The 998,306-nt window shown below is 39.7% G+C and overlaps 3 protein-coding genes and 1 pseudogene across 5 annotated transcripts; 3 read left to right on the plus strand and 1 right to left on the minus strand.

The window, feature by feature from the left end:
* Positions 1–222: 222 nt before the first annotated feature.
* LOC124556354 (ATP synthase membrane subunit K, mitochondrial-like) lies at positions 223–8,380 on the plus strand. Its single transcript, XM_047130322.1, has 2 exons — positions 223–443; positions 7,862–8,380. The coding sequence occupies exons 1-2, from the start codon at positions 357–359 to the stop codon at positions 7,931–7,933; spliced, it is 159 nt and encodes a 52-aa protein (XP_046986278.1). The 5' UTR covers positions 223–356; the 3' UTR covers positions 7,934–8,380.
* On the minus strand, positions 8,059–39,257 carry LOC124554733 (plancitoxin-1). Of its 3 annotated transcripts, none has more exons than XM_047128382.1 (7): positions 39,155–39,257; positions 31,759–31,945; positions 10,225–10,471; positions 8,908–9,105; positions 8,717–8,822; positions 8,502–8,643; positions 8,059–8,321 (listed from the first exon to the last, which is right to left on the minus strand). In XM_047128382.1, exons 2-7 carry the CDS (start codon positions 31,867–31,869, stop codon positions 8,127–8,129), a joined length of 999 nt encoding a protein of 332 aa, XP_046984338.1. In that variant the 5' UTR covers positions 31,870–31,945; positions 39,155–39,257; the 3' UTR covers positions 8,059–8,126. The 3 variants fall into 3 exon arrangements, with proteins under 3 accessions (XP_046984338.1, XP_046984336.1, XP_046984337.1); XM_047128380.1 differs by lacking the exon at positions 39,155–39,257 and adding an exon at positions 38,844–38,997; XM_047128381.1 differs by lacking the exon at positions 39,155–39,257 and adding an exon at positions 38,706–38,799.
* Positions 39,258–110,227: 70,970 nt separating this feature from the next.
* LOC124556600 (E3 ubiquitin-protein ligase HERC2) lies at positions 110,228–943,134 on the plus strand. Its single transcript, XM_047130567.1, has 84 exons — positions 110,228–110,363; positions 124,618–124,739; positions 134,791–135,008; positions 139,775–139,975; positions 152,130–152,343; positions 154,316–154,416; positions 184,426–184,582; positions 185,620–185,790; positions 209,996–210,110; positions 210,269–210,418; positions 222,451–222,648; positions 234,703–234,932; positions 238,576–238,691; positions 251,672–251,779; positions 251,892–252,101; positions 255,932–256,125; positions 283,125–283,325; positions 305,473–305,701; positions 334,163–334,273; positions 353,163–353,319; positions 364,199–364,383; positions 370,106–370,261; positions 372,324–372,509; positions 372,592–372,730; positions 378,602–378,758; positions 378,842–379,180; positions 391,425–391,602; positions 393,111–393,264; positions 408,769–408,949; positions 422,619–422,760; positions 432,734–432,855; positions 447,876–448,012; positions 448,111–448,329; positions 456,457–456,569; positions 475,642–475,820; positions 486,720–486,918; positions 494,573–494,733; positions 500,381–500,587; positions 505,456–505,603; positions 505,694–505,896; positions 515,428–515,560; positions 522,546–522,758; positions 524,010–524,278; positions 531,601–531,817; positions 565,722–565,894; positions 566,273–566,464; positions 598,455–598,644; positions 603,390–603,635; positions 604,804–604,991; positions 617,893–618,090; positions 618,266–618,427; positions 618,552–618,779; positions 618,997–619,158; positions 629,113–629,343; positions 639,064–639,306; positions 647,891–648,046; positions 648,159–648,384; positions 649,692–649,922; positions 655,474–655,619; positions 666,785–666,931; positions 679,592–679,757; positions 698,834–699,010; positions 708,344–708,493; positions 720,553–720,801; positions 720,891–721,120; positions 732,417–732,572; positions 745,686–745,801; positions 746,258–746,469; positions 755,494–755,588; positions 765,282–765,388; positions 806,436–806,613; positions 818,916–819,065; positions 825,347–825,450; positions 830,792–830,898; positions 832,287–832,414; positions 861,975–862,256; positions 867,456–867,663; positions 880,751–880,945; positions 881,195–881,329; positions 897,270–897,438; positions 910,348–910,511; positions 921,169–921,323; positions 921,412–921,501; positions 942,380–943,134. Exons 3-84 carry the CDS (start codon positions 134,825–134,827, stop codon positions 942,539–942,541), a joined length of 14,388 nt encoding a protein of 4,795 aa, XP_046986523.1. The 5' UTR covers positions 110,228–110,363; positions 124,618–124,739; positions 134,791–134,824; the 3' UTR covers positions 942,542–943,134.
* LOC124557000 lies at positions 761,576–761,692 on the plus strand (annotated as a pseudogene).
* Positions 943,135–998,306: the final 55,172 nt, after the last annotated feature.

Here is a 998,306-nt window from a genome sequence, read left to right on the forward strand (position 1 = left end):
AGTATTCTCAGTGTTATTCATACGACCCAATGACTGGACGAAGATGGCGAACCGGATGTATGTTGAAACTGGGTTGGGTGAACACGTCAGGTATGCCGCGAATTAATGCATGTAAACGTTTTACCGCAGGCAAATCCTAACGCGTGGACGGGCTTTCGTTATTGAACGCCTCCAGAGCTCATATGTAGCACATCTGTCGCTACATAGAGAGTTGTGTGTTTCTGTGCATGAAGTGCTTTGGAATTGGTTCCATTTTCCCGTGCCCGTGCTTGCGATACCGGCAAGTAAAGCACAGAGAGGAAAGGGCGCAGGTTTTGTTCGATTAGGGTAATACCCATTATAATATTTCGCAAGCTATGGCAGGAGACGCCAAAGTAGAAGAAGGCCAGTTAAAAGGTCTGTCGAAGTATTTCAATTCAACTACGAATACCGGGAGGGCAAATGTGAGTAACATTTGTTTTGAAGGTTATTTCTAATTCTCAGTAATATTATCTGGGTAGGTGCGCTCCATCACGATATTTGTGATTCTCTGTAACGATGTTAATTTATTGCCCATTTGAAAAGCTAAAAAGAGTTTGTAGATAATAGCACACATTAAAACGTTAAAAACATTGCGCAGTAGTTCATAGCAGTTAATGGTATACGTACTTCTAGTAAGATTTGCTAGCAGTTTCAGGAGGACATTTTTAAGAATTTAAATTTTTTTGCCAAGTCGAATTTGTTCAGTTATATTTCGCCGTAGCTGCCTATGTAGGTTTGGTATGTTAATTCATGGGTAGAACATAAGCAAGTGATAAGTATGCTGTAGCATGAGTGATGTATTGTGATAAACAGTTAAAGTTTTTGGTTGAAAATTAGTTCAGAGACTCAAGTATAGAATTTGCAGTAGCTGTATATTAGAAGTTAAGAGACACTCATGTCCTATACCAGATCACTGCCTTTTCCCATGCACTACAAATTTCGTCACCCAAGTGTGCCTCAAGGACAAAATCAGAACTTCAGTAGGGGAGAGTGGTGAGACTTGATCCCTTTTTTACATTTTATTTTTTAAAGCGGTAGGTATAAACATCAGAAAAGAACTAAAATGTGTAATAAGTAGTCAGTTTTTTAACTCTTTCTGTCCCTATTTTTATTTCAATCCTTCGCCATTTACTATCATCATCAAAAATTAAAAACTAAAGCCATGCAGAATGGATAAAGTCTCACCATATGTGGGGACACTTGATCCCTTTTACGGGGAGACTTGATCCACCACTTTGTGGTAAATAAAACAATTTATTCATTATTCAAACCAAATTTTATTTTGTCTATAAGATTTATAAGAGGAATTGAGGTTTACTAACAAAAGAAATTCACATAACTTTAGAAAACAAATTCATTCATGATCTCTAGAGGCATTGCTTGAAGTGCAATCTGTAGCCTACAAAACATGAGATCATAAAAGTCACTAAGTTATCAAACATATATTTTAAATAGTTGAAATTACTGTCAAAAAGTAGAATTAGCATGTTTAGTGTATCCAAGATCATATGAGATAAAGCAGTCATACAAAGATAAAACAAGTATACCTATTGAGAAAGTCAATAACGGTTGCCTCTGTTTGAAGTATTTAACATGATGAAATTATAGACAAACATACAAATTATTGAATATTAAAGCCCTCAAATTTGACACTGTTAAAAATGAAACTGCTAACTCTGTCATTCTTTGAAGAAAATGCTGGAGATGGAATGATTCGTACAATTTGGTTCCTTTTAATGTCACATATGTCTTAAGTTCCTGGCCACTTGAACCGTTGGCCCTCTATCTTTCTCGCACATTTCAGAGTGAAATTCTCTTCGTCAGGAACATTGACAATCTCTCCCACATAATGTTTTTCAGATTTCTTTGTTTGGAAGGTAGCAATTATCCATTTTCCAGTGCCTGGTTCGTCATTCAAAATTTCATCAGAATCACTGTTACTCAAACTCTCCCAAGTCATTATCAAACTCACATGGAGACAGTTCTTCACTTTCAGAAGTTTCTACTTTTGTCTTATTCGTTTGTTTCTTGTTTTCAAAGTTCAGCCTCTTAGGTCTTCCCACAGGTTTCAATCTTCGTGCATTTCTTGCTCTGAGTTCTTCCTCAAGTTTATCTTTTACCGGAGTGTGTGTTAGGATTGTGGTACATGCTCGTTTCCTTCCTCGTCAAGTTGTAGTGTGAGCTGCTGCCTTAGGTTGTGGTCTGATATCTTCAAAGGATCTGTATCCAATAGGGCTAGGTCTAATTCCGGAAGATGGTGTCGATACTGAAACACTTTTGGCGAATCAGACTTCCACTGATTGTAAGTGGTCTGTTGTATATGCAGACAAAAATTCATCATCTGTAAATATATCAGAGTTAAATGGCCATATGCCTGAAACCCGAAAACCACTAATCACATTGCTGGGTGTAAAAGCTTTAGGGAAAGCTCTACCAAAAATCTCGGAGATATCATAGATAGTTTTCCCTGGATGTGTTGCCAGCCGGAGTGGCCGTGCGGTTCTAGGCGCTACAGTCTGGAACCACGTGACTGCTACGGTCGCAGGTTCGAATCCTGCCTCGGGCATAGATGTGTGTGATGTCTGTAGGTTAGTTAGGTTTAAGTAGTTCTAAGTTCTAGGGGACTGATGACCACAGCAGTTAAGTCCCATAGTGCTCAGAGCCATTTGAACCTGGAAGTGCTGTCATCCAGTCTCCTGCAGCAGAACTGTAATATGCCTTCAGTGGACCATACACTGACCTATCAAGGGGCTACATTTTATGGGATGTATGGGGAGGAATTGTCAAAAGAGTAAATCCATTTTCTTTTGCAAAATGTAAGGATTCCAAACTAATATGACTATCATGATTGCCCATGATAAGTGTTTTGTGTAGAGCACTGCATTTTACATATTTATGAAAATGTTTTAAAAACAAAAAATTATCAGCTGTCATCCAACCGCTGGAATGAGTGGAACCACTGGTTCCAGGAGGAGCTCCATGCAGCATCGTATCCTGTCAGTTTCACATGTGGAAAGATCATGAAAGGCCTCTTACAGCATTTATTTCACAACATGCTGTCACAAGTTCACCTCTCTCGGCAGAAGTCACTTTTCCTACCTGTTTCTCTCCTCTTACAGCCACTATTTTTCCTGGTTTGTGGACTGTATGTAGTAAGACCCATTTCGTCTATGTTACAAATAGATTCTGGTCCAAGAACTTCCCTAGTGATAATCTGGAAAAGATTATCAAAAAATTGTCTAACATTGTGTTTATTAAAGCTGCTTCCTCTGCTTATACTGGTTTCTTCTGGTGTACGAAGAGAGAGTTCAGGATGCCTTCTCATGAAACCTCTGAACCAGTCATTTCCAGCTTTGCCCTCTTTCTTCCAATTTTCAGGAATTTTCTTTTTATTTTCAGAAGAAAATTGATATCCAAATGCGCACACACACTTTTTGCACTCAGGCCATGGTGTAATTTGCTTGCTGTTTTAAAGTATTCACATAAAGAATTTTCCTCCTCAGTTGAAAACACCTTAGACTTGTTGTATGTAGAAGAATAAGAAATGTCAGTATCTTGACTTAACTGCTACCTAACAATGTTTTAAGGTCATTAGTGGGACTTGAAATTCCACTGATGCTCCTCGTAAACTTTTTCCCCCAAGGCATGCCATTACTGCAAGTTCCATACTTCTGGAGACAATTTTTTTCCTAGCTTTGACTCCCTCTTTCCTTTTATATGTAAGACCCATAGTTATGCAATATAAAACAAAATTATGATACTTTTTGTTTTAATTTATTAGACCTAAGTTTCATTTTCACCCATATTGTATAATTCAATGCATTATATTACAATAAAATGTCTATATATCATATCATTTTATCATTTGTTGGGTGTTGTATGTTTTACAATAATGTGATACCAGGAAAACACTCAAATCTTTGGGAAACATTTGAACAAGGACACTTGATCCCTGGATCAAGTCTCATCAAGTTATTGAGGATCAAGTCTCCCCATAAGACACAAGTAAACAAAATTGCTTCTGAATGCTCCCTAACTTACAATTAGCATTTATTTTCAGTTATACTTTATGCCTTAAAGTATGAACTTTTATAGGAAACAGTTACCAGCATTATTTCTTACAAAATTAATATGTCAAAATAATTGGATACACTTACCAAAATAAAAGTTAATTCGGTGAAAAATCTTTCTTTCCCTCTTACTGGACAGCAACAACAGTTACTCACAGATGCAAATTGCAATGGAAAGTGAATGGCAAGAAACACTGATGCCAACAAAAAAATTTAATTCCCCAAAATGGCCAAAGTACTGGGAGGAACAGGGCTCCCCACTGATGGTCTCACCAGCCTCATGGTCTCCTCCACTTCCCTTCCATATTTTTAGTTGATGCCCGCTTAACTCGTAACTTATTTCCACTCATTCTTTCTTCATAATTTTCCATAATTTACTGAGGAATGAAAAGCTAGAAATTTTTCGTGTTCACTGCCAGTAAATCATGCCTTGCACACAGATTTTTGGAGCAACGGGATTTTCACTTTTGAATGAATCTTCAGGTGTTTCACCATATTAAATTTTACATACCATTATTGTCTTAAGGAGTGGTGGTCAATTTTGGGTTGGATGACCTTTGCAAATTGTTACCTAATGTCTACTGCTGCTATATGAAACATGTGATGGAGGGTGTGTGTCTTGATAACATTTGCACCATAGCTCTTGCATGGCTAACTGCCGTAGTTTTACTTAAACTAGATAGTGTTCAGATAATTTTTGTTCAGAATTTTAATGCAGTTGGACAAACTTTAAGCTGGAAAATACAGCCAATTTCCAGCTCTTTCATGGGAGAATATCTTGTCTGCATTGTTTCTTCTGTGTGCAGCCTTAAGCACAATATAGGAAGCTTACGGTGGATTTGTCTTCAGCTTAGGTTCAATTCTAAAAATTTCTTAAATTTACATACCATGTACCCAATTGTAATTGTAACATTTATTTTCTTAACGGATACAAAGTAATGTTCATTTGAAAGATTTGTACAGTATCATTTAAGATGTATAATAGGGAAAGGTAAGTTTTTACACAGAGAAATTTGTGGAGACACATTTAGTTTACTTTATAAGATTAAATTGTTAAATTTAAATTAGTCTTAGTGTTGCACATGGTAGAAGGAATAAAGTTACTGTGTGTGACTGTTAAACAGCAAGTCATAGAAATGTAGACTTCATTCAGATCCTTCACAACATAAATTCATTCCCTTCACGGGTAAGTTAAACTATTGTGATGAGAAGATGTGTACTCAAAAGAGTGAGCTAAGATTATCCTCGGAATACTTGGCTTTGTATTTTCTTCTCTGTATAGAGTTAAAGATTAAACTGCACTTACAGTGTGTGTGGCTTTTCTATTGCATGCTGCTGTTAGTCCATTGTGTTGATCATAGCCATTTGGTGATAGTATATGATGCCCAGTGAGAATCATTCAGTTCAACCATATTTATTTCCTGAATGTGTTTAGATTTCTGGGGGAATTAAATTTTACCTGGAAAAATTGAGGAAATGCTAGGAATTCTGTGTTTTTTAAGTCAGCATTGGAATCTAATTTTATTGCGTTTCATAAATAACAAGTCTTAAAATACTTAATAGTTCAGTGTGTTAATTACATAAATATTATTGTATATAAATTATTGCTGCTTAAAAGCTGCAGCCAAGGGGAAACAAAAGTTATTATTTATTGAGGATTCCCCCCACCCCAATAGATTTTTTTGTGGAATGTATGAATCAGATAATTTTAGTGCAACACATGTCCATAGTGAAGTCTTCAGATTTCCTAATTTAAACTGCACAATTAATAGGGTAACCATTAGTGGAAATGGACAAATACCAAACCTTGCAACCTTACAGGTTTCAAAGGCATGTTTGTTCCATGCTTCATCTCTTTAAAAGAGGTGTCAGTTTATGGAGCTTATGAACTAAATACATTTCCAGTAGCATCCACTTCAAGAACAGGTTCTAAACTGCAGCAAACCATTGCCATAAGTTTCTGTATAAACCAACTCAGAAGTAACAGCAAAATAAGCATCTGCTGGATTGCTTCAGTTGAGAGTAGGGGGGGGGGGGGGGGAGATCATTCCTACAGAGCTCTGCAATGTTTTCAAGAATGAGATTGGAGCTTTTCATTGCCCATGAAAGGGTTAAAAGGCTTTCCATCCTGTGCCATTTTTTATTATTTTAAAATGTTATCCATTGGACAGGACTTGCAGCTACTGCAGTACTTAACACATTTTTTAGATAGAATTGATGCAGATATTTCCGGTGATTGTTCCATTGACAGGTTATTCATTTTCATCCTTGGCCTGCAAAAATTTTATTATTTTTGTGCTCTGTGAACACTATTGATGAAATTTTGTATTGAAATATGAGGATTGTACGAGAAAAGATTGCCCAAATTTATTTTACAGTTAATATATTTTACGTACTTCAAATTCAAGTTTTTCATTCACATGTGTGAGGTTTCAAAAAAATTCATACAGATGGCAAAGCAGTAGTGATCCATTAAAATGTTGATGCAAGAAACTTGGTACAAGCAACATGATGTAATTGAATTCTTGGTTGCAGAAAAGCACAGCCTGGTGAACATCCAGAATTGTTTCTGTTCAGTGTGTGGTAGGTGATAGGGGTGCTATTGTGCAGTGGGTAAAGAGGTTTACAGTATCAGGAAGCACGTAAACTAAGCTCCACAATCGGCCAAGTTTGTGATATTGTCTCACAGCCGCTGCTCGAAGCTATGGTGAATTGCGTGAATGCCATTATTTGTGCAGACTGTTGCATTACTCAGCAGTCAGTGAGCATTTGAAGTCCATGTGCAATGATTGAAACTCTTGGGTATTCAAAGATGTGCCCCAGATGTGGTCTGTTCTGTGAATTGGTGGAACTTGATTCAGAGAAAAGCCTTACATCGGAACCTTGAGACCAGTGGAGAGGCCTTTACAGGTGAAAAAACCTGTATGCATCACCTTTAGCAAGCAACAAAAAGGCAGTCATTAGAGTGGCACCATCCACAATAACCAAAAACAAAGAAATACAAGGCAGCTCCCTCTGATGAGTCATGACAGCTGTCTTTTGGGATATTGACATTCTCATTAAAGTGCTGCCCAAAGGGTCAGCCAAGAAGTCAGTGGCATATGTAAAGATTCTAAACAAACTCAAGAACTGTTTACAGATCGAAAAGAATATTTGAAATGTTTATGGTTGCTGCGATATTACCTTTCAGTGCATATCTTCAGTTTTGTTAATGTGGAAGAAAAAAAAATCATGGTTGTGGTGACAGCCTGGTCTGAAGCTTAGACCATTCAAAAATCTGCCACTAGTATTGCATTATAGTTGCCATGTTTATGGCGTTTGTCGCATGTTGTCTATGTCACTGGTCAAAGCCGATGACTCTTGTTAAATATTCATCTTTATCCCTATTAACAGTTTTTGTGTGACAAGGGTCCAAATTAAATCTTGTTCCCACACACATCTCGGAACCTGAGACCACATCACAAAATTGCCTCATCGACCCTATAGGTCAAACCTGGCACTCTACTTGATCCATTTATGGATTCTCTAAAGTGTGATTGATTGAGCACAGGGTAAGAGCTTTTTACTAATGGAATAATACATGCTCATCTAAGGTCATAGGAGTTGGAGACTAATTAGAAAAATAGTACACGTAAATTAAATGTCGATTGATTTTTTTTTTTTTTTTTTCTTCAAATTTTAACTCTTGTTCTGAGAAGAAATTGTTGGATGTTATTGGAATGACTCATGTGAGGCATTCTAAACTGATAACTTTTCCTTTTTGTTTTCAGGTAGCAAAGGCTACATATGCTGGTGTTGGTCTTGTTATATTATATTTCATGTTGAAACCAAAGAAGAAGTGATCCAAAGTTTGTGAGGATTAGTACCAAATCTGTAAATAAACTGCAACTTGTGATTTAAGTATTATAAATTCTGAACACAGTACATTGTATAAATGAATACAACATTAAATTTTGTAAGAAATTAATTTTTATTAATCAATGAGATCTGTGGCCAAATCTCATGATATTAATACTGTCAGTAATTTCATTGCATTTATATCATGATGTTATAAATGAATATAAATAACAATAAATACACAGTTGCTTGTTTCTCCATGTAAGAGGCTTTGTTGTTAAAATCTTGCGCCACTGGGCAGGAATCAACAGATTGTACAGTACTTTTGTAAGCAATCCATAAATCTTTGTTGGAAGTGCACACAGTGCCACCCCCTCTCTTCTTTTGAGATTCCTGTAACATTTGACTAAATGTAGTAATCAGGTGTAATAATTATCACAAGAGTGACTGAACTGTGTGTATGAAAATTACCTAAAAAATACCAAAACCAATACTCTATTTAAATGAAGATAATGCACATAAATAAGCTAATGAGATATTCTCTTTAAAACAAAAATGCATCATTGTACTTGCCATTCTATTTATATCACCAATGCAGACCCATGGATTGCTGCTGTTACTTGTAACTGTCCACTTTGAATGATCCTTACTTGAATGGAATTCAACCACTTGTGATTTTCCAGTGTTGCATGTTACAGCTGCAATGTTCTCAACACTGTTGAAGAAAGGATTATTTTAATGGCACAGTAAAATTCTCGTTATAAGTGTAAACTTTCATTTCAACTTACATGAAGTCTGACTGGCACTCCGATGGAAGTTTTCCTTCACCATTTTGCCACGATTCAACAAAGAGGTCAGATTTCAGATTAGGAGCCACCAGGTCTGCATACAAATCTGTAAAGTACGCCCATAGCTCATGGCACAATATGTTGGAGAAATATGTAAAAGAACCACTGCTATTACTCTTCCTTATATTTACCTTCCCCAAAGTGGCGTGATTTTGCAAAAGACCAAAAGGAATCTCCTTTCATGGATGTAAGTGTAGCTATGTGGAACCAAGGTGCAGCTTCTATCCATTTTTTCTGGGATGCAAGTGATAAATTTGGATATACGTCCTTTAAATTAAAAGGTATCTGTGAACTGTAGAGTTCTGGTTCATTGTACAATAGCTGTTCTCCTGCAAGAAATAGAATCAGATAAGGTAATGATAAGGATTTAACATTTGTACAAATTTCAGTACTGCAGTCTGACAAGATTTGGACAATTTAGATTACAAGAAATACTAGGGGTAACGAGGTTCTACAGATTTATATGGGAACTCTCAAGTTTCCCCGTTCAGTGACAAACTGATAAATACTGCAGCAATAATATAGGTCAAGTCGTATGTTACACTGCATGGATAAACTCCCATATATTTTTTGAATGCTCTTTGTTTGTAATTATTGGCAACATCGTGGGGTCATGTTAGAGTCGTAAGATGAAACTTAAGTCAGTAAATACTAATGTACATAGTTTGAAGAACAAAACTTCAGCGTGTAACGAATGTGTTCTTTGGTTAGTTAACTTATCACCTAATTTCTCTATTCAAAAGGCACTATTTCTATCATGTTTTTGAGCAAATTATTATTGTATGAGTTGTGTTAGTATTGCTGTTTATGAATTTCAGAAGACATGCAAATGACTTGTCCATTTGATAGACGATATGTCCTAAACATTTTCGGTGATGGCTGTGGTGCACTCTGTACCGGATGCTTAAAGTAAACATTTGTATTATTAGAGAAACAAAACAAAAAATGAACATCTGGTAACAAACAATATGAAATTTTCTTAAATGGTCCTGGAACTAGATAGAAAATATTTATAACATTGCTTTATTCTGTAAAATGAAACAGGGTTTCACTAAGTTTTGCTTGACAAACATAACATTCTCTCAGAAGAGGGAGAAGTATCATTTTATTGCTAATAGGTGGAATTGGCTTAATCTTTTGAAGTAAAATTCCTTGGGGAGAATTAAGGCTAAATGCAGACAACTTTTTATAGCGAGTAATGAAAGCTCTTCCAAAAAAGTTTCCGGTAATCTTTCATATAGATTTAAGCCATGATTGGAAGTAAGACTGGCACTGCTGAATTGTAGAAATCCAATGACATTCTGTTCACTGCCTAGATCACAATGCTTTAAACTGTGTAACAGAAATAGCAGTCTTGCACGATGCTGCATGTGCAAGTACGCAGGGTTTAAATAATGAAGAATCCTAAGCTCCTCAAAAGATGGAAAAAATTGTACTGACTTTCATACCCACAATATCCAGGGATTTGGCAGCCATACTAATGCAGAAGAAACTCTGCCCATAGTGAAGTCCTGTTGCAGGGTACCCATACATCTGTGATGTGCAAGGAACAGGAGGGAACTTAGGAACACTGTGAACCAGCCAAAATCCACCATCCATATTTGCCACAACAACTCCTTTTGTGTGTCCTAGATCTAAAGATGAAGTACCATTAACTGGCTCATCATTGTATATTAACCACAGAAGACTGCTATTCTGAAAAAGAACAGATTTACAATGTAATATAGTTTAAATTGTTTTGAAGCAGAATGTTGCACAAGGCCCATATTGCACACTTATGGTGATACATGAGCAGCAGAATATAAATAAGTGAAATCATTGAATTGCTATTAAGTGCAAAACATCAGATTGGAGGGGGGGGGGGGGGGGCGGAGCTGGCAGGCACTTGGCATAACACTTTACTTGTTATGAGGATCTAATTTGGGCACAAAGAGTGAAAAATGTTAATACTAGGAAGAGCACAAGAATGTAATTGAATTAGTGTTATATTAAAAGCTGTATATATTAAAGGGAAGCTGTTTAAATTATACCGGAGAATAAACCATAGCTTGATATAAATTCATGCTTTCACTTTTAATAGCTCAGTTATTTTACCCAAAAAAAGTAATATTTAGCATGTTAGTATTTCAATCGAAACACGATTAACAAAATGCTGAATGAAAAGTTCCGAACTGCTGAAATCAGAACAGAAGAAAAATTTATGTGCTAAAATCATAAATGACTGTAATTTAGCTTAATGATCAAACATATTTGAGGGGGAGAGGGGAGGCAGTTGGTCACTTCCTTTTTATGGAAAGCACATGTGTTTTGAATAGAAACCTCTGTATACTTTACTACAACAATTACATCATTTGTGTGCTTTATAGAACAGGTTGGTAAATAACATTGGAAAATAAACATACATTTTTCACACATTACTTCTGTCAGGTGGGTTACAAAGCTTTACATAGATTAAAAAGGCTGACACTTCAGTCACTAGGTATTTTTTTGGTTATAAATGCAAACACCTCTCTAAACTATTTAAGCATAAGTCAAATTTTTCACAATGTACTTTACTGGAAGAGAAAGCATGAACCATTCATTGAAGGGTCTTTCTACTTCCAGATATCTTTACTGACTAGACCACCGATCCATTAGCACCCTGTTCTCATCTGTCACAGAATGCACACAGTGGAAGATCAAAGTACTCTATACATGGTGATTACTGATCTTTCTCAGTCAAAGAGCACCACTCACCATTTAGCAGTGCAACATGTATTATTAAGAAGTATAATGAAGCAGTTTAGTGGGTCACCCCCCCCCCCCCCCCCCCCATTAGGGGATTGTTATAATTAGTCATGGGCATTGTTTGACAATGCTCTGGTTTCTTTCAGTAATATAAATAAAATGCCTCAAGTTTTCTTCTTGATATTCTATATGCAACAATCCCAAATTAGATTTTCGTTTCATAGAGAGGAGTGTGGCCAATGAGGTGCAAGATCACATTACATCACAAGCAGGCCTTGGGAGACAATCATTTTCAGTTGAAGCCCATATTTGGTGGGTTTTATATCATAACACACATCCTATGAATACTGTATATGCTGTTTCAAAGCACCAACACATTAAGGAACTTTTGGAAACACATTATTGATATAATTTGCAGAAATAAAGTTATGGGAAATGTCATTGGTTCGAGAATTTTTGTTTGGTTTTTGTTCAGGTAACTTGCGTGTTCTGAATGTACGCTGTTTCAGGTCGACAGTGAATTGAAGATTTCTCAATCTTTCTTAGTACAATTTGTTACAGTTAAATGTCAGTTAATGATATATCGGCAATTAGTCTCCATATCATAACGTAAGACAATGGTTGTAAGATTCACAAGTTTCCAGTAGTTAGTGGATAGCGGTGGGGAGGTACAAGGCCAAATTTAGTTGATTCACGTCTTGCTAAATCCAAAAACTTGTATTCCCCTTTGCATTTTCAAAATGATTCTGGGACTTTATTTATTTAACAGATGTGTCCTTTAATATTTTTTTATGTACGTATGAGTGCTCTTCTCAGGAGTGAGTTTGCTTGTTTTTGTGAACATTTCAATGAATATGGACCAACAAATTGCAAGAATGCTTTCTATGTCACTGCCCAATTCAGTGTTCATTTATTCATACAAAAAACATTCCAAATAGTGGGGTATCTAACTCTTTTATAAATATTATACATGATTGTGTGCTAAAAATTCTGCTACTGCATTGGAGTGATTTGATAAGAATGACCATAGGGTTTTCACTAAGAAATGGAAAAGGTGAAACAACTTACTTTGAAGACTATCTGCAATAGATGTTTTAATACATGTCCTTACTGACTGAACTTCACTTCTTGTTTTATCATTTAATGGACACTGTAGTTTTTATACGTGTATGCTACAGATAGAACACCACCACAAAAGATGGACAAGAGATGAAGTGTGTTTTTTAATAAAGCTAACACAGCAGTTTTTCATGTGTTCATTTTTTTTAACTATGAAATATGGGAGGTATATACAGCTAACTGATGCTAGTGTGCCGCAGTTGCAAATCGCAATGTAAAGCATGTTCCATGTGACGCATCTGCTCATTTCTAAACATGCACCAACTACAATGGGAACCACACATGGCATGCTTAATGATGGGAAAAGCCCATGTGAGGACAGCATAAAAGAAAATATGAAACTACCATAAAATGGTGGCTATTTGGATGTGATGACATTTGACTGTGTCAGATAATATAAGGGTAAGCTAAATTTCTACATCAGATTTTAAGCAGCAAGCTATTTCCAGAGGTAGATGTAGACGCAGATCAAAACTATATAAATTGTGGAAAGGGATGAAATTAACAACATGGGACCTGGAAAAGTTCAATAAACTGCAGCTCTTTCAGTGTTTCCAACTGAGCAGTAGGCAACAATTAACTGTAACACAGGAAAAGTTCAACCTAGTAGAAATCCTTGGATAAATATATTGACTGACAAAACAAAATATAAAAATGGCACAAGTGATGTAGGCAAAAGGAAATACAGGCATCCAACACAAGGTATAAAACATATGCATGAGAACTATACAAAAGGAAATTTGATGACACTTATTGAAAAGGAAGTAGATGCAAATGAAGTAGGAGGGGTGATACTGCAAGAAGGGTGTCGAAATGAGGTAGCTGGAGTAGATGGCATTCCCTCATAATTGTTGAGACCTTTGCGAGATCATACCATGACAAAACTATTCCAGCTGGTGCAATATGATAAAAGTGAAATACCCTCCAACTTCACGAATAATGTAATAATTCCAGTTCCAAAGAAGGCAGGTGCAAATTTTAACCACCATCAGGGGAAACTAAGTTGTCCCATAACTTGACTTGTGGGGGGGGGGGGGGGGTGTTGGTTTGATAGGACACATCCTAACACCTCAGGGAATTGTCCATTTGGTAATGGAAGTGTGGGAGTAAAAATTGTAAATGGAGACAGACTTCACAACAGTAAGCAGGTTCTAAGGGGTGTAGGTTGTAGTACTTATGCAGAGATGAAGAGGCGTGCACAGAATAGACTAGCATGCAGAGCTGCATCAAGAAAGTCCTCAGACTGAATACCACAAGTCAGTCACTGCTGTATGATGAGATTCTTTGGAAGGGCTTGTCGCTTAAGTGTGTGGATTTCTCTTTCCATATGCAAATAAAGTCTTTAGCATAAAAGTTCGTCCAAGCATACCATCCCCTGCCTCAAAATCCTACTTACAGTACATATTCCAAACAGTAGCAAAATGTTCAGTTTAACAGTGCTAATCTACAAAAGATAGCAATCAAAAAATATGAAAGAAAACACATCCAGTGACCACGATCAGCAAAAAGACAGGGGTGTGATAAAGAAGTGCTTGCACTTCAGAGGGGTCCCAAACAATATTCCACAAGGCATTATCCCAGTGCAAGTTGTATGCTTTAACATATCTTAGGCTTCTGAACAGATTTGTCCACAAAGTTTAACACAAACTTTTAAAGTAATGTTAAGTGCCCAAAATATCCCAGGGTGTGAAGGTATGTGTCTACGCAACTATAGTTCACTAAACTGTAAATAATGCAAAAGTTCAAATTCCACCTTTCCTTAAAAAAACTAAAAAGCAGGAGTAACAAATGTTGCAGAACTCCAAAACTTAGCTTATCATTAAGGTATATTAATTAAAATTAAAAATGGAGTTATTCTTGAAGTATACAAACAAGGTGGTATTGAAACAACTGTGTGTACCCAGAAGTTTACAGCACAACTAAAGGGAGTTTTTTTTAACAGTGAATCAACAGGTAGGAGCCAACTGCAAATTTTATCTGTTACAGAATCCTTGGAAACACTTCAGGTTCAAATGGCTCTGAGCACTATGGGACTTAACTTCTGTGGTCTTCAGTGCCCTAGAACTTAGAACTACTTAAACCTAACCAACCTAAGGACATCACACACATCCATGCCCGAGGCAGGATTCGAACCTGCGACCGTAGCAGTCGCGCGGTTCCGGACTGAGCGCCTTAACCGCGAGACCACCGCGGCCGGCAAAACAATTCAGGAAAGAAGTGGATTAATGTTTTGCTTTAAACTGAGAAGTTGGTCAGTATGGAAGTTTAACGGGACAGAACAACATAAATGAGCTATTACACACATTCAGTTACTAAACAGGAGAGACATTCAAAGGGCAAGGAGTATCTTCCCCATCATTTTATAAGGTCTTTTTGCATTTTGATCAGGTAATTGACCTTGGGAAGAATATTTAAGTAATTGTATCTAAATAAAGTTACTAATCACTGTATTTAAATGCAAGATAGTGATGCCTCAGGTTACTATTATTGATAACACTGAACAGACAAATATAGTTCGAAAGTATGAGAGAATATATGTAGCAAGCTTATGAATAATAAACAATCTTGAGTCAAAATTAATAGTTGGTAACAATTTTGTATGAAATTGTTTAAACGAGTGATTTGCTATGTGCCTATAAATATTTTGTATGAAGTTGCTGAATAAATAGCATTCGTGCAGAAATAGTGTGATGTAGAGTATCTGCGGAGTCTGATGAAGATTATACCAAAGGAATTCTAGTCAAAATAAAATGACTGAGACATTTTAAAATCCCATTAAGGGAAAGGCACATACCTACACTAGATGAGAATGAACAAGACCTGAGTATAAAATAGTTTGCCTTAAACCCACTTTCCTTCCTTTTGTTCTACCACCATCCATAACATAAATACAAGAGTACTCATGAAACATATTCATACTATACATTCATTATCCATAAATATGAGGAAGCTAATCGCATATCATCTTTTGTCAGATATGGCCACTTTTCTAATAAACATCAACAGGCAATCCATGACAAAATAGACGTTGTCTTCATCATTTACACATTCCAAGATGCCACAGAGCAATTCCTTGCACACTAACAGTACAAAAATGTCTGTTACAAAGTATCATCCCATGAATATTTTCAGTAAAAGACAGATGTCAAAGGTTATGTGTCGCCAAGTTATCATGTTTATGACAAAAACCTTCATTCGGTACTGTGTTACCCAGTTGGTAGTTTTCCATTAGAATACTCAAATTTGATTCCAGGTCTAGTTCTGATTACCTGGCTTCTTAATCATTGTACAGCAGGCCTTATTCACACCACCTGCAGTTATTTAATACTAAAACATGAGTAAAATCTTACCCCCTTCCCTAAACAAAAAGGACATCACCCCTCTCATCCTACTACTGAGACGTTTTTACTTCTGTTATATACACTTTTCCTGTGTCAGGCTTTGCTACTAATTGTGATGACCCTGTATACAAAATCTGCTCAAGGGTGCCAGAGGCCACGTTCTCAGGTGGTCAGTCTCTCTCTCAAAACATGCTCTGCCTGGGTCTAATATAAATTGCACTGTAGGTTGGGAAAAATGGAGAAATCGGCCATGGCAGAGCATGCATTGTGAGAGGCCGACAACATGATAAAAAGTCACTGACACAGATATTCTTGCAGTGGAGAGGAGCCTACCTACCATGCCAACTTTTAGAGAGATGGCACAGAAATTCAAAAACACTGTTTCCACAAGAAAGAAGAAAGCCTCGCAGTAAACAAATCCTGGATTTCCTTGGTGCAGTGGAACACTCATTGCAGGTAGCAATGGTAGAATCACAGTGGTCATTATGACTGTGCTTCTACCCTTGCTACCTGCAATGAGTGTTCATTGCACCAAGGGAATCCAGAGAAAAGCCCCCAGACATTGGTGCAATAGGTACATACACTCTCCGACTGCTGGCCAGATTCCAATCCACCACCAGCAATGGAGGGTGTAACCTTGACAATGCCAGCCACTTGTGCTGGCAAAATGCCAAGAAAATCTTTACACAAGTGTTGGCCACAGATCCTGACATGGAAGCCAACAGGCAGTATGTCGAAATAACACAGAAACAAAAATACAGGCTGCCTGCCTGACAAAACTGAACATAGCACTGTATGTGGTCACAAGAATGGTGTGAATTTTATTTGTTGCAAATGGTACTGTCACAACCACAATTGAAGAAAGTATTGTGGAAGCTACAAGAGAATCCAGGTGATGTTATCAATGACGGCTCTACTTGGATTCCACCACAACAATGAGCCTACTCACAGGATATTGCATACATAAGCATTTCTTGAGTACCAAATCACACCTGTGGTTAAACATTGAAGATCAGATGTGGCCCAATGAAATTTCATTTTCTTCCTAAAAGTGGGAAAAAAATAAAAAAATCCATGGGTATAATTGTGTATATCAAAAGCAGCTACAGTTATCTTGAAGTATTTCTAAACAACCTTCTTGTTCTCCAGTTCCTTGACAAGGTTCTGTAAGACCAAATGAATTGGCGCATTATATATGGGGGTGATAAAGTTTCCATTTGAATGCAGTAGTCCCGAATCAGTATGCCAATTAGGCAAAATCACTGTGAACATTGTGGCAATCATACCACCGATCCAACAGGTTGAAAATATTCGTTTGCTAAGACACTGTCCTATTGCATGAGGAAGTCTGCAATTGCGTGCTGCACATCCTCATCTGATTGGACTTACCGACCATTGAAGACCTTTTTAAGGGACCAAAGGTGTTATAATCACATGGGGGGAGAGAGAGATCAGGACTATAGAATGGATGTTCAAGTGTTTCTCCATTCGTTCATAATGGATGAGATTGACCGGTGTGTTGCATCACAACACGACCAGCTTGGAACTTGGCACATCATTCCACAACTGATATTTGACAGACGTGCTGTCCCGCACACATTCTTCATTGTCCGATGGATGTTTACCAGTGTTTGAAGAAAAGAATAACTGCACTTTGGTCTTGTTTGAACACATTTTGTAATAGTTCGTTTCCACATTTACTGCACGCATAGTGGAAAGACAAAAACGTCACAGTAATCCCTTGCATACACGTCGGTGATTATACAGGGCGTTAATTTTAACTGAAGACATTGAAACATCTCAAAATACACATCAAATAAAAAAAAAGTTATAATTCCAACTTGTTTGTCTCAGATGGTGGCATCCAATGATACAACACTCCACCCACTATCCCACTCCCTGTGTGGGTGGAAGGGACAACCTTGAAATCTTCAATGGGACCCCCATTTTTTATTGCAGATTACGGTTCCACAGCAAAATCTACACGTGTTTCATCTGAAGCATTTTCTTTGTTTCGCCACAGGTGGTGCTGTAATTGGAGAAATAGAAATCGGTCCAGAATTGTAATTTGCGAGCAACTTGCTCCTCAATGGACCTTCAATATCCAGTGACACGTGGGACCTCACCTCCATGCTGCAAGGGGAGGACAGGTCAGTACTTCATAACTTCGAATTGGAAAGCCCATTAGCAATGTTGTATTCATATGACATAATGAACAGCGGATTACTCGATGCGCTACTGTGGACATGGCGTGAAGCAAACACTACTCTATTTTTCCAATTAGAGTAAATGTTCAAATGTAGTACCGCCAACTTCAATACACACAGTGATCCGCTTTTCAAATGACTGAGTACAGGACAGAAGCATATCTTCGGGAATTTCAGCAGAAGTGTTTCTGAGTTGGTTGACTGTGTCTTCACAGCCTGTTGGCACTTGCTGGCACATCTTATCAAACATCCTCACAGAAAGAAATCCAGTAACGTCAAGTGCTTCAACCAAGGGGGTCAATTAATAGGACCACCTCTGCTGATCCACCTTTCAGTGTAAAATATGGTCTAAAATCTCCTGTGCTACAGTTACATAATGCACTGGGCAACCGTCAAGCTGAAACAACATACGTTGTCAAACATTCAGGACAACATCCTGCAGTAATATCAGTGGTTCCTGTTCCAAAAACGTTTGCTATTTGCATCCATAAATTGTGCCATCAGTAAAATATGGACCAATGAGTTTGTTCCCCATGATGCCACACCATACATTAACTGTCTAAGGATGTTGGTCAACTTGCTGTAACCAGTGGCGATTGTCTACACTCCAGTAATGCATGTTATGCCAATTAACAATACCACAGTTTGTGAATGTAGGCTCATGGGGTTCATTTGCACTTGTTGATGTGCCCATTCATTAAACACTACATGTTTATGGAAATTGGCACCATGAAATTCTTGATGCCGTGACACCTGATATGGATGATACGATGATGCAGTGTTGTGACAATACTACCTACAAACATACTGGAATCATGGTGTAATTGCTGGTTGCTTATCCGTAGGTTGTTGTGCACAGCTGCTAGTACAGCTGTTTCATTAGCTTCTCCTGTAAAACGTCTGGTTTGTTTCCTTTCGCCAGTCTGTAGGCTGCCATCAAAAATATGGGCATTCACAACCTTGTGAAACAAGGGATGAGAGCAAGCTTTCTCCAGAAAACGCACCGCGTACAAGGCAACAGCAGCCTCAAAATTTCTCCTAAATTCTACTTAAATCATCATCATCATCATCATTTCAATTTTTGCTTCTGTGCTTGCAACAGTCACTGTCCACTTTCATGTCTGTTCTCCTAATGACAGGTAGGTATGCAGGCAATAACACTGCACTAGTACTATAATGTTTAGAGCCACTGTCTGTTTCTATGTTTGCACTATATGTTAGCTCTGGTCGCAGTGTACTGCCTGATATTATACGTCAAAGTTTGGTGCATGGCCACAGTGCCACATTGAGTAGTCACATGTACGATATGTTGGAGAAGTACAACATTGCAAATGGGGTTTCCAATTAGAAGTTATGAAATCCTGGCCTGTCCTACCCTCCAGCGTGAAAGAGCGGTCCCACGTGCTACTGAATATTCAAGGGCCACTCAGTGGCAGGTCGTAAATTACAACAGTGTACCCATTTCTATTCCTCTCGTTACAGCACCATCTGCGGCAAAACAAAGAAAATGCTTTAAACAAAATGTATGTAGATTTTGCTGTAGAATCATAATCTGCAATAAAAAATGGGCATTCCCACTGAAGATTTCAACACACACACACACACGCGCGCGAGACAGAGAGGATTGGGTGGGGGGGGGGGGGGGGTGTTGTTGGATGTCTACCCTCGAGACAAACAACTTTGAATTTAAACTTTTTTTGGTACGACGTGTAGCTTCAGAGATATTTCAATGCCTTCAGTTAAAATTAACAACCTCTATACCTGCAGTGTAGTTGTACTACATTGCATGTATACGGCAGCAACATCCTCCAACGGAAACTTATTGATTACCCCTCATATATGGTAAAGAGAGCTCTGAGGAAATTTGAAGGTAAGTAGTTAGTAATACAGGAATTTTCTTTACTTCCTCAAGAATCTCTCGATAACACTCACAATAACTGCAACACTACAGTCTATTTCGTTCAGTACTTTTCAGTATCATACTCATAGTCTGTACTGAGCACCATACAGTGACTTTTCAGTTTTTGAATTTCTTGATCAGTACAGAAGCAACAAGATGGTCTTCTGATTTCCCATTGCTTTAATTTATACAACAAAATGGTGTATTCCAGTCATTGAGCATCTTCACGTAATAAAAGGCAGTAATCAGTAAAGACATTGGATGGAGATAAGTGAGTGATGCCTCCAGAAAACACTAAACTGCTTTAATTCCATGTTCTGTTCCTGAAAATGCCACCTTGACTCACTAAACAAATTACACTTTTTGACAAAAATCAGTTTAGCACAGTATTACATCTATGTACTTCCACCCTTCTTAGAGTACATTTTATAATATGTTATTCCCCACAAGCGAGTATCAAAACTTCACAACCGAACCCATGCAATTTAAAAACTAATATAGCAGCAGCATAATAATTAGCATTATTATAAGCATTATTCTCGATATGTAGCTAAGAATCCAGACTATTCATAAAAATGTTATGATGCTAGCTGGGCACCATACCTTGCATGCCACATTCGAAAGATTAACACAGGATGTTCCAAAAAAGGACTTTACAACTTTGAAAATTCATATGAATTAATTCATACTACCTACAGAGGTGATTGTAGTGTCAATATGTAGGTAAATACGTAAAGTTTTGTCTCATTTAGTTCGGTAGTGCCGAATCACACCATAAGGAGTATTAGCGGGAGCTGCGTTAAAGATGGCTGCCTTCACTGGACGCTAACTGTGTGTTTTGGCTTGAAGAATCGAAGTTGGCGACAACAGTTCAGTGTAATTTCTATATCAAGTACACCAAAGATCCTCCTAAACTGAACTTTTTTTGTGCACTGAGCAAGAACAAAGTGTACGGCTCCTTTTTTATGTGAGAAAACTGTCAGCAGGGTAGTGTACCTGGATATGTTACAACAATTTTTGATACCACAGATCAACGAGGATGACCAAGAATGAAATGTTTACTTCGTGCAAAATGGTGCATCACCCCACCACCTGGCTGATGTCCAGTATTTTCTCTGTGACCGCTTTCCAGGTCAATGGTTTGGTCGTGATGTGCCAGTTACATGGTCCACATGTTCCCCAGACCCGACACCACCCAATTTTTTTTTTAAATGGGGATTCATCAAGGATATCATGTTTGTGCCTCCTGTGCCAGCTTCTCTACCTGAACTTAGAGCAAGAATTTACACAACTACTGAGCAAGTTACACCTGCAATGCTACAGTGAGTTTGGGAAGAAATTGACTTCCGATGGGATGTGTGCAAGATAACCAACAGAAGCCACATACAACATCTTTAGTTTAAGGTACAAAAAACTTGATGTGTTTCCCTACAAAATAACACTAAACCCAGCTCTATATCTTCTTTCAATAAATTTATATGAATTTTTAAAGTTGTGAAGTCCTTTTTGAAACCCCTTGTATTAATGTTTGTATGAGTATTGAGCACCGCTCAGTAAACACTGGAGTTACTCAGTAGTTTAAGATACTTAGGAGCAAAGTTCAAGTAGCTTACAATGTTCTTGTGCTTCTATTTTGTATTCGCAATTTGTAATAACTATGGTTCTTAGTGTATGTAATTTATAATTAATGCCACTTACAAACTTTGCTCAGCTACTGATCTTTTCATCATGATGGATTATCACAATAAAAGGGTGATTCCAATACAGCATTTTGTCTATGATGGCATTCAATAATGCTCCATAACATTGCTAAATACTGATAAATTGATTGAAAATTAAATTTATGAATACTGAAGACTGTCAAATAATATTTAAGAATGATGACATGATTTAACTGAGACTGTATAAGTAATTTTACCGTTTTTTTTTAATAACTTTCATTTAACATTTATTATGAAATTTATTCACAACTGCAGAATCTTTCTGACGTTAGCTGCATTAGGTATGTAGATCTTACTTATCGGGGTAATGAAAATGTGTGCCGGACTGAGACCCAAACTTTCATCTCCCACTTGTCGCAAAGGGTTGCCATAACTGCTTCAGCTATCCAAGCATGCTTCTAGAACTGACCCAAACTTTCATACGTCATATTGTCTTTGACCCCATCACTAACAACTTTACTTGGATTCCCACCACAAGTTTTCAAGGGAACAAACATATTCAACACTAGTGTTATGCTCTTCATTTTGTCTGTCGAGGCTTGTAATACTTATTTTTAACAATGCTTCAAGAGTGTTGAATATGTTTGTCTTCTTGGAACCCCGTGATGGAAATCCAAGTAAAGTTGGGGTCGATGGGTTCGTAGACAGTTTTGGCTGGTCCTCGAAGTGTGCTTGGATAGCCAAAGAGGTTAAGGAGACTGCTCACGAAACATGCGGTTTCAGTCCCAGTCCAGCACAAGTTTTCATGTGTCATCAATAGGTAACATCTTCGTAGCTAATGCAGCTTTTTTTAATATCAGAAAGATTTTGCAACTGCAAATAAATTTCATAAATTTAGTACAAATGGTAGATTGTCACCAATGTCTGTTTCTTCAGACATTGTTAAAAATGAGTAGCATTTAGTACTATTTTTATAAATGATTAAAAAATACATATTACTTAAAAAAACATTATTATGCACAGAATAAATTTTGCCAATAACGTAGCAACATTACAATCTATCAGCAGCTGAAAGGTTGCAACAACTATTTGCAACCTCAGTAAATAATACATGGCAGACCTCAGTAAATAATACATGGCAGACAATATAAACAGCAAGCCCAATGCTGAAATAGGGTCCTTAGGTTCAGGTACAGGGACAAAGAATGAAATCCCAGCAATATTCTTACAGCCACATCCACTCCATTTGTATTTACTCATGTTTTGCCCTGTGATTCGTCAGAGTGTTTTGCTGTCAAATGGCTCTGAGCACTATGGGACTTAACATCTGTGGTCATCAGTCCCCTAGAACTTAGAACTACTTAAACCTAACTAACCTAAGGACATCACACACATCCATGCCTGAGGCAGGATTCGAACCTGTGACCGTAGCAGTTTTGCTGTCAGATTACTTTCTGCTTCAGGGAAGACAGCATATGTGTATATGATGTACACGGTTGCAATAAGAATTATAAGGGGCATTCAAAAAGAAACAAGCCAGAGGCATATTACAGAAACTAGTACCTGTATGTTTGAAGTAATGACCCTGGCTGTTGAGACACTTGTCCCACTGTGACACAAGGCAGTGAATGGCTGTCTCAAAAAATGCCTGGGCCTGTGATGTTAACCAGTTCCACATGTACAACTGGACATCGTCCGAGGTGAATCATTTGCCCCCTCAGAGCCTTTGTAAGGGGACCACTAATTGCCCCCTTCTGATTCACTTCGTGCAGCACGGGACAACAGTAAATTCCCAGTGTTACTCACAAACCTCGACCACCCTTTGCCAAGTGATCAAATCAAAATGACCAGGCAATCTCACCCATGAGGTCATACTGCTCCACGACAATGCAAAGCCTCACATTTGCAAAGCCTCATATGGCCAACACAGTCGCAGCACTCCTGCAGAAATTCAAATGGGAGGTTCTCCATACAGTCCAGACCTCTCTCCTTGTAATTATGCCATTCTTTTGTCCCCTTAAAAAGGCCCTGAGGGGCAAATGATTCACCTTGGACGATGATGTCCAGCTGTACGTGCGGAACCGGTTACCATCACAGCCCTGGGAATTTTATGAGACAGCCATTCACTGCCTTGTGTCACAGTGGGACAAGTGTCTCAACAGCCAGGATCAATACTTCTAACATACAGGTACTGGTTGGTTGGTTGGATTAAAAGAGGTGGAAAGGGACCAAACTATGAGGTCATTAGTCCCTTGTTCCGAATAAAACAAACGAGACTGACAAATCAAAATGGAATGAAAGGAAAATTCACAAGAACAATGAAGGGCAACAAACATGTAAATGGACAAAAGGGGAAAAGAAAACCATAGAAATGCAAGAAATGGGATGAAGAGATTAAAACAACAAAGCAGATTACCATGGCTGGCTGACCATGAGAATAAAAAAGGAGAAGCCAGCCACTCTGCAACACATTAAAACCTCCACTCTACAAGAACTAGGGTGGAGGACACAGAGGGACAAAGGACATGCCCTAAAACTTAGATCAAATGATAAAACCCACCCTCACGAATAAAACGTAAAACTAAATCAGCCAATGAGACGTTGTCAGATAAAATTAGCGGCAATGAGTCCGGTAACAGAAGATTTTGTCACTGGGCACCAGAATATGGGCCACTGTCAACTGGGCACCGCACCAACGTTCAGGCGGGTCTTCACAGCGCAGGAGGTAACCGTGGGTCGCCCAAGTGTGGCCAATGCGGAGCCAGCAGAGGACAACTGATTCCCTGCGAGAGGCCTGCATGGAAGACTTCCACATATTCGTAGTCTCCTTAATGACACACAGTTTGTTGTGTGTACTGTTAAGCCATTCTGTCTCCCAAAGCCCAAAAACCCTACAGCATAAGTCAGAGCGCAGGTCAGATTCAGAGATGCAGATCAGAAGCGGTTTCTGCATAGCCTGTTTGGCCAGCCTGTTGGCAAGTTCATTGCCTGGGATGCTGACGTGTCCTGGGGTCCACAAAAACACCACTGAATGACGGGACCGGTCCAGGGCATACATGGACTCCTGGATGGACACCACCAAAGGCTGGCGAGGGTAGCACTGGTGGATAGCTTGTAGGCTGCTCAAGGAGTCAGTACACAAAAGAAACGATTCCCTGGGTAACGAATGGATATACTGAAGTGCAAGAGAGATGGCCACCAGCTCTGCAGTGTATACACTGCAGTCATCCGGCAAGTAATGTTGTTCAAAATGGCCTCTGTGGATGCAGGCGACGCCAACATGACCATCAGCCATTGAGCCATTGGTTAAACCACTTCATAACTCCCGTAACACGTCAAAAAATGAGAGGAAGTGACAGCGGAGAGCAGCAGGAGTAACAGTCCTTAGGGTCATGTGAAAGCTCCAGACGAATCTGTGGCCTAGGTGTACACCATGGAGGTGTATGCGGATGGACCTGGATGGGAGGTGGTAAATGGAAGGACTCCAGTTCAGACAGAAGGGATCGCATGTGCATCACAATTGACAGTGCTGACCTGGGCCACCGATGTGGGAGATGAACTGCCGTGTATGGAAAAAGGAGACGATAATTCGGATGCTCAGAAGAACTACAAATGTGTGCAACATAACTGGTGAGCAGTTGTGCATGTTGGTTCTACAATGGAGGGACTCCGGCCTCCATAAGGACGCTGGCCACCGGACTTGTCCCAAAAGCTCCTGTCGCTAGGCAAATGCCACGGTGGTGCACTGGGTCACGTACACACAACACTAAGGGCACTGCTGAACCATAAATCAGACTCCCATAGTCAAGGCAGGATTGAACAAGGGCTTTGTAGAGCTGCAGCAGAGTAGAGCGATCTGCACCCCAGTTGGTGTTGCTCAGGCAGCGGAGGGCATTGAGGTTCTGTCAGCACTTCCACGTAAGCTGATGAAGGTGAGGTAGCCAAGTCAATCGGGCATCGGAAACCAGTCCTAAGACTCGATATGTCTCCACTACAGTGCGTGGATCATCACAAAGGTAAAGTTCTGGTTCCGGATGAATGGTATGGTGCCGACAGAAGTGCATGACACATGACTTAGCAGCTGAAAACTGGAAGCCGTGGGCAAGAGCCCATTACTGCACCTTGTGGATGGCTCCCTGTAGGTGCCGCTCAGCAACACTAGTGCTGGTGGAGCAGTAAGAAATGCAGAAGTCATCTGCAAACAGAGAGGGTGAGATGGACGGCCCTACAGCTGCTGCTAGACTGTTAATGGCCAGTAAAAATAGTGACACACTCAATACAGAGCCCTGTGGGACCCCATTCTCCTAGATATGGGAGGCACCAACTCGGACACGGAAAGTACGGAGTGACAGGAAATTCTGGATAAAAATCGGGAGTGGGCCTCGGAGACCCCACCCATATAATGTGGCAAGGATATGATGTTGCAAAGTGGTGTCATATGCTTTATTTAGATCAAGCAACAATGTGTTGGTGAATGGAAAAGGCTGTTCGGATGGCAGACTTGAGGGACACAAGATTATCAGTGGTAGAGCACCCCTGGCAGAAACTGCTCTGATATGGAGCCAGTAGGCCACGTGACTCCAGGACCCAACCCAACCGCCAACACACCATACGTTCCAGCAGCTTACAAACAACATTGATGAGGATGATAGCTATCCACATCAAGCGGGTTTATGCCGGGATTGAGCACTGGAATGATGGTGCTCTCCCGTCATTGCGATGGAAAGATGTCATCGCACTAGATCCGGTTGAAGATGGCCAGGAGATGTCGCTTGTAGTCAGATGAGAGATGTTTAATTATATGGCTGTGGATCCAATCAGGCACAGGAGCTGTGTTGGGGCAATGTGCAAGGGCACTGAGGAGCTCCCACTCTGTAAATGGGGCCTCATAGGATTCACTGTGGTGTGTAGTGAACGAGAGGACTTTCCATTCCATCTACCGTTTATGGGTGCAAAAGGCTGAGGGGGGGGGGGGGGGGGTAGTTGTCTAATGCAGAGGCTTGAGCTTTGTGCTCGGCAATCTCATTTGCGTCAGTAGATAACACGCCATTTGTGGTAACACCAGGAACACCTGTTGGGGTCTGGTAAAAAAAAAAAAAAGCCTGATCTTTTGCTGGTGGCACCCTAAAGAGTGAAGGATAGCATTTTCTTCCACAGAAACGATTTTGGTAGTCACCTGCTCAACCATCACAACGTTAGTACCATGTGGGGCAGTCACCGGTGACAGCAGACGTGAAAGTTTCCCAGTCGACTTTATTTAAAGCCCATCTGGGCAGGTGTCCGTGGGCTTGATGCCGGGGCAGTGACAGGAAGATGGGGAAGAGGTCACCACCACACAGGTCATCATGTGCTCTCCAGTAAATAGATGGCAGAAGTCATGGGCTGCAAATTGATAAATCAATGGCCGAGTAACTACCTCAAGCCACAATGAATTTAAGAGGCAGAGGTCGAACTGAGGCAGAAAATTTCGACATGTTTGCCTTGGCTAGTAAGCACGGTGTCACCCCACAAGGGGTTATGGACGTTAAAATCTCCCAAAAGTAGGAAAGGTGTATGGAGTTGATCAATCAGTGCAACTAATACATTCAGGGGTACTGCACCATCCGGAGGGAGATATACATTGCAGACAGTTATTTCCTGCGTCATCCATATTCTGATAGCCACAGCTTCAAGAGGGGCTTGAAGGTGCACAGGTTCACTACAGATTGAGTTTAGGACATAAATGCCAACTCAACCTGGCACTCGATTATAGTCGCTACAGTTCCTGTAATATCCCTTATAGCCAAGGAGGGCATGGGTCCCCATTGCCGGGAACCAGGTTTCCTGGCGGCCAATGCATACAGCAGATGTAAAGCTTAACAGTTGCTGTAGCTCAGACAGGCGGTGGAAAAAACCGCCGCAATTCCACTGGCGGATGACATCATCGTGAGACTGGGAAGGCATGGAACATTCAATGAGGCAGTTTACGATTCAGGGTCACCTGCTGCCACCGACTTTCTGCCTGAGCAGTCTATATCCATTGTGTCTGAGGGGTCCGGCGAGATCTAGGTCCGCAGCAGACTCAGAATCTCCACCCCATCCTCAGACGCAGAACTTGCAGTTAGCGGTGGTGTGGGTGCCACCACAAGTTCCTTGTTCTTAGGGGTCTTCTTTTTCGATTTCTTGTGCTGTTCCTTGGGCTTCCCTGGCTGGTAGGACTTCACTGAATCAGTCTCCGGAACTGAGGATGAGCGTGAAGCCCTACGACCAGCTGCTTTTGGGCTCTTCAGCCACTGGTGGATGTCATCTTTCCCACTAGCAGAAACCTAAGAAGGGAGTGACCCAAGGGACCCTTCCTACCAAGAGGAGCCGAAGAAGCCTTATGCTTCTCTGGCTCAGAAGTGGGGACTGAAATCCCCATTGGCTAGGGGGCATTGCTCCCAAAGTAGGTGGTGCGGGAGCAATAGGGAGGAAGTGTCCCCCACCATAAAGGGGGCAGTGTAGTCTCCCTGTTCTGAGAGGTGACAGGAATTCGAGGAACTGATGGGGCGAGACCCATTCTCGTAGCAGCAGCATATGAGGAGGTCATTGCCACAGGATGTAGACGCTCAAATTTCCTCTTAGCCTCAGTGTAGATCAGTCAGTCTAGGGTCTTATATCCCATGATTTTACTCTCTTTATGTAAAACCCTGCAGTCTGGCAAGCAAGGTGAATGATGCTCTCCACAGTTGACACAGATGGGAGTATTGGGATGCGATGGACGTCCACAATCTCGACAGGTGGGGCTGGAAGTGCAGCGGGAAGACATATGGCCGAACTTCCAGCACTTAAAGCACCGCATCGGGGGAGGGATATATGGCTTGACATCACTGGGGTAGACCATCACCTTGACCTTCTCGGGGCAATGTGTCACCCTCGAAGGCCAAGATGAAGGCACCGGTGGCAACCTGGTTATCCCTCGGACCCCAATGGACGCGCCGGACGAAATGAGCACCTTGCCACTCTAAATTGGTGCGCAGCTCGTCGTTAGACTGCAAAAGAAGGTCCTCGTGGAATATAATACCCTGGACCATATTTAAGCTCTTATGACACGCGATGGTAACAGAAACATACCCCAACTTGCCACAAGTGAATAATGCCCATGACTGGGCAGAGGATCCCGTTTTTATCAAAACTGACCCAGAGCGCATTTTGGATAAGCCCTCCACCTCCCCAAACGTGTCCTCCAAATGCTCCACAAGAAACTAAGGCTTCACGGACATTAAAGATTCCCTATCAACTCTCGTACATATGAGGTACCAAGGTGGAGCTTCACTGCCATCCTTAGGCTAGCGTTCCTCTCGTGGTGTGTGGCCAGGGAGGGGAATGACTTAGGGTCATATTTCTTAGCATTTAAGTTAGACTTTGCCCACTTAGAGCCTGCTGGCGGCAGACCACCAGCAAGAGATGATGTACTACACTTCATGGCGTGTCATCCGCCCTGATGCCACCCTCTCCGACCCTCCGACCAGGGGCCCTCCCCATGGGCACCACCCAGCCACACTAAAGGTCACCTGGCAGGATGGCCATTGCCGGGAGTCCTGATGCCCCAGGGTGACAGGCATCTACTCCTTGGCATACATGGGGAGTTAGCGGCGCAGGCATCAGCAGAGTGATCCCTGTGTTGTCAGGGGGCTACAACCAACAGGATACATGGCAGGCCCACCACAACAGACTGGCTACTGTGCTGGGTATGAGGTACAAAGAAGTCCAGGGTCATCGTCGGCACAGAAAGTGACACTGCACAGTACATGGTGGGAAGTGCACCCAGAAAGGTGTCCTTGCCCAAGAGATGGAAAATTGCAGGACTGCAATGTGATGGCGAGAAAATGGGCTAAAGATCTCAATGCACGATGGACACAATGCACCATGACAGGCGCTTTTCCCCAATTGGCTTGCTCTTCGGGAAAATATTGAAAAATGGAGGTCAAACCCTACAGGGGACCATCACATAAAGGAGTGTGAGACTCCTTTTAGTCGCCTCTTACGACAGGCAGGAATACCTCGGGCCTATTATTACCCCCGGACCCGTACTGGTTTCTGTAATTATGCCTCAGGCTTGTTTCTTTTTGAACGTCCGTTATATATACACTGAGTGCGAGTTACATATTAATGAATAATCCTTGTGAATTCCACATAAACTTTTCCTACAAAAAATGTAACCATCACATGACTTCAGAATTTTCAAAATACAAATATCATGAGTTTCAACTTTGGAGGTACTTTTTTGCACTGTTGATTAATATATTACTAACTTTGACAGAACTATTAGGGAGCTCCAGTCTTCCAGTTTTGCGAATTCACTAGCTATTTTTGTTCCTAATGTAATTTCCTTGACATAATTTGTGCATAAATTTTGAACAATGCTCTATTGTAAACCTCTGTCCAAAAGTAACATTTAATACTATATTGCTTTAATTTGGGAAAGATCGAGTATGCTCTCATGTAAGAAATGTCACATTTCATCACTTTTATATTTCTAGTCCCACATATTCATGGCATTCGTATTCAGCATATTTATCTGTTTGGAATACTTTTAGATATATTTCACAATCCTGTTACTTATTTTTTGCAAGGCTTAAAAGTGAAATAGCATAAGTGACAGTGCAGTATTTTATTGCAAAAATATACTGATATGAACTTTAGCATGCTAATCATTATCTATTGCACCTAATTTTCATTGTTTCACTACTAATTTTGTATTTAATCTAATATAGCCTTTTGATACCTCTCTGTGTCAGATGTGACATCATTTTGATACTATGTGACATTGCCATTGTGGAGGATTAAAGTGATCAAAGAATTGTTGAAAAGGTTCTTTATCCGCAAATGGATCACAGAACACAATAAATGATGACCGATGACAGTATAAATGTATGTTTACGAGTACACTTGTACCTTCTCTTCAAGACAGGTCAATACGATTTTATAGCACTGAATCATTGTCAGTACAGTATTGAACCAACTGTTAATGTTATTTCAGCATCATTTTTTTAACATACATTTACAGTAGCTTGTATGAGCACAGAGATCTGAAAATGGTCATAATTTATTTTATTCTATGACACAAGACCAAAAAAAGAATCATTCCAGCAATTCCCGGATTTTTGCCACCCTACACAGTGACTATGTTTGTTTTTCAATGTTTCTTAGCAAACAGAAAATCACTTTCATGCAAGCCAGAAACTCTTCAACAGGTAAGGTCCAGTTTCGAAACTGCTGTCAAAACAGAAGCTATTTTCCACTGGTGGACTTTAATTTGCAAGTGTATGGTGGCATTATGTTCACTGAGTATATATGTGGTGAACAATGAATCACATTGATAACAAGCTATTCTAATGCAGTGTATCTATAGCATTTGAAAATTTTTGACAAGTCACTTTTCTCTTTAATATTAATGATGCACATGGTATACTCTCAACAGTTCTATCTGTTCAGATGTGATACACTGACACCACATTTATATATGTGCAGTTCACAAACCCTGCAGTTCCATAAACACAGCTATATTTCATTCAAAGCTGGTGAAAAGTTTAAACAACAACCATGATATTAAACCTTTTTCTCCATGAAAGCATCAACTGAAGTGTGTATAGGTAGCCACTAACATGGACAATGTTACCGCACCATGATTCTGTTTTAAGATTTATTTATTTTATATAATAATTAAATTCTGTCAGATTAACCTACAATTTAAAGTTAGTCTGGAAAACAAAAATATGTTCATAAACAAAAGAAAATTATTTTTGCTGTAACCTTCAGAAATTATACAGACTATTGTCCATTATGTCAGTTCACAACATGAGACATATGACACAGACTTAATGACTGTCAACATTGAACACAGAAAACTGTCATGACAACATGATTGGATTCTGTAAAAATGAGTGGCATTCCATAAGGTAGCCTTTCAAATATTATTATTTTTGTACTGCAATGAATTGAAGTTCTGATATTTTGTCTGTATGAAATTAACTTATAGAGAAAATGCTATAGTAACAGGTCTTACTTGATTTGAACATGACTCATACAGCTGACTCATTGTCCTGCCAGGCAGTGAATCAGTGCTGTTTACTGATTTTGAGGATAAAACCCATCCTTTGCTTGCATTGGATGTCATGTATAGATATGCAAGGCCATTTCTAATTAACACATTGTCTGAAGCTTTTATCTTTGGCAGCTTATAAATGACGTACCTGTTGGCAAAAGCACATAATCACAATACAGAAAATATTTTATATGGAAAAAGCATTTCTCCCTGTGTATACTGCCTTTAAAAACTCTCACACTACTTAGAAAAGACAGTTTATGTCACATGATTAAACAAAGGACACAGATAAGAATCTAATACACGCATTTCAATCACCAGGTAATTTTTCCAGCGTATTGCACAATGTACGCCGGATGTCAGCTTCATCCTGTGATTTAACGATGTTGTGGCATATGACACTGTATGTGTGCAAACAGGAAGATAACAGAACACCAGTAATATATTTTGTGTATATATTATTTCGTGGAATATAGATTTGGTGACAGACTGACCTGCATCATAGCCTGAGGCATATGTCAGTTTGTAAGATGAGAGTTCATTTGCAGTTTAGTGAAACTGTACTGGGGGATTCAATTACTCCAAAGACAGTATCTGGATGTCAAACAAATGAACTAAAAGAGGACCACCATATTACACAACTAAATGAAGGCGATATGGAATATAGCAAAGGACGGGTCAGGTAGAGCCAAATATGGAGGAGGAGAAAACAGTTTTAAGAGTAAGCGATATGCTGATAATGTGTGTGTAGTGCACTAAAGTTTTGAAACTTTCCTGACGGATTACAAGACTTTAACCTGAAACCCTGCATTTCTTACTGACGGAGCTGCGCACACATGACTCACAACCCAATCTCACAGACTAACCAATGCCAATACTCTGCAAACCCATGTGACATGCACAGTGGAGTATATTTCCCACTGAGCCACTTACTACGTTTTTTTCCCATTCCATTAGCCTATGGAGTGCAGGAAGAATGACTGCTCAAATGTTTCTGTGCACGTGGTTGTTAATCTAACCTCATCTTAGCGGTCCCTACAAAAGGAATATGTAGGAATCTGTAGTACATTCCTCACCAAATATCATTTCTCCAAACTGTAAATAATGTTTCATGAGACAGTCGGCAACCACCTTTGAGCGTCTGCCAGTTCAGGTTTTCCAGAATTCCCATGCACTCTCACAAGGGTCAAACAAACTTGTCACTATTTGTGCTGCCCTCCTTTGTGTTTGTCCAGTATCCCTCATTATATCTATTTGGTACAGGTCCACACACTTTAGCAATATTTTAGGTGGGGGAGGGGGTTACATAAGTGTTTTGTTGACAGAAACTGCTATTTTTGATTTTGTAAATGGAGCCTTGACCGCAACAGACCAGAAAGGACATGTATCAGTAATATTTATGGACCTCACAAGAGTTTTAATGTGATAGACAACTTATTGCTTCAAAAATTAGAATATGTACGAATCAGGTTCTTGGCACATGACTGGGTAACATCATACCTGAAAAGCAGAGAGCAGATAGTGGAAATCATGCATTAGAAAGAAAACTTCTGACACTCTACAGGAAAAGAAATTAAGTATGGTGTGCTCCAAGGTTCTATCTTGGGCCAAGTGCTGTCCTTGACATTTATCAATGACCTAGACATATCCAGAAACACCCAAACATATATAAAATTTGTGGATGATACACATGTTTTGATAATAGGCGAAACTACTGCAGAACTACGTAATGAAGTACAAAACTGCACTGCACACATTGCAAAATGGTTCACCAATAACAATATTTTTGTTAACACAGAAAAAACTGTTGCAATGCACCTTCATACCACACAAAACGAACATCATTAACCCCCACCATAAATCTATTTAATAAACAATTAAAAACTGTAAACTCGACAAAATTTCTAGGAATATGGATTCAGGGTAACATAAAGTGGAACACACACATTTATTACACAGGCACAGAAAGGGGTGAATTATACTACCACTAAAGTCTTTGGTCACTTACCAAATAGTATCAAAAGTCTGACAGATAACCAACAAGTATTTAAGAACAAATTAAAAGAATTTCTGAATGACAACTCCTTCTACTCCATAGAGGAATTTTTAGATATAAATTAAGAAAAAAAAAATTATAAAAAAATGAAAAAACACAAAAAATAAAAAAGTTGTTTTATTAACTTAAGTATGTTGTTAAATTAACTTAATTATGTCATCTATTGGAAAATTTGACTCATTCCACATCATTACGAAATATCGTATTCATGATCCATGGAACTAGTATTAATCTAACCTAATCTAATCTAAACATCAGCAACAAGCTAGCGCAATATGTTATGACATAAAAATACACACTTGCTAGGTGTACAACAAAAGAAAGATAAAAAAATGTGTGTTATGGCCAAGCGGACTCACAGCTGTTTTATAACACGGAAGAGAACCATTAGAGCAATTGAAAATACCACGCACAGAAACTCTTGCAAACCCCTTTTCAAAGCACTCCCAATACTACCACTGCCATGCCTGTACATTCTTGAGATAATTACTTACATCAAGAAAATTTCAGAAGTTAAACACAACTTAGTATGTACAAATCAAGCAATCCACACATATGACATCAGGCAAAAATCAGACCTGCACAGTGAGTATGCAACCAGAATTCAGACAAAATGGACCACTGAAAACTAGCAAAAGCTTTACAATAAATTTCCCCATCACATTAAGAAAATAAAAGAAAAACAAAAATTCAAAGTGGCTTTAAAAACACATTTGCAAGGCAGGTGCTATTAGACTGTAAATGAATATCTGTTGACATAAATTTGAATTATTTCAGTTTTTGTATTATGTATCCAAAATTGCTTTTGTGTCTATTGTACTCTATGTTAGATTGTACTATTACTTTAATGTATTACTTTTCAATTATTTGCTGTCGTGTATCGTGTGCTTCAAATTATTTATTTTATGTAACATCCATTAAAAACTGTGTTCTTATGCACAAAGTAAGCTATATCATATATCAAAGATTTGAGGAATGGATGCTTAATTAAAAAAATGAAAATAAGTAAATAAAGCAGTCTCCTTTGAAGACTGAGTGTCTTTTCCCATTTTGCTACCAATGAATCAAAGTCTCCGCCTGCTTTACCTACAACAGAACCTATGAGATCATTACATTTCATATCCCTACAAATTGTTAATCTCAGGTATTTGTACTAGCTGACAGATTCCAATGGTGACCTACTGATATAGCAGTCACAGCATATTATGTTTTCACATTTTTTGAAGAGTACAACTTTACATTTCTGAATAGTTAAATCAAGTACAACTATGAAACTGACCAAATATTTGTGCAGTTTTTTCCGACAGCATTTCATTATAATTAACTGCTTCATCTGTAAAAAGTCTGAGGCCACTAGTAATATTCATTAAAGTACAACCCAAACACTAAGGGTCCCAACACACTTCCCTGAGGCACAACTGCTGTTAATACTACACCTGTCATCGATTTGCTGACCAAAATAAATTCCACGCCCTCCCTACCAAGATATCTTCAATCTCATCACAAATTCTGTTCAACAGACCCTACTTTATACTGTCATAGTTTTGTTACTAATCATCAGTTTGGTATCAAGTCACATGCTTTTCGGCAGCAACCTGACCACATTGATCCCTGGCTTTCAGGATGTCACGTGAGAAAAGTGCAAGTTGGGTTTCACGTGAGCAATGTTCTCAGAATCCGTACAGGTTAGTGCAGAGGTGGTCACTGTGTTTGAGATATCTCAGTAAGTTTGAGCTCAGAATATGTTATAGGATTCTGCAGTAGATAGATAACAATGATATCAGACAATTTTTTTTTAGATCACTACTACTACCTATCTTGTAGATGAGTGTGGCCTGCGATTTATTCCAACTGCAGGGTACTTCCCCCCTCCCCCGAGATCTACAGAATGTAATGGTTAAAATTCTTCTACTTGTTACTACTTCCCAAACTTTACAGTAATTCTCCTGCATACCTTGCTGAACTAGTGCTCCTGGAGGAAAGATATTTTAAAGAAAGAGCTTAACCTCTGACTTGGGGTTGTTTTCAGAATGAATATTTCTCTGCAATATACTTTCTCCCAAACGTGTGGGTCCACCAAGGTATTCTGGAGAGATTTTGTGAAGTTTGGAAAGTAAGAGAGATGAACTAGCAGAATTGAAGTTGTGAAAGTGAACTGCATAGCTCAGTCAGTGCGAACATAGCATAATGAGATCCACCTAGCAGTGCATTTAATCTCTTGTTAAGTTTGTGTTACAAACTGCCCCTAATTTTAAAATAATATTAGCACTCATAACCTTACTCTCACATAAAATTGAGATAAGTAGGGAGTCATAAGAATATTTTTTTGATGTCTGCTGTAAGTTAAGGATATACAATGAGAATAATATCAAAAAACGGAAATCATCAATACTTGACAACTTCTAGCCAATATGGGGGTTTCTGAAGTTATTCACTCTCATGTTCCATGGATCATTTGTACAATTAATCATAATGATGTGGAAATAGTCACTTTATTTCCACATTACGCATTCATGTGTAAAAATAGCTATAAGTTGATCATCTACGAAATAGAAGGTGTTGTCAAGGAGAAATTTTCTCAGTTTGTTTTCAAATCTAACTTTGCTGTCTGTTGGACATTTTGTATCACTGGGTAAGTGATTAAAATTTTTAGTAGCAGCATTGTGCCCATCTTTTTGGGTTAAAGAGTGGTACTGCACTGCCCCCCCCCCCCCCCCGCCCCCCTTCCATGAAATCGTGGTTGTGGCGACAGACTGGGCTGTAGCACAGCCCAAGGTGTACGTTATGTTGGAAGGTGACAACCTGCTTGTGAGTTGGTAAAGCCAACAGATGTGAAAGTAGAATATCTGGTTGTGCTAACAAATTGGCTGATAGTTAAGCCTTATGTTTAAATCTGTACCAAACTGAAAGCTGGAACGGCAGTGGGGGAGGGGGGGGAGGGTAGCAATACATAATTTTGTGCTAAAGAATACCTTAATGTGGAGTAATGAATATCATTTTCCCTTCTGGTATTGTAATTATGCACATCATTGTTCCTTTTGAACTACAGTGGATCATTTACAACAAACTTCATGTGGGAATAAATATGCTGCGAAGCAGTAGTCTAGATGTCAACAAGATGATTGTGGATGAGCATGGAATATTATTCTTACAGCACATTTTTGAGCAACGAAAACTTTCCTTCTTAAAGTCGAATTACCCCAAAACATTATTCCATACGACATTACTGAATGAAAAGTACACAAAATACGCCAACTTAACAATTTGTCTCCCCAAAATTTGCAATGATTAAGAGTTCAAGAATGTGTGTTTTTCCAGTTTAAGTTCTCATCAATATAGGCACATAAAAATTTGGATGTTTCTATCCAAGTTATTATTTTCTCACCAAATTACACTTATCACTGGTGTAGTACACCTACATGTGCAGCACAAAATATTTGTGTCTTTTTGAAATTGAGAGTGACACCAATCACAGAAAACCACTTGATAATAGTTTTAAGAGCATTATTAACAATTTTTTCTACTGCTGTATGTACACGTTTGGATTGATTACAGTACTAATGTCATCCGCAAAAAGAACTAATTCTACTGTATGTACAATAGACAAAAGGTTGTTTACATTTATGAGAAACTGTAGTGGACCTAATAGACTCAGATGCTAAATTTAAATATACATCAAGATTTACGTAAAAAGCTAACACATAAACAGCCAACATGTAACCATATTTTCAATGCAAAAAACATTATCTTATAAATAAAATGAAACATGATATAATCACAGCAAATTACTGGAAATAAGATTCACTACACATGGATATAACTAAATTAAATAGTAAACTCCGTAAACGTGTGACAGACTGCACATACGATCTACAGTTTTAATGATTGTAACAATAATTCCTATGCCACCTGAAACTGAGGCTGTTCTCTAGTAAGAAAGTAGATGATCCACAGTAAAGAGTACTGTGCAAAAACGAGTAGATATTAAACACAGCATACTGGTTAATTCTATTATTGGGACATGATAGTATACTCTAAAGGTCTTTGGATAACACCGGCAGATGGAAAAAGGCAGGCAGGAAGATAACGTGGATTAACCGAAGCATTCAACACTCCTTTGCCAACTCAGCACCAAACTGTCGACCTCTGACCTAGCCTATACTTAAGGCTATAGTACAGATCAGACTGTCATCACAATTTATGTTCCAAGAACTAACCGAGACACAAACGAAATATTGTCAGTGTTCTGTTCTCATGTTGCCTGTGCATGTATGAAACACACCATCCATATATTTCAGGATGAAGCAGACATTCAGTATCAGTAGGTTCAGTTGACCCGGGAAATGGAGCAAAACTTCAGCTTGATTGTGAAGGAAATGTACTGTGTTTTTACAAAGAAGCCATTCTAGCATTAACCTTAAATCTTTAGGCAAACCATAGAGAATCTACATGTGGACGTCTGGATGTTTTTTTTTTTTTTTTTTTATTTTGTCGCACTCCATCTGTTGGATAGTCTAGTGTGAAACACTGTGTTGCCTCATTCAGCAATTACCAATCCCTGATGATGTTTGTGAATCCAAAGCCATCAGTGTCGTATGGCACTTTTACGGTAGTCTCCGAGCTAAGCCATCCGGCAATGTCTCCACAAAAGAACATAATGATCGCGCCACCGTTAGCCTGGTCGTTAAACTCAGTTTCTTTTACGTTCTTACACAAAACATTAGTGAAATAGACACTGCATATCGTTCTGTCTACAGTTTTTTCAAATAAAATTATTTGGTGCGGACAATTTGAATGAACTTCCATTCAGAATTTAGTGTGCCAATTAATTTAACTTTCAGCTCGTACATACTCTGTTTCAAAACTTTCAAATCATAATAAATTCAAAACTTAATTATGTAATGTGAGTTTCGCCGAGCCTGTGACTCAGACACCACTGGCGAAAGGGTGACTTTTCTAGTGTTCCGTTACATTTTCCCACAAATCTCACCAGTCAACTGCATTATTTTCTTCATCAACACACCGCACTGATTCTTGGTAACAATCTGACATCACCACACTCAATGCCAAAATAAAAATAAACAAGTCAACCACAAACATTGTTTTTTAAAAATTTGACAGTTCGTTCCAATATTCGTATTTAATCGACATTAGTACGACTTTCAATCGATACTATTCACAGCCATCGACTTTTTATTTATTTACTCATCCTTCGAACTTTATTTAGAGCGGTATTTGATACGTCAACGTATATTTTAAGGTACAGGGTAAATTAGAGTTTGAAAATTCATAATACTGTACAATTCTGCGAAATTAACTCCTGTGTTTGCACCCTGACGTGCATTTACAGCTCGGGGTTATGGAGCGAGGCAAGCACAGGCAGGAAATCCGAATCTCAGTGATTTTTGCGTGGCGCGGAACACAAAATCAGCTTGTCGATAACCAACAACTTTCGTTGAAAAGATATAAAAACACATCGAAGTTAAACTCATTTTCAAAAGAAAGGTCTTCTATTATGTATATTATATGACATGGTTGTTCTCTGCTGGTGACCTGATTCCAACTTAATATCATTTTGTACTGTTATAATTCTAAGTCCTTTAATAGAAAGAACTTATCGCTTTTGCGTCAGATTTCCCATTATATTATACACTTCAGCCTTTTTTTCAACTTTATTTTCGTGCATTCATCTTTTCTCCATACCTTGTCACTATGCGATGAGCAACAAATTTCTCATCGACTCTTCTATCTGTGGAAGCCAAGCGTTGGAAAATGGTTCAGCAACATCTGACATACATAGCTGAGGCCGTATTTTGCATACTTCAGCTCTCATCCCACCAAAAAATAATGATGGCCCATCTTGATCTGAACTGTTTGAAATAAGGATGCAAAACACAAGGATCATAGTAGGGTATTTGACTCTTCTGGAAATTGTCTTAAATGACTAATCATGTCTTTTTATCCTCCTAACATCCGTTTTTTCAGTTGAATTTCAGTATTCTTTTATAAAAACGGAAATGAAATTAATATAATTTGAAGGTCCGCTAAAACGCTCCATTTGAGTCGTGAGATGCCAATGGCATCACTGGCTAGCTCGCTGCTCCTACTGTCATAATGCTAATTCACAGTGATGCCTTGTTTTGGAATGTACGTTCCGGAAAATGGGATAGAAAAGGCGTGTAGTACCACACTGTACAAATACATCTATAAAAACTCCTGACAAGTTGTCCTTGTGTGTCCTAGGGAATGAGAAGATGGATAAAATGTGGTTGCACTGTACTGGTAAACTGCCATCATGTCGACTCACACGTTCACTAAAAAATTAAAAATGTATTGCACTGTGAAATTAACATCAACTTACCTCCCAGGTATGCTCTCCCACTGTTACAATGAAGTATGACGTGATTCAACGAAATTAAACTAATAGTGAAAATTGTCGTTTTCCCAACTACGTCTCACTTATTCGGTAGCTCAGTTGTTATAGTGGTAGATGGTCGAGTTTTATAAGATGACGTCCCCCTGGTCCGATCCATTGAACAGGAAGACGTGATTGAGATGCGTACGGACATTAATGGCGAAATGGGCTGGAAGTCACGACCGAACGTTTATGGTATGTCCTTCATGATTTCCTGTTTGCTGAAACGCCCTGTCTCAGACAAACGGCAAAACACTGTCGCAAACATTGAATACTGTGGTTGTTGTCAGTGGGGATAGGTCTCCTGATACTATCTTGCTGCCTGCCATCTGTTACCATTTCGCTTTCCGTAAATAAACACCATGTCGGCAAGCTCTCAATTCGAATATGGAACCACTGTGTGCAATGCTTTATAACATCAACTACAAGGTGAGTCAGGAATAGAAGTGCATCGGACATAACACAACAAGTACTGTGGTAGGAGAGGGCGCTAGGGCGTGACATAGAAGGAACAGTACCGCCCTCTAGGAGGAAACCATGCATACTGTAACTGTGGCTGCGTGGTACAGTGCATATTGTACCGCAGTCCCTGTAACAAAGTATGATAGAATAAATGGTCTCTAGCATGGAAACCATGCATTTCCGGACATACGTTTATTAGAATTTTTTGTTCTGTATCCTCTCATCGATCAGTCCCTAAAGTTTGTACACAGTGGTAAGAATCACCCTGTCTATAATACCTCCACAATCGAAACAAGCTACAATCAGTTCTTGCTTACCCTATTTTCGTCTTTCGTGTAAAACTTTTAAAAATGTATTACCCTTACAGGATTCCAAGACATGACCTACTTATCTTTAGGGACATACACTATCCATTGCGCTACTGAACGCCTGCTACGAACAGTTCCTCTGCTGAGTGTTTTCTACAGAGGAAATCAGCACTAAGTTTTGGTAAGAATAATTTTATTGTGCTTTGGGTCGTAGCTCGTGACTGGTAGTCGACACTCCAGTTACAATCTACGGACTCATTTGAAAAATTTCTACAGCTCCTTACTTTTGAGCGAGTTTAATTATGTTGCAAAGAGCAGAGACCATTGTTGCTCATACCGCCACTCGAAATGGGTGGGGCATGAGCGCATCAACCGAGGCTTCCACAATCAGCGTTCGTAAAATTCCGTTCTATTGTTATTTCAAAATTGTAATTGCGTTTTCCATCACTAAGTGGATGAATTGTTTGCAAGGAAAGGTGCGTAAAAACATCGTTACTTCGGCTATCGCTCCTACAACACATGGATAGCTTCGTCGTATTCCTAGCCTGTGGCGTCACTGGAACGTCAGCCAATAGCAGAGCATTTTCGATCACATGACCAAATCTCGATATTTAATGATTTTTAAGCTTTTATTACACAAAAATAAGAGATATTTTGTGAGAACATTGATCGTAAATGCTATTTAAATGTTATAATCAGTCAGAATAACGGGAAACCGAATCATATCTTTAACACAGGAAAATGCCTATTAATTCGAAGCCCTAACCACTGGTTCCATCGGTGTGTTAGATGTCCCTTCGCATTGTCACCCATGGAGAGTGCTATAAGGCCTTACGACGGCAGTAGAAATGTTTAATTACTTGGCCGTAATACACCAGGAACGGCTTGATGGAGGCTCCAGTTCTCTCTCGTGCGAAACAATAGATATTTGTCATTGCTGACCGCGCAAAGAGGGGGGCCGAGTGTAGCGTCACTCGAATGCTACTATCAGCGACGTCCCCAGCTGGAACAGCGTGTGGCAGACGATGGCTGTAACCTCCCTCCAGGAGGTGGGCAATTCCCTGCTCCAGCAACGGCTCTCTCGTGACTCAGGCCAGGCTGCCCCGTCCCATGGTCGAAGAGCAGATTCTGTACCGCATTCCGGGATGTCGCTCCAGTTGTCACATGCTCGTGGTGTAGGCAGTGATACCGAGACGACAATATTTTAGTACATCAATGGCTGAGTGCTTGTACCATCCAGACTATGTTTAGAGTGTAAGGCACATACTCTGGACACTTCCATTGTGGCAAGCGAGGAAAGGCTTCTGTATTTCCTCTAGCACATTGTAGCATCAGTTATTGCTGTACCACACCCAGCTGCCTCTGCTTCACAATGTCTGCCAGCTGTGTTTTGCTTCGCAACGCATAACATTCTTCCTTGTCTGCAGCTGACTCCGTTCCAACTCACTTTCACTCTGGCGTATTTTTTCATCTACATCTACATCGATACTCTGCAATTCACACTTAAGTGCCTGGGATAGGGTTCATCGAACCACCTTTACAATTATTTTCTATTATTCCAATCCGAAAACAAAGGAAGTAGGTTACAGTACGCTTGTTCGCCCACTGCTTGAATACTGCTCATCAGTGTAGGATCCGTACCAGATAGGGTTGATAGAAGAGATACAGAAGATCCAACGGAGAGCAGCGCGCTTCGTTACAGGATCATTTAGTAATCGCGAAAGCGTTACGTAGATGATAGATAAACTCCAGTGGAAGACTCTGCAGGAGAGACGCTCAGTAGCTCGGTACAGGTTTTTGTTGAAGTTTCGAGAACACACGTTCACCGAGGAGTTAAGCAGTATATTGCTCCCTCCTACATATATCTCGCGAAGAGACCATGAGGATAAAATCAGAGAGATTAGAGCCCACACAGAGGCATACCGACAATCCTTCTTTTCACGAACAATACGAGACTGGAATAGAAGGGAGAACCTAGAGGTACTCAAGGTATCCTCCGCCACACACCGTCAGGTGGCTTGCGGAGTATGGATGTAGATGAAGATGTAGAACAGTGCACATTAAAAACGAGCACCTACATTTTTCTGTGAGAGCTCTGATTCCTCTTATTTTATTACGATAGTCGTTTCTCCCTATCTAGGTCGGTCTCAACAAAATATTTTCACATTCAGAGGAGAAAGTTGCCGATTGAAATTTTGTGAGAAGGAACTGCTTTATTTTAATGATGTTCACCCAAAATCCCATACCATGTCATCGACACTCTCTCCCCCTACTTCACGATAATACAAAACATACTGCTCTTTTTTGAACTTTCTCTATGTACTCCATTAATCCTATCTTGTAAGGATCTCACACCACGCAACAGTACTCCGAAAGAGGACGGACAAGCATGGTGTAGGCAGTGTCTCTAGGTCTAGTAGATCTGTTATAATCTCTGAATGTTATGCCAATAAAACACAGTCTTTCGTTTGTCTTCCCCACAGCATTTTCTATGTGTTCTTTCCAATTTAAATTGTTTGTAATTGCAATTCCAAGATATTTAGTTGAAATATGGCCTTTATATTCGATTTATTTATAACGCAACTGAAGTTTAACGACTTCCTTTTAGCACTCATGTGGATGACCTCACACTTTTCATTATTTAGGGTCAATTACCAATTTGCAATTTGTTTTGATCTTCTGATGACTTCACTAGACGATAAACGACAGCATCATCTGCAAACAATCGAAGATGGCTGCTCCCATTGTCTCCTAAATCATTTTTATAGATAAGCAAAAGAAGAGGACCCATAACACTACTTTGGGGAACACCTGAAATCACTTCTGTTTTAATCAATGACTTTCCATCAATTAATATGAACTGTGACCTCTCACAGTAAATCATGAATCCAGTCGCATAACTGAGATGATATCCTTAAGCTCGCTATCTGACTACAGGCCGACCAATTTTGACCGAATCTTGTCGATACGCTACGTTGCCCTGCTTTTTAGCAAGACCCGGTCCCTCAGGTCGTCAAAACTAGATTATTATTTACACTAAAGTTCCTGGTGACTGGGCCTTCTAGCCCTGTTTCGCCTTTTAAGAATTATTCTAGCAATTGGTTATCTTAACCCTATCACTTAATCCACCACATTTCTACAGGATCCCTTGCACTGCTTCTTAACTCAGACCCCACAGAACTTATTTCATTGCTAGGCGTCTTGCACAATAACTTCTACTCGCTATTCCCAACTTAGAAGCTGAAATGAATAAATTATTCTTAATACTATCCCCTTGTGCATTCATATTCCTTTTGCTGGTTTTATGCCTGAGGTATCCAATCCAACAGAATCTGAATGAGAGCTGGCTCCAAATTCAGATTTGTGCCACATCTTCTACATACAAAAACAAGGACTACACTCAGCAGACCAATGTCATTACCATAGTTGGTATGACAATAATCAATGTTGTATCATTCCAGCACTGATTTTCCTGATATAAATTTACATGCTGCAACAAGGTTTCCAGGGAGACTCATCCCTCCTGCTGGTTCAGAAGCGTGTTTATTACTTCCTGCCCTAGAGTTTGATTTAAGCTGGTTAGATCTGTGGCAGGTAGCACTTCCATGAGCCCCCCTGGCAAATACAAACGAGGCTGCGAAATATTCAGGTGAGTTATCCCTGCAACCGCGGAAGACAGATCGAAAGTAGGTCCCATTGGCTCGCAGTTATTAGTTCTCTTGATGCATAAGATACTGGATGTTCTACCCCTTCTATCTCTTGTGACAACACACAGCCAAGTGAACGGATTGATGCATGACATCATAAAACGAATTCTCTATTAAAATCGGGAAATACCAATATCAGACTCGACGTTAAAGCTCCTTTTACCTCCTCAAAAGCATGCTGGCATTCTTCTGACTACAAAAATTTTGTACCCTTTTCTAACAACTGTGTCAACTGTCTGGCAGTATCCACAAATCCTTTTATGAAGCGGCAGTAGTAGTTCGCGAGTCCTGAGTATGAGTGCAACTCCTTTATAGATTCTGGCACAGGACATTCACATCCAGCTCTAATTAATTTTGAGTCTGTCTTAACCTCATGTTTACTTAGTATATGACCAAGGTATGCTACCTCTTCCATCACAGAATTACACTTTCCTGCACTCAGTGTCAACTTTGCTGCTTGTAACCTTGGGAATACTTCCCTTAATTGATGCATATGCTGTTCCATATCACTCCCATAGACGATTATGTCACTGAGATAACTTAGTACTGACATGGTTGTAAACCTCCATCCAACAACCTCTGAAACGTTGCAGGTGCATTTTAATCTGAATGGCAGTCTTCTGAATTGGTAGTGTCCTCTGGGTGCCAGAAACCTATATCTGGTGCCGGCCGAAGTGGCTGTGCTGTTAAAGGCGCAGCAGTCTGGAACCGCAAGACCGCTACAGTCGCAGGTTCGAATCCTGCCTCGGGCATGGATGTTTGTGATGTCCTTAGGTTAGTTAGGTTTAACTAGTTCTAAGTTCTAGGGGACTAATGACCTCAGCAGTTGAGTCCCATAGTGCTCAGAGCCATTTGAACCATTTGAACCTATATCTGGTGATAACCACTCGTCAAATCCATTGTTGGAAAATATTATCATTGCCGTAAATGATCCAAGATTTGTGTAATATTTAGGAAAGAGTAGTCGTCAAATTTGCATTTAGGTGTCTGTAACCTATATTTTCGTGTTCCATCCGTTATTGTTTTTGGCACAGTGACTATTCCTGCCGCCCATGGACTATTACTTTCTTCAATTAGTCCATTTTTCCGCTTTTAATCGACAAATTCCTCCAAAATTGGCTGTAAGTACCTAGGTATTCTGTATGGTTTGCAGTAGAGTGGTGATTCATTTCCCATTGATATCCAGTGCTGTGTAATATACATAGCTGATAATGGTCCTTTTGAAAAAAATAAATCCTTAAATTCCACAAGTAATCTTTCCATCTGTTCCCTATTGCATCCTCTAGGTGCATAACTTTCCCTCATAACGCAGTTTCAATGGCGTCTGGAGACTGTCCATGGCTGAAACCTCTCATGTTCCACTCTTCTTCCTCCAGGATATCCACATTAGGTATTAACATCCCAGGGTCGGATCTAGGGGGGGGGGGGGCAGCTGCACCCGGAGGCAGAATTTGGGGCAGATAATTTTGGGAGGTTTTTTTTCTTAGGAAGCTCCTTAATGTTGCATTCATACTATTGTGGCTATCTATCAGTTCTTTGGAATAAAATGTACAGATTAAAATGCAATACATACATTACTAAATATTTAAAAATGGTCAAGCAATCCTCACTGGACCACTTCATATGGATTGGCTCAGGGATCAATCCCTTACAGTTACTGTAACACAACCACAACAGAGAAGGACGTAAACAAATTACTCAGAGACAGTAAAAGTTCAGCATGGATTATATATTTTTTGGTTTCAGGTGAAACCGAAAATTGCCCGAGTACAAAGGTAATAGACGACACTATGAAGGGATGTGAAACACTACTTCCTGGAACATCAGCTAGTGTTCAGCAAAAGGATGAAACTTCTGAGTTTCAGATTGATCGTTAGGATCCTGGTACATGGCCGAAGAGGTTTTCTGACTTTGAAAGATGTAACATTATGAAAATGACAGCAGAAAACGAACGTGATCCTGACAACAGTAAGAGCTATAGAGAAGGTCACAATTTAAGTAAAGGTTGGTGTCTAAATCAGCTGAAAAATGGAACAAAAGTTAAAAAGACCATGACTAGATCATAGTGAGAGCGAAAACGCTTTATACTGTATTCCCTGCAGATTATCTTGTCACTTAGTCTCAGAATCGGAGTCAAAATCATTCTTAGCTAAAGAGGAAGGGATTGTTAATTTGAAAAAAGCTTAGTGAAAATGAAAATTCACCAAACCATAAATTTTGTTTTTGCTCTTGGAAGGCTCTAGTCTCTTCTTGTGGAAGGAGAGGCATTGATAAAGAGCTGCAAGACCAGATAAAAAAAGGGGAATCTCACTGGAGAGCAGTGTTGTACTGTAATATTGATGCTGTCGTTTTTGTAGCAAAGCAAGGAAGTCCGGTTAGAGAAACAAAAGAAGTTGGTGATCCACAGAGTGAGAAATTTCTAAACACCATTGATCTTATATCACACTATAGTGTCCCCCTTCGTCTGCATTTTCAGCGTCACAAGAAAGAGCAGATTAGCTATTTTTCCAAACATATACAAATGAGTTCCTTGACTTGATTGCCGACAAAATAAGACAAGACAAAATTAAAGATATTTTAGATGCTACATACTTTTCATTGATGTTTGACTGCACTCCAGATATCAGCCACAATGAGCAGATGACTCAAGTAGTTCGCTATGTCATGGCAAATGACTCAGACGTTGTGGAAAGTTTTGTTGACATTTTTATAGTTGCAGACAAAACAGGAGAAGGTATTAGTCAAGAAATACTGAAAAAATGGAACAATATGGGTTTAACGTTAAATACTGCAGAGGTCAGTCTTATAACAATTGGGCAAACATGGTTGGAAAGTACAAAGGGGTCCAGGCAAGAATACTTAAGAAGACTAACCTGGCCTATTTCGTACAATGTGCTGCTCACTCTTTAAATTTAATTGGAGCACACGCAGCTGACACATCTTCTGGAGCCAAAACGTTTTTTGGAACTGTCCACCGTTTGTATTTATTCTTTGTGGGTTCCACATCAAGATGAGAAATCTTACAAAAACATGTACCCACAACATTAAAACCCCAGAGCAAGACTAGGTGGTCTGCAAGAGTAGAGGCAGTTGAAGCAGTTTATAAGCATTTTCATACTGTTGTAAAGGCTCTGGAAGAAATTGAAACTTATAAATACTCAACACCAGAAACAAAAACAGAGGCAAGGTCTATTTAAAAAAAAAGAGAAAATTCAAATTTATCACCTTAACTTGTTTCTGGTATGCAATATTGAAAAAAGTAGATCATGTTAATCAGTTTCTGCAAAGAGAAGACCTTACAATTGATAAAACTGTTCCAAACATTCAAGGCCTTTTGAACTTTCTGAAAACTTCCAGAGGCTCTTGTACCTCTGAAGCTATTTCTGAGGCCAAAGTGATAGCAGAAGATAATGAGGTATCAATGGAATTCTCAGAAAAAAGAACCAGAAGAAAGAAAAAACTGATCGATGAGCTTTGTGAGGATGAAGTATCCAAACATTCATAGGAAGATTTGTTCAGGACGTCCCTGTTAGGAATAATTGACAGAGTGATAATGGAGCTGATTACCCGGTTTACTGCACTGGAGAACATTAGTGCAAAATTTACTTTTCTGTGTGGTGTCCCAATTCAAGATATGGAAGTGGAGGACTTAAAGGTCAAAGCAGTAGAACTGTCTGATACCTACAAAGAAGATCTAAACAAGGAAGAATTTATTTTTGAAATTGAAAGTTTCAAACACCATGCCCAGGCAATAGAGAGAGACTAGCAAAATGCCACTGCTTCATCCACATTAAATTTAATTTATAAAAATAAATTGGTAGAGGGGTATCCCAAAATTACTATAGCCTTAAGAATATTCCTTGCCATACCAGTTTCTGTTTCCTCCTGAGAAAGAAGTTTCAACAAGCTGAAACTAATTAAAACTCATTTGAGGAGCGTGACTGCTCAAAAAAGATTAAAAAATCTCATTATAATCTCCACAGAGCACAAACGAGCTGCTTCCATAAACTATGATGATATCATGAACGTTTTTGCAGCCAAAAAAGCTCGGAAATCGAAATTTTAAATTGATTATTGTATGAGATTTATGGTATATTCTTGTATATTTTAAAATTGTTTATGTTTGTTTTCTTTGACCTTAATTCATTGAATAAAAAAGTTAATGTTGTCAGATACCGACATTTATGTCGAAATATATTTACCCAAATTACTCTAAAATTTTTTTGATCTTTATGAGTGGGAGTGAGGAAAGGGGCAGCAAATTTAAGCTTGCCCCCCTTCGTAAAATTCCTAGATCCAGCCCTGTAACAACCCCTTCGTTAAATCAATGTCGTCTGCACTAAAATTATCTATAGAAACAGGTACCTACTTTTGCACCCTTTATTTCTTGTACAAGTAAAATACCTCTTTTAATTAAGCAGCCCATCTAATCTAATACTTCATTCTCTTCTAACGATTCTACCACACATAAAATCCCTACCGGCAAGCTATAATCAACAGTGACCCAAAGTGATTTCCCAGCAGCCTTAGATACACAATAGTGCAAATCAAGCCTCAGTGTAGTCGTTCACGGTTTAATTAGTTCATCTTTAGCAACATCGCTACACTGGCAATGGCTCCACCTAAGTGAAACATTTTTCTGTCTAGTTCCACCCTTTGTTGTCAAAGACCGATTGCACAATGCTGGTATGAGAAATATAATCCTAGAATCATGTTGTAGCCCTCACTCATGTGTGGCACAATCCTTACACATTGTTTAAATTGAACCATATCCAGGCAAAAGTTTATGTCCATCTTTCTTGATTATGTGACATCTTTATCCCTCACTCCACTCAATCTGTACTGTGGTGGGTACCATTGCTCAAGTTTCACCAGATCACTACTGGTGACCGACACATCTGCCCCTGTGTCCAACAGTATCCTGCAACGCTTTTTTCTTGCTATTCCTCTAATCGCACAATCCACCTCTGCATACGATTTCATAGTATCCAATTTTACTGGGAATGACCGTAGGTGGACCTGGGGTTCCCATTCCATTGGCGTTTCACATCTTATTTTTCCCTGTTCCTCTACTTCTAAAACCATTACTTCCTCTTACTTTATTCACATCACCCTGGGGCTAGCGACACTGCCTCCTTACAAGCCCCATTTGTCCACACCAGAAACGATTTATATGAGCTGCAATCACTGTCCAATCTCCTCACACTCTATAGCTAACTGCACTGCTGAACACAGATCTCTTGGACCCCTGTCTGTATACATTATATCATTTCCTCACGGAACTCTCTTATAAAGCATCGAGCACCCTTGCCTTCTTGCAAAATAATTTCGTTAACTACAGCATCCTGTCCTAATTCATAGGTACATAGATTAATATTCCTTATCCCATCTACAAATTGTTCCACAGTTTCCGTATTGCTCTTAGTTATTACCCCTTAATTGTTCCCTGTAGTGTCTGGAACTATTTTGTTTTGTATGTCCTTGAATTGCCCCTTCTTTAAATACTTCGAATGTTGTGGCTTTCCTTAGCATTTCTGTATACCCTACAGAAGTTAGGTAAGTAAATACAGTGTTCAACAGCTTCTAATATTGTACCTCATTGCCGAGAGGGATGCCGTCGACCAACTAACTGCACAATGCTTGCTTCCTGGCCATGTGCTACTTAGCCATACTAAATCTACTGATTTGGTGTAATCGGATTCGATTCAGAAAATTTACACTGACTTCTTTAGAAATCAGCTGGTTCCCTGGCCTGTGAATAACTTTTAGAGCAGAACAACAACAAGGCAACAGAAGATCACACTTAACCTGATGCCTGTGCAATCAAGGGATTATACCCTCATACTGACTGCATGGAGTGACTGACTCGTGTGGGTGAATCCACACAGAATTTCATGGTCGTTATTCGACAACACACGAACAAGAAAATGAAAACTTTTCTTGATCTACCTTACATACAACCCATCTCATAACAATGGATAAAGTTTCCTTACTTTTCTTTACCTTACCCACACTCATACTTACCATCTCGTTTCTGCATTTCTCCTTACGAGTCCTCACACTGACATCTCCTCGTTCACCATCAAAGAAAGTAGTCAGACAATAGATTTCTCAGTTCCACAGTTTCTCTTCTCCCTCCATAATCCTCACCTTCTACTGGAAGGTTAAATATCGAGAATCTTTCATATCACTTACACACATCTTTCTGTACATTTAGGTGGAAATTGTTTAATTCTGTTGATATAAACGCACAATATTAATCCATAGCATCTAATCTGAATTGCTCAAACGTGTCCTTACTTCATGAGCCTTTTAGGTCTGTACACTTCACTTTATTCTCTCTTATTAGTACACAAGTGGACAAATAATAAATCGTCGTTTATATTCCCTCTCGTTCAGTTGTTTGAGCAGCACGTTTCTCCCATCATCATCTTGTTAGTCAGGTGTCCCACATTCCATTCCACTCTATCTATTAACAACATGTCTCAACAGTGGCAGCAATACACTCCGCTTCTCTGATGTAGAGAATCCCAAAGCTCCTCTTCTTTCAGGATCTCTTTACTCAATTTGCACAAGTTATCTTAGTAGAAGACGTCCTCTGCACTCTAAAATTCTCAAGCGCTCTCCAGTGCTCTCTCAGCATGAGCAAGCCTCCTTAGGCCACAAAGAAAAAACTGGTGCTTCCAGCTGTTGTCAATTCCAGTACTCTGATGGTGCAAATCCACATAAAGTACAACTCAACGTGCATTCTGCGGAACTCCACACCAAATATATGCTTACGAATCCTGATTCCTTTCAAAAGAATTCACTCCAAACTGCCTCCCAAATATTCCTGAGTATACCACTTCAGGATATTAATATATCTCCAAATAAACATACCACGAATTGTTCATTAACACTGACATTTGTATCTTACCACCCCGCATATGAGAAAGAGGGAAGTGCACCACATCAAACATCATGTTGACACACAAACACATTACTTCAGACAGAAATGCTTTTTATATGTTTACACGAACACTTACTTCATTAATATTTTAATATTTATTACATGTTGCAACATCCCTGTTCTCATTGTCTCAAAATTAAGAGTGTTTTCACGGATTACTCTTCGTATGTGGAAATGACCGACGTACATGTTGGAAAACTAATTGAACAGAAGTGGTGTTTTGTCAGTAGACTGTAAGATCTGATTAATACTTTGTCTCCTGCTCTTAGATTACATTAATATACCTGTATCTTCTGTCCACATGTCCTGTTCAGTGCCTCCTTCCGGGCATGTTCACTAATGATACAAACGATTTTTGCATGTCGCTCTCTTTTTGCGTGTGGGGAAGTAACTCTCTCTCTTATCCATCAGGTAGTGTCTGGTTCTTCAGTACTGCTATAGGAAACGTACCGGTAGACCCAAGTGGGATGCCATTCACAACACCTTGAAACTCGATCAGGATTAAACCCCTCCTACACTGCTACTTGTGGCAGTTTATGAGGAATAATTTACATAATTCCTTCTTAATACAGTTGGCTGGGTGGATGAATACCGGTTTTACTCGTCTTATTTCCAAGGTGCTTCGCCAGTACTTTGATCAAAATTTGGTTCATTGCCCAACATAACCTTCTGGATATGGCAGACTTCTTTGAGGAAGTGCCTGGTGAATATAATTATCACGGATTTCGCTGTTGTGTTCTGCGATGAGGTGAATGTAACATACTTTGAACTGCCACAAATAAATAATGGAATTTATGTATTGGCCTCATAAGGGGACCAGACAATTCTGTTGCTGCGAGTTCTCTTTAACGAACCAGAATAATAGGGTATAGAGGAGCCCTATGCTAAAAAGTGGGAGTCTTCGCCTTTTGACACACTTCAAGTGCTGGGTACATGCCTAGTTCATGTCTCCATATTGTTGAAGTGCTCTGATTCACGCAGTTTCTTGAAACGCTTTTGTTCCTCTTAGTGGCCATAGCTCAAATCCTCATAGCAAATCAATTTGTTAATTATTTCATCTGGGGTGCACACTACCCAACTGTTCTCCTTCAAAGTCCTTCCATGAAATAGAACATTATTTTTTACCAAAAAAAAAAAATATCTGTGAAGTGGTTTCTTCCACAATCCTAATTCTGGTTTCTAGCCATCTCAGGTTAGTGTCTTTGTCCTACTCCCTCCCGAGGCTCAAAAAGCTGCCCCTATACAATTTTCAAAACCTACTTGTTGGACGCTCATCAGGTTCTGTCAGTTCTCACTTAACTCCTCATTGCTCAATTAGGTGAATCCAACTAAACCACAGGTTAGCATATCGGTTCTCCAAACCCAGGACATATATGTTTTAAATTTAAACTCTGGAATGTAAAGAGACCAACGTGCTAATCATACATGTCTCAGTCTTGCTGGCATTAAGAACTGCAATACTTTATGGTCTGAATAAACCTTGGTTATGCATCCTAAAAGATAATATCTAAACTTGGTGAAGCCCCACACTGTGATCAACGCTTCAAACACAGCAACCATGTAAGTCTCCTCTGCTTTATTCAGAATACAACCTGCAAACGCAACTTTCCAGGGTACAACTACACCATCTTGTTTAAAGTGTCGGAAAAGCATCACACCTAACAAGGGAATGGTCCAAACCGACATGTCGAAATATACTCTAACGTTTTACACACAGGTACTATGCATCTAAAGAAATGCACTGTCACCATTTTAGCTGCTAAGGAGCATTGCAAGTATTTTTTGAAAAAATGTCAATGTTAGTCACTTTTGCCACAGGAAGAATCACTTATATCAGCGGTTTGTACAGCCTTTCCTGCCCAACGCGTAAATAAGCGAATAATCAGACACAACCATGACAAGAGGACGTAGCTCCCCTTAGCACGAAATCCAAAGTATATATATGTGAATTGTAAGCAAGTAAATAGTTACAAAAATATCTTTTTCTGATACCTTGCAGCTCATATCGACAACTAAGATGTTGCAGATGCAGTTGTCACACAAGTGACTAGGAGATAAAAAATAACCAAGGCATTGTATGATGTTACACTACAGATGACTTCCATCAGTGGCGACAGTTCCATGTTTCTTCCCTGTAATCGTCACAAAAATGCGAAGTGTCTTTTTTATCATGAAAAGAAACATTTTCCATTCGATGGGAACACCTGACAAAAGAATAAAATAATGGATCCAGGCACTTCACAGTAATTGCTAGTTTTATTTAGACAGAACTGGAATGGAATAAGAAATGGTCGAGGCCATTGTTCTGCATATTGTGCTGTGTACCAGACATACTTGATCAAATTCGTAAAATGTGGTGATGAAAAATGGAAATGAAGAAATAACTGAAAGTCGAACAATGCTGTTCCACTGATAAATCTGAAATGAGAAAGAGTTATCGAAAATTATATTGCCTGACAGTTTTCTGGAAGATGCTTTACACTGCTGAAATTTTTTTTATCGGGTAGCTGAATCACACTATTAGCATTCTGACTTTGGGTGGAATCCTAATGATATTAACAATCTTTTCGTCATTGTCCAAAAGACGAGAGTCTCATTATTTTCAGGCCAAGAATCCAACAAAAGAACCGAATTATTTCCTACAAATGACAAGCAGATGTTTCAAATGTAACACTGAAAATCATTCTCTCCCATTTTTTCGGATTTTACTATACCAACTGCAAGATTTTTACAAGTAAAGAGCTCTTTTATGTCATTTTTGCTCCTAATTTGACTTGAGGTCCCTGAAGACAGATAAGAGCTGCGGAAGCAGTAATTCTGCGATACTTATTATTCATGAACTGCACAAGCTTCAGTCTTTTTTTCACTCGAAATGATGAAGTGCAGCTGTTGCATTTAACCTGTCTAATTAGCTTCATACACAGCGTTTTAGAGATTTACAAGAAGCTTCGTCTTCACATCAGCAATGAATTGCTCCACAGCACTGCCTGCTAATGACAGCTCCTCTACACATTTACTGCAGTTAAACGTCGTAATTTTGCGTCTTCCTTTTCTGTTCTCAATTCTGTTTGACGAGGTGTAAGAAACCTTGACATCAATAACATTCAGCTCACTTGCAATTCAGAGCGCCCAGTCTCGTAGATCTCCTTCAGTAATGATGCTTTGAGTCTCACGAGCAGTTAAAAATCTTTCGAATAGTTTTCCTTTTCCAGTCTCTTCAAATTCCTTCAGTGCCTCTTCATTTCAGTTCCACATGCCTTCTTCCCCTTCAGACTACATAATCGGATAGTCATCACACTCCCCTTTTAATGAAATGTTTGTAAAAATTTACATGGCCTAAACACATTACATTTGTCACTTAGTTTTAGGTATCGGAAAATCTCGAAGTAGCTTCAGTTTGTCTGGGCCTAGTAGAACAGCTGTAGATGACAATATGTCCCAACAAATTTAGTACCTTTCTCCCAAATTACGACTTCTTCAAGTTTACAGTAATGCCATGTACGTTAAATTTCTGCAGCATGGTATTTAGTTCCTCATTGTGCACCTCCAATGACCTTTGAGCTATAAGCACCTTCCATACATTAAGCATAGCTCTCTACATATTGCCACTGATATCGCAGTGTTTAGACTCTGAATGAATTCTGACGATGGCACATTCACGCCAAGCAGTAATATCTTGAATTGTAAACATCTTATAAAGCACAAAAATCCACTGTACTTCCGACAGGAGGGCTCTGATCACACTTTACTAGTTACTTTCTTTTATGGACAGAGGATAGCACACTGATTCCTTAGAATCTCTGAAACAACTTGTGTAATGTTTCCAGTCCTTCCGCTTCAGATTCAGTAATGGTACTGACCTGTACCGAGTCAAGGACTGATCTAATGGACCCATCTTTCTTCATTACGCACTGTAGTGGGCTGTTGTACAAACCTACCGCTGGTTCTACGACACACTGTTCCAACATTGACTTGATCTCAGCCTCTTCGCTCTCTCCACACACGAGTGGAATGGGGTAGGGCCACACAAGGAACGGAAGATGAAACAGAAAGTTTACTTTGAACTGGTACGCAAAATTACAGTTGGTCCCAGGCAAATTAGAAAATGCACTTTTGTTCATGAGCAGAATCTCACCCAGCTCTTTTCATTCAATGTGACTTTCCAGGTTCGTAATTTTTCGTCAGTTATTGCATCCAAGCTTCTCTTTACTCTGTGGTTCTCCTGCTACAACCTTGAAGTGACTCCCAACCTTACTTCCATGTACGCGTTTGAATCGACTATCATGGCCAAATATTCACACACCTAATCATCTTTGATCACATACTCGTCAAAATTTAATATAATTATGTGACCATCTACTGTCAACATTTCAGAACTTTCCTTCAAGTTCAGTACTGCCTGGTAGCGATTTAAAAAATTCACCAAGAATCATTTCAAAGACCAATCCCACAACTATGAAAACGATTTCCTCAAACGTATGTGACTGTCATTTGAAGTTCAATTGAGCCTGTTATTTCACATCCATGCTCTTTCCACAAATCACCTCTGACATTCGTTTCTTGTACTGGCAGTACCATACAATGTTCTCGTACAGTTTTAAAAATAAGAACTGTCAAATATTTGAGTAATAGTGGTGTTTGGTTGAAATAAAAATCTACCTTATCAAACTCATGGCGTGGCGTGGCTGGGCTTTTGAGTATTGCCATCTAATACCTACAATTACTGAGGCCACACAACTCTATCCCCCCCCATGAACCATGGACCTTGCCGTTGGTGAGGAGGCTTGCATGCCTCAGCGATACAAATAGCCGTACCGTAGGTGCAACCACAACGGAGGGGTATCTGTTGAGAGGCCAGACAAACGTGTGGTTCCTGAAGAGGGGCAGCAGCCTTTTCAGTAGTTGCAAGGGCAACAGTCTGGATGATTGACTGATCTGGCCTTGTAACAATAACCAAAACGGCCTTGCTGTGATGGTACTGCGAACAGCTGAAAGCAAGGGGAAACTACAGCCGTAATTTTTCCCGAGGACATGCAGCATTACTGTATGATTACATGATGATGGCGTCCTCTTGGGTAAAATATTACGGAGGTAAAATAGTCCCCCATTCGGATCTCCGGGCGGGGGCTACTCAAGAGGATGTCGTTATCAGGAGAAAGAAAACTGGCGTTCTACGGATCGGAGCGTGGAATGTCAGATCCCTTAATCGGGCAGGTAGGTTAGAAAATTTAAAAAGGGAAATGGATAGGTTGAAGTTAGATATAGTGGGAATTAGTGAAGTTCGGTGGCAGGAGGAACAAGACTTCTGGTCAGGTGACTACAGGGTTATAAACACAAAATCAAATAGGGGTAATGCAGGAGTAGGTTTAATAATGAATAGGAAAATAGGAATGCGGGTAAGCTACTACAAACAGCATAGTGAACGCATTATTGTGGCCAAGATAGATACGAAGCCCACACCTACTACAGTAGTACAAGTTTATATGCCAACTAGCTCTGCAGATGACGAAGAAATTGAAGAAATGTATGATGAAATAAAAGAAATTATTCAGATTGTGAAGGGAGACGAAAATTTAAGTCATGGGTGACTGGAATTCGAGTGTAGGAAAAGGGAGAGAAGGAAACATAGTAGGTGAATATGGATTGGGGGACAGAAATGAAAGAGGAAGCCGCCTGGTAGAATTTTGCACAGAGCACAACATAATCGTAACTAACACTTGGTTTAAGAATCATGAAAGAAGGTTGTATACATGGAAGAAAACTGGAGATACTAAAAGGTATCAGATAGATTATATAATGGTAAGATAGAGATTTAGGAACCAGGTTTTAAATTGTAAGACATTTCCAGGGGCAGATGTGGACTCTGACCACAATCTATTGGTTATGACCTGTAGATTAAAACTGAAGAAACTGCAAAAAGGTGGGAATTTAAGGAGATGGGACCTGGATAAACTAAAAGAACCAGAAGTTGTACAGAGATTCAGGGAGAGCATAAGGGAGCAATTGACAGGAATGGGGGAAATAAATACAGTAGAAGAAGAATGGGTAGCTTTGAGGGATGAAGTAGTGAAGGCAGCAGAGGATCAAGTAGGTAAAAAGACGAGGGCTAGTAGAAATCCTTGGGTAACAGAAGAAATATTGAATTTAATTGATGAAAGGAGAAAATATAAAAATGCAGTAAGTGAAACAGGCAAAAAGGAATACAAACGTCTCAAAAATGAGATCGACAGGAAGTGCAAAATGGCTAAGCAGGGATGGCTAGAGGACAAATGTAAGGATGTAGAGGTCTATCTCACTAGGGGTAAGATAGATACCGCCTACAGGAAAATTAAAGAGACCTTTGGAGATAAGAGAACGACTTGTATGAATATCAAGAGCTCAGATGGCAACCCAGTTCTAAGCAAAGAAGGGAAAGCAGAAAGGTGGAAGTAGTATATAGAGGGTCTATACAAGGGCGATGTACTTGAGGACAATATTATGGAAATGGAAGAGGATGTAGATGAAGATGAAATGGGAGATATGATACTGTGTGAAGAGTTTGACAGAGCACTGAAAGACCTGAGTCGAAACAAGGCCCCCGGAGTAGACAATATTCCATTGGAACTACTGACGGCCGTGGGAGAGCCAGTCCTGACAAAACTCTACCATCTGGTGAGCAAGATGTATGAAACAGGCGAAATACCCTCAGACTTCAAGAAGAATATAATAATTCCAATCCCAAAGAAAGCAGGTGTTGACAGATGTGAAAATTACCGAACTATCAGCTTAATAAGTCACAGCTGCAAAATACCAACACGAATTCTTTACAGACGAATGGAAAAACTAGTAGAAGCCAACCTCGGGGAAGATCAGTTTGGATTCCGTAGAAACACTGGAACACGTGAGGCAATACTGACCTTACGACTTATCTTAGAAGAAAGATTAAGGAAAGGCAAACCTACGTTTCTAGCATTTGTAGACTTAGAGAAAGCTTTTGACAATGTTGACTGGAATACTCTCTTTCAAATTCTAAAGGTGGCAGGGGTAAAATACAGGGAGCGAAAGGCTATTTACAATTTGTACAGAAACCAGATGGCAGTTATAAGAGTCGAGGGACATGAAAGGGAAGCGGTGGTTGGGAAGGGAGTAAGACAGGGTTGTAGCCTCTCCCCGATGTTGTTCAATCTGTATATTGAGTAAGCAGTAAAGGAAACAAAAGAAAAATTCGGAGTAGGTATTAAAATTCATGGAGAAGAAATAAAAACTTTGAGGTTCGCCGATGACATTGTAATTCTGTCAGAGACAGCAAAGGACTTGGAAGAGCAGTTGAATGGAATGGACAGTGTCTTGAAAGGAGGATATAAGATGAACATCAACAAAAGCAAAACAAGGATAATGGAATGTAGTCTAATTAAGTCGGGTGATGCTGAGGGAATTAGATTAGGAAATGAGGTACTTAAAGTAGTAAAGGAGTTTTGCTATTTGGGGAGCGAAATAACTGATGATGGTCGAAGTAGAGATTATATAAAATGTAGGCTGGCAATGGCAAGGAAAGCGTTTCTGAAGAAGAGAAATTTGTTAACATCCAGTATTGATTTAAGTGTCAGGAAGTCATTTCTGAAAGTATTCGTATGGAGTGTAGCCATGTATGGAAGTGAAAAATGGACGATAAATAGTTTGGACAAGAAGAGAATAGAGGCTTTCGAAATGTGGTGCTACAGAAGAATGCTGAAGATTAGATGGGTAGATCACATAACTAATGAGGAAGTATTGAATAGGATTGGGGAGGATAGAAGTTTGTGGCACAACTTTACCAGAAGAAGGGATCGGTTGGTAGGACATGTTCCGAGGCATCAAGGGATCACCAATTTAGTATTGGAGGGCAGCGTGGAGGGTAAAAATCGTAGAGGGAGACCAAGAGATGAATACACTAAGCAGATTCAGAAGGATGTAGGTTGCAGTAGGTACTGGGAGATGAAAAAGCTTGCACAGGATAGAGTAGCATGGAGAGCTGCATCAAACCAGTCTCAGGACTGAAGACCACAACAACAACAACAACACAACTCTATTAATGAAATAAAGTCCTGTAGGAAAACTGACAGTAAAAAATATATCGAGCAGTAAGAAAATGGGTTGGCTTCTGGAAAATAATGTCAGAAATTCCACACAGAAAGGTTTATTTCGTCCATCTAGCCAAAGAAACGGTACTATTCAATCCACATTTAACCTACTGACTTTTTCTTCACATTCACAATTCGTACAATAATTTCACACGCACAGCAGCGAGAAATCTGTCCAAATCCGACACGAGTTAAACAACGTTTCCACAGTCATTAATTCCACCACTAACATGAGTTATTACATACGGCCTTCTCGTAGATTTCAAAAAAGAAATTGCTCGCCAAAAATGCTCAGTGGTTGATTACTGCAACATTGCCACGCGGATACTGTGAAGGTCAAATTTCACAAGCAAATATCTGTCCAACTAAACAGTTCTACAACTTCCAAACTTCACAAAACTGTCCGTAACTACATTAGCCTTAGTCACGCCATGTATCAAACACAAGGAACTCAATATTCCTTCATTTTACTCATTATGAAAGACGGGCACTGTTAAGATGACCGTCCGCGTTCAAAGCTAGCAAGCGACTCCCTTCTTGTGGCCTCACTCCCAGTATAACCGTCTCAATTCTGATCGGCTAACCATACTCGCTGCCAATCAGAATGCTCACTCATGATCAAGCTCGCGCCAAAACTGGCCTGCACCAATCCTTACATACAGGCGCATCTACGTCGATCTGACATGCAAATATTAAAGTAATGTTTAATAAACGAAAACGCAAAGGCAATAAATCTGAAAATATACTTTAGATTGCCGGCTGGAGTGGCCGAGCGGTTCTAGGCGCTACAGTTTGGAACCGCGCGACCTCTACGGTCGCAGGTTCGAATCCTGCCTCTGGCATGGATGTGTGTGATGTCCTTAGGTTAGTTAGGTTTAAGTAATTCTAAGTTCTAGGGGACTGATGACCTCAGAAGTTAAGTCCCATAGTGCTCAGAGCCATTTTATACTTTAGACACAGATTCTACTCCAGCTGACTTTCTGGCTGCTCTGTTACAATAGCAATCAAACCTAGACATAGATCATCGGCAAAGTGGGTGATTCCCTATGAACATTTTCCCACGACAGGCCTGCTTAACTCTTGCAGGTTACTTAAATGGTATTTAATGTAACATTAAAATTTGACGAATGTCCCATGTACACACTTTCATTCACTCACGTATACTCCCACAACAATCTTAGACACCAATAATAATTTTGTCTGATTTTTATATTACAAAAACGAAAATAATTAAAGTTTTAATATGACAATCTCAATTAATTAAGTCTGCACACTGAGAGTTCTGTTTATGTTTTTAGATAATACCAAAGGATAAACTATTATATTTCCAAACTGAATTTAGTTCCCTAAGTGTCGGTTTTTGACTTTTTTAGCTATTTTTTTCCATCCCTCAAACTATTATAGTTATAAAGCTGAAATTAGGATACAATCCTCTCCTGAATGTCAAAAGATAGTGTACCGACTTTGAAAATGATTGAATAATATTTAATATCATTTATTTTGGTTCTTATAGGTGGTGAATGAACGACGGCAGATGTCAGCCCCTGAAGTTACATGCAGCTAGCTATCCTAAAACAAACATTCACTTGGAACAACTTGCGATGCTATAATGGGCTATGATCGAATAGAGAAGATGTTGCCCTCAAGGCTAACCAAACACGGAGTCGCCACTCCTTCTTCTCAGAGCCCTTTCTTGTACCCCTTGCCTGACATCACATCCGTCAGTTTACTAGAGGCATGCACCCCTTGCCTGAAGTCACATCTGTCAGGCACCAGAGGGTGCATTCACTACATCTCATACAATGTAAATATATCTCTGACCATATATTGAACAACATCAGTATATTCTAGTGGCTGCTGTGACTTGCACTGTCACAATATCCACCCAAAATTTGATGTGAGTAAAATGAATAGCAAAATGTTTAAACAGATGACTTCTGTTCATAATATCATTAATGTTGAACAACACAAAAACGAAATGATCAGTAGTGTCCAAAGAAAACCTAACACTTATAATAGTAGCATAATAATAATGACAAAAATCTTCAACAAATTTTAGCTAAAAACTATTGAAGTAAGAATAATTGTAAAATTTCATATTATAAGTGTAGCATTAGGTTCATATTACATTTAATCTCAATAAAAAGTAAACAAGATTTATATAGAAAACGAAATCATTTATTTCCTGTATATTTGCGTTTATGTTTCTATAACAAAAACAGAGATTCCGTCTGCAGAAAAGTTCTGGTTAAAGCATTCACAGCCAAAGGGTCTTCTGTGGAGCACATATTCCAGTCATAACAAAAGTTCACAACTGACTTCCAGTTTTCATGGATTCACTTTCACCACACTCATTTCACATGTTCTTGAATTCTTGGCTGTACTGTCACAACATACTGTAGTCTGTTTCCTTGCTGCACAGCACTAGGACCAGACCCCCTCTAATACCTCCAGTGCTCTGGTACAAGACATCTTCAGTTTTCTACTTCTCCCTCAGTCATCACATTCATCCATCTCATTCACTGTAACATAGCATTAAAAACAAGCTGTCAAGTTCAACTGAACTACTGTAACACAAAAATTAGAAAAATATACAAATGTTATGACAAAAATTAAGCCCATAAAAGTGAGTTATCAGTTGAATGCCGTAGTTCAGAATTTTCTCTCCAGAATGATGCAAGTGGTGATAAACATAATATATTGGGTTTATATCCTGACCAATATAAAGAATGCTATTGTGGTTGAGTATGCACACTGTAGTAGTATATACAGAATTATTCAGGTCATAAAATAATACCCCTGATATATATGTTAACATTGCTTGTTCTACATGGCAGCAAACGAATTTTATATCTATATGACTCACAGAGATCATCTCATTAGCTATCACACAAGACACTTTTTTATTATCACTTCCCAAGAATCAGCAAATTTTAGAGAACTACAGAACGAACAAATAACAATCACCTTTGAAATTATTAAAACAATAAACACTATCTCCAAAATTCTTCAGTAAAAGTTTGCAAATGCTGCAAAACCATATCAATTAATAAAACTTACATAAGGCAAACACATACACATAAGAATAAAACACTGACAATAATAATTTACACACACTCCATCCACACCCAGATGCTTCATCACACACAAAGCTCTTCACAATTTAGGACCTTTCCTGGAGCTTCAGAGAACACATCGCTATAATTTTCTAATAATTCAGAGAGCTTCTCCTTCTGTGCTTTGTTTATTCACTGAGTCCCTATAAACCTCTCATTAACTGCACATACTGTCTTTTCCTTACATAACTCAGATTCATCCCACTGCCCATAGTTGGCAGGAGGCAGATGGCACATTTGAACTGAAGCTACTACTTCTTTGCCTGCTGAAATCTTGTTAAATAGAATAGTACAACTGTTATCTCCTGCTGTAAATTCAAACAATAGCCTATTGCAGTTAATCATGGTACATACTTTTATCAACCATTTCATATCCAGTATAAAATTCAGACTCAGATCTGGGATCGCTAGAGAAGGCTGATTAAATTCATCCTCATCTCTTCTGAAAGTTAGGAAAATCTGCTTGCTTATGGGCTTCTTTTAGCTTATTTTTTGCCTCGTATCTTCATCCCAGTGACTAACGTCTCAACCAAGTGTGTGCACTTGCACAATCTAAAAATATTTCTGACACTCCGCTGACCTGACTCTGTGTGTCCAGTAAAACCTCTCCTTCAGAATCTCCTATTTTTACATTCACCACAGGCTGCATTCTAGTAGTAATTCTCTACTGAAGCTTTTCTTCCTATAACAAAACCGTCTTAACTTCTTCAGAATTATCTTTATAAGCTACTGACTGTATGACAGATACATTACTTTCCTCCCCAAATGGCTCTATTTTGAAATTGCCGTAAAAATTTTTTCTAAGTAATTTTCCAAGAAATATCCTGTCTTACACTGCATAACAACTACCTTCTCTTGGCGCATTGAGTTTATTGGCTTTGCAATAATTTACACATGTCTGCCTGCACAGATAAACAAACTCTCCCCAGTCCCTCTGACTGTAGATATTTCTATGTTTATAAAACCAGCTATTCTCCTTTATAGTATCCTGCAGTAAAACTTCATCTACGTGTCCATATCTTTAATTTTCTCTGTATCATCGGTCTTATGTGTTATATATTCATTACCATTTTCTATTAATACAGTCATGTTTGATCTAATTCCCTTGGTTTTGCAGTATCATCTTCATTTTTCCCAACTGTTGCAGATTGTTTCACTAGTGGAAAGATGTGTGCACCATGAAAATTTTTTACATAATAAAAAAAAAAATCGGCTACATCTCTACTGAATCGCTGCCAGCTTCACCATTACTAACTTCCTTACCATCCACTCCATCGTCAACCCAAATAATATTGTCAGCAACAGCAACACATAATTCAACATCACACTTAAAAGGAATAATTTTCATCGTGAAATCACAGAATTTTGACCTACATCAACATGCACATTAATCCCTGCTGCTTTCACCATTTCACCTGTATTCAAATTATTTCGCTGCTACAAATATTTACCTTTAACCCACTCTAAGATTGGACATTCAGCTACTGACTTGCTATCTATCCTGTTGATCTGCCCCTTATATTATCATTCAGTCTTATGCATTCGCTTGATTTACTTTCTAACTCTGACTTCAGCTCGTTTTCACCTTCATTTTCTCCTGTACACAAAGTAATTCCCATTGACTGAATGCTTTTCTTAACTTCATTTCCTTGAAATTTTATATTTTGTTTAATTTCTTCCAAATGGTCATTCATTTTCACCAGAGCTTGCAATATTAAATTTAGAGGATCCACTTTCGTTTCAGAACTATTCAGTGTACCTACACCTATTTCTTTCTTTGAACATTTACAGTCACTGGTAACTTTGTTAACACAATTTCTGTCTGATTTATTCATTTTCAGATTCTCACTAAACACAACACAAGTTGCAGCAACACATCTCTACTCAAGACAGTTTCCTTTGTGTTGTTTATACTTATCTGCTGGGTCCTTGCTGCTTCCGAAAAGACATATGGAACCGGTGCACTGCTCTGCCACTACATGGTCGATGCTGTTCTTGCTGAGGTTCCTGTTGCCTGTCGCGGACTGCTACTGCTGCTCACTGGCACCATGTGGTTCTGCTGGCAGCTTACTCCCTCCAAACCTGCCGTTGCTTCTGATATCTGTTCCAAAGTCGTTCATACTTCAAATTAACCATCCTGAATTTCTCATCCTCTGTATACTCTTTTGATTTTCATCTTTAAACAATCATGGCTTTGGGTTTGTCTAAGATTTTGTCGGACACATCCTGGAGGAGCCCCTATATTATGTTCTGACACAATTTTAAAACTGAAAACTGTTAAATACTTGAGTAATAGTTATGACTGGTTGAGATAAAAGTTTCGATTTGACTGAACACACCTACTGAACTCATAGGTTATGATCATACACAAAAGATATTTCCCTAATGGCTACCAAACACAGAGCAATCGCTTCTTCCTCTTGGAGCCTCTTCCTGCAACCACTACCTAGTGTCACGTCTGCCAGCTCCCAGAAAGTGCGTTCACTGCACTGTAAACAATGTAAAACTTATCTCTGACCATATATTGAAGTACATTATTATATGTTAACAGAGACTGAAACTTTTACTGTCACAACTGGCCATGTTGTATTTATACTATGTTATGGCATAAAGTCAAACTCTGGCACGCCAGTCGGGAATGAAATAGGAGAGAAGGCTGCGAGAAGATGTTAGCCAATTGCATGTGGACCGACCCCTCTCCAGGACGACAACGCGACAGCAGAGGCCCATATTTGAAGAGGACACAAGCTCTGCCACCGACTGGCGACCCCCCAGTTGAATGGTGGCTTCAAGACTAGAGACTTTGATAGAAGCGTCAACACTCGTTAGTTCGCTTGTACACACTATATAGCACAGGTTTGGAAATTGTTATACTGAAGAAGATTGCTAATTTTTTATGTCACCCTTTGCTTGCAACACATCCGTGTAGTTGCGAAATTAAGTATTTTACCTCTTCATTTTGTAATACAATTTGCTTGAATTGTTTGTCCAGCAAACCGAGTACATGTGATTCCTAGACTCCACGGCAAGCATAGAGACACAATATTTGACGACAAGGGTGCACGTAATATACTGCAGCAATGGAAAATGTCTTCTTGAATAATGGACAGCCAACTGCCCAAATTGAGTGTATGTGATACAACAATATTATTAATATTCACGCTTATTACAGGATACTTAAAAGATAATACCTCTTCATTGTCCACAAGCAAACTCTCCCTCACATCATCATTTCCTACATACAGTGCTTCTGTCTCTCGTTCTCTTCTCTCCATTTTATGCCAGTGATTCACTACCCTGTCTTCTAGTCAATGTCAGGCATCGTCGACCTTGCCTCCTTGATTCTTAGCTGACCATAACTAAACTACTTGTGGAGGAGGTTCATTGTTCATATACGATCCGTTTTTCTGGAAATTCTGTTTGTTATTATCATAGGGATGCTGTCCTCATGATCTACGACCATGATTTCTACTCCACCTGTCATAATTTTTATTTTACGAAAAACCCGGCTGCAAATTTCTTCGCTCACAGTTTTCGTTTTTCGAAGGAGTCCCCTCAAACCTCCTCACAAGATCATATATATTCGACTTCCAATCGCAACCAAGCAACTGTGATGGATTTTGGGAACAGTTCACAAGTCATGTACCCTCCCTGCGATTATTATCTTCCATCACAATCTGTGGAGCAGTTTCGTCAAACAAATACGAATCACTTTACAAGAAGCATTCAGATACTATGTTTTACTCTTACATTGAAAAACGCGATGGGGCTACTATGGTGGGTATCATTGTAACTCTCCTTTATGAGACTGAACAATTTTACCCTGTCTCTATGCCCTTCAATGAATACTCTTTAAGGAAAGTCACATGAAAATTATTGTATGTAATGCATTCGCACTAACTTCCTGTCGCATCGCATTCACTACCAGCTGAATCAGTTCAGTGGTCGCCAGATTTTTGGCAAGTACTGCATCTATTTTGGCCCCCAGCTCATCAAATCTTTTATTCTCATCATCTAATTTGTTACTCAGTTTGTCAAATCATTTATTCATATCATCCTTTAGCCTTTGCAAAAATAGCCCTAAGTGTGCCAACTTGTTTATGTATCGATGCACACACTGTCCCTTTTCGTGAATTTTGAGTTTAATAGTATTTCGTAAAAATTATATTTCATTTTTAACTTTATGTTCTCCATGTTTCATAATTGACAACAAAAATCCTTTAGTAACATAGCTTTAAAGTTGTTTAGCTTCTGATTTCTAAGAAAATAAAATAAGCAAATATAAAACTCTTTCATTCATAAATATTGTGTGTGGTTGATGTTTGGAAAAGTCTAGAATAGGGCCAGTATCGTATTTATATCTTTTCGTGAAGGAATGTAGCCAGCACTTGCCATGATGGGAACTAAAGAGGGTGTGCTATCTGTTTATATTACGCAGCCAATGAGAAAACAGCAGGTAGACAACATGTAAGGAAGTGATACCTTAGGAATAAAGGGTGAAATATTGGTGTAAATGAGAATTATAAATTTAATTGCTCCTTGTTTGAGTTGCAGCTATTTAAACTGTGCTAGTATCTGCAAACCAAGGACAGATTCGCAACTTGTAATATATTTGAAAAGGCAGTGAAATATTTCTCTGCTCTGTGTTGATACACAACCGATCTGCATGAGTACACTGACTAAGAGAGCAATGTTTTTCAATTAAATCATGGAAGAAGGTAGGAGAGTCAACGATTATTAATATATCGAACGTGTGCCTCTTTTATGAATAAACAGTGGTCCACCTATCTTCTCTCATTGATGTAATTAAAAAGACATTGATCCACTCAATGAGCTCAAGCAGATCGATTACATCGTCATTTCACCACCACATTTGATACATTTCGCACCTCTGCAATTAATCCATGAGACATGCACCAACAGACAAGATCGCCATGCGTAACTACACACATCAAAAAAAGTTTTGCATCACCTCGGTTCGGAGAGTTCCAGAACCTGTACAGAAAATTAGAATAGAGATCAACATAAACATCATTTCCGCTCTTTTTATTGCTCATGAAAACGCATTGCATGCTGTACCACCATACAGTGAGACCTCTAGAGGTGGTGGGCCAGATTTTTGTACACACTGGGGCCTTTAATACCGAGTAGCACGTCCTCTTGCATTGATGCATGTCTGTATTCGTCGTGGCATACTATCCACAAGTTCATCAAGGCACTACTGTTGGTCCAGATTGTCCCATTCCTCAACGGCGATTTGGCGTAGATCCCTCAGAGTGGTTGGTGGGTCACGTTGTCCATGAACAGCCTTTTTCAATCTATCCCAGGCATGTTCAATAGGATTCATGTCTGGAGAACATGCTGGCCACTCTAGTCGAGTGATGTCGTAATCCTGAAGGAAGTCATTCACAAGATGTGCACGATGGGGATGCGAATTGTCGTCCATGAAGACGAATGGGTCGCCAATATGCTGCCGACATTGTTGCACTATCGGTTGGAGGATGACATTCACGTACCATACAGGCGTTACGGCGCCTTCCATGACCACCAGCGGCGTACGTCGACCCCACATAATGCCACCCCAAAACAGCAGGGGACCTCAACCTTGCTGCACTCGCTGGACAAGGTGTCTAAGGCGTTCAGCCTGACTGGGTTGCCTCCAAACACGTCTGCGGCGATTGTCGGGGTTCCTCTGAGACCTAATCTCTGTAGATAGCGGTCATCTACTGCGATAGTAGCCCCTGCGAGGCCTGAGCGAGGCATGTCATCGACTGTTCCTGTCTCTCTGTATCTCCTCCATGTCCGAACAACATCGCTTTGGTTCACTTCTACACATCCCTTGTTGAGAGCCCTTCCTGGCACAAAATAACGATGTGGACGCAATCGAACCGTGGTATTGACCGTCTAGGCATGGTTGAACTACAGACAAGATGAGCCGTGTGCCTCCTTCCTTATGGAATGACTGGAACTGATCAGCTATCGGACCCCCTCCATCTAATAGTTGCTGCTGATGCATGGTTGTTTACGTCTTTGGGCAGGTTTAATGACATCTCTGAACGGTCATTGTCTCCATTGTATTAATGAGGAGTCTCGCGGCGATAACATTGAATAAAATGTTCTCAGGTTTTCAACCGCGTCTTTTGGTTAAAACTACACGAGCTTTCGGCCAAGCACTCCTTGGTCATTGTCAAGTGTTATGGCTGCCAATGGGCTGTTGGTGCGCCCTTATATACGCTAGCTTCCGGCTGTGACGTCACTGGTGCCCGTGTCATTGCCATATATGGGCATGTTTTGAGTCGGCGTTCGATGTGCCCTCTTCAACCGCGCGATCGCTGGATCCCACGCAGCGCTGAGCTGTAAGCCACCGTCTCTATTCAGGGTGTTTGTGGTAATTTTTATTTTAATAGCTTCCTGTATTAAACTGTCCCAGAAGCCGTTAGTGCGAGCCACGACAGAGGTATCGTCAAATTTTATGTGGTGACCGTTTTCTAACGCATGCTCAGCTAACGCAGATTTCTCTGGATAGCGTAGGCGATAATACCTCTCATGTTCTTTTCTGCGTTGTTCCACAGTGCGCACTGTTTGTCCGATGTACTTCTGCCCACACTCACAAGGTATTTCGTAAACTCCAGGTGTTCTGAGACCTACAGCGTCTTTAACTGGTCTCAATAATTGACGGATTTTCGTTGGAGGCCTGAAGATCGATTTGATCTTGTGTCTTTTCAACAGGCAGCTTATCTTGCCCGACACAGAGCCACAGAATGGCAGCAAAGCAAGTTTCTTTTCCTGCTCTCCGTGATCTACAGATACTCCAGAAGAGAATATAAACTTTCAGATCATGTAATTATTTACACATTAGAAATTGCAGATCCAGATTTTAATACTTCAGTTATGTATACACTTAACTATAGTTTGAAAGGGTGGCATAGAAAATATTATTTGTACTGTTTATTATTGAATAGCTCATACAGAACTTAAAGAAAAGTTCCTGAGCATGAATTCTAAATAAGGAGTCTCAACAGCTATTTTAAATGCTGGTGGAAAGCTTCTGAACATCTAATAGTCGCTGACTAAGAGGCTTGTCTCGATATATGATTAATCTGACCCAGTAACTGAATTACACCAGCTCTTAACACAATGGCTAATGCATTTGACACAAGCAGTTCAGCAAGACAACATCTCATTAGCTGCTCTGGGTCTTATCATATACCCACTTTCTATTCATTCCTCCATTCTTATCAGACTGAGCATTGCAGACATACTGATCTCTTAGGCTAAAAGAATCTGGGTATAACAGACAGGGCTTGAATAATGGAAAATCATTTACATAACTAAAAGAGTTCCTTTGTCATTAATGGCAAATACTTGTTTTTCTAAAAGTCAAGGAGTTAGGGAACGTATTTATACATTTATCACACAAACAGATGTGTTAAATCATACTAGAATAGATAGCCCCTTAATATCTGACTGGAATAGAATTATCTAGGCACACAAGGTATGATGGAGGGTGAAGATTACTAACCACTATTTGACCATATTAATGTCTAAATCACACAAACACTCATGCAGGTAATAAATAGTGGGCATCTACATCAACTACTGGCTACTAAGAGCAAGTTGAGCAAAGGGAGAATGCGCTAGTGATCGAAGAAGCTCATACCAAATGAAAATACATATCGATAAAGTCTTAAATAATCCAAAAAATTGTAACTATGTAATAATTTGGTCGACATTTTGGTAATCGTCTGACACAGATGTTAAAGTTCTGCCCAATGCAGGGTATTATATCTCATTAGCTATAGGACTATGAAGACATAGTGGTGGTGGCAAACAGACTGGCACAATAACCACTTAGGAATAATCATTTAAAGAGGTAAATATTCTTTAACGAGCTTCTTCTTTTTCTTTACTAGTGAATTAAACCAAAAAGTAAACATGTTGTGTTGTGGATGAACCTGATACTAGAGACACACTAGTGTCAATGAAAATCTCGAATAATCAGAATAATAATCACAAATGATAATTTTTATGGGATGCAGGTAGTCGTTCTATATGGTTTTAACATACTACACAATGCAGCTTACCATGGTTAACTAACTGTGAAATCATGAACACATGGGGGTGGTGATAAACAAAGGTCTTCATACTGGTCACAAGGAAACAAGAACTAATTTGGGATAAACTCCACCCAGACGTCTACACAAGCTATCTATGAATCAAATAATAAAGAGCTATGGACCCATAACACTTAACGTATGAAGTAGTTCGGCACGTATCAATTTAATAAAAGGGCCAAAATCAAGAGCCCTAGACTCACTTCTGTGACATAAATGATGCTAAAGAAAAGAACGAAGTGAATCTAGAACTACATAAAGCATTCTGATACCTGTATCCATAATTTAGATGAGACAGCCCTACAGAGAGTGTCTGTCGACTTTCAGTTCTGGAGCCAGTGTGCCTATCATGGGGGAGGGCGGAGGGGGCAATGGCAAGCAGCCCCACTTTAGAAGGAATGATGGGAGCAAAGGTCCTGTTGCCCCTTGGCAGCTATCACATGACAAAGTTCTAACCTGATAAATATCTTTGAATTGTCTCCTTGTTCTTTGCTAATGTGCTTCTGAAATTAGGGTGGCATTGGATCTAATCTACTTATGACTCTATCACATGAAGTAGAGATATATCAACTCTATGCTCTACAGTTGCCCGTGTGACCGCTCAAACTTATGATACAATGAATTTCATTCACTCATGGCCACAGAAACGGAACACCAGCACCGGAAAGAATGTGTAGCAATAAATAAATAAACAGGTCAGATTCTCCAGAGGCTACTGGTCTGCAGAACAGTTAAATACACCACAAGGAAGCAGTGTGGTAAGTAGGCAACATGCATCAAGCAATGTAATCATAATGAAATGGTGCGTAAGGACCTGTTTCAACTTTAAATATGGTATTGAATAAAGATGATATGCTTGCAATGCAAAGTTTACATAGAAAAACCCTTGCACCAGATGATGATGTTAGTAGAACATAAAACTGACGATAAAAACATATTAAATCTTTGAGAATTATTCAGAGTGTATAATGCTATCAAACACTATTTTTTTTGACGAAGAGTTTGTTTGGATATTGAATTTGGAAAATTGAAATGTGAATGCTAAACCACAACTCATAAGCAATTGATTAACATTTCATTTAAATCGTACAGGCTTTTGTTTGATTGGTTAGAACAGTTCAGTGTCAGTTAGACCATCAGCGACAGCGCACTGGTAGTTCCTGCTACTAATGAGGCCAGTACACCTTGCGCTTGTTACATATTTTTACGAGCTTCAAACAGGAGCGACTTATTTTCAGTTACCTGCGTAGTTACTTGTTTACTTTTGTAATTTCTTCCGTGTTAGAGTGCTTACTAAGCACAACATTTTATTTCAATAACATTGTAGTGTACAATACCGCCATTGCTGTCAACCATTGTATCGACCCTCTTATCATACAGGTTTTGTTTGTTTGGTTAGAACAGATCAGTGTCACTTAGACTGTCAGTGAGAGAGCACTTCGATTTCCCGCTGCTAGTAAGAAGAGTACACCATTCCTTTGTTGCATATTTTTACGAGCTTAAAACAGGAGCGACTGCAGTAATGGATAGGAACTGTGATTGTTGTGTACAGAGACAAGCTGAGCTGGCGACCCTTCGCTCACAGCTCCAGGCTGTGTTGGCTTCTGTCACATAGCTTGAGGTTGCTGCCAAGGGGCGTCACTGTGGGGGATGGGACACGGGGATTCGAGGGATCTCGAGCACATCCCACGTTTCCTCTGATCGGTCCACTGCTGTTACCGCCCCGGGTACTGCCTGTATTGAGGTTGGCCCCTCACCCATTGTCGAATGGGAGATCATTCCAAAGTCTGGCAGTCAGCGAAAAAATTTCCGAGGAGCCGACAGTAGGGCCTCCCCAGTTTATTTGACGAACAGGTTATCTGTGGCTGCTGATGTCTCTGAGCCGGATGCAATTGTCCACCCTGTTCCAGAGGAAGAATCTCGGTCCACAAGGTCTGGCCATTCACAGAGGGTGGGTTTGCTCGTAGTTGGGAGCTCCAACGTTGGGCGTGTAATGGGGCCCCTTAGGAACATGTCTTCCAAAGAGGGGAGGGAAGCCAGTGTGCACTCAGTGTGCATTCCTGGGGGAGTCATTCCAGATGTGGAAAGGGTGCTTCTGGATCTCATGAAGAATACAAGATGCAGCCAACTGCAGGTGGTGGCTCATGTCGGTATCAATGACGTGTGTCGCTTTGGATCGGAGCAGATTCTGTCTGGTTTTGGGCGGTTAGTGGAAATGGTAAAAACTGCCAGTGTTGCTTCTGAGATTAAGGCGGAGCTCACCATCTGCAGCATCGTCGGTAGAACTGACTGTGGTCCTTTGGTGCAGAGCCGAGTGGAGTGTCTGAATCAGAGGCACAGGCGGTTCTGTGACCGTGTAGGCTGCAGATTCCTTGACTTGTGCCATTGGGTGATGGGATTCCGGGTTCTGCTTAATGGTTCAGGAGTCCACTATACACAGGAGGCGACTACATGCGTAGTGGGGGCTGTGTGGAAGGGACTGGGCGGTTTTTTAGGTTAGAGGATCTCAGGGAATCACAGAAGGGGCGTCCTCTAAAAGTGGGCAGGTAAAACACAGTAAGATAGTTGTAGAATCGATTGGTATTGTAGCTGTAAATTGTTGTAGCTGTGCTGGGAAAGAACCAGAGATCCAAGCCCTAATAGAAAGCACTGAAGCGCAAATAGTTGTAGTTACAGAGAGCTGCCTAAAGCTGGAAACAAGTTCAGCTGAAATGTTTTCAAACAATGTAACAGTGTTCAGAAAGGATATATTAAATACAATTGGTGGTGGAGTACTTATTGCTGTCAGAGGTAGTTTGTCTTGTAGCGAAATTGAAGTAGATAGTTCGTGTGAAATAGTATGGGTAGAGGTTACACCTGATAATCGGACTAAACTATTAATTGGATCGTTTTACCGACCCCCTGACTCAGAAGATATAGTTACTTAACAGTTCAAAGAAAACTTCAGTCTTATTTCAAATGAGTACCCGCTCATACAATTATAGTCAGTGGTGACTTTAATCTACCATCGATATGCAGAAAAAATTGTAGGTTTAAAGCCGGCGGCAGGCATAAAACGTCGTCCGAAATTGTACTGAATGCGTTCTCAGAAAATTATTTTGAACAATCAGTTCATGAGCCCACTCGAAGTGTAAATGGTTGGGAAAGCTTACTTGACCTTTCAGGAACAAATAATCCTGGACAAATAGTGAGTATTGTGACGATACATAGCATCGACAGCAATTGAGAGATTTATACCACATAAATTAATAAGTGATGGTACTGATCCTTCATGGTACACAAAACGGGTCAGATCGTTGTTGCAGATGAGATATGGAGAGATATGTACCAAATAAATTAATAAGAGATGGTACTGAGCCCCCATTGTACACGTAACGGGTCGATGCACAGTTGCAGAAGCAACGACAAAAGCATGCCAAACATAAAAGAACGCAAAATCCCCAAGACTGCCAAAGTTTTACAGAAGTTCAAAATATAGCGCGTAGTTCAATGCGAGATGGTTTTAATCATTTTCCACAACGAAATTCTGTCTCGAAATCTGGCAGAAAACCCAAAGAGATTTTGGTCATACATAATGCACACCAGTGTCAAGACGCCATCAATACCTTCACTGCGCGATAACAACGATGAAGTCACTGATGCTACAGTGCCACTAAAGCAGAGTTATTAAACACGGTTTTCCGAAACCCCTTCACCAAAGAAGACGAAGTAAATATTCCTGAATTCCGATCAAGAACAACTGCCAAGATGAGAAACATAGAAGTAAATATCCTCGGTGTAACAAAGCAGTTTAAGTCACTTAATAAAAGCAAGGCCTTCAGTCCAGATTGTATACCAGTCAGATTCCTCTCAAAGTACGCTGATAAAATAGCCCCATATTTAGCAATTTTATCCAACCACTCGCTCACAGAAAGATCCGTACCTAAAGTGTGGAAAATTGCCCAAGTCACACAAATACCCAAAAAGGTAAGTAGGAGTAATCCGCTGAATTACAGCCCTATATCACTAACGTCGATTTCCAGTACGGTTTTGGAACATATACTGTATTCGAACATTACGAAGTACCTCGAAGAAACAGATTTATTGACACATAGTCAGCACGGCTTCATAAAATATCGTTCTTGTGAAACGCAACTAGCTCTTTATACTCATGAAGTAATGAGTGCTATCGACAGGGGATGTCAAATTGATTCCATATTTTTAGATATCCAGAAGGCTTTCGACACAGTTCCTCACAAGCGTCTTCTAACCAAACTGTGTGCCTACAGAGTATCGCATCAGTTGCGCGACTGGATTCGTGATTTCCTGTCAGAAAGGTCACACTTCGTAGTAATAGACTGAAAGTCATCGAGCAAAACAGAAGTAATATCTGGCATTCCCCAAGGAAGGCCCTCTCTTGGTCCTGATCTATATTAACGACATTGGTGACAATCTGAGTAGCTGTCTTAGATTCTTTGCAGATGATACTGTCATTTACTGTCTTGTAAAGTCATCATATGACCAAAACGAATTGCAAAATGACTTAGATAAGATATTTGTATGGTGCGAAAAGTGGCAGTTGACCCTGAATAAAGAAAAGTGTGAAGTTATTCACATGAGTACTAAAAGTAATCAGCTAAATTTCGGTTATGCAATAAGTCATACAAATCTGAAGGCTTTAAATTCAGCTAAATACATAGGGATTACAATGACAAATAACCTAAATTGGAACGATCACATAGATAATATTGTGGGTAGAGCAAACCAAAGACTGCGATACATTGGCAGAACACTTAGAAGGTGCAACAGGCCTACTACACCACGCTTGCCCTCCTATTCTGGAGTATTGCTGTGTGGTGTGGTATCTGCATCAGGTGGGACTGACTAATGACTTCGAAAAAGTACAAAGAAGGGCAGCTCGTTTTGTATTATCGCGAAATAAGGGAGATAGTGTCACAGACATGATACGTGAATTGGAGTGGCAATCATTAAAACAAAGGCGTTTTTCGTTGCAACGGGATCTTCCCATGAAATTTCAATCACCAGTTTTCTCCTCTGATTGCGAAAACATTCTGTTGCCACCCACCTACAAAGGGAGAAATGATCATCACGATCAAATAAGAGAAATCAGGGCTCACACAGGAAAATGTAAGTGCTCGTTTTTCCCGCGTGCCGTTCTAGAGTGAAATGGTAGAGAGACAGCTTGAAGGTGGTTCATTGTACCCTCTGCCAGGCACTTTATTGTGAATAGCAGAGTAATCATGTAGCTGTAGATGTAGAAATAGATTTAAGTAAATATAGCTGAAGCACATCAAAGACCAACAGGAGATGTAGTTTTATTTATTGATAATAGATTTATACAATGGAACTATTAAAATTTGGTTATGCAAAGTTTTTGTCATACCTTACATTAAGAAAAAATATAGTTTTTCATTCAGTAGTAAAGCATATTCTGGTAAATGTTTGATCTTTTTTGATGAAGTTTCTTATATAGAAGTTGATGAATGTAAGAAAAGAAACAAAAAATATGGGATAATAGTCTCATCTTCTATGTATAGAAATGAGTTATAATGGTTCTTCAAAGGTAATATGCTCCATGAATGTAGTAAATCTACAAATTCCACTGCTAAAGGAGCGAAATTTTATCTTTCATTATTTGAAATAGATTGATGGAAATCTACTTCATTGTTTTCACATATTATAAATAATCTAAAAGGAATTGTTAATATACTGGAAAACTTGAATACAACATACATTTTATTTTACATAAATAAGGCTAATAAATATCATTATCAAACTTGAAGAATTAAATGTAAATTTTTATTTACAAATAATGTAAGTATTGGTTATATGAAAAATGAAAAAAATGTTACATGGAACTTAAATCAGATTCACACTAGACATCAGTGGAACAGAAAAGATTGGCAAGTACTGTTGCCATCAAATTGGAGAGTCCACACTAGACAGAATGTCAATACAGTTTCAGTGTGCGTAGCCTAGTAATGAATGGTGAAAGTTACATCATGAGGTACCCCTTGCTATAAAAAAAGTCTGAATATCGTAGAGGATTAAGAAACTAACAATGATAAAGTTTGTAATGGCCAAAGCAAATTTCAAAGCAGATGTTCTTGATAATACTTGTACCTAAGCTGCTGAGAAGTGGATCAACAGGAAAAATGTCGTTCAAATATTTCAAAACATCTACTTTCTTGCTAGTGGAAATACGCACATGAAACTCATCAAATAATATTTATAAGGCAATGCATAGAGAGTATTCAGTCTTATTGTAGTGGGAAGAGGTAGAAGGCACCGTATTAAGACTTGTCTGAGCTTTCCAAGTGATTTATTGTTTCCAACTACAGTGCCATGTTCCCCTCGGTCTGCGTCACTGGGTTCCGCAATGCTGAGGACACCACTTCGCTGTCTGCAAAACGTCTTGGCGCGGAATGGCTGCCTCAGCGACCTGTGCACGCACTGCGTCATAGCCTTGTATGTCAGCAGGGTTGCGTCGTCGTTAGGATGTTGGCAGTCGACTCAGCATTCTGCATCCCTGGCGTTTCAGCGCCGCTCAGTGTCAGCCCCAGGTGGCCAGGTGCGTGCTTTTCGCTGGCGTGGTTGAGATCGCGGCGACGACAAGCACCCACGATCCGGCGTCTGAATCTGTGACCCTCACCTCGGGATGCCTCCAGCATGTGTTGGAAGCCAGGTAGACTGCCCACGGTATTTAGGCGTGGAGTGGCCCGCTGCTGGCTGGCTACAGACCCTGCGTCGGCCTCAGAGGGCCAAACCAGCGACCCACCGTGTACTGGAACGCTGGCGTCACATCTGCTACTACGTGTAGCTGGTGGTGTGAAACGCCCCACCGTCCAGGAGAGCTGCCACACTTGAATGAATCTCGTTAGAATCTCACACCTATTTATACGTGGCTGTGTGCCTCTGTTTTGCCATACGTGTCACTTCATGTCATGTACTCATAACATGCAAGGTTGGCCAGCGGGCCCCTTCTGATTGTCATTTGCGACATGCAAAACCGTTACATATACTCTTTCAGTAATTTGACGGCCCTGTGGCCTCTATTCTACTTCGCAACCGTTGGTATGTGTAACTCACTGGAATCCGGCCTGCACCTGGCTGTAAATTGTGCTCAGAATATTGCACAAAACTAACTTTCCCTATCCTAAATGGTGGTGCCGCTACGTCGTTCCCCTCTTCAGATAGATCCTGTCCCCGGTTCGACCCCTAACTAGCTCTTAACTTGTTAGAAAACTTAAATGTGGTCTAGTGCCCCTTAAACCCATAACATGAAACAAAACGTAAAAATTCCTTGCTGGATGGCCACTGCTCGATCAATCCCTTACCTACTCGTCTCATGCCCTCGGTATCCAATCCACTGCGACTTGAATTACCCTTGGTTCACTCTAGGAGTTAGCTCTCTGCCTGATCAGAAAGTAAACAACACATAATAAAGTTAAAGCTGTGATGACACTTGGCACTGAGGTGTTCAAAATGATCGTTATTTGCCGTTGAATCTCCCTATACTGAGCGACATGTTACACAAGCTGTTCGGCTGATATGCGCCCCTCTTGCTCTAAAATGAACTGGTTTACGGATCTCAACAGACCTGGCTCCAGAGTTCGATTTAACAAGGTCAGATTCTGCCTTGGCAAAAGCTCTAAAGTGGCTTCTGGCCAGTACAGCTGTGGCTGCGCAACATTCAATTTCGTAACTCCCGAAATTGATGCTGTCAGGTGGAAGGTTGGTCCTATTATGTTACACTTAGTTTCATTGATTAAAATTCCGCTCCCCTCGAGCTCTATACGTTTCGCTTCTGAAAATACTCCCCGCTCAAAACAACTTGTTGCTATTACCAAATTCTCGTAGGTGGAGAAGATCCAATGCATCCCGACTAGTTGCAAGCTCAATTTTGGCTCCACGATGTCCCTTGGACAGTCTATTCCTTCCCCCCCCCCCCCCCCCCGGCTAAAAATAACTGCACCGTGTATGTGTCCGAGTTGGTACTTACCACCGTGGCTGAACATACCGTACCTTCCCTCCATGGCAGCTTCGTAATTCCTCCCTTGCCATCTCGGCGTACTGGTTTCTAGCTGCTGAGATCAGCAATACCTCTTTAGTTTTCACTTCCACAAACTTACTCAACGCTCCCCACTTCACTGACCTGAGGGCAGGGATCATCATCGCCCTTCCTACCTCTTCAAAAGGACTGCTGTCCACAGCAGGCTATATTCGAAAATACATACAACATACGAAAATACAATGCCTAATTACTCTACACAAACGCAATGATACATGACATGAATACAAAAAAAGCTACAAATACTCTACTAGTTTCTGGATCGCAAAGCATGCGGTAGTTCATGCTGTACTATATCTTCCTTGTTTTCTCTGTGCTTAGCACCTCTCTTCACCCTCTCTTTCTTCCTCTTTCCTTCCTGTGACACGCCTGGAATCACATCCGGACAACCCTTAAATGGCCGTAACTGCCCAATGTGTATTATCGTTGTTCTAGTTGGAAGCTGAAGCTTAACATTAATGGGGGATGTGGTTTTAATAACTTGGTATGGCTTTTGATACCTCATGAGGAACTTCTTCATTTTCCCTTTTTGCGTATAGGGGCTGGACATCACCCATTGCCCCACCCCATACCGCAGTAAACTTCCTTTCCGCTTTACTGCGTCTTCCTGCCTTTCCAAAGCCTTTGTATTCGCCTTTTGTACCCGTTTCCAAACATCCCAAATTGTCCTTGCGAACTAAAGTGCAGAATCACCAGTCCTTCCTTTCTGTAGCCTCACCAAATCAAACGGTGACGGCATTTTTCGCCCATACACTACCTCATATGGAGACAAACTGGTACTTGTATGGACCTTTGCATTGTATGCGCATACAACATGCTTCAAATACTCGTCCCACTGATGGTGATGAGAATCCGCATAAAAACTCAGCATCTTCCCAATTGTTCTGTGTACCCGTTCTGTCCTTATGTTGCCCTGTGGATGCAACGCGCTCGTCCTCAACTTCTTTATGTACAACAATTTACACAGTTCCTTCATTAAATCCGACATGAAGTTGGTCCCTTGGTCAGTAATTATTGTCTCCAGTACATCAGACTTCAAAATCCAGTTGTTTACTAACGCTTGCGCGATCATTGCTGCCTGTAGATTTGGCATAGCCACCATCTCCACATACCTCGAAAACTGGTATATTATTGTCAGAACGAATCTGTTCCCCGATGGTGTTCGCCTGAAAGGTCCTAACACATCGATCCCCCAGCATATAGGATGGACTGTCACTTCCGGCAATCGTTGTAGCTGTATCTGTTTCTGGCTCAAATCTGTTCTCTGCGCACATGGTATACAATTCTTAACATACTGATCCACATCTACTTTCCTACCTCTCCACCAATATCTCTCCGCCACTCTCCTATTCGTCGCTCTACACCCGCCATGACCAGATAACACGTGATCATGTGCTTCCTTTAAAACCTCATCCCTCAACTTCGCTGGCACTACTACCCTTGGCCCTAACTTCGTTTCCCCGTACAGAAGACCGTCGTACATATTAAATTGTGGCTGTGTCTGATACAATTTACAATCGTTGTCTGCATCCTGTAATTCTTGCCATTCTGCTAAGTCATAACCTATGACTTCTATTTTTGCCACCTTCCTACTTAGTGCATCCGCATTACCGTGCTTCTTTCCAGGCCTGTGTACCAGCTAGTAATCAAATTCACTAAGCCTCACAGCCCATCTAGGGAGACTAGTAGACGGATCCTTCAACTCCAACAATCACTTCAATGCAGCATGATCTGTCACTACCCGAAATCTTCTCTCAAATAACGTTTAAAATATGTGTTTCCATAGATTACGCTAAGCATCTCCCATTTCCTGAATAAGAACACACCCTAATGCTTGACTCGATGCATCGCATGCTAGTATAAACTCCTTTTCAAAATCTGGAAACACAAGAACCGGACCTGATGTTAACACTTCTTTCAGTTTGTTAAACGCTTTCTGACACTCTTCTGTCCACTCAAATTTCACACACTTCTGAACACTCGCGTCAATGGCTGTGCTAAATCTGCAAAACTCTTCACGAACCTTCGATAGAAATTGCGAATTCCGATGAATGACTGCACTTCCTTAACTGACTTCCGTTCCCGAAAATCCCTTACAGCCTGTACCAACCTCGGATCTGTTCGCACTCCGTCGTTACTGATAATATGACCCAAATATTTTACTTCTTCTAATGCAAAATGACACTTCTCCAGGCTCAACGTCAAACGAGCTGCTCTTAACCTCAAAAAGACTTCCCTTAACCACTGCCTATGTTGCTCCATACTACTTGAAAAGACTACAATGTCGTCCAAATAGACCAGACATTGCCGTGGTTTCAAACCCCTCACACACTGTCTGGAAACCTCTGAAAAGTTGCCGGAGCGTTTTTCAAACCGAATGGCATTCTGATATACTGGTCATGGCCTCCAGGAGTAGAGAAAGCAGTTTTTGGACGATCGTCTGGAGCCACCTCTAACAGATGATAACCACTTGTCAAATCCATCGTAGAAAAATACTGCCATTGCCCTAAGTGATCCAAAGTCTCTGGTATGTTTGGAACGGGGTATGCGTCCGTTACTGTCTTATTATTGTCTGTCACAACAGAACCTTCTTAGTTCCATCCATAGATTTTTTAGGCACAACAACAATGCCTGCTCCCCAGCAACTATTACTATGCTCTATAATACCGTCCGCAAGCTGCTGATCAATGAAATCCTCAACAATCGGCTGCAAATACCTCGGTATTCTGTATGGTTTATGGTAAACAGGTGCTTCATTCCCTGTTGGTATCCTATGTTGAACTAATGGAGTTGCTGTTAACGCCCCTTGTGGAAAAAATAACTCCTTAAATTCCCACAATAATTCTTCCACATGCTCTCTTTCTCCTCCTTTCAAATGCTTAATTTTGTCACGCAATGCAGTTCTATCGGCAGTTAGTGGCTGAACACTTCTCCTACCTCTCGAACACCAGTCTTCGTCATCTGGCACATCCAAATTAGGTACTGAAACTGCTTTTCTCAAATTCGCATCTACAGCGCTAAAAACAAAGGAAGTAGGTTACAGTACACTTGTTCGCCCACTGCTTGAATACTGCTCAGCAGTATGGGATCTGTACCAGATAGGGTTGATAGAAGAGATAGAGAAGATCCAACGGAGAGCAGCGCGCTTCGTTACAGGATCATTTAGTAATCGCGAAAGCGTTACGGAGATGATAGATAAACTCCAGTGGAAGACTCTGCAGGAGAGACGCTCAGTAGCTCGGTAAGGGCTTTTGTTAAAGTTTCGAGAACATACCTTCACCGAAGAGTCAAGCAGTATATTGCTCCCTCCTACGTATATCTCGCGAAGAGACCATGAGGATAAAATCAGAGAGATTAGAGCCCACACAGAAGCATACCGACAATCCTTCTTTCCACGAACAATACGAGACTGGAATAGAAGGGAGAACCGATAGAGGTACTCAGGGTACCCTCCGCCACACACCGTCAGGTGGCTTGCGGAGTATGGATGTAGATGTAGAACTACGCACCCGTCGTTCCCCTCCTGTACACTACGTTTCACAAAACAACCCAGTGGACCCAAAACTTCATTATCCTCCAATGGTTCAATAACACATACTGTACCCACAGATAGATTTTGACTCCACACTTACCCAAAGCGACTTCTGGTGCCACTAGACACACACTCATGCGAATTGATCCTTAATGCTAATGTACGTGGTTCAGTTGGTTTGTTCATTACGTTGAACGCCCCTCGCGACAGCTCTGCATTGACAACAGTTTCCCCTACTGAAATAACATTCCACCAAGTTCTACAGTTCGTTGTCCAAGGTGAATTTTGGCGTGATGTTGATGCAAGAAATCTACACCTAGGATCATGTCGTAGCCCTCGCTTACCCATGGTACTACCTCCATGCATGCATCAAATCGGACTTTCTCTATTCGAAAGTCAATTGTCACCGGCCCCAAAGGCATGACTTCCTTGTCCCCAACCCCACGCAACCTATAACGTGGTGGGTCTAGCTTCCTTCGTCCCATTATACTCCTAGTAGCCACTGACTGTTGCACCCCTGTGTCCAACAAAATCTTAAACTCTATAGTTCCTATGAATCCTACCACTGAACATTCCACCTCTGCATACGTATTCGTAGCATTGAAATTAAACGGGAGCTCCCTTAGTTGGGTCTTGGGGCCCCCTCTGCCGTTTAACGCTTGTCCACCTCTCCTATCTCCACTTCTCCATCCTCCCCGCTGCCGATTTCCACTCCTTCCTTTATTCCTCGGTGACTGGGTACATTGCCTCTGCACATGTCCCGTACGATCACACTTAAAACATTTCACACCCGCTGTAAACACTGTTTGCATCTCGCGTACCCCTGTTGCACGTCTATTCCCCACATTGAATTGCCACCTGCATGGCCGAATACAAATCTTTCGGAGTCCCTTCACGCACTTTCTGTGACATATGCCCCGGTGACCCTATCAAAAATACATGAAGTGCCCTTTGCTCAGCTTCCTGAAACAGAACACCATTCGCCTTATCGCTCTGACCCAACTCGTAAGTATACTCGTTAATTCCTCTTATCCTGTCCACAAATTTCTCTACCGTCTCCCCCTGCCTCTTCATCACTGTACTCAACCTCTCCCTGGAGTACCGAGCGCTATTCTGTTTCTTGTATCTCTGTAAAATCCCCTCCATCAACTACTTAAACTGTCCCACCTTCCCTAAGGCCTCAGAACACTTTACATGTGTCTTCGCTTCACCCGTTAATCTAATCTTGGCTATATATAACAACTGCTCATCAGACCAACCATTCATCACCGCTGAAGTCTCCAAGTCCTCCAAAAACGAACGCACGTCCTCAGATGCCTTGCCAGAAAACAGAATTATCAAACTCGCGGCAGCTGGATCAATCTCCTGCACCCTAGGCAACAACGACTGATCAGATGCGGTTTCCCGTTCACTTTCTAGATGTTAATTCATTTCTCAACTGCGTATTGTCTGCTGTCAATTTTGCTACTTTTTCCAACGAAATCCATACCGCTTCTGGTTCCGACACACCTCGCGACGGTGACTGCCATTATGTTGCTTTCGTTCCCAGTTAGTCCTGAAACAAAACATATAAGTACAAGAATAACCCGACTCTCTACACCTCAGTATCATCATACTTGGTAACATCATTCTCAAACCAATACAAAAGTCCGCCAGCAGCGATAAGCAACTACTTGGCTACCTTAAGAACCTCATAGTAACTCCTGTCAGTTGCTCCTCGAGTTTGCTGATGTGTTTCGCCTGGTGACGAGGCATTGCTACCTTAAGAGAGTCATAGTTACCACTGCCAGTTGCCCACCCTTTTTGGCCACCTACACGTTTTCATGCTTACTGTGGCCAGTCCGCCAGAAACGATACACAACTATTTGGATATCTTAAGACTCTCGTGGATTCTCCTCCCAGTTGCTCCTCCAGTTTGCTGATGTGTTTCGCCTTGTGATGAGGCATTTGCTACCTTAAGAGAGCCATAGTTACTCCTGCCAGTTGCTCCTCGAGTTTGCTGGTGTGTTTCTCCTGGTGACGAGGCATTTGCTACAAAAGCCGTCTTTATTCACAATTTAGTACATGTGAATAACACAAGGTAAATCTTAAATAAAGTGCGCCAGTACCCCCCAAGGGGCGCTTACAAGGGGCGACAGTTACCGCTGTTGGTGTAACCCCAAATTCCTTATAGCTATACACAATGCGGATGCCAAAAGTTCAACAATAATGAAGGACGGTATTGCTCCTGAACTCTTGAAGCCCCAGTTGTCAGGGCAAACTAACCTAAAACAAACTGGCTCTCTAGCCCACGACCTCCCTGAACATCGGCCTCAGGGCTGTCACCTTTTCAAATAGGCTCAAGATCCATGCGGTTCCCCCGAGCACCCGTGTGATTATAACGCTAAGCTCCCGCCTGCAGAAGCCAAGCTAGAGGATCTGGTGGGCAGATGTTGATGCCCATGCCCTCTCCAGTTCAGCGTCACTGTAGCGAACTCCATGCTGCTGGCTGTCGGCCACAGAGCGTGATAGCGCGCCATACCGACGGGACATAATATTTCGCCGCCTTCTGCCGGTGACACCAGTGAGTGTCGAGGTGGTCGCCGACGGTCTGCGCGTCTATGACGTGCGCCACGCCGTCCTTTGCCGCTACGATGTCGGGCTTACGGACTCCCTCTGGTGTTCGGAGGTGTGCTCTACGGAGACGTCGAACCCGCGCTGAGCCACCCCGCGCGCGACGTACTTCACCACTGCCTCGTGACGCCGCACGCGGGCTCTGCTGGTGAGTCCACAGCCCTGGACGACTTGATTTGCGGTCTCCACCGCGTTGCACCTCGCTCGGCACTTCTTCTCCCTGTCACGGCTGCGACTTCTGCGTGCTTTGGTCGGCAGTGCGTTAATCCACATAGTCACGACCCGACAGGAAGCGACTGGTCTTCTAACCAGCTATGCTGGCCTGGTGTTCTGGCAGAAGACGAAAGGTGACGTGCAGGAGCACTGCCCAAATCTCTCCGACTTCTGCAGCCAACTGCAGCAGGTGACCCTGCCCCAGGTCTGCGCCAGTGGTGGAGGGCTCGAGCTGCAACAAGGCAAGCAGTCTGCCCTGCCTCAGGTTCGGCCCCATCCAGCGGGCAGATGGAATCCCGAGGCCCCCCTGGGCTGTTGGTTCGTGGATGTAGCCCAGGGGAGTGTCTGCTAGGAGCCAGAACGATCTCCTTACCGCAGCCCAAAAGCAGTTGTCCATGGCCTTGAGCGCACCGATGCGGGTGCGGCAAAGGGCTAGCCCATGGTACGGGCCTGGGAGAAGGACTTCACGGAGCGCATACAGCTGCTGCTGTGGCTTCAGCGGCTCCTGCTTGATGACGGACAGCTGCTCTTCCATGTGGCGCTTAGGGTTGAAGAGGCACTGGCCAGAGGAGGAGAACTGCAGTCCAAGGCAGGGGAAGATCTCACCCATGCTCAGTGCTGGCATGGTGGTGTCGCCAGCAGTAAAGGTGACGCCTGCATCAATCTTCACTTTTTTGTCGTGGCCGGACGCCACGAGTGCGAGGGTGACACACTTCCACAGGTTCACTCGCAGCCCCAGCTGGCCGAGGGCTGGAACAGCTACTTTGGTGAGGGACTGCAGGGCCCCCCTCATAGAGGCGAAGAGCAGAATGTCGTCTACGAAGGCCGCCGGGTGAACGGCGGCCCAGCACTTTGACACCTACGTGCAAGGGCAACTGATCTAGAACAAAATCAACGGCTTGGTTAAAGAGGAGAGGGGACAAAGGATCTCCTTGCCGAAAACTTCTTGCTGGCCGCACTGCCGGGGACTAACCCCTGCTACCCGCAATTACCGTCGTGCTGTCCCCATAGCAACCCCAAATATAGTCGGCGAATTCATCTGGAAGACCATGGGCTTTAAGCACAGGGTGGAGGGCTGCGTGGTCCTTAGACACATCAAGGGAGGCCATTAACACAGAGCGACAGTGGCGGATAGCGCCGACAAGCACCTGGTCGAGATTGAAAGTGTTCTCCAGCATCCCATCCCATGGGATGAAAGCCCACTGACGTTCGTCAACAGCACACATCCACATGAGATGAGTCGCCAGCACCTTATGGAGGGTTCTAGCGAACACCAAGCAGATGGTAGTGGGCTGAAAGTCATCGGGGCTTGTTGGTGACTCCAGTGGGAAGGCAGCGCAGCTGCACCAGTGAGAGGCCGTCTGGGCCAGTAGCGGAGCCTCTGGGTGGCAAGGTGTCCACGACTTCTTCGGCAGTGATAGGTCCCCAAATGCGCTCAAAGTCTACTGGTTCCGAGCTAGGGAGGAGCCGGTCAGGGATGGAGCCTGCGGTGGAGGGTGGCCCCTATGTGATGAGGTTGCGCCAGAAGTCCACCAGCCCAGGAATGTTTGCAGCGGCTGGAGCAGGGTGCCATCTAGGAGGCCTCGCACACAATGTGCGCGGTTCCTCCTAAAGCCGTCCTGGCATTTCGCACATTCCCACCGGCAGCGCTTCCGCTTGGAGGGCAGAGGGCCACCACCAGGCAGCCTCTCAGATGGTGAGCGCAGCGCCTTCGCCTTCTTTCTTCCCATCTTTTCAGAGCCAATGGCGAGGAGGGCCTCCGGCATCCTGCCGGCGACCACCGATGACAGCGTCCCCAGCCCTAAACTCACGATGTCGTCCACGGCTGAGAAGCGCGTGGCGGATCACGGCAGTCCGCTGAGTGCTTCCATATTGCCTCGTCAACCGCAGATGTTGTCGGAGACGATGGCTCCTCCGACAGTGACTCTATGGTGGGTGGGTGGCGCTGCTCGTGCTGCACCTGTTACTCCCACGCCAGAGCCTCGGCATACTCCTGCACCATGGCCCTGTGCGCCGCCATCCTCCTCTTACACTTCATGGCGTCCAGGGTCCGATGTGGGAACAAGGGCATCAGTTCCTGCTTGGCGAAGAGGAATTTTGACTCGCTGGCACAGAGAAGCCTGGCCTCCACTAGAGTGAGCTCCCACGACTCCTCCTCCGTCCACCGAGGTTGTTTCCTCTTGGCGGCTGTGTCCACGTTTGCCACCTCCGGATGGGAGTGGCGGCGGTGCTGTATGAGTCCGATCTTGGTTCAGGACGCGTGGCTGCAGATGCCACAGTGGAACCATGGCTATCCGACTTCTTCTACTGCAGGGAGGATTGATAGGCTAGGAGTCAGGACAGTTGGGTCGGGACTTTCAGTGGAAGTCCCGGTACCTGTATTCTCATTTTTAGTGGTCCCAACTATAAAGGGTTGTGCGATGGAGGGCTGGTGACGCCCCAAAGCCTCTAGTGCGGACTTCCACTCTGCTTACCAGCCCTAAGAAGGACTGGTGTACCGGTGGGCCCAAGAGAAGGGGGAAGCAGCAGGCAAGGAGAGACTAAGAGGGCTAGGCCCTTGTATTGCACATCACTTGCCCAGTAGCTATAACCCAAGGAAGGAACCTCACAGCTTCGGCCCGGTCACAGCAGAACCACTCTTCGAGAAGCTAAGTCCGGCTGCAAGCGATACGCTGCTATTTGGCTAGGTAAATGAACAGCCTCTCGGCTATTTTGACCATGTTATGATGCCACCGGTGGGGCTTAAAGCAGCTCAACGCTGATACATGTTATAACATAGCACATCCAAGGAGTGGCTGGCAGTTCTTGGCGGACCAGATGGCTTGATCCGTATCTGTGGGTGAATTTAGTCTTCCCTCAAATGATTCTCGTAAATTAGCGGTGAATCCTTATGCCTGCTATGATGGTGTTGCAGATTATTTCCCACTAAAGAAATTCTCGGAGATGAAATTTCCCCCATATTCTCTGATTGTCCCTACTCCAAGTTCCATGTGCACCTACCACAAGAGGAAGAATCTCTGGTGAATTATTAAGCTGGAATTTCCTCCTGACAGCAAGCAACAGATCCTCTCTCTTGTATTTGGCCATTTTCAGCTCATGGGCTCTAGGAAAGTTACCCTGGAATTGGTAGGTGACTGTGGTTTCTATCAGGGAGCAGCTGCTGACTCCTGGTGCCCCATCAGCATCGTAAATGACGAGAATGTCCAGGACATATCTCTCTGAATTGGCCAGGGGCAAGGTAGGCCCATCCACAACCCTATAACCCTTATCAACCAGCGCCTTTTTAATGGACTTATTGTCGCCGTCTTGCCGCTCCAGATGCGAAAAATGCGTCAGTGGGCACTTCTGGAGGACATGCTGCAACATCGCACGACAATTTCTACAGGGGCCCCCAGCCCTACAGTTGGCATTCAGGCCAGTGACATAAGGAGCACCCCTTGTAGGCAGCAGTCCAATGCGCAGGTGGATTGCGCTAATATAATCCCTTCCGCTCCGAAAAGGAGGAGGGTCATTTATACAGCTGGTGGCATGCCTTGAATTCCGGCAGTACTCCAGTCCCCTCCCTAAAGCTGTTCACTGAAGTTTCCTTCGCCAGAAGTTGAAAATCGTTTCCTTGGTGGGCACTACTTCCTTTCTGCCCATGCATAAAATCTTATTGAGATTGGCAACAAGTCTGTTGACCAGCTCAGTTCCAAGAACCGCGCCCAGCTGATTGTCATGCATGGCACTCATATTTTGGAGTCGTCGGAGAAAGATAGAACTTACCAGCAACCTTAGGGCAGGAATTCCAAGTCTACCATCACGCTGCTTTGCATGGGTGACAGGGGTGGGGTCGCCTTAGGCAGATGTAATATAGCCTTGAGGAATTTCCTGATACGCAGGTGCACATAATTCAGTCTCTTCGCTGAAATCTTCATTAACTGTAGACTGTGTATCAACCTAGGTATTAAATATGTGTGTAATACAAATAGCTTCTGGCTGGGCTTAAGAGCTGCTTTCTGAAGCCTTTCCAACATCAGCTGCAGTCTGGCAGGAGAAGGTGTTTGGATCCCTTGTGCATCGAAAGAATGCCCAAGATAGTTCAGTTGATCCACCACATTTAACGATGGGATGGACTTTCCTTCGATTTGGAACAGGCCTTTGGTCTCAACAATGCAACGCTTGGTCCTGGCCACTCTGACAAATTGAAGGGCTCTACATTTGTCAGTATTGATTTTCATCATGGTCGCCAGCAGGAATATTGACACACAATCCAGATGGTTTCTCATACCTTCCATGGTGTCAGAGAGGAGGACAATATCGTCTGTGAAGCCCATGGCAGCAATCTTCACGCCACCCAGGGTTGCTCCATAGTTCTCCTTGATGTTACACATAAGGTTGTCCATTACAATGTTAAAGACAACGGGGCTTAAGGGGTTACCCTGTTTAACGCCCCTGAAGAACTCCACTGTCCCAAATGAACAAGACATAGCTTGCAGACATGTTCTCTGGCCCGTGTAGGAGTTTAAAATGTAGCTCAAGGTGCCCTCGGCTACACCATGTTTTCACAACGCCTGATGGATCACCTTCTACGAAATGCAATCAAAGGCTTTCGTGAGGTCTAAGGCTACCACATGCAAGGGTTTGCCCGGCCTTCTATGTTCTCTTACGATGGTATCCAGGCAGAGAGCATTCACCATGATGCTGTCAACAGCACGGAAACCTCTTTGAGCCTGGTGGATGACTACGGAATTCGAAATTCTGAACGCCAAAATTTTATTCAATAACAGCACCCTCCAGTTGGAGGGAGACTTAGGTCGCCCTTTTTAGGTAATAAACACGTGCGGCTTTCTTGCAAGGCTGTGGGCGTTTTAATCAGGTCAAACACCATGTTCAACAGGGCATTCAAGTCGGCATCTGGCATATTACGCAGATTTTGAAGCGTAACCCCATCTGGGCCCACTCCAGTGTCTCTCATCCTCTTCACCCAGCGTTTGGATTCCAACAAGGAGATGGGATGCGACACAGAGATAATGGAATCCTCACCTCTTGGCTTTAATTCCACTGGTACATCCATAGCCTCTTTGGCATAATAGCCTTCATAATATTTCCACAGCTGGTTTGCTTGTCACCATTTAATATCTCCTTGACCAAGCTGGTCCTCTCGTTTAACCACCATAATTGTGTGGAACGGGAGCACTCAGGTCTCTCTACTCTGCATGCTCCGCGATTTGAGTTTATACCAGAACCTTTTCTGGATGCCTTCTTTCTTCTTTGCCGAGACGTTTGTGGAGTTGTTAAAGTACATGTGAAGTTCTGGAAGGCGTCATTAATCCCGTCCCAGACAACATTCCCATCCAAAATCATATTAACCAAATGATATAGATTATCCGAGCACTTAGGTAAAATCAGCTGCAGATGTTGTGCTACAGCTCGGTTTGAGATCCATCCCACCGTGTTATTGTTGCCAAGTGGAGAAGGCTCTGACTCAGATGGTTGAGTCAGTAGCGAGCTACTAACACACGGATGACATTGCTCTGCTTGTAGTAGTGTCTCTTCCTTTACTGCCGCTAATGCATGTTTATATTCTGGCGTTGCACAACGTTTCTTGATGGCTTCTGGTGATCTGCCAAGTCTATTTTCCCACTCCGTGTTTAGCTGAGCTTGTGTACCAAATCTGCCACTCCACTCCAGTTCCCACTTAGCCATTTCATCAACTTCGGCATCAGCCCATAGTCCCTTCCGATTTTCCGGATTGGGTGTTATATTCAGCAGGATGTCCCTTTCTTTCATGTAGCCGCTGCCCATTAATGATTGTAAACCTGCGAGGACAGTGAGGACATTTGAATCCACCTTGATCATCAGGGGCTCGAGGGAGCTGGGTGCATCTCCGGACATGTTGCTGCTGTTGACGCACTGCTCTACTTGAGAGATCAATCCCGCATTTTGAGCATGAGAATCTGCTGTTATTACCTGGCGAATTTAGATTTCTGCCAGGGGTCAGGTCACCGCTTGTATCGGTACTGTCCATTCGGGACCTCCATCCGAGGCAAATTTGTTTGTTCCATTGTTTCCTAACCTCTCCTCACGGAGACAGGGAGTTTGGGCTGCAAACCCTAGTCCCCACAGCCTCACGGCCTAATGTGTGGTTCTCACAGCACACCTCTTGATGAGACACCACTGGCCCCCCAAGCGAAAGCACTGCCACTACGAGTCCAACACCACTCAGGAAGGTTACTGACAGAATGCCAGCATGGCTCCCCCCCCCCCCCCCCCATAGTCCTTGTGTTAGTGAAATTCCTCTCACAACGTTTGACAAGTCCCCGTCGAGGTCACTTGAGCGTAAACCTCTACCGCACATCTTATGCTGCCATGGTCCGCCCATTACCCATGTGACATGAGATAAGGTAGGCCTATGACAGCTTTAGGGGCAACTGCCGTGCGGTCTACCAGGGGCTCCATCACTCCCCTGAAAAGGACAATGTCCTCAGAAGATTACACAGTGGTCCTGAAAAGGACACTGTCCCAAAAAGGGCACTTGGATACTAGTGAATCCCACAGTACAACTGTGGCCCGACACCTCAGACGACTACCTGAGCAGTCGCCCGATGTTAGCCGAAGACTCGTCTCAGGTACTAAGGTAGTAAACAGCCTCGACACCTCAAATGACTGCTTGGTGCGAGGTCTCGTCTCAGATACTAGTACAGACTAGGCCTGTCCCGACACCTCATGTGACGGCCCCGTGGCCCTGCCCTATTAGCTGCAAAGCCAGTCACCACTTGGCTTGCCACAGCTAACCCTGTGGCGGCTGACTCAGCACACGACTCTCGCCTCGGGGAGGCTAGGGACTCAGACTTCACCACAGAGAGGCTGGAGGCATCACTCAGCGATCCCAGATAAAAGCATGGGGCACATTGTGTCTTATATTGCACATCATGCAGGCTTAAGAGTGTGATAGTTACTCCCGCCAGTTGCTCCCCCTTTTTGGCCATATTCACAGTGTCACGTTTACTGTGGCCAGTCTGCAAGCAGCGATACACAACTGTTTGGCTACCTTAAGACTCTCATAGTTACTCCTGACAGTTGCTCCTCCAGTTTGCTGATATGTTTTGCCTGGTGACGAGGCATTTGCTATGAAGCCGTCTTTATTCACAAATGATACAAGTGAATAACACAAGGTACACTCTTATAGACTAGTGCGCCAATACCCCCTGAGAGGAGCTTACAGGGGCGCCGGTTACCGCTGTTGGTGTAACCACAGATACCTTAAATTACACACAATGCAAATAACTAAAATTAACAAAAAAAAAGCACAGTATTGCTCCTGAAATATTGAAGCCCCAGTTGTCAGGGCAAACTAACCCAAAATATCCGGCTCACTAACCCACGCCCTCCCTGTACTTTGGCCTCAGAGCTGTCATATTTTCAAATAGACCAAAGATGCAAGCAGCTCCCCCGAGCACCCGCGTGCTTATAATGCTAAGCTCCCACCTGCAGAAGCCGAGTTGGAGGATCTGGTGGGCAGATGTTGGTGCCCACGTCCCCCTCCAGTTCAGTGTCACCGTGTTGAACTGCATGTTGCTGGGCGCCGGTCGGAGAGCGCTGATAGCACGCTGCACCGACGGGACATCGTACTTCGCCGCCTTCTGCCGGTGACACGTCGGTGTCGAGATGGTCGCCGACGATTTGCGCGTCGATTACATGCGCCACGCCGTCCTTCGACGCTATGATGTCTGGCTTGCGGACTCACTCAGGCGTTCGTAGGTATGGCTCAACACAGACGGCAAACCCGCGCTGAGTCAGCCCGCGCGCGACGTATTTCACCACCGCGTCGTGACGCCGCACACTGGCTCGACTGGTGAGTCCGCAGCCCTGGACGACGTGATTCGCGGTCTCTACGGCGTTACACATCGCTCGATACTTCTTTTCCGTGTCTCGGCCGCAACTCCTGCGCGCTTTGGATGCTAGCGCGTTAATCCGCGTGCTGATGCACGCCACATAGTCGCAGCCTGACAGGATGCGACTGGTGTCTTCTACCCAGCTATGTCGGCCTGATGTTCTGGCAGACGACAAAAGGGCTGCCTCGTCGAAGGTAACATGCAGGCGCCCCGCCCACATCTCTTTGACCTTCACAGCCGACTGCAGCAGATGACCCTCCCATGAGACGTGCTGTTCCAGCGCTGCCACTTCGGGACATGGCTCCTCCAGGTCTGCGTCGGTGGCGGAGGGCTCGAGCTGCAACAGGGTAAGGACCCTGCCCAGCCTCAGGGTTGGCCCCATCGAGTGGGCAGATGGAATCCCGAGGCCCCCATGGGCTATTGGAGCGAGGAAGTAGCCCAGAGGAGTGTCTGCTGGGAGGCGGAACCATCTCCTTACCACAGCCCAAACGCAGTTGTCCATGGGCTTGAGCACACCGATACGCGTGCGACTCAGGGCTAGGCCATGGTATAGGCCTGGGAGAAGGACTTCACGGAGTGCATACAGCTGCTGCTGTGGCTTCAGTGGCGCCCGCGTGATGACAGGCAGCTGCTCTTCTATGTGGCGCCTAGGGTGGAACAGGCATCGCCCAGAGGAGGAGAACTGCAGTCCGAGGTAGCGGAAGGTCTCACCCACACTCAGCGCCGGCATGTTGGTGTCGCCGGCCGGACGCCACGAGCGCGAGGGTGAGGCACTTCCGCAGGTTCACCCGCTGCCCCAGCTGGCTGAAGGCTGCTACTGCTGCATTGGTGAGGGACTGAAGGCCCCCCCTTCGTAAACGCGAAGAGCAGAATGTCGTCCGTGAAGGCCGCCGCATTGACCTGGCAGCGCAACACCTTGACACCCACGTGAGACGGCAGCTGGCCAAAGAACAAAATCTACGGTAAAGTTGAAAAGGAGAGGGGACAGAGGATCTCCTTGCCGAACACCTCTTGCTGGGCACATGGCCAGGGACTTGTCCCCACCTCGCACAATTACTGTCATGCTGTCCGCATAGCAGCCCCCGATGTAGTCGGCAAATTCATCCGGAAGACCATGGGCTTTAAGCACAGGGTGGAGGGCCGCATAGTCCAATGAATCAAACGCCTTAGACACATAGAGGGAGGCCACGAACACAGAACGACAGCGGCAGACGGCACTGATGAGCACCCGGTGAGAAGGAAAGTATTATCCAGTATCCAATCCCATGGGATGAAAGTTCGCTGACGTTCGTCCACAGCACACATCTGCATGAGGCGAGTCGCCAGAATCTTATGGAAGGTTCTGCCTAGCACTGAGCAGACGGTGATGGGCCAAAAGTCAGCGGGGCGGCTGTCTTAGGCAGCAAGGAGGTTCTGGCTCAGAGGAGGGAAGAGGGAAGCTTGCAGGCAAGAGGAAGAGGTTGAGGAGCTTGTTGGTGAATTCAGTGGGAAGGCGACGCAGCTGCACCGGTGAGAGGCCATCTGGGCCAGCAACAGAGCCTGTGGGTGGCAAGGCAGCTGCAGCCTCTTCTGCAGTGGTCGGCCCCCACAGGTGCTCAAAGTCAACTGACTCAATGTGCAGGAGAAGCCGGTCCAGGATGGAGCCTGCGGTGGAGGGTGGCTGCTATGTGAAGAGGTCGTGCCAGAAGTCCACCAGCCCAGGGATGTTCGGCGGCGGCTGGTGCAGGATGCCATCCAGAAGGCCTTGCACGCAACACGCATGGTTCCTCCTAAAGGCATCCTGGCATCTCGCATACTCCCACCGGCGGCGCTTCCGCTTGGAGAGCGGAGGGCCACCACCAGGCACCCGCTCAGATGGCGGGCACAGCGCCTTCGTCTTCTTTCTTCCTACCCCCTCGGTGCCGACAGTGAGGAGGGCCTCTGGCACTCTGTCCGCGACCACCGTTGACGGCGATCCCGGCCCCAAACTCACGAGGTGGTCTGAGGCCGAGAAGGGCGAGGCAGATCGCGGCAGTCCACCGAGGTAAGTTATAGTTACTCCAACCAGTTGCTCCCCCTTTAAGGCCACATTCACAATGTCATGCTTACAGTGGCCAGTCCGCCAGCAGTGATACACAGCTGTTTGGCTACCTTAAGAATCTCGTAGTTCCTCCTGTCAGTTGCTCCTCCAGTTTGCTGATGTGTTTTTCGCCTGGCGACGAGGCATTTGCTACATTAAGAGAGTCATATTTACTCCTGCCAGTTGCTCCCCGTTTTTGGCCACCTTCACGTTTTCATGCTTACTGTTTCCAGTCCGCCAGCAGCGATACACAAGTACTTGGCTACCTTAAGAATTTCATAGTTACTCCTGCCAGTTGCTCCTCGAGTTTGCCGATGTGTTCCGCCTAGTGACGAGGCATTTGCTACCTTAAGAGAGTCATAGCTACTACTGCCATTGCCTCCCTCTTTTTGACCACAGTCACATTTTCATGCTTACTGTGGCCAGTCCGCCAGAAACCAGACACAACTATTTGGCTATCTTAAGACTCTGATACTTTCTCATGCCTCAAATACACTAACACATTTCTGAAAAAAAAGACAATAATATGCCTACGCAAAACACCTAAAATGGCCTGCCATGAGCCATACTCAAAAACACAAAAGGGCAAGAAAACGTCCAATATTCAAAAGAAAACTGGCGAAAATTCACCACATCTTGTGAATGTAATGCAGGCAGTGGGCTCGAAAGTCGTACTGGAGCGACGACGTCCGCTATTCTGACACCAAATGTAGTGGCAACTTCTGCCACCGAATGTAACAGCAACACCAAATGTAGCGGGAAGAGGTAGAAGGCACCGTATTAAGACTCGTCCGAGCTTTCCAAGTGATTTTTTGTTTCCATCTACAGTGCCATGTTCCCCTCGGTCTGCGTCACCAGGTCCTGCAGTGCTGAGGGCACCACTTTGCTGTCTGCAAAACGGCTTGGCATGGAATAGCCGTCCACAGCTCGTGGTCGTGCAGTAGCGTTCTCGCTTCCCACACACAGGTTCCCGGGTTCGATTCCCGGCGGGGTCAGGGATTTTCTCTGCCTCGTGATGACTGGGTGTTGTGTGATGTCCTTAGGTTAGTTAGGTTTAAGTAGTTCTAAGTTCTAGGGGACTGATGACCATAGATGTTAAGTCCCATAGTGCTCAGAGCCATGGAATAGCTGCCTCAGCAACCCGTGCACACACTGCGTGTCGGACTTGTATGCCAGCGGAGTTGTGGCGTCGTCAGGATGCTGGCAGTTGACTCAGTGGTCTGTGTCCCTGCCGACTCAGCGCCGCTCGGTGTCAGCCTCAGGTTACCAGCTGTGTGGTTTTCGCTGGCATGGTTGAGATCACGGCGACAACAAGCACCCGTGACCCGGAGTCGAAATCTGCGGCCCTAACCTCGCGATGCCTCTGGCATGTGTTGGAAGTCAGGACGACTGCCCATGGTAGCAAGCCATGGAGTGGCCCACCGCTGGCTGGCTACGGACCCTGCGTCGGCCTCAGAGGGTCGAACCAGCGACTCGCCGTTGACTGGAACGCTGGCGCCCCATCTGCTGCTGCGTGTAGCTGGTGGTGTGACATGCCCCGCCATCCAGGAGAGCTGCCACACTTGAATGAATCTCGTTATAAATCTGCAACTATTTATACGTGGCTGTGTGCCTCTGTTTTGCCATATGCGCTGCTTTGCGTCACATACTCATAACACGCTAGGTTAGCCAGTGGGCCCCTTCAGCCTGTGATTTGCGACATGTAAAACCACTACGTCTATTCTTTGAGCAATTTGACGCCCCTGTGGCCTCTATTCTACTTCACAACTGTTGGTATGCATAACTCACTGCAATCTTCCCTGCACCTGGCTGTAACTTGCGCTCAGAATATTGCACAAAACTTACTTTCCCTATCCTAAATGGTGGTGCCGCTACATTATTTATTCAGTTTTTTATTTCTAAGAAGTACTAATTAATGTCAAAAACTACTGTAGCTTTCTCCTGTTTCACTGTTGAAAAAAGCTTATTTACTGAAAACTGCATAATGAACTGATGTTCATATTCATACACTGTGGTGGCTCATAATCATACATTCGCACTTGTCTCACAAATGGCTCACTTGCGAACCCAGATTTTCCGGTACATTTTTGTTTCTATTACTGTATATTCTCTCCCATCAGTTCTTTCATGATACATCCTGTATAAACCCCCATCCTGACAAACAGAGTGAAGTACGAAATTGAGGATCATGATAGGAGTTTATGCTAGACATGCTTGCATCTCCAGTGTTTTATTTTTTTTTAATGTAGTGAGATAACTGCATGTAGAATCAGTTGAAATGTGGGAGTTCTCTTTTCTTTAACCATAGTGGTGTGAGCAGCCATTCTGATATCTTTTATAATTAAATGTTTCTATTCATGAAAATAATTTTAAGCTTCTTAAAATTCCAAATGAAAACGAATTGACCTTGACAGAAAAAACAGCAAGCTATTGTAGTACGTAGATTTCTGAAAGCAGTGAAAAAATATCTTGTATTGTATTACTTATTAGTCCTTCTGATCATTCATAGTACAGAAAGCGCACTATGATACTGCAGAAATCAGAGTTTGTGATGTAGTGGTAAAAGATGGAGGGTGCTGTTATTGTTACATTTAATAGTACTGAAAATTGCTTCACATAATGGGAATTAACCTCACAAAAAATCTACACTAAACAGTTCAAAAATTGCCCAACTAACAGACATTTTTAAGAAATTACGTTTAAAATTACTTTGCTTCACGAAATGGGTATTAATCTGAGAGGAGATACATACTAAAGATTTCAGAAAATAACTAATATATATTTTAAAAAAGAACATACATACACAAATAACTAAGGAATATTTGAACTCTACGTGCAGTATCATTATCACATTATTCATGTCGGTTACAGACTCTAAGATTTACAACCATAAAATTTTTACTCAATCCATTTAGATACACTCACATACATATCATAACTGGGTAAAGGGACTTTGACATGCTATACTTATTGTGCCAACTAAGATTCTAAGAATTATTATATGCTGTAAAAGCAATTCCTTATGAAGAGTGATCTTAGATTTATTCCAAAACTCTTTAGCTCCATGACATTGTTTATTAGTGTTGATAGATGATTATACAGTTTTATTCTCATATATTTAACGCCTTTGTTGTTTAGTTTTGTTGAGTGGGGATGATCTTGTGTCACAGTAGTACCAGTATGGGTTCCTGTCGAGTTTATTGTTATTTTCCTTCGTCCTTATGGGACACCTTATTTTATGGTTTGTATAGATGAATGTGCAGCACAGGTAGTTCCTGGAGGATCTCATTTACATGTTCTCCATCTTTGACATAACTTTTAAACCAGTTGTGGTCAGTTCTTCTTAGCCTTTAGGAATAAATCTTATGCAGCATGATGGTGTGATTAAGTATGTCAAAGTCTTTCGTGAGACAAAAAAAATGTGGCTGGTAGCTTCTTGCACATGAGACTTGGAATAAAATCTAGGAATTACTATATGGCATCAGCTTTGTTTCCCTGCAAGCCAAATTGCGGAGGGGACAAATTTTTCCTCTTCCTCAGAACCATATCTAGTCTAATGGCCATGGTGTATTCAGATATTTGGCCTTAGTTGCTAGTGCCTTCTTACTTCCTTTTTGGGTGCTGATACGACTTTTGGAAATGTGCTGTACGGGAATGTAGGATTTGTGGTATGTGACAGTGGTTTACTACTACGCTTGTTGCACTTATAGAGGAAGAAACATGGAAGATATAAAAGTACGTTTAAAGTGCGAAGTAACCTGTGTTAGGCAACATAAAGTCTGAGCTAGAAGCAGATATAAACTTTTCTAAATAAGCCTAAAAACAATTACGTTATTATTCAGTACCAGTTATATTTATGTAAATCGAAATTATGTATTTAAATTTAATATAACATGTCACTCTTTATACATAAATATTATGTATGCAAAAGTCATCTTTAGCTCTTAACTGACACATAGTGGTCTCGTGGACTGGTCCCATTTTCTTAATGCTTCCCTTTGTTGAACTAGTCAAGCTGCAACCTCTACCTACCTTTAAGTTTGAGTGTGAAAGTCATACAGTAAAGAGCTTGTGTTTATATCATTGTTAGTTTCCTCATTGTCCTGTGGAACGGTCTGTGAGACTACAGCATAGATATTACTTAACTTTTCTATATATTTAAAACTATTTTTATTTCTTAAGGTTCAAATATGGTGCAATAAAGAAACTTAGCTCCTGGTTTACTCATTACTGAAATGGCTGCAGTAAGACCTTCAAAATCGAGTATTTTAAGGGGAAATTATCATAATTTTGAGGTCCATCTTCAGGCTTGGCTTGCTGAGTGTCTAGACAAGAATGGTGATGCAGGAGCACCTTACGAAATTGAAAGCAGTCATAGCTCGGATTCTGAGCAAGATTTAGATAGTACCGGCAGCAATGATGAAAGTATTGTAAGTATTAGTAGGACTGATGACTCATACACAGATTTTTACAGAAAAATCAGTGTTCTAAGTGGAGGAACGAAGAACCTCCATTGAATGCAAGGAAAAGGGGCCATAACATAATTGTTCAAGCCACTGGACTTCAGCCACTGACTAGACGTTTGGGAGAAAATCCAGAAATAGAACCCATGTAGGAACTCCTGTTGTGTGAAAATATTCTCTCAGAAAGAACCACATAAACAAATAATGCAAAAATGTAAAAAATGAGAACAAGTTATGAGAACCATGCGAGATTAACTTATCGTCATGACATTTGAAGAAGAAAATTGTTGCGAGATTAACTTATCGTCATGACCCAGAAATGACTGAACTAAAAGCGTTCGTCAGTCTTCTTGTGTATACAGCGATTTTCAAATCAGGAAGTAAGTCCCTAGACTGCGTCTCTTCAAATGACGGCACAGGACGTGATGTTTTCCGATGTTAATGACAAAAAAGCACGATGTTGTTCCTTTAGACTGCTCTTAGCTTTGATAACCCAGAAGATAGGGGCGAAAGAAAGAGAGAAGATCCTGCTGCAACAATTTCAAAGATTTTTAGCCTGTTAATTGAAAACAGTCAACAATATATTACCTTGGAGCCAACAGTTAGTGTGGATGGGGTGCTGGTATTGTTCGGAGGGCGTTGCAGCTTTGTTGTGTGCAAGTCAAAGAAACTGCGTATCAGTAATGTATCTGACTGATGCACGGACTCATTATCTTTATAATGCATACATCTACTGTGGAAGAGGGAGCGACAGTTTAAATTTATCAAATGAAGATAAAAAGCTGAAGATATCAACTAAAGTTGATGACTGATGAAACCAATAGAAGGAACTCATAGAAATGTGACATCAGATAACTGGTATGGATCAATAGAACTGGTTCAACAACTTCTTAAGAAGGGGCTGACATTTGTGGGCACTCTAAAGAAGAATAAACCAGATAGCCCAATAATTTTCTTCTTCAAATAAAACACTGAAGCAGGCTGCTGTTTACCGCTTCAGAGAAGAGATGCCGGTGCTCCTTATGTTCTGAAGAAGGGGGAACTGTAATCCTGGTCTATAGTACACATCATTCTGAGAGCCTCGATTCAGAGAGTGGTAAACCAGAGATTATCTCTTTCTATAACGTAACAGAAGGCGGTGTGTATTCCCTGGATAAAAAATGTGGAACTTATACTGCAAGATGAAGGACAGGAAAATACTCTGTAGCGATTTTTTTCGCACTAGTAGATATTGTCTGCAGAGTAAATGCTTATCGCTTATACCAATCTGCCAAGAAGACTCCAGAGGTAACATCTTGATTTCATGAAATCGTTAGCAAAGGCACTAATATATCCTCATATGACACACCGACTACAGATAAAAAGACTCTTGATGCGACTTTTGAAAAAAGAAAGAACCTCTAACTGTTGCCATCCGAAATTGAAGAGGAACACTAAATATTCAACTCAACCATGTGGAGTCCAACATGTCTTGAATGTGCACAAAAAATGAGTAAAATGTGCTTTGAAACGAGAAACGAAGAGTTTTCTTAAGACAGTCACAGCCTTCAATCTTAAGATTAAAGTGTCTGTTTTTCTCAATATGTATTATTTTTTATCTTCATAATGACTACATTTGGCACTGCAATAGTTTTAAATGAAGACAGCTGATATTTATTTAAAATAATAGTATGTTGGTTACATGAGAAATATTAGACATTTTAGTTAAGGGTTAAATACTGGATACAAAAAGAATCGTAAATACAGATAAAAAGGTTTTTTGAGTTCTCAGAAGAGTGTGACGAAAAAACCAAAGTTTTTTTATTAAATCAGTGAATTTGGACTTGTCATTGCTTTCGACTGTGATATTAATATTGAAGTCAGCAGGTATTACTATCTTTTTCCTTTTTTCTCCACTAAGTTTTTCAAGCAGCCAATAAGATTTCACCAGAAATGCTTCAATTGTAGCTTTCTTTGGTACACTATAAATAGAAACTACTACGAGATTTAGGTCCCTCAATTCGATATAACAGCTTTTCTCTCGTCTACAAATGCATCTAATTCAAAATTTTCAATTTTATTAAGAAATTTAATGTTGTCAGATATAACCCAATGTTCATTGGGGCAAATAACTTTGATATTTCTACATTCAGACAGAATAATTTGTAATTCTCTCACTTTATGAGTTTTGCTTGAAAAGTCAGCGCTTAGACCAATATATTTAAGGGCGTTATGGAGGGACATTGTTTTCTATTTATGGTCTCAAGCATACTCTTTCTTGGGTATCATTTCCGCCTTGCTGTTTTCGTTACCAGACACTGTTTCTCATTCCTATCACTTCTTACAAGTTTCTCCTTTTTGCAGAATTTTAAATGTATCAGCGAATATTTAACTAAAAATTTTGGATCCTAACCAATTTAAACGCAGACCATCTTTACCCAAACATATATTGCTTAAGAATTTATTCGCATTTATGCACACAGTTCCTAGATCTTTACAGTTTTCGTTTAAATCACGGTTTATTCTCTCAATATATTTATCACTGACTGATCTTCTGTAGATAATACCAATCACCACTATTCTGGATGTTTTGTAGAGGTTACTGGCAGATTGAATTAAATTTCTTGTTTCACTTACAATTTCCTCTCCAGTGCTGCTTCTAAGAGAATTTGTACCTACTTTTATGAAGATTCCTTCGTAATCCTTCCGAGATGCCTCTACTGAACTATCCTGCGAGTTATATATGTTGTTAAAGTGTTTTTTCTACTGGTGGATCTTGATTCCTGGACGAACATCTATTGTGGAATTCGGCACTACCACATTTTTCGGCAGAGAATCGCCTATAACAAGATATGCGCATATAGGAGTTAAGGCAGTCACATTTTTCCACTTCCCGCAGTCCATAGGTGAATAAGTCGTATTGTGTGCTATTATACTTTGTGCTATTATCTCAACATTGGTGTTTATGGTACGGATATAGAACAGAACTATCATTGTCGCTCGATAGTATTTCAAGCGGGGTATAAAAACACTTGTATTTATATGCTCGGTTCTTGTAAACTACCTCTTAAACCAGTTTCAGTACTGTGGTCCTACTGTTTCAAATTGTGATTCAATAAAGTTTCATTATGCCTTTGGATTATTTTAGAAGCCTGAACTGATCCAGTAACATATAAGCATGTATTGCAGTTGGTTGTGCGTGTACTATTAGTGCCTTTGTATAGTCCATTTCAGTCACTTTAAGCTCATGTAAGATGCACTTTTCACACTTTATGAGCAACAAACTTTTTTTTGTAACAGTGTAAAAACTAATTGATCTGGCATATATTTTATGTACGAGAGTGCTATACCCTTTGGTTCAGTTATCGACAGGCGTCTAAAGCTAGCGAAATGAGGGATGCTCAACTACCGGGCTTACCGATAGATGGCTCTAGCGCGGACCGGTCAAGAGATCATATCATTGAGTGTCCGCCATATCTGAATTTGACAAAAAGCGAAGTGTCAAAACACGGATGAAAATGTTTTTCGTTCTGCGCCCTCATAAGTATTTTAAATTGGATGTCCTAGATATCTACACATCAACATAATGAAGTGTTTCTAATCTAGGGAGAAAAAACAGTGACAGTTCTGCTATGAAATTCCTAAATTCGAGTGTGTTTTTAAAGTTTGACAAGCTGACCTATAAATTGTTTACTATTAATTTTACGAGTGCTTTACTTATTTGCCCGTTTTAAAACACTATTTAAGATTCAATGGAGGTCAACAAATTACCTTACTTGCCAAAGCTGTTAACTACAGGTATAATTCGGAAAGTCAAGTGTGGAAAACAGTGAAGACGTCTCTTGAAAAAAAGTTGACATCGTTTGCTTAGGGGTATCTTTACTGATAACAGAAATCACAACTGAACTATTAAAGTATTACTTCGTATAAACGGAAAAAAAATCTTAATTTTTTCCTTTATCTGAAGTGATGCATTACCGATCTGCATATATGCTGACACTGTAATTGCAACATGCACTTACGAATTTGGCTCTCTCTTTGGTCAGAAATTTAAATGCCATGATTTTATTAACGCCTGTACATGACACGTTGTATTTTAACTGAGTGATAAGGTAGAAGCACCAGTTTTTAACAGTGCTTCAGTCTTTGATACGAGACAAGAAATACATTTAAATGAGACAAACACAAAGGCCAACGTTAAGGCTCCTCTTAAATGCATGACTTGTATCATTTTGAAGTTAAGTCTAGTAATAATATTATATTGGACTGATCCATGATGATGTAGGAAGTGAAGGAACTTGTTGAAAATAACCTCGATCACAGCTGTTAATTTTAAGGCTGGGGTGTCTTAAAACTGTAATTTTCCAGTCTGACACCCAAACAATGACTGGTACCATGGTTTTATTTTAAAATTGAATTTAAAACATGTCAGTGAGCAAAATTAATTACACTTTGAATTACAACCATGGAATTTTAGTGAAAGCTGCAGAAGCTGCCCAGACAGACATCCCAATGGCTGCTACAATCTATGTGAGACATGGGTGACATTATATTGCAAATTTAGTGTAAAAAGTTCCATATTGTCTGAATTTGTCCTATACTGGCAGGACATTCTAGTCCAGTCGATTTTCTTATCTGCAAAAGTACACTAGCCAATGCCAGTGGCACAAAGGTAGTGCCACATTACAAACTATCCGGTAACAACAGAATTATTGGTGAACAATGTACAGTAAATATTATGTAATAACCTGAGAAATTCAAAAAGAAATAGAACAGTATTTGGAAAGAGAGTAACATTTTGAAAATAACAAATGACGCAAGTAGAGTTTTCAGTTTTTATGAAAGCTCACTTAATTTCCCCCCCCCCCCCCTCTCTTCTCCATTATCAAGGGAAAAATGTGATAACAAAAGTGCAAGAAAGTTGTTTACAATGTTGGAAATGATGAAAAAGAAAATTTCACTGTGCTTCCTCCTCCATGTGAAGAGTATTCCTGTAATAATAGCTAATAGCATACCAAGAACGTGAGGGTGTCACAGTGGAGATTTGTTTTCTGGTACAGACATCTGATACAACTATTCCACAGCAAGACTTACTTTCAGTAGGTGTGGTAGCAGTGCATTCCCATAGGATAACAGAATATTATGTCCTCCAGGAATCACATTGGGTACACCACATACAGCATAAACTGTACAGCAACTACAATGCTTTGTGAGCAAGTAATAACAGTCAGTATCTTTAGTTTTAACATAACTCTTAACTCCCATAATTACCTGCTTAAAGGTGTGCTTGTACTACAGGTTATTGGTAAAGCAAATACTAATTGAATAGGTCTTCACACTTTTAATACTTAGCAGAAATTCTGAAAAAAGTAAATTGTTTTATTACTTTATCACCTCTATGGCGAATGAAGAGGTACTGACTGGTTTCTTTGAACATTTAATAGAAGCCTTCTTTTTACCTGCAATTGATAAAGAGCCATTCCAAGTTCTGTACAGAACAATCTCTCACATTTTTCATGAGGTTTGTTATTCTGTACACTAATATTTCTTCTTCTAAATGGTAAATAATGCATTCAGACAGTGTTGGTATTAAAGGTAATTCATGAAATAAATTATATTTAAACCAGAAAATTAAAGGTTCCACATGGCACATGAAAAATACCATTCTACACACATGTATGTACAGATTCCAAAATGTCTGTGAATTTGAGTTACAAACTTTTTTAAATAGAAATATCAAGATCACAATACTTTGGGTCTGCAATAACACAAACGTAAAATACTTTAGTTCCATATGGGAAGCTTTGTTCTTTACGTGACTCGTGCAACTGCTTTCACTCTTAATGGAAAACTAAATGGTTTATGTTAAAGTTAACTAGCAAAGAGTGTAACCATTTTTGCACAATTTCTGTGAAGTAAGATTCCTTAATGTAATTTCCTTCCTTTGTCATCATAACTTGATAATTTCAGTTCCGTATGGGACATATGAACTAACAAAATAAAATGCTTTTATTATTATGACCAGACAAAATCTTTTTAACATGTAGTACACAGTTCAAATCAGCAAAAAGTGTAACTGTATAATTAAGGTAAATGTTGATGAAAATTAGGCATGTAACATGAATACTGAAATTTCCTAGATTTCCAAGTGTACCTGTAATCACTATATTCTGTACTTTGTAGTGCTAGAAAGATATTTGCATTCTCCCCCCCCCCCCCCCCCCCCCCCCGCCCCTTCCTCAACACAGCAAAATATAATAGAAAGACATCCTAGCAGAATAAAGCCAAAATTCAGAAAATTAGGTTCTAAAGTAATAAGAATGCTTACGATCAATTGGCACATTGTGTTCGTTCTAGGAAGTATTAAAACAAGAATTAACAGACTAACAATTTTATTGCTCTTATGTTGCAGAGTATCCACAAACATTACTGTTTGAAACATAGGGCCACTGCATACTCCATTAGATCACACCCATCCTGTGATTAAACTGTTTTCTTAAAGTGAAAAATTCAAGTTGACATAGCTATTGAGGGAAACATTTTGTCACACTAAAAGCCATCTGTCAAATAAGTATCAGAACATTTTTTTTTTCATTAATTTCACACAAATCACCTGTTTTTAATGCAAGTGCATATTTTGTAACACCAAACATCTTAATATAAGCTTGTATAATAAACAATTATAATTTTGTTACAATATCTACACAGGACGTAAAGAGTTAATTTTACCTCAATGTGATTCATCTTTTGAAGTTCATCATTACACAACAACAAATCTATGGACAAAATAGTTCTAAAAAATCTGTCAAAATGTCACACCCATCAGCATGGAATGTCCCATTACATAATATTTTCCAATTTTAGCACTATACATGATTAAACAATATGAGTTTATTTAAATTCTGCCTTATACTTGATTTGCTGTTTAAAATTTTCTCAGCTGCTTTTTTTCCATATGTTTTTAAGCGTATGCGGGAGTATAGGGATGCAATCTTACAAACAAGTTGAGCCTCATGTAAGTTCCTCAATCCTAATTTCACAATGGTAATCATGACCAAGAGCAGGAAATGGGTAATCTACAAATTTATTTTTAACACAATGCAAAATCTTGGCCTGTACATATTTCTGTCGCATATCCCGAGCAATCAGAAACATCTGAAACAGTTTCTGAGTATTCTACAACAGAGTACACACAGTCACTTGTTTTAACCTGTTTTCCCCGGTTAACAAAATTTACAAATGCATTTTTATTGGCCATATTGGGAAAAGCATAGAGAGAATCACATTCTAATGCAGATTTAACTACTGGTGGCTTCAGTATGTGAAGACAGTCTTTGCATGTGATCTGCCTTGAAAGGCGCAATGACACATACCCTGCAATATAATACAGTATGTTTTGCTTGTAAAATGGGAGCTTAATCATCAACTTATCATCAAGAAGTGCACACCACTTCTGTACTTCATTTTCTGCAGCACTTTCTACTACATGCTTTCTTGCATGAAAATCATAAACAGGTGGCAAACAACACACATTAAAATTTGAGCAATTCCCATTCATTGCAGTGACACTGTTACCCAAGAGCAACTTTCTCATGGCACATTTGAACTGGTATGCATTTGTATTGTTCCAAACACCTCTGGACCGAATGCAGGAAAAAAAAGCTCTATGTGGTCTTGTGATAGTTTATATGTTAGAAAATACTTCAGAGGAGATTCAACATTGTGCCGTTGGCCCGCATCTCATGGTCGTGCGGTAGCGTTCTCGCTTCCCATGCCCGGGTTCGATTCCCGACAGGGTCAGGGATTTTCTCTGCCTCGTGATGGCTGGGTGTTGTGTGCTGCTTAGGTTTAAGTAGTTCTAAGTTCTAGGGGACTTATGACCACAGCAGTTGAGTCCCATAGTGCTCAGAGCCATTTGGACCATTTTTGAGATTCAACACAAAGCATACTTGCCAGAGCTATGTGCCTGACTGATTGCATATTGAAAATTATCCCAAAAGCAAAAGTATTTCTTGCATGGAGCAGCGACGGAACACCAATGATTTTTAAGCTTTTGATATAATTTTCAGTGTGTGTGAAAATAGCAAGCCAATAAGATTTGTTGTCTTCCCTCAGGGAGCTCTTATACCCTTTACCTAATGGATTTCTGGAGTTCAGAATATCAAAAATCCTATCAATATTATACAAGAATTCTACTGTTGCTTCACTTCCTTTAAAATTTGGATCACCAACCCTCCTCAAAAACTTTATACTATCTGCCACGCTAGAACTCAAAAGTCCGTGGAGCTAATGAAACAGTCATTTTTCTATTTACATAACTTATATGTTGTCCTGATAGTTTGTTGGCAAATGTCATACCTTCTTCTTGTTGTACCTTGTTCAATTGCTGAATGAAATGCCATCTAATAATGCCAGTTGGAGAGTCAATAGCAGATACTTCTGCTAGAGCATTTCTGGCAAACTTAATCATATGACACATGTCCAAGATACAATAAACATTGTATTTTTCCACAGGATGAGGAAAGTAGCTTTTAAAATCACCCTTGGAAAAATTTAAAGTACGGCCAAGTGAACGTAAAGTGCTTATATATACCTTGCAGCCATCACATGTAACACACCAAACCCTAGTGCCAGAACTATGCAGCCTCTCTAAAGCAGATTTTATCAATGTGCCCTGATTATTTGCCTGTACACCGTTGACAAAGAAATATGCAATCGGGCATTTAAATTTGCCTTTAATAGAGACAAGCATGAAAACCAGAGCCTAAGATGCCTCTATTACTTCTTTTGACTGAGGCACTTCCCTACCAAAGTCTAAAAAACCTGTGTATTGCTTAGTTCCTTGGTCCCAGAGTACTTGCTTCCCAATTGCCATACTGTCTACAATTAGACATGAATCGCGGAACTGCTCCCTTACAATTGGGTTCAAATCAATGTACTTAAAAACATCTTTTAAGAAGCCAGGTTCACAGTCTACACTTGCCACCCATTTGGAAATTAATGATTTATGGGGCAGAGGCATTCATTTTTGCAGGTATTCATATGCTTCTGGTGAAGCAAAGTTCACAGTCATCGCAAACATTTTCACATTTGTTGTGTATCTATTACCCTTTGATGAGAGAACTGTTCACTAAATTGCACACTAATTCCACTTGTGTTACTTTCTGATGGTTAAGGAAGTTATGTAACTTCTCAGGAAGATGCCCCTTCTCCTTCAATGAACTTATGATGTCATCCTTGGAAAACACTTTCATCTCTATTATTCGAAGTTTTTCACGGGCGCACTTCAGTTTACGTTTTAATTCGTGCACACTGTCTGAGAAAAAATTGCAAGTTTCGGTCGCCTTGTCTTCCATTTCTACTTTCGACTGTATACCACAATCAATTACTTAAGAACCAACTGCACTCTGAAATAAACAAATAATTTCGTTATATATGATTGAAATAACTCAAGGCTTGATGAAAAAATATAAGAAAACGTTGGGGATGTGAAAACATCCTTACACTAACGTTTTCGACACAATTCGCAGCTTCTGCATTGGATAAATGGGACATGCTTTCCACAGAAGAATTCTCATTGACAACATTCTCCACGCGATCAGTAGCTTCTGCAGTGGGCAAATCGAGCACGGATTCCAGGACAGAACGCTAAAAACAAAAATATGGACCTGTATTACAACACTGCTTAGACCTATGTAGCCCATTTGTGTCCGTAAGAAATAAATTCACAAAAGTCAAAAAGCATACACATAGCAAGGAAATTCATTAGCTACCTCAAATGGAGAAGCATCGTTGTCACTCAAAATCCTAACAACATGTCGTCGTGGCTGTTTATTTGGTGGCATCAAATGTGCCGGAAAGTCAAAAACTGATGGCACTGCTTCGGGTCTGAAACGTTTCTTCCATGTTCCAAGGCTCACTACGTAATCATCTTGCGGAAAAGGTTTCCGCAAAGAAAACTGCAAGACGTAGGATTAAAATCTTTCCACTTCATGGAAGTAATCCACTTCTTTAGCGGCTCTGCGTGCTTCTGAGGAAACCTGTTCAAAAACATCGAATTAGCAAACGCACTAAGTCTGTATTGTTATCGTATTGTATCGGTAGTCCTATTACCTGTGAAATGGTAAGTCACTTTCCTTACTCCATCGTTTCGTACAATTGAAAGCGGAACAAGAAATCACCATTTCGATAATCCTTAATTCCTTATACACCGTACAGACCGAGAGAAACTTCTTGGCAAATTCGAATATGGCGGGCAATACAGACGACAGTAATCAGCTGGTAGAGCCATCTATCGGTAGGTCCGGTAGTTGAGCATCCCTCATTTCGCTAGCTTTAGACGCCTGTCAGTTATCGTGTTACTGGTAGAAATAATCTTTGGTTAGCATAAACATGTTAGTTTGACAGTGGTGCGTAGAGTTGTGGATAATGTAGTTGTTCATATGTTTTAGTTGTCCCACGCAAATATTAGAAATGTGTTGTTCCGATCAGATGATCTGTCATTGTACCAATGATAGAGTTCATTAATAATAGGTAAACATAAGCTGATTCGGAATTTTAAATAGTTCCTCGCGTTGTTTGTTTTGGTACGCTAGCTAAATTTTGCGCATTTTTTTTGTTTTTTGTTTTTTTCTTAAAGAGGAAGTCAACATTGTTAAATAGTGTGTTATTTCATTCACTTTATTGTATCTGTTAATAGCTTCTCGAGCTTAATTTCTCGATCGTTATTGTGCTCCTCCAGCATCAGTAACACTACGTTTCCACATTATTTTATGCTTAGGTTTTAGTTCTTTGTGTTACTAGTGTGCGTCACTGAAGCTTCTGTGATTTGCTTATATATATTTATTTTTTTGTGACCGTGTACTCTTTTGATTTTAATGTACTTAATTTTCCGTGCAGTTTTGGACAGATGCAGTTGACATTGTTTTATGGCCCGTTGTAGTTGCGATCTGTGCAATATTTCTTGTACATTATCGAACTGAATGCATGTATATTTCAAGTTGTTAGATTTTTAGGCATAGAGCACTTGTTCATTTGCAGCTTCATATTTACTAGGCGCAGTATTACTTGGTTTTCATTGCTGTTTTAATATTACTTCAGAGGGTCTGGAAAATTTGTGTTTTGTATATATTACTAATTTTACAAGTTTGTTCATTGTTAAATGTACTGTATAATGAAGGCATTTGTTGTTACTACCCCCACATTTCCGAGTTATGTAGTTTTTATTGCCACTTGTATTTCACTGAGAAATAAAGTGATGGAGCCAATCAATATTTGTTCATGTCATTATGATAATGAGACTGACTCTTTGGTGGTGTTATGATTGCATTTACATGGGATGTAGCTCTTTCTGCAGTTGTTTACACTCCAGTGATCACATTGTGACGTTGTGTTCTGACTCTAACATTAAGCATTAAAGTTTGGAATGGACTCGACAATATTTTTTTTTTATAATTATGTATGTTCAGAGTTCTTATCTTGAGAAGTAGAGGAAAACTTGTAACAGAGTATTTGCTCTGTTTATTGAACAGTTTGAAGTGCTCCTTGGGATGAGTTGAGCAATAAAGGACTTATACAATTGTTTTGTGATTCTACATGTTTCCTGTTATCTGCCTTACATGTTGTAGGCTGCATTGTGGGGAACTAATTATTTAATGGACATCTATGGCAGTGATCTTTTTTTTATGTTACTGAGAAGACTGCGATGTAGAGTTAGTCTTGTAATGGCTACCTACAGAATATATTAAGTAACTTGAAACATAGATGTTGCAAGTATTTTACTAGTGTGTAGATAAATTGTATTAGGATGTACATGTACTAAGTTTCTGCAAAATTCTTTTACAAGAAAACACTGAGTGCTTTTCCCATCTCATTATTCATTGTGCAATTTGTCAATGCTAGTGCTACCATTGCTGGAGAAAGGAAACTGTTGGACAGCTCATTTTATCAGATTAATTTTTTATTGTATCCTTATAATAAATGGGTTACCAACATTCCCCTGCACAATGTGGAAATGTTCTCAGCTTGTCTTCACCTCATGTAGGTTTTTCTGGTGAAATCTTTCATGGACTTGTTGTTTTCAAGTTTATGTATTACTGTAAAATTGTGTCCTTTGCCCTTACGTTCTCATTTTTGAGACTGTCAGACATAACACAGAAGTACTTTGTTTATTTGGATATGGCACGAATAGCAAATTTGCATGTGCATGACATGAACTTTGATTCTAGTGTTTTTCTTTGTGCACAGTCCACATTTATTGTGTTTAAACATGTATTCTGTGAAGGGTGTAAGTTTTTAAGTTCTGTTTAAACACGGACCTCTCTCTGTGTTTGAATACATCAGTGCGTCTTGGTAAAATCTCAGTTTAATTTTTTTTTTAAACATTCCCATTGACAGTGTTATCTTTGTTTTCTATATTGTAGCAGCTTAGTTGGTACCAGAGTGGGAAGAAACCTGGACAATAAGGTGCATTCCTAATACACTACAAGCATATGTGGAAGGTTCAGATTTTTGTCCAGATAGTTAGGTTTTTGTAGTTTTTGTTTATATGCGTTAGTGTTTTCACCCCTTGTTGAAATCGAGGATCTATGCTGCCTTAATGACCTACATCACAAGGCCGTGAACCCTAATGGAGCTTATAACACTGAAATATTATTACCTTCAAGAGTTGCTAATAGTGTTTTGGGAGCTTAGTTCCTTAGAGTATAAGGCATATTAAGTGTAATTTCCAAGATGAGTATGTAGATTCAGTGTCAACCTTGTCCTGAATTTTGAAAATAAAGACAGTTTTTAATGGGGAGAATGACAGTAATATGCAAATATAATATGATCAGTCAAGCGAAAGGAGACATGATATGAGGCTTTTATATGAAAAAAAGTACCAGGGCATCATCAGGAGAGCCCCCGCGGAAGAGTTACAGAGCTGTTCTTGTACTCCATATAATAAACAATGTGACAAATAGGGTGAGCAATAAACTGTGACTGTGGATGACATTGTGCTGTAGCGTATGGGAAAGTGTTATTGTGTGGCTGTAGGGCAATACATGGCAACTTAGAATTTCTGTTTGTTGTAATGAATGGCAGCTTGCTCTAAATGTAGAAAAGTATAAGTTAATGGAGACGAGTAGGGAAACAGCCTGTAATGTTTGGATAGAGTATTAATGGTATTCTTGACGCATGTATAGGCGTGACAGTGCAAAGCGATGTGAAATGGAACAAGCACATGAGGTCAGTGGTAGGGAAGACAAATGGTCAACTATGGTTTATTGGGAAAATTACAGGTTGTGTGTAGGTTATCCATAAAGAAGACTATGTATAGATGTTCTTTACCAAAAGTGCTGTTGAGAAAGTTTATAGAGAACAGTTATTTGCAACACTAGAACAATTCTTCTGCCACCAATGTGCATCTTACATAAGGACTGTGAAGACAAGATGAGAGAAATTAGGGCTTTTACAGAGGCATATAGGCAGTCATTTGCTTCGTTAGTGAGTGGAACAGGAAAGGGAATTACTATTGGTACAAGGTACCCTCCACCATGCCCAGTATGGTAGCTTGTGGAGTATGTAATTTTACCATTTGTGAAAATTTCCACTTACATCTCTTCTCTTGACTGGTTGAGTACTGACAACATTAACTCTTTATACCATAACTATTTGAATGGCAGTCTGGGATGAGCAAAAGCATATTAATGTGTGAGCTACTCTTGCTACTGAACCACTTGACTTTAAACATTTGTTGATGGAAGAGAGAATGCAGACCTTACACTGAAAATTAATACTGGAAGAGTGTAGGCTGAGGGAAGTAATTAGAGTTGTACATCAAGATACACATTATTTATGAGGGTGTCATTATAAAACCGATATTGTTTTATATACGGTTAACTCTTACTTCAATACATCAGTATTTTACTTTCCACAATATTATTGTATCACTTTTTGTACAGCTGAGTGTGCTATAGATAGTATGTCATGTGAAGGAAAGGATATGAAAATGACTTAAATTATTATTTGAAGATGACTCCAGACATGACTTCAAGAAACCACACAATCGAAGAAAGCATTATTAACTAAGATGTGTACCCCAGTAAAAAGAGGTAATTTCAAGTTCATCAGCCTCTTGAAGGAATGTCTTACTGTTTAATAACAGTCTTTACTTTGGCTTAAATTAATGACCACATCAACATAAGTACATTCTGGTGGATACGGCTTGTTTGTCAGTATAATGACCTAATGCATAAAGGAATTACTGTCATTGAATAAGTGTAGGATAAAAATAAAATTGTTTGGTTGCCAAATTATGTTTTAACCTAGTGAATGCTTACTCATTAAGTGTGCACACAGGCTAAAAAAATAAATAGTTAGTATACTACAGACCTAAATTTTTACTTAATGTCTCTTATTGTCTGTGTTTTCCTTGTGTATTTATTTAAAATACATTCCCAACTTGTAATAACCTAATATTTTGTGTTTATTACATTCTTTATGCCAGTCATACATGAAGTGCTTGTGGTCCCACTATTTGTGGTGTTTTAGATTCACTGCAACCAGGTTAGACATAGCTGCTATCACTTGTTTAATTACAAGAACATGTAAATATGGTATGAAGAAATATCTTTGCAACAGTGCAAATACACTGTTAATAGAATAATAAGATAAAAAGGAAGAAGAAACTCATTCATTACCACATTGGGACTGCATACAGAAAGGCGTTTTTTATTTTTATTTAGTTATTTTTTTTAAAAAAATCACTGAATATAATACATTATTTTTGAATCAACAGAAGTGTCCAATTCCACCCGTCTGCTTTGACCCGTGACATAATGATGTTGTGATGTGTGACGCCACTGCAGCGCAGAGTTTTTGAGTTCATTATGTTTGTAGGTGGTGTGTTGTTGCACTTGATCATGCCCTCTGGTGGTGGATGTAGACATGCTGAGTTTAACGTGTAGTATTGGGTTCATTTGAGTTTTAGTTGTCATCGTGCTAATGTGGTTTTGAGTTTAGGTAGTTGGTGTGGTAATGTGGGTTGTGGAAGTGTTTTCAGTGAGGTATTAAGGTTTTTCTTATGTGCCTGGCGTTTTTGTTAGGTCTGATTAGTTTGAAGCGTGTTGTGCGGAAAGAAGTCTAATTTTTTGGTTGCTTTTTTGTTAGCTGTGAATATGACAGTGATTTCACAAGTGTATCATTACATTCTGAAGTGGGTGATGATATGATGTCTGACACACAGTTTCTGCAGATGTTCGGTATTATTGCTGAATATGTTGCGTATGACACCTAAAATATTGTTTGTGAAACGACATGAAACTGGTGAGACTTCTGGCGGCTCGGCCCAGTGAGGTAGCATTGTCGGCGTGCACCTTTTTGTGTGTGTGTGTGTGTGTGTGTGTGTGTGTGTGTGTGTGTGATGTTTTGTGTATAATATATTTATGGTACGTCGGTTGCGTTTTAATTGATGTAGTGAACATGGGATATTTGGGTTTTTGAATTGTTGGGGTTTGGTTCCACTCTTCAGAGTTGTAGGTGCTGGTTTTTTGGTATCAATAGCTGTAGTTGAGCTATGTAGCTCAAGGGAAATGTCTGATACCTGTGGTTTAATGGTGTGGTGAAATGTTGTAATTTAATTTTTTTACGTTATTTGTTTTTAGATGTTGCGATGTTTTTGTTGTAGCTTGCCCCCATCCTAAACTCCAATTCTTTGCCACACGGGGTAGATGCGTGGTCTGAAATGTGTTTGTCACAGCCCGCACGGCTCCCCCTGTCGGGTGTTCGAGTCCTCCGTTGGGCATGGGTGTGTGTGTTGTCCTTAGCGTAAGTTAGATTAAGTAGCGTGTAAGGTTAGGGACTGATGACTCCGCAGTTTGGTTCCATAAGATCTTACCACAAATTTACAAATTTTTCCCAATTTTCTGCGAATGTCCTGTTAGTTCCATTTTGTTTTGGAGTGAGATGTTATTGTATCATTTTTATTTTTGTCCATGTTTGTTACCATGTGTATGTAGTGACGTCATTGTTGTCATTTTGTATATGCTGGAAGTAGCCATTTACGCCATATCGACGATGTCATGGGTCAAAGTAGACGGTTGGAATCGGATACTTTTGTAATGCTTTATTCTTATATTATTGCTCGAAGAGAATGTGGTTCTGTGTATTTTATTTTGAGTTCAGAAGCAAAGGGCAGTTTTACAGAATAGTGTGTATACTGTGCGTTCCTCTAAAGTAAAATCTAAAAATGAGCTGAAATGATTAAGTTGGCAATTGTGCATGTATGTTGTTTTTGTGTACAAATGGAGTTGATCCTAAATGGCATTAGGGCGTTATAGTAGAAGCTGACAATAACCTTGCTGTGTTGTCAGTAATTTGTCAGCTGTTGCAGATTTTCATAAAAATATGTATTGAAATGGTGGTTGTATGTTATACAATTGTTATTGAAGTATGCTGTGTGACAAGGCACTGTTAATAGGTTTTGAGAGATAAAAAGACATACTGTGAGATAAGATTGATAGCTAACTGAAGAATGACTACCAGATTATCAGACAGAAGCCAGAAAAATCAATTGGACTGGAGGGAAGTAGAGGAGGATAGCTGTGGGCCAAGAACATCATACATCTCATGAATTTCTTTTGAACCATATTTTGGTCACTCTGTCTCCACTCCTTTTCCCCCGCCCTTGAAAGTTCAATAATTGCTGTAAATAGGATTGCGCATAAGTGAGTTACTGCTGTTCTATTGAACGATAGCAGTTTGTAATAGTGCCTGTATAGTCAGCATAAATTAATAAACAAAGTCATAGTCAGTGCCATAGTCAGGCAATGAGCATTGGTGGCAGGTGCACGAACCCCTAATTACTATCCTTGGCATGCTCCTAGTGGTGGTGGTTGTCATTGTCTTCTTCTGGTCTGAACTGTCAATTGTGTTTCTTGCCATATGGATGACTGATGAATGCTTCTACAGCGTCTGGATGAAGGACAGGAAGAGGGTGAAATCCTGTGCCTGAACCGTGCCACGGGGAGTATCGATCTTAATGTCCCCATCTGATGGATGGATGGATCATCACCAACATGCACTTACTCCATGAGCTACTGTGGAGGGGTTTGTGGATTAACACAGAGCATTGGTGCAAAATCTGGTGATCAATAACCTCTCCTTCCCTTTTCTGCTAAATATTAGCAATGAACATTTCTTCCACCGCCAGAATTAAAATCGGCAGCCTTCAAGTTGAGTGCTGCTACATAGCTGTGAATTATCAATCTCGGGTACAAAGGTGGTTAATGAACAAAGTAATTTCCAGAAATGTCAGTATAATTGAAGCAGTTAAGTTTTGAAGCAGTACATGCTTTCACAATTGGTTGAATATGTAATACTCTTTATTGCTTGTGTTTGTAGAGTTTTAGCTATGGAAAAAATTTCAACCAACCTAAATAGATATAAGAAAAGTGAATGATAGTTTTCGCAATTAACAATTCAACCATATGTGGATAAGCAATTGGTTTCATGATCAGGCTCATAAGACCCTCCATAAATACTGTAATGAAAAACACACTATATTCTAGGCAAGAGACTAAAAACAGCAGTTCGCACAATTACATACACAGGTTGATTCACAAAGATATGCAGATATTTAATATGTTATTCTACGAGTAAAACTAAAGAAAAAAGTTAATATAAACATAGGTCCGCAAATGTTTAGTTACAGAGTTATGGTTGATAAAAGATTTCTGTCGAAATTTTGCAACTTCGCAAATATGAAGGTTAAAGTAAAGCACTATTTCCATTTATTTTGTTGTTACTGGTCTGGTGAATGTAGTAAAATATGTCCCAGACGTATACCTGCAATAGTTTTCCAGAACATTGAGAGAAGCAAAGATTATTATACAAGTAAATTCGTTTACTTTCCATTAAGAATGTAGAAATGCTTGTCATTGTTGGCAACCATTAGTGAGTTGTTTCAGTCATTTCATAACATTGAAACAAGTTAGTTTTCTGTATTGTTCAGTGAAAGAACATAACAACAACAGTGTATTTAAGTGAAACCACATAGTAACTGTTGTAATTTGTAGATTATTTATGAAATAGGGATGCTTTTCAAATTTACGACAGAGGAATACGCTGATATGGTGTTTATTTATGGCTAATGTGATGGTGATGCTACGGCTGCAGTTAATGAATATCATTTACATTATCCAACTCAGAGTATTCCGAATGCACGAACCATTAGCAGAGTATTTCGAATGTTATGAGAGACAGGTTCTCTACCTAGCATTCATAATTAGTACAAGCACCCAATACTTTAAGCGAGCCCGCTTACCAGTACATGATATATCTCTCAACGAATAGGCATTTCACAATGTAAGGAAGTACAAAATAATGTGTATCCTTACCATAAACAAAAAGTGCATTATTTACATCTGGGAGATCTTGCCCTTCACTTGGAGTTGTGCAACTGGTTAAACACTAATCAGTGGTTACATAAATACATTTTATTTACTGATATGGCACAGTTTACTCAAGATGGTATAAACAATTTACATAACGAGCACGTATGGTCTGAAGCAAACCCACATGCAACAGTGCAACGCAATTTCCAACAGCGATTTAGCATAAATGTTTGGTATTGTTTAATCAACACACACTTTATTGGACATCCATCTGGCGAGATGTACTTACAATTACTTCAAGAAGAAATGCCCCGCTTTCTCCAAGATGTTCTGCTTGCTACGTGATTGCAAATGTATTTTCAACCTGATGGTGCACCTCCAAATTTCACCAACACTGTTACTACACATTTAAAGGAACATTTTCCCCAGAAATGGATTGGTCATGGTGCTGCTCTTCTGTGGCCACCCAGATTGCCCGATTTTACACAAATGGATTTTTGTGTATGGGGCTGGGTGAAAGACATATTTTATGAGGACAAAGTCAGTACATGTGAGGCATTACTTCTTGGCATTATGAATGCAATAGACAAAATTTAGAACAATCCTGTGGAACTGAAACGAGCAACAAAATCTGTTCATACATGTGTAGCTAAATGCATTGAACTCAGTGGAGACATTTGTGAACATTTATTGTGAATGTATTGTGAAATTGTATGTACACTGTACAATTTCCTTAATTCTGAGCTTTGTTTAATACAAATCCATTTGTGCTATGGTATTAATAAAAGCAGATTATCTGACACATTCATACGGTTTCACAAGTCAGTCTTGATCGAACAAATTTCTTACACTTTATTACCGGTTTTGGCATACTGCCATCCTCAGATGATTAAAATATTCTGATGTAAATCATCGTCAAGTTAAACATGTGAGTACATGATATATACATACCAGAATATTTTAATCATCTGAGGATAGCAGTGTGCCGAAACCGGTAATAAATTATAAGAAATCTGTGTGATCAAGACAGACTTGTGAAAATAGATTGCCGACTCATTTACAGACTTTATGTCTTCAATTAATACATACAGTTTTTGTTAACATTATTACCGTCATTTTTCCAAAATTAAATTCCCTAAAACTTCTGTTGAAAATTTTGTGCAATTGTCTGGAATTTAAAAAAACAAATTGGGCCAAACAGTTAATGAATTAAAAATTTTATGAAATTATGTCTTTGCTTCTCTGGATTTTCTGGAAAACTACTACAGATACACATCTGGGACATGTTTTATTAGATTCACAAGATCAATAACAACAAAATAAATGGAAGTCGTGCTTTGCTTTAACCTCGTACAGTTTTACGATGGCTTCATACTAGGCAAGTTGCTAAATTTCAGGCAAAATCTTTTGTTAGCTGTAATTTCATAACTAAACATTTGCGGACCTATGTGTATGTGAACTTTTTCCTTTAGTTTTACTTTGAGAATAACATACTAAAATATTTGCATATCTTCGTGAATCACCCTGTATCTCCAGAAAGAATAAAAGGAAGTTAGGTGTGGATGGTAGTTATAAAGTTTTAATTAAAACAGTGAGAAAGTTGGTGTGATGAATGGTAGCTGGCTCTTATGATACAGCATCAGTAGTGTCCTGCTAGACAGTGTCACGTCATTTAAATATCTGGGCGTAATGTTGCGAAGCGATATGAAATGGAACAAGCATGTGAAGATTGTGATAGGGAAGGCAGGTGATTAACTTTGGTTTATTGGGAGAATTTTAGGAAAGTATAGTTCATCTATAAAGTAGACCACATGTAGGGTGCTAATGCTACTATTCTGGAGTACTATATGAGCATTTGGGATCCGCACCAGGTCAGATTAAAAGAAGACATTGAAGCAGTGCAGAGGTGAGCTAGTGGATTTGTTACTGGTAGGTTCGATTAGTGTGCAAGTGCTACAGGTAAGCTTCGGGAGCTGAAGTGGGAATCCATGGAGGGAGGAAAACACTCATTTCGAAGAACACTGCTGAGAAAGTTAAGAGAACTGGCATTTGAAGCTGACGGCAGAACAATTGTACATACATTCTGCATGAGGACCACGAAGATAATATATGAGAAATTAGGGCTCATATGGAGGCATATAGGCAGTCATTTTTCCCTTGCTTTGTCTGTGAGTGGAACAGGAAAGGAAATGAGTAGTAGTTGTGCAGGGTACCCTCTGCAATGCACCATACGGTATCTAGATGCAGATGTAGAAAAATAGACTTACACAATGAATTTTGTTTGGTGGTTTGCACTTATGTCTTCAGTGCTGGTACACATTGAAATCCCCATGCCTCAGTACTGAAGCGAGCTGCTAGAGAAGCTGAAACTAAATATCACAGCCCATACCCATTTTATCACAGTAACGAAAAGTTAATTACATGACTTTATTTTTTATGTAATTAATTAATTCATTTTTGAAGTGATGATTAAAACTGTATGACCTCCTCATCTTGTTTAGCTAATTGTGAAACAAAATTGTCCTTAAGAAGTTTGGATAGGGTGACCACTGTAATTTTTAAAGTGTTACCTGACTGAGAGTTTATAATGTGCTTGCTTACCGTGTTATGTAACTAGTTAGATCTTAGTATTATGAAGTAGAGTTCCAAAAAAATCTCTAGCGATGCACTGTTGTACAACTGTAAATGTGCTGCTGATGTGTGAAATCTGTAGCCTTCCGCTCTCTCTTCACTAGGCATGATAGAGCATTCGACTGCACTTTATATCCCAGGGGCCCCAGTCAGACAAATTGCATTGCAATAAGTCTTTCATAGCGGCAGTTAGGTCTATTAATATTCACTCATGACCAATATAACTAGTGAGAACTCTGTTCCAGAGAGAACACTTCCGTTGCTGTGGCAAACTGAGCTCTCTAAAGTGTTATATGCATATTGTGTTGATGTGACATTCGAGTGCGTGATTGACATTGAGGTCAGACCATGAGTGTTGGAAGAATGAGACACTTTATCTCCAAGGTTGTGTAGGCCATGGCTGTTTCACACTCATCAGATCAAGTGTGTACTGTGAGTATCTTGCTTTGGGGAACATTGATGACACCAATCATTTGGTCATCAATGTATTCATGACAATCGTCACTGTCACTTATCATGAATTTTAACAACAGACAGATGAACCATAGTGCAATAATTCACTCATGAATGTGATGGCAGACAACATGTTAACCACTATAGCAGCCAGAACTAACAATTTGCTGTGGGGTACAGAAACTGCCGCTTCACATGTGGCCGGCCGCTGTGGCTGAGCGGTTCTAGGTCCTTCAGTCTGGAACCGCACTGCTGCTACGGTCGCAGGTTGAAATCCTGCCTGGAGCATTGATGTGTGTGATGTCCTTAGGTTAGTTAGGTTTAAGTAGTTCTAAGTCTAGGGGACTGATGGATGACCTCAGATGTTAAGTTTGAGCTTCACATGTGGACATTTGTTTACCACATTGCACAGGGCATAAAAATTACCATTAGCATAGGAACATTACCACTGGATGCTCACAGCATGGCAAAACACCACCTGGACTCTTGAGAATTGTGATACACATTAGTACGTCCTGGGGATGGGGTACGAGTACATTGAGAACACTGTGAGGCGATGCATCCCACTTGTGAAGAGGGCAACGTTCAGGTGGGTGGTCGGGTTATTCTCATGTGGATGTTTCGTGTGGGATGGAAAGAGGCCTCTGATATGATTGTCATTGTCTCTCACCAGCGAATTACCTGGGAACCTACTCTCCCAATGTGTGTGTGTGTGTGTGTGTGTGTGTGTGTGTGTGTAGATCAACCTGTAGGTCAGTGCCCATTGCCCTTGAATTGTGTGTGAATAGTTTGAGGCACACTAGCCCTGAAGGTGCTTGTGTGTCATGACACGCTGCTGCTGTCATCAGGGCAGAAGGATTGCTATATACTAGTAGGTAGGTGAATCTAATTTAGTTGGTAATAACTGTTGTTTTAAACTTTAAACTACATTAGTAAAACTCAGCAACTGTAGTTTTGATTAATTCTTTCATGGTTAGTGTGGATGAAGTTTAAATAGCTCACCCAGTGCTACTATTAAGCCACACCATACTGAATTTGGGTTGGAAAGAAACATTTTCTGTAAAGGGTAATAGTAATGACTACAACTAGGTTTTAAATTCAGTACAGTGCATCACTAATGAGAATAATGGCGAAACATATTTGGTAGACACAAATAAAGAATTCAGTTGCAAAAGATGGATTTTTTTGAATCATATGATATAGCATTATTCAAGTAGCAACAGAGAACAAATGGCTGCAAAATTGACAGTATTAATGAGATTAACTGCTGGAAGACTTTGGTTGTAGAATAATTTGTTTCTTATATCATTGAGACTACATAACTGCACATTTGTTGGATCAGTTGTAACTATAAATCCAAGTGACAAAACTCTTTCCATAGTAAATTATGCACGCGCGCGCGCGCGCGCACACACACACACACACACACACACACACACACACACACACACACACACACACACACACGCGCATGCAAAGAGCATGACTACCAAAACTGATATTTTGGTTGCCTTTAGTTTTGTTCCTTAATTTCTGGTGTACGTTGTAATTTTTATCACCAACAGTTTATTGTAATAATCATGGATAACAGTTGTTATTTTCCTGTTGTAACTTACCTGCTAGCTGATTCTTTCCTTTGTGTTTACATATTAAATTTAATGGCATCCATATGTAAGATATTTAACCATGAAGAGTTCATCATTTTGTTATCTTGGTTTCTTACGAGTTATTACACAGAGTATTTCAGTTTGTAATATTGTGCGAGTTTTGTCCAGATGATGTATACACACTGGTATCCAAAATTAAAGCAACAAACTGCTACTTCCGTGTCCCGTGTCTAATTCACGATACAGTCATACAAACAGTCAACTGATGTCGTTAAGATCATGTTCTGCACAGAAGATGGCATTCTGATCAAAGAGCAACCACACCAGCAATAACTTCAGGGCACCTATCAAGTGTGGCAGTGTGTGAAGGATAGTCCCACATCCACAATCACTGTGTGCACAGTCGCAGACAGTGCAGTATGGCACAAAGAAGACACCTACAGACTTTCTGCTGTGGAGGGCCATAGAAATAATGAAAGATGGAGAGTAGCAAACTGATATGGCCTGAAGGCTTAATGTGAATCATTCTGTTGTTTCTCAGATGAGGTGACAGTTTACAGAGACTGAAACTGTATCCCAGAGACCAGGACAAAGCCGACCATGTGTGACATCAGAAAGAGTGGACCATTATTTGGCTCTAAGGGCACAATGGTAACCTTAGTACTGCACTGCAACTGGCATCTGACCGTGCAACATCCACTGCATGTGTTGTATCGAGGCAATCGGTGTACAGAAGGCTTCAACAGAGTGGCCTTTATTGTCAAAGACCTGCTGCCTGTTTACCTCTGGTGTGTCTTCACACAAGGGAATGTCTATAGAATGGAGCTGTTGATGTGCCACCTTGCTGGTCGAATGGTGGGCCAATGTTCTTTTCACAGATGAGTCCCGATGTGGTCTGGAGAGTGATTCTAGACAAGTTCGCATTTGGAGGGCACGTGGAACACTTGACCACTCAAACACTTCTTTATGAAATTGTACGGGTGAATCAGCAAGATTTAACAGATGTCAGACACCATGAGGAGATCTTGGGATCCATTGTGCAGTTGTTGCAAGGTACTGTGGGCCCAGACTTTGTATTGATGGACGATAACGCTTGACCTCATAGAGCATGGGTGGTTGATGTTTTCTTGGAAACGGGAGATATTGCACGCATGGCATGGCCTGCTTGCTTTCCCAGTTTGAATCCCATAGAGCATGTGTGGGATGCACTAGGGAGACAGGTTGCATCACGTCAGTATCCACCAACCACTCTACAATACTTGTGAGCAACTCTGCAGGAAGAATGGGCATTACTGCCTCAACATGAGATTGATGACATCATTCACAGCATATCTCTTCGTCGTCAGGGCTGTATTGGTGCCAGAGGTGGTCATAACCCATACTGAGCACATTATTCGGTTGTCAGAATATGTGTGCAAATCCATTAAGTTGGAAAACAGTGAATAACATTTTTGTCCACCATTATATATGTTGCAGTTGATTACATTCTGTATTCTTTGCATTGTTTCTACTTTACTATCACCTGTTGTACTATTTTGTGGCAAAATAAATGCAACCCTGCAAAGTTTCTGTTTGTTGCTTTAATTTTGGACACCAGTGTAGATTGCACTGTGGAATAATTAAATTTTTTTCACTGCTCTATACTTTCTATCTGTTCAAATGAAGTGGTGGTGTCATATTTGCGATATCTTATTTTTTCCTCCAACTGTTTGTATGTCACAGGTTCGCACCACATCCAGAAATGAACGAAAAATTAGAAGAATTATGGTCATTTAATTGGTCTCCTACCCTGTGCACCATTTGCACATTTTTGAACTTCTGTTAATAATTACTGACTTTAACAGGTAAATCATCTTTGGAGTAAATTTTTACTAATTTTGTAATAATGTTCTTTGGCTCTGTCTTTGAATGACCAAAAAATGTATTGATTAACATTTTAAACTGTATGACTGATGCATCAGTTACAAGCATTCACATGTATAATTACATGGCACTTGCAAGATATAAATTTATGCTATCTAGACACTAGTAATACTCAAATTTTTATCTGATGAAGATGCCATTAAAAAGATAGGTCACCTGACGAGGACTATTTTATATCATGATTTACCAACTGACCTGCCTACTCTGTGATGCATTCTATGTGGGAATGACCAGCAACAAACTGTCCATTCCCATGAATGGACACAGGCAGACAGTTTTTGTTGGTAATGAGGATCACCCTGTGGCTAAACATGCCTTGGTGCACGCCCAGCACATCTTGGCACAGTGTTACACCATCCGGGTTATCTGGATACTTCCCACCAACACCAACCTATCCGAACTCCGGATATGGGAACTTGCTCTTCAATATATCCTCTCTTCCCGTTACCCACCAGGCCTCAATCTCCGCTAATTTCAAGTTGGCGCCACTCATACCTCACCTGTCATTCAACAACATCTTTGCCTCTGCACTTCCGCCTCGACTGACATCTCTGCCCAAACTCTTTATCTTTAAATATGTCTGCTTGTGTCTGTATATGTGTGGATGGATATGTGTGTGTGCGCGAGTGTATACCCGTCCTTTTTTCCCCCTAAGGTAAGTCTTTCCGCTCCCGGGATTGGAATGACTCCTTACCCTCTCCCTTAAAACCCACATCCTATCGTCTTTCCCTCTCCTTCCCTCTTTCCTGATGAGGCAACAGTTTGTTGCGAAAGCTTGAATTTTGTGTGTATGTTTGTGTTTCCTGATGAGGCAACAGTTTGTTGCGAAAGCTTGAATTTTGTGTGTATGTTTGTGTTTGTTTGTATATATATATATATATATATATATATATATATATATATATATATATATATATATATATATATATATATATATATATATATATACACACAAAATTCAAGCTTTCGCAACAAACTGTTGCCTCATCAGGAAAGAGGGAAGGAGAGGGAAAGACGATAGGATGTGGGTTTTAAGGGAGAGGGTATGTATATATATATATATATGTCTGCTTGTGTCTGTATGTGTGGATGGATATGTGCGTGTGTGCGAGTGTATACCTGTCCTTTTTTCCCCCTAAGGTAAGTCTTTCCGCTCCCGGGATTGGAATGACTCCTTACCCTCTCCCTTAAAACCCACTTCCTTTCGTCTTCCCCTCTCCTTCCCTCTTTCCTGATGAGGCAACAGTTTGTTGCGAAAGCTTGAATTTTGTGTGTATGTTTGTGTTTGTTTGTGTGTCTGTCGACCTGCCAGCACTTTCATTTGGTAAGTCACATCATCTTTGTTTTTAGATATATATATATACACACACACACACACACAAACATACACACAAAATATATATATATATATATATATATATATATATATATATACAAACAAACACAAACATACACACAAAATTCAAGCTTTCGCAACAAACTGTTGCCTCATCAGGAAAGAGGGAAGGAGAGGGAAAGACGATAGGATGTGGGTTTTAAGGGAGAGGGTAAGGAGTCATTCCAATCCCGGGAGCGGAAAGACTTACCTTAGGGGGAAAAAAGGACGGGTATACACTCGCACACACACACACATATCCATCCACACATATACAGACACAAGCAGACATATTTAAAGATAAAGAGTTTGGGCAGAGATGTCAGTCGAGGCGGAAGTGCAGAGGCAAAGATGTTGTTGAATGACAGGTGAGGTATGAGTGGCGCCAACTTGAAATTAGCGGAGATTGAGGCCTGGTGGGTAACGGGAAGAGAGGATATATTGAAGAGCAAGTTCCCATATCCGGAGTTCGGATAGGTTGGTGTTGGTATATATATCTCTTGTTTGTGTTCTATCATCTGTGTAATTTCTCAGTTAGACAGCAAGTTGTAATCGTTACTCCTTCCAGTATTTTTATTCTACCCAAGACTTTGCATTATCATTTGTAAAAATGGGAAAGATCAACTGTTTATTGTAATGATCATGGATGACAGCTGTTATTTTCAGTTGATTGTTTTGTTATTTTCTCAATATACTGTTGTTAGATAGTACTTGCAAAATATTCTTAGCTGCCCTTAATACACCAGTGACTCTAAATAGTCTGCTAAGTGCTGATTATCTGCAACTTTTCTTGAAGTTAAAAAAGTTGTTTCACAAGCTGTGACACTGTCACGAATAAAACAATGACCCGTATATACAATAAGTTTCCTTTAATTTACGTCTATGGTCACAAACTTTTTGTTAACAGATTACCTGTTTTGGTCTATAATGACCATCATCAGATCTGTTTTATAAAAACAAAGTCCTAATGTACTGCGGCCATAGTGGCATCATCAAATGTTAAATGCAGAATCAGCACCAGCATCCTCAAGTATATGTAAATAACATCATATGCCCGAGCCATGTTGTCAGTAGCACTGACTTTGTTTGTATAAAACAGATCTGATGATGGTCATTATAGACTGAAACCGATAATCTGTTAACAAAAAGTTTGTGACCATAGACATAAATTAAAGGAAACTTAAAAGTTGTTTCCTTAGCAGTAGTTGGATTAAATAGGATCCATGAGTGTAAACTGTCTTGATGGATGTAGAAGCACCTCAGATGGCAGTATGTGTGTGCTACCTTGAAAAATGTACATTAAGGTTTTTGTTGGGTAGATTCCTCACTTGAAAATAAAGGTGTCTGAGCTTAGATTCAGGGGGAGCAGAGAATGAAAGAATAACGCTTGTGAAAAGAAAAATGTAACTTTGTTGTCACACAAAATAACTAAAATAAATGTGGACTGTGTGAGGGTGCATGTTTGCAAAATCAAAATCTGCTGGATTACATTCAGTTCAGTGTTGTTCCACCATGTGCATTATAATCTGCTTAGATCCTGCTTGGAATGCTGTCGACTAGGTGGCTGAGATATTTCTGCTCAAACCTGTCCCAATGTTCAGTGAGGGCCTTCCTGAGATGTCACACAGTATGTGTAAGAGGAGGTGCAGGAAGAGGGGGTGTGCTGCAGTGACACACTGTAAATTTCAGCTGGTCCCATGTGTCGTGTTGGGTTCATGTCATCAGATACTGCAGGCCATTCCAATCTACATCTACACTTCACAAGCCACTTTGTGGTGTGTGATGAGAGTACTTTGCGTACCACAGTCAGTTCTTCCCTTTCCTGCTCCAATCGCAAATAGTTCGTGGGAAAAACAATTTGCTGGTAAGCCTCCGTGTGGGCTCGAATCTATCTAATTTTATCTTCATGGGCTTTTCATGAGATGTACATAGGAGGAAGCAATATATTTGTTCCTCTTCTAGGAATGTACAGTCTTGCAATTTTACCAGTAAACCGTAGACTGCCTCCCTTGCAGTGTTTGCCACTAGCATTGGAATTGGTTGATCATCTCCATGATGCATTCATGCATACTAAATGAACATGTAACAGACCATGCACCATGCTGCTCTTCTTTGGATTGTACCTATTTCCTCTATCAATCCTGTGTGGAATGGATCCCAAACTGATCAGCAGTATTTGAGTACTGGTTGGATATGGGTTTTGTAAGCTACCTGCTTTGTTGCTGGACTATATTTCCTAAGGATTCTTCCAATGAATCTCAGTCCGGCATCTGCATTTTTGTGATTAGTTTCATGTGGTTGTTACACTTTAAATAGCTCTGTACGCGTACTCCTAGATATTTTATGGAAGTAAATGCTTCCGGTGATGGTACTGCAATTGTGTAATCATCCAGTAATGGGTCTTTGTGTCTACTTATACTCAGTACACTACATTTATGTTAAGGGTCAGTTGCCACCCCTGCACCAAGTATTGATCCTCTGCAGCTGTTCCTGAATTTTGCTACCATTGTCAAGCATTGCAACTTCTCTGTATACAACAGCATCCTCTGTGAAAAGCCTCAGAGATCTTCCAGTGTTGTCTATAATGTCATTCATATGTATTATGCAAAGTAACAGACCTAGAACATACCCATGGGGTACATCTGAAGTAACTTTTACATCCGAAGACTTCTTTCCATTCAGAATAACATGCTGTCTTCTGTTTGGTAGAAGCTCTTCTGTGCAGTCACACAGTTGGTCAGATATTCCATATTTTGTTCATTAGGCAGCAATGTGGGGCTGTATTGAATGCCTTCTGGAAGTTGAGGCACACGGTATCTATCTGTGCTCATGTATCTATTGCTTGCTGGGTCTCATGGACGAACAGGGCAAGTTAGGTCCCACACGATCATTGTTGTTGGAGCCCATGTTGATTTCTACAGTGGAGGTTTCGGTCTCCAGAAATGTCATAATATGCAAGCATAAAACATGTTCTAAAATTCTACCACTGACGGATGTCAGAGATATAGGCCTATAGTTTTTTGTGTTTGTTCAACAACCCTTCTTGAAAAGAGAAAAGATCTGTGCTTTTTTCCCATCATCAGGAACCCTTTGTTCCACAAGAGACCTGTGGCCCACTGCTGCTAGAAGAGGGGAAGTTCTTTCGCATACTCTATGTAGAACTGTATTGGTATCCTGTCAGATCCAGTGGCCATCCCTCTGTTGAGTGATTTCAGATGCTCTTTTGTTATTCATGCAATGATTTAAATGAGGTACTACTATGCAGACTTCCTTTGTGAAACAGTTTTGGAAAAACACAATTAGTATTTCAGCTTGTTCTGTGTTGTCCTCTGTTTCAATGCCATTATGGTCAGAGTGTATCTGGACAGATGGCTGTGGTCTGCTTACTGATCTAACATGAGACTGAAACGTTTTAGGATTTTCTGTCCAACAGTCAACAGAATTTTACTTTGGAATTTGTTGAACACTTCACGCATGTGTCTCTTTATGCTAATTTTGCCTTGATTTAATTTTTGTTTGTATGTGAGGCTTTGGCTTTGCCTAAATTTGTGTGAAGCTCTCTCTGCTTTCATAGCAGTTACCTGACATGGCTGTCAGACTGTGGTGGGTATTTTCTATCCCCACAACTTTACTTGGCATGTAAGTGTTTAAAGTGTATTGTACAATGCCCTTGACCTTTGTTCTTTGATACTCAACATTGTTTGGGGGGCATGAAATTTTCATGTTAACTGCTCAGGTAATCTGAAATACGCGTCTTATCACTCATGTTAAGCAGAAGGTGCTTCCTACCTTTCTTTGTATTCCTATTTACAGCTGTATTCAGTGATGCTGTAACAGCCTAATGATCACTGATTCCCTGTTCTGCGCTAACTGAGTTGAAAGGTTTGGGTCTGTTTACCACCAACAGATCTCTATGTTATTACCGTCACGAGTGAGTTCTGTGACTAACTGCTCCAGGTAATTTTCAGATAAGGCATTGAAAACAGTTTCACACGATTCCCTGTCCCTTCTAACTGCCCTACTGACTTGAGTCCCACAGTCTATAGCTGGCAAGTTAAAATATCCGTCTAAAACTGTAACACAACCAGTAAATTTACTCAAAATATGCTCCAAGTTCCCCGCAAATGTTCCACCATATCTACTGCTGAGGTAGGGAGTCTATAAAAGCATCTGAAGACTATGTTTGACCCACATTTAATGCTTGTTTTCACCGAAATTATTTCACGCTCCGAATCTCTGCTAATCTCACTAGACACTATTGTACTTTTTATGCCCATAAACACACCTCTACCTCCAGCATTCAATTTATCTTTGCAAGGTACATTCCGATCAGAATTTAGTATTTCATTGCTGTTGACATCTGGTTTCAGCTAGCTTTCTGTGCCAAGTACTATTAGGGCATTGTGATCATTTATAAGTGAGGCTAGTTCCAGGACCTTTCTATAGATGCTCCTGCAGTTAAATAATAATATATTAACAAACTGCTACAAAGAATGCTACCCTTTCCTGAGTTGGACACACCTTGTCTGGCATGTGGAGAGATTTCTCTATTTTTAAAAAACCAGCATGTGCATGCCATGTTTACTCTGCTACCCTAGTTGCCACTTCTTGTGCATAGTGCATGCCTGACCTAACAAGGGGGAGGGAGGGTCCTACAATTCTCCACCCAATAGCAAAGGTAAAGAAATTGACGTGCAAGATTGTTACAGAATCGTCTGAGCCTCTGGTTTAAACCTTCCACTTGACTTTGAACTAGAGGACCATGATCAGTTCTGAGAACAGTGCTTCAAAATGATAGCTTTCCTTCCACACCCCAGTCGAGGCTAACTGTCTTCACCAAATCTGCCAGCTGCCTGTAAGAACCAAGGATGGGCTTTGAACTCAGGAGGCAGGTACCATTTGTGCCTACATGAGACATGAGTGGCAGCTGGGTGCATCCATAATACTCATTTTCTGCTGGCAGAACCTCTTCCACATCTTGTATGGGATTTGCAGCAAGCATACAGAGTGGATACAGGCCACTATATCCCTGAGAGGCAGGCACACAGAGTGGATACTGGTCAATATATCCCTGAGAGGCAAGCACACAGAGTGGATACTGGTCGATATATCCCTGAGAGGCTCCATCATCTGCCTAACATTGGAGCTCCCAGTAACAAGCAATCCCACCCTCTGTGCATATCCGAACCTCTCAGAAAGATTGGCCACAGACCCAACAGGCGAGGTTGTGTCATGCTGGTTCAGATGTACTTTCAGCAGTAGGCAGTACCTCAAACCTGTTTTTAAGGTTTGTGACTGGTAATCAATCTTGCCTTCCACCTAGAGATTCATGACCCCCACCACTGTTCACCAATCACTGTCAGGTAAGTGTCGACCAATCAAGAGGTGGGAATTGAAATGAGCAGCAGCATCAGAGATCTCAGATGATGCTGTAGACTCCAGAGGTGCCAAAGCAGTTGTAGTAGGTGCCCTGACACCAGTGCACCTCAGGACAGAAGCATGAGGCCTTTCGACCATGACCACCAAAGCTTACAGCTGTTTAAGGACAGTGCCCAATTTCTGCTACATCTGTACACAATGGGCACAGTCCCTATCCATCTTTAATCAATTTCTGTGTCTACCACAGGTACTGTAACATTAACCCAAGAAGTTAATCTCATTCAACACAGAGATTGAAAAATACACAAACTCTTACAACAAAATAAGTAGCACTACTAGAACAGCTAAATAAACAGTCACTGTTCAGTTTTACACAGAAGCACGTAAGATTGGCACTAAACTAAACACTGTATACAATCTGTACAAACAAGAAGCTGCTGCTGCTGCTGCTGCTGAACTCTGCTCTGACCTGAGACTGAAGGTCTACTTTCATTTGATTCCTGTATCCAAAAGGAAGGTGTTTGAGATGGATGTGGTGTGTTTGTGTGTTCCTCTGTTGCACACTGGGCTTTCATAATCCTAAGTCGATCCATTCACTGGAAGCCTTGCAGTGTGTTGGCTCATGTAGTGATACAGAGTTGCTCTAGTATCCTAATTCTTCCCTTATAACCATAATTAAACGTTATCACAGTGTCACAAACACCCAGGCATAGAGTTTTCATTCCTAGAAAAACATTTTTTGGTATGCAGGTCCAAATGACATTATTGAAAGACTCATTTGGGTTTTGTGTTCAACCATGGAGAAATTTGGAAAGGAGGTCAGGATGAGCTAACTCTCGGATTTAATAGCTTCCATCACTGCAAATGGTATGCTATTTTTATGCCTAAATTATTACTCTGTACCCACCACCTGAGCTTTGCGGTATTTCCACCATGAATCAACACCAGGTAGGCAAAGACCAGGTATACGTGTATCACCAGTGGATAATTTGTAGAAAAATGTGGCCTAAACTGCTCTTTTCATCCCTTGTAGGTCATGTGTACTGTTTCTTATTGCCATTCCATTATATTGCTGGAGTTCATCAATGTTTTTGTCTGTAGATCTTCCTTTACCTCTTAACACGAACATTAACATGAATTCAAGGAATAAATAGGTGAAAACCACAGCCTTCTAGTTTGAATAGTTCCATAGATAGAGATACTTCAGGAAGTCAGTGCAGAATGACTGGATTTTCTTACCATTGCACTATTAACTTTGAAATAGTAAAAACTACACTTCCAAGTGGAATTAATCAACAAATGATGCATCAAATTATTCAGGAGAGATCAAATATTATTAAGAGATAAGATCGGAAAATGTCACTTTTTGACCAATTTCACAACATTGCCACTTTTTGACCACTTTCACAACATTGACACTTTTTGACCAATTTAACAACATTTACTCCCCTTAAGTATTATGCGTTTCAAAATTTCATCATCAGGGTGAGGATTAAAATCAAACTTTAGTACAGAGCTCATGAAAGTGAGCACGTAGACTGAATACAATACAAATCTTATCTTATGTAGGCATATTGACAGTGTCATTGTCTATTTGAATAGAACCGGTGCCAAACTATTCAAATAGACAACGGCACTGTCAAACATGCCTACATGAGATGAGATTTATATTGCATTCAGTTTATGTGCTCACTTTTGTGAGCTTTGTATTAAATTTTGATTTCAGTCTGATAATGAAATTTTGAAACACTTAATAAAAAATTGTGCGATCAAGACCATTCTATATTTCAAAGTTGTTCCAAATCTGAATTGTTGCCTGCCTCTACCATAGTTTATCTATCAGGTAATGGGAATTACCAAAATAGATGCTATACAGTGCTAGTGTGTGTCAGTCAGAGTTTACGGTCTCAGTCAGTGCGTACTGTTAGTAGGTATTCATGTCTCATGAACTTCTGCACCTTAGCTGATATGTTACTTGAAGTGGGGTATGTTTTCAGATTGATTAAAGAGCTGAGTCTCAGCTGCTCAAAAAATCTTAACCATAATACATTTACAAGTGTGGATGAGCAGTCCATCTTGCTGAAACTGGATTACATCTTATGGAGATCTTTCAGCAATATGGAGATACTGATTAGTACTGACAGTACTCTCAATATGATGTAGCACAAAACAGAAACCTTACTACTTCACACTGATGTTGGCACTGCATGGTTCAAACTGGGCTTTGTGATGTGTGTACACATGTAGTGCCCCAGTTCTTGTCACATAAAAATTGACTTTTCATAGAACCTCTCTCCAGTCTTTCCATAAAATACAGAAAAAGCACGGCATACTTATTGGGCTGTAACCCACGGACTCGAGTTAAAGTTTGGAGGATCACTGCTGTTATATACAGGTCCTTCTATGTGCGATTGTTGTCAGTTAAGTATTTTCCTCCCCTTTTGAAACATGCTGCAAACTATTGCATGCAGTCTGCTCAAGTCATCCAATTTTCATTACCTTGTGAACCAGACATATATTGTTCCAGGTGTGATGTTCTGTCCTACAACAGCTTGCTGCACTGAATGGCCACCCCGTAAAAATCCTGCAGTCCTGTCCTTGATTCAATGTGCTGTGTGCTGTGCTGCATTTCTGTGGCTTTGGTTAGTTCACAAATGTGTCTGCAGTGTGTCATCTTTCATGAAGTCTGTGTGAGGGCCCATCGATGCTACAACCCACATAACTCACTGTTTCTGTCTATCAGGCTACATTGTTGTATGAGCTTTTTAAACAAGAAATGTGATACTTTGGGTAAGGCTTATAGGAGTCAAAATGATCTCTAAAGTTGTGACGTACTTGATAAGCCTTTAATTATGAAAGCCACAGGCAACAGACAAAAGGTGACAAATATATCTGCATGCTAAAACTGTAATATGTTTTAAGATTTACATTTGGCTTTAAGTGTAGTTTCTCTAAATATTTACGTTAATTGAGGTAATGCATGTTGTAATGTCAGTAACATGAAGAGCATTTAAATGGGTTATATGAATTTTGATATTCTTGGTCAGTGCTATAGGCCCCATACAAATGAGGCTATGAAGAATGGCGGTTTCAGAGTTCTGTTCTCCAATGTTTCATTTGAAATTAAATACTGAATTCAGATTGTGTTATACTGTGTAACTTCATATTCTGTTAAAATTTAATGTGTGGTATGATTTATAATTAACTACATTTTACAGATATTGCCTTCTGATTTGGTTCCAAGCAAGTGAGATGATGGATGTTATATTTCGAACACAAGGCCGCTTGGATAACAAGTGGCTTAAAACTGACCTACAACAAGCATTTACTCCCGAAGGTCTCTCCCAGCTGTGGAATGAGCTCATTAAGGATGGTGAGGTGGCTGGCTCTTTCAGTGATGGACTGCTCAACTCTGTTGGTGTCATGGCTAGAAAAGGCAAGTTTTTTTTTTATAAATAAAGTATCTACAACATTTGACTTTTATGTGTAATTAATTTCCTAATACTCAGACTATATAGTCATGCAACAAAAAATGGAAAAATTAATGTGTGAGGGCATTATGTGAATTTCAGCAAAGCAATTTATATTGGAAAAATCCAGATTTGTTTGTGTAGCAACATTTATCAACCTTGCAGTGTTGAAATATTACTGTAATGCCAATACAACATATGCACACTGCAGATTGTTGTTATTGGTAATGACAGTGCACAGAACTTCAAAGTGTTTACTGCATTTTCCAGTAATTCGGCCACATGTGTTAATGCAATTGGAGTCTTAGTGAAGTGTTCCCATGTGTGACTACCATACCACTCGATCCCAGCTAGGACATGTTTTCAACATCTTGGGAATCCATTTGGTGGAAGCCAGAATCACAGTATGTGAATGTTCCTGCAGAACGCAGGGCTTTCAAGTATTCAAACTAGGAAATGTTATTCTGGCAATCTACTCTCCATAAGATAAGGAGCTCACAATGTGCAAACCAAGCTGTTATTTGAGTTTGTGGCAATAAACAGTGAGTGAATTAATTTCAGATTCCGTCACCAGCAGGCCTTAACACACTTAAAAAAAGTAATCAGTGCTATTGTCACATTGAACTCTAAAATATCTGTTTTGCTAACACTATTTCCACTTTTAACCTCAAGTGAAATGAAGTAGTCTCAATATTTATGGAGATAAACTTACTGGACAAAATATTAGTCCCCCCCCCCCTTCCCCCCCCCCCCTCCCACCCCCCTCCTTTTAAAAAAGACCACACTGGTTGCTTTGGAGTGCTGTAGATGGTATGGAACTGGTACTGGTCATCATATGACCCTCCACCACTGACATAAGTGGCACGTATGTGCCAGTCCGTTCTGTGGAATCAGAGCACTAAGATGGATTGACATGGAGGCATAACAGAATGACACAAATAAGCTGTAGTGTTTGGAAATTCCCATGACAACACTGTGAATGAAATCAATAGATTTGTTGGTGTTTCTTAACCAATAGGGACTGAAGTCGCATTTCACATCTTGTTGATGAGAATCAGTTTTAAACCTGATAAGAATGGCTGCTGTTGGTGAATGCAGGTCCACCTCGACCGAATTCCACATGAACACTTTGGAGGGAACTGCACATATGGACATTTGGAGTCAGGTATCGTGTGAATGGCCATTGCTCACAGAAGAACGTATTCTTGCACATCTTAAATGGCCAAACAACACAGAAATCGCACCGTAACTGATTGTAGGTGTGTTGTGTGGTCTAGCAAGTTGCAGTTTTGCCTCTTTACAAATGTTACGAGGCATAAAGTGCACTGATCACCCCATGAGATGTTTAACCCCAATGTGTGGAGAGTGTAATTCAGCCTGCTGATGTTTCTGTAATGTTTTGAGGGTGTTATTTGGACTATTACATGGACCCGCTCATTCGGGTTACCACAAATATGAACCAGAATGTTTATTTCAACATGATGTGCGTCCAGGTGTTACCCTTTCTTCTGTAGTTTCATGGTGAGTTTGCTCAGGACACTCATCTCTTCCAAGATGACAGTAGTTGTGTTCAAAGGGCTGAATGCATACATTCCTGATTTAATGAACTCTGAGCCACTGCATCTCAAATAACTCATTAAATCCTCAATCTCAATAATAATTTTTTGTCCAGTGTGCTGATGAGGAGGGTGTAGTTTAAAACATGTGACATTTGAAAATGTGGGATTTTAGAAGAGACAAGGAAGGTAATTTGTAAATCCAAGGTAAGGGAAGCTCAGACTGCTAACAGATCTGGTACTATTGTACAATTGTTTTTGTTTCTGGTCGGCGATCACAGTAGTATTCTTTTAATTGTGATTAGTTTTGACTTACAGTTTCTGAAGATGGCCAGTGTATGTACGAAACTGGTCATGATTATAATTGTATTTCTGTGTTTGTATCTAGCACAAATAAAAAGAACTGTACAGTTTGTCTATCACTTTTCTCCATGAACATTTGTTCCCTGAATAGCTGCAACTAAGATTAATTAGGTAGTAAGAGATCCAAATAGTGATGAAACACACATTTTGGGGAAAAGGACCACATAAATAATTCCAAACTATAAAAACATGAATGATTTAGGAGTGAAGGAGACCACTTACTGAATGGTAGAGTCATTGAGTCATCAACAGACACACAGAAATGAATGAAAACTTGCCAGCTCTCGGATGAGTGTGTGCAGCTACACTGTGCAAGTAAACAATACTGGGATTGCAGTTTGGTAGTGAGCAGTAGTGAAGTCTTGTCGTGTGCAATGGGTAGAGGGAGAAAGAGGCGAAGATTGGGAGGAGGGGTTGGGAAGGGGCAAATGGCAGCTTGGAGCGAGGTGGCAAGTGTGGGGGATAGGAATGTGGGAGGGAGAAGAAGCAGTTGCACAGAATAGGAATGCAGCTCACGGACACGGGCCAGCAAGTTGTTGCAGCGCACTGTTATGACATGGAGGAATTATTGTGAGGGAGTGACAGGACAGAGAAAGGGGAGAGTTTTGGGTAGGGGGCATGGGTACATTGGTTTAACACAGATTGAACCCAGGAGGATTCCAGGAGTGAAGGATGTGTTAGAAGGATGACTCTTATCTGCATAATTTAGGAAACATGGCACTGGAGGGAAGAATCTAGATGGCACGGGTTGTGAAGCAGCCATTGGACTGGACCATATTATGCTGAGCAGCATGTTCCACTATTTGGTAGTCAACTCTGTTCACCACAGTTTGGTGGTGGCCATTCATTTCTATGGACAGCTGGTTGGACTATACCCACATAAATGTTGTGCAGGAATTGCAGCAGAGCTGATATGTGACATGGCTGCTTTCACAGGTGGCCTTGCCTCTGATGGGATAGGATAGCCTGTGACACAACTAGACTTGGATGTCCTGGGTGGTATAGGGGCAGAACAAGATGTTGTTTGCATTGGGTGCACGACAGAATACCACTTTGGAAGGGTGAGAAGGATCGTGAGTAGGCTGTGTCTCCTTCCTGGGCATCGTGATAGTTAATTGAAGCCCTGGTGAACCACGTGGTTCCAGGGTGGTATTGGGTGATGCCTGTCTGGATAGCGATGCATGTTAAAGTGCCTGCTGCTTCTGGGACAGAGAGGTGCACTGGGCCCGGTTCGAATCTGCCCAGCGGATTGATGACGAGGGCCAGGGTGCAGCTGGCTCTTGGGGATGTGGGAGGGGGGGGGGGGGGTGTTGTATGTGGCAAGGAAATTCTCGTCACTGCAAATACTCCTTCTACAGATGCCCAGGCTAAATGGGAGCAATATTTTGATATAGAAAGTGTGACAGTTGTCAAAAGGGAGGTACTGTTGCTTGTTAGTAATCTTAATATGGACAGAGGTATGGATGAGGCTGTCAGAAGGGTGGAGGTCAATGTCCAGGAAGGTGGCATGTCGTGCTGAGGAACACCAGGTGAAGTGGATGGGAGAGAAGGTGTTGCGATTGTGGAGGAATGAGGACAGGGTGTCTTGGCCCTGGATCCACATCCAAGAAGATATCATCAATGAACCTGAACCAAACAAGGGATTTGAGTTTTGGGAGGCTATAAAGATTTCTCTCTAGATGGCCGTAAAAAGGTTGGCGTAGGAGGGTGCCATGCAGGTGCCCATGGTTGTGTCACAGATTTGTTTATATGGTATATCTTCCCCTCAAAGGAGAAGTAGTTGTGTGTGAGAATATAACTGGTAATGAGTATAAAGAATGAGGGTGTGTATTTGGAGTAATAAGGATGTGGGAAGGCATAATGTTCGTTAGCAGTCAGGCCTTGAGTATGTCAGATGTTGGTGTATAGGGAGGACGCATCGTGAGTAAGGATCCACGTGGTAATGGGGTTGGTACGTTCAAGAGTGTATCTATGATGTGATAGGCTAGACTACGGGCAATTGGTTGGAGATGTTGGCCAACAAGAGCAAAGATTCTTTCAGTGTGAGCATAGTAGCCAGCTACAATGGAGTTTCCAGAACTTGGGTTTATAGATTTTGGGAAGCATGTAGAAGATGGGTGTGGAGTGGGGGCATTGCAGTGTTGAGGGAGGAGCCAGGGGAGAGATTGTGGGATGGGTCCAAGAATTTGAATAGAAATAGGAGATTATGTGGGACTTCTGAAATGGGATGATTATGGCAGAGCTTTAAGGTGAAGGACTCCGACAGTTGAAACATTGTGTGAGATAGTTACTGCAGTTCATCACAATAGTGGTGGAGCTTTTGTTTGCACTGAGGATGATTAAATCACAGTCTGTCTTGAGGTTTCAAATGAAGTGTAAAAGAGAGAGATAGAAATGAAATACCTAAATCTGCCATTGTTTTCATGTAACTGATTGTGGGAGGGTGGAAGGAGTAAAGGTAAGCTAAACAACAAAAGTAGTTAGTTGAAGCCAAGTGGCTGTCAGAAACCAAGCTTCCACTATAGAGCAGAGTTGTGAGGTACCAGTGCTGGAATGAAGAAACATGTAGTGAGATAGGCAAGTAGTCTGCAGCTGTTATGTTGTAGTGTAGTTGTGCAACATGATCTTTTGTGCTATTGGTATAGATTATTTGTGTACATTCTTTATGATGGAAAGATTTGTGCTTATCTAGCTGACGTAGAAAACTGCACAGTTCCATGGCATATGACACCTAGATCTGAGAAAAAAACTAAGAAGAAAAATTTATTTTTGAATCTGAATACTTTTTAAACATTTTTTGTTTAATATTCCAGGTGACAGTGGTCATTATTATTGTGGTTTGCGAGTGCTTACTTGTGCTTGCTGTGATGGTGTTTGTGGACCTCAAAGTGGATGTAACTGTGGAGCTTGCCAACAACTTGATCAAGAAATGGCATCTCTTGAAGAAAACAAGCTCTCAGAACCACCTCCATCCCAGCCACAGCTTGACAGATGGGTGTGGGGTCCTCAGCCAAGTAAGATATTTGACAAATTTTACTCCTGCCATCCATTTCAGTTGAATAGTTGTGTATCTATTGGGGGGACAAAAATATGGAAACACCACAGAAATGCATACTTGAAAATAAATGTAGATGCTAGCCAAACCCGCAGATTGCACTGTTGTATGTGACCACAAGTGTTACCTGTGCAATGCCCTCGATACATTGCAAGTGTCAGTTGTGCTCAGAACAGTGTTCTTTGTAGTTGTGAGCTTTATGTCAGAGCTCAGTGCATTCAGATGTGGACAAATTGTTGGTAACCTAGGTAGCCGAAGTGTTTGGTGTTGCAGGAGGCACCATATCAAAACTTTATACCACATACAGGGAAAGTATCCACAAAGCCACAACGCCAATGAAAGTGTGTGTTTAGTGATTATCACAACCAGTCATTGAAGACTGTGATGAAAAATAAGAGAACAACGGCTGCAAAAGTTGCTGCACAACCAAATGTCACACTTGCCAATCCCGTTGGCAACATACAATGTGAAGGGAGCCCCATAAGCAGGATGAACTGGAATTCCATAATCACTCATCAGTAATGCAAATGCCCATAAGAGGAAAATGTGGTACCAAAGCCCTAAAACCTGGACTGTGGAGCAATGGTAGAAAGTCATTTGGTTGGATGAGTCTTGTGTTTGTCGCTGTTTGCAATTTCTGGCTGAGTTTACATCCCAAGAGTGAATCATGGTGGGGGTCAGTGATGAGTTGGGCAGCTGTATTTTGGTATTCCATGGGCCCCATGGTTACTCTGCAAGGTCACGTCAACTGCCAAGGCTTATGTGAGCGTTTCAGATGATCAGGTTCATCCCATGGCACTGTTTTTGTTCCCCTATGGTGATGCTGTGTTCCAAGACAACAGGTCCCTTGTTCACACAGATTGTATAATCTAGGACTGGTTTTGTGAGCACAAGGATGAATTGTTGCATCTTCTCTGGCCACCACACTCACCAGACCTCAACATTATTATATTATTGAGCGTTTGTGGTCTACTTTAGAGAGAAGTGTTTGTGATTGGTATCCAGCTCCGTCATTGTTTCGTGAACTTGCCACTATTGTACAGGAAGAGTGGCATAAGATTCCCTTGAAAACCATACAGGACGTGTATTTATCCATTCCAAGACAATGGGAAGCTGTTTTGAATGACAACTGTTTTTCTACACCGAATTAGGCATGGTAATGTGTTTTTGGTGTTTCTGAATTTTTATTTACCCCCTATACATAAATATGTCATTCGATACTAATATTATAGACATAGTGTGTGGCACTTACTGTTCCACTGTAGTGTGGTTTTGAAAATGTAGTATTCCTTTGTCATGCTTTGATTGTGATTGCAGGGTGGAAGTACGTATAAGATTACTAAAGTAAACTACTGCACAAAGCCATCACTTATAAGCGTCATCTCACATGATTTTTCCCCTACTTCTTGTTGATGTCTGGCATATTTTAGCTAATGTTTCTGGGAATCGCAAACATGAAGGAGAATACACAACACTGAAATTAATTTCATACCATAAATTACACACATGACAATACACGTATGATGAGGCATGTATAACTAACTGTTCATGATCTCTGACTTTGAGTAGTCATTGTGGTGTGAAGCCCCCAGATACTGCAAACATTGTGGTGTGGTATCAGAGAGCATAGATATTTTCCTGGGCAGTCTCTCACCACTTGATTTGTAGGCAAGACTGCAAATTACAAACAGCAGTAGGTGGAGAGCCATGATAAATTACTAACCAACCACATCCCAAACATGTTCTGTAGTGGTATGTCAGGTGAATATGGCAGATGCGGAATCTGTAGTCATTATTTGAAGAAGACTTGCACTTTTCTTGCCACATGTGGATGGACATTATCATACTGAAGTTGCGTGAAGGAGAAGCCCTAAAATCTCTGGTGTAGTGGCTGCAGTTAAGGCTATCCCAATACATAGGAGTGAATATTACATGTTATATGCAATGCCAACCCAAACCATCAAATTAGTACTTTTTTCACTATGCCACACAGCAATACAGGCTACTGAATTGTGATCACCAGTACTGTGTCTGACGTGTGTTGCCATAACTGTTGGACACGTTGAAACAGAAATCTTCTAAAAATTCTATGTATTGTCACTCAGCATGGCAGTGACGCTATTTATGTCTATGTAATAGGATTTGTCCAATATTGATCATTTATTTCTGGTACCCCATTCTATAAATCCTATGTTTAAGTATTTCAGTCTGGGTGTTTTGTATATTTGCTTTCCACTTGTGGGAACTAAATTATCTATAACTCTAAACAAAGTAAAATCTAATTTGAATTCTTGTGCTTTGAAGAATACATAGTCCTGTACACACAGTTAATTTGTATACAGTGGTCAGCCTTCCCCTTATACATACCTCAATGTGAACATTCAGATCATCACTTTGATTTGATTTTTTTATTTGGTCCTGTTGATTACACATTGTACAAAATGTGTACTAGTAATATAGGGCGTGTCAAGTGAAATAATGAAAAATTATGTGGGCATTATACTTATTTTCTATGAATGATTGATTGCGAACAATATTACAATCTGCATATTAATGGTATAAGTTCAAGTGAATGCTTAAAATAGTAGAATAAATGGAAGCACACGTTTTTATCCCAATACCAGAAATAAATAATGAAATTTACATTTTGTCATTATGAGTTAGATGAAAATACAAAATTTTTATTTTCATCACATAAAATTTCAAGTGAATAATTGCTAGTGTAGAATAAATGGTAGTACACATTTTCACACATGATATAAATAAATTTACATTTTATTGCTATAATTTATGTTAGGAGAACACAATTTTGTCTTCATGAAATAAGTAAAGATTTTCTTTCCTCTATTTTTACTCAGAAGGATACCTTATTACTCCAGGAATTCATTCAGTATATAATAAGTCTGTTCTCTGAGGAATGTTTTTAGTTTCATTTCGGATATCTGCATGTAATTAATTTCCTTTTTTCATACTGATGGAAAGCTTGTTGTATACTTTTATTCCTGACTCAGTTACTCCCCTATGGACTTTTGTGATGGTTGCAGAGCCTTAGTGAAGATTTTTCATCTGTCTTGTGTTAGGCTTGTGAATGTCACAGATTTTCTGGAATAATTCCTTGTTGCTGGCTGAAACATCACCAGTGAGTGTATATATTCATTTGTAACAGTAAATATCCTGAGAGTCCTAAAGAGACCTCTGCAGGATGTTCTGTTATAGACCCAACATATTAACCTCACTGCTCATTTTTGTAGTTTGAAGACACTTTCAACTCGTGTAGAATTTCCCCAGAAGATAATACCACAGGGGAGTACAGAATGAAAATATGCAAAATATGACAAAAGCAATATTTCTCTGTTTACAAGCTGAGAAATAGCTCTCAGAACAAAACATACTGTGCTGTTTTTTGACCATCTGATCAATTTGCTCTGTCCATCTTAGCTGGCTGTCTACTTGGATGCCTAAGAATTTTGTATGTGTCGTTTCATAAATTTTTTGGTTTTTGATCTCCGTTTCGGGAACTTGAGTTTTTAATTTACTGACTGAAACTGTGTAGTGTTTGTTTTTGAAAAATTTAGGGTTAGGCTATTTGCTGTGAACCATTCGTGTACTTGGTTAGTGACTGTCAGGGCTGTATCCTGCATTACGGTGTTGGGACCATTGATTAGAATACTCATATCATCCAAAAACATGACTACTTTTGCTCTGTCATTAATTATAATGAGTAGACCATTAATGTTACTCAGGAAAATCAATGGCCCATGTATCAAGCCCTGGGGGGACTCTGTATTTTACATTTCTCCAGTCTGAGTTTACTGTTGCACCTGCCTACAATAAGATAACTCTTTGCTTCCTGTTGTGTAGATAAGATTCTAGCCATTTTTTCTTTGATGCCATAGTGTGGAAGCTTTTTTAGCTATGTGTTATGATCTACACAGTTGAAAGCTTTAGCAAGGTCACAAAAGAGCCCCATGGGATACCTTCTGAGATTTAATTCACCCAGAGTTTCGTCTGTTGGGCTAAACATAGCTCTGTCTGTGGACAATTCCCCAATGAAAGCCAAACCATAGATTTCAGTAAGCCATTTTGTGTCATATGGCAGTAAACCCTATCATAAACTATGGGAATCACTGTTGCATGTTTCAGTCTGTCTGGAAATGTCCCAGTTTTCATTGACTGGTTACATAAATAGCATGACATGTGACTGATTATGTCTGTGCACAATTTCAGAATCCAATTTGATATTCCATCATATCCAGAGCTTTTAAATAATTTTATGATTTTTTTCAATTTCTTTAGGGGTTCTGTTCTTGAAATGAAGTGCTGTATTTGGTGTGATTTGCATGTTTTTTAGTAGCTCTATGGCTTATGTGGAGACTGTTTATTACCATTCTCTGTTCTTTCAGCTACAGTGAGGGAAAAGTTATTAAAATGAGAGGTGACAACTTTTTGATTATTGTTGTCTGAAGCACTACCAGAGGACTGTGGAGTCCCTACTTGTTCAGACTTTATATTTGTCCCACTTTTTATGATGTTCCATATGGTTTTAACTTTATTGTCTGACTTGCTGATTTTTTTCTACATAATGCATTAATTTGGCATTCCTTATTACACACATTAAAATTTCACAGTATATTTTGTAATGTTGTTTCACTGCTAGGATTGTACAAGCCCTGTATGCTTTTTACAGGTACATCTTTTCAGCACATGATATTTTGATGCCAGATATTATCCACTCTTTCCTTCCACGAAAGACTGATTTCATTTTAATATATCTTTTGGGGGAAGCAGGCTTGAAAATGTTTGTGAAATAAGTCCAGGAATGAATTTAATTTCTTAGTCATTGTAACTGCCCAGTACACTTTTTCCCATTGTTCATGGTGTAAACTGGTTCTAAACAAGCTAGTAGATTCCCTGTTTATTATTCTAACATGTTTAACCTGGGTTTGATCATTTACTGTTTTTCTGCTGACGAGTTTTAAAGTTGTCACTTGACCATTGTAATCAGACAGACCATTTATTATGGCTTATGTTTTTACATCATTATAATATGTGGAGTCCAGGAGCAGATTATCAACCAAGGTCTTGCTGTGCCCAAATACTCTTGGGAATGAAACCATTGGGAGTAGGTTGAAAGTTGAGAACAATGATTCTAGTAGTTTATGACAGTTACTATTTGAAAGAAAATTAATGTTAAGATCGCCACATACTATAATCTGACTGTTGTTCCTATAAAGGTTTGTAAGAACTGATTCCAGCTGCAAGAGGAACTATTTAATGTTTCCCACAGGTTTCCTGTAAACTGCAGTTATTATGAGGAAATGATTTTCCTGTTGTAATTTGACAGCAGAGCATTCTAAATGTTGTTCAATACAGTACTTACTCACAAACCATAGATGTAGCTAAGAGTATTGTACATATAGATTGCCACCACACCTTGTCTTAAGTTGGTCCTGCAGTAGTAAGAAACAATTCAGCCAAGAAAAAAGGTAAGGCTCTGTTTGTTCTCGGGAGATTTAGCTTACCTTTGAGAGAAGTAGCCTGTAAAAGACTGGATTGGCCATGTACTAGTATAGGTTTCATTTCTAAAGTTGACAGGGCAGGAAAAATACATTAAGGAAGAGAAACACATTTGTCATGCTCTTTGAGAGTTGCTTTCCATTAGAACGTTCTAAATGGGGTACTAACAGTAATAGGCAGCCCGGGTGGCTGACTTGTGGGATAAGGATATCATGTAGAACAAAGTGGGAATTATATCAAAGTGTTAGAAGCAGTCACAATCAAGCTACAGTAGCCCATTACAAACAGTATTGTAAGGACTTAAAATGTTATTAGCAAGGCAAAGAGTGTGTGATATGCAAATAGAAAAGCTAATTCACAGGATAAAATTAAAACCATATGGTCAGTTGTGAAGGAAATGTCTGGTCAGTAACACAAGGTCAACAATATAAAGTCAGTTTGCAGTAAAAATATTTCTGTTACTGATAAATCAGATATATGCACAGTATTTAACAATCATTTTCTGAGCATTGCTGGTGAATTAAATAACAATTTAGTTTCCACAGGGAATCATATAACTTTCCTGGCAAATGCCTTTCTGAGATTGATGTCTGAAATACTCCTCTGTGATACAGACAAGAGGGAGATCGAGTCAATAATTAAATCACTGAAGACTAAGGACTCTCATTCATATGATGGTGTGCCTAGCAGAATATTAAAGTACTGTGCTGCACATGTTAGCCCTGTATTTAGCCATATTTGTAGTTTTTCCTTTAGGAATGGTCAGTTTCCTGAACGATTAACATACTCAGTAGTAAAGCCGCTTTATAAAAAGGGAGAGAGAGATAATGTAGATAATTTTAGATCTATTTCTATGCTATCAGTGATTGCTAAAGTTATGGAGAAGGCTGTGTAATGTAAGGGTAATTGATCCATTTATATCACACGATCTGCTATCAAATGTGCAGTTCAGCTTTAGAAGCCGAAAATGCTATATTCTCTGTGAGGTACTGGATGGGTTAAATGAAAGGTTTCGAACACTAGGCATATTTTTTGATTTAACTAAGGCATTTGATTGTGTTGATCACAAAATATTGCTCCAGAAGTTGGACCATTACAGAATACGAGGGATAGCTCACAATTGGCTCATCTCTTACGTTAGCAACAGACAGCAAAAGGTCATTATTCGCAATGTGGAGAATGGCTGTGATATGGGGTCTGAGTGGGGTACGGTCAAATGGGGGGTTCCCCAGGTATCAGTGTTGGGGCCACTCCTGTTCCTTATTTATGTAAATGATGTGCCCTCTAGTATTACGGGTAACTCTAAAATATTTCTGTTTGCTGATGACACTAGCTTGGTAGTAAAGGATGTTGTGTGCAACATTGCCTCGGTTTCAAATAGTGCAGTTCATGACCTAAGTTCATGGCTCGTAGAAAATAACTAACGCTAAATTACAGCAAGACTCAGTTTTAATTTCACAGACTGGGCATATGATTAGTGAAATTGAACAGTTCAAATTTCTAGGTGTTCAGATAGATAGTAGGCTGTCACGTAAAGCCCATGTTCAGGATCTTGTTCAAAGACTTAATGCTGCCATTTTTACTATTCGAACAGTACCGGAAATAAGTGATCGTTCAACACAAAAATTAGTCTACATTGCTTATTTTCATTCGCTTATGTTGTATGGAATTATATTTTGGGGTAAGTCTTCCTATTCTAAACAGATATTTTTGGCTCAGAAATGGGCAGTTCAGGCAATAAGTGGTGTAAGTTGTGTGCAGTCTCCTGCTGCATCCATTTTCAATAAGCTACCACTCGAATTCAAAAATCTTGCAGTAATCACCACATTTTCAAATCGAAACTGAAGAGTTTCCTCATGGGTCACTCCTTGTATTCTGTCAAGGAGTTCCTTGAAAAATTAAGCTGGTTGTTGTTGTATTGTTGAGAGAGTTTACTTAAACTTATGGACTGACTTTTTTTGGGTTCATAAACATTTATTTTTGTCTGTTATTACTTTTATGTTGTAATTTCATGTACTGATATGTTCCATGACCTTGGCGATTTGCTCCTCAATTTGGTCCTATGGAACTTTATGTGTAAATAAAATATAAAAAATAAATAAATCACCACCACCACCACATCAGTTCATACAATGTGTGGTTTTTCCACCTTCTGCAGCTACACTCATCTTGCAGTGGGCCAAAGACACTCCTGAAGCTTTTTCATTCAGATACCAATAGTTTCTCATCGTCCATCTTTATAGTAGCATCACCATGTCCCAAATCTGTGTGTTTCAATCTCCTTGTGAATGTCTTTCTGTGGTGCGTTTTCTCTTGTCTCTGTCATGCATAATATTACCATGCAAACTAACTTTCTAGACACATCCCATAGGATGTTTACAGACTTAGCCTGTGGAGACTATTTCATCCGGTTCTGACTGCCAAGACCCCTGTCCAGTATGTGTCAGGTGTCATGAGAGAAAACAAAATTTGCATGCTGTCTTTCTAATTGCTCGTTTTCTCTGTTTTTCTGTGGTCTTTCCAACACAGATTTCCTCTTCTCGGCATATAAAATCCAAGCCCTCAGCTGCTTTTGATTCTTGAATGCTTCCCTTTTACTTAAACACTGATTGTCTTGCATCTGTAGTTCAGTTGCTTTCCATCTAGCTTTTGCAGCCTTCTCTCATGCCTAATTCAACTCTTTCTGCTTTGGCCTTTACTTTTCCCCTAATATTTCTGCCACTACCTCTATTACAGCTGCCTCTACTACCATTCGTTATTGCCCCCCCCCCCCCCTTCCTCTGTCTTGTTAAAGTAGTTCAAACCATCACCGACACTGAATTATGGTTTCACTTCTGGAACTTTTGGCTTTTCTGTATTAGATTGTTACACTGATTATACAGCTGTGATGGTTTTCATTCATCAGTAGTGTATATCCAACTGCAACTGGGCAATATTTATGAAATGATCTGTGGCACCATCTGTTTTTCCAAACAATCTTACATTGGTAATGTTTTTGTTTGTTGAGCCTCTCATCTATCAGTGTAATAATATAGTTTAACCTTTATGGTTAGTTGGGAAGCCTTTGATTTTCCAGTTATCTTTATGGATGTCTTTGTGCAGGAAAGTCATTGATCTGACTTCTGACTTACTGTGAAACTAATAACTGAAATTCATTGTTATTTGTCTCTGTATATAGACTTTCCTTCTTGATTTTAGGTCTATAGATTTATACATGCCCCCAGCTTGTCAAAGTCTGCCAACACAATTTTCACATGCTTGATACTGATATTTTCCATAGTTTTCTAAATGTACGAGTCATCTATTCATCACTGATTTTGATCAGTGCGAGTGCATAGTGTCATGTCTCTGCATGTATGTTTTATGGCAGGGGCAGGCAGGAATCCTGCATGTGTGCGGTGCACTTGCACGTGTGCAGTTAACAGGTGTTCTGCGTGCACACAGGGGCAAGCTGGCCACCTGCTTACCTCCCCTCCAAACCATACCTTCTGTCCACTTCTTCCTCTGTAATGCATTTTGTTTTTCTAGCTTGCGTTATTGAATGATGGAATAAGGTTAGCAGGAGTGCTTGAAATAAATCATGGTTTGAAAGAGTACCTAGTAACTACGATATGTTTTATTTAATTATCACAGGTGGAGTTTACAATACGTTTAATATCTGGAACAAAATTTCTACATGCAGACAAACGCAAACAGTTATGTAAATTTTCATCACTTATGTTTGCTCTTAACCGAGGCTTATTAATTCAGCAAATGGTTTTCCAGCTCTCACTATATTAAGCGCAGTTTTATAGCTTGCACGTACCGCTGGGCTATTATTGTTGTTGTCCTGAAAAATTGAAAACAGTGCTCCATAAAATGTTAAATCAGTTAGATGAGAGACATGACGAAAGAAAGTCGCAGATCTCTTGTGACAACGGCAACTAGGACAGATGCATCTAATATCGTCAGGTCGCTCTTCTTAAGCTTAGTCAATTTCCCCATCCGCCCAGAATCCGACAATAAATTGTACTCGTCCTTGTGAAATTTATTATAATGGCCTTCAATGCTAAACTTCCGCTGACCAGCGAGAATACTGCCACATATTAAACATTTCGAATTTTCACGTTTTTGCACAAAGAAAAAATGAATCTCTCATTACTTTTTAAAAGATAGCAAATCTCCACATCTCCGTTTCCTTGATTCACTCTGCATTTTCCGGTTCTTGAAATACAACGTTCACTATGTAGTGGCCGCTTCGCATCAACGTCCGCGGCTTAGCCTTGTACTACACTGCTGCAACCTGCCAGCTGTCGCCACTGCCCCATTCGATGATTGCATGCGAGCAGCACACGTGCAGCGCTGTACGCTCACGAGCCGCGTGCAACGTTTGCCCGCCCCTGTTTTATGGTAAGATATGAAGTCCTTAACCTGTGTCAGAATCTGGTCATTGACCACGTAGCCCTTTCCAAATTTGTGTTTTCCAAGAACTCATTGGTGTTGGTACCCGTGTGTCATATTTCTACTCCAAGCACTTCCTGAATTCCTATCTCGTACACCTGCTGCCTTCCGCTGAGCCATCAGCAACTCTTCTCCAACCCTTCCTGCCACTCCCCATTTCCTTTCTCCTCTTGCCCGTCCCACCCAACATACGCCCTCTCCCCAGTCAGCCTGTAGAATGGCAGTCTCAGCGTTGTGCTTTCAGCAGGTGTGTGTGTGTGTGTGTGTGTGTGTGTGTGTGTGTGTGTGTGTCATTCTACATACATCTTCCATAGATTGAAAAGTCCTCTGGGTGCCTTACCGGCCCTGCCTAGAGCAAGCCCAGTAGTCATAGTGTTGCTTTAGTTTCTCCAGGCCACCAGAATTTTTTTTGCTCACTTGTGGAAGTTGGGGGATAATAAATGTGCTACTTCTTGTGTAAAAAAATATAATGATCAATTTTGCATCTGGGTATCTTCTGCTCTATGCAGTCTTTAACAAGCAACTTTAAAGATACTGTTCAATTAGCAAATACATAAATTTGATTCTTTCACATCTTTTTGCACATTACTACATGATGATGAAAAGGCTATACTTATGTTATTTATCATGTTTACTGTGTAATCCATTACATGTAATTTGAAATGTTTGCAGTGTAAAATGTGGTTGTTTGGTGTTTCACATTGGTGCACTTTAACACATACATTGTTACTTGTAAAATGTAACAAATGTATCAAAATTATTTCTTAAGTTGGGAGGGGACCCTTCTCTCTCTCTCTCCAGTCTACAGTAATTAGATTCTGTAAAGCAGATGTTTGTCTGCCAGTCAGTGTTTACATGATATTAATAGTTCTCATTTTGTTTAGGAGTTAATTAGAAATAGGCTACTGTGGACCCATCATCTTTTTTTATTTACTGTCATTCTGTTTTGTAGTTTGCTATATGAAAGTGTTATACAGAAAGCAATCCTCAGTAACTCTTAATGTGTTGACATAATCGGTGTGCTGTAACTGGCTGACTAGGCAATGCAACGTCTGTTTGCATTTTATAAAATTTTACCATGTGAATTTGATAAAATTAATTTCGTTGATTCATGACATTTATTACTTCTGGCTTAACATGTGATCTCTGTTTGTTGTTAAGTTTGAAAAATATAATCCTAATATTGAGGTATGCATCACAATCATTATTACTGTCACCATCTGTGAAGCTGAAATTATCATTTTTAACAAACTGTTTTGTTTTGGTTTGTGGTTAGTAGTCTACTTCTGAATACAGTAGTGTGTGACATGCTGTGTGTCACAAGACACTCCCCTTTTACTGCCAGTTGCAAATCACAGAGTTGTTTTAAACAATCTGTAGCTAAATCACCCAATGTATCTAATATTGGAAGCTTTTTGCTGTTATCAGTGTGTGTCTGTGGTGTTGTGGATACAGAGCTTAATTTTGAAAGCTAGAGAAACTTTAATGCTTCTCTGTAATAAACAGATGGTAACTGAATCAAGAAGGCCTGCATTTTATTTTCCATTCTTCTTATTGCGAATTGAGGTATCATTTAAAGACTTCTTTGTTGCTGAGTTGTCATGTGTTTTCAGGAGCTAATGTATTTTGACTTCTGAAATATAGGGATTGCTGTACTATAATTCATGGAAGTTTATATATTACTTCCTAATAAAAATGAAATAAATAGTTCTGTCTCCTTAGTTAATAGAAGATACTGCATTAAATAGAGATGTCATTACAGAGTTATTGAATTACCCACCTTCCCAATCTTTTTATATCCATAATCTACACAAGGCAAAATTTTTCTCCATAATTTACTTTGAAATTGATGTGCTCTCAGTGCGCAAATTATTAATCAGCATTTGTTTACTGTTGACTTTCTCAAGTAATAAATCTGCAATTGAGTTATACATTATCTAGTAATGATGACAAAAAGCCAGTGAATGGTTTTGTATATTAAGCTATATTTGTTAAGTAAGCCATTGGTAGTTGTAATTGCATCAGTCATCAATCCACTAATATATTGGCTTTGATTTTTTTTTTTTTTAATAGAGGGCATACTTGCCCTTGTTACTTACTTCATATTAATATCATAAGTAAATTTTAATTGTCTTTCTTGTATCATTTTTATTTAGAAACAGAACAGCTCTACAGCTGCTTAGAATCCTTAATATTTGAGCAGAAAAGGCTTTGTCATGAGGCTGCCAGCAGTACCCTTTCCGCTGTCAGATTAAGACAAAGGCTAATGGTGGCTAAGAGGTACTTTGTAGCTCTCACAAGACATAGTCCATCAGAAAACATGAGACCTGTACACAAAGGAGTGTCACATGGACTGAAAAAGGATGTACGGTAATGAGAACACATAATGAATTTGTTTTTTAATACTCAATATATTTGAAATAAATGGTTAGTTATAAAATTTAGTTTCTAGAAAATGTGTTACTTTGGTTGTAAACATTGGTAGTTGCTCAGTATGAAAATTCTTTTGTAAATTTTTTGTGCAGTTATCTTCAGGCTGACATGTGTATTTTTTATTAGACAAATGATGGAAAACCCAGGTTGGGAAATCAGCAGTGTAAGGAAAAGATAGATTGCTAGTCACTGTGAAGGTGAAATGTTGAATTGCAAACAGGCACAACAAAAAGACACTTACACATTAGCTTTTTGCCTAAGCCTTCATCAGAAAAGGAAACATACAAACATTCAGTCACACAAGCAAGTACACCTCATACATACATGGCCACCAACTCCAACAGCTCAGACAAGCTGTCAGAGAAGGTGATCATGTGTGTATAAGTTGTGGCTGCTTGTGTGAATGATTGTGTGTATGCTTCCTTTTCTGACAAAAGCTTAGGCTGAGAGCTAACGTGTAAGTGTCTTCTCGTTGTGGCTATCTGCAACTCAGCATTTCATCTTTGTGGTGTGTAGCAGTCTATCTTTTCCTTATACTGTATTAGTAGTTTGTGACAGCAGACCATGAGAATGTAAAGACATAAAGTTAACAGACATGCTAAGAAATCAAATTTCTCTTGATTGGCAGCATTATTGTTTGTATCTAATGAGACAGGCATGATGTGGCAGGGTTCTTAGACCACAGTTATCCTACCACTACAGATGTAAAATGATCATTCATTTCCTAATAGTTGTAAATTGTACACATTACACTAAAAAGCCAGTGATCAGTAGCACAGAAATGACCCTCAACTTGCTGAGTATTGGCTGGGAGAATTTGCTGGTGGCACTAAACACAAATTGTTGTGTGAAATAGTGCTGGGCACTTTCTAATGAAAATACAAGAGACATTCAGTTATTAAAGAGACAAACTGATGTAGAATAAAAAATTACGAAATGAGACTTTTACTGCTTCTGTAAATAATCTCCACCAATATTACTATATGAACCAGATTTTTTGTACATGATACAAAGAAGTCTAGTTGTTTCTTAACTTTTTTCCACCTAGTGTCTCCTTGAATGTACCAAACAAATTAAAATCTTGTTTAGAAAAGGGTCACCTTCCCTTCCATAGTGTTATTCCAAGTCTGTACACACTTTGAGTATTGTTTCCTCTTGGGGACCTACCTTGTTCTTGTTTTATAATCGTGAGCTTGTTACTGATAATGTTATGAACTGTGTCCTCACTTACTGTAATTTTTTTTGTTATATGGTCAACTGTAATACATCGGTCTTCATTAATAATGTCTTCAGTGTGGGTTTCAAGTGAAGGAGTTGACACCAACTAGCTGACCAAGATGTTGCTTGTCAGTTACTGAGGTTCGACCATTTTTGAACTGTTCTGTCCACTTATAAAAGTTTTCACGGTTCATACAACTTTCACCATACTGTAAAATCTTCCGAGAAAAGATTTTAGTCAACTTTTCACCTACAGAAAGCAAAAATTGGATCACTGTGCGTTGTTCAACTAATGTGGAAACTTCATGTGGAGATGCTATCATTACATGCAATACTGAGTTTGTAAATGAAACAGTTTTTATTTGTCATCCATTCTCAACTCATCCCAATGACTCCAACCTAAAGTTGTGAAAGTACAAAACTCTTTGTACAAACTATTTCATTTTTACATTAGTTTGTCTCCATATGTATCAGCAGAGACAGAATTAGAGACTGTGATGCTGTCACAGAGAGAATGATTAAAAAAGAAATGTGATGGCAGAGGTTTGGTCACTGGGTAAGGTAGTCAAGTGCAATGCCTGTTGATTCAGTTTTGATTATTTTGTTAATGATCCGTGGTTAGTGATATGTTTAAGACAGTAGTGTACAGTAGTCTTCAACATTCTAACATTTTTCCCCCCACTATATTCAGTTCCAGGACTGGAGAAAAGGCAACTATAAGCTTGGCAAGGGTTGGTTCCAGAGCTGCACTTAACTTTTCTTTTGCATTTCTAAGAAGAGCATGGAGATCAGGTATGAAAAGAAAATGTCTAGGTATTGATGCCAATAGTTATTGGGTCTAGTGTGGTAACTATTTTATTACTTCAAAATGGTCAAGTGTGGAAAATATAAATACTTCCTTTTAAAGTATTCAAAATAATGTCATACATTTATTTATTTATTTATTTATTTTTATTTCTTTTTATATGTAGCTATCAAATGATGGCTTTTGCAAACATTATATTGTTAGAAAGGTATAGTACATATCATGCTTGTGTACAAAGATTCAGTACATAACATAATTAACTACAAAGTTTAATACATAATATATACAGCTTAGATTGCTTTTAGTGAAAACACGCATTTATTTACAAGAAAAGTTTTTAATTTTATTTTAAATGGATCCCCAGTATATGCTCATATTGAGTCACTGATCTAAAAAACATCAACAAATTGTATGTACAGGTTCCTTATACCTTATACTTTTCTACTGAATAAGTGCTCATAGCTCTTAAGGTATGCATTTTAGAGCCAGTTTTTACTAGAATTTTTTCTTGTTTCGCACCATGCTACCACTTCCCAAAATGTGAAAAGTGAAGAGCTTGCAGTAGAAGAGATCAGTTTTGTAGTTTCAAAGATGAATAAGTGCTCATATTTCTTAAGGTATGGACTTCAGAGCCCTTGTTTACTAGGCATTGTTCTGGTGTAAAGAACCTTTCCCCAAGGTGTTTTTTAATTAATTAATTAATTTTCTTTTTTGTGGGGGGGGGGGGGGGGGGGGAGGGGTGATGACACACCCTGGTCATGCACCCAAATGCTACGATATACAGGATGAATCACCCAAAACTTGCACTGCAAATATTGTGGAAATAGGAAATGGAAAGTGCAGTTGGTGTCTGGTTTTCACAGAGTGCATTGGTAATCAGGGGCCCATATTGTTAGATTAGTGTAATAATACTTAGAAAGAGTATTTTTGTTCAGATGTACACTTTTTTTTTAAATGGAACAATGCCTGTTAACATTAACAAAGTAAAAGTAGGGTAAATTAGAATGTCATTGGTGTTTGTTGCAGGATTCTTGTGCAAGCCATTTAAGAGATATCTTACTTTGAAAAGTTTCCACACCGACACATGTCTGTGCCATTCAACCTGTGTATGCTTGTGTGATCCTTGAGTGCACTGTGACTTGCTAGTCAGTTAGTGTGTGACAGTCCAATCATTAGGTAATGAGTGGTCAATGGGATTTGCCAGTGCAGAAAAAGCTGACATGCTCATGGTGTATGGAGAATGTAGGAAGAACACAGTTCATTCTTGTACGGTGTATGTGTCAAGATATCTCAATAGACATCAACCATCTTAGCAATTATTTATCAACCACTGCAACCATTTACTTGAAAGTGGTAGTGTAATGCTTAGGCAATGTAACAGAAGTAAATGAGTGACAACAGAAGAGGGGAAAATTAATGTTCTTGCTGCTGTTGCACATGACCCACACATTAGTTCCCACACAATCACACAAGGAGGTGGCATGCATCAGGAAGGTGCCCTACGCATCCTCCGTCGACATAGGTTCCACCCCTATCATATCTATCTCCATCAAGAGCTGTGTGGAAACTATTGTGACAATTGTGTTAACTTCTGTGCATGGGCTCAAGACAGGATTTATTGTATTGTATTGAACTGGGGACCTAGAAACGATGGAGATGCTTCGTCCCTGCCGCAGCCTTCAGTGGTTCACAACCCCACAACAGGCTACAGCAGTCCACTCACCCCACTGCCACCTCACACCAAACCCAGGGTTATTGTGCGGTTCAGCCCCCAGTGGACACCCTCCACCCCCCACCCCCACCCCCCTCCCTGGGAACATCTCACACTAGACAAGTGTAACCCCAAATGTTTGCGTGGTAGAGTAATTATGGTATATGCGTACGTGAAGACAGTGTTTGTGCAGCAATCGCCAACATAGTGTAACTGAGGCGGAATAAGGGGAACCGGCCCGCATTCGCCAAGGCAGATGGAAAACCGCCTTAAAAACCATCCACAGACTGGCCGGCACACCAGACCTCAACACTGATCTAGCAGGCGGATTCGTGCCAGTGTCCAGCACGCCTTCCCACCCGGAAAGCAGTGCGTTGGGCCTCACGGCTAACTGGGTGGGCTAAGACAGGATACACCAGACGTGTCATTTATCTTGCTTAGTGATGAAGCCACATTTGCCTGTCATGGCCAGGTAAACTGCCAACATATGCACTATTGGTATGTTGACAATCCCCATTGGCTTCGTCAGGTGGAACGTCAGCATCTGTGGAGTGTAAACGTGTGGTGTGGAGTAGTGAAGCATCAGCTTGTAGGCTCATTTTTCATAGATGGAACACAGAATGCACACAAGTATCACAGTCTTCTAACAGACCATCTTCCATGGGTGCTAGAAACAATGACATGGCGAGTGTACAGTGAGAGATTTATTTTTGATTAGGGCATCACAACAGATTTTCGTGTACCCCAGACCATGCAGCAGCTTTAACAGCTCGTCTTTTGTAGCAGCAGTATTCTGTGCAAATGCACATCAGTGGCACACCTCTATTCCATAACTTGTAAATGGAAAAATTATTATCCCCTACTACACTGTTTTTATTGTTTTATTACATACAATTTTGGATAGCTGGATAAACAAGTATAATGTACTGCTTGTTTTCATGCATACATAATTAATGTGATTTTCCCACTGAAGATTGCCATCCAAGTACGGATCAAGGGATTTACAGCCTTTATTGTCTGTATAGGAAATTCCACTAGTAGACATCAATAGTGTGAGTTGCTTGCTTTTCAACTCCAATAACTGTGATTTTGTGGTATTTACTTTTAGGCCTTGGTTACAAAAATATTTAGTTACCTTAGGTATCCTAAATGTTGAAAAATATGTTAGCTCCTCATTCTCATCATGAAACATCAGAGTGGTGTCATCAGCATAAGTAATTACATGAGAGTTTGGAGGATGCGTACTATCATGTACATACAGAAGAAAATGAATTGTTTCTGATATTGACCATTGCAACACACCCTGCATAACTGTTTGTCATAAACTGAGTGTTGATTTTCCTGACCTGATTTTGACAATTTGTATTTGTGCATTGTTTACAGGTAATTTGTAAGTAGACAGGAGTTCAAGAGATGTGTATGTGATATTGCCTGCTCTCAGTTTCTGCAAGATAAATGCATGGTTAACCAGGTCAGAGGCCTTTGTGAGACCTAAAAATATGCCTACAGTACACTTTCCTTCATCTAGTCACCTATGGACTCTGTGCAGAAATTCTGTTACAGCTGTTGTGATGCTGCAGTCTTTTTGAATTCCATGTTGGGTTTCTGCAAGGACCATTGCTTTTAGTGAAAAGGGCGCTAGGCTGTGCCAGCATCAGATTCAAAAAGTTACTAAATGTGGGAATCAGAGATACTCATCTGTAATTCAATGCTTCCTTCTTTGATACTTTTTTATGTACTGGTCTGGCAGAGTTTCTTCTTGATGCTGTAGGAAACATGCCTTTTTTGAAGCTACAATTGATGAAATATGTAATTAGTTCAACTGCAACAGTTGTGCATTTCTTTAATTACTGTAGTGGAAAGACCATCCCAACCAATTGAGGGTTTGATTTTTAGCTGCAGAACTATTTAGTTTATCTCTTGTTCATTTACTTACTCAAATTCTAAATCCTATTAGTCATGTAGCAGTGTATTGGGATGTTGAGTGGATCTGTGTGTGGAGTTATGGTGCCAGTTGGGGAGAGACAATATTTGTTAAGAATGTTGCAAACAGTTTTTTGGTCTTGTATCAGTTGATCTTCATGACTGATTTTTATTGCTTCCCCTTCTGTATTCATACATGTTTTACAGTATTTGTGAATGAGGTTCCAGGAGGCATGGCATGTGTTTGCTGACTGTGCTATTGCCTCACTTGTTTCCCAAGATTTATGAGTTCTAATTTGAAACTTTGCTTGGCACTGATATATTTTCCTTCAAAAATGTACAGCCTAGATGATTTGTACTTCACTGTTTGTTCCCCACCTTCCCCCCCTCTCTTCCCCACTGACTGTGACCTTTTTTTAATTTTAACTTTTTTTTAAATTGGACAACAAGAGTTAAAATTCCTCAACAGAACTGAATAGAATTCATTACATTTATTATTTGATCCTTCTAACAGGTAGACACTGTCCCAGTCCTCTCTAGCTAGTGTATTTTTGAACCTGGTTATGTTTGTAGTAGTTAGGCCTCCTTTCTGCTGAATTATTTTTGCAGTTTCTGGAGGATCCACTTTTAGGTAATCAATTTGCTGGCAATAATGATCAGGGAAGTGAAATTCTATGTTACTGAACTTACTATCTTCAGCATATTTGCTAATAATTGCGTAGTCTATTCTACTGGAGGTTAAATCTGTTATTCTGATGTCTGAAGTTACCACATTTACAGAAATATATGAATTCAATAAACCTGATAATTTTAAATTACTAATATTACAAGAACTTGCTTCAATATTTCAATCACCCAGTATTGACCAATTATGTTATTGAGGCTGTTGAAGAAATGATCTAATTCTCTGTGTGATAGGCAGTAGACACCCACAATTTTGTGTGTCATTGTGCTGTTTATGAAGTGTTTGTAATGTATCACAGTGTCAATTAATTCAAGTGACTTTACTCTGCAGTACTGTTCAGAAATAAGGTTTTTTTATACATGTAAAAATATGTTGATTAACATAAAGGGCTACCCTGCCCACTTTCTGATGCTGTCTACAGTAACTACTTGCTAGGGAATAGCCATCTAATTTAAATTATCTTATTTTTTCCTTGCTTTGGGCTATGTTCTGTTATTTTTAGAACATTTGGATTATGTTCATTCATGAAAGTCTGCAACAAGTGCAATTTATTTCTTATGTTTTGTATGTTTAAATGCATCAAAAGGAATGGCCTTTTCTGTTCATTTTTTGTACAGCAATATGAACACTTTCCTTAAAATTTGTTTGCTGATGCATGTTTATTTGCACATAAATTGTTATTTTTAGTGCTCTTTCAGCTAAGTACCAATGCAGTTCTTTTCTATCACTGTTACAAACTGTGACAATTGTGAATATCCGACATGCTCAGACACAGGTTCTCCATATTTCATGTTAAAGTCTGTCTTACCAAAGTTGAATGATGAAGTAAAATCTGACTAAAAATTAACTTTTATGGTGATAGAATGAAGCAAATAATGATCAAATTCCATGTGTGTCATTTAATGTGTGGACAGACAAAATAAATATAACCAAATTAACTAAAATTGCTTATAATGATGGGGAAAGAAATTACTTCCAAAGTCACAAATATATTGTACACTATTTAACCAACAGGTGTAGGTTTCAGATGTAGTGCATGAAAAGTGGCGGAAGCATTCATTATAAAAAAATATTTCAGTAAAATTCCAAAACACTTGATCACATAAAAAACTGACAACTGTCATTTGTGGTTTCCTTTTGTACTGAAACAGTGAGCATTAGAGTTAAATTACATATTTATAACACTGCTTCAGGATATTTTTAAAAATCATTCTTTGATAGGCCTCATTATGAAGAGTTAGTTAATGGTGAACTTGAGACTACAGCTGCATTTCTGCTGACGTTTAGTTTATTATTATTATTATTGTTATTATTATTCAAATGTATAACAGCCTTAAGCTGAGGATGTGCATCCTCAAACCAATCCACTGTGTCAAGTGTCAGTGGATGGATACACCACTGTGTTCTGCGAAGGATGTATGATTTGTAGAAAATATGTGTAATCAGTGCATGAAGGTGTTGTGTGGCCCAAGTAAAACTTGGCCGAATAATATTTTTGGCATTTTGTGACCACATAATCTGAACAGGAAAGCTACAATTGAAAAAGCTAACTGAAATGGGTTTGAACATCAGGAAGATTTCATTTTATAAAACATTGTAAATTGACAGCAATCTGATAGATAATTAAAATAGTAACAGCCTTGATCACAAGGATTTATTCAAAACTAAAAGTCACATGTAAGATGGTAATCATTTTTGATTTTATCAAAAATCGTCTTCATACCATGTCTCTGAAACAGTAAACATTAACATTCTTTAGAGGGAAACAAGCGTCAAAATTACACACTTCATTTGCATAATGAACATGGATAGGTAGACTTAATAGAATAAAAAGTTTGTAAAGCATCAGATAGCAGAGATGACGGTGGAGCATTGGTAAGTGTCGGAGGACACGACTGGTAACTGCTAAATAGAGTCAAAACACTACACATTATAAAGAGCAAGCTCCACCCCTGCCTGCTGCACGACATCATTGAGAGCTGGTAGAGCTTAACATACGATGGTAACATGTGTAAACTATGAAACTTCAATCTATGAAAGATATATGAAGTAAGCAGGTCACGGTAGTAATTATTTTACATTGGCAAAAATAATTATGAACTTATGTAAACAACCTGCAGAAATGGAAATAAGAATGCTAAACCCCCATCTATCGGCATTGTGTGGAAGTTCAAAGTTAAATATTGAAGTGAAGATAAGTGTAGCGACTCCAGCTGTTGCTGTGGAGATGGTAGCTTGGAACCTCTCAATGCATAGTGCCTACAGGAATATGGCGTGCCAGAGGTGTAATGGCAGAACACTGTTGTCAGTCACCATGGAAACAAGGATTGATGAATGATGATCAGAAACAAAGTTCAACAGGTATAAAACCTAAAACTCGGTAGTAGAACAGTATGAGTGACAAAATAATGTCTGCACACATGCCAGAATGGTTAAACTTTTAGTTAGTTGAAAAACACCATATGTACACTGATGGGCATATGACCTAATTTCATGATAGAAACAGTATCATAATTACCATCTTAATTAGTCATGTAAAAATGGGAACAGAAAATAAGGGGAGGATATAGATTACAGATAATTTGAAACAGCAAATGGGCAGACGTGCATTGCAGCAGATCATCAAAAAGATCAAAGAAAAGTGACCCTATAAAGTCCAATTTATCATTCAGTAGGGTAGATGGCTGTCTTTTATAAAGGGTATAGATTTTGATCTCTTCGATGGCATTTAATAATAGCCCATTTTGGGCATTATGTAGGATTTTTAGATTCCCCTTGATAAGCCATCTGGAATGTTTATTGTGCACTGAGGTGACAAAAGTCATGAGATGCCTCCTAGTATTATGTCATATTTCCTTTTGTCTGATGTAGTGCAGCAACTCAATGTGGCATGGACCAACAGTTTGTTGGTACACCCCTGCAGAAGTATTGAGCCACGATGCCTCTGTAGTTGCCCGTAATTGCGAAAGTGTTGGCAGTGCAGGATTTTGTGCACAAGCTGACCTCTTGATTATGTCCCATAAAGCTTTGATGGGATTCATGTCAGATGATCTGGGTGGCCAAATCATTTGCTTGAATTGTCCAGAATGTTTTTCAAATCACTCATTAACAGTTGTGGCCTGGTGACATGGCACATTATCATCAATAAAAATTCCGTCTTTGAATGGCTATGAATGGTTTCCAAGAAGCCAAGCAAAACCATTATCAATCAAAGATAAGTTCACTTGGACCAGTCTATCCAGTCCATTCCATGTAAACATGGCTCACTCCATTTATGGAGCGACCAACAGGTTGCACAGTGCCTTGTTGACAGCCTTTGTCCATGGCTTTGTGGGGTCTCTGCCACACTAGAAACCCCCCCCCCCCCCCCCCCCATCAGCTCTTACCAACTGAAATCGGGACTCGTCTGACTGGGCTACAGTTTACCAGTCATCTTGGATAAAACCAATATGACCATGAGCCCAGGAGAGGCAGTGAAGGTGATGTCACACTAGCAAAGTCACTCACATTGGTCATCTGATGTCAAAGCCCATTAATGCCAAATTTCACCCCACTGTCATAAAGGATACATTTTTTGTACGTCCCACATTGATTTCTGGAATTATTTCATGCAGTGCTACTTGTCTGTTAACACTGATGACAGCTCTATGCAAACATCACTGCTTTCTGTCGTTAAGTGAAGGCTGTTGTCCACTGTGTTGTCTGTGGTGAAAGGTAACGCCTAAAATTTGGTAGTCTTGGTACACTCTTGACCCTGTGAATCTCAGAATATTGAATTCCCTAATGATTTCCGAAATGAAATGTCCCATACATGTAGCTCCAAGTACTGTTCCACATTAAAAGTCTGTTAATTCTCATCATGTAGCCAAAATCGTGTCAGAAACCTTTTGAGATGAATCACCTGGGTACTAATGACAGCTCCGCGAATGCACTGCCCTTTTATTTTGTACCTTCTGTACACAATACTACCACCATCCGTATATGTGCATATCTCCTATCCCATGACTTGTCTCCTCAGTGTATATGAGATGCTGCTGGAACACAGGTTTAGTACAGGCTATGCCAGTTGTGTGCTCTTTGAAATGGGTAAGAAAATTACAACCTGTTTGTCCTATGTTATATCTATTGCAATCATTAAAACAAAATCTTCTAAACACCTGAGTTAAAAAATTTATGATCTCAACTTCTAACATGATGCAGCAGCAGCTTATTTTGGAGTATGTTGTTGGTAATAAAAGACAGGGTTATAACTGCAAAAAGCTACAGCTTGTGATTTCAATGCAGATGAGGTTGACATTATACACTATGTGATCAAAAGATCTGGACACCTGGCCGAAAATCACTTACAGGTATGTGGCACCCTCCATCGGTAATGCTGGAATTCAGAGTGGTGTTGGCCCACCCTTAGCCTTGATGACAGTTTCCTCTCTCACAGGCATATGTTCAGTAAGGCGCTGGAAGATTTCTTGGTGAAATGGCAGCCCATTCTTCATGGATTGCTGCACTGAGGAGAGGTATCGCTGTCAGTCGGTGAGACCTGGCATACATTCGGTGTTCCAAAATATCCCAAAGGTGTTCTATAGGATTCAGGTCAGGACTTTGTGCAGGCCAGTCCATTACAGGGATGTTATTATCATGTAACCACTCTGCCACAGGCCGTGGATTATGAACATGTGCTCGATCATGTTGAAAGATGTAATCACCATCCCCAAATTGCTCTTCAACAGTGGAATGCAAGAAGGTGCTTAAAACGTCAATGTAGGCCTGTGCTGTGATAGTGCCATGAAAAAGAAGGGATGCAAGCCCCCTCCATGAAAAACACGACCACACCAGAACACCATCGCCTCCGAATATTACTGTTGGCACTACACATGCTGTCAGATGCCGTTCACCGGGCGTTCGCCATACTCACACCCTGCCATCAGATCGCCACATTGTGTACCATGATTTGTCACTCCACACAATGTTTTTCCACTGTTCAATCATCCAATGTTCACCCTCCTTACACCAAACGAGTCATTTTTTGACATTTACCAGCATGATGTGTGGCTTATGAGCAGCTGCTCGACATGAAATTCAAGTTTTCTCACCTCCTACCTAACTGTCATAGTACTTGCAGTGGATCCTGATGCAGTTTGGAATTCCTGTGTGATGGTCTGGATAGATGTCTGCCTATTACACATTACGACCCCCTTCAACTGTCGGTGGTCTCTATCAGTCAACAGACGAGGTCGGCCTCTATGCTTTGGTGCTGTACGTGTCCCTTCATGTTTCCACATCACTATCACATCAGAAATAGTGGACCTAGGGATGTTTAGGAGTGTGGAAATCTCACGTACAGACGTGTGACACAAGTGACACCGAATCACCTGACCACGTAAGCAGCATACTTCTGCAAGAGCCACTGACCGAACTGCAGCTCGCTGTGGTGGTCTTCTGGCCTAAGTGCCTGGACATGCTGAAGATGGTATGGATACAGCAACTGCTCATGTAATACTGCCCAGACAAGAGGATGACTCACATCTTCTGTTGCTGCCAGTTGCCCCATTCTGGTTCCAGATCCTTCATCCAGTAAATTTAGCACATGCTCCTCCATCTGAGGCATGCACACTATTCGAGGCCCTACACTGTTCATCTTGTGGGGTTCTAGAGAACCCATGTTGTTAAGACACTGAAAAAGTTGGCTGAATAGTTTATCAGACAGTAGTCTGCAATGTGGCTATTTTTCCACGTAAATGGCACAGGCTCGGTGGCTACTTCCATTTGTTAACCCATAGCAGAAAATCATATCCACCATATTACTTTTGGAGTACTATCTTTTTCATTGGTAACATGTGGCAGAGAAAGGAAAATGTACTGAACCGTTTGTATACATGACATTACAAACATCACTGTAACAGCAAACATAACAATTAAGATATTTTCGCAAGTAGATATGACCCTATGACACATACCCAGCATTACGAGTAATTTGCTGCACAATAACACACACTAATAAGACCAAAACTACAACTGCCTGTAACTACCCATGTCCAGAGTGATGTTTACACTAGAGTATGTCGATACAGAGAGACAAGTGCAATAGTGAGCCCTGCTGATGGATCACTGAGGCAACAACTGTGCCCATGCAGAATTAATTTCCACAATGTTAACCTTTTCTGTCACAGAGGTGGACATATTCACATCCAGATGTTTTCACCCATGATGGACAAGTAATTTTTTTTTCTTTCCAGAAATTTTTGTGTGGAGTAGGAGGAGTTGTCAAGCATATATGATTTCAGTTTGTTTGAAGCTAAGTTTTTCACCTCTAAATTCTTTGTATCACTCAAATCTCAATAGGACTGTACATGACTAATTATTTATGATCATATCACCCCCACTGACTGCATGGGAAAGACCTTGGAAGAGACGGTCAATTGCTACTGCATCGGGACTTATGAATTGAGCCAGCTTTGCTGTCTGTTTGTTTGGGATCAGGAGATACTGTTCTGTAATTAAGAACATGACTTTGCTGGAGGAAGTTTTGTTTTCTTTGACCTTGACATGATCTCAAATACTACTTGGAAGTATATTATCAGACAGTTCCATGAATGAGTATCTGGAGATGTCTACCTGCCTCTACATATTCCTCCCTCTCCCAACATTTCTTTAGGTATCAAACTGGCATCTTTTTCTTCTTTATCTCTTTTGAGTCATCAGTCTTCTGACTGGTTTGATGCAGCCTGTCGTGAATTCCTCTTCTGTGCCAACCTTTATATCTCAAAGTAGCACTTGCAACCTATGTTCTCAATTATTTTCTGGATTTATTTCAGTCTGTCTTCTTCTGCAGTTCTGCAGCTCACTCTGGTACCATGAAAGTTATTCACTGATGTCTTAACAGATGTCCTATCATTCTATCCCATCTTCTTGTCAGTGTTTTCTAATATTCCTTTCCTCACTGACTCTGAGGAGAACCTCCTCGCTCCTTATTTTATCAGTCTGCGCAATATCAGTCTACTTAATTTGCAACATGCATCTATAGCGCCACATATCAAATGCTTAAATTCTCTTCTTTTCCAGTTTTTCTACAGTCCCTGATTCGCTTTGATGCAGTACTGTGCTCCAAACGCACATTCTCAGAACGTGTTTGATACTAATCGATTTCGTTTTGCAACAAACATTCTCTTTGTGTGTGATAGTTTGCTTCTTATATTCTCCTTGCATAAGTTTTATCTTCCCAGGTTACAGAATTCCTTCACTGATGTTAAGTTTATTGCAAATCTCATTTCTACTACTCCTCATTACTTTATTCTTTTTTCGGTTTGCTGTTATTCATAGTCTGTGCTCCGTAGATTGTGCATTCCATTCAACAGTACATTGTGAGTTTCCTCTTATTTTGGACAGCACTTTATTTTCTAAATTTTACATTTCATTGGGATGCTGCAGCTAGTAGGAGTAGTTTCCTCCCCTAAGCGGCTCTGCAGAATACATCAGTATTGGTTTGCAAGCTGTTTCTCACATAGCCATTGACAAAGGAGGGACCATATGATGCAGAAGTGAGCCATCAATGTGAGGAGAGGTACACAAGCCATGAGAAAGGAACTTCTTTGGCAGTCTATGCGCAGGGAAATCACATACATTTGGCTGCAAAACTCAGAATTTTCTTTATAAAATATTTGTTACCGAAGTCCACTTTTGGCACAGCAAACACTAGATGGAGCCGTCCTGTTATCAGAACTGTAATACGGCAATACGGCTATGCAGTAAACCAGTGGAAATAGTAAACAAATGAATATTGTTTAGTTAATGACCATTTACAAATGGATATAAACCTTCACAAAGTATATATGAGATTTTGGCTGCATGCCAATTTCGTCAGTCAGCGATCGGAAGTACTGAGAGCATGTTCTCTGATATGTGGCAATTAGATTTAATGAGTCTGCTCTCTGTACTGGTCGTCTTAATCGTGCTCTCAATTTTTAGTAAATTTTCATGATAAATTGTTTCAGTTACTTCAGTGGAATCTTATTTACAGCTTTTGCTAATAAATGCACCATAATGGCATGCTGGGACATATTTCAAGTAAATTGGCTACCCCCAGTTCTATATACAATGACAGGTTGCCTGCTTGCAATTTCTAAAGAAATCAGTGTGTTACAGGAGCTGCTTTGAGGGACAATGTCAGCAAGTGATCTATGGAGAACAGGTTGGAGGAAAACCTAAGTGATGATTCGCTAAGGTCATCCAAGGAAGGATTAACTTAACTTATGCAAGCCTGAGCGGGAAGGTACCATGTGTGTCATGAGATCTTGCTTATGGCATCGCCTTACGGGGAAACATTTTAAGAACCTTTGTTGAGGATACAGGATGCATATGGCAGACCTTGCACATGGAATCCCTTTTGTCAGCAAGAACTATTTTGCTGAAAAATCTGTGTTGAGAGTAGGAGTTGCAATTAGACATCAAGTGTGTTGGAAAGAGAAATGAAGGGACCTGGGTATTAAAAGTGACTGAAATCTGTGGCTTGTGGGTAGTAACATTGAGTTAAAACTGTGCACATCGTGTAGTTAAAAAAGTTTGTTCCAAAGTTTAAATCATGTCCAATGAATACAAATATTTCACAAGCAAAACATAATGAACAACTGTCAGGAAGACATTACAAGGAAGAAGAAAGAAGACAGTGACAACAGACATGGCAAGGACAGTCACATATCCAGTGGATGCCCCACTGCATGCAGGTAGTGCATGGAATGCAGTTGACTGTGGCAGTAGCTTATGGGGTGTGTTGGGGGTGCATACACCGAGTCCAGAGTTCAGTGCACAGACATGGCATCAGCTCATAGCTTCAACCAGCTATGTCATCTGGAGAGCACAAAAACTTACATATAGTAAGTTGAGGATCATGTGAGCTGTAATACTTCGTATCAGTATTCATAATTAGATATTGTAGTGTATTTTAGTCTTGAGAAAGGTTAGAATAAACAATGACAGACAAGATGAGTAATTTAGGGAAAATGGAAGAGCAGGGTGTGCAACTAGAACAGTGGAAAATGTGCCCAGTGTTGAATGCCTTTGATGAAGCAAAGAGAGAATTAGTGGGGTTTATGATACAGGGTATTAGTAATAAAACTGACGAGTTAGAAGAATATGTATGGGATACTAACAGTAGCATGTATCAGTGTATCAAGGAGGCTAATTCTGAAGCATTATGCAAAGTCGATAGGAATCTTACAGAAATGTGGGACCTTATCAGTGTGCTCCCTGCCGCCGTTGGATAAGCAGCTGCCAGCAGCAAGTCGTATACTCTTAGCTCACTTATTTGTTATATAGTTTAATTCTTAATTTCTTTGCGTGTTTTTGGTACTTGCATTGTTTAATTCATAAATTTTGGGCGTATCATAGTATTTGAGAGTTGTAGCATCGTGTTTTAGTACCTGAATAGTGTAAAATCACGTAGTCTCCTTCCGCCGCTGAGCAGTGTGTCAGCAGTGCGCAAGTAGCAGCATTACTGCATTTACTAGGCAATCTTGTATTTTAATAACCATTTAAATTTCGTGTCGAATTGTTTGTGCTCTCTGTAGATTAGTTCAGACGTTCCTTGCATAACAGTTTTTAGCATGGATAGGGACGGCAACTGCTGTGTTCGGATGCAGGCTGAGTTGGCATCCCTTCGCTCCCAGCTTCAGGCAGTGTTGGCTTCGGTCACACAGCTTGAGGCTGTTGCCAATGGGCATCACTGTGGGGGTCCGGATGGGGCTTTGTCGGGTACAGCCAGCTCGTCCCACGCATCCTCCAATCGGACTATGACTGTGGCTGCCCAGGATACTGCCCACATTGAGGCTGATCCCTCACCTGTGGTAGAGTGGGAGGTCGTCTCGAGGTGTGGCAGGGGGCGAAAGACATTCTGGAGGGCTGAATGGAAGGCCTCTCTAGTTTGTCTGACGAACCGGTTTCAGGCTCTGTCTCAGGCTGATACTGATTATCGGCCGGACATGGCTGCTTGTCCTGTTCCAGATGTTGCCCCTCAGTCTGCAAGATCCGGGCGGTCGCAGAGGGTGGACTTACTGGTAGTTGGGAGCTCCAACGTCAGGCGCGTAATGGGGCCCCTAAGGGATATGGCAGCAAGAGAGGGGAAGAAAACCAATGTGCACTCCGTGTGCATACTGGAGGGAGTCATTCTAGATGTGGAAAGGGTCCTTCCGGATGCCATGAAGGGTACTGGGTGCACCCATCTGCAGGTGGTCGCTCATTTCGGCACCAATGATGTGTGTCGCTATGGATTGGAGGAAATCCTCTCTGGCTTCCGGCGGCTATCTGATTTGGTGAAGACTGCCAGTCTCACTAGCGGGATGAAAGCAGAGCTCACCATCTGCAGCATCGTCGACAGGACTGACTGCGGATCTTTGGTACAGAGCCGAGTGGAGGGTCTGAATCAGAGGCTGAGACGGTTCTGTGACCGTGTGGGCTGCAGATTCCTCGACTTGCGCCATAGGGTGGTGGGGTTTCGGGTTCCGCTGGATAGGTCAGGAGTCCACTACACACAGCAAGCGGCTACACGGGTAGCAGGGGTTGTGTGGTGTGGACTGGGTGGTTTTTTAGGTTAGATGGCCTCGGGCAAGTACAGAAAGCGCAACAGCCTCAAAGGGTGTGGGCCAAAGTCAGGACATGCGGGGACCAAGCAGCAATCGGTATTGAAATTGTAAACTGTCGAAGCTGCGTTGGTAAAGTACTGGAACTTCAAGCGCTGATAGAACGCACCGAAGCTGAAATCGTCATAGGTACAGAAAGCTGGCTGAAGCCAGAGATAAATTCTGCCGAAATTTTTACAAAGGCACAGACGGTGTTTAGAAAGGATAGATTGCATGCAACCAGTGGTGGCGTGTTTGTCGCTGTTAGTAGTAGTTTATCCTGTAGTGAAGTAGAAGTGGATAGTTCCTGTGAATTATTATGGGTGGAGGTTACACTCAACAACTGAGCTAGGTTAATAATTGGCTCCTTTTACCGACCTCCCGACTCAGAAGCGTTAGTGGCAGAACAACTGAGAGAAAATTTGGAATACATTTCACATAAATTTTCTCAGCATGTTATAGTCTTAGGTGGAGATCTCAATTTACCAGACGTAGTCTGGGACACTCAGATGTTTAGGACGGGTGGTAGGGACAGAGCATCGAGTGACATTATGCTGAGTGCACTATCCCAAAATTACCTCGAGCAATTAAACAGAGAACCGACTCGTGGAGATAACATCTTGGACCTACTGATAACAGACAGACCCGAACTTTTCGACTCTGTAAGTACAGAACATGGAATCAGTGATCAGAAGACCGTTGCAGCACCCCTGAATATGGAAGTTAATAGGAATATAAAAAAAGGGAGGAAGGTTTATCTGTTTAGCAAGAGTAATAGAAGGCAGATTTCAGACTACCTAACAGATCAAAACGAAAATTTATGTTCCGACACTGACAATGTTGAGTGTTTATGGAAAAAGTTCAAGGCAATTGTAAAATGCGTTTTAGACAGATATGTGCCGAGTAAAACTGTGAGGGATGGGAAAAACTCACCGTGGTTCATCAACAAAGTTAGGAAACTACTGTGAAAGCAGAGAGAGCTTCACTCACTCCAAGTTTACACGCAGCCAAAACCTCTCAGACAAACAGAAGCTAAACGATGTCAAAGTTAGCGTAAGGGGGGCTATGCGTGAAGCGTTAAGTGAATTCGAAAGTAAAATTCTATGTACCGACTTGTCAGAAAATCCTAGGAAGTTCTGGTCTTACGTTAAATCAGTAAGTGGCTCGAAACAGCATATCCAGACACTCTGGGATGATGATGGCATTGAAACAGAGGATGACACGCGTAAAGCTGAAATACTAAACACCTTTTTCCAAAGCTGTTTCACAGAGGAAGACCGCACTGCAGTTCCTTCTCTAAATCCTTGCACAAACGAAAAAATTGCTGACATCGAAATAAGTGTCCAAGGAATAGAGAAGCAACTGGAATCACTCAACAGAGGAAAGTCCACTGGACCTGACGGGATACCAATTCGATTCTACACAGAGTATGCGAAAGAACTTGCCCCCCTTCTAACAGCCGTGTACCGCAAGTCTCTAGAGGAACGGAAGGTTCCAAATGATTGGAAAAGAGCACAGGTAATCCCAGTCTTCAAGAAGGGTCATCGAGCAGATGCGCAAAACTATAGACCTATATCTCTGACGTCGATCTGTTGTAGAATTTTAGAACATGTTTTTTGCTCGCGTATCGTGTCGTTTTTGGAAACCCAGAATCTACTCTGTAGGAATCAACAAGGATTCCGGAAACAGCGATCGTGTGAGACCCAACTCGCTTTATTTGTTCATGAGACCCAGAAAATATTAGATGCAAGCTCCCAGGTAGATGCTATTTTCCTTGACTTCCGGAAGGCATTCGATACAGTTCCGCAGTGTCGCTTGATAAACAAAGTAAGAGCCTACGGAATATCAGACCAGCTGTGTAGCTGGATTGAAGAGTTTTTAGCAAACAGAACACAGCGTGTTGTTATCAATGGAGAGACGTCTACAGACGTTAAAGTAACCTCTGGCGTGCCACAGGGGAGTGTTATGGGACCATTGCTTTTCACAATATATATAAATGACCTAGTAGATAGTGTCGGAAGTTCCATGCGGATGATGCTGTAGTATACAGAGAAGTTGCAGCATTAGAAAATTGTAGCGAAATGCAGGAAGATCTGCAGTGGATAGGCACTTGGTGCAGGGAGTGGCAACTGACACTTAACATAGACAAATGTAATGTATTGCGAATACATAGAAAGAAGGATCCTTTATTGTATGATTATATGATAGCGGAACAAACACTGGTAGCAGTTACTTCTGTAAAATATCTGGGAGTATGCGTGTGGAACGATTTGATGTGGAATGATCATATAAAATTAATTGTTGGTAAGGCGGGTTCCATGTTGAGATTCGTTGGGAGAGTCCTTAGAAAATGTAGTCCATCAACAAAGGAGGTGGCTTACAAAACACTCATTCGACCTATACATGAGTATTGCTCATCAGTGTGTGATACATACAAGATCGGGTTGATGGAGGAGATAGAGAAGATCCAAAGAAGAGTGCCGCGTTTCGTCACAGGGTTATTTGGTAAGCGTGATAGCGTTATGGAGATGTTTAGCAAACTCAAATGGCAGACTCTGCAAGAGAGGCGCTCTGCATAGCGGTGTAGCGTGCTCGCCAGGTTTCGAGAGGAGGTATCGAATATATTTCTTCCCCCTACTTATACCTCCCGAGGAGATCACGAATGTAAAATTAGAGAGATTCGAGTGTGCACGGAGGCTTTCCGACAGTCATTCTTCCCGCGAACCATACGGGACTGGAACAGAAAAGGGAGGTAATGACAGTGGCACGTAAAGTGCCCTCTGCCACACACTGTTGGGTGGCTTGCAGAGTATAAATGTAGATGTAGATGTAGATGTATCTATAAAGGTCAAGAAGAGCTCGATGAATGGGTAAAATCCTGTATGAAATTTGCTGTACCGTGGGAAGATATTGATGAACATTAAAGTGCGCTCATGGGAAAGGTAGGAGAATCTGTTAAGAGTACTAACAAGTTCGTAAAGCATATGACTGGAAAAATAGAAGCATGTAATAGAGATACTGACAGTAAAATAGAATTTACTGGTGAGGAGTTTGTTGAAATTATGTTGATAAGTATCTTTGGAAAGACATCCGTATCTTATAGGAATTTTGAAGAAAGCAGTACGAAAGACCAATAAGTCAGAATAAGTGACTTAGTGGAAAGTGAGGAGGGGGAAACAACACAAGAAACTGTGGGCTTAACAGATAATACTGAAGAAGCAAATACTCGGGTTGTGAGTGATTGCGGTGGAACTAAAGGGGATGAAGGTGTAAACATTACTCATGATAACATATTTCAAGCTGTGGAGAAACTAGGGGAGACTATTGAGGAAAATGAGTATAAAATGCAGTGAGCTTCCAGTGAAAAATTAGAGGTATATGCTGGTGTACCACCTATTAAGGGAAATAAAATTGGCAAAGATTTTGAGATGTAAATGGAAGCGTAGAGGAATCTGTTATGAATACTAACAATAAAAATAATGACATAGTAACAGAGATCACTGACGCTAACAAAGAAACTAAAGACATACGGAACAGTTGGTCAATTTTAAAGAATAACCTTAATTTATAATAGATGATTTAACCAATAGAGTGAATACAAATGAGACCATTCGGGTCGAACAGAGTAAAAATATCACAGATACTAACTGTAAAATGAGCTAGTCAGATAGAAAATGATACCAAGAATGCAGGTAATTCTCAAATACCAAGAAATAGTAAGAAATTGGATAAGGGATATGATACCAACTATTAGATAGAGGTACTCAAAGTACCCTCCTCCACACACCGTTAGGTGGTTTGCGGAGTATGAATGTAGATGTAGATGTAGATTAGTGGTAAAATTGATGAATTAGATGTCAAGAATGATAACAGAAATATAGAATACTGTATCCAAAAGACTAATATGGAAAAATTATGCAAAGATAATTAAGAAAAAAATAATTGCACTCAGTGAGAGAATGGAAGAATTCATTAAGAATACTATCAAATTGTTGGCGCACATAGAGGAAAGTATACAAGCGTGTGCTAAGAATACCTAGCGTAAAATGGGCAATACTAACAAAGAGTGGATATAAACAATAAATTAGTCCTATATGAACAGATTCAGGTAACAATAAATGTTAAAATAGATTCTGGAGTAAAATTGGATGTAAATTATAACTTAGTCACAGATGAACTGATACAAACCACAATATCTGTTAAAGAAGATCCTGTTCAGAAATTTATTGCGAGTAAATTAAAGGAGTTATTTGCGAAGGTAAATGGCATTCAGCATGAGATCAGTGATTATAATAGCTTAGACAGTGACGTTTGTGCTGAAAATGTAAATAAAGCATTAAATTTGAAATTAAAAAAGTAAAAAAAGTAGTAGAAAGTAAAAAATAGTAGTGGAAATGTTGACAAAGAAGACCACTATGTGAAAATAGATACTTTCCACAAAATTTTTGCTAATAGAAAAATGTACCATATCGAGAACCATATAAAGAGAAAAAAAAGAATGTTCTGAAGCCACAGTGTCAAGTTTTGGCTTTGTCTGGAAGAGCAATGAAGGGTAACAGTTGGAAGGGTGTAAGATCGAAGTCAAAGGATAACTGGAACAAAAGCAGTAACAAAGTAAACAATGTTCCCACAAATGAGAGTGGAAGATATGGCAATGGTTTTCCCAGAAAATAAATAGGTGGGAACATAATGTTCGTGACAAAGAAAACTCTGATGAGAATTTACATTTACATGATAAGAGACAATATAACAATTTTGACCAAGAGAACCTTGATGGGAGTTCAAAATTTCACTATTAGTAGACAGTATAATGATAATGTCAGAGAAAATGTGAATAGGAGGAAAGAGATAAGAAAAGCAAGTAAAAACAATTATCAGATAATTGTGAGTGTCAAAGTTGCAGGTATTGAAACCATAGCGATCACTCGAATCGGTAGCAGATTAGGAACCATTGTAATGGGGGGACCTCATGATCAAGTAATAAGCATAGAGAGGGTACCAGTTGTACCATTGCAGAGATTTGAGGTCTTAGAAGCCTTGAGAAGTAATATGAAAATAATAAAGAATCAAGTAGTAGTAAAAATGAGGAATAAAGAAAAATACTGAGAATTATCAACATGGTGGTATCAGACTGATGTATCAGTTTTATTGTAGGAAATGATCTGATGGTACATCATGCTGACATAAGTTTTGAGGAGGACAGTATGACCATGAAGGTAAATGTTATGAAGAATTAGGTGAAGTATGCAAATATTACTAGTCCTTGAAAACAAGTGCAAAATCGATGTTACATGAAGATAAGTACTGAATGTTTGTAACAGGAATCCAATACAGATGAAATTACCTCACAGAAAGGAACAAAAATAAGAGCTAAAGTAACAGACATTATAATGAGCAACAAAGTTGTAAAAGGTGGGTGGGGGGGGGGGGGGGGTGAAGAATTTGATTTTGGAGTACCTGGAAGTGTTTTCAAATAGCATGAAGGTAGCAAAGAGTGATAAGAAGGCAAACAATATTATTGACATATCAAAGCTATAAAAGGAGGGTGAAAGTGTTTGTTTTTGAAGTACCAGAAAGTGTTTTTGGACAATATATGCTTAGTGAAAAATGATAAGAAATCATTTAGTATTAATCACAAGATAAAGATGTTGTATTATGAAAATTTTGAAAATCAATGTGTAATGAATAGTGTATGCCACCATAATACAGTAGAACTGGAAATTTCTGTGTACCAGTTGTTAAAAGATGAATATAACATGGTCAATATTAAAAAGTGTTGCTGTAGTAAAGGAGAAACTATTTAGCTATGTCAAGAATGAAACCAAATGCCAGAAGCAGCACCTCTTTTGTAAACAAATAGAGAGTGGTTAAAGGACCAAATATCAAGTAAAAGTTACTGTATGTACTAGAGTAAGGAGATGTGATTAGTGGGAAACAGCTAATCTTAAAAATTTATGAAAAACATTTATTTTATCAATATTTGTATGCACAAAACAGCCTGAATTGAATGCACTCTGTGTGGACGGTGAGTTCAAAGAGCCATGGTCAGGTGGTAGCTCAGTGTTAATGGCATGTCAGGAGGCGCTGCCCAGCTGATATCATGGTGACATAAGCAGGGGCATGGCACAGTACAAGATGTTTGTAAACAGAAATGGTAAACATTGCTGTTGTCATGAAATGTTATATAAACATAATTTATCAGTATTATTGTTATCATGGGATGGATTTGTTGTTATTATGAAATGGTTTGGCTAATAAATACTGTTTTGCATTTAAAGAGAGGAGATTCATTAACTAATTATTTGGAAATTTTAAAAATATTTGTGTCCCTCTTGGGCAGAGAAAGAAAATAATTGATAGTATTTGAATAGTGTAGAAATTCTAAAATATAATTTGTAAGTTGTGTCTAAAATATATTTCTTTTGTCACATATACCTACAATAAAATTGATGACACACAGAATCATAGGAAGTTTGAAGCCATGATAACCAGATAACTGGTACTAAAAGTCAGAACCACTGTCCCTCTCAATAAAGAAAAAGTCATGGTTGGATACTGCGTAATGATGAAGAAAAACCGTGAGGCATAGTAGATCCACTACACCCAGGATCACTAGATTTGATGATGAACAAGTGAAAAGTGGTGTAAATAAAGATAAAGTGTCAGTGGCATGTGCTATAAAAATGACCATGTAGTCATAAAGGCTTGTTAAAAGAGTTGTGGTGGAAGGATGTTCTGTAATGGGGTAAATGGAAAAATAAATATCCTGTGTCTAATGTATTTGTGTACCTTGAGTGACATTAGTCACTGATAAAGGCATCTTTCTTCATACTTTGTGTTGTGTGCAGTATTAAAATGCTTTTATGAGAACTAATCAGCTGAAAAAATTTAAGTGCTGGTGTATTTTGTGTATTTAGAGTGGTGTAAAAATGTTGTCTGAAAGCTGATTGATATCAAAACTTTATTTAGCAAGAAAATTTTAACATTGATTTAATATGAGAAAAACTTTATTACAGATAATTACATGGTTTCATACTGCATGAGAGAAGCAGTTCATTTGATAACAGTATTTATTGTCTTACAGATTGTTTATGAAATATGGCATATTCTTTGTCAAATTTAAGGTGTTGGTTGTTTGGTAAAATACAGAATTGAAATGAATATTAATACTAAGAGAGCATGGCAGATAACATTTGAATGTTACAATGATATGAAAGAACAGGAAATCAATATGCATTTGATATAGTTCTGTAAATTTCTAAGATTTGTTTATTTGTGGTAAATCTGAAACAAAACCAGTTAGTGGAAAATTTGTGTTTTTGAGCAGTTAATAATGAAATTCTGTAACTGTTTCTGATTCCTAGGAAAGACATATGTTTCCTCCATAGAAATAAAGTAATGCCAAAATGTACAGGTTACTCCTATGAATAATAATAGTGTAACCATGTTATTTTCAGAATTGGAATTTTGTTAAAACTTCTTTGAAGAGAACTCACCAAGGTGAGTATGTGAGGTTCCTCTTATTTTGGACAACATTTTATTTTCTAAATTTTGTATTTTATTGGGACACCACATCTAGAAGAAGTAATTTGCTCCCTTAAACAGCACTGCAAGAAACATCACTATCGATTCAAAAGCTGTTTCCCACGTAGGCATGGACAAAGGAGGAGTCATATGATGCTGTAGTGAGTTGCTGGAGCAAGGAGAGGTATGCGAGCCATAAGAAAGGATCTTGCTTGGCAACTTATACATAGGGGACTCACATACATTTTGGTGCAAAACTCAGAATTTTCTTTATTAAACAGTAGTTATCAAAGTCCACTAGTGGAACAGCAAACACTAGACAGAGCCTTCCTATCATCAGAGTTTTAATACAACAATACCACTACACAGTAAACCTGTTAAAATAGTAAACAAATTAATATCATCAAGGTATCGACCATGAATGAATAGCTACGAAGCCTTAAGAAGTATGCTAGAGATTTCGGCTGGGCACCAATCTCTCTGTCAGTGATAGGGTAGTTGGTGATTGGATGTAATCGGAGTATGTTCTCTGTACTTGTCGACTTAATTGTGCTCTCGGGTTTTAGTAACTTCTTGCAATAACTTTCTTCACCTACTGTTGTGACTCGCCGATCATTCAAAGCGCCGCCGCGCAATTACGCACGTCCTCTAGGTGCGGCGCTGTCTGCCAGCCATGCAGCAGCTGCACCACCTAAGCGGCCAGCCGCTCTCGTCGTTGGCTATACCTGCTTTTCCTCCTTGCGACGAGACGGCGGAAGACTGGTCTGATTATGAAAAACGTCTTCGACAGCACTTCTTGGCATTTCATGTCACGGACGAACAACCATGTAAGTCTTTGTTCCTTTCCTGGATTTCGCCTCAAATGTATCGGTTGTTGTTGCATTTGGCTCCTTTGAAGGATCCTGTGTCTTTGTCCTTTGCTGAAATGTGCTCACTTCTGTCTGTCTATTTTCAAAAGCAAACGCATGTGGTAGCCTCTCGTGTTACCTTTTATCGTTGTCAAAAACAGCCACATCAATCCTATCGCGCTTGGGCTGCTGACCTTCACGGCTTCAGTCGAAAGTGTCAGTTTGTTACTAACATTCACAAAGAATCCTATGCCGATTCCATGGTACGGGATGCTATTATCCGGTCTGCGCCTGACAAAGAAGTTCGGCAACGTGCCCTTCAGTTGGCGAATCCAACTCTAGATGAAGTTCTCTCCATTTCTCAGTCTTTTGAAATTTCTCGTGCCGCTGGGGCGCAAATAGAGGCGTGGGGTGATGTCGGGGAAATACAAACTCTGTGCGCTGTTGACGACGCGTGCGGCACGTCCCCGCCGGCCGACGTGGCCGCAGTGCGCTCCCACGTGCAACCTCGGCCTAGCCGTAAGCAACCCGCTAAGAAACTGCAGCAAAACTCCCGGCAACTTCCTTCATGTCTGCGGTGTTTTACGAAACATTAACGCGAGGATTGTCCCCAACGTTGGGCTGTGTGTCACAATTGCAAAAAGAAAGGTCATGTGTCTTCCGTTTGCAAATCCGACCGCATACATGATGTTCATGAACATGACGCTGATTCTGATTCTGTGTTGTCTGTCAATTGCACTTCTTCCCTTTCAGGGAAGTTATTCCTCACTGCCCAAATCCTTGGTCGAGATGTTCGCATGCAAGTGGATACCGATTCTGCTGCCACCATAATTAATTCTCAGACGTATCTTCAGTTGGGTTCTCCACTCCTGTCACCTGTCACTCGGCAATTACGGACGTACAGTAAACAGAAGATTTCTCTCTTGGAACAGTTTAATGCTGAGGTATCTTACAAATCCGTCGTTCGGTCTGTTCCCATATTTGTGGTCAACCAGAGCAACGTAGAAAATCTTTTTGGTTTCGATGCCTTTCACGTTTTTGTGTTCTCCATAGATGACTCTGTCAATATTGTCTCTGATGCTATTCCTTATGCTCAACTGGATTCCTTGTCGACAACATTTTTGTCCCTTTTTTTTCCTGGGTTAGGCCGTGCAAACGACTTTGAAGCTCATATCATACTCAAACCCACTGCTCGGCCTAAGTTTTTTCGGGCTCGGCCCATTCCTGTGGCCCTTCGTGATCAGGTAAAACGGGAGATGGATCGTCTCACTACTTCAGGGGTCTTGCTTCCTGTCACTTCCAGTGAGTGGTCCTCTCCTGTCGTCGTTGCTAAGCCAAATGGTGATATTCGTCTCTGTGGCAATTTGAAAGCCACTGTAAATGCTCAATGCCTCATCGACACTTACCCTATGCCCCGACCTGAAGAACTGTTCACTAAACTTGCTGGAGGCCAGTATTTTTCTAAAATTGACCTATCAGAAGCTTATCATCAACTTCCTCTCGACGCTGCTTCCCGGCAGTTTCTGGTCCTTAACACGCCTTTCGGCCTCTATCAATACCAACACTTGCCATTCGGGGTTGCTAGCACCCCTGCTCTCTGTCAGTGATTCTTGGAACAATAATTGCTCCCTGTCTCTGGGTGTATCAATTACATGGAACATTGTTGTCACTGGCTCCACTACTGAAGAACATCTTCAAAATCTCCGCACACTTTTTCATGTCTTACAGACTGCCGGTCTTAAGTGTAATCTTCAGAAATCACAATTTTTTCAGGCATCTATCACGTAGTTGGGGTTTCAACTCTCTCGGGATGGTATTCGTCCGCTTCAGCAAACTGTCGTTGCGATCGATGCCCTTCCTCACCCTACATCTGTTAAGGAACTGCAGGCCTTCTTGGGGAAAATAGCATACTATCACTAGTTTTTAGCATCTGCGGCTTTGGTGGCTCAGCCGTTGCATCGCCTGTTGCATAAAAACGTGCCTTTTCACTGGTCCACGCCATGCGAAGCGGCTTTCCAGAAATTGAAGACTATGCTGAAACAGGCCCTGTGCCTGGCTACTTATCGACCTGGCCAACATCTTGTTTTTGCCACAGACGCCTCTCAATACGGGGTCGGTGCAGTCCTTGCGCACCGTTTTTCTGACGGTTCGGAACGACCCATTGCTTATGCCTCCAAAACGCTCACGGATGCCCAACAAAAGTATTCTCAAATTGAGAAAGAAGCTTTGGCCATTATTTATGCTCTTCATAAGTTCGGTATTTTTCTCTATGGCCCAAAATTTCATCTTGTTATGGATCACAAACCACTTGTTTCCTTGTTTCATCCATCAACGTCACTTCCCGACAAGGCTGCACACCGCCTCCAGCGTTGGGCTCTTTACTTGTCTCGTTTCAATTATGAGATTCATTTCTGGCCAATGGCTCAACATGCGAATGCTGATGCTCTGTCTCGCCTTCCCATGGGTCCTGATCAGGCATTCGATAGGGACGAACTTTTGTGTTTCCACCTGGATGTTGCCGAGCAGCGGATTGTGGACGGGTTCCCCATCACTGGGGACAGGCTGGCGGCTGCTACGGGTTCTGACCGTAGTTTCTCCCGGGTTTTACGCTGTATTCAGAAGGGTTGGCCAGATCGCCTGTCCACTAAGACTTCTGATCCATTGCGGAACTACTACGCTTTGCGCTACCACCTCACGGCTAGGGATGGTGTTATCCTCCTCTCCACTGACAATGCTTTGCCGCGTGTTGTGGTACCTGCGTCTTTGCGTGCTTCGGTCTTGCGCCTCCTTCACCAAGGGCACTGGGGTGTGTCTCGCACAAAATCTCTGGCGCGCCGTCATGTGTACTGGCCTGGCATCGACTCTGAAATAGCACACATGGTCGCTGCCTGCGGCCATTGTGCGTCACAGGCCGCTGCCCTGAAGTCATCTTTGTCACCGTGGCCTTCGCCTGAAAAGCCCTGGGACAGCATTCATGCTGACTTTGCGGGACCCTTTTTAGGTACTTATTGGCTCCTCGTAATTGACGCCTACTCTAACTTTCCTTTCATTGTCCATTGCACGTCGCCTACCACCACGGCAACCACCAGTGCTCTCGCCCGCATGTTTTCTTTGGAAGGCCTCCCGTCTACTCTTGTTACTGATAATGGTCCACAATTTGCCTCTTCCGAATTTGCAGATTTTTGTGCTCGTCAAGGCATTATGCATGTCACGGCCCCGCCGTTCCATCCACAATCCAACGGTGAGGCTGAATGACTGGTCTACACATTTAAGGCTCAGATGCGGTAACTTCTGACTTCTTCTGCTGCTGATGATGCGCTTCTCCAGTTTCTGGCATCTTACCGTTTCACCCCCATGGGCGACCACAGCCCGGCTGAGCTCTTACATGGCCGACAGCCCCGCATGCTACTTCATCTTCTGCGGCCTTCCACCTCACGACCGCGGGTGCCTTCACTTGGCCGGTTCACCGCTGACGACCTCGTCTGGGTACGGGGATATGGCAGGCGGCCATAATGGAGTCCGGGTCGCATCTTAAGACACCGTGGCAGACGCCTGTATGAAATCCAGATGGACACGGGTGTTGCAGTGCGTCATTCGGACCAGCTTCGGCCTCGTGTGCCAGCAATGCCTGTTCCGAATGCCGCTACACCACCTTTGGCTCTACCTGACGCTCGGGATCTTGGCATTTCTCAATACTCACAACGCAGCCCTCTCACCGTCATCGCGATGCCAGCACAAGAACGGATGCCACCAGGAGACGTGCCCATGCAGGAACCGGATGACCATCCTCTGTCAGAGCAAATCTACTCGCCTCCTCCTCCAACGGACGCTGACACATCGCCCATGTCTCCTGTCATATCAACTGGACTTGCCACAACGGGCAGATTGGTGCATGGGGCCCCAGCAGATTCGACCCCTACGTCTCCTGTCATCTCGACCCGTTATCATCGGGGACACTTCCGGCCGTACGGGAAGCCGCCTCCTCGAGACTTTACGGCGAGTCAAACAACGCCTATGGACGTTAGCCATCTCCAGGACACCTCCATCAAGACCAGTGCAACAATTTCAAAGGGGGGAGAAGTGTTGTGACTCACCGATCATTCAAAGCGCCGCTGCGCAATTACGTGCGGCGCTGTCTGCCAGCCATGCAGCAGCTGCGCCACCTAAGCGGCCAGCCGAGCAGCGGCCGCTAGACTGGGACTCAGTGCTCATTCAAATGCTAACGTGTACACATGTCTTGCTTGTCAACTTACTCTGTGACATATGTGTTGTGTCATTCTGAAATATATGTGTTAAACTTGACGTTATAACACCTACTTCATTGTGAATTGTTTTATGGTGTTTGCTAAAAATGCACTGTGGACTCACGGTTAAAGTTAGAAACTTTTATGGAAGTTTGGTACCCCAAGGGGATCTTGCATCCTGTAATTCTTCCTCGCCTTCAAAGAGGATAGCAATATCTTCAGCGAATCTTATTACTGATATCCTTTTACCCTTAATTTGAAACCTACTCTTGAACTTTTCTGTTATTTTCATTGTTGGTTCTTCAGTGCATAGATTGAACACTGAGGGTGAAAGGTTGCATCCCTGTGCCACATGCATATTAAGCTGAACACATCCTTCTTGGTTTCCCATTCTTATTTTTTTCCTCTCTGTTCTTGTACATGTTGTATATTACACTTCTCTCCCCATAGCTTACACTTATTTTTCTGAGAATTGCAAACATCTTGCACTGTTTTACCATGTGGAATGATTTTTCAATGTCAACAAATCCTATGAATGTGTCTTGATTTTTCTTAAGTCTTTGTTCCATTATCAAGCCCAATGTGAGAATAGCAAGGTTTGATCAAAAATTTGTATGCAATTCAGAAAATACTAGATTAGATGAGGAATAACAGGGGAGGAAGTTTCTCATTTGCTCTGGTTTTGCTCAGGACCCTCCAAGTTATTTAGCAGATGTGTCTAATAGAGAAAACTATACAAAAAAATTATATCAGGACACACTGAAATCCAGGAAAATGAACAAGATGACATAGTGGTTAAGAGAGCTTGTCTGGGATACACCGCAGAAAAATATTCTGTCTTTATATGTGCTGCTGCCTTGCTGTAGAATTATAACATCATTTTATGTTTGGTGGAAAAGTGGTGGAAAGTGCTGTCCAATATCCCATTGTTGGTAAATACTGGTACATCTAGGTGTGGTGTTCCTTGCTCAGGTCACAGACATAGGATGAACTGGCACTGGCCAGTTTCCATGCAGGCTGCTTACTTAGGATGTGAGGTGCACATATTAAATTTAATGTATAGGATAGATCCATGTTTAGTGGTCCACCAGCAACCTACATCTGCTGTAACATTGTAGTCTCTTTGGTATCAGCCTTTCTTCTTATTTTGCTCTAATTCACAGAAGTAAATTTTAAAGGAAAATGGTAAGTAGTTGATGATGCCTTTCATGTAGAAGGTGGGATGATATCCTGGATGAAATGCTAAAGGGGAAAAATATATTGCTTGAACTGTGCTCTGTGCCATGTGGAGTAGTGATTAGTGTCGCTGGCTGGCATGCTGCAGGTCGCCAGTTCAAATTTGAGCACTCGCAAACATTTGTTGTTTAGTATTTATCAATTCAAGAAGGTTCTTGAAATTTCATATGTTTGTTATGTTTGCATATTCTGGAATATTCAGTGTTTGTAAAAATAGCAGCAGTATTCGTCCAGGAGGCAGTTCTGTTCTAACTGTACATTAGTGTCTGTAATAAGTATCCCTTCAGTGCTTTGTGTTGTACTTCATTTATGACCGTGCTTCCTGATTTGGGCTTGACTGTGGTTACTACATGATAATATGAGAAATAACTTTTGTTGAATCAGGGACAATTTGACTTGTATGATAATGGAAAGTGGATGCTTGGAGCTGAAAATCTATGTATGTGTTTTTTGTGATTGTTTAGTCACTTTGTTTCTCACGTGAGTTTAAGTCACCCAGTTACATTTGCAGAGTGTTATATTATAGATTCAAAGGAAATGATTGAGTGAAGGACAATGAAAAAACCAATAATATCCACAGATATGATTTATTATGATGACTGCATCAGCGCCCTATGACTGAGTTCTCGAGGATACACATTACAACAAGTGTTCCATATGACAACCATTCATGTGAAGGCATGCTTCAGTACATATCCTCATAAATGCCTGTACACCTTCAGAAATCGCAAACATGTTACAAATGCATTGAGAACCATCCAGAATGAATTCCTCTAGTTCTTCAAAACTATCAACAGGGCTGGAACAAATCCATATATCCAACCTGAGAAACCATTTACTTACAGAGCTCTGTTTATTAAGATTATTTGGTTCTTTCATTGATTTCTACTTGCACCTTTTGTTTGTACCTTTAAGTCAGACACCCTGTATAGAGAATTTAATCTGATTTTATCTTATTGGTATTTTTACGTTTTTAGAACTCCACAGATTAAAAATGTGCGGTGTGGTAGTTGTCCTGTTGGTCTTAATACTGAGGTAGTTGATGTTAGTGTTAGTTCTTACTAAACTTGACTTGTTACATACATTAACCTTTATTGAGTAGAGCAGTTCCATTACCTCAGAAAATTTGGAAATCCTCAACATGTGATAGCATAACATTACATTGTAGTTCATTTTTGAGTCACACAATGTGAGCTGTCATACTTTCATTTTTAATAGGTGAAGAAGCTGATGTCTGCAGCGAGTTATTGAGTGAATCTCTTGAGGCTCTTCAGTCCTTATCTGAAGCTACCCTGTTTGATGAAAGTTCAGTTTCACCAGTATGGTTAGAAGTTCTGGAGTTGTCAGCAAAGTTTTTGCGTCAAGTTGTTCTTGGGTATGTAGCTTTGAAGTTATATATATGCTTGGAAATTATATAAGCTTCATTCACTTGATAAAATATTTTGAATGGTTTAATATTCATGGCAGTCATTAATATGTTGCATTCATCTTTTTTCCTCGTGTATGAAAATACGAATCACCTGTACGTATGCATATTAGTTTAGCCATTATTCAAATGAGTATCAACTGATATGCGCTGTAGTTGTGTGCACGTAAGAAGTTGGTGTTGGGGGTATGCACAATGGCAAGGAGCAGTGTACCACATGATGATCCAGCCAATAGCATCATTCTGCTACAATTGACTGTATTATGCACTTTGGGATGCACATAGAATATGTAGTGTTGATTTTTGTGTTCATTTAGGTATAATGAGGTTACTTAGCCACTATAGTGTTCATTATGGATGGCAAGCAAATGCAATAATATTACTTTAAGAAGCAACACAGATAGTTTTCCGAGCATATGAATTATACTAGGGAGAGTCAGAAGTAGTGTAGCGCTCTCTCCAGCATTGCCAGTTACCAGGGTAGGCAACACTTGTAGTGCGAGGTGTGGGACAGAGGTAGAAAGCACACTGGTGAGGCTGAAAAGCATTTTGCATATTTCTCTCTCTCTCTCTCTCTCTCTCTCTCTCTCTCTCTCTCTCTCTCCTTCTCTGCACAGAATGCATCATGCAGCTGCCTTCTAATGTACACACCACTACAGCACATGGTATAAAACAAAGCTAAATTGAAGCAGTTGCTATCTCAATTTTTTGTATTGTAAGATAATTATTAAATGGAATTCTGATTCCTGTTATGTTCTTTGACATTCATGAGTGATAAGACTGCTTGTAATACAGTACGTATTGCCTATTATTCTAAGTATGTATCCAGTATTCCTCCCCTTCCTGTCCCAAAACCTTATGGTGGTAACAGAATGTCTGAGGGGAAAACCAATACTCTTCTACATTCCTTTCTATGTATCACCCTGTCATTTTATTGTCTGAATTAAAACTTGCTTCAAACTGAAATTGTGCTATTTTTGTTTCAGAGATATGAACAGAGGCCGTGGTTGGGATGTAGTTCCCCTTGCAGACCGTCACACAGCTCTTGGTTTACTTTTGGAATTAGCTATTCAGAGAGGAACATTAAGTTATATGTTAGATGCTATATTGTTATTGCTGCATCTGTGGGAAAAGGGAAAATATCAGGATGATAATAGGTAATTTACTAAGGTTTAATATAGTGATCATTTTACAGACACCAAATTTTATTAATTTAAACATTGTTTAACTAATGTGGCAGTATTGAAGGCAGAGTGCAGGATTTTATCACTATCTTTCTTTTCTATAATTCAGTTTCAGCCTTAGGCCATTTTCAACTACCTAAACATGTTTGGTGACAATATATAATTTAAGGAATCGTACCAAATAGTGGAGGCATTGAATCATCAACTGAAAACTTTGCTAGCTTTGGGTGGGATGAATCCTTTTTCAAGCCAGAGTGTACACACACACACACACACACACACACACACACACACACACACACACACACACACACACACACACCCACACCTGTGTGGCTACATTGTGCTGGCTGATTGTATGGCATAGGTCCTATTCTATAAGAGGTAGGACCATCTGTAAAAGCAGCTGTGTCATATGCCAGCTCTGCTATAATTTTTGCACAGAATTTCGTAGGGGTATGACCCCCAACCAACTGTTCACTCATATGAATGACCACTGCCAAACTGTGGCCAAGAGCAGCATTGACAACCCAATGGGGGACACATTACTGAGCACAATATGCTTGATTTCATGCCTGCATCACAGCCCTTGCCATCTGGATCCATCCCTCCAACAACAGCTTTTCTGAATTATGTAGATGGGAGTAACACATCTTTTGATCCCTAATCCTCCTGGTGGGATTTCCACCAGCCCTCTGCCCTGCACCAACTTTTCCTTCCCTGCACCAGGACTCTTTAATTTCACTCATGCTGCATCCACATGCTCTTGCCTGAAGTCTCCCATTTCTCTAGCTTCTGTTTTCCATTCACAATTCACTACTCCTCTCCATCTTCATAGTGCACTACGTGAGCACATTGGTGCCAGTACCTGTGCCACAATGCTACCTAATGCATCTACAACCTCTCCATCCCACATTTCTTTGCAGTGTACCTGCTACCTCTCACTTCCAGCCACCCACCACCTACCGCCCACCACCTGCCAACCACCACCTGCCACTCTTTCAATATTCCCTTCCACTATCCCCCTCGTTTCTCCCATCTCCCACTCCCACTTCACCAGAGACAAGCAGAATGGAACCTTAAAAATTCTTAGCAGCTGTGGATCCAGGTTCAAAGAAAATCATTGAGAGTCAGGTCTATGGAGAATTTTAAATAACTGTCCTGTGAAACCTTAAAGGAAGTTAATGCCTGAACATTCTGATTGTTATATATATATATATATATATATATATATTCAATCGTGTGCTGTGAATCATTTTTAAGTGTGCCTTTTAGTACTCAGAATGCCCCAATGGGCAGGAGGATCCTCGAATAATGTGCCTAAATAGTTTGATAGTCATGTGCAGTACAACGCATGGTGGTGGAACGCCTCATGAGTCGTTATCAGTTGGACCCACTAGTCCAGAGTGTTTTCGGGAGCGGCTTGCAAAATGTAATACAGAACCATGCCCTTCAGCCAGTTGACGGTGTTCGTTCTTATAGTGGGAAAGTAAGTGGTATTTGGGTGTAGGAGTTCGTCTGGTGTTACAGACTCTGGCTGTCATCACAACAGGAGCACCAACATACATTGCCCAAGATCCCAGTATCTGCCTGTCACAGCACATGTCAGGCGGTGTGCTTCCGAATCGACGACGGCACAGTGTGGACACAAAGGGTTGTCGGTGAGATGGATGGAATGGAGGTGCTGGCGTGTGGCTAATTTGCCGTTCACCACTTTATACCTCAGGGAATGAGCGTACGTGGGCAGGTATGGGGTGTGGACGGCTCACCACACCCTGGTCCAGCGGATGGTTGGATGTTGTTGTTCGACGTTGTCGTGCCTGATAGATGCGGTAGTAATCTCTCGTGCTCGGCGTCCTTGTCGCTGGCAGATCCTCAGTCATGTAACTCAGTTCGACCAAAAAATCGCTGATGTGGGCCTGAGACAGCTATGTGGCCCACGGCGGCCGGTGGATGCAGATCTTGTGGCACGACGATCTGCAGCAGCTTCCCCATCAAACTGTTGTTGGTCGTGGTCCATGCGAGCCGCATCATCCATAGGTACAGTGCCCGTGCGCGGTTGTGGGTGTGAGTCAACCCCAGGCCCCCTGCCAGTGGAGGCCTCGTCAAATTAGTGTAGCGAACCTTGAATATATAACCTGCACTCACAAATTGTCTGTACGCCGCCTGGAAAGTGCGGGCCATGGTGGCTGTTAGCAGTAAAGTGTATGCAAAATAATTAAGTTTGGACGCTAGATAAGTGTTGACGTAATGTGTTTGGGGAATTATATCCATATTGCGGTATCTGCTATCACAGAGCAGCATCTGTGTCCTTTGTAGTAGCCGGCGATATGTGGCTGTCGCAGTTTGGTGAACTATACTGGAGAACTGCACCCCTAGTGCTTTCAGTGAGGGAACCTTTTGGAAGGGGACGGCTGTTGGGTATAGAAGGCCTCTCCCAACATCCATGTATGTCATCTTGCACATGTTGACGACGCTGCCCAATACCGCGCCGTAGCGGCACAACCACTGACATGTCGCTTGGATTTCGTTGCTCGACTGCACCAAGAGCACCACATCGCCTGCGAAGGTGGCACATCGGAAAGTCACGTCTCAAATGCTGATGCCTTCCAGTCATTGGTGAAGGCTGTACAGTGCAGGTTCGTGGGCCGCCGCGAATAAGACTCCTGATAAAGGACATCCCTGTCACACCGACCATCCAAGACTGATGTGTTCAATCTGGTGTCCTTTGATCATAATCCGGGAGCGCGCCCCGTGAATTAAGCATAAGATCACCCTTGCTGACATCTGCGAGAGTCCCATGCATTGGAGCACAGCGCGAAGGAAACTGTGGTCGATAAGATCAAAAGCATGATCAAAATTGACGGTGACAAGAGCGCCTCCGAGGCGGCAGGCCACTGCCAGCGCCGTGAAGTATTGGTAGGCACCAAGTGCCCTGTGGATGTTACTGTCTCCGCCTAAACGTGTCTGGTCAGGATGGATCATGTGTCCAATGGTGGTCTGAAGATGAGTGCAGAGGATATGGGTGGAAAGTTTATAATCCGTGTTCAGTAGCGTGAGACGATGATAGTCATGACATTGGTGAGAACCGCTTGGTTTGGGAACTGGTATCATGATGCCTTCAAGGAAATCTGTGGGGACAGTAAAATCGTCGTGGAAGAGGTCTTGAAACATCTGAATCCACTGAGCGCTCATCAGGGGATAGAAGGTGCGGTAGAATTCTTTCGGTAAGACATCTGGGCTCGGTGACTTGTTGGGGGTGCCACATACCAAGGCCGCTGTTAAATCTTCAGTAGTTATAGGAGCCTGCAGGGCGTCATCCTGGGCCACTACTCTTGGGTCAGGCAGACTGCACAGGATGTCTTCGTACTCACGAACAGTTTTAGTGTCCCAGGCTTAAACAACCTGTAATGCTACAGCGATGGCATGCTGCGAGTTGATGCGCCCACCCTCTACTGTCTCTACTGACATTATAAGGTGGTGCTTGCGGTGGCGTCTCTCTCTGATAACGTGATATATGGATGCCATTTAGTGGGGATGGTACCCTGCACCCTTGCCTGGAGTCGGGCTCCATCAAGCTGTTCTGCGGTGAGACGGAGTAGGCGAGCTTTGAGACGATTAACCTCTGTCTGCCGTTCACGTGATGGCGGCTGGGTCATGAGTTCTCTCTGCGCAGCGTAATAAAATTCCGACGTCGCCCGATGCCAGCACGCTGTGTCACGGCCATATCCCATGAGTGTCTGTCAGGGGGCCGGCTTGGCACGGTCGAGCCACCAGGATGTGCATACAAACTCTGGAGGCAGTGGTCCCACGTAGCAGCCATCTCCCGCCGACATGCGTCCTTGTACAAATAGGAAATGTTCAGTGTCCATGGACCACGGCTGTGGTATGTGAGCTGTTGGGGGAGTGTGACCAAGCAGATGTATGCCAAATGGTCGGTGAAAGCTGTTGGACACAGTTCTGCATCCCTTGTCGTGGCATGGCGTCCTTGTGAGACTTATATCCGTTGGAGGTGGCTGGCAGACTGATTGGCGAAATACATATAGCCACAGCGATCCCTGTGAAGGAGACGCCATGTGTCATGTAGCATCAGGTCTCGCACGAGAGCCTGTAATGCTGGGCATGTAGAGTAGTGCAGTGTTTGGTCTGCTGGATCTAAGATGCTATTAAAATCACCGCCTATGATGTAGTGTTCCATATTCCCATTTAGCAGTGGAGCAATTTTGTCGGAATAAAAGATGACCCTTTCTCTGTGTCGAGATGACCCAGAGGGCGCGTAAACATTGATCAGGTGGACTGTTCCCACCGTGACGGCTACACCTTGTGCAGATGGCAGGTACGTAACTTTTGATACCTTGATGCTGTCGTGTAATAGGATGGTGGTTTCACCGGCAGCATCGCTTGATGGGATGCTGTAGGCTATGTATCCATAAATATTAAGTTGCAGCTCTGGATGGACTTCTTGAAGGAGGATGATATCCAGGTCCACCGCTTGGAGCATATCGTGGAACATGCACATATTGATGACAGAGCATATGCCATTAACATTGACTGTGCACACATGGTAGGAATGGGACATCTAAATTCGGAGTGAGTAGATGCAAATGGTAGCCTCCGTCATGGAAACGTCTGAGCTGGGTGAGGCCACCGTCCTGTCCGCGGTGTCAGATGTCTGCCTTAGGCAGTTCTGGTAGATTCTGCTGACAATGGCATGTCAGAGACGGTGTCGGCAGCGTGCTCCCTGTCTCCACCCTGTTGGTCATCTGCCGTCGAGAGGCGACGTTTCTTATAACGCTTTGGTGACCGTTGTTTCCTCGTCCGTGTGTCCGCGTCCGTTGAAGGGCTGGGATCAGTACCTTCGGCCATGCAGCCGGCGTCCAGAAATGGTGGCCAGCGTCCAGAAATGATGCCTCTGGTACGACGACGGTGATAGTGGTGGTGCTGGTGGTAGTTATGGGCATTTTGTCTTGCAAGGGTGTCTCGTTGGGCGACTCCGCAGTCACGGCGGCTTCGGCGGCTGAGCTCATGGGTGCATTTGACTGCAGCAAGGGCATGACATCTGTGCACACCGGCCGCACTGCTTCCACATAGTTAGTGGTAACGCGGTTGGCACGGCTGTCTGTACTGGTTCCGCATGTGGCACCTGGATGAGGCGGTGTTGGAGGCAATTGGATCACACATGGCCCTCCTATTCACAGCCGGCACACATCCGTGTTTGTCTGTCATAAATAATAATGGCTCGGCAACCTCCAATGAACACGTACGATGGCACGTGTTTGCGGAGTTCGATGCGTACCTGTCTGATGCCATTGAGCACGCAATAGGTTTCAAAGGTGTTCCACTTCTCTTCCTTGTAGCTTAGGACCATTCCGTATGGCCGCAACGCGTCAGTAATGAGCACTGCCGGGACCTCGAATGGCAGTTTGAATATGCGCACCGTGCGCACACCCATACCCGCATTGTCCACAGTAACCGTGCTTACATTGGCGTCAGAGTGGCAAAAGCAGTAGCCATTGGTGGAACGTCGGACTAGTTTGCCACATACCTCTTCATTTTTCATCTTGAGATAGGCAATACTGGCAGTGATACACAGATGTATGCCTATCAGCTCGTGGGGATCGACATGCATGTCGTCTCTCAGAAACCGTTCAATTTCATAAGCCTTTGGATGCGCGTAGGAATTGTCGAACATGAGTTTCACCATTGCCTGGTGGTAAGAGACAGCTCTAAATCACAACAGCGAACGCAGTACCTCGTGCGACAAGTAAACAAACACGTCTGGAGTGCTGCTCAGCGCGCTATGCGTCCGAGCCGCGACGCGACGCAACTAAATGCCGACTGGACTGTTATTTATTGTAGTACATTTTGGCACCTCAAAAGTAGTGTATGTATTAGAAATTAGAAACGATAAGCAGAAGGAACTGGTGGCAGTCACTAGTGGTTTCTACACTATGTACTCATGTATTTATAGAAAGGAAAATCACACAATACCTGTAAAATAATAGACATATCACAGTGGGTAATAACTGACAATAACAAACATAGTAGAACCAACATTTTATTGCCGGTTACCTATAGTGTTGGTTTACACAATTCTTACCCACGTGTATCTTCTTTCAATAGGCCTACATTTTTCTGGGGTTATTTCTGAAATCAGTGAAGGTATTTTAAACCTGTCTTGTGACTCCAAGGAAATGTGTATTTTTGTCACCAAATGTGTTTTGTTTTATTGAAATAAAATAACAACAGTGATCTTATTGTAGCACATATACCATCTGGCTTGCTTTCTCCATCTAAAAACACTTCATTACAAAAGATGTTGATGCAAGTACTTAAGATTTTTGCTCACACAGGGGAGAAATACAGAAGTCCTTACATTTTTTTGTCAACTTATGTCTTTACTTACCCATGAGATCTCAAAACTTGTCAGGGAAAAATGCTAAAACTTGTCTGGAAATCAGGGAAATATCAGGGAATTTCACTTGGGGAACCTTGTGGCAACCCTGTTCATGCAGGAGAATCCTACAAACATACCATTGTTTGACCATCTCACAGACTCCCGTATTGACAACATAGTAATAAGCATCCCGGGCATAGAGAAACAACTGAAAGAGTTGAAAACAAGTAAGTCACCAGGTGCGGATGGAATCCCAGTTTGGTTTTGCAAAGAGTACTCTGTGGCATTGTCCCCTTACTTAGCTTGCATTTGTCATGAATCTGTCGCCAAACAGAAAGTCCCAAGTCACTAGAAAAAAGTGCATGTGTCTGCTGTACTCATGTACAAGAAGGGTAAAGGAGCGGACCCACTGCAGAATCCTTGAATGTATTGAATATAATAAATTTTCTTGAGACCGAGAAGCTTCTGTCCATGAATCAGCACGGTTTCATTAAGTATTGCTTCTGCAAAACTCAACTTGTCCTTTTCTCACATGATATATTGTGAACTATGCATGAAAGACAACAGCCAAATTCCATATTTCTGGAAAGCATTTGACACAGAGCCCCACTGGAGACTGTTAATGAAGGAACAGACATGTGGAATAGGTTCCCAGACATGTGAGTGGCTCAACAACTTAGTAAAATTTTATTTTTGTGGGGGTCCACAGTGGGCCTTCAACATGTTTTGAGAATGAGAACATGGTCCAAGTAGGCTGTATTATTTTTATTATCTATGTGATCGGCCAGTTTTCAGCCTTGGGTCATTTTCATTGTAATACGTCATTAGTATGTGTGGACAGGAATACGTTTTATTTCTGTGTGTATGTGGCACAAAAATGATACAGTATTGTACATGGTTACATCTGTTAGCAGGCACAATCAGAAAGATGTCATCTCATCATATAGTCACAGTTGTTAGGATGATCATAACAGCTGTGACTATACTGTGTGATGACATATTTCTGTTTGTGGTGGCTAATAGATGTAATCATGTACAATATTGTACTGTTTTTGTGCCACATACACACAGAAGTAAGACATATTCCTGTCCACATGTACCAGTAATGTATTTTAATGTAAAATACACATTTGTAAATAACCCAAGATTTAAATTGGTCAATAGCACATATAATAAAAAGAATACAGACTACTTGGGCCATGTTTTCATTCTCAAAGACTTAGAACCCAGTATGTTGTTCTTGATGGTGAGTGTTCATCAGAGACAAGGCTATTGTCAGGAGTGCCCCAGGGAACTGTGATAGGACTGCTGTTATGTTCTGTATACATAAATGATCTGGCAGACAGGGTGAGCAGCAGTCTGCTGCTGTTTACCGATAATGCTATGTTGTACCGGAAGGTATCGTCGTTGAATGACTGCAGGAGGGTACAAGATGACTTGGACACAATTTCTAGTTAGTGTGATGGATGAATAGCAGCTAGCTCTAATTGTATAAAAATGTAAGCTACTGTGTATGAGTAGGAAAAGCAAACCCATAATGTTCAGATGCAGCATTAGTAGCGTCCTGCTTGACGCAGTCACGCTGTTTAACTATCTGAGCATAACAATGCAAAGCAATATGAAATGGAATGAGTATGTGAGGATTGTGGTAAGGAAGATGAATGGTCACCTTGGTTTTAGGAGAATTTCGGGAAAGTGTGGTTCATCTGTAAAGGAGACAACACATAGGATGCTAGTGTGACCTGTTTTTGAGTACTGGTCAAGTTTTTGGGATTTGTACCGGGTCAGAATAAAGGAAGACATTGAAGCAATTGAGAACTGGTGGGTTCGAGCAAGATGCAAGTCTTATGGAGGTGCTTTGGGAACTCAAATGGAAATCTCTGGAGGGAAGATGACATTCTTTTTGAGGAACATTATCGAGAAAATTTAGAGAACCGATATTTGAAGCTGACTGCAGTACAATTCTACTGCTGCCAACATACATTTCATATAATAACTATGAAGGTAAGATACGAGGGATTAAGGCTCATAAGGAGGCATATAGACAGTTGTTTTTCCCTCACTCTATTTGCAAATGGAACAGCAAAGGAAATGACTAGTAGTGATACTGAGTAGCCTCTGCCACACACTGTATGGTGGCTTGCAGAGTAGATATGGAACCTCCAATTAAAGAGGCAGGATGCACAGCATTAGAGACAGATACTATAATGTCTGTCTATTGCAGTATCCTAAAGCATATTTTAAACTTGTGCATTATGACAGTCGTAGTAGGAAAATAACCTTCTCTCAAAGAACAGTTGTAGCCTAAGGGAAATAAAAATTTACATGAAACACATTTTGTTCTTAGTGCAAATAGAAGATACATATAAAACACTTAGATTCCATGTTCCTAAGAAAACAAATTATCTGAAACCAATTATCTGATTGCAAGATTAGTGCTAAATTTTTCTAATGTGTCCACATTGTTTAAATATCTTGGGGCAGTATTGTGAAGTTATATGAAATGGCACAAATAGATGAATTTAGTTGTGGCAAAGATGAATTGAAGACATAATTCAGTGGGAGGATTTTGGAAAGTGCATTGTAGCTGTAAAGAAAAAGCATAGATGATACTATTGTGACATATTTTTGAGCACTGCTTCATCGTTTGGAATCCTTATCACAATGTACTGACAGCATCTTTTTGGGCATCCAGCTGTGCCAAGTGGTTATACACCTGGGATGTTTTGGCTGAGTGCACTTGTGGTAACTGGCTGCTATTTGGTTGTAGGTCTCATTCTTGTGTAGCCGTGTTACCAACTCTGACACTACTAGTGCTCAGTTCATAGTCATATAAGGCCATGTTTTCCTCAGACTCTGCCATTTCCAGTTTTACAATGGAATGGCCAGGTTTCATGCTCTACTGAACTTCAAGCCACCTTTATTGAGGGTCTTAGTAGACATTTTAAACAGTGTAGAATTTTTTTTAAATTTGTGTACCCCTGAAACCATTACCCTTCATAGTGGTAAAGATGTCCATTTTTCCAAAGTATTTTTGCTGTCACTGATTTCTCTGGGTAGGATAGTTGCGGATAGCTCTCATGTTCAGTAAGTTATTGTTGTCTTATGCGTACAGTATCCCCAGTATAAGACTGTCTGCACTCACACAGTATTTTGTAAAGGCCTGCATTATGTTTTACAGCCAATCCTGGTGTATTTTAGTTACGAGGCCTGATGCTGATGGCTTGGAACATAAGTCAATTATCCTAAGGATGCTGTTGCAGCAAGGAGAACCTGCCCCTCATGCCAAAAGCTTGCAATAATAACTGTACCACCTACGAAAGGTCTTCTGTGAGAATGGTTACAACAATCAACAGATACTGTAAGCAATTTCAAAAGGTATCCTGAACCAGAAAATCACCAAGGAGGGCAGTAAAAATCTTGCATTTTGGCTGTGGTTTAGTTATAGTAGAGATTAGCTGGCTCCTGAAGAGACATTACCTCAAATCAGTTTTCAGATCTTCAACTAAAACACACCACCAGGAAAACTTGAAAGAATTATAACCTAGGGTTTCTTGAAGAGCGCCACCAATCACTCTAGAAACATTTTAAGAACTACTGCTGCATGTGATGATGGAATGTTGTGTGAGAGTGAGGATCTCAGTTTAACCCCTTGGATTCTGAGTAAGGTGCAAGCCACTATCTTAAATAAAAATAAATCAGGTGTAGTTAGAGTTTCATGCCAATAAAGTGACAGTCTTTTGAAGTAACAGAGTCAGCTGTGAAGCAGCTGCCACATCGTATTGTGGCTCTGTCTCAGTAGACATTTAGTCCCATATCTTTTCATGGATCCTCAAAGGAAACTCCAAATAAAAAGTGAACAGTTTGGATTGGCTGCCAAGGATCTCTGCTGTCTTGCCTTTTAAACTGAAGCAGTAAGTTTTGTCCACTTGATGAATTAATTAAAAAGAGTAGTCACTTGGGTGATAACAGAATATAAACATGTCAAAATACACTGCCTGGCAAAGAAAGTGAGGCACCGAAAAGACATGGTCAGATGTCATTGTAATTTTGTAGCCATACGCACTATCAGTGGGTATGTAAATGATTGTAGTTGCAATTTTCTGTGACAGGTATAACTGCCACAAGAATGTGAATGTGAGGGCAGGCATATTCATCGTTAAGACTCTAGCCAACCAGTCTGAACACCACAAGAGAGGATTGCCGTATAATGCACCAAGTACATTGTAATCCCTTCATGTCTCTGCCTGCTATCCAAGAACAAGCTAGGGTCTCACTGCGAAGTTCAGTGTTATCACACAACATTGGTCAGAAACTAACAGCGGCTGGACTAGGGAATTACTGTCCCATGCGTAGGCTGTTGTTTAACACAGAAGGCTGCATTTGTTATGATGCTGTCACCAGGAAGCATGGACTGCTGATAAATGGCACCATATTGTGTTCAGCAATGAATCATGGTTCTGCACCACCCCAGATGATCATTGTCAGTGAATAAGGTGGCTACCTGGGGAGAGATCCTATTCATCCAATGTTTTGGAGAGGTACATTGGTGTTACTCCTAACATCATGGTGTGGGGTGCCATTGAGTATGACTTCAAGACATGGCTGGTTGTGATTGAGGGAACTCTTGACAGCAAAACAGATCTCCAGATCTGCCCCCAGTAAAACGTATGTGACACCATCTCAGATGTCAGCTTCACCCAGTGCCACTGTCCAGGATATCAAGGACCAGTTACAGCAGTTGTGGGCCAGCTTGTCTCAGGAAAGGATGCAATGACTTTATAAAACCCTTTCCAACCAAGTAATGCATGCATCCAGGCCAGAGAGGGTGCAACACCATACTGATAAATGGGCCCATACTGCCAAGTTCTTTGTAAATTTGACTTGATTTTGTAATCACTGAAATAACATTTTGTGCCCTCTCAAACCATGAAGTTTCGTTTCCTCTTCCTCTCCATAGTGCTTCCCTTTTTTGTCAGATAGTGTATATTCAAATTAATGATGAGGAATGTAAGGTTCAGAACAGCAGTATGTTAGGACGGTCCCCATCTATAGTTGACTGACAAAGTTTCTAAAAGTTATGACAATGTATCATGTAGAGAACTCGTGGACTGGGTATTACTCAGCATGTTGGAGGAAAAAAGGTGTGATTAATGTAAAGAAAACACACAAAACATCTGGTGTGTGCTTGAAAGACATTAGTTTTTATTTTAATATTTTTTTCAACAATATTCCTAGTGTTTTATTGAGGTTATACAGAATGCCCCATGCTTACAATTTTAAATTGAGCCAAAAGTTAGGAACATTTTCTCATGAGTTATTGAGACTGTACTCTTTCCACAGATTGTGGATAATGTTCTACTTTTCTACTGAAGTAATCATTTGGAAAAAGAAAGTTTAATTTACGAGATATTTTATTGTTTCTAAATGTTAAAAATTTTTACATTTTAACAAGGATTTTAAAATAGAAATCCATTAATACAAAATCATTTCACAAATCTTTTAATTTGGATATATTAGAAGACCTTAAGGAAGAAGTCCTGAAAATTTCATCTTTCTAGTATAAATAGACGGAGAAAATTTACCTTGCATACAAAAAAAAATTAAACTTGACGGGCAATGAGTTTCAAAGTTTTTACTTCAGTACATGCCTGCTCCATAGCTAGTTTCATTAAAATTATCCAACAGCTTTCTCTTGATGGCTCTCCTTTGCTGTCTAGCCATCTTTGAATAGATTTTTACTGTATTATCTGAAAACCTGAGACATTTCTTGTCTAAACACAGCATTGCTGCTGAAGTTTGTAATCCTACATGGAGCCCCATCTTCTGCAAAACTTTGCACTTTGTTGTATTGCCCTGATTGAATGATGAAACAGCATCATAAATGCCAAAGTGAAGACTATATTTGTCCACAAACACAATTTTAGGTAGCCTTTTCCATATCACATTGGTCACACACTCTTTGGATTTTGGGTCTGGCCATGAAGACGTTTCTTTACTAGATTAATATCTACGAGGTCCCAGAATATTGGTTTTATTTTGCCCATTATTTTCTTCTTAGTTCCTGTCGTTCCCTCTGGAATATAGGGCCATGATGAAATTCCTTCACCTGGCACGATTTCTAGCAAGTCTCTTCACTTCACTCCAGGGTTTCCCATCCCCTGCAGCATCTCTCTTGATCATCCTTTTCCATGTCTGTTTGGGACGACCATGTTTTCTAACTCCTTGAGGGTTCCAGTCCAACGCCACCCTTTCAACAGTTCCATCTGGTTTCCTCAATGTATGCCCAATCCAGTTTTATTTCCTTTCCTTGATTTGTATATTGACTGCTTGCTGATTTGTCCCCCTCCAAAGATCTTCATTTGTCGTTGTATTTGGTCATCTCACATTTAAAATACGCCAGAGACAGCGGCTGATAAAAACTTGGAGCTGGTTTTTGATGTGATCAGTCACCTTCCAAGTTTCACAACCATATGACAGAACAGCCTTCACATTGCTAGAAAAGCCGGAGTTTGGTCTTCTTTGAGATGTTCCTATTTCATCAAACAGGGTACAGTTGTACCAACGCACCATTTGCTTTGCGGATGCGACTATGGACGTCCTCCTCGGCGCCTCCTGTAGTCGTGACCATACTTCCGAGATAGGGGAGAGATTGGACCTGTTCTACGTCCTCTCCATTAATGGCCAGCCTATTCATGATGGTTGGTCTCCATTAATGGCCAGCCTATTCATGATGGTTGAATTTATCTGCATTTCTTAGGCTTTGTGAACATTTATCTTGAAGTCTGCAACTTCTGCCACTCTCTGTAACCTGGCCAGTTCTCTTTGATGTCTCGATATCGTTGTGCCATTAAGCAGATGTCAACTGCGAAATCTAGATCTTCGAGCCTACCCCAATCCCCCATTGCACACCTCTCTACTGTCCCCCCATCACTCTCTTCATCACATGGTCCATCATCAAAACCGAGCGAGGTGGCGCAGTGGATAAACACTGGACTCGCATTCGGGAGGACGATGGTTCAATCCCGCATCCGGCCATCCTGATTTAGGTTTTCCGTGATTTCCCTAAATCGCTCCAGGCAAATGCCGGGATGGTTCCTATCAAAGGGCACGGCCGACTTCCTTCCCCGTCCTTCCCTAATCTGATGAGACCTATGACCTCACTGTCTGGTCTCCATCCCCAAAAACAACCCAACCATCATCAAAATAAATAGTGTTGTCTATAAAGAATACACCCTTGTCCTGAATTAACTTGGAAAGGCTCTGTTACTTCTCCATTGTGTAGTACTTGACATTCATAGTCTTCATACATTTCCTTGATGATGATGATAATCTTCATTGGAATGCCATATTTTGCAAGTGTATCCCATATGACTCTTCGATTGACAGAGTCGAAAGCCCTTTCAAAGTCAATGAAGGTAAGATAGAGGGTGTGTTGTCACTCTGTACTTTGTTCCAGAATAGTTATGAGAGTATTGATAAGGTCCACACAGCTTCTATGTTTTCTAAAACCCGCCTGCTCTCTCCTCAGTTGTGCTTCTACAGAATCCTTAATGTGGTTTAAAATTATCCTCGAAAGTACCTTACTCGGCACTGACAATAGGGCAATGCCCCGCCAGTTGCTGCAGTTAGTAACATCTCCTTTTTTGGGTATTTTCACGATAATACCTCATTTCCAATCTGTTGGCGGTTTCTCCTTTGTCCATATCTTCTCTAAGAGGATGTACAATAACTCGACAGTGCCGTCGAAGCTGTTTTCAGCATCTCAGATGTTAAATTATCTGGTCCTGTTACCTTCACATTCTTGATGAGAGGAGAAGTTCTATTACCTGCTACTAAGGAAACTGAGCAAGAAAGATATCTTCATTGTTATGGGAGACACAAATGCCAAGGTGGAAGATAACAATAATGAGTTGGAACAGATAATGAGGATACATGGCTTGGGTGAAATGAATGATAATGGGGAAAGATTTAGTGATTTCTGTGCAAGCCATGACCTCATTGTAGATGTCATAAAAGATAACATGGGTATCCCCAGATCATATTACAGAAAATCAAATTGACCACATCGCAGTATTCAGGAAGTTCAGGGGCAACCTGGAAGGTGTACGGAATAGAAGAGAAGCAGATGCAAGTAGCGACCACAATCTTGTTAATGCCAATTTCCGAATGAAGATTGTGGCTTCCAGAAAGAAATTCGAGCCAAAGAATAGAAGATTTGATGTAGGTAAACTGAAAGATCCACAGATAGCTGAGGGGTTCCAGCTGGAACTCCGAAATAGATTCCAGGTGCTGGAACTGGAGATGACTGATGATAAGGACATGGAGGAAATGTGAACAGAACTTAAGAATACTTTTGTGCAAGTGAGTGAGAGATAACTTGGTTTTAAAAATTGCCTGCGGAGAGATTGGATGTCCAAACATATCTGGAGGAAGATCACCCATAGAAAGGAGACCAAGGGAAGAGTGAACCAGAGCAGGACCAGGCAACAAAAAGTACAGGCACAAGCTGATTATAGAGCAGCAGATAAGGAAGTGAAATGGAGTGTGAGAAGAGACCACAGAAGATAGATAGGTAGATAGATAGATAAACAGGCTGATAGAGCAGAACAGGCAGCACAGAGGGAGCATGTGGAAGAACTATATGATATCACTAAGATGCTCTCAAAGAAAAGCTTCCAGAGGATCCGATCAGTAAAGAATAAGAAAGGAGAGATACTAACTACACATGAAGAACAATCACGTAGGTGGAAGGAACACTTTAACAAAGTTCTAAATAGAGACTATGACAGTGAAATAAAAGAACAAGAACAAATGGAATACAATGATCCTAGTCCCAGCATTTGGGTAAATGCACCCCCAAAAGCAGAAATTTTGTCTATTATGGCAGATGGCAAATTGTGAGGTTGATTGTATTGTTTAGTTACCTTGCGTGTATGTACTTGTGCCAACTACCTTCTTCTTTCGGACATAGTCTATGTTGGGCATTCGCATTGCATAAAGCTGTGTGAAAAAACATAGCCCAGACAGCTCTTCACTGTAACTCTGTGTCTGCTGTATTCTGTCTAATTGCTAGACTGTAGCACTTCAGAATATGGTTTATAGCAGCATCTCTCAGTCTGTTTTTCCACCTAAAGTTTTTCAATTCCTCAATTTCTTCCCTTTAATGCTAGCCTTTAGCTGTTGAAGTCTTGATTCCGTACATTTTTGAACGTGGCCAACACACCCTAGTTTGCAAATGTTCAACTGATCTTATAGAGTCTCAGTTCCTCATTTTCTTTGAATGCCTTTGAGTCACCATCTCCAAGATTATTTATGTATCTAACGTACCATTTTACTGAGTGTTGATGAATACTTTGTGCTCAAGCAACTTCCATACCACCACTTGAACCATAATTATTTTCTATGCACTCTTCTTCATGTTTATTTTTCATTTTATCATTACACCTGCAAGGCTTGGAAAGTATTGCCATGTCAACTACCTTGCCAGTGGCCACAGTTGTAACTTTTAAAACACTATTCAGAGATGTGTGGCCTCTCTCCTGCCAGCTCCCATCAAAAACTATGTACAAGCCCTTGTTATTATTTTCAATAACAGCTTCTTCAACATCATCTTTCAAATTTTCCTGTGCTATGTCTTCAACAAAAGAGTCTATTGCAATGATGTGCTTGTCAAATATTGAGGGTTGAGCAGGGAGAGGTTCATCACTCCACATACTTGCTACTTGCAGCTCTGCCCTTACCTATTGACTGTAATCCATAAACCAGTCTAATATTTACATCATACGATTTACCTGTATCTGCAGTAACATGTGAGGATTTAAAAAAGCACTGTGTTTGCAATCATTGCACATGGAACTCTATTTCACAAGCAAGTCTTACATGTAGCTCAATATTTTATACTCAGTTTTAAATGGAAGACTCTAATATTTCAAAAATACATTTTCCCAAAAATCAATTTTCTCATCAAAACTCTCATTTCGCGTACTTTTAAGGCAGAACTTTTAGCCTGTTGATGTGACCTTGTATAAGCTGCTGAATTGATCACAGATCAAAATTGAGTGGTAAGTTGTGAACCACACACTTTTTTGATCCCTAGTAGAATGTTAAACTATAATGTACAGATGTGTATGATCATTACACATTAAGATGAATTATTTCCAGTTGTGTAAGAAAGCATACTAGTTCTTCATGAATAGTTAAAAAAAAATTTTGAAACTCTTCTGTTAGGTGCTTTTAAATAATCAAACTGTAAATTGATATCATAAACACAAGAATAGAGTGGAACTCTTTCTGTGGTTGGGGAGGTATTGCATGTCGTGCAGTGTATGATACTTTGTGTAATAATGGCCAACAATATGTGTATTGTATTTTCTTTTAAAAAACGTGGAAATATTCACAATGAATTACAACAGCTGCAGGCTCTATTTGCAAGGCCATGAATGCGCAGACAATTGCATCCATAGAACTCTCATAAAAAATAGGACCATGGAAGTAATTTGCTTAATATGAAAATTGATAAGTGTTGTAAGTCTCACCAGACTCATATTTTATTTCTGTCTTCTTCACACACATACAAGATTAGCACATCTTGTGTGCACATGAAAACTCTGTAAAGATGACTAAATCTAATAGCAATCTTATGCGATATAGTCATAAACTCACCATAACTTTTCATGAATGTTTCTGATTTCTCAGTGTCACCAACAGAAAAAAAAACTGTGTGGTAGCAATGTCACAGGTGCAATACACAACCTTTGCACACTTTGCTAAATCAACACATAAATATCTACTCTGATCACTGCCAAATTGGTTATTAATATCAAGAGACATTATAATGTGCATGCACATCAAAAAAACTTTTGCATCACCCCAATTCCCAGAACTCCTGATGACAGACGTTGACTGTGGACATTGTATCACAGAAACAGTCCCTTTGACTTCAGAGATGTCACTAAACATGCCCAAAGGTGTAAACAACAATGCATGAGCAGCTTCTATTAGACGGAAGGTGTCCGATATCTGATCAGTTCCAGTCATTTCACCAGGAAGGAGGTACACGGCTCTTGTTGTCTATAGTTCAACCATGCCTAGACGGTCAATACCGCAGTTCGATCACGCCCGCATTGTTACTTTGTGCCAGGAAGGGCTCTCAATAAGGGGAGGGTCCAGGTGTCTTGGAGTGAAGCAAAGCGATGTTGTTCGGACATGGAGGAGATACAGAGAGACAGGAACTGTTGATGACATGCCTTACTCAGGCCACCCAAGGGCTACTACTACTACAGTGGATGACCACTACCTACAGATTATGGCTCGCAGGAACCCTGACAGCAGCGCCACCATATTGAATAATGTTTTTCATGCAGCCACAGGACATCACGTTATGACTCAAACTGTGCGCATTAGGCTGCATGATGAGCAGCTTCACTCTCGATGTCCATGGCGAGGTCGGTCTTTGCGACCATGACACCATGCAGCGTGGTACAGATGGGCCCAAAAACATGCCGAATAGACCACTCAGGACTGGCATCACGTTCTCTTCACCGATGAGTGTCGCATATGCCTTCAACCAAACAATCGTCGGAGACGTCTTTGGAGGCAACCTGATCAGGCTGACTGCCTTAGACACACTGTTCAGTGAGTGCAGCAAGGTGGAGGTTCCCTCCTGTTTTGGGGTGGCATTATGTGGGGCCGACATACACCACTGGTGGTCATGGAAGGCGCCATAACAGCTGTACGATACGTGAATGCCATCCTCCTACCGATAGTGCAACCATGTCGGCAGCATATTGGTGAGGCATTCGTCCTCATGGATGACAGTTTGCACCCCCACCATGCACATCTTGTGAATGACTTCCTTCAGGAGAATGACATCGCTTGACTAGAGTGGCCAGCATGTTCTCCAGACATGAACCCTATCGAACATGCCTGGGATCTATGCTGAATCACCATTTAGGAGTGTGACAATCTGGACCAACAGTGCCTTGATGAACTTGTGGATAGTATACCACGATGAATACAGGCATGCATCAGTGCAAGAGGACATACTACTGAGTATTAGAGGTACAGCAGTCTGGACCACCACCACTGAAGGTCTTGATGTATGGTGGTACAACATGCAACGTGTGGTTTTCATAAGCAGTAAAAAGTGCGGAAATGATGTTTATGTTGACCTCTATTCCAATTTTCTGTACAGATTGTGGAACTCTCGGAACCGAGGTGATGCAAAACTTTTTTTGATGCGTGTATATCTGCCAGTACTAATCACATCACATTGCTGCTGAATGATATCGCAGAGACATTCATAGGTCCAGGACAGATTGTTCATCTCATCATCCCATATTAGGGTAGCAGGACAAATGCTACAGTGGAAGCAGAGAAAACATATAACCATCATTGTTCAGGGTTTGGAAACTCCTTTTGACTTTTTTGTCCCTGTTTGCCAGTTAAATTCGGATTTTTAAACTCTCCTTGACCAAAAAACAATGTATTTCTTTTTCCTATGTACCCATTTACTTGTGGGTCAGCAAAGAAAAGAAATATATTCTGTTTTGTAGAAGGCTGGGCTTAAAATTACAACCTTATATTTCCAGACTCTCAATTGCTTCTACTGTGAAAACAGATACTGTTTAGGTCAGTGTTCCACTATAAACACAACTTAAAGTAGCTGGCAGTAGCACCTATTTGTTAATTTATTCATTCATTCATTTTCTTTTCTTTTGAACCTGTCAGGTGGGCGCAGACAATGTGTTTATATATATAAACTGCAAACTAAGCTTTTATACATCTCGCTGCTGCCTCTGGATCACGGGGTCCCGGGTTCGATTCCCAGCCGGGTTGGGGATTTTCTCTGCTCAGGGACTGGGTGTTTGTGTTGTCTTCACCATTTCATCATCATCATTCATGACAGTGACAAGATTGGAAGCGTAAAAATTGGGACTTTCTATGCGCGCTGATGACCGCGCAGTTGAGCGCCCCACAAACCAATCAAAGCAACAACACCACCACCACCACCACTTTTATGCAACTTTACACAGACTAGTATTAGCTGTCTATATGTCGGCAAAATCAAGGTCATGTTTAATACAAACATTGGAGCTATGCAGAATTATATTCATGAGTCCAGATATTCTGCTAAATTGTAGATGTTCAATCATTGTGTTTTTGAATGTTTTGCCTAATGTCTGCCAGCAGCCTGTTGTAGAATTTTGCACCAGAAATAAATCTCCATTCTAAACTCTAGATAGGAATGCATAGTCTACATGGCAATTATTTTTACTTATAGAATTGTAGTTGTGAACTGCACAGTTTATCCTGAATTCACTCTTGTTATCAACTATAAATACCTCTATGGAGTATATAAATTGGCAGATAAGTGTGAGAATTCATAGGATCCTGAAGAGGCTTTTTTCTGGTACTCCACACTTCTACAGAATAAATACTTTTTGATCTATTTCATTGCCCCAGAATATTATGCCATGGGACAGTATTGAATGAATGTATGGAAAGTATGTCAACGATCTCATTTTCGGGTCAACAGAGTGAGTGTGTACTGTAGATGTAACTGAGCTTTTTGATTAACTTATTTATGTGCCCGTGCCACTTCAGTTTGTTATCCATCTAGATGCCTAGGAACTTCATACATTGGATCTCCTCTTAGTATGTGCCCATTGATATCCAATTTTTGTACTTACAAGTGATTTTAATTTGTTTGGAATTGCATTATATGACTCTTTATCAGAGTAATGGCTAAACTGTTTGCTGTGAACCAGTTCTAAGCATATGTAATTATTCATCTGACTGTGTCTGGTAAGGATGTGTTTGGACCCTTCATCAGTACACTTGTGTCATCAGCTAACATAATAGTTTTTTTTGTACTCCTATGTCTTGGGTGTGTTACCTACAGAGGTTAACACTAGGAGTGGCCCAAGCATCAGACCTTGCAGAATTCCCACTCAAAACTTAGTCTTATTCCTGTTGTATAGTTTGTTAGTATGACCATCTAGTTTTTATTGCATGCTTGTGAGGAAAATATCTTAAAAGTCACACAATTTTAGTTTCTCTAATATAATTTTATGATCTACAGTATTGGAGGGCCTCCACAAGAGCACAGAAAATGCCAACAGGATATTTTTTCTTTTTTGGTTCTGTTAGAACTGAGTTTGTGATCATATAGTGCTTTCTTGGGAGAGAAACTTTTATGGAAGCTGAACTGAGCTCTTGTTTAAAAGTTGTTTGTAGAAATGTGGTTCAATATTTTGCTGTCAGTAAGCTTCTCAAACAATTTTGAGAACATGGGGAGTTACCACCTCCTACTTCAGTGTCTCAGGAAATATGTCTTGACTGATTGACTAATTACAATGGTAGCTCGAGAGAGGTGCCACCAGTCAACACAAGATTTTAGTACTTTGCTTGAAATTCCATCATAAGCAGAAGAGTTAATGTTGTTTAGTTAATTATTTTTGTGATTTGATGAGGTATGGTGGAGTGTTCAGTGTTTGTCTAAGTTAGTCTAATAGACCAGCTTTTGATGGACCATTTGTTGTCTTTTAAATGCAGCTTCCTTACTGTACCTTCAGGAAAATCTAATACATCTCCCGAAGAAGTGGCAGTAGTTACAAGTGCAATAGTCACTTAGATCACAGTAGTTTCACAGCAGGCAGGACAGTAATTTTGTTTTCAGAATTGACATGTTGTTCTTTGAGAAAGGGGTAAGTAGCAGATAAAATTACAAGAAAATCAGAAGAGGATGAGGAGGAGGGGGGGGGGGGGAGGGAAGGGGGGGGGGGTTACAAGGCTTCAGATTTACTGCTTCTAAGAAGGGAAAATTCCCAAGTGTACGCAATGTGCCGTCAGAGTATTTTCAACATACCTACTTAAAATATGTAAACTTTCAGTACTATTATAATTATTTATTTTACTTATATTTGTTTTATGTTTTAAATTGTTATTTTACCTTCATGGCATTTTTTAGTTTACCATTTCACACACGCATGTTTTGTTAATTGAAAATAATAAGTAACTCATTATTATAGTAGAAAATAATAACAGTAATGATAATCAGGAAGAAAATGCTTAGAACGTAATGTTTTTTTGCACCATGCACATAAAATGAACAAAATTTCTTCACATAACACGTATGGCAGAGAACACAATATAAAACAAAATTTAGCAGGATTTAAAATTGTCTTGGCTGATAATCCAAATATTCTGATTTGTCTCAGGAATATTTAAGTACATTGGTTAAGTGTTAGCAAAGAGAATTGATTATATAATAGCGAGTGCAGCTTAAGTGTATTGTTTCTCAAACATGGATTGACATTGTAGGGTCCTGCCCACTCATCTCTTACAGGGTGCCTAAAGGATGCTGCCTTCTCAGATAGCTATACAAAAATTCAAGCTAATCACATTAATAGTTTTTATTACAATAAAGAAGACTGACAACACTTAACTTTGTATTTACAACGAGTTGTCGCAAGCGATGGACGACATGCAAATAAGTCAGTGCCCTTCACTATATACAATGTCCATGTAAGCAATGGGTATGGAGCACTAATAACTGCTCTGCTGGTGCCAGTCTACTATTGTCCATGGTCTGTTAGTGCCGGTGTAGTACTTTGCAGCTGAGGCTAGCAGAAGTGGTGCTTCTATTCTCTTTATACAGAGGCTGCTCCTGTCGTGGTGCGGTCCTTGTCAGCAGGCTATTGGCTGACGTCGTCTCACAGCCTTCTCTGCTCTCACGTTTTTCATCTTCATGCCAGCACTTGTGCTTATGCCAGAACAGACATCATAATCATTCAAATGGACAAAATCTGAAACTCTTCTCACAAAATTCTTCCAACATCGAAAGCTGTATATGTTCCACAGCTGTACCTGCACCATGGAGCCATTTCTGATCACCAGATGTTTCTCGTCTTTGGGTATGATGCTCAAAACTTCTTTTTCTCACACTGACTACCCACTTTCCCACTTTTTCATAGTTTTAAAAGAAGCTAGTGGCGAATTTGGACCAAGAATTCGAGAATCTGTTTGAAGCCCCAAATGTCCTTGTGACAGCATCAAATTCTGGTAAACGTAAGTGTGACCATGTCAAAAGATATTTGAAAGATGTTTTCTTTCCCAGTGAGGGAGAAAAATCTGTATTCTTGTTAGATTCTTGCAGTGGTCAGTGTGAAAGAACCAGTTAGAGCATCTTGCATCTCACCTAAGGACAAGGAACTTGTTCATCTGGTGATCCCAAAGGGCTCAATGGCACAGGTACAGCCATGGGACGGGACATAGACAGGTTTCAAAGTTGGAAGAATTTTGTGAGAAGACTTTCATATCTAGTATTGTTGAATGATTATGATGTCAATCTCCACTTGAGAAATGGTGTAATCAAGCTGCAGTCTCTAGTACATAATCAGTTATTTTTCCCAAGGGTTATTGATGTACTGAAATATGCCTGATACAAATCAGGATACTTAGTGTATGACCCATGACAGTTTGAAATCCTGCTGAATTCTGTTTTATATTGTCTTTGTGATGTATATTATGTGAAGAAATTTTGTTCATTTTATGTGCATGGTGTAAAAAACATTATGTTTTAAGCATTTACTTACAAATTATCATTATTGTAATTATTTTCTATTGTAATAATGAGTTACTTATTATTTTCAATTAACAAAATACAACTAAAAACAAAAAAAATCCATGAATGTAAAATGAAAAATAACAATTTAAAACATAAAACAAGTACAAGTAAAATAAATAATTAGAATAGTAATGAATGTTTCAATATTTTAATTAGGTACGTTGAAAAATATCTGATAGCACACTGTGTACAGCTTATTTTACAAAAATGGTATTTCAGAAACTATCTTTATTACACAGGGGTATATATGGCTTGAAAGTTTCGTTAATTTGTAACAAATGTTTGCATTTTTCAAAACTAATTGATGGTGGTATGGTAGTTTGCAAAATTTCAAATTATTACAAAAGTTGTTTATACGGTTTTCAAGAACATTAATTATGTATCAGCTTTTATATGAAAAACATTGTTTCAAAGCTATTTCCTCTAAACCTAAAGTAACAAGTGCCTTTTGGGGTGTTTTACCCCTTAAAAGTAAAACTGGGAACAAACATAAAAATATGTATTTACGATGCCCCCCCCCCCCCCCCCCCCACACACACACACACCAAATTTCATCAAGGCAGTTTATTGACACTTGGGAATCTTCCATTGTGAGATGTGCAACTATAAACTATCAGCTCCGTACTTTGAAATTTGTCTTAAAGGGCCAAACAATCCAACATTCCCTATGCTAATTGTTATGGGGTGATTCATCGGTGGAAATAAAGAGTGAGATCGAAGTAAAAGATGGATCATTAACATGCTTCCCACATTACTATGGGACATAAATAGCGTATCAGTCCAAAAAGTTTCAAGCCAGAATTAATAAAAATGAGAGAACAGTGAAGGTAGTGGTTTTAATGCTTTCAGTGTTCTACATAGTCTCCTCTCCCCCACTTGAGTACAATTTACAGAATTTTTTGAGTCCATACACATTTGCTGTTTATAAAGCTGCCTGTAGGTTGAAAGCCTGGACTTTCCAAATTTAGAAACATTTCTCCAATTAGTCTTTCTAGCAAGAAAATGTACATTATTTGTATATTTTAGCTAATCTCTGTGCTGTAGTCTCATATTTTGTGACAGAATAAGATGTTGAATTGACTTGAACAATTCTACTACAGTTGTAGTAAGGTATAATGAAACATGTTTTACTTCCAAAATGTTTGCAGGGCAGTATCTTCAGGGACAAGTGCACCCTTAGTTCCTCTACTTCGAAGATTTGAATCCATACCTTCTAAACCTACTTCAAAAGCAGTCTCCTGGGACGAAAATTTACAGGCAGGAGTGAGTCAGACCTTTTCTCTGTATACGTATTAGTTAAGTACTTACTCTGAATGCATGACTCTGTTTTTGTATTATCATATTAGTTTAGTGAGGATAGCCACACCGTTGCTATCCTTTTTAGTCGTAATGGATATTGTTATTCACATAATTGTTTTCAGGTGAGTCCAACTGAATGTTTCTTACGGTACTTGGACATACCAGATGACGATGATTGCGCATTAGTCGATTTGAAATTAATTGCTGTTGCTCTAGTGGCTCATTTGGACCGTCTTGCATCTCCGTATATTCCACCAGCAAGCTTTACAAAGGTAACAGTGAATAAAATAAAAAATTAAAAAAAAACCTTTTTTGTTCTTCTCCTAATCCTCCCCCATCCCACCTTGACTTCTTCTTCTTCTTCTTCTTCTTCTTCTTCTTCTTCTTCACAGTTACAATAGTGATAGGCTGTAACTACAAGTATGGTCTGCATAACTGACACAAGTTTCTGGTTGATGTATTCTGTGTAATGACTTTTTCTCAAATGCACTGCAGCGATGACTATGAAGCATCTGAATCAGCAAGTTGTAATGTGTTGCATCTTTGAGAGTGATGTGCAGTAGATTCATGACATTCCATTCAGATGTCTCTTCCTCTTTGAACTGTGCTCTGTAGCTCTGGTGTCACATTGATTTTCTGTGGTTCTACTTGATTTGTGATCTTTTCTGTTCATATGGTCTTTGGAATTATCATATAGCAATCCTTGAATGCTCAAATTTGTTTTTGTCCAGTCTCTCCCAGAGTTCATACTTTACTCTCAAACTGAAGTTATTCTCTATGTAAAAGTTGTCATGTGTATTGTGTTATTAGAAATGAGGGTAACCTTCTGTATATAAAATGCTGGGTTCATAATATTTATCAGGTTAATAATTTCCCGTCTACTGCAGTCATAAGAGATGTCAATTCAGTGAGATGTTAGCTTTGATAGTGTGTTTCTGCTCTTCACATCATAAGGAGCTGGGTCTTTGTGTTTAATTTTATTTTGCATTGGGCATCAAAAGCAGTAGCCATGACTTGTTTTTAGCTTTTCTTCACTTTCAGATATGAACACTGCGTCATATGCAGACAGTGGGATAGCAGCCTTTTCCCATCATAATTTAATGCCACCATTGTTCACTAGTTTTCTGTTACTTTCCGACCTCCTGGAAATGAATATAGATCAGAACTTATAATTACCAAAGTAACACTCTGCCACACACCGTCAGTTGGCTTGCGGAGTATGGATGTAGATGTAGATGTAGATGTAGAAGTAGAAGTGGCTACTTCAGTGAAGACTTGTGACGTAGTTTTAATGTTCCTGAGTTCATTTATTGCTGTTTGTTTGGTGCAGTTTATCTAGTGGCAATTTATGTTAATTTTTGATGCAAGAAGTAATGATATTTTAACCTTTGATTAATAAAATGCTGTAATTTTATATTTGACAGTTAAAACTCAGAAGTAACACAATAATTCGTATCCATATGATTTTGAATTTTGTGTTGTGAGTATTTGTCACTTTATATAGAACATGATTATTATGATTTCTGGTTCATTGTATTAAAAAAGAAACTTTTCATAGTGCAATGGAACTGATATTTTCTACTTTATGTGACAAGGAGGGAAGAGAGAACTGAAATTTGTGAAAGAGCAAAATTGATATTGATCTGCATCTTGTGTTCCTCCTCCTCCTCCTCCTCCTCCTCCTCCACCACCACCACCACCACCACCACCACCACCACCACCACATCTTGATTTCCCTCCACCTCTCAAAAAACAATCTCCCCTCCTGTTTCACTCCTACAGTTTTCCTTGTACCTCCTCCTGTTTCATCACTATAGTTTTTCTTGTATAATAATCAGAATTTTATTGTACCATCAGTTACAGATGAAATCGTTTGGTTTATAATACAGAAGAATAGCCAGAATCGATAAATATCTGATTTAACTTCTACAACCATTGGATCATTTGTTACACATTGGCATGAGATGTTGCAGAGTATAATTTAAGTTTTATTGCATGCTGTATATAATATTCTATTATCAGGTAGAACTCCTACATTGAATATTAGCATTTTTGTATTAATAAACTGCATAGTGCCACTGTCCTGAATCATATACAGCAGGTATTTCTTTCATTTAATAATTTGTAAATTTGTATTGATACTTATTATGGAGGAAATGTGGCACTTTTATTAATCTTGATTTCATGTGTGTGATGGAACGTTTTTCTTCAAATAAAATGGGGTTTGGGCGCTTGGAGCAAAAATGAACAGGGAAGAAATATTTACTGTGTTCTGATATCTTGAATTGCATATATTTCTAATTATTTTTTGTATATAATGGAAGGAAACATTCCACGTGGGAAAAATTATATATAAAAACAAAGATGAGGTGACTTACCGAACAAAAGCGCTGGCAGGTCGATAGACACACAAACAAACACAAACACAAACATACACACAAAATTCAAGCTTTCGCAACAAACTGTTGCCTCATCAGGAAAGAGGGAAGGAGAGGGGAAGACGAAAGGAAGTGGGTTTTAAGGGAGAGGGTAAGGAGTCATTCCAATCCCGGGAGCGGAAAGACTTACCTTAGGGGGAAAAAAGGGACAGGTATACACACGCACACATGCACATATCCATCCACACATACAGACACAAGCAGACATATTTAAATATGTGTATACCTGTCCCTTTTTTCCCCCTAAGGTAAGTCTTTCCGCTCCCGGGATTGGAATGACTCCTTACCCTCTCCCTTAAAACCCACTTCCTTTCGTCTTCCCCTCTCCTTCCCTCTTTCCTGATGAGGCAACAGTTTGTTGCGAAAGCTTGAATTTTGTGTGTATGTTTGTGTTTGTTTGTGTGTCTATCGACCTGCCAGCGCTTTTGTTCGGTAAGTCACCTCATCTTTGTTTTTAATTATTTTTTCTGCAACATAGAGAGTTTTGACATGTAATTGCATTTCCATAACAAACAAAAAATGTTGTTATACACCCAGCTCAAAGTATGAATGATATACAACCTTCCTTGTGTTCATGATTGTTGTGTCGGATAGAACAGAAATTTAGTTTATTTTTGAAATGATTTCTGTATGTTGTCTAGAATGTGTGTGTGTCCAAGTATATCCATAGGAATTTATTTTCCACTTTGTGGTTTTTGTGGTATACTCATTTTTCCTTGTGAAATATCTGAAGTTAAGCTTGAAGACATTTTTAATAAAATTTATATATTTTGCTGAATCATGGGATTATTTTCTCTTTTTAATGCCACACAGCACCTTTCAGATACAAATTCTTGTGTAGAAAATTAAGATCTTTTTAACTTCATAATTCAGTGATTTTTTTTTTTTTTTTTATGAGAATGCTAGAACCACCATGGATTCTGTTGCTCCTGCAAAAGCTGCTGGCAACATTGAAATTTTGCAATTGATTTAAGACTTATATTCTGTATGGCAGTGTTCATGGATGCAGTGTATTTTGAAGCTGATTTTTTTTTTAATTGTGTTAATTTTACTTTCTGTGTCATTTTTAATTGTAGTTAACCCATGAATTAGGATTGAGCACTTTTCTCCACATAGTTTCTTATTTGAAGCACATTAACATTTTCCTCATCAGGTAACATGTAATTTTCTACATTTTTACATCTGCTTTCGTTCTTAGTTGTGGCTTTCAGCACCCTATATGTTACATAGCATTTTGGTCTTAGCCTCTTCTTTTGGCACTTTCTTTGTCATCCCCATTAATACCATTATTTATAATTTAGTATATCAGCTAACATTCTGATAGTTTAGGTACTGGTGTGTTTTAAGTTTAATCCGTCTTCTTAGGGACTATGAACACTACTCCTAGCCTGTTAGAATGCTGCCCTTTATTGTAAATGGTCACTGGTCACAGTGCTGCTAACTGTAATCCTGAATGTTATGTAGAGGCTTCTGGCAGTGTGTATTTATGAGTTGCTGTTCAGTGCTGCTGTGGAGAGAGTTTCACACAACCGTTCTGTCACTACACTGTTCTACAGGTGTCATAATACCTCGTGTTACAAGTTTGCTTCAGTGGAGATGTGATAATAGAATATTTGTGATGTAGTAATTCATCCGAATCAGTTCTAAATTTGAGTTTCATTTTATTCTTGAGATGATGAATGTAGTTAAAGTAAAAGTCATACTCCATTTTAAATAATCTATGCTGTTTCTCAGCAAAAGGATCATTTAATCCAATTGTGATGGTGGTGATTATGATAAACTTGACAGAATTCTGGTATTTGTGTAAAGAACAAAATATCCTTAAATAATGTGCTTACCAATTATGAATAACAATGTAACATGTGTGCACATATATGCAGCACACCATTCATATTACAAAGGCGTAGAGTTACTCTTTCACATACAAAAAGTACTTAACAGATGTGAATGATATGTGAAGTATCATGGAGCTACTTAAACCCAGTAGGAGACTGCACTCTGAAAGTTTTAATTTCTCCTATGACTCCTAATTCCAGACACACAAAGCAAAATGAAATGAAACAGATATGTTAAGTTTGTTATAGAGGATGAAAGGAAGACCTCATTTTGTTGGGGGATGTTTTGAAAAAATATATTGAATCAAACTGCATACAGCACTCTTGTGTAAGCTGTTCTGAGTAATGATAGTACGTTTAGGTCCTCAGTGAGTTAGTCCAGATGGCAGAGATATGAGGAATTGAGACAAATACATGGAGTATTGTAATAGCCAGTTTACTTAATACAAAAATGTTGCAGACATATACAAGGATTATAAATGGCAATCACTGGAAGGGATAACATGTGTATGGTTGTGTACAGTCATTTTTGCCTTCTCTCCACACTCTGTAAAGTGACTTCTAGAGTAGATGTTCATATAATAATTACATTCTTCAAATTGTTTTATATGAGGATGCTGTTTTGTTAGTGTACTCTTATTACTTTTACTGTCTGTTTGACTGTGTTTTAGCATTGGCATTGGTTTATCAAGGATTTGGGATTTATTTCTGTTGGCAGGTGACTTTCATGTTTCCTTAATGTTACCTTAATTTGAGAGGCAGGAAAACTTGCATGCCATCTGTGAGTTGAGTAGTATTCTTCTGTGTTTTCTTCTTTTGAATGTTTATGAATATGAGGTGTGGGTGACAATTAGTTACACATTTTCCTAAACTGAAATAGGAAACTGTTTGTAAAGCAGACACAGACTAATCAGTGCTTCACACTAACAGTCATTAATCTGGCAAATGAATTTCATCCGGTTTTGGTTTATCACCAAAGACAAAAAGGTTTTCAAGATAGCGAGGAAGGTATTTGTGTTTGGTCAAACTGATAGAGAGGCATTATCAAACTATTTAAAATACAAACTGAGAATGATGGTGATTGAGGAAGCAGAGACTATTGTGCTCTAAAAAGATCGACACGAGAAGCATAAAATAACTTTCACCATTGTACTGCAGCAAAAGGTATTGTTGAGAACTCGAGAATAATTTGGTCCTACGTAAAATCCCTAAGTGAGTCAGATGTTTCTGCCTAGTCACTGGTTAACCAGTCAGGTGTGGAAATAGAAGAACCATAATTTGATTGTCACACAAACTCCCATAGGCATCCCTGGCATAGAGGAGCAACTGAAAATGTTGAAAACGAACAAATCGCCAGGTTCTGACAGAATCTCAGTTCACTTTTACAGAGACTACTCTGTGGCATTGACCACTTACTTAGCTTGCATTTATTGTGGATCTCTTGCCCAGTGGAAATCCCCAAGTGGCTGGAAAAAAGTACGGATGACTCCTGTATGTAAGAAGAGTAAAAGAAAGGATCCACAAAATTACAGACAACGAACCCACAAAATTACATACCAATATCCTTAATGTTGGTTTGCTGCAGAATTCTTGAACATATTCTCAGTTTGAATACAGAATATTTTCCTGTGATGGAGAAGCTTCTGTTAACAACCAAACAGTCACTCATTTGAAACTCAGCCTGCCTTTTCTCACATTTACTCAGTGGACCATGGATGAAGGACAACCAAGCAGATTCCATATTCCTAGATTTCCAGAAAATGTTTGACATGGTGTCTCACTGCAGACTTTTAACACATATGGAATAGACTCCCAGACATGTGAATGGCTTGAAGACTTCTTTAAGTAATAGAACACAGTATGTTGTCCTCGACAGTGAGTCTTCATCAGAGATAAGGATGTTGTCAGGAGTTCCCCAGGGAAGTATGATACGGCTGCTATTATGTTCTATATACATAAATGATCTGATGGACAAGGTGAGCAGCAATCTATGGCTGTTTGTTGTTGATGCTTTGTCGTATGAAAAGTTGTCATCGTTGAGTGACTATGAGGATAAAAGATGATTTAGACAAAATTTCTAGGAGTAGGAAAAACAGTCCCAGAATATTCAAATACAGCATTAATAATGTGGTGCTTGACACAGTCATGTCAGTAAAATATCTTGGCGTGGTGTTGTGAAGTGCTATGAAATGGAATTAGCACATAAGGATGGCATTAGGGAAAGTAAGTGGTCAACTTTGGCTTATTGGGAGAATTTTAGGAAACTGTAACTCATATATAAAGGAGACTGCATGTGGAAAGCTAGTGTGACCCATTGTTGAGTACTGTTCAAAATGTTTGGGACCCCCCATCAGGTTTGATAAAATTGATAAGACAAAGACATTGGAGCAATTTAGCAGCAGGCTGCTAGTTCTGTTACCAGCAGTTTTTATCAGTGCTCAGATATTATTGAGGTGCTTTATTAACTCAAATGGGAATCCCTAGAGGGCAGATGATATTCTTTTCATGAAATATATTGAGAAAATTTAGAGAACCAACGTTTGAAGCTGACTGCAGAAAGATTCTCTTGGTGCCAACATACATTTTGTGTAAGGACCACAAAGATAAGAGACATTAGGGCTCGTATGGAGGCATGTAGACAACTGTTTTTCCTCACTCTGTTTGCAGGTATAACAAGACAAGAAATGATTATTAGTGGTACAAGGTACCCTCTGGCATGGACCACACAGTGGCTTGTGAAGTATGTATGTAGATGTAAGTGTAGTTCAGCTCTCTCAAACTCACGGCAGTTTTGCTTAAAGTTGGAAGAGGTTACAAACTGCAACTTGGATAAGTACATTTGAAGGAAGATAATAAAAGACTGGAAAGAGCCACCCTGGTTTAATGATACTGTACGCAGAATGTTGTGAAAACAGAGATCATTACACTCTGGCTACAAGAAAGATAACAGGGATACTGATAGAGAAAAGTTAATGACAACTTGTGTTTCTGTAAGGAGGATAATATATGAGTCTACATTGATATTCACATCAGATCCTGGTGAAAGATTTATTAGAATATGTAAAGAATTTCTAGTCATACATATAGACAATAAATGGATTTAAACTTTCCATTCAAAGTCTCAGAGATCTGTCTAATGTCTAAACTGAAGACACCAGACAGAAAACAGAAATTTTAAATTTTGTGTTTAAAAATGTACTCACACAACAGGATACTACCGTACTGATGTTTGACTGCTGCACATACTCACAATTGAGTGATGATGTTATTAGCAGCCAGTGTAATGAAAAACAATAGAGACCACTTAAAGCAAATAACGGACCAGGTCCTGAATGAATTCTAGGTAGATTTTATATTGAATACACTACAGAATTAACTTCTCTTGTAGCTCACTTTTATCAAGAATAGCTCATGTGGTGAACAGTCCTGTGTGACTGGAAAAGAGACAAGTCACTCCTGTTTACAAAAAAGGGATTAGATCAGATTTGTAGACCAAAATCACTTATGTCCATCTGTTACAGGATCCTAGAGCATATTCTACACTCACAAATTTTGATGTTCCTGTTGGAAAATGAACTTCTCTAAAAAAAAAAATCATCAGACATTCAGGAAAGGCATTCATGTGAAAAACAGATTGCTGTGTTCATACACATCATCTTGGAAACAATAGATGCTGGTAAACAGAGAGACTCCAGTGTTCTAGATTACCATAAGGTGTCTGGCACCACATCATCAATTTCTAATCAAGATACAATCATATACAGTATCTTCGCAAATATGTGATTGTGTACTATTTGACTAATAGAACGTAGTACATTACCTGTATACTGGACAGTGAATATTTCATAGAAATGAAAGTAACATCAAATATGTCCTAAGGAAGCATAAATTCAGGGTCTCCTGGCATAATTTATGATGAAATAGTTCACGGATGAATGGTCGGATTTCAGTGTCGAATGGGGACAATATTTTGTTGAGGACAGGCAAAGTGACAGCGGACACACCAGCAGCATGCGTTCTTGTGCGTAAGCCTCAGATGGAGTAGTGAGTTGGCAGGAGGAGGTGGAGGACATGCTCAATGTGGACCGTATATGGATCAGTGCGTCAGAGGGAGAGGGTGCGGGGGGGGGGGGGGGGGGGGGGGGGTGCATAAAAGCATAAAAATACCACACTAGCTTCTAGGCCTCAATTCGTCAGTGCACCTGTTGATGGCAGTGTGGTTGTTTACCAAAATATTGTGCCCATTGGACTCTGATAATTGGCCATTCACCTATGAACAATTTCATAGGGACCTCTAATATTTCCAACACACACAAGCGATATATCAGGTAGGATCAGTGGTACTGTGAGATTGTTCACTGACAGTACATTTGTGTACAGGAAAGTATTTTCATTGAAAGATCATAAGGAAATTCAGAAAGACTTGGACAAAATTTTGACTTGGTGTTATGAATAGCAGCTCTTTAAATGTGAGCTGTGTAAAGTCTTGAACACTGCCTGTGGCAAGCTAATGCTATAAGTTGCTATGATTATCCCGATAACAAAGATAAAGAACCACATAGAATCTGATTACAAGACTAGTGCTTAACTTCTTGAGCTCATAACACTATATAAGTGTCTAGGGGTAATATTAAGAAGCTATGTGCAATGGGACGATCACATAAAATCAGTATTAGAGAAGGTGACTAGAAGACTTAGATTTGTTGAAAGGGTTCTTGGAAAACTTCATGCATCTCTAAATGAAATCACATACTTTATGGTAGTGTGACCAATTCTAGAATGTTGTTCCAGAGGTCAGAATCTGTATCAAGTTGGCATGAAAACAGGGTCAAACTAATTCAGAGATGCGCAGCTAGGATCGTAACTGGTCAGTGTAGCCCATAAGAGATTTTTAACAGAAATACTCAGGTAACTTAAATGGGAATCTTTGGAAGGACAACATTGTAGTTCTCATTTAGAGAACTTGTATTCAAAGATGATTGTGCAACCGTTATGTTGCCACCATTGTACATCTCGCATAGGGATCATGAGGAAAAAATGAGAGAGATTAGGGCATTTACAGAGAGACATATAGACTCATTTCTTCCTTGCCTAATATGCAAATGGAATAGGAAAGAAAATTAATAATATTGGTGTAATTTAAGCCATATAGAGTCGATGGGGAAAGTGCTGCGGTCACCGAGTGGCTCAGCAGTGTCATGCAGGCAAGGAAGTGGTGACGTCACCAGTGAGGTAAGGCCATTCACATCAGCAAGTCAGTATCCCATTGTGGCAGCCACACTACCTAAAGGTAGATGAGTAGCTCTGGATGAGGAATGTGAGATCCAGTGGACCCAGTGTAGAAGGGACATATCACCACAGCAATGTCTGCCCACATGAGCAGAGGCTGGCAGCCAGGAGTTTCCCTGCCCAAGTGATGGCGGATGAGTGGCTGCACAGCCCTGGATGAGAACCAGAGACACTCAGGGTTGAAGGCTAGCAGCAGCTGAATTAGGCCCCCTAAGTGACCTGCCAGTTAGAAAATGCTACGTCCACAGCATAGGACTTGGGATCAGCTGCAGGGCTGCAGCCAGCATCTCCAGACTGGCAAGGGAGATTGGTTGAGCCATTTACATTCATGGACCCATGAACCAATGTAGATCCCTCCTTGGGACTGGTGGCTGGCAGACTATGATATCTTTGACTACAATTGCGAGTATTTATACGGTCTTTACCCATCCTTAATTTACTGCAGCATTGTTTTCTTTCCTTTTTCCTTTTTTTCCCTTTCTTTCACATAAACCACAAGAAGTCCATGGTTAAGATGTGAGGTAACTGGACCACCAATGCTGCAATGGCTTTGCCTTCTTTTTGTATCAGCAGCAGTCCCCGATGCAATAACATTCAGTCAGCTCTGGTCTGATACACTTATGTGGCCACTTGCACTAGCTATGGCAGGTGTCTTACATGGTCCAGCACATTCATGTGAACACCACCTGTGGTAGATGTCAACATGTATTAACCACTCACAGATAGATTGTGGCAGCAGTGAGAGGTTTACAAAAAGTGTCAAGGGGGGGGGGGGGGAACAAAGAAAACAGTGTTGTTGTAGTTTGTTGTTGTAATGCAGAAACGGAGAAATTTGACATCCAAAAGGGCATCATCACTGGCATTTGGGCCATGGGTGGAAGCATTTCCTAAATGGCTAAGTTTGTAATCGGTTTACATATTGCCGTGATAAAAATACACTGTATGTGACAAAATTGTACTATCCAAAGCCGGTACTTAGGCAACTGGTGCATCATGGGCCATAGATGATATGGGTGAACGACAGCTGCAGAGATGCAAATAGACATGCAGCCGTTGACCAACTGACTGGCCTGATGAGCCAAGAGGCTACTGACAGTGTCTTTTTTGTGACTGGCCAGTGGATATTGCTGTGTATGGGCCTCTTCAGCAGGCACCTTGTTCATGCATCCATGCTGACTGCTGTTCATCAGTGATGAAGGCTGGAATTTGCATGCCAATACCACAACTGGATTTCCACTGAGTGGTTGCAGGTGGGCTTTTCTGATGAATCACCTATTAGGTTCCATTGGAGCATTATCATCTGGGGGATGTTTTTGTGGCATTCCCTGGATGCTGTCATCATTATGGAGGGCACAATTAATCACCACAAGTATGTGCCTATCCTTGGGGACCATGTCCAACCCTGTGTGCAGTTTGTATTTTGTTGGCACGATGGCATTTACCTGTAGGACAGTGTAATGTGTCGCATAGCTCGCAGTGTACGTGCATGGTTCGGAAAGTACCAGGATGAATTTGCTGTACACCCCTGCCCAACTAACTCCCCGGATTTAAACCCACTTGAGAATTGGTACATGCCATGGATCCTCAACCAAATAAACCTAGTGCAGCTCACCATGGCACTGGTGTTGGCATGGCTCCACATCCCTGGTGGTACCTTCCAGAACCTCAATGACACTCTTCCCGCATGCCTTGCAGCAGTCTGCGCTGCAAAAAGTGATTATTTAGGATTTGACAAGTGGTCACTTTAATGTGATTGGACAGTAATTTTTACTCTACTGTGCCCAATTATCTGCAGTACAACAGTACCAATACCTGCCATTTGCAAGCAGTGCACTACACTATGGGATTCAGGTCCACCTATTATGCAAACAACTGTTGCTCATAAGTATACAAACATGTTTCAGCACCTTTGTGCCTTCATTAATGAGTATTTTTAGAGAACTGAATTTCCATAATTTTTTCTGCAAACATGGCTACTGCTAGAGCTTCAAAAACCAAATTATGAGTGCACTACAACTGCAGTATCTGAGCTCACCATACGAACTGACTGAAAGTTTCAACTTACCACAAGCTTTTTTCCTTACTTTTCACTTTCCACTTTCACTTTCCACAGAGATTCTCCCACAATACTGCAAGTATATCACCACTGGGTGAACAGATATAGTGAGAAGTTTGGCTTTCCCACAGCATTAAGGCTGTTACTGAAATGGAATTCAATTACTCCTACTGGAGTGGACACGGTGTTAATTGTATGTGGTAAGTTAAAACTGTGAGCTGGATCAAGTATTGAACATGGCCTGTGGAAAGTTGAACCCATGAGTTGGTACATGCGATGGGATTGGATTCTGCAGTTGATAGCATACTACTAGTCAACTTAAAAGGCAGTAGTTGATCTTAAAGTAAATAAACTGGCTATGACATCTTATTCACACATGAGTAGCTTGTTGAGTAGTCTTAGGAGAGATCTACGTGTTTTTAAATTTAAAAAGAAGAAGAAGAAGAAGAAGAAGACCATGTCAAACTGATCATAAGCACAGTACTTCTGTTTGATGAAGATATTTATAGGTTGATGTGGCTTTACATTGATGTATTGAAGACAGATTGATATCTGCTGTTTATCTGTATTCTTATTTGTCAACAGCTTTGGTTTCAGTTTTGAAACAATCCTCTGTATTGATTATTTATTGTGCTTCTTTTAATGTTAATCATAATCTACATGCATCTGTGTGTTCTGTTTTGCAGAATATGGGACAGTATCAAGAAGTTCTAGCCTGGGGTTGGCTTGCATGGGGCAGCGGTAGTGGCACAGCTATGTCTCCCCATTGCTGCCAGTGTATTGGAGAACTAGGAGTGGTTCAGATTTCATGTGCTGAACGTTGCATGCATATCCTTGCTAATACAGGCAAGGTTTATGTCCTGCATTACAGTTCTGAAACTCAGGTTGGTTATAGCTATTTTTTACGTATTACTTTTGACCCAAAATGAAAGTCTGCAAATGTTTCAAATTGTTTATGCACTAGAGGAAATAAAAATGTGGTAGTTGGGGGTGTGACTGAGTGAAGCATTAAATGTGAAGAGCTGTTTGAGAAGTACACAAAAATTGCCATGTACCTTGTCCTGTACCATTTTACAGGGCGTTACAGTAATTGGTATGTATATGTATAATGTTTGACACTACAGTGAAGTTTTATTTATTAATCAATGTTGTAAATTTCAATCAGTTATTTTTGTATTCAGGCTTGTTCTGCTTTTTTTAATTGCAAAGAAAAAAAACTACCCTGAAACTTCTACTTTATTCTAGACACAATTACAGCTTTATACATTTCTTTTACATCTTCTTATGCCACCTGTGCCATCTAAAGCTGTTTATTGCATTACATCAAAAACCACTGGGTTCTATTTAAATTATCAAGAGGTATATATTTACGGTAATAGAGGGAGGAACTGGTATTGTACAGATATGGTAGTTCACCAAATGTTGTGCTTTATCTTCAGGGCTTTTTATATGCTTGTAAATATTACATTTAAATATTTTGTCCTGGTCCATTTACACTGGACTCGGATTTGGAAGGACGCCGGTTCAATCTCGCATCCGGCCATCCTGATTTAGGTTTTCCGTGATTTCCCTAAATCAGTCCAGGCAAATGCCGGGATGGTTCCTCTGAAAGGGCACGGCTGACTTCCTTCCCCATCCTTCCCTAATCCGATGAGACCGATGACCACGCTGTCTGGTCTCCTTCCCCAAACCAACCAACCAACCTGGTCCATTTGAAAATTTGCAAATTTGCAAATAAACATTATATATTTTAAAAATTTGCATTACAGTTCTTGAATTGTCCAATTTTATTACTTCTTAGCCCCGTAGTTAATTGTGTGTAATTCAAACCAGGTATTATGTTATCTTTGTATTAACTGATTTTAGAGAATGTATTTTATCTCTTCAGTTCATCCTACCTGGAGCTATGTGATATGAACCTCATGGTTTCGAGACCAAAGTTGTTCTTTTTCATGTTATATAGATTAAGTTACTGTTTGTCCATCACATGGGCAATATTTGTTGTGTCACAAGTGTTGTGACTGTGCCCTCTTGTAATGTTTTGTGGTTCCTGGCAGGATGAGGAGAGGATGGTTTGGTAGGTGGCTGGCTTGTTTCCTCTCACTGCAACACGAAATGCACACTTGGTTAAAATATGCTTTATTACTGGAACCAATTGAGTACTTAACTTCAATGATGTCCAGTCTGAAGTTCTGTGGTTAACAGCAATCAAATAAAATGTTCTGATTCTTGAATATTGTCTGTGTCTGTATCACGACTACATACGGTGACTAACGTTCCCTCATAGCTAGATAAGGTGCGAGGCGACGACTATCACTGTGGAAGACTAGAGCACAGTGCTACATATTGAGATGCAATGCGAACTGAGGTACTGATATTGAGACAGCTTGGTCAACGACGGCGGCCTATATGCCTGCTGTCCAGGGACGTTATCGGTGTGCAGTCTGGGGGCATGCCATGGTCTTCTCTTGTCATAGGCACCCTTAGTTCAGCACCTGCTATACAATGTTTCCAAGTGCTGACTGGTGTGCTGGCGAAGGCATCACCAGCAAAAGTAGTATTTATAACCTTATTGATGCTAAATGATAATTACTTGAGGGTGCTCTGCTAGCATTGTGTGGGTTCTGATTTATCAACTTAGGGTTTCTGGAAAGTGGGCTAATCAATTTCGCCAGCTGTTCATTATCAGAATCTCTCCTGTGCTCCAACCACCAGTATTTGGTGTTATGGTGAAACACTGTATGTTTTTGAGATCGATCAACTTCACTTACTGACATGGACTGTGTGAGGCTATCACAACCCCAACATCAAAACGATGTTTACCTTGTTAATTACTGCAAGCAAGCAATGGTTGATCTGATGCTCATCCAGTTTTGAGAAAGGTGCTTATCACTACTGAAAGAAAGAAAGAAAGACACAAGAAACAAAAATTTTGACAATGTAACCAAAAATTCATACAGTTCCCTCCAGCTTCCAGTGTTTGAAGCAAAATGTTAATTGGGGGCAGCTTGTCAGGCATATGATGCTTGACTTAGGCTTACCCATACATATGGGGATCATAGTCAATTTCTTTTGGAAATGGAAAATAGAGCCTTCAAATTATATTTATAAAACTCATTACTGAGTGGGTGGTACTGCTGGTGGATATCAACACTCATCCAAATGACCAAGAACATTGGCCTGTCCTTCAGATACTACATCATAAAATATGTCTTATACTTCAGAATTTGCTTCTTGTAGTCAAGAAACAATGGCAATTTTCTTGAAATCAAGCATAGTCTACATGCGTAAGTGAGTAGAGATAAACTCTGTGATTAACCAGTTATTGTAGAAGTACATAGCTGTTTCAAGTAAAGCAAAAGCATTACATAGTGAGACTTTTTCATGTATGCAGGAATGTTGCCTGCAGAGAATTTGCAGATAAAAATTCCTCTTCCACTTTTTGGTTTGGCCAGTGGCTTAGTCAGTTATTAATATCAAAGTTTTTTTTGTTTATAGGAGTGACTTTTGAAAACACACATTGGAAGAGGCATGCGTGAAGCTCACATACAAAGAAAAGTATGCTCAGATTCATTTTCCAAGTAGAGCTGTAGCATAGTTTTCATTTCTGCTGAGCAGCTAGATTCACAGCTCATAAGGCAGCAGCCTCCATTGGTGACATGTCTGGAGCTTAGCAAGTTGCATACCTAAGTTTATGTCTGTGCTTTTATAGTCAATTCTTGAATTAGTAATACTGGGATGGGGAGGATGTGAGTATGCCGCGTGCAGACGGAGGAGGAGTTGGCCACAATTTGCGAACAGTTGAATGTGCTTTTGGCTACGGTCAGTTGTCTTCAGGCTGCTGCCTTGGGGTGTAATAGTGGTGGAGAATCTGGTGCATTGCCTGAAACACTTCAGGTGTCACTTGTTTTGTCCATAGGCTCTGCTGCTGAGGGACCTCCCACTGTACCTGATGAAGTGGATTTGCCCTCACAGGAGAATGAGTGGTATGTGGTAACAAATTTGCATCACTTGAGACAGAGGACCAATGTGGAGGCTGGCCACCTGGCCTTGCATGTTCCCACTGTGGATGGACAGATGGCTGCTCCTTCAGCAAGGTTCAAGCAGGCACATGGAGGGATTTACTTGTGATTGCGAGCTCCAACTTTACAAACGTTATGCACCCTCTTAGGCAGATAGCATTCAGAGCCTGAAAGAAAGCCACTGTGCACTTAGTATGTCTGCCGAGATGCCTCATCTGAGATGTGGAGGAGGTCTTGCTAGGGGCCGAGTGGACAGGGTGCAGTCGTCTGCAAGTTGTGGCTCACATCGGCACTGACGATGCCTGTCACTTGGGTTCTGAGGCCATCCTCAGTTCATACAGGCGACTGGCGGAGGTGGCGAAGGCTGCTGATGGAGCTTGCAATTTTCAACATTGTTCTCTGAATTGATTTGGGTCCTTTGGTTTGGAGCCATGTAAAGGGTCTCAACCAGAGACTTCGTTGACTCTGTGACAATCTTGACTGCAGATTTCTGGACTTGCATTATCAATTGGGGAATTGTAGGACTCCCCTTGATAGATCAGGGGTGTACTACACAAAGGAAACAGCTACTCACATAGCAGAGTACTTCTGGAGTGCACGTAATGAGACTTTTAGGATCGGTGATGGGTTGAGGTTCTCTGATGAACATTCAGATGGCACTTAGATAGCGAAATCAGACCACATTCACAGTAAAGACATTTTGATTGTCAAAATTTTATCAATAAATTGTTGAAGTATTCCTAACAAAGTTCCTCAATTTAGTGCCCTCCTGGAAACTTCTTGCACTGAAATTATTCTCAGGACTGAGAGCTGTTTGAACGCCAAAGTAGACAACTCTGAGATATTTAGCAGTTCATGGAACTTATAATAAAAAGACTGATTAGATGCCAAAGAAGTTTTTGTGTGTGTGTGTGTGTGTGTGTGTGTGTGTGTGTGTGTGTGGAGGGAGGGAGGGAGGGAGGGGGGGGGGGGCACTTGGCAAAAATATTGTCTCTGCTGAGGTCAAATTTCAGTGTGACAGTGAAGTTACCCGGTTGTGTATGAGATGGTCACCCAATTCTGCCGTGACGGTTTTGGTCCAATAAGACATATGAAACCTACCCTGAATTATTTTTACACAGTAATAAGACAACAAAAGAAATGCAGTGCCAACATTTTAGCTGCTAAGAGGCACCACAAGTATTTTGTAAAAAATGTTGAAGTTACACATTTTTTCCATGGGAGGAACAGCTTATAACAATGATTTGTACAGCCTGCCTGCCTAGAGCATGACTCTTCAAATCACTCACGCAGTGCTGCGTAGCAGAGCTATCCAGAGTTCACAGACTCCAATTTTGAGCACCTAAAGCCTAGTTTACAATGGAGCAAATGGAAGCAAACACGTGTGAATGAGCATTTGCAGAAAATTCACTACCATTCACTTGTATATGGGTACAATCGTTTATACTAGAGGGAACGGAAGAGAACATGAGGTAGCGAACATTACCTGTGAATGCTGCGTTATTAATTTTTAGTTTCTGGAGCTAATATTTGGTGTACAGGATACGACTGTATCTTGTTAGAGCCACAATGTGAAACTTTGGTATTCAGTGAGGATTATTTTGTATGGTGAGTGCACTGTGCTTGATGGAGTAGGCAGAATGCTGCAGGAAAGGAAGAGTTTAAGTGTCTCAATTTGTATGGAAGCGTGACATATGTGGCACTTGTGCACTTTACATGGAGTTGCATCTCCATCTCTCCTTAGCACTGGTCGAAAATCTTCTTCTTCTTCTTCTTCTTCTTCTTCTCTCTCTCTCTCTCTCTCTCTCTCTCTCTCTCTCTCTCCCCCCCCCCCCCCCTCTCTCCTTCTTCGTCTTCTTCTTCTTCTTCTTCTAAAACAAAAATGGTCTAGTGGCAAAGCGCACACTTCATGATCCAGAGAGTGCAGGATCAAATCCCATTCAGACCACAACTTTTTCACTATGATTTTTAACCGAGCATTCACTTCTGACATATGTTGGAATATCCATGAAAGACATGTGGTTAGGATTTCACATAAACTGCAGATCTCCATTTTCTGACTAGGTAACTGGGGAAGGTTAGGGACGTGTAAGTAGCTGCAGTGGTGTCCAGTTGAAAGACCTGGAAGAGACCTACCGGGTACGCCAGACAGGATTCTCTTTTGTTCGTGCTTGTTATCTTGTTTGCTCCGGTGAAAACCTGGCAAAAACTCTCCAAACCTTTTTTTTTTAGTAGCTTCATATCGACAGTTCAATTCTTGCACATGTAATTCTGATAGAAATGGCTAGCAGAGAAAAGAAAATCATGGCAGTGTTTGATGTCACAGGCAACTTCCATCAATGAGGACTTGAAATTTGTTGAAATGAAATCTGTCGTACAGTACTACATTTTATAACAATTCCTGTAGCCCATTCCTTATAATAATGTTTGAATGTTGTACATATGAGTATCAGTGAAACAGTTCTTTGTTTATTCTCTGTAGTCATCGCTGAAATGTGAAGTGTCATTCAATAGACAAAAACACAAATTTTTTCTCGCACCAGGCACACCAGACAAAGGAAAAATTAATGCAGTCAGGCAGCCAGCCACTGTGGCCGAGCGATTCTAGGCACTTCAGTGCAGAACCGTGTGACTGCTACGGTCGCAGGTTCGAATCCTGCTTGGGCATGGATGTGTGTGATATCCTTAGGTTAGTTGGGTTTAAGTAGTTTTAAGTTCTAGGGGACTGATGACCTCAGATGTTAAGTCCCAAAGTGCTCAGAGCCATTTGAACCATTTTGCAGTCAGGCACTTTGCAGTAACCACTAGTATTATTAAGACAGAACTGGGATGGGATCATAAATGGTCCCAGCCATTGTTCTGCATATTACGCTGCATACCAGGCATACTTAATCAAATTCGTAAAGCATGATGAAGAAAACTGCTAATGCACAAATGACTGGAGCTTAGTAATAGTGTTCTGCTGATAAACCTGAAATGAGAGAGAGGTATTGGAAATTATGTTGTCTGATAATTTCCTGAAAAGTACTTTCTGTTGTTGAAAAAATTCTTTATCGAGAGGTTGAATCGCACTAGTAGTTTCAGGTGGAATCCACATTGCATCTACAAATTTTTCATCATCCTCCACAAAAACGGAGGTGTCATTATGTCCAGACCATGAATCCAACAAAAGCAGCTGGTAGAAATATGTTTCGAATGAAATGTTGAAAATTAATCTTTCCAATTGTTCCAGATTTTGATATGTCAATTACAAGATTTTTGCAACTAAACAGTCAATTTTTTATATTTTTATACCTAATTTGCCTTGAGGTTCTTGAAGACATATATACAGCTGGGGAAACGGTAATGCACTCATGCTTATCACTGGCATTATCGTATATGAATGTGTCATTGTATTCAGACTGGGCAACCGACTGTGTCTTTTTTTCACCCTGAAATGTTAAAGTGAGGTGTGCATGCAGTTCTTTCACGAAACCTGACTAATCAGCATTATAAACAGCAGTTGTGGGGATAACAGCAAGTTTCGTCTTTACGTCAGCTATGAATTTCTCTATAGCATTGTCTATCACTGGCAGCTGCTCTACACATTTACACGACATAAACTTGGTAATTTTGTGACTTCTTATTTTGTATGATTTCTTGAACCTATGTAGCCAGGTCGACGAAGCCTGGAAATTAGCAATGTTCATGTCAGATATAATTTGGAGGGCCCAGTCTCGTAGGTCACCATTGGTAACGTGCATAGCCTCTCATGAGCAGTTCAAAATATTTCGAACAGTTTTTCATTCAGATGATTACGAGTTTCCATTTGGCGCATATTTCTTAATTCATGTGATTCAGTCTTCCATTTGTACAGTTCACGCTCTGATTTTACAAAACAAAAACACCTTTGTACACTGCGTAGCTTCAAGCCTTTTTTCCCTCCTTTATTTAACCAATATTTCACTGTCTTTTCTTTGTCGCTGAAAACTGTTGCAGTAGATGTTTTTTTGAGGCTTGGAAGGTATACTTCTTCAGAACTGCTTCTAGCGCAACTGATGTCATCCAAACGACAATTCATGGAATCGTCACAGTTATTTCCTATTTCTTCTAATGTATCCACAATTTCAAATGAAACGTCGATATCTTTCGAATGAATATCGAGGAAATCAACTAACAAATGATACATATGTACGTCCTCAGGAGAAGTAGGTGATTTCGGTTGGAAATGACGTTCTTCATATTTCATCATTGCTAAATAGAGAATGTTAACTGGATTCCACATTACTGCGAAACAGGAAGAAAAAAAGAAGGTACTATTAGCAGGCATGCATTATGGAAGCACAATAAATATTAATTCAGATTTATCTGTATTGTCAATACTTACCAATACTGCAAAAAGCAACTGATAATTGGTTATAGATGTTACTTGAGTGGCTAATTTGAGAGAATAGCAAGTGTCAGAGAAACTATCAACAAATTGAAACCTGAAATGTCCTTTACAAATTACAATCAGGTTGTGTCATGTTTCCTGTTTATAAATGTACCGCCGACCTCAGGTGTGTGTGTGTGTGTGTGTGTGTGTGTGTGAGAGAGAGAGAGAGAGAGAGAGAGAGAGAGAGAGAGAGAGAGAGACCGCCGACCTCAGGGGGCGTGGTGGTGTGTGTGTGTGTGTGTGTGTGTGTATTTGACAGTTTTCAGCTATTTTTTTTTACTACATGCAGTGCCTCTTAGTAGCTAAAATTCTGACAGTGCATTTTTTCATTGTCTTCTTCCTGTGTAAAAAATTTCAGGGTAGGTTTCGACATGTCTTATTGGACACATTCCCTTGTGAATATAGACTGGGATATTTGTGGATTCATTGCGGGGGGTACAGACAGTTTTGTGAAGTTCTTTTGAACATGTTTTCCAGAAACTGTCTTGAGCAGCTCCTTCGACAGTCTACATGATATGGAAATATTTTAGACCACCTAGCTACAAACAGGCTCGACCTAATTGACAGCGCTGGTAAAGAAACAGGGAATAGTGACCATGATATCATCATATTACTGAAGTTAATAAATCAGTCAAGAAGGCTAGAAGAGTATGTTTGCTAGAAAGAGCAGGTAGACAGTTGTTAGCTTTCCACTTAGACAGTAAATTGACATCATTTAGCCCGCATCTCGTGGTCGTGCGGTAGCGTTCTCGCTTCCCACGCCCGGGTTCCCGGGTTCGATTCCCGGCGGGGTCAGGGATTTTCTCTGCCTCGTGATGGCTGGGTGTTGTGTGCTGTCCTTAGGTTAGTTAGGTTTAAGTAGTTCTAAGTTCTAGGGGACTTATGACCACAGCAGTTGAGTCCCATAGTGCTCAGAGCCATTTGAACCATTTGACATCATTTAGTTCCAGTAAGATAGATGTATAGGAATGATGGGCAGAGTTTAAACGGATGGTAAATCATACTCTGGAGAAGTTTTTGCTGTGTAAATGGATTAAGGACAGAAAAAAACCGACCATGGTTTAAGAATAAAATTCAAAGAATGCTGAGGAAGCAAAGGCTGCACGGTTCAAAAGAGAATGCGCAAATGGCAACAGGCGAACATTAATAGAAATTCATGCAGCTATAAAAAGATTAATTTTTTTTTTGTAAAATAAGTGCCATCATCGTCCTTAGCAAAAGATCTTCTTGAGAACCCAAGAAAGTTCTGGTACTACGTAAAATCAGTAAGTGGCTCTAAGGCTTCTATCCAGTCACTCGTTGACAAGTTTGGTGTGGCAGTAGAAGATAGCAAAAGTAAAACCGAGGTTTTCAATTTTGCATTTAAGGAATTGTTCACGAAGGAGAATCATACAAACATACTGTCGTTTTACCATGACATTGACTCCTGTATGGACAACATAGTCATAAGCATCACTGATGTAGAGAAAGAACTGAAAGAGTTGACAGCAAATAAGTCACCAGGTCCTAATGGAATTTCAATTCAGTTTTACATAGAGTACTCTACAGCGTTGACCCCTTACTTAACTTGCATATGTCACAAATTTCTCAACCAGCGCAAAGTCCCAAGCAACTGGAAAAAAGTGCATATGGCATATGGCTCCTATATACAGGAAGGGTCAAAGAACAGACTCACAAAATTACAGACCAGTATCTTTAACATTGGTTTGCTTCAGAATCCTTGAAAATATTGTCAGTTCAAATATAATATATTTCTTTGAGATTGAAAAGTTTCTGTCCATAAATCAGCACGGTTTTAGAAAGCATTGTTTGTGTGAAACTCGGCTTGCCCTTTTCTCACACGTGAGGAAATGACTAATAGCGGTAGAGGGTACCACCCACCACGCACCGTACAATGGCTTGCGAGCTATGTATGTGGATGCAGATGTAGTGCTACTCAGTCAAGCCTGGAAAATTTACAGTCTTTGGAAAATTTACAGTGTTTCCAAAATTATTATCGTATTTCACTTGGTTCATCACTGAAACATTTTGTACATTTTGTAACCACTGTGCTTCCTAGATGAAACAGATCCATGACATCTTTATAGTATGATCATTTTACATATAAATTAGTTTTGTTTCTTCCAACTTTTCATTTGTGAGCTACAGAAAAGTGTCAGTAGCTCCTTAAGTGGTGGGTTGCTAAGGGCTAAAGATGAAGGTGCTCTGTTGGAAATAACACCACTCTTTACCAATATTATTGATCATTTTTCTATTTACCTATGTTTATCTTCTCCAAACTGAGAATAAATGCAATCTTGTGTACATACACATTTTTATGTAAAAATACATTAGTGTGATCAACTTATGAAATTGGTTTTAATTACAGTTACTAAACCAAGGAAGTTGGAAAATACAGTTGCACATGCAGGAGATAGATATTTCATCATCAGAATAGATGGAACTCAGAATATCATTCAATCCACATTTGCTAAATAAAAACAAACTTGGAAATATTATAAAATGCCTGACATTTTCAACATTTACAAAAATACTTGACATAAATAAGATTTCATACAAAGTAATATAGAGAAAATTTAGTATAATTTGACAAATAATACAAAAAAAAAATTTTATATGAGAGCGATAAATTTAAGAAATCATTATCTGCTGTGCCTTTGTTCCTCTTGTACTGGAAAACTTGAAGAGATTTTCATAAAATTCTGCAACTCTTTTTTTCCTTTTATTCACTGAAACCTGAGTGTGAGTGATACTAAAGGACTTCTCCTGTAATTGTCTTTCTACCTACTAACAAATTTCAAAATACATGGGGATTAGAATTTTGTTATTTGAAACTAAGCACATGATCATTTGATTATGGCTTCATACTACGTGGAACATGTAAGTGGTCATATTTCTTGAGATTTTTCTTTGTTGTACCAAAACTTTATTTCCACTGGAACTCGTTACAAAATCATCTGCACACACAGTGGATTCTTAACTGAATGACATAGCCTTTGAAAGTTGCTGGGAGTGTAAACACATTGATACAAACACATCCTTTGTTAGAACCCAGCATGCAAGGATAATATCATGCCACAGCATTGTGATGCCATCTATCAATCATAGTAGACACCATGCAAGTTGCTGACTTATGTTGTTTCTGCAGTCATTGCAGTTTTCTACGTGCTTATATCTTCGAGACAAGGCACTAGACTCTCATAATTTTGTACATACTGTATGTCAACCCCAGACAAGTCCATCCATGCCATAAATGCCTTTACAAAAAATTTCAGTCTTGCATAGTTTGTGATATTACTGATTCAATTCAAAACAATAAAATGTACAAAAGAAAGAAAAGAGTACTGTACATTGGGTAGACATCTCATTTTGTTACTTAAGATAGGAGACAGCATATTAACTAACAATTGAAGGAAAATTGTTCAAGCATTCAAATACTTCTTTAAATACAGAGTGTCTCAAGAGGAATGGTCAGTATTCAGGGACATGACAGGAATGAAGCTAAAAAGTCTAGTAAACCTGGTCTCTAAAAGGTATACCTTAAGAGCTATGAGATTTTTTCAACTTTGACACTGTGAAACAAATCTCTTCTACTGCAAGCTCTTTCCCTTCCACATTTTGAGAGGTGGTAGTATATACTAAAGAAAAGAAAAAAAAGTTAAGTAAACATGGCCTCTAAGGTGCATACCTTAAGAGCTATGAGCACTTGTTCATCTTTGCTTCTGTAAAACTCATCTCATCTTCTGAACAAACGCTCATGGCTCATTAGGTATGCATTTTAGAGCCCACGTTTACGAGAGTTTCTTACTTTGAATGATCATTCCTGTCATATCCCTGAATATTGACCATTCGTCCTGGGACACCCTGTATTTGCATCATCCAGGATATGAAACAGAAACACAGTCAGTCAATAATGAAAATAATTATATTGATTAAGTACTGCCAGATTGGGTGTCAAAGGTTATTTGAGGTATAAAGATATGAGAGGTATCCAAAAGCGAAAATTATTCCACTTCATAATAGGCTAATTGGCACAGCAACCATTTTTCATGACTGTATAAAGAAACAGTGTCAATTGCAAAGCTGTTTCCGTTACAAATAACACATTTCCCCTGGTTTAAGACTTCATCAGATTTTATGACAAGGTATCAAGAGCATTTCATATTACTGGCTAGGAAGGCGGTTGATCAAAACTGATGGTGAATAAACCATCTAAAAGACCTTTCTGTCAGAGACTCATGCAACCACCTTTCTTGCTGCTGATATGTAATACTCTTGATATCTTGTCATAAAATCTGATGATACCTTAACTAGGTGAAACACACTATTTGTAATAGAAATAACTTTACAACTGAGATTTTCTCTATATAAAGCAATACAAAAGAAACTCATATTTACAGAATATTTACTGTGGAAGCATAGCACCAAAACTGTAAAAATGTGTTTTACTTCATGATTTTGTCATAATGAAAAGTGCAGTATTTTGTTAATAACTTTTGCAGTGCCCCCAGTTGGTTGATGGATTTGGAGAAAAGGACGTAATGAAATTGGCTGCTCATCCAGATGGGAAACATTTTTTATCTTTGACAAGTGACGGGAATGTCTATGCATGGGGTTGTGGTGATGATGGACGCCTAGGTCTTGGTGATACTAATTCGAGAGATGACCCAACATTGATCCAGGCACTTGTTGGCAAAACTGTTATACATATTGCTTGTGGCAGCACATACAGGTAATTTTCTGTTACACACTGAAATTATTTTTGTCCCATTAATAAAAGTGATTAAACTGAAGGAGGTGGTATTGTTGTCTGAAGAATGAGAACTTAAAATAACATACTGTTTTAAATTATTTGAAACAAATGAAGAATTGCTGTTTACTTTAAAAATGAACTGATGTGTTGCTGCTGTACACACAGTAAGCAGGAGAGAAGGTTCAATGTAGTGGGCATCAGTATTTTGCACACTCTTTGAGGTAGATGATGATGATGATGATTACCCAGTATCCACGTGATCACCTCATATCATTGAGACACATGATGATAGTATACTGTAACACCGAAATCAGTTGTAAATAAAATAAAACATATAAATACAGCTGAAGGTGTCATCCCTACTAGGTAAGGACAGAGTAACAACTATAGTAACAACTATCTTACCACTATCTGTCAACTTCTACTTGTCTCAGCTCTCACTCTTCATGTCTGACTTACAAACTGTGTAAGGTCTACTACAACCCTTTGCCTTGATTGCAAATGATCCTGTGTTTGCATGTCACTTGAACAACCTACTGAACATTTTTTCTAATGGAATGTGGTGTTGACAGTGTCAATTGACATACTTGACACTTGGCTGACAATGAACACCATTGGCTAAACCATAGCAGAATACCGCAGAGGAGGCTCGTTCACACTTCTTAGCCATGTATCGCTTCACACTGGTAAATGAGCATAGTCCAGCAGAGCTCCTGCATGGCTGTTGGCCATGTACATTGTTGGATCTTCTGTGCCCTATCCCCTGCCCACAGTAGACCAGTTCGTGCCCCAGTTCCAGAAGGGTATGTTGGTTTGGGTCCACATTCCTGGGCGTTGACTGGGCGGAGAGAAGAGGTGATGGTCCAGCTCAGGAGTCAGCAACTGATTGAGGTTGCGGTTGTAGGTGATAGGTGCGTGACAGGACAGAAATCAATTGCGGCTGTGACAGGAGCATAGCGGGTTGCCGTATCAGGAGCCACCTCTAGGGTCATTACCCTGCACAGATGCTGTCCATTTTTCCCTCAGCATATGAGGCAATGGGGCTTGCCACCCCCACATACTGATTATGACTTAAGATCATTTTGGAATTTCTCTTCCAAACTGTGGAGGGAGCAACCAATGGAGGTTGAGTCACTCCCTTTCATGCCACCTCTGCAACCAGTTGAACATGGTGAAGAGCAGTTGTATTTTGAACCCCTGACTGGGTGTCCAGTTTCTCCCTCTACAATCTCCAGACGTTTAAGGCATGGACCTGGGCACTTTCACCCTTACGTGCCGATTAAAAGGGGGAGAAATTTGGTAACCACACTTGTCAATAATGTCATGGCAACAGAGGACGCGGAACCAATGATGTTGACAGCCAGCAAACTGTGTATAATGGCTGGTCAATAGGGAGTACCAGCACTGTGCGTACTGAAGATAGCCTCTAGTTTCCAAGGTGCCAAATTAAGATGACCGCTGACTCAAGTCAGTTGTGTGTTTACTAGCTTAGCAATTGACGTGCAGATATGTAGCCAGATGCTTGTGTGTTCAGTGGAATCTCTTCTTGTCTGATCTCTTAATTATCTCTGCAGCTGACATTCTAGCTTGTGTTCCAGTCTAAATTTGTTTTTGCTCTTTGGACATTATAATTCCCACTGTTGACAACGTGACAGGCTAGGATATAGTACTCTGTTGTTTATATTTTTTCACTTATATTTTATTCTGAATATTGATTTTAATCACATTCAGACCATCTTCAAGTATAAAAGATACATTCAGCTGTGCACTCCACAGTTGTGCTAACATAATAATTTTTGAAATTTTCTATTTAAGTCCAACATTTTATAACAAACATGTACTCCGTTTTGCTATGTAATTTGTTTACGTTTCAAGAGAGAATACATGTTTGTTATAACAGATTTTGTGTCTAAACAGTACATTTAAAGAATTATTATTTATTGCTGTTTGGAATGCAGAGTTGAATACATCTTTCATGACCCGAAGATGGAGTGGATTCGACTGAAATCAGTAATTAAAAAAAAATTAATTACAACTGCATGTTAAATGATGCATTTCCTAAAATTAATAAAAAAATAGATGGATCACAAACAGGCTTGAGTGGAAGAAATAATTACAACTATAATAAAAATGAAATGGAGCTGGGTGTGATTTGTGTGATGATGAATGTTTGGTAGATGGGCAGAAGAAATTCTTTCTGGGATCCAAGAGATAAAAAAGTACAGAAACATTGACGCGATGGAATAACAGTAGATGATTTTAGGAAACACGTAGAAGCAAAATTTGCTGTTTGTACCTGAAGATTGTGATGTGTGGAGTGACATAAATACATAGCAGTCTACACAGTTAATGAGTCTCAATCCAAGTCAGTCATACAAAATGGAAACCAGGAACAACAGGATGTGGGAATATAATTCCTAGCATCAGTTGTAAGGGAGGCTTGTGACAGGATCAAAATTATTCTAGTGATATGTGAGAAACTTTAAACTGATTGAGATGTTACCTATAAAATGTTTAGTTGATGTATCCTGAAACAGGGCTGAAGCATATGTTAGTGAAGAAGGTCAATTCAAATGGGTATAAGCTTATTTGGCTTATAAGAATGTGTGTTAGATGATGAAAAGTGAAAAATGGCATATCTTACAAGCTCAATACCAATTATCTTTCAAAAATTACTTTAATTTCAAGAACTAGTTTTTAGGCTGGAATAAACTAGTTTCTGAAATGATCTAAAATAAACATTTTGTATCCTCAGACATATAAGGTATGTTAATGGAAGAGTGATTATTTTAAAGTGATATGCAAATATTTGAAACATAGCAGTCTAGCTTCAATGTTGTATAAAGAGTGTATACAGAATTTGTCTGAACAACACATTGACGTTACAATTAATTTTATAAAAGGATTTCTTTGAACATAATGAAGAGTGTAGTTGCAAGGTTCACTAGTTAGTTTTAACTGTAACAGGTGAAATTAATTCAGTCACCAAAACTACTGACGGATTGGTCGTAACATAAAATTTGTACTTTAGTTGTCAGATTAAATGCCATTTAGTTTTAATATTTGATTTGAATTACTATTAGAAAGTCATGTGTGCAACAGACACTCACTTTTTTCCTCAACAGAGTCTTTTTAGAGTTTAAGCCTAGGTTACATGGCGTTTCCCACCCACTATATATTCCAGATTTTAAAACAAGCAAAAACAAGAGGCTGGTCTCTGCCACTAGGAAAGTACTTGTTGTACGCTGTGACAAATGCTTAAATAACTTATGGGTGTATGTTGAAAAATAAGACATCCTGAATTATGAATACACATCATATTTCTTGTTTAGTTGATGTAACATCAAGGTAAAGTGGCTGGCAGATTGTAACTTTTTGTAGAACTGCTGGAACTTGTACCCCTGATATTGAATGGTTGCTTCGCTCATTTTCAGGCATCAAAAAACTTACAGGACCTAAAAATTGAGTGATAACAGGGAAAGTGTTTCAATTCATATGTCAACAACCTTTAAGCTGTTATTTATTATACTACTTTAAGAATATAAAAATATTAATTGTCATTAATCATTGTGATATTCAGTTTTGTTAATTGCTTTATTAATGAAACTTTGTGTTATTTCAGTGCTGCCATTACTGTTGCTGGTGAACTGTACACATGGGGAAGGGGAAATTATGGTCGACTTGGCCACGGTAGCTGTGAAGACCAGAATGTACCAACATTAGTAGCTGGCCTTAAAGGTAGAATGCTATTGGTCAATGCTGTCAATGTTGTCAAAGATTATCTAGAGGACTTTTGCAATAATACACTGCTGGAAAAAATTAGTACACCCTGATAGAGGTTTACAATTCATTCAAGATTTATTGTTCCATCAGTGCATATGAAGTACATGAAATGATTACATTTACAGATCAACAGCACAAGTGTTTCTAAGGTACCAGATGTCGACCATATTAGTACATTATGCAGCCTTACCTGACAGCAGTGCAGGTGCTGACTCTGGCATCCAGTCAACTGCAAAGATGCATTATACCATGCCTGCTCAACCCTGTTCACATAGTTCTGTAATAGTTGTTGGTTGATGAGTTGTGCAAGTCTCTTCTTATCCCATCATATCCCACATGTGGTCGAATAGAGACAAGTACAGAGATCATGCTGGGCAGGGAAGTTCCAGCACACCTTGAAGAGCTCATTGAGTTTCACGGGCAGTGTTTGACTGAGCGTTATCCTATTGAAAGTACTGTGTACCTTCCCGTTGCAAGAATGGCAAAACAATGTCAAACATCATTCTGCATGTACCGATTGTTGGTTGACATCCCCTCCAGAAACACCAAAGGTGAGAATTGTAGCTTATTGCACCCCAGACCATAAGGCCTGGGAGTGCCAGTGTGTCTTGGAAAAATACACTCTACAAGACAGTACTCACCATGTCTGCATTGCACGTGCAAATGACTATCACTTGCATGGAAGCAGAATCTGCTTTCATTGCTGAAGACAATGGCATGCCATTCCATCTTCCAAGTGATCCTCTGATGCCACCAGTTTGGTGTGGAGCAGTATGATCTGTCACTGCTAGCATTACAGTACAATGATTGTGGCAGACATCTGTGCTATGTGGACATCCGGAACCTCATCTATGGAAGTGATAATGTTCACATGACCACTCATACGAGCATTGGTGCACAGCTGATGCAATGTGTCCAACTTGTCCAGTGATTCTCTGAAAGAAGCATCCCACCATTTGGAAGGCCACTCTTGGACCTCTATCAAACTCACTCAGTTGGTTGTAGGAAGCATGAGTGCATCTCTGTGGCATTGTTGCCTGGTTGCTTCACACATTTGCACCACACTGAGCCTTTTGGCTGTGAGAATTTCCTGTTAAAGGTTAGACACAGATGGCACTCTGGTAATTATGCCGCTGCACTATCTGTTGGCAGACAACGTTGAAACCATTATTAGTACAACTACTAAACTCATGGTGGCATATGCCACCATCAGATCAAAATTGATGTCATCTTTCCGGGTGTACTAATTTTGTTTTTTTTTCCCAGCAGTGTATTTATGATATATCAAGTTGTGTGTTCACCTCTTTTTGAACATACACTGGAATTTGAAATGGTTGATAGTAATAACATATTAGGTTAATACTGGAATCAAAAAGTATCATTGTTTTTCCATAATTAGCTTAAAATAAAATTATATTGAGTACATCAAATGGGAAGTTGTTCAGCACATACAAAAATATTGAAGTCTCAGAATATCATCTGATATCTATTATATTCAGTTGAACCTAAAGGGAAGGAGTAAAGGGGGGAGAGGATGGTGGGCGAAGGAAACATCACACAATCATGCATTCAGATAATTTGATACAAGTGGAAGCTGAATGACTTTAAGCTGTTTACAGGGCAGTGAAAATAGTAAGGCAAGAAAAGACCTTAAAACTGGACCCAGTCAGGTTGCAGCAGCAGGAGGCAAGTTATGAAAGTGACTGTTACAATCTCTCTTCTAATTTTCAAAAGCCATGGGAAGATGGCATGTCCCAACTTGTAAACAGTTTACAGCCTATATAACATGTGAAGAAGTCTCTACAGTAAACAGTTAGTGGCCATTAAGTCTGGAAATGTTATTCAGAAAACTAATCAGTCACTCCTTGCTGGCTCATGGGATATGGTAACCATTACCTTCTGCACATCACTGTAAAATGGGTGTAATTACACAAGCAACGTCTTTGGATTTTCATTAGTATTGAAAGATGTAAGACTGATTAAAAATACAACAGTTGTTGCCAGTATGACTGGAGACTGCTAAATTGTCTCTCCATTTTACTGCCAACTGTGGTTTGCTGTATCATACATAATTGTGTGACAGGATATCCTCTTTAAGGAACAGTTAGTTTATTCACTGTCATTGTTAACTTTGCATTTTGTACTGTAAGAAGGCTAGCTGAAAGAAGCATTTGTGGAAAATTTCTGTTCTATTTTTGTCTTCCTTTCTTACTGCGTATTGACAACTGCTGTTGTTACTGTGTAGTTGGAAGAATCAACAGGAAAACTGAATATCAAACAATGGAAAATCCATGATGGAATATGAGAGTATTATGAAAAAGGTTAAATTACTACACACTATCTAGTGGAGATTTTGAGTCGCAGACAGGCACAGCAAAAAGACCTCTAAACAAGTAAGCTTTTGGGCAAAAGGCCTTCTGAGTTGTGTGTCACACACACACACACACACACACACACACACACACACACACAAAACACAACTCACACAATGACCACTGTCTCTGGCTGTGGAGGCCAGACTGTGAGCAACAGCACATGATGGAGGAAGCAATCTGGGTGGTGGGGGTACAGAGGAGGCTGGGATGGGCAGGGGGAGGGATAGCAGGATGGGGGTGGGGGATGGTAAAGTGCTGCTTGTGGAAGCATTTGGGGATGAGGTGGGGAGAGAGTAGGGCTAGCTGGGTGCAGTCGGGAAGTTAGACAGAGGGTGGATGGTGGCGGGTGAGCGGAGGGGGGGTAGGGGGGGGCAAAAGGAGAGAAGTAAAAAGACTCTGGATGTGTAGGTGGAAGGGAGAGGCTGTGAAGTGCTACAATGGGAACAGGGAAACGGATAGGTGGGTGAAGTACAGTGACTAAAAAAAGGTGAGGCCAAGAGGGCTGTCAGATTTGTGCACCAACAAACCCTACCACAGTGAACCCATTCCAGAAATCCAGCAGGATCTCCAGTCTCTCCTCAAATCCTTAGGTGCATCCCAAACCTCTCTTTCTCTCTCTCTCTCTCTCTCTCTCTCTCTCTCTCTGTTCATCCATACCACTCCCTGCACCCCTACCTTCTACAATGCTTCGTAAAGTCCATAAACCTAACCACCCACAATGCCCTATGGTGGCGAGTTACTATGTCCTGTTCTCATAGACCAACACCTTCAGCCTATTACCCACAACCTACCCTGCTATACAAAAGATACCAACCATTTCCTCCACAGACTCTCCACAGTTCCTGTTCCTTTACTACACAGTGCCTTGCCCATTGCTTCTGATGCCACCTCCCTTTACACTAACATCCGTAATGCCCATGGCCTTGCCGGTATTGAAAACTACCTTTCCCAAGGACTGACGAATTCCAAACCTACAACCTCAGTCCTGGTCCCCATGACCAACTACATCCTCACCCACAATTACTTCTCCTTTGATGGCATCGCCTACAACCAAATGTGGGTTGCCCCCTGCGGGTCCAGGGGTTATAATAGACCCGAGGTATCCCTGCCTGTTGTAAGAGGCGACTAAATGGAGTCTCAAATCTTTCGGCCTTTATGTGATGGTTCCCTGTCAGGTTTGACATCCATTCTTCAAAATTTTCCTGAAGAGTGAGCCAATTGGGGAAGGGCTCCTTATGTGGTGCATTGCGTGCATCGTGCATTGAGATCTTTAGTCCACTTTCTTGTCATCACATTTCAGTCCCACTCATTCTCCATTTCTTGGGTGAGGACACCTTTTTGGGAGCATTTCCCACCATGCACTATCACTTTCTGCGTCAACGATGACCATGGACTTCTTTGCACCTGACATCCAGCACGGTAGCCAGTCCGTTGTGGTGGGGACGCCGTGTACCCTGTTACTTGTACCCCCCTGACCACACAGGGATTGCTCTGCTGATGCCTGCGCCGTTAACCTCCCATGTATGCCAAGGGGTAGATGCCCATCCACCTCTGGCATCGGGACTACCGGCAAGGGCCATCCTGCCAGGTGACCTTTGCTGTGGCTGGGTGGCGCCCATGGGGAGGGTCCCTGGTTGGAGTGTGTGGCATCAGGACGGATAACACGTCATGAAGTGTAGTCCATCATCTCTTGCTGGTGGTGAAACACCAGCAGTCTCTAAGCGTTCACGAGCTCAATTCAATGCACAGAAGTATGACCCAAAATCGGTCCCCTCCCTGGCCATGCCATGGGAGGAACGCACCACCTACTTCGGGAGCAACACCTTACCCCCGTTACCCCCCCCCCCCCCCCCCCCTCTCCCAACCATCGGGGACATCCGTCCCCACTTCTAAGCTGGAGAAGCACAAGTCTTCTTCAGCTTCTCTCGCTAGGAAGGGGTCCCTTGTGTCACTCCCTTCCCAGGTTTCTGTTAGTGGGAAAGATGACACCTACCAGTGGCTGAAGAGCACAAAAGCAGCTGATTGGAGGACCTAGATCTCGCCAGACCCTCAGACACAATGGATATAGACTGCTCAGGCAGTAAGTTGGTGGCAGCAGGTGACCCTAAGGTGTAAACTGCCTCATTGAATGTTCCATGGCTTCCCAGCCTCATGATGTCATCCTCCAGTGGAATTGCGGATGTTTTTTCCACCGCCTGGCTGAGCTATGGCAACTGTTAAGCTTCACACCTGCTGTCTGCATTGCCCTCCAGGAAACCTGGTTCCCAGCAATGCGGATCCCTGCCCTCTGTAGCTATAAGGGATAATACAGGAACCATAGCGACTATAATTGAGTGTCAGGTGGAGTTTGCGTTTATGTCCTAAACTCAGTCTAGTGAACCTGTGCCCCTTCAAACCCCTCTTGATGCTGTGGCTGTCAGAATAAAGATGATGCAGGAAATAACTGTCTGCAATGTATATCTTCCTCCAGATGGTACAGTACCCCTGATGGTATTTACTGCACTGATTGATCAACTCCCTAAACCTTTCCTACTTTTGGGAGATTTAACATCCGTAACCCCTTGTGGGGTGGCACTGTGCTTACTCGCTGAGGCAGAGATGTCGAAACTTTACTGTCTTAGTTTGACCTCTGCCTTTTAAATACTGGAGCAGCCACACATTTCAGTGTGGCTCGAGGTAGTCACTCGGCCACTGATTTATCAATTTGCAGCCCAGGACTTCTCCCATCTATCCACTGGAGAGCACATGACGACCTGTGTGGTAGTGACCACTTCCCCATCTTCCTGTCACTGCCCCAATGTCAGACTCATGGATGCCTACCCAGATGGGCTTTAAACAAGGTGGACTGGGAAACTTTCACCTCTGCTGTCACCACTGAATCTCCCCCACACAGTAACATCGATATCATGGTTGAGCAGGTGACTACAACGATTCTTTCTGCGGCAGAAAACATTATCCCTCACTCTTTAGGGGGCCTGAGGTGTCAGGCAGACCCTTGGTGGTCGCCGGAAGTCGCTGAAGCAGTTAAGGAATATTGGATCAAACATGTTTTCGGGTACCAGACCCCAACAGGTGTTTCCGGTGTTACCATAAATGGCATGTTATCTACCAATGCAAATGTGATTGCTGATCACTTTGCTGAACACTTTGCTCAAACCTCTGCATTGGAGAATTACCCCCAGCATATCGCACTCTCAAATGGCAGCTGGAAGGGAAAGCCCTCTCGTTCACTACATGCCACAGTGAATCCTATGACGCCCCATTTACAGAATGGGAACTCCTCAGTTCCCTTGCACATTGCCCCAACACAGCTCCTGGTCCTGATTGGACCCACAGCCAGATAATTAAACATCTCTCATCTGACTACAAGTGACATCTAGTCATCTTCAACCGGATCTGGTGCGATGGCATCTTTCCATTGCAATGGTGGGAGAGCTCCATCATTCTCGTGCTCAAACCTGGTAAAAACCCGCTTGATGTAGATAACTATCAGCCCATCAGCCTCACCAACGTTCTTTGTAAGCTGCTGGAATGTATGGTATGTCAGTGGTTGCGTTGAGTCCTGGAGTCACGTGGCCTACTGGCTCCATGTCAGGGTGGCTTCCGCCAGGGTCGCTCTACCACTGATAATCTTGTGTCCCTCAAGTCTGCCATCTGAACAGCCTTTTCCAGACGGCAACATCTGGTTCCCGTCTTTTTTGACTGATGTAAAGCATACAACGTGACCTGGTGACATCATATCCTTGCCACATTGTATGAGTGGGGCCTCCGGGACTTGCTCCCGATTTTTATCCAAAACTTACTGTCACTTCGTACTTTCCATGTCCAAGTTGGTGCCTCCCATACTTCCATCCATATCCAGCAGAATGTAGTCTCGCAGGGCTCTGTATTGAGTGTCTCTCTATTTTTAGTGGCCATTAATGGTCTAGTAGCAGCTGTCGGGCCCTCCATCTCACCTTCTCAGTATGCAGACGACTTCTGCATTTCGTACTGCTGCTCCAGTACTGGTGTTGCTGAGCATTGCCTACAGGGAGCCATCCACAACGCGCTGTCATGGGCCCTAGCCCATGGCTTCCAGTTTTCAGCCGCAACATCATGTGTCATGTACTTCTGTTGGCATCGTACCATTCATCCGGACTCAGAACTTTACCTTCATGATGATCCACTCACTGTAGTGAAGACATATCAACTCTTAGGATTGGTTTTCAACTCTTGATTGACTTGGCTTCCTCATCTTTCTCAGCTTGAGCAGAAGTGCTAGCAGCACTTCAATGCCCTCCACTGCTAGAGCAACACCCATTGGGGAGCAGATCACTCTACGCTGCTGCGGCTCTACAGAGCCCTTGTCCAATCCCGAATTGATTATGGGAGTGTGGTTTGTGGTTCGGCAGAGCCCTCAGTATTGCATTTACTCGATCCTGTGCACCACTGCGTGGTTCGACTAGCGACAGGAGCTTTCAGGACGAGTCCAGTGACCAGCATACTGGTGGAGGCTGGTGTCCCTCCATTGCAGTCAGACGTGCACAATTGCTTGCCAGTTATGTTGCACACATTTGTATCTCTCCTGAGCATCCAAATTACTGTCTACCTTTTCCAGTTGTGCGCCCTCAAACACTAATAATAATCATCATCATCTACCTTTTCCACTCGCGACCGTCCATCTCCCGCATCGGCGTCCCAGGTTGGGGCTAACGATTACGGTGTGCGTGCGGTCCCTTCTCTCTGAGCTGGAGTCCTTTCCTTTACCATCTCTACTTGAGGTCCGTTCACGTACGCCTCCATGGTTTACACCTCTGCTGCATCTTCGTCTGGACCTTTCACGTGGCCCTAAGGCCTCCGTTAACCCTGCGGCTCTCCGCTGTCACTTCCTCTCGATTCTTGACATGTTCCGGGGCTCTGAAGTGGTTTACACTGACTGTTTGATGGCTGGTGGTCACATTGGCTTTGCCTATGTTCATGGCAGCCATATTGAACAGCATTCCTTACCCGATGGCTGCAGTGTATTCACTGCAGAACTGGTGGCCATTTCTCGTGCACTACAGTATCTCTGTTAATGCCCGGGGAAGTCTTTTCTTTTATGTGCTGACTCCTTCAGCAGTTTGAAAACTATTGACGAATGCTACCCTCCTCATCCTTTGGTAACGTCCATACAAGAGTCCGTCTATGCCCTGGAATTGGCCAGTAGTTCAGTGGTGTTCGTCTGGACCCCTGGTCATGTCGGAATGTCAGGAAATGAACTTTCTGACAGGCTGGCCAAACAGGTTACCCGGAAACCACTTCTGGAGATGGGCATCCCCGCAACTGACCTGCGTTCATTATTACTCCACAAGGTTTTTCAGCTTTGGGAGACGGAATGGCAAAATCTCAGTACACACAACAAACTGCGAGCCATTAAGGGGACCACGAATGTGTGGAAGTCCTCAATGAGGGCCTCTCGCAGGGACTCCGTGGTTCTCTGCCGGCTCCGCATTGGCAATGCCTGGGCGATCCATGGCTACCTCCTGCACCATGAAGACTCACCTCAGTGTCAGTGGGCGCGTGGTTGATAGTGGCCCATATTATTCTGTTCTTTCCTTCTTTGGCTGCCCTGTGACTTCATCTCTGGTTGCCAGACTCGTTATCATTGATTTTAGCAGACAATTCCTCATTAGCTGATTTGGTTTTACGTTTCATCCGTGAGGGTGGGTTTTATCATTCAATCTGAGTTTTAGCACATGTCCTTTGTCCCTCTGCGTCCTCCACCCTAGTATTTTTAGGGTGGAGGTTTTAATGTGTTGCAGGGTGGCTGGCTTTTCTTTTTACTTTCGTGGTTGGCCAGCCACTGTAATCTGCTTCTTTGTTTTACTCTCTTCTAACTGTTTCTTGCATCTCTCTGTTGTTTTCTTGTCTTCTTTTGTTGCTTTTAGTGTTTGTTGCCTTCCCTTCATTCTTGTGGTCTTTCCTTTCTTTCCGTTTTGTGTTATATTGTCTCGTCTGTTTTATTCTCACAATTGTGGCATTGTTTTATTAGGAACAAGGGACCAATTACCTCGTAGTTTGGTCCCTTCCCCCTCTTTTAAACCAACAACCGAATGTGGGTTACGACAATGGGGACCGTCATGGTACCATCCAATGCCAACCAATTCATGGGCCATATAGAGGAATCCTTCATAACTACCCAGAATCCCAAACCTGTCACCTGGTTCAGATTTGTTGATGAAATCTTCATAACGTGGATTGAGAGTGCAGACAGCCTATCTGCTTTCCTCCAGAACCTCAACACCTTCTCCCCTATTTACTTCGCCTTGTCCCCAATCCAACAAGCCACTTTCCTCAATGATGACCTTCACCTCAAAAATGGCTACATCAGTACCTCCATCCATATCAAACTTACCAACCACCAACAATATCTGCACTTCAACAGCTGCCACCCATTCTATACCAAGAAGACCTTTCCACACAGCCTAGCCACCCGTGACCATCACATCTGTAGTGATGAGCTATCCTTGTCAAAATTTACCAGGGGTCTCTCTCACTGAGGTTCTGACAGACTGCAATTACCCTCCTAACCATGTACAGATTCAGTCTCCCGTGCCTTACCTATCCAGTCACACACTATCTTTGAAAGTTCCACTGTCTGGCCACAGAGGAGAATTCCCACTGTGACTCAGGACAACCCATGACTGGAGCAACTGAATCACATTCTCCACCACAGTTCTGACTACCTCTCATTGTGCCCTGGATTGAGGGATGTTCTACCCACTACGTTTTCCACCCCTGCCACTCTCCCAACTTACACAATATCTTCATCCATCCCTACTCAGCCACTGTTCCCAATCCCTTGTCTGATGGCTTTCATTCCTATAATAGACCTAGATGCAAGACCGTCCCATATGTGCCACCTGAATCCTTCATACCAACACCAGGTTTTCGAAATTGTGCAGGTGGGAATTCTCCCTGCAATATATACTATGTTCCTGTAACTAACCTGGTCCCATCCTTCATTAGTACTGTCCCTCATCCACCTATCCTTTTCTCTATTCCCACTTCGGTACTACACAAGTTTTATAGATGTGTTTCACAAACCATTCTTGAAGGTTACACTTTTGCAGGACAAAGGTGATGTAAAAAGTAATCAGCACTCCGAATTTAAGTTACACTTCCTTTTTATTGCTTTTGTTGCAATATCACGTAACACACTAAACATCACTTCACAATACAAAACATACTTGAAAACATCTTCCTCACATTGTATAAGCATAACTACAATATGCGTCTTTCCAACACGACATCCAAGACTTGGCTTTCTCAAGGTCCGACTCTCTAACAAACTGCTTGCGCGCCCAAAAATCAAGAGTTACAAGTACGTCAAAGATCATAGTGACAAAAGAAAGAATACACATAAGAATAATATCATTGCAATATAAACATATCGATGTATCAAAGTACCTCTACATTAATGAAATCAAATCTGAATGTTGTCTCAGAAACATGTTAACTACTTTACAGAAACACAGTAGAATATTGGTGGTATCAAGAGGTTCAGGTGAGCTGCCGTAATGGTTACATAATTCAAGTGCTATTACAACACTCACACTCTTTTTACGTCTCACCTTTCTGCCCCCCCCCCCCCCCCCCCCACCTCCGCCCCCCCACATCCCCCCCCCTAATTCTAACCTCCTGACTGCACCCAGCTGCCCTTCCCTCTCACCACCTCATCCCTCTATGCTCCCATAAGTAGTACTTTACCATCCCCTGCTCCTACCCTGCGATCCATCCATCCCCCCTCCAACCCCCTTGCCCCGCCCCAGCCCCCTCCTTTCCTACACCACCCAGTCTGCTTCTCCCATCATGAGCTGTTGCTTGCAGTCTGGGCTTGGCAGCCAGAGACAGTGGTCATTGTGTGTGTGTGTGTGTGTGTGTGTGTGTGTGTGTGTGTGTTTTGTCTAATTCAGATGAAGGCCTTTTGGCTGAAAGCAGCAGCCTATCCTTTTTTTTTAATATTGTCAAAACTGAGTATCAGATTTTCACAAAGAAAGAAAACCAAGCCAGTGTCTTTTTTTAATAATTCACAAAACCTTTTTAAATTTACCATAACTACATTGAACTAGAACTTAAAACGTACGAAGAGAAACTCACATGACTGTTACAGTTGAAAACCCTCAAAGCAGTGTAGTTGAAGGCCTGGGGTAGCGATGTCTGCCTTCAGGGAAAGTCTAGGTTCCAGGCAGTCCTATCTACTATAGTTTTGTCATGAGGGGGCAGCACCATTACTAAGATGTAGTTCTGCAAATGATGGAGGCATCCTTATACCCAATTAATATTCTTCTAATAGACCAGTGTATTTCCTGTCCTAAGTATGATTTTTCACTTTCATCTAACCATGCACAGATCTCTTCTTATAGGTTGGCAATACTGACTCCATTTCCATTACCGCATGCAATAATTACCAAGTGAGGTGGCAGAGTGACTGAGACATTAAACTCACATTCACAAGGGCTGTGGTTAAAATTACCGTGCTACCATCCAGAATTTCATTTTAATGGTTTCCCTGAATCATTTAACACTTTATTCAGCTTAACATTAAAAAATACGTAGTTATAGGTATTGAATGTTTCACTTTTCCTCTACATTTGTTGAAATTATATTGTCCCTGTGTCGGAGCTGTGCCATCAGACTCAGAATCACTGTTTGACTTAGTATAAAAACTATACAAAGAATCTGCAGGCACATTATCAACTGCAGTCACTTCATGTTTATCAGCAGGATAATCATTGGAGTGTAATTCTACTGTTGAATTTGTACACTTTATAAATTTAATCAGAAATGCACTACCAGGTCTGAAGACCAGGATGAATCAATATATCTTTGACATGTGCATCACCACCATCATCAGAAACACGCAAATCAAAATTTCAACACTGTTTTTTCAGAATTTGTAGGCTTTCTACCTAGTTACTGTTCAGCCATTTCACTACGACAGAAATTATGCTGATTTAACTCATTATCAAAAAAGATACCATAAAAAGAAGGAATGTTTGTTTAATTAATGCAGCTATGCCAGATGCTCCATAATTAAACACAACTTAAAAGCAAGTTGTTCAAACCATGACATCAAGTGGAAGAATGTGAAGCAGTATGTATGACTGTGTGATGCAGCACAGACAATGCACATATTACTTCATATAACATCTCGGCACAAAAGTTACTGGCTACATGTTGTGTACTGTGATATTATTTGAACATTTCACTTACCAGAATGCATGTACATAAATGGCAACACCTTACAGCATCATAGACCACTAACAACAACAGGCCTGTATTTTGGCAGAATGGCAGTAATGTGACTGAAGTGTGTTTATTTCATGCCCATCAACTTCATATTTCAGAAAACTGCTTTCACATTCTTGATGAGAAAGCTTCACAGAATGAGAGCAGTGGGCAACAGTATGCTTGCCCACCAACTGGGAAAGTGACTAAATGCACCAGACAAAATTGGGAATATTTTGTGGTCGTTTTTTGTAAGCACATTAATATTATGCCCCTGCCAGTCGCTGGCAAGTGGGAGAACTGCACTGTAGCTAGTGTTTCAACCACAAAATGTTCCCCCTGAGTTGTTGCAGCCATAAGTACTAAATCTGAACATAAATCAATGAGATAATGCACCTCATATTATGTGGTTGAAAAATAGACCCCAAATCTACAAGAGATTAAGGCAGGTGGTGGTAGCTTGTTCCCCCAGGAATGGAAATTAAACACCAACCTTCCATCTTGCCTTTCATACACTAATTCTCTCTCTCTCTCTTTCTAACTGAAATATGTAATACCTAAAGTTGTGATGTAGGATAGAAGTTGGAGGACCACTACAGAGATTATAGGAGAGGAGATGGTAATAAGTATGACTGTATGATCTCAAGGAGGGTTTGTTGAGAGAGCAGGCATAAATAGACATTCGGACAGGAGACAGCAGTGCTATTAGGTCTTTTATCCCTCCATTTTTTTTCTTCTATCTTTCTCCTCCTCATCCTCCTCTTACTCGTACTCCTACCACCATCACCTCTACTCATCTCCCCCCCCCCCCCCCCCCCCCCTTACCTCACACCTGACTACTCATTGGGACTTTGTACAGGTGCTGATGACTGCACAGATGAGGACCCCACAAACCAATCATCATCATCTCCTTGATTGTCTTGTCCTTTTCACTGCATCTGATTTTTGAGTGTCCTCTGTAAGCTTTCATACAGGCCATCTTCTTACTCCAGCATTTGCAGTTTCCCAGTTCTAAACCGTTTACGTTTTACTAAAGTTAGTTCTGTTGTAGCATCAGAAATATTGAGTATGGTACTGTGTTTCTTGAAGACCAACATATCTTTGAATATTAAAGACATCTACTTTTTGTGTAGGTGTTCATCACCCAGCACTTAATTTGTATGGTGGGTTTATTCTCATAATAATTGTGTATAGCGTGAATGAAGTTTTTTCGCATTATTTGATGCCTGCATGTGTAACCACTTTAGATTCTGTTTTTGAAATGAAACCTAAATAAACTGCTGGCTGTTATAAATACGTCCATTATTTCAGGTCATTATGTTGTTGATGTTGCGTGTGGCAGTGGAGATGCACAAACACTTGCTGTTACGGACAATGGCCTGGTGTTTTCCTGGGGTGATGGTGATTATGGAAAATTGGGTCTGTACATACTAGATAAGACTGAATCAAATTGTAATTACAGGAGAATAATTTAAAAAGTGCTGTATAAGTAGAAAACATCATTTTTACATTTTATATTATATTCATTTAGGGCGTGGTGGGAGTGATGGCTCAAAGCTTCCAAAGCTTGTTGACAAGCTTCAAGATGTTGATGTTGTTAAAGTTTGTTGTGGTGCACAGTGTAGTCTTGCACTTACCAGAAGTGGAGCAGTTTACTCTTGGGGAAAAGGTGACACTTATCGTCTGGGACATGCCTCAGAAGAACATATTCGCTTTCCAAAAATTGTGGAGGCACTGAAAGGTATGTTCAGCCAAGTGATCATGTACCTGTGACAGTTACATTTTGTTTGTTGCTCTTTGTACATTGTATCAATGATTTCCTAATTGTGTTGTGTTGTTCAGTTATTTATGTGATTCTAAATTTTAAATACTTCTTGAAATTTCAGCCAGATGATATATTATTAGTTCACATATTCTTAAATTCCTGACTTTATCATTTACTTTCTTTCTGCTAAAAGAATTGAAATGCAGCTAAATTAAAAAAAATTGCATTTGAAGGAAAATATCTTACCTGGGATCAAATAAAACTGTGTTAGACCAGATGGGTGGGAAGGTTGCAGGCGATACTAACATTTCATTTGTGGATTTTGTTACATAAAGGTTGCTGCTTATGGTCTATTGTTTGCTTCTGTCTTGTGTATAAATGAAAAGTGTTGATAATAGTATTGAGGCTCTCTATAGAACTTTTGATTATGTATTTGTAGGCCTTTGCCTGTTATCTACCACTCTGCTGTCAGATCATGAAGATGCATGGCTACTTAGGATAAATAGCCCATTGTTATACAATATTGGGACAGTCTTTTGGTAGTAAGATAGCAAAAAATTAATGATTTTGGGCAGAAAAGTTCAAAATAACTTGCAAAAAGTTACTATGATTAAATTCATTGTTTCAGATTTAAAATATTCTGTGGTAATTTTGTGGCAATATTTGAAAATAGCTTTTCCAGTTTGTTTACAAAGCGAGTAATTAAAAATTAAAAAAACAGTGAATTGCTAGTGAGATACATACTTGTATCTTGCTAAAGGAAAAAGGAAATTTATAAGTTAGACTGTAAAAGTGAAGCTGCTACTGGAGTTTTGAAAGGACCTCTAAAACCAATTAGGAAAAAATATTAAAAAATCTATAAGTGTGCACATTATCTCTTGACATAATAATGCAAATGATAATGTTAATTCTGTATTGACAATAGTGAAATGAGAGAGGACAACAGACTGACGAACAAAATAACATCTCTATTGATCTGAATTGAAAGGGTACAGATGGTAATTCATATGTATAATGTATTTATAATAGTCCTTTTTTAAATAAAGACAAGACAGTACAAGAAAGAAATTCAGCACACAAATCGAGAAAGCAACATCCATAAAATTTAATAATCTGTTACTCTCATCCACTTCCCAATTGAAATTAATTAAATAATAAGCAACCTAAAAAAATAAAAGCTCATTCAAATTTGACAGCATTTCCAATAAAATACTGAAGAGTTGATGTCATGTAACAGTTATCATCTTCAAGATACAAAGGACTTGTAAAGGCATTAGCTGCCAGTGGGCATTAATTTATTTCAATGTGGCAAGTTGAAAATTTGTGCTGGACTGGGTGTCCTGCTTACTAGGCAGATGCGCTGACCACTACACCATCCCAACACAGTGGTCACCACGACCACACGGACTATCCTAGCATGCCTCCTGTCAGACCCAAATGCTCATTTTATACGACACACTACTGATGTAGTGCCCCTGCTCATTAGCCTCATTACTCGCAGCAGCTCGCTGATTCTTGTGAGAGTTCGAGCTTGGTGTGCATCTGCATTGAAGAAATCATTGGCTATCATCACCTTAATTATATTTGTGGCATTTGTCCTTTTGGACATGTCCCAAAGAACAGATACCATTTTGATGCTGTAGCCTCTATGAATCAAGACACAAAGGACTTAAAGACATTAGCTGCCATTGGGCATTGATATATATCAATGAGGTAAGTTGAAAACCTGGGTTCGAATCCCAGTCCAGCACAAATTTTCTATGTGCTCCGTTGACATAAATCAATGCCCACTGGCAGCTAATGTCTTTATTTCCTTGGTATGTTGATTCATAGTGGCTGCAGGATCATACTGTTGTCTGCTCTTTCGGACATGCGTGAAAGAGCAGACATCACGTATGTAAGTATTATCTTTTCTGAAATGCATAATACATTACTAAGTCAGTGCAATTTTTTTCAGAGATTAAACTCCAGTGAACAGTGTTGTTGTATGGAATTGATTGTGTAACTAACAAATTGCACATGTCATACATAACAGGGAGAGTGCAAAATGTTGTCATATAAGCCAGCAGCTGCCTTCAGAGGCTGTTTCTCTTTTTGGGAGAAATCATTAATGGTGTTCCACAATGTTTGACGTTAGTTCAAATGTTGTACACATGCAGACTGAAACAACAAATGCAAATTTGTACCGAAGCCGGGATTCGAACCCGGGTCTCCTTTTTCATTTGTCACTTCTGTCTGCATATATACATCATAGATGTTGAGACTTGAAAGGTCTCTGGGACCGTGTCATTTCATTTGAGTTCAGATGTTGTTTTTGATACATGCAAACAACTTTTCATTTAATACACATCAGATAGAATTATGTTAGTTCTCTCTGCAGATTACACAATTATTATAATCAATCACAGTTGATATATAACAACAGTGAGTTTAAAGGAATGATTTACTGGTTTCCTGCAAATGCTTTTCTCTCAGAGAGAGAGAGAGAGAGAGAGAGAGAGAGAGAGAGAGAGAGAGAGAGAATCAAAAGGCTGTAGTGCCAGTGATAAATTTGAAACATGAGCAAGAGTTTGGAAGTTAGACAAAACTTTCAAATATGTTGTTTGTATATATTAATGAGGATTTAAGTTAAGAAAAAATTACAACTTTTCGAACCAATTACTTCAGCAATGTTTGTACTACATGTCATCAGAAGTCTTAGAGAGAAGCAAGAAAGTTAACATACTCTGCTTATTTTCATTCAGTAATGTTGTGTGGGGCTATAAATAATGTTTAAGAAAGAACATTTTTATTACTCTAAACTGTGCTGTAAAAATAATATATGGTGGTTATCCACAATTGTCTTGTGCAAAACTCAAGAAGGAGCTGGATATTTCAGTGAGGAATCACTGTATATATTTTATCTCATAAAATTTGTTGTAAATAATCCATTAGAGAGCAGAAGGAATAATGATGTCCATAATTAAAGTACTAGCAGAAAATGTGACCTTTAAAAACTAACTTTAGCTCAGAAAGTGCAAATAAAGTTGCCATCAAAAGCATGTTTCTTACCCAATAATATGAAATACATACCATACAGCAAAGTTAAATTTGAAATAAAACTAAAAAAGTTCCTTTTGGGCATCATCTTCTATTATATGAAAGAATTTTTATTGAGAAACTTATCGGTACAAAAAGTACGCAGAAGAGTTACTGTGAATCTTGGAAAGTAGGCAAGAGGTATTGTTGGAATTGAGTTGTGAAGGCAGGTTGTGTATTCTCTGTGGATAGCTCAGTTGGTAAGAACATTGGCCATGAAAGGTAGCATTTTACGAGTGAGTCAGATCTCAAACTGACATAGCTTTTTATCCTGTCAGAATGTTTCACAGTAATGTGCACACTGCTGCAGACCAAAAAATTCATTCTGGTGGTTTGTTTGTGTGGCCAATTTGTTGTGATTTGTATGGTCCTGTCTGCTGCTCACCTATTTGATAAGTAGTGATGTACCTGCATATAATTACAATATTGAGAAGTAAGTGTTATTGGTTGGAGTGTGGATATAAATTGTTGAGTAGGCCTTTTCATGAAACTTCCATGTGATACCACCAAAATCACTAAACTGGGTTGTAGATAAGTTTATTTCATCCAGTCTGAATGCACTTGTCACAAGAAATTACCTGTGATTCTTATTTGTAGAAGTTAGATTTGTTTTCTGTGTGTCAATCACTGTTTTTGTTATTTATAACTAAGTTTATTCTCTTGGTATTATTGCATTTTGAAATGATGTCTAGAGACTATGTTAAAAGCCCTTGCATTCCATTTTTTAGGGAAACGTGTGATGTCACTGGCTGTTGGTGCAGGTCATGTATTAGCATTGACAGATGAGGGAGAAGTATATGGTTGGGGAAGAAATGATTATGGTCAAGTTGAGGAGACGAATGGAACAAGTATTCTTGAACCAATGCTTGTGACATCCCTTCAAGGAAGATCAATTGTTGGCATTGCTTGTGGCCCAATACAGGTAACTTGCTCCTTATAAAATACAAGAAATAATTTACTTATTTATTCTCCATAGATAAATAAACTATGTGATCAAAAGTATCTGGACACCCCCAAAAACAAATGTTTTTCATATTAGGTGCATTTTGCTGTCACCTACTGTCAGGTACTCGATATCTGCAACATCATTAGTCATTAGACATCGTGAGGGAGCAGAATGTGGTGCTCCGCGGAACTTACGGACTTCGAACGTGGTCAGATGATTGGGTGTCACTTGTGTCATATGTCTGTATGCAAGATTTCCACACTCCTAAACATCTCTAGCTCCACTGTTTCCGATGTGATAGCGAAGTGGAAATGTGAAGGGACATGTACTGCACAAAAGAATACAGGCTGACCTCGTCTGTTGACTGACAGAGACCGCTGACAGTTGAAGAGGAATTCCAGACTGCATCAGAATCCACTGCAAGTACTATGACAGTTAGGTGGGAGGTGAGAAAACTTGGAATTCTTGGTCGAGTGGCAGCTCATAAGCCACGCATCACGCCAGTAAATGCCAGACGACGCCTCGCTTGGTGTAAGTAGCGTAAACATTGGACGATTGAACAATGGAAAAAATGTTGTGTGGAGTGAGGAATCATGGTATGCAATGTGGTGTTCTGATGGCAGGATGTGGGTATGACGAATGCCCAGTGAACGTCATCTGCCAGCGTGTATAGTGCCAACAGTAAAATCCGGAGGCTGTGGTGTTACGGTGTCGTCATGTTTTTCATGGAGGGGGCTTGCGCACCTTGTTGATTTGCATGGCACTATCACGGCACAGGGCTGCATTGATGTTTTAAGCACCTTCTTGCTTCCCTCTGTTGAAGAGCAATTCGGGGATGGTCATTGCATCTTTCAACACGATCGCGTACCTGTTCATAATGCATGGTCTGTGGCAGAGAGGTTATATGACAATAACATCCCTGTTATGGACTGGCCTTCACAGAGTCCTGGCCTGAATCCTATAGAACACCTTTGGGATGTTTTGGAACGCTGAATTCATGCCAGGCCTTACTGACTGACATCAGTGCAGCACTGGGTGAAGAATGGGCTGCCATTTCCCAAGAAATCTTCCAGCACCTGATTGAACGTATGCCTGCGAGAGTGGAAGCTGTCATCAAGGCTAAGGGTGAGGCAACACGATACTGAATTCCAGCATTACCGACGCAGCATGCCACAAACTTGTAAGTTATTTTCAGCCAGGTGTCTGGATACTTCTGATCACATAGTGTGCAACATTTGTTATGGATTGTGGGCATTACTACAATTCATCTCATAACTGTACGGGATCAATTACAAAAACACAGTATGTGTCAATTACTTATAAATAATATTGTGCAAGTGAAGATAATCTATTTCACTAAGAGAAGTTCTGAAATGTTATAAAAGCACTAACTAGTAAAATACTACTTCAAGGTTCTTAAGAGCAGCTTCCCTTTGAACTTTTTATATACTTTGGAAGTTTGTTAAACAGTGTGAACCCCTTGTGATAGGGAATGTTGTTAGCATCTTGTGCATTTGCCCTGCTAGGTGATAATCACAGTTTCTTATAGTATTATAAATACTTACAATCAACAAAACAAAAGTGTTTGCCTGTCTTGATAGGCTCGGGTACCTTATGCACCAGTAATAATGCAGTTGTTTGGCAGAGGTGGCAGCACAACATTTAACACCGTTTTAGCAGTGGATGTGTTCCCTTCTTATTGTAAAAATTTTACTTATAGAACTTTTTTATTTTCTCTGATTGTGTATGATTACCACATATTGTTTTATATATAAATTATAACACTTACGTTTATCTGTTTAACACTGCACCACAGACAGGTATATGACAGTCATTCTCAGCATATGCAGGCCATGAAAGACAGTGTCTCATCACCCATCCAGTATGATGGTTTCTGTGCACTTGAAGCGGCAGCCAGGTGTGGTATTCAACCATGCAGTGTCCAGAAATGGATAAATCGGTGATGCGAAATGGGTGCAATGGTCGGCTTTGAGAGTCGGGCTTAGGAGAGGTGTCAACACCTAAGACAAAGTTTTAGTGAACACCTGTACGGAATGATTATTTTTAAACTTCTTGCAACTCAAGAATGAGGTCAATTTCTGTGGATGCTTGCGAACCATTTACAACCAGTTAAGGATGCTGACCTCGAAGTCCATAGGGCCATTAATAAATAGACCTTCTCTGATGATCACAAACTTTATAGGCTTCTCTTTGTTGAATTGAATGTAGAGTGTTACTGGCACCACATCATCTTTTCAGTTAAGTTAATATTTAACTCAGTGATTGAGTGCCTGGCGATGGTCTACAGGCCATAGGGAGCATGTTACAGCCCACAATGCATGGTGCAACATTCATATGTTGGTCACATCATAGTCTCGTGCTGGTGATGGATGTCGTCAGATGGGGGAGGGATACTTCATCAAATGTATGGTAATTTCAACACAGATCAGTATGTGCATATCATGAAACGTACTATGATGTGAAGGGTGAGGATGTGCTATCCCAGTGAAGTAATCCAGTTCCAGTAGAACCACTCACCAGTTCACAAGAGTCGAATCATTCAGCTGTGGTGTTCACAATAGGCTGACATCTGCCTGATTGAGTGGACTGTTTGGACAATGTGCGTGGATCTCATTGAAAATCTGTGAACAAAATGGTCTCATGAACATACACTGGCCCCACACACTCCTTACCAACTGTGGGACGTAGTGCTAGATACTCGAGAGAGTCTTGTGGACAGTGAGACATATTGTCAGAGGCTGACCACCTCCCTGCCTCATAGGATGAGGCAGGTAATTGATTTTAATGGTGGGTAGACATACTAACCGCATCCCTGACATGAAACTTTCCTCTTCTCACATTACTCCACTTTATGTTAAAATATTTGATATGATTGGATGTTTGTCAGTTGGAAATGTACATGTAGTTATTGTATTTTAAATTTTGCTTATTAAATGTGTGCAACTTAATACATGTAAGTATGAAAAAAGCACAAACAATTCCATTTGAATCAAAATAGAAACGTTTTAATATGACACAGTCATAGAAAATGCTTAACATTGACCATTATATGAACAGGCAAATCATAGAATGATAATATTCTCTTCCTTACTATCTCTCCAAAATTCTCCACATTTATTGTGCAAAAGAAATGCAATCAGGATGTGCAAAATCTCTTTTTTTCAGTAAATGTTCTTTAGGAGCCCATGGATAGCATTCAATGCACTGTGCCCATTTCTCTATATTAGTCTTCAAAGAAATGACCACTGCAGAGTATGCATTCAGCGTCTTCTTCTTCAGCTGCACGTGCACATCTAAAGCATCATCCTCAATTAAATTTGGACAGACTTTGAATGACGGGAAGATTATGTTTCCTGTGTTTTTCCTTTATTCTTATTCAAGAGCAAAGCTTTCACTTCTGTCTCCTTTGATTCAGCTACAGATATCTTTTCTTTGAATTGTTTCACGTGTTCTCTGTGCGGAAACAATGTTAGCTACTTAGCAGATTCAAAGCATGCTGATTTTACTAGAACTGGTAGTTACTGATGTGGCTTGTTGATTTTGGGAGCTGGCCGGATAGCATTGGGACTCACATTTACTCCATTGCTTTCATCATGTAGGTCAAACTCCTGTTGTACTGCAAAGTTATTGCTTACAAGTATATGCCTGTTACACGGTAAGAGTCTTGTTTTCCAGAGGCTGTTTAAGGCATTTTCAATTATTACTCCTCTCAAGTAGGTTGCTTTGTAATTGGAGATGTTACTACTTGATCTGGGTTATTTGCCCACCAGAATTTTATTTTTTGGGGGTAATTTGTTTTAAGCAATCCCTTGAATTTCACACAAGAGGCTCAATTTTATGAGAGGAATGCCGTGATAAACACATAATGTGGACACAGTTTTCTGTTGCTTTGTCTATTGCACAAATGTGATTGGATACCCATCAAGTATTCACACAGCAGGATTACCACCAGATGGCTTCACAAATTTCACAAAATTGTCAAACTACTTAGTAAAAATATGGGTCTGAATCCAACTCCAAGTGTGGCAAGCTGAAGTTATCTTGATATGAGATAGTGAGACCTAATACGCAATACTGTCATGTTACTCTGCTCACTTTTAAGGGTAGTGCACTGTATCAAATGGAAGAGAGTACTTTGTGAAGAATATAATAATCATGTGAATATTGTTGTAACAGCTACTCAGCTTCAGATATTGGAGCCCTACAAACATGCACACTCGAAAAACATGGAATTCAACACCTTTAAAATCAAGGATTCTCAACAATGTCCAGCTCCCTAATTGTCTTAGTGTCACTGCCCCCGCCCCCCCCCCCCCCCCTGCCCTGGTCACCTCAGGCACTGTCAGAACCAAGTTCTGATACTTTCCAATGGAGCTGAGCACTTAGCTGTAGTCAGAATCTAGCTGTTTCACATTAGCAAACTCTCCCATGATAGATGCCTTTTCCCCTATATTTAAAATCATTTTCAGTACTGCTGGTATGATTTGGGTAAATTAAAAACAGTGTCAAATCAGAACATAAATAGTCATTTTCTCAAATTAAATTATTGCAGTAAGACAAAGCACAGTTAATTCCATCATCTGATGTCTGTAGCTTCATACCCACAGACCACCAAAATTGTAGATTTCTACTTTCCTTGAAAATTAGGAAGAAACATATCACAATTTCTATCAGAAAACTGTACTCTACACTTGTCCTGTCAGTTGGAAGGACATTCAGTTTTGTCCTCGCTTATCTTTTTTGGATCATTAGACACGTCCAACTGGATTTTAATAAGTAATATCTGAACAATTTAAATATCTTACTCAGACCCATTACGCTGAACATTTGAACTAGCAGTCTATTATAGTCACTGAATGGTGATGCTGCTGCGTGCCGCTGTCAGTGTGTGGCAGGTGGAGCCCTTGGCAGCCTGACTGCTTCGTGGTTTCATTGTATCACTGTATCACACAAGGAAGGACAATATTTATCAGTATGGCTGAAATTGAAGGTGTATGCGTGCAGTGATCTGCAACAGTGTGGTCTCATAGGAATCGGTGGAGAGCAACAGTGAGGCTGGGCAGCCAAGCCTCCAACACGTGACCCACCAGGTAGGTGGTCACCAGCAGAAGGTGGCCACCCAGCAGCTGACCGTACAGTGCAAAGGCACCAACTTGTCTTTATACAGCCTCTAGCTCAGGCAGGTGCCTGCAGCTACTGTGGGCAAAATCCTTACAAAGTAACTGAATGTTTCATTTGGCACTGCGGTGGTCTTTACCTTGAAGTTAACAGCTGATGAATATGATACTGTTCTGCATCACATACACACCCTGGTACAGTTTTGCACAATGAACATTGTCGAGCATCTGAGAATATCTAATACTTAGCATAAACCATGTGGTTCATTGGCTATTAGTTAAACTAAACATTAATTTCTGTGGTTAGTCCAGTCCGTTGGTAACTGGTGCACTGGAAGCTCGATAGCTCGGGTGGTTTTCCACTTGAAGTAGATGTAACTTACACAAAGGGCCGGAACCATAATGGTATCAGAAACATCCCTGATCATAAACTTGTTGTGTTGCTCATCATGGTGCAGGAACATTTGCTCAGTGTTAATGTCATGTTTTTGTGCATATATCAGTGGATCCAGTGAGTGGAGGTGGTTTGTTTTTAGGTTGTTATTTAAATGGGTTGGGTTCTGAGTAGGCAACACATCCAATGTTTTTTCTGGCCAATACAATGAGGGCTATGTCATATTCATTATAGTTGTCACAATAATAATGCTGTATGGGGAAAGACATCTGTTCCACACTACCACCCCCCTTTCTCAAGGCTGGATGTGTATGGTCCATCATTACACAGTTCACCCTGTTACCATAGCATGCCCCTATTATAATTACTCACCATATCATCTACCAATCCCATTGCAAGAAGTGTTAGCAACAAATGAAAGATAAATTACCCAGCACTAACAAGTTAAAGTATCTTCTTTAAACTAGGATGCTCTTATAGTCTTAACGTGTTTTATTACAGAGCTGTTCTATATACCTCATAAAACTCAGTTCTCTTTAGCACAACCTGAGTGCATACAGCACCTTGTATATATCCTGCACACTAGCTTCTGTCTCCTTCCTTCTCTTTTTATCTTTTGTTTTCTTTGCAGGTAATGATAGTATGTTTCCCCAGCTTTTCCTACCTCTTTAGGACTTCATTAATTTGCCTTCTTCATCCACTTCCAATTCCCCATTTTTTCATGTTTTAGTTTTAATAACTTTGGAAGGTGATGACATCTTCCTGCTGTATGCCACTTCATATGGCAATAGCCCAACACAGTCATGCATTTTAGAGTTTGTTGTGGCTACATCATAGGATAGATAAATCTCTGTCATTGTGGTAGCTATTCAAATAACAACTTAATATTTTACTGGTGGTACAGTGAACACACTCAGTCCTCACATTCAGCTGAGGGTGGAAGGGACAAGTCATTAGCTTGCAGATTCAAAGTAGATGGCATAGTTGTTTAAATAGTTCGGATGTGAAGTTGGCTTACTCCTTTAGGCAATTTGACTTCACTACATCTCTAGATCCCTCCCTGCCTTATGTTGTTGGACACACTTTATCTGGCTCCTCCATCAAGACCATTACAGCTTGGGTGACCCTGCCAGAATCTACACTACCGCCAGCACAGCTCTTGACTTCGACAGAGCATGCAAGCGCTTCCGGCCAGCACAGCTCTTGACTTCGACAGAGCATGCAAGTGCTCCCGCACAGCACTGAAGGTGCCTCCAAGAAGGCAGTGTCCCCTGGGAGTAAACCTGATACAAATCCTGGTCCTCCAAGTTGGGAGTTGGGCAAGCAGCTGACAACCCCTTCCTATAAGAACCAAAGCCCTGTTCAGAAACTTCAAAGTAAAGAAGCTGGACTGATACATGGACAGTGACGTAGTACCACTAAAGGGAAAGGCAAAGACATTACAAAAAAGGAAAAATGATGTGTTTATTAGAATCTGGAATGTAAGATCATTGTACAGGGCAGAAACCATGAGGTCACTGCGAGAAAAGCTCAATAAAACACAGACAGGCATAGTTGCTCCACAGAAAATGCAATGGAATAGACATGGAGTGCTTGAAATGGGAAGCTGGATAATTTTCTTCCATAATCCAAAGAGCAACCGTGAATTTCATACTGGGTTTGCAGTAAGACAGAAATTTAAATGTAGAGTGGGTGAATTTACTGGAATAGCATCTAGAATCTTACAAATGAGATTGAAGGCCCAATTCACAAATGATTTATTGATCAGTGTACATGCACCTAAAGAAGTAGGAGATGACCAGGATAAATTTGACTTCACTACATCTCTAGATCCCTCCCTGCCTTATGTTGTTGGACACACTTTATCTGGCTCCTCCATCAAGACCATTATAACGGATGCCCTGAGCATAATACAAAAGTAATTATTGGAGACCTCTATGCACAGATTGGAGAAGAAGATCATTATTGTCCAGCAATAGGAAAGCATAGCCTCCACTAATACACAAATGATAATCAACAGAGTTGTTCAGTTTGCCCTAGCATATAATATGGCTGCAGGTAGCACTATGTTCCCCCAAAAGGATACATAAAGCAACATGGTATAGCCCTGATCAGCCTTCAATCAAAATGATCTTGTAATTATTGACAGATGGCATATCTCCAACTTACTCAATGTACATACCTACAGAGGAGTTAATGTGGATTCAGACCACCATCTTGTAATGCAAAACTAAGAGATTGATATCTAACACAAGAAAGGTAAAAGGAACATCTCGAAGAAAGTATATGATATTAAAGCTAAAAAATGAAGAATTGCTAAAACATACTCTGAGAAGATTACTGAGAATCTTGCACTATACACTCCTAGTGTAAGTGATACTCTGGATCAGAAATGGTGTGCTTTCAGGGACACAATCATTGAGGCAGTAGAAATAGTGCTAGGGAAAGAAGGAAAACAACCAAGGAGTTCCTGGTTTGATGAAGATTGTAAGAGATTAAGTTACGACAAAAACCTGACTTATAGGGAAATGCTTGAGAAATGGTATACACATTTAGCAGTAAGAAATTATCGAGATAAAAGGAAAGGAGAAGAGAAACTGCATCAGAAGAAGGAAAGAGAATGGGAAAGAAAGCAGATCGAAGAATTGGAGATAATTGGAAAAACAAATTAAGTCAGAAAATTCTATCAGAAAATAACTAGTGAAAAAAGAATATTTAAGCCGCATATTAATATATGCGAAAGTAAAAATGGGGAATTATTAACTTATGACCGAGAGATATTGGAACATTGGGTAGAGTATTGTAGTGAACTTTTGGATGCTCCAAGGCCCTCTGTTGAAGAGATCCTAATCCACCCAGAAAAAGATTATTATGAGGCCCATAGTCCCTCTCCTCCCTCAAGGAAAAGTAGACAAAACAGTTTCCTGACTGAAGAACATTAAAGCACCAAGGACTGGTAATATAACAGTAGAACTATTGAAAGCCAAAGGAGTTAAATCACTGGGAAAAGGAAGAGTTGCCAGAAGAATGGAATGTAGGCATAGTGTGTTTGATACACAAGAAAGGAGATATAGTTAAATGTGGTGACTACAGAAGTAATACACACCAAATTGTTACATGTAAAGTATTGTCAAATATCTTGTTTAGTAGACTCTCACCCATAGCAGAAAACATTATTGGAAGTTATCATTGTGTATTCAGACCAGGAAAGTCAACTGTGAACCAGATATTTACTCTCTGGCAAATAGTAGAGAAAATCAATGAATTTGATGTTGGTGTGCACCATCTTTTCATTGATTTCCAATCTGCATATGAAACAATAAATTGATCTAAATTGTATGAGACAGTGGGGGAATTTAGGATACCTGGGAAGTTGGTACTCTTGATAGAGGTCACCCTAATGCGCTCTAAGAGTACTGTGTAAGTGCAGCCTGGGCTGTCACCCCACATGAACTGGGCTAAGACAAGGGCAAAGATTTTCCTGCCTACTCTTCAATTCAGCACTCGAAAAAGCAGTATGTGAATTGGGTATCCAGCCAAGAGGTACTATCTACCATAAGTCTGTACAACTGTTGGGATATGCAGATGATGTGGATCTAATGAGTGCAACATTTAGAGATCTACAAAGTGCATTCTTAGCTTGAAAACTGTGTGCAGAGAAGATGGGCTTGAAAATTAATGAAGGAAATACCAAGTATATGTATAGTGGTACAAATCAACCCTTACAGCCTACAGTACTTGTGAGGGAATGACTTTTGAGCGAGTGGAATGTTTCACTTGTCAGGTAGAAGCAAATGGTAGCAATTCGATTGAAATTATGGCCTACATAAGTGCTTCTAATCAATGCAGTTTTAGGATGCTGTGAGATTTTAATTTTAAGCTTCTATCAAAGAGACCAAGTGCTGATTCTATAAAACACTGATATGCCCAGTACTTACATATGGCTGAGAAACATGGATGATTACAAAGCAGTGTGAAAGCAGACTGAGGTCATGTGAAAGAAGTATATTGAGGAGAATCTTTGGATCTCTGTATGGAAACAGGAGTTGGAGATGGCAAAGGAATGACGAGTCTTACAATTGCTATAAGTTGGATGATGTGGTCAAGCTCATAAAGTTGTGTAGATTGAGATGAGCTGGACATGTAATATGACTCGATGAGACAGATCCTGCAGGGAAAGCCTGCTGCAGTGAACCTGGAGAAAGAACAGCAAGATGACTGAGATGGAGTGACAAGATTGGAGAAGATGCTGCCTTAGTTGGTTGCCGTAACTCAAGGTCTACAGCAAAGTCGAGAGAGGACTGGCGGAAAATTATTGAGCAGGCCAAGTGCCATCCTGGGATGTAATGCCAATGGAAGAAGAAGGAGACAAAGTTGGTGCCCTGATTTGAAATTATTGGGTCAGATATGCTACACTTCAGTAACCAGTTGTTCACCATTGCTTGTGCTATTGTACTCGCTTGTTGTTGTGGGATGGCAGTTATCGCATTGTAACATGAAAACTGGTCTGTGATGGTTAACGCATAGCAGTTACCCACCAGTGCCTAGTTAAATGGACCCATAATGTCCATCCGCACCATTTCAAATGCCTGAGATGCCTCTGGTAATGTTCGAAACAGTATTTATTGATGGCTCAAATCAGCATGTTGTGCACATGTCACGCAATTATTCACACACTGGTCAACACCCTGTCTTCATGTTCTTCATCAAAACCATTCAGCTATTTATGATCCATTGGTCTTCTCCCTTCATCGCCTGCTAACATGTGATTATGTTCTTTTAACACTTCTTTCAGTGCTGCAGGTACCATGATGTGTGACCTGAACTTTGTCGTTCGCAGTAGCCCATTGTGAAGCCAACCAGAAGACAGCAAAATATTATGGAGAGTCTCTGAAAAATTGAATTAAAATGTGTGAAGATAATTTTTACAAAAACATATTTGCTGTTTGCACTGATAATGAAAATAAAATTATAAAAATGTGATAGCTTTTAAAACAAGACATGCCTGACTTATTAACATATGGATGTTCATCTCATTATATTAATCTACTCAAAGAAGAAGTAACACCTAGTAAAGCATGTTGGTGAAGTTCACAAGTACTTTCAAAACCACCATGAACCGCATGGTTGGTTAAAAGAAAAGAATGGTCTTATGCGCAGCTCCCAAATTCTACTAGATGGAATTCCCAGTGTGACTGCCTACTCACCTTTATTGATAATTATTCTGAATATGTAGAAACTGTAACAGATCACTCTGAAGAAGTCCCTGCTAACATTAACAAAATCTTGGATAATGTTATAATTTGTAACTGCCACTCATCTTCTCCAACAACTCACTATACTCTCATTCGGAAGGACAACAGTTCAAAGCTGTGTCTGGCCATCCTGATTTAGGTTTTCTGTGATTATGCTAAATCGCTTCGTGTAAATGCCAGGATGGTTCCTTTGAAAGGGCATGGGTGATTTCCTTAGTTATCCTTTCCTAATCCGAGCTTGTGCTCCATCTCTGATGTCCTCATTGTCAACAAGACATTAAATACTTAATCTCCTCCTCCTCCTCTTCCTCCTCCAAAAACTGTCATAGTTTGTAGTATCATGGACTTTCTTCAAGCAGACAACACAAATATTGCTGAAGCTGTTGGTTGATCTTTTATGCAAATTCTGATGTGGAACCCTTTGAGAACATAATAAAAAAATGAAAGGAACTAGCACTAGAACCCTTTCACTGACTTTTTAATACAGTATACCAAGACTCAGAGGGAGAAGGTTCACTGCTGACCAAGAAGAAAGTGCAGAAAACTGCCTCATAGAGATGCAGCCGTTCGGATTGGAAGAGTTACGTCTGTTTGAATTGCTGATTCTGATTATTTTCCTGCCACAATGTTTTCCGATGCAATTGTAACACAGTTCCGCCTTGTCAAATGGTATAAGATAATGGAGCTGAAACAGCACAAAAGGAAACTTACCAGCAGGTCTTATTACTTTTGTAAAAAGTCTCACTTCTTGCCCTGCCAGCATTATATCCATTGGAAGAATCGTCTCCTCCTACTGGTGTTTTTGGTCAAAATTAAGAAATATTTTAGGAGAGAAAAAGCCAAGAAATTAGTGAAAATGTACAAATTTCTGTATGCTTTCAGAGAGGACTAACGTGTGTTTTAAATTCATTAAGATAATACATCAAATTAAAGTTTATTTTTAGAAGTGTAAATTTTTAAAACTGTGTTTCTTATATTACAAGCAAGGTTAAAACACACTATTAATAAAATAAATTCTTAAGCAAATATAATTAAATTTTCATAATTGAATATAGTTAGTTTTTACTGTTTTTGTGATTTTTTTAAAAAGAACTCGCACTTTTTTGTGTTGGGTTAGATTACAACCACACTGTTTATGACACAAATGAGATATTACTCGGTATATCAGTACCTGCGCCTACCTCGAGTAGTTTTCCTATGCCTTTCAGCACTTTATCATGCAAAGTGAGCCTTAGTGATTGTATATGCATTTTAGTTGATTCCACCTTCATGATAGGAGAACCTAGTGATGGTGTAACATTTGCAGCACGCTCTGCCAATCAGAACAGTATTCTGCTGAGTTCAACAGTGTGTCATAAAAGATCAGTTTTTGTATGATGCTTATTCACGAAATCTAACTAATGGGATTTGCAGTACCCTTACCTACACGTGATGGTACCTCCGTATATTGTCAAAAATTCCTTGCTCCAGTACAGAACTTGAGCAACATTGACCCTAGCAATGCCACTTTATTGTACCCTACTACACATAATCTGTAAAAAGGGGAAATCGCTCTCTTCCTACCCTAGAAGTCCAGACTTGCTAGTGGATTATGAACCTTCAGTGTTCACTAAAAACTTTTGTTGTGTACCGTTATATGCCAACTAAGCAACATTTACCTCATCATGTGACTTTGTAGCATTGAATTTCACTGAGAAAATTGTTAAATGGTTTTGGAACACCCATGGGTGTTTTAACAACAGTTTGCTAATGCTACAAAGCTGTGCTTGGTGTCCAACCACTATACACTTTATAGCACGGTGGCTGCCAGAATTGCATCTGAATGTAGCCCACAAGTCCACACCTATAACATTTTACCTCAGAGGAAGAAACAGTTTGCTTGTTCTGCAATTGCTTTGCCATGTCCACCACCTCTAGCTGAATAGTGACCTTAAAGCCAGCAGCTAAATCCGTGCATTGTTTTCCTCCGCACTCTTCTCGACTTACTGGGTGCAAACTCTCTCAAAAAAATTCTGGCATTCTGTGTTCTGCCTCCTGGAGGATAATTTTATCGGCCATCATGTTCTACATCAACTTTTAAGTTTGCAGATTTATTTTCCTAATTCTATCTGAGAATGTTTCCACTGAATTATTCATTGTGATTTTGGGGTACTTCGTACCTAAGGGATGTGGCACTGTTTATTTTTTAGTTGCTCAAATGTTTTTGTCGTATTCAGCTCCTCATGGTACATTACGTACATCTTTGCCCTACCCGTTAACTGTAATTTGGCCATGTGCACCACACTTCATCTGACTAACAACCCAGACTCGCAGAAACTTCAAAATTCTCAATAAATGCCTACACATCTTCTGCTTTTTACCTGAACAAAGGGTCAGTAGACTACCTGGTCCTATAAAGGAATACTGAATGAAGCTTTTGTACTGCCATCCGCAGCTTGTGGTTTAGTGGCCAGTGTTGTTGCTTCTGGATCACAGGGTCATGGATTCGATTCATGGCCGGGTTGAGGATTTTCTCTGCCTGGAGACTAGTGATTGTGTTGTCCTCATCATTTCATTCTCAGCATCATTATTTGTGGCAGTGGCTTGATTGGTCTGTGTAAAAAATTGGACTGTGAAAAAATTGGGACTTTGTACAGGAGCTGATGACTGTTGTACAGGAGCTGATGACTGTGAAGTTGAGTGCCCCACAAACCAAACATCATCATCATCATCATCATCATCATTTTGTATTGCTCCAGTATACACACATTGTCTGTCATCAAAGTATCCACTTGCCTTTGCAAAGCAGCATTACTCTCCTTTACCTCAATTACCTGTTTCACTAAAGAGTCAATCACTCCATTAGTCATCTTTGCTCGTGTTTGTAACCCTGGCATTGTTCGTGTTTGTAACCCTGGCATTTTTCCAAACTCTATCTACCAAAAATGAAATACATGTAAAGTACACAAAAAATTCCAGGATAACCAATACAAGCTCCATGACGTAACAACAATAAGACATGATTTCAGTCTTTAAGGTGAAAACCTAACCAGCATATTTTTGTACACTGACATGCCTCATGTCCGTAATATCGGCAAGTATTTCATATTGCTGGCACTGACTGAGTATGAGACAACTCATGGCCCACCCTCCCATTGCTGTGCTCAGGAATTCTAGAGGCCACAAAAATAGAAACTTCACTCACCACATTCATACCATCAAAACTCCAACTCAGAGTTCTTGATGATGTGACAGTTGAATCATTCCATCAATGGGGCTGAGAGCTGACCCCAACAGTAGTGGAGGAATCAGCCATTCCTAAGCCAGGAAAAGGTGCTGCTATCTCATCTGTACATGGATTGTAGAGGTGGTGGTGACTGGAATCACACGGTGAACTGTCACTGAAACATCTCTGTTGTCAATACTCCCATATTCATTTTGATGCAGAGACTGGATTGAAGCAAACAGGATGCTATTGCCCCTCAGTGATGTAGTAGGCAGCTGATGCATCACGTGTAGATGTCAGCAACCACCAGCATGGGAGACAGCACTCACTGATAGCAACGGGCGCTGGCATTGGAATTGCCACCGAATGCTGACGCTGCCATGTGCTGCTGTCAGTGTGTGACAGGCGCAGCTTCTGGCAGCCTCACTGCCTCGTGGTTGCAGCATTACATACTGGGAAGTATGGAATTTAAACTGTAGTAACCAGCACGGCCGAAGTAGGAGATGTATGTCTGCAGTGGCCAGTGATCAGCAACGATGAGATCCCACTGGAACCGGTGAACAGAAATGGAGAGGCTGGGCAGCCCAAGCTCAAACATGCGACCCATCATGGAGATGGTCACCAGCAGAAGATAGTCACCCAACAGGTGACCCGATGGTGTGAAGGCACCAGGTTGTCTGCATAATGTCCCCAGCTCAGTTGGATGCTTAAAGCTACTAGAGACAAAGTTCTTGTAAATGACTGGATGCTCCATTTGGCATACAGTGGCCTTTGCCCCAAAGTTAACAGCTCGTGAATATGGTGGCATTTCTGCATCACGTAAAAAACCCGATACGGTCATGTACACAGAATGTTGGCAACCGTCTGAACATCTGAGAGTGAGGGATGTGATTTTTTGGGGTGGGTGAGGGGTGGGTGGGTTGGGGATTATTTCTGAGAGCCTGCTGGCTAGTACTTCACTAACATTTGCACCCCAACCCCTGGAGGTACAAAAGGCTGTAGCTGCCAGGTGTCGCCATTGGTTGGTGATGACTTCATTTGTTCTGATTGCCTTGTTTAGCTATCTTCTGCAGAAGCCTAGTCAGAGTTGTAATATTACCCAACTTCATCTTTCAGAGGCACTGGCTACCTACTTTTGCTTCTGCAGCATTTTGAATAAGTGCTCTTTCACTCTAAATGCATTGTCTTGTGAAACAGTGTCTCAACTTCAGCCTGACACTTGCTTCCCTTTGTACAATGTTGTTTTGCTGAGTGTCACAGGAACAGTTCATCACACCTGACAGAGTCATGATGCAACATTTGTGTATCATCATCATCATACACAACATTCCAGTGCATTTCATCATGTTGCTGATTTAGTTGAAAGTACATTAGACTTGTTTCACCGAGGTTTGTACCTTTGAAATAATTCCTCAAGTCATTTAAGGCACTAGACAGTTCAGTGTGAGGTTTTTTCGTCCTGAGGTTCTGCTGCTATGGGAGAGGAACCTTCAGGCAGATAGCACACCAATTATGGGAACACATACATATCTTTATTAAAGAAGTATACCTAACTCAGTGACAGAACAGCAACAAAATGCATGAATACACTAGCCCTTGTGATACGGCATGCACCACACTCAAGTCCAATCTGTAAACCTCAGGAGCAGCCCAAGTCGATAAAATTTTCATACACTAGGAACACAGTAGTTTAAGTAACTCTAGAAAACTGACTCATTTGCTAGTGCAAGACTGAGTCCGTACCAATGCACATGTTTCTTGGAGGCATTTGCCCTCTCCTTAACCTCCCACTGGAAGCTCGTGTACACTATTTAGCTGCCTTCTGGTGATCGGTATAACACTTACTAATGCCAACTGTTGAACCTCAGTGTGGCTTGCCTTCTTTGGTGCGTGTAACGGTGAACACCACCACATTCCTCCCCCCCCCCCCCCCCCCCAAACCTCTACACCATTGTTGTGTAATGTGACAGCAAGTACAATGGCAGGGAGAAGGTTTGGATGCAGATACAGCTAAAGAGACAGGGCCCATGGTGATGGCGGATGGCAGATCCCCATCCGCACCCCACCCTGCACCTTGCGGATGACAAGGACATGGGCTGAAAAACTGGACACAGCTTGCACTGTAAAGCTGCTGCTGAAGAATCAGCAACCGGTGATGAACCCTCTGGGCATCTAGGAAGGCAGTTAGACACATTGTTGCACACCACTGTGGCAGAGGCTGCAGGACCAGCGGCAGTGTCAGGGGCTCCGTGTCAATCTGCACGAGTGCTGCATCCCGAGGAGCAGACTCTGCTGAGCCTGGGGAAGGCGAGGACTGCTGATGCTGCAGAATCCTGTGAGGTTCAATACCTGTGAACAAAAAATCTGTGGTAGGTTCATGTAGCCCAGAGAAATGCAACCGATTGTGATGCAGTCTGTGCAGCACAGATGATCCTGAAACAGCATAGAATGACCTGCCCAAAGCATTTGTGATGGAGCCCTGTTCACAGTGATGACCCTTATTAAATACCTGAATGAACACACTATACTGAGGCTTGAACTTGGTTTGCCATGGCAGAATGTAGGACCTTGTGGTGGGTGCACAAGATGCAATAGTGTGCAGTGCTGATGTCTGTGAAGGAGTTATGCCGGTGACCTGTTGCCACATTGCAGGGAACAGTATGATGACAGATATGTAATGTATGTTTGTTTCTGGGAATGGGAGGAACATAGTTTGCCCATCTGACTCTTAAAGGTTTTTACAAAATGTTGAGCCTCCCCATTGGACTGCAGTAGTAACATGCTGAGTACCATTAACTGGAGTGGGGGGGGGGGGGGGGGGGGGATGGTGAAAGTCTGCTGAAGTAAACTGAGGACCCTTGTCTGATTCTATGTCCTTTGGTGGTCCTTCGATGCAAAACACTGAGGTGAGAGCCATCACTGTCCCTGGCAGTCATGGTGGACTACATGGGATCCATAGAACGAAATTTGCTGAATGCATCAATAATGTGTAACCAATGACAGTACCAGTAAGGTCCAGAATAGTCAACATGTAGTCATTGCCATGGGCTGGTTGTTCATGGCTGTTCAAAGAATTGCTGTGGAGGAGCGGATTGACGAGCTACACATGCAGTGGGGGGCCAACTGTTTGATCTGCGTATTCATGCTCAGCCGTGTACAGTGGCACCTAGCTGTTTGATGTGTACGATACCCCATTGATCTTGCTGTAGCAACTGTAGCAATGGAGGGACTGAGGGATAAAAACCCAAGATTGGTTGTTATTTGTATGGATCATAACAACATCATGCTAAACAGAAAGTGTGTGCTGTAGTGCAAAATAACAGTGAACCACAGGATTGTGAACACCATTTGTAGTGTGACACCAACTGTTGTGAATGTACTGTAACACTTGGAGATCAGAATCCACAGTAGTTACCTGAGCTGTTCACCTATAGTCAGTACGTAATCCCTGAATTCTCTCATAATCCTGAACATCCGTCTGACAACATGAGTCCTCCAATGAGTGAAAAGCTGAATCCTGACTTGCTGGCAACAGTGACAACATGTCAGCATTAGAATGCTGCACTGTGGACCTGTGAAGGATGTCATTTTGATAATTGGACAATACTAGCACCCATTGTTGTAATTTTTCCACTGTGTGTGGTGAAATAGGTATTGATGGATTGAATAATGCCACCAGCAGCTTGTGGTCTGTAACAAGGAAGAACATCCACCCGTATAAATAGTGCTGAAACTTTCTCATGCCATAGATAATGGTGAGGGCCTCCTTTTCCAGTTGACTATAATTGAGGACCATTTTAGCAAAACTCAGCAAATGCCATTTACAAAATATTACAGGAGAGGCATTTTTTAGTAGCACTCAAAAAATTTTCAAAAAATGTAATACATATCACGCATGTAGCTAGGGACTCATGAAGGAATAATTGAAGTTCATGACTAACAGCCTTTGTTGAGAAAAAAGTCGCAAATTACAAATTTGTACAAAACTCAACATATCCACTTTTTCATGCATGTTTCTTCTTTATTTTATTAAGCTAGGTGTCATAATAAACATTCTAAGCACTTAAATTCAATGGCCTCTTAAGTATATTAAATTTTGGAGACGGTATCAGTGTAAGAAGTTAACAATGTATTGGTAAATTTATATTATTCTTCTAAGTTAACACAAAAAAAAGTTTGCACAGTAACAAAATATGTTTCTCACACCATAAACCTATTGTGAAACTTATAGTGATACATTAAAATGATGATTAAAGCAATAGTATGTATTTTAATATGAGGTTAATATGGAAAGTAAGGTTACAAGAGTTTTTTGAAGCACAAAAAATGAATTTATTTTAATAAAATTTACAGGAAATGTAGTAGAGATCTTGCATTATTTTTACACATAATTGCCATTTATCTCGATATAATTTATCATCTGTGGGACGAGTTTTTTTATTCCTGTGTCATAGACGTCTCCTGCCACCTTTTTCAGCCATTTCTTCACTTTGATTTTCACCTCTTCGTTGTTGGAAAAGTGTTTTCTACTAAGGTGTTCCTTAAATTTAGTGAATAGATGATAGTCACTAGGTGCGAGATCTGGGCTGAGAGAGAGAGAGAGATGGCTTAAAACATACCAACCAAATGAAGTCAACAACTGTTGTGTCATATGAGTGGTGTGTGGACATGCACTGTCATGAAGGAGACAGACTCCTGTTGTCAGCATGCTGCGATGTTTGTTTTGTATGGCTCTGCGAAATTTATTCATGGTCTCACAATATCTTGCAGCATTTATGGTTTCACCTCTTTCCAAAAAATCAATGAACAGAACCCCTTTTCTATACCAAAACACTGACATCATGATTTTCCTCACTGTTTTTCGAGTTGTGAATTTTGTGGCTGAAGGACAATGAGTATGGCGTCAGTGCATTGATTGTCATTTGCTCTCTGGAGGAAGGTGATAAGCCCAAGTTTCATCTCCTGTCACTATAGAGTTGAGAAAAGCATCACCTTCAGTCTCAAAAGTGTCAAGAAATTGACCAGTGGCACTGACACTTTTCATTTTGTGTGCTTCAGTAAGTAAGTTGGGCACCCATCACGCACACAACTTGTGATAATTTGGTCAGTCAGTTACGATTTCATGAACAACAGTTCGTGAAATGTTTGGACAAACTGCATGCAGGTCACCAATTGTTGAACGGCAATTAGAAAGAAGATATTCTTCAATTTTCTGAACCACATCATCAGTCACAACAGGCAGCCTTCCACTTCTGTCTTCATTGTGAATTTCCGTCCTTTGAAAATTGAAATTCCGTACCCATTTCATCACATGCTGCCTTGATATTACATTCTCTTCATAAACTGAAACAATTTCATGATGAATCACAGTGGCATTCATACCCTTAGCATTTAGGTAGCGAATTACAGTGCTCACTTTGCACTTGGTGGGCCAGAATGAGAACCCTCATTTCTAACAGTCGCCACAACACTAATCAACGAGCTACTGATTTTTGGGAATACTCGTTCCTTCTGCTGGCTTCCCGCTACATGTCAGTGTACCAGCCTCCCCCACCGACATTTTGTGCTAAAGCTGCATGCCTTGTAACGTTAGTTTCTGGATAAACCTCATACAGCGTTTAGATTAAATGCTGTGTGAAATCCAAAACAGTACTGAAACACAGTTCTCTTTAATTTAAAGGTTCTCTATAATACAGAATTTTGTCTTCCGTATCATTAACATTCCCTTGTACTGTTTTCAAATATAACTCCTTACTTTCCTCTGAATCACTTTCAAAATAAGACATCAACTTCTCCACATCATTGCCTTTATTCTTGTGTATGCGATTCACAGTGGAAGTTGAAGAGCCTAAAACATTATTAAAGCACTTTTCAGGTTTCAGCACCTTATCACCTGTTGATGAAGCAAAGTAAGTATCTAGAAAAAGGTGTTGTGACCTGTCTTAGGTCTTCTTCCATAATGCCTCTTGCCTCAGATATCAGGCAACTGGCTCGCTTTACCTGTCTGGAGATTTATTTCATATTGTAACTATACCAGTCTTTTCCACAAACTTTAACCTCCTCAAACTTTCCCCAACAGTGATAATACTCTGAGGTCAGAGTTACTGTTTCGTGTTTTCTTAGTTCTTATTCAGCCAGCCCAAAAACCTTGTATGCAGGCAAATAGCTATGCTCACGTATTGTGAAATGATGCTGCATTCCTGTAAATACCCCTGAGCTTTCAATGCAATCATAAGCATTGCCATCATTTGGAGTTTTTGTTTTGGGAGCCACAAAAATCGGAAAATAATGTGAGACTACGATTTTCTGGATCTTCTTTCATTAGATCTTGCTCTAAAGAATTTAAGTACTCTTTCACAGCAGATGAAATTTTGTTTGACCCCCTTCGTGAGTCAGTCTCAAGCCATGTGGAGCTAACTATTTTGTGTGCATTCTCTTGTGAATATTTGAGGATTTTACAGCTATACAGCTAGACCAGTTGGGATAAAAATACTTATCCGATAGACAGTTTGGGTAGGGATTGATTCTGCTTGCAGTCAAAACAGTTACAGTATTGTTTTTATTTTCATTTGAAATGTTGAAAAATCTTTTCACACTTAATTTGCACAACCTATATTCTGTTCTTCTATTATTTTTTAATTCCAAATCTTGAGTTGACTACATGCCCAGTATCCTCATAAAAATAATCCATGGATGAAAGAAACTACATCTACCACCACCACCACCACCACCACCACCATTGAACACAGGGACTGCCCTCAATTCTGTAACTGACAAAAGGGACAAAACCTTCACTGGATAATCTTTCTTAAAACTGACCATAAACGTTCAACATTGTTTGTGCCAGGTGATTGCGATAAGGCAAGGGAGGCATTGAAGTACATCTGCATGTTTGTCAAGCTATATTTGATCAGAATTTACAGCAGTAATCGAAGTATTGTCATCTAGAAAAACAAATCGTTAAGTATCATCATTTGTAACATAGAACACCATAGGTTATTTCAAATGTCTGTGCAATCCTTCGCTGTGATTTATCTTAAGAGAACAATCATAGAACCGACTAGATATCATGAAATTGCAGCTCACATCATAACATAGCAAAGTCCTTGTTTAAGGGCAAGAAATAAGTATTCCAAATTGTAAGCTGCTTCTGACAATTTATGATATTACTTCTTTCCAATCACATGTTATGTAGTCTTGACACTATTTGATTCATGTTAATGCATTCTCAGCAATGCCCAGAGGTTTGAAGATTGCTGCCAAGCTGTGAATTATCAGTTTTTTCCGTAACTGGATATCACCTGTGTTTTTACAGATACATTAAACAAAATACTTATTGAGTTCTGACATCAGTTATATTGCATCCCATCTAGAGACCTCCAAAATTGTTGAATGTTGTGTATTGTCTCAGCTGGAAAGTACTGGTTCTTGTTTGCAGCTATTCTTCATTTATAATGTCTTAAGACATGAACGTCAAGAATTCTGCATGTGTGCAGTGCTCCCACACATGTGTGGAGCTCTCTGACATGGCTGCACACTTCCCCCACTACCGTGTCATGTTGTCTTAGCAAGAGGAGGGGGAAGAGAGGGGAAACAGTGAACACATTGCATTTAGATGGCATTGCAGTTGCACAAGGAACATTAAACAGTGTGCATGCAGCTTGGTTTCCTATTTCTCAACATAGATCACAAACAAAACAAATTTGCACGATTACTTAGTTATTTTTGCTGTGGTGAAGCAATTGTAAAATTTTAATCTGGTACAAAATCTTGGCATATGGACAGTTGCAGACAATTTCACAACTTTTTATCACAGGCTGCCATGTAATCATGACATCCTAAAAACCTTTTCACGCTCCTATCTTGCTCAAAATGTTGTATCATGTTTGCAACCTCATTATGGAGACATGTAAACTCTTCCCAAGGAAACCAACATTGAACTGCTGGACAGTTTTAACATAAAAGAATCTGTCTGATCATTTCTATCTGCACATGTACCTTCAACTGAAATGGCAAATGGTCTCAAAAATCCCTGAAAAACAGACGTGAGATTGGCAGTGTCCATAAAATGCGTAGATAGCTATTCTTGTAATTTTTTCAAGAAGATTGGCAGTGTCCTTAAAATGTTTAGAGAGCTATTCTTGTAATTCTTTCAAGAAGGATTTCTTAAAAATTCGTGTTCTCCTCAATGCCAGTGTAATAAGTAAAATGGTGTGTGTGTGTGTGTGTGTGTGTGTGTGTGTGTGTGTGGGTGGGTTTTTCCCCACTCCAGAATTTGTCTGTTCTGCAATGAAATTTTATTTTTAAATTTTGACCCATTGTGCAATCATATCATGCATGCAGTTTTGCGTGCCGTGGTTGACCCCATTTTAAGATAAATCATATATGAAGTTGTCATGATGGTGATTCTGTTACTCTTGGTACTTATAAGAAACTCAAAGTGTTTAATACGCTTACTCCAAATAATTGCTCCGTAATAATTTGCCTCCCTATATTGGTTCTTGTTTGCTGTTATTCTTCATTTATAATGTCTTAAGACATGGATGCCATGTATAGTGAATTCATTGGATGAACATCTAGTATTACATGTAGCATCTAGTAGATTAACCCACTTCATAGTAATAATGAATGGCAGATGTAGTGCAGAAATAATCACTGTTGTTACTTCACAAAGGAAGTGTGTTCAAGACCGTGAATGTTCATATGGCTGTACAATCATGTGTGTAACACAATGTAATCCAAGTGTCAAAGATAGCAAAGCAGCTGTTGAAGTCCAACCATATTATGTAACACAGATTCCACATGGTTATGACCTTGAACAAACTATCTATCTGGAATTTTCGCCACCAGCAAACTGTAGGCAATGACTGACTAAGGCCATCTAGGAGAAGAACCTCAGTGCTAAATAATACAGTATCATTGATTTCAACAGTTGCTTTTCAACCCTTGCTATTTGCATTCTCTTCACCAATACCAGCTGTTGTGAACTCCACTAAAGAGAACCCTCCCTGTTACCTATCCTGCATTCCCAATAACCACTGTGGTCCCACTTTTCCACTAAGGTATGCCCCTTGATTGTGTGCTCTATGGCCCCCCCATCCCGCCTCCCCTGTGAAATTAATTTGATAAGTCTGCTAAATTTCCATGAAAGAGTGGAATATTTTTGTTATGCCTTCATGGTTAGCAAGTTTGATTATTCCAAATAGTGTATAAAGAATTTCAACAATGTGCAGCATACAGTTAATTGTTGACAGCCGCCTGAATTGGTCAGTGTGTCAGCTATGATTGAAAATGGAGAAAACAGTACGATTGAAAATAGAGAAAACAGTGTTTTGTCCTGTTATTAAACATTTTCATTTGAAGATTTTGACAGCCACACAAATCGAAACAGAACTGGATGAAGTTCGTACGGTCTCTGCAGGATCATTGAAGACCATTTACATTTGGATTAATGAATTTAAATGTGGCCGGACAAATACCAAAGACGAATTGCACTCCACCCATCTAATTGAGATTAGCACAAAGGAAACCATTGACAGAACCCATGATATGGTAATGCAAGACCACTAAATAAAAATTCGTGAGATTTCTGAGTCAAAACAGCAGTCAAAACAGTGGACAAAGGCTTTTGAAAGTGCACCAAAGAAGGGAAAGACCATTTTGCCAGCTGGTAAGTTGATGGTCACTGTTCCTAGGATTCCCAAGGAGTAATCCTCATCGGTTACTTGTAAAAAGGCAGAATCGTAACTGGACCCTATTAGCTTCATTGTTGGATCATCTGAAACTTGCACTGGCTGAGAAAAGACCAAGGTTGGCATGCCAAAAAGTGCTCTTTCACCAGGATAATGCACCATCCTACACGTCTGCAACAACGATGGTGAAAGTGCATATATTGGGCTTTGAATTGGTTTCTCATCCACCCCATTCACCAGACTTAGTCCCAAGTGACTTCTTCTTGTTTCCCAGGGTGAAACTTTGGCTTGCCCGGAAGAAATATTCATAAAATGAGAAAGTGATAGTTGCAGTCAACGAGTATTTTGCAGAGCTTGACTGAACCTATTTTTCTGATGGTATGAGACAGCTTGAGGCTCGCTGGACCAAGTGTATACACCTTAAAGTAGACTGTGTTGGGAAGTAAAGTGAGTTGTTTATGAAAGAAACATTTCTTCTTGCTTTTTACCAGACTTATCAAACTACCCTCGTAATATTACTTGAAAGGTTCTTGGGCATTGTGCCAGGTTATACCATGGAACTTGCACAATGTTTCAGTGAGGCAGCTGCTCATCATCATCAGATGGGACTGTGGGGATCTTAGTGGCTTGCAAATTTGTAAGTAGGTTTGCTGGAAAAGCTCATGTACCATGGGATGGGGCTACCATGTCAGTGCAGAAGATGCCGACACCCAGAGCTGTCTGCTGGGGCGTCGAGCTGTGGACCCCGAATGTATGGCTAGAGCTGCAGACCCTGTATCAGGAACAGCAGAATTCTGTGGCTGATCTAGTCTAGTGTGACATCTCTGTTCAGCACATTTATCTTCAACACAACAACACATCTGGCCAATATACGAGGGTTAGAACTTTAATAGTGGCAACTATTTATTTACAGCTTGTACAAAATAGATACGTGTTTCAAAGTTTTACTGACCTTCAGAGTAGTCACCAGCATTGTGTATAACCTGTTGCCAGCAATGTGGAAGTCGTAGGAGACTCTTAGCAGTGCCAGTCGTGTTGACAGTTCGAGCAGTGCGTCCTATTGCCCTACGAATTTGTATTAGTTCTGAAGCGAATGCCATTAAGTGTTTCCCTCAGTTTAGAAATCGAGTTGAACTCGTGAGGGCTTAAATTAGAGGAGTGCAGTAGGTGGTATAGCACTTAGCAGCCCCATCAGTCAAATAAATCAGTAACAGCTTGCACTGTACGTGCTTGAGCATTGTCCCGCAAAATGATCATCAGGTCCTGCAGAAAGTTTCATCACTTCTGTCTCTAGGCTGGTCATAGGCTGTGTTCCAAGAATGAACAGCAGAGAGACAGAAGAGATGACACTTTCTGCAGGACCTGACCATCATTTTGCAGGAAAATGCTCAAGCATGTGTAGTGCAAGCTGTTACTGATTTGTTTGACTGATGGGGCTGCCAAGTGCTGTACCACCTACTGCACTCCTCTGACTTAAGCCCTCATAAGTTCAACTCCATTTCTAAACTGAAGGAAACACTTCACTGCATTTGCTTCAGAACTGCTACAAATTCACCTGGCAATAGACCACGCCGCTTGAACTGACAACACAACTGGCACTGCTAAGAGTATCCTACATCTACATCTACATGATTACTCTGCAATTCACATTTAAGTGCTTGACAGAGGGTTCATCGAACCACAATCATACTATCTCTCTACCATTCCACTCCCGAACAGCGCGCGGGAAAAACGAACACCTAAACCTTTCTGTTCAAGCTCTGATTTCTCTTATTTTATTTTGATGATCATTCCTACCTATGTAGGTTGGGCTCAACAAAATATTTTTGCATTCGGAAGAGAAAGTTGGTGACTGAAATTTCGTAAATAGATCTCGCCGTGTCGAAAAACGTCTTTGCTTTAATGACTTCCATCCCAACTCGTGTATCATATCTGCCACACTCTCTCCCCTTTTACGTGATAATACAAAACGAGCTGCCCATTTTTTGCAGCCTGTCGATGTCCTCCGTCAATCTCACCTGGTAAGGATCCCACACCGCGCAGCAATATTCTAACAGAGGACGAACGAGTGTAGTGTAAGCTGTCTCTCTAGTGGACTTGTTGCATCTTCTAAGTGTCCTGCTAATGAAACAGAACCTTTGGCTAGCCTTCCCCACAATATTATCTATGTGGTCTTTCCAACTGAAGTTGTTCGTAATTTTAACACCCAGGCAGTTAGTTGAATTGACAGCCTTGAGAATTGTACTATTTATCGAGTAATCGAATTCCAGTGTATTTCTTTTGGAACAACTTCCACATCGCTGGCAACGGGTTACACACGATGCTGGTAACTTCTTTGAAACACGTATCTGTTTTGTACGAGCTGTAAATAAATAGTTGCCACTTTTAAAACTCCAACCCTCATACAATTTCCCACACTGACGGAAGGCTTTGTGTATTCGTGGTCTCCTGCTACAGTGACAGTCTTCCGTCTTGCGATGTGAATGAAAACAGTGCTGGGTTCTCTAAAAGATTATCACAGTCTTAGCAGACTAGGAATATACAAGGTCCCATGTCAGAAAGCAGAATCATAGATTGGCCAGATGTGCTGCACTGTCCGAGCAGATACCTCCTGCGATGACATTATAGCCCTGCGTGCTGCCACTTGTGCTCTTTGAGTGAATCAGTGTGTAAATTGGCTAGCCACTAGAGATCATCACTGTTGTACCAGGGGATGGAAGGGAGCTGTCCCATTGAAATGTTGTGCATTTTACATGAGTCCATCCAATGCTATTACCGAGAACCGTTCAGACAGCTATTATATTGCGAAAGCCTCAAACAGCACAATGTTGTTGACTTCACACTCTGTGTCACTTCAGTTCTTGCACCAACATTGTCTGTCCACAAATGAGCATAGGGGAACTCTTATTGCAGATATCCTTTGTTCCCTTAACCTTCCTGCTCTAAATCTTTGAAAGGCCCAGTCTGCCATTTGTCTTCCCCTTCCCCTAGCAGTTTCCAAACATCCTAGCCTCCATTTCTCCAACCACACTCTCACGACAAGTGTCTCTTTTCTTCTCAATCACAGCTCTGTCTTTGGAGCCATTACCTATTTCCTATCTCTTTCTTCTACTTTGGATCCTCCCCCCCCCCCCCCCCCCCCCTTCCCAGATCCTTCACTCTCTTTTTCTTTGTTCTTCACAACACTGTTATCCACACGTTTTACGTATAGAATAGTATAGAATATACATCACAAGTATAACTAGTTTTGACTGTCTGTGTTATGTCACAAAAGTATTGTGTGCTTTCTAGAGTTTTGCCTGGAGCAGTAGCAGTAACTGGACTGTTGGTGTAAGAGTTGAATTTGTTGTGGACATTTGTGAGGACACATTCAAAATGCTAGACCAACTTCTTGGTCTTGTTTGTGATGGTATGGCTGGAAATATTGATTGGCCACCATCACATGATAAAGAGTGCATGGCTGTAGCCTGCTTAAATCTCCTACGATTACAGGTTAGTTATTTACTTTATTTAATGAGTGTTGTTACTTAAGCATCATTTTTGTATTCCAAGTGAGATATCTGTAATATTATCATACCTTGTTCTTTTTTCTCTGTTTTTATTTTATGCGTACTGTGGCTTTGAGTGTGCTCCAGTGCAGTTTTTTGTGGCATTTTGCAACTCTGTTACTTTTTCATTCCAGTAATTAAGGATTTTAAGTGGCTAACAAAATGATACAGAATAACATTCTCAATAAATTTTAGATTTGTTTGACACTGTGCAAACAGACCTTTTGGTCAGTTCATTAGAAGACTGTATTTAGTAGCACTAGTTTCAGCAACAAATAGTCTTAAAGATCTCTCTTAAATATTGTCATGTAGAAGGTGTAATTAGATGAATGATGAACACTAACTTCATTTAACGAAGGTTTTTTCAGCACTTGCACATACAAGAGCGTGGAGCAAACTGCCTCTGGGCAGAACACATATGGTACACATACAGGTACAGAACATTCCAGTACAATGATTCTTGACATTTTTGGATACTTCTAGAATGTACTCGAACCGAATATAGAAAATAAAATTTTGCAGTTCAGGTGAGTTTTGAACTTACGACCCTCCATGCAACAGTCTAGTATCATAACCACTTCACCACAGTTTCTGTGACATTGCTCCCTCCTTAAGAGAACAGCGTCTCGGTGTTACGCCCTCCTAGTCCAGGAATGAGTCAGCGGTCCTGCATTCTCCGACTCCCGATGACTGACGTTCGCCCTCGCGGTGATCTTCTTAGAACTTCCTTTGCCACTGTGTTCTTCATCACCTTTATGCTTGTTGCCTGTTGCTGGAGCTTTGAATTTACCCTGGGTTACAGGATCCTTATAGGGCTTGATTTGAAGGAAGTGGACCGTATCTCTGATCGTTTGTCGTCTTGTGTCGGGGTTGAAATCTTCAACTTCATAAGTAACATCAGACAACTGTCTTACAACCTTATAAGGTCCAAAGTAGCGCCTGATGAGCTTCTCAAAGAGACCAACCTTCCGAACAGGAATGAAGATCTAGATGAGGTCACCAGGCTGGTAGACAACAGTGCGGTGGCTCATGTCATACCTTCGTTTTCTCCTGCAGCGTGTGGAGCCGAGATAATTTCCGAGCTTTCGCAGCCCTGGTTAACACCTGGCCGATGTCATCGTCGTCCACATCATTAGGATGTAACGGAAACACAGTGTCCATCGTCATAGCCTCATGCCCATGCACCAGGAAAAATGGCGTAAATCCTGTGGTGTCTTGTTTGGCGGTGTTGTAGGCAAACATCAAGAAAGGTAGCACCTCATCCCAGTTGCTCTGCTCAGAATTGACTAACATTGATAGCATGTCTGCCAAGGTCTTATTAAGGCGTTCAGTAAGTCCATTAGTTTGTGGGTGGTAGAAAGTTGTCATGTGATGAGTAATGCTGCACCGACTGTTTATTTCTGTCACAAGATTTGATTGGAAAACTTTCCCTCAATCCGTAATTAACGACCTTGGGGCAAAGTGTTTTAATACAATGTCTTCAATGATGAATTTGGCTACCTCAAATGCTTCAGTTGTTCTCACGGCTTTTGTAATGGCATAGCATGTCAGATAATCTGTGCAAACAATAATCTATCTATTGCCACTAGAAGACTTTGGAAATCACCCAAGGAGGTCAATCCCAACACGTAGGAAAGGTGTTTCGGCTGGTGGAATTGGTATGAGTCGGCCAGGCGGTTTATGAGGCACTGCCTATCTCCTTTGGCACTCTTGATAGTGCGTCACATAGTGCCGGACACTCCTAAATAAACCTGGTCAGAAAAATCTCTTGTAGATCCTATCGTACGTTTTAATAAATCCTAAATGTCCGGCCTCAGGTGTGTCATGGAATTTCTGTAGAACATCTAAGTGCATGTGTTTAGGAATCGCTGGTAGCCACCTCTTTCCAAATGGATCAAAGTTTTTCTTGCAAAGTAATCCATTAACTAACTTAAATTCTCCTTTCACATCCTCTGACAGATTTAAGACACATCGTCATCTTCAGGTACCTTAGAAGATTATCCATCATCCGTTCAAAAGTTGCTGGTGCATCACACAAACCAAACGGCATTACCTTAAACTCATACAGGCCCTCAGGGGTGATGAATGCAGTTTTCTGATGCTCAGCCTCATCTACTTCGATTTGCCAGTATCCTGAGTATATGTCCATGGTTGAAAAATACTTTGCCACCTTCAGACAATCTAGTGTATCGTCAATTCGTGGAAGAGGGTAAATGTCTATTTTAGTTATCTTATTAAGCTCCCTGTAATCAACACAAAAGCGCCAACTGCCATCCTTCCTGACGAGGACCACTGGTGATGACCATGTGCTCTGTGAAGGCTGAATGATGTCATTCTTCATCATTTTCTCTACATCATCACGAATTATTCAACTTTCCGTTGCTGACACATGGTATGCTCTCTGGCTCATTGGTTGATGGTCTCCAGTGCCAATCCGGTGCTAGACCATTGATTTGTCTAATTTGCTCTTCACCTGTGGATTGGAGCATTCAGAGAACTCTTGAAGAATGGCAAGTAGCTTCTTCTGTTGTTCCTTAGTGACATCTGGTGATAGTCGAGCTAGATTTTGTCTCATAGTGGTAGCGCTAATTTCGCCCACAGACTCGGCATGGGAGGTTTCTATGATGCTCAGCTGTTCTGCAATTAACGGCTCAGCATTTGCTATGCACATGCGTCTTGGAAGGATCTGCAGATCTCGGCAACAGTTAACTATCCACAATTCACCGAATTTGTTTTTAAATGTGACGACAGAGGCTGGGATGACCAAATTATTCTTCAGTGGTATGCTTTTCTTACATTCCACTACAAGAGCCATGGGTTGATGCATGGCATGACACATGACAGTTACCTTTCTAGCGCTGACTGCAAGAATGATTTCATCCAGCACACACAGCGTCCACACACTTGGATGTGCATTTTCTTGTCCACAGTATCTCATCTCGTCTAGCATAATCATCGAGCGATCACAGTCTGTAATTGCCTGAGAAGCTTTCAAAAAGTCTCATCCGAGAATGACGTCATGACTACACTCTTGTAAGATGATGAATTCTAAGGGCTGTGTATGGCCACTTACACCCACACGAATGACACTCCTTCCTGTAGGTTTTACTTATTTCCCATTAGCTACCTTCAGCAGAGATTTTTTGTTGTCGACGAATACGGTTTTCGGCAACTGGTGATGGTACTTTTCCGAAAAGACTGAATATGATGGTCCTGAGTGCACAAGAGCTTGGCCTGGTTGACCATCCATGAGGATATCGACGTAGTTACCTATCATTTTTGTAGCGATCGACGGCGGAGTAATTTTCTCTTCGGTGGGCTCACCTCCAAGGAAGGTTGCACCCTTTAGTTTTCCAGGTTGCGGCGGCTTGGTGATCGGCTGGAGCTTCTAAACGGCGATGGAGACCTTGATCGGCATGTTGGGGATTGTCCTCTCCAGTGGCTAGCTTGTGACGATGGTGACCTACGTCGTCCTGCATCCACATCTACTTGTTCATCTTCGTTGTCCCGGAGTTGGTGTCAGCTGAACCAGTCTGCTGTCTTCTGGTGCAGTCATCAAATATCCGCCACCTGTCTCGACAATAGCACACCACATGTCACAATCGTCCACAGTGGAAACATACTGGTTGGTTATCCTGGGCCCTTTCTTCTTGCCCAAACAGGTTCCTCTTGCGGCATTGTAGGAATGTAACTTTGCCTGGGTTTTGACTTTTTCACCATTTTCAAGGGAAATGAAGGATGAGATATTGGGTTCAATGTCTGTTCCACTTCCTCACTTACGACCTCTTGAAGTGTCTCAGTTTTTTGCTCGCCATGCAATCCAAGTGCCTTCTGAACTTCCTCTCTCACTATCTGATGAAGAACACGTGTGAAATCAGTTTCTTTCTCCATCACAGACATCAATATGACATTTTGCATGTAATTCTTTTTTGATGCATTGTCTCGATGTACTCTGTCACCATTTTATGAAGTCGTCTGCTGTCGAAATCTCCTTCAGGAGTAGGGCTTGATACATGTCCTCAGCAACACCCTTCATGAGATGTGCAACCTTATCTTCCTCCTTCATTTTAGGATCCACTATTTTACACAGCTCCAAGATGTATTGAATGTAGGATGCTGTAGTTTCTCCTGGACGCTGTGCCCTGAACTGTGATTTATCTTCAGCCTTGCACTTCTGCCATCATGTGTTGCCGAAATACTTGTGCAGTTCCACCTGGAATACTTCCCAGCTTGTGAACTTCTCCTTGTTATTCTCATACCATTGCTTGGCAGTGCCCTCCAAGTAGAAAAATACATTAGCCAAACACACAGTGTCATCCCGTTTGTTAAATTTGGCTATACGCTCATATACCTTCAGCCACTTGTTTGGGTCTTTGCTAACGTCACTGGAGAACCTGGAAGGATGTCTCATGTGGTGGCACACAGTTACTGTCATCGTAATGCCCTGTTCTTGTGTCTCCAATAGATTGCGATCTGTTGAATATGGCTCATACTCAGGTTTCTCGCCACGTAAATGGCGGCTCTGTTGTGGCCTGATGGGAGCCACTGTGTCGTCGATAATGTGCGCTATCACAAGTTCCAATACCCAGCGTCTCCACCAGAATAATGTTGCATAGAAGAAGATGTAATTAGATGAATGGTGAACACTAACTTCACTTAACGATGGTTTATTCAGCACTTGCATGTAAAAGACTGCGGAGCGAACTGCTTCTATCCAGAACACATACGGTATATGTACAGGTACAGAACATTCCAGTACAATGATTCTTGACATTTTTGGATACTTCTAGAATGTACTCGAATCGAAGATAGAAATTAAAATTTTACAGTTCAGATGAGTTTTGAACTCGCGACCCTCCATGCGAGAGTCCAGTATCATAACCTCTACACCACAGTTTCTGCGAAAATATGTGGCTGGTTAATTTCAAAGATTTTTCACTCGTAATTCTATTTTTGCTGATAATAATTGACTCAAACATGTTGTACATGTGGGAATAATGGGTATCCTTAGTCATAATAACAGTAGTTCTTTACTGTGATATTTTTGGAAGTGCAGTACAAGTTGATCAAAGCAGAACTTTGTATAATTCAGAAATCTGGCCAGACTGTACAGGTATTTCAGTCCCAATGCATTCAATACACTTGTATGTGCTAATTTTTCATTTAAAGTGGAACGTACCTAACACAGAAATTGAATGCAAATTTTAAGACTTGATTGATAATTCGTTGTAAAATGCGGAAAAGTCCTTATACGGTACTACTGTATTACAGTATGCATGTTATTCCTGACTCTACAAGGACCCTGCTTTTAGCACAAAGACTTTACAGCCTTGTCGATGTGTTAAGTTGTGCAAGATCAAGAAAAGAGGTCTGGTGCAGTGCAGCACAGCACTGCAGGTGTAGACATCAAGTCACGCCACTCTGTGCAGTGCGCAGTTTCGGTACATCAAAGGAAATGGTTCATTTGTGAGCAGTCAGTTTGTCAGCCTTTCTCATTTTCCATTATTATTGACACACACGGGTGCACAGTGGAACATTCTTGTACATTTATAAACAGTCTGCTGTAATGTAATCTATGCAATGAAAGAGGTGAATGTTGTTCCATTAAACAATAGTTTTGTCTGGCAAGGTTAAACATTGGAAAGAGATGCACTACTTGCATTCTTTTCTGGCTGTTTCAGTTGACTAATAACACTTTATGTGATAAATGATATTGGGCAAAAAGTATTTGTCACTTAAACTTAACGGAAAGGTTGTGGTAAATGAGTCGAATGAGAATGACAAACACACTATATGCGAAATAATGTTGCGTTTCAAATGCAGTAAAACATAAATTTATGATACTTTAAGAAAGAAGGATAGGATACAGGATGAGTGGGTGAAACGGAATGGGCAAATGAAAAGAAAGGTGAGGAAGACTGAAAATGAAGGAATTAATGAGAGAGTGTGGGAATGTTTTGTAAGTGCACAAGCAAAAAACTTACCTTTGTTTGGCCCAACATTGCAGAGTGAGGCACTGCAAGTCACCAAGGAGCTTGGAAATACAGAATTTAAGGGACCCAAAGGATGGTCTGACAGTTTCAAAGCTAAGCACAACATGGTGTGGAATGCTGTGTGTGAGGTAGCTGAGGATGTGCAGGATGGTGTAGCAACAGAATTCAAAGACAGTACTGTACAACCTAATTGCAAATTATGATTCAAAAGAATTGTGCAGTGTCAATGAAACAGGACAGTTTTGTTGTGCACTATCATCCAAATCTCTAGCAATTCAACGTGAAAAGTGTATTAGTGGAAAAATGTTCAAGGAAAGGCTCACTGTACTGCTGTGTGGAAACGTGTTAGGTAAAATGAAGAAGCCACTGATAATTGGAAAGGAAGCAAAACCACATTGTTTCAGAAACATAGACATCAGTAAGCTTCCAGTTTCATGGTGAAACAATAAAAAGGCACTGATGGTGGATGGATTTATGGAAGAATGGCTTGGCTCTTTCAGTGCCAAAATGTAAAAAGGAAATCACCAAGTTCTCATTTTCGTAGGTGACTCAGCCTGCCACCCGAAAGTCAAGTTATCAAATCTGAAATTGGCTTGGTTCCCACAAGGTTCAACCAGCTTCACAAAACCCATGGATCCAGAGGTTATTTTCACTTTCAAGTACCATTGTAGGTGATTGTTAAATGTCTCTTAACGTTGAAGAAGCTGAAAGTGTCGCAGTAAATTGGATTGGCTTGGCAGTAAGGGAAGTAAAGCCTGAAACTGTTACCAAGTGCTTAAAGTGGGGTTTGGAGGTCCAGAACCAGTTGCTTCAGTGGCTATCAAAGCTCAAGAAAATGCAGCAGCAGTTGTTGAATGCAGTGTAGATGACTACATTTACTGTGATGGCTTTCTGTCAAATCACTCCACTTTTACATCAGCAACAAATTTAATAGAAATCTGCAATGCGGAAGGTGGTCAGGGAGAAACAAAGGAAGAAGAAGAGGAGCAAAATGACGTCTGTAGAAAAATTAATTCGCCTGAAGAAGCTATTGCGTGCGTAAAAGATGTTTTGCGATTTTCAGCACATACAAATTCTCCCAAGATGTTAGGACTGTTGTATAGTGCAAAATATTGTGCAGAAGAAACAATTTTGAACAGGAAATTCAAACACCCTCCTTGATATGTGGTGAAAAAAGTGAAATGTAAAGCAAATAAACATGGGAATAGTATGTATGTACATACAACAATAAACACACTTAAAGTTAGAGTGAAAATAAAGAAATGCCATATTATCTATCAGTTAGTGTAATATTGTAGAGTGCCGTTGTTCAGTATACAGTAAATGAACATCTACTGTGCAGGAGTGAAGGTATGCATAATTACAGATTTATACTTGTGTACATGATACCAGACAAATTTTATGTAGCATAGTGAATGAGTTTTTTGTAATCTGAGAACTTGTCCAATTTGGAAAGTTAGTTTAGTCCCATACAATTCCATTTTAAGCAAGTTCCTCTATATATTTTGACAACACTAGAGTGACACTTGTGTTGTGATACGGTTTCAAATATTTACTTCAAAATGTTTTGAGTAACTGATATTACTACATTGTGGTTTATACTACTTGTATTACATTACAAAGGAGGAGGAGAGGAATCACTATTACCCTTGTTGAAGTAATCCCCTTACCATTTATGTGAAATGATAAAAAGAAACAATGCAAAACTTATGTTAATGTAAGACATAAAGGAATTATGACATTAGTTGCCAATGGGCACTAATTTAAATCAGTGGGGAAAGTTGGAATTTTGAGCAAGGACAGACAGTGAGACAGTGTGGATGCACACCATGCTCGAACTCATACGAGAATTGGCAAAACACTGCAAGTAATGGGGATAATGGGCAAGGAACACTACATCAGTAGTGTTGGATAAGTTGAGAATTTGGAACTGATGGGAGGTGTGCTAGGGTAGTTCGTGTCTGGATGGTGCAGTATTCAGTGCATCTGCCTGGTAAGCAGAAGTCCTGGGTCTGAATCCCGGTCCAGCACAAACTTTCAATGTTCCCCATTGATTTTAATCAATGCCCATTGACAGCTAATGTCATTAATCCCTTTGTGTCGTGATTCATAGTGGCTGCAGGATCAAAATGATGTCTGTTCTTTTGGACATGTCCGAAAAAACAGACCCCAAATATACACTGGTGGAAGAAGAAAATCACAACACCAAAAAATAATTAATTTAGAGTAATGAAATTTCATGAACATATTTGTGTGGTAACACATGTAAGTGATTAACATTGCAAGATCACAAGTTAATGTAAGTGTGAGACAAGCCATTGCAAATGTGAAATGTTAGTGCATTAATAACCACTTTAATCACCAAAATGTTGAATGCAGGCACGCAAATGTGCATGAATTGTGTTGTACAGGTGCCAGATGTCAGTTTGTGAGTTGGAGTTCCATGCCTGTTCCACTTGGTCGCTCACTGCAGGGACAGTTAATGCTGTTCATGGATGATGCTGGAGTTGTCATCCAATTATGTCCCATATGTGTGCAGTTGAAGACAGATCTGCTGATCAAGCAGCCATGCAACTTGTCACACTTTGTAGAGTATGTTGGGTTACAACAGCAGCATGTGGATAAGCATTATCTTGTTGGAGAACGCCCTGTGGAATGCTGTTCATGAATGTCAGCACAACAGATCAAATCACCAGATTGATGTACAGTTTTGCAGTCAAGACGCATGGGATAACCACAAGAGTGCTGCTGCTGTCATATGAAATCACACGCCAGACCTTGACTCCAGGTGTAGGTCCAGTGTACCTAGCATACAGAAAGATTGGTTCCAGGCCCTCAGCTTGCCTCCTCATAAGCAACACATGGCCATAACTGTCACCAAATAGAACCAGCTGTCATCAGTAAACACAACAGACCTCCACCCTCCCATTCAGTGAGCTCCCACTTGATACCACTGAATCGTGAATGGCAATGGTTTCAGGTCAGTGGAATGCAAGCTACAGGGCGCCTGGCTCACAGCTGTCAGTCAAGTAACGGATTTGTAACAGTTTGTTGTGTCACTGGTGGCAACTGCTGCTCAAATTGCTGCTGTACATGCAGTACGACATGAAACAGCAATACACCAAACATGATAGGCTTCCCTCTCTGTAGTTCTATATGACTGTCTGGAACCCAGTCTGCGACCATATATTCTTGTGACCACCACTGCCAGCAGTCATGTACAGTGGCTACAATCCTTCCAATCTTTCTGCAATATTGCAGGAGGAGCATCCAGATTCTCATTGTCTTATTACAAGGTCTCATTCAAACTCATTAAGGCGTTGATAATGGTTTCTTTGTCACCTTAAAGGCATTCTTGACTAACATCAACTCACAACATCCAGTCTTAAAGGTGACTGATGCTCATGACAGTTACAGTGAGTATTTAAAGCAAACCTGATTTGCCTCCTCTTAGTGGCACTATGCGACTGTCATGAAATTTGAATAGGTGTCATGTTTCAGATGTAGAAACATGCCTACCGACTTTTGGTTATGTCACATAACTCCTCCTTGGTGTTGTGATTTTTTTCCTTCAGTGTATTATTTTGATGTATAGCAGAATTAAACATACCTTGCTAGTGTTGCAATATGTAATGTTTCTTGCTGTGTAATGCTGTAGTCTAAATACTTCCCCATCCCACCCTCTCCTTTGTGCCAGGGGCTGTGCTGAGTGGAGCAACTCAATTGTTTTCTTCCAGTCTGGGGATACTGGATGAACCAAGAGTTCCTTAGCTGGAATTGTATCATGACTGAAGATCAAGATTTATCCATCCACATAGCAAGGCTCTACAAAAATACTCTTCATTCTAATGTTTAACCATGAACTAAGTAAGTGAATGGATGGTGAAAAGTATGTTACATGGCAGTTGTGTTTGGTTTACATAGGAATGTGGGGCTCTCTGTGGACAGAATGTTTTGTCCCAACTATATGTCAAAACTATGTAAAACCCAGTAATCAATATTTAGTTATTTCCAGTGGCTTGGAAGAGGTTGTTCAGTGGTAATAACTTCCAGTCCAATAAAAGAGCACAAGACTTTAGTGCTCTGAAATAAATACACTAAAGAAATTCATTGTGACACAATGACTTTGTTACAGTAAGGTACAGTAGAATACATTTGAGAAAATGTTACTGATGTACTAGAAAAATGGGCATAAACTCTAAAATTGGCAGAAAAGTTTTATAGTGAAACATGTCGTAATGTAATCTTGCTTGCAACTAGTGCCTTTCAAGAGTGTGAGAACTGATCAGTGTAATAAACATGCTACCTCAGACCAAGCTGTGTCTTGCTCAAAATCTGAAATAAGTGTGAAGCAATATTACAGAAAGAAATTCCAAGGAACAGAGTGCCAATATATGCACCTGTGCCAGTTGCTCCTATGAAGAAGGAATCTTCAGGGAAGAAAAAGATATTGATATCAGCATTATGAAGGCAGCAGTTCCTTTAACACATCAATCTTGTGCCACAAACTCCCCAGGTGGTTCGACGTGAGGGAGAGGAGGGGGAGGGGGAGGGGGGGATTGAGAGAGAGAGAGAGAGAGAGAGAGAGAGAGAGAGAGAGAGAGAGAGAGAGAGAGAGAGAGGGGGGGGGGGGGGGGGGAGGGGGGGAGAAGACAAAAATCTGTCTGGTAGAATGAAGTCCATAATACAGAGGAACATAAACCATAAACTGGTTCAGCACATACATGGAGAAACAAACTTTAGCATGCAGAAGATCCTTACGCTCGTGTTTTCAACAGACACCTCTGAGCGTACTGATGCCCTTGTAGTAACAGAATATGCAATTACTGAAATGATGATGACATGAGGACTAATGTTGGAAAGATTATTGATGTGAATGACATACCATTCCACACGTCTCTTATTTTCTCTGTTAGACTTACGCTAATATAATTTTACTAGCTCCTTCCTCATCCCTCCACTTTACGTGGTAATCAAGAGAGCAGAGGGAACCTTTGAGAAGGTCTCCCCTTTCTATATTCACAAGGCATTGGAGGGTATTGCTGGGTCCTTAAAAAGCATTAAACGACTTCATAATGAAACACTTCTAGATGAAACCGTCATGTCACACCAAGTATCTAAGATTCTGGGATGCAAGGCCCTAGGTGACTACCCTGTTGTGATTAAGCCGCATAGCACATTTAACATCTGTAAGGGCCTGGTTACCTACTCTGATATAGTAGAGATGGACTCTGAGAAGTTAAGTGAAGAGTGGAAAAACGTTGGAATTGTGAAAGTGCAGAACTATGTCAGGAGAGTCAATGGCATCTTGGAAAAAACTGCAATGTTTATTTTAAAATTCAACACTCCATAATTACCTAAACATATTCTTGCAGCCTATATCCAACTTAAATGTTCAGCCGTTTGTTCCAAACCCAATGTGGCACTTCAAATATCAAAGATTTGGTCATATCACAATGGCATGTAGCGGGAGGTCTACTTGTGGAGATCGTGGAGCCTCAGATCACGAATCGGGCAACTCTTTTACACTTCCTCTGAAATGTGTGAACTGCTCTACAGATCACTCAGTTTGAAGCAGGGAGTGAGGAGTTCATAATGAGAAAAGATAATTCAGGAGTTGAATGTTATGAGACGCATACCCTGTGGCGAAGCTATATAAGCTTTCAGTGCTGTATATCATCTAACGTTTGCATCAGCCCTTAAGAAGCGAATCAGCAAGTGTGATGCCTTCAAACAAACCCAGACCACAAATTCAAATATGAGTATGTGCACTTGTCAGTGTACCTGAGGAGAAAAGCTACACTTGACTAGAAACCATTTGGAAGCCATCAATGACTGACTTGGAACCTCAGCCACATGCTACTGCACACCATCACAGGCTCACTATGACATCCTCTCTATCCATACAATGAACTCTTCCCACAAGTAAAGACAATGCCACACAAAAAGTCATTCAAAATTGAATGAAGTGGCAGCAAAATCATTGGATCACCAAGCACTCTCCCTTTCTGATGATGATTGTGTGATCGAGGATACTTATATCTACATGGAGGAACTGGAGACCTGGGCACCATTTAACATTCCCCTGATCTCTCAGGTAAACCATCACTGCTGAGGGAGAGGGACAAGGACAACACTCGCTAATCGATGGCTCTGACATGTTCTTCTATATTACAATGGAACTTAAATGGATACCAATTGCATTTGAAAAAAATATAGCTACTGGCCCAGGAGAGACCGATCTCCATCTGCTTGCAAGAAACTCATTTTAAAGTCACTGACACATCTGAGTTAAGGGGCTAACACCTACAGTAAAGATGATCTTACTGGAGACAGGGCTAAGGCTGTGGTAGTTCTTTTCATTGATGACAGATGCTGCTCCTCTCCTGTCCCTCTTACCATGACCATACAGGCAGTTGCAGTGAAATGTGTCATACCAGTTGAGATCACAGTGTGTTCTTTATAGCTTCCATCTCATGAACCATTGGCTACCACTTGCTCCAGGGGTCAAATTATTCAGCACCTTACCCATTCATAGTGTGTCTGCCTTTTAAACTAAAGCTAGGTGACACAGTTTTTTTTTACAGCTGTAGGGTCATCTTCAGCCATTGAGCTTTGTTTTTGCTCCCCAGCTATTGCAGACTCAGTTTAGTGGGAAGTGGCCATAAATCTGCACTCCATTGCTCACTTTCTGGTGTGGGCCACCTACTGACTTGGAGAGTGCCAACAGGAGATTACAAAATTGATGTTTCAGAGGGCAAACTGGTTGTGACACAGTCTGCAGGCCATCTTCAAACAATAGGATTGTGCCCAGGAGATCATGGGGCTGTATCATCTGTTTGATCCAATGAGCTGCTGTCGATTCCATTTCCAACTCTAGCAACCACCTCTGATGACAGCCTGTCCCTTTCAGCAATTCAGACACCATCCAATTACAGAAAATCTCCGTGCCTTCAAGTTTGCGAGATCACAAGCAAGGCAGGAGATAAAAGAAATGAAAGAGGAACTCCTGGTAGAAATTTGTGACTTCCATTAATCGGCCCACTTTCACTACATGAATTTGGGACTCAATAAGGCAGATTTCAGGCAAAGTCAGTAAACCTCACGTTATTGCCTAGTTGAGAAATGGAGTCCTGGTGGGCATGCCTAAAGAAAACGCTCAGGTTTTAGCTGAACACTTTTTTACCATCTCTGTGTCATCCAAACTCCTTCCTCAAGGACTGGTGCTTTCAATATTTTGTTGGTGATTTCCTGTCTGATTGCTTTGTTCAGGAGTATGTAGTTTCCCAAGGCAGTGCACTCCCAAGGGCAGGCCTCAGGCACGGCCAACCAGTTGGCAGATTGCTTGTGTAAAATCTAAATGTAAGACTGTAATATATTTTGGTTCAAGACTCCTCTGTTTTTGAGAAAACCACCCCTAAAGTTAATGGTGCGTAATTGTCGGGATCTTTTATTGTCATGTGTGGTGTGATAATGGGAGAGTCAATAAGATAATCAATAAGGAATAATAGCAAGGTAGACAAATAAATATCTCAAATGACTCGAATTAGTAAAGAATTAAACTTTTAATCATGGTTACCTTACTGTGCCCTTTTATTTACCCTGTTACATGTCCTTACTTTACTTTGTACAACTAAATGGCTGCTACATGTAATACAAACATTCAAAGCAAATATACTCATGGCACCAAGGATATCTAATAATACAATTTAAGTGCAACTACATCATTCCTTCTGAACATTTGGTAGAAAACAGGCTTGTTTTACATTTATCAATATTTCCTTTTCACTAATTAATTTTAGTGCGTACGACACCTGAATGTTGATTGTAACTTATGCTATGAATTGTTGTCACAACTGGGGGGTTGTGGAATGCTCATTGGGTTTCCAGAAGTACATTGCAATTCTGGAACATCCAGATAAAATTCTGTACCATCCTTCACTGTAAATAAACACTGCACAGTCGACTGTCTGTTGTCAATCATGATGAATTCACAGTGGTATTACTCGGCATTACTTTCACACAGTGAGGCTTAAAATCTTAAGTATTTACTGTTCCAAGTCATTTGAAAAATTTATTTACTGACCATTCTGTTATTCCTTATTGATCACTTTAGTAACCCTGTTATTCCTACCAGTGTCAATGCAGAAAAAAAAGAAAATAAACTGCAGAATGCATTTGAGAATCAATCACTGGTTCTCTGCTCCCCTGCCAGATGGCTCAGTCGCTATGCCAGTGGCACTTTGGTTGAAAAGCTTTTACTTTATGGGTACACAGGCAGAAATCATAACAATTTATTTCTTGATTTCTAGGAAAATATGTGTTTGCAGGCCCTATAAGTGTTGATGAAAAATACTCAGTTTTTAATTATCTACCAGTCCTGTCAATTTTTAGTTGATTGTGTGTCATGAATGGAACAAGTGATTTTCTCAAAACTAGATGGATGTTGAGCCAAATTATCTTAAAGTCTTTCGGTTTATGTTATACACAAGCAACATGAGTGGAATCGGTTGGCCATGTCAGAGGCTGTGGGGCAGCGGGTGGAAAATTTCTATTGTTACCTTTCTCAACACAGCCTCTCTAACTACAATGTTGGCAACCAGAAAGTGATTAGCAAAAACGTGATGCCTGTAATTAAAATAATCTGTGTAATGAAAGATCTCTGATGGAGAAATAATGTTATTGATCATTGAAGTTCCTTATGCTGAGGATTTAGGATGCCATCTGGGATTCATAGAAAATGCAATTTACTATAACAATTTTCACTATATTCTGAAAGCGATAAAGCGTAAAGTTCCAGACAAAAGTTTACCCAAGAAATGCTACTATCAGCTCTTGTACTATCAGAGCTGTTCAGAGTCTATTTCACGGATCCTATTATCCCTAGATAACAAACCTTTTTAATAATCGTTATCGATGTAAATGTCCAAAGTGAATGCTCACCAAAATTTAATGTTAATAGTCATCAAACACCATGCTAGTAATGGTTACGTGCATACCGAGTTACGTAATACGGCATCCAAGGCTGTTCCTTGCAACTGCACAGATGCGATGCAGCTTCCGACATGGACTGCATGCTGCTACGAATCTAGAAGAGAACTGGGGCCCACCTCTAGCTCGCAGCGCTCTTATTTATATAGCCGCGGTGTGGACCGCCGAAAGTGCAGCCGACAAAATTTGCCTTCCTGTCTAGCAGCTGGGGCTAGTAGAGCACCACTTCAAGTTACTAAGTAATTAATTGCTTCATTCACTGATGGCTGATGAAGCTCTCAATTTAATTGTGCAATCAGCACACAGGTAAGTATCTAATATAAAATTCTGATGTGGCTAGATTAAATACTTTTGGTGAGAGTTTCACTGCACGCGATAGGTGAGCTCTGAACTTGCCCTTTGGAGAGACGCTACAGCTATAGTTTTATAGCTACCTTTTGGAAACTTCTCACATCTTTGTTATTATAGTGTATCTCCATTTTACCTAAATCTAAACATCCTAGCTTTATCTAATCACTTACTCAATCTATCTTGCCTTCTGAACTTTTAGGACATAACAACAGAAATCATGAATTTCAACCAAAATATTACTTTGTGAGACCCAGCATGCTGTTCCATTAAATTACAATGAAAAAGGAATCTGAATATAAATTTTGAAGTTTCTAACTCCTTCCTGTTGCACCGATTATTTTTACATAAAATGTTCAAATTTCGGAAAACTGTTAAAGTTATTAAACTGAAACTTAACACATTATCATTTTAGCATCACTCCTGACATGCTATTAACTTTTCAGATTATTTACTTTACTTTTAAGGTATCGCGCAACATTCGTGACGTCATAGCTAGTTACAGCGGACTAGGCTGGCACACAATGGAAAGCATATGAATTCTATATGGTGTGAGTAGGGTGCTTCCCCACAAGGCCTTTTCCTTGTGAGTGTCACACTGTTTGCATCACTATCACTCCTCTGCAGTCAGAAGCCCATTTAAAAGTTCTTTATTTGTGGATGACTTCGCCATCTTCTGCTCTCCCTCTGATCTTATGATGACTATAAGGCAACTTTAGCTGACCATAAGGAGGCTGGGAGCAGACCAATAAAAGGTTCTCACTTGAGAAGACTACTTTTTTCAACTTAAACTCTGCTCATTTCAGTTTTCACCCACCAGAGTACATAATGGGGGACATTCTTTTAAAGTTTAAGGACAATGTGCCATTTTTGCTCCTACTATTTGACTTAACCTGGTTCCTGCACCTAAAAGACTTGCAAACGAGGGCTTCAAATCATTGAATATTGTGAAGTGCCTCAGTGGAGAGGTGTAGGGAACTGATATATTCCACCCCCTGCAGTTTTGCGGCTCATTTGTCAGATCACAGATTACGGCAGTGTGATTTAGGGATCAGCCCATATTTCTTGCCTCAAAATATAGACACTGTCCGCCATGAAAGCATTCAGATATCAACTGGAGCATTTTAGACCAGCCCACTTAAGAGTCTGTGTGCAGAGGCTAATGAAACACCACTAAAGATTCAGTGGCACCTCCTCCTGGCTTGACAGGCACTGAACACCTCATTGTTGCCTCCATCATTAGCATTTAGTGTGGTGGTCCATCCCAACTTTGGGTGACAGTTTAGGAATTGGCCCCATGTGGCTAATATTTGGAATACAGTGCTACTGACTGTCTCACAGATATGGGTTTATTAGTCTCCCAAATACACAGCCAGGAAAGGAGCAAAGTGCCATCTTTTGTTGTTTAGGGGCCCAAAGAAAGCTTGTAATCCACATAATATTTTAATATCTCTGTTTTCTTTAGTACCACTGTTTTATCATTGTTTATACGAATGGATCCCAGTATGAGTATGCCCTTGATTTTGCCCTGTTTTCGCAAATAGGGTTTTCCAGGTATGCGTACTGGAACAATTTACAAATTATGATGCAGTGTTATGTGGCATTATGATGGGCCTGGATTGGATTCAAAAGCATCACAGTAAAAGTTTTCTCATCTGTTCCAACTCACTCAGTGCAGTACATGTGATTCACCAAATGTACCAAGTACACTTGTTGATTCAGCTCATCCATGACACCTGAGGCAAAGAGGTCTTTTACTTTGCATTTGCACACATTGTGACTCTGGACTCACATTCAGAAGGATGACAGTTCAAACCCACATCCAGCCATCCTGATTTAGGTGTTCCGTGATTTCCCTAAATTGCGTAAGGCAAATGCCAAGATGGTTCCTTCGCAATGACACAGCTGCTTCCCTTCTCCACCTTCCCTAATCCGGGATTGTGTTCTTCTCTAATGGCCTCGTTGTCAACGAGAAGTTGAACACTAACCTCCTCCTTCCTGCTGGACACATTGGGATATGGGGAAACATTATAACTGACAAGGCAGCCAAAGAAACGTGTTTGTATGATGTGGTATGTCAATGTGCCTTTCCGTTGCATGCTGTCATCTCATTATCTGACAGAAGAATCATGTGTCTGTGAGAAACTGAATGGTTGGGAGTGGCAGACAAGAAGCTGCAGCCACTCAAATCGACCACATGGGCTAGATGGACTTCATCCCAGCCACACTTATAGAAGGAGGTGCCGTTCATCAGACAGCACATAGGATGTACCTCTTTAACACACAGTTTCCTCCTCCAACAGGAGGATCCAGCACTGTTTGTAGTGAGCCATTTTCAGTTTAACATATCTTGGCAATGTGTGTTTCATATACTGAGATCAGGGCAGTCTTTGATTTGACTTGAGATTTGTCCACAATCCTTGCTGATACTGACACATGCCTCACATGGGTTTTGAAATTTTGTGAACTGTTGGGCCCCGTCCATAAAGTGCTAGAGAAGGGAGGTGGACATTAATGCATTATAAACAACTCCGCTCATGAGGCAGCTGTAAACCCCCACCCCCACCCCCCACCCCCCACCCCACCCCCCACCCCCCTCCCGCCCACCCACCTCCCTCAAGATTGGCATACTGACTCGCCATAAGGGTGCTGATTACCATGCTGTTGAGTGCTGCACATACATAATTATCACCATTGTCATAACTGTGTTGGAGAATGATCTTGAACTTGGGAGTTGAAAGTGTCATAAATCACATTAGTTTATTAATTAATGTTAACAAGTTACAGCAACTATGAACAATCTGATTTTACAGTCAGTTGGAGATCTCACAAAAACTTAACATGAGTTGACAGAATCGCTTTCATTGTGCTGTTTTGTGGCATTATACTTTGCCTTCGACTTCATTCATGTAGGAATTGTAAGAGGTGATTAGAACAGTATCAGGATGAAAATAGGAAGCAAACCTTCATACTTACTAACAGATGTAAGGCAAAATGTGGGAACTTCTTATTGCTTTCTAGATTTTAATAATTTGGGAGTGAAGGAAACCACTCACCAGTTAGAGGAAGTGTTTGTCATCAACAGGCACACACAAGCGTACATGCGGATGACCCACGAGCAGCTGCTCGTGTTCTTCGTTTTATCAATTTGACAAACCTCGCTAAGGACATTTGATGATGCTGTTTTTTAATCCTATGCCTGTCAGTCTGTCTTTTATCGTGTTTTCCCTTTTAGTTGTTGTGGTCAACTTGTGCCTCGCGGTGCATTCTTAGAGTAGTCAGGGCGCTAATGACCATTGAAGTTGTGCGCCCTAAAACCACAAAAAAAAAAAAAAAAAAAAAAAAAAAACAAGCCTACATTATTTACATTCTACTAGAACTTTTCTGCACATTTAGTTAGAGCTTAGTTAAAGTAGTTTATCATAACTATTGTACTGACTTTAGATATCTGTGATGAGAGATTTTGTAATGTAATTTTTTAAATTGTTATTTTAGTTCTGTGTGAAATGACATGAGCAAGTGAATGCTGTTTCAGCACATAGATTAATCCTCCCGCTAAGCATCTGGACTAGATTAGAGTAGATATACCTTTTATTCCATAGATCCTTTGTGAGCAGGTTTTCAAGGATGTAGACAAGTTAAAAGGAATCCATATTAAAATGTGTATACACACATTAATGTCTCTTCCGCAGATTCCAAGTTAAATGGCTCTAATGGATGTGAAATACGTGATAAAAATATTAAACACATTTCCATTTAAGAAATAATAACAAACTTGTCACAAAATATGTGAAGGTCACAGGGGTCTGCCAAGTTAGACTTTCACATCTGACAGCTGGGTTATCATACACAGTATATTTTGTTTCACTACGTAAGTTGATGCAGGGATTTGGAATTTTAATCATTGACATTTGCGTGTACTATGACCAGGTGATATACTTGCAAGCCACAGGTCCTCATTCCTTAATTGACAAAATTCCGCCAATGAAAATGTCTTTGAATAGCTGGATTTAATGGCACTAAAGGCAACATGAAACTTAGTGATACTAGAATGGTAAAAATTACTGTTAAACACTTTACAGTGATTTACATTATGTGAACCTGTGTCCACAAGGAAGTGCAGTCCTAACATGCCAGTACGATCACAAGGACACCATTTTGTCACATTTTCATTACTTGCCCTAGTAACTGCATTTGGTAGTCCCTGATCCAGTGCCAAAGTCTGTTGATTCACTTATAAGTATATGATGTAAGCCATCCCTCTCTGTCATGCCACTGCTGCTGAAAAACTATAACATGTACAAAAATGTTTTATTTATAGTCTGCTCAAAATTGCTTTAGGATTGGTGGTTCTGCAGGAACATGAAGAAGCATGGAGCAGAGTTGTCACATTCTGAATGGCACGTGCACGTAGTCTTACGCTTCGTGCAGCTCACTCAAACAGGCAAATTATTCAGTGTACAGATATGGAACTATTATCAATTTGTAGCGGAAAAGTTGCACTATGTTTTGATTTTAGTTTTATCTGCAGCAACGAATTACTAAGACGGTATTGTAGCAATTATACTGTACACAGTAATATTTATTTTATTTGATACAGACTGAATTCCTAAAACGAACTACATATGGTAATAGTTGCTGAAAAGGCTTTCTTTTTAAAGTTTCAAAACTTATGACAATATAATTTTTATGTAGCTAGTTACCATTGTAAATTGTGTGCTCCAAACATGCAACTGAATCCAGGTAATAATGGAATAATGGAAAAACTCCACTGATGTCACTTTCGTACCTGTGACAGATGCTTGACATGTTAGTGTCACTGTCGCTATTCAATGAAATAATCACTTCCTTCTCTGAATTTTCCAAAACAGCTTCAGTCTGTCATGCTCCTTCAATGCTGCTCTGTGCACGTTTGATGGCTTTCCTACCGTCTTCAGTGGTGATGTTCCTAACAGCTTCTTGTGTGATGATGTTCCTGACAGCTTCTTGTGCGAGTGCTTTGACTGCAGAGATAGTAAATTTATTATTATTCCAGGAAATGTAAATTTAATTTGGGCCCATAGTAAGTCTATCGGGTTGAAATGGCAATGGTAGGGTGGTAGTCTAATGATTGTTTGCGGTATGGTTTTGTGAGATTCTGGATTTTGTATATGGGGAGCTGTGGTTTATGGATTTTTTCCCATAAGTTCCCTCTTTGTAAGGTTATCACACACATTGAAGTTTGGTGCTGGACCCAATCAATCATTTATTCCTTCCCCATCGGCATGGTAGGTGCCTTGTCAACCACAACTGAAGTGTAGGGACCATTACATAGAACAATTGTTGATAGTTTTCCCAGGTTTGGTATTAGTGACTGTATGAACCAATTTGTAAATGTATTGTGGTTCTTTTCTTCATTGTAGTCTTCTGTGTTTTTTAATTTAAAAACCAGGAAACTGTTTGAGACAGAAATTTGCACAGTGGCTGCATGAAGAAGAATTAAGTGTGCCCCACTTGCCAGGAGGTATTACTATTGTTGTTTAGATGCGTTCTCTGTCCTGCTTGATAAAAATGACCAGAATTGACCATGTTTCATCAAGCCACACCACTTCATCCATTTACATACTATGGATCTGCATTAAAAAAATGGCATCACCATGCAGCTATAGCCTCCTCTGTCAACAGCCTATGACCACAGACATGTCCATAGTGAGTGCCTAGATTGTGTGAAACTGTGAATAATGATGTGCAACTGCATTAAAAAAGTTCCAATTCCTTAAGTATGATCAATAACTTGCAGAGTATCATATATTTCTTTCTGCGATAATAATCATAAACATGACAAAAAATTGTATCTTGCGCAAACGAATCTATATTGGTAATCCACTTATCCATACAACTTTTTTTCTCCAAGGGTTTTCATTTTTGATGTTTCTCCAGTTTCTTTTTCTTTCTTAAACATTTCCTTTCCAATCTTCACAACAGTCTTTTTGTTTACTGTTCAGGGCCACCACAGTTCTGTTGATTACCTTGTTAACAGAGAGCAGTGAGCAACTGTTACGTTTTCCAGTCTCAAAGTAGGCATGTAATGTACAAACCATTTCTCTCCACTGCCCTTGTACAGCAATATCCTGTCCAAAAGAACTTCCTACTGACATTTTTCAGTGCTGCACAACAAATAATAGTAAAAATAAATAAAGTAATAACTCCTGCAACTGCAAACACAAACATAATCACTGGGTCCAATGCTTGCATAGGAGGGCAAAATTGCTGAAACTGAAGGCCATTGCAGGTGGGAAGCGTTGAGGTAATGGGGTGAAGGTATGGCAACTTTGGGTGTTTGCTGCAGCTACGGGTCTCGAGATTGGCGGAATACGGTCTGAGATTCCCACATGTGCTTTCCTCCTATTACTTCCCTTGTAGCTGTCAGCCATAAAATAATTTTGAACAGACTATAGTTATCATATCAGTTATGTGTGTGAACTGTCTGCTGTTGAAGACATGAGTGGGTGATTTCATTGTCTGCCATTTATTACTGTTTAATTTTTCAGAATAAAGATTATTTTCATCTATATTTGAGCTTACATCATTTCTTGATCGTAGGTATAATGGTTCTATAGTTATGAGATTCACTCTAGTGAAAAGCTCCACAGAAGGAAACACAGATTACATTTACTAGGCTACATAATTGCATTTGTATGGCTGAACTGACTACATTTGTAATGCTCATTTGGTAAGATACCGTAAACTGGGTTTAATTTGTTTCTTTGTAATTTACAGTTACATGTGCTAATTGGGCACAATATGGATGTGGCAAGTGTTGGTCTTACATCAGGAAGCAGTCTCTTAATAAACTTGAAAGAGAAAGTGGTTCAGTTGGCTAGTAATCGTGGAGTGCTGGGTTCTGTTCAGGCTGCAGCCCAGGCTGCATTGCAAGTTGGCTGGAGTGCACTCCTTCCAACGGCTGATGAAAGGGCCCGCACCCTTTCATCACTACTGCCTAATTCAGGTATTCTGAGCATTATTTTTTGTGTTTTAGTATGTGAATTTCATATATCTCTCTAAATCAATGGTAACCTTGATGTATTTTCTGCACACAAAAAAAAATTGAATGTCAATGGTTTATATAATTTAGTCTGTTTGGTTAAATTTAATGTGGGTTATTATAGTGACAGTCAAATATATAAATGATTACACAATAGTACAAAATCCATAAGGTAAATCAAATGCTCAGACCTCTGTGATGTTATGATTACCTCTATGATATCAGTGCTCAAAGTTGCATTCCATGTTGTTGAATTCTGTACAAAACTGCCTTGAGCATTTAATCTTCATGCCCTTTCAAAGAATGTGGCAGCAAGATATGAATCTCAAACAGAGAGAGAGAGAGAGAGAGAGAGAGAGACTGAGTGGGGTATACTAGACTCGCATTCGGGAGGACTGCAGTTACAACCGGTGTCTGACCTTCCTGATCTAGGTTTTCTATGATTTCCCTAAATCACTTAAGGCAATTGTTGGGATGGTTCCTTCAAAAAGGCATGACTGCTTTCCTTCTCCATCCTTCCCTAATTCGAGCTTGTGCTCCATCTTTAATGACCTCGTTGCTGATGGGATGTTTCAACACTAATCTCCTGCTCCTCCTCCAACTGAGAAATAACTTTGAATTAATTTACAGCATTCTTTAAACTGCTGCTCTAAATATTTGACTGATTTGATCACTACAGAATACAATGGGAATGAATAAACCCTAATGCTGTGCACTTCAGGTGCATAATATTAAGCTCACTGAACAATAAAAATTTAGTCATCAGTATTTCAATAGCCTTCACAAGTGGTGATATTTTTTTAACTTCATGAAACAAAAAGTACCATTTTTGAATACCTGAAAATGTTTCATTAGGTTTACAAACTTTCTGACTTCATATCATTGTGTAAAAGTACAGATAGAATAAAACAGCAAGTAAAAGAAGCATTCAATAAAAGAATGTTTCTTTGGCATGGAACAAGGTAAGCCATAAATACAATGGAAACAATTGGGATAATCATGGGAAAATGATTTTAGCTGAAGAAGGGGGGTTGGGGTTATTTGGGGATTTGGGGTTGGCGTAGGGAACTGAAGTGGAATGGTAGTGGTGAATGTAGAGATGGCATACTATGTGCTAGTGTGAATGCAAACTAGTTGCATGACATGCCTGATAATCATTGCCTTTTGTCTGTCCGTATACTTGTTGATTCAAAAATACTGCTAGAATATGTGTGGCCAGTGTATGGCTTATTGTGCAGCTATACTATGTGTATAAAAAGATGACTCTAGTTGCATGGAGAGTGTGTAAAGAGCTATCAATAAATCAATCCCTGCAGCTTTCCATAGAGGCTGCAGTTGCTAGAGACATTAACTGTGGTTCTCTATAGCACTGTGTGTACGTAGGAAATATTGGTGCTCAGCCACTTCAGCCATGACAGTTAATGCAAATTGGTCATATTACGTGAAGACTGTGTCTGGCTTGTGCTGTGCTGTACTGTGAGTTTTCAATGTGAGGACTTGGTGAGCCAGTGTAAATGAATGGTTGCTTCTGGATGTTGTTCTTGCGTTATAGTAACAGCTATAACATAATAGTATATGAGAACTGTTTAAAGCCAGTCACATAATGTTATAGTACTTGTTGAGCTGAATGGTAAGTAGGGAAATGTGAGTCTACAACAGCTCAATGTTGCTGTTTTGACTGATCAACAAGAGAGTCTATTTCTGTGTGATCAAAACATGTTCAGAACACCACAGAGCCTGTTCCATGTTTCACCACTTCTTCCATACAGTCATCCTGCTAGACTTTTTGATATCTACAATTAACATGTCACATAACATTTCATCAACTGGCAGAAATGTGTTTCATCATATCAGGTACTGTGTTTTCACTGTTGCACAATTCTCTACTGGCATACATTTGCCCACTGTAATTGGACAACTATGTGGGCAGTATTAATTAAGGCTCCCTTTCCTCCGTCTCTGCTCTAGATGTGAATGCAATGCCCCCCCTTTTTTTGCATTTGGCAATAGGTTTGTAAGTATCGGTGTTAACTTCATATAAAAATTCCTGCCTCATAATAGCAAGGTGCCTTATAGCCATGAGCCGGAACGCATACTAGTGATCCACGTTCATGAAGATATTTTTTTAAATGGAAATTCTGAAATGAATAAGCTGTTTACCACTGCCAGTAAACCAGTATGGTTGTATGCACCAGTAAACCTGCAAAAGGTGCCACTTTCTGTACAGGATGAACTTTGGTGCATTTAAAGACAGTCATCCACAATTTTCAGCTTCATCACATTGACCATGCACCTTATTGACAGAGGTAGGCAACAAACAACATTGCTTGGATGCTAACCTATACCCTCAAGCAGGTGATACCACCCACCACCCCCTTTCATTTTACTCTGCTCCACCTTTCTGTGTGCAAGCAGTCAGCTGAATTTCTTGTTAGCTTTGACAGAGCATGTGACAAATTTATGAGAGCTTGAAAGTGACATCAAGAAATTTGGTTTGGGATGCATCATTCCACTAATCTGAGACCCAAGTCTGGCCACCCATATTGCAAGAGTTCTGCTGGTACAAGTGTTATGTCTAATGTGTGTGTGTCTCTTAGTGGCTGTAGATCCTGAATTTTGACTATCGTTTATGTGCGTCCAGTACACTCATGCCCTGCTTTGTCCTGCTTCGTATCCCATTCAGTTCTTGGGAAAAATAAAAACAAACAAACAAAAAAATGCTAGCAAGGAGTTATCAGGAATCATGATGTATATACCATAAGAGACTAATGTTGATACAAGTAAACAACTAAAATACAGTATTAGACTGATATAGCTACTCTACAGCTAAAAATTGATGTTTTGCAGATCCACTCCAGTTTAGAATGAGACGTTTTACATTGAAACATAAAACCAGAAAGATATTTAATATAATTACAAGATGCTATTTCTGAGTCCATTTTGTACAAAGTCCACAAGACACTGTCCTGAAGGATACAATTATAGTCTTTTCTGAATGACCCCATTCTGTGTTTCTATTCAGTTTCATGTCAAGCCATAAAATAAGACAGGATAGAAGTGTTGGTTAAAGAAAGCTTCCACATTCAAGGTGACATGTTTGGGGATTGCCATGTTGTAATCAAAGTCCAGGAACAAGCTGAAGAAATATTACGAATTTGCCCGTTGTGACTTCCCAAGCATAGCTATAGCTGTTGAGTCTATTAACGTTTTTTTAATAGTGTTTATTGTGAATGATACCTGTGCATAGCCACACTGTTGTGCCTACCTTTTGTTAAGTATGATGCTCCAAATTATGCAGAACAGCTGCAGTCAGCTACTTAATATGCATGTCAGTTACTTAGGATAAGTGAGATTTTATTTCATTTTGTAACTTGTTGCCAGCCAACATGTCATTGTTTATGTTGATGCATCCATTGTATCCTGAGTTGTTGAAAGTTAAAGGTCATTGAACAGTGGGAAATTTGAGAATTATACAAAATGTATCTCAGGACTGGTATGGTATTGCAGTCAACTGAGGATTGTGATTTATGTTTTTGACTGCTACAGATTGCGTGTAGTCATAGAAGCAATCATTGCATCAGGGTAGTTATTGACATTAAAGTCATTTCTTTCCTTCATAACACTACTCTCACTGAGTTCCAACTAGAGTGTACTGTCTATTTATGAATCATTTTGCTAATTGGATGTGCAGGAGTTTTAGTGACAACTGGCCGATGAGTGCCCTGAAGCAGTACATACCAATGAAATCTGAATATATATCAAAGAAGACTAACCAGGAATTCTTCAGAAAATCATGAAACCACTTTGAGTAACTTTTAGGACCTGTAGACATGCATATTTGAGCTCTCTATAACTTCACAAAGTATTGATTTTGTGACAGTGATTTGTATGTTAATCTTCTAGGTCACCATTAATCTTATACAGAATGAAAATTAATCTTTCACTGTGAAGGAGAATGTGCAGTTCTTTGAAACATTTCAACAAACTAAAACTGAGTGTTGGATTGGACTTTGAACTGAGAACCTTGCTTTTCATGTACTGTATTTGTTTCAGTTCTGCCAGTTTCTCTTTTCAGTGTCACCAAAGGTGTCTTGCATCTTCTGCTAGACTACCTTTCCTGAAAGAAAGGATATTGTTGAGGCCCATTTCCAGAATGAATTTTTCACTTTGCATTAAAATCTCTGCTGTTCTGAAACTTTTGACCAATAAAAAAATGTATACTGGAATGGAACTCTTAACTGGAACTTTCCCACTGCGTGCAGTGCTGTAAAGTTGGGTCATGAATGATGCTTGTATAGGTCGGTTTGTAAGAGCCTGCAAAAGGCAAAGGTCCAGTTTCAAACCCCAGACTGGTACACAGTTTTAATTTATCAGGAAATAACATAGGTGGAATTAGTTTCATGCTCTCCCAGGGGTTCTGCGTTGATCTCTCTGTGTCAAACTGTAATGCATGCTGACTCCAGTGGAGGTCTGAAGCACCACGTGCTAGCTGGTTGGTATCAAATGGTGAGCACTTGAGGGAGCTTAACTACCATTGAGTGACTTGAGGTTTGCTTAATGTAGCTTTTGTTGGGCAGAGGGAGTGGAGGGAAAAAGGGGGGGGGGGATTAAGCCAGCTGTCTGTTATATATTCTCTTTTTAAAAATTAAAATAGTGGTTTCTCTGTATTTTAATTCCGTTATGCTTACTGGCAACTAGTTTCGAACTATTGAGTTCATTTTCAGGCTAGGCCTATTAAAGCTGCACTAATAGTGCTGCGGCAGGTGACAATCAATTTACACATGGGTAATACACACGATACATAGTCACACAGAATATCAGATCAGTTTCACAATATAGGTGTATTCACAAAGTGCAGCTGAACTACGCTGTGGACCCTAGTGTGATTATGTATCAGGTGTGTGTTACCTACGTGTGAACTGAGTGTCACATAACGAATCACCATTAGAGCAGCTTTCATCTACATATACATCTACATCTTCATCTTCATCTATATCTAAATATCTATGTAGATACTCCGCAAGCCACCGTATGGTACACAGCGGAGGGTACCCTCTACCACTACTTGTCATTTCCTTTCCTGTTCCACTCACAAATATAGCCAGGGAAAAGCAACTGTCTCTATGCCTCTGTGAGCCATAATTTTTCATATCATATCGTCGCAGTCCTTATGCACACAGTATGTTGGAGGGAGTAGAATTGTTTGGCAGTCGGCTTCAAAAACTGGTTCTCTAAATATTCTCAATATTGTTTCTCAAAAATAATGTCACCTTCCCTCCAGGGATTCACATTTGAGTTCCTGAAACATGTCCATAACACGTGTTGTTCAAACCTACCGGTAACAAATGTAGCAGCCCACCTCTGAGTTGCTTTGAGGTCTTCCTTTAATGCGATCAGATATTGATTCCAAACACTCGAGTAGTACCCAAGAATAGGTCGTACAGGCATCCTATATGCAGTCTCCTTTACAGGTGAACCACTCTTTCCTAAAATTCTCCCAGTAAACCAGTGTCGACCCTTCACCTTCCCTACCACAATTCTTTAATAGGCCTGGCTGGAAAATGAACTTGCTAGTTCGAAACTAGTCACCAGCTTAATAAAATGCATCTGTGACTGAATTACTATAAGGAATTTGTTATCTGAGTGCTAAGTGTTGTAGTTTCTTTACAACACTGTGTTTCGATTTGTACTTAATTGTGGTTATGATGTGACATTGTTTGGTGGAGACACTGGGTGCTTTGAAACATCTACATCACTGTAGCTCCAATTAGGCAACATAAAAGCTGTTGCATTGCAAAGACAGGAACTGAATGCAAGAAGTCCATCTTTCCCAAGGTCTGTATTGTCAGAGAATTTCAAAACAGCTGCATGTCAGGCATCCACCAGTGTTTTCTGGAGACACTGGTCAGGACATGACAAAGGAGTTGCCAGATGCAACAGGTATGTGTTTGGCAAATGTGTACTTTTACTTGGACGGCTCAGCCTAGTAGGGGTTCAAGAACAATGAAGAGAATCTCTTTAACTGGAACAAATTCCAGCCCAAAACAGGGGTGAGGAAAGTGTATGTATGGTGACGATCTGCAGTAAGTCAATTTAGAATGGAAGAACTGTTGAAGAACAGGGTCCAATTTCATGTGTAAATGACACAGTCTTACATTCAGAAATTTTTGGTCCCGTGCCACATTGTGTATCTGAATATGACAGAAGCTAACAAAATCTTTCTCTTAATGAAATGAGTATGGGACATGTACCAAACTATTCTGATAAAGATGTCACAACCACCAAGAAATACATCAGATGGAGCCAGCCATTGACGAAATGGAACATAAAAAGAGCTGAACGAAACAAATATGACTGACACCCGAATGTGGTCCCCTGTGGCAGTTGTGGAAGATGACCATAACCTCACTCTTTCATATGCTAGGTAATAAGAAAAGAAATCCAGCAGTTTATGGCAGTCAGAACTGTTGGGCCAAGTAAACAAGAGATAGCAGTCATTAATGTTGACCCCATACTGCAGGAGCTAATAGAGAATGTTGAAGAAGAGGTGTATTGTTCTTAAGCACCAATATCTGTCATCAGTCTAATATCCAGGAAGAATAGTCTGAGTCAAATTGGACTTATAACACAGCCTTCAAAGAACCACCCAGTATCCAATCAATGTAGGTACAACCAGCTTCTCCACCAAGTGTAAAGCCCTGCAGAAGAATAGACATTTGGAGAACAGAGGACAACATGCTAGTGTATATCCATGTTGGACACCCAGGACTCATACGTTGCTGTGGGGAAAGATAACACGTGTTCAATGACTACTACACCACCAGACATCAACTATCTCAACAGTTCTATTCTTGGGAGTCAACTGCAAACAATTATTGTCAACCTCTAGGATGGAGCCCATTGCTGTTCCATAGACAAGGTCACTCCCCAACAGACTGTATCAGCTTCTCATCCCTGTCACTCACCTAGCTGCTAAACTCAGGAAAACTAAGTGAGGTGACCACCTATGGAGGTGGCACTGCCACAGATGAAAATCCTTCAAGGACAGATAGTTACCAACATGTAAGGAAATCTCACTGGTGTCGTCATCAATGGCCAACCAGTCTGGGTGCTAGTGGGTGCAGGGGCTACGTTTTCTGTAATGCTGAAATGGTGGTTGTCACCAGCTAAAGAATATATCCGTAATATGAATGCAGTTGTGCTGAAGGTTGCAAATGGGAAATACACTGTGTGATCAAAAGTATCCGAACACCTGGCTGAAAATGACTTACAAGTTCGTGGCGCCCTCCATCAGTAATGCTGGAATTCAATATAGTGTTGGCCCACCCTTAGCCTTGCTAACAGCTTCCACTCTTGCAGGCATACGTTCAATCAGGTGCTGGAAGGTTTCTTGGGGAATGGCAGCCCATTCTTCACAGAGTGCTGAACTGAGGAGAGGTGTCGATGTCAGTTGGTGAGGCCTGGCAAGAAGTCGGCGTTCCAAAACATCCCAAAGGTGTTCTGTAGGATTCAGGTCAGGACTCTCTGCAGGCCAGTCCATTACAGGGATGTTATTGTCACATGTACATCTACATCCATACTCTGCAAGCCACCTGACGGTGTGTGGCGGAGGGTACCTTGAGTACCTCTATCGGTTCTCCCTTCTATTCCAGTCTCGTATTGTTCGTGGAAAGAAAGATTGTCGGCATGCCTCTGTGTGGGCTCTAATCTCTCTGATTTTATCCTCATGGTCTCTTCACGAGATATACGTAGGAGGGAGCAATATACTGCTTGACTCCTCTGTGCAGGTGTTTCCTCGAAACTTCAACAAAAGCCCGTACCGAGCTACTGAGCGTCTCTCTTGCAGAGTCTTCCACTGGAGTTTATCTATCATCTCCATAACGCTTTCACAATTACTAAATGATCCTGTAACGAAGTGTGCTGCTCTCAGTTGGATCTTCTCTCTCTCTTCTATCAACCCTATCTGGTACGGATCTCACACCGGTGAGCAGTATTCAAGCAGTGGGTGAACAAGTGTACTGTAACATACTTCCTTTGTTTTCAGACTGCATTTCCTTAGGATTATCTCAATGAATCTCAGTCTGGCAGCTTCTTTACTGACGATTAATTTTATATGCTCATTCCATTTAAAATCACTCCTAATGCCTACTCCCACATAATTTATGGAATTAACTGCTTCCAGTTGCTGACCTGCTATATTGTAGCTAAATGATAAAGGATCTTTCTTTCTATGTATTCGCAGCACATCACACATGTCTACATTGAGATTCAATTGCTATTCCCTGCACCATGCGTCAATTCGTTGCAGATCCTCCTGCATTTCAGTACAATTTTCCATTGTTACAACCTCTCGATATACTACAGCATCATCTGCAAAAAGCCTCAGTGAACTTTTTATATATATTGTGAATAACAACGGTCCTACGACACTCCCCTATGGCACACAAGAAATCACTCTTACTTCAGAAGACTTCTCTCCATTGAGAATGACATGCTGCGATCTGTTATCTAGGAACTTTTCAATCCAATCACACAATTGGTCTGATAGTCCGTATGCTCTTACTTTGTTCATTAAACGACTGTGGGGAACTGCATCAAACGTGTTGCAGAAGTCAAGAAACACCGCATCTACATACCTGGGAATCTGTGTCTATGGCCCTCTGAGTCTCGTGGACGAATAGTGCGAGCTGGGTTTCACACGATCGTCTTTTTCGGAACCCATTCTGATTCCTACAGAGTAGATTTCTAGTCTCCAGAAAAGTTATTATACTCGAACATAATACGTGTTCTAAAATCCTACAACTGATCGACGTTAGAGAAATAGGTCTATAGTTCTGCACATCTGTTCGACCTCCCTTCTTGAAAATGGGGAGGACCTGTGCCGTTTTCCTATTTTTCAGAACAATACGCTCTTCTAGAGGTGCTCGATCGTATTGATAGATGCAATCACCATCCCTGAATTTCTCTTCAACAGTGGGAAGCAAGAAGGTACTCAAAACATCAATGTAGGCCTGTGCTGTTATAGTGCCACACAAAACAACAAGGGATGCAAGCCAAAAACACGACCACACCATAACACCACCGCTCCGAATTTTACCTGTTGGCACTACACACGCTGGCAGATGACATTCACCGGGCATTCGCCGTATCCACACCCTGCCGTCTGATTGCCACATTGTTTACCATGATTCATCACTCCATACAACGTTTTTGCACTGTTCAATCATCCAATGTTTATGCTCCTTACACCAAGTGAGGTGTTGTTTGGCATTTACCAGCATGATGTGTGGCCTATGAGCAGCTGCTCAACCATGAATTCCAAGTTTTCTCACCTCCCGCCAAACTGTCATAGTACTTGCAGTGGATCCTGATGCAGTTTGGAATTCCTGTGTGATGGCCTGGATAGGTGTCTGCTTATTACACATTATGACCCTCTTCAACTGTCGGCAGTCTCTGTAAGTCAGTAGACAAGGTTGGCCTGTACGCTTTTGTGCTGGTGGACCTAGGGATGTTTAGGAGTGTGGAAATCTTGCGTACAGACGTATGACACAAGTGACACCCAATCACCTGACCACGTTCGAAGTCCGTGAGTTCCGCAGAACGCACCATTCAGCTCTTTCGTGGTGTCTAATGACTAATGGGGTTGCTGGTATTGAGTACCTGACAGTAGGTAACAGCACAATGCACCTAATATGAAAAACATATGTTTTTGGTGGTGCTCGGATACTTTTGATCACGTAGTGTATATGTAGCCAACAGGAGCACATATTGCTATAATAACTATGATGTGACAGAGTGCAGCCCTTCAGATTTGTAATTTTTGCAAAATGTAGTCATAATGTTGTTTTCAGATGAGACTTCTTGCAGACATCACAAGCAGTCGTAGACTGTGGAAGAACAGAGCTCCAGGTTGATGAAGCTGTTCCAACAAGCACACATAACAGAAACTGATCTGGGCAGTTGTTTGCATTTGAATACATTGTTATCCCACCATCATCAATGAGGCAACTTCCAGTCATCAGTCTAGATGCTCAGTTAAATTATGAAGCTTTTGTCAGTTGCTAACAGCTTCTGTGACTTAAAAATAAATAAATAAATAAATAAATAAATAAAGCTAACTCTACATACCAGTAGTGATCATAAGCATCACAGATGGTCAAGGAGAACTTTAGATCACTAATTGTCGCAAGCAACCACAACTCATACCTAAAGGTGTATGTGTGGGACAGCAGAACCACTCCAGGAAGGGGAGCTTAGTGCCATCAATGAAGAATCTTGCTTCGCTACCATTACAAATAAGTCAATGGAGAAAGCATCTGTTGAACTTCCAATATGATCTGGCCAGACCCAGGAACAATGTTTGCTATGTTAGCCATTCTGCAATAGTTTTTGGATGCTTTATTTCTCAGGTATGTACATGCAGACAGGCTGATGGAAAATGAAGGTGTGATGACTCTGACCAAGAAAAAGACTTCCTTTGTAATTCCTGACAGCCTCTGTGAGTTCAGAGTCATACTATTTGTGTTGTGTAATCCTCCAACCACCTTCAGATCTATGATGGACAGCCTGCTTCAACTTCTTAGGTCTTTGTTATCTCGATGACCTTGTTGTTTTTCCATAACATTTGAAGAACATCTGAGCTGCCTGATAACTGTGGAAAAGTGTGTCCAGACCTCATGCTTCTGCCTGAATCTGAAAAGGTGTTTAGGGCACCTAGTTAATCTACATCTACATAGAGGGTGACAGTTATTGAACTATATGAAATAAAATCGTCGTAACTTCTGAATGGTTTGTGTTAGGATGTCCAAACTGCACAGTTGGCTGCAAGGCATGATGGGAATTAGTATGCTCATATGGTTTGGTTTAGTGTCGAAGCCCACTTTCATTTGGATGGATCTGTCAATAAGCAAAATTTGTGCATTTGTGGGACTGTAAATCTGCATTTTTCAAACGAGAAGTGTCTTCACCCACAATGTGTGACTGTGTGGATGCAATGTCCAGTCACAGAAATATCACTGCGATATTCCTCGATGGCACGGTGACTACCGAATGGTACATGAAGGCTTTGGAAGGTGATTTCATCCCCATTATCCAAAGTGACTCTGATTTAGACAAGATGTGGTTCATGCAAGACGGAGCCTGACCCCATTGAAGCAGTAGAGAGTTTGATGTCCTGGAGGAACACTTTGGGGACCACATTCTGGCTCTTGGGTACCCAGAGGCCACTGGCATGGACCTTGATTGGCCGCCATATTCTCCGGATCTGAACACATGAGACTCTTTTTTGTGGGGCTGTATTAAAGACAAGGTGTACAGTGATAACCCCAAAAACATTACTGAGCTGGAAACAGCCATTCAGGAGGACACTGACAGCATCGATGTTTTGACACTTCAGTGGGTCATACAGAATGATGGGAGGCATGTCGAACTAAGAGTGTACGCTTATGTAGTTAGTGATGACATTTAACAGTTCTGCTGAAGAGCTCAAGTGCCCATTTTGTATATCACAGCAGTTATAAACATAATTTTTCACATGTGATACATTATCAGCATCTGTAGTGAATAATCATACCCACGTTTTTCTGCGGGTAAATTTCCATTTTTTCATACCAAGTGAGCTGGTGCAATGTTCAAAACACTGAAATTGTATTAGGTTGGAAGTTTGCTCAAATCCATGTATGGCTATCCAGATTTAGGTTTTCTATACATTCCCTAAATTGCTGAAGACTGACTGGCTGGTTCCTTTACAAAAGACTTGGGCAATTCTCTTCCCCAATCTATGCTTGTGCTGTGTTCCTAATGACATCATCATCAACAGGGCATTAAATTGCAGTCTTTTGTGTTTCTCCTATCTTTTTCCAATCCCAACTGATGTTAAGATAGTAAAAGAATAGTGAGATCCTACATATTTCACCTCCTTTACAAACAAATTAGTTTGTGTACATTTTAATCGTTTTTATATGCCTGAATTTTAACCAAAAAGCATCATTTTAATGGTTAAAAAGAGCACTGATGCGCTTGGGTCTCAGATTTGACAGAAGATTGACTAGGCCACACAAAAGGGCTCCAAACCAAGATCCTTGAAAGCAATTGGTCTCCTGGAATGTATTATTCGCTAGAATTATGATGTAAAATAATTTTATCTCTTGTATTTTTACACTTATCAGTCAGAACAATTTTTCCATCCTTATACTGTGGCAATGCACGTGCACATTTTGCATGTAGTGCTTGTGATTGTGTACGCAACAAGTGCTGGCGATTCACAGAAATAATTTGACCAACTCTATGTGCATAGAATTTGGAAAGCTACTGATTTGAGCAACTTTTAAAAAAGGTAGATTTTGATAACTCGTGTATTAAGGGCCTGCTGACATTTGTGTCTATTTGTGTGGATAAGGAACAGTTATATTGTCGTAGATGACAAATCAGATGGTGTCCATGCCTGAGCTCATATAATGCAAGGCAGAAACTTGTTACCTGTAAATAAGAAAATTTGTTTACCTGTGGTACACCTACAGTAGGTACAGTACCAAGGAAGGAACATGTGGTTTGCAAGTAATTATTTCTTGCACATGATTGTTAACAGGGCTAAGCTGCAACAACCTGTATATGGGCTACTATTAACCTAATATTATCAACAGTTAAGATAGTAATAGGCACAGCCCACCATGATCTAACAATGTAAATAAGTTCTCTAGTAAGATGTATCATGCTTCTTCTTTTGTCATATGAGGGGTTGGGTCAGGATATTGTGTTTTACAGAATATTACCTTCTTATCATGTGCCATAAGGGCATACACATCCCTGTGTTATTTTGTGTGGGGATACTTATTTGGGTGCCTCTAGAACCTTTAATGGTTACATAAGATGCCATGAAATTTGTGCTTTATGTCAATATTTGTGTCGACCCCACACATCACTTCATTTTCTGATGATTTTCTGCTGGACAGGATATTTCTGTGCAAGATAGTTGTTCTTTCCACAATTTCAGAAACTTGCTGTACTAGTTTGAGACATGTGATACTGAATTTCACAGGTTTTTTGATGGAGCACATATTGGAAGTTATTTAATATCAACCAGAGCTCATGAATCAATTCCACAAAATATATAAGAATTGTATGAAATGTAAGAATCTGGTGCTATCTTTTAGAATTCATGCCTTTCTCAATACCAGTAGTTTAAAATCTTTTTACAGTGTCTCTAGTACTCAGTGAGAAGAATAGATGCCATTTTTTTAAAAAGTTAATTTAAAGTTATTCGTCCATCATGCCCCATGCTGCCCCCTTTCAGTCCACTGCTATGTCTGGTTCAGTTATACCTGCATTGAGGTTCACCCGCTCACCTGTGATTGAGTGGAAGGTTGTTGAAAGGTATAACAGGCAGTAAAAGACTATCCAGTAGACTGACTGAAAGACCTTCCTGTTTTTTTTTGTGACAAACAGCTTTCAGGTGTTGTCTGTGAGTGTAAAGATCCTGAGTCATGTGCAACCACCTACCCTGCCTCTGAGAATGCCTCTCAGCAAGTTGAGGGTCTGCACCAGTGGCTCAGATAGCTCTGTGTGTGTGTAGGCTACAGATTCCTTGACTTGTGTTTAAGGGTCGAGAGGTGTCGTGATCCGCTTAATAGATCAGGGGTCCACTACACACAGGAGGTGGCTACAAGGGTAACATTGTTGGTGTGGAGTGGGCTGGGCTGATTTTAGGTTAAAGAGTTGTGGAAGTATAAAAACAGAGATTCACTTTCAAACGATGCAGGTGGTTCAAACACTGTACGAGGATAGACCTAGAAAATATTGATACCAGGTGGTTTTAATGAAAGTGCAGCTACTCACAGAGGTCCAGTGTGGGCCATAATTATCATATGGCAGCAAAACTTGGTAGATGTGATAGTGTGTTCATGCAGAACCAATTTACTCTGGAAAACAAATTAGTTCCATTTGTGGATACCAGGCGCAAATCTGGCACAGTGCACCGTTTGTATGACAGTATGATATCCAAGCTGTCATTTGATAAGCTGTAACCTGAGTGAACGCTATGGCTAGTGAGAAGAGAGATCGTGCGCTGTTAGTGAAGCTGTTTGATGTGAGTGGCAGTAGTTAAAGTGCTACACTGAGAGATTACAGCCGACTGAAAGGTCTGAGGAAGGGCCCGATGTCATTATATGGTCTAAAGAAGAAGGATGAAATTTGAAAACATGAGTAAGATTGGTGTGGGACCTGGAAGAAGAAGGCATCCTGTCATGGTGGAATTTATTGATGAGGTTGCTTTAGCTGTAACTGACTTTGCGGTGTGTGCCCTGGGTAGTGCTTTTGTTTGGGCAGTGTCACGAGAATGTTCCATCGTCGTCAACAGTATGGAAAGTCGTTGGGTTATTTTACAGTGCTACCTGTACAATATCCAAATGGTGCAGCAACTGAAACCTCCTGATCTGCAGCAATGTTCTGAATTTGCTCTTCAATTTCTGGCACAGACTGAAGTTGATGAGATGTGGCCAGGCAATATTCTGTGGAGTTACAAGGCACATTTTACACTACAGGGTGCACTGAAGACACAGAACCACATGTTGTACACAAAGAGCCATTGCACTCACCATTTGTGACTGTGTCATGTGAATTCACAAGCACCTTTCTTCTCAGCCCATTCTTCTTTGAGAAGATTACACCCAGAGGGCCTGTTAGGTGTACCGTTGACATCTGCAAGTTTTGAGACCTCCTTGTACATCAAGTGATTTCTGCATTGGAAGAGTACAACTTATAATACCTATACGTACATTGTGTCAAATATGACTTTAACATACAATAAGTGTTACCCTCTGGGAGGAATTTTGAGGATTGACCATGTGTTTACCTAATGGACAGAGGGTGTCGAACATGAATTTCGTATAAATGGCAATTAGTAGAAAGACTTTAATTTTGGAAATAATGGAAGTAGTGAAAGTTTTTATGAATGAAATAATAAATGGTCGCCAGTTTAATTAGGCGTAATAGTTTTGAAACATTAAATTCAAAGAATTTAAATATCATGGTGCAAAAGGGATTTTCATTCTTTTTCTCTTTGTAAAGTGCAATAAACAAACACAACTACCAGACGAACTGAACAGTGTATACCAGTATCATTTGCATAAATTGGCAATCACAGAAAGATAAATGGCATTTTACTTCTATTTATAATAATTACCATCTCAGCCATTAATTAATTCAGCACCAAAATGTTATCAAAGACATCACGAGACTAAGTGAAGCATGACAAGAGTCCTTGTTTAACTAATCCATAAACTTCACAAATGCAATAAAATAAGACTGTACAAACACTTTTTCATGCTCTCTCTTTTATGGAAATACTTCAGATTCCTTTAGCAAAAGCAATATTTAGTTTAACTTTCTCATTATAGAGAAGAATATAGTGGGGCCCATAAACTGTCATTTACTCTACAGGAAAATTCTGTAACTATGTCAGAGACAAATTGCATTACACTAATGTGGATTTCTAACCCCACTTGAATTTGTTTATATTTCAACACTATATAGCAATTTGCTCAAATGTTATTCTCAATTAAAACTTCAGAAATTACATTATGGTAATAGTCAAGGCAAAAATCAAATTTCCTGTTAGTCAAATTATGTGCCTATTTCATTACCTGTGAAGCAGGTGGTTTGACTAGCAACATTTATACACTTTAACACTGAAAAATTGGCACATTCAAATTAGAAACAGTTCTATGGTTATTCTTATTCAGAAACAGGATACTCAGTATTTTCACATTTAGGATAGGACCCTAAAACAGTTTTATGATCAGGACAATTTTAGAGTTCACACACATGTTTTTATCACTTGAATTATTATTGAAAAATCACACACAAACATACTGGTCCGTACTGAAATACATTTCTGGTTTCCTGAAGTTGGCGGAGCAGTAGCACAATAGTGGTGGCAAGCGTGTGGCGGCTATCTGGTCTCACCTCTTGCAGTTTAAGGCTCTTTTCAAATTTCTTCTTGGCGACATATTTATCATTTCAGAGCCATTCCATAATACAAGAGCACCATATTAGAGCCGAAACCACATCTGAGGCAATTTCAACATAAATCGGCTTCCGAATGCCTCACTTGGCACCTACGGTGTTGACTGCACAGCTGCTGGCCACTGACTGCGTTACATGCTCTCTCTCTTGCTGCCAAGATTGACTGCCAAATCCACCTTTTCCCGTGTACCAAGCCCCTCCCGCAGCGGAGGAGGTTCCCTACACCCTTTCCTTTATATAATACAACTTCCCCTAAGTATGAACCAGTATTCAAAGTCCAATTTCTATTTTACGAGCATACATATTTTATAAAGTTTCATTATTTTTTAAACATTATTAAATCTTTACAATATATACATCATAAACTTCCACTTTCCCTCTCACAATTCAAAGATCTTAACTAGTACAGAGCAATCGCTCCATAGTTACATATACATAATAACACTGTATAAATGACTTACAATCGATAATGGTGTTACAAACTGTGTGGAAACCACTGTTTTTGTGCAAGATGAAGCAACTCGCCATGTCGCTCACCCAGTAAAAGCTTTGATTAATGCAACCTTCCATGAATATTTTATCTCCAGAGATTTTCCAGAGGCATGATGTGCAAGAACACCTGATCAGGATCTGTGTGATTCTCACTCTGAGGGTGTCTAAAAGAACACCTTTACCACAAACATGTTGCTCAAATTCCATCACAACTGCTCCGAGCAACTGTTGAACACATTGTTTTATGGATGCAGCATTTAATCATCTCCAGTGCTTATTATTGAACAAACCATCTAAGCGGCGGTTAATAATGAAATCAATATTATATGTTTCTCTGCCCATGTCCCGTTTGTAAGCCATTACATATAGAAACATTTCTATAGTCTTTCTCGCATCCACAACACCAAATTTGTGCCTGGAACTGGAACTAAATTTTTTCCTGCGTAAACTTGTTCCACATTAATGCATTAGAACATCTACCAAGTTTTGCTGCCATACGGTAATTAGAACCCAGAGTGGACACCTGTGAGTAACTGCACTTTATAACCACCCAGTATTATAGTTGTAAATGTTTTAGCTGTGTTTGGAAAGAACCAGAGCTCCAAGTGGTTGGAGAGGCACTGAAGCAGAAATCATCGTAGGTACTGAAAGCGGGCTAAAGCCAGAGATATGTTGAACAAAAGTTTGTACCAAAGATCTAACAGTGCATGGAAGGAACAGACTAAATTAAGATGGTAATAGTGTGTTTGTTGCTATATATAGTAATGAAATTGAAACAGTTAGTTGCTGGGAGTTAGTATGGGTAGAAGTTACGCTTTACAACAAAAATAAACTAATAAGTGGTTCCTTTTATCATCTCCCCGACTCAGATGATGTAATTGCTCAAAGATTCAAGGAAAATTTGAGTCTCATTTCAAATAAGTGCTGGACTCACACAGTTATTGTTGATGGTGACTTCAATCAATCCTCAATTTGTTGGCAAAAATACATATTTAAAGTCAGTGGTAGGCATAAAACCTCACCCAAAATTCTACCAAATTTCTTTCACCAAAAACTACTTTGAGCAGTTAGTTCTGGAGCCCACTCAAAATGTGAATGATTGCAGTAATAACATACTAAACCTCTTGGTGATGAATAAGCCAATGCAAACATAGTATGTCATGATAGATACACAAATTAGTGACTGAGAGGTCATTGTAGTGAGACTGAATACTGTAACATCCAAATCCACCAAAAATAAATGCAAAATTAGTGTTTCCACAGAAACACTGTAAGTGTAGGCCAAATGTGGCTCAAATTCAAAGAAATGGTGTTGATGGCAATTGAGGGTTTTACACAAGTAAATTAATAAGAGGCAGAACTGATTTGTCACAGTACACAAAACAGGCCAGGACACTGTTGCAGAAGTAACTAAGATAGCATGCCAGAGTTAAAACAACAAAAGATATCCTAGATTGGGATGGTTACGGCAGAGCTGTCCAACTTACGTGCTTGAGCACATTTAACTCATGCCTATAGTGCTACCGGCACTGCTGCCATCACAATCAGTATTTCAGTACTACTACTACTAACTTGTAATGCAGTAAAAGTATTTCAAAGAATAATAATTAATAGTGCTTGGATTTGCAATTTACATAATTAATGTGAAGTTTGGCACTGCACATTCCCTGTAACTTAAGAAAGAATCTGGAGTGTAGCTGGAACCAGCTGTTCTTAATGTGTCATCTAGATATGAATCTGTCAGACTGGGTTGGTATTTATTCTAGATGATGCTTATGGACTGGAAATATTTGCATTTTGCAATAAATGCAAAGTAGGTGTGAATTCTGCCTCAAAATGTGAAAACACGAAATTATTTAATAGGCACTACTATTTCATAGTGAATTGTATCCAGATGAACTATTTTATCAGAGATGGTTCAAAATAGCTATATTTTTAGCATGTAAATCTCAAAAATGTAACCAATTTTCAGTTACTAGTATTGTACAACATCTGGCAAAGCTCAATTTGGAAAGATAAAATGGGTAAGAACCCGTTTTCAAAATAAAAAGTGTACAAACTCAATAACATATCAGTACACTCAACGATCTGATGCCATGCCAATTGTGGGCAGTTGAATGGTCTATCTAAATTAAATGTTGCATAATGTAACATAGTACTCAGCCGTGGGACCTAGAATTTTATAACAAAGAAATGCCTAGTTTGTTTGTTGGCTAAAACTCAAGAGGTGGTATAATGCAGACACTTTTTGATGTGTAAAATTGGGTGGCGGGTGTTTTGAACTGTGACTGCATCGAATACCACTGGAGGTCGGGCCTGAACTACGTTGTCAACAATACTCTGCTAATCTCAGCGAGCAATTGCATGATAGCCCCCAAATGGTTTTTGTTGTGCGTTGCTTGTTGTTTTATTTTCTTATTTTGAAGATAAGTGAAGTAAGTAACACTGGACTGTTCCAGGTTTCGATAACGACCCTTACAACACCAAATCAGATCGGCGATCCCTGTGACAATGTGTCAGTTCTGTTGTAGGCTGCTACCCTGCGAAAGAGAGGTGGAGCTTGTTTTCCTGCACCACTCGTCTCCCCAGTGGCGGTCAAAATTCTAGTTTTTTTACACTTGCGGCCATCTGCTACTATAGCCTAAAGTGCTCGCACTATGCACTGTAGCGATTGGAAAACAAAATCTGTAATGTTTTTTGACTGCACCAAAATTCTTCCACTAACATTAAAATAGAATTACCATATGTTCTATTGTACTTCTATGCTTTAAGTGCTTTGTCATTTGTATCTGTAGTGTTATCAAGCATGGGTCACAAGACTATGAATTCCCATGAACGGTAGAAATTAATTGTCTGCAGATTTTGTAATCACTGAATTGGGTGGGCGAAAATCAAATAATGTCTAGAAACCCCTTAAATCGGTGACACATTCAGTTCACAGGCAGAAAAATGCTGCTGCTGTTCAAGAGAACAGTCATTTTTGAAAGCTTAAATACAGCCAAAGAAAGGCCATTTCTACGAACTTGCAGCGTGCTGCAGGTGAAAAATAGGTCTGCAACTTATCTTATAATTGAAATAAATGGTTGTAACTCCATCATAAGTTGCATTGAGAGGTATCGATTTTTTATTTCTGGATGGTGACTTAGTTTTGGACACCTGTGTCCATTTTCAAACAATCCTTGTTGTAAGTGTGACAAATAGAGGTGGTAGCCCATGTACAGAAACTGCCACTGCAGTAATCAAAGCGGTATATTGCTGACTTAACAACAGCAAAATACCCTCAAATGTCCATCCTGTGTAGTGTACTCTCTAATGTCTGTCCTATGTGTTGTATTTTGCTGTTGCTAAGTCAGCCATATACCACTTTTATCACTACAGGGGAAGTTCCTGTGCAAGGGCTATCGCCTGTATGTGTCACACTTACAGCACAGATGATTTGAAAATGGACACAGATGTTGAAAACTATTCACCATCAAGAAATAAAAAATTGATACTTCTCTATGCAACTTATGAAGGAACTACAACCATTTATTTCAAAGGCCAATTCGGAAGAAAATAGTGTCGAAGTTTATGCAAAAGCATAGATCTAACACTTTGTTTGTCTTCTCTCATGTAGTGTGACAACCTTTTAAATCTGTTAATCTAATCATTTACGAACAAAATAATAGATGCAGATTTTGGACAAAAGCCAACGTGAATTTTGCAAAAAATAGATGCTACATTTTAAGGTCCCAGATGATACTCATAGATGAAAATATGAGCTCACAGAGGTGTCTTTAGCAAAAACAACAATAGGTTTCCAAAGCACCACTAATGATCATGGGATATGTGTTCCTTTCCAACAGAGTCCAGAAGACTGCAGAACTCTTTCAGAGTTTTCCCCCTACTAAGCATCCTTATATCTGTCTGAAGAATTATATCACCATACATAGAATGTGTGATAATCAGAAGATTTCTGAACAGTCAGTGATATGTGGAAGATGGTCAAATGTAATTTACTATATGAGTTACATTCAAGCTTCATGACATAGTCAAACTTCAAAATCTTAGCACCTAAAGCTTCCTGGTAGATAATACAGTGACAAGGAAGAAATTCTGGAAGTGAATTATACAAAGACCAAGAAATCCAATATTCTTTCCAGTCAATGAAAGGTGTTGATTGTTGTTATAGCAACAAGTTTAGAGAGTAGAAAGTTGATATCTTTTGCAAATTTCATGAATGTATTAAATATGTGTTCTCCCCTGCTATGTTGTTGTTGTGGCAGCACTTCTGGAAATGCCTCCTTAACTGTAAGACCATTCTAATAAATAAATAAAACTCTCCAAAATTGGAAACATCAGTGTTTTCATCAAGCTGAAGCAGAAAATATTCACACGTTTGCAGGCTTGATATAATTGAGTTTCTAAATTTTTAGAAATCTGTTCAACATGTCTGGCGACAGTTTGGTGAAACAGCTGAAGTCCTTTTATAGAAGATGTAAGTGCAGATTTATCTTTGTGACCATTGAACAGAGATTCCAGGGCACTAATCATTGCTTTTTAAATACTTGTGTGTGTCTGAAAGATTTTTTTCCTTTTCATCAAAACATAACAGACTTTCTAAGAGACCATTTTCATGATACTATTTTGCCGAGTTGCCTTTGTAAATGCACTTTGCTTTAATATTAATGTAGATTTTAAGTCTCCACCTATCTGTTCTTGTAATTCAGAATTAACAGGGAAGTCAGTAGTTGAGTTTGTATGATTTGTCGAAAAATGACTTTCAGTATTACTTTTCTTCTATATCTACATCTACATCTACATTTACATCTGTACTCTGCAGTCCACCATGAGGTTTGTGATAGAGGGTATGTGCCATTGTACCGGCTATTAAGGTTTCTTCCTGTTCCATTCACGTATCCCTATGTGAGTGATACGCAGGGGACTGTAGTATCTTGGGAACAGACACACTACTGTTACGCAATAAGCGCACAGGTTTTCCTCTGAATTTGACAAGACACTACTTCTCTTTCCAATCACTGTTAAAGCTGTAAGTCCTCTGTCTTTTAGCCATATTGTATTAAGAATAATTGATCACACATAAAATGCGTAACTGAACTTACACTCACAGACACTCAAGTTATACTGGGTAGTGCCAAAAACATTGCACAGGAAGAAGCTGTTGGTAGAAACAACAGTGTTTAAAAAGAGCAGACTTATTGTTTGTGGCAAAGCTTTTTTGGGATTAAAGTGACTCTGTTTTCAATTCCCAACACTTGAGGTCTAACATTTGTGTAGGGAAATAATGATACAGCTTTGAGTGTTCAAAAAACAGTTTTGCTCTGAAATTTGATGTAATATTAGAAATTGTCAGAACAGAAATTCAGTTATGAAGGATGGCAGGAGAACATATCACAGGCACCATGGCAGCAGGGGGTGCCTCATTGGGCAGCTATAGAGTGCAGATTCTCGAAACGTAGTGTGATCTTCAGTCCGAGATACCTTTAACAGCTTCCACAATGAAGCTCTGCCTCAAAACCTGGCAGAAAATCCATAGAGTTTCAGATCATATATAAAATATATCAGAGTCAAGACACAGTCAATACCTTCACTGCACGATGGCAGTGGTAGTTTTACTGACCGTAATGCCGTTTTGTCTTATCACATAATAGTGTATGGGAACCTTACCAGGTAGGACTGATGGAGGACATAAAAAAAGTGCAAATAAGGACAGCTCGTTTCGTGTTATCACACAGTAGGGGTGAGAGTGTTACTGATATGATACACGAGGTGGGGTGGCTGTCACTGAAACAAAGGCGGTTTTCTTTGCGGTGAGATCTATTTACAAAAATTCAATCACCAACTTTCTCATCTGAATGCGTAAATATTTTGTTAACACCCACCTATGTGGGGAGAAATGATCATCATCATAAAATAAGAGAAATCAGAGCTCAAACGGAAAGATTTAGGCGTTACTTTTTCCCACGCGTCATTCGAGAATGGAATGTTAGAGAAGCAGTATGAAAATGGTTCGATGAACCCTCTGCCAGGCACTTAAGTGTGAATTTCAGAGTAACCATGTAGATGTAGAAGTATATGTACTGGGAAGAGTATCACCAAGTATGATAAGTGAGTTGGGGTGGAAATTTAAAATGAAGGCATTTTTCATTGCAGTAATATCTTTTCACAAAATTTCAATCACCAGCTTTCTGTTCCGAATGCAAAAATATTTTTTCGGCTTCCACCTACATTGGCGAGAAATGATGATTGTAATAAAATGAGAGAAATCAGGGCTCACATAGAAAGATTTAGGTTTTTGTTTCTCCCACATGCTATTCGAGAGTAGAGAAATAGTTTGAAAGTGGTTCTGTGTACCATCTGCCAAACACTTAACTGTGAACTATGAAGTAGTCGTGTAGATATAGATTTAGCTGGAGAAAATATCCTGACATTTATCAAGTGACAGAAAGCTGCTGTGAATGGATGTGTTGGGTGAACTACTGAGAATCACATAGTAGTGATACCAAAAGTACTTCAATTACTATCCTCCCCCATGGATTGTCTCTCCAGGAAATACAGGACTTAATAGTACTCATTTATTTGACTGTGAGGAGCAAGAATGTTGTTGCTCTAGGCACCTGTATAGGGGAAACATGAACCAGGGAGAACTCAGGGTACAAGCTTGTTCCTTCCTGAGAAATATATCAAGGCATGTGGCATCAGTGTTCTCAAATTTGAGTGTACAACTGTTTTGGGGTTCACGCAAGTGAATTACCTGAAAACAAAGTGTGGTGTTACAGTTTTAGGAGTGGCTCATACACTCAATGCATATGCCCTAACAAAAGAAAAATGTTTGTAAAACAGCTTATTAATTTCAGTCAATAATGAGCTAAAATCATTTTAAGAAAAATTTGAACATTCCCACACCCAATTAGATACCATTGATCATATCACATAATTCTACATATAATTACAGTAATCAACTGCAGAGAACTGGCAGAACCTATCTCGTTGGATATCTGTAGCGAATGATAAGGCAGTTCGTATAGCAGAATTCTGGGCACCACGTGGAATATCATCATGTGTATATGATTTGTAATCCTTGTAATATATTCAACAATATATGTATTGTATGCTATGTTCTGGACACATATAAATAAATAAGTGGTACAGTCACAATCACTAGCGAAACAAGCTTCATCACAAAGTTGTAAAATCTGAGTACCATCAGCGTCACATATGTGCTGACAGTTTTCATAAACAGTTTAGACTGCCGTGGTGTGATGACTGGCATGACTGCATTCTGCTACAGTAAATATTGCTGCTGCAGTAAAGTTCTCTTTAATTAATCTACTCTTTTTGTCATTTAAAAAGAAGGTACCTAAACTTTTGTACCTGGAGCTAAGACAAATAAAAATAGGTGTGCAGTCCATTGTGCTTACATCGTGTATGATAAAATATTAGGCGAAGGTCAGCTTTATTAAAAACACTATTTGTATTACAAATATAACGAAATAACAAACAACTACTAGCATAAAAGAAATTTAATTTCTTTACCAGTTTCAGACACTTAGTGCCCTTCTTCAGAAGGTTCTATCTATCACATTATTTGCGAGTGTCAACAGTAAGATGTGTACAGAAAAATGCCATGGTCATGGTGTTCTTAGTGTCTGTACAAAAATAGTTTAACCTTCTGGAGGAGGGCACTAAGAGTCGTAAACCAGTAAATAAATTAAATTTATTTTATGCAACTTATTGCTTATTAGGTCGTTATATACAACTACAGTTGTTGAGGGTGGATAAAATACTATATTACAGATGTTCATAGAATAACAATGTACAGTGAAATTACTAATTGAACCAAGAAGTCTGCTGCCTGCCATCAAAGTAGAACAAAATACCACACAAGTGTGAGCGCACATGCCGCATCCACACAATCCACTAGACAACAGATAACAGACATGTAGTTTACAGTTATACGAATTGTGGTCATATGTAAAGACTGCCATTGGCACCCTAGTTAGTATCTAGAGTCTGAGGGAAGACACAAGTACTGAAACCAAGTGTAACAAAGTAAAAGCAGAAATGTTGTACTCGTTTTAAAATGTTCCTGTACAAAGAAATTCCAAGGTTACTGTTCCTTTTTAATTATAGCACCACTGCAAAGATGAGTGATGTAGGTACTTTATTAATGCCAGTGACATTGAGAAACAGATGAAATTGCTGAAGTTGAACAAGGTCCCAGGGTCTGATGGACTCCCTGTCAGATTGTATACACAGATTCCAGTTTAGTTAGACGTCTGTCTTAATGAAAATATATCATATATCCATCAGACAAAAAATTCTGCTCAGTGGTTGGAAGAAAGTACAGTTCACATCAGTCTAGGAACAGTGATCCACAAAACTACCATCCAGCCTCTTTGACATCCATTTGTCATAGAAACTTAGAACATATTCTGAGCTCAAGTGTAATGAGGTATCTCCAACAGAATCTCCTCGGTCCCAATAAACATGGATTCCAAAAACACTAAACAATGCAAAACTCATTGTGCACTTTTCTCACATGACATCCTGAAAGCTGTGGATCAAGAAAATTGTGTAAAAGCAGTATTTCTAATACTTCCTAGAAGCATTTTACTCAGTAGCACACTAGTGATTATTAATTAAATATTACGGGGTATCAAACAAAATTTGGGTCTGAATTAAGGAATTCTTGGTAGGGAGGACACAACGTGTCATCTTGTATGAAGAGTCATTGACAGATATGGAAGTAACTTCAGTTGTGTCCCAAGGAAGAGAGTTGGGGGAACCTTTGCAGTTAATTATATATTGCCACAAGCTGTGCTGCATGTATTGTGGTATGGCAGTTAGTGTTACTGGCTAGTGTGCTGCAGGTTGCCAGTTGAAACCCAGTTATTTTTCATTTACCATTTACCAGTTCTTGAAGGTTCTCAAAATTTCTTATGTTTGTAATGTCTGGGATATTCAATGCTTGTATAAATAGCTGCACTCTCCTCCAGGAGTTCAGTCATATGTAGGCCGTACGTTGGTGTCCATAATAAATGTACTTTCAGTGCTTAGTTTTGTACTTAACTGATAACCCTGTTTTCAGATTTGGAATTGATTCTGGTGATGACCTGACAATGTTAATGACTAGCAAGGTGATATTAATATTAAACTTAGATTTTTTGTGGGTGATGTAATTATCTACAATGAAGTACTGTCTGAATAAAGTTGCACAAATAATCAGTCACTCCTTAATAAGATTTCAAAATCTTGTAAACATGCACCTGATTAGCATGTTCAGAAATGTAAAAATTGTGCACTTCACAAAATGGAGAGTAGTAGTACCACATAACTTAAGTATCAATGAGTTATGACTGGAATCTACCAACTCATACAAATATCTGAGTTAAACAATATACTGGAGTATGAAATGCAATGATTAGATAGGCTCAATTGTAGGTAAAGCAGGTGGCAGACTTCATTTTATTGTTCATTGGCAGTATACTAGGAAAATGCTGTTGGTCTCCATTTGCGAATGGAATGGGTTGAAATCCTAATGATTAGTACAATAGGAAGTACCCTCTGTCATGCACTTTACTGTGGTTTGCAGAGTGAGGCTGTAGACCTAAACGTACCTATAGAATGACTTGATTTCATCAGTAGCACATATCATGATGGTTGTTTTGTTTGTACACAATAAAAGATTAATTATTACAGATTCATATCAGAACTGTACAAAGCATTGAATTGTATTTTGTACAGTAACAGTTCTTGGTTGGATACGGTGTATACAGACTTAAGGACCATGGTTGTCCTCAAGAGGTTATCTCATAACATTATCACTGATCTTCCCATGGTCAGTCATTCAGTTTATTTGTCCGAATGACACAGTTTTGACTCTGTCAGACTAGGAAGTACACATTACACATTAAATGTAAACACCTGCTGAAAATCTTACTGCACTGCTCACTGTACTGCCAGACTCCAACCTAAATGTTGCAAATCCACCCAGGCTCAAATACAGATCAGCAGCAATGATATCTGCTATACTGCAAACAATAAGTCGCATCTCGCAAGCACACATGCATGCGTCGGTGTGTGCGCATGAGTACAGAAGGTTCAGCTGTCCCTACCAGTGTTGTTTTATGCACCTTGCAACATTACATCAGGCCTTCAACAATCACTTGCAAGATTTTCATATTCTCTCACTATACACAAACCTTTAGGTCTACAGAAAAAAATTAACAGGACCTTTTTGTAGGAAACTTGGTTCAGCTAAATTTTATACTGGAGTATGTTTCTGCTAGAGGCCATTGTTTTTTAGTTATTCAAGAAACACATACTAAAGTAACTTTCAAACGATCCCACACTCAGGCCCCACTGGTCAGGATTTCTGATATATTGTTCACGGCAATCCTTTGTACTACTATACAAAAATTAGCGACTGTGTGAATTATTTCCCACATTTGACCTTTTTTTGGTCTTCATTGACTGGCCTTATTATGTCACCAGCTCAATCGAGCCCCTACAAGTTGTAAAATTGACATTTGTGTAAATTTTACCTAACAGTTATGTTAATTTTAACAGATGTTGTTGTATTTGCCAGGCCTTCGGACTATGAAGTTACTGTGCTTGTAAGGGTTAAGTTTGGATTGAATTGTCAGTGTAATTAGTTGTAGTGTAATGGTTACAATAGTCATTTTTCTTTTGCTACCTCCACGGGTGTGTTTAAATTGGTAATGTTAACAACATAGCTGACTCTGCTGATGGCGTAATAGCCCAGTCGATAGATATAAAAAAAAGTTATTGGTAGTAGTTCATGTAGCCTAAAATTTTTGTACAGAGGTAGGAGGGAGTGCCGCAAATAACATACCAGAAATCCTGACTGGTGACGGATGAGTGTGGAAGGGGGAGGTACATTTTAAGGTCACTTCTGTATGTTTTTCTTTAATAATTCAAAATTCTGACATTGCCCTCACAGTATATATTTTCTTTAATGTCGTTTGTTGTTAGCGATATTAGCCTATTCCCAAGAGTTAGCAGCTTTCACTCAGTTAATAATATTAGGCAGAAATCAAATTTGCATGTAGAATGCACTTCCTTGACTCTTGTGCAGAAAGGAGTGCAGTATTCTGCTGCATCCATTTTCAATAAGTTACCACAAGAACTCAAAAATCTTAGCAGTAGCCCAAACTCTTTTAAGTCCAAACTGAAGAGTTTCCTCATGGCTCACTCCTTCTATTCTGTTGAGGAGCTCCTGGAAGAGCTAAAAAATTAAGCAAATTCCAGTGTTACATTGTTGATTTTCTTCATTTAAACTTACGACTTGTCACCTGAATATGTTTTTTTATATTTCATTTTATCTGTTTCTAATATCGTGTTATAATTTCATGTATTGACTCGTTCCATGACCATGGAGACTTCTCCTTAATTTGGTCCCACGGAACAATAAATAAATAAATAAAAACCATAGCTTCCAGTGAAAACATAGCCCAGTACAAAATTGTACTACATTAAATTTCCTACAAGGTGGTCCTGTTCATTTTTTCTGTAGCACTAACAATTTGTGCATAGAAAGTGAGAGGACATGAAAATCTCTCATGTGGTTTTCGAAGACCAGATAAGACATTACAGGTTGCATAAAACATCATTGTTAGGGGTACCTGAAGGACCCTGTGTGTACTGCTGTCAACCATTTAACAGTAGGACAACCCATTCCTAGCCTCTTATAACATGCTGTATCCCAAAAGATCTGGAGCTTTTTGATATTTTTAAAAGGAATATTGTAGATTACTTTCTATATAATCTCTGTAACCTTGATTGTTTCAACCAGTTGTTTCTTTGTGTCATTTCTTCATAAAATAATAAGTTATTTTTAGCTTTGTGGTGTAAGTGTTTATTTATTTATGTATTTATTTATTTTTCTAGTAACTGATCCTTCTGATACAAGCCCAGGTCATCGCTTCATGACAGATCTTCTAGTATCAAGCCTGATGGCAGATGGAGGACTTGAAACAGCTCTGAAAGCAGCATTCAAAGGTTGGGATATATTTTTGTGCAAGTATATTGTAAATATTGCAACAGTTGTAGTGTTCAGCTTACAGTATACTAAATAAAAAATATGATTATCAGGCTGGCTCAGGCTTTTTGTCAGCACTGCAAATTTTCTTAAAACTTTTGTTCATGTTCTAATTTGATTAAAGCATATTTGAAGGTCAGTTACCTAACTTATTGAAATTATCAGAGTATTTTTAAGTATCTAGTTAAAATGTTTGTGCTTGTTTCCAAATGTATTAATGTATTTCAACCAAAGCTTATATTGGCAAGTTAATTTGATGCTTGTTTCTTGATAATTATATTGATTAAAGTTGCTGAGTGCTACTGAATAGCAAATCCATCACAGGTGTGTGCTTCATGTTTAGAAATAATCTGCACAAATTATTTAAAAGAATAGTGTGACGTGCCACATAATGTAAGCAGTATTGTGGCAATAATCATAAACTTTGTTTCAAATTGCTTGTTAAATATTTTTTTATCACATTCATAACTTCATACTTTATTCTTAGATTCTGACCTTTCATTTGTTAGAATCAACTGACTGACTGTGAACCCAACTAAACGAAACTTGCCGAATGTGTGTGCTTTGTTTACAGTCACTTCATGTATTGAAAAAAGGTAGGGTGCCTGAGTCTTAAGAATGAAGCCATTGGCTTGTCACAATTAATATGTAGTAATAGAACAATTCAACGTTATTTAATAAAGTGCTTATGTGAGCTATTGAAAAAGTCTGTGTTATTTGTTGAAAATTATATGGTAAAATGAAAATTTTATTAGTAGAGGGCCTTACTTTTTTTATTGAATTTAAATGAAGAAGTGTGCAAAATGTAGACTGCTCTGCTGTAGTATGCTTATTATGAAAAGATGTCCATTTGGTTAATGAAAATGGACCATATCTTCTTGTCCTTTCATCTAAATCTTTGTGGTGAGTATGCTATGTACATTCCTGTCTGCAATAATGATGACAGCTGTGTTTACACTGCTGCAACGCACATTTCTGGTTTGACAAATACTCATAAAACCTATTGCACTTCAGGTGCCCTAATAGATCATCCTCTCACCATCCTGTAGAAAATGTCTGGGACTATTTTGCATAGCAAGTGAAATGTAGCAATTAACATCTCTGCAATTTGGTGGATCTATGGAATGTAATCATCAATAAGTTGCTTGAATTGGATATAGCATTCATGGAGAGAAATGTCATCACATCCTTGCTGCATTGAGACCATTATCAAGTTACAGGTGGTGATACATGGTTTTAACATGATGCCTCTAATTTTTTTCTGCTGTGCATTTTTTCACTCAACTAATCAGCTTTTTGTTCATTAAGAATCACTCCAATTGCTCAGAGGTGGAAGTTATGAATTAAATAGTATACCATAATAAAATTATGCTATATCACTTGACTCACTCTGTTCATGTAATGTGCACATTTTCAAGTGTCCTACCTTGTGCAAGTGTGGACATTGTAGCATCAACCAAAGGAACAATTAAGTTTGCTGATTATTATAGGACGAAGGCTAAAGATTTACTCTACTGGTTTTATTTTATAACTTGACACATCAGCATAAAAAAATCCCTTTAAATATGTTCTTCACACATCACCGTCGATGTGCAACCTGTGCTGTCATTTTGACAGATGCGATGAGCATAAATGTCTCACAGTATGCATATCAGCTTTGTTAAAAGCTCTTATGTTTAAATAAAAAAGGCAGTGGAATGCGATCAGGTAAGAATTTTACTGCAATCTGTAAGGTTTTGCAATAGCTTAATTGAGAAAGGCATTGAAATACTCATTGTGTACTCTATCATTAGTAAGAATTTAGGCTTTATAGTTAGAAAGATAATGGACATTGCTTTACCAACTTTAAGGCAGCTGTTAGCCTCAGAAATGACATGACAGCTTTAATTAAGCTCAAAAGTCATCTTGATGTTTTGAAGAAAAGACATTTTTAATTATTTATGCCAAAGCCACTGTTTAGTTTTGATTTCATATTTGTGTTGCTGGGAAGGTATTTGGTGATTCGATTTACCCCTGATGTAAAGTGTGCCTCTTTATGGCTCCATAGGTGACAGAGGTATTATGAATGGTGATGTCTGTAGTTGGAGGTTTGCGGAAGATATTGAAGGTATTGAATGTTTATGACAGTTAAATCGAGGAAGTTAATGCAATTACTCAGCTCATTTTTTTTATTTTTGATGTGATTTTTTTGTGCATATTGTTAAACTGTGAATGGAGATCACTAAATTCCTTTGCTGATCCATTAAATAGAATAATGGTGTCATCTACATGTCTTAGATAGTATATTACTTTTCTTTACCAGTGATCTTGTTCTTCAAAGAATTTATCTTTAGGTGGTCTAGAAACATGTTTGCTAGTGTTCCAGACATGTGACTATCTACTGCAAGGCCATCTTTTTATGAGAATATTTGATCATTGAAGCTAAAATATTTGGGATAATATTATGGTTTGTAGTCCTACAAATTTATAAACTTCTGCTTGAGATATGTTTCTGTATTTTAAGAGATTTTCTTTTTGTATGTCAATGGTTTCATTGTTGGTACATAGGTGTATTTAATTAGCTACGTCTTAGGAAAGAGACGTGTATTAAGCTATCAGGCATCATCCAACTGAGAACTAATTACATGTGGCATTCCACAAGGTTCCATCTTAGGGTCCTTACCTTTTCTTGTGTATATAAATGACCTTTCATCAGTAACATTACCAGATGCCAAGTTTGTTTTGTTTGCCAATGATGCAAACATTGCAATAAATAGCAAATCAAGTCTAGTCTTAGAAAGATCGGCTAATAAAATATTTGTGGACATTAATCACTGGTTCCTAGCCAATTCTTTGTCAATAAACTTTGAGAAAACCCACTACATGCAGTTCAGAACTTGTAAGGGGTGTCCCAAGAGTGTATGCCTAACATAAGATGACAAGCAGATAGAAGAAGTGGACAGTGTTAAATTCTTGGGATTAAAGCTTGATAATAAATTCAACTGGGAGCAGCACACCACATGACTACTGAAGCGTCTTAACAAATCTCTATTTGCAATGCGAATTGTGTCAGGCATAGGGGATATAAAAATGAATAAGCTGGCATACTATGCTTATTTTCATTCCATAATGTCATATGGGATTATTTTTTAGGGCAATTCATCAAGCCAAGCTAAAGTTCTCCAGGCACAAAAATGTGCATTATGAGTTATATGTGGTGTAAACCCAAGAACATACTGCAGAAGCCTATTTAGGGGACTAGGGATACTAACTACGGCTTCCCAATATATTAATTCCTTAATGAAATTTGTCATTAAAATTTTATCACATTTTCAAACCAATAGCTCAATTCATGTAATCAGTACTAGAAATACACTCCTGGAAATGGAAAAAAGAACACATTGACACCGGTGTGTCAGACCCACCATACTTGCTCCAGACACTGCGAGAGGGCTGTACAAGCAATGATCACACGCACGGCACAGCGGACACACCAGGAACCGCGATGTTGGCCGTCGAATGGCGCTAGCTGTGCAGCATTTGTGCACCGCCGCCGTCAGTGTCAGCCAGTTTGCCGTGGCATACGGAGCTCCATCGCAGTCTTTAACACTGGTAGCATGCCGCGACAGCGTGGACGTGAACCGTATGTGCAGTTGACGGACTTTGAGCGAGGGCGTATAGTGGGCATGCGGGAGGCCGGGTGGACGTACCGCCGAATTGCTCAACACGTGGGGCGTGAGGTCTCCACAGTACATCGATGTTGTCGCCAGTGGTCGGCGGAAGGTGCACGTGCCCGTCGACCTGGGACCGGACCGCAGCGACGCACGGATGCACGCCAAGACCGTAGGATCCTACGCAGTGCCGTAGGGGACCGCACCGCCACTTCCCAGCAAATTAGGGACACTGTTGCTCCTGGGGTATTGGCGAGGACCATTCCCAACCGTCTCCATGAAGCTGGGCTACGGTCCCGCACACCGTTAGGCCGTCTTCCGCTCACGCCCCAACATCGTGCAGCCCGCCTCCAGTGGTGTCGCGACAGGCGTGAATGGAGGGACGAATGGAGACGTGTCGTCTTCAGCGATGAGAGTCGCTTCTACCTTGGTGCCAATGATGGTCGTATGCGTGATTGGCACCGTGCAGGTGAGCGCCACAATCAGGACTGCATACGACCGAGGCACATAGGGCCAACACCCGGCATCATGGTGTGGGGAGCGATCTCCTACACTGGCCGTACACCACTGGTGATCGTCGAGGGGACACTGAATAGTGCACGGTACATCCAAACCGTCATCGAACCCATCGTTCTACCATTCCTAGACCGGCAAGGGAACTTGCTGTTCCAACAGGACAATGCACGTCCGCATGTATCCCGTGCCACCCAACGTGCTCTAGAAGGTGTAAGTCAACTACCCTGGCCAGCAAGATCTCCGGATCTGTCCCCCATTGAGCATGTTTGGGGAATGGATGAAGCGTCGTCTCACGCGGTCTGCACGTCCAGCACGAACGCTGGTCCAACTGAGGCGCCAGGTGGAAATGGCATGGCAAGCCGTTCCACAGGACTACATCCAGCATCTCTACGATCGTCTCCATGGGAGAATAGCAGCCTGCATTGCTGCGAAAGGTGGATATACACTGTACTAGTGCCGACATTGTGCATGCTCTGTTGCCTGTGTCTATGTGCCTGTGGGTCTGTCAGTGTGATCATGTGATGTATCTGACCCCATGAATGTGTCAATAAAGTTTCCCCTTCCTGGGACAATGAATTCACGGTGTTCTTATTTCAATTTCCAGGAGTGTAAGAATAATCTTCACAAGGATTCAAAGTCACTTACTATTGTACAAAAATGTGTGCATTATTCAGGGACACACATTTTCAATAACTTGCTAGCAGTAATAAAAAGCTTAATAACCAATGAAATTCAGTTTAAGAGAAGCCTAAAGGATTTATTGGTGGCCAACTCCTCCTACTCCGTTGATGAATTTCTCAGTAGAACCAACAGTTTTTTTTTTTTTTTTTTGTACTTAAGTATTGTAGTACTTCTATTATATGTTTATCACCTTATAAATTAAAAAAAAAAAAACATTTTTTAGTTTTAAATTCAGTGCATTAATGCGGTCATAGTAAATGTGTGTTTGTAAAATTATTCTTTCATGTAGCTTTCATTAAAAAAAAAAAGTGCCTATCATTCCACTTGGGACCTGTGGAAGGTACAGTAGCTTATTTGTGTCAGTTGTAAATATTTGTCATGTATTATTGTTTTTCTGACATGGTCTACATCCTGGAGGACCTCCTCAGTATGGATCAATTGGAATGAAAGTAAATCTAATCTAATCTAAAAGAACCTACTGTTGTCCAGGATTTTTATGTCTTTTATTTTTTACAATCAAGTTTTTGACAGTATATTGTCAGTTGTATGTGTAATTGTCGCATACTGTTTGTTTAGCTTTTTCTCGATGAAGTATGTGATACTGTTACATAATTTGTTGTGGGTTTAATTGGGACATTCGATCTATGTACTTTTGGTTGGGCTCTTAGCTTGGGGCATTGTAGGTTCATGGCTATATAGTATAGATCCTTTCCTTAACTGTAAAAATCTATACATCAATGTACCCACCCACTGATGAGACCATCAACATCACTTATAGAAATACAGAAAAATATCTCAACCAGAAGTTTGCAGATTATTGTGTTTACTAACCACAATGTTACCCCACAGTTGTTTAAGCTTCCGAGACCAAATGTTCCCACAGAAAGAAGGTCTTGTGATGGCACATTAGGCCATCTAAAAAATAAATTCTTTGAAGAACAGGTCACTGGAAAAGAAAAGTAATATACTATCTAAGGTACATAGATGACACCATTGTTCTATTTATTGGATCAGCAAAGGAAATTGCAGCCGCCATCCACAATTTAACATTATGCACAAAAAGATCGTCTTGAAAATAAAAAAAAATGAACTGAATAATGGCTTTAACTTCCTTGATTAAACTGTCAGGAACACTCAATGCTTTCAATATCTTCTGCATACCCCCAACTACAGACATCATCATTCGTAATACTGCTTGTCACCCATGAAGCCATAAAGAGACATACTTTAGATCAGGAGCAGATAGAATCACCAAACACCCTCTCAGCAATGTAAATATTAAATAGCAGCTTTGGTGTAAATAATTAAGAATGTTTCATGGAGGTGGTGGTGTACATCTTTAATAAAGGTTAAAAATTGGATAATGAGATATACAGCTGTAATTTTTTTATTGCACAAATGTAGCAGTATTTTTTATTACGGCTGTTCGATTTTGGTCGAGGATCAGACCATCGTTGGGCCCATTGCACCAAAGAAGAAAATACGCACATATGAAGTGTGTTCCATTTTAGTACATAATTATTACATGAGCAGACACTACGTGTGTCATATCAAATATTAATATAAGAAAGTACTTCCAAAACATTTAAGCTGTGTATGTACACTATTGGAAAATAGAAGTTGCAACAGACTGTTCCACTACAAAAATTAGCTGTATTTGCATCACATAATTTTATTTTGTCAAACTCAGAGACATTGTTGTGTGGTTGTTATAATGTACAGAACTCAGTAGGTCTATGATATTCAATGGAGACATTAAGGAACTGGGAAAAAAAAACTTCCAAATTATATTCAGCCTGTAGCCATATTTACAAATGAATTTCCAATGTGAATGTAAAATGACTCAATCCACATCATTGCAGTTTATTGTACAAAATGACCCAGGGTGCATGAAACTAATGACTGCTGATTGAAACAAGTGCCAGCATATCGCAGATACCAACACTGCACCTAATTTAACTACTGAATGCCTACACTAGTCTTTACAACATTATTATTACAATAATAGACTGATTCTACTCAGTGGTCACTGTATAATATTGATAAAACATTGTGGGATATACACTGTTAAGCCACAACATTATGACCACTGCCCACTGTGACATTTGATGCCATCTGGTTGCACTGCAGGCACATGATGTGGTAGCAAAAGTATGTAAGCAGAGCAGACATGGATGGGGGATCACTTTGGCCAAGATGTGGGCTGTAACTGGGGAAATCCATTGAGATAAACAATTTTGACAAAGGCAAATAATTATTATGCAGAGCCTGTGAACAAGTATGCATGCACAAGTGCTTTGGTGCATACTGTTCATTGTACATTGTTGAACGTGGAGCTCTGCAGCAGACCACCCCTACGTGTTCACATGTTGAACCAACGACATCATCCGTTATGATTGTAGTGGGCACGGGACCATCGGGATTTGATCGTTGATCAATGGAAATGTGTCAGCTCTTTGGGTGCATAACATGCTTGCTATTGTAGGTCGATGGTCGTCTCCACAAATGCCATCTTCAAGGTAAATGGTGCCTCAAAATGTGCAGCATGCCACAGACTCAGATTTGGTGGTAGCAGTATTATGCTATTGGAGACATTGTCCTGCACTTGCATGGGGCTTGTGGTCTTAATCGACAGCTGCAGACTGCCTCCATCCCTTCATGCTTGTTGCCTTCCCTGACTGCGATGACATCTTTTAGCAGTATAATTGTCCATGTCTCAGAGCCAGAACCATAAGGAGCATTATAGTGAACTCACGTTGGTGTCTCGATAACTAAATCCTATTTTATTTTACTTATTTACGCGTCAAGTTCTGTAGGACCAAACTGAGGAGCAAATCTCCAAGGTCATGGAATATGCCAGTACATGAAATTACAACGTAAAAGTAATAACAGATAAAAATAAAATGTTTATGAACCCAAAAAAGTGAATCGTAAGTTTAAGTAAACGCAATCAACAAAACAACAAGAATCGACTTAATGTTTCAAGGAACTCCTCTACAGAATAGGAGGAGTGACCCATGAGGAAACTCTTTAGTTTTGATTTGAAAGTGTGTGGATTACTGCTAAGATTTTTGAATTAGAGCAGTAGCTTATTGAAAATGAATGCAGCAGTGTACTGCACATCTTTCTCCACAAGAGTTAAGGAAGTCTGATCCAAATGCAGGTTAGATTTCTGCTGAGTATTAACTGAGTGAAAACTGCTTATTCTTGGGAATAAGCTAATATTGTTAACAACAAATGACAGTAAGGAATATATATATTGAGAGGCCATTGTCAAAATATCCAGAGTCATGAACTGGGGTCAGCTGGACGTTCGTGAACTTAGACCACTTATTGTCTGAACCACCCGTTTCTGAGTCAAAATTATCCTTTTAGAATGGGAAGAGTTACCGCAGACTATAATACCGTACGACATAAGCGAGTGAAAATAAGCAAAGTAGACTAATTTTCGTGTTGAAAGATCACTCACTTCAGATACTGTTCGAATAGCAAAAATGGCAGCATTAAGTCTTTGAACAAGATCCTGAATGTGGGCTTTCCATGACAGTTTGCTATCTATCTGAACACCTAGAATTTTGAACTGCTCAGTTTCACTAATCATATTTCCATTCTGTGAAATTAAAACGACGGGTTTTGTTGAATTGCGTGTTAGGAACTGTAAAAACTGAGTCTTACTGTGATTTAGCGTTAGTTTATTTTCTACAAGCCATGAACTTGTGTCATGAACTGCACTATTTGAAACTGGGCCAATGTTGCACACAACATCCTTTACTAACAAGCAAATAGAAATATTTTAGAGTTACCTGTAATACTAGAGGGCACATTATTTATATAAATAAGGAACAGGAGTGACCCCAACACTAATCCCTGGGGCACCCCCCACTTGACCATACCCTACTCAGAACCCATATCACAGCCATTCTCAACATTGTGAATAATGACCTTTTGCTGTCTGTTGCTAAAGTAAGAGGTGAAATAATTGTGAGCTGCTCCCCATATTCCATAACAGTCCAACTTCTGGAGCAATATTTTGTGATTAACACAATCAAACGCTTTAGTTATATCAAAAAGTATGCCTGGCATTCAAAACCTTTTGTTTAACCTGTCCAGTACGTCACAGAGAAAAGAGAATATAGCATTTTCAGTTGTTAAACAACTTCTAAAGCTGAATTGTACATTTGATAGCAAATCATGTGATATAATAGGGGCATTTGAAAAGTCCGTGCAAAAATAAAAACTACTTACGTGTTTGGGGTAAACCTTTTTTATTTTTCAACGTAGTCTCCTTTTAGGCTTACACACGTCATCTAATGCTGTTCTAATTTGTTGCTCCCTTTCAAATAATAGGAATTGTCCAAGTCTGCAAAATAGTTATTAGTTGCTGCAATCACCTCCTCGTTTGAATAAAGTCTTTGTCCCGCCAGCCATTTCTTCAAATTGGGGAACAAATAGTAGTACGAGGAAGCCAAGTCTGGAGAATAGGGGGGATGTGAAACGAGTTAGAATCCTATTTCCATTAATTTTGTGACCACAGCTGCTGAGGTGCGTGCTGTTGCATTGTCATGATGGAAAAGGACTTTTTTGCAGTCCAATCGCTGGTGTTTCTGTTGCAGCTTGGTTTTCAAATGGTCCAATAATGATGAATAATATGCACCTGTAATATTAGCTTTACCCTTTTCCAGATAGTCGATGGGGATTATTCCTTGCAAAATCCAAAAGACAGTAGCCACAACCTTTCCGGCTGATGGAACGGTCTTTGCCTTCTTTGATGTAGATTCTCTCTTGGTAACCCATTGTTTAGATTGTTGTTTGGTCTCAGGAGTATAGTAATGTATCCGTGTTTCATACACAGTGATGAAACAATGCTTAAAGTCGTGGGGATTCTTCCTGAACAGCTGCAAACAATCCTTGCAACACTTCACACGATTCTGTTTTTGGTCAAGCGTGAGCAATTGTGGAACCCATCTTGCGGATAGCTTTCTTATGTCCAAACGTTTATGCAGAATGTTATGTACTCGTTCATTTGAGATGCCCACAGCACTAGCAATTTCACTCACCTTAACTCTTCTGTCATGCATCACCATATCATGGATTTTATCAATGATTTCTGGAGTCGTAACTCCACAGGGCATCCAGAATGTTCAGCATCACTTGTACCCATATGGCCACACAGAAAATTTTGAAACCACATATAAACTGTTCTAATTGAAGATGCAGAGTCACCATAATGTTTATCAAATTTCTCTTTAGTCTCCTGAGGCATTTTGCCTTTCATAAAGTAATGTTTAATCACCACAAGAAATTCTTTTTCGTCCATTGTTTGACAATCACTCAACTTCCTTGATTCACATGAATGCCAAACACAAAGAAATAGACCATTATGGCTGAAACTTGGTGTCCATTCTTTCCAAAGATGCTACTAACCAAACGTGACCTCGATACGCACCGTTGGTGCCACCTCTTGGACTTTGCACGGACTTTTCAAACGCCCCTCATAAAATGATCAATTAGCCTTACATACACAGCCTTTTCAATAACTCTAGCAAACACTGATGGCATAGAAATAGGTCTAAAATTGTCTACATTATCCTTCTCTCCCTTTTTATCCTTTAATCATTCAGAAAACTGACCATTCCTAAAGGAAAAATTACAAATATGGCTAAATACAGGGCTAACATGTGCAGCACAGTACTTTAATATTCTGCTAGGAACTCCATCACATCCATGAGAGTCCTTAGTCTTCAGTGATTTAATTATGAGTCAATCTTCCCCTCCTCTGTATCACAGAGGAGTATTTCAGACATCAATCTCGGAAAGGCATTTGCTAAGAAAGTCATATGATTCCCTGTAGAAACTAAATTTTTATTTAATTCACCAGCAATGCTCAGAAAATGATTGTTAAATACTGTATATATATCTGATTTATTAGTAACAGAAATATTTTTACTGCGAACTGACTTTATATTGTCAACTTTGTGCTGTTGACCAGACACTTACTTCACAACTGACCATATAGTTTTAATTTTATTCTGTGAATTAGCTATTCTATTTGCATACCACATACTTTTCGCCATCCTAATAACTTTTTTAAGCGCCTTACAATAATGTTTGTAATTGGCTACTGTAGCTTGATTGTGACTACTTCTAACATTTTGATATGATTCTCGCTTTGTTCTATGTGATATCCTTATCCCATTAGCCAGCTGCCTGGGCTGCCTATTGCTGCTAGTACCCCGTTTCGAATGTTCTAATGGAAAGCAACTCTCAAAGAGCATGACAAATATGTTAAGGAAAACATTATATTTATCATCTATGTTATCGGCACTATAAACATTCTGCCACTCTTGTTCCTTGACAAGATTTAAAAACCTCTCTACTGCTGTTGGATTAACTTTCCTACATAGTTTGTAATTATATGTGACATTTGTTTGAGTACTTTAGCCTTTTTGTGTTAAAATTTGTGCATCATGGTCTGAAAGGCCATTCACCCTTTTACTAACTGAATGTCCATCTAGTAATGAAGAATGAAAAAAATATTCTCTATGGCTGTGCCACTGTTCCCCTGCATTCTAGTTGGGAAAAAAAAAAAAAAAAAAAAAAAAAAAGAAAAAAAAAAAAAAACAGTCTGCATCAGATCATATGAATTTAGGAGATCTACCAACATCCTTTTTCTTGCACCATCATATACAAAATTTATATTGAAGTCACCACATATAATTAAGTTCTGGTACTTCCTATATAGTGAATCAAGAACCCTCTCTAGTTTGAGCAGAAATGCTCTGAAGTCAGAGGTAGGGGACCTATAAACAACAACAATTAGATGTTTAGTTTCACTAAATTCAACTGCCCCTGCACAACATTAAAATATCTATTCAGTACAGTGTCATGATGCGTCTATGGACTCAAATGGAATACTGTTTTTTACATACATAGCCACTCCCCCACCCCGCAAGGAACTCCTTGAAAAACAGCCAGCTAATCCATGTCCTGGAAAAGAAACCCCCTGGATTATCAAATTATTTAAGTGGTGCTCCAACATACCACTAATTTCAGAGTTAATATCTGTAAGCAGTTCACTAACTTTAATACCTCTTATATTTTGATGAAATATGCTAATTCCTTCTCTTCTTGGAAACATGGCATCTTTTGAAGGTGAGCCCTTAGTTAAAGGGACTTCCTTTAAGCAGGAATACCTGTCATATGACTTCAATCTAAAAAAGGTGCAGCTCTAACACCAATGACTCATGTAGGTTCTTATATGGTGTCATCACTGCATATGTAAATCACTGGCACATTATTTAAATCAGAGGCCCATTATTTACGCGAATTACTTGACTCGTGTGTAGACATATAATATTTCATACCTCCACAAATCTACCAACAAACTATCGGATCCCTGATACCAAGAATCAGTGATGTAATTAATTCCAAAGATGGACAAACAAGCTATTAAGTAGGTAGCCATAATGTTTTGGCTCATCAAAGTAAGTTATAAGAGCCATGAAAAAATAAAGGTACAAGTCATACTGTCTAATATCATCATATTATACAATAACGTCTATTACTTATATATATATATATATATATATATATATACTATATATATATCTCTGTGTGTGTGTGTGTGTGTGTGTGTGTGTGTGTGTGTGTGTGTGTGTGTGTGTGTGTTTACGCCTTGTTATACTGTTTAACACAATAGGAATGTCTATGAATGCTCATAGCATCTGACATTGTTTTGTGGCCATATGCATGCTTATTGTAACAGAAATGTAGTCTACAGGTAGACTATGTGCAGTGGCACAAAAAGAAAGACATTGTTATGGAACATACAAAGGCATGTGTCATTGAGTTTTCACAGTTGTGGTAATGAATTACTATTGGTTACCTCTATCAAGTCCATAATTCAGCAGCTTTGACTGTCTAATTTAATAATAATCCATAATCACGTAGCATATCAATATACTGTCCATGTATTAATGTATAGTAACAAATTTATTTTTTGGGTGTTTTTGTTACTCTTCCTAGTGGCAAAATAACAAAAGTACCATTACATTTTGTAGCTTATGCCACAAATGAATACTCAGTTTCTTAACAAATAGACCTAAAATAATTAATTATGGGTCTCCCCATCATTACCAGATAGCATCTTCTGAAGGTGGTAGTGTGCATTATATAACTCTGTGCATAAAAAGTTAAAATAGAATAAGGCATGCACCAAGTAATGAGACCTATTGTCATAATATATGGAGAGACAAACTTCTGAAAGAGCCATATCACCTGACATATTGAAATGTGCTCACTGAAATTATACAGATGTATTATCATGTCCATTCCCAGACTGCTTCTTTTCTTACAAGCATCCCATTTTTACATCATTGTGTAACCAATAGAAGTTCTAACACTATGCCCTCTTTAATCAGTTTACTTTTACATTATAACATTTACATGAAAATACCTGTTCAAAAACATGCAGCCGTAGTTATATACATTTATCAAATATAAAAGTATATTATATTCGGTTAGCATCTCTAACAAAGCACTTTAACTCGGCACTTTTTGGTCTGGTGTCATTGTACTGAACAATCACAGAAAAGAACACACCCTATGTATTTAGTCACAAACCTACAATGTCTCTGTGGAAACAGTATTACTTCATTAAAGTAGTTAATTTGATAAATAAAATGTGCAAAGGTATCACATAAGTTGACAACAGTACCTTAATGGAATAACACCTAACATCTATCCAAGTCCGATCATAACTACCCAAATAGGCATGTTAATTGGACAACTGACCCATCTTTCTATAAGTATATATATAAGCAACTTGAAGCAAAAATTTTTCTTGCCCCACTTTGTTACCTCATGGGAATTCTAATGTGGGCACCAACAGATTAATTTAGATGATGTATGTCATAGTCTGGGCATAAAATGTAGTCAAGAATTATTAGTGATTAGGTATGAAGATGTATATATCATTGGGTATAATTAATCCCCCATTGTTGCAGAAGATTAAAACAAATTATAAAAATATTTGATATTTTTTTAATGTCTTTTTGCTCATTAAGTATTTTATCAGGGTGAACTTTCAGATCAGTATGTTCTCCACTTCTTAAAGAAGATTCATATGAATACCTTTTTCTGCTATATGTAGTACTTGCATGTGTTCTTCATTGTCCCCTATTGTACGTGCTTGTGTTTTATGATAGTTGCTCAAAACAGCTTAGTGTTCTCTGAATCTCCTTGTAAATTTCTTTCTTGTTTGTGCTATGTATATATGGTCACACTGGCCACAAGTGACATTGTATACCCCCGAATGATCAGCTATAGATTCTTTCTCCTCATCATTTTCCTAACTTCATTTTTTGTTTGAAAAGTAACTTTCACAGACTAGTTTCTGAAAATCTGCTCTGTTTTATCAGAGATTTTTCCTCAAATGCCAAGATTATAAACTTTGGGTTTTCCTTATTTGTAATTTGCTGTAATGCGATTTCACGTTGCCTCATCCTTTCTTTTAGTCTAACCTTTTTCTTTTTAAATTATCTACTAACATAAAGTCATATCCATTGTTAACAGCTAGATGCTGTAAGCTGTAGAGTTCTCTATGTCATCCGTAGACAAGGGTAACCTAATCAGTCTGTCAAGCGTGCCATGGAAGAATGCATGTTTATTTCTTATAGGTTGACAAGATGATTGATGTATAACCATATCTGTGATAGTGGTTTTCCATGCTTCCTGTTAAGTTTGGATATCCTCAAATCAAGACTATCAATAGAACTGTTTTCTTCTACTTCAGTTGTGAAATTGATATTTGAGTGTAGTTCATTAAATTTGTTATGCAAACTTTGACTTCTGCTGTGCTTCCTTTGAACACTATAAGCATGTCATAGACACACCTTTCATATAATTTAATGACTCATCACCTGTGTTTAGTGAAAAATTTGTTCTCAAAATCATACATAAAAATGTTTGCTAGCATCCCTGCTAGGCTATTATCCATTACTAAGCCATGGTGCTGTTTATGTAAGTCAATGCAGTTAGAACATACAGCCACTTATGTCACATATTTTTATGATTGCAAACTCACTCATCAAAACCTGTAGGGTTCTTCTCATCAATCTAGAATCATGAAATATGGCTAGAAGTGAGGTTTCATATTACAAATGAAGAAAAATTTTATAATTTGTAATTGTATCACACAAAAAATATTTTTTTCACTTGTTACCCAGCTGTCTGTCTGTGTCTGTCTGTCTTTCCGTATGTTAAGACCCCTTTTTCTGAGAGGCAGGTAGATATATCAAGCTGAAATTTATGTCACGTAGTCAGGTCTACAGTTCCTTTGCCAGAGATACTCACAGACCCTATCATTCTTTCTTCCTATGTTGCACTGTTTCTTGAAACCTGGGTATGCCACAGTGCCAATTTTAAACTTACGGTTTTATGAGGTGTGCAGAGTAGATGGACCAGTGGTAGTTATATAGGTTGATGATCTATTGTGCATGAACTTCAAATCCAAAGAGGTGCTGTGACAGATGGATCATGTAACAGCTGTTTCTTAAATAAACTTAAAATTAAAACTTTCTTGAAAATCTTCAAATTCCCAATACTGATATCATGCCAGTATTGACATCAATAACAAGACAAGAATTGTAGAGATTCTCGAGTCCCAAGATGGGTGAACATTCTGTATACATAATTAAGTTTCTACAGAACCCTCAAAATGTGAGTCCTACTCGCATTTGCTTTTTGAAACAATTTCTTATCAATTGATCCCTTCTATTAGTCAAGTTGTGCTACAGATTTCTTTTCTCCTCATTAGTTATGTGATCTACCCATCTAATCATCAGTATTTATTTATAGCACCACATTTCAAAAGCCTTTATTCTCTTTTTGTCTAAACTGTTTATTGTCGATGTTTAACTTGCATACATGGCTACACTTCACAGACAAATACCTTCAGAAAAGGCTTCCTAACACTTAAATCTGAATTATATGTCAACAAAGTTCTCTTCCAGTCTACATTTTATATCCTCTCTACTTAGGCCATCACCAGTTACTTTACTACCCAAATAGCGAAACTCATGCACTACTTTTAGTGCCTAATTTCCTAATCTAATTCCCTCATCATCACCTGATTGAATTTGACTGCATTCCATTGCCCTTGTTTTGCTTTTGTTGATGTTCAGATGAGAATTACTGTTCACATACCTCATGGAATTCAAGTTTTGCTGAAATATTTTTATGCACTGAGGGTTCAGTACAAATATAATTACTGTAAAATCCCCTTTTTACGTTTTTCAGTGGACTTAATGCAGGGAGGCGTACACTACGGGAAAGCATAGGAAACTCAACAAGCAATAATGAATAAGTTACTCTTACTGTCATTATGCAAGGAAAGCATTTCTGAAGAAGAGAAATGTGTTAACATTGAGTATTGGTTTAAGTGTCAGGAAGTCGTTTCTGAAAGTATTTGTATGGAGTGTAGCCATGAATGGAAGTGAAACATGGACGATAAATAATTTAGACAAGAAGAGAATAGAAGCTTTTGAAATGTGGTGCTACAGAAGAATGCTGAAGATTAGATGGGTGGATCACGTAACTAACGAGGAGGTATTGAACAGAATTGGGGAGAAGAGGAGTTTGTGGCACAACTTGACTAGAAGAAGGGATCGGTTGGTAGGACATGTTCTGAGACATCAAGGGATCACCAATTTAGTACTGGAGGGCAGTGTGGAGGGTAAAAATCATAGAGGGAGACCAAGAGATGAATACACTAAGCAGATTCAGAAAAGGATGTAGGCTGCAGTAGGTACTGGAAGATGAAGAGTCTTGCACAGGATAGAGTAGCATGGAGAGCTGCATCAAACCAGTCTCAGGATTGAAGACCACAACAACAACAACAATTGTCATTATCTTTATAGTGCTCAAAATATGAAATAAAAACCATTTAAATTTTGCCTGTATAAAGAGATCTGAAATAATTTATTGTTTTTATGTCTTTCTAACAGCAATTGGCTTTACTATTTCATGAAACCATGTTAAAACAGTATACATGTTCTAATATGAGACATATTATTGATAATTATTATAAAATCATGGTAAATAAAACTTGCAATGCAAAATTGATTTAAACACTAAAGTTGGCAGTCTTCGTTAGCAGAGAACAGTAGGCATGAAATTTACAGGTGAGGAGGAATGTTCATCTCTGACATCAGATTTTACCAACCTACGACTGCACACCTGGTATGGAGTAGCAAATTTCACACAGAATTAACAATGATTCATGAAAGCCCATTATAGAGATGGCCGTCTTGAAAAAGTGGTGTTTATTTCTATAAATGACTTTTAAATTAAATTCAAGCTGTTGTAATACAACACACTGAGCAGTAGGAAGGTTGCTACTGGAGTCACTATCGTCAGATCATGATTATTATTACAGCAGTGACCCGGAAACTTCGCCACCCTTACAAACACTGTGAACCTGTAATATAAGTGGCCGTGACCCAACACTCTGACAATGAAACTCTTGCTTACCATGCTAAAGCTATATTACATGATCAATAACTCTGCATATAGTCCATGTTTTCTGCTTTGTTCCAAGGCTGACTTTGAGCAGGAATATGATGCACTTGTTGCAGGAATCCATATGAAAATATTTGTTGAAAGTTGTGATAACATCAAAGAAAACTTAAAATACAGGAAATGTTGTAACGTGGAACTGTTACTGACAGGAAAGCATTGTCTTGAGAGAATAGGACTTCTGTTGGCTCTGAGAAAAATGAATGTAAAAAGTGGGAAAACAGAAAATGCGGGAATGCAAATACGGAGTTTTACGTTATGTGTATAGACACTTCGTATGAGCACTCCGTCTTCAGGCCACGAGTGGCCTACTGGGACCATCCGACCGCCGTGTCATCCTCAGAGGAGGATGCCGATAGGAGGGGCATGGGGTCAGCACACCGCTCTCCTGGTCATTATGATGGTATTCTTGACCGAAGCCGCTACTATTCGGTCGAGTAGCTCCTCAATTGGCATCATGAGGCTGACTGCACCCCGAAAAATGGCAACAGCACACGGCAGCTGGATGGTCATCCACCCAAGTGCCGGCCACGCCCAACAGTGCTTAACTTCGGTGAACACACGGGAACCAGTGTATAGACACTTCATATACTCCAGGAATCAAGATTCTTGATGATTTTTTGCCTGTTATTGACACTGATACTGGTAAGGAATTGGTCCCAGAGATTCTCAGACTTTTGAGAATGTTAAGTATGTGACATAAATTTCAGCTTAATACAGCAACCCGCTCCTGATCTTAACAGACATTGGGACAGACAGGCAGTCTGATAAATGACCAAAAACAAATTTTTGTGTGATACAGTTACAGATTAATAAATGCAGGTTTTTTTCCCTTTACTCATACTTTGAAACCTTTCTCCTTGCCAAGTTCCATGATTCTAGACCAAAGGGAAGTACCCTATAGGTTTTGATGAGTGAGTTTGTATCAAAATATGTGACATAAGTGGTCATATATTTTAACTACATTGACTTAGAAGCTAACGTTTATTATACTGCCAAGGGGCCATAGATCTTAATATGCAATGTAAATTTCAACTTGATACATCTATCCATTCCTGGGAAAATTGGTCTTGATGGAGGGACAGGCAGGCAGGTAGGCAAGGAGACAGACAGACAGACAAATTGATAACAAATGACAAATTTTTTTGCATTATATGATTACAGATTCACAGTTTTCAGATTTTTCCTTTGTTTTTATTGTGAAACCTTGATTCTTGCCACATTTCATGATTTCATACCACATCATGCCTTACTGATGTGAAAGTGTTGTCCATAATAAGCTCAGTTGAGCTAGGAGCAGTTTGCTTTTTTTGTCAGACATTTAGGTACTTTATATGTTCAGTTATCTTCCTTATGTAATGTATCAATAAATTGTTATTTAGTGCATTTTAATCATATATTAATGTAATTCAAACTTCTTTTGCAGCTGAATTAAGTGAAGAACCAGATGTAGATAAACAAAAGTCACTTATGTCAGAACAAGCTCTTGTTGAGGCTAGATGCAAACAAGCAAAAGATGCAGCACTGCATGAGAAACATAGTTCTGCTGTTCCCTTGCTGCATCTCATCAAATTGCTGTTAAGGTAAATTGTAGTATCTTGTGTGCGGACTAGGAAAGTTATGTGGACCACCAGGCTCCATGTACCTCTGCTTGTGATATTGTGTAGTGATTATTATGTTGTGATTATTATGTTGATATGTAGAAGTATGTTACTGTGCGTACACAGTATTTTATTCTGGGTTATTTTTTTGTAGCTAATGGAATTGATGATAATTCTGAGATGATACAAATACTTGAATTAAAAAAAGGTACTGGTTTTTATTCTCTTACTGAAAAGGCAATCATTGAAATATTTGCAAGTATCAACAAACAGTTCAGTACAAATGGAGTGTTTTTAAATCCATCCATTAATCACATTATTTAGAATTTTTGACAGAGAGCCAGAATGTGGAACTATTATCAGTTCAAGCAATGAAATGCAGCAAGCAGATAGCTTGGTGACTATAAATAGAGCACAACCTGTGTTGAGAAACCTACATGTTAGACTTATAAACCACTGAGTTTAGGAAAATTAACAGTATGTGTGACTGCAGTTATAGGCAATTTAAAATAAGTTGAACATTAGTATGGAGAGGAGTCGGATATTTGGGTAGTTGTATATATTAAAAATCATGTCAGAGAAACTTACGTATCCTGAAAGTGGTATCTGTAAGCTGTGAAGTTACGTTTTCCCAAAAGATGATTATGTAACTCATTAGAAATGGAGCTCTACAGAATAAACTAATTCATTCATTTCAAATGATTTCACCTCTTTATAAAGCTGCTTTTTCCCATGTCATGGCCAGACAAACACAAAAGATTAGGGAGTCCATTAATCATTGGCAGTTTAAACATGCAGTGGATAATAGTACTCCTTAAAGAAATGGCTGCAAAGGATGGGAGAGAACAACTTTGCAATGTGTGTATACCTGGAGGCCTCATCCATTATATTGAAGAGGCTGTTCCCACAGCCATTGAGGGAATAGGGTCCAGTCAACTGCAAATGCAGAGTTGATGTTTTTGTTTGGCCACTTGTTGACATACCAGCTGTTGGCTTTTGTGTCAGGATCTTTAACCAGTGTTTGTTTGACAATTATTTACAAACCATGCAAGAAGATCAAAGAGAGGCTAAGATCAGAAAAGAAACAAAGGGATCCACCCGCAGCGTCGGGAGCATGCCACATACCGTTGCAGTGTCGTCAAGATTGCTGGTGTAATTACGTAGCCTGCTGTAGGTCATGGTGATAATGAAAGTTGATTAACCTGGTGGTAGACTCATGGAGGCAGGTGGATGTCTGCTGATAAATCATAGAAGTGAAACAGGCATTAGTTTATTTTTTCCATCAAATACAGTGGTTGTGTAGTAAGCAGTTGGCTGCCAGGGTCAGACATCAGCCCTGGAGTGTGGAGTGGGTGCTGAACTCTGGACTCTGCATGCACCCTTTGATGACACAGGTACCTCATAGCACTAAGCAGGTTGCAGTGGTTCAGAGTCACACTGTCAGCACACTGATGGGAGAAGATGGGCAGCTTCAGAGCCCAGACTGGGGTGGCAGGTGGCTATGTCGACCTCTGCAGAAGTTGGCCAGGTTGGCTGGCACAGATGCACAGCTCAATGCTGGAAACACTTGAGGATTAGGCAAGTGGCAGCTCAACAGCTTGTTAGGCCCAGGTACAAATGATGGACCGCAAGTGAGCATCCTGCAGGTGACAGAAGTCTATCAGCAGGTGGCTCACCAGCTAGAAGGCACAAGTTCAGGTCCCAGAGATATCTGGGCTAAGGCACAGCTCATAGCTTCGCAACTCACAGAAGCGGCGACAAGTAGAGCAGAGTGGATGAACCACTTCAGGTTGATGGCTTTTTGGAGGTGGCTGCAGATTAGACAGACACTGAATACCTAAAATGGGCAGTATGTATAATTGCTCATCTCGCCCTTGTTTTGACAGAATGTCATAATTGAGCCGCAGTGTGAAGCTTGGTCATGTGGTAATTGGTTCTTCACTGCTGCAGCCTGGCCTCCATATTTTTGCTGTGTCACTGGCAACACAGACATGGCTGTGGCATCAAAACTTCATTGTGTAGTATCTTACTCTAATTGACGGCCTGGCAGTGATTCTTGCTGCACCAGCATGGTCTGCATGCAGTTTCTTGCTAGGAAAACAACTTGTTGGCTCCTGTCTGTTCACTTCTCTAATAATTCTTGCATCAGTGTGCAGTGATGTTTGGTGTTAACTCAATTGTGGGTTTCAGTCACCTAGAAAATAGACTCAGTGGCGCAACACCATGTGCATATGGAAAAGTCTATGTTGGAATTACTGTACAATTCATCAATATAAGCATCATCAGTTCTTGCTTTGGAAAAGAGCTACTACACCAGTTTGTTTAGACAAGCCATAGAAATTCATTAACTTGGCAGTAGTTTGAACAACAATGAAGAAAGCCACAAGGTAAATGGGTCCTGAGTTCATGTGTGACAGTGAATGACTGTTGCAAATAATAAGGGAAGAACCACAGTGCTAGTGACCAAGCAAAAATCATCAGATATTGACAAAACAGGCACGTATAACCTCGGGCTGCAAGTTTATCCACCTCTGAGATCAGCAGTGGAGAGTGAACGTTTGACAGTGTCAGTCACTCACACTTGCGAAAGTTAGCAGGCAATATGTCATCTACAAATAGTAATGCATGTTGGAACAAATGATGCCGCGTGTCTGGCCTCTGAGGTCATACTTATAATTCCAGTAACTGACAGAGAACTGCAACCTTGCTCGTGAAATTTTAATGAAACTTACTGTCTGTAGTATTGGCTCCAGAAATGATCTGATCATTCTCTCTCTCTCTCTCTCTCTCTCTCTCTCTCTCTCTCTCTCTCTCTCTCTCTCTCTCTCTCTCTCTCCCCCCCTCCCTCCCTCTCCCTCTCCCCCCCTTCCCCCCCCCCCCTCTCTCTCTCTCTCTCTCTCTCTCTCTCTCTCTCTCTCTCTCTGTGTGTGTGTGTGTGTGTGTGTGTGTGTGTGTGTGTGTGTGTGTGTGTTTGATGTAGCTCTGCACTGTTGCCAATGAACAAAATGTATGAGCATATGGAATATCAAATTAGCTTTGTAACTAAATTCAAGAGCTCTTTGCAATAGAATACAGATGTTAATCTTAACAGAGAGAAATCTTCAGATATAATAAGAGCTTCAAGTGTACCCACCAAGTGTCATAGGACCTTTACTGTTCAAAATATATGAAGGAAGGAAGATTAGGGTTTCATTACCCACCAGTGATGAGGTCATTAGTTATGGAGCTCAAGCTTGGATTAGAAGAAGAATGGGGAAGAAAATTGGCTGTGTCTTTTTCAATGAAACCACCATAGCATTTGCTTCAAGTCATTTGAGGGACACCACGGAATATCTAAATCTGTATTCCAAGACATGCATTTGAATAAATGTCCTCCAGAATGAAAGTTCAGAGTCTTACCATAAGGTTTGTCCACAGTACATATAAATAAAGTAGTGGGTAATATCATAAACTCCATGAGGCAGTTTCTGAATGTTTCTGTTTATATAGAGAAGTTGCAATTCTAGAAAATTTTAGTGAAATGCATGAAAACCTGCAGAGATCCTATGCTTCATTCAGGGATTGGCAGTTGACCATCAGCATAAGCAAAAATAACTTATTATGTGTATACAGGGTGTCTCTACTAAGAGTCGTCACGCACATTTGCTCTGGTGTTTAGGCAGATATTTGCAACTTGGTTTCTGCAATAAGTGACTGGAGTCAGTATGAACAAATACTGCATGTCATGTCCTTAATGCAATGCCCAGTGTTGATGGAAAATGCTTTTTTGCTTTCTATTACAAAAAAAATTGTTTTTAAAATGGAATTTTACATGCCCACATGATAGAGTGATCCCAAATTAGCCTAGTACGATACTCGTTTCATTCATATGTATTAACAGGGACAGTGAAACACAAACTATAGCCTGCACTCCAGCAGGAACTAAGCAGCAATGCTGCTGTGTGGTCGGAGCAGTCAGTGAGGGCTAGGGAGGTGTATTCACTGCTGAAGTACAGAATACTGCCTCCTACATATATCTGTCGAAAAAAGCACAGTGGTGTAAACAGAGATAGTCAAGATCATTTAGGATCTTACCAAGAGTTGATGTGCAGATGTAAATGTTTATCTGACGTCTTTTCACAACCCAAATACTTCTCTCCATGTGATCCATGGAATATGCGACATGTAATATGAAACTTATTTTTAGCAGATTATTGAAGGGTTGGTATATGTGCGTAAGCAGTTTCTTTTATTTATTTTTTGTGTTTAAAATGCGGAATGTTCTTATTGAGCTGAATGTATTGTTTAGAGCTGAGCTCATTATGGATTGAATTGCATCATAATATAATAGAAATAAAAAATGTGGCAATATGCCATTAGCATCAGATCCTCATAGATTGTCTTATTTATATGTAAGGAATGCACCTGTGAAGTGGCAAGTGCTGTGATCAGTTTGTGCTGCAAGGGTATGATGCATGTTTAGTGCAGCATTGATTTAATATTATCATTTGTATTAGGAATAACCATTACAGGATGATGAAGGCATTTCAGTGTCAAAGTACAGTTTGTGTGACTCCTCATTCTTCTGGTGAAAGACAGATGCTGTACAAAGCTTTTAAATATAGCACATCCTCTTCATATTTTAAAATAATGTGTCATTTCTGACTCAAAAAACAATTTAGTTGTAAAGATTCTTATTCTGAAAATATTTTCAAGGGATGGAGGAGGGGAATTTGAGCCACGTTAGTTGCATCCATTCATTTATGTTCATCTAGCAAACCTTACTAACTACAGATTTATAGTATTTGGAGATGCAGGTGACATTATTTACAGGAGTGGTCATGGAGACATAACAGTGCATTTTTGTCATACTGATCCTTACAACATTGAGCTCTGGGTGTCCAGTTTGTGTAACATAAGTGTTTAACTAAGCAATTGAATTTATGAAGGACATTAAACAAAGGATTTGTAATGTGTTCCTGGCCCATATGATCGGCACATCTGATATGGGAGTTGGGGATGGGGGGAGGGTAAATCTCGTTATGTCTGTACCATTCTGTAAGGGACGAGTGTACTTCAAATGAGTAAACAGCCAAATGAACAAAAGGGATTGAGTAACTTGTCATCATGATCAAGCTTCTCTTGGTGTCTGCATTCTACATAAGCAAGGGTTTAAAAGTTTATGGCTTGTACATTGAAATCTGTTAAGTGACTATGAAAAGATATTCTTCTTGCTCAGATTTCGAAAGCTCATCACATAATTAATGTAATGAAGAGTAAGAAGTTTGGAGAGTATCCAGTCCAATATGAGATACGCACAACTCATAATTTCAGTAAAGGCGTTATTTATGATATATTGAGATGTCAATATTATGAAAAGGATAGTTGCTACTCACCATGTAGTGGAGCTGCTGAGTTGCAGATACGCCTGTCAGTCTATCTGCGACTCGGCATCTTTGCTATATGGTGAGTGGCAACTATTCTTTTCATAATATTGTCATTATTCCAGTGTAGATTTTCCATTGTTTGGTATATTGAGCTGTAATGAACGTAGATGCAGCAGAACTGTAGAAATATGCTTGATGGCATACTTGATGGAACTGCTGTCTTGTAACTTTTTTGATGTGTCAGTGTTACTTGAGCACCATAAGACAAGCTTCATTTCATGTAATGTAATACCTTTTATCCCAAATCTCATACAGTGTTTCAAATGCCAGAGATGTACCCATATTATAAGAGGCGATCAAAAAGTTTTCCTTTGAAGGCTGTACAGTTCAGAATCAGTATGCTAGTCAGGCAATATCACTGTGAACATTGAGGCAGTGATCCCACTGACATGCCAGGTTGAAGATACCTGTTTGGTAAAACACCGTGTCCAGTTACGTGAAGAAATCTGTGACGGTATACTGCATGTCCTTGCCTGACAGGAATTGTTGACCCTTCAAGGCCTTTTTTAAGCGACCAAAGGTGTTATAATCATTTCGGAAGAGATCAGGAGTATAGGGTGGGGGCTCAGGTGTCTCCCACTTGAGTCGGCATAACTTCTGTGGTACGACATTTGTGATATGGGTATCTGCATTACTATGAAGCAGCAGAACTCCATTCCACATTCAAGGTTTTTGCCAGACATGCTGCCCCTTACAAATTCTTCATTATCCAATGGATGTCTGCTGGTGTTTATACTTCACCAGGTGAGAAAAGAATAACAGCATGTTGGCCTCTTACACGGATATGTCCATCGTGATGCTTTACAAAGAACCATCTGAAAAGATGATGTACTGCCATTCCTATGTCCAGTGTTGTCTTTGGCTGCACCACTGTCTATAAACATCTCTCTACTGCCCCATGAAAAAGAGCCACATTAATTATCACCATGCTGACAGTCTGTGCTGCTTCAGACATTGTTCCTCTGTCCATGTGTAGAATTGTCTTACTGCAAACGAGCTCATTTTCTGACGGAAGGTATATGATGTGGCTGTACCTTCTTGTACAGCTGAGTAAGTAATATGTCTGTCCTCTCAGGTGCTAGTTGTGCTTGGCTGCTGACATTCTGCATGGTGTTCAGTGTGGACTTTCTGAACCCATCAATGTGATGATCACATGACAGTTGTGGGATACTGACCAAGCAGCAATATCATGGAACGATACACCACAGTCTCAACTGATCTTCTCACATACAACAAACATTCAGTTGTGAATATTAACCACATCCAGAGGTATAAGGCAATGGCGACAATGAAAATTTGTCCTGGTCCAGGACTCCAACTCGTATTTCCTGCGTTATGCTAGCGGTCTCCTTAATTGCTTTGGCTTTCTGAGCACGAATCATGGCCATACCCAAATTACCATATGTTGCCGTCCGTGTGTCATACCTGTACTCATACATTCCATTAATGTTGTTCTTGTACTACAGGGGAGACATTTTATTTGTAAGTCATAGGCCTGATATCAACTGGTGAATTTGCATGTATACATATCTGGAGGAACAGACACTGCATCAACTACAGCTGCTGTGAGTGATATGAAATTTATTCGCAGTTGCAAATATGAACCACCTCAAGCTATATAATGGAATGATCACAGTAAATGTTTTCATTGTTGTCAGTCCATTATGCAGCTGGAGGTTGTTCATATTGACAACTGTGAATACATTTTGTATCTTTCTTTCACTTGCATCATTCCATTATACAGGTGAAGGTCGTTTATAGTTGCAAATGTGAATACATTTCATGTCTTTCATAGCAACTGTAATCACTGCACTGCCTATTCCTTCTGGCATGCTTGCATGTCCAGAGGAACAATGCATCATACTTCTTCACAACACAGGCACTGCAATTTCATATTTATCAGCCAATACTGGGCCTCTGACTTACAAATAAAATGTCTCCCTTGTACAGGAATGACATTAATGGGATGCACAAGTACAGGCATGACACATGAACAATGACATATGGAATTTTGGGTCTGACCATAAATCTTTCTGAGATAGCTGAAGCGATTAAGGGAGCCGCTCATGTAAAGCAAGAAATTCAGATTTGAGGCCTGGTCCGGCACAAATTTTCATTCTCTCATACAGCAGGAGATGGTTCATATTCGCAACTGTGAATACATTTAATATCATTCATAGCAGCTGTAGTCACCATAGTGCCTGTTCCTTTGGGCATACGTGCATGTCCAAAGGAACATTGCATTGTACTTCTTCACAACACAGATACTGCAATTTTGTCATAATGTTCAAATGTGATTTCTGAATCAGAAACCCACTGTGCAATCTTTCCTCATCAGAAGGTAGGTGGTGTTCCTCCTCCATACTTTGTGTGGTCGCACTGAAATGCTGATCATTTGCACATCGAGCATAATGGTGAGCAGTGTAGCTGCAGAATTTCATGAATGACAATCTGTCAGACTGTCACAACCTCTTTTAGCTGTGTTATACCTGAGATGTATATCAGGTTCACTTGAAGATGGCTACACAGCCCAGACAGCACACCAACAGTGATGGCAAAATAAAGAGGTATTTTAATCTAACTTACAACAGTTAGTGTGACATATTGTTATCATTCTTCAAAGAATTTTGTTTGGCTGTGGACCCCATTGTAATTAAATGAAAAAGAAGATCTTTGGTCAGTTGATTTAATGGAGCTAAAACAAGACTCCCTATAAATTACACAGTGTGTTTTTGTCGGGATTGGGAAATGGACAAATGAGGTGTCAAATTGACAAGCCTGAGGTATAGTTTTGCTAAAAAGGGTTCATTTGTTTGAAAGCAATCAGAATAATTAAGAAAAATTTAATTAATAATTTAAGGAGAAATTGAAGTATTTTGCGAGCATGTGCTGCTAGCTACCTAAATGATGTGTCAAAAAGTTAATTTTTCAAGGCCTAGAAATTTTGATCTTAAAAAGTTACGTTGGTGTGATATTTAACAGTCAAAATGTTTGCATTTGAATCAGGTACAGAATTACAGACATTTTGAGAACAGAAGACACAAGGAAAGCAAATGAGGCCTCAATAAGAGTCAAAATGTAGCCTCACAAAATATATATAAATCTAACTTTGCCTCAGAAGGGGGTAAATTATGCTGCCACAAAAGTCTTTGGTCACCTATGTAATAGCATCAAAAGTCTGACAGATAGCCATATAGCATTTAAAAGGAAATTAAAAGAATTTCTTAATGGCAACTCCTTCTGCTCATTAGAAGAATTTTTGGATATAGTAAATGGGTAATTTCCCCAACCCCCCCCCCCCCCCTCAAAAAAAAAAAAAAAAAAAAAAAAAAAAAAAAAAAAAAAAAAAAAAAAAAAAAAAAAAAAAATTAAGTGTCATGTAATATTTTGTGTAATGTAATATCTTGTATAGACACCTTTTGTTAACCTGACACGTTCCGTACCATTACAAAGTGTCGTATTCATGATCTATGGAACAAGTACTAATCCAATCTAATCTTTGAATCAGGTACTAAATTATGAACGTTTTGAGAACAGAAGACACTAGGAAAGCAAGTGAGGCCTCTGTAAGCTTGTGCTTTCTGGGAAAAACTTGAAAAAAAAATAAAAATAAAAAATAAAAAATAAAAAAAATTTAAAAATGAAAAAAATAGATGTTTTGTGAAATGATTTCTCTTAAAGTAATAAAGAAAATAGATCAGAGAAACATTTGAAATGCCTTTGAATGATGCCCAAAATCATGTAGAGCAAATGAAGTGCATCAAATGTTTCTCTAATCCATTTAATTCTTATTTCTAGAAAAGTCATTGCACAAAATGTTCGACCAGTTTTTTGCACCTGTCCCACAGCACATCTAAAACACTGATAAACCATTGATTCTAGCCTTTCTAATACTGCAAATATCAGTTTGTTTTATATGAATTACTTTGATAACATTGTGTACCAATGCGTGAAAAAAATAAAGTTATTTATGAAATTAATTTTTATGTTACAATAGACTAGTTAGTGTGGAGAGCTACGTCAAATCAGTCTTTAGAATGAAGACAGACCACAACAACATATTGTACTATCTCTGCACACATATTGGCTGCACAGCATATGAAGAATCCCACATTTATCCTATATGAAGCTGTCATCTTATTTGTGTCAAAAGGTCCCACCCCTTCTGCGTAGGCATCCATAAATACTTTATCTGCTGTGGAAAGCAGGAGAGAGAAAAATACTGATAACCTTTCCAGGGTCTTTAGAGACAGACAAGTTAGTCCATTATCAGATCTCTCTCAGCATTTCTTACCATAGGCCAATCTAAACTGACATTTATCAGTCACAGGCTGTAACTCCTTTTATTACCCATTACTATCTAGATCTTTAAAAACCTCAATCATATCTGTCACCAGGACTTCGACTACTCTCTTTCTGCAATTTGACATGAAGGATATCCCGCAAAAAATTATTTCTGTACCCCAAGAAGGGGTACTGTCACCATACCAACTTATGCAATATTCTATTACACTCTTATGCCACTTATAGCTACTGCACAAGTTATTCCCTTGTGGATGACCAATGCGTAATACCTCTGCTGTGCTCCCCTTTTATCACCTCTTACTGTAATCCTGTCACAAGCATTTCCTGTCCTATGTATGAAAGCAGCTTCATTATCTGCCAGCTGAAGTAACTACTCTGTAGCAATCTATGCAACTATGACAACTATCCATCTGCCAAGTACCAAACTGTGGCTAACTGGAAGCTTGGCAACACTGTTGCTGAACATAGTATACCACAACACTGATAGCATCAACAGCTGTTTCAGTGCCTACAACATTTACATCTCCTCCAGCAATGTATCTGGACAGCTGAGAGATTCCCCTTTAGCCTATCCCATGTTCCTTCAATTTTTAAGAGAGAAACCTCAAGTAGTACCAATCTCTGGACAATACATACCAGTCTGACCTCATCCTCTGTAATGTCACGTGCTCACCATACTCCCTCATCCTGACATTTCACACCCTTTTCTTTGTCTCACAATTTGCCTGCTTCATTTCATACTTCCCTACTCCCTTCTGTACTGACACTCTCATATCCCTCATCACTCGATGTCTGTTTGCTATAAAGCCATGAAGACCGTGTATGAATGGTTAGAATAGCGTGTCACTGTGGAAATTGTCACATATTCTCTCTCTCTCTCTCTCTCTCTCTCTCTCTCTCTCTCTGTGTGTGTGTGTGTGTGTGTGTGTGTGTGTGTGTGTGTGTGTGTGTGTTTGTTTTTTGGAAGGTAAAAACCTGATGTTACCTGATCTTTGTATACATTTTCCTATATATTTCTTCCTCTTTTCATTTGTGCATGAGTAGTTGCTTGTCTGTTTTTAATTTATTTTTTTGTATAAAGATTTTCCTTTTTTTCTCCACATCTTTTATTTCGATGATCTTGATTTCAGAAATGGATCCTCAGCTACACAACTAAAACTCAATTCACTGAACACATTCACATCTTCGTCCAGGAGTGAGTCAAGAGAGAAACATGAGAGATCACCTAGCCTGAATTTGCTCTTGCGTTTTCAGAGGCTGCTGATATCTCATATTTATTGCAGTAGTCAAGGAAAATCTTTGAATGATGACCCAGGTATTTATTTAGTGATCTTCTGTATTTTATATTGAATATTGTATTTATAACCTTCTACTTTGTTGTATTTCATATGCTGCACCATTTCTAGTACGAGGGCCAATCAAATGAAAACTGAATGTCCGCCACAATGGGACAATGGAATGGTTCCATTCAAAAGTAATCACTACACGCATTAAGACTTTCATCCGACTGGGAGACAAGACTATTAATTCCTGTTTCATAGAATGCCATCTGCCACTGACAGCTCCACACCTGCACCCACTCTTGCACTTCCTCATATGACTGACACTGACTTCCACAACTGTATTTCTGTGATGTTGCAGTGTTTTTCAACCAAACGCAGAAGCATAGCCTGTGTCCAATTGTTAGTTTGGGTGTGGGTGTTATTACCCAACAGGATGAGTCCATCCAACAGCATTCTGACAATCCAAGTACAAAACACCAAAGTCAGCAGTGGAAACATCCCACTTCCTCACCGCCAAAGAAATCCAAAGCTGTTCACACAAGTTCCAGGAAGGTCACGATGACCTCCTCCTACAACTGTAGGGGCCGTTCGCTCATAGAGTCCCTCAAGCATGGAACCACGATCAATGCGCAGCGCTATGCAGGCACTTTGCAGAAACTGCGATGTGCCGCTAACGGCCAGGAATACTATTGGATGAAATCATCCTGATGCACAATAACACCTGTCCCCACACTGCCAATCAGACAAAGGCTACGCTTCAGCGATTTGATTGGGAAACACTCCAATGTCCTCTGTACAGCTTTGATCTCTCACCATGTAATTTTCATATCCTTGGTGACCTGAGGGAAGAGGTGCATGGACATCTGCTTCAGTCAGACAAGGAAGTGCAAGAGTGGATGGAGTTGTGGAGCCATCAGCAGCCGAGCATGTTCTATGAAACAGGAACTGATCAATGCATCTCCCAGTGGGGTAAATGTCTTATTTTGTGCAGTGATTACTTTTGAATGGAGTCACTCCAGAGTCTCATTGTTCACTGTCCCTTATAGATGATAGCTACTTATGGTCTCTCTCTCTCTCTCTCTCTCTCTCTCTCTCTATCTCTCTATCTATCTCTATCTCCCCCCCCCCCCTCCCTCATCCCTTCCCTCTCTCACTCCCCCCTTCCCTCTCTCCCTCCCCTTCCCCCTCCTTCTCCTTTTCTGTTTCCATCTGTGATCATAATGGTTTAAAACAACAATAGTATGCCAGAAATTTCTAAAGAAGATTCTTATTTTTCATGTAGGCCTCCATCCATGTTCTAGGTTTTAAAGATTGTTATTTGATACTAAACAATGCTTAAGTGCTTTTTCTAAAATGAATGCTAATCCTTAATTCTAACAAGGCATCGATTATTCATGGAGGTATGTTCAGTCTTTGCATCTCAATGAAAGGCAGTTTGTTTTTTTGTGTACACATTCCACTTCTTTTATTTATGAAGCGCCTTCAGTGGCAATTTCCAATGTTGTTAGTCCATGTGTGTGGTCCTGGAGATATATTCATGGTCCCTATACTCCAGCTGGCCAGTTTACGGTGTTTTTTCACCCACATTTATTACAACACTTCCTTGCACTTCTCATTGTGTGATCAACATGTGTGTATTTCCTGTGTTTACTGTTGCCAACTGTACAGTTGGAAACAATATTTTAATGTGCCACCTCCCACACTAATGACAATGGAAGCAATTTTACAGTATACAATAGAAAACAAACAAAAACTTCCAATTATTCATCAAACTAAACAGCTTTATGTTCACCTGGTCATAATGCAGATAAAATGGAATAAACAAATTTATTGGTGACCTACATTATTAGTAAAATAAAGTCAAAACGATCATGGCCTCTTACACAGATTTTATGTCTTCTTTTGATCTGCATTTATGTAATATAAAAATGCACATTATTTGGAGCTTATTACAGGTGAAAGTTGGTGGTTCAATGACTTTCTATTAACCACCTATGCCATATCACACATAAACAAATTTTTTTGTCATCCTTTTTATTTTTAATTTTTGTGGGAGGATGGCCATCAGGGCATTCAGATTTATGTATTCTATGCTTTGCTTAAATCATATAATGTGATTAAGGAATTATCATCATCATCATCATTATCATCATCATTGTAGCAAAAGACATGACTCATTACCTGTCACATTCATGTCCAATTGAAGCTCATGCTCCCATTATCTTCATTAAACCATAATCTTCCATCTTTCCCTCTTTCCTCTTCCATAACAATTTTAGTTGATTTTTAACAAAGAGAAAACCCTTGGTTATCCAGTAGTAAATAAAAGCTTCCTTCAGTGGAAAAGTATATTTATATTACTGCACAATCCTTTTCATATGACTTGGGTGTATCTTTGCGTACTTCTTACAGTAACAACATATTGCTCATTATGGCTACCCAGTTTAAGGAATTTAGTGAAAAAAATATAAAGGTATATACAATATTTTTCAGATGTTCTCCCAGTAGAATTTTACCAGTGCCTGCGTGCCTGCCATCCTGCCCTTTCCGACCAGAGGTGGCTCATTTCAGTAAAAGTTGCTGAATACAACATCACGCCACTTTTCCTGGTCCTTGCCCAGGACCCTCCAGTCGTGAGACGTGTGATACAGGAGGTGCATTACATGGATGGCCACTGGAGGGTCCTGGGGCACAGAGAGCAGTTGTTATGCTCTCTTCAGTTCCAGCTGTTGAATGGGGCATACTTTCTTTGGTTTTCAGACTCCAGTCAGAGCAGAAGGCCTGTTGCCACCAGTCTCATTGAGTCTGAACCACCACCTCCTCTGTTCCCTATTTCTCATTGTTTAGGCTCCAACTCCTAGACTGGTAGCCATCATGTGACGTCACCCCCCCCCCCCCCCTCCCGCACCCCCCTCTCCAGGGTGAGTGTCTGAGTGTCTTTCTGTATACTGTCAGTGAGAATACTTCAATTCTCTCTTTTCATTTCAAACTGACCTCACTTCTGACACTTGCAACCCATCCCACTCTTGCATCATTTACAAATTATCATCAGAAGTTGGAGGCAATACATTCTTGATCCTGCATGGTACTTTAAATTTCTGTATTCTGACATTAAGGAGCATCAGAGGATGAAACTACACAGTTGAAGATGGATTATGCATCAGTACAAAAAGTTTTATGATTGAAATTGGCCATTATCCATCTTGTGTATTTTTTATCTTCATATTGACCAACTGGTATCACGTAACTCCTTCAGCCCCTCTTCTTTCTTTGTTGTTTCCTGTTTTTTCAGTACGCCTTAATCTTCTACCCAGATTGTCTGTCTCTTTCTTCTATCCACTTTATTCATGATTTTTAAAATTTTTTATGTATAAATTTTTATTTTATGCTTTTAATAGCTTCTTTTTGTTATTTCTGATTCCTTTTTGTTATTTCTGATTCCTTTTTGTTATTTCTGATTCCTTTTTGTTATTTCTGATTCCTTTTAGTTCCTTTCTTATTTCTGTAATCATTGCTATGCCATTGCTGATTTCATTTTTCCAGAACTACAAAATGATTTATTGTCTTGGCTTGTTCTCATTCATATGGTAGAGGTGCCTATAGAAGATTAACCTATGCTTTGCCATTACTTCTGGTGTATAATCTGGCAGAGCTGTGTATTACTTCTCATTTTTCAATCCTCTTTTGTTTTTATTACACCCACTATATTTCTAGTAATCTGCCTTCCAAGTCTCTGTATTTAGTCCCACTTAACCCTGACATGAATTCTATTGGCTATTTTTTCCAGAATATTTATTTGAGTAACTGCTTCTGTCAGATTTTCTGAAAGTATTGCAAAATTGTCATCAGAAGCTAGGCAGTTTACCTTAATTCCGTTTGACTTCTTTCCTAGAATTATTGGTTCAGTCTTGTGATATTTTTAGTTCCAAATATCAGATGCTTACAGTTTTTTCTAAAACTCAACCAACACTTTGAGTCCTGAGCCTTTTGTGGCATGCATGTTGCAGGATCCCAGATTTTTTTGTATCTCTCTAAGTACCTGCCATTTCATTGTCATAACTTTATTTACAAAGATAAAAAACACATGATTAAAGTAGAAAGTTTCTCCTGTGTCATTTTTTATTGTCATATTTAACAATAATACAGAAGGACTGCTGCTGTCACCCACTTCTGCCCGTTAACTGTCTTTTTCTTTGAATTTAGGTACTGATGGTTGTTTGTCTCATGTCATCCATTCTAGCTCAGCATATGAAAATTTTGCAAGAGTATAATGGTTTCTCTCTAACTAGGTTGTTAGGACCTATATTATCCACTTGAAGGTGCAATTTTGTCTGAAAACATAATTGAAATGTAACACGTGCAGCTTCTTTCTCAAGTGAAATAATGTAAAGCTGTGGAATGACAATATCTAAATAATATTGTTTGTGTACATGAATCTGATTCAGCCAGCTGGTGTGGCCGAGCAGTTCTGGGTGCTTCAGTCTGGAACCGCGCGACTGCTACGGTCGCAGTTCGAATCCTGCTTCGGACATGGATGTGTGTGATGTCCTTAGATTATTTAGGTTTAAGTAGTTCTAAGTTCTAGGGGACTGATGACCTCAGATGTTAAGTCCCATAGTGCTGAGAGCCATTTGATCAATTTTTTTGAATCTGATTCAAAACCAAAATATGCATAAACAGATGCCCATTTCAGAACCAGAATATTCAAATGGTTCATCCAAGAGCTTCACAGTCTCAGTGTTGGTCAAAAATATCAACAAGTTTTTATTGGAAAACACATTGTAAGCACAACGAGAAACCTGCTGAAACTACAGCATCATGTGTCAGTGCAATGTTTTCAAACAAGTGTGTATGGTCTTTTGAGAATGCTGAGATATTTTCAGAAACATCCACGTAATGGCAACAATATATAGAAATAAGTTCAGAGCATGTCCAATGCAAGTAGAAGCAGTGAGTGCAGTGGAAATACTGTGAATGAATGGAAGTGAGCTGATCTTGGTCTTGGGGTCTCAAAATGCTAAACAGGAAGGATGATAAGTCATTCCCTCATTTTAAACCAGTTTTTATTTCAAATGGCTAAGAAATTTCTCTGATGAATTTTGAATTGACTGTCATTATGCCTTATGCATCCTTTGTCTCCTGTGCTTATGATTTAAATGTTCTGAAGCAGCAATATACCCATGGAAATGAAATATCAAATTTAAATGATGTTTATGTCAAGTTCCATGAAAAAAGGAGAGGAAATTGAATGTTTTATTTAAAGAAAGGTACAATATTTTTCATTTAACATACTCTGATGATTCAGATAACATTGTATATAGAATACTATGTGAAGGTTATCAGACCCACCCACAACCAAATTATCATTATGGTGATAGAATGGCAAAGTTCTGTGTTCAGAGTTAAACAAAAAAAGTAAATGAGGAAATTGTCTTTTTTTCTATAACTTGCTGTCATTCAATTTGTTAGCTCCTTTCAATGCCAGATTCTGGCTAATCTGTTCTTGTCTTTACACATTTGTGCATGTTACCTCAAATTTCTTAATGTTTCTGACTCTGGAGAAGATACTTTTTTGTTTTGAACAATCCTTTGTTTATTTTCCAGATGTTTTTTTATCCATTTAATTATCCTTACTGTGCCATGTTAGTTGGACTGCCTTTAAGACTGTTGTTATTTATATTTAAACTGTAATATCCAGTCAGCTTTGGGTGCTTTAAAGACTATGTAGTTTTTTGATTGTGACTTACTTTTCAGATACAGATGTTTTGGGTGCTGAGTCTTTACTTTCAAAATATCTATCTATCTTGTGCAACCATGTGAATGACATTCTTCCTTTGGCATCAAGTTTGACATCAAACAATAATAAACATTTTCCACACATAGCATCTATTCTAAAGGGTGACTTTGTTGGTAAGTAGCTTCTATTCATATATTTAGCTACTAATGGATTAGTGAGTAGTATTATGAAATGTAAAAATTTAGAGCAATGTTTGAGATTATTACTGGAACATAGTAGACAGTATACAAGGCCTGACAAAAAGTACAAGAGTTTTTGAATTACTAAAGAAACTTGAACTGTGGACTTCCTTTGTGATAAGTTTCATCAAAATCAGTCAATGCATTGTCAGTAGACTACAGATGTAGTCTTCTACTTGACTGAAAGGTGAAAACAGTGTAGCTTCCACACAGCTTAATGCAAAATGTTGTGCATAAATGCTTTGAGCTGTGAAAGCAACAGTTTGTGAGTTGACTCAAATGGCTTGTATTCTGAAAACAGTCACTGCTAACTGAACAGATAAGATAACTACACAATTTTGCACTATCATTCTCATTTCTTTTACATTACACCCTTTGAACTGTTTAATTTTAACTAAACGTGGGTCATTGTAGGGACAAAAATTGAGGTCAAAAAACAATAAGGTAGTGATACACACGACATATAATTCCTTAGTAATGCAAGCAATTTCATATATTTTTGTGTGAACTTCATAAATAAATGAAGGCTTCAGATACACATTACTTAGGTTTGATTGTCACATGTACTCTTCAAGTAAAATCTAGAAAAACCAACATTTCCTATAGTGTGTACAACATGTAGCTGGTATTTTCCTGTAACTCAATGTCATGAAGTAAGAGTGGTGTACTAGGAAATAGGGTTGGTTATCTTCAGTAGTAATATGCTATAGTGCACTATATGATAGCTTCTAATGACCTTTAACTTCAGTCTTCGTGGTTTAAATCTTTTTGGGTTATTTAACTTACTATATATGAATGGTAGGCTGTGTTTATAGTAATTAATGTGCTGACTGGTATGACTGGCCTCTTTAAATCCAATGCAAAATGTATTTCTTTAGTTGAGTTTAAAATATCTTCAACTTCAGTGTGCTGAACCGAGTTTCAGGCACTTACTTGGACTTAACTCTGGATGTATGGAGCTTTGTTGAAGCTCAAACACCAGTAAAAATATGTTTGTCAGTATGTACTTACTGAGCAGTAAAAAATGAAGATTTCAGTATAAAAATTTAGTTACTGCTTGGTTGAGAGAGTTAATGCTGAAATTTGTCAAAAGTTACTGGAACATGACATTAATGGATAATTTTCTGTATGTCAATATGCCAAATGATTGCCCATAATTTGCAGTTGTCGCGGGTCACCAATGTAGATCTGTACGGTTTAGGTTCAGTATAAATGACAATATACGGTATGAGAATACACTTTATTTACATCAACTGATACCTGATAAAACATGCATATCTGCTCTACATGAAAGGATAAAATGCAGTAAAACTTCACCGTCAACACCAGAGATGCTCCATTTTCCCTCTGGATCGAAAGCAAGGTTACACAACACAGTGTCCCCAACCATAAAAGAATGTGGATGGCGTAAACTTGGAACTAGAATGAGGGTTATTGATTCTGAGCAAATAATGCACAAAAATGTTCCTGAAATCAATTTTGACATCCATTTTATTGATTTGTTTACTCCTTTTGGGCAGCTATGTGACTGTGAGATATGCCCAGAAATTTTAATGTAACGTGTCAGTTATTCGTACTGCAGTAATTGGTGTCCGGATAACATACACCTTGAATGACATCCTGTGGGTGCATGACAGTTAGTGTGCTGTATAACCTACAAGTTGTCTACTACAAGTGTTGTGCTAAAGTAATGGAGCTCAAAAGTCAGTTTAACTGATCTTCATCTCCCATGTTACATCCTTATCATAACATTAGAGGTTGCCAACACATTGAATGTTCTTCATAAAATTAGAAACTGTCATATTGTGACATAATATTGGGGCTCACACTAGCTGCAAGATAATATATAAATTTATTCTGGTGGATCTGGTTCTTGGACATCACGGGACTACAGTTGTAGTAACACTACAATATTTCTTTATTTTCTTTTGAAACTCGTTGTATAATTAAGAAGTTTTTGGATTGTGTACTGCAATAGCTGTGTGCTGTTCAACAGACGTTCTTCTTCCGGAGCTTCTGGTGTGCCTTATCCTCCTCGAACTGGAAATGCCATTGCTTCTTCTGCATGTAAACTGGACACAGACATTAATACCATTACTAGATACACTTGATAAATTTAATCGGTTTACACCTGGGTTTGATAAAGAAGATGGAGAAGATCTGTCCTGGCCAGGAATAATTGGTATGCACTGTTACTTACTTTATAATGCAGGTGTTTAAGATAAATTTTTTATGACTAATATATAATTCATTTTTATTTACAGTTCCAGAAAATTCTCTTACTGCACAGAGATGTCATGAGGATCTAGCTCTTATCAGAAAAGCTGACTTGGAAAACCATAATCGTGATGGTGGCTTATGGATTGTCATTGACAAAAAAGTGTATGATATTCAGGATTTTGGGTGAGTATGGAAAAAGTTCCTAGTAAACACATTTGTCTTCAATATCTGAAGAAGCTGTGAGAGTAGAGGAAAAAATGATGAAAACTAAAATAAATGGTCCTATGTGCTTTTAGTATCCACCATACTGTAGCATAACAACCTTGCAAAACAGAATAAGTTCAGTGAATAGTTTTCTTTATAGTACCTGATTTTCAATTAAGCTGTTACTTCATAACAGTATAAGAGAGATGTTTAGTTTTGAAATGTTAACATCGCCTATTTCAGTGTTACTGCCCAGAAGAGAGATTGATCTGCAATCTGTTCCAACTTTTTAGAATTACTTTCTATAGACGGCCATAAAGTGTGATGTATTATATAAGAAAGTACAATGTATTTACATAATACAGAAGTGCTTCTATGTAAACACTCAGAAACAATTGACTTGAGACACCTAACAGCATTCATGAAGCCTGGTGTGGCATTTTCAGAGATTAATAAACTTGCAAAACCATCAGAAATAGATATGCTGTCTCCCAATGGTTTCATTACGCCATTCAGAGACTCGAATGATGTTTATAATAATGAAACATCCGTAGCCACTCAGGAAATGAAGAAATGTTTGGGTCTGCTGACACATACCAGTGTCGTAGTTTTCAACATTCCACACCGTTATGATCTGCCACTGTGGTCACCAAGAAATAAGTGCAGTAAACCAACAGTTCGAAAATATATGTGAACACTTCAGAAATGGTAGTATGATAAATGTAAATGGTATAGCATGCAGATTTTATACTGAGCATGGTTTACATTTAAATGGACTGGGTAAACATATAGTAATCAAGAAAGGGGTTTGTATAATAGTAAACAAGCCTACATACTAAATACACAGAAAATAATGTTAGGATGCGATCAACAATCTCGCCACAAAACTTATTTGGGAAGGGTGGAGACTGTGTTGGCAAAGTACAGTACAAAGTGAATTGCATTCAAACAGCACAGACCTCTCACTATCTTGTAATAACTCCATGATATTTTTGCATGACAGCATCAGATCTGTAAAAAATAAGGTAGATGATCTTAGTATTCTACTGAAAGAAAGAAAGACCTCAATTCTACATATTAATGAACATTGGCAAAATGAGAATCAATTATATTTGTACAAGCTATCAAGCTATTTTTGCGTATAACTAGTCTGAACAACTATGGTGGTACGTCGATATATGTTAGCAATGATCTTTCAGCAAAATACACTAATCTTGACATCAATAATTTCTGCATTGAGAGTCTATTTGAGGCAGTTGCTGTATTATTGTCAGGCTCCAAACTTATTGTAGTGTGTGAATACCGTATTCCTTGATGTCTTTACAGAGGTACAAGATGGAACACTCTCCCATTTGCAAAAATACAATTAACATAAAATTTTCAAGGTTGGGGATATTAATATTGACGCTAAGGTTACAGTAACTAAACCCTTGCACTTGCTTAATGTCCTCCAGTTACACAATTTGTTTTGTGCAAGTAACAAGCCAACAAGATAATTTATCATCTCTTCACAATGTTGTAACAAATGCAGAAAGATATATGGATAAAAGAAGGCTCTTTAATTATGTGTGTCCTCCAGATCATGAAGTACTATGATTAAAATTGCTGGAAAAAATCACACAGACCAATGTGAACAACCCAAATACATTAGAATTGTTAATGATACTCATATCAGTGTTTCCAGATGACAGGTGTGCGATAGAATGGTTCAACTTCATGTCTCAATTTACAAATGTTGATGAAGCCTTTAGCAGCTTTGTCATTCTTGTTTCCAATATAGGTAATAAGTGCTATCCTAAAGTATTTAAAAGACATAAGGGGAAACCAAGAAAAAGTTATCATAGAAGTTTACAGTGATGGTTGACACTTGACCTCAAAAAATTAAGAACACAAGTCATCAGTCTCTACAACAGATCAAAGAACAGTGAAGAAGACAGGCTTCAGTACTTTCAACTGAAGAAGAGATACAGATTAGAAATTATATAACAGAAATAAATGGTAAATGATAACTATATCCAGCAAGTGCAAAACAAAGGCTGCTTGTAGATTTATCAAATCAGAACTGTGTAACACTAGTAGAGCCACTTGTGATACTACCAGTATCGCACTTGACGAAATGAATAAGTTCTTTATTAATTCAGATAACAAAGAACACCCAGCTCAATGAAATGAGAACCATAAGTCAGGCATTAATAAATAGGCATAAAAAATAAAGTTACTCATATCACACAACAAGCCTGAAACCTGTACATTCACTGATGTTGCAGTAGCTACAGCAAAATTCAGCAACTCGAAATCGCTAAACTTGTATAGCCTGTCAAATTTTGTTATTAAAAGGACAGTGGGCATTATATTGCAACTGCTTTGTGTACTAACAAATTGGATTTTGTATAAGTAGTTTTTTCTGACCCAGTTAAAGATAACATTAGTTGTCCCTCTACGTAAACAAGAAGTCATGTGTTGATAACTACTATCCCATTTCTCTTGTACCAATACCTTTGAAAATAGAATGTTACATATATCAACTAATTTATAAACATTTCACCTTCTTTGGAACTCTGACACTCAGTATGGCATCAGGGAAAACTCATCAACAATGAAGGCTGTTGAAAATGTCGTTTAGGCAATAGTCATTTGTTGATGCCTTGCTAATTGACCTGAGCAAGGCAAGGCATTTGACTGTGTGAGCCATCTGATTCTAATTGATAAACTGAGGTGCTATGGCATTCGAGATACAGAGCTCACTCTTATAGCATCGTGTCTCGACAATAAGAAGCAGAAGGTCCACTTTAACGATATGAGCTCTGGATTCCTATACGCTACAAGAGGCTTGCCCCAAGGATCTGTCCTGGGATCCCTATTGTTAATAATTCTCCACACAAGAACACCAGCACCACCTGCTTTAAAAGTGGCCATTTGGCAGTTGAAATACATCACCTCATGTAGTTTTCAATATACTCACACCCTATCATCAGTGATTGCCAACTTTCACTACAAATCATCAGTCCAGGTGACCTCCTTCTATGCTCTAAGGTTGCATGGCTGTGTTCCTGCAGCCACATTTATCTTTGACCCCTGCAGCATCCAGGGAGCAGAGTACACTTATGGGGAGGTGGTGTTGCCTAGAAATGAATTGCTGGGTTTTATGCTGCAGTGTGGGTTGTCTGCCTACTGTTACAATCTGTGATAATTGGCAACAACCCCTGTAATCAAACTGAGGAAGGTTGAACAGTCCTAAAACAATAAGTTCACATTTAGGAGGACAGAGGTGCAAATTTCTCTTTGACCTCCCAGATTTGATTTTTCTATGGTTTCCCCAAACCCTTAAAGCAAAAGCTGAGATGGTTCCATTGGACTATGCATGGTTTATTTCCTTCCCCAGTCTTCTCCAATCTGAGGTTATCCTCCTATAATGACCTCATCATTAACAGGACATCAAATCTTAATCTCCCTTACTTCCCTGTGATCAACACATTATTTCTGATGGCAGCTGGCTCTGGCAGCAGCATTTTTCCACAAATTGAGGCACTCATTTTATACCCTTGGCATAGTTCCATTTGAATAGCAGAGTGCCTGTGTGACCTTGAAGATGGATTTTCCCATATGGTGGACACTTGTTATCAGATGCACTGATGTTGTGTGTCTTACTCATTCTGTACTCCACTGTTTCATTAATAACTAGCACAAGTAGTGCTACGCCCAGTCATATGACATGCAAAACTCTTCCATTCACTATCGCAGTAGTAGTGCTCACTGTTTGACGTAGCAACAGTTTCTAATTAAGTTGTTTGTGAGTGTGTTTATTCAAACAAGGTGTGTGGCTATATAAGCTACATAAGAGTGGAGCTTTGTAGCTTGCAAATGACGTAATTCGTGGAATTTAAACCATATTTTAAGTATTCATATTTCTTTCTTTATCTATAAAGATGTATTTGAAAGGGAGAAACTTCTTTGATCTGTTAAAAGTATAATATGCACCTGCTAAAAAAATTGCCCCGTAGAAGCTTTCTTTAAATTTGAGAAAAAGTCACAGTAAAAATATTAAAACAAATAAATTAAAATGTGAAGTACATCAAATTTAATGATTCCCACCCCCCACTCTTCATAATCCAATGCACTCACTTCATCATCAACCAAAAATGACATAATTACTGAAAAAAATACTGCAATCTACCAAATGCTGCAGGGAATGTGAAAACTATTCCATAAGGTGTTGATGTGATCCTATAAAACATGCTATTCATTTATACCTGTAAATTCTAAGACCGTGTGTGTGTGCTCTGAAACTGGGTAGACACTTGAAGCCCATCAAGGCAGCCTGAACAGTGTAGCATTAGCAGAACCTGGGCATGAATTACTTACAAAATTCCCACTTCAGGCTCAAAATGTGAAGGGAAGCAATTTCTCAAGTATTATTTATTGAGGAAAAAGGGGGTTATAGGGAGTTCACAAGGGTGGGGTTATGTGAGATGGAAAGTCAATAATAATGTTATTCGTGTACAATATGCAGATGTGATGGAATTGCTAGTTACAGATGCAGAGGATTTGCTAGACATACTTTGCCACTGATTGAATGAATGGAACATTTTCTTAGCTCTCAAACTTCCATTTTTTAATTTTAATTTCGTTTTTATTTATTTACATGCTAGTTACATAAGTTAAACTAGCTAAGTAAGTAATGTAAACAGATCTTTTGATTTGTTACGTATGGAACTGCAAAGAGAAATAAAATCAAATGTTTCCGAAATAACGCAAACTTCAATTATATTTAGTGTCTACCAAACTGATGTTTTGAGAATAGGTTGAGAAATGTCCAGGCATGTAAAAATGCATAGATTTTGGACAGAAAATCTGATTCAGAGCTCACATACACATGAACAGTTTGTTTGTTTGTTTGTTTGTTTGTGTGTGTGTGTGTGTGTGTGTGTGTGTGTGTGTGTGTGTGAAGGGGTGTCTTCTAAGCAGTTGTCCATCTTTCTACATGTCTGTGTTTTGCTCAGCCCCTTCTAACTGTTGAGTAGACATCTGGCTTTATACACATGTACATCTATACGGTGCGAGCCACGTTACAGGGTATGGCAGAGGATGATTCTGGTACCACTATAGGCTATTTCTTCCCTTCCCTGTTCCCTATGCAAATGGTAGATGGGAACAAAGACTATCAGTAAGCTTCTACATGTGTTCTGATTTTTCTGATTTTCTTGTTACGGTCAGTTGCGAGACATGTAGGAGGAAGTAGTATGTTGCTCTACTGTTACTATAACATACACTTTCAGAATTTTAACAGTCAGCTGCTCTGGAATACACGACGCCTTTCATTTAGAATCTGGGTCATTGCATTTATTGAGCTCTCTTCCTTACTAAATGAACTTGCTACAGAATGCACTTATATTTTATCTTGGATTTTACATCCATTCATATTAATTTTATAATTGATTTCAAGTGAATTAAGAACATTTGTGATAAAATAAAATTGTGTGCTACGATGCGTCTTATACATGGATCCCTGCCAATTCTTTGGTCATGAATTATCAGTGATGCAGACCCGTCGCTCTCAATGGATAAACTCAAAATTTCAACTTGTCGCTTGTTTCCCTTCATAACTCCGAAGCTCTATAGAAGCTCTTGTGCTATGCTGCTTGAATACCAGCTCTGGAGAAAGGGTAAAGAGAAGAGGTTGATGTAACCACAGCCCCATGTCAATCAGAAATTTGTAGGTTTTCAGAAATATAATTACAATATGTGGATAATATAACTCATTGCTGCTTATTTCTTTGAAGTATTTTAGATGAATTGTTTTTCATTTTTGGTCTGTTTGTTGAATATATCAATTAATTTTAAATTTTATAGGTCTCTCTCTCAGTGTGGAAGCAACTTATTTACAAAATATTCTGGCCGTGATATTACTCAAGCAATTGATTCAGTGTGTCATTCGCAGTCAGCTAAGGAAGCCATTTCATCCTTCCTAATTGGTTATTACATGGAACCTGACCAGGAGTTACTGCAGGTTTTATAAGCATTTGATAAGCCTCATAATTTGACAATGCGTATTATTTTGCATCATCATCTTTATACAATCTATATTTTCAGGTTTCTGACATAAATAATGTTGTTTTACCATTGATGGATGTAGAAAGAAGCGTCGGGTATATCCTCGGTCTTCATGCCCACAGACTTTTCTTAAGCACACCACTGCAACCTGCAGAAGATGATGCTCAACGATGGCTTAATGCACCCTTTTTGAGAGCAGGACCGCAGGATTTGCGTCCTTCTAATCCATATGAGGAAGAAAAAGGAGAAGCGAGAAGCACTAGTTCTACAACTGTGACAACTCCCACAGAGTCTCATAATGTTTATTGTGGGCTGCCACATCACAATAAAGATCGAGCTTCTCACTTCCTACAAGCTCTTACAGAGAACAAACTCACGGTTTGTACTAATATTATTTACATTTTTTCCCTGTAAGTCTGACTTTGATATTTAAGTTTTGATGAAAATAAGTATATTATCATTTAGTCCATAACATAGGGACCAATCTTCATTACCTAGCTGAAAAAAATATATTTTATGGATGAGAAACACTTTGTGGTATTTCTTTGAGGTACTGTTCACTATGTCGATTAATATTATCACTTTTAGGCTTTCTTTATTGTGTTGTGTACGTTATTTTGGTCAGAGCTTTCTATGTGCTAGTGATATAAATGATATGGTATTGTGTATGTTGAATTGGTTGTATTGCCATATGCTCTCTGAACTGTAGTTATAACATTGTCAGTCACTCAGAACTTGATTTGAAACTATACTTTGTAGGCTAAGTCTGCTATGACTGTTGAACACAGTAGCTTAAGAACACACCGTATTCTGGAAACTGGTATGCTGTATTGTGTTAGTTTCATGAGGTACATATGAGAGATACTTATGTGGTAGGTACATATGAGAGATACGTATGTGGTGATGAGACTAATCTCTGAAATGTGTCATGCAAAATAGGTTCACCAGCATTTTACTCATTGCAGTATGTGATCTTATTTTCCCTATTAAATGGAAGTTAAGTCTGCTCATAGTGATACCAGGAGTTGATCTGCGATTATTTAAACTTAAGTCTTACTTTTGTACAAAGTAATAACAAAAGCATGTAGTACGGTGTCTCTTATGAATAATGATTGTAAACTCTCACTTAGTTGTAAAATTATGTTAATTATAAATCATATTTTGCTCATAGAAACCCAGACAAAAAAGTGGAAGAAGTAATTGTCAGTTAAAGACATAATATCTGTAAATGAATCCATGATCATGTTATGGCAGTTTATTAGTGAAGGTCTAGCTTGATCACGTAAAATGTACAGTTCACAATTACCAGTTTTGACCATTACCATCTGCAGGTCTGTTAAAAATAGAATTAAACTGTGGAGTAACAACCTAAGTTCAGTTAGCTGAAGCAATTCCTACAACAATAAAATATATACTAATGAGATTAACATACAAGTATACCATAAAAATATTTTGATGTGTCAACATCATATGACACATCTAGGTACATAATAAGTGCTGGTAATGGCCCGAGTGCATTCTGTATGTATACAAATAACTTGAAGCCAGACGAGGACACTAATGCTACACGAGTAACCAGTATTATGAATTGAGTAATTAAAGTACAATATACAATTCATAATTAAAAGTATTACATATGGCAAAACGAGTGTGTGACAATAAAACATGAACTGACATTCAATATGTGGAAGTAAAATCCATACTTAAATTCCACATGAAATGTGTAAAAAGTAATAATAGGAAGCTCCTAGTCCAGCATATTAAATAACACAAAACAGTGTAAGATTCAGAATAAAAAGGTTAGAAGTACACTATGTGATCAAAAGTATCCGGACACAACCAAAAACACACGTTTTTCATATTTCGTGCATTGTGCTGCCACCTACTGCCAGGTAATTCATATCAGTGGCCTCAGTAGTCATTAGACATCGTGAGAGAGCAGAATGGGGTGCTCCGCAGAATTCACGGACTTCAAACACGGTCAGGTGATTGGGTGTCACTTGTGTCATACATCCATACCTGAGGTTTCCACACTCCAAAACATCCCCAGGTCCACTGTTTTTGATGTGATAGTGAAGTGGAAATGTGAATAGACATATACAGCACAAAAGCATACAGGCTGATCTCATCTGTTGACTGACAAAGACAGCCGACAGTTGAAGAGGGTCGTAATGTGTAATAGGCAGATATCTATCCAGACCGTCTTGTAGGAATTCCAAAGTGCATCAGGAGCCACTGCAAGTACTATGACAGTTAGGTGGGGAGTGAGAAAATTTGGAATTCATGGTCGAGCAGCTGCTCATAAGCCACACATCACGCCAGTAAATGCTAAACGACGCCTCGCTTATGTAAGGAGAGTAAGCGTTGGTTAACTGAACAGTGGAAAGACACTGTGTGAAGTGATGAATCACGGTACACAATGTGGCGATCCGATGGCAAGGTGTGGGTATGGCGAATGCCCAGTGAACGTCATCTGCCAGCGTGTGTAGTGCCAACACTAAAATTCGGAGGCACTTGTATTATGCTGTGGTCATGTTTTTCATGGAGGGGGCTTGCACCCCTTGTTGTTTTGCATGGCACTATCACAGTACAGGACTAGACTGATGTTTTAAGCACCTTCTTGCTTCCCCCTGTTGAGGAGCAATTTGGGGACGATGATTACATCTTTCAACACAATCAAGCACCTGTTCATAATGCATGGCCTGTGGCAGAGTGGTTACATGACAATAGTATCCCAGTAATAGACTGGCCTGCACAGAGTTGTGTTCTGAATCCTATAGAACACTTTTGGGATGTTTTGGAACGCCGACTTCGTGCCAGGCCTCACCGACTGACATTGTTACCTCTCCTTAATGCAGCACTGTGTGAAGAATGGGCTGCCATTCTCCAAGAAACCTTCAAGCACCTAGTTGAACGTATGCCTGCAAGAGTGGAAGCTGTTGAAAAAGCTAATGTTGGGCCAACACCATATTGAAGGGAGGCCGCCATGAACTTGTAAGTAATTTTCAGCCAAGTGTCCAGTACTTTTGATCACATGTACAAGGTGCGTTCCGTAAGTAATGTGACCAAATTCATAAAAAATCATTTATTGAATATATTCCTACAAGTAATCAAAAATTTTCAAAATAGCACCCTCTTGCATCGATAGACTTCTGAAGGCAGTGTTTCCATGCTTGGAAGGCATCCTGGAATGCCTTTTCCGGAATGTCCTTTAGAGCTGATGTAACATGTGCCTGGATGCTTTCAATCGTGTCCCAATGTTTTCCTTTCATGACTCCTTTTAACCAAGGAAAGAAAAAAAAGTTAGCAAGAGCCAGGTCAGGACTGTAGGGAGGCTGGGGAACCAATGGGGTCTTGGTCCTGGCCAGAAAGTCGAAGACAATGAAGGCCCTGTGACTCGGCGCGCTGTTGTGGTGAACTTTCCACATGTCCTTGATGTCGCTTCGGCAGTGCGAGACACTCCTTTTTCAGTCTTTTGAGCACTTCCAAGCTGAAAACTGAGTTCACTGTAGTACTGGTAGGAACGAATTTGTGGTGGGCAATGCCTTTGATCTCAAAGAAGACAATGAGCATGGTTTTGATCCTGGACTTGCTCATGCGTGCCTTCTTGGGATGGGGCGACGATGGGGTTTGCCACTCTGTATTCTGCCTTTTTGTCTCACGGTCATACTAAAAAATCCATGACTCATCACCAGTGATAACTGAGTTTAAAAAATGAGGACCATTTTCACACATTTCCAATATTTCTCGGCACTGAAGCACTCGCATGTGCTTGTTTCGCCGGTCAACACTTTTGGGATGAGTTTTGCACACACCTTTCTCATGTTCAAATCTTGGGTTACAAGGCAGATCACGGTTGTTTTTGACATGTTTAGAGTTTGAGCTATCAATTGAAGGATCAGCCGTCTGTCAGAGTTCAATCAATCGTGCACATGCGTCACATTATCGTCGACTCGTGCGGTTGATGGCTGTCCACTGCGAGGTTCATCAGTGATCTCCTCTCGGCCCTCCATGAATGACTTGTGCCATTGGAAATCATGTGATTTGGACAAGCAATCAGTCCCAAAGGCATGGTGAAGTAATGGAAACGTTTCGGTGGCGGACTTCCCAAGTTAAACAAAAAATTTGATAGCGTACCGTTGCTTTACAGAATGATCCATTGTGCCGTGTTACGTAAACTCAAAACGGGGTGGAGGGAAATGCATGTCTTGACCCTCTGGCAGCTCGAAGCCGAATGAGACAAATAGCGTTTTGAAGCTAACACCCCCCCTCCACTTAGCCCAGCTGGTTAAAACACGCTGTGGTGTACCATTGGTGCAGAAAAAAATTGGTCGCATTAATTATGGAACGCACTCTGTACAAGTTGAAAATTTCCAGTGAAACAATTAAACATAAATGAAAATTATAAGATAATTAACAAGGCGAAGACTATTAATTAAAATCTCACTAGTTGACGACACATTCAGAGTGGAATCTCAGTAGCAATGCCTTGTGGTTTCTCTCTAAGAAGTTTTTGTTTTCCTGTCACAGAACTTGCAGAAGAAGGTCTAGTCTCTTTGCTGCTGGTCAGTGCACACAACCCCATGCTGAGCTGCTGTGGCATGCAAAACTGCCCAAACTAGCAGGTTTCTGAATATATCAAAATAAGCTTTCAACTTAAACTTATTCTGTTCATTCAGAAGTAATCCCAAATGACATTTTCTGTGTTTGTAAATTTCCATTTCCTCCAGTAGGGTCAATAATTGTCCTAAAATGAGTCTTGAAACTTCTTCCTGTCCAACCAATCTAAAGCTTTTCAGTCTTGGCAGTTGATGCTGTAGACACCAGATTCTAAATATCTGGAGACAAATAGTAGACAGAAAATAGGAAGTGAGACACCAATTTTTGGGCAGGATAGTCACACTCATGAACATAAAAATACAGATAATGAAATGAATCTTCTGAATAAGTGTCTATATTTTAGTAATACTCCGAAATTGATCCCAGGCATTTAAAAAAATCTAGAAGTAAAAGTTGCACGTTACGTAGCCAAAATCAATAAATTTAAACAAAAGGACATGGCAGCAAAAGCTAACAAACATATGCCCAAAGCAATCTGTTATAAACATAATAATGCAAAACATATAAAAGCACTTAAAAGTCTGAATCACAAATTAAAAATGGAAAGGACTGTAGTTACGAGAACTGACAAAGGGAATGCTGCTGTCATATTTTGCAATTATGACTAGATAAAAAAAAATAAAAAAATAAAAAAAAAGAAACTGAAAAATTCCTTGCAAATAATAACATAGATGAGAACAAGAGAAATCCTGTGATAAATTGCAGTCAGAAATAAGGAAAAAATTGAAAACAGTAGCTTTTTGTTTACAAATGAGGAAGAGAATTGTAGATTAAAAATGATGAATCTGTATATTTCAGTGCCTTGGTTACAAATTAAATTGCAAAAGGGTGAGTGGGTGGGGAACCAGTCATGCCAATTATTAACAGTATTTCGTATCCCAATTATATAGTTAACCAAGAATGCAACCTAAGACTGAAGGCAATATATACTTAGAAAAACAGTTTGCATAGAAAAACAGTACTATCAGCAAACCTCAAGTATATATTGCTGACATATGAAGTTCACATTTTATTATTTTGTTTGCTAATAGCTGCTCACAAGGTTGCAGATGACATGATGCTCACTGAGTAAAAAGACGGCAACAGAAAAAAAAGCACACAGAAAATATGTCGCAAACAGTGACAATAATTTCTTAAAACATGCTGTAACATACAATAAATGAGGTAGTATGAAAGTATCCATAGAAAACTATATATTCAAAAAACCAATAGTAAAAATGTAATAATGTGCTACTGTGTTTGTATAACCATGCTATTTTCTGCATGTTTTAGATTAAAAACCCCACTGATGATGGTCATATTTATCACCAAAACTAGTTTGGGAGAATAAAGAAATAAACGAATAACAAGGTGTGTTGCATCAAGGCGGACTCAATTTGCTGAAAGATGGAAGACATAAGATTAGTGTGTTTAGGAAGCAATGGCTACTGAGATGATTATAACTGCGAAATGCTGTCACTCTAAAAAGCATAAATGGGCATCCTTTAGAGCCTTGATCAACAGGATGCTAAAACTACCACCCACTCATAACAATGAAGTGGAAGAATTGAATTTAGCTGGGACAGATGGATATAAGGAATGTGATGTAATGAACCCTCATAACAAACTCAAGTCAAAAATACATGACAAGAGGGAGAAATAGATCCAGAGGGCAAGAGGTTTGTTGCTATGTCATACAATGGTGCATTTTCGGACAGTATTGCACATGCCTTCAGTAAAATGAAAGCAAAAATTTCATTTGAAATTAAAGGTATAGTTGGTTCTAGGCAACACCACAAAGTTAATAACAATAACAACAACAACGACAACAACAACAAATAATATTTAGAATCTGGTAACTGCAGGACCAGCTATCAAGACTGTGAAAAGTTTTATTCAGATATGAAGGAATTTCAAGATTTGTGTTAGAGAACACATGTGTAGCCAAAATAAGAGCATTTTTGGTATACATTTGGATAAAGAAAATTATAAGGCAGGAAATATAGAGGATAATATGGAAGTCTTGCATAAGGCGCCAAAAGGACAATTATTGAACCCATTGGAAAGAATGGAACTTTACCTACATAGAAAACAGTGACTGGGATTACTGCTAAATTAACACAATGAGTTTTAACTTGAATGCATATTTTGATGTATTGAGAAACCTGCTAGTTTGAGCAGTGTCATGTACCACAGCCGCTTGGCATGGGGTTGTGTGTATCTTGCGCTAGCTTTGAGGAGACAGCTTTTTTCTACAAGCTCCACCTCAGGAAAACAAAAACTTCTTAGACAAAAACCACGAGGCAGCGTCACTGAAATTTCACCTCGATTGTGTAATTGATTTTTGAGATTATGAATAAAATCTTTGTCTTGTTACTTATCCTACACTTAATGATTATATTTAACAGTTTTGTTGTGATGAAAGGTTTCAATTTATAGATGTTACTTTTAAACTTATTATTCTGAATTTTATACTATTTTGTGTTATTTACTTTGCCAGCTAGGAGCTCCATATTATTACTCTTTACACATTTTACGTGGATTTTAAATATGAGTTTTATTTCCACATATTGTAAATTAGTTCATGTTTTATTGTCACACACTCATTTTGCAATGTTAAGTAATTTTAATTAATGACCATGCATATTATAAATTAACAACTGAATTTATGATACTGGTTACTCACGTACCCTAGTATTAGTGTCCTCTACTGACCACAGTTACTGATATAAATACAGGATGCAACCGGGCCATTACTGGCACTAATTATGTACCCAGATATTGCTTCAGGTTGTTATACCACAGTTTTTCTATTTGTAACAGATCTGAAGATGGCAATGGCCAAAACTGGTGATGGTGCATTCTAAAATTCATGTGATCAAAACAAACCTTTATAAATAAAGTAATTATCACTTTATCAGGTTCTTGAATTCCTGTGCACATCATGCAGAGACTCTGGTGTTGATATGGTAGTGGCGTAACTTCAGTTTAGAACTTATACAATGATGAAATAAATTATTCAAGAACTGGTAATGAAATAAATAAATACAAGTATTAAAATGTAGATAACATTATGATATTTATATCATTTAAAATCAAAAATCATCTTGGGAAAAAATGGGATGTTCTAATTAATTCTTTCTTCATTTCCTTAAAGACTCTACCAATAAGAACTTATTTGAGTTAGTAACACTATCATTCAACTTAATTCCCACTGTAAAGTTCCCCACTAGGGTAGCTAATTGCTCACAAACAGCCATTGATAATATCTTTATATAAAAGTCCTAACAAAATTATATTACAAAACCAATAGTCAATGGCCTCTCAGATCATGACATGCAGATCCTTCTGTTACATGTTAACACTGGACAGGATATAAAATCTGTTAAATCTGAGCTCAAGAGGGTAATCAATAAGCCAAAGATTGATTATTTTAGGACACTCCTCAGAGACATTCACTGGACTGATGTTTACAGTGCTCAGGGCATGAATGAAAAATATAGAACTTTCGCTAATAAAGTGCTTACCTTATTCGAACACTGTTTTCCCCAAAAACTTACCAAGGTTGGAGCTAAGTCTACAAAGAAGCTGCGGATTACTCAAGGAATAGGGGCATCTTGTAAAACAAAAAGAAAACTGTATCTGTCAATCCGAAACAGTTCCAATGTTGTGCTATAGCACATTGCAAGAAATACTGCAAAATATTAAAGACTGTAATATGGACATCAAAGCAAATATATTACAAGGAAAAGATAGTCATATCAGATAACAAAATAAAGACAATATGGGCTATAGTGAAGGAGGAGACTGGTAGAACCAGACATGAGAAGGGACAAATAGCATTAAGAGTAAATGATACATTGGTGACAGATGTGTATAGTGTTGCAGAACTTTTTAACAAACATTTCATAACTGTTACTGAAATGATGGAGTTGTCAGGTTCTGTAGATGCTGCTATGGAATACCTCAGACCAGACATTTCAAGTAACTTCCATAGTATGAATTTGACGCTCACTACCCCAGCAGTAATAATATCCACCATAAAATCTTTAAAATCAAAAACATCTAGTGGGTATGATGAAATATCAACAAAGCTAATTAAAGAATGTGATTCTGAGTTAAGTAACATATTAAGCTATCTGTGTAACCAGTCATTTATCAGTGAAATATTTCCTGAATGGTTAAAATATGCTGAAGTTAAGCCACTGTTTAAGAAGGAAGATAAAGAAATAGCATCAAATTTCCGTCCAATTTCATTTTTACCTGCATTCTCAAGAATTTTAGAAAAAGTAATGTACAATTGGCTTTATAACCATCTTATCTCAAATAACATACTGTCAAAGTCACAGTTCAGATTTCTAAAGGGTTCTGATATCTAGAAGGCTATCTACACTTACAGTGAAAATGTGCTTAATTCCTTAGATAAAAAATTGCAGGCAACTGGTATATTTTGTGATGTGTCAAAGGCATTTGACTGTGTAAATCACAATATCCTTTTAAGTAAATTAGAATATTATAGTATAACAGGAAATGCTGCAAAATGGTTCAAATCTTATATCTCTGGCAGGAAACAAAGAGTGTTATTAGGAAAGAGACATGTATCAAGCTATCAGGCATCATCCAACTGGGAACTAATTACACGTGCGGTCCCACAGGGTTCCATATTAGGGCCCGTACTATTTCTTGTGTATATCAATGACCTTTCATCAGTAACATTACCAGATGCCAAGTTCGTTTTGTTTGCCGATGATACGAACATTGCAATAAATAGCAAATCAAGTGTAATCTTAGAAAGATCAGCTAATAAAATATTTGTGGACATTAATCACTGGTTCCTAGCCAGTTCTTTGTCACAAAACTTTGAAAAAACACACTACATGCAGTTCAGAACTTGTAAGGGGTGTCCCACGAGTATATGCCTAACATATGATGACAAGCAGATAGAAGAAGTGGACAGTATTAAATTCTTGTGATTACAGCTTGATAATAAATTCAACTGGGAAAAGCACACCACAGAACTGCTGAAGCGTCTTAACAAATCTCTATTTGCAATGCGAATTGTGTCAGACATGGGGGATATAAAAATGAAGAAGCTGGCATACTATGCTTACTTTCATTCCATAATGTCATATGGGATTATTTTTTGGGGTAATTCATCAAGCCAAGCTAAAGTTTTCCAGGCACAAAAACGTGCAGTAAGAGTTGTATGTGGTGTGAATTCAAGAACATCCTGCAGAAGCCTGTTTAGGGAACTAGGGATACTAACTACTGCTTCCCAATATATTTATTCTTTAATGAAGTTTGTCATTAAAATATATCACTTTTTCAAACCAACAGTTCAATTCATGGAATCAATACTAGAAATAAGAATAATCTTCACAAGGATTTAAAGTCACTTAGCCTTGTACAGAAAGGTGTGCATTATTCAGGACCACACATTTTCAATAACTTGCCAGCAGCCATAAAGAGCTTAACAACCAATGAAATTCAGTTTAAGAGAAGCCTAAAGGATTTATTGGTGGCCAACTCCTTCTACTCCATTGATGAATTTCTCAGTAGAACCAAGTGATTTGTGTGTGTATATATACAAGTAAAATATAACTTCTGCACAATTTCAGTGCAGGAATGAGTTCATTGTAAATAAGTGTGCATATCTGTGTGTGTGTGTGTGTGTGTGTGTGTGTGTGTGTGTGTGTGTGTGTGTGTGTGTAAGTACAATCTAACTTCTGCACCATTTCAGTGCAGTAATGTGTTCATTGTAAATATTTTAGTAGTTGTATTACACGTTTATTACCTTATAAATAAATTTTTAAAAAAAATTATTTTAAATTCAGTGCATTAGTATTTGTAAAATGATTCTTTCATATAGTGATCATTAAAAAATGATGATCATTCCACTTGGGACCTGTGGAATGATACATTAGCTTATTTGTTTGAGTTGTAAATATTTGTCATGTGTTGTTGTTTTTCTGACATGTTCTACATCCTGGAGTACCTCCTCACTACGGATCAATTGGGATGAAAGTAAATCTAATCTAATCTAATCCTTTACACAGATGTGCTATTTTCTCTTTTCTGTATCTGTCTTACAGATTTCTCTTTCTGGCCTTTGCTGGTTATTTTTTTCTGTTCTTAACAGTGATTAGTCATGATGTCCTAGTATGTGAAACTGCTCCTACATTTGAAAGGCTCAAATCCTCATCTTGCCATCCTGATATAGGTTTCCTACAGTTTATTTAAGTCACCTCATACAAAAGCAGGGATGGGACCCTTGTTAATCACTAGGCCACAGAGAAGCAATGTGATGAGCATTGGGCGGAGGATTAGTCATCGTTGCTGGATACTGGACCTTAAATCATGCGGAGGTCAATATAAGGAAACGAGATATGATGAACTTTTATTCATTGTGATATTTTTCAAGAACAAGCTTGCTTCTCTGGAGGTAGTGTTGGGAACAAGCATAATGTCATTGTCTGCATTTTGTAGATAGATGCCTGATAATTATCATTAAGATTCATTAAAAGTGGCAGTGTGGCTAACTTTTTAACAGAGCTGTACTATTTACAAACTTTCTGAGCACTAGACATGTAAGCTAGGCTTCTAAATGTAAGATGTCATACTTAGCTTATGCATTGAACTGACACTGAAATTGCCAACTTTAGGAGACGTGCGACTGATCCCAAATATTCTCTCATTCTAAGAGCTCCTCTACTTGGGGTATTCCACGCGGTAATGTGTTGTCACCCATGAAAATTAAGTCAGCGCCAAACTTATTCCTGAAAAGACATACATGGGAAATGAGTACTGTGTCACAATAATGCTGACTGGTGAGAGTATAGTGTTCGAAGATTTGGTGGTCAGTACGCCCACGCAACATTGTGCCTGCCCCCACCATAACACCTGGACCACCACAGTGATCATATTTGATAATGTTGCTGTGAGCATTACGTACCTTCATATGGCGAGAGATGGGAACAAGTCATGCACCCAGGAACATTGTCGAACATGATCGTTTTGCTGGTCCAGGTAGTTATGGTGTGGGGAGGTATAATGTTGGATGGGCATTCTGACCTCAAAGTCTTTGAACATGGTATGGTCACTGGTCAACATAACTGTGACTCTATATGTGCATCCTTTGGGGTGCGTTGAGCCCTGACTTTATTTTTATGGATGACATTACGTGACCGCATCGAACTGCGCAGGTGGACGAACTCTTGGCACGAGGGGATATTCATGAATAGACTGGCCCGTCTGTGCCCCCAACTTAAATTCCTATGAGCATGTGTGGGATGCAGTGTCATGTTTGTCATCTCATTTTGTACTTATTTAGCATCTGTACTATTCTGTAGCAGGTCTTTCTATGTATAGTCCAAGTTCCAATGAGCTGTGTTACCTGGCAGTGACACATCATGTGAAACTTACTTTCTTATTTAATATTGAAGAGAGGTGCTGACAGTACCAAGTGCATCAGATAATGGAATGTGCTGAAAATACATGGTACTCTATAGCACTTACTGCTAATACAATAAAAGAACTTTGCACCATTGTGCCACACAAGCGTGGATGTCACCTTTAATACAGCAGTTCCTATGGAATACAGATTACAATCGCTATCAACCATACTGTCTCAATCTGCCAGGAAGATTCGTCCAAGTTCAAATTCTGCTGCAGATCCAAAAAAAAATAAAAAATAAAAAAAAATAAAAAAACAATCCTTGAGCCAATACTTACTTCTGGTTGTTTCATTTTCTATCAAATTGGCTCTCTTAAGGATAACATCTCTGCTTTATTATAGGAGAATCAATGTGTAGTTTGGAAAGTCAGAGATAGGTAAAAATGTCTTGTCTATTTGTATAGCTCAGTTGATGGAGTTATGCCAGCAAGAGGGAGAGGTTTAGAATCAGGTTGTAGTCAGACATGTACCTTTGTTCTATGCGCAAGGTCCTTGACAATTAGTAGCAACAATAGTGTAAAATATAGTCTATTCCACAGAAAATCTGTATGTTTGTTAACTTATTTTCAGGATCCTTATGTGCAGACATTTTTGGCCATTGTGGAATGTCATTGTAAAATTCATCACCTCATGAGTCATGGTGAATTTTCTCCAGAGCATCCAGTGGAAGAAGTTGGAAGACTGCTGATGGCAGTTCTAATCAAGCATCTGGGCATCGAATGTCAAGTTATTGATCTTATAGAACAAGGTTGGAACTTGCTTTTCTTTCATCTTATTTGTAGCATGTCTGATGCATCTGATAACTGAAAATGTTAAGAAAGTAAAGAAAGTGTAAAATAAGGAGGAGAAAAAGGGCTGTGAGGGGATCAGGAGAGAAGGAAGATAAGCTGAACAAGTTATCTCAGATACCATGGCAGAGAGGGCTGCTAAGATAAGAAACTAGTGGGACACAGTATACTGCTGTGATTTGTCCCTGTGGTAGAGTGGGGAGTAAGGATGGTATAAAAAAGTTTATTCAGAATTTAAAGTCAGACACTATCTTCATTTACTGTGCATATTTGCCTAATTCATTCATTGTTCTTTCATCCCTTTTGTAAATCTCATCAAGACTGAGAAACTTCAGAGAAGTGGAACAAGTCAAGATATAAATTAATAAAAGGTTCTCAACTCATTGATACATAATCTGTATATTGTACTAACAAATCTGTCACCATATTGTTTAATACTATTTGTGTATGTACCACTTAAAAGTAACCTAGTAAATTTAGTAAATTAGCAGGAGAGTTGCTCTTACTTCATAAAACCAAAAATGAAATGCCCAGCTACTAAAACAATTTGGTTGTTGATATAAGAGCAAAATGGCAGAACTAAAAGATGGAAACTGATTTCCACCTGTTTGTCCACAAAAAACTGGCTTAGTCCCAAACATTTTGATTTTGAGGAAATACAAGAGGATGCTGTCTTGTTCTGGTTCCAACATCAGTTTGCAGAATTCTGTGAAGAGGGTGTTTGTCCTATGGTCAAGAGCTGTGAAATATTCTTAACTATGAATGATAGAATGTATAAAGAGCTGTAGAGTTAAGATTCTTCTACAAATTTTTTAAAATAATTATTCAAGTATTTTATTTATAGCATGATGGAGGTTATTTTGTGGCTGACCCTTATACATTTACTGTGCATGTGATCATTTTATTTGCTTCTGACAGTCCATTTTATTCATTCTCCATCCATTTATTTGATCAAAGTTTAGCAAGTTTTTGTATTCTGAATTGTTCCATTCCTGTATTTCTTTGCGGATAAAAGAATATTGGAAATCTGTTATACCTTTGTAAAACACAAATACTGTTGGTTGACAGTATGCAGGTCATTTGTGAAGAACAGTTAAAGGACTCCATTTTTTTTACATAGCTGCTGGTAATTCAGTCCCTGGTTCCAAATAAAAGCTTTTGTTGCTTTGCATGCATTTCCCTTGAGTGTTATTGAAAAGATAGAGCTCTTACTACACATACAATCTTTGTATATGTAAACATATGATGCTTATAATGTCAGAGTTTTTCAATAATGAGACAATGAATTTTGACAAAACATGTTAATGGCTCTTGTGACATTATAATTTTTTCTGCAGCTGTATTGTCTATGAAGTGTATGACAGCAGTATTGTAATGTTTAAACTCCCCTAGAAAATTAATTTGTCATGTTATACACACTTTTACTCCTTGTTGGGATTCATATATATCTTTCGTTTGTATCTGTTAGATATTGTGGGTGGCAGTGTACCTGTTCGGATACCAAAGCAAATTACAGAAATGATACGAACTGTTCACCAGACGAAATGGAGTCTCATCAAGAGGAGGCAAGAACTGAATCGTTCCTACAAAGAAGTTTGCATTCCTGTCCTGGATAAATGCAGGTAAGAAAACAGTTTGCACTTTGTGTCTTCTTTCATTTCAGTGTTCTAAATAAGTCACCAGGAGACTTAAATAAATCCAGCAAGTTCAAATGGATGTAGGTTGCAGTAGTTATGCTGAAATGATAAGTGTTGTACAGGATTTGCTAATGTGGAGAACTACATCATACCAGTCTTCGGACTGAAGACCATAACAAGAACAAGCAAAAGGTGTGCACTACTGTCAAGGATATTCTACGAGATGAAAAGTGGGAAATAAATTACTGAATTTTGTTTGGCATAATGGATACAATGTAAAAATTTCTAATATGGAATCTGTTACAAATACAAGATGGAGGAGGAGGGGCCACTTGATATTAATGTGAGAGCAGAATAGAAGATATCTGCTCAAGAAAAATTTTACCTTTAACCATAGGTCATTGATGCTCCATTGTGATGATTACCGGGCAACTCTTGCCTACTGAATAAGCTGGACTAGAAGTATCATAAGCTCATTTGTTCATTAAAGTAATAAGCTTCAGTACATAAACAGTAAGTGCTGAAGTGCAGGTTTGTTAGTAATGAAACCTTAAGGCCATTTGTTCATGTATGCTCAACAAATTGTTCTAAGAAACATGTAAATAAATGAAAATAAGATAAGAAAATAAAAAAAATATTCTCCCCCCCCCCCCCCCCCTCTCTCTCTCTCTCTCTCTCTCTCTCTCTCTCTCTCTCTCTCTCTCTCTCTCTCTCTCTCACGCTCTCAAAAATAATGTTTTACATAGAACTACAAGAAGATCAACATCCACTATTACTATCAAATTGGCACTGTTGAAGAATTTATTGCCATAACCTCCTGATAATCAAATGTTATTTGCCTGTCAGAATGCAGTGCAATGCACCACAGTCCTGTAGGCTCAACATTCTTTGGGATATGTGAAATGTGTTTTATTCATCTCAAAGGTACAGAATTTCAGAGCATATGCCTGATTTACAGGAGACATATCAAGGTTACTCGCTCATTTGAAATTTTGTGACACTTACATTATTACTTTGTGAGGAATTTATTTATTTAAAATTTGTCAAACTTACAATAATGACATTGACTATAAATCTCATAAATTTTTATTCCATTTTAGAGATCCAGCTCAAAGTATCACTTCATCCTTCATGAAATCTTCCGCAGAGTAGTAGCATATTTCAGTTAGAAAATCACGTAACTTGATTTTTAAAATATTTATTTTCATATTCATTATGTCACACCCTTTTATTGTGTTGTAAGTTTTCATGGCTATAGAGTCTGAGCACACAATTTTAAGTGATGTGAGGTGAGCATGAAGTTTCCTTTATGTCTTGTGTTGTATGAGTGTTCAATTTTTTAAAATTTTTTATTGTCTTATTTTTTAATAATCAGCTCTGCTTTGTAGGAAAAGAATCACCTCAAAGATGTATAAAGAGGGGACAGTTAATATCTTTAGGTCTTTAAATAATGCTTGACATGATGCCCTCAGCTGTGCAGTGTGTATGTTGTGAATGATTCTTTTTTGCAGTTTTAAAATTTGTGTAACATTTCCTGAGTTTCCCCAAAAATTTATGCCATATCTAATAACATGTTCAAAGTAGCTATAGTATGCTATTTTTCTGGTGTCCATGTGAGTGACGCTAAAATTTCCATAGCAAATGCAAGGCTGTTAATGCTAGGTATTCTATATCTGTATTCGAACTCAGATTTCTGTCTAAGTTTATTCCTAGGACTCTGACTGAGTCAAGTTCTTCCATTTTTTGATTATTGTGAGTGATACAGATTTCTTCAGTTTTTGATTATTTGGTTTTAAAACTCATCATGTGGGATTTTGAGATGTTTAGCCTTAAACCATTTAGACTGAAATATATTTCCAAGTTACTTAATGTATTCACGACACTCTGTAGTATATTGTCAGAATTTTCATTTTCAATTAGGGCAGAAGTGTCATCTGCAAACAAGATTAAATGAGTATTTATATTGAGAGGCAAGTCATTTACATAGAACAGGAATAAAATTGATCCTGGGACTGAGCCTTGAGGAACACCTTTTGACACAGTTTTCCACTCTGAGAAGTAATCTGCTCCATTTAATGTGATTATTACCCTTTGTTTCCTCTCCATGAGATATGACTCAAACCATTTCAAAGCAATATTCCTTATTCTATAGCTGTTGAGTTTGAAAAGCAGCATGGCATGGTTTACAGATTCAGTAATATTTTCTGTGTGTCTTTGCTGATTTTGATGGCCAAAATATCAGAATTTTAACTTCCTGTGTGTAGTTCCATTCATTAATATCATATGGAGATATATTCTGGGACAATTGTACACATAGAAAGTTTTCATTGTACAGAAATATGCTACTGGGTGTACACCTGCAAACACACTGTAGGCAATTGTTTTTAATTTTTATTTGTTTTTGTCTAGGCATAACAACAGGAGCATTGCAATACATTTATTTGTTTTGAAATTTGTTGTTAATTAATAATCATAATTTAAAAGTAATAATAGAATTCATAACAGTTGAGAAAAAAATGGTCTCCACTGTTTACCACTTAACCTTACCCTTGAAAATAGGCATCAAAGTATGCAGATATGGAAATATTTGATCTCTTCTTGATATTCAGTGAAAATAATTGTAAAAGCAAATTCAAATAATTTTTTTGAAAAAATTATTCTGGTATTAGGCCACGTCGTTATGAAACATTAAAACAACAAAATGCCAATGTTTTGACAGAAACTGCAACTATCCTTGTCAGGGTGGCTAACTGCTGGATTCTGTGAAGGTCTTCCCCTATATACTGCCTGTTTTGGTTGTCAGTTGGCTACTGGCATTACATTCTGAGATGCCATTGGATAACTTGAAATAAAGATTGCTGTAAAGGGGTGGCTGTATGGTAAGTTATGACCTGTGCTACTCTGGTAGGTTATTGGCAGGCAAAAGTGAAGCAGCAGCTTGTACCCGGGGTATTTTTTTCCTGCAGCAAGACATTAATGTCACATGGTAGTTCTCTTGTGGATGCTTGTTTATACTGTTGAGGTCAGGTCATGTGGAACTGCTGGGTGGTGCATGAACATGGCCTGAAGCACTGGGATAGCTGGCAGCCAGGCTGAAAGTAACTTACAGCCTCCCTGTTCTTGTTGTTAGGACATTTAATTACTTTAATAGCCCCTCTTAAATTCTGCTGCTGCATCCATGGCTGCTGTGAAAGCACATCAGGTTCTTGAAAATTAATAGAATGGCTGCAGGCCTGATGATGTTCAACTATACCTGATTTGCTGTGCTGCCCCAGATGTACTTAGCGTTCATGGCGCAACACACAAGTGTTAAATCTCTCTCCTGGTGGTTTCACCAATGTAGACTTCACCACATTCACATCACAGTTTGTTACTACCTGCAGTGTGGAGAGCATCCTCAGAATATTTCATGAGTCTCAACAGATCTCAGGTCTTGTGACTGCTCTGGAATGTTGGTTGAACTCCTCCACAGTCCAGCTCCTTGCCAACATTGTTGCTGGCACCTCTCATATAAGGTAGCGAGCAACAGCAAGAGGTTCTTCTGTTCCTTTGCATCTTTTATCTTCACTGTAGCTCATTGTATGTTCTTGGTGCTGTATCCATTTGCATAAAATGTTGTCCGGAGTTCATTCAGTTTGTGTTGGAAGTTGTCAGCGTCACAAGTCCTGTCTGCTTGGGCTGTTAGCATATGTAGTACAGCGTTCTTTTTTGCTGCATGACGGTGTAGCTCTGAATGTAGATATCTGTGTGCATTGGTTTCTGGTAGACTTTTTGTCCTGTTTTACCACTAAATGTTCTGGAGACGTCTACACCCAGAAATGGAATTGCTCTATTATTTTCTATTTCTTCAATGAACTATATGTTTTTGTGTAAGCTTTTGAGGAAGTTATGGAAACTGCTTCCCAGTTTGGTCGTATGATGAATGTGTTGTCTACATACATTAGCCAATAATGTGGGTGCAGTGGCATGGATCTCAGTGCTGTCTGTTCGAACGGTTCCATGAATACCTTAGCTGCTGCAGGTTCACTGAAGATACAACAGACGAAGGAACAGAAGAACATCTTCCTGTTGCTCACATAATGTATGTAAGAGGTATCAGGAACTGTGTAGGCAATGCTGTGGAGCATTTAAACAAGTATTCCAAATCAGTTGCAACTTCCAAGATGTGCTCCTCCACACTGCAGGCATCTACAAGCTTTGATATAAATGCCTTGAAGTCTACATTGGTGAAACCAGGTGACTGATTAGCTCTCCTGTGTCGGAGCCTGAATGCTACGTATATCTGGGGCAGCACAGCGAAAGTACTTGCCCCCCTTCTAACAGCCATGTACCGCAAGTCTCTAGAGGAATGGAAGGTTCCAAATGATTGGAAAAGAGCACAGGTAGTCCCAGTCTTCAAGAAGGGTCGTCGAGTAGCTGCGCAAAACTATAGACCTATATCTCTGATGTCGATCTGTTGTAGAATTTTAGAACATGTTTTTTGCTCGCGTATCATGTCATTTTTGGAAACCCAGAATCTACTCTATAGGAACCAACATGGATTCCAGAAAAAGCGATCCTGTGAGGCCCGACTCGCTTTATTTGTTCATGAGACCCAGAAAATATTAGATACAGGCTCTCAGGTAGATGCTATTTTCCTTGACTTACGGAAGGCGTTCGATACAGTTCCGCACTGTCGCCTGATAAACAAAGTAAGAGCCTATGGAATATCAGACCAGCTGTGTGGCTGGATTGAAGAGTTTTTAGCAAACAGAACATAGCATGTTGTTCTCAATGGAGAGACGTCTACAGACGTTAAAGTAACCTCTGGCGTGCCACAGGGGAGTGTTATGGGACCATTGCTTTTCACAATATATATAAATGACCTAGTAGATAGTGTCGGAAGTTCCATGCGGCTTTTCGCTGATGGTGCTGTAGTATACAGGGAAGTTGCAGCATTAGAAAATTGTAGCGAAATGCAGGAAGATCTGCAGCGGATAGGCACTTGGTGCAGGGAGTGGCAACTGACCCTTAACATAGACAAATGTAATGTATTGCGAATACGTAGAAAGAAGGACCCTTTATTGTATGATTATATGATAGCGGAACAAACACCGGTAGCAGTTACTTCTGTAAAATATCTGGGAGTATGCGTATGGAATGATTTGAAGTGGAATGATCATATAAAATTAATTGTTGGTAAGGCGGGTACCAGGTTGAGATTCATTGGGAGAGTCCTTAGAAAATGTAGTCCATCAACAAAGGAGGTGGCTTACAAAACACTCGTTCGACCTATACTTGAGTATTGCTCATCAGTGTGGGATCTGTACCAGGTTGGGTTGACGGAGGAGATAGAGAAGATCCAAAGAAGAGCGGGGCGTTTCATCACAGGGTTATTTGGTAATCGTGATAGCGTTACGGAGATGTTTAGCAAACTCAAGTGGCAGACTCTGCAAGAGAGGCGCTCTGCATCACGGTGTAGCTTGCTCGCCAGGTTTTGAGAGGGTGCGTTTCTGGATAAGGTATCGAATATATTGCTTCCCCCTACTTGCACCTCCCGAGGAGATCACGAATGTAAAATTAGAGAGATTCGAGCGTGGACGGAGGCTTTCCGACAGTCGTTCTTCCCGCGAACCATACGCGACTGGAACAGAAAAGGGAGGTAATGACAGTGGCACATAAAGTGCCCTCTGCCACACACCGTTTGGTGGCTTGCGGAATATGAATGTAGATGTAGATCAGCTATAGTTAAAAACCACCAGCATTGTGGCCATTCTATTGATTTTCAAAAATGTCACGTGTTTGCATAACAGTCATGAATGCAGTAGCAGAAATTAATTCGTTTCAACAGTATAAAGAAGCAACCACAAGCAAACTACTATGCAGGATTGACGTCTTGCTGCAGGAAAACCCACCCCTGGGTACAAGCTGTTGCTTCTCTGTTGTCTACAAAAAACCTGCCAGAGTAGCACTGGCAATTGCCTACCATACAATTTAACTAGTTTCTCGGTAACAAATAAGTAAACTACCGTAAATAGCGTATAACTTCATTGTTTTAATACAGATTTCAGGAAAACAGCGTAACTTATATCAGAAACTTGCCTATATACATTTGTTTATAGGCCTAATTCTCGTAACTTTTTTGGAGAATCAAAGTTAAAGTATCTCGTTTAATTGTCCTTTTTTCATTCCATCGAGTGAAATATATAATAAATAGCGTATACCTTCATTGTTTTAATACAGATCTCAGAAAAACAGCGGAATTTTAAATCAGAAACTTACTTATATACATTTGTGAATAGGCTTAATTCTTGTAACGTCTTTTTTGTTTTTGGTAATTTAATTGATTTATTCTAGCTAAAGTATTATTTTTGCCATGAGTGAGAAGTGCCTGACTTGCCGTAGAATTGTTAGTTCCGGGGTTTGGTGTGATGGATGCAGTAGTTTTTTTCACTGGGGGGACTGCAGTGGCGTGGGTGTTGGGAAAGTGGATCAGGCTCATAAGTGGTTATGTAGGATTTGCAGCAGAGATAGGAAGATAGTGGAACAGGAGGGGAAAATTGCTGCCCTTCAGGCTGAGCTAGATCAGGCTAGGGAAGATCTGGACAGGTTAAGGAGGGAGAAGGGCAAAGAGAGGTGGGAAGTGGCAACAGGTAGCAGAAGGAACAGGCCTAGAACTAAGTCTGACAGTTTTGTGGTGAATGTCAAAAATAAGTTTGACCTGTTGCTTCAGTTAGAAACTGATGAGCCTCAAGCAGAGGTAGGTGTAGACAGGACACAACAAACTTTCAATAGGAAATTGAAAAAGAATGTAGGAAAGTCATCGAAAAGGAAGAAAGTTTTGTTGTTAGGCAGTTCTCATGCCAGAGGTGTAGGCCAACTTCTGCAGGAGGAATTAGGACCAGAATACCAGGTCACAAATTTTTTCAAACCAAGTGCTAGTCTGGATCAGGTGACAGAGGATTTAGGTTCACTCTGTAAAGGATTTACCAGGGAAGACACCGTGGTTATTGTGGGAGGGCCAGGGAACAGCATCGACAGAGATCCTGGGTACAGTATAGAGTGTGACCTGGTAAAGATTGCGTCAGCATCGAGACACACCAATGTTGAATTTGTATCTGTCCTGAGACGCCATGACCGGCCTCATTTAAACTCTTCTGTTGGGAGAGTTAATTTGGAGTTGGAACGGCTGCTTGGGTCGGGTGCGGGGGGTCATATTGGTGTGGTTCCTGTTGATTATCTCAGTAGGTGGGACTATACCAGGCACGGCCTACATCTCAACAGGAAAGGGAAGGGGAAACTGGCTGGGGTAATAGCAGGAAATTTAAGGGGGGGAGGCACTGCCATGAATGGTAAAATACCAGTGGTTACAGGTGTTGGAGCAGCACCTTTTTTAGGATAGGTAAGACAGAAAGATGTCAAGTTCTACGAGAGGTCAGGATTGAAACAAATCTTCAGTTTAGGAAAGAAATTAAACAGCACAATTCTAGCACATTGGATCACCAATCACAGCTATCAATTATAGATTTTCACCAATCACCAGAAATTTTATCTCCACCAAGTTGTATCTCAGTCCTAGGTAATTGCATTGATGAATTAAAGTCACCCAACCCAATTGACATAATCTGCCTCTCTGAACACCATGTGACCACTGGTATAGGAACTAGGCCTAAGCACAATGAGAAACTCAGACAGGAGAGTACTGCAAATGTTAGAATAAGGAAAGGTTCTCATAAAAGTATAATTAAAAATAATGTAAGCATATTTCATCAAAATATTGGGAGTTTAAAGAATAAAGTAGATGAGCTTCTGGTTTGTTTAGAAGATTTAGAAGCTGAGAATGAAATAGATATACTATGCCTGTCTGAGCATCACATTGTTACTGATATGGATAAGGTAAATGTAAGTGGTTATAAGCTCTCTGCACATGTAATGAGAGAAAATATGGAGAAAGGAGGAGTTGCCATATATGTCAAAAGTTATCATTGTGCAAAAAGTATAGAAACAAAAAAGTTTTGTGTAGAGAAACATATAGAAGCATGTGCCTGTGAGCTTAAATTAAATAAAGGCACATTTATAATTGTAACTGTATATAGGTCCCCATCAGGAAATTTTCATCTATTTCTGAAAAATTTGGACTCCTTGTTGTGCTATCTGTCAGACAGGGGGAAGCAAATTATTATTTGTAGGGACTTCAATGTAGATTCTCTGAAAGAGGGTAATAGGAAAAATGACCTTGAAGTATTACTCGGTTCTTTCAATTTGACACCCGTTATTGATTTTCCTACTCGGGTGGTAAAGGATAGCAGCTCACTGATAGATAACTTCTTTATAGACCAAGATAAGTTTAACCAGATAAATGCTCAGCCTGTTGAGAATGGTCTTTCTGATCATGGTGCACAGCTAGTTACAATATATGACATAGCTCCATTCAGCAATACTAAACAGTCCTGCAAAGTAGTACGTTCAGTCAACGATTTAACAATTGCAAATTTCAGGGAAAGCCTACAGCAGTTAGACTGGGATGAGGTGTACCGTGAACCTGATGCCAATTTAAAATATAATTTATTTCATGACATTTTTGTAAATGCATTTGAAAACTGCTTCCCCAAGAAAATAGTTAAATATACTCGTAAGAAACCTTGTAACAAACCATGGCTTACTAAGGGTATAAAAATATCTTGTAACCGGAAAAGGGAAATGTATCTGACAGCAAGAAAGAGTAGTGACCCAGAAAGTATCAAAAATTATAAAAACTACTGTGTTATATTAAGAAAAGTTATCAAAAAATCCAGGAGTATGTGTATCATGTCTGAAATCAGCAACTCTGATAATAAAATTAAAACAATTTGGAATATTATTAAAAGAGAAACAGGTCAACCAAGAGCAGAGGAAGACAGTATTACCATCAAATTGAATGAAAACTTTACGAACAAAAAGTCAGAAGTTGAAAATATTTTTAATAATCATTTTCTGAATGTTGTGGATATAGTAGGATCCAGGTGTTCATTAGAAGATGCTAGGCTGTTAATGGAAGAGGCCATACCTATGCAATTTGATACAATTGAAATCTCACCCACTTCTCCCTCTGAAATTAGGAAAATAATAAACTTGCTTAAAAGCAAAAACTCACATGGAATTGATGGCATTTCCAGCAAAATACTAAAAGCTTGTTCTCAACAGATAAGTAAGATTCTCAGCCACCTGTGTAATAGCTCTCTGGAACAGGGCATTTTCCCTGATAGACTGAAATATGCTATTGTTATACCTTTGCATAAAAAGGGGGATAGATCTGATGTCAACAATTACCGTCCAATCTCCCTTCTAACAGCTCTATCCAAAATTTTTGAGAAAGTAATGTATTCAAGAGTAGCTTCACATATCTGTAAAAATGAAGTACTAACAAAATGTCAGTTTGGTTTCCAGAAAGGTTTTTCAACAGAAAATGCCATATATGCTTTCACCAGTCAAATTTTGAATGATCTGAATAACCGCACACCACCCATTGGGATTTTTTGTGATCTCTCAAAGGCTTTTGATTGTGTAAATCATGAAATTCTGCTAGACAAGCTCAAGTATTGTGGCATGAGTGGGACAGTGCACAAATGGTTTAATTCGTACCTAACTGGAAGAGTGCAGAAAGTTGAAATAAGTAGTTCTCGTAACATGCAAAGATCAGCACATTCCTCAAACTGGGGAACTATCAAGAATGGGGTTCCACAAGGGTCAGTCTTGGGTCCTTTGTTGTTCTTATTATATATTAATGACTTGCCATTCTATATTCACGAAGAGGCAAAGTTAGTTCTCTTTGCTGATGATACAAGTATAGTAATCACACCTGAGAAACAAGAATTAACTGATGAAATTGTCAATACTGTCTTTCAGAAAATTACTAAGTGGTTCCTTGTAAACGGACTCTCACTGAATTTTGATAAGACACAGTACATACAGTTCCGTACAGTGAATGGTATGACGCCATTAATAAATATAGACCTTAATCAGAAGCATATAGCTAAGGTAGAATATTCCAAATTTTTAGGTATGTCCATTGATGAGAGATTAAATTGGAAGAAACACATTGATGATCTGCTGAAACGTTTGAGTTCAGCTACTTATGCAATAAGGGTAATTGCAAATTTTGGTGATAAACATCTTAGTAAATTAGCTTACTACGCCTATTTTCACTCATTGCTTTCATATGGCATCATATTTTGGGGTAATTCATCACTGAGGAATAAAGTATTTATTGCACAAAAGCGTGTAATCAGAATAATAGCTGGAGTCCACCCAAGATCATCCTGCAGACATTTATTTAAGGATCTAGGGATATTCACAGTAGCTTCTCAGTATATATACTCTCTTATGAAATTTGTTATTAACAACCAAACCCAATTCAAAAGTAATAGCAGTGTGCATAACTACAATACTAGGAGAAAGGACGATCTTCACTATTCAAGATTAAATCTAACTTTGGCACAGAAAGGGGTGAATTATACTGGCACTAAAGTCTTTGGTCACTTACCAAATAGTATCAAAAGTCTGACAGATAACCAACAAGTATTTAAGAAGAAATTAAAAGAATTTCTGAATGACAACTCCTTCTACTCCATAGAGGAATTTTTAGATATAAACTAAGAAAAAAAAATAAAAATAAATAAATTAAAAAAAAATAAAGAAAAAAACACAAAAAAATAAAGTTGTTATATTAACTTAAGTATGTTGTTAAATTAACCTAATTATGTCATGTATTGGAAAATTCGACTCGTTCCACATCATTACGAAGTATCGTATTCATGATCCATGGAACTAGTATTAATCTAATCTAATCTAATCTAATCTAATCTAATCAACCACCACTTGATAGCAGTCTTTATTTCAAATTGTCCAATGGCATCCCAAAATGTGATTTTAGTAGCCACCTGACAACCAAAACAGTCAGTATATAGGGGACCTTCACCAGAATCTAGCAGTTAGCCACCTTCAAGGTGACCACTGCAAACTCACTCAAAATGTTGGCATTTTAGTTGTTTTAAAGTTTCATAATGGTGCAGCCTAATACCCAAAATGATTTCACCCAAATTGGCACTGGCTGCAGAAGCCTGTAACCTGAAATCGTTTTTGCTTGACAACTTCTCATACACCACAGATGAGTTTGTAAATAGATAGAGTTACCTCATTTAAAAATTGACGAATGTTAAAGTGAAAGGTAGTTAATAGATGGACAGCATGTTGCCAAGACTGTACCTGATGCCTGCCACTGAGTGTTGCCAGAGACTGCCACCATTTCAATATTCTGTCAGTATAAAGTCACAATACCTTCACCACTGTAGCTAGTATTTAATAACCAAAAATGCCATTCAGCTCAGAAAAAATGTACGAATCGTTTTTAACAGTGTCACCTTCCACTGGATCATAAATGAACGAATCACCACTAAGGTAGAGAGTGTATTTTAACGTTTACTTTGAAGATTAATAACTGTCACAGGAAAAAATATCACATCTTTAATCAAGGTGCCTTTTAATGACATGCTTTGCATGGCAGTGAGTTATACATGAAAAATCTGATTAATATTCAAAACTCAACCACATATTTGATATAATTGTAATTAGAGATAAGTAATTGATTTTAGAGTAAACTGACAGAAAGACACAATAGGAAACTGTAGAGTGCCTGAGTGATTAGTAATCTTAAACATTGCCTGTCAGTCAAGAAACTGAATGATGCACATTTCCTAGAATTAGTGAGATTTTAAACCATAGTAAGAACTAGTTAAGTTAAGGACATGTGGTCTTCACCAGTGGAAAGATCAGAAAAAGTACTTTTGAAATGAATAGGCTAATGCTTGGTTTTAATGATTTCTTTTACATTAATTGAAGTATAGTAACTTATAATAAGAGAAATTTAATAAAAGATTGCTAAAGCAAACAAGAAATGCAAACCATACCATGTTTTCTGTCGGTGGATGTGGCTTTGAAAGCAGTACATTGTGGTACCAGTAATTTCAGTATAGTTTATAGGATGTTTTATCATCATTTTTTGTGTATTTGGGCAGTAAAACTCTGAGTGGGGGTGGGGGTATATAGGGAGTGGGGAAGCTGAATGATAGACAGTGTCTGATCCAGGTATTATCTGAGAGGGATTCACGTGCTGTATGAGTCAGAAAGTTAGAGAGAGATTCTGAGTGATTAGTATATCACAATGTTGAACATTATACTACTGTGTGTGGAAGTGCAAGTTTCAGACTGAGTAAAAATAAGTGTGTAGCTGCATGAGACCGTGAATTATTCGTGTGGCATATCGAGATTGACTTAGTAGAATTTTCATGCAGTGGTACCAACCTTAAGCACTTTAGAATGAACAGTAAGGACTCTGAAGTTTACTTGTTAGTTGGTATAGTCTTAGCTTAGTTTACAGTGCTAATATCTACAAAATTATTTGGAAAATAATCTGAAAGGCAGCCTCACTTTTGTGCTATCTTATATTGCACTAGATACTTGTGTGTCTGATCTGTGCAGCAGACTACCAATATTTATTGTCGAATTCTGTTGATTAAATGGAACATAAAAAAATTATTGTGTGTCATCTGGCATTATTAATTACCCACTTCCTATTTTTTAGTAATAACAGTTGTTAGAAGCACAGCCTTTGAACATGATTGGAACAGAGTGTGACTGTTTGTTGTTGCTTCAGATTAGATTAGATTAATTATTCATTCCATAGACCCACAAAAGAGGGGATCCTCCTGAGTGTGGAACATGTCAGATAAACACATTACAAAAATCTAATTCGAAAAACTTGAGTTTCATTAATTTTAATGATCCTCAGTCAATAAACAGTAAAATTATGCAGATTAATTAAAATTAAACTTCTAATATTTACAGGTTTAATACTTACATCTGCTTTCATTAAATCCATCATTCACACAGTAGCTAGTGACGTGGATATTACAACTCAGTGTTGTCAAAAATTAAAGTAAATTATTCATTTCAACGATCCTCAGTTAAGAACAGTTGCCGGCCGAAGTGGCCATGCGGTTCTAGGTGCTGCAGTCTGGAACCGCGAGATCGCTGCGCTCACAGGTTTGAATCCTGCCTCGGGCATGGATGTGTGTGATGTCCTTAGGTTAGTTAGGTTTAAGTAGTTCTAAGTTCTAGGGGACTAATGACCTCAGAAGTTAAGTCTCATAGTGCTCAGAGCCATTTGAACCAAAGAACAGTCAAATTATGTACAAGATTTAAAATTAAACTTCCACTATTTACAGACTTAAGACATATATGTGCTTTCCATACGTCCATCATTCACACAGTAGGTAGTTATTTCAATAGACAGCAAAGAGCCAAACAATTTAGCAGCCACACACCATTTCTGTTCCAGCAGCCTTGGCACTGAAAAAAACCTTATGGACAATAGGTTGCAGCACGCTGGGTTCTGAGAGCCTGTGCTCCATCTCTAATGACATCATTGTCAGAAGGACGTTAAACACTGATGTCCTCCTCCTCCTCTTCCGCCGGGTTCTGCAACTGCTCACATCTATTCAAAAAACATGCCAAAACGAGGCGGCAGCAGCAGAAATGTTACAGCTGCATCAGCCTGTGCCTATGACCTCTTTGGCTGTGTAATTACCATGGTTAAGTTCTGGGTGTTTCACTATGACCTGAAAAAAGTAACAGCGCAGGCAGTGGTAACATTCAGTTACCCACTGCTGATCCAATTTTGGATGACAGTACCTCTGGGTCTGGTTGATATTGCTGAACTCATTTAAAATTCAGTGCAGTATGTTGCAACATCTAGGGAATTGATCATCCTCCCACCTGTTAATAAAATATATCAGATGGATCTACTTCATCTCATGTGAAGGGAACCAATTCTGTAGCTCCTCCTAAAATCACAAAAAGCCCAAAAACTCATCTTACTCACTAAAACATCATGTTTACTAACTGTGTATTAAAGAAAGTAGAGCAAGTGGGGTAATCAGCTTCTCTCGTTAGAGTCATAGGAAAAAAAACCAACCTCTTTAGCACTTTTTAGTGTAGCCTCATTAAGTATGGTCCATTCGCAACAAACTGAATATGCTGGGAGCAGCTGTACAAAAGACATTTCATAGATGTATTTTATTTTGCATTAAAGCCATACCCTGGAGACAAGATATTCTCAGACAGCTCCATTAGCGCAGTTTTTGTTGCTGCTCTTTATATTTGTGTGGTCCTTTCTAGCCCAGCATTTTTTAAGTATAGGCTTAGTGAAGTTCTTTCTGGCTGATTTAATCAGATTAGTGTCTCTTCAGAAAAGAGTTTTTAAATGTAATCTACTTTGTCAATAGCTCCAGTAGTATAGTATCCACTTGAACCTAGGCCTTGTTTCTTTGAATGCCACTTACTGTCTCAGACATTAAATAAATACTTTCTTACCCAATTATCTAGACAGAAAATTTTTCAGGACATTTCAGCAGTTGTTTGTACACCTGTGACCACAATTGTTAGTGTGATATCATAATTACTGATCCACAGTCACATCATGAAGGTCCTGAGAAGTGTCATATATGATTATTGCTAACATGTCTAACATATTTCCATCATAACTGTGATTTTGATACACCTACTCCTAAATACCATTTGGAGAACTATTTTAGAACATTGTAAATAAATGTTGTTGTCACCATAAAGTCTGAAACTTTGTTCCAAGTATGCAACTTGTATTGTAACAATTGTGTTTGAAGTTTGTGTTAATGTATCATAATATTTTACAGTTGCATTTATTGGGAATGGATGGATAGTCACATGGATTGAAAAGCCTTCATGCGCACCGTAGAACCAGCCAATGATATGGCTTGTGACTTATGATTCCATTGCTTCCCTGAGTCATAGTGAAATGATTATCTCTTTTGAAGTTCTCATTTACTTCTATGGATATAGCGATAGAAGATGCTATTAGTTGTACCTTGCTCTTGGTAGTCAGTCTTGCACTGGTAATTTCACACACAAACTCAGTTTGCTCTACAACAGAGCTCAAATCCTTGTTATCACACTGGATAAACTACCTCCGTTTCTGATCAACCTGTCATTTCAGTCCCTACAATTGGTTCCAGTTAATATATGGTTGTAGCCTAAACCGATTATTGAGTATTATGTGATCCAGAAATTCAACTATTTCAGATTGTTGTGCTTTGCTGTGTATAACTTGATACTTCATACTGTTACTGCAGATTTCTGTTTGCCAGGAGCATTTGTATTTGAAGTTTGTGTGAATGTGTTTGAATCCTGTATAGCTGTCTTTGTTTGAAATGGATTGACAGTCATGTAAATTATAAAGGCTTCATGCACTTTCTAGAGCCAGCCAATAATGCAGCTTTCGAGATATGGTGTCCAATGCTGCTCTGAACATTCAGTTCAGTGCCACAGATGTTGGAACTCCCATCATAGGTTTTTGAAGTCTCTTATTCCACAATCTGTCTGTCAGTATTTCCCTTTTTAAGCATTTTCTTTAGTAGCATTCTTTTTCATTTATTTCAGATTTTTGCTGCACGAAGTACGGGCTGCCAACAGTTATGAAGTAACTAGTCTGTATAATCTTCAGCATTTATACACTGTACCAAGATGGAAGAAAATGGTAAAAAGAATTATTTCTGACCTTAGGAGAAATAAACACATGCCAAGTGCAAAACCGGAAGATATCTTGAATGCAAGTATACAGGTAGGTAATGGCATTTTTAGTGTTTTCTTTCTGGATCATAAAATGGATTTTAGATTTTTGTCCACTTTTAATTTTGTGTTACATTGTGTTACATGAAAATTTAATATAATGTTTATTAATGGTGTACTTGTATAAGAAAACTGAGAATGTTTAGGTGTAATTAATTAACTTTATAATGGCACATTAGTGGAACATGTAAATTAAATTGATTTGAAAATAAGTAATTTTTGTTTTACTGATCAGTTTTGTTTTTGAATAAATTAAACAGTTTAATTTAAGTAAAAATTGGTTCCCATAATTTGAATTAGTTATATATTGATGATGTTAGTCGGAAGTGCAAAGTGAAACTCGAGCATGCTAGTAGTTAAAGTAAGTAGTGACACGGAGAAGGTAGCAAATTATTTACAAATTATGTAGTCATTTAATTTGAAATTAAACTCCTCTACGGTCATTTAATTTGAATGAAACTTCTCTGAAAATGATGACTATAAAAACAGCACAATGCCAGGAATGACAATGCCTTTAAGTTTGCTTGTCCAACACTGTATGTTAGGTAGTGTCCAACATATGTAGCTTTACTGGCCTGAAATTACTCCTTTGAAGTCTCCGAGAATTTTCCTCTTTGATCATCCTCCTGCTATTAAAGAAATATATAAAAAATTGTTAAATAAAGTACACAAAATGGCAGCATTTGATTTTCAATCTCTTCATGTTTATTGACACAGTGGGTAAGTGATCAGAAATTTTTGTTGCAGCATTGTGCACCCCTTTTTGTGCTAAAGACAAGCTTGATATGGAGTAATGAATCATATTTTTCCTTCTGTTATTGTAATTATGTGCCTCATTGTTCCTTTTGAACTGTAGTGGATTATTTACAACAAACTTCATGAGGCAATAAATATTCTGTGAAGCATTAGTCAGAATGCCCAACTCCTTAAGCAAATGTCTACAAAATGACTGTGAGTGAGCTGCCCATATCATTCTTACAGCGTATTTTTGCTCAGTGAAGACGTTCTTTCTTAAATTTATGTTACCCCAGAACATTATTCCATATGACATGACTGAATAAATATGAAAAATATATCAACTTACTGATTTGTCTTAGTCCAAGATTGGCAGTGATTCTAAGCACAAGTGTGACTGAAAGTTGTTTTAGGAGCTCCAAAATGTGTTGTTATCAATTTAAATTCTCATCAATATGGACCCCTAAGAATTTTGAACTTTCCACCCTATTTATTATTTCCTCACCATGGGTTATAATTAACATTAGTGTGGTACCTCTAGATGTGCAGAACTAAATAAGTTGTGTCTTTTTTAAAATTGAGCGTGAAACCATTCGCAGAAAACCTTTCAGTTATACTTTTAAATGCTTAGACTGAGTACAATACTAGTGTCATCTGCAAAGAGACCTAATTCAGCTTATTGTGTACTAGACGGAAGATCATTCATGTAAATGAGGAACTGTAGTGGACCTGAGATTGAACATTAGGGAACTGCATACATGATTTCTCACCAGTGAGAATTATGTCCCTATACTATATTGCTTGAATTACGAAGCAAAACTTTCTGCATTCTTTTAGATAGGTATGACATTATCCATTGATTGGGTATGCTATGAATCCCATAAAATGGCAATTTATCTAGGAGAATATGTGATCCACACACTCGAATGCCTTAGAGACATCACAGAATATACCAGTCAGCACTATTTTATTATTTAATGCTCATGAGTGGACATGTAAATGGGCATTCTCAGTAGAGCAACCCATCTGAAACCCAAACTATGATTTATTATAAGGATACTATTATTACTAAGGTGAGATACTCTTCTAGAATACATCATCTTCACACAAATTTTGGAGAATGATGTCAGCAGTGAAACAGGTTGGAAGGTATTGACATCTCTCTTACTGCCTTTCTTAAAGAGAGGTTTAACAATGGCATATTTCAGTCTAAGTCTGCAGGCTTTTGTGGCCATTGCCATTAAAGTTAAAATCTTCTGCGTTATGTTTCTTCAAAATTGTTCGACGTTTCGACTCCTCTGCTGGTATCTTCCTCAGGATCTTTCGGTGTCCACTACTGCTAGAACACTGTCAGAGATGAGTGTCGCGTCCACTTATAAAGGGGGAGTTTTCTGGCGTTCATGCTGGAGAAGTGATAGTATTGGTTAAAATTCATATGGCTACCATTGGTAGGCCATAGTCATTGGCTAATATTCCTGCTCTGATGCAGAAGGAGGGGCGTTTGTAGCTCATTTCCTGTGGATACCATTGGTGGTCCATCGTCATTGGATAGAAAGGCACTATTCCACACTTATGCTGGAGAAGGGTTATTGGTTGAAATGCTTGCTACCGCTATTGGTTGGTCGTCATCAGTGGCTGGATTCGAAATGGACAGAGCAAGAGAGGGGGAATGTTTGCCAAAAATATTAATGTCCGCCGAGGTGACTTGCTGCACGTTGTTTATGCCGCTCACACACCGCGGTTGCATATTTACTTCCTTGATAGCGGGAAATCATGATGCCAGAAGCCTATAGCCATCCTCTCTATTGAAATTAGATGCATTCTTAGAAATTTCAACTGCTTCTCGGACCATTCTTCTATAAATGTTTGTTTCTTTAGCCAGTACACGTATGTTATTAAAATCGATGTCAGAGCCACAGTTCTCGTGATGTTCCGCTACTGCCGATTTTGCACTTTGTTTTAGCCACGTGTGCTGTTCGTGTTCCTTAATGCGTTTTTTAACAGTTGTTCCCGTTTCGCCTATATACACTTTGCCGCAGCCTCATGACACTTGATAGATGCCTGCATTGTGGAGGTAATCAGGTGCATCCGTTTTCCATCAGAAAAAGTCTTTTATTTTGTTTTGACTAAAGAAAGATGTCTGAATACCATTTTTCTTTAAAATTCTGCTTAAGCGGTCAGTGACCCCAGAAACGATGGTAACCTGACGGGGTGAGAGGGCGGTTCCTCATCATTCTTATTAGCGGTATAAATATTCCACCTAAAAGCCCTGCCGATTGAATAAGTATCATACCCATTTGCCTTCAATGTCCTCTTTAAAAAATTCAACTCCGATTCCAAGTTGTCGTCATCGCTGATACGGAAGGCACGTGAAGACAGTGTGTCGAGTACTGCGTGCTTCTGGGCTGGGTGGTGGTGCGAAGTGGTATCTAAATGCGAAGTGGTATCTAAATACCTGTTTGTGTTAGTCGGCTTTCTGTACACTCTGTGACCTAGAGTGTTATCAGATCTTCTGTATACCAACACATCTAGGAACGGGGACCAACCTCACTCTCAACGTCCAAGGTGAATTTGATTTTGGGGTGAATTCCATTTAAGAAATTGTGGAACGCAGGAAGTTGTTCTTCGCCGTGTGGTCATATAACAAATGTATCGTCCACATAGCGGGGCCAGCAAGAAGACTTCAAAGGAGCACTACTTAACGCTTGGTGCTCAAAATGTTCCATAAAAATGTCAGCTGCAACTGGCAAAATGGGTGAGCCCATAGCAAGGCTGTAAGCCTGTTCATAGAATTCACCATTGTATTTAACATAGGTCGAACGAAGACACAATTCAATTAAGTCACAAACATCTGGAGCAACATTCTCTCTTATGATCTCCATTGTATCTGATGCTGGGACGTTAGTAAATATGATGTCATATCGAAGATAACAAGAATGTCACCTGCAGATATCCTCAGTGTGTGTATAATTTCTAAAAAATGTTTCGAATCTTTTATAAAAGTATTTGTTTTACCAACTAGATGTCTCAGTTTGACAGATAAATGACATGCTAAAAAATAAGTCTGTGAGTTAATCCCACTGACTATAAGCCTCAAAGGAACCGATTCTTTATGTAATTTCAGTAGTCCGTCCATTCTGGGTGAGACAGGCATTCGAGGTGTTAGATTCTTTGTAATAGAGCTGTCCAGTCTGGAGTCTGCTATCAGGTTTTTCACTTTCCAAACAACTCTGTTCGTCGGATCGCTTTTTAACTTGTGATACACAGGATCATCTAGTAGTTGTTCCATCTTCCTGTGATAATCCACAGCGTCCAAAACAACAGTAGCATACCCCTTATCTGATTTTGTTACAACGATGCTTTCGTTTCTCATGAGTTTAATATGAGATTTCATTTCCTGAGCCGATATGTTGCTTTTGAGAGGTTTCGATTTCCGTAGAACTCTCGACACATCTTGTCTAACTTCTTCAGCCTACACCTTCAGAAGACGAAACAAGGATGCTTCGACGGCACTTACAATTTCTTCAACAGATATTCTCTTCGGTGTGGTTGCGAAATTCAAACCTTTGCCCAGAACTGAAACAGCTGCTTCATCGAGTACTTCTGATGAGAGATTCACCACTACTCGCTTTGGATCCACGCGTAATTCTGTCTGCATTATCCCAGTCCTGTGGTGAGAGAGTTGCCGCCAGTGAAAACTGCAGATCAATTAAAACGGAGCTAACATAATTCAAGTCTCTGCATATTTGCTAGATTCTTTCATGGAAAAGTGCTTCGCTGGCCCTTTGGTAGATTCTCCTGGCTTTCACTGTCTGCACATGGTGGCTAATTCTGGAGAATGTGGGAATAACATCCTTATCACAGCACCGGGATCGAAAGGCCAAATTGCATAGTAATTTACCTCTTCCTCTGCGAAGGTTCTCCAGTCTTCTGAAGGTGGTATAAACCTCTTGCCCATACAAGCGTTTTATGTAAGTCTGCAGGCTTTTGTGGCCATTGTCATTGAAGTTAAAATCTTCTGGGTTATGTTTCTTCAAAAATGTTCGACGTTTTGACCCCTCTGCTGGGATCTTCCTCAGGATCTTTTGGTGTCCACTACTGCTAGAACACTGTCAGAGACGAGTGTCGCGTCCACTTATAAAGGGGGAGTTTTCTGGCGTTCGTGCTGGAGAAGTGATAGTATTGGTTAAAACTCATATGGCTACCATTGGTAGGCCATAGTCATTGGCTAATATTCCTGCTCTGATGCAGAAGGAGGGGCGTTGGTAGCTCATTTCCTGTGGAGACCATTGGTGGTCCATCGCCATTGGATAGAAAGGCACTATTCCAAACATATGTTGGAGAAGGGTTATTGGTTGAAATGCCTGCTACTGCTATTGGTTGGTCGTCATCAGTGGCTAGATTTGAAACGGACACAGCAAGAGAGGGGGAATGTTTACCCGAAATATTATTATCCGCCATGGTGACTTGCAGCACGTTGTTTATGCCGCTCACACACCGCGGCCGCGTATTTACTTCCTTGATGGCGAGAAGCCACGATGCCGGAAGCCTATAGCCATCCTCTCTATTGAAATTAGATGCATTCTTAGAAATTTCAACCGCTTCTCGGACCTTTCTTCTATAAATGTTTCTAAAATTCTCGGATATTTTGGTAGCAGCTCATAGGTTTTGTACATACCTCTTAAAGGAATTGTATGGTTGGTCTGTCACTATCAGGGTTAGTTTATTATACAGCTTTCTGCCAGTGTGTCTGAAACTATTTTGGGATCTACTTAATGTAGTATATTCTAAGCCTGTGTTATTTCTATTGCTTGTTCCATATTTGTGGATAGCACAAGTCTCTTTCTGTTCTTTTATTTTAAGGAGACGGACTTTAATATAAAGCGAAGCCACAGCTAATATTTCTAATTCTTTGGTATGTGAAAGGAATGACAATCTGCTTTGAATGGCTATAGTTGTTCTCATTGCCTCTTTATGCCACATAAACACTTTTCCTGCAACAGAATAGTTGCCCCCATACGATATTTCTGTAAGTTTACACTTAATTTGTGGAGATATAAGTATGTTGCTTCAGTTTTATTTTTATTTAGTATTAGTCCATTTTTTGTAGCCACTGTGTACACACACCACCTATACTCTGTGTTTTCCCATATCACTACGTCTACATCTACATGTACATGCCCATTAAGTCACCGTATGGTGTGTGGCAGAGGGTTCCCTATACCATTATTGGTCATTTCCTATCCCCACTCTCAAATGGAGTGAGTGAAAAATGACTGACTGTATAGCTCCGTACAAGCCCTAGTTTCTCTTATCTTTGTGATCCTTACATGAAATGTGTAATGGTGGCAGTAGAATCATTCTTCAGTCAGCTCCAGATACTGGTTCTGTAAATTTTCTCAATAGTGTTTCTCAAAAAGAGCATCGCCTTGCTTCCAGGGTTTTGCATTTGAGTTCCTGAAGCATCTCCATAATACTTAAGTGTTGTTCAAACCTACTGGTAACAAACTGAACTCTGAGTTTTTTCAGTGTCTTCCTTCAAACCAATCTGTTGTGTCTCTCAAACACTCAAGCAGTACTACCCACTAGTGTCCTATATGTTGTGTCTTTTACAGATGAACTACACTTCCCTAAAATTCTCCCAGTGAACCAAAATTGACCATTTGCCTTCCTTACTACAATTCTTACATACTCGTTTCATTTCATACTGCTTTGCAACATCATGCCTAGCTATTTAATTGATGTAACTGTGTCAAGCAGCATACTGCTGTTGCTGGTTCACAGAAGACGTGTTTGTTTTTCCTACTCATCCCCATTAACTTAGATTTAGAGCTAGCTGCCATTCATCACACTAACTATAAATTTTGTCTAAGTCTAAGTCTAATCAATGATGACAGTTTCATGTACACCACAGCATCATCACCAAACAGCTGCAGTTTTCTGTACACCCTGTCTGCCAGATCATCTGTGTATATAGAAAATAATAGTGGCCCTATCACACTACACTGGGGCACTCCTGACAATACCATTGGCTCTGATGAACACCTGCTGTTGAGGCCAAGATGTTGGGTTCTGTTACTTAAGAAGTCTTTGAGCCATTCACATTTCTGAGAACCTATTCCTTACACTCGTATCTTTTTTAACAGTCTGCATTGGAGCACCAAGTCAAATGCTTTCCGGAAATCTAGGAATACAGAATCTGCCTGTTGCTCTTCATCCATAGTTTGCAGGATACTGTGTGAGAAAAAGGGCAAGCTGAGTTTCGCATGAGCAGTGCCTTCTAAAATCATACTGATTCACAGACAGAAGCTTTTAAGTCTGTGTACAATGATCAAATGGTAGTATGTTTATATGCTTCTCATGCATGAACGTTTTCTTAAATGTGAAATTTAAAACTTTGGCATTCTTTTTGCTATCTTCTTCTGCCAGACCATCTGGATAAAAGCCTTTGATCTGCGTAGTGATTTTACATAGGACGAGAAATTTTTCAGGTTCTTAGCAAGATCCTTTGCTAAGGTATGACTGTGGAGTTGTTTTATGCATTATACTTTGATCTTTCTACAGCTGCACATATTTCTACTAACTTATGCCTATCATCATTTGTGTGTTCCCTTTTGAACTGAGACTACAATAGCCGTTGCTTCCTCATCATTTTCCGAATTTTGTTTTTAAACCACTTACTTAGCGCATACTTCTCCAGAGCATGATTTACATTCCATTTAAACTGTGCCATAATTCTTCTGTGTCTGTAATACTGGGACTAAATGATTTCAATCCATTGTCTAAGTGGGATGCTAACAACTGCTTACCTGTTATTTCTAGTAGAGATATTAAAATATTTAATTATGAGGGTTATGTCATCAGCATATATTACTGTCTTGTGGGGTGAAGAACTAGACAGATCATTCATGTTTATAAGAAAAAGAAAACGGTCCAGGACAGAACCTTGTGACACTTCTGTAGTAATTATTTGCAGTGACAACTTGTTTCCTGTCTAAGAGATACAGTGTGATTCATTATCCTTGAGTCCATATTTTTCAGATTTAGATATCAGGATATGCTATAAATGTTAAATGCCTTGCTTAGATCAAGGAGCATAGCACAGGCAAAAGAATGAATTTCAAAACATTCCAGAATGTCTGTAACTACTTGGTTGAGAAGTAGCGCTTCCGGTCTCTTAAACTGACATATGGCTGAGAGAGCGGTCTGCTGACCACTTCTCCTCCCTATCCACATCCCGTGATGCCTGTGGGCTGACGATGACATGGAAGCTGATTGGTACTGTTGATCTTCATGGCCTATTCAGGCAGAGTTTAGTTTTATAAGTGTCTTCAGTATGTGAGCCACCTGATTCAGTGTACAATGTGGCCTTTGGCCTGAGTCAGAGTTCACTATTAATTATGATACTTTCTGTATAATGGCAGCACATTAGTCTACATGAGAGCTGGTGACGTAATGGAGGGTGTCTGATGTATAAAATGTTTGGTATTATTTAGTGTCATGGATATGGATGTGGAAGAGAGGAGTGTGTCAAGATTATGTAAAATTTGATGGTGGATACCAAGTAATTTTCTCAGGTATGCTAACAATATGTCCAGAATACTAATGCTTTTACTCCTGTTGTTAAGATTTGCATATGTGAATGAAAATTTCTCAGTTATTTGAAAAAGAAAGCCTGAATGTATATTACAGAAATGACAGAGACTTGACAAATTTTGTGCTCAAATGTCACAATAGGTCTGTATTGGAATGAAAGCTGCTAACATATTGAAAGTTGGAAAAATGTGCAAATGAATTCTTGGTTGAGAAAAGAAACTCTTACATTAAATTCTGATATAACATAATTGTTCATTGGATGAATTTGTGCATTAGGATACAATTAAAATTGACAAACTCAAGTGGCATACAGGGTGGCACACGAAATGTGCTACCATTTTGTTTTTGAATATAAACTTTATTGTCAATACAATCTGAAAGGAACATATACTACAATGAAGAGCCGTCCATGGAGATTTGTTCAAACTCAGCATATGCTCAATATGTCCACCATTTCGTTTCCTAACTTCCTTCAAACGAACACTGACGTTAGAGATTACCCTACGGCACATGTCTTCCGTAATTTCAGTGCAAGCTTGAAGAATGAGTCTTCTGAGCTCCATTAAATCACGTGGACGTTTCGGGAAAATTTTTTCTTTTAGGTACCCTCAAAGAGAAAAGTCACATGGATTGAGGCCTGGACTATTGGGGGGCCAATTTTGTCCGTCATTGAAGTGACCTGGAAACCTGAGTGAAATGATCTGCATCTCGAAATGCTCGTGTAAAAACTCCAACACAGTGTTTGCAGTATGTGGCCTTGCTCCATCTTGCATGAACCACTGCATGTTGAAGGGCAAGGCCCTAGCAAGAAGCTGTGGAATGAAGCTATTGTGACGCATGCTCAAATAACGCACACTGTTCACAGTTTCTTCAAAGAAAAAGGGTCCGATAAGTCCGTGACTGAAAATTGCTGCCCACGCTGTAATCCTCGGAGTATAATGTTGTCGTTCATGAAGCACTTGTGGGTTTTCAGTGGCCCAAAAGCGTACATTTTGTTTGTTAACCACACCGTGTAAATGAAAATGCGCCTCGTCTGAAAACCAAACGTCGTTGAGAGTTTTTTTCCCTATCCTCAGCCCACTGAGCAAACAGTAGTCTCTGCTGCTTGTGTTCTTCAGTGAGCTTCTGTGCACAGGTCATCTTGTATGGTTACATATGGAGGTCACTTTTAAGAATGCGTTGAACAGAGCATCTGGATATTCCCAGTTGCACTGCTGCCTTTCTACATGATTTCCTGGGACTTCTCTGTACAGCAACTCATACCGCTTCAATATTCTCCAGCAAAGAAACAGGCTTAGGCCGAGGTCGCTTCGCTTCCAGTACTGTTCCTTCCTGTACAAATTTATCATACAACCTGTGGATGGTCTTCTTGCAAGGGACCCATCATGTGTTAAACTGTTGTCGAAAGTGCCTCTAAGTCACAACAAGGCTTTTTGTTTCGTGAAAAAGCAACACAATTGCCGATTGTTGCTGTGTCGTCAGTCTTCCATTGTCAGCCATTGCTGCTTACTACTCTCCTAGCGGCAGTATCGTGAATTACACATCATTTCGTAACTCATTTGTTTTTCCAAGCTCTGCTGGTACTGCTGTAGAGATCCCAGCGGGATATCTAATGTGCATCATAAATTGTGAAAGAAACAATTGGTAACACATTTCGTGCGCCACCCTGTACATTACTGGCTGCATTTGCTAAACTACGATGATGTGTTGTTGCATGGGTATTAACATTCTTGTGGACATAAGAATTTTGCTTGTAAGTATTTTCCAGTGGAGTAGATGGGTCAAATATATATATATATGTTCCCTACTCATCAGTTTGAACAAAACACCCTACGATAATTTAAAACCTCATTTCACCATTGATGATTCCATAATACCCAGGATGAGATGTTTTTCTGGATTCTGCAAAACATGAGCCACAACATTAATTAAGAGCTCAAAGGTAAATGCAGCCCATAACTGCAAATGGGTTTCTTCCTATGCAAGTAGCAACAGAGAGTATGTCAGATACTACTACCAAACAACTACTCCACCCACCCTATTGTAATACAGTGCTCTAATTATCAGAAACAACGTAGAAAGAATGTGATTGTAAATTTCATAAAACTAGGGCTTCATCAGTGGTGTTTAGCTCTTTGTTGTTCAGTGTGGGAAATCATTTAACCTCTGCACAATGAAACGATCTTTCTTTACATACGCTGCAATTGTAAACTTCCATTTTTAGCATATTATGAACTACACAGTGGTTTGCTTGATCAACATGTAATGGTGTCCCATATTGCTGTAGAAAGGCAGTATCTTACAATCACATTTGTTCGGTTCTATATATGGAACAGTGAAAGTGCAACCCATGTGCAGGTTTAGTTACCATATCAGCACACACTATACATTCAAACAGGACTGCATATGCCTTGAAATAAAACAAACAAGATGTAGTCAAACATTTTTGTGTGATATTACTTTATAATGATGCCAGCTATGAAATTAGCTAGGTGCCATGAAATAAAAGCATTTTTTAACACGAAGAAAAAGCAAAATGAATTTTTTCAAGAAACTGTTGGTGCCTCTTATTATGACTAAGTGCAGTTATGAGATTTGCAGCCAATAATATAAGCTGTTTTTAATGAGCTATTTGCTTATGATATTTTTAGATGAGAATAGAACATTTTTAGTACAGCAAATGTGTAAGGTGCTTCAATAGATTATAAACTGTTAAAGCATGTACTGTGAAAATTATTAGCTACAAACAATTTTTTCGTTGTCATTGTATTTCACTGTGCTGTAGTTATCATAGCCCTCCCCCTTTTAAGTGTGTTATTATTATACAGGGTGGGTCAGTAACTATTGCCACCTAGAATAACTCCAAAAGTATGATAGTAGCTGAAAAGTTTGTGGGACAAATGTTAAGTGGGACAATGGGGGCCATAATATGATGTTGGTTTTTTGTTGCTAGGTGGGGTCACGTCAGATATGAAGGTTAACTTTGTTTTTTTTAAATGGGATGCTATAGTTTGGTACTTATTTTCTGACAGTGGCTATTGAGACAAATCCAATGATGTGTAACAGCAAGGTCTTTGAAGGTCAACAAAGGTCAAAAAGATGGCATGAACGTCCATTTACAGAAGGTGTTCGAAGTGATGACACTGGTATCAATGCATTGCTGCAGTCTTCTTATCATGGATTGAGCGGCATTCCTTATCACTTCGGCATTTATCAAAGCACATGCTTTGACAATTCTCTCTCATATATCGTGCAAATAGTAAATATTTGCAAATACGGCATATCCATCTAACGTGCCATTGACATGTAAACACCATTTGACTGTTTCGCTAGACAACACTAATAAGAATGGTAAGACTAGTATCATTGAATCAAGTGAATTTGAATGATGTATTCCTCCGAAGAACAAGTTGATATGCTTCTCATTTACGGAGAATTCCAACGAAATTCAGTGAGAGCTAGAGACTTATTCGCTGAAAGATATCCTCAATGTACTCAACCTACACATCATACATTTAAATATGTGTATGATAAACTGAGAACAACTTGATCTTTAATGCATTGGAAACATATCTGGCAGAGGAGAGTTACTTCCCAGTAAATGGAAATTAGTACTGTTGCCACTGTGGTTTGAGATCCTTGTGTTTGTTCACTTCAAATCGCAAGGGAATCTGGCATTAGCCAGAATAGTGTTGTTCATGTTCTGCAGCACCATAAATATCTTCCTTGCCATATCAGTCTCCACCAAGAATTAACTGGTACAGATCGTATGTGTTGCATTGAATTCTACTGATGGGTTCAACTTCAGATTCAGAGGGATGACACATTTATTAATTTTATTTTATTTTCTAACGGGGCCACATTCACAAACCATAGAAGTGATAATTTGCACAACATGCATTATTGGGCAACTGAAAATCCATGTTGGCTGTGGCAAGTTGCACGCCAGAAACTGTGGTCGGTGAGTGTATGGTGTGGGATTCTGGAGGACAGAATTATAGGCCCCTATTCCATCGAAGGAAATCTTAATGGTAGGAAGTACACCACATTCCTGCAAGAAACATTAGGTCTGTTGTTGGAAGAAATACCTTTAGGAACAAGGAATAGAAGCACATTTTTCGCTGAGGGCTAGAAATGAGTTGCAGAGACAGTTCCCAAATTGCTGGATTGGATGCAGAGGATAAAGACATTCCAACTACACTTGAGGATATGCGAGAGAGAATTGTCAGAGCATGTGCTTCGATAACTGCCGATGTGATAAGGAATATCACTCAATCCATGATAAGAAGATTGCAGCACTGCGTTGATACCAATGGTCAACACTTAAAACACCTTGTGTAAATGTACGTTCATCCACCTTTTTGACCTTCGTTGACCTTACTGTTACACATCATTCGATTTGTCTCAGTAGCCGCTATCACAAAATAAGTACCAAAATATAGCATCCCATTTAAAAAAACAAAGTTGACCTTCATATCTTTGAAACGACCCCACCTAGCAACAAAAAACCAACATCATATTATGGCCCCCATTGTCCCAGGCAACATATGTCCCACAACCTTTTTAGCTACTATCATACTTTTGGAGCTATTCTTGGCGGCAGTAGTTACTGACTCACACTGTATAGTAACCAGTACTGAATTGCAAGTCATACATTTCCTTGTTAACATGTATTTGCATTGTTTGCCCATAACAGTGCTACCTAATATGAGTAAGTTGTTTGTTGTGGAAAAGTTCTTCAACCATATTTTTATTTGATCCAGAACAGTATTTCATGAAATGGTATACTGGAAATATCTTACATTGCCTGCTTGGGCACACCATGTCTAAAGCACTCTTGGGCAAATCCAAGCAGTCTAAGTGTAGATCCTCTATTAGCAATAATTATGCACTCTTCCCAGTTAAAATTTTAGTTAATGTGCATCTCAGTTAAATTTGTAATTTCAGCCATTCTTGTAAGCACCATTTTTAGATTTACATTTTGAAATTTTTGCTGTCTCTTGCATGGTATTATGTGTTGTTAGTTAATGTGCATAAACATGTGTGAACAGAAGACTCATTCAATATTAATAAAAACAATAGTATCACAACATTTTCTTACACTACAATTCTCAAATAGCACAAGTCTCATTCCATTGTACAATTCTTGATGCAATTTATTAGGAATTATGAGTTGTAGTATTTTCTGTGGAAGAGAATGCTGTGCAATACAAGATGACAAAAAGCAGTTTATTTTTGTTTGCATTTGCAAGCCCAGTATGCATCCTTTATTTGCTTAACTCAGCTTCCCTTTGTATACTGTGGAATATAGTGGAATTATTTTCTTTCAGAGCCAAGGCATGGAAGCGAAATACAAAAGCATTGACAACAGTGCAGATACAAATTTTAGTGCAGGAGATGAAAAGAAAGACGAAGATGTTGACATTATTGACTTGTGGGAGAATTGTAAAAATGCCTCTGCAAAGAAAACAGGTGAACATCTACATGTTTTATGTTATATGAATGATAGTCTGTAACTAATGAAGCAAAGTTAAGTGCATGTGAAACTTTGTTATTTCTATTACTGAAATTTAGTCTTGTATGCAATACTGATATTTCATCATCACGTCATGTAGTAATTGCTCTAAGTTACTGACAAGTGTTGACATTTCCATGTTAAAGCTTGAAAAATAGTAGCTCATTATTTGCATGTCCAATTGTGTTTTATTGACAACACATTGTGGTATTTAAATTAAGGCACCATTTGATTTCAGATCACTACTGATTTCATAGAAGAGGCATTGAACAACCGATAAGCATGAAGAAATGAACTATAATTAGTTGAACTTCCAGACAAAACAAAATTTTTCTTCAGGGAAATGATGACATGTGTGCATGTCCCCCCCCCCTCCCCCAACCACACACACACACACACACACACACACACACACACTCACACACACACAGCCTCCACTGTTCTATCAAGGCACTATGGCTTATGTTGGTGTTGAGGTTTTGGAGGAGGGAGAGGGAGAGGGAGAATGAGGGGGAGGGAGGGAGAGAGAGAGAGAGAGAGAGAGAGAGAGTTTTTTTCACATTTCTATCTGCTGCTGCTTTGTGCCTCTTCTAGTCAGTATGTAAATGTCTACTGCATATCATCCTCTATTAGCAATAATTATGCACTCTTCCCAGTTAAAATTTTAGTTAATGTGGATCTCAATTAAATTTATAATTTCAGCAATTCTTGTAAGCACCATTTTTAGATTTATATTTTGAAATGTAACTAATGAAAACTACCTTGAGCAGTTAAACTGAGAACCGACTCGTGGCAATAACATATTTGACCTTCTGGTGACAAACAGACCCGAACTATTTAAAACAGTTAACGCAGAACAGGGAATCAGCGATCATAAAGCGGTTACTGCATCGATGATTTCAGCCGTAAATAGAAATATTAAAAAAGGTATGAAGATTTTTCTCTTTAGCAAAAGTGACAAAAAGCAGATTACAGTACCTGACGGCTCAACACAAAAGTTTTGTCTCAAGTACAGATAGTGTTGAGGGTCAGTGGACAAAGTTCAAAACCATCGTACAATATGTGTTAGATGAGTATGTGCCAAGCAAGATCGTAAGAGATGGAAAAGAGCTACCGTGGTTCAACGACCAAGTCAGAAAACTGCTGCGGAAGCAAAGGGAACTTCACAGCAAACGTAAACATAGCCAAAGCCTCGCAGACAAACAAAAATTACGCGAAGCAAAATGTAGTGTGATGAAGGCTATGCGAGAGGCGTTCAATGAATTCGAAAGTAAAGTTCTATATACTGACTTGGCAGAAAATCCTAAGAAATTTTGGTCTTATGTCAAAGCGGTAGGTGGATCAAAACAAAATGACCAGACACTCTGTGACCAAAATGGTACTGAAACAGAGGATGACAGACTAAAGGCCGAAATACTAAATGTCTTTTTCCAAAACTGTTTCACAGAGGAAGACTGCACTGTAGTTCCTTCTCTAGATTGTCATACAGATGACAAAATCGTAGATATCGAAATAGACGACAGAGGGGTAGAGAAACAATTAAAATCGTTCAAAAGAGGAAAGGCCGCTGGACCTGATGGGATACCAGTTTGATTTTACACAGAGTACGCGAAGGAACTTGCCCCCCCTTCTTGCAGCGGTGTACCGTAGGTCTCTAGAAGAGCGTAGCGTTCCAAAGGATTGGAAAAGGGCACAGGTCATCCCCGTTTTCAAGAAGTGACGTCGAACAGATGTGCAAAACTATAGACCTATATCTCTAACGTCGATCAGTTGTAGAATTTTGGAACACGTATTATGTTCGAGTATAATGAATTTTCTGGAGACTAGAAATCTACTCTGTAGGAATCAGCATGGGTTTCGAAAAAGACGGTCGTGTGAAACCCAGCTCGCGCTATTCGTCCACGAGACTCAGAGGGCCATAGACACGGGTTCACAGGTAGATGCCATGTTTCTTGACTTCCGCAAGGCATTCGATACAGTTCCCCACAGTCGTTTAATGAACAAAGTAAGAGCATATGGACTATCAGACCAATTGTGTGATTGGATTGAAGAGTTCCTAGATAACAGAATGCAGCATGTCATTCTCAATGGAGAGAAGTCTTCCGAAGTAAGAGTGATTTCAGGTGTGCCGCAGGGGAGTGTCATAGGACCGTTGCTATTAACAATATACATAAATGACCTTGTGGATGACAACAGAAGTTCACTGAGGCGTTTTGCAGATGATGCTGTGGTGTATCGAGAGGTTGTAACAACGGAAAATTGTACTGAAATGCAGGAGGATCTGCAGCAAATTGACACATGGTGCAGGGAATGGCAATTGAATCTCAATGTAGACAAGTGTAATGTGCTGCGAATACATAGAAAGATAGATCCCTTGTCATTTAGTTAAAAAATAGCAGGTCAGCAACTGGAAGCAGTTAATTCCATAAATTATCTGGGAGTACGCATTAGGAGTGATTTAAAATGGAATGATCATATAAAGTTGATCGTTGGTAAAGCAGATGCCAGACTGAGATTCGTTGGAAGAATCCTAAGGAAATGCAATCCGAAAACAAAGGAAGTAGGTTACAGTATGCTTGTTCACCCACTGCTTGAATACTGCTCAGCAGTGTGGGATCCGTACCAGATAGGGTTGATAGAAGAGATAGAGAAGATCCAACGGAGAGCAGCGCGCTTCGTTACAGGATCATTTAGTAATCGCAAAAGCGTTACGGAGATGATAGATAAACTACAGTGGAAGACTCTGCAGGAGAGATGCTCAGTAGCTCGGTACGGGCTTTTGTTAAAGTTTCGAGAACATACCTTCACCGAAGAGTCAAGCAGTATATTGCTCCCTCCTACGTATATCTTGCGAAGAGACCATGATGATAAAATCAGAGAGATTAGAGCCCACACACAAGCGTACCGACAATCCTTCTTTCCACGAACAATACGAGACTGGAATAGAAGGGAGAACCGATAGAGGTACTCAAGGTACCCTCCGCCACACACCGTCAGGTTGCTTGCGGAGTATGGATGTAGATGTAGATCCTGGAATTTCTCTTGATGTTGTTTTTGTTATATTCTAGATAAGACATTCATTTAATTACTTTTCATTTTGAGTTGTGAGCTCATTTTTTGATATAACAACAATATCTTGAACATTGTTGCTACAACTGTGTAATAAGTATGAATGTGCTTCATGTAAGGTTGTTAAAGCAAATACTTAATTTTATCACAGCAATCTGATATTATAAGAAACTTGCTGAATATAGAATTTTAGTTAAGGTGGACTTATGATACATCAGTTAGTGACATGATTGTAAGATGGACAGTAGTTTTGGATTTGTTATTCCATGTTATCTGTGTTTACAAATGAGGAACCTCTAAACTGGTTCTGACATTTTCTGTTTTTAGCAACAAAATTTTTGTCATTTATGTCATATGTGGCTTCTATAGTTATTTATCAATGAAAGTACTCAATTTTTAGAAATACAGTGTAATCAAATGGATAAAAAAATCTACTCGCCAAGTGGCAGCAGGAGAGCATACATAACAGTTTGCAAGTTTTTGAAGCCAGTGGCTCCTTCTTCTGAAACCATAAAGGCTGAAACCATAATGTAATGAATATTTTGTGACGAGTGAAAATCTGTGCCAGGCCATTGAATATCAATCTCGTGCCTATCGCAGGCTGCCACTGTATCTATTTAGGTCATCTGACAGCACTCACAGGAGCTACTCAAATTTTCATTGTCACTGATGTATCCCTCCTGTTGCTTATGGATGCTACAACCATAGGTCCTCCAATTGGATATGTAGGAACAGGACTACTAGAGGAACATATTTGGTTGAGATGTGTGTCTTACTCTTTCATAGAGATGTAGCAATGCTACCTCCATGATCTCATCATATGTAGCTGATCCCTGATGTCCTGAATGCAGGAAGCTCTGGGTAAATTCTGAAACATAAAATTACACTCACTACATTGTAAGTGGCAGATTTCTGTAACTGATTTTTTAAGGCAAAAACCTTTTATTCTGTGAATACATTTTATGAAAATAGTTAAGGAAGCATGGGCTACTGATGAGAAATTGAAAGGAAAGTTTAGTTTTTATTTCAGCTGAGAGTACTGAACTGTAGTAACTAGGAACACAAGGAAACAAACAGTCTTAAGTAACTAAAATTTTATTGGCTCATGGAGTGGCGACGACACAGTGAGTACACAGAGAATAATAAGATGACTGGAATACTTTCGACAACTGACAGCTTGGAGGTTCAAGTATACCCTTATAAAGATACAATTCCAGGCAGGCATTGCTGGTCTCTTGCTGGGCATGCACATCAGACCAGATGACTGCTGATGGCAATTGGGCCATCTGAGGCGGCAGCCTCAGTTGTTGTGCAGTGAGTCGCTCAATGTTGACGTGCACTATGCTTGCCATAGTGGCCCAACTTACAGCTGTGGTAGATGTAGTAATCAGTGGGTTACTGCATTCTTCCTTCCTTACCAGGGGGAAGGGCCAGGCATCACCATCTGTGATACTGCAATTGCTGAGGCGTCTATAGTGTGTCTGGTGGCTTCCGTAGTGGCAGCCAAAGATGAGTGTAGTTCTCAATCTGCTGGAACCAGTGCATACAAACAAAAGTGATTGTGATGAGGACACCTCTGCTGACATGGGTGCTTGTTAGACAGGACCAGCAACAAAAGGGATGCCATCTTGATGTCACGGTCCAGGCCAATGGGCATCAACTGTGGGAGTAGTGATGGTGAACTGGTAAGGAGAAGCACCAGAAGTCTGATTGCAATCCCTGCTTTCAGCATTGTGGACTTCACGCAGGGGGAGGGGCTGGCAATGGCCACAAGAAGCAGCAGTAGAGCGTAGAATGGGAAACCGGCAGCAGGAGTGAATGGGCATTGAGGAGTGAATGGGCAGCAGAGAATGAATGGGCAGCGTGGGATGAATGGGCAGTGCGAGATGAACGGACTGTGCTGGATGAACAGGTGGCATCAGTCCCCCATCCCAAAGAGGAGGCCTCACGCCCCTCCTTGCAGGGAACTGGTTCTGGTTCCATGACAAAAGTTGATCTTTGTTGTGATCCATGAAGACTCAATGCCCACAGCTCCTGTGAACCATGGTTTGAATCCAGTGAGGGCACTGTGCAAAACCTCTGGCCCAGATGGGTGTTCCAGGTGTGAACTTTGATGAAACTAGTACTGCTGGGGGATGATAGTGTGGGAGCAAGAGGTTGGGCAGTGTCCGTGATTGATGGCTGTGCACGAGCTCGGCAGGACTCTAGGCCCCAGTTGGCACCTTTCTGTATGAGCTTAAGTAAAATGTATGAGCCTCTTAAGTGGGGAAATCTGCCACGTACTTGCAGATCTGTATCTTAAATGCCCAGACAATGCAGTCCACCTCTACATTCAACTACAGATGGAAAGGAGCTGCCATGATGTAGCAAATACCATTGTGGGAACAGAAGTCCTTGAAAGACTGATCTACGAACTGAGGACCATTGTCTGAAACCAAACAGCAAGGCAAACCTTTGATGGATAATATCTTTGACAGGACCTTGACAGTTGCACATGCTGTCAGAGACGGACAACAAATGACACAATGTAAATGAGGAAAAAGCGTCAATTGCCAACAACCAGAGCACGTCTAAGAAGGGACCAGCAAAATCAATGTGGACTCTCTCCCAGTGCTATGTAGGAGCCAGCCATTGTGGAAAAACAATGTGCAGCCCCACCTGCTGGAACAAACACATGCAACAGGCCATGACAAAGTGATCCACCTCACGATTGATGCCTGGCCAAACACTTCGTCATGCGCCAACAGTTTCGTGTGAGATATTCCCCAGTGACCATGATGTAGGAAACAGAATATGTCCCACCCCAGAGCCACTGGAATCATGATGCAGGGAGTAATCACGTCTGTCAACAAAAGAAGAACGCCATCCAAGAGGGAGAGACGATGGCACAATATCTAATAATTGTGAAGCAGTTGTGACATCCAGCCCGTCGGAAGGTCGGCCACCTCAGTCGTACTGTGCACACCACCTGCTGGAGCATAAGATCTGCTGCCACAGAAGAGGTAATAAAGAAATTGATGAGACGTAATACAGGAACTGATGATGGGAAAACCATCCACTGTTTTCCTTGCCTCCATATTCAGTTGAAAATAGAGCAGCTGCTGTTGCTTGAATGAAGGGTCAGGGTCCATAAGGAGCTGGGATAGAGCATCCGTGTTCGCATGTTGCAGTGTGGGATGCAAATGGATCTCATAATTGTACCAGGACAAGAACAGAGCCTAGTGCTGAAGATGATGGGTGGCTTTGTCCAGTAAGGACACTGATGGGCTAAACAGGGCTATCAAGGGCTTATGGTTGGTAATTCAATGAAATTTTGCTCAATACAAGAACATATGAAACTATTTTATGGCATAGATTATAGCAAGGACTTCCTTATCCACTTGAGAATAATGTTGAGAGCTTTCAATGTGAAGGCAATAGGTTGTTCTAAGCCATCTGAATGGCAATGGGCCAGGACCACCCCCACCTCATACTCAGATGTGTCCATGATTAGGATCAGATACTTGCCAGGTTGAAACATTGCAAGACAAGGTGCAGAGTGAAGACTATCTTCGAGCTGCACTATTGCATGCTCACAGGCAATAAGTATTTTTCCAAAGTAACAGATGCAAGTGGTGGGCAATAGTAACTGCTCTGGGAATGAAATAGTGATAGTACGTCACTTTGCCAAGAAATGCCTGAAGTTCCCTTATATTAGACAGATGAGGCAAAGCTGTAGTGGTTGCAGTGTGCTGTTCCAGTGGATGTGTGCAGTGCTGGGAGATTCCATATCCCAAATGAACAGTGGGCTGAAAGGTTGAGGGTGATGTGTGCAATGAAATTGTTTGTACAACGCAACACTTGGGCAAACAGATCGTAAACCCTAGAACACAAGAAATCCAGTTTGTGATAATGTACTTGATCTGACTCCGGATGCACCGCATCCATGATCTAAAAACCAGAAGTAGTAAAGACATTCAACCCAAATAAATTTTATGCTGTCTCATCATTGACCTACAAGTACAGAAGAGAACATGCAACTAACTTGTGAACTGTGTCGATCATGAACTGGCCAAGAATAGGAATTAGCAGTTTGTTTTAGCTTACCAGCTGATACTCAATGTGTGCCAATGTTGGGGAACCAAGCCTGACATATGACTGAATGCTAAGTAGGGACACAGTGGCTCCCAGGTCAACCTGTAGGCACAATGGTAGGTTCATCATCTGCACTTCAGTGAAATGTTTGCTCTGGTCTTCAGACAGTAGCAAACACAGTGACGAAACAGTATGAATATCCACATCCTTGGAGGCCTGCAAGGACTCCTGAGGGGCTAGAGATTGACATAACGCTGCTGTATGACCTTTCTTCTTACATTTATGGCACGTGGCCCACTGACTGGGGCAATTTGCCTGCTTGAGCTGTACAAAGTGAGAGGGCCACGAAGGAAGAAGAGTTCACTGTTCCTGCTGCCGTATTGTGTTTGTCCACGGCAGTTCAGTGAGCGTGTTTATATTGCAACCACCCCCTCATCCTCTAGCGCACTAGGTTCCATGCACTGGGATTGTATGCTGTCAACAATGACTACATCACTCCAAACCTCTAACTGGCAGCCTGTGACACAGGAAACCTCAAACAACTGTGCAGTATTCAAAACTTCTTTCAGCATAGGAACCTTAAATTGAAGGATGTGTTGATGCACTTCCTTATCAAGAGCTGAACAAATGATTGCATCTCGGACCATGGTGTTTGCGTATGACTCCTGATACATATCCGTAACAAAGCAACATTTATGACTGAGACTGTGAAGCTCAGCTGTCCAAGCTCGATACCTCATGTACTCTTGTAGTGATAGGAGACAGCAAATGAAACATATTGTCTAATGAAAGTGACACTGGTTCCTGCAGAAGAACAGACTGCCACAGTAGTGAAAAATATGAGGGGGTATCCAGTGAAGAGAGAAGCCTTACAGAAATCCTTGTCAACCATGCGGAATGCCATGAAATGTTGGCAGATCTTTTTTGTAAGCATTCTAGTCTTGTGTGGATTCATCAAAGGGGGAATGGTGGCGGGTGAGCAATCGGCTGAGCAGCTGGTGGTGGAACCGGGTTTGACATAGCCAACAACCGTTGCAACATGACCACAGTATGCAGCTGTTGTTGGATGAGTGACTAGAAAAGATCTTCCATTGTAGAGCTGAATATCAGTAAATCCTCAGGATTTTGAACACACAAAAATCCTATCTTCACCTGTTGCCACCTGTAGGAACACAAGGAAACACACTGTCTTAAATAACTAAGTTTTATTGGGTCATGGAGAATATAGGTACACAGAGAATAATCACATGACTGGAATAACTTTGACAACCGAGAGTTTGGAGGCGTGAATATGCTTGTATAAAAATTCAATTCCCAGCAGTCATCAATGGTGTTGTGCAGCATGTGCACATCAGCCTAAGTGACTACTGTTGGCTATCGGGCCACCTCTGGCAGCCTTCTCGGTCATTGTGCAGCACTGTAGTTGCTTAATCTGTGATGACTCATATGTAAGTCATTTGGCATGCACTGTAGGGTCTGCTGTAGCAAAATGATTCTCTGATTACTTTATTGCAGAAATAATTTTTTATTTTCAACAAGTATATTCTTTGCACAACGTAAGTGTAAGCCATGAAACTAAAAATTTCAAGTGGTAGATAAAAATAACCAAACTCTGCCAGTTGCAAATGTAAGACTTTTTATGTCATCTGTCAAATTAGTTTCTTTAATTAAGAAAACATTGTGGTACTCACATTTAGTCTTATTAATATGAGTGTATGTAAAGAGATAACTAATATAATGAAGCAGAGGCCACATGTGGTCACCCACAATCTCAGTGTCATCATTATCCACTTCTGCATCTAAACCTTGTGGATAGTGAACAATGTGTTCATTCACTGAAGTTTATTTCGCCCAAGAAACTGCCGTCTTCAGCTATTTACCTTACTTGAAAACCATCAAAATGTACAGTAGTCAAGACTCATACTTTCCGTTTCAAACCCAGCGTATATGAACATGATTGTTGCCACCACACATGTGGTGTTATTTTCAGAACCTCTCTCTAAATTATCAATTTGTACGTAACCAAATGGAAAATAGTCCTTCCCCTTATTATGAAGTCAATAGTAAGTCAAATTAATTACAACAGTTGTGTTCTTAAGGGCACAGTTTGTCTTTTTGCACAATCCGAATAAAGGCATTTCCTGAGATCTCTTGCATAGCCACTGTGAAAAATTTTGCAAAAATCTGAAATTACGCAAACAATTAGGAACAATTTGCTCCTTACCTGTTCTTCAATTTTTGTCCTTCCAGTGAAGTTTTTACAGTGACAACATAGTTCAAGAAGTTCAATAAATGAGTCTGTACGTTTCCAATACTCAGTAGTTTTTTTTTTTTTTTTTTTTTTTTTTTTTTTTTTTTTTTTTTTTTTTTTTTTTTTTTTTGCGTGTATGGGGGGTAAGTATAATACGAGTAGTGGATGTAGATGAATTAAAAATGAGGAGAGGGAGATAACACTCTGCCTTTGTACTGTGGTTACCTATTTCTTAGCAAATTGTTCTAAATGATGGATGGTACAAACAAGCCATTTGTCACCAGAGTATGTGATTAACTTTTAATTTCCAAGATGTACTATTCATTCAGATTTAGTGAAGAGGGAGGGAGAGAGAAAGAGGGTGGGGGGAGGAGATCTAGCAAATTAGGACTTCATCCCCAGTATGTCTTGTACCACAGCACAGTGTTTCATGGAATGTGTTTGCTCTTTTGCAAATCATCAGCGCAGATGTTTCCTGCATTTTCCTCGCAGTTAACTGCATTCAAAAGTTATTGTTTTGAACTTTTGTGTTACAGACAAACAACACACACTGCCCCATTCTTCCAAAGCCACAAAACTTTCAAAAGCCATAACAGAATTCATGTTGCAAGAGGAAGGCACAGATGTGGAAACTCTGCGGAAAGCTCTGTTTTGCCAGGTAAGTTGTTTTCTTTTGTGAGTGTCGAAGCCGCATGGGGTAGCCGTGCGGTCTGAGGCACCTTGTCACGGCCCATGTGGCTGTCCCTGTCGGAGGTTCGAGTTCTCCCTCGGTCATGGGTGTGTGTTGTCCTTAGCTTAAGTTAGGTTAAATAGTGCATAAGCTTAGGGACCAATGACCTCAGCAGTTTGGTCCCATAAGACCTTACTGCAAATTTCAAATTTCAAGTGCCAAATTAAAATCACTAACATTATGTGTCGTAACACTTTTAACAATAATCATTGTGCAGCTGTTAATTACACACATTTTGAAAATGACATGAATTTTCTTTTTATGGAGCAAACTGAGAAACTGTGGTTTGTGTGAACTGTAAACAAAATTGCCGTGAACTCAGTGGTTATTTTGAACATCACAATGGTTTTCTAGAGATTAAAGGTGGTACACATTCATCTCTTTTTGACCAGTGAGCTGATTTACCCGTCCCATTACTTGTTAACCAACAGTTTAAGATAGTGCAATTTGTGTTTTTCATATTTTCCAGAGATGTTATCGAGCACAATACCATCACCTGCTTGCCATGGTTGAAATACCAGAGGGTGTAACTGCATGAGATTTTCTCAGTGAAATTATTTTCTTATGAAGTATGTGAAGCACTCATACAGTTTTAGTTATTATCTGTTTATTTGAATTTACATCTTATTTAGAAAATGCTTTAAGCAGCAACACCTCCCAGGGGAAGTTGGACAGTTGAAAATAACACAGATTTAAATTACAGTTTTGTTTTCCTTTCATTTTAGTTTTTAAGGGCCTACCAGTTAATACATCCAGAACTTGACAGTCAAGTATTCATTTTAACACCGATTGTCCCACTGACAGCAATGGTGAATGGTTTCCTATTAAAAATTGTGGCAAAATCAATTTCCGTTCCTCCTGATTCAGAATATGATTCATCCATCTAAATCATTTCATGTACACCACATCCTCAGTATCTGATTTGATATGTGTGTCATAGGAATAGGAAGGATTTACTTTCAAAATCCCGTTCTATGAGACCAAGGAGAAAATTTCTCAACCTTACAGAGATGGCATTGATGTCAATGAAATTTATTCCTTATTACATTGGTGCATGTTGTCATGAACACAAATCATCGACATTATATGTGGACTAGTTTTGGGTATAGGTCTTTTCAAAGTAGTCATATACAAGAGAGAAGAGTGTGGGTGTAGATTGGTGTAGTGAGCTGGGAGAAATGGGGGGTTTGTTTGGAGGGGAGTATGGGATGGAAGTTAGCAGAGATAGAGTTCATGAGGATTGTGGGATCCAAATGATGTATTTTAAGAACAGTTATAATCTAATTAGAAGAACTTGGTATTGGTAGATGGAGGATCGAGATGGCAAATGTTGTGGAACAGCCATTGAAACTGAGCATGTTTTGTTCCTAATGCTCTGCCACCAGGTGGTCAAATTTGCCCTTTGCCACAGTTTTGTGGATAATTTTTTGGAAACAAGAGTTGTTCAATGTTGGTGAAGCTTTAAAAAGCAGTTTACTCCTTCATTTTCAATCATTAAAATAAATGGGCCACAGAACTCAAATGTGACTGTTGTTTCCCTTTAAGATTATCTGTGCAAAGTGCCAATAAAAGTCACAAAACAAACAAGAAAACATTCCAAAGTGCTCAGTATGGTTTCCAGTGATTTTTGGTTAATGCGTATAAAATAGATGTCAGTCATATCAGAAAAAAAGGTACCTGCAGAATTAATTAAGATCATACTTTGTGCAGTATAGAGCCACATTTGTCAAACGCTCATCAGATGCAAATTAAAAAAAATTAATATTTTTGGCATGTTACTGCAATCACTGAAACTGGTTGCAGAGTAAAAGATTATTGTTACCAGTAAAACATTATTATTCCCACATCTATTGTGCATGTAGTGTTGCATAGTGTTTATCATCTCTGGCTGGTGTGCTGTGGTTCACAAGTTCAAACATGATCACCAGCAATTATCTAACATTTTTTGGAGATTCTTGAAATATCTTACATTTCTAATGTTTGTATAGTCTGGAATATTTAGCATTTGTATAAATAGCTGCACACTCTACCTGGAAGGTCAATACTGCACTGGCTGTGTGTTGGTTAAACTTGCTTCAAGTGATAAGTCTTGTACTTCGGTGATGACTCTACTTTCAGATTTTGACTTGAGTGGTGCTACAATGTGACATTGGTGGAGACGAAAGGTACTTCAGAACATCTACATCACTTTGGATCCACTTAGTCAATGTAAAAGCTGTCACCTTCACAGACAGGAACCAGAATACAAGCAGTAGATTGTTCACATGGTCTGTATCTTCAGGAAATCAATGGATTCCAAGCCGGCAGCTGCACATCATGTGTCAATCAGTGTTCTCCAGAGATATTAATCAGGATCCAACAGATGGCTAAAAGGTATTGGATCGAGTTGCCAGGTGGGATGACATGATGTGTTTGGCAGATGTGTACTTTTACTAGGACAGTGCAGCCCAGCAAGGGTTGTAGAACAACAAAGAGGAGCTGATTAACTGTTACAAATTTCAAGCTGATCTGAAGAAAACATTTGATCACAACCAACAGCAAGTCCACTTAGTTCACGAAAAATTGAAGAACAGAGCCCAACATTGTGGGAAAATGGCACAGTCCCACATACATAATGTTTTGGTTCTATGCCACATTTTAAATCCAAATATGACAGAAGCTGATGAAACCTCATAAATGATGGAAAGGGATTGCAAAAGACATGTACTAAGCTCTTCTGGTAAAGAACGTCACAACAACAGAGGAATTCATAAAGTGATGTCAATGCATCAAGGGAAGGCAACAGAAAAGAGTCAAATGAAAGAGATATGACCGACTTTCCAATGTGGTTCCTATGGCAATTGCAGAAGACCACCACAACCTTGCTGCGCTCGTATGACTTAGTGATAGAAGAGATACTGCATTTTATGACAATCAGAACTGTTGGACTGAATAAGCAAGAGATAGCAGCCATGAATGTTGGCCCCATACATCAGAAGGTAACAAGGAATGTTGAAGAAGAGGTGTGTCGATCTTTAGCACCAGTCTCACCACCAATTGAGTGTGCCAGGAAGTATGGACTCAGCCAACCAGGACTTATGCCACAGTCGTCAAACAACAGCCCGGCACCTGACCAACACAGTTACATAAACTCCTCCACCATGTATAATGGCCCACAGAAGAACAGGCATATGGAGGGAAGAAGAGAACATGCCAGTGGGTCTCCATTTTGTAGGACCTGGATGCACTGTATGCTCCTGCACAGAAAAAAGACAAGTTTTTTATGTATCTATTAGGCTGCTGGATCTCACCCATCCAACAGTTCTGTTAATGTCACTCAACTGCTGACAATTATAGACAACCAGTTGTATGAAGCCCATCACTGGTTCTCCAACACACCACAGACATTCTCCATCACCGTACAGAAGTACCAGCTGCTTGCCTAGTCACCACCTTCAGAAAAACTCATCATGGAGAGGAGAGACTGCCACAGATGCATATCTTTCGTCTATAGCAGCCACAAAGACTTATGAAACCTCATTAACACCATCATTGACAGCCATCCTGTCCAGGCACTAGGCAACTCACGGAATTCCTTTGCTCTAGTGTCAGATAATCATTATTTTCAGCTGAAGAAGACTATATTCTGTGGAAATGGTTGTGCTGAAAGTCATAGATGGGAAGTACCTGAAGCTGATGGGAACTATGTATTGCAACAATAATTATCTATGACACAGCATGGCCCTCCAAATTTAATGTTGTAACAGAATGTAGTCATAATGTTATTCCCAGATGGGATTTCTTGCAGGCATCACAAGCAGTCATAGACTGTGAAAGATCAGAGCTCCAGATTGATAAAGCTATTCCAACAAGCACACATTACAAATATTGTTCTGGGCAGTTGATTGGTATTGAAGACATTATTTTCCTCCCATCATCAACAGGACAAGTTCCAGACATCAGTTGAGGTGCTCAGTTAAACTGTGAAGCTTTTGGCAGTTGCAAAAAGCTTCTCAGGGCCACAAAAGACATCTACATGCCAGTGAAAGTCATAAACATTATAGGTGGTCAAAGTGAACTTTGGATCAGTAATTGCCATGTGGAGGCACAGTTCAGTTCATTGCTAATGGTATGTGTGTAGGGATTGCTAAACCAGTCCAAAATGGCAGCTTTGTGGCATCAACAAAGAATCATGCTCCACATAGAAACAGCGTAGAGTAGGAAAATACTATCAAACTGCAAATAGTATCTGCAGTTGCTTTCATATCAAGAGTGGGGAAAAGGTAGGCCAAACGGCCATGGTAAAACATTGTTATCATCCACCAATTAGCCACCACTAATGTAGGGTGTCTCTGGCTAAGTGATAGTGAATGCAGGAGGAAGTGGAGAAGCTGCTGCAAGATAACATCATTGGACCTTCAGAGTAACCTGTGGTTCTTTACAAGAAGGAGGGTGGCACATGTCATTTCTGCAAAATCACGAGGTACGACATGTATCCATTGCCACACATTGATGACACCTTAGAATGCTTGACAGGAGCAAAGTATTTCTCAACTATGGACATGAAGACAGGGTGCTGACAAATCAAGGTTGACAAGACTGACCGGGGAAGAACTGCCTTCATAATTCCTGATGTCATCTATGAATTTAAAATTATTCAGATTGGACTGTGTAATGCTCCATCCATGCCTTGACACATTAAATGGCTGATGTGTCTTTGCTATCTGGAAGACATTATCATTTTTAAAGACATTTTAAGCCATCTGACAACTATTTTGAATTGTGTTCAAACCACAGGCCTCGCCTGAATATGAAAAAGTGCCTCTTTGCCTCTCTAGAAATTATAGTCTAATGAATGGTGAGAAAGTCTGTCCTGATACAAAGAAAGTAAAAGCAGTCACAGATTTTTCCAACTCCTCTGCACATTCATGATGTGAGAAGTTTGTACTATGTGCAATTCATAAAGGACTTCTGTAACAAGGCACATTCCTTGCATTAACATTCACAGGGAGATGCCAGATTTTCCTGGATTGAGGTGCAAGAAAGAACTCTCTTTGTCCTTAAGGAGGCACTAACATCTTCTCCAATCCTAGCACTGTATCACAAGAATGCTGAGATAGAACTTCACACCAGCTCTGGTGATTATGGGACAAGTTTAGGAAGGTACTGGAAAGGGGATAGCTTGTGCTTCCTGAGTACTCACCCAGTCCAAGATGAACTGTTCTACAACATAGAAATAGTGCCTTGCAGTTGTTTGGTTCATCAACAAGTTCTGGCTGTATTTATTTGGCAAATCATTCACCACTGTGGTGGACTATAATACTCTGCACTGGCTAACTTCCCTTCAGGATCTGTCAGGTTGACTGGTGAGTAGAGCACTGAGGCTACAGGAGCATGATGTTGCAGTCAAACACAAGGATGCTGACTGCCTTTCAAGGAATCCTTTGGCAGAACACAGCAGCATTGGTGAAATCTCTTCATTGCTGCATTAAATGACATTACTGCTGAACAAATGGAAAATCCAGCACTGCTGAAAACCATAGAAGCTTTGAAGAAGGAGTAACTGACCAAAGGAAAATTCCCATTAATAAAAGGAGCATTATATCAGAGAAACTATGATCCATTATGACAGTAATGGTTGCTCATCATCTCAGCTCATCTTCAGCTAGCTATCCTGAAGTGTTTCCATGACCCTCCAAAATCTGATTACGTACAACTCATTAGGACTTCAGACAGAATTTGATGCAGGTATCTCCGGGCAGATCTCTACCAATCCATTAGACCTTAAGTTAGCCTCTGTAAAAAATGCCAATGACAGAAGCACGTGCTGCAGTTACATCTGGGGCATCTGGTACCAATCCCGTCTGCAGCTGTACGATTCCACAGAATTGGAATCTACCTCTTGGGAAGGTTCCCAGAAATGACTAATGGGAATTGAAGGGTAATAGTCTGAACTAACTACCTCACTTACCAGTGACGTAGCGTGGTTGTAAAGGTTGCGGAGACTACAGTTATAGGGAGACAAAATAGTACAATAAACAATAATTTAAACAAATGAAACAAAAGTATCAAATAAAACTACTACTACTACTACCACCACCACTACCTCCACCACTAATAATAATAATAATAATAATAATAATAATAATAATAATTGACATTATACCAATTATACTATCAACTACAGGAATCATACCACACAATATCCACCAGTACATCAACGCAATACAGCTACATCCAAACACACACACACACACACACACACACACACACACACACGTATATATATATATATATATATATATATATATATATATATATATATATATATATATCCTTTTAACTGTACGGTATATGTTACATTGCATTTAGGAACTTTCGGGTAATTGAACATGTGTATATGTATATACAACTACAGAAATCTGTAATTATTGATACATGTTCAATTACCCGAAAGTTCCTAAATGCAATGTAACATATACTTATTCGTGGAAAGAAAAGACAGGCCCATTGCACTTGTGTACAAGAAAATGTAAGTGCTTCTTCTCTTACTGTATATATATATATATAATGGAAGGAAACATTCCACGTGGGAAAAATTATATATAAAAACAAAGATGAGGTGACTTACCGAACAAAAGCGCTGGCAGGTCTATATATACACAACTACAGAAATCTGTAATTATTGATACATGTTCAATTACCCGAAAGTTCCTAAATGCAATGTAACATATACCGTACAATTAAAAGGAAATCACGCTTGATCAAGGTCTGCGTCACTTTCCATTTTTAACCAGACATAACGTCTGAGAAAGGAAAGACATAATAATAATAATAATAATAATAATAATAATAACTTACTTGTTCAAGAAACAATGACAAATTTGTAGAACTCCAGCAGCAAGAGAAGAAGCACTTACATTTTCTTGTACACAAGTGCAATGGGCCTGTCTCTTCTTTCCACAAATAAGTCTATAACTCAGTCTACAAAGATCTGATCACTGGATAGCTCTCCAAGTAGTATCTTTTCTATTGCTAAGGTGCTCAAACATGACAGCCGGGTGTTGGACATTGAATTCTTTAAATAATTCTTCACTTGTTTAAGAGCACTCATGCTTCGTTCACTGCTTGCTGTCGTTGCGGGTAGGGTCAAAACCAAACGTAGGAACTTTGTTGTTTCTTCATAAACAGAGTCTAAATCATTGTTGACAATGTATTTTAAGAGGATTATTGGAGATAAGTGTTTTTTCTCGTCAGCATATGTGTAACACAGTTCATTTTGAAGTTGTTCTTGTTTGAAGAAAGGGTACTGTTCTAATAACTGAAACAGTTTCAACTTTGGGAATTCTTTTTGATAGTTTGGGAAACACTTTTCATTCAAAAGTTCAACAAACTGAATTTGGGGAAAGTCTTGAAATCTTCTTTCCATTTGAACAATTTGCAAATCCAGTATCTCATAAGTTAGTGCCCTGAGAAATGTCTTTTGACTATCACAGAATGATAAGTTGCCATTCAAACACAAGCTGCATTTAATGCATTCATCAATGAATGTTTCCGTTCTTAACTGTTGTAAGTTTCTCAAAAAAGTTCTTATTTCGTCGCGTCAAGCAGTTATCCTGACAGATTTTGACTGAAGGACATTAAAGAGATTATCAACATAAACAAAGCACCCTTGGTAGAAGCAAAACAAGTAGACAAACGTAGGATCATCCATCCATCGTTTCATTCCCACAGCACAGCTCAAATGTTCTGGGTCCCACTGAGAGTCTGTATCATCAATTATATAATTAAAAACACTGTATAGCTCTGAGAAATGACTAGATATTGTTGAAACTGCCCTGGTACGAAAGTTCCAGTGAGTTTTACTTGCATGTGGTAGGTTAAATCCTTTCTCAGTTAGCAATACAGTTCATTTTGATGATTTGCTGAAAAACAAATGGAATGCAGTATGATCACTTACAAACATGCGTACTTTTTGTATGATTTTGGAGGCATGTAACAGTACCAAATTCAGCTGGTGTGTGTAACAATGAATAAACAGTGCATAGGGACAGAACTCCTTCACCCATTGTTGTTGTCCTCTTTCCATGCCCAACATTACCAAAGCACCATCATATGTTTGACTAACCACTTTTCCTTCCACATTCCATTCTTTCAGTACTGCAAGAATAATGTTTGACAAACCTTCATCAGCAGTTTTATCTCCAGAAACATCGTAAAATCCAATGAATATTTCCTTAGTTTTGTCTGCAATACAGTACCTGGATATTATACTCATTTGACTGTTGCATGACACGTCTAACGTTTCATCAGCCTGAATCGAAATGAAATTGCAGTTCTGAATTTCAGATTTTATTTTCTCATTAACTGCCAGAGTTATCGTTTGTATTACATCATTCTGTATATCTGGAAAAGTTCATTTAAAGGTTGAAGATGATGACAGATGGTCTCGGATTAACTGCTCTCCTTGAGCTAGTAAATCCAACAATTCCAGATAGTTACCTTTGTTGCTGGAGGATTCGTCTTCTCGATGGCCGCGAAAGGCTAGTTCTTGTTTACAAAGAAATACAATTGCCTGAATAAGACGAGCCAATACTCTCCTGTTGGATGCTACTTGTTCGTTTTATTTTATTGCTGTCAGACGAGCGGCTTCAGAAAGAGCGTGTCAGTTCTACTTTTACCCAATAGCTGAAATGATTCTTTGTTCTGCAGGTGACGTTTTGATATCTGATGCTTTGTGCTTTCCTGTCAAAGTTCTTTATTGTACAAATGCCTTCGTTGCACCATTCCCTTTCACCACCAAACAGAAGACATATATAACAATGTAATCTGTTATTAACTGCATTCGCAATCAGCCAAGTATACTTTTCTTACCAGGCTGTCTGAAATGTACGTTTTTGTTTGGCTTCACTTAAAACTACACTGAATATAGGAGTAGGTTGTTTGTCCTTCAATTTGCACTTTTTTCGTATGTTAATGTAGAAAAAGGCATCTTTAATAAAAATTCTAGAAGGTGTTCAGTTGCCGGCTCACTCACGTTGACAACACAACAAAAATATGCACTAAAATCACACAAGAATGACTATGAACACAAACTGCGCGACTGTTCACTTCTGTGTTAAAAGCCAGCATAGAAGCGGCAGAGACTAGTCTCGATACCTGCTAACAAGTGCAGTACACCAGCCGTCGTGGAAGAGCGGAAGTGGAGGGGAGCCGAGAATGCCACTAACACAGCCAGGTAAGGGAAGGGAGGCAGAGACTGAGAGCAGTCGAGTCTCAAGCAGGCAAATACTCGAATACTCAGGGTGCGGCGCGTGCTACAAAACTGATGTCTTCGCACACTTAGAGCTGTTAGTAGAAAGTTGTTTATACTTTGTTATGAATTACTGTTGCATCTTTTTTAAGCACAAATACAGGGGAGACTAAGTCTCAAAGTCTCCCCTCACGCTATGCCGCTGTCACTTATATGCTGTCACCAAAGCTTTGCCAAATGTCAAAGGTCTGGAAATTGTACAGCTCCTTGTAGAAGACCTCATTTTGAAGCACAGAATGCCCCATGTGATGATCTCTGATCATGGAAAAGTCTTCCAGTCAAGACTAGTATCAGAGGTAATTTCACATTATGACATCACACACAGGATGACAACTGCCTACAATCCCCACATAAATAAATGGCCTCACAGAAAACTTAAATAAGATGATCCGCTCTTAAAGTATGTTGATCTCAATCACGGAGATTGGGATCAATAACGCTCATTGTGACACTCGCCAACAACACAGCAAAGCTAGACACTACAGAGTTCACATCGTTCTTTCTGCTCCAAAGTCATTACGTAGAAGCGGCAATTGAATACAGTGTTCCAATTTCAACTGGACAATACTCAGGATGATTACGTGAAACATCTCATCACCAAGATCAAGGAAGCAAAGCAGCTGTCTCATATACAGACTATGGACCCACAGGAGGAAGACTGAGAGCACTTTAACACCAAGCACTGTTCTGTGGTTTAGCAGCCTGTGAGACCTGGTACGAATTTTTATGCCTTTGTGGTGAGTGGGGCTATTGGAAAAGTTACTAAAGTGCTAATGTTGGCTGTATTGTATCCTTCATCGCTTGTCAGTCATCATATATGAAACAGTGGGCTGTGAACCTTCACCAAGAAGACAAAAGTTCATGAACATCATCCATGCTCTTGATATGAAGCCCTACTACAGTTCAGAGGTACAGATCAATAATAAGAGATTCAAGGAAGTTGAAGAGCCACTCAAAAATCGTGAAGCTTTGACGGGAGTGGCTACGTTCGCTGCTCATCACAGTGAGGCGGATATAATGACATGACCACCAGGGCCACCACATGGAGGACCATTGACAGGGTCTATATCCAGGATGCTGTAGAGGTTTGCAATGAGAACTTCTAAAATAGTGGGTTGCTGTTTCTTGAGGGGAGAGAGAGTGATGCCATGAGCTGTGGTGCATGGAGTGTGGCACAATGGTTAGTGTCGCTGGCTGGCATACTGCAGGTTGCTGGTTCTGACCCAACTTATTTTTTTCTGGAAGATTCTTGATGTTTGTAATGATATGTGAATATCTGATATTTATATAAATAGCTGCGCTTTCCATCTAGGGGGTCAGTTCTTTTCTAGTTACACATTGGTGTTTGTAATAAATGTGCCTTCGGTTCTAAGCATTGTACTTCATTGATGACCAAGCTCTTGGTTTTGGACTTGAGTGTGGTCATGACATGACATTAAATAGCAGCTTTGATTGTTTTACTGATTTATTCTTTTAAACATCTGAAAATGACACAACATTTAAGATTACATAGGTAATAGATGTGGCAAAGACAGAATTAATTAGAGGCTATTGTTTAGTTGTGGGTTTACACTAAATAGAATGTTACATAAATACGGCAAAACACAGAATATTCCACTTTCTGACATGGAATTCAGTTGTGAGAGACCTTTTAATATCAAATTGTGGACAAATAACCAACATAGGTAAACTTTTCTGTTTCCTACAGATAAGAATAGACACAGAGCTAGATGGAACTTCCCCATTCAATATCATACACAGAAAGAATGTGTGTCTTCTTTTACAAGTTTCTCTCATTTATTAAAGATGGTAACTTCTACATATTCCTTAGAATAGAAAGTTGACTGAAGGCAAAAATAAGAAGTAGAAATAGCATGATTTCCAAATGGAATGCATATGAGAAAGATAGTGTTTACACATCTGGTTTCATGGTCACAGAACATGTCAGTACACAAAATTACAACAGAAGAGTAATAACAGATAAAATAAAATGTTTATGAATACTAAAAAGATGACACACTCTAAGTTTATACAAACACAATTAACAAAGGAACACAGGAATTAGCTTAACTTTTCAAATAACTCCTCGACAGAATGGAAGGAGTGACCCATGAGGAGACCTTTCAGTTTAGATTGGAAGCATGTGGATTACTGCAAGGCTTTTTGAATTCTTGGGGTATCTTATTGAAAATGGCTGCAGCAGAATACTGCATGCCTTTCTGGATGAAAGTCAAGGAAGTGTGATCCAAATTCAGATTGGATTTCTGCCTACCATTAACTTAGTGAAAGCTGCCAGTTCTTGGGAAAAACTGATATTGTTAACAAGAAACAACATTAAATAATATATATGCTGAGGGGCGAATGTCGGAATACCCAGACCAATGAACAGGGGTCGATAAAGAGATTTGCGAACCTACACCACTTGGTTCCTGAACCACCTGTTTCTGAGCCAAAAGTACTATTTGAGAATGGGAAAAGTTACCCCAGAATATAATGCCATATGTCACAAGTGAATGAAAAGTGGCAAAATAGACTACTTTTTTTGTCAAACTATCACTTACTTCAGATAGTGTTCTAATAGGAAAAATTGTAGCATATTCTTTGAATAAGATCCTGAACACAGGCTTTCCATGAAAATTTTCTATCTGTCGGAACAAACTTAGAAATTTGAAATATTCAGTCTCACTAACCATAAGCCCATTCTTCATAATTAGAAAGTCAGGGTTTGTTGAATTGTGTGGTAGTTAAAAACTGTAAAAACGGAGCCATCTGTGATTCAACATTAGTTTATTATCTACAAGCCATGAACTTATGTCTTGAACTGCACTATTTCAAACAATGCCAACATTGCACACAACATCCTTTACTACCAAGGTAGTGTCATCAGCAAACAGAAATATTTTAGAATCACCTGTAATAGTAGAAGGCATATCATTTGTATAAATAAGGAACAGGAGTGGGCCCAGCAGTGATCCCTGTGGCACCGACCATTTAACCATGCCCCACTAGGACCCGACATCATGGCCATTTTCATTACTATGAATAATGACCTTTTGCTGTCTGTTCTTAAATTAAGAGGTGAACCAGTTGTGAGTTACTCCCCATATTCTCTAATGGTCCAACTTCTGGAACAATATTTTGCGATCAACACAATCAAACACCTTAGTTATATATATATATATATATATATAAAAATAAAAAATAAAATAAAAAAAAAACCTAGCATTCGAAACCTTATGTTTAATCCATCCAGTACCTCACAAAGAAAAGAGGATATAATATTTTCAGTTGTTAAAGCTTTTCTAAAACCAAACTGTACATTTGACAGCAAATTATGTTAAATGGAATGATCAATTATCCTTACAAACTCAGCCTTTTCAATAACTTTAGCAAACAGTGATGGCATAGAAATAGGTTTAAAACTGTCTGCATTATCCCTTTCTCCCTTTTTATAAAGCAGCTTCACTACTGAGTGCTGTAATCGTTCAGAAAACTGACCATTCATACAGGGGAAAAAAACAGATATGGCTAAGTACAGTAATTTAGTATTCTGCTAGATACTCCATCATATCTCTGAGACACAGTGACTTAATTACTGACTCAGTCTCCCACTTGTCAGCATCACTGAGTAGTATTTCTGACATCAGTCCCAGAAAGCCATTTTCCAAGAGAGTTACATGATTCCCTGTTGAAACCAAGTTTTCATTTAATTCACTAACTATGTCCAGAAAGTGATTGTTAAATACTGTACATACAACTGACTTATCAGTAACAGAAACATTTTTTACTATGTACTGACGTTATATCCGTGACCTGGTGCTGCTGACCAGACACTTCCTTCATGACTAAACATATGGCTTTAATTTAACCTGTGAATTAGCTATTTTATTTGTGTACCATGTACTCTTTGCCTTCCTAAAAATGTTTTTAAGTGCCTTATAGTACTGTTTGCAATGGACTACTGTAGCTCGATTGTGACTATATCTAACGTTTTGACATAATTCCCACTTTCTTCTACATGATATCCTTATCCAACTAGTCAACCACCCAGGCTACCTTTTACTGCTAATACTGTGCCTTGAACATTCTAATGGAAAGCAACTTTCAAAGAGCATAAAATATGTATTGAGCAAAGCATTATATTTGTCATCTATGTTATCAGCACTGCAAACATCCTTCTGCTCTTGTTCCTAAAAAAAGGATTGAAAATCTTTCTATTGTCACTGGATTACCTTTCCTATGTAGTTTGTAATTATGTATAACATTTGTGTGAGTACATAAACCTTTTAGTGTTAATATTTGTGCATCATGGTCTGAAAGGCCATTCCCCCTTTTACTAACAGAATGCTGATCTAGTAATGAATAATTAATAAAAAATATTGTCTATCATTGTGTTACTGTTCCCCTGCTCCCTGCTTGGAAAAATATAGTCTGCATCAGATCATATGAATTTAGCAGATCCTCCAACTTCCTTTTTCATGCACAGTCACACACAAAATTAATATTGAAGTCACCACAGACAGCTAATTTTTGGGACTTCCTACAAAGTGAACAAAGACTCCGCTGCAGTTTGAGCAGAAATACTCTGTGTTAGGGGACCTATAAATAACTGTAATTAAAAGTTCAGTTTCACAAAATTCAACTGCCCCTCCACAACATTCAGGCACCTGTTCAGTGCAGTGCTTTTCATTGTATTTTATTGTAAGTATGAATTGAAATTGCTGTATTATGGATGAGAAAAGTTTCACTGACATTTGTTATAGTGTATTTCTTGTACTCGCCACACTTGGGGCCTGACACTGTATCAAAATGTGTAATGGTGAATAAATGAGTTTGCGACCAACCATTTCCAAAACTATATTCTGTGCCAAAAATTCTGTTTAATTTTCCACTATTGTATGCCTTTATCAGTTTTGCTACAGATTACTGTTTACTTCGCTTTACATGCAGGCAAAAGTATGACACCTACATTAATGAATGAGGTGTTGATGTTCAGTGTATTGTTGTCTACTAGTGATTTAACTATCAATCATACACTTTCGGTAGATGCTAATGAGTATGCAATTAATTGCTCCTTTTCCATGTTACCCATTCCTTCCACCAGCAAACAGTGCCCTTTACTGTAGTTACTGAAATTGGCAACTTTCCACACTTCCTGCACATATATCAAGTATGTGTTTCCTTTCTGCCTGTTTATAATTATTTTACTTTTATTTTCTTGTCAGTGGAGCCTGTGGCATGAAATAAGTCAGAATACAACATTTTATAAGAAGTAAATTCCAATAGGTGCAACATAATTTTTTATTTACTTGTATTTTGAGATTTCAAGCTTGCTGTTTCAGCTTGCAATGTCATTTTCAAGTTCACCTGTGAGTGTTGTGAATAGTGAATCTTATTTGAGTCTTGCATATGATCAGTAACATCATTTTTATAAATTAAGTTTTTACTTAAGTTATGTGAAGTTCATGATCATAGGGCATTTTGCAATATGAAATTGTTTTGACATCTATGTATCATTTTCCATTGAATTGCTGCCGTTGCTGTTAAAATTTTGCATTAAAGAATTCTAAAATCTAGAAAATTCACATACAGTATATTTTAGTGAAATTTGCCTATATAACTTCTATTAAAAATGATAAAATATTCTTTTGTGTAGGTCCAACGTGCAAGAATGAGAACTAAAGGAATTGAAATGATGTATGAGCTGTTGAAAAGAGATTATTTAATTCCTTCTGTCAAGTATGCAATGCTAAATGGATGGTTAGGCCTTTCATATAACAAGAAACGTCCCAGGTACAAGTGCTTTGTTACACTCTTATTCATGAATTCTATGAAATGTAATGGTTTATACATTGGCAAGCAACATAACATTTTTGTTATAATTTTTCTAGGGATGAGCTTTCTCACTCCTTGCATAACATTCAACTTATTTCACCACACCAGAAAATGGAGATACTGCAGGCTCAGTCAAAAATAACATCATGGGCTGTGGCAGCTCTGCGTGAGCATGTTCTCCTTGCTGAGCAGCCGCGACGTACAAACAAATTCAAAGACAAGGGTACTTTAAATGAAGGTCTAAGTAACTGGCTTCGCAAAGTCCCCTGGGCTAGGTATGATATAAGTAATTTATATTTATTATATGTCTTTGTATTGCATCATTAAAATAAAAAAGTACACCCCAAAAAAGTTATCAGTTAACATCTGTAAAAAAGAAACAACACCACAAAGTACTAAAAGTAAGTACTGTGTGGCTCTGTTTCATTGAGATATTATGGCTTCCTATCAGTTTTCTATGAATGAAAAGTGAGTGGAAAGATGATTAATGGAACTGGATGATAAATGTTTCCTTATTTTTGAAAATACAGTTTTGCTTTTGAAATTTTGGTGAAGGCTGTGATGATATGTTTAGTATTTTGCAGCACTCCAATTTTATCTTTGCTAGATTTGCAGGATAGGGATCTTATAAGTGTTGTGTTCTGTCATATAGTTATTTCCAGCTTCTCAAATAGGTGACCTTTTGTCACCAACCTGTAAAGATTGTATGTAGACACTTATTGGCTTCTACTGTATGACTGCCTGGCTGTATTGTTTATCTAGATTCTAAATTTATGGGGCCATCTACTTCTGATTCAGTTGGCTTCTCTCTTCCAGATGACATTTAACTGTATTTCAGATCTTTATAGTTTCATGTACTGTTGTATACAGAATGCTTATTACACTTAAAATAGAATTCCATCTGTTTTAAATATATATTTTTTCCTGTGCTGGTGTGTTAGTAATAAAATATTCATTAGTTTGAAATACAAAATTGTCAAGCTACTTAAATAATCCCAAAACATTAGTGTTCTTTTAACAACTTGACTTGTATGCATTGCAAAGGAACAAAATAGGTACACTGTTAGTAAAATATTTTTCATCATTGTACATACTCATTTGTAAAAGCAGTAAATACACATGTATAAACCTGAATTACATAAAGTAACCTGTGAATCATTTTCTTCCCGGGTGATATGTGTAAATATTGTAAGGACGGTAACACAAACTCGTGAAAAATGCAGAACTACACAGTCAATAGAATATTTACATTAAGACTGTTTAATTATAGAGATAACTGATTGAAAGGAGAATCTCTTAAAGAAATGTAAAAAATATGCAAAGAGACACATGGTTTGGCCAGTACTTACCTTAGCTCAGTACAGACAATATTTACACAAAACTGGTGCAAATAAATAAAACCTAGCTTGTGGGCAGTTCATTTGTGCACATTCATGCCAGTTTAGTGGTTGTCATACCAATGTAGAAGGCCATGCAGTAAACACATGTCAGCTGATAAGTGATGTGTTGTTTCACATGTGGCCCTACCATGTGTGGCATATGTTTTGGCAGTGGTGGGGCTGGAGTTGGTGATTAGGGGGGACAGGTTTTGCGGTGGGATGAATTATAGGGGCAAGAACCTTTAGGTAGAGAAGGTGGCTTGAGAATACCATAGGGTTTGACAAGAATGTCCCGGAGATTCGGAGGATGACGAAAGGCAGCTCTGCGAAGTGTGTGGAGATTGTGGAGAGATGATCTCATTTCAGGACTCGACTTGAGGAAGTCATAGCCCTGGCAGCGTAATCTGTTGAGACATTCAAGGCCAGGATGGTATTGACTGACAAGGCGGATGTTTCTGTGTCACCTGAGGTAGGAACATTGTTTCCAGAATGGGGGAACTACAGATACATTAGCTGTAGGGAAATGTACATTTGCTATGGAAGGGATGGCATCTATCAAAATGGGGATACTATTGTTTGTTTGTTTGTGGGACTGCCATGGACAGAGGTTTGGGTGTGAGGCTCAATGAAGTGACAGTCAACATCCAACAAGGTGGCTTGGGTTCTGGGGAAGGATCATGTGAAATTCAGGTTAGAAAAGGAGTTGAGCTTTTGAAGGAAGCCAAGGAGTTGTTCTTCAACATGGGTCCAGACCAAAAAGAAGTCACCAATAAGCCTATAACAAGCTAGGGGATGCAGCTGCTGGGTCCTGAGGAATGCCTCCTCCATCCAGCCCACGAAAAGATTGCTGTAGGATGGGGCCATCCTGCTTCCCATAGCTCTCCCCTTGATTCGTTTGTAGGTCTGGCCCTCAAAAGTGAGATAATTATGGATGAGGATGAAGTTAGCAAGTGTGATAAGGAATGAGGTTTTGGGTGACTTTCAGATGGGTGTTGGGAGAGATAGCACTCTAGAGCAGAGAGACTGTGAGTATGTGGGATATTTGTGTAGGGAGACGTAGCACCTAGGAAGGTTTCAGGTGGGAGAGGGATGGTGATGGAGTCGAGGCATTCCAGGAAGTAGTTTATGCCTTCGATGTAGGATGGGAGATTTTGGGTGATAGATTGGAAGTGCTGGTCTACCAAAAAAAATGTGTGAAATCTTATGGGACTTAACTGCTAAAGTCATCAGTTGGTCTACCAGAGCTGAGAGGCATTCTGTTGTGGCTTTTAAGCCTCCTGCAATGGGGCGGGCAGAATGGTTCTCTTTGTGGATGTTGGTTAACAGGTAGAAGGTAGGGGCACATGGCTCAAGTGGAGGGAGTAGATCTACGGAAGCAGTTGTGAGATCTTGTGAGGGACCTAAGGTTTTTAGGGTTTTCTGCAGGTCAGTCTGTATGGAGGAAATGGGGTAATGCAGAATGGCTTTATGGGCTGAGGTGTCTGAGAGTTGACAAAGCCCCTCTTCCACATATTCCCCGCTGTCAAGCACCACAGTTGTTGAGCATTTATTCACTGGGAGGGCGATAACAGAGTGATCTGCTCTTAGTTCCCGAATGGCACAGGATTTAGCTGGACTGATCGTGGAGGTTGTTGGGGTGCTCTTCAAGGAAGACTGGGAAGTGATACTGGGTTTGAGGAAATCCTGGAATGCCTGCAAGGGATGATTTTGTGGAGAGGAGGAGGGTCCCTTTGGGAAAGCTGTTGGAATTGTTCCAGGGAGGGTGCAACGCTAGCTCTGTTTCTTGAGGATTCTCACTGTGTGGTGAAGTGACATTTCCCGTTGAGGTTTCCAGTGAAAGAGAGGATGTATTTTACTAGGGCAGTGTGGTTGAATTTAAGTATGGGACTAAAGGTTTAACCTTTTTTATAGGACAGGTTTATCAGGGACAGAGAGGGACCTGGATGAGAAGTTTAGGACTTCATTAGGATTGTGTTGTGTGGTGGTTGAACATGATTATAGTTGTGATTGGAAGGTTAAAGGTTAAATAAGGAGGCTAGGCTGAGCTTGTTGGATATGGGGGGGGGGGGGGGGGCCTGTTGTGGTTGGTGGTCATGGGAGATGGTGAAAGGAGCACCACTTTTGAAGTGTTAGGCCAACATGGTGGATGTTTTTTCATGTGGTGTGTGACATTAAGCTCAAGTCTATAGCTGACATCTAGCATTATGATCCTGAGTGTGATAACTGAGCCAGGGTCTGAAAGGTGGAGGATTTTGAAAAGCTGTTGGGAATAGTGGTTACACAAAGCAATGTATAGTTCAAGGATAAGGTGAATAAGACCAAATGATTGAAGATTTTGGAATTTAAGGGAAGACTGGTGAAAAGAAGTGTTGCACCTAGAAATTGGAACTTTTAAAGTGACCCTTTGGTGGTAATTCCAAAGGTCAATCAGGGTTGGAGGAAAAGGATGTGGGGGTACAGTTTGGTTGTGGTGAAAGAATGCTCTCAGAAGGAATTTAAGTACTGTTGGGCAGGAGTAGGGTGTATAAAGGATAAATGATATGTAGATAATGAAGGTCTCGCAGACACAGATACATATGGGATTCAGAAAAAACAATAAATTGATATTATAATTATACATTACTGAAGAAATAACACTAAATACAGAGAAAAGAGTGCCCAGAATGGAAGAAAGATAGCCAGGGAGCATAAAAAGATCACCAGCAGCGCAGGAGGGATCATCAGTGGTTCAAAAATGACAGAAAAAAGTGGTAAGCAAAGGGAAATGAAACTAAAATTGCTATAGGATTAAAGCCAGACAGAGATTGCTAAGCAATGAAGTTGAAATGATTGTTAAACAGTCATTCAGCAAAGGAACAAAATCTGTTAAACTATGAAAAATGATCATTAAACGAAGGAAATGACTATTAAACAAAGAGAAATGGACAGTGTATAGAGAAAGATCAGGGTTACAACATTCTCTAGTTGAGCCCTGAAATGAGATTACCTCTTCACAGTATCCTCCCCATACCTCCCAGAATGGCCTTTCATCATCCTCCTAACCTCCATAATATCCTTGTCAAACCCTACGACACTCCCTAGCCACCATCCCTACCTAAAGGTTCTTACAGCTGTAATCGAGCCCACTACAAAACCTGTCCCCATGCATCTCCCAGTAACCACCTACTCTAACCCTACCACTGGCTATTCATGTACCATTAAAGGGTGGCTACAAGTGAAACAACACATCACTTATCAGCTGACATATGTTCACTGCACTGCTTTCTACTTCAGTGTGACAACCACTGAATTGGTGGAGTGCATGAATGAGCATAGACAAACTGTACACCTGGGGGATGCCAAATAGCCAGTGGTGTTGCATGCTCTCCTGCATAACTCTAGTAACCTAGGTGACTGCTACACCACACGAGCAATTTGTTCCTCCCACTCAACACCAGTCCCTTGGACTTACAGTCCAACACATTCCTTTGTTACCCCACAATCCAAGTTGTGAGTGACCTGCATCCACTTTCCCTTCTTTCCCCTCCCTTCTCTCTTCTCCCTGATGAAGGAACAAGTCTCTGAGAGATATGCTTTATTTATTTTCATTGGTTTTGTATGACTATTGGTTCCACTGAATTAATGCATACACTGGTCAGCCCATCTGTCTCTCAGTAAAATTATAGGCATATTCCCTGGCCTTTACTCCCAAAGTGTTCTATGTTGATATAAACCAAATTATTAAGAGTTGCTTGTTCGGTTATATATAATTGAGACCATACTTATTGAGGTATGTTGAGCTGGGAGCTGGTGAATGACACCACTGTCCTGCTACCCTAATCTCTGGCCATGGTTCTGTGACCACATTTTGATGTGATGGTGGAATGTTGTGTGGCACAGAGAAATTAGACCTTGGCTTAACTGACTAGATTGTGGGGATGGTACAAACCTCTATAAACAACCCCAGCCTCAAAGTGTAGGCTCAACAGCCATCCACCCCATTGACTCAATATGGTGGATGGCTGTTGAGTCGAAAGTCATTATTGTGAACCCTCTGAGGTACTGACTGTACCTAAATTTTGTTAGACTTAGTTAGATATGTGGGGCTCTGTCCAAACTGACATGTATTCTTGTTGAATCTTGTTGAACTGTGAAGGCAGTAGCTCTCGATTATTTGGGATGCCTGGTTGAGAGTACAAACACCCTCACAACATAGAGGGATTGACAGAAAGGTTCTCCAGAGAATGGCATATTTAGACTGTCCTTAAATGTCACTAATAATGACACACAGTGCTGGGATATTTCTGTAGTATTAGAGAGAGAGAAGATGGATCATATGGAGATGAGTCTGGCTTCCTTAACCATAAATAGTTGGCAAATATTGCGGCTAGTTTTAAGTCCATCAGACAGCCGGGAAGAAGAGGAGGAGGAGGAGGAGGAGGAGGAGGAGGAGGAGGAGTCATGGAAGAAAATAACATAATGATGAAAGTCACTTGTTTCTGTTTTAAAGAAAAAGGAGAGGAACATTCATTGAGGGGTCATTTTTCACATGTGTCATGATAACCGCAAACTTAAAGGCAGACAGTAGCTGCAGAAAGTGCTATAATTACAAAATTCACTCTGTGCTTCCTGCATCTTTCGCTGCATAATTCTGTTGATGCTGCAGCATTTGAAGACCTGGTCTCTCAATATTCCTAGTAATTTCTCTGGGGACCTATCTACATCTGTCACTGGAGTTGAATGATAAAGAGATTTCTTCTGCACAGTGATATCTAAAATTTTAGAAAGCATTCTGTAATTGGAGCACAGCAATCACTACAAAATTCCAAAAATCAAATAAAAATTGATCTTATTTTCAGACTTTTTATTTGTTAGCAACTGGTTTTGGCTCTTTCCTCAGACCATCTTCAGGCTTTTCACTCCCATTATGGCTGCTGGTGGTGGCAGACGGAGAGAGAACTGTGGAAGTACAGTTGTCACTGTAGTTGCTAACAAATAAAAAATCTGAAAACATGTTCGAGACTGTTTTTATTTGATTTTTTGCAACAATATCTGTTTTCTGAACACAGTGAAAGCAGTAATGTCCACTACCACAGCAGCAGGATAGTTCTCATTTAATTATCTGTTGCTTAGTTCTCCTACTTTAGCCACATGCAGTACTGTAACAGGAGGCTGATGACTGATATTCAAGTTAGCACTTAGTCATTTGGGTCAGTTTGCCAAGCACAAAGAAAGCTTCTAATTTTGATGCTTTCAAGAGCCAACTGGACGCCACGCAGCCAACTCACTGTAACTGGAAAAAAAAAAAAAAAAAAAAAAAAAAAAATATATATATATATATATATATATATATATATATATATATATATATATATATATATATATATATATATATATATATATATATATATATATATATATATATATATATATATATATATATATAAAAATAAAAAAATCATGTTCAGGACACAGAGGATGGCATGGCTCGGGTAATTTTTGAGGCTGCTGAAGCATCTGTGCCGTAACCGACAGTTGCTTATTTACATGTTCTTAGTCCCATGATTGAATCGTGTGTGCCACTTGATGATTGGGGATAGACAAGCAGCTCTACATGGATTCACACACAGTACATCACACAAGAACTTTTCAGTCTTTCAGGCACCAAGAGCAAGGCCAGAATGAAGGAGAGTAGAAAGTAATCAGAGCAAGAATTCTTGAAATTCATCAAACATTTCATGCCAAGTATGGCAGTCAGTGAGTAGAATTAATTTTACTGGCAGGGTATACTCCACAGTGACCATTCGCCCCACCCCACTTAGCCATCCAAAAGGTTACAAATCACCTCTACAGACTAAAATTTATTGTATGCCTCGAACTTGCATACCCTCAACATTTAGAGCTGACAGAGAAGTACCATCTAAGTTCCAGTTTGGCAAATGTAGGAGCGTACAACTGCCACTTTGCTTTGGGTGAATTTGAAAATGATTTGCCTGTAGCCCATGTCAGAGCTCCAGATTATGACGAATTTCTGTATGTAATGTTGAAGAAACAGACTGTCATACCTGAAAATATTGGTTCCCATCAGCTGCTTCGGGAATAGATATGACCAACTGCTGCTTTGTATTAGTCCTTGAATTTAAAAAGGCTAATAAACCATTTCATGTAGGGATTCAGGAAATTTAGTTTTAACAATTGAAAATGTAACCCAATTGGAGACCATGATACATAGAGTCTTTATGAACAAGTACTATCTAAATGTATTCTTAAGGTTATGATACGATATGGCTATATGACATCCTGTGACAACTAAGTGACCAGGGGTTTCTTAGTTACCTTCGTGTCCCTCTCCCAACTCTTTCTCATCATCTATTCTTGTATGCACATGTGTGTGTGTGTGTGTGTGTGTGTGTGTGTGTGTGTGTGTGTAACATGTTGTGTCACCTTGTCTGTATTCTCATATACTGTTTTTTGTTAATATCAACACATCAGTTGTCAGTAAACTTAAAATTTAACTGGTCAGCAACCAAAAAGCTTATTCGAACACAATAGTGTTAATTTTGCATCATCCTAGTGAGCATTATATGGTCCTTCCTTCATATAACTTTATTACTCGTTCACCCAACATTTCATGATCAGAACTTTGTGTTTGACTTGGAATTATAACCACAGAGCAGTTAAGTGTTTATCATATTCACAAAGCATTACCAATGGAAAAATATTCTTGGACCAACAAGGAACATACTCAACCTTTCACTTGTATTGCAGTATCTTGAATGAAGTCATTTTCTAATACTTGATCCAATGAAGAATCAAGTCACACTTATTATACTGTGAACTAATTATTTTAACAAAACTGGTTACTATTTATTGTGGAAGAATAGGGGGGTTGGGATGGAAATATTCTGTCAGTGGCATGTGTAATTGTATTAATACTGACAAATATGATGATTTAAGAGAGTAGTACATGTAAGTAAAAGTTAAACTAAAGATCGAAACATGGAATAATGTTTGTATTTGTGTGTTTTACTTTCATTTTTACAGGTTTTTGCTCACTGTTCTGGGTGTTCTAACTGGAAACCATCAAGGAAATGAAGTTAGTTTAATTATTAATTCAGGGGTTCTGGCACTTCTTCAGGCATTGCTGCGGCAGATAGGTAAGGCAGAATGAAAATGTTTACTCTTACGTTTACTGTTTTGCATTTCTGCCTTTTGTTTGAAGTAAGTTTACTTAGACACATTGAAGATTTATGACCATTGTCCTCCAACTGGTGCTGCCAGAAGACAGTTACCGAATTACTTCATGTGCAAGGAAGCAATGTCTGTGTATTATATATTCGATAAGTTTTCTGCCCCCCTATTAATCATTATTTGAAGAATTTTTAGACATGAATCATATGAAGAGCACTACCTCATATGAATCATATGAAGAACAGTACCTCATGCAAATGACCTGATCTTGTGTTAACAAAGAGGTCCGTAAAACCAATATTAAAATCAAAGAAATATGCTCCATTTACAAAAAATACAATGTAATGGAAGTAAACTGGAGAAAAATTTGCTCACCGAATGTAATGAATATCTATATCACCATGGAAAAAAATTGTGTGTCTGGAGCTCAACAAAATTGTAAATGCAATGTGTGAACACAGTAGTCTTGTTTTACAAGACCATCTTTGTGCGTGCTTTTATACTTCCTTGTTTAGAGAAAACAGCATTACAGAGGAAAAGGGGGAGGGGTAGAAACCACATTAAGAGAGAACTACAGCAGACTAATCCCGATAATTGTGCTGCTCTAGATCACACAGTGAAAATAAAATAAAATAAATAAAAAAAAAAAAAACCATGTGACAACCAGTGAAATGAAAATACCTTTCTCCAGCAATAATGATATTCTCCTTCTTCATATAAAAGAACACTCACATAGAGGTAAACCCAGTGAACTATCAGCATTGGCATGGCAGTTTTTTGGATCTCAATGAACACTGGGCAAAATATTCTGAAATACTTTTGTGTGTTCCTCTTGGGTACTCTTGTGGCGCTCAGTCTTCTTTAAGAGCAACCTCGATTTTCGTTAGTCAGTCATAGACTTTAGCTGAATATACCTTGAAGGCATAGATGAAGTAACTGGTATTGCGGTAAGGTACACACAAAATTGTTACTTTCTAAGTTTATCAAACTTGAAGCTCTAATGAGGTAATATTTATAGCGAAAATCAATACATTAACATTGCAGTTCTCCAAATATAAACAGCATGCAATTATAATTGTAGGTCATATTAACATAGACATAAGGGCAAATAGAAAAAAAAAAAAATGGGTTTCAAGTGGTTAATTCTTTGTACTCACTTAACTGCTCCCAAATAAAAGCACACTAGACTAAATGTAGGTCTTGATCTAGACTAAATGTAGGTCTTGATAACATAAATAATAATATACACAGAGACACTCTTGAATGTGATATTATAGAATTATAAATATCATATCATGCAAAGCTATGGCTGAAAATCGAAAATTCAGGTCTTGGTACTGCAGAAAGACAAGATACATATAGAATTTTAGATGAATCTAATGTAAACAATATGATAAGTGAATTAAATGAAATGGGTTGGTCTCATCTAATGGATAGTAATAAAACAATTAATAAATGCTTTCCCATTTCCCAGACAGAGATTAAGTGTGTAACAGAAAAGAGGTATCCCACTGGAACCAAAAGTATTGTAGTAATATTAGACATACACAACATCGCACCGACAAATGGTACACTCCACAACTTAACAAACTCAGGGCACTACTAATCACTCTGAAAGATAAGTCTCATAAAAGTATGCAGACATGTAAAAGTACATAAATATGAGAAAATTCCAGAGACCGCGAACTGAGATTGCTAAATGCAGTGCAGAGGTTGGGTATATTTTAAATTCTAAAAATAATTGTAAAGAAGCCTACAATGTTATGAAAATGGAAACCAAAAGAATGCAGAAATTTATACTTAATAATTCAGCCAATATAGTCCACGGACGTAATTCTGATGGGGGAGAAATCACATATGGGATTCCCCAAGGCTTGATCTTAGGTCCACTGTTGTTCCTCATATATGTAAACTATCTTCCATCTAATATTCAACAAGCAGAATTTTTTTTTCTTCAGATGACACTCATATTGTAATTATTCCAAGCGTAAATCCAGAAACAAAAGAAATGGTAAACAATGTTCTTAAAAATACCATTGAATAGTTTTCTGTGAATGATTTCACCCTCAGTTTAAAAAAGATACAACATATTCAGTTCTGCACATCCAGGGGAACTACAGCAATGATAAGTGTACCCAAATGGTGAGGAAATAATAAATGGGCTAGAAACTTCAAAATTCTTAGGTGTCCATGTTGATGGCAGTTTACATTGAGAAAAGCTCATTTTGGAACTCCTAAAACAACTTTAGTCCAGCCAAATTTGCACTTAGAATCATTGCAAATCTTGGGGAGAGACAAATCAGTGAGTTGACATATTTTGCATATTTTCATTCAGGAATGTCATATGGAATAATGTTCTGGGGTAACTCGCCTTTAAGAAAGAAAATCTTCATTGCACAAAAACGTGCTGTAAGAATAATATGTGATGCTTACCCACAATCATCTTGTACACATCTGTTTAAGAGTTGGGCATTCTGACAACTGCTTCACAGTATATGCAGTCCCTCAATTAGTTTGTAATAAATAATCCACTACAGTTCAAAAGGAACAATGATGTACACAATTAAATTACCGGAAGAAAAAAATGACATCCATTACTCCATGTTAAGGTTGTCTTTAGCACAAAAAGGGGTGCACAATGCTGCAACAAAACTGCTTGATCGCTTACCCAGTGATATAAAATGTCTGACAGACAGCAAAGTAAAATTTGAAAACAAACTGTGAAAGTTTCTCCTTGACAACTCCTTGTATTCCGTATTATTGTCATGTGTAAGAAGTGGTGGATAGGAATTACTAACTCAGATCTGTATATCTCTTTTCTTTTTGTATAAATGAATAAAAAAAGACACTTAGAAATGCTGAGAATGTAAAATGACTCATTCCACATCATTACATTTTATCATGAAAAATGAGCAATGAAACATTAACTAACTAACATGTCATAATGGTCAGAAAGCTAGAATACTATGATATTGATGATAATCTTATTTTGGCAATAGGCTACAGCTTGCATACATAAATAAGCAGAGATCGACAATACTCCCAATAAAAAGAGGAATATCCCAAGGCCCTGTCCATGGACCTTTCCTGTTCATTGTCTACAGTAATGACTTTTCAAATTATGCATCATATAAGACTGTACTATATACTGATGATATGACACTAATGTCTGCAAGAGGGTATTTGCAGCATGTACTTTAAAAACAACATAGAAATGATGCAAATGACTAGTCACTGGTATCAAGCCAGTCACTAGTGTATTAAGCAGACAAAAACAGAAGAAATAATTTTTGATCTCAAGATAACTAAAAATTAAAATAAACCTGTGAAATTATTTGGACAGATCTACACACACCCCACACCATTACAGAGCCTCCACCAGCTTGAACAGTCCCCTGCTGACATGCAGGGTCTATGGATTCATGAGGGGGAGAACACATCAATTACTTGTGCAGAAAAGTAGTACATGCATTTTTTATTTTATAAATTAATAAAAAATATGAACAAACAGTTATTACCCCACTAATACATTGTGTTCTTCAGTTCCCATCTGCCATATAGAATATAGCTCTGGGGTAATGCCATAAGAGCTAAATGTACACAGAAGAGCCAAAGAAACTGGTACGCCTACCTCATATCATGTAAGGCCCCTGCGAGCACATAGAAGTGCCACAGCATGACGTGGCATGGACTTGACTAATGTCTGAAGTAGTGCTGGAGGGTACTGACACCATGAGTCCTGCAGGACTGTCCATAAATACATAAGAGTATGAGTGGGTAGAGATCTCTTCTGAACAGCATGTTGCAAGGCATCCATGATATGCTCAATAATGTTTATGTCTGGGGAGTTTGGAGGCCAGCGGAAGTGTTTAAACTCAGAAGAGTGTCCCTGGAGCCGCTCTGTAGGAATTCTGGATGTGTGGGCTGTTGCATTGTCATGCTGGAATTGCCCAAGTCCATTGGGATGCACAATGGACATGAATGGATGCAGGTGTTCAGACAGGATGCTTACATACGTGTCACCTGCCAGAGTCATATCTAGACATATCAGGGGTCCCATATCACTCAAACTGCACACACCCCACTCCATCTGCACACACCCCACACCATTACAGAGCCTCCACCAGCTTGAACAGTCCCCTGCTGACATGCAGGTCTATGGATTCATGATATTGTCTCCATACCTGTCCATGTCCATCTGCTCGGTACAGTCACTACAGTCCAACAGGCCCAGGCAAGACGTAAAACTTTGTGTCATGCAGTCATCGTTGGTACACGAGTGGGTCTTCAGCTCTGAAAGCCCATATCTTGATAATAAAGTTTGCTTTGTAAAACATCTGCTCACTGTTTTTCAGCAATTTGGACTTATAAAACAGATAATTTAACTTCAGATGACTGAGGAGGGTAGTGCAGTTGTTAAGACACTGATTGTTAGTTCAGAAGAAGCACACTTAAAAGTCCATATCTGGGTATCCAGGTTTTGATTTTTTGTGGCTTCCACAAACCGCTTCAACTGAGTGGCAGTTTAGTACTTTCAACAAGGGAATGAAAAACTTGATCTAGTATAACTTGAGCTCGTGATCCTCCTCCTTGATATACATGCACCGTGAAAGTCTAATATCCCTTCATCAAGACTATGTTACTAGGCTGTGCCCTTGTTCATTTTGGAGATGAAATGTCTCTCTGAAAGATGTTTCCCCCTTGCCTCCCCATACCTGTGACTAACATATCTACATATCAGTGGTCCCTCTAGTACTTTCTTGCTGTCGGTCCTGATAATATTGATTCATTGGCATATTTACTTCATAGCAACCACTAGAGTCATAATTTTGGCAAATGAAGGTGACATGTTTCCACTTAGGCTATATGTTTATGAAGACTTCATCTTAATAAATATATATCCTAAATGTAAACATACCACCTTCATTCAGCATTTTTACTATTTTACAAAAAAAAAAAAAAAAAAAAAGTTTTGAGAATCGCAGACAAAGAAATATGAAAATTGAAAATTTAATAAGTGCAACCCAAGCTGGTTTGACTAGGTGAGAAAGAGATATGGTGAGAGATGATATGGGGTGAAGTTGAGAAGTTAGTAGTATGAACTTTTCACAAATTCCAAGAAGTTATGATACATCAAATAATCATGAAAATTAACAGCAGTAAGGAATTTGTTATGGTCCTAATAAAAGGCATAATTTCTGGAGTGAATCTTTCACCTTGTAGCAGTATGTGCGCGGTTTTGATACTTCCCAGCAGATTAAAACTTTTTGTCAGACCATTACATGAACAGGGAACCATACCTTTCACAAACAATATCTTTACTGTCTGAGGTATCTTGGCGTGACTCACATTCTGCCTGTAAAGGTTTACTTTCACCAGTACCTCTCTCTCCTTTCTTCCAGGAGTGCTAGTCCTGTAAGGTATGCAGGGGACTTCAGTGAAGTTTGGAATGTAGGGGAGAGGTAATGGTGGAAGTAAGGCATTGAGGGCAGGTTGTAAGTCATGCCTGGATACCTCAATTGTTAAGAGGATTGCCCACAAAAGGCAAGATTCAATTTTCGAGTCCTGGTCCAGCACACATTTTTAATCTGACCATATGTTTCAGACAGACATAATGTTTGGAGATTTAAAGTAAATGGAAACACTAGCATCATTCTATTGAAAAATAAGCAAATAACTTCATAATAAAAATAAATAATACAATAATACAAAACAAGATAGAAAAGAAACTCTTATTGTTACAAATAGTTATCCATTACTAACAGCTCCATTGGGTTTACATCAGTGTTTCAACTACGGTAGAGAAAAAATAAGTGCTACTGTCTTTAATTCTTTGGTATTGTAAAGAATGTAAACATGCTAAGCTTTAAGAGACAATTTCTCCGTTATGTAGTTTCGAAATTATTAAATCATTGATACACTTAATATTATTCTACATTTTGATATGAGATCCAAATATTAAGTGAACCCTAATTTGTGCGTAATAGATTCTATTCCATAAATAGATGCAGAGTAAACTGAGATAAATATTGTGGTTGCTAGTAACTCTTAAAATTCAGCAACAAAACAATACTTTTAATATCTTTTTGAATCTATAAACACGACAGCAAATTTTTGAATAAACAGAAAGCTATTCAGTGATTATAGAGATACCCCCTCTGTAACCATTGTAATTAATTACATACTCATAATTACATACTCTGAGAGAGGAGTAGATCGGTCACGTTTAACTACAGACGGGTACATTGTTGTGAACAGCTGGAAAGCAGTATTAGCAGTTGAACATCAATATAAACAAATGTAACTTATTGTGCATAAATAGGTGAAAGGACCCACTACTATTTGACTACATGGTTGGTAATTAATCACATGAAATGGCTGCAGTTGCTAAATATCTAGAGTGGGTGCCTGTAGTGATTTGAAATGGAAAAGAGTAGAAAACTAGTTGCAACAAAATTAGATATCAGATTGAAATCCATTGCAAGAATTCTGTTGCAATGTAATTCACCTACAGATGATGTAGATGACAAACAACCTTTTTGACCAATTCTTGAGCATTGATCAACATTCTGTGACCCGATGTAGGATATGTGGAGATTGGTTGGTTAGTTATTTGCAACAGTAAATGTGCTCTCTCATTGTGATGAAGACCATCTCACTTGGTTTACAAATATAAGGCATTCTGTAATTGAAAAATATGCTTACATGAGGACCATTTACATGATTGGCTTTAACATTACTTTGAGTTTGAAGTCAATTCACATTTTACTTGTCTAATAGCGACGATATGAGAATGGTAGCTGTAGTACAATTATGAGATTTATAATTTAAAATGGCAATCAGCCATAAGAATTATTTAAAAAAGTTTATTTAGATCAAATAATTACGAATTTTGGGTTTATTACAAATCCATGTATAGATGGTTCCTACAGGTTTCATCGCTTTCGTGATGGGGTTTCATTTTGGGCTTATTGTTGGTGTTATCCACTAAAATAAACAAAAGAGTTTTTCATTCAGAATTCATTAAGCTTATGAGAGGGATTGCTTCCACCCCCCACCCAAATCAAAGACAATTTTTACTGTGCCCATATACTCCATCAGTTTTGCTGCTACTCCAACATCTTTGAAACTTTTTTTTTGCTTCTTTGATTTTTTTTTTTAAATATTTAAGACATATAACACAAATCCACAACAAACTTGTTGCACAGAAATATACACCTCATAAGTTTTTGTTACTTTTCATGTTTTATCAACTTTAAAATCATTCCATGTATGGTTCCATTTACAAAAAGGCGGGAAAAAACATCTCTCATAAGCTTACCAAATTTTTAACAAAAACCTTTGTTTATTTTAGCACACAAAACAAATAATAACCAAAAAATGAGGCTGGGGCAGGGAAGCAAAGAAACCTGTTTATTTTAGCGGACAAAACAAATAACCACAAAATGAGGCTGAGACAGGGAAGCTAAGGGACCTGTAAGAGCCATCTGAAGATAGATTTGTAATAAATCTGAAACTGATAATGGTTTGATCTAAATAAACTTTTTTAACCATCTGTGACATAGTCGTGTTTATGAACAGTGATCCAATACTGTCAAATGTTTTTGATTCCAGTCTTTTCTCAGCTATTATATAGACATTTATCTTTCATAGGTAATTTATAGGTTGCTACAGGCAACGTATTACGTATATTAATTTTTGACCGTAAATTCACCATAAAAGGTCGGACCTATTATCTTCATATATTTCCTTTTAATAATTTTATATGGGTGACTGTATTCGTCTTTTACTGTATCACAATTGGTTTCTATGTTAGTTATCAATATTTAAAAGTCTACAACATGTATTTTACCTAATGTGTTTTTATCAGATTATGTTTTTTGCGTAAATGATGACTACGTCTAAGCCCACTGTAGCGACATCTAGGTAGGATGTAGGCAAACAGATTTCTGGTAGCTACTGTACTTCAGTAGCCAGTAGTAATAATGACTGTGTGGATGGTGTGGCATACTCTACACCTTATTTTAGATCTATGTGACGATGCTATGCTGGCTATATTTGTATGTTTTGTTGATGCCATTATGGCCTTATCACATTAGGACATGGTGTAGAAAAGGTACGTTTTTCTGTATTTTATCTGTACATTTCCCTGGTTGTATGATAGTATATTGTGATACCCGTTGCTGTATTGTGTTGAAAGACACACTGCTCACTAGGTGTATATATTTGTATATTGTATATCTGAGGATGGTCATCATGGACTGAAACCGGTCATCGTCAAAAGAATTGATATTGTGATCAAAGACTGGAATAAAAAACATTAAACTTTTTAAGCTATATTTGAAAATGGTTCTTGTTTTAAATTATAAAGATAATTCTTGTTTTGCCTTAGACTATATACAGAATGGCCAGGCTTGGCAGTGTGCATCAAGATAGGAGGAAGGTAAAAGGTTAATAAGAATGTGGTTTATTCAGAGAGGGTACATGGGTCCATGCAGAAATGTGTGTACATTTTCATCCTACTTTCGTGCAAACATTGGTACAAAACTGATCAAAGAAACGTCTGCTGCCAGGTTGACTGCCATTGACACTAGTGGTGAAACTACAGGGACTTGTGAATTTGAATCAGTTGCTACAGTGGAATTTGTGTGTCCCTTTTCATCCCCACCAGACACTACTGTAGCCATAACCGCCCATTTCAAATTTTCCTTGAACTGTTGGTTCTCCTACTAAAGAGTTGCAATTTGCTACTGTAACTGCTCTAACTACTCCATATTTGTCTCATTCTCAGCAGTTGCTGCCAATATTTCCCTCTGTGGTTGAAGAACTTTCACTACATCTTTCCCCTGGGTTCTAGTCTTTAACCATTCTTTGTCTCCACCTACATTCTAAAAATTTTCCACCTTTCACACCAAGAGTAAAGTAATAAAATAAATGGAATAGTGCCACACTTCAGTTAAACAAGGCAACATATCACTAATAATAATAATAACAATAATAATAATAATAATAATAATAATAGTTAGCAAATATTGTCAAACAGACTCTGCTTCAATGAAAGTGGAGATATCCAGGCTTCATCTTGTGGCTCTATTAACCTGTAAGTACAGCTAAGTTTCAAAATAGATATTCTCAATTCTTCTTATTCCATTTTCTAGCACAGCAATTATCATGACAGTCTGGAATAAAAGCATTTCAATACTTACAGTCGACATCTTTGGATTGTATAGCATAGTGGTAACCAATCCCATGATCCTCCACTGTGACGAACAGGCTGGCAAGCAGCTATCCAGTCAGTCAGATACCCGCATACACAAGGTGTGCCGCACATACACTGTGTTGTATCTGGTCAGTCTGAATGGATAGCAACGTGTTACCCCTCCAGCAGCACCCAGACATGCAGAAACAAGAAATTTTTTACTGCCTGTCAGCGTGCACACTGGCACTTGTGAGATCATGAAATCAGAGGAAATATGAAACAGTAGGGCACCAGGGCTGTTCAGCAGGCTTGTGCACCAGAAGAAAGCAGTGGGTTCTGCACGAATATACTTTTCTGGATGTCTTTTAATAGCCATGAATTGGCTAAATGGTTACAGATTGGATCCCACTTGTGCATATCAGTGTATCGAATGGCCAAGCTACACAGTGGGCATCAGGGTAGGATGAGGTTGTTGTTGTTGTTGTTGTTGTTGTTGTGGTCTTCAGTCCTGAGACTGGTTTGATGCAGCTCTCCATGCTAATTTATCCTGTGCAAGCTCCTTCATCTCCCAGTACCTACTGCAACCTACATCCTTCTGAATCTGCTTAGTGTATTCATCTCTTGGTCTCCCTCTACGATTTTTACCCTCCACGCTGCCCTCCAATGCTAAATTTGTGATCCCTTGGTGCCACAAAACATGTCCTACCAACCGATCCCTTCTTCTGGACGGGGTTGTATGGTTAAAAAGAATGCATACTTAACACACAAGTGGTTTATTCAGAGACGGAGGCATGGGCCCTTTATAGAAGGAGGTATATCGGCAGACTTTGGTCTCTTGATGTCAGGATTTGGGATCGGTCGACTTCAGGTCAAGGCCAGGAACAGAGAAGTCGAACAGCCTCCTGTGCCTGCTAATAGGTAAACTTCACACGATTTTATTGTGAAGAGTTGATTGGTTGTCCATGTAGCATAGTACCATCAGCACTAACACTGCAGCATCATCACTGGTGGTACAGCATATGGGCCCCACTTCCTCCCTTCATGTGAGTGGAAAGGTGGTGTAGTACACCAGCCATATTTGGTCATAAATGCTCAAAGTTAGAAAGAGGATTGCAGCACCACCAGTCACAGGTGAGCACTGGTGTTGTGCTTTATCAAATATAACATAGCCATCACAATGTTGCGAAGCAGTCCACCCAGCTACTATGTGGAAATAGTTAATGCAGCTGTACTCAAGCAGTGAGGTGTCACAAGCCTTTCCACACCATCAGCCTCCAAAGTGTTTAAAGCACAGGCTAAACACATGCAGTGCAGAAGAGTATATCTCTTCAAGCCACATGTACTAAAATCAGTTCTCTCAGCACCACAGTTCTACATATGTGGCGACCACCGTATTGGATGCTAATTGAGTACCACTGTTCTGGTCAGCAGTCTTCTGACACAGTGGGGAGGTGAGACGAGGATCGTACCGCTGACACATGAGACACAGCGGAGCATCGCTCCAGAGGGTCCACACCTCTTTTGTGGATACGTGCGTAGCAAGTATGGGACCCCGAGCTAATGTGGCCCTCCTTCCTCTCCGGCTGCATACCTTCCTTTTCCACATCCTCCCCCATCCCCCATCTTGCCCCCCCCCCTTCCCCCTCACCTCCGCCTCTTTCCTTCCCTTTCTTCCTCTCTGGGAGTATGTTTTGTGCCTACGTCCAGAGACGGACGCTCGAAAATGTAACACATTCTTCGCTTTCTCTACTTGCTAGTCTTCATCCTTCCTTTGTCCTTCTCTTTTCCTTACCTCTTCTCTTAACCCTTTTCTCCGCTGCGGCATTTGAGACCACTCTCCTTTCTTTCCCTTTCTTTGTTTTTCTCTTTTTTCCTGCCTGTGCGTGTCTGAAGGCTGACCCACGCATTTCCATGAGTAGCCGGTGACGGGGTAACGCGTAATTTCGCACCCCGGGTAGACAGGTAGGACACGTACGTACCCCCTGGTAACGGCCAGGCCCAGGGAGGGGTGATTACCCGAGCTGATACCTTCCGAAAGTGCCGATTGGTCCCTCCGTCGGTTTCTCGGGAGGTGTGACCTGAGGTGTGAACAATCACATAAGGCGGGAGTGCCCTCAGAGAGGGCCCCCACAAGGGAGGAGCGCACCATCGGAGATGCCGGTAATCATGGGGGATACTTCCGCAATGGTTTCTTCATCTTCTACTATGTCTGCTCACAAGTGTAAGTTCCATGAGTCTCAGCCACAGACAGTTCTTCCATCATTACCACAGCTCCTGGTTGTTTCTCGGTCTGACGAAGGTCACGACCGCTCCACGGTCAACCCTTTCATTATTCAGAAAGGTCCTGTAAAGTCTTGTTCCAGATTATGAAATGGCACCTTGTTGTTAGAAACAGTCAGTGCCCTCCAGGCACAAAAATTGCTGCGTACTTCACTGCTACACACCTTCCCTGTCCAGGTGGAAGCGCACCGCACTTTAAATTCCTCACGTGGGGTCGTTTATACACACTCCCTCAACGGATTGTCTGACGAGGAAACTCAACACTACCTGTCTGACCAGGGCGTAACGGCTGTTCATAGAGTCATGAAAAGGGTTGACACGAACATCGTTCCTACCCGTACTGTCTTCTTGACATTTGACAGAGTTCAACTCCCATTGAACATAAAAGCGGGCTATGAGATAATTTCCGTTCGCCCTTACATCCCAAACCCTACGCGTTGCTATCGGTGTCAGCGGTTCAGTCATACCAGCCAGTCCTGTTCCAATCCGGCCAAATGTGTTACGTGTGGCAAGGATGCCCATGAGGGTGCTTGTCCACCTCCATCACCTCATTGCATCGACTGTATGGGTGAGCACGCTGCTTCCTCTGAAGATTGCCCCATTTTTAAAGACGAAAAGCTCGTTCAGGAAATCAGAGTGAAGGAAAGGTGTCAACCTTTGCTGCCCGAAAATTATTCGCCAGTCGAAAGCCCAATGTGCCTCAGACAGGTAAATACAGCACTGTCCTTGCCTCTCCTTGGCCAACAAAAGAGGCAGCCACGCAGACTTGTGATCTCACCTTTAAGTGCCACGGTCGTCAGATTGGCCAGTGCAAAGATCGCCCGTTCAACCTCCCCACTCTCGCCTGCTCACTCTATGGCTCACCCTTCATCGGGTTCTTCTAAATCTCGATCCCAAAAGTCAGACACCCAGACTTCCAAAAAAGAGCCTACTCGTGAAGATTTTTTACGTACCCCAACTTCACAACCATCGGTTCCTCCTTCCTCAAAACATCATACTTCCAAGAAGGCAACAAAGAAACCCAGTTCCTCTCCTTCTCCGCCAAGGTGTGTCCCATCAACAGCACCACCTGGCGGTAGCCGCCCTCGGCCGTCTTCTGTGTCGCCGAGGTGCACTGCTGGCGGCCGATCATCTGGCCGATCACTGGTGGCAGGAGCTGCTCCTGAACAACCTATGGATCAGGATCTCCTGCCTTCGGCTGAATGTTGTTCCACGCTGTCGGTCGAAAGCTATGAGCAGTCGTTGAGTTGAGGGCAACTTTGGTCACATTCTTCCATTTTCTGTCCACCCTATGTCCATTATCCATTGGAATATCCGCGGCATTCGAGCCAATCAGGATGAATTATCGATCCTCTTACGATCCTACTCGCCGGTCATCTTCTGTCTCCAGGAAAGAAAGCTGCGTTCCCATGACGGCTTTGTTTTCCCCCATTTTCAGTCAGTCCGATTTGATCTCCCCTCTGTTGAAGGCACTCCAGCACATGGAGGACTCATGATTCTTCTCCATGATACTCTCCATTATCACCCAATACCCTTAAACACTTCCTCCAAGCTGTCGCTGTCCGTCTTTCCCTTTCTGGATACACCTTCTCTCTTTGTACTGTATGCATTCCATCATCCACACCAATGGCATGAGCTGATCTCCTTCATCTTCTTGGTCAGCTTCCGCCCCCTATTTGCTGGTTGGGGACTTCAATGCCCACCACCCGCTTTGGGGATCTCCACATCCTTGTCCGCGTGGCTCACTATTGATAGACGTCTTCCACCAAGCAGATCTTGTTTGCCTCAACACTGGGGACCCTACATTTTTGTCTGCCTCCATGACAAATTTCTCTCGTTTGGACCTTTCGGTCGGTACTGTTCCGCTAGCTCGGCGCTTTGAATGGTTTGCCCTTGCTGATACACACTCGAGTGACCACTTTCCATGTGTCCTTCGATTGCAGCCACAGCTGCCATATATGCACCCGCGACACTGGAAGTTTGCCCAAGCCGATTGGTCACTTTTTTCGTCTCTAGTGACATTCGATGACCGTCACTTTCCTAGCATTGACAATGAGGTCATTCATATTACAGACATTATTCTTACAGCTGCGGAACATTCAATACCTCGCACCTCTGAATTGCCCCGGCGCCCCCCAGTTCCTTGGTGGAACGAGGCATGCCGTGACGCAATACGTGAGCGGTGACATGCTCTTCGCGTTTTCCGACACCATCCTACTTTGGCCAACTGTATCCGCTATAAGCAGTTCCATGTGCTATGCTGTCACGTCATCCGTGATAGCAAGAAGGCAAGCTGGGACTTCTTTACAAGCTCATTTAACACCTTCACTCGCTCCTCAGAAGTCTGGAGTCAGATTCGACGGTTATCTGGCGTGCCTAGTTTCTCCCCAGTCTCTGGACTCACTGTCACGCATGATACATTAGTGGACCCCGTCGCAATTTCTAACTCATTGGGTCAACACTTTGCTGAGATTTCGAGCTCTTCAAATTACCCGCCAACATTTCTCCCGAAGAAACATGCAGCGGAAGTGCAACCTCTTGCTTTCTCCTCTCAAAATCACGAAAGCTATAATACTGTTTTCTCCATGCGGGAATTCCAACATGCACTCTCTTCTTCTCGCTCCTCTGCCCCAGGACCGGATGGTATCCACATCCGAATGTTGCTGCATTTATCGTACCATAGTCTGCGTTACCTCCTTCGCCTTTATAATCGAATTTGGACCAACAGTACTTTTCCCAGACGATGGCGTTCCTGTTCCGAAACCTGGAAAGGACAAACATCTCCCCTCTAGCTGTCGCCCCGTTTCTCTCGTGAGTAGTGTATGTAAGGTTTTGGAGCATATGGTGAATTGCCATTTAGCTTGGTGGCTGGAGTCCCGCAGTCTTTTAACACCTGCCAAATGCGGTTTCCGAAAGCATCATTCTGCAGTTGACCATCTTGTTGCTCTTTCCACTTATATCATGAACAATTTTCTCCGGAAACGCCAAACAGTAGCAATATTTTTTGATCTGGAGGGAGCATACGATACTTGTTGGAGGTCCTCCGCACACTGTTCTCTTGGGGCTTTTGAGGTCGGCTGCCCCTTTTTCTTTGCGAATTTATGGCAGAGTGCACATTAGGAGTGCGGATGAGCACTACTCTCTCCCGTACTTTCTCCCAAGAAAACGGGGTACCCCAGGGCTCCGTGCTAAGTGTTGTACTGTTTGCCATTGCCATAAATCCAATTATGGATTGTCTCCTTCCTGATGTCTCAGGCTCCCTCTTTGTGGATGATTTTATGATCTACTACAGCTCTCAACGGACCAGCCTTCTGGAACGACGTCTTCAAGGATGTCTCTATCGCCTCCACTGTTGGAGCGTCGAAACAGGCTTCCGCTTTTCTCCCAGTAAGACCGTTTGTGTTAATTTTTGGTGTCGTATGGAGTTTCTTCCATCTTCCTTACATCTAGGACCTGACAACCTTCCGTTTTTGGACGTCCCTAAATTCTTGGGTCTTATGTTTGACAGAAAACTGTGCTGGTCCTCCCACGTTTCCTATGTTTCGGCTCGCTGTCTGCGATCCCTCAACACCCTCCGTGTCGTGAATGGTACCTCCTGGGGAGCGGACCGAGTGGTCCTTCTCCGCCTCTATCACGCCTTAGTGTGCTCGAAATTGGACTATGGAAGCATAGTTTACTCCTCTGTTTGGCCGTCTATTCTTCGGCGTCTCGACTGTATCCACCGCCGTGGGTTACATTTAGTGTCTGGAGCTTTTTGCACCAGCCCTGTGGAAAGCCTTTATGCTGAGACTGCTGAACCTCCGCTGTCCAATCAGCAAGCTGTCCTTCTGAGTCGTTATGCTAGCCATCTGTCTTCCATATTTGCAAATCTGGCCCATGACATTTTTTTTGACACCTCCTTGGATTTAGGGTATGCAGGCCGCCCTTCCTCCCTACTACCGCCGGGAATCCGCTTCCGTCAACTGCTCCATTCTCTTTCCTTCCGCTTTCCTAAAACTTTCTTGACAACTTGGGGTACAGCACCGCCTTGGCTCCATCCCCGCACCTGCCTGCTCCGTGACCTTTGTCAGTTTCCCATGGATGGTACCCCTTCACTTGTATATCGTCGGGCATTTGCTGCTCTATGTGCACAAATGAAGGAAGCCACATTTATTTACACTGATGGCTCAAAAACATCGTTTGGTGTAGGGAGTGCCTATATTTTTGGCGACACCCCAAATCAATTTCAGCTTCCCGACCAGTGTTCGGTTTATACTGCGGAGCTTTACGCTGTTCTCCAGGCTGTCCAACACATCCGTCGCCATCAGTGGATACAGTATGTTATCTGTTCAGATTCTCTCAGCTCTCTCCTCAGTCTCCAAGCTCTCTACCCTGTCCACCCTCGGGTCCACCGGATTCAGGACTGCCTCCACTTTCTCCACTTGGGGGGCGTCTCTTTGGCATTCCTCTGGATTCCAGGACACGTTAGTTTCTGTGAATGAGGCGGCCGATATAGCGGCCAAGGCTGCAGTCTCTCTTCTTCAGTCAGCTATTCGCAGGATTTCCTTCACCGATCTATGGAGTGTTTTATGTCGTCGTGTTTCTCTTTTATGGCACGCACATTGGTCGACACTTCCCAATAATAAATTGCGGTACGTGAAGGCTCTTCCCTGTGCTCGGACCTCTTCCTCCCGAACGCGTTGTCGGTAGGAGGTAATTTTAACTAGACTCTGGATAGGGCACTGTCTTTTTAGCCATTGACATCTTTTAAGTGGCGATCCTCCCCCACTCTGTCCCCGCTGCTCTCAGCTGTGGATGGTAAGACACCTTTTACTTGAGTGCCCCTATTTTACTCCGTTACGCGCCCGTCTACAGCTGTCGCCTGATATATCTTCCATTTTAGCAGATGACACGCGCTCATCCGATCGCGTTCTCGAGTTTATTAGTGCCAGTGAGATGACGTCAGTCATTTGAAGCTCTTTTTGGGGACAACCAACCCCCTTTTATAGTGGTTTTTTAAGCTTTCCTTCTGTTTTTAGTTTCTCCAATTTTTTGAGGTTCGTTCCCATTGCTGCTGGTTTGCAATTTCGTTTTTTTACCTTTTCCTAAGTCACAGACCGGGCGCTAATGACCGTAGCAGTTTTGGGCCCTAAATCCATAAAAAAAAAAAAAAAACTGCGTAGCATGAAGAAATGCTGCTGGCAGGGGAGGAGGCTGAATCATGAAGTCCATGGACGGTCGACGCCGTGCTCTGACAGCAGTCCTGAGTGTCAACAAGACCCCGAGTCAGCTAAATTCCCCAGCCAAGTCAACACAATTCTGTACCGGGTTGTAGCAAGATGCATTCGTAAAGAGCAATAAGTATTTGCAGATTGATTCCCTGGTGGTGCCTAGCATCCGCCCAATATACCAAGCTGCCGACACTATTACAATTGGAAGACGTCGAGACTGTTACAGTTTTGTTATTATTTATACATTGTGCAACTATTCAAATCACTTGGTAAATGAGACAGATATCAAGCAAGAGAACAAAGTGTTAAAGCAATGCTGACTTCAGTTGAGTATGAAGTACTTGAAGAATCTTGTGGATTCTCTTGAGTCTGTTACCAAGGTTAGATGTTGATATGATGTTGATATTAGTGTGATGATTTGTTTGCTGTCCCTATGATTGGTTTTTTAATTGTGCTGTGTTGCAAATAAAATTGTTCAGTCCTTCAGTAAAAGTCACCTCAGCATCAGCACAAAGAAAACATTGGTGTTTGAAAATTTTCAATAAGAACACTTACTACTGTAAGTAGCACATTGATACCCATGTGCTAAGGACGACTTATCATGCATTGGTCTCCTCCACTATAAACTGAGTGAGGTGGCACAGTGGCTAGCATACTGGACTCTCATTCAGGAGGATGATGGTTGAAACCCGCATCAGGCCATCCACATTTAGGTTTCTTGTAATTTCCCTAAATCACTTCAGGCAAATGCTGGGATGGTTCCTTTGAAACTGCACTGCTGATTTCCTTCCCATCCTTCCGTAATCCGAGCTTCTGCTCCACCTCTAATGACCTCATTGTCGACAGGACATAAAATGCTAATCTCCTCCTCCAGTATAAACTATGGGCTCCATAACACAAGCAAACCTTTACATGCTATTAAAGTTGCAGAAGAAAGCTGTTAGAATAATTTGTGGCATAAAATCAAGAGACTCATGTCGTGATGTATTTCCTAAAGCTGGAATATTAACCATTACAAATAATGTGTATCTTTAAATCGATCATGGTGACACAAACACTTAAACAAAATGTGAACTTTGATGTACACAACCGCAATAGTAGGAAAAAATAGCAGTTCTTCTCATAAACCACAGAATTGCACTGATTGAAAGAAACTCACTGCATGCAGAAGTGAGGCTTGCCCACCAATGTGTTGCCAAGTTCATTCACATGTCTCCCTACTGCAAAATTTAAAGCCAACCTAAAAAGAATATTGATTGCCAATCCACATTATGCATCAGATGAGTAGGAATAAAGAAAATTTTTATATTGGCTTCAGATATGTATGTTAGTTAATACAATCACTTAAAATTCTACCTCTACGTCTATACACCACAAGCCACCTTGCAGTGTGTGGCAGAGGGTACTTGAAAATTAAGTTTTTTTTTTTATTCACTTCTTAAATAGATAGTCTAAAATAAGTTATAGTTGATAAGCTGAAATGTTTTGTGTGTTCAAACCAAGCCTCTCATAAAGCAAACTACTAAGTAAACATGGCTAACTATATCACTGTATGTTGTAAAATGTATCTAAATACATACGGGATATCCCTCCTAAGAGTTTCAGGCATCTTTTTTTCCGGTGTTTTGTCGATATTTTCAGTTTAGTTTTTGCAGTGTGTAGCTGGAGTCTGCCCAAACAAATATCGTTCATCACATCTTTCATTCGACACCCATTGTTGAAGGAAAGTGTGGGTTTGCTTCCCATTATGAACAAAACTATTTTTAAAGCTGAATTTTATTAGCTCATTTGATAAAGTGGTCCCATATTAGTCTAATGTGATATTTGTTTTATGTATATATATTCACAAGGACAGTGAAACAAAAAGTAACCAGTACTCCAACAGCAACAGTGCCACCCTGTCCCTGTCAGTACATATCCATAAAACAAATATTGCACTTCACTAATTTGGAACAGCTCTATCAAAAGGGCACAAAAAAATCCACTTTAAGAATAATTTTGTTTGTTAAGGGAACAAACCAACACTTTCCATTGATACTGGGCATCAGGAGGAGGAGGTGATAAGCAGAATTTGTCTGGGATGACACCAGCTAAATGTCGCAAAAATGGAATTGCAAATATCTGCCTAAACACCAGAGAAAGCATGCCTGACAACTCTTAAGAGGGATAGCCAGTATATTCATTTATTATAAACTGACAAATGATTAATGAAGTAGTACTTGTTGTCGTTATTATGTATGACCTATGCTGTCAGTGCCCTAGAAACTTAAATCATTTAAAATACAAAAAGGGAAAAACATGGTGTTAATTCTTTTTGTAGTCTTAAGTGCATATTGTTTTCCTTTATAGGCCCAGAAGTTCTCAAAAGTTACACAGAAGAAAGAGGGAGAGATGTTTGTGCTGTTTTTGAAGATGATGTGCAGAAGTCATCTGCTCCATCTGTGGTCCTTAGTGGGCCAGAATTAGCTAGTATGATGAAAGTTGGAACCAGAGTGGTTAGAGGAGTTGATTGGAAATGGGGTGACCAGGTATAACTGTTAATAATTAAATGTTCATACAATTGTACATCTTCAACAATATGTGTATGTAGGCTTTTACAGCCAGAGCTCATTTCAGTAAAATCCTTCTGGATGTGTGACCACATCAAGATGTGATAAACTCCTGACATTTCAGCTACAATTGCTGACAGCCTTTATCAGGGTGACTACTTATGGTTTGTGGTTATGGCAACAAGGGACAAGGTCAAGAGGACCCAGGAAAAACAGCTGAGGCAAATTGCCCAGGTACTATATGTATCAGGCATTAGTGACAAGATGGACAAGATTTATACACCAAGAGGAAATAAATAATATTCTGTAGGAACAAATAAATAAGAGACTTCATGGGTTCCACTGAAGACTGCATAAATAGGCTTCACACACCAGGAGTCCACAGGCTTACCTGTGATTGTAGATTGGTCTGTAGTGACAAGATGGGACACCATATCAACACATGCGTTGCAGAGCACAAGCAATATAATACAGCTTGTTGAGCATACTAAACTGATGATGGCAGAACATGGAGGAAAGTGTGGAAAGTCCATACATTTTAGCTACTTACCACTTAGAGAAAATTCAGAGAGGAAGCGCTGACAAATCTCAGCCACCACCAGCTAGTATAATGGGTGTAAAAGAACTTTGTATACAAAATTTTAGTGCGTTTGCAGGAGACAAAAATGCCACAGGTGCACAATTTTGATGCTGGAGGTGCATGAAGGTTTTGATGCTAGTGATGTTCAGAGATTTTGTTCAAACTGCCACATGATGACTGTTGTTTTAGGGATGTTGCTGAAAATGTCATCTGCTTACATTAATGCACAATTGGCATCTGCATGCTAATGATTACCAAACATACTCTAAACAGCCATGTGATCATGAATAATTGTTGCAGCTTTGGCCAAACTGGCACATAGCTCGTCTGGAGAGAGAGAGAGAGAGAGAGAGAGAGAGAGAGAGTGTGTGTGTGTGTGTGTGTGTGTGTGTGTGTGTGTGTGTGTGCACGCGCTCGTGTGTGTGTGCGTGTGCGCGTGAGTGGGTGCGTGCGCGCGCGCGCACACACACACACACACATGCGCACACACACACACACACACACACACACACACACACACACACACACACACAAGGTCAAATCTCTAAAACAGTATTGATCACATGGAAGTTTGGATACTGTCTATGAACGTCACTAGTGTTGAAACCTTCGTGGACCTCTAGTGGGGAAATGATGCTCCTTAGACATTTTTTCACATAAAAAAGTGTTTTTTTTTTTCATCTCCTCTAAACACTCTAAAATTTTGTATACATAAGTTTTTATACTCTATAACAAGGTGCCGTCAAATGAAAACTGAACACCCACCACAACGGGACCATGGAATGGTTCCATTCAAAAGTAATCACTGTATGCATTAAGACATTTATTCCACTGGGACATGAGACGATCAATTCCTCTTTTGTAAAATGTGGTCAACTGCTGACAGATCCACAACTGCACCCACTCTAGCTCTTCCTCATCCGATTGAAACTGATGTCCACGCATGTCTTTATCCTGTCGCCAAGGATGTGAAACTCACATGGTGAAACATCCAGGCTGTACAGAGGACGTTGCAGTGTTTCTGAATCAAATTGCTGAAGCATAGCCTTTGTCTGATTGTCAGTGTGGGGGCAGGCATTATCATGCAATGGGGTAACTCCATCTGACAGAATTAATTGGCATTTTGACTTAATGGAGCAGCGCAGTTTCTGCAAAGCACTGTGCATTGTTTGTTGTTCCACACTCAAGGAACTCGAAAAGCAGAGGACGCCTGCAGTCGAAATAGGGCACCCTTTACTGGAACTTGTGTGAACAGCATTGGAATTCTTTGGTGGGGGAGATGTGGAATGTCAGAATGCTGTGGGTTGGAATTATACTGTTGAACAATGACACCCACTCCCATGCTGCCAATCAGATGAAGGCTACACTTCAGCAATTGGGTTGGGAAACACGGCAACATTCTTTGTATGGCATAGATATTTCAACATGTGATTTTAAAATATTTGCTGACCTGAGAAAGACACACATGGAAGTTGATTTCAGTCAGATAAGGAGGTGAAAGAGTTGGTGTGGTTGTGGATCTGTCAGCAGTCGACCGTGTCTATAAAACAGAAATTGATTGTCTCATGTCCTAGTGGGAAAAATGTGTTAACACTTCTCATGATTACTTTTGAATGGAGCCATTCCATACACTTATTGTGGTGGGTGTTCAGCTTCCATTTGACTGAAATATTATTAGCAATAACCCTGGCCACTGATCCTTACCAACAAGAACGTAGACAACAACTGCTACTGTCAGTGACAGAAGACCCATTTCAATGCACACTGTATCACAGAGTGCCCAGTCATTTTCAGCTAGAGTGATAGAGATCCAATAGAGCACATGGTTAAACATAATAATGTTTCAAAAAATTGCGGGATTGCAGGGGATGAAATTCAGACCAGCTGTAGCATAAATGTGAAATAAAGTCTCTACAGCACTTGGCAGGTGAAATGAAACACCAGAATACTTTAGTTTGGAAAACTTTTATTGGCAAAATGGTAGACTACAATCAAATACTGTAAACTGAATCAGTGGCTTCAACTTTAGAGTAGTGGCTGTAGAAACTTTATTTCACATTTCCAGATGTAGGTTCCTCATACCAAAATGTTCCAAATTTTATCATCTACAATCACTCTAATTTTTAAAACATATTCTGTTACATCCTGTACATAAAACAATAAAATGTAAATCACAAGTATTCACCCTGATGAATGCTGCCAGCAATAGTAGTTGAAAGGCCAGTATTTTTATTGCACCATGACACTTCTTTTTTTTAAAGTATCCAACAATAATTGTGTTACAGCATATACAGGTGAAACACTGTGATTCAGTGAAGCTCACTGTTGGGACTGATAGGTGTGTCTCATTGCGTACTCATTCTATGAACATATTCCTGTATCCTGATGGTGTCAATTTTCTCATTCTCTCCAGTTGTCCCACCCAATCATGATGCACACAAAGTCTGCCTATAAGCAGAATTATGCTTTTTACTGTGCACTGAGTCATGTCATTACACAGATGATGTGTGTTGCACTGAAACTATGATTGAAACCCATATTAGTACATACTTAGTTTCAGTATTCTGTGTACTTCTGTTTTTAGATTGGCAATTCAGAACCTCTTCCAGTTGTCTTTCACAAGATTTTGTTAATGTTTGCCATAGTTGTCTTTGGTAAAGACTGTCCCCATTGGCTACTGTTTACTTCCACATGTTTATCTCTCTTCTGAAATGAATAGTGATCTGTTGGCATGGATATTGTATTTATCACCTCCTCCCAAACTTGTTATAGTTTGACTCTACCTGTTTATTTCATATTTCTTCCTTGTCTTTAATATTGACTTACTGAATGTTTTTCTCTTTTAGTAACTTTTTCTCTTTTGGTAACTAAGCTTTAACTGTATCACAGCTTTGGTTCTATTCCATCATTAACTGTTCTATTCCACCTTCACAGCTTAAATATCTCATAATCAGTAGATTTTATCATATAGAGGTTTTTTTTTATACCACTGGACAAAATATTAGTCACTTCCTTAAAAGAGCACACTAGTCTCTTTGGAGCACTGTTGATGGCGTAGAGCTGGTACGATGTGGTCATGTGACCTTTAACGGCTGACGTAAGTCATGGTAGTGAAGTGATACATAAGTGCTGGTTGGTTGTACGGAACCGGCACAGTAAGTTGGGTGGATGTGAGGACGTGACAGAATGATAGGAAGGAGCTATCGTGTTTGAGCTTGACTGTGACCATACTTGAATGAAGTTGCCTGATTTGTTGGTGTGCGAATGCTGACTGCCAAACATTTCTATAAGAAATAATGTCCCACATGCAGCCAAATAACGTGATTTAGGAACACTTGTCTGAAGGGGATCCTTACCAACAAGAACGTAGACAACAACTGCCGCTGTCAGTGACAGAAGACCCATTTCAATGAGCTGCTGAGTGAAATTTGCAAAAGGAGCCACATGTGATGAACATTGGGAGTTGGGTATCTCACAAAAGACCATTGCTCTCATTGTCAGATAATGCTGCATGTCCACAATGGGCCAAACAACCCTGAAACTGACCAGCAGCTGACTCTAGGCAAGCAGTATGGTCCATCAGCTCACAATTTTGATTCTTTTCAAATCATGTGAGGCACTGAGTGCACAATGAGGCATTTTAACTAGCAGCGAGTTGGGATATACGGGGTGTCCGAAAAGTCTTTCCCTTATTACATAAATTGATAACTCAGGCTAGAAGTAAGATACAAATATGAAACTGATGTCTAATTGTTTACAAACTATCAAAGTTTTTTTCACACATCAGTAAACTTCCACATGAGCACCCTTGGTAGCATGTAGCACATCTAGGTGATATTCAATTTCTGTCCACACATTAGCCAACATGACTAGAGGGATCGATTCAACGACTGTGGTCATCCGTTGCCGCAGGGTTTCAAGATCTGGTACACGTGTTCGGTAGACCTCGTCCTTGACATAACCCCATAAAAAGAAGTCTAATGGGGTTATGTCAGGAGAGCGTGGAGGCCAAACTGTCTGCCCATCACGAACAATCCATCGCCCAGGAAAGGTCATATAGAGATAGCCACGGACGTCCAAACCCCAATGAGGCGGTGCACCGTCTTGCTGAAACAAGACATCGGGGTGATACTGAAGCAGCTGAAGAACAGCATACAGCTGCAACATGTCCAGATACACAGCAGATGTGATGGTAGCCTCAGCGAAGGAGAATGACCCGATAATTCAATCGTGCAATAGCGCGCACCAAACATTCACCTTTGGACTGCCTCTGGTGCACTCCATGACCTCGCCAGGGTGTTGTGAACCCCAAATGTGCACATTATGGTGATTCACTACTCCACTGACAAAAAAGGTCGCTTTGTCGGAAAAGGCTATTCGTCTGAGATAACCATCATTGTCCTCAATACGTGATAGCATTTCGACCGCAAAGTCATATCAATGTGTACTGTCATTGGGCAACAAGGCGTGAACAATTTGCACTTCGTATGCACAAAACAATAAACGTTTGTGTAAAATGTTATGGAGAGAGCTTTTTGGCATCTGTAATTCACGTGAGGATCTGCGCACAGATTTCTTCGGACTTCGCAGAAAAGACTGCCTTACAGCTTCCACCCTGTCTGCTGAGGTTCTTGGTCGACCAGACCTCGGAAGGTCAGCAACCGATTCTGTGTTCTTGAACTTCTCATACCAGGCTTTAATGCTCTTGACATCAGGTGGATTCCTTCCAAATGTTGTCTGGAATTGTCTCTGCACTGTGGTTGGTGATTGTGTCTCATGGTACCACAGGACACACTGTGCCTTCTCCTGATTAGTTAACATGGCTTCTTGGGCACTGCACCTCATCCACTACGTACGTACTGCGAACCTAAAACAGAAAAAAAACTTTGATAGTTGTAAACAATTTGACACAAGTTTCATATTTGTATCTTGCTTCTAGCCTGAGTTATCAATTTATGTAATCAGAGAAAGACTTTTCGGACACCCTGTAGTTCAGGTCAGAGATGGTTCTGTGATGTTTTGGGGGGCATTTTTTGTTCTGCGACTAGGGTCGGCTCATTCAGATTACCATGAACATGAGCCAGGGTGTTCGTTTCAGCATCTCCTCTTCTACATCTTCATCCTGAGAATGTTGTGGGGGCTCCCATTGTCCAATATGACAGCAGACACATACACAGGATTGTATGGACCCATTCTCAGTCTGACGAATGCTTGGGCACCCTATTGCAACTTGACTGCCGAGTCACCCGGTCTTAATCTCGTAGAAAACTCTGGCACTGTTTGGAACAGTGTGTGTAACATAACAATTGGCATCTCTGTAATTTGGTAAATCTACAGGATCTACTCATCAGTGTGTAGCTTCAGTTGGACTTGACATACCTGGGGGGGGGGGGGGGGGGGGGGGGGGGAATTGCAGATGCTCTTGAAAGTGACTAATTTTTGGTCTTGTGTGCTTATAGTTACTTTTAAAATATAATTTTTCAGCCAAACTGTGACTGTTACACAGTATACTTGTTACTATGAGTATCTCTATAGCTGCTTCAAATGTATCTCTGCCTGCTTGTGGGAAGCATGTTTGTCCCTATCACATTGTTTGTATCACCCCATCTCAGAACTCTACATTGTCTGTCATTGGTTTCTGCATTCTTTTATGTTATTTTACTGAAATATCATCGCTTGGATAAAAATTAAAAAAAGAGAAATACTGGAATAAAATTCATACCCTTTTTTTCAAGAATCGTTGATGTTATCTCCATTAACCACTACTTCTGGGACCAGGGGATGGTCAAAATGATAAAAACCTCAGATAATTGGTGGAGAATGAAACAAGTTATTTACTGAGCTCAGAATGATGTAAAAAATGAAAAAGAAGCAAAAAATTACATATGTAATAAAGAGAAAGGAAAGAGAACATTTTAAACCCTGAAAATATATTTTAAAAAGTGTAAAATATTTTCTGTTTTACTTTCTTAAACTGTGACTTTTCTGCTGCATCATGCCTCTTCCTTGCCCACAATATGCTCATAGCTGTAGTGGTTGCCTGTTGTTCCACATATTTGAGAGCAGACTTGAACACATCCTTTGTTGCAGAGTGCCTGATCTTTTTGTTTTCTTTCTTTTCCTCATCATCTAACTCTTCTCACTCAAAAGTATACTGTTACAAAACAAGACCAACAAAACAATCATCTTCAAGTTCTTCTTTGGTAACAGCATCAACACCAACTTCTGTTAGCCGTTCTTCTACACCCGCAGGCCGGATATCATTCCGAAGAGTTTGCAAAGCAGTGACCAAATCTGCAATGTCTGACTCATTAGTTTCTGGAAGTTCTTGTTCTTGGTTTAGGCTAGAAGAAACCTTATTCCATGATTTTTGTGGAGTGGTGTTCTTAAATTCTTCCCAGGCTTGAGCAACTGTGTAAATTGCATCTTTTATGGTGAACCTTTTCATTGCTTAAAAAGCATCACACCCTCCTATGTTTACCATAACAAAGTGTTGACATACATCCTTCTATAATGTCCTTTTATCCAGTCAGTAACACCCTGACCCATTGGTTAGGTTATTGAAGTCTGGTGTGGTGTGGTGGTTTGGATGGGGGGATGGCGGGGAGGGGGGGTAGTGGCAGCAAAAACATAGTTTTATGTCACCTTCTTGAAGTTCAGACTTAGTGGGGTAGGCTTGGCTGTTGTGTAGCAATATAAGTTCACAGGTTGGTAGGTTCTTGGATTTCGAGTATTTTTTAACAGTCAGAACAAATGCATCAAAACCATTCGTTAAAGAAATGACCATTCATCCAAGCACTTGCTTGAGCTTTGTAATAAACCTTTAACTGCTGAAAATGTATGTTTATGAAGGCTCTTGGTTTCTTAGATTTGCTAATTACAAACATTGGTTTATGGTCACCACTTGCATTCCTGCATGTTCCAGTGGTCAGATTGTCCTTTGCTAGTGCCATGCCTGTTGCTGTTTCACTCTTTGAGGCAAGGCTTTTTTGAGGGAGCTTTTTATAGTTTAGCCCAGTCTCATCATTGTTGTAGTCAGGTACCAGTTTCTTTTCTGACCCTTTTTTTTAAAGTTAACTCCCTACCTGCAACATCATCAGCAAAAGCTTTCACCTGAAATAGCCACTTGCCAAACACCATGATGATTTTTCCGCTGGTGAAGCCAACCTTCAGTTGGTTGTAATTCGTGACATGAGTAAAATCAATTGATATTGCTGGTCTGCTGTTCGGCGTGGAGCACAGATGGCTTTTCAGACACATTGTCAGATAACCCAAGGAGTCAGCAATCAAATTCATGTGAGAAAAGTCTAATGTGGGTTGTCTTGGACTCATGTTTCTTGATCACTGTCAATAATTTGAGGATGTACTTTAACAAATTGTGTGACAGCAGAATAAAACTGCATGCCAGAATGTAACTGGACCTGGGTTCTTACTTGTTGTGTGAAGTGATCTTGCTCACTGAGCTTACTAGTCCTACATCCACAGCTTCAGTTCTGTCAGTATCTTGCTCTTGCTTTTCAAGCCCTGCAGATACTCTCCTACTCACATTGGTGGTTGAATATTCCCAGAACAAAGACTACTACTGGGAATGACTTCATTTCCAGAGTTAATCTTTCTTTCTACATTGGAGTGTTCTGACTGTCCACTAAATCCTTGAAAATGTAAACATAAAATTGAAGTACTGTACTGAAAAAATGTCGTTTGAATGTCAGTGTCCAATAGCTCACTGAAACAGCTCTGAGCCCCAACACTGTTGTGCAAATTATTTATTCAAATTTTAATTAGTAACACACGATCACGACCACAGTGAAAATTTGGATTTTTCTGAAGTGTGATTGCATTAACTTCTAGGGAGTAACCATTCACTCATCACATTTTCCCAAATTATTCAGTAGAAAATTGCAATTTCCATTCAAAAATGAAGGCTGGGATTTGTGTAATTAAGTTCACAACTCACAGAGGTTTGAGTTTCACAAACTTTTTAGATTTATTTTCCTTGTGACCCATAGCAACATGTTTAATAAACTTCCAAGGATGGCTGTGTATCCTAAGCAAGAATGTAAATAACCAGGCAGTATCTCAGCTAGGTCCTCACTCACTCCAAAACCTCGAAAAATCCTAAGTCCACCTTGCTTCAGAGTCAAGTTAAAGGTCTCAGATACTAACTGGTAAAAATCACAAGTCCGAATCCACACTCTAAATCTCTGGTAAAATTTCAGAGTTGACAGAAAAATACTCTTAAGTCCCTAGCTCGAAAATATTACTAAATGTTCACTAGCAACTGTGTGAAAATTTTCTAAGTCCAAAATTCAACAATATTTCCAAGTGTTCACTGGCAACACACACAAAAATTTTCTAAGTCCACAACTAGACTCTTAGAAAAAGCTCAATTCTTTCACAAAGCGACCGACTCACTGCCCTTCAAACTGACACAGAGACTGCTTGTGAATACTGCCTCAATCAGCCTGCTCAAGCCAAGATGGCGGCCGGGTATTCATATTCTCTCATAGGTCACATGAGCCAAATCAAGTATATTTGCTTTCTGAGCATGTAAACATATAAATTTGTTGATATATACAAGTATTATATATGAAATCACTTCCAAATTTTATCAGCTTTTCAATGCCAAAATTAGAGTTTTAGTACGCTCATTGGTTTTCACGTAAATTATGCTTTAACATGAAAACATTACTTTTGGTGATAATATTGTTAGTGAATATAAACAACTAATCAAGAACCTATTTCTACTTTTCTAACTATTATTATTCTATAGTGCTGCTGCTACTTGTATGATATAAATTAATCTTTTGGCTAAATTTGCTGATTTTTCAGAACAGGATACACATTATGGCCTACAGGTAAAAATTTTTAATGTTTATCACAATGTTGGTTTAATTCTCTGATAGATCTCTATAAGACCTATCCATTGGCACTTCATTTATGAAAATTGGTGTAGTTGTCACCGACTTACAATTTTTTAAAGTTCGTACAGTTTATAAGTTGTTTAACATAGAATAACTTGAAAACCATTCATTGCACTGAGGGCGCACTTCTACCCTCATACTCTCCATAATTTTCCCTTTTTTCTGTGGTACTGGCTTTCCAGTATCTTACTGGGTTTACATTTTATTAGAATATATCAGGTTTTCAGAATTTAACAAGTTTCTCTAGTCTGTCATGGCAGCCCTTTCCACCATTTTTCTCCCCAGTGGTTTTCCAGCATTGTGAAAAGTGACCACTTGCTTTCAAAGTGAGTTTTGTCATCTGCTATACATCAGAATTTGTCATACATGGCGGCTGCTCCAATAGCAGAACTTAAAGGATGCCAACATCTAGCAGACGAACAAAGCTATTGCCACAGTAGGCGGCCATGCTTGTCCACCACGTGACTCGCTACCGCCCCCACTTCTGTCAAATGACAGCTCGTACGACGAGAGTTGTCATACAGAGTATGACCAACTTGGCACACTAGCTCACATTCGCTCTTGAAATTAATAAGTCACCTTTCTAGGTCCTGGAGTGTCACTGTGTGCACTGTTCAGGAATTTCAAGACGCAGTAAACAGTGTTTTAGAGTGGGACATAAATCTGAATTCTTGGCTTTCACAGACATCGCTTTTTCTTTGCAAACTATCTGGATGTGGCTCTGTCTACCTTCAAGGCTTTGTATTCTATACTTTTATACCAAATATTTGTACATTTCTTGTCATATCATCGCCTTGGCCCAGTTGACCTCCATCCTAGTGCCATCAGCATGTCCACTTCTTCTTAAGATTGAGATAGATACCTATTACCAGCAAGAAAACTGACTGAAAATAAAATTGTATGTGTTATGTGTGTTTGTTATGCATTTGAGGAATAAATGACCTTTAGTCACTGCATAATTAGTTTATTTATTTATAGATTAATGCATGCTGATAAAACTGGAAAGTTTAGGAGAATTGTCTACTGAATGGCACTAGTGAAGATATATTTTATTTGCAGGATGTCATTGTTGGAAGATTGATGTATAGAGTGCATTATGACTGCTGTAAAAAATTACAGTGTTCAATTATATTCATTCTGAGTGCATACAGATGTTTTTGTAGAAAGTCTGAGATAAATTTGTATTTTTTTAGACTGATATCCATCAAAAGAGTTTATTAAATCCTAGAAAGTTACATTAAAATACTATGTAAATGATCATTAAATTATGAGGAATTGTCATTTCCTCATATATCAGTGTCAGCAATGGGTTTTTAATATTCACCAGTGTTGCAGAGTGTTTATTAAAGTGTTTATTGTTTAATTATTCTACAGGATGGTCCTCCTCCAGGTGAAGGCCGAGTGATAGGAGAACTTGGGGAAGATGGGTGGATTAGAGTTCAATGGGATAATGGGTCTACTAATTCTTATCGTATGGGAAAAGAAGGCAGATATGACCTGAAATTAGCAGACCCTCCAACACCAGTTGATACAGAAAGTGATACAGAAACAAGTGAAGATGCATGCAAAACAGGTGAGAGTGTTTTTGTAGAGAATCTGTTACATGTGTGTCAAGCTTGTACTGATTGAGGAAACTATGCATAATGTTTCACCCTTACAAAACTGTTTGGATGCTGCATTCAGACAACAATGGTACACAGATTTTAAAGCACATTATATGGGTGCAAATATGCATAGTGGTAATTGGGAGTTGGTGATGTGCACTCTTACTGCTGAACTGAGATTGCGAAATTGCGTGTTTATGCTTATAGAAATATGTATAAGGCTGAGAACTGAATTGCAAATGACTAGGTTTAAGTAATAATAGTTATACGTAAGAGAAAATTAGGCTGTTTGGATTGGTGTGGTTGTGTATGTTGGAAATGTTTGGGGGAGGGGGGGGGGGGGCGGCATCAGATGCCTGCTGGTGACACCAGAGCATTCAGGGGCTCAGAGTCTGCAGAGTAGTGTGGCATGCCATGGAGCTCCAGCCATGGCAAAGTTCTAAATTCATGAGACTTGGTAACTATGGAGACCTAGAGATAACACAGACCCAAAATTGACTCAGGAGCATAATTATACTCTGTTCTTATTATTGGTTGTAACAAGTTATTGTCGATCTGAAGTTAAACTAATTTGTAATTGGAACAATAAACCCTTGTTTGTGAAACTACCTGCACCTGTTACTACATAATAGTAGTCATGTTGTGGGAAAAGTCTGGTTGAACGCCGGGTCCCTCCGAAATGAGTAAGAAGATCATGTCAACAAAGAGAGAATCCTTGCAATGTACAGCTCTTTGAGAGGTGTACGAGAGCCCATTTGGTCCCAACAGAATTCATACCATACTGTTGACCAGAACATTAGCAATAATTTAAGTGAAGAAAGGATTATTTGATGAGTCCATCTTAACATGATAATTTCCTGCAACTCATCCTATATTTTGGCTGGTAGAAAAAAATTGTGTAATATATAGAATGTGAAATAGTGAACGTTAAATGTGCTGCTGACATGGAGAAGACATGTGCTTCTATTACAGAAAGCACATTTTGAACATTCTGCAATGTGAAATCGTTGGCCCAATTAATATTTTTTAAATAATCTACATGTGTAAAATGTCCTTTCTACTTGTGTAAACTTGTGACTTTATTCTGCATCACATATAACTATCTGTGCTCGAGTCATGGCATGAAGACGCAGCATATATCACCATTTTTAAACATTTCAAATAATTGATTTAGCCTTTCTACAAAACCTTCTCTAACAATTAAAGTACTCAAGTTTACCTTAATCTCAGTCCCACAGTCATAAAAGAGATTTGACAATAACATAGAAATCTCTAATTACTTTTAAGGGCAAATTCACAGTGGAGTTTGTGTGCCATTTTGTGTTTTGCATCATAAGGGTGAGTGTAGAAGGAAAGCAAAGTGAAAAGATGAAACATGGTTCTCGCATTTGTCTTGAATAGGACAAATGGGGCTGCTGATCATGAAGACACCATATTATGTGTGTGTTACATCAGCAGTGTCACATGTTTTCACTTCTTGAGATACTGCAGAGGAGCTTGACATTTAATCCAGGACATTGACATATACTCTGGTGACCAGGAACTTCACACTACCACCTGTCCTCTCTTTATGCTGACCATATGCAGGTCATAAAAAATTCTTCTTGCACTGAAATTCGAACTCACTACATCTGGTTCCGTGTTGAGTGTCGTCATATTAGCATGCACTACATTATCGTATGGACTTCATAATGTCCTCAGAACCACCTTCTACTTGTTCAAACCTAGAGCTTCTGTCCCATTGTAAACTTCCCACCTCAATGGGAAGAAAATGCTTATAAAGTGGCTTGCATACTCCATTGTATCAAAAAATGGATTCAGTAAGTTTGTGAGAAACTGCAGCTGCTAAGACAGAGAAGACTTCTATGATTTTATTTACAAGAAACACATTTTAAACCTTTCTGATACCCGTAATTTTAATGCAGTTGGTCCAGAAGATGTCCACATTAATCACAAGTAATTGTTTTTTCCCTTTCAAGGTAATCAGTAGGATAGAACAACCCCTTTTGACTTTGTCTTTTTTGGTGCAGGGCCACAAGATTACACTTTCTGCTATGATTTCATTTTGCTTCAGGCATGAAGTGCTGGAGCAGCACATGCACAAATGAGTGGGATTCTTCTTTAAACAATCCGGATGTTGTTGAAAGATTAGTTTTTACATTTCTTTTAATGACTGACTATCCAGTACCATATAGCACACTTCATTGATGTTTCCTTCTCTGGTTTGCAGTTTTTGGATGCCCTTCAGGTGGTTCCTTTTAAAGACAATTACAGCTGTTGTATTCACCAAATGTAATTCATGTCAAATTTCAGGAAGAGAACTCCTTGCAGTTATGGAGGTGACTTTTTTTGTGTCCATCTGGTTTGGCAGGCAAGAAATTTTCATGTATATATGGTAGAACAAAGTCTATTTAATAAGAGAGAATATATCTTGTCTGACATGTGTTTTAGTACATTATAAGAATTACTCACTTGACAAAGACATCATTTCTTGGAAGAACAAATAAACATTTGTAGTGTCTAAAGGCTGAAGGCCTTTAGGAAGAAAAACACTGCTAGCAATATTACTAACTAGTAAATACACTTTGCACTGTGACAGCCAAATTTTACAAGTTTTGACACAGTACGAGTTAAAGTCTCAGGAGGACAATTCCATTTCGAAGTCCCAGTATCATCAACCAAACACAGTCCACTAACTGATCACTGACGTGAAATGGACTGTCATTATTGTAATGGCTCGAAAGTGAGTTCCTGATTGATAGAATGCTACTGCACTCAGTGTTTGGTCCAGGAAGCCCACTCTAAGTGGACTGCTCTTCCTGACTCGAGCACCAGCCTAAATACAGCCTGGATCCCAGGATACTGTAGGCAATATTTTCAGTCACTTGGCTCATGGAGGAGAATAGGTATATGGGGCCAGTGACCTCTGTTGGCACATGGGATACTGTCTGGTGGCTGACAGATCATAGCCAACTTACACATGTGTGGATAATCAGGTCCCTCTGTTGTTGTTGCTGTTGTTGTTGTTGTTGTGGTGGTCTTCAGTTCTGAGACTGGTTTGATGCAGCTCTCCATGCTACTCTATCCTGTGCAAGCTTCTTCATCTCCCAGTACCTACTGCAAGCTACATCCTTATGACTGCTTAGTGTATTCATCTCTTGGTCTCCCTCTACGATTTTTACCCTCCACACTGCCCTCCAATACTAAATTGGTGATCCCTTGATGCCTCAGAACATGTCCTACCAACCGATCCCTTCTTCTATTCAAGTTGTGCCACGAACTTCTCTTCTCCCCAATCCTATTCAATACTTCCTCATTAGTTATATGATCTACCCATCTAATCTTCAGCATTCTTCTGTAGCACCAGATTTCAAAAGCTTCTATTCTCTTCTTGTCCAAACTATTTATCGTCCATGTTTCACTTCCATACATGGCTACACTCCATACAAATACTTTCAGAAACGACTTCCTGACACTTAAACCAATACTCGATGTTAACAAACTTCTCTTCTTCAGAAACGCTTTCCTTGCCATTGCCAGTCTACATTTTATATCCTCTCTACTTCGACCATCATTAGTTATTTTGCTCCCCAAATAACAAAACTCCTTTACTACTTTATGTCTCTCATTTCATAATCTAATTCCCTCAGCATCACCCGATTTAATTCAACTACATTCCATTATGCTTGTTTTGCTTTTGTTGATGTTCATCTTATATCCTCCTTTCAAGACACTATCCATTCCGTTCAACTGCTCTTCCAAGTCCTTTGATTACAATCTCATCCTCGAACCTCAAAGTTTTTATTTCTTCTCCATGGATTTTTTTTTTGTTTCCTTCACTACTTGCTCAATATAGAGATTGAATAACATTGGGGAGAGGCTACAACCCTGTCTCACTCACTTCCCAACCACTGCTTCCCTTTCATGCCCTCGACTCTTATAACTGCCATCTGATTTCTGTACAAATTGTAAATAGCTTTTCGCTCCCTGAATTTTACCCCTGCCACCTTCAGAATTTGAAAGAGAGTATTCCAGTCAACATTGTCAAAAGCTTTCTCTAAGTCTACAAATGCTAGGAATGTAGGTTTGCCTTTCCTTAATATAGCTTCTAAGATAAGTTGTAGGGTCAGTATTGCCTCACGTGTTCCGATATTTCTACGGAATCCAAACTGATCTTCCCCAAGGTCAGCTTCTACTAGTTTTTCCATTCGTCTGTAAAGAATTCGCGTTAGTATTTTGCAGCCGTGACTTATTAAACTGATAGTTCGGGAATTTTCACATCTGTCAACAGCTGCTTTCTTTGGGATTGTAATTATTATATTCTTCTTGAAGTCAGAGGGTATTTCGCCTGTCTCATACATCTTGCTCACCAGATGGTAGAGTTTTGTCAGGACTGGCTCTCCCAAGGCTTTCAGTAGTTCTAATGGAATGTTGTCTACTCCTGGAGCTTTGCTTCGACTCAGGTCTTTCAGTGCTCTGTCAAACTCTTCACGCAGTATCATATCTCCCATTTCATCTTCATCTACATCCTCTTCCATTTCCATAATATTGTCTTCAAGTACATCGCCCTTGTATAAACCCTCTATATACTCCTTCCACCTTTCTGCTTTCCCTTCTTTGCTTAGAACTGGGTTTCCATCTGCGCTCTTTATATTCATACAAGTGGTTCTCTTTTCTCCAAAGGTCTCTTTAATTTTCCTGTAGGCAGTATCTATCTTACCCCTAGTGTGATAAGCCTCTACATCCTTACATTTGTCCTCTAGCCATCCCTGCTTAGCCATTTTGCACTTCCTGTCAATCTCATCTTTGAGACATTTGTATTCCTTTTTGCCTGCTTCACTTACTGCATTTTTGTATTTTCTCCTTTCATCAATTAAATTTAGTATCTCTTCTGTTTCCCAAGGATTTCTACTAGTCCTCGTCTTTTTACCTACTTGATCCTCTGCTGCCTTCACCACTTCATCCCTCAAAGCTACCCATTCTTCCTCAACTGTATTTCTTTCCCCCATTTCTGTCACTTGTTCCCTTATGCTCTCCCTGAAACGCTGTAGAACCTCTGGTTTAGTCAGTTTATCCACGTCCCATCTCCTTAAAATCCCACCTTTTTGCAGTTTCTTCAGTTTTAATCTACAGTTCATAACCAATAGATTGTGGTCAGAGTCCACATCTGCCCCTGGAAATGTCTTACAATTTAAAACCTGGTTCCTAAATCTCTGTCTTACCATTATATAATCTATCTGAAACCTGTCAGTATCTCCAGGCTTCTTCCATGTATACAATCTTCTTTTATGATTCTTGAACCAAGTGTTAGCTATGATTAGGTTGTGCTCTGTGCAAAATTCTACCAGGTGGCTTCCTCTTTCGTTTCTTACCCCCAATCCGTATTCACCTACTATGTTCCTTCTCTCCCTTTTCCCACTGATGAATTCCAGTCACCCATGACTATTAAATTTTGGTCTCCCTTCACTATCTGAATAATTTCTTTTATTTCATCATACATTTCTTCAATTTCTTCGTCATCTGCTGAGCTAGTAGGCATATAAAATTGTACTATTGTGGTGGTCGTGGGCTTCGTATCTGTCTTGGCCACAATAATGCGTTCACTATGCTGTTCGTAGTAGCTTACCCGCATTCCTATTTTCCTATTCATTATTAAACCTACTCCTGCATTAACCCTATTTGATTTTGTGTTTATAACCCTGTAGTCACCTGACTAGAAGTCGTGTTCCTCCTGCCACCGAACTTCACTAATTCGCACTATATCTAACTTTAACCTATCCATTTCCCTTTTTAAATTTTCTAACCTACCTGCCCGATTAAGGGATCCGACATTCCATGCTCTGACCCATAGAACGCCAGTTTTCTTTCTCCTGATAACGACATCCTCTTTAGTAGTCCCCGCCCGGAGATCCGAATGGGGAACTATTTTACCTCTGGAATGTTTTACCCAAGAGGATGCCATCATCATTTAACCATACAGTAAAGCTGCATGCCCTTGGGGTAAAATTACGGCTGTAGTTTTCCCTTGCTTTCAGCTGTTCACAGTACCAGCACAGCAAGGCTGTTTTGGTTAGTGTTACAAGGCCAGATCAGTCAATCATCCAGACTGTTGCCCCCTGCAACTACTGAAAAGGCTGGTGCCCCTCTTCAGGAACCACACATTTGTCTGGCCTCTCAACAGATACCCATCCGTTGTGGTTGGACCTACGGTATGGCTATCTGTATCGCTGAGGCACGCAAGCCTCCCCACCAATGGCAAGGTCCATGGTTCGTGGGTGGGGCCAGGTCCCTATGGGTTACGTAATTACTTCCCTTGGATGTAATGGTGATTGCTGGCTGGGTAGGTGCAAAGCCTAACCACAGCAATGTTCTTGCATGTGGCAACTATATGGCTTTGTCACAGATCCAAATAGGTTTAGGCACACTATGGCATAAATGATTGGAATACAGATTAGCAACAATTTCCAATAATGTATTAATATAAATTGTACATTACTTGAGTATGAAGTTGATGCATGCCAATGTAGTTAAATGTTCAGTTGCACTGATCAGTCTTTTAGCACTGGTCTAGTCCTGAATCGAGTGAATGATGACTAATTTAACTAGTATAATGTCCAGTTGGGCTCCTCTGGATAGCAGTGTAGATAAGGCCTGACGTTGTTTTGAGGCACGGTTGATACTGACAAACTAACTTACGGAATGGACCTGTGCATCTGCTTATACCTGCTTTTGACAGATGCATGTGCAGCTGGGAAATGTTTGGGTGGCATAAGGTGGAATCATAGCACACACTGTGTTGTGGACACCATCTATATTGTCTGACAATAACTGTGTTGTGCCTCTCTGTAGGCTGGCCTTGCCATGTGGCATTCTCTTTGTGTATGGTTCTGGCTCGTATCGTTTGGTGGTCACAGCAACAGCATTGTTTGAATGCATTTCTTCTTCCTGTCTTCTCTTTCCTGTCATGGACTTTTATTCTGGATTTGGCAGTGTTAGTGGTAAAGAGCGGCCAGATGCACTTCCTGTCCCCCACCCCCCACCGCCCACCCCCCGGTCCCCTCAACAGAATCTGTGTTCCCCTTCTGTCTGCATTTCATATTATCCCCTATGAAACTGTGTATGCATTTTTGAGATGTTTGCAAATTATGTAATTGAAACAGGATGTGGGTACCAGCCTGGTATTCACTTAGTCATATATGGGGGAAACTGCCTAAAAACCACACCCAGGCAGGCCAGCACATTGGCCTTGGTCATTAATGTACCAGGTGGATTCAGTCTATGGCCAGCATGACTCCTTGAATCCCAGAAGTGGCGTGCTAACACATGTGACTATCTGGACTGGTGTTTGAATTCATTTAATATCTGTTGAAAATGAAGGAGCTGACTGTATAAATCTTCACCAATGTGGATAATTTTCCATTGTCCGTAAATGGTGCAAAACAGAGAATTTTAAGACAGGTAGGTATTTCATTGTTTCAAATTACAGACACACACACACACACACACACACACACACACACACACACACACACACACAGTTAGAACTTAAAAAGTAGTAATTATGATGTGCTCTTTTAAATTGAAAAGAAATTAACATATAGTGTATAATTTTTCTTTTTCTAGTATTGAGGGTAACTGGCAAGGCAATACAACCAACAAGACTTTTGAAGCAAGCAACCATAACTCTGCTTAGAACAGTAGCAATTTCTTGTGGAATTGAAGGAAATAATGTGCAAGAATCTGCAACCAGAATACTGGCTTCTCTTTTGAGGGACATTGTACTGGTAAGTCTTCAAAATTATTATTTATTTCCTTGCATACAAATAGTAATGTACCTACTGATGAGTAATATATTATTAATTGATCGTTTATTTAGTCATTACAGTGAAACCCCTATTTTACATTTTCGTGTGGTCCAGACTTAAAAAACGCAAAATTGAAGAAAATGCAGAATTGAGGAAGATGTTAAAGCCTCCAAAAATATGAACAAAAACAACGTATGATTAAAAATCACAGTACTGTCCAATGCTTTGTATAAAATCTGTCTAAGTGAAGGAAATGAAATGTACTATAAAATTAATTTGGATAATGAATTTTACTAGTTTTTAAAAAATCACAGATGTGTAACAGCAAATAAAACTCGTCAAAAAATTGAAATTGGTATCTGGGTACAAGGTAATCGAACTGTTTTCCGACGTGATACGACCACAAATTATACATTCAAAACATGCGTTTTTGAGAGATCGTCATTCATGCTCACTCCAAAATAATAATAATAATAATAATAAATGAACATGTTTAATTAAAGCAAAAATGTCACAACAGCTACGTGATTAAACCATAAGTATAAATGCAGACATCTGCTTAATGACATACTTTGTCACTCTGCGGTTATTGTGTAATGCTTTTCTTACGAGCTCATCACTGTTAAAGTGTTATTTTAGGCTTTATGAGAGAAACAGAGATGTGAAAAAATAATTTAACTTCCCCAATTGATGTTATAAGCTTATTATAACTTGGCTCAGTGAGTTTCTGCACACTGTGTGAAATGTAAATTTGGAAGAAAACTCAGGTGCTACCGTTTCGCATGATGTCCTCTATCACTGCTGCCAATATTTATGATCTATGGTGTGTAGTTTGTGTGGTGCAAAACATGAATAGCGTTTGTTGAGGTTGCAACTTATCGTGTCATATTCGAACACGAAAGTCTTTAAAATGTGCTAGCACAAAACCCTTGTTCCATTTCCATGTGGCGTCTCTGTTGTAGCACATCATCTGCATGAAAAGTATATTTTCAGCACTTCACAAAATGCTACGACCCCTACTAGCCCTCCCATCACTGAAGGGCCACTGCCCCTCTCCACACATCCAGTAGGTGAGCTCAGTTTACATGTGTTAGTGCGGTGTGGTGGCTGCACTGACTATTGGGTGATATAACAATTCCCCAGCCAATAAGAGTTCACTAGCCATAAATGGATGACATTTCCTCAATTATGATCAAGCATATTTTTCAAGACTCAATGTTTGAATTTAAAAGGTTTATGATTGATATTGTTCCTGAATACTCTACATCAGAAATACGTGCAAAACAACGAGACCGAGTTATAAGTGGCACAAGAAAAGGTAGTGGCTGGGACCCTTTGTCATGTATTGGCTCAGTCCAGAACATATTGTGTCAACTGTCTTGTGTTTCCATTATCGCTGCAGACTGGCAGTAGTTGTATCATAATTGCGTAGTGAAGCTAAAGGTTGCAAGTTGTATTGACAACACTGCTCATTGATTATGTCAGCATTTCCTCTCTCACATCTCCACTTCCCACAATGGCTTAAAATATTCCCTTAACTCCCCGTCACAACCTGTGATGTGAACCATTTGTCTTTTGTGCCATTTATAACTCGTTCAGTCACATCAAATGTCAGTAGTAAGAAAATGGGATGAAGTCAAGCAAGACTTCAAGTAAGAACTTAGAATTGAGGTAAACCTTACTTGGAAGAAATGCAAAATTGGGGAATTTTTAACATTGATCTTATGGGTTTTTTTACAGGGACTATGAATTTATGGTGTATAGTCATGAAAAATGTAAATTGAATGTGTTATTAAGTGCATTGAACTGTTGACAACTTTTTCAGTAAGTAATTCCTTATATTGGGGTGTGTTAAGCATCTATTATATTTCAGAATTTGCTATTAGCACACAGTTTGTACACTTAAATGAACCAAATGTGAATAGCAAATTGGACTTGAAAGAAAACTTCACAAGTCAATGTATTCCCTGAATGAGCAGAAGCAGTGGAACTGTAAATTTGAATGTAAAGGTGTTTTAAAGAGCATAATATTAACATTTCTTGAGATTGGGAAGCTTATGTCCACAAATCAGTGTGGTTTTAGAAAGCATCACAGCTTGCCCTTTTGTCACATGATATATTGTGACCCATGGATGGAGGGCAACATGCAGATTCCATATTTCTAGATTTCCAGAAAGCGTTTGACATGGTGCCTCATTGCAGGCTGTTAACAAACGTACAAGCATATGTAATAAGTTCACAGATATGTGAATGGCTTGAAGACGTCTTAAATAATAGAACCCAGTATTTTGTGCTGGACAGTGAGTGTTCATCAGAGACAGGGGTATTGTCAGGAGTGCCTCAGGGAAGTATGATAGGACTACTGTTGTTTTCTATATACATAAATGATTTGGCGGACAGGGTGGGCAGTAGTCTGTGGTTGTTTGCTGATGATGCTGTGGAGTATGGTAAGGTGTCAAAGTTGAGTGACTGTAGGAAGACACAAGATGACTTAGACCAAATTTATAGTCAATGTGATGAATGGCAGTTAGCTCAAAGTGTGGAAAAATGTAAGTTAATGCATATGAGTAGTAAGAAAAAACCTTTAATGTTTGGTTACAGTATTACTAGTGTCCTGCTTGACACAGTCAAGTCGTTTAAATATCTGGGCATAACATTGAAAAGCAATATGAAATGGAACAAGCATGTGAGAACTGTGGTGGGGAAAACAAATAGTTGACTTCTGTTTATTGAGAAAATTTTAAGAAAGAGTGGTTCACATGTAAAGGAGACCGCATATAGGCCCCTGGTGCAACCTGTTCTTGAGTACTGCTCCAGTGTTTGGGATCCGTAGCAGGTTGGACTGAGTGAAGCCATCGAAGCAGTTCAGAGGTGAGCTGCTAGATTTGTTACCAGTAAGTTCAAACAACACGTAAGTGTTACAGAGGTGCTTGGAGAACTCAAATAGGAATCTCTGGAGGAAAGGCAACATTCTTTTTGAGAAACACTATTGAGAAAATTTAGAGAACTGCCATTTGAAGCTGGCTGCTGAACTATTCAGCTGCTGACAATGTACATTGCATCTAAGGACCACAGGGATAAGATATGAGAAATTAGGACTCATACAGAGGCATACAGACAATTGTTTTTCTCTGAACCGTATGGTGGTTTGTAGAGTATCTATGTAGATGTGGATGTAATATGTAAAGGAGAGCTTTTCGTGAAGACACAAATGTAAATCTTGTAAAAAAGTCAGTGCTACCATCTGATGATGGTCTGCACTTTGCATATGGCATGAGTATCTAGAGAGCACTCCATATGTCTGCAGTACACTTGAATATAGACAATGTGCTAAGATTCTTTAACTGTATTTATGCATTTTACTTCTGACAACAGTTACACATTGTGGGTTTTTTTCCATCACAGGAAGAATGATAACACACTGACTGCTATGAATAATTTTATGTTTCCTGATGATGATCATTTTGTTCAAAAGTTATATCTAATAAAGAAGTATTGTATCAGCAGCTCTTGGGGGTTCATAAATGTGACCTTTTTCATGAACAGAATATCCAGTTTTCTGCCACAGACAAAATGTGGGGATACCCACTTGTATGAAGTTTGAGTGGTGTGGGTTTCTGGTATCATCCCATCAATGTCCTTGATGGTAACAACTATGTCTATTGTCAAAACATCATATATTCAGCCACAGTGATTCGGCAGTTCTCTGAAGAATGCTTCATTCATAGAAATATTTGTTGTCTCCCTTACCGTATGGGGAATACCCAAGAAATGTATTGAAACATGCATGTTCTACAAGATAACTATAACTGTCACCACCAAGCACAAAACAAATATTATTTTGATAGCTGTAAATAATTTAGGACTGAAGGTAAGAAACCATCAAATAGTAGAGGCATCATCTTTGAGTACACCTGTATTTATCAGCAAACATTGCTACAGTTAGAAAAAAACTAGACACAAAATTATTACATTAAATTCAAAATTAATTGAATCCTGAAAAAAATCCGATTTTAACTAGTTCTTATTTAACCTCTGATACAAATTTGAGAACTGATCTTACAGGTGCATGAAACAAAATACACCAAACAAATGTACATGTGGTACTTTATGAATGGAAATAATGTAACATTGGACAAAGTGCGTACCTTGAAATTTTGGCACAGGGAACAAAAGAGGTGCCTATATTCCCATTATATCAAACTGAAAAAGACTGTTTTGGTTGAACACACAAGTCAATATAAAAAGTAGAGTTGTTGAAATAATTGTCCTAATGTAATGCAAACTACTAGCTGCACAGGAAACTCAGAACTTTGCTGTGACAAACAGAATACTTGTCCTAGTGCTATAGAAAATGGTAACAGAGCTAAATATCTTCAGTGTTGGATGATTGTGTGTGAAATAACTTGCAGTAATGTTTCATATCCTCACCAAGTTGTATGATAGGAAAAGATTAAAGAAATTCAGAATAATTCTGATAAATTTATATGAAAAGGTGGTACAAACATTTTTTCTTCTTTTTCTATCCGACCTGCAATAGCATTGCGATATCAGCAGTGATGTGGAAGGTGATGGAGACTTGTCCGAAATGACAGGCATCCCATTTGCCCTCAGTACAGCTGGCCTATTTTGTAGGAGCTCAGCTGTGAGGATGGTTCAATGGCTCTTCACTTTGAATTATTTGTCAAGTGTGAGTTGCATAGTGTGGTTCAGTTTTGTTATGCAGAGGGCTATAATGCAGCTGAAGTCCACAGTAAAGTGGGTTCATTATATAGGTACAAGTATGTGTGTGAGGATGTGGTGTGAGAATAGTGTAATAAATTATAGAAGACGAAACAGATATGCATGCAAAAGGTGGACAATTTATGAACTCGGGAATGACTGACTGGAAATTTGTGAGACAGCATTTTGCACTATTGTTACAAAGACTCATAGATACCATAAACATTGTGTATGGTTGATATCCACACTGTTGACTGGCAACTGTAAGGCAAAGTGAATGTGATTGAGGTTAACATGCAGCTGTGTTACGAGGAGGAAGGCAAAAATTTTGTGAACGAAGTTGTGACAGGTGTAGAAATATTGATTTCTCTCAACAACTCATAAATGAAACAGCATTTACAACAGTGACACTGTGCTAGTTCCCAAACAAGTGTAAAAAATTCAAATAAATATTCAGAATCAAAATAATTATGGGTGCTGTCTACACTACAGGTGGATGTGTCTCGTACTGTGGTCTGACGGATGTGCCCTTACATTTTAAGCTTCCCCAAGGAAGGGGCTATTAGTTCCCAAAGTTATCGCAGTGTCTTGTATTTTAAATGTACTTATTGTCAGTACTGAAATTTTGCCCTCTGAATGTAAGTAATGTTCCGCAATTTCGTCTCAGATCTTTCTAGTTTTCTCATGTGAAGTTTCCTTTTGGTACAACTGACTGATCATATAAGGTGTCATTCCAGAAAGTGCTAAACACACATTTGGAAAAATTGGTAGGCTTAATAGGATTACTCTTTGTTTTGCTGGAGAATAATTATAGTTCATATTACTGTACATGTCTTCATGTTGTTCCCAGAACTTGTAAACAATAATTCATGTTTCTTATTAAAGCATACCTCTGTTTATACAGCTTGGCAACAGAATGTCAGAGACACCAACACAGCCTCAGCTCCTCGCTGTCACGCATTACTCGGAATGGGCATCATTGGGTTTCGTTCGTGCTATTGCAGTGTCAAATTCCATGTGCTTAGCTCTCAGCTCACCACCTTGGATAAGCCTTCTGCTGTCCATAGCAGGAGCGCAGGACAGAAGCATCACCGTGACTTTGCATAAACAGGTCAGTTTAATTCCTTCCTGTTACAGTAACTTAGTGACTAGCATTTGGGTTAGTCATTGTCTCCTACTTCATTGGATTAAATTTATAACTGCAAATGGTCAACCATTTCAGTGAATGCTCATGTAAATAAAGTTCGACTTCAAAAGTGAATGCAAACCTGATTGTTGAAGTTGATACAATGCTAATTGGGAGTGTATATGTGAGACAAGTTCAGCACGTGCTTGATTGTAGTTTTTCATCGAATGTAAGTAACTGTTGAGAGAATATCCATGATTATGTATAAATATGACAGTGGGAAATGCAGAATGCAATTATAAAAATCTTTATGTGAATTGATTACTACTCACCAAATAGAAGACAGTTATATAGAAAAAGTCAGTTACCAGCTGAGCCTTTGGTGAATGTCCTCCTTAATAGAGGTAACTCTACTCCACTCCAGCTTTGTGGAGCATGGAATAAATATAGAAAAAAGGTATAGGATGAGTAGGAGGAGGTACAACAGGGGAAAGTGTTGGCAGTAGCCAGCATCCAGCTGCACCACTTGCAGCAACCTTCATACTTCATTTTTTCTTAGTTAATTTGCTATGTGCTTTTGTAGGGAAGAGGAAAATAATCAGTTTTTGTCTATCTGTTTGCAGTACTGAGTAAGACACAACATTGGTTAAGACCCCAGATTAACATTCAGAAGGATGATGATTGAAATATTTGTTCAGCACGCAGATCTAGGCTTTCTGTGATTTCCCTGAATCACTTTAGATAAATGCCATGTTGACTCCTGTTAAGTGGACATGCCCAATTTATCTGCTAATGCTTTCCCAATCTGAGTTTGTGCTCCAGTTCTAATGACTTTGTAGTCAACATGTTAACCCATAATCTTCCTTTTCTGTTTTCTGTGGCCAGAAGGTCATTTTAATTTCTTGACTTTTTCGTATGTATTAAGTTCACCCACTTTAGTTACTCTTATTTTGTGGAATAGCTGTGCCGAGCATAATTTATTACATTTTCCTTGTGTTTGATATCTTGGCCTATTCATTATTTTATGTATTTCAGATGCCCATCAGATCTTAGTAGTGTATAAATACTCGGCTGGCTTTAGCCATAGTTAGCTCCTTTTAGTGCTCATTGCTACTAAGTGCCAGTTCTTTATATTCGTACACCAGACTAAGCATCTTTAGAAATTTTACTTTTTTCACATACTTAGTTAAATTGCACAAAAAATTGAAGGGTAAGTTTTTTGAAACCCCTTAATTTTCTCTCATTATGATGCAAAAATTCAAAATTTATCTCAGAGGTGCCTATGACCTTCCTCTGTAATGGTGCAATAGCATGGCACCCTGCAACATGACCCTTGGGCTCAGCAACACGTCACTTGGACATGTCACACCATGTCACACCTCCCCTTACCCACATCTCACCCTTTCTCACAATGCTTCCACAACAGAGGTCAGAACTGTGATATCCAGCATTAAAATCGCGGAGTTTTGTTATGGGTGGCCAAGGAAAACATTTTGGATGCACCATTGCTCAGAATCAACACGAAAAGGCCTCAAGAGTTTTCATAAAAAGCATGAATGAAACCGGCCATTCTCTTGGGGCACTGATTTTCACACATTTTGCAGTCAAAAATGACAGTTTGCGTAATGATATGCAACTGGACAAAGTCCTGTAATTGCTCTCAGTTATTAATTTTACTAATATGCAAATGGTACTTTAAACAAACATCTGGTTGAAACTAGAAATGAGTAGCAGTGAAATCATAAGTTCACAGTGGATATACGTAATCCACAAAAAAGAAACTAGAGCACTAGCATTATTAAGAAATTATGTCTCATACATTATTAGTGCACAACTGTTTTTGACCTTCAACTGTGTTTTTATATTGTGATAATTTTCATGATAATCGATCAGCTCTTTGGCGCTGGGTGAGCAGTTTACTAGAGGAGTGTTCTTGGGTTCCAGAAGAAGGAAAAAACTGCCAGAGCTCCTGCAAGGTGTTACGGATAACAGCATGCAGAAAAGTTTTGATTAGCGGAAAGAACAAATGCAGACATGTGGACTCAAATGGGTCTTACTTTGGAGGCAACCCCTACTAATTGAGCACATATCATAACTACACAAAGTTCTAACATCTCTCTCTCTCTCTCTCTCTCTCTCTCTCACACATACACACACACACACACACACACACACACACACACACACACTACCTGATGTATGGCATGAGCAGAAGACAATGTCTGCAGTAAACCGCCCATCTGCTAGCACTGATTTGATTCATTTTGATACTAGCAAAGAATAGTTGTTATGTTTATTAAGTCTAATGAATTGAATGAAGTGATGCAGTTTCCTGAGATATCAGTTCGCACTATGTGGTTCATGCTGAAAATCAATTACCTAGGTTGCACTGGAATATTCTTGTACAAATGAAGTCTGCGAGGTCATGGCCAGTGGAGAACAGTAAGTTGCTCATAGGTGGGCTGAAGATAGAGTCCAATGAAGGTGGTGAGCTAGAGGATGGCAGAAATGAGGTTCAGCAAGGTGGCACCTCAAGGACAGTTTAGACGAGGTCAGTGGAGGTGGTAGCTCAAGGACACATGGACACAGTACGGAAATACTCCTCATTGGCTCAGCTATGTGAGCTCCGATTGATGAGCTGCTAGGTGCAGCCAGTGTAAGCCTGGAGTGTGAACTGGCTGCAGATCGATCAGGTGATGGCCTAAATACTCACTCAGCAGAAGGATACTGGTGGAGACAAGTAACTCGCATAAGCGATGTAGTGCCACTATGGCAGCATCATTTGTGGCAAGGCTGGTACGACAGGGTACCGTGGTGCCTGCAGGAAATTCAACTGAAAACAACCTGGCATCTGTCTGTTTATGCAGCATGTTTTCATTTGACCTCCAGAGGAAGTATCGTTAGCAGCCCAGAACTGTGGCAACCTGCGGTACGCAATTGTATTGATGGTAGCCAGGGAACACAGCAGTTTAAAGTCTAATAACAAAATAAATTTAACCATTTGGAACCCACTGAATAAATTCTGAATATTTGGAAAAAATTCTAAGGAATTGTAATTTTATAGAAAAAGAGATCACTTACAGAAACTTTATTCAAGAAATCCTTGACTATTGTTTATCAGTGTGGGTTATTTCCAAGGTTGGGATTGTATGGTCCTCTCTTATTCTTGTACAGGATGATCATACAAAAATGGCTTACATATCGTGATTCAGTGATTAATGATAGAAGGCCTATGCTTACAGTCTTATAACCAGCATGACTATTCACAGGGCAAAGTTGTGCTCAACATTCCATAAGAAGACTGGGTGACTTCTGATCCAGCAGAAGATGTCATTTGAGCCAGCACATTGATTGATAACTAACTGCTATTAGTACATATTCATGCAGAAAACATGATCAGAGCAAAATCAGGTACTCGATCTTCCTCATAGTCATCACAGGATCTCTAGCAATTGCACGTGAAAGGCAAAATTCCTGGTCCAGCACACGGTTTTAATCTGCCAGGAAGTTTCAAAATTAATAATGCATACAGTGTATTCTTACAGCAAAGCAGGATATTCCCATTACTCATTTCTCACTTAATGGGAAAGATAGGTTTTGAGTGGAGCCCTCCAGGATCACCTAAAAATGATATGAAATTACAGTATTAAATTGCAAGAGGCCATTACCTAGATTCAGTATTGTGTTCATGAATGTTTAATGTAATTCACCGAACATAATGGACAAGATTAACCAATTATGTGTAGTATGTTAAGTTTTGTAATAGGTTTTGTGATGCACTGAGGCAAACGGTTTTCAAAAGTCAATAGGTTTGAGATACTGATGCTATAACCAAATGAAAGAAACACAGCTTGGTTGGAAGTAAGCCCTGATTAACTCAGAATGAGCAGTTGTTTTTCCCATTATCACAGCAGTAATTGGAAAGAAAGTGAAGTTTATTTGTTGAAGTTCATTGTTTTCCACATGGGTGCAAAATTGACATGTTCTTCAAACCGGTACAAGGTAAATATTTGAAAATTTAAGATAATATCTTAGTGTTCATTGGTTAATAATGAATATTGTGTGTCACATGTTCATGGAAAATGATGAATAAATTTGCCTTGAAGTTATGTGTGAGGTTTTCACTCTAGAGTTTTTGAAAAATATGATTACTGGAGAAATAACTAGAATTTTTTGGAGCAACTGAGAAATAAATGCAAAATTGTCTTTGTAGATTGATGAAGTATTCCGAGACCCAGAGTAAATGCAATTGCCAAGAAAGTATTGTGTGAGGTCAACTAACATATTCGAAGGTGCTTTGGTATTGTGATTCATTAACTGTATGTAAACGTACAACAAATAACAGCTAAGCAAGATTATCAAGAAATCTACTTCATTTTTATAATACAATTTACTTTAGCTGTGGACCTAATGACAGTGGCACCTACATTGTGCATTGTCCCAGTTGTGTGTCACAACAAATTCAAGGACTCTAAGAAAAGCACAACATTTAGAATGTTATCTACTCTCAAGACATACTTGTGTGTCATTTTTGGCTGTTCCTTAAAACAATGATGCCTGATTACAAACCTCAAAAGTATGTAGTTTAAAGTCTAGCAACAAGAGCTGTAAGCTTTTTTGAAGAAATTTGTCCAGGGATATTATAGAAAGTGGTTGCAGTGCGATGTTAATATACATACCAGTGCTTAATTACAGCCATGATAGTAGAAAAAAAGGGAAACAGCAGGTGTTTGTTCAGTAATATAGTGATATTTTGCTGATATTGAATAAACTGTAATGAGTGATTAATGGAGACTTTTAGAGAACTAAATTTTAATAAATGCTGCTAAGCGGGACTTCATTTTTGTCTGCAGATCCTAGCCTTAAGAACACTTCAAGCTGTATTACCTGCATGGGATACCACCATTCCACAGAAAAAAGCAGCAGTGCTTGACAAATTATTCCGCCTGTTGGGTTCTACTGCTCTTCTGTGTCCAAAAGATCCTGTTCTTCAGGACATTGGTATGTACTGTAATATTCTGAAGCAGTATATATTGTAGTTTTCTTCACGTATTTTTGACAGGAGATAAGTGAAATGTTAAATGTTTCTAGAGTCTGGACGTGGAACCCAACAAACCAAAATAAGAGTTCCATTGACTGCATCTTATTCAAGCACAGTTGCTGAAGAGTGCATATTACTACTTCGTATGTTGCATGGTCTGCCACAGTGGAATCAGTCAGTGAACAACATGCTTTTGAACAAGTTGACAGTTGCAGGGGAGATGCTTACAGAAGGCACACTTTTCCATTATCAGGTAAGTATTAATTTTTGCCAGGCAGCTTTGATGGTTTGATGGTTCGTATGTATATTTCACTTAAAGCAGTGTAGTGAATAATATCAATGAATTGTTTGCTGAAAATGAGAACATCCATTCCAATTTTCAGACACATGAGTTGCTTACTGATTGACAGTGTGTCTGCATAAAGTTCATTCCAGACATCCTTTTGCAATAACTGGCTGACATACATGTGCCCAAGAAGTAGCAAAGGTCTTGGATACCTCTCTCTCTCTCTCTCTCTCTCTCTCTCTCTCACGCACACACACACACACACACACACACACACACACCATGTGCATATCTGCTAACATCTTAAAGCATTCTGTGAGGCCATTCATTTAGAGATGGTAAGCAACAGTCAGCTTGTGGGTGGTGTCGCAACATGAAATAATCTTTGATAGTAGTCTGGATCGGAAAACTTTCCCATGGTCAGATTATCACAAGGGGTGCTCTGTGCTTCAGAATGATTCCTTCAGCAAGGAATGTTGCAATTTATGAAGCTTTGGTGACCACAAAGCAAGTGATCTAGTCACTGCAGACTATTATGCATAGGTTCCCATTTTATGACTTCAGGACCCTCAAGAGTTTGATTCCAATTCTGTGGAATGGCACTGCTGCAGGTGGAATGGGTACCGGATGCTCCAGATGTAATTATGGCCTGTGCTTCCATTGTTGGCATTCCTTGAAGTGGCTGCCATATTGTCTAAGGGATTGGTAAAGGCCTGATCAGTGAAACCTGCATCTGATTATGTCTCAACTCTTCACAGATCCCAGGTGGCCAGATGTTGGAGCATTGTGGAAATATTTTAGGATGACTGGCCTCAGATGAACTGGAATGATGAGCAACCATTACCACCCCTTCAGATCATAGTTCCTCTTATACAATGCTCCATTTATTAATTAGAATCCTCCTTAGGTTGCTTCCTCATTCTTCAAGGCTTTGGGTTTTTAGCAGTGCTAGATCTTCCCACTGTTCAATTATTTAATGCACAGATGATTGAGATATCATTGATGATGCTGTTTTCCACCACAGGATTCTCTGAAGGGCATTCCATGTCCTTGTGTTTATGTCTGCTTTTGTATGATGGACTCCTGAAACCCAGTGCCCATCTGAGCATTCAACCTGACAGATCCTTCAGGCTAGTCAGCCAGCGTAGAGAATGGTGATACAAGTCAATGATGGTGGCCCAGTCAACTGCAATACACTGTTTCTTGGTTGTAATAGTTCTTCTTAGCCTTGGAGTAATGTGGAATTATAAGCTGTTACCTCTCTAGGGCCTTCCTGAATTTGTATTAGAACTGCCCCTTCTCAAAACCACTAATGCCAATGTCAAGTTCTGTCTTGACGTTCTTATCATACAATGTTAAAACTGGTGAAGATGTTAGCACCTCCTTGAGGACAAGGAAGGATCTTCCTTGTGTCATGTTCCAGAAAAAATTGGTGTTTCCTTGCAGTAGCTCTTGCAAGGGTTGTACCCTGGTACAGAACTTCTTTATAAATCACTGGCAGTACAGTCACATTCTGAGAAAACTTCTCACATAACAAATGTGCTTTGGAGTCAGAAAATCCGTGACTGGTTTTATTTTATCGGGATCAGGTTGGACTTCATCACCACTCACTAGATGCCCAAAGATTTTTATTTCTTGGGCAATGAAGAGGCACTTTTTAGGATTCAAGAGGACACCATTCAGTCTGAACACACATCAAAACAAATCCAGGTGTCTTAGATGTTCTTCAAATGTCCTTGAAAAAATAATAGTATCATCCAGACAGCAAAGACACATAATCCATTTTAGGTGCCAAAGCAGGCTCATCATACATTCGACTGTGGCTGGAACATTACGTGGTCCAAATGGGAAAACTTTGAGCTCATAGAGGCTGCCAGGAGTTATGAAGGCAGTGTTTTCTCAGTCAGCCTCATCACTCTCAATTTTTCAGTATCCTATCTGCATGTCCAGAGTTGAGAAATACTTTGCACCTTTCAAGCAGTCCAGGGTTTCATTAATGACGTATTTTTGACATATTTTTTCATGACATTCCTCAGTTAATGTAGAAATGCTGTGTGTCATCCTCCTTCAGCAGAAGGACCACTGGAGAGGATCTCTCTGAAGGTTCAGTGATGTCATCTTACAGCATCTTCTCCACTTCCTCGTGAATTCTCTGTTGTTCAGCCAGCAACACACTGTAGGAGCACTAATTGGAGGATGATCCCCACTGTTTATACAATGTTTTATCATGGGGCATTTGGGCTGTCTTTTCTCTATGCTGTATTTGAAAGCCTCTGAATATTGATGCAGAATGCCTATTACTCACCAAAGATATTCCTCTATCAGGCTGTATGCTATTGGGAGTTTGATAATACGAGTAGCTCCCCCCCCTGCATTGTCTGAAATGGTAGTGGAGCAAGATTTTTCATCGATGACACTAAGCTGCCCTTCTGGGACTGGTTTGACTGTCTCTACACACAAACCTTTAGGGATGAATTGTGGCTACTCAGTACATATAGTGATCCAGAGTTCTCCTTGACCATGTACAATGCTTATGATCATCCATGGATTTAGATTTCTTTTTTGAATCTCAGTAGCTTTTTGCAGATGACAAAAGCTTCACAGTTTAACTGTTCTTCTCAGTTGACGAATGGATCTCATCTCATTGATGGTGGCAGGATAATGATGTCTTCAATGGCGGACAACTGCCTAGAGCACTCTGGAACTCTGATCATCCACAGTCTATAATGCCTACAAGAAGTCCTGTGTGAGAATTATGCCATGCACACATTCTATTACAACAGCAGATTCAAAGGGCTGTGTTGTGTCATTGATAGCTAATCTTGCAATACATGTTCCTGTTGGCTGGATATATTTCCAATTTGTGACCTTCAGTACAATCGCCCTCGTATCACAGAACATTGTCTTCTTTAGGTGGTGGAAATAAGCATTCAACGTTACAGATAAAGAAGCCCCTGAGTCAGCTAGCTGGTTGGCCATTGTTGACGATGTGATGAGATTTCCTGTTATCTCAGTAACTATTGTCCTTGAGGGATTTTCACCTGTGGTGGTCTCACCTCCGTAGATGGTCGCCTCATTTAGTTTTCCCGTAGTTGACAGCTAGGTGCTTGGCTAGTACGTCTGTACGGCAATGGGGAATGACTACAGCATGTTGGGATGTGAACTCACCCAGGGTAGGGTGATGAGCTTTCTCACACAGGTCGACTATATTTGTCTGCAGTTGACTGGCATGACTGTTGTGATGGTTGGTGTCCTGCAGCATAATAGTCTTTAAACACTAGTCTTATTTCTCTGCAGTAGTGAACAATGTGCCCAGGGCATCCACAGTGAAAACAGACTGACGTGTTGTCCTCCTTCCCCCAAATGTCCATTCTTCTGCGGGGCATTTTACTTGGTGAAGTATTTGGGTGAACGTGTGTTGGCGGATGTTGAGTTGTAGTTTGACAGTGACGGCATAAGTCCAAGTTGGCTGAGTTGATTCTTAGTGGCATGTCCAACTGGTGGTGGAGATTGGTGCCAAAGGTTAATACACCTCTTCTTCAACATTCCCTATTACCTTTCCCCTCGGGCATGGGTGTTTGTGTTGTCCTCATCATTTCATCATCATTCATGAAAGTGGCGCGATTGGTCTCAGAAAAGGTTGGGAATTTGTATGGGCGCTTATAACTGTGCAGTTGAGTGCCCTGCAAACCAAACATTGTCATCATTTCTTCTTGGCATAAGTTAGTTTAAGTTAGATTAAATAGTGTGTAAGCCTAGGGACTGATGACCTCAGCGGTTTGGTCCTGTAGGAACTTACCACAAATTTAAAAATTTCCTGTTTCCTCCTGATATATTGGGTTGACCTTCATGGCCATGCTGTACTTTGTGTAGTCGGTCTGACAATTGTGGCTGCCATGAAAAGCTGTACCTCTTTTCTTACAACACAGCATGTGAAAGAAGCTAGATGAAGGTCTTCCACAAACTGCCATAGGGACCACATTTGGGAGTCAATCATGACTGTTTTGTCTGACTCTTTTTCTGCCACATTTCCTCAATGTGTTGGCACCACTTGCTGAATTCTTCTGTTATTGTGTCATCCTTTACCAGAAGAGCTTGGCACATGTCTTCTGCAACTCTTTTCAACAAATCTTAGATTTTTTTCAGCTTCTGTCATATCCAGGTTCACAATTTTGTAAAAGACAAAAACATTCTGCATGTATGATTGTGTCATTCCGCCATGATGATGGGCCGTGTTCTTGAGTTGTTCGTCTACTAAGCAGACTTGGTATTTATTGTCACCAAATGTTTACTTCAGTTCAAACTGGAAGTAGTCTTAGCTAAAGAGCTTCTCTTTATTGTTATTGAACCATTGCTGGGCTATGCTGCCCAAGTAAAACTATACATTTACTATACACATCATGTCATCCAACCTGTTGTATCTGGCAACTTGGTCAAATCCTTTCAACCATTTTTTTGGGCCATGTCCAGCTTCTCCAGAAAATACTGATGGATACCTGATGTGTTGCCAACTTACTGCTGTTTCTGAATCCATCTGTCTCCTGAATATACAGATCTTGGGAATGATGCACTCCTTTTCTTCCAGTTCCTGTCTGTGTAGGTAAAAGCTTCTGTGTTGCTTAATTGGGGCCACAGTGATTTAGATGTTTTGGAAGTACTTGGTGTCTCCATCAAACAATATCACATTGAAACCACAATCAAGTCCAAATCCGAAGCAGAGTCATCAGTGTAGTACAACACTTAGAACAGAAAAGACGTGTACTACTTGACACCAGTGAACAGCCTGAACAGAACTGATCTCCTTGACAGAGAGTGCAGATATTTATGCAAACATAGAATATTCTAGAATGTTGGTATTTACACAAACTTCAGATATTCCATAATATATGGACAACACAAACATAAGGTATTTCAAAAATTTTCCAGAACTGATAAATGCTAAATAACAAATAGTTGCTGGAGGGTGGGTTTGAACTGGTGACCTGCATGTCATCCAAGGACACTTATCACTATGCTACACTACACGTACCACAGCTCATGGCAATATTAAAACAAAAATATGTCATTAAAGGTGTTAAGTTTTCTGGCTGTGTGAATGTGATAATTGAGAAGACTTACAATGAATTGGCAGGCCGCACATTGATGTATCTTTGCAATCATTCAGTAAATATATTTTTCCACACACATGAATAATATTGAGCAGTATTCAATGTCTGCGAGGAACTCAGAAGCAACTAAATTACACACAACAGGCTTATCACATGAAATTGGCCCTTGATGCTTAAGCAAGTATAGGGATTGGTCACAAGGGTTTTCCGTAAGTGATCTCTTGTATAGTTGTACTACACTTTCCTATAAATTTCCCATTAAACTGTAGTTGGCCATTTGCTTTCCTTACAACTGACATGATGTGTTCATTCCATTTCATGTTGTTTCAAAAGTGGTTATTTAATTAATCTGACTCAGTGCAGCAGTGAACCATTAATACTGTGTTAAAACATTTGTCGTACCCATCTGCATTACCGTATTATCTGTACTTGAAACAATCAGTTTGAGAGTGCACTTTATCTCTAATGACCTTGTCATCAGTGGGATATTAAACTTTCATCTTCCATTGTTCTTTCTAGTCAGAATATAAATTAAAAGGAGGCATTCTGAAATTGACACATTGTAAACACTGTGAGTCTGTGTGCAGAGGAGCTGGATGTGTATCACAGAGCCACAGTATATTTGACATTGCATTGGAACCACTGCTTTCTGTGTGAGTGACTGGAGTGGTGCCTTCCATGAAAAAAACCTGCTTAACATGCCATTGTTTGTCATTTTATGTTTACTGTTATTTGTTCTTTCAATAACACTGGACTTTCTTCTGAAATTTGAGCTAATACACCATTAATGACAACGTATGGTATTATGTATCTGTGTTGCAAGCATCTCTTGCTGCTCTATCATTTTTCTCAGCTCCCTGTGTTGCTGTCTGATCTGTCACTCTACAAAATGACACTTTCTTCTCCACCCATCGTGATGTAAGAAGGGTATCTTGTGTAATCTATAACTTTTGTCTGCTGGGTTCATTTATGAAATGAGTTGAAGGGCAAGGCAATCAGTCAAATCATCTGGTACATTGTGTTAGGATCCAATAAAGCCATGTGTTGAAGAACGTACATTTTCTGTGAATCTTAAAAACACTATCAAAGAAGATATAATGAGCTACTGACAGTCTCTGCTTAAGATTACATTTTTCTGCTCTTTAGAAGAGTAGTATACTTCGTGATGAACATTTGAAAAATCGGACTCCTGCCATTCACAGGCAGGATACTAAAAATTACACTATCCTTGTGTGCCTCATGGGCTGACTCCACTGGATTAACTTATTTCAAGTATTAATCACATCATGTAGCTTCTGAAAGAGTAGGAAACCATGATCTTAGTAACATTGTGCAGCTGTGGTTAAATCAAACTCTTCACTATACCCCATAGTTGATAGTTCATCATTTCTGCGGAGCTTGGAAAGTATGTTTGGAAACAGTTGAAAACCTGAAACTTGTACTCAGTCTGGGAAGTGTGCATTGATTATGGGATACTTGGTGGCACAATACCTGCAAAAGATGCAGATATGAGCTTGTATCCCTATCAAATGCACAATTTGAACTTGCCATGTGTTTATTGCCCCCCTTGGTTATAGTCATCAGTGTAAATTATTGTATGGTATCTATGGCCATCCTAGAATATGTAAGAAGTTGCTGAATATAAAATCATTAATAATTCGAACTTTATCATATTTCAGAAACAGCCTGGGTTTTAATGCCAACCATACTAGACATTTACCCCAGCACTATGTTTAAAAAATTCTAGTGTGCCACATATAGCCAAGGGAGTTTTTCCATTACTCATATTTATAATGGTCTCGTTACCTTTCTACCTCTTGTTAATGAATGTGATCTCTGGTGCAGGACATCCAGAATGTCTAAATGATGAAGACTGTGGTGTAGCTGGATCTTAAATTATTGCCACAACATGAGGAAGTTCCACAGGTCATTACAGGAAGTTCTCCAGCTTTGACAAAAAAGCTATGAAATAAAAAGAAAGAAAGGAAGACTGGAGTTTAGTATCCCATCAATGATGAGGACATTAGAGAAAGGGCACAAGCTTGAAATATGAAAAGATTGGGAAGGAAATTAGTCATGCCCTTATCAAAGGAACCATCCCAGCATTTGCCTTGAGCTATTAGGGAAATCACAGAAAACCTAAATTTGATGTTTGAATGGGGGATTTGAACAGTCATCCTCCCAAACACTATTCCAGTATGCTAACCACTGCACCACCTCACTCGGTGCTGGCAAATAGGTTGTTTCAAACATTTATGTCACTAATCTAATGCCCTCTGTGGATGGAGTGCAAGTTCTGCCACGCACAACTTTACGAAGTATAATCATAGTGCAACGGGGACTGAACAAATTTTCTTCAAATTAACCACTGGGAGGACCTGTTTCTATTCAAGACCTTCTGCCACCGTTCTTTAAGATGTTTAGAGTTGTCACTTGGAAGTATTTCAGGCATGCAACTAAGAGTTTTTTAAGTAGAGGCCCAGAATTTACTTATTCCTTAAAACTAAGTATAATGTCCTCAAATCACAATTCAGATTGATTAAAACTATAATACACACAATAAAAACGGATGGACACTTTTTTCTTTAGGGAAAATTTAAATTGCGTATTTTTTGCCCATAGTTCGAAGCGTTTGGATGTCGCCTACAATTGTTGAGCAACCATAAACAAAAAATTGGTAAAAGTTCTCTAGCAGGGAACATTGAAATGGGTTTCTGACTGAGGGACAATGTTCTTCCTTGTATGACAGTCTGAGGGCACACTGCCAACATTGAGGAAATAAGGATCACACCATACTGGGAAAACTATGGGCGTAATTCATAGAGTTTATGTGTGTTGTATTGACAGATATTATGATAGCCATTACCAATATCAAACAATATATCTATGAAGCAGTGTTTTTGAAAAAAAAAATGCTGCTTTTATCCCCACCTTAATGAAGATCGGGTTATGGAATGTTGACTGATACCATAATCAACTATGCTGAAGGCAGCTTGGAAACTTTCTGAATTTTAAAGACAATACCAAATGGTTGTTTTATGAAGTATTCTCTATACAGTAGTAAGTGCAGCACTGGTTTGGTGATAAAATTTCCTGATTGTTTGGAGGAGAGGGATCATTATTGCTTGCCTCCAGAAATTTAGGTAAAGAATGTGCCTAGGAACTGCACGGTGAAGAGGAGTGGGAGGGGTGGGGAGGGGGGGGGGGGGGCAACTGATGTTAGTTTTGTGCTGAGTAATGAGTTACTTTCTAAATTTCACAGTAAATGACTGTACTTTTCCTCCTAGATATCATCCATGACATATTCAAGTTTCCTTGATACTGAATAGGTTCACCTGTTTGACAGGAGGCATTTTCAGTTTGTGGAGCTTAAAAACATATTGTTACAAACCCACAAGATGCTAGTTCTTGGACATAAAAGCATTTTGTAGTGCTCTATGTCTGGCTTTGGTGCTATATTACCAGGCACTATAAGGTGTGATTTACTGTACCATACAAAAGATATTGTCATACTTCTCTGTGTCACTGGAGGTACAGTCCAACTTAGCACTTTCATCTACATCCCACATTGGTTGGAATTAACATGTAAAATTGTCATTCTGTGTAATTGTGTGGAAGTGTTTCACAATTATCCTGCATCAGATTCTGGTTTTGTTTTCAGAGTATGGTCTTTTTATGATGACTGTAGTGCATGCACTGTCTTTCTTATTAATCCAGCCCTTCCACTGCCATATCGTCCGTGGTAGTGATAAACACTTCACGGATTCTGTTGGTATGATCTTTTGTTTTCGCTGATAGTGTGCTGAGCTTTTGCTTGTACTGTTCAAAAAGCTATCATTTCTTAGTAGGTATGTTGCTATTTGGTTTTCTCAGTACCCTAGTCCCTCTGATGGCTGATAGATACTCACTGCTCCATCACAGAACTGGCTGTGTATGCAGTTTAATTAGGGATACTGTTCTAAATGTCTTTTTGTGCTTATCATTAGTCATTTCTTTCATATACAATTCTGATTAGAAAAGGAAAGGAAGTAAATCATAGCGGTATTGAAACTACCCTCCACTACACACTTGGTGTAGATGGGATATAAATAGACTATAGAAACCCCAAAAAAACTAAGTCATAGTTGAACTGATTTCTGAAGCAGATTTCTAGGTTATTTGTAGTAGAATGTAGCATATATTGTGCCATTAATAAATCTGTTTCAATATTCTGCTTTGAAAAGTGCAATAAATTAGCCTGACTGTATCTCTAATAACATTTAGCAAATCAGAATTGATTTTTATGATTGCTTGTACATTTTTTCTTAAGTACTTCTACAGCATCAAGTGTTTCTCATACATACTTTTGGATGTAATTTTATGCAAACTGACAGCTGTTCTTCTAAATTAGGTTAACGATGGTACGAAATCAGAATCCTGCAACAGTGCACAGCTGTCTGCAATGTCATCACTTTGTGTTGTCGGTGGAATTGATAAACGGGCAAGGATAGGAGGCCAAGTAACGGTGGAAGGTGTTGGACAAGGTTAGTACAAAGTTTTGCTTAAGAGATTAGTATATAATAACTTCTTTCCCCTTAGAAAATAAGTTGTCATATTTTTTCAAGGACTTGAATGTTCTATAAAAAGACACAAAAATATTACATAAACAGGCACAAGTTCACATGGATGCCATTGCATGTTTGCTACAGAATAATTTACTTTAAAACTGGAAGTTAATGTTCCTTCTATTTGAAGAGTATTGGTTAGCAATTACTATTATGTACTATGGAAAGGCTTAAATTGATTAGTTGAACCTCTGCTCATAAAAATGAAGAGCCAGAACTGTAGCTAGAACCCGGAGATGAATCTCGTACAAATTTATTCTTTGAAAATGGTAAATAAATATTAAAAAAATGATGGAACTCACAAGAAATATGAATGCCAATAGCTGAAAACCCGGAACTGGGTGTGGAAGCATACATCACAAGAGTATCCTTAAATGTGCCAATTTTTGTTTGATAAGTGATGAGCTCACAAGACAAAATATTAGTCACCCTCCTGTAAAAGGACACAATGCTCACTTTTTAGCACTGTCGAAGATATTGAGCTTGTACCAGACAATCATGTGACCCTACACCATTGACATAAGTAATGGCAGTGAAGTAGCGTGCATGTGCTAATCAGTTATGCAGAATCAGCACAGTAAAATGTGTTGATGTGGAGGTGTGAAAGAATGTCAGAAAGGAACTACAATGTTTGCCTAATTGTTGGTGTATTGACGCGGGCTGTGCAACAAGTCAAGGAACAGTGTACTACTCACTACTGTGCAAGAATAGTAGTTGTAAAATACCCTAACTGATGGGGACCAGTGAAGAGTGTCATGTCTTGCCAATGGCAGTCGGTTTCAAACCCGGCAGGAACTACTGCTGTCATTGCACGCAGGTTCACCTCAACCAGTTTACACGTGTAAACTGTGAGGGGAACTATGTGGAATGGACATTTCAAGTCAGGTGCTATGCAAAAAGCTATTGCTCACTGTGGCACATGAAGCTGCAGGTGAGTAGTGGGCCATACAACACCAAAACTGGACCTTAGCCGATGGAGGAAAGTTTCCTCTTTGCAAATGGTGCAAGGTGTCTAAGTGGGTTGTTTAACCTGCAGTATGTGGAAAGTACAATTTAGGCCAGAGCTGTTCCAGTGATGTTTTGGGGGTTATTTATCATACCATAACTTGGGCTCACTCATTTGAGCTACTGTTGCTGTAAACCAGGATGTTTGCTTCAGCATTCTCAGTAATAAAGTGTTATCATCTTTGTGACATGAGTATGCTGTGAACACTCTTGCTTTCCAGTATGACAACAATAATGTTCAAAGTGCTGTATGCAAATGTTCCTGGTTTAATGAACTCTCAGAAGGAAAGGTTGGAGGTCAGAATATTCTTAGTCTCAGTTGGAATAAATGCATCCACAGTGAGATCACTGACTTAATAGTATACCTTAATGAGTGCCACACTAGTTTGTGAAACAGGGAACTAAACCAGACCTGGATCAAATACATATGATGGATTAATGATTGTTGATATGGTACATCGGTCAGGCAGAGTAAGGCAGTTTTCCTCACTCATTTATTCAAACGTTTGGCTGGTCCCCAATCTCTGCCTCAGAAAATATGATACACAAACAATTAAAATATAACACACAGAATAAAGGTTAAACAATTTAAAAAAATTGCCAAGTCATGAAAACAGTGGACTCTGCACAACAGGGTAGACACTAGGAAAGAAAAAGATCCACAGTGAGATCGTTGGAGAAAAAATTAGTTTAGGTTGAAAGGGTAGAGGAAGGAATCAGCCATAGCAAACATGGCATGGTAGACAGATGCCATAAACTGGGAAATACAAATATGTGGTTAATTCATGATGGAAAATGAGCACTGCATGAGTTTGATATCCATGAAGAAAATTAAAATTATGTATTATAGGCAGCTCAGACTAAGCATTCACATTGGTGTGTTGGCTGATGCAGCAGCAATGTATCTTATAAATGAAAGTAGTATCCTAAACCGCTCTTTCACTGGGAGAATAATTTTGATGAACATCAGAAATGTTCTTGAAATAAAATTATTTCAATGTATGTGCTGTACGAATCATGATTTGCTAATATGGCCCCACACTTTAGGCTTAATTTACACTTCCGGTAATGTGATGCGACACAGTGATGAGCCGAGCGATGATGCATGTATAGGAGCTGAAATCATATAACAGTGGAGAAACTGGGTTTACCAGTAGAACAGAGCATTGCCCATTTACACTGCAGGCTGAGCTGAGCAAGCATCAGAACTTAAACCAGAAGGCTTACCATGTGCAGTACTAGTCATCTTTATAACTAATGTCCCATTATAGGACACTGTACACAATGATTCTTATTAATGTTTAAAAACATCTGAAGCAACATAAATGTCAGTAAGACAAATAATTTAATATAGGTCACATTGGGTTGCAAATGTTGGAAAATATACCAAAGGTAGATGACAAATGTTGAACATGTGGTATCACTACATGACATACCTCACTGCAAGTGCAGTGGTTGAGTCCATCAGTCTGTCACACCTGATCATCCTATCCCAAGTCAAGTATTTACATTGGTGTGGCTCTGGGCCCTCATGCACAACTTTAGCACATGGAGCTTAGGGGTTGAGTCTTGCATTTGGCAGGCAGTATTTTTTTCATTGCGGTAGACATTTGTGTGTTTACTTAGAGGTAAGATTTATTATTTTATTGAACAGTCTCATGGTTTTTGCTACTTTATTGTAAAGTACAGTACAACAAAAACCTACTGTTTTGTGTCACGAGCAAATGAGTGTAAGCTTCCAAACTGTGTTGTTATCTGTAAGTGGCCTATGTTTTTTTTTCCCTAAATAATGTCCATCTACAAAAAAAGAAGGGGGCAAAAGGAAAGTCGCACAAAATAAGAACAGCTTTTACTTGGTAATGACAAGGAAAATAATTTTGTAACCTCTATATTTACAAAAACTGTTTGAAATTAGCTTTGTTTACTCCAATGCAAGTATTGCATTGCTCAATCATCTCTTCATGCTCAAGCCCAACCACTGCACTAGTGGCAAGGTACGTCATCTGCTGATGCACATGTTCAACATTCCTCATCCATTTTTGGGATATTTCCAACCCCATATGCCTTATATTAAATTATTTGTCTCAGCATCATCTATGCTGCTTTGGGGATAAGAATCACCCCCTATGTGCTCATTGTTGTTGTTGAAATGTTGAACCCTAATTTTCTGTCATCCTTCAGTTACATATAATCAAGAACTAATTTTAAAGCTTGATGGGTAAGTAAACCAGTCATGTATAACAAACGATATGCTTCTGACAGAATTAGATGAGGATTGCTCGAGTTAGGCACGTGGAAAAGTGATGTAGGAAATGTTTATCTGAACAATGTTGCTGGAATAGTTATAAGCTATAGAGTCAATATTTATGCTTCTGTCATTAGAGAAGTATCTCCAAAACAGCTCCATCTGCTGCAGAAAACATAAAAGAAAGAAGGTAAAGCTGCCATCAACCTTTTGAACATCACAGTGCTATATTAAGCATGGTCCTATTGTAGGTGACAAGGTCCTTGGTATACTGTGCTCATGCCCAGTAAAGCACTGTCATGTTGTTGACAGCTTTATGGCAGCAACAAAGGGAACATTTACAAAATACTTTTGAAATGGAATTTTGCTGTTTATTGGTTGGATTTTTTTATGGTTTATAATTTGGAAAGAGTAGTGAAGATAAAATTTTTTTAAAAAAGGAGATTTGTTGTTTGAGAAAAAAGGAATTTTATTTGTATGGAAGAAATAAACGAAGTAAGTAAATTCAGTGTGGACTTGGCACTTGCTTCATATCACAGAGAAGTTTCTAGTTGGGTGGTGTCAGCTAAATGTTTTAGCCTGTGGATATTCAAAACAATTTTGTGCAGTTAACATTGTAACTGCCAAACTGGCACTCTTAATTTTTATTTACTTTTTTTCTGGCATTCAGATATGAAAAATATTAGAGTTGTTTTAAAATTGCTGAAGGGATGAGGGAGAACAAAAATGCTCATCTTAGATTCGGCACTTGATGGTTTGATTGTTTGACCTGACAGACTTTTCTGCAAAATTAACTGGAAAATTTCAGAGGAAACCTCAGGCCACTAATAATGATGTGCACTTAACAAGTTAGATGGTGGAGTACTGCAGAAAATCAGGTGGTGGTGTACTACATGATACATCTACCAGCAGCCTTGTTCTGCCACGCCTGCTTGTAGCATGTGCACTTCTTGGTGGGTGTTGACGATTTTATCATTGGTGTTAGTGTATGCATTTTGGCAGTCAAGCAATGGAAATTCAGGGATGGAATAACAACAGTATTATGAAAAGGATGCTGTTAACCACAAAGAGGAGGCATTGAGTTGCAGACTGGATGAAAGGCCTGCTAAACACTTAAGGTTATGGATGAAACATTCTCCTTCCAAAACACACACACACACACACACACACACACACACTGTAAAATTTGTTGGTGATTTAACTGTATATTATCATAAATAAAGAACTTTGATTTTAAAAAAAACTACACATTAATCATGCCAAAAGCTGAGAAGTGATTCTTGGTGTTTTAGCTCTCAGGGGCATCCTGGGATAGTTTGTGTGTGTGTGTGTGTGTGTGTGTGTGTGTGTGTGTTCTGTTTCGGAAGAAGAACTTTTTGTCTGAGATGTTAAATGTGTGGCAGTCTTTTCTTTTTGCCTGTCTGCAACCTAATGTCTCCATTATGGCAGTCTCCACTTTAGAGCACTAGTCATTTATTAACACTCGCAGGATATACTACAACAGAATAAATGACACACAGCTTGTGATACTGATTCTGTTACAAGAGACAATAGCTTAATTAAAGTTAAATCTAGAGGTCTGCCATTATATGCTCCTGAACAAAGAAAACTCAAGGAATGTTTGGATAAGTAAGGTGAAACTTTTCCCACATAATAACCCAGGATCATGACATGTCCCATTCACCAATACAGCACATTCACTGCCAGTCCCATCACAGGCACATCCTATCCCACCAAATGCAGCATGACCTATGAATGCAGTTTTCATTACTCTCTCTCTCTCACAAACACACACACACACACACACACACACACACACACACACACACACACACACCCATGCACGTGCCTTCCTTCGCCCAGTACATGCACCTCTGAGTTACACAGATAGGAATTTTCCTACTTCATATCCTTCTATTTTGAAATCCTCCTTGTTTCACTATTCACTGTCCTTATCCTGGACTCCCTTAATCAAGTTGGCAGGGGTTGGGGTGGGCAGGGGTTCAGAGAGTGATTGAGGTTTCTCTCAACACATGTGACCCCTGGCAGACATCACGTCATCTCTGACAAACATACTGGCCTGACCTGCATGCTTTTACTTGTCTTTAAATTTTTCTTAGTTGTGCTATCAATATTGCTTTCAAGGCCTCGATTTCTGGCTAACTTCACTAACTCCAGATGAACTCTCTCTCTCTCTCTCTCTCTCTCTCTCTCTCTCTCTCTCTTGACTGAGGGGCTGATGACCTTGTTGTTTTGTCTCATAACTCCCAACCAGCCAACCCACTCTAATCCATCTCCAGCCCATTTCCTATGCCTTCAGTTCACCCTCCTTCCCAGCAGCTCCACCTGTCGTCACTTTACTTCAGTTCATCTGTTTAGTCTATGTTCTTTACATAGTGTCCTCTTCCTTAGTCTACCCTGCTCTTCGCCATCGCCATCGCCATCACCATCACCATCACCATCACCATCACCGTCACCGTCACGATCACCTTAAACCATGCCATCTATTTCATTGTGTATGACATATGACTTCCCTTGCCTGCATAAGGAAGAGCTCACTGGTGTCATACCCCTACCCTGTCCCTTTGCTGCCCCCCTGTCTATACTCCTTGCTCCTCTCAGCCTCTCCAGCCACAATATCTCACCCCATTAAGGCCTTGGTGCAATGTACCCCCCTCCCTCCCCTTCCCCCCCTCCCTCCCTCCCTCCCTTCCTCCCTCCCTCCCTCCCTCCCCCCTCCCCCCTCCCCCCCTCCCCCCTCCCCCCTCCTCTCTCTCTCTCTCTCTCTCTCTCTCTCTCTCTCTCTCTCTCTCTGTGTGTGGGAGTGGGAGAGTGTGAGTGCATGTGTACATTTGAGTTTGTTAGCTCTGATATTACCCCAAAGCTTGTTGATGCCTCAGCTGTTTTGTTTTTATTTTTTTTATTTTTTATTTCTAAATCTGTTCTTCTTTTTATTTCACTGAGGACTTGCCAGTGTAACTTTCTGCAGTAAATTACAGTCACCTTGTGCTGTGAAAGGTATTCAAAGATCTTGCAATTGATGGTGATTACTGTAAAGTTATACTAGAAATTGAATTGGTGGCACAGTGATTACCAATGTACTTCCTTCAACTTCCTAAAACCTCTTACTCTTTCCTTACAACCTTCCATCTTTTCTTTCACCAATCTGACATCTGTCGGGTCCCGGGGTTTGAGTAATCTGCACCTACTTCCCAACTTTCTGAAATATGCTCCTCTTTCCTCTCTGATGAAGGTAGTAACAGGTCTGCAGCTAAGAGTAGATTTCTTTTTTCTACTGTTATTTTGTCTATCATCAGTACTGGGATTTGACCACCTACAGGTAATTAGGCCTAATGGTCAGCCATATGTCGCCTTGTAAATTTGGGAGTGTAGATACTATCAGAGCACCTTCTATGATGATAAATAAATTTATTGACAAATAACACTAAACAGGAATTCTTTATTGTAATCAGTCTTAAAATCCTACACCTCATGAAATGTTTGAAAATTAATCCAAAGGATAATAGTTTTGTAAAGGGTAGAACAGAATTTTTCAAATTAAGCTGCTTAGTTTTAACTTTTGTAATTTTTAATGGTGAGGGTGATCTATTCCTTTTTGAATATCTCTCTTCTTATCTGTGAATCTTCTTACAGGTACCCTTTGCCAGATTAGTCAACATAGTAAACTGATTATCCAGTTGCGAGAAAGTGGTGAACTGAAAAAATTTTCTCTGGCAAATGTCTCACCTAGGCCAGTAATGGCATTCTCTATGGATAAAGTGATGACTACAGAAGAAATATTTAAAATGTGGGCCAAACTTTTTACACTGACTGCTTGCCAGTCTGATACACGACATCCAATATTAGGTATTTAACTTCATATTTTGACAATTTTATTGTTTTTTTTCCATTATGGTTGAGCATTTTTGAGTGTTATTTTTTATTGTGAATAAAACAGGAGTAGCAGTATGATTATTGTAATTTTTGTAGATATATTATTTTTTTCTCAGTGTCAAGCATGAACATTAGCTTTGAGAGACTGTGACATATAAGTTAGGATTCTCCGTCAAACTTTTATCTTCTCCATATTTTAGATAATGTACTTTTACTGAGTGACAGGTTTTGTTTTGGCATAAAGTTAACATATGTTTTTGCACTCAGTGTTGTAGTTTTGATAGTACTGGCAGTATCATTCTTGATTGGTACAGAAAAAAATGTGATTGACCTAATAAACCAGTACTGAGTAAGAAATCTCCAACATATCCTTTTTCTCAGGAGTGTTAATCCTGCATGGTTAGGAGGAAGGCTCCTATGGAGAAAGGAACAAAAGAAATTAGGTAGTCCAGGATGAACCTTTGAATTCTGAGATTGACATCTTCAACTTTTTTAGTTATGTCATCCTCAGTTGCAAGTAATATTACAGTATGTTGATAATTTTTACTTTTGGATTGTATAACTACAACTGGATGAAACACAATTTTCGTGCCATACATGTTTTGCCTTTATTCTTTGCAAGGCATCTTCAGTGGCTTGTAATGTGTAAATATTTTTACTATTTCATTTAGTAATATTTTGAAATATTACTATGCCATAGAAAAGCCAACCACCACAACTGTTTATAACCTATACATACATGGTCCCAAAATGTAAACTAAATAATAAAAATATTTACATATTCAAGGCCACTGAAAATGCCTTGCAAAGAATAAAGGCAAAATGCATATGACATGAAAATTGTGTTTCATTCAGTTACAGTTACACAGTCAAAAAGTAAAAATTATCAACATACAATAAAATTCTCAGAGTGCTCTATTGAAGGAAGACTAACTTATTGGTTCCCACTCTTTTAACTGTGTCCAGTACATATGTTGGCAGTATATAATAAATTATAGTGTTACCCCTCAGATATGGTTCCTTCATGAGGTATGTGTAAACAGTATAAAAATATAATTATAAAAAATTAAATGCATGTTGTTTACATCACAACCAAGTTGCACCACTAATGTTACATTAAAATAATAGGAATGATATGCTGCTAGCCTGGGCAAATTTTTGTGCATTGCTGCCTGCCACATTTCAAAAGAAATGACAAAACAAAATTTATCTTAATTTCTCTAGAATCACTGGAAGTTGGTTTGCTGAGGACACAACAGCTCCAGCTGGCAGCCCTCAATGCTTGTGCAGAGTTGTTCAGGCATCAGACGTTGTTACGCCGTGCTTTAAAACACCATTCTTTAGAAACATCTTGTCTTGAGGCCTTAAATGAAGAGGAAGATATTGATTTTGACATTGACCCAGATGCAGAAACTCTTCTAATTCAAAAACTCATAGTTAAAGCTACACAGCCATCACCTGTGAAAGCTACCTATACAAAATCAGATTTACAGGTAAGAAATCAGAAATGGATTATTTTTGTGTAAAGAATGTGCGTTTAACTAAATCAGTTGCAGTGATACAGATTTTCATTCTCACGTTAATAAACTGTCACAAGAAAATGCAATAGAAATTTTACAAAGAAATATTTTGTGGAGTGAAAATGTAATAGTATTGATTTTATACTGTGAACATGTCCCACAGCAGGCATAAAATGGTACAAACTCTGCAACAATAATTATGGCTGTCTAGGAAACACTGAATATGGATCAGTTCACTGAAGATCTTTGATAGATATAGCTGCCATTAAATCTAAAAGGCTTTTGCATTTTTGTAGAAGAAAATTATATGTCTTGTTGTCATAATCAGGTGACAAGATCAGTAAGTAATAGGTTAGAGTCAGAACTATAGCTCATTTGGGTAAGGATGGTATAGTTATCATCCGAAGTATTATGTGAAGAACAGTCCTGGAATTTGCTTAGAGTTGAGTGGGTAGACAATGATTTGAAATTCACTTTTTCTGAGTAAACCCCAAATTCTCAACTACTGTACCATCTCGCACAATTTTTTGTGGGCAAGGTATACTAAGGATGGAAGATAGCTAATGTTTGAGGAGTCATGTTATCGGAATTAGAGTGCAGCAGTGTGGACTGATATGACAGTAAAACACGTGTAAAACATTGTTGTTATTTAGCCATAAAGAAATAAGCATCTTATGTAGTTGTAATTTGTGCCTGTTCATTCAGTTAACTAGTGTTATGATAGTTGTATATTATTAAATTGAAGCTTGCTGGTGATGTGAATACATGTGTAGTAGGATCTTCTTGTAACAGTTTCTTAATCTGAAACCTTAGCTAGGAGGGAAATCTTGGGCAGGTGAGGGCCCAGAATTGAAATTCCTAATGAATAAATATCTCTGTGGGACACAAAAGACTTTTGATTTGATGGTACAAATTTATGTTAAGTAACAGAAAAAGAAACTGTCATCTGATAGAGGTAGTAGAATGGTTTCTAGAGTAGTTTAATTCCAAATTACGGGTTAGATTGACTGAGACAGAGAAAAAAAAGCCTTTAAGAATTGTGGTGCACCTAGTTTAACACTGATTTCGATCAAGTAAATCTTCTTGTGTAGTACGAACAGAGTTGTATCAGCGTTTCGTAAAACTACTAGTGTACTGTGAAGAAAACATGTAGTGTATCATATGTGGCATCACATGCAGTGGCACTCAAAGGAAATGACTCAGCTGTTAGATTTGACATGTTTGGAGCAGCTGCATTTTTTGTCTTTTATTTTATTTTTGCTGTCTCCTTCTTTTAAAAATGCGGGTATGTTTTTTCTAGGTGTAGTCCAAATAGCATTAAATGGCAGGCTTCTGCACATACAAACAAAAGTACATTGTGGGTGGAAGCCAAATAAGGACCATTTCTAGATTAGACTGAAAGTCGCACAAATAAAACTCTAGTCGTATGTAGAATTGCTAAGCAGGTCTAAGGCATCCACTCAGTCTCTTGTTGACCAGTCTGGTGTGGCAGTTGAAGATAGCAATACAAAAGCTGAAGTTTTAAATTTCATGTTCAAGAAATCGTTCACACAGAAGAATCGTACAAACATACCGTCATTTGACCATTGGACAGATTGCCATATTGATGACACAGTAGTAAGCATACCTGGCATAGTCCTTCACCCAGTGCAAAGTCCCAAGCAACTTGGAAAAAAACACAGATGACTCCAGTATATAAGAAAGGTAACAGAAAGTACCCTCAATATTACAGACCAATATCCCTAACTTCCATTTGCTGCAGAATCCTTGAAGGTTTCTCAGTTTATATATAATAAACTTTCTTGAGGCTGGGTAGCTTGTGTGCACGATTCAGCATGGTTTTAGAAAGCATTGCTCATGCGGAACTCAGCTTACCCTTTTCTCACATGAAATACTGAGAATTATGGATGAAGGGCAACAAGCAGATTCCACATTTCTAGATTTCCGGAAAGCATTTGACAATGTGCCTCATTGTAGACTGTTAACAAAGGCATGAGCATATGGAACAAGTTCACAGATATGTGAGTGGTTTGAAGACTTCTTAAATAATGGAACCCATTATGTTTTCTTCGACGACAAGTGTTCATCAGAGACAATGGTATAATCAGGAGTGCCCCAGGGAAGTGTGAGAGGGCCACTGTTGTTCTCTGTATACATACATGATGTGGCTGAAAGGGTGGGCAGCAATCTGTTGATGCTGTGGTGTACAGTAAGGTGTCAAAGGTGAGTGACTATAGGCAGATACAAGATGACTTAGACAAAATTTCCATTTGTTGTGATGATTGCATCTAGCCCCAAATGTGGAAAAATGTAAGTTAATGCAGGTGAGTAGGAAGATCAAACCTGTAATGTTCGGATACAGTATTACTAGTGTCCTGCTTATCACAGTTAAATTGTTTAAATATCCAGGTGTAACATTGCAAAGCGATGTGAGGTGGAATGAGCATGTGAGAACTGTGGTAGGGAAGGCGAATAGCTGAATTTCGTTTATTTGGAGAATTTTAGGATAAAGTGGTTCACCTGTAAAGGAGACCTCATATAGGATGCTGGTGCAATCTATTCTTAAGTACTGCACAAGTGTTTGGGATCCGTACCAGATCGGACTGAAGGAAGACGTTGAAGCAATTCAGAGGTGGGCTGCTAGATTTGTTACTGGTGGGTCTGAACAACACATAAGGTACTCAAATGATAATCCGTGGAGTGAAGGTGAAGGATTTGCCGAGAAGCACAATTGAGAAAATTTAGAGAACAACCATTTGAAGCTGACTGCTGAATGATTCTACTGCTGCCAACATACATTGCACATATGGACCACGAAGATAAGATTTGAGAAATTAGGGCTCATATAGAGGCATACAGACAGCCGTGTTTCCCTCGCTGTAGTTGCGAGTGGAACAGGAAAGGAAATGACAATTAGTGGTACAGGGTACCCTCCAAAACACACGGTGCAGCAGTTTGCGGAGTATCTGTGTAGATGTAGATGTAGATAACATCCATAATAAGGCAATTTTTCTATATTTAGAACTTTTCATATAGCTAAAATATATAACAGGGACCAAGTGCATCCAAAGAAAAATTCTTCATAGTTACAAGTTTGAAGAGAATAAGTAATACAAAATTTGATGTAATTTCAAAATGCTATTTAAAAAATAAAAAAATCTGTATTACTGCCCTCTGTTTACCCCATTACCATCTTTAGTTTCTAATCTATCTAGGATTAAACTAATATTTTTATTTGCAAGAACTATTTCAATATCTGTGGATGTAAACAGACAGCGAAGACGTGCACCAGCACAAGACATTGAAAAAACATTTGTTTTGCTCATACTGCATAAAGGTTAGGTGGTTGTGTTGCCACCAAAACACGTTAAAGGGTGGAGAAATTCAGGAAAATTTCAAAAAAACTACGTGTAAATGTATTAATCTACCGTTTCTAGTTCACAAACAGTTCCTTTCACCTATTAAACAACCATTTCGGCTAGTTCTAATAACTTTCGCTTTATTTCCATTTCCGTTTTTTTACACATCATTGATCATTTTTAGCCGCTTCCCACAGGTTTTAACATCATTATTTCTTCGTCAGACAATTGTTAGCCTCATTCTCATAATCTGCCACCACAAAACCACTCCTTTTAATACATTTACACGTAGTTTTTCGAAATTTTCCCGAATTTCTCCACCCTTTAACGTGTTTTGGCGGCAACACAACCACCTAACCTTCATGCACATCGTTGTCTACCAACCAAAAATGTTTGTGTTTCTATCGACCTGCCAGCGCTTTCGTATGGTAAGTCACATCATCTTTGTTTTTAGATATAGTCTTCAGTCCTGAGACTGGTTTGATGCAGCTCTCCATGCTACTCTATCCTGTGCCAGCTTCTTCATCTCCCAGTACCTACTGCAATCTACATCCTTCTGAATCTGCTTAGTGTATTCATCTCTTGGTCTCCCTCTACGATTTTTACCCTCCACGCTGCCCTCCAATACTAAATTGGTGATACCTTGATGCCTCAGAACATTTCCTACCAACCGATCCCTTCTTCTGGTCAAGTTGTGCCACAAACTTCTCTTCTCCCCAATCCTATTCAGTACTTCCTCATTATTTATGTGATCTACCCATCTAATCTTCAGCATTCTTCTGTAGCACCACATTTCGAAAGCTTCTATTCTCTTCTTGTCCAAACTATTTATCGTCCATGTTTCACTTCCATACATGGCTACACTCCATACAAATACTTTCAGAAATGACTTCAAATGGCTCAAATGGCTCTGAGCACTATGGGACTTAACATCTATGGTCATCAGTCCCCTAGAACTTAGAACTACTTAAACCTAACTAACCTAAGGACATCACACAACACCTAGCCATCACGAGGCAGAGAAAATCCCTGACCCCGCCGGAAATCGAACCCGGGAACCCCGGCGTGGGAAGCGAGAACGCTACCGCACGACCACGAGATGCGGGCTCAGAAATGACTTCCTGACACTTAAATCTATACTCGATGTTAACAAATTTCTATTCTTCAGAAACGCTTTCGTTGCCATTGCCAGTCTACATTTTATATCCTCTCTACTTCGACCATCATTAGTTATTTTGCTCCCCAAATAGCAAAACTCCTTTACTACTTTAAGTGTCTCATTTCCTAATCTAATTCCCTCAGCATCACCCAACTTAATTCGACTACATTCTATTATCCTTGTTTTGCTTTTGTTGATGTTCATCGTATATCCTCCTTTCAAGACGCTATCCATTCCATTCAACTGCTCTTCCAACTCCTTTGCTGTCTCAGACAGAATTACAATGTCATCGGCGAACCTCAAAGTTTTTATTTCTTCTCCATGGATTTTAATACCTACTCCGAATTTTTCTTTTGTTTCCTTTACTGCTTGCTCAATATACAGATTGAATAACATTGGGGAGAAGCTACAACCCTGTCTTACTCCCTTCCCAACAACTGCTTCCCTTTCGTGTCCCTCGACTCTTATAACTGCCATCTGGTTTCTGTACAAATTGTAAATAACCTTTCGCTCCCTGTATTTTACCCCTGCCACCTTTTTACACACAAAGAGGATGTAAAAGGCAAAGAGTTTGGGCAGAGATGTCAGTCGAAGCGGAAGTACAGAGGCAAAGATGTTGTTGAATGACAGGTGAGGTATGAGCGGCGGCAACTTGAAATTAGCGGAGGTTGAGGCCTGGTGGGTAACGGGAAGAGAGGATATACTGAAGGGCAAGTTCCCATCTCCGGAGTTCTGACAGATTGGTGTTAGTGGGAAGTATCCAGATAACCCGGACGGTGTAACACTGTGCCAAGATGTGCTGGCCATGCACCAAGGCATGTTTAGCTACAGGGTGATTCTCAGTACCAACAAACACTGTCTGCCTGTGTCCATTCATGCGAATGGACAGTTTGTTGTTGGTCATTCCCACATAGAAAGCTTCACAGTGTAGACAGGTCAGTTGGTAAATCACGTGGGTGCTTTCACACATGGCTCTGCCTTTGATCGTGTACACCTTCCGGGTTACAGGACTGGAGTAGGTGGTGATGGGAGGGTGTATGGTACAGGTTTTACACCAGGGGCGGTTACAAGGGTAGGAGCCAGAGGGTAGGGAAGGTGGTTTGGGGATTTCATAGGGATGAACCAAGAGGTTACGAAGGTTAGGTGGACGGTGGAAAGACACTCTTGGTGGAGTGGGGAGGATTTCATGAAGGATGGATCTCATTTCAGGGCAGGATTTGAGATGTCACTCGAAGCGGAAGTACAAACTGTTTGCCTTTACAAATGTCTGCTTGTGTCTGTGTATGTGCGGATGGATATGTATGTGTGTGCGCGCGAGTGTATACCTGTCCTTTTTTCCCCCTAAGGTAAGTCTTTCCGCTCCCAGGATTGGAATGACTCCTTACCCTCTCCCTTACAACCCACATCCTTTCGTCCTTCCCTCTCCTCCTCTCTTTCCTCGTGAAGCAACCGTTGGTTGCAAAAGCTTGAATTTTGTGTGTATGTTTGTGTTTGTTTGTGTGTCTATCAACATGCCAGCGCTTTTGTTTGGTAAGTTACATCATCTTTGTTAAATGTACGTTGCTCTAAATGGTAATTATAAATATATATTTTTCTTTACGATAAAGACTGTTTTCAGTATTGCTTTACTCTAAGAAGTGCAGCATATCTGGAATCTTAATATTTTCACATTTAGATCATTTACAGACAACATACTTCATAGATTAGTAGTAATATCTGGCCTTATCAGACACTTTCAGACAATGTGGAAGTTGGCATCTTCAATTCAAACTGAATTTTGAACATATGTAAGAATACCAACTTTATGAAAACTTGTACACAAAACATTAACTAAGAGCTTAAATTTGTATCTTATTGTTACAACAGTAACTGCTAATATATCCCAAGTGTCTGATTGGAGGTTTCATGTAACTCCTAACCTATCACTCTTTCATAATAAAGTAGTAGCCAACATGAGAAGAAAAATACATTCATATGTAGTGGAAAGAATATCCCCTTAAAACAGCATAGGAGTGTCAAAACTACTTAAACTGCCAATCTTCTCTGCCTTCAGGCTTGCCGTGCACTATTCCATCCCAAAAAAGCAAATATTAGTTATCTAGTTTCATAAGGGTGCACACAGCTTTTTTGACTCCTACACTCGTCTCACACATTTCATCACAAGTCGCCATCTTTAAGTCAACTTTCATTTGTTATGTGCTCCTTTAAAATAGGTACAGAATGTACCCTCTTCAGAAAGGTAAACACTGTAAAGCTAAACCACTAAACCAAATATCATGTAATAGATCTGTGTTATAAATGTCAGGAGTTGCTATTTTTGGAAGTAGAAGTATGAAATTTGCTCTGGATGTGTGTGTGTGTGTGTGTGTGTGTGTGTGTGTGAGAGAGAGAGAGAGAGAGAGAGAGAGAGAGAGAGAGAGAGAGAGAGAGAGAGAAATTATATGGTAGAACAATATATCAGCTTATAATAGTCAAATGTCAAATGGTATTTAAACTTTTTCTGTTGTGTCATTACTTACATTAACTTACTTACTTGCCTGTTCATTTATCTTCGCTCTGGGATGTACTGCCTTCACGTGCCTTCTTCTTCAGTTCTTGAGGAGCAAAATTTTTATGTTAAAAATTCATGGATCGATATTTATTTTTTGGTTCGAGCTCATGCTTTATGGCCATTATATAGATGAGAACATATTCTCAATGCTCCATAAGCATTATTTGACACATTTAGTATAAATTTTTAATCTAGATCAATTTCGTGATGGCTGTTAATGTTTCAGATAGCTGCTTTGAATGTGAGTCAGTTCCTGGCCAATGAGGCAGAAAAACATATACGAAATCCATGTGACAGCATTAGTACGAGGAATGAAACTGCAAGTAATAAAGTTGCTTCAAAGAAAGTCCATCTACCTTCTCCTTCTCTGTCACCAACTGTTGGACAGCTTACAGAAATGGGTTTTCCCAGACGGAATGTTGAATGTGCTATAAAGGCATTAGGTAAGTGTTCCTTGATGAATGTCTTCCTTTTCTGAACTTGTTTTCATGTGTATCATTATTTGTCAATCTCTAGGCATTTCAATGTTTGTATCACACACACACATTGTAGTGCTTCTCATGATTAAAGGTTGTAGTACTTGGAACAATGAATGAAAATGTAGGTACCTCTGTATGACATTAATTATATGTTTCAAGAGGATCAAAGCAGAGTGTTTTATGTAATGAATCAAAACTTTGACATATTGAAGATATGTTCAGCACCTGTGTGTAAGGTTATTGATTTCACCTAGGCATCTTATAAAGTAGAATTCGGTGTGAGGAGCTGGTTGTCTACATTTAAGAATTTTTCTTGTGATAGTGAAGCAAGGAAAGTGTCATCTGAGGATATGGCCTACAGTTGTATAACTATCTGTAGTGAAAGCCTTGCTTTTTATCAGTGGCTCTGTAAATACATTGCATAAGAAAACATTAATTGATTAAAATTTTAACAGGCAGAAAGGTCACTGAAGTCAAAGGCTATAGGTATTTGTGACAGTAGGGTTACCCAACATTGTTAATTTCGTTGACGATAATGGAGAATTAGGGATGGTGAATTTAATGTCATTTTTATGTAAGGAGTTGCAACACATGTAAAAGTTCGACATTAAGTCAGAAATGTTGAAACAAGCAGTTTTCGTGGCGATCAGAACCCAGAAGCATGTTCTTGTGTGTTGTTATGGAAGAATACTTCTTTTGTCATTATAAGTCTACAGATCCACTCTAGGAAACTTTCACTTATTTATGAGAAACCGAAATGAATTATGGAGCTGCCTATGAGACAAGAAGAGACAGTAATTAGCGGAGAGTTCAGTGTAGATTTCTTAAAAGGTGCCGACTTGAAGAATGAATGGGAATCATTGTTTCAGTTCTCTGGTCACTTGACGCATGTCCGAGTGGTGGTCAAGTTCAATCCTTGCCTTAGCGAACATCCTCTCAGAGGGCATCACAACAACATTGATTACAATGTGTTCTGTAAGCTGTTCCAGTGTTCTTGAGTGTGGGGGTACATAAACATGTTCTTAATGTACCCTCAAAGGAAAAAATTAGGAGGTCTTAGGTTAGGTGACCTAGGGGGGTGCGGGGGGTGGGGGCCATGGAACAGAGCGACTTCACTTCAGCACTGTGCCCAACCTAGCAATGCAATGCCCAACTTAGGCAATGACGAGGGGGTGCCCTAACTTGTTGGGAGATGAAATTCATGGAATCAGGAGTCGGTTGTGAAAACAACCACAGCCGCAACATGCGAAGTGAAGACGTACCCATTACAGTCTTCTCACAGAAAAAAAGACAGCCCTTCCATATTTATCTGTGACACTGCACATGTCCGAAAATTTCGTGTGAATTTTCAGTGCCCCACACTCTCACTTTGTGGTGATTAACCTTTCCACATAAATGGAAGGTTGCTTCATCACTGTATGTTAGCTTGGAGGTGAAATGTTCATCCTCAAGTGCATCATGATACAAAATTGATTGCCATCCATAATCTTCTGGTTTTAATTTTTGCACGAGCTGCAGACAGAATGGTTTGAAATTTAGCCCCTGTTGTTAAATCTTCCACGCAGTTTGCTGTGATAATTCCGAGATTATGGCTTGTGTAAACTGTTCATTTTTTGGACTGCGTATGAAAGTATCCCTCACCTTCTCCACTCTTACATCTGACACACTTGGTTGACTAGTACTTTTCTGTTTACAGGGACAACCAGTGTCCCTAAATTGTGGATACCAGGGTGCAATGCTCTGTTTACATTGCGGTTCTTGATCATAATTTCTTCTGAATGCATGCTGCACTGTTGTAAAAGATAAACATCTCGCATATTACAACACACACAAACTCTTTTCTTGCTTTGTTGCCACTTTGTCAAGGCACTGCATTTGTAATGCAAACTGGGGGGCACAAAGCAAACTCTGTGAGTTTACAGTTCTATTCATGCATCACTCATATTTGCACATGTAATACTTTGGAAAATATAGAACTCAGAAAATGAATGAATCATGTATAGAAATCTTATATTTTAAGGAAAGTCATTAAAATGTCCACTAATATGAATTTAATAATGCTGATAATAATATTAAAACTAATAGGATATTGTCAAACAGGAGATGGGACAAACAATGTGTGTACAAGATACTACACTGAAGTGACAAAAGTCATGGGATAGCGATATGCACGTATACAGATGGTGGTAGTATCACATACACAATGTATAAAAGGGCAGTGCATTGGCAGAGTTGTCATTTGTACTGAGATGATTCAAGTGGAAAGGTTTCCAATGTGTTTACAGCCCCACAGTGGGAATTGTCAGACTTTGAACTTGGAATTGTAGCTGGAGCTTGATGCATAGGACATTCTGTTTCATAAATTGTTAGGGAATTCAATATCCCAATATCCACAGAGTCAAGAGTGTGCCAAGAATACCGAATTTCAGGCACTACCTCTCACCATAGACAGCGCAGTGACCAGCAGCCTCCACTTAATGACCGAGAGCAGCGGAATTTTCATAGAGTTGTCATTGTTAACAGACAAGCAGCACTGCATGAAATAACTGCAAAAATCAATGTGGGATGTACAATGAAAGTATCCGTTAAGATAGTGTAGCAAAATTTGGCATTAATGGGGCATGGCAGCAGACAGCGAATGTGAGTCCCATTGCTAATGGCGTGACATTGTCTGCACCTCCTCTCCTGGTTTCATGAGCATATCGGTTGGATCCTGGATGACCGAAAAACGGTGACACCAGGTCAGAAGAGTCCTGATTTCAGTTGGTAAGAACTGATTTGGGGGGGGGGGGGGGGGGGGGGGTTCGAGTGTAGCGCAGACCCCAGAAAACCATGGATCCAGCTTGTCAACAAGGCACTGTGCAAGCTGGTGGTGGCTCCATAATGGTGCGGGCTGCATTTACGTGGAATAGATGGGGTCCTCTGGACCAACTAAACCAATCATTGACTGGATATGGTTACGTTCAGCGACTTTGAAACTGTCTGCAGGATTCATGGACTTCATGTTCCCAAACAACATATCGTGTCACCAGGCCTCAGTTTTTCATATTTGGCTTGAAGAACATTCCAGACAATTCATGAGAATGATTTGGTCACAGAGATCACACATCATGAATTGCATCAAAAATTTATGGTACATTATCAAGAGGTCAGTTTGTGCACAGTGTTCTGCACTGTCAACACGTTCACAAGTGTGGAGGGCATGGAGGTAGCATGGCTCATTATTTCTGGAGGGGACTTCCAATGACTTGTTTAGTCCATGCTTCATTGAGTTGCTGCACTATGCCAGGCAAAATAAGGTCTGACATGTTATTAAGGGGTATCCCATGACTTTCGTCCCATCAGTGTATAACACTTAAATTAAATGACACTGTTGTGATTGATAATTCACAAGTTGCAAGTATTTTTAACAGTGTAGCAGGAATATTTGAAATGGTGTAGCAGCGGAATTAGGATTAAATGTCTCTGTTGAAGAAGCAAGAGAATGTATTGAAAATGTCATTCCATAAAACGTTAAGCAGTTTGAAGTAGCAACTACATCTTTCACTGAAATTAATAGAAATAAAAAAACTGTGGAAAACAAAAGCTCATATGCTACTCATGTAATGTCAAACAGATTTCGGAAAAATTGTTCCAACTTAATAAGTAATGTCCTTAGTAATATGTAATGCATTAGGGGCATAGGGAATTATTCCAGACAGATTAAAATGTGCAGTTGTGAAACGTTTGTATAAGGCTGGAGCTAAGAAAGACTTAAATAATTATTGTCCAGTTTTCTTACTGATATCTATTTCCAAAATACTTGACAAAGTAATGCACTCAAGAGTAGTCTCAGATTTAGGTAGAAACAGTTTACTTAGCATAACACAATTTAGATTCCAAAGGGATTGCTCAACTGAGAATTTCTTTACATACAGCTAGTTTGAATCATACTTAACAAACAGAATGAAAAAGTTGTACTAAATAATTCAAACAATACTGGAAGGAGAGGAAATGTTAGTGACTGGGGAGAAATCACAAAGGGAGACTCACAGCGTTCAGTTACGGGTCTCCTACTATTTGTAATACACTGACGGCAAAAAATCCTTTTAGAGGTTTCTGATTCACTTAGGATTTATTGTTGCAATGATTACATTTACAGATCAATAGCACAAGCAATTCTGAGGTACTAGCTATCAACCTGTGCTGAAACACCCATATTAGTGTGTGGTGTAGCCTCCATGGGCAGCAATGCAGATGCGAACTGCTCAATCTGTTCATGTAGTTCTGTAAGAGTTCTTGGTTGATCAGTCACTTCTCATCCCATTGTATCTCACATGTGCTCAATTGGAGACAAGTCCAGAGATTGTGCTGGACAGGGAAGTTGCTGCATGTCTTGCAGAGCACATTGAGTTTCAGAGCAGTGTGTGGGTAAGCATTATCCTATTAGAACAACACATCACCTTCCTGTTGCAAGAATGGTAAAAGAAAGGATCCAACAACATTCTGAATGTACCAAACACTGGTTTGCATCCCCTCCAGAAACACCAAAGGTGGGCGAGACTTGTAGCTTTTCACACCCCAGACCATACAGCCTGGGGTGGCACCAGTGTGCCTTGAACAAATGCACTCTATGAGAAAGCACTCACCAGGTTGACACTGTGCACACTAATAATCATCATTTGTGTTCAGGCATTATCTGCTTTCATCGCTAAAGACCTCTGCATGGCATTCCATCTTCCAAGTGGTCCTCTGACAGTACCAGTTAAGCTGTGCACATCGATGCCATGGCATGAGTGGAAGACAGGCTAGAGGTATGCTTGCCAATAGTCCCACTGCTAATAACTGGTCCACAACAGTTCCTGTTGTTACCTCAGGACTCACAAGTGCTCTTATCTGTGCTGTGGTGGCTGTACAATCTGCTCCTGCTGTCTTTACAATATGATGATTTGTCATAGCACTACTGGCACAGCGTGTCCAACTTGTGTGGCAATTCTCTGAAATGACAATGTTGCCACTCAGATGGCTACAATTGGATCTCTTTCAAACTCCCACAGTTGACTGTCGCATGCACAAGTGCGTGTCTGTGGCATGTTTGCCTGCTTGCTTCACATGTTCACACCACATTGAGCTTTCCGGCTGTGAGCATTCCCTCTTATAGGGTAGAAACAGACGACACTCTGGTAGCTATGTCCCAACATTATCTGTTGACAGATGAGATTGGAACCCTTATCAGTACATCTACTATCCCCCAGGTGGCATATGCCATCATCTGATCAAAATCGATTTCATCTTTCCAGGTATACCTTTTTGTTTTGCAGTGTACATATGTGAACAACCTTCCACTTAATATTCAACATGCAGAATTGGTACATGTTGCAGATGATACTAGTGTTATAATAAATCCGGTTAGAAAGAAAGCAACAGAAAAGATTATTAATGATATTGTTCAAAAAGTTATAAAGCAGTTCTTGGAAAATGGACTCTTCCTAAATTTTGAGAAAGTAAAGTAAACACCACTCACAGATTAGGCCTTAGACCTGTTTTGAAAGACAACTGCTACCTTCCAAGGCTATACAAGGAGTGATCTACAATTGTGGGACGTATGATCAGTGTGTTGACAGTCCCTTGAACTGTTATTGCCAGAGATGAATCGCTGATGACGCTGCAGTGGTTCCTTAATTCAAGCAGCTCCTCGTTTGGCCTCACAAGGACTGAGTGGACCATGTACCAGACCTCCCTACCTCAGAAAAAAGTCAGGCATTCAGTATTTAGTTCTGTACAGTAAATGTAGTCATATCAACAGTTGATGTAGGAAATCCATAGTAGTCAGTAAATGGGGTACAATGCTCAAAAATTTTTGGGTGTACACATTTATGGAAACCTTGAACTGGAAGAAACATATTACTGAGATTCTCAATCAAGTAAGTTCTGCTACTTTTGCTCTTTATGTAATTGGTAGTCTTGGGAACAAACGAATCAACATATTTTGCATATTTCAACTAAATAATATCTTATGGAATAATTTTCTGGCATGACTCATCACTTAGAGAGAAAGTATAGAGTGCATAGAAGTAAACGGTGTTTGCCCATGGTCATCTTAATATACATTTCAACTAAATATTCTCAATTTTAGGAAGCAAGTGAAGCAATTCAGAGGCATGCTGCTAAATTTGCTATCAGTACATTCTTGATCAGCATGCAATTTTGACAGTGGTGCTTTGTGAACTGATATGGGAATCCCTGGAGGGAAACATACTTGTAAATAGTTAGCATGTAGCTATATTTACAAAATAATTTATGATGTGAATTTAAAATGACTTTTTCCATCTCATTAGGATTTATCATGCAGATGATCCATGAAATGTGAAACTAACATTATAAATCATGTTCTACACAAATGTGTGCCAAGCAAGGTCAAATAGCCAACATTACCTAACCATACTGTTTGAATGTTGTTGTAAATACAATGAATGGTACAATTTCACAACATAAGGCTGCTTGTGATTGTACAATAATTTCCACATTCAGATCTTGTTGAAAGGTCTTTCAGAAAGTTTTAGAAAGTACTTTTTCTAAGTAAATCCAATGAACAAATCAAAATCTTGCATCCAGTATGTCATGGATCAGTTTTAGAGTTGAAGTTGAAGACAGTAAACAGCAAGCCTAAGTATTAAATTATGCTAAGAGCAGCCGACCAGTTGCAAAGGATAAAGTAATCTTTACCTAGGTTTCAATAGATATAAATCTATCTTCTTCAGAAGACGGCCTGGGGACAATGAACATCGTAATATATATTAAGGTATGAAACATGAGTCAAGAATAAAGTTTGACATATATTAGGAAAATATTGTATTACAAGATGTGAGAAAGATTCCTGGTACTTACAGTATTATAACAACATGAAGTGATATGTCCTTATCGTTTAAGCAAACATCTGCATAGTTACATTAATCATATAAAATATAGCCCTGAAAACAGGGTTTGTCAGACAAATAAAATAGGTACATGGAAGTTGGAGAGCGCCTAAGCGACTGAGTAAAATCGGCCAGCGTAGTAGCACAGCGGCCAGGGCAGGTGGCGCTCATGTCGCAAACTATGTGCCAATAGGCGTACTGAAGTAACATTTGAAACATCAATATTAAATGCGTTCTTAAATAGAGTGATAATAAATAAAATGGCAAGCATTTAACACTCCCGTTATGACATTGTGGGAGGTATAGGAACAATAACGTAGATACATACATCAAAAAGACAGGTGGCGCTTCCGCCGTGAGTTACATGCAGTGGTCTATATAGCCAGAATATAAAAGATATATTACCATATTAGTGAAGCCCATAGAACGTATATAAGTCAAAACATCAAGAACAATCAGTAATGGCTCTTAAGAAAATTACGAGACCTGGTCCACAATCCAGTTACTACGTAATATAGAATAAGAGAAAATTACATGAGGGCCGCTGTAGTGGCAGCCACACATCGTGAGAAGAACACATTATATAAACGGTAGTAAACTGAAAGATTTGAAAGTGCATTATAGCTTCCTGAGGAAATAGACTACTGAGGTTACTAGCATTAATGTTATATATTAAACAGTATGGGTTTAAAGCCTTCGAAAAATTGTTTACAGGCAAGGTTCAACTGATCATTCAGTATATTGCCGTCTTTGAGCTCTAGATGTTTGAAAATAAATAGCTCTTCCCACAGATCTAGTCTCCGTCCTTTGACCTGTCTATGTAGGATAACCGTGTCTTCTAACTGTTTAGGCGTATGGCCGGTTATCAAGAGGTGTTCAGCAAAGGTAGAGTTGCGAATATTCGTTCCTTTTTTACCTAAAAGATGTTCTTTATATCGTGTTTTCACAGCTCTGCCGGTTTGACCAATATAATAAGAGGGGCAGTTATTACAGGTTAGCTTGTAAATACCTGAATTAGAAAACCAATCGCTGGCAATCTCTACTGACCGTACAAGATTTCTTTTTAAACTGTTATCTGTAGAAAAGGAGACGTTACAGTTATATTTTTTATTTAGAAGACGTTTAATCCTATACGATAAGTTACCCAGGAAAGGGATGGAAATAAATTTTTTAGTTTCTGTGGTATCCATGGGGAGATTATTTCTCAAAGTCGAACATTTTTGGCAGCTATGTTTAAAATATTAAATTATGCTTTTTAAACCACATTCATGCATGATGATCTTACTGCCATACCACTACAGACAAAAAATTCACGTGTGGGTAACACTGAAATAAGCTCTTACATTGTCAAAATATAACTGAAACTATTCAAAGTGAATGAGTCACCATGCCATGGCTTGTTATTGGATTTAAAGTATAAACATCCAAAAGTAGCGCAATTCCTAGCCCACATTTATTGGGAATATATCATGAAGGAAAGGTGGCTGGGAAGGATCACAGGTCACATTATCTGCAGCCTGCCATCCGAACAGTTGTCCAATGTCAACACCTTATAGCCATCTTCTATGATCTGCAAAGGGCTCATGATACTACATCCTCACTACCTTACACGAGTGGTGTCTCCGGGGTGTGCTCCCGATTTTTATCCACACTGTCTTGTTGCACAATACTTCCTGGGTTTGAGTTGCTTCCCACAGTACACCCCTGCCCCCTACGCCAGAGAATGGGGTCCCGCAAGACTCTGTACTGAGTGCCTGTCTCTTTCTAATAGCCATCAATGGTCTAGCAGCAACTGTGAGGTCCTCAGTATCACCCTCCTTGTATGCTAATGACTTTTGCCTCTACTATTGCTCCTGTATTGTGGGTATTGCTGAACGTCAACTGTAAGGCTGTATGTGAAAGGCGCAGTCATGGGCTCTCACCTGTGGCTTTTGTTTTTCAACTACCAAGACCCCCGTGATGTACTTCTGTTAATGTTGTATCTTTCACCCACAGTCAGAACTTTACTTTGACGACAAACTATTCAACGTACTGGAGACTTATCATTTTTTAGGACTAGTCTTTGATGCTCAGTTGACGTGGGTTCCCCATCTTTGCCAGGTTAAACGAAAGTGGTGGCTGCACCTTAATACACTGCATTACCTGAGTAACACCAGCTGGGTGCAGACCACACTACCCTTCTGTGGCTTTACAGAGCCCTGACACAACCCAGTTTTGATTTTGGGAGTCTGATATACTATTTAACATTGCACTCAGCATTGCGGATACTGGATGTGATACACCAATGCAGAGTCCAACTTGCAACAGGAGCCTGTTGAACTAGTCTGGCAAACAGCGTACTCTCGGAGGCTGGCGTCCCTCCATTGCGGAGGAGGATCGAACACCAGCTTGTCAGTTATGCTACACACATTCTCAGCTCCCCTAAGCATCTGACATACCATCTCCTCTTTCCAAACATGGAAACCCATCTTCCACAACAGCAGCCCAGATCAGGCACTGTGATCGCAATCCACATCCGGTCTCTCCTGTCTGAACTTCAGTTGTTTTCTCTACCACTTTTCCTCCTGGCCCATTCACATACGCCTCCATGGTGCATCCCTCAGCCACAGCTTCGTCTTGACTTATCGCAAGGTCTGAATTACTTGGTTCACCACGAGATCCTTCACCACCAATTTTTCTGCAACCTTGACCCATCCCAGGATTCAGAAGTAGGCTCTACTGATGCCTCGAAGGTTGCTGGTCACATAGGCTTTGCTTATACTCATGCAGGACATACTGATTTGTGCTTCTAGCCAGATGGCTGTTTGTTTTCGCTGTGGAGTTGGTAAGCATCTCTCGTGCTCTTGAGCATATCTGTTCCTACACCAGTGAGTGCTTTCTCATCTGCAGTGACTCCTTGAACAGTGTTACCCCTACCACTCATTGGTCATTGCTTTCCAGGATTCCCTGTATGCCCTTGAACAATGTGTATGCTCAGTGACCTTCGTCTGGGTTCCAGGCCACATCGGGATCCCGGGGAATGAACTTGATGAAACGTGGTGAAACTGGCTACCAGTAAACCCCTCTTGAGATCTCCAATCAGTATTAGGCTGTCAAGTTTTAGGGATTGGGAATATGGAATGGCTCTCTCAGGCTTCACCAGACCAACTACAGGTAATAAAGGAGACTATGAATCTGTGGAGATCCTCCATGCAGGCCTCTCATAAGAAATGTACTACCCTTTGCCGGCTCCACATTGGCCTTACTTGGCTGACTCCTAGTCATCTCCTCCGTTGCGAGGTCCCACCCCACTGTCATTGTGGATCCCATTGGATGGTGGTCCACATATTGCTGGACTGTTCCAACCTAGCCACCCTGCGGCAGACTGTCGATCTCTCTGACTCCATACCCCAGGTATTATGAGGCAATGCCTCAGTGGCTGACTTAGTTTTACATTTTATTCACGAAGGGGGCTTTTATCACTCACTTTAAAGGAAGGCCACTTAACCTTATCGGCCCATTGAGGGGTTGGCAGAACACTCTGTTGCCTCCTTTGCCCATCATTGCAGTCTGGTTTTGGGGGCTTTCAGCTGCTTCCTAGATGAGGCACCTTGCATATCTTTCTTCCTCTCTCCCTTTTTTCTTCTTTGTCCCTTACCTTACCTTCATTGACCTTTGGTAGACATTGAGGTTTTCTTCCCCTGGGTTTTGTACAGTAGGCCATTTCTGATGTATAGGGATGTAGGCTTGTCTGTTTGAGGAACAAGGGACTGATGACAGTAGTTTTGTCCCTTTAAACGTATATCCAAGCAAGCAAGCAAGCAACCAACCAACCAACCAACCAACCAACCAATCATGTATGCTTAGTGGTAATATGCAGCCCTAATGTGCCGTTCACACCCCACTATGATTAGTTCCAAGTCTCTCTCTCTCTCTCTCTCTCTCTCTCTCTCTCTCTCTCTCTCTCTCTCTCTCTCTCTCTCTCTCCCCCCCCCTCCTCCCCCCCTCTCCCTCTCTCCCCTTCCCTTCCCTCCCCTCCCCCCATTTACTGATTATTCATTGTTTCTTATCACTTCAGTCATGTAACAAAGTATAATGACGAGGATGCAAAGAAGCATGTCTAAATAATATGTCTACATCTACATTTATGTCTACATACATACTCCACAAGTCACCATACAGTGTGTTGCGAAGAGTACCTTTTACCACTACTAGTCCTTTCCTGTCCCGTTCGCAGGTAGAGCAAGAGAAGAATGATTGTCTATATGCCTGTGTACAAGCTGAAAATTCCATTTTCTTCATGATCCTTATGCAAAATGTACATTGGCGGCAATAAAATCGTTCTGCTGTCAGCCCAGCAGTACTCAAATGAGCTATACTTTCCTAAAATTCTCCCAGTAAACTGAAGTTGACCATTCACATTCCCCACTGTTGTGGGTTGGCAGGAGAGCCAACACCGTGTTACTAGAGGAAGCCGAAAGGCACGTGTTTTAGCTCACGCAGGCTGGAGTGAGGTCTGGAACAGGACAAGGAAATTAGAATTTAGAAAAATGGACGTAGCTGATGGAATACTCAACTTTAATCCATTAATGATGAACGTCGGTCTTGACGGTACATGATTCATAATATCAATAGTAACTGGTAATGGCACCTTGCTAGGTCGTAGCAAATGACGTAGCTGATGGCTATGCTAACTATCGTCTCGGCAAATGAGATCGTATTTTGTCTGTGAACCATCGGTAGCAAAGTTGGTTGTACAACTGGGCGAGTGCTAGGAAGTCTCTCTAGACCTGCCGTGTTGCGGCGCTCGGTCTGCAATCACTGATAGTGGCGACACGCGGGTCCGATGTATACTAACGGACCGCGGCCGATTTAAAGGCTACCACCTAGCAAGTGTGGTGTCTGGCGGTGACAACACACCCACTACTGTCCTTATGAGCTTGTTCCATTTTATATGACTTTGCAACATTACACACAGGTATTTAATCAAAGTGTCTGTATTCAAAAATTACAGGATTGCTCTCCTACTCATTTGCATTTTTCTACATTTAGAGTGAGCTGTTATTCACCACACCAACTACAAATTTTCTGTAAGTCATCTTTTGTCTTCCTACAATCACTCAGTGACAATTCGCAATAAATGAAAGCTGAGTAAGGGGCGAATGCCATAGAGTACCCTCTGTAAAACTGAATTGGAATTCCATCTGGACCTGGTGATGTATTTCATTCAACTCTTTCACTTGTCTCTCTATGCTTGGGATGCCTACAACTATATGCTCCAGAGTCTGAGTGATGATCAAATGATGGTATGTTTGTATGATCATCCTGCATGAATGATTTTTTAAACACAAAGTGTAAAACTTCAGTTTTCCTTTTGCTGTCTCCTATTGCCACGCCAGACTGGTCAACAAGTGACTAAATAGAAATTTTCAGTTGTGTTAGGAATTTCACATAGGGTGAGAATTTTCTTGGATTTTCGGCAAGATCTTTTGCTAAGTTTTGATGGTGGAAGTTCTTGAATGCTTTCCATGTCTATCTTTCTACAGGTACATGAATTTCTACTAACTACTGCCCTTGAACATTTGTGCGTTCTTGTTTGAACTGAGAGTGCAACAGTCTCTGCTTCCTCAGCATTTTGCGAATTTTGTAATTAAACCACGGTGGGTTGTTTCCTTCCTTAACATGCTTACTTGGCACTTATTTCTCCAGAGTTTGAGTTACAATCAGTTTCAACTTTGTGCGTAATTCCACTGCATTCATCACACTGGAACTAAATGATGTCCAGTCATTATCTAAGTGGGGTGTTAACAGCCATGTATCTGCTGTTTCTAGCAAAAATTATCTTCCTACCTTTGTGCACTGGTTTATTAACTTTAGTAAGCATTGTCACTATGATGACGCCATGATCATTAATCCCTGTCTCTCTCTATCGATATGCTGATAAGGTCAGACCTGTTTGTAGCTAGCTACAAGTTCTAAAATATTACCACCGTGTATGGGCTATCAAATTAACTATTGAAGATGATTTTCAGAAAAGATGTTGAAAACTATCTCACGAGATTCTGCCCGCATCAGCTACATTGAATCCATAGAAATGCCAGTCAATACCTAGTAGGTTAAAGTCATCTCCAACTATAGCTCATGTCATGTAAGATGGCGCTTCCGCGCATAGAGGCTGAACAGCGGAGGGATGAGAACTGCGCATGCGCAGCAGCAGAGAGCTGGCAAACAAAATCCACGTTGCCGAACTTCATTGCTGTGGACAATGGCCAGGCTCATTTGCCTATGGTACATCATATTATACATTCAAATCTATGACAGGAATAGTAAATATTAAAACCAATTTCAATAAGTTGTCATGAGAGAAATATTAATTCAAATCTTGACGACATTGCAACCACTGCTCCACAAATGTACTCCGCGTGACACCGAGAGACGAAAATAGCTGACGCAGCTTTGTGAAGATGTGAAGTACAATTTTTCTCAACATGACAATTTCTAACGACAAGATCATTAAAACTGCTTGCAATAATTATCATTTATTGCAATTTGAACTGTAAAAATTTAATACACAACAAAATTAACTTCAAGTACAAACTGAAATCATTATATTTATTTGACAACTGTTTCTACTCAATAGAATTTTTAAAAGTGTATATAAGGTGTGGTGTTGATGTGTTTGACTGTAGTTAAGTGTAATCACTGTGCATAAAAAAGAATTAGTGTTAGAAAAGACTCATGAAAAGGCTATCGTAAAAATGGTAAGTAACTTTCATGTTTTTCATGGTTAATGGGCATTATGAGTGTAAACTAACTCATTTGACATTACAGTGAGAGACCGTATTTATAATCCATTGAAGAAGCAAACAATTAACCATCATCTGTGAATAACAGTAGGGAATGATGACCGATAACATTGAAAACAACCGATATCTCGACAAGTTTCAGTTACTGTCATTTTAGGGCCTTATCCATTTGTGCCATGAAAATGGCAGGCGTTTGCATGTAGAAATATTGGACTTTTGACAAATTTATCCAGCTGCATTCTCACATGTTATTAGAGCATACAACATCGTATGAGAAGCTTAACTTCTCCTTGGGCAGTATGTTGAACATTATAACCTGAATAAGTCAAAGGATACAAAGTCCTAATCAAAAAGACTGGGAAGTTCCCATTATTAGGTACACAGCTGATATGTTGACAAACACATTTTTTATACCACGAGTCTTTAATACTAAGAAACATTATTACTTTGTTCGAAAGTCTACATCACAATACCACCATCACTTCTATTTGAATCTGTTTCCAAACAATCTAATTGTAAATTTATGATGATAGGCTCAAGGCTTATATCCATAATCACTTCCCTGTCAAATCATTCTTTCTGAAGCTTTTCAGCATGCCGCACAGACTGTGCCCATACTACAGGTGGGATGTTGTCCATTGCCTCATGCACAAGCAATTCAGTGAATGTTATCTTGAATGGTTTTCTGGTCTCCCACAAAGCCTTAACCCCTCACCCAAATTAATTTCATAGGGCTACATTGACAGTCTTCCTCCCATGAACCATGGACCTTGCCGCTGGTGGGGAGGTTTGCGTGCCTCGGCGATACAGATGGCCATACCGTAGGTGCAACCACAATGGAGGGGTATCTGTTGAGAGGCCAGACAAACGTGTGGTTCCTGAAGAGGGGCAGCAGCCTTTTCAGTAGTTGCAGGGGCAACAGTCTGGATGATTGACTGATCTGGTCTTGTAACAATAACCAAAACGGCCTTGCTGTGCTGGTACTGCAAACGGCTGAAAGCAAGGGGAAACTACAGCCGTAATTTTTCTCGAGGGCATGCAGCTTCCTCTTGGGTAAAATATTCCGGAAGTAAAATAGTCCCCCATTCGGATCTCCGGGCGGGGACTACTCAAGAGGACGTTGTTACCAGGAGAAAGAAAACTGGCGTTTTACGGATCGGAGCGTGGAATGTCAGATCCCTTAATCGAGCAGGTAGGTTAGAAAATTTAAAAAGGGAAATGGATAGGTTAAAGTTAGATATAGTGGGAATTAGTGAAGTTCAGTGGCAGGAGGAACAAGACTTCTGGTCAGGTGAATACAGGGTTATAAATACAAAATCAAATAGGGGTAATGCAGGAGTAGGTTTAATAATGAATTAAAAAAATAGGAGTGCGGGTAAGCTACTACAAACAGCATAGTGAATGCATTATTGTGGCCAAGATAGACACGAAGCCCACGCCTACTACAGTAGTACAAGTTTATATGCCAACTAACTCTGCAGATGATGAAGAAATTGATGAAATGTATGATGAGATAAAAGAAATAATTCAGATAGTGAAGGGAGACGAAAATTTAATAGTCATGGGTGACTGGAATTCGAGTGTAGGAAAAGGGAGAGAAGGAAACATAGTAGGTGAATATAGAATAGGGGTAAGAAATGAAAGAGGAAGCCGTCTGTTAGAATTTTGCACAGAGCATAACTTAATCATAGCTAACACTTGGTTCAAGAATCATAAAAGAAGGTTGTATACATGGAAGAATCCCGGAGATACTAAAAGGTATCAGATAGATTATATAATGGTAAGACAGAGATTTAGGAACCAGGTTTTAAATTGTAAGACATTTCCAGAGTCAGATGTGTACTCTGACCACAATCTATTGGTTATGAACTGCAGATTAAAATTGAAGAAACTGTAAAAAGGTGGGAATTTAAGGAGATGGGACCTGGATAAACTGACTAAACCAACGGTTGTGCAGAGTTTCACGGAGAACATAAGGGAACAATTGACAGCAGTGGGGGAAAGAAGTACAGTAGAAGAACAATGGGTAGCTCTGAGGGATGAAGTAGTGAAGGCAGCAGAGGATCAAGTAGGTAAAAAGACGAGGGCTAGTAGAAATCCTTGGGTAACAGAAGAAATATTGAATTTAATTGATGAAAGGAGGAAACATAAAAACGCAGTAAATGAAGCAGGCAAAAAGGAATACAAACGTCTCAAAAATGAGATCGTCAGGAAGTGCAAAATGGCTAAGCAGGGATGGCTAGAGGACAAATGTAAGGATGTAGAGGCTTATCTCACTAGGGGTAAGATAGATAACTGCCTACAGGAAAATTAAAGAGACCTTTGGAGAAAAGAGAACCACTTGTATGAATATCAAGAGCTCAGATGGAAACCCAGTCCTAACCAAAGAAGGTAAAGCAGAATGGTGGAAGGAGTGTATAGAGGGTCTATACAAGGGCGATGTACTTGAGGACAATATTATAGAAATGGAAGAGAATGTAGATGAAGATGAAATGGGAGATACGATACTGCGTGAAAAGTTTGACAGAGCACTGAAAGGCCTGAGCCGAATCAAGGCCCCGGGAGTAGACAACATTCCATTAGAACTACTGACGGCCTTGGGAGAGCCAGTCCTGACAAAACTCTACCATCTGGTGAGCAAGATGTATGAGACAGGTGAAGTACCCTCAGACCTCAAGAAGAATATAATAATTCCGATCCCAAAGAAAGCAGGTGTTGACAGATGTGAAAATTCCCGAACTATCAGTTTAATAAGTCACGGATGCAAAATACTAACGCAAATTCTTTACAGACAAATGGAAAAACTGGTAGAAGCCGACCTTGGGGAAGATCAGTTTGGATTCCGTAGAAATATTGGAACACGTGAGACAATACTGACCTTACGACTTATCTTAGAAGAAAGATTAAGGAAAGGCAAACCTACATTTCTAGCATTTGTAGACTTAGAGAAAGCTTTTGACAATGTCGACTGGAATACTCTCTTTCAAATTCTAAAGGTGGCAGGGGTAAAATACAGGGAGCGAAAGGCTATTTACAATTTGTACAGAAACCAGACGGCAGATATAAGGGTCGAGGGGCATGAAAAGGAAGCAGCGGTTGCGAAGGGCCTGAGACAGGGTTGTAGCCTCTCCCCAATGTTATTCAATCTGTATATTGAGCAAGCAGTAGAGGAAACAAAAGAAAAATTTCAGAGTAGGTATTAAAATCCATGGAGAAGAAATAAAATCTTTGAGGTTCGCCGATGACATTGTAATTCTGTCAGAGACAGCAAAGGACTTGGAAGAGCAGTTGAACGGAATGGACAGTGTCTTGAAAGGAGGATATAAGATGAACATCAACAAAAGCAAAATGAGGATAATGGCATGTAGTCAAATTAAATCGGGTGATGCTGAGGGAATTAGATTAGGAAATGAGACACTTAAAGTAGTAAAGGAGTTTTGCTATTTGGGGAGCAAAATAACTGATGATGGTCGAAGTAGAGAGGATATAAAATGTAGACTGGCAATGGCAAGGAAAGCGTTTCTGAAGAATAGCAATTTGTTAACATCGAGTATAGATTTAAGTGTCAGGAAGTCGTTTCTGAAAGTATTTGTATGGACTGTAGCCATGTATGGAAGTGAAACATGGACAATAAATAGTTTGGACAGGAAGAGAATAGAAGCTTTTGAAATGTGGTGCTACAGAAGAATGCTGAAGATTAGATGGGTAGATCATATAACTAATGACGAGGTATTGAATAGAATTGGGGAGAAGAGGAGTTTGTGGCACAACTTGACCAGAAGAAGGGACCGGTTGGTAGGACATGTTCTGAGGCATCAAGGGATCACAAATTTAGCATTGGAGGGCAGCGTTGAGGGTAAAAATCGTAGAGGGAGACCAAGAGATGAATACACTAATCAGATTCAGAAGGATGTAGGTTGCAGTAGGTACTGGGAGATGAAGAAACTTTCACAGGATAGGGTAGCATGGAGAGCTGCTTCAAACCAGTCTCAGGACTGAAGACCACAACAACAACAACATTGACAGTGACGCGTGGGTAAACACAAAACTGTGTGACCCCATTCATGTGCAAAGAAGTCGTGTGTACGTTCTGTCACATGACTTGTATAAATTAACGAGCTGCAGGATATTGGCATAATTCTCATTTATACTGTGCTTAATATTTTTATTTTTAAGCCAGGTAAAAATATCTGCTTTTCTGGTGTTCATACTTGGTGTTTTCTCTGTAACAGTTGAATTATAACTGGCAATGGTCGACTTCGAAGCAAGATATGACAAGAATTGTGAATCACGTCATGGAACTGACAGTGTTCGTTTCCGAATGGTAGTCATTGCTGTTTTTCTTACATGTAAATACAAGTTTAGTCTCAGAAACAAAACCAGACAAAGCGTCAGCATGCGGAATAATTATCTGAGAACCTATTCCTATGAAAACTTTAAAACCTCCAGTAGCATCACTCATTTTTCCAGCAAATCTTCCTGGAATCATGGTAATTGACCCATGTTTCATCAAGGTGATGCACTGTTGTACTACCTTCTTCTCTTGTATCGTGATTCTTTATATTCGATATAGTTCGTGCTGCACCTATGTCACTCCTTTGAACTAAAAACTCTCATCTTAACATATCAGGAACCAATGTGTTTTAAAATTCTTTACGTTGATGAAGCACATGCCATTGAAACTAATCTTCTCCTGCATAACTGTAACATGTTTTTATGACGTCGGGCATTCATCATTCACATGGAGCACTTTGAAACATCATTGTTAAAACCAGCCATTTGTGTTACAGGTTCCTTGCGATTTAGATGCATTCTAGGCGACACAAAACCAACTTTTTCTACAGGTCCTTCAATGCTGACACTTTCATTTACAATTCACTTTATAGTTCTCCTGCTGAATAGTGTAAATTCATGTAGTCGTCTGTCTTCTGTTTTTGTTTTGAACCACCAGTGTCAGTTGGTGTACAGCCAGTATGCTCCCTGCCACCGTTGGATAAGCAGCTGCCAGCAGCAAGTCGTATACTCTTAGCTCACTTATTTGTTACATAGTTTAATTCTTAATTTATTTGCGTGTTTTTGGGTACTTGCATAGTTTAATTCATAAATTTTGGGTGTATTGTAGTATTTGAGAGTTGTAGCATCGCGTTTTAGTACCTGAATAGTGTAAAATCACGTAGTCTCCTTCTGCCGCCGAGCAGTGTGTCAGCAGTGCGCAAGTAGCAGCATTACTACATTTACTAGGCAATCTTGTATTTTAATAACCGTTTAAATTTTGTGTCGAATTGTTTGTGCTCTCTGTAGATTAGTTCAGACGTTCTTTGCACAACAGTATTTAGCATGGATAGGGACTGCGACTGCTGTGTTCGGATGCAGGCTGAATTGGCATCCCTTCGCTCCCAGCTTCAGGCAGTGTTGGCTTTGGTCACACAGCTTGAGGCTGTTGCCAATGGGCATCACTGTGGGGGTCCAGATGGAGATTTTTCGGGGACGGCCAGCTCGTCCCACACATCCCCCGATCAGACTTCGGCTGTGGCTGCCCGGGATACTGCCCACATTGTGGCTGATCCCTCACCCGTGGTAGAGTGGGAGGTCGTCTTGAGGTGTGGCAGGGGGCGAAAGACATTCCGGAGGGCTGAACAGAAGGCCTCTTCAGTTTGTCTGACGAACCGGTTTCAGGCTCTGTCTCCGGCTGATACTGGTCTTCGCCCGGACATGGCTGCTTGTCCTGTTCCAGAGGTTGCCCCTCAGTCTGCAAGATCTGGGCGGTCGCAGAGGGTGGGCTTACTGCTAGTTGGGAGCTCCAAAATTAGGCGCGTAATGGGGACCCTTAGGGATAGGGCTGCAAGGGAGGGGAAGAAAACCAATGTGCACCCCGTGTGGATACCAGGGGGAGTCATTCCAGATGTGGAAAGGGTCCTTCCAGTGGCCATGAAGGGTACAGGATGCACCCATCTGCAGGTGGTCGCTCATGCCGGCACCAATGATGTGTGTTGCTATGGATCGGAGGAAATCCTCTATGGCTTCCGGCGGCTATCTGATTTGGTGAAGACTGTCAGTCTTGCTAGTGGGATGAAAGCAGAGCTCACCATCTGCAGCATCGTCGACAGGACTGACTGTGGACCTTTGGTACAGAGCTGAGTGGAGGGCCTGAATCAGAGGCTGAGATGGTTCTGCGACCATGTGGGCTGCAGATTCCTCGACTTGCGCCATAGGGTGGTAGGGTTTCAGTTTCTGCTGGATAGATCAGTAGTCCACTACACCCAACGGGCGGCTACAGATGTAGCAGGGGTTGTGTGGCGTGGAATGGGCGGTTTTTTAGGTTAGATGGCCTCGGGCAAGTACAGAAAGGGCAACAGCCTCAAAGGGTGTGGGGCAAAGTCAGGACATGCAGGGACCAAGCAGCAGTCGGTAATGTAATTGTAAACTGTCGAAGCTGCACTGGTAAAGTACTGGAACTTCAAGAGCTGATAGAAAGCACCGAAGCTGAAATAGTTATAGGTACGGAAAGCTGGCTGAAGCCAGAGATAAATTCTGCCAAAATTTTTACAAAGACACAGACGGTGTTCAGAAAGGATAGATTGCATGCAACTGGTGGGGGCATGTTTGTCGCTGTTAGTAGTAGTTTATCCTGTACTGAAATAGAAGTATGAATTATTATGGGTGGAGGTTACACTCAACAGCCGAGCTAGGTTAATAATTGGCTCCTTTTACCGACCTCCCAACTCAGCAGCGTTAGTGGCAGAACAATTGAGAGAAAATCTGGAATACATTTCACATAAATTTCCTCAGCATGTTATAGTCTTAGGTGGAGATTTCAGTTTACCAGATATAGACTGGGACACTCAGATGTTTAGGATGGGTGGTAGGGACAGAGCATCAAGTGACATTATACTGAGTGCACTATCTGAAAATTACCTCGAGCAATTAAACAGAGAACTGACTCGTAGAGATAACATCTTGGACCTACTGATAACAAACAGACCCGAACTTTTTGACTCTGTATGCACAGCACATGGAATCCGTGATCATAAGGCTGTTGCAGCATACCTGAATATGGAAGTAAATAGGATTATAAATGAAGGGAGGAAGGTTTATCTGTTTAGCAAGAGTAATAGGAGGCAGATTTCAGACTACCTAACAGATCAAAACGAAAATTTTCTGTTCCAACACTGACAATGTTAAGTGTTTATGGAAAAAGTTCAAGGCAATCGTAAAATACGTTTTAGACAGGTATGTGCCGAGTAAAACTGTGAGGGACGGGAAAACCCACCATGGTTCAACAACAAAGTTAGGAAACTACTGCGAAAGCAAAGAGAGCTTCACTGCAAGTTTAAATGCAGCCAAAACCTCTGAGACGAACAGAAGCTAAACGATGTCAAAGTTAGCATAAGGAGGGCTATGCGTGAAGCATTCAGTGAATTCGAAAGTAAAATTCTATTTACCGACTTGACAGAAAATCCAAGGAAGTTAGGATCTTACGTTAAATCAGTAAGTGAATCGAAACAGCATATCCAGAGACTTTGGGATGATGATAGCATTGAAACAGAGGATGACACACATTAAGCTGAAATACTAAACGCCTTTTTCCAAAGGTGTTTCACAGAGGAAGACCGCACTGCAGTTCCTTCTCTAAATCACTGCATGAACGAAAAAATGGCTGACATTGTAATAAGTGTCCAAGGAATAGAAAAGCAACTGAAATCACTCAACGGAGGAAAGTCCCCTGGACCTGATCGGATACCAATTGGATTCTACACAGAGTACGCTAAAGAACTTGCCCACTTCTAACAGCTGTGTACTGCAAGTCACTAGAGGAACGGAAGGTTCCAAATGATTGGAAAAGAGCACAGGTAGTCTCAGTTTTCAAGAAGGGTTGTCGAGCAGATGTGCAAAACTATAGGCCTATATCTCTGACATCGATCTGTTGTAGAATTTTGGAACATGTTTTTTGCTTGTGTATCATGTCATTTTTGGAAACCCAGAATCTACTCTGTAGGAATCAACATGGATTCCGGAAAGAACGATCATGTGAGACCCAACTCGCTTTATTTGTTCATGAGACCCAGAAAATATTAGATACTGGCTCCCAGGTAGATGCCATTTTTCTTGACTTCCGGAAGGCGTTCAATACAGTTCCGCACTGTCGCCTGATAAACAAAGTAAGAGCCTACGGAATATCAGACCAGCTGTGTGGCTGAATAGAAGAGTTTTTAGCAAACAGAACACAGAATGTTGTTCTCAATAGAGAGACGTCTACAGACATTAAAGTAACCTCTGGCATGCCACAGGGGAGTGTTATGGGACCATTGCTTTTCACAATATATATAAATGACCTAGTAGATAGTGTCGGAAGTTCCATACAGCTTTTTGCGGATCATGCTGTAGTAGACAGAGAAGTTGCAGTATTAGAAAGTTGCAGCAAAATGCAGGAAGATCTGCAGCAGATAGGCACTTGGTGCAGGGAGTGGCAACTGACCCTTAACATAGACAAATGTAATGTATTGCGAATACATAGAAAGAAGGATCCTTTATTGTATGATTATATGATAGCGGAACAAACACTGGTAGCAGTTACTTCTGTAAGATATCGGAGAGTATGCGTACAGAACGATTTGAAGTGGAATGATCATATAAAATTAATTGTCGGTAAGGCAGGTGCCAGGTTGAGTTTCATTGGGAGAGTCCTTAGAAAATGTAGTCCATCAATTAAGGAGGTGGCTTACAAAACACTTGTTCAACCTATACTTGAGTATTGCTCGTCAGTGTGGGATCCGTACCAGGTCGGGTTGACAGAGGAGATAGAGAAGATCCAAAGAAGAGTGGCGCGTTTTGTCACAGGGTTATTTGGTAAGCGTGATAGCGTTACGGAGATGTTTAGCAAACTCAAGTGGCAGACTCTGCAAGAGAGGCGTTCTGCATCGCTGTGTAGCTTGCTGTCCAGGTTTCGAGAGGGTGCGTTTCTGGATGAGGTATTGAATATATTGCTTCCCCCTACTTATACCTCCCGAGGAAATCACGAATGTAAAATTAGAGAGATTCGAACGCGCACGGAGGCTTTCCGGCAGTCATTCTTTCTGCGAACCATACACGACTGGAACAGGAAGGGGGGTAATGACAGTTGCACGTAAAGTGCCTCCGCCACACACCGTTGGGTGGCTTGCGGAGTATAAATGTAGATGTAGATGTAGATCACACAACATGGTTCTGGAGTCCATTCTCGTGTCTTCAAATGTCAACAGTAGGACACCAGCTTTCAAATTCATGTTTGAAAAAGTTACAAGTGCGGTAAATAATCCCCCTCACCTGCTTGTGCAGCACTTCACATTTATTACCATCACCTGGCTCTTATTTTTAATCCCACTTAAACATTTACAGATATACATTCACACCTATACTGCTACAAGGGAAAAAAAAAAAAAAAAAATACGAAAAAGGCTGACAGTTGAATGAATAATTTGGCTGTCGTGAAGTACAGCAACAGTGCAGCATGTAGGAGCAAGGTTCCCGCTGTCTAGCTGTAACTCGCTGCTCCTTGCTCAGAAAGAGAATGAATATTACTGGCTGCTAATGTGTACTGGGGGGGGGGGGGGGGGGATGCGCAGAATGGCTGAAAATTGGGCCACTTTTCAACATGACAAGGATTTTAATATTGCACAAGCTTGGTACTTCCGTTCTACTGAGCATAGCCTTTATTTGAATGATTCTAAAACTTTCACAGCAGAATTGGATGGCCGGCAAAAACATACAGTGATTAACACGAGTTCAACTACATCTGTTACTCGCACCCAGGTAACTTCACAGTTAGACTCAGTTTTGACCTCAGTATGGAGATCACTTGTTTCATTTACTTAACAAAACATTAAAATATTAACTTTAACTAACTCTTCTTCCATGATCACTTTTAAGTTCACTCTATATCCACTGTGAGACAAGAACCAGCAACAGTTTTGTATTTTGTAAAGTGAGTGATAGAAGTGTATTTTGTATCAAGCAGCATTATCTCTAAATTTGAAATTAACAAAAGACTGTTACACAAGTCGTGTATTAAAGAACAAGTTCTGAAGTGTTCAGTGTTCTAATACGACTAGTTGTCACATATTAAAGACAGAAATATTCATGACTTTAGGCTTCCACGTATTTGACACAACAGTTCATTCTGTCGTTTTTGCACAGTAATTAACAGTACATGACACAATATGTCTATTTGGAATATGAGCATACTCCATTCTCTCTCTTTTTTCTTTACCGCTATTACTTTCCTTTCATTTCATTTAAAAACAAAGCTTTAATGTAGGTAGGTTAATTGGAAATGTTTTCAGTTACTAATTGACAGATAAAGTACCAAAGCCTTAAGCACTGGAACATTATTTATATTTTTACTTTTAACACACTTAAAAGAGAGATTCCGAAATTGAAGTTTAGAAAATCGTAATATGAAACAAATCCTTTTGGGTGGACTAGTGCACTACTGGTGATTTCTTCCACTTATGAATAATGGCATCACACATTGTGCAGTTCTTTCAATGCAGTATGTGAGTTTTAACAGTCCTTTTCCAAGCTTCTGTTGCTGTAATTGGATTGCTTGGTCAGATTCCACGTGTACAACTTCTGTCCTGTTCTTTATGACCAAGCTATTCATTTCTAGTTTTCCAGTGTCCACTTGTTCACCACACACTTCAACTGGTAAAACTTAAACTTCACGCCATTATATGATAGACACATTGGAATGATCTTGCACCAAAATCTCCAAAGTTCTTACTTTTCCGATAGTACCACCAAATTTTACCTGTAAAAATGTGCACTATACATTTGTTCCATAGCCAGTTCTACAAAACAACAATATATTGAATGACTCTCTCTCTCTCTCTCTCTCTCTCTCTCTCTCTCTCTCTCTCTCTCTCTCTCTAAATCAAGAATAGTTTACAATATGAGATTACGAAGTTAATAACAGTATGATCATGTTTGCAGTTCAAATTTGCAAAATATACGAGTAATTAACTAGTGTATACAGTTATGGAAATTCTATTTCTGTGTGACAGTTAATCTCATATAGTGATAATGCTTACTAGCCATGCCACCTAGCAGATGTTAGCATTACCCAGCTAGTCAGGCAGTTATGCTGCATCGAATACAGATGTCTCTTGCGCATTCATTCTGACATTCTTCACCACCACAAATGATGCAGACCTCCACTCTGGAGCATGTCACACTCTTAATCTTATGGTCACAAGGGAATATGATTCCTTGAAATGTCACAAGGTTATGTATGAAAGATTACAGATTGTAATTTAGCTCCCAAGCTGCATGTGAAAATGGAAGAAATCCTGGAACAGTCTTTTGAAGCACATAGGGCCAAATGCCAAGTGGTCGGAGTCGATTTTAGGTATAAATATGATATCAGCTCCTATGTATTTACAGTAAAAGAAATAACAGTTAGTATATCACAGAGCTCTTAGAGTAATAAGTAGTTCCCCTCCTTCTGGTAACGATGACTGGGTGTTTGTGTTGTCCTCATCATTTCATCATCATTCATGAAAGTGGTGAGATTGGACTAAGCAAGGGTTGGGAATGTGTATGGGCACATGCAGTTAGGTGCCCCACAAACAAGTCATCATCATCATCATCCTTCTGGTAACTTTCAGTGACATATTTTGGTAGGAGAATGCTCAGCCACATGTGGGGAGGAATGTGCAAGATGAACAATGGGTACCGCTAGAGAGCCTGTATAGAGAGAGAGTGGCCAACGCCGCTACGGTGGCCATGTTTCTGCCAGACTTCAGTGGAACGTTCGAATGGGCGATAATGGAGTGCTAAGTCCGCGGAAATACCTCTGTCCCCGAGACAAAAACACGAGATGAAATTGCGAGAAATACTCAAGTAAACGTTTTTCGAATGATTGAATGCTTACTGGATCAGTAATACATATCCCTAATAGTACAATTTCCTGCAGTGAATGTGAAAACCATTCGAGACATAGCTATTTCTGTTTTGAAGCTCATTTGGAAGACAGAGCACCGCAATAACAAGAACGTAAACAACAAATATAGTCCCTGTGGGATTTGTTTTCCATCTCAAGCAAAAAACGCTAAAAATATAGTTCACATTACATCTGATAAAATCATAAGCAGTGTACCACATGTGACATGCAAAAATGTTTGAAGACGTGACAAAAAGTATTCACAAGACATTCTCACAGGCTGAACGCTTCTCATGAGTAACTTCACCATTAAGAAACATTATTGATATCAGACAATGTAAAATGCACTGCAGTAACGAACTAATGTAACAAGAAAACTAATTCTAACAAATCTTACTATCTCAATTCAGACAGTAAATTTGCAGACGTGGTATGCCACAGAACGGAAAAGTTTTCAAAGACGATTTGTTCAGCAAAAAGTTGCAAGTTAATAGTGCTGTTGCATCCAACTACAAATGTGAAAAACGTGTTAATAATTTATCTGTGTCAAAACTCAGGCAATGATAATAGTGAAACACAAAATTCCTTGTGTTCTGGTCCACAAATAACCTGAAATTGACGTCACAAATTTTCTGTTATCAGTAAGACTTCATAAAAACTTGTGGCACGAAAATTTAAAGAAATGTAGTACATAAAAAATCAGTACATTGCAATGCTTGTTGGTGCGACGGTTTTACAAGGAAACAAGAACAGGCGCCTGAAACTGAGGGTTACTTCATTGAAGTAAAGAAGCAAACAATTTTGGTTATAGGATTAACCTTTTAAAAAAATCTGTGAACATATGCAATTAAGGAATTAGTAGCTACCCTACATTATGAGATTCTGTAAGAGATAAGATGTTAACAACACAAATGTGTGTTAATTCATATTCCTTTCCTGTTACAACTGATTGCGATTGCGAATTTTTGTTGTTTGGTCATAATTCCTCAGCCTATTTCTACATTAGATGATGCAGAATATATTTTCAGCCATTTGTCACTACAAAGATGACAGTAGTAAAGCATGAGCATTGCTCAAGTATTTAGCATCTTAAAGCGCTGCTCAGACTTTTCAGGTGTCTTTAAACTTTCAGATTGTGTACAAACCTATAATATACAATGCACTTATATCTGCCTGGACTTACCTCAGTATGGCTGTGTCCTGCATTCAATTACATCAAGTTTTAGGTCGCTTCCTCTTGACCGGACATTACAGAATGCAGGAAGGGAGAATAAATTTGAAACAAGAGATCCGTATAGAAAAATTTCTATTTGGTCTACTAAAAATAATGGCCATACACTCCCTTTTTCCACAGAATATGAATATTCAGGTTGCAGTCATCAGTGAAGAATTGCACCTCCCAACTGACCTATGCAGTGCATAGCTTTGAGGTGGCCTGGAATTTTCATAAGCTGTTCTCATTGCCATCCTACATAGTTTCCTATCCACATGGCGACATTATCAACAGTACTGAATTAGATTAGATGCATTGATGTACTGGTCCATAGACCCCACAGTGAGGAAAAAATGCACATGGGGACAGGTCGGTGTTCAGCAGACAGAAAAAGCACTATGGGACAGACTGGCACACAGAAAGGAGAGAGAGAGAGAGAGAGAGAGAGAGAGAGAGAGAGAGAGAGAGTGTGTGTGTGTGGGGGGGGGGGGGGGGGGGGGGTGTACTTGTGAGCTGCTCACTGCTTCTTTCTGTAGGTACAAAAATTGATATTCGTTTGCATTGCACTGACGTCAGTTCACACTATGGAATAATGTCCAGCAGGACACTCATAACAATCTGTCCTCATTTCATTTAGCACTGGTTGTTTTATTTTATTCATATAATGGAGTCTAATATTATGGGCAGACAGAAAACACTACCTCCACCTTACAGATATTTTAGTCAAAGGCAGAAAGAAGAGGAAGTGTAGAACATAATGAGACATGAATGTATAAATGTGGAAGTACATGAAATTTTTCAAAAAATTATTTGGTGAAGTATTTCCTGAAATATTTAATTATGTTGTCCAGGAGTAGTGTGACTATTGGCAACAGGAAATCCTCTGGAAATTTCAAGTATCTTCAGATGTATTACGAACACACAGAATTACCCAAACTTATTACTTTATTTTCACAATAACAAACAGATATAGAACAAAATGTACATCAATACGAATGTAGGCAATTAAAGGTAGTGAGTAAAATAGAATGCAATATCTCTATTTGTCAGTAATTAACAACAGACACCATTACCCTTATTAAGGCTTTAATTAAACAGCAGAAACGAAACCCATCATACAGTGCATAAACAATATAGACATACAGGTTTTTTGGGCACAGTAATTGAAATTCGTTTTCATTATACACATATCAATTAATACTATGGAATAATGTCCAGCAGGACACTGATAACAAGAAGCTAAAATGTAGCTAAATATTAAAAAAAAGTTGTGGGATACTTAATCCTAAGAACTTGGTAGATTTTATAAACAAATGCTTTAGCAGTGGTGACACTTACCTACTACAGAATTTACTAATACAAGCCACTGTACACCATATAACTCTATGCTACTGCTAGTGTTTGTGCTATTGTCTAGCAATACACAGTCGGTAATTTAGTGTTCAGTATAAAAAATAAAACTCCCAGAGTTTTAAACAACAGTGTACTTGCCAAGAGAATGCATTAATAGGATGAAAGGGCTTTATTTGACAGTGTTAATATACCACTAATACCCAATTACAAATCCTCTACATTTCAAACACACTAAGTTTCTTCCTGTGCACACAGATTAGGTGGCAGTCAAAATGTAGGACATTACAATAATTCACAGCACTGTCATCTCTCACAAAGGTAGTAAAAACTATTCAAAAAACAGGCTTATGAATCACTTACAGCAGACTTCTCAGTAAAGAATGATTTGACTTCAGATTTAGAAAATGTAAAACATATGTGGTGGCACCATTTAACCTTTTAGCCACTAGACCAACAAATTTTGTTAAAGAAACTTGACATGCTTAAAATGTTGAGGGTAGTGAGGAAATGGTTTCTACATTACCTAGAAAACAGAATGGAATGGATTACTGAAACATTTAACTGTATTGGCAAGCATGTCTCAGAAGAGTACATAAATATGGAGGATGTTATGCATCGGGTACAATACTATTCCAAGCTTACATTAACGATTACACATAATGTTCCACACTAACAGAAACAATACTGTTCACAGATGACAGCAACTTTTTGTTTACTGCTCAGTCACCAGAAATACTGAAGTAATAATTGTACCTATTGTAGCACAAACATAGGCAATAAATAACAGAACTACACAGATAAACTGAAAACAATGAACTTAGGATAACAAAGAAATCTGATTTTGTAAATCTGATCATAAATGATCTGAGTCCCAGACATTAAATTCTTTGCTGTGTATGTTGTTGACCAACTGATATAGGACCAGCACATCAAATACCTTGAAATTATAATGTATGCACCACAAATACTGGACCATCTATGTGACTGCTCATGGTTAAAATCATTTTACTTGTTTGGTTAAAATGGTGTTGTTATTCTGAGATCAGATGGTGTTATGAAACTTGTATTGGTCATTAGATACAACTGAAACACAGTCCTTCACCCCAGAAAAATTTCAGAGCTGAAGCACAAGAAACAATCTCTTATAACTGTCACATAATACAGATCAGTTTCACTACAACTACCTAACATTTTGAGCCAGTCCATGCGTAGCAGAGGTTTTGCTGGCCATAGCATGGCCACATTTCAAGCACATATTCTTCTTCATTTTCAGTCAGAATATCTTCAGGCGAAATCTGACAAATCGTTTCACCAGTTTCAATTTAATTTTGTGGCAATCAGGAAACTGAACTCCTTGGATTTGATCATCACCATGAAATTTATCAATAACAGACTGAAAACAGTTCAAATTCTGTGAGTTTTCAAGTGTAGGAGCAATATTCCTAAAAATCACTTCCAGTTATTCATAAAAGTGCAGTAAGCTATGGTTTGTCTGGCACATGATGCTACTACATTCAGGCACTTCTCTCACAGCTTGTAAAATTTCATTGCGCTCCCTATAACATATCCGGCAATATGATATAATGCATTTCTTTCGATGTTACTTAAGTCGTCCTCACAACTGATTTCATGCTCTTTCCAACCTTTTGCAAGCTTAAAAACAGGCTGAGTTACAGATGATGTGTGGTGTGTAATGGAATGTTGGTCAAGAAAACTTGAAAGGTAGACAGAATCACTCTTGTCATAGGATCCTTTTCATACGTCTGTGACATACTGAGCAACACAAATAGTTTTCAAATTGTTTTTTAACTGCAGTGCTGTGGGAACCTTCTGAATACTTCTAACACAGGAGAACATATTTTATAGGCAATCTTGTGATTGATTGATTGATTGATTTTTATTGCCCAAAAACAAAACATTTACAGGGATGTTAATCTAGCTGTCAGCAAAAATTTGTAATTATTCTTGTGTAAAAAGATTTCCTGCGGATCAAGTACACTTTGTGTAGACAGTCTCACACCACTTTGAACTGGTTTCCAGCGACCAAATTTTCCAATTTCAATCTGCTCAAATATCATCATAACGTCGTTCAGCAATGTGATAGCCTCCTCCTTTCTTGATTGAAGGTGCTGATGGCAGTAATTGGATGCCTAGAAGTCATTGTTGAAAACCATTTGTTAAATATCTCAACAAACCATGCTCTCATTGTGTATTCAGCAGTATCAGTTTCAGAAGACATAAACTTTAGACCACAACTGGTTTCGTGGCAGAGAAAAGTACGTGCCTCAGAAACCTTCATTTTGATCAACTTATTTGGTTCTATTACATCTGTTGTTAGCTTGGAAGCAAGTTTCAAATCATTATCCTGATCAAAGCAGTGTAGTTCCTTAATATGATTACAGTCAACAATTGTGGATGGCAACTTATACTTGTCCCTTATCCTCTCAGGAATGTTTATAACCGTGTTGGACAGTAAACATTGTCTAACATTTTTAAAAGGTGTGGCACATCTGCAATTAATTATGTTATTCTACCTGCATCTTCAGGATTTAAAATTTAATTCTGAATGACAGAATTTTTTCCAGGAACAATTCCAAAATGTCTCCACATAGGTTAGGTTAGGTTAGTGTTGTTTAACGTCCCGTCGACAACGAGGTCATTAGAGACGGAGCGCAAGCTCGGGTTAGGGAAGGATGGGGAAGGAAATCGGCCGTGCCCTTTCAAAGGAACCATCCCGGCATTTGCCTGAAACGATTTAGGGAAATCACGGAAAACCTAAATCAGGATGGCTGGAGACGGGATTGAACCGTCGTCCTCCCGAATGCGAGTCCAGTGTGCTAACCACTGCGCCTGTCTCCACATACTTTGATTTGCAGCACCCATATCTGATGTCACACACTGTACACTTAGTCCTATATGTTCACTGCATTTAATTATTTGTAAAACAATGCCACACTAAACTTTACCATTTACATTATTATTAGTAAAATGATATGCCACTACTTCTTCCAACTGGAAGAGATACCACCCAAAATAAAAACACAAGCATGTGTGACAACACCTTCATGGCTTGGAAGGGTAACAGGGCCAGTATACTCACCTGTTCCCACATCAAATTCCCTGCTTGTAGTAATTGACATTTCATCAAGCAGTAGAACACAGTCACATTCTTTTTCACTCATACTTTCAACCTTTTCTGTGAGAAGCGTGAAGACTTTTTCTAGAATACCAGAACTGAAGTTCAAATCTTGAAGTCTCCTCCTTAGTGTATGCTGCGATGTCAATGGGAAACCTGAACTAATTAAATAATCAAATCCTTTGCTACCATATGCAAATTTCAAGTGGAGAGCTTTTTTCACACTACTCGCTGTCCATTTCAGTTTGTTTCTTATTTAAACTCTCCAGTTGAATGTCATTAAACAGTGTTTTTAGTTTATGTGGAACTGAGTGACACACACTGTAGAGTCTACTTTTTAGTCATATATTCCTCAAAGTAAGACAGCTGACCTCCTTGAGAGCTGAAATCTGTCTTTTGAACATGAATGTAACCTTCTAGTTTATGTAATTTTTCTGTGAGTTCACATTCTACTGGTTCACTTATATCACTGTCTTGCACACTACACATGAGATCTCCATCACACTGCTGCTAGATTTCTGCAACAGTCTCTGCTGTGGGACTGCTGATTTCATTTTCTTGAGTTGGATGCTGATGGTGTAGTTTAATTTTCCTTCTTTTAACCTTTAGTACTATGTGAGAAAAAACTGTTGGTATGGCATTGGATTTGAGCTTCCTCTTGCCATTGACCCTCACTTTCTCCCACTGGTCATCAGTGAAATGTTTCTGTAATAAAGAAGGAAAAGAAAGGAGCTGTAGTAAATTGATATCTGAAAAACATGTTTACCAAATATACTAGAGGGAAAAAAAGAGAGACAAGCTCTGAAAAAAATGCGTGAAGCTTCCTGCCCAAACAGAAGCAATGATAAATTGATAACTAGTCATCTGGAATGACAAGAATATGTTGACGTCTGCTACATAACTACATTTTAATTCTATGCTTATAAGAATTAGATGTGCTATGAAAAATTGCACACAGTCAATACACAGGCCAAATGTCACATCTCACAATAACATCTAACTTACAACTCACGTTGTATGCAGTTGGAAAGTTAAAACCACTTACCCCACGTAGATAAGAGTAGTTTGTCAGTTTCCACAAGGCTCCTGTGTGATTTACATCACCCCCGTTTACTGCAACGGCCCATTGCTTTCTTCTTTCCTCATTCGGTGGAAATACAAGCAAACGAAATTCACCTTCACCTCTGTTGGTACATCTGAAAGTAGCACAACCTGGCATTGTTTCTGAATGTCTGCAGAATAAATTAAAGGTGGTCAACTACATATGGTACCACTGCTATTATGCTTACGTCAAAACAGTAGTGATTTCATAACAAAATACTTTCTTATTTGAGCTCATATTTAAGCTCACACATGTAAATTTCAAGCAAAAAGCTGTCTAAGTAGGGTGCGAACACATACAAAGTGCACAACAAATCAGTAAGTAACTCAAATTACCTTCTAATTGTTTCCAAAAATCTTCAAAACAGTAATCTAACTCTGAAAAGCATTGCAAACATAGCACTTGAGAGGTACCTGTGGCATAAACATGGTGTCACAGCGGCTCAGCCAGTCACGTGTGATTGTACCTATGGCCACTCTCTCCCTGTATATAGGCTTTCTAGGTACCACTGCTTCCATAGCCTGCACATTCGCCTGAGATATACTTGTAAAACATTGCTTAGAGAGTGTCTGGGTTGCAACTTTTGTATCACAGTCTAGAAACACTGTGACACATTGTGGGATTGTAGACAAACACTGTGAAGGGAAATATCTTGAGAAACAATCAGGCTCTCAGATTCAATGCTAAAATGTTTTGAGGTTCTAAGTACAGTGTGTAGAGCAAAAAATTTTCAAAAAAATTATGTTTTAGTTTTCACAAACACTAATACATTTAAAAGCTTGTAGTGTATGTAGTGTGAAAGGAATTACATACTTAGTTGTGTTCTGAAATTAAAAGTTTTTACTTTATGTAAACTCACCTGCGTAGAATCAGCATTCAGCCGCATTTACATGAAGTCATATAAACGAGTAATGTATGCATAGCTGGTAAACTGACTTTTTTCATATTATTACTGTAAAAATTATGCCAGTGATCTATGGAACACATAATTAACAACTTATTTTACCACTGTTGATATTATTGACAGACAACAAAATATGGTAATTAAATTTAAAAGAACTGTTGTTATTATACACTATTGAAATACAAGTTTACAGAGAAGAATACCATTGCTTAAGTAGCACTTAAAATAATTAATTGAAGTTTGCCATGTAACAATTAAAGAAATCGCTCTGATCTTGCATATGGGTTTGTGAACCATGCATTATTGACCAGTCTCTTACTTTTAATGTACAGGAATGTGTTTTCAAGTACATTTTCTCGTTACACTCTTATATTAACAATATGCAGACAGAATGCATGTCACTACGTAACATTGTTGGATGTAGTATGAATTTTTAAATTTTGGTATGTCTCATATTTTCTTAGGTTTGCTCATTACATTACTTTCATGTTATCTGGTGCTTTGAGTTTTTACATGCTTTCTGTTAATGCTAAATATTATGGTAAGCTGTGTTTAATTTCAGGTTTGACCAGTGAAGTCCCTCCAAGTCCTGAAACAGTTGTTGGCTGGCTTCTTGAACATCCATCTCACACATTGGTTGAATCGGATTCTGACTCTTCTTTTAATGAGATGTCATCAGATTCTGACACTGCATCAGAAAATTTAGGATCAGGTGTGGTGTCTGGTGCACCAGATGTGAGTATAATTTCACTTTACATAGAGAGAAAACCGTACTTAAAAATAAAGTATTCCACAGTTTTAAATAGTTGAGACACCGTGATAAATCGTTGTCATTGTTATGTTGTGCTGTTTATTGGTTAGTGTGTTGACTGTGCATTATGTTAGTCTTATTTTAATTCATTTTTAGACTCACATTCAAGATGACTCTGTTAAACTCATAAACTGTTGTTGGCAGTGCTGTGTACTATCAAATGGTAATATGTTCAAAATAACGAAGGAGTCTGTATATGCATAAGCTTGTTTCAGTTTATGATGTACTTAAGATTTTGAAATTTGTGGAATAAAAAGTTTTCAAGAGCTTTATTTTATCTTGGAATATTTAATTTTTTTTAGGTTACATCAACAACTGGCTATAATCAACGAGCAGATTTTCTAACAAATGATGAATATGCCATGTATGTACGTGATAACATAACAGAAGGCATGCTTGTGCGTTGCTGTAAAAGTTATGAGGAGGTCCATGAAGGTGATGTGGGGACTGTTTTGAAGGTAGCATATGATGGCCTTCATGATTTAAATGTTCAGGTGAGATAATGTTTGGGTACAAATCTTTCAAAAGCGCAAAGAAAGAAAAAAAGAAACCTTTGTCCTACCTTTTGAAATAATTTAGCCTGTTGCATAATTATTTTTGTTGCTATCTCCACAGTTACAGTTTAAAGGAATAATATCTCATTTACAACCAGTTTTGAAACCAAAATAAATCAAAACCCTATCAAAACATTTGCTTTACTCCATAGCCTCATAAGTAGTCATGCAGTTATCTGAGTGAAGTACCTGAATTTCTTCTCCCAGAATGTCAGGCATAGTACTGCTCTAAACAGCATTCAACTACAGTGTACAGTGCCAAAAAAAGAAAGAAAGAAAGAAAGAAAGAATGAAAGAATGAAAGAATGAAAGAATGAAAGAAAGAAAGAAAGAAAGAAAGAAAAAAAGATCGGATGTCAATGTATCTTCAAACACTTACTCACCATCAGTGTGTGTAAACGATTAGAGCTGCAATACTCTATACCAGATACACTGTCCACCAGAGTGAATGAGTGCTGTTCATGTTTATGGTTACTACCAGGCCCGCTAGGGTGTATAAGGGACGTGAACAGCATCATACCACTGTGAAGGACAAGGAGATGCTGTGTGCTTGTGTAGCATTAACACCACCTGACAGAGTTTGAAAGTGACCTCTTTCTGGGTCTCCATTTGGCTGGTTGGTCAAATTGTGGAATATCCAGATTATTGGGACATCCAGATGTGACAGTGTCCCATTGTTAGACTGTATGGGAATGTGAAGGCAAGCATATTTGTCATCAAGTTTCTGGTTGACCATGTCTGACCACCACAAGCAGGAATCTGTGTATTGTGCACCAAACACATTGAACCCCTTCACATATGTGTCATCCAAAAACAAGTAACAGACTGTATGCAACGTTCTTTGTAGTCTAGCACCATTGGGCAGAGACCAGTAGCAACTGGACTAGGGAATTACTTTCCAATACATGGGCTGACATTAACACCAGATCATAAACGGCTGTTTGGATGGTGCCATGACAAGGAAACATAGACTGATGATGACTGGCATTGCATTGTATTCAGTGATGAATCATGATTTTGCATGACCCTGGATGACCACTGTCCGCAAGGAGGTGCGGTGAGATGGGGAGAAGATCCGTTCTTCCAATGATTTGGAATGGCATGGTGGTGTTACTCCCGGCATCATGATATGAGGAGCCATCAGGCATGACTTCGTGCCACAGCAGGTAGTGATTGAGGGTCTCTGACAGCACAACATTACATCATGGACAACCTTGACCAGTTTTCAAAAGAATAGTGCTGGTCCACACATGCCATGGGTCTCTATCAACTGTCTGCATAATATTGCTGTGCTCCCATGCCCAGCAAGATCCCCAGATCTGTCCCCGATAGAACACGCATGAACCAGCTCAGACTTCCATGCCAGCCCAGTGTGAGTATCCAGGATATAAAGATTTAGTTACAACATTTGTGGCCAACTTGCCTCAGGTGATGATACAGTGACTTTACACTAAGGTGACAAAAATCATGAGATAGCGATATGCACATATACAAATATTTGTAGCATTACATACACAAGGTATAAAAGGGCAGTGCATTGGCAAAGCTTCATTTATTAGATTAGATTAGATTAGATTAATACTAGTTCCATGGATCATGGATACGATATTTCGTAATGATGTGGAACGAGTCAAATTTTCCAATACATGACATAATTAGGTTAATTTAACAACATACTTAAGTTAATATAACAACTTTATTTTTTTGTGTTTTTTGTTTTTCTTTATTTTTTATTTTTATTTTTATTTTTTATTTTTATTTTTATTTTTTAATTTTTTTTATATTTTTGTTTTTTTTTTTTCTTTTTTTTTTTTTTTTTTAATTTATATCTAAAAATTCCTCTATGGAGTAGAAGGAGTTGTCATTCAGAAATTCTTTTAATTTCTTCTTAAATACTTGTTGGTTATCTGTCAGACTTTTGATACTATTTGGTAAGTGACCAAAGACTTTAGTGCCAGTATAATTCACCCCTTTCTGTGCCAAAGTTAGATTTAATCTTGAATAGTGAAGATTGTCCTTTCTCCTAGTATTGTAGTTATGCACACTGCTATTACTTTTGAATTGGGTTTGGTTGTTAATAACAAATTTCATAAGAGAGTATATATACTGAGAAGCTACTGTGAATATCCCTAGATCCTTAAATAAATGTCTGCAGGATGATCTTGGGTGGACTCCAGCTATTATTCTGATTACACGCTTTTGTGCAATAAATACTTTATTCCTCAGTGATGAATTACCCCAAAATATGATGCCATATGAAAGCAATGAGTGAAAATAGGCGTAGTAAGCTAATTTACTAAGATGTTTATCACCAAAATTTGCAATTACCCTTATTGCATAAGTAGCTGAACTCAAACGTTTCAGCAGATCATCAATGTGTTTCTTCCAATTTAATCTCTCATCAATGGACATACCTAAAAATTTTGAATATTCTACCTTAGCTATATGCTTCTGATTAAGTTCTATATTTATTAATGGCGTCATACCATTCACTGTACGGAACTGTATGTACTGTGTCTTATCAAAATTCAGTGAGAGTCCGTTTACAAGGAACCACTTAGTAATTTTCTGAAAGACAGTATTGACAATTTCATCAGTTAATTCTTGTTTCTCAGGTGTGATTACTATACTTGTATCATCAGCAAAGAGAACTAACTTTGCCTCTTCATGAATATAGAATGGCAAGTCATTAATATATAATAAGAACAACAAAGGACCCAAGACTGACCCTTGTGGAACCCCATTCTTGATAGTTCCCCAGTTTGAGGAATGTGCTGATTTTTGCATGTTACGAGAACTGCTTATTTCAACTTTCTGCACTCTTCCAGTTAGGTACGAATTAAACCATTTGTGCACTGTCCCACTCATGCCACAATACTTGAGCTTGTCTAGCAGAATTTCATGATTTACACAATCAAAAGCCTTTGAGAGATCACAAAAAATCCCAATGGGTGGTGTTATACTCAGGTGATTCACATGAAAAGGTTCCCACAGTGATTACGGCTGCACATTGTGAATTAACAGACTTTGAACATGGAATGGTAGTTGGAATTAGAAACATGGGACATTGCATTTTGGAAATCATTTGGGAATTCAATATTCCAATATCTACAGTGTCAAGAGTGTGCTGATAATACCATATTTCATGCATTACCTCCCACGTGGATGGGCTTCCACGTGGATGATGCAGTGGCCGACAACCTTCAATTAATGACTGAGAGGAGCGGAATTTGTAGAGTTGTCTGTGCTAATAGATAAGCAATGCTGCATGAAATAACTACAGAAATTAGTGTGGGATGTACAATGAATGTATCTGTTGGGACAGCATGGCAGAATGTGGCATTAGTGGGCTATGGCAGCAGATGACCGATGTGAGTGCCTTTGGTAATAGCACAATATCGCCTGCACCACCTCTCATTGGCTCATGAGCATTTCGGTTGGACCCTAGATGACTGGAAAATAATCGCCAGGTTAGATGAGTCTGAATTTCAGTTGATAAGAGCTGTTGGTAGGGTTCAAATGTGGTGTAGACCCCAGAAAGCCATGGATCCAGGCTGCCAATAAGTTGCTGTGCGAGCTGGTGGTGACTTCCATAATGGTGTGTACTATGATTACGTGGAATAGACTAAGTCCTCTGGTCCAACTGAATCAATCATTGACTGGAAATGGTTATGATTGGCTACTTGGAGACCATTTGCAGCCATTCATTTACTTCATGTTCCCAAAAGGTGATGGAATTTTTATGGATGGCAGTGTGCTATGTCACTGGGCCACAATTGTTCACAATTGAAGAACATTCTGGGCAGTTCGAACAAATGATTTGCCTATGCAGATCACTGGACATGAAGCCCATGAAACAATTATGGGGCATAGTCTACAGGTCAGTTCATGTACTTAATCCTGCACCAGCAACACTTTTGCAATTATGGACGGCTATTGAGGCAGTATGGCTCAATATTTCTGCAGGGGCTTTCAACTTGTTGAGTCCTTGCCACATCAAGTTGCTGCACTTTGCTGGGTGAAAGGAGGTCTGGCATGATATTAGGAGGTATTCCATGACTTTTGTCACCTCATTATATAACACCCTTACCAGAGCACACATCCAGTCCAGAGAGGTGCAATGTCAAACTGATAAGTGGGCTCATATGGCCAAGCTCTTTGTCAGTTTAACCTGATTTTGTATTCATTGGAATGTCATCACATGCCCTCTCAGCCTGTGGAGTTTAATTTTTGTTTTGTCCTCCCCTTCTTGGTGCTTTAGTTCTCTCCCCCCTCCTCACCCCCTCCCAAGGCAGTTAAAGAGATTTTTAGTCAAGAGATGAACATCTTGATATCTTGATTGTTTTTTCCATTTTTGCTTTTTATGTTGTCATAGAAGTTATCAAGTAGAATCATACTTTTAATTGTTTTCTAAATTATCCAGCAGCTAATAAAACTTTTTTACCAGTGATCCTTAGATGTAGTCTGTCAGTAAATTGAAGAGCAAGCTGGCAAGTCGCCACTCTGTCTACCAAACTACATCACAAGGAGCACCTGCAGGCTGTTTCCCAATGTTGGATTGGCCTCTTTGTAGCATACCTTTTAAATGAATGGCAATGCATTGCTCAGACGTGATTGGGATTGTGTATTTTCCACTAAATGTGTTAACAACATATGGAATACAGATATTAGTAACTAATATAACTAACACAAGAAATTCTCATCACCAGAAGCTACATAAACCACCACACCCTGTCCTTCACTTCTAGACAGGAAAACTGATTCTTCTCCATCCTGTACTGCAGGTAGGACATTCTTCTGTGAAAATCCATTTCCCCCACTGTAAGGGCTCTTCTGTGTCCTGACTATGTGTACAATATAACTACTTTTGTCTGTTAATTCACACACACACACACACACACACACACACACACACACGCACGCACGCACAGAGAGAGAGAGAGAGAGAGAGAGAGAGAGAATGAATCTTTTTCTGTGTATTTCACGTTTTGGGGACTTATTTCTTTCGATTTAAAGTCCTTACTAGCAAAAGTCAACACTCAAAAATGTCTGACAAAACTCAGATATTCCAGTAGTGCATGTTTGTGCATCTTGTAACCAATGCTCACTAATGCATAGTACTGAAACTTCTGTAATATCACCACTTAGGAAGCCTTCTAATGCGCACAGCTGTTACTTGCAATTACTATACCAGTATATGCCTATGTACTTTAATATTTTTCTTCTAATGTTTGATAGTAAAAAGAATATCCTTCATACTTGGCAACTGATTTTGCTCTTATCCTTTTTTATGGGATGAGTGGTTGTAGTTGAACCTGTTGATGCCAGACATGCTAATGCCTGTTTTACTGTTACTGGTGTCTGGATTTGTGCTTAAAAGAGTCCCACTGTTACAACAGGAATTCAACCATGAGTAACATGGAAACCCATCCCCAATATTCTTTTTTCCTGTAGAAACATATGTTGTGTCTAGTAGATACAGACAATGATTTCAAAATGTACCAGAGCAACCTATGCCAAGTGAACTGTCACCAGTACTGTCTGCAGCTGTGTTCAAAAAGGTCTTCCTGCCTTTCAGCATTATTTAGACACAGGCAGTTGTGATACGATAGAGCTCAGTGAAGTACACATTAGTTTTGCAAGTAAATGAGGTCATTAGGTCCAGGTCAATGCCTTGTAATATTAGAAATTCTTATTCATTGTGTTATTTGCCACAAGTGCTATTACTGCTTGGCCTGCTTTTCTGAAATCTATACATAAATACTCTCAGTCCTTCATCTGCTGACTAAGTCCTGTACTAGACTTGAAACTTCTGGTAACGTCATGCTCCTTGTGTAGCGTAGCCTGTAACTGATGGCTACAGTTTAGCATTGGCTACTATCTCCCAGGAATACTTTATCTTCCTGAATTTGCCTTTAACTTCCATATTCTAATCTCAGAACGGGATGGTGGGATGGACCTTGAGAGCTAGTGCAGTGCAGAGGAAGACTATTTAAGTGACTGAGTAATATGTCAAGGGCATACATCTACATTTCTATTCGTAATCTATCAGCAGCCAAACGGTGTGGCACAGGGTATGTAGTGTACCAGAAACATTGCCTGACTTTCCTATTCCATTTGTGTGTAATATGCAGGAATATAAATTGTTGGTACCCTTATCTGTAAGATGAAATTTCTCTAATTTTGGCCGTTATCAAGATGCACGTTGGAAGAAGTAATAAGTTTCTTAACTTGGATAGGTTGTGGGCTCTTGGAATTTTGAGAGTAAGCTCTCTGTAGTGCATAATGCATTTCTTGTAGTTTCTCCTGCTGTAATTAATGAATAATATCTTTAGCACAGTGTTGTTAGTTGAATGAACACTTGATGAATTGCACAGTTCTAATTTGAATCTTTTCCACCTCTTCCATTAATCCAACATGGTAATGTTCTTGAATTGCTGAACAATACCTAAGAACTGATGAAATAAGATTTTGATATGTGAGCTGCTTCAAGGGGGGAGGGGGGGGGGGACACTTTCTTAAACAATGTTCACACTGATGGGTTTGTCACAGAGACTTGTACCCGGCACCGGAGAAACTTAGCTCAGGGACACATGCCCAGCAGAAGTAGCCAAACTGAGCATTCTCGCTGGTGACACGTAGCCGGTCAATTGCATGGAACATGGCATCGGACACAGAACTTCTAGTTATTTGTGCTTGCACTGTGAATATAATTGTAAAAATGGAGAATAATCAGAGAAAGCAATGAAGGTAATAGGTGTGTAATTTTCTCCATAAACAGTGTTGTCATAGAGCTTACAGTTCAGTGATGAGTGACCTGAAAGTTCAAGACATACAGGATTTTCAAAAATTTTATTTTTATGTCTATGATGGACTTTTTAGATCTCAGTACTACACATTAAAAGGTATAATTTTTTGAGAAGCTGTAACTGCTGCTGAAAAACTTCCCATTACATTAAGCTTTTTAGATACTGGAGATTCGTAAAGCTCCTTAATGTACATGCATAGGATTTCAAAATCCAAAATCAGTGAAATAATGCAAAAGTGTTGGTTTATTACATCCTTCGGGAAGATCAGCGAATTGTAGATATATCAACAAACAATTCATCTCTGTCCGAACCTGGTATCTTCAAGAATGAACATCTGTTAAATTCACAGAGGAATTGTGACCTCAGTTTGTGAATTTTACTATCCAATTCTTTATCCAAAACAAAGATGTGAGTCATTTAAACGCCTTGCATTTGACGATGCATGGATACACATGCATAGTAGAAAATCTATCTGGGGTTTGTGCTGTGTTTTGGACAATTGAAAAGATACAGGCACATCTTCCAGGACAGAGTATTTCTCAGAATTATAACATCATTGATGCAGGCACGTGTTGCATGAATTTGCAACTTTTGCCACTCCTCATTGGCTACATGTGCCCGGCACAAATCAACATGACAAATCCCACAGAGTGAATGTAGCTTTGGAATTCTATGGATAAATTTCAATTAGTTATTTCCAATCAGGCAATTTATGTGGCCATTTCACTTGAAATGACACTCCTCCAGTACTACTAAATACCTTATGGCAAGGTTTCATTCATCTTAACAAAGTTTATTAGGGTCTACAACTCAATATATGCAGAAGACAATGATTGAGACTTCCATAACCACTTTCAGGACATTTCGTCTTTTTTTTTTTTTTTTTTTTTTTTTTTTTAATTCCGATTTTGGCCGTCTAGGGACCGCGTGAAACAACTATTTTTCAATGTACATTTCTCCTATTGCGCTCCTCCTCTTTTCTCTTCTGCCAATATGTCTTCATCCTCTCTCTGTGCTGCTCCCTTCGGTCTTCTGTCCACACTGTTCCTCCAGTTCTTCTCTTCTTCACTTCAAATCCTTCAAAATGTTGAATTTTGTCTCTCATTAAGTCTCTGTTGGTTATATCATCTTCTCCTATACCCATCTCCTCTAAATCTGCTTTGACTTCTTTGAACCAGGTAATTTGGGTTCTGGGGTTCTTGTCAAAAAACATGAATATTTTCTTTGTCAGCCTTTCATCATTCATTCTTTTCAAATGGGCGTAAAAGCTTACTCTTCTCTTCCTCATAGTATCTCCCACTTTCTCAATTTTGTCATACACTTCTCTATTACTTCTAAGCTTCCAAGTCCCATTCTCAAACCTCGGCCCAAGTACTCTTCTAATGATTTTTCGCTCCTTTTTTGCTATAGCTTCCATTTCCTTGTTAGTGTTCATTGCTAAACATTCAGATGCATACAGACACTCTGGCTTAATCACAGTGTTGTAGTGCCTTATTTTTGCGTTAATTGATACTGACTTCTTGTTGTACACATTCTTTGTTAGCTGGAATGCCATTTCCATTTTTCTTGTTCTTGTTTTATTTCCTTCTTTATCTGAAGCATTGGGCTGGATGATTTCCCCTAAATATTTGAAATTAGAAACCTTCTTTATCTGGCCATACTTTGTAATCATATTGTTTGGTGCCTCTTTTACATTGGTTAGGTACTCTGTCTTTTCAAAGGAGATTTTCAGTCCCGCTTTTTCTGCTGTTTCATTCAGAATATTGATCTGTTTGACTGCTTCTTCCAAACTTCCTGCCAGAATCGCTAAGTCATCCGCAAAAGCGAGGCAATCTACTTCTAATCCATCCTTTATTCTTCCTAATCTGATTTTTTGTATTCCTTCTTCAGTCGTTGTCTTCCTCCACTCTCTAACAACTTTTTCTAACACACAGTTGAATAGGGTAGGTGACAACCCATCTCCTTGTCTTAATCCTGTTCTGATTTTGAATGGTCTGGATACCTCACCACGGAACTTTACTTTTGCATAGGTATCCGTAAGCGTTTCTTTGACGATTGCGACTGTTTTCTTGTCTGCTCCAAACTCCCTAAGGATGTTAACCAAGGTTGTTCTGTCAACGGAGTCGTACGCCTTCTTGAAGTCAACAAACGTGATAAAGATGTCTTTTCCTCTTAATCGTCTATATTTAATAATTAACTTCAAGTTTAAAATTTGCTCCACACAAGATCTTCCCTTCCTAAAGCCTGCTTGGTATTCACCAATTTCTTGATCAAGTTGTTTCTCTAATCTGTTTTGTAGGGCCTTAGATAGAATTTTATACGTTACCGGAAGTAAAGATATCCCTCTGTAGTTATTTGCATCGGTTTTATCCCCTTTCTTGAAGATGGGGTGGATTAATGCAGTTTTCCATTCTTCCGGTATACGTTCCGTTCTCCAAATCTCATTGATTATTCCCAGTAGTTTTTCTTGAGTTGTATTATCCACACTTTTCCACATTTCTGCAATTATCATGTCTTCCCCTGGTGCTTTATTGTTCTTAAGGGTTTTAATGATTTCTCTGATTTCTATGAGACATGGGGGTTCAGAATTATTGTTTACTGTGTTTGGGGTGTTGGCTGGTAATTTTTCAATAGGTTCCTGACAGTTGAGGAGCTGTTCAAAATATTTTGCTAATATTTCACAATTTTCTTCATTATTCATTGCCAGTTTTCCACTGGTATCTTTAAAACACAGATTTGGTGCTACATATTTTTGTAGTTTCTGTCGTAATGTGCTGTAAAAGGATCTGTTATTGTTTCTCTTAAAATCTTTATCCATTTGTATAAGTTGGTTCTTTTCAAATAGTCTTTTTACTGATCTAATGAGTTTTGCTGTAGAAGATCTTTGCTGTTTGAACTCCAGGTAGTCCTTATCACTTTTGGTTGAGTGCCATTTCTTCCATGCCTTCATCCTTTGTTCTATTGCTTCCTCACATATCTCATCCCACCATTCGTGTTTCTTTCTCTTTTTCATTTTTGCGACTTCTTGAGCAGATCTTATCATTCCTTCTTTTATATCTTCCCATTTATCCGAACATATAACTATGTTTTGACAGAACTCTTCTCTTTTCTCTTTCAAGATGTTTGCGTCTATCTTTTGAGTTTTCCTGTTTTGTACTTGTTTCTTTCTTTGTGGTATGAAATTTAATTTGATTGTCGATAAGTAGTGGTCAGTTACAATGTTTGCCCCTTTCCGAACTCTCACATTCATTATTTCTTTTTGATTATAGTGTGTGATGGCTATGTGATCTATCTGGAACTCTCCAATACTTGTGTTTGGTGATTTCCATGTTTTCTGTTTCTTATGAGGTTTTTTGAAATTTGTAGACATTAATTTTAAGTTATGACCCTTGCATAGTTCTATTAATCTTTCTCCATTTCTGTTTGTCCTTTTGTGAGCCGGGTAGTTTCCTACTGTTTTTTTTGTATTTTTTTTCTTGGCCTATTTGTGCATTGAAGTCCCCAAACAGTATTTTCACATTTGATGTTGGGATTTTAGAAAGTTCGTGGTCTAGAGATTCCCAATATGTATCTACTTTCTGAGGGTTTTTCTTATTGTCATTGTTGATGGGTGCGTGGCAATTAATAAGTGTATAGGTTTTATTTAGGGCGCGGAATGTGAGAAAAGACAAGCGTTCATTAGGTGACTGGAAGTTGGTTATTGAGTTTACCCAGTTAGATTTCACGATGAAGCCTGTTCCAAGGTGGGGAAGGCCTCTTCCACATGGGTTCCAGCCTTTCTTTCCTTTAAATATCCTGTATCCATTTCGTCTTTATTTATTCACATGACCAGTTTTGAAACACTGGAACACATTATTAGGTGTTACAGGGATCACTACATCAGATAACAAAAAATTAGACAAAGTGCAATGCACATCCAGGTCTGACCACACTTATTAATGAGATTCATGCACCCATACCTTTCATTTCCAGTTTGAAATGTCGCAATCAGGGACTCTAGCTACACCAAAGGCTTCTGTTTAGACCAGTAGTTCTAAAATAAATTATCTTACTGGCATAACAAATAGTTGCCTGCCTTCAATAAAGATACCACTACTCACACAGTCATGGATGTCTTAGACAGAAGACACCTGTGAGCAACAATGCCATTTGAAATTGGAACAAAGCATTAATGTGGCAAATGTAAATGTTTTGGTGTGGGGCTGGAACAGGATTGCATCCTGGTTGCTAGTGAAATCAAGGAAAATTTTAAATTTAATGGAGATCACGAAATTTTACATTCCAGACTACATATTTAAGATAAGGTATGTAAATATTTAAGTGTGCCAAGATTTTACAGTGGTGCACTTACTATGTAAAAGCAGGGGACAGCCTTAGCTGCACCATCATTTTCTCCAGCTGTATCTTCACTGAGCAAGGTGGTGCAGTGGTTAGCACACTGGACTCGTATTCTGGAGGACGATGGTTCAAACCTGCATCAGTCCATCCTGACTTAATATTTCTGTGATAATCACTAAATTGCTTTGGGCAAATGCTGGGATGGTTCCTTTGAAAGGGCGTGGCTGACTTCCTTCCCCAGTCGTATGGGACCGATGACCTCGCCGTTTGGTCCCCTACCCTGAATCAACAAATCAAACAACCAACCGGCTGTATCTTCAGAATGTGGCTTCCAAAAGAGTTTACTATGTTTTATTCTGTTAAATTCTGACAGCACTGGAGTGTGTGAGACATGATCTGGGAATTGAATTCCACATCTGTCTCAATTCTCTGAGAGCTGTGCATGATGTTTGCACACGTCATCAGAAGATAATAGTATTGCAATATCAAAGATAAATTTCTTAACTTTCAAAACGACTTGATAGTCATTTTGTTGGGTACCAAGGCATGGTGCCAATTCAGGTGAATGCATTAGCAGATACAGCAACCAAGGAAACATGTTAGCTAGGTGAAGAGACTCATTGTGCTATCTCCATTCATGCAGTATTGTTGCTGTTGTGCCGTACTTACTGAAAAGTGAGCACTTACCCGTTTAGCTGCAAACCTGTCTTCTATTTTCGATGATTTCTGTAAAGCAACTGAAGCAGTACCACACTGCCGACTGTTAACGAAGGTACAAACATACGGATTAGGTTCCCAGCTATGTGAGTAGCTCAAAGACTTCTTAAGTAACAGAACCCACTGTCTTTTCCTCGATGGTGAGTGAACACTCACCAACAGTATCGTCAGGTGTGCTGCAAGAAAGTGTGATAGGACCACTGTTATTTTATATATACTTAAATGATGTGGTGTACAGGTTAAACAGCAGTCTGTGACTATTTGCTGATGATGCTGTGATGTACGGGAAGGTGTCATCATTGAGTGACTATAGGAGAGCACAAGATGGCTTAGACAAAATTTCTAGTTGGTGTGATGAATGGTAGGTAGCTCTAAATGTAGAAAAATGTAAGTTAATGCAGTGCAGATGAGTAGGAGAAACAAACCCATAATGTTCAAATACAGTATTAGTAGTGTGCTGCTTGACACAGTCACATTGATTAAATATCTAGGTGTAACATTCCAAAGCAGTATGAAATATGAAGGACCATAGTATGGAAGACAAATGGTCGACTTCAGTTTATTGTGAGAATTGTAGGAAAGCATGGGTAATCTGTAAAGGAGAACACATATAGGATCTTAGTGCGACCTGTTGTTCAGTACTGTTTGAATGTTTGGGATCCACACCAGGTTGGATTAAGGAAAACAATAAAGCAGTTTAGAGGCAGGATGCTATATTTTTTACCAGTAGGTTTGAACAACATGCAAGTATTATATAGATGCTTCAGGAACTCAAATAGGAATCACTGGAGAGAAAGCAACATTCTTTTTGAGGAAAACTATTGAGAAAACTTAGGGAACTGGCATTGAGGCTGACTACAGAATGTGCCACCAATGTACATTTCGTGTAAGAACCATGAAGATAAGATTAGAGAGATTAGGGCTCATACAGAGGCATGTAGACTGTTGCTTTCCCTCACTATATGTGTGAATGAAACAGAAAAGGAAATTCCTAGTGGTGGTACAGGATGCCCTCTACCATGCACCATATGGTGGCTTGTGGAGTATGTATGTAGATGTAGATTGTGAGGTGTATTTTAATGTTTCATTTGATGTCAGGGGTGCGCTGTAAACTACTAAGGTAGAGAACTTATTTTTATTGTTGGTGGTTCATTGGATTTAATGCAGTATTTATGCATATAAATTCAAATGATGAGCTAACTGAAATTATCTAGCACTTGCAGGCACCTCTGTGTCATAAATAACAGCATAGAAGTGTGAGGCATACCATCATGTGGACTTTGTCATTGGCTGTAGCGATTCCTTAAAGGCTCTGTGTGTGGCTCTCGCAATTCACTCACTTAGAGTCTGCGCAGGGTACAGTTGTTGATGCATCACTGAAGCTCTGGGCGAGTTCATTCGCTCAAGGGGAGGCCAATGTTGTTTGCCTGCCTTTAGTCAGTTAACAACATGTTGCAATGGCAGAATCGAGGCACATGACCTGCAATCTTTCTCAAATGATTTTGCAGATGTATTCAGTAAAAATATTTCATTTTTTCATTACTTGTAGATTTAAATGTCAACTTCATGATGATTTGCCCATCATTTCGTTAATGGTTATAGTTGTTGTGATATTTGAAATTAAGTAGGACGCCGCATGAAATTTGATACAGTTTGCAATGAAAAGTGGTGCTCGCTATGATTTTGCATTTGGTGCACATTACATAATGTGTTGCTGCATATGAAATTGAGCTAACATATTGAACTTTTTTAAGCTTCAGTGGAGGTATCTATCTGTCACCAGTCTCAAGAAAACTGATCTTAGGTAACACTGTCATTTGCGAATGCTCGTACAATCAATAAAGCCGGAAAGAATTATCATAACATTCCTCATATTTCATAAATGGTTTGTGATATCAAAAATAGATTTTAGCAAATGATAGCAAGCAAGGGGGAGAGTATTTTGCCATATGATTATTATGCAAAACTTCTTTATCAACCATGTTATTCCACTAACCAGAGACTTTTCCAATGAAAGAATATAGTTAAGGGCCATCAGTAGCCAGTGAAATGAGAGATGGTTTAGGCTTTGGAACAACATAAGTGAAGATATTACATGTTTATTTTTGTATCGATGATGTGCTCTTTCATAAGCTGTTGGCCATACTTGTCCACAGTTCCCCACTTAAGAAACTTAATAAACCACTGTCTCTTCATTCTCTTGCAGTGATGTCTGCACAACATGTTAGTGACATGACATTATGTAAACTCCACTGTGTTTTGGCAAAAGAAGCAAGTTTTAACATGGTGTTTTAATCAAAATTCACAACTCGTGACACATTTCTGAAAGTTACAAATGGTGAACAAGTCAGGTGAACATAAATTGCTGCTTTAATTCCATGTTCAGTGGAATTCTTTTTAGATGCTAACCAAATTAGAATTGACATTAGATCTTTTTGGGCGGTCATGATGCAAGTGTGGTCGTGGATGGGCTTCACTTAATATTTACAAAAAATGAGAGCATAGGCTTCAGTTTAGAATGGCATTTCCCATTCAATACTTGGCATTTCTTCTACAGCATGCTGACCACCTGCCCTAACCCCTATCACTACTGCTCTCCTTCACCCATCCCCATTCCCACCCAGGAGATTCAGCACTCTTTGGTGAGTATGTACTTGGCTACCGTGGGGCACCAGCTTTTACAACACTACATTTCTTTCTGTGCTGCAAACCAAGACTTTGACTATCTCTTCCCTCCACTGCCTTTACGTTGGATGGTTCTTTTGATGCAGGCCCTGCCTGGACTTGGTTCATGATTTTAGTCTCGATTTTCAGTTTCGCTCCTGGCAATGCCTTCACCTTCCATTAATGATTATATGGTCCCCATTATTGGGTTTCGCCTGCCATCTTTTCCAAATTTTACAGAAGTGCATGCCATGCAGGAAAGGTCACGCACTGTGGTGTATGCTCTGCCTCTGTGCCCTTCCTCCCTTCATTCCTGTTGTCATAGTACGCCCAAAACCAAGCACTGTAGCCATCCTGCTGGTGTTGGGGGGAGGGGGGGGGGGGGGTCATCCAGAACCTGTACAGTGGCAGCCCCTCAAGAACCTGTACAGTGGCAGCCCCTGAACCCACAGGGATCGCGTGGTTGGTGCCTGCACTGCACACTCCACTTGTATACCATGGAGTATGTGCCCATCATGACAGGGGCATGGGGACTCCCAGTAATGGATTACTGGCCACTGGCCAGATAGCCGTTCCTGTGGTCGGGGGATACCCATGGGGAGAGCCCCCGTTCGGAGTGGGTGGCACCATAGTGGATAGTTCGCACATGGAGTGACTTAAACTTTCTTCCGCTGGTTGTCACATGACTCCAGCAGTCTCTCTGAATGGAGAGGCCTTGTATGATGCAACTAAGTATGATCCCAATGTGTTCTCTTCCCTGGCCATGCCATGGGAGGAATGCAGGACTAGATGACGAGGAGAAAAATCCTCCCCCCCCCCCCCCCCCCTTTCCCAGTACCTGGTGTATGCCAGGAGACTGACAAGGACAGCTTTTTGCCCACAAAACCTTTATTTTTTTGTCTCACACATTGAAGACAAATATGGCTAAGTTGCAGCCATGTGTAAGGTGAAGAGCAATTCCCTCCCCTATTGAAACATCGTCTCCTGCCCAGTCACAGGCGCTGCTCTCGTGTGAAAGGTTGGGTGACATTCCTGTGACTGTCACTCCCCACATGAGTCTCAATATGGCCTAGAGCATCATCTTCCACCATGATCTTCTTTTGCAATCTGACAATGAGCTGCAGGCCAACCTAGAGTGATGGGGTGTGCACTTCATCTGTCGTGTCTGTAGGGGACCGAGGGAAAACAGAGCTACTGAAGCCTTCATCTTCACTTGTGAGGGTGATACTTTGCCTGAGAAGGTCAAGGTGATGGTCTGTCTGTGTGACCTGAAACCCTGTGTTCCTCCTCCTATGAGATAATTCAGGTGTATGAAGTTCGGACATATGTCTTCCCAGTGCATCACTACCACTGTCTGGAGGGATTGTGGATGTCCATTGCACACAAACGTTTCTTTTGTCCCTCCACCTATCTTGTAAACTGTGGTGAGCCCCACTCTTCCTGCTCAGCAGATTGGTCCATTTTTAAGCGTGAGAAGAAAATCCAGGAGTATAAGATGTGGGCAAGCTCATATATCAAGAGGCCAGAAAAAAGTATGAGCGTATTAATCCCATACAAATGACACAATCTTACACTGCAACCACATCGTGGTTGCTTTTTTTGTTGACAGTGTTTTCCTCTGTTGTGGCTCATACTGTGGACCCTCAGAGCCTCCTGCCAATACCTGGCACCCCAGATGGTTGGGGCCCCTTCTGATGCTTTCATCACACCCTCTTCGGTAGCATTGGCTCCCCACCTGCTGTGGACACTGGTCCCCATCCCCCAACCAGAGGTGCCTCATCCTCCTCCAGCTTCTCTAGCTAGGAAGAGGTCCATTGGGACTCATACTTCCATGGTTCCTGCTGGTCCACTGCCAGACAACAGCCGATGGCTGAAGGAACCAGAGGCTGCTGGCCATCGATTTCTCCTTCTTCCTGTTTCCCTGAAAACCTTCCCAGTCCTCGTCTTCTAAGAAGAAGAAGGACAAAAGGAAGCCCTCTAAGAATCAGATCTCCCCAGGCAATGTGCCACAGAGAACCTATGTCAGTGGACCCCTAAAGTCTCAACTGGTGGCAGCACATGGCCCTATGTCATAATGCCCCCCCCCCCCCCCCCCCCCCCCCGCCCTTTCTTCCCACCCTCTTGTCTGTTCATGCCACGTAGCCCCATAGCTACTGAGGTTATTTAAGAACTCTACCGACTGTGAGAGGGTATTGGGTGGAGTTTGTACTTATGTGCTGGTCTTTGTATATAGTGAGCTTGTGGCTCTTGATTCACCTTTGGAGTTTGTGGATGTTTGCGTAAGGGCACATCAGGATTTTAACATCTGTAATGTTTAGCTTCCTCCCGGCTCTCAGCTGTGATAATATGAGTATGTATGCACAGCAGCAAGGTAAATGTTTACCCTTTTCTGTGGTTTTCATGTAGTACATTTATTAAATTTTGTGTGTGTTTCTCTGTTTAAGAGGGTTCATCTCGCATTTTTGTAAGAGTAAATTCATTCAGTCTTTAGCGCAGTTTTTTTTTTCTTCAAAGCAAACATCTGTCCATTTAGTAAGCCAGTCAGTCAGGCTCCAGCTCTCGGCTGTGATACGGGTGCATCTACAGAGTGGCAAGTTAAGTTTTTATCCTTTTCTGTGTTTTCAGCGTAGTATATTTATTCAATTTTGGGCATGTTTATGTGTCTAAGAGGGTTAATCTTGTCTATTTGTAAGTGTAAATTCATTCAGTCTTTAACAAAATAGTTGCTCACTTAACACCCACATACATAGCTCTTTAACGCTTTGGCGTCCATTGGTGACATGTCAGGTGGGTAGCAAGTCACATATCTGGGATTGTCTGCTTTTATAGTTCACTTCTTCAGTTAGTCTTGCTAGGATGGATAGGATGTGTGCATGCTGTGTGCGGAAACAGGTGCGGATGCAGGAGGAACTGTCCACAGTTCACAAACATCTGAACTTGCTGTTGGCTATGGTCAGTCACCTTCAGGCTGCTTCCTCAGGATATAGCAGTGGCAGAGAATCTGGCGCACTGCTTGGGATACCTCAGGTGTCACTTGTTTTGCCCATGGGCTCTGCTTCTAAGGCACCTCCTAGTGCACCCTAAGCGGGGTATCTGCCATCACAGCAGGATGATTGGTGGGTGGTAACGAGTTTGCGTCACTCGAGGTGGAGGACCATTGTAGAGACTGGCCACCTGGACTTGTCCATTCACTCTATGAGTGGACAGGTGGTCGCCGTTCAGCAGAGTTCAAGCAGGCACACAAGGAAATGAGTTTAGTGGTTATTGGGAGCTCCAAAATTAGGCACTTGTGGAGCTCCTTATGGAGGTAGCATTCAGGGCTGGAAAGAAAGCCAATATGTGCAATTGGTACATCTGCCGGGGGGCCTCAACCTGAGATGTGGTGGCAGTCTTCCCTGTGGCTATCGAGTGTGCAGGGTGCAGTCATCTGTTGTGGCTCACATCAGCACGAACGATGCTTGTTGCATGGGTTCTGAGATGATCCTCAGTTTGTACAGGCTGCTGGCAGAGGTTGTGAAAACTGCTGGCCTAAAGCACAGGGTGCAAGCAGAGCTTGCAATATGCAGCATCATTTCCAGAGTTAATCAGGGTTCTTTGGGTTGGAGCTGAGTGGAGGGTCTCAACCAAAGGCTTCGTTGACTCTGTGATGGCCTTGGCTGCAGATATCTAGACCTGCGTTATTGTGTGGGGATTTGTAGGACTCTGCTTGATAGGTCAGGGGTGCACTACACAAAGGAAGCAGCTATTCGGGTAGCAGAGTACTTGTGGATTGCACATTAGGGTTTTTTAGGCTAGGCGGTATTTTGAGGTGCTCTAATGAACCTAATGAACACTCGCCAGTCGATTCACAGCAAGAGAAGTCAAATGGCATTCAAAATAGAGACACTTTGCCTGTCACAATTTTATCAGTAGACTGTTAAAAATATTTGTAATAGAGTCCAAATTTACTGCCCTCCAGGAAAGTTCTGATGCTCAAATTATTCTTGGGACTGAGAGCTGGCTGAAACATGGGGTGGAAAGCTCTGAGATATTTAGCGAGTCATGAAATGTATATAGGAAAGACAGATTAGAGACCATAGGGGGAGGAGTGTTCACTGCAGTTGACAAAAATATTGAGGTCGATGTTGAGTGTGACAGTGAAGTTATCTGGTCGTGTATAACAGTTGTATGTGAAACCAAGTTAGTTAGTTAGATGTTTTTACCAGCCACATGATTCTGCTGTGGCAGTTCTATAGTCATTCAAAAATAGTCTATGGTCAGTAGTGTGTATGTCTTGAGCAGCTGGCTCAGCAGCCCACACACAGTGGAGATATCTTAGACCTCGTAACTACAAATAGGCCGGACCTTATCACCAATGTCAGTATCGAAATGGGGATTAGCGATCATGATGCCATATAGCAACTATGATTACAAAAGCTAATAAATCAGTCGAGAACGCTAGAGGGGTGTTTCTGCCAGATAGAGCAGATAAGCAGTTATTAACATCTCACATAGACAGTGAATTGGCATCACTTAGTTCCAGTAAGCTGGATATAGAAGAACTATGGGCAAAGTTTAAGCACATTGTAAATTGTGGTCTGGAGGGTTTCATGCATAGTAGGTGGATAAAGGATGGAAAAGACCCACCATGCTTTAATAACAAAATTTGGTGAATGCTGAGAAGCAGAGGCAGTTGCCCTCTAGGTTTAAAAGGTGGTGCACAAATCATGACCAGTGAAGGTTAGCAGAGATTTGTGCATCTATGAAAAGATCTGGTCATGAAGCATACAACAACTACCACTGTCACACCTTATCAAAAGATCTGGCAGAGTACCTGAGAAAATTTGGGTCATGTGTAAAATCACTAAGCAGGTCTAAAGCTTCCATTCAGTCTCTTGTTGACCAGTCTGGTGTGGCAGTTGCTGATAGCGAAACAAAAGCCTAAGTTTTAAATTTCACATTAAATAAATTGTTTACATAGCAGAAAAATACAAAAATATTGTCATTTGACCATCGGTCAGACTCCCGTATGGACGACATAGAAATATGCACTCCTGGCACAGAGAAACATTTGAAAGATTTGGAAACAAATAAATCACCAGGCTGAGATGGAATCTCAGTTCGCTTTTACAAAGTGTACTCTTCTGCATTGGCGGCCCCTTATTTAGCTTGCATTTATCATGTATCTCTTGCCCAGCACGAAGTTCCAAGTCATTGGAAAAAAGCACAGGTGACTCCAGTATATAAGAAAGGTAGGAAAACAGACCCACAAAATTACAGACCAGTATCTCTGATTTCTGTTTGCTGCAGGATCCTTGAACATATTCTCAGGTTGAATATAACAAATAGTCTTGAGACTGAGAAGCTTATGTCCATGAATCAGCATGGTTTTAGGAAGCATCATTAATGTGAAACTCAGCTTACCTTTTTCTCTCATGATACACTGAGAACTATGGATGAAGGGCAACAGGCAAATTCCATATTTCTAGATTGCCACACTGCTGCATGATGTGGTATCCTTACCAGATAGGACTGATGGAGTACATTGAAAAAGTTCAAAGAAGGGCAGTACATTTTGTATTATTGCAAAATATGGGAGAGAGTGTCACAGAAATGATACAGGATTTGGGCTGGACATCATTAAAAGAAAGGCATTTTTCATTGCGACGGAATCTTCTCATGAAATTGCAATCACCATCTTTCTCCTCCAAAAGCGAAAATATTTTGTTGACACCCCCCTACATAGGGAGAAACAATCACCACGATAAAATAAGGGAAATCGAAGCTCATACGGAAATATATAGGTGTTCGTTCTTTCCGCGCACTATGTTAGATTGGAATAATAGAGAATTGTGAAGGAGGTTTGGTGAACCCTCTGTCAGGCACTTAAATGTGATTTGCAGAGTATCCATGTAGATGTAGATGTAGAAGCATTTGACATGGTGCCCCATTGCCAGCTGTTAACGAAGGTATGAGGATATCAAATAATTGCACAGGTATGTGACTGGCTTAAAGACTTCTGGCTTAAAGACTTAAATAATAGAACCTAGTATGTTGTCCTCAGTGGCGAGTGTTCATCAAAAACAGGGTTATTGTCAGGAGTGCCCCAGGGAAGTGTGATAGGATGACTGTTGTTCTCTGTATACATAAATGATTTGGTGGACAGCAATCTGCTGCTGTTTGATGATGACGCTGTGGTGTATGGTAAGGTGTTGAAGTCAAGTATTGTAGGAAGATACAGTATGACTTAGACAAAGTTTCCAGTTGGTGTGATGAATTGCAGCTAGCTCTAAATGTGAAAAAATATAAGTAAATGTGGATGAGTAGGAAGAACAAACCTGTAATGTTTGGTTACAATATTACTAGTGTCCTGCTTGACAGTCAAGTCGTTTAAATGTCTGGGCGTAACGTTGCAATGCAATATGAAATGGAACAAGCATGTGAAGACTGTGGTAGGGCAGGCAAATGGTCAACTTTGATTTATTGGGAGAATTTTAGGAAAGAGTGGTTCACGTATAAAGGAGACCACATATAGGACCCTGTTGTAACCTATTCTTGAGTACTGCTCAAATGTTTGGGATCGGTACCAGGTTGGACTGAAGGAAGACATCGAGGCAATTCAGAAGTGAGCTGCTAGATTTGCTACCAGTAGGTTCGAAAAACACGTGTGTTACAGAGATGCTTCAGGAACTCAAATCGGAATCTCTGGAGAGAGGGCGACATTCTTTTGAGAAACATTAGTGAGAAAATTTAGAGAACCAGAATTTGAAGCTGACTGTTGAACAATTTTACTGCCGCCAACATACATCGCGCGAAAGGACTATAAAGATAATATTCAGGAAATTAGGGCTCATATGGAGGCATACAGACAGTTGTTCTTCCCTCGCTCTATTTGTGAGCAGAACAGGAGAGGAAATGATAAGTAGTAGTACAGGGTACCCTTCGCCACATACCGTATGGTGGCTTACAGAGTATGAATGTAAATGTAGATAATGTTATGTCCGAGGATGTACTGGCACAGCTCAGTCTATGCCTCTTGAACTCTGATGCCAAAAGTGTGGCACACCAAACTTATTCTGCCGTTGATCTCTCCATTTACAACCATGGTCTTCTACTATCTATCCACTGGAGGATTCACGATGACCTGTGTGGTAGTGAACATTTCCCAGTCTTCCTGTCACTTCCTCAGCATTGCTCCCCTGGACACCTGCCCCTATGGGTTCTCTGTAATGCTGTCTGGGATGGGTTCACCTCTGCTGTCATTCTTTGCTCCCGTCACAAGGCAGTATTGACGCGGCTGTTCAACATAAAATGGCAGCCATTCTTTTGGCAGCCAACCAGGCCTTCTCCTCTTCCTTGGGATCTCCCCATGAGAAGACGGTACCTAGGTGGACCCCAGAGATCGCTGAGGCCATTGGCTCTCCAACGACAGAAGCGGCACCATTTACTGGAGCACTTTACTGCTTTTAAATGGCTCCATGCCCACGTCCATTACCTCATAAAACAACAAAAGCAAGAAGCCTGGGAATAGTATGTATCCACCATTGGATCATGTACCTCTGCTTCGCTGGTATGGGCAAAAAATACAAATTCTGTCACTGATCATTTTGCTAAGCATTATGCTCGCGCATGTGCGTCTGAGAACTATCACCCCACCTTTCAGCTCTTAAAACAGCAGGTGAATCAAATCTGGTTATCTTTTACTACCCACTCCCTGGAGCCATATAATACTCCATTCAGTGAATGGGAACTCTCCAGTGCCCTAGCCCTATTGCCCTGATGTGGCTTGAGGGCCACATCACATCCACAACCAAATTCTGAAACATCTCTCAGTGGATTGTCAGCATCACATCCTTGCTCTCTTTAATCAGATCTGAAGTGAGAGATAGTTTCCATCTCAGTGCCGAAAAAGTGTGATAGTTCCGCTACTGAAACCTGGTAAGAACTGCCTTGAGGTGGACAGTTATTGCCCAATCAGCCATATTGACATTCTCTGCAAGTTGCTCAAATGTATGCTGAGCAAGTGGCTATGTTGGCTCCTTGAGTCTTGGGGCCTTTTGGCTGCATCTCAGGGGCGGTTTTCTCAAAGGCCGCTGTGCTGCTGATAATTCGGTTCACCTGGAGTCCATCATTCGGATGGCCCTTGCACATCGTCAGCACCACATTGCAGTCTTTTTCGACCTGCAGAAGGCTTACGACATGATGTGGTGACATTACATGAGTAGGGTCTCCGGAGTCCACTCCTAATTTTTGTCAAGAACTTCTTGTGACACTATATGTTTTGGGTTCAAGTGGTTGCTTCACTTGGTACCTTCCCATATCCAAGACAGCAGGGTCCCGCAGGATTCTGTACTAAGTGTCCTCCTCTTTCTGGTGGCCATTAGTGGTCTAGCAGTGGTTGTGTGGTCTTGCTTTTGGTTTTCAGCCGCAAAGACTTGCGTCATGCACTTATGTCACCATCACACTACCCACCCACACCCAGAGGTTTACCTGGATGATCAATTACTTCTTGTAGTTAAGAGACACCACTTTTTGGACTGGCCTTTGTTTCTGGACTGATGTGGCTTTCCACCTTTGCCAACTTAAGGAAAGGTGGTGACGATACCTCAATACACTTTGCTGCCTCAGTAACCTAGATGGGATGCAGATTGCTCTACTCTTTTTTTGGCTCTATAAAGCCGTTATTCTGTCTCACCTTGATTATGGGACTGTTGCAAATGCTTCAGCATCACCCTCGGCATTGTGGATACTGGATCCCAGTCAACAGTGTGAGGTCCAAGATCCACAACCAAATTTTCAAACATCATAGTGCTGATGGCATGAAACATATCCTCGGGCTTTTTAATCACATTTGGCAGGAGGGAGTATTTCTCTCTCAGTGGCGGGGAGGTATTATTATTCCTGTCCTGAAACCAGGAAAGGACCCACTAACTAACTATGATCCAATCTCTCTAACGAATCGACTGTGTAAGCTATTCGAACGAATGGCCAACCACCATCTTTGTTGGTGCCTCAATACCAGAGGGCATATATCGTGATTCCAAAGCAGCTCTCGGGCTTTTGGGCTTTCCGGCCCACCACAGATAACCTGGATCATTTGGCATCTGCAATGTACAGTGCGTTTGTGCATCACCAATATCTGATTGCTGTGTTCTTTGATCTACAGAAGGCGTACCATACCACCTGGTGACATCACATCCTCTCTACACAGCATGAGTGGGGTTTCAGTTTACCCATTTTTATCCAGAATTTCTTATCTATCAAATTTTTTTTGTGGTCCATATCAGTTTGTCTCTTAGTAACCAATATGTTCAGGAAACTGGAGTCCTCTGGGGTCGGTTCTGAGCATAACTCTATTTGCTGTCACCATCAGTGGTATCGTAAATGCTGTGGGGCCCCCCAATCTCTCCGTCACTATACATGAATGGTCTTTGTCTGTACTGTGCTTCTGCATCACTGCACACCACTAAGTTCAATTTCAGGTGGGTGTCTGGAGAGCCCAGGACTGGGCCCCGAATCAAGACTATCAATGTTCCACTGAAAAATCATGAGTTATGCATTTTTGTCGACCCCAGACTGTGCATATGCACTCAGAAATATATCTTGATGACCAGTTACTTGAAGTCATTGAAACTTTACAATTCTTAGATAGTTTATTTGACCACAAGTTAACTTGGCTACCACATGTCTACCGGCTGAAGGTAACTTGCATGAAGAAGCTGAATGCTCTCCATTTTCATAGGCACTCCTTGTGGGACACAGACCGCACAGTTCTTCTGAGATTTTACAAAGCACTAAGTTTATCCTGCTTGGACTATGCACCATCCATACTGAGTCTGTTGGACCCTGTTCACCACACTGGCATGTGGTTGGCAATGGGGCCCTCAGTACGAGCCATGTTGACAACCTCCTTGCGGAAGTTGGTGTCGCACCACTGCGGGTTAGGTGACAGCAGTATCTGACAAGTTACACAGTCACTATCTGTCAGATACCTACCCACCCATGACACTCAACTCTGCTCCACAACCAGCAGTTCAGACTGATTGTGCGTCACCCAAAACTGGGAAGATCAACTGGGAGCCAATGTGATATTCTACTGAAGGACCTCCAGCAGCCTCTATTAGCCTGTGTTCCTAGAGCTCCCTTTCGACATCCCCCATGGGCTGTACCCTGTCCTGCAATATGGATGAAACTCTTTTGTGGTCCCAAGAAGGATACTGATCCTACCCTTCTCCAACACCTTTTCCTTTAAATCCCCCATGATTATTCTAATTCGGTATGCATCTACACAGGTGGATCGAAAGTCAACAACAAGGTTGGTTACAGTTGTACTCATGCAAGGGGACATAAGAGGCACTGTTGCCAAGTGCTTGCAGTTTATACACTGCAGCGTTGGTTGCCATCCCTCAGGCTTTGCTGTTCATCACATCCCAGGCCACGATGAACTTTCTGATCTATAGCTATTCCAATAGTTGCCTAAAAGGCTATCCCAAAAATTGTTTGGTCGCCAACATCCAGCACGCACTGGCTGACCTCTACAGCTCTGTAAAGACGGTGACCTTCATCTGCACGCTGAGCAACATAGGCATTTCAAGAAATGAACTCGCCGGCCATCTAGCTAAAGACAGAACTACAGGAGATCAACTTGATGCTGGGATACCGGACCCAGACTCAAGATTATGACTTCTACGTAACATTTTGATGCTATTGGAATTGGAATGGTAGGCTGTTATGTTACAAAACAAGTTGAGATCAATTAAAGGGTCCCTAAGGTGTGGCATACATCTTTCCAGGCCTCTTGGAAACATGCCATTGTGCTGTGCCAACTATGCATCGGTCACACAAGACTCACCTATGAGTTCTTTCTGCATTGGGAGGATTCTCCTCACTGCAACTGCGGTAGTCTACTGACGATAGTGCACATTCTTGTTGAGTGTGCCCTTCTGGCCGATCTGTGGCACACACGCAGCTTGCCTGTCTTACCACCTTAGATGCTTGTGGGTGACATGATGGTCACTACCAAAGTAATGCATTTCCTGAGGGAGAGCAGATTTTACTCTAACCTATAATACTCTTCCACATCCAGTGTTAGGGTTGGTTGTCAGTGTGAGAGCCTCCCCCTGTAGCAGGTTACTCACCAAGTGACCTTTAGACTCCCTTGTGCAGGGTTCTGCCTGGGTTATCTCTTTTATTTTATGTATGATGCTACAACTACTGTCACGCCCTTTTAAACTGTTTGACTTACTTATATAGTGTGAGCAGCCAAATCTCCATTTTCTTCTTCTTCTTCTTCTTCTTCTTCTTCTTCATTTTTTACCATGTTACATGTTTCTCTCATGATAAGATGGGACTGGTGACCCAGTAGTTTAGTCTCGTAAACATATAATCATCATCATCATCATCATCATCATCAGCCTTCCAAACTAGCTCTGTGAACAGCCTACTAGTCAAGGCTGGAGTCCCTCCATTACCTATCAGGTGCCAACAGCAGCTGCTGAATTACACTATACATGTTTGTAGCAACCCTGTACATCCCAGCTACCGAGCGAGGTGGCGCAGTGGTTAGCACACTGGACTCGCATTCGGGAGGACGACGGTTCAATCCCGTCTCCGGCCATCCTGATTTAGGTTTTCCGTGATTTCGCTAAATCGTTTCAGGCAAATGCCGGGATGGTTCCTTTGAAAGGGCACGGCCAATTTCCTTCCCAATCCTTCCCTAACCCGAGCTTGCGCTCCGTCTCTAATGACCTCATTGTCAACGGGACGTTAAACACTAACCACCACCACCACCACCACCACCACCACCACCACCATCCCAGCTACCATGTCCTTTTCTATGGAAGGAACTCCACGTCCCACAACAGCAACCCAGAACTGGATTTACAATTGCTGCCTGCTTCCAGTGTCTCTGTTTGGAACTGCAACTGCTTCCACTGTTGCCTCTGGTCAGGGAGACATCGCATCTGCCTCCTTGGCTTATGCCCTAACCTCAGATTTGTCTCAAAGTGTCCTTTTGTCCAAAAGATTCCGTTAACCCCACAATTTTTTGCCATCTGTTTCTGGCTGTCCTTGAGACTTACCCATGTTTGGAAGTGGTATTTACCAATAATTCAACATCAACAGACAAATAGGCTTTGCATACACACATGTATGGTGCACTGAACTCCGCTCTCTGCCAAATGACTGCAGTGTGTTCATTTCTGAATTGACAGCCATTAAATTAGCCCTTAGCCAAGTTCGTTCTTGCACTGGCAAGAGTATCCTAATCTGCAGTGACTCCCTTAGCAGCCTTCAGGCTACAGACCAGTGCTACTCTCCTCACCCACTGGTTATGGCTATCCAGGATATCGGGGGTGACTTCCATCAAGCTAGGAAAATGGGGGTCCCAGAATCAGAGGACCTTCAGTCGTTTATGCGCCATTGACTGCTGGAAGTCAGGAACTCAGAATGGTCTGTCCTGATCTCCCCAAACAAACTCAGGACGATTAAGGAGACTACGAGCATGTGGCAGCCTTCCCTGCATGCTTCTTGCAGGGAATTCACCATCATCTGTTGACTCCACATTGGCCGTGCTTGGCTGACGCATGGCTAAATTCTCTGATGTGAGGATCCCCCTCACTGCCGATGCGGAGCCTGCCTGACAGTGGCCCATTTTCTCATAGACTGCTCTAGTTTGGCTGCTTTGAGGCAGCATCTTAATCTTCATGACAAGGTACCTCTGGTGCTAGTAGACGATGCCAAAGTAGCTGATCTGGTGTTATATTTTACCAGCAAAGGTAGTTTCTGTTCATCCCTGTAAGGCAGGGCTATTTTGTCTTGTTCACTGCCTGAGAGTTGGTGGGAGACCTCTCTCCTGCTCCAGCTTGGTGGAGTGTTTCTTGTTTATCACAGTGCTAGTACCATCAGCAGACATAGTGAACTTGAGTGTTTTGTGTGACAGAGGTTGGTCATATATGAGAAACAGAAGCAGATCAAGAGGTAGCTTCCTGTCATAGAGATAGGTTTTAGCCAGTTTCCCACTGCCCTTCTGATGCCATATTGGCGTGCTTTGTTGAGAAGTATTGTGTGATTCACACTGTCAAAAGCTTTAGAAAGATCACAAAATATACCAACTGGCTTCACTTTTTGGTGTAGCGATTCCAACATGTACATCTACATCTACATCCACATACATACTCCGCAATCCACCATATGGTGCGTGGCGGAGGGTACCTCGTACCACAACTAGCATCTTGTCTCCCTGTTCCACTCCCAAACAGAACATCATTTGTGCAAGAGAATACAGCCTCAGTTGTGTACAAGCCTTTTCGGAAACCAAACTGTTTTTCACTGATGATGTCAAAGTTTTTTATGTGCCTCACAATTCTGCAATGCAGTTTTTTCACAAGGACTTTTATGAATCTGGCCAAAAGAGAGAGATGAGAGAGTAATTTGTGGCTTATGTTGTATCTCCCATTTGAGAAGCAGCTTCACCTTAGGAAGGTCCACTCCATCTGGGAAGACATCCTGATACATAAAAGCATTAATATGTGAGCCAAAACTTTGAAAAATTGGTCTGAGCAGACGTTTAGAAGTTTATTAGTAATGTTATCTACACCTGATGATACTTTGCTTTTTAAAGAGAGAATGTTTTTCTTTACTTAATTTCTAGTTATGGAGGACATGCTTCTCTCAATTACAGAAGTAGGAAAATGGTGTTTCAGTACTTTCACGGCTCTTTCTAAGGAGCCAATGCAACCTATTTTATCAGCAGTGCTTAAGAAATGGCCATTGAAGATTTCTGAAATTATCTTGGGCTTGCTTATGTGTTTTATCATCAATGTTTAAGACAATGTCCTTGGTTTTACTGGCATAGACGGCACCTATCTCATCCCTTTACCACGTTCCAGACTATTTTGATTTTATTACAGGGTTGGTTAATTTTGGAGCTAAATATAAACTTTTCGACTGATTACTTCACTTACTATTTTACAGTACTTTTTATAATGATTTGTTTGGGTAGGGTTTCCTGAATTTCTCACTGTAATGTACAATTCTTGTTGCTGTTTGCAAGATATCCTTCCCTTTGTTACCCATGTTTTTTTTGTGGTTCCTTTGGGTCAATTCCTTTAACTTTTTTTTTTTTTTTAAAGAAATCTTCAAATAGTGCTGCAATTTCATTGCTAAACAGATTATATCTGAAATTGACACCTACTTCACAATAGAAGTGTCTCCAGTTTCTATCTTGAAGATGTGATTTAAACACGTGGTTGGTTCTTCATTAATGGGTCTGACTGCCTTCCATTGAGACTCAGTTTTATTCTGACAGATATTCACATTATTAATGGTAAGTCTCTTATCATAGTCAGAGAGATCATTCAGTATTTTACCAATAATTATATTGGCCACTTTCCCTTGGTCTACAAAAATTTTGTCAATTAGGGCACTTGAATTTGGAGTTACTCTGGTTGGAAAATTGAGCACTGAGACAACGTTGTATATTTACATCAAATTCTCCAGGTTCATCTTCCCACTACTGTGTGTTAGGAAATTGATATTTAAATCTCCAAGTACTATAATATCTCTTGTACATTTTAAATGGGCGCAGTAAAAGTGTGTCAGACTGCTTCAAAAAGAAGCTAAGAATCCCTGAAGGTGCCCCATATATTGCATCAATTAACAAGGCAGAATTATTTACAGTCAGGTCAATGGCACATGCTTCAAAATGATGCTCTAAACAAAAGTTGTTTATATCAGTTGAATTACACTTGACATAGTTCTTAACAAAAATAACAACTCCACCTCTTTCTCTTCATTTTCTGCAGTATGAAGACTCAGACTGTTATCTGGTATTAAACGTCTTTCTATCCCAGAGCAGACATGGTGCATAGTGAAGTACAGTACATATGTATATTCTACACTTTCAAGCTCGTGCACATTGATACTCTGTGAATCACAGTAAAGTGTATGACAGAGGGTACATCCCACTGTACTAGTTATGGGGCTTTTTCCTATTCCATTCAGGTACGGTGTGTGTTTTCCCCATTGTTTAAATGCCCTTGTGTGTGCTGTAATTAATTTAATCTTATCCTGATGATCCCTACAGGGACAATATTTAGTGGGTTGTAGTATATTTGTAGAGTCATCATTTAAGCCCAGTTCTTGAAACTTTGTTAGTAGACTTTCACAGGATGGTTTCCTTCTGTCTTCAAGAATCTGCCAGTTCAGTTCTTTCAACATCTTAGTGATACTCTCCTATTGGTCAGACAAACCTGTGACCATTCATGGTACCCTTGTCTCTACATGTTCAATATCCCCTGCTAGTCCTATTTGGTACAGGTCCCACACACTTGAGCAGTATTCTAGGATGGGTCACAGAAGTGATTTGTAAGCAATCTCCTTTGTTTCTTGTTACCAATTTCCCGTGTATTCCAGTATAGTACTTTTATGTAATTTCCTTTTGCTGACTTGTTCTGGAAGCATATTCTCTAGTGCTTCATTTTTTGGTTGATACTTACATTTGGCTTTTTCAGCTGGAACATCTGATTTTTCACTCCCATTAGGGCATATTAGTTTCCTTTGTTTCTACTGTATAAACCTTCTGCTGAATGTTGCAGACCCCAATCTAATTAAATGCATGCCATCCTTTCCTAGACAATCTGCATGAAGAAATTTGTTTGCACCTGTGAAAACTACCTGAAGATGATCATATTGTTCATTGATGGCATGGTTTGTCTTGGAGGTGTATTTATCACTCACTGACCTTTTAGGATTCTCTGACTATGAACTTGGATTATGCATAGACACTTCTTGCTGAATGAATCATGTTTCTTGCCTGGTTAGTAACAACTTCTTCACTGCTGCTGGTCCTTGACAGATTTGTTCTAACATGTACAAAGACACCTCTGTAATTATGTTTGGGTTCAGAAACTGGTTGTGTGGTCACTTGTTTTGCATTTCCCATATTTTTGAAATGAATGTCAAGTTGTTGTGTTCTAATTCCTGGTCGCACATCAATTTTGCAGTTGGGGACAGCAATATTTTTCTACAGCAAGTTGGTAATTATTAGAAATCCATTTTTATTTCATTGCATATCTGTGCTCTTGTATTTTCATTGCTGTATTTCATCAACTTCCATTTCTATTTATCTACAGATTTATGACTTGTTGTATAAATCTTGACATCATTGGAAACACTGGATATGTTATTGTCATTAAAGTTTGTGTGCACTCATGTATTGTTGCAGTCTTGTATTTTTGACTGGTGGATTTCACACACACGACAGTCTTTCTCATATTAATCTGTAATTTTCTTTATTTATAGTCAGCATTTTAGTTTTAATACCTCAGCATCATTTTGTAGTAAATTGATAATTTCTGTTTGTGAATGCACTGTACTTACAAGCTCAGCCATTTTGAAATGTAAACAGACATCGTATGTCAATGGAAAATCATCTAAGATGAATTTTGGGTTCACTTTTGTGCACTTTCCTGTAACCAGTAGTTGCACTTTATACACGAAATACATTTCATCATTTGTTTTCCACATTCTTTACATGAAGAACTGTTTATTTTTTGGCTTTTTGATGAGAGAGAGGTATCACTGCACTTTCCTATTGGCACCAGCTATATGATTGACATGTTCCCACAGATATAAAATTTCTTGTGAATATTAGTATAATTTATAGTGCTTCTATTAGCTTTGTAAAGGTATGATCTGTGTTACAATGTGTCAGTTGAGTATGGGTACTACTGTCCTTGGTGTCAAATTCTAAATGCCAAAACCAAAATCCACTCTACAGTCTCCATGCAAAGCATCTGTGGCCTAGTGACTGGTGCTAGTTAACCTGTAGCCAGATTTCAACTTTGCAGTCCTGCCAGTAAATCTGCAGCAGCAGCAGCTTCTCTGTTCCAGAATGAATCTCCCTGCCATGAAAACTTCCCGACACATTAGAACTGCATGGCAGATGGCCATGCTGACAGCTGACAGGATGAAGTTTTGTGCTGGACCATTAACTTGAGCGTGGATCCTCACTCATTACAGGCAGTGCTATTATTTACTGAGCTATCCAGGCATGATTCACAATCTGCACTGAGAACTTCAGCTGTGCCAGTCACTCTCTTCAGCTTTTCAGGCTTGACCACTGTTCAGTAAAGTCCAATTCCTGGTCCAGTACACAGCTTGAATTTGTCAGCTTATGTACTGGCTGTCAGCAGTTTGTGAGGAAAAGTAGAAATACACAATTCATCATAAATAACACCACACTTAAAATAATTATTTGTTTGCAACATAAATGAGAAGAGGACAATTACTTGTTTGTTTTGTTTTGTGTTGACACACATGAAGTTCATGCACTCATGATAGTGAACACTAATTCTCATTTTTATTCAGAAAATATTTTGTCATCAGTGAAGTTTACTACATTACCTGTGTTTCTGTTTCAGGTTGATTGGCAAAATATGGGAAGCCCATACTGGGTTCGTTTTATACACGTGGAACTTATAGGATTTCTTCCATTCCTATCTCCACCTCCACCAGTGAAAGTTGGGGATAGAGTTAAAGTCAAGCAGTCTGTCAGGACTCCAAAGTATAAATGGGGGTCAGTGACTCATGGCTCAGTTGGAATTGTCACAAGTCAGTATCCATCATTTATTCTCTGTTTTTTAATGCATTAAAACTTGTATTTCACTTCTCTTGTTATTTTATCACAAGTGAAATTCAAATGAAACTGTATGGTTCCAGAGACCTTCTCAAGTCTCAAACATCTGTGGAGTATATATACAGACTGAAATGATCCGCCACACACCGTTGGGTGGCTTGCGGAGTATAAATGTAGATGTAGATGTAGATGTAGATGAATGACAATGTTTACCAAGGCCAGGATTCAAACCTGGTGGCTTTGCACAGCTACATTAACTGCTCTAGTACACTTCCCTTCTCAGTCCAAATTCACATTCATCCCTCAACGCCCAAAACTCAAACAGCATTGCAAAAGCTCTCCAACTGTATTGGAATAGCACCTCAGCATCAAACAAAATGAGGAACTCTGGAGTGGGGTTCACTGGTATAGTCTGCCAGTAAACTCAAGAGCGAGCAAGCAGAGTCCCGACTCTGCCTACCCAGCTACACTGCAAGGCACTTCTACAAGCTGTTTCACAACATAGTACCGGACCTGTTGTGGCGCGTGCTTTAAATCTGTGGTGACGCCGTGTACAGATACATCCCGGCAGCGTTTATTTTTAGATAAATGCGTTAAGACTATAAGGAATACAAAAGACAATAGCTTCTTCCGAGACGCATAATTATAGAATAAATAATATTGACGTAGAAACGGAAGTCAGGATTCTACTACAAACATAGAACTGAATGTCTGTTTGCCTGAATGTGTGTTCCTCTACTGCTGTTTGTAAAGCGAACCCCATGTAGTGTAATCAATCTGTAGAATTTTGGGCATCTTCTTACTTTGTGTTTCTACTAAAAGGTAGCAGTTTTCTTTGAAGGGCTGCATTGAAATGTAACAATTCTTGCAACACGAAGATTGTTTAAAAAGAAACAAGAAATGTATAACTTTGCATGTTGTATTAGTCCAATTCGCACTACCTTTCTTTTCACTGTCATTGTAAACATGTCTAAAAAGTATCTGTACAATGTTATGCATATTGGGTATTTAGTCTATTGTCAGCTGTCAAAAAGGTTACATATATTTCAGTAGTATCAACAATTATTTGTTTTGAATATAAATAGATTAAATGATCTGTATTAAATTTTGTTATAAGAATGGAATGAAGTGTATCAAATTTTTAGACATGTTAAATATTGCTTTTGGTGGGTTTGCCATGAGTAAAACATGGCTTACAGGAGGTATAAACATTTGTCCTTTAAGGACAACAGTTTTACAACCATAGATGAGATTAAAAACGGATAGTTAAGACAGCTATAAACTATCCCAGAGAAACATTTCAAAAAGTGTTTCGGAAATTGGAAAAAGCACTGGAATAAGTCTATAGTATGTAATGGGCAACATTTTGAAGAGGATAACATTGCTGTAAATTAACAAATAAAGCTCTTATCAAGAAATAAAAATTAATATGTGAAGGCACCTCGTATGTCAAGCTTTGCACATAGAAGTCCAGAATCGGTGTACATGTTTCAAAGGAAAATATCAGCAGTGTTTAGGATAGCTATTGCATACATGTTTTTAAGCAATATGTCCTAGAATAAGGTGAATAGTAACTGATGTAGAGATTTATTGACTGAATACATTTAAATGCTTCTTGTTGTTTATTTTCGTGTTCCTTTTGTATGCATCCTATTGTGGTGAGGCTGATGTTTGCATAAATTTCAGCCCTTTGATTGTGACTGGTAATAGTAGCCAACAGTTCTTTTTGTGTTGCCTCTTTAACAAATGCTGTAATAACAATAGAGATGATTGAACAATGATTGAACACTCCACACATACCTCCTCTCCTTGGATACTGTGCATTTTGTTGCAATGTATGGCGATTATCCATCACTTCCGCATAGCGAAGTATATCAGTAAGTGTACAAAGTTAACTGACTGACTGGCAACTAAGGTCGCATGAACAGAATCGAGGTATGTCACTGCATGCCGATCTACACCGCTAGACAGGTAACGGGAAACTGATTTTGGGTGCCCCTGTAGGCCAGTGGCAGGATTCTTCTGGGAAAGGCAACTTCCCCCACCAAAAGCACTGCTCACTCTTGAGTTTGCAGACAGACTATACCATATAGTTTCATTTGATTAAAGACCTATGCCTGGGTTTCAGGGAGGACCCCCACTTCATTTGATTCTGAGGTGGTATTCCTATACAGTTGGAAAGCCTCTGCAGTGCTGTTTGAGTTTAGGGGAAATGCTGAGTGGGCTGAAGCGTGAATGGAAATTTGGACTGAGGATGGAGGCATGCTAGGGTAATTTCTGCAGTTCTGCAAAGCCACTGCCCCTGAGTGGCATAGTGGCTAGTGCATCTGCCTAGTAAGCAGGAGACCCGGGTTTGAATCGATGCCATGATACACATTTTTATGCATCGCTTCAGTCTGAAAATATACATCATAAATGAAATTCAGTTACATTAGAGTATTTTGTAGAATTATTTATGGTCCATGGCTTTGAATTTGTTTCAAATGATTATAAAACACAGCTAACATCTTTCTTTAAAATTCTTTAATTTCCTCTGCTACATATTTATATCCTCGTTTTGATTCAGTATTTACAGAACAGAGAAATTCCATTGCATTATCACTCTTTTCATTCTACATGTCATTATAAACACTTTCCATTAGCCAAACTGTGTCTGATAGCTCCTGGATTTGCCATATTGATTACATAGATTTTGCTTCCTTGCTTACTCGTTTGTATCAGTAGTTTACTCATAATAGAAAGTGCAAATGAAATTGAAGAAGATAAACGTTTATACTCTACATACCACAATTCTGGAAGAAACATACACAAAACGGAGAATATTTTTAAAAAAGAATTTAATTTAAAAAATGAAATAAAATTGTGATTTTTTTTCAATTTCTTTATTTCTCTATCTATCTGTAGGTAACAAATGTTGTATGGACATGGTCCAAATGTACATGTAAATTTTGTATTACAAGGCAATTGGAACATACAAATACAGGTGTGTACATAAAGTAATACACACAAGATACTACAGTCATCCATACATAGTAATTCAAATTTCTGTACATATATATGCTTCTGTTATTACAAATTGATAATCAGTTTTTCATAACCCTATACCTTTGTTTCCCTTAACCAGCAAATCCTTTTATACATGACATTGATTCAGTAAAAGTTTTACATCAGATGTGTAATATAATCATAATAGAAAAATCATATTGGCCAACGTAGCCACTTACCATGTAAAAACATTGTTCAAGTAGAAATTTTTATTTTGTGCTTTAAATTTGTTTTCATCTTGAAATTTTCTGATGTAGAATGGGAGTCTGCTGTAAAATTTAACACCTATGCAGCTCATGTACCTTTCCTTGTTAGTTCTTTTTCTTTGCTGTGTATTGAGTAATGTGCTGTTTCAAGTGTTGTACCTATGAAAGATAGCATTCCTCTTAAAATCTTCAAGGTTGACATTGTTCTATAAAACATATTTTCATTATTTCTTTATTTATCCGTAGGCAATAAATATTATGTGGATGTGGTACAAATGTACATTCACTTGAGGCATTGTTAGTATTTTAAGCTTTCTGCAGCATGTCTGTGGAGAAGGATATGCTATTATTTGAATAGACGTCTTTTGAAATTAAAAAATTGTTATAGGTGGAAATGGTATGAAAATAATAATGAATCTGTCAATTATAAAAAAAAAATAAAAAATAAAAATTAAAAAAAAACTGGGATTTGGTTCAAATGGCTCTGAGCACTATGGGACTTAACATCTATGGTCATCAGTCCCCTAGAACTTAGACCTACTGAAACCTAACTAACCTAAGGACATCACACAACACCCAGTCATCACGAGGCAGAGAAAATCCCTGATTCCGCCGGGAATCGAACCCGGGAACCCGGGCGCAGGAAGCGAGAACGCTACCGCACGACCGCGAGCTGCGGACTACTGGGATTTGCGTGTCTCAATTGCACCGTCCAAGGCACTTGAGAAATGGTCAGCTGGTGATAAAATATGATATCCTACGTGATAACATCGTTTTCTGCCGGCCAAAGTGGCCGCGCGGTTCTGGCGCTGCAGTCTGGAACCGCGAGACCGCTATGGTCGCAGGTTCGAATCCTGCCTCGGGCATGGATGTGTATGATGTCCTTAGGTTAGTTAGGTTTAACTAGTTCTAAGTTCTAGGGGACTAATGACCTCAGCAGTTGAGTCCCATAGTGCTCAGAGCCATTTGAGCCAACATCATTTTCTGTGTTAACTGTTTTCTTTTGTATCAATAAATGATGATAAGTTAGCTACTCATAACTACAAGAGGCATTCGGTAGCTCATCAAAAATTTGGCTCATGTGGCAGAACATTCTCATATTTTGTGATGTGTGACTGCTACTGTACTTAAAAGAAAAAGCTATTGACATGAAGAAACAAAATGTGCTGCTACAAGGCGTGCCAATCTTGTCAAAGAACAAAACGAATGAGAGATGTTGAATTGAAATATGGCTGAAGCAAAAATTTTATTAACTTTTTTCAGTTTTCTGTTCGCAAGTGTTCATTATATTTGTGGAAATACTATTTTCATAAGCAAGGAGAGAGGACTTATCTATAGAGTTACCTTAACATTTCTTCTCCAACAAATGTCTACTTTTGAAAAACAATTTTTTCCCCGAGAGCTGGAAATAATATTACTTCATAATTATATATCATTTAGTCATAATTTAATTTAACTTTGGTTTACAGGTGTTAGTAGTAATGGAAGAGAAATCAGTGTTGACTTTCCACAACAAAGCGACTGGACGGGTGTTATATCAGAGATGGAAGTTGTTTCAAGCAGTCACCCAACTGTATCATGTGATAACTGCCGAGCTTTTCCGATCACTGGCCATCGTTACAAGTGCAAGACTTGTGAACATTTTAATTATTGTGAAAATTGTTTCTTCACAAAGAGAGGTCATCGCCATTTCTTCAATTGCATCTATGAACCTGGTTGGTACTGACAGTGATATTTCATTAGTGGAATTTGGCTTATAGAGGGTCTATATAGAGTATGTATCATAAAATAATTGACCATATTTCATTTGTAACTATATGAGTTAATTGTCACGGACATGACAAATTGCACCCAGATGTTCATGGAAGGGGATTGTGGAAGTCTAACTAATTTGCAAATGAGAATATTAACAAAATCTGATCAGATGATGGATGAATCAGGTGTGAGACAGGAAGGCACAGAGGAAAACAGTATAGGGTTCGTTGGGGGGCAGGGCATTGCAGTTCATGATAATGGAATACCAGTGGATCAAAGAAGAAAAATGAAATCATAAAACTAAAAGCTAAATTGGGGCAGGCAGTTAGCTTATATTAAAAAGGGTATGAGTCATCATTTTTTATGTGCTCAGCACTTCACTTTTATTATGAGTGGTCCATTTTTTAATCATTTAATAGTGACTTGAAGAATATTGTATTTAACTATATAATTCAGATGCAAATTCTTGCTATACTTATAAACTCTTCCAGCATTCAGCTAGCATGACTGAAAAAAATCTACCAGGAAGATAATCAGATCAACCATTTTAAAAAATGAAATTGTTTAGGGTGAATGTGAGCTAGATGTTTCGTGCTTTTGTGTACTGCAGTTTATTTCAAGCAATGCATTTCCACTTATATTTTTTAGAGTGCAATAAAACTGCATAACTCACCATAGGTAAAGTCTACATTCCAGTGCTTTGACCATTTTGAAATTTTCTGAAGGTATGCAACAGATTTTAACCTTGTATTTTGGAAATCATCTGAGAACTCAATGTAGTACTCTAGGATTTGATGTTTTCTGTAGTTAATCATTGTCTGCAATATTGAAATGGAGATTAAAAATCATTTTCTTATAATTATTCTTGAATAAAATGTATATTGGCTGTAGCATCAGCACTGACAGGCATAGTATCCTGTCACTTTTTCCATGTAGACATTTTCTGTGATTATTCATGTTCAGGAATGTTCCAGTGTATTCACATTTGGCTGTCCTCATATCCCGTTGCTGACTACCAACAGTTAAACAGAAAACAGCCACTTTCACTAACTTTCTGATTTTTCTGTGATTACATTTTGTCTGCTTCAATAAAAAGTGAATGCATAAATATTTGTGTTTCATATGCAGGGAGTGCTCCAATATTTGCTGGAAAACCTGGTAAATATTATCATCGTGATGAAATTTTAAACCCTGGCCTTGTTCAGGATTGGGCTCATTGTATAAAGACTCTGAAAGTATCTTCAAGAGAGGCATGCGCACGTCATCTTGTGGATGGCTCTGATAATTATTGGCAGAGCTGTGGATCTCAGGGAAAGGTAAATATTATCTTAAGATTTTGTTTACTTTTTATTTCATATAATTGAGCCTGCTTACCAATGGTTAAGTTTGTACAACTTCTAAAGTTAAATGATCAGGCAGCCCAGATTAACTATCAAAGAAACGAGTTCAAGTCTTTTGCACGTAACCACAGATTCTAATATTTCACCCACAACTCATGTAACAATGCTCAGTAACCTGTGTGCAGAAAAAAGTCAGTGAACTTTGTCATTCAGATGTGATTAGTAGATAGGCGAAAGCGTGTTCCGTTATTCTTACTTGTCTCTGTCATAGTTCTACTGTCAGTATGGAGGGGAGTTTCTACACATTTAGGGGTTAATTGAAAAAGAAAGGGGCCAAAATTTCCAGCTAGACTACCTGATTTCATTTTTCTATGCTTTGCTCACTTTGTGTGGATGCCAATATTGTACAAGATCATGACAATTTTCATTTTCTGCCCTCTTCCAACTAAGATATTGCGCTGCCAGTAATACGTTCACTGTTGATGGAACATTAAATTTTGACTGGCCCTCTTGTTAAGAAAAGGCAAAGTAGTACTAAGACTAAAAATTAAAAGAAAAAATAATAAATAAGTAAAATACCCAAGTAAACAAATTAGGGAGCTGAAATTATGTCATAGATTAAAATTGTGTACCACACTGTGACTGAAATCTGGGCCCCCATACCATGAAAATAATTTTAGTAAAAATGGAGGAGGATTAAAACTAGACAAGATATGGTGGTTGACTTTGTACCAACGAAGTGACAATCAATTACCTGTAATCGAGAGAGATGGCACTAGCCAGAGATAGTTTTAAAGTTGAAAGCACATGGTGAGTGGTGGTGCCATCTAAGTGCTCTATATAAGCAGGACCTCAAGCGCCTAGCAGCCAGTCGCTGACTCACCTCAGAAGATGTTGCCCGCAGTAGGCAATGAAACGTCAGGAAGGAGAAGTAGTTTTATATATGGAGCACGGCAATTCAGCCCAGAAGTTTTAATTAATAAATCACAGTTCACAAAATCCTTCCCGTTCCATCACACATACACTGACAGAAAAAATCACAACACTAAAAAATGATTGATGTAGAATAATGAAAGTTACTGAACACATGTGTCTAGATAACATATTCAAGTGGTTAATATTGCAAGATTACAGGTTAATCTAAGTGCGAGATAAGCCATTACAAATTTGAAATGCTGGTGCCTTGATAACCAGTGTAACCTCCAGAATGTTGAATCCAAGCATACAAACATGCACGCTTTGTGTAGTACAGGTGCTGTATGTCAGTTTGTGGGATTGAGTTCAATGTGTGTTGCATTTGGTCAGTCAATAGAGGGCCAGTTAATGCTGTTTATGAATGATGCTGGAGTTATCATCCAATGATGTCCCATATGTGCTTGATTGGTGACAGATCTGGTGATTGAGCAGGCCAAAACTCTGTAGAGCATGTCTGGTTACAGCTGCGGTATGTGAGTGAGCATTATCCTGTTGGAAAACACCTCCTGGAATGCTGTTCATGAATGGCAGCACAACAGGTGAAATCACCAGATCGACATATAGTTTTGCAGTCAGGATGCGTGGACTAACCATGAGAGTGCTCCAATAGTCAGATCAGAACTCAAGGTGTAGTTCCAATGTGTGTAACATGCAGACAGGTTGGTTGCAGGCCGTCAACTGCCTTACTTTTGACCAACACAATGGTCATCACTGGCACCAAGGCTGAACCAGCTTTCACCAGTAAATACAACAGACCTCCATCCTGCCCTCCAGTGAGCTCTCACTTGACACCACTGAAGTTCCAAATGATGGTGGTTTGAGGACTGGAATGCATGCCAAAGGGTGCCTGGCTTGGAGCTGTCTTTCAAGTAACCAGTTTGTAACAGTTTCCTGTGTCAAAAAATGGCTCTGAGCACTATGGGACTTAACAGCTATGGTCATCAGTCCCCTAGAACTTAGAACTACTTAAACCTAACTAACCTAAGGACAGCACACAACACCCAGACATCACGAGGCAGAGAAAATCCCTGACCCCGCCGGGAATCGAACCCGGGAACCCGGGCGTGGGAAGCGAGAACGCTACCACACGACCACGAGATGCGGGCTTTCCTGTGTCACTGTGGTGCCAACTGCTGCTGAAATTGTTGCTGCAAATGCTGTATGATGCGCCAGAGCCATACATCGAATGCAATGGTCTTCTCTCTCGGCATTGCCTTATGCCTGTCCGTAGACCAGTCTTCTTTTGATTTCACATTCTCGTGACTACCTACCACTGTCTGCAACCGTGCAATGGCTACAGTGCTGCCAAGTCTTTCTGCAGTATCCCAGAAGGAACACCCAGCTTCTCATGGCCCTATTACAAAATCTTGTTCAAAGTCAATGAGGTGCTGATAGTGGCATATTTGTCACCTTAAAGGCATTTTTCACTAATGTCAACTCACCACGACCAATTTCAAAGGTAACTAACACTCAAGGCCATTACAGCAAGTATTTAAAGCAAACCTTATTTGAATCCATGTAGTGCCATTTCTAGTGCCACTCTTACGCGACTGGCACAGAATTTTGTTGAATAGACATCATCTTTCAGATGTAGAAACACGCTTATTCATGTTTCATCTAATACATCTATTAAGCTGTAAATAAAGCTAAATTTTAAAATATATTTTCTTGCATCTTCTTCCTTTTTTGTGGATCAGCATTCTTCATGTAGCCCTATACTAATAAATGTACCACTCACAGTCAACTTCTTCAGGCTGTGATGATGATGATGATGATGTGGTGGCCGTGGTGGAACACACCTAGTGCACGATGTATGGGCGGCGTGTGGTGTAGCAGAAGCTGATCCCATGACCCTTTGCTGCACTGAATGAGTGGGCAGGCAGCTGTCCAGGTGGTCAGATACCTGCATCCATAAGGCATGCACACCTGATATACTCATGTATTCAGTGTCATACCCGGCCAGTTCAAACGGATAGAAACATGTTGCCATGCCAGGTGGCACACAACCAAGTGGAAATGAGAACTACTTTATTCCTTGCAGTACATACACTGGCACATGTGATGAAGTGGGATCAGAGGACATATGGCAGCATAGCACAACAGGGCTGGACTGTCCACTAGATCCTTGCACACTAAGGAAACAGCATGTTCTGCATGAATGTACTGTTCTGGTAGTATGTTAATAACCATGAATAGGCTAAAGGTGACAGATCATATCACACTTCTGTACACAATTGTACAGAATGGCCAAGCTAGGGGGGTGAGCACCAGGGTAACGTGTGAATTTAGGGGTAGTAAGAAGAAGGCATAATTGACACCAAAGTGGTTTATTGGGAAAGGGGATATAGGGACTCTACATAGGGGGAAGCATGATGGAAAACTTCAGTCACTTAAGATTGGCCTTTTGCTTATTGAGATCAGGAATAGGCCTGCTATAGGTGAAAATCACACAAATTGATTGGGGGAAAGCTCATTGGTCATCTTGGAAGATACGGGTATGTATCACTTGGTGGAAGGGTCAAAAATATCAAAATATCAAGACTGTAACAATACCAGAGAAGGAAAGTTGCTACTCACCATATAGAGGAGATGCTGAGTCTCGATAGGCACAACAAAAAGATTCACACAATTGTAGCTTTCGGCTATAAAGGCCTTTGTCAGCATTAGACACACATACACACACGCACACACTCTCTCACAGACGCAACTTGCACACACGTCTGCAGTCTCAGAGAACTGAAACCACACTGTGAACAGCAGCACCAGTGCATGATGGAAGTGGCGACTGGGTGGGGGTAAGGAGGAGGCTGGGGTGGGGAGGGGGACGGATAGTATGGTGGGAGTGGCAGACAGTAAAGTGTTGCAGTTTAGACAGAGGGCAGAAGAGAAGGTGCAGAGGGGGGAGGGGGTAAGTAGCGGAAAGGAGAGAAATAAAAAGAAATTAAAAGACTGGGTGTGGCGGTGAAATGACAGCTGTGTAGTACTGGAATGGGAACAGGGAGGGGGCTGGATGGGTGAGGACAGTGACTAATGAAGGTTGAGGGTTACGGGAACGTAGGACGTATTGCAGGAAAAGTTGCCACCTGTGCAATTCAGAAAAGCTGGTGTTGATGGGATGGATCCATATGGCACAGTCTGTGAAGCAGTCTTTGAGATGATGGATATCATGTTTGGCAGCGTGTTCAGCAACAGGGTGATCCACTTGTTTTTCGGTGGCCATTCATAGGGACAGACGGCTTGTTGGTTGTCATGCCTACATAGAATGCAGCACAGTGGTTGCAGCTTAGCTTGTAAATCACATGACTGGTTTCACAGGTAGCCCTGCCGTTGATTGGGTAGGTGATGTTAGTGACAAGACTGGAGTAGGTGGTGGTAGGAGGATGTATGGGACAGGTCTTGCATATAGGTCTATTACAGGGGTATGGACCATGAGGTAAGGGATTGGGAGCAAGGGGTTGTGTAAGGATGGACTAGTATATTGTGTAAATTCGGTGGATGGCGGAATACCACGGTAGGAGGGTTGGGAAGGATAGTGGGCAGGGCATTTCTCATTTCAGGGCACAACGAGAGGTAACCGAAACCCTGGCGGAGAATGCAATTCAGTTGCTCCAGTCCCGCATGATACTGAGTTATGAGGGGAATGCTCTGTGGCCGATTGTGGGACTTTGGGAGGTGGTGGGAGACTGGAAAGGTAAGGCACAGGAGATTTGTTTTTGTACAAGGATGGGAGGATAATTACAGTCAGTGAAGGCTTCAGTGAGAACCTCGGTATATTTTGAGAGGGACTGCTCGTCACTGCAGATGCGACGACCACGGGTGGCTAGGCTGTACAGAAGGGACTTCTTGGTATGGAATGGGTGGCAGCTGTCGAAGTGGAGGTATTGCTGGTGGTTAGTAGGTTTGATATGGACGGAGGTACTGATGTAGCCATCTCTGAGGTGGAGATCAACATCTAGGAAGGTGGCTTGTTGGATTGAGTAGCACCAGGTGAAGCAAATGGGGGAGAAGTTGTTGAGGTTCTGGAGGAATGTGAATAACGTGTACTCACCTTCAATCCAGATAGCAAAGATGTCATCAGTGAATCTGAACCAGGTGAGGGGTTTAGGATTCTGGGTTTTTAGGAAGGACTCCTCTAGATGACCCATGAATAGGTTAGCATGGGATGGTGCCATGCGGGTGCCCATAGCCGTACTGCGGATTTGTTTGTAGGTAATGCCTTCAAAGGAGAAGTAATTGTGGGTGAGGATATAGTTGGTCATGGAGACTAGGAAGGAGGTTGATGGTTTGGAATACATAGAGCATCTGCAAAGGTAGTGTTCGATAGCAGTAAAGCCATGGGCATTAGGAATGTTAGTGTACAGGGAGGTGGCATCAGTAGTGACGAGCAGGGCACTGTGTGGTAAAGGGAGAGGAACTGTGGAGAGTTAGTTAAGGAAATGGTTGGTGTCTTTTATATAGGAGGATAGATTCTGGGTAATAGGTTGAAGGTGTTGGTGTTTTGTTGTGCCTGTCGCAGCTCAGCATCTCCGCTATATGGTGAGTAGCAATTTTCCTTCTCTGGTATTGTTACATTTCATCCTGGATTTTCCATTGTTTGAAAATATCAAAACTGTTACAGTAGTTTCTAATCATTAAATATTGTACCTAACTGTACCACAATCTTGAGAGTAGGTACTGATGACCTCACTGTTCAGCACCCAGCGATTTTAAATCCATCTGTTCATCATTGATGGTAAGGCCTGTGGTTATATAATCATGAAATTAAACGTGTTTCATCACCGACACAAATCTCATATCTATAAGGTACATGCTGCAGCTCACAGATAATGATTTTTCACTCATGGTGTCATATTCAGGTCATAAATATGAGGCATATAACTTGGTATCTTTATAGAGTGAAAACTAGTGGTGAAATATAATGTGGCAATTCTTGATCAACATAAACCACATATAAAGGGGATATCAGCTTTGTGATTTGCACATCAGTGATAGTAGGGACAGCAGTGATTAGATAGATCAGAGGACATGGTTGTGATGGGCCAGTATTCATGCTGATTGATTAAAATAATCCTTGAAATGAGATTAACCACTATACACAGTTCAGCAATGCTCGACTCTAATTGGAGTGTTGGCTTCATATTGTCACAGGGTTGAGATTTCCATGTCTACTTTCATACTTAGCAGCTAAACTCACTGCAAAAATAAGTGTAACCTGTGTTCCTTCAGTAAAATATACCTAAGCATCAGCAAGTTATGTGAATTTAAATACTACCAATTGCAATGCAAATAATAATAATAATATTAATAATAATAAGTTTATGAAAAAATTTATGTATATTCTATTGGAGGAGTGATGCAGCCAACACCAAAGGTTTTAGATTATAATGAACTGATGGTTTAGTAACTTAGTTAAGCACAAGAATAGCTTAAAATGGTGGTCTTACAAATACTGTTTAACATTGAAATAAAATCACAGTGATATTCAGATGCAGTAAAGCTTGTGTGATTGTGAACTTAGTGTTAGTAGATTCCTCAATTATTATTTAAACATCATTGCTGTGTGAAAAAAACTGAGTCTCATTCCATTAACCAACTACAAAACATTCACCAGCTCATAAATATACAAAGTCCACTATGGTGATCAACGTACACGAAGTGATCAAAAGTATCCGGACACCTGGCTGCAAATGACTTACAAGTTCGTGGCTCCCTCCATCAGTAATGCTGGAATTCAGTATGGTGTTGGCTCACCCTTAGCCTTGATGACAGCTTCCACTCTTACAGGCATATGTTCAGTCAGGTTCTGGAAGGTTTCTTGGGGAATGGTACCCCATTCTTCACAGACTGCTGCACTGAATAGAGGTACTAATGTCAGCTGGTGAGGCCTGGCATGAAGTTGGCATTCTAAAACATCCCAAAGGTGTTCTGTGCAGGCCAGTCCATTACAGGGATGTTATTGTCATGTAACCACTCTGCCACAGGCCATGCATTAAGAGTGGGTGCTCGATTGTGTTGAAAGATGCAGTCGCCATCCCCCAATTGTTCTTCAACAGTGGGAAGCAAGAAGGTGCTTAAAACATCAATGTAGGCCTGTTCTATGATAGTGCCACACAAAACAACAAGGGGTGCAACACCATAACACCACTGCCTCCGAATTTTACTGTTGACACTACTCACGCTGCCAGATGACGTTCACCTGGCATTCACCATACCCACACCCTGCCCTCTGATCGCCACATTGTGTACCATAATTTGTCACTCCACACAACATTTTCCACTGTTCAGTTGTCCAATGTTTATGTTCCTTACACCTATCGAGATGTCATTTGGCATTTACCGGTGTGATGTGTGGTTTATGAGCAGCCGCTCGACCATGAAATCCAAGTTTTCTCACCTCCTGCCTGTGGTGTCACCGCCAGACACCACACTTGCTAGGTGGTAGCTTTAAATCGGCCGCGGTCCATTAGCACATGTCGGACCCGCGTGTCGCCACTGTCAGGGATCGCAGACCGAGCGCCACCACAAGGCAGGTCTCGAGATATGGACTAGCACTTGCCCCAGTTGTACGGACAACGTAGCTAGCGACTACACTGACGAAGCCTCGCTCATTAGCTGAGCCAATAGTTAGAATAGCCTTCAGCTAAGTCAATGGCTACGACCTAGCAAGGCGCCATTAGTAACATTGCATGTATCTAAAGAGTCTCACTTGTATCGCCACAATCTCCAGATGTACCAAAAGGATGGATTAAAGTTAAGTATTCCAGAATATACGTACTTTTCTTTATAGCATTCATTACGTATCCTGTTTCAGACCTCACGCCCTCCTGTTTTAACTTAGCGCATGCCTGTCGGCTTCCTCTCATTGTGTCTAGGCTGTCTTGTCTAGACACAACACTGCCTATCTGTCATAGTACTTGTAGTGGATCCTGATGCAGTTTGGAATTCCTGTGTGATGGTCTGGATAGATGTCTGCCTATTACACGTTACGATCCTCTTCAACTGTCACCGGTCTCTGTCAGTCAACAGACGAGGTCAGCCTGTACGTTTTTGTGCTGTACATGTCTCTTCATGTTTCCACTTCACTATCACAGTGGAAACAGTGGGACTAAGGATGTTTAGGAGTGTGGAAATCTCGCGTACAGATGTATGACACCCAGTCACCAGATAACGTTCAAAGTCCATGAGTTCTGCGGAGTGCCCCATTCAGCTCTCTCACGATGTCGAATGACTACTGAGGTCGCTGATATGGAGTACCTGGCAGTAGGTGGCAGCACAATGCACCTGATATGAGAAATATATGTTTTTGGGGGTGTCCAGATACTTTTGATCACATAGTAGTGTACCAAATTCGTATAACCAAATGTAGGTTGCCGTAATCCGTTTGATAATACTTCCAGATTTGCAGTCATAAATAATCAGTGTTCAACACTGCGCATTGACTAACGTTTGCGGAATGTTAAATTTCAGGCTGGCTTACTGATTCTAAGTCCCATTTGACTCAAAATTTTTCTAAGTGCTAACGTATATTAAAGTATTTGAGTGGATGTTTGCTGCTCGAAAACTATCACTTTACAATTCCAAAAGTACGCTAGCAATAGCTGAGCGTACACTTTACCTACAAGACCAATCCACGCAACATGGCTGCCCAACTCAGAATGACCAGGAGCTGCCATTTGTGTGCCCTAATAAGCCTTCTATTTAGGCAGCAAAATTGAAAATGAACAAAAAATTCAGAAAATGGGCCACCATTTAAAATATACACAATTGCCATATACAACATGTATTTTGAATGAAAGGTCTTTCTCTTCTGGTCGCTCTCAGGCCATACACATAATCCTATGTCTAATAATTTATCCACAAGTAAATAAAACATGAAATTTATACACTCCTGGAAATTGAAATAAGAACACCGTGAATTCATTGTCCCAGGAAGGGGAAACTTTATTGACACATTCCTGGGGTCAGATACATCACATGATCACACTGACAGAACCACAGGCACATAGACACAGGCAACAGAGCATGCACAATGTCGGCACTAGTACAGTGTATATCCACCTTTCGCAGCAATGCAGGCTGCTATTTTCCCATGGAGACGATCGTAGAGATGCTGGATGTAGTCCTGTGGAACGGCTTGCCATGCCATTTCCACCTGGCGCCTCAGTTGGACCAGCGTTCGTGCTGGACGTGCAGACCGCGTGAGACGACGCTTCATCCAGTCCCAAACATGCTCAATGGGGGACAGATCCGGAGATCTTGCTGGCCAGGGTAGTTGACTTACACCTTCCAGAGCACGTTGGGTGGCACGGGATACATGCGGACGTGCATTGTCCTGTTGGAACAGCAAGTTCCCTTGCCGGTCTAGGAATGGCAGAACGATGGGTTCGATGACGGTTTGGATGTACCGTGCACTATTCAGTGTCCCCTCGACGATCACCAGTGGTGTACGGCCAGTGTAGGAGATCGCTCCCCACACCATGATGCCGGGTGTTGGCCCTGTGTGCCTCGGTCGTATGCAGTCCTGATTGTGGCGCTCACCTGCACGGCGCCAAACACGCATACGACCATTATTGGCACCAAGGCAGAAGCGACTCTCATCGCTGAAGACGACACGTCTCCATTCGTCCCTCCATTCACGCCTGTCGCGACACCACTGGAGGCGGGCTGCACGATGTTGGGGCGTGAGCGGAAGACGGCCTAACGGTGTGCGGGACCGTAGCACAGCTTCATGGAGACGGTTGCGAATGGTCCTCGCCGATACCCCAGGAGCAACAGTGTCCCTAATTTGCTGGGAAGTGGCGGTGCGGTCCCCTACGGCACTGCGTAGGATCCTACAGTCTTGGCGTGCATCCGTGCGTCGCTGCGGTCCGGTCCCAGGTCGACGGGCACGTGCACCTTCCGCCGACCACTGGCGACAACATCGATGTACTGTGGAGACCTCATGCCCCACGTGTTGAGCAATTCGGCGGTACGTCCACCCGGCCTCCCGCATGCCCACTATACGCCCTCGCTCAAAGTCCGTCAACTGCACATACGGTTCACGTCCACGCTGTCGCGGCATGCTACCAGTGTTAAAGACTGCGATGGAGCTCCGTATGCCACGGCAAACTGGCTGACACTGACGGTGGCGGTGCACAAATGCTGCGCAGCTAGCCCCATTCGACGGCCTACACCGCGGTTCCTGGTGTGTCCGCTGTGCCGTGCGTGTGATCATTGCTTGTACAGCCCCCTCGCAGTGTCCGGAGCAAGTATGGTGGGTCTGACACACCGGTGTCAATGTGTTCTTTTTTCCATTTCCAGGAGTGTACATATGTACTTACAATAATTGATCAAAAAAGTCCATCCCCAGCAGCTGAGTAGTCAGTGCGACAGAATGTCAATCCTAAGGGCCTGGGTTCGATTCCCGGCTGGGTTGGAGATTTTCTCCGCTCAGGGACTGGGTGTTGTGTTGTCCTAATCATCATCACTTCATCCCCATCAATGCGCAAGTCACCAAAGTGGCATCAAATCAAAAGACTTGCTCCCAGCGAACTGTCTACCGAGCAGGAGGCCCTAGTCACACTATCAAATAGTTGTTAAAACATGCTAAAAAATAAAGGTGGCCTGTTCAGAAGAAGTGTCTCTTTGTGCTCTATTCAATGGTTGTATCAAATATTATATTTAAATTTCCGCTTGATAAGAGTCTTTACTAAAGGTCAAATTAGTACCTAATTAAGTGAACTGGAAATCTCGTAATAATCTGTACATATGATGTACGGACACATGTGGTGAGGTACAAGGAACGTCGTGCTGTGTTTGTGTTCTATCTAAGTGCTGAGAATACGATGATCTGGCTCATTTACACAATTAAAAATATATTAAATGCATAATAATTCAATAATTATATAGATGTGTTGCTTTCAGTGATGATAGATAGTGTCCTCTGCTGTCATTCAATACTTTGTTCATCCAAATTGCACAAAATGGCCAACTTAAGTTTTAAAGATTTTTATAAGAGTATACATTTGCTGTTATGTCAATCACTTCTGTAGTTTTATTTATATATTTAATGTCAACGTCTCAAAACATGCACCTCAGTGCCATGATTACTCTGACTTGATTGGATTTGCTATACGTCAAAACTGTGAATTATTGTTTAATTTTAAAGTATTTCTAGGCAGCCCTAGTCCTCCATATTGTGATTACCGTTATCTTTTAGAGCCAGCCCCATCATCCACATGCTGTCCAAATGGCTAATTTCCTCCCTCAACTCCAGAATCCTGGGGAAAAATCACCAACTACTTGTTAAAGACCACCCGCTTACAAGTGATCATGTAGTTACTGAAAATGGGCCAACCAGCTGCGATAACTTTGGCCCGTCATCCAGGACAAAACTTATAGCTGTAAGGTTCCATAAACTTCAGAGACCAAAATCTGGGAATGGCGAAGGCTTGTGGAAGTGAGCTTACAGTGATTCCACACCAAAAAGTCAGTTTGGATGTTGTCAGTGTGTGCGACTCCTGGCACAGTGAGATTAGTGAGCCACAATTATGATCATAGCATTTGCGACAAGGCATGTCAATCAGATAGCTCGAAAGCTGAAATTACAATGGAGGCATCTCAAAATACAGTGGTGGAAGGAAGCAACTCAAACCTGGATCTTTGTCCTAATGTAAAATTCACTGTTGAAAATGCCTTGCACATTCACTAAAACCGTAAGTTTCTCTCGAGTTCTTCTCCATATTATATTTTCCCCCAGAGGTACCAGTCCAGGAGCATGGTAGGAGCGCTTGTGTGAAGGTCCGAAGATATGAATATAAACATATGAAACTTTTAGTTTGCTCATGGTGTGTGCTCGAGCAATGCTATTGATAACGCGCTACCTGCTAGTCAGGGATTTGAGTGCAAGTCACAATGTGGTACGAGGTTTTAATTTGTCACAAATGTTCATAGCAGGTAAATAATAAAATGTGCCATATCTGAATATACTGTGCTTTTTGAAGTTCAAAACAGTTTCATTTGTATAACTTTCAGAAATAGTGTTACCTTCACTTGTGTTAGCCATAAGACATCATTAGCAAAAATTAGTTTTGCTTTGTGTTTCAAGTGAAGTAGGATGCCATTTTGGTATAAGCAGAGCAGTAAAACAGTCATGTTCATACTTGAGATGTACCTTTTTCAGTAGCTTCTTATATTAATGAGGTAGGTTTTTGTGAATTAGTAGTGTGACATTCATATAATATACTACTACTCCTTCCATTATCTTAAATAAGAAGTCAACCACTCATATTGTGCTCTTTAACTAATAAAACTGTAACTTTTGTAACCTGAACTTATGATTTAATCAAACACCAAGGATAAAACAGAGAAAATTCCCGATACTGCCATTTTACAGTTTTTTTATTTAGTTATGCTGTTAATTACTTTAAATACCTATTACTTTGAACATGCTCATATGAAATCCACATCATTACTGTGTATTTCAGTACAGCAATTGCATAACCTAAGTAAATTATCTGTCATGTATTTTAGCAAGATAATTTACCATTACCAAGTACATAGCCTTCTGAAACATTTTAAATAATTATGTAAATAAAGAGACAGTGCAGTAGCCATTAACATCTGACAATGCCATACATCATGTTGTTTGTAAAAATTGTCCTAAATTCTAAACAAAAACAATACATACCTTATGCTTACGATTTTTTAATACAATCTTGGGAATGCTATTGACTGTGATAAAGTTATGTTTAAATAGATCTGACAGTTTTCCATGATGAATATAGGGAGGGAGTTCAGTTTCGTTAATGTTCTTGATATTGTATTTCTGTCATTTAAATATAATTATTATTTTCTATATTAATAGGATAAACAGTTATGGTTAACTTATTTTTTTTTTGCAATTTTTCATTCTTTGTTACAGCACTGGATCAGGTTAGAAATGCAACCCAATATTTTAATTGAGTCGTTGAAAATGGTGGTGGAAATGGCTGACAAAAGCTATATGCCTTCATTGGTTGTAGTGTCAGGAGGAGATACCTTCTTGTCCATGACAGAGCTAAATACAGTGAATATTCGTAACACAGATAGAATTGTTACTTTGTTGTCTCACTTGAAAGTTGTAAGTATCACGTAAGAGTAGTATATGATTGGATTGATTCTATACGAGAATTAAAGCACAATACAGTTTCTCATATTTTCAGTCTGTGTGCTTCACACCCATAATGTCATATAGCACATATCTACAGTTTTGTGTAACTGCATTTAATATATGCTATCTACTGTATGTATTTCAGTATTATGCATGCATTGAAATAGCAATCAAACAGTGCAGAAATGGTGGCATTGATTGCAAAATTCATGCATTAAATATCATTGGTAAAAGGGCTTCATCTAAAGGAAGTTCAACCAAATCAAGAAGTATGTCTTTCCTTGTATCAGACAGTGAAGAATTCCAGGTACATTAAAACTTCTTGTCTTACTTTTGTAGCTTCCATTACTCTTATGTTGTTTCGTATCTTGTCTGCATCATTACAGTAAAGCTTAAGTAAGTTACAAATCTCGTATTGTCCTGTTTTGCAGGATTCTAGAACCTTTACAGGTATAAACAGAAACCAGCAGGGCTACTCATCTTCAGCTGACCTGCAAACAAAAGTTTATGTTTGGGGCTTGAACGATAAGGACCAGCTTGGTGGTCTTGCTGGTTCTAAAGTCAAACTGCCAACATTCTCTGAAGCATTGTCTTCTCTCAAACCGATTCACATTGCTGGTGGTTCAAAGTCACTTTTTGTAGTTTCTCTAGATGGCAAGGTAAGAGAGAGAGAGAGAGAGAGAGAGAGAGAGAGAGAGTGTGTGTGTGTGTGTGTGTGTGTGTGTGTGTGTGTGTACTGTCTTTCCCATTACATTATGTTTTATAAAACAGAAACAGTACTTATCACTGTTATTTACAATAAAAAATTTACCAGGCTCAACAATGACTTTACAAGTTATATGTGGTCTTTCAGATCCTATTTTTAACTTGTTTCAGTTATATGCATGTGGTGAGGGTACAAATGGCCGACTGGGATTGGGACACACTGGCAATGTGTCTTCACCACGCCTCGTTACAGGACTCAGCCAATATGTTATCAAGAAGGTTGCTGTTCATTCTGGCGGTAAACATGCTATGGCTCTCACTCTTGATGGAAAGGTAGGGAACAAAGTAATGTAAGGTAACAACTGAACTATGTTTAATGTTATCATGATGTAACCTGATGTTTGAGTCTGTACAGTGTGCTATAGAATTAAAATCCTTATAATTTTTCTTTGTAATTATATTGTAATGCAATGTGTGCTGTAGCTCACATGGTAGGTGCCTAAAAAGTAGAGTCTGTTGCTTCCCAGGTGCCTCTCAACATAACTTTGGTTTTCTATTTCATGTCATAAAGAGGAACAGTTCTGCAAATCATTCAATTGTTGTGGTAAATGGGTAAAATATGCAATATTTAGGACATATCCCTGCAAAAGGAAATCACCATCTGTGAAATCAGGTGATTTGCTAGTCTCAAATATGCCCCACAAACCAAGTTCACAAGGAGATTTCCCACCCAGTAGTAACCATTCTCAGAATTACTGATTCATGTAGAAAACAACACTGTTGAAAAACCGTTCTTCACACAGTATCTGCCTGTCATGGAATACATCTGTAAACTTGTCTGTCTGATCTATGTTTTCAATGGTGTCCTGAAAGAACCCAGTCTTTCAAGGAATAAATGTAATTTAATGTGGATGAGTAGGTAAAACAAACCCAAACCCATAAAGTTTAAATACAGCATTAGTAGCCTGCTGGTTGAGATAGACAAGTCGTTTAAATATCTGGGTGTAACATTGCGAAGCAATATGAAATAGAACAAGCACGTGAGGATTGTGATAGGGAAGCTGAATCTTTTATGTTGGTTTATTGTGAGAATTTTAGGTAAGTGTGGTTCATGTGCAAAGGGGACTGCATACAGCATTCTACCTATTCTCGAGTACGGCTCAAGTGTTTGATAGCCATACCAGGTCAGATTAGAGAAAGACATTAAAGTAATTCAAAGGTGGCATACTAGGTTTGTTACCAATAGGCTTGAACAATGTGCAAATGTTACCTAGATGCTTTGGCAACATGTATGAGAACCCTGGGGGGAAGGCAATGTTCTTTTCGAGGAACACTATTGAGAAAATTTATAGAACTGGAATTTGAGGCTGACTACAGAACAATTCTAGTGCTGCCAACGTATGTTTTGCATAAGGACCATGAGGATAAGGTATGAGAAATTAGGCCTCATGTGGAGGCATATAGATAATTTTTTTCCCTCACTCTATTTGCAACTGGAATTGGAAAGGAAATGGTTAGGAATGGTCCAGAGTACCATTTGCCATACACCGTATGGTGCCTTGTGGAGTACAGATGTAGATGTACAGATGTAGATCCTGAAAGTTTGTGAGCTGATTTAGTCCATCTAGAAGTCACCTTTTGTCAGAATGGTCATAGTGCAAGACAGATTTGATGTGTGTTGCACCTTTGACCAACCTTGAATTGCACAAGTGCTGGTGATAACGAGGTGCCGGCAAAGCATACAACCTTTTTGCTTTATGCAGGTAGCATTTCCAACAAGACTGGTCATATTCTAAGGAAACATGATGTGAAATGTGTTTTTAGATCACCAGCTAAGGTTAATGCCCTTTTAGAATCTGCAAAGGTTGATCTTGGTTTGTGTAAAGTAGGTGGCTATCATATTCCTTACAGTTGTGGCATTTCATATCTTGGTCAGACTGTCTGGACTGTGGAGGATCCGTGTATTGAGAATAAATGTCACCCACAGTTACAACAGCCAACCAGATCTGCTATTGCAGAACATTGCCTTGGCAGTGGTCATCCTATGGAAAATGACAACACAGAGATTTTGGCATGCACTTCCAGCTATTGGGATAGTGTTAATAAGTAATCAGTTGGGTTTAAATTAACAAGTGACCTTATAAATAGAGTTACGCAACCATCAGTAATTTCTGGGGGTTTGTATGTGATTGTGTGGCGGCACCAGAGGGCCCCCCCCCCCCCCCCCCCCCCCCACCACCACCACCACCACCACCACCACCACCACCACACACACACACACACACACACACACACACACACACACACACACACACACAGAGAGAGAGAGAGAGAGAGAGAGAGAGAGAGAGAGAGAGAGAGAGAGAGAGAGATTGATTTCAGTATCTATTCTGTATACTGAGGTTTTAAATTTCCTTGCACACCTCTTTCTTGTTGCATCTGTGCACTGAAAATGACAGGGTGTTCACCTGTCAAAATATTGATGATACTTGAAAATGCCAGCTGATTGCATTCCTGTACGTTATTTGAACATATAAGAAGCTATTAAATAGTAATACTAGCTTATTTTAGCAGTTTATGAAAGGAATTGAGTAAGAAGATAGGTGAGTTTCTTGTGTCTTTTGAAGATTTTTGAACTTCTGACAAGAAAAACCCATCCAAATACCATACAACCATAGGGATAGAAAAGTATATGTGATTACCCAATAAAATTTGTGTCATGTAGAGTAAGTACGATGAAAGCAGACGGCAGATGGCACTTGCATAAAAGCTAATCACAAGTTTAAAAAGACTGAGAGAAGTAGATTTTTCTGAGATCAGCACATAAAAGTGTGTATGTGAAAGCTAATTGCAGATTGTAGCAGCTGTATCACCCAGAGCCACCAGCTTGCTGTGGAGCTCAGAAGTCAACACACACATGTGTACGCCTACACAATACATGTTGAAGGCCTCGGAGATTAACAAGGGTGCAGCAACACCACTATTGGATGCTTAAGACATGGAGAAAGGTTGTCTAGACTGTTGAGTCTGGGCAGGGTGGCAGGATACAAACGTGACACTGTTCAGTCTCGCATGGGAGATGATTGCAAGGGATGAAATGGGCCCCCTGATTCATCTGCATGTACCTTACTGGTAAATGATAAAAGAACTCAGTTGTCCATTCTTTTGCATATCTCTGTTCACATAAATTCCTCGGCAGATGACTTGTACATTCAACATCAAAATGCACTACTCCATTACTTCTGAACTGTGATACAATGGCCTGGGAACACTCCGTGAATATAAGGGAACTTTTGAGGCCTACCAAGTCACTTGGTCCCAGTCCCACTGAGCAGATCGAGAATGCCATCAAGTGACGTTCATGCTTCAAGCCAAATTTTGAAAGTAAATTACCATATTTACCTGATTATAAGTCAGAAAATACTGGGTCATCTTATATTTGCAGATTAAACTATTGCTACTGAGTTTAACATTTTTACATAGTTTAATAGAGTATATAAAGGTTGTCTTAAATTTACAGATTAAGCTTTGGGTATTGAGATCACATGCATATTTATTTTGAACAATTTGGTAGTGCAGGGCTGGGCTAATGAGACTCTTGTTTGAACAGGCTCGAGATTTCCTGATACGTCAAAGCACTCGATACTGTATTGATGTTGCTCAACCACGTGACATTTGATTTGCGCAGTGCTGGTGCAAGAGATGCGTGAGAAACTATGAACTAGCCAGAGCAACAATCTATTGTACTGCTTACAATTTGACATTTTTGTGAAACACAGTAGGAAATAGCATTAAATTCTACCATCTTACAAACTCTTATTTGATTTGAACGGATTTGCAATAAAAGTTTTCATACATGTATGTATACCATATACAAACCTCAATGCTGCTTTTTAAGTAAAGGTAACGTTCAGAAGCGAAAGTGTTGCCCTTCAAAAAACATTACATGATTCTGAACCCGGATCAGTATTTTATTTGGTTATGAGAGACTTAAATGATTTACTAAGTGGGTTGCAAATGAGAATCTGTCACTGTTCACATATTAGTATACAAGGTGAAAATGTTACCAGCTTTTAATCAGCTGTAGATCATGATGGTGACATTTAGGTGAAACAAGAAGGAAAATTAATCTAGAATTAATTGTGTGACAAACAAAATAAATCATATTAAACTGAATTTAACTGTTATAATTAGAATAAATTACAGCGGCAAGAACTGTTGTGGCGATACTACCAACAGATGCCAGTAGTTCGCGGGATGAGTGAAAGTTCGAGAATGGACTGAATTGTGGTTGTGATCTTTTATTTCTGTGTTAGTTGTTGTTGTTACATAATATGTGACCTGCACCATTGAAGATAATGTCGTCTGTGTTTCACATTTGCTCAAGCACAGCACTATGGAGGAGTTTGAGGGGGAACAGTGATACCAGCTTGGCTGACAAATAGGGTGGGTGCAGGGAGTGGTGAGATGGTAGCAAATTACTTTGCGTTATCAACCATGGGAATCTACACCACATACCATACTTTGGCCTTTTATGAACATCTACCTTGTTTAACTGCAGTTTGCTTGAATCTGTTTATAGTCAGAATTGAATAGACTTTAAAATTGGACAAACATTCAATAATAATGTTCATTTCTGCAGGAGATGGTAAAAGAGCAGATGGGGCCAGTGGTGTACTTTAGTGTTTCATGCTGCAATGTTGTTGATACTCACCATGGCATTTGACAAGAACTAAAGGGGGCGTGTCAGCTGCTGGTTCTATGCAGCCTGGAGAGAGTGGTGGACAGACAATATGTATGGAAGTGACAGACATTGTAACATTCTCCAGTCAGCATAGAAGTGAAATCCAATACATACTTGGAAAACAAAAACAGCTGTGCTTTCAGGCCCCACCATAACCACAACCTCAGAAATCACAACATATTCAGAAAAAGGTGCTCAACATTTGTTACAATGAAGACATAAATTTCACAGCTGTGCTATTAGGATGATGATGATGATGATGGTTAAAAATAATGATGTAACAGATGTCAGGGTTAGTAAGCACAAAACATAGAAAACAATGGTCCACAAAGTCATGTAAATCATTTCTGGTCTTTGATGTCTCCTTGTATTATTAAAATGTAGATAATCATTAAATGGCATAATTCGGAATAGATATATTGTGAACTTCTGATTAGTCAGAATATGTTAAAAATAAATATTTTGCAAGGAGCCTCTTAAAAGATGAGCATCGCCATACATTCAGGGTCATCTTGTACTTGGGTAAATACAGTTCTAATCAGTCTACATTACTTGTTCTATAGACTGATAATATGGAGATCCAGAAATATGTTGAAGAAAACAGAAAAAATATGGTATTCGTATTTTACACAGATATTCATACACTTCAATTTAATGATCATCCTATGCTTCCCGAGTTTTATAAAATAATTCTTAGGCTATTATAGATAGAATGTTCAAAAAAAGGGTTTACGGCATTTGTCTACGCAGATGATGATAATTCCACTGAAGAGATGCTGAATTCAAATATTAGCTAGAACTCTCGTATGTGTCGTTATTAATAATGTGTACATAAGTTAGTATTGCCAAGAAATTTGTCTGTGTAATACTAAGAATAGAAGTAGTAAACCACTCATAGTACAACTGAGACTGTCAGCAGTAGACGGACATGTAAGATAGACTGAATTCACACACACACACACACACACACACACACACACACACACACACACATATTGTGGTGCCACTGTTGTCTTGATCCTGGTAGTGCAGCCCCTTCCTGGTTCTGTAGGCCATCAGGGTAAATGGTTACACTTACTCCTTCCATTGTTTTTATTCCACCTAAGACATTCCAGTTCCACATTAGATCTATCAGTGGATTAGAAGCAGTTGAACACCAGTACATCCTCCAATTTCTTCTTCAACTTTTTTGGGTTTCTGGCAGCATATTGAAAATATGTGAAATGTGAATAATATGCAGCACTTTTATTCCTAGCAATGAGTTATTGGTTGGAAAACAGGATCTATTATTTACAACAAATTCTATAAGGAATAAATACTTTATCAAAACTGGTAATTAGCATTTCTGGTTCTTTGGACAGGCTACTATGGGATGTTACTGAATTAGCACAACAAATGAACTTGCTTTTAGGTTTGAAAATTAGATTGACTTGAGAAACTACCTCAAAATAAGTAATCAAATAAAGTTTTGGAATAAAAGTAATCAAAGTATGCTACCTTTCATAATTTTGTGTCACCTGTGTGTGACAGCATTCAAATTTCAAATAAATATTTGTTCAGACTGTCAACAGCACTGTGGTATACTGTTACAACATACATTATTATCAAGTTTTTGTATCATTAATGTAATTTTATCAACCTCAGCTACATGTGTTTAATAATATTTTTACTGTTTCTCTTATATGGTATAATCGATTTATGAATAGTCATGAGTAAGCACTGATAGCAAATCACTTATGGGAAACACAATTTATCAGTCTTACTAGCGTTCAGAAACAGTGAACATTATAATATCAGCCATAGTAGAAATGTCTAAGTCATACTTTGGAAGTGAAAGTATATAAAACTTAGAGCTTTATACTAATAATAATAATAATAATAATAATAATAATAATAAACAAAATGTTTGTGAATAACACAGTCTTCTTTAGTGAAACGAAACATGCTCTTCCTGTCTCATTCTATCAATTTTTCTTCATAACACAATGTCTCAAACCCAATGCTCATAACATCCTAAATCAGAAATTATTGGACTGATATTTTCTCCTTTTAAGAGCAAAATATGTCTGTTAAAATTTAAATCTATGTCTGTGTTCAGCAAATCTCTGTGAAGTTCTCGGAAGAGGGTACTTTCTGTTGTACCACATATTAGGGTTTCTTCCCATTCCATTTGCTTGTGGAACATAGGGAGAATGATTGCTTTAATGCCTTTTAGACTGCTGTCAGTAGCCTTGTCTTGTCTTTGTGGTCCCTTCAAGACCACTTATGTGGGATTGTAGTATTATTTGTAGATGCCTCGTTTATTATTGATTTTTGAACTTTGTAAGTTGGTTGTCATAGAATAGTTGGCAATTAACCTTAAGCATCTACCAGTTCAGGTTTCTCAGAATCCTTCCATGATACTCTTTCATGGGCCAAACAGACCCGTGGGCCATTCCTGCTGCTCTTCTTTGTCTGTGTCCAATATCCCCTGTTAGTCCTGTTTAGTATGGCTCCCACACACTTGAACAATATTGTAGAATAGCTCACATAAGTGTTTATAAGCAATGTACTTGTTATCCTACCAATGAACCAAAGTCTGCCATGCACTTTACCTCCAACTTGCCCTACATGGTCATTCCAAACAATTATGTACAGAAACAGTTATGTACAGAAATTTACACTGATCAGCCAGAACATTGTGACCACATACCTAATAGCTGGTATATCTACCTTTGGCACAAATAACAGTGGTGATGCATCATGGCATGAAAGAAGTGAGTCCTTGGTAGGTTGCTGTACAGAGTTGGCACCAAATCTGCACACACACATCATCAGGTCCGATAAATTCCAATGGGGGTGGGAGGGGGATGAGCTCTGATGCTACGTTCAATCATATACCAGATATGGTAGATCGGGTTCTGATCTGGTGAGTTGGGGGGCCAGGACATCAATGGGAACTCGCCACTATGTTTCTCGAACCACTCCATCAAACACCTGGTCTTGTGACATGGCACATTATCTTGTTGAAAAATGCCACTGCATTTGGGAAACATGATTGTCATGAAGGGGTGTATTTGGTCTACAACCAGTGTTTGATACTTCTTGGCCATCATGGTGCCTTGCACGAGCTCCATTGGACCCATGGATGCCCAGATGAATGTTCCCCAGAGCAAAATAGAGACACTGCCAGCTAGCCTCCACCCTGCAGTACAGGTGTCAAGGAGCTGTTTTCCTGGAAGATGATGGATTCGTGCCCACCCATAAGCATGATGAAGAAGGTATCAGGATTCATCAGACCATTCAACACTCTGCCACTGTGCCAACGTCACTGCCGATACTCATATATCCTTTCAGTAGTAATTGACGATGTTGTGGTGTTAACATTGGCACATCGGCTGTGGAGGCCCATCATTAGGAGTGCTGGGTGCACTGTGTGTTCAGACACACGTGCACTCTGCCCAGTTCCACCACAGTTTGCTGCCTGTCCTGGTTTACCAATCTGCCCAGCCTACGAGGTCCAACAACTGTAATGAGGGGTGACCACCCAATTCCATAATGTCTGGATGTTGTTTCACCTTGGTTTTGCCACATGTTGAAGACACCACAGCAGTCTTTAAACATGTGACAAGTCTTGCAGTTTCTGAGTTTCTCATGCTGAGCCTCCAGGCCATCACAATGCCCTTTGTCAAACTCAGATAGATCATGCACCTTTCCCATTCTACACACGGACACCACACTCACTGATACCATGCACCATGCTTGTGTCTGACTAGCATTCATTCCTCACCAGGTGATGCTGCTAACACCTGGGTGGGTTTATACTGATAGTATATCGGTGGTCATAATGTTCTGGCTGATCAGTGTGTATTAATTGATTCATTCCAGTTAGGACTCTCACTGATATTGTTGTCACTGGATACTATGTTTTCTTTTTGTATTTTGCGAAGTGCAAAGTTTTACCTTTCTGAACATTTAAAGCAAGTTGGGAGTTTTTGCACAACTTCGAAATCTTATCTGACGTGACAATATTTTGCAGATTTTTTCAGGCAATACTTCACAATAGAAATTAAGAGGCAAATGATATGGCAAGTTGTGTTGCCCACTTTTGTGAACATAGCTTGTCATTTTGACATTAATTTTGATAGAAATCTCCAGCAAGTGGAATATATACTGTGTGTTTTTTTTATAAATATTATGATTTAAATAGGTACTGAAGGTTGTTCAACAAGACATGCTTGGTTTGCACAGAACATGTGAAATCATGATTTTGATGTTTTCCTGTCTAATGAGAAACAATTTTGAGAGACAGCAAATAATTCTACACAGAATTTAAATTGTTTTGTGGCTTAAAATATATAAAAGAATTAGTGATATTATAATGTATATTTATATTTGTCTGATTTAGATTCAGCACCTACTGAATATTCTTCAAGCAGTATGATGTTCATACACTATTTCACAGTCAGTTTGTTTGTATTATCTAAAGAGAAAGAAGAAAGTATAAGTTTAAGTACACAGACAGGAAAAGAATGTACCAATCTAAATAACCTAAGAACTTTTTTTCCACAAAGCAGTTTTCTACTACACCAAGCAAGGGCATCTAAATATCCTGCAGCTCCCTTTTTTCATGACACATGATCCATTATTACTCCAGCAGCTAATTCCCATGAAAAATATTTTGGAACATGAATCCACCATAAATTTATAATGGTATCCAGCTGTAGCTTTAGATAAAGACTGCACAAACATATCACTGGTGCACTGATATGCACAGATAAGACTTCAAATCCTATCGTAAATCACTTCTGATAGGTCAGTAGTTGGAAACTGCACTTTCTTCTAAATACCACTCAAAACAAACTTTATTCTTTTAAATGTACATAAATTTATATCAGTTTGTTAGAAGTGTGGAAGTGTGCCTTTTCCCATGTCTGTTTAACAGAAGTAAGATGCTAATTTAAATCCTGCAACATTTGACATATGTACACCATGTGCATAGCATCACAGGTCAGTATATTTGCTCTGTGGGTTCTCACAATAACGTTTCTTCATATTGATGTTTCAAGCACTATAGTGAACTGGCATGTCTTCCTTTATATATGTCAGCTGTATTCTAAGTTTGAACATAAAATCTTTGTACATGATATTATACTCTTTTTCATATGTGTGTGTGTATGTTTGTATGTATGTATGCCACATTGTGGGTTCCACAGAGTGGCTAAGCATCAGCATATTCAAGACACAAATTTTGTATTGTTATAATATTATGATTTCCCTTCTAATTTGGAACTTGGTGCAGTATGCTGTATTCTCATTTAATACTAGTCACAGATAATTTTTGCTTTGAAAATATCTTAGATTAAAAACAACTCTTTGCAAATAATATTGATTGTAAACTGAACCACTTGATTTGGCTTGCTAAAGAAAATATTATTGATCCATTTATGTGTGTCAGAGTTGCCATCCTTTATATTTTATGTCCATGCTTTTTGCTTTAAGTTATACATTAATTTATTTTAGAAGTTTAGTGTCCTTATACTGCTTTGATTATCTTTATGTAGGTGTTCTCCTGGGGCGAAGGAGAAGATGGCAAACTAGGACATGGAAACAAACTGACATTGGACAAACCTCATCTCATTAAAAGGTTGAAATCAAAGAGAATCCGTGATATAGCATGTGGAAGCTCTCACAGTGCAGCGATAACTTCAAATGGAGAATTGTATACCTGGGGGTTAGGAGAATATGGTCGACTGGGACACGGAGATAATGTCACTCAGTTGAAACCAAAAGTGGTAAGTAAAATAAAAAACATGGATTACTGTCAATTCAGCATACTATACTTCCACTGATGTATAAAATATGAACATTTTTAAATAGACATGGAAGTAAAGGAATCATGGCATCAAGAGAAATGTGAATTGGTGAGTATCTTGTAGGTGTTTTCTAAATCTTAATGTTGTAGAAAAGTTCTGGTAGAGTATAAATACTTTTGGATTAGAGGAGACCACTCACTGAAAAGCAGGAGCATTGAGTCGCGCGCGCACACACACACACACACACACACACACACACACACACACACACACACACACACACACACCTGTACCCTGTAGCTTGGATGGAGCCAGCTGGTTTGCCGGCTAGGAATGTACTCAAAGTACCCTCCGCCACACACCATCAGGTGGTTAGCAGAGTATGGATTTAGATATATGTGGGAGGAGGGATGCAGGTACATGGGCTAGGCATTTGATGCATGGTTGCCATAGTCGGTGAGGAGTGGCTCATGAATTGAGAGTGGGTGATGAGATGGAGGAAGGGGAAACAGTTGGGAGGAGGGTGTGAGTGCAGTGGGTTAATGGAGATTGAGGGCAGGATGATTATGCAAATGGATGATGTGTTGTAAGGATAAATCCTATCTCCATATTTCAGAGAAGCTGATGGTGGAGGGAAGGACTAAATTGCTTGGGTTGTGAAGCAGCCATTGAAATTGAGCATGTTGTGCCCAGTTGCATGTTGTGTCACCATGTGGTCAACTTTGTTCTTGATAACAATTTGGCAGAGGCATTCGGGTGGACTGTGCTAGACTAGTCTGTGCAGTTGCAATGACCACTGTGTCCAGATGGCTCAATGGTCAGAGCATCTGCCCAGTAAGCAGGAGAAACAGTTTCAAATCCCAGTCCGACACACATTTTCAGCTTTTCCCATTGATATAAATCGATGCCCACTAGCAGCTACATGTTGTAAATCTTTTGTGTCTTGACTGCTAATTGCAGCCGGATCAAAATCGTGCCTGGTCTTTTGGACATGTCCAAAAGAACAGACACCCCACATATATTTAAGAATTTGTTCACTGATTCTAGAGTCTTACACATTCTGGGTGATAGTGTCACGTATCACAGCAGGACAGTAATATCTATCACATTCATGCTTAAACTTGCAATGCCTGGTCATGCCTTGTAAATCCACTGCCCACTGTTTTTTAGTTTGACGAGGCTGTCAACATAAATGAAAAAACTTGTAACGAGCAACAGCCATGTTCACTTGTTCATCAAAGTATGAAGGCAAGCTGAATAGTAATGCCTCCCAGTTTTTTCTGTGACAACTCTGAAAGCTTTTTAAATGAAACAAATGTTATGAACATTCTGTATCTGTATTCTTCATGTCTACATATTTATTTCTCAACATAGTCACCCTGGCGAAGAACACATTTCTCCCAATGAGAGACCAGTTTGTTGGTACAATCGCTGTAGAATTGACTTTGTTGATGGAACTACAACCTCATCTTTGCTTGCACTGCTCCATCACTGTCAAAGTGAAGGCCTCAAAGGTGTTCTTTAAGTTTTGGAAACAGATGAAAATCGGATGGGGCCAAGTGGGGACTGTTCGGAGGATAATCAATGACAGTGAAAGCAAGGCGTCAGATTGTTGCAGATGTCGCAATACTCATGTGTGGTTTGGCCTTGTCACACCAAAGGAGAAGGTGCTCCATGTGTGGTCAAACTCTTTGATTCAAAACTCAATTACAGCAAGCTGCTTCTTGTGCACCAACACAGTTTCACTACACACTACAATTCAGAGACCTCTAGTGTCAGAAGACTGTATATATGTAGACATGTCGAATAAAGATGTAGACTGTTGATAATGGTCGGCCGCGGTGGTCTCACAGTTCTAGGCGCGCAGTCCGGAACCGCGCGACTGCTACGGTCGCAGGTTCGAATCCTGCCTCAGGCATGGATGTGTGTGATGTCCTTAGGTTAGTTAGGTTTAAGTAGTACTAAGTTCTAGGGGACTGATGACCACAGCTGTTAAGTCCCATAGTGCTCAGAGCCATTTGAACCATTTTTTTTTTTTTTTTTTTTTTTTTTGTTGATAATGTTTGTTTTATTATAAAAGCTTTAAGAGCTTTCACATAAAAAATTGGAAGCATTGCTTTTCAGTATATTTTCAGTTTGTGGTGCCCCACAGCTCTCATATTTTTCAAAAATTTCATTTTTTCACCATGAACTGCTGATAAAAAATTTTTTATTTATAGAACCAATTTCAGTTGTATTACCATCACCAAAAGTATTCACAGCATCATGTTAGGTGAAATATAAAATTGTTATTGTCAGGTGCTAAAACCATGAATAAGACACTGTCATCACATCATAATATAAATTATGTCATCAGCCTACAAAAACAGTGCTAGGGACTGTACACATTTGTGTTAAAAATGTGCATTAACACTACAAAGTCATACCATGGAGAATCTCCCAGCAGCTCAAGGCAATAATACAAAATTTTTCAAATTACTTTTCAGCACACCCTATTATATGTCTACTGCAGCAATCGAGACCTCATAATCTACACTTTCAGAGTGGGCAGTGGGAAAACATTTACAAGCCAGCGTGTATACTGTGACACCTACTGCAGCCAAGAAGTGAGGTTTGCTATCAGTACTTGAATATGATATACAGTGAAATGGGTGTCGAGCTGAGCATCTTATTCAAACCAGTCTTCCTCCTGTGTGTCGAATGCCTGGAACTAGGGTACACAGACAGGTGATACTTGTGGCATGGCACTGCTTTCGGGGCAGTAAAAGCTGCCACTGAACCTCATTTCGAGTTGCATCTGTTGTGTCATCCTAGTTAGGAGCTGCTGTATTTGCTGGGCCTGCATCTGAATAGCTTGGCTCAAGACAGTTCCTGCTGTACACTGGCCATGATTCAACACAGAGTTGACACAGAAAGGCAACGAAATATCACAGGAGGTGTAAAGAATGTCTTGATTATAAATCGGAAACAATAATATGCAAAAAGCAGCCTCTGGATCAGAAAACAATGAAAATAGCAAGTTGCAGGTCAAAATGTTCTGAAATACAAGAAAGTTAGGAAACAAACAATGTGGTGCACAAGCATGACATGTGTTCAAGAATCTGCAGGAAATACACTATCTTTGTTGCTGTAGTGTTGCCATCAGCAAGGAACCAAGCCTAAAAAAATAGACAAATTAAAGACCAGCATGAGCTCCAGCATTGTTGTATGCTGTAGCATTGCAGGGGTTCTAGAGGCAGAAACCGAAGAATGATAGATACAACATCATTTACTTAACTCTAGAGTCCAGTAGTCACTGATAGAGAAAGAGGTAGCACACTCGCACGCTGATGTCACAAGACTGAAGCATTAATGGTAGCATGCCGTGACCTCTTATTCACTTCGATTCTGGCGCTGCCTGTCCCAGCTGGGGAGGGCATGTCCATTGTGGGGTCATCAGTTGGCAGCCATGTTTGATTTGTGGCTGTTTCTGGCACAGCGTTCGTAACATCTGATGCCAACCTGTGAATGATGAGGGGACACTCTGTCTTGGTGTCTGTTGCAAATGACACCACACCTAATCCATGTAGCCCCCTTCCAGCTGCTAGTCACCCACACCCAATCCTCCCCTCTACCTCCTGCCTCCCTCCCCCTCTAACACACCACACCTAACACTACCCCACCACAACCTCGTTCACCTAATGAAATGCAGCACTGACACCGTTCATCCATCCGGCACCATATAGGTGTGGGTATTCTTTTGTGTGTGTGTGTGTGTGTGTGTGTGTGTGTGTGTGTGTGTGTGTCAATGCGTGCACATGCTTCTGGGGGGAAGGGGGGGGGGGGGGGGGGGGGGGGAGCATGTATTTTACTCTAGCACGAAAAATGATTACTCCAAAAGCTGGGAAGTTTTATTTTTTATGTACAGGCTTGTCTTGGTATTTCTTAGGTCTTCAACTTTCAAACTGTTAACTCCTTCCTCACCTATCAAAGTGGATTTAAAGAAAAGGAAAACATAAATTCAAGAGAGTTAGTTGATAACTTACTTACATATTCTTGTGTTCCATGGGTCATAATTGTGGAATGAGTCAGTTTTCAATTATAATACCTCTATCGATTTTGTGACACACTAAGGCCGCATGATGGCTGGTGTAAGTAATTTCTCTTTCTCGTAATATACCTATGAATGTCTTCATTGTTTTTGAACTGTGGTGATTGTTGACAACACGCTTCATATGGGAGACCGTCAGGCTGCTGTCAGTATTCCTAACTATTTAAAGAGATACCTACAAGAGTTTCTAGAGTGGACAACATGTGTTACCCTTGTTACATGCTTCTGTACAAGAAAACCTTTCTCCTTATATGGAGAATTGTGCTAAAATATGATGCCATAAGATGTTAACGAATGTATGTCACCAAGATTGTTTTGAGTATGCTGCAGAAGTTTCGCTGGGTAGCTTATATACATCCTCTACACAGTCCCAAGTTCTCCCCATGTGGTTACCAAATTTATAGTGAACTGAAGAAAGATATTTGTGACTGTCAGTGTTGCTTTGGTTGAAGAGGTGCAGGCCTGAGTACAATCATGGTTCCATAAGCACCCACAAACATTTTTCCCTGGAGGCAATGACCTTCTTATCTCACAATGGGATAAATATATTAACACTTATGGTGATTACTTTTGAAATAATAAACTGTGTATTTACTTTTCTTCTGTTTTGTTTTCATTTGACTGTCCCATATACAGGTAAATATATATTAGATACATACGTGTAATTTGAAACTGGCACTCATAAAGTCATCTACAGAATCGAAGCAGTGTTTCTATAACACCACTTTTTGCATGAAATTTGTAGACTACAAAAGATTATCTGGCAACTTGTTTCACCTAAGTACTCTCCTGTGCATAATCCTGGTATGCCCTTTCTTGCCAATTGTGTGAATCTTATTTACATCATGAGTGTCATGTTTTTGTACATTACATGTCTAGTTCCATAGGGCCAAACTGAAGAACAAGTACGCATGGTCATTGTATGGGTCAGTATGTGAAATGACAGCAGAAAACTTAATAGTAGATAAAATCAACAATATAATGCAGGAATCAGCTTCATTTGTTTCTCTCCAGGACCCCCCCCCCCCCCCCTCATACAATAGGAGTAGTTTGGAAGTTTATTGAAAATGAATGCAGCAGAATGCTACCTGCCTTTCTGGCTAGGAATCAGGGAGGTGTGATTTCTGCCTAGCATTAACTTAGTGAAAGTTACTGAGTCTTAGAAGACCAATGTCAGAATTCCTAAACTCCTGCCCCTTTCTTAGGCATAAATACACTTTCTGAATGGGGAGAGTTATCCCAGAGTATAATGCTGTATATCGCTTATTGCAGATATTGTTCTAGTGGTAAATCCAGTTACAAATCATATGCCAGTTCTGTGTGATAGAAGTGGCACTTTTAGAAACTGCAGAAACTGAGTCTTTCTATGATTTAGTATCAATTTATTTTCTGTTAGCTATGAGCTTAATCTTGAACTGCACTCTTTGATACATTGACTATGTTGCACATCCTTCACTACCAAGCTAGTGTTGTCACCAGACAGATATATTTTACAATCACCTGTCACATTAGAAGGCATGAAACAGTAGTAGTTTCATCACTGACCTTTGAGGCAACGCCCCCCTCCCCAGCACTACCACTACCAGCTCCCCCTCCCCCCCCCCCCCCACACACACACACACTTAACCATGCCCCACAAAAAGCAACTTTCAAAGAACATGAGAAATGTGTTGAAGAAAACATCATGGTCTGAAAGTCCACTTAACCTTTTACTGATGGAATGTTCCTCTAATAATGAAAAATCGGCAGAAATGTTGTCGATAATTGTGCCACTATTCCCCTGCACTCTGGTTTGAAAGAATACAGCCTGCATCAGATGATATAAATTTAGATCTTCCAACATTGCACAATCACTTGTAAAATACCACATAAACTATTTTTTGGAACTTTCTAAAAAGTGAACCAAGAACTCTCTCCAGCTTGAAGAAAATGTCCTGAAATCAGTGTTGGGTAGCTATAGATAATTATAATGAAAAGTTTAGTTTGACTAAATTCAGCTGCTCCAGCCCAACATGTTCAGTGCAGTGCTTTGATATGTCATTACATTCAAATGAATACTATTTTTCATGTACATGGCCACACTCTCACTCCACAAAGAGGTCGTTGAAAAATAGCCAACTAATCTGTGTGTCAGTATAGGAAGCCTCTGGATTGCCACATTGTTTAAGTGTTGGTGTTGTATACCAGTTATGTCAAGAGTTTTCATTTACAAACAGTTCACAAACTTTGTCTCTAATACTTCTTACATTTTGCTGAAATATGCTAATTCCTTCATTACTTAAATATGTGAACTTTTTTGAATGTGGTTCCTTTGTTAGAGACTTCCTTAAGGATTGATAACTATCATCTAACTTCAGCCTTAAAAATGTGCAGCTCTAACACCAATTATTACAGGAATTTTCCCATGAGTGACACCACCATCTCTCACTAAACTGTCACCATATAATATTGACCAGTATTCCCTTCCCACATCTTTGCGGTGGAAACTATGCCTAGTGAAACCTGAGCTATCGACAGACTCAACTAGCATCACTGCAATGTGAGCCATATCCCTCCATCAGCTGTGCCTTCTCAAGCATTACATTAATATGCCTATCAGATGTATCAAGATGAGGGTGACCATAACTCTGAAACAGCTGCATGAGATGCACATTTTTGCCACCAATTTTTCTTTTTTCAGGTCACCACCTATATCACATTCCCTGTTCCTATCAAGAGTATTTCCAAATTTCCAACTTCACCCACAACCACTATCTGGTCCTCTTTTGTACATAACTTTCCTGTGTCATGCCATGAGTTACCAGAGCTAACCCTGCACTAGGATTCCCAATGCTTGTGACATGGTACTCACTCCCCAGCATTTCTTGCAACTGTTGACCTACACATCTGCCACCAAAACTACATAACAGCAGAACCTTTTCTTTCTGTTTTAATTTACAACTGACTAAGGCTTCTTAAATGTTGATGTCTGCTGCATGTTTCTCACACCTACAGCAACAAGAAACTCCTCTCCTGTAAACTCTGAGAGTTGGTCAAATCTATTGGTGATATACAAAGTAAAACTCTCTGGATATATTCTTGTAGTGGCATTCTTACCAACTACCATTTCCCATTCCCCAGCCCCATCTCCCTCCTCATCCCATCTAGCTGCCCTCTTGCATTTCCTAACAGCACCTGAAGGGCACAGATCTTACAATTCTGCTCCTCTGTTGAATACTTTTTGCTACAGATCCTGCAATTCTGGGAGAGGGGACTCACTAAAACATCCCACTGGCTTTCTCCCTGCATCACCCCACCCCCCACCCCACCCCAAGTGTAAGTACTTGCACAAATCACACACCTTAACCCACTACTCACAAATCTACTACAAAACTCACAAATCTACTACAAAACTCACACATCTACTACAAAACTCACACTTGTCACTCATAACAAAAATTTTACAACTGTCAAAAAAACTAAATATCAATGTTACCTAAATTTGCTACTGCAACAAAACCATTTTATAATCTAACTAAAATGATTTCAAATTTTACTCCTATTAACACTGCTACTCCACCACCAATACTACTACCACAAATATTTCACACAATTACTTGTCTAAAACAAATGTGTCCATTGGTACACTCAGCAAAAATTGAACACAACACAGTGAGTGAACTTTTCCCATAAGTTTTTTCCACAGTTATTTCACAAGAAACAAAAATCTATACCAGTCTACAGCTACTAAAATTAATAACTGATAACAGTGCACAAACAAATTTATCGGTACTTAGCTTTGTGATCCACCCCAACCTCTAACCAGAAATGTAAACACACTTTGATGCAAGACATAAACACACTCACAAATAACAGACTGTTTGAAGCAATAAGAGCACAAGACAGTCAGACATGATTATAAATACACTAATAAATTACTTTTTGAGCAAATTTTATCACAAGCTATTGTTTAAAAAATAGTTGAAACATAAAACTATTTAAAAAGTGAGTGAGTGATACAAATAGCAGTATGCCACCCATGATTTCACACATTTTTTTGCAAATAAGTGAAGATTGTTGTTTAAAAAATTAGTAATTTGAAACAGGAGGGGTACTGAGCTCACAGAACAAATTTTTCATACCAGAGTGGAAAGATACATTCTATGTTGTTTTAATAACTCTTATTTGCATGGTAGACATACTTTGAAGTAATCATTAAGCTAATCATCAAAGTTTATTTGACTATTCATACTCATGTGGTAGATCTCAGTCCACATTAGTTGCTGTGAGGTGATACCAACAATTACTGTAGTGACTGAGTAATTTTTAGACTTTGCACCTATGAATGTGGTGCCTCGTGAATTCAAGGACTGGCATGCTTTAAAACATGAGACAAAAATTATCCAAACTGTTGTTCCTTGAGACTAGTTGTACACTGTATAACCATTTGACTCTAATTGAGAAGCAGAATGGCATTCATAATTGAGCTTGGTTATCAGTCAATATAATCCACCGTTTGGCCAATGCACTCTTATCAAAATCTTTTGGTCAACATGAGCAGTGTCATTCTGCAATGTCAATATAATCCACCGTTTGGCCAATGCACTCTTATCAAAATCTTTTGGTCAACGTGAGCAGTGTCATTCTGCAATGTGTGTCAGGTAGATAGTACTGTGAAGATTCAAGGGTAGTACATCTGCAGATAACCTCTTGGTGTTTACAGTTATAAGACAGATACACAGTTGGTAATCAAAGAGAATAAGAGTGGTTTATGCTGTAAATTATGCAGCTCTGATATCTATGCAACATCTACCACAGAAGAGTGGTAACCAAAATGAAAAGCTTTATGAAAAATAAGACATACTGATGGATTCTGTGATGAACAATGAAACTACACCAAAAATAATATCCTAAACATTAGTTCACTAATTTCTTAATGTTAAATTGTCATTAAGCACAGTTCCAAGTTTTCAGGCTTGCTAAAATGGTGAAGCAGAGAAAGAATAACAGTAATTACAGTAAAGAATAACTGTGTGGGGTTCTCGTTTGCCTTTGGTTGTTTTGTACTCCATAAACTCTGGACATTGTGTAATTCATGTTGTATGCTAAAGATATTGTTCAATTCTTCATATCCAGCAATGCTGGCTATGGTAACATAGAAAGTTTATTATACATAAGCTGAATTTTCAGAGCATAGCTTTGCCTACCGGTTCTTATGAGCGTAGTTCTACAATTAAGATTGTCTCTTCAGTTCAGTTACTTATGATTATATTTTTTTTGGAAGATCTCTGAATTCTTGAATAACAATTACTTTTCTGCTATTGTTTCATACCAGCCATTACAAAATTTAAATTTCTCTCATCATCTTTGAACAAATGTCTGTCAGGTGTAATTAATGAAAAATCAAATAAAAAAGTATTTTATTGTGCCACACTAATTGGGCTACATATAAATCATTGGCATTATTTTAGCTAATGTTGCTCTTCTCAAGGAGACATACCAAGAATAAAATGTGACAAATTAAAATTGGAGTACTAATTGTAATAATATTGTAGAATGTGACATCTTATTTCTCTGTGATAATGTTTGCATTTATAAAAATAATATCTAACCTGTAGTATCTGTTTTAGGTGTCAGCCCTCCTTGGACATCATATTGTGCAGGTTGCCTGTGGAAGCAGAGATGCACAAACATTGGCTTTATCTGATGAAGGCCTTGTTTTTTCTTGGGGTGATGGAGATTTTGGAAAGCTTGGACGGGGTGGAAGTGAGGGGTGTAATGTACCACGGAATATAGAGCGTTTAAATAATATGGGTGTAATACAAATTGAATGTGGTGCTCAATTTTCCTTGGCATTATCAAAGTATGGCCAGGTAATAAAGATACAGACTTTAGTAGTAGTAGTAGTAGTTGTTGTTGTTGTTGTTCTTCTTCTTATTATTATTATTACTATTAAATGAATGGATGAAAATATACATCAGCTAATTTGCAGTACTATCCATACAATTTTTCTTTTCCTCTGTGTTGCTAACACTCAATTAGAAGAACTCAAAAAACTTTGGAAAATACCATATCTCTGTCAGCAACTGCCAGTCATAATTGGCAAGCATTCTCAGAGCAGGTTGCCATACTGTGATTGTTGAACCATTGTAATGATCAGTTACCTTGTCCAACATGTTCATCATCTTAGACAATGATATTTAGAATTGTTCTTTTTTGTTTAATTAAATAACAGGTTTAAATGTCACAATTGAGTTTGTCCCTTAAACCATTCACAGGTGTTCATCTATTAGTCACACTGAATATAAAGACATTCAACAGGTATCTTGCAACAACAATATTAATGTGAATGATGTTGCATAACAACTCATCTCACACACACACACACACACACACACACACACACACACACACACACACCAATGTATAAAACTTACACAGCAGGAGTCATGTTGTAAACTGGAACGTTCTGGCAGAACAAAAGCTATAAAGGGGAGGGTAAGTAGAAGGGAGTGGACAAATTGGGCTAAAGAGCATCTGAGTACAAATCAAATCCTAAAAACTGTTTTTAAATCAAACAGTAGTATATTACTGTACATAGCTAGACAAATATTCAAGAATAACAGTGATACTAAGAAAGTACATATTCCATGATATATTAACGAATGTCCGCCAGACGACATTCAGTGCAAATAAGTGAAGAAGTGTAAAGCACAATAAGGCAACAAATGGCTGTCCAGCAGAAGTAACTGTGCACAAATGTATCATGTTTGCTCGATGCAAGGGAGATTTACCAAGCACTATGGCATGGTCTGCTCTTTACTGACTAAGCAGATACTGAATATTAAACAGTCAGCTTCATTAACATGTAAATGTATTATATAAATTTTAAAAAGCATCTAGAAACTCATTTTTCAGATTTATCTGTTCATCCAGAAGCTATAATTCAAAGTTTCAGTTTGTTTTAAGAATGTCCGTAAGGGTACATTTTTCATTTATTTATGAGTTGCTCATTGCAACAGTTGCTGCATTGCTTTGCTCCTATAGTGATGTCATTGCACCAACCAACCAATCGCAGCTTGATTCACTTTAGGGCCAGCTGGGGTGGCCGAGTGGTTCTAGGCGCTACAGTCTGGAACCGCACGACCGCTATGGTCGCAGGTTCGAATCCTGCCTCGGGCATGAATGTGTGTGATGTCCTTAGGTTAGTTAGGTTTAAGTAGTTCTAAGTTCTAGGGGTCTGATGACCTCAGAATTTAAGTTCCATAGTGCTCAGAGCCATTTTAACCATTTCACTTTGGGCCCAACCTTCCTTTTAATAACCTTGATTGTATCGAAAAACAGGATTGATTATGCTGTAATGTACCACTGTTAAAAATCACATATATGTATTTATAACTTATTTTGAAAAGGGAAATGCCTTACTAGAAGTTGTAGTGGTCTATCTGTTGATTTTGTAGATATATCACAAACTGAAGCACACAGATTAGTGCTGCAAGTGCAACTGCTAGCAACAGAAAGATCTTTACCTTTATGTTCAATGAGGTTTCAATTTCCAACTGTTTTTTAATTCTTTTCCTACTTCGATTTCACTGTCATCAAACCTAATGTTTTCTGCTTCACTTTCTAGATTGTGGAGACTAACCTTCACAGTTACAGATGGAGATGCTATAATGTCCTCATTTGGTTACATAACTTTTTGCTGCCAAGTGAAGAAATCTGAAATGCTTGGCTATTTTTCCATGTGACTACATTCACTTTCAATAACACAAAGAATTAACTACAAAAAAACAAAACAAAGACCACAATGATAGCAAGTATGCTTTTATTGTGTACTCTTAGTGCAAACTGTGAAACACATGCACAAACACAAAACAGAAAGTGGGGAAGAACTGTTTGTTCGATAAATATATCAACTAGTTCATTCGCTTGGTGATCAGCATGTACAGATTGATGGATAGGTCGATATTAACTTCATTTTCCGAAAATCCACTTCTATTGTATGTAATTTTATTTTACGTCTTTAGTATGGGACAATACAATTTTTTAAATAAATTGACAGAGTGGTTAGCCATATGCCTAGCATGTATAAAAATTGTTTTAATTTTATAAAGTAAAGTTTGACTTTGGACTTTGGTTCTGTAATTTGTCTGCCCATTTTGATTGGACCAAGATAATTTTTGGTGGGCCTGGGGCCACCCTGGCCCACACCTAGCACTGCCACTGGACTTGCTGTTATTTCATTTTGCCACTATTCACCCTTGCCTGCTAAAAGGTTGCTGACCACCAGTTTAGGTATTGGTAATGCATGAAGCATACCACTGCCAGGATTTTTTCTTTTGTACTGCTGCTGCCGTTGCATTTTTAGCTTCGTATTCAGGAACCACATGTGACTGAAATGTCTAGTTCTGACATACACTTTTATAATTTCTGGTGCTTAATCAACATATTTGATTTGAACAGCAGTACAGATTGTTTTCACTATGTTTCTTTCTGTCAAAGTACTAGCCAAAGACTTAAATTCAATAAAAATAACTTCAGTTTGATATACTTTATGTAATCAGTCGTATGTCATATGTTTAACAACTAGTTGTGGTACAGGGCGCCCTCCACCATGCAGTGTACAGTGACTTGTGGAGTATGTATGTAGATGTAGATGTAGACTGTAAGCTCACCTTGAGATAGGACTTCAGTCCAACCAAAATGTTCTATATCTGCAACAGGAGGATTTAAAATATTACTAGATGATGACCCCACTGTATCATCATAGTTCTTTGCGTGAAACACGATGTAGTCAGCCATGTAGCAGAATCATCCTGCACATCGCTGAGGTCCCTCTTTGACAGCAGAGTCTTCAAGTGCAGGTTGAAAAGGGAAGTTAATATCCTGGATCTCTCTGATCATGTTTGATTTAAAAAATTTGACACTGTTATCTGCTTACACTGCAGTTTCATTTCAAACTGGAGTATCATGGGTGTTGTGACCCAAGAGTAGCAGCCATAATCAATGTTTTACTCCTGTTGGAGAAGGATTCAAGTAGAAGTGCCCAGTTCCTCTTATTTGTCAGAAAAATTTTTCCATTGTGTCTTGGTTCAGTTGTGCAGTTAGAATAAGTCTTATCTACAGTGGCTGAAGATCTGAGAACAGTCTGAATAATGAGCAAACATTTGTCATTATGCCTTTCTGGAATGGGGCAAATGATTTATACATCATACACTCTTTTTTTTTTTTTTTTTGAAAAACATTAGCTGCTTTCTCTTCTGCAGACATCATGTACTTTAAGACTCAATAAAAACTTTGGTGTTCTCTGCCACTGTCAGGGAGGTGAACTTGTGGCAGTTTAGGACACAACTACATTGCACTCGTACCTAATGTGAGTAGTTTTTATATAATAGATTCATTAACAATTTTCCCATCTGGAAGTCTTATTCAATCATCTAGAAAGTTGTTCCTCATTAATTTAAATATATGTGGAACATCTAAAACGATCCTGATTCGTTGATCCTCATATTGCAGATTGGGAAAGCGATAATTTGTTTCTGTCACATTAAGGCCTTTCCAAACAGATGAATTTTTTGTGCTGAGGTCACACAGTACCACACAACAATATTGAAGCCAGTATCTTGTATGGAGCAGATAATAGTGTTTAATTGATCAACTCTTATCTGTCTGTGAAAATTAAACTCAACTCGTTGGTTCCATACTGAAAACAAATTACACATTTGTGTGTGCTTCTACAGTACGTTCATCAACAGAGTCATATGTAACGCTGCTGTCTGCATTCATTTCACTGAATGAAAGCACCCATACATCTTTAGCTTTTGACAGTACGGATGACTGGACATTCATTATTTATAAGACATCTGTAAGGACAACAGGAAAGCATCTGAAAGAGCTTGATTTCCATCTTTTCATTGTTGGTAGCCCTGGAAGTGGGATTTCTTAAAAACAAATAACATTTCAAAGCTACAGCATGGAATGGAACTTCTTTGCGAATGTCTTCTCTTTGCCACTTTGCTCATTTCTTTCCACTCAACAATCAGTTTATCTACACTCTTGAAAACAGTTTGCCTATTATTTCAGCCACCTTCTCCTGCACTTCCTTCTTGTGATATTTTGTGATTGTTTTAATTTGAGTTTCAGGCACTTATCATTACATCTCAGGTTTGCACTCACAGCTGTCTGTATGTTTTTCCTATACTCTAATTCTTCCAAGCATTTGCTAAGTTCACTGATCTCTTTACTGTCAGTGTGATGCTAATTCGTAACTGTTCTATTTTTCATTATTTGGGAGACACATTTGCCACATGCTCAAGTGCACTTTTGACTGTCTTCCATGCCTGCAACTTGTCTGCTTTATTTGGAAAAACTGTATCGCATGCAGTTGAATTACCACTAACATTGGGAACATTCCTGGTATATTTACACTCAGCAGTTGCCACAAATAATTAATTGAAATCCAGAATTATTTGACATCATTCTCAATAAATAACTACGGAAGCAAGCCAGATCCCTACTGTATCCAATGAACAGCATATATGACTGAAAAGGAAATGATGCAGTTTCCCTTTTATGGGTAAAATTACTAATAGGATAAGCAACATTTTAAAAACAAAGGGTTTCCCTGTGTTTTTCTATGTTCCACAGACGTTAGGTGGATGTTGCTTCGATTCAGAACACAAACAACCCATTGTAAAGAAAAATGAGGTTTATAAGATTATCTGCAAAGAGTGCCAGTCCTGCTTTATTGGACAGTCTGGGAGGCCAGTCCGTACTAGGCTCAAAGAAAACCATAAAACTGGAGAACAAAAATGCCAGTTTTATCCTTTGCCAAGTATTCCTTCAACCAAAACCACAAATTTTTAATAGATGTTGAAGTCCTACAAATAAAGTGAAAGGTTTCAAAGCTCACCAAATTATAAATATTAGAAATGAAAAAAAGATGTGTGTATCCCCACATTTGCTATTGAATGAGCAGACTCAGTTCAGTTGTTCGACACTTGTAGACAATGTTACAACCTCTGCATAGGAGAAGAAACCTGGATGCCTTCATTCGTAAATAAATAATGACACAAATTCCTTTGTTTATAGCTCTACTCTAGTGCTGCGCATATAGCTCTACTCCAGTGTATATTCTTCATAGTTATTGTAAATGCTGTCCTAATGACTGTTGTAGGAAACAAATGTAACTATATCAAAACTGTCTACAGAGCTAACCATTATTGTTTATGTCAAGAATTGATGGATTAAAAAGTTGGCATATTTATCTTTGCTTGGTTGCCATGTTTAAGCTCAGTTGTGTACTAAAGAATGGGCTTGGACCTAAAACCTAGGTCATACAATAATAATAAAGTTTGTGGAACAAGGCTAAATAAATGTTTTGTTTAATTAATACAACATACAATGTTTCACCAAGAACCCACAGTTAAACCAATAAAAATATTTGTATGTCTTTGTATTCAGGATAACTAATTGCTAATAGCAAGTATGCACTATGGACAAGAAATGCTATTGGAGGTACTATTTTGTCAAACTTTATTTTTAATTTTGTGTTTTTGTAATACATGGTATCTATACTGTAGGAATATTTACAGTTATTCAGTTTTTCCAGTTCTCCTGTCAGTGTTCTTCCTTTCCCTGCAAAAATATTTTGAGTCCAATTAATTGTGTTATGAGACTAATTCACAAAACTTTTCTATGAATTTTAGTAATATTATCAAGCTGACCTAAATTACTCATACAAGAACTGTATTTCCACTACTTACATTCCCATAGACACAATCAGCTTCATTGAATAATCTTATCTGCTGCTGATCCTATCTGATAAATGCCCTGTATATGTCAAGAACATTAGAGGTCCTGTTATGCTTTCTTGGGACACACTCAGTTTCCACTTTCATTTCTGTTGAACATTCACCATCCAGTGTAACAGAGTACTACTGGTCAACTATTCATTGAGTTAATCACATATCAGTGTATATAGCATCTTGGATTGTAATCAGCGATGTAGTATGGTGTTGAATGCTGCTTGGAAATTTAAGAATGTAGAATCTAACTTTTCTCATGCATGTATTGTTTTCAGGATGTTGCACATGAATAAATTAATCAGTTTTTCATGCAAGTGATGTTTCTTGAATCCATGCTGATACTTTGAGAGATATTGTTGTATTCTAGGAACATCATAATGTTTGTACTTAGATATACTGTAGGATCCTATAACAAATAGATATCAGCAATATTGGTCTGTAATTCTGTGCATCCAATATTTTATTTTTTGAAGATATTTTTGTTCTGTCGATGCAACTACAAAGATGCATTGGTTTTTTTTTTCTTTTTTTTCCACCACCAGATGTGTTTTTCTTTATTTAAGTAAAGTATCATCAGTAGTGGTGATTTTCACTTAACATCGTAAAATGCCATCTGCTAACACATTGTTGTTGTTTTTCTTCTTTAGCCACTGGTAGTTGTGGTCTAATTTTTAGTTCCACATCACTATGCATTCCTTATGTTTTTCACACCACACTTTTTTGCTCACCACTGTTTACTGTTTGTTTTTATACTTCTAAGTATACTTAGAAGTATAAAAACAAAAACAGTGTGTGAAAAAAGTATACTTAGAAGTATAAAAACAAACAGTAAACAGTGATGTGCGAAAAAGTGTAGTGTGAGAAACATAAGAAATGCATAGTGCTGCATAACAACTAAAAATTAGACCACAACTACAGGTGTCTAAAGAAGAAAAACGCCAGTGATGTATTAGCAGATGGCATTTAGTGATGTAAGTGAGAAATCAAGTGAAAATCACCACCACTGATGATGCTTTACCTCAATAAAGGGAAACACTTCTGGTGGAGGTGGGAGGGGGAGAGGAACGCATTTTTGTAGTTGCATCAACAGAAAAAAATATCCTCAAGAATTGTAGAGCAACTATGGACACCATGGCCACACAAATGAAGAATTCAATATTTTATTTTTTTTGCAAATGGGAGTGACCTCTCCTTTCCGGTCAGATGCTTTGTTCTGCAAGAGGTTTTCAATAAGTGTGAGCTAGGAAAGGAGCAAGTCCCACATCGTATTCATTGCAATAATTAACTGGAATTCTGTCAGTGCGTGGTGACTTGTTCACTTTGAGAAGTCCTTAATTATTTTTCAACACAAAGATACTAATATCAGTATATCTCACTTCTGAGTCTGTATGGTGGTCAAACATTAGTAAGATAATATCATCACATAAATACATTTTTATATGCAATATTTAAGATTTCTGCTTTTGATATGCTGTCTTCAGTTCCAACACCAGACAGATTGATGAGAGATTGAATGAAAGTTTTGACTATTTTATGACTTTGTGTGTGACCAGAATTTCTTAGGATTTCCTGATAGTTCTTTTCCCAGTAACTGACTGTGAAAATTGTTATACAGTTCATGCAAGGCAATTCATAGGGATGCACCAGTTGCCATTAAGTCTCATTTGTAGTGAGGTTGTAGTGGTCTCCGTTTTTGCAACATTCTCCATTCCACTAAACCGATTATAGGTGTTGCCATATTTTATTACTTTATTTTGTATTTACTTATCTATACTGCAGCTTATAACATATTCTGGCTGAACCACTATTGTTCTGCATTTTTCAGATCTGAAATAAATGTTCTCATTTTTTTATTTATGTAAGTTGGTAGTGACACACTTATCAGTTCATCCAAATGCAAATACACTCCTAGATTTCTTAAAGGATTTCTTAAAGACATTTTCACCTTTGGAGATCATTGCTGCTCCCTCATTGGTCACACTATTAAAAAGATTGCATGTATTTGTACTCAGGAGGTCTTAACTATTTCTATCGTGTGTGGATTGCTGGACTTGTTGTTTGAAGCAGTTGTCTGAAAATTATCACTCATACAAATATCTGGAAGTAACAATATTATAGGGAACTGAAGAGGTTGATTACAAAACTCCTTCTGAACATATAGTATACTGCTCAATTGTGTGGCATATTTATAGAATTGAAATATCTGGGGATATTTAGCATGTACAAAGAAGAGTGGATAAAGTGGTTGTAGAGAAGTTTGAGTTATTGGGGCAGAGAGAAGGGGTAGGGGTTTTCAGAGAAATACTGACGTAATTTATCCACTTGGCATTCAAACTTGTCTAATGTCCTAAGAAAAATATTCCAACAACTGATCTACAATAAGGTATTAAACTCTCATTCTATTTATGCTTCTTATAGGAATTAAACAGTAAAGGAAGATAAATGGTATAATGAAAAGTACATATTGACTATGTAACTGACTTGCATGATTTTTATAAAAAACTTTCCCTGATAATTCTGTCTGAAGTATTGATCTTTCACCCTACATTTCAACTAAAGTTTGTAAAGTAACATTACAATTATGGCATTTTCTTTAGAACTCTTTGATATTTATCTGTTAACCATTCTTTAATCAATTAAATTGTTACAGGTTTGGACCTGGGGTAAAGGTGATTATTATCGCTTAGGTCATGCTGTGGAACAGCATGTCAGGAAACCTACATTAGTGGAGGGCTTAAGAGGAAAAAAAATTGTGCATGTTGCTGTTGGAGCATTGCATTGCTTGGCAGTGACTGATACCGGAGCTGTATGTTTTAATTATACTCAGATAATAGTGTTACTAAGCTTTTAAACACACATTTTCAACACAAAGTGAGACCCAGTAACATCACTGTATAAGGTATTTTGACTGGTTTTAGGTATATGCATGGGGAGACAATGATCATGGTCAGCAAGGTAACGGAACAACTGTAGTAAACAGGAAACCTGCATTAGTTCATGGTCTCGAAGACATTCGTATTAATCGAGTTGCTTGCGGTTCTTCACATTCTGTGGCTTGGACAACATTTGATACACAAGTTCCAGATCTCCATGAACCTGTTCTGTTTCTTTCATCAAGTGATCCGCTTGGAGCCTCCATGCTTGGTAAGTGTGTATCAATTATGGATTTTCAAATGATGAAATACTAACAACTTGGGTGGAGGTGAGAGATGAAAACCCTTGTCCCCTCTCCCTTGTCCCCTCTTCTGCATCCGTACAAAAAGCATGCATGCTGTCCCCTCTCCCTTGTCCCCTCTTCTGCATCCATACAAAAAGCATGCATGCTGCCTCCTCCTCCCGCCCCCCCTCCCCCCCCCCCCCCCTCCCTGCCTGCTTCCATTTCCCACACACACAGATATTAGAGAACTCCATTGAGTCGTAGGGAATTTTAGAAAGTTTGTTAACCAGGAAGATATTAAATTGTGTGTTGATTGGCACTGTACTGATTATTACTGACACTGCATGTTGGATGTAGCAATATTCACACTTTATTGTCACTTCATGTTTTATTGTAGTCAGTAAGACCGGGTGATTTAAGCCACTGGTATAAAAAATAAATGTTAATTCAATTCACACACATGGATGGCAGGTATCCAAATGAACAATAAGTTTAGTTGAAATGAATTTATTGCTAAGTCTCCCAAGAAGATAATGTTTTCTGCCCTAAGAGCTATTGCTTACTGTATTATCTCATAAGTGATACTGTTGTCACACTCTGGGAATTTCCATTCTAAATCATCATATAAAGTTCTAGTCTAGGGACATACTATGGGAATAGATGAAGTTATCATATTACAAATCCGAGATGAGTGATTCATCTGGGGAATTAATAATCGCTCACGATGCAGAGTCAGCGTATTTCATATTTTAGTGAGAGTTTTGTAGCATAGAATTCATTCCCTAAAGTGACAGTATTGTTTGTAGATAGCAGTAAACACCTGCTGGCAACTCAGCAAAATTTAATATGTTTCTGTGTTAGTACATAAAGTTGCTTAAAAGTCACTGTGATTGCTTTTAAGACTAGAATAACTATTAAAATTCTCCCTCCTCTTTAGAACAGTTGTGTGTTGTATGCAATAAAGAAAAATATAGATTAACACTTTCATGAATAAGTTATAAGATGGTTACAGTCTGAATGTGATCCAGCTCCTTATCAGTAACAAAATTCTCCAATCGTTATTTGACATTTCCCTGTATGTGATTGTTGACTTCCAAAACCAGCAGTTTGTTATAACATAGCCTTCTAAATGCATATTACTGTTCAGTTAATGTTCAGTTAATTGTTATCAGGAGTTCCATAAAAACCTTAGTGATTTTAGAAATACTGTCTTATTTCTAGGGAACTACTGACAATTTTTAATTAATGTGCTTTATTATTATTATTATTATTGTTGTTGTTGTTGTTATTATAGGTCTCTTTGAAAGTACCACTGAAGATAAAACTCAGTCAACACAGTCTCCTAATGGTCAGTCAAAAACACCACAGACATCATTGTCCAACATAATATTATCACTTGGCTCCCGCTCAGCTAAACAACAAGCTCTACAGCATGTTCTTAATGCTCTCCACATTCTTCAAGCTAGAGATGCTGTTGTTGCTGCCCTGTCAAGCCACACAAACATTTTAGGATATGGCTCACCTGGTAAGAGTAAAGCATTTTATCATCCTACGTGTAATATTTTTGTCTTTTTAAAATAACAGTTATTCTGTTGAATTTTTACCAAGGCTAACTCTTAGTTATTAATAACATATGAAATATAGTTTTTGGTTTACCATATTGTGTAAGGTACAATTAAAAGTGATTGTTTATTTGATAATATGTATCAGTAAATTATACCAGTATGTTTTGAAGTAGCCAAGTGTTCATCAGAGGAATAGCGGCAGAGATAAATGTGTGTTGCAAATAATTACATGTAACTATCTGCTAGCCTACTTCTTTCAGTGGTATCTGCGATGCAAAAGGTTTTTAGTTATGGTTTCCGGGATGAAGCCCTTTAGCTTATACCATATAGACGTTTGGGAATTGTGATCTGCTGACAATGACTGAGTTAGGAAAAGAATTGGGTAAAGATGGAACAGGTCACACACACACACACACACACACACACACACACACACACACACACACACGCTGACTACATTGTATTGGGCTTCAGCTTGACTCTGTTAAAGGATGTATCAAGTGGAGCGGGCAAGGGGAGTAATATGATGGGTAACAGGAAGAAATGTTGGGGGAAGGTTGGGTAATGGCTGGGAGGGAGAAGCAGCAAATGCATTGGAAGGGACTGTGGCACTAGTGAGCTCATTGTAGTGCAGGCAGTGGAAGCTACATGTGGCATGTAATGGCAAGGTGGAGCAGATTGGGAGAGGAGGATATGAGTGATGTGGAGTGGGATGGGGGAGGGGGGGGGGCATCGGCTCAGGGGAGGGGCTAGGTTTAGGTCAAGGGTTTGCAGATTTCAGAGGCAAGAGGACTGTGGAATCAAAGTATATGTTGTAAGGATAATTTCCATCTATATAGTTCAGAGGACATTGTATTGGTGAGGGCTCAATAACGTGAAGCAACCATTGAAGTTGACTTCAAATCTAGTCTTCCATATCACCATATCAGGGGCATGTGGTGCTATATAATGCTGGGTATGCTGAAAAAATGCTTTGGGGCAATGTACAGAATGAACTGGAAATGAGATTCTATTGCCCACGCATAGCATCATATTTATTGATACATGCACTTGACAAATTTCAATTAATGAACTATATTTTACAATTATCTACATAACTGCACTAATATTAATTTTTATTTGTATGTAAATTCCATTCTTCTTTCTTGTCTGGTGAACTCAGTGACTACATCATCATAGAAGGTATGCCTACTTCTTAGATTGTGAAGAACCTCCACTTCTTTGGATAGAAGTACCAAACCAGAAAGATGCTGTTGACTCTGTGTACACCTTGGTACAATTTAATTCTTCTTACTTCAGAAAAAGATCTTTCTACAGATGCAGTTGTGATTGGGACAGTAAAAACAAGTAAACCTAGTTTATACATTTCAGACAGAGCTGTATCTTATTGTCTGCTCTTCAGTGATATCACAAGGTCATATAGGTGATCATTACTAAAGTTTCCATATGCGTATAACACAGGTAGTTCAGTTTTCAGTCGAACGAAATCAAACACATCCTTATGAGTTTGTCTCAATTTTTCAAATGCAGATGTAGTGAAATATGTTCTCTACATTTGATACGTCTTTGGGTCCAACAAAGTTGATGCAATAATTCAAACCTTTCCTCAGTTTGCACAACTATATTGTCAACAATATCATAGGAGAGGGACTTTCTTAAAATGGAGGGATGTACATTACAACACTGCTGTTTAGCAGGAGGTTCATCTTCAGCATCAGCATTTTGTGCCTGAGTGTCACTCCACACCAAATCAGCCTGGTTTCTAAGGTTCAGTATTTCCCTTTTCGTACCTTGTATCTTTTGTGAACAATGCAGAATATCTAGGTGTTTAGACTGAAGAATATTGAAGAGTACATCTGTGAAACAAAAAATTCTGCTGAATATCAGTAGAAAGAGTTGTTTCAGGGCAAGCCAGAAATTTAAAAAATACGCGAGCAGCAATTATCATTTCGTTGTCCTAATTTGAGCTTTCATCCAGTACGTGTTCAAAGAATTCAACAAATGAGGTTCGCTGATCTTTCACAGTGTGTACCAAACAGGATGAAAAATTCCATCATGTTGGGGCATGTCTTGACATTCTTTTCACTGTAAATTCATTTAGTGCATACATTCTTTTTGAGGATTTGTGGGAAAATGACCCAAACCTGTAACCTCTGAAAAAATATTCTGCATTCTTTTTTGCAAGAAACTGACTGAGACAGAACTAGATTTAAGCTGTAGCTAAAACAATGAACAAATATGGCCTTTGGATATACAGAGTCTGCCAGAAAATTGTATACACTCTTTGTCAGGCTCTATCGAGGTATTGATATTGCCATTCGATTTGAGTTAAGAGTGTGTTGTAATATGGTCTTTGGCTCAACAGATGTTAGTACTTTCATCTCAATATTGAGAAAACAAGATGACAGGAACATGCTTGACATTTGAGCAATGAAAATGTGTTGTGAAGTGGTTTTTCAAGTTTGATAATGCTGTTGAAGTGCAACGTCAGTGGAGGTGGGAATTTGAAACAGAACTACCAACCTGCATAGCAATTAAACGCATCATTGACAAGTTTGAATTGCATGGAACAATTTGTGTTGTTGACAAAGGAAGATCAAGAAGACAGTGTACAGCTACAAGTTCTGCTTTGTCGGCTGTTGAGTTGGAAACGTTTCTTAATTCTCCACAGAAGTCTGCTACGCAATGGGTACACGAAGTAGGGTTTAGCATTACAGGTGTATGAAGAATTTTGAAAGCTGCAAAGTGGAAAGTTTACATTCAATGATTACTGCATGCGATTCATGATGACAATACTGATCGCTGAATGCAAGTCTGTGAATGGTATCAGCAAATGGTAACTGATGATGAGCAATTTGTGATGAAGATAGTGTGGAGTGACAAGGCACAATCTAAATTTAATGGAACCATGAGTCAGCATAACAGTGTGTACTGGGCACCGGAAAATCCACATGTTTACATGTGACTGAGATTTCTTGTGTTTCTGTATGGCATTGTGCAAATTGTTCAGGTTATTATATCCATTGTTCTACCATACAGTTTGTTTTTTTTCAAACAATAAACATGGCCAGCAAAAAAGTTTGTTAAGCATCGAACTCCCTGCAATCCAGTCTGTCCTGCTATATTGAGACATTTGGAAATGTCAAACATATTCTTGGCTTTTCTCTGTACGAGCTGCCTTCAGATTAGGCAGTTCTGGACAAGGTCTACCAGATTGCACAATTTCCTGTTTTGCCTTAGACGAAATGCTCTTCACAACAATTGCTCTATTATACACTCCACCTCCACTGTACTGTAATTATAGAGAATAAAGAAAAGCAGAATTAATAAATGAATTTCTTTATAATTCCTGAGACATTTTTACAGTCTTCTGTATCAGTGACATATGTATGAGATTGAAGCAAAAAAATTAAACTTTTGCTGATGCTAAGATTCGAACCCTGGCCTCGAATTTACAAAGCAGACACACTATCCATTACACCACCCTGCACTCAAAAAAACTGGTGTATGGAAGGGGATTACAAATTTAAAAAGCTCTGTGTAAATATTAATTTGTTGTATCAGTCTAGTACATTCCAGACTGTACTTGTTCATTATATCGTAATCAACAAACCAACACAATAAAACGTAAAATAAATAAATGAATACCATACTTACATTATACTGATATTATGTTCTGAACTACAAATGTCTTCATGCAACAATTCTAATTCAAACGTCTCTTTCACTCCATGGAAATAAATATCGTTTTCTGAACTTGGAATGTCTACAAAAAATAACTTGACTTTCACTTGAAAAAAATTTGTCACGATGCGTTAGCTAGCTAACTAGTCAGCAGAAGGCTCAGAGCTTGCCTATGGCACATGCGCGTACCACACGTGAGCTAACTGACAGGGCAGCAGAAGCCTCACAGCTTCCCCAAGTCACTCAAAATCGCACCTGTGCGCATGCACACACACATGCCCTCCACCATGCGTATCACACAGCAGCAGCTCTTAGCTCAGCGGTAAGGGTTGCAGCTTTTCCATTGCTGAAACACAAGTTGCAGAAGAAACATTTATGTTTCCAGAACATAGAGGACTGATAACAGAAAAATTTGAGCTATTTTCACTACAGAAAAGCCATATGGGTAAGCGGCTCTTACTTAGCATTCCTGCAGTGCACGCCTCTGTATCATATACATCTCTCCCTGTCTGTGACAGAGCAAAATCCCCAATGCCACAATCCTGTCCTGTTGGCCTGCTGCCTCTCCCTTTCAGCTGGCAGCCACACGTTCTTCTAAATTTCCCTCGCAATTCCAGCTTTCTTTCTCCCCTCAACTATTCTAACCAATACAACCCCTCATCCTAGCCAAACTGCACTTCCAGTGCAAATGTAGTCAGTCTGGTCACTGTAGCTGTGCAGCGAGAGAGAGAGAGAGAGAGAGAGAGAGAGAGAGAGAGAGAGAGAGAGTTTTCTGTGGACTTTTTTGAAAGCTTAACAATGTTTTCAGTCTCGTTTATGTACTTATCAATCATTCAGTGCCTCAACTATGCAGTGATTTGTTACCTTTACTTGTTCCACTATTTGTATTCAACAAAGGTATTTCCGTTACCATATTTAGTCCATAATGTGTCAAAAAAATCTTTCATTGTCCATCAATATATAGTCACACTCCTGGAAAATTTGTTTAATCTGGCTCTGAACTTCACTGATTATGAGTTAGATGCTAGGGTCGACAATATAATAATTTAAAAAATAGGTTTAGTGTGACTTGTAGTTGAGGTACAAATAACAAATTATGCTCCAGTAATACTGATGTGAACATTCCATCAAAAGTGAGACACAAGACAAAGTAGAGCAACATTTCGTGGTGATCACTAGTAATTGCTAATAAATCCCAATAACTATCACTTAGTATAATATACATAAGTGCAGCTTTACCGTTTCCCTCAGTTGAAATCTCAGTTGCCTCAATTTAAATAGATGAATTAAATTCTTTTACTCATATCTTCTCTGTACTATCACCTCTCATCAGGAAGTATATTTTTTCTTTGCTTTACGCTGTCATTAGATAATGCAATAGCCTCCCTATACCCATTTCTATCTTCTGTTTTTTCTTCAGATTGCACAGTGCCCAATGTAGTTAGCACCATATAGAAACCTTTTGTGTGATCTGTAGTGGCTGTCCATATGTTTTTTTATTTCTTTGTATAAAAAACTCACGTATCTTAATGTTAAGTATTATGAAATCTGTACAGGATATATACTTCATAGGTACTACTGTAATTCTACACATTTCCTTCAGTAGGTGACCATTTCAAAACCCAGCGTTAATGCTATACAGTTTTTATGATTGGTTGGTAAACCCCTTCAATTAAAACTTCATGTGTTTTTGAATACTTACCATTGTCCCACTAGTTAATTTACATTACTAATTTTTTTTCTTGAATTGTTGTTCAGACACCTTATAAATAATGCAAGTGCTTGTTGCATCTGCTTACATGTATTGATTAGCTTTTATGTGTATAGGCAACGTTGGTGATGTGCAGACCCCAGAGACACCAGCAGAAGGAATTGTGAGCCAGGTTTCACCAAATATTCATTTTGATGATGGTGTGGAGATAGCTCAAGGTGGAGGAGAAGCGCCAGCATCTGTCACTGAAGCAGTTGGCTTTGTAAGTATTGTTTCTGTATAATCCTCTCACTCTGTTCCAAAACCACTTTCTTACTTCATGAGCAAAAAGTACGGTATTCTTATTCTGCAGGCTCATTTCTCAATACTGTGTAGGTTTTCCAATCTACATTATCAATGATTTTTCCTAGGCAACACTGGATAAAAATTAAGATACAGTGGAACCCCACTTTTACACTTTTCAAGGGACTTCAAAAAAATTGTGTAAAATGTGGCAAAATGTAAAATGTGGGAAATAATGTTTTAAGCTATAAAAGTTACATATAGGATACCCCCCTTGCATTATCGCACTTTATGTATGTGCACATAATAGCATAATAGGCATCAAAGTACTCTTGCAAGGGCTTGTTTATTATCTAATAAAAACCGCTGATATAATGGGTAATTGGGAAACAGAGATGTTTGACTCAATTTCATATGTCATTATTCATGTTTTTGGGTTGCCTGCAGCTGCCATTCATTATTTAAATAATGAGACAGTGCACCAGTTACATATTTTTTCATGCTTAGAACAGTGTGTTTTGAGAATTTTTTCTTGAAATCAAGTGCAAATATTTACATAAGTATTTTGTGTGGTGTTTGCATATATATAGCTCTGCATCTCTTGAACTGTAGTCATCTTTTTGAGGTTATCCGGTACTCAGTTATGTAGAAATCACACACACCCAAACTATCACACACATTGTTTTTTGTGTAACATCACAAAAAATGCGTATGTAAATATTGCACTTAACAATGATGATAAATCTTTGAAACACATTTTGATCAGCATGAGAATATACGTAATTTGCACTGTGTTTAAACCATAAACATTTGAGCAATGCAAACTGAATGAAGCTGTCAACTAGCGCTACAAGCAGCCAAAAGACGAAACACACTAACTATGGTTCGACAGAGGTGTGACGACAATTACAACAATCACAAAACTGTGCACGCACTTTAGAGACAATTTGGAAATCGTAGAACTTGGTCATGATATCTTTATTCACATGAACCTAGTTACTCCTATCAGCCACCACGCAGAGTAGAGTTTGGCAGCGGCAGAAGATATGGCATGAATTGTTCCAACTTTTACACGTTTACCGGTTTAAATCTGCTAAGTAGCGCACCCTGGTGTCAAGAAATTTAATCACATAATGATTGTAAACACTACTTGAAGGCTGACTTCATGCCAGCATCATTTTACGTGAGTTTTTTTCCCCCATGAACATTTTTTCATAAAGTGAAAATCACGGAAAAATTATAAATATGTTGATGCAAAATCAGGTGTGAATAAATATTGTGGACATACGAAATTTGATGGGAGGTTTAAAAAATATCATAACAGGCGCGAAAACGTTAATTCCGGGAAAGTAAAAGCGAGGTTATACTGTGATTCTTCTCCTAGGGCATATGTGACACATCTCTGATGCATTTGGTTACACACACAGTTACTTGTGATGTAACAGGTGAGGAATCTGACCGTGACTCATTATTTTGTTTCAGTGCACTCTTTTATGATATATCCTGTCGTTCATGTCTCTCGTGACTTGAGAAGTTTTTCTATCTCATGTATCTGTCTGTTTTAATTTCTTTTTCATTTTTTTTCATATCTCCAAATATTTGACTGCTTCATACTAAAAGCACAAAAATCAGTCTTTACAAATGTTTCTCCTACTATCCATGTTTTACTGTTGTTGAATTTTCCCCACATATAATAGTTGAATTTGGTAGGACTGAAAATTGTTTATTCAGTAGTCATTTAACAAGTTCTCTACCTCAGAACATGATTTATTGCCTCTGAGGAATCATCAGATGGCCTAGCCACTATTTTATAAGTAAAACTGATATAAGTTATTCATAAAAATGAGAGGAATGACACTTTGAGATGTGCCTGTTGTGTTCAGTAGAATTTACAAAGTGAGCTTTCTTGCGCATGTGTGGTGTTCTTACGACTTCGGGTATGTCAGACAGCAATGAAACATACATAATGCACAATCAAGAGACACTACTGAATGACATGTTGTTTCACAGTATTTGTAGCATTTATTTTCCTGTGTGATACATCTTACAAAAGGTTCACAAACTCCTCAGTAACACAGAGAAATTGCCTTGCATCTGCACATAACATTCCCACCACTATTTCATGCTTAATATTTCCCATTACAATAGAAATTTGTAGCATTACTGAATGATCTACAATTCTGTACTGACATTTGGTGACAAAATTTTGTTTTATTGACAAGTGAATTGTTTACGTTCATGCTGTCAATTTAGGTAACATCAGTAGTAAATTTTGAACTATTTAGACCTGTGCTTTAATTTACTAACTGACATGGCATAATAAAGCAGTGTCCAGTTGTAAACGAAACTATTTACATATAGTGTGTTAACAGAGAGCTTCAATGTGTACAGGCATAGAAGGGGTACTTGACCAGAATGGACCAGGACCTGGGCATCTAAAGGGAGTTTGAAATAATACATTAGGCTGGCAGGTAAAAATTCCATATATTGTAAGAGTTCAGGGTGCATAGGAATCGCCCAGGCCAGACTTTGCGGCCATCTCCCAGTCTAGGTGATTGTAGTGGTTAAAGAAATAGGAAGAAAGAGGAAACAGATCATGTTTGAGTTTGCTGGTGGCTGGTTGAGAAGAGACAGTGTCATAGACAGACAGCCTACACCCTCCATCCTGCTATAGAACTGGGACACAAGAGAGGGTCGGCTGTGCGGAATAGCCGTGTGGTCTGAGGCATCTTGTCACAGCCCATGTGGCTCCTCCCATCGAAGGTTTGAGTCCTCCCTCAGCCATGGGTGTGTGTGACACGTCCTTAGCATAAGTTAGTTTAAGTTAGATTTAATAGTGTCCAAGCTTAGGGACTAATGACCTCAGCAGTTCGGTCCCATAAGACCTTACCACAAATTTCCAAGAGAGGGTCCTGACTTTGCTCTGCATTCCAAGAAACAGACAACAATCAACCTATCATACTTTCCCCACACCTCCTATTGGCTCGCCATGGTGGTGAATGTACCTGGTTTTGTCAACAGGTTACTGGAAACAGAAACATCTACTGATGCCACTGTTGACTGGACACAGGTTCTGAGGGAACTGATGCTGGACGTGTAGTTAAAAAACATGATGAAAAAATTAGAATAAAACTTTGTGTTGAAATCCTAAAATATTTGCAGACTGGCTAGCTGTCCTGTATTCCTGTATAATCTTTCCCCCTTCCTCAAGGCCCTCAGATTGGGGAAGGTGGGGGGGGGGGGGGGGGGTGAGATGACCATCAAAGTGGCTTTAGAAACTATTGTGGGATATGTTTTTTTTCTTCAGTGTTGTCGTGAGGCGGCTTATTGCATAGTGTTACAAGTGTTTAGTTGATCAAAGTTACCATAATGTCTTACAGAATTACAGTATCATTGGTATCTGGCCTTGACAGTGGCCATGTAGTGCTGGTGGAGATGAATCTGGAGTGAGGTGGCAAAGGATCGCCATGGAGCTCTAGGACAGTGGGGGCTTCAGACGGATGGTAGAGCCATTCAAAATGTCATGCCAGCTTGTGCGGCAGTCATTGTTACTGGTCTAGATCACTCATAAAAAAGGCATTAGGGAATGCCGTGGTGGCCTTTGTTGTACAGAGGGCTACAATTCCTGTCAAAAGAGGGGGACACTAGAGGGCTGAACCCTTGGTTAATACTTTAATTTCTATGATTGAACACAACTGTCAACACAGCATTATTCATCTTACAAAGTGCAACCTTCTAAATGTAGTTGTATAAATGAAATAGGTAGTTACTAATCGATGAAAAGACAGTGTGTTGTCCAAGTATATGGCAGTGGAGGAGAGTACCTGCTGGCTCTAATCCATAGTTAAAGATTTATAAAGTTACAAGTATTTAGTTGATCAGAGTTGCCATAATGGCTTAAAGTTTTTTTTTTTACAGAATTACAATATTGTTGGTATCTGGCCTTGACAGTGGCCATGGAGTGCTGATGGAGATGAATCTGGATTTTGTACAATTTGACACAGCCTGCATACAAAACTCTAAAGGACAATATTAAAACTTGAAAAAAAATAATACTCTAAATTAAGAACAAAATGTAATGCTTTAAATTAACATACAGTGTAATACAAAATTAAGAATATGGGCCGTTTGTGACAGCAGAGTTGCGGAATTAGTACTACAGGAACTCAAGAGAGGAGGAGGGAAGCACAATGTTTCAAATATGTGGATTTCCAGCATACTGGAACAGGTTTCAAATATGTTTTGGTGGAAAAGGTGTGATAGGAATCCGGTCCATCCTGGAGGTATGATCAGGAAATGTCTTTTGCCAGCAGAGGAAAGAGACACGGTACAGCACCAATGTTATGGCGATAGAGTAAATATATAGGGTCGGAAAAAACTGAACTGGATAGTATCAGACATCATTTGCCCACTGATATTAAATCACAGTGCAGATTGCCAGTTGATTCATTTGTTGGTTGATTTGGGATGAGGGGACCAAACAGCAAGGTCATCAGTCCCATCGGATTAGGGAAGGGTGGGGAAGGAAGTTGGCCATGCCCTTTTCAAAGGAACCATCCTGCCATTTGCCTGAAACAATTTAGGGAAGTCATGGAAAACCTTAATCAGGATGGCCTGTCATGGGTTTGAACCATTGCTCTCCTGAATGCAAGTCCAGTGTGCTAACCACTGTGCCTCCTCACTCAATCAGATTGCTACTAAGGACGATTGTAGTCTCACTCTCTCAACAGCATGAATAAACCATACCACTGAATGTAGCTTAGCTCCTTAACCAGTTTGGACTCACAGTATGAGGAAGAAAAAGTCAGAAAGCCAAATCCCAAATTCATAATTAAGGAATGAATAAACTCAAGATTGTTGGATAGATTTCGGATGGTGACACTTACCATGGCATTATAATAATACTGAAACTAAAGCACTACAAACATCATAACCTGTGGAGCAGTTGAAGTTCCACTAGAGAAAGTGGACATTATTCTATATAGTTAACTATTTTGAGGAATAAAAGAAATTTAATTGTATTGGCTGCATTTCAATGAGTTGACCACACTGTGTAGTCCAGTGGCTTAGCTGTGCACTGCCTGGAGGTAAGTCACAAATTCAAATTTCATTAATCTTTACTTGTATCCAAACCTTAACAGAATTATCGCATTCATTCAAAATCAAACAATGGAAAATTCAGGATGGAATGTAACAATGTGATGAAGCAGAGATACTGAGTCGCAGAAGGCATAATAAAAAGACTGTTAACGATTAGCTTTCAACCAAGTAGACGTTTGTCAAAAGGTCTAGTTAGCTGAAAGCTAATTGTGTGACAGACTTTTTGTTGTGCTTTTCTGCGACTCAGCATCTCTGCTATGTGGTGAGTAGCAACTATCCTTTTCATCATGTTGTTGTAATCTTGTTCTTTACTAATCATTATAGGGTAGGCCATATTGATAGTGATTACAAATGGAGGGAGACCAAATGTTTTTCAGTGCAGTTAGTGTCACAAGTAATGGCCTGCTTGCTCATAAGGCCCCATATAAGCTCTACAATATTTGTGTACATATCCACATTTGGTGATGGGAAAGGTACCTTGAATAGCTTTAAACAGATGTTGAAAATAAAGTTTACTGTTTAAGTAATTAAAGAAAAATGGCATGACATTGACATAGGACCATGCAGCAAAGTAAATCAGAATTTACACATGTAATGGATGTCTTTAAACCCACATGTAATGTATGTCTTTAAACCACAAAAACCAGAGGACAAAGAAAGAATGGAGCGCCAGTAACAAAATAAATGAAATGAGCATTATCTATTAACCCACGCAAATATAAATTTGCCATCTCGGCCATCTCTTAGCTTATAAGTGAACTTCAGTTACAATCTTCACAATTGGATACCTACATATTTTGTATATTACCAATGTTTGATAATTGTCCATAGAGCTCTTGGTGTTTAAAAGCTGTATTTATTTCACTAGCTTCTAGAATGCAGATTAACAGGTATTAGAATCAGAATAATACCGTCTAACAAAACAAGCATCACTTATTCACTAATAACCTATCACAAACTATTCCATTTTCCTGTCTTACAACTGAAACCAAGTTTAAATTCCACATTTACATTTTGGGTGTGGGAGAGTACCACCCAGCTATTAAAACGTATTCATGACTTGCTTCTTGTGGACACTTCCTCAGTATTACAGTAAATAAGAGTCAAGTTAATACAGAAGTATTTAACCATACAAGTACAAAAGCTATACTCTAGATTTGCACAAATAAAATTCCCAACATTCACATCTGTTCTCTTTATTGCTGTGTGAGTCATTGTTAATATGGAGCCTCTACAATGGCAGCTGTGATCTTTATATAAATAATGACAAACATTCTCCTAAACTGCATTGCAGTGAAGTGCGAAGTGAGAGGCACAAGACAGGTGTCCACACAGCTGGCATGGCTGTGCCACTGTTATTTAAAAACTTGTCAGCTGTAACCGTGTGTTGTTAGTGTGGGGCTCATGATGCTGTGGCTGCTGTACACATATAACAAGTTGGGGGGGGGGTCGGGGATGTTAGCTGTGGCGTGGCATTACTTATCTTATCATGTTATGACAGCTGTGTGCAGGGCGATACAGATACGATCTCTGTGCAATTTAATTTTTTTGTAGCTTAGCATTCACAGATGATGGGACAGCGAAATGACTCAGAGCTTGGTTTTCAATACAAGTGTGCTTATTTCTGTACCATAAACTGAATACTGAGATGTGGGGGAAAAACAGAAAATAACCATTACAGAGAAGGCAAAGTGGAAAAACTTTAATCCTTACATCCCGAAGTCTGGTAGGTCACACAGTGTCCTAGTATTCCGGACAACTGAAAGTGCTAGCCGAAGTTTTACAGCTGTATGCATTTGAGGCCTGTAGTTCTACTTCAACTAGTAATCTGATGGACATTACCAGGATTGCAGAATCTAGTAGTATGTGGCTTATCTCTCAGTGCATATATGCAGGTGTCATGTCTGTCCTGGTCTTGAAATAAAAACTTTCTCTCACCAAGGTTGATGTGATCAGGGCCATTTTCTGGCAGACTGATGGTTTTGACTTCAGATACTAGATGCAGTTTTTTTAGCAAGAAGGAGTTGCACTAGTCCTTAATTTACAAAGTGACATTGCATAACAAAGCAGGGGGCAGATGCAAATGAGTTTATTTACATGTAATGCGTTCACAGACAGCTACAGTGCATCTTGTTCTTTCACACAATGTACCAGCAGTATGGGGAAATAAAAAAACCAACTCAGAATTTAACAACCAGTGCAAGACCTAAATGCTGTTTGTAGACCATTTCTGCCTATATCAAATGAAATGTGTATCATTCGTAATGAACCTTATTTATGATTTCACCTGAGTGGAGTGTATAGTTCATTTGTTACAGACAGGTCACCCTCAATTAAAGTGACATCATATATTAAATATCAACAGATATGCTGCAGTAATAGATCTTGTTGCCCAAGTTAGTGGCACTGACTGTGAGTGGGTTACCTGTGCAGTATTTTAAACTTCTTCAAGTAATTATAATATTTATAAGTGTACTGAGGATGACCTGCTTGTATATTGCTCCTATATCATAATGTGCAGTGTGCTAGCTTGCACAGGGAGGTGAGCCAGGCCTTGATTGAATCTGTACAGCAGATTAACCACCATGGGATGGTAAACTGGGCAGCCTGAGTGTGGTTTTAGGTGCTTTCATGCTAGTTTAGGCAAATACTGTGCGCATTCACAAATATGATACACAAACAGTTCAAATATGATGACACACAGAACAAAGTGTACATGATTCACCGAGATGGCACACAACATCCCTCTCTTAGGTTACCATGACAATTGTTGAGTCAGGAAGGAAATCCAGGCACAAAGCTAAATAATGAAACAAGGTTTACCAAATTATGTGGACCCCATACTAGGCAGAATACAAGCCAGGGAAAAGATGACAATGTCTAACCTTGATTCAAAGATATCATTACCTGTCTTTTTACTTGAGAATAGTTGAAAAAATGTTGTTAATGTTTGTGTGTAGTTCCTTCTCAGTGGCTTGTTTCCTTAGAAAATATGATTATTATTACTGTTGCAATGTTTGAATGTTCACCAGGTTTTGTATTTTTCTGTGCAGTTTGAAAATTATCACTGATGTGACACCATTGATTTACCACTTTTTGTATTTTTCTGTGCAGGTTGAAAATTATCACTGTCCCAATTTTTACTATTCTACAGACTAAAATTTACCTTCTTGGTAATTTCCTTGATACCTAATTCAGTAGTGATTATTTTTCATATACATCTCTTTGCTTAGATTATTGTGTGAAACCTCAGATTAGAAATATAGTACCCAAATTTTAAACAGAGATTAAGAGTTATGTTTCTCTTTCACAAGTTTAGTGTAACACTCATCAGAATAGTTAGAGCCTCTGTGAATGGTTACTTGTGTGGAACATCCTTGAACATATAGCAACATTTTGAAAGAACCAGCCCCTATTATTTTTTTATTATGAATAATATTATGATAAAACACTTTTGCTTGCATTATAATCCTTTCATCTCTTAGATAATACACATGATAACTCCATAAATTGTGTGCTCTTATTGGGTTGAAGCACTTTGACTCATCAGGGAAGTAACAAGGCTTGCTCATGTGGTTTTCTTTTTTCTACAGGTATTTTAAAACCCGCTTTTTCATATTAAATTGTATTAGCTCATAACAAAACATTTATTACATGAGTATAATAAGGAAAAGGACAGAGAGTTTACTACATGAGAAAGCCAAGAGTTATGAAAGAGAGTTATGAAAGATGGAAACAATAAACCAATTTTTTTACAGAATTAATAAAAAGTTAGCAAAAATAAAATTTTACACACAGACTGTAAAATTTCAGTTGATAATTTTAGTTCTATGGATATTCCCATAAATTAACTGTCAAGCCCATATTTTATCCTTCCCAGATTCTAGCAAACAAAAATATTACACCGGATGATGCGAACTTTTGCTTGTAAGACATATCATTATTCAAGTACTTTTTCTTGGTATGTGACCATGTAATCATTCTGTAATATGAACCTATGTTATGGTCACTGTTGCAAATGGCTGTCACACTGATCATTATCACTACATGTTGATATGGTTAAATATCCAGAAATGGGTTATTGAAGCTGACAGTTACTGTGGAAGCTTAAACTCTCATATCACAACTATTGTTATACAAATTGCGGAATGGTGGTACTCCTTAGCAAATTCATATCATAACTGTTGTTATACAGATACAAACTGTGGAATGATGGTGCTTCTTAGCAACTTTCATAGACTATTTTTTTTCAGTCTAGGCGATTGGCACTTCCTGCTCATCCTGCCATTACAACAGACCCTCCCCCACCCCCCTCCCATCCGGTGTTATGAATTGACTTTGTAGGAACCTGGAAGTAAAATTCCAAGCCAAACTGTAACAAACATTCTGGTCATGCAGTGATTAAAGTGGTACATTTCTCTTTGCACTTCTCTGAACTCCTCCCCTGAAACATAATAATCCAAACACACATTCTGAACTAAATTTAGTTTTCCTTTTGTCTTGATTTATGTAAATCCCCTTATATTTACAACTTAATTTGTTATTTGAATGTAAAATGAATTGTTACACATCTTAGAATTTATCGTGCAAATAATCTGTAGAACATGAAACTAACTAACTTTAGTAAATGTCCCAGGACTTATACAAAATTATAGTTTCATCCTTTATATTATTATTACTGACAGGTTAACAAAAAACTATCAGTAGTTGTGTTTCATGCATTGTCAGTGTAAACAGGCATGTTGTTTAGTTGTGTCATCATTGCACATGAAGTAGAGGTGCATGAAAAAGGAGTACAGTTTGTGGAAGGGTGATAGTATGTTCGTTAATAATGTTACCATTATAGGATCAACGTTGAGGGGAAAGAAAACTAAAAGGCAGTATTTTCCCACTGTTTCTATCTATTAAAATTTATAGTTGGTAAAACAAGTTAAAGCTATAAAATGCTGCCTACAAGGGCAAGGATGAAAATTTTGTAGTCACACAATGAAGAACATGTTTTTATAAGAGGTTGAGTACACTTACTTTTATGTAGAACTCTTTTAGGTTAATGAATTTAATCTAGTTCTTCTTTTCTTTTTCCCAGTGAGTAGGTTTTGTGCTTGAAATGTCATTCAGTAATGTCTAGAAAGTAATCATCTTCAGCTGCCATAACTTCTCAAAACATTTTCCAGCTACAGATTTCATTAAGTGTGGGGGTAGATGGAAGTGAGAAACACTGGCCTCAAACAGTCCAGCAGATGAAATAAAATGTGATACAGGGCCACTAGCTTCCAGTCACTATTGTTATTGCAATTTTGTTCCTAGCATGAAGTTCTGAGGCCATATTTTAGCCATAGTAACAAATTAACGAATCATCACACAGAAACTAAGTGGACTCTCTTTTAAATGCAGCAAAATTTGTTGAGAGATTTGTTTTCTAATTTGATTTTGATCAGAATTGAACAAATGCTCCACCCAATATATGCAAACCTTTACTATAGATTAGTCATTCATGTAAAACATACTAAACTCTTTCTTCTAATAGGCATATGATGTCAGCTATTTCATTTAATTGTCAGCTATTTCATTTAATTATTGAGCTTCTAATTTTATACTTTCTCAAAATTTTCATCCCTGGTTGGAGTTTTGAGGCATCCTTTGTAGAAATCATGTCCAAGAGAACTATATCCACATTCAAACACACTAGCCCATTTCTTAAGTATTGGAAATAAAGATGCAGCTTTTTTATAAACAGTTGTTAACTTTGGATGAATTTCTGTTTACACTGTCCATATCAAATAGTTTATAAATGACACATCATTATAGTTGGTCCATTTGAAGGAAACACAACTACTTAAAAAATCTTTGTAAACAAAAGTATCCTGCAGATCAGGATGGCATGCACCATCTTGCAATATGTAGTAACACAACAAAATATAATTGCACTGATGTTGATGCTATGTCTTTACTAGACTGACAAATATTCTTCTCACCATTGTATTTGCCACAGTTGATAACTTCTTTACTTATTTATTTATTTGTTTATTTTACTTTCTTTTGCAGAGTTCTCACACAACACCAGAAAGTGAGCAAAGTCCTGTTGCTGCCTTTCCATCACTTTCAGCATCTGTCAGTGTTTCATCAAGAGCCTCAAAGATGTCTGCAAGTGCCATGAGTGTAATTGCTGTCACTATGACATCAAATGCCCAGGTAAATAAAATTATTTATTTTCAGTGTGTTGCCATTTTGTGTCTAAGTAAAGCAAACATTCCTATTTCAATCAAAATATTTTGTATAACTGTTGTAATGACACAACAGACTGAAAATACCAATGCCAGCAGAATGACATGATCTGGCTCAAACTCTGAAAGTGTGACCACAGTAGTACTAACTGTAAGCATGCATACATAGTAGATCAATGTATGAAACTACATGTGTTATGAAGAAAATCCTATAATATTTGGCTAAGTCTTGAATAAAAAATAACATTATATATGTCAGTTATTTTCAACAACCAAGTCTCCAGTGTGTTTCTCCAGATACATTAACAGTTCAGTATACTGTGTGTGTGTGTGTGTGTGTGTGTGTGTGTGTGTGTGTGTGTGTGTGTGAGAGAGAGAGAGAGAGAGAGAGAGAGAGAGACGCTTCACTGGAATGCTGCGAGGGTGTGCTGTGAAAATTAATGCCTCTAAATTTTCTATGTGAAAACTTTTAACACATTTTGTTGTATTTAAAAATCTTTAACATTCCACATCTTTATTCTTCATGTCTACAAATTTATTTCTCAACATAATCACCCTGGTTTCCAGAATGAGATTTTCACTCCGCAGCGGTGTGTGCGCTGATATGAAACTTCCTGGCAGATTAAAACTGTGTGCCCGACCGAGACTCAAACTCGGGACCTTTGCCTTTCGCGGGCAAGTGCTCTACCAACTGAACTACCGAAGCACGACTCACGCCTGATACTCACAGCTTTACTTCTGCCAGTATCTCATCTCCTACCTAATCACCCTGGTGATGAACACATTTCTCCCAGTGAGAGACTAGCTTGTTGGTACCATTACTGTGGAATTTGCTTTGATGTTGGAGCAAAAACCTATCCTCTGCTTGAACCACTTCATCACTATCATACTGAAGTAAACAGATGAAAATTAGATGGGGCTAAGTCGGGACTGTATGGAGGATGATTGATGACAGTGAACCTGGGGCATCAGATTGTTGCAGATGTCACAACACTCGTGTGGTCTAGCATTGTCATGCTGAATAGGAGGGTGCTCCATGTGTGGCTGAACTCTTTGAATATGAAACTCAATTACAGCATGCTGTTCCTTGTCACAACAGCATAGTTACATTACACATCACCATGTTACCTGCTGCAGTTCAGAGCCCTCTTGCAGCAGAGGGTTTGTGGTTTGTGTCAGTGAATTGAGAAAGTCAACAGAATGATATGTGTGACATTTAATACCTCAACCAATATTGAGACCAGAATAAAAAAATTTTGGAGGCATTATTTTTGAGCACGCACTCATAGATTAATTTTTGTCAGTGAAAGGTTTGATTGTTTACTTCAGCTCTTGACAAACTTATTCAACAGCCTGATTCCTTAACAAACACACAAGTAAATCTTTAAATCTTCCAGTGATACCAGTGTCTCCAACTATATTTGAGAGATTAAATAGTAGGAAAAATTTTAGTGTCCTCCAAATTAGGTAACTTTATTGTTCTAGTAAGCAGATAAACCCATTCAACCATATGATCCCAAAAGATAATTACCACTACTACACTGAAAGGAAAATATACAATACAAAATACAGCAAGTCTGGCAGAAAATACCTCAAATAAGAATATTGCATAATTATAATTAAGTCTGATGTTTATGGAATTTTTAAATGAAAGAGAAATAACAAATTTCACAAATAAATATTTTCCATAATGCAGAGGGATTAAAATTCGTTAGCTGCTAATGATGATAAAAAAAGTTAGGGAAGTTACAGTTTAACATCATTTCAGTGTCAAGGTCTTTTGAGATAGTAACCACTGGAAAAGGAAAGATATTTTGTGTATTTATCAGAAAGAAAATCGATACATGTCACTACACAGAGGCGCACTCTAATTAATTTCAAGAAAAACTCAGAAGCCTGGGACTTATAAAAAACTCACGTACAAATGTTTGGATGGGATTGATGTACAGGAAATGAATGCTTCAGTAAAGAGGAAAAGTTATCATACAAGGCATCAATAATGGAAAATATCCTCAACATGATGAGTGAAAAGAGAAAATACAAAATTACAGATCAGGATGGATATAGCCAATAGAGAAATGTGATTAGTGGAGAGATGAAGAAAGCATCTGAAGAATGGTTTGAAATAAATGTAAAGAGATAAATGAAAACATAGTAAAAGATAATTCAGAATGAGCAAAGCAAAAAGTTTGGAACATATTCTAAAGAATAATTAGGAGACAAGACAGAAAAGTCAGAATAGCAGTGGATGAAGTAACACCAGGTGGTTACAATTAAAGTGCAGCTGCTTACAGAGGTCCAGATTGTGTTGTAATTGTCATATGGCAGAGAAACTTGGTAGATATTCTAATGCATTAATGAGGAACCAGTTCACATTGGAAAAAAAAATTAGTTCCAATTGTGGCCACTAGGTGCAAATCAGGTGTTACAAATGCAAGAAAGGTGTATAGAAAAGTTTCCGTGTGTAATGGATTATCAATGGAATGTGAGCAGAAGAGGTCGAACAAGTGAGAAAAGCGTACTTGTTGATTTTATTATTAACCGCCACTTACACAATTTGTTCAATATGAGCACTGCAGATGTTGACGATATGCTGTGCAGTACCAAGTTTTGGGTCTGATGTCCAAAATGGGAACTAATTTTTTCCATCACAAATTGATTCTGCATTAACACATTAGTATATCTACAAAGTTTCACTGCCATACGTTTACTACAGCCCAGACTGGTTCTCTGGGAATAGCTGCACTTATTACACAATATTACACCTTAAATGCTTAGAAAACTTTTTGTGAGGTCTTGACATCAGCTGAGAAACTGTTTAAGACCTCACAAAAAAAGAATTATAGTCATTTAATCTTTGATATTGTTTAGTTTAATTATTTATTGTGCTAAACATTCTCCATTGGGCAAAGTGTAATTTCAACATTAAGAAACAAGTTTGATGCACAACATTCTATGCAGCTGATTGTATGTTTGTGTATAATGTTTGGTTAGCTAAGAACCAGTATCGCTTTTAGATGCTTGTCAGTTGTTTCCTGGAGATGGCTTAATAAGTCACAAACTAGTGTGAAACAAATAAAAACCAGTAGAACAAAAACAGTGTACTTCTTATTCGGCCTTAAATATGGAATTGTTCTACTAAGGAGTAGTTGAAGAATTCATAAATCAGCATTTTTGTGAGCCAAAACTGCCCCAACCCTGTAGAGAGAAGTGCTGGTGGCAAGGACAAGCTGTTTATCTGGTGTAAATGTACCGAGGCACGGCAATGACTTGAGCAGTGACTTGATGTGGGCAGATGCACTGTCACAGTCCACCAATAAAATGAAAAAATGAAATAAATTTTGAATAATAGTTGACTTTACCCAGAAATGATTGGATTTCCTTCAGGTTCCATGGTGGAGATAGGTTAGCAATCACCACCACATGCTTTTCCATCTGTTTGATGCCACCCTTTGAAGGAAGGTGACCCCAGTATTTGATTGCTGTCTGAAAAAACTTCGACTTTTGCAAATTCTAATTCAGACCCTCCTTTTGCAATTTAGTGAACAGGATACGAAGGCTATCCAGGTGCTCCTGCCGTGAGTGCCATGTGACAATGATATCATGAAGATAGTTTCCACAGGTCTATACATCCCACGTGAGCTGTTCTAAGAATCTCTGAATAATGACGGGGCTGCTTACGATGCTGAAAGACCGGCACATACATTGGTATAACCTGAAGAGTGTGTTAATGACCATAATTTGATTAGATGCAGGATTGAGACAAAGCTGCAAGTACACCACCATCAAGTAAAGTTTGAAAAACACTCACTGCCTGCCAACTTCGCGAGAATGTTCTTGACAGCCAGTCACAGAGCAAAAGGGATAGACTGATCACAAAAAAAACTTGGAAATGGCCATAGATTTAAGGGTGATGTGAGCCTTATAGTTCTTTGTGGTGCCAACTGCAGGCAAAAAGAGCAACCCACACTCGCAGCAAGACATGCCCATTGTGTTGAATCCTGCCTAGTTGTCAAATGTGGTGTGTATAGGAAACCTGCTTTTTCAGATTACTAGACAACAATTCAAGCAAATTGTATTCTACATCTACATCTACATCTACATCCATACTCCGCAAGCCACCTGATGGTGTGTGGTGGAGGGTACTTTGAGTACCTCGATTGGTTCTCCCTTCTATTCCAGTCTCGTATTGTTCGTGGAAAGAAAGATTGTCAGTATGCCTCTGTGTGGGCTCTAATCTCTCCGATTTTATCCTCATGGTCTCTTCGTGAGAGATACATAGGAGGGAGCAATATACTGCTTGACTCCTCGGTGAAGGTATGTTCCCGAAACTTCAACAAAAGCCCGTACCGAGCTGCTGAACGTCTCTCCTGCAGAGTCTTCCACTGGAGTTTATCTATCATCTCTGTAAGGCTCTCGCGATTACTAAACGATCCTGTAATGAAGCGCACTGCTCTCCGTTGGATCTTCCCTATCTCCTCTATCAACCCTATCTGGTACGGACCTCACACTGATGAGCAATATTCAAGCAGTGGGTGAACAAGTGTACTGTAACCTCCTTCCTTTGTTTTTGGATTGCATTTCCTTAGGATTCCTCCAATAAATCTCAGTCTGGCATCTGCTTTACCGATGATCAACTTTATATGATTATTCCATCTTAAATCACTCCTAATGCTTACTCCCAGATAATTTATGGAATTAACTGCTTCCAGTTGCTGACCTGCTATATTGTAGCTAAATGATAAAGGATCCTTCTTTCTGTGTATTCGCAGCACATTACACTTGTCTACATTGAGATTCAGTTGCCATTCCCTGCACCATGCGTCAATTTGTTGCAGATCCTCCTGCATTTCAGTACAATTTTCCATTGTTACAACCTCTTGATATACTACAGCATCATCCATAAAAAGCATCAGTGAACTTTCGATGTTATCCACAAGGACATTTATGTATATTGTGAATAGCAACGGTCCTACGACACTCCCCTGCGGCACACCTGAAATCACTCTTACTTCGGAAGACTTCTTTCCATTGAGAATGACATGCTGCGTTCTGTTATCTAGGAACTCTTCAATCCAATCACACAATTGGTCTGATAGTCCATATGCTCTTGCTTTCTTCATTAAATGACTGTGGAGAACTGTATAGAACGCCTTGTGGAAGTCAAGGAACACGGCATCTACCTGTGAACCCATGTCTTTGGCCCTCTGAGTCTCGTGGACGAATAGCGCGAGCCGAGTTTCACACAATCGTCTTTTTCGAAACCCATGCTGATTCCTACAGAGTAGATTTCTAGTCTCCAGAAAAGTCATTATACTTCAACACAATCTGTGTTCCAAAATTCTACAACTGATTGACATTAGAGATATAGGTCTATAGTTCTGCACTTCTGTTCAGTGCCCCTTCTTGAAAATGGAGATGACCTGTGCCCCTTTCCAATCCTTTAGAACGCTACGCTCTTCTAGAGACCTATGGTACGTTGCTGCAAGAAGGGGGGCAAGTTCCTTCACGTACTCTGTGTAAAATCGAACTGGTATCCCATCTGGTCCAACGGCCTTTCCTCTTCTGAGCGATTTTAATTGTTTTTTCTATCCCTCTGTCATCTATTTTGATATCTACCATTCTGTTATCAGTGTGACAATCTAGAGAAGGAACTACAGTGCAGTCTTCCTCCGTGAAACAGCTTTGGAAAAAGACATTTAGTATTTCGATCTTTAGTCTGTCATCCTCTGTTTCAGTACCATTTTACTCACAGAGTGTCTGGACGTTTTGTTTTGATCCACCTACCGCTTTGACATAAGACCAAAATTTCTTAGGATTTCTGCTAAGTCAGTACATATGACTTTACTTTCGTATTTATTGAACGCCTGTCACGTAGCCCTCCTCACACTACATTTTGCTTTGTGTAATTTTTGTTTGTTTGCAAGGCTTTGGCTATGTTTATGTTTGCTGTGAAGTTCCCTTTGCTTCCGCAGCACTTTTCTAACTCGGTTGTTGTACCACTGTGGCTCTTTTCCATCTCTTACAATCTTACTTGGCCCATACTCATCTAATGCATATTGTGCGATGGTTTTGAACTTTGTCCACTGATCCTCAACACTATCTGTACTTGAGAAAAAACTTTTGTGTTGAGCCATCAAGTAGTCTGAAATCTGCTTTTTGTCACTTTTGCTAAACAGAAAAATCTTCATACCTTTTTTACTATTTCTATTTATGGCTGAAATCATCGATGTAGTAACCGCTTTATGTTCGCTGATTTCCTGTTCTGCGTTAACTGTTTTACATAGTTCAGGTCTGTTTGTGAACAGAAGGTCTAATATGTTATCGCCACAAGTCAGTTCTCTGTTTAATTGCTCAAGGTAGTATTAATGAGCTTTATTACAAAAGGAAAAATTGCAACACTTAACTCTGTGTTAAATAGCTATGTTGCAAGTAAAGGGCAACTGACAAAATAAGAAATCTCTTCAGTATATACAATTCCTAATACAAGCAAAGAAATGAGCTTTGATGCTTCTATTCTGGTTGCTAGTCTTGATGCTGCTTTAGAACTGGGCTGTGGCCAGTCAGGCATGGCGCTTATGTTCTCTTAGCACAGAGGCTACTGCTGTCGCATTGTCGTCCTGGGGAGGGGTCGGTCAGTGTGCAATTGGCTAACATCTTCTTCACAGCCCTCTCTGCTCTGTTGTTCCTGACTGGCATGTCGGTGCTCCACTTTATGCCATAGCGCAATGCCTGGGATGGAATGGATTCAGAAACAAGATGAACAGGATCCTGAATGCGAAATCCAGAAATGCGATTGCACTCGTGACTTGCTGATACATCCTGTGGATCATGAACTGGCTGTAAACAGGAATGGGATACTCACCATAACTGACCACATGGCAATCTGTTGAGGTAAGAGTGGGGTGACCAAGAAATGATAGGTTGCAAGATTCATGAGAGAAACAGTGGCCCTAATATTGACCTGGAAATGGAACATGTCTAGCTGAATGTGCAATGTAATATAGATCGTGCTGGGAATGCTGAGCTCCTGGCCATGCACCACCATAATGCTATTGACTTCCGCAACCTCCACATCTACAGCCAAGGACTGGCTTTGCGGGCAGCCATGGCAATCAGCTACCACACGGCCTTGTTTATGACAAGCCACACACTGTGCCTGCTGGCCTCGCAACGATTACATGTGTGCATGGAAAACAGTCAGGACAGAAGGGGAACCTGCACCGGAAGGAGGCACTATCTGACAGTGAGTGGCACAAACCCCAAACCCCATGAGTATGATGAGGGTATTGGTGAACAAAACCATTGCTGCAGAAATGACGTTATGTCCATGGTGTCATCAAACTGTTTCATCACAGACAGAGACACCTCAAGAGCCTGAGTAACAGCCAAAACCACCTCCAATGTCAGATCTTCTAAACACAAAGCCTTGCAACATGCCTCCCTGTCCATAGCAGAACAGACAACCATGTCACATATCATAGAGTTTCCATAGGAATGTTTACAATGAGAACAAATAAATTTGCACTTACTTTTTAAACTGTGGAGTTCAGGACTGGTCTAATTTCTTTTGTTGCTTGTGAAAATCCATACCAGAAGCAATGATGTTGATTTGCTTGAGATAATAAGCACTGAGCAACTCACTCATTTCAGGAAACAACGATGTTGCTGGGTACTCAATGGTGTAATTGTTTGAAGGAAATGAAATGTTTTGGACTCAGTCAAAAACAAGGAAAAAAAATCTTTTGCAAAGACGAGTCCTCTGCTTGAAATACTGCAAAATATTGCTGCAAACGGTGCATGTACAAGTCCCAATCTCCCTTCACTTCCAGGAATGGTGTTAAAAGCTGGGATAGTGCTTAGGCATGCAGAAGGGAGTTGTGGAGGGCCCATAGCACTTTGCAAATTCATTACCAACTGATAAGCACACCTAACTGCTATTGCTGTTGCTCAAATTGTCATTGCTGCTGAGTTTGCTGCTGCTGCTGTTTTAACAACTGATCCAAAGACAAATCCATTATACTTATAAAACACGCGCCGAAATGCAACAACTTTGTCTCCAAAAACTGTAGTATCTTCAGTTTTTTACTGACAACAACGACATCAACACCAACACAATTATATACAGTGGTGGTGCACCAAGCACTGGAATTATGCAGCCATAAGAGAACATTAACTCAAAAATACAAGCCCTGGACGAGTCCAGTCACATGCAGTGATCATCCTACAATAACGCGTAACTGTCTGTGAGTCGAAACATCACCTAGCACTTGTGAAGCACAAGAGAGCAAAACCACTCTGGTGGTTTGCCAATGGAAACACTCGTCTGGCGGCGGTGCTGCCATTGAGTGAAGCAGGTACCCCCATACTCCCATCTTACGGGCAGCACAGAATACAAACGCTGTGGTTGTGGTGGCAGCATATGTGTGTAAGCTGTCACAACTCAGCTCTATTGCACACAGTTCACAATATTGGCTCAAAACTGGTTGCAATGGACCTACATTCAGTGATAATAGGAATACCTGTCAGCTTTTAACCCAATTGCTATTGAAGAGGCATGATACTTGTCTCCAGTCCCTGTCAGTTAGGATCTTTTTACAGTCACAGTTCTTATGCCTAGTTACGTGGTTACGGGTAGTACACCATTTCTTGTAGACATGTTCGACAGTCCACACTGATACACCAATAAATTCGACAACTTCATTTCTTGCTGTCGTCGTGGGTGTATCCAAAAACGATAGCTCCTTTCTGTAATTCTCTATGTCGATCCATGTTACTGCACTAATTCCATACAATTAATTGGCACATACATGCTGCTTCATTGCCGTAACTTACATGAACAGTGGTGGGTCACATGACCTCTTGGTACCAGTTCTATGCCATCTACAACTCTCCAAAGTGACCAGTATGCTTTTATAGAGGGCTTGCTAATATCTTGACCAGTGATCTTATGTATTTGGTAAACTTGTGTGGCACTTTCGATGAGTTTTGCAAATTGTGTGACAGTGATGAGGTGTCATGAATTATTAGCAAGGGTCGTAAGGTGACAGCTTGGTGTCAGTGAAGAGGAACGCTTTGGGATTGTACTAGAACCTGGTGGTTCAGTCAGCAAGAGGATGTGATCCTGAAGTTGTTGTATAACCATGTACAGAATGAGTTAAAGATGGGAAAACCGACTGGTTAAAACAGATACCAATATTTCAGTTCTAAATAACCAGTGTTTTGTGGTATTTGTTTCATCTTGGGTTGTAAAAGTTTCTTTTTAATTTTTTTACTAATAATCGTGTAAAAAAACTGGCATATAAATTTGCCAGACCGGCAGTGCTAAACTTTTTGTTTTTTAATTAAACATTTTTGAAAAAATAAGTAATGTTTATCAAACAGTGCAGGTTTGTACTGCCGGTTCATAGTGTCCAGCGGCCACAGTATTTCGGTTATCAGACATGTCGCCATCATCAGCTGTGCTGACAAACTGGTCTCTTGAGGGCACATGGCCAACAAATATCCCTTGCTCTGCGAGCCATTCCATCCACAGACCACGGCCGCACGTTGGCATCGGCTGTCACAGAGACTCTAGTGTTGGCAACTGTCATGGTGCTAGTGTCTCCGCGATCGCTGACACGTGGCTGCAGGTGCAAACTGCGGACGGAGCAGGTCACACATGCAGGGGATATTAGTCGACCACATGACCTCAGGAGCTCACTCTGTCAGTGCACATGATGATGGCAACATGTCTGATCACCGAAATATTGTGCCTGATGGACCCTATGGACTGGTAGTACACTCGTAGACTGTGCAATCAACAAATATGCCAGGAGGAACTGAAGAATCTCAAGTAGTGTTTAATTGTACAATTTCAATTGCTTTGACATGTTGGGTTATTATATGAATTGTGAAAAGTGACCAGCATTATCGTAAAGATGATGCCTACAGTTAGAAACTAGCAACAAAAACATGACATAAGGATCTGTACACCACTGCAGACACAATAATCTGCCTGTTGCTGTGTGGTATGGCCTATTAGGTGGTACACATGTATGTGAAGGGTGCAAGGCTTGCCCTGACCTGGTCTATATGGTAACTTCTTGCTGTCATTTTTAGACATCAATTGTAGTACAGGATGGTACCATCCCTAGTTCGAAAGTATTTTACAAATTATGGTATCAATGAAGCACAATGCTCCATTTGCTTAATAAGATTAACACTGGGAAGAAGCACAACAAACTGGTGACATTGTATAAGAAGAAAATATCCACAGTTTTCATTGGGAGGAATGGTAAATTTGATTGACATACCTGTAATTTTATTGAGGTTCTGTAAACTTGGGCTGATAGCTGAACCTTTGATTTTGTAGTTGCTTCATGGCGAAAAATTGATACCATCAAAAGTGACGATGCAGGTAAGCCATCGACTTGTGAGCTTTCGCCATCAATGTCTCTTCCACCTTCACAATCTTTGCTGGAGACAATGAGACAAATATCAGCCACAGCCTCCACCCCATATTGACCATGATCTTGTATTCCTTTATCGTCATTAGAAGTTTTCAATCTTTGTCGGGAGTCTACATTTATTACTGGAAGTAATAGCAATAAAAAAGAGAAGTGGTTATTTCAGGAACTGATTATGTTGAGTGGTTTTAACAGTCAGGTTAAATTGGAGATGAAAAGAACTGGTGTAACCAAAAACTGGTTTTTCCAGCAATAACCATCATTCCTAGGGTAAGGCCCAATTGGAGTCTACTATGGAAGAAGGAAAAAAAGTTGGTGTTGGGTTACTTTGGGACACTTCACCCAGGAAGTTAAGGATCTGATAGCAAGGAACAAATCAGATCTGGTAATAATTTGTGGTAGCATGACCTCACAACTTCAGGTAATGGATGTTGTTGTGGATAGACCTTTTCAGGCTCTCCTGTGGCGGCTTTGCAGTGAGTGGCATTCAAAAAGTTTTGTTTATCCAATGCTATGGATGGCTCCAAGTTGACACACAATAGGAGGAGTGTCAGGAAGGGAGGAATGACAGTAAGTTTACAAATGGATATAATGATGTTAGTGATGATGATGATGATGATTTAAAGTACTGATACCATAGATAGTAAGCAAAAAAGGAAATGAAGATGACAATTAATGTGAACGATTTGTTTCTGTTTATTTTGTTTGTGCATCTATGGTCAAAATGTTGACAGTCAATAAATGATATTAGTTTAGAATAGGTATAATGTTAGCTTTCTAGATACTGTATATTAGTAAAAGAGTTTGCAGTTTTGATTAGTCAGGATAAGTTAAAATTAAATTTTTTTCAAAGATCCTCTAGAAGAAAAAGGGGGTTGTTGTATATTTGGGTAAATATGATATGTTTTTAAGAATTTGCAAATTTTATTGTCACCGTAATTTGTATTTCCGGCATGGTCTAGTTTATATGCCCAAGTCTTAGAAGAAGACACCCACTATTCCTTTCTTTCTCAATCATGATTTTTGCACAGAGGTGTGTTTTCTATTCCAAGCAACTAATTATGTCCTTGAGTTTAAAAGGGATATTTCAGTGGCAAAGCAACAGTATTTCTTCAACTATCTTGATACTTACAACTTAATATGATGTCCCATTTTTAGATTTATGGAACACCTCATGATATAGTGAAAACTGTGCTGGAAACAGTTCATTGTGTAGCGAGTGACTTACTCAAAGGAAATGATTTTTCTAACTTGAATATGGCCATGCCAACACCGAGTATATTGCTGGCACATGATTATATAAACACCCCTTTAACATAATGTGTTAAACGTTTCAGACTTGAATATCTTCCTGAGATCATTGTGTTTTTGTAGGTGACAGACATGACTGGACTTTCTGAAAGTGGATTTCCTTCCCAATGAAAATTTCCACTGTGTAACTTCTGCTGACACTTAAACATGCTCTTGCTTTGAACAGAAACATAATTCAGTTATTTCCTCTTTTCATGGATGTAATTTATTCCTGAAAATGAATTATTCAGCCCAGGAGGAAAAATCAACTCTAGGTTTCCCTGGCAACAGCAATGACAGCAATATAGGCTATAATCTGTATTGACAGGTGTGAAGTACTGACAGTATGCACACATTATTTGCCTAATAAGGGCAGCTTTGGTAAACATCCTTTGTAGATAACCCACTTATTTCATCATTTGCAATTAATAATGTCTGAGATGATCTGCTGTGGTTTTGCATGAAATTGTGGTAATGTTTGAAATGACCAAGCGAAAAACATAATTCTACAGAAAACTTGGTACACTATAATTATCACAATTTATTTGTATTAAATAAAGAATGCAGTTAACAGAAATTACTCCTGAATATGCAAAATGGTTAGCTAGAACATTATGAATGCCCTGGCTAAGAAGCGTATTTCAACTAATAAGCTAAGAAAATTGTACAAGTTTATGTAGTGTTACACAGGTTTACAGGTGTTATATGTCATATTAATATGTAAAGCACACGTATCTCTTCGTTTGAATTTCAAATTAACAAACATTTGTGCAAATGACTTTATATGATAAACTGTTCCTCATCATTAATCATAAGGTTAATGACTGAAAACGCCTTATTTTTTTATGATCTATTTAATAGTTCACTGACTGTTGTATTATTCCTCACAGGTTGTTGGCCATACAGAAGAGGAAGAAGGTGGACGTCCACGTCTAGATGAATTTACTCGTCTCTTAGGACAGGATGATGCTCGTGTTCTTGTCGATTTGCTGAAATTAGCTGTTGCAGGGAGAGCAGGCCCCTCAGCAAAAGAAACATTATCATCTGTGCTTGTTGGTATGTTGTGGCTATGTTGCATTTTTATGTACCTATATTATTAATGTCTTTGTTAATCAGTTATGTTTCATTATTGCTGAGAAAACTGCAACTGCAAATGTATATCCTAGTAGGTGACGTATTATTTCTTCTGATGATATTATTATTATTATTACTACAATTGTTTCTTGAAGTGAAAATATAAATAGCTAGGATTATCCTGAGGTAATCCAGAACGACACCTCTGAAGCTCATGTGTATGCCAACTGTTAGATTGGTGTTATGTTGGCTGCCTTAAAAAGTTATCCCATGTTTTGATAGGCAACAGATTGTCACATGGTTCTCATCACTCCTGATAACTGTGCATTGCTGGTTTAGAAACTGACTAATAATCGTTATTCCAATGACTTACTTGACTATTCCAGTATTGGTCACACAGTTATGTCAAAAACAGTCTTCGTCGTAAGTTAACGCATTTCCCTACTGGTTACTTCATAGCCTCTAACCTACCAATCTGCTCATCCTATCCATCCACCCATCCCATTTCATATTCCTTCACATAGTTACAAGCACGTATGTAATGATGTTACAGAGTCCAGCTACGACATATTAACTAAATAATCAAAACTCTCCTCAACTCGAGGACTGGCTTTGAACTCTGTGGTGCTTTACTTGGCAATCTTTGAAATGAGTTACCTAACAAGCTAAAGAAGGACATTCAGTTTAACATGTACTATGAAAAGCAATGCATCTTAACAGGTTTCATGGTTACAAATCATAGCCATAGGTGAAAGGAATGATGAAAGACAGAAAATATAGTGGGACCAACTGAGAACTGAACCCTGAACCTATTTATGTTTAATTTCAAACTAATCAAAGTGTCCAGCCACGTCCATTAACTGAGTAGTTAGAGAATGTTACTGATCAATGTTGGTAGGGTTTATTTATTAGTTTATGTGTTCTGTGGAAATTGACTGATGCTGTCCAAGCTTTAGTGGCATCTGGGAGGGTTTGGAAAGGAATTTTGGTTCTTGGTAGGGGTGCCTGCTAGGCAAAAGTCAAGCAGTTTTGTGTGTACTTCCAAACATCAGTCTGTCTGTCCTTCCACCAAAGTTATGGGAATTTTTAGCTTTTGTGGGTCTTTGACCACTATGACATGCCTACAAACTGTCATCACACTGATCTATTATACACAGTTACAACCCTTTGGGAGTTACTACTCTTTTACACAGGAGGGCCTTGCTGCATAGAATACAATCCTCTGTAACAAAATCCAAAAGAGAAGTCTACCGGTGACATTCTGCATCTCTCTTCTGTGTTTCTCTTTGTTTTTCTATTAAAACGTGATCTGGCTGAAACATTCTGATCTTGCAACTCAGTGCATCAGCATTTTCATGTAAATGACCTGGTTTGTGGTGTACTTCATAATCAAATTCACATAACTTTAATAACCAACAACTTAAATGACTTCTGGGGTCCTTTAAAGTGAACATCCACAAAAGAGCCATGTGGTCAGTGACCACAGTGAATTTTCTTCCATATAAATAACATTAAAAATGTTCACTCTGAATGTAAGCACTAGCAACTCCTTCTCACTGGTACCGTAATCTATTTCTGGTTAGCTTAGCTGCCTAAAAGCATAGCCTATAGGGCTTTCTATGTGATTACATTCAAGAATAAGAACAGCACCAATAGCATAATCTGAGGCATCTGTCAAAAAGACAAAGGTCATTATTAGTAAAAGGAAACTGCTCAAAATATATTTAATTTTTCTCATAGCTCACCTACATTTTTCTCACCACTCACATACTGCACCTTTGTTTAACAACTTTGTTAATGGTTTAGCCACTAACAAGGGGAGGCTGCCAATTGTGAAATTCAGATTCGGTTCATACTGCGCATAATAAAAGCTCATGGCCAGAGGTGTAATGTGGCAAAGCACCAAGATGCACTTCTCAGCCTTTGTCGAGAAAATCAACAGTTAAAAGAAACCGTTGCGGTGAAATTCTCTCTACGATTTACAATTTCATACAGCGTCGTGGCGCAGCGGTAAGCGCTCGGGTTTGTAATCCGAAGGTCGCTGGATGGAATCTCGCGCCATGCAACTTTTTTTTAGTATTTGTTTTTTGTAATTCATATATATTCCCGGCAATCAGTTGTAACAATTATGCATATAATAAGTTGTTGAAAGTCGTTTGTTGTGGAAAAACTGGCGACTTCGAACATGATTATGTTTTCCACAAACAAAGTTGTATTTCGCAAATGTTATTGATTGTCTTCATTTTTTATATATATATATATATATATATATATATATATATATATATATATATATATATATATATATGGTTATAATAGAGGGAAACATTCCACGTAGGAAAAATATATCTAAAAACAAAGATGATGTGACTTACCAAATGAAAGTGCTGGCAGGTCGACAGACACTCAAACAAACACAAACATACACACAAAATTCAAGCTTTCGCAACAAACTGTTGCCTCATCAGGAAAGAGGGAAGGAGAGGGAAAGACGAAAGGATGTGGGTTTTAAGGGAGAGGGTAAGGAGTCATTCCAATCCCGGGAGCGGAAAGACTTACCTTAGGGGGAAAAAGGGACGGGTATACACTCACACACACACACACACACACACACACACACACACACACATATATCCATCCACACATATACGGGAAGCCTAACAGACACATCATTGTGGTCCAAAACCACTCGGAAGTTGACATGTTTTACATGTTAATATTTTTACTTTTGAAATAAGCAAATATTTTACACCACATTGCACTAACACTTTCTTTGTCCCCTTCTTCAGTTTTTATGAAGTTCTATGCACATGAAAATTCATCAAACAGTACGTCTTCATCAACAGGAAAATTTGGTACAATACTTTTAACAAAAACACGACAGTCCTGAATATCCTTCCACTGTAGCTGCTCCTTTTCAGTATTAACCCAGTGAAATGTTTTAAAAGGTGTGAGAAATGGTAAACACCATTCTTTAAAATACTCAGTGCAAGAGTTGTAGAAGATGTCAGCATAAATATGAAATTGTTCTACAGTAATTTCACCCTCTTCTTTCAGCTTTCTTAGAGTCTCATGTACAAAGGATGTGAGAAATCTTTCAAATTTTCTTCATTGTAATTTGCCCAATAATTTGTTTATTTCTTAATAAACTTCCACTATTGTGATTTCTTGTTTCTAAATACATTTAATTGTTGTGGAGAGAGGTTTTAGCTGATTAACAAGAAAGTGTAGATGAACAATAGACACAGGGTCATCAAAGAATTGTTTAAGGATAACAGGATACTTATCAAGGGAAATGAAATATGATTTCAAGGCAGGAAATATCTCTACAATTCTTTCCAATGCTGGTAGCATTGTGCCAAGTACAGTTTTGTGTTCAGTTTCAGTAAACTTACAGAATTACTTCAGATATTCAACCCTTACTGTATCTATGTGGAAATGCTGGTAGATTTTGTTTACAATTAATTGGCAGTTGATGGGTAGGCAATCTGAGCCAGTTGAGGAATTGTGCACCACATGTGCTGGACAGCCAACACCTACTATATTATTCACTGTGTTCTGTTGCAGTTTATAGAACAAATTGTTTTTTCCTTTCCTCTGCTTACCACCAAAATTGGTGTTAGTGTTGTCTGCAGAAACTGCAATCACCTTTCCCTCAAGATCATATTTCTTTAAAACCTCCAGCGCATAATTCTGAAGTAAATATGAAGTTTTTCCAGCTAAGTTAACCAATTCGAGCACTTTCACTTATAAGGTATTTTCAGGGTGAAAATATCTTATAAGGAGAGGAACCAACTTCAAATCGAGATGATTCGATGTATCAATCATTACAGAAATGAATTGAGCACTTTTCAGTTCATTTAAAAACCTGCTGAGCTGCATACGGTGCAATAACATTTGAAATGATTACATTACATTTTGTGTGTCCACATGTGAATTTAGGATTGAAAAGTTAACAACTGATGTAGTACAGCCCATTGACTTAAAGCTATGGTTATGCATTGCACTGTGGTATGCAAACGTAGCTTCTTGTGCTGCCAACTGCCTATCCATTTCTGTTACTGATTTTAAGTGTACATAGTAGCCACTCACGCATTTATTTGCTCTTTTCGTTTGATCACTCATGCGGTGTTTCTTCATCTTAATGTGATTCACAATGTCAGACCTTTCACCATGACCTATAGCAAATTTTGATCTGCACAACATACGTTCAACCGTTTCTCCACTACCAGTGATAAAAGGAAACTCGCTTTTTATATTGCTGTTAAAATTACACTTTTGATTTGGCATAATGAAACAGTGATTGCACAGTGCAAAACATTAGCAGTGTGGTGACGAAAGCCAGAGAGCAAGTATCAGTGGTGTAGAGTATCTCTGGACTGAAAGGATGGATTCAGTGGATCGATTTACAAGAGAAGAATCTTCGTTGTTATTTGTAACCTATAGTGCCTTTAAAATTACTTGCGATTTTTGACAGTTCGGTACATGTTTAGGGTATGCTGAAAGTCATCACACGCTTCCTAGCATAAATAATTGCGCAGTTAATAGCAGGTCAAACAATCAGTAGCGTAAAATACTCTAGCCAAGCTGAATCAAAAAAAAAAAAAAAAAAAAAAAAAAAAAAAAAAAAAAAAAAAAAAAAAAAAAAAAAAAAAAAAAAAAAAACACGGACATTTGAGTGTCCCCATAAAAACTTTCGGGACAGCAGGACATTTTGGTAAAAAACAGGACTGTCCTGGGAAAAATGGGACGAATGGACACTCTATGTTATAGTCAGAAGCACAAGCAGTATGACACAGCATCTGTAAGGCAGTGATGAAGTGAGGATTTTCCCCTATGACCATTTCACGAGTGTACCATGGATATCAGGAACCTGGTAAAACATCAGATCTGTGACCTCCCTGCGGCCGGAAAAAGATCCTGTAAGACAGGACCGACAATGACTGAAGAGAATTGTTCAGTGTGACAGAAGTGCTATCCTTCTGCAAATTACTGCAGATTTCAGTGCTGGCCCATCAACAAGTGTCAGTGTGCAAACCATTCAACCAAACATCATCGATATGGGCTTTTGGAGCTGAAGGCCCACTCATGTACCCTTGATGACTGCATGACAAAAAGCTTTACGCCTCGCCTGGGCCCGTCAACACTGACATTGGACTGTCAATGACTTGAGTCATTTCAAACTTTATCAAATGGATGGACATGTGTGGGCATGGAGACATCATCATGAATCCATGGACACTGTATGTCAGCAGGGACTGTTCAAGGTGGCAGAGGCTCTATAATGGTGTGGGGTGTGTGCAGTTGGAGTGATATGGGACCCCTGATACATCTAGATATGACTCTGACAGGTGACACACGTTAAACATCCTGTCTGATCACCTGCATCCAGTCATGTCCATTGTGCATTCCGACATACTTGGGCAATCAAGCAGGACAATGTGAACCCCACACACCCAGAATTGCTACAGAGTGGCTCCAGGAACACTCTTCTGAGTTTAAATACTTCCGCTGACCTCCAAATTCCCCAGACATGAACTTTATTGAGCATATCTGGGATGCCTTTCAACATTCTGTTCAGAAGAAATCTCCAGCCCCTCATATTCTTATGGATTTATGGACAGCCCTGTGGGAATCATGGTGTCAGTTCCCTCCAGCACTACTTCAGACATTAGTCGAGTCCATGCCACATTGTATTGTGGCATTTCTGTGTGCGTGTGTGGGCCCCACATGATACTAGGCAGGTGTACTGGTTTCTTTGGCTCTTCAGTGTATTATGACATCATCCAAATACATTAAACACATAGTAGGCTTCAGTCCTCTCTACAACAGGTCAGTGAATCTTTGAAAAGTGCTAGGCGCATTTCTAAGGCCCCCTGTGGGTTCAGGGATTAAAATAGACCTGATGTATTCCTTCCTGTTGTAAGAGGCGAGTAAAAGGAGTCTCCCACTCATTGGCCTAATCAGTTATGGTCCCCCTTTCAGGATTTGACCTGCACATCTTTCAAAATTATCCGAAATGTTGGCCATTTAGGCAAGGATGCCTTACGCAGTGCTCCATATATCCAGTGTGTGATTAGACCTTCTGCACCTCATATTGTCCTGGGTATGCAACTCCACGTGCAACCCAGCTATCTGAGTGAGAACATCTTATAGGGTACATCATCTGCTTCCATAGTCCTCTGTCCTCTTTCACACCCATGACGATGTTGGATTTCTCGACACCCAATATCCAGCATGGTAGCCAGTCTGTCATGATGGTGCCCTGATACCTGAGCTGCAAACTCCCCACGTATGCCAAGGAGTAGATACCCTTCTTCTTGGGGCATCAGGACTCCTGGCAATGGCCATCGCAGTAGGTGGCCTTTGCTGTGGCTGGGTGGTGCCCGTGGCGAGAGCTCCTGACCAGAGTTGGTGGCATCATGGCAGATGACCCACAATGAAGCAGACCAAGTCATCTTTTGCTGGGGGCCAAATGGCCCCAGCAGTCTCCAAAAAAGGAAAGTCAAAATTAAGGCTGAAAAATATGACCACAAATCGTTCCCCTCTCTAGCCACACCATGGGAGAAAAATAGAACTATGGAAAAGAGAGACCCTTATTCGCGAAGGTATTTAATGTGCAGCAGAATGGATGGGGACTCCTTTCTGGCTACAAAGCTTCTATTTCTTGTCAGACACGTGGAGGACAAGTTTGGGAAAGTGGCTGTGCTGTCTGAAATGAAGAAATGGGGCAGTGCTCATTCAGACAGCCTGTGCCAAGCTAGGTGATATTCTCATTCCCGTCACCCCTCATAAAAGCCTTAACATGGTTCAGTGGATTATTTTCCATCATGACCTTCTCTTGCAGTCTGATATCAAGCTCCATGCCAATTTAGAATGGCAGGGTGTTCACTTCATCTGGTGTGGGACCCAAAGACAATAGGGTAGCTACCTGTGCCTTCATCTTAGCCTTTGAGTGTGATTCATTGTCTGGAAAGGTCAAGGTGATGTTTTACCTAAGTGACATAAAACCATATGTCCCTTCCCGTATGTGATACTTTAAGAGCTAGAAATTCGGGCACATGTCTTCCCCCTGCAATTCCAGTGTCACATGTCGAGACTGCTGACATATACTGCATCAAAACACTCCATGTGTGCCTGCTCCCACTTGTGTCAGCTGTGTAGAGCACTGCTCCCCCTGCTTGCCAGAGTGCACAGTACTCCACAAGGAGCAGAAAATTATGAAGTACAAGACCGTGGACCAGCTGACTTATCAAGCGGTTAAACGTAAATTTGAACAGTTGCACACCATTCGCTTGACATCTATGTATGCTGCAGCTACGTTGACATCACCCTCACTTGCGATGATAGTTCCAACATCTCTGTCTCATACAGTGGACCCTCCAGGCCACCTGAATACATCTGCCCCCTTGGTGGTTGGGGCAACCTCTGTTTCCATTACTCTCAGGGACAACCTCTTTTTCCATTGCTCCCAAACCACCTACTTTGAGATAAATACCATCCCAAATGCCAGGGACATCAGTCCACTCCCCACAGCCGGAGAGGCCACAGCCTCCTCTTGGCTCCTCTTGCACAAAATGGGTCCGTTGAGACTCTCCCTTCCAAGGTCTCCACTAATGGAAAAGTGGACACTTGCCAGTGGCTGAAGGAGCCACAAGCTGCTGGATGAAGGGCTTCACAGCCTTCCTCTGTGCCTGAAGCTACTTCGGAGAAATCCCAGCAAGACCCCAAAGAGAAGTGAGAGAGCAAGTGAATGAAGAAGTAGAATGCTAAGAAACAGGACTCTCCGGTGGCCCCAACACGACCACTCCCAACCAGTTCTGCGTCTGGGGACAAGTTGGAGATTTTAGTGTCCTCCGAGGACCTGAATCTCACCAACACACATACTCAACTGGTGGCAGCAGGTGGTGCTGAGGTGTAAACTGCCTCCTTGGTCACTTCATGCCTTCCCCAACTACAGAAAGTGTCATCCTCCAGTGAAACTGCAGGAGTTTTTTCTCCCACATGGTTGCGATATGAAAACTCTTAAAGTGTTACACCTGCTTTTTGCATTGCTCTTCAGTCTGCAATGCAGACACCAGCCCTTCATGGCTGTACTGACTGTGACAGACTGTCAGGTGGAGTTTTCATCTATGTCCTTACCTCTGTCTGTAGTGAACGTGTGCTCCTTCAAACACTTTTAGAAGCTGTGGCTGTCAGGGTGAGAACAATACATGAAATTACCATCTGTAACATCCACCTCCTTCCAGATGATGAAGTGCCACCCCATGTATTGGTGGCACTAATTTCCCAAGTCCCCCCACCTTTTCTACTTCTGGGTGATTTTAATGCCCATAACCCATTGTGTGGTGGAACCAAGGTTACTGGCTGTGGTGAAGATGTCAAGGACCTACTAACCCAACTCGACTTTGGCTGTTGATCTCTCGGTTTGTAGTCCTCGCCTTTTCCCATCTATCCACTGGAGAGCTCATGATGACTTGTGTGGTAGTGACCACTTTACACTCTTCCTGTCCCTTACCCAGCATCACTCATCTGGACACTTGCCCATATGGGCTTTTCCCACGGCTGACTGGGACACTTTCATCTTCACTACCTCTGTTGAATCTCCGTTGCATGACAACATCAATGAGGTGATCCACACTGTCACTACTGCCGTTGTTGCCACAGATGAATTGGCAATGCCTTGTTCCTCAGGTTGCCCCCTGTGGAAGTCAGCGCCTTGTCAGTCGCCAGAAATCGCTGCGGCCATTAGAGACTGTAGGTGGGCCCTCCAGTGTCATAAGTGCTACCCTTCTCTGGTGAACCTCATTGTCTTCACATGGCTCCGTGCCCAGGTCCACCAAATTATGGAAGCAGGAGTGTTGGGAACGATATGCCTCCACCATTAGAACTCGACCCTCTCCTTCCCAGGTTTGGACCAAGCTCCATCACATTTACAGCTATCAGACCCCTGCAGGTGTACCAGGAATTTCCATACTTGGAGCTGTATCTGCCAATCCAGATGTAATCGCGTCTTCCTGAGCATTATGCTCGCACCTCTGCATCTGAGAATTACCACCCCACCTTTCGTCTCCTCAAACAGCGGGTGGAACAAAAACACCTGTCTTTTGCTACACACTACCCAGAGCCATATAGCGCTACCTTCTGTGAGTGGAAATTTATCAGTGCCCTTGCCATCTGTCCTGACACATCCCCTGGTCCAGACTGCATCCATTCCCAAATGATTAAACATCTGTCAGTGGGTTACCAGCGCAACCTCCTTGCCATCTTCAACCACATCTGGAGCGAAGGGAATTCTTGTCGCAGTGATGGGAAAGTATAGGTGTTCGTCCTATTAGCCTCACCAACTTTCTCTGAAATCTGCGCGAATATATGGTGAGCCAGCAGTTGTGTTGGCTCCTTGAGTGTCGGGGCCTTCTGGCTCCGTCCCAGAGCAGTTGTTGACAAGGGCACTCCACCACCGACAACTTGGTCCACCTGGAGTTTGCCATTTGATCAGCCTTTTCCTAGGAACACCACCTTATTGCCTGTCTTTTTTGACCTGCTGAAGGCATACACATCCACTTGGCAACACCACATCCTCGGTGATCTGCAAGAGTGGTCTTTCTGGGGCCAGCTCCTGATTCTTATATGAAAATTCTTCTCACTCCGCACTTTCAGAGTTCATATCAGTGCTTCCAAAAGTGCACCCCAAATCCAAAAGAATCGGGTCCCACGGAGGTCTGTCCTGAGTGTCCCATTCTTTGTAATTGCTGTTAATGGTCTTGCATTAGCAGTGGGGTTCTCAGTATCTCCCTTCGTATATTCTGACAATTTTTGTATTTCCTTCTGCTCCTCTTCTATTGGTGTTGCTGAACTCCGGCTGCAGGGAGTCCTCAAAAGGGACAGTCATGGGCCCTCATTCACGGCTTTCAGTTTTTGACCACCAATACCTGTGTCATACACTTCGTCATACTGTCCACTCCATCCAGAACTTTACCTCGATGACCAACTACTTTATGTAGTGGAGACTTACCACTTCTTGTGACTGCTCTTTTACGTCTGGTTAACTTGGCTTCCCAATCTTAGTCAGCTTAAGGAAAAGTGCTGGTGGCATCTTAATATTATTCGATGCCTGACCCACACCAACTGGGGTGCTGATGGCTCTACACTGCTGCAGCTGTACAAAGCCCTTGTGCAGTCCCAACTGGATTATGGGAGTCTGGTGTATGGTTCAGCATTGCCGCCCGCACTATTGCTGCTGGACCCTATCCACCACTATGGAGTTCGGCTTGCGATGGGAGCTTTCCAAATGAGCCCAGTGAACAGCCTCTTTGTGGGAGCTGGCACTCCTCCATTGCGACTCTAGCAGCACTACTGCTTGCAAATAACACCCACATTCATTATTCACCTTGCCTTCCAAATTACCATCTCCTTTTCCCTAACAGGGCGATTCACCTCCTGCAATGGCAGCTCAGAATGGAGAACCCCCTTGCAGTCCACATACAGTCGCTTCCTACTGAACTTGACACTTTCTCTCTTACCACCTTTCCTGCAAGTCCACTTACATACACCTCCACGGTCCGCACCTCAGCCACAACTTTGTCTGGAGCCCAAAAGGCTCATTTCCACCTGAGGCCCTCCACCAGCAATTTTTCTCTATTCTCAGGAAGTTCCTGGGCTCAGAAATAGTCTACACTGATGAATCAATGTTCGAGGTCTTGTTGGCTTCGCTTACACTTACGTTGGACATACTGAACAGCACTCCTTACCTGATGGCCGTAGTGTTTTCACTGCAGAGTTCGTAGCCATCTGTTGTCATGTTGAACATACCCGATCCTGCATCGGTGAGTCCTTCATCATCTGTAGTGACCCCATAAGGAGCCTACAAGCTCTCGAACTGTGATTCCCTTTCCATCAATTGGTAATGACTATCCAGGAGTTTCTTTATGGCATCAGCAACAGTGGACATTCAGTGACCTTCATTTAGACCCCAGGACATGTCGGGATCCTGGGGAATGATCTTGCTGACAGCCTGGCCCAACAGGCTACCAGTAAACCAACTCTGGAGATCAGCCTGCCTGAAACGATCTCTGATTGGTCTTCCACCATAAAGTTTTTGTGATCAGGGATGCTGAGTGGTGCACCCTCAGTACACCAAATAAACTGTGTTAACAAGGAGACAACGAATGTGTGGTGGGTTATCTGCCCTGATGCCACCCATTCTGACCAGGGGCTCTCCCCACAGGCGCCACCCTGCCTCAGCAAGGGCTACCTGGTGGGATGGCCATTGCCGGGAGTCCTGGTGCCCCAGAAGGATGTGCACCTACTCCTTGGCATACGCGGGGGGTCTCAGCTCTGGCATCAGCAGTGTGATCCCTGTGTTGTCAGTGGGCTACCGCCCAGAGGATACATGACAATTCCACCATGACGGACTGGCTATCGTACAGTCAGGAGACGAGAAGTAGGCAACCCAAAAGATGTTGGATGCAAAGTCTGCCATACGACAATAAGTAGCACGAAAGATCTTGGTGCATGATGGACAAACAAAAAACACCTCGTAAGGTGTCCTACCCCACATGGCACGCACTAGCAACAGAAATTTGGAAAAGATGGAGGTCAAACCCAAGAGGGGATCAACACATACAGGCCAAAACGTTGGAGACTCCTTTTAGTCACCTCTTACGACAGGCAGGAATACCGCGGGCCTATTCTAAACCCCGAATCCGCAGGGGAGTCACGGGAAGGAATATCAAAGTTTTAGGAGATACAGGGGCTCATGCTAGTGTATTATTTGTTTCTCATGGTGAAACATGTTAAATCAAATCAAGCTGGTGGTTTCTCAGCCCCAGCAGTCTCCAAGCGGGTACAAAATGAATTTCATGCTGCAACCTATGATTCCTGATTGTTGCCCTCTCTGGCCACGCCCTGGGAGGACCGTAGGGCAACTCGGTCTCATGAGCCGCATTCGCCTTGGTACCTAGTTTGCTGCAGGACTGATGGAGAGACCTTTCAAACAACAAAGTCCCAGTTTTTCGTAGACCACCTTGAAGATAGGTTTGGGGTAGTAGCGGCATTGTCTAAAATGCGCAGCAGGGCGATTTTGATCCAAGCCGCATCCCCAGCCCAGTCGCGGGCGTTGCCTGCCTGCAACAAGCTGAGTGATATCCCAGTTTCGTTTACTCCTCATAAAAGCCTTAATTTGGTTGAGGGTCTTATTTTCCATCGCAACCTCCTTTTGCAGTCGGATGAGGAGCTACGCGCCAACTTAGAGCGACGGGGTGTCCACTTCGTCCGGTGCATGTATAGGGGACCCAAGGACAACAGGGTTGCTACTGATGCCTTCATCTTGGCCTTTGAGGGTGACTCATTGCCTGAAAAGGTCAAGGTGATGGTTTACCCTTGTGACTTAAAACCATATGTCCCTCCCCATATGCGGTGCTTCATGTGTTGGAAGTTTGGTCACATGTCATCTGGTTGTACTTCCAGCACCACATGCAGGAATTGCGGTCGTCCTCTGCACCCGGACGTTCCATGTGTGCCTCCTCCCACTTGTGTGAACTGTGGGAAGCACCACTCCCCCTACTTGCCTGACTGCCCTTTTCTCCATAAGGAGCTACAAATCATGGAAATAAAAACCTGGACAGGCTCACCTATCAGGATGCGAAGAGGAAATATGAACGGCTTCATCCTGTGCAGATGACTACATCGTATGCTGTGACTGCGACTTTGTTGACCCTGGTGGTGGCAGCTGTCCCTGCAGTTGTTAAGCCTCCAGTGAGAGTTTAGGTTGGCCCTGCCTCTTCCCCTGTGTCTGTGATGGGGGACACTGCTCCTCTTGAACTCCCAAAGGAGGTACCCCCAAATTGACGGGGATATCGGACCCTGCCCCACCCAACCACCCACACCCACCCCCCTCACCAGCCACCTCCGGATTATCTTGCATGGGAAGGGTCCCTTGGAAGTCAACCTTCTAAGACATCCTCAAGTGCGACAGCTGACATCAGTCAATGGCTGAAGGAGCCAGGAGCGGCATATCACAGAGCTTCCCGCTCTTCGTCTGGCCCTGGCCCTCCTCCTGAGACTCCTTCTCAGATTGCTCCTAAGGACCAGCAGGAGGAAGAGAGGAAGAAGAAGAAGTTGGCCCTGTCATTGAGCAAGTGTTGGCACAGCTCGTCCTTTCTCTTTTAAATAATGGTGCCTCCACGCATTTCAGTGTCACGCATGGCACGTACTCAGCCATTGACCTTTCGGTCTACAACCCTGGCCTTCTACCATCCGTCCACTGGCATGTGCATGACGACTTGTGCGATAGTGACCACTTTCAGATCTTTCTGTCACTGCTGCAGCGTCACTCTTCTAGATGCCTCCCCAGATGGACTTTGAATAAGGCTGACTGGGGCTTGTTTGCCTCCATTGCCACTATTGAGCCTCTTTCTCAAGACGCCCAGTGGAATCTGCAATTCCCTGTTCTGGGTCCCCTCGGCGGAAGACTGTGCGTTGGTGGTCACCAGAGATCGCTGATACGTTTTGCGATCACAGGTGAGCCCTCCAACGTCACAAGCAGCACCTGTCACTGGACCACCTCATTGCCTTTAAGTGGCTCCATGCCTGAGCTCAGAGCCTTATTCACCGACTGAAGCAGGAGTGCTGGGAAAGGTATTTCTCCACCTTTGGCATCCATACCTCACCATTGCAGTAATGTTTGAATTCTCCATTAGTAGTGTAGCACTTGACACAGTCATGTCGATTAAATATTTGGGCGTAACATTGCAGAGCGATATGAAGTGGGACAAGCATGTAATGGCAGTTGTGGGGAAGGTGGATAGTCATCTTCGGTTCATTGGTAGAATTTTGGGAAGATGTGGTTCATCTGTAAAGGAGACCGCTTATAAAACACTAATATGACCTATTCTTGAGTACTGCTTGAGCGTTTGGGATCCCTATCAGGTCGGATTGAGGGAGGACATAGAAGCAATTCATAGGCGGGCTGCTAGATTTGTTGCTGGTAGGTTTGATCATCACGCGAGTGTTACAGAAATGCTTCAGAAACTCGGGTGGCAGTCTGTAGAGGAAAGGAGGCGTTCTTTTCATGAATCGCTACTGAGGAAATTTAGAGAACCAGCATTTGAGGCTGACTGCAGTACAATTTTACTGCCGCCAACTTACATTTTGCAGAAAGACCACAAAGATAAGATAAGAGAGATTAGGGCTCGTACAGAGGCATATAGGCAGTCATTTTTCCCTCGTTCTGTTTGGGAGTGGAACAGGGAGAGAAGATGCTAGTTGTGGTACGAGGTACCCTCCGCCATGCACCGTATGGCGGATTTTGGCGTATGTATGTAGATGTATATGTAGAAGGACACTCTGGAGGTGGACAGCTACCGCCCCATTAGCCTCACCAGTGTTCCGTGCAAGTTGCTCGAACGCATGGTGAGCCGGAGGTTGAGTTGGCTACTTGACTCTCAGGGCCTTCTGGCTCCGTTCCAGGGTGGGTTCCGTATGGGTCGCTATGCCACTGATAATCTGGTCTGCCTGGAGTCTGACATCCGTATGGCATTTGCCCACTGTCAGCATCTGGTTGCTGTACTCTTTTTTTTTTTGACATGCGGAGGGCATACAATACAACATGGCAACATCATATCCTCACCACGCTTCATGGGTGGGGTCTTAGGGACCTGCTCCCAATTTTTATTCAAAATTTACTGTCACTCCATTCCTTCCACGTGCAAGTTGGTCCCTCCCACAGTTCCTCTCAAGTCCAGGAGAATGGGGTCCCGCAAGGCTCTGTCTTTACTGTCTGCCTCTTTTTAGTTGCTATCAATAGGCTCGCTGCAGCTGTGGGAATGTCCGTGGCTTCTTTTTATGTTGATGACTTTTGCCTCTACTATAGCTCCACTGGCATTGTGGGTGTTGAATGACAGCTGCAGGATGCTATCCGTAAGGCACAATCTTGGGCCATTTTCGGCGGCTTCCAGTTTTCGGCCGCTAAGACTTGCATGCATTTCTGCCGGCATCGCACTGTTCACCCTGATACATGGCTTTATCTTGACGGTGAACCTCTTGCAGTGGTGGAGACACATCAGTTTTTGGGATTGCTTTTTGATGCCCGGTTGACTTGGCTCATTCCTATTTGGCAGCTTAAACAAACGTGCTGGCAGCATCTTAACGCTCTACGTTGCTTGAGTCACATGAGCTGGGGTGCCGATTGGTCTGCCCTTCTACGAATTTGCCAGGTGTTGAGTCAGTTGATTATGGGAGCCTGGCTTACTGTTTGGCATCGCCTTCCGCGTTGTGATTGCTTGACCCCATACTTCACTGCAGGATCCAACTCACAACTGGTACTTTCAACACAAGCCCTGTAAACAGTATCCTTGTGGAGGCTGGTGTCCCTCCATTGCAGATCCGGTGCCAATGACTACTGGCTGCTTATGTTTGTAGCTTGCCAGGGAATCCAAATTACTGTCTCCTGTTCCCCAACTTGGTTGTCCATCTTCCCGAACGGCGGCCCCGGTCAGGGTGTACGATCACGGTTTGCGTCCCGGCTCTTCTCTCTGGGCTTGAGTTTTTCCCTCTCCCACCTGTTTTCCAGGCTCATCTACATCTATCCCTGTGGTGTGTGCCCCGCCCGTGCCTTCGGCTGGATTTGGCACAAGGCCCGAAAGACTCAGTCCCTCCTGAGGCCCTATGCCGATGCTTTCTTTCCATCCTTGCCGCATTTCCTATCTCTGCCATAATCTATACCGATGGTTCGATGGTTGCTGGTCAGGTTGAGTATGCTTTTACTCTTGGGGAACAATGCTCATTGCTGAATGTCTGCAGTGTTTTCACTGCAGAGCTTGTCGCCATCTATCCGCTGCTGCTCAGGTGAGTCCTTCGTTATCTGTTGTGACTTCCTGAGCAATTTATGAGCTATCGACCAGTGTTTTTCTCATTGTTGTCTGGTGATGGTTATCCAGGAGTCCCTCCATACTCTTGCCCGTTGCAGCCGCTCCGTGGTCTTTGTGTGGACCCCGGATCACGTCGGCATCCTGGATAATGAACGGGTTGACACACTGGCCAAACAAGCTGTTGATGCACCGGCCCTGGAGATTGGCCGTTTGGAGAATGATCTCCAGCCAGTTTTGCGTCCTTGGTACCTGGAGTGATGAATGGAGCATCCTGCCTTCATCCAACAAACTTCTGGTCATCAAGGAGACTACCGGTGTGTGGCGCTCCTCCTTGCGGGCCTCTCGCAAGGGCTCACTTGTACTCTGCCGGCTACACATTGGCCACACCTGACTGACGCATGGTTATTTATTGCACTGCGAGGACCCACCTCTCTGTCACTGTGGTTCAGTGTTGACAGTGGTCCACATTTTGTTGGACTGTCCGCTTTTAACTGAACTCAGGCAGACGTTTGTGCTGCCTGATATGCTCCCTGCACTTTTAAAGGATGATGCTGCAATGACAGGCTTAGTTTTGAGTTTTATTCGAGCAGTGGACTTTTATCGCTCAATTTGAGGGATTGTCTCTTTTGTGCATTGCGTCTGGCCTTTGGCCTACAGTTTTAAATTGGGATTTTTAGTGTGTCTCTTGGTGGTTGGCTTTTCCTTTCTTTGTTTCCATGGTCGGCCAACCACTGTAACACTATGTGCTTTTAATTCCTCTTGTCTGGTCTTTGTCTGTGTCTTTCTTGTTCTGTGTCATCCCCTGTCATCTCTGTTGCTTGTTTTTCTTCCTTATGGGTGATTTATGATCATGGAAAAAGGGAGCGATGGCCTTTGTAGTCTGGTCCCTTCAACCCTCGACAAACCAACCAACTAACCAACCTTCTCCTGATCTTTCCCTCTAAAATTATAGTAGCCACCTCATTTCCCACTCCATTTTGGACAAGATTAATTACTCTTGTTGGGGGCGAAAGTGGGTGAGTGGTCCTACCTCCTTTGTCGTGATCCGCATACAGTCTCTCATACTTTCTATACTTTTGTGGAGAATTCTGCTCTTGATGATTCTGTCTAAAATTCTGTAGGCAACTGTCACTCATTTGTCCTGCCAAGTGCCATTTGGTCTGAAACGACACCCAATAGTGCCCAGCTGTATGATTTGGTTTACCCCTGTGTTTCCATTGCACATTGTTTACAAAAACATGGTGTGCCCATTACTGTGCAGTGGAGTGGAAACAACCCACCCAGCCTTCTCGTGCAACAAGGTTGCAACATGCAGTGAAGTTGGTTAGGCTACCTTCACCTCACAATCTATTTTTGGGTGTATACCCTTAATGAATATATCAGTAGGATGAGATTTAGCCTCCTCAGTCAGCACCTCATTGTGTGTAGCATCCCATCCAAACATGCACGAGCAATGTTATGCAGTTTGTATTCAAACTGCAAAAGCTTCAAAATCTCCATTTGTCTTTTGCTGTAGTGTAAATAAACAGGCTGTGTAGTAACTGACTTTCTTTTAGCCTGAATAGTGTTATGCTAAACTGTTTGCCAGGACTTCAAATTTTACTGCATCTCGTAATGCATGCTTGTGTGTGTTTCCTGGCAATTTTAGCTTTGTTACAAACAACAGGAACTCGTACAGCCAGGAACACACATTACTAATGTCACATATGTTTCTCAAAAATATGTGCATATTCCCATCAGGTTTTCAAAAAAGAAAGAAAGGGGAGGGGGGGGGGGTGATAAAGGTGACCACAGCTAAACTATTGATCACATGTGGAGGTAACATTTTGGCTTGGTGAGACGGAGATTCCTATTTTAATTTGTGTTGCTCAACAGTGAGACAACCAGTCACCACTACTTATGTCTAAACTTGACCTCTTCCTCACTAGTAACATCCATTATAGGGACCTCCGTATCAGCCTCTCTAGGGTCCTCTAAGATGATATTTCTGAGTGTGTTTCTTCTCTTTAGTACCTCTAGTTCTAAATTATGTAACTCATTCCTGTAGTCCTACATTTTTAGCCATCAGTCTATGTACTTGTTTCTGGGACGCCCTAAAGGGATCCATTGTATTGTCCTCTTCATTTAATAAACAAAACCATTTGGCTGGAAACAAGTGTGTCCTACATCTTAAACACTCTGTAGGATAGTTGTAATGTTCTCATTTCGTTTTGCCAAAAAAGTAAGGACGAAAGGTACTGCAAGGAAGCTGCTTGCTGTGGTTGGTACAGGTACCACAGAACTAGCTGCAGAGGTCCCTGAGGAACTTGAAGTAGTCTGTGAAGCTTTCTGCTCAGCTTCACATGTTCACACTAGTTCCTTACTATGTTTCTGTCACTCTGTTTCCCTGAGGGTGAGTCTGTTAACCTGTTCAGCTATTGCATTGATAGAGTACTCTTGGTCACCTCTTGTTCGCATTGACAACACTTTGAACAGTGGACGTTACATTTCAGATGTGTTACGACCCGTGGCTCTACCCTTCATTCGATCCCTGTGAAACCCTACATTTCAGCAGGATAATGCATGACCGCATGTTGCAGGTCGTGTACGGGCCTTTCTAGATACAGAAAATGTTCGACTGCTGGCCTGGCCACCACATTCTCCAGATCTCTCACCAACTGAAAATGACTGGTCAATGGTGGCCGAGCAACTGGCTCGTCAGAATACGCCAATCACTACTCTTAATGAACTGTGGTATCGTGTTGAAGCTGCACGGGCACGTGTACTTGTTTGACTCATTGCCCAGGCGTATCAAGGCCGTTATTACGGCCAGAGGTGGTTGTTCTGAGTACTGATTTCTCAGGATCTATGCACCCAAATTGTGTGAAAATCTAATCACATGTCAGTTCTAGTATAATATATTTGTCCAATGAATACCCGTTTATCATCTGCATTTCTTCTTCGTGTAGCAATTTTAATGGTCAGTAGTGTACTAATAAAAATGACTGTCAATGAGAGAGGCTACTGAGTGTGTTACAAATTGAACTAAGTTGAACAGCTCCTTAGTATGCTTCCTGCAGTGTTATCAGCAGCAATTTATATTGTACTGTTATATCGTTGTTGTACATCAGTGAACTACTGCATTTGTATTGATTTTTTCAGACATTTTCTTTTCTATGACTACTTATATTGTTTCTCAATCCTTTACAGCAATGGGATTGGCATATGCAGATATTTGTGACATGCTACTGGAACTGTGTGTTACTGAATTGGAAGATGTAGCAAGTAACACATTTTCATTACATATGGCTCCAAAACCAGTTGTTCAAGAAAGCAGTCATCCATATATTGATGATGCTACACTTACAGGACATGTAAAGATACCAGGTATGTTGCTGCTATATTTTTGTGGCAATGTCCTAATTGTCAAGTAGTTTTGTAATAATTCCATTGAATTGTGCTCTCACAGTGTGTATCTACACATACAACACTACTCTGCAATTCAAATCCAAGTGCTTGGCAAGTTGTTCATTGAACCACTTTCAGACTATTTCTCAATTGTTGCACTCTTGAATAGGACATGGGAAAAGTGAACACGTAAATCTTTCTGTGTGAACTCTGATTTCTCTTATTTTATTATGATGATCATTTCTCCCTGTGTGGGAGTGAGATAGCAAAATATTTTCGCATTCAGAGGAGAAAGTTGGTGATTGAATTTTTGTGAAAAGATCTCACTGCAACAAGAAACGCCTTTGTTTTAGTGATTGCCACCCCAGTATCTGTCCTCTGCCGGCTCCGCATTGGCCATACGTGGCTAAAGCATGGTTACGTACTCCATCACAAGGACCCACTTCAGCGTCGCTGTGGCTCCCAAATGACAGTCATCCACCTATTGTTGGACTGCCCACTTTTGGCCACCCTGCGACAGACTTTTAACTTTCCCAGCACCCTGCCTTCGGTGTTGGGAGGCAATGCCTCCACAGCAGCTTTAGATTATGTTTTATCCATGAGAGTGGATTTTATACTTCTATCTAGGTTTTAGCACATGTCTTTTTTCCCTCCGTGTCCTCCACCCTAGTGCTTTTAGGGCGGAAGTTTTAATGTATTGCAGAGTGGCTGGCTTTCCCTTTTTATTCTGTAATCTGCTTTCATGTTTTACTTTCTTCTGTTTCTAGCGTCTCTCTGTTGTTTTCTTGTCCTCTTTTGTTCCTTTTAGTGTTCCCTTCGTTCTTGTGGCTTTTCCTTTCTTTCCGTTTTGTGTTATAAGTTTCGTCCGTTTTATGCCCACACTTATGGCATTGTTTTATTATTACCAAGGGACTGATAACCTTGTAGTTTGGTCCCTTCTCCCACCTCTAAACCAACCAACCAACCATATCTGTGACACTCGTCCCCCTATTTCACAATAATACAAAATGAGCTTCTCTTCTGTGAACTTTTTCGATGCCCTTTGTCAAACTTGTCTAGTAATGATCCCATGCCACACAAGTACTCAAGAAGATGATGGAGAAGTGTCTCTTTTGTAGATTTGTTGGATCTTCTATGTGCTTGGTCAATAAAACAGTCTTTTGCTCGCCTTCCCTACAACATTTTTATGTGATGGTTCAAATGTAATTAATGTAATTTATTGTATGACTGAAATTTAATGGATTCTTTTTGAGAGATAATTGTTAGTGTTCATTGTGCCAGATCCATTTTGTTCCTTCACAGTTTGTGAAGCGGTTCAGTTATGGATGCTGCTTGTGGAATGAATTTTCTGTAGTAATTGATTTGACCTACAACAGTATATAATTGCTTGAGAACATTGGGAGACAGAAGATATTTAATTGCTTCAAAGTGTTACAGTGTTGGTCTGGTACCTTGTTGTGGCAGAATGTGTCCTAAGTATTGGGCTTCCTGTTGCAAAAATATGCACTTTTCCTTGTTATGTTTTACATTGGCTGCTTGTAAAATCTAAAATATACATTTCTAATTACATAATAGCTCTTCAGGAGTTCACCAAGAGATTTTATCCAGGTGGTTCACGGACTTACAAGTTTTCATAATTAATGTTCTAAGTATCACTGGAACAGGCTTGGTGTAATGTTAATCCCAAATAGAAATATTTGTATTGATGAAGTCCAAATGGAGTATTTATGAGACATATCTTTCTGTTTCCTCATCCAATCATATTTGTAAGTAGGTCTCATTTAAATTTAATTTTGCAAAGTATACCCCACAAACTAATTTAGACATTAATTCTTTCAGTTTCGGAATTTGATATGAATCTGTTATTGATTTCAAATTGACTGTTGCCTTAAAATCACTGCAAATTCTCAGTGTTTCATTAGGTTTTGGTACCACCAAGATTGGCAGTGATTGGCATAGCCCATTGGCTACTGGTAATTGATTCTATAATGCTACTGTGTTGCAGGCAATCTAGTTCTTGTTTCACCTCGTCCTCTAATGAAAATGGAATATTGTATGCTTTACAGAGTTTGGCAAGGCATTTGACATCAACTTGATGTATTATTTGTACTTTTTAATGCTAGATGTTGCTTCAGAAGAAATGATACCATAGTAGGGCAATAGCTTTTACAACTCTTCGTTATTGACATCAGTGTGAATCTGATTCACACCTTAATGGATTGTGAAGTCAAGTTTATCGAATAAATTAAGACGCAGTAAATTTGTTGCTCTGTGCAAATTTAGTACTACAATTTTGGCCTGTTTTGTAAATTGCTTCTGTGCAATACCTGTTATGAATTGATGTGTGACGGGTATTGGTTGCCAGTGTAGCTAAATAGTGAATTTTATAATTCAGTTAGTTTTGGTAATCCCTATTTTTTGTATACCTACAGATTAATTAAAGAAACTGAATAACTTTGTCAGTAAGAGACTTTAATAGTAGTTTATTTACTCTGGGTGTCACAGATGAAGCCTTATCATTAGCTGAAAAGACTTTTTTTCCCCCCATCAGATTTTATTTCTTTGCACATGTTTGCTTTGAACATAATTTGCGGAACTAGTATTTTTATTATGAGTTGTGTTCATGTGTTTTAGTGCTATATTGCTTTGTGTTGCACACTTAAGATTTATGAGCTTTCTTTTTGCAGCACTTGCATTATACATTTCTGGAGAAATAGTCTTCGCACTTGGGATTAATAGTACAGTGTGCACATGATCATAATTTAACCCTATGAGATCTATTTATGAGATGCTGTTGTCTGTTTGTACTTTGTGGCAGTCTTGCAAGGTTGTGCTCACGTCCTGTGCATGCAGGTTGTTTTCGACTCATCATGAAAACACTAGCATCATTGAACTGACATGCATCTGTCGAGGCAAGCATTTGTTCATGCACCCAGTTTAAAGGCAGACATTCCTGCAATGATAGGTTAGTCAAACTAAGAAAGACTTTAGAGTAAATTTCTTTATTTCCATATATGATCACAAATTTGTTAGGTCCTCAGACTGCCAGTTTCATTCAGCGCTGACAATCTTCAGATCTGAAGCAAAACATGGGAAAAACACTAATATGACCAGTGAATTGTCTACAGCTTAAAACAATAAAACAGGCATAATGAAAAGTATTACTGATGTACCTGTGAAAATTATGTGCATTATATATAATGATGCATACCTGTTTTAAGAACATATCCTAATATAATGGATCCATAGTGGTATTGTCCATCCAAAGAGAACTTCATTGTATTATGTTGAGCATATTACTCTCATGTTTTCTTGTCAATTCTCTGTGTATGCAGTATATTTCAATAACTAGCTAATCCTGTTAATTGAGTGAAGCAGTGTTTTATCATTCTTTTCTTGGAATGGCTTGTCACAGGGTATGAGGCTCCTCTAACCTCTGTTTTGCTTATGCGGCATTCTGACAGGCACACCAACAAAGGATGCTGATTACTCACTATGGTCTGTTTTCATTCATTTGCCATCTTTATTCTTTTTATATTATTCTGTGTACTGTTTAAGCTTGTTCTTATGTATATCATTATATCTTTATCTAAAATTAGCCACAAGAGCATTTCAAAATTGTTGCCACTTAACTATTTCCTTTTTAAGAATCTAACTTTTGTCATGTTTTTAATTTATTGCATTTTATTACTATAATGATGTACACACCAGGTAAACCCATTACAGTCTTTACTGATTGTATTCTTCTTTTTATTCCATATCGTACAATTATATGATTGAAAAATATGTGTATGCATACAGTAGTGACATATAACGATCTTAGAACACAAACATTTTGTGGCTACTGTACAGCAGTTTGTTATGAATAGTGGCACTGTTAACAAGGTGACTGTAGTATATACCATATTTTACATATATGTGATGATGCTAAGCTGATTTTGTGTTTATCTTTGCCACTACCATTCCAGTATATTAGGGCATGTTTTTAAAACAGGTATGCCTCATAATATTTAAAGTGCATAATTTTCATATATGTGTCAGTGACACTTTTCATTATGGCCTACTTTATTGTTTTAAACTGTAGGGAATCTGCTAGTTGTAATTATGCTTTTCCCATGTTTTGCTACGGATATGAAGATGGTCATTGCTGACCAAAACTGGTAGTCTGAGGGCCTAACGAATTTGTGATCACAACTTTCTCAATCACCATTCTTAATTTGTGACCCTGTTGCAGCTTGTAAGAAAAACTTTCTTTAATTTACATCAGGAGAGTTCATTATGAGCATGTAATAAATGAGAGTATCAATGTAAAACTTTTCACATTTCTTATTTTTGCATAGCAATTTGCAATCTGTAGTGAGCCACTCTAATTGTAATACCTACTCTTTGTAACTTTGATTGGATTTTTTTAAAACATTGGAAAAATTTATGTCTGGCTGCTGCTATGTGCACATGAGCTTTAAAATAAGATTATAGCATATCTTTAATTTCTCTATTGCATCTCAAATTTAAAAATTTATATGCCAATTTGAACAAGAAGTTTAGCTTTAACTGAACATCACATGATAATTTGTGAGTAATGAAATGTCATTCCAGTCTTGATACATACACTCCTGGAAATGGAAAAAAGAACACATTGACACCGGTGTGTCAGACCCACCATACTTGCTCCTGACACTGCGAGAGGGCTGTACAAGCAATGCTCACACGCACGGCACAGCGGACACACCAGGAACCGCGGTGTTGGCCGTCGAATGGCGGTAGCTGCGCAGCATTTGTGCACCGCTGCCGTCAGTGTCAGCCAGTTTGCCGTGGCATACGGAGCTCCATCGCAGTCTTTAACACTGGTAGCATGCCGCGACAGTGTAGACGTGAACCGTATGTGCAGTTGACGGACTTTGAGCGAGGGCGTATAGTGGGCATGCGGGAGGCCGGGTGGACGTACCGCCGAATTGCTCAACACGTGGGGCGTGAGGTCTCCACAGTACATCGATGTTGTCGCCAGTGGTCGGCGGAAGGTGCACGTGCCCGTCGACCTGGGACCGGACCGCAGCGACGCACGGATGCACGCCAAGACCGTAGGATCCTACGCAGTGCCGTAGGGGACCGCACCGCCACTTCCCAGCAAGTTAAGGACACTGTTGCTCCTGGGGTATCGGCGAGGACCATTCGCAACCGTCTCCATGAAGCTGGGCTACGGTCCCGCACACCGTTAGGCCGTCTTCCGCTCACGCCCCAACATCGTGCAGCCCGCCTCCAGTGGTGTCGCGACAGGCGTGAATGGAGGGACGAATGGAGACGTGTCGTCTTCAGCGATGAGAGTCGCTTCTGCCTTGGTGCCAATGATGGTCGTATGCGTGTTTGGCGCCGTGCAGGTGAGCGCCACAATCAGGACTGCGTACGACCGAGGCACACAGGGCCAACACCCGGCATCATGGTGTGGGGAGCGATCTCCTACACTGGCCGTACACCACTGGTGATCGTCCAGGGGACACTGAATAGTGCACGGTACATCCAAACCGTCATCGAACCCATCGTTCTACCATTCCTAGACCGGCAAGGGAACTTGCTGTTCCAACAGGACAATGCACGTCCGCATGTATCCCGTGCCACCCAACGTGCTCTAGAAGGTGTAAGTCAACTACCCTGGCCAGCAAGATCTCTGGATCTGTCCCCCATTGAGCATGTTTGGGACTGGATGAAGCGTCGTCTCACGCGGTCTGCACGTCCAGCACGAACGCTGGTCCAACTGAGGCGCCAGGTGGAAATGGCATGGCAAGCCGTTCCACAGGACTACATCCAGCATCTCTACGATCGTCTCCATGGGAGAATAGCAGCCTGCATTGCTGCGAAAGGTAGATATACACTGCACTAGTGCCGACATTGTGCATGCTCTGTTGCCTGTGTCTATGTGCCTGTGGTTCTGTCAGTGTGATCATGTGATGTATCTGACCCCAGGACTGTGTCAATAAAGTTTCCCCTTCCTGGGACAATGAACTCACGGTGTTCTTATTTCAATTTCCAGGAGTGTAGCTTGGCCAGGATTCTGTCTTCTGATAGAAAGCCAGAAATGGTGGTGGTGGTATGATAAAATTTTGTAGAACATTTTCAGTTCTTGTTTTATGGCATGGTTTTGTAGCATTAACAGCAGTGTGGGCTGCAGTAAGTCTGACTGAACCATTTCTGAGACATGAAATGTGAACAGTACAAAAAATTCTGAAATATCTTACTGGAAAGAAAATGGGGTTAGCACAGTATACAGAATATACAGAATGCTACTCTATGGTGAATCTGTTGCATTGCTAGAGAAATTTCACTTTCACTGTTTATCTCATTGCCAGATATTTACTCTCTTGTCCTTGTCACCAGGTTTTTATATGTTCCATTTTTTCCTCATAACCATGTTTTTACTGGCAGTCTCTTTTCCTCATTGCCAAGTTTTTATATTATATTCAGCAAAGATACTTGATGTCAAACGTAAGTAGGTGGTAGGAAAGGATACCTTTACCACCAAAAGTAGTTGCTATTATGAGTTGGCATGTTTGCATGCAGCAACTATGCAGCCTTGTCACAGGGCCAAATATGGTTAGGCAACAGATATACAAAAATACAGGGTGTTTAAAAGTCTTTACATGAAACTTCTAGGGATGGTAGATTGCATCCTGGGGAATAACTGTTGTCAGAGACTAAATATTCACTGGTGCTTTCTGACAACTCTAGGCATCTTTTTATCACATTCTCCAGCCCTGATTAGATGTCACCAGACTAGCAGGGTCTACTAAATAAATGTGCGGCATCTGCATGCTACCCAAGCAAATTGATAGAGTGATTTTTGACATGAAAACCTTAATAAGATTGAGTGTCTCTAAGTGGAGAAAGATGTTTTATAAATTAAATTTTGCTCAGCATGCCCACTTTCATGCAGAGCAAATGACTGGATTATAGGCAGCCATATAGCAACAAAGATTAGGAATAGTTTACATAATTTATTAAAAGAGATATTACACTACTTAAATTTAGTATGTGTGGCAGTAGTTTAAAGTTCACATTCACTGTTCTGTCTTTAACTCTAGTCTAATCCTGAATCCAGTGAATGATAACTACAATCTCTTGTAGAATATCCAGTTTGGCTGTTCTTGGCAGTGACTATAGACATGGTTCTGATGCAGTCTTGAATTGCTATTGATACTCCAGATACTGTTGATGATACTGACTTGAATGGAGCCATGTGTCAGCTTATATCTATGTTTGTCAGATTTGTGTCCACTTTGCAACTATTTGAGTGAAATGGCAGAAGCATAAATAGTATGTTTTGTGTGTGCCCTCTGTGGTTCATAACTATGTCGCATCTCTGGAGGCTCGCTTTGCCGCATAGCACCCTCTCTATGTGTGGCTGTCTCTCATATCTTGTTGTGAAGACAGCACTCACCATTCCCCCATACTATTCTGAACTGGTAACTAGAAGTTTCCAGTTTGTAAGACCATTGAAGGAATTCTTAAAATGTAGCTGTTTCACAGTTGATATTTTGGTATACCATACTGATGTAGTTACAGTAGCTTTATGTACATTTCCTCTTTGCTGGCATCAGTGCCTTGGTACTTTGTCGGAAAAAAAATGTTAAGGTTAGTGATTTATTGATGGGTAATGATTAAAGTATCTTACCCAACCTGCTGCTTGTGAAACAATGTTCATCCACCAGAGCTTTTGTGCCTTTATTTGTGAGATAACCTTGTATTACTTTTTCCCCAATGCAAAGTACTTTTTACATTATCAACACATGTAGAAAAGTCAATAAAATCTGGTACTTTATTTGATCGAGTTTAGCCATTGATTGTTTTAGTGATGTATGTATGTCGTACATGTGCTATCTTTATTTCCAGTGTGTGTATTCTGTATGTGTGTTACTTTTTGGTGCTCATTTATGGAAACAAACTTAAAAAAGAGAGATTTAAAGTTACTCATGAAATCAATAACTCACTTTAGGATTTCAGTATTTTGATCTCATTACTTGATACTTTTTCTTCTTCATTTAGTTTCATCCTGCTTTATTATAAATATTTTAACAGACTAAAAATTGATATCCTCCATTATATAGTAAGACACATTTGTTCTTCAGAGTTTGAACTGCATAACTGTAATGAAATTCAGTTATTTTTGAACAGTTTGTTATAAACAATACAAATGTTCGAAATTAACTAACAGCATCAACAATAAATTGTAAGTGAAACACATCATAGAATATCTTCATTAACATTTCAAGTTCACAGAGTCATTTGTGAAAATTGCCAACAGGGAGAAGGGAGAAAATGTGTAGTTACCCGTGTCTTCTGGCAGTTCTTGAAGTAAATAAGCCTGAGGATTCATCCAAAATACAAAGAAAGGGTTTTCGATATAGCACTGAAAAAGGAGAAAGATACAACAATTAGAATATTTCTCTCTCTCTTATCAATACAGATATCATCTCAAGACATTTCTCACATGATTGATCATCTTTCAATGTTGGTGGATCACAAATCTTTTCTGTTACGTCCATTTGTAATTTTAGGTAGATGTTAATAAGTGTTGTAAGATGATCAACTGTATTTATTTTCAATCTGTTACTGCCTGTAATATAATATTCTACAGTCATCATAATGACATGCAGTTGTGATTCATACATTGTTAGCAAAATGAACTGAAAAGGAATTGTATCATTTATTCAGTGAGCACAATTTTTAAAGAAATTACTTGGAAATCACTGTTATGATCATTGATGAACAGAAAATGAGCACTGTTTTTTCATGTCAAGTTTGCGATAGTCTTCCAATAATAAAAAAATGTGACAGGTGTACTTCCTTCAGGTCGAAGTCGAAAGGCTTCTGCTGAGCACTTGTTATCTTTATTTGCTGTAAGAATTACTTGCAGCAATAAGAGGGCTGTAATTTAGTATATCCATCTGTACCCATCATACTATGACATAATAGTGTGTGTGTGTGTGTGTGTGTGTGTGTGTGTGTGTGTGTGAGAGAGAGAGAGAGAGAGAGAGAGAGAGAGAGAGAGAGAGAGGGGGGGGGGGCATATCACTTTGTCAAGAATAGTTATTTTGCCTGCTACAAAGTTTTTTTTTAATCACACTGCTTTCTTTTGGGTTATTCATTTTGTGTGGACTAAAATATAAATAACTGATCAAATTCATGGTGCTTCTTTTATATTCACATGGCTAAATGATCTCCAATCAAAAAACTAACATCTCATTTTTAAGAAAATCATTTCACAGTCTTCCTTTGCATTTTTTTTCACGAACTATCCTAATGTTGTACTTGTCTTTAAAGGTGCCAAAGGCCTGCGTGTGGAATTTGACAGAAAGTGTTCCACAGAAAGAAGACATGATCCTCTAACAATAATGGATGGAACTGGAAAGACAGTTGCAGTACGCTCAGGACGCGAATGGAGTGACTGGTCACCAGAAATTAGAATAACAGGTGATCATTTGTTGGTTTAGATAACATCCCTTAACCTTAGGGGTGGTTGAGAAGGGAGTAAGACAGGGTTGAGGCCTATGACTGATGTTATACATTCTGTATATTGAGCAAGCAGTAAATTTATTTTTTTTTTATCTTACAACTCAAAACATGTATTTAACATGCATAGTTCTGTATATTGAGCAAGCAGTAAATTTATTTTTTTTTTTATCTTACAACTCAAAACATGTATTTAACATGCATAGGCAATTTTATAATAATTACATTTAGATTATTGATACACAATATAAATAGATTACATGCTATTAAGTAAAAGATCATTTAAGTATATTTAACATAGCATTCCTGAGGTCAAATCATGTCAGCACCATACTGTATGGGCACTTCAATTTAAGCCATTTTTGTAACTCATTTTTAAAAATTTTACCAAAAAGCTGTTTCAGGTTGTTTGGCAGAGAATTATAAAATATTGCTCCCTTAATGAATGGGGTATTTTTTGTTAGATTCAATCATCTGCTCACCATATGAAAGTCTGATTTGTGTCTTGTATTGTGATCATGGATTTCCATATTCCTGTTTGTCACTTTTTTTTGTCTTTTTCCACTAATAATATTGATTGAAACATATATACTGCATAGATAGTCATAATATTAAACTTAATAAACAGGTTTTTGCATGAAGTTCTGGGTCTTACTTTTGCCATAGTTCTTATTACTCTTTTCTGCAATACTAATACCCTTCTTATATTGTATTGGCTACACCCGCCCCACAATACAATTCCGTAAGATAGATGGGGATACACCAACCCAAAATACGCTATTTTTATTGTTTCGATATCTAAATATTGAACTACTCTCCTTAGTAAATACAGACTATATGTTATTTTACAACAGACATGATCTATTTGCTGATTCCACGAAAGTCTGTCATCTATATAAATCCCCAGAAATTTACATTCTGAACAGGTATTTTCTTGAATGTCCTCATTTACAACAGCATTTTTATTTGAGCCACTTGTCTTAAAGTAAATTAAATTATTTTTGTTAATATTGACCCTCAAGGTTTTCTTTTTCAAAATGTGTTTGGGCTTTTTCAACAAAATTCTGTACCACTGAATATAGGTCATCATTACTACGTGCCCAGCAAACCCAAGAGGTGTCATCAGCATACATAGTAATACGATGACTAGTGTCTAATACTTTTGGGAAATCATTTACGTAGCAAATAAACAAGAAGGGGCCCAAGATAGAGCCTTGTGGCACACCAAAATTTATATTTCTTATCTTTGATCTTCTTTTTTCGATTACCTCTCCATTATCATACACAACTTCTGTGCATTGTTGTCTACCTTTAAGGTAAGATTCTATTAATAGCAACAGTTTCCCACTGACACCATTACAAGCAAGTTTACTTAAAAGAGAGCCATGATGGACTCTGTCGAACGCTTTGGAAAGATCTAAAAACACTCCTGCCATTTCGTAACCCTCATTTATTTTCTCCATCAGACAGTGTACAAACTGTACTGCTGCAGATATGGTGCTCCGATCACTTCTAAAGCCATGTTGGAAATCTATTAAGCTATTCATATTATAGTGCTCGATTAAGATTTCTGCCACTTTTCTCTCTCTTTTTTTTTTTTTCAATTAATGTACCAAACACTGAGGTTAAGGCAACTGGTCTGTAGTTCTGTGGTTGTTTTCTTTCCCCTTTTTTATATAAAGTTTTAACTATAGCAAGTTTCAGTTTCCTCGGAAACGCACTTTCTTCAAGTACACAATTTATTAGATGGACTAATGGTCTGGCTAACTCACCCTTGCATTTTTTCAGTAGAAAAGGAGAAAATTCATCCCATCCATCAGATCTTCTATTTTTTAGGCTGTCAATTATCTGTGTTATGTCCTTGATGGTTACTGTAGGTAGCTTACAAGAGTCCCGTTCCATTTCCTTATCATATTTAAGCTGCCTCTACTGTTTCATGCAAGTATCATTTTCAATAGCATCTGTAAAGTAATCATTAAATATATTGCTAACTATATAAAGATCAGAAAAATTATCATTATGTATACTTAACTCTATATTATTAATTTTAGTTTTTGAATCAGTGTTCCTCATATCATTAACTACTGCCCAGCACGACTTTGAGACACAGTCAGAATTTCTGATCTGTTTACTAATATGTTCTACTTTCCTTCTCCTTACTTCCTTGCGATACTCATATTTATATTTTTTATAATCCTCTTTATATGAATCAAGACTGGTTTCTCTGTGTAGCTTATACATTGATCTTCTTTGTCGGGATAGTAATATCTATATATCTAGTTAAAATTTTTACAAATACTTCCCATTTGCTGTCAGCTCCCCTTTCTCTATAAACTGATTCCCAAGATTCTTGACCCAAATTTTTCTTTAGCAAGGTGGTGATGTATTCAGAAAATAATCTTCTATTCTCATATTTTTTGTTTTGTTTAAGTTTATTAAGACAACCAATCACTAATAATTGTCCTAGATGATCAGATATGTGCCCATTTACAGTCTGTGCCGACACAACATTTTCATAATTGGTCATTACATGATCTATGGAACTGCTGCTTGACTCAGTTATTCTAGTGGGCACATGACCAAGTAGATCTTTAATATCGTAGGATCGTATGCAGTCTTGTAAACCTTTGCATTCCTGGCTGTCGCTTAGTGTGTTTATATTAAAGTCTCCTAACATTATAATATTTACTGTATTGCCACCCTTGCTTAGCTTCCCCAATACACTATCCAGTGCTTCCAGGAAAACCTCGACATTACCAGAAGGGGCTCAATATATACCTACCACAATAAGTGGGATGGATACAATCATTAACTTAATTATCACCACTTCAAAATCTTTCTCAATACAATAATCATTAACCCATGATACTTTTTCTACAGAACTTATTAGGTTACACTTCCTTACGTAAGTAGCAACACCCCCTCCTTTATGTTCTGTTCTGTAGAAAAATTATGTAAGATTATACTCCTGTAACTTATAATATTGAATATTATGGTTAGCTTTTTGATGCTCTGTAACCACGATTACATGTGGAGCTAGATCTGTAACTAAGGCCTCAAATACATCGATTTTGTTACCCAAGCCCTCAACATTATAATGTAAAAATGATACATTAGTACAATCATGAGAGGATATATCCTTGTCAAGGTTAATATTATCACACAAATTGATAGTTTCTAAATTAGTAACACTGAGGGACTTTGTTATCCTAAAAAATCAACAGTCTTGACATTGCAGTGAGGAATTATTTCCGTTTGCTTGCTCTGCAGGCATATATAATTATCATTTCCGTCTTTCATGTGTATGACATCTGAGGTACAAGGTAGCAGATTTGAATTATTGCTTTTTGTTTCCTCAATAGCTCTGTTGATGTCAGTTGCTAGAGTATTCTTACCCAGGCAATTAAGATGTTGTCCATGTACAGTGAAGCTGCTTCTTTGATAACTGTTAAGGTCCAGCAGTCTCACTTTTTTTTTTTTACTTGGAGCAGAAATGTTTTAATTTTTTTTTTTGTAGATCGGATTTCTCGATTCTGCCAGTCAGGCAGATCAAATCTCACCGGAATATTTGACACAATCACATTTGTATGGGACAACATCATTAACATAACAATCAACTTTTTAATAAATGAACTGGCCTCATTGCAATACACGTCGTTTGAACCTGCTGTAATAACAACGACATCACTATGTGTAAAATTGGGGCAGTCATTGTTTACAGAGCTTGTTACATCAACAAACTTCGCCCCAGGTTTAATAACAGATGAAATTCACACATTTTCTGTGGTCGAGTTAGACATACAATCTGAAATATTGCGTGCATGACTATCTCCGTAAATTTTAACATTAGTTTTACACTGAAATTGAGCTTGTTTAACCTTAGGACTGTTTTTTGTAGTTTTGGTGACACTACTTGAAGTTGCACTTTCACACATGGTTTTCAATTCTTGTTGCTGTTTTGTTTGATGTATTTCACCCACACCGGACAGTTTTTTACATATTAATCTAGCATTTTCTTCCTTTAAACATAGTATTTCAGTTTTTAGTGCCTGAATGTCATTTTGTAGTAATTTTATAATTTCATTTTTGGAGTCCACTATACTTACAAGATCGGCCATTTCATTACGTAAACAAGCTTGACACATCCACGGAAAATCCTCACTGATGTATTTTAAGTTTATTTTCGCGCACTTTTCGTGTAACCAATAGTTGCACTTGACACATCAAATACCTATCATCACTCGCTTTTCACATTCTTTACACGACAAACTGCTTATTTTTTGCCTTTTGGACGAGAGCACAGTGCCACTACACTTTTCTATCGGCACCATGATATGAAACAAAAGAAAAATTTGGAGTATAAATTAAAGTCCAGGGAGAAGAAATAAAAACTTTGTGGTTTTCCAGTGACATTGTAATTCTGTCAGACACAGCAAAGGACTTGGAAGAGCAGTTAACCGAATGCACAGTATCTTGAAAGGAGGATGTAAGATGAACATCAACAAAAGCAAAGTGAGAACAATGGAATGTAGTTGAAGTAAATCAGGTGATGCTGGGGGAATTAGATTAGGAAATGGGACACTTAGACCAGTAAATAAGTTGTGCTATTTGGGAAGCAAAATAACAGATGATGGTTGAAGTAGGGAGGATATAAATGTAGACTGGCAATGACAATAATAGCATTTCCAAAGCAGAGAAATTTGTAAACATCAAGTATAAATTTAAGTGTCAGGAAGTCCTTTCTGAAAGTATTTGTATGGAGTGTATAGAAGTGAAACATGGGCGATAAACAGTTTAGACTAGAAGAGAATAAAATCTTTTGAAATGTGGTGCTACAGAAGAATGCTGCAAATCAAAGGATAAGTTTAAACAATCAATAAGAGAACTGCTATTAGAAATTCCTTCATATTCAATCAGAGAATTTCTTTCAAACGAAAATAACTGAAGCAAACAGATATAGTACACTAAAAGAAAAATGTACACAGGTATAGAGAAAAAGAAAAAGTAAAATTTGTTCACTTTCTAACAGTATTGTTTTATCTAAAGATTTTGTTTTTCTACAGTATTATTGCTGTTAAATTTTTTTTATAAATGTAAACAAAATGAATATGTGTGTGTGTGTGTGTGTGTGTGTGTGTGTGAGTGAGTGTGTGTGTGTGTGTGTGTGTGTGAGAGAGAGAGAGAGAGAGAGAGAGAGAGAGAGAGAGAGAGAGAGAGAGAGAGAGAGAGAGAGAGACATCTTGTTTGAGAATATTAGCTCATGCAGAAAGTTATAGTGAAATCTTCTGTTTACCATGACCGTACCACTTCAATTTTGTCCATGTGCAAAAAGCATCACTACAGGTTAATGCTCAAAAAAAAAATCCTGGGTCATGTGGGCTCTGAGCCTTATACCTTTGTATTTGGACTTCATAAATCTATCTAATTTTGTTTGTAGTGAACGCATGAAATAATATGAATTTTTCAGAAAGTTTTTTCAAAGAGGAAATGTTATAGAAAAAAATATTCTCTCTCCCCTGTGTAACATATTGTCTTATCTCGTGTGACTACACATTAAAATGGCTTTTAATGGCTGTGTCATAATCTCATCTCTAGACTCCCAACACTCAGGATACCCTTCCTTTTCTTATTAATTTCTCCACGTGCTCTGCTCCTATTTGTTTAATTAATGTAAACCATTCCAGTTGCTCTGTAGAACTTTAATTAGTCCACGACCAGTTTTGGTTTTTATATTAAGCAATTTTCAGGTGATTCTGAAAACTGTCATAAATATGATAGATATATACACAGTAGGATGGTCCTTATATGGGATTACATAAAAATGTCAAGTGATTTGAGTGTGCCCCCTTTATTTTTTTACTTTTGGCATGTTTTGATAATGTGCTAGGTTTCTTTAAAATTAATTAATATTAGCCCATGCCACAATAGACTTAAACATCAAAATAAGACTTGAATACAGAAAAAAATTGTGTATTTTTCTATTGGCTTAAACATTTAGAGCCATCCTAAATTCACTGATCAGCCACAATATCATGACCAGTGACCACCTATGGGTATAAACCTGTCCAGGTGACAGCATTGTCACTGGAAAGGAATGATTGCTAGTCATACACATGCCCAGTGCTTGTAGTATAAGTGAGCGTACTGTCCATGTGTAGAACGGGGAAGTTACGTGATCTGTCTGGGTTTGACTGAGGGCAGATTATGATGACCCAGAGGCTCGGCATGAGCATTTTGGAAACTGTACAACATGTCAGGTGTTCAAGGAGTGCTGTGGTGTCTCCAACAAGTAGCAAAACCAAGGTTAAACTGTGTCCAGGTGTCATGAGGTTGGACGGCCACCCCTCATTACAGCTGTCGGACGTTGTAGGCAGGGCAGACTGTAAAACAGGACAGGCAAGAAACTGTATTGGAACTAACATCAGACTTCAATACTGCGTGAGTACAGGTGCGTCTGAAAACACAGTGCACCAAACACACCTAACATGGGTCTCTGCAGCCAACAACCCATGCATGTGCCAATGTTAACACCGCATCATCAGCAACTGCGAATGAAATGGGCACGTTACCATTGGCACTGGACGCTGGTGCAGTGACAGAACATTGCCTGGTCTGATGAATCCCAATACCTTCTTCTTCCTGCTGATGAGAGGGCAATAATTCATCATCTGTGAGGGGATCAGCTCCTTGACATATGTACTGTGGTATGGAGACAAGCTGGCAGCAGATCCATTATGTTCTGGATAATACTCATGTGGGCATTCATGGGTCCAGTGGAGCTTGTGCAAAGCACCATGATGGCCAAGGAGTATCATAGACTGGTTGAAGACCACATAAACCCCTTTATGATGATTGTGTTGCCTGACAGCAGTGACACTTTTCAGCAAGATAATGCACAATGTCACAAGGCCAGGAGTGTGATGGAGTGGTTCGAGGAACACAGTGGCAAGTTACAATTTATGTGCTGGCCCCTCAACTCACCAGATCTGAACCCACTCAGACACATCTGGGATGTGATTGAATGCAGTGTCAGAGCTCATCAAACCCCCCCCCCCCCCCCCCCCCCCCCCCCCCCCCCCGCTCCCCTTAATTTACAGGAATTAGGTGACATGTGTGTGCAGATGTGGTGCCAACTCTCTCCAGCAACCTACCAAGGCCTCACTGTTTCCATGCCACAATGCATTGCCGTGGTTATCCATGCCAAAGGTGGATATACCAGCTATTAGGTAGGTGTTTGTAATGTTCTGGCTAATCAGTGTACAAGATGTGATCAATAAGCAATGCAACTGGTTGTTTCCTGATGCTCAAATTGGTCCGAGTGCTAACCCAATGGTGGGGAATGGTGGAGGGGCATCAGCTTTTCAGCACTGCCTTCTGCAATTCGCCCCAAGCTGTGGAACAGTCAGCATCGTTGTTTGCATAAACCCTTGTTCAGTGCTTGTGCCATCCCAGAATATGCAGTCAACTTTGGGGCAATGTTATTCAATCAAGTTTCATTCAAAACTCAAATAACCTCTGGCTGAAACTTACAAAAAGACTCAAGAGACCTAAGGAGAATCTGCCATGTCTTACTCGCAAGTTTCCAGGTGGACAAAACAATCTGCTGAGGGAAGAGGTTACTGATGAAGCCCTCTCTGGAAGGCTGTTGACAAGTTTAATGCCCGATAACATGACCCGCGTGCACGCATTGCTGAATGCCGACAGACGTGTTAAGTGCTCAGTGGCTAGCGGATGAGCTAAATGAGCTGAAACTTACAAAATGACTCAAGAGACCTAAGGAGAGTCTGCCACGTCTTACCCGCAAGTTTCCAGGTGGCTAAAACAATTTAATGAGGGAAGAGGTTACTGATGAAGCCCTCTCAGGAAGGCTGTCGACAAGTTCAATGCCTGATAACATGACCCGTGTGCATGGATTGCTGAATGCTGACAGACATGTTAAGTGCTCTGTGGCTAGCAGATGAACTAAATGTGTCATATGGGACGGTGTTTAAGGTTGTTATCCATGATTTTGGGATGCCAAGTGGGTTCCAGAAGTCTTGAGTGATGACCAGAAGCACAACTGTTTGGAGATCACAGCAGAACTTGTGGAATGGCAGAAAAGAGACTTAGGTTTTTTGGACAATGTAATCACCTGCAATGAGGCTGCTGAGTTTGACCAAGAAGTGAAGCGCCAAAACTCAGAGTGGCACATTCCCACGTCTTCTAAGGCCATGAAAGCAAGAATGAGCAAGTCAAAATTGAAAACCATGCTCATCACATACTTCAATGTGGAAGGCTTGGTCCATTCGGAGTTTTTACCACAAGGAAAGACTTTAAACACAGCCTACTATCTCAGAGTGTTAAAAAGACTAGCAGATTACATCACCGCACAAGGGATATGGCCACTTCAATGTGGATGCTGCATCAGGACAACACACCACGTCACACCATTCACTTGATTAGGGAGTTCCTAGCAAAGTGAAACTTGATGATGCTGCCACAGCCACCATACAAGCCAGACCTTGCACCATAAGACGTGTTCCTGTTTCTAAGCATCAAAACCAAGATGAAGGGGCACTGTTTTGATACCACTGAGAACATCCAAAAGGTGACAGCAGTTTATCTAAGGGAGATTCCAGTCACCGCGTTCCAGGAAGTGTACCAGGCATGGGAACCACTGAAAGAAGTGTCTCTCTGCTCAAGCCAAGTACTTGGAAGAATTTTAATAGACTGTATAATTTGGATCAATAAATTTTGTTGCACAGACATAATGGCATTACTTTTTGATCACACCATGTATGTTTTGCGTATGTGGTTAAGCATATTTAAATGGGAGAAATTAAAGTTCTACAGTGAAACAGAACATACAAAATATATGAGAGCAGGATGAGTCATTACAAGTTTTAGCACAATTTTCTTTTCAATGTCCTTTTTTACAATCAAAAGTTTTGTCTCCAGTGATCTCTCACACATTGCAAAATGAATTATTTTGGTTCCTCATCATCCATTAATAGTCCATTGAAATCATACAATAACTTCACTGCACTCTCTCCTTTTATCATATGTCACCTTAAGATTTTTTATAGTCTCTTCGGCACTAAGGCATGAAGTGTTTGAATCCCAAGAAATATAACCCTTATCTCTCGACTGAAATGAACTCATCAATTTCCTTAATTGAAATAATAAAGAGATTCAAAGCACAATGTGTTAGTAAATGTTTTGATACATTCTGGAAACGTATGAAAAAGTGCTAAATTTCAATTTATAAAATAATATTAGCCCAAAAAGCGAACTCATCCAGAAGTTTTGTATTTGCAGCAGATAGAACAGTTTACCTCCTTTAGGTCTCCAAAGTTTCCCACAGCAGATTTCTAACCATATAGGTTTTAGTGTCATTGTTAACATTGTCATCAAACAGTCACAACACACAAATATCTTCATTTACATACCAAAAGTGCAGACAAAACTTCTTTAGAGCAATTGAAGAAACCCTTGCATTTACTTTCTCGTGCAGTTTTAATTCTTTCTAAAAGCGCAAGTAAGTGTAAGGTGTGCCAATTGCTCATGAAATCAGAAACCACCATTTTCTGTATACTTTTACCACAAACAAGGAAATGTTCTTCAGGCCATTCAATTCATTAACACTGAGGGATAGCTGAGAACAAAAGATGAACATCTTCAATGAAAAAATTCCTTTCGTCATCCACCTTGCATGATGCACTTCATGGGGTCTTGTGTGTAGATTCAAGTCCACAGTTGTCCCCAGAAACATGATGCACAATTAATGAAGTTCATGGTAATAATTTTTCAGGTGTTGTTCTTTTAGTAGTTTTCAAAAGAATTTAAGTACTTTGTCAGTTTCGACATCACTGGAAGGCTCATGTAAATTTTCATGCCCATTTTCATAATTTTGTTTTTCCATGCTGTTCCACTTTTCTCCAAGTTTTTTGAAAAATGTTACATCGGGACTAACCTCCACTTGGGATAACTCATTTTTTAACACACTTTGTCCACTGAAACAACCTGTGTTGGATGTGGTGGTATCACAACAACAACGAATTATAATCTCTTCATCCAAATCCCAAACTTTTATGGCATTCCAAACTGCCCATAGTTGCTCTTTCCCACTAGAATTCAGTTATGCAGAGACACCAGTTAATTGTTTCTAATTTCTGTAAGTTATGATGACTGGTAGTCTTTCAGTTCTTAAATCCCTAACATTTAATGCTGGTACCAGCTTACTGTCCTCATTAACAATCCCAAAAGCTGGATTTTTCTCTTTAAACAAATATTTAATATTTCCTGCCTGTTTCATTCTGAATTGCTCTTGATATCTTTGAATAAAAGTATAATTAAGTACTGTTTGATCAACATTATGTTGCAAGGCCTCAGCTGTAACCTCAAGGACGAACACAGCATCCCCCTGACTTAACTGAAACCTGTCTAAAATTATGGCCAGTTTTGATGACATGAAACACCATCTTCCACATTTGTTTTCATTTTTTAAATTTAACTTATTTTCATCTGTGGTTGCATCATTATGAGAAACTGAACCTAAACTTGTGGAAGGTTCTGTAACAAAGGCACCACAATCAAAACCACTCACTTCTACAGTTTCATCAGATGAATCAATTGTAGTTTCCAAATATTGTAAACTGTAATCATCCTTCGTCTTCTTTGATTCCTCTTCCATAGCTCTGATCCTCACCCTTTCCTCTTTGCTGGTAGCTAGTAGTCAATATCCCTAAGATAATCTTTACAGACAGTCTCCGTGCGAAGTATTAGAAATAGTTTATCCTATTTAATGTTTATCACATTGAAAGCATTAGCATGGGCAATATCAAAGAGATTATTTAGATTTGCAGAAAATTTACACTCTTGCTCTTTGTGAGTGTTTGTCTGTCTTAAGCTCTTTTTTGCAGATTACACCACACTGAATGCAGGTCTGTAAGTTTCTCTGTACAGTGAAGTAGAGCTCTTGTACGAATCCTAGCCACCTTCAAAATTATTACACGTTCACATGTGGATAATTAGCACTGATAGTCAGTTTCACTTCGCGTATGTTATAAAACAAGACCGACAGAACCTGCAATTCGATGATGGTTTCTATCCACTGATCTGGTACTTAACTTCACTGACTAAATAAATAATTGTATTATTACATTTTAAACTACTTGCCATAATATAAGTAAATATTCACAGTGTCATTGAATGGAATCAGGTGCTCAACTGAAGATGAAGAGTATGGCAGCAGTTGTGGACATGTGTAAGCAGTAATAAATCAACACCCAGTGATATGGTACAACTTCTCAGCCGCTGTGATGTGGGTTACTGATTTTTAGTTTCAACAAAATAGGTCGTAAAATTATTCTTAAACCAAAAGGAAAAAACTAGGGCATATGTGCGAAGACATACGAAATTCATAAAATAAGCACCACCCTAATACGTATGTATGTAATGAAAGATGAAGTAGTACGGTTGACATATGTATATGTATAAATAGAGTATAAAACTAGAACTATTTTACGCTTCTGTTAAATAAAAAAAATAAAAAAGTATAAAATTTGGAATTTATGAATATGTCAAAAAAAAAAATAAGTCCCTTTAAACCCAAAGAATACATACAATGGAATGAATTTACAGTCCTGAGACACTCGTATTTCTCACAATGTCATTGGGCACCTAAGATTTTAAATCAATCAAACGTGTACTTTTATCATTTGGCTGTTTCTTATCTGCAGCTTTATGAAAGTTTTATACCTTGTCTGTTCTTATACATATATAAACCTTACTTTTCATCTTCTGTTATATACATGGGTGTAAAACTATGATATTTGTGGCAGTTTTCAGAACCACTTGAAAACAGCTTAGTAAAGAATCCGAAACTGGTAGTGGACTAAATAAAGTTCTGCAGAGCAACTGGAGCAGTTTACATTAATTAACTTTCTTTTCTTATTTCATAGATAGTGTGATATTAATATTTTTATTAAAAATCTGTAATAAATATTTTCCATCATAAGTATGTCAATTGTTTTTATCAGGTGATGAACTTAGATGGAAATTCTCAAGTGATGGCTCAGTCAATGGTTGGGGATGGAGATTTACCGTGTACCCTGTTGTATCATATGTCGGCCCCAGTGAATTGGGCTCAGATCGTGCAGTTCTTTCACAGCCGTCTGTGGAACTTGTTATGTGCTTGCTGGATGCGAGACTACTTATGAACTCTGACCTCAATCTTGTAACAAGATTAGCAGCTGCATTAGCATCGTGTGCTCAACTTAGCACACTTTGTAAGTATACATACTATCTTCATTTATCCTCCTTACATGAATTATAATAATGAGATGTGCTATTTCATGTTCCATATTCTTTTTACCAGCTGCTTCGCAAAGAATGTGGGCATTGCAGCGTCTTCGCCGACTGCTGGTGACTCGATTGGGACGAACTCTGGATGTGGGAGCACTTTTAAGAGCTGAACAAGGACTTCTTGCAGATTCTGCTCTACTGACTTTAGTACGGGGTCTTCCACAGGCACTTTTGAGACAATATGAATATGAAGATCCAGCTGTTAGAGGTGGAAAGCACCTCATGCACAGTGATTTCTTCAAGGTTTGTGAGTTGTCTGAGACGCTTTTGATTTAGTATAAGCTTTGATTTACTAGAAGTCACTGTGTTTGTGTATTCATTTTGCAATCGGATCTGGATCTAAACCTTATACTATAATGTACACTTTTGTGAGCAACAAGTAATGGTTAACTTTTTCCAATAGCTCAGTATCCTTTTCTAGTACAGTACGGAAACTATGCATAGATTTTTCAAAGAGTCTTATATTTTCTAAATATTGTTTACCTAAAAAAATATTTAAATTTCAGATTATGGCTTTTTAGGATGTTTCTCTTGTCTTCAACTTAAAGCTTTTAGTCGCATTTTTTAACTAGACACTGATTTATTTCCACACATTTAAGTACAGTCAAAGTGTACACACATTCAAGATTTTAGTTCACCAAGTGATTCCATTTCAGCATAGCAAAGAAGTAAATACGCTCAAGAGCAGTTTGATTCGAAATATAGCTATCCTGGTATAACAGTGATTGAGATAGTTTAGCATTTTCCTCCACGATATATTGTTTGATCTTGTACTACCTGTCAACATGGTAGTAGAGTGCGAGATCAGCAATATGTGTATGATGTCAGCACATTTAATTGTGGCCATATTATAGTTACCCAACGCTCAGTGGATTCCATATTCAAGGCCATCCCTTCACTGGGCTTTCCAAGCGCCCAAACTAAGGAAAAAGTGCTACCATTAGAGGCAGCCATGTGGGTAACTTCGTGTGGATCACAGGGATCACTGTCAACTATAGCAGGTTATAACAGAAGACAGATAAGCCACAATGCAACAGATCAGTTACTAAGTCAACAACAACTGGTGAGCAGTGACGCCATCTGGAACCACTGCCTTACTACGGGGTACAGAAACCACCATTTCACGCATACATATATTTCTTGTCAAGTCATGTGACACTGTTTAACACCATATTTCTCATGGAAAGGTTAGCAAGTTTAAGGCATTGTCCTCCACTGATAACAAGAGAGAACCAGTGGGTCTTATCTCTACTACTTGAATAATGGTCTCTCCTTTATCAAAGTTTCTGCAGCCACAGAGAACAGCTGACAGATGGAATTTTATGTGACTGATGACCGCTCTTTTGGAAATACCTTCGTAGGAAAGGAACAAAGTCAGCCTGCACACTGAGTGTGCCGTAAGTTCTGTGACTGAGACCTCTACTGTATGGTTGATACTAGTTTCAGATATTCACCAGAAATGAGTGCTTGGATGACAGAGTATGTGCAAAATCATTAAAACAAGAATTTAGGTGAAACTCCAAAATTACAAGAGGAAATCATGCCATTTGAAAAAAAAAAAAAAAAACCAACTTACTGAAGCCAATTGGATGTTAGATGTAGAAAGTGAATACACTAAAATGCTATTCTTTAATTGCCAAATCGTTTGCAGAAAAGTACCTGAGCTCACCACTCTCCAAGAAAGAAGTCGTCTTCACATAATATTTAAAAGTGGTAGTTGGTTTAGACTCATAGTAGAAAGGAGCATTGAAAACTGTGTATCAACAATGTAGTCTACCAGAATGTGGAAATAATTTCTGTGGAGAGGAGGAGGAGGAGGAGGCTGACATTTCTTGGGCACCTATACAGCGATGAACAGATATTCGACTATCCCTGGAAGAAAAAAACACCTACAGCATGGATAAGTGCGTTAAGAAAGAGTTAAAGAAGCTGAACATCACAGAGTCCTAAATGACACAAAGAAGTACACTTACGAACAAACTGCAAAATTTGGAACAGTTTCAAGTTGGACGATAACCTAAGAGAAGTGGTCAAACTTAGACAGGAGAACAAAGGAAGCGGGCCATCAAACATATGAATGAGTACTAGACACAGAAAACTCCAGACAAAGGAAAATAAAAGGAATAAAGTTGCTGTGTGAGGGTAAGTATTAAGTTCTCTTGTAAAAAGAAGAAGAGGTGTGGAGTTACATAAAGTTAACATGTTGAGATATAAGTACATGAATTATTACACCATGGATGACCAGAATTGAGAAAGTAATTTGGAGCTGATTGTAGAAAATCTTCCTCAGTGCAGGATGTGGGAGGAAGCTGACACCTTTTCCACAGTTGCAGTTAGTAGTGAAGAATATAAAGCCACATTTTTGGATTTTACAAATGGATCTTCAGACTTGAGATTATAGATGGCTAAGACCACACCATGTAGTCCACTACTCTTGGTGGGCAGGAGGGATGTTTTCAGATGGTTGAGGCCAATGAGTATTGTGCACAGTTTGTACATTTCAAGTCTTGGTTTGGATGGAGTTGTGTTGCAGGATGTTATTAGTTTCAAGAAAGCTTTTCTTGGACTTCAGTATTTTAGTTGGTACATATCGTGTAATGCATAGCAGCACCTGGTGACCAGCTTTATTCTTCCCACACTGACAACAACCCCATAACGTATATTTGGGGGAACAATACCTGCCAGATGATGTACCTTGGCAAATGTTATAGGCTGCAAACATCCAGTAATATGCTGCACATCTCACACAGTACTTTGTTGACATGTATGATATAGGCAGGCTTATATAAGATAGGGCATGTGTACTATCCCACAGAGTAGCAGACTGATAGTGCCATTGTTCTTGAAGGTCATGGCTGAACATGCCTTGTACTACCAACTATCTTCCTAAGGATATTATTTTTTTGGTTTACACTTACAGCCTTGTGTTGTTGGAAATGTTGATTATGTGCTGGTACAGTCAAGTGTGACACCTTAATATTTTTGATAGGGCATATGACACAGATGTACTCGTCACAATGAGAAATTGACTTCACAGTGTGTCTGTGTTGTTTAGGATGGAGAACATACAGTTTGGTTTGAACTTGATTTGAGCAAAGTTGATTGTGCAAGTAGTATGCACTCATCTTCTTCAGAGGACATAGCCTGAGTTGCTAAAGCCATGTCATCTACAGAAGAAAGCTCCTGGTGTGCTCTAGAAATGGCTGGCCATTAATGTAGATGTTAGAAGAGTAGAGACTTTCTTGTGGTAATCAATTTCCAGGTTAGACTCCTCAGGGGTTGGCTTGTTTGTTACAATAACCAGAAAAATTAGTTGTAATGGCAGCCAAATTAAATCCTTGATTACAAAATAATGTTAACAAGATCATGCAGTGTTGGTGGATGTTTGTACTGGTTACAAAGTTCAGACACATTGGTTTTATAATCATTCAGAAATAGCCCCAATTTTATAGCACAAAGATATTATAGTCAACGATGCTAATAGTAGTGGGTGACTAAATTTCCTAATATCCAGCACAGAAAACTACCTGTATGTTACTCATGTTAAGGACAAACAATCTTGTGAAGTAATACTGAATGAATAATCAAGGAATCGTCACAAACAACTACTCCAGCATTCTACAAAGAGAGAAATATTGTAGACCTCCACACAACAGAAAATCTGATCTTTCCAAGTTTGTCACCAAAGGGATAAGGATCATTGATGATGATGCTGTTACAGAAGTGGTGGTTACTTCATCAAAAAACTAGGAAATTATTTGCCTTTGGTAAAAATTATAGACAGTTACTAACGTTCTTCTTAAAAACTGAGGACATTTAGTTAAAAACTGACAAACATAGGAGAGATATGGTAAGTTCAAACACATAATATAGTGCATTCTAGATACATATGTGTCAGTTAAGGTTATGAAATTTGTCAAAAAGCCACCTAATTTTAATGTCATATTTTATAGTGTGTTGTGGAAACAGAAATTGTTACACTCTCATTATAAAAGAGAATGTAGGGAAAGTAATGGCTAAAACTTAATGGCAACTTATTCATCCATATGATGGGCTATGCATGAAACTTACAATTTCCACAGTCAAGCCCCAATGAAATGTCTGTCAGAAGGAGACCAAAATGTAAAAGCCAGTCCACTGTATAAAAGCATACAGTAGTAATCAGTGTAGGGCAACAAGTAAGAGAGCTGCAGCAGCAACCCTACATATAGGCCCTATCCCAGATCACAGCTGGCCCACGTGGTTATCTGTTAGCCTGTGGCACAACACACGCAAAGTTGGTTTCCATTCATTATGGCAGACCATATGATATCATCAAAAACCAGCTATAGATTAGCTATAGGTTCCAGCAAATACTATGTTACGGTGTCATTGACTGTGGCACTATCACACAGTTTGTTCCTATAACTATCCATTACCTGTGTTGAAGTGGTGCTACTAAATTTTTGTCTCTTTGTTATTTTTTCCTAAACTTGTAACATATCAATTTATCACACATATCTAGTTGCTATACACTTTTTCTGCAATAAAAGCTTAAGTTGATGTGAACACATCTAAGCAAATTTTGTGCTTTAATGTTCTTTGATTTACAGTCATTTTTGTGTCACTTTCTGAAAGTTCATGTTTACAACAATAATACTAATCTTTAATAATTTTTATATAGTTTTAGGTTCTTCTGCTGAGTTCCACATGTGAAAATATTAAATAAACATGTAGAGCCAATGACCATGTTCTTCCTGTCATATATATATATATATATATATATATATATATATATATATATCCACTCTCACATCTTATTTCTCCTGTGGAGCTAACACCCACCCACCAACCAGACCATGACAAAGCCATGTCCTCTTGAATGGAACTGTCCTATGATAACCCTTCCATGGGTCACCTTGAGGAATCCTTTCTACCAACTCAGAATCCTATAACCCACACCTATTTAGATTTATTGACAACATTTTATGATCCTAGATGATGATATCATATCCTATTTCCACCAGAATGTCTACACTTTCTGTCTCATTATTTTCATCTCATTCTAATGGGCTTTGGAGTAACTGGTGCAGCGGTTAAGCACTGGATTTTGATTCAGGTATGTTTTTAAATACTTATCCAAATTTAAGTTTTGCGTGCTTTATCTGCCAGTGAAAGCATATACTGGTTGGTTTCTCATCTTACAAGAGCATGCACTCTATCTATAATGACCCTCTCATCAGTATAACATTAAATCCCAATCTTATTTCTTTTGTTCTCCAGAGTTCAGCAAATCCTCTTCCTGAATGTTGACCTTCACCTCACAAATAAAAGCTTCTGTTCACATCAAACCTACCAGTCACCAACATACTTCCACTTCAATGGCTTTCAACCAAACCACACCAAAAAACCCATCTTCAGCCTTCCAATAAGAAGCATTTCCTTTTCTACTTCACTGAAGATCTTGCAGAAGCCTCCAGTGGCCGAAACTGTGTTCCTGAACTTGCCCAGAAACAGGTCTGTCTTGCACACTGGCTGACCAGTCAGAAAGAAAAACCCGCTATATCACTCAGTACCAGTCACATCTTGACAATGAAGCCACATTCTCAGCCAAGGATTCATCTATATCTCATTGTGCCCTGAAATGTTGAATATCCTCGTTACTATCCATCCCACCCACCCAAAGGTGGTATTTTGCTACCACACAATATTTTTCTTAATATATATGTTTCAGTTACTTCCAACTGCCTGTCCGCTCAGGCATATCCCTGTGGATGACATAGGTGCAAGACTTGTTCCATGTATCTCTTCATTATCCTCTATTCCAGCCATTTCACTGATATTTCTGACTTCATCAAAGACAAGGCCATCAGGCAAACAGTCACACTATCTACCAACTACAATGCTACCATTGCACATAGTTTTATGTGTGTATGACCATGAACGAATCATCTGCTTCAAAGACAGGCCATTTCCAAACTGTGGCCAACGGCCAACTATACTGCGCAACTGTGTGTCATGTGGTTGACTTCTGTGTCTGCTTCTGAAACTGTGGTGCCTGAATCCTTCCCTCCATCACCAATTTCTCTGAATTGCTCATACTGCTCATGTTGAAAGCCCCTCTCCAACATATCCTTCATGGAGAAATATTAATATTTTAATAGCCTCCAATATTTTCTTTATTCAGCTGTACTAAGTCTTATAGTTGTTACATACTATCAATTTCAAAGTCTGATAGCTCTATCTTAAGGGATGTTATAAGGATGCAGTAATCTGTGTGCATCCACAACAAATGTCACCTGATGACGAGTGTAAAAAACCTGCTTTCTGTGTATCAGCATGGTTGTTCTAATCCCACAAGAGAACACCGCATGACAACTGACACAATGAACTTCATTAAGTCTAGAAAATAACTTACTTACTTACTTACTTTGCGTGTCCGGAACTAGACTTCAGACTTCCAAAATCAGCAGCTAATATGGCCTTGTTATTTGCCTCCCATAAGTCATTCATTGTGCAGGGCTGGTCTAAATATGGACAGATAAGCAGGTGTTGAGGATCCTGGACAGAACCACACAGGCAGAGAGTGTTCTCATTCTCTTTTAGGAAACCCCATTGCTGCAGGTTTGTCTTGCGCTTTGGCACTTCTACCCTCATACAGTTTAGGGTACTCCAGACTGTGTATGGTAGGTCTCCACCAGGTGCCAGTTCTTCTTTTACATCTTTATGGGGGTTTCTCAGCTTGATTTCCCACCTTTCAAACGATTCTCTACAGCCGACCCTTCTAGGGCTCGGGTACATGACAGGAAACTCTTCCTCGAACAAAGCCGTCAGTCAATAGGCTGGTGTCCATATAAAGGGTGACACATGTCCTTTTCTTGCTTGGTTTTTTCAGCTTCGGCAGCGATGTCACGTCAGATGTTGGGCGGTACAATCCCCATGATTAAGTACATCTTGTGCACTGGGGTTGGCCTCAAGCATCCGGTAACAATCCGTGCCATTTCATTCACCGCGACATCAACTTTTCTTGCGTGTGTTGATGCAGACCATACTGGAGTGGTGTATTCCACAGCTGACACACTGAGCGCAAGGGCTGAAGTTCTCAGGACTTCTGGGTTTGCACCCCAGGATCCGCTGGTTAGTTTCCTGATGATGTTGTTTCTAGTTGAGACTTTTTCCCTTGTGGCATTACAATGATGTTTATAGGTCAGTGTGCGATCTAACGTGACACCAAGATATTTGGGCGTTTTACAGTGCTCGAGACGTTCACCTCTCCATACTACATTTAATTCATGATTTGCCTCCCTGTTCTTTAAGTGGAATGCACAGACTTGCGTCTTGGAAGGGTTCGGCCTTAAGTGGTTTGCCTCACAATACTGGGAGAGAGTTTCCAAGGTACTGGTTAATTTCTCCTCTACGTCCATAAAATCGTTACCTTGGGCTGCAACTGCAGTGTAATCAGCATACGTAAATTGGCGATTGATGTTTGGCACTGGATGGTCGTTTGTATATATATTATACAGAGCTGGGGTGAGAACGCTTCCCTGAGGTAGGCCATTCCTCTGATTTCTCCACCTGTTCTTCTTGGCCTGGAGGCAGACGAAAAATCTCCTATTATGCAGGAAAGTACCTATCAGTGATGTTAAATGGTAATCTCTTGTCACATTATATACTTTCCTAAGGAGCCTCCGATGATTTACAGTATCATATGCAGCTGAAAGCTGAATGCCACTCCCATGATCTCTTTCCTCTCAAATCCATTCTCGATGTGTTGGATCAGGTTCAGGACTTGACTGCAGAACGATTTGCCTGGTCGGAAACCTTCCTGCTGTGGGATGATCTGTTGTTTCAAAACGCTTTCTATGCGACTTAGCGTCAGGCATTTGAAGATCTTAAAACAGTGACATAAAAGAGACACATGTAGGAAGTTTTTTGGATCATCAGAGTCCTTTCCTGGTTTCAGAAATGCAACCACTCGGACTTTCCTCCACATCTTTGGAATATGGAGCCTTTCTACACATGTGTTTATCAAATCTAGCAGCCACTGTAGGGTATTACTGCCAAAGTTTTTAATTTGCTTGACTCTAAGTTCTTTGATACCAGCAGCTTTGTTAATCTTCAAGCTGGAAATGGCTGCAGTAAGTTCTGACATTCTAAATGGTGCTTTGAGGTGATGATTTTCCTCTGCCGGATCACGTGCTAATGGTTCCTGGTACTTTCTGCCGTGGGTTTTGCCATTCATAAGGAGTGTAGTGGCGACTTGGTCTGCCGTGACATTAGTAAATTTATCATTTGACTTTGTGGCATCACTGGTAAGGTTGTTTAACAGTGTCCAAGCCCGCCTACTGTTCACTTTCATGTCCAGGTTCTCCACGAGGTCACACCATTTGGCTTTGCGATTCTCAGCTATGACTGACATGAGTTCATCGCCTGCTAGAAGTGTTTAGAAAATAAGTTATTATAATGGAAACACTAGCTATGGAGTGGCTCACAGTGACAGTCTGATAACACATATGCAGAGGTAAATGTGTACCTGAGATGTACCCTGGATGCTCTTGCAATTAAGTGCTCTCATTTTAACAATTTATCTTCTTGGCCTGCAATGATGAGTGTTCCTCTCTGTAATTAATGTCGCTTTATATTTATGTCTCTGAGTGCAGCACATGATTTGCGACCAGGGCTATGGACTGGTTTCTCTAACCTATAATGCCCACATGTGCACAGCACATGTTCTCTGCTACCTGAGTCACTACTTTCTATCTGTAAGAAAGACAGGGCATATTCAGAGGGAGTCTTAGATTTTGTCATCCAGTAGTCCAAGCCAATAAATTACCATCTAAGATTATTTCTAGTATTGAAAGATCATGCACACTCAGGTACTGCTCTGACCTGACTTTTGTTTCTCTAAAAGGCTCAATACTGCATAATGTTGAAATGTCACTGATTGATATAACCAGCCTTTGCACTTTCGAGATGTTTATAGGAAATATGGCCACAGTGTCAACAGCCAAGGCCTCTCATGTTGCCCGTGATTCAAATATACCGTCAACTGTGAGGAACACCTCATATCTGTTGCTAAGTTGTATGGAGATAGTCATGTGAGCAGACCCTGATTTGGCTTCTGACCAATGCCACTGTGTGCCATTCATTCTCAGGCGAGGACAAACCAACCAGGTCATGTACACTGGAAAATACAATGGCATAGAGATTACAGGTAATTATAGGACACCAGAGGTGCCACAACTATTGTCTTGGGTACTTCATCACCACTTCAGCTCAGAGGAACAATTTGCAACATTCCCATCAAGGTGAATACAGGTTCTAGTAACCAGTTCCTCCCCCATCCACACAAAAAGCACAGTCCTTATACATTTTTCAGAAAGTACAAGGAGATAATTATGTGAAAGAATGTTCTAAATCAAACATTCATAAATGAAGAGCTACTGTGAGACTTCTATGATAAGAACTCTGAAAATTAGCGTAACTTATTCAGTTCCATTCAGCTTACTGATATTTGAATTATGGAGCTGTAGCATAGTAGAGTTACATAACTAAAATGCAAAACATGAAAACATAAAAAAGGAAATAAACTCTGATGCCCTTCAAATAATGACTAATAATATGAAAACTCTTCCAAAGAAGCTAAATGCAAAAAACAAAAGCTTCAGTTGAGTGAGTGAGCAAAAAAACGAGGGGGGAGGGAATAGTAGAGTAGCACACCCTTAATTTATAAGGGGTGATTAAAACGTTTTCATTCGAGGGCATTGCTGCAGTGTGTATGCAGCGTAGCACAACTCTGATGCAGTTATATAATCACCGACATGTGAGCATGTGGCATTCATCTCTTTCCGACGTGTGTGTGGTAAATGCGGAAATGTGAACTCTAGTGACACTATTATGAAATGTGTTCAGACAGGGCCAGCATGCTGTTATTATTTTCTTGGCTGCTGAAGGACTAACACTGGTAGACATCCATCAGAGAATGAAGAATGTGTATGAGGCAGCATGTCTGTTGAAAACCATCATTGTGTAATTAAAGTGACCCTCATAAAGACACAGGGAAAACAGTGATCAAGTTTCAACAGTAAGAACAAAAGGCACAAAATACAGCATTTCACTAGGTACTGGTACAGATGCTTGAGTGAGTGCCATCTAAAGCCACCTGGTGGTTTCTAGTATGTAGTAACACCACTAGGATCTTCATAGGAAATACATTTGCAGGAAACTAGTCAAAGTTCTGAGAATGTCATCCTGATTAGGTCCAATACAGGCACAGAAAAGTCTACATCCACAGAGGAAATGACAATGAGAGCTGAGAAAAGTGATATTGGTCCCTCTGATGCTCTTCAAAGGCATCCTGAGATGATGAGGTGAGTAGCATCTGCCTGGTGCCCAGGAGAGGCCCTCAAAGCCAGGAGAACTGGCTCGTGTAGTCCATGCGCCAGCCTTTGTTGCTGCAGGCAGCAGAATATTCACGATACCATTTTCTTGTCACGTGTTGGATGGATGGGAATAGGTCCCTCAGAAGTGGCAGGCTCTGCCAGCACTGGTACTGCCTGAAGGTGTCTGGTTATGACTATGACATGGAGAGCTTACAATACTGAGATGTTCAGGGGCCATGTAGACTGCATGTGTGCTTCAGGGATTGCCGCTCCCTTTTTCGTAGATCTCCGATGTAATAGGAATGGTGCACCAAAGGATGCAACTGCTTCATGACAATGCATGTTGCCATATTGCAAATGTCATAATGCAGAGTTTTGCCAACTCAAGTGGGAGACAGAGCTCCTGTCCTATAGTCCTGATCGCTCCCGATGCAATTATCATGCCTTCAGTCCCTTAAAAAAGGCCTTGAGGGTTCTATGATTCCTGTTGAACAAGGGTGTGCAGCAGGTAGGTACGGACTTCGTCACACAGAAGGATATGGTGTTTTACCAAATGGGCATCTTCAGTCTGATTCATCAGTAGGATGACTGCATCAGTGCTCATGATGATTTTGCCTGATTGGCATAGTGACTCTGGACTGTATGGTCTTCAGATGGAAACTTTTTGATCGCCCCTTATAAGTTAGGCAATAAGTTTTCAGCACATATCAAAAATTGTCAAATGAAGATAATATTGGAGCAAATTGTAGTTTCTCATTCTGGTTTTACATGTGAATGTTCTCTAAAAATATCGTAGCTAATAACATCAATGGGCTACCCTGAGGCATTCTACAATTGAATGAACGGTGCAAACAATATTTTACATGTAGAAGGATTTAAGTTACATAGAGAAAGTATTGCAGCTTGTGAACATCATTAAGTTACTCATGATTGCTGACCATATTGTGCAGCACAGTTGTTGTTTCCCTGAAGATATTGTCTTGTGAAAGGAAGACAGTTACTTTAATTTTCTGGATGTAACTATGAATATAGTAGAGCTTTATTTATAAGAATGTCAAATGCAGATAACTAAATAACTATATTCAATACTTATTAGAAATGTAACCTAGCCAAATTTGTTGCGTGTAAAATATATGGTCTCTGCCAATGGTATGTCTTGCATCTATTATTTGTTACAGGTGTTGGTGGCACTAGCATGTGACCTGAATCTGGATTCTTTGCCTTGTTGCTCTGTGAATCACAAATGGTCATGGTTTAGGCGATACTGCATGGCTTACAGAGTGGCTTCAGCACTTGTAAATCGCACTTCTCTTCCTCAGAGCTTTTGTACAGAGGTCAGTCATATGCACCCTTTGTTAGAAATATGTTATATGTGTCTGGATTATTTGTTTTTAACAATACAAGGTGCGTTCCATAAGTAATGCGACCAAATTCATAAAAAATCATTTACTGAATATATTTGTGCACATAATCAAAAATTTTCAAAATAGCACCCTCTTGCATCGGTACACTTCTGGAAGTGGTGTTTCCATGCCTGGAAGGCATCCTGGAACGCCTTTTCCGGAATGTCCCTTAGAGCTGATGTAACATGCGTCTGGATGCTTTCAGTCGTGTCCCAATGTTTTCCTTTCATGACTCCTTTTAACCTAGGAAACAAAAAAAAAGTCAGCATGAGCCAGGTCAGGACTGTAGGGAGGCTAGGGAACCAATGGGGTCTTGGTCCTGGCCAGGACGTCGTTGACAATGAAGGCACTGTGACTTGGCACATTGTCGTGGTGAACTTTCCATGTGTCCTTGATGTCGCTTTGGCAGTGCGAGACCCTCCTTTTCAATCTTTTGAGCACTTGCAAGTAGAAAGCTGAGTTCACTGTAGTCCCGGTAGGTACGAATTTGTGGTGGACAATGCCTCTGACGTCAAAGAAGACAATGAGCATGGTTTTGATCCTGGACTTGCTCATGCGTACCTTCTTGGGACGGGGTGACGATGGGGTGTGCCACTCTCAATTCTGCCTTTTTGTCTCAGGGTCGTACTCCAAAATTTATGACTCTTCCCCAGTGATAACTGAGTTTAAAAGATGAGGATCATTTTCACTCATTTCCAACATTTCTCAGCACTGAAGCGCTCGCATGTGCTTGTGTTCGTCGGTCAACACTTTTGGGACGAGTTTGGCACACACCTTTCTCATGTTCAAATCTTCAGTCAAAATGTGGAAAACAGTTGTTTTTGACATGTTTAGAGTTTATGCTATCAATTGAAGGCTCAGCCATCTGTCAGAGTTCAAACAATCGCACACATGCATCACATTTTCGTCGACTTGTGCGGTTGCTCACCGTCCACTGCAAGGTTCGTCGGTGATCTCCTCTCCGCCCTCCATGAACGACTTGTGCCATCAGAAAACTTGTGATTTGGGCAAGCAATCAGTCCCAAAGGCATGCTGAAGTAATGGAAATGTTTTGGTGGTGGACTTCCCAAATTTAATGCAAAATTTGATAGTGTACCGTTGTTCTACAGAATGATCCATTGTGCCGTGTTACATAAACTCAAAACAGGGTTGACGGAAACGCACATCCTGACTCTCCGGCAGCTTGCAGCCGAATGAGACAAAGAGCATTTTAAAACTAACACCCCCCTCCACTTAGCCCAGCCAGTTACAACACGCTGTGGTGTACTGTTGTGTCAGAAAAAATTGGCTCACATTACTTATGGAACACACTCTGTATGTTATGACACCTGCAACTTACAAAAGTTTGTAATGCTGAGAAAACAATATCTTCTAGTTTCTGGATAAGATTTACATGCAAACAAAATTCTGTTCATTTGTTGCGCTGTGAGAATTATGTGAAAATTTATATTAAATTACTGGAATAAATTCTCATGTGTTAAGTAGGATAATGAAAGTTCTGGTAGAATTTAAATAATGTAGGAGTGAAGAAGACCAATCACTAAATAGTAATTGAGTCGTTGACAGGCACACAAAAAAGAATGAAACCCTGTTTGCTTTTGGATGAATCATTTAATATGCCTAAGTACACATACATAAGCTCATTCAATGAAAATTCTGGTAGATTGTAAATAATTTAGGATTAAAGAGAATACTCACCAAATAGTACAAGTGTTTCGTTGTCAAGAGGCTGACAAAAAAGAATTAAAACTTATTAGGTTTTGGACAAATCCATTATAGTGCAGTCAAATAGTGTTCAAAAAGGCCAAACAGCAGAAAGTTTGGTAGAGGTTTTTTTGGGGGCAAGCTTTGTGTATGTTTTCAAGGGTGCTGGATCTGAATTTTCAAAGTCCCACCGAAATTTCAATCCAGAAGTGGGTCAAAAATTGAAATAACTATGAAAAATGGGACTTTTTTGGGTTTTTCTCTTATAACTAAGAAAAGATTTTATCTGTAAATTGTTGAAGCATTCGTAACAAAGTTCTCGAATTTACTATCCTACATTAAAATTTTTGCTGTCAAATTATTCTTGGGAACGACTCTAGCTGAAACCAGAAGTAGAAAACTCTGAGATATTTAGCAAGTCATGGAACATGTACTGGAAAGACAGATTAGAAGCCATAGAAGGGGAGAGTGTTCGTTGCAGTTGACAAAAATATTGTCTTGGATGTTTTCTGGCCACCTGTATCCACTGTGACAGTTCTTGAGTCATTCAAAGGAAGTCTATGGTCAGTACTACGTAAATACCCAAATCATGCAATACTAGTTGGAGGTGACTTTGACCTACCGAGCATAGACTAAGATGTTATGGATTCATTGTGATTAGTAGAGACAGACAGTCTTGTGAAGTACTTTTGAGCACGTTTCATGAAAACTGTCTGTAGCAGGAGTTTCGGCAGCCCATACACAATGGAAATACCATAGACCATGTTGCTACAAACAGGCCAGACCTTGTCAACAGCACTGGTATAGAGATGGGGATTGGTGATCATGATGTCATTATACCAATAATGGTTATGAAAGTAACTAAATCAGTCAAGAAGGTTAGGAGAGTGTATCTGCTAGAAAGAGCAGATAAGCAGTTGTTACCATCTCACTTAGTGAACTGACATGTGATGGATGTGCAGGAATTGTGGACAAAATTACAAGACTGTAAATTATAGTATGGAGAACTATGTGCCAAGTAAGTGGATGAGTGACAGAAAAGACTCACCATAGTTTAACAATGAAATTTGGAAAATGATGAGGAAGCAACTGCTGTTGCACTCTCAGTTTGAAAGATAATGCACAAATGGTGACAGGCAAAGGTTAGTAGAGGTTCGTGTGTCTGTGAAAAGATCTGTGTGCGATGCTTACGGCAACTACCACTGTCATACATTAACAAAAGATCTGCCCAAGAACCCGAGAAAATTCTGGTTCTGTGTAAAATTGCTAAGTGGATTTAAGCCTTCCATCCGGTCAATCATTGACCAGTCTGGTGTGGCAGTTGAAGATAGCAAACCAAAGACTGAAGTTTTAAATTTCATGTTTAAGAAACTGTTCATGCAGGAGAATCATAGAAATGTACCATCATTTAACAACCAAACAGGCTACTTTATGGACAACATAAGTACCCCTGCTGTAGAGAAATAACTGCGAGCATTGAAAGCAAACAAGTTGCAATGTCTGGATGGAATCCCAGTTAAGTTTTACAAAGAGTGCTCTATGGCACTGGTTTGCATTTATCACGAATATCTTACCCAGCACAAAGTCCTGAGCAGCTGGAAAAAGTGCAGGTGTCACCTGTATATGAAGAGGGTAAAAGTTGGAAACTGCAAAATTATAGATCAATATCACTAACATCTGTGTGCTGCAGAATCCTTGAACATAGTCTCAGTTTGAATATAATAATTTTTTTGAGACTGAGAAGCTTATGTCCATGAATCAGCATGGTTTTGGAAAACATTGCTCATGCAAAAGTCAGTTTACCCTTTTCTCACGTAATAAACTGTGAGCTATGGATATAGGGCAAGAGGCAGATTCCATATATGTAGTTTTTCAGAAAGCTTTTGACGTGGTGCCCCACTGCTGACTGTTGATGTAGGTACAAGCATAGGAAATAGGTTCCCAGACATGTGAGTGGCTTGAAGACTTCTTAAGTAATAGAACCTAGTATGTTGTTCTTGACAGTGCGTGTTCATCAGAGACAGTTGTATTGGTAGGAGTACCCCAGGGAAATGTGACAGGACCACTATTACTTTCTGTATAGATAAATGACCTGGCATACAGAGTGGGTGGCAATCTGCAGTTGTTTGCTGATGTTGCTGTGCTATATGGGAAGCTGTCAAAGCTGGGTGACTGTAGGAGGATACAAGATGACAGACGAAATCTGTGGATGGTGTGATGAATGCCAGTTAGCTCTGTTGAAACATTTAAATTAAGGCAGATGAGAAGGAAAACCAAACCCATAATGTTCTGATACGGCATTAGTAGTTTCCTGCTTGCACAGTCACATTGTTTAAATATCTGGGTGTAATGATGCAAAGCGATATGGAATGGAACAAGCATGTAAGGATTGTAGTAGGGAAGGCAAATGGTTGACTTCAATACCAAGTTGGATTCAAGGAAGACATTGAGGCAGTACAGTGGTTGGTGGCTTGATCTGTTACCAGTTGGTTAGAAAAATACACAAGTGTTGTGGAGGTGCTTTGGGAATTCAAATAGGAATTGCTGGAGGAAAGGTGATGTTCTTTTTGAGGAACACTATTGAGAAAATTTAAAGAACCGGCATTTGGAGCGACTGCAGAACGATTCGACTGCTGCCAACATACATTTTTTGTAAGAACCATGAAGAGAAGATAAGAGAAATTTTTCCCTTGCTCTATTTATGAGTGGAACTGGAAAGGAAATGACTCGTAGTGGTACAGGGTACCCTCTGCCACATATCATATGGTCAGAGTATGTATGTAGATGTAGAAGATACAATTTTTTAGAAAGTTGACTATTTATGAACATAAATAGAATATGCCATATAGCATGTAGCACATTGAAGTTAGTCTGATTTCAAACCTCGGGGGATGGGTCATCTCAGGACTTACCTCCCATGCCCTGACAATACTCCATTGCACATCTGTTGTTGAATTCCATCCTCCAGTAGTGTCACATTGTTGATGGAATTGTTGATAGTTGATACTTGCTGTGGTGGTAGTGTAAGATGTTTGTGAAGTGTCAGTGACCTCCCCTACATTACAGGGGATGGCTGGTTCTTTGTGTTGGTCTCCTGCCCTGGTAGTTGTTTGAGAGTTTTCCATCGGGTAGTTGTTTAGAAGTAATTTGTGGTCAGTAAATTCAGTTTAAATGCATAAAATAGTCATGCATAATGAGTTCAAATGAGAGGTGTGTTCTGTGTGATGTTGTACTGGGTCATGGGAGAAAAGTGTCATCGCTTAGGCCCAAAGTGGGCTTGAAGAATGTTCGCGAAGCAAATAAGATGAGGAAGGAGTGGATAGCTGCCCATCAGAAGGGCAAAATTGTAGTTAAGGTTTGTGAACCAAGCAGAAAAATATACACTAATGAAAAATTAATTTCTGCAGCAGCTATGAGGGTTGCAACTGGTTGCAGCCAAAAGGAACTCAATCTGTTCAACTGGATTTTGATTTCAGAACCAGCTATTTTTTGTGATTCGGCTATTATGCCAGAATTTCTGGCTCAACAGAACAAGCTCCAGCCAATCGATGGAACCTAGTGTATTGTGTGTGTAAGCTGGACCTTCAAGGGACTGTTCTGAACCTTGCTATGAGACAAAACCGTGGATTGGGACACTCAATAATATGTTGGAATGGGCCAGTTCCTGACTTGGTTGCAGCAGATGGCCAGTACCACATCCAATCCATGAAGATCCTACACAATATCCAAAGCAATTAGGGGTAAAAAAAGAACAGTGAGATCCATATGCCACTGAAACTGATGGTATTATGCAGCAAATGTTCAACTATTTCACTGAAAATGAAGAGGGCTGTCAATTCTCCATTCAGCAGTTAAAAGACCAGATCCACAGTGACTACCGTACTGATGTCAAGACTGTGAAAGCTAAACTGTTGAGGAAGTGTGCAAGTGATACAATGATTGATTCATCAATCAAGTACTCAGCTGTTATTTGTTTCAAAAACACTAGGTACAAAGTTCTTACAGATAGTTGGTATCAGTCAAAAAGGTCAGCTCCAAAGAAAGAGTGCCAACATGTGATGGAAACAGCAGCAGAAATACTTGTTGAAGATATTCGATCCCAAGATTACAGAACAAAGGAATATCCCCTTGCAGACCAATTTCTTACAGAGAATGAGGTTCCCATGCCTGACACTGTCCAAAATTTTGGTAATTGATTAGTGAAGAAGAAGAAGGAGGAGGAGGAAATGAAGGAGAAAAAGAAGCAAGAAAGCTTGAATAAGTGGAAGTCCAAATGTGTGGCACACAACATGGTGGCAGCTGTCAGACTCAACTCTTTCTTGTTGATGTTGCAAGTTGGCTTGTCTGTGTTCCTCTACAAGAAGTATGGCTCTCAGAAACTAGTTGATTTACTGTCTGCTTTAGGATACAGTGCCTCCTACACAGAACTGGTATTTTTGAGGCATCAGCAGTGATGGCAAAGGGATTGGAATTTGATCCATCCATGTCATTTGAACTTTCTTTCAACAATGCTGACTAGAACACCCAAATCTTGATATAAATAACAGCTTCCATGGAATAGGGGTGATCCAGTGTACCACATGACATTGTGGTGAGTCATATTTTACATTGTTGCTTTCATAATTTCCTGTTGTGAAATCTTATTACCTCATTACGCTGTACGCTGGTTTCAACTCTATTTATTTACCTGTTACCTGATATGAACTAAAATTAGTCATCTGTTGCCTTACTTAGCTGTAACATACCCATGTACTGTATATTCTCATTTTGTAGATGAATCATGTATAACAGCAGTGGTGCACAAAGTAAAAAGAGAATGAAACTTCCTTGAAATTTCTTTTAAGTTGTTACACTATTATTATTATATTCATGTACTTGATACCAACACTGCATCATTGTTATAAACAGAAAACCCAAAAAGTCCCACTTTTCATGGGTTTTCCATTTTGATTCATATCTGTGCCAAAATATTGATGGGACTTTTGAAATTTCCGGTTCAGAACACTCAAAAACATATAAAAAGTTTGTCAAAAAAACTTCAGCACCCTCAAAAACATGAAAAAGTTTGTTAAAAAACTTCAGCACCCTCGAAGATCAAGAAGATGAACTACACAGATGGGAGTTACCATTGCAACACATCCTTAGTTCCCATAATCCAGCAGCCCTCTATCTTTGCCAACCCACTACTCATACTTTTTCTATCCACAGTCTCCACTTCATCTGTCCTGTCACCCCCTCCCTTTGAATAGTACCTCCTGTTAGAGTTTCTTCCCAATCCAGCGGTGTACATAGTGTGGAAAAAATGACCGCTTAAATGATTCTGTGTTCACTACAATTAGTCTAATTTTGTCTTTGTGGTCCCTATGGAAGTAATACATAGGGGCCTGATGAATATGTTCAGTTAATACTGGTTCTTGAAACTTTGTAAGTAGGTTAGTTAAAATTGGCACCTTTCTTTAAATGTCAACCAATTCAGGTTTCTCAGGATTTCAGTGGCTGCCTCCCATTTACATATAAATGTTGCAGCAAATTCATGTAGAACGTAAATATTTTAGAATTAAAGGAGACAACTCACTGAAATGCAGAAGCTTTGAGTTGTCAATGGGCTCACACAAAAAAAAGAAAACTTGGTAGCTTTTGGAGTTATCCATTGATGAACTAAAGTAAAATACAGTCTCTCTCTCTCTCTCTCTCCCCCTCCCTCCCCCCCTCCCCCCTGTCTCCCCCCTCTCCCTCCCTCCCTCCCTCCCTCCCTCCCTCCCTCCCTCCCTCCCTCCCTCCCTCTCCCCCTCCCCCAGCTCCCCTCCACACACGCCTATGTCTCTACTCTGTGCCAGCTTGACTGACAGTGCCAATCCTGTTTTGTGGTAGGTAGACTAGCTGGGGTGGGGGCAGTATCAGGCAGGGTGGTTAGAGAGAGAGTGAGGTGGGTGGCAGGGAGAGGGACTGGGGGTGGGTGGCTAGCAGCTTGGAGAGAGGCGACCAGGTGGGTGGCAGGGAGAGGGACTGGGGGTGGGTGGCTAGCAGCTTGGAGAGAGGCGACCAGTTTGCTGGCTAGGATTGCAGGAGGGAGGTATATGGGCTGGCACCATTGTGGTGGCTGCTGGGTGAAGGCACACACTGAATGTGACACGGGGACATGAATTTGGAGGAGGTGACAGGAGAGAGGAAGAGAAAACTACTATGTGGAGGGTGCGGGGACAGTGGGTTGCCTGACATTGAGGCCAGGACATTATGGGAGCAGAGGATGTTTGTAAGGATAGCTCCCATCTGTGCAGTTCAGAGAAGCTGATGGTGGAGAAAAGGATCAGATGGCTTGTGTTGTGAAGCAGTCACTGGAATTGAGCATGTTGTGCTCAGATATGTGTTGTACCACCGGGTGATCAACTTTGTTCTTTACAAAAATTTCATGGTGGCCATTCATCCTGGTGAACAGCTAGTTGATATGACTACCAACTTAAAAGGCTATGCAGGGCTTGCACCACAGTTGGCATATAACATGGCTGCTTTCACAGGTAGCCTGGCCTCTAATGGGTTAGGATAAGCCTGTGACAGGACTGAAGTGGGAGTTTCTGTGTGGGTGGATTGGGCAGATCTTGTTCCTTGCTCTGTCATGGGGATATGATTCCTGTGGCAAGGAGTTGGGAGTGAGAGTGGCATAGAGATGGGCTAGGATGTTGTGTAGGTTATGTGGGTTACAGAACACCACTTTAAGAGGAGTGGGAAAGATCTTGGTTGGATGTCCTCATTAGAGGGCAGGTTGAGATAGAATCAAAGCTCTTACAAAGGATACGATTAAGTTGTTCCAGTATAGGGTGATGTTGGCTGACGAAGAGGCCACTTGTTTGTAGCTGATCCTTGAAGGTAGTGGGAGGATTGGGGTTGTGTGAGGATATGTCATGGGATATCTGTTTGTGGATTAGGTTTGGGGGGGGTGGGGGGGGGGGGGGTAGTGCCGGTCTGTGAAAGCCTTTGTGAGACACTAAGTATACAGGGCTAAGGAGTCCTTTTTGCCTCAGATATCGAATCGAGGCTATAGATGGTGGCATTTTGTGGTTTGGAACAGATGGCAGCTGTCAAAATATAGGTACTGTTGGTGGTTAGTGGGTTTATGTGGATGGGTGTAAAATGTACCATCAGCGAGGTGGAGATCAGACTTGAAAAAGGTGCAAGGAATGTGAATAGGGTGGCTTGGCCCTGAGTCCAGATCTGAAGATGTCATCAGTGAACCTGGACCAGACTAGGGGATGGGAGTTTTGGGTAGCTAGGAAGATTTCCTCTAGATGGCTTATAAACAAGTTGGCACAGAAGGGTGCTATTCAGGAGCCCATGGCTGTGCTGCAGATTTGTTTGTAAACTTTCCCTTCAAATAGAAAGTAGTTTCGTTTGGCATATAGTTGGTAAGGTATATAAGCAATGAGGTGGTGGTTTGGAGCCTAAAGGACATTGGGACATTTAGTGTTTGATAGTGACAAGGCCGTGGGCCTGAGGGATGTTAGTGTGTAGGGAGGTGCCATCAACAGTGATGAGTGGGGTTCTACAACGTATGGATGTCAGTGAGACTGGACAGTAGTTTTATGGGTTACTTCTGCTTTCCATTTTGTAGCAGGGCTTCACTTGTTCTTTCTTCAAATCTTCTTGTTCAAAGTATCTACAGTATGTTACGTTTTACTTGGGAGCTACCTCAGCTGCAAATTCTCATATGTGTTAAGAGATTCCATCAGGCTCTCAACTTTTGATTAATGTTTTCAATTTTATACATTTCTTAATGCCACTGACACTTAATACATGTATATCACTCGTCTTTGTAGCAGTACGGGAAGTAAACTGGAGCAGTGCTTCTGCATCTTCCTCAGTAAAAGAACATTTAAATACTGGGTTCAGTGTTTCTACTTTTGTTTTGGTACTCTCACTTTCATTCCCTGCATTATCCGTAAGTATCTTGACACTAAGTCTGGTGCCACTGGCAGCCTTTATATATGACAAGTATGTATTTGGATTTTGTGAGAGAGGATTCAATAAGACCCTACTGCAGTAGTCATTGAAGGCTTCTTGCTTTGCCCTCTTCATAACAAATTTCATTTCATTCAGCATCTCTGTGTCTATAGCCCTATCCTTTGTTTACAGCTTCTAAGCAGTATTCATTGTTTCTTTGTAAATTCTTTCGAATTCCTCTTAAAGATATGACATGACTACCTCTTTATCTAGTTTACTGAACTTTTAAGTCTTCCTGCTTGTTTTAGCTGTCCATTGTGCTTTGCTACACATCACAGTCACTGATACTACTTCCAATATGACATCTTCGGAGAGGTCAGATCTACTTGTTGCTTATGTATGTAAATAATTTAGGAGTAAAGGCTCAACTCAATGAATGGTAGAAATGTCAAGTCATTGATAAGCACACAAGTAAAAATGAAAACTTGCTAGCTTTTGAGTGAATACTAAATATATGCGCACATATGCATATGTGCAGTTGAATTGTGCCAGATGAACATGTAATACCAGGATTGCTTAGGTGCAATATATTTCTGTCGAGAGTGGTTTTCTGAACTCTCTTGTTTAGGTGGTTTTCAGGGAAGGTGTTTAGTAATGTTTAACAGGATGCATTATCACACCAACCATTTACAAAACTGTAACTATCCCAGTCAATTTTTGGATGATTAAAGTGCTGTACAGTGATGACAGTATCACTGGGGAACTTACATACAAGCAAACTGAGTTTTGCTGTAAAGTTTTTAGGGTTTAGCCAGCTTTCTGCACCTACTGTCATCAGTGGTAATTGTAAATCTTGGGGTTAGCCTTTCACTAACTGTACTTCCTCCTCTACTTTAAGATGAGCAATCCTTACCACCAAAGTCGTGATATTACAACTGTGACAGTGCTGGCTACTTGTCCTACTGCAGGTTTTACTGCTGAAACTAGTTGTTTGAATATACTGGGACATGTGGTGCAGCTTTAGACAGGAAACAGTTAAGAGAATTTTTAATGTAATTTAGCTACATTCTTTAACACAAATGAAAGTATAGTCAGTCTTTCCATTATGGGAGCCACCAATCCACAATGTCAAATTATTATTGGAAATAGCCCTGTTAAAAACAGAAAAAATATTGGTGCTGTGAAGTATTGGAAGAGAGAGAGAAGTTCACCCAGGACTGAAACAACTGAATTGTGTGGTTCACTAGGGCTTCAACTACCTCTTGTTGTATTGTAAAATGTAAATTATCCTACTTACTATCTTTCTGACTGTTGTACTGCCACCATACTATTATACAGCCAATGCCGGAGGTATCTGTGAGCTACACTGGTGTGGGTTGATGCCCATGATGCTCTCTGCCAGAGACCAGGGTATAAAGGTGGCTACATGGGATGCTAAAGTCGGTATGCTCTATATGAAATTAATCATTAAATTGTTGTTGTTTGCTATTGGAACTCTGTGTCTGTCTTATGATGACTTTTGCTTATTAGACTGGTTCTCCGTACTGTGCTCTGGTCACTATCTGGTGCAGTTTGCCTGTAAGGCCAGTGCTTATGTTTACAGTGTTTGCAGCTCTACTGCTCACACTTATGAATTTGAATTTTCAAATGTGTATTCCGGTGTGCTATTAAACCAGCTACTAACAAACTCACACACCCAATCTGTATAATATCCTTCTCTGTGTCTATATCACTCAAACTCCCAGCCCTCTGCCCCTATGTGTCACATATATGTGGAAGACTCAATTGCAAGACCTACCTCATACATCCACCCACCACATGCTTTTCCAACGCTGTTAATGAAATTCCTGTCTCACCAGAGGTAGAGCTACATGTGAAAGCTGCCACCTAATCTGAAAACTTTGATGTGTCCACTGCACAGTTTCCTCTATGTCTGTTACCACAAAGCCAGTCACTGTGGCCAAGTGGTTCTAGGCACTTCAGTCGGGAACCGTGCTGCTGCTATGGTCGCAGGTAGCGTGTGTGATGCCCTTAGGTTAGTTAGATTTAAGTAGTTCTAAGTCTAGGGGACTGATGACCTCAGCTGTTAAGTCCCATATTGCTTAGAGCCTTTGTTACCACAAACCATCCATCCCCCATCACCGCAGTCATCACAAGTCCCTATGACAGGATACCTTATCTCTTTCGCTCACTCCTGATCGTCTACCTTCATCCCCATATGATTTTCTTAGAATTACTCGTGGTGTCACTGTACCCAGCCCACCATCTCCTGCATAGATGGCAATTTTATCACCTGCGCATTCATACATGCACATAATGCCAGAGATCAGTAATTCCAACAATAGACTTAGGCTATATGGAATGTGGTGAAACAAGAGACAAGACATCAGGGACTGAATGGAAAAGCTAGGAATGATGAGAAGCACTGCAGTTAGTTGAAAAAGGAAGTGTCATAAAATTCAGTCATATGAATGTATCACCAACTTCTCATTGTGGAATTAAGAAAATTATATATTCTCTCGAAAACAAAAGCTCACCTATTTTGATAGTCTTTTCAACAGAACTCTAAAGATTTTTTCCCATATAATAAGCTCATTCTTATCTGAAATATGTAACATATCATGAACTCAAGGCATTTTTCCAGAAAGATTGAAATATTCCATTGTCAAACACCTAGTTAAGAAAGGTGATAGAGATATCAATAATGGCTGACATCATTTTCCAAAATTTTTGAGAAGGTGGTTTATTCTAGATTTTTATCTCACCTGAGCAACAATAATATCCTCAGCAAATCATAGTTTTGGTTTCAGAAGTGTTGCACTACTGAGAGTGCCGTTTACATGTTCACTCACCAGACTTTACAAGTATTAAATAATAAAATAGTGCTGGTTGATATTTTCTGTGAGCTATTTAAGGTATTTGACTATGTGAATCACAGTATTCCCCTAGATAAATTGAATATTTATGGACTTGATGGTATATCCAACCAGTGGATAATGTCATATCTAACCAAAAGAATGCAGAAAGTTGTGCTTTGTAATTCAGCCAATATAGGTGCTGTTAACGTTTCTGTTTTATAAGTATTGTTTAGCTGCATAAGTGTGACAGTATCACTTTAACACAACACTGGGTGATACTACAAGTCTTTTCCAGTCATCACTGATTATAATAATCTATTTTCTTCTGCAGGTATAGTCCTAATTTTATTTTTGAGTAAGAGAAGGATTTTTTGTTTTGTTTTCAGATTTGTAAAAATAAACATGTGGATCATAATTTTAAATATTATTTTACATAATACAGTGTGTATTTAATTTTGTAATGATATGTTGCTTGAGGATGTTATTTTGATTGTACTATAGTGCAGAATATTATATTTAATTCACTATTTTTTTTCTTTGCTTCAAGGTGAGGAAAAAAATCACAGAAATACTTCCAGATGGTGATTCACAGATTTGGGAACATGAGAATCATGAAATTTTCAAGCAAGAACATGATGAGCAATTGCTACTGTGGTTGCACAGGTATGTAAATTTGTGACCTTTCACTTCCAATGCCTGTTCGTCAGTGTTTTCCCACTTTCCCTTTTCAGCTGTCCATATTCCAAGGTTCTGGTTGTGAACTAAAATTATATAATAGATAAATTCTGTAGTGAGAATGAAATTTCACTGTTGACCTTTCTCAATGTTTGTAATTTTATTTATCTTTTTATGTATTTATATTACTTTTATCCTTGCACATCCCTTAACTCTATCCTCTCCATTCAACTCCACCACACTTCAGACTGCTAGCTACCCAGCAATCATAGTGAAAAGTACACATGTTCTTCTAACGCAGATGATCCAGAAGCTTACTGAAACAAATTATATATGTTGTATCTTCTTGTAATTTTTCCATTTTTCCTACTTTTGTTGTGATTGATATTACTATTACTTCATGTGATGAAGGTTATTTAATGCTTTTATTGTGTTGTGCAACAGGAGACCTGAAGACTGGACACTCTCATGCAGTGGTAGTGGGACAATTTATGGCTGGGGACATAATCATCGAGGACAGCTTGGGGGCGTTGAAGGAGCAAAGGTGAAATTACCTACACCATGTGAGGCCTTATCAGCACTTCGACCAGTTCAGCTTCTTGGTGGAGAACAGACACTTTTTGCTGTCACTGCAGATGGGAAAGTACATGCCACAGGTACTCCCATCTACCACAATCACAATAACAAAGAGCTCATATTGGGTTGTTGACAATACTGTCCTCAAACATTCTGTCAGTAGGATTGGAAGCAATGTGTCACATGACCATATGTAAAAACAAAATAAAGTTAAACAAATAGAAAACATTCCTTGCAGAATGTGCTTTGTCTCTAAAGACTTCATAATTGACAGGGCATTAAACAAAAATCTTCCATCTTTCAAACCTTAAGCTGCACTTATTTGCCTGTAAAATGCTAGTATTTAGCCAAACATACAAGTGAATCATGGTGTTCACATTTGTTGTTAAAATTCAGCAATGTACTCTTTTTAGAACAACATGTTATGTTCATTTTCAATATTGAGAAACATGAATGTGTCAAAGATACAACTGTAACTTTGATTGCAACTGTAAATTTTGTAGTTGCTTAACACATGTATAAAAGATTGGTCACTCAGTTGTAACAACTGTGTGACTGTTAGATAATTCTAATATTTTAGTTTACAATTTGGGACCTAATGATATGATTTAAATCTGTGCTTGGCTTAATCAGTTGATATGCATTTGATAAAAACTAATGCAGTGCACAGTATCTTGTACTAACCAATTTGTGAAAACTGAATCCTATTTTCTCTGCAGCTAGCAACTATGATACCTGTAAATATAAAAGCAAGTCAACACATTTCTAACTGAGATCCTATAATATCAATGATGGTTAAAAAATAAAGATCTGTAATGCTAATGCAATGCAAGAAACAATTAGGCTCAGTCAAAATGTAGAAGAAAACTTTGTGAAAACATGTCTGATAATAGTTTTGTAATTACAATGAAATCTAGACCATTAGCTGCTTACAAGCTTTGTAAAATATCAACGGCGACAGCTGAAATTGTGTGCCCTGACTGGGACTCAAACCTGGGATCTCCTGCTTACATGTCAGACACACTATCCGACTGAGCCACCGAGGACACTGTGCGACTGCAGGGACTTATCTCTGGCATGCTCCCCATGAGACGCACACTTCCAACTTACTGTCCACACACAACATTTGTAGTATCCCTGCCCACTGTACTCGTTACTAATGGCAGTCAATCTGCTGATTCCCATGAGAGTTTGAGCAGTGTGAGTGGATCCGCACTGAAGAAGATCCGTTGCCGGTAAGCCTTATCTATATGAAAATGGTATCTGTTCGTTCGAACATGTCCAAAACAACAGATACCATTGGTGATCTTGCAAGTATGAAGAATGAAATTTCATTGAAATCTAGACCATTAGCTGCTTACAATCATTGATAAATATCAACGGGGACAGCTGAAAATGCATGCTCCAGCCGGGACTCGAACCCAGGATTACATGGCAGGTGCTCTATCCGACTGGGCCACTGAGAACACAGAGGATAGTGTGACTCCAGGGACTTATCTCTGGCATGCTCCCTGTGAGACCCACACTTCCAACTTCCTGTCCATACACTACATTTGTAGTGGCCATTCCCACTATACTCATTACTCATGGCAGTCAATCTACTGATTCCCATAAGTGTTTGAACAATGTGAGTGCATCCACACTGAAGAAGATTATTGGCCAGTAAGCCTTATCTATATGAAGATGATGTCTGTTCTTTCTGACATGTCCGGAAGAACAGATACCATCTTCATATAGATAGACAAGGCTTTTCAACTGTCGCCGTTGATATTTATCAACGTCTGTAAGTAGCTAATGGTCTAGATTTCATTCTAATTTCATTCTTCGTAGCTGCAGGATCACATCTTCATATAGTTTTGCAAGTTCAGCATGTGTTCCATGGTTTTAGTATCTAAATCCTTTTACTGAAGACAATGTATAGCCTGATGAGTAGGGTCCTCAAAAATTCGTATTTGTGATAGATGCAAATTTAGATGCAAATCCTGTCTTAGAAAGTGAGAACATGAAATTACCTTATAAATGCTATTTCATAGAAAATTGTATCTACATGAACTATTTTATACAGATAGGGCTTCATTTTCTGCGTATAAATATCATAAATGTAACAAATAGTCAGTTACTAATATTGTGTGTATCAATGAAAAACTCATTGTGGAAAGATAATGTGCTGAAGAATGTGTTTACAAAATAAAAAGTGCACTAACACAACATGTATCAGTGCACGTGATGCTCAGTGCCATGCCATTTGTGAACGGCTGAATAGTCTGCGTAAGATGCACTCTGCATAATGCAATGGGCTCAGCTGTTGGACGTAGCATTCAAGAACAAAGAAACATGTTATTTGTCTGCTACCTAAAGTTCAAAAGTTGGTATAGCGCAGACACTTTTCACATCAGAGTTTTAGGTGGTGGGTTTTTTGAACTGTGGTTGCATCAAACACCAGTAGAGCCTGGACCTGAACTGCCATACTCATGACCCTGCCGACCTCAACAAGCAATAGCGTGGTAGCCATTACTGAATTCTTTGTGTTGTGCATTGTTTGTTGTTTTGAAATCCTAAGGAAATGCAATCCGAAAAAAAAGGATGTAGGTTACAGTATGCTTGTTCGCCCACTGCTTGAATACTGCTCAGCAGTGTGGGATCCGTACCAGATAGGGTTGATAGAAGAGATAGAGAAGATCCAACAGAGAGCAGCGCGCTTCATTACAGGATCATTCAGTAATCGTGAAAGCGTTACAGAGATGATAGATAAACTCCAGTGGAAGACTCTGCAGGAGAGACGCTCAGTAGCTCGGTACGGGCTTTTGTTAAAGTTTCGAGAACATACCTTCACCGAAGAGTCAAGCAGTATATTGCTCCCTCCTACGTATATCTCACGAAGAGACCATGAGGATAAAATCAGATAGATTAGAGCCCACACAGAAGCGTACTGACAATCCTTCTTTCCACGAACAATACAAGACTGGAATAGAAGGGAGAACCGCCACACACCGGCAGGTGGCTTGCGAAGTATGGATGTAGATGTAGATGTAGAAATGAGTGAAAAAACAAATCATAGTGTGTCATTGAGTTCTAAAATGAGCCTCATAGCACTAGAAGGGAATGGTGATCGCTGTGACTATGTGTCAACTATACTCTCACAGAAAAACAGAATACTGGTGTATGTTGGCTACTCTGCATGAGGGAAGTGGGGCTTGTTTCCCAATATCACTCTTCATCCTGCAGTGGTCATAACACTAATTTGTTCATGCTCACAGCTGACTGCCAGTTTATAGGGTATGCACTACAGTGACCAGAAAACAAAACCTGTCTATGCATTTCGACCACACTGAAAGTCTTCCCCTTACATGTGAATAGATTATTTTCACTTCTATTATTACAGTATGTATCCTGCTGGTTCAGCCTGTAGCATTGTTAAATAGAAGATGAATGGAAATGAATCCCCACCTAAGGGTCAAATCGATGTCCTGCAGACTTTGTAATTTGTCAAATTGGTTGGAAAAAGAAAAATAATGTCAAGAAACACCTTCTATCAGAGAGGCACTCTGTTCACTGGCGAGAAAACTGTGCTGCTTCTCAAGAGAGGCAATCATTTGTTGAAAGCTTGAATAGAGCCAAAAGATGAAAACAAGCAAAGACCATTTTGGGGGAGAAAAATCTGTTGAAGTTTTTCCAAAAGCAAACGAAGTCAAAAAGCTCCTCAATCACCACTTTTTTCAACAATCAATTTCAAAGCACTAAGGCTTTGTTCTGAGACCTGTAGTGTGACAACCTTTTAAATTTGTACATCTAATTAAAGAAAATGAAAATTAAAAAACTAGTTGCAAATTTTGCCAAAAATAGGTGCTACATTTCAAGTCCCTACTGATGAGTCATCTTTGAAATTATTTTTTACAACAGAATACATTTTTACTTAAAGAATGCATTATACTAACAACTGTTAATTCAGAAAGCACCAGGAAAGCAGATCTGTTCTGATTTGGCAGCAATTTCAGTATATTCTAACTATGATTATTATCGGGGGCTGAACTGCTGCCCCAGTGACTGTACTTGTCATTCAGGATCAGATACATCCAGTGGTATGGGCGATAGACTGTTACAGAGCTATGGTGTTCCCCGTTTTAAAGTGAAAGTCAGGTGACACTAAGAAAAAGAGTTCTTTAGTTATGGATTGAAGAAATAACATTAATCTTCCACGTTGTACTTAGTGATTGAATTCTTGTAGCCGAAGACTATTGTACCACTATGGTCTTGCTGCAGCATTATAGATCCTATGTGGTTGCAAATAATAAACCGTTTACATCATTTTTTTACTATTTTGTTGGTTTGTGTAAATCATTGTCATGATGAGTGCAAGCTACAAAAAAGCATGAGATAATCTGAAAATTATGTGCGGATGGGGGAGGAGAGACTGAATGAGAATTTCCTTAAATTATCTCTACTCTCCGCATCTTCACCCATTTTGAGCTTGTGCTATGTCACTAACTGATCTAATCATAAGCAAGACTTAAAACCTAATCTTCCTTTCTCTTCACCATGTGATTTGTGACACTTTGTTACTCTTACCTATTTATGGACCTCTTGATAAGTCCTTTTCACCCGTCCAAAATCCTGAGCCCAATAAACTTATGTTTATGTAAGTTTGATTATGTAAACCCACATGAATATGCAACAAAAACCGCATATTTGCCCATACTTTCCTTCATCTCTTCCTCCTTTGTCCAGTGAGCTACCTTTCTTTAGGATGTCCTCTCAGAGACCCTCATATTAGCCTATATCTAGATTAAATCCACTCTAAAACCCACTCTCTCTTCTTCAGCACTCGCACCAAGAACTCTATTCCATACAGTCATAGTGTTTGAAGATGTCCCATCATCACTCACATCAGTAGATGTTTGATGCCAACAAACCACCCTCTCATGTTGATAATATTTATGTATCTGATGATGCTTGAAGATCAACACTAATCAAAAACAATAGTTTTAAGATGTCTTTTTTTTACATTAACTCTTTTCTGTATACATAACCAGCAACACACCCTGTGCTGACATGGAAAGGCATCATCTGTGGTTGTCAGGGATAAGTTAAACAGTCTGTTGATCAAACATTCAGTTCAGTGCTAGAGCTACTACTTCAGCTACCCTCAGGTAAACTGTGTAATAAGAGGTTTATCTCACATACATTCTCTGCTTCTGTTATCTCCATAGGCTAAATTGAATTGAAAGAAACTCGCACATTATGCCTTCATTAAGTGCCATAAGCAAACTGTTGTAAAGATTTTTCAGGGAACCCCAAGAATCTATCCTCATGTGTGATAACTACTGGAGGGTACCAAAATGAAAAGCAAAATCTGAAATCCCTCTTACATAGATCCATTTATACAGAAGGATCCTGCTGTATGACTACCATGCAAGGGCAACCAGCTTCTATATCTACATCTATATGGTTACTCTGCAATTCACACTTAAGTGCCTGCCAGAGGGTTCATCGAACCATTTTCATACTACTTCTCTACCATTCCACTCTCGAATGGGGCCTGGGAAAAAGGAACACCGAAATCACCGTTCGAGCTCTGGTTTCTCTTATTTTATGATGATGATGATGATTTCTCTCTACATAGGTGGGTGTCAACAAAATATTTATGCATTTGGAAGAGAAAGTTGGTGATCGAAATTTCGTAAATAGATCTCGCCGCAAAGAAAACCGCCTTTGTTTCAGCGACTGCCACCCCAACTCGCGTCTCATATCAGTGACACTCTCACAATTATTGTGCAATAACACGAAATGAGCTGCCTTTCTTTGCACTTTTTCGATGTCCTCCATCAATCTTACCTGGTAAGGATCCCATACTGCGCAGCAATATTCCAGCAGAGGATGGACAAGTATAATGTAGGCTGTCTCTTTAGTGGGTTTGTCACATCTCCTAAGTGTTCTGCCAACAAAGTGCAGTCTTTGTTTCACCTTCCCCACAGTATTATATATTTGGTCCTTCCAATTTAAGTTGCTCGTGATTGTAATTCCTAGGTATTTAGTCAAATTGACAGCCCTTAGATTTGTGCGATTTATCGTATACCCAAAATTTATCAGATTTCTTTTACTACCCATGTGGATGACCTCGTACTTTTCTTTGTTTAGTGCTAATTGCCACTTTTCACACCATACAAAAATTCTCTCTAGATGATTTTGTAATTGGAATTGATCACATGATGATTTTACTTGATGGTAAATTACAGCATAATCTGCAAACAATCTAAGGGGGCTACTCAGATTATCACCTAGATCATTTATATAAATCAGGAACAACAGAGGGCCTATGACACTACCTTGCGGAACGCCAGATATCACTTCTGTTCTACTCGATGATTTACCGTCTATCACTACAAGCTGTGACCTCTCTGAGAGGAAATCATGAATCCAGTCACACAACTGAGACGATGCTCCATATGCATGCAATTTGATTAATAGTCGCTTGTGAAGAACAGTATCAAAAGCCTTCTGGAAATCTAAGAAAATGGAATTGATCTGAGATTCCTTGTCGACAGCGCTCATTACTTCATGGGAATAAAGAGCTAGCTGTGTTGCGCAAGAACAATATTATCTGAATCCGAGTTGGTTATGTATCAATAAGTCATTTTCTTCAAGTTGATTCATAATGTTCGAGTACAGTATATGCTCCAAAATCCTACTGCAAATTGAGATCAGTGATATGGGTATGTAATTCAATGGGTTACTCCTATTTCCTTTCTTGAATATTGGTGTGACCTGTGCTACTTTGCAGTCTTAAAGAACAGATCTTTCACCAAGTGAGTGGTTGTATATGATTGCTAAGAAATGCGCTATTGTGTGTGCATACTCTGAGAGGAACCTGATTGGTATACCATCTGGATGAGAAGACTTGCCTTTCTTAAGTGATTTGAGCTGTTTTGCAACATCTAAGATATCTACTTGTATGTCACTCATGCTAACAGCTGTTCTGGTTTTGAATTCTGGAATATTTACTTCATCTTCTTTCATGAAGGAATTACAGAAAACTGTATTTAGTAACTCCGCTTTAGTGGCACCATCATCAGTAACATTTCCATCACTATCGCACAATGACAGTATTGACTGTTTTTTGCCACTGGTGTACTTTACATATGACCAGAATCTCTTTGGGTTTTCTACCATATTTTGAGACAATATTTCATTGCAGAAACTATTAAAAGTATCTCGCATTGATGTCTGCATTAAATTTTGAGCTTCTGTGGAACTTAGCCTGTCTTGGGGATTTTGCATTCTTCTGAATTTGGCATGCTTTTTTCATTGCTTCTGCAACAGTGTTCTGGCATGTTTTGTGTACTATGGTGGATCAGTCCCGTCTCTTATTAACTTATGTGGTATGAATCTATCTAATTGGTCTACACTTACATAACTAGTTTGGAAGGAATGGAGACTCTTTCTTAGGAAGACATCAAGTGAATTTTTATCTGCTGTTTTAAATAGATATATTTTGCGTGGTTTTGGTTGATATGGTTTTTGCCTTGCTACAATGACCTTGTGTTCACTAATCCCTGTATCCATCATGACGCTCTCTATTAAATCAGGATTATTTGTGGCTAAGAGATCAAGTGTGTTTTTGCAACCATTTACAATTCATGTGGGCTCATGAACTAGTTGTTCAAATTAATTCTCAGAGAAAGCATTTAGCAGAATTTCGGAAGATGTTTTCTGTCTACCACTGGCTTTGAACATATATTTTTGCCAACAGATTGAGGGTAGATTGAAGTGTCCAGCAATTATAACTGCATGAGTGGGGTATTTATTTGTAATGAGATTCAAGTTATCTTTGAAGCGTTCAGCTATTATATCATCTGAGTTGGGGGGTCGATAGAAGGAGCCAATTATTATTTTGGTATGGCTGTTGAGTATAACCTCTACCCATAGTAATTCGCAGGAACTATCTATTTCAACTTCACTGCAAGATAAACTACTACCAACTAACACAAACACACCACCACCTACTTTATTTAATCTATCCTTTCTGAACATGGTTTGTGCCTCTGTAAAAATTTCGGCAGAATTTATCCCCCGGCTTTAGCCAGCTTTCTGTTCCTATAATGATTTCAGTGCTTTCTATCAGCACTTCAAGCTCTGGTACTTTTCCAACACAGCTACTACAATTTACAACTACAATACCGACTGTTGCTTGGTCGATTCTCGTCATTTCTTTGCCCTTTACCCTTTGAGACTGGAGCCCTTTTTGATATTTCCCAAGACTATCTAACCTAAAAAACCACCCAGTCCACACCACACAGCCCCTGCTACATGTCTAGCTGCCTCCTGTGTGTAGTGGACACCTGATCTATTTAGCAGAACCCGAAACCCCACCACCCTATGGCGCAAGTCAAAGAATCTGCAGCCTACACAGTCGCAGAACCATCTGAGCCTTTGATTCAGACCCTCCACTTGGCTCTGTACCAAAGGTCTGTTATTGGTCCTGTCGATGGTGCTGCAGATGGTGAGCTCTGCCTTCATCTCGCTAGCATGACTGGCAGTCTTCACCAACTCAGATAGTCGCCGGAAACCAGAGAGAATCTCTTCCAATCCATAGCGACTCACATCATTAGTGCCGACATGAGCCACCATCTGGAGTTGGCTGCACCCTGTACCCTTCATGGTATCCGGAAGGACCCTTTCCACATCTTGGATGACTCCCCCCGGTATGCACACGGAGTGCACATTGGCTTTCTTCCCATCCTTAGCTGCCCTATCCCTGAGGGGCTCCATCACCTGCCTAACATTGGAGCTCCCAATGACAAGTAATGTCGCCCTCTGCACTTGTCCGGACCTCTCAGGAAGCTTGCTACTTTTATTCTGGTGGAGGTTCATAATTAATTTAATCATTTGTTATACATTTGTTGTTAAATCAGTTATTTCCTATGCTATAGTAATATGCCACAAAATATATATACCTAACATAGTGTTTTTCAGATTTAATTTTTGTTATCAAGTGGCATTGTCTTGTTTTGAAAGCTGCCCATTATTGATATGTCCTAAATTTTAAATTTTGCATTATCTGGAAAAACAAAAAACCCTTACGCTTTCTTTGTCTTCTTCATCTGTAGGCTATGGTGCTGGTGGCAGATTGGGAATTGGTGGGACAGATTCCGTAACAACTCCTACACTTCTTGAATCTATCCAACATGTTTTTATAAAAAAGGTATGAGTATAATGTACTATGTGAATGTGTTTATTTTATAGATATTTCACAGATTTTGGTTAAGCTTTGCAATTTTTGATGTTATTTTAGCATCAGTTATGCAGGATTAGAATTATTAGCATTCTGGAACTCAAGGTTGCTTATTTTTTTTCCATTTTGACTCATTATTAGAACAATGTGTTTATAGCAAATGTGTTTTTATTTATGACTCTATGATCATTGCAAGCAATATCTTATTAGCAACAGTATGGTCTTCCACTACATTGACAAGGGAAAAAAATCAAAATTGTTTTATGTGAATATTTCGGATATCTTGTGTTTGGGATTATACCACAAAATATTTCTATGAAAAGACTCTTCGTACCTTTCAAGCTAGGTATGAGGTCTAGTTGATTCATGCTGTTACAAAATCTACAAGACAATTAATTAATTGTCACTGGTATTGTTTATCTTTTATCAGCATTCAAAAAATAGATAACACTCTTGAATCCCTGTTCACATTGCCTTGGATGTGTAGGTTTTGGCACTTTCAACAGAGGGAAGACTTTAATGCCGGGCTTTAAAGGAAGCACATTTTACCCATTGATGCTTCTCTACAAATGAGCTACAGCATTCATTTAATTAATGCTCTCCATGGGGAAAGGACAAAAGGTGGAGTGAATTATGTGTGAACAACAAATATCATTCCAGATACCCTGTATACTGTTGCATATTTCATTTTGTGTTACAATTTGTACTGTTTATTTAGCACCCCAAGTGAAACAAATATTCACAGTGGTCTTATTTCAAGGAGCCTAGCAATTTCACTTTGTAGCAGCCTTATATCCAGACTGCGTACTATTGTGTTCCAAGTACACCTGTACTTATTTCAGAGTTTCCTAAAAATTTCTTTTTGAACAAGTATTGCATTCACATTGTGTAATATTGCGTACTCAAGTATATATTCTGATGATGATATGCACTTCAACACTGTGGCACGATCATTCTCCACTATTGTTCTTCCTCTATTGGATTGTTGGAGTTGCATTTTCAATAACACATTTTTCCATGTCTCTTTGTCTCCTACCACCTTACAATTCTTGAGTTGTTTCAGAGCAGTTTCCAGTTCATTTTTATCAAGAAGTTCCAGTTCTGACTCACTTCATAACAAATTTTTGTGATTCATAATTCACACTTTGGCTTGACAGTGATAGACTGTGAATGTTGGTATCTTTCAGTAACAACTTCTCAGCCATTGCAAATGTTGTGGATGATAAGCTTTTCTTTTGACTGACTAGAATGACTCTCATGTTTACATTAATTTTGATGGTCTCCTCAATCAGTCTTGTGTTTTGCATTCACTGAGCTTTTCTGGTTGCCTTCTTTATTTTTTTGTTGAGGTCTCTGTATTTGGGTGCATCTCTGTCAGTGTTTCATCTTTCTTCTATAAGCTGCTCTGTTTCAAGGTTGATTCAAAGAATTCTGTTTTTGGGGTGCACTAACTTTCTTTAATGCTGTTTGAATAATGCTGGTAATTTCTGTCAAGAGTTCATTCAGTTTCTTTCCTCTTAACTTTTCTGTAGGTAACTTCTTGTCTGTGCATTGGCTGAACTCCATTTCTCTTTCAGCTCTTTTATTTTCGGTCAGATCTTCCTTTTCCATCATATGTTTTTTCTTGAGTTGGGTGTTATTATAGATGCTGGCTATTAGTAGTCTGTAGGCACTACGTGTGTAGAAGCAATTTATGACTGATACAGCTGAGCACATTCAGCTGTTCAGTGTAAGAATGTAGTCTATTTAATTCTTAAGGGTGCTGTCAGGGCTGTCAATGTCCACTTGCTTTACAGATTTTCTTGCTATTAAAATCACCATGTATTAAGGAAAATGTGCTAGTTTAAGAACTTTCTTCTGTTGGCAGATTGTTATAGAACTATTCTAGTTCTTCATCAGTCGAGGTGAAATCAAGTGCTAGACACGAATGGTTTGATGCCTAGTCTTAGCATTTAACTTAAGGATCATGTAGATCACTCTTTTTGAGACAGACATGGTCTTGGTGATAAAGTGTTCCCTGCTATTGTGAATTAGCAGAGGTATGCCACCAATTTGCAGATTTACATCCTAATTATTCTGAAACAGGAGGTGCCCAGACTTGAGGACAGTAGTCACATTGCCTTTGAGCCTCAACTCATTGATTTCAAAATGTCCCTTTTGATATCCTGCAATCCATGTTTCAAACAGCCAAGATACTTCTAAAGTTTCATGGTGGGAATGTTATATACTGCAGTGTAAAAGTTTTGCTGAAGTTGTTCATTTTATGTTTGTGTTTATTTTGTTGTTTAATTTGATTAGTCAGTTTTTGTTACATTTTCATAGCATTTGGATGTGACACAAGACAGCAAGAAAACATAGACCATTTTGAAGTCCAAAGTGAGTAGTATTGTACTAATTTGTTCCAATATAGGTACACTCTTGTTAAAACAGACTTTTGTTGTATAGTTATCAAGGTAAGTTGTATGTAATTTGTATTAGTACAGTGCATATTTTAATAGCTCTGTCCATCAGTTTATTGAACACAACAATTAACATCAGAGAGAAATTAATCATAAACAATATATTATTTCACATTCTATAAAACAGTTTGACAATGGTCAGGTAGTTTATGGATTCCACACATGTAGAAATCTACTGGTTCCAAGTAAATTCCATTTTCATCCAGAAATAAATTTGCTTGAACGTTGTTTGATAAGGAGCGTGAAAGGTAAACATTTGAGGGGATAAGATCAGAATAATAAGTGCATGAGGGATGACTTCCCAAACAAACTCGTGCATAGTTTTGTTTTTGAAATCAGTAGAGTGAGTTATCATGTTGTAAGAACACGTTATGCAGTTTCTGTCGGTCATTTTTCTTACCCTATGGCCATGGACACACTCCTGGCGAGAAGTTCGTAGTGCACAACACCCTCTTTGAGCTGCCAGATGCAAAATACAGTATAACTCCACTTTTACCTTCCCAGAATTAATGTTTTCCTGCCATTTACATTTTATTTATTTATTTATTTATTTATTTACTCTCATCATATTTTCTATGTTCACAATGTTAATTCTCACCCAATTTTGTGTTATCAGTTTACGCTTCATAAAAAAATATTTGTGGGGAAAAAAACTAATGTAATTGACATGACATGACATTGGCCACCATGTATGTTTACAAATTTTATGTGGTTAAGTTTCTTGACACCAGGGTGCTCTACTCAGCATATCTGAACTGGGAAATGGGTAAAAGTCAGAATGATTTGTGCCGTATCTCGTGCTGCTTGAAATATGCTCACTATTTTTATACACTTGAATTTAGCATATTTCGTGACAATACTCACTTTTCCGTGGATGGTTATAAGATGATATTTGACTTTTTTGTGTTGGCTTCAGTCGTCTAGTGAAAGTATGATTCCATAATGCTGTTTCGTCGGCTGCGGAAATGTCCTGGTTCAATGTGTTTGCCTCATTTTTGGTGCTTCAAATACCATTTTTCTAAATGTGCTTCCTTCTTGATGTTTATATAAAAAAGTAGTAGAATAACTCATTTTTGCTGTAAATTATTATAACGGGGACCTGTACGTTGTTCCACCGTCACACACCGAGTGTTCACTGCCGACTGACTACGGTCAAAGACGGCTCCAGCGTCAAAGACATTTCACACAACACATAAGCTTCCACTCGTAACCAGTCTCTTTGATATCCTTCGTCACATCTACTAATATTAATCAATATGGTTTCACTCTCGAACATATTAGTAAATTAGCATAAAATAAGGCAAATTACAATTCACGAAAAATATTCTGACATAAATATGAGAAAACATTTACAACCTCCCTCCTTAGATTTGGTATCGACAAATCTGGTAGAAAATAACACATTTCCCAGATCCATTACATGCTGCCAAGCTCTACTTGGCATGATGGATGATGGGAGTAACTAGGTTTGTTCTAATACAGGTATAATGACCATCACAACCATTTCCAAACTGTCTTCTGTACATGCACAGCTTTGTGATTGTTGTGATCATTGTAACACATTTGTCAAACTATATGTAGTGTGTTTCATGTTTTGGCCACTTGTAGCAATAGTTAGCCACTTTGCTCACTTTGCATTGCTCAAAGCATCATATTTTTTTTATTTAAGCACAGCACTAGTTACGTACTTTTTCATGCTTAGCAAGACGTGTTTCAAGAATTTATTCTCGTTGTCAAGTGCAATATTTACTGAGTATTTTTTTGTGTTGTTTCACAAACATTGTGAGCGATAGTTTCATGTGTGTGGTTTTCTACATAACTGCCACATGTGTAAACACCACACAAAATGCTTATGTAATTATTTGCACTTGGCAACAAGAATAAGTTCTCAAAATGCATTGTGCTAAGCATGAAAAAATACATAAGTGGTGCAGTGTTTCATTATTTAAATAAAGAATGTGAGCTGCAGGCTTTCCAAAAACATCAATCATGATGTATGAAATTAAGTGTAACGTTTCTGCTTCCCAGACAGTTACCAGTTCCAGTTACATCATCGGTTTTTATTAGATAATAAACCTTTATTAGATAATAACAAGTCCCTGACACACATTTTGATGACTGTTATGTACATATATCATACACAAACTGTAAAACAGCAATGGGGACTCTATACGAAACTTTTATTGCTTAAAACATTATTTTCCATATTTTACATTTCTGACATTTTACACCATTTTTAAAGTCCCATGGAAAGGGACACTGCCCTTTGTTCAAGTATGTCTTTTGTTAGGGCTCGGCCATTATTTTCATCTTGAGAGGTTAACATCATAACTTTACACCGGTAACAATATTGCTTTGGTATGTTCAATGAGCAAACTGATGATTATCAAGCAAATATGCAGTATATACAAAATCCATTATGTAATGGCAAGATAAATACTAGAACTTAAAACAAAAGAAGTGACAGTTGTTAAATACACTCACAGCTCCACACTCAGGGTGTATACGACCTGGGACAACCGGGAGATCCGGGAAAAACCCGGGAATTTTTTCATCAGGGAGAAAACCGGGAAAAACCCGGGAATTGTTTAGAATTCCAGGAATTTTTCTTTGTTTTAGTTTTCATTTAAATTTTTGTGATTTTGACTGGTAAGAATCAATATTCTAACAAAGGACATTACTGCATCCCGCTACTGCAGAATAATGGGGCAGCAACAAAACATGAACGAGAGAAAAAAAAACGAAAATAAAAAAGCTACAAAGGAAATGAGCCATATACAACAAAACAGTGCTCATACAAGCGTCTACCAACAGCAAAGTCTATCAAACGCCTTAGGAAGACTATGCAATGCTTTATAACAACAAATTGCCTCCGATAAGCGTGACGTGATAACTGTTTAAATTAGATTCGTTTGAGCAGTTGCAGGCGGGATCTTGCGCATTCGCAGTTGAGTCGCATATAAGTAGTACCATCTTCTCCCACTTCTGGTTACAGAAGTGTGGCTGGGCGCCACTTCTTAATATTGCCCCAATTCGAAAATATAGTAAATCTGGGGCTGATGCACAGAGCAGTCTGAGTTGTGGTGGGGACGTGGGTCGTCGCGACATGACCTGTGTTCACGTTCAGTGATTTTGTTGTTTCCTCTTCGTTTATTGCTCTCACGCTAAACAATAACAAAACGGATTTTTGTGGCAGTGAGCTATCAAATTAATTAAAATAGTTCACATAATTACGGAGGCTAAAATATGTTTTTAGTTTCAGATTTTATTTCCACCTTTCTGACAGTCAATCATTAATCGCCTTACAGAACAATGAAGCTATTTTTGCCGGTTTTTATTAATCTTTTCTGCTGAGAGAGTCAATTTATTTGAAACAAAGTGTTTGATTTCACACTTGGCTAGTTTCGACTTTTCGCTGCATTTCAAGTGCACGTATGGCATTGTGCCATATTGAACCAAACATGAGATAATATAGTTCTGGTATTTCGAGAAAATTTGGGCAACGGCCTTGCCGCAGTGGATACACCAGTTCCCGTGCGATCACCGAAGTTAAGCGCTGTTGGGCATGGCCGGCACTTGGATGGGTGACGATCCGGCCGCCATGTGCTGTTGCCATTTTTCGGAGTGCACTCATCCTCGTGATGCCAATTGAGGAGCTACTCGACTGAATAGTAGCGGCTCTGGTCAAAGAAAACAATCATAACGACTGGGAGAGCGGTGTGCTGACCACACGCAACTCCTATCCGCATCCTCACCTGAGGATGACACAGCGGTCGGATGGCCCCGATGGGCCACTTGTGGCGTGAAGACGGAGTGCTTACTCCAAGAAAATTTACATATGATTGTGCATTTGAAGCCGAATTATGCATTTTAGTACGGTTCATGAAATTCCGACGCTTTTGAAGTATCCTCTGTTGTCTTGTTCCTTTTATGACACAATGTAAGTTCTTTTAATGTTTTACACGTACGAACATAAGGGCTTCCTGTGTCATCGTAGCTCCACAAGCGTGATGACGCCTATTATCTGGCGCTCTGTTGCAACTGCTGAACCGAACCTATGTCTAACAGGTCGCGGGAAAATATTGCGAATGTTGTTTTGAAAAACGCTACATTCAAAGCAGATTTACTTGTACGCAAGATGAACTATATGCGAGAATGTACGATGAATTTCTTAAATCACAAAGCGTTTCACTCATTTAAAAGTCAACTCTTTCAGGACGACCATTTAGAAGAATTTAGAGTCCAGAAGATCAGACATTTACGTCGTTATTAAAAATTTTACTGATACATTTGTGTGATGTATCTTAAAGTGTAACACGCGCAAAAAAGATCAACATTATATGTGGAAACTTAGCTTCTCTTCCAGCTTATTAAGCTTCAAGACCAATATTATATGTGAGTGCTATGTATGTTTATTTAAACCATTAACTTTCATTATTTGTGTGTTCGCGATACTTAAGAGTGATATTGCTATTGGGTGATTACATCACGTGTCCTATGCTGTCATCAGCTGGCGAGATCACGCTTACAAAAGCGTATCGCAATCTCGATTTCAGTGCTTCGGGAAGTGCCATGCGGTGTTTGGTGGAATTCAAATTTATACCTTCGTAATACGTAAATATGCAGCGTACATGTTGCTGCACATCAAAGGTGTTTTTCCCCCCTGAGATTCATTTTTGAAAGTGCTGGGAAATTCTACGTTGGTATATAAAACAATAAATATTCAAAGGATTGATGAGTTTTACAGGGCCGAGGAAGAGTATACTGTCACTTAACATAGAAAAAGTGCACTTTCTCCCGGGAGAAAGTGTATTTTTAACCGGGAAATCTGGGAAAATCCGGGAATTTTTTTTCGTTGTCCACGTATACACCCTGACACTGCGGTCACCTGGTTGGACAGTCCATGATGTGAGGTGGCTGATGGCAGGCTGCCTGTGGCCTGTAGCTGGTGGCCAATGTAGGCTGAGGGAACCCATGAGTGTCAACTGTTCTGGTCATGACACAGTCATCAGCTGTTTTGCAGATTTGTTACTGGACTTTTTTGCTATTACTGGTAGATTAGAAGGTGAAGTGAATTATCTTAGAGGTTCTGTCAGAGAGATAACTTTAGCAGACAGCTGTAATTCTGTTTAAAAAGTAGAGTTAGGAGTGGACTTGAACTTGTGACTTTGTGTCTACAGTGCACGATGTTTACCACAAGACCATGAACTGATACAGCCCTGGTACACCTCTAGAACAAGACAACAATTCCTCCAGACACTTCCGTATCCTAAAATGTTGCCAAATCATATGTATAGCGATACTTAGATTACTGAAGGGTGGCCAGTTTTATTAGCTGTCGTAAGTGAAAGACTCGGACTTAGTCTCGGTGGTGCCTGGCTAGTGGTCAGGTTTTCTATCTAAGACTGTGTGCTGATAGCCATTATAACTGCAGCACTATGAAAGTGGGATGCAGGAAACATTAAATTGGCATTAAGTGTATTACAAGCTTGGATATGCAAATGGCTGGCATTTCAGTGCAACCTAATAAAGTAAAGAGGGGTAATTCTATTGACATTCTGTATGTAAGCATCACATTTAGATGTTGGTTGTGTGTGAGAAAATAGTGTAATGCCTCATGTAAGATGGAGAAACATCTACCATCACGTGTCAGAGTTTGACAGAGGTGAATGGAAATGAGCGTTTGGCGTCATTGGCCGGTAAGTCCCTTATGTGGCAGGTCCAGCCGCCTTGGTGCAGATCTTATTACATTCGATTCCACATTGGGTGACGTGCGTCCCAGATGGGGATGAAATGATGATGAAGACAACACAACACCCAGTCCCTGAGTGGAGAAAATCCCCGACCCAGCCGGGAATCTAACCTGGGCCCCTTAGGACGGGAGTCTGTCATGCTGACCATTCAGCTATCAGGGCGGACTTTGACAGAGGTGAATCATCGTCTGTGAAGGCTATAGTTCGTCATTCCATGATATTGTTACTTTAATTGGTCAGGATCCCTTAACTGTCATGCAAATATGGAATCATTGCTCTCAGGTGGGACATACCCAGTGCCATGCAGGATCTAAGTTGCTCCTGCATGACTAGTGTGTGAGAGAACATACACATTTTTTTTTATAACTGTGCAGGATTGTACAGCTATGTCACATACCTCGAGTATAGGCTTGTTTAGCCAGACAAGTATCAACACAAAGTGAGCAATGACATCTGAAGCCCCATGGATTGTCAACAGGACAGCAGACAAAGGGTGCTAACAGTGGTTGGCCCAATGAGAGCACTGGATGCAGAAGTGGCAGTGTGTCACCTTTCAGACAACTCCTGGTTCTGTGTACAGCATCCTGCTGCATGTATGAGGCTCTGAGGAGAATGAAAGTTGCCACACTGCATTCATCATCATCACATGTGTCCAGCACCAGATGTGATGGTATGCAGTGTCACAGAGTACACAACGTGATCACCTATGGTTCATGTAGTCAGTAATGGCTTACTGAATGGATCTTTCATTCTGCAGTGGAGTGTGCACTGATTTAAAATTTCCTGGGAGATTAAAACTGTGTGCCAGACAAAAACTCGAAATTGGAATCTTGACATTTTGAGGCATATGCTTTACCATCTGAGCTATCTGGGAGTGACTTGCATCCTGCCTTGCAAAAGGCAAAGGTGTCAAGTTCCAGTCTTGGTCTGACACGTAGTTTCAGTGTGCCAGAAAGTTACAGTATTTGCTTACATCTGATGGATTAAGACCAGTGCCTGTGCCCTGTCTTGGAGGTATTCATAATGTTATCTTCATCAATTACAGTTGATGAATTATGGTATAGGGTTGAAGCAGAAATATGACTTACCTGTGTCTGTCTTCTGAGCTCACTTTGGCTCAATGCCCAGCTGGGTTACAGCCGTTGCTTCGAGAATGACAACTCTGTGTACTAAATTTCACACCCTGTGCACCCCAGATAACCTACAAATTTAATAATGTTTTCTTCTCACCAAATGTATACACACAATATGTAAAACTTAGGTATTTTCTATCCATGATATTGCTGTTTTAATGCCCAGCAGTGAATAACAAACTAAGTATTCTACCAACAGCAATGCTCAACTAGTCTGAGAGCATACATATTTGATCCTGTCATCAATTGTATTTCACCTTGAACTGTACTGCTTTCTGTACTTGTTTGTTATTTAATGAATACATTGTTATTTTTCAGGTAGCAGTTAACTCAGGTGGAAAGCACTGCCTTGCACTGTCAGCTGAAGGTGAAGTGTATTCGTGGGGAGAAGGAGATGATGGAAAGCTTGGACATGGTAACAGAAGGTTAGTAACTTTGAAAAATAGTTACTACAGTTTTCATAGCATTCATATAATTTTCCATAGTTGAGGTAGGTGTGGTTCAATGGGTAAGTGTCAGATAATCAACCTAGACGTCCAGGGTTCAGTCATTGATCGGTCCTACAATTTGTCCTCCACCAATGACTTGTATATGTAAAAGGGTCAAGTTATACCAGTCTTTAAATAAGATGCTAAATTGTAGATTCCACTGTAACTGGCCTGTAAATCAGTTCCTAATGTTGGAGTAGGACAGTGACATACCACCTCCAGGAGGACCACGCCTAGTGAATTTCAACCTTAGGGTTGATGACAGCTTTACTTCTTGTATTAGTGGTAGAAAAAACGTAAAAGCATACAATGTTCTGCCCTGAAAAAGTAAGTATATTTAGAATTAAATCACCCTGTGCAATATAAAGTGAATTGCTGATAGAAACAGGCAAGGGATGATGGGAAAGTTCACAGGTATGGCCCATTTTGCATCACGTAAAACTAGTTAATTCACTAAAGAAAGATTGTGAATTTTTTAAAAGCAGGTCTAGTTCCTTTAATGGTGATTGTAGAAAGTATGTACTGATGGAGTTAATGTAAGATTAAATAAAATGGAAGATCTGTGTAAACATATTAATGAAGTACCAAAGCTGGTTGTACATAGGAGTTGTGCTTTTTAGCACATGTGAAGAAGCTACAACACTTGCAGTCAGGCTGCTTATATAATACATGAATAACTATAGCCTCCAACAGTTAGAAACTATCACTGGTATTCGTTGCTGATAACTTCCTTGTCTAGATATGAGATATAATTATACATATTTATGCATTATTTGAATAAAAAACATTAGATACTTTTGTCCAGTTTTGCCAAATGAAATATTAAAAATTAAATTAATAACATGGAGATGAACTATAACTCAACATACACTATGTGATCAAAAGTATCCGGACACCCGGCTTAAAATGACTTACAAGTTCGTGGTGCCCTCCATTGGTAATGCTGGAATTCAGTATCATGTTGGCTCACAGTTAGCCTTGATGACAGCTTCCTCTCTCACAGGCATACATTCAGTCAGGTGCAAGAAGGCTTCTTGGGGAATGGCAGTCCATTCTTCACAGAGTGCTGCACTGAGGAGAGGTATCGATGTCGGTCGGTGAGGCCTGGCACAAAGTTGGCATTCCAAAACATCTCAAAGGTGTTCTATAGGATTCAAGTCAGGACTCTCTGCAGACCAGTCCATTACAGGGATGTTATTGTCATGTAACCACTCCATCACATGCCGGGCGTTATGAAAAGGTGCTCGATCGTGTTGAAAGAGGCAATCGCCTTCACTCAATTGCTCTTCAACAGTGGGAAGCAAGAAGGTGCTTAAAACATCAATTTAGGCCTTTGCTGTGATAGTGCCACATGAAACAACAAGGGGTGCAAGCCCCCTCCATGAAAAACATGACCACAACATAACACTGCCGCCTCCAAATTTTACTGTTGGCACTACCCAAGCTGGCAGGTGATGTTCACTGGGCATTTGCCATACTCACAAACTGCCATCATATCACCACATCGTGTACCATGATTCACCACTCCACACAATGTTTTTCCACTGTTCAGTCATCCAATGTTTACACTCCTCACACCAAGCGAGGTGTCATTTGGCATTTACTGGTGTGATGTGTGGTTTATGAGTAGCCATGATCCCGATGCAGTTTGGAATTCCTGTGTGATGGTCTGGATAGACGTATGCCTATTACACATTATGACCCTCTTCAAATGTCGGCAGTCTGTCAGTCAACAGTTGAGGTTGGCCTGTACGCTTTTGTGCTGTACGTGTCCCTTCACGTTTCCTCTTCACTATCACATCGGAAACAGTGGATCTAGGGATTTTTAGGAGTGCGGAAATCCTGCGTACAGACGTATGACACAAGTGACACACAATCACCTGACCACGTTCGAAGTCCGTGAGTTCTGCAGAATGCTCCATTCTGCTCCCTCTGCACTATACCTAATGACTACTGAGGTTGCTGATATGGAGTACCTGTCAGTATGTGGCAGCACAATGCACCTAATATGAAAAACGTATGTTTTTGGGGGTGCCCGGATACTTTTGACCACATAGTGTAGGATGCTAATTTTGTTCAATATATTATTTGAATTGGAAAACAATTAGTTTTAACTGTCCTTAACATGATGTTTTCTTTTTTTAAATATTTGATATGTTGTTGTATTCAGATGAAAACAGTGTCATCACACACATAACTGGAGACATCCGACAGTACATAAAACTCACTTGTACTCATTCTTAGAAAAATAGCATCACAATGACAAGTTGGATGGGTACACATTTTTGTGTTGGATGTGAGGTTAGTGATAAACGTTTTCATCTGGCATCAAATATGGAGGGGACTGAAACAGAATAGACAAGTATAGTTGATTCTTCTACTTCTAAGGATGTTGAAACTGGAGAAATTCTTGATAAAAGTTGTAATTTCATCACTGACATTACAAGAGGCCACCTGTAGTACTGAGAACTTTGTCTACACTGTTTTACATTAAATGATATGGAATCAAAAATGCACTGCTTCAGAGTAAGAACACAAAATCAAATTCATCTAGTGCTGTAAATGATAGAGGTGTGGTAATAAAAGATTGGCATGGAAGAGACCTATTACTAACAGAAGATACCAAAGGTGTTCATAAAGAAACAACTTTGTCAACCTTTCAGATACACTTCAAATGAATGAATTAGATTGCAGGAATCGGCACCACACGGCTGTTGTAATGATATCTGGAAACCTGAAATCAGCAGGCATTTTTGGAATGTTCACAAGGCCCCGGTAAAGCAGAAGTCTGTTTCCATCCTTACCTTGTGGCTTTGAGCACTTTAGCTGGACCCAAGGGATGTGCACCTAGTGACTATGCGTTGCTGAGAACTTATCTGTCTTGCAGTCTGCAAGCATGAGCTGAATGACAACCCTGGCAGTTGGGAACCTGAGAGGTGTGAGTTGCCAAGTTTCTGCTGCCTTTAAATAACACATTGTAGTGATTGTCTGACTACTTAGCAAGTGCGTCAGAGTAAAACATTGGTGACAATTTGTCAACAAAATTAGCACCGTGGACATAGTTGCATTTAAGATGAAATGAAATGAGATGATTTCACATTATTGTGAGAAACTAACTTGGAATCATCAGTATGGAAGAAATTTGGTCATTTATTTGATGGCAAGGAGAAAATCAAGTATATAGTGGCTTTACTTGTAAATCAGTGTATTCTTACATTCTTTTCATTCACAGATTCATCCAGATCTTCATTCTCATTAGGAACATCTGAATAATAAATGTCAAAAATTTCCAAAATTGTTTCAGGTTCATGATTTTATGTTTTCTCAGTGTAGAAAAATCTTGAATGGTTCACTGGTATTCAGCAGGGTGGATCATCTAAAATTTGTGATATTTCAGCAAGCTACCTTCATGCCACCTTCAGGCATTCCTGATGGTTGTGTGATATCTGCTGGGTGCTGTCATTATATCCTCTCACCCCTTCCTCCCCCCCCTCCCCCCATCTCCCCAAATCCTGCCTCCAGCTGCCACCTCTGTGTATGGATCTGGCGCAACGGTGGGAGTAGCATAGTAGCATCACACTGGGCATTGATCCAGGGCCTTTAGTAGCATCCCAGCAGGTGCCAAATGTGCATCTTTGCTGGCGTGGTGACAATGCTTCTTTGTACTCTTCAGTTGTGTGACAGGAGCGGACCTCCACATAGGCTGCCACTGTGCTTTGGTCATACTCAAGGCTGGGTCCCAGGCCTTGCTTAATTTAAAACTACTGCCCATATTTAATTGTCATCCAATTGCATTTCTTACTTTTTCTGAATATTACGATATAAAAGCAAGAGGAACTTCAAGACGAGAATAGTAACTATTTTGAATATCAAAGTACAATCAAAATGGTATGTAAGCAGGAAGCTTGATACATTGACTACATAGATGAAAAAGTTAAAATACATCACTGTAGGTGGCAACTACAGACAGCATGTAGGAACCAGGAGTCATGTTGAGATCTGTCTGTAATGGATGGCGCACAAAAAATGAGTAAACTCACAGGTTTTGTATTTTTATCTCCATGCCATAAAATAGACATTGTGTAGTTATAAGTGGTTCAAAAATTATGCTTAAGTTTGCACTTTCCAACCTGGCTTCACCAGAAAGACAGAACTGTCCTGAAAGATAACTGAACATGTAGACTGGACTGTTTACATGCTATTGATTATGTGTGACCACCAAGACAGTGACCAGGACTGAATGAATCTCATTGTGAAATATACTACCATAATGTTTAAGTATTCATTTTTAAAATCCTTGGACAACATTAGAAAGTGTAAATCTTGGTAGAGTGAGCAAGTATACAAAATGTTCAGTTGACTTCATGAATGGTGTAGTCAGAAGCACAATGCATGTGTATGAAATTTTGCGTCAAATGAAGAGAAAACTTTATGTAAACCTTTAAACTGCTTAAAAAATTGTACAGGGAGAATTTCATGCACTATGTTTACTGCTACAAAGTTGTTGGAAGATTTTGAAGGGGATTGAACATGAGTCATCAAAGCTGCATGGTCTACACAACCTTCCATATTGATGCATAATCATTAATTAATATTACAAGTGGATGCTGAAGAAGTAGTCATTATTGTGAAGTTTTACTATGCAATTTTAATGGACAAACTTGACATAAACTGCATCACTGTAAAATTCATTTGGTGATAGTTAATGTATGAACAGGGGAGGGTGAAAGAGGTATCAGCAATGACGTTATAGTGGAAAACATTGAGACACAAGAAGGGACATGAGTCAACTGCTATTACATGGAAATGAAGATAGATTCATCATCAAGTTAGGAAAGGGTATCCTCCCCAAAAAAGGTGTGCATTTCATGATCCAACTTCAAGGTGCTGATGTGTGTGTTCATTGACTTTTAAGTTATTGTGCAACCCAAATTATTCACATGACCATTTATTGAATAAGGAACTTAAGTCATGCCTTTGAACCTGTAGACGACAATGACCATGTGTGTGTCAGTTGTGCTTGTGTTGATGTGTGAAATTCTTGGTTTGTCTCTGTTTAATGAAGGGCTTAGTCTGGCAGATATATAATATCTAGCGGTTAGACACGTATATGAATCTGTCCATGCTGAGATCTAAGTCCCATAAAGAAACATATTATGTTCTCGTACAATTTTAGAAGTATAAGAACTATGAAATATGTGAATTTAAGCCATGACAGGTTGAAATAAGAGCTCCACATGAATTGAACATGTATATTGACCTTGTGGGTGTGATCTTATACAACAGATGTTGCCCTCATGGCTACCGAACACGAAGTGTCCACTACGTGCACTTGGAGCCACTACGTGCATCCCCTGCCTGAAATCACATGTGACAGTTACCAGAGGCTGCATTTGCTACACTGTTGCAACTTAAAATATATCTTTGATCACATACATAACTATTTAATATATTGTAGTGGATGCGGTCACTCATAGTGGCACAGCTACCCCCAGAATTTTGATATGAATAAAATGAATAGCAAAATTTTTGAACCGATGGCTGCTGCCCATCAAATCACAAACATTGAAGTGAAAGAAAAATAAAATAAAATAAAAATATTCTGTATTTGTTGCAGGGAACAAATTGACACTTGTAATACTAAAATTAGTAATGATGATAGTAATAATCTGAAAGTACTTAATTACTAAACTATCAAAACAAAAATGATAGTAAAAGTTCACATGATAACTATTTACAAAATAGTTTGGAAAGGTGTCTGTCTGATCATCATTAGCTTCATACCACTAGTTTTACTTTATGACCATAATGTATACTGTCTAACAAACCTAACATTTAAATACTAGACTATCAAATAAATTATGTTTTTCTGTACATTTGCATTTTTATCCATAACGTACTGTTTAGTCATCAAAACAATTATAACAGGAATAAATATTCCATCCCAAACAAATAAATTTTACAAAAAGAGTTCTGTTTGAAACAATGGTAAAAAAGTTCTTCAGGGAGCGCAGAGAGCAGCCATAAAGTACTCCTCACAGAAACAAAGATTCCTACAAAAAAGCTCAGTTGAATGCTTTAGTTCAGGATTTGACCTCAAGATTGATGCAAGTGATGATACATCTAATTTATCCAGTTAACAACCTAACTAACATAAAGGAATGTATTGTAATTTACATAAGTGCTTGCAGATAAGCTTATTGCAGTCATTAATAAAGCCAGAACTAGTCAGGTGATAAAATGCTACTGACCATATAACTATTAAAATTATTCATTCCACATAACAGGAAACAAATTTTATATCTACATGACCCACACAATTATTGCCCCCATATCTCATCAGCCATCACATAGAACCCTTGCTTTCTATTCTTGCTTCACATTAATCATCACAGAACAAACAAATGATTATCACCCTTAAAATTATGAGCACAGTTCATGCTATCCCCCCCCCCCCTTCCCCACCCCAACCCCATCTTCAGATAACATTCCCAAATGCACAAAATAAAATCAATTGTTGTTGTTGTTGTTGTGGTCTTCAGTCCTGAGACTGGTTTCATGCAGCTCTCCATGCTACTCTATTTCATCTCCCAGTACCTACTGCAACCTACATCCTTCTGAATCTGCTTAGTGTATTCATCTCCTTGTCTCCCTCTACAATTTTTACCCTCCACAGTGCCATCCAATGCTAAATTTGTGATCCCTTGATGCCTCAAAACATGTCCTACCAACCGATCCCTTCTTCTAGTCAAGTTGTGCCACAAACTTCTCTTCTCCCCAATCCTATTCAATACCTCCTCATTAGTTACGTGATCTACCCACCTTATCTTCAGCATTCTTCTGTAGCACCACATTTCGAAAGCTTCTATTCTCTTCTTGTCCAAACTAATTATCGTCCATGTTTCACTTCCATATATGGCTACACTCCATACAAATACTTTCAGAAATGACTTCCTGACACTTAAATCTATACTCGATGTTAACAAATTTCTCTTCTTGAGAAACGCTTTCCTTGCCATTGCCAGTCTACATTTTATATCCTCTCTACTTCGACCATCATCAGTTATTTTACTCCCTAAATAGCAAAACTCCTTTACTACTTTAAATGTCTCATTTCCTAATCTAATTCCCTCAGCATCACCCGACTTAATTTGACTACATTCCATTATCCTCATTTTGCTTTTGTTGATGTTCATCTTATATCCTCCTTTCAAGACACTGTCCATTCCATTCAACTGCTCTTCCAAGACTTTTGCTGTCTCTGACAGAATTACAATGTCATCGGCGAACCTCGAAGTTCTTACTTCTTCTCCATGAATTTTAATACCTACTCCGAATTTTTCTTTTGTTTCCTTTACTGCTTGCTCAATATACAGGTTGAATAACATCGGGGAGAGGCTACAACCCTGTCTCACTCCTTTCCCAACCACTGCTTCCCTTTCATGCCCCTCGACTCTTATAACTGCCATCTGGTTTCTGTACAAATTGTAAATAGCCGTTCGCTCCCTGTATTTTACCCCTGCCACCTTCAGAATTTGAAAGAGAGTATTCCAGTTAACATTGTCAAAAGCTTTCTCTAAGTCTACAAATGCTAGAAACATAGGTTTGCCTTTTCTTAATCTTTCTTCTAAGATAAGTCGTAAGGTTAGTATTGCCTCACGTGTTCCAACATTTCTACGGAATCCAAACTGATCTTCCCTGAGGTTGGCTTCTACCAGTTTTTCCATTAGTCTGTAAAGAATTCGCGTTAGTATTTTGCGGCTATGACTTATTAAAGTGATAGTTCGGTAATTTTCACATCTGTCAACACCTGCTTTCTTTGGGATTGGAATTATTATATTCTTCTTGAAGTCTGAGGGTATTTCGCCTGTCTCAGACATCGTGCTCACCAGATGGTAGAGTTTTGTCATGACTGGCTCTCCCGAGGCCATCAGTAGTTCTAATGGAATGTTGTCTACTCCCGGGGCCTTGTTTCGACTCAGGTCTTTCAGTGCTCTGTCAAACTCTTCACGCAGTATCTTATCTCCCATTTCGTCTTCATCTACATCCTCTTCCATTTCCATAATATTGTCCTGAAGTACATCGCCCTTGTATAAACCCTCTATATACTCCTTCCACCTTTCTGCCTTCCCTTCTTTGCTTAGTACTGGGTTGCCATCTGAGCTTTTGATATTCATAAAAGTGGTTCTCTTCTCTCCAAAGGTCTCTTTAATTTTCCTGTAGGCAGTATCTATCTTACCCCTAGTCAGACAAGCCTCTACATCCTTACATTTGTCCTCTAGCCATCCCTGCTTAGCCATTTTGCACTTCCTGTCGATCTCATTTTTGAGACGTTTGTATTCCTTTTTGCCTACTTCATTTACTGCATTTTTATATTTTCTCCTTTCATCAATTAAATTCAATATTTCTTCTGTTACCCAAGGATTTCTATTAGCCCTCGTCTTTTTACCTACTTGATCATCTGCTGCCTTCACTACTTCATCCCTCAGAGCTACCCATTCTTCTTCTACTGTATTTCTTTCCCCCATTCCAGTCAATTGTTCCCTTATGCTCTCTCTGAAACTCTCTACAACCTCTGGTTCTTTCAGTTTATCCAGGTCCCATCTCCTTAAATTCCCACCTTTTTGCAGTTTCTTCAGTTTCAATCTGCAGTTCATAACCAATAGATTGTGGTCAGAATCCACATCTGCCCCAGGAAATGTCTTACAACTTAAAACCTGGTTCCTAAATCTCTGTCTTACCATTATATAATCTATCTGATACCTTTTAGTATCTCCAGGATTCTTCCAGGTATACAACCTTTTTTTATGATTCTTGAACCAAGTGTTAGCTATGATTAAGTTATGCTCTGTGCAAAATTCTACAAGGCGGCTTCCTCTTTCATTCCTTCCCCCCAATCCATATTCACCTACTATGTTTCCTTCTCTCCCTTTTCCTACTGACGAATTCCAGTAACCCATGACTATTAAATTTTCATCTCCCTTCACTACCTGAATAATTTCTTTTATCTCGTCATACATTTCATCAATTTCTTCATCATCTGCAGAGCTAGTTGGCATATAAACTTGTACTACTGTAGTAGGCATGGGCTTTGTGTCTATCTTGGCCACAATAATGCGTTCACTATGCTGTTTGTAGTAGCTAACCCGCACTCCTATTTTTTTTATTCATTATTAAACCTACTCCTGCATTACCCCTATGTGATTTTGTATTTATAACCCTGTAATCACCTGACCAAAAGTCTTGTTCCTCCTGCCACCGAACTTCACTAATTCCCACTATATCTAACTTTAACCTATCCATTTCCCTTTTTAAGTTTTCTAACCTACCTGCCCGATTAAGGGATCTGACATTCCATACTCCGATCCGTAGAACAGCAGTTTTCTTTCTCCTGATAACGACGTCCTCCTGAGTAGTCCCCACCCGGAGATCCGAATGGGGGACTATTTTACCTCCGGAATGTTAATCATACAGTAAAGCTGCATGTCCTCGGGAAAAATTACGACTGTAGTTTCCCCTTGCTTTCAGCCGTTCGCAGTACCAGCACAGCAAGGCCGTTTTTGTTAATTGTACAAGGCCAGATCAGTCAATCATCCAGACTGTTGCCCCTGCAACTACTGAAAAGGCTGCTGCCCCTCTTCAGGAACCACATGTTTGTCTGGCCTCTCAACAGATACCCCTCCGTTGTGGTTGCACCTACGGTACGGCCATCTGTATCGCTGAGGCACGCAAGCCTCCCCACCAACGGCAAGGTCCGTGGTTCATGGGGGGCGGGGGGGGGGGGGGGGGGGGATCAATTAATAAAACTTAAATTAACAAACACATACAAAGAATAAAATGCTAACTATCACAATTCATTCACACTCCATACAAGCTCTGGCACTTCATTGCACACTCAGCTGCTGCAGTATATACCCTTAAGTTTCTGGACCTACCCTGGATCTTCAGAGAATACATCACAGTAAGTTTCTAACAATTCAGAGAGTTGCTCCTTCTGTTCTTTATTTATACCCTCGAACTCTATAATCCTCTCATTAACTGTGCAAACCGAGCGAGGTGGCATAGTGGCTAGCACACTGGACTCGCATTTAGGAGGATGACAGTTGAATCCCGTGTCCGGCCATCCTGATTTAGGTTTTCCATGATTTTCCTAAATCGCTCCAGGCAAATGCCAGGATGGTTCCTTTGAAAGGGCACGGCCGAGTTCCTTCCCCGTCCTTCCCTAATCCGATGAGACCGATGACCTTGCTGTCTGGTCTCCTTCCCCAAACAACCCAACCCAACTGTGCAAACTATCTTTTGGTTCCATAACTCAGGACGATCTTAATGCTCATAATTGCCAGTAGGCTATTAGTGTAGTTAGGTTGAGCCTACAATTTCTTTACCTGATAAAATTTGTTAGATGGAACTTTAAAACTATTACTTCCTACTACAAATTCAAACAGTCGATTACTACAGTTAATCATGACACTTACTTTTGTCATCCATTCCATACATAGTATAAAACTCATATTCAAGATCTGTGATCACTAAACATGCCTGATTGCATTCAGCATCATTTATTCCAAAAGTTGGGAAAAATCTGCTATCTCACTAGCTTACATGACTTATATGTTGCTCCTTGAATCTTCATCCCAGTGACTCAACTAACTGAGTGTATGCTCTCATGCTGCAAACCTGACTCCCAGTCTCCAGAACAGCCCATCTCTAATGACATCATTGTGGACGTTGCTCCTCGAATCTTCATCCCAGTGACTCAACTGACTGAGTGTATGCTCTCATGCTGCAAACCTGACTCCCAGTCTCCAGAACAGCCCATCTCTAATGACATCATTGTGGACAAGACATTAAACACTAATCTCCTCCTCCTCCTCCTCCTCCTCCTACTCCTTCAGAACAGTCTCTGCTTCAAAATCTTCTATTTTTTACATGTATCACTGGTTGTATTCTAGTATCAATTCTCTTCAAGCTTCTCTTCCTCTAACAAATCCTTCTGAATGTCTTGAAAATTATCTTTATAAGCAATTGACAGCATTATAGCTACATTAGTTTCCACCTCAAGTGGCTTTATTTGTAAATTACATTCAAAATTTTGCTAAAAGTCATGTTCCAAGTACTATCTTGTCTTACATTGCATAACAACTCGCATGCAAACTTGAACTTATTTGATTTTCAATAATTTACACATGTCTGCTGTCACAGATAAGCAAACTCTTCCCAGTACCTCTGACTGTATATATTTTTAGGTTTGTAAAGCCAGATATTCCCTTTTGTTGTATCATGTCTGTCCTGCAATTTATTAACTACTATATTTAAGTCTTCCATACCCTTAAGTTTTTCCAACATTACCATCCTTATGTGTTATTTATTCTCTACCATTTTTTGTTAATACACTCATATTTCATCTTAACTCCTTTGGTTTCACAATATCATATAGTTTTTTTCTCAGCTGTTCGATCTAACTTCACTGCTGGGAAGTCTTCTGCTATGTTTTGAAAAAAGAAAATCAGATATGTCTTTATGTGAATCACAACCAACGCTACAATTAACAGCTTCATTGCTATTCACTTCATCATTAATACAAATAAAACCATCAGCAAAATCAACACAAAAATCTGTTTCACACTTGCAAAAAATATTTTTTACTTGTGACACCACAGAATTTTGATCTGCATCAATATGCTCATAACGGCCTGCTATAATCACTCTCTCACATTCATTCAAATTATCTGGCTGCACCAAATATTCACTTTTACCTGGCACTAACATGAAAAATTAAGTTCCTAACTTACCGTCTAACCATTTGACCTCACACCCTTACCTCATCATTTTCTCGACATGCTTTCTATCTCTGACTTCATCTTGTTTTCAACCTCAGTTACTCCCTTACAAAAAATATTTCCCATTGACTGGATGTTGTGACTCGCCGATCATTCAAAGTGCCGCCGCGCAATTACATGCATCTTCTACGAGCGGCGCTGTCTGCCGGCCATGCAGGCAGCGGCCCCTAGACTTGGACTCAGTGCTCTTTGCTCACTGCTCTTTGCTTGTCAACATGCTCTGTGACTCTGTGTTGTGTCGTTTTGAAATATATGTGTTCAACTTGATATTAGAACAGTTGGCGGTGAGGTAGTGGATTTTTCCTTTTCACCATTGACCCACAGGCTTCCATGGCTACTGTCGAGCAACTATTGCAAGGTCTCATTGAACAGCAAACGCTTCTAACATCGGCGATTCGCGTTTTCGTCGTGGCGTCAAATGCGGGGCGTTTCTCATCGTTGGCTATACCTCCTTTTCCTCCTTACGACGAGATGGCGGAAGACTGGTCTGATTATGAAAAACGTCTTCGACAGCACTTCTTGGCATTTCATGTTACCGATGAACAATCATGTAAGTCTTTGTTCCTTTCCTGGATTTCACCTCAAATGTATCGGTTGTTGTCGCAATTGGCTCCTTTGAAAGATCCTGCGTCTTTGTCCTTTGCTGAAATGTGCTCAATTCTGTCTGTCTATTTTCAAAAGCAAATGCATGTGGTAGCCTCTCGTGTTGCCTTTTATCATTGTCAAAAACAGCCGTATCAATCCTATCGCACTTGGGCTGCTGAACTTCACGGCCTCAGTCGAAAGTGTCAATTTGTTACTGACGTTCACAAAGAATCCTATGCCGATTCCATGGTACGGGATGCTATTATCTGGTCGGCACCCGACAAAGAAGTTCGGCAATGTGCCCTTCAGTTGGCAAATCCGACTCTAGATGAAGTCCTCTCCATCACACAGTCTTTTGAAATTTCTCGCGCCGCTGGGGCGCAAATAGAGGTGTGAGTTGATGTCAAGGAAATACAGCTTCTGTGCTCTGTTGACGATGGCGTGCGGCGCGTCCCTGCCAGCCGACGTGGCTGCAGTGTGCTCCCGTGCACAGCCTCGGCCTAACCGTAAACAACCTGCTAAGAAATTGCAGCAAAACCCCCGGCAACTTCCTCCATGTCCGTGGTGTTTTACGAAACATTAACGCGAGGATTGTCCCCAACGTTGGGCTGTGTGTCACAATTGCAAAAAGAAAGGTCATGTGTCTTCCGTTTGCAAATCTGACCGCATACATGATCTTCATGAACATGACGCTGATTCTGATTCTGTGTTGTCTGTCAATTGCACTTCTTCCCTTTCAGGGAAGTTATTCCTCACTGTCCAAATCCTTGGTCGAGATGTTCACATGCAGGTGGATACCGGTTCTGCTGCCACTATAATTAATTCTCAGACGTATCTTCAGTTGGGTTCTCCATTCCTGTCACCTGTCACTCGGCAATTACGGACATACAATAAACAGAAGATTTCTCTCTTGGGACAATTTAATGCTGAGGTATCTTACAAATCCGTCATTCGAACTGTTCCCATATTTGTGGTTGACCAGAGTAACGCAGAGAATCTTTTTGGTTTCGATGCCTTTCGCGTTTTTGGGTTCTCCATAGATGACTCTGTCAATATCGTCTCTGATGCTATTCCTTATGCCCAATTGGATTCCTTGTCGACGACATTTTCGTCCCTTTTTTCTCCTGGGTTAGGCCGTGCAAACGACTTTGAAGTTCATATCACGCTCAAACCCACTGCTCGGCCTAAGTTTTTTCAGGCTCGGCCCATTCCTGTGGCCCTTCGTGACCGGGTAAAATGGGAGCTGGATCATCTCACTACTTCAGGGGTCTTGCTTCCTGTCACTTCCAGTGAGTGGTCCTCTCCTGTCGTTGTCGTTGCTAAGCCAAATGGTGATATTCGTCTCTGTGGCGATTTCAAAGCCACTGTAAATGCTCAATGCCTCATCGACACTTACCCTATGCCCCGACCTGAAGAACTGTTCACTAAACTTGCTGGAGGCCAGTATTTTTCTAAAATTGACCTGTCAGAAGCTTATCATCAACTTCCTCTCGACGCTGCTTCCCGGCAGTTTCTGGTCCTTAACACGCCTTTTGGCCTCTATCAATACCAATGCTTGCCATTCGGGGTTGCTAGCGCCCCTGCTCTCTTTCAGTGATTCGTGGAACAATTATAGCTCCCTGTCCCTGGGTGTGCCAATTACATGGACGACATTGTTGTCACTGGCTCCACCACTGAAGAACATCTTCAAAATCTCCGCACACTTTTTCATGTCTTACAGACTGCTGGTCTTAAGTGTAATCTTCAGAAATCACAATTTTTTCAGGCCTCTGTCATGTACTTGGGGTTTCAACTCTCGGGATGGTATTCGTCCGCTTCAGCAAACTGTCACTGCGATCGATGTCCTTCCTCGCCCTACACATCTGTTAAGGAACTGCAGGCCTTCTTGAGGAAAATAGCATACTATCACAAGTTTTTACCGTCTGCGGCTTCGGTGGCTCAGCCATTGCATCACCTGTTACATAAAAACGTGCCTTTTCACTGGTCCGCGTCATGCAATGCGGCTTTCCAGAAATTGAAGACTATGCTGAAACAGGCCCCGTGCCTGGCTACTTATCGACCTGGCCAACATCTTGTTCTTGCCATGGACGCCTCTCAATATGGGGTCGGTGCAGTCCTTGTGCACCGTTTTTCTGACGGTTCGGAACAACCCATTGCTTATGCCTCCAAAACGCTCACGGATGCCCAACAAAAGTATTCTCAAATTGAAAAAGAAGTTTTGGCCATTATTTATGCTCTTCATAAGTTTGGTGTTTTTCTCTATGGCTCCAAATTTCATCTTTTTGCGGATCACAAACCACTTGTTTCCTTGTTTCATCCATCAACGTCACTTCCCGACAAGGCTGCACACCGCCTCCAGCATTGGGCTTTTTACTTGTCTCGTTTCTATTATGAGATTCATTTCCGGCCAATGGCTCAACATGCAAATGCTTATGCTCTGTCTCACCTTCTCATGGGTCCTGATCTGGCATTCGATAGGGACGAACTTTTGTGTTTCCACCGGGATGTTGCTGAACAGTGGGTTGTGGATGGGTTCCCCATCACCGGGGACCGGCTGGCGGCTGCTACGGGTTCTGACCCTACCCCCTCCCGGGTTTTTCCCTGTATTCAGAAGGGTTGGCCAGATCGCCCGTCCGCTAAGACTTCTGATCCGTTGCAGAACTACTACGCTTTGCGCTACTGCCTCACGGCTAGGGATGGTGTTATCCTCCTTTCCACTGACAATGCTTCGCCGCGTGTTGTGGTACCTGTGTCTTTGTGTGCTTCGGTCTTGCACCTCCTTCACCAAGGGCACTGGGGTGTGTCTTGCACAAAATCTCTGGCGTGCCGTCATGTGTACTGGCCTGGCATCGACTCTGAAATAGCACACATGGTCACTGCCTGCGGCCCTTGTGCGTCACAGGCCGCTGCCCCGAAGTCATCTTTGTCACCGTGGCCTTCGCCTGAGAAGCCCTGGGAGCACATTCATACTGACTTCACGGGACCCTTTTTAGGTACTTATTGGCTCCTCGCAGTTGACGCCTACTTTAACTTTCCTTTCACTTATCCGTTGCACGTCGCCTACCACCGCGGTAACCACAAGTGCTCTCGCCCGCATTTTTTCTTTGGAAGGCCTCCTCTCTACTCTTGTTACTGATAATGGTCCGCAATTTGCCTCTGTCAAATTTGCAGATTTTTGTGCTCGTCACGGCGTTATGTATGTCACGACCCCACTGTTCCATCCACAATCAAACAGTGAGGCTGAATGACTGGTCCGCACATTTAAGGCTCAGATGCAGAAACTTCTGACTTTTTCTGCTGCTGATGATGCGCTTCTCCAGTTTCTGGCATCTTACCATTTCACCCCCATGGGCGACCACAGCCCGGCTGAGCTCTTACATGGCCGACAGCCCCGCACGCTACTTCATCTTCTGCGGCCTTCCTCCTCACAGCCGTGGGTGCCTTCACTTGGCCAGTTCACCGCTGACGACCTCGTCTGGGTACGGGGATATGGCAGGCGGCCAAAATGGAGTCCGGGGCACACCTTACGACACCGTGGCCGACGCCTGTATGAAATCCAGACGGACACGGGTGTTGCAGTGCGTCATTCGGACCAGCTTCGGCCTCGTGTGCCGGCAACGCCTGTTCCGAATGCAGCACCACCACCTTCGGCTCTACCTGACGCTCGGGATCTTAGCACCTCTCAATACTCACAACGCAGCCCTCTCACCGTCATCGCAGTGCCAGCACAAGAACGGACGCCACCAGGAGACGTGCCCATGCAGGAACCGGATGACCATCCTCTGTCAGAGCCAATCTACTCGCCTCCTCCTCCTACAGACGCCGACACATCGCCCATGTCTCCTGTTATATCAACTGGCCTTGCAGCAACGGGCAGATTGGTGCAGGGGGCCCCAGCAGATTCGACCCCTACGTCTCCTGTCATCTCGACCCGTTATCATCTGGGACACTTCCGTCCGTACAGGAAGCCTCCTCCTCGAGACTTTACGGCCAGTCAAACAACGCCTATGGACGTTAGCCATCTCCAGGCCGCCTCCATCGAGACCAGTGCAACAATTTCAAAGGGGGAAAAGTGTTGTGACTCGTCGATCATTCAAAGTGCCGCCGCGCAATTACGCGCGTCCTCTATGTGCAGTGCTGTCTGCCAGCCATGCAGCAGCTGCGCCACCTAATTGGCCAGCCAGGCAGCGGCCGCTAGACTTGGACTCAGTGCTCATTCGAATGTTACCGTGTTCACATGTATTGCTTGTCAACTTACTCTGTGACTTATATGTGTTGTGTCATTTTGAAATATGTGTGTTCAACTTGACTTTAAAACACTGGATGCTTTTCTAAACTGCAGCTCGTTGATTCTTTATACTCGGTTTAATTTCACCTAATTTGTCATTCATTTTTGGTAGAGCTTACAAAATTAAATTTAAAGGATCCCTGTTCATTTCACAGCTATTCAGTGCACCTACATTGATTTTCTTCACTGAAGATTTACAGTCACTGATGACTTTGTTGCTACAATTTCTATTTGATTTCTTCATTTTTCAACTCTCACTAAGCCTAAGAAAGTTTCAAAAACACATCTCTACACAAGACAGTTCACTTTCTGTTGTGTATAGCTGTCTCCTGGAGTCCTGTTGCTTCTCACAAGACAGATGAGGTCAGTAGGTTGCTGTTGCTGCTACTGTGTGGCCACCACCCACTAATTGGGTTTCCCGCTTCCTGGCACAAACTGCTGCCGCTCACTGGATTTCCTGTTGCATGGTGTGGTGCACCACATGTTGCTGCTGGTGGTGTATCCTCGCCAAACCTGCCGTGACTTCTGATTTCCTAAATAATTTTGATTTCAAAACAACCCTATTTAATTCACACTGTATGCACACTCTTCTGATTTCACTCTTTAAAAATTCACAATTATATGTGTGTGTGTGTGTGTGTGTGTGTGTGTGTGTGTGTGTGTGAGAGAGAGAGAGAGAGAGAGAGAGAGAGAGAGAGAGAGAGAGAGGGAGAGAGAGAGAGAGAGAGAGAGAGATTTAGTCAGACATATTTCGGATGAGCCCCCACATTATGATGTTATCGTACAATTTTAAGATTATAACAACAGTTAAATATATGAATTTAACTCATGACAGGTTGAAATGAAAGTTTCACATGCACTGAAAACATTAATTGAAAAGATGCATGGAATTGACCTAATGACAAATCACTGTCCCAGATACCATTCCTTTTTTTCATAGTATACTTCAGAATATGAGACCTTGGCATTGACCTCAAAATACTGTTTCCTGTTGCCAAGTCTAGTTAGTGGTTATGGTGTTTCGCCATTGTTGGGTGCTGTGAGGGCAGAAGGGTCCTCATCTTCCTACCATGCAGAATCTCTGCAGCTGACGTATCCTCTTGGGGAGAGATTATGTAAGAAGAAAGACACAATTGTAAAGTATCCTGTAATGCATAGTCAGGTGTGAGTTTATTCATTTGCACCCCGACTGTCCAAATGAAACATTCTGTGGGCCCGCTCAACTCTGGATGAAAAGGTGTGCTGCAAAGGTGCTGTATCTCATGGGCCCTGCAGAAAGGCTCAAATTCTCGACAAGCAAATTGGGTGCCATTATCTTTATCAATGGCTGTAGGAAGACTGTCCACAGGAAAATCTGTTTCTGAGTTCAGACTATTTGAGGTTTTCCAGCACTATTCAACTTGACGAAACAATGTAAATGTAGCTTACAAGCTCACAAGAATTAGCCAATTTGTCCTCAGAAAAGGTCTGGCCATTGAGGTGGGGCCAACCCCAGGGCTCTGTTGCCTTAGGTCAGGTTTCTTGTATGTCCTGCAAAATTTATAATATGCTGCCACTACTAGAATCTTATTCTCAAAATATTCAGTTAATTTGTCCATTACTTTTGTGTGTTCTAACATGCATGGGTCTGTACCCAGAAATAGTTGCTGCACCAAGCCATAGATGTGAGCACCTGCATGGGATAATCATAAAGCATGTTTAGCTATGTCACCTACTGTTCTGTGTGGTTATGTAACTGGTCCACCGTTCCTTCTCTGGGTCAAATGAGTGAAATGCCAGTGGTGTTTACCTGATGTCATCTTGCCATTGTTCTCATTCCTGCAACTGTTATAACAATTTTTCTTGGGTAGCACTAGTGGACTACTAGAGATTCAACATTTGTAATGTGATATCAATTTTCTGTGCCACCTGGAATGAATTTCAGTCAGATTAATCTTCTTACCCAAATGAAAGTTCTGACCAGACGATGTCTGTCAAGAAAATATACAATTTTTAGGGGTTTAGAATCAAACCATCTTACCCTCAAGGGCTCAGCATTCGTTTGCTGGATATGGGCTTAGTGTCCCTGGAGCTCCTGACATGGAGAATGGTAAGCGCCACCAGTCCTCTGTCACTATAAGCTGTGGACATGCTTCAGCAACCCATGTGAGGTGTGGCAGTGGAACATTGTGTGTAACAGGGAATGGAGATCTTGGCTTGGCTTGACTGCCCAGATTGTGAAGATAAAAAAAAAAAAACCCTCAATCTCAAGCTGTGCTGCATACTGATAAGATGCACGCCTGTTGAGGTGGAATAGTCGTTAGCTGGCAACCGCTAAGGAACCTGCCACACGCCATTTGTATAATGCTTACTCAGGCATGTGGGACTCTTTCTGAGTGGACCCTATTTTCCCCTGGTTACTTATGGGACCGAGATGGATCTTTCAAAATTTTCTTTTCCTCCGTCCAGCGGAAAGAATGGGCTGCTGGAAGGTACCAACACCAAATCTGAAAGAGGACTCGCGTAACTAGTGCTTCTGACTCAAGAAATCATTCTGAAGGTGTTGTTTCTAGTAACAGAATGCATGCTGATCATCAGGATGTGTTTTTAGTTGTGAAATGAAAACAGGATAATTTTGAGAAGGTTTCCACCCTCTATATACAAAAGGATTTAGAGGGAGTCTGTGACTTCTTAAAATAAGTAAAGCGCTTGTGTAATGGGACACTGTTAGCGGAAACTTCAAATTACCAGCAAGCCATTAAACCTACAAAAATTTAAATTTATCGGGAGTATGCAATAGACAATGAACTACACAGCACCTTGAATTACAGCAAAGGTGTTGTGACATGCAGGGATCTAGTTGACATGCCCAAGGAGGAATTGTAGTGTGAGTGGGATCCAGAAGGTATTGTCGATGTGCAAAACATCACGAAGAGGGTGGATGGGGTCTTTTCAACTCCAACTGCTTTATGCTGGGCATTCAGTGGCACAAATCTTCCTCAGCATGTTAAGGCAAAATTCCATTGTCTCAGTGTGCAGCCTTATGTCACCAGCCCTACACGCTGTTTCAAATGCCAGCACTTTAGGCATACTACTCTTGGGTGTAAGGGAGAAGCCACTCATGGCAAATGTGGTAAGGCCTTCCAAGAAGAAGTCACTTGTTCATCTCCTTTGAAGTGTGCAAATTGCTCTGGGGAGTTGGGACTGCAGTGTGTATCTATAAGAATGAAAGATACAAGAGCTTAAGACTACGAAGCGCATCCCATATAATGAGGCCAAAAATATATATGAAGCCATGTTTACCCCAATGTTTGCTATCTCATTTGCTTTGGTTCTTAAACAGCCAGTGCAGAAAACCGATGCTGCTACAAAAATGGAGGTTGGTAGTGTCAGTACTAGTACCTGCATTTGTCATTACAGTTGTGCTGCTGCAGTCATTTTGAAGTCTGTCCCTCCCCTGAGAACTTCAGAAAAGGCCGTGGTTTGCGATGTTTGGAACTCCCTGCCCCTCAAAAGATTCTCTCTGGTCCGCAGTCCAGCGCTACCACTACCACTTCTACATTTGTGCCGCGAAGCCTACTCAGCCCAGAAAACCAAAGTCGAATGTGAAGAATTGGCCACTGACAATGACAGGAAGTACACAGTCCAATGATGTCAAACTGGGGCTCATTTTGCCCAAAGACTGAGTCTCTACCCATTGCAGTTTCCCCTCCCTGACAGAAAGTCAGGATGAAAGTGCTACCCCCATGGTAGATGGCTCCCATCCTGAAGTGGGACATTATGTGGTTCAGGACACATGTGGAGGAACTGAAACTGCTAGCACAGGCATGCCCCCTTGCTTGTGTTTAGAAGAAATGACTTTTATAGCCACTGACCCCCCTATGTTGTGGGGCTATATCCTTCTCTGAAAGGATGACCTGAATGCGGACAGAGTGAAGGGAGGGATTGTGCTGTGTTTATCAGTAACACACAACACTCCTCTGCTCTCTCCTTGGTTACTGACTTACAAGCAGTAGCCATTACTGTTCACGTGAGGCAGAAAATCACTATCTCCTCACTGTACTTGCCTCCCCAGAATGCAATAGACCATGATGCTCTCATAGGCCTTATTGAACAACTCCCATGTCCATTTCTCATACTGGGTGATTTCAGTGCTCATAGTGTATTATAGGGCTCGAGCTAGACTTATACACTGAAGTGGCAAAGAAAGGGGTATAGGCATGCATATTCAGATACAGACATATGGAAACAGGCAGAATATTCCACTGCACTTGGCAACCCCTATATAAAACAAGTGTCTGGTACAGTTACTAGATCAATTACTGCAGCTGCGATGGCAGGTTATCAAGATTTAAGTGAAACTTCCTGGTAGATTAAAACTGTGTGCAGGACCTAGACTCGAACTCGGGACCTTAGCCTTTCGTGGGCAAGTGCTCTACCAATTCAGCTACCCAAGCACAACTCACGCCCCATCCTCACAGCTTTACTTCCACCAGTGCCTTGTCTCCTACCTCGGTAGAGCACTTACCTGCGAAAGGCAAAGGTCCCGAGTTTGAGTCTCAGTCCAGCACACAGTTTTAATCTGCCAGGAAGTTTCATATCAGCGCACACTCCACTGCAGAGCAAAAAATTCATTCTGCAAAGATTTAAGTGAGTTAGAACTTTGTGTTATAGTCAGCACACGAGCAATGGGACACAGCATCTCCGAGGTAGTGATGAAGTGGGGATTTTCCCATGCGACCATTTCACGGGTGTACTGTGAATATCAGGAGTCTGGCAAAAAATCAAATCCCTGACTTCGCTGCTGCCGGAAAAAGATCCTGCAAGAATGGGACCTATGACAACTGGAGAGAATCATTCAACATGACAAAAGTGCAACCCTTCCACAAATTGCTACAGATTTCAATGCTGAGCCATCAACAAGTGTCAGTGTGCGAACCATTCAGTGAAATGTCATCAACATGGGCTTTCAGAACCAAAGGCCCACTCGTGTACCCTTGATGACTGCAGGACACGAAGCTTGATGTCTTGCCTGGGCCTGCCAGCACCGACACTGGACTGTTGATGACTGGAAACATGTTGTCTGGTCGAGTGGATGGACGTGTATTGGTATGGAGACAACCTCATGAATCCATGGACCTTGCTTGTCAGCAGGGGACTGTTCAAGCTGGTGAAGGCTCTGTAATGGTGTAGGGCATGTGCAGTTGGAGTGACATGAGGGTACATTCAACTCTGATAGGTGAAACGTACACAAGCATCCTGTCTGATCACCTGCGTCCATTCATGTCCATTGCACATTCCGAAGTACTTGGGCAATTCTAGCAGGACAATGCGACATCTCAAATGTACAGAATAGCTACAGAGTGACTCCAGGAACACTCTTCTGAGTTTAAACACCTCCACTGGCCCAAGAGATGAACATTATTGTGCATATCTGTGATGCCTTGCAACGTGCTGTTCAGAAGAGATCTCCACCCCCTTATACTCTCAGAGATTTATAGGCAGCCCTACAGGAGATATGGTGTCAATTCCCTCCAGCACAACTTCAGACATTAGTCAGGTCCATCCCACATTGTGTTGCGGCACTTCTGTGTGCTCACAAGGGCTCTACACAATATTAGGCAGGTGTACCAGTTTCTTTGGCTCTTCAGTTTACGTTCCCTAGGGGTCATATCCTGGAGAACCTCATGATGTCTCAGGGGCTGTGGATCCTCAATAGCCGGCCAGAGTGGCCGAGCAGTTCTAGGCGCTTCAGTCTGGAACCGCGCGACCGCTACAGTCGCAGGTTCAAATCCTGCCTCGGGAGTGGATGTGTTAGGTTAGTTAGGTTTAAGTAGTTCTAAGTTCTAGGGGACTGATGACCTCAGCATTTAAGTCCCATAGTGCTCAGAGCCATTTGAACCATTTAATCCTCAATACAGGCAGTCCCACTCATTTCTCAGCTGCTGTTGGGTCGTCCTTAGCCATGGACCTCTCTTTCTGCTCTCCCACCCTTGCAGATTCAGCTCAGTGGGAAGAACTAATGACCTTCATTCCATCGAACACTTCCCACTGTGGAAATGCCTACTCAGTGGAGGTCTACTTGAAGAGCAGTCATTGAAATGATCAGCAGGGCTAGCTACATGCTGTACTGCCAGCTGGCTGTGTTTGAACACCGTGACAGCATCCAGGAATGGGTGTAACATATCACATAAGTGATCCATCATGCCACTGACTTATTCTTACCGAAGTCCTCACGGCATTTTGTGAGGCAGCCTGTTCCATGATGTACCAGTGAACGCTGCTTAACAATCTGGGACAGGTAAGTGGCTCTTCCACCATTTAAATGCCGCGCAACAGCAGGCAACCTCAGCATTTCGGGTCACAAGGGCCAAGGCTTGGTGTGTAATTAAGGTCTTGGCAAGCATTCCTGGAGCCCATCAACCATCCCACTTGTTCTACAAAAGTATGGGATGTCATCCGGAGATTTTCAGTAAACTCAGTCGTTTACTCGTAGCAGCAGTGCTGAAACGTGGTTGTCTCCAAACAACACCCAGAGACATTGCTCAAATGATGGCAGAGCAGAATGAGATTTTCACTCTGCAGCGGAGTGTGCGCTGATATGAAACTTCCTGGCAGATTAAAACTGTGTGCTGGACCGAGACTCGAACTCGGGACCTTTGCCTTCCGCAGGCAAATACTCTACCAAATGAGTTAACCAAGCACGATTCACGCCCCGTCTTCACAGCTTTACTTCTGCCAGTACCTCGTCTCCTACCTTCCAAACTTTACAGAAGATCTCCTGCGAACCTAACAGAGCATTTTGCAGTGACTGCTGCCAAAGCCAACCAGGCTATGGCATTTTGTTGCTACTATGCAACTGTGAAGGTGGACGAGTTGGACTTCAGATCCCACAAATCAGAGGCATATAAGTGCCCTTTCTCCATGCGGGAACTGGAATCAGTACTGTCGGAGGCTTGTGATACTGTACGCAGTCACAACCAAATCTGTTACTGCATGCCTAGACATTTGCCAGCAGTGCCAAAGGAAATTCTACTTGAATGTTTTAATTTGATATGCAGACAGGCCAGTTTCCCAACTTGTGCAGAGAGGCAGTTCTGATACCTCTCCTCAGACCAGAGAAGGACCACACGTCTCAGTTATTGCTGCAATGTCGCCTTAAAGCGAGTATTTAACTGGTGTCTGGTCTGGTTGTTAGAGACCAGGCAACTCCTTAGCCAGCCTCAGCATGGATTCCAGAGATTGTGGTCCATTGTCGACAACCTGAGCATACTAGAAGCAGCTTTTCAGCAGGATTTTGTACAGAAACGTCACTTGTCTCATTATATTCTTTGACATCAGCAAGGCATGTGACACTACTTGGGGACACAGTATTCTCGAGCAACTCTATCAATAGGGCCTTTGTGGACAGCTCCCATCTTCATAAGGACTTTCCTGTCTAAGTGCTTTTTAGGTCCCAAGTTGTTGACGTGCTGTTGGACCATTTTGAGCAGGAGAAAAATCTTCCACTGGGCAGTGTTTTTAATGTTACCCTGTGTGCCATAGCCATAAGCAATATCATGTCTATGTTATGCAGTCCTGTATGGTGCTCCTTATGTATGCATGATTTTGCTGTTTTCTGTTCCTCCTCCTCCAGTGCTGCAACAGTGACCAATCAGTTGCAACTTGCCATGCAGTTGTTAGAGGAGTCAGCTGCAATGACCCTTATTGCATAAGTAGCTGAACTCAAACGTTTCAGCAGATCATCAATGTGTTTCTTCCAATTTAATCTCTCATTGATGAGAGGGTCATTGCAAATTTTGGTGATAAACATCTTAGTAAATTAGCTTACTACGCCTATTTTCACTCATTGCTTTCATATGGCATCATATTTTGGGGGAATTCATCACTGAGGAATAAAGTATTTATTGCACAAAAGCGTGTAATCAGAATAATAGCTGGAGTCCACCCAAGATCATCCTGCAGACATTTATTTAAGGATCTAGGGATATTCACAGTAGCTTCTCAGTATATATACTCTCTTATGAAATTTGTTATTAACAACCAAACCCAATTCAAAAGTAATAGCAGTGTGCATAACTACAATACTAGGAGAAAGGATGATCTTCACTATTCAAGATTAAATCTAACTTTGGCACAGAAAGGGGTGAATTATACTGGCACTAAAGTCTTTGGTCACTTACCAAATAGTATCAAAAGTCTGACAGATAACCAACAAGTATTTAAGAAGAAATTAAAAGAATTTCTGAATGACAACTCCTTCTACTCCATAGAGGAATTTTTAGATATAAATTAAGGAAAAAAAAATAATTAAAAAAAATTTAAAAAATAAAAATAAAAAATAAAGAAAAACAAAAAACACAAAAAATAAAGTTGTTATATTAATTTAAGTATGTTGTTAAATTAACCTAATTATGTCATGTATTGGAAAATTTGACTCGTTCCACATCATTACGAAATATCGTATTCATGATCCATGGAACCAGTATTAATCTAATCTAATCTTTTCAGTTTTCTGCAGAGAAGACTGTGTGTATTCATTTTAATCATTCTCAATGTATTTTTAATTTACCAGACTTGCATATGAGGGACATCATTCTACATTTTAAAAACTCAGTGAGGTTTCTGACCCATTTTTTTACTCCAAATTGTTGTGGTTGCAACACCTACGAGATCTGAAAACTGAATCCCTGAAGGCACTGAACATCATAAAGTGCCTTAGCACATGTCTTGGGGGAGTGGACAGGGCACGTCTGCTCCAGTTTTATAGGGCTTTCATACATTTGTGGCTAGACTATGGATGTACAGTTTATGGATCTATGAGACCTTCTTATTTGAAGATCATTGACGCTGCCCATCATGAGGGGATTATGCTGGCCATATCATTGACGCTGCCCATCATGAGGGGATTATGCTGGCCATGGGTGCTTACCGTATTTACTCGAATCTAAGCCGCACTTTTTTTCCGGTTTTTGTAATCCAAAAAACCGCCTGCGGCTTAGAATCGAGTGCAAAGCAAGCGGAAGTTCTTAAAAATGTCGGTGGGTGCCGCCACAACTTAGTTCTGCCGTCGAATATATGTAGCGCTACACAGGCATGCTTTGTTGGGTGCTGTTTGTAGGCACAAAGATAAATACTGGTGCCAAAACCTCTGCGTCAGTAAATAAATTAAAAAAAAAAAAAAAAATTCATACATTATCCAACGAAGTAAATACTAATTCCGTATTGTTCATCTTCGAATGTAGCAGCATTTCAATGTACTACAAAAACCCGACTAGCGAGAATGTTTAGGATGTTTGTCAATATGGCTAACTCTACGTTCTGAATTTTTTCCTATCTGTGAGAAGAGATGGTTGCTAATACGAACTTTTATAAATTGTGAATCACGTGCAGTATTCTCGTCACCATAAGAATAATACGAATATAAACATTTTGCCATGTATTGTTTCGTGTTTGCTACTATCTCATTTAAATCATGTCTGCGTAATAAACCACAAAACTAGAGTGCGACAACAGCAAACGCGGAAGAATATACATATCATGTCATGTGTATATTCGTATTATTCTTATGCTAAACAGTGATACAGTCAGAAATGAAGCGAGGCAATTGCCTAGATTTTTAAATCTAAGATGACTCTAATTTCTGTGCAGAATGTAATGTACTAAAGAGGCGCCTGCAAAGATTTTCAAACGGAGAAAAATTTTCGCTAAACTCTCGTTCAGAACATCTTCTATCATACGCAGTCTATTATTTGGTTCTTGTTAATCATTATCAAAGAAAGCAGCAGTGTAAGTAACAACAAGTAGCAGTCTCTTGCCATTGTTTTGCTAGTGGGACGATTCCTCTCTTTTTCTTTTTTTTTATTTGTAAGCGGCGGTAGCGCGCTCAAAAGCAAGCCATGCCGCGATCGGCGACAGGCCGTAAATACGCAGTATCAGAGTACGACAAACAATGCATGACACAGTACAGTAATGCATTTTCAGCGTAGAGTGACGTAAACATCTATAACAAAGAAAACTGCGCTTATCAGATCAAAGAAAAATAAGCAATCAATTCAAACCAGACGAAGCACGTGAAAAAGGAAGGGTACTCGTATAAATACGGACGGAGCGCCTGACGCATAGCAATGGCTACCTGGTAAAGCTTAACTGCTAAGCTTACAACTCGAACCAAACTACTGTAGCTGTATCGTCATTCATTCGACCTAAATTGTCTCATATTACAGTGGACCAACTTTGTTTCGATTTGGAGATGCTGCCTAGAACTTTTCTCTCCCCTTGAATTTCGAGTCTCAAATTTCAGGTGCGGCTTAGATTCGAGAAATTTTTTTTCCTTGATTTCGAGTCTCATTTTTCAGGTGCGGCTTAGATTCGAATGCAGCTTAGACTCGAGTAAATACGGTATAGGACCAGTTCCATACCCAATCTCTATGCTGAGGCTGGTGAACCACCTCTTACAATCTGATGGTAACTCCTCATGGTGCATCAGGTATGTAAGTTCCTCACAGCTCCAAATTCAGCTGCATACCGTACTGTTGCTTGCCTGCCTCTGGGATGCCTTTTCTCCAACCGTCCACGAGCAACAAGGCCCTTTGCAGTCCATGTATGGCATGTGTTGGAATCACTTGTGAAGCAAGTACAACATCAATTCCAGGGTTTTTAACCGTCTGCTGCCCTCGTTACTGCAGAAGGCCAGGGTAATTTTAGGTTTGGTGCAGTACAGGAGAGCTTGCACTCCTGCATATGTTTGTAATACATTATTTTATAACATTTGAACTGAGCACAATCACTCTACATCTGTCTTTATGGATGGGTCAAAATGATGGAACTCTGTTGGTTGCTCTGTTGTTTTCCCTGATCATGTTCCCATCCAACTGCCTGTAGACTTTAATATCTTCAATGTGGAATTATATACAGTCTTGCAGGTACAGGAACAGATGAGATGTGCTTCCAATGCTAAATTTCTTGTCTGTTTCGATTCTCTGAGTGCCCTTCACTCTCTCCAATTCTTGTACCCAGCAGATAAAGTAGTCCAGAATATCCAGGATGACCTGCTTCAACTACAATGACGAGGGAAAAAGTTTCTGGGTACCAGGGCAGATGGGTGTTGTGGGGAATGAAATGGCAGATATTGCAGCCAGGGAAGCATGTTGTATTTCTCAGTTATTTCAGTGTGCCATCCCCCTGCTTGCTGTCACCTCGCAGTTGAGGTACAAAGTCATGTCTCGATGGGAACACGAGTGGCTCTAGGTGACTGTGTCTCATAAAGTCCAAAGTCCACCATGTGGCTGTGGAATACCACAAAGACAGGATGAGGTCCTCCTTAATCATCTTCGCATAAGCCACAGCCCTCTTCTTACTTATGCGCGATGACCCTCCAATGTGTAGTGCTTGTGGCGAACACATCACTGTGCACCACATTTTACTAGACTGTTTTTTATACCCGGACGAGAGGGCAAGGAGAGATTTGCCATTAGATCTGCCCTGTTTTGTTTTTTAAATGATGTTCAAATTAATGTGGTATAGCTTTTAAGGTTTTTGATGTGTCGAACTTTGTTTCCAAAAATTTAGGGAGATACTTTTTGTGTGTTATCAGGGTGACAGACTCCCCCATGTTTAATGTAAACCGTTAGCCAGTTACATTTCTCTGTGTCTTCCTTTTAGCTCTTCTGTGGTTTTATATCTGTTTTAATTCTTCGATACGTTCTCAGTTGTCTTTAGGCATATGAGATAGAGTGATTGTGTGACTCAACACGAGTGAGGTGGGAGTAAGTGAATGAGTGTCATTTTATAGCTTTCCTTCTCGTTTTGTGCAACAAGTCTAGAGATTTAATTCACATTCATTTGTTTTAATGAGTGCAAGGGCACTGATAACCTCATCAATGAGTGCTCATAAGTTCCACACACACACACACACACACACACACACACACACACACACACCATCTTGTGGTTCATTATGGCCACTGACTGTCTTGAAATCAACACTGTGATTAAGGAAAACTTCGAAAATACAACGTATTATGCACTCTCAAAACTTAAAATAACTCCAAATAACTTAACAGGAATGCAGCCGAGTGACATCATTGACAACCACTGATATTTTGACAGGAGCATACACTGCCATTTGCAAGACATAACTGTATCACGTAAGTGCTGTGCAAAGGAATTTAAAATCTCGGTTCTCGAGAAACTTCAGAAAGATAAACTCTCTCTCTCTCTCTCTCTCTCTCTCTCTCTCTCTCTCTCATACACACACACACTTCGTAAACAACTCTCTCTCTCTCTCTCTCGCTCTCGCTCTCTCTCCTCTCTCTCTCTCTCTCTCTCTCTCTCTCTCTCTCTCTCTCTCTCTCTCTCACACACACACACACACACACACACACACACACACACACACACTTCGTAAACATTAGTGCCATCACAAACCAAAGATTACTTACGTCAGAAGTTATTGATAGTGAAATTAGTAATCAATGGCTGAAACAGCATTACCTCTGCCCCTCTGTTTCTTGACAAGGGATGAGGAGGGGGGAGGGGGGGTGAGAGAGAGAGAGAGAGAGAGAGAGAGAGAGAGAGAGAGAGAGAGAGAGGATTCCATGCAGAATTTAAACAAAAATCACCATCTCTGTTTATAAGGTAACTTGCTAATTTAATATCAACAGCTTCCTTAATAACACTATCCATATAGTTCGAAGTGCATGCCAAAATCTCCATGTTGTCATATTCCATAGGATCACAAGTACCAAGACAATGTCCTGCGATGGCAGATTTGCTCGGCTGTTGTCAGCAGTGCAGTGCAGATGTAGTGTTTCCTGTCTGATTCAGCATATCGCAGGATTGATGCTGACTCCACAAATTTGTTGAGAGAAAGACTAACAGCTCCCTGAAGAAAAGTTCCTTATCACAGGAGACAGTCAAGGGTCTTAACTCTTATTGTGCAGTTTCCTGTAGGTTATATGGCCTCCCTAAGGTGCACATGGAATGGGCTCCTCTTTGTTCAATTGTGAGTAACATTGGTGCTCCAACATGTTGTATAGCAAAAGACGTTGCTACTCTGTTGGTTGGTCTGAGCACCACATTAAGAACTCAGCAGATTCCTTATGTCAATTAGAGGGAATGCGATTGAATTACTCTGATATTCTAGTAAGTTTTGATGGAGTCTCTCTCTTCACTCAACTTCCTCTGTCTAATTTGTTGTGGTTGATTGGGGTTGGGTTTGATACTGAATTAACGAACCTATTTGGACATGTCTTGACTTCCACTTACTTTTTATTCAATGACCTGTATTACAAGCAGACAGATGGAGTTGCAATGGGAAGCCTGTTGTCATCTATTATTGCCACTTTGTTTATGAAAGACTTTGAGGTACATGCCTTGGTGGTGGCAGTTTTAAATCCTGTGTGATTTTTTTTTTCAGATATATGGGCAATACTTTTGTTGTTTGGCCACAAGGCATGAGAATTTGAATGACTTTTTAGAACACCTGCTTTCAGCCCGCCCGAATATTTGTTCGACAGTGGAGGTGGAAAAGGATGGCCGTCTTCCCTTCCTTGATGTGTTGGTCAGATGCAAGAGTGATGGTACGTTGGGGCATGCCATTTATAAGAAGCCTACTCACACTGATTTGTATCTGCTACCTGATCGTTGTCACCATCCATCTCAGTGTGAAGGGGTACTTTGTACATTGGTTCACACAGCCCATGTCATCTCGGACCCTGATACTTTGTCAGCTGAGTTGGCGCATCTTGAAGTCACGTTCCATCTGAATGGGTATAGTGAAAGACAGATCAACTGTGCACTGTGCCTTTCAAATGGGAAAGCTCGTATTTTGCAGAAATATGACATGAAGTGTGTTTTTCGACCAGATCAGAGTTCTTGTCGTTTTAGGTTCCATAAAGGATGATCTTGGTTTGTGTAAGGCAGGTGTGTACCGTATTACTTGCAGTTGTGGCATGTCATATATTGGTCACACTGTCAGGACTGTGGAGGACCAGTGTACTAAGCACAAGCGGCATGCACATATACAACAGCTGAGCAAATCTGCAGTTGCTGGACGTTGTCTTGGCACCAGTCATCCAATGGAATGTAACAGTTCAAGATTGTGGCATCCATTTTCAGCTATTGGGATAGTATTATTAAGGGGGGTAGGACGTTAAACGGGATGACTTGGACCAGGAGAGGCATCAGAGGACATTTTAATTTCCACTTCTACGAATAAATTCATAAAACTTTGTCAAAATGACCAGAAAGGATTCAGGATTTACACTCATACAAGTGGAAGTTCAAAATGTGTAATTTGACCTTTTTTCACTTACCCTTGGTTGCATTTGTTGCTATAGGTACACTTCTTCATAAGTAACAGAGATTCTTCGATGAATTTTGCACAGCATACAAACTGTACTTACAGGTGTATGAAACTATAGAATTTTCCAAATCTATTGAAAACTGTGGTAAAAATTGAAATCATTAACTATAAAATTTGAGTTTTTTCTAAACATGAAGTTTAAAATGTAACAGCACCATCATTTTTTATAAATTAAATAATTTCTAGAGTTTCATACACCTGTAAGTATGGTTTTTGTGCTGTGCAAAGTTCATCGAAGAATTTCTCATACTTATGAAGAAATATATACCTACAGCAACAAAAATGATGAATTTTCACATGTAAAACAAAAATAATTTTGTTATCTTTTTGAACTTCCACTGCTATGACTGTGAATCCTGAATCCTTCCTGGTCATGCTGACAAAGTTTTATGAATTTATTCATAAAAGTATAGACAGTGGGAACTAAAAAGTCCTGTGGTGTCTCTCCTGCTCCAAGACAGCCCGTTTAACGTCCTACCCCCCTTAAGGAAGCTGTTGAAATTAAATTAGCAAGTAACCTTATAAATAGAGATGATGGTATTTGTTTAAATTCTATATGGAATCCTGCTCTTTCCCCTGTCAAAGAACAGGAAGACAGACTTAATGCTATCTCATGCATTATTTATTATTAATTTCACCATTCATAATTTGTGTCATCAGTCATCTTTGGTTTGTAATGGCACTAATGCTTACAGTGTGTATCAGTGTTATCTTTCTGAAGTTTCTCTGGGAACCAAGGTTTTAATTTCCTTCGCACAGTACTTACTTGCTGCAGTTATGTCTTCAAAATGGCAGGATGTGCTCCTGTCAAAATATCGGGGGTTGTTGATGACATCACCTGGCTGCATTCCCATTAGTTACTTGAACATTGTATATGCCAGGAAAAGCTCAAGTCCCACATTGAAGTAACTCTTCGGTATGATCCACTACATTTCACTGAAGTATATCCTCTCAGTGGCTGTCCTTGATTGGCCTTGCCAGTTCCTTGTGCCTGGTTCATAGTGAGTCTCACATAGGTCTAATAACCTGTACAACTGCACCATTGAATATGGGCACTCATGTCTTCTCTGTCAGACCTAGCGACTGCACAAGTGATGTATATCAGTTTGATATCCAGATGACTGTGCCGCTGTGCATGGGTGGACGCCTCTGTCATAATTAGGTACTGGAACACCACTACACAAATTAATTATTACAACACAGAGGTAAACTGTAACATCCACTTCAGGTTAGAAATGTATATGAATCAGTCCAGGATGAGAATTAAATTCTACAACAAAACATTCTCCTCCAGAAATTAATATCCATTGTAATATATTGATTCAGTACTAAATCAAACAATGGAAAATCCAGGATGGAATGTAACAGTATAATGAAAAGGGAAGTTGCCAATCACCGTATAGCGGAGATATTGAGTCGCACATAGGCACAACAAAAAGACTGTCAGAAGTAAAGCTTTCGGCCTGTAAGGCCTTTGTCACACAACACTAATGCAAACACAACTCACACATGTGACTGCTGTCTCAGGCAAGTGTCATCTGTTTTTGACGAATGTCTTACTGGCTGAAAGCTTTAGTTGTGACAGTATTTTTGTTGTTCCTATCTGCGACTCAGCATCTGCTCTGTATGGTGAGTGGCAACTTTCCTTTTCATAATATGGTTACAGATTCAGTACTGTTTTATACGTTAGCTTGTCCATGGAATGGACGTTTGTCACTGTTCTGAATGGGGTTGCATTGAAGAGTATATTCACTTAACTAAAATATAACTTTTTACTTAGCTTGTTGTCTTGAAGTTTGCTTTGTTGCCTTCTTATAGAGGCACAATTATGTCTGTTTTGTCTGAAGAACATCCACTGATTCTAGAATTCTGAAAGCATAATGAATCACTAACTAAAAAATAAATATCTGCACATCTGAATAATTGTATGATGGGTTTTGACTCCCTGTTGAAAACTTCATCTATTCCTGGAGAGGGGAATGTAAATATGCAATTGTATTTAATCTGAATTTTGGTTTATCATGTTTTAATCTAGAGCCAAATGCATACTGCTGCAAAATAATTTCCTTCATGATGATCTCATTTTTATAATGTTCTAGCAGATCTGCTAGCTGTATTCTGATTAAATTTATGTAGCTGGAATTAGTTTTCACAAATGAGACATTTATTTATTTATGTATTTTCTATTTTATTTTTGTCTGTTATCTGCATAAAATAACAGACCAATAGTTGCACATGAATTGACATGAATAAAACAATACTGTTTTAACATAATTTCAATTGTGTTAATGTAAAAAAAAAACATTAGGGGACATAAAAAGCTTGTTTAAATTATTTCTGTTCACACATGTGACTGCTGTCTCAGGCAAGTGTCATCTGTTTTTGACGAATGTCTTACTGGCTGAAAGCCTGATTGTGTCTGTCACTTCAGCAGCAGCCAGTTTATGAAACAGACATAAAGTCTCACTCACAATTTGTAAAAAGCTGTTGTAACTGTTCCTGTGTCTGACCACACTTCCCAACAAAATTTTGCTGCTCAAATATAATGCCACTGGTGTAAGTATTCCAAGCCAAGATAGATCCAGTGAGTGCTCGAAGGTCTAACAGTTTATCCATGGTGGAAATCTTCTAAATTGTGGTACATTCTTGATAAAAGCAAAGCAGAGTTCAGGAAACACAGCACCTTCTTAAACCAATGTGTTTCCATGATTGAAGTTCACTTTTGCTAGAACTGAAATGTCTTGACTCCTCTGAGTCGCATACGGAGTTTGAATACAGGAGGGAAGCTGAAATCCCCCTAAAATGAAACTGTTTATAGAATAAAAACCTTCTTGGCACTCTTTTTCCCATAATCAGATGGTATTATTTTTCAGTAAATTACATGAATATGGTGCAATCATACTCTGGCTATGTAGTGACTCGTGTAAGATTCCAGAACTGCAATCCGGGTATGCAGTTGTACAGCACGCCACAGATGTTCCAAGATGCCAGCACCACAGAGGCCCCCCACTCTCAGATGCAGGTGCAGCCTCCCTGTACTGCACTCTGCCGGCCAGCTGATGAGTTACAGAGTTGGACCCGGCCAGACTCATGCACAGTCTGATGTTTACTTCAGCCGATGCGACTAGGACTAGTAGGGCAGCCACTCTGTGGCAAGTGTATTTTCTGTATCAAAGACTTGAAGTAATAAAGTGTTGTGTTCACTTGTGCTCTTGTAGTCAGAACAGATTACTAATGTACTTCTATAATATCCACGTATTCCAAAAAAGGATTGCAATTGTTTTTTGATTTTTGGGTTATGGAAACTCAGCTGTGGCTTCAATTTTACCAAAATCTGGCAATATACATTCAAGAATGCAGTGTTGCAGAAATTTCATATGATTGACCACAAATTTACTTTTTTCAGATTTTAAGATCATCCGTCCTGATTTCAATTTATCAACAATTTCTTTTAATAATAAGTAATTGACATCCAAACTATGTCTGCAATGCAAAATATTATAACATTTGTGGTTAATTTAGAAGACAATTCATGACCTAAAACCAGATCCAAAGCTCTGACAAACTCGGCTACATAAACATTTAAACCAAAGGGTAGAATGCAATACCTGCAGAATTTACCATTCTACAAAAGTATAATGTGTTTCTAAGATTCTGGAGCCAGTGGAATCAAATCCAGAAGTTAAATCTAAACTTGTCATCAGTTTAATAAACTCTCACGTATGCAATAACTCATTTACATTTTCAGGATGCTCATTTTCTCTGTCAATAAATTTTTCAGATGTCTGGATAGAACAAGTGCAACACCTTCATCATATTTTGCCACAACTATCACAGGATGTGTAGAATGTGTGAAGAATTACAAAAATGCAATAATAAAATAAACAACTTCTTTATTTTAACAAAGTACAAATGATTACTCTTGAAAGAAATAAGATTCTTTATCCTGAGTTACAACAGTTCAGATATGTGATGCATGCAGATGTTAGTTAGAGACACTAGCATAACTAGTAAACACAAAGGACTCACTAATACATTGAAGACGATGCGCAACAGTACCTGAATTAGGACATATCAGTGTAGCTGATGTGAAAAAGCTAGCAATTAGTAAATGAAACAGCATGGCTGGGTATACTTAAAGTTAAGCATTGAACAGTCCATTTCCAGGTCTTCTCTGGCAGGCTAGAGAACCCGTAGCAGAGTCCAGGTGAATAGCAGTCAATCATAGTTTAGCATGATGAGTCAGCTTTATCCAGGAAGTACTGCCTGCATCGTCATCTACTATAGGTTTCTCACTCTGCTCGTGCCCCACTACCTCTTCACTTTCAGAGAACGTATCATAAATATTTAAATTATCATCACCATCCTCATTAAAAAAATTTCCCTTATCAATATTGTAAAAGTTTTCTAGGTTACCTTCCTGCAATTCATAAGTAACATCTTTTTTCTTTATTTTGTTCTGTCCTTTAGCTCTGTGTTTCCAGAAATTAAATGGTTCAAATGGCTCTGAGCACTATGGGACTTAACATCTATGGTCATCAGTCCCCTAGAACTTAGAACTACTTAAACCTAACTAACCTAAGGACAGCACACAACACCCAGTCATCACGAGGCAGAGAAAATCCCTGACCCCGCTGGGTACCGAACCCGGGAACCCGGGCGCGGGAAGCGAGAACGCTACCGCACGACCACGAGCTGCGGACTTCCAGAAATTACCCCAATATCCTTGATCCACTCAAATTTTATTAATTTGTGTATTTACCCCTCCTTTGTAGCAACCATTTTGCATTGGATATCTGTCACCATTATTGGTCCATGAATTCAAATTATTTTTGCTCTCACATTCTAGACCTCCAATGATGTGACAGTTAATTCATCAGCTCATTAATTGCTCTCTGACTGAAATGCTGAGGCGGATGTTTATAATTTCAGTTTACATTATTTTGTTCATATTCCTTGTTCTGTTGTGTCTACTTTTTATCACAATCTCTTGGTGGTCCCCTTTCTTGATTTCTGTGGCTATTCCCTTCATTTCTCCCATTATAGTTATTATTCCCCCAGTTTACATTGTAACGCTCCTAAATAAAAAGAATTGGATGAAAACCCCATTTGTCATTTTTTTCAAAAGCTTTATCCAACTTACCTGCATATATGAAGAACAGTTTAACTGATGCATCGGGCCCATATACCAACCCCCACCAAACATTCTCAGGTAAATTCAAATTCAGTGCATTGATTGTTTGATATGTCTAAAGGTTGGTTCAAATGAACAAGTATCTTTAATTGATTTTTACCAAATTCTTCCATAACCTCTGTACGCTCCCAGTAACTAGGCCCACTGAGGCATTCAGTTTTAATTCTAGCCTGCTCTGGCTCTGGCCAAAATTTGTCAAGGGGATTCCTTTGAAATTCTTGATAAGTTGAATCTTGTGTACAAGTCTGATATGGCCAAGGTAGTGCCTCCCCATCTAAACATATTTTCACATTTAATTTTGGCAGTCAGTTTTGGAATGAAATTGTCTTTACAGTATTATAACAAATCAAAAGGATGAAAACTGCCATCATAAGGAAAACTTTTCACTGGTGTATTAGAGAAAACAGTACAATCTGTTAATGATTTTTCCTTCCTGGGGGACAACAGTCATGTAGCACTTTTTGAGAGAAATTCCCACCATTTAACTTTAAATTTGTATTCATTTATTTCACACAATCATGATTTTGGCCTTATAACCATTTTTAAGTATAATTTCAAATCTCAAAAAATGTCTGATCTGCATAAATAACACATATTTGTTGAAATAACATTTATGAAGTCTTATAAACAAGAGCTTATTTTAAAGGATATGTGTATATATCAAAGACAAAATATGCCTAAAATTGTACATAGAAAATGAACATTAGTGAACAGTAATGATTATTTGACAGCCAATGTTGAAGTATCTGCCGTCGGCCCATGTATGAAATGACACCCAGTGTATTTGAATGAAGAGAACACATTTTTCCTTAATGGAAACTAGACTAAAAATAGTCATGAACAAAATAAAATCTTCGTGTTTGAACACAAAACATTTCTTCAGTCAGATGTCCAGGTGATGGGACAAACTCTTTTTATTTAAACACAAAACAATAGTTCATGCAGAAGGCCTGATAATGGAGGAACAAAGTTTTAAATTAAAAGTTCTTTGCACACTTAATGTAGAAACAAAGCCTACAAAGCCTAATTAGCAGTTTGTGGCACATTTAGTGCAGAAACAAAGTCTGGAAGAGACCAGTAAGAGGCTGTGTTCACAGTGAGAAAATTTTGTAAGTCCAGTGAAGCTGGATAAAGAGAACTAATACAAGTCCAGTGGTCAGTCACTGCATTGGAGCTGTGACTTGTTCTGGATGGCCACATTGCACAATCTGGCATGAGAAGGCTAGTTTGGATGACAGTGACAGTTTACCTATGGCTCTGGAGTGAGCTCCTTATTGAAGAAATGCATAAGCATCTGTTTCCTGACCCAGGAAGCCCACTCAAAGTGAACTTTCTACCCAAGGCCCATGCACTAGCCTAAGTACAGCCCTCGGCTCCATGATACAGTTGGTCTCGCTTCCTGCCGGACAGCCAATGTTGGAAAGAAGTCCATGTGGCCAGCGGCCTCTGCTAGCACTTCAGTAGCCGTCTGGTGGTTGCGTGTAGTATGGCAGCTCTTGGCTGTCGATTGTAAGACCGCCAATTCCCCGGGTAACTCGGATGTGATGTGGGTTGCATGTGTAAGCCCACGATTCTACAAATACATTGCTGTGACTTGCATTCATGTCCATACAGTGGTGTATGTATGTACTTGTATCCTTTAATATGAAAACTGGTTTATGAAATCAGATAAATATTATTTTGATGAGTAAATATCATTTAGGCAGGTTGGACATTTTTTTAAATTTCAAGTTGCACATGAGAATCAAAAAAATTAGAACCTGTTTAAAAAAATGTTTTTGCAGCTACACTTTCATGCAAAGTCTGTGATTGTTTTTGAATATCCAGCAAATTATTTTCCAATTATGACATTCATACAATCATTTGCCTTTTCACAAATAGTCTTTTCAACACTAACAACTTTTTCATTTATATTACAAAATTTTATCTTGTAAGTGTTGTTGACAGATACAACTTTTGTACATGTATTAGATTCAATTTCTGAAATTTCACCTCACAAACTAACTTCCAAATCAGTTACTTTTTGACCAACTGTCTGAACACTGGATACTATGCTTGTGACTGTTGTCATCTAATTCTGCAATTGTGGAATTTGTGTTTTCAAATTGATCACTTATTTCATTTTTAATGGCATGAATTATGTTATTCAGTTTTTCCTGAAAGCGTCATTGTTTATAGCCATTTTAACTCCATTTTATTTTTTCCCCACACTGGCTGTTAATTTTGATGTCTCATAAGCTGTTCTAGTTATGGTTTCTTTACAGGGTCTGCAGAATTTTCCATACTGTGATTGCAAAATCCTAACCTTGAATCATTGTCCTCGAACAAGATGGGACTGAAACAGTTGAGTCTCTTTTTAATGCCATTTTCAAAGTTTGAACAATAATGAACCACTACAAAAAATTTGTTTCACATGCAAAAGAAAGTCACAACCAATAAATTTTCTATCACTGTTCCTACTCTGACAAGATGAAGAAAAAATCTGAAATGATGTATGAAACTTTCACTTTAGTGTGTGTAGTTATGTCCTCTATGTTCCTCATTCGTATTGTTCACAGGTCTTAGTTGCTTTTCCATTTTGTGTCCACTCTGTTGACTTTTGGATTCATTATAATTTTTTTCATTTCTAGCTTATATGAAAAATACATCAGTGATTAATATTTCTTCATACAATATTATTATCTGAAGCATGACACATCCACATGTAATATACCAATTTAGCACCATCTGTGCAATGACTTAGCCATCTAATGGACCTGTGCCATTGTTCTGAATGGAGTTGCAATAACATTTTACTTAGCAGATTATCTTGAAGTTGGCATCATTGTCTAGATATATACAGGGTGTCCCAGCTATCTTGTCCACCCAAAATATCTCTGGAGCAATAACAGCTATTGGAAAGCGACTTTCACTGGTATCAATGTAGGGGTGGGGCCATGAATGTACATATTTGGAAACATTCTAAAACGAAAGCATATGTGTTTTTTAACACAAACTTATGTTTTTTTTAAACGGACCTCCTATATTTTTTCTTCAGCAATCCATAGCATGACAAAGCACATACACAATGGCGTTGATTGCATCGCAATATTCCTATTACACCCCGAGATATTGAGACGCGAAGTTGACGCTTGAAACACCCGACATGCGCTGCTAGCGCACGTCCTGAGGCTCAGGCGTGAACCCCATGCTGCCCGTAATCGCAGCAGGATGGCAGCAGACCGTATTATTCGTTTCGGACCTCTTGATAAGTATGGAAGTGTGATTACGCATGTCAATCACATCGCGATTACGGGCAGCGTGGGGTTCACGCCTGAGCCTCAGGACGTGCGCTAGCTGCGCATGTCAGGTGTTTCAAGCGTCAACTTCGCGTCTCAATATCTCGGGATGTAATGGGAATATTGCGATGCAATCAACGCCAATGTGTATGTGCTTTGTCATGCTATGGATTGCTGAAGAAAAAATATAGGAGGTCCATTTAAAAAAACATAAGTTTGTGTTAAAAAACACATATGCTTTCGTTTTAGAATGTTTCCAAATATGTACATTCATGGGCGGCAGCCCTACATTGATACCAGTGAAAGTCGTTTTCCAATAGCTGTTATTGTTCCAGAGATATTTTGGGTGGACAAGATAGCTGGGACACCCTGTATATTGGCAGATCCAAAGATCTCCTTTGTATGAAGAACATCTGCTGATGCTAGGATCTGAAAGTCTGATCCATCACTACCTACAAAACTACTAACACCCTCAGATGGCATGTGAAAGACAAGGGCCAGTTCAAGAACACTTTTGCATGCTAGTGACTTATCATTTGCCCCTACCCCATCCCCACCACCCCTGCTTTTCCGTCATACATTTCACCCATGTCTGTTTTCGCTACTAATAGGAATATGCTCACTATACAAAACTTGTGCTTCGGGCCTCTGTTGACCCTCTCAGCTCACTGCCCCAAGCAGCCACTACTAATTATTATGGGTCCTGTATAGAAATCTTACTGTTTGGTGCCTCTGGCACCCATCTCAGCTTAGTGCCCCAAGAAGCAGTTTGTGCTCGGCTCTGTGACCCCTGCTCCTGCCCACTTATGGCACAAAGCACAGCTGATGCTCCTTTTGTAACTTCACAATATTTTAACACTTCAGGTGCTGGCATAACAAAATGTAACATTTATTTGCTTCCTTCAGCTATCAATTCCAGCTACAATGTCTGCCTTCTGCTGCATCACATACACAGCTTGCCTCCTTTAACCCACAACTTCCCACCAAGTGCACCAAGAGAAAGTTCAGAGAGAACATTTCAATCAAATAGGTGTATATCATTGTAAAAGACATTAATTTAATTAATTTAATATTTAGCATAAGTTGGTAAATTTAAGTTTACAGATTTTTGTGTTAAAACTTCAAACAATGGGAAGTCCAGGTTGGAAATCAACAATATTAGGAGAAGGATAGATTACTACTCACCATAAAGATGACACTCTGAGTTGCATAGGTGCAATGAAAAGACTGTTACACATTTAGTTTTCAGCCAAAGCTTTCTTCAGAAAAGGAAACATGCACATTCACACAAACAAGCATACCTCATTCACGCGACACTATCTCTGGCAGCTCCAACCAGAAAGCCAAATGCACATTTGTGAAACTTAAAGACAAGTCTGAAACTATACTGTCTTTGGCACTATTGTTGTAGCTGTAATCATGTGATTTGTATTTTCGTTTGTCTTTCCTCAGCTCATGTGATCGACCAAGAGTGGTTGAAGCCTTGAGAGGGAAGGAAATAGTAGATATAGCATGTGGTGGGGCTCACTCTGCTGCTATAACAAGTCGTCGCGAAGTGTACACATGGGGGAAGGGCCGTTATGGTCGCTTGGGTCATGGAGACAGTGAAGACCAGCTAAAACCAAAATTGGTAAGACAATTTTCAAATTTAAGAGCTTAGGCTTTTGTGGCCAGAGTCTACATCAAGAAAATTTTTCTGTATATGTGACCATCTCATATGTAATAAAAGTACCAATGTTTTGGTTGCTATTGCAGGCAGACTTCATAAAGGTAATGAACGTTGCTTGCAGTAGCATTCAAGACATTAGTAGTTTTATTATATATGATGTGGTTACACACACGGAAGGATTTTATTGGAATCATTTCCAAACTTTCAAATTATTTTAAATTATTTCTCTTCTACACATACTAACATTTTTGTGCTTTCAACATCATGCAGCCTGATTTTCCTTTCTTTTTAAGTGTTTTCAAGTGGTTTTGTCACCACAGATTTGCAGATCTGTTGGCAAGCTACTCTCAGCCACTTGTTTCTGTAATTCCACTTTCTTTGTTGTTTTCATTTCTCTTAGATTTGACTTTTTACCACTTATATTTTTTATATGTATTAAGATTACTCGCAGGGACTATAACATAGTTGTAAAAAGTGATGTACATTTGATGATACTCCTAACCCCTGTGGATTATGTGCATCAACTTACAATAAATTGGAAGGAAGATTTTTAAATTAACATTGATAACAGTGTTTCAGATTTTTTATTAATAGCTGTAACCTTCTAGGAAAAAACACTGATTTTATCTAAATATTAAAGGGAGAAAACAACCAGTTGATACTGTAGCTGTATCCAAATAAAAGCTCCAAAACATATGTTTATTAAAGATACTGATGCTCTCAAAAGGTAGCCATATTTACAGTTTAAACACTTCTGATACTCCATAAAGAGCAGTACATAATATTTAAGCTCAGCTACTATGCATTTCATTACTTAAGCCATTCAGGAGAGTGATCCTCAATCACTGTCTCCAAGGTTGTGCAGGAACAAGCACTCTGTTAGGCAGGCCTTGTTATGCCCTGGACTATGGCTCAAACAGAATGGTGGATGGCATATCAGTTTTAAGTGAGAAGATGAGTTAGGACCAGCCTCGGAAGGAAGACTGAGAAAATTATTGTGCCTTTGGCACTTCAAACTGATATAAAGTTCTGTGTACTGGCTCTACACAGGTGAATCTGGCCCAATCAACCGCCTTATCATCGTCTGCCAGTGGCGTCACTGGATGCAATACGGAGGCTCAAGAGGCCAACAAACCACTCTCCTGGCAGTCGTTGGGTTTCTCAACCTTGGAATCACTATTAATTGGTTAAGTAGCTACTCAGTTGGACTCACGAGGCTGAGTGCACACCTGTCCGGTCCTGCCACCAACCAAAAATCCCTGGCAGTACTAGGAATCAAACTTGTCTTTTCCACACAGCAGTTGGCCCTGCTGACCACTCAGCTATGGAGGCAGACTATCTTCCCAAAGAGCTGTGCACAAATGCAAAACGAACCTTACAGAGTGATGGTAGTGCATTAACTGACCAACTGTCGCTCTATGTTGATACTGCAACTGACTATTACAGCCTGTGCATGATGGAGAGGTTGTGTTCTTTTTTTCTGATGATGTGTGGTTGTGTTTATTGGAGTATGTGAATTTGCTGAACAACTGATATTGAAATTCTGCAAATCCTCATGAGTCCACAGAGAGCTTCTCTGTGATGTGAAAAGATGAATGTGGTGTACAGTTTGTGTAACATGAGTTACTGGACCAAACTTTCTTCCACCAAACCATAACTTCTAGTTCAGACATAGTGAAAAGATCTACTGTTGTTTTATGGAGGACATGCAAGAATGCACAATGCTATTACATCTCTGTGATAATAGCATGAGATGTTTTTGATGATACGGTAGATGTGCAAAAGCTCTGGTGTATATGTGATAAGGGGCAGAGGCAGCATAGGAGTAGGACTAGCTCCAAGTGATTAGGAATGTATGCTTCATACTAATTTCACATTCTATTTGGCTTGCCTTTGCCATTTAGGTGCATTTCATTCTAGTAAAAATATTTCTCCCTATCAGATCAGTTGGGAGAAACAAAATACACAGCTGGAAAGAAATAGTACATGCTCTCAGAGGTTTCCAATTCACTCAAGATTTATTGTTGCAACAGTACATATGGAGTACGTGAAATGATTACATTTGCAGATCAGTAGCACAGGTGGTTCAGAGGTATCAGAGCTCAACCCATGATGAAACACCCATATTAGTACGTGGTGTAGGCTCCATTGACAGTGCAGGTGCTGACTCTGGCATCCAGTTGATCATACAGAAGGTGAATATTGTCTGGGAACCTGTTCATGAAGATGTGTAAGAGTTGTTGATTGATGAGTTGCTTAAGTCACTTCTCGACCCATCTTCCCACATGTGCCCAACCAGAGACAAGTCCAGAGATCATGCTGGCCAGGGAAGTTGTACATTGAATTTCACGGGCAGTGTGTGGGCGAAAATTATCCTGTTTGAACAACACATCACCTTCCTATTGCAAGAATGGCAAATGAACAGGTCTAACAACATTCTGCACGTACTGAGTGCTGGGTAGCATCTCTCCAGAAACACCAAAGTTGAATGAAAGTTGTAACTTATCGCACTCCAGACCATAAGGCTTTGGGTGGGGTCAGTGTGTCTTAGACGAATGCACTTTATGAGACAGTACTCAGCAGGTCTGCATTGTACATGAAATGATGATCACTTGCATGCAGGCAAAATCTGTTATCATCATTGAAGACTGTGGCACACGACTCCATTTTCCAAGTGATCCTTGGCACTGGTTGAGCCATCCATGTTGTTGCACTGTGACATGAATAGAAAAGAGGCTAGAGGTGTGTCTGCCTGTAGTTCCACTGCTAATAACTGGTTTGCAACAGTTTGTGTTGACACAGCTGGGCTTATAAGCCCTCTTATCTGTGCTGTGGTAGTTGTATGATCTGCCACTACTGCCCTTACAATACAACGATCCTGGTGGGCCTCTGTTCTGTGTGGACATTCAGAACCTGAATGTTCATGTGACCACTTATACCAGCATCGTTGCACATGTGACGCAGCACATCCGACTCGTGTGGTAATTGTCGTAAATGACCATCCTGCCACTCACAATTTGACCTCTTTCAACTCGCTCAGTTGGCTGCAGGAAGCACAAGTGCGTCCTCGTGGCATGATTGCCTGGTTACTTCACACATTTGCACTACACTGAGCCTTGTGGCTGTGAGCATTGGCTGTTACAGGGTAGACATAGATGGTGCTCTTTTAGTTATGCTTACTTTCATTCCATAATGTCATATGGGATTTTTTTTGGGGGGGGGGGGGGGGGGTTAATTCATCAAGTCATGCTAAAGTTTTCCGAGCACAAAAATGTGCAGTAAGAGTTATATGTGGTGTGAACTCAAGAACATCTTGCAGAAGCCTGTTTAGAGAACTAGGGATACTAACTACTGCTTCCCATTATATTTATTCCTCAATGAAATTCGTCATTAAAAATATATCACTTTTTCAAACCAACAACTCTATTCATGGAATCAGTACTAGAAATAAGAATAATCTTCACAAGGATTTAAGGCACTTACTCTTGTACAAAAAGGTGTGCATTATTCAGAAACACACATTTTCAATAAATTGCCAGCAGCCATAAAAAGCTTAACAACGAATGAAATTCCGTTTAAGAGAAGTCTAAAGGATTTATTGGTGGCCAACTCCTTCTACTCCACTGATAAATTTCTCCGTACAATCTAACTTCCGCACCATTTCAGTGCAGTAATGTGTTCATTGTAAATAAGTATTATTGTAGTCTTATTACATGTTTATTACCTTATAAATAAAAAAAACTTTTTTATTTTAAATTCAGTGCATTAGTGTTTGTAAAGTGATTCTTTCATATAGTGTTCATTAAAAAAATTGTGAACATTCCACTTGGGACCTGTGGAAGGTACAGCTTATTTGCTTCAGTTGTAAATATTTGTCATGTATTATTGTTTTTCTGACATGTTCTACATCATGGAGGACTACCTCACTACGGATGAATTGGAATGAAAGTAAATCTAATCTAATCATGAAAAGAGACTGTATGTTGTCTGAATTTAAGTTCAGAATGGTGTCAGGATGCCCATTGAAGGGCAAGTTCAGGAGAACTAATGTTGGGTAGGAGAATCTAAATAGACTGTGTTGTGTAGCAGACACTAAAGTCCCTTGAGTTATGCCATAATGTAGGTTGGTTCAGCTTGAGCACTTAGGCACCCACGGGCAGTGGTAGACAAACGGGTGTTGCACAGGCAGGCAGGCAGCTGTGCTGTAGCATACATGGCTCTACTGCCAAATTTAAACTACATGACCAAACAAGATAATGAATTCCTTATGTGCTGGAAGAGGCTGGAACTGGAACCTAGAAATTATCATTAATGAAATACAGATCAGAAAGTTATGTGAGTAAAGGATGGTTCTGATAAAATGAATTGTATCCATGTTGCACCAAAAGTTTAAGAAGCCTGTTCTTAATTTTCCTTTACAAATATAAATGAAGAAAACAATCAAGGTAGCAATTCGAAACATTAAAAAGTGAAAAATATGGACACTTCTGGATTTCAAAATGTTTATACCAATCAAGAGTTGTTAGTGTCAAATAAAACTCAAGTCTTGGTGAATCCTAACGGGCAAACAGAAAAGAATGCAGTAACATCACAGAAAATATATTGCAACTTGTCACATGCGGAATGTTAGATGTGAGTTTTCAGTGAATAGTGCACTTACATAAAAGTAAATCATTGCAATTAGACATGTTGGAAGTGGTCATTTTGATCTTAGTCAGTCTGCTCGTTTTAAGGGGCATCATTTTGCAAAATTTTTGAGAAGATGATGTAATAGAATTCTTTTCGATTTGTATTTAATAACTTTCCAAACCATTGGAATCTTTACTGGTAAGTAATGGTGGTCACTTTTTTTTTCAGTTTTGTAACTATGTGCTTTACTGTTCTTTTGAAATTGTGTTTGATTATACTGTGAAGATACCATGAGAATGCTTGACTCCTTGAAGATGCACGTACACATGTTGCATGGATGAACATTATCTTCACTGCTCATTTTTGTGCACACAATTCTTTCCTTCTAAGTACTGAATTACCCCATAAAGTTATGCCTTAAGATGTATCTTAAGTTATTGATGTGTTTATTTCTGAAACAAGCAATTATATGAAGAGCAAAAGTTGCTGAATATGGGTGTCTGAGGAACTCAGTGATTTGGGTGTTCTTTCCCCCAAGTTCATATTTCCAGAATACGTACATCCAAAAAGTCTGAGCATATTGCCATATTCATTCACTGACTTCATTTCATGTCCTATATTAACAGTTGGTTTTATTATGTTTACTGTACACAGTGATTTTTTTCTAAATTTAAACAAGAATAAATTCATAGAGAACCACTTAATAATTCTTTGAAAATATAATAAATAGTGTCCTCTGTTGCTGTCTTTCTAATAAAATCAGTTACAACACTTGTGCCATCTACAGAAAGTATCCTCTCTCATGATGTATGTTAAGGGTATTGATGGCAGAGGGCATGGGTCATATTTCAGTGGTGCCAGTTGGGTCTAACAGCATATCAGCTTTCACTAGGTACGACCTGCACCTCAGTAGGTATGGGAAGGGGAGGCTGGCAAAGTTCATAGGTGACAGTGTAGTGAGTGGTGGTGGGATCACTCAAGGAAAAATTCCTGTAGTAGATGGTGTTAGAGGTACACCTTTTTTAGATTAAAGTCAGCTGATAGGTATACCTGCTTAAAGGAAGTGTCTCTAACTTGGGGCTCACCTTCAGAGGATGTCATGTTTCCAAGTAGAGAAGGAATTAGCATATTTCATCAAAATATGAGGTATTAGAGATGAAGTTAGTGAACTGCTTCCAGATAGTGACTCTGAAATTATAGGTAAGTTGGAGCACCACTTAAATAATTTGACAATTCAGAGGCTTCCTTTACCAGAATACAGATTAGCTGGCTGTTTTTCAAGGAGTTCCTTGTGAGGTGGGGGAGTGGCTCTGTACGTAAAAAACAGTATTCCTGTTGAGTCCATAGACCTATCACGGCACTGCACTGAACGCATAATTGAATGTTGTGCAGGGGTAGTTGAATTCAATGAAACTAAACTTCTATTTGTTGTTGTTTATACACTCCTGGAAATTGAAATAAGAACACCGTGAATTCATTGTCCCAGGAAGGGGAAACTTTATTGACACATTCCTGGGGTCAGATACATCACATGATCACACTGACAGAAGCACAGGCACATAGACACAGGCAACAGAGCATGCACAATGTCGGCACTAGTACAGTGTATATCCACCTTTCGCAGCAATGCAGGCTTCTATTCTCCCATGGAGACGATCGTAGAGATGCTGGATGTAGTCCTGTGGAACGGCTTGCCATGCCATTTCCACCTGGCGCCTCAGTTGGACCAGCGTTCGTGCTGGACGTGCAGACCGCGTGAGACGACGCTTCATCCAGTCCCAAACATGCTCAATGGGGGGACAGATCCGGAGATCTTGCTGGCCAGGGTAGTTGACTTACACCTTCTAGAGCACGTTGGGTGGCACGGGATACATGCGGACGTGCATTGTCCTGTTGGAACAGCAAGTTCCCTTGCCGGTCTAGGAATGGTAGAACGATGGGTTCGATGACGGTTTGGATGTACCGTGCACTATTCAGTGTCCCCTCGACGATCACCAGTGGTGTACGGCCAGTGTAGGAGATCGCTCCCCACACCATGATGCCGGGTATTGGCCCTGTGTGCCTCGGTCGTATGCAGTCCTGATTGTGGCGCTCACCTGCACGGCGCCAAACACGCATACGACCATCATTGGCACCAAGGCAGAAGCGACTCTCATCGCTGAAGACGACACGTCTCCATTCGTCCCTCCATTCACGCCTGTCGCGACACCACTGGAGGCGGGCTGCACGATGTTGGGGCGTGAGCGGAAGACGGCCTAACGGTGTGCGGGACCGTAGCCCAGCTTCATGGAGACGGTTGCGAATGGTCCTCGCCGATACCCCAGGAGCAACAGTGTCCCTAATTTGCTGGGAAGTGGCGGTGTGGTCCCCTACGGCACTGCGTAGGATCCTACGGTCTTGGCGTGCATCCGTGCGTCGCTGCGGTCCGGACCCAGGTCGACGGGCTCGTGCACCTTCTGCCGACCACTGGCGACAACATCGATGTACTGTGGAGACCTCACGCCCCACGTGTTGAGCAATTCGGCGGTACGTCCACCTGGCCTCCCGCATGCCCACTATACGCCCTCGCTCAAAGTCCGTCAACTGCACATACGGTTCACGTCCACGCTGTCGCGGCATGCTACCAGTGTTAAAGACTGCGATGGAGCTCCGTATGCCACGGCAAACTGGCTGACACTGACGGCGGCGGTGCACAAATGCTGCGCAGCTAGCGCCATTCGACGGCCAACACCGCGGTTCCTGGTGTGTCCGCTGTGCCGTGCGTGTGATCATTGCTTGTACAGCCCTCTCGCAGTGTCCGGAGCAAGTATGGTGGGTCTGACACACCGGTGTCAATGTGTTCTTTTTTCCATTTCTAGGAGTGTAGGTCCTCTAACTCTGACTTCAGAGCATTTCTGCCCAAGATAAAGAGGGCTCTTAATTGACTTTGTGGGAAGTACCAGAAGTTAGTTATATGCAGTGACTTCAATATAAATTTTGTGTATGATGGTGCAAGAAAAAGCATGTTGGTAGATCTTCTAAATTCGTATGATCTGATGCAGACTGTGTGCAGGGTGCAGGGGAACAGTAGCACAGCTGTAGACAATATTTTTATTCATTCTTCATTACTAGATGGGCATTCTGTTAGTAAAAGCGGGAATGGCCTTTCAGACCATGAGGCACAAATTTTAACACTAAAAGGCTTTAGTACTCAAACAAATCTCACATGTAATTACAAACTATGTGGGAAAGTTAATCCAACAACAATAGAGATTTTTTTAAACCTTGTCAAGGAACAAGAGTGGCAGGATGTTTATAGTGCCGATAACATAGATGATAAATGTAATGCTTTCCTTGATACATTTCTCATGCTCTTTGCGAGTCGCTTTCCATTAGAACATACTAAATGGGGCACTAGCAGTAATAGGCAGCTGTGGTGGCTGACTAGTGAGATAAGGATATCATGTAGAACAAAGTGGGAATTATATCAAAATGTTAGAAGTAGTCGCAATCAAGCTGCAGTATCCCATTACAAACAGTATTGTAAGGTGCTTAAAAATGTTACTAGAAAAGCAAAGAGTATGTGGTATGCAAAGAGAATAGCTCATTCACAGGATAAAATTAAAACCATATGTTCAGTTGTGAAGGAAGTGTCTGGTCGGCAGCACAAGGTCGATGATATAGTCAGTTCACAGTAAAAATATTTCTGTTACTGATAACTCAGATATATGTACAGTATTTAACAATCATTTTCTGAGCATTGCTGGTGAATTAAATAAAAATTTAGCTTCTACAGGGAATCATATAACTCTTGGAAAATGCCTTTCCGAGATTGATGTCTGAAATACTCCTCTGTGATGCAGACAAGGAGGAGATTGAGTGAATAATTAAATCACTGAAGACTAAGGACTCTCATGCTTATGATGGAGTGCCTAGCAGAATATTAAAGTACTGTGCTGCACATGTTAGCCCTGTATTTAGCCATGTTTGTAAGTTTTCCTTTAGGAATGGTCAGTTTCCAGAAAGATTAAAGTACTCAGTAGTAAATCCGCTTTATAAAAAGGGAGAAAGGGATAATGTAGATAATTTTAGACCTATTTCTATGCCATCAGTGTTTGCTGAAGTTATTGAAGAGCCTGTGTATGTAAGGATAATTGATCATTTTATATCACACGATTTGCTATCAGGTGTACAGGTCAGCCTTTGAAGCCATTTAACAACTGAAAATACTATATTCTCTTTCCTTTGTGAGGTAATGGATGGGTTAAACAAAAGGTTTCAAATGCTAGGCATATTTTTTGATTTAACTAAGGTGTTTGATTGTGTTGATCACAAAATATTGCTCCAGAAGTTGGACCATTACAGAATACGGGGAGTTTCTCACAATTGGTTCACCTCTTACTTTAGCAACCAACTCACAATGTTAAGAAAGGCTGTGATGTGGGGTCTGAGTGGGGTCGGTCAAGTGGGGGGTGCCCCAGGGATTAGTGTTGGGGCCACTCCTGTTCCTTATTTATATAAATGATATGCCCTCCAGTATTACGGGTAACTCTAAAATATTTCTGTTTGCTGATGACACTAGCTTGGCGGTAAAGGATGTTGTGTGCAACATTGGCTCGGTTTCAAATAGTGCAGTTCATGACCTAAGTTCATGGCTTGTAGAAAATAAAGTGAATCACAATAAGACTCAGTTTTTACAGTTTCTAACACACAACTCAACAAAACCTGACGTTTTAATTTCACAGAATGAGCATGTGATTAGTGAACCTGAACAGTTCAAATTTTTAGGTGTTCAGGCAGGTAGTAAACTGTTGTGGAAAGTCTGCATTCAGGATCTTGTTGAAAGAGTTAATGCTGCCATTCTTACTATTTGAATGGTATCTGAAGTGAGTGATCGTTCGACATGAAAATTAGTCTACTTTGCTTATTTTTATTGGCTTATGTCATGTGGTGTGGAGTAACTCTTCCCATTCTAAAAGGATATTTTTAGCTCAGATACAGGTGGTTCGGGCAATAAGTGGTGTAGGTCCACAAACCTCTTGTTGATCCCTGTTCATGAGTCTTACTTAAACTTGTCAATAAAGTGGAATATCATTCACATGTCTGATGTAGATGTATTTTATTTTATGTCACAGAAAAGACAAAGTTGTTAGCTTATAGGCAATAAAGAATGCAAATTTTCTTAAAAGTTCATATTCCCCGGTCAGAAATAATACTACCCAGTATTAATTGTGAGTATTGTTTTTAAGGGGTGTAGGATGTCAGACCGGCAGATGGGGAGTAGAAGAGACACCACTAGACATTTTAATTTCCTCTGTCCTAAATATAGGGTTGATGGCTCCCATTTTAGATGTACACATTTGAATTCCAGAGAGCAAAATACAGTGACATGTGATAGAAGAATGCTTTTCTTCTTCTGATACACTGGCATCTTGCAGAATGATCTGATCTAAAACAGCTTGGACAGGTAAATACCCTCGAACACCTTTGCTGTAAGTGTGTCCAGTTAATATCTTGTCAACTTTGGCACACTTAAGACCAAATAACATGTCTTACATTTCCTCAGACATATATATTTTATATATCAAACTCTTCAGAACGATGTGCTCTACAAAAAGAGCACATTTTTGAAAATCCAATTTATTTTTTAATTTTTGATGTCCTATATCAAATTGGGGCCGCGACTATCAAGTTTTTGTCCAGTTCAGAAATATTGTAGATCTGGGGCTCTCTATGGTCATGTCTGACCAAACTCTTGCACAAGGAGAAGCAGCTTGATTTATGGTGTAATAATCCTCTTCTGCAAAATCCTTGCAAGTGTGTGGTTGGCTAATTTTTAATGCTACCACATCTTGCACATGAAAGTGCACAAATGACCACTTGCATGGATGAATAGTATCATTTTCCAATCACCACGACACTCAGAATCCATGAATATCTTCATTAATGAAATCATGTTAAAATACTGTACCCCCCCCTCCCCCCCCCCCCCCCCCAAGCACCAGTACGTCCATTCTCCTTGAGGCAAAATAGCTCATTCTTGAATTTATTTATAATTGATGCCAAGCAAACATCTCTCTCAATTTTGTTGTACAGTAATATCTTCAATATTGCTCAAAATGTTGAAAACTCATCTCTTTTTTTTCTTCTGATACACTGGCATCTTGTCAACTGATTTGCAGCATAAACTAAACACTTCTTTCAGCCCAGACTCTGCCATTGTGTAATCAGTGCTCCCCATGCAGAACATCAGTGTATGAAATCATTCCAGTCACATGTAAATAATCCCAGACTGGATTTCTTGAGGCTTTATATACAGAGGTTGTTCCAAAGTAACAAAACGTATGGCGTGTTGCTGCTGGCTGTCATTAGCAGCATATTGTAATGCTGTATACACTGTATCATGGTAACTTGCTAGTGAATTAATGAATGCTAGGAAATTTACTGCACTTCTTTCACAATTAATTGTGTTACTGGCAGACATCTTTCAGGAACTGCTTAATTCTCTCTTAATTATGGCAAATAAGTCCTCAGTTAACTGGAAGTCACTCCACTATTTAAACATGAGCACAATGAAGTTATTTTGTCTACTCACATAAGAGAACTGGCAGGAAATGCTGGGGAAGGTACACTATGTGATCAAAAGTATCCAGACACCCCCAAAATCATACGTTTTTCATATTAGGTGCATTGTGCTGCCACCTACTGCCAGATACTCCATATCAGTGACCTGAGTAGTCATTAGACAAAGTGAGAGAGTAGAATGGGGCACTCCACAGAACTCGTGGGTTTCAAATGTTTTCAGGTGATTGGGTGTCACTTGTATCATACGTCTGTAGGCAAGATTTCCATACTCCTAAACAATCCTAGGTCCACTGCTTCCGATGTGATAGTGAAGTGGAAACGTGAAGCAGCATGTACAGCACAAAAGTGTACAGGCTGACCTTGTCTGTTGACTGATAGAGACTGCCGACAGTTAAAGAGGGTCGTAATGTGTGATAGGAGGACATCTATCCAGACCATCACACAAGAATTCCAAAACGCATCCAGCATTTTGTAATAGCAATGGTACCCTCAGCTGTATTTATGGGTCTTAATTGCAGTTGATTTCAGTGTCGCGTTACGGCATCCTTGGGTCCTCAAATGATACCAGGTGAGTGTGTGGACACTGGATAATCTTTGTTATAGTTCTCATAGTGGGTACAAAAAATCAATGTCCACTATGCTGAACCTTCTCTCCTGTTATGGTGTGAACAATGGAAGTACATCAGTGAGACTATTTAAATTAATATTTCTTAATATTCTATATGGCACACATTAATATGCGGGTATTTACATATATACGACAGCATATTTTGTGAGCCTTTGACTGAAAAAGGAATATTTTCTGTATTTCACTATACATATTAAAGTTTTTCAGTTAATCCTTGGTGTGAAGAGTTCCAACATCTTTTGTATCACCTAACTTAATATGAGGGGTACCTTTCTTTAATTGATTCAAGCAGATGTTACATTTTATTAATGATAATGATGATGAATGTTATAAAATATTTAGTGACTGTTTTAATACCACATGTGTGGTTTTTTAAATTTTTTTATGTTAAAGTGCTAAATTGTTTTGCTTTTTTTTTTTTTTTTTTTTTTTTTGCTTTTAGGTTGAATCTTTAGTGGGATATAATGTCACTGACATTGCTTGTGGTAGTGGTGATGCACAGACACTTTGCATAACTGATGACGACAATGTGTGGTCCTGGGGAGATGGTGACTATGGTAAACTCGGCCGTGGTGGTTCTGATGGCTGCAAGGTCTGTACTGTTAAAAAAATCAGTAATTTACATCTTTTCGTGCAGTATGCAGGACAAATACGTTTTTTGTGTAAAGTTAACGGCACATAAATGGATCCATGTTTTTTGTATAAATACGTATCATTAGTCTCCAACAAATGACAGGTACCACTTGCCTCTGTTCACCAGAAATGTTGCCCATCAGATGTGTGAGATATTATTGACTGGAAATTTGTTTGTCATTATCCAGGGGTTGGGGGTGGGGGGTGTCATTCCCAATGTGAAACAATTCTTCCAGGTGCCATGAAGAGTGCAGGCTGCAGTCAGCTGCAGGTGGTGGCTCACAGTGGTACCAATGATGTGTGTTGCTTTGGATCAGAAGTAATTCACTCTGCTTTCCAGCAGCTGTCTGAAGTGGTAAGATGAAGGCAGAGCTCAGAATCTGCGGCATTGTTGACCACACTGATTGTGGACGTTTGGCACAAACTAAGTGGAGGGTCTTAATAAGAGGCCAAATCGGACAGTTCTACAACCATATAGACTGCAGATTCATTGACTCACATCATAGTATATGTTGGAATCGGTCTTTCATTCTTTCTGTTTGAACAAAAACACTAGTGAGAGTTTGACATACAACAAAAACTTCTGGCTGGCTCCAGTCGCTCCAAGAATGAGTGCTGTGAAATACTGCAAGCCCATAATTAAAGGCATAGCCCATTGAACTGCTATGAGAAATCCAGCCAGATTTAAATGCCAACCACACTATAGGCTCGCAGCATAGCTCATCAACAAGTGGATAGCCAGCACATATGTCATAGACTGGTTACAACAGTAACTTGTTGTCATTGTGTGGGCTGCTTTAGTCTCCTCTGGAGACTATGGGATCACATCACATGGCATGTGATAGTGTCTTGGAAAAGTGTGAATAAGGGTAGAGTTTGAAAGGTAGGAGGTTGAACACGAGATGAGTTTTGACCTAGGAAAATTTGGATTATAGTTGTAAATTGTTGTAGCTGGGTTGGGAAAGAACCAGAGCTCCAAGCCATCATAGAAATCACTATACCAGAAACTGCTTTAGGTACTGAAAGCCAGAGATAAGTTTAACCAAAGTTTTTAATGAGGACCCAATGGTCTTCTGAAAACATAGACTAAATTCATTTGAATGCTGTAGATTTTTTATTAAAACCTTTATTTCCCAGGAACGCAATGTAGAAAACTGTGATTAATAGTTTCAATTGCTTAAACAGTCATCTTCAGCTCAGTATACAAAATACAATGTGTAAACAAGAGAATAGGTAAGACACTTAGTCATTTCACTGTTAACATCCTTAAGGAAATGTCAGCTTACAATCTTGTTTACAATATATGGATGTGAAAAATAATATGCAAACATCATTGTAGCAAATTGAATGGGAGACGAGGTAATTCATCCTATCCAGTCTCTCTCTCTCTCTCTCTCTCTCTCTCTCTCTCTCTCTCTCTCTCTCTCTCTCTCTCCCTCCCTCCCTCTCCCTCCCCTCCCCCTCTCTCCCCCCTCTCCCTCCCTCCCTCCCTCCCTTGATTACAAACACTATTCAATTGTACATCAGTAAAGGGACTGATGGTATCTTTATTGGTGGTTATATGATATCCGTGCAAAGTGTTTCAATATATGCATCTGAAGGTAAAAATGTTAAGTTGCAGAAAATATAAGGAGAAAAAGCACAGAGAAAAGAACTTGTTTGGAACCTTCAAAACTACTATCAAAAATATTTTCTTCAGGAACTAATGAAAGACATGAAAGGATATGGCAAGGGACAGGTAGAACAAAAAATGCAATGAGTATGCAATGCCAGTGTCATGTCAGTGGATGAGTTGGACATAGATATAATCTGAACAGTTGTATTTAGGTGACAAGCAATATCACACAGTGAATTGTAAGGTAGATGCCCAGTTTGGCATTCTATCCAAATCCAGAATGTAGTTGCCTGAAAGTGAGGAAATAAATAGCAAAGTAAATAAAATGAAAATGAAATATTTGGGAAGAAAGGAAAGGAAAGGTATATTTACTTGTCACCCACTATGAGGCAGAGGAGTGCCTTTTGAATATATGTGACATGAGTTAAAAAAATTCTAAAATGAGTTACGACTCTCCACAGAACATCGATATGTTGTAGAAAACACTGAAGAGCAGTTGCCTAATAGCAACTTAGCATTTGCTGGTAATCAAACTCTAAGATATGATGTGAACTACTAGTAGTTGAACAAAGCAAACCAATGATTTTTACAATAAAATGCGCACAAAAATATTACTGCTAAGTTAAAAGTAAGATTTGATGGACTATAAAGATGCATTTACACTGAGTTTGAAACGTGTTTTGCAACAATGATTGCAGCATTGTTTGTAACTAGTAGTGGATTCCTGATATTTGCAATGTGTTACAAACACAAAAACAGTGTCCCATGACTGTGTTGTTTGAGGGCAAAGGAAACAATGTTTCTGGTCTGCTACCACTAAATGCAGCTATACAGAGCTGCTGTTTGTGCTCTGTCCTATTTTGTATAGTGTTGATGTTCTGTTACCTTTCGAAAATGTATTGGACAAGAAACAAGGTATATTTACTCGTCACCCACTATGAGGCAGAGGAGTGCCTTTTGAATATATGTGACATGAGTTATAAAAATACTAAAATGAGGTATGACTGTCGACAGAACATCACTGTGTTGCTCAGCACCAACTGCAGTGGTGTGGAGAAAAAACTGAGGTCTCTTGTAGCTCTTGTAACAGTTGTGAGAAAAGAAAAGTTGAAGAGAGCAAGAAATCTGGCAGCGGTAAACAATTTTTGTATAAACCAAAGTGGTTTGGTTTCGATTATTTATGGCTAAGGAGCCAAATGAAATAAGAGAGACAACCACAAAAGAAGTAAACAAGGTTATGCTTGCTTACATTTATTTGTATTCTGTACTGTACAACAATATTCAGCTGTAATTATTTTTCCATGGTACAACTCCTTGTGGGTTTGCAAAGTAATTTGTAAATTCATCACAAATTTATTTGTCTGTGTTTGACATTCTCTTTGGTATATTTGTGAGTGCAGTAATAGATGGGGCTGCAGCATCTCATCTCCGTATCATTGGAACCACCATACCTGTCTGTAGGCAATAAGAATCTGAGCTTCCTTATGGGCTGTAATAGTATCTTCACTCATCGTTTCTCCTTAAGAAATTGTGGAGGCATGCTGTTGTAATAGTGATAGTTCATGCCTTCTCAGATTTCAGTAATAGTTCAGTTTTTTGTGAAATAGCTCACTTATAGAGGCATTCTTAGAAACAGCTCCATCTGAAATCAATCATGCGTATCCAACATCAGCATATAAACAGTTGTAATTGGTGTCAACAACAGCAGGCAACACAATGCTAAATGACCCTGTGTAATTGTAAAAATCACTCCAACCAGCAACAGAGCACTATAGGACAATGTACTTCCATTGAATTCCTCCCACACAGTGGAGGAAGTGGATACCTGGCTGAACTCACTTTCTTCCTCATACCATTCATCTACTGCAGAATGTTCAACAATAACAACAGTGACAGCACTATTCAATTGGGAACTTTAGGAAGTTTGTTGTCAGGCAATTATGCAAGCTGCTGCCCTAGGAAAGGACAGATACAAAAATAGCAACAACAACAACGACAACAACAACTACACACACTCTTTGAGGCAGAGGTGAATTTGTACAGAAGGAATATTGGGGTTTGTGCAGAAGAGTCGAGTTGTTAATGAGTGTAGATATGGTGGTGGGATCATCAACTGCAGATTCACCAGTCACATTCATTGGAACTGCCAGTGTCAATGGAATATAAGTACTTCTGTTTGATGAAAATTATGATGGTTTGGAATAATTTTAACATGCTGTAATCAATAAAATTTATGTTTCAGCACCATTAACATAGCTGAATTGTCTTTACATAATCCTTAAATTCTTCAGCCAGAGCTTCACACACTGCAGAAACTATCTGAGATGTGGCTGGCTTTGAAATGTGGAATAAATATGCAAGCCTTTGATAGGAATCTCTCAGTGCCAAAACATGAAAGTTAACAGCTAGTATTTGCTTCACTGGAATTGCTTTTCTGAAATTTGCATCTCTTTGGAATAACTTGCCCTGTAATCTTCATTAGTATTTTGAAATTGGATGGTGACATTCTAATGAAGTTACAAAAACCAGAACCATCTTCCAAATTCATCATGTCATTTTCGCCATGTCTTCTGTAGTAAGTTTTTGTCCATTGACAGCAACTATCTCTCATTTTCTGCTTATTTTGTCGAGTATTATTAATGCAGCAATGCAGCACCAGCCATCCTTAATTCACCATCTTAACTTGTCGTAGTGTAGCTCTTGATGCAAATACACAGTGTGTCTGCCAGCTCAGCATAGCAAACAATGTGAATACATATGTATAAATGTTGATTGCTAGTCCAGTTAGATGTGCAAACAATGAACATTGTTGCCAACATGTTGCAGACTTTGGTGAAACAATGTTGCGAATAAACATATTTTTAAACTCGGTGTAAACACAGCTTAATATGCATACACATACACCTGTACATCTACACTGTTCTAGTTAATTACACTGAGCTAGCACTGCAGCTCGAATGGGGAACTAAATTGTGTTGGGTACAATGGGCATAAAGAGAAAGGAACTGGGAGCAGAAGGGAGGGCTGGGGAAGGTGGCTGATGGCTGGGAGGGAGAGGCAGCGAGCACAAGGAATGGGAATGTAGAACTACTACTCATTTGAGATGAAGATATACAAACAAATCCACAGTAATGTTGTGGGCACCCATATGGCTGCTTCCTGTGCCAATCTACTTGGCTCATCTAGAGAAAACCTTTCTAGCCACCCAAAATCTGAAACTGCTTTTCTGGTTAAGGTTCACTGATGATATTTTCATGATCTGGAATTAAGGCCAATGCGCTCCATCCGTATTCCTCCACAGCCTCAACACCTTCTATCCCATCCACTTCACCTAGTCCTCTGTAGTGCAGTGCTCTACTTTCCTGGGTATTAACCCCCAGCTCTCTAATGACTTGATAGAAACTTCTGTCCATACTAAGCCCATCTACCATTGATCTGCCATCCCTGTCAAACTAATAAGCCTCTTCCATACAGTCTGGCCACGTATGGATGGTGCATCTGCAGTGATGAACAATCATTTGCCCAGTGCGTTGAAGGTCTTAATAGGGCCTTCACAGACAGAGATTACCTCTGACGTAGTCCTCAAAAAAATTTCCCATATCATATCCACACATAACCTGGCCCTCCGACCACCCCCAGGAACCAAATGCAAAAGAGCATGCACTATTTTTCACATAGTATAATCCCAAATGGGAACAACTTTGTCATGTCCTTTGCCAGGGCTTCAACTACTTCTGATGCCCAGAAATGGAGAACATCCTACCCACAATTCTTCCCAACCCTCCAAAAGTCACATTCAGCTGCCCACACTATCTGTGCAGTATCCTAGTCCGTCCTTAAGCAACACCTACTCTCAACCCCTTGTCTTGGGATCAACACCTATCCAATACACTTACCCATCACATCCTATACCAGTCTGCATCACAATCATATCCTGTCCTAGCAGATGGAGGGCTACCTGCGAAAGCAGTCAAATCAGTTAGTTGGCTAGTTACTTGTTCCTTAAATCATGTTGTTGATAAATGTTATGATGTGAAAACTATGAACAGAACAACAAAAAATATTTATATGCCAATTTACAGTTTTTTCTGTAGAAGTGACTTATTATTTTTATTCAAGAATTTTCTCATGGTATAAAAGGAGCTGTTAAAAAAAATCTTAAATCTGCATTTCGAAACACTTCTGGTATTCTATTTCCATGGGTGGACTATAAACGAGTTTTGCAACTGCTAATTTCACCACTTTCTGTGCCAAATTTAAGATTCAGTAAAGGGTAATGCAGATCCTTTTTCTTTCTAATGTTCTGTTTGTGAATAGTTCTGTTACTCTCAAATTCAGGTGAATTTATAACAACTAATTTATAAGTGAATAAATGTCTGTATATGTTGATTTTCTTTATTACTAGTTTTCATTGAAGTGACATAATTCCAAGTTTGTTACTAGTGCTTGCTTCTTTTCTGTCAGTGCAATTTGGTTAACCAACCAAAAATGAACTGAAGGTGTGGAGATTGTATGAAAGATTGTTTCATTGCACATAATTCAATTTTTTCTGCATTATCTTTGTTTCTTACACCTAAAATATTTAAAATTGCTTTTTTTGTAGTCAATTACTTTTTACACTACAGGTTCCCATGAAGATTGAATCATTGGCAGGTCTTGGGGTTATTAAAGTGGAATGTGGTTCACAGTTTTCTGTAGCTCTAACCCGTTCAGGGAGTGTTTACACATGGTAAGTATCTGAACTATTTCAGTTTACATAAAAAATACATTATGAATCCACCAATATTGACATTATATCTGTTGGGGGCAGTCTATGGTCAATTATTTTAATTTTTCAGTACTCTTACTGGCCATCTGAACCGCAGCTCTCTTACATATAATTATTGTTTTTGGCTCAGTGTAGCTATCTTTAGCTCTGTGACTTATGAGGTACACATGAAATACACTCAGTAACTGTTCAGGCAATGGACATCTACATAAGGACGAAACATGTACTTGAAATTAGTGTGTGTAGTAAATTCAACATATTAGCCAAGTCTTAATCTTGTGAACCACCATTTCATATGATTTCGAATTAAGAGATGCTACTGCCACATGAGAAAAAGATTGAATAATCAACGAAAGGACAACGTTCTACGAGTCGGGGTGTGGAATGTCAGAAGCTTGAACGTGGTAGGGAAACTAGAAAATCTGAAAAGGGAAATGCAAAGGCTCAATCTAGATATAGTAGGGGTCAGTGAAGTGAAGTGAAGTGGAAGGAAGACAAGGATTTCTGGTCAGATGAGTATCGGGTAATATCAACTGCAGCAGAAAATGGTATAACAGGTGTAGGATTCGTTATGAATAGGAAGGTAGGGCAGAGGGTGTGTTACTGTGAACAGTTCAGTGACCGGGTTGTTCTAATCAGAATCGACAGCAGACCAACACCGACAACGATAGTTCGGGTATACATGCCGACGTCGCAAGCTGAAGATGAACCGATAGAGAAAGAGTATGAGGATATTGAAAGGGTAATGCAGTATGTAAAGGGGGACGAAAATCTAATAGTCATGGGCGACTGGAATGCAGTTGTAGGGGAAGGAGTAGAAGAAAAGGTTACAGGAGAATACTGGCTTGGGACAAGGAATGAAACAGGAGAAAGACTAATTGAGTTCTGTAACAAGTTTCAGCTAGTAATAGCGAATACCCTGTTCAAGAATCACAAGAGGAGGAGGTATACTTGGAAAAGGCTGGGAGATACGGGAAGATTTCAATTAGATTACATCATGGTCAGACAGAGATTCCGAAATCAGATACTGGATTGTAAGGCGTACCCAGTAGCAGATATAGACTCAGATCACAATATAGTAGTGATGAAGAGTAGGCTGAAGTTCAAGACATTAGTCCGGAAGAATCAATACACAAAGAAGTGGGATACGGACGTACTAAGGAATGACGAGATATGTTTGAAGTTCTCTAACGCTATAGATACAGCAATAAGGAATAGCGCAGTAGGCAGTACAGTTGAAGAGGAATGGACATCTCTAAAAAGGGCCATCACAGAAGTTGGGAAGGAAAACATAGGTACAAAGAAGGTAGCTGCGATGAAATAAATAGGAAGTGCAGGGAAGCTAAGATGAAATGGCTGCAGGAAAAATGTGAAGAGATCGAAATCGATATGATTGTCGGAAGGACAGACTCAGCAAACAGGAAAGTCAAAACAACCTTTGGTGACATTAAAAGCAACGGTGGTAACATTAAGAGTCCAACAGGAATTCCACTGTTAAATGCAGAGGAGAGAGCAGATAGGTGGAAAGAATACATTTGAAAGCCTCTATGAGGGTGAAGATTTGTCTGATGTGATAGAAGAAGGAACAGGAGTCAATTTAGAAGAGATAGGGGATCCAGTATTAGAATCAGAATTTAAAAGAGCTTTGGATGACTTACGGTCAAATAAGGAAGAAGGGATAGATAACATTCCATCAGAATTTCTAAAATCATTGGGGGAAGTGGCAACAAAATGACTATTCACGTTGGTGTGTAGAATATATGAGTCTGGCGATATACCATCTGACTTTCGGAAAAGCATCATCCACACAATTCTGAAGACAGCAAGAGCTGACAAGTGCGAGAATTATCGCACAACCAGCTTAACAGCTCATGCATCGAAGCTGCTTACAAGAATAATATACAGAAGAATGGAAAAGAAAATTGAGAATGCGCTAGGTGACGATCAGTTTGGCTTTAGGAAAAGTAAAGGGATGAGAGAGGCAATTCTGACGTTACGGCTAATAATGGAAGCAAGGCTAAAGAAAAATCAAGACACTTTCATAGGATTTGTCGACCTGGAAAAAGCGTCCGACAATATAAAATGGTGCAAGCTGTTCGAGATTCTGAAAAAATTAGGGGTAAGCTATAGGGAGAGACGGGTCATATACAATATGTACAACAACCAAGAGGGAGTAATAAGAGTGGACAATCAAGAACGAAGTGCTCGTATTAAGAAGGGTGTAAGACAAGGCTGTAGCCTTTCGCCCCTACTCTTCAATCTGTACATCGAGGAAGCAATGATGGAAATAAAAGAAAGGTTCAGGAGTGGAATTAAAATACGAGGTGAAAGGATATCAATGATTCGATTCGCTGATGACATTGCTATCCTGAGTGAAAGTGAAGAAGAATTAAATGATCTGCTGAACGGAATGAACAGTCTAATAAGTACACAGTATGGTTTGAGAGTAAATCGGAGAAAGACGAATGTAATGAGAAGTAGTAGAAATGAGAACAGCGAGAAACTTAACATCAGGATTGATGGTCACGAAGTCAATGAAGTTAAGGAATTCTGCTACCTAGGCAGTAAAATAACCAATGACGGACGGAGTAAAGAGGACATCAAAAGCAGACTCGCTATGGCAAAAAAGGCATTTCTGGCCAAGAGAAGTCTACTAATATCAAATACCAGCCTTAATTTGAGGAAGAAATTTCTGAGGATGTACGTCTGGAGTACAGCATTGTATGGTAGTGAAACATGCACTGTGGGAAAACCGTAACAGAAGAGAATCGAAGCATTTGAGATGTGGTGCTATAGACAAATGTTGAAAATTAGGTGGACTGATAAGGTAAGGAATGAGGAGGTTCTACGCAGAACCAGAGAGGAAAGGAATATGTGGAAAACACTGATAAGGAGAAGGGACAGGATGATAGGACATCTGCTAAGACATGAGGGAATGACTTCCATGGTACTAGAGGGAGCTGTAGAGGGCAAAAACTGTAGAGGAAGACAGAGATTGGAATACGTCAAGCAAATAATTGAGGACATAGGTTGCAAGTGCTACTCTGAGATGAAGAGGTTAGCACAGGAAAGGAATTCGTGGCGGGCCGCATCAAACCAGTCAGTAGACTGATAAAAAAAAACTGCCACATGATTTACATGAGCTCATACACACTGCTTCTTATCACATAGTTAAGATGAAATACATGAATTTGTGGTGTTGACCGTTTCATACTATTTCAACTTTTGCTTCAAAATATTGTGCTTTAGGCAACCAAAAACCATAACCAAGTTACAAAAATAAAATTGCCAGTGAACATAACTCTGTTTCATAGATTCTAATGTATCACTTGTTCAGTGTTGTGAAGATTTTGCTTAAGATTTTCCAATATGTATTGTAATATCATTAAACCTTGTAGTAATTATAGTCCTTGGTGTTAAGCACCTCTTAGTTTTATGTAATTTAGGGGCTGGACAAAAATATGGAAATTCTGTGAGAAATGCAGGGGTTAGCCAAATCTGTAGGTTGTGCTGTTGTATTTGACCATGAACAGCAGTATGCTGCAAGTGTCAGTTGTGATCAGAACAGTGTTCTGTGCAGTTGTGAGTGCTTTATGTTGCAACTATGTGAACTTGAATATGGGCAAATTGTGGGTGGGTGCTCCCATAACCAAGGTAGCTGATATATTTGGTGTTTCAAGAGGCAACATGTCAAGATATGTACTGCACACAGGGAATGCACAAAAAAAAAAAAAAAATCATCTGCTAAGTAACAACACAGGTGAAGTGTGTGTTGAGTGGTTGTGACATATAGTCATTCAAGAAGATCGTGACAAAAAAATGGAAGTTCAACAGCTAAAAAAGTCACAGCAGAACTGTGTGTTGTACTTGCGAACCCAGTCAACAGCAAAACAACATGAAGGGATGCAGGCTTTCCCGGTGTATGCTGCTGGTGAAATCTTCTCGGGCTTCCATCCACGTAGCTGCGTCGAAAATCCACGACGTTTCGAATGACATTCATCAAAACGTCGCGGATTTTCGACACAGCTACCCGGATGGAAGCCCGAGAAGATTTCATCGACATGAAGGGAGGTCCCTAAGTAGAGAATTGGAGGGCGAGCTGGAGTTCCAAAACCAAATGATCCAAATGCCTGTAACTGTAAAACAGTGTGCCGAAGCCATAAAACTGGACTATGGTGAAGTGGAAGAAAGTAATTTGGTTGAACAAGTCTTGTATCTCACTTTTTCCAACTTCTGGCAGAGTTTATGTCCCAAGAGTGAAACACGGTGAGGTTTCATTGATCATACGGGCAGCCATATTGTTATATGACACGGGCCCCATGGTTACTTTGCAAGGCTGCATCCCTGGAAAGGATTATATGACCATTTTGGTTGATCAGGTGTATCCCATGATATGGTGTTTGTTCTTCAATGGTGATGCTGTGTTCCAAGATGAAGGACCCCTTTTCATACAGCTCACATCATCCAGGAATGGTTGTATGAGCACAAGGATAAATTCTCTTATCTCCCCTGGCCACCACAGTCACCAGATCTCAATATTATTGAGCCTTTGTGGTCTACTTTGGAAAGAAAGGTGTGTAATCGCTATCCACTTCCATCATCGTTACCTGAACGTGCCACTATTTCACGGGAATAGTGGTACAAGATTCCCTTAAAAATCATACGGGACCTATGTTTATCGATTATGAGATGACTATGAGCTGTTTTGAATGCCAGCAGGTTTCTGAGATTGTGTTAGACATGGTAATGTGTTGTGTTTTTGGTGTTTCCATATTTTTGTCCACCCCTTGTATATGCTAATGTGTTTCATAACCAGGAATTTAAGAACATTTAAGTTATTCGCATTGCTTAATATTTTAGGACAATGGTTTTTCAGAGTGACTTATGATTATGTAGCAGAACACATTGTACTTCTCATTAACAGATACAATCTGTATTTCACAAATATTTCATGCATTCTTCATTTGATTTTTCATTTGTTATCTTTGTTGTTTATGTGTTGAGAAGCAATCAAAGACTTCAGAATAGACATTTTACAAACCTAGAAATACAGAAGCAATTAAGAATTCAGTGAAGTCCTAACAACATTCAGTGGATTCCTCAAATGTAAACGCCTCAGTAAAATGTAAATTAAGATCCCTCTCTCCCATTGCCCCCCCTCCCCTCCTCCAGCTCTTAGTAGTGTTGCAGTCCTTCAAAGTGTAAAATATGGAGGACTGTAAAATACTATAATGTGACATTCAAATTTCTTTGTATTTATTTTTATGTCATAAACCAATATTCAATACATTTTTGTCCCTAGGGGGAAGGGAGATTACCACCGTTTAGGTCATGGGACTGATGACCATGTAAGAAGACCTCGAAAGGTTGCATCACTACAGGGCAAGAAGATAATTTGTATTGCAACAGGTAATAAAACTTTGAGGCCTTATCAACTAGTGAGTTTTGAAATATATAAATATCTAACACTGTCTGTAAGGAGAATAATGAGATTATAAGTCAAATACTTTGATAGTCTGAAATTATTCAGTTACTTTGTAGCTTGACAAGTACTCCAGATTTATTAAGTCATTATAGCTATGATTGTAAAAAACAGACTTGCACAGGATATACTTTGTACATACTAAAATATGCATTCGTGTGCAGAGCACCCTGTTGCCATAGTCATTAGCCATACTAACAGATTAGTTTTCTGTGACTATTATAATAAAGGATAAATGTATACACCACAATAAGTCACAATATTTAAAAATTGTTAATCATATCACACTAATTTATTATCACTATGTTTTGAGCTACTAATGGTCGTCATCAGGCATAGAGACATCCAAATTATTCAAATATTATTTGTGGTACTTATACTATTAGGTAGATTATCACTTATTTGTTATATTGCTATGGACTAAATCAGGTTCAGAGCATATACTTTCATATATAGAAATGACAAAAAATGTATGATGTATTTCTTGCCTAAAGATGTGCTATCATGTAAATGTTTTTGATGATACTATGCAGATGACTTACTGCATGACTGCATGTATGTCCACTGGCTGTTTCAGCTCTGTTTTGGGTCATACTTCACTTTGCACAATTACTTTAAAGAGGTGCTAATGCAGCACAGTGTATTAATACATAACAATTAAATATATGTGCTCCTGATGAAAGATTAGTGTGTTATATTTGCACAAATCATTGCAACATGAACAAAAGTATATATTTATTAACTGCCTATAAAACCACATGGAAAATGGTAATAACAATAAAACACAGAGAATACATTACTACTGGAGTTATGTAGATGACACAGTTTTAATATTTAATGGAACTGCTGAAGAAAACAACCCATTGTTCGCACCTTCAGTAACACACATGAAAATATTAGTCATAGGACACAAACAAAATAATACATTAAACTTCCTGGATATTGCCAAACCAACATCAGTCAAAAGTTGCCTATCAAAATTAATGGGAAACCCACTGCCACTGACACAACGATATCAAATAGTTCCACACATCCCATTTGCCATGAGAAAGCTGGTTTCAGAACCCATGTATACAGAGCACATAAATATCCTCTTAACAAAGTGAATTTCCAACAAATAATGAAGATAATTAGAAACATAACATCAGTTAATAGTTACAAGCTCTCTGCAATAGACCAACATTCAGCTATGTTTCCTTAATAAATGTTCTACAGACATATGTACACATATGTTTTCTAAATAAATGTGCAGTGTCACATTTTAAATGGATTGCAATTACTCAACCCATTGTGGATCAAAAATATTTGTTTCCAGGTTCATTACACTGTGTTGCATGTAGTGACCAAGGTGAAGTCTACACCTGGGGAGATAATGACGAGGGACAGCTGGGTGATGGTACAACAAATGCTATCCAGAGGCCAAGACTTGTTGTCGCATTGCAGGTATTGTGATGAACATGCTTGGGTCAAATATGTTAATGCAACTATTAGTAAAGTAGCACACCATTAATGAAAAACTAAAAGACTTACAGTTGCTGTACTTGACATGTTATAGAATGTAATCAGCCATTGAGTGTCTTTTTACTCCAGATTTCCAGAGACAAGCACAATTTTGAAATACAATAAGAAGGAAAAATTAATTTGAATGAAAGCCAGGTGATTAGGATTTTACTTGGTTGTAGTTTCAGAAACTTACACCATGCCACTTTTGGATAATCCTCATACACATCACCTTCAAATATTTTCCTGCACGTAATAAATTCAACTCAGTAATCAGCAATTAATTATGATGTGGTGAACTAAATATAAAACCATTATAGAATAAAGAAAGAGAAGAAAATTTTACAAACAAAGATGAACACTTCTTAAGACTGTGATGAAACTTGAGAGATTTAAGTTATTTCTTATGGAGTTGCTTGACAATGAAGGAAATTGAAAGGATGGTGAGCAGGAGAGAAGAGAAAATTTGCAGAATAATCTTTTTAGACCTTCAGGTGGAAGGATATCTTGTAATCCAGACAGACCACAAGAGCTGCTATGAAGAAACTACACTGGCCAAACAGGTAGAGGACTGGTGAAGTTATTGTGATTTTTTTCTGGGTAAAGTCTCATGATTGGGACAGCTATGAGTGGAGCTACTCAGTATTATTACAGTTTTAATTACTTTGATGTCTTAGGTAGATATGTTACAAGTGGAACTTTGCTCAAGTACTGGAGCTCCAGAAGTTATTAGCATTAAATGTTAGTGTTCACTTCAGGCAATGAAAGATGATGTAGTTTGTCAGTGATGTGGCTTATTGTAATCTTTGCCATAATGAATTAGAAGTAGGATGGAAGCAGGTCAGTCAATATGTGAGTTCAGAACTGCCATGTGGAAAAGTGTAATTTCATGATTGTAGACTTGCTTTCAGGGAATGACAGGAAGTGTTAAGGCAGTCAGGTTATGATTATCTACCTGCATCCACATACTGCAATCTGTGCTATCATTTTCAGAATAAAATTTTCACTCTGTATTGGGGTATCCACTGATATGAAACTTCCTGGCAGAATGAAACTATGTGCCAGGCGAAGACAAAAACTCAGGTTGTTTGCCTTTCAGGGGAAATTGCTCTATCGACTGAGCTACCCAAGCATGACTCACAAATCAACCTCACAGTTTACACTATGATTTTTTCACAGATTGTAGGAATAAGCCTCAAAATGTACTTTACTGCAGCAAGTCTTTCAAATCTAAATTGTCCACATATTGATAATGGTCTGTCAGAATAATACTGATACCCTAAGGAATCAAGATTGTCTTATCATGCAATTTTAGATGGAGGAACCAAAGATATGGGTCCACTTGTGATGTAGTATTTACAATCTCAAAAGGAGCACTTTGCAAGAAGCCTAAAACTCAGACAACTTGAATGACAATTGTTTCTAGAAACATTCATCACACTCTTTGAATAATTTTTCCTTTTGGAATACTGCAATCCCTTTTGGGTAAATTAGGATATAATTTTGGAGGAAACTAGAACTATGGGTTAGTGTGAGAACAGAAAGGATGCCATGCTGTCCAGTGAAGTTAAACACATATATGGATGTACACAAGGAACGTGGGTTAGCCCACTAGCCAAGTTGCAGCAGTGCCTCTAAAGTGCGCGTCATTTATGTTGGCGGCCGAGTTTAGGTTCGTTCTGCACATCTGACGTCACAAAACACAGTCAGCCAATGAACAGAGAACTACGTTGCCAGATCTCCACTGCAGTGCAGTGCATGGACGAGTGTCTTCAGTTTTAGAAACGTTCAGTCATAAATAAAGTAATAGAACAAGAGCAATGTCTTGATAGCAGACATTCTTTTATAGAGAGTTTGGAAAAAGCATTCTTTTTGTGGAATCGAATGATAAGAGTGTCAAAGCAGTCGGAACACGATGTGTCTCCATAGGTGAGCAGTGCCGTGACAAAATCGCACACAGCGCGGAATGCAGGGAGCACGTGTTTGTAGTGGCGAAAGGGTTCATGCGGCCATGGTGGCTTTACTTCATGAACTGCGCCCTCCCCCCTGAACGTAAGCTTGCGAACTATGCTACACCATCGCGCTGCTTCTATTGACGCATGCGTCGTGTGCAACTGGCAACGCAGCAATCTCCCGTGTCTGGGCAGGCATGCGTGAGCCGCCAAGATAAAAGAATTGAACTATAGGAGTAGAATATCATGCATGCTTTCCCTTGTCTGTAATATATCTCATACAATTTTAAATAAACTATTTGGTAAAAAAAATATTCTTTTGCATCTTGTAGCTTTACATGTCAGCTTCATGGTGAAGTGTCTATCATTTTGTTAATGGACATAGTTATTTTGATATTTTGCATTTATGTAACACCCTTAGTGAAATTCTAATAGTTTGCAATGTAAAACGGAGGTCACTATGATTTTGTATTTGGTTCATATTAGATCATATATTGCTGTTTATGAAATTTTGCTAACATCTTGAATTTTTCCTTAGGTGTGTGTGTGTGTGTGTGTGTGTGTGTGTGTGTGTGTGTGTGTGTCTATTTATATATAACCAATGTCAAGAAGAAGGATTTCATGTAGTGTACTAAGTTCCACCTGTGCACACAACAACAGAGCGAAAGATAACTGTTTATAACATTCTTTGCATGTCATAACCATTTCAAGATATTGGAACGGGATTTTACTAAATGATAGCGTGCAAAAGAGGAGAGTATTTTGCCAAATGGTTACCGTGCTGAACTTTCTTATCTACCATAATATATGAGTAACTAGAGACATTTTTCAATAGAATAATATAATTTTGTAAGGATTATTGATAACTGCTGAAATGAGCATTAGTGTGGAAAGTGTAGGAGTTAAACATTTATTTCTATAGTGAGGATGTGCATTTTCTTAAGCTATTGTCCTGACTTGTGCTCAGTTCCTCATTTAATAAACCACTGTTATAAGATTTACTCACAATTGCAACTGCACTAACATGTTAAAGAGGTGACATTGTGTAGCCTCAGATGTGTCTTCTCAAAAAAAAAAAAAAAAAAAAAAAAAAAAATTCGAAACAAGAAAAAATAAAATTAAGTTTTTAATCAAAATTCAACTCTCTGATGATTCCCCGAAGAAAAAAAGGGTAAAAAGCTTGGGGCAATTAAATTGCTCTGTCTGTGGCAATTTCAGGGGAATCCTGTAACTCAGTGTGCAGTGTGATTTTAATGGTGAGCAGGTGTTACTAAAACTCACCAAGGAATTTTCTTCCTACACTTAAGTTATCTCTGAATTATGAAAAAATAAAGCAAATAGTGTACCATCTTCCCAACCCTATCACTACAGAGTCAGGGAGTGACTTCCTTCATTTAAAATATCTTTTAATTGATCAAACAATGGAAAATCCATTAAAATATTATGAGAAGGAAAGTTGCTACTCACCATATAGCGGAGATGCTGAGTTGGCATTAATTGTGAGTGTCTTTTTTTTCTGTGCCTATCCGTGATTCAGCATCTCCACTATATGGTGAGTAGCAACTTTCCTTCTCATAATATTTTAACTGATCACCAATACTGACTTTGACAAGTAGTTGTCAAAGTTCTGGAAATTGTCAGGGCGTTCACAGCTTCAGAGTTACGAGAGAGTTTATTGTCTCACTTCAACTCTGCAGCAAAAATACAGCATTGTTCTGTTAGAAATATCCAATGTGATGCCTCGTCCATTAAATTTTGGGCATGCAGCCACAGAAATAAAATTTCCTCCAATGATATTTTGGCTGCGTATCGTCAGGCCATCCTCAGAGTGACTCACAAGACTGACAACTAAATGCCAAGCGCAGCCTTATATGCTCCACCATGGTGGTACTGCGCATGTGGGTCACAGATGCTGCTCTGCGGCAAAGAAATACGCTTACACATGCACCGCCTGTGGTGAAGGCGTACAGGCATTCGATTCGCTTATCAATGTATGATCAGTGGCAGTGACACAATGACGACTTCTTTGCAGCTTAATTACCCCAAGAGCTATATCTGTGCTTTGTCCAAATTAAAACCATGATCTCTATTTATTAAATTATTTGCTAATCTAATCTCTATACCTTCCTTGAAGACAGATTCCCAAAAGGAAGAGGTGGATGTTAAAATCTTCACATCACTGTAATTCATGGAATGCCCTGTATCAGTACAATGTTCGGCCACAGCTGACTTGTCTGGCTGTAATAAGCGTATGTATCTTCGATGCTCCACACATCTCTCCTGAATGGTGCATGTCGTTTGACCTATGTACAACTTCTCACAATTTCCGCAAGGAATCTGATACACGCCCACTTTATAAAGCTGTAAATCGTCCTTCACAGAGCTGAGAAAAGCTGCAATTTTCATGGGGGCCAGAAGATCACCTTAACACAGTGTTTCTCAAGAATACGGCCTACCTTCGAGGAAAGAGCACCCACATAGGGCAAAAATGCACTAGATCTGAAGGAATTACTATCTTCTTCCCCATCACATACCTGCATTGTAGGTTTTGCAATGATGCTCTACGAATTTGTTGTGGAGATAATCCATTCGATGTAAAAATGCTCTTGGGGTATGAGAGCTCTTTTTGCAAATTGTCTTTATCGGATACATAGTGTGCCCTGTGCACTAAGGGTCTTAAGGACACCTACGGCCTGTGAAGGGTGATGGCAGCTACTGGCAAGAAGATATAGATTTGTATTTGTTGGTATCCGGTATACGGCATGTCCTAATGTGCCATCAACTTTACAGTGAACGACAACATCCAAAAAGGGGAGCAGCCTTCTTTTTCTATTTCCATAGTAAATTTGATGATAGCATGTATGGAATTCAAATGCTCAAGAAATCGTTGTAATTCATCCATCCCGTGCGGCCATACCAGAAATGTGTCGTCCACGTACGTCTCTTATCAGCTAACATTTTGATAATAAATTATGGCCTTATTTGAACATGTGCTTTTATAATCTTATTTTCAGTTTAATGGTGAATTTTATGAGCAGATTGATGGTGTTGCTATGGGAAGCCCCCTCTCTCCTCTGGTAGCTAATTTATTCTTGGAAGACTTCAAGGACAAGGCATTGGACTCAGCAAGTTTTAAACCAACGGTCTTCTGGAGGTACATGGATGACACATTTGTGGTATGGCCACACGGGATGGATGAATTACATCTATTTCTTGAGCATTTGAATTCCATCCATGCTAGCATCAAATTTACTATGGAAATAGAAAGAAACAGTTGCCTCCCCCTTTTGGATGTTGTCATTCGCCGTGAAGTTGATGGCACATTAGGACATGCAGTATATTGGAAACCAACATTCACAATTCTATATTTTCATGCCTGTAGCTGCCATCACCCTTCACAGACCATTGGCATCCTTAAGACCTTAGTGCATAGGGCACACTGTATATCCAATAAAGACAATTAGCAAGAAGAGCTCACATACCTCGAGCATTTTTACATAGAATGGATTTTCTCTGCAGAAATTAGCAGAGCATTCAATGCAAAACCTAGAATACAAGTATGCAATGGGGAAGAAGATAGTAATTCCTTCAGATCTAGTGCATTTTTGCCCTATGTGGGTGCTCTTTTCTTGAAGATACGCCGTATCCTTGAGAAACACTGTGTTAAGGTGATCTTCTGGCCCCCCACGAAGATTGCAGCTTTACTCGGCTCTGTGAAGGACGATTTACAGCTTTATAAAGTGGGTGTGTATCAGATTCCTTGTTGAAATTGTGAGAAGTCGTACATAGGTCAAACAACATGCACTGTTCATGAGAGATGTGTGGAGCATCGAAGATACACATGCTTATTACAGCCAGACAAGTCAGCTGTGGCCGAACATTGTATTGATACAGGGCATTTCATGAATTACAGTGATGTGAAGATTTTAACATCCACCTCTTCCTTTTGGGAATCTGTCTTCAAGGAAGGTATAGAGATTAGATTAGCAAATAATTTAATAAATAGAGATCATGGTTTTAATTTGGACAAAGCATGGAATTCAGCTCTTGGGGTAATTAAACTGCAGAGATGTCGTCATTGTGTCACCGCTGCCGATCATACATTGATAAGCGAATCGAATACCTGTATGCCTTCACCACAGGCGGCGCATGTGTAAGCGTATTTCTTTGCCATCAAGCAGCATCTGTGACCCTCATGTGCAGTACTGCCATGATGGAGCATATAAGGCCACACTTGACATCTTGTCATCAGTCTTGTGATGCACTCTGAGGATGGCTGGACGATACGCGGCCAAAATATCAGTGGTGCATATTTTATTTGCACGGCTGCATGCCCAAATTTTAATGGACTATTCATTACGCTGCAAGAAGATGAAAATGCACAGTTTGATGCCCGTTTTGCCTATGAAAAAGACTGTCTACAGTACACTTGTCAATATTTTTTTTCAGAGTACTGCTGTGCAGTGTGGGATCCTTCCCAGATAGGATTAATGGAATAAATCGAGAAAGTTCAAAGAAGGCGCCAAGTTTTGTGTTATTGAGAAATAGGGGGAGAGTGTCATGGACAAGATACGGGATTTGGTGTGGAAGTCATTAAAACAATGGCGTTTTTCACTGCACCAGAATCTCTACGAAATTTCAGTCACCAACTTTCTCCTTTGAAAGCAAAAATATTTTGTTGACTCTGACCTACATAGGGAGAAATGATTATCATAATATTTTTTTCTTTTGATAAGGGAAATCAGAGCTTGCATGCAAAGATATTGGTATTTGTTTTTTCCATGCATTGTTTGAGAGTGGAATAATAGAGAATTAGTGTGAAGGTGGTTCAATGAACCTTCTGCCAGGCACTTAAGTGTGATTTGCAGAGTAGCCATGTAGATGTATATGTATATGCAGCTGTAGCTCTGTCAATAAGGTTACAAAAAACATAATGGTCATTACTATATGAACTTCTTGAAGCCATGTAGATGCAGATGATGCAGGTGTAGCTGTGGTCAATAAGGTTACCAAAAAAATGATGGTCATTACTATATGAACGTCTTGAGAGTGCTTATTAAGGTGAAAATAGATTATGAATTTGTAGTAACCAAGTAATAAATGAAAACCATCCAGCTAACACAAATATGACTTTATTCATAAACCTCTGAACAAAAATAAGCTTCTCATGACTCCACACATAACAAGACTGCGGTCATACTGAACATGTAACTTAAGCGATACACAGAACAAATGCTATAATGATATGAGCGATACAAACTAAAAGACATAGTTAGTGTAAGTCAGCATTGCTGCATGCATATATATGCGTGAGTTGCTGGTAGAAGGTGTGGCGGATCCGTGCTGTATGCACGCTTCCTACAGATGGCCTGTAGTGGCAGGACCATACAAATACATTTGGTGGTTGATTGAAGAACATATGCATGGTGACACTACACTCGGTGCACTCACACTCACATGCACTATTAGCAGGGTACACACATTCCCCTCATGTAAAGAGTGCACCCAGGTGATGGAAAAGATGCCAGCAGCCCAATGAGAGACTCATCCATCTGATCGGGAGCAGCAGCAGTGGATGCTGTCAAGTGGCAGCAGGATAATGTGCTGGGCAGTTACCAGAGCATGGGGCCAGAACACACAAAGATGTGGGCGTGCCTGAGAGCAGTGGGCCCGCACAGTGCATGATGACAGCAGGGAGCAGGGTGCCATCACAGTCTGTTCGTTGTCATCAGCAGGAAGGACCAAGTGTGGAAGAGACAGGCTAGATCCAGTGGCAGTTATGGCTGAGGCAATGATGGAGAAGGGGCTGGTGGAGCTGGACCAACCAGAACAGCAGGCTGGCAGCAATGGACCTTCACAGCAGGCAATCACTGGCTCAAGGTTGAGGGCAGCGGAAGGCCTGCAGCGATGAGGGGCTGCACCCGCAGACTAGTGGCTTCTGGCAGGGAGCAGGGGCACTGCTGGTCAAAGTGGCACCCCACCAGCCCATCGGCCATACAGACGTCGCAAAGACGGCATCTCTGGCAGTGGACAACAGAGACCTGTATCCACTTGGTGCAGCAACCAAACACTCACACACACCGGCGATCCCAGCATGAAGCGTCTGGATGAACCCGACTGCATCAGGTGTGGCGCAGGTCGCAGAAGGTGGAGGACCATGCATGGCTGCTGGCTGTGAAGCAACTTGGCCAGCCTCCACTCCCCCATAAGTATGAAGTGGTAGATCCTCAGAAAACGGAGAAGGATGTCGTCTGACAAGGAATCCACAACAAACTTTTTCGTTTGATCATACACACTAGTCGTTCCACCTTGCCATGTGATTGAGGGTGGAATGGTTGAGCTGTAACATGACAAATGCCGTGATGACAACAAAACAATTGAATGGTGTGTGAAACAAACTGGGTCCCATTAACAGAAACTAAGGTACAAGGCAACCCCTCAATAGAGAAACCCTCTAAAGCATATGAATTGTGACATCAGCCAACATTGATGCTCACCAGAGAATGTAAGGAGACTGAGAAAACTCATCCATGACCAAGAACCAATAGGAGTTCAAGAAGGGACGTGCAAAGTCTACATAAATGCACTCCCATGGCTGGTGTGGAGGTGGCCAGGGGACAAAGATGCCCTGGGAGCTGCCTGTTTTCAGACACATTGCTCACCAGCTGCAACAAAATGGACAATTTTGCCATCAATCCCAAGCCAAGGAACATGTCTTGTAGCTAACACTTCAGTGCACAAAATTCCCCAATGGCACTGGCGGAGAAAGTGGTGAACCACACACCATAACCTCAAGGAGAGAGGTGTTCTGTGACAACAGCAAAATACCATCAAAAACAGTGAGGCAATACCGAAAGGAAAATAGTTGTGCAGGGGTCCAAAGCTCGACCCTGTGATTTAATCTGGCCAGCCCTGCTGAACAAACCAAACCACCTGCAGAGAATTGTGTCAGCAGCAATAGCAGTTGCTATGTGCGAGCTTTTAATGGGGAAACCCTCTACCGTGGCCTGCATTTGAGTATCAAGATGGAAGGAAAGCAATTCTTCACAATCAAAGTCAGTAGCAGGACCCAATGGAAGGCAAACAAGGCATCCACATTTACATAGGTGAAAAATGGATTTAGTAATTTTAGCGAGACTAGAGAAGTACCCAGTTTTGTAGGCAGTATGCTGCCTTGTCAGGCAAGGGAGTGTGGGGGTTAAACAAGGGAACCAAGGACTTATGTTCAGTAATAAGGTGAAACTTGGAGCCATACAAAACACATAAAATTTCTGGAGAGCATAAACTATGGCTAGAGCCTCTTTTTCCACCTGAGAGTAACATTTCTGGGCCAGAGTGAGATGTGAGAGCAACAGGTCGTTCAGAGCCATTGATATATCAGTGCGCTAGAACCATGCCGAGGCCATACAGTGAGGCGTCAGTTGTCAAAATTGTGTGCTAGTCTGGAGAGACCATAGCTAAACAAGGGGACGACTTTAAATTTCAACATTTGAAAAGCACATTTGCAATCCGGGGTCCAGCAAAAGGGTACATTCTTGCGTAACATGACATGCAACGGGTGGGCCAATGTGTCCACGCCTGGCAGGAATATGTGGTAGTAGGCTATCTTCCCTAGGAAGGCCTGAAGCTCCACCATGGATAAGGGGTGTGGCATAGATGTAACAGCAGTCTGGCAGATGGTGAACCCCATCCCGCAATACCCCAAATGAACAGTACAAGATTGAAAAAACTGAAATTTCGCGATGTTACCCATAAGCCTGCAGACTGTAAGACAGAAATCAAAGCGCGCAAATTTTTCAAGTAATAGGCCATGGAGGAGCCCATGACAAAAATATCATCCAGAATCGAAAGAAGTATTCAAATCCAGAACTCAGTGAGACTCTTTATCCACATATACACTTCAGAAAAGTCAATTTGAGAAAAGTATTGCCCACCCGATGTTGAGTCTCATAGTGCTTTGAGTCATTTCAATCATTTTGAAAAACACTTAACTCAATAAACAACTTGGGAGAAGTCACAAGCAGTGCAGTCACAGGTTACATCTGTTTCCATATCTGGAGGAATCCTCGGCTAACGACACAAGGAGGCAGTATGGCCTTTCTTCCCTGAAGCACGATAAGTAGCCTAGTACTTAGGGCATGCCAAACATTGGTGCTGGAAAAAGCAGAAAGGACAAGATGGAAACAAAAAACGCCAACACTGGCATTGTGGTGGTTGTGGCTGCTTGGGCCTGCCACCACCACTGTCACTTCATTGTGCAAGCTATCTGTCGTTGTAGTGTTGAGTTTGTATCTGTTCTTGGGCGCCATGACCGACCTCATTTGAACTCTTCTGTCAAGAGAGTTAATTTGGAGCTGGAACGGCTGCTCATGTCGGGTGCGGGGTCACACATTGGTGTGGTTCATGTTGATTCTGTCAGTAGGTGGGATTATACTAGGCATGGCCTTCACCTCAACAGGAAGGGGAAGGGTAAATTGGCTGGGGAAATAGCAGGAAAGCTAAAGGGGGGAGGCACTGTCATGAGTGGTAAAATACCAGTGGTTATAGGATTCAGAAAAGACCCTTTTTTAGGGTAGGGAGGACAGAAAGAAAACAAATTTTAAGAGAGGTTAGAACTGAGACAAACCTTCAGTTTGAGAAAGAAATCAAAAAACATAATTCCAGCTTATTACATCAACATAAACAGCCATTGGTTAAGAATTTTCAACTGTCAGCAGATATTTTAACTCCATCCAATTTTAAGTCAGTCAATGTGAAATGTCAGCTATCTTTATTGCATCAAAATATTCGAGGACTGAGAAATAAAATTAATGAATTAACTATCTGCATAGATGAATTAGAGTCTTCAAACCCAGCTGACATAATCTGCCTCTCTGAACATCATGTGACCACTGGTATAGAACTTTTAAGTGTTACAGGGTTTAGGTTAGCATCTCACTATTGTAGATCAGAAATGGAGAAAGGAGGAGTTGCCACATTCATCAGGAACTGTCATAAATTTAAGAACATAGACATTCATAAATTTTGCCTAGAACAGCATATGGAAGCATGTGCAACAGAATTAGATTTTCACAAAAAATCTTTCATAATATTAAGTGTATATCGAGCACCTGCAGGTAACTTTAATCTGTTTGTAAACCACCTTGAAGCTGTACTGGCCCATTTAACAACCAAAAACAAAGAAATAGTGGTTGCTGGTGATTTCAATGTAGATTTCCTTAAAGACTCTCCCAATAAGAACCTATTTGAGTTAGTAACACTATCATTCAACTTAATTCCCACAGTAAAGTTCCCCACTAGGATAACCACTTGCTCACAAACAGCCATTGATAATATCTTTATAGAAAAGTCAAATGAACAAAATTATATTACAAAACCAATAGTCAATGGCCTCTCAGACCATGACATGCAGTTCCTTCTGTTAAATGTTAATACTGAACAGGATATAAAATCTGTTAAATCTGAGCTCAAGAGGGTAATCAGTAAGCCAAAAATTGATTATTTTAGGACACTCCTCAGAGACATTCACTGGACTGATGTTTACAGTGCTCATGGCATAAATGAAAAATATAACATTTTTGCTAATAAAGTGCTTACCTTATTTGAACACTGCTTTCCCCCAAAACTTACCAAGGTTAGAGCAAAGTCTACAAAGAAGCCATGGATTACTCGAGGAATAGGGGTATCTTGTAAAACAAAAAGAAAACTGTATCTGTCAATCCGAAACATTTCCAATGTTGATGCTATAGCACATTATAAGAAATACTGCAAAATATTAAAGACTGTAATACGGATGTCAAAGCAAATATATTACAAGGAAAAGATAGTCATATCAGATAACAAAATAAAGACAATATGGGATATAGTGAAGGAGGAGACTGGTAGAACCAGACATGAAGAGGAACAAATAGCATTAAGAGTAAATGATGCATTGGTGACAGATGTGTATAGTGTTGCAGAACTTTTTAACAAACATTTTATAACTGTTACTGAAAAGATGGGGTTGTCAGGTTCGGTAGATGCTGCTATGGATTACCTTAGACCAGACATTTCAAGTAACTTCCATAATATGAATTTGACCCTCACTACCCCAACAGAAATAATGTCCATCATAAAATCTTTAAAATCAAAAACATCTAGTGGGTATGATGAAATATCAACAAAGTTAATTAAAGAATGTGATTCTGAGCTAAGTAACATATTAAGCTATCTGTGTAACCAGTCGTTTATCAGTGGAATATTTCCCGAATGGCTGAAATATGCTGAAGTTAAGCCACTGTTTAAGAAGGGAGATAAAGAAATAGCATCAAATTTCCGTCCAATTTCACTGTTGCCAGCATTCTCAAAAATTTTCGAAAAAGTAATGTACAGTCGTCTTTATAACCATCTTATCTCAAATAACATACTGTCAAAGTCACAGTTTGGATTTCTAAAAGGTTCTGATATTGAGAAGGCTATCTACACTTACAGTGAAAATGTACTTAATTCATTAGACAAAAAATTGCAGGCAACTGGTATATTTTGTGATCTGTCAAAGGCATTTGACTGTGTAAATCACAATATCCTTTTAAGTAAACTAGAATATTATAGTGTAACAGGAAATGCTGCAAAATGGTTCAAATCTTATATCTCTGGCAGGAAACAAAGGGTGTTATTAGGAAAGAGACATGTATCAAGCTATCAGGCATCATCCAACTGGGAACTAATTACATGTGGGGTCCCACAAGGTTCCATTTTGGGGCCCTTACTTTTTCTTGTGTATATCAATGACCTTTCATCAGTAACATTACCAGATGCCAAGTTTGTTTTGTTTGCTGATGATACAAACATTGCAATAAATAGCAAATCAAGTGTAGTCTTAGAAAGATCAGCCAATAAAATATTTGTAGACATTAATCACTGGTTCCTAGCCAATTCTTTGTCACTAAACTTTGAAAAAACACACTACATGCAGTTCAGAACTTGTAAGGGGTGTCCCAAGAGTATAAGTCTAACATATGATGACAAGAAGATAGAAGAAGTGGACGGTGTTAAATTCTTGGGATTACAGCTTGATAATAAATTCAACTGGGAGGAGCACACCACAGAACTGCTGAAGCGTCTTAACAAATCTCTGTTTGCAATGCGAATTTTGTCAGACATGGGGGATATAAAAATGAAAAAGCTGGCATACTATGCTTACTTTCATTCCATAATGTCATATGGGATTATTTTCTGGGGTAATTCATCAAGCCAAGCTAAAGTTTTCCGGGCACAAAAACGTGCAGTAAGAATTATATGTGGTGTGAACTCAAGAACATCCTGCAGAAGCCTGTTTAGGGAACTAGGGATACTAACTACAGCTTCCCAATATATTTATTCCTTAATGAAATTTGTCATTAAAAATATATCACTTTTTCAAACCAACAGCTCAATTCATGGAATCAATACTAGAAATAAGAATAATCTTCACAAGGATTTAAAGTCACTTAGTCTTGTACAAAAAGGTGTGCATTATTCAGGAACACACATTTTCAATAACTTGCCAGCAGCCATAAAAAGCTTAACAACCAATGAAATTCAGTTTAAGAGAAGCCTAAAGGATTTATTGGTGGCCAACTCCTTCTACTCCATTGATGAATTCCTGAGGAAAACCAACTGATTTGGATATAAGTACAACATAACTTCTGCACAATTTCAGTGCAGTAATGTGTTCACTGAAAATTTGTGTGTGTGTGTGTGTGTGTGTGTGTGTGTGTGTAAGTATAATCTAACTTCTGCACCATTTCAGTGCAGTAATGTGTTCATTGTAAATAAGTATTACAGTAGTTGTATTACATGTTTCTTACCTTATAAATAAATATAAAACTTTTTTATTTTAAATTCAGTGCAATAGTATTTGTAAAATGACTCTTAGTGTTCATTAAAAAATGACGATCATTCCACTTGGGACCTGTGGAATGGTACATTAGCTTATTTGTTTTAGTTTAAATATTTGTCATGTATTGTTGTTTTTCTGACATGTTCCACATCCTGGAGGACCTCCTCACTACGGATCAATTGGAATGAAAGTAAATCTAATCTAATGTAATCTAAAAAAGTGGTCACATCTTGTGACACTACTGCCACATCATCCCACAATTTAATTTGGTCACCCGCTGCCCAAGAAGCTTCAAAATATTGTTGCTTAGTTCCTGTCATTCCCTCTGGAACATAGGGCCGTGACAAAATTCCTCCATCTGGTACAATTTCTAGCAAGTCTCTTCACTTCACTCCAGGTTTTCCCATCCTCTGCAGCTTCTCTCTCAATCGTCCTTTCCCACGTCTGTTTGGCATGACCACGTTTTCTAACTCCTTGAGGGTTCCAATCCAAAGCCATCCTTTCAATAGCTTCATCTGGTTACCTCACTGTATGCCCAATCCAGTTCCATTTTCTTTCTCTGATTTGTATATTGATTGGTTGCTGGTATGTCTCCCTCCAAAAATCTTCATTTCTCATTATATTTGGCCACCTCACATTTCAAATATGCCAGAGACAGCTGTTGATAAAAACTTGGAGCTGGTTTTTGATGTTGTTAGTCACCTTCCAAGTTTCACAACCATACAACAGAACAGCCTTCACATTGCTATTGAAAAGCTGGAGTTTGGTCTTCTTTCAGATGTTCCTATTTCTCCAGACAGGGTACAGTTGTACAAATGCACTATTTGCTTTGCGAATGTGACTACGGACGTCCTCCTCAGCGCCTCCTGTAGTCGTGACTATACTTCCGAGATAGAGGAAAGATTGGACCTGTTCTATGTCCTCTCCATTAATGGCCAGCCTATTCGTGATGGTCGAATTTACTCGCATTTCTTTAGTTTTGCGAACATTTATCTTGAGTCCTGCAACTTCCAACTCTCTCTGTAACCTGGCCAGTTTCTCTTTGATGTCTCGATATCGTTGTGCCATTAAGCAAAGGTCATCCCCCATTGTACACCTCTCTTCCTTCCCCCCATCACTCTCTTCATCACATGGTCCAACACCAACAGAAAGACAAAAGAATACACCCCTGTCATACTCCCGAACTAACTTGTAAAGGCTCTGTTAGTTCTCCATTATGTAGTACTTGGCATTCTAAGACACCAGACATTTCCTTGATGATGTTAATAATCTTTATTGGAATGCTATATTTTGCAAGAGTATCCCACATGACTCTTCGATTGACATAGTCAAAAGCCTTTTCAAAGTCAATGAAGGTAAGGTAGAGGGTGTGTTGCCACTCCGCACTTTGTTCCAGAATAATTCTGAGAGTATTGATAAGGTCCACACAGCTTTGATGTTTTCTAAAACCTTTCTGCTCTCTCCTCAGTTGTGCTTCCACGGAATCCTTAATGTGATTTAAAATTATCCTTGAAAGTACCTTACTCGGTATTGACCGTAGGGTAATGCCCCACCAGTTGTTGCAGTTAGTAACATCTCCTGTTTTAGTTATTTTCACGATAATACCTCATTTCCGATCTGTTGGCAGTTTATCCTCTTTCCATATCTTCTGTAAGAGGATGTGCAATAACTCAACAGTGGTGTCCAAGTCTGTTTTCAGCATCTCAGATGTTATATTATCTGGTGCTGGAGCCTTCCCATTCTTGATCTGCTTCAGTGCTATCAAAATTTCTGCTTTCGTGGGTGCATTTACACCGATGCTGGGACTAGGATCATTGTATTCCGTTTATGCTTGTTCTTCTACCTCCCCACCGAGGTCTCTATTTAGAACTTCTTTAAAGTGTTCCTTACACCTACGTGATTGTTCTTCATGTGTAGTTAGTATCTCCTCTTTCTTATTCCTTACTGGACGGGTCCTCTGGATGCTTTTCTTTGAGAGCATCTTAGTGATATCATATAGTTCTTTCACATCCCCCCCCCCCCTGCACTGCCTGTACTGCTCTATCAGCCTGTTCATCTATCCATCTTCTGTGGTCTCTTCTCCCACTCCTTTTCACTTCCTTATCTGCTGCTCTATAATCAGCTTGTGCCTGTGCTTTTTGTTGCCTGGTCCTGCTCTGATTTACTCTTCCCTTGGCTTCCTTCCTATGGGTGATTTTCCTCCAGGTATGTTCAGACATCCAATCTCGCCACAGCTGATTTTTAAAGCCAAGTTGTCTCTCACTCATTTGCACAAAAGCATTCTTAACTTCTGTCCACATTTCCTCCATGTCCTTATCCTCGGCCATCTCAAGTTCCAGTGCCTGGAATCTATTCCAGAGTTCCAGCTGGAACCCCTCAGCTATCTGTGGATCTTTCAGTTTACCTACATCGAATCTTCTATTCCTTGGCTCGAATTTCTTTCTGGAAGCCACAGTCTTCATTCGGAAACTGGCAGCAATAAGATGGTGGTCGCTACTTGCGTCTGCTCCTCTTCAATTCCACACATCTTCCAGGCTCCTCCTGAACTTCCTGGATACTGCGATGTGGTCAATTTGATTTTCTGTAATTTGATCTGGGGATACCCATGTTATCTTGTGACGTCTCTGACGAGGAAAGTAGGTGCCTCCTATTACAAGGTCATGGCTCGCGCAGAAGTCACTAAATCTTTCCCCATTATCATTCATTTCACCCAAGCCATGTACCCCCATTATCTGTTCCAAACCCTCATTGTTATCTCCCACCTTGGCAGTTATGTCTCCCATAACAATGAGGATATCTTTCTTGCTCACTTTCCTTACAGTTTCTTGTAGCAGGTAATAGAATTCCTCCTTCTTCTCAGTCTCTGATGTCTCTGTGGGGGCATAGCATTGGATAAGCATCACGTTTCGGACCGTCATCTTAAATCTGGCAGTCATGATCCTACTGGACACAGGTCTCCATTCTAGAAGGCTCTTCTTTGCTGCCTTGGTCAACAATAGCCCAACTCCATCCCGGTGTTCCTCTTCCTCTTCACATCCTGAATATAAAAACGTAATTCCATCTGATGTCTGCATCTCACCAAACTCTGGCCACCTCACTTCACTCAGTCCCAGGATATCAAGCTTATAATTATTCATTTCCCTTATCACTTGTTTCAGCTTGCTACTCTCCCTCAAGGTTCATATATTCCAAAAACCAGTTTTCGTTTTCCTTTTCATGCCAAAATATTGTGCTATTTGCAAAACTTCTACCGACAGAGGGTTTTCACAGAATAAAGCCTTCTGGGTATACTTCCTTGTCCCTAGCTAAACAGATTATTGTGTTGTGCACCATAGTGTCTGCATAAGAGTCATTATGAGCATCAGTAATTAATTGACACTTACGCCTAAGACCGTGAAGTTCATCTGCTCTGATCCTGTATGACTGGTTTGCTTTCTTGCAACATCAGTAGAATCAGCTCGCACCGCTGTGACATCCATTCATTTGCAATGGTGGTTGTACAGATCAGAAGTAAGAGCTGTCGGTTCTTGTAAAGGGGCTAGCTGATGCCGTAATTGATACACCGTAGATGGAATCCGCAAGAGGAATAAGGCATTCTACAAATTCGAGTCTGTCACATCGAAAGCCAAAAAATGCTATCTGAGTCTTTTTTCATAAGCTTCCCAATCCTCAGATAAATCATCATATGGAGGAAAAGTGAATGGATAGACTGGTGGAACGATACCCTGTCTGTTAATAGAAGCCGACAAAGTGGTCACTGCCAAAGTAATCGTGTAGTAACCATGTAATACATGAAACTGATCCAAGTAATACAAATATGATTTTATTCATAAACCTCCGAAAAATAACACAGAACAATAATACAGTTGGTGGTTGATTTAAATACACATGTGTGGTGACACTGCATTCGGTGTACTCGCGCTCACACGCACTGGTACGTGCAGCAAATATGTATAATAGGTAATAGATGTTTTATGTGAAGTTCACCACTTCGTTCAGAATGAAGATATGAACAAAAAGAAATTACACTACTTGCTGTGAATTATTTTTGTATTCCTCAGATCATTGAAGTGAAGTGCAAGAAGAAAATCCTTTAATAAGTTTCCACTCCAGTTGTTCACTATTAAAAATACGATGGTTTATGGGATTCTGCCCAAATTGCAATAGAATTAGCAATTTATTTTTGCCTGAATTGTTAACCTTCTTCTTTTGAAGAAGCATCATCAGTTGTGAGTAATGGCTACATTTCTCTTCTTGGCAGGTTTAATTTTGTTATTTTGTTAAAACACTGTATAATTTGCACTAACTCGCCTTGGTAATATGTTACTGCACTAGCTGTTATGATGGAATCTATTAACAGTGTCTCTTGTTAAATAACCAACTGGTGACAAAAATTTCAGTACTGCATGGAAAAAAAAAAAATAAATAAAAATTATAGCTACTGCTCTATCAACATGGATAAGGAAGTTTTGTGTATTAACCATATGGCAAAGTACTCGTCTCTTTGCATGCTTTAATTTGCCAAAACCTTATTTTGATGTCTTTAGCTGTTTATGATATACGATGCATGATTGTGAATATGTCTCTTTCGCTCTATTGTGGCATGGCAGGCAGAGCTGAGTGTCCTACATAAAATCCATTTTCTCATGATTGGAGGTAAATGTAGAACTCTTTCCAAGTGTAAAGAAAAATTAAATGTGTTAGCTAAATTTGTTACACAGCTGTGTATGATTTAATATGTGCCAAATACTGAATCATAGTGACCATTATTTTTCATTGCAAACTATATGAAGTTTGTGCAGGATGTTACTTATATGCAAAAAACACAGTAAGTATGACCGTTCATGAAATGATAAGCACTTCACCAAGAGGATGATGTATAAAACTGTAAATATCAGAAAAATCATATTTTTTTACCAAATAGTTTCTGCAAAATCATTTGAGAATGATTGCAGGGCATGTCAATTTTGTCAGTGGAGCATGTCATCCACCAGCTTTGCAGGCCCTGGCAAATGACATGTCATTCATTCCAGCTCACCTCCAAGCACATGTCTGCACTATTCAGCAGCACCATCTGGCTGTCATTGTGTGCTGCCTCATTAGATAACTAGGGCATATTCTCTGTACTGATTCAGGCCACCTCACAAAAGCCTCTGCTATGCATGTAACCTGCTTGGTTTGTGCATGCATTCATACTCTGAAGGACTGTTGCAGAATTTCAGCGCAGACAATATTGCAAAATGAAGAAGGCTCTCATCAGATGTGTTAGAACCTTGTATTACACTAAGAACTCTCAGAATAAAATTGAATTAATATGAACAGCTGTAAAAAAAAAAAAAAAAAAAAAAAAAAAAAAAAAAAAAAAAAAAATTTGTAGGATCCATAAAATGATTACCTCTTGATGAGAAACAGTCTTCAAAAAACCATACGTCTCATAGCAAGATTTTACAGAATTATGAATAAGCACAGTTATATCTGGAAGAGGAAGCCTTGAACTATGTGTTGGAAGCAATTGCAATATTTGTAGAACACAGAAGAGTCTCCAAACAAGTATCTCTAAGTAACATGTATGTAAAAACAATTGTTTAATAGATTTTTCCATAAGACAGTAGAATCAATTGTACAACTTTAAAATACTCACAGCATTCAGTTTGAAAGCTAGAGTCAATTTTTTCGTAAAACTCATTTTTGTTTCAAGTATTATCAGAATTTGCAACAAAAAGAGAAGTGTGATTTTTTTATCTTCAGATGATGTCTTAGATTGTGAAGTATCGCTTAGTGAAGAGGCTTTTTTTTCTTTGATTCATCCATTGTGTGTGAATTTACTCTTATATTTCTTTTGTTTTACCTATTCTAGTATTGATCTTAAACCATTTATTATTCTTGTTTCTACACCTCATAACTTTTTCCTTTCATTTGTTAATACTTAAGCCAAAGTTTTCATTATGCAATGTATTTCATACAGTGGTCCTTGTAGAGCCCCCTCCTTTCCAGACATTGCAGCAGCCTGCGGGCTTTAAAAAACATTAAAATGAAATGGTGTTGATGTGTTGGCCCTCAATTACATACCCTCAGACTCATAGTTGAAATATTAAAAGTTCTGGCTGGTTCCGTTGTCTAGGGACTGGGATATGTAGTTGCCGCATTACAATCCAAATACTGCTGAGTCTACAGTATACAATAAGAATATACACATGAATCGAATGGTCAAAGTTTCCTATCTCTTGGCAATTTCGAATTTTAAATGCAGTATGGAAATTTATAAATGAAAGACTGCAATTAAATAAAATCTGCAGGTACTATCTTAACGACTTTAAATGATGAGTACGATAGTAGAAGTACTTTTGAGAATGTGCTATATTTCTGCAAAACACGTATTGGTGTCGATGGTCCAGCAATTAAATAAAATATAAGTTGAATTACAGGGAAACAATAGATTCCTACTGCGTGTAATTAGTTATGAACGACAACATAGCTCGTGAGATATTCACTTCTAAACGCATACTATGTCTTCACTGTAGTAACCTCGGAAATATCACAAGTTCACAATTCCCCACTCCAAAGTATTTCTATCTCTCGCGACCATGTGCAAACCGCTCCACACTCCAAGTCTGTCTCGCCACCATTCGTCCGTTGTGCTGAACATCCAGCCTCTCCCCATTCATGAGCGCTGTGATTGGCTAGAGCACTCCCACCATGTCTTCAAGCCAACGCACATTCACAAACATAATGAAACACATTTGAAATACTGGATTTACATTTGAATAAATTGATATTAAATAAATATTCCTACAGCTGGACCATAAACACGCTCTAACACACATTATTAAATACATAATCAAATCGAATAAATATATATCAAAGGAATAGAAACAAAAGGTAGGCCAGTAGCCTAAGGTCTGTGCTTTCTAAAACACAGTAAATATTTAACCAATTTCTTCATGAATAGGATATACTGGATACAAACAAAGACAGGTAAATAAATATATTTATAAGCATGCTGCCACCGTTTTTTCGTGTAACTGTGGAGTACTTATGGCCTGACACGATTGATAGTAATCGGCCTCTTTGACCTCCAATATCTCATGTACTGTTCAAGTTACATGCCTGTAATTTATACTAATTTAGGTTTACACTAATAGCTTTCTAAAGGCACGTGAATCAATGAAATTGGATGAACCATTTGGATTTTGGAAATTTGTTGCTGGGTGTTACTTGTATAATTTACCGTCAGATACTAAACTTTAAATTAATAAAGATATTGAAAATCTGATTACACCATCAGAATCATCGTGCAAATAATAGTAATGTACATGTTTCTTTTTGAGGTATCATGATTCATCTGGCTACTTTTAATTTCTATACGAACTGTGAAATGTCTGAATGATGGTTTCACAAAGTCCGCCATCTTTGGCACTCTCGGCATACAAGTCTCTTTCATTGACACAGCATCACCATGGAATTCCCAGCCACGCGCTTGGGCTGGACCCTTCTTGCTTTGGCCAACATCCGGCACCACGTGGTCGGCCTGCTGAGCGTCCCATGCGGCCACGCCAACTCTGAACTTAGAATATTTCCAGGGTGCCACAACTCGCCTGTTACCTCACTAGCCCCTTCTGGAAATATGAAATTTCTTTCCCTTGTCTGTATGTGTTTGTTCCTGCCTGAAAACTGTGTTATGCCTAGATCACCACTTGTTCAGCAAATAGTAGTGTCATTGAAGATAATATGACACAGCTCATGTTACTTCCTTTTTTGTATATCATTGTGTTTATTTGTTTTGTTTTTTATATCTATTGTGAATTACTTATATGTACCTATGGGAGTAGCTGCAATATGCCAGTTTATATGGTCAAAAGTTTTCTATAGTTATTGAGAAAATATCCTATCTGTTCTTAAACCCCTCTCTATTGCTAAGTGCAAGACTAGATATATTTTGAAAACATCTTTATTTTTTCAGAAAAACCCTAATCACAATTTAAATGTCCAAGATACCAGATTCATGTAGTGACAATTCATATAGTTCAAAATATAGGTCCAGTATTTTTAAATTGCATCATACCTTGCAGATATCTCTTTAACTGCTGCTCTTTCATCTAAGTTAAAAATCTGTGAGAGTCTTCAATGTGGCTACATACTTTTTCATTGGGAATAATTGCATGTTTTACAATACTGCTTAATTCTTTCCCGTTTTACTACACTTGAGGTACTTGATGTTGACATTTGGTGAAAAAACATCAATCAGATATTTAGATAGCATGACATTTATTTAATTAAAAATTGTTAAAGGTGAACATTTCTGTGAGATGGTATTGAATTTTTTTGTTTTTTATTTATTGGAAACGCACACATGCCGTGTAAAGGATTACATTCACATTACTTGTCTTTGTTATAAGCTGTGATGGATTTCTGTATATTCCTGCATTTTATAATATGATATAGGTCACAAAATTTCATGCGCGCGCACACACACACACACACACACACACACACACACACACACACACACACACCATTTGGTTCATGAAATACTTTGTTGCAACACACCTTGTGGTGTAAACCATGGGTTGCCAGTCTTGTCATCACATTTCACATTTCATGGTTAGCTTCCATCCAGGTCGTGTCTTGCATGGCAGACGTTGCATAGAAGTCCTCTGGTATGTTGTTTCTCTTCTCATGCAGATCTTGTAGAAGCTGTTTGAAGTTGGCACTAGCTGGGAGTATCAGCTCACATCTTAAATCCTCTATCAGGAAGGTCTCCCTGGTAAGCTCGTATACTAGTCTCGATCTTGAGTTCTGCAGCATTCCTAAAATTCTCTTCAGGTATCTAACCTTTACTCACTCCAATTCTTCCCGCTGTTTGTATGTGAGATATTCTCCCACTGACTCCAGGCCATACATCAGATCATGTAGTATCTTTAGCCTAAAAAGGTCCATAGCTGTGCTGATCGATATTTGTGTGACGTTTATGATTTCATTCATAGCTATAGTGGCCACCTCTGCTCTAGATCTTATATGTAGTCTGAAACTTTTTCCCATTTTTTGGATTGTGATGCGTAGATATTTTAAATTCTTAACCCTCTTGAGTGGTTTGCCATTGCAATTGATGTTCTCTGCTTCAGTGAGTCTTCCTCCTTTCCTACCAACTCCGTCTTCTTTTCATTTATCTTGATGTCATTTTGCTCCGCCCGTTCACTAAGTGTGTTTAACGCTACTTGTAGGTTGTCTACATCTGTGGCTACAATGGCCATGTCATCAGCTTATATGTATTGCTCGTTCCTGCCATTCCTTTCATGACACCGTGTGTGAGGACGTTAAACAGGATAGGGCTGAGTGGATTGCCTTGGAGATTGCCGTTCGTCTGTGGCAGCCAGTCATATACCCTATTCCATCACCTATCTATATGTGGTTTCCTGCCAGTATCTTTGGAAGAATGAGTACAACAACCCTGATATCAATTAGTTCCTCCAGTTTGTCTATTAAAACCTTCCTGTTGACCAAGTCAAAGGCTTTTCAGTAGTCAACAAAAACCACATGTAGTTTTCCTTTGGGTCTTCCTATTGCCTGTTTTATTTATTCCAGCAGGTTTTCTACTGCCAGGTCATGGACCGTCCCTTCCTAAAACCGAACTGCTTCTCTGGTAGAAGGCATTCGAGCTTCTCTACAAGCCTTTTGCAAGGATTCCCATTAGGAGTTTGTGGCGTGGATTCCAACGTTATTCCTCTGAACGCGTTTGGGTTCTCTGTGTCTCCTTTTCCCTTGTATAGTAGACTGATTGTTGACTTTCTCCATTCACCCAGTATGCTTCCTAGTTCGATACATTTTTTTTAGAAGGGAGGTCCATATCGGCAGGTATTTTTGTGCTGCCTGTTTTAAGTGTTCGTTTCTTATTCCATCTTCTCCTGGTGCTCTGTTGTTCCTCATTTTCTGTATTGCATTTGCAATTTCATCTGTGGTAAAGGTCTCTACATCTACATCTACATTTACATTTATACTCTGCAAGCCACCCAATGGCGTGTGGCGGAGGGCACTTTACGTGCCACTGTCATTACCTCCCTTTCCTGATCCAGTCACGTATGGTTTGCAGGAAGAACAACTGCCGGAAAGCCTCCGTGCATGCTCGAATCTCTCTAATTTTACATTTGTGATCTCCTCGGGAGGTATAAGTAGGGGGAAGCAATATATTTGATACCTCATCCAGAAACGTACCCTCTCGAAACCTGGACAGCAAGCTACACTGCGATGCAGAGCGCCTCTCTTGCAGAGTCTGCCACTCGAGTTTGCTAAACATCTCCATAACGCTATCATGCTTACCAAATAACCCTGTGATGAAACGCACCGCTCTTCTTTGGATCTTCTCTATCTCCTCCGTCAACCCGACCTGGTACGGATCCCACACTGATGAGCAATATTCAAGTATAGGTCGAACGAGTGTTTCGTAAGCCACCTCCTTTGTAGATTGACTACATTTTCTAAGGACTCTCCCAATGAATCTCAACCTGGCACCTGCCTTACCAACAATTAATTTTATATGATCATTCCACTTCAAATCGTTCCGCACGCATACTCCCAGATATTTTGCAGAAGTAACTGTTACCAGTGTTTGTTCCGCTATCATATAATCATACAATAAAGGATCTATAGTGGCAGGGCTGTTTGTTCTGATGCCTTTGTGATTATTAGATCTATTGTGGTGGCTCCGTTATGCCCTATGAATGTCTTGTTTTCCTGTCTGTTGTGTACTGTGAAGCCCTCATTTACTAGATATTCTCATCAGCCTGTGGGGTCCTAGATTTCTTAATTGTGGGTCTTGTTCATTTTGAACAGATTACTTTTCGTATGTGCTCATTCCATCTTTCCATGGGGATGTTTGGCTGTATTTTCTGTCTTTTCAGTCTCAGAGCTCAGTATGGGTCTACTTCTACCTCTTCTACTATTTTCTCTTCTTGTTCTTCCAGGTGTTGCTTTTCTTCATTCTTATTAGGTCTTTGTATTTCCTCCATTCTCGTTGGTATTCTGCAGTGGTTGCGCTTGGCATTTGTCATCTAGTTTTATATAGTGTTTTCAGTGTCAAGTTTTCTTTCCTTATAGCATTCTCTGTCGAACCATTTCCTCACTCTCCTATTTGTATCTTGTGTGGTGGCCCCATTTATTATATTTGATTTCAGCTATGTAGCAGCCTCATCAAAATTTCATGCCCATATTGCTCTTTCAACCTTATCTTTTTCTGTCATTTTCCCTTTAATTATTTCCATGTCCAGGATCTTGCCAAGTGTTACTTTTCACCTTTCTTCTAATCTGATGGTTCTGTCATTTTCTATATTTATTTATACTGGAATGTGCTTAAAGATGATGGCTGCTTCCTTTTTCACTATAGTGGCAGGGCTGTTTGTTGTGATGCTATTTGTGATTATTAGATCTATTGTGGTTGGCCATGATATTTCTCAGGAGCAGATTCAGAACTCCCCTCAGGCTCTCTATGTTCCATGTTGTTATGTTAGTCTCTGGGTGCCGGGCCTTTAAACTTCCAGGGTTGCCGAAAGGGACGGCATATTGCATCTTCTGGCCAAAAATTTCCATCATGGACTAGTTCTAGCTCTTGCAGTGGAATGCCTATTTTAAAAAGCTCTGCTTCCTCATTTTTCATTCATCAGATCACAGCATATTTTCCCTTTTACTCCGTTTTCCTTCAGGTATTCTGTAATAGCTTTCTCTGTCATATCTTTGTCCAGTTTTTCCATGTATAGCCAGGCACTTCTTTCCGCTGCCTTTATTTTGCTTTCCCCTTGTATTGTTCCCATTTTTCTTCCATTTGTTTCTTTTCCTGTCTAGTTTTCCCATTGTCTAGCATGTCTCTTCCCACCTCTCACCATTGTTGTCCATTCCCTCTTCGGGTTCTCTTGATTTTTTTCTTCATTTACTGGTGTTCCATGTTGCCCTGTTGTTTGTTTCCAATCCCTATCTTTTATTGTACTTGTTTCTGCATCACCAGGTCATTCCTGCTGTCCCCTGCACTCTTGCCTCAGTACCTTTGTCTTGGTTGTACCATGTGTTGGGGCTGGTTCCTGTCTTTGTGTAGCCATTGTTTTTATTTCCTCTTTTGTCATCATCTTTATCGTTTGTCAGACTTCCATACATATGCTTTATCTGTTGGTTCATCTTTTCTATTATTATTGCATCTATATCTTCTTCTGTTCATGTTTGGTGTTGTTTGTTTCTTTCCGGGTCAGTTGACTGGCCACTATGTGTCGCCACTTCTTCTTCATTGCCACTAGTCGGTCCTTGTTCATCGCTACTAATTGTCAGCTAATCCCTTTGTACCTCAGAGTTGCCGTTGTTGCTTCCAAGTGTCAGGGGCTTGTCCTGCTATTGGCTTGCTACTTGGAAGTTCTGGGGTGTGGCCGAGAGATGTCACTAGTTGTTGCACTGTGAAACTGTCGTTTCTCTCTGGAGCTACATTTGTTCCATTTATAACCTCTTCTGCATGTTTTACTTGAATGTTATTCTTATCTTCAAGGGCACGTGTAATTGTTTGAAAATACTCACGAATGATGTTCACTGCTTCCTGTAGTTGTTTCTTCATTTCTTTTTTCATTTATCCTCCTGCTTCCGCTATATTTTCCACACTTTTCAGTGCACTTTTAAACTGTCGCTTGCCCTCATCTACCATCATACCTCATACATTTTATGAGACGAGAGAAAGTCTGTGGAAAGTCTGTGCTCTTTTAGAGCAGCCCGTTGTTGTGTCATCCATATTTATATATTAAGGAATAGTCTAGTTGAAAAGAGAATATATAATTCATAGATGCAAACAGAAAAGTGTACAAAAATGGAAAGGTAGACATGAACAATTCTGCTAAAGTTTAATGACGATATGGCACCAGTTCTGTGCCTGCATAAATTTCCTTTCTATCAAAATTTCTAAAATAAGCCTGTATAATTTTTCGTTCTTTGATAAAATTTTGTCGTGATGGAGATACTAGCAGCCAATGAAGAAAAAGTGCATTTTGCCAAACAAGTGACAGTTAAAAACTGTGAAATCATATAATTTTTTGTAGTGGCAAGTTCGAGTGCTATGCAATGGTATGACCAAACAAGTAAAGCAAGTAGCCCACTTTGATTCATTATAAAGCTACTAGGAAACTGCAATATATTTTAGCAATAAACTGCATATAAAACACATCTCTAGCTTTTCTTTGAAAACTGCTCAAGTGTAGGGACCACTTCTCAAGTTGATGAGTCCTCATCAACTTTTTTATTTGTGTACAAAACAGAAAATCTGTCATGGTGATCAGTTTGTAACACACACACACACACACACACACACACACACACACACACAGAGAGAGAGAGAGAGAGAGAGAGAGAGAGAAGGTGGTCAGGGGGGGAGGGGGGGGGAAGATTATATTTCCTAAATCAGCAAATTCCTGAATAAATTAATAAAAATTAAATGAAAATGTTCAAAAATCGTTTTTAATTGTTTAGTTTATGTATAGGGGCCACAAATACAAATAAGGAGCCATCCTTGCAATGCACTATCTACGCACTGAATGGGAAGAACATGCAGTTTGATTTACTTTTATGTAGCCGTGTGACACATATGTCTCACTATCATTGGAAGCATGTATACACATACATGCTTTTGTATGGGTATCTTATGCTGTCCACACAACCTCAATTGCTACTTCTTGCAAAAATATATTGATTTTTAAATGTTCTGGTAATCACTTCCCAATGTGGTTATAGCACAATTTTTCTAGATATTTGCTTTTGAATAGCTTCTTCTGTTAGTTTAGTACTCTGTGTAGTTTGCTGTAATACCGTTGTAGGTTGAGAATAATGCAAACTTTAAAGTAAAATGCAGTCAGTTCTTCGACATGCTTGTGAAGAGAGAGAATTCAATCAGACACTGTGTTAGACATATCTCTGTGTAACATATGAATTTAATGGATTATGTACATTATATTAATTCTGTTGGCTTGTATGTGCAACACTAGTCTGCCAGATATTTTAATCTGGAGTCAGTAATATATAAAATAATGATCAATGGTGGAATAACATTTAACCAAATATAATAGTTTTTACTTACTGTTTTAAAATTAACCAAGTGCTAGCCTGCAATATTGCAGTGCCTGTGTTATTCTGATTACAATGCAAAGTTCCTTTGGACAAGCATGGATGTTCAAAGGAACAGGCACTATGGTGACTACAGGCATTATGAAATACATTAAATGAATTCTCAGGTGTGAATAAGGACAACCATCAGCTGTACAATGGAATGACAACAATGAAAATTTGTGCCAGACCAGGACTTGAACCCAGATTTCCCCGCTTATCACGAGTGGTCAGCTTACCAATTCGCTATCCGTGCACAACTCATGGTCAGACCCAAACCTCCATTTGTCATCATTCAGGTTTAGACTCATGGTTGATGACATATGGAGTTGTCTGTGTAAAAGGTATCTACATAAAAAAAATTAAAACAAATTCTAAAAATAGAAAAAAATTACAGGTATAGTGCACAAAAGCAGATTGCAGTTTTATGGCCACATACAAAGAATTAATGAGTCCATAAGGATGAAATGGAGCTTTGATATCTTTGACTCATAATTGAAAATAAGACTGCCCTGCTACTTAACTATCAGAAAAGACCAAGAGGAAATCACATACAACTGGAAAACACACAAAACTGAAATGAACACAGTTCGTATGCCATATTTGCAGTGTAGTCACTTTTATGGTTCCAAGACGACCGGTTTCAGCAATCTTATATTGCCAACATCTGACCTTATGGTTCTTGTTATAAAATTGCTATGTTACATGACATGAAGTCAAAGCAAAGCATACAAGGCACTTCCCACATATACCTGTTGTGATAGAAATGCAGTTGATAAAATCCTCATATCGTCCATGCACGTTGGTGGAGAACATGATTCTCACAGGCTTACTGCACAGTACTACATTGCTAGGGGAGTGCTGTGTGGCAAGCCATTGAGGATCATGTTCACCACCAACATGCATGGATGGTACAAGGATTTTATCAACTGTGTGCATTTTATCAACTGGATTTTTATCAAGACATGTATACGTGGGGAGTGCCTTTTATGCCTTGACTTCATGTAATGTGACATGGCAATTTTATAACAAGTTCCTTAAGATTATGTGTTGGCAGCATAAGATTGTTGGAACTGATCATCTTGGAACATTAAAAGTGTCTACATTGTGATTATGGTATATTACGTGCATTCATTTCCAACCATACCAATCATACCACAGCACAGCATGTTTACCTTACACAAAACTGAAACATCGTTGCAACAACTAGAGTGCCATTTTGGTTTTTCCTAAGTGGTGCCAGTTGTCAGATTAACACCATGATAGACTCAGAGAATTGATGAAAAATGTATGGCTTAAATGGAAAAACAATAAATGAGAACAACTGTCCTAGTAGTTGTAAGCTTATCATGCCCTTGTTGGATGACTAACTAACAGAATAAATAAATAATAACTACACCATTTGCAGAATGGCAAGAGTTCTTGTTGTCGTCTTAATTTTTATTATTTTTGTACATTTTCTGTAAGTTTACTTTTTATGCAGTGTATTATAAGTAGTATTTTTACTATGGAAAATACTTTTGACTTTTGCTAGTGTCTCTGTCTGGTGTGCTCTAATTTAATATTTTCTGTCCAGGCAAAGAAGATTACCCAGGTTGCTTGCGGATCTGCACATACTTTAGCTTGGAGTACAAACAAACCAGTTTCAGCCAGCCGACTTCCACAAGGAACACCACTGGAATACGATTTAGTGAGAGATTTGCCACTTCCTGTGCTTCGGAACAGGCTTTTACTACTTCATCATTTCTCAGAATTGTTTTGCCCTGTTGTTGCAATGTTTCCTGTTGATGGTGAAGGCAGTCTTGACAAACTAAGAGGAATATTAGTGTCTTCAACCAAAGAAGCAACATTTAGAAAGGTAAGTAACAGTATCTTTATATCCACATCAGTACCCATGTCATATCTCTTATCCACAACCCCCATTTAGCAAAAAAAATCAGTATTTCCAGACTCAAATTTGTGATTTTCTCTCCACTTCTTCTGCATATACTACTTCTGATCAGGAATCATTTTCACTTGTTCAGTAAAATTATCCTGACAGTTGTGTGACAGTTACTTGAGTTTCAGATATCTGCTGCAGTTGATATGTTGAGCAGTTTCTATAAAGTATTACAATTTTGGCTTTCCTTATAATACAGCTTGTTTACCATTCACTTCATTGTCAAATAATTTGAAGGTCCATGTGGACATGAGTCACTATTCAAGATGCTAAATGCACCTGATTGAATCTCTGCCAAAACAGCTAGAGTCTTCGTTCGGTTGGTGGGGTTGTGCAGGTGTGTTCTTAAACAATAGCAAAAAAAAAAAAAAAAAAAAAAAAAAGTATTAGGTTATATCACTGACAAGTACAATGGTGGCTTAGTCAGCAAGAAGAACAGCAACAATAATAACAACAGGAGCAGATGCAGGCATTGCTAACCCAAAGTACGGACTTGCCTCATGCTCTTGGCTCACCACCAGGGTAGGGGGGATATGCCCAGTATTCCGTTTTCTGTGCCACGCCTTCCACTCCTGCACTCCTAATGCTGTTTTCCAATATTGACAAGTTGATGGGAAGGTGGGAGCATTACCTGTGTCAGTTCTTGCTCCACTAGCAGGTAGAGTGTATTGTTGATGTCGAGCAGCACAGATTTATACAATAGTGTCCAAAATTTGAAACTCTTCACTGAGCTCAAGAAACTTCCCTTTGATGAGCTTTGTTGGTTGCTTGCACAGTATTTTGGCCATCAATCCTATGTAGTGGCAGTTTAACCAGCACCACAAGTGCCCTGGGCAGTCATATATGGCCTGTATCAATGATTTATGGAGCTTCTCATGCAAGTTTTCACTTTGAGGGTGATTCAAATGTGCTACCTCTTATGTACACTTGCTAATTCAGGACATTATTGTCAGGTTAGCTCCTGTTTACAAGGTTCAGGCTAGGGCATCAACCTTGTCCAACTCTTCTGTAGCCAACATTACCCAAATTGCAGAATCACGTGAGCTTACGGCAGTAAAGGATGTTCTTTGTGATAACTGGGTGTGTATAGTAAACAGACCCTAGTGCCCTGCGGGATACCCCAGGTTGCCTTGCCTCCCACCGAGTCATTATATGTTGCTGGTGTAGCACAAGCACTGTCCATCCTTGCCCATGCCAAATTCGGTGGGTTGATGCCCCTTGCAGTGTTGTAATTCCTGCTAGCAGTGTTTTTTGGGTTGTCAGTGTCATTCTCTTTCTGCTCATTGGGCGAGTCAGCACTCCTCTCCTGACTCTCGTTTGTTAAATGTCTGCCGTGACTACCAAACATATGGAGGCCATATGTGGATTATGCCAGTGGATAGGCAACTATTTGCGACAGCCAAGAGGCTGTGAGTCAGTCATCGGATGCCTCGGTGTTTTCACTGGACTCTGGGGCTGCCTCTAACATCGCTTGTGTTGCCCCACCGTATTTTGCTGATCTTGGAAGTTGATGTGTGGGTGGTCGAGTGCTGGTAGACACAGGAGTGATGGTCAACCTCATTGCTGCTTGTGCAATGCTTACCTGCAGTTGGATTGGATGTGGTTTCTTGAACTTTCCTGGTCCTCAGTATCCCATTTGGGCTCTATCTGTTTAATTGCGTACCTTTTTTAACCTTATCAGTGCAGGAATTTACCAACATTATTTAGAGCAATTGATTCAGGTCATTCCATGTTGTGTCAATCATCTTGGTGTTATCTGGGTCACATGCCCTACTCGAAAGCAGCATTTATGAAACCTTCAGTCAATTTTTTCCAATACCACCTACAGAATGACCTTTGTTGTAAGCTAAAGAAATGCATTTTTTCTGTCTGAAGGTGCATTATTTGCAGAGCTTAGCAAAGATGGTCTTGTGCCGACAGATGACCACATGAGGGCCATTGTCAACCTACCGGTGGCCAAGAACCAGAAGGATTTTTGGATAAGTTTTCGTATCATGCTCAGTTCGTTCCCCAGGCTATGCACATATGACAGCCTCTTTACTGGGTTTACCTGAAGGTTATTAAGTTTGTCTGGTCTGCGGACTCTTAATGAGCTTTTACTCCCTGAAGCACCATATGTGCTCTGCTCCCTGTCTGACTTGCTGTACAGTGGTTAAACTTTTAACCCTGGCCAGGACACATACCTGTATGACATTGGTGCCTTCCTGTCCCATCAGAACCAGGTGGCACCAAACAGCCCATCACTTACGCATCAAAGATGCTTTCTGCTGCACAGTATAATTATTTACAGGTGTAAAAAGAGGTGCTAGCTGTTATTTTCGGGATAAAATGTTCAGTGTCTTCCTGTATGGGACTAGGTACCTTCTCATCACCAAACACAAGCCATTGGTTTCCTTATTTGGCCCTTGTTGCAAGCTGACAGAGGACTGCCCACCAGCTGCAGCAGTGAGCCCTCTCTCTCAGTAACTATTGTTCTGACATTCGTTACTACTCCATTGCCCAGCATGCCAATGCTGATGCACTATCATGGCTATGGTTGGGACCTGATACAGAAGTCAATCAGCAGAAGGATCTCGTGTTCACTTTCAATGAGGGGTTGTAGCAAACCCTGTCAGATTTTCTCTCGTGAGAGGGACAGGTTGTGATTGTTGGTGGTCAGTACATTGTCCAATTTCCTGTATGTAGCCAAGCTGTCCTCCACATTCTCAACTGCCATGGTTCACATGTGACTGGTTATTTTTGCCATTGAGGGATTCCCCAGGACCCTAGTGTCCATCAGCAGTTGGCAGTTTGCATCACAGGAGTTTGAGAACTTTCATGTTTGCAATGGTACCCAGCACCTTACTCTCTCTCTGTTTAACCCATCAGCTAACACAGAAGTGGAGCACTTCATGCACACATTTAAGACCTGAATGAAGAAACCCATGTTTGCCACCACCCATGATGATGTGTTGTTGAGGTTTCTGGTTACATACCAGGCGAAGCCTGTCAGCGGTTGCAGTTTGGTGGAATATTTACATTGGTACTAGCTCCAGGTCTCCTAGATTTATTGCACACTTGAGTCACATGCCGTAGACCATCGTGAACTGCTGTGTTCTCCTCCCAGGACTACTATTTCTGCACACTGTTTTGGCTGGCAGCAGGGCTGGCTACCGGGTACCATGGTGAGCCACAAAGGTTGGTGGTTGTTTGTGTTGGATGTTGGTAGGGAGCAGCTGAAATGCCGTGCAAATCAGCCATGCCCCCAGCCTGTTGGGACATCACCACCAAGGTCTGCTGGTCTGCTAGGCAGCAGATTGAGATGTTATTCTGAGGCAGGGCTCCCAGTTGGAGCAGCATGCTTCCCTGTTGCTGCTGCTTTGCTGTCCTCCCATTGCATGCAGCAGCAGCCCCCAGTGAAGCCCACACCTATGCTTGAGGATGTGGAGCCCATGGATTTTAATCCTCCTCCTCCTCCTCCTCTTCCTCTTCCTCCTGCTCTCCCCCCTCCCCCCCCCCCCTCCCACCTCACTGATAGAGGTGGCATCATTTCCACCAGTGGACTGCCCATTACCCCATCCTCCATATCCTTCTACCCTTCCAGTGGATCCATCTGCATTGGCATTCCCTCCTTTGGTGGTGTGTCCATTGTCAGGTTTTCTAGGGGCCTCTCTGACCATGCGCCAGAGGTTGTGGCTGAAGCCCAGTCATTTTTAGCCCTACATAGCCTTTTCAGGTGGACGGATTTAGTATCCCTGTCAGCAGACATCACAATGGAGGTGGATGAGCTGGCATAGGTAGCACAGTTGGATAGTGCAGAGATCTGCAATGGAGGATGCATGTGACACATGGTATGGGCAGACCCACTAGCGCAGGTGTTTACGTGCGGACAGCAGTAGGCCGGGCAGACCAGCGCTTACTTGTAGTTTGACCAACACGGACCTCACCTAGCATATCATGCATGTGTTGTGCTGAGTGCTTAGCCATTAGCCATCTGCACCAGCCACATGCTGAGTTCTTCCTGTGCTTATCTTATGTGGGTCCAGACTCTCTTCTTACTGTAGATTGACTCACACAGTTCATTCATTTCCCTCTCATGGGGTTCTGTTCCCCGGCTATTGTCAAACCACTGTCGACATGCCAAGTATCCACACCTGTCATGTAGTGAAGCAGCATTGTCATGCATGTGCAGATACTAAACTCAGTCTCTGCTTATAATGTCACTTCATAATTTAATCTGTTCTGCATTTCTAATAACACTGCCCCAATAGCTGGAAGTCCATACCAGAATCTCTGTGTTGATATATTCATTTGGGTGACTAATACCAAGACAGTGTTCTGAAATAGCAGATTTCCTCACCTTTTAAAAATGTGTGTCATGCTTATACTCTATACAAGGTTTATATGGTCCTGATGGTCTGATAAATGTACAAAATGCCACAACTGTCTTTGGTACAGCAAGTGTTTACAAAAAATTTTGATCATTTGTCCAATAACATAAAATGTACGGCAGATAACAAAGCAAGTTTTAAATCTAACCTAAATTCATTTCTCCTGGAAAACTACTTCTATTCCGTGGACAGATTTCTATTTAAATGTTGTTAGCATGTTAAAAACCCACTATGTTGTTTTTAAGTGTAGTTGCCTGAGTAGGACTAAAAAATAATGTGAACACTAATCATGTGTACATAACCTGTAAACCAACTCACATCTTTTTGCCAGAGAAATCACTCAAATGATTTATGGAGTATCTAACTAACTTCAGAATATCCCATGCAATTGTGGTCTGCCATACATTGGTTGGCTTGTCAGAAAATAAGTGAACTGCACCTATGGTATGGGCTGCTGTTACAGAATGAATATTTTCCCTGTTGTTTCCAAATGTTTGTATAAAACATGACATCATATTAAAAATTATGCTATTTCTTGTCCTTTAATGTCTTGTTAGAGCAATATTCCATACTATATGTTGAATTAGCCATATTATTAATAATTTAGTGAAATGTTGTGGAATTTTAAGAAGTAGTGTCAACCTTTGTTTTTAGACAGAAGTATAATCATGATGCTTCATTCACACTGAAACTTAAAAAAAAAAATTAAAAAGAAAGTAAACTGTATGACACTATACATTAATTTCAGGTTGTGCAAGCAACAATGGTTCGAGACCGACAACATGGTCCTGTTATTGAACTGAATCGTATACAAGTAAAGAGATCACGGAGTAAAGGTGGTCTTGCAGGAACTGATGGAATAAAATCTGTATTTGGCCAGATGGTAACAAAGATGTCACTGTTGACACAAGAAGCATTATTCTTACCACACCGAGTGTGGAAAGTTAAATTTGTTGGTAATTTTATTTACATTTAAATATTTCTCATAATTAGTATGTGTGTACTTAAAATAATATTTACCATAGTAGTATGATCCCAATTTCCCACAAATTGTTTCCTACTGTAACAAGTCTCCTCATTTATTTTTTGGTCAATGTTGTGTTTTCGGTGTTTATGCTGTCTCTTCCCTCCCTCCCTCACCACCTCCCCACACTACCAATTAACCATATCACTCTTCCACCCGTCGTCTTATGTGCATCATCAGTTAAATTTGAGGTCACAGTACGGTAATTAGTAGTTTGTTTTTTGACGTGAAAGCTTAGCCTAATCCATTTCTATAGTTGTGTTCTATGTGGGTTCTCGTGTTTTATCCACTGTGTCTCCAAGAGAGGTTCTACGACAAAGCTAATTGCTCGAGAAGAATAGACATGATACAGGAATGAATATTACTCACCCCCTTAAAAGAGCACACTGGTCACTTTTGAGTGCTGTAAGTGGTTAGAACTGGTACTGGGTCATCACATGGCCCTCCACTGGTGTCGTTAGTCGTGACGGTGAAGTGGTGTGTACAAGATAATCAGTTGTATGCAATCTGCATATGGAGATGTGAAAGAACAGTGGGAAGGTGCTATGATATTTGGACATGCCTTTCACCATACCATGAATGTATTTGTGTAATTTACTGGTGTAGCAATGAGAACACTCCATTGTGTGTGGATAGATCAATCATTGCCCATGGAAGGCAATGGTCCGAGTTCTGGCATACAGTTTCAGTTCCCTGTAAGTTTCAAAAAGCTACACACTCCTTTATAGAGTAAAATATTCATTCTGTCTCACATATCTACAAGGAATTGAGTATCTCTCTCAACCATGAGAACTGAGAATGAGTTTCACGCCTTGTCAATTACAGTCGTTTAGAAACCAGACACGAACTGCTGTCATCAGTGAATTCAGGTCCATCTCAACCAGTTTCTGAGTGAACATTGTGAAGGAAAATATGAGCGACGGACATTTGTGATTGGTTAACATGCAGAAAGCAATTGCTTGCAGTGGCATATAAATCTGTGTCTCCAGTGGGCTAAAAAACACAGAAACTGGACAGTAGCTGAAAAGATGCCTGTAGTGTGGTCTGACCAATCATGATTTTGCTTCTTTTCAAATGATGTGTCAGTTTGATGCAGCTTTTAATCCTCAATGTTTGTGCAAGGTGTAGTTCAGGCTGTGATGTTTTAAGTTTTTTTTTAACCATAACTTCAGGTTACCATGAATGTTAAGTGGTTTAGTTATTTCAGTATTCTCAATGACCAAGTGTTCACCTTTGGTCTACATCTTCATGATAAATATGTTATAGACACACTGTCTTCCAAGATAGTAACAACCACATTCATAGGTCTGTACACATACATTTTTGATTTAGCAAACATTCAGGCACCCAATCGCAACTCAACAAGCCCATTAAATCTTCTAACTTTAATCACTTAGATATGTCTAGGACTGTTCATCAGAGCAGGTGAAACATAGCAATTGACATCCCCAATGAGTAGCTTCAGTTGGATATTACCCACAGAAGCTAGTGGATTATATTCCTCACTGAATCAAGGCTAGATGTGCTCTTACACAGTATTAACATGATGTTTGCTGGAGGTGACTAATATTTTTTGCTGTGTTTCTTTATAATAATATTTAATTCAGAAATGTGAAGTTGTATATACAGAATAGTAAAAATGGCAGCCAGTCTTTGAACAAGATCCTGAACTTGGGCTTTCCATGACAGTTTACTATGTATCTGAACACCTAGAAATTGAACTGTTCAGTTCCACTAATCATATGCCCATTCTGTAAAATTAAAACATCTAATTTTGTTGAAGTATGTGTTAGAAAATGTAAAAACTGAGCCTTACTGTGCTTTAACGTTAGTTTATTTTCAAAGGCCATGAACTTGAGTCATGAACTGCACTATTTGAAACAGTCCCAGTGTTGCACACAACATCCTTTACTACCAAGCTAAAGTGCGCGTCATTTATGTTGGCGGCCGAGTTTAGGTTCGTTCTGCGCATCTGACATCAAAAAATACAGTCAGCCAATGAACAGAGAACGACGTTGCCAGTCTCGACTGCAGAGCAGAGCAGGGACCAGTGTCTTCAGTTTTAGAAACGTTCAGTCATAAATAAAGTAATAGAACAAAAGAAATGTCTTGATAGCAGACTTTGTTTTATAGAAAGTTTGGAAAAGTATTCTTTATACCAATTGCTTCATTTTCTATTAATTAATTAAACCAAACAAGCAATAAGACTCCTAATTCAGGCGATAGCAAGGAAAGGTGTTTGTATCAATTTCACGAACCGCTTTTTCACAATAAAGAACAGCAGTAATTGTTTATTTCCTATTGTACTTCGACGAAGTGCAAGTAATTCATAGGCATACCAACAGTGTTTGTCAGAATTTTGCGTAACCTGTTACAGTCCTTATGGAGAGACATAGCAGGACGAGCTGCGCTAGCGTAACGGTTAGGGCGATGGATTAGTAAGTGAAAGGTAAAGAGTTCAAACCTTGTGCGATGCTAAATATTTTCTTTCTTTAAAAACAATATCGAAGTGTCTTACTTCACGAATTTTATTCGTTTGAATGCAATTTTTTGAAATTTCTAGTGCGTTGTCTCTTCATTAACCCTTTCTCTGCTGCAGTCACGTGCTCCCCGCATTCCGCGCTGTGCGCGATTTTGTCATCACTGCACTGCTCGCCTGTGCAGACACATGGTGTTCCCACTGCTTTGGCACACTTATCACTCGATTTCACAAAAACTATTTGGCCCAAAAATTAGATTTTTACACATCTTCTTGACTAATACCTTCCCCCCATAAATGACTTAATTTTGTTTCGATGTTCAACCCAGTTATTGTGCAGCATTAAATGTAGAAAACCATTGCACGAAATTTTGAAGAGTTTGCAGAGGTAAAAGTCCATAGCGTATACTTTCCGTATGGTCGATTTTAGCTGCCACAATGTTGAGAATGAAATGTGGACAAGGTACCTAAATTTCATATAAAATTTACCGTATAACAATATCTCATTTAATGTAAGTACCACATAGGTGTCGTATGTAATATTGAGAAATATTCCGTCTTTCGCGACTGTAATAAAAGTTTTATTTACACCGGACGCGTTTGGCTTTATTTTAAAGCACTTTAATCAGTCAAAGGAAGTGGGGGGAAGGTATCAGTCACAAAGATGTGTAAAAATCTAATTTTTGGGCCAAATAGTTTTTGTGGAATCGAATGATAAGTGTGTCAAAGCAGTCAGAAACACCTTGTGTCAGCACAGGCGAGCAGTGCAGTGACAAAACCACACACAGCGCGGAATGCGGGGAGCACGTCTCTGTAGCAGCGAAAGGGTTAATGCGTCCGTGGTGGCTTTACTTCATAAACTGCGCGCTCCCCCCTAAACGTAAGCTTGCGAACTATACTTTACTATGGTGCTGCTTCTCTTGGCGCGAGCGTAGTGTGCAACTGGCAACACAGCAATCTCCCGCGTCTGGGCGGGCATGCGCGAGCCGCCAAGATAAAAGAATTCAACTATAGTGTCATCATCAAACAGAAATATTTTAAAATCACCTGTAATACTAGATGGTACATCATTTATATAAATAAGGAACAGGAGTGGCCCAGGACTGATCCCTTGGGTACCCTCTCATTTGACCTTGCCCCACTCAGACTCCACATCGTAGCCATTCTCAATGCTGTGGGTAATGATCTTTTGCTGTCGGTTGTTAAAGTAAGAGGTGAACCAATTGTCAGCTACTCACCTTATTCCGTAATGGTCCAACTTCCGTAGCAATATTTTATGATCTACACAATCAGACACCTTAGTTAAATCGAGAAAGATGCCTAGCATTCGAAACCTTTTGTCTAATCTCTCCAGTACCTCACAGAGAAAAGAGAATATAGCATTTTCAGTTGTACAGTGCTAAACATGTGCAGCACAGTACTTTCATATTCTGCTAGGCATTCCATCATATCCACGAGAGTCCTTAGTCTTCAGTGATTTAATTATTGACTCAATATCTTGACATCACAGAGGAGTATTTCAGACATCAATCTCAGAAAGGCATTTTCCAAGAGAGTTACATGATTCCCTGTAGAAACTAAGCTTTTATTTAATTCACCACCAATGCTCAGAAAGTGGTTGTTAAATACTGTATGTATATCTGATTTATCAGTAACAAAAATATTCTGACTACAAACTGACTTTATATCGTCAACCTTGGGCTGATGACCAGTCATTTCCTTCACGACTGACGATATGGTTTTAATTTTGTCATGTGAATTAGCTATTGTATTTACGTACCACATGCTCTTTGCCATACAAATAACATTTTTAAGCTCCTTACCATACTGTTTGTAATGGGCTACTGTAGCTCAATTGTGATTACTTCTAACATTTTGATATAATTCCCACTTTGTTCTACATGATACCCTTATCCCACTAGCCAGCCACCCAGGCTGCCTTTTACTGTACCTGTTTAGAACGTTCTAATGGAAAGCAACTTTCAAAGAGCATGAGAAATGTGTGAAGGAAAGCATTATATTTGTCATCTATGTTATCGACACTATAAAGATCCTGCCACTCTTGTTCTTGATGAGGTTTAAAAAACTCTCTATTGCCATTGGATTAGTATTCCTACATAGTTTGTAATTGTATGTGATATTCATTTGAGTACAAAAGTCTTTTAGTGTTAAAATTTGTGCATCATGGTCTGAAAGACCATTCACCCTTTTACTAACAGAATGCCCATCTAGTAATGAAGAATGAATAAAAATACTGTCTATGGCAGTGCTACAGTTACCCTGCACCCTAGTTGGAAAAAACACAGTCTCATCCGTTCATATGAATTTAGGAGATCTACAAACACCCTATTTCTTGCACAATCACATAGAAAATTAATACTGAAGTCATCACATATACCTAATTTCTGGTACTTCCTCCTTGAAATACAGCCAGCTGATGTGTACCCTGGTAAAGGAAGTCTCTGAATTGTCAAATTATTTAAGTGGTGCTCTGATTTACCAATAATTTCCGAGTCAGCATGTATAAGCAGTTCACTTACTTTATCTCTAATACCTCTTATATTTTGATGAAATATGCTAATTCCTTCTCTACTTGGAACCATGATGTCCTCTGAAGGTGATTCCTTAGTTAGAGGGACTTCCTTTAAGCAGGCATACCTGTCAGCTGACTTCAATCTAAAAAAGGGTGAGCTCTAACACCAACTACTACTGGAATTTTTCCATGAGTGATTCCACCACCACCCACAACACTGTCGCCTATAAGCTTTGGTAGCCTCCCCTTCCCATACCTATTGAGATGCAGACCATGCTTAGTGAAACCTGATCTGTTGATAGACTCAACTGGCACCACTTCAGTGTGACCCATGCTCTCTGCCATCAGTGCCTCCTCCAGCCCCATGTTAACACACCTAACAGCCGCATTAAGACGAGGCTGATAGTGACGCTGAAACAGTTGCACAAAATGCACAATAGTGCCTCCAGTTGAGTAGCTATCTTTACCAGGTCACCACCTACATCATATTCCTAGTCTGAGAAGAACTACACTACAACTGAGAAAGAGTACCTTGCAGTTGTTTAGGACATCAACAAGTTCTGGCTGTATTTATTTGGCAAACCATTTGCCGTTGTGATGGATCACCATTCTCTCTGCTGGCTGACTAGCCTGAAGGATCTGTCTGGTCGACTGGTGAGATGGGCTTTGAGACCTCAGGATTACATTGTCACAATATGATGCAAAAATGGGTGCAAATGTAAGGACGCTAACTGAAGAAATCATTTGGCAGAACACAACAGTGTGGACAGAATCTTGGTCATCACTGCATTAAATGACATTGTTACAGAACAGAGGGAAGATCAGCATTACTCAAAACCAAAGAATCATTGAAGAATGAGGAACCAACCAAAGGAGGATTCCAGTTAATAAGCAGAATATTGTACAAGATGAACTATTATCCAGTGGTGGGGATACAGTTTCTCATCAGCCCAGCTTATTTGTGTCCAGTGATCCTGAAAAATGGCTACTAGCTGCAACATCTGGTCACTTGGGATTCTTTAAGACTCTAGACAGATTCAGACAGAGGAATTGCTAGCCAGTTTTCTACCAATCCATTAGTCATTATGTGAGCCACTGTAAGGGATGCCAACAATGAAAGCACATGCCATCATTGTCTCCAAGGCATATTTTACCAATTCCAGCTGCAGCAGCAACATTCCACCAAACTGAAATTGACCTTGTGGGGAAGTTACCAAAATTGACAAATGGGACTCAGTGGATAATAGTCAGTCTGGACTGACTTCCTCACCCACCATGCTGTCATAAAAGCTGGGCCGACTGCCAAAGCTCCAGAAATTGCTAATTTCCTTGTAATATGTCATTTTGAAGCACAAAGCACCCCATGTGATGATCTCTGAATACAGAAAAGTCTTCCAGTCAAGACTAATACCAGAAATAATTTCACATTGCAAGATCACCTACAGGATGACAATTGTCTGCAATCCACAGATGAATGTCCTCTTCGAATGATTTAATAAGACGTCGGCAGATATGCTCTCCATGTATACCGATGTCAAACAGAGAGATTGGGATACAATGCTGCCCATAGTGACCTGTACATGCAACACAGCAAAGCAAGACCAGGCTTCACACTGTTCCTTCTGCCGCAGTCACGAGGTTGAAATGACAATGGATACACTGTTTCTGTTTCAAGCTACACAGAATGACTATGTGAAACACATCTTCAGGGCAGAAAAAGCATGGGAGCTGGTTTACACAGGAATCCTGGACACCCAGGAGAAAGACCAAGAGCACTATAATGTCAAGCACTGGTCAGTGGGAGACTTAGTATGGATATTCCATCTGTGTGGAAAGTTGAACTAGTGGAAAAGTTACTAAAGTGCTACTTTGGGCTGTAATGTATCCTTTGTCACTTGTCAGATCTCGCATATGAAGTTCAGGATAATTACCATCCATCAAGAAGACATAAGTGCAGAGACATCATCTGTGTCCTTCGTATGATGCCCTACTGCAGTCCAGAGGTACAAGCCAGCTGATCACCCACTCAGTGATCATGAAGCTTTGACGGATGGGGCTACCTGTGATGCTCATCATAGTGAGGACGATGTAACAACACAACAGGAAATTAGGATCTGCTAGTGCAGATGTGAAGGGACTAAAGTGTGCTTGATGCCCGATACAGTGATCCTCCCTTGTGATTTTTAAATGTGGTTGACCAGAACCTCGCGGATGAGTTCCCATACAGTACAACATTTGGCAACTGTCACATCTCAGTACCTCACAAATTTGTATAGTGGGCAATTTGACCAGCCAACCAAATCGAGACCCGCAATATGGTCTCTTTCAAACTCTGTCAGGTATTGATAATGCTGCCTTAAACAGATGACATGATGATAAAAAAAGCTGCAGGGAGTCTATTACTTGTTCTGAAATGGCACATGCAGGTGTGAAGAAGTTACAGTGGGCTTGGTGCACAGTATGATGATCCTCCCATGTTCTTGTCAAACATGGTTGACCAGATGGTCACATACAAGTACACGGCAACTCTATGTCCTTCACAGTGATCACTCAACTTCTGATGCTGGTAATCTTAACCTCCCATACATCCCTATTAAAATTCTCTGTCTCTGCACAAGTTCTGAAAACTTTGAGAGGTGTAAGATATACAAAAGAAAAACTTTTTACTTATCTTCATTTTCTCTTGTTGTTGGCTGCAGTTCTCGTGTCTAGGGGTACATTCTTGAGGCTATAATTTTTATAACATTGAGGGGTTCCTATTGAACTGAATAATTGATGAAATTCTTTCTGTTGCTATGACTTTCCTTTATTTTATCCCATTCTTCTATATCACACTGACTTCACAATCCCCATTTTCATAAAACCATCAATTACATTATTAGTGACAAAATTGAAGAATACATGCGTTTCCATCAGAGGCGTGGCCACTACTACTAACATTCTGCAGTACTAACAATATTCCAAAGCATTTACAAAGCAAAAGAGTTTACAAACTTCCTTGACAAAAGAAGAATCATCACCAAGTTATAACATTATTTTGTAAATGAATCCAGAAATAAATTTAATCGTTATCATTAGATTGTCTAATTAATAATAGTAATTTAAGTATGCCAGATATTTTTTAATTTCAGATATTTCTAAAGGAAGAATAATTTTACCCATACATACAGAGTGTAACAAATTAATTTCTTTTTATACGTTTTAGCCTGAAATATAATACATCGTGTACAAAATCATATGAAATTCATTTATTTAAACAACTGAGATTATGTTCACCTGTATAAGTTACTTGGTATCAACTATTTCTATAAAACAAGGTTATGTTAGAAAAGGGTGTCCCATTACCTGCTGTTCATGTCCTTTATATATACTACCAGGCCTGGTAACAAAACTGAACATGAACAACACTGATGCACTCTCAAAGTGGTTTTACCTGCTGCAGAGATTTGCAGCTGCAAACATTTACTAACCCACTGATGCTGTGTACTTGTACAAAGTTATATTGACATCTGACCATGTTTCCTGCATGCTTCACTTTTTTTGCCAGGCAGTTTATATTTTGTAATACTATCAATTTAATTTCATCTTTCTTATACAGTCACCAGTGGTTTATCAATTTTTCATTGTGTGGGGTACCACGTATGATAGTATATTTTATATTTGGCATTCATATTTCATGTTTCTTCACATTTTCTGTAATGGGCAAACAATGCTTCTTTCCTGACAGTCTTTCTCTTTAACAGATGGTTCATATTTGCACTTGTCTTGGTTCATATTCACACTTCTCTTTTATTGCCCCATTTAACATAAAGCATTGGTGTTCAAATAGGATTTCTCGTCATATCAACATGTGCTGTAATTTTAACCTGATTCACCCGGTCCTAGTGCTACACATTGTTGTTTCTGTGACTTGTTATAGATACCAACATGTGGTTCCCAGTGTGGTGGTGCAGAATCTTACTGAACTTTATACTTGGTTGAATGTTATGTAGCTGTCATGAAATATGTTCGGTCAAGAGTTCCAGCTAAACATTTGCAGTTATTGATGTCTTGTCGAAGAAAAAAGTAGCAATGGTGTAACTACACATGATCTCAGACCACACATTTATTTACCTTTGGACTATCTTGCTAAAGTTCCTAGCCACATCGAGGTTTTTCCAGTCCACAGATTCTCACATTGTGTGTGTGCAATTTCCCTGAAAGATTAAAGGTTTGTGGCATCACTTATGCAAACTTGGGTGAAGAACATATCATCCATAGACATTTGTTCTCACATGTTATGTCCAAACTTTTTTTCCAGTAACCATTACACACACAGTACCTCCTCTTGAGAAGTAACCATTTCATATGTAATTCATTTCGCAGTATCTCGTACCTCACAGAAATGTAATGTGATTAAAATTTTGATAGTCATTAAGTGCACAGTACAAATCTGAAGAAGATATTAGTTGCTTTTGTAATACATTTGTGAAACTGTTAAGAGAGTTTATGGACACCCTGTTGTTCATGAATGTACCTAGTAGCTTGCTACGTTTCCCCAAATTTTAGATTCGTATTTTAGGTGTATCACCTGTATACTCTCTAAAATCCAAGACATACCAGTATGACAATCACACAATACACACACTTTGTTCCCAAACTTTGTTTAAATACAATAAATTGCTTAAAAGATAAACATCCATTGAATAACATTAGGCTTTTGTCACTGCAGAAATTTCTGCACTCAAGAAATGCACTGCAGATTAGATTAGATTAGATTTAATTTCATTCCAATTGATCCATAGTGAGGAGGTCCTCCAGGATGTGAAACATGTCAGAAAAACAATAATGCCTGGGAAATACTTACAACTGAAACAAATAAGCTTATGTACCTTCCACAGGTCCCAAGTGGAATGATTGTCATTTTTTTAAATGAACACTATATGAAAGAAACATTTTACAAACACTATTGCACTGAATTTAAAAAAAAAAAAAGGTTTCTACACACACACACACACACACACACACACACACACACACACACACACACACAAATCAGTTGGTTCTACTGAGAAATTCATTGATGGAGTAGAAGGAGTTGGCCACCAATAAATCCTTTAGGCTTCTCTTAAACAGAATTTCATTGGTTGTACAGCTTTTTATGGCTACTGGCAAGTTATTGAAAATGTGTGTTCCTGAATAATGCGCACCTTTTTGTACAAGAGTCAGTGACTTTAAATCCTTGTGAAGATTATTCTTATTTCTAGTATTGATTCCATGAATTGAGCTGTTGGTTTGAAAAAATGATATATTTTTAATGACAAATTTCATTAAGGAATAAGTATATCGAGAAGCAGTAGTTAGTATCCCTAGTTCCCTTAACAGGCTTCTGCAAGATGTTCTTGAGTTCAAACCACATATAACTCTTACTGCACGATTTTGTTCCTGGAGAACTTTAGCTTGGCTTGATGAATTACCCCAAAAAATAATCCCATATGATATTATGGAATGAAAGTAAGCATAGTATGCCATCTTCTTCATTTTTATATCCCCTATGTCTGACACAATTCGCATTGCAAATAGAGATTTGTTAAGATGCTTCAGCTGTTATGAGGTGTGCTCCTCCCAGTTTAATTTATTATTAAGCTGTAATCCCAAGAATTTAACACTGTCCACTTCTTCCATCTGGTTGTCATCATATGTTAGGCATATACTCGTTGGACACCCCTTACAAGTTCTGAACTGCATGTAGTGTGTTTTTTCAAAGTTTTGTGACAAAGAATTAGCTAGGAACCAGTGATTAATGTCCACAAATAATTTATTAGCCGATCTCTCTAAGACTACACTTGATTAGCTATTTACTGCAATGTTTGTATCATCAGCAAACAAAACGAACTTGGCATCTGATAATGTTACTGATGAAAGGTCAGTGATATACACGAGAAAAGGTAAGGGTCCTAAAATGGCACCTTGTCGGACCCCACGTGTAATTAGTTCCCAGTTGGATGATGCCTGATAGCTTGATACATGTCTCTTTCCTAATAACACCCTTTGTTTCCTACCAGAGATATAAGATTTGAACCATTTTGCAGCATCTCCTGTTACACCATAATATTCCAATTTACTTAAAAGGCTATTGCGACTTACACAGTCAAATGCATTTGACAGATTACAAAATATGCCAGTTGCTTGCAATTTTTTGTCTAATGAATTAAGCACATTTTCACTGTATGTGTAATTAGCCTTCTCAATATCAGAACTCTTTAGAAATCCGAACTGCGACTTTGACAGTATGTTATTTGAGATAAGGTGGTTATAAAGCCGATTGTACATTACTTTTTCTAAAATTTTGGAAAATGCTGGCAAAATTGAAATTGGATGGAAATTTGATGCTATTTCTTTATCTCCCTTCTTAGACAGTGGCTTAACTTCAGCACCACTGATAAATGACTGGTTACACAGATAGCAGAATGTGTTTTAACTTTGTCAAGAGTGCTTCTAATTTTGAATAAATTTTTTCCACTGGTACTCACACAGTAATCATATAAGTAAAACATTCTCAGAATTGACACAAAAGAATTTTGAGGTGTAATGTTGTTGAAAACTGATTTGTTTGGTAGTAGATATCTGAACTAAAAATTGCTGATTTTCAGATTTTCCAACTGACCCATGTGAGGACAAATAGCAATAAAAGCAGTAAAGTTCCTCAGATCATATACCTTTTCACTTTGAAAGCCGTGAAGGCACTTATTCTGGCATATTAGCCATGGTGAATAGATAAAATATATTGTTTTAACTTACAGTAATTTTAATCAGGCCTTCTGTGAGAAATGTCATTAAATATTTCCAAATCCATGGATCATTCCATAAATGACACTTGTGTCAGGTCTAAATCATTAACTTCATACTTGAAAATGGGTGAAAATAACCTTCTGGCTATAAAATTTGTCATTAGGATGTGCTCTTTTTGCAAGTGTTTCATCACGGCTTCTAGAATTCCCATGATTCTGAAGTATGAACTGAGTATGTGAAACATGATGATGTGCTTGCCTAAAATTATTGCTGTACGCTCCTATAGATGAGTAATAACTGTTACTGGTATCAAAGAATTCTTCTTCTATGTTGCTAATAGTATCTCCAAAATTTCTTCTTGCGTGCAACCTTGTTATAGTGTCATTTTATCTGCAAAAATTAAATGTAGTCAACCTGCTTAAATCAGAAAAGCAATTTGAATAATGCTCTGCTGGCAATCTTGATAAATAATTAGACACCCAGCAAAGGTAAAAACAGCGACAATAGTTCACAACAGTAAACACGACTGGACCCTCCAGTGAAGTAGCTCAAACTGCAGATGGCTGCTGGTGGTGTAAATGCATGCAGATACCTGAGTGACTGCATTTCTACATGTTTCATTAACAATCAGGGATCAGTAAGGCTGCACGAGTAAATACCATCATAGTACTGGAGGAAATGGACAGTGGTGCACTCAAAGGTATCCACAGTACCAGGAAATGCTGCACATGATGGGTTAACACATCCACAGTAGTCATAGGATTAAACAACTACTCCTGTTGCATGGCAGTTAATGCTGTGACATAATTTTGACTAGTGCGTAGTCATCATCAGGTTACGTGAAAAGTTGTACGTTTGAGAGTGTCTTCAGAATTAATGTTTTCCGTAGAGTAGTTGTTTCTGAGGTATAAAATGATGTACAGATGTGCTAGTAGATAATATTGAATGTACTGCAGATTCATCACCAACCACTAGTACAGTGGTGCATCATTATGTACCTCAGGAACAACTATGCTACACGGACACTAATTCTGATAGTGATTAGCCACTTGTTGATATGGTCAGAGCAATAACTCATCATTCAATTGGTGTTTCTTTGTAAGTGCTATATGCTTCTATAGTTTTGATATTTACTTGTGTCATATAGTAATCATGGGCCAAATAATTTAAGGAAATTGCTAACATTTGATCATTCTGAGTATACCAAAATTTTGAAGTATCTTAAATGCTTTCCAGGGGAAAGTGTAGATGATTGTGGAGGAGGCTACAGTGAAAGCATTACTGAGATGTGTGAAGAACTTCAAAATGGGTGTCTTCCATTATTGATTGTTACACCCAATGGCCGAGATGATACAGGAACAAATCGTGACTGTTTTCTCTTGAACCCTACCTTGAAATCACCACTGCACATGAATATGTTCAGATTCCTGGGTATGTTGCTAACAAAATAAAGTAAATATGTCTGATATTTGAACGAAGAGTGACAAAAAAATATTTTAATTTTTTGGTTCACCAATTTTTACACACATGGTGTGATTTAAATCAAACAAAAAACTCAGAAATAATGCTAGTTAACTATAAGTTAAAATGTTTGTGGAATGTTAATTGTAACTACATAGAAGATCGTTTTAAGCAGCAATGAGAAATTGATGCTAATTATTATACACAAACTTTTTACAGGTATTCTAATGGGAATTGCTATCAGGACAGGTAGCCCCTTAAGCCTGAACCTTGCAGAAGCTGTATGGAAGCAGTTAGCTGGAATGACTTTAACACCAGCTGATCTTACAGAGGTGGATAGAGATTATGTCCCAGGTAAATGAAGAGTATATGAAGTTATTTCCATAAACTGTTACATGTTTATATGTTCAGTTTTGAGATGCCAGAGTCCTTGAAATACTCAATTATATTTTATGAAAATCTTGCTATGTTTATTAATAGTACCTTCAGTAATTATATTGCTGGAAATGATCATTTGCTTTTAAATATGTCTAAAGATCCAAGAGCACTTATGACCACCATACAACATACAAGACCTTGCAGTTCTTCACCTAATAGAGAGATGAGCTATCAGATTCCATTGTAGAAAGAAACATTAGGTGTGCAGAATGAAATTTTCACTCTGCAGCAGTGTGTGGACTGATACGAAACTTTGTGGCATATTAAAACTTTGTGCAGGACTGAGACTCCAAGTCAGGACCTTTGTCTTTCGTGAGCAAGTGCTCTATTGGCTGAGCTACCCAAGCACAACTCTCAACCTGTCCTCACAATTTTACTTCTGCCAGTTCCTCATTTCCTGTTTACCAAACTTCACAGAAGTTCTTTGAAACTTGCAGGACTAGCACTCCTGGAAGAACAGATATAGCATCTTTACTTAATTCATTTTTTAGTTGATTATTCAAGTATTAGTGTCATTTACATATAGCAAATTATACTCTGCATTCATGGTTTTTAATGAGGATCGTAAGTTGGGCTTTACAAAAGGTTGGCTCAAATAATATCTACCTTTTGGAGATTGGCATTATACGGAGGGCAATGTAGGAAGTAACTACCGATTGTGCAGTCCTAATGTGCAGATTGGTATCAGGATTATATCCAAGTTTAAATTGACACCTCCCACTCATTACAGATGATGTGAAGAATACAATTGTGCAAGACAGATAGGAAACCCTAGGCAGGTTACACATTTCTTTGCCAAATATTTCTCTTTCTTTGCTTGACAAAATTCTGTCTGAACTTCTTGGCTATAGAAAAATTTGGGCTTGATGGTTTCCCAGGCAACTAAGCGATCAAGACAAAACACAGTGAATGGTTAGAGCATTGAAATTTTTTGATGTGATGTTGCCCAAATGAAAATGCCTTTCTCTACCAGATTATTACTGGTTTTCTAATATGTGGGTTTCATTTCACTCCAGAGACCAAGTGCCAATTACTCATGGTGAGAGTTGAATCCATGATTTTGGTCTGGGGCAGTGGGAGTGACCTCACATAAGTTTTGTATCATCATTCCATCTCCAGATTCTCTAGAGTAAACAAAGTTGTTTTCTGAATCTATTATAACATCAATTACAATCACAGGAAAATTATCGAAACTGCTAAGCCTGAAAGCTATGAGGCAAGAATCTCTCTCTCTCTCTCTCTCTCTCTCTCTCTCTCTCTCTCTCTCTTTTAAGAATAAACAGATGTAGTTCTGGGGGAGGGGTGTGCAGCCCCATAGACCATGGCACCATTCTTCACTAAAGAAACTATGGAATTCCAACAAATTCTAACTACTGAAAACTCATGACGTTGGTGTTCTGGTATCTTAAGGGTCTTCTCATGGTCAGTTTCATGCTAAAAGACACTACGATCAATTCAGATCGATATTATGACAGCCGAATAAAGCTATACCAAGAAATCCAAACTCATAGGAATGGTGTGCTTCCTTACAGTTGTACTTCTTCACAAAAACTGTCATGAGGACAGGTATGCTGCTGCAACCAGAGACTTGTCAGATGAATTTTGATGATAAATGTTTGATCAAACACCCTACAGTTCTCACCTTGTTCTTAGTGATTTTCACCTTTTCATTGAACTCAAATAGTTTCTGAGTAGGAAACATTTTGTAATTTATGCTGAAATTAAGACTAAAACTGGCTTGATGGTTTGTAGACAACCAACTACAGAGCATGTGTTGACAGATATGACAAATGCTTGAGTAAATGATTGTGTAGAGATTTAAAGTTACATTCAGTTTCTGGAAGTGACATGATTTGTTTAATAAAGTGTGTTTCTTGAGTTTATTAAAGCCAAATGATGTTACTTTCTGTATTACTCTCATATAATATCTTAGCATTTGTGTGTCCTGATGACAAAAACGCTGTCATTGTTGTATAGTGTTACAATGTACTTGAGTGACCTACTGGAGATAGTCAACTGTAAGTTGGTGAATACCTGGTGGGTAGAAGGATATGGAAGGATATGTGCTACTGTAATTAATTTACAGCCAGTGTATGGTAAAATAACCACAGATATGACAAAAGTTTTTTACTAGCTATAATCATTCAGTGTTAAAGAATTAGTTCAACAAATGCAGTGTGTATGAGAACACCCTTTTCTAGATGAAAACAGTATATTGTAGTAAACATATAAAAACTATGTATCTAGCAGATATGTGCACTATCATGCCTTACGGAGAGGTCTCTGCATCTCCATGCCATCCTTTATGTCTTTGGAGAATGTCAGGCATTACATTTTGAAAATCTTCCTTTATGTTTTTGCACAATTCTTCTTTAGTCTTTTACTAATATTGGGTCACTATCCAGAGGTACATATGTAAGACTTCAGTGACTATTGAGAGATTTGCCGCATTGGCTGGGCTGCAATATATTGTCGCAGAAGAAGCTGAATAGCACCGTGGTGTAGTGGTTATGACACTGAACTGTTGCATGGAGGGTCGTGAGTTCAAAACTCACCTGGACAGTGCAATTTGAATTTCTATATTTGATTTGAGTACATTCTAGATGTATCCTCAAATATCATGAATCATCGTACTGGAATGTTCTGTAGCTGTATAAATACTGTATGTGTTCTGGCCGGAAGCAGTTCACTCCCCACTCTTGTATGTGCAAATTCTGAATAAACCTTTGTTAAGTGAAGTTAGTGTTCGTCATTCATATAACAACACCTTCTTCTACGTGACATCATTTTGGTAGAGACGCTGGATATTGGAGCTTGTGATAGTGCACACTATCAACGACACAGTGGCTCACATCAGGCCATGAAAGAGCCACCGTTTATGTGGCGAGAAACCTGAGCTAGAGCCATATTCAACAGATCACAATCTATCGGATCCAGAAGAAGAGGACGTTACAATGACAGAAACTGTGTGCTACCACATGAGACATCCTTCTGGGTTCTCTGGTGACGATGTTGCTGAGGACATGTATCAAGCCCTACTCCTGAAGGAGGTTTCGACAGCAGACGACTTCATAAAATGGTGCCAGTCTATTGGGACAATGCGTCAAAAAAGAATTACACACAAGAAGTTTGAATGGCTTCCAAATGTTGTATTGATGTCTGTGATGAAGGAAGCAACTGATTTCACCATGTTCTTCATCAGATAGTGAGAGAGGAAGTTTAGAAGGCACTTGGATTCCACAGCAAGCAAAAAACTGAGATGCTTCAAGAGGTCACAAGGGAGGAAGTAGAACAGACATTGAACCCAATCTCTCGCCCTTCATTTCCCTTTAAAATGGTGAAAAAGTCAAGACAAGGTGGAGTTATGTTCCTACAGTGCCATATGAGGAACCTGTTTGGGCACCAAGGAAGACTGACGTCTGGAGGACCCAGGATAACCAACCAGTATGTTTCCACTGTGGATGACCGGGACATGTGGTGCACTATTGTCAACAAAGGTGGCAGATATTTGATGACACCCGCACCAGAAGACAGCAGACCAATCTTAGCCGACGCCAAGTCCAGGACAACGAAGATGAACAAGATGATGTGAATGCAAGATGACGTAAGTCACCATCACCACAAGCTAACCACTGGAGAGGACGCTCCCCAACACGCCGATCAAGATCCTCATCGCTATATAGAAGATCCAGCCAATCACCTAGCTGCTGCAACCTGGAAAACTAAAGGGTGCAACCTTCCTTGGAGGTGAGGCCGCCGAAGAGAAAAATCCTCTGCCGTCGATCACTACAAAAATGATAGAAAACTACATCGATATCCTCATGGATGGCCAACCAGCCCAAGCTCTTGTGGGCTCTGGAGCATCCTATTCAGTCATTTCGGAGAAGCACCATCGCCAGTTACAGAAAATCGTATTCGTCGAAAACAAAACATCTCTGCTGAAGGTAGCTAATGGTAAATATGTAAAACCTACAGGAACATGTACCATTCATGTGGTTATAAGTGGCCATACACAGCCCTTACAATTCATCATCTTACAAGAGTGTAGTCATGATGTCATTCTCGGATGGGACTTTTTGAAAGCTTCTCAGGCAATTATAGATTGTGGTCACTCGAAGATCAGATCTTTCCAAGACGCTTGTGCGTAGCAAATGCTGAACCGTTAATTGAAGAACAGCTGAGCATCATAGAAACCTCCCATGCTGAGTCTGTGTACGAAATTAGTGCTACCGTTACGAGAAAAGATCTTCTAGCTTGACTATCACCAGATCTCACTACGGAACAACAGAAGAAGCTACTTGCCATTCTTTAATAGTTCTCTGAATGCTTCAATCCCCAGGTGAAGAGCAAATTTGACAAATCGATGGTGAAGCACCGGATTAGCTCTGGAGACCCTCAACCAATAAGCCAGAGAGCATACTGTGTGTCAGCAACAGAATGTCAAATAATTCGTGGGGAGGTAGAGAAAATAATGAAGAATTACATCATTCAGCCTTCGCAGAGCCCACGGTCATCACCAGTGGTCCTCGTCAGGAAGAAGGATGGCAGTTGGCTCTTTTGTGTTGATTACAGGAAGCTTAATAAGATAACTAAAAAGGACGTTTACCCTCTTCCATGAACTGATGATACACTAGATTGTCTGAAGGGGGCTAAGTTTTTCTCAACCATGGACATGTCACTTGGGATACTGGCAAATCGAAGTAGATGATGCTGATCGTGAGAAAACTGCATTAATCACCCCTGAGGGCTTGCATTAGTTTAAGATAATTCCGTTTGGTTTGTGTAATGCACTAGCAACTTTTGAACGGATGATGGATAATCTTCTAAGGCACCTGAAGAGGACGATGTGTCTTTGTTATTTAGATGACATTATGGTGTTCTCAGAGACATTTGATGAACATATAGAAAGACTGAGGGCCGTTCTTAAGTGTCTCCAATAAGGCAAACTGAAACTTAATCCAAGAAAGTGTCTCTTTGGAGCAAAAGAAATCAAAATACTTGGAAACCTTTTGTCAAATGAAGGTGTGTGGCCACACCCAGAAATGGTGAGATCTATAACGAAATTTACTAATTCCTAGAAGTATTAGGGATGTGAGAAGCTTCCTCAGATTATGTTCTTATTACCGTCATTTTATCAAAGACTTTTGTATCAAAGCCAGGCCACTCCAAGAGTTGTTAAAAACCGATGCTGAATTCATGTGGGGTGGTGCGCAACAAGATTCTTTCGATGTGCTGTGAAAAGCTCTGACGACTGACTCTGTACTTGGTCTGTATGATGAGGAAGCACCTAAAGAACTACACACAGATGCCAGCGGGTGTGGGATCAGTGCTGTTCTGGTGCAAATTTTGGATGGAAAAGAGAAGGTTATAGCCTATGCTTGTAGGACACTTACAAAAGCCGAGAGAAACTACTTAACTACAGAAAGAGAATGTCTTGTTGTGATCTGGGCCATGTGCAGATTTCGACAGTATCTCTATGCAAGGCCATTCACAGTTGTTACAGACCATCATTCCCTTTGTTGGTTGACATGTCTTAAGGATCCAACAGGACAACTCGTCACACGGGCACAATGTCTTCAAGAGTATGACATTACCATAGTGTACTAAAGTGGAAGAAAACACCAAGATGCCAACTGTCTCTCAAGAAACCCTGTGCAAGACCATCAAGACTTTGATGAAGATAGTGCCTGTCTCGCTGCACTCCAGGATATCTCTGCTGAGCAGAAGAAGGATGCCAAGATATCTCAAATTATACTTGCCTTAAATCGGTCAGAGGATGTGAAAGGACAATTTAAGGTAGTTAATGGATTACTTATCAAGAAAAACTTTGATCCGTTTGGAAAGAGGTGGCTACCAATGATTCCTAAACACATGCGCTTAGATGTTCCATGACACACCTGAGGCCGGACATTTAGGATTTATTAAGACATATGATAGAATCCACAAGAGATTTTTCTGGCCAGGTTTATTTAGGAGTGTCTGTCACTGTGTGTCGCACTGTCGAGAGTGCCAGAGGAGAGAGGCAGTTCCTCAGAAACCACCTTGCCTACTCATACCAATTCCACCAGCCGAAACGCCTTTCTGGTGTGTTGGGATTGACCTCCTCAGACCTTTCCCAATGTCTGCTAGTGACAATAGATGGATTATTGTTTGCACTGATTATCTGAAGCGCTATACCACTACAAAAGCTGTGAAAACAGCCAAAGCATCCGAGGTAGCCAAATTCATCGTGGAAGATATTGTATTAAAACACGGTGCCCCAAGATCATTAATTACGGATTGAGGGAAAGTTTTTCAATCAAATCTTGTGACAGAGATAAACCATCAGTGCAACATTACTCATTAAATGACGACTGCCTACCATCCACAAACTAACGGGCTTACTGAATGCCTTAATAAGACCTTGGCCGACATGGTATCAATGTTTGTCACTGTTGTGCAGAGCAAATGGGATGAGGTGCTACCTTTCGTGACGATTGCCTACAACACCGCCAAACAAGACGCCAAAGGATTTATGGCATATTTCCTGGTGCGTGGGCATGAGGTGACTACGATGATGGCTACTGTATTTCTGTTACATCCTGATGACATGGACAATTACTACATCAGCCAGGTGTTAACCAGAGTGGAGGAAGCTTGGCAGTTAGCTCAACTCTGCATGCTGCAGGCTCAAGAAAATGATCGCCGAAGGAATGACGTGAGCCTTCGCCCTGTTGTCTACCAGCCTGGTGACCTCGTCTGGATCTTCACTCCTGTTCGTAAGGTTGGTCTCTCTGAGAAGTTCCTCAGGCACTACTTTGGACCTTATAAGGTTGTAAGACAGTTGTCTGTTGTTACTTATGAAGTTGAAGATTTCGGCCCTGACACAAGACGATGAAAGATCAGAGATATGGTCCATATCCTTCGAATGAAGCCCTATAAGAATCCTGCAACCCACGGTAAATCTGAAGCTCCAGCAACAGGCAACAAGCGGAAAGGTGACGAAGAGTGTAGCAGTAAAAGAAGTTCTAAGAAGTCACCGCCAGGGTGAGAATCAGTCATCAGGAGTCGGAGTATGCAGGACCGATAACTCGTTCCCGGACTAGGAGGACGTAACACCAAGATGCTGTTCTCTTAAGGAGGGAGCAATGTCACAGAAGAAGCTGAGTAGCACCGTGGTGTAGTGACTATGACACTAAACTGTTGCATGGAGGGTTGTGAGTTCAAAACTCACCTTGACTGTACAATTTGAATTTCTATATTCAATTTGAGTACATTCTAGAAGTATCCTCAAATGTCATGAATCATTGTACGGGAATATTCTGTAGCTGTATATATACTGTATGTGATCTGACTAGAGGCAGTTTGCCCTGCACTCTTGTACATGCAAGTACTGAATAAACCTTCGTTAAGTGAAGTTAGTGTTCGACATTCATCGAATAACAACCTCTTCTATGTGAGAATATCAGTAAACACTTGTCAGAGGGTGGCACTACCTCATGTGGTTGCCACGGCAGCTTTGCATCGCTCAGGCATGAGCCGTTGCTGTCACGTGGAGCCCCAGTATCTCTGACATGTTATCTCAACCAATACTTGAGCTAGGCTCTCAGCCAACACCCAAGCTAGGCTCAGAATTCGAATCACCCTCTAATACTAAATCCCTCCCCTCTCTCCCCCATTTAATTGGTACATAGAGCTGGAAGTGACATGGCTGTTGCCTGCTTCAAGAAGGAAGGGGAGAGAGGAAAGTAGGAATGCTCACCAAAAGTGCCCATGGAGGGTCCCTATCGTGATCGACTTGGGAGGGAGGCAGTGCCATATGTGAGAGTCCTGGGTGATTGATGGAGGGAGGCAATGCCATATGTGAGAGTCCTGGGTGATTGATGGAATCTGAGGCACAGCTTGGACCGGCCTGCAGGGGAGTGGGCACCGGAACTGGTGGAAATGATACTAATGGGTCAGCCTCCATGGGCACCACAGGCCAATAATGTTCAATGTCCACTGATAGGGAGAGAAGGGGTCCACCAATAGCAGGAGTGAGAGGCGGCAGTGGCATAGGAGGAGCTTCCAATGCTGGTCAATTTTGATTTCTTGCTGATGCCTGACACAAAGGCAGAGGTTGTAGTAGTAAGTGGCAGGCCAGTCCCTGGTGTGGTCGCAGGTAGCACTCCATCCTGGTGGTAGTGGTGGTGCTGGTCGTGGTTGTGGGAAATGGGGGGGGGAGGGGGGGGGGGGTATATGTCATGGTGTGGTCGGAGCTGATTCTATTGCTGACCAGCTGCTCCTAGTTGACCTCAGTCTCAAACACCTGCCACCTCCTGCTGCTGATGACAGTGCCTTGGGTTCGCCTGAGGTTCTGGCTGAGAGTATGAACCCAGATGAGAGCTTCAATGCATTGATATGACTGTGTGCAGGGCAGTGGACCCGTGGAATCGGGTGCAGCAAGTAAAATGGGGTGTGGGGGTCTGTGCCCATGTAAACTTTTGGCTGGGCTACATCCATTTGCGGGGGTGGATCGGTAGGAGGCAAGGAAGCTAGTGAGAGCTTCCCTGGAGTAAGCTGTCATCAGTAGTTGTCGCATATGTGTCTTTGAATGTCCTGTCCATCTGCCCAGCTTCCAATTTGGATGTGGAATGGAAAGAGCAGTGGTCAGGTACTCATTGCCATGTTACTGATAAAAATCGTGAAATGTGAATGCTGTGAACTGAGGGCCATTGTCATAAACCAGGATGGAAGAGCCCCATCTGTCACTAATATGGTGGGCAGGGCACTTGTAGCCATAAATGCATCATACTGAAAATTAGAGGGGCATTGACAAGTGACCACATTGCTCCCCAGAATGACCAGTGAAATCAAAATGTACCCTTTGCCAAGGCTGAAGATTGAACAGCTGTGCTGGTGCAAATTGGTTGTGGGTGGAGACATGGCAGTTCCAGACAGTGCATTCAAGGATAGCATCAACACCACACCAGTACACATAATGTCGCACTATTGCATTCGTTCTCCACATTCCCTGTGTGCAGTGTGGAGGAACTGCAGTACGTGGGGGTGCAGTGTTGGAGGAACTAGCACTGAGCGTTCATTGTCACCTGTAGCCAGCAAAACTCACCCCCTCATTGACATTAAGCCTGTGCCGTAAGGAAAAATAAGTGTGCCATTCTGGGTTGGCTTTCTTAGGCAAATACTCCTGCTACCTTCGCCTACAGCAGACAACATCCTGTGGAGGAGCAGATTGTGGGCCATTTCTGCCACTACCTCATACACTGTAATTGGAAATTTATTTATTTATTTATTTATTTATTTATTTATTGTTCCATGGGACCAAATTAAGGAGAAGTCTCCATGGCCATGGAACAAGTCAATACATGAAATTATAACACGATATTAGAAACAGATAAAATGAAATATAAAAAAACATATTCAGGTGACAAGTCGTAAGTTTAAATGAAGAAAATCAACAATGTAACACTGGAATTTGCTTAATTTTTTAGCTCTTCCAGGAGCTCCTCGACAGAATAGAAGGAGTGAGCCATGAGGAAACTCTTCAGTTTAGACTTAAAAGAGTTTGGGCTACTGCTAAGATTTTTGAGTTCTTGTGGTAGCTTATTGAGAATGGATGCAGCAGAATACTGCACTCCTTTCTGCACAAGAGTCAAGGAAGTGCATTCTACATGCAGATTTGATTTTTGCCTAGTATTAACTGAGTGAAAGCTGCTAACTCTTGGGAATAGGCTAATATTGCTAACAACAAACGACATTAAAGAAAATATATACTGTGAGGGCAATGTCAGATTTCCCAGATTTTTGAATAGGGGTCGACAAGACGTTCTCGAACTTACACCACATATAGCTCGAACAGCTCGTTTTTGAGCCAAAAATACCCTTTTTGAATCAGAAGAATTACCCCAAAAAATAATACCATACAACATAAGCGTATGAAAATATCCGAAGTAGACTACTTTTCGTGTTGAAGTGTCACTTATTTCAGATACTGTTCTAATGGTAAATAAAGCAGCATTTAGCTTCTGAACAAGATCCTGGACATGGGCTTTCCACAACAGCTTACTATCTATCCGAACGCCTAGGAACTTGAACTGTTCCATCTCGCTTATAATATGCCTATTCTGTCTGATCAAAATATCGGTTCTTGTTGAATTATGAGTTAGAAACTGTAAAAACTGAGTCTTATTGTGATTTAGCATCAAATTATTTTCCACAAGTCACGAACTTATTTCATGAACTACATCATTTGTTACTGTTTCAATATTACGCACAAGATCCTTCACTATCAAGCTGGTGTCATCAGCAAACAGAAATATTTTTGAATCACCTGTAATACTAGAAGGCATATCATTTATATAAATAAGAAACAGCAGTGGCCCCAGCACCGACCCTTGGGGAACGCCCCACTTAACAGTGCCCCATTGGGACTGAACATCACTACCACTCTCAATATTGCGGAGAATTACCCTCTGCTTTCTGTTCTTAAAGTAAGAGGCGAACCAATTGTAAGCTACTCCTCGTACTCCATAATGGTCCAACTTCTGCCGTAATATTTTGTGGTCAACACAGTCAAAAGCCTTCGTAAAATCAAAGAAAGCACCTAGCGTTCGCAACCTTTTATTTAATCCGTCCAAACCCTCACAGAGAAAAGAGAATATAGCATTTTCAGTTGTTAAGCCATTTCTAAAACCAAACTGAACATTTGACAGCAAATTATGTGAATTTAAATGCTCCAGTAACCTTGTATATACAACCTTCTCGATAACTTTAGCAGACACCGATGGCATAGAAATAGGTCTAAAATTGTCAACATTATCAATGTCTCCCTTTTTATAAAGTGGCTTCACTACCGAGTACTTTAATCAGTCAGGAAACCGACCACTACTAAAGGAAAAGTTACAGATATGGCTGAGAACTGGGCTAACGTACATAGAACAATACTTCAGTATTCTGCTAGATACCCCGTCATATCCATGAGAGTTCTTGGTCTTTAGTGATTTAATTATTAACTCAATCTCCCTCTTGTCAGTATCATGGAGGAGCATTTCAGGTAACAGTCTCGGAACACTTTTTTCTAAGAGCGCTATATGATTCCCTGTTGGGACTAGGTTTCTATTTAGTTCACCTGCTATATTCAGAAAGTGATTATTAAATACTGTACATATATGCGACTTATCAGTAACACGGACATTCCCACTACGCACTGATTCCATATCCTCGACCTGTCTCTGCAGACCAGCAACTTCCTTTACGACTGACCATATGGTTTTAATTTTATCCTGAGACTTAGCTATTCTATCTGCATACCACATACTTTTTGCCTTCCTAATAACATTTTTAAGCACCTTACAATACTGTTTGTAATGGGCTGCTGAATTTAGATTTTGACTGTTTCTAACGTTTTGATATAATTGCCACTTTGTTCTACAAGATATTCTTATCCCTCTAGTCAGCCACCCAGGCTGCCTGTTTGTGCTAGTACCCTGTTTTAAATGTTCTAACGGAAAGCAACTTTCAAAGAGCATGAGAAAAGTCTTGAGAAAAGCATTATATTTATCGTCTACTGTATCAGCGCTATAAACATCTTGCCACTCTTGTTCCTTTATGAGGTTTACAAAGGTCTCTACAGCAACTGGATCAGCTTTCCTGAACAGCTGATGACTATATTTAACACGTGTTGCAGCACAAAAATCTTTTAAAGTTAAAATTTGTGCATCATGATCTGAAAGGCCATTCACCTTTTTGCTAACAGAATGCCCTTCTAGTAATGAGGAATGAACAAAAATGTTGTCTATGGTTGTTCTACTGTTCCCTTGCACTCTCGTTGGAAAGAATACGGTTTGCATAAGATTATATGAATTAAAGAGGTCTACCAGCATCTTCTTCCTTGCACAATCACTTATACAATTAATATTGAAGTCACCACATATAACTAACTTTTTGTATTTCCTATAAAGTGAACCAAGAACCTCCTGTAGCTTTAACAAAAATGTTGTGAAATCGGAGTCTGGGGATCTATAAATAACAACAGTTAGAAGTTTAGCTCCGTTAAATTTAACCACACCTGCACAACATTCAAACACCTTTTCAGTGCAGTACTTTGAAACACCAATTGACTCAAATGGGATGCCGTTTTTCACATACATGGCTACTCCCCCACACCGCAAAGAGCTCCTCGAAAAGCTGCCAGCCAACCTGTATCCTGGTAAAGGAAACCTCTGAATTATCTCCTTAGTTAAGAAGTGTTCAGATATACCAATAATTTCAGAGTCAACATCTATAAGCAGTTCACTAACTTTATCTCTAATACCTTGTATATTTTGATGAAATATACTAATTCCCTCATTACTCAGATACCTAAGCTTTGTCAAAAGTGATTCCCTTGTTAGAGAGACTTCCCTTAAGCAGGAATACCTATCAGCTGACTTCAATCTAAAAAAGGTGCAGCTCTAACACCCACTACTGCAGGAATTTTCCCATGAGTGATCCCACCAACCCCACCTATGCTGCCACCTATAAGTTTTGCCAACCTCCCCTTCCCATACCTGTTGAGGTGCAGGCCATGTCTAGTGAAACCTGTCCTGCTGATAGACTCCACCGACACCACTGAAATGTGACCCATGTTTTCTGTCATCAGCGCACCCCCAAGTCTCATGTCATTACGCCTGACGGCTGTATTAAGATGAGGCAGATCGTGACGCTGAAACAGTTCCACGAAATGCACATTCGTGTTGTCAGTCTGAGTGGCTATCTTTTCCAGGTCACCATCTATGTTATACTCCCCATCCCTACCCATACTATTACCAGCCCCACCCACAATCCCTACCTGATGCTCTTTAGTAAAATCCCTATATAACCCCCCTATGTTAACTGTCACCTGAGCCAACCCTGCATTAGGCTTCACAATGCTGGTGACCTGGTCATCAAGGTTGTGTCACTGGTTTCTGTCTAAGGCAAAACACAGCACCTTGTGCCTGTCAAATTTGGCATCTGTGCCACACATCAACTGGGAAAGCATATTTGCATTGGAGTGCTGTATGGCTGGGCTGATAATGGATCTCACAGATACAGTTACCGAGGAAACAGTGCCCACCACTGCAACTGCTGCACTGTTTTATTGGGAAGTTTTGAATGGGGGCCGAGCAATGAAATACAAGATTTGTGATTGGTGATCTAGTAAAACTTTGCACCATACAGGAACACATGAAACTTCTGGATGCCAGTATATGATAGCTAATGCCTTCTTCTCAATTTGTGAATAATTCCTCTGCACAGCATTTAATAATTTAGATGCAAATGCAGTGGGCTGTTCTGTGCAGTTGGTGTATTTGTGGGACAACACAGCACTCCTGCCACAATCCAATGCATCAATGGCAATCATCAAGTGCATGCTGAGATGGCATGCAACTAAACAAGGAGCTGACATTAGGCACTGTTTAAGTTGCATGAAAGCTTTTTGGCACACCTCTGACCACACAAATTTAGCACTTTTTTACACAGTTGATTGCGTGGATGGGAAATGTGGGCCACATGTGGAATAAACTTGGCATAATGATTTGCTTTGCTGAGGAACAGTTGTAGTTCTTTGAGGTTCTTAGGAGGTGCTAAGTCAGCGATTGTGGCCACGTGGTCCTGCATCAGAGTGAGCCCATCTTGACTTAATATGTGACCCAAGTACTTGACATTTGTTGCAAAGAAACTACATTTATTGAACTGACAGCGCAGAACATTGGCTTGGATCTGCTCAAACATCATCTATAAAGTGGACAGATGCTACTGCCACATTGCCCCAGTAACTAACAAATCATATAAATAATTAACACAGTTGAGAATATGTTAAATGAGTTGCTAAAGACATTTCTGATATATCGAAGGAGTACTCGCAACCACGAATGACGCCTTGTTATAGCAATACATGCTGAATGGCATGTTAAACACTAAAAATTGTTTCGCCTGATCATCTACAGGTGACTGAAAGCCGGGTGCCAGTGAGATCTATCTTGAAAAATATTTGCCCTGCTAGCCAATTTAGCCAACAATTCCTCCTGTCAAGGAATTACATACAAATCGACATTTGTCTCAGCATTAAAGATAGACTTAAAATCACCACAAATCTGAAGTGGCCCAGCAGGTTTCTGAACTATGACCATGGGTGTAGCCCATCAGCTAGACAATACTGGTGATAGAACACCCACCTAATGTAGGTTCAAATAGCTGCTTAAGTTGTGTACACAGTGCATTAAGTTCTGTGAATGGGATCACACATGAAACTAAATCAACCTCACCTTAAATTTGAAAACCAAAAAGCACAAAAGTGTCTAAACTAAAGATGTGAGTTTTCATCCAAGATTTGACTGCAAGCAAGGTTAGTTGCTGAGCAATATTTTTATACTTAGCTTTGATAATGATCTGACCCTGCAGTGGGATCGACTGGTCATTGTACACCAACACTTTGTGCTGAGGGGAGCTGCAAGGAGCCAATGCAACTGTGTGTGTCCTTGTTAACCAGAGGCACAGCCATGCCTATTTGCAACTGAAAATGGGTGGAATTGGTTGAATTTGGTGGCTATAATAGTCATGCACAAACATCAGAAAAACTTAGACTACTGGGATCTGAAAGTGGGCATAATTTTTGCACCACTTTGTACAGTTCACTACTCAAAAACAGTGAGTGCACACTGACACCCATGAGCAGTTATCTGACGTGTCTTGCAATGAAGAACAAAACAATAGAAATAGACTTCCCAACCTTGGTTTGCCTCATTGAAACAAGTGAGGAGCAGAGTGGTAGGAGAGTCCACCACAGCCACAAACTGTTGTTGGTTTTGGAGAAGCTGTAACGACTGTGTCTGCTGCTGCTGGTGGTGGAGTTCCCACAGCATGTCTTGCTGCTGCTGCTGCTGTTGTTGTTGTTGTTGTTGCTGCAGGAGGTGCTGGTGCTGGTGCTGGTGCTGCTGCTGCTGCAGTAGCTGCTGTTGTACCATGAAATCACCATGAAACTGACCAGTTGCCACAACACACTTCCTTTACTACTAGTATTTGGCAGGTCTGTTCATTCCCAGATTAGTGAAACATCATTTACCATGACTCATCACTCCATGAGACCTTCATTCACTCCTCCACAGACTATTGATGAAACTATTTTCAACACTCTGTCTTGAACTGTGTGCATTCATTCTTCTGATTAGTAGCCTCTGGGGAGCAGTATTTGTTAAAACTGGAACATCTTACTACTCAATACATAATTCAGTAATTGACCTATGTACCTGAGCTGCAGTGGAAGTGTTCAGCATCAGCTGATGAGGAAGTCTGACAATTGATTTGTACTGTATGCTTTAAAGTTTGACAGTATCTATTAAGTAATGTCTTATATGTAACTGAGTGATGATTAAATTTGACTCTTTCTTGATGTTACCTCTTTACTTCGTAAACACTGGACCTGGAATCTTATAGCTCCTATGAAATCACACTGATGGAATGTTAAAACTTGTGAGTATCTACAGTTGTGCAGTGTATGAGCCCACTACATACTCTCTATTGGCTCATTATTACAGAAAATACATGATATTACCTACTATCCTCTGACTTTTGAGCACAAAGTGTAATACCAAAAGGACAGCAGACTCCCCCATATAAAGTGCTAAGCTGCACTGTTTGTGATTTTCGAACAAGTGCTCCATGTTTGATGTCTTTATCATGCATATACATAAGACACTAACGAGAGAGTGCAATTTTTCTGTAGTTTGATGGATCTGTATTGTAATATTTCAACGTTTCTTTGACAAAATAGCAGAATATATATTTGAAGTTTTAAGGATTAAAGTTGGTATGAACTTCATTTTATGTATATCTCATTTAAAATTGTTCTTCACAGGATTGCTTTGCATACGAGATATGGAACCAGATGCAAAAGTATTTCAGACTTTAGAGATGCCATTTTCAACACCTTCAGCTTCAGGAATTGAAATTCCTCTTTCCACAAGATACAAAAGAATTATGCCTGAAAATCGACTGGAATATGTTCGCCTAGCACTCAATTACAGGTACCAGTCAACTGAAAATATTTCATATTCACTTACTCATTTAATTTAAGCATATGATACAGCCTTAAACATTGTTGTAAGTTGTAAGTCTTTTTTAGATGCCTGTCCATTGCATAGTGCCTCAACTATACAGGAAATCCGTCCTCACATGGGACAAGGCAGCTAACGTAGATTTGGACTTGAGTGGGAAATCCAACCTGACGAGATGCAGTGTGTGTGTCACATGGGGCATGCTGATTAATGTGATTGATACTTTAGCACTCTCCAGCGGCAGCTGTCAACTGTATCTAGCAGCATATCACACAGTTTGTTTACAAAAGTGGACATACGTAAAGCTCTGTTAAAATGCACATTTCCTCCTTTGTCCAATTGCTAATCACATTGCACTATCTGCAGTATAGATAAATAAAAATTTCAATGTCCATAAACATGCTATAAGACAAGAATGAAAGTTCCATGTCCGGTCAGTAAGAACATCAGCTTACAAAACTTCACAGAGTCAGACAAATTTACGAGAGAGAGAGAGAGAGAGAGAGGGGGGGGGGGGGGAGGGGGGGGGGGGGAGAGAGCAGGCACCTATAGTTACATAATGTGAAATATTACATAAATTATTTATATTTATTTGATAACCTTTTAGGAAATGCAAGGAAGGAAAAAAGAATGTGGATACAGCAAGACACAAACTAGCTACACACTGTTTTGTAATTTAGCGCTTCTACCAACTACACTATGCTCTCTTCTGTATTTAATGCCCTTTTATTGTATATTATGATATTCTGAAGGCTTTAATCATTGATACATTTTTAACTGGTATTTAATTATAACAAATCCTACCAAGAGCAATTCATTTTTCATGAATCTTCAGTATGCAGTTGCCTTAAAATGGCATACTTTCATAACATGCAAATTATAACACAAAAATAACTAAATATGAATATCCTTTAATAATGAGTATGAGGTTCTCTGTCATTTTATTACAACAAACCATACCAATATGATGCTCTTTTGAGAGATCTTCAATGCGATGGTGCTTAGAAGCAGCATGTATTCATAGGGTGTAAGCCCACATCAACATTAACTAACTCTTCTCATGTGAGGATGGCTTAAGTGCTAACCTTCCATTGCTTATATATCACCTATGTATTTCCATGTTGTATTAAAGTTATTACGAAAGCAGAGATAGTTCCATCCCAGATTAAAAAGAAAAGGAAGAAGAAAAAGAGAGGAGGAAATTGAAAAATAATAGTTTAAAGAAGTCCAAATAAATGTAAAATAAGCAACACAAGCAGTGATTTATTTCTGAAAACAATTCTTTAACTAGCAAACTGACAAAAAAAAAAAAAAAAAAAAAAAAAAAAAAGCTAATGAAATTTTAGCCATGGGTGAAACAAAAGAACAATGTTCTGTCCACTCTCTTATTGATCACACTCACATCAAAAATGAGGAAGACAGGGAGAAGACTGAAATACTGAACTGTAAATGACATATATAAAGATAAGTAACTGCAGAATGGAAAATCGACTGAAACTGCTCTGTAGAGGAGTGGCCCCAGGGTCTGACAGAACACAGATTTTATTGTCTGGTTTGTATTTGGTCCTATGTACAGTGTGTGTACTTGTAATAATTTAATCAAATAGGACCATCAATCAATAAAACTGAACTGCTGTTCTATCAGACCTTGCGACTGTATCTCTGTTGAGCAGTTTTGGTGGAGCAGTTTTAGTTATGCAATCATTTATATGTGCTGCTCAAAGAAGGTTTTGCACTACCTGCATATCTGTGAACTTACGTGGACTTAGATGTAAGGGAGCCAGTAAATAATAAGATACATACTAATAATAATAGTAATAGTAATAATAATAAATGTAATATAATTAAAAATAACTTTATCTAAAAACAAAGATGATGTGACTTACCAAATGAAAGTGCTGGCAGGTCGATAGACACACAAACAAACACAAACATACGCACAAAATTCAAGCTTTCGCAACCAATGGTTGCTTCATCAGGAAAGAGGGAAGGAGAGGGAAAGACGAAAGGATGTGGGTTTTAAGGGAGAGGGTAAGGAGTCATTCCAATCCCGGGATCGGAAAGACTTACCTTAGGGGGAAAAAAGGACAGGTATACACTCGCACACACACCCATATCCAACCGCACATACACAGACACAAGCAGGCATTTGTAAAGGCCTTTACAAATGTCTGCTTGTGTCTGTGTATGTGCGGTTGGATATGGGTGTGTGTGCGAGTGTATACCTGTCCTTTTTTCCCCCTAAGGTAAGTCTTTCCGATCCCGAGATTGGAATGACTCCTTACCCTCTCCCTTAAAACACACATCCTTTCGTCTTTCCCTCTCCTTCCCTCTTTCCTGATGAAGCAACCGTTAGTTGCGAAAGCTTGAATTTTGTGTGTATGTATGTGTTTGTTTGTGTGTCTATCGACCTGCCAGCGCTTTCGTTTGGTAAGTCACATCATCTTTGTTTTTAGATATATTTTAACCAAGTGGAATGTTTCCCTCTATTATATCCATATCATTATTTTAAAAATAACTTTACTTTGAAATGAAAATATAACAGTAACCAAAATAAAGGCAGTAACCAAAATAGAGGCAGTCTGTTGAAACTGTGCATCTACAAAATGAAAATTTGTTGCTGGGTACCATTCAAAACTGTTGTGGCTGACCCCATGCATTGTAGCAGCCTCAATGGAATGTTGTCCACGAGAAGATGAAAACTTTGCTGCTCAAACTTATCCCACTAAATGGTGGTCTTCCTTAGGTCATATAAGGTGTTCACTGGATTGCATGCTTGAGATTTTCTTCAGTACCTGGTTTTCTCCCCCTCTTCAGGAAGACCACCAGGTGTCACATAAATCGTACATGTCAGTGAAGAGGATCAAGTCCATTCTTTTGAGAACTTCTTTGCCCATCTATTTTGTGCACTATGGCACTAGAGAGTTTGTACTCGAAGATGTACTGGAACCCTAGAAGCCAAATTCATCATGTGGAGATGGTTATGTACTCTCTGGGTTGACAGAGACCTCCCAGTTGCCTCCAAAAAAGCAGCATACTGTTCCTTTGTGTTCTCCTTGCAGTACCTTCAAACCATTATTTTTAGGTAGCAGTCATCACCTGATGTTTTTGGCTGCTGACGACCACTACAAGGCAGATTTTCAATGTCTTACATCTAACAATATCTGTTGGATGTTTAAATGACATCCCTGTGTTGGTCACCAATTCCGCAGGCAACATCCATTGCTAACAACACATATTCACATGAAATGACATGGCTTCAACATCAGAAATAACGTAACACAAGAACCTGCATTGCATGTAAAGCATGCAAAATTCCGCATTGCAGTGTCATCACTATATAAAGATAAAAATGATGAAACACATTCTGTAAAAGTGGTATATAGTAACATATTGTTGTTTCGAAATGCAGCTTCAGCCTTGCAACAACTTAAATATATTAGCCACCTTCTGCAATACATTATGAAAATATGGAATTGTGATACTCTTAACAGTGCATCTAGCATTCTTATTTGGTTTTGTCCTCTGTTTTCTTTGAATTAGTTTATTCATTTGTTCACCATGTTTTCATGGCATCTCTTTGCTTTATCTAACTGTTTGACAATATTAAACTTCATTATACTATCTGCTTCAATATCAGGATTTTGAGCACTCCAACTACTACATGGTGAAGGGCAGGTTGTTGTTTTGATGCAGCCTGCCACAGGTTCGTCTCTGGCTCCAGCTTCTTCACCACAGAGTAGCACTTGCATCCAATATTCTTAATTATTTGCTGAATATATTCCAATCCATGTCGTCTCAAATAGTTTTAAACCTCAACAGCTTTTTTGAGTACCGTGAAAGTTATTCCTTGATGTCTTAACACATCCTATCATCCTGCTCCTTCTTTTTGTCAATCTTTTACATATTTTCCTCTCCTCAATGACTCCAAGAAAAACCATTTCATCTGTTATCTTATCAATCCACCTAATTATCAACAGCCTTCTGTAGTGTCACATCCCAAATGCTTTGATCCTGTTCTTTTCCTGCGGTCCATGACTCACTCCCAAACAATATTGTGCTCAAAATGTACAGTCTCAGAAATTTCTTACTCAAATTAAGGCTGTGTTTGATACTAGTAGACTGCTTTTGGCCAAGAATACCCTTTCAGCCTGTGCTAGTCCTTCCTCCTTCCATCATCTGTCATGTGTGATTTTGCTTCCAATATAGTAGAATTCCTTCACTTTGTCTGCTTTATGGTTCCCAATTTTCATGTTAGATTTATCATTAGTCTCATTTTAGCTACTACTCATTACTTTTGTCTTTCTTTTGCTAACTCTCTATCCATAGTGTGTGCTCATTAGGCAGCTCATTCTAATCAACAGCTTATGCAGTTATTCCTCACTTTCAGTAGGGATAGCTATGTCGTCAGCAAATCTTATCATTGATACCCTTTCACCTCAAATTTTAATCCCACTCCTGAACTTTGCTTTCATTTTCGCCATTACTTTTTCTAGACCATCAAATCCTTTGAACATGACTTGATTACTTGTAAGTCCTGTGTTGAATTATCAACTATGATCTGAAAACTGCCCCTGCGAAGGCTTTTCCTTTCCTAGAGCCAAACTGAGAGTGATCAAACAGATCCGAAATTTCCTTTTTCATCATTTTGTATCAGCAACTTTTACGCATGAGCTATTAAGCTGATTTTGGATAGTGTACATGCTTATCTGCCCTTGCTGTCTTTGGGATTATGTGGATGATATTTTGCTAAAAGTCTGATAGTGTGTCTCCAGACTCATAGATCAACATGAATAGTCATTTTCTTGCCACTTCGCCCAATGATTTTAGAAATTCCAAAAGTATGTTGTCTATGGCTTCTTCCTAATTTAGTTACAAGTAGTGGTGTAAAAATGCCTGGGCATTTATAAGTTGCGACAAATGACAATGCCTGGGCAAATGCTCAAAATTCATAAATGCCCAGGCACTTACGTATTTCAAAAATTTGTTGATAAGCAACTCTCATACAAAAAATTAAGCTGATATTTTGTATTGGGAAAGGTGTTTTACAACACTACATCTTTATTGATTGGGTAAACAAGTTGAAAAAGCTGCTTGAGAGTTAGGAGAAAGTTATTAGTGGAAATAAATTGGACTGTAAACGTAACTTTTTACATCTTTAATGAGGACAATTTTATCTTCACAGCGGTGCAGTCATACAGAAGTAGATAAAGAAAGAAGCAGAATAGGAAACTGTAGTCTGTCTCAATTCTCTTTTCCCCCCACTGAAAACAGACATTTATCATCAAGAAACACATGACAGCTATTTAATATATTCAGTAATAATTTTGCTATCAATATTCATTCTTCAATAATATTCAGAGATTTGACATGGATTATAAAGTGTGTTATATTACAAAGTGATGACGTAATATATTTTTATTTTATTTTCGTTATACACAGGCTATCACTACACAGCTGTAAAAATGCTTCCCTATTCTTTCCTTTCGTTCTTAGTAATAAAATCAATGAAGGATATACATAGGTTGAAGTGTGAAAATTTACCAACTTTTAATATTGAGAGTGTTGTCCCATCTCTTCTTTTAATTGGTAAATTATATGTTTTGGCAGTAAAAATGTTAAAAATTACTTTTTTATAAATGCCCAGATTTCGAGCATTTGAAATTCGCAATAATATGCCTATTTATAAATGTCTGGCCCATGTCATTAATTGCAAGTCTTCCGAAACTCTGTTAAACTCTGATATTGCTTATGTTTTCCATATCAACTCCTATTTCTTCTTCTGTCTTGTCATTAGACAGTTCCTCCTGTACTCTTTCTATCTGTGTGCTCTATCCTCTGTGTTTAACAGCGAAATTACTCTTTGAGTCCAGTTCACATCTTTGCTTGTAATCTCAAGACAGGTTTTTTGACTTTTCTGTGTGGTGCATTAGTCCTTCTTTCAATCATCTCTTGTTTAAAATTGTTAAGGCTTTCATAGCCACTTGTTGACAAACTGCCTGGTGGCTTCTGTCTTGGTGATGATTTTTCTGACATTTTGTGAGCACGAGTGACTGGCATTGTCAAAGCTTCACCCTCCATGGAGGGTGAAGCTTTGACAGTGCTAGCCATTCATGCCAGCAAAATGTCAGTCCACCACTAGCAATGGAGGGGAAGCTTTGACAATGCCAGCCACTCATGCTGGTGAAATGTCAAAAAAATCATCAAACAAATGTCAGGTGAAGAACCAGTGACAGAAGCCAACAGGCAATTTGTTGTTCCTTGTTTGATTTCTTTACATTTTTCTGCAGCCATTTCACCTTGTCTTCTCTGCCGTTCACATTTATTTCATTCCTAAGTGACTTATATTTCTGTACTCCTGAGTTTTCTTGAACATTTCTGTACTTCCCTCTTTCAAATTGAAGTATTTCTTCTGTTATGCAAGTTCACTTTACAGTTACCTTCTTTGTCTCTCCAATTTCTGTGACTGTTCTTTTTAGAGTTATTCACTTCTTTTCAAGTGAACTGCTTACTGAATTATTCATTATCACATTATCGGTAGCCTCAGAGAACTTCATACAGACCTCATCATATCAGTGCACACTCCACTGCAGAGTGAAAATTTCATTCTGGATACCTCATCATTCCTCAGTACTTGAGTATCCCAGTTGTTCCCAAATTGATTATTTTGACATTTCTCTTAAATTAAATCTATTCTTCATAATTACTACATTGCGATCTGAATCTGTATGCAATCCTGGCTACACATTCTGTTCCAATATCTGATTCAGAATCTCTGACTGATCTTGATGTAATTTAGCTGGAATCACCACACGTCTCCAGAACTTTCCAATTATACCTCCTCCTCTTGTGAGTTTTCTACCATGTATTTGCTATTTATTGCAGAACTAAATTAGTCTTTCTCCTCCCTCATTCCTAGTACTGAACTCACAGCTTCCCATAACCCTGTCTTCTGTTCATTCACCTACTACAGCAAAACACTCACTTGTCATTATTAGATTTTCATCTCCGTTTACAATAAATACATGTTCAATACCTTAATATACTTTTTCTCTCTCTTCATCTTCTGCTTGTGAACTGCGCATGTATACCTGAACTATTGTTGTTGATAATGTTTTGCTGTTGATTGTGGCATATAAAATCTTATCAAAGAACTATTCATAGTACGTCTCTTTCTGCCATACATTTTTAATCATGACAAATGCTACCTCCAGTGCACCATTTTCAGCTGCTATTGATATTACACTATATTTGTCTGACTAGAAATCATTATTTCCTTTCCATTTCACTGCTCTGACATGTTCCATATCCAGCCTGAGTCTTTGCATCTCCCATTTCTGATTTTCTATCTTCCCTGTCATACTCAGACTTCTGACATTTCACCTTCTGATTTATAGAATGTTATCCCTTCACTGGTTATTCAGTCTTTTTTTCATTGCTAACTCCACCTTGGCAGTTCCCTCCTGTATATGTGAATGTGGGACTAATCCAGAATGTTTTGCCATTGAAATTCAGAATCTTTTGCCAGTGGAGGGAGGATAACGACACTTAATTACAGGGAACATATTCTGTGGATAAAAATTATGTTTCTTTAACACCCCCTTGCTACAATTGTGTACATTAACTTTTACTGTGTCTTAGCTGCAACAGAAGTATTTTTTCTCAATGGAAACCTGAGGTACACATTTGTGAATGTTCAACTTTTTCAGTATGTGCAAGTGCTGCCAGTCATTGGGCATTGCTATGAAAATACCAGCAAGTCAGTGTAGCAGCGAACAGCAGCTCGTGACACGAATTTGATTGGTTCACTATATTCCATCATGCAACTGAATATTGTTATTGTTTATTGTATGGTATTTGTTGAATAATCATTTTACTATTTATTGCAATAGAGAATATTTCATAATTAGTTATTTTAATTCATAAAATGAAGCCAAGTGTACAAAGCATGTTTTGAAAACATGTACATATATTTGTATAAATCTTGCATCGTAAATTATTTAAAAAATCATCTAAGAGCATTATTACATAAAGAAAAATTTTACTTCCTCCAGAAAAATTCAGGTCTGAAAGGGTTAACATGGTGGTTTCCATGGTCTTCTGCATCCTCATGCTGTTCATCACTGCTGATTCTTCCACCTTTAGCTGCAGTTTCGCACCCCAAGACAAGAGGGTTCCCTGAACCCTCATCCATTTCTCCACCCTCTGTGACAAGGCTGTTAACAGGTGGAGGACGACTTCTTATACCAGATGTCTTCAGCTGTCATTACTGATGTTTGTTGTTCCCATCAAAATTTAACCAATGACTGGGATCAAACCTGGGCCTGAGAATATTTTGATTACTAGTCAGACAAGCTATCCTAAACCACAGTGATGGTGACAAAATTTATTGTACATCAAAATATCCATTTCTCTACAAGAGATCCAAAAGGGGGTTGACAGCGACATCCATGTTTCAGTCCTTTTCCTTAATTTCTGGAAAATGTTCAATATAGCTCTGTATTAAGACCAAGGATAGAAAACAGAGCTTACATGGTATCAGTTCATCTTTGCCACATACTTGAATACTCCTTTGCATATAGAAATCAATACTTTGCTCTTAATGGGGAATAATCTTTGGATGTGGAAATAGCTAATGACCACCAATAAAAATTCACATAAAATTTCCCAGCTATATCTGACATTCCTCCCCCTTGACACTTTCATCCAATCAAAATGTAGTATGCCAAAATGCCTAGCCATTTTGAAACAATAAATATAAAGCAGCTGCTTAAGTAGTCACTCTGATGAAGGCTACCTGCAATATCAGCTGAAACTTGTATAGTTCTATTACTTATGACATGATCATACACACAGAAGGATTTGATCAAAATGTCTTTGAGTACCAGCCAAGTCAGGCAGGCGCACAGTACTCTGCTGCTGAGTATACCAAACCGAGTGCTGGTACCCTGAGAGTGTCTGCTGATGATACCCAATGAGAGCTGCAGAGTTTATGGAGAATGTTGTTTCTGGTTTTGAGCTTAGCAGATGTTCGTGCCAACTGCTGTTCAAAAGAAAGTATCCTATCTAACATGATCCCAAAATATTTTGGATGCATATTACGATGAAGTTTGTCTCCTTCAAAATAGACATCAAGGGCTCTGTGTGCCATCTGTAGAACAGATGAAAACATGAAACTTCTGTTTTATTTGAGTTTGGTTGTAACCTCCATTTGTGGAAATAGTGGCTTAAGATATGTAGATCAGGAGTTAGGATTTCTTCAGTTATGCAGATGATACAGCAATGCTTATTACGTGCCCTGGCACCGTAGAATAGTGTTCTGCAACTGAAAAAAATTAGAACTATTAGTGAATTGGTTTCCATGTAATGAACTCTTCTAATCCTAATAAAACTCAAGAATTAATTTTGTTAATAACTAAAGATATACAAATCAAACAATGGAAACTCCAGGTAGGAATATCAACAATGTAGGAAAAACAGATTGCTACTTACCGTAAAGATGATACATCAAGTTGCAGACAGGCACAATTAAAAGATACTCACATAAAGCTTTTGAACACAGCCTTTGGCAGCAAAACACACACACACACACACACACACACACACACACACACACACACAAAAAAAAGCAAGCACACTTCAGGCACATGCGACTGCCAGCTCCAACATCTCGGGCCGGAATGCGTTCCAGCCAGAGATGCTGGAGTTGGCGGTCGTGCATACGTGAGGTGTGGTTGCTTGTCTGAGTGTGTGTGAATGGTGTGTATGTGTGTGTGTGTGTGTGTGTGTGTGTGTGTGTGTGTGTCTTACTGAGGAAGGCCATGGCTGAAAGCTTTATGTATCTTTTAATTGTGCCTATCTGAAACTTGATGTGTGTTCTTTATGGTAAGTAGCAATCTGTCTTTTCCTACATTGTTGTAAATATGTACAAAGTAAGCTAGTAAACAGTTAGACTATCACATTGATTGCATTATTAAATGGGTTGGAATGTACACTGACAAATGGAAAGTGTTACATCATGAAGCATATGTCTGATATTTATCAATTTGACATGTCCTAGATCCTTGTAAAAAGAGATCTATGGGTGAATAAAGCTGCTGCTACTACTACTACTACTACTACTACTACACACTGGTGTCAATCTGTCAGCCATGAGCATGACACCTCAGGTGATGAACGCTACAGATTGCCACTCAGTGCCCCAGATGACTCTGTATCTATGCCATATACACATCTCTGTTGTCTGTGGTATGGTGACAATGGTAAAAAGTGCCTGGCATCTTGAGTTCTCAACCCAGTTTCCAGCAATCTGTTCCTGGCAATTTCTGGTGACACACTGTCTCTAACGTCTACCCAAATTTCAGCTGTTCTCATCCATGTATTCATCAGAGCCAATCTAAGAATCCTGTAATTTTCTCTTAGTATAGTCCATTTGGAAGGACTTGTACCTAATCTTCTTTCCACACTGTTATCCTGAATCCATCTCATTTGTTCTGAAGTCATTGTGCTAAAGCAAACGTCTGTGTGATCTGTCACAACAATGCTCCCTTGTCTTTTATGCAAATGATTTGATCTTTTTTAAAGCCTGAAAGATGGCAATAAGCTGCATGAGCTCCATGCTCTGGATATGCTGTATTTCGTTCTCCACCTGACAAGTTTCAGTATGATTAGACACAAAGAATACTGTCATTCCCTCGTTATCAGACTAAAGATACTGGTTATTTTAAACCTGTACATCTATACAATATTATTTTATGCCAAAAGCAATTTAAGTGAGTTTGACACCAGAGAGAATATGAGAGGAAAAGTGGAATTTGTTATCCCAATACACAGACTACCCAAGAGGAAACACACACACACAATTACATGTCTAAAATTTTTTGTAAACTTCCAAAATCTGCCTGTCTGTGCTTTTAAAGTCAAGGTTTATGATTAGTTACTGGAATATCGATTTTACAAAGTGAAAGAACTATTTGTAAAAGCATTGAACCTAGCTTTTTAAGAATATTAAAAAAGAAGGAACATTAGATTTAACTATATTTCCTGTAATAAAAATACATTTGGTGTCAGTTCTGTAGTCAGTGACTAAATCTGTTCTGTTTTATGTGATCAGTGGGTAATAAAGGATCTTAAATATATGTTGAAGATCAGCTTCCACTAGACTACATCAAGATGATGAGAAATTCAGAATTGTGAGAGGAGTCTGCAAGGAGGTTTCCTGGCAGAAAAAGTATCCTCCATAGCCCTTGGGGAAGTTTTTAGATCTTTAACTGGAAAGACAAAGAAGGAATACATTTGAACAGAACATTTTTGAGCAACCTTTGTTTTGTTGATGACATTATACTGTTTACATCTACTGCAGATAAACTTCCACAATGAATGGTAGTTGATAGAGCACTATCAAGTAAAAAATTGTTCTCACATTAAAAAATAAACAATTCAGTGAAATCTTTGTTGGAATAAAATACCATCGAGATCTATAATGCTAAAAATGCTAAATGTGATTCATTGCTCCTAAAATCAACTCCTCGCAGGTTTTTAAGGTCTGGTCATATACTTGGCCTTGATTCCCAGATTTGATTTGCCACTTACCACTCACTGCAATATTTTATGAACTGACTAATAATGTGTTTACTTCAAAGCTTAAGCATGTATTTGCTTGCCCTTCCATTGAAATTTTTAAATAGTTATTAGAAGCAGCAAACATGTTTTGAACTGGTGCAAAGTGCAGAATTCGAGAACTGAATGTGGTGCAAATAAAAGGTCATTTACAGGATTTGAGTCAATAATGATTTTGTATATTTCTAATAAGTGAGTTTTGAATTACTCCTTTTTGGGGAAGCTACTGTCTTTCGTATTTATAAATTTTTATATTGTAATATTTTTAATGAGTGCTGTCATTTTTCTAGTATTTTACTAATGCACCTGTAATGACAGACATCTTTGATTACATGATCATTTTTTTTCAGTATATTTATCCAAGTAGATACACTTGATGCTCAACATTACATGATCCTGGAGCCAATGCAGTGAGTTTGGTTTGCTCCTTAAACAAAACATCTTCATGTTTTGAATTTCTTGGAGTACATTGATTTTCTTCAGCATATGTTTCCAACATTAAAGGCAGTCCTTCCTTGGTTCACAGTTACTTTATCATTGCAGAGCACACAAGCTGAATTTAGTTATATGAACGGAGTGCTCAAACTGTTATATGTATCTTACCTGTTTTTCTTTCAGTATGGGGTTGATATTGTGTGTTAATAATATTCTTTCTGTTAATATTCTTTCATGTGCATGTAAGTGTGTCTTGGTTTATACATGTCAGAAATTTTATACTCTTGATGTTAAATGCTTTGAAGTCAAAGTCACAACAGCCAGCAACAAACTACTAGATTATTTTGAGCTCGCATGATATCACAGTCTCACTTTGAAGACATTGCACTAACCATTGGGAGACAATCATGTGCATGATTAATAACTCACTCACAGTTACATCAGTGTGTCAGTGAATGTAGAGAATTCATTTTATTGATCATTCAGTGATAGTGTCAACACAGTGAATGATATTTACTTTGCTACTCCTGCCCTCTCCATTTTTATCTGTGACATTTTTGTGTGAAATTATAGTGTGGAATATTGTAATGTCTTGAAGTGTAACATGATGATGCAGATACAACACCATCATTTCTCTCTTAGATTATGTTTGTATTCATACAAGTGTTGAATGATTTCCTTTGCTTGTTTATATATCAGGTGACCCAATAATTTGTGTTTCATTGTAACACAAGTTTGTATGGTGGATATGTAAGAGTAAGTTATAGAGAATCACAGCCATTTTACTTGTTGATAATCTGAAAATACTATTCTTCTTTGTGGCAGATTACACGAATTTGATGAGCAGGTAAAGGCTGTCCGTGAAGGAATGGCAAAAGTAATTCCTGTTCCATTGTTGTCACTATTCAGTGGTTATGAGCTGGAAACTATGGTCTGTGGTTCTCCTGACATCCCTCTAACACTTCTGAAATCTGTAGCTACTTACAAAGGTAAACTCAAATAATACTATTATTATTTTATGTTCTGGTTTGTTTTCATCTTGGAATTTGTTGTATATGCTACTCATTTAATTTTTTTATTTGCAGTTATATTTGCATTTGCTGTAGCATGTAACCCATTAAGCATGAGAAGGCATGCTAAGATCTTACAGTTATTTCATGAAAGTTGAAGTGCAGAACTCTACTACTGCTTTTGCTTTCTGATAGCAACACTGCTGAGATCCATCCTCTGTTTATGCACTACTGTGATATCTCTAGACTACATCCATTAAATCTGCACTGTTACTCCACTGTTCCCTTTTATAAACTTACAATAGCTAGTGTCCCTGTGCATACCGTAGGACAGCTTTCATGCCCACGAACTACAACCAGAGACAAAATTTGGCATTATTCTACTTAATCAGACCAAGTATGTTGCTGTCATCTATGGTAATTTTGTGAGTTTGCTTATGATGATATTTGTGAAATAGCTGAAGGCTGTGGTGATAATGTCATGTTTAGGAGCTCTAGTTATTTTTATTTACAAGGGGAAATCGAGAAAAAATGTCCATTGTTTGTTCCACTGTACAGATCTGGCTACAGAGAAAGTAAAGTAAACACTTCTTAAACCTCCAAAAAAAGTAGTAAAATTTTTAAATAAAGTGAGAGCAATTCCTCAAACAGACAGACATCTGACTTACAGGTGTTCTGTGTGGACCCACATTTCACAGACAAACTTATTACAAAACAGACTTGTTTATCATTGAGAGTAAACAAGCTGAAATATTAAGACAAAGATGGTCTCTGAACTTAGGAGCTGTTCCTTGCTTATTTCCCCATTTACTGAAATAGCTATTCAAGATATTTTAAACTAAACTAATCTTCATCCAAACAGGCCTTAAAGGCCCAATGGTACCAATTGGCCGCCATCTCATCCTCAGCCCATGGGCATCACTCGATGCAGATATGGAGGGGCATGTGGTTAGCACACTATTCTCCTGGCCATTGTCAGTTTTCGTGACCAGAGACACTACTTTCCTATCAAGTAGCTCTTCAATTGGCCTCAATGGGCTGAGTGCACCCAAAATATTACACAAAAGAAAATTGACTATAAATCATTTGCAAAAGAAAAGTTGTGGTAGAGAAGATGGTAAACAAGAGGAAAGTGAGACTGAGTCAGGATTGGAAATCACAGTAGTTTCATTAAAAAGAACATTGAAGTGCAAGTACTGGAAGTTCTGTGATTACATAATAATCTGAGAACAGCCAATGTCAAAACCAGTCTAGGAAAGCTGCATGCAGATGTCCTAGTTCATTCAACACTCAGTAAGAAACATAAAATCATGGTTGATACAATGTTAAAGAAATGTTAATTAAAAAATAATTAGGGAATTTGGTATGATAACTAGTTTTTTTTCTGGATAGCATACTTTTAAAGATTAAGTTGCCCAAAGGATACAGACATTGTTTGAAGTGTGGATTGTTGTCACTTCCTTCAGAAATACATTTCCAAATTTGGCAAAGGATCTCAAATGTCCATATGGAATTAATACACATATCATCCATCAGTAACAGACTATGTCAGTTTGCACATAGCACAGTATGTTTACATTCCTGTAAAACCTTCGTTATCTTCCAGTGAAAACTGCGATTATAAACGTGAATATTCGTTGAGATTATACATAAGCCAAATGGGGACATTAGCCAGATATTCCGGACAAAATCAGAGAGACAGAGTTTGGGAATGGGAAGACATAATTTCACAGAAGCTCAAGCTGATTCACAATTTGTGCTGGTAATTCTGGAAAGCAAGTCAGCAAAGGAACATTTGATTTATCACATGTCAGGGTATGTGGTTCATCAAGCATGAAGAGTTACAAAATGCCCTAAGTTTGTGTGCCTTTCACTTATAAATTTGTCTGATATGCCGTAATGTTTGTTTACATCTATTAGAGGCTATGGCACCACTCCAGGAAAGATATTGCTCACATCTCCATCAATAAATGTCTTTCATTTTCTTATGCAGATATAAAGTATTGTTAAGACAAATGTCCATGTCGACAGTTTGTGGAGCAACATAACTTTTTAAAATGTGTAAACAGGTTGGATCTTAATGTTGACACTTCCAACATACATTGCAGCAGAGATCAAGAGATGAATGTCATTCCTAAGCTGAATGTTAATTACATGGGATGCCAGTTTTTGACAGGCATTAAACAAATTTGGAAGGAAATGAAATCCTCAGAAATGTTGAAGTCTGCCCAGAAACTAACTAGACTACCTGAAAACTGATGTCCACTCACACATTTTTTAGTGTAATGACTAATTTATGTTCATGAATGTATGAGTCTGTGCATTGCAATTGCCATAGCAATGTGTACTTCTTTGTGTCACTAATGGAGCAACTGCAGTTTAGCAGCAAATGATCTACTAAAGGTTTTATGTTGCTTCTTAGTTGCAAAGTAGTTGTATAAGAGTCCCTCTACGTTTCTGAAGATAGGTGATTCAAGGACATTGTTCTGAGTGTTACAGCAGTTAATAGCTCCTCCTTGTGATGTGGTATTGTAATGTGTCTGTTTAAGCATTCTTCTAAAAGCACTGTAATTTTGATGACCTAAAATATATCTGTTTGTTCTACATGTATTAATGTTACCCCCTTATCCCCGATGAATAATTATCCCTGGAGAACTCAACAGATTTGCTTCAAACATGGCAGGTAGGGAAAATGGTGTAAACTTACTTGTACAACACATGCCAACAAAACAACAAAATGTATTTTCTTCACCGGGTATTCCACTTGTAAAAGTGCAGCCCATGACATTCATCAGTCACTGTTACCATAGCATCCACTTTTATTGCAGCTTCAGAAATCAGTTATGTCTCAAGGTAAGGTTTGCATGTAAAACCTTAACTAAGATGTGTTCACGAGGGGTTGTTGTTGTCGTTGTTGTTGTTGTTGTTGGTGGTGGTGGTGGTGGTGGTGGTGGTGGTGGTCTTCAGTGCAGAGACTGGTTTGATGCAGCTCTCCATGCTACCCTATCCTGTGCAAGCTGCTTCATCTCCAAGTACCTACTGCAACCTACATCCTTCTGAATCTGATTAGTGTGTGTCTATAATTTTTACCCTCCATGCTGCTCTCCAGTACAAAATTGGTGATCCCTTGATGCCTCAGAACATGTCCTGCCAACTGATCCCTTCTTCTAGTCAAGTTGTGCCACAAATTCCTCTTCTTCCCAATTCTATTCAGTACCTCTTCATTAGTTATGTGGTCTATCCATCTAATCTTCATCATTCTTCTGTAGCACCACATTTCGAATGCCTCTATTCTCTTCTTCTCTAAACTATTTATCGTCCATGTTTCTCTTCCATACATTGCTCCACTCCATACAAATACTTTCAGAAGAGATTTCATGACACTTAAATCTATAGTTGGTGTTAACAAATTTCTCTTCTTCAGAAATGCTTGCCATTGCTAGTCTACATTTTATATCCTCCCTACTTCGACCATCATTAGTTATTTTGCTCCCCAAATAGCAAAACTCAACTACTATTCTAAGTGTGTCATTTCCTAATCTAATTCCCTCAGCATCACCTGATTTAATTCGACTACAATCCATTATCTTTGTTTTGCTTTTGTTGATTTTCATCTTATATCCTCCTTTCAAGACACTCTCCATTCTGTTCGACTGCTCTTCCAAGTCCTTTTCTGTCTCTGACAGAATTACAATGTCATTGCCAAAGCTCAAAGTTTTTATTTCTTCTCCATGGATTTTAATACCTACTCCGAATTTTTCTTTTGTTTCCTTTCCTGTTAGCTCAATTTACTGATTGCATAACATCACGGATAGGCTACAACCCTGTCTCATTCCCTTCCCAACCACTGCTTCCCTTTCATGCCCCTCGACTCTTATAACTGCCATCTCGTTTCTATACAAATTGTAAATAGCCTTTTGTTCCTTGTATTTGACACCTACCACTTTCAGAATTTGAAAGAGAGTATTCCAGTCAACATTGTTGAAAGCTTCCTCTAAGTCTACAAATGCTAGAAACATAGGTTATCCTTTCCTTAATCTATCTTCTAAGATAAGTGCTCTGTCAGACTCATCACACAGTATCATATCTCCCATTTCATCTTCATCTACGTCCTCTTTCATTTCCATAATATTGCCCTCCAGTACATCGCCCTTGTATAGACCCTCTATATACTCCTTCCACCTTTCTGCTTTCCCTTCTTTGCTTTGAACTGGTTTTCCATCTCAGCTCTTGATATTCATGCAAGTGGTTCTCTTTTCTCCAAAGGTCTCCTTAATTTTCCTGTAGGTAGTATCTATCGTACCCCTAGTGATACATGCCTCTACATCCTTACATTTGGCCCCTAGCCATCCCTGCTTAGCCATTTTTCACTTCCTATTGATCTCATTTTTGAGACATTTGTTTTCCTTGTTGCTAGCTCCATTTACTGTATTTTTATATTCCCTCCTTTCACCAATCAAATTCAATATATCTTCTGTTACCCAAGGATTTGTATTAGGCTTCGTCTTTTTACCTACTTGATCCTCTGCTGCCTTCACTATTTCATCTCTCAAAGCTACCCATTCTTCTTCTACTGTATTTCTTTCCCCCATTCGTGTCAATTGTTTCCTGCACTCTCTGAAACTCTCTACAATCTCTGGTTCCTTCAGTTTATCAAGGTCCCATCTCCTTAAATTCGTACCTTTTTGAAGTTTCTTCAGTTTTAGTCTGCAGTTCAAAACCAATAAATTGTGGTCGGAGTCCACATCTGCCCCTGAAAATGTCTTACAATTTAAAATCTGGTTCCTAAATCTCTGTCTTACCATTATATAATCTATCTGAAACCTTTTAGTATCTCCAGGGTTCTTCCATGTATACATCCTTCTTTCATGATTCTTAAACCAAGTGTTAGATATGATTAAGTTGTTCTCTGTGCAAAATTCTACCAGGCAGCTTCCTCTTTCATTCCTTATCCCCATTCCATACTCACCTATGACTTTTCCTTCTCTTCCTTTTCCTACTATCAAATTCCAGTCCCCCATGACTATTAAATTTTCGTCTCCTCTCAGTATCTGAATGATTTCTTTTATCCCTACATACATTTCTTCAATCTCTTCGTCATCTGCAGAGCTAGTTGGCATATAAACTTGTACTACTTTGGTAGGCATGGGCTTTGTGTCTATCTTGCCTTCAATAATGCAATCACTATGCTGTTTGTAGTAGCATACCCGCACTCCTATTTTTTTATTCATTGTTAAACCTATTCCTGCATTACCCCAATTTGATTTTGTATTTATAACTCTGTATTCACCTGACCAAAAGTCTTGTTCCTCCTGCTATCGACTAACATTAACCTATCCATTTCCCCATTAAGGAATCTTGACATTCCATGCTCTGATCTGTAGAACACCAGTTTTGTTTCTCCTGATAATAACGTCCTCCTGAGGGGTTACATTATTGAATTTTATGACAGTGATTCGTCCTTGAGAGACATTGCAAAACATGCAAATCATGCAAATGTGATAGCTGTATCATTTTCGAACCAGTGTGTGAGGGAAGATACACACTATCAGTGGGATTCCTTAAGAAAATCAAGGTAATGCAGACCCATAAGTTACTAGATTATTGACCAATGGATTCTAAATCAGCCTTCTGTCCACATTTTCAGATATGTGAATGGCAATGGGACCACAATAACTAGTCTCATGTCCTAACAACAATATGAAAAGGATATATTTCTACCCACTAAATAAAGGAGGTGTGGAGTTACAGACAAGCACATCGAAAGAAGACTGCTAGATATTATTAGTTATCAGACTAAGTCCTTCATCAGACATAGATAAAACAAGGGGACACACATTCAAACCTGCACAACTCTCGCACATGTCCAGTGCCATCTCTGCGCACTCGGGTCCAACTGCAACTGCATCTGAGGTTAGCAGTGATCTTTGCTAGGGTGGATATTGGCAATATGAAAGAGGTAGATTAGAGTCTTTATTAGTCATTGAGCATTATTACATGCAATGGACTTCATCAGTTCACTTAACCTATTATTTTATAAAATACATTTTTACATATTTAAGTTGATATTGGGCATTTCTAAAAATTCTTCTAATGAATAGAATGGGTTAGTTGACAAGAAGTTGTGTAACTTTTCATTTACTGCGATTGGCGTGCTTGAGGCATGTTTAGACAATTTGTTATATAATTTTATTGCCATGTAATTATGACTGTTAGCTTTTGCTAATCTATTTTTTGGAAGGAGCAGAGAAGTACAGATTCTTATATTCTTGCCATGCCTTTGATTCGTTACACCCAAATTTGGTAGTTCAGCTAGTATATAGTTAACACTATCAAGAACATATAGATTAATAACTGTTAATATTCTATATTTAATGAACAGTAGTTTACAATGTGTCCTGTTATCTACCTTTCCCATTACACACATTGCTTTCTTCTGGATCAATAGAATTTCACTTATTACTTTACTAATACTTTAAAGCAGATTTAAAATGAATAAAAAAAAAAAAAGTTCACTGTCCACACATATTCAAATGTCACACACCACATCTGCCTCTTCAGCAGATATATAACTCTTGACAGTTTAACCACTATTTGTTCAACATGAGAGTTCCATGTTAATAAGTCAAATATGATATGTAAAAATTTTGCATTTTGTTTTTCTACTTGGACAATCTTTGATAGACAACCACATATTCTGGATCTCTTTCTCATTTAATAGTAGACCATTCACATTAAACCATGATACTGCATTTTTTTTTGCCACATTCATACTACTAACAAGGTTATCAAATACACGGTTTATTGACAGAAAAGTTGTTTCTTCTGCATACATATTTGTCTTTATGTCTATATTTCCCGGTAAGTCATTTATATGTACAAGGAATAGAAGTGGTCCTAATTTTGATCTCTTTTGCACACCATGTTGAGCCTCAAGCGTGTTAGATGACTTCCTTTTATTAATTATTATTATTCCTTTTATTAAGGTATATTTGATGAGTTTTAAACTTTTGTCACATATTCCATTGTACTCAAGTTTAGAGAGCAAGACAGAGTGGTCAACGTAGTCAAAGGCCACAGATCACATAATCTTACCTTTACGTAAGCATGGTCCTCAAATGCTGCTAAAATATCTCTCACTAAGAGTTCTGTGGCATTTATAGTTGACTTTCTTTTCTTTTCTGTAACCAAACTGTGATGTACTTAACATATCATTAAGTTCTAGGTACTGATACATCTGCTGTCTTCAAAGATTGTGACTAATACTGGAATTAGTGAAACTGGCCTGTAATTTGCTATATCAGATTTGTACCCTTCTGAAAGACTGGAGTCACTATGAATAGTTTGAAAGGATCAGGAAAAGCCCCTTCTATGAGACACAAGTTCATAGAATGTATTACTGGTGCTGCAATGTAATGTATTATTTCTTTCAGTAGATTGTTTGCTGTATTAAAAATATCTTTACTGTATGGCTTTTTCATATCTTTGACAATTTTAAGAACTTTCTCTTGACATACCTCTTTGAAGTGTTTCAATCAAGGTCCAGTCTGTGTATGATTTAGGTTTGTGCTGTTAAGATAATCTATACATATTATATTGGGTTTACTGATCAACTTTTTGATTTCGTCAGAACAGCTTACAAAATATTTGTTGAACATATCTGCTGGTACTGGAACTGTCTTATCGTAATTTCTGATTTCACCTTTAACAGTATTAATTACTGACCAGACTGTTTTTCACTAGCTTTTACTATTTTTATGAGATTAGTGTTTAGCCAATTGTAGCTCTTTCTTATACAGTTTCTTAGTGGTTATTTTGAGGTCCTTAATTTCGTTAGAATTATTTACTTTGCCAAGGTGCTTTAACAGCAGTACTTATTTTGTAAATTCTTCAACTCTTTGGTTACCACAATTTACCCTTTCTTGTTTTATGATATTTCTTTGGAACAAGATGAGCTTTTAACATATCTATTAAGTAGTTGTGAAATATTTCATAAACTGTTTGGACATTGGAATCACATCTTTGAAATAATTTACCCCAGTTAGTTATGCTCAGCTTGTGTGTTATGCTCAGCTTGTGTGTTAGTTTTCTGAAATTGGTTTTTGTTAGTATTAAGGTATTCGATTTTGGTAACTTTTGTACAGCCTTGTTCCAATCCCCTTTTATAAAATGTCTTAACCCTACTGTTAATATGGAGTGGTCGGAAAAATCAAATTCCTTTATGCTGGTGAAGTACATCTCACAAACTCAGTTGACAAAAGCATTATCTAAGCATGCTTTCAGTCTTGTTGGTTCTGAATTTATATGACGGAAGTTGTGCTCCCTTAGCATATTCAGTAACCTATTTACACCGGATTTGTTACATGTTACATCTGAGCTTGACTTAAAGTCTCCCCCAATTGTAGTTACATATTGTTTCCACTTTGTTATGTAACAGAGTACACTGTCTAAATTATCTAAAAATGTTTTTCGTCTGAGCTAGGAGAATGGTAAATACATACTAAGATAAGTTTCATTACATCATGCATGATTCCAGTAATCTCAAAGTGTTTCTCTACACATGAGCCACTAAGATCAAGTGCCCTTAACTCTGTTTTATTTGAAACATAGAAAACAGTACCACCATTATGGTACTGAGATCGGCAAAAACTGTTTCCATGTTTATAAAATCTTCTGGTACATTTTATTTGTCGTGGTTTAAGCCAATGTTCAGATAAACATAGAAAAAAATACTTTTTTGTAGCAATGACTCCTCCAGTATTTCAACTTTATTTTCAAGACCCTGAATGTTTAAAAATAAGATGTTACTGTGACTTAACAGTGAGTTGGCAGCCTGATTTTTCACATTTTTATGTTCTTCCTGGCTTGAAACCATAAAAAATTATCATTGAGTGACACAGATGTATTTTCCCTTTGGCTCCTCCTTAAGCTCTTCTGTACTGCTGCTCCAGCTGTTGTTGGTTCTGCTACTGCTACTGTTGTTGTTGTTGATGTTGATGCTGCTGCTTCTGATAATGATAATGATGATGATGATTGTGCTGCTGCTGTTTCACTTATTTCTGGTGTTTGCTCTTCTACAACCATTGTGCTTTTCTGTGAGCTGCTTGCATTTGGGTTGTTCACTTGCATTGACAAAACCTCATGTTTGTCTTGGAGAGGTGTAGCTTCACTGACAGCAGATTTCTCATTTGAGTCTCCAGGTAACCCACTCTTCTTGTCCATGAGAGGTATGACTCCTACATCATCACACTGCACATTTGAGATTTTATTTACTACATCTAAAATTTTTTTTACTATAATGTTGTTTCCAAGTATATTTAAATGAAAACTGTGTGCTGTGTGGAATCTTTTCCCCAAATTGCTAATGTTCACAAATGTTACGTTTTCAAACTGCCTGCAAATATTTTTCATCTTTCAATTTCTTTGTTTGTAAACAGGGCCATTCTCTTAAGTTGGAACAACGTGAAACTGCAAAAACAATAACGTTTGTTCCTCTCAGCTCACACGATTTTCTTTTTAACAAGATTTAGGGATCCTTTTTTCCATTCCTTGTGACATTGTTTGATCCTGCCAGGAAGATGGAAAAGTCCTTTCTGCTCAGTGAGGAAATTTTTTCCTGACTCATTGATGTAGCAGCACTGTATTTTGCTCTTGGCTTTATTATGCAATTAAAATTCTGACTGCTTGTCCACCAAAATTCAGTGGCTATACTTTGCCCTTGGCTGTCTGCATACAGTTCAATTTTACATGTATTTGCTGCTTGGAGCTTACCGATTTTCTGCCCACCTTTGCTTTGTGCAATGCCTTATTTGGCACTATTTATTTTCTCTTTTTTGTTAACATAAGTCGATAATGTCTCAGGTGAGTAGCTTATCGGTGGCAAATTTTTTGAGAGCACTTTCGCCTATGATCTTTTACTTAAGTACAGCTGAAATATTCCATGTTCTACCTCATGCATGAAGTCACTTTGTTTTCCACATGGTACACTTGAACTGTTAACAACATTATCACAATCCATAGTAGAAAGAGCTTGAAAGTGATTTTCTGTTTGCTTCACAATGTTGTATACCCTGCATTATCTGTTTGCATCTTTTGAACTTTACTTCCATTCAACTCTCCGAGAAAACTGAACTTTCACGCCTCTATTTTGTTGTGTTCAGTACACTTTTTTCTTCTGTAAGTTTCTTGAAATCCATCATCAATGAACTGATGTTAAATTGTGCACTAGACATGTGTTCTTTGTGCTTTGTTATTTCATTCTTACAGCTTTCATAGTTTTTCTTTTTGACTACATAATTGACATTATTTCGTGGAGCCACACATTGAATTTTTACACTAACCACCATATGAGGCAATATAACTGAAAATTGGAACTTTATGACTATTCCTTCATAGAAACAGCAGTTAGGATAGGTATCTGTTATGCATAATGCAAACCCACTTCATAATCACCTCCCTACAGTTCCATCAACTTTGTGTAATCTACCTAATATTTTGTTTGCCTATTTCAATGCATAAATAGACTGAAGAAAATTTGAATTTGAGAATTATTTGCATTGTCTGTGTCTCACATATTAAATAAAATATGCAAGGACTTTGTATACATGTCATATATGTTTATTTTTTTCTCCATCAGGTGAAGATGCTAATTCACTACTGATACAGTGGTTCTGGGAGGTTATGGAAGAATTCACGAATCAAGAACGCTCTCTTTTCTTACGTTTTGTTTGGGGTAGGACGAGGCTTCCTCGAACAATTGCTGATTTCAGAGGACGAGATTTTGTGCTACAGGTCTGTGTTCACACATTTGGCTACAGATCTGGATATTTCTGTTGTCTCAGTTATATTGTTTTACATTCCATATGTCTGTCTGTTTCAGGTTCTGGATAAATATAATCCACCAGACCATTTTCTGCCAGAAAGCTACACCTGTTTCTTTCTGTTGAAAATGCCTCGATACTCATGTAAGGTATGTTGTTTTGTCAGATCAGTACTGCTTTCCTTACTTCATTTCTCTTATATTTCATTGCCTCATGAAGTTATCTACCACTGCCACTTAATATTACACAAAAAATAAAATAACATTGTGGGTTAGGCATGGTATTTAATGTTTTGTTTAATTGACAACCTAGAGTCATTAAGTAATTGAAAAATTGTTTTTTTACCATCAGCTGTTTATTTTAAAACTGGTTTTGGTCATAAACCATCTACACATGACATCTTTCAACATTGAAAATGAAAACATGTTATATACCCAAAAATAATATAACCTAAACTATAGTGTTGATATGATGTACATATAAATACTTACAAGGTGAAGCCAGATAGATAAAATCATATTTCATGTTCCTTTTAGACTGATACAGCCTCAAACCTGCCATAGTATGAATCCACAATCAGTAATCAAATACAGCACTTACTGTAGTAACAAACATTAAAGGGACAAAAAATCATAAAAAAGGAAGATTTGGTTTAACGACCCGTTGACATTGAGGTTATTAGAGATGGAGCACAAGTTGGGACTGTCTCGAGGATGGGGAAGGAAATCGGCCATGCCTTTTCAAAGAAACCATCCTGGCATTTGCTTGGAGCAATTTAGGAAAATCATGAAAAACCTAAATCTAGATGGCTGGAAGCGGGTTTTGAACCATTGTCCTCCCAACTGTGAGTCAGAGTGCTAACCACTGCAGCATATAACTGGGTTAAAAAAAAAATAAAAATAAAAAGGAGGAGGAGGAACATACACACATGAAACAAGCAAAGACAATCTTCTATTGCATACCATCACAGATGCTAATGCCTGTGATACGAGGGTAATCCCAAAAGTAAGGTCTCCTATTTTTTATAAGTACAGAACTCTGTTTGTGTGGTAGTTGGTCACATTGTTATGAAGAATGCTTCATGCACTATGTGTAAATATGCGCACGCTACGCTGAGGTGCTTAGTCTTGGCTTGGCAGCCGTTGATAATGGAGCTCCCATTGGATGTTACCGCCAAGTGTGTATTGCGCGCATTTATTCAGTTTCTGAACACAAAGGGCACTGCGCTGATTGAAATCCATCGCCAACTAATGGAAGTGTATGGTGAGTCATGCATGGATGTCAAAAATGTTCGTAAGTGGTGTAGAGAGTTTGCAGCTGGTTGGACCAAAATTCACGGTGAAAAAAGGAGTGGGAGACCATCAGTTTCTGAGGAGACAGTGTTGAAAGTTGAGCAAAGCCTGCATGAAGATCAGCGGATCACCCTGGATGATCTCTGCGTGTTGGTTCCTGAGGTTTCCCGAAGCACCGCTCACAGAATTTTATTGGAAACATTGAAATACCGGAAGGTGTGAGCAAGATGGGTGCCACGCGTGCTGACTGAGGACCACGTGCGGCAACGAGTTGATGCTTCCCATGCATTTCTTCACCGCCTTACAGCTGAACAGGACAACTTTCTGACTCAGTTGTCACAGGTGATGAAACCTGGGCAGACCACTTTACACCTGAGACCAAGCAACAATAATGCAAGTGGCGACATCCTTATTTGCCAAAGCAGAAATTCAAACAAGCACAGTCTGCCGGTAAAGTCATGACAACAGTTTTTTGAGGTCTGAAAGGGGTATTGCTGGTCAGCTTTATGCCCGCTGGGAACACAATTAAAGCTGACAGGTACTGTGAGACTCTGAAAAAACTCAGATGGGCAATTCAGAACCGGAGAAGAGGAATGTTGAGCAAGGGCATACACATTCTCCATGAGAACACTTGCCCACACATCACTTGGCAAACCATTTCTCTCCTGCAACAGTTTCAGTGGAAGATAATCACCCACCCACCCCCACCCTATAGTCCTGACTTGGCACCCAGTGACTATCACCTGTTCCCTAAGTTAAAAGAACATTTGGCCAGAAGCAATTCAGCTCCAGCAACGAGGTGAAAGGAGAGGTTCATAACTTTCTGAACAGCATGGCAGCAAGCTAGTATGACATGGGCATACGAATACTGCCACAGCGTCTACAAAAATGCATCGACAGAAATGGTGATTATGTCAAAAAATAGCTAAATGTTCAAGCTCTAAACTGATGTAAATCATTGTAGAAATAAACAGGTCTATGTACTTATAAAAAAATAGGAGACCTTACTTTTGGGATTACCCTCGTACATCTGCAGGCAGTAATAGTGTAACTTTTTAACAGAGAACTTTGTATCAAATGCAAAGGGCTAAGTAGAATATTTCTACAGACCATGTTTGGTAAGACAACTAGAGAACTAGTTATAATAAAAAGTTATCAGTGCTGACATTACTACATAACAAGAAAATGTAAAACCAAACAATGGAAACTCCAGGTAGGAATATCAACAATGTAGGAAAAGATATATTGCTACTTACTGTAAAAAAGAAAAAAGACACATCTAGTTGCAGACAGGCATTATCAAAAAAATTATGGCCCAAGATGCTGGAGTTGGCAGTTGTGTGTGTGTGTGTGTGTGTGTGTGTGTGTGTGTGTGTGTGTGTGTGTGTGTGTGTCTGTGTGTGTGTGTGTGTGTGTGTGTGCGCGTGTGTGTGTGTGTGTGTGTGTGTGTATACTGATGAAGGCTGCTGTGGCTGAAAGCGCACGTGTCTTTTAATTGTGCCTGTCTGCAACATGATGTGTCTTCTTTATGGTAAGTAGCACTCTATGTTTTCCTGAAAATGAGAAACCATTGTAATAGTAGAACTGAATAATCCTACAAGTATCACTTTACATACATCATATTCAGCATGCAAAATGATTAGTACTGAAGCAACAGTGAACTGCACAATGTGAATACATTGTGTTCTAGGTAGTGACTGAGCCTTTATAAACAAACTCTATAAACAAAGTCATGTTATACAGGCATTAAATAAAAATCCACATAGTTTCTTATATGCCAGTACAGCATGATTAAAATAACTAAGATGATTTAGTCCGTGGTTCTGTGTAATATGTGATTGTCACTTGAAGGTACTCAGACCAGACCAGGCAAGTCAAGGTATATGTACATACAGAATTAAAGAAGACAGTAGGTGCAAAAGTTCATAATTCAAAAGTCACAGTCATGTTAACAGAAGATAATAGCATAGGAAAGCATATCAGTTGATAAGGTAGGGATACAGTGTGAATATATATGTAGACCTCGGACTACACACCATTCCTTACTGACAGTATAGGTGCACAATCGTCAAGAAGTAGTCTGTTAAAAATTATCTGTATTTAAGATGTAAATCTAAAACTGCTTAAGACCTCAGTCTTACAAATCCAGTTGTATCTCAACAGGATTGCCCATAGTGTCAAATAACGTCCAATCTAAATTTACGTAGCAGCTATAAAGTAGTGAACATCACTAATTATATAGGACATTAACAACTATTAGAACTACATGTAGAGTGCAAACTTGTGGTATAAGTTACTTGAATACTAGTGACTATACAAATTTCATTATATAAGAACTACACACACAATAATGGTCTACAAAAAGTAACAATCGTGGAGAAATAAGTAACATAACTTCTTATGTCCATAATCCTGAGCATTGTCTTATATCACATATTGTTAAAAAACTTACAATCTTAAACATAAGTCTACTGTAGTGGGCAAAAGTTACATACGATCTGGAGATATATTCAGAGAAAAGTAGTAATTATAAATCTCAGAGGACAAGAGCACATAAACATGACAAGAATTACACTGGATGAAAAATGACAATTTGTACACAATCAAAGATGCAAGATCAAACAGAGAAGTACTACTAAATATAAATGATTAAGATAAATATGTAACCAGTGGGAAGCAGTTGTATCATTTGTTCAGTAAAAAAAATTATACATGAAGGTCATGCATTTGTAAGTCTGTAAAAATCATTAAAATCATGTATAAAATAAAAGCATATGTGTACCTCACTGGATGTGTTCACATTGTTAAAACACAGGAGGCTTAAGTAGCATATCAGTACAACACTATGATAATTGAGTTTCAGGCTATCGTTTAAAAATAAGAGTTGGGGAGGGACGGGGGGAGCCGGGGTTGGGGGTTCTGAAATTGGTAAGTAATTATAAAATATCAGTAAAGTTTTCCAGGAAATTCTTGTTTTTTAAAAATCTTTTTGTTCATGTAGTATATTATGTGAATATTGTTTAAAATTGCAAAAAAAATCCAGTTTCTTCGAGCATATTCATCCCTTATCTGTTATTAGTTCTATGTAACAACATCATGTTATCCCCAGTGTTACCTACACACACACACACACACACACACACACACACACACACACACACACACACACAATTTTTCACAAATTCCTGGATATTTCGGTGTAGGGTCTTTATCTATTCTAGAACTATTGTTGTCTCTAAAAAATTGTATGGCGTTTTTGTTGTAGTCACTGATTTACATCACTACCACAGAACTGCTTTTATCAGCTTTAAGAAGAAGGGTATCATCAATGCTTCATTTTTGTTTGTTCATTTATTTATTTTACACGAGTAGTTCCGTAGGACCAAACTGAAGAGCAAATCTCCAAGATCATGGAACATGTCAGTACATTAAATTACAACATACAAGTAATAACAGATAAAATAAAATGTTTATGAACTCAAAAAAGACAAGCCATAAGTCTGTGTAAACACAATCAGCAATATAACACAGGAATTGGCTTAATTTTTCAAGGAACTCTTCAACAGAATAGAAGGAGTGATCCATGAGGAAACTCTTCAGTTTCGATTTGAAAGCATTTGGATTGCTCCTAAGATTTTTGAATTCTTGTCATAGCTTATCAAAAATGGATGCAGCAGCAGTATACTGCACACCTTTCTACTCAAGAGTCAAGGAAGTCCGATCCAAATGCAGATTGGATTTCTGCCTAGTATTAACTGAGTGAAAGCTGCTAATTCTTGGGAATAATCTGATATCATTGACTCATTGACAAGAAATAACAGTAAAGAATATATATATTGAGGGGCCAGTGTCAGAATACCCAGACTAATGAACAGGAGTCGACAAGAGGTTCGGAAACACACCCCTTATTGCCCGAACTGCTCATTTCTGAGCCAACAATATCCTTTGAGAATGAGAAGAGTTACTCCAAAATATAATACCATACATCATAAATGAGTGAAAATAAGCAAAGTAGACTACTTTTCGTGTTGAACTGTCATTTACTTCAGATACCTTTTGATTAGTAAAAATGCCAGCATTAAGTCTTTGGACAAGATACTGAACATGGGCTTTGTGTGACAGTTTACTATCTATCTGAACACCTAGAAATTTGAATTGTTCAGTTTCACTAATCATCTTCCCACTCTGTGAAATTAAAACATTGTGTTTTGTTGATTTGTGTGTTAGAAACTGTAAAAACTGGGTCTTACTGTGATTTAGCATTAGTTATTTTCTACAGGCCATGGATGTAAGTCATGAAATGCACTATTTGAAACAGTGTCATTGTTGCACACAACATCAGAATCACCTGTTACACTAGATGGCATATCATTTATGTAAATAAGGAATAGGAGTGGCCCCAGCACTGATCCCTGGGGCACCCCCTCATTTGACACTGTGCCCCACTCAGACTTCACATCATAGTCATTCTCAACGCTGTGAGTAATGACTTTTCCATTGTCTGTTGTTAAAGTAAGAGGTGAACCAATTGTGAGCCACTCCATCATATCCATGAGAGTCCTTAGTCTTCACTGATTTAATTATTGACTCAATCTCTCCCCTTGTCAGTATCACAGAGGAGTATTTCAGGCATCATAGGCATTTTTCAAGAGATTTATATGATTCCCTGTATAAACTAAGGTTTTATTTGATTCACCAGCAATGCTCAGAAAGTGATTGTTAAATAGTGTACATATATCTGACTTGCCAGTAACAGAAATATTTTTACTATGAACTGACTTTATATCATTGACCTTGTGCTGCCGACCACACACTTCCTTCACGAGTGACCATATGGTTTTAATTTTATCCTGTGATTTAGCTATTTTATTTGCGTACCACATACTCTTTGCCTTCCGAATAACATTTTTAAGCTTCTTACAATTCTGTTTATAATGGGCTACTGTAGCTCGATTGTGATTACTTCTAACATTTTGATATACACTCCTGGAAATGGAAAAAAGAACACATTGACACCGGTGTGTCAGACCCACCATACTTGCTCCGGACACTGCGAGAGGGCTGTACAAGCAATGATCACACGCACGGCACAGCGGACACACCAGGAACCGCGGTGTTGGCCGTCGAATGGCGCTAGCTGCGCAGCATTTGTGCACCGCCGCCATCAGTGTCAGCCAGTTTGCCGTGGCATACGGAGCTCCATCGCAGTCTTTAACACTGGTAGCATGCCGCGACAGCGTGGACGTGAACCGTACGTGCAGTTGACGGACTTTGAGCGAGGGCGTATAGTGGGCATGCGGGATGCCGGGTGGACGTACCGCCGAATTGCTCAACACGTGGGGCGTGAGGTCTCCACAGTACATCGATGTTGTCGCCAGTGGTCGGCGGAAGGTGCACGTGCCCGTCGACCTGGGACCGGACCGCAGCGACGCACGGATGCACGCCAAGACCGTAGGATCCTACGCAGTGCCGTAGGGGACCGCACCGCCACTTCCCAGCAAATTAGGGACACTGTTGCCCCTGGGGTATCGGCGAGGACCATTCGCAACCGTCTCCATGAAGCTGGGCTACGGTCCCGCACACCGTTAGGCCGTCTTCCGCTCACGCCCCAACATCGTGCAGCCCGCCTCCAGTGGTGTCGCGACAGGCGTGAATGGAGGGACGAATGGAGACGTGTCGTCTTCAGCGATGAGAGTCGCTTCTGCCTTGGTGCCAATGATGGTCGTATGCGTGTTTGGCGCCGTGCAGGTGAGCGCCACAATCAGGACTGCATACGACCGAGGCACACAGGGCCAACACCCGGCATCATGGTGTGGGGAGTGATCTCCTACACTGGCCGTACACCACTGGTGATCATCGAGGGGACACTGAATAGTGCACGGTACATCCAAACCGTCATCGAACCCATCGTTCTACCATTCCTAGACCGGCAAGGGAACTTGCTGTTCCAACAGGACAATGCACGTCCGCATGTATCCCGTGCCACCCAACGTGCTCTAGAAGGTGTAAGTCAACTACCCTGGCCAGCAAGATCTCCGGATCTGTCCCCCCATTGAGCATGTTTGGGACTGGATGAAGCGTCGTCTCACGCGGTCTGCACGTCCAGCACGAACGCTGGTCCAACTGAGGCGCCAGGTGGAAATGGCATGGCAAGCCGTTCCACAGGACTACATCCAGCATCTCTACGATCGTCTCCATGGGAGAATAGAAGCCTGCATTGCTGCGAAAGGTGGATATACACTGTACTAGTGCCGACATTGTGCATGCTCTGTTGCCTGTGTCTATGTGCCTGTGCTTCTGTCAGTGTGATCATGTGATGTATCTGACCCCAGGAATGTGTCAATAAAGTTTCCCCTTCCTGGGACAATGAATTCACGGTGTTCTTATTTCAATTTCCAGAAGTGTAATTACCACTTTGTTCTACACAATACCCTTATCCTACTAGTCAACCACCCAGGCTGCCTTTACTGCTAGCACATTCTGATGGAAAGCAACCTTCAAAGAGCATGAGAAATGTGTTATGGAAAGCATTATATTTGTTATCCATGTTATCAGCACTATAAACATCTTGCCACTCTTGTTCCTTAACAAAGGTTTAAAAACTCTCTATTCCTGTTGGATTAGCTTTTCTACATAGTTTGTAATTATATGCGAGATTTGTTTGAGAACAAAAGTCTTGAAAGCTAAAATTTGTGCATGTGGTCTGAAAGGCCATTCACCCTTTTAGTAACAGAATGCTGATCTATTAATGAAGAATGAATGAAAATATTGTCTATGGCTGTGCTACTTTTCCCCTGCACCGTGGATGGAAAAAACACAATCTGCATCAAGCATATGAATTTAGGAGATCTACCAACTTCCTTTCTCATGCACAAACACATACAAAATTAATATTGAAGTCATGACATATAACTAATTTTTGGTACTTCCTATAAAATGAACAAAAAACCCTCACTAGCTTTAGCTGAAATGCTCTGAAGTCAGAATTAAGGGACCTATAAACAACAACAATTGGCAGTTTAGTTTCACCAAATTCAACTGCCCCTGCATAACATTCAAATACCCGTTCAGTGCAGTGCCAAGATCCGTCTATGGACTCAAATGGAATACTGCTTTTTATGTACATGGCCACTCCCGCACTTCACAAAGAGCTCGAAAAACAGCCAGCTAATCTCTATACTGGTAAAGGAAGCCTCTGAATTGTTTAACTGATTGTATTTGTGTTAGGTCATTATTACTAGATCCTTTAATGCTGTTTTGTGTATACTTGTCAAAAACATGATCTACTGTATTTAGCATAGTATTTTTATATGCTGTCGAACCTGTCAATTAGTCAATAGAACCATTTTTATGACCTATCCAAAGCTTAATGCATTTTCCATCTACATGGTGTTTTACATTAAATTTGAAATCTTTATTTAGGATATAAATTTCTTCTGGTTCAAAAGTGACGTCTATGTTTCTAATTGAAATGGAAATTCACAGTGGTTTTATCACCTTGTAGAGGATTTTGTTTCATATTTAGTTTTTCAATTTTTCTGCTGTGTCTATCGACCACAATTTGTCTTTCTTCATTGACAATATGTAACAGGTAACGTCCCAGTTTCAAAATGCTGTAGAAAGAGAACCACTGTTCAGAATGAAGTCAAATTTGAACAGCATGTTATTGATACAGGGGAAAACATCATGGAGAAAGGAAAAAGATTTACCAGTAGATGGCAGGCACAAGGCAGCAACATGGAACAATAATAATAATAATAATAATAATAATAATTACAACAATAACAATAACAAAAATTTTACCAATGGATGGCACTGTAAGCATCGGCATATGCACACCAACAGACATGCAGCACATCACTGTTCTTCAGTTGACACCTGAAATGCCCAAAATGACTATCTCCATGAAGGATTGTGCACTGCTGGTAACACTCTTTTTTCAAGGATGGTGACTGTGTGCCAGTAGGCCTGCAGAAGTTCTGGACACTCCAGGGCAGGAAATACAGCATTGGTCTGGTGTCTGCTAAGGATCTGGAAAAAATGATTACAAAATTCAAAAAGACAGGTTGTTTTGAAATGCAGTGTGGCATAGGGAGGAAAGCAGTTGATCCAACCTCTGTTGAAGATGTGGCCACACTACTATGGGAAGGATCAAGCGGTGGTGTGGAAACATGCAGTGCTCGGGGAATTGCCCGAATGTTGGTCGTGCTGGCAAGCACAGTGCATTAAGTCCTATGAAACATCCTGCATTGCTATCCATACAAAATCACCCATGTTCAAGAGTTTCTTCCAGCTGATCTCCCAGAAAGACAGACGTTCATTTTGGAATTTCTTGCTCACATGGATGTGGAGAATGAATGGCCATGGTACATTCTGTGGGTAGACAAAGCCCATTTCCATCTCCAGGGACATGTCAATATGCAGAATTGCAGAATATGGGCAACAGAAAATACACACGCACCTCAACCAGTACCACTTCATTTTGCAAATGTGACTGTGCAGTGTGAGTTGATGCCATCATTTATCATAGATTCATATTTTTTCAAGTAGATGATTTCTGCAGATCCTGTTACTTGTACCATCACTGGTACAGGCTACGAGAGCCTTTTGTGTACCAATGTCATTCCAACCCTTCAACAGTGTGGGTAGAATCATTTTTATGCAAGACTGTGCTTGTCTGCACATTGCACGGCCAGTGAAGTGGCTACTGCAGAGGCATTTGAAAATGCTAGAATTATCAGCTATCATTTCCCTACAGCTTAGCCATCTAGATCACCTGATCTTAATCAGTGTGACTTCTGGTTGTGGATTTATCTGAAAGATGTTGTGTTCAGTGTTCCAGCTATGAACAAAGCTGAATTGAAGGCATGTATTTTGTAACACTTTGTGAACAGGACCCTCAAGACACTCAGATCTGTTGTAGAACATGCTCTTTCTCGATTTCAGCTTTTGGCAGAAAATTGTTGATATCGTACTGAACATTCTTGTGCCAATCTTGTGACAGTTAGAAACTGATGACATTTTGCTATTTGTGTGGTTTTTTGGCCCAAGGACAAGTAAAAACTGATGTCATTTTGCTTTTTATGCAGTTTTTGGCCACAGGACAATTGAAAACCAATTTTTCCTATCTGATGCAACATGACATTGCTGTGGTGGATGAGCTTACCTAACTAATATTTCCAGAGCAAACATTTGTCTTGCTGACAGCTCAGCGGAAAACAAGTACTGAACGTGGGTGATCGTGTATGAATGACAATTCAGGATGTTTGGTAGGATTTTATACACCATGGTCATAGGCATGTCCAACATTTGGGCAATTCCTTGTGTGTTTGCACACCATCAGTTCAACCCTCCTTGCAATGTTGTGGCCACATCCTTGACAGACGTTGGATTAACTGCTTTCCTCCGTCTGCCACACTGCATTTCAAAACAACCTGTCTTTTCGAGTTTTGCAATCATTTTCTCCAGACCCCTAGCAAACATCAGACCAACGCCTTTTTTGATACCCTTGAGTGTGTTGAACTTGTGCAGGACTACTGGTGCAGTCACTGTTATTGTGTAGGAGCTTTACCAGCAGCACACGATCCTTCATGGAGACAGGCATGTTGGGTGTCTCTGACACACAATAAAGAACAGCCGTGTGCCTTGCAACTGTTGATGTGCATATTCTGATGCTTGTAGTGCCATCTATTGTTCAAATTTTCATTAAATTTGGTGTGTCCCATGACATTTCCTCCTGTTTCAATACTATGCTTTTCAAATTTGGCATCGTTCTGAATAGTGGTTCTCTTCTGCAACATTGTAAATCTGGAACTTTGATTATGGACACCCTATATTTATGTGATGAGTTTCACTATTACTTCATTATTAATAATTTTGAGCCCTGAATGTGATGTATGTATAGTTGTACTTGTTGGATTATTCAGTTCCACTATTACAATGGTTTTACATTTTCTTATTATGTAGTAATGTCAACACTAGTAACTTTCACTGTCAATAATTCTGTAGTTATCTTACTAAAGATGGTCAGTAGAGGTATTCTACTTAGCTCTTTGCAATTGATAGAAGTTCCCTGTTAAAAAGTTATGCTATGATCACCAGTAGACATATCACGAGCATTACTATCTGTGATGGTACACTAGAGACGATTGTCTTTGTTTGTTTGATGTGTGAATGTTCCTCCATAATTTTTCATCCGTTTGACATTAATCACTGTTGATGTTGCTCTAAGTACTGTATTGACTATTAATTGTGGATTTTTCACCTTGACAGCTTTGAGGTTGTATGAGCCTAAAATGAACATGAAATATGCTTTTACCTGATGCGTTTTCATGGTGTAAATACATATAAGTATTTTATACCCACAGTCTTGTTAGATTATACTATTTTTGCATACCTTATATGTTTCCTGTTTCAGTGTTGATAGAGATCCTGTGAAGATGGTCCATGACCAAAAACCAGTAGGCATATAGGTTTTAAAATAAATAGCTGGTGCTTAAAAATGCATTTTTTTTTTTAAATTATGGAATGATTCATGAACTTTAATCCTCAACAGAATAAAGATGATGTAGATATTTAACCAATAATGCCAATTAATTAGGGTAAAGAAGAATGTGTGTGTGTTTTTCTTGAACTTAGAAGAAAAAATAAATGAAGTAGTTCTGTTCCTTGGTTAGAAACTATTCTGGTTTTCTCCATTACTTTATGAGACTGTTCTAAAGACATTTCAGGAGCCCCATACTGTGAGGGCAGCCTTGTGAATCTGTCCATTCCTTACCATCTTGCAAACATCAGCAAGGGTGTAAGAGTGCACTGTAGAAGGAGACAGAAATGGTTGGAGTTTAATATATCACTGGCAACAAGATCATTACAAGCTGAGCAGTATCTCAGTTGAAGAAGAATGAAACTATGGCCATTGCTAATGACAGAATCAGTCAGGAATTCACATGAAGTGATTCTGGAAAACAACATAAAACCTAGATTAGGGTGATTGGATAAGAATTTTAATGCTGCCTCAGCAACAGGAAACCTAAATGAGGATGGATGACTTTTACCTTGCTGCCTACAGTAACAGTCCACTATATTACTGACAGTGATACTTGCTCAATCTTTAAGAGCAAGTACCCAAAGTTTTTGTTAGGATCTAATACTATGTAAACAAAGTGTGCTTTAGAGTTTAGATTTCATTAGGAGGTTGTGGAGCAGGAAAAGTGAGAATTGAATTCACTTACACTGGAGAAAATCCTTGACATTGTATACCTGAGGTGATTTAAGAACTGATAACTCTTTTCCATAATTTTGTTGGGGCATTTATAGCTATATCTCTATCAGTAACAGAAGCAGTAATAGTAGTCCTACTTTTGAGGGACATCAGATTTCCTTTTTTTATCTGGCACTGTACTTTGACACAAGAACTCAAAATTTCAGTAACAACATACACTTCATCATTCTAGTGAAATGACCATCATTAGTGAACATTTATAAACCTTAACTGCATATCAGCAGAGTAAAAATTCTTCTGCACATGGAGTGTAATTGCCATGATGTTTCGTTCGTACACAGAATAAATTTTTAAAACAGTGCTATGTTTGTTTAACCCTATGGGATGTGAAATTTATTCTTTGTTCTCCATCATAACCTGACACAGACCTTGATGTTATGGTTTGATCTCATTTCTTCCACATGAATGAGCACACTCTTATTGTGAATCAACAGGTGCACACCCCTTCCATGCAGCTACAGAAACATGACATTTACCTATGTACAATGTGGCATGAAGTGTAGAGGAGGATTATTAGGCCAGTGCACTTTGCAATTTCATGGCCTATGTGCATCTGCATGAGTGCCCTATTGTGGATCATTGTATAAAACTGACATTGACCAACAAGAGGAAATACATTACTGTAAAATATGAAAACAAGGAGCACCCTTCAGAATTATAGGTCTCTGTCATAAGACCTTTGCCTAATTAAGTAAATGACGTGTGACCAAAGAGCTAGAAATTTATGTATGCTACAATAAAGCAGGGGACAAAAATCTGATTGAAAATCTTTAAATTGGATTAGCTAAGTCTTCCAGATGTTTTTACTTGCATATAATGATGATATGTATAAGTGCATAAAATTTTTCAAACGTTGGTGAGAAACATCGAACACCATTAAAATAAATAACCTCAGGTGGTCCTGAAAAGCTGTGACAGCAAAAAGAGCTTCACTTTAAATTTAAATAGTCAAAGCCTCACAGACAAACAAAGGTTAAGAGAAGATGCAACGAGCGTAAGGAGAGCCATGTGTAAAGCATTCAATAAATCTGAAAGTAAAATTTTATCTATCAAAGTGCCTCTTTTAAATTGTCGCACAAATGACAAAATGGCTGGTCTCGATATAAGTGTTCCCAGAATAGAGAAGCAACTAAAATCGCTAAACTGAGGGAGGCCACTAGACCTGACAGGATACCAGTTTGATTCTACACAGAGTATACAAAAGAAATTACCCTCTTTTAGCAGCAGTGTCTTTGGAGGAATGGAGTGTTCCTGCTAATTGGAAAAAAGTGCAGGTCATCTCTGTTTTCAAGAAGGTTCGTCGAACAGATGCACAAAACTATTGGGGTATATCTCTGACATTGGCCAGTCATAGAATTTTGGAACTTGTTTATGCTCATGTATTATGACAGTTCTTGAGGCCCAAAATCTCCTCTGTAGGAACAAACATGAGTTTTGAAAACAACGATCTTGTGAAACCCAGATCGCTCTGTTCATCCATGAGATCCATAAAGCAGTAGATATGGGAACCCAGGTACATGCTATTTTCCTTGACTTCCAGAAGGCATTCAATACAGTTCCACAATGCCACCTAATGAACAAAATATGAGCGTATAGATTATCAGACCAACTCTGTGGTTGAATTGAAGAGTTCCTAGCAGACAGAACACAGTTGTCATTGTGAATTGAGGGAAGTCCTCAGATGTAAAAGTAACTTTGGGCATGCCCCAGTGGGTTGCTACAAGACAATTACTTCTCACAAAATATATAAATGACCTGCTTGATAATGTCAGAAGTCCCGTGAGGCTGTTTGCAGATGATACTCTTGTACACAGAGAAGTCGTGACAGTGGAAAAATTGTAGTGAAATTCAGAAAGACCTGCCAAGGATCGATGCTTGATGCAGGGAGTGGCAATTAAGCCTCGACATAAACAAATGTAATGTCTTGTGAATACATAGATATAAATAGCCTTTATTGTATGATTACACAGTTGCAGAACAATCACTGGAAGCAGTTATTTCCATACAATACCCAGGAGTATGTGTACATAGCGATTTGAAATGGAACGATGACATAAAATTAATTGCAAGTAAGGCAAATGCCACACTGAGATTCATTGGAAGAATCCTCTGGAAATGCAGTCCATCAACAAAGGAATTAGCTTAAAAAACATTTATAAGACCAATAGTTGAATTTTGCTCATCAGCATGGGATCCATACAAGATAGGACTGGCAGAGGAAATATAGAAGATCCAAAGAAGAGCAGCACATTTGGCTACAGGTTCATTTAGTAACCACAAAGCATTGCACAGATGATCAATAAACTCCAGTGCCAGACACTGCGAGAGAGGTGTTCTGTATCATGGTGTCGTTAATTGATAAAATTCTGAGAGCATATGTTCCTAGAAGAGTCAAAAAATATATTACTTCCTCCCATGTACATCTCACAAAAAGACCATTAAGATAAACTTAGAGAGATTCAGTCCCACATCCTTGTATAATTTCTGTCACGTGAAGCAAAAATTGTTCGATAATTATGTAATGCATGTGTGTCTGTTTCAACAAGGAAAAGAAATAGCAGAACATAGAAGAAGACCTAAATGGAAATAAAATTTTGACTTTAGCATTAAACACTTCCATAAATATCAAGATTTCCAAACTTTGTTCACATTTTGGATATGTCTAACAACTGCTCTGAAATGAATCAACATATATGGAAGACTCATATTGACACTAATGCAAATGTTACATTACATGACGAACTAAAACAGTCAGTTCTGAACCACTATTCAACTTCATTTTTTCATATACACATAGGACTGTCTGAGGTGAATGTTCCAAGTTCTTAACTATGAAAATAAATTTTGGGGATATACCATGCTTTACACTAAGAATATAACTCATGCAGTAATTGGTCTTATTTTGAATATATAATTGCAAGATGCTACATCATTGTTTACTGTGGATATAATTAAGCAACTGACTGAAAGCTTCATCCATTGTGTTCACCTATCATGAAGTAATACTTCCTCTCCCATGTAGTTTTCATGTGAACTAGAAAGATGTAGGTGTGAGACTGATTCCTCAGGTGAGCCACTTTGCTACTGGGTGTTTTTTAGGATTCTTCAAATTTGTCATGAATGGTTGGTATAACTGAAGACTATAAATGAGAGATAAAATTCGGAGTCACTTATTCTTACAAAAAAGATAGGAACTTTAGTGACACAGGGACCAGTTCTTTTACTGCTGTACTTTAACAATGTTTACAAAGGTGAGTGATTACAAAATTACAAGTCTTTGTTGTAAATTATTCTATTCAATCAAATATTTCACTCTTGTAAGTACAGCTTGAAATAAGATACAAATACAATTACTTGTTTACACAGTCCTGAATTAAAAAAGCTGTGTGTTCAAGCTAATACTACTCTGTCTTCAGATTTGATATTTTTTTTTTTTTTTTTTTTTTTTTTTTTTTTTTTTTTTTTTTTTTTTTTTTTTTTTTTTTTTTTACACTGAAACATGAAAGAAACTGGTATAGGCAAATGTACTGATATACAGAGATGTGTAAACAGGCAAAAGACGATGCTGCGGTCAGCAGTGCCTATATAAGACAACAAGTGTCTGGTGTCGTTGTTAGATTGGTTACTGCTGCTACAATGACAGGTTATCAAGATTTAAGTGAGTTTGAACGTGGTGTTATAGTCGGCACATGAGCGATGGGACACAGCATCACCGAGGTAGCAATGAAGTAGGGATTTTCTCGTATGACCATTTCATGAGTGTGCCGTGAATACCAGGAATCCATTAAATCATCAAATCTCTGACATCGCTGTTGCTGGAAAAAAATCCTGCAAGAACAGGACCAACCACAACTGAAGAGAATTGTTCAACATGACAGATGTGCAACCCTTCCACAAATTGCTACAGATTTCAATGCAGGGCCATCTACAAGTGTTAGCATGCGAACCATTCAATGGAAGACCATCAATATGGCCTTTTCGAGTTGAAGGCCCACTTGTGTACCAATTCATTATGTCAGTTCCCTCCACCACTTCTTCAGACATTAGTCGAGTCCATGCCACGTCTTGTTGCAGCACTTCTGCACGCTCGTGGGTGTCCTACACGTTATTAGGCAGGTGCACCAGTTTCTTCGGCCCTACAGTGTATGTGGCATTTGCCATCTCCATAACTGGCCATGCACAGTATTTACTATAAGTTTTCCATTGAGCTAAAGCCAGGAAAAATGGGTGGAGTTCCATTACAATTAATCTCTATCCTGAACAAAACTCTCATTTATATATGTAGACGTGTAGAAGTGTGTTACGTTCTCTGGAAAATCCATGAGAAAAAATGACATAGAGTATAACATCATGTTTGTGTTGAGTTCATTATAAATCAAACATCTGTCAGTTGGACAAGGATGGTGAAAAAATTGGCTGTGGCATTAGCTAATAAACTATCTCAGAACTGCCCCAAAGTAATTTAGGTAGACAGCAGGAAACCTAAACTATGGCAGCCAGACAGGGGCTTGAATAAATACCTATTGTGTTAGCCATTGTTCCACTTTGCTTTGTGAGTACTCATTAATCAATTTTGATTTCCAACATTTGGCAAGAGGTGGTTGTTAAGAAGTGTATGGTACTTGTAGTCTCTGTTCAGCTGAAAGACAGAAGTCCCGAGCAACTGGAAAAAACCACAGGTGACTCCTGTTTGTAAGAAGGGTAAAAAAATGGACCTGCAAAATTACAGAGTAATATTGTTAACAATAGTTTTCTGCAGAATTCTTGAGTATATTCTACGTTTAAGTATAATCAATTTCCTTGAGAGTGAAAAGGTTCTATCTACAAATTAATGTAGATTTAGAAAGAATCACTTGTGCAAAACTCAGCTTGCCCTTTTCCTCTCACAATATCCTGCAAACCATGGATAAAGGGCAACAGCCAGATTCCATGTTCCTGGATTTCCAGAGAGTATTTGACACAGTAGCACACTGCAGACTGTTAACAAAGTTCTGAGTGTGCAGAATAGGTTCTCAAATGTGTAAGAGGCTCAAAGACTTTTTAAGCAGTGTGAGCAGCAATCTGTGACTGTTTGCTGATATGTATTGGACAGTGTGATCTTTAGGTTACCTTGGGAGGATGCAGAGAACTTGGACAGAATTTCTGTTGTGTGTGATGAATGGGAGGTTGCTCTAAATCTAGAGAAACAGAAATTAATGCAAATCAGTAGGAAAAACAATCCTATAATGTTTGAATATAGTGTTAGTGGTGTTCTGCTTGACAGTAATGTTGGTTAAATATCCAGGCATAGCATTGCAAAGCAACATGAAATTGAATGAGCCCATCAAGTCAATTGTAGAAAACACAAATGGTCAACTTCAGTTTACTGGGAAAATTCTAGGAAAGTGTAGCTCATTTATAGAGGAGAATGCATACAGAAAAACTGCTCAGCCCATTCTTGAGTACTGCTTGATGTTTGGATTCCTCACCAGGACAGATTAAAGGAAGATAATGAAGCAATTCAAAGTTGTGCTGCTAGATTTGTTACTGATAGTTTCAGTCAACATGTGAGTATTACAAAAAACAAAATGGGAGTCCTTGTAGGGAAGAAGACATCCATTTACCAAAACACTATTGAGAAAATGTAGAGGAATAGCACTTGTTGCTGACTGCAGAAAAATCCTGCTACCACCAACATATATCTCACTTAGGACCATGAAGACAAGATAAGAGAAATCAGGCTTCATGTGGAGGCATACGGTCAATCATTTCTCTCTTGCTTCTTTCGTACATGGAACAGGAAATAGCATGATTGGCAGTAGTATAAAGTATCCTGCATTATGTGCTATATGATGGCTTGTGAAAACTGTATGTACACTACTGGCCATTAAAATTGCTACACCATGAAGATGACGTGCTACATACGCAAAATTTAACTGACAGGAAGAAGATGCTGTGATATGCAAATGATTAGCTTTTCAGAGCATTCACACAAGGTTGGCACTGGTGGCGACACCTACAGCGTGCTGACATGAGGAAAGTTTCCAACCAATTTCTCATACACAAACAGCATTTGCCCGGTGTTGCCTGGTGAAACATTGTTGTGATGCCTCGTGTAAGGAGGAGAAACGCGTACCATCACGTTTCCGACTTTGATAAAGGTCAGATTTTAGCCTATCGCGATTGCGGTTTATCGTATCATGACATTGCTGCTCGTGTTGGTCAAGATCCAATTACTTTTAGCAGAGTATGGAATCTGTGGGTTCAGGAGGATAATATGGAACGCCATGCTGGATCCCAACAGCCTCGTATCACTAGCAGTCAAGATGACAGGCATCTTATCCATATGGCTGTAACGGATCGTGCAGCCACGTCTCAATCCCTGAGTCAATAGATGGGGACGTTTGCAAGACAACAACCATCTGCATGAACAGTTCGATGACATTTGCAGCAGCATGGACTATCACCTCGGAGACCATGGCTGCGGATACCCTTGATGCTGCATCACAGACTGGAGCGCCTGCGATGGTGTATTCCACGACGAAATTGGGTGCATGAATGGCAAAACGTCATTTTTTCAGATGAATCCAGGTTCTCTTTACAGCATCATGAATACCCGTTTATCATCTGCATTTCTTCTTGGTGTAGCAATTTTAATGGCCAGTAGTGTAGAGGCACACTGATGAGACAAAACATTTTGACCACTGCCCACTGCGATGTTGAATGCCACCTGGTGGTGCTGCAGGCATGTGACTCAGTAAGGAAAGAATGTAAGTGGAAGAGAGATGAATGGGCAGTCATTATAGTGAAGATGCGGACGGCAAATGCAGAAATCCACTGATACAGTCAGTTTTGACAAACGGGATATTGTTGTGGCACAGCGGCTGGAAATGAGAATCTCTGAAACAGTGAACCTGGGTCACCTGTTAGCTTACTAATGTCATGAGCCCTTATGGAGAGTGGTTGAAGGATGTGGAAATAATGAGTAGACAATATGGTATCAGACAACCATGTCTCATCACAAAACATAGAGGTCGGAGGATCGCCCACTGTGTAACCCACACAGCAGTCTGTTGCAGATCTAACAACAGAATACAATGCTGGTGCAGGCATAAGTGTTTTGGAGCACCATTCAAAGGCCATTGTTGAACATGGAGCTCCACATCACATGACCGCTATATGTTTCTGTGTTGATCCAATAACATTGTGAGTTACGGTTGTAGTGGACACAGCATCTCTGAGTTCTTGCTGTGGATCGATAGAAGTGTGTCGCCTGTTGAATGAATCACATTTCTTGTTACACCACCTCGATAGTTGGGTCCTTATTTGCAGTCATCCAAGAGACATGCACCGCACCACAGATGCAGGTCAGTGAAGGCACAATTATGCTGTGGGGTACATTGAGTTGGGCTTTCATGGGATCTTTGGTGGTAATCGAAAAGATCATGACATCAGTGAACCACATGGACGTTATTGTGGACCACCTGCATCACTTCATGCTTGTTTCCCCCTATGGTGATGACATCTTCCAGCAGGATAACTGTCCATGTTGCAAAGTCATATTCATGCTACAGTGGTTTGAGGAGCATTATAGTGAACTCACACTGATGTCTTGGCCAGCAAATGTGCCTGATCTGTACCCATTGGAAAACATACTGGACACCATTCCATTCCATAATTTGCGGGAATTGCTTGACCTGTGCAGAGACATCTGGTGCTACATACTACTGGAATCCTGTCAAGTACTTGTAGTATCCTTACCAAGCAGAATCTCTGTAGTACTGTGTTTGAAAAGTGGAACAACATACTTAAAAGTTAGTAATCGTAATGTTTTGGCTCATTGGTGTATTTATTTATTCATTTTTCTTTGCTCATGGACGCGACAGTTTACAGGTGTGAATGTTGAATGCATCATACACATTTAGGCAAGCTGTTCAACATTTGACTAATTTGTCATGGTACATAATGTGAAGGCTTAATTGTAATGAATACAAAGTGTGTTTACAATAATTATGAAATACCACAAAGGACAGTGTACTAACAAATTTATATATAAAAGTGTGCAGTTCTCATCTTAGGTTTGGTTATGCTATTCATAAATTACATATTTTTTTCTGTTAGCCCCTCTAAGATTTTCTACAAAGAGTTTACTTCCTTTTATATCCTTTTATGTGTTGTTTAATGTATTGAATACCTCCTGCCAGTTTACCACGAGCATCCACTGCCAGTGTGATGATGTGTTGTCTAACTCCTTTTTTGTATCATAAAAATTCTTTTTAAGTACACTGCTTGTGCATTGCTCCACATATAAATCGAATTGGAAGGATGTGGATATATGCATACATAGTTCACTACTCTCAGAGCTCCTTCATTAATAAATGTAGATTAATGTTATCTACTAATTTACTAGGAAATGTTTGTGTTGCTTGTTTACTGAAGGACATGATTGACAGTTTTCTTTCTGTATGGTTCCAGGCTGTGCTACGGGAAAAATTAAAATATGCCATCCATTTCTGCAAATCTATAGACACTGATGAATATGCAAGAGTCGCCATGCCAAGCAGTGGTGCTGGCTCAAGTAATTGTGACAGTGATGAACTGGACAGCATTGCAAGTGATGGACCAGAGTCTGTATGACCACAGAACTGTAGGCTGTAATTATGTTATATATGTAATTTTGTTAAAAGAAATAGTTTGACAGCAATGTGTCATCTTCGTTTCCCTTTTTTTTGCATGATCAAGAGATACAAATATTATGTTTTAAAAAAATTATACTTAAATCAGTACAAGGATCTGTTATTTCTGTACAGACACTGTACTGACTTTTTTCCTGTGATATAATGTATAAGCTTCATGTTATCTTTTTATCTGTCATCATATTTCAGTAAGTCTTTACTCTTGGTATTTTTATTTTCTTTTGCTTGAAAGTATTGTTGTATTTACAAGAACGCCAGTCAGTATTAAACTTTAAAGGATATGTGATCACCATTTACCTCCAAAAATAAGTAAAAACACCAGGTAGGGTAAGTGAAAAAGTGAAATTTCAGAGCTTTGGATTTTGTACAAGGGTTATCAGAGAAAAGTTTAAAAGTACAAAATTTCCTGCATTGAGGCACAACTACATTAGTGGTATTACATGATATGCAAGGAGTGACAAATGGCTATTGAGAGGCAGCACAGTTTGAAAAGGGTATTCACCAGTCATACATTGTTTACCGTGAATGTCATCATGAGGATGTGGGATGAGCAAAATTATACATAAATTGGAAGAAGTTTCTCCTGCAGACTATTTGGCAGACTGTGAATTTATGAGAAAAGCATGAGAGTATACAGTGAAGAGGTACTGTGTATCTAGAATAACCTATAAATGAATAATTTGAAAGAAAATTAAAGACCAAATATGATTGCTGAAACAGAGAGAAAGAAACAGGACCAAAAATAAAGAGTGACATACAATCAGTATAGCAAATGACAAAAAATATTTGTGAATGTTTGGAGGCTAACCATAAACGAATGAAAAGAAAATGTAGAAGAACTGGAGGAGGAGGAGCAGGAGAAGAAGAAGAAGAAGAAGAAGAACACTGATGATTACTACACTACTGATGAAAGAAGACAAGCTTATAGTAATACTACTACAGTTCATTGACATGTTAACTCCCTGTAATTTATCCTGCCATCTAAGATATCCACTATTTTAGTTGTGCCTCAGACCTTTCTTTTCAAGAAGTAAGAGTACCTCTTTTAAAAAGAAAGTGCAAAATGTTTCCTTCAGTTTTATGTACCCTACTCATCACTGTTATTAGCTTTTCAAGGCTAATGGTGACCCAGCATTCCTAGAAAGACAGGTATCTCTGTTCACTTTCTTGTTTTCTATCAGTATTAAGTTGGACTATTAAACTTCAGTTTTTTACGCTTGTACTATACCATTGTAAATATATTTAATGTTAAGTTATGCACATGTTCCTAATTCTTAATATTTTTACCATCTATAAATTTTGGAATGTGATATCTTACAGGGTGAAATTTAATGCGATTCTGGTATATGACTCTAAAAATACGTACAAGGAAAACAAAAACATGAGATTCATCAGTATGTTGAATGACATTATTTGTGTTAATTAGAAAGAGGATAAAGCAATTTCTACAAATTAAGTTCTGTGGAATAAATTGATCATTTTGTAATGAGATCAGTAAAAGCGCATTACAGAAAATAAATCTTGTAATATTTGAGATGTTTAGCTCCAAAGTAAGCAGTATCCATGAAACTGCTCTATGAGTCCACTTCATGTGTGCTAGACAATGGGTAACTACTTCTCATAGGTAGATTTCCACTGGATATTTTTTTGGTTTTTGCAAGATGACCCAAGAATACTTTCGTACTGTCTGAATACTGCAATATATCTTTGCAGTCTTTTGCCTGCCATAATGTGTGGTTTCTAAACATTGCTAATTATTGAAATGTTTTGTAAACCTAAATATACTTTCAGACAATTGCATTGCTGCAAGTAACTTTTGTCATGTTTGTAATGTGCAATGAGCTTAGGGATGTTCATGACTTTACAGAGTAATGACAAATCAATACCACAGTTTTACAGTTTAAACTGTTGAAAATCTGTCCATAATTATGTACATTGTTAATAAAAACAATTTGTAATAATATTTGCCTTTTATTTGTTTTATCACAATTCTGATTTTAAAGCCTTCGTGTGAAAAAAAGATCAGAAGACTTCTGATATCTACAGAGAGAATAACAGTTTTTTATGAAATGGAAAGGAAAAAAAAATTATGCATGGAGGGAGGTGAAAAGGAAGGAGTTAGGTTGCAGAGAAGACTCATGTTGGAATGAACAGAAGGAATTCAGCTTCCATGTTGGCAGCAGACAAGAATTAAGACCAGTTAGTGAATCTAAACTCTTTGAATGGTGTCAGATGCAAATTTGATTAATGTGCTAAAAATAATTGGAAGAAATGAGTGGCTGAAAAAAAAAGGAAGAAGAAGAAGAAGTAAACATCGACAAAGAAAATGAGAGAAACATTTTGCCCTATGTGCTGGTGTGATTGGTAATAAGATACACAGCACTGTGGGAAAGTAACAAAGTTTTATTGAATTTGTGTGTAGGTAAGGGATGTGCATAAGTAAGGGATATTCTGGAATTATAGTTGATATAATTTATAGATGTGACCACCAGAGGACAGTGATAAGCTTGGCAGAGGAGAGGGTGGAAACTTCATGGATGAAATTCTGTAAGAGCCACTCCGATATATTTTGCCCCATTTTCAGAGCATGTGTCATAAATGATAGTGTGTGTTAATTAAGAGTGTTACTTCAGCTTGAGCTCCACCCCATCTATATTGATGGCCATACTCATGTGGAACACTGAACACATTCTTTGTACAGTTGAAAAAGTATCTCATATGCTCTCACAATTCATGCTTACATTGCTGGAGCATACTTATGGAGCATACTTATTGCTGGAATACATTTTGTATCAAAAGCAAATGGATGAATTTGAATTGCATGTTAATTGAAGGGTTTTACAGAGTTGGTACTTCAATGAAATATACCATGTTTGGTGCTATAGGAATGTATATAAAAATGATGGAAGGAGGACACGATTCTAATAATTAGGTACTAGTTATGCTGTATGTTTGAATACTGGAGTTGTGAAGAAGAGTTCGCGAAAAGGAAGAAATATGCTGTGTGGTATGAAAACTGTAACAATCATTAAAATAACAGTACATTTGGTTTCTGGTGATCTTTAATACCGTGGTAAACCCTTTTATTAAACATGTAGTAGTTTTATTCCAGATATGCTGTACAAAAATATGGATATTTCTGTTTTCTGTGGAATGCCCTCTTAGAAAGTCATAAGATGTTCTCTGTGTGGTGCAGTGTTGGAAGGATAACTTGCATAATATGGATTAGACAAGATGTCTCTTATGTCTATGATCCTATGTCCTGACTATCATACATCAATAAATTACCACCACATTTTTTTCTTTAAAAATTCTGTTATGTTGCATATGTATAAACAAACCAAAAACATGGACATGGGAAGTCAAGCTGGATTTAACAATTTCATTACATAGTGTACCTGAGTACAAATGAAGCTTACCACTTAACCATAACCCAACAGATCTCTTGCTTAAAACTTGACATTCTTTCCAACTGCTTGGTTTAATTCATCGTTTACTTTTCTTTATTCCCAAGGAAACATCCATATTAAAATTGCAGCTTTACATTTTTTTATTTTTTCTTAGTGCAGTTTGTTTATTATTTCTGTTTATTCCCAAAGAAATAATTTTTCTCTTATTAATGCTTGTGAGAGTGCTCTGAGTTTTGTTGATGAGTGCAGACCTTTTACTTTTTATTACTTTTTATTTGGCTTAATTCTTATTTGACTCCAGCAATAATTAACAAATTTAATGGTAGTTTTATTATTCACTGCAGATTTGCAGTGCTTACAGTCATGCAAGGGGGGAGGTAGGTTTGCACCGCCGTGCAAATGTTTTTTTTTTTTTTAGATTTCAGCACAGGTTCATTTTTGCAACTGATGTACTGCATCTTATAAAAAGTCACTAAGATTCAATTTGGAAGTATTATTTTTGTGTATGTTTAAGCCACAAAATAAAATACTAGGAGTCAAGATATCCACTCACTATGTAATTGAGGTGCTGAGTGGCCAACAGGCATATAAATAAGATTAAAATACACTGTTTCACAAAAAAAGTGAGGTGCCCCTGTGTTACCTCTTCATATCTGCACCTGCCATCTGAGAACAAGTAATGGACTCTGTGTCATGCCACACCATTGGCCAGACACTAGTAGCAGCCAGGCTAAAGAATTACTGCTCCATTCATAGGCTGCTGTTAACACCACAACATAAACAGCTGACTGTGCAGTGTTGCCATGACCGGAAAGCACAAACTGCTGATGAACAGTGTCTCATTGTGTTCAACAATGCACAATGTTACATCACGGACATCCTGCATTCTCATGTGTTACATCACATGCAACAGTATCAAGGGCTCACTTTCAACAGGATATATGGCATATGTCTCACATGTCTCTACGAAATGTCCAAGTGATGTTGAGGTAGTCTCATGGCTATTAAGATCCCCAGATCTGTTACTCACAAAACTTGACCACCCTTCGCCAAGCGATCAAATTAAAATGACAATCCAATCTCACCCGTGGGGTCATTCTGCTCCACGACAACGCAAAGCCTCATACAGCCGTGGCACTCCTGCAGAAATTCAAATGGGAGATTGTCAACCACCCTCCATACAGTCCGGACCTCTCTCCCTATGATTACACCACTTTTGGTTCTCTTAAAAAGGCTCTGAGGGGCAAACGATTCATCTCAGATGACAATGTCCAGCTGTTCATGCGGAACTGGTTAACATCACAGCCCCGGGAATTTTATGAGACAGCCATTCACTGCCTTGTGTCACAGTGGGACAAGTGTCTCAACGGCCAGGGTCAATACTTCTAACATACAGATACTGATTTCTGTAATTATGCCATCAGCTCATTTCTTTTTGAACACCCCTTACAAATTTTTATTCCTGGTGTAATCCATTTAAGTTTCCTACTTACTCTCTTTTGATAAGCTCTAGGAGGAAAAGATTCATTAAATATATCTAAAGAAAAATTTAAAAATTTGCTGTAGTTTATGGTGCTTAACTGTAGTGGTCCACACACCAGGTTATAACACTTAGTTTATTGCAGAACAAATCAATACTACTTTTGCTGTAATTCCATTTTATATACAGTTCTGGAGGCTTTAATTTACCTTCCTTTGTGAAGTCAAAAACAGAGCTGAATGATCCAAAATATTTAGGTCTAAGAAGTACTCATTTGCATTTTCAAACTGGTAGTTTGTAATAATGTTACCAATACAGGTCACTGATGTACTGTTTGCTCTAGTGACTCCACAAAAGTTAATTTTCATACCAGATTTCTCAATTAAGGCCTGAAATTTTGTGGAATCGCTGCTGTCAGCTAACTTATTTATGTTGAAGTCTGCTGTAATCAGAACTTCTTACTTTCTTTCTGAAGTTTTTTCTAGCAGACATTGGAATTTAGCTAAGAACATTTTTGTTACAGCACATCTAGCAATTCTGTAAAATGCAATAATCACTGCATTCAGATTACTTAGCTCTGTAGGACAACTCATGAGCATATTCTCTTCATTTAAAAAATTAAAATTTTGTCTTACTTTACAACTTACTGAAGAGTCAACAAGAGTGCAAGAGCCTCCACAAGATTTGTTTCTTCTTCAAAAGCTGCAAGCTACCTTAAAATTATCAATAAAATTGAAAACTTGTATACAATATTCTATTAACCAGTGTTCATTTAGGCAGATTGTTTTGATATTTACACATTCTGAAATCAGAATTTTAGGAGCATCAGTGTTGGAGTATTTAAAGTTTGGTAGTTCTGCTGTTAAGCCATTGATATTCCAGTGCATCAGTAGAGAACTTTTGTTTTTGACTGATATTTCATGTGCATCCTCTCTTTGGTATCTATACTTTTTATTTTCAGTTTGTACCTTTACACTGTCATCCCCATCAGAATGCACCAGTTTCCCTTGCTTTTGAGGATTTTACACATCTGTGAACGTTTTACTGAAGTACAGAGTCTTAATCTGTTGATGTGTCGGCTATCTCTCCCCATATGTTTATCAAGTAAACAGTTGTTTGGGTCAACGAATACTGCCCCAAGCCTGTTGCACTGTTCTCTAATGCCACTATTTATTCTGTTGATGTATTGCTTACCAATCTTCTGTGAATAACCCCACTAATTACCAGCACAGAGGTTGTTTTCGCTGATTGAATCAGATTTCTAGTTTCACTCATGATTTCTTCACCACTGCTCCTGCGGGCGGAGTTTGTGCCCATGTGGATTAAAACACTTCTGTAGCTGCTAGTAGGCCTACTTGTAGTTTCATTAGCATTTTTGGCTGTCTTCATTTTTGCACTCGCTATGTTTTTAAAATGTTTGTTTAGCTGATGGGATAGAATTCCAGGTCAAACATTGATCTTGCAGTCTAGCACAATAACGTTTGTTAATGTAGAATGACCCACTAACAGGAAATCGTTTTTGTCACCTCTTTTCTTTGTTCCACTTACACATTTGTCTTTTTTATTATAGATAACTGTTTTACATTTATCACTATTGAAGCTGTTGGGAATACTTAACACTTCCTAGAAATACATTTAGTAACTAATTAAATTTTCTGTCAACTATCCATTACAGTGTGTTTATCATAGATTCACAAATATAATACTAAAAGAGAAAAATGCTATAAATTCCTTCCAGTGAATCTAACTTGGGCACATAAAGGAGTGAAATACCGTGCTATGGAACTCTTTTTACAATCTGCTCATGGAATTAAAATGTCTGGCAGACAGCAGGAATGTTTTCAAATATAAATTAAGGTTGTTTCCCCATAACAGCCCTATACCACAGGATAATTCTTAACTAGAAATAAGTACTCGGTAACAAACTTGCATAATTTATGCTAGCCTGCAAATTGCCAGTGTATAGCCTTTTACAACTATATTGCTTAACTCTCCCTTCAGTCTTATGTTCAGTTCATATATTCCACATCATAATGTTAATAAGCAATGATGTATGCAACTAATAAGCTAATGTTCTTAAGTTTTGTAATCTTTCCATAAACTTGACAGCTCCTCTGTTCTCCATGTTTACTTTACATAACCCTCTGCCCCCTCCCCCAACACCTATCCCCCCCTCCCCCCCCCCCCCCCCCCCCCACACAAACCATGGACCTTGCCATTTTGGTGGTTCCACCTGCTTTACTTATCTCTTCATATGTTGCCCTTGGTGTCAGTGTACTGCATAGCTACACTGGCTGAATAAAGTAGATTGTGGATTCCGATACTGACTACTGCAAATTATGTAGCCAACAGGTGCACAGTTATGTTTCATAGTACTTTAATTTCACTGTTCACCCCCCCCCCCCCCCCCTCCCCCAATAATACACAGTTATATGGCCAGTGCACTATTGTTTAACTTGTGATAAGCCTCATTAATAGTTTGCAAGCGAAACTCCACATACTGCTACAAACATTTTACTGTTGAACATCTACAAGCAGTAAAAGCATAACCACGAAGTCCACAGTTCTTGAAGAATATCGAGGTACGTATGGAGCAGACACTGTCACTGTTTTTACACAGCCTAATTGTTTAACACTTATTTCACAGTTAAATTTAGGCATTGTTGTTGTTCTAACCGGCACAGGTTACATGTCTGAAACTCAGCTGTGGACTGACTGTCTCGTGACCAAAAATCGGGCCCTTATATATCATCACAATAATCGGTACTGAAACTGCACATTGTTCAAAGTTAAATTTACAGAAATTACAATTAAAACTTAACTCATTAAATTAACTAAACACGTCGAAAAATTGGTTCTTTTTAGCAGTTTCTTCTACTACGAGAGTTATGCCAAATGATTTGTTTAAATTGTGAAATTAACAAATATTGTTATGTAAACAATACTTTTGACAAAACTGTTAATTACTTTGGAATTAATGAAAGTCTGGTTTTGCTAACATGTTTTTGAAAAGTGCTAAATAGATACTTAAAGATTGCTAGCATTTCATCTTCCAAATGTTTACAATTATTACAGAATTTATATTTGTTTATATGTCAACAACAGAATTTAAGTTACAAAACAATTACTGATTTCACCCTATAATAAAAGATACCAACTAGGAATAACCAAAATAAATTAGAAAATCAAATACATACATAAAACTAAGCACAAAATTAGATCTGACGTCATTTACTTTAAAACTGAGGGACAACCTTTCTCTTATATGGAAATGCAGATTATATTCATGTATGCTAATAGTAAATAGTTAAAAGTAACAAAACGAATTTAAAGGAGGCAGATGGCAAAACAAGAGTGGAATCTGAAATATCCCAGCTTGCTTCATTACACTGTGGAAGGGGTGGGGGGTCAGTTCTTGTGCGCCCAAATTATAAAAATCACTGTGCTGTAGGTGCAACCATATTGAAGACTATCTGTAGAGAGACCAGATCAACAAATGATTCCTGAAGAGGGGCAACAGCTTTTTCAGTAGTTGCAGGGTAAGCCTTGACTTGCAACATTAGTCAACATAGTCTTGCTATGTTGGTACTGTGAATTACTGAAAGCAAAGGCAGACTACAGCCATTATATTTGCTGATTACATGCAGCTCTACTGTATGGCTTAATGATGATGGTGTCCTCTTGAGTAAAATATTCCCCAGGTACGACAGTTTCTCATACTTCACCAATACAGATAGCCACACTGTGAGTGCAAACACATTGGAGAGATATCTGTGGAGAGATAAGGCTAATAAATGGTTCTTGAAGAGGGGCAGTTTCCTTTACAGTTGCAATATCAATGAACTGGGTGATTAACTGTCTGGCCTCAGTATCTTGGTACTACAAGTGGCTGAAACAGGAGGAAACAACTGCCACTGTTTTCGGCTCTCCTCTATGGCTTAATGATGATGACATATGCTTGGGTAAAGTAGTCCGTTATTTGGGTCCCAAGGTGGTGACTACTCGGAAGGCAATTATCATCATGGGGAAAAAAACTGACATTTTACAGATCAGAGTGAGAAATGTTAGATCCCTTAATTGAGTTGGTAGTGCAGAGAATTTTAGAAGAGATGTGAATAGGTTGCAGTTAGGTATAGTTGGAATTAGTGGGGTGAAGTGGTAAGATAAATAGGTCTTCTGGTCTCGTGTGTACAGGTTTTATTGTTACCAGGATTAAATTGAATGTCATGAACAACTCAAAGAATCTTGCTGAGGCTGAACTGACTGGCCTGGGACCATCAGCAGTGGATCATCGAGTGGAAGCAGAAATATAAACAATGAGGGAAGAGACAAGTGGAGGTGCACTGAAAATAAACAAAGTACTATGAGTAATCCAAAGTGAGAAAACATGAGATGTGTTGAGAAATGGCAATGTGACCTGACGGTTTTACAGAACAAAGAAGATGATAATGAGGCAAATACACCCCTGAGTACAGTGTTGCATGACAGAATTTATAGGTCAGCCATGAGTTCTGATTGGCTGTGTCTGTATGGTGCTGTCGCCAGCTAGCCAGCACTCATGGATGTAATAGCTCTGCCTAGCTGCTGAGGTCCAGTTCTGTGCTTTCTGGTGTGCTTGTGAAGTCGTTGGGCTGGGTTACCAAATTCTTTCCCCATGAAATGAGTGTGTATGTCCAGAAATGAGCTGAACTGTGTTTCAGAAGGTGAATCAATAGTATGGTTGGTGGCCCAACACATAAGCCTGGTGGCTGGTGTAATGAACTGAGGTCACCTGAGAGTATGCTGGAGCATTGTGATGGCATTGTTTGCTGTGGTGGCAGAGGCTGTGCAAAGAGCTGTATCTCTTTGTCTGTGTCCATGAAATTGCCTCTACTTTTTGTGGGTGTAAATTGTATCAGTGAGGATACGGGACAGGCAATGGCGGGCTTTCTAGATCTGGCATTTCCACTGGTGGTGATGCATTTGGTAAGTGGGGCCAGAGTTGGTTTGTATGATGGCACTCCAAACCCTTCATAGTGTCAACTAATCTGATGTGCCACCCATGGGTGTTACCATCATTGCTGACATTCACATTTCTATCACTGCTGTGCCCAGAGAGTATCATCTGGATTTCCTGGCCTGTGCCTCGAATAGGAGTGGTCCTGCATGTACTCAGGAACATTGTGAATGCCACTTTTGTGGTGGTTCCCACAACTTTCATCATTTGCTACTTAAAATCTGCACCATATGCTCTGCTTTGGCATTGGAGGATGGTGGACTAGAAAGGTATTTTATGCCATCTGATGTGCAGAATTGTTTGAAAGCCATTGCAGTGAACTGGGGCCAATTGTCTTATACTGTATTTCAAGGAAGCCCTTCTATGTCTAATTCTGGACTAGCGCATTTACTGTTGTTTCTTGTGTGCTAGACACGATGCTTACAACATATTAATATTTGGAGCAGGCATCCATGACTGTTAGCCACATAGATCCCAGAAATGGGCCCACGAAGTCTAAATGTGTGTGGTCCCAAGGTTGATGGGGAGGGCCAGGGGAGAAAATAATGGGGCGATTGCTGCCTGATGTTTAGTGCAAGCTGAGCAATTGTGTAACACTTCTTCCATGTCCTTGTTTAAACCTGGCTAGTAAGAATGTCACCTCAGTAGGGCTTTCATCTTCAACATTCCCCAGTGACTGCGATGAAGGAGTTATAAAACCCAAGGTCACAGTGTGCTCATTATGATGGCACAGTGTGTATATGCCTCAGTGCCTGTGAGGAGGATATTGTTGACATTTGACAGATGGTGGCAGGTGCAGCATAAGGCCTGGAGCTCTTGAGTTTTATTGTTTGAAATGTGTGTTGGTCATCCATGGAGAATATGGCGCATGACTTGTCATAATATCGGGTCACAGCACGTGTCTGTAGTGATTCGTGCAACCCCTGTGGGAAAACCTTCCAAGGTCTGTCTCCATTACTCCACTATATGATCAATGAGGTTTCCTGCTGGTCAAAGGCCAGATCTTGTCCAGTGTGAAATTGCGATAGAGCATTCACATTTGCATGTTGTACTGTTGGCTTGTATTAATGTCATAATTGTAGGAGCTGATGAAAAGAGCACATGAGTCGTTTCGGTGTCTGTTCTGGAAGACTGAAGAGAGGCATGAATAGTGGTACCAGCATTTTATGGTTCTTAAATAGCCACAGACCTACTTACTTCAATGCATAGGCGATAGATTGCTCAGTACCGTCATACACTATATGATCAAAAGTATCCGGACACATACGTTTTTCATATTAGGTGCATTGTGCTGCCACCTATTGCCATGTACTCCATATCAGCAACCTCATAGGTCATTAGACATCCTGAGAAAACAGAATGTGGTGCTCCGTGGAACTCAAGGACTTTGAATGTGGTCAGGTGATTGGGTGTCACTTGTATCATACATCTATACACGAGATTTCCACACCCCTAACCATCCCTAGGTCCACTGCTTCCAATGTGATAATGAAGTGGAAAAATGAAGGAATACGTGCAAGACAAAACAGTACAGGCCGACCTCGTCTGTTGACTGACAGAGACTGCCAACAGTTGAAGAGGGTCATAATTTGTAGTAGGCAGACATACATTCAGACCATCACACAAGAATTCCAAACTGCATCAGGATCCACTGCAAGTACTATGACGGTTAGCCAGGAGGTGAGAAAATTTGGATTTCAGGGTCGAGCAGCTGCGCATAAGCCACACATCACACCAGTAAATGGCAAACGATGCCTCGCTTGTTGTAAAGAGAGTAAACATTGGACAATTGAACAGTGGAAAAATGTTATGTGGAGTGACAATTCACGGAACATAATGTGGTGATCCGATGGCAGGGTGCGGGTATGGTGAATGCCTGGTAAACATTATCTGCCAGCGTGTGTAGTGCCAACAGTAAAATTCGGAGGTGGTGTTATGGTGTGTTCGTGTTTCTCAGGGAGGGGCTTGGACCCCTTGTTGTTTTGCATGGCCCTATCACAGCACACGCCTACACTGATGTCTGAAGCACCTTCTTGGTTCCCACTGTTGAAGAGCAATTCGGGGATGGTGATTGCATCTTTCAAAACGATTGAGTACCTGCTCATAATGCATGACCTGTGGCGGAGTGGTTACATGACAATAACATCCCTGTAATGGGCTGGCCAGCACAGAGTCCTGACCTGGATCCTACAGAACACCTTTGGGATGTTTTGAAATGCTGACTTCGTGCTAGGCCTCACTGACCGACATTGATACCTCTCCTCAGTGTGGGACTCCATGAAGAATGGGCTGCCATTCCCCAAGAAACCTTCCTGCACCTGACTGAATGTATGCTTGCGAGAGTGGAAGCAGTCATCAAGGCTAATGGTGGGCCAACACCATACTGAATTCCAGCATTACCAATGGAGGGCGCCATGAACTTATAAGTCATTTTCAGCCAGATGTCCGGATACTTTTGATCACATAGTGTAGTTCCTATGTGCCAGCATTGCACCAGTGCCATATGGAGAGGCATTTGTAGCCAGACCCATTGGTCACATTGGTGAAAATGGTGCAAGGTAGGATTGTGAACCCAGCATACACTTCAACTGTGCCAAGGCATACTCGCAGGTAGCTGTCCACCCGTGGTGAAAGCTTTCTTTCCACTAATGGTTCAGTGGTTGTATTATATGGGCCACTTGTGGGAATAATTTTGAATAACAATTCACTTTTCCCAAAGAGCCTTGCAGCATCCATAAGTTTTGGGGGCAGGGCACACAGTCAATAGCTGTGACTTTGGAGTTAGTTGGCTGGATCCCTTCTTTGTTTAGCAAGTGCAAGGGATATTCTGATGCTCCTGGGGAAAATGGTATTAGTCTAACCAGCACTTTAGCCCTGCATAATGTTATTTTGCAAATAGTATTTAAAGGTAAGAGAGGTGTTCCTGATGTATAGTACCTCTGACATTAAATAATGTAGATAGTTAGTGCAAGTGGGTATGGAAGGACATGGTTAACTGTTCCAGATATCGGTGGAAGATTTCAGGAGTGGAAGAGATCCATTAAGGCAGTTGTACGCACCCTGACAAAAAAGTGAAGAACACAGAAAGGTAGGTAGAACCAACATCAACTTCAAGGATTGAGGGTAGTTAGTTAGGGTTTTCTTTTTTCTTTTTTTTCAGTGATCACAAAATGAAATCAAATTTACAGAGAACTTGTCAGAATGAGCCCACTTGTCAATATGACATTACATCCTCTCTGGGATGGATTCATGTACTGATTTGGTTGGGAAGGTGCTATAGAGCCACTGTATCCCCTCCTGAGGCAAGCTGGCCCACAACTGGTGTAACTGGTTCTTCATATTGTAGACACTATTACTGGGATAGAGTTGATACTCGAGCTGGTTGCACAGATCGGGGACAGATCTTGGGATCTTAATGGCCATGGGAATAGCTCATCATCATTCAGACATTTCACAGAGACATGCACCATGTGTGGATGAACATTGTTCTGTTGAAACACGGCCTCATAATACTGTTCCATAAGGGGAAACACATGAGGACACAGAATGTTCATGATGTACTGTTGTGCATTCAGAGTTCCCTCAATCAGTTACAACCATGACCTGAAGTCATAGCTGGTTGCTTCCCACATGATGATACCAGGAGTAACTGCTGTGCCTCTCCACAACATTGGAAGAGTATGACCTTCATCTAACTCACCACCATACTCACAGATGATGGTTGCCTGGGGTAGTGCAGAACTGCGATTCATCGCTCAACACAAAGCAGTGACATTCTTCAGCAGTCCATGCTTCCTGGTCACAGCACCATTCCAAATGTAGACATCTGTGTCACAATGTTAACAGCTACCTATGCATGGTCAATAATTCCTTAATTGGACTGTTGCTGGTCTCTGACCTATGGTGTGCGATGACACAGAATGTTGCAGAGAGCCCCTTACTTGTTCTCAGATGACAGGCACAGATGTAAAGGCCTTACAATGTACTTGTTAACTACATGGCAAGCCTCCCGTGTGATAGTTGGATGTGGTTGTCCAGAACCCTGACGACTATTAAGCCTGCCCACATGTTCCATTGAAGTCCAAAATCAGGCTGCTGTCACATCTGAATGCCCAAAAAATCTAGATATTACATGATTAACCAGATGTTCATATGAAAACCCACAATGGTAAACCTTTCAAACACTGGAGGTGCTGATAACGCTGTCTCAGATGCGTACATGGCATCTCTGTGTCCTTCACAGTGATTACTTAATATCTGATGCTGTTCATATCCCTTATATAACCTATCAGGCCTGTTAACAAAACTAAACACTAACAATGCTTTACACTCTGGTGGTCATTCTACCTGTCACGGAGAATTACAACTCTGATTATTTACATTTCCACCAATGATTTAAACATTTCTTGTTAACAAAAGGGCTGCCAAGAGGAACTATTGCTTGGAGTTCATGTACCTTTCCTTGATGCATGCAGCAAACTGAATCTGATTGTTCCAATAGTTTATGACAGACTGTTCGGAGATGACCATCTTTTCCACCCAGAAAAAGATGTCCATCTTTTCCACCCAGAAATCTGGACACTCCGCATGCGCACATGCTGTGAAGCAGTCTGGGCATGATGGAAGACCCTGCTATACTCACTAGAGGGGTATGACCAGCTGTTCAGAGGCCATTGATGTGTCGGATACTGACAAACAATGATTCCACCATGTTAGATATGATTTACACGTATTTCACATTCCTGGGGTATGATGCGATGGATAGACCATTTCTACCTGTGGTCAAGCCATAAGGTGTCCATTTGCTGCTGCACAATTTCAAAAGAGTGTGTGATTGACATACTACCTTCCAGTGATGTGTTGTCCATTTTGGGGGCTGACGTGTATTTCTGGATTAAGAGGCAACTGGGCCACTACGTCCCAAGTTAGAGTGAGTCTGCATATGAGGATTTGTGTGATGGATTCACAGAAGTGAAATCTCATTGGTGACTTAACCCCTGTAAATCAGTACCCAGGAGTGATACGACTGAACTGGCTGTTTGTGGCATTGGTGAAATTCGTGCCATGATGCGACCATATGGAATCACAGGAAATAATAATTCAGAAGTAACTCACACACCTCCTCGAAAGTGAGGGTAACTGGAATCAAGAGAGGAGCCACCTTCTTAAGTAAGGAAAACATCCCCGGGGAGCTGAGGACAGAAAGAATGACAACTAGAGACTGTGAGTAGTGACCTGAAGTCCAGTGCAGTTCTGTTTCAGCCACTGTAAATGTGTGTATCAATACTCTTCATCATCATTAAATGGCAGAAAGGTAGGTGGGCGACACTCTGCCTGTATTGGATGGGTACCTTGTACATGCAGTTGATCCCTGGGAAGCTCAATTTTATTGATGGAGTAATTCATTTTGCTGTGATGAAACAGGTTTTGGAACTGTTTTTGCAATTACTGCTGCAGTAGCAACAATTGCTATTGCTGATCCAAAAGTCTTACAAGCTTTCTATAAATGGTGTGCTGCTAATCTTTCACCTTGTTCCCAAATTACTGTGACCAGGATGTGACAGAATGTGATGAATGGCTCGAAGAAACCCACTAAGACTGGAATGAGAAGCTATGGGGAATCAATAGTGTACTGCTGACAGCAAGCAGAAAGAAAAACAATGAAGAAATGTACAAGTGAAGACAGCACTGCAGATTTTCAAATTCCATTGAATAATATGGAGAGAAAAAACTTTAGACATAGTAAAAGATGGGGACTGAGAACTGATGGTGTGTTACAATAGAGAAAATGATAGTGAGGCACCATTAAACACAGTGTCACTGCGCGGTGGAATGTATAGGGTGGCCGTGAGCTTGGACTGACAAGCCAAAGGATGAGACAAGCTGTTGCAGATGTAACAGCAGTGCCTAGTGACTGAGGTCCAGTTCCATTCTTTCTGGCTGGCTTTCAAAGTTGCCAGACTGTGATAACAGAGATTTGTCAACAGATAATCAAGCTGGCGTGATGTGGGAGTGGGTGTAATATTTTATATGTCTGCTGCATTAGCTGCGCAAATGATACAGAAATTGGAAAAATGTATGATGGGCTAAAAGAACGTATTCAGGTAGTTTAGGGAGATAAAAATTTAACTGTGACAGTGGACTGGAATTCGGTAGGAGGACAAGAAAGAGATAGAAAAATGATAGCAGAACATGGAATGGGGACAGGGAATGAATCAGGATGCTGCCTGCTGCTGCTGGCCACAGACCACAGTTTGATCATTGGTATCACTCTATTTATAATAGTAAAAGAGTATTGGATACATGTAAGAGACCTAGAGACACTGGAAAAGCATTAAGTGTGGCCACCTATAAGCAATAGGTGTTTGCTTTGAGGGGTAGAACAGCCACCATGGTGCAAAGTTTTGTTCATGTTTAGTGTTGTTACTGGGTGTAGTAGGGTATATAAGAGGCATGAACATCCTCAGATGTTCAGTGATCACTGTAGAGGACATGGAGATGACATGTACTTGTACAAGACAGCACTATCAGCACCTGACAGAGTTTGAAAGAGCCTGCATTGTGGGTGTCCATTTGGCCTACTGATCAAATTGTGAAATATCCAGATTTGTGAGGCTTTAGGATTTGACAGTGGCCCATTGTTGGACTGCACAGGAATGAGAGAGCAGACACAACCATCATCCAAGTTTCAGTTGACCACACCTGACCACAACAAGGGAGGATAGCCACACTGAGCAACAAGCACATTGTAATCCCTTCACATCTGTACCTGCCACCTGAGAACAAGTTAGGGACTCCCTGTGAATTTCAGTGTCATTCTGCACCATTGGTCAGAGACTAGCAGCTGCCAGACAAGGACATTACTATCACACATTTAGGCTGCCATTATCAGTACAACTCAAATGACTGCATTTGTAGCAGTGCCTTCATGGGGTGGCATGGAATACTGATGAATGGCATCACATTCTGTTCAGTGATGAATCGCACTTTTGCATTACCCTGGCTGATCACCATCATTGACTGTGCTGGTGACACGAGGAGAGGTCCCATTCTTCCAATGTTTTGGAGAGACAAGTGGTATTACTCCTGGCATCGTGGTATGGGGAACTATCAGGTATGACTTCAAATAATGGCTGGTAGCAATTGAGGGAACTCTGATGACACAATGGTACAGACCACCTGCATCCTCACATGTTGCCCTCATGCAACAGTATTGTGGTGCTACTTTTAAACAGGCCAATGCTCATCCATCTATGACACATGTCTCGATGAACTTTGTAAGATGTTGAGGTGCTCTTATGGCCAGCGAGATACCCAAATTTGTACTCGATAGAACATGTGTGGCTCCAACTTGGGTGTCAACTCTGTCCCGGTGCCCTCTGGGGCTCAGCATTTGTTTGCTGCATGTGGGCTTGGTGAACCCAAGGGTTTCTGAGCTGAGGACTGGTAAATGCCACTAGTCCCCTGTTACTGTAAGCTCTGGGTGTGCTTCAGTGACCACTGTACAGCACATTATGTGTTACAGAGAACTGGGATCTTGGCTTGACCACTCGGTTCATGAAGGTGGTGGTAAAAAGTCTATAAAAAAAAACTCCCAGTTTCAAAGTGTGCTACACATTGATGAGTTGAATGGCTGCTGAGGTGGAATAGTCATTAGTGGGCAACCTCAGGGGATCCTGCCACACCTCAGTTGTATAAGGCTTACCTAGGCATTTGTGGTTCTGTCTACGTGAATTTTTAATTCCCTAGATGCTCGTGGGACCAAGATGGAACTCTCAAAATTATCTCTTTCTCCTTCTCCTAACAGCTGAAAGGGTGGGCCACTGGTGAGGACTAACACTCAGTCAAATAAGAGGGCTCGTGTAACCAGTCCTCCAGGCTCAGGAGTAAAGTCTAAAAGTTTCGGGTCAGTAATGGAATACATGCTGGCAGTCAGAATGTGTTTTTAATAGTAAAAGGGAAAGAGGGCAGCTTTGAGAAGGTTTTTCCTTTCTATAATCAAAAAGGGTTAGAAGGCATTGCTGGCATTCTAAAACCAGCTAAGCAATTGCATGACAGGACACTGTTGATGCAAACATCTAGTTCCCTACAAGTTAAGAACCTACAGAAAGTGCCATGTCTTGGGGATTATGCCATCGAAACTGAGCTGCACACCACCTTGAATTACACCAAAGGTGTAGTCAAAATATCAGGAAGAGGGGGGATGGGGGACTTGTAAAGTCCAATGTTTAATAGCACAAAACTTCCAGAGCATGTTAAGGTAGGTTTCCTTCACCTAAATGTGTGGCCTTATTTCCCTAAACCAATGTGGTGTTTCAAATGGGCATACTGCTCTTGGGTGTCACAGAGTAGCTACTTGTGGTAAATGTGGCAAGGCCACCCACATAGGTGTCCCTTGTTTGTCTCCATTGAAGTGCGTGAATTGTTCTGGAGCTCACCCTGTATGAAGGCAAGACTGTAACATGTATCTGGAAGAATGGAATATACAAGAGCTTAAGACTGCAAAGCACATCCCACATAATGGGGCCAAAAAGATCTATGAAGCCATGCTGCTCCAAACGTTTGTTACCTCCTTTGTTTCAGTTGTTAAACAGCCAGTGCAGAAAGTTGATGCTGCTACACAAATGAAAATTGCTAGTATCAGCACTAGTACATGCGTTTGTCCACATACTTGTGCTGCTGCAGTCATTTTGAAACCTAGCCCTTCTCCAGAACATGAAAAAAAGCCATAGCTGCTAACATTGTGGTGCTCCCTGCCCCTCCAATGGTTCAGTCTGCTATGCTGTCCAGTGTTGCTACAACCACAGCCACGATTGTGCCTCCAAAGCCTACCCAGGCCTTCAGATGGAACTGGGAAGTAAATCAACATTATCTTCTCTGACATCTCTCTCAACTCTTCCTTAGAGGCAATGGACCTTGATGTTGGACTGGGGCAATCATCTCACCCCAAGACTGAGCCTCCACCCATTGTGGGCTGCCCTCCATGGCAGAAAGTCAGGAAGAAAGTGCTAGACAATAGATGGCTTTCATCATATAGTGGAACATTAATGGTTTCAGGATATGTGTGAAGGAACTGGAACTGCTAGTACAGGAAAGTCCCCTGTACTTGTGTTGGCAGAAAACACATTTTAAATCATCTTCTGCTCCTGTCATAAGTGGCTATACACTCTTATCACAAGGATAACATGGCTGGGGAAAAGCCAAAGGGAAAGGTCAATTTGTAGTCAATAACATGCACCACTCCACTGCTCTCCTCCTATATATTGACCTGTGAGTGGTTGCAGTTGTAGTTCATGTCCATCAGAGGATCATAGTTTGTTTGCTATATTTACCACCACACAACATGATTGACTCTGAGTCTCTAACTGATCTTAGAACAACTCCCCTGACCATTTTTACCTGGTCGATTTCAGTGCCCGTCATGTATTGTGGAGTTCGATCTCTACTTGCCCTCAGGGTCAGGTTTTGGATAGCGTCATGACCTCCCATGAGCTGTGCATTCCCAGCACAGGCACTACCACTCATTTCTGTGCTGCTACAGGGTCATTCTCAGCCCTTGATCTCTCTTTCTGCTCACCAGCCCTCACAGACGCTGTTCTGTTGGAAGTTATTGACGATCTTCATTCCAGCAACCACTTCCCACTCCACATTCACCTCCTGGATGGAGAATTTCTTGCACAGAAGCCACCAAAATGGATGGTCAGCAGTGCTAAATGGACGCTATTCAGCCAGCTGGCTGTGTTCGAAGACTGCAACAGTGTCCAGGCAGGAGTGGATCACATCACGCAAGAGATCCATCATGCCACTGACTTACCCATTCCAAAGTCTTCGTATCATCTTAGGAGATGACCTGTACCTTGGTGGACTAGTGAGTACTGTTCAGCAATATGAGACAGGCGTGTGGTTCTTAGAAAGTTTAAATGCTGCTCAACATCAGACAACCTCACAGCCTTCAGAGTCATGAGAGCCAAGGCTCAATGCATAATTAAGGAGAACAAGAAAAGGTCATTGCAAGGGTTCCTTGACTCCGTCAACCATTCCACTTTTTCTTCAACAGTATGGGAAGCCATCTGGAGGATTTCCAAAAAGCATAGCCATTTACCAAAAGCAGCAGTGCTGAAACAGGGTTGTCTCCAAACAAAACAAGGAGACATCACCCAGGCAATGACAGATCATTTTGCAAAGACTACTGCCAATTACAGCCTATATTTTGCCACTACCCTGACTGTAGAGAGGAGAAAGGTGGACTTCAGATCCAACAATTCTGAGTCATAAAACTGCCCTTTCTCCATGTGGGAGCTGGAGTTGCCACTGTCTGATATTCGTGACACTGCACCCAGTCGTGACCCAGTCAGGTACTGCAAGCTTCGAGAGTTGCCAGTGGCGTCAAAGGAAATCCTCCTCAAATATTTTAATCTTACATGGCAGAGAGGCAGTTTCCCCAGCTCAAGGAGAGAGGCAATTTTAATACTGCTCCTCAAACCAGGAAAGGACCACACATGTTCCAGTAGTTACCAGAGTCCAGAATGAGATTTTCACTCTGCAGCGGAGTGTGCGCTTCGTTTCAGTTACCAGAGTAATGCCCTAGTGAGCTCTAGGAAAAACCCTGGAATTCAGGGTTTAACTGTTGCTTAGTCTGGCTGTTAGAGACCAGACAACTCCTTAGCCTCTCTCAGTGTGTATTCTGGAGATTTTGGTCCATTGTCAATAACCTGGCTCTATTAGAGGTGGCTATTCAGTAGTCTTACCTACATAAACATCTCTGTGTCTGTATATTCTTTGATATCAGTAAGACATATGACACTACTTGGAGACAATATTTTCATGTAAATCCGTGAATGGGGCTTTCATGGCCAGCTCCCCATTTGCATACAGTCCTTCCTGTCAAAGTGCTTTTCCAGGTCTTGAGTTGGTGACATACTGTCAGAACATTTTGAGCAGGAGAATGGTGTTCCTCAGGGCAGTGTTTTAAGTGTTATTCTCTTTGCCATAGCTGTCAACAGTATCATGTCTATGGTACAGAGTCCTGTACATTGCTCCTTATTTGTGGACAATTTTGCTGTTTTCTGTTCCTCCTCCATCACTGCAACAGCTACCCATCAGTTGCAGCTTACAAAACAACGGTTGGTGAAGTGGGCTGCAAAGACAAGTGTTCAGAGAGTGGTTTCTGGGCCTCATTTTTGACTCCAAACTGTCATTGTTACTGCACCTGACAGATCTGAAATCCAGAACACTGAAAGCACTAAAATTGTCTCTCAAGTGCCTTAGCCACAGGTCTTGGGATACAGACAGGGCATATCTGCTCCAATTTTATAGGGATTTTGTGCATTCATGGCTAGACTGTGACTGCACAATGTACAGATCAGCGAGGGCATCTTACCTGAAGATTATTAATGCTATTTACCATGAGGGGATTAGGCCACCCACAGGTTCTTGCAGGAATAGCGTCATACCCAGTCTCTGTGCTGAGGCTGGGGAACCACCACTTACCATCTGGCAGCAGCTCCTCATTGTGCATGTGGCATTGAAGTACCTCACACCTCTGAATTCACCTGCATGCCGTACTGTTGTTCGTCCACCTTTGGAATACCTTTTCTCCAATCATCCATGAGCAGCATTGCCATTTGGTTTCCACATGGAGCGTGTCCTGGAGTCACTTGGTGTGGAGTACGTACAACGACAAATCCAGGGTTTTAACTGCCTGCTATGCTACCGTGCTTACTGCAGAGGCCAAGGATGATTTTAGATTTAGTGCAATGCAGGAAAGATTGCACTCCTCCTTCTGTTTTTAATGTGATGTTTTCTGACATTTTATATGAGCTCCACAACTATTTAGCTGTCTTTACAAATGGCTCTAAACAGGGGGACTGTGTTGGCTGCTCTTTTGTTTTCGCAAATTGTGTCCTCAAGGTCCAACTGCCACAAGACTTTACTGTTTTTGACACAGAATTATATATGATCTTGCTGGCACTTGAGCAGATGAGACATTCTTCTAGTGCTAAATTTCTTGTCTCTTCTGATGCTCTGAATGCCCTTCACTCTCTACAATGTTATCCTGCAGGCAAAGCAGTCCACAATATCCAAGATGCCCTCCTCTAAGTAGGGGATGTATTTCTGCTGGGTACCAGTGCACATGGGTATTGCAGGGAATGAAAGGGTGGATCTAGCAGCCAAGGAGGTGTGTTGTGATCTTCAGTTATTTCAGTGTGCCACCCCCTGCATGCTACAGCCTCACTGTTGAGATCCAGAGTCTTGTGCCAGTTGGAGGATGAATGGCTAGAAGTGACAGACAATAAGCTGTGTCTAGTAAAGTCCACAACATGGCCATGGCATACCTCGTTCTAGCCATTTTGACAAGATGAGGTATTCCTTTCTTGCCTTCACATAGGCCACAGTCCAATGATGCCTGGCTTCTTGCTCCAGCAACAGGACCCTTCAGTGTGTGGTGCTTGTGGTGTACAGAGCACTGTGTGCCACATTTTGTTGAACTGTGTTTTATTTTCTGACCAGCTGGCCATAGTGGGTTTGCTGAAGGATTTGCCCTCTATTTTAAGTAATGTTCAAATGAATGTGGTTTCAGTTTTAAAGTTTTGTGAATTATACAACATCTTTCTCTAGATTTTATGGAGATGGTGTTAAATTATTAACAAGGTGACTTGTTCACCTATGTTTTTTGTAAGTAGTCAGCCAGTGACATTCCCCAGTGCCTTTCTTATAGTTCCTCTGTCATTTTGCCTGTGTTTTATTCTCCTTTATAGCACCTTTTACTCTTTCTCCATTGTCTTAGCTTGTATGTTAACATTTTAGTAATTTTATCCACATTCATTTCTTTTAATGTGTGTAAGGGCACCAATAACCTTGCTATTGAGTGCCTGCAAGCTCCAAACACTCAACACATACACATACACAAATTTATTTTGTAATCACTGTAATAATATCGCCTACCCTCTTGACCCCACAAAGTTTCATTTTGATTACTCTTTCTCTTGTGGGTGCTTCAGTTTTTTGTTTGGTAGTGCAGATTATTTAATGGTAAGATAGAAATTCATAGACCAGATTTTAAACTGTGAAATATTTCCCAAGTCAGATGTAGATTCTGACCGTAATTCATTGGTTGTGAACTGCAAAAAAACTGAAGATGTTGCTGAAAGGTAGGAAATTGATGGGATGAGAGACGAATAAATTCAAAGAACTAGAAGTTGTTGAAGGTTACAAAATGGCTTTAGGGCACCCATTGACTGAAACAAGGGCAAGAAATGCGATAGGAAATGAATGTGTAGCTTTGAGAAATAAAATATTGAAGGCAGCAGAGATCAAATAATGAAAAATACAAGGCCCATTAAAAATCCTTAGATAATACTAGAGATATTTACTTTAACTAATGAAAGGACAAATACAAAACTGCAGCGAGGAATGCAGATATCTAAAAAAGTGAGACTGACAGAAAGTAAAAATGACAAAACATCAATGACTAGAGGTGAAATCAAAAGCCGCAGAAGCATGCATAACAGTGGGAAGGATAGATGCCACCCATAAAAAAAAATTAGACACCTTTGGAGAAAAGAGCTTGAGATGACAATCCAGTATGAAGGGATGAAGGAAATGCCAAAAGGTGGAAGTAATATACGGGGTGTCCCGTTTATCTTGACCACCCTAAATAACTGTTTGTCCAGATGCAAATTACAAAATGTTTCAAGCAAATGTTCTTTAGCCATCAGGAGGATATCAATCAGCATGATTGCCTTTGTTTTAGCTTTGTTTTTTTACAAAGATATGAACAGTGGTATGACTTTTTTAAATGGCACATTCTATTTTTTATTCAGTAATTCATTTCCTCCCCTAAAGAACTATTCAAAAATGTATCACAATGTACCACTCACTGAAACAAAATGTTATTAATTACATAACACAACTTTGATGTTGACGCTCACAGCGCGTAGTGTAGGTGCTCGAGGTAATGGAACACATCCATGTGCTGATGTTGACAGATGACAAATGTGAACATAACTAGAATTTACACCCATCATTCTGTCAACCATCATCAGTTGAAGAGTTGTGTGGGTAGAATGTACACCAATGAAGAAAAGGCTACTCATCTATGGGAAATGTAAGTTAGCAGAACAGTAATTGCAATACTGTTTTCTTATGTACAGGTACATCTAGTTGGGTAGTTTAGTCCTTTTAAATACTGTTGTGTAGAGTAGGCATACAGTAAAGGCTGCACCAACATAATGTTTCTTTTATTGTTGTTGTTGTTGAAGGTAGGCGAAATGCTACCCAGGTAGCGGAACTGTACAGAGAGTGATATCCTGAGAAGACCCTACCTTCCCGATGGATGTTTTCTCATCTTGTTGCGACGCTTCAGGAAACGGGAAGTTTCAACCCACAACAACGCAATCATCATAGCACTCACACAGATGAAGCTGCCGAAGTTACTGTTCTCACTTCCATTGCTATGAATCCACATGTGAGCACACGACAGCTTGAACACGAGGTTGGCATTCCTAAAGCCAGTGTACATCATATTCTTACATGTCACCGGTTCCATCCATACCATGTATACCTACATCAAGAATTGCATGGGAATGATTTCCTGAATCATGTACAGCATTAGATAACATTCCCTCAGAATTATTAAGATCAATGGGAAAGCCAACCATGGCAAAATTATTCCATTTGGTGTGCAAGATATATGTGGTAGGCAAAATACACTCAGATGCCAAGAATAATGTAATAAATCCAATTCCAAAGAAATCAGGTGCTGTTGTGTGAATCTTTACAAACCGGCAACTTAATAAGTCATGGTTGCAAAATATTGACATGAATTACTCACAGAAGTACGAAAAAACTTGTAGAAGCTGACCTTGGGGGAATCAGATTGTTTCAGCAGATGTGTAGGAATTTGTGATTCGATGCTCATGCCATAACTTACCTTAGAAGATAGACTGAAGAAAGCAAACCTACATTTATAGCATTTGTAGATTTAGAGAAATCATTTGATAAAGTTGAGTGGAATACTCTCTGGTTTTTTGATAGTCCAAAGGTAGAGAGATAAAATTAAACAAGTAAAAGGCTATCTGCAATGTATGCATAACCCAGTTATAAGAATTGAAGTACATGAAAAGAAGCTGTAGTTAAGAAGGAAGTGATACAAGGTTGTTCCCTATACCTCATGTTATTCATTATGTACACTGAAATTGTATAGTTGAAGAGGACAAAATAAAAACTTTGCAGTTTGCTGATAACATTATAATGAAGTAATGAGTGCTATCGATGAGGGATCTCAAATTGGCTCCATATTTCAAGATTTCCAGAAGGCTTTTGACATCATTTTTCAGAAGTGAAGTGAAGTGAATCAAATTGCATGCCTATGGAGTATCATCTCAGTCATTTGATGGGATTTGTCATTTCCTGTCAGAAAGGTCACATTTCATAGTAACTAATGGAAAGTCATAAAGTCAAACACATAAACAAGTGTGATATTCGGCATTCCCCAGGAAAGTATTATAGGCCCTCTGCTGTTCCTAATCTACAGGGTGTCCATAATTAAAGTTCCATTTCTAAAAGACTGTAGAAAGGGAACCAATGGTCAGGCTTATGTCAAATTTGAACAGCATATTATTGACATTTGTGGAAATGTTATGGAAGAAAAATAAATTTAACATAACGTTTAGCAATATATGGTGCTGTAAGAGTCCTAACATAAATGGGACTGACTACAAATTACAAATGAATCACAATATCGTGGCTATGATGGTGAATTGCACATTACACCATCCATACTGTTCAGATTGCACAACTGCACAAGTTTGGTAGTCAATAGTTGCGTGCCATGTGGTCTGAGGCACCTTATCACGGTCCTTGCGGCTACCCTCGTCAGAGGTTCAAGTCCTCCCTCGGGCATGGGTGTGTGTGTTGTCCATAGTGTAAGTTAGTTTAGGTTAGATTAAGTAGTGTGTAGACTTAGGGACCGATGACCTAAGTAGTTTGGCCCCTTTAGACTTTACTACAAATTCCCAAATTTCCAATAGTTGTGGCACTTTTAGTTAGACAAGTCCATCCACCATAGGAAGGTCATAGCACATTGAAGAGGAAAAATTGGTTTCTAGTTGTCCTGTCATCAAAAACTGCATAAGAACCAAAATGGCATTGGTTGCTAATTGTTGTGAGACTGGCGCATTGCATTTCTGCTACAAGTTGAAATTGAGAAACAGTCTGTCCCGCAACAGATCAGTGTGCCTCAAGGGTCACGTTCAGAAAATGTTGCACATTGCATGCCTTCAGTTCAGCTGACCCCCAGAAGTCACATGGATTAAAATCAGGTGATTTGGACAGCCAGGCTGCATGGAAATGATGGCTGATATTTCTAGGATTTCCAGAATGCCTCTGCAGCAGCTGGTTCACTGGTTGTGCACTTTGTCGAGGAGTGCCATCTTACATAAAAATGATCCTACACACACATATACCTGCTGTTGGAGGATTAGAATGACCTTGGTGTGCAAAAGATTTTCATAATGTTTACCAGCTATGGAGATACTAAAAGGTATCAGATAGATTATATAATGGTAAGACAGAGATTTAGGAACCAGGTTTTAAATTGTAAGACATTTCCAGGGGCAGATGTGGACTCTGACCACAATCTATTGGTTATGAACTGCCAAATAAAATTGAAGAAACTGCAAAAAGGTGGGAATTTAAGGAGATGGGACCTGGATAAACTGACTAAACCAGAGGTTGTACAGGGTTTCAGGGAGAGCATAAGGGAACAATCGACAGCAGTGGGGGAAAGAAGTACAGTAGAAGAAGAATGGGTAGCTTTGAGGGATGAAGTAGTGAAGGCAGCAGACGATCAAGTAGGTAAAAAGATGAGGGCTAGTAGAAACCCTTGGGTAACAGAAAAAATGTTGAATTTAATTGATGAAAGGAGAAAATACAAAAATGCAGTAAGTGAAGCAGGCAAAAAGGAATACAAACGTCTCAAAAATGAGATCGACAGGAAGTGCAAAATGGCTAAGCAGGGATGGCTAGAGGACAAATGTAAGAATGTAGAGGCTTATCACACTAGGGGTAAGATAGATACTGCCTACAGGAAAATTAAAGAGACCTTTGGAGAAAAGAGAACCACTTGTATGAATATCAAGAACTCAGATGGAAACCCAGTTCTAAGCAAAGAAGGGAAAGCAGAAAGGTGGAAGGAGTATATACAGGGTCTATACAAGGGCAATGTACTTGAGGACAATATTATGGAAATGGAAGAGAATGTAGATGAAGATGAAATAGGAGATACGATACTGCGTGAAGAGTTTGACAGAGCACTGAAAGACCTGAGTCGAAACAAGGCCCCTGGAGTAGACAACGTTCCATTAGAACTACTGGCAGCCTTGGGAGAGCCAGTCCTGACAAAACTCTACCATCTGGTGAGCAAGATGTATGAGACAGGCGAAGTACCCTCAGACTTCAAGAAGAATATAATAATTCCAATCCCAAAGAAAGCAGGTGTTGACAGATGTGAAAATTACCAAACTATCAGTTTAATAAGTCACAGCTGCTAAATACTAACACGAATTCTTTACAGATGAATGGAAAAACTGGTAGAAACCGACCTTGGGGAAGATCAGTTTGGATTCCGTAGAAATAATGGAACACGTGAGGCAATACTGACCTTACGACTTATCTTAGAAGGAAGATTAAGGAAAGGCAAACCTACGTTTCTAGCATTTGTAGACTTAGAGAAAGCTTTTGACAATGTTGACTGTAATACTCCCTTTCAAATTCTAAAGGTGACAGGGGTAAGGTACAGGGAGCGAAAGGCTATTTACAATTTGTACAGAAACCAGATGGCAGTTATAAGAGTCGAGGGGCATGAAAGGGAAGCAGTGGTTGGGAAGGGAGTGAGACAGGGTTGTAGCCTCTCCTCAATGTTATTCAATCCGTATATTGAGCAAGCAATAAAGGAAACAAAAGAAAAGTTCGGAGTAGGTATTAAAATCCATGGAGAAGAAATAAAAACTTTGAGGTTTGCCGATGACATTGTAATTCTGTCAGAGACAGCAAAGGACTTGAAAGAGCAGTTGAACGGAATGGACAGTGTCTTGAAAGGAGGGATAAGATGAACATCAACAAAAGCAAAATGAGGATAATGGAATGTAGTCGAATTAAGTCGGGTTTGCTGAGGAAATTAGATTAGGAAATGAGACACTTAAAGTAGTAAAGGAGTTTTGCTATTTGGGGAGCAAAATAACTGATGATGGTCGAAGTAGAGAGGATATAAAATGTAGACTGGCAATGGCAAGGAAAGCGTTTCTGAAGAAGAAAAATTTGTTAACATCGAGTATAGATTTAAGTGTCAGGAAGTCGTTTCTGAAAGTATTTGTATGGAGTGTAGCCATGTATGGAAGTGAAACATGGATGATAAATAGTTTGGACAGGAAGAGAATAGAAGCTTTCGAAATGTGGTGCTACAGAAGAATGCTGAAGATTAGATGGGTAGATCACATAACTGATGAGGAGGTATTGAATAGAATTGGGGAGAAGAGGAGTTTGTGGCACAACTTGACTAGAAGAAGGGACCGGTTGGTAGGACATGTTCTGAGGCATCAAGGGATCACAAATTTAGCATTGGATGGCAGCATGGAGGGTAAAAATCGTAGAGGGAGACCAAGAGATGAATACACTAAGCAGATTCAGAAGGATGTAGGTTGCAGTAGGTACTGGGTGCTGAAGAAACTTGCATAGGATAGAGTAGCATGGAGAGCTGCATCAAACCAGTCTCAGGACTGAAGACCACAACAACAACAACAACAGCAACAACAACAACCAGCTATGGCACAGGTAACAGAGTCCACAGGACTTATATCCTCAAAAACATATCGCCCTGTGATAAATGATGCTGTCAACCCATGCCACAAAGTCACCTTTTCAGAATAAAGTGATACTGGTTGTTGTGACTGCTGATTCTCCATTGCCCATATCCTGCACTTCTGTGTATTGACATCCTTGGAGATGGAAATCCACAGAATGTTTCCTGGCCATTCATTGTCTCATTCCAGGCGAGCAAGAAATTTTGAGAGCGAACATTTCTCTTGCTGCTGGGTCAGCCGAAAGTAGTTCCATAACATGGGTGATTTTATGTGGATAACAATATAGGATGTTTTGTAGGATTTTATGCACCTTGCTCCCAGGCATGTCCAATGTTCAGGCAATTACCCATGCACTGCTTGTCTGCATACCACTGCTCGACCCCTCCTGCATTGTTGTGGCAGACATCGGATCAACTGTTTTCCTCCCACTGCCACGATGTGCTTCAAGAGAAGCTCTCTTTTCGAATTTTGTAATCATTTTCTCCAGATCCTTAGTAGACATTTGACCAATGCCTGTTCTCATACCCTTGAGTGTCCAAAACTTCTGCACCCTGTATATGAATGACTTAGTAGACAATCTGAGTCTCTCTCGTAAATTGTTTCCTAGTGATGCTGTCACTTACCATCTTGTAAAGTCATCAGATGATCAAAACTGATTGCACCATGATTTAGACAAGATATCTGTGTGATGCAAAAAGTGGTGATTGACTCTAAATAATGAAAAGCGTCAGGTCACCCACATTAGTACTAAGAGGAATCAACTACATTTTGCTTACACCATAAATCACATGAATCTGAAGGCTGTGATTTCAACTAAACTCTTAAGGACTACAGTTATGAATAACTTGAGTTTGAATGACCACATAGATAATCCTGTGGGGAAAGCTAACACAAGACTGCAATTTAATGGCAGGACACTTAGAAGATCCAACAGGTCTACGAAAGAGATTGCTTACATTATGCTTGGCTGTTGTCTTCTGCTGTGCTGCTCACAGTGTAGGCTGCACATTGTATAAGAATGATGGAGGGCATCAAAAAAGTTCAAAGTAATGCACCTCTTTTTATATTGTCATGAAAAAGGGGAGAGAGGTTCATGAATATCATACATGAGTTGGAGTGGCAATCATTAAAACAAACATGTTTCTCATTTCAACAGGATTTTTTTCACAAAATTTTAGTCACCAAATTTCTCCTCTGGATACAAAAATATTTTGTTAGTGATCACCTACATAGTGAGAAATGATCACTGTAATAAAATAAGAGAAATCAGAGATCACACAGAAAGATTTAAGAGTTTGTTTTCCTGTGTGCTCTTTGAGAGTGGAACAATAGAGAAATAGCTTGAAGGGGGCTCGATGAACCCTTTGCCGGGCACTTAATTGTGAATTACAGAGTAGTTGTATTGATGTAGTTGTAAAAGTAGAACAGCTATAGCAAGAAAAGCACAGAGGATTACAGTATGCTACCTGCACTTACTACTGCAAGAGGCATTATGTTATGAGGCTCTCATAATACAATTCCCCCAACCATTCCTCCTACTTGAAAACTTTAACACACACAGTGAGTTGTAGGGCTCATCAAAGGTCACCGCATGATTATCAATACTGGCAACCACACACATTTCAGTACTGCTACAGGGTCATCCTCATTTTCTGTGTATGCGCTCGCCCTAAACTTTAAAGACATGCAGCATATTCTGTTCTACATGTCTACTGGTACTACATCAGTGATAAGTGTAACACATAGTCAGGAAATAATAAATAAGGTGGTAACTTCAAAATTCTTAGCTGTCCATATTGATGAGAATTTAAAGTTGAAAAAGCATTTTTGGAACTCCGAAAACAGCTTAGTTCAGCCACATTTGCGCTTAGAATCATTGTAAATCATAAGAGTCAAATAAGCAAGTTCACACATTTTTGAATATTTATATTCAATAATGTCATATGGAATAATTTTCTGGGGTAACTTATTTTTAAGAAGAAAAGTCTTCATAGCTAAAAAATGTTATGTGAAAATAATATGTGGTGTTCACCCATGACCATTTTGTAGACACCTGTTTAAGAAGCTGGGCATTCAGACTACTGCTTCATACCATATTTATTCCCTTATGAAGTTTGTCGTAAATTGTAGTTCAAAAGGAACAATGATGTACTTAATAACAATACCAGAAGAAAGAATGACATTCATTACCCCACATTAAGGTTGCCTTTAGCACAAAAATGGCGCACAATGGTGTAACTAAAATTTATGATCATTTGCCCAGTTATATAAAAAGTGTGACAACAGTGAAGTAAAATTTGAAAACAAACTGAAGAGTTTATCCTTGAGAAATACTCCTGTTCTGTAAAAGATTTTCTATTATTGTAATGTGTGGTGGGCAGGAATTACTAACTTACAGATGTATTTAAAAAATCTTATAGATGTTCAGCATGTAGCCATATTTAAAAATTAATGTGAATGTAAAATGACTCAATTCACATTATTATGATTTATCATACAAAATGATCCACAGCACTTGAACTAACTAACTAACTAACTCATCCATAGACCTTTTGTTCTGTTCGCCAGCCCTTGCAGATTATGCTCAGTGGGCAGTGACTGATGACCTTAATTCCAGTAACCACTTCCCACTCTGGCTTCTTGTATAAGATGAAGCAGTTCCTGAAAGGAAATCAACAGAACAGGTGGTCATCAAAGCAAACTGGCCACTATTTAGCCAACTGGCAGTTTTTGAGCACCAATACTGCATCCACGACTGGGTGGACCATATCAGAAGCATGATTTGCCATGTTGCTGATTCATCCTAAAGTCCTCAGGTCATATTAGGAGTCAACCTATACCTTGTAGGAGCAATAAGTGCCATTCAGAAATCCAGATCAGGTGTACGGTTATGCAATGGTTTAAATACTGACCAATTATAGAAAATCTCACACCTTTTTGTGCAGGAAGGACCAAAGCTCAACATAAATCAGAGACAGGAAAATAGGTCAAGTCCCATGTTCCTGGACTCAGACTTGCAAATAAGGTACACCATTCTACATTTTAAAGGTTTGATGAGGTTTCTGGGCCTTATATTTGATTCAATACTGACATGATTACCACATATATAGGATGTAGAGACACTGAACATGTTCTGTAGCCCCAGGCCTTGGGGAGCGGTGAGATGTATCTGTTCCACTTTTACAAGGTTTTTGTGAGACCTTAGCTTGATTATAGGTGGACAGTATATGGATCAGATAGATCTGCTTACAAAATATAACTGATGTTATCCACCATCTCCAGTCTCTGAACTGAAGCTCTGGAAACACCACTTATCATGTGATGGCAACTCCTCATAGTGTGTCAGGCATATACGATCATTGCTGTTCCACATTCACCAACATACAAAAACACTGTTCATCATACTATGGAACAAATTTTCTCAAATTATGTATCAGCAGTGAGACCATTTGAGATCTTTGTTAAGCATGTTGTGGACACAGGAAATGCAAACAGGAATAGTTCTGCCACTGCCCATTGCTCTGCTTCCACAAAGTGAATTCAGTAAGAGAGGTAGGACTTGCTCAGGTGGGAAACCTAATTTTGCAAGGTAAAAATCAATGACAAACACTCTATCTTTATCACTGATACAGATGCATAAGTAAGTGTTTTGTTCATTAAATCTACTTACAGTCAATAATTAAAACCACAATGTTATAAGTTGAGTGAAGTGGGAAAAATGATAATTTATCCAATAGGTTTGCAAAATGTGGAACTGGGAATAGATGGAAATAAGTACAAGGTCAGATTCAAAGTGGTTTGAAAGCATGACCACAATTTCAATGCAATTTTGGGCAACAACTCCCTGTGCCGTTTTCAAGGCATAGTTAACTTACAAACACAATAAGACCAAACTGGGGAAGATGTCCACCATTTTGGCGGTGTTCCCACTATAAGAACACAAGGAAGTCCAAAACAAATGGCAACATTCCAACAACCTGCTAAACCAGGTACCACAGCATTGAAGTTAAAGAAGTACTGAGACTGTATTGGGCAATACAGGGAAAATTGTTTGGATAGAAGCAAAGAAACATTTTTAAGAGATGTTACTGTTGTGGTGTCATTGTTACAGAAAAATCCAATAGATGAGGATGTTTGTCAGACCAAAAGGACAATTGCATAAACAAAAGGTTACGTATACAGTGAGATGTTTTGCGAGATCAGTTGTAATGTTATATGTTTTTGGTCCAAGGTATATGGTGTGTTGTCATGAGTGAGGTATATAAATTATATTCGGAGCATTTTTCTACTTGGATGATACTACGTGGAAGCTATAAAAAAGTCTTTTTTGGTATTTCTGGTATTGTGAAGAAATTTATGATATTTTGTAATTTATGGTTTTGTGAAGAGGTTTGTGATATTCTGCTACGTATATCATGATGATGATGATGATGATGATGATGATGATGATGTACAGCTGTTGATGTGGTAGGGACTTACTGGTGCTCTGTTTTGTAATTTTTTTCACTTCCATTTGTGATGGTATGCTATATATGATTTGAAGGCTGAATAAGATGAATTTATACTATATGTTCAAGTAAAATTTTTGTGTATCGTATGCTGATGACTTTTATAAAATGCTTGAAATAGGCCTGACATATTTGTGGTATGTAAATTTCAGATGATAACTTTATTGTAATAACATGGTTTCAAAAATAGGTGGTTACTGAAATAACCTTTATGAAATACTAAAGTTAATGTTGTTGCTGACTATAAAAATTTGGGATCTGTTGAATAAACTTTGAAACTGTCTGATATACTAAAGGCATAGCTGACCACAAATGAAAAGTGGGGGATTATTGAATATTAAACAAAATGTGGGATTCTTCTTGTTAAAAGATATCAAAGATATTTCATGACTAACAAATTTAACAAAGGCAGAGTTGACATTTTTGATTATATTTTGCATTTCATATTGCACTGTGAGATTACATAAAAAAAGTAAGAATTTTTGTGCTTTATTCTGTATTATTGTGTACATTAGGGTCTACATCTACATCTACATTTATACTCCGCAAGCCACCCAATGGTGTGTGGCGGAGGGCACTTTATGTGTCACTGTCATTACCTCCCTTTCCTGTTCCAGTCGCATATGGTTCGTGGGAAGAACGACTGCCAGAAAGCCTCCATGCACGCTTGAATCTCTCTAATTTTACATTTATGATCTCCTCGGGAGGTATAAGTAGGGGGAAGCAATATATTCGATACCTCATCCAGAAACGCACCCTCTCGAAACCTGGACAGCAAGCTACACCGCGATGCAGAGCGCCACTCTTGCAGAGTCTGCCACTTGAGTTTGCTAAACATCTCCATAACACAATCACACTTACCAAATAACCCTGTGACAAAACATGCCACTCTTCTTTGGATCTTCTCTATACTCAAGTATGGGTCGAACGAGTGTTTTGTAAGCTACCTCCTTTGTTGATGGACTACATTTTCTAAGGACTCTCCCAATGAATCTCAACCTGGCACCCGCTCTACCAACGATTAATGTTATATGATCATTCCACTTCAAATCGTTCCGTATGCATACTCACAGATATTTTAGACAAGTAACTGCTACCAGTCTTTGTTCCGCTATCATTTAATAGTACAATAAAGGATCCTTCTTTCTATGTATTCGCAATACATTACATTTGTCTATGTTAAGGGTCAGTTGCCACTCCCTGCATCAAGTGTCTATCCGCTGCAGATCTTCCTGCATTTCAGTGCAATTTTCTAATGCTGCGACTTCTCTGTATACTACAGTATCATCCGTGAAAAGCTCCATGGAACTTCCGACACTATCTACTAGGTCATCTATATATATTGTGAAAAGCAATGGTCCCATAACACTCCCCTGTGGCATGCCAGAGGTTACTTTAATGTCTGTAGGCGTCTCTCCATTGAAAACAACATGCTGTGTTGTTTGCTAAAAACTCTTCAACCCAGCCACACGGCTGGTCTGATATTCCGTAGGCTCTTCCTTTGTTTATCAGGCGACAGTGCGGAACTGTATCGAATGCCTTCCAGAAGTCAAGGTCATTCAGGGTCATTTTCTACAGGATGGGGGATTAAGTCAGTTTCTATTTACGTGCAAATTTATTAAAGTCTAACCACTGCATATGTCTCTTCCTTGTCTTTTATACTCAAAACTTTTAAATCATGGTGAACTGGTGTTTCAGAATTATCTCATTGACATTATTATTATTATTATTATTATTATTATTATTATTTTCATGTCAGAAATGTACAGGTACATGTACATACATTTTACACAGTTGTGATTAAATTACTTTTGACCAAAACTTGGCCACTTCCAGTGCATTTTCTGTTGCTTGTTGAAGGTCATCTTCTCTACAGGAGACTGGACACAATTGACACAGAAGCATGTGCTGGACTGTCTGTTCTTCTCTACAGTCATGCCAAATATCATTTGGATCAGTATATCCCCATTTTGCCTGGTTAACTTTTGATCTTCCAACCCCGGATCTCAGTCTATTAAGGGACTTCCAAGTTGTCCATTCCCTGTCATGGCCTGGAGGTAAAGCTTCAACAACTCTTTTCCAACCATGGGGGAAGGTGGGTTATAGTCCTCCATAGCAGTGTTTCTAAGTTCCTTTGATGTCCTAAGGAAGCTCTTCCTTGACTTCAGTCATTGCAGATGCAGTTCATGCCCATACAGAGGATGAGTAATTTCCTGTTCCACTGCCTTTCTTTCCTTGTTTGCAGCTATTTCTCTCTGAACAGGTGGTGGTGCTATTCCTGCGAGGTGGTAAAGCCATTCGACTGAAGTGAGTTTCAAGAAACCTGTTATAATTCTGCAGGTTTCATTGAGAGCTATGTCCACATGTTTGGCATGAGTTGAATTATATCAAACAGGACAGGCATACTCTGCTGCAGAATAGCATAGTTCCATTGCAGATGTTCAGAGTGTTTCAGGTTGACTACCCCACTGTGATCTGGACAGTTTCTGTAGGAGAGTGTTCCTGGTGGAGACTTTTGACTTGCATTTCATGCAGTGCTTTTTGAAAGTGAGAGATCTATCAAGTGTGACTCCTAGGTATTTTGGAGTCTCGTAGTGTTCCAGTTCAACCCCCGACCATACTATTTTCAACTTGCAAGTGACTTCCTTGTTTCTCAAATGAAAAGCACACACTTGGGTCTTTGAATGACATGAAAACTAATCTGATTACCATTTGCTGACATTACATGCTCTCTTGTTCTTCAGAACTAAATATTATCTGCACTACCCAAATGTTTTTCACTATGTTTTTGATAATGCTTCATTCATTTTATTTGTCAATAAATGTGAAACAAAGATATTTGTTACTGACTGAAATGAAAAAAAGGACTCTTATTCACTAGATTTTTTTATAAAAACGTACTTGTGTTATTTGACAAAACACCAGGAGTTAAAAGAGATGTCACAACCTGATGCATTTGGGTTAAAGATTACTTCAAAGAAACTGGGAAATAATTTTTCTGTTACTGTGATGACTGTTTAATTGTGTATGTATAAAAATTTTCTTTGTCACTTGATTACACATGTGGTGCATGTATCTTTATTGATTCTACTTTGAACTGAAGATGTTTGTCCATTTTGATCATTTTTCTGAACTATACATTTTCCTTGAAAATTCATGATGTTGGGGGAATATATCAAACAACTTTTATATTTAAATGTTTACTTATGAAATCCCAGATATAGTCACCTACTTGGCTAAATATAAATATATATATTTCACTGTGCTTGTTCTACTCTTATTGATAAAGGCATCTACATTCACATAGTTAGTGGGAACCAATATATTTCGAATGTAGCATTGTTTGCCACTTCTTCTCCCTAACAAAAAAAAAAAAAATATGACGTGCTTTCAGATCTAAAATTATCAAGACGAGGGCCATGTGAGAACCATAATGTCTTTGGTGACCAAATAAAGACAAAGGACATGTGTTTGGAAATGATGGAGTTTGTGATTTGTTGAGGGCAATACAAAATATATTGTTCAATGCACAATCTTAAAACACAATTTTCTATTCCAAATATTGTTACTTTTGTAATTTTATTGGACATTCGTTTGACACACAACATGCCATGCACTCCATTGTTACTGACTGTCAAAAGACTGTTGAACTTTCCTGTACTCAAAAATTTTTAGTGGTTTAATGGATCCGTTTGATACCAAATGTACAGTGATGGTCACTTAAAAATATTTGTGAATATTTATTAAATTCTGCTGTGTGAACAATCAACATGTCATTTGACATAATGTTTACAAAAGAAAATTAAATTTTTTAATGATTTTCATTGTCAGTAAATAGCTCTAGGTACACTTTGTTTGTTTCAGTTTTTAAAAATGTTTTTTAAGCTTTCATGTTACGTTTTTATAGAAAACATATATTGCCACTTGTTTTATGTTGTCATAACTAAATCATTTTTCACATTTAACATCTTACAAGGAACCCCTTGAGTGCGAGGTCACAAGTTCAATCCTTAGTAAGGCTCATTTGAAAGTGTTGTGTTGTTAGATGACCCTTTGATTGTTATCCATGGAGAGTGAAATGAGATATCACGCCAACAGTAGATTTATTTAATTAACATCTTTATTTTGGCCCTCAGCCATATTACATCAAGAACACCATGGTGGAGGTGTCCAGTTGCCTCTCATGTGAATCAATAGATGTCCAGCATTGCTGACAGCCCAAAGAGCAGGGCCAAGTGTGGCATTACTCAAACTCCACTGTCAGCGATGTCTCCAGCTGTGACCATGAAGACAACAGCACAGCATCGTAGCTGACATAACCAATGGGCTGATCAGGACCTCCCTCCAGTGGGTCGGCAGCTCACTGCTCTGAAGGTGGCTCTCTCATGACTCAGGGCAGGCTGCCCTGTCCTGTGATTGAACAGTGGACACTGTACTGCATTCCAGGATGTTGCTTTGAGCATTGCAGACTCATGATGTAAGCTGTGGTACAGAGAGGATAATATTTTAGTACATGAGTGGCTGAGTTCTCATACGCTTGAGACTATATTCATTTAGGGCTTAAGGCGCGTACTCTAAACACTTCCATGGTGGCAAGTGAGCAAACACTTCCGTCCTTCCACTAGCGTATTGCAGCATTGGCTATTGCTGTACCGCGCCCAGCTGGCTCTGCTTTGCAACACATAACGTGCTTGCCTGCCTGCAGCTGGTTCTGTTGCAACTCACTTCCACTCTGGCATACGTTTTGACCAAATATGGTTGATACACTAATTTGCCCTCCTCTGTATCAAGACCTGGTTCCTCAGTTTGACCCAACTATGTTATCCTCCATACTGGTGTTCCTGGTGACTGACCTTTCTGGCCCTGTGTCACCTCTAAAGAATTATTCTAACAATTGGTTTCCTTAACCCTATCACTAAATCTTTTACATTTCTGCAGGGATTCTTGCCCTGCTCCTTAACTCAAACACTATGGAACTTTTCTCATTACTAGGCTTCTTGCAAAAAAAACTAACTTTCTACTCCAAACTTACTAGCTAAAATCGATCATTTATCCTTAATACTACCCCATTGTGTGTTCATCTTCCTTCTGTTGGTTTTATGCTTGGAGTATCCAGTCCACTGGAATCTGAACAATGACTGGTTCCAAACTCAGTCTTGCACTTTGTCTTCAGTGTACCCAACAAGAACTATGCTCAGCAGAAAAAGTGCCACTGCAGTGGTTGGTATGGCAGTAGTCAGCATTGACTCTTTTCAGTACTGATTTTCCCAATATAAATTTACATGCTGCAACAGGGTTTCCAGTGAGACTCGCCCCTCCTGCTGATTCAGAAGAGTGTTTATTAATGGTGGCCCTATAGTTGGATTTAAGCTGGTTAGATTTGTGGCAGGTAATATTTCCATGGGCTCCTCTGGCCAATACAAATGAGGCTGCGAAATATTCAGGTGAGTTATCCCTGAAATTGCAGCAGGTAGATGGAAAATAGGCCTCATTATCTCGCACACTGTTCCATTCAATAACAAACCACTTCTCTATAATTCTAGTATCTTTGCTGATGTAAGCTTCCCCTGCTCAAAAAAAACTAGCAACTACTACCATCTCGTCAAAGGTAGAGTACAACCAATGCACTTTGACCTGCTGAAAGTACAATTCTGGCCCAATCACTTTTTTATTGCGTTCTCTTACCTCCTTTTGTCCCATTAACAGTTTCACTAAGCAAGTATTCTGCCCCCCTCTTATCACCATGATTGCACAGACTGTGATTTCCCCTTGGTAGCATTTTCGTAACTTTGTTTCCTCCATCTCTACACATCTTCTCATGTCTTTTGCAATTAAAAATAGTCACTGCGTTTTTAGTCTTACAAACTTCTTCAATATCCCACACTTGACAGGATATACATGAACTATGTAGCAGCTGTAATGTGCTTGTTTCCCTATTACTGGTATAGAAATGGGAATGTTAACTTTTGCTCCATCAGTTCTCATCAATACTGTGGCTACCTTGAAATAAAAAGGTCACTTTTTGTGCTCAGGTTCTAAACCCAACCCCTACTGTGGTGATAGTTCCTTCTTTACTTTCCTTATACCCTCTAAATACTGCTCTGGTGACAAAAAATTTACCCCTAGCTGACCTCTTACAGTTTGTGGCGTTGCGTACTGTAGTTGTTACTTTCCCTTGTGCTTCCCAAACACTATCTTCTACAGGATCTTCTCATGAAATTTCAATCACCAGTTTTCTCCTCCAATTGTGAAAACATTCTGTTGGCGCCCACCTACATAGGGAGAAATGATCATCAAGATAAAATAAGAGAAATCAGGGCTCGCACAGAAAAATCTAAGTGCTCGTTTTTCCCACATGCCCTTCGACAGTGGAACAGTAGAGAGACAGCTTGAAGGCAGTTCATTGAACCCTCTGCCAGGCACTTAATTGTGAATAGCTGAGTAATCACGTAGATGTAGATGTGATGTGTGGCTTATGAAGAGCCGCTCGACTATGAAATCCAGGTTTTCTCACCTCCCGCCTAACTGTCATAGTACTTGCAGTGGATCCTGATGCAGTTTGGAATTCCTGTGTGATGGTCTGGATAGATGTCTGCCTATTACACATTATGACCCTCTTCAGCTGTTGGCGGTCTCTGTCAGTCAACAGACGAGGTCGGCCTGTACGCTTTTTTGCTGTACATATTCCTACCCATTTCCACTTCACTATCACATTGGAAACAGTGGACCTAGGGTCATTTAGGAGTGTGGAAATCTCGCATATAGGCATATGACACAAGTGACATCCAATCATCTGACCACGTTCGAAGTCCGTGAGTTCCTTGGAGCACCCAGTTCTGCTCTCTCACGATGTCTAATGACTACTGAGGTCGCAGATATGGAATACCTGGCAGTAGGCAGCAGCACAATGCACCTAATATGAAAAACATATGTTTTTGGGAGTGTCTTGATACTTTTGATCACATAGTGTATGATTTATGGGCATGGAAGAAACAAACACCCAGAGGCTGAATTTGTCCAGTGGTTCCAGGTTGTACGATTGCAAAGTCATGTGCATTTCAGGAGGGATATTTTGCTCTAAATGAGTATGATCTTTACATGCAGATCAGGAATCAAGCAAAAGAAATTTATTTTGACCACCTATTGGCCAAAAGCAGCGTTCTTGCCATAGTTGTAGTTCTCTTATGGCTCACTCTTGCTTTCTGTGACGTTAATATTCCCCACTGCCCTTGCAAAATCATGCACACAAGAAGGAATCATAGGGAGTAGAGCACTTTCAGTGTCTCACAGCACAATAAATAACTTTATCATCTAGATTAACGGATGTCATAGTTGTATATGAATGCATTAAGGCACTGATACTAGTTGATCTTGATACAACTCTCCTGGTAAATCTAATTTCTACGGTACCTTCATATGCATTTCCTCTTCAAATCCCAATTGGTCAGAGCTGAAAATAAATTCCTCACTGAATGATTGGATAAGTTTGTTTATCTCATCTACAATTTTTTGGGCTGAGTCCACAAGTTGTTGTGCATCATCAATGTGACACTTCATTTGAAATTTTGTTATTTTACATCTTCCAAATCTGTAGCACTGTTTTAAATTATGCAACCATTCACCACTTCCCTTGAATTCACTTTAATCTAAGGCACATGCAATTTGATGTGTGTAACATTGTAGGTGATGCACATTGTGTAAATTGTATTGAGCATTCTTGAAATGCGCAAACACCAGTTTTTGTAAAAAGTGCACATATCTTCCCTAGAATATCCATAGTTTTTCTTATGTGCTACACAGTCATATTTCTGCTAACTTATTCAAAATCTGTTCATAATTGTTTTTTACTATGCTGTGGATGATCTTCCATGCATGTAATTATGTTTAGTACACACTCCTTGGACAACAATTGTCCTTTACTTTGTTTCACTGGAGATAGGACCTGTGGTTCTCTGTTCAACATGGATGATGAACTACATAGCTTGACTCCTGTTTCAATATTACTTTCACTTGTTCATGTACATCGTACACACAGTCAAGTGTATATGACACCACACATTCCACTGATGCATCTTGCAGAAACACTAACATTTCATCTGCTACTTCTTTTCCACTCTGTGAACTTCCTTAGTTTATATTCTGATGAAATGTCAACTTCAGTAACTGTTGTTGTAGATATAATGCAATGTTTGCATGTTTATCATTGCTCTGCTTTGTATCAACACCACTAACATTGTAGTGCTTTTGTGAGTTACTCATCGACTAAGCATTTCAACTACTCCCCATAGCATCATGCTCACCATTAGATATCTCCAGTCCCACCCCCTGTTGCCATTAGCAGCCAATATAATGGTTGTTTGGTAGGCAGTATGTAGGGTGTCTAATGCCATAAACATCATTGGCCTTTGGCATCCTCGCAGTCAAGGGTGGAATATAGTAATAAGCCAAGATCTTTTAGAACATTTCTTCAATTAAGTAAGTCTATGATACCACATCGTTTTTATCCATGTTTAGATTGTAAAGTACCTTATTCACGTTTTTGGACATTTAAAAAGTTTATTTACACTCACTCTGGTGAAGTTTTGGTTTTTATATATTTTACCAATTATGTATTGATAGTTTCATACGCTACCAGGTTACACTGTGAAAACTGGTTTTCCAGTAACTGTCACTAAGAACATATAAATACAACCACATTTTTATTCCTGTTTTGTAAAATCATTTTAAACTTGTTCATGAGAATTGTGAATTATTTTCTTATTAATTTACCAATCAATATCATATCAAATTAATGGAATGGCATAACATCCATAATTTTGAAAATTATGTAATTTATATTGTTACTTTTGTAAATAACTTTTACTTTGATAATAACTGCAAAGATTTTCTATCTGTAATAAACACTGAATATTTTGGAAATATGTAAAATATAAGAAACGGAAGGTGATAAATTATTAATTTGAGTCATCGATTGCTCTAGAAGCTTCCAGAACAAAGAGTATTTGAATCACCCTTCAGATGTTTATTGTAAATAATTTATCATTTGTTTATAAGATGCATCCATTCAATGAGAAGCATCATGTTTTGTAGTTGTCATTTTATATTTTTGTTAGTTAAATCTATTTAATTTCATACATCATTCTGGTTGATGCACAGAAAGATTTAATCAACTAATTGACTTATTGCCTTCCACACATCAATATATTTTCAGTTTTGCAACATTTCTTTTGTCAGTTAAATAGGCACAACATTACTTTGAGGAAGTGCTTTTCAATGTCATGTGACCCCCATTTTATTAAAAATCACACTGTGTCTGTTACCTCCTGTATTAATGCTATAAACCAGTCATTCACTTAAACCCAGCCTGTAAACATGTATTGATTATTTTTATGTTATGTCCTAATCCTTCTCATTCAACTGTTTCAGTTGCTTGTACTCCTTAACACTGTCTCTGAAATCAACTTAATCTAGCTTTGCAATGCCACTGCTATCACAGTCCTGTGTTGACAACTGTAGTCACTGACATTCTAATATTTCAGTTGTTAAATGAAATTAAAATATTATTACCCCTACATTTAAGATCCCATTAAGATGTCAAATTAATCTTTGGTGAAATCTTTCAGAGAGAGGGGATGAGATGAACAAGGTGCCCCAAGCTCTGAATATAAGTAATTTTTATTATTTAAATTTTAGAAAGATGCCATCTTTTTCATCTGTCACTTCTCCGCTGATGCTTCAAAATCATTGGTTCAGACTGGAATAGAGTTAACTGTCATCAGCAAGACTGTCTTGCTGATGAAATCAAGTTACAGGATCACATGACATGTGAGATTGAGGGCTCTTGGAGCTGCAACCAAAAAACATCACTCTCCTCTGTTCTGAGCTGCCCCTGCAGCAGACACTAAATGGCTTAGATCCTTTACCTTTGTATAGTCCCTTCTCCTTTACAATTGGTGTGAGGCCACTGGAGTTACCTTCTATTGCCCCTGGCAGTCCTCATCATATAATCTCCATGAAAAAACCTACATCTACATCGATACTCCACAAGCCACCGTACAGTGTGTGGCAGATGGTACCATATACCCCTACTAGTCATTCCCTCCCCTGTTCCACTCACAAACAGAGCAATGGAAAAACGACTGTCTATATGCTTCCTTACGAGCCCTAATTTTTCATATCTTATCTTTGTGGTCCTTACACGCAATGTATAGTGGAAGCAATAGAATCGTTTGGCAGTCAGCTTCAAATGCCAGTTCACTAAATTTTATTCCTCAAAAAGAACGTTGCCTTCCCTCCAGTGATTCCCATTTTAGTTCCTGAAGCATATCCATAACACCTATGTGTAGTTAGAATCTACCGATAACAAATCAAGCAGCCTGTCTCTGAATTTCTTCGATGTCTGTCTTCAGTCCGACTTGGTAAGGATCCCAAACACCTGAGTAGTACTCAAGAATAGGTTGCACCAATGTCCTATATATGGCCTACCTTACATGTGAACCACACTTTCCTAAAATTCTCCCAAGAAACTGAAGTCAACCTTTCACCTTCCCTACCACAGTTCTCACATGTTCTTTCCATTTCATATTGCTTTGCCCAGATATTTAAACAACTTCACTGTGTCAAGCGGGACACTACTAATACTGTATCAGAACATTACAGGTTTGTTCTTCCTACCCATCCATATCAACTTACATTTTTCCACATTTAGAGCTAGTTGTCATTCATCACACCAACTAGAAATTTTGTCTAAGTCATCTAGTATCTTCTTACAGTCACTCAACTTCGACACTTTACAGTATACCACAGCATCATCGTCTCTGATGAACATATGCTGTTGAGGACAACAACTGGATTGTATTACTTAAGAAGTCTTCGAGCAACTCACATATCTGTGAACTTATTCCATACGCTTGTACCTTCATTAACAGCCTGTAATGGGGTACCATTTCAAATGCTTTCTGGAAATCTAGAAATACGGAATCTGCCTGTTGCCCTTCATCCATAGCTCACAGTATGTCATGTGAGGAAAGGCCAAGCTGAGTTTCACATGAACAATGGTTTCCAAAACCATGCTGATTCATGAACATAAGTTTCCTAGTCTCAAGAAAGTTTATTATATATGAACTGACAATATGTTCAAGGATTCTGCAGCAAAAGTTAGGGATATTGGTCTGTAATTTTGTGGCTCCTTTCTTTTACCATTCTTAAATGCAGGAGTAACCAGCAGTTTTTTCCACTCACTTGGAACTTTGTGCTGGGTGAGAGATTCATGATAAATGTAAGCTAGGTAAGAAGCCAGTGCCATAGAGTACTCTTTGTAAAACTGAATTGAGATTCCATCTGGACCTGTTGATTTATTTGCTTTCAAATCCTTCAGCTGTTTCTCTATTCCAGGGATTCTTATTAGTATTTCATCGATTCGGAAGCCTGTCCGATGGTCAAATGATGGTATGTTTCTATGACTTTCTTGTGTGAACAATTTCTTGAACATGAAATTTAAGACTTCAGCTTTCATTTGCTATCTTCAAGTGCAACTCCAGACTGCTCAACAAGGGACTGACTGGAAGCCTTAGACCCACTTGACAATTTTACATATGACCAGAATTTTCTCAGGTTCTCTGCCAGATCTATTGCTAAGGTATGACGGTGGTAGTTGTATGTTTTGTGCATAGATCTTTTCACAGACGCATGAAGTTCTGCTAACCTTTGCTTGTCATTATTTGTGCATTCTCTTTTGAACCGTGAGTGCGACAGCCTCTGCTTTCTTGGCATCTTATGAATTTCATTATTAAACCATGGTGGGTCTTTCCCATCCCTTACCCACCTACTAGGCACATAACTCTCCAGACCATGACTTACAGTCTGCTTAAACTTCGTCCATAATTCTTCTATGTGCATCTCACTGGAGCTAAGTGATGTCAGTTCACTGTCGAAGTGGGATGCTAACAACTGCTTATCTGCTCTGTCATGCAGAAACACTCTCCTAGTCTTCTTGACTGATTTATTGACTTTCGTAACCATAGTTGCTATAATGACGTCATGATTGCTAATCCCTGTTTCTATACTGATACTTTCGATAAGGTGTGGCCTATTGATAGCTACAAGGTCTAAGATATTTCTACTGTGTCAGCTCCTGAGCCAGCTGCTTAAGATAGTGTTCAGAAAATATGTTCAAAAGTAATTCGCATGACTGTCTGTGAATCTATAGGAATCCCAGCGTCCCATTCTATACTCAGTAGGTCAAAGTTGCCACCAACTAGTATTGCATGATCTCGGTATTTCCACAATATTGACAATAGGCTACCTTTGAATGACTCTAAAACTGTCACAGTGGAATCAGGTGGCTGGTAAAAACATTCAATAATTAACTTGGTTTCACCTACACATGTTATACATGATCACATAACTTCACTGTCACACTCAACTTTGACTTCAGTGCCGGCCACTATGGCCGAGCAGTTCTAGGCGCTTCAGTCAGGAACCATGCTGCTGCTACGGTCATAGGTTCAAATCCTGCCTTGGACATGGATGTGCGTGATGTCCTTAGGTTAGTTAGGTTTAAGTAGTTCTAAGTCTAGGGGACTGATGACCTCAGATGTTAAGTCCCACAGTGCTTAGAGCCATCCCCCCCCCCCCCCTCCCGTCTTTAATAGAGACAATATTTTCGTCAACTACGATGAACACTTCTCCCCCTGTGGCCTCTAATCTGTCTTTCCAATATACATTCCACAACTCGCTAAATATCTCAGAGCTTTCCATCTCAGGTTTCAGCCAGCTCTCGGTCCCAAGAAAGATTTGAGCACAAGAACTTTCCTGGAGAGCGGTAAATTCGGGAACTTTAGTTTAAATACTTCAACAGTTTACTGATAAAATTTTGACAGTTGAAGGGTCTTTGCTCTGAACATGATCTGACTTCCCTTGCTGCCATATCAACTGGCGAGTGTTCATCAGAGAACCTCAAACTGCTGTACAGCCTAATAAACCCTCATGTGCACTTCACAAATACTCTGCTACCCAAAGTAGCTGCTTCCTTTGGGTTGTGCGAGTCCTACAAATCTCCACATGATAACACAGGTCTAGGAATCTGCACTCAACACCATCACAATGTCGATGAAGCCTTTGGTTGAGAGCCTTCACTCGGCTCCAAACCAAAGGACCCTGATTAACTCTGGGAACAATGCTACAAATTGTGAGCTCAGCTTGCACCCTGTGTGTGAGGCCTGTAGTTTTCACCACCTCTGCCAGCTGCCTGTATGAACAGAGGATGGCCTTAGAACCCATTGTTGGTGCCGATATGAGTCACAACTTGCAGGCAACTGCTACCTGCACACTCAATAGCCACAGGCAACGCCCCCTCCACATCTCAGGTGAGGCCCCCCAAGAGACATACCAAATACACATTGAGTTTCTTTCCAGCCCTGAACACTGTCTACCTGAGGGGCTACATAACACGTCAAACAATGGAGCTCCCAATAACCAGTAACCCCCTCCCCCCCCCCCCCATGTACCTGCTCAGACCCTGCTGAAAGACCAGCCACTTGTCCACTCACAGGATGAATGGGTGATGTCAGGTGGCCAATCTCCACACTGGCCCTCTGCCTCGAGTGACGTGAACGCATTCCCACCCACCACTCACCCTACTGTGAGGGCAGATCCACCATGTTGGGTACACTAGGAAGTGCCTCAGAAGCAGAGCTCGTGGGCAACACAAGCGACACCTAAGGTGTTCAATGCAATGTGCCAGATCCTCTGCCATTGCCACACCCCAAGAAGACAGCTTGAAGGTGACTGACTGTATCCAAAAGCACATTCAGCTATATGTGAACTGTGGCCAGTTCCTCATGCTTCTGCACACAGCATGCGCAGCAGCACAATAAACTGATACAGTTTCTTTTTCCAAACTGGAGTGCTACATATTAATTACAACCCCACACTGTTTTCCAATCCTGAACACAACTCTGAGAGGATGTACACAGATTATGCAATACTCAGAATACTATTTTCCAAAATTCTGCAAGAGTGTACAGACATCACAAAATTGTTAAGGCTTTTGTGGGCACCTGTTAACTGCCTATTAGCTTCTGTCTCGGGTTCTTTGGCCGATGTCCGTCTGATGATTTTACTGACGTTTCGCCAGCACAAGTGGCTGGCATTGTCAAAACTTCAAACTCCATTGCCGGCAATGGAGGATGAAGCCAAAGAACCTGAGACAGAAGCCAATAGACAGTTAACAAGTGGCCACAAAAGCCTTAACAATTTTGTAATGCCTGTACACTCTTGCAGAATTTTGGCACATAGTATTCTGAGTATTGCATAATCTGTGTACATCCTCTCAGGGTTGTATTCAGGATTGGAAAACAGTGTGGGATTGGAATTTCATAAAGTCAAGCTTTGTTTGGCTCAAATTGCACCACTAGCTTACCAGCTTACTCGTGCATTAGTGACCAATTTGCTTTCATTGTGGACATAAGTCAACATGTGATCAGCACGGCACTGCAACAGAGTGTGGATGGTCGATGGCAACCACTCACCTTTTATTCGCAGAGCCCTGTGCTGCAGCAGAAGAAATGGAGTGTTACCAATAATGAATTGTTGATGATCTGTGTGACCATTAAACATTATCCATTGCTGGCAATGGAGGGTGAAGTTTTGACAATGCAAGTCACTCATGCTGGTGAAACGTCAGTAAAATCATCAGATGAAAATCGGCCAAAGAACCAGAGACAGAAGCCAATAGGCAGTTTGTGTACAGACATTGTTTGTCCTGTTGTCCTAGGATGTGTTGCACCAGATAATCATGACACAATGTGGAACAGAAATATGTTGCAGCTACAGGACTGTGTGTTTACTCAGGAGCAAGTCTTGCTGCACTGAGTCCTCTTGTTGCTTGGTCACTATCCCAGTCTGCAGTACCACTTACAGGCTGGCACAGTTTCACAACAGACAGTCTGCAACAATGTTGTTTCTGCTTATCTACATTACCACTGTGAGGCATGATCCACCATGCATCGGAAGAAACAAGTTAATGGTTTGTGCTTAGAAAAAACTGTAAAATGTTCTTGTTCCACACATGGTTGAAAATGTTTAATGGTCACACAGATCATCGACAATTCATGATTGATAGCACTCCATTTCTTCTGCTGCAGCATAGGGCTCTGCGAATAAAAGGTGAGTGGTTGCCATTGACCATCCACATTCTGTTGCAGTGCTGTGCTGATCACATTTTGACTTATGTCTACCATGAAAGCAAATTGGTCACTAATGCACAGGTAAGCTAGTGGTGCAACTTGAGCCAAACAAAGCTTGTCTTTATAAGATGCTGCTTCACTCCATGGGGTTCAAGGTATCTTCCGACTATTAGTTGTATGCTTGCCTGAGAGCTCCACAGTAAATGCTGACTTGTCAGCCCTGGAAGGTGTCACCAGTAGTAAATCTGTGCAATCCTATGTAGGTTGTTGGCAAAGGTATATCTTGCACTGCTGCTACATGTCTGGAAAAGATGACAGATCAGCTGACAAGACTATATATCTCAAAAATTGCATGTCTCATTTTCCAAAAACACTCTTTGCGTTATTAATGACTATGCCATACTCCTGTAAGTGCTGAAAAAGCTGCCAAAAATATTGCCGTCATTTACTATATAACTGTAGTGACTGTTCAGGCAGCAGATCAGGGCTAGCTAAAGCACCTAAAGTTCACAACATTTGAGATGGGATCTGTCGCCTAGCTGTTCATTGTTAAAAGCTTTCTGCAGCCAAAACTCTGATGGAAATTTGTAGCATTGTATGAGCACTTCCATTAGTGATATGTAGCAACATTTCAGTAGAACATCTGTTTCTTCTATCAGTGACCCTTCTAAATGTGCAACTGCAATTACGTACTTGTCATCACTGGTGCGCACTCCATGTTGCTGAAATATTTAGTCTATGTATATTAACTACATCAGTGGCTGTGATTAGGCCAGAATGGTGGTAGTTCAACTTAACTAAAATGGGTCATGGAATACAAGTCTTGCCAATTTATCTCCAAGTTGCGGCATAGCAGGAGACATGATTAGTTAAAAAGAGGGGGAGGGGGGTGGGGGGCGTGGGGGAGATATGAAAGACTCTCTACCAAACCAGTGATTCATCTTCCATCTCTTCCATTGGCTATTTGCACAGGAACTGATGTCACCACAGGTTCTTTTGATTTTCTGGATTACTTACACTATTTTATTTATTTATTTGTTGTCTGAATTGTTCTTTTTTAAGGTCCCCATTTTTGAGTTATTTCTTCTCCTACTTCTTCACATTCCTAATTCCACCATGCCTTCTTTTCATATGGGCCAATTCTAACATCTTCTGTGCTGCTTTAGTAATTTCCAGCTGTAATTCATGACACTCGCCTTTATTAGTTGTCTCAGTTTCTTCTGGAAATTTTTCTGCACTTTATTTACAAATAGTTGCTCTATTAGAGTTGTATCTGGTTACTTTCTGGGTTTTCTTTCTTGTTACTGATGCAAGAAATCATAGTTTAACCTTAAAGGAACAATGATCCAAATCAAATTCCCTGTTTGTGCTCGCTTTAACAAAAAAATGGTTCAAATGGCTCTAAGCACAATGGGACTTAACTTCTAAGGTCATCAGTCCCCTAGACTTAGAACTACTTAAACCTAACTAATCTATGGACATGACACACATCCATGCCTGAGGCAGGGTTTGAACCTGCGATTGTAGTAGCCTCATGGTTCCGGACTAAAGCGCCTAGAACTGCTCGGCCACAATGGCTGGCTCACTTTAACATTAATAACTTTTGTTGTGCCTATCTGTAACTCATCATCTCTACTATGTGGTGAGTAGCAGCTATCATTTTCATAATATTGTTAATAATTTCCTTGATATTCCTTTCAGATATTGCCATGTGGTCCATTCAAAATTCTCCTAGATTTGGATGTAGAGATACTGAAGTTTTGGCTTTTCTTGGCAGTTAGCAAAAATATGTGGACATCAGTTTTAACTGGAATATTTTACACACATTGATCAGTCTTTCGCCATTTTTGTTGGTACTTAAGTGTACTGTATCTTTATTGCTGACATGGACATGATTCTGATTTTGTTTTAAAATCTGTTATATTATCTACTTTTTTGTTTACATAAATGCTGTTCCAAACACTGGAATGTATTTCATTATTCTTACTATTGTAATGTTGTGTACTACATTCTCATGTATGGATCTCCTTTCTTGGGCTGCCAAAGTTTGTGTATGGTTCTTCTGTAGAAGTAATTCCAATTCCTTTTGGATTCCAATTTTCAGAAAAGAATTTTCATTTAATGTTCCTTTCTTGAACTTAAACTTAGAAGGCATTTTTGTATGTGCCATTTCTTCTTTACTGCAAGTACTGGAACTCCCTAAAATCCTAGATCAAAATAAATGACAAGATGTAATAGCAGATTTCCACATCACAGTTACCAACCATGGTAGCGCATCCATTGTGTGAAATTTCCATTTTGTCATTTAAAGTTGTAGCTTCTATAGAGCATACAATCAAGAGCTATCCCTGAATTCCCAAAATAAGAAAAGGTTATTAGCCTTGATTTTTACTTATTCAGGTGCCTCGAACACATGGAACAAATGGTGCTGTGGTACCGCTACTAAGACATGGAATTGTTGCTCCCTCTGTCCATTCTAGCCTTGGACAACAGGTTGCATATTTCACCAGCTCCACCATTCTAAAATCCATCTTCTGCATCTTTGCTGTCATTAAGGGCTACACCACAACTCTGGCAAGGTGCACTTACAGGGTACTGTCAACTGGAGATGGGTAAGCTTCCATATCCTGTAGGCGCAGCCAGGCAGTGATCTGTGGTTCACATGAAGTCTGGCACAGCTGAGCTGATTTGTTGGTGGCATAGAAGGCTGGCAGTTATGGCTAAAGCCTTATTGTCTGACTTGCACTGCAGTCTGCAATCAAAGTACCTGACAGCAGGGAGCTCCATACCTCAGATCTCAGCATATGATTGGCAGTTGGTGATAGCTGCCCACTAGAGATCGGGTGGATGGTAGATCTTGCCTTTGGATAGATCAGACAAATCAAGGGGTCTGTCCTGTTATTATGGCCACCAACTTAATGCCCTGTGGTTGATGGGTGCACATAAATAGCCCTTGCCAAATACAACCTTGTGATGAAGCAAACAGAACTATCATCCTAGAAGATGTTATGTGAGAAATTGGAAAGTATAGCTATTTGTGGCAGCCTTCACAAAATCCACACCAGAATACTAAATAAAAGGTACTCTAAGGAAAGAGGATGGTGGGTATCCAAGGATTGTGGATGAGAAACTGGACTCATTTCCCTCAATGCACTCCGGCATATAACACAGACCAGGAATCTGTCCATGAGAGACACTGATTTACAGGTAATTGAAGGGAAAATTGACAGAGAATGTGTTGATTTAAAAAAAAAAAAAAAAAAAAAAAAAAAAACAGTGTGCGGTGGGAACATTTCAACCATACACATCGCTAGGTCCAGATGGAATCTTTCCAGCTCTATTGCAACAAGCAGGAGAGAGTTTAATTAGAAACCTATGTAGACTGTTTTGAATCAGTCTAGCTACAGAAATTATTCCTGATGCTTGGAGGACTGTAAGAATTGTATTCATTCCAAAGCCAAGGAGAACTGATCATGCCAAGGGAAAGAGGTTAGATGAGGTTCCTTTAAATGTAAACAAACACACATATGAACCAAAAAAACTCATGTGAAACAGCAGAACACCAACTTGGGAAGGTGTAAAAACCTCTGCACTTTCAGAAAATTGCTCTCCACATCTTCCTGGATATTTTGGGGGGGGGGGGGGGGGGCGGGGCTTTTAGCAGTATGACCTTCAAATTCATGATTAGAGCAGCAGAAAAGCACAACATTCTGACCACCGTATGCAGGTGGATCAAGACCATGCTAATAGAAGAAAGGTAGAAGCCACCATGAAAAATGAGAAAATAGTGATCTACACCATCGGCAGGTGTCCACAGGAAGGGATTTTGTCCCCACTATTGCGTAACTTAGTTGCAAATGAACTCACTGAAGAGCTAAATACTGAAGACTAATTTCCCAAGGATATGCAGATTATTTAGTCATAGTCATTGCCACAGATATGGCACACAAATTGGGATGGCAATCATTAAAATGGAGGTGTTTTATTGTTGTGACCAGATCTTCTCATGAATCACCAACTTTCTCCTCCAAATGCAAAAAATATATTGTTTCCGCCCACTGCATAGGGAGAAATGATCATCATAATAAAATAAGAGAAATCAGAGCTCGCATGGAAAGATTTAATTGTTTGTTTTTCCTGCAAGCTGTTTGAGGGTAGAACAGTAGAGAAATAGCTTTAAGGTGGTTTGATGAGCCCAAGCCAGGCACTTAAATGTGAATTGTAGAGTAATCACGGCCAGCTGCCTTGCCACAGTGGTAAGGGGTGAACATCCAGTCTACTGAGCACTGTTGGCTGATGAGGTGCACTCAGTCCTTGTGAGGTAAACTGGGGAGCTACTTGATTGAGAAGTAGTGGCTCTGGTCTCGTAAACTAACATACGGCCGGGAGAGCAGTGTGCTGACCACATGCCCCTCTATATCCACATCCAGTGACGCCTTTGGGCTGAGGATGACGTGGCGTCCAGTTGGTACTGTTGGGCCTTCATCGGCTGATCAGGTGGAGTTTAGTTAGTTTTTAGAGTAATCATGTAGATATGATGTAGATATATATGTAGATGTAGGTACCAATACTTGGCAAATTTTCTAATACTGTTATAACAGTGGCATACTGTGCACTGGACATTGTGCAAAACTAGTGCAGAAAACAGGATCTTAGGATCAGTGCCAAGAAAACAGCTGTAGTACCAGTTATGAGGGAGCATATCAAGCATATATGTTGGAATCTCAGGCTCTTCAATGAAACTCGACCAGTAAAAGGGGATACTGAAATATCTAGGTGTAACCTCAAATGCAAAACTATCATGTTTCATGGCAAAAGGTAGTATTGTGAGCACTAGAAGGGCATATGGAATCTACATCTCATATGTACATAGTGGATGTACACCAATGTAATAAGACCTATGATAATTTATGTGGCAACAGTATAATGGAATAAAGCAGAACAGAAGGTAGCTGCTAACAAGCTTTGTAAGGTGCAGAGACTGGCCTGCTTAGCTGTAACAGGTGGAATTAGCAGCACACCCACTGCTGGGATAGAGACCATGCCTGACATACCCTCATTAGACCATCATATTACAACGAAGGCAGGGCAACTTCTAGCTGCTTAAATAAACCTTTCAGCACAACAATTGAATGAAGGAAGCAGTGGAAGAACAAACAATGACACAGTTCAAGAGACATTGTCTGTTTACCAATGGGTCAAAACCAAATGAAGTCACTGAGGCCACAGTATATGGGGTACAGCCTACACTAGAGAGAGTGATCTCTCTAGGGAAGCTAGCCATACCATTCCAGCTGGAAAAAAAAATCACTATCAAAGCGTGCAAGAGTGCAATGGAGGTGATACAAGGATTGTAGCATCTACATTTATTCAGATAGCACAGCAAATTTGAAATCTCTATCAATCCCTGCAATGATATAAAAAGGTCATTGCAGAATACAATGAAGCCCTTGTGAGACTAGGGGAAAGCAACAAGGTGAAACTGCTGTGGGTCTCTTGTCACTCAGAAATTAGTGGTAATGACAAGCTGATAGACCGGCAAGGATAGGTGTGATGACTCCATTTACTGGACAGGAATTTGTCCTAACCATCATTGAGTGATGGTAAAGTCAAAACTACATAGCTGGATTGTGAGTCAGTACATAGAATATTGGACTATAGATTGTGAGTCAGTACATAGAATATTGGATTATGATAAATAAATAAATAAATAAATAAATAAAAATGTCAAGCTAATGCTGTCAAAGCTGTGTTTCAAGAGACCATCTCTGATCCTGAACTGCAACAGGAAACAGATTAAACTCATGGTGGGACTTAAGACTGGCCATGGGAACTTCAAGAAATGCCTACACATGATGGGTAAAGAGGAAGAGGCCCCTAAGTGTGGGTTATGTGGTGAGGAGAATAAAACCAGACTGCACTTAATCTTCCAGTGTGAAGTGTTGGATGGCAAAAGAAACAGAATTTTTGGGCTATTAAATCATGAAGAAATTGTGTCTAATAAGTAACTGGTGCCAGTTGACTTTACTAGAATCACAGGGAGCAAAACCACACAATACACTCAGCTTTGATGCAGGCAACAGTGGGCTAAAACCACTGTTGTTTTTTGCTCCCTGTCTTGATGTTGTTGTTGTTGTTGTTGTTGTTGTTGTTGTGGTCTTCACTCCTGAGACTGGTTTGATGCAGATCTCCATGCTACTCTATCCTGTGCAAGCTTCTTCATCTCCCAGTACTTACTACAGCCTACATCTTTCTGAATCTGCTTAGTGTATTCATCTCTTGGTCTCCCTCTACGATTTTTACTCTCCACGCTGTCCTCCAGTACTAAATTGGTGATCCCTTGATGCCTCAGAACATGTCCTACCAACTGATCCCTTCTTCTAGTCAAGTTGTGCCACAAACTCCTCTTCTCCCCAATTCTATTCAATACCTCTTCATTAGTTATGTGATCTACCCATCTAATCTTCAGCATTTTTCTGTACCACCACATTTCGAAAGCTTCTATTCTCTTCTTGTCTAAACTATTTATTGTCCATGTTTCACTTCCATACATGGCTACACTCCATACAAATACTTTCAGAAACGACTTCCTGACACTTAAATCTATATTCGATGTCAACAAATTTTTCTTCTTCAGAAACGCTTTCCATGCCATTGCCAGTCTACATTTTATACCCTCTGTACTTCGACCATCATCAGTTATTTTGCTCCCCAAATAGCAAAACTCCTTTACTGCTTTAAGGGTCTCATTTCCCAATCTAATTCCCTCAGCATCACCCGATTTCATTCGATTACATTCCATTATCCTCATTTTGCTTTTGTTGATGTTCATCTTATCCCTCCTTTCAAGACACCGTCCATTCCGTTCAACTGCTCTTCCAAGTCCTTTGCTGTCTCTGACAGAATTACAATGTCATCGGCGAACCTCAAAGTTTTTATTTCTTCTCCATGGATTTTAATACCTAATCCATTTTTTTTTTTTTTTTTTTTTTTTTTGTTTCCTTCACTGCTTGCTCAATATAGAGATTGAATAACATTGGGGAGAGGCTAAAACCCTGTCTCACTCCCTTCCCAACCACTGCTTCCCTTTCATGCCCCTCGACTCTTATAACTGCCATCTGCTTTCTGTACAAATTGTAAATAGCCTTTCGTTCCCTGTATTTTACCCCTGCCACCTTCAGAATTTGAAAGAGAGTATTCCAGTCAACATTGTCAAAAGCTTTCTCTAAGTCTACAAATGCTAGAAATGTAGGTTTGCCTTTCC

The sequence above is a fragment of the Schistocerca americana genome, chromosome X (genome assembly GCF_021461395.2).
Source record: "Schistocerca americana isolate TAMUIC-IGC-003095 chromosome X, iqSchAmer2.1, whole genome shotgun sequence".
Classification (NCBI taxonomy): Eukaryota; Metazoa; Arthropoda; class Insecta; order Orthoptera; family Acrididae; genus Schistocerca; species Schistocerca americana.

Bases quoted from the DNA above. Each gene is read 5' to 3' on its own strand.
- LOC124556354 (XM_047130322.1), top strand. From the start codon at position 357: ATGGCAGGAGACGCCAAAGTAGAAGAAGGCCAGTTAAAAGGTCTGTCG. The intron at 444-7,861 runs GTGAGTAACATT...TTTTGTTTTCAG, and splicing joins CGAATACCGGGAGGGCAAAT to GTAGCAAAGGCTACATATGC.
- LOC124556600 (XM_047130567.1), top strand. From the start codon at position 134,825: ATGATGGATGTTATATTTCGAACACAAGGCCGCTTGGATAACAAGTGG. The intron at 422,761-432,733 runs GTGAACATCTAC...TTTGTGTTACAG, and splicing joins TGCCTCTGCAAAGAAAACAG to ACAAACAACACACACTGCCC. The intron at 618,091-618,265 runs GTAAGTATCACG...TATGTATTTCAG, and splicing joins TGTTGTCTCACTTGAAAGTT to TATTATGCATGCATTGAAAT.
- LOC124554733 (XM_047128380.1), bottom strand. From the start codon at position 38,953: ATGTTTGTGGTTGACTTGTTTATTTTTATTTTGGCATTGAGTGTGGTG. The intron at 31,946-38,843 runs GTGAGATTTGTG...TTTTGCCAACAG, and splicing joins GAAAATAATGCAGTTGACTG to GTACGTCATTTATAAGCTGC. The intron at 9,106-10,224 runs GTATGAAAGTCA...TATTTCTTGCAG, and splicing joins CAAATCCCTGGATATTGTGG to GAGAACAGCTATTGTACAAT.